Source organism: Crocodylus siamensis, chromosome 3 (genome assembly GCF_052110815.1).
Source record: "Crocodylus siamensis isolate JL-2025a chromosome 3, ASM5211081v1, whole genome shotgun sequence".
In the NCBI taxonomy this organism is placed as follows: Eukaryota; Metazoa; Chordata; order Crocodylia; family Crocodylidae; genus Crocodylus; species Crocodylus siamensis.
In genome coordinates, this window is record NC_143397.1 from 81,456,501 (window position 1) to 82,609,933 (window position 1,153,433).

General features: G+C 43.0%; 6 protein-coding genes, 2 long non-coding RNA genes and 1 other non-coding gene across 20 annotated transcripts; 3 read left to right on the forward strand and 6 right to left on the reverse strand.

Moving 5' to 3' along the window:
• The first annotated feature begins 45,016 nt into the window (after nucleotides 1–45,016).
• FANCC (FA complementation group C) lies at nucleotides 45,017–209,283 on the forward strand. Of its 2 annotated transcripts, XM_090038613.1 has the most exons (16): nucleotides 45,017–45,087; nucleotides 86,373–86,546; nucleotides 88,110–88,194; nucleotides 97,531–97,625; nucleotides 140,399–140,518; nucleotides 144,787–144,851; nucleotides 147,025–147,189; nucleotides 153,485–153,641; nucleotides 160,624–160,676; nucleotides 169,269–169,368; nucleotides 171,119–171,194; nucleotides 173,293–173,374; nucleotides 175,913–176,087; nucleotides 181,870–182,070; nucleotides 185,474–185,645; nucleotides 209,160–209,283. In XM_090038613.1, exons 2-15 carry the CDS (start codon nucleotides 86,382–86,384, stop codon nucleotides 185,615–185,617), a joined length of 1,683 nt encoding a protein of 560 aa, XP_089894739.1. In that variant the 5' UTR covers nucleotides 45,017–45,087; nucleotides 86,373–86,381; the 3' UTR covers nucleotides 185,618–185,645; nucleotides 209,160–209,283. The 2 variants fall into 2 exon arrangements, with proteins under 2 accessions (XP_089894739.1, XP_089894738.1); XM_090038612.1 differs by lacking the exon at nucleotides 209,160–209,283 and having other exon boundaries at nucleotides 185,474–187,675.
• AOPEP (aminopeptidase O (putative)) lies at nucleotides 201,472–525,264 on the reverse strand. 8 transcript variants are annotated; one of them, XR_016441255.1, is made up of 18 exons: nucleotides 525,185–525,264; nucleotides 497,179–498,127; nucleotides 475,050–475,216; nucleotides 466,613–466,769; nucleotides 462,053–462,301; nucleotides 383,995–384,184; nucleotides 381,678–381,787; nucleotides 363,435–363,537; nucleotides 363,226–363,333; nucleotides 333,722–333,765; nucleotides 320,385–320,445; nucleotides 295,049–295,111; nucleotides 294,348–294,431; nucleotides 233,931–234,047; nucleotides 227,264–227,402; nucleotides 219,857–220,009; nucleotides 209,203–209,289; nucleotides 206,241–206,290 (listed from the first exon to the last, which is right to left on the reverse strand). XR_016441255.1 is itself a non-coding variant. In XM_090038607.1 (17 exons), exons 2-16 carry the CDS (start codon nucleotides 497,982–497,984, stop codon nucleotides 206,150–206,152), a joined length of 2,484 nt encoding a protein of 827 aa, XP_089894733.1. In that variant the 5' UTR covers nucleotides 497,985–498,127; nucleotides 525,185–525,264; the 3' UTR covers nucleotides 201,472–202,452; nucleotides 206,146–206,149. The 8 variants fall into 8 exon arrangements, 5 of the variants coding, with proteins under 5 accessions (XP_089894733.1, XP_089894732.1, XP_089894735.1 ...); XM_090038607.1 differs by lacking the exons at nucleotides 219,857–220,009; nucleotides 227,264–227,402 and adding an exon at nucleotides 201,472–202,452 and having other exon boundaries at nucleotides 206,146–206,290; nucleotides 381,678–381,784; XM_090038606.1 differs by lacking the exons at nucleotides 219,857–220,009; nucleotides 227,264–227,402 and adding an exon at nucleotides 201,472–202,452 and having other exon boundaries at nucleotides 206,146–206,290.
• Nucleotides 525,265–536,135: 10,871 nt separating this feature from the next.
• On the reverse strand, nucleotides 536,136–562,163 carry LOC149868457 (uncharacterized). The gene is made up of 3 exons (XR_016440991.1): nucleotides 562,089–562,163; nucleotides 538,900–539,054; nucleotides 536,136–536,674 (listed from the first exon to the last, which is right to left on the reverse strand). It is a non-coding gene; the product is annotated as an uncharacterized LOC149868457 (long non-coding RNA).
• Nucleotides 562,164–604,310: 42,147 nt separating this feature from the next.
• Nucleotides 604,311–604,503, reverse strand: LOC149868458 (U2 spliceosomal RNA). Its single transcript, XR_016441518.1, has one exon. It is a non-coding gene; the product is annotated as a U2 spliceosomal RNA (small nuclear RNA).
• A 162-nt stretch (nucleotides 604,504–604,665) lies between these two features.
• Nucleotides 604,666–620,886, forward strand: LOC149868459 (fructose-1,6-bisphosphatase 1). The gene is made up of 7 exons (XM_090038615.1): nucleotides 604,666–604,933; nucleotides 607,244–607,406; nucleotides 608,581–608,673; nucleotides 611,663–611,803; nucleotides 614,368–614,505; nucleotides 618,603–618,722; nucleotides 620,443–620,886. The coding sequence occupies exons 1-7, from the start codon at nucleotides 604,764–604,766 to the stop codon at nucleotides 620,632–620,634; spliced, it is 1,017 nt and encodes a 338-aa protein (XP_089894741.1). The 5' UTR covers nucleotides 604,666–604,763; the 3' UTR covers nucleotides 620,635–620,886.
• A 10,333-nt stretch (nucleotides 620,887–631,219) lies between these two features.
• LOC149868460 (fructose-1,6-bisphosphatase isozyme 2) lies at nucleotides 631,220–664,846 on the forward strand. Its single transcript, XM_090038614.1, has 7 exons — nucleotides 631,220–631,523; nucleotides 637,481–637,643; nucleotides 638,862–638,954; nucleotides 648,320–648,460; nucleotides 649,613–649,750; nucleotides 658,582–658,701; nucleotides 664,145–664,846. The coding sequence occupies exons 1-7, from the start codon at nucleotides 631,351–631,353 to the stop codon at nucleotides 664,337–664,339; spliced, it is 1,023 nt and encodes a 340-aa protein (XP_089894740.1). The 5' UTR covers nucleotides 631,220–631,350; the 3' UTR covers nucleotides 664,340–664,846.
• A 15,292-nt stretch (nucleotides 664,847–680,138) lies between these two features.
• Nucleotides 680,139–688,259, reverse strand: CTSL (cathepsin L). 3 transcript variants are annotated; one of them, XM_090038618.1, is made up of 8 exons: nucleotides 688,019–688,259; nucleotides 687,114–687,253; nucleotides 686,240–686,362; nucleotides 686,009–686,161; nucleotides 685,352–685,576; nucleotides 681,843–682,011; nucleotides 681,405–681,522; nucleotides 680,139–680,554 (listed from the first exon to the last, which is right to left on the reverse strand). In XM_090038618.1, the coding sequence occupies exons 2-8, from the start codon at nucleotides 687,237–687,239 to the stop codon at nucleotides 680,455–680,457; spliced, it is 1,014 nt and encodes a 337-aa protein (XP_089894744.1). In that variant the 5' UTR covers nucleotides 687,240–687,253; nucleotides 688,019–688,259; the 3' UTR covers nucleotides 680,139–680,454. The 3 variants fall into 3 exon arrangements, with proteins under 3 accessions (XP_089894744.1, XP_089894746.1, XP_089894747.1); XM_090038620.1 differs by having other exon boundaries at nucleotides 687,114–687,304; XM_090038621.1 differs by lacking the exon at nucleotides 688,019–688,259 and adding an exon at nucleotides 687,612–687,951.
• A 45,991-nt stretch (nucleotides 688,260–734,250) lies between these two features.
• On the reverse strand, nucleotides 734,251–866,553 carry DAPK1 (death associated protein kinase 1). Of its 2 annotated transcripts, none has more exons than XM_090038616.1 (26): nucleotides 866,478–866,553; nucleotides 866,079–866,217; nucleotides 807,480–807,701; nucleotides 788,382–788,520; nucleotides 787,116–787,245; nucleotides 786,773–786,821; nucleotides 786,649–786,675; nucleotides 785,342–785,494; nucleotides 785,150–785,195; nucleotides 783,580–783,669; nucleotides 782,735–782,827; nucleotides 778,683–778,802; nucleotides 776,828–776,926; nucleotides 776,119–776,217; nucleotides 773,820–773,918; nucleotides 769,852–770,049; nucleotides 768,598–768,795; nucleotides 763,791–763,889; nucleotides 759,264–759,341; nucleotides 756,320–756,542; nucleotides 751,815–752,003; nucleotides 750,001–750,198; nucleotides 743,157–743,295; nucleotides 741,344–741,464; nucleotides 737,755–737,943; nucleotides 734,251–736,687 (listed from the first exon to the last, which is right to left on the reverse strand). In XM_090038616.1, exons 2-26 carry the CDS (start codon nucleotides 866,138–866,140, stop codon nucleotides 735,455–735,457), a joined length of 4,293 nt encoding a protein of 1,430 aa, XP_089894742.1. In that variant the 5' UTR covers nucleotides 866,141–866,217; nucleotides 866,478–866,553; the 3' UTR covers nucleotides 734,251–735,454. The 2 variants fall into 2 exon arrangements, with proteins under 2 accessions (XP_089894742.1, XP_089894743.1); XM_090038617.1 differs by having other exon boundaries at nucleotides 866,483–866,535.
• Nucleotides 866,554–957,577: 91,024 nt separating this feature from the next.
• Nucleotides 957,578–1,075,968, reverse strand: LOC149868463 (uncharacterized). Its single transcript, XR_016441257.1, has 5 exons — nucleotides 1,075,926–1,075,968; nucleotides 1,075,769–1,075,828; nucleotides 1,001,483–1,001,622; nucleotides 960,632–960,782; nucleotides 957,578–960,086 (listed from the first exon to the last, which is right to left on the reverse strand). It is a non-coding gene; the product is annotated as an uncharacterized LOC149868463 (long non-coding RNA).
• Nucleotides 1,075,969–1,153,433: the final 77,465 nt, after the last annotated feature.

Consider the following 1,153,433-nt stretch of genomic DNA (forward strand, 5'->3'; position numbering starts at 1 on the left):
TCCAGTTACCAAGTTCCTAAGCCATTCATAAATATAAATATAAAATTTACCTTTAAGCACTGAACAAATGCTCCCTTATCTAACAGGAGATAGATATTGCTTATTATTTAAGACCTGAATTTGAGTTCCTTACATCAATACAACTACTCATGAGAGTTACTATTTTCCCATATAAAAGGCTCACAGTCTCCCACTAAATAACTTAATAAATCCTCTAACAAGTATGGTCAGAACTTCTTTTTCAGGCAAACACAAGATTTCTAAAAGTCCATTTTCTATTAGTATGAAGCATATTAATAGAGCAGTCATGACTTAGTTTAGAATATCTGTTTCTGTGGTCATGTTTAAGATGTTTTTAGCTCAAGAGTAGGCCATTCATATTTTAGTTTTAAATGGACAACTAAGTGTCATTCTACAGTGCCACCAGGCTTAAAGTGTTGTATGTTTTAAGTTTTAAGACAGCAATTGAAAATTTGGAAACAATTTGATTCTGAATATATATTATAAAGTTTGTTGATCAGGCAAATGGAAAATGTATCTTGTTTGTAATTCTAATCTATAAAAATCATTGCAAAAACTGCAAAATTCTGGTGGCATAGAAGCTAGAAGGATGAAGAAATGCAGTAAGTGAAATCAGTGAAGTTACAGCTAGCTATTGTATTCAATAAGGAGGTAGAACTTTAAATCCAAGAGCCATGCACATCAGAATAATTTGGGGGGGAAATATTGTAAAGAAGAAAGGAGGTTTTCTATTTGTTTAGGTTTTTAAACCATATTTTCCTGTGAAAATATTCAACCATTTTAGAAATGAAATTCCCAGTGAATTTTAGCACATGGATTTAACAAATGTCAGTGGATGTTCTCTCTAACTTAATTGGTTGTAATGCTCCAAAGCAACTGTTACAGTCCATTGAATCAGTAGCCCATGAACTAACAAGGATTTACACATTAGCCAGTTATGGTTCCTTTGGAACTATTAAGAACTTTCCCTTTTTTTTAACATTTCTTTATTGAAATAAGTGTACACAGAGTATCATGGAGCTTCCTGCTAAATCTAATAGGACAGCTTTTAAGAGATTTAATCACATGCTTAATTTTAAGAAAATTAGTACTCATATATGGCACTTTTTCATTTGCCTAACTTCTTGCATGATTCAGCCCATAAAAAGAAGAATGAAAGGAATGGTTTTGCTTATGCCCTGTTATCAAGTTAAGGTTTTCTGTTCTCTCTTTGATGTTGTATTACTTCATTGGTATCACCCTGTGAATCTACTCAAATGCATTCGTAGCAGGCTTGCCTTTTGTAGCTTGGGTTGAGTCCCAGGCTTGAAATCTTGCTGTTCCGATTGGTGGAGCTTATCCCTCAATCAGGAGGCAGCAGGATGAGTTCAGTCATGCCCCTTTCCTGAGGGGAGGGGGAGAGGAGTTCCCCCGCCCTGTGGAGGTGATTGAAGACTGCAACACTCAGGTCGGAAGCTTTCAGGGGCGGAGCCCTGGCGCATATAAAAGGAGCTGCGTGCCCAGCCTGAGGGGAGCACAGGCGGGAGAGTGAGGAGAGAAGAGTGGGGCTTAGAAGAGTTGAGGAGAGCTGCTCAGCAGGGTGAAGCAGTAGCCCAGAAGCACCCCTGAAGACTCCCATCAGCAGGGAATGGCAGATGGCTCCAGCAGCTAGGCTCTTGGTATGCAGCACAGCACATGGAGTCCAGACCTTGGGAGCTGCGTGAGGCAGCTCAGGCCTGCAACCTCTGGCATGTGGCTAGAGACATGGTGCACAGGCCAGTGCACGGAGTAGGACCTTTGGAGCGCTTGGATGGCTCAGGTCTTCAACCCCCGGAACGAGGCTGGGAGCTCGGTGCAGGAGGCGCTGCATGGAGGGTCTGGGAGTGGACCGAGCCTGGTGCAGCACGAGGCAGCCCAGGCCTGTGACCCACAGCAAAAGGTTGAGTCCAGAGAGCCAGATGGTGATTGGGCTATTGAGCCAGCCGACAGGGCCAAGCCAGAGGTCCCAGAAGCCCTGCATTGCGGAGCCCTGTTCTAGGGGACAGCAACCCATCTTGCCACCCCAAAGCCCACTGCAGACAAGAGAGTAGCTTGGCACAGAGGACGAGGACCACCCTCCAGGCCTGGGAGCCGTGAGTTGCAGGGAAAAGAGGATTCCCACAGGGGAGTCCCCTCCCCCAGTTAGTTGAGGGCTCCCAAAAGGGGAGGTACCACTGACAGGGCCCCCCTAAAGTTACCAGCTTCTTTGTAGGGCTTGGGAAAAGCCCAAGGGCATTGGGGTTTCCCCTCGGGATTGAGTTTCTTTGGGGTTTATCTGTTTCAGATCAGATGCTTGTATCTGGAGCACTGGTATAAGGTTTTATGTCATTTACCCAGGGGGTATTGTTTATGTTACTGGTTTAGATATCTTATAAATATTTATATACATTGTACATAGGTTTATATCCATGTTCCTTTTCCTTGTGATAAGTTAATGTAAATAAATTTGTATATAGTTAAGTCCCCTAACTGTCCTGGCCTGGTTCTATAGGGACGGAGGGAAACTGAGCAGCACACCTGCCTGTTAACAAACCCCTTCAATTGGAGAAGGGGAGTATATACCCAAATTACCTGGGCTACACATTCATGTATCCACACATTGGCAGCTTTTCTGATTTTCACTGCATTATGAGACATTAACTTGCACAAGAATGTGCAATACAGAGTTGGTGGGTTTTGCCTGTGCCTGTGCCAAGGCTGGGCAGCTTCCGTCTGTGCCTATACTGCTATTGCTTCTCCCAACCCTTCTGGCTCTGGCATGGGCCATGTGTTTTTGCAGCGTCAGTGGAAGGAGGCTTTCCCTAGGGCAGCACTGGAGCCACGTAGCTGGGAGCTGCACTTGTGCTGCTGCAACGTCACTCCAGCCCCTTATTCCCCAGCATCTGTGGGTGAAGCTTGTAGCCTGTGGGGAGCTGCACCAGGGCCAGCATCCCTGCATCGGTTGTCACTGCAGCTTCTCCACCCCTCCCCCACCCAGCTTTCAGATGATGGGGAGCCAAAGAGATGTGGGAGTAGGGAGAAGTGGCAGCAGCATGGATGCAGTTTGTAGGTACCTGGTCTTGGCACATTTCTGTACAGACTGGAAGGTGTGTTTGTACCATAGCCAGGAAGCAGTGGGCTGGGAGAAGCAGCAGTGGCATGGGCACAGCTCCCAGCTGCCTGGCCCCAGCATCAGCGTGGGGGAAGGCCCCCTGCTGCTGACGTACCACCAAAGTCTCCCAGTCCACAGTGGACTGAACGCAGATTATTGCAGCCCGCACCTTGAAAAAGGTTGCCGGCTCCTGTTCTAGACCAATAGATTGTTTATAATCCATTGAATACTTTCTCAGTTATGGTGATAATAACTTAATTCTTTCATATGGGCTTTGTCAGATTTTTTTTTGCATTATATTTCCAGCATCTCCAATATATTTTAATTATTTTGGAATGGTAAAAGATTCAAGTTCAAGAAAAATGTTTTATCTTAAATGTTGTGGTCTAGAATGTACCTCTTTGTACCTTAAAGGGGTCCTCTGGATAGGGAACTCCCCTCTGCTGCTGAGATATGAGGATTCAGCCACCTCTTCAACATCCATTTTCTTTCCAGCACACTCATAATCCTTGTGGAGATCTCTCCATATAGTCTTGGGTCTGTGGAGTTTGGGAGGGCTGAGAAGCAGTTTAACCAGCATGAGAAGGATGGATATACATTGTCTCCACTGTGGCCTCCCAGAGATCGGTGAAAAAAGATTATTCAGCTTTAGGGTTATCTAAGCATTTTATTATAAGACTATGGGCCTGAAGGTAACTACCGCCAAGGGAGCTCCTTGACATGTGACTTCAATGGACCTATACTGCTAAAGAACTGGCGTGGAAAGCTAACACTTCTTGGAGATCCCTAGGCTGTGCCAAGTTTGGGGATGGACAGGCTTGCATGGATCTCAGCCTGGGAATCATTATCATTAGAGACTCCCAAGACTTTCTTTGACTGGAAGGTATGATCTGGCCTCTGCTTTTGTCCTATTTTGTGAATACATTTCCTACACATTTTTTGTGGCTCCAATTTTATGTATTCCAGAGTTGTTGCAATAATTGTATTACAAGCATGGATAGCAACTTTAGTCATACCAGGTGCACTTAGCACCAAGCATTCTGTTTCATTCAGGGTAAGGAATTCAGACCTCCATGAAGGGAAATGACCTGATCCTGCAACCACTAATCCATGTGCTTAACATTACTAGGGTGAATAGCTGGGACTACTTCCAGCAGCAAAAGTGAAGATGTGCATAAGCTCAGTGCAGTTTATAGAGAGTTTTTAGAGAATATATAAGTATATCCTTATACAGAAGTTACAACACCTGTGTGGCCCTGTGACTAAAGAGGCAGCCACACACCACGCTGTTGGCAAGAGTTGCTATAATTTACCTCAGCTTGCAGCAGCTCTTGAATGGGCCAATGTAGTTTTATAGCTAGCTGGCTGAATGGAGAGGACAGCAACAGTTCACACTGGTGAGCCTTACTACTCCATCATGCAAGCAGACGCCTGTGTAAGAGGGGAGAGTTCTCTGCCCTGAAAGGAAATGTCATATAGCAAAGGAATTCTCCTGAAGAAGAGGATTTTTTGATGTGTGGTGTAAAGGCCTTGGCATAATTGTGAATCAGAACTTGGCCTTGAACTGATAAGAATATTAACTACGGGCAGCAGTCCTCAGACTTACAACACAATTGGTTCCTGAAAACCACGTCTTAAGTCAAAACGTTGTAACTCAGAACCGATTTTCCCATAGGAAACAATGTTATGAATGGGGGATTGGTTCCTGAACTAAGGTCCAATACCCTATTTTCACTAAAAATACCCCAGAATTTTGTACTCAGTCAATTATAGATGAGTAATATAGCTAGCTACATTTAATGTATTTATATCATAAATAGCAATCATTGATTTGGAAGGACTTCTTTGAGGTGACTGCTGGACTTTCTGAAGGGCTCTTGGGTGGACTTGTTGAAGGGTTCTTGGCTGGAGTCTTCTCCGGAGTCTTGGCTGCAGGTTTTTCTGGCGTCTTGTCTGCTTTCTTAAAGTGTCCAAGGAAGTTTGGACAGATGTTTCCCAGGGAGATGAACAATGCAGCAAACTTGTACGCTGGCATGGTGTCACATCAGATCAAGCATTGTGAAGTCAAAACTGATCCCATAAAGCTGAAACAGGGTGTCAATTTATAAATGTTGTAACTCAAAATGTTGCAAGTCAAGGACTGCCTGTATCTTTGATTTAAAAAAGTCACCTATCAAATCAGCATTGCCCAACTGACATTTCCTGAATTATTAGAAAGAGGTACCACCTGTTTGTCTCTCAAAAGGATGTAGGAAATCATTAGTGGCAGGGCCACAGTAATTTTAATATTTTATGCACTATTATAGTCTTCACAGGAATAGGCTATTGTGGAATCTTTTATATCTATATGTCAATATTGATGCAAAATTCATCACAGGTTATTCATATCAGCCACAGGTTGACGGAAGTTTGTAGTAAGTCAGATATTACACTTCTAAATGTCATAAAAAGAAAGAGTTGGGTTCATCTCTCTAAGAGAGCAGCTCACCCTCCTTCCTCCAAAGCCTAAGGCAGACCTCTTAAAAGGAAGGATACATGCTGGACACACCAGCAATGGAAGGAGAATGGATGAATACATTTGGAATTCAGAATGGATGCAAGACCAAACTTGGAAAGACCAAAAATAGGAAGTCAGAGTGGCTGGAGAAACCACAAAAGGGATCAGGATGAGAGTATTGAGAACACATGGGTCAGTAAAGAGGGGCCTAGGGTGAGGGAAAGAACGGGGACATGAAACAGAGAACTGGAACATGAGGATACCCAGAAATAGGAGAGTAAGGAGTGAGGAAAGGGAAGGACAAACAGAGGGTGATTTGTAGAGAATATTTAAAAACTAATAGAGCTTGATCTAGCACAGGTGGTAAAACAAACTCTGAATGCAGGTAAAAATGATACCAAAGAAAGCCCACAATGACACAAACAAATAGACAACAATAGAAAAGAAGAGGGAGGGGGAGAAGAAAGCAGGAAGAGAGAAATAACAAAATAAGAGAAAAAAAAAATTAAAAATATATAGACTGTATTTGGTACCAACATATAACCAAAAATACATGTTTGGCTGTACAAAATCATCAGAGGATAGGATTCTGCAGGACAAGGGAGGCTTGGGGGACATGGCTGTGAATGGGTAGCGGGTATAAGAGCCTAGTGTTCCTACTCACGGGGGAGGTGATAACCTGCTTTGGGAGATATTTTTTTTTATAATGTTGATACTGGCTTTTCAACTGCTTTTCTATACAGTGTGCGTGCGCGCGCGCGCATGCTGGGAAACACGTGAGCACGTAGAGGGCACTGTGGTTTCAGTGTGTGGAATTTGCTACTGGCAAGTTATTTTAGCACAGAATCCAAGAAAAATACCAGGTAGACTTATTTTTTACATACATTTTTAAAAATATGTTTTAAAGGTCTTATAAAATACAGGAAGTTGCACCTGGAGGGTTTCAGAATTTTCTTGGGATGGGGGTCCCTGGTGCCCATTGTTTAGCGTTTTGTTCCCTCAATACATTTTGTCTGGCAGATGCAGACCTGAGGAAAGGCAACTTGTAAGGAGAAGATACAAAAATTTGGCATTTGTAGTCAACTTTGTGGGGCTGTCCCCTCAGAGATCTCAGGCCCCATGAGAGATTCTTGGTCACTTTCCCAACTCCTGAATTATTTTGATATGATTGCACCTTTGGGACAAGCACTGAGCGAACTGGAAGGGGTGTGACTTGTATGAAATAATGTCTTGCAGTTTCAGTTTTCTAAGATCTATTTCAAGCAGATGTAATGGGAGGAGAGCCCTTTGGTCTGAAGACACTGAGGTGAAGTATATAAGTAATTCACGCTCGTGAGCCCTTCCTTTGTAGGGCTTGCTTATGCACAAAGTCTGCTCTAAGTTTAGTTTATTCATCTTAAAAAGTTCTCTGTCCATGTGACACTGCTTTTCAGGTGCATTATGTGACCCAGAGCTGTCAAACTGGCAGCCTGCAGGCTGCACCTGGCCCATGAGGAGCTAAGAGATACCCCTGGGGTTTCTGCTGCTGCCCCCATTGCTCTCACAACAACAGCAGATGAAGTCCCTGGGCTCTGCATCCCTCCTCTGGCTTCCACTGCCTGCCTTTGCCCCAGGGGATGGGTCAGTATGGGGACTGGAGGGGGAGTAGGCAGCCAGGTGGGGGGAATGGGGTGGGGAGGATGTATCTGTGTGTGCTAGTGGTGGAGTGGTGCCGTGTGCAGTAGTGGGGGGTGCCTGTGAGGACATGTGCTGCAGTGCAGGGGGAAAATCACACACATGTGCCTCCATATTGTAGCAGGGGGAGACCAAATTGCACTTGCCCACCATGGTGCAGTGGGGGGTTGCATGGTGCAGCGTTGAGCAAGTCTACATGGGGGTGAGGGTGAGTGTCACCTGGTGAGGCCCGTATGGCATGTAGCCCACAGGGCACTCAAGTTGGACAGCCCTGATCTAGCTAGATAGTATGCATCTTATATTCCTGTTTGAAAATGTGTTGTGTTAGTGCGAATCAACGTTCTGTTGGACACCAGCAGGGCACATAACACACTGGCATGCATCTCATGTAAAGCTAAGGAAGTGATACTCCTGCTGTACTCAGCACTGGTGAAACTGCAGTTGAAGTACTGCATCCGGTTCTGGGCGCTGCACTTCAATAAGGACACGGAAAAACTTGACAGGGTCCAGAAAAGAGCATGGCAAGCCAAACAAGGAAAGGCTAAGGGACTCTTTAGCCTAAAGAAGAGAAAGTTGAGAGGGAACTTGGTAGCAGCTTACTGCTATATCAGATGAGTGCATCAGGAGTTTGGTGAACAACTGTTCACTAGGGCACCCCAGGGGAAGACCAGGACCAATGGATACAACCTCCTGGAAGGCCACTTCAGGCTCAATACCAGGAAAAACTCCTTTACGGTTAGGGTGTCCAGACTGTGGAATAAACTCCCTCCAGAGGTGGTGCAGTCACCTACCCTGGTGGTTTTCAAGAGGAGACTGGACAGTCACCTTACTGGGGTCACTTGACCCCAGTTGTCTTCCTGCCTAGAGGCAGGGTGGGGAGCAGGCCTGGACTTGATGATCTGCAAGGTCCCTTCCAGCCCCTACCAATCTATGAATTTATGAAAACCTTGACTCCCCCAGCTGTCATCCCGCAGTGCTCTTGCATCCCACCAGGATAAACCAAACTGATTACCTGTGTGCCTTCTACTGTTGTGGGGTAATGCCAATCTCAGGACAATCTGCAGAACTGTGCATGCAATTAGTAATCAATAAACCCCCAACCCCATATCCTCACCTACCAACCCACTGATATTTGCAAAGCAACCCCACACTCCCAGGCCCTCCTCATCAAAATCCACAAGGAGCATTCATCCACCAAACTTTCTCTGCATGGGAGGATTATTGAATTAGAATTTTGAGGCACAGAAATAGCAAGATGGAAGACCGCTTACCATCCTCAGAGCACATTAGTACTGGGAAGGATGGCATATGAAAAATACAGGGAAAATGTTTTACTTTAATCATGAGGCTAGGGAATTCTGTTCTCAGGCTACAGAGGAAAGCACCATTTCTGCCTTGGTAGAGGTCCCTTTAAAATGGGAAGCTGATTTATCTCTGGCTCCACTCCCTGACTGGGATTACAAAAGGATGTGAGCTGGGGAAGGGAGTCAGTTATGACCAGGTGTGGGCCTGAATCTTAGCCTAACCAGTATTATGTTAAGAAGCATTACGTGGCTGCCTAGCCAGAGTGAAACCGGACACTAAGAACTTGCAGAAAAATTGCCGTCTCTGTCAAATGGGGAAGTAGCATGTGTGTTGCTTGTGTCAGCTAGAGCAGAGGTACAATACGTTTTTGCTTTGTTTGGGGGTTTTTTGTGGAGCCGAGTTTTGTGGTTAATTATCTTAGCTTGTGTCTAGCCAATCGCTAGATGAATTTAGCAAGTGGGCCCATGGGAGATAAATAGGTGGGGTAAATGAGTAAGTGGGGAGACTGAAAAGGTTCTACTGAAAGCTCCAGGGGCACATCTGTCCTGGTGATCAGCAGAAGTGATAGATAAAAAGAGCAGGTTGAAAGCTGCAAAGTTGCTTAAACTTCTGGAAGAAAGATGCTGAAAGACAAGAGCCCTGCCATCCACAGTCACTTGAGGACAGACAGGCCAGCTGACTGAGGGGACTGTTAATCAAATAGCATGATTGTTTATCATATTGCCATTTCAGTTATCCATGGCTGCTCCGTTAAAATAAATTCTCTGCTTTAACAGTCTGGCTGGAGTTTTGTGTCTTACTGACGCCAACTGGGGCAACAAAGGCAGCTGAAGAGGTTGGAACGGGAATAAATGAGTAGTTTGCAGTGGACTGTGGCTCAGAGGACTAGAGTCTGCTGTGGCTGGGATGTCCAGAAATGCTGTGTGAAAACAACTGTGAACAGGAGAGGCAAACAGGATCCCAAGAAGGAGACAGAGTTGGAGATTCACAAACAGACTGAGATAGGAAGTAGTCCAAGACATTGCATAAGATGTTGAGGGGATCTGGGCTCATAGGTAATTCTCACAGCTGTTTAAAGCTGGGACCCTGAGGAGCAGAGCGGGCCTGGATCCTTCTGCCTTGTCCCTTCCCCGTTGAAAGGGGAGGCATTGATACCACCAGCTGGTGACATACATGAGATAATATGGTGACTGTTTAGTATAGTGATAATGAATCACAGGAGAAGGATTGTTAAGATTCTGCACGTCCACCTCCACTCCTGGGGAAGTTTCTTTTTCACAGTCTCATAACCTAGGTACAGGCATTCAAAAAGCCCAAGGCAGTTATGCAGTTTTCTGTTTAAGTTACTGTTTAAGTTATGCAGTTTTCTGTAAGAGGTGTAGTTTAGACCAGTAGTGAACAGAACACTCATTTGCCCTTTGGTTCCACCATTTTAAAACCAGACTACGTGTGCCGAACTTCAGTTCTCCTATGGGTGTAGACCGGCTTCCAATCACTTAAACCAGTAAAAGTAACATGCCATAGTGTGTAAAACATGATTTGCAATTATAATCTATTGCAAGTATTGGCAGCAGCTTCTGTCCTTGTCATGTGATAGTACCAACTCATTCTTTAATCTCTCAAAAGTACCTAATACTGTTATTCTCCTCCTGCGTAGAAGGTAGTTAAAACAGTTCCTTTATGCAGTGGCTCTCAACTGGAGTACTGCAATGAAGATGTTGCCACTGCAGTGGCAGCCAGGTAAACCTGTCCTGTGTGCACTCCTGCTGTGTTAGGGCTCTGATCAGTCTAAAGCAGGCAGGAGTTGGGCTGCTGTAGCCCTCCCACATGCCTCCCAGAAACGCAGGCAAGCAGCACAGTTCTACCCCCCCCCCCCGGCTGCTGTTTCCAAGAGGAGTGGAGAGGGGACCAGACCAGGAAGGGCTGCACAACACCCGAATACAGATCAGATCAGAGAGCCTAAATGCAGTAGTACTGCATTAGGTATTAAAGTGTTTGTGCTGTATTTGCTACAAGGAGATTTTTTTTTTTTTTTAAGTTTGAATTCACAGCTGTCATTTTTATTATAAATGTTAATTTAGAATGGAGATGGGACTTGCTGATAAGCAGCCTATGATGGCATATCTTATAAAAAAAAAACTATCCAGTGAAGTAAAGAATCTTATTATTAGCAGCTTAGACTTTAGAAATACACAGCCATATAGTCAAGGAAAACAAAGCTTCCAATCAGTGAGTTAACATCTTTAAAGTTGTCATTCTTGAAGTTTTAGATAAACTCCTTGTTGGGCTATACTCTTTCATAGTTAGAAAACAAGCAAAAAATAGCAGCAATAACCTGACCCTGTGTCACATGTACAGAATTCTGCCTTCCCAAAAGCCTTTGGCGTATTTTGTCTATTCAGTTTTTAATGGCTTCCTCTATGCCTTCTGAATGTATGTTTGGAACGTCAGTATCAGTCCTGTCTTGCTACAGCTCCTCTACACCTCTGCAATGTTGTACTTATGACTGAGAAACACACAGAGCCTCCGTACCATTTTACGCTTGGTCTTTTTAAATGTATTCTAAATATCAACATGAACATTTAATACATACTTTAAAATATTTTATCTTCGGTTCTTTTGAGCCATCTGATCTTAGGTATGACTTGCCCATGCTTCTTCTCTTTGCTCCCTTTTGTAGAACGTGCCAAAGTTTCAGTTCTGTGCACAAGACTGGGAATATTTACATTTCATAGACTCATACAAAATTAGGGTTGGAAGGGACCTCAGGAGGTCATCTAGTCCAACTCCCTTCTCAAAGCAGAACCATCCCCAGCTAGGGCATCCCAGCCAAGGCTTTGGTTCTGAGGATGGAGGGGTTTTTGGGTAACCTGTTCCAGTACTTTACTACCCTCCTTGTGAAAACATTTTTTCCTAATATCTAACCTAAACTTCCTTTACTGCAATGTGAGACAACTGCTTCTTCTCTCATCTGCCACCACTAAGAACAGTCTAACTCCATCTTCTTTGGAACCACCCTTCAGGAAGGCTGCTGTTAAGTCCTCCCCCCTTCTCCACCCCTCCCAGTCATCTCTTCTGCAGACTAAATAAATCCAGCTCCCTCAGCCTCTTCTCAGAAGTCATGTGCCCCAGCCCCCTTACCATTTTTGTTGCCCTCCACTGGACTCTTTCTAATTTGTCTACATCCTTTCTGTAGTGGGGGGCCCAAAACTGGACGCAGTACTCCAGGGCACCTATAAACGTGCTGGACATCTGCTCTGACGCATGCTAATTAGCACATGACAGAGCAGACTTGATTAATTGAGTCTGTCAGAGTATGTTAATTTACACACTCCAGCAGCCTCTGTGTCACGTGTATTAAGCATCTCCGTGCTTCAAAATGGCAGTGGGGGAGCTTGAACTAAAAGCTTGAATGAGCTTTAGTTCAAGCATCCCTGCTGCTATTTTAAAATGTGGGACACTGAATACACGTGACACTGCAGGCACTTTAATTAGAGCAGCTCTCAGAGCTTCTCTAATTAGAGCACTGCCACCCCCCACCCTAGAGCACACCCCCAGATGTGGCCTCAGCAGTGCCAAATAGAATGGAATAATCACTTCCCTCAATCTGCTGGCAGCACTCCTACTAAAACAGCTTAATATGCCATTAGTCTTCTTCACAACAAGGGCACACTGTTGGCTCATATTCAACTTATTGCCCACTATAACCCCCAGGTCCCTTTCTGCAAAGTTGCTCCTTAGCCAGTTGGTCCACAACCTGTACCCATGCATGGGATCGTCCACTCTTAAACTGCAGGACTTTGTACCTGTCCTTAGTGAGCCTCATGAGATTTCTTTTGGTTCAATGCTCCAGTTTTTTGAGGTCTCTCTGAATCCTAGCCCTACCCTCCAGCATATCTATTACTCCTCCCAGCTTTATGTCATCTGCTGACTTGCTGAGGGTACGCTCCAGGCCATCTTCCAGATCCTGATGAAGCTTTTGAACAAAACCAGTCCCAGGACTGACCCCTGGGGCCATGAACGATGGGCTGGCTGGAGGCTGGTGGGACACAATGACTACCCGCAGACAGCGGTGGTGGCAGTAGGGGGGTGGCAGCAGTGAGTGGGGAGTTCCTGCAGGTGGCTGTGGCAATGTCGGCGGTGAGAGGAGGGTTGTGAGCACCGACTTGTGGTCGGTGACCACCTGCAGAAGCCGCTGGCAGTGGCGACCATCTGCAGATGCTGTTGGCTGGGGGGCCGGAGTGGCAAGCAGCAAGCACCCGCAGGCACCGCCAGCAGCGTCAGCAGCACTTGTCTCAGGGGGTGCACCGCCAATCTCAGAGGGTGCATGCGCACTCACGTGTACCCCCTACATGTTGCCAATTCCTGGGGCCCTCTACTTGATACCAGCTGCCAACTAGATATCAAGCCACTGATTATTATCCTTTGAGCCTGATGATCCTGCCAGTTTTCTATCTACCTCATCATAGAAAGCAATTTGGCATGACTTGCCCTTGGTGAATCCATGTTGACTGTTCCTAATCACCTTCTCCAAGTGCTTAGAAATGGATTCCTTGAGGACCTGCACCATGATTTTTCCAGGGACTTGGGTGAGGTCTGTAGTTCCCTGGATCCTCCTTCTTCCCTTTTTTGAAGATGGGCATTATATTTGCCCTTTTCCAAACACCAAGACCTCCCCCAGTCACCATGAATTTTCCAAGATAATGGCCAGAGGCTCTGCAATCACATCAGCCAACTCCCTCAGCACCCTTGGGTGCACTGTGTCTGGCCCCATGCATTTGGACATGTCTAGCTTTTCTAAATAGTCCCTAACCTGTTCTTTTACCACTGTTGACTGCTTACCACCTCCCCAAACTGTACTGCCAGGTGCAGTAGTCTGGGAACTGGCCTTGACTGTGAAGGCTGAGGTGAAAAAAGGCATTGAATACTTCAGCCTTTTCTGCATCCTCTGTCACTAGGTTACCTCCCCCATTCAGTAAGGGACCCACACTTTCCCTGATTTTTCTCTTGTTGCCAGCATACCTGTAGAAACCCTTCATGTCTCTTACTAGCTGCAACTCCAATTGTGCTTTGAATATCCCAATTTCATCTCTGCAGTGCATACCCAAGCAGTAGTCTTATATTCCTCCCTAGTTGTTTGTCCAAGCTTCCACTTCTTGTAAGCTTCCATTTTATGTTTTAACTTACTGAAGAGTTCTCTTCTAAGCCAAGCTGAGCTTCTGCCATATTTGCTTATCTTCCTGTACATCACGATGGTTCATTCCTGCACCCTCAGGAAGGTTTCTTTAAAATACAACCAGTTCTCCTGGACTCCTTACCTCCTCAGACTGGTCTCCCAGGGGATCCTACCCATCAGTTCCTGAGTGAGTCAAAGTCTGCTTTTCTGAAACTTTATTCTGCTGATCTCCTTCCTTTCTTTCCTCAGAATCCTGAGGAACCTCAACCATCTCACGATCACTCCTGCCCAAGTTGCTGTCCACTGTCACATTCCCCATCAATTCTTCCCTGTTTGTGAGCAGCAAGTCAAGAGCACAGCCCTTATTTGACCTCTACAGCATTTGCACCAGGAGGTTGTCCCCAGCATACTCCCAAAATTTGCTGAATTGCCTGAGCACTGCTTTATTGCTCTCTCAGCAGATGTCAGGAAGACTGAAGTCCCTCATGAGAACCAGGGTCTGTGATCAGGAAATTTTTGCTAGGTTTTTGAAGAAAGTCTCATCCAACTCATCCGATCTGGTGGTCTGTATCACAAATCCACCACAACAAAACCCTTGTAGCTTGAGATCCAGGCCTATTTCCAGTCTCATACTGGAGCTCTGAGCAGTCATACAGCTCTTTTACAAAAAACGCAATTCCTTCTCTTCTCCTCTGCTTGTCTTTCCTGAGCAGTTTATACCGATCCATGACAGTGCTCCAGCCATGCAGGCTATCCCACCATGCAAGATATCTTGCCAAGTATCTGTTATTCCAACCGCAACATAGTTTGGTCACTGCATGAGGACTTCCAATTCTTTTTGCTTGTTTTCCAGGCTCTGTGCATTTGTGTACAGACACCTGAAGTAACTAGCTGATTGCCCTATATTGTCAAGAAGAATGAGAAGGCATCCCCTGTTGCCCCCTCCTGCTTGTGCTTCCTCCAGTTCATTCACTTCACCACTTACCTCTGGGTTTTGGTCTCCATCCCCTGGTGAACCTAATTTAAAGCCCTCCTCACTAGGTTAGTGAGCCTTTCTGCAAAGATGCTCTTCTCTCTCTTCATCGGGTGAATCCTGTCTCTTCCTAGCAATCCTTCTCCTTAGAATATCCAGTAGTCAAAGATGCGAAAGCCCTGATGGCAACACCATCTGCGCAGCCTTGCATTGATCTTCCGGATGTGTCCACTCCTGCCTGGGCTGTTCCTCTTGACCAAAAGGAAGGAGGAGAACATCACCTGAGCCACTGTCTCCTTTACTTTGTACCCAGAGCCCTGTAGTCGCTTTTGATCTGCTCAGGGCCACTCTGGCAATATCATTGGTGCCCACATGGATAAGCAGCACAGGGTTGTAATCAGAGGGCTGGATAAGTCTCAGTAGTTCTGCCATGACATCTCGGATCCAGGCTCTGGGCAAGCAGCAGAACTCCCAAGACCACAGGATAGGCCAGCGGATGGATGCCTCCATCCCCTGCAGAAGGAAGTCTCCAACCACCACCATCCATCACTTCTTAGTGGCAGTGGTCTCGATCCTTCCAATCTTGGGGATGCCTGGCCTGGCCTCTTCCACTAATGAAAAGTGCTCCTTCTGTTTCTAGGGCTCCATATCTGTTCTTCAAGAAAACCTGTACTTGCTGCCACAGGTCACAAGCTTCCATCCTTCACCTTCCTGGGAGTTCACATCCTCTTTCTTCTCTAGCACTGCCCCTGGCAGTCCTCCCTCCACAGTCCTAAAGGTCTCTTCCAGCATCAAACCGATGATGTCCTCATGGCAGAGGATGCTTTGGAGGCTTGCCACCTCCTCCTGTAGCTCTCTTGCCTGTTCCTTAAAAGACACCACCGTGAGGCATTGCTCACATTGCAAGCACTCACCCACCTAGCTGTCTCTGGTAGGTGCAGTCTCTACAGTGCCAAACCAGGACCTGGGTGGACATCACAATGGTGAACAGTCCTGTCTGGACAGACATCTCACAGGTGCAAGCAGAGAAAGAGCTGGCAGTGGCTCTGGCGTTGTGATGTCCTCTGGTCGTTTCTCTGGACCTTGTAATCCACTACCTCTCTCTTGCTGGGCCTTTTTTCAAGTATACCTTTTTTAGCAAACTCCTCTGTAAACTGGCCTGTTTGCTGCTCTTTGGTCCCAGAAGGTTTCTTTTTCCCTGCTTCCACTCATCAAGTTTCGAACAAAAAAAGGTGAGAGACAGTGTGGCGAGCCAGTAGGGGGTGCTCCTGTGTTGAGCCACCCACCTCACTGTACCCGACCACTTTCCAGGCTCTGAGTGCCTCCCTGGAGGCACCTCATGTCTGGCTGACCCCCTTCCTGGAACAACTGCTAGCCTGAGGTAAAAAATGCCACCACCCAGGGCTGGTCTTTATTCTGGCTCTGTGCACCCTGGGAAACACAGGACTAATAGTCCTCGAGGGTACTTGACTCACTTCAAGCACTTGGGGGGTGCTTCTCTAAGTCAGAAGCACAAGTGGTGGTCTCCCTTAGTCAGCTGAACCAAGGGGACCCCAAGGCAAAATCTAGACCCACACCCAATAAGTCTCCCATGCTAGGTACAAAGGAGAACTTTATTGGTTACATGGGCTAGGGTTGCAATGGGGTAAAGGGTAGAGCAATATCAGAGAAATCCCATAGAGAAAACTGGCATGGCTGTGTAGCCTTTGATCACACATCTGAGTTACTGCAAGCTATATAGCTAGTTAGATCTCAGGTAGCTTACTCACGAGTATCATCCAGAGGTAGGTGGAGATTACCTCTGGAGGCAGGCAGTTCTTTGATCATGAGTTTTGAAAGAGAGAAAGTTTCATGAGGTTCAGCTCCCCTCTTTCTCTGAATCTTCCTCATGGCTGCTACCCCTTCCTCCTAGGTAGTCCTTAACTTACATAACCCTTAATTTACCTGGTCCAATGGAGGCCAGCACCTGTTGGCTGTCAGCCAACCAATTTGAAATGCATCACTAGTTGCTGGGCAGACTGGCAGATCCTAGCTTCCCAGGGAGCCCAAGCCCCTCACCCAGGTATGTGATGCCAGTCACGTAGGCAGAGGAAGCAGGTTTCCCCCCTCCCTCAGGAATGTATCCAGCTCAGGTTACCTAAAGAGATAGGGTGAGGTGTGTATCCTCTGCTGGGCCCATCCTAACCAAATTGTCACAGAACAGAGTTTTTGGGGAGAAACAGAGGTGGCCTTCTGCCACAGACAGTTTACAGGCAAACTCCCAAGTAAACTCCCCCTTGCTTGGGACTGTAGTTAAACAAGGGGCTTAAGTATTAGTCTAACTGCTGAATTTTAGCTACTTACACACCTACACACCCCCACTATACCTCTACCAACCTGTTTTGTAACCTCTATGGTTCACTTGACAGTCCAAAACATAGTTATACAATTACACCATTCTTAGTCCCATTACAAAGAGTTCACCCTTGTCTCTACACACCCATCACGCTGTCATCTTTAAAACTATCAGAGTTACGCAAAGGGCTGCCTCAGTTCTCTCCTCCCTACCCCCTCTTCTCTCCCTTTCTCCCCTTCCCAACTCCCCCACCTGTTTGCCCAGTCCTGTCACTCATCATTGTATTCATCATTGTCTCCATCCTCATCATTGTCCTCATCATCATCCTCATTGCTCTGTTTGGAGGGCTTGCCTCTGAAAAGTCTATGCCAGTCACTTGCAACCTGCTTGCAAACTGCCCTGATTGCTGTCCCTGGTAGCTCAGGGAGTCTCCTTTTATACCCTGCTGGGACTGGCTCCATCCTCTTGTTAGGACTTTTGTCAAACACAGGCAGCAATCACTCAAGTAACAGCACTCCCAGCTACTCAGAGCACACACCCAAAACACGTAACCCACCAAACAAACACTCAGCAAGCCAAATACACATGCAGCCCTGGCTCATCCTGCTTCCTGGAGCATGATCTGGTGCTTGGTGCCTGGCTCTTCATCCTCTTCCCCCTCTTGCTTCCAGCGAACTGCTTGCAAGCTGCCCTGGAGACTCAGTATGTTAATGTATTAGCCTTTCACCTCTGCAAGTAAAGGTTACATTTCAGTTTAGGTCATAAGCCACACTTATTAGAATTCTGTTTATTCTATGAAAGGGGCACTCTTTTGCTCTTGCAAACACCCAGGGTCACTTATTCCATTGGATGCTGGTTCTTTTATTCAGTCTCATATATATTACAGGAATTTTCAAAATGTTATTTTTACTATATGCATGTTCCAAAGGACATGGGTTCTGAAGACAAACTCATGAGTGTAGCTGCAGCTCTGCATTTTTCAGAATATTACCCCTTTATTAATTTTATAGATAGAAGATCATAGGTGGTTGTTTTGTCTCATTTTAAATAAGAGAAGAAAGCCGACTAACTGCAGTTATGAAGTAGAGAATAATTTTGAAATTTCAAGGCTGTTCTTTAGATTGGTATTTTAAACTTTAAAATATGAGCATCTCTTATGATACCGTGTGTACTGTGAGTATCTGAATTCAGAAGGTGCACTAATACTGATAAAAAAAAAAACAAAAAAAACAATGTCTGCCTCATCATTATGTTTATGTAATCAAGAATGTTTTTCTTGAAAAATGGGTTATTATTGTGGTTACTAATATTAAAGAATTAAGACTGTAACTGGACTGTACCAGTACCACTGAATGATACTAATGGATTCTCAGGTACGTCAGTAATTTTGAATTTTCATTAGATGTCCTTTTCCTACACTACAACCCTCACAGTGAGGAAAATATGGCATCTAGGGCTTACTGTGAAACATGTCGCTTCTCTTCTTTTTATCAAGTGCTAGCTACTTTGGGGACCGTAGCCACGGATCAGTTTCTCAATTTCCCATTGCAAGAAAGACTGATGATATTGAGACCAGAGGTATTCTACTGTAGTTTATTTACAGAATGTGCCCAAGTCCTATTTTTGTGAACAGAAAGGGTCACAACTTGCATACAGATCATTCCCTTGTGCAAAAATCTCAGCTAAGGCACCACAGCAGTATCACCAAGAACATTTTATGGCTTGGGCCATGTCTATACTACAGACTTGTGCCAGCACAGCTGTGTGTCAGGCACATGAAAAAATGTGATTGCTGCTTGGCCCAGCTGTGTCGGCAGTAGTGTAGACAAAGCCATACTGGTAAAATTGTGTTTTTTACTCTCACAGTCTGTTTTACTTGTGCAGAGGTGATTTTAGTCCAGGAGTTCAAACCACAGCTTTGTTGTTATAGCTGGCTCAATCTACTCTTTAAAGGTTTGGCTGCATAACTATATAGCAAGGGGTGTGAAAAGATCAATGTAATCAGATCATTATAACTCAGCTGATAACCCATCTCTCCATCTGGATGCATCCAGGCTGACAGAAGGATTCTACGGGCTTAGCTCCTGTCTTTCAGGGAAGGAGTGTAGGTAGCAAAGTTGCCAGAAAAATTCCCATTTCTTGTCATGCACCTCATTTCCACTAGGGGGCTCTGCCACCATAATTATGCCAGCAGTGCTACATCAGCCCCAGAATATAGAAATTTGTTGCAGCCACATGAGAAGGACTTTGCTGGTGTAGGATACTGGAATTCCAGTACTGGTAAAGTACTCCTAAGTGCAGACACAGCTTTGAAGTCCTGGAGTTAAGATACTTCTATCTCAGACCTGGCCTTTGATCGTGGAAATTTCCTACTGCAAAACTCACCTAGAACCACAACACAATGAGACTTCAGAAAAAGAACATGACTGCCTAAGCAAAGGAGAGTGACTGAAATCCACATATTCATTCCTTGAATGGCTGTCTAGTTGTGGTTACTGCAAGTAGTAATACTAACATTTTCTTCAAAGTGGTTGATCTTGAGTCTTTGGAAGGTTTGAGCCCAAAAATGAATGACTCTTTCTTTAGTATCTTTCACCATGGCTTCCTTCTAGAGAGAGGTCCAAGGTCCATCCTACCACTCCAGTTAAAAAAATTAAAAATAATGTGATCTGGTACATACTGAGGTGTTAGACAAAGCATCTTTCCCCTACCATAGTTGTTGGATTAATTTTCCACTGTTTTCAAATACAAACCTAGGATCACTAGATTTCCACAGCTAAAAGAAAGGGGTCCATGGTTTATCACTGTGAAGGCATCTTGAATGTTTATATAAATGAGAAAGTCGTAGGCCTAACCTTTACTATAAAGCTAAAAATGGATTCTTTATTCAAGTGAATCTGAGTTAACTAGTTTGCATTAACACCTGGCTGAGGATATGGCAACTGTAGCTTTCACACACGCTAGCAATTTTTTTTTTTTTTTTTATTTTGCAGCTTCCAATTCCAAATTTTTCAGAACTTTTCATGTTACAAGCATGTTTTTACGTCTGGAATCTTTGTTTGGAATGGAAAATTATTTGGAAACATTTTTCACAAAGGAAAAGTCCAGTGTTGAAGAGATCTCTTGGCAGAGGAGAAGTGGAAGAACAAGCTTACTATAAAACAAGTTTTAACAAGAAATAAGATGCAGGGAGAGAGGGTTGGAAAGATGTATTTAGGTGTACAATCCCTTAGAGCAAATAGAGCAAATAAATCAAATCTGGTGCTCACTGAGATCTATGTCAATATCATACACCATTCGGAAGGAGTGGATGATGAGCAGGAGAAAAGAAAACTACATTTACTATGTTCCTCTCAATACCACCTGTTAAGTTTCTTAGTCTTTCTACTGATGCCAGAAGCATGCAAATTCAAACAGTGGATTCTCGTGAATGCAGTGTGTTATGGCGTAGAAAGTTTCAGAGCATGTGAAATTTGAAACTACATGCAGATTGTACACTATTGTAAGGAAGAGACCACCTCTTTTTTTTTAGAAAATATGGTACTTTGCATAATTGCAGATGCTGGTATAAAATGAATAAATAACATGTCAGGGAGGTCAGAAATACTCAGCTCTTTCTCATGTCATCTTTAAGATAGGTGAGTGGAATTCAGATGTTAAGGGAAAGGAATTAAAGGCTGTGTCTCAAGAGGCTCTTGAGAATGATACCCAGCAACATAAAAAGGGATGGGTGAGCAGGGCACTAGCCCTGGGTGCCCACTTAGAGGGCTGCCAGAATGGAAGCTCCTCAGAGAGTCTCCGGTGTGGCAACAGCCCTGCACTGCAGCTATAGCAGCAGCAGCAGCCAAGTGCAGAAACCCCTATGCTGATGCTGTCTATGCCACCAGTAGCAGTGACCAGGGGTGGGGAGACTACTCTATGCCAGTAATAGCTGGGGGCTTTGGGTCCCTGGGGCAGGTAAGACTGACCCCCTTTCTCCCCACCTGCTCTCTGGGGCTTGGTACCTCCTTCCCCCAGGCAGGTTTTGCCTAGGGTAGAAAACTTGCTGGTTATCCCTCTGATGATACCAGCTCTCTTAGAGCTTCACCCACTGAGATACCAAACATTTCCTGGAAGATGCTGACTTTGGAAAGAGCTGAGGAGGTAAAACTTGACAGATTGGACTCACTAACTGATGTACACCTAATTACTTGTTATTATCCATAGCAGTAATATTGTGGTAGCATCTAGTAACCTCACCCTTGGCCCAAGAGAAATGCACACTTCAATCTGTAGTGATAGGGTTGTGTGAAGCCTCCTAGTTCAAATTTATTAGATTTCAAAATTTTATATCAGACTTTGCTGTTATACTTTGCTAGAGCTCATGACCTCTGAGTTTCTATAGCAGCTGAAACTTTTATTGCAATATGGAACTGTGGAACTACATCAGCATTTCATTTTGGGACTACCAAGATTTTTGCTAGCCTTTGTCTTCACTAAAGTGATAATTTACCCTCTTACTTAAACCTTGCTCCTATTTCCCCCTTAGTCCATCCACAAAACCTTCTTGTCAAGCTTCATAGCTCTTTAAACTTAGGTTCCCTAGCTTAGCTGAGGATATAGGCTTACCCTGATGCCTCAGTCACTTAGACCAGTAACCCACTCACCAAGAAGTGAGGATTTAGGATAAACTACTCAAGTGATAATAGCCCTGAAGAACAGACAAGTTCTCTCACAAAGCTCTGGGAAAGAGCCAGGGATCAGTGTATCCTCCTGCATCACAAAGAATCATGAGATGTGCTAACACAATACCTCATGACACAAAGAGGTAATTGCAGTAGCAGTGAAGATGCAGTAACTCTGGTGTAGCTACCCATGCTTGGGCTAGGTGAATCTGGGTGCTCAGAGCTGTGTGTCAGTCACTCAAGGTAACTCATGTTCAGACATGTCTCAAAAGTGGGTGGTACAGTCTCAAGTAGCAAGGCATCCTTTTACCTTCACAAAGTAACTGAGAGTTGACAGCACACTCAGTTTGTGGGAGATGTGCTTAGTTTTGCTTTGCCTGCTGTGGAGCAGTGCTGACCAGATTTGGGTTGCATACACATGTTCAAATGATCAAGGAGAATTCTCTTAGGTTTGTTTTCCTGGTAAAAAGAAACTTACCTGGAGACACCTAAACAGACTTTTGAACTCTGAGCCCTTGAAGAATAGAAAGATCACTGTGCTTTATAGGCTTCTTTAGTCAGCCTGGTGACAGATGGCAGCAGTGCACAGGGCAGCCCAGATTGGCTCATGCAGGTTGTGTCCTTACAGCAATGTGGGGATGGTGAAAGGCACATGTTCTGCTCTCTGCTTGTCTTGAGCAGAAAAGTCCAGCCTGAGCAATACACTGTGTCTAGCAGGGGTGGGGGTGAGAAGGGAAATGGCAGGACCAAAAGACCCTAGTATGCTGGAGGATTGTGCTATGGCTTCTCTTAGAAGAGAATGGGGACAGAACTTGCTCTTATAAGGAGAAACTTCCTTGGAAGTGAGTTAACTCTGGTTGTTTCCAGGTTATTTTTCTCCTGGAGTGGCCATTTTTGCTTTGGGGGAAAAAATATCCTGAACATCTGTACACTCAGTTTCTCCTGGGAGAGCAGCGACTCTCAGCAGGGAAGAGAAGACACGCAATATGTGATTAATGTGAAGAAAAACTCTGAGTGCTTGGAAGACCTTCAGGATTAACAAAAGGATTTTCAATGTTTTCTTCAAGCAGATGCTTGTCCGTAGCAAAGCAGGCTGTTGTATGAAACCTAGGGATATTTTAGGTATGCAACATAGCACTTCTGTGGTGGTCTCATTCCCTGTAAATCTATGAGCCTGGTGAAGAATTTTGGTTACAAAGTAATGTGCCCTTACTAGATAACCAGGTGCCTCTCTGCCAAGATACTGGGACACTGCTTTGTTACATTTTTGGATGGTGGTTTTATTATTAATTATCTGTTTGAGAGACTTGAACCATTTGGTGCTTGGAAAAATTGGAATCATTTAAAGTAAATAGTTTAGTCTTGGCACCCTTTCATTCTAACTGCTGCAACTTGTCCTGCTAATGTTGGAGGGGTTGATGTTTAATCTTCAACAGTCTTTTAGAAGAACAGAATTTGGTCTTATGAACATGGTCTTTTACACTAAAAGCACTGAATTTCCAAACATTGCATGAAAGTCAATAACTCATAGGCAGCCACAGACAGCATTTGAAACCAACAGCGCCTAAACTGAGAAGACACCCTTATATGTAAGTGGAACCTAGATAGTCCTGAATTGAATATGGGAGTATGAGTTCACTGGCCAGATTCTGTTAACTCTGCCTTGTGACTGAAGGTTGGCATGGGAAGATGGATAAATGAAAAAATAGAGCTAAATAAAAAGGAGGTAAGAGAGAATGTGGGGGAAGCCCCTAAAATCACTGGGACCCCGTCACAAATAAACACATTTGGTATCCAAAATAACTTAAAGTTTAACCAATACACAAAGACCTTATTGCTTGCTAGCTTTTATTTCACGCATAGATTTAATTCTTGAATAAAACAAATAATATAATCAGGAGTGAAAGGACAAAACATATTGCATTTATCCTGAACAGACAGTTTATATTTACGTAGACATGAGAGAACTTAACAGAAAAAACATACATGCATAAAAGTCAAATATTGTAATCTATTCCATCTGAAAGAGTCTCTGATCGTGCAAATGTTTATCTAGTAAGTAACTTTGAGATTTTTACAATGTATGAAGTCAAGCACTGATCTGAGTGTTTGCAGAATCAGGGCCTGAGGATTTGTTCTAAATCCTACTGATATCAATGAAATTTGGACTAGGCAGTCAAAACTCCTAAAGTGTGGGTGTGTGCGCATGTGGGGGGGTGTGTGTGGGGGTGATTATATGTGTGGACATGCATGCATGCACGCACACATAGAAAAGTGATGTTAGGGTATTTTTAAAAGATTTTAATTGAAATGGTAATATAGAAATAAAAACACTTAAACAGATTAAACAGATATCACTGGAAATAATCTTAAATCAGGTGGAAGTAGCTTTCAGTATCTGTAGAGAAGTGAACATTGTATGGGAGAAAAATAAAGCAGCAAAGTATAAAGAGTTTTTAGTGAGAAAGCACATTTGACCAGGATGTTAGGATTATCCCCTGTTCTTTCCTTAAGGATGAGACTCACTCCAGTGTAAAGAACTTATACAAGTTCTATGAATTAGGTCATCATGTAAGCTTGGTGTTACAGGCCCAAAGTGAAAAGTAAGGCCTAGGGCAAGGGCTCTAAACATGCTGAGAAAATAATGGGACTACTTTGCCCAAGCTTACATGTAGGGATTTCAAAAGGATGTGTGTGTGAATAATTCTTGCTATCCTAGTAAAGGCTGGAGAAGATTACTTTTAAAGCTCAATCATATGCATTATCAGATGATAGTTTAAACTATAAAATTCAAGGGTGAAATCTGTTAAAACAAGTAAAATCTGCATTTTTGAAGTGATATTACTTTAGGGCTATATTAATATAATTAATAGCTTACCAGCCTCAAACGTTTCAAAGGAACTGTCTACATTGGGAGATATTATAAGGTAAAAATAATTATTGTTATGGTAACATTACATTGTAGTAATAGTACCTAGAGGTCTTATATAGGTCAGGACTCCAATATGCAATATGATAAGGTATTTTTGTGAGTTTTCAAAAACTTCACTGATTTTAGTACCAGGAGAAATATTCCAAAGACAACAACCCTTTTCACAATATACTTGTGCCAACCAGCTTTGTTTGGTGCAGATTTAATGTTTATAAGCTGTTTCATTAAAAACCTCAAGATTTATTTAGGAGTTTGAGATGAACTTCTGAATCAGTTCCTATTTTATCTGAACCAATTGCTATCCGTGCTCATGTTGCTGCCTGACATTATCTTGAGGAGAAACACTTCAATTGACTGAAGGTAGCATAACCTCTTTAATTCTGTTAATATCCATTCTAAATGGATTTTCTCTAGTTTGGTTTCTGCTATCATGCTATAATCCCTAAAATCCATAGATTCATAGATGCTAGGGTCAGAAGAGACCTCAACAGATCATCGAGTGCGACCCCCTGCCTAGGCAGGAAAGAGTGCTGGGGTCAGATGACCCCAGCCAGATGTCTACCCAATACATTTTAAATGTAATTATTTATTGTTTGATGGGAATTTCTAATTTGCTAAGACCAATTTAAACCCTGTCTAAGTTAAATCCCCATTTTCACCTACAGACTGTCTGGTACACCTGTATCTGGTATATTCATAATGATCCTGTCTGCACGTACACACCATGCAGTTAGGATGTAGAATAGCTCTTGAAGAATATACATAAAGGGCTAAATTTTCAGTTGCATCCATTGTCTGCTGAACACTAATAAAGGGGAGGCACAAATGGCTGTACCTCCCTGAGTTTTTACCTATCCCACAAAAAACCTGCACCTTCAGGAGAGAATCTGGTTTATAAAAGATCTTCTCAGAGGCAAATTTCTCTGTAGCATTTTTTACTTGTGCAATGGAAGGCAAAAGCCATCGACGTCTCTCGCAAGGTCATAGACAAACTGGATAAATTAATTTGAAAAATGAAGGAGCACTTTGCTTCCACCTTTCACAATAAATTTAATTGAAACTATATGACGAATGGAATGTGGAGGGGTGATTTGAGCAATCGGACCCGTTAATATTAAGAAGGTGTAAATTCTCCAGAAAAGCTCTATGCATACCAACTGAAAACACAGCCCCATGAAATAAATCCATGTGCCTACATTTGCTGTACCCCAGGCCTTACACTCTACCCAGCCAGTCATTAATCTTCATGAAATGCTCTGCTCCTCGATTGTTACTGCTTAACTCAATGACAAAGTGGAGTGTAAATAGACTTTAGCATAGTAAATACGATTATTGTTATATGAATATAGTGTCTTTCCTCCTAAGGGATCCCAGAGTGATTTAAGGACCCTAACCTGGTAGAGGGAGTGCAGCAGTTTCACTCATCTAAACATAGGCTGTACCACAGCAGGCAGGGGAATGAATGAACCTTCATGCTTAGCGTGACTCAGAACTTGTACACCTATGTATCTGTCTCAGCCAGCTGCTGGTTTGCTGATTATAGGCTGGAGAAACATTGCTGCCTTCCGACACTGAGCCTTAGGCAGGAGGTTCCATATGTTGTGACAATCCATACCAGACAGGCCAGTTCTCTGCAGATACCCAATGCAGATTTCCCCTGCAAAAGTGCCGGGCTGTTTTATCTTTGATGCACTGCGGAAATAGATCTACATAAACATAAGTATATGCCCCTTATGTGGCTGTAAGTTATATCCCTGTATCTGTACCTTACCACAAAATAGCCTCCACTGGGATCAGACTGACAGCACACAAGCAAACCCTGAGGGAGGTGACTAGAGTAGACCTCTGCTCTTACATGTGACTCGCAGGGTCATATTAGAAACAATCACATGGGTATTATTAACCTAAGTTTATCAACTGCAGAAAAATAAAAAGCTGAATTTACCTTGCCAGGGCAAAATCATTGATTTGAGGCCAGATTCTCTACTAAAGGAAAAGAAATTTAGTCTTATTTTCCATCACACTATACTTGTGTCAAACTTGGGCTCAATCCTGCAAAATGATGGACAGTCATGCCCTGATCTATCAAAGGCATAAGCATATGGTTAACCTTATTCACACAAATGGCTCCATTGAATGGATTACTCAATTGCTTAAGACTAATCATGTTCTTAAGAGCTTTGTAAAGCTCTTAGGATCTGATCCTGTTTCCACAGAAATCAGTGTTAAAGCTGCCCATTGACTTATACTGTACAGTTTTAGGCTTCTTATGCTTAGGCTGTTAAAATCAACCCGATATTTGTAAAAAGATCCTTATTTTTCAGCATGTTCCGGTTAAGGATTTTGTGTTAGTGTAACTATGTGGAAGCCGTGAGTAAAGCTCTAGGAGAGTTCAGCTGACGCATTTCTTCAATATATTGATTTTTCAGGTTTCAAAATGTTTAATTAAATTAATAAGTATAGGTATAACAAAGATTAAACTGTACAACACAAGCTAAGTCCCTGTGATGCCTGCCAAACATTTTTTTCACAATGAAGTGATTATAGACTTCTTAAAATATTGAAAAAAAAAAAGAGTTTGGCCTTTGTAAGAATCATATAATATTTTTCATAGCAGTTTCTTCTTAGTTAAGGATTCCCTGTAACTAGGGATAGGAAAGCTTTATTATACCAATCTAGTTAAAAGTTCTCTGAACAAGAAAGAATAGGTTTTACTATGATTTTAAATGGTGTGCTGCTAAAGCTAGCTAAATGACATTTTAAAACCTGTTTTTCAATGGTGGCAGATTCTGTTAAAAGAACAGGCCTCTTGTATTTTCCCCCTGCAGTTTCTTAATTAGGTTTTCTTTATTACATCACAAACACTAATCACAACATTACCCAGTTACAGATCAGTCTTAACATGTCTTTCACATCCACATTAATGTACTGGCAGAGCTATGAGCACTGTTTAATAGAGTTCCATTTGTAATTTCTTTCTATGGCACAGAACATCCATTATTGAACAGCATGCCTTGCAAACTGTGAATCGTGGAGATGTCAGTGTTACTGCAATGCCAGCTCTGACAATGAAGGCTCCAAACCTTATAGAATATTTACTTTATCCTTGTTACAGCATGAGAAAAATTCCAGATGAGGTCAAGTTCTTAGTTCTCTCAGCCATCTGTTCCTATCTACAGCTTGGCTGTAGTTCATGCAGCATGTGATGGATTTTCTCATTAAAAGTAATGTTATATCCTATGCTTGTATATTGAATACCAAGTTAAGGTACACATTAGAGTTAACAAAGTACTATTTAAGTTATGCAATTTTTACACATGACTGTACATATCACATTTTTAAAAACTCACCACTAGATTGTATGTATGCTATTAAATGTACAAAATGTTTGGGATTTCACTGAAACCCAGGGCCAGATTAACCCTATAGTGGGCCCTAGGTCAACAAACTCATGGGCCCCTACTTTTTTCCACTCAATAATGATAATATGCAAAAGAAGCACAACTGGGCCTTCTCTTCATTTAGGGCCCTAGGCATGTGCCTAGTTTGCCTATGTGTTAATCTGGCCCTGCTAAAACCTAGTTCTTCTATGTCTGAATGAATATGTAGTACCCATCTCCTAATAATATTTTTCACATGCATAGAGCATCTTTAATATGAGGCTTTCAAACTTAAATACAACAGTAGGTAAGTACTATTATTTCTGTTTTGCCCATGGAGGAACTGAGAGACAGGAAAATATGAATTCCCTGCTAAAGGATACACAGTGAGGTAAAGGCAGAATCAGGAGAAATCAGCTCAGTTGATTCCTAACTCTTTGTTTTAATCATAAGATCACATTCCTTCTGCTACAACAATATCAATGTTTAGCACTTAGGTAGTGCTTCTCAGCTGCACACCTCAAAGCAGAGGCTTGTCCCCATTTTACAGGTGGTTAAACTGCTGGACAGCATGGAGAAGTAACTTGCCTGAAGTTAGCCAAAAGGCTAGTGGCAGAACCAGGAACAGAGCCTGTATCCAATTCGGTGTCTTATCTGTCAGAAAAAAACCGCTGCCTTCTACCAAGGCATAAATACCATCTCAAACCTCATTTAGTACCTTAGATGCGGCTGCCTGTAATGTATTGTGATTCATATATTGTGTTCACTGGGGAAGAATGAATCTATATATGAATAGAGTTGCTGTTACCACCCATTAGCACACTAAGGCTAGGTACAGACTTTCAAAAAGCCTCAGGTGGAATCAATCTAAGTTAAGCAGCTTTCTGTACATGGTGTAGTTTAGACTAGTATGGACAATGTTAATATGACAATATTATCAGTATTACAGTATCAATCTAGTATTGTTTATATTGTATTATTAATATTATAATAAATCTGTTCTATATGGATAGAGGGTCACTTAGCCTTATTGTCATTTCTCTTTGTAGGTTCAATGGCTGCATACTAGGCCCCATTTCTCTCCTGCTTTAGTTTCCCTATCCATTGAGGCATTGCCACTAGAAAAAAATAGATGCAGGAGAACAGGAAGGGCCCTTAAAGTGCAGAAAAGTTAGGTCTTGAAAACTGGGCTTCCCAGACTTCTCCTTTCACCAATGATCTTCCCTAATAAGTTGGCTGTAGATGGAAAGCCAGATTCACCAGACCACTTCATTTGCTTTGTGCTGCTCTGATGAGCGAAACTATCCATAGACCCTGCAGAATGGGTCAATTTACTCTGACTGCTTTGCATTGCTTTAGTGTGAAAGCATTTAAAAGGAGAGGAGTTAAGGTAGATGATACATATCTCCTGTCATAAATATTGTAATGTGTCATTGTCTTGGGAGTTTTGTTTAGCACTGTTTGTTTAGCAAGGTAGACTGAGGATGATTCAGTAGCTTCAGGTTAGAAAAAAAAATATAGGGCTATTATCATTATCCCCAACTAAATTACGCACACAGGATATTCGAAGTGGAGATGCAATTTAAATCTGTCCTGTGAAGTGAAAAACCTTGAGAGAGTCCAGAGGAGAGCCACGCGCATGATCAGAGGTCAGGAAAACAGATCTTACGATGATAGGCTGAGAGACATGGGACTCTTTAGCCTGGAAAAGCGTAGGCTCAGGGGTGATCTGATGGCCACCTATAAGTTTATCAGGGGTGACCACCAGGATCTGGGGGAACGTTTGTTCACCAGAGCGCCCCAAGGGATGACTAGGTCAAACGGTCAGAAACTCCTGCAAGACCGTTTTAGGCTGGCCATAAGGAAGAATTTCTTTACTGTCCAAGCCCCCAAGGTCTGGAACAGTCTGCCAGCGGAGGTGGTTCAAGCACCTACATTGAACACCTTCAAGAGTAAATTGGATGCTTATCTTGCTGGGATGCTATGACCCCAGCTGACTTCCTGCCCTTTGGGCAGGGGGCTGGACTCAGTGATCTCCCGAGGTCCCTTCCAGCCCTGATGTCTATGAAATGTAAAAGACCAGCTCAAGTACCTAAACAATCTCAAGACCTTATGTCAATCCTGCAGTAACACCCTAGGCAAAAAGAGTTTTCCCCGAAGGGTGTTACTGCAACTGAGGAGGTAATAAGAACCTGGTATTTTAAAAATCAGCTAAATCCAATATGGAACCACATACGTTATGCATTAATCATTACCCTGAGATTAAGGACCACTAACTGCCCTGTCCAATATGGCTGAAGTGAACAACATGAAAAGGATTTGTTCAAGAATGTATCCCAATTTTGTTTCATTTGTGACAGTGAAATGTTCGGATAGGCCACAGTCTGACCCTGCCATGCACGGGGACCAGCAGCTGTCTCAGCATCCTTGGGAACTTCTTTGGAAAGCTGTGCTTCTTTCTTGAGGCTCACAGCCATGGTGGACTTACTGTCCTAAAAGTTTTGGGGAGGTCAATAAAGGCAAGTAGACACCTTGGGCACAGACCCACAAGCATGCACATGCAGTTTGTGGCACTGCAGACTCGTCTGCAGACCTGTCTGCAGAACCATGAACCGTATGCACCACACATTCAGGCTTTTGCTACACTGCTGACTTGAAGCACGGTGGGTTTTATTTGACACCAGGAGATTCCGGTGTCAAAAAAGGAAAAAAGTGGGGTGGCACACATGGCAGCAGATTGTGCCACCCAAAACTGAATCCTGGCTGGCCAGAGCCAGGCTCCGGGTGTTGGCCATGTGCTGCATACCTGGATTGCCTCTGCTGAAGCCCCAGGAAGCTCCCAGGATACCAGGTAAGGCTGCTGGGACCAGTCCCAGTGCTGGCCTTAGACTCCCCTATTCCACATGGGGTAACTTGCCACATGCCAGAGCACATGCGCAGGGGCATTTTCCAGGGACAACCAGTGGCAGCACAAGTATGTGCTGCTATCAGTTGTCCCTGGTCCTGTTCATGGGACCCCCTTGATTGAATTCCTGGCATTTTCCCAGGATTTATGGGGCAATAGTATATTGTATTTATTATTATGCATTTCATCCTGAAACTACAATGCTGACTGTGGGATTTTCCTATCTGCACTGTGCTAGAACAAATAGTTGAGGAGGAGCTGAGCTAGGATCTTTGTATCTTGGCCAGGACAGAGATCTTTTGATAACTATTGCTTTTGGACTTCTTACCTTTGATCTTGTAGATTTTAATACTTGTTGGATCTTGATGCTTCAACAAACCTCATTCCCTATTTTCCAGAAAAAAATGATGTAAATGCTCAGTTAGAATCCCACATTCAGTGTCATAGACTTCTCCAGGTATTTCATTCAGTTCAGATGCTTTGCCACTTATTGTTGAGGCCACAGCATATTCTACTTCCTCCAAAATCAGCAGTGCAATTAAGGCATGAATGTCTCTCTTTTACAGAATATTGTACAGCACATCCTCAACAACATTCAGTTCTATGTTGTGGAGGCCTTTGAATTGCAGTGCCAATCATCATCTTACACATTCTCAACTTGATGCTAATATTTCATCAGCATCATCACATCATTCTGTGGTCCATAGATGGTTTGGAGTGCTGCAGAGAATTACAGTCTGTAATGCTGTCAGGATGTTGCTGAAGTTCTGTAGCACTCCACTCGTGATCCTGCATGAGTTGAAATTTGTTTTGTATTTGACCATCAAGGCAGATGTAAGAATATTTATTGCAAGAGTTGGGATGAGCTACTAGGCTGGTTTTTCCATTTTCTTCAAATAGTAACTGGAGAGCTTTGTTATACCCATCAAACCAATCTTGGCGGTGTCTAGACACAAAATTAATAATTTGCTTAATAGCATGATACACAGACTTGGATACTTTCTCATGGTAAAGTTATACTGATATCACTTAGGTCTCCTGGCCATGTGATGATGTAATCTTGGGACCTTGAGTGCATCCATGGTGATTTTTTTTCTTCTCCAGTTGCCAGGAATTGTTATTTGTAATAATGAGTTCATGCCTAGAGCACAGAATGAGAAACTTATAGCCGTTAATATGCATAGTGCCATTTTAATGCCTATGTTATGATAGCATCCTTACTTACACATAACGGGTGTGTTAAAACCTTCTATAACACTTAGTTTGACAAATTTGGGGGGCATTATTGTAGATCAATTTATAGTTTCATAGTTTCAAGGGTCGGAAGGGACCCGAGCAGATCATCAAGTCCGACCCCCTGCCATGGCAGGAAAAAGTACTGGGGTCAAACGACCCTGGCAAAGCATCCATCTAGCCTCCTCTTAAAGACCACAAAGGTAGGAGCCAACACCACTTCGCTTGGAAGTTGGTTCCAGACCCTAGCTGCCCTGACAGTGAAGTAGCACCTCCTGATGTCTAGTCTGAATCTACCCTCTGCCAGCTTGTGACCGTTATTTCTAGTCACTCCTGGTAGTGCTCGGGGGAACAGGGACTCCCCCAATGCCTGCTGGTCCCCTCTGGCTAGTTTATAAACGGCCACTAGATCCCCTCTCAGCTTTCTGTTGTGGAGGCTGAACAGGTTCAGGTCCTGCAGCCTCTTCTCATAGGGCCTGTCCTGCTGCCCCCTGATCATGCAAGTGGCCTCCTCTGGACCCTCTCCATGTTGTCCACATCCCTCTGAAATGTGGCGCCCAGAACTGGACACAGTACTCTAACTGTGGCCTGACCAGCGTTGCACAGAGGGGGAGGATCTCCTCCTTGGACCTGCTCGAGATGCATCTGTGGATGCATGACAAAGTACTTTTTGTAGCATCTTGTCAAAATTGATCATGACTGGAACATATACACTAATGGTCATAACACAGCATCCATGTGAAAGAGGAAGCCGCTTGGGCATCAGTTGGTTATTTATGCCCTTAAGTAAACCATCCAGTTTTGTGGTAACATCTGCACCATAATGTTCTTTAGTCATGTGCTTTTGCCGCAAAAAAGTATAGGTTGCACCATTTACAGCCAATTGCCCTTTGTTCACTAATCTAGCCTCAATAAGTACAGCAACATCCACTCTGTATTGTACCACTTCTCTGGCAATTAATGCTGCACATTGGCATATGGACGATACAATAGTACATATCCCATCTAGTGGGGGTTGGAGTGGTATGGGCATTAAGGTACATGATTGACAGCTCAGAGGTCACAAGCTAGAGGTTGCAGCAGAAGTGCTCATGGTGCAGCCCTGTCAGATCAGATTCCAGCTAATCTGCAAATTCTGCTAAATAACTTGTTACAACAAGGACATGAGAAGGAAGGAAGAATCCCATCTAGCAATAATAAGAATGTCCTTAATTTTTACTTTTGACTGAAGAGGGTGACAGGCGAAGAGCAGTAATCTGGCCAGAGTGTTATATTTTGTAGACAATCTTCCCTAACTCCTTCACCAAAAGTGGGCTGCTCAGTCACCCAGAAGATCATGCTACCACCAACTTTGGCATCCAGAAATTGCATTCTAGGTTGCCTGCATGCAGGTTCAAGAGCAAAACTGTCAGGATCCCCATACCAGTCACTTTATAGCTTTTAATCATTATAGGATTTTTTTCTCCATATATTTTAACATGTACCATGTATAAGAGGATGATATTGATTGCAGTTTTGCAGCACCAGTGGCACTGACCTTCCCCTTTATTCAGAGAGTTTAGTAGTTCATGACAATGAAATGACCAGCAGGACTGGGGAAACAGTCCACCATGGAGCCTTATGATTGTTGTGTCACATCATTGAAAAGCAGCATTAAGAGGTTTTCTTTCTAGTGCTTTGATTGTACATTGGTGTCTATGAACATATTTTGACCTAGATTTGTAATGCCTGGATTTCAGATCATTAGAACAGCCCTGGGATATTTTCTTACCCTTATGTTAATGGTACATATTCTCAACATTAACTCTGCCTTTTACCATGACCTTTTTTATTGATTGGTGTATATGTATATTGTCTTACATTGTATGTACAATACAATACAGATACCTACCATTTGTATAGTGCATTTATCTAATAACTGTTTGCTTTTAAATAGACCTGTTTATCCCAAGGAGCTTTACTAAGCTTCACATAGCACTTTAAAATGAGCAGCTCATATATACATAGTATATATTTAAGTGATTATCAGCTGTGAATCAGATTTACTATACAATGAATATGGAAAATTTTAAGGCAATCCAATGTAAATATGCAGTAGAACCAGTAAGAAGTTTTGGGAAACTAAAGAACACTACTTTAATGAGAGAATGATAGGAAAACAAATTGATATTTTGTCTGGGATGTCACGAGGAAGGGACTAAATCTGAAGATAGACAAGGTTAAAGAAAGGTTAATACCAATAAAGGAAGAAGGATTGCTAAAACAACTGAGAGGAGATTTATGAAAGGGTGCATACCAGAGATTTGCAACTATGGATATTGCAGGCAAAGGAGTGTGGATGACAAACTGTTTAAAGAAGCAATGAAGACACTAGAATATCAGGGTTTTATTTCCTTCTGGGGGTCAAAGAAACACCATATTGTACTATTCAATAAATTAAGTGAAGGAATGGGGGAAAAAAAGACATTAAAACAATGAACATGGTTAATGTAAAGACAATGAGGAGAAACATTTGTTACTCAGAGCAAATTCCATTTTCTGTAAAGGAGCAAAGGAATTACATTTATATTTTATATTTTGGTAATACCCATTTCTATCTTCTGTGATGGTATTATCCTAAAAATAACACAATTCTAGAGACTTTACCACAAGCATAGTAGCTTATCCCCCAAAATGGAGGTTATTACCATATGAAAGGGGATGGCTACAGACAGATTTACTGGTAGTGAGGTGACAAGTTTTGTAACACTGAACAAAGTAAATCTCCACTAAAGTACAAAGGTTAGTGCAATGGCCTAGCAGACATCGCTGTGAAGGAAAGACTCAGAGCAACAGATGGAAAAAATTTGAATCCACTGGGACAATTTCCCTGGATTGGACCAATTGAAGATCATGGCAGGACACCTGGATGCTCTTTTTCCATCAATTCAACTTTTCTTTTCTGCCTTACATGTTTTCCTCGTGTCTTTTCTATTTTAATTCTGATATATCATAAAAATCTGTGTTGGAAACATTGCAATTAATCCAACCATTGGGTCAATATCTTATTTTCTGATGTATGCTCCTTTTGAATCTGCTCTATACATTGGCATCTTGATGGTTTTGTTTTTGGAGAAAAAACAGGATTGAAAAAACTTAACGTGTCATATTTCATACTAAATTATGAGAGCCTGTAAACTACGTATGCATCTAACATGTTTTGTTTTGTTTTCAGCCTGGTAGATGACCCAAATGATAAAGTCCCTGTACAAGAAAAACGTACCTACTTCAATTTCTTACTCCTGGGCTTCCTGTTGTTATTTTTCAGTGTTAGCCAACCAATGCACTTAGCTGCATTTCTAGTATAGTGGAAGGTAGTTAACTTTTGCTTCCTCATGTATCTATACAGAGGGATCACTCTGGGACCCTTATGATTTAGTTTACATAAAGCTGTATGGGATCTCATATAAAAACGAATGGTATGTTTTTCAAAATGCTTTTGTTTAATGGAATAAGAGATTAAAATAACAAAATGTTGGAAAGAGTAATAGTTTGTAAGTGCTATATGTCACATGTTGGTTCTAAATAACAATGTATCTCATCAGAAAAAAAAGAAACTGAGTTATGTAAACAAAGGCTGTATTGAATTTTCATTTTAAACTAGCAATCTTTGTACTAAATTACAATTTCAAACAAAAAAAATGGAGGTTGGTATTTGGACTTGCCATTTTGGTATGCTGGCTAGCATTCAGTAGGATTTAGTACGTCATTATTATTAAGTACATAATTATTTTATATTAATTATGCTGGTCATTTCATTTTTGTTGCCAAAAAAGATAACTTGGAACTATATTATTTAATCTGAATACATGAACACTTCATATATGATGACCAGGATTCAAATCGCGATTTGCGTCATAAATGAACTTACGTCTGGAAGTTGTATTTTAGCTCTTAAGAGGTAGTTGCCTACTCCAGAAAACAACCAAAATTTATTCAAGCATGATTCTTATCTTTTCTTATTCATAGATTTGTCACTTTGGTACCCGTTCTCTGTCAATGAAATCATGTTTCCCCATTTATTGTCTTGGAAAATACTGAAGACTTTCATAGTTTAAAATATGTATACATTTTAGTTTAGGAGGTTAATTTAAAATTGTTATGTACAACAATAGATAATACATCCATATATTTAAAACTGCTTTATTCAAATAGTTTGCATTACTAGCAAGTATTAGTAAGAGAATGGGTCAAGACAAAGCCATTTAAATTTCCATCCTACAAGAAAGCATTTCTTGTCCTTTCCACACAAATCATAGAATCTTTTCAAAGAGACACAACAGGGAATTTCATACAAATGAATCAGTTTTCTGCATCTGTGTGCTGTGCTCAGTTCCTGTGCAACAGGCTACAAAAAACACTCAAGACATTTATCAAATAGTCTACCATCCCACAACAGCAACAGGAAGCTAAGGAAGGTTTTTATGTCTTGCTGTTTTCCTTGGGGTCCTGGGAGTGACTGACTTCACTTGTGTTTTCTCTGTGGCACCTGCTGAGAATGGTGAGAGATACAGGAACAGAAATTATTTTCACAGTATGATTCCACAAGAGAGTTTGTGATGGCAGAAGTCTAAACGATATTTAAGCTAAGTACTTCAGCTCCTTTCAGAAGGCATATAAAGAATATTGAAAAGATTATGAGTTAGGACTCTACTGATTCTCAAAGATGTAGATAAATCAGTGGTTTTATAAAGGGCTAATGTGTTATAAAAACTGCAAAGCTTCAAGAGCACAGCTTGAACAAAGGCTGAAAGAACAACTGCAATTTTTTTTTAATGGAGACCAAATTTCCCTGGCATACTATGGACCAAATCCTTCTGAAATCCACAGAAGGTCCTCTGTCAGAAGCTTGCCAACAGCTTTGTTTAGACAAAACAAATTTAGTTTGTTTCTCTTGCCAAGAGTGGAGGCTGTAAGTGTCCATAGTTTTCCTTATTAGGTAGGGATATGTTAAAAAAAAAAAAAAAGGCAGAAACTTGCAAATAAGTGGAAAAGAACAGAAATATGATTCATACCAGCAACATAAAGATTCTCTTAATGGACTGCCTATCAAGACAGTCAGCTCAATTCAAAAACTTGTCTAATCAAGACAGTCAGCTCAATTCACAGAACCTTGTACAAGGACATGCAATTTCACCTTTCTCAGACAAAGAACATTTTAATTTATTATATAGGAAAATGCAGAAATAATGTTTTGGATGACTCAGAAAAATGAAGTAACACACCAGGCCAAACCAAACCAAACCAAAAAGATGTAGTATTGTACAAGAGTCAGGCATTTTGATATTATGTTGATTGCTGCCTAGAAATACATTATATGAAAGGGAACATTTTCATAGGTATAAGTACCAGTTAGAAATGGTACTTTTGAGATGACAAAGATTGTCCTTAAGTAGTGAATAAACTGCAGTGAACTAATGTACTGGCTACTTGGTACCTATCACTGTCTTCCTTAGATGGTATTGGACCTGCTTGAGTGTAATTATGATACCTTGTAGCAATTGTCCTAAACCAACCACAGTCCCGTATCACACAGAGATTTTCCTTTAATTCATGTATCAGAGTTCTGTGTTTTGTCCTTTTTTTAGCAGAAGGCCATGGGTTCTCTAATACGGCATGTGTTGTTTAGCTAATGATTGTAATATGTATGAAATATACCACATATGTGGTGGTGATATGCATTGATAAATTGTATTTACCATGCACCTTTGAGTGCCTCACCTGCACTTTGTCCCATTAATCTGTCTCCCTCTGTATTTATTCTAACATTCCAAACCTCTGAGCAGCTTCAGACAGCTGTGATTTTTTTTCAAAATCTGCCTAAGATATTTTCTACCTTCTCCCCAACTGAGGGATTTTTCCCACCAAATTATGTCGTCCCAGGGACCAAGATGGGGATATTTATCCCTGCATCAAAAAATATAAGGTCTGGTATCTCATGAATCTACAATGCTATACAGGGACTCTTTTATACCCCTGAAAAAATAAGATGCCCAGGATTCCAAAGGAACATTCAGTATTTATCTTTTGACCTGAAAGTTTCTTTCCTGAAAAATCACACCATAAAATCATGGCACTCTTGTGTATAGGAATTCTGTTTTAAATTACTCTTAGATGTATTAGTTATAATATTTTCTCTTTGAGACCTGAACAGCTACATTCGCTATAAACAAGGCACTTCATATTACTGATACAAGAATATGAAAAAGTATCAATAATAATTTTTAAAACTTTGAAACATTTCATTTTTTGTAAGAGTTGAAAACTGCATGCCTTTATTTAAGATGGCCTCCATAAACCATGATTCAGACCATTACTACTTGTAACATGGCCAGCCAAATGGGTGTCAACAAACCTATTGGGTATTCTTTCAATGTATTTCTCCATCCAGTAGTAAGTCTACATTATATATCCATGCATATATAGACACACAAAACCACACTTACTTTATTCTCCATCTCTGCCTTATAGCTAATCATATATTCCCTAAATACATATCCTTACTTTCATCTGTCTTAGATATAATCATTCCCATTACTTTTTTCCTATGGGATTTTCCTCATCCCTTTTAACAACTTCTGGTGTGCTGTAATGATCTTTGGCTGAGAGCTAAAACATACATGCTGGCAAAGGTAGAGGAAAATTACTATGATGATGGTGTAATGATAATTTAATAAAGACAGCTTTTTGCTACTATAGGAACATAGAACATAACATGTTAGATTAGGCAAAATGTGATGGTACCCTATGAAAACTCCTTCCAGTATTGCTGAATGCATCTGCTAAATTGATCAGGAGCAAAATAGTTAATATTGTTGACATCTCAGGAAGTGTTAAGATAATTGATGGTTGAAAATACATATATAAGTTCATCAGTGCTTTTATTTGACAAGAACAAGAAGGTTGAAGAAATGTTTAAAGACATACATGAATTATGAATTGATGTCATAGTGTGAATATGGGCATTACACCCAAAGTTCAGTGTTGTGTTTCCCACATGAATGTGGGAAACTACTCAGCCAGTTTGCCTCAGCAGGTCAAGCAAGCTTGTCTGAAGAGAAATTGTTAGTCCCCAGAAAAGCAGTTGAAAACTTCTAAAATCCAAGCTTCTGAATTAATTGATTCATCTGGTATTAGTGATTTAACAATAGCCAAAAAGAAAGAAAACAGTGTAAGAAATATTAAATATTAACGTGGTAATACTACTGTAAGCTGCAGGGGGAATATATGCTCATTTTTGTAGGATCATTAGTTCATTTTATAGGAACTGCAGAAATAAAGCTTGGTGATTCAGAAAAGTGCTATAGCTGGAAAAATATAATGAATACTTCACAAGAATCAGACATTTGGATATCAGATACATTGGTTTAAGGAGAAATCAGTAATGTTTTGCTATCTGCGGTAGGTAGTATTCTAGCAATTCCGCAGAGAGAGGCCATCTAGAACACCTGATACAAACTAGCTTAACTTGAGGGTCTGACCCAAAGTCTGTGCAAGTCAATGAGAGTTCATGTTAGACCCATTTGAACAAACAAGTTGCAACATTATGAGAGACGTAGGGAGGTACTTCTGGTATGATCTGGATCCTTTCAAATTGTTTCCTTTGTTTTTCCACATGTGGCCTAACAGTGAGTGGCTCAGTGGTTACTACTCTTTTAGAGAGGAAACTGGGACAGAATGGCATAGACATTAAGATTTATTTTTTTCACATGGCTGGAGGTTAGGTAAGGAACTAAAAGTATTCTGTGTGCTATTGCTGTTTTTTCAAGAGGGTGGAGGAAAATACAGAAAAAGATTTGCTTAGGGGTTCTTGATTAGGAACAATGGATGACTAAGAGCATTTCTAGATGAATGTAGGAAGGGTTTGGCAGATGAATGAGACAGAAATAACAAGATTTTAGGGCATAAAAAAGAAAGATTGGATAAAGAAAAGTTAAAAGGTGAAGGGGTGTGAGGATGAGGAAGAGGAGGAATGTAAATAGGAGAAAAAAGAAGAGTTGGAAACAGCACATGAGGATGGTTGCGCTTGTTAAGAAGGATAACAAAGAAAATTAATAGGTACATGAATGGTTTTGGAAATGAAGAAGGAGCTGCCTTCTCAAGTATTAAACTTGTTCAAAGGTAGTAGATTTATTTGCAGAATTGCACCACTATTCAGCAGTGGCAGAATATGGTCCATATTAATCAATTCACTCAATAGCAATTTTAAGTACATGTACATATCAATGCATATATTGCATTGGCAGGCAATGGTGTCTAGCGCAGTGCAGGCTTACCACAAATAAACCCAGCACCTCCCCCAAGGGCTACTCCTATCCCCTTCCCCTGCGTGATTCACTGCTCTGGTTTCTGCTCCTATCCCTGTGCTCCCTGCCTGACCTGGGGCAGAGGGCTGGACTCAATGATCTTCTGAGGTCCCTTCCAGCCCTAATGTCTATGAAACCTATGATCTGCTGCTCAGCTTTCCGCTCCCAGCCTCGTGCTCCCTGCCTACTCCACTGATGTTTTCTGCTCTTAGCCTTATGCTCCCTGCTTGATCCACTGCTCAACTTTCCACTCCCAGCCCTGTGCTCCCTATGGCATCACAGAGACCTGGTTGGACATTTCTTATAGCTGGAATGTCAACATTGAGGCTTACACTCTGTTTTGGAAGGACAGGGCTGGGATAAAAGGTGGTGGTGTTATCTTGTATATCAAAAAAACCATACACTTGCCCCCTGGTTCCAGAGGAAGAAGACAACAAAGGGGGGATCCTTTGACCCTTGCTGACTTCCTGCCCTTGGGGCGGGGGGTTGGATTCGATCTTCCAAGGTCCCTTCCAGCCCTAATGTCTATGAAATGAAACAAAGCTGAATGCATTTGAATGCAGATGAAAGATGGTGCACCAATATAAAGGTGGGGATTTCTTATAGCCCACCAAATCAGGAAGGAAGGTAGATGAGGCACTCTTCAAGCTGGTGACAAACTTATCCAAAGCTATGAGAAGACATTGATGGGAGACTTCAATTTTCCAGACATCTGCTGGAAGAACAATGCAGCCAAACATAAAATGTCAAGCCAGTTCCTAACTTCTGTTCTAGAAAGTGGAGGATACAACTAGGGGATCATCTACCTTGGATCATGTCCTGACCAACAGGAAAGAACAGATGAAAGTAATAGATAACTTGAGAGGAAGCGATCATGACACAATAGAATTCCAGATCCTGAGACAGGGAAAGCATGAGAGCAGCAAAATTAGGAAGCTAGATTTCAAAAAGGCAGATTTCATTGCCTCAAGGAGTTAATAGGGATGATAGACTAAAGGATAAAGGCACCCAAGAGGGTTAGGAGCTCTAAAGGGCAATAAGAAATTGCTCCAGCATGGTGGAAGCATAAGAAGAATGGAAACAGACTGATGTGGCTGCACAAAGAACTTCTAAAGTCCCTCAAATGCAAAAGGAAGCATACAGGTAATAGAAGAATGGGCAGGTCACCAAGGATGCATACCAGGAAACAGGTAGAGACTGCACAACACCACAAAGGCAAAGATAAAGAGCTGCACCTTGCAAAGGAAGATAAGGACAACAAGATGAGGTTCTATAAGTATGTTGGCCAGAAAAGAAGGACCAAAGAAGCTGTGGGTCCTTATTAACAAGCCAAGGGGAACTCCTAACCTAGGTACAAAGAAAGCAGATTTACTTACCAGCCATTTTGCCTCAATCTTCCCAAAAAGTTAAGTTGCAGCCAGATGCCTAATAAGGATTATATGGATAAGAAAAGGGGGCAAGCAGAGGGAGGAGATAACAAAAGAGATGGTCAGAGAGCTTTTGTTGGGTCTCAGTGAATTCAAGTCAGTAGGGCTGGATAAATTTCATCCCAGGATACTGAAGGAATTAGCAGAGGAGATCTCAGAGTTGTTGGCAAGGATCTTCATGAAGTTGTGGGAGACAGGCCAGGTACCAGAGGACTAGAAAGGGGCCAATGTACTGCCCCTCTAAAAAAAAGGCAAAAAGGAGGGAAACTACAGACTGGTTAGCATCACCTCAATACCTAGGAAGTTACTGGAGCATACCCTAAAGAAGGCCATTTGCAATCATCTGGAGGAGGAAAGGCTGATCACAGACAGCCAGTATGGATTTATGAAAAACAAATAGTGTCAAACAATCTTGATTTCTTTCTTTGATGAAGTAACTATTTAGGTGGATGCTGTGGATATAGTGTATCTGGACTTCAGAAAGGCTTTTGACAAAGTCCTGCACAACCTTCTCATAAACGAATTGAAGAAATGTGGGCTGGACAAAATTACTACAAAGTGGATAATTTTGCAAGCAAAAGGTAATTATTAACGGGTCCATGTCAGAATGGCAAGAGGTTTCTAGTGGAGTCCCACAGGGGTCTGTCCTGACCCAGTGCTGTTCAACATGTTTATTAATGATTTGGATGCTGCCATAGAAAGCTTCTCGAGCAAGTTTACAGATGACGTGAAACTGAGAAAGATGATGAACACATTGGAGGATGTGAGCGCAAGTCAGAAGAATCTTAGCAGATTGGAAAGTTGGGCTGGAGTTAACAGGATGAAGTTCAATGTGGATAAATACAAGGTGAAACACCTCGGGATGAATACTCAAAAACTTAAATATAAAATGAGTGTAACCCGGCTGGATGCAGCAGGGTGGAGGACTTGGGAATCTAGGTAGACCAAAGACTTGAGTCTGCAGTATGATGCAGCTGCACAAAAGGCGAATGTGGTTTTAGGATGCATCAATGGAAGTATTAGGTGCAAGACATAGGAGGTGACAGTGCCTCGCTACTTGGCACCGGTTAGGCCTCATCTGGAGTACTGCGTGCAGTTCTGGGCTCCACATTTTAAAAAGAATGTGAAGAAATTAGAGAGGGTTCAGATGAGAAAAGGCTTAGAAAGCAAGTCATATGAGGAGAGGCTAAAGGAGCTAGGTATGTTCAGCTTGCAGAAAAGGAGCTTAAGAGGGGACATGATAGCAGTCTAAATAGTTAAAGTGCTGCCATAAAGAAGGAAAGAACCTTTTTTCTCTTGCTGCAGAGAGGAGGATGCGAACCAATGGCTTAAAGTTGCAATGAAGTAAGCTCAGATTGGATAGCTGGAAAAACTTCTTTACTCTTAGAATAGTGAAGCAGTGCCAAGGGAAGTTGTAGATTTTCCATTACTGGAGGTGTTTAAGAAGAGGTTGGATAGCCACTGCTGAGAGCTGATCTAGGCTATGCCTCTGTTCTACTGTGGGTATTTTCCATGCTTCCTGGCTTTGCTGGTTACCCCTGCCTGCCCCCTTCCTCCTTGTCCTTTCTACTATGTGTGTCAGGGTGTTTTTAAGCCTTCCTCAGAGGCATTGGGTGTTGGCAGCAGCCAAAGCTGTGGACTTGACTGAGCTGTGCCAATGCTCCTGCTGGAACCAAAGCTGGAGCTAGAGGTTCTTGCCTCTCTTCTCAGAGTCAGACCGAATGCTGGATTTGGGGTCAGAAATGAATTTTACCCCATGGTCAGATTGGTATGGAGTGTGGGGGATTTTTGCCTCCCTGTGTAATGGGGGGCATAGATAGCTCTCTACCCAGGATCTCTTGGCCATATACAGGTTTCCCTTGCTTTATGCGGGTTTTGTATGTGCAAATTTGTTCTTATGCAATGACCCTTTTTACACCAAAAATTTGTTATAGGCAAAGTAAATTCACTCTTATGCGACTGGTGTGGTGGAAGCCTGCAGTCAGTCAGCTGCTTTGTGCAGTACATTGTGGGAATGACACACACCAAAATATAGTCTTCTGTGTGGATCTTTGCTCCTTGCTCATTGTCTACAAAACATTTCTGTAGTTGCCATCCCCATTATGGTAACATTCACCACCACCCTGTGCTTGTGTGTACATTCTGCAGTTGGTGAGTACCAAAACTGCCTTGTAAAAGTGGTAATGGGTCTGGGGGTCAGTACAGTCAGGGTCTTGGAATGCATCCCTATTTGTTACATTTAAGGGTGGGTTCCCTTTATGCGAATTTAAGTTATATGCCATTTTCCAGGACTGCATATACAGCATAAAGCAAGGGAAACCTGTATTGACAATGTTTCATAGAAGCAGGATGCTGGCTCCTTTAACTGTGGCAGGTTAAGTTGTTAGGTCTGGTTGTGTCAGGGTTGATGGCAGGTAGTCTTAAATAGATTTAGATTATGGATTGTATGGAATAATTTGGATAGCCACGATCCTACTGCAGGCTGGGGGATGGCTGAGATGGAGGTCCCTTCTCATCCATGGCCTGACTTCTCTGGGACTCCCTGCCTGATCCACTGCTGCATTCTGCCCTCAGCCCAGTGCTCCCTGCCCGATCTACTGCAGTGTTCTGCTCCCAGCCCAATCCACTGCTGCTTTTTGCTCCTAGCTCTGTGCTCCTTGCTGTATCTGCTGCTTTCTGCTCCCAGCCCTGCCACAGCTGCTGCTCTGCTTTCTGCTCCCAGGCCGACGTGCTGCACCCCTTGGCCACCCCTGTTCCTCCACAACCGAGGCACCAGCTCCGCGAGGGAATCCGCTGGCTCGGGGAGCTGCGGGATCACTGCAGTGACCCCGGCTCTGAAAGAGAGCCCAGGGTCTGAAGCAGCCCCGAGCGCCCGTAGTGCGGTGACGGTGGCACGGCAGGAGGCCAGCGGCTTCTGAAACGCAACAACAACACCCCAGACCTGCTCTTCCCACCACCGACATGCGCCGGATCCTCGCATCCCTCCCCGCCCTGCGCACAGGCTCGGGGCGCAGGCGCACTAGGGTAGCTGAGGGCACGTGTGACGTCAGCGGCAGCCCAGCACAGAGCGCGCGAAAATTGGACGGCGGCCGCGCGAGTCCCGGGCGCCGGGTAAGAGGCGGCGGGGGAGGGGTCGGAGCGGCTGCCCTGTGCCCCGAGGCGGAGTTTCCCCCTCCCTTCCCCTCGGGGCCGTTGACGAATGTCCCCCCCCCGCTCGCGTTGCACCCCGCTTGCTCTGGCTCACTGCCTCCATCCCCCGCGCCCCCCTCTGCCAGCAGGGGGAGTCCCTGACACACACCTGCCTGCAGTGCAGCCCCTGCCCCACCTCCTCAGCAGCCTTCCCAGGAGGTCCTGGGGTGCATCTCCCACACCTTTTGGTTCATGCGCCCCCCTATGACCGGCGGGCGACACCCTCCTGGCTTTGGCCCAGCTCACCATCTTCTCTGACAGGAAGGAGGCTCTAGTCCCTTGGGGACTGTGGGGCCAGTTTTCTGTCCCTCGTCCATGTCTCCAGGCAGTTTCTCTGGGGAGTGTCCACTAGCTCCTTGGACTCGCTTGAGGGGCCGTGGCAGTTGTCTGGGACACTTGGCTTGGTGTCCCCTCTCGGAGCACACATTGACCTCTGGCTCCTGTCCCTGTCCTTGTCCCTGTTTTCAGTTTTTTGTCCCGTGAAATCAGCTGTTGCATCTCCAGTAACTTCCCCAGTTAAGGTAGGATGTAAGCGTTCCTAGTGGGCCTGGGCACGAATAGGCCTGTCCCTGTTTCCCACGTGTCTCTGCGTTAAGTTTCTCTAGGCCAGCGTTTTCCACAAACCCTCTGAGGTCTGCAGACTATGTCTAAAGCGTCCATGAAAGATGACTGAAAGATCAAAAGTGAATATGTACTCTTACAATTCAGAAGGGTCTGCACCTCCGTTCAAAATGTTTTAGGGGTCTGTAATAAAAAAAGGTGGAAAACCACTGCTCTAGGTGGCATCCATTTGCTCCTTGGACTTGTTCAGGGGGCTGTGGACTCTGGTCACTGTTCCCCCTCCCTCCCCCACTCTGAGCAACTTATTAGCTTTTGCCCTCCATGTCCCTGTTTCAGCTTTCATTACTCCAAGTATTCAGTTGTCACACTTCAGTAGCCCCTTATAACAATGGAGGGCACTAGCAGTTTCTCTGTGGGCTCAGGCCCATGGTCCCCTGGGGGAGTGACAAATAGACCCGCCCCCATATGCCCCCTTCTGACAGTAGCTGGAGACTGGCGCATGCCTGCCTACAGTGCAGCCTGTCCACTGCCTCCTCGGTATCCTCCCATGGAGATCCAGGGGCATGTCCCCCTGCACCTTTTCATTCATGCACTCCTTGTCCATGGCCCCACCAAGGCCCATGACCCCCTTGGCAACCTCCTCCTGGCTCTGGCCAAGCTTGTCATCTTATCTGGAGGAAGGAGGCTCTGGCCAGAGAGGCCCCTGGTGACTGTGACCATTTCCTGTTCCTCCTCCACACACGTTTCTGGCCAGAGCTGGACCTGTTCAAGGGGCCATGCATGCTGTCACACACGCGGTGTGTTCTGCTCTGTGTTCCCTCATTATAACCTTTGGTTCCCCCACTTTCATCCCTGTTTTCACACTGTCCCATCACTTGTCGTGTCTCCAGAAGTCTCCTCAATTAAGGGAGGCTTAAGTTTTCCTGGTGGGCATAGGCCCAGTGTACCGTGACACCACAAATAGGCCTGTTTTTCCTCCCCGCACATCTCTGGGCAAAGCCTACAGCCCCTTCTCTGGGTGGTGTCCGCTAGCTTGGACTAATTCAAGGGGCACTAGCCAGTGCACTTTGCTTGGTGTCCCCCGCTCAGAGCAGGGCAAAACTTTTGCCCCCCCCCATCCCTGTTTTCATTTTAGTTGTCGCAAGTATTCAGCTGTCATACACTTAATAGCCCATTCTAACAACAAAGGGGGCTAGCAGTTCCTTTGTGAGCCCAGGCCTGTAGTCCCTTGTGTGTATGATGCACTTGCCCCTGCTCCTAGGGGTGGAGTGCTGCAGCAGGAGGGTGTGGGTGCCTGTGCAGTAGCAGAGTAGGGGAGTTGCCTGCATGGTGTGCCTGGACAGGGTGGGGAATGGTGCTGTGCACATGGCAGGCAGGGGGTCGGGTCTGGGCTGGGGGGGGTGGTGCAGGCTGAGCAGCTCATGTGGCATGTGGTCCCTGGTGGTCTAGAAGTTGGACAGTCCTGTTACAGACCCAGCCTCTCCCTGTTGCTAATGAAGTCAGTGAGGGTGAACCAGGGAGGTACATTGTCTGGTATCTCCCAACTTTTCATGTAAAGTTTATAGTGTAACATTTATAATGTGACTCTCAGTGTTTAGTTATTCATCTGTGTCCACTATACAAGTGGGGGTGATGGAGGGGGAGCACTCTTTTTGGTAGGCATGCTACAGGTTAGCCTCACCCCCTTCCCAAGTGACACTCCAATCCCCTTTTTCTACCTGATTTACTTTTCTGTTTCCAGTGCCTGTGCTCCCTGCACAATCTGCTTCTCTGTTTTCTGCTTCTTGCCTTATCTGCTGGTGTGTTGTCTGTCCCCCCCTAGTCTGTTGCGTGCCACAGACAGAAGTTGCTTGTGCTACTTATGGTCACCCCTGCACTCTACCAGTGTAATGTTGGTGTTCACAGTGCTAAAGGAACTAAAAATTACACATAACCTGTTGAAACTCATGACAAGCACCCTTCATGGGTCTCACAGGTAGACTGAATTGCTCCATGTCCCATAAGTTGTTGGTGGAAGGACAGGGAATCCACTTTTTAGTGGTTACAACTAGGCCATTCTTCCTCCCTCTTGTCACTCTCCACATCACTTCACCATATGTATTTGTTACACTATGATGCCATACAGGTATTGCATACTGCCACTGTGCTTCATATTTGTTTTATAAGTGGGAGAAGATATTTAATTCCCCTTGCGCAATTCATCTTTGAACTTTTTCATGAAAATGCCAACAGAATTGTTAATGACCAGTGACATAACTTCAGTGGAGTGAATGGGGCAACTACTTAAGATGCCTATTGGGGAGGTGAAAAAAGTGGCTGCAGCTGGCAGTCATGATCGCTCACCAACTGGAAGTCACAACTGCCCTTGTGCCCGGTTGCATCCCTACATTACTGTTAATTACTTTCAAAGTTGGGGAAAGGAGACTTATAACTGAGACACGTCCATACATATATGGAGATCATGTATGTGAATTTTCATTTCATATGTCATTGAACAGCCCTCGTGTTGCACCAGGGTCAACAAGCGTTAACCCTGAGATGGTGCAGAGTCACTTGGAAGGACTGGATGCGTTTAAGTTGGCAGGCCCGGAAGAGCTCCATCTGAGGGTACTGAAGGCACTGGCTGATGTCATTGCACAGCCCCTGGCAAGAATATTTGAGCACTCGTGGCACATGGGCCAGGTCCCAGAGGACTGGAAAAGGGCCAATGTGGTCCCTATTTTCAAGAAGGGGAGGAAGGAGGATCCAGGCAGCTACGGGCCAGTCAGTTTCACCTCCATCCTTGGTAAAGTCTTTGAAATGATTATTATGGCTCATATATGTGACAGCCCAGCAGGAAACGGCCCAGGGCATGGTGCAGCCCAGTGGCTACAGGGAGCTGGCATTGGCTGCTCCCGGGCCAGCTGCAGCAGGAGCTGGGGTGCATGGGGACAGGCAGAGCCCTGGGGGATTCATGGCACGGTGCAGCTCAGTGGCTGCAGGCAGCTGGTGCTGGCAGCTCCTAGGGCTGCTGCAGCTGGACCTGGGGTGAGTGCCATGCCCTGCACTGCCCAGAGCCCCGCTTGTCTGCAGTCACTGCTGGAGCGGCCCTGGGAGCAGCCGACTTGGGAACCTATCCCTATTTCTTACGTTATAAAGTGGGTTCACTTTTTGCAAATTACATTTATGCAGTGTTCTCCAGGAAAACATGTACCATATAAATCAAGGGAAACCTGTAATGTTACCATATTCTGATAATAAATTGACCTTTCCCACTCAAACAGAGCCATCGTTGCAGTCAACTTATACTTGAAGGTACTCAATAATTAGAACAATATGGTACTAACGTACAAAGCAGGTGACCCTGGAGGACACACACAAAAGCCAGCCAGTGTGGCTCATAAGAGTGTTGTGCTAAGTCACCTGGTCTATCATGGTGACAACAGGTGCTGTTCATACAGGCAAAGGCCAAACCGGTTGGGTGACCCAAATAACCATCACGTCACAATTATTGATCTGTTCTATAGGCTCAGGAAGCTAGGAGCTCAGAAGCCCTGGGAGCCCTGTGTCAGGCTGAGGCTGTTCCAGACCCATGGCTCCAGTTCAAGAAATTGAACACCTTGGGTCCCCACTTCAAGGGCAGTCCATGTTACAGGTCAGAACTGTAGCCACAGAGCCAGGAAACAGTCCACCAGGTTCGGTGGCAGGAAAGCATGCAGTCCTTTTGGAACTCTGCCTATGTTTAGAATCATAAAATAGTAAGGCTAGAAGGTACCTCAGGAAGTCATCTAGTCCAGCCTTCAGCATGTGTCCCACAAGTGCCACTGGCAGTCTCCATGTGTGGCACTTGGCAGGCTGGGTGGAACATAGGGCAGGTAGAAGAAAGTAGAGTAGCAGATTAGTCAGGGGGATGGAGAAGGGAGCACAAAGCAGAGCAGCAGATCAAGCAGGGGAGGGGGACCCGAGTGGTACTTGCAGAGAGGTGGGCGTTAACTTGTGGCACAGCTGGAAATAAGGTTGTCCTCTACTGATTTAGTTCAATGCCTGTCTAAATCATTCTAGACAATTGTTTGCTTAACTTGCTCTCAGCAAAGTCCTAAGTTAGAGATTCTGTAACCTCTCTTAAGTAATTTACTCCACTGCTTAACTACACTTACAGTAAGGAAGTTCTTCCTGTATTTCTGTTGATACAATTTAAGTCCATTACTCTTTGCCCTGTCTTTGGCCAGAGATATTAGACTATCATCATCATTTTTATAACCATCCTACACCTTTGACAATTGGAAGTTGGCTCAAAAACAATTCAACAAAGGAGCATTATCAAAAAAAATTGTCAAAATTCCCAGACATCCACCCTCTTTTCCTTCTCTACATCCTTCAAAAAATAAGGTAAATTTGGACTTTGAACCTCTAAAACCAGGGTTGTTTGAATCACGGGGTTTGGCTCTGTGGACCATTGAAGTTTGAATCCAGAACTGCAGTTCATATATGACCTTTCAATTAGGGCCTGTTTTTGCTAAACCTGGAAACAATGTGCATATCAAGACAATGTTTTTAGTTAAAGATATTTACATAGATTTTTTAGGCTGAATAAAGTATAGTCAACTTAAGGCAAATTTTAGTGCTTTTTTATAAAGCTTTTCTGTGAATTTAATTCCTTGTGTTGTCCTCACATTTTTCTTACTTTTTGTTAGGGTTGCCACTTTCCTTTCATTGTCTTATGGGAAAGTACCTTGTGTCACAACCAAATAGTGATAGATGCTATCTCTGGTAAATTTGGGACCCTTTAAATATATTGAGAGCTTGTGAGAAGCTTGAGAGAATCATTACGGTCACGTGAATTCTGGAATGGGTGGCAGACTGTTTCTAATGCTGCCTTTCATCCTATTCTTTTGCTTGTTTTTCCTGTCCTTGCTGTCTCATGTGTGCCTTCTCCATCTTTATGTAATATAGTGGATGTTTGTTCACCGCTGCCACCTTTAGGATGGAAACAGATCTACTATGTATCTGTAGCTCACACTTTCTAGTGGTTAGGGTGTGAAGTGGTTATAAACCCTACTAGTACCAATCCTTGAAATAGAGATTTTCCTTTAGATTATGTGGTTCTGGGTCAAAATATTACAAGTTCTCTTGTCCAGGTTTCATACACGTGCTGTCTCTGTACCCTACCACTGATTATTGCATGCTGCTATGTTTATGACTGAGCAGTCATTTTTAGAAGGCAGAAGAGAGGCTGATTTGTAGTTCAGGTGATGGTTTTCCTTACAATGAGTTGCCCAGTCTGTTTTGTGGCCTCTTGGAAATGATTACAATAAATCAACATTTACAAGAAGATGCATTTGTATGCTACTTTAATTTTAGAAAACTTATAGCTTATAAGTATGTATGTTATACATACTTATAGCTCTGGAGAGACATCAAACAAATTCATGTTGATCAGTATAACATATTTTAGATCAGGTTGCTACAAAACATGTGCAAAAGAATGCCTGGCTGTAAAGATCTTACCATATTTATAACAGTAGAACAGCTGTAATAAATTGAGTAAATTCTCAAATTAAACAATTTAAATTTCACCAAAGAAAATATTTGTAGACTTTTTTTTAGTTAATGTATAAATGGCTGTCATTAGGATTAATGCTGCTGAAGTGAAGACAGTGATTACTTGTACGTTAAAAATCTCTCTATATATTTTTACTTGTAGTTTTGGGATAAAAATTCTTTCTAGTCTGAACCTTTACATGTTTAGATTTCACATGGTGGCAAATTCCTTCCTTCTGCCTCTTGTTTGAAAAAAAAAAGGGGGTGGGAGAGGATAATCTGCTTCTAAGTTATAAGAATGCAAAACAGTTTTGAGTGAAATTTGGCAAACAGTTTCTCTCTAATGAGGACCAATCACTTTGCATGTGTTGCAAAAAGAATAAAAACATACTCTGGGTTTACATAGCACGAATGTTTATTTAGTTCTCAGTTGTCAATATAGATAATATTAACTTGAGAATGGCTATGCCTGGATGGTTACTACTTCTAACTGAGCACACTTGTATAGTAATATGTGCTTAGTCCTTTTCATCTTCCTCATGTTTTATAAACTGTTCTTCAAGGACGTGTTTAATATAGAAGGTTGGAATATTATTAGCATTTCACATTTGTGACTGGATGGTTAAGCAAGTGGGCAGAAAGAAGTTTAGGAGTTAAGGCATGGCTTTTCTTTTAAAAGTAACATTTTATAATGCACTGCAGACTTCCATGTTCAGCATATCTTACTAATTTTTTATAAAAGTGTTGCTTTTGTTTTAAGCCTTACAAAAGTCTTCCTAGGCTCTAACAATTAAATTTACCTGTGTTTTTTTCTAACAGCAGTGATAAAGATTCTTGAAGGCACAGTTTTTTTCCTTCAGTTACGACTGTGGAATCTCAAAATAGATTGCACAGATGTCACTGAAGGCAGTTGAGTTGCATAGATGTAAGTGAAGGGAGTAATTTGGTTTGTGGATCAGTTGATGATGACGATCCATAGAGCCCAGGGGAGTTAAGGCAGGAGTGTCAAACATACAGCCAAGCCCACAGAACTGTTTCATTTGACCCGCTAGCAGTCCAGCCAGCTACCTGAAGTTAGGTGGGGGGGAACGTAGGGTCACTGGATCATGGCTATACCAGAATTCAGGGTCCTCATATCCTGAGGGACATGGCCATTGGCAGCAGGGAGTAGGCTGTGCAGATACAGCCTTCACTTGCCCTGCTGCCACCTGCGCTCACACAAGCATGGTTGCCTGGTCCCGTACTGCTTTTCAATGCCTGACTTGTGCTGCTTCCTGCCCCTGGGCCCAGACCCATTGCAGATGCTGCTGGCTCTACAGATCTTACACTGGAGGAGCTCTGCAGCCTGGATCTGATCCGGGGTGAATTTGACACCCCTGAATTAAGGAATGTTGGGGAGGAAACTTTTTGCTTGTAAATACATCAAGATTTGCTATAGTAACAAAGATATGCATTGAGTATAGAGCTTAATATATAGATGTTAGATTTAATAAATCACGCTTTGCAAGATTCCTGTGAGGTAAATTGGTATTGACCTGTTCGTAGAGGAGGAACAAACCAGGCAGATGAAAATCAAATGACTTGCCTAGTATCAGACAGGAGGGCTTTGTCAGAACTGGGCCTCAGACTCAAGTCTTCTGACTGCCAGACCTGTGCCTTAGCTGCAAAGCTATCTTTCCTCCCTCCTACTGGACTTGCTAGGCATGTTTATTTTACAAATCTAGATTAACTATGTGACTGTGTTGAAATATTCTAAACAGTGACTATAATAACTAAATCATAATGTACAGCTAAATTGACATACAAGAGCCTACAAGAAATCTGGGCCAAGAGACATACCACTATCTAATATTTTGTTCTTATATTATGTATCAGAAGTTCTCATATATCATCGGCTGACCTAAATTCATTAGGAGCTCCCTTCTATTAGAATACCAGAACTACCCAGTTTTAGCTTTACTTCAACAGTAGCGTTGTAAAATCTGTGGTAAGCAGGGTAATGGGGAAAGCTCCAATACTTTACATTAAGAACAAATTTTATTTTGCATATAATACCAAAAAGTAAAGGCAACTTCTGGGACAGAAAAACTGAAATAAAAAAGTGATGAAATCAGTATTTCTGATTTTAGGGAGATAGTTCTTACTTAAATAGCTACCACTATCTATTTCAGATGTTATAAACAAATAACTATGACAGGTTTCCTTTTCTGTCATCATAGTGCATCTTTGTTGTGAAGGCTTTTTTTAAATTCCCCCATGCCTTCTCCCCTGCCCCCCAAAAAACAACCCTCCCCCCCAAACAAAACAAACCGTGAGGTTCTACATATATTTGACTTTGGCAAAATGAAGCAATTGCAGTGTTAGCAAACAGGAAAGTAAACATTTAATATCCGTTGCCCCAACTCTCTCTGTGATCACTTAAAATTGTTTGATTTTTCAAAAATAAGTTGGAACAAAAGAACATAAGATTTCTAGTCATTGTAAACATGCACAGAGTTCTGAACACTAACCTCTGAATAGTGTAATTTTAGTAACAATAACATTCTTGAATTACTTTTCCTTAGTAAGCTCATCTTACTAGAATATTGTTTTCATGCAAAAAAAAAAGTGATAATGAAGACAAATGAAAGCCTTTATAGCTTTATTCTCTTAAATTGTTCACCATTTGTTTATAACCAGAAAAGGAAAAAGTCTGACCAATAATAATGTAAATATAATAGTTCATATTAGTACATTTAAAGCACTGCAACAGAGCCTACATGAAAGTAATTAATTTAACACTTCTAAAATCAATATTGCATTCATTTGAAGGTAACCATTATATGCCCAGTCTTAAACTAAGTGGAAGATAAAGTCTAATATTGGAGCAGTATGTGTAGGGACTCTGTGAATGGCAGGTATTTCTTTTGCTGTAAAGGCATTCTTTTATGAAATCCAAGGAAAAAACATCTCTTTCATTGAAAAGAAGTAATGAACTGGCACAAATTGCCAAGAAGTGTTATGAAATCTTATAAATAAACCCACGAGGTAGGAGGATCTACATAAAAAAGAGGGCAAATATAAATTTTGCTTTGGGATGCCATGGAAAGTTATTTTTATTTTGTAGCAGAATTAACCCATATGCTGCATGTGGGTGGACTTAATGTTATAAATTAAACCTTTTTAATTTAGATTTTTTTTAGTAGATGAGTGGGATAATAGTTGAACAGAAGAATGAACATTATTGAAGATTGGGAAGATTCTCTTACAACAAATGGTTCTCAGTCCTCAAGGACACCTTAGAAAATGCCACCTCTTAGTTTTCACTCTTTCTTTTTTTCACTATAGAAAATGAATAGAGCAATTCTTCTGTTGCAGACAATTCAGAAAGACCATCACAGGGCAGAATATCTGGGTTTATCTTGTGAATCATATTTGCGTACCTAACCAGTGCTAACATTGCATGGCACCCTGCAGTACCTTTGAAAGGATCTCAAAGTACCTTGATTGAGAAGCTACAACAATGTGCTAGCTAGTGCAATGCATGATTTAATTTGTCAATGTAATCTCGTTTTACATTGATTATAGGATCATAGAAAAGTAGGGCTGGAAGGGACCTCGTAATGTCATCTAGTCCAAACCCCTACCCAAATCAGGATCATGCCTGACTAAACCATTTCAGCCAAAGTGTCTAACTTGCTTTTGAAAGTTTCCAAGGGTGGGTATATCACAACTTCTCCAGGTAGCCTTTTCTAATGCCTGATTACCTTCAAAATCAGAAAGTTCCTCCTAATCGCCAGACTAAATTTCCCCTGCTTCAGCTTGAGACTGTTGCTTCTGGTCCTGTCGCCTACATTGATCCCTTTTTTTTTTAAACATAATTTCACAGTCTCAATTTGTACAAATGCACACTTTTCCCTTAGGCCCTTGTGAGTGATGCTTTGGGCTCTTTCTGGAATTTCTTTGAAGGGTATTATTATCTTTGTCAGGTGTGTCATGTTATCACTTCTGTTATGAAATACCTATTGATTCAATGTGTTGCCTTTCATCATTGCAACTATCCTGATTTATTGAGCCTATGTTACTTGGGTTGAGTAGTGTGTTCTTTCCTGAGTGTGGAGTCTAATGGCTAGAGTACTGGAGTGTCCTGCTGGAGCGGGGTACTACTTCTGACTTTTTCATGGGTGAGCGTGGGAAATTGATTTATCTTTCTCTGTCTCACTTGTTACAGGCTGACTTTTTTTTATTAAGTTCTTTGAGTGCTTACGAGTACTTAGATGGTGGCATAATATTAACATCAAAAGCTTTTTTTAAAAAAATGGATTCCAAAGTATTGTCAGAGTGGAGCTTATCACCAGAGAAAAAGAATTCACTTAGTATAAGCAGGAAGAAGGCCATGGGGACTGTCTTGGTATAGATATGCATTTCAGTATCAGTAAACAGTATCTTATCTTGTGTTCACATACTTGTGCTGAAGGATTTGGGCTGGGATTCTCCTCTTGTTTAATGTGAATCATGATTAACTTGATAGAAGCCATTTGTTTCTGATGTTTTAGAGGAGACATATTGTAGCATTTCACTGCTAGATTCAGTTTACTGCATAACAGAACATTGTTTTAGCCATGAAGCCAGTGCTCAGGTTGAATGGTGTTGAAACCTGGTGAATGGAGGTCCAATTCCTACCTTGAGAATCTTCATGATAGGTTGTTCTGGCAGATATCTTTTTAAGCAGATACTTACCCACCAATTTTTATAGACAACCACAGACAAAGCTGTTTATGATGCCCACAGCTAACTCAAGCAGTCATTTTAACTGTGTGAAGAGTGCAAGCCATTTGCTTTCTTCCATCCATTTCAATGTTAAAAGTGCTGTTTAAGGCACATTAAGCATGCTGGTTAGTTTGTGCAAACTTAGCATGTGTTTATTTGCTAGCACCTTCTTGTGGTTTGGCAGAATTCAATTTTTATTTTCTAATAATTTTGATGGCTAAAATCAATGTTTATTTTTAAGCATTTATTTCAATTTAAATTTTCAGTATTGCATGAACTTAAGGGTGAGGGGTGCATGTGCACATACGCACACATATATGCACAAACAAACAGCCTGCTTTCTCCTCCAGCCTAGCAAACAGTAGGCACAGGGGAAGTTGTGTACTATCTGGCTTTCAGCCTGTTACTCTGCCCCCATGCATGGCACCACTTTCCTTTGTCCTGTGGCAGTCACTGCCTGTCCAGCTCCCTGGCAAGGAAACCTGCAGCTGCAGCAGCATCTGCCCCATGAAGCCTGCAGCTCTCCCTGCCCGCTTATCAACATTTGCCAATAAAAAGTGAATCCTGTCAAGCTTACTTGTCATAGAGTAGCTGCGTGGTCTCCCCCACGTTCTTTCTCCCTCCCCACCGCACAGTCTCCCCGATACACTTCTGGTTATGTGCCCTCTCTCTTGCTGCACAAGCCACCTCAGCTTGGGGTGAGCAGTGGCTCAGCTCCAGCTTCAACTCTGAGTCTGGGGCTGAGGCGGGAGCTGGCCTGCCACCTGCCCTGGGCCAGTATGCAAATCTAAAATGAGGTTTTTTTTCCCCCCCCCGAAATGTTTGTGGAAAGGGGCCTTATCTTGGATTTGCGTAAATATGCTATGTTGGTCTGTTTTGAATAAAGGTCTTCCAGAAAGTGATTTCCAAGCTGTGGACAGAGAGTATTTTTTTAATGGTTTTAAATTCCTTATATCTGTTGGTTCCCTTTCAAAACAAGTCTTGTAATTTGGCAGAAGCTTGGAAGTAGCATCTGCATGACTAATAACTCAGGCATTGTCTCTTAATGCTTCCTGACTTGTTTACTGGGAGGCTGCTTCTTTGGAACCTTCCTAATTTGTTTGCCTTCTTATGTGTTTTCCCACAGCCCTTCTTATTAAACTAAACCAATACATGCATACAGTAAACCATCAAATAATCAAATATAGTTATAGTTCCTATCCCAGTGGCCAGCTTATATATGATATTCATAAATTATTACAGATCACCCCCAGGTCTTTCACAAGGCTCATTTTAATGTATCCTGCACAGTTCAAAATGATTGACTTATCCAGCACTAAAGAATTTCCTAATTTGTGAACAGGGAAAATGTTTTATAGGCCGAATTTTACTTCCTTGTGATAAAGAGGAGGCCACTAGAAGATCATAACTATGATTAAAAAAGAAAAGAAAAGAAGAGTGATATAATAAATCACTTAGTTGGGACTTCCGCAGATCTCTTGAGCTTCCTCAGTTAATGAGGTCATTGGTGTAGATTGCCATTTATGTCCCCATTAGCACTAGAGGTACACTGATACATTGGTCCCATATCAGATCAGCACCAATATAGGGAAAATTGGCAGTTGGCTTTTTTTTGCTGATGTGGCCGATAAATGCTCCATGCATGGATGCAGCTGCAGTATGCAGCCCAGTGGCTTGGAGAACAGCATCTGGCTGATAAGTCTGTTGTGGGGGAGGGGGTGCGGGAGGGAAAAGGTGGGAGGAGCAGATCAAGGCCCCCCGTGGTGAAGAAGGGTGTGGGGCAGGAGCAGGCACTGCCCTGCTGGAGCGGGGCGTGAGACAGTCGCAAGCAGCTTGTCCGGCACTTGTGTGGGGGGCGGGTCCCACCACTGCAGTGAATTTTGGGATGGCTGCAGCCCCCACCATAGTCCCACTCCCAGCGCCGCTGCTGCCCGCTCTGAGCACAGCCCAGCCCGGACCAACCTCCTGCTGGGAAGAGCCCGGAGCTACCCCAGCCTACAGCTGCAGCCCGCTCTCATCTCCCTTGTAGATCCGTGGATACACCCCCCCGTGCCCTCTTGGGGTGCGTGCAGTGGCAGGTGCCTCCCTCCTGCATTCCCCAGACAAGCCCCTTGTGGCTCTGTTCCGCTCCCCGTCCTAGCTGAGCAGTGCCTGCTCCTTGGCGGCCTTGATCTTCACCGTGGTGGCCTTGATCTATACCCCCATGCCCTTTCCTTTCCCCTGTCCCTTCCCCCACAACAGACTTACCAGCCTGACATTGGCCTCCAAGCTACCTGGCTGCATATCAGAATCGGATTAGTATCAGCTAATATGGCTCCTTAAAAATTGGCCATTGGTATTGGCCCAAAAATTCTTTATTGGTGCACCCCTAATTAGCAATGAGGGAGGAAGAATAGCTGGAAATAGATAAATATGGGTAACTTTAAAATCTGCATGCATTAAAGCTTCTAATGATCTTCTTGAGACATTAGCTTCACTGTCAATTGAAACAGTGCACAGGATAGTCATGTGTTCATATTAGCCACATTAGAAATTGTGGTCAATTATTATTACTAAATCTTTATATTATAGAAGCCCTTCAGTAACAAGGCCCCATTGTACTGTGTATTTTTAGATTCATCTGAAGCTGTCCATAAATGCAATGGGTCATGGGAGAGGGATACTCTCAAACATATATATCATTCATATTTTCCTTAAAGTAAATGCTGGCTATGCCCTGTCAGCCTTCTATTTAGTCATCATCAGATGGCTGATTTCTCAGCTTCAGTGTGGGGTTTAGAAAAGAGATACTTTAAAGATGTTGAGGGGAACAGCTTCATAAATCAGACTCCAGCAGCAGCAGGGCCATGACAGCGTGAGGCCAGAGTTCCCATGGAGGCTGGCCCCAGCAGCACACGGAGCTGGGCAGGAAGCTGCTCCAGAGCTGGGATCTTGCAGTGGTGACAGTGTAGCCTGGAGCCGGGAGAGATCTGCGATCCACTGCCTGCCTGTGTGCCTCCATGGAAACCCTGGACCCACATTGTCATGGCCCCATTGCTGCTGGGGTCTCCATGGAAACTGGGCGCAGCAGCATGGACAGGGGCTGCTGGGACATGGAGTCTGCTCTGGGCCTCATCTAGCCTGTGGGCCAGACTTTGCCCTCCCCTGGTCTAACCCCTTAGCTTGTTTCTCAACATAAAGGAGGTCCTATTTTCAATTTTATCTTGGTGCCGATCCTATATTATTGTTAATTTGTTTGGCAGTTAATGTTCCCAAATTGTTTGGCAAATAAGTTTCTAAATTAGAATCACTTTCCATCTTCCCCTAGATAAACAAATAAAATAAAACTGTTTAAAAGCATCTGTCCCCTGAAAAGAAATGTGTGAAGGGGAAAGCAGGGATAAATGCTTTATCTTTAGAAAAATGGGGTTTCACTGAATGTTTATTACAATACTGTGCTGGAGGAGAGACTGAGATATATGAACTGAAAGATAATGCAGTTGAGATAATGCTGTTGTTCTTACCTAGTATAACTATGACTGTGTCTGAAATGGTATTCACATTGCACACACTGAGGAAAACCTCCCGACTGCACTGGATCTCTTTGCAGAAATCTGTCAAACTTTGGGCCTCTCTGTCAGTATTGAGAAGACGAAAGTGCTCTATCAGCCTAGCCCAGTTCATGAATATGACCTCCTTCTCCCCAAATTACCATTGAGGAAAAGACCCTGAACGTAGTCAAGCACTTCCCCTACCTCAGAAACTACCTTTCAGAGAGTGATTGTTGATGAGGGAGATCCTGGTACACAAGTGCCTCCTTTGGGAAATTGTTTTGCAGTGTCTTTACTGATCACAGTCTTTGGAAAGATACTGAGATCCAGGTCTAGAATACAGTCAGTCATCATCCCTACTCTCCTTTATGGCTCTGAAACCTGGGTGACCTACCATTATCATCTGAAGAGCTAGGAGAAGTATCACCAATGATTAGGGACCTGCTTAAACTTGCGGAAATTTGCAGCATAGCAATATCTTTAATCTTGCTGAGTGGCTGAGAGGCAATTAATGCTGTGGTCTTTGCTTCTTGGCCTCTCAATGGTGGGGGGAGGAGAAAGAGGGGGAGAGGCACACGCTGAAAAGAACAAGATGAAATGTGATGCTGCACTGTGAACTCCTGCCATGATTTAACTAGGTCCCTACCAACGTTGCCTCTGAAAAGTCTTCCATATCAAAGGGGAAGATCACTGCACAAATACCAGCATCCTTGCTGAAGCCAGTATTACCATCATTGAGTCGGTGATCCTCAAGCACCAACTTCTCTGTACCAGACATTATATGAAGATACCTGATTCTTGATTCCCAAAACAAATGCTTTACTTCCAGCTTAGTTATGGCCTAAGATCTCGTGGTGGTCCGAGGAAATACTATGAAGACACATTGAAGGTATACCTCAAGGAATTGGATGCTAATGTCAAGAGATGGAAGGAACTGTCTGCTACGTGACTCCAGTGGCACTGCAACCTCAACCAAGCAGCAGAACATTTTGGAGTAAAGTGTCTTGCCCTTGAAGCAAAGAAGAGAACGCGGAGGATGGAGAAGGAGGGGAATCCCGGTCTACAGCCTAGCGTCCCCTGTGAAAAGACCTGAAACTTCTGCAGACACATCTGTGCCTCAAGGATTGGACTCTTAAGTCACCTCAAGACCCATCAGTGAGCTGTGCTAGAGATCATTCTCGTCCATGGCCTCCTGTGACCTATTTAATAAGCTTCTAAAAATGTTACATGAATATATTGTCTTAAATAGTCTATAATTAGAAGTTGTAATCCCTATTCCATGATGATATCCTTGAGCTTTAACATATCTTAAGATAAAACTATCTTTATATAAGTTTAATTTTTTTTAAAAGCATCTTAACAAAAATTTTTTAAAAGATTAAATCAGAAAAATCCGATTTAAATAAAAAATCCAATTAGAAAAAAATCGTGGCTTTTTATCCACCCTGGAGTTAATTAGTTTTCGGTGGCCTGATAGACAGTAGACAGATGTTTACTGCGGAGCTAATCAGTTTACTCCACAGTGCATGTCTCATGTAGATGCGGCCAGTGTCCTGCAGATGATCTCCCTCATACTTCCTTCAGCTTTATGTGGGCTTTTCCAAGAGCTTTATCATTGGTATATATTTATTTTGCCTCTACAACTTAGCTCTGGGTAATTGCATCTGCAGACACAAATACAACTACTGTCTCTTTGTGGATGATTTAGAGATCTACCTCTGATTTAGAGATCTCTACTTCCAAACCCATTTCCTGCCAGACTAAAATCTTGGCCAGTCTTTCTGATGTTTCTTTATGAGCTTTTAGCTGTTACCTCAAGGTTAAAAATGATTAAACAGATCTTTTAATTTTCCAGCCTCACAGCAAAGACTTCCCTGATGTCTCTTGTTTTGGTTACTGTACTACATCATCAGGTTGGGCTTCAATTGCAATGAGGGAGATTTAAGTTTAGGTGATAAAATGACTTTCTGAATCTTGGGATGCGGACACTTGGAGCCCTTTCTAAAGGAAAACGATTGGAAGGGGCACAAGCTGTTAATTGTTGTATATGAATGAGCTGAGAACAATTCAGTGCAGCAACCCCCCTCCAACATTAACACTTCTTCATCCAGGGTTAAAGTTGGAACATTTTGGCTGCATTTGAATTGTTTCCGGCTTGTTCACACACAACAGTTGGAACATGCTAGCAACTGCCCTTTTGAAACATTCTCCTTTTGAAAGGCCTCAAGCATTCAGGTGTCCTCACCCTTAGTAGCTAAACACTGGAATAAATTACCTAAGGAGTCATTGGAAGCCTTTAAATAGAGGTTAGGTGAATGTTTGGGAGAATTTATCCTGCCTCAAGCAGGGTACCTGGGTCCCTTCTAGCCATATTTTCCTATGATCTTGCTTGTCACTTAGGCCTGCAGCCTGGACATCATTTTTTTTTTTTTTTACTTCAACTCTTTTTAGGTCCTATGGATATTTGTGGCTAGGTCCTATGGATGAGGTTATGTTTGTCTCTTGGATTTTTTTCTGCATAACAGCTCAAAGATGCATCTTTTCCATAAAACTCTTGTTCAAGCTCTTGTCATCTAATTTCAGTTCCTACAACATCTTTTTCACCGATCTCGAAAAATGCAGCCTTGTCCAGCTCATATTCACACAGAATGGTATAAAGCCCATGACTCGTATTATGTCACACCTTTCTTTGCAGTCCTTTCTATGCTTCCCTCCTCTTTATCAGTTCCAACATAACCTACATGTCTGCACTTTCAGGACTCCTTACAGTCACTCCATTCCTCCCTCATCTTTCATTCAGTACTGAAAAGTTTGCTTCTTTCTCTTTTTCCCATTGGTTAAATCAGTGGTACTAAACCTCCAACCTGCAGGGCTTTGTCACTGGGCCTGTGGGGAGCCCTGTGCACCGGCTGACACAGTCCCTGCCATTTGCCAGATTGTTCTGATGCCCAGAGTTGCTTCGTGGCTGTAGTGTGCCCCTGTGTGCCGGCCCCATGCCGCGTTTGGCCTGCGAACTGACCCAATACCACTCATCCGGCCTGCAGGGTCTGAAGATTGAGCAGCACTGGATTACTGTTAAAAAAAAAAAAATCACAGCTCCTTTGCTGCTCTTCATGCTTGGGAGATGCAACTTCTAAACATCTGAAAAGCCTTTTCTTTGTTCTGTTTCAAATCTTTCCTTAAAACTCCTTGCTGTGATATAGAATCAAGGCAACTGTTAGGTAGCTGGTATGCTGAGACTCTCTGTTATGGTTTGCTATTTATTACTTTGTATTCCCCCATCTGTTTGTGATTATCTGTAGTTTCTTGTTTTGTGTTTGGATCACAAAAGATTTGGGGCAGGGAATGTTTGCGCTTGTAAAATGATTATGGCTAGTACTGGTCCATGATTAGGGCTAGTAGGTGCTATGCTAATAGAAATTTAATTATAATTGAGAGAGATGGATATTTTTGCGAATTGCTGACTACTTGACATGTTTTTTGTCCAATCTTTCAGCCCAATTTTGAGCCTCTCTCTGAAATAGGATTACAGAGAGAGACTCCCAAGAGGGAAATAAATGGATAATCGGTTCTGTTTTCCCATGCTGCACTTAGTGAATAATTCACAATGCCAGGCTTTCTTGCTCACCCTCACAAAGTACAGAATAGCAGATAAATACAGAAAAAGTCTGTATACCCAGAGCAGGGATTGCCAGTTTATGGCCTGTGGGCCTGTATCTGGGCCACTGGATTACTATCAGGCTACCAGAAGTTGCAGCATGGTTAATGGGAGGGGTGGGGGGGGTGGAGTCTGCTGCAGAATCCAAGGTCCCCAGGCCTGGTGGATGTGGCCCTCAGAAACAGATAGGTGAGTGAGGGTTGTGCTTCCCTTACTGCTGCCAGCCCTACTGCTGTCATAATCATTGGCCTCTTCAGTCCCGCCACTGCAGCTGTTCCCCGTCCTTCACTGGATTCAGTCTGCAAGGAGCCAAGCTCCCATGGTCTGACTCTGACCCAGGGCATGGGGTGAGTTTGACACCCCTAACTAGAGGAAACGTTGTTACTCCCTGCTTTCTTGCATTTTTGGGCTACATGTCCACCAAAAGGGAAGGCCAATGATCCATATCAACATAAGTTGTGATAACAAGATATTGTGACTTCTCTTCAATGCCTTGTTAAATGGTTTTGGATCACTGGCAGCTCAGTGCAGCTCCTCAGATACCTGAAGGTTTTCTCACATCAGCTAGGCTGGTGGAGCCAACTTGCCACAAGTGGCACAGGTAGACTGTGTGTGGCATGCATAAGACTGGGGAGCAAAGATGTAGCACAGCAGCATGTAAGGCAGGGAGCAGAAAGCAAAGCAGCAAATTGGGCAGAGAGTACACAAAAGGAAGCAGAAAGGAGAGCAGAAGATCAAGCAGGAACTGCAGAGGCAACAGTGCTGGGAGCAGAAAGCAAAACAGCAGATCTAGTGGGGGAAGGGGATTGGAGTGGCACTTGGAGAGGGTGTGGGGCTAATTTGTTCTATGCCTGCCAAAATCGGTGGGTCCTTTTGAGCATGGCTGCTAATTCCCTGTTTGGTTCATTGTGTGCAATGACTCGCCATGTCTGGGTCAGCTTGTTAGTTCCTTGTTTGCTGTTTTATGCTGACTGTGTACAGACTAAAGCAAGGGTTCTTAACCTTTTTTGTGCCATGGACCCCTTTGGCAGTCTGGTGAAGCCTATGGACCCCTTCCCAGAATAATGAGCGTCTGTAGACAGGAAGACTGCGATCACGTGCGATCTAGTGGCGGGTCTAATAACTACTGTAATTTCAAAGTAGTGATGAGCGTAAATGATATTTCGGGATATCTGCAACAACTGTAACGTGATATGAAAATATCTGTGATTTCTATTGGTGACAAAGTCACAGGTACTGCTAATACCACTGTGGTTTGTTGCCTACATTCATAATTGAAGGAAATGCTAAATTTCAGTTAGAGGTTAGTGAAAATAAAGATGTAATTGTTTTCCCATCGAAGTTCATGGACCCCCTGGAATCTATCCACAGACTCCTTGGGGGTCTGTGGACCCCAGGTTAAGAACCCCTAGACTAGAGGTTTATTTAATCTTGGCTACTGTGTGTCCATGTCCTTGAAATATATCTTTTATATTGTTAGAATTCTTCCTTACTAGTATTGAAAAATATTCTGGGTACTGAATTGCAATTAAATTGATGGTTTGTATAGTTTTGCTGCTCCCAGGTTGACTGCAGTATTCCAACTAATATTGTCTTACTGTTTCCTAAATTGCTTACCAACAGCCTGAATTTATCCACTGGGCTCAAAATGGTTTTATTGCACATCACTAGGTGTCTGGGCACATTTTTTCCTGTCAGTGAATTCAGGATTGCATTGCATCTAGAATCGAAACACAGCTTGAACTGAGTTGTTAATTGCCCTAGTAGTATAATTGCAGTGTGACAGTAGATTGGTTGCAGCCTCTTTCTGCAGTGCATATACACTGAGTTTTCAGAACTGGTCAAGTCACACTGAAGATATCTTCCTCTTCATGCACATGAGTAAAGATCTACTCAATTCATGGTTCTGTGAATTTCACAGAAACTGGGAAATCTGGGATTGTCCATGAAACAAACTTAAAAAACCCTTAATAATAATGTTGGCTTCCCAGTTGGAGCCAGCACTCCTGGCTGGCAGGGTGGCACAAAGGACACCTAGTCTATTTTTTTTTCAAGTAATGAAACAGTGTCTTCCTATAGTCTTGTTCTGTCCTGGATTTAGTGCTGTAGTCATTCTTGTCAACAGTGTCTGTCTCATTTGTCATCTTTACCAATGAGATAGTAAAGAAATTTTACTTTTATGTTCTCCACCTCATTACTCTTGGTCAGCTCTGTATGCAAACTTGTGCAAGACTTCTCTTTTTTGGTCTGAAAATGAGGCATTTGTAGAGGTCCCATTGCTTGCTTGCCTTTTAATCATAAACTATGTTGTGGGTCTCAAGACTGATCACTGACACTATGTTTCCTAATTCCACATGTTGAATAATAGCATGAAACCCTGCCAAACAGCATGCTTAAAAGCCTAAATTGGCTCTGTATTAATAGAACTCTATCCAGAGATGCTGCAAATCTGGCTGGCATTCTAGCCATGTGCATATCAGCTGAGTCCCTGGTACCAGTTGCAGTTATGCTGCTCCTTTCAAGTTACGCTTCTCCCTCCCAGCAAGTGGCGGCATGGACTAGTGGGAAAGAAGAAAAAAGGGGAATAAAGGAAATATAGACCTCATTCCTTGGGATCAGATCAGTTCCTGGAGCTCTCATTGACACAGGAGGAAACTTCCATGGAAATCCGGGACTCTTGAGAGTTGTTGGAAAGAGTTGATTTATAATTCTGGGCTGTTGACAGATGTGGAAAAAAACCCCAGGGCTTTACCGGAAGAGGCAACGCATTTGTTCAACCCGGCTCCTCAGAGTCTGTATAGATCGTGCTTCAGCAAGGCTTTTTGGCACTTTTCTCTAATAGCTGATTGAATCAGCTAGAACTTCAACTACCTACTTCTATCAAATTTTCTCTAGGATATTCTTACACTTGTAGCTTCCTAGATTCACATGCAAAATGACACCTTAAAAACAAGTTGTATACAAAAAATATCCACAAGCCATCGCACTTACTTCTATAAAACCATAATCATTCCAGAAACACCAAGAACACTATAATCCATAGCAGCCCTCAGATACCTGGGATTGAATCAGCTATTAGACACAAGTGCCAAAAAGCCCTGCTGAAGCACGGGATCTGTACAGACATTGGGTGAGCCAGGTCAGACTAACATGATGCCTCTTCTGGGCATGTGCTGCGCAGGGGTGTACCAAGCTTAAAGAGCTGTTGGGGTTTTTTTTTTTGGGGGGGGGGCAGTTATCTGCAAGCAGTCCTGGTTGCTGCAACTTCCTGCAGTAAGGAACACAGATCATGTGGCAAGTTGAAGCAATCCACAAAGTACAACAAGAGAAAATACGTCTTTGCACAGGGTGGGTAGAATATGTGTGGGATCAGTAGCTGCTTCTTATTGCTCCAAAACTATCTGGGGCTTATCCTCCCCTGGATGTATTGTCATCTTTGGAGGAAGAAGGCTACCTATGACCTCACCCAAATGAGGTCATTGAGTGTTAGCCATAGGGAGAGGGTACTCAAAAAGCATGTGAAAAGATTCCAGAAGCAGCTTGTTTCTATTCCCAGTCTCAGCAAACAGGAAGGGTTCAGTGTGAATGAAATTGTCCTATCCACCACAGATTGCAGTGTTGCAACCTGTTTCTCATCCTGCTTCTAGTATCAGATATTAGGGGACATATTCAGCAGCTCCCAGTTTGAAACCTTTCAAGTAAGTTCCTAATGGAGTCATGTCTTGAACAGTCTGTGTCTTGCAGATGGCTGGCAACCTTCCCCTCCTTCCCTCTGCCTTCAGTCATTATCATTTGATCTTGTGTGTGCTCCCAGGTGCCCTCTCCAGAATCACAGTAACAGTAAGATCAGTGTTAGGGAAGAACAAAATCCATTTATGTCTTTGTGGATCAGAGTTCTGTATGAGGGACAAAGCTAAAGCAAATTCATGTTAATAGTTTCTGGAATAATATGGTTTCAGTACAAATAAACCTAGCCTGAAGATAAATATTAAATAAATGTCAACAGAAGGCAGTGATGGCCATGGAAAACTGGTGATGCTGTCATCAAAACAGATATTCAATTTTTATGGGCACCATATAGGAGTTCAGTTATATGGATCAATGAACAGTTAGCTTCTGATGATGGGGTTAGGGAGTTATGTGGGGACATAACTAGGCAGAGTTGGAAAGAATTTCTCTTAAGGTATGGTTATAGTGTGATCTTAAAGTACATAGTGTGTGTTTAAAGTCATTATAGATTCCAGTGTGGAATGATATAGGACAATATGGATTGTGCAGTATTGCTCTCTGTTTTGTAATCCCTTCCTGATCTGCTGCTTTGCTTTTTGCTTCCTGTCCTATCTGCTACTGTGCTGCCTGTCCACTCCCAATTGTAGTAGATTTGTGTGAGATAATCAAATTATTCCAAGATGTACTCTATTTTTCTGGATTGTCCTTGTTAGGTAAAAGCGAATTTTAGATTGGTAAGGGCGCTTGTCCTGAGTATTCTTCTGAGAGCAGAGATGGTGATATCTGAGGGCTGCTATGGATTACGGTTTTCTTGGTGTATCTGAAATGATTATGGTTTTGTAGAAGTAAATGTGATGGCCTGTGGATATTTTTTGTATACAACTGTTTGTAAGGTGTCATTTTGCATGTGGATCTAGGAAGCTGATATTAGTGTAAGACTATCCTAGAGAAAATTTGATGGAAATAGGTAATTGACGTTCTAGAAGAAATCAGTGAATGCATCCATGTCTTCAGTTCAGGTGCTGAAGATGTCTTTTTTCAGATATTATGAGTATAGTGCAGATCTGGTGTTAGATTTCTCTGAAAACTCTTCCAGGCAGCTCACAAAAAGGCTGGCATATTGGAGAGCCATCTTTGGATGCCAGCACACCTCAATTGAATTGTTTCAGGAGTGTCTCTGATCAGGAACCAGTTCACAATTGTTGTGGTTCAGAGTTGTCTGCGTGTACACTACCAAGAGTTCTAAGGACTCTCTGTTATCTTTTAGGCAAGTGATTCTCTGTGAGATCTTTTTCAAGATGCTGCACAATATATAGGTGTGCCAACACTTACATACGATTCACAAGACAAACCCAGAGGTTTCAAATAGAAATCCATAGTGTCAAAAACATTCTGACATGCTGTAGGTTTTTTTATTTTTTTACAGCAGAAGAATTGCTCTATTATTTTTCTTTAGTCAAGAAATAAGTGAAAGCTATAAGCTAGTGTTTTCTGAGGGGTGCTCTGAGTCTAAAAAAGGTTGAGAACCACTCTTGTAGGCATTGCAGTACTTTTCAGTTGCCACCAGGAGGTGGGAGTGAGTACCCAGCGGAGCATGCCTTGCCTTGCCTTGCCTGCTAGAGTTTTTCCAGGATTTTCTTAGTGGATAGAGTTAGATCCTGATTGGAAGGGAAGCTGCCTGGACCCTTGTTTCTGTATTCCCAGGGCCTGGGTGTTCAGGGGGCTACCTGAGATCTCTATCTTAGACAGTAGCTTTAAAAAGACTTAACTTAGAAAGCTGCTTAATTTCTTTCAATTCACATCCCCCTCCCCTCCAACAACCTGAGGTTGGTAGCTGAGGAGGTGGAAGGGTTCATCTTTAATGGTGAACATCAGTCAGTTGCTGGGTGAGGAAAAAACAGATCCATTGCACAATGAATACCACAGAATGTCTGTTAACTCTGTGCTCTGTCAGTGGAAAGTTAATTGTTCCCAGTTAATTGTTCTTTGCCGGGGCGGATTAAGGTTCATTAGGGCCATGGGCCCAGGCCCCCTCCCCACAACTGGGCTCCCCTGCAACCACAGGCTCTGTCTCTAGCTGGGGCAGCAGAAGCAGCAGCTGGAGAGGGACATGTTGCCCCCCCAGGCCTGGGGCAGGAACCATGGCCACCCGTGCCCACAGGTCTGTGCTAGAGCCGACACTAGGGGTGCAGAGCTGCTGCCTGCTGGGTGCATATGGCACAGACTGAGCTCCGGGGGCAGCCCCTCACCCTGCCGCAGCTCAGTCTGGCTGCAGTGGCAGTGACAAACAGCACCCAGCAGCCATAGCATGTGGAGTTGTGCATGCCCAGCCTGGCTTGGCTGCCAGTTTTGTCCACACCGAGGCAGGGGCCCCTGGGCCCAGGCCCAGCTGGCTCATGTGTTAATCTATGTTCCTCGCCCTCCAAGTTGTATCCCCACTACCTGCCATGCCCTGCATATTCTACCTTGCACAAACATCCCTTTGCAATTGCCTGCCTTGCAAATTAATTGAGCGGGTTTCAGGCTCCCCCAACGCTCACTGCTCCCCCAAATCAGCCTAGAATGCTATGGATTGAGGTCAGTTACAGGCAATGGAAATAATTGAGTGGCTTTGTTGGGAAAGTCCTTTTAAAGCTGCACCATGGAGACCTTGGGCAACCCCCCAGAGCACCCACTACCCTGGGACCCCAGAAGCAGGGGCACCTTCGTCACCTGGCTCCCCTTCCAGCCTGAGATGCTGTGGAGTATGGTCAAGTAAAGTTGAAAATTTGAGGGCAATAGAGTTCTGGCTGTGTAGGGATTGGGGTGGGGAATGTAAAGAGTACCGTGTGGAAAGCCTGGAGGACTGACCAGATACTGGTTATGGAAAGCTTGGTGTCTGCATATAGCACTGCAACAATTCCTGGAGAAATGGTTCAAAATAATACCTTATTATCCAGGTATACCTTTGAAACATTCCAGGAGGTTTAAACTGGCTTATACATCTGGATGCTTGTGGTTTAAATCCCATTTAAAACAGTCTATGTGTTGTTTGTGCCCACACCCTTTGTACCAATAGCTGTACACACGATTTGGAGAAAGTGGTGGTAAATGAAGGCAAAATTGTTGGGGAAAGATGAAATGGATGAGTTGAACAATATGCTGTGATGGGATAGTTGATTTTGTTTGTTGTATTGCAGGTAATTGAGGCGTACCAGAAAACACAAGACTGTGATATCTTGGTGGTGCAAGATACTCATAAGAATGGTGTTCTCAGAGGGGTGGATTCTGTTGAGGAAGTGTGTATCTTGTAGAAAACTTCCTCTTTGAATGCAGAGCAATTTAAGAACGGTTTCTACGAACCCCAATGGTTTCTGTGAACCCTGAGCTACCCTCAGTGAGGGCACCTCAGTTGAATATGATGTTTGCCAGCATTTCCTTATTTGTCTCTCTTGGGGAATATAACATGTTCTTAGGGCAGGTGAATGGGGGATTAATTTGTACAGTTTTGCTTGGGGCTGACAGGTTGGTGATGATATCTTTGAGTCAGAGGGTTAGCAGTGGTGTGAGATCCCCCTTGACTTCCTTATCTGCCTTGTTGATATAGTCCTCAGGATTTAGGATGTCTGCAGTTCCTCCTTTATCTGTTTTGTTTTTGTTATGACAGTCAGTAGGTCTGATCCTACTCCATCTGCTCTTCCCTGGAGAGAAATTTGCCAGGTTCTGGAATGGGAGAAATTGTTTTCTCTCAAAAGTATTAAAACAACCTCTACTGTAAGAAGCTTTGAATTATATTGCCTATGGAAATTATCTCGATGGGAAGGAGGTTCATGAGAGGAAGCATTCCCCTGCTGCCAATAGGGTACTGATTGGCTCTGATTCTCCTCTTAAGCTGGAAGGAGGCCTACGATTTGTGCCTTACTGCTGTAAGGATACACTTTTCCTTAATTTTAAATCAGCATTCATCAGTGTTTTTTTCCTTACAGATTTTCTTACCAAAGCTTCTGATAATTATCTCTAATTAATTGCTTTTAAAAGACACATCCTAGTTCTTAAACTTTATTTTCCTATTTTACTAAAATTTACTTAAATCATTAATTTTCTTTCCCTAAGTTACATTTTCTGAAGCTGTTTGCCTGAAAAATATTGTGGGTTTTTTTTAACTTTCTGCAGTAGAATTAAGAACGTCTGACGTGTTTTTTGTTCCAAAATCTCGTTGAAGGTATGAGAACATTGTTATAAGTTAAAAAAAGAAGCTATTTGTGGGACTAATATAAAGCAATAAAATAGATGCAGAGCATTTGTTATAGAGAAACAATAAAAGGAGAAGACCATATGTGTGTTTTGTTCTAATCTTTTTTGTTTTGCTCTGGCATTAGCCAAAAACAGTTGTCATCTGTAAAAGATTAATTTTGTGGTCTGATCTTTTTTTGTTCAGTTTCTCCTTTTGACTTTCCAGGTTGTAATGTCTTCTGCTGTGTTTATTTAACATGTCCTTTATTGCTATTAAATCATCTTCAACTCTAATGTAGTAAAAGAAGTAAACGTTTGATATCTTGCAGTTATAAAAATAATTTTATAGTGCAAAGCCTACTGCTGTAGAGCTGAGCAATTTTTAAAATATCCATTAAATAGTAACAAACCACAAACGAATCACTGGTTTTCAGATTTGAACATATATTTGAATCAATCCAACACATTGTTTAGAACAGTGGGGGCCAGCCTTTTTGGCAGTCATGTCACAAATGAAGTTTGTGTCCTTCTAGGTTGTGTCTACACAAGACGTTGACTGCACAGTTGTTACTGCACAGTCATTTAGGACTCGTGTATAGTAAATAGTACTTGTACTATTTAGTATTTGTATACAAGTACTAAATGACTGTGCAGCAACCAGAGTTATGGCACAGTAGTGTTGCCAAATGGCTTTTAGGTGACGCTGACTGCGTAGTAGCTTGTTACTACCGCGCAGTGGCATTGCATCACTCTTTGTGCCATGTGATGCTACTGTGCAGTCTGCCCTGTGTAGACGTGCCCCTGAGTACCATCCCAATCCCCTTCCTTTGATTTCTGTTCCCTGCATGAACTGCCATGTGCCACACAAAGGCCAGATACAGACATTACACTTTTTCAAGTATAAGTAGGGACCTACTGAAATCATGATTTCGTAGATTTTGCGAAATGTGGCATTGCCTATGAAATCCGCAGGAAAAAAAAAAATTGCTGAAAATAAAATGCTACCTCCCCAGAGGGAGCCAAGGGTCCTTACATGCTGTAATAGCCCACTGGGGTGGGGTAGGATGGAGGCAGGGCTGCCCAGTTAAAAGGCTGCTGGCAAGGTGGCTGCCCCCCCTTGCCCCTCCCAGCTGACTGGCTGCAAGATCTGCCTGTCATGTGGCCCTGCCCCTCTCCTCCAATTAGCAGCAAGGCTGCCATGACAGACAGCCCTCACAGCCAGTTGGGGTGAGGGGTAGGACCTCCAGGGCCCCTCAGCCTATCAGATGCTCCACCTGCAAAATGAGTTCCAGGCCTGTGAAATCGGTGGGCAGCCATCTTGAATTCAGTAGTCCCTAGGTATAAATGGTTTGAAACCAGTCTAAGCCCACAACAGAACAGAAGTTTGGCACGCATAGACTGGTTTAAAAATGGCAGAACCTGGTCTAAGATTGCCGCTCCCTTTCCCCCAAAGGTGAACATGTGTTCTTTTCATTGCTGATGTAAACTATGCCACTTACAGAAAACCGTGTAATTTAGATCAATTCTGCCTTGGGCTTTCTGAATATCTGTACTAGCCGCAGAGGCTGTCCATGTCACTTGTGGCATACGTGCTGCAGGTTGGCCCCCCTGCTTTAGAACATGGACTTTTTTTTTTTACTGTTTCTATATATTCGGCTTCTACATTGGGGTCCTATTCCTGTTTTGGGCCTCTGGACTCTGTTCAATTTAGATTTTAATAGATACACTGAAAAGGAATCTACGAGCTAAGGGCCTGGGTGTCTATGGTTTGAAAAACAGGCTGGGATAATGTGCTTTGGACTGTGGAGTCACCTATCACTCACTAAGGAAAAAGTAAGCATTGATCTATGAGGGCTCTAGTTGTATTACAGTTTTTGGGTAGCATTTTTACAATGTGGATTCACCTAATTTATTTAGAACCTTTGGTTCTATAATATAAACAGTGTTGTATCTAAGTAGTATCCCACGATCCTTTTACCTATAAAAATGTCTTAACATTCTAATGGAAGCTGCTATTTAAAGAATGAAGTATTTAATTTATTATATTTTATCCTGACACATCTTAATTACGTTTTGGTACATCTTTAGAGATCACTGTACAAGTGCATAGCAAATGATAAATCTTAAAGACAGTAGGAGCTGTGAAAGTGTCTTCCCATAACTTGCTGTGGTAGTTAACCTGTTTTGAAGCTGCATGTCTGTTTTAGCAAGTAGACCAAGGAAGCAACTATGTGATCTTTCAGTCTTGCTATGCCTACATTTCAGGACCTGGAATGGTAAAAGGAGCATATCCAGGCCCCACCATCCCTGTTTCTCGAATGATTCCTTGCCATCAAACACTGTTTCATAGATTTCATAGATTTCATAGACATCAGGGCTGGAAGGGACCTCGGGAGATCATCGAGTCCAGCCCCCTGCCCAAAGGGCAGGAAGTCAGCTGGGGTCATAGGATCCCAGCAAGATAAGCATCCAATTTACTCTTGAAGGTGTTCAATGTAGGTGCTTGAACCACCTCCGCTGGCAGACTGTTCCAGACCTTGGAGACTCGGACAGTAAAGAAATTCTTCCTTATGTCCAGCCTGAAACGGTCTTGCAGGAGTTTGTGACCATTCGACCTAGTAATCCCTTGGGGTGCTCTGGTGAACAAACGTTCCCCCAGATCCTGGTGGTCACCCCGATAAATTTATAGGTGGCCATCAGATCGCCCCTGAGCCTACGCTTTTCCAGGCTAAAGAGTCCCATGTCTCTCAGCCTATCATCGTAAGATCTGTTTTCCTGACCTCTGATCATGCGCATGGCTCTCCTCTGGACTCTCTCAAGCTTCTCCACATCCTTTTTGAATTGTGGAGCCCAAAACTGGACATAGTACTCCAGCTGCGGCCTCACCAAGGCCGAGTACAAGGGGAGAATGACGTCCCAGGATTTGCTCGAGAAGCATCTATGGATGCAAGCCAGCGTTTTGGCATCCATAATGCTTTACTAGCCACAGAATTGCATTACAGGCTCATGTTCATCTTGTGGTCAATGATGACCCCCAAGTCTCTTTCTTCTGTAGTGCTATCCAATGTAGCACTGCTGAGCCTATAAGGATGTTGCAGGTTTTTCCTCCCAAGGTGGAGAACCTTGCATTTTTTGGTGTTAAACACCATCAGGTTCTTGTCTGCCCATTTGCTGAGCTTGTCCAGGTAGATCACCCACCTATCTTCTGGCGTGGATGTTTTGCCCCAAAGTTTGGTGTCATCGGCGAACTTGGCCAGTCCACTCCTGACTCCAATGTCCACATTATTAATGAAGATGTTGAACAGTATGGGTCCAAGGACAGAGCCTTGAGGGACCCCACTGGTCACAAGACACCACGATGAGTGACTGCCATCAATTACAACCCTCTGGGTCCGACCACGGAGCCAATTTCCCAGCCAGCGGATTGTGGTGGAGCCAAGGCCACAACTGGCCAGTTTGGCCAAGAGGTGATCATGGGATACCAGATCAAAAGCTTTTTTTTTTAAGTCAAGATATATGACATCAATCTCTTCTCCCTCATCCGGGTGATAGGTCACCTGGTCATAGAAGGAAATAAGATTGGTCAAACAAGACCTACCCGCAACAAACCCGTGCTGGCTATCCCTTAGAATGTTAGCCTGGGCCAGTCCATCAAGGATGGCCTCCTTAATAAACTTTTCTAAGATCTTCCCCAGGATAGAAGTCAGGCTAATGGTCCTGTAGTTAGCCGGATCCACTCTCCTCCCTTTCTTGAAGATCGGCACCACATTGGCCTTCTTCCAGTCTTCGGGCACTACACCAGAGCGCCAGGAGTTTTCTAAGATCCGTGCCAGGGGCTGGGCTATGACGTTTCCAAAGGCTATGGGTCTACATTTTGGAGAAGTAATCTTCCTTTACACAGCATGATGTAAGGTGCTTTGATTTGTTTCTAGGATTGAGGAAAGGAGATGGTTACAACAGTGTTAAGAAAAGGTTTGGGTATCCTGTACTTTCCAGGGCAGGTTAATACGGTACAAGTAGATTTTATGTCTTTTTGATTCAAGATGTTCATACTGTAGCCTCTGTAACTAGGTTTTGGAGAGATACTGTGTGGCAGCTGCATTCAAGAAGTCTGTCAGTCAGCTGCTATAGTGCAGCATTGCCCTAAACTGTGGAGCTGTGTCTTAGAATCTGGTAACAAAAGTTACTGACTAAAATGTTACATTTCAGACACTAATCCAGATAGCTCACTTGACAGAATAAAGCTAATCCATTCCTTGTTAGAATTGCTGCCTACAGCCTCTAAAGGACATAACAAATACCCCACGCCTAAACTCCACAGGGTTCCCCACTGACGGAAAGGACAAAAAGACGGGTGTTTGACTGGGAGGTTCAGAGACGAGAAGTAAGCTTTTTATTACTTTTTTTCCCAAAAGGGGGAAACATAATTTACAGAGTCATAATAGATTTTAAAAAATTCAGTATCCATATTCTGGAACAATGTCACATGTAAATCAGGATCAGGTTTTGATTGTGGCAGTCAGAGTGGAAGAGGAGGAGCCCCAGACTGTAGTAACATGCCTTTTAATTTAAGATATTGGACTGGACCAAAAATAAACAAGGGATTAAATCTGTACTGATAGTAGGATAGGTGGAGAAAGAGCTATTCAGTAAACTGGTCTAGGGTATCTGTTACAGGGTTGTAGGTTGTAGCTGTGTTGTCTAAGGACATAGGCAGACAAGGTTCTTTGGGTGAATCTGATATCTTTTATTAGACCAACTTAAATGGTTGGAAAACAATTATTAAGCAAGCTTTCGGGTTCAAAAACACTTTGTCAGCCTAAGGCAGTGGTCTTCGAAGTGCAGTGCATGCACCCCATGGGGTGCACAAGATGATCCATTGGGGTGCGGGAAGAAAATATTAGAACTTCTATTTCTATTTATATAAATATACAGATATTTGGGGTGCATGCTCAAAAATTTTTTAGGGTTGATAGGGGTGTGCGATCAAAAAACTGATAGGGGTGCGCGATCAAAGAAGTTTGGAGACCACTGGGCTAAGGAGGTTTCTGCAGTTGGTGTGTGGTCTTCCTGGATGGAATGAAAAGTAAAGAAGCCAGAGGCTGGTCTGGTAAGCATACAAGACAGATAGTCAATGAAAATGTAGATTGAAGGGTCAATGTGTGAGACACAGGTTGGGGGGGGTGGTGGAAACAGAGAAGGGAGATGAATAGTGGAGAGGTACCTGGGGAGTCAGCTGTCAGGCAGGTTATAATGTGTCATAAATCCAGTGTTTATATTTAGTCCATGATTTTTAGTATCCAGGAGGTTGATGAAGTGCAGTTCATAGGCTTGTCTTTGGGAAGTGTTTTGTAAGTTTCCTTTGAGGATCAGAACTAAAAGATTGGAGAGAGAGTGGTTTTCTTGTGAGAAATGTGCCCCACAGGTAACTGAGTATTCCTGTCTTTGATAGATTTCTGGTGTGCATTCATTCTGGTGCGCAGTTGTTGTTTGGTCTCTTCTACGTATTTTCTATCAGGGCATTTGGTGCGTTGGATGAGATATATTACATTTCTGGAAGTGCAGCTATAAGATTCAGGAATGTTGATGGCTCTGTTGCGGGGTGTAGTAATTGTGGGGGTGGTGGAGATGTGTTGGCAGGTTTTGCATTTCTTGTCATGGCATGGTCTGGATCCATTCGGTGTGTTCTGGGCTTGAGAAAGTTTGCTTCTGATGATGAGGTTAGCAAGGTTCAGTGCTTGTTTGAAGGCTTGGATGGGTGACTGGGAAGATCTTTTTAAGAATAGGGTCTCTTTCTAGTATGGGTTGCAATTGTATGAGGATTTTCTGTACGGGTTCGAGGGAGGGGTGATATGTCATAACCAGTGGTGTGCGATTTGTGTGTGTGTGTGGGGGGGGCGTTGCAGCAGTTTTTCACGTGGTATCCAGGTGGCTCTTTCAAATGTGTGATCTATCTCTCTGGAGGAGTGTCCTTGTTGGGTGAAAGCCTTTTTAAGATTGGATACTAAACATCATGTATTAAATATAGACATTAGATTTATGACACATTATAATCTGCTTGACATCTGACTCTCCAGGTATCTCTCCACTATTCCCCTTCTCTCCCCCCCACCCCCCAGCCTGTCTCTCACCCACTGACTCCTCAGTTTACATCTTCACTGACTGCCTATCTTGTATGCTTACCAGACCAGCCTCTGGCTTCTTTACTTTTCATTTCGTCCAGAAAGAGCACACACCAACTGCAGAAACTTACTTAGCCTGACGAAGGGTTTTTGAATCCGAAAGCTTGCTTAATAATTGTTTTCCAGCCATTTAAGTTGGTCTAATAAAAGATATCAGATTCACCCAAAGAACTTTGTCTGCCTAAGGTATCTGTTAGCATTCTCTTTTTATTTTGACAGGATCCATTTTTGTTATAGTCTGTACTGTAAGAAATTGCTCCCACAACCTTTTCGTGACCAGGAATTTCAGAAATTTTAAATACTGTTCCAAATTGATTTAGCTGCCTAGCCAAAAACAGAAATGACAACATTTCACAAAGACTAACACAATGGTAAATTGTAGTTCATACTCCTTTGTTTTCTAATGCTATATATCCCTAATGCTATATATCCATGTATTTTCTATGGATGGACCACACTTTTTATACAGTAATGTCCTTATTGGCTCCTCTATCCTCTAATATATAATTTTGAAGACCACCGGTTCTCCATTTTTGATCCCATAAAATTATGACAAGAAAAAATCATTATTGGGAAAATGTATCAGAAAAATATATAGTACACATCATATGTCTCTTAATTCAAATTAGCACCTGGAAATAGAAGTGGCTCTTCCTGCCTTAGACCATGGAGGTTTCTATGAACCAACTGGTCTCTGGACCAAATTCTTAGACTCTTTTACTGAGAAGTGTAAGTGTAAGCAGATCTAATACTTAGAAGAGAATCTCAAGTCTAGGATTCAGTTATACCCAATATATTCTGATATTCATAGAATCAATGAGTGGGAAGGGACCTAGACAGATCATCTAGTCTGACCCCCTGCCATGGGCAGGAAGGAGCACTGGGGGTGGGAGGGGTCATAAGACCCCAGCCAGATGCCTATCCAGTCTCCTCTTGAAGAGATATTGTTCTAATATAACTAGAGGTGCACCGATACATCGGTCTGATATTGGATCAGCACCAATATAAAGAACATTTACTGTATCAGAAATTGGCCTGATGTGGGCGATAATTTGGCTGATAAATGCCCATGTGCGCACAGCCATAGTGTAGCATGCAGGCAGTGAGAAGCACAGCCTGGCAGCTGCAGCCCGCCTTGCTCTGCCCTGTGCAGATCTGGAAGCACAGCCTCCACCCCCCGTGCCCTCCCAGGGTGTGTGCAGCAGCAGGAGCTGCCTCCCCCTTGCCGCACCCCCTGGACAAGGCATGGCTCTGTCCTGTGCCTGCCACACCCTGGCTGGGCATCACCTACCCCAGCCTCAGCCCCACTCCCTCTCTAACTGTAGGGGGCGTTGCCCACACCCCTTCCCTCCCCCCTCCCCTTCCACCACAAAAGACTTACCAGCTGGATGCAGCTGTATCAGAAATTGGATCAATATTGGCCGATATGCCTCCTTAAAAATTGGCTATCGGTACAAGCCCCCAAAATTTCCTTCAGTGCACCCCTAAATCCAACTCCTCTCCTTTTGCCTTACTGCTGTTGCATGTCTTCTGTCTTTACACAGCATACTATTATAGAGTGCATTTCAGCTGAGGATTTTGAACAGTGCTTTTTAAAAATAGTGTTACTGAGGAAACTTTCTGAGTACACTGAACCATATTTCATTTCCTCAGCAGGGATTGAAAAAGCACACTTCTCTTGAAAATGTACGCTAGAGGAAATGGCAAATTGTATTTATGTTAATAGTATACGTGGAATGAGGGAAATCACATTTTGTCCATTCCCTGGGGGGATCAAGACAGGTGTGTTGAGGAAACGATGTATAAGAACTGGAAAAACAAATCTGAGCTGTAAAAATCTTATGGCAGAAAAGTCTCGGTTGTCCTATACACCAGTGTTTCTCCTTTTATAGTTGTTTTATTTACAAGAGTGTCTCTCAAGTCCCTGTATATATAGCTCATGAGACTTAAGTCACAAGTCTCATTATGTTCTCTGGGGAGTTTATTCTTCTCTTGTTCATCTTGAGTTGCAGTGTTTCCTTTGTGGCATTTACTGGTATAAACTATATTCTTTTTTGAATGCTAGTTTTGACTGGCTTGTATTTCTTCCTTTTCCCGCATGCATGTGGATGTTAGGCTTTTATTTTCAGAAGTATTCCCTTCCTCGTGCATTCATTTTTAATATTCTTTATATAAAATCTTTAAGATGAGCAAGGCTGGAAAGGTCATCCATTTTTTTTTGTGTGACATGAGGTAAGGGTGTCCCCTTGATCAACAGTTGAGTTTATTCAGAGTTGAAGAGAAAGTGTGGAGGGGAGGTCTAACTCCTTCCCTGTTCTGGAGTTAGGACATGAAGTGGCTGCATAGCTTTCCCTGGCTTGTGTCTCCTAAGTCAGTCTGTGTTCTGGACCAGTGGTGGCAGCCTCCGCCTCCTCTGCCGCACCCCACCAGTGCAGTATATATGGGATAAGGCCATAGGATCTGCTTAATCATGGGTTTTGTATTGCTGCATCTTGTTCCTTCCTATGTTTTGTGTCTGTGTTGGCTCGAAGATGCTGTTTGTACAAAGGACTCCCCTGAGCAACTGTTCTGTTGGCAGCCCTTATTTTAAGATGTGTAGAGTGCCTTTTCTTAGTCTTTCTTCAACAGGATGAATCTTTCTTATGGAAATCAGATTGATAAGCTCCTTAACTTTTACCAAATATAAAAATAAGATATCCTCAGTAACCATTGTTTTAATGCTTTGACAAAGCAATGGTTACTGAGGATGTCTTATTTATTTTCAAATACTTACCAGCAAAGAAGTTTGGTGGATTAATACTGTGGATTGGTTTTACTGTTATTTGCCTATCTATTAGTGTTTTATTGTTATTGCACGTTTTAATCTGGTTTAGGTAAATATTGTCCCAAATTAGTTATTCACTGGGAGCCCACCAGAAGCAGTGGCTCATGACTGGATAGCTGATAAGTTGGGAGGGGAGCGTCTACCTGCAGGGCAGGGGGGTGGGCATGGGGTTTGTGGGTGGGCATGGGGGTGTGTGTCGGTATGCGTGGGATTTGTGGGTGGGTGTGGGCCACATGCTGTTGGGCTGGGCTGGCCAGCCCTGGGACTTTCACCACTCCAGCCACATGTAGATGCACGGAACCAGCCCAGCCCAATGGCACGTGACTCTGCCTCTGTGTGTGGCTTCCCACTGGAGTGCTGGAAGCCACATGTGGAAGCGCAGAGCCTGCCTGGCCTGGCCCAACGGCGTGTGGCTCCCAGTGCACCACTGAGCTGGGCTGGGCGGATGAGTGGGAAGCTGCATGTGTAGGCATGGAGCCCACCCAGCCTGATGGCATGTGATTCAGTGCCTCCATGTGCATCTTTCACTGGAGTGCTGGAAGCCCCACATGGAAGTACAGAGCTGGTCCGGCCTGATGGTGTGTAGCTCCTGCCTGCAGTGCCGCAGGCCCCACATGCTGGGACAGAGCCAGCCTGGTCTGGTTTGAAAGCACAGGCCAGGCTGGGCTGGCTCCAGGTTGCCATGTGCAGCCCTCAAGACTCAGCTGGAGCCATGCGCCACTGTGGGCTCTGTCTGTTGCAGCCATGAGCACCCTGAGGGCCCAGCACCTGCTGCTGTAAAGTTGCCGGCAGTGGGGGCTGTACATCATGGGGCGGGATGAGGATGTGTGGCGGGGGCCCACATCCACCCACTAACTACACACGAATCCTGACAAACCCCAAATACTCCCATAACCACCTCCTCAAAAACCCCACAGCTGCCCAAACTTCCCCACAAACCCCACAAATACCCACCCTCCACACACCCTCACAAATCCCTTGACACCCACCCCTCAACCATACAAAGTCCCTGCATATATTTCTAAAGAAGGTTAACATAATATTATATTTAATGTATTTGTTTAAAAAAAAAAAGGAAATTGGTTTTGCATAATTTTGAATGTTTCTGTGCATAATTCCCTGGGGTATAACTGAATGACTTCCTGATTATATTAGGTGCTCCCTTTAGGGCAAGTTTAAAATGACTGATGTAAAGGCTGTTATACCAATGTTCACACTGTTATATATATTGTATGGATAAACAGAGACATTGATTTTTAAAAAGGCTCTAAATCTATTGCTTTCTATGAACACTGTCTTTGCTGACTTTTCCCCACAAGGTTTTCATTAGAATATACTTATTTGTATATTTATTTTCAAATCTGGAACATAGTTTCATAGTTTCTAGGGTCAGAAGGGACCTGAGCAGATCATCAAGTCCGACCCCCTGCCATGGCAGGAAAGAGTACTGGGGTCAAATGACCCCAGCAAGATGTTCATCTAACCTCCTCTTAAAAACCCCCAGGGTAGGAGCCTGCACCACTTCTCTTGGAAGCTGGTTCCAGACCCTAGCCGCCCTGACAGTGAAGTAGCGCCTTCTGATATCTAACCTAAACCTACCCTCTGCCAGCTTGTGACCGTTATTCCTGGTCACTCCTGGCGGTGCTCGGGGGAACAGTGACTCCCCCAATGCCTGCTGATCCCCCCTGACTAGTTTATAACAGGCCACAAGATCCCCCCTCAACCTTCTCTTTTGGAGGCTGAACAGGTTCAGGTCCCGTAGCCTCTCCTCATAGGGCCTGCCCTGTTGTCCGCTGATCATATGAGTGGCCCTCCTCTGGACCCTCTCCATGCTGTCGACATCCCTCTTGAAGTGTGGCGCCCAGAACTGGACACAGTACTCCAACTGCGGCCTGACCAGTGCTGCATAGAGGGGGAGGATCACCTCTTTGGACCTGCTCGAGATGCATCTGTGGATGCATGATAAGGTGCGGCTGGCCTTCCTAACTGCCTCCCCACACTGCCGGCCCATGTTCATGTTGCAGTCAATGATGACCCCAAGATTCTTTTCTGCCTCCGTACTGACAAGTGGGAAGTTCCCTAACCTGTAGGTATGGTGCCTGTTGTTCCTCCCGAGGTGCATCACCTTGCAGTTGTCTGTGTTGAATTCCATCCTCTTCTCATCCGCCCACCCTTGTAACCTGTCTAGGTCTGATTGTAGCCCGCTGCATCCTTCCAGTGTGCCCACATCCCCCCACATCTTAGCATTCAAGCAAACTTGAACAGGGTGGTTTTCACCCCCTCGTCCAAATCACTGATGAAGATGTTGAACAGTGCGGACCCAAGGACCGAGCCCTGCGGAACCCCACTGCCCATGTCCTTCCAGGTTGAGAAGGACCCATCCACTACCACCCTCTGGGTGCGGCCCTCCAGCCAGTTGGCAACCCATTTGACTGTGTGGGTGTCTACACCACAGCCCCCCAGTTTCTTAATGAGAACGGGGTGAGAGACAGTGTGAAAAGCCTTCCGGAAGTCCAGGAAGACTATATCCACTGCTACCCCTGCATCTAATGATCTGGTGATCTGATCGTAAAAGGCCACCAGGTTGGTCTGACAGGACCTGCCACTGATGAACCCGTGTTGGTTGCCCCTAAGCATGCAGTCCCCTGCTGGCCCCTCCTGGATATGTGCCAGCATAATTTTCTCAAACAGCTTGCCTAGGATCGAGGTAAGACTAACCGGCCTATAGTTTCCCGGGTCCTCCTTCCTGCCTTTTTTGAAGATGGCGACCAGGTTGGCCCTCTTCCAGTCCTCCGGTACCTCACCAGAGCACCATGAGTGCTCGTAAAGCCGTGCCAGGGGACTTGCAATGACCTGGGCCAGTTCCTTTAGAACTCTAGGGTGGAGATCATCTGGACTGGCTGACTTGAATACATCCAACCCCTCCAGAAGCTCCCTAACTAAATCCTCACTAACCCGTGGCCCAGATGTGCTCCTCCGGGGCCCGAGGGGGGCCCAGCAGGGAGGTGGCTGTTCTGGTCCCTTCTTAGTAAGATGGAGGCAAAGAAATCGTTAAACATGTTAGCCTTGCCGTCTGGTGTGACGACCAAATTTCCCAACGTGTCCTGGAAGGGCCCCACATTACCCGGAACCTTCTTTTTACCCCCTATGTATTTAAAAAAGGACTTCTTATTGTCCTTAATCTGGGAAGCTAGTCCCAGTTCCATCTCTGCCTTGGCCTTCCTAACTACCCCCCTACATCCCCGAGCAACTACAGAATAGTCCTCCCTGGTGATGACCCCTTCTTTCCATTGGGTGTAAGCCTCCTTTTTAGCAAGGAGACATTCCCAGATGCTTTTGGTGAGCCATGGAGGCTTGTGTGCTCTCCTGCTCCCTTTGATCCTCATTGGGATTACCTTCCTCTGGGCTTGGAGGATCATCTCCTTAAGGAGCGACCACTCTCCTTGGATACCTGGCTCCCCTCCCCTCCGGGACCTCAGCGCTTCTCCAACTATCCTCCTTAGCTCATTGAAGTCTGCCCTCCTAAAATCTAGGGCCGCTGCCTTACTGCATGCATTTGCCACCTTGCGCTGGATGGTGAATTCCAGCAGGCGATGATCACTGTCGCCCAGGTGGTCGAGCACTCGCAGCCCCCTCACCAGGTCATCACCCGTGGCCAGCACTAGGTCCAACAAGGTGTCTCCCTTGGTGGGGCTGTGCATCTCCTGGGTTAGATGGAGGTCCCGCACTCTGTCCAAGAACCTACATGAGCGTTCAGACCTGGCTGACTGTTCTTCCCAGCAGATGTCTGGGAAGTTCAGGTCCCCCATGACAACCACATCCTTAGCCTTCACTACCTCTGTGAGCTGACCCAAGAATTCCTGGTCAAGCTCTTCTCCCTGGTTGGGAGGTCTGTAGTAGACTCCCACCGTTAAGTCTCTTTCCCCTCGACTGCCTTGTACTCTAACCCAAAGCACTTCAGAGTGCCCCTCCCCTGACTCCTTGCTAATTGACGAGGATGTGTATTCCTCCTTAATATAGAGTGCCACGCCCCCACCTCTCTTTCCTATCCTGTCCCTCCTGTACAGCCTATAGCCCTTGACATTCAGCCGCCCAATCATGCGTTGAGTCCCACCACGTTTCTGTAATCCCCACTATGTCCGGGCTGGTGTCAGCCAGCAGGAGGGTGAGTTCCTCCTGCTTGTTACCCATACTATGAGCGTTTGTGTAGAGGCATTTGAGGCCTTCTGTGGATGTGTGTACTGACCCCCTAGTCCCAGTGTTGCCCTGGCCCCTATCTCTTACCTGTTTATTTGTTTCTCTCGTCGGTCTGGGCTGGGCTGTAGTTGTGGGTGCTGTTTTGGTCTGGCAGTCTGATGTTTCCTCCGCCCTCATCTTCCTCTTCCCCCAGTGAGCCTAGTTTAAAGCCCACTGGAGGAGGTCCGCCAACCTAGAAGAGAACACACACTTGCCTTTAGGGGAAAGGGGGAACCCATCCCATCCCAGCATGTCTCTCGTAGTGATGTGCCAGTCATGGCTGAGGAAGCCAAAGCCCTCCTCGAAGCACCATTCCTGTAGCCGCCAGTTGGTCTCCGCGATGCACGTTTCATGCCGTCTGCCTCGTCCGCTCACTGGCAGGATAGAAGAGAAAACCACCTGTGCGCTCATCTCCTTCAGTATGATGGACAAGAACTTCTTGTAACCTTTTGATTTTTTTGGTTTTCCAAATCCTCTGTCCCTTTGGGTAGAAGATTTAGATGTTCTCTGTGTCTAATTATTTTTTTGATTATTTGGGGTTGGTAATACTGCCCTTGTGCTAAAAATCCAATGCATTCTTAGGTGAATGGAAAGGTCCAGATTTTAAGTAATCATTGCTATCAGTAATACAATATGTAATCGAGTGTATGATTTGCTTAAAAAAAAAATAAGGGGGAGAAAGAGGGAGATTACCATATCAAGTGTATGATTGCATATAGCATGCCCCTGAATATAACATACATCCTATTTTTGCAAGTCCCCAAGAACAAAAAAATCTTACCATGGAGTAGGGGTAAGTAGCAGGAATCTGAGGTCTCTGGGGCTGTGTACCAGGACTTGATACTCAACATGCTGGTTGTGGGGCTTCATGGCGTGGCTCAGGGACTGTGTGGCCTATCAAGACCTGATCCAGAAGACTGGTCCTGGGGCCATGCAGTGCAGTTGTATGGTTAACTGGGACTAAATTTGTAATGCTGCCTCCAGCTAGGTGCTGGGTCTCACCCCCCACTCTAGCTCTGGAGTCACATGCTGGATCCAGTACCATGTGCTGGTTTGAACTTGGTGCTCCAGTCACAGATCAGCCTTACACACTGTCCTAATCTGGTGCCATGTTGGGGCAGGGGGGTGATCTGGGGGTGCTCTGCACATTTTCCAAGAGGGGAGGGGAGAGGGAGGTAGCGGTGGCAACGTCAATTGCTGTGGCTCCGAGAGCTGCAGCAATTAATACTGCCTGCCACTGCTCCATCCTTCTGCACTGCCCAAATTTTCAGACCCTCAGGGAACCCTTTTCCTCACATGTAATGTGCACCCCAATTTTCCTCAGTTGGTTTTAGGGGAAAAAGTGTAGGCTTTGTGTGAGACTGTATGGCATTAAATTCATTAGACAGCTGTAAGTAAAGGGCTTTTTTGCATTAAAAGCTAAAAGACAATAACAGATGTAGAATTATAAAAACATTCCCCTCTTGATTACATCCTTCATGCTAACCTGAAAAGCAGAGACAGTTTAGATTTCTCTGTTGTATTAAAATCCTACAAGAGCTTTGTTTTGACTAATATACAGGCACAGTTCCTTGTAAAAATAGTGGATGTAATGAGGAGTAATAAGGTTCATGCAACATGATGCGTTTAGCTTGGATAGGTTTGTGTACTCGCACTTGTGTGCATGTGCAAGCTCGTGCATACTCGTACATTATTTTACTGCTCTTCTAATGAAATATTGGTGATGACAAATTCAGATAGTAAAAATTTGAGCTCCAGCTGGGTGACACATTTTAGGGTAATTTACTGATTACTATTCTACCACTGCTACTTCAACACAAAGGGATTATTATTTTACTCCTTTATAATTTTAGAAGCTTCTTGAATTTCTTGTGGAATGTATACAAACTTAAATTCTCCCCCACTCCCTCCCTGCAGATGAGATGTTAGCAGAAACATTCTCCCTCACCCTTCAGAGTCTAGAGTCGACATCTGTATCTGTCTGATTGGAATTGTTACCTTTTCAGGGACAGAGGATGGCCCAAGATACCACTGTGCCTAAATTGAACTTTGAGTACTGGCTAGATAAAGCTGTTGAATGGGGTCAGACCACTGCTTTGCAGTCCCAGCAAGATGTCTGCCTTCATCTGCCTAAATTACAGGAGTTTCTACAGCAGATTTATGAAACCCTGAAACATATGGTAAGTAACTTAAGTGGAAGAATGAACTGTTTTGAAGATGGGCTCAGAAACAATCTGCACCTCATGTTTTGACAAAACCAGAAAGCTAACGGTAGCAGAGACATTTGTGGTATTGACCTAATGTATTGCTGGATCACAGAGGCAAATTGGGGAAACAGCCACAGGTAATGCAAACAGGAATGTGTTTCCTGTGTCCCTGATTTATTGTGAAGGACCTTTTTCTTCTTGATTGGTTATGTTATCACATGGGATTTCCTAGCCAATTGAAGAGCCTCTTTTGAAAACTCTTTAAAATAAACAAGAATTTGATTCTGGTTGCCGGGTCATAAATTGGATTATTTAGAGGCTTTAACATGCAAAATTGTAACTGATCCCTTAAATCTTAGAGAGTCTGCTGACATGCTAACCCCAGTGCTGTGGCATATATAGTGATTTCCTTGAGTGTGGTCAGATCACTGGTAAATGTTGCCCACTGTTTGGTTTAGTGATTTGAGTAATTGTCTGTAATCTCTTGATTTCTTTCTTTTTTTGGATGAAACCTGTTTTAGGAAGTTTTAAAAAATTTTTGTGTCTTTTTAATAGCCTTCAATAATATCATCTCATACTGCAAGGTTAAAATGTTCACGCAAAGATAAAAATAGGAATAATAATAATAAAAATCTTCTAAAATTAAATTTGATTTTTAAAAGCATTTTTTCAGAGATTTTAAGACAGCAGCATGACTATTTTTAAATTTATAAGATTACTTCTTAGGTAAGTGACTTCTGAGGCTTGGATGAAAATGGGCTTTCTGAACATGGCCCCAGAAAGTCTAGGGCCAGCCACAAATGTGAGACAAATCTGAGGAATTTATTGCAGCAGCAGGAGATGGTTATCGTTTCTGCTACTTGCACATTATCTCAGCACAGTGCCATTTTTAAAGGCTTTCATTTATGAGACAGTAAAGCTGCAAAAATGGAAAAATAAGACTGATTGTACACAAGAGTATAAATAAGCCACTACCTACTACTTTTATAGTGAAGCTGCATTCTGTTTAGTAAAATATTCTTTGTTTGTTTGTTTTTTGGTAAATTAAATGCCTGTTTAAATTGCAGGTTGTGACTCACCAATTATGATATCCATTAGCATATAGTGAGCACAAATAGTATCAATTAGCTAGTTTAAGCTATAGCTATCTATTATTAGTTTCTTCAGAGATTCCACTGCATAGTATAAAAGTGTTAGAAATCAACAGACACAAACTCTAATTCTGTTTTATCAGCAGGAAATCTTTATTTACAAATAATAATATAGTAAGGAAAGACTACTATACAAAAAGAAAATTAAGTTTATTTTCTTACATAATTAAGGAAAAAAATGTGAACTGTAACTAACCTAAGTACAGTATAAAGTAACAGCTGACACCAGAAAGCTTTGCTTTTATTAAATTCTTGAAAGGCTTTTGTTTCTAACATGTACCTTAGGAGAAACCATGGGTAATGTCATTCACTGCTATCTAGATCACTAATGTTACGTGTTTGATGTACAGTACATTAAGAATTTTTTTATTGTTTTCATTTACAGAATTCAGCTTCAGCAATACAGAGGTTTCCCTTAATTGGTCAATTATTAGGAAGGCTTTGTTGGAATCCCTTTGTTATAGGATATGGTAAGAACTGAAAACTAATTTTCTGGACGACTTGTAGGTTTTTACTTTCACACTGTTTTTTTTTTTTTTCATTTCTGGATTAACATGGAAATGGGGCACATTTTTCCTCTAGTTGAATATATACTTTTTTCTCTAGTTGAGTTATGTTATCATTCATTACAAGTGGTACCTATTATTCTGTAATCTATCCACTCCTTTTCAAAGGACGATTCTTGAGGAAAATGACATTTATCAACTGAGTTACGACATAGCATCTTAAATTTTCTGCAGGTACAATTGCATTCTGTGGTGTGTTTGAGAAATTTTGACTCTTAGGCTCAGTAGGTTAAGGCCACTGAACATTCAGTTTTCAGGTGTTCCAATAATAATTGGTTTTAGAATGATACTACAACTTTGTATAAAAATCTGTCATCTTATTTTTTTGCTTTCTTTCATCTAATTATATTTTCATCTTGGGCTCCAAAAATGTACGAAATACTGAATTTGAAAAATTAAATGTCAGGTTATTTTCAACAAGATATTCATTCTAATTTTACCAGAATGCCCCCATTCTGGGGTGCAAAGAAGTGCTTTTTTTATAAATATTCTTATTTTAATTCCTGGAGTATCCTCATAAAAAGTAAAAAGGCTACAGTAAAGTCACTAGAGTCTGTTCTCCTGTCCTTTTTTCTTTTGTATTTATTTTTCGTTTGTACTTAATGTCACAATAAGCTTCTTCTTTTATTTTATTTCCAGTAGTACACATTAAAATTGACAAGTGCTTAGACACAAAAGGGAGAGGCCTGAGGAAATTGGAAACGTTACTCACAAATTGGTCAGTAGGTGTTTTTATCTGAGAATACAGAATGGGGTGAAGTAAGAGCTGGAAGGAAATGACCCTAAAGGCTATGTTCTACCTCTCAGCAATTCTGGTGCATCAACCTGAAATGGAGAAATTGCTGGATGAACTAAGATCCCCAACCTATGAGAGCTCTATCCCTGAGTCATTGAGCTAGCTCTCCAAGTAAATATTTTGCTCTTTGTTACTATTTTTTTAAAGAAGCAAGTTACCCACCATCTAATGCCTTCTTTTGTTCCTGTTCACTTCAAAGGACGTACCTTTCATGGCTGTAATTGGTACTACTCTCAGTCAACTACAAAAGACTAAAAACAAAATAACTCCCCTTTCATCTTTGACCACTTAAACTGTGTTTCTTGTACCTAGAGCAGTTTTCTACTTTTTCTTTTAAGACCATGAATATGGGGGGAGGTAAGGGGTGTTCTGCTTTCATTAAGAAAAACCTCATTATCTCAGTTGAACATACAAGTGGCTGAAGAGACTTAAGGTAAACCAGCTGCTCAGTTCGTTTAAAGGAGGAGAAGCTTATCACTGGAGTAGGAGCTCTCTGAAATGGCAGCTGGGCGAGACAATAGATGAGGCAGTTTTTTCAGGTTGTGTCAAACTAAACTACCCTTCATGAAAACTTTGCCCCTGAGGAAGTAGGCTTTCCCTGATGAAAGGTGTCCTTTAAGACATCTGCTAGGTAAGGATTGCTGAAGACCATTTGCTCCGTTTTTCCTTGACCTTTCCTGAAATACTTGATTGATTCAACAAATGTTCCCTGGGCTGCTAAAACTTAAGTTACTCTAGTTACTCCCCCCACCAGTTATTTAAAATCCTTTCAGGGACTTCTTAAACTTCCACTATCTCTAGCAACTTGATGAGACAGGAATGTAAATTGTTATTTTAGGATTTCTAAGTTGACTGCACAGCCCTTTTTCTCCAGTATTTAGGATACCTACAATAGGTCACAGTGGTCACAAAGAATGGAGCTGGGGTTGGGGTCTGTCAACTCAAAATATGAGAGCACAGTTGCAGATGCACTAGGTGTGTCTTTGAAGAGAATTGGGAAAGCTTACTTAGGCATGTTTCTTGCACAGTTCTCTTTTTGTATGACCTTCAAACCGGATCATAAGCATATCCTGTCTTTCTTTGTGGATGCCACTCAGGATTGTTTAAAAAACGTGTAGAGTCTGTACCAGCTCCAAGAATATTGTAAGGATAAGTTTCTGTCCTGTATATTGTATTCTCTGGCTGTGCTTTCCTGAAAAAGTCTAGAAATCCTAGTGAAGTCCAGTTTCAATTTAAAAAGTTCTCTGTCTTGGAAAATGGAGTCTATCATTAGACCTTTTTTTTCAGTCCTGTTTTCATCAGTCTAGTTACTTATTTAGTGATTCTTTTTTATTTTTAAGTAGTTAGGTAAGATTTGCTTGCACTTCCTTCTTTAGATTTTCTCTAGTGTTCAGTAGTTGGAATGGTATTGCTGCTCCCTAGTGGCTCATTGGGCAGTATGGATTTGGCCATGGGTTTGTAAAATAGATGTAAGAATTTCTGGCTGTAATTCCGCAGGCCATACCATGTAGGAGATTAAATAAAATAATCTTAGTTTCTCCAGATTTAAGGCAAGAATTAATCTTCTCAAGCTGTCTGTTAGTACGACCTTTCTGCAGAGTGAGAAAATTTTGGGAGAAAACCTGGATTCAGACTTGTCTGGTTTAACCAGGCAACAAATATATATTCTCAGGTGACTTCTGAGAAAAGGTAATCTAAAATCTTTTTTTCCTTCACTATCTTGATTTGTGGTTTCCCTTTACATTTTCCCTAAACAAGAAAAAAGGGCTACATATTGGGAGCCATGATCCCAGCTGCAAATGAATGGAGTTCATGAAGTTTACTCTACACTGATATGTAAGTGTCAGACTTTTTTTTTAAGAGATTCAAAAACACCCCCAAAAACAATCTCTCATCTTAAGTGCTGGAGTTAGATCAGGGGGATTTTTTTTTTGTCTTCAGTGGACCTAAAGATGCCTGTTTACTCATACCTACCACTTCCTCTCTCTAGAATTACTTGAGGTCTTTTTGGACAGTTGACATTTCCAATTCAGCTAATTTTCATTTTGTTTGGCATCTGTTCTGAGTGTTCCTGAAGATATTGTTGGTTGTAGCAGCAGCCATCTGTTGAGTGGATTTCACATAATTCCTCATAGGGACAAATGGCTCATTCAGGCATACTTCTGATGCCAGGCCACCCAGGCAGCATGGGAGGAACTAATTTTGCTCAATTCACTGGGTTTCATACTAATAAATAGAGGAGGAAAAAACATCCTAATTCCCACCATGTCCAAACCACAATACACATCACCTCAGAAGTACGTCTGTTGGGGTGGGGAACTCACATGGCTGACCACTCAGTGCAGGAAACTTGGTCTCTAAGGAAAAATAATCTCCTCATAAACACCCCTGAGCAGCAAATAGCCAGGTTAGCCTTCTTAGTATTCAGAAGGCTAATCTTGGAAAAGCACAAATGCACGGAGTCTCATGGCAGTACTTGCAGTCCTGAGCTACTGGGGAGGTATGTGTGGCTGTGATTTTATCAAGGAAGCCTCAACTTTCAATAAAATGTCACAGAATGTTGCAAATAGATGTAAAATATATCTAATTTGATGCATTATTTCATCTTTAAAATGATGCATGAATATACCGATAACTAATCCAATCACTGAATGAGGTGGTTTTTCAGCTATTACAGGCACATACTGTAATGGGGTCCCACTCCTGGACTGGCCGTGATGCCCCTGGAGCCCCCCTCTTTGGTATCCATTTTGATCTTTTTTGGGCAACATCTCCTTGGACTCACCTGCCATACCTTGATGAGATGATACTTTCAAAAACAGGAGGCTGCCCCAGGGCTTCAGAAGTTAGATCTTTTCCTCATGAGTACAGGTAACCCTAATCTTTGCCTTTAAGAGCTAGTTAGGTGCTCCATCCTTTCCAATACCCACACCTGTGCTTTGCATATGTCACATATACTAATCAGATCATAACCACTACTATGAGCTATAGGCTTCTGGCTCTGTTTGTCCATTATACAAGGCCCTCTCTGGGCTATGGGTACTCTGGGCCCCTTGGTATCCAGCTTTGTCCTTCCTGGCCTTTGATCCTTCTCTTTAGACCCTGATACTGCTCTGAGGCCAGTTGACACTCATGGGCTCTCCAGCCACGCCAATCTCCAGTTGTGGCCCTTTTTAGCCTTTGGCCCTTCCTGAGCTCTGACCCCACTCCTACACCAGTATTGGCATCCTGGTCCTACCTGCTGTTCAGGACCTCTAAGCCTCTGCTGTCTTTCTGAGTCCTCTAGCCCTTGCCCTCTCTCTGAGCCCTTGGCACACCTGCAGGCTGCTTCTCTAAGAAACAGTCTGCCTTCTCTTAAAGTACACTCACCCCTTGAGATTTGTAGCTGAGCAGGAAAGTGGGTAACTGCTCTAGAGATGAAAACAAGGTACAAAATAACTACAGCAAATATGAGCAAAATGGCAAGTAGTCATGTTAAGCAGAGAGATGAAAAGTATCCAAAGGGCATATTTCTTGAAAGTTGTGGCTTGATGTTTTGAAGAGCATGTAATGTTGCCATGCATTTCAAGTGAAAAGGAAGCTATTGATATCTTGAGAGTACTTTGCATAAATAGAAACTACAAGCATTTTAATTGCAGTAGGTCATATGGGTAAAATACAAAAACTGGTGATTGAACAGTTTTCTGTGAATAAAAATGAATTGTAGAACGGAAATTGAACAGCTTGCAGAGGTTTGCTGCACTGTAGCACTCTACTTCATCTCAGACAATTCTTGTATGAAACCTGCAGAGAGTTCTGGGAAAAACATTGGTGACACACTTTGTTTGTATCCATTGAGAAAAATGTGCTTTTCATATCTTTTTTTAAAAGTAATGCAAATTACCTGAAAGAACTGTTGAAAGAATATCTTGGCTTTAATCTTACTATAAATGAGACAACAGATGATGAAAGCAGCCATGTTCTAGATCACTGGTGCTTAATCTTTGGGCTCTGTGGGCCAAATGAGTGGCATGGGACAGAGTCTGGGATTGGGCTGCTCACACCAGAATTGTGTCCCATGTGGCCCTGGTAAGGATGCCACTGATGCATCTCCAGAATACAGGACATCCCCTTGGTGAGGGCCGGCTTCCTTCAGCCAATCAGCAGTAATGGGTGTGTCCACTACCTCCTTGGCCAGTTAGGAGCAAAGGATGGGACTGCTGGGCCCCTTGGCCTAACAGCAGCAAGGGGTGGGGCTACCAAAAAGGCCACCTCCCTCCCTCCCTGGCTATGAAACCTGCTTCTCCAGACTGTGCACCTCCCTAGCTCTAGGCACAGACAAGGGCAAGTGGTTGACATGTATTTCCACCAGTGAACTGAAAAAGAGGACTTTTTGCAGTCCAGTCCTCATCGAGAAACAGACAGGGGACAAAGGGTTTAAAAACTGGGTGGTCTGGTATAAACCAGGACCAATGGCCACCCTAGGCACTGGCAGGCCCCTGCTCATTGGCATTGGGCCCTGAGCACTGGGATCAGGCTGTGGGGCCCTGTGTTGCTCCCTGCTGGGATCTGGGCCTGGGGTCCTATGCTGCTCCTGCCCAGCCCCACGCAAAGGGTCACACCATCTGTCCCATGGGACTCCACACAGGTCTGGAAATTTGGTGGCAGGGGAGTACTGCCCATGGGGAGCTCTGAAGGCTAGATGACAGGAAAGTGGGAGCCAGATCTGGCCTGCAGGCTGGGCATTGAGCACCCTTTGTTCTAAATAGTTTGGTAGTGGTGTATTCTTCTGAAGATACTTTCTGATGACTAAGGCAGGGGAGTTTGAAATGTAAGTCTCTTCAAATAGACTGTGCTGTGTTTCTAATAGGAAATGTGAACTTAATGTGGGGAAGGCAGCATTCGGGGGGCAAAGTAGGGATGACCCCCCTGGCCTCCCTGGCTCCCCCTAGTGCCTGCCCCCCACACACTTTGTCCATCCCTATGTCTGCTGTACCTGCCACTTACTCCCATGCTGCCTGCCACCCTGCCACTGGGTCCTGAGCCACACTGTGCTTCTGCTTTGTGCCTTATGCTACCCCATGCTTTGGTGTTAGGCCCTGCACTGTCCCATGCCTTGCCAAGTGGGTTCCTGCTGCCTCTCTGACTGTAGTTATTGCATCTTTACTTGATACTCAACTCTAAGACAAAGCTTTGTTTTCCCCATGTTGAATGGGGAAAAAACCCCAGCTCCTCATTTTGGAATCACATCAATACAGTACTGGTGAAGTCTGTCGTGACCTATGATTAGTGTAGACAGTGAAAGATTTCTTTTCTTTTCTTTTACAAAAATGTATTAAGAGATGATGTATGTGGAATCAGGTGTGACAGCCTCATGGTGTAAAACTTCATTTCAGAACCAAGGCAAACTAATAGCAAGAACAAACTGGCACTATCCTTTTTGCATGGGGGCCAGCCAGCTAAACTTTACAGTAATCAGTTACTATTATACACTAGTATTGATGTTAATAACAAGAGTTTTTTTGTTTGTCATGTAATACTAGTATACTGGGATAGTGAAAACTGCTTCAAAGAGTAACATTTCAGTGAATAGTGGTAATCTCTTTTTTTGTCCCTCTGCCATGAAATACATTTAAGACTATGATTTTGACACAGTGATGTTAGTATGAGTTCAGCCTTGCTCAGGGATTTGACCTTTTTTTTGTTTTTCATGCGTTAGGAAGATTTTTTCCCACTCAGTAGTGCCTTACCTATTCCAAGTCACTCAGCTGCAAAGTGGAGCCAATTCCAAGATTCTTTCAGGAAAGTGATTTGCAAGTATCCTGAAGTATTGAGGGAAACCTAAGGTAGAGCTGTTGGCAGCAAAATTTGATGCTAAATGTACAGGATTTCAGTTTGTACCAGATGGCAGGTTCTGGCTAATGAGTGCTCTCATCAGAAAAATGAGAGAACTTTCTATGTTTTTCTATAATTCTTTATGTTTGGTATTCTGTAGTGATACAATTATTATTTACAGTTGTTTTAGTCTTGACCAAAAACTAAGAAACCCTCTTCGTATATTTCTGTCTCAGTCCCAAACAAGGGAAGGAAAACTTCTCATCTTTTGAACTTCAGAAAGATCTTCAAGGCATCCTTAGATATGTCAGGAAGAGGAATAGATTTCCTTTCTTGGGTTTATATCTTGGTTTTACCCAGCTTAACTTTTATTAGTAATTTATTGATTGATGTTATTGACAAACAATAGCATTTGCAGTTCCCTTTATGGTATGCATAAAGTCCTTGTGGATAACAAAAAAAAAATGGGGGGGAGGAACTACAGTTTATTCATAAGTCTCCAATTAAACCATTGTGTGTAATATTACAGGTACCAAAGTTTAACTTCCCCCTCCTACTCTCTTTTTCCATTTGCTAAATACAATTTTGGTTGTGAACTATTCAATTTAATATTTTTTCTCAAAAGAATAGGAATGCAGAATTGGAAGGCACAGGTAAGGTTGAAACTACTTGAACTATATTTGGTTTATATATTTTGTGTTTTAATAGATGGAATTGTATATTTCTGTATGTACAAGTTGTCATTAGCTTATTACTGAAATATTTTTATTTTTGTATTAATAGTGCAAGAATTTTGTGATCATTTTAATTAACTATATTAGAACAGTGGCTTATATTGCTTTAAATCTTCAGCTCCCGAAGAATAGCAGTATAATAGGGCTAGTTTGGAGAAAAAAAATATTTGTTTAATTTCTCTCAAAAATAACTTAAGGTCAAGATTGTTTTAAATAAAATGATGCTTTTGAAGGAGATAGCATTAGGTATAATCTTTCAAAGTGCAAAATATGCCAATCCACGAATGCTTATTTGGTGTAATGAGTTGCCATTCACAGCACAAATCAGAACCAGAAAATTTAGAACTTCTAGTGACTGGTACACAAGATGTCTCTGTTACTCTGATCTTATATAACATAGGCAATTATTAGGCTCATAAAAACCTATATTAAAAAAATTCAAATACACATAATAACAGTATACCTCATAGTATAGTTACTTAACTGTGTATGTCTGATAAGCCATTTCTGTGCAGAGATGTTAGTCAGTGGGAGGGCAGTGATGGCCTACAGGCTTGTTGGACATTTATTGAAGAATACTGGTTTAAATCAATATTAACATCTTTGATCACCTGGCAAAAATACAGAAGTTACTTAATGGAGCTTGTATTTCTTTTCTGCAAACTTTGCCAACAGAGTGCTTCTAAATGATACTGTTTATTACATCCTGGATGACAAGTATATTGAGCACAGCAGAAGTCATTGTAGGGGATCATTGTAATGCTGTAATTTCTTTTTCCACCACTTCCAAAACCCCTGCAGTCATACTGCTTCACATTGTTATTCTTATTAATAAGAATGAAATACTTCTTAAGTGAATATTGTATCAGAACTTTTTTTACTATTAAGCTTAGTTATCAAGGGTTTATAATACACGCATAATTTTTTTAGTCTGGGCTGGAATTTGGTATACAAGTTCTCAGACTATGCAAATCATTTTAAAAAGCATTATATGAAACTATATATATAATTATATATTTTATACATTTACACCTAAACTTGTTAAAAATGAAACTGTGGGAATTGTTCACACTCCTGACTGAACTGGCTACATACTTACTGAAAAGCATTAGAATCTCGATACTCAGTTCTAGCCTGCAATAGTTTTTGTAACCTGGACAGGACCAGTACTTTAGGGTATGAAGTAGTACTGGAAGTGACTTGTTGCTTCTCACACCTATACTATTATGGATCAGTAAAACTGTGTTGTGTATTAGACCTACTGGGCATTTTCCCATTATCCATTCACCACACCATTCCTCTGATCCTCAGGAGGAAGTTGCAATACAGCTAGATTGTGAAATCCTTCTGAATAAATGCCTGTCTGTGGTGTGCAGCAGAAAAGTCAGATTTCCAAAGAATGTATAGTCTTAGTCTGTCCCCTATAGGACCCTAAGTTGGCACCCTAATAATGAATGATTTTGCCAATCCAGAACTGAAAGCCTATGAGACCCTTGACATCATGAAAAGAAGACCTGGTGGTAGTGGCACAGAAGATAGATAATTTGCCTGGAACCCAGAACTAAACTTGATTTACTCGTGTAAGCTTCGATAACAAAATAGTAATGAATTTTGTCTAACAGTGACTTGTATAGTTATGGCTAATTATATCAAAGCAAAATACTGTATATAAATATTAGCTAAAAAGTTACTGCACGCTACACCATGCATTCTTTTAAAACTGCATATGAATAATACTAAGTTTGTGATGTGAACTTTATAGAATACTGAGAATACACTGATTTTTGAGTAATGGATATTTTGGGTGTTATCTTGGATAAAGAGTTGTAACTCAGCGTCTTCATTTTGAGAGGTTTTTTTTAAAAATGTAACCTTATTTACTTCCCCCCCTTGTAGATGAAAGCCAGAAGACTCTAATATGGTGCTTATGTTGTCTGTACAGCAGTGAACCACAGAGCCCTGTGGAATTGAAGGCCAACAGCTGGATACGAGTAAGCGAATGAATCCTCCCCTAGACTGCTTTGAATTAAATTGATTATTTAAAGGTGCTACATCTACAGCATAGAGACAGCATGTCATTTCAGAAACCGCTCCAAAAACAGCCTCCATACATATTGTGTTGAAATGTGTTCCACTCTAATTATAAAACAATCTGTGCTAGTCTGTCATTTTGAATGTTAAAAAGATGTGTTTAAATTAGAATAATTTTAATCGTCTTTAATACAGTGGAGCCCGAAATCTAGTAACTGTAAGTAAGAAATAAAGACCACGGATCAGAAGGGAAAGAGAGTGCTATAAAAGAGAACCTTTCAATTAGGGTAAAATAAATAATCTGGAGAAATGCCATTGTTTGTTTTGAAAACAATTCATATTTGCTCTGTAATTTTGGGTTTTTTCATTTTGTTTAAGGTTTTTTCATTTTGTTTAATCTCTCTTTCCTTTGGAGAAACTAATTGTATCCAAATTTTCTTCAGAGACAGCTAGTGAAAAAAATCTTATGTGCAGAGTTATATTTAGTGAGTTACAAAGCATAATGAATCCTTAACTACTTTTATGCTGGATATAGAGTTTTTATGTAGGCACACATCTGTGCACATTTTTTGTGCTTACACTCTGAACCAGCAAATAACTTAAGTGTGTGTGTACTTAAATTACATAATGCAAAAAGGTATTTGCTTAACTGTTTTGTTGTATCTATATTTTAGAACACATCATGTTTGTTGCATTTATGCATGTACAACTTGAGACCCTAATTAGGTTGTGATAAAAATACCAGCAGTTAATGGAGCTCTACAGTAGCTAAGCCTTGTAGACAGTAGTTTATTGAGCTAACATAATGTATTTGTTAGTTTTTGCTAACGAGTGTAGTTTTTAGAGGTACACTGACACATCGGTCCGATATCAGATAGGTGCTGATATAAAGAAAACTGGCTGTATTGTATATTGGCCCGATGGGGCCAATAATTTGGCTGATACATACCTGTGCAGCTGGCAGTGAAGAGCAGAGCCTGGCAGCACGGAGAGCTGCCTGTAGCTGGTAAGTCTAGTGTGGTGGAATGGGAGGGGGGAGGGAAGGAGTTGGGGGGGAGGGCAGATCAACGCCCCCTACGGTGAGAGAGGAGGCATGGGCAGGTGCTGCCCGGGGGGGGGGGGGCAAAGCTGTGGCTCGTGGGGTGAGCAGGTGGCTCCCACTCCTGGTTGCACCCTGGGAGGGCATGGGGGTGGGGAGGAGGCAGTTCCCACCGCTGCTTGCACCCTGGGAGGGCATGGGGGGGAGGGGTGTTCCCCCTGGATCTGCGCAGGGTGGGTTGGGTTGCAGCTGGTGCTGCACGGAGTTATTCCTGGCAGGGGCTGGGCTCAGAGCAGGCGCTGATGGCACTAGGAGGATGCTGCATCCAGCCCAAATTTTGCTGCTGCTCTGTTCCCAGCACTGCTGCTGCCAGCCACCCGGTGCGTGGGTGGAAGCAGGGCATTGAGCTGGGGCTGTGCCAGGTGGCTGACAGTGGTGGTGCTGGGAGCAGAGTGGTGGCGAAATTTGGGGTGGATGCAGCATCTTCCCAGTGTCGCTGGCACCCACTCCGAGCCCAGCCCCCACTGAGAAGAGGTCTGCAGAGCCCTAGCTGCAGCCCACCCCGCCCTGCCCTGTGCAGACCCAGGGGGCTCACCCCCCTCATGCCCTCTAAGGTGCAGGCAGTGGTGGGAGCCGCCTTCTCCCCCCATGACTTGCAGCTCTGCCCCACCTGGGCAGTGCCTGCCCCTGCCCCCTCATTCGGGGCATTGCTTTAACCCCCCCCACTCCCCTTCCCTCCCCTTCCACCACACCGGACTTATTAGCTGGAGGCAGCTGTATAAGAAATTGGATTGGTATCATTTGATATGCCTCCTTAAATATCAGCTATCTATCGGTTTTGGTCCCCAAAATATCAGTGGACCCCTAGTAGTTTTTCTTCAGTTTCTTAGATAAAATTTAGTACTTTTTTATCTAATAAACATTTGTACATTTTACAAAGTGAGAGATTGATATTAAGGATGGGTACATAAATGAATGTGGGTAGTCCTATTTATCTTAATATGATGTACATGTCTGTAAAGTCGCATACATGCCTAAATAGTTGCTAAACAGGAGCATACATCACATTTTTTTCAATAACTAAAGGCTAACCATAATCATGTTTCTTTAGTTACTTCATGCATCTCCTGACCTACTCCCTTCTTGAGATCCTATTGGAGCTAGTAGGCTTTGGAGCTTGCTCTGAAGGCCCATGTGTTTGGGATTTATTGTTCAGTAAAGTGGTTAAGTTTTTGGTAAAGGTGTTATGTAAAGGATACACACAGACACACACACACCTGTGCACAGGTGCACATGCGCACACACACACATTTTTTTCTTTTAAAATAGTTATGTCTTTTGCCCCTTCTTTTATGAAGTTTCAGAGTCTGAAATAGAGACAGGAGATTGTGCAGTCAAGCTTCATCTTGTTTGGTCACCTTCTGATCCCATGATTCTTATATTCCTTTCTGGCCAGTGGCCAGCTTCAACAGGAGGCATGGGCAACCCAGCCTATTCCATAGCCTAACAGTGGTTAGGCCTCTCTCCTGGGAAGTAGGGGTCATACATTAAATCTCTCTCAGTTGAGGAAACCCTAGAATTCACATTTCATTTTCCTACACAAGTCTTCTTGCCAAATGGCTATTAGGCAGCAAGTAGATCTTTTTTCTCTTCTGTTTTGGTTCAGAAAAGCATCTTCCTGATACATGATTTGGATTTTGAGATTGCATAGGTACATTGTATGCAGCCTGAGGGTGGAAATTCACCTGCCACCAGCACCATCCATGTGTGACTATTGATATCTGGTAGTGCTGTGTCCCATCCAGGGCAAAATAGTGTTGTTCTCCTGAAGTGACTCATTTTTTTTTGACCTAATGACCTCATTGGCTTAAATGGTAAACAGACTAGCATTCAGGCAAAACATTTTTCTCATTTTTTCAGTTTTTTTCTTTTACCTAATTTTCATCTTAAAAAATGTGCCAAACTTTTTCTTAAAGCTGGCTAGGCAAAATAAATTATTTTATTCTACCACCCCTTATGGCATCTTCCCTGCAGCTGATGGTGAATATGATGTAAGTCCCAAGTCTGGGCTTTTGCAAACGTGAACTAGAAATGATTTCGCCATTTTCATACTCAATGCACATGGGAAACAATTTGCCCTGAAGGGTTGATTTTGAGAGCTGTCAAATTCATTTTTTTTAATGAAAAACCGATTGAGACGGTGGGAGTTTTGGATGTGTTAATCCACTTCTAGAATGTTTTACCTCATTCTTCCTGCAGAAGCTACATATTAAAAAGGATACAGAACTACATAAATATATATAGAGATACAGAAGAGGCCAAGATATATTTGTTGTGGGAACCTTAACTTTAAACTTTATCTTTTGTTTTGGAATACTCTGACAGGGATGTCAAATGTACAGTTCCCAAAGCTGCTTTATCTGGCCTGCCAAGCTATCAGTGAGCTACCAGAAGTTGAGGGGCATTGCCACAGCGGGATGGGGCCTTTATCAGAATCTGAGGCCCAATGGCCCTGGTAAACATGGCCTTCGACAACAGGAAGGAGAGCAAGGCCTGCGCTGATAAAGTCTTGCTTACCCTGCTGCTGCTTGCCCTGACACTGCCATCCCTGCAGCTGGCACTACCACTGTCCCCCACTTTGCTCCCCGCCACCATTGTCTCCAGGCTGGATCTGGCCTTCAAAGGAGCCCCACGGCACTAAATGGAAAAAAGTGCAAATTGCTTCTTAGAAAACATTAGTAAAATATCAGAACTAAATGCCGTCTGTGCCAAAAGTCCGACTGACTTAAATGAGGCACTAAGGGTGCCTGTAGATGTGCAGAGAAGCTGTTCCAATACACTGTAATTACAGGATGTTGGAGTAGACACAATTAATCAAGTCTGCTGGAGCATACTAATTAGCATGCTCCAGCAGCCTCTGTGTCTTGTGTATTCAGCATCCCCACATTTCAAAATGGTGGCAGGAGCGCTTTAACTAAAGCTTGTCAAATGTGCTTTAGTTAAAGCTCTCCTGCTGCTACTTTGAAGCGCAGGATACTGAATACATGAGGTGCTATGGCCACTTTAATTAGAGCAGCTCTCGGAGCTCCTGCGTACACCCCTGAAGCTTGTGTAAAGATGCCTTAAAAGAACTGCTGTCATTCTAATTTTAGACTTACCCACACAGATTCACTTATTGGCATCTATATCATCTCATCTAAAGATGAGGTGATGGATTTTACCTGAATTCCCAAAGAGTTTTCTTGCATGACACACAATCATAGGCATGTTGCACCTAAGATTGACATAACACTCATTCTGTGTGCCTTCTGCACTAGGTCTCTGTACCTGCTCTATAAATGATGGTGCTAAAAAAAAATCCCCCACAAGTGGGGAAGACTGGAAAGAAGGTCCTACAGCTCCATATTTCCTTTTTATTTGTAGACATATACATGGAGATAGACCAGCGCTTCCCAAACTCTGACAGATTGTGCAGCCACCAACGATACAACCTTAAATACCACCAGCAAATTTTTATCATATAAAATAATTAAAATAAATCTGTTAACGCATAACACTGACAGGTTGTCTGCGTACTTCTGGTGGTACCCATACTACAGGTTGGGAACCGCTGAGATCATGAGCTCTGCATGCCCCCAGAGACTGGAGGGGTATGGCGAGCTCCTGCAGGTGGTGGTGGCGCAGTTGGCAGCGGGAGTGTGGTGGCGGGAAGTGGGGAGGTCCTTCAGGCGGCCGTGGTGCTGTCAGAGGTGAGGGGGGATTGGTGAGCTCCTACTGGAGGTTGGTGACCACCCGCAGACACTGCCAACAGCAGTGGCCAGTGGTGGGGGTGCACCGCCACACTCAGGGTGTGCATGTGCACCTTTGTGCACCCCTTACATGTTGCCGGCGGCTAAGATAGATTATTATATTGTGTTTTTTTATCTTAAAATTAATTGCATGTTATCTTTAACAAGTACCATATTCTCTCACATATACCATCTTTAACAACTACCGTATTCTCTCACATATACCGTAGCCCTAACTAAGATACATACCTTGTTTTTGAAGGACAGAATGAGGGGGGGAAAGGATCTTTCCTTGAACATGCAGTAAGTAACTGAGTAGCAGCAGCAAAGAAGTCCAGCATGCGGATTGTGCTGCTTCCTATGAAGCATGTATAGCATTACTTTCACATTTCACATTCAGTGTAAACCCTGGGGACTTACACTGAAGAAACTGCTGTTACTGTATTTCCTCATTTATAAACTTGCCCCTAATTTCCAGAAGCTTATTTTTGGTGAAAGGTGTCTTGTATGCAAGAAAACATGGCAATATCAACTTAAATATTTAAAACAATGGGTCCCAAATAGTAGACTATGGACCTCCAGTAACCTACAGACCTTTCAGGATCAGTGGACAAATGGTTGTTTACATGGTTTTCTATTGCTAAATTGGCTGGTATTCTAAAAATAGAAAAAAACTACATTGATGTCCTTTCAAATATCATTTTCCCTTGCAAAGAGTTGCTCAAATTGTCATAGGCATGGTACATACTTCTAAATGGGAAGAGGTGCATATTCAGCATTAAGAGGGAAATGTCTACAAGACTCTCTCTCTTCTCACAGACAGTCCACACTGGGAATAAGAAAGAGAAACTTTTGCTTAATTTTGACTGTGTTTATCTTTAAGATATCTTACAAAATACAGTGAGCAAAGATAATGTTTGTTACTTAACTACAAGATGTATATTCTGTAGCATTTTAGAATTACATGCAGTTTAAAAATCCAGAGAGATTTGTAATAGTCCTAACCAAGTTGTAGCGCTAGAATCCAGTGTCCCTTTTTCAGGCACTACCCAGATGTAGCGTAGGAAGCTAAGATGTGTACTTCTACAGACTTCTCACCCATGAAATCAACTGTGACCTGGTGAAACCACTGTCTAAGAATGAAAGTGGTTTAAATTCAACATTAGTTGACATCTGGCCTGCTCTGAGCAAAGATTTCTGAGACATGCAGCATGTGTGGTTGTAACATGGGCTTGCTGCCTGGTATAACCAAAGCAGACTTGCCAGATTAATTTCAGTCATGCTGCAGGTTAGTCTTGAGCTGATGTTCCAGAAGCAAAAGACAAGTTCTGTAATATTCTGAAGTGTTGTTAAAAGCCTTTCAGGCTTTTCTTTCTGGTATAATCTTATACATGTAAAACATTTTCACTTTTTTCATAAAGATTAGTAGCCTTATTTAGTTGCATTACTTTGGAAAGCCACATGCACTTACTAAGAAGTTTTCTTTGGAGTTGTGTAACAGGGCACCATCCCCAGGGCAGTCAAAAACCCCTGGAGGCACCCTAGAGTCCCCCTTTTTTCTGACTCGCTTTGGGAGCAGTCTCTTCTTTACTTACCTGCCACGTCTTGATGTTCCTTCTGGTTTCATAGTTTCATAGTTTCATAGTAGCTAGAGTTGGAAGGGACCTAGGTAGATCATCTAGTCCGACCCCCTGCCTTAGCAGGAAAGAGCACCGGGGTCAGATGACCCCGGCAAGGTGCTCATCTAACTTCCTTTTAAAAATCCCCAGGCTAGGAGCCTGCACCACTTCCCCTGGAAGCTGGTTCCAGGCCCTAGCCGCCCTGACTGTGAAGTAGCGCCTCCTAATATCTAATCTAAACTTACCCTCCGCCAGTTTGTGACCGTTATTCCTGGTCACTCCTGGCAGCGCACGGGGGAACAGGGACTCCCCCAATACCTGCTGATCCCCCCTGACCAGTTTGTAGCAGGCCACAAGGTCCCCCCTTAACCTTCTTTTGTGGAGGCTAAACAGGTTCAGGTCCCGTAGCCTCTCCTCATAAGGCCTGCCCTGCTGACCCCTGATCATACGAGTGGCCCTCCTCTGAACTCTTTCCATATTGTCCACGTCCCTCTTGAAGTGTGGCGCCCAGAACTGGACGCAGTACTCCAGCTGCGGCCTGACCAGTGCCGCATAGAGGGGGAGGATCACCTCCCTGGACCTGCTCGAGATGCATCTGTGGATGCATGACAGGGTACGGTTGGCCTTCTTGACTGCCTCCCCACACTGCCGGCCCATGTTCATCGTGGAGTCAATGACGACTCCAAGATCCTTTTCCGTCTCCGTGCTGGCAAGAGGGGAGTTCCCCAACCTGTAAGTGTGGTGCCGGTTCTTCCTCCCCATGTGCAACACCTTGCACTTATCAGTGTTAAACCCCATCCTATTCTCATCCGCCCACCGTTGCAACCTGTCAAGGTCAGCTTGTAGCCTATTGCACCCTTCTAGTGCACCCACATCCCCCCACATCTTAGTGTCATCAGCAAACTTGAACAGGGTGCTTTCTACCCCGTCATCCAAGTCACTGATGAAGATGTTGAACAGTTCTCAAAGGGGAGGCTGCCCCAGGGCAGATCTGGCTTCATTCCAAAGAATACCCAGAGGTGTGGAGCTCTTCCCTTAAGGGCTAATTTCACAGCTCCATGCCATCCCTACACCATACCCCATGCCTTGCAGATTTTGAATCTCCAGTTGGATAGGACACTTGTCCCGGCATCTCCAGGCCACTCTAGGCCTTTCCTTTTGCCTTTTGTTGGGGCCTTAGCTGTCTCGGCTTCCACCCCTCTATTCTGCCTGGTTTCACAGCCCCAGCCCACTGTTCTAGGCCTGGCTTCTGGGCCCAGCCCCTGTCTTTCATTGTGCCTTGTGCTCTCTGTCCACTCCAGGCTCAGTAACTACTCAGGCCCTGGCAGGGCTCAAAGCTATCATGTGTCCCACGGACACTAATGAGACCTCCTTATACTGCCTCTCACAGTCCCAGCCCAAACTGCTGGTTTAAACTGCAAAATAACACTAAGCCCCTGAGCTATAACATAAGAAGAAAAACAATAGAGGCAGAGTGCCAAACACCTCTTTTTCTCTGGGTCCCTCTGTCCCTTTCCCTCAGCCTTCAGAGATATTTCCTTCTAGTCTCCTGGGCGCTCTGCCACAGCCAGAGCTGGCCTTCTGCCCCAGCTAGCTCAGCTCAGGGCTTATATAGCTCTGGCCTGAGCTTTTTCTCAGTCGTATGACATCCACAGTCAGCTGACCAGCCCGCAGGGCTACCACTTACCCCCTGCTCTGCTCTGAAACCTCTGTCCTCAAGGGTGCCACCCTGCTTTCTAGTACCAGGGCTAGGGTTCCCTATTACAAGTTGGGAAAAGCAGTGGGAGAGAAGTAAAGAAATATTTTGCAGTCACCTTGTCCCAGGAGTCAAAATAACGAGCGACACTTACCGGCGGCTCAGGATGGGATGCGGATGGGGCAGAAGGAGAAACCCGAGCAGCCCGTTAGCCACCTTTTTGTGCAATTATGGCCGGCCGGTGACGTCAGTGTTGGACGCAGGCTGGCCGGCAGAAATAAAAAATGGCGGCCGCTCCCGCGGAGGGGGCAGATAGCCAAGGAATGAAGCTGCAGCTGATGCCGGCAGCAAGGAAGATGCCACTCGCTGGACCCAGGGAGCCTGGCAAGCAGGAGCAGACGCAGGCAGTGGAGAGTGGAGTACCCCAACGAAAGCCTGTGCAGGACAATGAGGGAGCGACAGGTTTTCCTGCCAGAGGCAGAGCTGAAGCGGCACCTGGAAGCAGAGTGGAACCCAGGTGGGAGTGCTGGGATGATGAGGCGCGGGGAAGGCACGACGGAGGCAAAGACCCCGGGAGAGTCCTAAAGGGGTTTGTGGTCGGAGTGGGTATCGCTACTGGGTTCCATCGGATTGAGGAACAGATGGGAGTGGATCCAGGAAGCGACGGGTCAAGAGGAAAACGTCCCGTCCCTGTTAGGCTCCGGGGAAAAGGATAGTAAGGGGCAGGGAATAGCTTACTTGTCAGTTTTGGTTAACATGTTTATTTTTGTTACCCCGGGCAAAGGGGCATAGGAGATAGGGACGAGTGACCAAGGGGTGGGTCTGTGGAGAAGCCTCGGTACGGCTCCCCCCTCGTGGTTGTATGTATCCTGGAAGGAAGGGATGGAAGTGTGAAGGGCTGTGAGGTAGGCCCGCATGGGCAAGCAGGGCCTTAAGCCGCTGGCATCTAGACACAACAGCGGAGAGGGTGACCCTGCGAGTAGAGGCCGTGGATAACGGCTGGGCGGCACACTGAAGGAGGCGTGAGGCCGGGGTGTAGGGGTGGCGGAGCCCCGTGAGCGACTGTCGGGTGAACCCCGGGCCACCGAGTATCCCGTAACTGACACCACCTACTGAGGAACACCAAGTCGTGGCAGACGAGAACAGGGTTGGCGACGCGGGAAGAAGAGAACTACTCCGGCAATGACACAAACCCAGGAGGTGCTTGATGTCCACCAGTAGAACGAAGGCCGCAGTCCTTATTAGTTTTTTTCCTTTGTGCAAGGTACCTTCTTTTCATGCCTTGCTTCCCTGTAAGGATCATAAAGGATAATACTGTGCAAGACAGAGGTCTGTCAACACTGCTAGTTATTTTTAATGGCCTGCATTGTTGTTAAGCTTTCCTCTATAGAATGGTGCAGTTCTTTTGAGTATCTACAGACTTAGTAAAGCCATGTTCTATTAATTGCCTTGCAATGTAGTTTTGTAAAAACTAATTCTATTAATATGTTGTAACTTGTATGTGACTAGAATGCTATGTGTTTGTTCTCTTTCACATAAATCCATAAATATTTTCCTGTCGTCTTTGTTGTTTGATATAATTTTATTTGAAATGCCATATTTGAGGCTCACATTTCTGTGTTAAAACTATGATCTGGATAATTTGTTTAATTATGTCAAGTAATTTCTTAAAGTTCCTAAATTTGGAGTAGCTTTCTATATGAAAGTTTTAAATATCTATTAAAGATTGTAAATTGGGTTGAGGACATTCATATTGGCATTTCTGTCTAATTTGGTTATATAAAATTTGGCTTAATTTTGAACTTGCAATGGGCTGTGTATGAGTGCCTAGACATAACTCAGCTGTTAGTGGGTGCATCTACACATGTGCTTTAGCTGCTCAGTAATTTGCTGCAGTGTAAAGCATCACAGTCTACACGTGCAACACTGTTAGACCACAGCAAACTAATTTTCACTGCCATAAGATAATACTATCAGGGACAGTACTGTTTTATGGCAGCAAAAATAACTGTGCCTAAGTACACATGTAAACAGTGACCTGGGCATACAGTTCACCTGGTCAGCCCAGGCAGCAGGGGGCCAGACCCCTGCCTACTACCTAGCCACAAGGCTCCATATGCTGGGGCAGTCTTGTGCCCAGTCAGCCCCACGACCCCTTGGATTCCCTGCCAGTCCAAGGCTTTTCCACACTGGCACCCAAGACCACAGCAGTTTGAGCCATCTACACATGCCATTAAGGTGCTCTGATAAACACTGGTGCAAACTGGGCCAGAGTTTATCGCGTCACTTTAATGGCATGTGTAGATGGGCCCAGTGGGTGCATCCCAACAAGTGTGCATGTGCTGTTTGGGGTGCCTCAGAGCAGTTTGAGGCACTGTAAACTGCATACAGTGCACATGCACTCATTTGCCACACTGCTAATTTGCAGCATGGTGGGGGTTTTTTCACACTGGCCTAGTGCTGCTGCTGCCCCAGGAGGCCCTCAGGACCCACAGATGCTGGCCCCAGCCTCCCCTACCCCACGCAGGTCACTTTGCTGTGCCCTGGAGCACATGTGCAGGGCATACCTGGGGACAAATAATGGCACAAATATGTACAGCTGTTATTTGTCCAGTGGGAAACTCACGTCCCTGTACGTGCGTGCTTATTGGGATGTGCCCGGTGAGTACTAAAGTGTGCTTCACTGATAGTGAAGTAGTTTTGTGATAATTCTGGATGCAGGGTCCTCCCGTTGCAAGAGTAAGGTGTTTGTTGTGGGAGACTCCATCCCGCGGGGGACTGAGGGGGCAATCTGCCGCCCCGACCCCTTAGCCCGGGAAGTCTGCTGCTTCCCGGGGGCCCGCATCCGAGACATTGCGGAGAGGATCCCACAGCTCCTCCGGCCCACAGACCACTATCCCATGCTCCTTATTCACGTGGGCACCAATGACACGTTTTGGAGCACCCCCAGCCAGGTCACGAGGCACTACAGGGATTTGGGAGCGGGGCTTAGGGGTCTGGGAGCTCAGGTGGTGTTTTCGTTGATCCTCCCAGTCTCGGGCTATGGGCTGAGGAGGGAGAGGAGGATCCACGCAGTGAACCAAAGACTGCGGAGCTGTTGTCATCGGGAAGGCTTTGGCTTCCATGACCACAGCCCGCTCTTTGGAGAGAGAGGCAGCGAGCTTCTGGGAAGAGATGGCCTCCACCTCTCCCCCCTGGGGAGGAGGCTCTTCTCAGCCAGGCTGGCTGACCTGCTCCACCAGGCTTTAAACTAAGCCCGCTGGGGGATGGGGGGACTACTGCCACTGCTGGCCCGCAGAGCAACCTTTGCAAAGCCAGCAGACCAAGGCACTTAAGGGAGCCCACCCCTGCCCCAGCCCTGGCACAATCTGTGGGCAAGGCAAGAGCCCCCAAGGGGACACTTGCCTGCCTGTACACTAATGTCAGGAGCCTGGGCAACAAGCAGGAGGAGCTCGTCCTCCTGCTCAGTGCAAAGAATTATGACGTCACTGGGATAATGGAGACCTGGTAGGACTCCACCCATGACTGGACCACAGGTATAGAGGGCTATACCCTGTACAGGAGGGATCGTGTTTGACAAAAGGGGTGGGGGTGTAGCTCTCTATGTGAAGGAAAGCTACATGTCCCTGCAAGCTGATGTTGGCGACCAGCATGGACAGCTAGAGACCCCCTGTGTAAAAATTCGTGGGGAATATGTCACAGGGGACACAACGGTGGGAGTCTACTACAGACCTCCCACTCAAAGTCCTGAGCTTTACCAGGAGTTCGCCTGGGAACTGACTGAGGCCGCTTGCTCCAGGACCTTGGTTGTCATGGATGACTTCAATTACCAGGACATCTCGTGGGAGGATCACTCAGCAAAATCCAAGCGGTCGCAAAGCTTTCTCTCGTGCGTCGATAACCTCTACCTGACTCAAGAAGTCTATGGGCCAATGAGAGGCAAAGCGCTGCTCGACCTGGTACTGGCTACGGGGGACGACCTAATCGGTGACCTAGTGATCGATGGGAAGCTGGGTGACAGCGACCACGAGCTGATCACCTTCACCATCCGCCGTAAAGCTGGCAAGTCAGTCAGCAACACAGAAGTCCTTGACTTCAGAAAAGCTGACTTCGACAAGCTCAAGAGGCTTGTCGGTGAGGCCCTTAGGGACCGTGACCCCAGGGAGATGGGAGTTTAAGAAGAATGGTTGCTTCTCAAGGAAGCGATCCTCAATGCACAAGCTAAATTTATTCCAACACGGAGGAAAGGCAGCAAGAAGGCACAGCAGCCCTCCTGGCTCTCCAGGGACCTAGCGGACCTCCTGCGGCTAAAAAGGAAAGCCTACAAAGGATGGAGGATGGGATTCACCTCCAAGGAGGATTATTCTGCGCTGGTCCAGTCCTGCAGGGAGCAAACCAGGAAAGTCAAGGCTGCAACTGAACTCCAACTAGCTTCAAGCATCAAGGACAACAAAAAGTCCTTTTTCAGATATGTGGGGAGCCGGAGGAAAAGCAAGGGCAACGTTGGACCCCTGCTAAACCAGATGGGGCAACTGACAACTGACGCCCAGGAAAAAGCCAACCTATTAAATAGGTACTCTGTGTCAGTCTTTCATCAGTCCCATGGGACGCCCATGCCTGCTGTGGGACAGGGAGATCCGGGTGATGGGGATCCCCTACCCTCCATAAATGCTGACCTTGTGAAGGAACATCTTGAGAAGCTGGATACCTTCAAGTCATCCCACCCTGACAATCTGCACCCCAGGGTACTCAAGGAGTTGGCGAGCGTCATAGCCCAGCCCCTGGCACAGATCTTTGAAAACTCCTGGCGCTCTGGTGTAGTGCCCAAAGACTGGAAGAAGGCCAATGTGGTGCCGATCTTCAAGAAAGGGAGGAGAGTGGATCCGGCTAACTACAGGCCCATTAGCCTGACTTCTGTCCTGGGGAAGATCTTAGAAAAGTTTATTAAGGAGGCCATCCTTGATGGACTGGCCCAGGCTAACATTCTAAGGGATAGCCAGCACGGGTTTGTTGCGGGTAGGTCTTGTTTGACCAATCTTATTTCCTTCTATGACCAGGTGATCTATCACCTGGACGAGGGAGAAGAGATTGATATCTTGACTTCAAAAAAGCTTTTGATCTGGTATCCCATGAACACCTCTTGGCCAAACTGGCCAGTTGTGGCCTTGGCTCCACCACGATCCACTGGCTGGGAAATTGGCTCCGTGGTCGGACCCAGAGGGTTGTAATTGATGGCAGTCACTCATCGTGGTGTCTTGTGATCTGTGGGGTCCTTCAAGGCTCTGTCCTGGGACCCATACTGTTCAACATCTTCATTAATGATGTGGACATTGGAGTCAGGAGTGGACTGGCCAAGTTCGCCGATGACACGAAACTTTGGGGCACAGCATCCATGCCAGAAGATAGGCGGGTGATTCAGGCTGACCTGCACATGCTCAGCAAATGGGCAGACGAGAACCTGATGGTGTTTAACACCGAAAAATGCAAGGTTCTCCACCTTGGGAGGAAAAACCTGCAACATCCTTATAGGCTCGGCAGTGCTATGTTGGATAGCAGTAGAGAAGAAGGAGACTTGGGGGTCATCATTGACCACAAGATGAACATGAGCCTGCAATGCGATGCTGCGGCTAGTAAAGCAACCAAAACATTGGCTTGCATCCATAGATGCTTCTTGAGCAAATCCCGGGACGTCATTCTCCCCTTGTACTCGGCCTTGGTGAGGCCGCAGCTGGAGTACTATGTCCAGTTTTGGGCTCCACAATTCAAAAAGGATGTGGAGAAGCTTGCGAGAGTCCAGAGGAGAGCATGATCAGAGGTCAGGAAAACAGATCTTACGATGATAGGCTGAGAGACATGGGACTGTTTAGCCTGGAAAAGCGCAGGCTCAGGGGTGATCTGATGGCCACCTATAAGTTTATCAGGGGTGACCACCAGGATCTGGGGGAACGTCTGTTCACCAGAGCGCCCCAAGGGATGACGAGGTCGAACGGTCACAAACTCCTGCAAGACCGTTTCAGGCTGGACATGAGGAAGAATTTCTTTACTGTCCGAGCCCCCAAGGTCTGGAACAGCCTGCCATCGGAGGTGGTTCAAGCACCTACATTAAACACCTTCAAGAGTAAATTGGATGCTTATCTTGCTGGTATCCTATGACCCCAGCTGACTTCCTGCCCTTTGGGCAGGGGGCTGGACTCGATGATCTCCTGAGGTCCCTTCCAGCCCTGATGTCTATGAAATCTATGAAATTTCCTCTTCTTTGCACAGCAGGGAGCACACTATCAGCAAGGAGTAAATTTAAACTATACCTTTGAGCCTTTTAGGCTCTTAGCGTAGCACTACAGGTAGTGGACCACCGTTTTGTTGGACAGTGTTTTCAGCAGTGTGACAGTATTTGCCTGTGGGAACTTCATTAGTTTTTGTGAGCAACTAGCAAAGACATTTAATTTTTAGAAAAGGATTATTTTGCATGATCAAGAAACACCTGAAACACGTTTTACTACTGATTTTGTTGCAATTAAGAATTCTTTGCACTATCTTGGTTTCACCAGAAAGTGACTTGAGACTCCCTTGCATTTTTTTAATGCAAAATGCTTAAAACACACTCTTGAAAATTGTTTTTCTGTCCCATAACTTTCCTTCCACCCCATAACTCAGCCCACCTTTACCTCTACTTTAACTCACTTGAGTGAATATAGATAACATAAAACAACATCAGAATGGAAACAGCGTTTTCCTGTAGGGAAGAAAGAATATAGAGAACATTCTCTCCACCCAGTTCTTTTCACAACTGCTAAGTTTATATATTTATTTAGTTTATTTTAGAGGGAGTTCTGTCTTTTGAATTGTATTAGAGTGTTTTGTAGTGGGTTGCCACTCCTCAGTAGGCCAGATCAAGAAATTTACTGCCAATTAAACACAGGATGTTTGAGATTTTTAGTGATATTCTCCGGATGACCTGGGTTTTTTATGATCATCTTGACTTTTTCATTAAACTACAATTTTAATTGAGTTGGCTTCAGTTAATGAAGCACTGACCTTTCACCCTCAATATTGCACCCACCTCAAAGTTTAAGGGAAAATGAGTTTTAAACCATCTGCTTTTTGTGTACTGGTCAATTTGTGTTTTATTTTATGCAAAAGCAGTTGCTTCACATAACTGCTGGATAAGTGTGCCATTCTTACTCTGCTAAGACCATGCCTAATGTGTGGCAGAAGTGTCTCAAGCACATGGCACTGCTTTGGGTGGGTTGTCTCCTAAACTGAAAGCAATGTTGCTGTGTCTGGGTGGTGGTTTGGGCAGGTTAATTAGCATTGCTGAATGACAGTGCCACTTAGTTGAGCCCTCTGCTAATTATTACGCCCATGGCAGTGTGGATGCAGTAACACTTGCATTTTTGGAGGCAGTGATCCTGGAGCTTGTTTGAATCACCGTTGCTGGCTGGGCACAGTAAATTTACCATATAGATAAAGTATAAAACTGAAGTACTGGGAAGAGGAATTAGATTTCACCTCATATAGGAGCTGCACTTGCAGTGACAGGCTTGGTTGCATCCAACAAGAACAGTAATTACCATATTTACTTGAAGATGACCCAAAATATAAGACAACCTTCTCCCCCCTCCCCCCCAGTAATTAGATTCTGTATATGGACAATTCATAAATTTGTTGTTATTTTCCAGGTATCCCCCATAATCCATGTGATAATCAGCACCACTCCACACTCATTACTGGAATCTAGTGTTTTTGTCATGAATCCTGGGATCCTTCAAAAATTTATATAAGGATGAGGTGCAGGGCAACCTGGTCCACCTTCATCTCACGAAAGGCGGGGCCCCACTGACCATATGTGACAGGCTGAGGGAGGGGGCAGCAGAGAGATTCTGGATGAACTATTTGGGGATGTTTGCCAGAAATTTTAGGCTAGTGAAGAAACAGGAATCATTGGAAATGGGAAAGAACAGCATAGCTCAACTATGGGAGCGAAGAGGAAGTCAAAATGTATGCAGTGTCATGGGTCACCATGAGCAGAGCTTGCTTGGGTGGTGTGGAGCAGGTATGGTCCTCTGCCTACCCCCCATGTGGCCACAGCTGCCCTCACAGTACTCCTCATGGGACTGAACCCTGCCTGGAGGAGCCCATACCACTCTTCTGCCTGCACCCAGCCCCATCCCTGGTCAGTGCACACAGCTTCCTGGCAGGTCTGCTCCCGGTGCACTGCTCAGCTCCCTCACCTCCAGTGGCTCCTCCTCCTCCTGCCCTTGCTGCACCGCAGCAGGTAGTGCAGGGAAAGGCAGACACTTGCCAGGCACAACATGCCCAACCAGGCAGTGGGGGGGAGGGAAGCAGCTGGGCGTCTCCTGCCCCAACACGTGGGATTCTTGCTTCAGCTCTTGGTCACCTTCTACCCACTCGGCTGCTTACAGGTGGCTACTTATCATGCCAGTTGTATTTTGCCTACCTGTGGTCTAAGATTATGTTTCCATCCAAAATATCATTGATAAGAAATGGAAGGAGAAAGAGAACAAAATATATAGAATTGAATATTTTGTTCTCTTTCTCCTTCCATTTCTTATCTTCCCTCAAATAAAACTTTTTCCATAAAAACTGACAAAGGCAGGAAAATGTAACAAAATATTCTATATATATTCTATATATTTTATTATATTTTCCTGCCTTGTTTGTCAGTTTTTATGAAAAAAGTTTTATTTGAGGGAAGAAAAGTGATTATGTTTCTGTCTTAACGCAGCCAGTTAAGCACATAGAAAGCACAAGAAAAAGAGAAGATTGTTAAGCTCTGGACTCGGGAAGCCATTTGCAATAGAAAACAGTAGCATTATTGCTCACTTCTGAAGAGTGATAACTATCTACCAGCTAATGAACAGCACTCTTAGTTTCTGTGTTCCAGTAGATGGCATTCTTTGTATTTTCTATATATACACAGATCTCTCTCTCTTTAATGTAGTGTTCCAGTTGCATCATTCTTTTTTATAGGAAACAGAATTGTTTCAATTAATAACATAGTCTCCGAAACTACAAACAACATACTACTTTTTCAGTTTGTGTGGTATTATTTTTGAGTCCCTGCATTCTGATGGTATTTGCTTGGAGGAAAAATTCAGTACTGGTGGATTTCCCCCCTTCCCCCCTGCATTGTTTGTACCAGTTCAAGAGGGTAGCCAAACTTATTTCACAATTGCTGCATCTGAATCTATGTGGCAGGACTCATTTGTGTTTCTCCTTGATGACAGATAGGGAATAACAATTGCAGCTAGAGAATTATATTTGTGCTTTTATTTATTGTTATGATGGTGATGATGACTGTATGAACTTTTGTAGTGCCAAAAGGCCATAATCAAGGTCTGGGCTTCGTAGTTTGCAGCACTGGATGTGCATAGAATGGAAGACATACTCACTTTCCCCTAAAAAGATTGTAACGAAAAATAGACAAGTCCTATAACGGATTGGGAGGGTCTCCCTCTCTCCATGTCAGTCAAATTACTCGTGTAAAAAACATGGATTTTGTAAACTACATATCTTGGTGTGGGGTCCCCAGGGATGGCCATGATGCTTCTAGGGCTCCGGGACTGTGCCAGCTTCACCCTGTAGGCACCTTCTAATCTTTCCTGCTGTGTCTTGTTGGTAAAGATAATAAGTAGGGAGGCTGCCCATGAGCTTGTGTGGCCATGATTCTGTTGAACCCCACTAGACCCTGCGGGTACTTGGACCCCTTGACAGGTCCCACTCCAAGTCAGTGCCTCACGGGACACCCTAAACCTTATAGGCTAGATGTGTGACTCCAAAACCTTCCCTTTCCCATGCCCCGTGCCTCGCAGATGGTATATGAATATTGTTCCCTCTGTTGGGGTCTCCCCTGCTGTTATGTAGCTAGGCCTTCTAGCCTAGACCATGGTGTTGGGCCCAGCTTTGAGGCACTAGCTTTTTAATCAATCTCTTCTTGTTACTTGGCTTCTGGCCCTTGTCTGCTGTGTCCCTCTGTTGCTGGGCTCCCCGGCCCCTGCAGCTGCACCCCTCTGGTGCTGGGCTTTCCACAGTTGTGTGCCCCCCTCTGAGCACTAATGAGGCCTCCACCTCCCCTTATGGCCTCATCCCAAAACCACTGGGGCAAATGACAATGTAAACATAAGCCCCTGGGCTATAACACAGCAATAACTATGGAGGCCACACTCTGCCCCTTTAAGAAGGCAAATTTCTCCCTGAGTTTTGTGTGCTTCCTAGCCCCAGGTACCTTATGAGCTCCTGGAGCCCTATTACTCTTGCAGGCAGCAGAGCAGGCTACCAAACATCTCTGGGCAACTCTTTTGTGCAGGAACTCCTGGCAGCTGCCAGAGAACTAACCCCTGCCAGCCCCAGCCGTAGGGCTTATATGTGGCCAGGGTCCTGCCTCCTTCCAGTCATCTGACTGTGTGTAGGTGCCAGCTAATTCCCTCATTAGCCTGCTGCCTGGGCAACCTGCAGTTGTGGAGCTCTGCCTAACTCGCGGGGCTCTCTGGCTAGGCTGTTTCTTCCCTTAAAGTAGCAGGCTCTCCTTAGTGCTCATTTTGGAAATATGAAACACCATAACCAGAAGGAAATATGAATGCATCCATCAAACAACTTCAAGGTAAACAGACTGTTCCAACTTTTCTCTGAGCCTAATCTGCGTATAAAATTAACTTTTCCAAACAGGAGATTTTACCACCTTCAACTGTCCTGTGAAAGATGAACTTTCATTTCTACCTAGGAGAACTTTTACAGTCTTTTCTCTGATGCCTGATGAAGAGTGTTTGCATCTGAAAGCTTGCAATTAAATAATTTTTTTTGCAAAAATCTAGTTGATCTAATAAAAGATATCACTTCTACCACAAATCCTGATTATTAAAGTTCATGTATGTCATGTCTACCACCTTGCCCCTTATTCACTAAGCCAGTTATGCTATCAAAGAAAGAAATCAAGTTGGTTTGGCATAATTTGCTCTTAAGAAATTCATAGTGACTGCCAATGATCATCTCCTCCTCCAGATGTTTCCAAATGGACTGTTTTCATACCTTGCTCCAGTAATTCCCCAGGTATTGAAGTTGGGCTAACCAGTCTATAATTTCCCATTTTTTCTTTCCCTCTTCCCTTGTACTTCTTTAAAGATAGGCATGCTATTAGCTCTTCTCCATTCCTCAGGGACCTCACCTATCTACTCTGACTTTGCATATGCTATTGCCAGCATCTTAGCATCAAGGAATGAATTCTGTTAGGCCCTCATGAGACTTTATAGTGATGAGCTAATATCAAGTAAAGTATCTTGTGTACTAAATATAGTGGTAAATAAAAAAATGGAAAAAATACAATTTGCCCTAATACCAAAGGGCAAATAATCATGAATTAATTAAAATGATACTTTTTGACATATCAAGAGAGTGCATTAATTGATGAGGTGGGGGAAAGAGTTTCAGGGTGTCTTCCAGGAAATGAGATCATTTCCAGCTCAGTATAAAATAGAGCTGAAGTAGCCCAACCACAGTGTGTGTCCTAAGAAAATTCCAGAAGGCAGACATTAAAAGAGGAGTGTGACAACCTGTTATTTAAGAAATTGTAGGGCAAGGAGAGAATTAACAGAGTGAGCGAGCTCACTGAACATTATTGAGGAAAAAAGAACACTTGGCTTATGTATAGACAAATATTTAAATAAATAGGTTAAAGATAATATTCTCCTGTACCTAAAGAGAAGACATAATTAGAGAGGCAGCTCATGCTAAATATTTCTCTGCGTTATCATCAGGTTTCCAATAGTTGTTCTTAGAAAAAACAGAGCACATTTGTGTGAATTTAATGGCCCCTTCGGGAAACATTTGCCTGAGACAGCTACTTAAGTTGGGTTCAGTACTCAGTGTTTCTCACTGGAAAATGTAATTGTTGGCTATAGAGAGATAAGCAAGCATTTAAATAACTTGTGTTTTGATCTGAGGAAAAAAAAAACCAATAGAAGAGCATGACTGAGCAGCTTTGGAAAGACCCAGAGCTGCTGAGCTAAAGACTGTAAACAGACTTCATCTTTGGAGCAGGATCAGCTGTGCAAGCATCTGTCCCTGTACACAGATGTTTCCTGTTGTCCTGCAGGCTTGGGCCTCCACTGTTCCTGGACAACTGCAAAGGAGGGCACCCCGGTTTCCCAGCTTATAGATGCATGCCCAAGGAATCCCATGCCCAGGCTTCCTCGGGCATTCCTCTGCAAATGGGGGAACCTAGGCAGGCACTCCTGAGGCTTCAGGAGCCCAATCCTACATACCCTGGGAATTCCCATTCCTGGAGCATGCAGGATCAGGCCCCTGAAACCTCAGGAGTGCCTTTTTGGGGTAGCTGGAGAGTGCAGGCAACTCCAGGCTGCCTGTGCTCTCCTGCTGTTATACTACCTATTGTTGCAACCACTGTTTTGGGCATTTGCAGTGTGACAAAAAGCATGGGCATCTGTTTGCTTGGCCTTTGTACCTCAGTAAAAAAATGTGTGGTGGTACAAAGGCAATGTCTGTTTCCAGCTAAAGTAAAATAAGTAAACATATAAATTATAGGTTATCAAAATAACACCTGGAGATAAATTCATACAGTATGATGTAATTGTCAATCACAGTGAGGTCAAGGTCATCACCAGCATGCCTGCTGTAGCAGACATGACTTGTGGACAAAGATTCTTTGAAATAGCAAAAACTTGTACCTAGTTTAGCAGCCTGAACCAATCATCTGAATCCATTAGTCACTGTGTTTTTCAAAGACATGCTTTACTTTAGATCGGGGTGCTCAATCTCTGGCCTGTGGGCCAGATCTGGTCCATGATGCCTGCTCATTCAGCCAATGGGACTCATCACAGGTCTGGAAATTTGGTGGCTGCCAAATTTCTGGACCTGTGCAGAGCCCCAGGCCCTGTACAGTGAATCAGGCACCTAACCCCCCCACGGATTGCCAGCTGTTGCACCTTTGGACCCATTCCCGATGGATGAGGGTTGTGCTGGGCCCCTGGGGCCTAATTCTGGCATGTGAGAGTGAGGAGGTGACACCAGATCCCCTGGGCCCAATCCCTGCACACAGGGCTGCATTGGCGACATGTAGGGGGTGCATGCGGATGCAAGTGCACCCCTTGAGATTGGCTGCTGCTGCTAGCGCTTGCCACCCTCCCTCCGCTGTCGACACCACTGTAGCCACCTGCAGAAGCTCCCTGCTCACCACTGCCATGCTGACACCGCCACTGCCACTGCCACTGCCACCTGTGGGCAGTCACCGTGCCTCCCCAGCCTTGGGAGGCACGTGACATTCATGTGGGGCCAGGAGGGGGAAGCACCCTTGGGGGCCAGAAAAGTTGGATTAGATGCACCCTTGGGGACCAGAGGGAGTGCCTTTTAACTCTGAGGGCCCAATCCCAGTGCATGGCATGCAGGGCTTGCAGACTAGCCCTGTGGCACTCATCTGGCCCATGGAGCCAAAAGGTTGAGAACACTACTGGGTTATAGGAATGATGCTCAACCTCCCCGTGGAGCTCCTTATCCATCTGGAAATTTGGTGTCAGGAGAGAGATGGCAGTATTAATTGTTGTGTCCTGCTGCCAAATTCCTGGACCTGTGGGGAGCTCTGCCAGTTGGATGACATGACCCCTCTGCCCTAGTCTCTTGCATGCTGGACTGGGCCCACCACCCCAGCTCTGAACCCAGTCCCAGCCCCATGTGCTGGGTAAGGCCTGTTTCTCAACTCTAGGTATCCACACATGAGCAGAGGGCCATATCAGATGGCCTGTGTCGCTTGGAAATTTGGTGATGGAAGCAATGGCAGCATTAATTGTCACTGTTCCCCCTGCCCCCCCAATCACATTTCTAGACGCCCCATAGGCCAGTTCACACAGTACCAGAGGCTAGATCTGTATGCGCAAATGGGACCCAAGTTCCTTGTGTCCAGGAAAATGTTAATGTTGTGTTGGATTTACAACAAATAATGTCTACATGGGACTATATTTCTATATTAGTGATACATATGGGTAATATGTGTCTATTAAAAGGTTTATGAATTACTACAGGTTATATCAAGAAATGAAGTTTTCTCTTATCTAAGGAGTGTTGAAAGAGAGAGAAGTAGAGAGCTAAACTGAAATATTTGCATCAAATTCATAAATGCATTTTACCGGTTATGTATTTTAGAAAAAAGATGAGAAAAGATGGCTTATAAAAGATAGGATTTGTATCATAGTGGGATGATTTGAAATTGAGTATTTATCTCTGAAGAGGGGGAAATTCATCAAATTTAAATTCAGACTTAGAAATAACCTAGCAATAGCTGTGAATTAAAAATTATACCTACAACAGGTTCTGTCATTTCTCATCTTTGTAGCATTTTGCCACAGGTAAAATACAGCTTAATGAGAAGAGGATGTGAAATGGGGGGAGGGGGGTAGGTGGAACAGAGGAAAGGGAGCATTCATTTTCTCTTTCCCAGCAACAGTGGAGGAGATAATCTTATGTTCCAGGGTGCATGCTTTCAGGGGAGAAATGGAAAATGTTAAGTCTCCTGGAGGCCAATGCAGTTCAAAGTTTGTTAATCACTTTCTGAGACTCACTCTTGTGGTTTTAAGGATTTCATAGCTTTTTGGTATGTTTGGAATAGAGGAGCTGTCATTCCTCTTCTAACCTATGCAAATAACCATCAGGCACTTTGATCACTGTGAAGCGATACAGTATATGCCTCCAGATGAAAGACATTTGGTGGCAAGTGGAGTGTGTATGTATGTCTTTCTAGCTTATATTTTTCCTATTTGCCTTTTGAGTGGTTTTCCCTTTCCCTCTGTTTCGTTTTTGGTGGTAAACACACTGAGCAATCGTATATAGGGCTGTCCTTGACCCGAAACTAAGGTGTGTATTAAAGGAGGTCCAAATACATTTCCTCAGGAAGTGGGCTAGTGTGGGTGGAGGTAAGTGAGCTTGCACCCACTCCTTGATTTGCAGCCTGCCTCTTCGTCTCTAGTATATCCTTTTTAAGTAGTTGTGTACACTCTGTAGAGCAGACTGTCCCTGAAGTATAACCTTTTCAAATCAGCAGCATCTGTGGAGTCAGCTATTGACAATATGTGTACAAATTGCCCCAGTTATTTGGAAATGGAGAGTACCAACCATTGTGCATTAAGTTAACAGTAACAGTTAACATTGTATTGCCCAGTTCATTGTGTTGTATCACCAAACTATGCCATTGCAAAGTCTGTTATAAAGGCTTTAAAAATATTTCATTATTTTGGGCAGTGGTCTGTATTTTGAATCTAAGTTTTTAGTAGGCAGTCCTACATTTTATTCTTGTATTCAAAAGGATATTGTAATGTTTTAAAGTTAGCATTATAGCTTAACTATCAGAACTATTTACAGAAAAAAAGAACATAATGAATTCAGATCTTGGGGTCATTAGTAATGTTCAGCGTGTGAAAGCACTTAATAGACAGATGCATTTGTCGTCTGTTAATGTTCTCTAGGTATATGGTTAATCCACAATTCACATAATTTCAGCAATTTAAAGACCTAAGGTAATGACTTAACTCGTTATAAAAGATGGGGTGAAGTGTGTTAAGTGGGTTATACCTTCAGATAATAGAGTTAAAGCAAATGTTTGGGTGGTAGATCTCTTAGTTATCCTGCAAGCTATGCTAGAAGTCAAAATGTTTTCATAAACTTGAAAGACCAGTATGTAAAGTATCCAGTTTTCTAGCTATTTGTGCACATTAAAAATAACTTGCTATTCATGTTCAGTGGTGTTCTTGTTGGACACTGTAAGGGGACTTGCCACAACACATGCAACAGATTATAAGAAGACTGAAAATATAATAATTACAGCATGGAGCAGACTGCGCTGGCAGATACTAGAACACAGAACTCTCTTTAATCATAGTGCTTCCCATAGTGTGGGTGGTCACAGTCTGCAGACGTTTCAGTCAATCCATTCCCCATGCAACAGTGATTGTAAAACAACTGAAGTAAACAGCATTCCACAGACTTTTCAGAGTTTTTATTTTGTGATAGTACAGATTTTCTGTTAGGTAGCTTTTTTCTTTATTTGAGTGGCGTGCTTTTGTCAATCATTACCATACATAGGACATGATGCTCACCCTTTGACAAAATCACTTCTCTCTGAAATAAACAAAACATACAGTATGATGAAGAGGTTTTTTCCCCCTTCCCTGCCCACCCAATCCACCTTTGCTTTAAAAAGGTGCATGATAGTTTTAAAATTACTAAAACATGTTGGGATGTTTTGGTCCTAGGAATCAGCATCTGGTAGGATATTTTACTAAGCTTAATACAGTAATGTTTATTTTCTCTTTTTTTTTAAAGCCTTCACTTTTCTTTCCCTGTATGCTCTCTTTTTAGTTTTGTTTTCCTTTTGATAGTCTGCATTGTACAACTGTTTCTTAAAAAAAAAAGAGAGGGAAATCAAGAAAGCCGTTAACGCAGCCATTCTTCCCAAACAAGACAATGAAGATCTTATTTTTGCTCATGACAGTCTGCTTTGGAAGGAGAATCCATTTCCTTAATGCTTGACATTCATTGACTTTGGATCTTGGATCTGATGAAATAAATAAAAATGGGGACATGAAATTTAGTGTCATATACAGCATGCATACAATTACTTTTCAACATTTATAGTTTTTACATAAGCCTGTGAGAATAGGGCACAAATATTTTGAATCTACTATGGAGGTGCGAAAAGCTTAAATATGGATGTGTGACCTTTTTAACATTGTGCCTGTAAAACATGCACACCTACCTGTTGATTGTGCACATGAATGCAGAATATTTGTGTTTCAGGGGTGTACTTAGTAGCCGTGTTGGTCCGAGACAAAAAGGCATACAAAGAATAGAACTCTTGGTTCCAAAATGATACCTTTTATTAGATCAACTGGGAATAGGCAAGAAAATTGTCCTTTTCTGCATTTTAGGATCAAAGTCCCTTTGTCAGGCTCTGAGAAAAGTGTAGATGGTACAAGATGGTAAAAAGTCCCCATAGGTAGGAAATAAACTTCATTTTTGCACAGAGGGAGCTGAAGATGGAAGGTGTCCGTCTGGGTCCATGAGAGTATCTTTGTGAGCTGTGTTGAGTAGCTCTTTGATGTGTTGATCAGGTAGAATTCCTTCCCTGGAGGTGTTAAATGGCAGGCAGGAGGTAAAATAACTTCCTTGCTGTTCGCCAGTGAAGTTTAAAATCCAAAATCAGCTAAAATTCAGCATCTTCCATGTTTCAGGGGTGTACTTGGTAGCCATGTTGATCTGAGACAAAAAGACATACCAAAAAATAGAACTCTTGGTTCCAAAATGATACCTTTTATTAGACCAACTGTAAATAGGCAGTTTCTAGTTTATTTCCAGTTGGTCTAATAAAAGGTATAATTTTGGAACCAAGAATTCTATTTTTTGTATGAATATTTGTGTAGAATTTAAATTTATGCTTTTATTTGAAAATTTGGTCTCAAGGGAATATAGAAAGTTAAAAACTTTAAAGCAATGAAGGAAACATGTTTAAAAGAAAAAGGATGAAAAGAAGAGAATTTACAGTACTGGACTTGAAAGAAATCTTTTTATTTTTTGCCTGGAAAAATTATGGTTAAAACTGAGACACTACTTTTGAATTTTTATGAAAACAGGAAACAAAAGTTTCTATATGGATTCCTAATGTGATACAGAGCTTTTCAGTTTTTAAATCACTTGTTAAAATCCAGCCTAAAGACCAATATGTGGCCTGGCTTATAAAGCCCCAAGGAAATAATGCACAATGGCATCTCTCACTTTTGTGCCATCTGTTTCCATCACATATAGCATGGGAAGAGTAACAGGCTTTTCATAGTTACTCCGTTTCCTCCACAAGTAGATGGGCAGGAGGAAGCTCTGCTTTGGTCTGCCCTTCAAAATGTCCATGAGCACAGTGTACGCATGCGAGTGCTTCATTCCCAGAGATAATGTTGTTCCTAATCAATCTGCCCTTATTTACATTTGTAAGCATTGTTGGCTTTAATATGCATGCCCTGCGCATGTCACTGCGGCTCCTGCAGTCAACTCCTTTTTCAGAACAGTAAGGAGACAAGGAAGGAGGTTCTAAACAGGGTTGATGAAACATGCTGTCTCTTATTCTTTTGTCGTGCTGTCCCTTATTCTTTTGGGATCATTAAGTCATTATCTATTCCTAAATTGCAAGTAAATTTAAATAATCATATAGTGGCACTTAAGTGGCTTCAGTTCTTACTGGGTGCATCTACATGTTGCCGTATGGTGACATTGCTATGGCGCCAGGCTTTAGTACTTCCTTTTAGAAGTACTAAAGCACGGTGCAGTATGGGTGGTTACTGCGCCATATGCATGGAACATGGTTAGATTTTGCTGCTATGTCACAGTAGTGGCATGCTATACCAGGGGAGTGCGCTGCTATGGTGACATAGCTGGCAATCACCTATGTGATTGCTACATCGCCATAGTGCGCTGTACAATGATGTAATGTGTGACTGTGTCGCTGTAGGGCGACATGTAGGTGCACCCATTGGATCCATATTCACATAGTTGAAGTAATCACAATGAAAGCTAATTAGTGATATAATTGGCATTCTCAATAAAGGAGTTAAGAACTAAATAGACATGGAAACTGCCCTGTCCTCTAATTCCTAGAGATGGTCCCTCTGGATCAGGACAGAGGGACCTACTGCCACCTGTGCTGTGCCAGGTCCCCTACTGACCTTTTTATTCCTTTCACAAAACCTAAATTAATTTAGATTTAGAAGCAAAAGCAGAAAAGGTGACCAGACATTATTCTGGTCCAGTGTGATCTTCGTAAGCACAGAATCTACTGCATATTGTATAAACAATCTAGCCTAGCTGATGTCTTTCACTAGTTACTATATGACTTCCAGTACAAATTAATTTTCTGTCTGCCATGCATATTTGTAAAGCCACTCTGTATTTGACTGTAGTCTTAGTTTGATATAAAAATAAGCCTAGAAAGTAGGCTTTGTTGTTTTATGTCAATCAAACCATCCGTTCTGAAATTCTTTAGTTAAATTCTTATGCAATATATAGTTTTTAGTTTTTAGATTTGTATATGATTGGTATTAGTACTACAACTGGTTGTGGAGTTATTTCCCCTGTAATTTATTCTGGAAGGTTAAATACTTGTTACGGATCTGAAAAGAGATCATGTTTAGCTCATATTAAGTGCATGTATATCTACAGGGTGACACTGTAATTGACAGGTAAGCCAGAACATGAAGGGGCAGGGTAGAACAGATAAAACCAGGAGAATAGTAGTTAAAGCAAGCACTAATACTATTGTAGGAAAGGTTAAAATAAAAATAAGTCTTGAATATTTTCCCCGTCTCCCCCACTCTGTGGTTGGGCCTGTCAAAAAGTAATGGGGTTACAGTAGTAAAATAATCTTGTTACTTTTTTGTAATAGGAATTTGTAGGATTTAGTAAAATTTGGTTCTTTACTGAGATGCTGCTTGCTACATTCCAGGACAAAATTAATTTGGCATTAAAAAAATTAGACTTTTAAAATTAATTTTGAAAATGTTTTTTAACTCCTTTATGTACAGTCTATTAGTTTATTTGTTATAAAAAAAAAAAAGCAGCCAGTGTGCTGTGGGACCATGTGTAGGGTACTTCTTGCATTGTGATGGGAACACATTATAGGATTCAGTTAGGCAGTGGAAGATATCTTAAATTAATTATTTTCTTCTTTTTCCATAGTAGATTTTTCATTTTTGTAAATGTTGGCATTGTTAAATGTGATCTATGACTGCAGACAAGTAAATAAGCTTCATTTGGTATGTACCTTGCTATGTATTGTAGTATGGTACACTGCTTCACAAGTTTTTAAATTTATAATAGCAGGATGTTAAATGTAGTTTCAGAACTTTTATATTCTTCAGAATTTATTTGATGATGATCTTCTTAACTTAGATACATTTTACCTATATTAATAAAATTTTATAAGCTTTAGCCTCTGGTAGATTTTAAAAACAGGATGCATATGTGTTCATAAATGCAGTCTCTCTACAGTTGAATGGGGAAAGGTTGAAATGATTAAATAAGAGATTCTACAGAATGATAAATTGAAGACCAACAAGTCCCCAAGAGAGGAATGATGTTATATCCAAGACTTCTGATGAAATTTAAGATTGAAATAGCAATTTAGTGCCAGAGAAAAATATTGAAGGCTTTGAGATATCCCCATATGAAGCAAGAATGAAAAGATTAGCACCGATATAGTTTAGTGGGAAAATACATGAGTGGACATAGATATTTTGTTGTTATTTTACAAAGTGTGCTGTTAATTTTTGGAGTATGTTGCTACAAAGTATCTCCCGGGAACTAGTTTAAGTTTGTATTTATAATGGTTTTAAATATTAAATATTGGTGTATTAGTTTAGATGAAGTCTCTTTATTTTAATTTGGGACTCTAATTTGTACAAAGGGATCTCTGTCTATTATGGTCTGTTGTTCACTGTACTGTAGGCTGTAAGCTCAAGTTATTTCCTGACCCTCTCTCCATTACTGTCATAACTAAGGTTTCCAAGCGTCTACTTGGCCCTCTCCATGTGGGTAGGATGAACATAGGTTCATAGATTTCATAGATTTTCAGGGTTGGAAGGGATCTCAGTAGATAATAGAGTCCAACCCCCCTGCCTTGGGCAGGAAAGAGCGCTGGGGTCAGATAACCTTAGCTAGGTGCTTGTCTAGTCTCCTCTTAAAGACCTCCAAGGCAAGGGAGAGCACCACCTCCCATGGAAGCCCATTCCAGATTTTGGCAACCTTCACTGTAAAGAAGTTTTTCCTATTGTCTAATTTAAGTCTGCTTTTGTCAGTTTATGGCCATTGTTCCTAGTAACCCCAAGAGCCTGGTAAACGGAGTAACCCCTATTCCTTGCTGCCTTCTTCCCAATGAATTTGTAGATGGCAACAAGATCCCTTTTCAGCCTTCTTTTGCGGAGGCTGAAGAGATTCTGGTTCCTCAGTCTCTCCTTGTAGGATTTTACCTGCAGGCCCTTAACCATACAAGTAGCCCTCCTCTGAACCCTCTCAAGGTTATCCATAGATTTTCATAGACATTAGGGCTGGAAGGGACCTTGGAGGATCATCGAGTCCAGCCCCCTGCCCCAGGGGCAAGGGTCAAAGGATCCACATCCCTCTTGAAGTGTGGTGCCCATATTTGTTCCTTTGAGATATGATTATTTGCAGTATTAGCTGTAGGAATATTATGTGTTATGTTTAGGGACCTGCCTATTTCATGGGGGCTGCCCTTTGATTTCATGGGCAGAACGCAAGCCTAGGTAGTCATGTTGTGGGTGGAGCATGGCAGGCTGCCCCTTTGCTTCTGATGGACCGAGGGGCCCCAGCGGCCCTGCCCCTCGCTGCCGATTGGCTGCAGAGTCTGCCTGTCATGGGACCCCCAACCCCTCGCTGCTGATTGGTTGCAGGCTGTCCATCACGCAGACCCACCCCTCACTTCCAATTGGTGAAGAGGGGTGGGGCCATTTGACAGGCAGCCCTCTCAGTCAATCAGTGGCGAGAGGCTGGGGGGTGGCAGCTATTTTGCCAGCAGACCTTTGAGCAGGCAGCCCCTGCTCCCGCCTCCCCCTGTCAGTCCTGGCTCTGCTTGTAGATCCTACATCTTCTTTGTCACATGCTCTTCCTTTCTTCTCAATCCATTGGGGTTTCTGGGAGTTACGGTCCAAACTACACTCAGCACAATTCTGTTGGACTGCTCCCCCTGTCATCACATGCTCCTCAGCCATCATTTTTCTTACATCCCCCTTCTATAAATCTTGATTATTGACAATGGAAATATGTTTTCATTGGCCTGTGAGTGTAAGGTGAAATTGATGTTTATCAATGTTTATGAATAAAAAAACTGAATCTTGCCAAACCTAGTTATATTCTGCATTTTAAAATAATCTGCATGTTGCTAAATCATGCCCTGAATATTTTTCTTCCCTTTTGAATTCTTAGCAATTTGGTACTCATAAAGTCCAAAGAAAAGTTAATGAGTTCAATGTTGGATCTCATATTCAGCAAGTTTAAGACACTGAAAACATTAATCAGAATAAGACCAAGGAAATTAGATGAGTTATAAAAACACTTTCATTGAAATGTCCTCTGCACTGTCATGTCATAGTTTTGGACATTATGGGTGCATCCACATGAGCATGGATGTTTTGTTCCCCAGGGACAAGCAGTGGCAGTGCACCTTGCGCTGCCACTGCTTGTCCCTGGGGAATGCCTGTGCCATGTGTGCATCGGTAGGCAGCAAGTTGCCCTGGGTGGCATAGGGGAGACTGGGGCCAGTACTGTGGTGGCCCCAGCAGCCTTACCTTGGAGCCTCCTGGAGCTGCAGATGTGGCTCTGAGAGGCCCAGCTCTGCTTTTTAGCAGTGCATGCTGCCCGAGCATGTGCTGCTCCGTTTTTTTTTACCTTTGGATATCCAGGGGTCCAGAAAAACTAAAGAAAAAAATGGAGGAGCACATGCTCAGGCACCGTGCTCTTGCAGCACAGAGAACACTGCGCTGTGTGGTATGTGTTTGCCGTGCCACACACTGCATGACCGTGCTTGTCTGGATGTGCCCTGTGGCTGCTGATAGACATGTTAAAAAAAGATGTGCTTTACCAGAAGCAGCAATGCATTAGTTCAGCGTTTCGAAACCAAAGTGCTGCAGCACACTGGTGTGCCCTCAGGTAAGTCCAGGTGTGCCGCAGCATTTTGGGCAGGAGCCACACCCCCTGCCTGGCTGGAGCCACGCCCCCCGTCTGCTGCTGCTATGGACACAGACTGATGGGGAGCATGGCTGCAGCCAGGCAGGGGGTATGGCTCCAACTCAAAATGCTGTCCAGCTGACCACATGCCGCCCCTCCCAATCAGTCTCCGGCCGGCTGTGTGCCACGCACCCCCATTGGTGTCCAGATGGCTGTGCACCACCCCACCCTGCTCCATGTCTGATGTGCCATGGTGCTTTTTTATTTAGGTAAGTGTTCCATGGGGCAAAAAAGGTTGGGAAATGCTGCATTAGTTTGATCCAGCTCCCTAGCATCTGTATAGATCCGATGCTTCAGCTATTAGATAAAAGCGCCTGAAAAGCCCCACTAAAGCGCCTGATCTATGAAGAGGTTGGAAGAGCCAGGTCCGGCTAATGCAGTGTCTCTTCTGGGCATGCGCTTGGCTTAGCATGGGGGTATGCGGGTTTAAAGTGCTGGACGGTTTTTTGTTGTTGTTTTGTTTTTTACATCTCTAAGAAGCCTATAATTTCTTTTGCAAGTGAGCATTTTGGTAAGGAGTTAATGTACTTAGAAGGCTTAAATGCGAAATAGCAGAGGAAGTGTGATGAAAAATAACTTTTATACTGAATGTCAAAGTCATAACTTGGTATTCTGTAGGGATCTGAATTGTTTGGGGCGAACATGTCTATCAGTAGCATAGAAACTTGTGGGTTTGCTCTGTGCCGAATTGTATTTATCTTTTCCTAGAAGTTACTTAGTATGCAGATTTAAAGTTAAGTATAAAGGTCCCTGAGATGTTCGTTTTTTCTGAACTTGGACACTGCCACTGTGTTTTTCCCTGTGATTTTAAATGGGTTTGAATGGTTATGCTACACATAGTAGGGTTGCTTACACCTTGGTTTTTAACCAGATTAGAGATTTAGAATTGCATTTTCTTCCAAGTTTTACTAAAACTAAAGAGTTTTATGGCTGACTCTGCTAAAGCCATTGAATTTTCGTTGTAAATGAAAGTAAACGTGTTTTATGTCAGCAATGAAAGTATCCTTTTTAACAAAAAAGCAATAACTTTTTCTTGGTGGGTGTATTCAAGATAGAAGGGCAAAAAAAGGGAGAACTGCATTTGAAACTGCTTTTCCTGTCTGAAGCCAAACGTAGACTCTGAGGCTTGCCAGCCCTGTAGTTCTGCAGCTTATTTCTTACCATTTCCAAAGGTTTTGTTAGTGACTTGCAGATGGAACTTCAGGGTTTGGAACTTATCCATTAAAAAGTTGTGTGGTCTTAGCCACAGTAGTAGTACAGCATGTTTTTCCTATACTAGTTTAACAGAAGTTAACTTAGCTGGAATTGGTTCGAGAAAAATAATGCAGTTTTTTCCTTTATTTTCTTTTCCCTTACTGCATACCATTTGAAAGGATTGGGTTCATTTTGGATTATAAAATATAAATATGATAGTTATCTCCTATTGAAGAAATAGAGGCAAAATGTAGATCTGTCCTTTTTAGTAAGCTGTAGGTTGTAAATATGAATTTCTTTCATAATCGGAGATTAATTTTTCAAAGAAAAATTCACGTCTTCATGTCTTCACCCCTGAATGGTTGTGTTTTTCTATTATGCGTTTGTTCTAGGCTCTTTCTTCTGCTTTACCATATAAATATATTTGCTTTTTCGAATCAAAACTAAGTAGACTTTGAACAAGTTTAATGTGTTCTTTTTTGTATCAAGTCTAGCAAAACTAGTAATTCTTAACTCTACGCTTATGAGTAGCGATTAAAGTGGAACTACTTGTTTGCTTAAAATTAAGCATGTGATTAATTGTTTTGTTGTATTAGGGCCAGAATGGTCAGCACTTTGTCGTATAGAGCCTATTGTACTCTGTGAAAATGTATAGAAGCAGTTAATAAGGTGTGTTGGTGCACAAGTGAGTTCTGAGTAGAATTTCTGGCATGTCATTAGAAGAACAAATTCCACAGATTGATAGAGATAAATTAATGTTTGTGAAAAAATAATATTGTTTTTAAATGACCCCATTTTAGCAATTTTTTTTCTCAATATGTTCTGTACTTTAGCCAGTGAAACTCTTACGAGTTGGTAGAGGTGCACTGATACATCAGTCTGATATCGGATTGGCACTGATGTAAAGAAAATTGACTATCTGAAATCAGGCTGATAATTTGCCTGATAAATGCCTGCTCAACTGCAGTGCAGCATGTAGGCAGTGAGGATCACAGCCAGGTAACTTGGAGAGCTGTGTGCAGCTGGTAAATCTGTTGTGGTGGAAGGGGAGGGGGCAGGGAAGGAGTGTCGGGGGGCAGATCAAGGCCCGCCACAGTTAGGGAGGAAATGGGGCTGGAGCAGGGGTTGGGGCAGGTGCTGGCCAGCTGGGGTGAGGCAGGTTACAAGATGGACCCACGGCTTTTCTGGGGGTACCGGGGGGGGAGGGAGCTCCCTCTGTTACGCGCATCCCAGAAGGGAATGGGGTGGGGAAGTGTGCCCCTGGATCTGCGTAGGACTGGGTAGGCTGGGCTGCAGCGGTGGGCTGGGTCAGGGCTGCACTGGGCTGTTCCCGGTGCGTGTGTTTGGGAGGGGGGCTTGGGCCTTGGCTGTGCTTGTGGCGGGTGGCAGCAGCAGTGGGGGGGGGCTACAGCAAATTTTGGATGCAGCCCCCACATAAACCCCTCCCAGCTCCACCTCTGCCACCTGCCCTTAGCCCATCCCTGGCACTGGTCCCAGCCCACAGCTGCAGTGTACCCTGCCCTGCCCTGCACTGATCCAGGGGCACAGACCACCCATCCCTCCATGCCCTTCTAACAGTAGGAGCCGCACCCCCCTGTGCCTCTCAGACAAGCCACGGCTCTGTCCTGTACCTCACCCCAACCCAGCTGGGCTGCACCTACCCCAGTCCCACTCCTCCCTTACCACAAGGACCTTGATCTGCACCCCCCATGCCCCTTCCCTCCCCCCTCCCCTTCCACCACAACAGACTTACCAGCTTCATGCAGCTCTTCAAGCTGCCAGGCTGCATATTGGAAATCGGATCAGTATTGGCCAATATGCCTCCTTAAAAACTGACTACTGATATCAGCCCCCAGAATCTCTATTGGTGCACCCCTACTAATTAGTATTCTCAAAATCCAATATCCTTACCTCACTACAGCTTTTGAGGTGAATCATTTGTCTACAGTCATCTAGCCTTGCATGTTTGTCAGTGGAAATCTGAACCAGAGCAGATGGCCATTCCACATGAAATGAGGAGAGAATTAAAAAATACTGGACATATATGTGTGGTAGTTTTATTTAATTAACTTTTATGGATTTAGCTAATATAAACCATTCCATTAATATGAAGAATGTGGATCCAGAAAATGGGATAAAACAAAAATGCTTCCTCTGAAAACATTTCTAGGATGAATGTGCCCCACTAGCAGCGGGGCACTTTGTCCTTGATCTAGCAAATCACTGAAGTATATTCTAGGTTTGCTTCTCTTGCATGCTTAACATTAATCTGATGCTTAAGTGATCTTTGAGATTAAGGGGTGTGTGTGTGATTATTGAAAAAGACTAAGTCTGGGTAAAAGAGGAGGCAATTTTAAAATTTTAATTCTGCATTTTATGTTGACTAGCTAAGCTGTGAAATACAAGTCAATGCAAAAAAAAATACATCTGAAATATTAAGCCTGTTGTTTCAACTTTGTTTAAAACGTAATTTGTTCAAAGTAGTGGAGCAGAAGTTGGAGCTCATAGTTAAGTATCTGTATGATAGCAAGTAGTTTCAGTAATTCTTTGCAGACATTTTAAAATGCATATATTCATAGTAAACCTACATATTGCTAACTCAGCTGTCACCACTAGTGTACACTCAACATGAGTATACACTAATACAATTTGTGACTTTCTGCATAGTTTATTAAAATTCAGATCTGATAAAATGTTGAAAAAAATGGTATAGACTAGCAGTTTTCTGAAATATTCTGTTATGTTTATATGTATACACTGTACATCGTCAACCTTATTTTCTTCTGCCTTTTGGTTTTGGTTTGTGGAAAATCAATGTTATGTTTTTTCCTGGAACTAATGAGTGAGCAAGCAAGAGGTCTTGTAAGCAAAATTAAAAATTGCAGACTTTGTTATGATTGGACTGAAGTGTGGAAATTTTGTGAATTGTGTTATGTCAGCATCCTACTCATGGAATAGGCTACGTAAACAGTGGGTGTTGAGACATTCTGTGAATGAGCAGGCTTCCTTTTCATTTGCAGACTTAACCACTGCAATTCTCCAGATTTATTTATTTCATAAAGAGGTTCTAAAAATAACAAACCAGTTTCCATTTTTTTGTTGTTGATAATTTCATTTAGATGGCATGGGATATTGTAAAACTTCTTTTAAACCTTGCGAGAAGATTTTTTAAGGAAACGTAGTGGAAAAGAACCTGCAGAAATAGTAACAGGCGTTGGCTATAGATTTCTTATACCAGTCCCAAAGAAGCTGTCCCTCATGCTTTCCAAATGTACTACCCATTTATTTTTAAAGGCTGCTTTTAAAGATTTTATGGACCATAAAGATTTTTAAGTGATTGTGTGTTAAAGATGCTAGTTTTATAAATCATAACATTTGTTTTGGTTTCTTTCTATTCCCCCCACCCCTACCTCCAACTACCTTAGTAACTATTTCATATGTTTTACGGTAGTTTATACACAAACAGTTCTAAGTCTAAAATACTTGCTGGAGCCTGCTGTTTGGTCATATAATAGAAAAGTAAGATTTGGATTCTGGAATAATCAAGTCTGGTATCATGCCAAATGATCTAAATAAATCATTTGAAACTTGTAAAACCTAATAGATAAGTTGATGTCTGTAGACTAGTAAACTAAATTAAAAAACAAATTTTCTCTTGACATTTGGGTTCCAGGCTTCTGTTAAAAAAATATGCATCCAAAGGAAGGAGTTGGCTCTAGGAAATCTTGGGGCAATTCAATAAGTTCTGTGTGGCACAATGGAATCTGCCTTAATCAATAAAAATAATTAACACAGTCTTTAATAAAGTCAGAGTCTAATTGTACTCAAGAGTTTAGGGAGATTTTGGGGTGGTCTCTAACAAGATGGATAATGATGTTTTCTTTGAAACTCTCTTTGAGATCACCGATGAAAAGTGCTGTATAAGACCTAGGTATTAAAGTACTTCCACAGAGGGAACAAGAGAGAGCCTATAAAACAACACATAATTTTTCTACTCAGTCTACTCAACAATACAGCTTGCTGAGTTTTCTTTGACAACAGTGTAATAGAAAGATAACTAGTTACTGGATCTGGTAATTATTCTTTGTTTATTTGTCAGTGTTTTCCTTCTTACTGTGACTGGAAAAATGGAATTTGATATCAACACTTGGCTCTTCCATCATACCCTTGAACTTCTGTTACTAGTTTTACAGGCGTCCTTAAATTATACTGCTCTCCAAATAGTAGTTTCAGTGGTCTCAGTAAATCTACTTTCTACTCTATGTTAGATCTGTATGTAAAATAGCTATTATGTTTCCTTCTTTTGGGACATTATGTACATGGCACCTACCATTAGTGCTGAAGGTCCTCAGGGCAGGGATTCCCAACCTTTTCAGATCACGGACCAGCAAACCGCAGACCAGAAGTGAGCGCGGACCAGCAAGCTGCAGTCTGGAAGCGACTGGCATACTGCGGAGCAGCAGCCAAGCCTTTTTTATACTCAGTATAAGAAAACGGCTTGGGTGCCGCTCCACAGTATGCCAGTCACTGCTGGACTTCCAGTCTGGCAGCCAACCTTCCTGCGGACTGGCAGCCAACCCTGCGGCCGGGGGTTGGGAACCTCTGCCTTAGGGGATACCTTAAGAACTTTCTGTAGCAGTTTTGGAAGTTGTAGCTGGCTTGCCATGTGGGAGAGTTAATTTCCTCAGTTGTGTTTCTTTTGTATCTTTAATTTTTGGAAGAGTGGTTCTTTGTTTTTCGCTAGAGTTTTTTTTCAGAACTAGACAGAATTTTATATAAACAAAGTAGCTGTTCTCATCTCTGTCTCAGAACAATCTGCTACCTCCTAAAAAAAGTTCTGTTTTCTTGATATGAAATAGGTATTGCCATCCTTCTTCTTGTGACCAGCCATTATTGAAGTCTAAGCAAGTGTTGGTAAGCTTTGTAATAAATGTCAGAGAGCTCTTCAGATTAGGTAGTTGTTAAATGGCTAAAAGATTACAGCCAGGAAAGAAAACAACCACCACAATTTGTCAAGTCTAACTCTTCCAGGAACATCTACTTTCTAGGCTTTGAGGCTCTAGTATTTGTTGGTTCCTATCTGCAAGACAGCCCTATGGATCTTTCCACCTGCAATTGTCTGCCAGCATCAGCTAGACAAGTACCCTACAAGAAGAACCCTCTGGGTTTCATTGCTTGTTGGATTTACTGATTTTCAAAGCTGGCATAGAAGAGCGGCATACAAAATAAAAAGATTACTCGCTGCTTTGTTTTTGTTCCTTTCTCTCTCAGCAGCTTTTCTCCTTCTCAGGTAGCATCACTTAGAGTAGTTTCCTATCTCTAACTGTGCAAAATAGATTTTATATTACAACTGACTACCAGATTCACCTTCTGCTTCTTAGATGGAGCCATGACGTTAATTGTTGAAGATGTTGCTGGGCATACAATGGATTATTATTTATAACCTCCATCTGTGGGCCACAGCACTTTTTTCTTGCTGGGAGTATTTTACTGTTTTTGGCCTCTGAGTCACTCCTTACAAGATTGAAATACACATTTGTATATTTCTATAAAGTAGCCTGTACAATACAATGTCAAACTGCAGCTTTCTTCAAAACACGATTTTCCATAAAGAACAACGCCAATGTGGAAGAAGTATGTTATAAACTCATTTGCTTGCCTTCTAGCCCAGATGTTGACAACCCTCAGCATGCGTGCCTGAGTGTGACATCTGAAGGCATTTTGCTTGGCACGTGCCCCAGGGCAGATGGTGAGGAAGTGGCCAGGGCTGCGCTGCCACAACAAGGATTGGACCCCTTGCAGCTCCTATGCCATCTACACCTAGCTTGCCAATATCTTACAAGTCAAGGTTGTGGGTGTTTTTGGCACTCTGCCCAAAAATGTTGCTGACCCCTGTACTAGCCTCTCACTTAACATAGTGTGTAATAGCATTAGATTTGCCAATTATAACCAGAAATAAAAAAAGCAGTTTAGGTGTAGAACTACATAAGGTAAATGAACCATGCTTTAACAAAAGATGTGTAAGATTTTCTGGACAGAATGTTTTGGATAAAATGAAACACTAAAGTCAGGTTAAAGACACACACATTCTTTGAAGCATTACTCTTCAACTTCTTGTCTTTGCAGTCTGCAGGGTTGGCTCAGACTTTGCTCTGACAGTAGGGTTTGTGAAATGAATGATGTATGGAATAGATAGAAGCTGAATTCTGATTCCTTGCATTTTTAAACGTAAACCATCAATCTATTCTGAACTTCCTTCTGGTTTTGCTGGCTCTGTTATCTCTTCCTTTTTTTGTTTCCCTGATGTTTACTGGCCATTTCAAACTTTTTTGTGTGTTTCTTGGAAAGGAATAACAACCCAAGCAGGTTTTTGATGTACTGATTAATGAAAATGTTATTTTCCAGCTCTTGTAACATGCAATGATTTTCTTTTTTCCTCCCTTGGAATCAAGGAGCTCATAGTCTTATGAGTGCTGAGGAGAAATGTGGAAATGATTTTTGAATTTAATATCAACGTAAACAGTATTTGATTAATTTCACCCTCATAATAATGCAGTTGTGTGGGGGAAACCACCACAATCTATTTTAGTATATTACAAATGAATATGTGAATTACCCTATCCCTTGATAGCTTACTGACTCCATGCAGTTGATATGCCTAACCCAGTGATTCTCAAGCAGAGAGCTGTAACATGATAGCACTGTAAGATGTGCAAACATGATTCACAAGATAAACCCAGAGGTTTTGAATAGTAATCCATAGTGTTAAAAATATTCTGACCTGTTGTGGTCTCTTTCTGAGTTCTTTGCAACAGAAGAATTATGCTATTATTTTTCTGTAGTTAAAAATCAAGTGAATACTAAGAGCTGACATTTTCCAAGGGGTACCTTGAGTCTACTTTTCAGCTCTGCAGAAAAGGTCCTGGGGGTTATAGTGTACAATAAGCTGGATACGAGTCAACAGTGTGTCCTTGCTGCCAAGAAGGCTAACACCATACTGGGCTGCATTAGTAGGAGTGTTGCCAGCAGATCAAGAGAAGTAATAATTCTGCTCTATTCTGCACTGGTGAGGCCACATCTGGAGTGCTGTGTCCAGTTTTGGGCCCCCAACTATAGAAAGGATGTGGACAAGTTGGAGAGAGTGCAGTGGAGAGCAATGAAAATAGGGGGCTGGGGCACATGACTTCTGAGAAGAGGCTGAGGGAACTGAACTTATTTAGTTTAGAGAAGAGAAGACTGAGGGGGGATTTGATAGCAGCTTTTAACTACCTGAAGGGTGCTTCTAAAGAGGGTGGAGCTCCAGGGGTGGGCAGTTATTTCAGACGGAGGGCCACTTACTGAGTTTTGGCAAGCCATTGAAAGCAGCATGACAGGTAGTCGGGGCAGATAAATATTAATTGTCTAAAATGTTTAGGGGCCCTGCAGGCCAGATAGAATGGCCTGGCAGGCCGAATCTGGCCCACAGGCCACATTTTGCTGACCCCTGAGCTAGACTGTTTTCAGCGGTGACAGATGACAGAACAAGGAGCATTGGTTTCAAGTTGCAGCAAGGGAGGTTAAGGTTGGATATTAGGAAGAACTTCCTTACCAAGAGACTGTTGAAGCACTAGAATGGGTTACCTAGAGAGGCTGTGGAATCTCTATCCTTGGAGGTTTTTAAGACCTGTGTAGACAAAGCCCTGGCAGAAACGATATAGTCCTGCTTTGAGCAGTGGGCTGGAGTAAAGTGGTTCTCAACCTTTTTTCTACAAGGACCCATTTGTAGACATTGATGACCAGTCCCGACCCCCTACCCCTCACTACTGACCCACTGTCCCCTGCCCCCAGACCCCAGCCCCACAATGTGTGGAGCAGGAGGTGGGTGTGTGAGGTGGGGGGGAGGGGGCATGGGGCATGAGGTGCCCCAAGTTGCCCCTTGTAGGCTGGAACTCTACCAGCCTGCAAGGGAAAAGCCCATGTTTTTCTCCTTTAAAGGTGAATCCATTTTTGTTCGCCACCCTTTCATATACTCTTGTGACCCACTTTTCAGTCATAACCCAGGGGTTGAGAAATGCTGGGCTAGAGGACCTCCTGAGATCCCTTCCAACCCTAATTTTCAATGATTCTAAAAAGGTTGAGAACCACAAGCCTAACTTTTTTGCACATCCTTCCTAAAAGCTCTGACTACTTGCTCTTCCCAGGTCTGAAATCCTTTTGCAAATCCTTTTTGAGCATTCAGATGCTTTTTATTTTCCTAACCATCTTGCCAGATCTCCCAAAACCAGCTTGCTAGCTTCCTCAGCTTCTCAACTTGCATTCCCACTGGCTGTCTCACCCTTTATCTCATTCCAGTTGATAAACCTTGCAGTTTCCAGGCGGACACATATCTGAATATTTGGTAACTTTCTAACAGCTAATTTAAACACAAAATGTAATTATGAGGTTATATGTAATTGTACCTCTTACATATATATTAACAGCATAATTATGGAGACATTGGAACTTGTAAAGATTTAATAGATGTATGTAAATTGCTATGATTATATTTGGAAGCTCACCCATTATGAAGTTCCTTTTTAATAGCTATACCTTTTTATACTTTGAAATGAGAAAAATACATGTTAATTGCTTCTTCAAAAGGGTTGTATAAAATAATCACTACAGTGTTTTTTCCCCTTCATCTTAGTTTTATGAAAAGCTGTCACTAGATGGCAGTAGAACAGCTACTTTTTCTACAAAGGTTATAAAATAAATCTTTGTAAACAAGTAATCCAGGCATCACCATAAATTTGCAGCAGAGTAAAAGTATGTAGAAAAGAATACAAATTATACAAACACTTGAGGCAGGTTTTGTCTTGATATTCATGATTTTCTTTAGAGCACTAGTGTATTTTTACTGATTGTATGGTATCTCTTATAAATGGTACATCAAATACAGCATACATTTAATTCCAGAGGACCAGTGAACCAGTTAACTAAGGATGTCCAGTAAAAGCATTATATAAATATTTGGGTTGGATTTCTGAAAGCAGAAGTGAGCAGACTGGCTCTTTATTCTTTTTAGTTTAGAATCTTGGATTAGGTTCCTCACATAAAAATAAATAAAGTAGATAAGGATGCCCAAGACAATAGAGGTCATGGGACTTGGGTCTGTACTTTCCTTCAAAATACTTATTTTAATGAAGCGTCTGTTTTTCATTGTCTTCTAATCTTGACTCTCTCAGTTGTAAAACCTAGCTTTGATACTTGTTAAAGTAGTACAGGGGTGTCAAAGATACAGTCCATGGGTTGAATCTGGCCCGCAGAACCCTATAATTCAGGCCCCAATACTACCTCTGGGCCTGGGTCTGAGCTGATCCACATATGGCATATACCAGACCAGCTCCACGCAAAACCTGTAATGCATGTTGCTGTGTGCAGCATGGGTCCGGAGCTAGTACCGTGTGTGCTGAGTCCAGCAAGCAGGGAGAAAGAGATGAATAAAGGGGTCTGTGGGCCCAGTGTGACCCATGTACTGGCTGTGTACTACTTATTTGGCCCACAGGGACAAATGAGTTTGACACCCCTGGCATAGCAGCAATCATTTAGAATTTTTTATCAGTTCAGTAATAATTCAGCAAACACCTGACATCTTCCTCTGAAGTGAAACGTGCAGTATTTTGTTACATTGGCATACACGACTTGAGAACAGGATATTAAATGAACTGTAAGAAATTGAATCAAGATAAATATATGGGCCAAAGAGAACTTATTATAATGGAATGAGCAGCCTATTTTCATTAAAAATTGTCATGCAATATACAGTGACCTCAGGTAATCTGGAGATTGCTTTTGAGATTTGGCCACAATACAGCACGTCCTGTCGAATGTAGCTGGGCCATTCTTTTCAGGGCATAGAATGCCACCTACAGAATCATAAGGGCATAGACTGCTCCATACAGACTCGGCCAGGGCCGTTGTACTTTCCATTGTACTTTTGCAAATGTGTACTTGATTGGATGACTTCATATTACTATTTGTTCACATTTTCTTTTTCTGGATATCTTTCTATCATTTTTTAAATTTTGTTTAAAACATTTTAGTAGAGAAAAGATGTAAATATGATCAACTTTCTAGCTAGAGGAATGAAAATATAAGATCAGATCTTTCATTACACCCAAAATACACCGAGCAGAATTCAGGGGAGCAGTGTGAAAAGCTAACATAAATTTTCCTCTTGCTCTGCTCTGACCCTGGTGCTACTGTGTGAATTTTTCAGGTTTGTACTGTGTTAGAACAGTCTGAGGGCTATTCTAAGTTATACCAACTTGGAATGGCTCCAGGGGTCTAAAACCTTGGTCAGTCTAGTTTAGTGGCATCTTGTTCTTTTCTTGTTTTGCTAGCGCTGGTGTAATTATGAGGCATAGTAAGCCATTACAGCCAAAATTGTCTTTCCTAAGAAACCCAGGACCCCTTCTTTGTCCAAACCATGCTGGTGAAGTGGTGTAAGGTGGCCATATACCAGAGAATGTGATCTATAACATGGAGAAAAATCAGCAATATCAAATGGTTGGTAAAAATATAAAGTTTTAATCTATTTCTTTCTTTCTTTCTTTTTCATTCTCTTGATTTTTTTAAGGCTTTGTTGTGCCATCTCCTTTCATCTTCTGCATGGGGATCTAAGGAAGCTGATACCAGTAACTTTATTTCAATTCTTGGCTACACCTCTGAAGATTATTATGAGAAATTGGTTGAAAATGTGAGTATTTAGTGCTGTGGAGACTGTGTTAGTAACAATTTACCAGATTATGTCTGTGTACGTGAAAATGTCATTGCTCTAAAGAAGAGGCAGCAAACTTTATCTTTTCTTACTTTAGTAACTGTATTTACTTCCTTCCAAGACATGGGTGTTTCCCCATTTAACAAAGAGGGGCCAAGAAATCCCTCATCTTAGAACTGTGTACAAGGCAGTGGGAGGCAGGGAGAACGGGACATGGGGCTGCTGCAGCTCTGGCTCCAGTCCCAAACCCAGGTTGTAACCAGAGCTATAGCTGCTACTGCATCCTCCCCAACTCTCCTCCCCCTCCGCCTCTGCATCCTTGCCTTTCCCCCCTACTCCGCAGCCTTTTCTCCCCCTCTTTCCTTTTTTCCCATCTCCACTCACGCCCCCTCCCCCCCATGGCCCAACCCAGTCCTGTAGCAGCAGTGTTGCCTCCAGGGATGAAATTAAGAAGATCCTCCAATAATTATATTTGATTCACGGAAAATTGTAACAAATTTATACATTTTCCACATATAGAATCTAATTATTGGGGGATTGACTTAAATTTAGGGTCATCCTGGATTTGAATGAATGTGGTATTCAGGCCATAGACAGGCACCAAAGTATGTTCAGGCATGTGTGTTGAGTCACAAATCTCAGGCACAAATGTGTGCTGCTGCTGCTACTTGAGCTGCTACAAGTTTATGTGCTTGCTTGTGTGGACATGCCCATAGATTCCCTCCAGTTTGCAAATTTCCAGTGTAACAAAAAAATCTTTCTTAGCCTTTACTCTAGGAACAGGATAACAATTTTTTTTTAAATTGGGTAGATGTGATATCTCTTATTAGAACAACGGAGTAGTTGGAACGAAGTTATTTGCAAGCTTTTGGGCACAAATACCCTTTTTCAGGCGTAGGGAGACTCTCCTGTTGTTCTGAGATCTCCATATACAGATGGGTCTGTTTCTCCCGGTAGAAATCATGAGTGTACAGATGTTCCAGCTTTTCTCTGTAAGCAAGAATAGCCGTTCTGGGAGAAAAATATCCCAACTCCAATGAGGTAGAAGTTGTTCCCAGGAGACCTTTTCCAGAAGAATAAATGTCTGCACACTTTCCCATGGTTTAACTCCTCCTGAGGACCAAGAGGACTGTGGCCACATGCTTCTGTGCCTTCTAGATACGAAGGTCACGCCCATCTGGAGAAGGTGCAGGGTTCTGCTGCTTATCTTCCTTCCAAAGACCCAGAGAGGAGGACAGGAGGAGATACCAGCTGCTCCCTACTCACAAACAGGAGTCCCCAGTGTAAGAAGTGGGGAGAAGGTTTTGCCTCACTGTTCCATCTGCTTGGCTCCTGGACCCTGGAATTGACTGCAGGGAGCAGAGCTGCCCTTCCCTGCTTCTCACTCTGGAGTCCCTGAAGGAAGTAGACTTTTCATCCTTGGAGGTTTTTAAGACCCGGTTAGACAAAGTCTTGCCTGGAATATTATAGCTGGGGATGGACCTGCTTTGAGCAGGGGGTTGGACTAGATGCCCTTCTGGGGTCCCTTCCAACCCTCATCTTCTTATGATTCTATGATTCTAAGTGCAAAGAAAGCAGAAGGTTGCTTTGCCCTGCTACTCTGCTCAGCTAGAAATAGGCTAAAATGGAACATGACAAAGGGGGTTGGGGAAGAGTTGTGGCTAGTTTATACTGATGTGCATATTTTATTTTATTTTATTTTTTTTTTCATAGATTTCATAGACACTATGGGCTGTTTTGAATTCTTTTGTTATCCTGTCCCTAGAGTAAAGGCTAAGAAAGATGTTTTTTGTTTCATTGGAAATTTGGAAAGAATCTATGGGCACATCCACACATGCAAGCATGTGCGCTTGCAGCAGCTCAAGTAGCAAGAGCACAAATTTGTTTCAGAGATTAGTGCCTCAGCACATGGGCCTGAACATGCACTTTGGTGTGGGACAAATTGTGCCACTTGGGGCAAACTGACCCTGCTCAGCTCATCCTGGATTTTCAGCCAGGAAGAGCTAGAGGCTGGGTTCAGTACCTGTGCTGGCCCCAACAGTATAAAAAGACCTGGTGAGCAGCTCAGGGCTACTTGCCCTCAGGAGCTTCTGAGGCCCAGCCAGTTGGTATCTGGGGACACTAGCCCCTTGTGCCAGCTGGACTGCTGAAGCAGCCCTAACCTAGAGTGGCCCCTGTACCCTCTACCCACTGCATCAGTCCGGGAGTGGAGGCTGCTGCCTGGCTGTGACCTGCTGCCACCTGTGACAGCATCCGCCCTCTTGGACCTGTGGCCCTATGGCTGCGCACCTGCCAGACCCAGACAGGGGGCTACACAGCTACCTGGGCTGTAGTATGGGCACCTCTGGGCCAGCTGCCAGTGGGCCATGGTTGCACAGTTGGCCTTTGTATGGCACTGCTGTCATATCTTCTGGTGCCCCCGCTCTAAGCCTGGCTCTGGTGGCCTCTCCTACTCGGAGCACTCCCCCATCCCTGACCCCTGTCTCTCTCACACACAACCCTGCTGCCACCTCCAACCCTTCCTCCCAGCCCATCACACCACCCAAGTGTTTCCTAGAATGAGAAGCTCCTGCAGCTTGTGGTTGCATGTCCCAGCACTGATGTGGGCACGGGGCAGGGCTGCAGTGTGGCAGTTGTCCCCGTAGCCATGGATTCTGCCAACAGGTCCCATCCCATCTATGGCTGGGTACTCAGTGTTTGAGATATGTATGTGTGGGGGGGTTTGTGGGCAGGGTTGGGGGGGTTTGTGGGTGGGTGTAGGATTTGTGGGGGTGAGGTTTGTGGAGGGGGCTTGGGGAATGTGAGGTTTGTGGGTGGATTGTGGGTGGGGGGTTTGTGGGTGCGGGGACTGTGAGAGAGGGGTGGGTCCCCCAGTCACCCCATGGTGCACAGTCCCTAATACAGCAGTGGGTTGTCGGGGCACTCATGGCCTGCTGCTGGCAGAGACTCCTGGCAGCATGTGGTGCCACCTGAGACCTGGGGGCTCCATGTGGTGCATGGAACTAGTCTGGCCCACTGGCATGCGCCTTCACACAGGACTGGGCTGGCTCCTGCCATCACCCTGGGCTCCTGGTGTTGCAGGCAGGAGCCACATGCCATTGGGCTGGGCCAGCTCCATGGAAGCAGAAGCTGGCCTGATCCTGCCTGAAGATGTGTACCAGTGGGCCAGGCCAGCTGGAGCCCCCAAGTCTCAGGTGGCATCTCATGCTGCTGGGGTTCTCTGCCAGCAGCAGGCCATGAATGTCCCGATGACCTGCTGCTGGCTGCTACTGCTGCGGCAGGGGCTGTGCGCCTTTGGGAGAGGACCGGGACCCACCCCTTCCACACACTCCCCGCACCTACAGTCCCCCCACTTTCACATCTCTGCTTACCAGGGACAGAGCCTGGCTCCTAGGCAGCTGGGCTGCTGGCAGCGTTGCCCTGCTTCTGTTTCCTCCAGCACACTAAGGCAGCATGCTGGAGTAGCAGGGGCACCCAGCAGGCATAGAAACGCTCTGACTAGGTGCTAGAGTGTCTCTTTGGAGGACCCAGCCTCTGGTTGCTTCAGGGCATGCTCCAGGAGCATGCCCTGCACTGCTTTTTCCCCAGCATGCATCTTTTTTTATACCAGAATTTACCGGTATCAAACTTAGAGTGTGCAGATATGCAGCACAGGGAACATTTTTTCATTCCTAGCATGCCTCCTGCAGTGTCTCAAACTGCTTTGAGATGCCACAGCAGGCATGTGCTTGCTCATCTGGACGCAGCTGATGTGGGATATGTTTGTCAGAAAGTAACTTTTTGTGTGCTTTCTTTCTGACTCTAAGCGCTGTTATTCTCAATGCTCTTTGAGCCCTAAATCTTAGGGAGCCTGTTCTTTCATTCACTAAGATTATGGAAGTAATATTTCATAAGTTGAAGACATTTAATAGGTAAAACTTGTTTAAATACATAGTGACACTGTTTTAAAAGTTGGTTTTGTGTCAACTTTTGGGAAAGCAGTACTGTAATAAATCACTTATTTTCTAGTTGTCTGATGGGAAATTTGTATCATCAGTGTTCCGCAAAAAGTTCTGCAATATAATTTATCTTTTTTAATTGGCTGGGCAGCTTTTACTTGGCCAAGGAAAAAATATTTTAAAAAATTGAGCCTACAGGGGAAAATACTAACTTCCACGGAAATGTCACTCATACACAGAAAAATGCAACTTTTGTCAGCCTGTTTTGCAGCATGAATGTATATTAATGTCATTGATTTTGTTTAACAGATGGTCTTATCATTAGTGACAGAACTCAGGGGAAATCGGTTGAATGGATTTAACATTCAAGGGAGGTAGGTGTTATCTAAACATAATTTCCAATAAGTCTTCTATATGAATTGTTAAAGTGAGATCTTTTTTATAAAATCTTAGGAATGCAAGTACAGTATTTAGATCAAAATTGAAATTTTAAATGTATTTCAGTCGAGTCATGATTGTATATATTTTCTGTAATGGACATGTTAGTTAAGCAGTACTTACAGATAAACCTCAATTTTTAGGTGCCGCATGACCCTCTCATAGCTAGAAAAATTAGTGTAATTACCTAAGAGTTACTGGAGGGAAAAGGTTTTTTTTCATGTTAATGTTTTGAATCAGATTGTAGTTTTTTAGGATTGAATAGTAATTACTTTGAAACTGTTAAACTGACAGAGATTGCCCGCTTTCAGTTAGAGGTTCTGTCATGCTTATATTTTTGATTTTCTGTTTGGTAGAAAATGGCATGAGGGTGGTACAGACTGACTGCCTTCTATAGAATATTTTACATATGCTGCTGTGCAGTTTGGCCCAACTCTTTCCTTCCCTTCCTCATCCTGGAAAGGAACAGTGCAGATATTACACATAATATTTGAAATCAGAAGGGCAGTTGTCATTATTAGTGTACAATTATCAAGAGTTCAGATTTCCAATCCTTATTCATATTGGATGGTCCCAACTCAAACAAGTAGTTCCATTGAACTCAATGGGACTATTCACAATCTACAAATGCTGTCTTCAGTCCAGTTGGTAGAAAACACATTGATATGTATCCATCTGTATTAATTTTCCAGTGGGTGTTTTTCTTACCAGATGAAGGACTATATATGCAAAATATCGCTACCTGAATTGCACTAGTTACTGTCTGCAAACTCATGTGCATGAATTGCACATCAGTTGGGGAAAACCTACTTTCAGTTTTCTTCATGTAACCTTTTTTCCCTAGTCACTAGTCTTGCCCTCCTGTATGTGCCATATGGCCAGCATTTTTTAAAATTTATCTTAAATAACAGATGAATCCTACACCTTGGATTAATCAATGGAGGCATACCTTTAACCTTTTACAAAGGTGCAGTTTTGATAGGCAGGGTTGAATTCTTGAAGTCTGGAAGTGTTACACATTCCTCCAGCTGTATATCTTTGAGGTCATTGGCAGACATTAAAGCAACGCAGCAATGGGATCTAATTCCCAATCATGACAATCATGCATCCTGCCCTATTACACCTGCATGGCAGGATGTGTAATTTTTGGGATCAGGGACTGATCCCAACTGCACTGTTTTTTAAAGGGAAGCTTGCAACCTTGCTCTTTAAAGTACCTAGTTGTAATGAGTGCTGGGACTCATTGGGACCTGGTACTTTAAAGAACCTTGCCCCACAGCTCCTATAGGCTGCAAGTCAGGACAGAAAACATGTCATGGCTGAGAGGGGGAAGATCCCTTTCAACTCATGTGCCCAGCATGCATTATCAGCATTGAGACCTAGGCTGTTTTAGTCCCAGTGATAACATTCAGCTGATTGTTGGCATCAGGATGGAGCAGCCCCAGATCTGAGAAGTGCCACATGGTCAGTTTATGGCTCCATACACCCCAGTCACAAAGCTGTTCTGTATGATATATGAAACATATTTATGGCTGGTTTACTATTTTAAGGCTGAACATGTGGCTTGTTGCTATTTATGTAATGAATAACATGTTAATTGTGCCATATGCACCACCATAGTTTATGCCTAAATACATGACAGCAGCAGGATTTATGCTGTTTTGTGCAAAGGAGTAATTCCTGCTGAAAGGAGGAAAACAAATGAAACCACAGAGACCTTAAAGCCATCTTGGTTGTGTCCTGTGAGAACTTAGGAAATACACATGGGAGCTCTGAAACTGTCATACCCTCTCTCAAAAAGACTTTTTTGTTCTTTACAAAACTGGGCAAAATACTCATTGTTAGCAGGGCAGGAGTAATTGTTGACTGTCACCGGTGCATCAGAACTTGGTTGAAGTCCTTAATGCAGTATGTTCACTTGACTCTTCACCTGAAAATAGGCAAAGCTTTAGATATTTACTCGATTTATACAGTTTTTTGCTGTCAGGCACATAGCTATTAATTTTGACATTTGGCACTGAATCGAGTTAGCTTTGATTTACATCATAACTATAAAATTTCAAGCTCTTGACTTTTTTTGTAACAAAAAACTTATTTTTGTTTCTTCAGAATTTCAGCTGATCGTGTGTACACAGTTTCCCTTTTCTGTGTTCCTCTTATTACTTTGCCTGACTTGACTCCATTACTAGAAGCTCTCCTTACCCATCATGGAAGCAAATCACAAGAGGTTCTCAGCTCAGAGTTTTTAGAAGCTGTGAATGAAGCCTTTTTAAGGTAAGTAACACAGGATATCCAGATCACCAAAAAACAAAACAACCCCCCCGACCTATATTCAATTGAAACTCTCATTTATTAACTAAATTGTCATTTAATTAATTTATATGCTGGTTGAACGGAATGTCTACTCTATTGTAATAAAATCTGTGTGTGCTGAGCTCAAATTGGAATCTTCTTCTCCTTCTCCTTCTTGTGTCCTCGTCATAAACCAGATATTTTTCCAGAATCATGCTCAAGTGATGGCTCTTTTTGTAGCTGCATCGAGGTCCTCCTTTGTACAGGTCTCATCAAGGAGTCAGCAAATGAGCATGTGCTCCATAGTCTGCACTTCACTGCACTCAAATATATTTGTGTCATTAGAGCAGCCCCATTTGATCATGTTTGTTTTTGATCTTCCAGTTTGTGTGCACAACTGATTCAGGCATTGCCATGTTGGTTAGTCTAGATCAGCCCCTCTGGGGAGGTCTTCCTGGGGTTCCAGATGCATTTCAGAGCGCCTGATTGTGCATAATTTTTCCTTCCATAACCTCAGTTATGCTCTGTTAGTGATCATGTCCAGCTGTGCAACATTGGTTACAAAACCCTTGCACGCTTTAAGCCATTTAGTTACTTCTGTGTGACCATAGAGTGGATGCTTGAGGTCTTTCATCTGCTGCAAATTTTTTTTTTTGGGCTCATTATCTTTCTTCTGAAATCAGGTGGTGTGATGCCAGTCAGTGTAAGCTGTACTTTACTGTTGCCTGTCGTTTAGAACTGGGTCTAGTTTCTTAGCACAAACTGACCATTCCCATACTGGACATGCATATTGTGCAGTGGAGTAACACAAGGCAATAGCAGTAGTTCATAATGTTGCTAGATTTGCTCTCCCCTTTGAGGTGACCAACTTTCAAAGTATATTGTTGCAGGCACAGACTTTCCCTGTCATATTCTCTGCATGTGTTTTGAAGGTAGGGGTTTGGTCCAACTTAACCCCCAAATACACAGGGTTCAGGTGATTAGTCAGTGGGATTCCTTCCCAGGTAATGTTTAATTTCTGCTTGAGATCCTTATGGCATAGGTGAAAAGCTGTGGCCCATGTCTTGATTGAGTTGATGTGAAGCTGGTTCTTATTTTAGTAGTCTGAGAGGTTGTTCAGTTCACATGTAAGTCTGTTCTTGAAAGTGGCAAAGTCCTTCTCTTGCATCATGATACATAGATCATCAGCATATATGAAGCTCCCTGTATTATTCTGTATGGGAGCGGTGGTGCCTGTTTGGCTGCCTGCCTGGTGCACCATGCTGCTCCACCTCTCCGCCAGACTCCGGCCTGGGACTTTTGATGAACCTGCCAGGACTGGGCTATAGAATCAGTGTGTCCTGGCCAAACCGGGACATATGGTCACCCTAGTTTTATTGGTAGGAAAGCAGAATTAGCAGCCACAGTACACTCTGATTTTGACTAAAGACACACAACCAAAATAGATTAACCGAAACCTTAGTTTGCAAGTACTCTTGAATTACTCTTCAAGGATAAGTTTTCATATAGCATGAATAATACATTCTATAATCTCTAGTCCAGGGGTGGGTAATTATTTTGGCTAGAGGGCCACTTAATGACTTTCCCTTTCTTGAGCTGTCGAGGGCTGCAATGGTAGCCCTTCCCCTTAACAGGCACTCCACCCCCTGATTGCCACCAGAAGTCCAACCCTAACCCCTGAACTTTGGCACCAGAAGTTGTTTCCCCCCACTCTTTACCCCCAGAATTACTGCTTTGGGGGGGGGTTTGCCAACTTGGGAACAAATAAAACAAAATGTATATTGAAAATCATACATCTACTGTGACATATTTTAATTTTATTTAAAAATATTTATTTTTGATTTACATGTGTTTGCATAGCATATATAGATGTGATTGAATAATAGCTCAAAATAAAGTCTTACTCTTGTATTGTTTGGAGGGGGCTGGGTGTGGTGTGTGTGGGTGGGTGTGCGTGGGGTTTGTGAATTGGTGTGGGTGTGTGTGGGGTTTTGGCATTTGTGAATAGATATGGGGGTATGGGTGTGTGGGGGGTTTGTGAGGGAGTCTGTGGAGGGGTGAGGGTATAGGTGGGTATGGGATTTGTGGGGGGAGGTGTGTATGGATGTGGGATTTGTAGGGAGTGGGGGTGCATGTGGGGTTTGTGGGTGGGTGTAGGCCCCCTGCTACACATCCCTCTCCATGGCATACAATTCTTGCCAGTGGCAGCAGCAGGCAGTGGGCCCTCAAGACACTCCTGGTCTGCAGCAGGCAGAACCCTTTGGCAGCATGCAACTCTGGCTGAATCCTGGGAGCTGCACATGATGGCACAGTGCTCTTTTGGCCTGGCCCACTGGCACATGCCTTCAAGCTGGACTGAGCTGGCTCCATGCCAACACATGAAGCTCCCAGGACTGCAGGCAAGAGCCACATACCATTGGGCCAGGCTGACTGTGCCTTCACGTGGGGCTTCCAGCTGCATGTGGAAGCATGGAGTCTGCCTAGCCCAATGGTGCATGGACCAGGAGCCACAGGGAGTCATGTACCATCGGGCCAGGCAGGCTCTGTGCCTCCATGTGTAGCTCACCACTGGAGTGCTGGAAACCCCACGTGGAGGCATGGAGCCAGCCTGACCCGGCCTGATAGCATGCAGCTCCCTCCTGCAGTGCCAGCAGGCCCATGTGTTGGCCTGGAGCCAGCACGGTCTGGCTCAATATTGTGTGCCGGTGGCTGAGCAAGGTCGCCATGTGCAGCTCCTGGGATTCAGCCAAAGCCACACAACATGAGGAGGCTCTGCCTGCAGTGGGCCAGGAGTGCCCCAAGGGCCTGTCGCCTGTGCCTCCTCAGCTGGTGGAAGCAGCAGCAGCAGGCGACAGGGCACTGTCACAGGGGGGTCCTGCACCCACCCACAAACCTCACCCTCACCCACTCCCATCCTCATCCACAAACCCCACCCCCCCTACAGACAGGACCTCTCCTCCTTACTCACCAGCTGTCCAGCTGCACACCATCATACTTGGTGCCTCCACATGGGGCTCCCAGATGGAGTGCCAGGAGATCCACAGAGGTGGAAGCACAGAGCTCACCTGGTCCAATGGCACACAACCTCTGAAAGCATGCTTCCCACTGGCTTTGAGAGCAATAGCTGCAGGCTGGTAATCATTGTTTTCTGGAGGGGCCCCATAGGCCAGATAGAATGGCCTGACAGGCCATATGTGGCCCGTGGACAGTATTTTGCCTTCTGCAGGTTTTAATTATTTAGGAGACTCTATTCCATGTTGGCAGATGATGACTTGGCCCTGCTCATGGAGATCTTTGTTACCTCCCAGATTGATTATGTCAATATCCACTTTTTACAAAGCATCAGCCAGTACATAATACTGGACTGAAAAATGAGGGCTACAGAATGAACTTCAGACCTTTTCTCTGCTCTACCTGAATTTCTTCCCCCTGCACCTAGAGGGTATCAAATTCAAGGTCCTGATCTTTGTCTTCAAGGCACTCATTGGTCTGTGTGGTGAAAAAGAAAAGGTCACCTAAAGGTCAAGGGTGACAACTCATTCTTTTAAGTCAACGTAATAAGAGTGACAGATATCCGCTAAGCTATCCATAAATGTAATAGTTACATTTGTTTTAAAGGACACTTTTGGAACCGATGTGAACTCTTCAGATTTTTAAAGGGTCATTTGGGACTCTCTTACCTTTGGTTTTCCTTTTTTCCCCTTTTTTTATGAAAAGTCCTAACAGGGCCTAAACAATAATTTTTACCAAGGCACGCAAGCCAGTGCATTGTTTCTAAGATGGCCAGCTGGTCACAAGCTATTCTTTTCTCCCAGGGCTTCAGCAATGGCAAATTTAAAAGCTGGGATGAATAGCTAATGGCAAGGCCATGACTTCTAACTTATGTTTGTCCACATGTTCCTAGAGACTTCATCAGAAACTAATAAAAACTATTGGTTTTGGAAAAAATGTATCTAAAAATCCACGGTGAAAGATACTGTCCAAAAGAATGGGTGGTCTTTCACTTGTCCAATTCCTGTGGCTTCAGATCAGTGTGTTCCATCAGGAGTGGTAAAAATTCTGGAAAATTTCCCAGGACAGCTGCCCTTAGATAGACCATCCAAACTGAGTCAGCATCACTGAGTCAACAGGCAATCAGTCATTACAAATAGTTTTGCCACCACTTAATGAATGTGAATACTTTATGTGGTCTTAGAAGGTTTTTTTCTGAATGCAGTACTCTGTCCTGTGTGTAACCTTTTCAGGTGCATGTTCATCACAATGAACCAAAGAAATTCAGTGTTTATTTATTTAGGCCATATTTTTCATTTAGGGCCTTTAAAAGTAGTTGGGGTATCCCTGTGAAGAGATGCAGTAGCTTGCTGGCCTTTTACTGAGGTTCTTGTACCCTGAAAGGGACTTAAATTACATTTTCCACTGGAGTCATCCTTTTGTATTTACCTCCCTGTTCCCTACTTCTTTGTAGATACTCTCAAAACCTCTCCCTTCCACTTAGGAGCCTTATGTAGTCAGATATGCAAGAAGCTTGATTCATGATTTAGCTGTCAGTAAAATGCTTGAAAAAATGTGTCTTGTAACCCAGTATAGAACCCAAAGATGTCCTTTGTGGCATGTTCAAGTATCGCTGACACAGGGACAGAAAGGCCGGTTTTAACTTCAGTGTAAGAAATATTTTTCTGGCCATGAATTAGATTTTTTCTGTGCGTGCTTCAAAATTGCCCTTTTCCAAAAAAACAAGAGGAGTGTTCAGCTTTGTCTGTGTAAGCAATTTAAATCCAAAGAAAAATGTGAATGATAATGCATATTAAATAATAAAAATTATAGAATTAATAAGGAAAGAAGATAAAAGAATGTAAGATGAGCTTTTCAGCCTTAATTCCCCCACTGTCATACACCAGTTATATTGCAGTGCATTGCTTTCAGTATGTAGTAATTAGTGCTACTTATGCAACTTTTTTGAAAATATACATTGCTTCACAAGTTAAAAGGGTAATTTTTGATGTTTTTTCCCCATTTCTGGAGATGCACAGTTTTACGTAAAACAGGCATACAGGGAAGAGTTTCAATAAAACATATACAGGTTTTCAATCACTATCAGAATCCTAAACATTTAATGTTCAAATGATGTTTAAATTAATATTATGACACCATAAAACACATTAGAAAACAAAGTAAAACAAATGTTAAGCCTTTTTCCACTTTTTTGCTTTTCCAGTAATTATGCTTCTTGTAATAAAGGCTCTTTTAATCCTAACTTAGCTTTGTTTAATTCTGCATAATTGGATGTAATACTACAACACCTTTTTAGAAAGCTTTTAATCTGAAACCAATCTAGTATTCATTTATAATAGCTGTAAAAATATTCTGGTGTGTATATTTTTGTGGTGAGATATCTTTTCCTCTTATGTGGTTGCTGTACTATACTTCTGATCTTGTGCCTAGTACACCCACATTGTGGTGTTGTCCCACCATAACCTGTTCCTGCTTTAGTATCTTATTCCTAATTATGTAATATCCTGTTTTAGCTGAATTATAATGGAAAGCCACTTTAGGTGAAAAGAGATAGTTATCTCTTAAAACATGAAAGGGTTTCCGTCAATGTTGGTGGGCTCAAGAGCTGGCCTACTTTGTTTTCTCATCTCTGCAGAGACCAGGTAATGCTTTGAATTATAGCCAGCAATAAAATTATTTAGGACCCTTCTGCTTGTTGTAGTTATTGAAGCTTTCTGAGCAATCCTATCTAAAGGAAGCAAGCCTCTGGTTTAAAATGGAGACAATTTAAGTTGGAATGTTACCCTTGAGAATAACTGAGCTCCAGAATATGAATACTCCATGTCCTTTTTCTGTGACCTAATCAGAGTCTGGATTTGTCGGTCTTCAAGACATGTTGCTCATTAGCCCTATAGATTATTTATTTCTTTATTAGATTTATATGCTGCCCCTTCCCAATAAAGGCTCAGAGCATTTAATAGGGAGTTCTTGTTATATATTTCTTTTAAAACTGTGTTCACATTTAAGAAGTATGGTTGCTTAAGTAGAACACTATGATTCTAATATCTGCTCTGTGACTTATTTCCTATATGATCTTTGAGGAAACCACTTAATTTCTCTATCTCAGTTTTCCCATTTGTAAAAAGAACATAAGAAATGGGAGGGACTTTCCCTTAAAACATTGTTAAAGTATGCATGTCTTGAATGTTATATGACATTCTTTTAAATATTTATTTATTATGTATTCATTATGTTTGTACAAAACAATATTTTCCCTCTGATTTAGAAAGAAGATTGCCCTCTCAGAATCAGCTGTCTTCAGCCTGTGGCTTCGTCATCTACCCAGTCTTGAAAAGGCTACATTGGATTTGTTAGAAAGATTAATTTCTAATCAAACAACTTCACTGGAAGAGGTGATGCGTATCATAAAAGATTCATTGCTGGTATGTATTACAATTAGTACATTAAACTTCACCATTTGTGCTGAAGGATCTCTAAATGATTCTCAAATATAAGCACTACTAAAATCGTCTCTGTGAGCATTGAGAAATCAATTAGTGTACAGCTTGTTGGCAGTAGTGGGAAGAGAAACAGAGTTGAACCAGAGGCGAATCTTACTCATAAAGTTTCACAGTAAGTTTTCTTACAGAACAGATTGCATCTCTCTCTCTCTTGGCTTCAAGGTTTCATTTAGAGGACCAAGAGAAGGCAAACTGAATTGGGGCCCGATTGACAGAGATACTAAGCACCCACTTCTCCCTTTGGGAATTAGGAAAAAAAGTCCCTTTTTATGTCTGATTTGAATGGAGATCAGGTATTTCAAATGCTTATGCCACTCAACTGTTGTCTTGAGGATTATTGGATTTTGTGGTTATTTACTTATTTAATGTCTTTTTCAAGTAAGAAGTTCTTAATTTTAAAACGTTTGTTGGGTTTTAATAAATTTTAGCTTTAGGATTTATCAATAAATAAGCTTTCCATCTCCATTTCACTTAGAAATTTACAGTGTTTCAGTAGCCAGTCATTGGCCATAAAGAATAACATTTAAAAAACCAGTAGTCTTTAAAAAGCAAAACAACCCCTTTAAGTAAGCAGACAATTCAGGATATATAGATATATCATATGGATGTCTTCAATATTTTTATATTAAAATTCTTCATGAATTACCTCTTCAGGTTATCATTTTAAGAATTTTGCATCATGTTCACAAGCCACATAAGTGCTAGCATTTAAGTAGTATTTAAGTATCTGAATATTCCACAACCTAAGATATAAAAAGTCCTATCCCTGTAGAGACTTTCTCTCCCCTTTTTATGGTTTGTGCAGGGGTTGTCTCTCCCATTATCCTTATAGTTCAATATTTTCATCTATTGGTCCACATTTCTAAACAGCTTGGTATTTAATCACTTCACATGGTTTACAAAAAACCTCAGTTCAGTATAGAAAATAAGTCAAATCTCTATATTGCTCTTTAGGTTATTCTTATTTATTAATTTAATAGTTGTATTTTATTAATGCTCATCTCCCTGAGAATCTTATGTTGTGTATGTTTTCCCTCGTCTCAAATAATTTGCTTTTTAAGATGACTCTCAGAGGAAGAGGCAGGACTAATTGTATTAAAAAATTAGTTTAGAGCCAGTATTGTCTGAGTAAGACCTGACATGGGTAAAGGCATAAGTAGGCAGATGATCTTCCTTTGTGTGGAAGAGGTGATGCATCAAGACCCAAGAGCTTGCAAGAGGGAGTTGTGAATTGAGTGATAGTCCCTTTATAGTTTTTAGGTCCTAGAATATTCAAATTACTGATTTGTACCACTTATTAGGTTCCCTGCATGTTACAGGTATTGTGTAACGAACTGGGTAATTGTGCATTTACCTGGAGACCAGCTACATGTTCAAAGTAGCTATCCCACAATAAAAAGCTCCAACCAGCTATAAAGTTAGACCTTGAAAATGTGTACTAACTTTATAGCTGGTTGCTATCAAGCTTTAATTTGCACGTGTAACAGGGTATTCCACAGTGGTGCATCATCCCTAGTGTAAAACCCCTGAGCCCGAGGGATCATGCCTGCCATGATCTCCAGGGTCCAGTGGTTTCAAACCTCTCCCTCTCTCCCCCCTCCCCAACCTTGGGGATTGTGGCTGCTGTGATCCCTAGGGTTCTTGGGTACAAGAAAGCCCTGGGGCTGCATGATTGTTGCAGAAGCAGACTCCCCATATGAGGGGTGCAGGAAATCTCTGGGTCCAAAGGATCACAGTGATCCTCTGGCCCCAGGGGTTTCCCATGGCCCTGGGATAGGGGGATTACCTTGTGGCCTCTGGGGTGGGGGGATTGCCCCTGAGCCAAACCTCTGGCCTTGGAGTTTCCTCACCTTGGGAGTTTCATGCTCCCTTGGGGCAGGGAGACTAACGCAGTAGGATCCTCAGTCTGGGGGGTGGGGGGACTGTGGGGCACCCCTTGGCTGAGAGCCCCTCAATTGGGGTGCATGGGGCATCCAGCCACAGGAACTTGCATCTTGCTGATGCAAGGAGACTCCCTCTACACCAGCAGTAAGGTGTGATGGGATCTAATGTGCAATCCCACATGTGGCATGGCAGGAGGCACAGTTGTGTGAATCATGCATTAGATCCCATTGGGCCTTTACCTGCACATGTAGAGGGGGCCTTTTTATGCTAGAAGTTGTGTGGCTTATGACTGTAGTATACAACTCCTATCAAGTAGACGTTCAGGGTCAGTTTCTAAAGAAGACTTTTACATAGTTGACTAGATGAAAACCAGGAACTTGAGTTTAGTGCAGTTAAGCAGGATATGAGGAAGGGCTGGGATCCAGAAACGGGGATGATGTGGTCAAAGTAGTGGTCAGCAAGTCCATTAATTCCTTTATTACATGCAGTTTTACAGGGATATTTAGACTATAATAAGTAGGCGGGCACTTTAGTGAAGAATGTATTCTGTTAAAATATATTTAGAATATTTACTTAGGAATATGTGATGTTTTGTTTAATTTGTTTGATTATGCTGTGTTTGGGATATGACCTCTATAGTTCACGGTAATTTCAATATAAAATGATGGGCCAAAAATTACTGATTTGTTTAGATTGTTATTCCTACTTGCAATAAAAGCAACCAGAAAATACTGGTAATGTGACTGAGTGATAAAAAAGGTAACTTGAAAAAGCTTTCATAATTACATCACCTGACTCATTTATCAAAATGAAATATCTTAGAACAGTGACATAACTGTAGGTAAATGTCTTTGAGATCTACGGGACCCAGATAGTAGAAAACTGCTGTGCTTTATTATGAAAGAAACTTGATATCTAATACTGTTATATTTGGATTCCAACTGTAATTAGAGTGTGATGGTCTAGTAACTTGTATTTTATATGGTGTGCAGCTAATTACATTTCCATCCTTTGGGAAAAGCTGGAATTAGTAGTGGATATCCTTCAGTTACTAAGATGTAATAAAAACTAAAGATAAATGTTATATACACTGCACAAAATGAAATGAACTACACAAATATTGTTTAGGCCATCAGAAATTTGGAGATCTTGCATTTTCCAGAAGGGTTATAATGTGTGTCTGCATATCTATCTAATGGCTATGAAGTTTACTAAAACTCAAATTTTAATTTGTAAGTTAAAATGCTTGTGTTTCGCTGTCTTGATTTAAAGAAATATCACACGTTTTCCCTGCATTGTAGTGTCCCTATGCACATAGGCAAGTCCCAAGGTTAATATTCGTCTATTTCTATGCATTATGTTTCATATTTGAAAGCTATAGTACAAGAAGACTTGCATGTTTAATTTTAGATAAAGTCCTTTGAAAACTTTTGTGCTTCTTAGTTCTCTAAGTTACTCTTTGATCATACAGTTCTTTTGACATCCCCAACTTCCTACATTTTGTCCTTGAATTGGTCTGTTATTCTATCCAGTTAAAGTTAATGTTGTAATGCCTCAACTCCTGTTCAGGTGACACAGTGACACTTTACCATATAGGTGGACAGAGGCTTGGGGCATTATCCTCATTCCAATGCCCTTACATCCTTCTTGATTTGATAGATCCACATGTTTATGTTTTGGCTGGATCCAGACTCACCTTTCAAACCCAGACTTTCCAGTGAAATAGGAAACAGAGAAAGGTGGACAAGGTGAGAGAGAAGTTTGGAAAAGAAGACCATTTTGTTTTCAACTGGATTTCCCTGCAGTTTGCCCCTACTGAGTAAAATTCAGTGGATATAATCATTGTCCTCAACAGTGTATATATTGATATTCAGTGTATCTGAATCTGTAATCATTAAGTCACGTGTGGAGTTCCAGTTTCCCACAATCTAGGCAGGTTTTTAAAACAATGGTGCAAAGGCCCCAGAGCTGTGCTGCTAGTTTTGCAGGATCGGATGTTGGGGTGTTCTGGTTTAATTTCACAAAGACATAGGCACGATTCTCTGATAACTTTTGAAAAGATAAGGTGATAATTTATGGCATTCTGAAAATCCCATCTCTCCTTGTACAAACGTGAGAGTCTGCAAAAGTGTCTGAATTGCCACTGTTCTGCTGTAGTCAGGTAGTATAAGAAAGATTCGACACCTGTAGCATGCTGTGAAATTCCAGGGAAGGAAGCCCCTGAATATAGTTTGTTGACCAAAGCCCCATCATATTGTTTGACAGCACAGTGTAGCTTGAGCCTGTCCTCACTGAACCCAACGATAAAGCGTAATTTCTATTGAGTATGAGCAGATGGTATCACAAATATAGGCTCTTATAGCGACTGCAATTTCACTGATTCCTGTTAAAATTTCTTTCTTTGTAAAACAACCTCTAGTGCCCCTGGTTTTGTGGTAGCTATTGATACAACACTGGGTTGCTTGCATAGACCCCTGGCAGATATTATATTTGTCACATGTTATGTGCAAGTATCTTGCAACAAACAACAGCATTCCAGTTGTGTTAAAATTATTGTGGGATACTTCCATGTCACAAAAGTTGCTGTTCAGTGAACTACCAGTTGTCTCAGTAAAGGGCTAGTAATGTCTCTTGTCAAGGCAGTGTATACTTTGCAGCAAACTGGCAAAATTCTACAATAAAGGCCATCTAGCAGGTGCCTATTTGTTTTACTAGTCCATCCAGTTCATGTCCCTGAAGAAACCCTTAATGTATCTACTTTCATAATTATTACAGTCATCTGAGCAACAAAGAATGCCAAACTTTTATATTAAGTGTACACTACTCATTACATCACTTCATTTGCTAAAACATGTATTTAACTAATTTTGCATCAGTGGCATACTGACAGGGGGAGAGGGGGCCATGGCCCCTGGGTGCAGGCCTGGGAGAGGGGGCTGGGGGGAGCACTGGCTGGAAAGGCCAGGGTGCCTCCCACTTTTTGTATGTGGTCCACCCACCCGCCTGGCAGGTTGTGGGCTTCTTTTGCCATTCTGGCTGGTGTGCCGTGCTGCTAATTCTCCTGCAGATGTGTTGTGGGGTGGGAGGTGTGGCCCTGCACAGGCTGATTTGCCTCGGGACCCACAGTCTGCTTGGATCGTCCCAGGGGGCTGGGAGATGCAAATGCGGACATTGACCCTCAGGCACTGGAGACCCATGATACGCCACTGTTTTGTATATGGATTAGTCCATGAAAGTATGTTGAAGTGATGGTAACTGCATGAATTCTTTCAGTGTCTGTTGTAACATGGCAGACAAGGTTCTTTGGGTAAATCCAATAACTTTTATTAGACCAACTCAAAAGGATGCAAAAATTCTTCTTTGCAAACTTTTGGGTACAAATACCCTTCATCAGGTATTTGTACCTGAAAGCTTGCAAAGAAGAATTTTTCCAACTATTTGAGTTGGTCTAACACAAGATATTGGATTTACCTGAAGAACCTTGTCTGCCTATGTCCTTAGACCAACACAGCTACAACCTGCACCCCTGTTCTAAAATGGGGCTTGTATATAAGTATAGAAGTGATGTTGTTTTGAAAAGATATATGTGCTGAAAAGAAGGAAAAAGATGCATTTGAATAGCTAACCTAAAGAACTAAAAGGTTGTTTTATATTTTGTACTGTACAGTGTCCGAGTACCTTAAAATAACAGTATTTTTCTTGTCCCCCAAATTCATCCATTTGGTTTTTTTCAAGCACTTGAAGTTTAGAGACTTCAAGCAGGCTGTATGCTGTTTCTCACACATCTAGTCAGCCAGCTGTGAATGCTCTTGAACACTAGATGGCATACATTCAATATGACAACTTAACTACAGCCATATGACCAAAAAAAATATGAATGATAAATCATGAAAATGAGGTGCCACCTAATTTTTCCAATATGGTAAAAACCACTGTGAGAAACATGGACTTCATCTTTTCAAAGCTTTCCTAGATCATTTATTCCAATGGCTGCCTGCCTCTTTAAGGTTGCTCTTTAAGATAACTCCACACTTTCACTGCAGCTTGAACTATATGCACAGAATATGTCTCTGGATTGAAGCGTCAGGCACTTTAAATAATAGCCATTACAACAGCTGAATGCTGAAGTCTATAAAACTGAATTTTATTAGATACATTTTTTCAACAGAATTGTTCAAGATATGCTCACTCATTAAATCTTCACATATGGTCTTAAAACATAGGCATCTCTTTTGCCTACAAAGATACAAATAAAGGTTTATGCTAGTCATTATTTTATGATTACTGTTATGCATTCTGTATAAGAGCAAATGTTCAAAATTCAGACATGCAATAGTAGATTCACTAGTTCATATAATAATTGCTTTAAAATATGGTAATCTTGTTGGTGACATTACATCACACTGCAGAGAAGAATAAAAACATTACTAGTTTAAAAATATACTTTTGATCTCTAAGATGTAAATAAACATTTTTAGGTTACCTGAGATGCATGAAAGGGTATGATAGCATGAAAAATCTCCTACCAAAATGTATGCTGTATTTTCAGAGCCAAGGGAAATAAAAGAAGAAAAATTAGTTTTTTTTATATTGAATTTTGTTGACATAGCCGGAAAATGTAAGTTTACCCAAGATGGGTTGTCTATAAAAAGGAAAAAGCTACTTATTTTCTCATGCCTCTAGCCAGTAGGACTTTTATGAGTAGTAATCCATTTTCATTCATCTGTCACTCTTAGTATTTGTAGTGACAGTTGCTGTACTTAGTTGCAGATCCCAGCTTTGTGCATGTATAAACAGTCTAGTCTTTATTATTGGTAGTCTCAGTTCTTCAATTGCTACAGTAATTTTTACGGGATATTATCCTGAGAGAGGTGTGAGCAATTTCTAGGGTATTGTCTAAGTTCTGTACTAACTAAAGCACAGTAGTATTCATTGGCAATATTGCACACTTGTATAATGAATGTGACATTTTTGAATCTCTTAAATAGTGTCTAATTTACTCCTTTTTCTTTTTTCATAGCCAAAAGCATCATGTTATCCTGCTATCTTCAGAATAGTTGATGAAATTTTCAAGTAAGTTTTGATAATTTTACAAAGAAAGTTATTAAATCACAAGCTTTTAAACTGACAATTGATCTAAAGGTTTATGGCTGAGAACAGGGAAGGCTGAGTTAGGGTTCTTGGATTCTGCTCTTGGTTATTCTACTCTTTAGATTTGTGATCATCGGTGAACTTGGTGCCTCAGTATTCCTCTCTGTAAAATGAGTATAACAGGTATTTGTGTCATATCAGATATTGTAAAGCCCAGTGAATGTTATATACTCGAGTATTCTTGTATAGAGGGTATTTTGCAACAGCTGTTGATCCAAATAACTGGAATATGTTTTGGCTTCCAAAAATAAAAGCTAGAATTTGGTTTATACTTTGGCACAGATTTGTGGTTTAAAAGTAATATGATATTAAATAAGTAGATACTTATGGCAGCGTGAGTGCTTGAGGACTAGCTAAATACTTTGCACTCATTTTTTAAAAACCTTGTCTAATTTTATTAGTCATTTTTAACCATACAGCCATAATGGATTGTACTTGAGAATCTTGGGCTTTATTGAGTTTGGCTTTAGAGCCTTGCGGACATGTTTTATATCTGCAGCATCCCACAGAGGATGGCCAATGCTGACAAGTAACATGGGTGCAAACTTCTGTTAGAAACTTGAAGATACATAGGACAGAATCAAATTGGAAAGTATAAGAAAAACAACAATCATGAGAAAGGCTTGTTTCATTGTTTTCTAACATATCTGATGATGCTCCCTGAAGCAAGTGATGATAAGACAGCACACAGAGATAAGTCCATCTTCCAACTCCTGGTCTTACCAAGATGCCTTGATATAGTCTCTCTAGTGCCTTCCAAACATTCCCTCTCTTAACCAGTCTATCTACTCTGTGCACAGCTGATTGAGCTACTTGTTTACCACTTATAACTGATCTCATGACTGTGAGTTATAATGAAAATAATCTATCTTTTTCCCACTATGCTTTTTAAGCAAGGCCTTACTTATGTCAAACTTTTTCCACCTACAAACCTCTGGTCCTCTCTATACCCTGGCTACGTTACAGCATTGCTGTTTTGTAAAGCAGGCTATAGCCCTGCCATTCCTTCTAATCTTTATAGTAGTAAGGGGTTGAACCAAGAGTAGATTAGGAAGATTAATTTTTCAGTGTATTAAATATTACCTAAAGCAATGTACACAATTCACCACATGGGGGCTTCCAGGTCTTTGTAGTTGGTTTTCAGTGTTCTTTCTTTTTTTCCCCTCTTTTGACTATCATGTGCGTGCAAATACTGAAATCATTCTTTTCAAGGGCAAATAGCCCTCTTTTTGCACTGATCATGCAGTTTTAATAACAGTAACAGTTTTAAGAGCACAATACTTTTTAACTAAAATTGATGAGGTACAGCTCATCAAATGTTCCATAAAACCATAAGAAAGCAGCATTTCAGGAATATATCTTTTCCCTGGGAATTGAATTGGATTTACAGCTCAGATGTGGCTTCAGGTTTGCTTTTTTCAAGCATAGAATGTTAAAGCTGAACTGTCTTCAAAGGTAGCGCAGGTTTTTTAGTACAAATACTGAATTTAGAAAGATTTCTTTGATAGCTATAAACCAGCTCTGACTGAAGATCTCAAAAGATACATGTAAGATACTCTTTCATACATGTTTGGGAACCACATAGTTTTCAGTGTTTGACACCTGAGAGTAATAATAAAGCCAGAACCCTGTTGATTCGGTGGTGTGGTGAACTTAAATTCTGTAAGAAGGACCACAATTTTGGGGCAATATTTTTTTTAATAAAAAATCCCTTTTATTCCATTAAGCCAGTGAATTTCAATCAGGGTCATGAGATCCTTTGCAGGTATCCCTCCCCTCTCCCTACTTCCCCTCTCACTGCCTAGTCCCTACATGAATAGGTAAGTGCAAGTTTGTCTTTGCCCACTGCCCAGTCCCTGTGCAGTGCAATAAATAAATTCATTTTTGAATGGTATAAAAGGGTGCTGGGAGCCTATAAAGTTTGAGAATTGCTACATTAGGCAAGTCTTTGACCCTGTGTTTAGGCCAAGTTTGCAAGATTGGTGCAGGGACTGAGGGGATTTTCTGCTTCAGGCTATGAAATAGCAGTGGAGCCACCCTACAGTTGCTTTTATAACAGCTCTTTTCTTTTATGGTGGCCCGGTTTGTGCACTGGACTTGAATAAGCACTAGATCTGGATCCTCAAAGACTTACCAGCCCTTCTCACAAAACTGTTTTGTGTACCCCAAATTTAGTACCATCCCAGAGCAGGCCTGTATAAGTTTCATAATGTTAAGTCCTCTGTGACCATAAGGGCTAGGGACAGACATTACACATAAACCTGTAACAGAACAGATGTTCATCTCGCATAAACCAGTTTGAAAATGGTAGAAACCAGCTTGAGATAAACCTGCTTGAATGTAGTATCAGCCTGAACTGATTTGGGTCAAACAGGCTTATGCAGTGTCTTTCCCAGACCCCTTGCTGGTTTAAGTTAAGCCAGACTCCCCCAGCATCCCGGCATGCTCTCTTGGCTGGGTTGGGCTCTCTGCTCCACAGCAGGGCTGGTCCCTCCCCTCTGCTCCATGGCTACAGCTTCGTCAGAGACTGCAGGCATCTTCCTGGCTTCCTCTAGCATACAATATGCTGGCTGTGGTCCGTGCTGTGGGAGACCAGTTCCTTCCTTGGAAAAGCTGTTTAAGAAGAGTTTGAACTAATGGAGAGAGGCTTTGTTTTCTGATGGAGTGCTAAACACTTATCAATTCCCTGCTGGGCTGCTCAGGAGGGCAGGAGACCCCTCCCTAATCAGAGCCTGCTATCGGGGCCTGGCCATACCCCCCTCAGCTTAGCAGTGTGAAAAGGAAGGTAGAACTGCTCTAGCATCCCCTGGCTTCTAGCCTGAGCCACTGCAGGCATGTGCCTCCATTTCTGGGATGTCTGTCCAGTTACAAACCAGTTTAGTCTAGCCAGATTAGACTAACCTGCAAAGACTGAATTAGTTCAGGCTCAGGCTTTTTCAATGTCTGTCTCTAACCAAGGTGGCAAAAAGGAATTTTTATAATTTATGGGTTTGTTATAATTGACCGTATGTAACACGCGCTGTAAAAAATGTTATAGATGTAAAGGAACATCTCTTTTATAACAATTTGTTTTGACAGAATAAAATTATAGACAACAGAAATTAAAGGCTAGTCTTAGATCAGCTAGTCCACCAAAAGGGCACAGCAGCCCCCTTGGCTCTCCAGGGAACTGGTGGACCTCCTGTGTCTTAAAAGGAAGACCTATAAAGGATGGAGGACTGGAACCATCACCAAGGAGGAATACTCTGCTCTGGTCCGGACCTGCAGAAAGCAAACCAGGAAAGCCAAGGCTGCGATGGAACTCCAGCTATCTACAAATATCAAGGACAATAGAAAGTCATTTTTTAGATATGTGGGGAGCTGGAGGAAAAGCAAGGGCAACATTGGATTCCTGCTCAACCAGATGGAGCAACTGACAACTGATGCCCAGAAAAAAGTGAACTTGCTAAATGGGTACTTTGCATCAGTTTTTCACCAGACCACTGTGGGTCAGGGAGGCCCAGGTGAGGGAGATTCCTTGCCCTCCATCAAAGCTGACTTTGTGAAGGAACACCTTGACAGGCTGGATACCTTCAAGTCAGCTGGCCCTGATGGGTACTTAGGGAGCTGGCAAGCATAGCTCAGCCCCTGGTATGGATCTCTGAGAGCTCTTGGCACTCTGGTGAAGTGCCCAAAGACTGGAAGAGGGCCAGTATTGTGCCTATCTTTAAGAAAGGGAAGAAAGTAGATCTGGCAAACTACAGGTCCATCATCCTGACCTCTGTCCTGGCGAAGGTCTTGGAAAAGATGATCAAAGAAGACATCCTTAACAGACTAGCTAAAGGCAATATCCTGAGGGATACCAGTATGGGTTTGTTGCGGGTAGGTCTTGCTTGAGCTATCTCATTTTCTTTTATGACCAGGTGACTTATCACCTGGACAAGGGGAAGAGATCAACATTGTATATCTTGACTTTAAAAAAGCCTTCGATCTGGTATCTCATGATCACCTCTTGGCTAAACTGGCTATCTGCAGCCTCGACCTCACCACGATCCTCTGGCTGGGGAATTGGCTCTGCAGTAGGACCCAGAGGGTGGTGGTCAATGGGAGTCAATTGTCTTGGTGCACGGTCATCAGTGGGGTCCCTCAAGGCTCTGTCCTTGGGCCTATACTGTTTAACATCTTCATCAATGATGTGGACGTTGGTGTCAGAAGCAGACTGGCCAAGTTTGCTCATGACACCAAACTCTGGGGTAAAGTATCCACACCTGAGGACAGGAGGGTGATCCTGGGAGATCTTGACAGGCTCATGAAATGGGCGGATGAGAATCTGATGGTGTTCAACACTGAAAAATGCAAGGTTCTCCACCTTGGGAGGAAAAACCTGCAGCACCCTTATAGGCTCGGCAGTGCTACGCTGGTTAGCACTACCAATGAAAGGGAATTGGGGATCATGACTGACTACAAGATGAATATGAGCCTTCAGTGTGATGCTGCAGCTATTAAAGTGAGCAAAACGCTGGCTTGCATCTATAGATGCTTCTCAGGCAAATCCCGGGACGTCATTCTGTTGTACTTGGCCTTGGTGAGGCTACAGCTGAAGTACTGCTTATAGTTTTGGGCTCCACAATTCAAAAAGGATGTGGAGAAGCTTGAGAGGGTGCAGAGGAGAGCCATGATCAGAGATCAGGAAAACAGACCTTATGACGAGAGGCTGAGAGTCATGGGACTTTTCAGCCTGGACAAGCGCAGGCTCAGGGGTGATCTGGTGGCCACCTATAAGTTTATCAGGGGTGCTTATCAGGATCTGGGGGAACGTCTGTTCACCAGAGTGCCCCAAGGGATGACAAGATTGAACAGTCACAAACTCCGCCGTGACCAATTCAGGCTGGACATATGAAAGAACTTCTTCACTGTCCAAGCCCCCAAGGTTTGGAATAGACTGCCGCCAGAGGTGGTTCAAGCACCTACACTGAACACCTTCAAGAGTAAATTGGATGCTTATCTTGCTGGGATCCTATGATCCCTGGTGACTTCCTGCCCCTGGGACAGGGGGCTGGACTCGATGATCCTCTGGGGTCTCTTCCAGCCCAGATGTTGATGAAATCATTTTGACAATGCTGGATTATGCCTGACAGTTCAATATTTTGCTCAGTCTGATTTTTAGAAGTTTTAACAGATTTTTAAAATTCAACATGTCCCTTAGGATACTGTGATGCAGCCTCATAGACCTCATTACAAGGAAGAAATGTTTTTTCCTTCTTGTTATTTAGCGTACACTTCCTTTTCTTATCCTTTTCTCTCTTGTATCCCATTATGTTCACTTCATACAACAGTTCCTTTCCATTCTTGGCATTTGATCTCTTGGTTATTTGAAATGACTATGTTCCCTACCCCTGTACTCATTAGTAAATTAATCTGTATGTACTAGCTAGCTTTAATCATTTCTGATCAGCTGGTCCCCACAGCTTTGTGTTCATTTTTATTGTTCTTCTCTGAAGTCCCTCCAATTTTAGTGAGGTTCTGCTCAGAAATTAATACTATATTTCAGTTTCAGTCACAACAGGGATCTTAGGAAGCTACTGGTCTAGAAGGACTAGTATTTTCCTGCTCCGTGACTAAATATACAATCGTGTATGCTTTAGATAAATAGTCACCTTTTTGCAGTCATCTTCTCTTAGACATTTATACCTGGATGATGCCCACCCTTTTACCTCTTTTAGCATAACTATTTGCCATGTTTTATATATACTTCACTGAGTGTATGTATTTTGATGTATTTTAGTCCAGACAGGTTACTTTTTTATGTTTCTGAATGGAATCTTACTTTACTGTTTTGAAGCCCAGGTTATCACTAGTTATTTTTGTATTACAGCTACTCCTTGCTTAAAGTCATAGTTGCATTCCTGAAAAATGTGACTTTAAGTGAAATGTTAAGTGAATTCAGTTACGTTACAGTAGTTACCTACTAGCAGGTGGCTGCCAAACAACATTATAACCGAACATTGCACAACTTTAAACAAGTATGTTCTTTAATAGATCAGCGTGGCAGTGCACTTGCAGTACCTGCCACTTTAAGAGCTGAGTCAAGCAGCCAGTAGGTACTTGACTGTGGCAGCCATTTTAAAACACTGGCTGGCTATATAAATACAGTAGTTTGCTGCTAGCAGCAGAGACAGAAACATTGCCTAGCTGAGCTGCAGCAGAAACAACCAGGAGGTAAGGGCAAGAGCTGATGGGGATGGCTAAGAGGTTCTTGGTCCTGAGCATGACCTAAAACTCTGCCCTGCAGGGTATGGGTGGCCTGGTGCAGCTCCTCGTGGCACGGGAATCCCCAGGAAATGCCAGGCCAGTTACCACCCTGGTGAAAGGCGAGTTGGGGCACCTTAACCCCTAGTCCCCACCACACTGGGGTACAAGGGGTCAGGCACAGCTACGGCCACCTGAGCCCAAAGAGAGTGTAAGATCCAGGCGGGGCCAGGCATTGCTGCAGCCACCTGAGCCTCCACAGGGGAGGGAAACCGTGGACCCCTGAAGGAGGGAGTAGATGTGTAACCCCAGAGAGGGGGTGATAGTGAGGGCCCAGAAGAGGGCTGAGAGTCAGCCTGAAGGGCAGCCCAGCAGGGGTGTGCTGCGTAGGGCTGTGGAACAGCCTCAAGGGCAGCACATGGGCCAACCCCCTGGAGAGCAAGTTGAGGGAAGTGTGGAGTCCCAAAAAGGGGGAACAGAGGACTGGGAGTCCAGTGCATGGGGCCAGGGGCCCAGTGTATGTTTGTGTATGTTTAAGTAAAGTTGCCCCAGGAGGGACCAGGGCAAGCTTGGCCCAGGTCAGGAACTTGGCTAGCCACTACCCAGGTGAGGGTCACAGGAGAGGCCAGAGAGACTGTACATCTGATACCCAAGGTGTGATCTAGATAAAGCCTATGGCCTACAGGATCCACTCCAAGAGGGAGCAGGGTGGACCAAGTTGTCAATGCGAAAAAGAGACCCTATGAGAGGGGGTAGAGTGTGAGAGGCCCTAGTAAGAGGAGGGTGGTGTGAATGTGTGTGAAAGAGGCCTGACAGAGAGGGCTAGGCTTGGCCCAGCTCTAGGCCAGGAGCATAATGACACTATGGATGCCATCTGCCAGGCACGGGCTGCGGTGTAGGGGAGGTTCGGAGCCGCAGATAGTGCCCCCTGGCATCGGGGCATGTAATGGGCAGTCTCCCGCATTTTACCACCCATTTTGAGAACAGCAAAGTTGTGGCAGGCAAGACTGGGCGGGCTGCCCCATAGAGACAGGTGGGCGGGTCGGCATGAGACCTGGCCCCGAGAGTTGTCCCCTGTCACAATCAGTGACATAATAGTGAAAAAACATTAACTGGGATGACGTTAAGTGAGGAGTACCTGTATTTCTCTGCTTAATACTTGTGATTACATCTGTTTCCCATTTGAGGTAATCTCTGATCTTTAACAATGTGAAAAGGCTAAATAAGTCCCTCTGGTTCTCTTCTAGGCAGATTAGCCCCAATTTAATACACTGCTCTGAAGAGAAAAGCAAAGATTCTCTATTTTCTATCAGTACAAACCTTTCAAAAAGGGAGAAATCCCTGCCTCTGTCTTTGGCAGACCCTATGTTGCTTTCTTGACTTGTTCGGGGTTACATATACTGTGTTATGGAGCACTGGTTAGAACACTGCACCTTCTTGACATATGAAACCCGCCAGGATTGATTTTTATGATTTTATAAATAAAAGCATCTTGAAATCCATGGGCCCCTAATTATGGGACAGCTGTACATGCCTTTAGTATAACATTCATTTCTGTTGGTGTAACTGAATGGTTTTTTTTAATTGCTAAACAGCGGAAGTGCCTGAACTGCAATGAGCATTACATTTAGTCTTCTTGTATAGCCTTTTAAAATTCATTAATTTTTTCCATTGCCTCACCTAAATACAAATTGGACTGAACTGCTTCTTTCCATGCACAGTAAAAGTGAAACAGCCAATAGTTTTAAGCAAGATGAAATGCTATTCTTATACTCTGCAACATGCCCAAGAAGATTCTACTTGTTGAAACCAAAACTTTTTATAAGCTGCGATTCAGCAAAGCCTGAATCCCATGCTTAAAGTTAAGTTTGTGAGTAATCCCAATGAACTAAATCAAACTATTCATACACTTGCAGTTAAGCTTGTGACTAAGTGTCTTGTTAGATTGGGCCCTTAAAAAGACAAATGTTTGGTATCAGCCTGCTTTATAATATTGCCCTTTTTTCTCTGATCTATAGTTGTGTATGTGTATGATACATACACACTGAGAACAGTATAATTTTGTGAACACGTGTGCATGTGTTGTTTATGTTTTCTTTAAAAATGTCACTGAAGTAAGTTTCTTTGGTTTCCGTGCTAGCATAATAGCCTGATGAGTTCTGATACAGTTTGAGGCTACAGCATGAAAAGAGTGTGCTCTCTCTTTTTTTCCTTCTTTCAATTACCAGTGGTGTGATTGGCAGACTAATACTCTGACCTGTCATAATTTAACTTTCCAATGCTCAGGAGTGCAGTGTTGGAAACTGATGGAGCTCCAGAAGTAATGATGATAATACAGGTGTTTACACAGTGCTTTGTCCAGGCTCACCAGAATGATAACAAGCAGGTTTGTCAACATTTATTTTTTAAATCTTTTTTTTAAATGAGAGGCTATAAGATTTTGCATGAAAAGGATGATTTTATTTTTGAGTATTCTGATGGGATTCAGTGAGCCAAATGATGGTGTCATTTTAATGCTGGCAAATGCCAAGGCTCAGTCTGGGCATTTTAACTGGCACTAAACATAGAGTCTTCAAGGCAGAAGTAATTTCTCTGACATGTCAGAGAAGTCCACTAACATAAGCCATGATTTACATGAGGGGTATTATCTTGGCCATGCATTATGTGACTGCATACTGAACTACAGCACAGTCCTCCATCTCAGACTGAAAATCTTTCTTTTGTAGCAGCAGGGATTATACAAAACAAAAAACTAAAATTAGTGAGAAAAAAGAGGACCAGAATATCCTTCTCTTACTGGGGATTGCAACAAATGAGGCAAAGGATCACAGAGCTTCACTCAGTCTAAGCCTCCAAAGTTCCCCACTCAAAGTCTGATTCTGCCTTTCAGTAGTTTTTACGCTACTCTTACTAAAACAATTTCTGCTTTTGTATCTGGGTAACCTAGAAGAGAATCAAGACTTTAGCTTGAAAACTTCAATATGGCAGACTTGCAAAAATCTAAATATGTTCATAGGCCACAATCCTCTTCCAGGTTCTCCATCCAAAGCATAATTTCACACTGTGGTCAATTTTTCCTGTCCACTTTGATATGACATAAGCAATGGCCAGGAAGCTATTCTATTTAATAATCTGCACCCTTAAACTCCAGAGAATTTTCACTGCCTTGAATTTCCACATGATTTTCGGAGATAGTAGCAAAGGCATGGGTCTTCATCACAGAACTGCTAATATACATGCTTTTAATTAGTATTGTGATTGAATCTATCTTCTAGCCTCCGGCAGTAGGAATTAAAGCTGAAATTACAGCTGTCTAATTTGATGCATATAAATGCTGCACAGATTAATTTTATGCTACCCTAACTGCATAGCAGCAGCACATTGTGCAGCCCTAGGCACATAGGGGTAGTTGGGTAGAGAATATAAGTAGATATCACACACCCTTCAGCTAGCCAGAAGCTAAATCTCTGGTGCCAGTAATGCATATGAAAACATTTCACCTGTTGATATTGAGTTATAGACTATTACCTGCCTTTTTGATGCAAAGCTGTGACTAAATATTGTATAGTTTCATTCACAGTGCACCTGATTAAGTTGCTGCCTGTCAGCATTTCAGTAACAAACCCTTTTTTGGAGAGTGTAAAAAACAACTGTAAAATTTCCTGAAACTTGGCACACAAGATCATGGATCAGGGCTACCTTCTATGTGTGGTCTGTATTATTATTGTTGTTGTTATTACATGCATCTATACGACACCTAGTTCTATGATACCTATGCTAATTCAAATAACTATAGTAAATTACTTACAGCTGAGGATAAGGCGAGAGAGAGACAGAGTTGTTTTTTCTCTTTGCAGACACTAAAAGGGAACATTTAGATTTAAACCATCACCATCCCCCCATGCAAAACCTGTTTGCATTGAAGTAAAAAATTCCATTAACAGTAATAACTATGTTTTGAAAGCTGACTTCTCTTTCTTTTCCTCTCCCTTCTTTATACAGAATTATAATGTTAGACTTAAAACTAGTTATATGATTCTTTATGGTCTACATAAGGCAAGCTTTTAGTATAGTTAAGTTTTATGTTCTGAGAAGATGACCACAAAGCTCATTTAAAAATTAACTTTATATTTTAGCATAAATTTCCATTGAAGGTCTACTTTCCTCACCACCATCAGCCTCTTGTGATAGCTTTACTAAAGCATCCTTTTGGTAAGTTTTGTCATGATTTTTTTTGCAATTTTAATGGAACTTGCAGTTATAGTTATTTCTGTACAGAAAAAGTAACCTCACATATAACTTGCAAAAGAACCAAAGTATAGTTAGACAGGCAACCTTAATTCTTCCATTTCCTGGCTTCTGAGTTCTTGATTTAGGAAATGTAGTGGTTTTTCTAATGTGAGATGAGGACTTTTGTAGGTGATTTCTTTGATTGAACCAACTGAGTAGTTGGGACAGACATAGACAAGCTGTTGAATGCATTGCACTGCATTAAAAAGCTTGTCAAAGAGTATCCCAATTGTGCAGTTGGTTTAATATGATCTCACCCATAAAAATCCTTCTCTCACATTTCCTAGACAGTCACAGCCACAATATCACTTCAGCACTACCAAAATATGTTTTTAATCAGGTTTTTTGTTTGTTGGTATCTATTATATATAGGGATGTACTCAAATTGTGGTTTTGTGATTTTTGTGGAAACCATGAAAAATGGTGGTTTCTATACCAGAAAAAACAGCAGTTTGCACAATGTTGTGCAAAATCACTGGAAAAAAAAACTTGCTAAAAATAAAATGCTGGCTCCCCAGTGAGAGCTAGTAGATGCTGCAGCTCAGCCTTCCAGCCTGCCATGGGGGAGGAAGCTGCCAGCATGAAGGGGAGTAGCCAAGATGGCAACTGCTCCTTCTGCTGCTGATTGGCTAAGAGGGCTGCCTTTTGTGGGGGCCTGCCCTTCTCTGTTAATCGGTGGTGAGGGGTGGGGCCTCATGGAGCAGCCCACTCGGCCAGTCAGCAGTGAGGTTCAAGCAGTGGGTGGGTTTGCTACAAAAACACCAAGAAAACAGTGCCAGGCATCATGAGCAGCCCATGATTTTTCCTTTGGTTCAGTGTACTTTAAGGACATCCCTAAATATACATTATGTAATGGATAACATTAAAACAAAATTAAAATGGGACTTGAATAGAAGACAGGAGTTAATAGAAGAAAAGTGAATTAATTTCAGTATAATAAAGGTGATGCTAGGAATTAAAATAACTTGTTAAGGCCTGGAAAAGTAATCAGTGTTCATGTCTTTTTAATGGTCCATTTTTACTGGTCCCATCTTAGACATCATATGCATTGTCTTGCCAGGCACCTGGGAAAACACAAATGATATTTGTCTTAAGCCACAGGTTTGGGATTCTTTTGCCCTAATTTAAGTGCATCAGAAAAATCATTGCACTAACATGTTTCAGAAGGTAAAGGCAACTTCTAAATAAAGCCATTTTGTGTGCAATGAGTGGAAAACTACACAGCAGCAGAGAACACTGTTGAAAAGCATTGCTGACTGCACCCATCATTTATGACTTCATAGACAAGCTGTGTGGTTAGTAAATGATCACTGCACACACACTGGTTTGGTTTTGAACTTGCTTTTGTTTTTGGAAATACCCATGTGCAGTGTGGTGCAGTATTTCATGATATGTGATTTCTGGTAAGGATGGAGGGTTGTAGCAGGAATAAGATGGTGGTTTGAAGTGGGAATAATAGTTCTTAATTTTAATATCACATTAGTATTAAGAAATATCTTATGTAGGATAGTAATGACCAATTGGAAGAATAGGCTGAACTTTGAGAAGGACTGTGGTAGTAAATTACTCTTTATCTTGAGAGTATAAAGGTACAGACTGATTGCAGACCATTGAGGCAATGGTGGATGGGCCCCACTGTTTCTTTAACCTTGGTGCAAGAAGGAAGTGATGTGATCAGCACCATGCTCTGGCCTCCTTTACCTCCGGGTAACTCCTGGAACCCACTGGATAGAAGGCTGTGCTGGAAGGGGAAATGATGAATAGAAACCCACCAGTGTCACCTGGGATCAAACCCAGGTCCTTCTAATCTGTAGCCTGGCACTGTGAGGCTCCCATCCTAAGAATATAGAGTCATTTTAAAACTAGGTATGGGTAAAAAACACAACTGGGACTGTTTAAAACTTACTTGAAATCTGAATCCTATGTCTTACATATTCTAGGACTAGCTTGATATAGTTCTGTATATTATTCTGTTTTGCATATTTCATTAGGTACAATTTCAGTTATGATTGTCTTCCAGATTTGCCAGCTACATTCTGGTTTCAGCACTTGAAACACATTTCTGACATGCTAAAAGCAGCAGCACAAGATGAAACCATTAGGTAAACACTACTTATCACTCACCCTTTTTTTTCCTTTACATTTACTACCCTGTAAAAAAAATCATGTCGTTTGCTTCCTTGATTAGGTTTCTTTATCTTTAATTGCCATGTTCTTATTACTTCCTAAATACAAGTTTAGTTTAGAGATTGGAAAACAGCACATTGTAGAGTGTAAAGAAGCCTGAAAATCGTACTGAGAACCTGGTTCTGAGCTTTTGAGGACCTGAAGCTTCAGACAATTAGGCTTTCTAATTCCAGCCCTTCATAAGAGCTAAAAGTGGAATCTCACAAAAGGAAAGCATATTTGTCAACTCTCCTGTTTTGGCTGCAGCTATCATGGGACTTTCCAGGCCTGGAAGGTTTCAGCCAACATTTTTCTTTTTTTTTTTTTCAAAAGCCTTTTTTCAAAAGACAGTGCAATGCCAAGTAGACGTATAGGAGGCTGTGTTGAAATGTTCCCTTCCTTGTGTCAACTACTCCTTGTAATCAGAACATGAAGCTAGTGAGCAGAAGTCCTCATCTTATTTCCTGCTTTTTAAAGCAATACAAGTTGTGATAAACCGCTAGGAGGCATATATTGTGGGCAGCACGATGGAGCAGAGGGATTGGACACATACTACAAAGGTGAAAATTAAATGGCTCTTGAATGCCCTGAAGGGAGAGGACTTTTCAGAGAATAAGGCTTTCTGTCCGGTCTTTGAACACACCAGAGGGGGATTTGACCAAACATTTCTCCCACTTCTTTAACATAACAGAGGGGACGTTCCCCAAGAAAAGCAGGTACAGGTAGCAAGATCCTATTGTCAGATAGAGTTTTATATGAAGATATGATTAGCCTTTCACAGTTCTGCATAAGCTTCTAAGTTCCAAATCTTTCAACATTTTAAACTAAGGTATTTGTTTTGGCCTACTGATATTCCTCAGACAGCAAGCTGACTTCTCAGTGACATTACTATCCATGACTGAGATAGAGAATTATCTGTCAAATTGTTTTAAATTATGACAGTGTGGGTTATTGGGTGCATGTTTGTTGTGGCAAAATATGTGTTAGTGTGTATGGCTTTGTGGTGTAATAGGTTGCTCATCTGACATACAGCTGGGGGAATATTAAAAGGTTGCGGGTTCCGGTTTCACCAGACTCATGGGTTATAAAAGAAAAATGGTGGGCAGTTCTTCTGCCTCCACAGGAGCAGGACAAAGGCTAACATTTCAGATAGGGAGTTTTAGGTTAGATATGAAGAAATGTCCAACTATAAGGGTGCTAAGGCAGAAGATCAAATTACTAAGAGAGGTTGTGAAATTGCTGTCATTGAAAGCTTATAAAGGCAGAGTAGATGAATATTTGTCTGGGGTGTTTTAGACAGGGATGGATCTGTCTTAAGCACAGTGTTAGATTAGATGACCTACTGAAGTTCCTACTGCTTTAAACTCCTTGCACTATGAATTCTTTGACTGATGAAGGAATGAGGTTGTGTTGAAGGCAGCTTTGTCCCTCAGTGCCCTCAGTTCTCAGGATGAGGATCTGAGGGATATGTCTGTTGCCCAATAAACGCTGCTGACCCAACAGTTGAGTGTGTATATAGACTAAACATCTCAAAGAACATCTGATACTGTATGGGTGAGTAACCTGTTTTCTAAAATGCGTGGGTGAAATTTTGGCCCCACTGAAGTTAATGGAAGTTTCTTGATTGACATAAAGAATTTCACACTGTGTTGCTATTGCGCCGCTATTTTTGCTTACACATTTACAAATCTAATGGCCCCTCTACACATGCAGGTAAAGGGACAATGGGATTTAATGTGATCCACATAGATGCCATATGTTCATGGCAGGAGGTGTGATTGTGGGATCATGCACTAAATTGCATCACAGTTTATTGCCAGTGCAGAGAGAGGCTGGCAAGAAGGAGAACCCTGGGGCAGGCAGATCACAGCAGCTGCGAACTCCCAGCTGTGGTAACACTCCCTGCTCCCTGCTTCCCCCGGCTGGGAGATTGCAACTGCGCTCCACGGTTGCCAGGACCCAGAGTCCACAGCTGCCCAGCGCTGTCAGAGCTGAGAGTCCCTTCAGCTGCAGGACTTCTAGCCCCACCTGTATATTGTGCACCTGACAGGGCTTCCAGCTATGGGAGCAGACCCTGTTACATGTGCAAATTAAAGTTGGATAGCAACCAGCTATAAAATTATTACACATTTTTGAGCAATAATTTTATAGCTGGTTGGATCTTTTAATGGTGCATTTGTTAAATTTGCATGTGCAGCCAGTCTAAATTAATTGCACAATCAGCTTGGTAATTGCATGATACAGGTAATGTGTATAGGGGACCTAGTTAAAAGCCATAAAGAAGTGAGTTACACATACTTTCCTGCAGTACCAGAAAAAGTACATACTGCATAAAAACAAGAATCATTAAAGTAAAACAAAGCAGCTTGGTCAACAGTTAAAGTAGACAGTCCCTCATGCCATCAACCTGTCACCTTTCACAAGAATTTAATAAGTAATAGCCAAGAAACTGAACACATTTCATTTTGTTACAGATCTTATGCTGACCTCTTTGAGACCTGGTATTTGTTTGTTCATTTTGGAGAATGGACTGACATGGCTGCAGAGCAGGTGCTGAAGTCAGGAGCTAAGTCTTCAGATGCTTTGCTGTGGTTATTGGCATTTTATTATAATCCATACAATGAAAATCATCAGAGGACTCAAACAATGGTGGGTGAAGTAGGCATGGTTGAGTGTATTCAGTAGTCAATCTTATACTTAAGTGAGACATTTATCTGGCTGAAAGGGCTGCGTTTTGCAGGATCTTCTGTGAACTGTAACATCTCCATTAGAAGGGCTCCATGATAATTGTTGTGGCTGTTCTAACTGGCATCTAAGAAGTGTTTTTTGAGTGTACTCTGGGGCATAGTGCCTCTGATTACATTTTCCTCAAAAATATTTGACTCTAATCCATTTCATTAGTACTTCTATAACTACTCTCTTGAAATCGCTATGGGTAACCTTTCAAAAAGCCTGTGAAGTAGGGCCCCCAACACAGTAGCACTTTCAAAGTGAATTCACTTTCAGTACTGTAATAGCAGTCCTCCATTCTTCAGTCACATTTTGCAATACTGAATCTTATCTAACTGTATATAACTTGATTTTGTTGCACCTATCGTCATAATTTTAAAACTAGTGATTCTCAGCTAGGGTTCTGGGGCATGTGGGTATGCCACAACATCCTTTTGTGAGTGCCAGGAGGTGTGAGGAGAAAAGCAGATAAACACAGGCTCAGACTCTTCCCTGCCTGGCTATGCCCCTGCCCTCAGTGCCTGGCCCCTCTGCAAGGACATCAGCACTGTAATAAGGTAGTTTTTTGAAACAGGGTGCTTCTCAATTCTCCACAGTTACGTAGTGGTGCCATGAGTCTAATGAGGAATGCCTTAGGTCTAAAAAGGTTGAACCGCTGATTTAGAGTGATCTGATGATCTCATTCAGTTTTCCTGTGTTAATTTGTGGCACAACCTACTTAGTTTTGCTTTAACCTCTAAAGTCTGGTTCAAGTTGTCGCATCACAGAAGCAGAGAGGGGAACAGACAAAGGAGGGCCACATATTACTTTCATCTCCTCTGTTATCGAGCCAACATGAGACCTGCTGGGCTCCCAGGGTAAATAAGCATTTTACGGGTGTTTTAACTTACTGTTGGCTTCTGATGGGCCAAAGGAGTGTTGAATCAGGTAAGAAAAACTGGAGACAGCCACATGCTAGTTATGTACCATGTTCCTTAACCGGAAACCCCATGCTTGGAATATGTTGTATGATACGGAGAGTTTATAGCACCTTTGCCTAGTCTAAGTAAACTCTTCCCCAGTGGCCAGATTTGACTTGTTTATTGCTCCTTTACTCTGCTGGAATCACATAAAGGGTTAACACAGTGAGCCATTGGACCCCATGTAGATAATACACCTGTTCTTGATCCTACTTAAAACTTCAAAGTACCGCTGAGGGTCCTTGTGTTTCTGAAAAGTATCCTGGAATTTCCTATGTGGATGAGCAGAAGGCAGAGTGTAACAGTCTAGTTAAAGGTCCATGGGATTATATTAACTCAAACAATAGAGGAAAAAGTGTCCAGTGCTATAGTTGAGATTTTTTTTCTTTTTTTTAAATCATAGTTACCTTTTTTAAAGGTTAATAATACTTCAACCCAAAAACTATTTATAAATTGATAATTTTATTTGTGAAGATTTGGCGGGGGGAAAGAGGGGAGTGTTTTGTTTTGTTTTGCTTTGAAGCCAAGAGTGGGAGGGAGGTGTTGATGTTTTAATAATAAAATCTTGGCACGCTTCTTCCGTGTGACAAGAGAAACCTGCTGTTTTTGTCTGTAAATCACAATATAAGAACTTTCCTTTCCACAAAATTGTTCATGTATTTCCATTGAGGGTACCAGTTGCAGGAAAATCCCAGTCAGAATGTGCGTATGAATTTCTTTCTCTCTGTCCCCTTCCAACAAAGGCTTTGGTAATGTTGTTCCTGCAACTTCACTTGATATACAGCAAAAAGACTCCTAAGGATTTGCTGCTATGTTATAAACATCCGGGAGCTAAGAGACATACCAAATGCCTGGACTGGAGTTCATGCCTCTCATTCACAGATGATCCATTGAGACTCTGATAAGCAAATACAGCTACGGTATTTCATCTAAGCACACAGGGATGGGGGGAAATCTCCCTTATACAGTGAAGGTCTGTAGCTGTACATATAGACAACTATATTATATGCTCCACGTTCCACTTTTTCAGGTCTGCAGAACACGTTGGGTGGACAGCTCATTTTTTGGAGTCACTTATTCCTAGAATATATGCTTTCACTCAGTACTTCAAATCTCTTTCTTAGCTGTCTCAGGGTGCACTTAACTGTTATTATAGCGCTCAACATCCTGTCCTATTTGGGTTCTTTTTTCTATGACATGCCTAAATTTCTTAGGAGGAAAGTAGGAGATTTCTTCTCAATAAAGGAATGGATCACTTTATGGGATTGAAGAATAGTTTTCACAGATTGGTTTTGTGTGATACCTTCTCAAATGTATGGCTTCATATTCTCCTGCACTTATCTATGAAAGCCTCCTTTCTGGTAACCACTCTAGCAATGAGAAGAATGAGAGAATTGGGGATTAAACCCATCCCTTGCAAGTATTTTTTCCTGGACAGCATGTCTGTTCCCATAGTTGCCTATCAGATGAATTTAAATAAAGTCACCCACTTACTGTTTTACCCCAAACCCCCATTCTAATTGTATTAAATTTGGATTACATGCCCTGGATGTTAGGAGAGCCCTTGCCTGTTATTTTTAAAGTTTATTTGTATCTTTTGCTGAGAAGACAAGAGGATGACCTGTTTTCCCCCCAGGAACTGCCCATGCAGCTCTTGGAACGTATAACCTTGGTATCATCAGTTTGCTGAGTTAGATGTGTCAAGCTTTAGTAAGGTTAATTCTGCCATGACAGAAACGATCACTGCTGCTGCTCTACAAAGCATCTTTGAAGCTGTTTTATGTAAAGCTTCTATTTGGGACTATGCACATAGATTTCATAGATTTCATAGACATCAGGGCTGGAAGGGGCCTTGAGAGATCATCGAGTCCAGCCCCCTGCCCAAAGGGCAGGAAGTCAGCTGGGGTCATAGGATCCCAGCAAGATAAGCATCCAATTTACTCTTAAAGGTGTTCAATGTAGGTGCTTGAACTACCTCCGATGGCAGGCTGTTCCAGACCTTGGGGGCTCGGACAGTAAAGAAATTCTTCCTTATGTCCAGCCTGAAATGGTTTGCAAGAGTTTGTGACCGTTCGACCTCGTCATCCCTTGGGGCGCTCTGGTGAACAAACGTTCCCCCAGATCCTGGTGGTCACCCCGATGAACTTATAGGTGGCCATCAGATCACCCCTGAGCCTGCGCTTTTCCAGGCTAAACAGTCCCATGTCTCTCAGCCTGTCATGGTAAGATCTGTTTTCCTGACCTCTGATAATGCGCGTGGCTCTCCTCTGGACTCTCTCAAGCTTCTTCACATCCTTTTTGAATTGTGGAGCCCAAAACTGGACGCAGTACTCCAGCTGCAGCCTCACCAAGGCCGAGTACAAGGGGAGAATGACGTCCCGGGATTTGCTCGAGAAGCATCTATGGATGCAAGCCAGCGTTTTGGTCGCTTTACTAGCCACAGCATCGCATTGCAGGCTCATGTTCATCTTGTGGTCAATGATGACCCCCAAATCTCTTTCTTCTGTAGTGCTATCCAACGTAGCACTGCCGAGCCTATAAGGATGCTGCAGGTTTTTCCTCCCAAGGTGGAGAACCTTGCATTTTTTGGTGTTAAACACCATCAGGTTCTCATCTGCCCATTTGCTGAGCTTGTCCAGGTTAGCCTGGATCACCCGCCTATCTTCTGGCATGGATGCTCTGCCCCAAAGTTTGGTGTCATCGGCGAATTTGGCCAGTCCACTCCTGACTCCAATGTCCGCATCAATGAAGATGTTGAACAGTATGGGTCCCAGGACAGAGCCTTGAGGGACCCCACTGGTCACAGGGCACCACGATGAGTGACTGCCATCAATTACAACCCTCTGGGTCTGACCACAGAGCCAATTTCCCAGCCAGCGGATCGTGGTGGAGCCAAGGCCACAACTGGCCAAGAGGTGATCATGGGATACCAGATCAAAAGTTTTTTTGAAGTCAAGATATATGACATCAATCTCTTCTCCCTCGTTCAGGTGATAGGTCACCTGGTCATAGAAGGAAATGAGATTGGTCAAACAAGACCTACCCGCAACAAACCCGTGCTGGCTATCCCTTAGGATGTTAGCCTGGGCCAGTCCATCAAGGATGGCCTCCTTAATAAACTTTTCTAAGATCTTCCCCAGGATAGAAGTCAGGCGGATCCACTCTCCTCCCTTTCTTGAAGATCGGCACCACATTGGCTTTCTTCCAGTCTTTGGGCACTACACCAGAGCGCCAGGAGTTTTCAAAGATCCGTGCCAGGGGCTGGGCTATGACACTCGCCAGCTCCTTGAGTACCCTGGGGTGCAGATTGTCAGGGTGGGATGACTTGAAGGTATCCAGCTTCTCAAGATGTTCCTTCACAAGGTCAGCATTTATGGAGGGTAGGGGATCCCCATCACCCGGATCTCCCTGTCCCACAGCAGGCATGGGCGTCCCATGGGACTGATGAAAGACTGACACAGAGTACCTATTTAATAGGTTGGCTTTTTCCTGGGCGTCAGTTGTCAGTTGCCCCATCTGGTTTAGCAGGGGTCCAACGTTGCCCTTGCTTTTCCTCCGGCTCCCCACATATCTGAAAAAGGACTTTTTGTTGTCCTTGATGCTTGAAGCTAGTTGGAGTTCAGTTGCAGCCTTGACTTTCCTGGTTTGCTCCCTGCAGGACCGGACCAGTGCAGAATAATCCTCCTTGGAGGTGAATCCCGTCCTCCATCCTTTGTAGGCTTTCCTTTTTAGCCACAGTAGGTCCGCTAGGTCCCTGGAGAGCCAGGAGGGCTGCTGTGCCTTCTTGCTGCCTTTCCTCCGCGTTGGAATAGATTTAGCATTGAGGATCGCTTCCTTGAGAAGCAACCACTCTTCTTGAACTTTACTGCATGCTTTGCTAGAAGCTGTGTACTTGAGAGAGACCAGGGTGAAATGCTGTTTTTTGCAGATTATTCTTTCTGTAAGACTGTGTGTTCCCATCATGTAGTCAAGATCCCTGTTTAGGAGGCACAAATAACTAAATATAAAACGTACTTAAGAACCCTGATAGGCATTGTGCCCCTTCCCACTGACTAGGGTGTATAATTTGCCTTTGTATTTGCATTTCCTGAGCTTTTTAATCTTACCAGTTTGTTTTAATGTGGTGAATAGAATTGTTACAAAATCATTTTTATAATTAGTAGCTGGTTATGATCCTCTAACAATTTCTATTGTGTAGAAGCAAAATCTTCTGTTTTATGTTCTGATTGTAAAATAAGCCTGTTATAAGCTACTCCACAAAGTAAAAGCACTTGTTGCAAACAATACAGGAAGAAGCAAACAACTGGCTTTTTTATCAGAACATTTTATCAGTTGAAGTCAGATTGCATGGAGGTTTAATTGATTTGTAGCTGCAATATTGAAGTGAGCCCTCAAGGAGCCTTCTGTTCTTTTTCCCACAATGTAAAAATTTGACTGCATTCTGCTGAGAGACTTTCTCCATTTCCTTTCATTACCAAAAAGGTCAAATCTTGGCTTGATGCCCTGGCTGCATAATTTGCAAGACCAAAGAAAGTAAGAAAGTTCCAGTCTGTCCATTTATATTTATGTGAACTAGTGTAAACTGAATGTGAAGTGCCCCTCCTGTTCTGCTCTTTTTCTGAAATACAATCTCTGTAGATGTTTGGGTGGATTCTGCCTTCTGTTAGCGAGTAAAGTCCAAGGAAATGACCACAAAGATGACTTTTCTCTAATTCGTTATTTTTTGGAATTGTTCCCAAAAGGTAGAAACTAGAGCTGTGTGTGACCACCTAAAGATGCTTTTCAGCCATACAACCCTTTCCATCACAGATCTGGAAGCTGCAGCTAGCAGGATGAGTGATACAACACAACCTTGCACCAAACACCTTATCAGGCATCTCTTCATTAGCTTTTTGCTCTTTTCTTCTGGTGGACACAAGATTGCCCGAGAATTTGTTTCACATGTAAGTGTGGGGTTTTTTTCTGCTTTAAGGCAGGGTTTTTTTTTATTATTTGTGTATTGAAATTTCTGCTTTTTACTTCAATAATGGTAACAAAGAGTTTAAGAAAATGTGTATATCAGTGCTAACCTAAATTATAACTACAGCCAAAATATTTTCCTTGTACAGACAGTTTTCCCAAGGTGCCACTGGAGAAAATCTGCACTACCTTTAGAGCCACAGAACTTCTGAATAATGCTTAGCCGTAAAGGATTGCACACAGTTCCTTCAGACCTTTCGTTCTGTACATCAAGAGCGTAAACACTTTGCCTTCCCACCCATCTGTCACTTCCTCTCTAGCTGGTAGTTGCAGTGGTAGTGAAACTATCTCCTTCCCATTTTCCATCATGAAGAACAGATGGAGTTAAGTAGAGCTGGCACTGACTGAATATGCATTTGGGGATTTAGGAAGGCCAGAAAGGAAGATGTATATAATACATGTGTATGATGACAAGGTATAACGAAGACCTGAACGAGTGACTGAGGATGGAAACAAGAGCATGCCTGTTGGAAATATTCAGGGGGAAAAAGTGACAGAATATAGATCTGCTATAGTACCTTTGTATTTTCTGGGAGGCTTCAGGAGTCTCTCAAAATGCCAAAGAGGACAGGGTGCTACAGAACACAAAATGATTCCAACTTCAGGGCTGACTACATCCTAAAGGCAAAGTAGGTTAAGAACTGAAGAGGTTGTCTCCTACCATTGGGTAGAAAAAGGCCTAATGATGGCTTCAGGTAAACACAGGAGAGTAAAAGAAACAAGGAAGTTGAAGGCAGCATGAGAAAAGAAACAGGTTTCCCAGCCATAGTAAAAATAAATCCTCAGTGTGGCGGTTTGGACTTAAAAAAATCTCTTGAGGTTACTTTCAACCTTAATTTCAACGTCTCCATGATTTGTATAAACAAGAGGTAAGAGTGGTTTGCAGAGCACCATATATAAAGAAATGTGAGGCATAGAAGGGTGTAAGGTAGTAGAGGTAGTGTGCTCTGCGTACGTGTAATCTTTGGCACCATCAAATCAGCAAATACAACAGCAAAAAGAATAAGAATTATAGTTGGAAGTTGGAGAAAGCAGTACATGTTGCAGGAGCAGTGTGCAAAGGCGTATGTTTGCCTGGAAGGGCAGCTGTAGTTGCAGTATGTCTGTTCTGGAGCACATCCAGAGGCAGTGCGCAGGTGTGCATCCTTCCTTTCAGACCACGCTGCAGGAGCAGGAGCTGGGGGACTTTTTTTAAGTCCTCCTATTTTGGGGGCTTTGGGTGAAAAATAAAACATTCCAAATGGGTGTTGCAATGCCTCACCGGAGTTGTAGCTCAAGCTTCCATTCTTCTGTGTGGGCTGGAGCCTCTGGCTTAACTACATCTCCCAAAATGTATCACAGCCAGAGTTTCTTATTGCACGGTCCTTTTCTCATGGGGATTTGGGAAAAGTGCACCATGAAAAGCACGTTTTGGGACAGAAAGCCCAGATTGTACAGGAGAATGGGAACATAAGTCACCTGAACTACATCCCTTAGAGGGACTACAATAACATTTTGAATTAAAATGTGTGTGTGGTGGGGGGGGTAGCTTTAAGATTTTGTGATGTCATTAGAAGATTGAACTTTTCAATGGAAAAAGCATTTTTTCAGTCATCTGACAGCCAGACTTTCAAACAGGAATGCTGGGGAGATAGCAACAAAGAATCCCCTCAGGCCTATACTGGGAAACAAATAATGATACTTGTTTTTGAACCATTTAAAACTGGTCTGGCCAAAGCTCTTGGATACACTGAAGGAAGTTTCACATTTTCAGGATGGACAAAAAGATGATCTGATTGAATAAGTTCTTCATGTTATTAATAAAGGCCTTTTCTCCAAGTCTTTTCTATGTGGAATTCCCGTTAATTTTCCATCTCAAATAAATGCAGTTCTTCAGTAATGTTCTTTTTGGAAGAAGAGGACTTCTCACAGTTCCCTATAAAGGCCAACAAAAGGCCAAAAAGCTACTTGGGTGGCAATATGAAGTTCTTTATTTTGAGGGCAGAATATGCCTTACCAGCACCCTGCTTCTATGCTAGTCTGGACTTGGTTCCTGATCTCTGATTCTCTTATTGTATTGTCTTTCTCTACTAAGAAAACATACAATTGGTTGCTGGTGGCTGTAAGATAGGTGTCCGGTTTCAACCCTGAAGTAGCTGTTTTTCCTTGCTCAATGAACTGATCCTGTTATATATTGTATACAGTAAAGTGTTAAAGTCTTTTTAATAAAAATAGTGCTACATAAATATGAAGTAGTTATTATGCCCCTGGCTAGTTTGATAGCTGTTAGAATATCACCTACAAAAAAAATGAAGAAAAAAAAGTTTAGTGTTACGGTGCATGCAATTTCAAGTTAAGATTTTCCAACATTATGGTTTTGCTTTAGCACTTTAGCTGGAAAATCTCCCTCCCACTGCCAGACTATACTTTGTAGTCCATGTGTATGTAAAAAGGCCTGTGACACACTCGGGGTAATTCATTTTGCAACAAATGGAACCTTCTTGTTGCTGATTACTCTTCCTGCCTGGTATTAGGCAGAATAAACAAATAGAATATTACTTCCTTTAGGAACTGCTAGGATATGGTAGATGTCTTGGATGCATGCTAGGAAATGGCTGATTATTCATTAGCTTGGGGGAGTGGTATGTAAAAGATGTTTGGAAGCATGCATCATATTCCATCTGGTTCTATTTATTTTCCCAGTCTTATGCTGCTGCCTTTCCTTCACAGATCACTTAAACATGTTAAAAGATAGTTTTGACTCCAAAATCTTTAAGAAAAGGCAGAAGTCCAGACTCTTTTTCATCTTACACTTGTAACACAGGGAAACTTTAAAGCTGCCGGAGGGTTACCCTAGGAAGGCAGTCTTGACCTGGTATATGTGTAGCTATTCTAGTCCTTTCTGTATTCCCCACCTCCTAGCAAAGGGGAATTTTGAAGCAGAGGAGGAAGGGGCATGTGAGAGGCAGGAGGTGGGAGGATTGGGGAAGGGGGTAGGGACCAGAATGAGATGTGCTCCAGTGCATTTGGCTGATAGAGTAGCTCTGAGGATTAGCCAGGCAGAAAGGTGGAATAAAATTACTTCTCTGTGTGCCAAGAGCTGCTCTGTTATATCTTGGGTTCCAGCCCTGAGATTTCTATACACCCTTCTTTCCTTCTAAGAAAGGGGGTTATTTTCAACTTTGAATAAGTTATGGAATTTAGTTTCTTCTCTGATCAGAGAGAATGAAATGTTTCTGAGGGTTAGTGGAGGAAAAAAGTAGTTTTATGTAGTTAAATTCTTGCACTTTGAGAAACATAACTAATTTAGATTATTTCCTCTCTTTCCCATTGTTTTTCCCTCCTCAGATTACAGAGGCAAGGGATGCAACCCGTGAAATTTTTGCCAGTCTTATCCGTACAGCTTACAGGCTTAATCACTTTGGAGAAAAAAACCAAAGGACTATAAAGTTGGTGAATGAACTTGTTCAGGAACTCACATTTAAGATTTAGTATTTGTGGTACTGTCCAGTGATTGAGGGTAAGAGAAAAAACTAACCTCACCTTTAGAATTTTGATTTCCTTGCTTATGAAAATGATTCCCTAAAAATACCAGAATATTTTCAATAGAATATAATAGAAATGTTAACAAAGACTGAAAAGTGTTCTTATTTTGTTTTACAAGGGACCTATATCATACATAAAAACTTTTTTTTAGGCATGTAATCTCCTCATTGTCGGCAACAGTTATTACCTGTTTATGGGTCTAGATTTTGCTTAATCCAGGAAATACAAAAATAAGAGGTAAATCAATTATATAATTTAATACTGTTAATGAAAACTACTATTTAAATGTTCCAAGAGGATAAAGTCCAGAAAAAATGTATGAGAATTATTTGTTGACTATTTCCTGCTATTTGTAATTAAGTTTATTCTTGATTCATCTGTGAGCCTAAATCTGACCGCATGCAAGTGAATGATAGTCACTTATTCTGAATTTGCCACTATGAAATACTGCCTCGTGAACTGGAAAGACACAATCAGCACCTCAAATTTCACAAAATCAGACTCATCTCAGATTTGCTTGATGGCATCTCCAAGACAATAGTCTCTCCAGGTTCTGTCTCAATGTCACAATTACGCAGAGAGGATTTGGTGTAGACTTTATATGCTTCCTGGTTCATTTAACTGATTCTCCCTTTTAAGATGAACTCTTTTACTCCCATAATCAGTTCAAGTAGAACAAGCGTAGCATAGACTTAAGGTTGCTGTTCCAGTCTGAAAGGGACAGATTTTCAAAAGAGAACTGTGGCTGCACCTACACATGCTGATATCTTTGTGCAAATGGAAGTGTGCTTGACTTGATTCTGTACCTAAATGGGTGTTCTCTTGTCATGACAGGAACATGGGGGAAAGGCTGTAGGGCAATCCTCAGGCCACCTTAAAAATATGACCCCAAAGTTTTGGGAAACTGTTTTCACCCACTTAACTAGAAAAAATAACAATGGAGAATAACTGTGGTGAAGGGTGCTGCTGTATTTAGCCTTTTCTTGTCATAAGTTACCTAATTTTAAAGTCTGTACTTTACGTGCAATAAGACACTGTTGGTATCACTAATATATCAAACTGCAGGCATCCAGGATTAGTTGTGTTTCTTTTGGAGCAGGAAAAAAAAATGCTTACCTTTTGTCCTTTTTTAGTAGAAAGGAGTTTGCTGGAATGCTATACAGTAATTTCTGACAGTAACAACCTTAGCAAGTCATAAACAGGGATCCAGGTTTTCCGTTCGCCACGGAAAAGCTCAGTAAACCTCAGATTTTCTCATTTCAAGGGGCTGGGGGAAGCGCAAGAAGGGTGATCCAGCAGGGGGCGCCACATGTACGTGCGTATGTATACATGCACATGGTTGCCAGGCAGCCTGGAGAGCAGCTCCCTGCAGGTAAGTCTGGAGGAGGGAACTGAGACCCCCATAGTGAGGGAGGGAGGGAGGGAGTTGGGCAGGGAGAAGCTGGGCTGTCAGAGGGAAGCTGGGCTGGTTCCCTGCCACTGTGCGCACTCCTGGGGGAACATGTGCCCCCAGATTTGTGCATGGGGTGGGCTGCCTGCTGTGGGCTCGGGCTCTACACTCTGCTGCCCTCCCCCCGGGGCCTCTACAGCCCAGCAGGTGGGGCCCAGCATAGCAGGGCAGAGTGAGGCATGGAAGTTCGTTGCCACTGTTGTGAGCTCTGTGCTGCTATGGTGAGATGCCCCCCGCTCACCTGGCAACAGCGGGGGTGGCGGTGTGGAGTTGTGCCCCCTACTGCTGCCAGGAGGGCAGGGGGTGCCTTGCCATGACTGGGCCGAGCTCCCAGCAGCGACACGAGCTTCCCCATCTGGCCCCACTCTGCCCTGCTGCACTGGGTCCAGCCACGGGGTGGGCAGCAGGGTGGGGATCCCTCTGTGCTGCCCATGGGGAACAGAGAGCTGGAGCAGTTGGTGCCTCCCACGGGCAGCAGCCAGGGTTCAGGCACTACTGCGGGGGAGCAGGGGGCTGCAGACCTGGGTCCCTGGCCCGGTAGCTCTGGCAGCTGGGGGCCCTTCCAGCAGGGCTGGGGGGGGAAAGGGCTGTGGGTGGGGAGTGAGGGGCAATGGCCTGGGCAGAGCACTGGCATAATCAGGGTGCTCAGCACCACAAAGCAGTGTGTGGGTCAGTGGGCGGGGGGGGGACAACTGCAGCTCGATCTGTGTCCTGGTGAGTGAAGGGGGAGGGGGAGCTCTGCTTTTCATGATAAAAAACTCGAAATCAAATGACAAAATGTATAGGTATTTAGAATTTATTTTATTATAGTGATTGCAGCACTGGTAGGCTTCCAAATTGTTTAAGATAGTAACTGTATCAATAAAATATTGTGTTCAACTGATACCTACATATATAATGACATTTCATTATGGAAATACATGGATTTTGGGGGGTTTTAATCAGAGAACTTGCGATTTTTAAACAGAGAGAAAACCAGGATCCCTGGTCATAAAGTAAGACCAAGTAACAGAAGTTACATATCCTTCCTCTCCATGAATCTAAAGTGTCTTGTAGTATTCAGTGTAAATACTGCAAGAATAAATATTTCCTACAAAGAAAGTTTATTTGAGGCAAGAGAATATTTTAAATAAAAAAAGTTAAGAGCAATCTACTGATTATCTGTAATCAGATATACCAAAAGCAAAGCTGGGCAGTCTAGTTTTCTGTTCCTGGACATTGCTTCTGAAAGGCACAGGAGTATCTTAAACTTAGGAGACTGTCTGGTTACCAGAACAAAAAAATCTAAGGAATTTGTCCAGTGGGAACAAATCTGTGGAATGTCCTCTCTTGTATGACCAGGAATCTAAAATTAATTTGCATTCCAAGGAAGAAAAATATTTTCCCCTTATCCCTTATATTGTATTTACACATGTTCAACCTGAATTGAAATAGAATATATTCAGCTTTTATAAAATAAAGCTACAAAAAAGTCAGCACTTTATTCTAGTGAATGATATTTGTCAACACCAAATTTACTATATTCATCTGTATTTAAAGTTGCTAGAGGTACACTGTAACTGGGTGAAAAGCATCCTTTCTCAGTAGACACTCTGCCCTGCCATCTATCAAAGTTTAAAACTCTTCTTTTTAAACAGAAATGATGCTGCTGGGTCTGCTCAGGTAGGCAATATGAAGGAAAGGCTCAGGGAAAGAAAATATATTAGTAGTAAGAAATTGCATTCCCATTTTTCATGTTTGACTTTGTAGGAAGGGCTGCAACTTATTATTTGTTAGGATGCTTTAAGGAAGGAAGAGGCCATCAGTGCCATCTATAACTTCAAAAGGAGACCTCTGCACTTGCATTCCTTGTGCTCTCATCAGCATGGTTGTTATAAATCTTTGCTGTTTTTTACTGCTCTTTAACTATGATTTACGTACTTATTTTGTGGTGTGATACAGTCTTGTTGCACTGGTCTGTTAGCACAAACCAGCAGCATAATTCAGTGGAGGTTTCCTCATATAGCATCATGTTGTAGCAGCTGCCAGGACAGCCTGTCATCTCTGCAGGTTTGGAAGAAAGGGGTTGTGCCAGATCCCTGTCCTCCCCACTTCCTAAAAATCTTTTGGGGGATTAGTTATTCTATTGCAGAGCTGACCAGCTGGCAGCCTGTGGGCTCCCGGTCCAGGTAGCACTCCCCCCACGCTCCCCTCCCTCTGCCCCAGGTTTGTGGTGTGGTGGCAGGGCGAAGGGAGACCATGGCCATGCACACTGGGGGGGACTTTGTGTGGCACAGTGTGGTGGGGGCACATGGCACGGTGTGTCATTCTGGGCATAGGGCTCTAGTACAGTGCACTGGGGCATGCATTAGGCGTGGGGGGGATGCAGACAGGCATGAAATCTGGACATATTAGCTTTGTAACAATGCTGTTTATAAGGCAAGATCATTGCCTTACTGCTTGTATTGTATTAGTCCTTCTGCTACCACTGTGCTGAGGTTGTGTTTACGTGGTTAGTTAAGATAGATTATGCTTTCTGAGCTGCTGCTTCCTAAGACTGTCTGCCATCTTTTAATAACACCCCCCCATTCTGTGTTGCCAAGCACATTCGTCAGTGTTTGAATGCATTCAAACAAACTTTGTTGGATTGTGAGAAGATAACCAGGAAAATCAGATCAGTCTGTAACAGGAACTAGCTGCTATTATTTACTATTTCACCAAACGTTGTGTCACCCATAAACTTTACCAGCAGAGATCTTTGTATTTCATCTAGGTTCATAGATGCCTCCAGTGAACCAACAACTGATCCCTGTGGGATCTTCTCAGTTTGCCAGTTAATAGCTACATTTTGATACATTAGCGAGCCAGTTTGTAATCGATCTGATGTTGTCGTTCCCAAAGGGCATGCCATGGCACACTAGCTTGCTGCAACAGCAGCGGAAGCATGCCATGAGATCAGCTGATTATGCTACATTAGCAGCTAAAGATTTATTTATTCCTCTCATCCAAATGAGATGCAGCAAACTGAGAAGCTGAGTGTGGACCTTAGCTCTCTCCCAGGCCTGTAAGAGGCTGAGAATGGCAATGTTAGGGTGATTTTGCAGAGATAAGGTACAGGGACAGTATTCACACTCCACCACTCACAGACTAGGGCTGTGTTCTAGGATCTACATTTTTATATCTTCTAGGCAGTCTGTAATTGCTAGTTAGGTTACAAAATCAGCATATTTTTCTGGGTGGCAGGAAAAATTATGGCAACTGTAGCTATATTGGCTGGTGCAGGAGGCCCCATCTTGTTCGTGATTCATAGCAACATTCACATGTGGGCCTGTTTAAATCTGCCTACCTATCTGGCTAGCATTTGCACCCTGTGATGTATGTTTTCCTCCAACTGTTTGTCTGAACTTTTGAAAGATATGCTCCTAGTAGCAGTTTCAATAGCTGTCTTAGCAGGGAGTATCTTATTCTGGGAATTTGCTGTGGGGTGGTCTGTTTGACAGCAAATGCCAGAAAGGAGTTTCCCTTGCTTGCATTGGCCATTTTCCTTTAACCATCTGTCTGGCTATAGGAAAAGAATAAACCTCATGAGTCCCTTCTGAAGGGCTTAAGTGTACTCAGAGTGACTGGGTCCTTTTAATGGTCTGAGTTTGAAAGCCAACTAGGGATAGGCACTGGATCACTCTTCAGCTCTGAAACAAAAACCTGGAATATTGTCAGATGGCAGTAGTAAAGTTTCAATAATATAGTCAATCTTACCAGGCACAGATTTTGCCTTGCTTAATAGAGATCATAAAAGAATCAAGAAAACTTGGTAAGATCATTACCATCTGAGATGCCAATTTCTGTTAATCATAGCACATACTTGACTGGCAAATAACTCCATAGTAGACAATTCACCTTCACAGAAAATGTAGTGGGAAAAATTCTATAATTTTCTGTCCTTGCTTAGAACATTCGTAACTAATTCGACCATCATACTCCTTGCTTACCAAAAGATGCCTGTCACAACCCTCACCCCCAAGGTCAGATTGGGTAATATGCCTGACTTAATGTTTTAAAAGATACGGAGCCTCTTTTTCTAATATTCTGAAGCAAAATGTCGTTTTGAATGGGTTTTGGCAATCTTTTCATGCACCTTCTCTGTTGAGATGAATTGATCTAGCTCTGGATACAAAGATCTTCCCCACTTAACCATCTTTCTGCTTCACGAGCATAGTTGCTGTACATTGTTTGGCTCTTATGTTCTGGCTTTGAGATTGTAATGAACCAAGGAAAAACAAGATTTCCACCTGCCTTTTATCCACTTCTGCACAAAGATTTGTGAAAAAGTATGAGGAACAGGTTTATTTTTTTCATGATGGCTAATGATGCTGTAACTCCTGACCTGTACAAATTGGACAAAAATCTGACAGCAGTCTGATTTTGATCAAACTTGGAATGGAAGCTGAGAATCTGACCTTCCTGTCTCTCTGAAGAGATTACCAGTGCTTTGTTTTAGCTTTCTTAATCCTATTATTGTTCATTATTTCCACACCAGCATGAGATGTCTGCAAGTAAAGAAGGCCACTACCAAATTCCCTTAAAAGAAGAGCTGCAAAGGGTAGTCAAATGTAACAATGAATAATGTCTGAAGATAGAAACTCTTGTTGAAATATGCAAATCTAAAGCACAAATTGTGAGGTTTTGGCTAGTTAAAAATTACCACTTCTTCTGAACATAGGACCAAAATGGATGCTCTTTTCACAAAGACCATGGACTCTTGCTGTCGCACAGGATGAAAAAAAGAACAGTTTAAAAGCACAGAAGTTCTTCTTTCCTTGCCTCTGGCTCCTTTGTCCTCGGAGAGACTCATTATGAGACATCAGTGCTGGCTGAAATATACTGTTACAGATTTGTAAAGGCTGCACAAACTATTCAAATAATCTAATCTGACCTGTTACTGCTGGGCCATCAAACCTCCCTGTGTAATTTCTGTCATGGTCATTTCTTCTGATTGATCTATAGCTTATCTTTTTTTAAACTGCTGTAACCACTAGGTAGCAGAAGTATACTCCTAATTCCTTGATCTCTTGTTTATGTGCGTTACATGAGACAGTCATAGGTTAAAAATTACATGAATAACCATGGCAGCAGCAACTAGATGCTGGTAATCTCCTCCCAGGGGAGTGCCATAAACAGTAGGCTATACAGTCAGGCACTCTCTTGTTTGCTGTCCTTCTGGCCCCTCATCTTTTGCACTGTTGGATGCACAGTGGTCCAGCTTCAACAAGAGGAGTGGGGAGAAACCTACCCTTGCCTACTGTACAGCTTGGGCACAGTCCTGGGAAGTGGGACACAGCCATTCAAACCCCCTCAGTTTTGATCCTGACCTCAGGCATTATCTGTACTTGAGAGATTTCTGACCTCCCTGACAGTCATTTAGAAATGGGCATGGGATTGCAGAGGACTGAAAAGCCCTTCTCCAGAGAAGCTCTATTGTACTGAGCAGTCATTTTCAATAAATACATTGTCTTTCCATTAGTCCTAAAGGCAAGCTGTTATTTTTTTCCCTAGGGGATACTAAGAACCAAGTGCTTTCCTTGATTCCAGCTCGAGAAATTGGGCTTCACCTTTTTGAAAACTACCAAAAGCCTACCAGTGCTAAACTGAAGCTTGCATTCACCAGTGCTTCAGTGAGAAGGGAGAAGAGTGACTGACTGAGCTGGTGGAGTGGCTTATGAGGATACTGCAGTCCTGTCTAGGATTTTATTGTTTTGAAAAAATGTCACTTGTATTGTTCAAAGCACAGGACTGTGGCACACAACCCCATTGTGGGGTGGAGAATAAGCCTGTGCGAAGCGGCTAGTATTCGCTTCGGATTCGGCTGATTTGGGGGAGTGATTCAGTTCAGTGATTTGAATCACTGTCGCGAATTGATTGAGCCGAATCTGATTTGAAGATTCAGCTGCTACCAAATCAGCCAGATCTCCAAATCAAGCAGGCCCCATCCCCCGCCTCATCTCCCAGCTCCGTCAATGGCTGCCCTACCCGGCCCCAGCCTCCTGGCTCTTAAAAAAAAAGAAAAAAGCCTGTCACTCACTGGTTGCTGCTGGGGTGGGGGGGGGCAATCCCCGCTGCACCTCACTGCATGGGGGGACTCTGCCATAAGTCCCCACCCATCCCCTGTCCACTCTCTCAGCCTCAGCGTCCCAACTCAAAAAAAAAAAAAAAAAAAAAAAAAAAAAAAAAAAAAAAAAAAAAAGAGCCTGCACTGACTGGCTCCTACTAGGTGGAGGGCGATCCCTGCTGCACCCCATTGCCCTGCGCTGCCATGAGCCCCCAGAAGCCCTGACTGCCCCTGCAGCAGCCAGTGAGTGCAGGGATTTTTATTTATTTTTTAAAGCGCTGGGAACTGGGGCTGGGCAGGGCAGCCATGGGAGAGTGGGCAGGGATTGGGAGAGTGCTCAAGGGGCTGGGGGAGCAAGCAGGGGAAGGGACCTGGCAGGGAACTCCCCATGGGGGGGGGGTGTGCGTGCGTGCGTGCGTGCGTCCCCACTTACTGGCGTGGAGTCCGGGTCCAGCTCCTTGCAGCAGTGAGCAGGGACTGCCCAAATCTCTGAAGCTCTCTGAATCGATTTGGAGAGCTTCGAAGCAATTCAGACCTTTTTATTGGTCTCCCAATTCAATTTGGATTCAGAGATTCGGTCACCAAATCAGGCCGAATCTCCTTTGAATTGAATCAGCACCTGAGGCTTCGCACAGCTCTAGTGGAGAAGTGTCTATTGCTTTTCTAGGCATCATGCTCATGGTCTTTGTAAAGTTCCTGCCAGTACTAGCTGGTTTGGTGTACTCTGGGCAAAAGTGCTAACAAGGTCAACAGAAGTTGCAGTTGTGGTTTCTCTGGAACAACTGCTTCAGAATTTCTGCTCCTGGTAGAAGAGCCCATCGTTCATAACGACATTTGTTCCAGAATGCTTCACTTTTCTGTGATCAGTTGAAATAGGGAGAAATTGTATGCTATGGGCAAGGGAGTAATGTGTCTTTAGCAGAGATGTGAAATGATGTGCAAAGCTGTGACCTAGGGCTGTGGACAGATGAAACATTTGTAACGTTTCCAAAGGTGAGTGTACTGGTGCCTGATAAAACACTCCAAAGGGCAACAAAACTGTACCTGGAAGACAAAGGTGCTATTTTTTCATTTTTAGACCCTTGTGTATGTTATGTTGGTCCTTAAGGCATCCCACAATGCAGTGCTCCTCCCTCTGCCACCCTTGAGCTACCCACACATGGGTAGTACTGAGCTCCCAAAGCACTGGGACTTGTGGCACCCAGAGCTTTGTGCATTGTTTTGCCCACAGCAAGCAGAGCGCAGGCAGCCCTCTCTGACTGTCCTCTTAGCTTTGTCTCCATCCCACCAGGGAGCGGGGGACAGGGGTGAGTGGAGCCCAGGGACCAACCAGACCCAGTTAGTGGCCTGTGGCAGGAGACCACTGCTCCTTGCTGGCACAGCAATTTGAAAGTGCTTTGGTAGCAGGGGCTGTACATTGGTTTACAGATGAAGTGCCCCGTTCCAAAATGACCCAACAAAGAAAGCCCTGCACTGGAAAACTTGTCTTAGTCAACCCCAACCATGCAGTTGGACCAGTACAAGATGTCAACCACAGAAATCTTTGCTTCTCCATGATTTAAATATTTCACACCCTGTTGCACTTCACAACACTTTCAGTGATACATCTGTCTCCGCCCCAAGAGGCTCGTGCCTCACTTTGACAAGACTGTGTAAAGGGAAGAGGGTTTTTAAATAACAGGGACAGCTTTGACGTGGATTGTTAAACACATGAGGAATGTGTCATCGGGTGATGTAACTGCACTCTCACACCTGCTTTTGAATTGGAAAACTGGAGCGAGTATACAAAAAGAGCATTGTAATCGTGAAAGAAAGGAGGAAAAGGTATCAAGGAGGGTTTCAGCCTAAGTAGAACTGACAGACTCTGACATGAGAATATGGCAATGATGCAGCTAAGTAGCTGTCCTAAGGCAATGGACAACTTCAGGGTCAAAGATGAGCAATAACCAAACAAGGCACAGCATAAAGGACCCGAGTTGAATAGATGAGAGAAAAGAACTGGGTTTGTGGATCACCTATGTCAGCTGAGGGGCGGAGGGGAATACCCTTTTTTAATGCAGTTTAAGAAAACAGGAATGAAATGATTAAATTGGTTAAAGCTGCAGTTTAAAAGGGTTAAAAGCAACAAAAGATGCAGAATGGATTATAATGACTGCTGATGCACTGTGACTTGATTCCATTTTGTACTGGTACAGCAGATAGCACAAAGGGCTCCTGGCTCCTGCCTGGGGACTCTCAGACACTGTAGGAAAACAAATAAATAATAGAAGTACAGGAATGACATAAGGACAAAGCGAGCTGGCACTGTGATATAACTAAGCATGAGAAAGTGTCACAGGGCACAAATAATGCCTTGGAGCAGGTTGTCTTGGTGCAGAGACTGTTACCACTAGACTTTGGAGAAAAGCGTTGATATGTATGTAGAAACAGAAACAGCAGGAAAGCAAGTATACCTGCAGAATGGGCTGCAGGGCTGAAAGCAACAGCAGTGTCCAGGAGAAGGAGTAAAAGTGAATGCAAATTGTGGACTCAAAAATGTAGCAGCTAAGTGACTTAAAAAATAATTTAAAAAAGGATTTAGTCTGCTTTTGTTCTGGTGGCATGACTGAGACCTCTCTTGGGAACACTCAACTAATATAAACCTACTAGAATGGTGAAAATTAAATTTTGCTTTCTGCTTGGTTAAAAAATTTGGAAAATACAGTAGAAGTTAACAAAAGCACAAGTTTTTAAAACATTCTTATTTCCTTCCTTGTACATTGTAGGCACACCGATGTGAGCTGTGGGTGGCAGTCTCTTCCATTCCTAGTTGTCTAAGTATTCAGATTTGGTAGCATAAATGGCATTTGTGGCACTTGTGGACATGCAGGAATTCTGTTCCAGGCTGCACAGCTATGTATGCATGCAGCCTAAGCATGACAACGGGCAACAAAATAAGCAAGACTTGCCCCCAGTTGCTGAGGCAGTCACCGGAGAAGCCATCTTTTAGGTCTGCCTTGCCCCCGGGCCGGGGCGGGGTGTTGTTGAACTCAGGTCTCTGATATCTCAGTACAGCGCTCTAGTTATCATACCAGAGGTCTGGCATTTCAGGCTCTTGGGTGCCTGGTAGAAGCTGCACCACTGCCACATTTGCTGGAAAAAATGGGAAGGAGAGGAAGTTTTTGCTTCACTGGTAGTAAGAGCTTAGGCTGAAATCCAGGGCTCTTTTTTCTTGGGCAAGTAACCTACTTCATTGAGGTGCACAGCCTTTGGCTTGCTTTCTGCTGGCCCCGCCCCACCCCTCCCTCACCTTCTCCTTCTACTGGCTTCCTAGGGGGCCAGCTTCCCAAGACTGCCAGAGAAGTAACTGGCTAAAGGCCCATTTGTGGGGTATTAGTTACGGTGCTGTACTAGGAAGCTAGAGACCCAGATTCAAACACCTTCTAGGAATGGAGTGGCCTAGATGCAGCTCCTCCAGCTTCCCAAGTGAGTGCTTTTTTCAAGTCCTGTTAGTTGTTAGTTTAGGTCACCACTTTTAGGCAACTAAACATGTGCATAAGGGGCACCAGCCAAGATGTGTACCCAGCCAATGGATAGCCTACTGTGCCTACCTAGTCTATGCACACTGGGGTACATGGCCAGAAACAGAATTTGGCCTATGTGCCAAAAATTCCATGACAGAAAACCAGATCTGGGCACTTAGCTGACTGGGAAGGGACTAGAATGACAGACCTAGCCTATTTTCTTTAATTGCAGTTTAAACCAATACAGTATTTTGCTCAAAGGCAAATCCCAGTGAAAGATGATGCCTTGTGGAAATGTTTACATGTTAAGACAACTTTATAAAATGCTAAATAATCCAAAACTGCTGAAAACATTCCTCATATTTAGATATTTCATGCATGCCAAAAGACATCAGTTCCTCTCCTTTAAATCATTTGTAAAAACAACCCATGAAGGTATGGAATTTCCTTGCTATTTTGGCACTAGAAACAGATGGATTTGTAGCCAGCAATGTTATGCACCAGGAAAATCCATCTCTCAGCACAAAAGGATTAACTTGCACCACTGCACACTAGTATTGCAGCACATATGGCATGCGATACCACCCACTGTTCAGATATCTCTAGCACAGCCTGCCACAATGCCAGTTGAGCTGCTGTTTCAGACCCTCTGGCCAGCACCCTCTGTTTCAGAATCTCTGTGGGATGCAGCAGGCATAGTGGGATATGGATTTTTTAATTTCTTCTGTATTTCTGTTCAAGTTTCTTGGTCAAAAAGAAAAGGGAAAGGATGGCTTTTGGCCTTACGGTGGATGCATCCAGAAAAGCAACACATCTGTGGCCTTTTGGAGCAAAAAAAAATGTCTAGCTGTGTACAAAACAGAAAGAGCCAACAGGCACTGCTTGTTGGTTCTTAGGTGCTCCTTCCTCCTTTTCTCACCTTTGAGTTTTGGTAAGAGAGATTCTTCTCTGCCTTCTAGGGACTGGGGAGGGCCTACCTTGATCCATCTCTCAGCACTAAAGTCCCATTGTGCTTTTAAGATGGGTTTGGGTGGTAAGTTGACTCAAAATCTGGGGGTGGATGAGAGAGAAAAGGAACTGGTTTAGAATTAGCCCATCAGGGTGAGAGGAAATTATCTTAATTTCATCTGTCATTTCTCAGTTAATACTGTTAAGGGTAAGTATATTTCTCCTAATTTATGTGGTTTAAAAAAAAAATTCTAACAGTTTGATCCTTTTGCATTGCTCAGGGTAAAAATACCCTTTTGGGAGCCTAACAGGTTCCATGTTATATATGCAATATCATCTATATGCATAACCTCTTAATCTTTTTATTGTAATTAAAATCCTCCATAGTTGTGATGAGTTTACTAATATGATCAAAGCTTGCATGATTGATAGATCCTGATGGATGCAAAATGTCTGAAGCCAGCTGCAGCGCTCCAGCCAGCATCCTACAATCATCATCTTCAACAGCAGCATTCCTTGTTTTATGTGTAGTATTCTGTTTAGTAGTGCCTAAAATCCCATTAGTCATCGTTGCCGCCACAGAACAGTTGATCTCCATCTTCACAGCCAGTGTTGTGTGTAGTCTGCGGCACAAATGAACTGTTTTATTGTATCCCCATGAAGAACTGGTTGCTGATTCCCGGTTGAGCTGTGCAAGCTTTGCCTCAGAGTGAAAAATGTTCATTGATGATTGAGTACTGTATATTCCAGATGGTCGAGCTCTACAGGCTTCAGCAGGTTCAGGGTTATCTGGGCAGACCAGCTTGGACTGTCTTCCCCTTAAAGGAGGGAGAAGCTTGTAGTCAACTTCAGTGACCTGTTTCTCGGCTCCTTCAGCCTCATCTGCATCTCAATTTCTCCAGGTTACCTAGATGCTCAACTGGCATTTCTGGCTCCACCTAGCCTGACAACGGGCCTACAGCTGTAGCTCCCTGTTCAATGGTATGCAACAGTGAAGGGGGCATGCACTGGAATGCAGTTAATTCTCTGTTAAGGAGAAAGGTGCAGAGAAGTGCCAGAAAGGCTGGGTGATGGAAAAAAAATGTTGAGAACCTGGCTCTAGCCAAACAGTGCACTGAGCAGCAAAAAATGCTGAACCCTACAGCGTCACTACAGAAAGCTCAATGTGAAAGCCATGCAATTGCAAAATGGGGCCCTGAACAGTGATAGTTCATGTACCTTGGAACTACTGTTGCAGGCACTTTGCAAACCAAAGTGGCAAATGTCTGGCCTCATATTTTTTTTTTTAACTAAAAAAACAGATTTTGGAATAGGTCTCTGCAACAACGGTCAACTCTAAGGCAAATCACATAGTTATAAAATGCACAGGCCCTCTTCTAGCTGTGATTCTTTTTCATTTATGGTATACTGTAGTCCTTAACAAGAGATATAAGGATCAGTGCCTGCTATTTAGGTACAAAATGCACTTTATGTTGGTCACATTAAAATCTTATCCATCTTAGGTCTGCCACTCCGAAAGTGTTAACTGTATTGCCTGTTTTACATCAACAGTAAAATTTGCCATTTTATAGATAAGGTCACACTCAAGGTAATAAACAACAAGTAACTACAAAAGCAAAGGCGCCCTTACCTGAACCATAAATGACCACACCGTGAGCTCCTCAATTATTAACCAGTATCTCTTACTTACACTGTAGTCATATGCATTGTTACATTCCAGGTCTATGTCACATCTTGACTGGCTCTTACCATTACAAGACTAAAGTTCCTTATGGGCATATTGTTGACCTGTGTGTACTCTTGTTAAATGCAGCCTACCCAAGCACAGTAAAAATGAATCATAGTCAACCATAAGCAACGTATTTGTTCATCAGTCAGTTTGTTGTTTTTTTAAATTTGGAAGCCCACGGCCACTTTCCTTTATAACTACTGCTGTACATTCAGTTTGTTCTGTAACTCCCATCCTTTATGATGGGGGGGAGCAACCTTTTTTGGAAGCCATGCCACAAATTAGCCCCACACTCTCCCTGAGTTCACTCTGATCCCCTTTTCCTCATCTCATCCTCTGCTTTCTGCCCTATCTCTTGGCTCTGGTTTTTGCTTCCAGTCCTACCTGCTGCCCTGCTGCCTGTCCCTTCCCCAAATTGCTGTGTACTCCACACAGGCTGCCCACACCACTTGCCCCTGCTTCATGGTAGTGAAAGCTGGTTTCAACAATACTGCTGGAGAGTGACAATCAGTATTTCCTATTAGATGGTTACAGTAGGAACGTTCTCACCCATCCCAACTCCAGAGTCTACCGCTGACCTTCTGATTGTCATTAGACCGCTTGTTCCACAGTGAGGTCTGCTGTAAGGGAATAAATAAAAACAGCTCTTTTGGAGGGTTATCTTTACCATAAGCAAATTGTTATTGCCTTCTCTTTGCATGTTTATGGGGTAGATCTTCAGAAGTGCATAGAGTAAATGTCAGAAGATGCAATAATTGGCATGAATTCTTGTATCATTCCCCTGCTTTTCTTAGCTGAAGGCAGGGAAAAACTGCAGTTCAAGTGGCAATATATTCAAGTACTCCAAATACCTTGCTTTTTACGGTGAAATTATAACATTTCTTGTCTTCTTGGTTGGAGTTTCTTTGCCAGTGGAGGGGAGGAAGGGCAGAGGGAGATTGTCTTTAAGTCGTCTTGCAATGTGGTCTTTACATGGTTTAAATTTACTTTTATTATTATTGCATATATACTGCTCACGGCTTGACTTATGCTTGGGGTGCCCTCTAAGTCGGCCTTATTCAATTCTGAGTTGTTTTCCTTGTGAAATGGGCACATTTGTGTTATTATTAGGACCCTGGAAGTATAAACTGTGAGTAAAATGATTGCAGTGATACTTACTGCATTTGAAAGGCTGAACCTGAGCTGCTTGGCTGACTATAGCTAGGGGGTCTACTCAAATCAAGGACACAGCTGATTTATGGGCAGATTGCAGGGCTGACCATTTTCACGGGCTTCTCCCAGCGTCTCCTCCCCCAGTTGGCTGACAGGTCTCAGTGGCCCTGCCCCCTGCCACTGGTTGGTTAAGAGGCCTGCCTATGATAAGGCCCTGCCCACCACTGACTGGAGAGGGATGGGGCTGCAACCATTTTGCTCGCTCCCCTTCGAACCTGCAGACCCCCTCAGCATTTTATTTTTAATAAGTTCTCTCCCTCTCTTCCTCCCCCTCTGCAGATTTTGTGGACATTGCCCAAATTTGCAATTTCTGCAAAAATGCTGTTTGAGTAGGTCCCTAACCATAGCCCAGGCCTGCAGTTCTCAACCTTTTGAGAGTAAAGGCACTCCTTTGAAAATAAACAACTCTCCTACCATGCAAGGGTCAGAATATTTTTGACACTATGGACCCTATTAGAAATCTCTGGGTTTACTTTGTAAATTGGATGTATATGTTTGCATACCAAACAGTACTACTACTGCACGCCACCCTTAAAAGGATTTCATGGCACCCTTGCTGAGAACCACTGCCACAAGCAAATGAAAATGTTTCTGGCTTCTGGTGTGGCAGAGACCATCCCGAGAAGGTAAGCAGCTCTGCTGCGTTGTGCCTGAGCTCATCATGGAACCAAATGCCAGCAGGACTCAGGTTTTATGCTACAAGAGGGGTTTTTTTTAATTGTTTGCTTATCATGATTTTTTCCTGTCACTTTGTTAACCAAGCATATTTCATTAATTTCAGTACCTCCTTCACAGTAAAGGAGCAGAGACATTTTAACAGAACAAATAAACCTATAGTAAGTGTTATGAAATGACTATAGTTAAAAATACACACAACTTATAAAAAATATTTTATTTGTTATAAGAGTTCAGTGAGGTAAAATAAGTATACAAAGCAAATGTGCACAATTTTGTTTTGTTTTCTAAGAGGCCCACGGTCTGGAAAGAGCCTCAAAACTGATATCTCACAATCACTCAAGCAGCAATTTCATGGGGGAGAGGAGCTGCATTTGATACATTTGCTATTCACACTATGTGAGAAAAAAGCATTTCTGGTAATGGAGAGTCTGCCCATTGTACATTAAATAGAATTACGTGGACATAAAGGCAGCTGATCAAGATTGTATCTGCAATTTTTTTTCCAGTCTACATGAATGATTTGCAGTTATTTTTCAGCAATCAAATCTCAAATTGTATGTCTTCTAGCTACAATTTCAGATTATTTCCACACCAAACTAAGAGTCAATTATGTCTAACCTAGACATCCATTAGGCTACTAGTTCAAGGGATCGGGAGTCATTTTCAGAAATCCACCTAAATGGCCTTCAAAACAAAACAAAGCAAAGCAAAACACAAATCTTCTACAGAGTTTGCTAAAGGTTGTGGTGTTTAGTGTGAAATTCACAAATTGTCTTATTTCTATATTGGCCCATTTGCTGAACTGCATACAGAATACTTATTCAAATCAAGAGGCTTCAGCACCTCTTTGTAACAAACTTGTGCTGTTTTGGTATTTGGAAACTGCAGCTTTTCTAACATGATACAGTAGAGCTTAGTAACCATAAATATCATCAAATGGCTTATGCTAGGGCAAATAGCTGAAGCCATAATAATGTCATCCTTTTTTTCCTTGGTGCGTGGTCACAATAAGCCTCTGGAAAAGATAACTACTGAGTTTCTGTCAGGTGATTGTTTCTGTCAGGTGATTGTTTTAGCAGTCACATAATCTTTCCTTTGATGTCCAGGGTCAATGAAATCCTAGTACCACCATGGTTTAGTAGTAGGTATATTAAAAGAATTTCTCTGTGATCTTTCCTGCAACGGAAACAGCAGTAAAATTTATTACTCTGTCACAATAAAGAGATGTTTGTATATTCTGTTGTCCCAGTATTTCAAAGGGAGCTACTCTTTAGGTTACAGACAGAGACAAAGTCCTATAAATATAGTTAGTGGGCCACATTGTCAAGTGGTATATTGAGCTATCCTGATTTAAACCAGGTGATGGTCTGGCACGGTATTTATAGAAGACAGTTGTGAATGAGAATTACTTGATATTCATATGACTGTCACATGCTCTTCCATATAACTTAGCATCAGTTAAAAGAGCACTTCTACTCTTCCCACAGTGGGAGCATAGTTTTTCCTATTACTACCCTATGACAGAGTCCCATGGGTGTACAGCAAGGCAATTACTGTAAGGACTTACAGGTTCACTCTGTGGACATGAGAACAGCTTTTGGAGAAGAAAGGTTAATTTGTTGGGAAGAACCAAAACTCCCCTAAATTTAAGATGTCAGTGAGTGACTATGAATGCCATAAACAGATTAAAAGCTGGTATAATGAACAGTATTCTACAACTATTTTGTATAACCACATACCTTTACATATTTTACCATAAGTAAAAAGCCAACAGTTGTTTTTGGATTACTGAGGTAGCTTCACCACCTCACAACCCCTGGTGTTCATCATCAATCTGAACCAGAGTTGACTTCAGAGAGAAAACAAAGTGTTAAATTGTTCATGGGCACTTAGAAAAGGTACATCTTTTTGCTTTGGGGCTCGACTCCTGTTCCTGCTGAACTGAGCCAGTATGTAAAATCAGAACTGATATCAGCTCAGTAGGCACCGGAGGACGGGTCCATCCACAGCCTGGAACACCAGCAGCAGCCGTTAAGTGGCAGCTCCGGCCCGAAACAATCATTTCCTGAAAATAATACATATTGCTAAGCTACAACTGCAAAGAAATCATGACAGCATTCATTAAACGAGATCATACCTTACAGAACAAAGCTTTACAGACAATTCTGGCTCAGAACCATAAACATTCATTGCCCCACAGTTTCTAGAAAAGCATTGCTATTACATTACAAGCGGTATAATCTTTCAGGAACACTGACTGGTTCTTTGTGTAGCCAAACCTGAGAGTTTACTGTGCATTCTTTACATTCTTGACAAAAAAGGTTATGAAGTCTTTGGCCTTTTCCAAGTCTCCGCCTCCTACTCTCTACCAACTGGATTTCACACAAGCTTTTGCCATAAACCAACACATCAAGCAGTCGTGCATCTCAGCCAGTAAACTCACTCTGCCCTGGATAGGCTGACAATTGAAATGTTTCCATCTCACCTTCTCTTCAGGTGCAGAACTTAGCCACTGTGAACAAAGGGGAAATCAATCACTGTTCACCAATCAGCTAAGCTCTGCACCTTGTTAGAGAGGTCTCCGTCTGAGTATAATTAAAAACCAGATGAGTTTCTTCCGTATTTGCTCCATTTGTGTTTTGAATTTCTTTTCTACTGACGGACGGAGTTCCAACGTAGTTCTGAGACAAGTATGACACCTTTCATAACAGCAGCCGTGGTCATGGCTCTGTGGTAATCCCTGGCAATGTGATTTTAATTTTAAGTCACAAATCAGCATGCCAGGAACCCAAACAGCCACAACACTATGGAAAACCTTACGTGATCATTCTCCCTTCGCACACTCAAGTTTAAAACAAGAACATTTCTTAAGATAACGTAACATAAGATACACAGCAAGAAGAAATCTAGAAGTGTTGTCCCCTTAAGGTAGCTGACTGTACAATTATTTGGATCACCCAGTTGCCTTTCACAATACTACACAAATACATGCTACTTCTAGATGTCTGACAGCAAACATACAGCAGCAAAGCATTACTATTAGATTGGCAATCAAACCTTTTTACTTCAGTGTAATCTCTCTCTATATAAGAAACAGTGGGAAGACACCTTCCCTCCACGTTGCAGAATAATCCTTTCTAATTGCATACATGTTGTTTTCTGGCCTTCGGTGCAGTTCAAAGCACCTGGAGGCATTTAGCAGACTATGAAGATACTGAATATGATTTGAATAGGAGCTGTGATGAGATATTTGTGGTTGAGGGGGAGGGTTTTAGACATGCACAAGCTGAGCGTGACTCTGCATGCAAACATTTTGTTGTTTTTGCCCTTCTAGTTTTAGAAAGCGACTCCCCATCACTGGCATGCTGGCAATCTAAGCCTCTTCCAAGCCCACCACAGAGTTTTCCTGGCAGGCACAGTTCTTGTCTATATCCCAGAAGAACAGGGCTATTCATAAATAACTTGTTTGCCCTGCATCTGTCCTATTCCATATAAATAAAGTCAATGCCGCAGGCTCAAACGGAACCTGATTTCAAGCACTCGCCACATGTGTAGGCTTGAATGGAAGTGGAATTAAGATTCCTCTTCAGTACCAAAAACTGAGCAACAGTTTTCCTGAACTAGATGTCTGAATTCTGATACCACAAATCGACTGTAAAATTATGTGAACAACCAAGAGAATCAGCCTGGCAGATGGGTTGTATCATAAGGCAAAAATCTAAGGAATCCTTGATCGTCATACCAAATCTAATTGGCAATGTGTTAAATAGGCATGTGCAAAAACCATAGGGTTACCTCTTAGAGGGTGTTAAAATAGTAAAATATTTACTTCTTTCATCCTATCTTAATGCTATACAGTGTAAAAGACCAATTTATAAGCGTATGAGAAAATGTTTCCATTCTGCATCTTTCTTGCAGTCTTGCTTTTTTCATGTTAGTGAAATGACTACCCCAGTTGCCCCTTAGCCATTAATTTAAAGGAAATCAAAATAAAATCACATATTATAAATAAAATGTGCACGCACAACACCCATTAGTGCATGCTCGTAAACAGTTCATTATTTCCTAGTGAGGTCAAGACTAATCTTACCTAAAAGTATCTGACTACTCTTGAAGCAAAGTCAAGTCAGCTACATCTGTTGTCAAGCACAATTCTGGCATCATTTGCTTGCTTTAAAATGCATTACCATGTCCCATGCAGACATGGATTCTTTTAAACAATTCCACCCTCCCCCATCAACATCATTCTTTCTTTTTGCTGCCCATGTTCAGCTACGACCATGTTTAGGAAGAAAATGTAAAACACTGTTAGAAGACTGGGACTGAAAGGGGCCACCTGGTCCTGAGCCATCGCATGCAGTACTTTGCCATGTGATGCACCCGTCTCATGAAGGCAATTGCAGGTCTCAATATAAAAGCCTGCCTGCACTCAGAAGTATCTAACACAGTATTTCTAAACCCATGGGTCATGACCCAACAGTGGGTTGTGACAATATATGAAAGGATCACAAACATGCTTCAAAAGTGGATTCTCCTTAAAATGTGGGAAGCCGTGGCTTTTCCCGTGCAGGCGGATAGAGTTCCAGCGTCCCCCACCCCATGTGCCCACACGCTGAGGGCTGGGGCCTGGGGGGGGCACTGAGTCAGGACTGGCTGTCAATGTTTACACATGGGTCCTGGTGCAAAAAAGGTTGGAACCACTGATCTAAAATACTGCATTTCAAACAGGTTTAACAAGAGTGATTCTCTGAGCTGAGTAGCAGCAAATCCCGCCTTGTGCCAAATATTACTATTTCCAGTGGTGTCCATATTCTCTCTTTTGCTATAGGGAAACTCGAGTGTGAAATATTTTAATCAAAGAAAAATCACCTCTTCAAAATAACATCTCAGCCACCACTTTAGCTGAGGACATATCCATTTGTTCTCTTGCTGCAGCAAAGCATTTATGGGCAAGTTCTTGTTGTTTTGCATCTTCATTCACCATTAATTCTCCATATAGATACACGCCCATTGCCTGCAAATAGAAAGAAAATACCTATTCTTTCCATACCCAATTACAGCTGCCTTTCTGTTTTCTTAAATGCAAGCGTGATCCTCTTAGCCCTTGAGACAATCCTTGTAGTACCAGCTTTCATTTGATGTGAAAGACCACTTCTTTTTGAACATGTACACACTTTTTTCCCCTCCAGAAAAAATGCCATCTCTGAGGTTATTCAGCCTAAGGAAACTTGTCTGCATGTTGCATTAAGTAAGTTACAAAAAGAACATTTCCACTAGAGATAGATAAACTATTAGCTAGAATCAGGCTTCTTATGTTAGGAAATGCTTTCCAGCTCCATTTTCCCCACAGCTTTTCAGGTTGAAATTTGTGTTTTCTTTTATCAGTAGCAGAGTTGTTGCCAAATGCCCATTGTGTAGGAAGTCTGCCTTCTGCTAAGAGAACAGAAATGTGAACCATTTTTATTGGTTTGTTTTTCTGTCCAAATTGGGAACTTTCCAAAAGCAGCCCAGGAGAGGGCACATCAGTTGAAACAATCAATTCTGCAAGGTCTATGTGACAGTTTTTGGCAACTGAATTCAGTGGGAAATAGTAGGCTTGTTTCAGGCTGTATATTCATCCACTTGAAGGGTGATCTCTGGTTTGGTAGGGAAAAGGCAGCCTCTTCCTGCTGCCAATTTTGGATTAATCTCAGATCAGGAAAGAAAATTAAGATTTTGGGAATGAAAAAAAGTCACCTGCAAAACCCTCCACCTACTATAACAGCACTAGGATGTTACCCTTGTTTTCCAGCATCCTGAGTTAGCTTTGCAGGATCAGAACCAACAAACTGAGCTGACAATAACAGGACTCCTGAAATAAGCAAGGACTTTCATACATGAGCACAAGTTTGTAGACTTGGTCCCATCACATTGACTTGAGACTTTAATATGCTGACAGGTTCATATGTTAGCAACAGTCCAACTGAAACCCTGCTTATTAGTACAAGCTGACTACAGTTCACAGAGTGTAATTCCACTGAGTGCCAGAAAGGAGAATGTAGATAGCATTATGGGAAACACTGCTTTTCATTTAATATATCTTGATAATTTATGAAGCTGATCTGGACCTATTGGAGTTTTTGAGAATCAGAAGCTCTGGGGCAGCTGCACTAAGCAGGGCACTAACCAGGGCTCAGCTCCCTTTCATGGAGAGTTTGGAAATTCTGGGGGCTTGTTTTGAATAGGAATGACCTTCTCCATATAGTTCTAATCACTTGCCCTAAAATCCAAACATGGAAGTGCAGAAAACACTGGTTTTCTGTTATTCCCAAACAGATTAAATAGTCACATTTGCATTTTTCCCAGACTTTTAAAATAGCCAAGTCTTTCAAGATCGGCAAAGGCAAGCAACAGCTTTGACTTCACATGCAATCATTCCAGAACTTAGTTGTGCCACAGACTATGCACCGCTGGAGTAAATTAAATGAAGGATATCAAAGATTGCAGCATAAAAAAACACTGTAGTTATGGTTTCAAAAATTCTTTCCACACATAGCAGAAAAATGTTAATCCTTATTTGGCATAATCACTGCCTTAAATATATGGCAGTTCAGTTTAACTTTTAATGTAGAGCTGAAGAATAAATTGCTTTTTACTTTCCTTTTCTCTTTCCACTTGGACTGTCACAAACTGTATTCCTTTTACAGAATAGCCAGGTACAGACATTACACTTTTACATGGTATAAGCAATCAGAAACCAGTTCATACCCATAACAGAACAGAAGTTTGGCACATGCAGACTGGTCTAAGATTTAACCTCCCTGCCATGCCCCCCTTGGGCAAATGTATGTTCTGTTTGCTACCAATCTGAACTACGCCTCTTACAGAAAACCAGGCAGCTTAAATCGATTCCACCTTGGGCTTTTTGAATGTCTGTGCCTAGCCAATGTGTATAATATACAAACCCCTGTCTGCACAGTTGTTTTTTATTATTATTATTATTATTATTATTAAGTAGACATTTAGAATAACTTGTCTGCTACGGATTTGGACCTGTGCCCTGGAAGGCAGGAATACAGGAAGTGGATGCTAGATCTGGGGGGGAAAGTACTGTAAAAACTGTGACACTGCAGTGTGTTTGTGTGCAATTGGACATTAACATTCTCATAACATTTTGCAGCTGTAGTGAGAATAGTTACAGCACAGTGTGTTGCATATAGGCATATACATATTATATGAACTTAGAAACATCATGCATAAGTTTTGAATTTGTTATGCTTTGTAAGATTTTTGTAATTAATTACTTATGCACAACTGATCCTAGGGGGTTATTTTAGCACTGTCATAGAAGGAATCAGATACTACAGGGATACCAGTGAGTAAAAATAAATATGAGTAACCGCATAAGAATGAATGGTTAGATATACAAAAGCCTGATACTGAACTACCACTAACATGCTTTAAGTTTAGATATAGAACCTCAATGCGACTGCCTCGCAGCCTCAAACCTTCAGGTGCCTACAGACCCTGTGTGCCTCAGTTTCCACTAGTAAAGTTCCTAGGGCATCTGCTCCTGGACAGGCTTAGAACAATTTAAGTGTTGACCACGCTGTGTAGCTCAGCGCCCAGCTCACAGACAAGCCCACTGAACTTCAGGAAGTAGGCACTCCTCCCTCTCTGAGACTAGACCTGGCAAGACCTTCTCAAGGTCAGACCTCAGGCAAAACAGAGAAAGTGGTGCTGCTGCCAATGCTCCACATCTACCCACAGCCTAGTAGTGGGAATACTCACCTGGAAGATTCAGTCCCTGCTCTGGTGAGTGTTTCGTGGGGAGCACGAACTAGAATCTAATTCAGGTATATGACCATTTACAGCTAGACAATGTATTTACTCTCTTGACACAGTGCGCAGCGATGATACTGAAAGCATTAAATAAATGGAACCAACCTGATCTTCCCAAAGAAATTTTTCAACAGCACCATACCCTGCTGCATATTTATACTTCACAACAAGCTCGCACCATCGATGTCGAACCTTTGGGAAAGGCAAGTAAATATTAAAATTCATTCGGTATCTGCAGAAACAAATGCAGATAAATAATACATTTCTCAACAACATTCATTAAAGCATTTGGCAAAAATGTGCTTTGTGAAACTCATTTCAAGTACTTCAGCATGTCAGTCTTGTTTATATACCAATGTGCCTCTAAATATGGGTGCAGAAGTTATGGTTAATGACATGCTGTTTTTAGCACTGGAATATGTGCTTTTGAACTGCAATAGATAGTATTAATAGTATTCAGATTAACAATCTGCCCCACCTAAAACAAAAATAAGCATCCATTTTTGACCTCCCATGTATCTGGAAAAACAACCATCTTCAACTTGTTAATGAACAGGTGTGCCCACCTTCAGCTTAAGGTTCCCAATCTGTTTAAATTATATTTATTGTAAAAACATTTTTCAAGATGCATCTGTATCAGAAGAAATATTTTTCCCGTTTCTCTAATAACTCTTAAGACAAAAAAAGAGGAGGAAGTGAATGTGTCAGACATCTGGAAGCAAACACAGGATACAAATGAACAATTTCCTTGAGTAAGCATCTAACCCAAAAGGTGATGAGGCTAAGGCATGTTTTTGTACCAGCTGTATTTCTGGGACGAGTGCTGTGTCTACACTGAGATTAAAAGGATAGAAGTGAAATACAAAAACATGAAACAAAGAATTTACACTTGAGTGAACCAGAGCTCTGCCAATACAGCTCTGCCAGAATGTGTCTAAACCTATTCATGCTCAAGGAACAGGTCTCTTGTACAAATATACTTCTAAAAAGGTAGCTGTTGGCAGACTGAAGGAAAGCACAGAATCCTGCATACAAACGCCTAGTGAGCAACACGGCTATTTAAGTAAGCTGTACAGACAATCCAACTTTCAAATACGGTTTATTTTTTCTTGCATTCTGCTGCTTTTAAGTTACTGTGTTTGTTTTTAACCATTCACTGCTGTGGCTTTAAGTGTCGCTTTACACTACATCAAGGTTTCTTCAGTTTTAGTCAACGAGAAATCTACCATTTTATATTCCATTACTGGCTCAGCACTGGTCCTAAAGGAAAGTAGTTAAGTGCATTAAAAAACTTACATTACAGTTTGTTTCTGCTGCCTTTCAGAAGACAAGCCAATATGCCAATAGCTACCTTTATAATAATCATCTTTTGTAGTAATCCTAAAATGCAAGTAGTCTGACTGCTGCAACAGCACTCAGATCCAAAATGAAGACTTCTCAAAGCCTGTGCTCAGCAGCTGTCTAATCCTGAGGCACCAGAGTTTCCACTGGTAACATTTATTTGACACTTTGAGATCTTGAGGATGCCAGCTGGCACCTTGGTGTCTGACTCCACTGAGATCCACAAACTGCACTCCCCACATATCTCACCTGCAGGGCCAGATGCAAACAAAGAACATATTTCCTGGACCACAGCAATAGGAGGGAGGAAGAAGAGGAAGGTGTGGGGGTAATGATGGTGCCAAGCCCCATTCTCCAACAGCTTTCACCCAGTCCCACCTCTGCTTGAGGAGAACTGGAGCTGCAGGTCTCGAGTGCTTTAACAACCAGGCTACAGGGCGTCCTGAGACAACAGCTTTCTCAGTTCCTCAAGAAGCAGTTTCACTTCGTAGGAACTGATTCAGCACTAAACTGAGCTAGGCACTCTCCTGCTCTCCCAGTGTTTTCTCTGGAGAAGGGGGCCACCGAATCTGGGCTGTGTATTCCAGCAGGGAACAAAGCATCCAGAAGCTAGGTGGTGCAACATACAATGCTGCTCCTCACAAATCTAGCATCATAATCTCACTAGCTTATGTGGAAGAGAAAAGGGGTTCTCACTTCCTGCAGTACTATGTCTCTCATACTGTCTAGACTATATAAGGCTCCCTGTTAAATATTTATCTTTGTTTGATTCTCTGATCTACAGCTGCTTCCAGGAGGCAAAAAAAATGGATCTGGTAAACCATCTATTTCCTTAGGTTATCACTTTCTCCACAACGTTTTACACTTATCCTCAGTTAAAATATTTAGAAAAAAGGTCTCTCTACTGAACCAGGTTTGGGTCAGCGCACATTTCCCTTTCCGGGATCAGGAGCTGGAGAAGGAGTAAGTGGCAGATTCCCAAAGGTGTAGTACAGAGAACGCACCGTTTGGGGCAGAAGCAGCATGTCTCCCTTCTCCCACAGGCAACGTGTTTTCCTCCCGTTTCCACAAGGGCCAAAAGGCACTTTCAGTGGAACAAACTGCTGGAGTGAGTCATCGCCAGAGCTCATGCAGATGCAATATTCCACTCACTCCCGTTTATTTATTCATTAGTCACGTGCAGTGGCTCTCAGGTAGCAGCAAACAGAGCTGCATGTGGCTTAGCTTCAAGACAAGGGAAGGCCAAAACAACACAACCACGCCTTGGTTAAGACCTGCTTTCAGCACGTACCAACCGAGCTGGTGCTGTAGTTTGCTGCAAGCTATAATTAAAATTAAATATATGCAGCACACGCTCAGATATGTATACCATCAGCGCAACATTGTGGAGTTCTTCTAGTATAGATCAGGATCTAGTCCCCTGTTCATTAAACGAGCATTTTATTTCACATGGGAAGGACAACGGGGGAAAGGAATATTCTGGCTCTTTGCTTTAAACACTTTAAAACAAAGTAGAAGTAAAGTGAGGCTTTGCAGCAGTATCAATGGCCATTTTGACAGGCACATCAACAAACAGAGAGAAAAAGGAAATACTGACAACTAAGGAGCTTGTGGTGGGACTGGATGAGCCATCCAGCACCCTGCATACACTTCTCCTCTCCTTTTCCTGTCCTCCATGTGGCAACAAGGCAGAAAAGATTTGGTGACCAAAATGAGAACCAATTACTCCTTTTTTTGATTACACCAAGAACAGGTCAGTCTCTCTCCCCTCTCTCTGCCCTTAGAAGGTCTGGAGGTAAGCTAGTTGTTTTAGCTAGTTGCACCCAAAACAGCACAAACTGAACCAAAAAAGTAGTTTACAGTAACTTCCTGTTGCTGCTGGCACAGTTGATTGTGCTTCATCTGGTTCTTTTATGTGCCTCAGATCTGAAGTAACACCTGTAACCACACAAACACAGTCTGGATTTGGCAGCTGCAGGGACCAACATGCCAAACTCTGGAATGTAATTTATTTTCTCAGCCTCAGGATCTGGGTTTATGGTTGTCCTTCTGACTGTCTTAACTGCTGCCTGACATGCAAGAGGAGGGAGGGAGGAAAACTTTAGGGGCTCAGGAACTGTCTGCAGGTCTAGTGGGAGGTCAAGTTTCTAACGGATCACCTTGATCTGCTGAAAATGTTTGCATGTTCCTGGTCTCCAATCAGGCTTTTCATAGATTAAATTGACATTTCTACCATTTCTCTTTTAATAGTTGGACAACTGTTGTCACCATGTGTGAGCTCCCTGCGAATTGTAGCATATAATCATCATGTCGGCACAATTCAAGGAGGGAAAATTATTATTTTTATTCAGTGCTACAGATAAGCCACTTGAAAATAAGCCCTTTCAGCTTCATGACAGTTACAAAGTAATCACAAATTTTTTTGGCCAACCCCAAGACGGAAGATCTTAAAATAATTACTCTGACCCCACATGGGAAGCTTTCTAAAAACACAAACTTATGAAATATAAAGATACTAGAAGTGTCTCACTTTTGTTTGCATTTAAAGATGGGATTTAAAAAAAGTTTTGTGGTTTTGTTTGCAACTTAAATCTGGAAGCCTTTTCCTAGTGCAACCAAACCAGAAAATGAAAAGGACTAGAAACCAAGTGACACTGATTATATACTTTAAAAAAAGAAAAGAAATGCACAGCTGGCCTCCCCAACCCCCCCACAACATAAAGTAGTTTTGCTTTAAAAGAAATACATAATGTTATTATTAATACAGATGTAATAGGGACATTTGTTTATTTGTTTACATATACATGCCAAGATACTTGAAAAAGAGAGGCTTAAAGCTGGGTAGCTAAGTAGCAAAATAAATAGCCTGATTTTCAAGCATGCTAAAAGACTAGCAGCTGCTCAATGACACGTCTTTATTTTGACAGTTCATTTTTAGACCACTTTAAACAGTCCTTGAAGTGAAGTCATTGCGTTTAGCATTTGAAACCTAATTCACTGATCACTTTGCCTATTCTTCTCATGACTGCAAAACCAAAAAATAGCCAGACGGGCATAGACAAAATGCACGCACAGCTAATATACTATATCATAATGACAAACATTACTGAGATTCTTCATCCTATGCATGCAAACAAGGAAACATATAGAGAGACAATATTTTACCTCTGAGGCTTTCAAATAAGCTTTAGATGGCAAGTAATTTAAACCATACCTTTTATTAAAAAGAAAAAAACTAAAAGAGTTTGTGCTAAGCCTCTGGTCTGCAGAAGGGAGACTGGCTTTGGGGGAAATGCGTAAATATTGCTAATAGCTGGATCTAATTTAAGGGGCGCCAGGAGACAACAAACTGAAAACTAAGAACAAAAGCAACATGTTTTGCGACCCTAGAAAATAAAACATTTTCTAAAAATCTAGAGGAGTCTTTTCGTAAGTCGTGTTGTCAGACTAAAGAATATTTGTAACAGAACAGCACTTAGGCAAAAGCTAACAAACCCACTTGACCTCAAGCAACCATGGTTCAGCCACACTGCTGAAAGGTAAAGGTTCTGAAAACTAGAACTATAAACCCTGCAATAACTAGCCACTGATAACCCTCATATAAACACAACTGGCAACTGAAGATACTCTTCATAGACTCGAGTCTTTTTCCAGTCAGAAAAATATAAACAGACTTTGACAAATAATTAAACAGTGAAACAATAGATTATTTTTAATTTTTAACGAGGAAGAAGGTAGATATTTTCCTGGGATGCCGCTCTCTTCCATCTGAAATCTCCTTTCATCGTAATTTTATCTCCCTATCTCCTCAAATTGGATTCAGCTATTGACCAACTTTGGGAACAATCAGGGAACCTCACAGAGTGTCTCAGACTCAATTTGAAGCTAAAACAAGATTTACAATTGGCAAGTATTGAATGCAGATTTAAAAGGTTACCCATTTTATACCATTACTGGAAAAAATAATGCTTTCATTTTTTCCTACATTGCTGTACTTGAACAGATTTAAAAATGGCCAGAAGAGTTCCAATTTAAAATAGAAAATCGACCAGTGGCAACCACTGCATCTCATTCTGCAGCATTTCAGTTTTTTACATGAACATTAGCATCTGGTATTCTATGGTATATACTCAAGAATTTTAGCATGCAAATCCTGTTTCAGTGGAAACTTACCCAAATAAGATCTTCAGCAGTGCTGAATCAGCTCTGAAGGAGGTGGCGATGTTAATAATGGAAGGATCGTGTATGCAACAATTGCACTGACAGCGTATCGGTTCGGCAACCCGAGAAAAAATATTCTTACTAGCTAAAATCCTATTAAACGCAAACAATGTATTCATCATTCTTTTGATAAGGACTTTGAGGTGGAAGAACACTGTATGTGCCAGGGGTTTGTCAGCAAGAAGTATGAGCAGGGAAACTGCCTTGCCGTTTCAACAAAGACATGTTCTGGACAAAAGACTTGCAAACTGTAACTAGTGGTGGTAGTCATTTCACAGGGAATGAATCGTAGCACCCCATTCGATAGTGTTACAGAGCCAAAGAAAATAGTAGTAGCATCTGCAGTAGGAGTCTCCAGGCCCTGGGACATCACAACGCCAATGAAGTTTAATGAACATTGTCACTTCCAGTTCCTTGTCTTAAAGCACAATCAGAGCACTTTCTAATTGTGGGACAGGAAAGAGCTCAGAACTTCATTATCAATTATGTCTCTCCCCAAAATGGAATCATGATGGCAGGTAACATGGGAGAAGGGAAAAGATCTCACAGGTGGAACTAAATGCTTTGGGATGGAGTTCTCTATAGTCCTTGGGAGGTGGTGGTGTTAGCCAATCCTCTGGATACAGAGGCCATGCAATGGTAAGGCTGCTTTTTTTCCTTTACTTGTATGCCTGCATAAAATTTGTTGCATCATAACAGCTAGTATTCTGGGCAAGTTATCTCCTTTCATCCCTTCTTCCTCAAATCCAACCAATACTCCTTGCTCCTAGGGCTGGCTCCTTTCCTTTACAAGGGCCCCAGCTTCCTCACCTTGACAAATCACTTCTTCTTGGACAGGTTACCTAGGCAGACATGACCCTTTGGTCCCTTCCTATAACCACTGCTTTCACGAGCATCTGCTGGAAGGAGCAGAGGAAGTGGAAACGTGGAAGTGGAAAAGTCATGGGACCTGGGTAGCTTCTTTAAGTGATACAGTACTTTAATCTTTGAGGGAGAGGCTCCCCACACTTGTGCCCTCCCTGGCATTATCCATTTCATTTACAAAGGTATTATCATCAAAAGGCAAAAATACCAAACAGGGAGCTAAGGATTTTCTAGCCTGATTCTGCCAGTTGACTTTGTGCGGAATACCATGTCACTACTTGTTAGGAGTGCTTGGGGGCTGGGTGCTATTGGCTGTGTCTACAAGATGCTGACTGTGCAGTTATTACTGTGCAGTCATTTACTACTGTGCAGTACTTGCATATCCAAGTACTAAACGACTGTGCCGTAACCATCATTACTGCACAGTAGCATCTCCACACAGCTTCCTAGTGACAATGACTGCGCCGTAGCTTGTTACTACCATGCAGTAGTGTCACATCATGGTTTCTGCTACTGTGCAGTACTAACGAGCTACTGCATAATAAGCACTTTGTGTGAATGCAGCCAGTCAGTATGAATGAGGGTAGCAGAATGGAGCTAACCGAATCCCCCCCAAGGCCACCTGTGCTCAGTCTAATTGTACTCATCAGGACTCAGGAGTCATTCTTCGTTCTTAGCTTGTGTCACTCAGAATTTTTTCAGTAAGCCTATCTAGGCACACTGGTAACCAGGGATCCTGGTTTTCTTCTCTGAGAACAACCCCAATGCTACTATGTATATAGGTATCTGTTGAACACAATGTTTTATTGCTATCTTTACAATTTTAAAGCAATTTGGAAACCTACTACTTCCTCAATCACCATTAATAAAATAAATTCTAAATACCTATAAATTCTGGCATTTGATTTGGGCCGGGTTTTAAATCATGGAAAAATCAGAGCTCCTCCTGCCCCTTTTGCTTACCAGGACACAGGTCCAGGACCCTCACTACCAAGCCACAGCCTCCCAGCCCTGCTGGTGCCCCTCACTCCCCAAACCACAGCCCCCTGCCCCCTCTCCCCCCGGCCTGCAAGAGGGGGCCTCCCCCAGCTGCCAGGGCTACAGGGTGCCAGGGACCCAGATCTGCAGCCCTCTGTCCCCGCAGCAGTGCCCGAGCTCCAGCTGCTACCTATGGGAGGCCCAAGCAGCAAGCAGCGTGGAATCCGTCTCCCCCATGGGTGAGATGGCTCAAGCAGCGCTCACTGGGGAGGGGGTAATGTGGGCTGCTCACTGCAGACTCCAGCTCCCTGCCCTGCTGCCCTGGGGCCTCCACAGCCCAGCAGGCAGGACCTGAATAGGATCGGCCAGAGAAGCTCTTTGCCGCTGTGAGCCCTGCGCTGCCCTGGTGAGTTGCCCCCTGCTCACCTGGCAGCAGCGAGGGGCACAACTCTACACTGCCATCCCCACTGCTGCTGGACAGACAGGGGGCACCTCGCTAGGACTGCATGGAGCTTGCAGCAGCAAAGAGCTTCCCTACCCAGTCCCACTCTGCCCTGCTACACCGGGTCCCACCCGCTAGGCTACAGAGGCCCTGGGGGAGGGCAGCAGGGCAGGGAGCCTGAGCCTGCAGTGGGCAACCCACCCCCACCCTGCCCTGTGCACAGATCTGGGGGGCACGTGCCCTCCATGCTCCCCTCCTGGGAGTGCATACAGCAGCAGGACGCCAGCCCCCTCACCCCTGGGACAAGCCACCCATGGCCCCATGCTGCTTCCCTCCTAGGCCCTGCAGCTGTAAATGATGCCAGGCCCCAAGCTCCACCTGGCTGGGCAGCAGCCACAGCCCTGCCCAACTCCCTCCCTCCCTCCCTATAAGGGACTCAATCCTCCCTCCCTGCCACTTCCTGCGGGAGCTGCTCTCCCTGACAGCCACATGCATATACATGTACATAGTGGCCCCTGCCCGCCCTCCTCCTACTCCCCCCAGCCCCTTGCAGGTTGGAACTCTGCCAGCCTGCAGAGAGCTTTTTGTAAAAGTGGCAGTAAAAATCTGCATGTTTCTCCATTAAAATAAGAAATCCATGTTTTTTCCTCAGTTAAAAGGGAAAATCTGCATTTTTTTCCATCTTTTTGTGAGAAACAGAGAACCCGGATCCCTGCTGATAACTCAACGAACTGCAATGCAATTATTAAACAAAGGATAATGCAGATTTGCTAATCAAAAACACAATCTATCTTTCAGATTTAATTGGTGATTTTCAGCAAAGAACAACTTTAGATATCCAAGCTAATTTTAAAAGAACACTAAATTTATTTAAGATGTGTTCTAAATACAAACAAGCATGTATTTCTACTGCCATATTGATAACAATACTATACACGCTTGCACAGTTGCTTGCTCTGTTTGGTGTTCTAATCCTGTTATTTTGCATTTCTACTCAAATTATGTATCAGCACAATGTACAGGACTGAGAACCTTGAATATTAAGGTCTCTATTCAGCTTTGTACAGCAGAAGCAGTGGCTGCACAAGCATTCCCCACAAGGCTCTCTTCACAGGTCTTATTTCTATTCCAAAAGAAAAAGGAGAAGGCACTTCATGAGCTAACTTTTCAGAAACTGCTACATCAACAGAGCTGACTATAGGATACAAAAATCAAGGTGTTCAACAATTAACTGCTATCATTTGCTTTCATTATCAATTGTGCCTGAAAACGTTGCAGGTATAAGCATAGAAGCAGGATCGAGCCCTCTGGAAATACTAGGTCCTGCAGGCACAGATTAATCTCAGTACTGCCTCAGCAACCTGCATCCAATTTAGATTTTAGCATTTAGCCAAATCTTACTAAAAAGGTAGTTCTATCGAATGCATTCCCAGATCAACATACATCACTTGAACTCCACAGCTGCTTATTATATGTTGTACTCAAATGAGTCAAGTTTCAGATAAACTTCTGTCTTTGCACATGTCTTGCTATCCTCTCATTCCCTCCCACCTATACACAAAGTCATTTTCCTCACAGTAAACACATGGAAACCTAGAAATAAAACAAAGTACCACTTGTAAGAAATCAGACAGCATAAGCAAAATGTGTGCGTCACTGCTTTGCTCTCTTCATCTCTGTTATATCCAGAAAGACATGGCATAACAATCTTGCTCTCCTTTATTCCATTGCAAGAAGTCCACACCAGGAGCTATGGCACTGATTTAGGAAAAACCAAGCCCCACTTTCTTTACTTCTTAGTAAATACAAAAGGTTCGGACAAAGAGAGCCCAGAATTAGAGGGCTAGATGCTCCTTCCCCACACAAGCTGTATCTGCAATCAATGCCATTTAATTTCATAAAGGGAGGTTTTTTAAAGGATGGTAGAAATGGTAATAGGAATGAAGAAGCCATACTTAATCCTTCCTGAAAGGCAGCATAGGCTGTGCCTTCCTTCTGGTGTCAAAGCTTTCACCGTCCGTAAGGGCATTGTTATGTTTCTGATATGGGGCCTGGCACTTTTAATTAGCGATCTGTGCTAATTAGAAGTGCCTACGTGTCACTTGTATCAGTGATACAGCGCGTCCCTGCACTGAGAAAATGGCAACAATGCGCTTTGAAATAAAGCACGTCAAAAGTGTTTCAGTCCAAAGCTCACTGCCGCCATTTTCTCAGGGCGGAGGTGTTCTGCACCGCTGATACACGTGACACATGAAGCTGCCAGAGCACATCAATTTACATGCTCCAGCAGACACACTTAATGGAGTCTGCTCTGACGTGCTGGATTTCCATTGTGTCAGAGCAGGTGGCCTGCATGTAAGTGCCCTAAGTGACCAAGAAAAACATGTAATTTTGTGATTCCATATGCTCTTTCGGTCACCTTTTGTTTCTGCTTTCACGAAACTGTGCCGCACAGAAGAAGTGTACAATCCCAAAGATTTTTGTTTACCTTTCATTGTAAGCAAATAAAGTGATGATAGGTTAGCAATATGCAGCAAGCTCTGGAGAGAAGGGAGGGGAAAGCAGGACAAGGACCGAGGCAGCACAGCAGCTTCATCGACATCTGTGGGAAGAGACAATTCCCCTGCAGGGCCCAAAGCCTTCTCCCACTGGGCTTACATTTACACAGCCACAAACCCCCTTCTTAGCGAACAAGGCCAAATGACGCAAGGCAACATTTACCACAGCATGCAAATTAATTCAAACAAAAGTGCTTCTTCAAAAGCTTATTTTTTAAAAAACAAACAAATATTCTTCTTGTACTTGATCCTCTCCCCTTCTTGCTACTGTTTGTATGCAAGTGCCTTTCACAACCTATGAACATGGCTGAAAAGGTGCTACCAGCTGCCCTTTATACAGTTTTCCTGGAAATACCTGTTGAGTCTTCTTTTACTACGGTGCTGCTGGCTTTGGGAGACACCACTACATAGTACAGCTGGTGGATCAAGGCAGACCAAAGACTTGCTCTGTTCCTCTGCATCATGCTGCAGGGTACGGGAAAGATGTGTCCCATTTCACCAGTGGAGCCTGACAAAAGAAGTTACTGTAAGTCTCTCATCACCTCTGACCTTACTCAAATGGCTGAATCTGCCACGGTAGGCTGCTTGATTTCTCAGCCAGAACTGGTCTGACAAACCACTAAATTCATCAATGGTGAGAAAAATCTCCTCTGCTCCTGAACCCTATTAAGCGCACACGGCATCTTTACATGTGGTCCTGAGCACGGCTCTAATTAAAGTGCCCACGGCATCTTGTGCATTCAGCATCTCACGCTTGATTCAAAATGGTGGCAGAGGCACTTTAGCTAAAGCTCGTTTGACGAGCTTCAGTTAAAGCACCCCTATTGCCATTTTGAAGTGTGGGGATGATGAATACGTGCGATGCTGAGGCTGCTGGAGGGTGCCAATTAGCACACTTCATCAGGCTCAATTAATCGAATCTGCTCTGACGCGTTCCAATTAGAATGCGTCAGAGCAGGCATCGGGCACATGTATAGATGCCCACAAGCACCAGGAATGTGAAATGTGAAACACTGTGCTGCCACAGAACAGAGGGTATGAGCTTTCACGCACCTGAAACAAACACACTTTGCCTGATTCTCTAGCGCAGGGCTGTCCAGGGGCAGGAGGCAGAAGCTGGAGGAAGGAAGGAGAGCCCAGAAATCCTGGCAACAGCACCAGGAGCAGTGGGAGGAGTAGAAGGAAAACCCACGAGCTGTATGTTAACCCAGTGCAGGCTATATGCAACCTAGGCCACCAGTTGGACAGCCCTGTTGTAACAGATAGTGTGAAGTCCTCAAACCACCACCATTTATTCAATCTTTTAAAAACTACAAGTTAAACAGAATTTCAAATCTCCTATTCAACAAAGAATAAAGACAAAGCCATGTTCCAGTAGACCAGCAAAACCCTCCTTTAGTTATAACTCTCGCCAACTTAGATGACAAGATAGATTCAGTATCTAGATTGTCTTTTATGGTCTACAGATGGTGCCTTCCCTTTCCCTTTTTTGGCTGTTGTAGCTGATAATGTTTACCAATAACTACACCTCCTGCCCTAATTAAAGCAGCTCCAACAGCTGCTCTAATTAAAGTTCTGGGTGTCTCATATATCAGCATCCCCTTGCTTAAAAATGTTGGTGGAGGCGCTTGAACTAAAGCTTGTTCAATGAGCTTTAGTTCAAACACCCCCGCCACTATTTTTAAGCATGGGGACACTGATACACGTGATGCAAGAGGCTGCTGGAGCATGCCAAAAAAAAAAAGAAAAGAAAAGAAAAAGGTTTACTTATGTCAGTAGTTTAAAATGCCTTGTATTATTACTAAATATCAGTTATCTGATCAGCATCGGCCGATACGGTTGGTTAATAATCAGCTATTGATACTGGCCAAGAAAATTTTTATTGGTACACTCCCAGTGACAGTACCATTTTTGGGCGTTCTTGGTGGGTTTCTAACTCCTGGTTTAAGCTGCTGTAAGGCAATGCTCCCCTGGTGCCTTAATTAATAGAACAAGCACCAGTTATATTAAAAATTAAGTGTTGAATCTATGAATCACTATGACAGCTATACAGATTGCAAAGTCCAGGAAAAGACCACGCAAGAGCTTTGGAAGTTTGCAAACTAGTTGGCAATTAATATCTAGAACAGAGACAGTCTTCTCAGAAAGGTGAGTACCATGCACAACTTTCCAAAATATCATTTTGGTTTCCTTTTAACATGCAATTATACACATAGCCTATCCTTTTGACTGTAATCCTAAAGGTACTTTTCAGGGACTAATATATTTACCAGGAGGTCACAAGTTTTATTCTGTTGTAATAATTTATAGACTGTACCCTTCACTGTATCCAACTGCCTGGGCCACTATGTTCTCTGAACCCCTTTTGGGAACAGAAGCAGTTTTCACAAGTTTCTGAATCCTGAAGGTTTGCTAACCTTTCAAATCTAGAAGCTTGACTGAAATCTGATTAGTACAGGAGAGGCATGAATTTTCATGGATGCTATCTTTTACTGGACCAACTGCACAACTGGGATATACCTAGACAAGTTTTGCGGCATCACAGTACGCTTCCTTGGGTCTCTGGGAGAAATGCAGACACAGCAGAGCTAAAGCCAGACTGGGAACAAAAAATAATTAACCTGTTGGACACTAAGAATAAGGTACTTAACACAGACCATGAATCGACCTGATACTTGCTTATCTCTACACAAGGGGTAAGCAACCTCTAGCACATGTGCCAGAGTATGGCACACAAAGGCATTCTGCTTGGCACATGCACCTCAGAGGGGAGCCACGAGAGGCCCAATCCTTGTTGTGGCATTGCAGGCCCAGACCCTTTCCCGCTGTCTGCCTCAAGCTGTGTCCTGATGCTGGCAAAGAGCCAGGCCAGGGCTCCACAGACCCAGGAAGAGCTGCTTGCAGACCTCTGCTGCCTGGTGTGAGTAGCCCAGGCTCTGGTGGTGGGCAGCAGAGTCCTGTCCAGAGACCTAGCAGGCTGTGGCAGGCAGCCAGGAGGCTGCAAGTGGCTGCACTGGGGTCCATGGAGCACTGGTCTGGCTCACTGCTGGTGACAGGTGCATGCACACCCTGAGGCAGATGGTAGGGGAAGGGGATTTGGCTGCGCTGCCACAGCAAGGATCAGTCCCCTTGTGGTTCCTGCAAGTCGAGGTTGCAGCTTTTGGCACTCTGCCCAAAAACACTGTTGACTCCTGCTCTACACTTCATAGGTGATAACGACCCTCTTGAATTATCTTGTTCTTTCACTATCAGGTTTTTACTGCATCTCCCATCTGTTGTCTACCTGATAATTTCTCTTGTATTCTTTTTTTTATTTACTTATGGAGTTTTACATAGGCTTCTCTCCAGAAACACAGATGACAGCGTAATGGTCACTGTCACAAGAAAAGGGCCTCTGCCCACAATACAGCTGGTTTAACAAGCCTAACAGAACTGCACCAAGACTGAATGGATCACACAGGCCGAAATAAGCTAGGTCTGCTTCCTCTGAGCAAAGCAATCAGGGGAACCAGGAATAAGTGTGTCCAGAGAAGCTTGCTCTCCCACTTTCTGCAACTGCATCTTGGGGACAGAGAACTTCAGAATCTAAGCTGGTCAATTTCATACCTTTCGTATGCCACCATCCTCCTGCCCCCTGACATACACAAAACCTTAAGGGAAATATGCATTATATTATAAACACAAGAGGAGTAAATGCCCTGTACTGAAGTGGGAATACTAGACTCGCTCTTTCACAGTTTTCTGTTCTGCTTCTCTCTTTTACAAACATTATTACTTTTGATATTTCCAGAATAGTTTAAGTCAAGGGGAAGCAAAACTACTCTCTGGACAGCAACTTCATTGCAACCCCAAAAGGAGTAAAAATGATAGAGAGAAAAAGAACGATAGTAAAATTCTGGTGGGGAGAAAGTTGTGCCTATATATAACAAAACTCATTCAGAGAGGTGCAAGTTTTTGTAGGCAATGAAGGAGGCTCATGAAGTATGCTGTTGCCTATGAAAATTTATGAGTCTCTGAACAAGTTAGTTTCTAAGGTGCCACCCTCTCTTGCCTTCTGACTAGCACAGCTAACTGCCTCTCTGTATTACAAAGTTAGTTAGCAACAGAGTTTGAGTTCAGGTTGATTTAACTGTAGTGAAGGTAATTATGTCTGAACTAGCTATGATCAGCAATTCTAAATGCACCCATTCCTTGCTCTACCAAGTACCAATGTCTGTAGGCAGTCAGATTTTTGGCTCTGTGGCACTGTCCACAGATGAGAAGACTCTATAGCTAATTTTTACAGAAGACTCTATAGCTAATTTTTACAGAGAAATGAGCAGAAACCAAGCCACTCCAAAGCAGCATTGTAAGTTATTTCTCCTAAGTAATGCTGTTAAAGAGGAGTTGGTGTTTAAATTACTACACTAAGATGATGTTCCAAGAAGTGTAAAGGTGGCCAGTTTCAAACTATAACAGGAAATACAGATTCTAACTGCTGTGGACTTTTGTTTGTGTTTTCAAACACTGCATCCTCCACACCCTCCTGGCTGCTATGCAAGTGGTATCACATATATACAAATAGTGCAACCTTTTAGATTTTATGACAAGGCCAGGCAGTTTGTATTACGGCAGTAGTTTGCTTTTCCTACCCCAGGGAGCTGAATACACATACAAATATAGGAATAGTACCCAAATGCCTCAAATTTAAAATGCCTCAGAATTAATCGCAATCGCAGAGGACCCCCATCAACCCACTCTCCTTCCCTTAAGGCACATTCTAGAAAAGTCAGAGTAGTTTTCAACCCCGTCCTTGCTTCTTTGAATAAATAGAAAGGAGAAAAACAATTCCATATTTGGCACTCAATCCACTTCCCAAGTCTCACTGTGTTGTTAGGTTACCAGATAAGGAGCAAATGAAGAGCTGAAACCAGTTGAAGCGATAACCCCAAAGTTGTGGGTGATAAGTGGATGACACTGGGTAACGCACCAATGAGGAGGCTGGAAATTTTCACTAATGCCACCCAAGAGCACATGAGATCACTTGGAACAAACAAACATTGCAGTTGGCTCCGGGTGCTATTAGGACACCAGGACCGCTGACTGATGCGATGCTATTTCGAGTGCCTAATAAATCTTGCACTCAGAACATGTCCCTAGGAGAGTTAATGCTGATTGTGGGATTTTGTGTACTTCTCAAGTGGCTAGAAAAGCCCCCATGCTCTTCATGCAGCAACAAAACAAACCCAAAAAAATAGTTACTTGCATCTCGTTAGATTACCCTTTGGGCAAACTTACATATTAAACCCTAATGCATCAACTCCGCTATGGCAGATTTGAGTGCCAGGGTCAACCCAAAGGGACAATTTTCATTGTTACTATTGGAAGCTTTTTCCTTCATCCTTTTCCAAAATCTTCTTTGCCTAATAGTCATTCTTGGGCCTCCTCTTAGGAAAGTGCAGGGCAGCTATTCTCCCAGATTGTCTTCTAGGGCACAGTAAGAGGTAAAAGATCTTACTACTGCAAATGAATAGCTTTGACCAATTATTAGGTACAGAAAGCACAGTCCTAGCTCTGGAGTGTTTGCACTATGTGTAGGGAAAGCACAAGTGATAATATCAAAGGAAGAAGTTTAGAGCAGTAAGGTGGGATGTATTTTAAGCTTTATTGTGCCCACCAGTCTCATCAAATTTCCCCTGAAACTGCTTGTGTGCTGGCTTGTATCGCAAGAGAAAGGGGTATTTTTGGAGGGGGATAAAGGAGGGGAGTTGATGTAAGCTCTGATGCTTCTCGGGGAACAAAAGCTGAAAGATCTCAGACTTATAATTTTAGAAAGATTTCAGCTCTATGAAATTCTCCTCTCATTTTCAGCCATTTAGCAGGAATAACAATTTAGGAGTAGTTGGTCTACAAACTCAAAACATGGTTTATTCCAAAGACAAAAAAAAAATAATCACCAGCAATTTAACAGTTCCACATGCTCTTTTCTAAGATGGGTCACTGTGAATTACTGTAAGGTAGAAATGCCTATGGATTATACAGAAAACAAAATTGCAACTAGAGAACATTACCCTTATAAAAATAGGTAAGTACTTAACTAGATAAAGCTGCCATGTACACTTGTGTATGACCATCTGCTAGCTAAGGGAAAAGTAAAATCTCTTTTGTTGTTTTCTTTATTACCACAACCATGGAAGGAAAAAGATAAGAGAGTGATAAATTATCATAACAATTTTGAAAGTCTGCCAAAGACTGAAATTTCTCTCTAAATTAAATTAAAAAATTAAATTAAAAATCAAATACATAAACATTACACATACCACACACTTTATTTTTTATAAAACGGCAGAGTTCATCTCTCTGTTAACTCTACTGCTTTGATTGGAAGTGGCCCGGTATGTTTAACAACATGAATTTTGGCCTAGCTGATATACAAAGAGAAATGGCATTTTATTTTGCCCAGTAATTCTCTTTTTGGGGGATGGGGAGGAGGGAAGGGACAGTAAAATGCTAAGCTTATGGGCACAAGCTGTAAATTCCATCCTTCTGCCTCAGTTCAATATGTGGATCTGCTATCTACAGATTCAGGCTGAGGGCAAGTATTGTATAGATCTTTCACTAGCCATTTGCAATGACAGTATTAAACACTCCTGTATTTTCCTCTGCATTACAATATGACCATGTCCCAGTTAAAAAAAGCTAAGAACTAAGACATCAGGTGCATAGGAAAGCTGTGTGTAGTTAAGAATTGAGACTTCAGGTATTTAGGAAAGCTGTGTGTAGATATCTGCACCCAGCTAAGAGAAACCTGCACGTTTGCTGCTGAACCATTTCCCCAACGCCCCAAGTGTACTCTAAGAAAGAATATTAGCTGGGTGACTCTTCTGAAAAGAAAGCACACTAATTGCTTCTTCTGTTAGTCTGGTAACATGGTTTGACCTTTCCTGACCAATTCCCATTTTCCGTCCAATTTTACAATATACTGTACAGAGCCTTGTTCCATAAGACTGCTTTCTAACAAATGTTCAATGACAACCTGCAGGACATCTGGATAATGCAGCAAAAGAATGTGCTTAAGTTAATGCAGTGACCACTGGGAGGGAAGCAGGGAGACAGATGCCGCATTGTAGTTCATCTGTACTCTTATGTCTGCCAGTATTTCATGGTTTAGGAAAGATCAATGGATTGAAGTTATTTTGTTCTAAACACAATTCTCACTATTTTTAGGATGCCAACCACCTTGTATGGTTTATATTAGCATGACTGGATCTCTGTCAATGAAATAGGATGCCACTACTTTATAGCTTTGGTTTCATAGGCAGGCCCCATGTACAATGAAGTAGTTGTGTAAGAATGGCTTTATGCCACCCACATGACTTAGGATATTATGATCTTAACTCACTTCACTTACATTTTCTGCAAAAACAGTTATACCCCTCCCTTCTCTCCCCACCCCAAATCTACCACCTAATGATCCTGAAATACAGGGGAAGCATTATGAAAATGAAGAGCATTTCAGCCAATTTGCTGAGACAAGAAAAACTAACAAAGCAACTTTCCATATGCTAGGCAGGCAAGGCGCGTTACAGAAGTGGTTTTTGTAGGCTGGAAGGAAAGGAAGAGTAATTCTCTTGTCAAACTAGTGGGGAAACAGCATAAGTCTGTGAGATTTATCCAAATTTCACATTTTGCATCACCAAATCTTTCATCGTTCAATAGGAAGTAAAATATAATTACCCAATGTCCTTCAGAATCAAACAGAACTGGAGCAGATTAAACATACCCATTAATGCACTTTAGTGGCCACCTCAGTAGTTTTGTGGGCAGTTCTTTCTGTTCCAACACCTTTGTTGTTATTCTGTAGTTCACTCCCAGGTACTGCAGCCTGCCTACATTACTTTATAAACTGTTCCTCACCCCATCTAGAATGAAGAGAAATTATAACTGAAAATAACAATAGGGTTGCATGTTGCTGATTAGCAATGCTTTTGACACAGAGTTGTAAGCTTTCTCTAATGTTGCAACAGGTTTGTAACTAATTGATTCAAATTCTTCACACCAAACTATTAAGACTATATTTTCTCAAAGGGAGATGCCCTAACGTGTTCAGCTTACACAAACCTATCAAGAGAGACACTGTCAAGGTTATTAGGGTTTTAAAAAAAAATATTAACTGACCTTGGACAGTGGGTCCACTTGGGAATTCCCAGCTTCTACACAAGAAATATAAGTTTGTTTTTCTCCCCTTTCCTTTCAAGCTGATCAGGAGGCCCATCCAAAATTTTAAATATAAACAGCTGATACATAATGTTCTCCAAGAACAAGCCCGTGCATGCATACGCCAGATGATGCTTACTATTAACAGCCTGAAAGAATTGTGAGGGTTAAGCAGAAATGGACCACTGAAGTCCAGAAGGACAAGAGCTGTTCTAACAGTAGATTTCTAACAATATTTATTTCTAGCCATTTTGGAAGTGTGAACTTGAAAAAAAGAAAGCAACAGAGCAAAGGGCAGCATTATTATTTTGTGAGTAAAAATGTATTTTTATGCTGAAAAGTAAGATCTTCCTCACTGATCTGATTCTCTGACACAGTGACTGCTCTCTGAACCATGAATCCTTATCAGAAACAACTTATTTTTCCTGCCTTCGGAAGACAAGCACTTTCATGTACTCTAGTGCAAACTAGAAAGAACCAACATCTAATTCAGGCTGCCAAGAAGAGTTGATGTTGCTAAGAATCCCAGTGTAATGGAAACAACTTGCCGATTTGTGTCTGCAAAAATTACAGGAAGCAATTAAACAATTAAGGAAAATTGACACTTTCTTTGTTCCTACTGTACAGACCATAGGTATCTTTACTACTGGGAGGCGGAACCCCTTACAGACAAATCTAACTGCAATTAATGCAATGTAATGAACTCCAAAGCAGTTTGCATTAGAGTACATTGCTCCCAGGCACACTGTCTACATGCACACCCGGGACAGCAATACTTTGAGGGTGGAGCAGCCCCAGGCTGGCACGAGGCTCAGGGGGTCAGCCCTTGGTTCTGGGTGGTAGCACTGGGGATGGCTGGGGGACAAGAGTGCCAAAACTGCGAAGCCACAAGGCTGACCCTCCAAGCCTGCTGTTACCCTGGGGCTGCTCCACCTCAGCTCAAAGTACGGCTATCCCAGTCACTGTCCAAAAGATACTATCTTATGGCAGAGTTAATTTACTGAGCCCTAATGTGACAGCTAATTACTGTACTCCACAGTAAAGCGCACATGTAGATGCACTCTGGAACAAGGAGGAAGAAAGGACACAGGCTATCTGGCAAGGAACAAATAGATTCTAAAATGTCCTTTGGCCATGAACTGCAGTTAGGCAGCAAAACTTTAGGCCCCTACAACTAAATGCCATCTTGTCTACTTACTACTCCTTTAGAAAAGCACTGGCGCTGCTTGGAATATTTGTCTAAGGAGAATTAGCTGGCTTTTATACATAATTTCATCAATTCAAGTTGCTGCCCACAAAGGAGAACACAACAAAAGTAGAGCTAAGCAGGACATGGATGTCTGGTTAGGCTAAACACCTCTTGGATACAGTATTCAGTCCACCTATAGCAATTGCAAACATACCGGGTTGCTTCATTCCTAGTTTGCGGGCTAATAGCAAAACAGCCTGACCCTCAGAGCCATTTCAACAGTCTAGGCCTGTTCAACTATGCCTATGGTACATGAAAAGATACCCACTTGTGCACAAAAATAGGGCACGCAACCACAAGCACTGTGAATGCAATTAAGGAGCGTCTGGCCTTAAGCTTCTGAGGAAACCAACCTAAAACCTTTAAAAACTAAAATAGCCAACCTAAACCTTAAACAATTAGAAAAACTTGGGCTTTTCTCATATATACAACTGAATTTGTCTTTAAGGAGAAAATGTTCACTTCAGGCAAAACCCAAAATATTTTAATTTGGGCTTCGCTGTTGCATTGCCTCTTGGGAATTATATTTCCTTTGTGTCATATATTATGTCCCAGTTTTTTCATTCTGGGACAGGCTCCCCTGTGAGGGCTTCATTTCTCTTGACACACCCACAATCATGAGTCAGGGAGATAGTGCTGCATCATGGGAATCTGATAAATGACCCATGACGTAGCAGGAATGACAGAGCAAGAAGAGAGGGGAAAGGGAGGAGGTAACTGAATTATTATCCCATGCAACTGGCTACCACCTGCTTGACTGGAAAAAAGAGACAATGGAGAGCATGAAAAAGTGATGAAAAGGCTTTGAATAGAGAAAGCTCCACAACTTTCTGAACTGCTGTTTAGTGATGCATTTTACATGTTCATTTCAAACATTTCATGTTAATGTATTTAATAAGTAGGAAAAAACACCATGCTTTTTCCAAAAGTCCCTGCATCCAAGCTGTAAGCAGACAATACAATCATTGTTTTCCATAAATGCATTCAACAAAAAACAGGAAGGTTATACTGGAAATATTTACACAGTTGAGAGACACCCTAGAGCCTACCTTGCTGTTTAAGGCTGTGAGCAGGCCAGTGTGATATCTGATTAGACCAACACCGTATAGCCTGTGGCCCTGAAGGCTCTAAACTGTGGCATTCACCAGCAACTTGTGGTCAAAAGAAAATGTGTATTTGATTATGAATCAAAAACAATGTTTCTTGGCTTGTGGTTTTTCAAATGAAGTGTTTAAGCCAGCCTTGTTGCTACAGGCAGAAGGTAGGGGATGACTTCCCCAAACACCTCCCATTACCTGCCCCACAGCTGTGTAGTAGTTTAGTGTGAGCCAGGACTATTTTCTCTATGTTGCAGCTGTTTGGCAGTCCCTTCCCACTGGGCTCCTGTGACCTGGCAGGGGAGGGAGACTAGCTGTGGTTGCTCCGTTCCCCCAGGCTGTGGGAATACAAGGGAGGGCCCAGCAGGCGCTCTGCTGGTTCTGCCGTCTAAAGGAGTACTTGGCAAAGGCCGATGGGCCTTTTTCTTCCACCTAGTTAGTTAGGCAAAACATGTGAGGGGAGAAAGTGAAGATGCTTAGAACAGTCACAGAGATACCTTCTCAAATACTGCCCCAGCACAAGTTGGAGCAGCCACAGTATTGTTCAAGCATCTGCCAACCAGCTACAGTCCCCCTTGGAGCTATTAAAGTATCAAATAACTATTAAAGACCATGCAAGTAAATTGCACTACCACCACTGTCCATTCCCCTACACAAGATACTTCAAGGAGGACAGCATAGGAGTGAACTCTTCGATTTTTGTGTAACCTAGGGGATGCCCTCCACTTTGGTCCTGCAGGTGGCACTTCTTTTGAGGTGCCTGGGCAAAACAAAGGGTACAAAGCAAGGCAGATAATCTTCCCCAAAGGACTGATTCTGCCTGCTTGGTTTTTTTGAAACAACACTTCTTCTAAATAAGAAGTTTCAACACGAACATGCCGGATGGTAGTGAGGCATGAAAAATGTTGCATCTGGGCAACACCCATTTCACAAAAAAAGCATACTTAACAGGAACATAACTACTCAGTGCAGTGCCCAAATGGCTAGGGGAAAAACTGCAGTGGAACAGAAAGTGTGTTAAACTGGAAAGAGAAAGGCCAGTGCTTCAGAAATATACACAAAAGCTTCAGGATCCTTGAAGGAATGGTCCATACTGTACTAATATATGGTGAAATGCTGAACAACCACCTAGGGAGGAATAACCTGTTTTCTTGCAATATGTCCAAAATTCAAGAAAGATTTACATGCCCAGTGAGAGAGAAGTCTGTAATGTAATTGTAGGCAAGGTACAAAATAGCTCAGGGACAATGCACCCCATTTTCCTCCATGCTGATCTTACATAACTTGCTCCCTTCCTGGTCCCATGACTGGTTTCAATGTTGTATCAATGTTGCTGTGCTGGTGTATGAAGGCCTTTATAAAGGAAATTAAAGTCTTTAAAAAAGGGAGAAAGACAGGGAGAGTGGGAGGAACACACATACAGAATGTATCTTATTTCGTGCTCACAATGATGAAATGCTGCTCTTCCCTACTCTCTCCCAACCTGTCCCTAGATCTACAACTGACTGAAGTGAAATCCCTTTAAATGCTTTTTGTGTTCCCCTGATTAGCACTACAAAATCTGGAGCACCACTGTGAATACACAAGGGATTAGCAGGTAAGTAAATATTCTGTATATTCTGCTAAGTCATAGGTCCTTTAACTACTCACAAATGTCAGACAGAAAAGCTCCCAAAGGTGCACTGGATGTTCAATGGACAGTTTTTGCTAACAGGACTATGTGCCATGCCTTAATTAAAAATCTACATATCCTAGGTTGCTCCAGTACTGCACCCTGCTAGTCTGATTGTGGCTACTATCTATCACCAGGATGAATATAAATATAACTAACTCCTTTTTAATAATTAAAAAGTTTGTGTTACTGGCCTATTGGCTACTAGACAGAAAATCAAATACAGAAGATCCTGAATAAAAATCTGTGATAATAGGTTTCTTTTTAAAGCACATAATATTCTGCTCAAAACTTTGAGATCCCATAACTGTAGCTCTGACTATAACTAATTAAAGTCCCAGCTAATCAAAGTTAGATACAACCAGCTCAGGTAAAAGCTTGGACTGGAGTCTTCTAATTCTCTGCCCCTATGTCACCATAAGAAAAATTTTGCCCTGCACTTACTGTAGTTTGAGACATGAAAGGCCACTTCCTCATGTATGCAACAGTGGGCAAAAATTCCCTTTAAAGAAATGTAGGTATCTGATCCCATGACCAGTAAAACTCTTAATGGTAATGTCATCTTGGTCATACTTCTTAAAGGTCTGTTAAGCCCTTGGCTTCACCTTGTAAAATGAAACTGATTATGCTCCTTTTGTTGAGGTCATAATTTTGCTTCTCAGAAAAAACATATTTAAAGGACACCGGTGTGTAGTTAAGAAAAATCCAAAAGAGAAAAAAGCCCTAACCCCCAAAATAAAAGTTTGTATATTTAAAGGAACCAAAGAGGGTGAGGGGAAATCCCCAACCTTAAGCCCAGGGCCTACACCTCACAATTCACTGGCATGGAACAGCCACACCAGAGCCGCTGCTTTGATCCCAGCTCCCTACTTATTCCTCTTCCCATTACAGAACTCCTGACATTTCATTGGTATTCAGAGGTGATTAAAATATATCCCAATTCCTATAAATAGGAACATCAGTTTGGATACTAATTAAAAATAAGTCTGGCATTTGGAAACTCACATCAACAAAAAAAATAAAGAGCTGAAATAAATAGCAACAGTTGAAGTGTTGCCCAGCAAAGTGTGGGTTGTTTTTTGTTTTGTTTTTTTGTGGGGGGTCACAGAGGAAAAGGAGTTTTTAAATTGCCATTGGGATTTATCTAAAATGTATTACAATGACCACCTAGCCATTTCAGTGCAACAGTAATGAGAAAGATTTTAAATTTCTGCTTCATTTTTAATTACTGGCATAAAAGTCCATTTATAACATAAGCCATGCACAGTGAATTTCTATGTTGTTCACAGTAGTTTTTTAATAACCTAGGAGCTAAATATCATGCTAAGCTTTGTAGTGGCTCCTTCATTATGTTGATATGGATATAGTCTCCTCAATAACTAACCAATTTTAATTTAGAAATATCATACCAGCTTCTTCTACACAACATGCATTTCCTAAAACCTCTCAACTCTCTCTGCTTGAGAAGCCCACAAAATTACACACAGTACTTATGTCCGGTAGTGTTAGCACGACTGGCCCTAACTTAAGAAGAAAGCCATGTGGGACAGGGAGCCTACTGTCATTTTAGTGTGCAATGTACCATCCTCATTTATGGATACCATATAAATAAAAAAATTCCCCTATGCTTGTTAACTGGATGCAGTTGGTTACTGCTGGTTCCTCCTGAAAACTCATATCCCACAAAATAATTTTTTACCTTTTCATATCACAAATTTATATTTCAAGAGTGAGGCCTCAGTTCTAATTGAAAGCAAATAATGTAGGCTGACCATGAAGAAAAATTTTAGACTAAATCAGATTTTTAAAAAGTGACCTCATTCTGAAGTACAACAAAACCATAGCAGTTTCAATATACAATATTTATTATGCCCTAAGCAATTTACTTTGTGTGAGTGTACACGCTAGAGGTGTGTGCTGTATGCACACATACACATACTGGAAATTATGTAACATGCTAATAATCTTATATGACCTAACTACGGTATGCATGCCTATTGAAGAATACACAGCATACTCTAAAGTAACATACACATTCAGGCTGAGGCATTCAGAGTGAAGCATACTTTACCTGTCCCTCTTCATTGTTAAATACATGCAAGTTTAAACTTCTCTAACCGTAAACTGAGCACAAGGTCTTAATGGCGTGCCAGCATTCCTAGCCAATAGAACCATAACTCAGTTTAGTATCTCAGTGGGACTGCTAATGAATTACCTCTGCATCCTGCTCCTGGAGGCGATACGTTTTCTCTAAGCACTGAAGAGTTCGGGGACATAATGTTTTCTCCTCCAAGAGAGACTCCAGAAGTAAGACCAGCTGGTCTGGGAGAAGCTAAAAGCAAAATAAACGACTTATAAGAATAAAACCACGCTTACCGAGCAATTAAACTGAAACAGATCAAAGAGGACAAGGCTACAATAACCTGTGTAATTCTAGTATGTGTTTGAAACGTGGGAAGACCTTCTATTTGATTTCTGAAAAACCTCAGAGTTTATAGTGTTTGTATTCTGAAAGACTCCATTCTAGGACCTAATTAAGACTCATTTTCTGTGGCTTTCCATTCCTATATTTAGATCAGATCAAAACCATGTTTATCTTATTGAAACGTTATCGTGACTTATTAGGCTCAGATCTTTATGGAATACATATGCGAAGTAATTCCATTTTGCTGGAGTTCTGTGAGGGTAGGAACAAGAGGATAATTTATAGTGCATCATTTCAAGAGTCCACCAGACATATGACTGTTTAACTACAATAGTGGTTTATAAATTATGGGCACTGTATTCCTGTATTGTACAAAAAACACAATCTACGTAAGTGGCACACAACACAATAAAGATTGTGAGGGCACATTTCTAGTGTAGTTGTCCACCACACTGAAACAGGGACCTCCAGACCTAGAACATATCATGCATACTAGAGCTCAAAACCTAACCTTTTTCAAGTTGAAAAATGGCCTGAAAAGAAAAAGTGCAAGCAGTCTCATGTAGTAAGTGCTTAAGTGCTTCATTTAATAGGCTTACTGGATGAACAAATAAATAATTCACAGAAAGCTCAGAGAGAAAGCATGTACACTAGCTGCCAGGAAATATATATTGGAAATCAGAGTTCAGAAAGTCCTAGCAGAGAGTTCTTTATTCACTCAAATATTTTTTTCCTTTCCTGCTATTATAGGAAAAATCCACAACTGAACTGAAGCTCTTGCATGTAAAATAGGAATCCAACATTATTCAGCTTCAAGGTTCCACAGACAGATTATTATAAATCCTGCAGCATCCATCCTAATTCTACTTCTATTTCATTTTAAGATCAGGTTTTGGACCCCTTTGAGACTTCCCCTTTCTATGAGTAAGAAATTCTTCTCCTGCACCACTGCCCACCACGTGGCCCTGCTTTTTCATTTTGCTAACAAGGTGCAACTGTATCATTGTACACTCAAAGGCCATCACTTTCATCTTATTCTCCTAGACACATACTGCAACCAAGGTCAGTTGCTTGGAGTACTCAAGACCTCACCTCACAATTAGTTTGAGATGAAAAAGGGTTGCCTCTAATTCAGCCCTGACTCTCTCTAAAGGGAAGCTAGTATCCGAGAATTCCTAACTGTTTTCTTCTGTTTTAATGACCACCCCTTACAAACCAAAAAGCAATGTCTGGCAGCAAGACCATGAAATGATCAAGGATTTTCTTCTCAAACCTCAACCTGTAAACCTTTAGCAGTTAATAACTAAACAAGCAAGGAGACAATCTTCACTCTCAAAATGACATCACTTGGCATTTAGCACATAAATCAAATGCTAATAAGGAAGGACATAAATCACCAGCATTTTAACAATTTGTTCTGCTCCGCAAAACATTCTTTTATCATCAAAGCTGTTTTCTGAAGATTTGAAAAATAGCCACATCTTACTCATTCCTTCTAACTGAAAAAGTTTCAAGCTAACACCCAAACCTGTCAACAGTAAGGAAAACCGAGTTGTTAAAAATAGTAATAAAAGGAAAAAATAGTTTTCCAATATCAGGACAAAACACTAAAATACCAACTTGGATATGATTGCACAGTCCAGGAACAGCTGCTTCAGAAAGAAAACAGGAAAGACTTCTGGGAAATGGCTCTGCTTGGAAACTGAATTAATCTTGAATGCTAATAAAATTTGAAATGTTGCAGAACACCATTCACTGAAGGTAACTTCTTGTTTAGAAAGCTTTCACTGTTAGGCATGGGATAATAGAACCACCCTTTGTTTTCAGAAACTGCAGGGTAGTTGGTTTTTTGACATAATCTTCACCCTTCTGTTATATGAATTCACAAATAAAGTGACTGCTTAAAATACAGTAATATTAGGGAATCTTTATCTTATTTAAGCCAACAAAAGCAAAGAGATTCAAGGGTGAGGCAGTAATCATGTCCTTAATTTACCTCACTGTGTCCACCGTGTTGAATGATAGGCTCAGATTTTCAGAGACTACAATTACAGATCTAACAGCACATTGGGAAGGCAGGGAGAGGGAAGAGAAAATTTAAAGAAAAAAAAAATCTGAAACCATGAAACTCTCTCCCTATATTGTAAGTCCCTGGGATGAGACCTTATATGCCAGGTTCTGGTTCGCAGCACGATTTAAGACAAGCTATGAGCTACTGAACAGAGCACAGTGGGCGAGGGCATTAACGGGGAATGCTGACAGACTGATAACTAAACTGACACTAGTGGGCGCAGTTATAACACTTTGTCCTTTCTCAGTCACTTCAACTAAAATGCTGGGAAGTAATGTATATTCCTTCAACATTTTCCCCCTTGCTTAACAAAAGAAGAGAGGTTAACACAAGATGTAGCTTGCAGAAAAATGAGGAAAGCGCAACAAAGCTTATTAAAACAAACAACTATAAAAATCCCATTTTTTGGTACTTATATTCCTTCCATTCTCATTCCCCCGATGAAGCAATATGAAAGTTATTTTAAAAATAAGCTATTTTTAAAGGTCTTTATAATTTCGTGAAACATTAAATTTGTGTTTTAATTCAGCTGCACACAACCCTATTTTTTTTTTTGTTTCCCTGCTCAAGCCCACTCCCCTGCCCGTCCTCTATATGGTTGTGCACCTCATTCACCTGTTACATCTATCTTTCATTTAAGCATGCGAAGTTTTTGGGATACAGTCTGTCATTTAATAAGTATCTGTACTGCGCCTAGTCTAATGAAGCACCAGCTTTTAGGTGCTACAAAAATATGACACGTTACAGAACAATAGTAATAAATTTCTCTTAAGAATGAGAAAAACATTTAAAATTGATGAGAAAGTTAATTCTATTACTTTATCTTAAATATATGGTGGTCAGAAGAAATGTATCATGCAGGCACAACACAGTATACAGCCTGACAAACTTTAAAAGCGTCAATGTACATTTCTATCTGAAAAAAGGACCAGCAGTTTTGTGACCGAAAGGAAATATATGCAATGCCAAAATACTCAGATTCACAGTGATTATTACAGAAGATTTAAAAAATATGGTCAGAATACAGATAGTTTATTTACAGTGTAAATCTAATTGCCACCAAAAAAATTGTACAATGGCAATATGGCATGACAATTACAACATTATGCATTTATGTTGTAAAGTACATTTTATAGCCCCAGTTATGTCTACACCACAGAAATTAAGTTATTTTCCTCCTCTTCTTTTTTTTGCCCATAGTGTTTTACTGTGCCAACCGTACAGACACGGAATGAATTAGTATGCTGTGGTCTAGCACACTAGAGCTTTTTGTAACGTTACAAACAATTAAACAATATTGCAGTTAGAAGGCTATTTTCTCAGTACCATGTACCTTATTTTATTTGCCTTGCCTTTAAAGTTGCATAGCTTCTGCTACATTTACCAGGGAATTGAAAAACTGTGCTCTGCTTTTTAGAAAAATAATTGCTGGCATATTTTCATTTGCTGCCTGGTTCAGGGGTTTCAGGTTTGGACTACTTAAGATATTTAACTTCAACGCATAACTTTGAAAAGGTCAAAGCTGATTTTCTATTCAAAAGAATCAGAAGAAAAACAGAAAAATAAAAAATACTAACAAATGGAAAATACAAATTGTTGCCAGATAAACTACAACTGCAGACTGTCACTTAAGTAGCTTACACACTCTAAATATTGAGATTGAATGTTTAGTAAACATTGAGGGACAGGGGAAAATGCATATATTGTATTCTATCCATAGCAAACTATGATCCAATGTATTTAAAAATTATGCTGCAATTCAAGTATCTCTGAAAACTTTAAGCAGTTCTGAGAAAGAATTTCCATAAGGCTTCTTGGAACAAAAATATGAATTTTCTGAACCCCACCCAAAACCTGTAAAAAAACACCCCCAAAAAACAAAAAAAAAACCACAATGAAAACAAATCTAGCCTCTTCAAAACTCTCATATTGCAGCTACAAAGGTCACTGGCCTCACATCCCAAAAGACCACCCACACTAGGGAGATGATTTATCAATTCCTACATTAGCATAATGCAATAAATGCCACATTCACCATTTATACTAGAAAAATGTCATTGAAACATTTGGCTACTGACCTTTCACAGCCAGGAAATGTGACATAGATATATACACTTGAGCATCAACAGCACCAGTGCTTGCACTGCACCCCTAAGCCGGGACACAAATCACTAAAGTAATACAGCTGGTATGCTGAATATCCCATTTGCTCCAGTCTGTACTTGAATGAAGTCATTGAAAGCCTCCTTGGAGGGGAAATGCGCCTCAGACTAATGCAGCAACCGATTGACAGTGGCGTGATTTCTATTATTACTCCATTATCACACTGGGATCTGTGCCTAAATGAGCATACTTCCTCCCTGATGCCATTTCCTTTTATCCTGGCTGTAGTCTAAAAGTGGATCAATGGGAGTAATACATATGATGTCACTTCAATTTACAGCTACTGCCTGCCTCTCTCACATGCAAAAGATAGATCAATTCTTCCCAAAAATGGTTAAGAAATGCATGGGGAGACTCTTCTCCCAGAAAAGGGTTCTCTGCTATATTTGTCTATGTTACTACAGCAAAGAACTGTTTATACTGAGAGAAAACAGGGGGGAAAGGAAAAGAAGTCACTACTGTACACTGGAGAATGCTGGCTGAAATTCAACACAAACAAGGCCGAAAACAGAATTAAAGCAATTTGACCTTTGCAAATCATATTGAAAAGGCTATGAATTTCAGAGAGACAATAGATTCCAAACCTATTTTCTCACTTGAAGGTAATCCTAGGAAAAAAAATTGTAAAATTCCTTTTCACTTACATTTTTACTAGATCTCCCAAAGTCAAACAGAATTCCTTCCCACCCTTCTCCTAAGAGAAAGAAAAAAAGGTGAAAAAAACCTCTCAGCCAAACATAGCTCTGATAGTGAATGGTTCCCTTCAGACAGTTTCCTCATTAAACACAGATAAGAGAGCATAGCTACTGGTCCAACAGACAGGATTTATAGGGCCAGGCCATCTTTCAGCCCATACTCTGAACTGACAAAGCAACCCAGAGAGAAAAAGAATCTTGCGTCGTAAACGCTCTGCATGGACATTTTGCCTTCAGGGCTGTTTTCTGCTGGCTGCAATTAAACAAAAACTTTCTTAAAACAAAATCCCACCCCCACCCCCTTTCTGCACCATATCCAGAAAAGTCTCCAAATTCAAGTCAACGCTACTTAGTTAACAAACATGTTTAGAAAGATCTTGTCACAATTCAATTCAAATTATGTTTTTAATAACCTTATTTGTGCCCTTTGTCTCAAGTCATTTAAATAAAAACAACGGTATCTTTCCTCCAGCGACTAAAATATGTTCATATCAAATAACATGAATTCAACAGCACTGTCCACACAAACAGCTGTTAACTAGTATATTTTGATACGCCGTACTTAAAGGGGTCTAACTCTTAAAGAACTAGACTGCAGTTGGATTAATATACAGAAACATATATGTCATCTGCAGCTGACAAAAAAATGCTTTGAAGTGAATCGCAAAATAATAACAGCCTATTCTGGAGACTAACAAAATTTAAGAGGTGCACAGTGAAGCAACTTGTTCTGGTTAGCTTTATTTAGGTCAATTTGTTTATTAAATTCCTCAAAGGGAAAAAATGAGCTGGCTTTATAATTCAGGACATTTTAAAATGCAAGTGGACAGTCTGCCACATTTCCAAAAAGTAACATTAACACTCTTTATATTCTTAATGTTTTTATCTAGATTTAAATATGAACAATGTTGGTATCTATGGTTATAAACTAGCTCTGACTTAACTGTATTACCCATTGTGGGAAATTTTAATCAAAATTGCTTCCCAGAATAGCCTAATTTTTGCTTATCAAAAGATATTCTGGTGTCTCCAAAATCTTTGGCCTAAGTGGGGACATGCAGCTGCTACAGAAACAGTTCTGTAAAATGCTAACATCCAGAAGGTCCTTGAATAAAATGTTTATGAAAAACTCAAAAAGTCAATATATGATGCATTTAGAAATATCAATTTCTGTCAACTAAAAGGCCTTGTAGAACTACTGCTGGAAAATACAACATTTAAAGGTTGGATGGAGACTCATTTACCTCATGTAAGTATATTTGCAGGGGTTTTCCCAATTATTTTCAGTTCTATAACAACAAAGTGAAATGGTTTTTATTTTTTTAAAGTAGACAGTCTACAACACTATTTGTTACTTTAAAGTTATTGTTTGCCAAAATAAATTACGTATTATCTATTCAGTCTGTATTTTCCATATGACCAATTTGTGGATGAAGGACTGCCAATCAAAATAATGGTACAAAAGTACATATGTAATACAAACAGAAGAACTAGCTCTCTCAGACTTCATGCTCCCTTTCAAAATGAAACATTTAATATAGTGCAACTGTCAATGGAAAAGTAACTAGACACTTTACATTATAAGTTACATTTTATGAAGACTGCTGGAAAGATTATCTTGTTCTTTCTCTCTTTCTGTTTAATTAAAATTTATCTCCTGTACATACAACTATTAACAGTGAAACTCTAGGAAACTTATTCTAGATAAAAGAATGCATGTGGTATTAAAATTACTAAACAAACAGCCAACCTAAAACACACATGAGCCACAGAGGGCCACAAGGGGGGACACTGAATCACTAGGAACTGCTGGGTGCAGAGCACCTTTCTAGATGTGGCCACATCAGTGAAGTGCCTGACTGAGAGCTCTGCTCTTTGGAAAAACAGGGTTCTAAATGGTCATGCTGATAAGTCAAGTCACACATCCAAGAACAGCACTGTTTGCCCTTTAGTGTCTTAGGCCCTCAAAGCACTTGGTATTACTCATGGGCTTAAAAGTTAAAATGCATTCTTTAAAGACTTGCTTAAAATAAGTTCTTAAAAATTAAGCTTTTGACAGAATATGGGAAAGGTCCTACCTCTCTATCACTGCCCTTTCCAATTGCTAGATATTAACATATAAAAAAAAATTACACTTATTTTTAAGCACTGCAAACATATTTGGAAAGCAATATTAAAAACAGAACAAAAACAAACAAGAAAGAACTGTGGAAATAATGAGTGCTTTCCACTGCTTTGTGTTGCAATTTACAGTATAAGCACATTCTTAAGACTCTAGTCGACTATACTTTTTTTTGCTATTCTGACTAGGCATGACCATTACTCTACGCGACACTGGTCAGGCCACAGCTGGAGTACTGTGTCCTGTTCTGTGTGCCCCACTTCAGGAGAGACGCAGACAACACTGAGAGGGTCCAGAGGAGGGCCACCCGCATGATCCGGGGACAGCAGGGCAGACCCTACAACAAGAGACTGCAGGACCTGAACCTGTTCAGCCGTTACAAGAGAAGGCTGAGGGGGGACCTGGTGACCATCTATAAACTCACTAGGGGGGACCAGAAGGGTTTGGGAGAGACCTTGTTTCCCCTAGCACCCCCTGGCATAACAAGGAATAACGGCCACAAGTTGTTGGAGAGGATGTTTAGATTAGATATCCGCAAGAACTACTACACGGTCAGGGCGGCTAGGATCTGGAATCAACTTCCAAGGGAAGCTGTGCTGGCTTCTACCCTGGGGGTCTTTAAGAAGAGGCTTGATGCCTACCTGGCTGGAGTCATCTGAGCCCAGTTTTATTTCTGCTCAGGCGGGGGGTCAGACTTAAAGACCTACAAGGTCCCTTCTGACCCTGCTTCTATGATTAGTGTTTGTTAAAGGACCAAGAGTTGCTACCAGCTCCCAAGATGAAACAGTTTTTTCTTAAGCAACAGTACAAAATATCTTCCAATAATTTACTTAATGGAGAGAAGATCCACTTAATAAGAAATTCAACATCTGCAATCTAATGTAAGTGCATTGAAATGTCATAAATGATTAAACCTATATGATCTAACAAACTGCTTAGCCAGCAAAACAGAAACCAGGTGGTTTCTGATACAGGTTCAGTCAGGTTATGCAGCATTTTCCTCCAGCTCTCATTCTCAGAAAGCAATGTTTCTTTAAACCTTTACCGTTGAACATTTTTTTAGATATAGCTAGTTACATCTTTAACATCTAAAGATTAAACACTTCTTGTTCAAGTATTTCATATAGTATTTTCAGTTATGCATCTCACAAGCTCACACACACACACATCTTCAGTCCCACCCACTGCCAGGATTCAACTGAGTTCTAGTTCCATAAAGCTTTCAGAAAACTTGTTTTTTCCATGATATATAGTGAATGAACCACCCAACTCTTCCCACCCCTAGACTATTCCATGGCATAGTCCACTTAATTATATTTAAAACTAGCCACGGAAACAGAAAAAGCAGACATAAGAAACCCTTTTGAACATCTACACACTGCACAGGGCCCACTTATCTAGGTACTGGCTAGAGACAATGTGCAGAAGCAGTACAAACTAAAGTTAGCACTGACCAAAGGCAAAATCTGTCAACAAACAGCCCAGAGCCTCAGCAGTGATGAAGCATCTGATACCCCTTGCACCTCTACAACCTCGTTGGATGACACCGAGTGTCCTGTGCTAGCCCAAAACATCCCTCCCACTTTACCCAGCCCAGTTCAGGCTCAGGCAGTGCATTTATATTCCTACCTACAAACAAATCCAAAAAGGGTAACTTCAGGCAAATTCATTCATCTGGTAACAAAAGCCAAAAGTAACAGATGGCATGCCCGACATTTATGAATAACCACAGACTAAAGAAGTCACAGAGGCTCACTGATTTCTTGTCTAGATTTCCTGTACCAGGAGATTTCAGAACAGACACTAACATGAACTTGCCACCAACGCAAAAATGGTGGAACTCAGTTACTTGCTTAGCTCCCTGAAAACTTTCAGAGGTTACCCAGGTCCAATCCACAGAACTGGTCATACTATTAACCTGAACGTCAAGATCACAGACATTACAAGCCAGCCTGTTTCGGACAGAACATCTCTACAATAAGGTGGTGGTCAGAAACCTTCACACTCCCAGACAACAAAAAAAGGAGGAAGGAAAAGAGATATATACACCAGTGATCGTGATTAGAGAGAGAGACTAGTAATCCTGATTGGACCATGAAAACTTAATGGATTCCAACAAATTTCAAAGCCTGGTAAAGGACACGAGCAGTCCACCCCATGGAAAGAAAAGCTGATGATCTGAGGAGTTAATCACTGACCACCAGTAAAAAGTGCCAAATTTTGTTCCCAAGAAGCTAGGCTTAACTACTTTTTCAGCTCCAAATGTCTGCAACATGCAGAAGAAGAGAGATCAGATACTGTAAAGAGCTACCGTCTTAGTGCAAAAGAATGGTACACATTTGGGAAATCTAAAACAACATGGATCTCTTCTGTCTAGACCTGCCCGCATGAATTCCCAGAGCTCAGTGCACCCACTCATCAAAACATTCTCAACAGCCTAGAAGAATCACAATCCAAGACTTTTAAATTCAAACATCACAAGGGACTCCATAAAAAAAAAATACTGCTGTTAAATCTAAGACAGGTGACAGGGGCAATGCCCTAGAATAGCTGACCCAACCAAGGAGAGATGCTTCCAGGCACTGAAGGAAACCTACAGCTTCCCCCTAGACTCCTTATTTATGGAGTCCTACAAGGGTCAGTTCCCTTTCCAGTTCTTTTCAACTTCTACATGAAGCCAATAGGCTGTGCTCATCTGTCTTACATTTTACCATATTAATAACAAATACAAACACTTGCAACTAGACTTCCAGGTCTAGACAAAAATCATTTCCTTGCTGAAATGAAGTCAGGTTCTTGTTCTTCCTGTTTTAAGTGTACCAAAAGCAAATGCCAAGCAGTTTTTCTACCAAAGCAGCCGATTCTTTGTTTGTTAAAGGGCAGCTTTCCTTCCTTCCTTCCTTTTACTGTGGGATTAACCATGTTGAACCAAATTCAGCTAAATGGGCTGAGTTCTAGTCTGGAGTTCTGGTGAGGAACACTTTGGTGGGCTCAGCCTGAGCATGCCCTGCTGAATACAGTTTCATAAGTAGGACACCCAGATGCCCTTTTTACATACCAGCATGGCCCAGAAACTGCTTCCTAATTGGTTTCCAGTAAAAATATGTTTCATTGTACTGAATGAGTGTCAGGTGTTCACTACTATTTTTCTAACAGTTGTGTTGCCAGGGTGGCTGGCTGTGCTGGGGAGAAAGAAAGAGGCTGAGAATTGCAGGGAAAGAGTAGATCCAGGGAGCATATGGTAGAGAGAAAGGCGCGGTCCCAGGAAGGACAGAGAGAACTGCAGTGGCCCAGTAAAAAGACTTTCTGTTGCAAAGCAATCTGCTGTGCTGCTTGGGACATAGGCACTTTATTCGCCATCCCCCTCTTCTTGAAGAAGAAAATGCCATCCTTTCCAGGAGCTGACCAAAAAGAAGCAGCTCTCTGAGGTGAGAGAGCTATGCATCTCTGGGGAAGCCAGCGACAGAGAAGAGCCAGGGTCTCAAAGTCAGAGGCTTGCCCCTTGTGGGGGCTGGCTTCAGCAGGATCCTTCAGTAGAGGGAGACCAAATAAGGCTTCATCCTGGAGTGTCCCAGCTACCACTGAAAGGGGTGTGATCTGTGACACCACGAACATTAGCCAATATACAGCCAACTATATTTGGATGACTTGGACTCAAGAGTTAGGGAAAAATGGGACATTATTAATAGCTCTATCCATTCTACATCACAAATAACTGTATCACTTCCACCATTCTGCCAAGTGGTTGAATGAGATCATTTCAAATGAGATGATGAATTCTGAACATTTTGAAGCTTTGTAGCCATGGTACAGTCTCTTTAGGCTCAAGGTATGCACCCACAACTCCATTCAGTTTGTGACTTAGAAGTACTCTTGGACTTTTCCTGACATTTATTCTTAGGTAGCAGCATCCATGAGTAACACTTCCCAACATCCCCAGTTGATGAGAAGACGTCATCCCATTATGACAGATGATGACCTTAACTCAGTGATGTACACCTTCAGTTCTCCGCTTGACTACAGCACTGCAATATCCCAGGACAAGAAGCTTTTAGTATCTGGCTGGGCTGTAGCATTTTGCACCAATCAGCATTTTTAACCTCCTCAGTGACTTTCACAGGGATCTGATGTGCCATCCATCTATCCAATTGCTTTCCACACAATTTCCAGTAAAATTCCAGCCTCATCCTTATTTTCATGCCATTCCATAGTCAGGGACCAGGATATCTAAAACATGACCTATAGTACAAAAACTACAACCAACAACCATACTTTTTTTGGCACAACAGTTTTCTCTATTAAAGAGGTAAAACTTATCTGTGCAGGAGAGCGATATCTGAAGGAAGTCAGTCCAAGACTATGGAATTAATTCACCCAGGATCTAAGGACCATCATGGTCATCATCAGGTGCTGGTCCAAGTGTACAGTAAATTATTTTGACCTTGCCTTCCCAAACATAAATACCCAGCAACATGCTTAAAAACAACACAGCCCCCCAAGGAAGAAAAGAAACAAAAACAAAAGTTCCCCCCTACTGAAACAAGACACTACTCTGTGCATGCTTCTCCCCAGGGAGAGAGGATGAAACAAATCACAGCATAATGACAGATGTTAGTTATATTTCTTAGTGTACTTGTAAGAGGCACTTGGATACTAAAGTGATGAGCACAATAGAAGAGCACAGTTGGGATATTTAATACTTTTAGTTATTATTCAACAATATGGGAAATGGCTCAGATTTTATTTAAATCTGTTGAAGAGGACAAAGATTCTTGTAAGTCATTCCTTCTAGTGGAGCTGAGGATATTCAGATGAACAATATATAGCATTCTTATTGAGCTCAGTGCTCTTGCCATGTTGCCATGGTCAGTGTGGGCAGCACCTCTATTTTCAAGGCACTGACTTTAGACAGGTAGACAGACAGATAGACATAATATGATTTTACTTGGCTATTCTTAAATACAAAAATTCTAACAGATGAAAATGGAATTAGTCTGTGGGTGCCAAAATCATTCTTTTAAAATTATTATTACGTAATAAGACATTTGAAACAGTGAGTGAGTTTTTCAAAAAGGCTATAGCTGGACAAAGTATAATAGAAGATGAATTGCACAGTGGGCATTACTCAGATGAGAATCTCTGCAATCCCAATAAAGACTACTTGCATGTTTATGAGATAAGCAGGACTTGGCCCATTATAAATACTGACTACGGGTTTTCAAAGCAGTTCCATCACATAAAGGGGTACCTTTAATAATTAGTTTTTATCTTCTTGTAATAGGCATGATTCTTTGCTCGCTACTACAATTTTATACAGGTATAATTCCATAAGTCAACGCAATTGCTCTGAACAATCAGTTTTTAAAGTATTATCAGTGAAACAATTAAAATATTTTTCTAGTATCTATGGAAACGTGAACTTAATACGTAGTTTAGGCGATAGTAGAACGGCAAATAAGCAAAAACTAAAAAAACCAGGACTTGGGGAAGAAAGGGGAAAAGGCTAAAATAGCAGGAAATTTATTTTGGAGTCCAATAGATTAAAATTAAACTGGTAAATTAACTGATGATGCAATATGCTTAGGAAGCTACATAATTTAAGATATCAGAAACTAATTTTAGTTTCAGTGTTGGGATATCATCTGACTCCTACAATATCTCAGCACCATGGTAAAACAAAAAAATTCTTACTCTTTATATTCAATACATCAGTGTATGGCCTTAAAATACATACTGAAAGTTTTACAGTTTTAAAAATGTGTTTAATAAAACCTTGGGCATCTCTCTCTCTCACAAAAATTCCTCACTGAAATGCATCCATGCACTTCACACCTCACACTCAAGTATATATGTGTATTACTTCTCATTTAGCATATTTACAGAAAATGCAAACACTTGCAACTGCATTTCCTGATTTAGACAAACAGTTGTTTTTTTAATGAAAGAGTCCACTTCAGTTAACTGTTTCAAATGTACCCTACAGACTCCCCAGCAGTTCTCTCACATAAAACATCTATGTTTTCTTGTTATAAAGCTTTCATACTGGGGTATTAATCAGAAGCATTGCCCCAAAATATTATAACTCACTACAGACTGAGCAGGGAAGCACAGGCTGGGACTCGGAACAGAGAAGCACAGCTGTTGCAAAGTAAATAAATAAATAAAATTTAAAAAATGCACACAACTTAATATAAAGCTTTTCAATTCTGTAAATGAGCACAGAAGTAATTCAATTCACTGCCAACCACTCCCTCACATTTTTCCATTCAGTAAAATGATCTAATATGTATTTGGAGTAGTCTCCTGTGTGCCTCTCCTATGCTACGTACCTTTGGATTCCATTCCAGACATTTTATATCCAGGCTTAACTTACAAAAGTTTTATGTGGAAGAGGATGAAGCATTACATTATTACTGGCTACCCTACAGACTCGTAGTAAGGAAGCATCTAACAAACCATATAGTGATTGAAAGCAAGGCATTCTACAACCCTGTATGAAAACATTATGTTGTTTGATCTATTGCTGACTTGGCTTGGTACTATTAACCTCCCCTTTCCAGTGAAAAGGGAAACACTTATGAAAAAACATGGAAAAAATAGCTAACTTATGGCCAGCTTCCATACTTATGATGCAAAAGAAAGTCTCCCATTAACTTCAAGGGAAAGCTTATTTGTGTAAGAAGTATAGAACAGGACCTTAAGCACTCCTGTTACATGCAAAGCAAATCACAAAACATTAAAAGATGAGCAGACAATAAAGAGAATAGAAGACTGACTGCAGAATAACTGAGCATTATTTATGTACTAATGGTGGCTGACCCCTAAATTAAGCACCGCACTTGAACAGTAATTCAGAAGATCATCTGCTAATGGAAAAAGTTGACTGAATGGTAGGTTTGAGCATAATGAAAAATATTGTGCACACTGACAGGTGGAACTTAAACAGCTGTAATCCAACATCTCTTTCACATTATTACTTGTTAATATGTTTGTCTTTAAACTCACCCTCTTGTAAGAAACAACTGCCTGATCATTTGAAACGAAGCTGTTCTCTGCTTTAAAATCAAGAGTTCATAATCGTTCTAACGACCAAAAAAAGTAACCAGCGGAGCACACTACTAACCCTGGCCAACTCCTGACTAGTGAATTTTGGTTCAGAAGTTTCTTTTCAGATGCATTTGTGGTTAAAATGAAGATAAGTTTCCATTTTAAATAACAGTCCTCAGGTGCTACAAAAATTCCCTCCAGAAAGCGTTCGCAAGAGATATTTTTTATACATGAATGTTATTAATATCATGGCAAAGAAAATGTCTGTGACAACTTACTGGTTTAAAATGAAGAGTCTGAGCACGTAGAACAAAAAAATCCAATTTATAAAGAATGAAATTTAGCAAATGATCACTCTACGATTAGTTCAATTAGTCTTGATATATTGGAGAATTAGGACTGCTAAGACACTTAACACTCGAAGATATTTTCATTATGGTTATTTCACAAAGTATTTTTCTCTCAAGTGCCATATGTATAAACATCTTTTAAGCTAGCCTCTTTTTAAAAAAAGCATATGTACACACACACACACACACACATTCTCTCTCTCTCTCTTTTCCAATATATGGGGGTTTTTCCATCTGGGAAATTCTAATTTGGCTTGGAAATGCTATGGATGTATTTCATTGTTAGCACAAAGTAAATTAACAGTTAAAAAAAAAACCGATTCAAGGACAATTGCATAGTTTGGGCACAACCACACAATTAGCATTGTGTACCCTGGAGGCAATGGCATTGTATGCATGCTTAGGGGTTTGCAGGACTGGGCCCAGAAATGCCTGTTTTGAAAAGGCAATATTACAATAAGGGACCGTGATGTCAAACTGTAGAATTCTACAGCAAATATCTATTTATTCTACTCTTTAAAATTAGCCTAAAATGTTACAGAAAGTCTGTTCTCTATTAAATTATACAGATTTTTAGAATAGTTTCTATGGAGCCCTGCTCAAATTCTATAGAACCATAATGGATTTATTAAATTCTATACAGCTTTACCAGTGTTTTTTAACTTGTACATTGATCAAAAATATTATGAATTCCAGGAAATGTAAAGTTCATTAAGACTCCTTGTTCTTAACTTACACTACTCGAGACAGAACCACAGAGCAGAGTTTGAAGCTTCTCTGAGCACCACTCTGGCAGTCTTCAGCTTAAGGCTCACAAAGTCCCACATCATTACACATTGCAAACATACACGATGATGTTGAGCATCTTTGAGTAGCTGAAAGGAGGACCTCAGCACCTCCCAGCCAATAATCACATATTTAAGTGATCATGTAAGGCACCAAACTCTGAATTCTCTAGCTTTTCCTCTATTTTATGTGGTAAACCTTACAGCTGTTTAAGCATTGAACACTTTTTTAACACATTTATACATTTTTGTGCTTTATATAGTTTAAAAAAATGTATAATTGTGAAAGCAATCTGTCCTTTTCACAAACATCACTGAACTGCCTTGTTCTAAATCTTGCTCAACTGTCAACTCAATTCTAGGCTTTACTTTTTATCATTACTGAATATTTAGCAAAGATTTGAGATACTGGTCATGTATATTTCAGGTAAACCTGGACAGTTCCACTTATTTTAATAATGGACAAGGAGGAGCTAACTTTGTCTTAAATAATCCCAAGCAGCTCTACCCTGCCTTTGAAAAATATCAAAGAGATGTGCAGGAATGATTTAAATTCGCTTACTCATTATTTGCTTCAAGATGAAAATTTCTGTTTATAAGGAAGTCAAATATAAATATAAAAACCATACACCCCAGTCTCAGTAGTATTACTTTAATATTACAAGATAGACTATATTTTTTTTCAAAGACAAAGACAACACCATTGAAACAAATGATTAAATGGGACACCTAACTTTCCTTCCTTTCAATAATGCTTTGGGGTGGTAGAAGGAAAGAAAGGGGCAGCAAACAGAAGTGCACCAATATTGAAAATAAATTCCATAATTACAAACAGCTGAAATATTACAGTATCAGTGCAAGATATGATATAGCAGAGACATATTTTAAATAACGTTTATAAAGCTACCAGTCTTATTTTTTTGTTTTGCTTTGCTTTGGGGTTTGTTTGGTTTTTTTTACTTACTAATAATGCTCATCATGCCAGGCAGCTGGCTGGCGTTTAGAATCTTTTCACCTGACTATACATTAGGTATCTGGAAAATATACTTTTCAGACCAAATGCACGAGCCATTCTTCTCGAGCCAAACCCAATTCCAAAATAGTACTATCACTGTTCCAACCTTGAAACTGTGATCACTGTGGTGATCAAGTTCTGCCTCTCTCTTTCCCTTCTCCTCCGCAACTGCTTCCCCAGCCACCCCACCCTCTTCCCCCAGACCTTTTCAATGCTCTCTTAGGACAGTCATCTCTCACCCAGTAATTACATTAATTAGAAGATTTAAGTTCAACGTTTGAACAATTTAAAGCTAGTTTCAACACATTCTACAATTCTAGCAGTGACACAATAAAAGTATAAGGACTTTCTCCTGTGCTTATTGTGTGAAAGCAGCTTAAAAAAAAGTGTTTATAAAATCTTTAATAAAAACTTTGGCATTTACCAGGGAAACAGTATCTTCTTGCCCAACCCTGGCAAGAAGACAATGTTCAATCATGGAGATTATGAGCACTCCCAGGTGCAATTCCATTGGCTTTACAAAGATAACCAAGGATGGTTATCTCTTAACTTTAAAAATTTGAAATAGCTGACAAAGACACTGTCAGTGCTGGACTAGTATTTTCACAGTAGAATTTCTTCAAGCTGAGGATGGTTGGGCCAAATTTTATGTATCATTTCAGTCTGAATAAAGCTATACATGCTCATGAACTGTGGTTTGCTGTTCATATACATATGCTAAAACCAGTATATTGGTCTGTATAACGCACAGTATCAACTTCTGCTTGCAGGAAGTAAGAGTGGAATTAATGACTAAAGCCATAGGCTTTAACCAAATCCAGGTCTGCATCAGTAATGTAGCCCATGTGAATAAGCAGCCTTTCCATTCCAGTGTTACAGTCATAATCTTCATAAACAAATTGTTCCAAATAAAATAAAAGCAATCAGAATGACTCTTTTGTTGACTGTCTCAGAATTTCCCTACACGGAACAAAGCAATCCATATCACGTAGAGTCACGTCTCTTGAGAAAGAAGTGGGGGGGAACAAAGACACTCTGTGATATAGTAACGTGCATGATGAGCTTCAGGAAGCTCCAAAGACCAATGTAACAGGTGGGGAATGGTTCTCTTTAGAAAAGTTTTGTTTTCCTTGCAAGCATTCCACAGCATGTCCTTTTCAGTCAAAAAATCCCATTATTTTCTTTGCTCCTCACGAATAAAATGGTTGGGGAAAAGGGATATGGAAAAGGAAAATACTATTTAAATAGCTTATTTTACATCCCAACACCTATCTGGATCCCAATAGTAATCTGTATATGTACAAAAAACAAGCTGGTAACCACTGTATGAACAAAATAAAATACAGAATTCAGATCAAGTGCAAAACTTATAGTTCTCTCCTCCACCCCATTTCTCTCTCTCTTTTTTTTTTTTTTTTTTTACACGTTCATGTATTTAAACCCATCAGCACCTGCTTTCTATGGCACAAGGTCAGAAATGAAATGTCATATAAACCACACCACCATATCAGAACATGGAGCTGAGCATGAAAGACATGCAGTAAGAAAGACTTGTTTTAAATATATTCTAATTTGCAAAATCACAAAACACAAAGCAGGAGCTGGCAAATCTAAATGTCAGGTCCTGAAAATCATGGGAAAATGTACTGTAGGCTTCTAGCCAAATAATTTGCTCACTGCCCCTCCTCCCTACTCCATTTGTACCTGACACTCTTTGGAGCACTAAATCAAATATTGCTGCATATTTTTTTGAAGTAGATTACAGGTTATCTTTAAAAGCGACAATTTTCAACATAGTTACAGCTGAGTCTGAATTTTTCCACCTACTACTTTTGCTAGTAAAAGTCAAGATTATTTTTTCTCCAATATCTGTCATATGGATTGTCTCTATTTTCAGTACGTTTACTTTATGCTTCATGTGGCACGGCTTCCCCTGAAAAGCCAGTTTCCCCAGTTGTTTGCCAGAAGCCTTCACACAGCAACTGGGTTGAGAAGAACAATAAAAAACAAAACAAAACAAAAACCAAACAAAAAAACACCAGGAAAAACTGGATTGTGAAACCACAGAAACTGGCAAAACAACAGAGAGCCCCCTTGCATTATTTTTAACAAAATGTTTCGAAGTTGACTAGACTTCAAGTTGGCAGGGGTTGGGTTTTTGTTGGGTTTTTTTTTTGGGGGGGGGGGGGGGTGTTTAAAAAGGAAATGAAGAGAAAAAAAAGCAGGCTACACCAGAACATGCTTTTTTTTCCTTTTTCTTTTTTTTAAGAGAGGACTGTAGTGAGAGTTTTCAATGCAACAAAGCAGTTTGTTCGTGCTTTATTAAAATTCAACTAAAGGCAAGAAAATGTTGCAAGAGAAAAAATATCTACTGACAGTATGGCATTTTCTACCCCCAAAGTTTTTACACATTCCACCCTTTCACCACATTTCAAGCCCTCAGGTTTTTTTTCAACATTTCAGTAAAACTAAAATTGAAACTCTTGTGTTTCTTTTTGCATTTTTCTTCTTTGGTACTTTTTTTTTTAGAAAGAACGATTAAACAAAATATTCTTCCTCTGAGCAAAATATAGAGCACAATTTAAGAGAGTTCAGCTAAACTGAAATATTGAAAGTGAACTGTAGCTATGAAATGAAGGTCTGTGCATATACAACAGCTATGTACTCAAATAAGCAGCAAATATATACACACAAGCACAGTACAAGAAACAGAAAACCAAGGGAACACTCTGTCACTTGGCACTGTAATGTCACAGAATTAAATTTCTATTTCAATTTCAAAGTCAAAATCTCAGTTACAGTCATGCAACTCTACAGAGCAAATAATGGACTGTAGTAACACTGTATGTTTACAGGATATAAGTAGACATAAAAAGAAGTAACCCCCAAATCTGATCTGTTTATTAAACATTAAAAGAAAGTTACAGTAATTGAGAATATGAATGATAAATCACTAGGCACCATGGTAAGTTACTTAGCAGGGTCAGTAGAATTCTGATGTATGAAAAAGGCCATGCTGTTATTCAGGTACAATTTCCCACAGGAGGAAATAAATAAATTTTAACTAAAATGTTCTTGAGAGAATTCAATATTAAACAAGCAAAAAAATTGCCACCCATTCTAGCTGAGTCACTGTTTTAATGCAAATAGAACACCTCATATTAGAAGCTAAAGTAGCCCATAAGATCCCCCAAGTTTCAAATTCAGGGACAATATCCAAGTTATTATATAGAAAAAGCCATAGATAAAATGGTGGGATTTCACCCCAGCACTATGAAAATCTCTCTGCTCTAAACTTTTCATATAAAATGTCATAAATATTTGACAATGAGCTCCTATTTGAACAAGGTACTCAGCTACTAACATCACATACAAGATGGGCAGAAAGATTAAATTAGACTAGATGGATGTGGAATTACCTTACAATGAAACAAACAAATAATAAAAAAATCAACTTAGCAAGAAGGTCAAGCATGAAAACAACATAGCCAAATCAATGACAGAACACTATTACTCATGCTAACTTTGGCTTTAAAATTTCCAACTGCATTAACTCATTGTGTGCATTTTTCATTTAAACTCTTTATACAGCATGACATTTTAATAGGAATATTAGACAAAACACTGCCGAACTTTATTTTAGTGCGACAGGGTGGTCAGGTATTTGTCTTATATGATTTACATATTCCCCAACTGCAGCTGCTACTATATTGCTGCAGCTAAAGAGAATTACATTACTTTTCAATGATCTGTACAAATCAGCAAACAGGGAAAAATGATTTCGGAGCATATCTTTACAGTTCTTTATTCAATTCATAATCATTTGAAATGTGTAACAACAGAAGTCATTGTTTAGGTCAATCGCCTAGGAACATTTTCTGCTTAATACTATTTGGACCTTCACAACTCCCCCAAAGGAAAACAGCATTTTATGAAGAATAAAAAATAGCAAAAATGGATTTTAAGCATAGACACAGGTTTATGCTGCTTACGTAACTGACATACTATGCCGTTACTAATAAAGAGACAACCATTACGTATAAGCCCTAAAAAAACAGGGAAGACAACTTTGAAGAAGTAATCCTTTAAATGGATACTTATGAGACACTACAAACATTAATCTCCTGGATAGAACGGGCTCACGGTTAAACTCTTTGGGAGAGAACCTCCAAGAGCCCATCATCTACTAACAAAATTGGGAAAAAAAAACAACTGACATGAAAAGGGAGGACACACCCCAGTTTTTCCTGCATTAGGTGTAAGCAAGCCTGATTAGTAGACATTTTGTGCTGTTGTAATTATTAGTTACACTAAATGGAGGATGTGCAGATTTAATAAAAAGGTTCGCACATTCTTAATATCACATATAAAACTGTTTTAACTAAGTTTTATCAGAGTTATCCATTATACATTTAAAGACAGAATAAGTCTAATTCTGAAGTACTCAGGCAGAAATCCTGGTGACTTTAATGAAATTGTCTGTAAAGACTGCAGGGTGGGGCACACAGCACCTGGTGAGTAATCATTTTAACTTACACACTGCATGATCATTTATATTTGTCTTGACATTTTATATTCTTCTGCTAGCTTTAAATATTCAGAGTGAAGTCAAAACATGTAAACACTGCAGAGCATAACATGAAGCAACGTGCCATAGACAAAAATTCTGTTCAAATCTAAAAGAGACTCAGATGAATATATAGCATACCCCAAAAATCATATTTCTCATAGATTTTATTAAGGACAGCTGAAAAGGGATACTATATTTACTTACAAACTTCACTGAACATAGGAAAAAGGTCTTCAATCCACCTCATTTGTGCAAATCAGTATAAAATGACAAAGCACAATTATTCAACAATGACTACATAAACATTGATACCCCATACTTCAGGCATGGCTTTATTTCTTAGCCTTAACTTGCACAATCTTTTTTGGTAGCAGCAAGGGGCTACAATGGAGTCAACATGAAAGACTGATGCACTAGGCAAGAAATATTTTTGATGTATCATTTGATATAGAAATATCTAATATTCTAAGAATGTGTGTCTTGAAAATTGAAATTAGATGATCAGCTCTAACTATTTTATAAGAACAACTTGCAGATGGGTTGGCAGATATGAACAGTAAGTCTCAGCTTTTGCAATTTAAAACAGCCATATGTGCATGGGTAAGCCTTCAAAACGGAGGCAGACTATCCACTCCCTGACTAAACACTCCAGAATGCCTGCAAGTTATAAAAGGTGTTATTTTTAAAGTTGCAGAACCAAACCAAGATACACTGCTGCAAAATTACCAGTAGGGGGGAAGAGCAGGAATCAATAAATCAATGTATACGCAAAGTTTTGAACCCAACCCCACTATTTCTATGCAACCAAAACTCACCTTGATTTACATGGCAAAATTTGCTTGCGAAGCAACGGCATGTTTATGTCAAAGGAATCTTTGCTTCCAATTTACAGGACACAAGTCTGCTATAACAGCATTTTTTCAACTTTATAAAAAGAATAATTGTACTTTTGGCAAACACTGCTGTATAGAGAAAAGATTTACAAACGTAAAGAGGTTTAAATATTTGCAATGGAGCTTAAATGTCCTTCTCTACACAGGCCTCCTTTCCCTGGGAACTGAACATGAAATGAGTTGGTTGTTCTAGTCCAGTTTCTAGTAAAATAACATCTGTCTCACCAAAGCTGCCATCATAACTGGCAACCCCAATGGCCATCACAATCAAATAGGCATGGAAACTGAATTACACCCTTTCCCTTCATAGGTGGTTGCTACCTATCAACATAGGGAGGAGTGTGTCAAAAGCTTGCAAAGCTATTACCCTTCATTTTGTGGATACAGGCCTTCAGGCTCCAGGGTTGGGAGTATGACACTATTCAGAGGCACTAAATACAATTTTTAAAATCTGTCTCTGAAACAGTAATTTAAAATAAATGTCTAGGACATTTGTAATAAGAACTCTCATTGTGGGCTCCACCTAATCTGATTTAAGCATGATTTTGTTTCCATTCAGGAAGTTTAAATTAATTTAGCTGTTTCTGAACAGTGAACAGAAAGATGAAGAATTTAGCGGCTAACGACTACAACTCCTGGGTTCAATGGCCAGATTTGCTACATAGTCAGGATATGCCAAAAAACTGTTTGCTTTAGCTACCATTGCACAGGGGATTTATACTACTCTGCTATTATCCATTACATTTAGTTTTTTGACTTGCACAGATTGCGTAGGAACCATAAGCACACAAGAATTCAGTCTTCATGAATGCAATACTACCAGCTGCCAGAAAATCCTTGGCATATCCCCATACTGGAGTTTGATCAGATTTTGGTGTTGATACACCCCGACTTTAACAGTCTGATGGTATCTGGTTTCCCAGTAAGCACTTGTTATTGCTACTTTCTTACTGTGACTGGAGAGAAAATCAGAAAGCACTTTCTATCAGGAACATGCAGAAATGGAAATCATATGGGGGAGACAGGAAACAGGGATGACACCATAAAGGCTCCAATAACTACGAGTCTGTCTCATTACTTCTAAACACAAACTAAGTGCATGCAAACAGCACGCCCCAGCATTACAAACAGGTCCGCCAACATCTTCAAAAGAAAAGCAACTCTTACAATGTTTACATGCAGACACTATCAAGTCAACTTGGAGGACTTGCAGGAGACTTCCTAACCTTCATGATTCTTCTTGGTCCTCTCCCTTTCAATAAGCAGAAGAATGAAAGCATCACAGGCCAAATGCACTGTTAGGTAAAACTCCAGTAAACTCAAACAACGGAGGTATTTCATTTAAAGAACCAAGACCTGCTCTTAGATGAAAACCATTTGTCCTGGATACTTGGAGGGCAGACGCCACCAGGCAGTTTAAGTATAAAATGCTCGCAAGGGAGTTTAAGTATAAAATGCTCCCAGGATAAAAGGTACAACATTGTCTGTAGGGGAAAAACCATCCCCCACACAAGGCTTGCTTGCATTTTTTAAAAATGCTCTCTCATCTGCACAGCCTTTGTTTAAGAACTAATCCCTAGCAAGGAATATATGCACATCACAAAACCAGCCAGCTTTTAAATACAATTGTGTTTAGTCCAAACAACTTGACAGAATCCTTCTAATAATTATGCAGACAAAGCTTGCTAATAGTCTGCCATCCACAAATGGCAAAATTACAGAACCTTTACACAGTTTTCCTATGAAAATATGAACTGCATACACAAGTCAGGAAATACTGTAAAGGTGTAGCTGGCTGCACTCCTAGAAATAATAATAATAATAAAAAATAATCATAAAAAGTAACAATAAATTACACCTTTAAAAAAAAGACAGGAAAAAGATACTATTACCTAAGGTCTGAAAATGTGTAAAACAAATTCATTCATGGAAACTAGTACTGCTACAAGTGGGATGAACCAAAATTTCTTTTTGCATTTATTACGTAGCAAACAGCATACCTAAGTGGGTTTTTTTTCTACATATGCCTTTGGCAGTTGTATAAATTTCCATTTATCAAGCACAACTAACATCATTCTTGAGGCAGATAATCTAATTAGCACAAAATATGCTTAAGAAGACAGAACTATGCAAGCTCCATCTACACATAAAACATGCTACAACAATTTCTAGCATGATCCCCCAATATTGTATGATCTCCAATTAATAAAACTATACAAATTCATTAAATAACATCACATCCTTTACACTTTCAAGTGTACTTCTGAAAGAACGGCTTTTGTTTGCAAAGGAACCATTCAAAATTCCTGCATTTAATTCAGTATGCGATTTAATCCCATGACAATCACATCGTTTTGGAGATAATTCATGTGGCCATGACTGTAAATGCAGTGTTTGTGGCCAGTCCAACAGACAGACAAGATCAAAAGAACTATATAAGGCAGCCCCACCAGGGTGACATTACACACTGTGCCTATAAAACTAGACTATTGCTTTCATGGCTATGGCTTTCCTTCAACATAACTTACGCCATACTCGGTAGTACTTCCAAGTAAACAACAGTTTCCCCTCTCAGGAGTGCTAACCATGATAATTTTGACATTTGCTTAAAGGAAAGCAGTGTCATACTGCTTCATACTATGGTAACACCAATTTATTTCAAACACGAAGAGTCACACAAACCTTCAGCAAGAATAAAGCACGTTATACCATTTCTTTCAATCACTAAATGTCTCTTACAAAATGTAAGGATTATTGCTTTTAGAAATACATTTCCAAAGGGAAATCTTGAGGTCTGTGCAGCTTACACTGTCACAAAAAATCCTGTCCTTTTTTGCCAAAAGTGCAATTCAGGTATACATCTTTGAATCATTAACAAAAGCACCCATCCCAAATTCTCAAATCCAGTGCCAGCACATCATGACAGACTGACACCTCTAACTGCTCCCTGCCTACTCCAGGTTCAAAAGAACACTTCAGTTTTCCTAGCAGGCATGGAGGAGTTATCCTTAACCACCGTGGCACATTAATAAAAAACAAGTTTGCTAAATCTGGTACAGGACATACTGACAGCATACTGATGGACTTAAGTACAGGTACCAAGAGTACCCTCACTTCACATCCAGCCATTATTGAGCAGTGTACAGGTTTCACTTAATTTGTGGTAGATGCGTTCCAGCAAAACTGCGCATAAATTAAATTTGCATAAAAAGGAACCCAGTTTATAATGTAACAAATAGGGATACATTCCCAGAGCAGTGAGGGAGGGAGTGTCGGCCACTCCTGGTGCTGCAGCAGGGGCAGCACCAGGCTCTTCCTAGTGCTGGGGGGGGAGGGGCAGCCTGCTCTCATCCCACTGCAGGCTGAGGCCAGTGGCAGCACTGGGCTCTTCCCGGTGCTCAGGGCAGGCAGCAGCCTGCAGCTGGACAAGAGCAGACTGGGGCTGGCAGCTGCTGGAAGCTGGGGCCAGTGGCAGCACCAGGCTCTTCTCAGTGCTTGGGGACGGCTATGGCGATGAGAAGGGACTGCTGTTACCCCAAAGCTTGCCATAGCCCCCGCCCCTCCCCCTCCTAACCTCCTAGTGCTGCCACGGAGTGCCAGGAAGAGTCCGGTGCTGCCACCACCAGCCCCAGCCTGCAGTGGGATGAGACAGGCTGCAGCCCACCCTGAACACTGGGAAAAGCCCGGTGCTGCCCCTGCTGCAGCCCCAGGAGTGGTCAATACCACCTGCTTGCAGATGCTGGGCTGCACTGTGCCCCTCCCCCTACAGACTTAATCTCACCGCGTCCCAGGCCTTGGCTTCTCTCCACTCAGCCCAGCCCCTGCTGCAGCGGCCCTGGGAGCAGCCAACACCACCCTGACTGCATCACAGCACGGCAGCCCAGGGGCTGGGGTGAGTGGGGACAGGCAGAGCTCTGGAGAGGCTCACATAAGAGTGAGTTTACCTTGCATATAACAAATTTGGGGTATAAAAAGGGTCATTGCATAAGAGTGAATTTGCATATATAGACCCACATAAATAGAAGGAAACCTGTATTTAAAACTCTAGCAACTGTTTCATAAACCAAAGACTTAAAGCATGCAGCAGCAATGGATTAATCTCTTCTTGTTTTGACTATTCAAAGCAGTACTAGATTTTTGCATTATCAGGTGACCACCTTGGGGTTGCCACGAGATTCTTTTAAGTGTGCCCCTGGGTGCCACAACATATTAACACTGTTAGGTGTCCTACTTTGCAAGATAAACCCAGAGATTTCAAATAGGAATCTACAGGATCAAGAACCTTCTGACCTGTTATGGTCTTTCTGAGTTCTTTGCAACAGAAAAACTGCTTTATTATTTCTTCATAGTCAAAATACGAGTGGAAGGTCAGAGGTGGCATTTTCCAAGGGATGCCTTGACTAAAAAGGTTAAGAACCAGTGACATAGGTATTCTCCCATTACATGTCTGAAATCAAAAAACTAATACATGTCCCAGACAGTTCACTCCCATTATGCTATCATAATAATAAAAAATAGAAAGCAAATTTGGGGGTAAAACAATTTACCTGAAAAAAGTGTACTCAAAAGTGTTTGCGCGCCAGCTAAATACTAAAATCATGTAACAAATATAAGCTGAATTTAATCAAGGAAATGGAGGTGTAACTTAGCAACTAAACAGGGACTTGCAGTGGCATACAAGATGAAGCATATCTTCATAATCTTATGTCTAACCTAATTGCTGTTTCTCTGCTACCTCCATCACAAAGATACAGATGCTTTGCCTGTACAGTATGCAAAATTTACTACTTATACCCATTTCTGCACTAATTTACACCACTATAAATGTCTAAACCTGGGCCTACATACTTATAAATATTATTCATTATAAACACAAAATAGCTATAGATATAAAATTACTAAAATAAGAAGCCACAGTCACTACCAGATAAGATATTACAACTGTTTAACCTGTTATCTGTGAGCTTTAAGTATGCAGTAAAAGTTTTCTAATGTAACCATTAACTGAACCTGCAGACACAAAGAAACTATCATTTCAAAGTATAATAACAGCAGCCTGTATAGTCTCAAAACCAGACATGGTATTTTCCAACAGGTAAACTGTTAAATAAAAATCAAACATCTGAAACCTTCTTGGTCTAAAATCTGAAAAGAAAGCCAACTTTGGTATTCCCCCATGTCAAGGGGGAAAAAAATCACATCAACACACCACAGAATAATGAAAGGAATATTTACAAAGTAAGGTTTCTACTGCACTTGAACTGGGAAAAATATAACATGCTTTGAATTCCAGTGACTTCTGCTGTACTGTTTAGTAGGTGTACAAGGCAGAGGGACATGATAACACTGCACTGCTTGATGGTCTTCCACACCTCACTACATTCAGCTGTAACACCAGCATTTCTGGGGTAAAATAACTGCTCTATTTTATATTTTCTTGGCATCAAAAAATCAAGGGATTTAAAATTAATTTTTAGAGTTTAAAAATGTAAAAAATAACCCATTAGAAAAAGAATTCTTAAGCATCCAAGAACTTCTCCGCAATCGGATCCATTTTCAACTACTTCCCAACCAGCTGCCACACTATGAAATTAAAAAAGAACTGTTAAGAGAAACCCACTCCGCACCCGTCCCCTCCAAAAGAGATGGGGGTCTAGAGCATTCTATAAAAGCCTCTGTAAAGGCAATATTTCCTCCCATCCTTAAAGGACACTTCATTTGACACAAATGCCATAATTTTTTTATGTCTCCATTAAGAGTGGTCTGAAACAGATCGTGCAAGTATGCTGAAGAGTAAGAGGTAAAGATGCAGTCTTAAAGCAGTTTGTTCTAGCAGATGAATTCTGCCAATAAAATACAGAAGTGCTGGAAGATTGGTGGCTATTGCTAAACCATATTTTTGTCAACCCTTTTTTAATGACAGTTACTGGAGCAGCTTAACACCTAGTTAAAAAACAGACTTCTGGCCCTCTGAAGCTAATGGTTTGACAACACGATAAGAAACAGACAAAATATATTTCACATTTATACTTTTAAAATAGTGAAGAAAGACAGGAATATTCCAGCGGCAGGCTTCAGAGAACTTCAGAGAGCTGGTTCTTAGTTCAGGTACAGCCAGTCAGTCTGTATCTTTATGGTCTTGGATTCCACTCTACAGGAATACAATGGAATTCGATTTTCAGGTGTAAGTTTTGCCCACCTGTGACAATGTCATTCTTTCCGATTGTCCCAAGCCTACAGCATTCTTTCTTACAGTCAAATCTTAACAGGACAGCAGACATACCAAAAGTTCAATGCAACCATTTGCAGAGTTAAATCATCACTTAGGCTGCAATTTTGCTTGAGAATTGTGAAGCCCAAGGCCAACAGCCATTCACAGACATACTAAAAAGTCAATAAGAGTAGGGGCTTCCAAGTTAAATGGTTCTGCAACAGTTGAATTACCTGAGATTTGTGGATCCCAAGGCATTTCGACCTGCAGGCCAGCTGGCTCTCAAGCTGCCCACTAGTCTGAGGAACCCCAAAAGAGTTCTGTGAAATAAGCTGGCTCAAGTATTTGGAAACCAGGTGGCTCCTCGCCTAGGGCAGACTTCATGGCCTGTCTTGGTAGCCTTTGTATAGCTGGGCAAAATCTATTTTATATTTTATTTGACGAAGAATAAATGTGGATTTTGCCTAGCTACATACCACTGATGACCTGATGGCATTCCAGTTTGGATAGGCAATGACATTCTGCCTCTTTATAGTCCCCTCTAGTTTTAATTACAGTTTTCTTTATATTTTGACCTAAATAGTAGGCATTATCATCACATGTTTGCTAAGTTATACCACAGAGGTAGGTTGCATTTCCATGGCAGTTGAAGAGATTCCCAAATGTATGGTTTGTAATGCACTTAAAAATCATTAGGTGCTGCATAAATGTAAGAAATGATTATATGATGAAAACATGGAAAACTGGCAACTATAAAGTGTGAAATCTCAACGTACTTAATTGGGTAAGAGACTTAATGTAAACTGGTGGGTTTCTTCTAATAAGTCGGTTCACATTCAGATAGCAGCCATTACAGAATCTCTAAGTCAGATTCTGGAAGTTCACAAAATCCAGCTATGGAGCTAGTTTAGATGCTAGAAGAAGCTTGCAAAGAAAAAGCAAATATTCAGGAAGGGAACTAAAACTTGCCTCTTGCCATTGTAGGAAGAGTTGGTGATAAGGAATCTGTGCAGTTCCCAAATTCCACGTTTTTGGTTTTTTTTTTTTACAAAAAATATTTACATTAGTAGTTTTATGAGATGGTACTGTATTTAGATACTCATCTACCTTCCCTTAACTGTTCATTATCAGATCTTTAACTCAATGTCTCATTTATTTTCCCCTTCCTCCTTCAACACTCTCTCCGGAACATGGACAGAGCAGACACTCCTAAAAGTTTCTTTGTGTATTAATAAACCAAAAGACATCTGTGTTCTTTTTCTGCACTTCCTATTCTAGGAAATCATCACTTCATAAGATTCAGGCTATGTTAAGGTCAATATAGAGCCCAGCTCCCAACAAAGTCAGTGGGAATTGAAAAAACAACAGGATCTCTTGGAATATACTTGTCATCCTGAAAAGTCACAGCCTTTGAGAACAAAGAAGGAGTGTTGTATTTCCTATTGAGTCAATTTGGCTAAGCATACACAGTCAAAAAGCCCAAGGCTGAATCAACTTAATCTTTGCAGGTTAGTCTAAGGTGCACAATCTAAGCAACTCTGAGTGGAAAGTAAGAGTACCCGAGAGCAACATTTAATTTGTTCCTCTTCCCTAGAAAACACTGCCAAACTGCATGGCCAAAGCTGGAAAAAGCCTTGCCTACCCTACCTCAGACTGCTCTGCTATACCAGCACCAGTTTGCTGCCTGGGTTATACAGGGAACATTTAACCACACAAGGAAGATACCCTGTAGCCTCTTTGGCTGATCTCTAAAATAATAACAACAACAACAACAACAAGAGGTAAACCTACTCTGCTGGTCAAACATGTTTAAACCCTCAAACCAGATCCAGACCACAGGGCTCCTTACAGGTGACATCTGGACCGACTTCTGGAGGGAGGGCTAGTGGTGGCGGTGGCTTGTCAGTTCAGGGAGCTGCACAGGCTAATGCAGCCATTGTTCACCCCAGTAACTCCTAAAGGAGCACCCGACAAAGCTCCATGCCCTCGAATTCAGCATAGGCCCTAACCTTGTTCACTAAGCCCCCATATTCCCAGCCCCTCTTGAAGCCCCACAGGCTGGATGACTTGGCTCCACACATGGGACCTGGCCTAAGGGCCAGGTGTTTGATTCCTCTGTACTACCGGAAGGTTGATGCAATATGAGACACTGGTTGGGCAGAATTAGGAACAATGAGATCATCCTGACAGGACCTCCTCTGATGGAGAAGCAAAAATAAATCATATTGCATGCTGATGCAAGTTTTCGTTAATGCAGTGGGGTTTTTTGCCCTTTTCTATGTAATACCATGAGTGAAAGAGTATTAGGACTCCTCCAACTGTATCCAACCAAAAGACAGTCAGACAGACTGACTCTGGTCACAACCCCCAACTTCACAATACAGACTTCTTCAACAAAAGTTGTACACAATCACATGAAGGATAACAATCCTGCGACTCACCAAAACCTATAAACTCTGGTATAACTTCTAAAGAATTGTAGCCATTGGAAATCTATGGGACTGACCTGATTCTGAGCCAATATAAACAGTCATTGATCCATTTACTTGGTTGGATCCGTTACAATTTGAAGCAAGTGAAAACCTGATTTACTGCCTAAAATCAAAAACAGGTATTTGGTAATGGTTTCATGATGGAGCTGGTGGATGTAAAACACACACACACAATTTATCTATATGGTAGAAGATTTTCTTTTCCATGAGGTTGTTGGAAGTGGAAGCACACTAGAATAATCAAAACCTAAATGTACTATGTAACTTTGATTTAAGAGAAGGAAGCATCCTCTGTCCTTGGATGTGCAGCCAGCTCAAAGAGATCTATCCTGAGGGCTAAAATTTGCATGAAAGCTGAAGAGATATTTTCACATATAGTAAGATCTCAAGAGGAAGATCTTCTGGTGAACACATACACTCAAGATGTTTTTATTTGCTTATAGTCACTAAAAATCTCTCTGCCCCCACAACCAGCCAAAGGTTATGGGGATGGTGGAAGTCATATGCTGGAACATATAAACTGGAACAAAAAGCTCTGCCTGACCAAGTTTTCCCAGAGAGAAAAGTACTTGCACACTGGCCTAAAGTAAATCGCGCCACACTTGTTACAACATTTCAGTCATTGAGCAGCAAATGAAATGAAGCAAAAAAGAAACAAAAACTAAAACTGGCTTCTGTTGACTTTAAATAACGTACAGAAATAGGTTTCTTTCATTACTGAAGTATAATTTATCTTGGCTAATGACACATACAAAACACATATAATTAAAATACAGTAAATTACTACAGTATGTGATAAATACTGTACCCAGATTAACTGGGAGCAATGTCCACCTGTGTTTTAATTTAAAGTCTAAGACCATCTGAACCAATAATGGCTGCCTAGCAGTGTTACACACATGCACATGAACACATGGCCACTGGGGGAGAGAATATATCATATTTCTATATCCTCTCAGGTTTCAATTTACAGGTTAATAAAAAGTAAGCAACATAAAACCGGTGGTTGTTACCCACTGCTTCTTTAAGAAGGGATCCATAGTATATAAATTAATACACTCTAAATACTGACTAATACCTTAAATACTGATTACAATGTCTGGTAGAAAAGTCTGGGCAAGGCACTAAACCTAATGGTATTCACAGATACCAGGCCAAATCAACCGTCCTTTCATTGCATGTACTTTAACTGAAAGAGGCACAGAGCTTCTTTTCAACTGAAGTCCTCTTCAGTCTGATCACCATTTGTGAGGTTTTCACAGCTGCACTGTCACCAAGCGCTCTTATTTTCTTATATTACTTTCTCCTAGGTGAAGGTGTGAATCAGCACATGCTTGTCTTCTTGTTCAGTGTTTTGAAATATCATGGAATTCAAACTCATTAAGCCTGCAATAAGCAAGAAGTTTCCTCCTTCTGGAACAAGCCAGTTCTCTTTCTTCAATTACAGCTATATACTCTGTAACCAGGGGTGTAGACAAAACAGGGGCCCTAAATTGAAGCAGTGGGTTTTTAAAAACACGACTTCAATTTAGAGCCCTTTAAACCCCCCCCCGTGTCATGCACACACCCTGCTGACTTACCTGCCTCTGGCAGCAGGGAGGGGAGGGCGAGCTGCTGGTGGGCAGAGCAGTCCCTGGGCTGTGGGGGGGAGGGGGGGCTGGTGCTTTCCTCTCCAGGCAGCACCTACCTGCAGGCACCCAGCTTGGGTAATCCGGGGGGGGAGGGATGGAAGATCAGACTCACCGCTTTTTTTGGGTGGAGCCTGCTTTCCCAGGTTACTGCAAGCTGTCTGCAGGGCTTCCTGCAGGGCCCCTGAGCTGCACGGAGCCCAGTGCAGCTCCTCAGAGAAGTTTTAGTTTGCTGCGCCCCAAGTCATTTAAGGCACATTATGCCACCAAATTTGCTATGGTGGCTGTAATTAATGCATACGCTGCCAACACGTGCAAACACCAATACCATTAAAGTGGTAGAAAAGCATTTAGCCCACTTTAAAGTGTCATTCACACACGTCCCACGTTTTGTCTACACACGGCCTAAGGTGCCATACAGATAACATCATCATACAAATTGTTTTTCGTTACAAACTTAGAGAAAACTGGTACCTCCTTAAAAATATAAAATGGTGCAACATGTTTTATATTTTGATGTAAATATAGTGCAAACACATTGCAAATAACATTATGCAAATGGACAGACAATGAGTTTAGGTCAAATTTATAGTAACCTTTTATAGTTGTCTATATGTTCTCTAATCCAAAGACCTCAAAGTATTCACCGAAAACTAATTTAGGGATTCACAGACTTTCAAGGCATATGCCAGTTTGAAAAAGTCCACTTCCTGGATCACCTGCTAATGATTACACAGCCCTCCCTTTTGCATTTCTATAATATTATAGTGGCAACTACTGGACTTATTTACATGGAATAGTAATATTAGGGAAGTACTTAAAGCGTTTCAGTTAGCCCAGAGGCTACAAACTGGACATCCCTGCACCAAGTATTGTTTGTGATATGTCTCCAAAGCAGGTAAGCGTTAGTTCTTCCATGTGTAAATCATGGAGAGTAAGGCAAAGTGATTTGTCTAACAGCACTTGGTATAGCAACATCAGAACTAGAAAGAGAACTCAGCCTCCTCTAGTCATTAAACTACACTGCCATGTTAACTTTACTGTTAAGAGTGGAAACAAATCGTTTCAAGTGAGTTTAAGATTTCACCACAACCACAGATTACATAGCAAATAAAGAAGCAACCAAAAAATCCAAACCAAAACTAACAAAATCATCTTTAAATTCTCATAACAGTAACTACTAGTACAATACCACTAAATCCAAGTTTCTTTATCAAAGAATTTCCTTGGAGTTGAAAGTTTCTCCCTTATTCTCTGAAATCAGGAGGAAGTGTCCTTGAAACAAATATATATCATGGCAGAAAAACAATCAAGGAAAAGGGCAAAGGGGTAGAAAGAGAAGTTTATGTAATGCAGATAAAACACTGAACACAAATGACCTTGTGGTTGGTGTTCAGCAAAATAGTGCAAGGGACCAGGTTTGATTCAAGTTCAGGTTCCTCTCTGGAGTGCTGTAAGCTGAATGCAACCTAAGACAACACTCAGCCTTGAGGGAGGAAAGCAAGCAACCAACCTGCCTTGCCCTGAAGTGACTTCTCAGATGGACAGAAGACAGTGATATAGGCAGGGATGTTCCAAACATAGCAAAGTCCTACAACTGGGTAAACCAGTTTAGCCAGAAAGTAGGTCAGTGTGATGCAAAAGCCTTGTGAAGCACAAGAAGGGTGCTAAGAAACATCTGTGGTTCACAGCACACTTCTCCTCCCTGGAAAAATATGGAACATGGAAAATAATTGAACAGTTAGGAGCTCAGAAGTTAAAAAAAAAAAATCACAGCAAGCAGGAATGAATCCAAGGGTTCAAATGACAATACTACTGAGCTAATTATTTACTTATTCATATGGAATGCTGCAATTGAATGACAGAACAAGCTATAAAACAACTGATAGACAACTTACAAAGAATAGCACTGAGGGATGAAGCTACAGTGACAGTTTTAGATTTGATATCTATCGCAAAGTATTGCCAGTAGCCTGGTACAGGTCTTCAAGGCAACCATTAAATGATAAATAGGACATTCCTCTGTGATGTGTGCTACAGTTTGGATTTCCAAACTTTGGGAATACAAACTGAGCTAATGAAAACTATAGTAATGGCAAAAATGGGATTAATTAGGTATTAGGCATTTTGAAGATGCGAAGCATTACTTATGCAGAAGGTATTATTGTTATGCCAATCCATTGCAGAAGCTATGGGGCTAGTTACTGCTCATTTATTCCTAATGTTCAGAATTTCCTTCTCCCCCCACCAAAAAATGAATGAAAATGCTGTTGTTACAAAATGGCATCAAACAGAGACTAGCAACTTTAGGGTTAAAAAAAAGGCAAACACAAATTTATAAATTGACAAAGTCAGAAATAGTTTCCAAATGGTTTTAATTCCCTCTGGGTCAGAGGATCTCTAAAACTCACAGGCTGATTACAGACAATTCATACCAGCACCATAACATTTATGCCATTTAGTTAGCATGGCTTGATTTTTAAGAACAGTGGAGCTTTGACTATTTAGTGCCACACACCGATCCCTTTATTTCATTGGAAACAATATATTTTCTAACTGCACATCTTAATGAAACATATTACTATTTATACACGGGGAAAAAGTCAGGGCTCTATCAGCAGAGAAATTACAAGTCAAGGAGGAGGAAAATGCAATTTCACTCTCGCCCAAATGTCAGAGGTTAGTCAGGAAGAAACATCAATCCTCTCCAGGACACTACCTTTTTTCCCCAAACACTGGATAAGTGGGTAATCCAATCTTTTAGGAGAGTGAACGACTTGGGCAGCCTGACATCAAACCAAAGTAAAATAATGGAGCAGCTTATAAGAGATCCAATTAATTAAAGAAAGGGAATGCAATTAGTATTAGTCAATCTTTTCCAGAAAATAGATGTATTAAATTAACTTGACTTTACAATTTGATGAGATTTCAGGTTTGGCTGCCTAAATTTAAATGTTTAACAACATTCGAAGTATATTCTACAACATTCTGATAAAAATAAAATAACCACTATACAGTATCACTATGCACATATGACGTGGATTAAGAAATAGTGTGAAAAAAAATCTCCAAAAAACTACCTGGGAAATCACCACCAATGGAGATGAGTTTAGTGGGGTTTTGCTTGGACTAGTAATGACTTGATACCAGTCAGTATTCAGACACCTGGATACACGTGCGCGCACACGCACACACAAAATGGACAAGCAACTTAATACTAGCTCCCAGGGATGTGCCGTGACAAAAAAAAAAGAAAAAAAGTGATCCTTGAACGCTGAAGTTTTGAAGCAGTGACTAGGGGTAGAGGCCAGATTTTACCTATGTGGCAGATTAGACTGATACTGGGATACAGTATATGGTTCTGGGCCCCCAATTTTGGAAAAACTATAAAAAAATTGAAGATGGCACAGAAGAGAACAAAAGTGATGGAGGGCCAGAGAACATGCCTTACAATAAAAGAAAAAAGCTTTCTGTTTATCAAAAAGAAAACCAAGAAAAGACGTGCTTACAGTGCATTATGCGCAATGCTGAGGGAAAACTACTGAGCAGTCACAGCTTTATAGAAATAACAAGAACCAGTGACCAGAAGCTTTAAAAACAAAAATCTAAAATTTAAATGGAAAAGCAAAATACTTAGCCATTTTCCTTGTAAAGAAAGTCTTCAGAATGTAAAGCAAAGGGGACTCTAATTCTATCAGGAATAGAAGCTTGTCATGGATTGCTCCTAAAGACCCTTGTTTTATCTCAGCTCCCTAAGGCAGACTTGGAGGTCCAGAAATCTCATAGCCACTTGTTCATAAAAATTTGCAAGAATCCAAATTAGTTTACTGGTGTAGAGTGCAATGTCACCTAAGCTACCACTAATGTCAACAGAGGTGCTGCAAAGCTGCTACACAGTTAGATATCTGCAGCTGAGCCAATTCCTCAGCTGAGTAGTGAGCAGGGCCTCTGGGTGAAAAGAGGATTAGCCCCACAGCATGGGAGGTAGCAACTGGGACTAAGCTCTGCTCTTAACACAGATTCTTTCTGTAGTTTTGCTCAAGTCAAGGAGGCCATAATATTTAAACTTGGTTGGAAAAAGTTAGGATGTTTAATACAGAGGTGCTAATATCTGTTAGCTTCTGTGAATCTTCAGTGCCTCTGGAAATTCTGCAGTTGCTTTCCTATAAATTTTGGTGTTTTAACTGCACTGCCATTTACCTCTGAAAGCCTGTTTTCACATCTGTCACATAATGCTAATACCACCCACATTATAGGAGGACTGGCATCCTTAAGTAGTGAGTGGTTGGCAAAATGATATACAAACCTTAATGCTTACCAAATGCACACAAAAATGAACTGAGGCCAAGACTGAGTACCTTCCAAACAGCTTGGCTTATTTGGATATTTCAGACTTTCTAAATGTTGCCTATTCATGAATCTCAGTAAAGAAAAGTTCTTGTAGCAAGAAGCTGAAATAGAATCTAATATCCACCTCCCCATCCCAGACCTTAACATACGCTATGGTATTATTATTGGCACCATGGTATCACTCACAATTTAACTCTTTTCAAAGGCCTCTAGCCCTAGTTAGCACCTAGGCACTGTCCATACAGAGACGGAAATTAAAAGAGAATCATCGACTAAAGAATCCAGGTAAAAAGTGGGAGAAAGGATTTAACATACAAATCAACTCCCATCCCCTCTACAAATATCAGCCATCCCCAAGTAGCCACCAATCCAGTTATCATACCAGTAGTTAAATAGGAGGATAATATTTGTAGACATGATAATAAGTGGCATTTGAAGGAAGTAGCAGCAGTAGACTTAGGTGGCTGAATGTAGACTGTTGTAGAAAAAGGTAACAAATGAGAGGTCAAAGTTGCCATAATTAGGCTATTTGGAAGGTGCATAGCACGAAATAATCAAGTAAAGCACTAAAGCGATCTAGTTAGGGTGGGGCAGGATTGTAAAGGGACAGCTGCATGATAGCTGTGTCAAGGAGTCATTTTATTACCTGTAGATTTTCAGATAGATAATCTAGATAGCAATACACTGAGAAAATGAGAGTTAAGGGCTTTGAGCTCTGAAAAAAAATTCTGAAGTTCATTTTTCTGTTCTGCCCCCAACCTCTACCGACACTTGTTTAAGATGTGTGGGGAACAGCCACTACTCACTTGGACAGAAGGGACAGTCTCTTAGCAAGGAAGGGCCAGATAGGGCACTGGTAACTTTGGCGAGGCTCAGCAGCTGTCAAGGAACTGAGACAAGGACAGCTGCTCCTGAAGGACCTGAAGATAGGGCACTGTTTACTATCTATAAAGACTGTAAAATCCAGAAAAGCCTTTGCGTGACAATCTGAACAACTACTTCACTGTGATGAGGAGTGTCCCGGTTAGCTAATTAAATGACATCTAAGGCATAAATTACAGAGTTCAGAACCACTGCCCTAGTGAATGAGTAGAAAGAAACCCACTAAAAGAGGGGGAGGGGAAAAGGAGAGAGAAAGAAAATTGTTTTGTCCAAAGTGGAATACAAACTCTGTCGCTAATAGCACCTCGTCTAAATCTGCTTTAAATAAAGAAAATAGCATCTTTTGCAGACAGCCAATCTGTATATACAAAGCCATGTATATCTGGTACACAGATGTTTGATCTTGTATTCGTTAGCCAGGCACGAGAATTCTTCTTCTTCGGAGTGTGGTTAACGGAATGAATTTGCTCTTTATCTTTTGTTTCTCCTACTAGGTCTGTCCTAGATAGTACTGCTTTTATGAAAGCAAGGGATTGAAAAGGTCTTTTAAAGCTATGAAAAATGAGCCTGATCACCAGACACACTAGTTAGTGTCTTGCCATACAACACCAGCCTCTTCTGAACAGATACTTCCAATATTGCCAAATTATGTGATAGATGAAATGACATAAGCAGTTAAGGGTAATAAGTGTGCCCCCCCCCAGCAGCACGGTCTCCCCTGTGCTCCACACCCACCCTGCAGAGTCTCCCAGATGCTCCCCTCTCCGTCTCCCCTGCGCTCCCCGCTCTGCTAGGTCTCCCCCATATTCCCTTGCGCACCACGCAATCATTTCCATGCTCACCCAAAGCATGCTCCCTCCCCTGGCACACAAGCCACCTTGAGCCACCCTGGCCCTGGCCAGGCAGCAGCAGCGGTGGCAACAGCCCCAGCCCCAGCACAGAAATTCAAGACAAGGTTCCCCCCCTCAACTTCATGTTAAAAGTGAAAAAACCCCTTGTCTTAGATTCAAGCAAAATATGGTAATTAGAGTTTACTTTCAATACCATCCTGCTCTATGGTGTTGTCTACATAAATAGAAGGGAGACAGAGAAATTATTACTTTTTTGATAGAAAAAAATTATTTGTTTTGCCAGTGCCCAGACACAGCCTCATGGGCACAATAAATGGATACAATAAGCAAAGTGATCACAAAATTGCATGTGTTCTCTCTAGTAATTAATCCAGTTGGCCAAATTCTACCATCTTACATACAACTTAACAGCAGTCTGTAGTCTGCATGAAGCTTAAATCAATCTAGAGTCAGTTAGACAATAAAAGAAGTACGTAAATGAGATGTAGATCAATTTGCTTTTGAATTAATAAATATATTAAAATGCAACAGACATTTATTGCATGGACTACAATATTTTGGACTATAAAAAGCAGTACATTTCACCATTTCTAGCGCTTTATATCACTGAGCAAAATTGTGAATCATGGATAAAGCAAAAGAGTCCTCACTCAAGCAGCAGACAGACCACCACCACCACCTTCTATGAGCAGATATAGCCCATTGTCATCTTGACATTTAGCGCCCAACTCGTAAGTAAACTTAAATGACAAAAAATAATTTAGAAGGCCTAATCTGCAAAGGCATGTTCAGTGGCCACAACCCCAAACAAATGCGCACATACTGCCCGAGCAAAAACCTGCACCAATACATTCTCATGGTTTAACTGGATAGTCCATTTAAGGTCATTTCTCCACTAATTGCTGAATGTCTTCAATTCTCTGTGACTTCTCTGCAAGCCAATGGTACTCAGTAACTTGCAGGTTGTTTAGTTAGGCCTTGATCCTGCAGTAAACTTCACATGAGACAAATATCCAGTAATGGCCATATGTATTTGGGCAACAGCATGCACTGGTGATGAGATCATATAAGACTATGACGTTTGTGTATGCAAATGAAAGTTTTTAGAGAGAGATTGGCTGCATTCGAGTTTGAAAGTGGTTCCTAATATTTGTGTCTGATCAGATAAAGGGGGGAAAAAACCAGAACTGAAACTGAAATTCTGCCCTCCTTTTGTTTTTGCCATTTTATGGACAGCTGCACAAACTGCACATACACTGTGGACAGCCTTGGAGAGGGAGACAGGAAAAGTAAAGAATGAGTTTCCATTTGAATTCATAATATTTTGGCTCTGGAGGTCTTCAATAAGACTATTTAAATATATGGTTTTGTGATTGAATTTCATCTCTCCTTTTCTAAAGGTCATAATTTACAAAAAAGAACACACACACAAATTGCTACTGACATTTAGCATGAAGGAGTTCAAACAAGGCCAACAGACCATTGAAATGTAACCAAATTGCTATTAACTCACACTATAGCAGTTCCTGTTAACAGTCTATGGTATGAAAATCTAATAGCAGTAGCAGGCTTTATAGATCAACAATATAGCATAATACAAATTGACCAAAACATACTCAGAGCGCACAGATTTTTAGTTAGAAGAAGAGAGAGGAATTGAAACCAGTCATTTTGGGTGGATAAATCCTAAGTAAAGACTACACTGGTGCAGACCCACGACATTTCCCTGTAAATCTTACAACACTTGTTTTCCTTAGTCTCATCTCCTGAAGGCATGCAATATTGTGGGGAGAAAAGCTTTATAACAAAACTCCTAAATACTTGGCCGGGAGAGTGGGGAGGAGGAGGAGGAGGGAAAAAAAGATTAAGAACTTTGTTTGTTTGAATAGGCTTTATTTTGAAGTCAATATAGATGTTTTTAAGGGCTCAGTATTGCCAACACTGGGTGCTCCTACACATACGCTTAATTGCACAGCAGACTAATTTCCTTCAGTGTAAAGTGTCACAATCTACATATGCAAAGACTTCAAACTAATTTTCACTGCCCTTAAAATAGTAGTCAGGGACAGTGCTACCTTATGGTGGTGAAAATAACTGCATCTAAATGTGTGTATGAACACTGCCACAGGTATACATTACAAAGCTGAGTAGAGACTTCAAACCCTGATACTTTCTTCTGGGCTGTCTACTGATGTAGCTGATGCAGAATGTTCCCCACCAATCTTGGGCTCATGGAATAGCTTAGTTCTTCCTACCGTCTCAGCACAAGACAGCTCTGAGCACAGTGTCCCAGGCTGCATCTAAAGAAGCGCACACAAATAGGGATGCGTGTTTGCCAGCGGCACAATTTTGTGCCGCTTTTTGCTGCTGCTCACATGCCTGCACTTGGGGTTTAGTGCAGGGCAGAATGGCTTGCTTCTGGGAAGCAACTGATTCCCCACTCCTTTTGACTTACAGCATGCTGGAAGAGCCAGGGGACAACTAGAGGAGGAGAGATGCTTTGGTAGGCAGCCAGAGTATCTCCCTGAAGGACCCTCTTGTTTCTGCCAGCTTTTTTTGTGGTGGTGTTTTTTGATACTGAGAGTTCCCAGTATCAAATGTTGGTGCCTCACTGTGAACAGTTGCATGTGCACTGCAAACTGCATATGCACACTAATCTGGATGCACCCCCAGTGGTTTGATCACTGGATGTCTTCAGGATGAGAAAGAGGGGAAAACATTATAAATGCTGTTCCAGTGCACCTGAGCTGACCATCTAAACTTGATTATTAATTCCCATCCGATGAAGCAAGCTTTAGCTCGTGAAAGCTTGTACTATTTTTATCTACTCTGGTTAGGCTATAAGGTGCAAATCTACTTGATTTCAAACAAACACAGCTTAACTATATTTGTCTATTCATTCCCCAGCCAACTGTGGTTGGGAACTGACACTGCTCAGGAAGGGCCTATTCTGCGGCAGAATGAGTCCCTCACATTCTTTCTGAGTAGTAGTAAAGCAGAAACTGTCTACCCTACATCTTCAATGTATTGGAAAGCCTCTGTGTAATCAACCACAACCAACACGGGGAGAAAACTGAAAAGAAAGTCAGAGCAGAGGAGACAAGTAAATATATTGCCACACTCCTCTGCTGCTAGAAACTCAAGATGAGGTTATTTTTACACACTATAATAACAATAAATAATAAGAACAACAACAACAACAACTATCCCTTGTAGGGTGCTTATATTTTCATAGTTGGTAGGGTCGGAAGGGACCTGAGCAGATCATCAAGTCCGACCCCCCTGCCATGGCAGGAAGGAGTACTGGGGTCAAACGACCCCAGCAAGGTATTTGCCTAGCCTCCTTTTAAAGACCCCCAGGGTAGGAGCCAGCACCGCTTCTCTTGGAAGTTGGTTCCAGATCCTAGCCGCCCTGACAGTCCATTACTTTGTATGTTTTCTATAGTTCTTTTGTCATTCTGCTTTAGCCTAGACAGTCTGCCTACACAGGCAATAGTCCAAACTTGTATTTTTCCACTGAAAACTGACTTAAGCCCACAAGCTTCCCCCACTAACTATATAAGGGTGTGTAGGCACAACAAGTATTGTCCTCCTAAATGGACTGGGTGTGGTAGCTCAGATGTTATACATTCTTTCAGTTAGTTGAAAATTATGTCTGTGTTTTTCAATGCCTCAGTAAACAAGTGACTTGGAAGGGAGGAAGAAAAAAAGAAAAGAAAAAAAGCAAGACATACCTATTTCTAGTTAGTTATTAATATAATCTGATACACAGTAGAAATTATGGTGCTGGCAAGCCAACTGTTATCTTTCAAAATAAAAATGTGAAGACTCAAAACATGGTGGTGGCACCACTGGCAGCTGGAAACATTTAAATTCATAGAATGTTGACTGACAAGTTTGATAGCAGAGTTCAAACTGAAGGCTATGTGAAATTTCACCAGCATCAACAGGTCACATGGTAAGTATTTGGTCAATACACAGCAACAGAATTTCATTCCAAAAAAATATATCAGACCCATTTATAGGAGCCATATTCATTCTCTTAACATACATCTTTCCCAGTGCTGACAAATAATTGGTGCTCCACAGCATTGTTTTCTGGAATTTCTATGATGCTATTAATACATTTCCTTTTATTCATCCAGTTGGGTATGCCAACATGGAAAATGATTTTATAAAATATTGATCCTTGGAGATTACATGTACTCTTTCTGAAATACTTAAGGCATCTTAAGGAGTTTTTAATAATGCATCTCTCAATTACTCAGAGGAAAGTCAGCTAAACATTAAGAGAAAATGGTTATTTACTGAACATGACAACTGCAAAACAGCTCTTCTCCAAATGCTAATTTTATTGTTCAGTTATCAAAATCATTGTATTTAAAAGCAATGGATCTCAAACTTCCTTTATACATAACTACACTAGAACTGACTTAAAGGAACTGCAAGACCTACTATCTAGCCTGAAAAAATGTTTTCATTCTCAAATATGGTTTGCATTCTATTTGTGTCCTGAATGAGTCAGCTTCCTAAAGCCTGGGAAAGATAGTTCCACATTTGATAGAAGTGATAGAAATTGTAGGATTAAAAAAAAAAGGAGGGGGGAAAAAACATTCATAAAGTAAAGAGAGCGATTTCAGCTAAAATCCTTTGGCACAACATTCACAGAAACAGGAATACAAAAAAAGATTTGCATATGGCAGGGAGAAAACTCTGCAAAACTCCCGCTTCCTGGAGTCAGACTGACTGCCTCATCTACAATCATACAATAGGCAGCAATTGTGAACACAAATTGTTCTCTATGCTGAAAGGTCAGTGTTGTCTGGTCCAGACCTAAGTCTGCAGGCATGTCTGTCTATGGATTCTAAGAAAGAATTTTCTTAATAGTTCTACTTTAAATGGTCAATGATTAACACATTTTCCAAGATGCACAGAACACTAAACAGTTCATTTTGGCCTTGAAATACATCCCCAGTTCCCCAAAACTAGTGGCTTGTTAACAGGGACTTGGAACATTATCTCCGTGATAATTCAGAAGTCTACTTCCAAATGTAAAATCAGTTGAAAGGAAATGTTTTTATACTATTAGTAACAACATTGTTTTCTATCACTTTCTATTTCAGTAATTAAGTCCTTTTAAAAATGAGTGTCACATAAGAAAAGGAGTTTCACGTAGCATCATTTATGTAATTACTTTTTCATTTCTTTCCTTTGCCCTAAATGATGTTCCTTCCAGAGGGTGCCATATTTTTATTTTGCATTTTTTATTTAACAGGTATGCTTCCCACTGCTTTGCAATCTCAGAATTGAAGATCAGTTGCGTAAATGCATGTCAATTTAGTGCATAGTTGCAATGAGAAATAAGATTCACTACAAACCGGATGTTTAACATTTTTCCTACATAGGAGGAACCCCCTGTTTGGTATTTGCTTTATGATATGCTTTAATGTGTTTAGTTCTGCAGCAACTCATTGGAACAATTTTAAAAATGCTTGAACTAATTTAAGACACAGCATGTTTTTGTTTTAATCACAGGGATTTCCTTAAAATTTCAAACTGGGTTTTGACATTACCATAACCTTTTTTTACAGAGGCCCCTTAACTCTGTATCTGCTCAGCCAGAAATCCCATATGCAGCCAAAAGACTTTAAGAGTTTTCTATTAAACAGTGAAAACTCCCTTTCTTGCTGTGAATTATAAAGGCTCTTTGTTTTTGGTACCAGACCTGGGATGTTCTCCTTAAGTGGTCTACCTGAGGACCAAATGGACAGGGTTTGATAATGTGTTCAAAGGGAGTCTATGTTAATCACCTTAATACCTCAGTCAAAGAGGACTACAGATACAAGATTTACATACAAACAACATAATAGATGGAGTATGCAAAAGCACATTATGCAGAAATTTTATTGAAAACTAGCTGACAGTTATTGGCTATGTAGATAGGTAACCTGTAATGTGCCCAGTGAGACTGTCAAGTGCTAAGCTACCTCAATACTCAGCGGGAGGGAGAGAAGTGTGCACAGTTCCATGAAGAATCAAGAACTTGGTTCTATAGGACACTTCTTAAAAATCTTACCAGACAAATTCCCTTTGAAACTCTGTATCGCCAGGAAGCTACTGGGGGACAGGGATGGACAGACATCAAGCAAGCACAATGGGCTTTTTTCCTATTTAAACTCATCTTGCCTTTCTTTCTTTCTCTCTGAGACAATGACTGGATGCTCTCATCAGCTCTCTTAGCTACAACCACAGACAACTGTAAACTTTCATCATCAGTTTAGTTTGATGGGCTCCCTTCATGTACATTAAAAATAATTCTTGTTTCACCTCTCACTCAGTATCAACCAACCTCCCTCTCCCTCGCCCCATCATCACATTTGTCAACTGCAATGTCAGTTTTTCTTTGGATTCATCTTTGAGACAATTACTTTCCTGCTCACCACATGAACAGAACTGGTTTGCCTACAGTTCTGCCATTAAAAGCTGGTCAACTGAAGCATATCCTTTTCTTCCTAGTTCAATATGCAGCATTCCAGTTTGATAAGGAGTGAAAATACTACATTTAAAAATATCAAATGAATTACTAGAACAATTTTTTTTGCAGTTTGAGGGATCACAATAAATACCAATATTCCAATGAACAGAACAGAACAGATACCAGACCCATTGCCTCTCTCTACGTCTAGGCATCTCTAAATTTATCCTATGTTTGGCCTTTGTTGAAACAGGCAAAGAAGGATTCCAACTAATACTGATTATGACAGTCATTCATCTGACTACTACAAACTAAAGGGAGACAAGCAGCTGTTAGATATTTCTGATTTTGACTTCAGGCATACCTCGGAGATATTGCGGGTTCGGTTCCAGACCACCGCAATAAAGCGAATATCACAATAAAACGAGTCACACAAATTTTTTGGTTTCCCAGCGCATGTAAAAGTTATGTTTACACTATACTGTAGTCTATTAAGTGTGCAATAGCATTATGTCTAAAAAAACAATGTACATACCTTAATTAAAAAATACTTTATTGCTAAAAAATGCTAACCGATGGAAAAATGGCACCGATAGACTTGCTTGACGCAGGGTTGCCACAAACCTTCAATTTGTAAAAAACGCAATATCTGCAAAGCGCAATAAAGCGAAGCGCAATAAAACGAGGTATGCCTGTATTCCCAATCTCATCTGAACCACTAGTAGTAAGACTCTGTGCAAGTGTCACAATCAATCAGTTATCAGAATTGTTAGCACACTTTGAAAACATTTAGGCAGGGAGATTCCACTCAACCAAACTGCTTTTTCCCTAATAGCGCCTTATGCACTCCACAAACTACCCTGAGAGAGCCATAATCATTTACATCTTGTCAATCTCATCTGTTACAGGAACACTCTCATTCAGGCCTCTACCAGGCCTCTGCAGAAGATTGGAAAAAAAATGTGTTATCTAAAGTGACTAGCGGAAGTTCATTCAGCTTCTGAGAGCTGCAGAGTACCTAGCTACTGGTTTTCATAGAGTGAGAAAGGGATTAACTGGGGAACGTAACTTTGGTCTATCCCATGACAGTTCTAAATGATGCTTCTAGGCATGAAAAGCAGCATCTTAAATTGACATTTTTTGCCAAGCATTAGCCAGATGTAGACAGAAATCAGTTTGGAAAAGGTATGTACAAATGGTAGCCAGCAGATCCTGGATCATTCATACTCAGGAGGTTTACATTTTGCTAAAATGGCAGCAGGTAGCCAAATTAAGAGTCATACTGTGCACCTGTTTGCATCAGAAGGCACCACTTTTCCATTCAGCTCCAACTGATCAGTGGTCCCATGCAGCATATTAGAGAAGCAGCACCTATTTTAAATCAAAGCTGTAGCAAGTAGCTGGAGCATCTCAGTGGTCCTATACAGCTGGCTGCTGTGGCTATATATATCCCCAGTTTGTTTGCAAGCCCTCATCTTCCTGGGGAGGGGGAAGAAACGACCCTGCAAAGTACCCAGGTTCTACTGTAATGAAAACATTGGTGTCCAAAAGGGAGAGAGACAGCCATGCTCTGAATGTTTCACTGAAGAAAAATAAAGAGTGTTATTCCTTTCACTCCTACCTCTTTTTTCACAAGCAAAAACTCACAATTTTTCTAATTCAGAAAGATTTCAATGAGGTAAGGGACACAGCTTAACTAAGATTATGTTCATTCAGTTTAATGCAGTTCCACATTAACACATCTCTACTTGCATGGGCACAAGAAGCCAAAAAGACACCGTAGTGAAGGACTCTGCCTGCAATATACCCTGAATGTCTGGGCTAATGATGAGAATCAGGGCATATTAACCAAGGCAGAGTCCCATACGACATGGCTATAGGGCTTCCAGGACCCAAGTGTCTCTGTAAAACACTCCACTGTGCCATGTAAACAAACATATACATGCTAGTAAGTTTTCATCATTCTAGAGATGGGTCTAGAAAATGGGACTGCCCTCTACGGGGGTACCATGACATGTACAAAAATTATATAAAGGTGTTCAACTTCAATGTAGAAAGCTGGGAGGACTGTGCAGAATCATATCCAATCTGGAGGGAATACCTGGTGCTAGGTGCAGCTCAAAATGAAGCAGCTTTGATTCAGAGGATGGAAGCAAAGCGAGAAAGAAAGCAGCAGTGTGCTGTAAACTTGGGTTCCAATGGATCTGTGAAACTTGTAAGAACCTGTGTCACTCTTGACTTGGACTTGTCAGCCATAAACAGATTAATCAGGCACTTGACTAGACCTCTTACACGTACACCATAATCCAGAAAATCCATGGTTGCCTACTAGTATGGCCTTCATCACTGTAACACTAAGATTTCCTAGTCACTGACGGATTTTTAGTATCACAACAGCCCTTTATGAAAGGAGATGAACAGGATCCTGAGACTTGGCATCAATTATACAGCAAAGAATGCGTGTGCGTGCCTGCAGGGGGGACATGGGAGGAAGACACAAGAAAGGAGACCAGGTTAGGAATGCAGGCAGGGTAACAAGTGATGCATGAAAATGAAGACAAAGACAAAAGATCGAATGTATAGTGTGATGGAGAAACAAAAAGCTAATGGTTAATTCTACATCAGTTTTCCTTTACCAAAAAGTTACCTATAAACAATGTGCTAACCCTAGAGGCAACAATAGGAGAGGTACCAATGTGGAGTGAGGTGGACACACTTGAAGGGAGAGAGAAGCTGCAAACAGATTTAGACAGACTACAAAAGTGGGCAGATGAGAATAGGATGGGGTTCAACGTAGACAAATGCAGAGTGCTGCACCTTGGGAGAAGGAATCCACAGCATATATACAGGCTGGGGAGTTCTCCTCTTGAAAGCACAGAGGAGGAACGGGATCTTGGAGTCATTATTGACTCCAAGATGAACATGAGTTGCCAATGCCAGACCGCAGCCAGAAAGACCAGCCACACCTTGTCATCCAAAGACGCATCTCAAGCCAGTCCAGAGAGGTGATACTCCCCATCTATGCGACTTTGGTTAGGCCACAGTTGGAGTACTGCATCCAGTACTGGGCGCCGCACTTCAAAAAGGACGTGGCCAGCCTGGAGAGGGTTCAGAAGAGGGCCACCCACTTGGTGAGAGGGTAGCAGGACAAGCCCTATGAGGAGGGACTGAGGGACCTGAACCTGTTCAGCCTCAGCAAGAAGAGGCTGATGGGGGACCTGGTAGCTGCCTACAAACTCATCAGAGGAGATCAACAGCAAATAGGTAGAGCCCTTTTCTCCCCAACACCACTTGAGGTGACGAGGAACAATGGTAATAAGTTGATGGAGAACAGGTTTAGGTTAGAGATCAGAAGGCAATTTTTTTACAGTTAGGGTGGCCAAAATCTGGAACCAAGTTCCCAGGGCAGTAGTCCTCACCCCTACCTTGGGCAAATTCAAGAGGAGGTTGGATATCACCTGTCTGGGGTCTTGTGAACCCAGCATTCATTCCTGCCTGTGGCAGGGGGTCACGCTAGATGATCTGTTCAGGTCTCTCCTGACCCTAGCTACTATGAAACTACTATGAATGTGCCAGTGGCTGCCAGCACTTCTACTGCTGCGCTGTGTCATCTAATTCTGTCAACCACCGTGTCACCAAATTTCCCTTTAATGAGTAGCACATTTTCAGCATTAAATTACAAAAAACCCCCAACTTCATAGTAACGGATCGGTTCCAAATTTAATCTTAGTCATACTCAATGTGTGGCAGAAATGCCATTTATATCCAGAGTTCTCATTAAAACAGCAATGCAGAAAAGTCATAGAAACTTATAACAAAAAGAAGACAGAACCCCGCTACACTGCACCACAACTGCCATAAATACAGAAAGGTAACATGTCAAGAAAACAAATGTGCAAACTCCATTTTGGCTGGTACAACGCAAGAAAGCCATCAGCAGCACAACCAAGGAAGAAACAAGCCAAAATTCAGCAGCCAATAGGTCTGTTTTATACAAAAAGAAAAAAAATCCAGCTGAACAAATCAAAGCTATAAGTATATGGAAAGGTGTGTGCTGAAATGAGTGCTTTACCACTGAGAAGAAAAGAGGGTTTTGTTTGTGGGAGTTTTTTTAAGGGGTAAAAAAAGCCCATCTTGGCAGAACCTGTTCAAGACATGCCATATATAAAGCTTAATCTGGCTATATTTTGGACCCCACAAAGAAAATATAGATGAGAACGTTTTGCATCCCAGTTGCTTGTTAAGTCAGTCATATGCTTCATAAAAACTTCAAATAATTCTCATCTTGTAACCATGCCTAATTTAATATGAAAGTCAGAATTTCAGCTCAAACCCTTGGGGCACTCGGCTGGATTACTGTTAAATCTTTGCCAGTACTTTGGAAAAAGTCAGTGCTGCAAAACCCCACCCAATCCACTCCCATACCCCTAACTAAGCCAAGATGGTAATAAATTCAATAAACTGGGGAAATCCATTTGCACTGTGCTAGTGCCTAGGATATCAAGGACATCCTTGTAAGGGCATCTTTGACTTTCCACACTCTCTCCCTTACCTTGTAGCATTAACAACAAACAACATAATTAAGTGCTGAATTCTTCTAACCTGTAACTTGAAGCTAGTATATTCTTAAGTCTTACTTTGAAACATTCAGCAGGCCAATAATGGCGCCAACTGTAATACTTGCAGACAAGAACAGAAGCCTTCCTACTAGCAAAGGAAAACTTCTGGAAAAATACATTTTAATTCTGCTTTTTGCAATTCCTTTCCTCCACCAAAATCCCCCCCCCCTTTTTTTTTAACTAATGCTTTGCACAGCACAGCACGTGTTGTTGGCCTCAAAGAAACTATCCATGCTGATGACCATTTAGTGGTTTGGATACTCTCCATTTGGGCACTTATTTGTAATATTTTCCTCACAAACCAGCATATCTATTTTCAGAACAATAAAAGCTAGCATACATTTATCCACCCTCTCCCTAGCTTTCCAGTTTTTAATGTGTTCTATGAATGCCAAACTATTTTACATTTGTTTTGAAGGAAAGTAATCCAGAGTTCATGCCGTTAGGTCCATAATCAGATTTTCATAAACATTTAAAAAAATAATATGGCCAATTAAAACTCAGCACGTGTTATGCCTTCCAAAAATTACTCTTTTCATGGCAGCCTGACATAGTGTTCATTTTTCTGACACCCAATCAAAAATATTACAAGCCAGATTATGCAAGTGATTTTGGGTATATTAAAAATCTTCAGATAAAAGGGCTTTCTGAAGTTTTGTCGAAGAGGTGACACATAGTGCAGTGTGCACTGATGATAGTAGATGCATTTAAGCATTGGTTAATATATGGTTTGTAAATAAATATGGAGATGCACTGCAGAGCAACTTGACAAAAGGACTAAAATGATAACATTTGGGATCAAGTAATCCCCTATTTCCAAACTAGCTGTTGTCTTCTTTTGGCACCATGCAATAACAATTAGCAGTGTTCTGGATTTAAACAGCCCCTTCAATCCATCAATCCTGGCATGCTTTATAAACATTACTTAGCCTCTCAACTAACATATGAGGTAAGGTACTATTAGCTCCATTTTATGCAGGTATAAATGGAGGCACCAAAATCAGAACCTATGACTTCCTCTTTGTAGCCATGGAGGACTCAGCATGGCTTTGGGATACAGACAAGAGAAGAAGAATGAGATTCAATCAGTTTCTACCCTACATACCCCACAGAGTACAGCGCTATAGAGGCTTCTTGGCCCAAATACAAATGACAGATTTTGTGGACTGAGGGACACAAAGCTACTCAGATTCACACTTCTTCCATGTTGGAGGAAAGGGCACATCAACTATGTAGTAACTTCATGGCCTACGTTAAAATACAGTTACGTCTCAAGAGCAAACCAAATAGTTAAATAGGAGTAAATGGCAAAACCTATAGGAGAACCTGGCATTTGTGACTCCTAGATCTGTGCTTTATCTTATATTAGAAGTCCCTATAAAAGGTATGTAGTAAAGCTACAGAGTAAGAAAATAGTGGGACTTCAACAATTATTCTCTCACCAGATTATAACCCAAACCACATACCATGTCCAATTTAGACCAAGATTCAGAACGATGACTAATGTAACAGGCAGGACATTCTTCTATATTAAACCAGTTCAAAATTCTGTGTAATATCGTAGCTACTCAAAAACCAAACTGACCCCTAAAATAAAGCGAAAAAAAAGCATAAAAGAGAACCCCAAATAAACAGCATGCTTTTAGGGCCAGCCAAAGGATTAGTGTTACATGAGGAAATCAAGGTTGACTTTTTAAAATCTAAAAATAATTCTAAGAATGCTTCCTGTCTCAGGGCTTTGGACAAGAGAAAACAAATGAAAAGACTTACTGTCTACACAGCATCTAGGTCATTGGTATTACACAATATCCCTTCTTTAAAAACACACTTCAAACAAATTCCTATACAGGACATTCACAGGCTATAAGTGATTAAAAACAAGTGCAAGATACGAAACACATCCTGGAAGAACAAAACGGTTTGTTTTCAGGATTCCCAATGTCACTGCAACTGCACAGGAAACCAAAGAAAGTTCTACAATCTGACCAACTACTTATGATTAAATTTAGCTCATTAAAATAGAACGCTATTTTAAAAAATGAAGCGCATGCTGAAAATACTCCAGTAGGGTTGAAGATCAAGAGGGAAGAGAAGCACAAATCACAAGATATTCTGAGCCATAGCACACAAACCCCCACATATATATATTAAAGAAAATTGAGCACCAACCATCATTTGGGAAATGTATAGTACAGAATCATCAAATATTTATCCTCTCCTCTATGTTCTTGCTTCTTGGAATCACTTGCTTCTTTCTCTTTACTCTATGCTTCGTGAAGCACACACAGGCATGCTTTTCTCGTGCTTTGCCAGCCCCCAAATTACCAACCCCAAATACTAGTGCCTGAAAATATTAACACAAAACCTATTTCCATTCAAAAATAATTTAACAATCTTTTATTACACATTGCTATTTCACTTTGTATCACAAGTTATAGAAGCGCTTGTGCTGTCCCTTAGATACTCTAGACAGTTAAATTATAATGCAACATACACAAACACAGAAGTCTACTTTCAACGCCTCTATCCAAAATTAAAATTGATTAGAACATTAATAATGGCAAATCTATTATTAATTTATTTCTGTGTGACCTTGGCCAAGTCAATCTCTCTGTGTCTCCTTTCAGTAGCATTGAGAATATATGCAGTAAACGTTTCAGAGCTATTCAGACTTTACAGAAATTAGAACTAGAATTAGAATTAGGAATCTGGTTACAAATCAAAACAATCAATAGCCCCTTAAATTCTGAATGTCTGACTACAAACATTGTTAGCAATTAATTTATCTAGTATAATAAAACAGAAAAAAGGAAGCCAAGTTAGTTTGATAACCCAGAACTGAGGAAATTGAGAGAGAAAGGGTCAATAAAGAGATGATAACTTTGTTTAATAAACTATGAGCTGCAAATTATTATCTGCATGTATTGAACACTACATACTAAGCTGGTTTGGTTGTCTTACAAAATCTGAAGTCAACTCTATACCTTGAGTTTCTCACAAGAGGCCCTGAGGAGAGCCATATCAGGCATAGTAACTGACGGGGAGGGGAAGGCCGGGAAACACAAATCCTGCAACCATGTTAAGGTCTCCTTAAACAAGATAGGGGGAGTGGGGAGGGGGAGGACAGTGGTTTTGTCTATGCTACGGGATAAAAGGAAACCTCTCTAGGAAATTAAGAGATGGCAAACTCCATCTTCAATCAGAAAAGTAGTGGCTTAGAAAAGGGCCTTAAGGAGGGATGATTAAGGCCCTGGTTCAGGAAAACTTTTAAATATGTGAGTAGCTTTGTGGCATCCTCAGAAGTCCAGCCAAAATGCAAAGAAATCTCTTCAATATAAACAAAAACAAAAAGACAACTATATTTATTGCAGATCTGGCCTCTAGTCATTCTTTCTTTAAAATAAACAGGATTTCAAACATGAAAATGTTTAATGCTCTGTAGCTTGATTTCAATTTTATCCTGCAATCGGAAAGCAAGACTTCACTGGCCTTGGGCTCTAGGCAAGGTCCTTCTCCTTTCTCTCAGATGGCTAAGAAAACCGATTAGAAGGAAAAGTTCTTTTCATGTCTGCAACAAAGACCTGGCACCCTATAAATTTATTTACCATATTCTGTACATGTCCTAGGCAATACATACAGGGCAGAGTTAAAAAAAAAAGAGGAAATAAATAAGAGACTTTCTTAAGGCAGGGCAGTGAAGAAGTAAAACAATAACAACAAAACCCCACTTTTCCCTCCCCACTACAACCCCCCCCGCCCAACCTTTTCTTGCATCTTTTCTACTAAACAGTACAATATTACCAATTTTTGTTTTTTCACAAAGGGCTCTGGGCAAACAGGGGGTATCCACAGGCTGAGCTCCCTACAGTGTCAGGACCTTCCTTAACAGAAAAAAAGCAAAGGAAAACATTTAAATTTGCACCCATGCATAGTAAAAGCTGCCTGTTCCAATGCAGAGCCATAGCTGCCTTACATAACTTGAGGTTTAAATGGTTTATTAAATCTCAAGTCCCCCTACAAACCCTACCAATTTACATGTACAATATTGAGATTTCTGTTTTAATGCACATTCTAAATGTAGATATTTACACTGTGCAGATATTTACAACCTGTAGGCAAGTCACCTGCACACGGAGACTGGGTAAGTCATTCAATCTGTATTTGCCAAGGCCAAAATTTGCAGGGAGGTGGCATGTGCACAAACTATACATGTATAAAACTTAAGTATTAACATTTAAGGTTTTGATTCAGTGTGTTTAGTATACAACATATGCTAACAAAGATCACCATTTTATCTGAACCCATATTTGGTACCAGTGTCTGTTTCTAAGACTACAGCCACTGAAAAGCAATTTCAGAGCTTTCAAAAATCTTTGAAATGTCTCTGTTATGAAATGTATGCTTTGTCCTCTGTGTCTATATATTTATTTTAAATGACAACATCCACCCTTCCAAACTATTTTAAATGGACTTTCACAATATATGAACATAATCTAAACAAATAAGAGACAAAAAACAAGGACAACAGCTAAAAACAGTCTCCGTAAAAATGTTAATCCTATTTCTGACAATATGCATTAAATAGAATACTGAAATAAAGCATATACTCGAGCCAGCAGACCATTAAGACTTCTTTGAGTCATTACAGTCAATCACATCAATATGAACTTGGGGACATGTAAATCAAGTGGATTACTCAACCGCCATGCATAAGTCTGTGTTCTAAAAATCCACATGAAATTCCTGGAGAAGAAAAATTATGGAGTGTTTGGATGCTGCTCAACACTTTTCCAAATGAAGTCAGTCAGTCATTCTGGTTTCTAAAATGCGCAAAATGTGACAGATTTCTCTTTCTAGTCCCAAGGTCCAATACATTTTTGCAATTTTACAATTATACAAACACAAAGGGAAAGGAGACATTTGAAAAATATTTTAAATGGCCATGTGCTTTTTTCTTCTGCATTTTGAAGAGAACAAACAGAACAAAATGAGAAAACTCAGCTTATAAAATGGGGAAGAAGGAAATGTAAAGGTGCTGGAAAGGCAAAATGTCACTTACTCACTTTCAGCCATCTAAAATAGGGCTTTGTAAACAAAAAACACTGACAGACCCTAAGTGCACTAGATGGTGCTGCTAAAATAATGCACCTTATTAGTATCATATGATAATGTGCACAAATGTTAACTCATTAAAATGCCTCCAATGAGAATTACTGCCAAGTAAAGTGTCCTAGCACAGAAGTGTAACTAATTCTTCCTACAAATCAAACAACCTCCCCTCTAAAACAGCCTTTTTTCTTTCCTGCACAAACCTTGTGTTTCACATTAAAGTGACCTTAATCTTTCACTGCACAGGAGGGGATGGCTGCTGGCACTGAATCGCTATAATTAACAGTGATGTAATTATCTGTAAACTTTAAACTGTTTCAACACATGGTTGTGCTGGCCCAAGTTCTCCTAATTTAGAAGTGGTCATCTCAGACAAGGAAGGGGAGCTAGTGCATCATACACGTGGCAAGGAGTTGTTGTCACTGCAGCAAATAGTTGGTTTAATGGAAACTGACAGATGGGTATCATTAACAATAATAAAAAATGTCTAAAGAAATGAATTTGATACAGTTGATTCTACAGAACAACGCTTAGACACAAGTATCTGAGCACTGAAAAAGAAAGGAGGATTCCAATATCACACTGTTGTTATTAAGGGGCAATTGAAACCAACATCAGAATCAGGCTCAATTTTTGTTATGACTCCATCAAAAAATAAATTTCTAATTAAATACATGTTTGCATGTACACACATGCACATGCATGAACAAAATATTTCCTTTTTAACGCTGAAGCCACTGTAAAGAACTTGAAGGCTATGATGACAATCTTTATAACTTCAAAAAGCTTTAGTTTTAAAAATTAAGTGCTATACAAATACAGGTATTTGAAGATGTGAAGTTAAATCATAAAATATTTATTTAAATGAGCAACAGTTATATTCATGTACATACTTATGGATACAGAGTGAAATGTCAGGGATATAACTCCATTCTAAAAAAATGATAGAGCACTGTAATTAATATCATAGCATTTATTGTAACAGTTCACATGTATGAGGTACTGCTGAATCTCATAATTGAATTATCTTTCTGTTTGCCTAAGGAATGAAATATTATATGTAGGCCATGAAAGCTTGCTAGAGACTTTGAACGAACCTGCAGGATTTGGCAATAATACCAAAATCTGGCAAGATGCAGATTCTTTTGAACTCTTACACTAATCACTCTCTGTATGGGTCCTCATCACAGTTTTTTGACCAGCGGTATATAAGTACTTTAGGAACACAGAAGTTGCTTCACAGAATTTGTGAATTAAGCAAGAAAATTCAATACTGTTTTGAAGTTAGAAAAACCCTATATTAAAAAAGAAAATATAATATAAATATGTCATATCTATACAGCCACCCATATTTATGTCATCTGGGGCTAATGCATTAAATATTATATGCCTCTTTTGACTACTATTTGCTTCCCTCCATTTTTACATGTTGCATGTAAAAGCTCAAAACCACAGTTATATATTAAAACAATGATGGAATCCAGTTATTCTCTTTCAGTTACATGGGTTAATTTGTACTCAAATTATGAAAATGGCTTTATTATATTATTAGGAACTTAACCCAGAGTTTCAGAATCAGGTTTTTCAGGTTATTGTCAGAACTTGAAATATTGCTGATAATTGCAGGTCTTTGGAGTAAGAAGAAAACAAATAATCATCAACAACAAAAACTAAGACAATATCATCTTTGGTAACCAGAAGATTTACAGAGATGAAAAAATCCTATTTCTAAGGAAACAGCATAAAATATTCTGCAAAAATTGAATCATCAGTCAAAGATTCAAAAGAAGACTTAAACTAAAAGGTTAGAAAAAATATAAGTGCAACTCTGATAAAGGACATTTATTGTCCTGATTATTTATTTTGTACATGCCCTTCAGAGTCATTTCACATTCCTGGTGCACTATTCTAGTACATTGATTCTCCTACTCAGAAGACATCCATTGTTTTCAAAAAGTAGCTTGCACATTCATTTTCAAATTCCAGGCATCTGAGGCAACACTGATGCTGAAATCTGGGGTGAACCAACATTCAGAATTTCTAGTCTACTAATACAAAAATTAAATATTTTCCTTCCCTCTGCAGACTCAGATCGCATGCACACTGTGAAACTGCTAAACTAAAAAGTTATTTTCTTCTGGGTAGTCCTCAGAACTGGCGAGAGTAGTGGAATTTCTCTCTAAATAGGTACAGCCCAGTATAGCAATACTATTTATCAGATTCAGAGCATATTAGGAATTTTAAATGATCAATTTTTAGAGTTCTACCCTACAAAATGTTCCTATGCTGTACATTTTCTGTCCTGATCCACACTAGTAATCTGTTAGATCTACTTACTAGCTCATAGTTTGGGTGACGAGACAGCAAAATTAGGAAGATCTACTGAGAAGACAGGAAGGGCAGTATGAGGGAGGAGCAGGAGTGAACATATACAATATAGAGGGTAAAAGAGAGATTGAAAATCAGTGGCAATGGACTACTGTCAATGGAATGCAGAGGATAAAGGGGACAGAATTCAAGAGATGCCACGAAAAGGCAGTCACGGGAACTAAAAGTAAAGAGAAAACGGAAGAAAAGTATCACAGGAGTCTGAAAAGGAAGAAGAGGATGTAAAAAACTAGAGATTACTCAAGAAAAGGTAAAGCACTAGACAGAAAGTGACAAGAGCAAAGAGGAAGCTGGAACAGGGAAGAAACAAAAATGCAAGAAATGTGCAAGGGACAAACAAATGTAAAATAAAGATAGCATGAGAAGACAGCCTAGGAAAATGAGAACTTGTAATTACTGATTTAGAAACTAGCTCTCATCTACAGCTATTTGTTATATCGTCTTAATTCATTCTGCTCTGCTCCATAGCAGAGCAGCACCACATTTTTAGACAAGCTTCTCTGCTGTTGTTTTGCACTACACTGGAGTGCAGTTACCACTGCTGTTACAACAGCTCATAGTCAGCAATCGATATCTTCAAACACTCTTTTTAAAAAGTATATATTAAAAACCGGCTCTTGAAAACTTGACTCCTAAGAGATAGTTTGGTGCCCCTGCAATCCCCTGCCTGTTTCAACAATCTTCCCTCATAAACATTCCCCTTATTCTAAAAAGGGATAATTACCCCTATTCAATATTCTGCACTTGGTTGCAAAAGAGCCGCTTTGTTTTCTTGGTGTCGTGCAAGAGAACTGAAAATGTAATTTTCCTATTGTAATGAAATGAAAACAATGGGCAGAGGAAAAAGTCAGCTGCCCTAGGAAAAATTTACAAGGCACAATAAATGAGTTTAGTCCATGCCCCAGAGGATAAGCAAAAAAAAAAATGCAGTTCAGTTTTAAAGCTGTGGCAAAACACACTAGGTAACTTTATTTGAACTAGAATGGTGATATGTGCCTAGCCAGCTGGTGACAAACACTGCTTTTCTGTTGACTCTCTTCCCCTTGCTTCTCTCCTCCCATTCCATGTCCCCGCCCCTACCATGCATCTTTCTTCAAAGCCCCCTTCATTTTACACTGCTCCCTGCTAAGGAACAGCATGTACATTTTTGTTTGAAATGGTTTCTGGTGGTTTTGGACTCCAGGATGGACACAGTCAAACATGTAAGCACAGCTCGGCACCATCTTCACTGACTAGCCAAATCATGTCAGAAACTATTTCAGTTGGAACCAAGTTTGAAATCAGGTCTTTAACACAGTTTAGCTGGGCCAGAATCTCAGAGATCTTTCCCTTTTATTGTCCCTTTAAAGCCTCCAGTCCCTTCCTCAACATCCAGCATTGCAGCCATCACCCTTCGATGTGAAGAACTCCACGCTGCAGGCCTTGTCGATTCTGTTTCTGTACCAGACAGGAGGTCAGTGATAAACACTTCTCCCTTCCCCTGGGGTTGCCAGATAGCACTCTGAATCTTTGCTGGTCAGCAGAGTGATGGACTGAGAATCATTAATATTTATGTGTATAAGAGGAAAGTGTATCCATTTCCCATTAATTTTATTTCAAATTTCTCTATAGGGCTACAAAGAACCACCATTGAAAAAGATCCATTGAGCCTTTACACTATTTTTACATCCAATTTTTTTTTTTAAATACAGTAAATATTTACATTTCTAATAAGGCTTCTCTATGTTCCAAAGTTTTATCATTTTAACTAAACTGGTGTAATTATAATAGGAAAACCTCTACAGTATGAAAAAAAATTATAGTACTGTACAATTGCTCATACTGGCAAACAACTCACACAGAAAGTGTAATAAACTATAATAGTTTAAGGTTCCTCTACACCAGTCTGACTGTGTCTAAACTAGAGGCAGTATAACTAGTTTAGCTTCAAAAAAAAAAAAAAAATGAAAGAAATAAAAAGTAAGGAAAAATCATGTCCCCACCCAAAAGAGAGCAGTACAAAATTTGTTTGTAGACCATGCCCAACAGTACCTGAAAAATGCGGCTTTTCCTCAAGTTACCACTTTCACACCATACGTTATTTTAGTTTATACTTTTTGCTTTTTAAAAAATAATTAATTAACCCTAGTATAATTCTCCATTGTATCTGAAATACAAAAAACTGTATGTAAGCCTTCCCCTCACGTTATCAGTTAATACAATAATTTAGTGATATGCCTGCATAGACCAGAACTTACACATTAGTTTGTTTCTCTAATATGCAAAAATGCGTGCATTATTCTTTTACTGTATGGCCTATCCCTATTACAAAATAAACTAAATTTACCCATTTTTAGCAACTGCATCCCTTAAATTGATGAAAAAACTAGCATGTCACACATACAACAACAACGCACTTTGTAGACGTTTGTCAAATACTGCAATGCCCATACTAAGGCAACACATCCCAGTAGTTGGCAGCCATGCTATCAGCAAGAATTTGGCTACAGAATCAGCGGTGATTCATCATACATTCTAGAAGCACTGTTGAAGCAGCAAAATAACACACTGCTATTTTAATCCTTTAAAGCTAGCAATAATCTTCTAAAAAAATATTAAAAACCGGTCTCAGTAAATTCAAAATAAGGAAAAATAAAATGAAGGTTCTGGTAAAACATTTCAAAATGGATTTTTATTCATTAGTGCTAAGTGGTCTCAATAGCAACACTTTCAAAAAAAAAAAGTTTAATAAATGTTAAACGTTTTCTATAAAACAGGAAAAGCAGCTAGTCACTTACCTCATTACCCTGTAAATTTAAGGTTTAAAATTGTGGTAGTCTTATAGCAGAACTACAAATAAAAAAATAACCTGATTAAAAATATTTTGAATCAGTTTAGAAGATAAGTCAAAGAAATGTTTTTGTAGAGGCTTTGGAGTAAACACCAATGTAGAGCAGCCATGTTTTTATGGATCTTTCTCCGCTACAAATGGAAGATGCTTTCAAAGTGCATATTAAAAAGTATCAGCAATATGTAGTGAAAATATTTATTTCTGTACTTTTGTCTCACTTGCCCGCAGGCACCCATTACTTTTTTTATTACCCTATCCTGAAGAATTAAAAAAAAAAAAAAAAAAGGCATTTTCTAACTGACCGTAACTGAACTTTTTTTTGCAGTGACAAATAATAGGGCAGGAACTGTCAATAACCTTTCAAGTACTACTGCATTTTCTAATAGAAGTGTTCAGATCTTTCCTTCTCAAAATGCCTGTGTTAAACAGAAATGTAGTTTTTATCTCAACTGATTATGGAATTCTTGTTAGATTATGTATTTCTTTACATAGCAAATATACAGAGAGGCATTAAAACTTTTTCTTGTGCGTGGTGTTTTAAGTACCCAGTCAGCGCAGCTTACGAATGTTTCTTTTCAGCTCTGTGAAGAGTGTCCCGTAAACGCATTTAGGATGTACCACCTCTCTTCCGATTATATAAGTACACGTCAAGAGCCCGTACCTTTTGGAAGGCTACTTCATCCTCACCCCTCTTCCTTTTGCTGCCTTTTCTGGCTCTCCGGTTTACTTGAATCCATTTTGCGACCTGCAGTTCAAAACCACAGTGCTTTTTAAAGAGGAAAAGATGTGACCTGAGTGCAGCTACTCAGCATGAGTAAGAAACTATAAGCACAGTTTTCCATTGCTTCATTGGGGTGGGGGGGAGGGGGGCAAAAAAAATCCCACTTTTCCAGTCTAGAATGACAGGTTCTTAGGTAATGCAGTTAGTTGCTTGTGCATGGTCAAACTAGGTTTTCTTCCTTCATCTCCTACAGCGACTTTTCCTTCCTTTTTTTAACCTCTCTAATGCAACCTCACTGTCGAGCTTAAGTATTTTAAGCATCAAGAAAAGACACGGCTCATGCCGTGAAGTAGCAACCGTCTCGCTGGTGCGTGCCCAGACCTTATGAAAAAAAAGCCTCCGCTGCTTGCAGAGGGATGTCCACCCACCCACCCGCTCAACCCTTGCTCCCGGGTGGCAGCGCCAACTTTCAGCGAGCAGGCCCACCTCTGTGCAAGAAATAACACGGGGGGGTTGGGGACCGGTCCTCTGAGCAATGCCTTTTCCTTAGGGGCGAGGTGGGGGGGGGACCTGGGAGGAGGCGGAAAGGGGCAACAAAGCATAGACAGCCACTAACTGCAGAAGCCCGGGTCTCTCCTCACCTCGGCAGTCACTTGCTGGACGAGGCGACCCTCCTTCCAAGTGCGACTCTCTTCCAGCAGAGGCTACAGGGAGGGGAGACATAAAAGGGCAGGTTTACTCGGGCTTCCTAGGCTGCAGCTTGGGTGCAAAGAGGCTCCCCTCCTTCCCCCCCACCCCTTCTCACATCCCTCCCTCCTTCCCTGCCCCCGGCATCGGATGCAAAACTTTGCCGTGTCCCGGCGGGATGGCGGCGCGGGCTCGCCCCCTCCCCGGCGCCCGGCGCAGGGCGGCGTTACCTCAGCGGCCGCCCGCACTGCCCGCTCCCCCGGCCGCGCTACGCCGCGGAGCCGCTTCGGAAATGAAACACCTAAGCGGGGTGCCCCGCGCTCCGGCCTCCGCCAGCCCCGGCGGGGAGGAGGAGGAGGAGCCTGCCTTAAAGATGTAGAGGCTGGGCTGCGCCCTCCCCTCCCCTCCCCTCCCCTCGGTCCGGGCCGAGGTGCTTCCCCCGCCGCCAGCCCCGGCTCTGTGGGCGCGGGTCAGGGGCTTCCCGGGAGCTCGTGGCCGCCTCCGGAGAGGGATCAGACACCGCCTGCACTGCTCCCCTCCACAGCAATGTCCGGGGTGTTTTCTTCCCCGCAGCATCTAATTTACATCGGACTGACATTTCCAGTCATTTGAACGTGCACAATCTTGCAGGGTGGTTCTCGCGGAGCCGGGACTTATTTCCGGGAAGAAAGGAGGACTCCGTTTATGAAGCAGTTAAACAGCTTGATTTTTTTTTTTTAAGGGATTCACATCTACCCTGACTTCATCCAGTCAGGTGATTTCCACTGGAGACTCTGAAGGGCATTTTAAAAGCAATAACTGAGTTAGCTGTGTGCTTGCAGCCCTGCCCTGTCTAGGAGTCAGGTTATATAGCACAGCGCACGTGTCACTTCGGCCCCGATTCAGCCAAAAAGCTGTGCTAGGGACCATCTCCCGCCAGTGCACGTATTTAATCTCCCTGTGCCTGAAGCAGGGTGTTGGTGCCCGAGCACTTGCAAAGAACAAATGTTTCCAACTGTTTAGTTGGTCTAGTAAAAGATATCACATTTACCCAAAGAACCTCGTCTGCTTATTTAATCCAGGTGTTGGTTTTTGTGGCTCTGTAGCACTGGCTTCTCCCTCTGACAGTTTCCCTTTGCTCTGCAAGTGATAACTACTTCCCTTTCAAATTCATTAACAAAAATGAGATTCAGCTCCAGCAACAGTTCTAGCTTGGACTGGGACTGCTGCTTTCTCAAACCTGGTACTTTTAAAGCACCTGAAGCCTGAAAGTTTCTCTTCTTGCTCTGCCAAGGTTGTTCCAGCAAAAGATACTCACATGACAAATCTTGCTAAATGCAAGGGCAGTAGGCTGAGTATCAGAGGACTGTCCCCTGTGCATATATACAAAACATTCACATATGCAAAACGTTCAGATATAGGAGATACCCATTATACAATGGCACCAAAAATCATGCACAATGGTCAAGAAACTGTATAATTTTATTACAAACAACTCGTCCAGGCACCTATACCCACTATTTTGCATTTCTGGTAACTATGCTGGAAGTTCATAGACTCAAAGTGTTCCTATAAAAAGAGCTACCAAGTGAGGTTCTACAAGTATGGGATTTAGGTACATTTTTAAATGCTTTGCTTGAACTGGCAACTTAAAACTGGATATAAAGAAAAGGTGAAATCAAGCAATTTATGCCAGAGAAAATCTGAATGTTGAAAATTCATAAATCAGGATTTAGTACCATATTTGAACACTGTTATATACAATATACACAAAAAGGACAACTTTGTAAAGTAATCACGTGGGACATTTACACACCTACTGGTAAGGTATTTTAAAGCTTTTTAAACATACTTTTTACTCAGTTGTACTTAGAAGAATTCCTTCAAAGCCTCAAATAGAAAGCAAGCATCAAAGTAAGTATTTTATAGAATTAGATAGACTCTGTAAACAGATGTAAGTAAATAAGGTAGGTCAAATTAGTGCCTACTAAATCTTCACAATATCCCTTTAACTTTATCACTTTTCTTTTAAAAAAATCTGTCCTACCCTTTTTCCTTTATTGCCACAACATCCTTCTTTCAAGATCAAAGCCTCAGATCAAAGCCAAGATCAAACTCCATGCTTTAAATAGAAGCAACTTTGCCATGAAGTATTACACAAAGAAGAACTTCTTAATAGAGATATCACAGCAGAAAATCTTATTTCAGTCTTTTATTTCACACTCACAACAGAACTGCTTAAAAAGGACGTTGACATAGCAATTGTGTTTTATACAAACACAACAGATCTGCTAGTGAGTGGTAGCTCTGAAAGCTGCCGTAAGCTAACACTTTAGCTCCCTGTGCATTCAAATGGAGAAAGAATATCAGAGCATAGTTCAAAAAGAGAACAATCATAAATCTGAACAAGAAAATTAAACTGCTGACAGCACATTTAATTTAGTGCAACTACCTTAAAAAACCCACAGAAAACACTTGGATAAGTTTACAGCCTAAATCAACCTTTTTGCACACAGATATTTTTTGGAAGGTCATGGTCAAGAAACTGAGATTGTCCTAAAATATTTTTTAAACAATTGCACCTCCTCTTCCATCATGAGAGAGAGGTCCAGGGAAAACAGAGTTACAAAGGACACAGTATCCCCCGCACACTTGCCTTGGGGATCTTTTAGGCAAATACAATATGTATAAGCATGAAAGGCTGCCTTCCTTTTTTATGCCAATGGAGTCACAGCCATTGGGAGAACTGCACAGGAACAATAACAATTTAAAATTACGATGATGATGATGATGATAATACTGCCTGGATGTTAGTTCCCAACCATGTTTTCAGATCCAATCATGCTGCATACTGTTCACTACCTTAAATAATCTTCAAAGAGTGCAATTCATGCACATGTCTGGGGTAAGTGCTGCAATGCCTAGGCCCCTCAGTCTGGCATCTTCCCAGTGAATGACATTGGGATAGAGAGGGGGTGATGCTATCCCAGAGCTGCTCTCAGATGTTATTTTCTTTCCTGCCATGACTTAGATCTACTTTCAGTTAGGGAGTTAGTTCCACTTGGTGATAAGTCCAGGCCTGCTGGAGGAATTTCTTCGTGGGGCTCTGCCTTCCCTACACTCCACCCTTACTGGGATCTGGGTCAGGCCCTCCAAATTGATCCCCTGCAAGTCAACCAGTCAGGTCTATTTTTCACCACTGTCTGCATAGGGATGCTCATTTGCTCTCATCAGTGAACTAACAGCACTCCAAGATAAGACAACTGAAGTCAATTTACCCCACTCAATAACTGTGTCATAATGGTACATTGGCTGATGTCCTTAGCTGACTCAAACAGATGGGTTTATCTTAGCCCACCCCGCTTCATCCAAGGGTTCGTAGATTCATAGATGCTAGGGTTGGAAGGGACCTCAACAGATTGTCAAGACGGACCCCCTGCCTAGGCAGGAAAGAGTGCTGGGGTCAGATGACCCCAGCCAGATGCCTATCCAGCCTTATCTTAAAGACCCCCAAGGTAGGGGAGAGCACCACCTCCCTTGGAAGCCCATTCCAAATTTTGGCCACCCTTACTATGAAGAAGTTTTTCCTGTTCCTTGTTACCCCAAGAGGTGAACAGAGCATCTCTGATCCCTTGCTGTGTCCCCCTAATGAGTTTGTAGGTGGCCACAAGATCGCCTCTCACCTTCTCTTGCAGAGGCTGAAGAGGTCCAGGTCCCTCAGTCTTTCCTCATAGGGCATGTCCTGTAAGCCCCTAATTATATGAGTGGCCCTCCTTTGGACCTTCGTGAGGCTATCCACATCCTTCTTGAAGTATGGCGCCCAAAACTGGATGCAGTACTCCAACTGCAGTCTTACCAATGCCGCATAGAGGGGAAGTATCACCTCCTTGGTTCGATTCATCATGCATCTGCTGGTGCATGATAAAGTACAGTTAGCTTTGCTGATGACTTCATCACACTGATGACTCATGTTCATCTTGGAGTCCACTATGACTCTGAGATCCCTTTCTCCTTCTGTGCTGCTGAGAGGGTACCTTCCCAGCCAGTAGGTGTGCTGGATATTTTTGCGCCCTAGCTGCAGCACTCTGCACTTGTCCTTGTTGTACTGCATCCTATTATGTACTGCCCACTTTTAAACCTGTTCAGGTCTGCCTGTAATCATTCCCTACCCTCCCAAGTGTGCATTTCACCCCACAATTTAGTATCATTTGTGGACTCCCACAAATATCAGGGTTCATCAGTGGTAGGTCCTGTCAGACCAACCTGGTGGCCTTTTACGATCATATCACCAGATCGTTAGACGCAGGGGTAGCAGTGGATATAATCTTCCTGGACTTCCGGAAGGCTTTTGACACTGTCTCTCACCCTGTTCTCATTAAGAAACTGGGGGGCTGTGGTGTAGACACCCACACAGTCAAATGGGTCGCCAACTGGCTGGAGGGCTGCACCCAGAGGGTGGTAGTGGATGGGTCCTTCTCAACCTGGAGGGACGCGGGCAGTGGGGTTCTGCAGGGCTCAGTCCTCAGGCCCGCACTGTTCAACATCTTCATCAGCGATTTGGATGAGGGGGTGAAAAGCACCCTGTTCAAATTTGCTGATGACACTAAGATGTGGGGGGATGTGGGCACACTGGAAGGATGCAACAGGCTACAATCAGACCTAGACAGGTTACAAGGGTGGGCGGATGAGAAAAGGATGGGTTTCAACACAGACAAGTGCAAGGTGATGCACCTCAGGAGGAACAACCGGCACCATACCTACAGGTTAGGGAACTCCCCTCTTGTCAGCACGGAGGCGGAAAGGGATCTGGGGGTCATCATTGACTCCAAGATGAACATGGGCCGGCAGTGTGGAGAGGCAGTAAGGAAGGCCAACCGCACCTTGGCATGCATCCACAGATGCATCTCGAGCAGGTCCAAGGAGGTGATCCTCCCCCTGTATGCGGCACTGGTCAGGCCGCAGCTGGAGTACTGCATCCAGTTCTGGGCGCCACACTTCAAGAGAGATGTCGACAGCATGGAGAGGGTCCAGAGGAGGCCACTCGTATGATCAGGGGACAACAGGGCAGGCCCTATGAGGACAGGCTGAGAGACTTGAACCTGTTCAGCCTCCAAAAGAGAAGGCTGAGGGGGGATCTTGTGGCCTGTTATAAACTAGTCAGGGGGGATCAGCAGGCATTGGGGAAGTCACTGTTTCCCCGTGCACCGCCAGGAGTGACCAGGAATAACGGTCACAAGCTGGCAGAGGGTAGGTTTAGGTTAGATATCAGGAGGCGCTACTTCACAGTCAGGGCGGCTAGGGTCTGGAACCAGCTTCCAAGAGAAGTGGTGCAGGCTCCTACCCTGGGGGTGTTTAAGAGGAGGTTAGATGAACATCTTGCTGGAGTCATTTGACCCCAGTATTCTTTCCTGCCATGGCAGGGGGTCAGACTAGATGATCTGCTCAGGTCCCTTCCGACCCTACACTCTATGAAACTATGAAACTATGAAATATGATCCTTCATTATCTTTTCAAAGACCTTTCCAAGGATAGAGGTGAGACTGACTGGCCTATAATTACTCGGCTCCTCCTTCCTCCCCTTCTTGAAAATAGGGACCATACTGGCCCTTTTCCAGTCCCCCAGGACCTGACCAGAGTGCCACGAGTGCTCAAACAGCCATGCCAGCGGTTCTCCAATGACACCGGCCAATTCTTTCAGTACTCTCAGATGCAGCTCATCCGGGCCTGCTGACTTGAACACATCCAGACCATCTAAGTGACTCTGCACCAAGTTAGTGTCAACAGTTGGAAGGCTTGTGTCCCTCTGATGTCCATCTAAGAACCTATTAGGAGACTTATCTTGACTTCTGTTCAGGAACACCAAGACAAAAAACTCATTTAATAGCTCAGCCTCACCCCCCTGTCTGTCACTAATTGCTCTTGATTGTTCAGCAGGGGTCCTATGCTGCCTTGCGCCTGCCTTTTTCTCCCTACATACCTAAAAAGAGACTTTTTGTTGTCTTTAATTTGTGTTGCCAGCCTCAGCTCTGTAGTTGCTTTGGCCTTTCTAACTGCCTCCCTGCAAGTATGAGCCAAGTAGGTATACTCTTCCTTGGTAGCTTCCCCCTGCTTCTACTGCCTATATGCCTTCTTTTTTGCCCACAGGCTCCCATGGATTTCCGTGTTTAGCCAAGAAAGTTTTTTGCCTCCTTTCCCCCTAGGATTTTCTTTGTCCCCAGTGCCTTTCCTTTTACAGTATAAGATAACAGGCAACATGGAGATAACAAAAACATACAGTGGAGCAAAAGGTAGTATGATAAGTATAATATGCAGTGGTGAGAGGAATATGATAAGTATAATATGCAGTGGTCACAGCACACTACCTGTCTAGTCAACCATTAACTACATTTAATGATGCTTCAGGAAGATTTAACTCTGGATCAGATGTGGAAAATTCACTTGGAAATCTACAGGGATAGTGAAGGTCAATGCTGTGAAAAACAACTGGTTATCTGGTCTATCTCCTCCATGCCCTAAAGTAACATAAAGCTTTAGGGGAATTAGGGAGGAAGGGGAAGAAGCTTCCATAAGGTGCTAGACAGAAATATGATCAATGTTATAATTATTGAGATATTACAGAAAAGTCCAAGTAATAAACCAAATAGTGCTAGATGTACTATACACATGAAGCGAAAAGATGGTCCCTGCCCCAGAACGACAATGACTCCATAGTCCTTCACCTGCCTAATGTCTATGTCACTCAGAAATAACCTGGGAGATATGAATTCCCCAACACTAGAAATTAAGGAGCAATTCATTTAACCCTTTGTACTTGCAGCAGTAGAATAAAAGCATAAGGATTTTGAGATACCTGGATGGAGCTAGAGGTTTCTACCAGCTGGGTACAAAACACTAAGGTGGTGTTCTCTTATACATGACTAGCCTAGGCAATAACCTGTACCACCTGTGCTTAAAACAAGGCCTGATCCCAGGCATAAAATAAACATTCAAGATCGCGGTTCAGAGTTTATTGGATATATTTATACTGCTAAATTTTAAATGGAGATAGAGGAACTGGCTTTGAACAGTTCAAGTATGATTGCTACTGATGACATTTCCTGAGCCAATAAAAGACTATCATTGGGATACACCTTCCTTTACATATTGTATCGAAATTTCTGTAACTTGAACTTGTCTAGGATCTCAAATGCTAAAGCATTCAGTATTGATAAATTTAGAAGGTCATTCTATCTAAGGTGAACTCTATTTAAGTGGCCTTGATTGCTGGCTAGCCAGTAGTCTTCAAAGACACAAAGAATTGAGGAAAAAGATAAATCAGAAAAGGGAGAAGGTAAAATTTTATTTTAAATGCATTTCAAAAGAGCAGCTGAACAATGGTGGAAACAAATGGGTGGTACAGTTACATCATACGAACTAGCCCCTCATCTCTTGGGACCTGATTTTCCTCTTAGTCACTACAGCTTTAACAGTGGAATTACACACACTCTTATATATGTTATATTTATTTCTAATAACAAGGATATATAACACATATGGTATAGAAAGAACCCTTTAAAGGGTTTTATAGTCATGACCATGGGACAGCATCTACACTTTGAGGGCGACCATGCCTGGATGCCTTTTAAATTTGGAAGAGAACTGGCTTCACCTATCTAGAAAACAAGATTTTTCACTTCACACCAGTTCTGGTTTAGTTTCAAGCAAACAGAACTTTAATTCCCTGACTACATTTAAAAGACAAAATCATTGTCCTAGTATAATCAACAGGTTTTCTTCCATCAATTTCTCTGAAGCTAGGATTTCACCCAAATGTATAATTGGTTTTCAGGTACATGCAAGAAGTTAAAACAAAAAAAGTACAAGAATACAGGCTGAAAGTAAAATATGAATTTAACTTGAGAACATGGGAGAGATGTGGCCTCACCACCACTTTAAAGTTGCTTTGTGAGAAATGACCTGACTTCCCATGCTAGTCAAAAGTAAAACAATCTTTAGAGTCAGAAAACACGGTGGCTCACTAAGTGATTTAATAACAGTTTAAAATATTAGATTAAGGCTCTATTGTCCCACTGTGCAGTTCAAGTTCTTATAAAACAATAGTGTTTTCAGAATTTGGGAGACAGGGAAATGAAGCAGCAGACCAAGACTGTGCAAAAGACTGATCCCTAGGCACCACGGTGGGAATGAAGGGGAGGAGACAGAATAGGAAGCAGCATGCTGGGAAGACCATCCCATCATTTTGGGAATCAGTGTCTCTTGTGGAGATGTACTTAGCATAAGAGGAATCCTATGGATTCTCTGAAATAAGCAGAAGCTGTCATCCCAAGTCATCAGGCTAACTCAGACTACACAAAGTGCTGCTAAAGGGGAAGCCTGAGGCTAACACAAAACATGAAGAAGTCTTGACACTGGTCGCATCAGAATTCTTGACATACAAAGCACTGGGAAGAGGAGCATCAAGACCCATGCATCAGACTGCAGAAGAGTTGGTTTACAAGTAGACAAAAACCTCATCCTCGACTACATCAGTATTTTGAGGTATCTTGGTAATGGCAGTAAGAACTGACATTGAGAACTTTAAGGTAGTCCCTTGATGAGTAGGCCCCAGGGACACTTCTGTTGAGAACTAAGAAAACACTGGTAGGTTATTAGACATTGGTGTGGTATTGGTAGGGATCCAGAATGAGTCAGCAAGTAGCAAGCTCCTCCTTCCCATTAAATGCCAGTAACTCAGCTGCATCAAAAGCTGTCCCAACTCAAAATGAGTGTTCTGTCAGGGCATTCAATTCGGGAGCAGCACGTCAGTTAGCGCTGCCTGGTGCTAAATGGGCATCGTTCACGGGTGGTGTGCTCCTGCACATGAGACATGCACATGAGCATATGTCTATCCTCATCTTCATCTCACACTTTTTCATTTGCAGAAACACATTTGTAAACCCCTGAAAAACTGGGATTTTTTTCTAGAGATTACTTCATGAAAAATATATGTGGTTAGATCTTCCCACACATGCGCACACACCCTTTTAAAAGCCTAGATCACTGAGGATGTAGGGATGGAGCTTCAGAAAAGCAGTGACTTATTCTTTGCACCTACGATTTTCACCAAGCCTCAGATCTCTGGATTTCTAAACCAAAAATGTCTGGAATATTATTTCTTAAAGCAGCATTTGTCTTTTGATTATTTTATCCACTGAAAAAAGTGTCAAAAGATATAAAAACTACTTATAAGGTCTTTTAAGCAGGAGAGATTTGAGTACTATTTGCAAGAAACCGGCTGTAATTATTCCAAAAGAAAAGTTATTTTCATACAAGGTAACTCACAAAATATTTAAATTCCTCTATGAATTGTTTCCGTTGGCCAAGGAAAACAAATAGGCAAGGTAAAAATTAATTTGTTTGCTAACCTCTGTGCTTTTCTTATGATATTTTTGCAAGCAAAGGATTAAAATCAATGTTTAGTGCTATCCAGGCCCAGCTGTGTCCATATTAGGAGAGCTCAGTTCAACATCGCTGTGTAAAAAAGGACCTATCCTCCCTCTCTTTGCTATGTTTCCACCCGTTGTATACGTAGGTGGGAGAGTGGGAGCTTGGGAATGTGAACTTGATCCAACATTGATCAGCCAGGCAGCAAACTCTTATTGTTCTTTAGATACCAAACATAACTCCTTTCTAGTAGGGATAAGCCCAATCATTCTGCACATAACACAGCTTTTGTGCTCAGCAGTGCGATTAACAGAAAAAGGGAACCACAAAGAGTATTAGAGATTTATTAAACTTAAAACATATTCTAATATGCAAACCTTCAGAATCCAGCTTACAGTTCTATAAGCAATGCAAAATTTGTTTGAAAATAGGCTTCAGTTTCTCCCCTTCTGAGGCTGCTACTCATTCAGGTTTACTATAATGTGAGTATTGTAGCTCAGTTATTTATATATAACACCGCAAGAAAACCTAAGAAAAAGAAATAGGAGTTTTGCTGCTTCTGATCATGGAAGTGGAGGGTAGAGTGAACCATACATTACATTATAAGAAGAGCACTAAACTAGAACCAGTGGAGTATGCAGAAAAGAGTCCTTTAGTATTCAGACTACACTCATCTTGAGAGATGAAATAATGATTTGCACCATTTTCTAGCCCATCACCATCTTCAGAAAGCACTTCATCTACTTTACTCTAGGAAACATTATAGAAGAGCTCATTAACATTTCTGTTAGCTATTTATATCCCAGTTTGAAAAATAACAACTGAGGCACAAAGACATTATGGCCCACATTTTGAAATACTGGGTCTAAAATTAAGCATCTAGATCCCTATCAGGCTGCAGGCCCATATGTATTAAGCCATCTAAATGAGGTTTGGTACCCAGTCTTATGTGCCATATACATGTTTGGCTCTGATTGTCCAGACTCACATAGCAGTCTGTGATACTGTTAATTTGTTTCTGATCCCTGGTCCAAGGTTTTACCCACAAGACCACTCATCATAAATAATTTTGTATCACATGCAGTAATGTTCAGAACACTGCAGAGAATAATCCTGGCATGGTAGCTGAAATTTCTCCAGAACTAAACCAGGATTTTTTTAACCATTTATGACATGCTATGTTGTACATCCAAATACATCTGAAATGCAAGTTTCTAGCCATTCAACACAAAAAATACCCATAGCTGGATCTTATCTTTCTTGTGTTTCAAGTAAAATCTATAGAAACACCTAAATGCTTTGCATTTCAAATTTTTGTGAATAACCATCCTTAATTCAGATCAATGTAAGGTTTAACTAAAGAAAGTTAACACATAATATACTTTAATATAGTAACTTGCCAAAGCATAAAATATTTTTTCCATCAAGCTCTTCATATGTTTACTTGATTTCCTTATTGTCTTCATACTACTCAAAGGGCTAACATAATAAAGAGTTAACAGTGTAAGGAGACAGCCTGTTTGTACAATCTGTCTTGGTCTGTTTCTCTTCATGAGTCATCTGCCATTTATGTACCTTACAATCATTAACAGTGTTTCCGTGCATTTCTATAATTCACAAAATCCCACCCAAAAATGAGATGGACTGTTGACTGCATTATTGCTGAATTCTAAAAAGATAAACCAATTTTTTTTTCATTTTTTATTTCTAATGGTGCATCTTATTCATGATCATTATCATCAGAGATTCAACTAGCCAATTTATGTTATTGACCTAAGCTAATTTCAGCACTTTAAAAGATCTTTTAATTTCCCACTCTCCAAAGTACATCCCAGGTTAAACATCCTAATGTAGCAATTTTTCTTGAGGTACAGTATCTATTCTTCAAATTATAACTATTTACAAGCACAAATACTTCTCACAAATAAATCTGTGATTTAGCCTTTTTTCAAGATTATAACTGAAACATCAAGTGATTACATTCTCTGTAGTGATATGAAAATGTCTCAATTTTATAAAGCCAAAAGACAGCTTCAAGTGAGCTTTTCAGCAAACTTAAGCACTAAAGCTGCAACATAGTATTCCTGTGGCCAGTAACTGAATGCTAGATTTGAAATAGAGTCACTGTTAGGCTTCATAACATGAAAAAGATTAAATAACAGAAGAAAAAATTCTGTTCCAAGTAATGGGTTTGAATAAGATTTCCCTTCTAAGCAGAAGTCCTTACTGCCAATTCCTACAAACAACCTGTACAGATACTGAAGTTTTTAGTTGTTTACTGCTTCAGTGTCACCTTCTCCATCAGATACATATATATTACATTCAGAAAGAAAATCTCCAAGATAAGAGATGAAATATCAAGCCTTAAGTTACATACTTCATTGAAAACAATGACCCAGAAGGAGTTATTTTTCTGCTGAGTGACTCTCTATATACACTGCAGATCTTAGATAAATAACTGATAACTATCATCTAGAGATATAGCAAAAGTATACACTTCAAAAGACATTCAGATTTGGTCATTTTGCTAGTAATTGACCATAACCACTAACCTGTGGTGCACTGTCTGTGAGAGGTATCCTGAGAGCCCCTCACTCAGTCACTCTCTCAGTAAGAGGAAACAGGAAATCTAAAAAGTTTATAACTGGGGCTAAAGCCAGTGGAAAAAACCTGCTTTTCAGTTTTTACAGTAAATACATGACCTATTGTTGTAACATTCCTCAAAAGTTTATAAAACCACAGAAAGACATTGCTTGGATAGATTTTTGGCAAATCTCAAATTATATTTTTGCTTGATTGTATAACTACTATGCAAAATTGGGCCTCTAGATCTCCAATAACCCTAATTATCCCATTCACTTTCCTTTTCGAACAGGCCAGTCAAAGAGCCAGCCAACTACACAACTATACATTTGCTGATGTAACGTGCAGTATGTACAAAACTGCCATTAAGAGGAATAAAAAGGTCATGCCAACTGGTGACAGAATTCTCTTGACCTTATATTTATAGGAATACAGCATACAGATGGTGCATTTGTTTACAAATAGCACTAAAAGATGGAGCTTAAATTGCAGCTTTAGCAGAGAATGTCATTCTGAATACAGAATTCTGAAAATAGGAGTAAGGACAGAAACAAAACCAGCACTGGAAAGAGGAAATAAACACTGAAAAAATGGCAGATTTCTTGGAAACAGTGTGCAATTGTATGCTCAGAATTAGTAAATTAAGGGTCCTATTCTGCCATTCTCTGGGCACATCAGGACAAGCGAGCACATGCAGGAGTGTGTGTTTCCTGTGAGACAAATAGCAGTGGCACATACTTGTGCCACTGCTATTTGTCCTGGGGCAGCAGTGGCACCAGGCTGGCCACTTTGAGCCTGGCTGGCAGCCAGAGCATGGCTCTGACCAACCAGGCTCTCTTTCCAGTGGCACCATCCTGCTTTTTTTCAGCAGCAGTTTTTTTTGACACTGGAATCTCCCAGTGTCAACCCTCCCCCCACCACAGCTGTGCTGCTAATTAGCAGCATGGCAACAGATGCATGTGTGCTGCATGCAGTTTACATGCCTCAAACTGCTGTAAGATGCCACAAATCACATGCACACGTTCATCAGGACCTGCCCACAGAGCACATCTACACAAGATGTTTACCGAAGAGCTGCCTAAGTAATTACCTCTGAAGTAAAGTCTCCGTGACTACACTTGCAGTCCTATTAAGTTGCAGTAAACAAATGAACATTGCCAAAGGTTAGTACTTGTAAATAAGACTACTGTCCTGCAGCAGCATCATTTACTGTGCAGCAATGCACATGTAGATGCTGATGGGGCTGGCTGGGGCAGAAGGGTGCTTCAGTGCAGGGGCTGTCTCCTGGATAAACCCACAATGAAGCACCCTCATGCCCCAACCTCCCCCTCTGCAGCATGTTAAGCTTGGTCAGATCTGCTAAATAGAACTTGACCTGAATGTGAGTGCATCTACATGTGCAATTAATGCAAAGCAAGAAACTCCCTACCAGCTCCGACGATATGTGCCAGAGTTTATTGCTTCGCATTAACTGCACATGTAGATGCACCCACATTCAGGTCAAGTTCTATTTATTATGAAGTACCTATTGATGGAACTGTTGTCATTGGCAAGTACTACTTAATGTGGGCAAGAAGAGCAGTCCTAAATAGGAGAGGGCAGAGAGAAAAAGAGAGGCACATACCAGTGTTTCCAGCTCTTGCAATTGTATTGTAATTGTTGGGATATTTAGCATGTTTCTTAACCCCAGGAACCTGGGCTTTATGTGATTAGATAAGACTCTCATATTTCACTTACAGAATTTTTACCACCACTTTCATAAGTCCAGTTCAAGCACCAATGGAAAATATGTGTCATGCAAAGGCAGATTGACTACATATTTTTGACTCAAGAAAAGAAAGTTCTAATTTCATGTGACCCTGGGAAAAATAATTTCTATGATCATGAAACAGCAAAAAAAAAAAAAGACACACCCATAGAATAATCAAAATAATTGCTTTCCAGCCTATAGGAGCATGGCTATGAAATAATGGAGTTTCTAAAGAAGTGGAAGAATACATAGATGTGCTACTGGAGTTCAGAACAGTGTCCAAAAGGCTAGGTCCCAAAAAAGTCCCAGAGACCAAATCCTGGAACTGAGTCCTGACCTAAGTATAGGCACCTACAAGGATCCTTTCAAAGATTTATTTTCAAAACATGGCCAGAGAAGGTGGTGTAAGTTTAGCAGGTACAACACTCACTTAGGAACAAGTTAGAGCAGGGGTGGGCAATTATTTTCAGTGGAGGGCCACTTACTGAGTTTTGGCAAGCCATCGAGGGCCGCATGACAGGCAGCTAGGGGCAGATAAATATTAATTTTCAAAATTTTTAGGTGCCCCACAGGCCAGACAGAATGGCCTGGCAGGCTGCAAATGGCCCACGGGCCGCATTTTGCCCGCCCCTGAGTTAGAGTTTGTTTTTAGACCCTCCTCAGCTTGAGGGCTTGTACCCATACCTCTCACCTCTCAGACGAGTTTCTGATCACTGGACTTGAAGATAGACTGGGTGTGGCATTCTCCACTGCTCCTACTGCAGCTGGGCCACTAAAGAGTGTCAGATTTATGGAGCCAGAAGGAAAGTAATCAAGAGGAAGGCTGACTTTATAGCCTATAAGCTACGGGGAAGTCTTGAATGTGAGTTCCTGCTGTCAAGATAGCTTTTGTTGTCTGTTTTTTGTTGCATGTAATATATGTAATTGATGATAGGAGCACTACGCCTCAGAGTCACATTCCTTCTAGCTTGCTCTTCTGGCCCTACAAAGTCTTATGTTCCTGGTTCCACAGAAACCCAGCTACAATTGATGGGATACAAGATGTCCCCATCCCAGTCCAGTCTATAGCCAGAAGGTCAAAGCAATCATTAAAAGCTGGGAGATATGGGTTTACATATCTTCAGACTGAGGATGTAGAACCCAGATCTCCCAATTCCTGGGCAACTACTCTAAGCACTATTAACCATGATTGCTGGGCATGTGCGAAGGCAGACTACAGGAGCCTAAACAACTTTCAGATCAAGAAAGGGAGCATCTAAAGTCTGCCTAAGTCTTATTTTAAGCACTTAATCCTTTGTTGTACCTTGCCCAACAGCTATTAAAGAGGTACGAGGACTGTCTGGTATTTATTACTTAGCTAAACACCAATTAAAGAGAAATGAAAGTGGGAAAGATAACTGCTTATGCTTAACTTTAAGAGCGCTAAGTATTTTGGGTGGAAGAAGAAGCTATGAGTAATCAGATGACCTAAAGGGAAAAAATAAACTACATAGAGAAAAGTTTCCTTGATAATAAGGTCTATAAGACTGTAGTCCCGACTGTGGTGTGGAATCCCCATCCTCTGAGACACTTTAAACTAGATAGGAAAATGCTCAAAAATACATGCTTGAGACAGCAGTCCAGCAGCTGTGAGGGTAAAGTGGACTTACATGACCTAATAGATGTTTTCCACCTCTGAAAGCAACTGGGTGGTTCTGATTCCACTCTGTGTCAGCTTAACTCGTTGACTAAAGTTAGCAGTGTTAAATCACTATTAGGTGAGCACAGGATGAAAAGTTGCTATAATCCTGTGGTGAGTCACCTCTGAAACTGCAGTACATCCTGACAATTGTTGATGTTTGATCTAACAAACAACATATTCAACAACACAATCCACTTGACCTTATTTAACATAGCCAAGATATGTTCCAGGAAAAAAAAATGTTCAGAAAATGCACACTGCAGAAATGTTTACTTTTCATCACATGCACCTTAGGGCCTTATGTATTAGCAAACCTTATTACAACGGAGCCAAAAGATAGCCAGACTGTTCTGTGGCATTCTTCCACATAGGAAAGGATAGTGTTGGTCACTGCAACACATCCTACTTTATAAGGCTAACCTTTAGAAAACATGGAATCTGGAAGTGCAACTTGGCAAGCAGTAATTTTTAAATAAGGCATTAGGCCAAATTCTGTTTTTACTTATCGTAAGTGACTCTCCTGACTTTGGTGGAGTCGCTCTTGATTTACACTGAGAGATCGGAAACTGGCCCAGTGTTTCTAAATTGGAGGAAGGACAGAATGCCTTTCCTATGACTGTAATATAAATGGAGATTTGCTGGTATTCAAGTTTAGCTAGTTATTGTTTGCATTAATATACAGGCATATCTGTGTAGTAGGACTGTGTGAAACAGCGTTCTGCTTCAACTTCCGCTTGGATGGAACAGTGTTTCGTTTTGAGTTTCGTTTAATTTCAAAAGCACTGTTCCATTTCATTTCGTTGAAATGGTTTCACTGTTTTGACGTTTCTCCCATAGGCTGTAATGGATAAGCATGAAACAGCCTATAACTTCCCCTCACCGAGCTCAGTTCCCCAGCACTGCCAGCCACTGGGAACTGAGCCCGGTGGCGGGAGGCACTTCCCCACACCAGGCTCAGTACCCCAGCACAGCTCAGCACCTCCCACCACCAGGCTCAGCTCCCAGTGGCTGGCAGCCCTGTGGTGGGAGGCAGAGCACAACCCTGGCTCTGCCCGCCTCCCACCACTGGGCTGAGCTCCATGGGGCTGGCGGAGCCGATCGGAGTGCAGCCCAGCAGTGGGAAGAAGGCAGAGCCGGTGCTATGCTCCAATTGTATCCGCCAGCCCCAGCGGCAGGAAGCAGGGAGAGCCAGGGCTGTGTTCCCCACCAGGCTGAGCCACATGGAACTGCAAAACCACTTGGAGCACAGCCCTGACTCTTCCCTGCCTCCCACCACCTGGCTGGCTGCTTCAAAATTCAAAATGTTTCAAAACCTTGTTTCGTTTCAAGGCTGTTTTGAAGCCCTTTGTTTTGTTTTGATTTTGCTGTTTCAAGCTTGAAACAAGTCAAAACAGTATTGAAACAAAACAGCCGGCAAAGCTTCTCACAGCCCTACTGCGTAGTTCTGTTGTGTGAGGGAAAATTTGAGATAGCTTGCAGGGAACAGGCTGAATGTAGGAATGTAGGATCTTCCACTACATAGGTCTTCTAGTCTTCTGTCTCAAGGCAAGAGATTGTAGAGGATACAAAAGGTATTTCCTCCACTGGGATGTACCATATTTAATTTAATAAAAAATGAGTTTGTTTCCCCAGATCTACATGTTGGGGGAACATCTCCCTCATCTTAGATTCAAGTACCAGCCTAGGGCAGGTCACAGCTCAGCACTGGCTTCAGTCCCAGGCCTGTTGACTGAGCCACCACCTGTCCCAAGCCAGGGTGTCTTGTACAGCAGAGGTGGGAGACTGTGGTGTTTGGTACAGTTCGGGAGACTTAGGGGTGCAACCTGTCCCTGCACCACACTTCCTCCCTCCCACTGCTTACCTTCAGTTCCTCCACAGGCCCAACCCAGCTAGGCCCGGAGTTCCCACCTCTGTTTCTGCCTGGCCAGCCTGGGTTGGGACTGGGGACACCAGGAATGACTGCCCTGGAGCCAGAGTCAAAGCCACAGCTACAGCCAGAGTTACTGTTCAAGGTAAGCAGCAGGAGACTGCAGAAGGCAGGGGGACCAGCCACCGGGTCATGAGGCACAGTCATGGGGGGAGAGGGGGAAAGGGGCACATGGTGATGGGATAAGTGGCAGAAGCACAGGCACTACTAGGAGGAACAAGTAGTAGGGAGACTGGTACCAGGGGGCAGGCCCAGGTCCAGGAGGATGCAGCGGGGGTAAGGGGTGGGGAGATGAATTTAGGATGACCCCCCTAATAATTAGATTCTATAAAAGTCTATAAGAAATTATAAAAAAGTATAATTTTCCATGCATATAATCTCATTACTAGGGTGAGGGGGTCTTCTTCAATTCAAAGTTGTCTTGGGTTTGGCTAAATACAGCAGATGCCCAAGTAGCGTTGAGTCCATGACCTGCAGTCGTGGAAATGAATTTATATCTCCATCTAACATTTGTACTAGCCTCCACCCAGTTTCTGAAAACTGGACATCAGTATAAGCAATTAGAAGAGGGGAAAATAAAATTAATTTCCTTAAGTGTTTACTGGATGTGTAACAATCATCTCTACAGAGCATCACACGCCTATAGCTTGTGGTATGTTTGAATATCATTCTAGATTAAAATCTTACAAACATTTTAGTAGATATAATCACAAACCACCTGGAAGAGTAAAGTGTTTTGCTTGAAGAAAATGGAATCCATTCCCTACCCTATTCCACCCATCTGAGGAAAAGATTAAGCAGTTTTGCTGTCTCCCTGTACTGTTTTTTATAACCAGGAATCCTGGTTTTCCCTGATAAAAACAATCATAAATTCTCTAATAAAAAACCCAAAATGCATGATTAAAATGAAATGCCTATATATATATAGAGAGAGAGAGGTATCAACTGAACACAATGTTCAATTGTGCCCGTCCCGCCCCACACAAATCTGGGGAGCACAGGTCCCCCCGGCCTCCCCGGGAGTGCACACCAGCAGTGGGGAACTGGTCTCTCCTACCCCCTAGACAAGCCACCTGCAGTCCAGTCTCACTCCCTGCTGGGGCCCTGTGGCTGCACATTCTGGCCCTGGACCCCAAGCCCCATGCACCACCCAGCTGGGCAGCAGCCCCAGCATGAGCCGTGCCCAACTCCCACCCTCCCTCCCTATTGGGGCTTTAACCCCCTCACCCCCTACCTCTAGACTTAGCTGTGGGACCTGCTCTCCAGGCTGCCCCACGGTCATGTACATGCACATGGCACCCCCTGCCTGACCACCCTCCTTCCGCTCCCCCCCAACCCCTTGCAGGCTGGAATTCTGTCAGCCTGCAGAGAACTCTTTGCAAAAGTGCAAAATCCACGTTTTTCTCCATTAAAATGAAAATCCATGTTTTTCTCAGGTAAAAGGGGAAATTGGTTTTTTTTCATTTTCCCATGGGAAACAGAAAACCTAGATTGTCCCAGCCAACAGCAGGAGGGTTCAGGATTGAGAGAGTGGTTGGGGGTAAAAAGGTAAGAAAGGTTCATTGACTTAACAAATATACAACTACGTGTAATATAACAAGACAACAGTGACAGACAATAACAATTGGCATCGGCAGCTTATTGGCAGTCCCCTCTGATGCCTGATGTATGACAAGTTTCTTTTTTATAAAGCTCACCAAAGTTAGGCGTCCCTGATATGCGCTTTCCGAGGGGTACCAGGAAAGACCCTGGTATTCAGTCCTTGGGCTCCTCGAGATCTATGGGCCTACCGAATCTAGGTCAACAGCTAATTTTTAAATTAGTAGCTTCTCTCACGGTGCTGCATCTTCCTTCTGATAATTTCTGGATGTGCTAGTCAATTTATAACTTCTGAGCTACACTGTGGACTCACAGCCACTCACAACTAACTTTCTTTATGACTAATAGCAGTATGACTGCCTAACAGCAGTTTTGCATTTTTTTGATAAGGTTAATTTTAACTGAGCTATTACATAAAAGGCCTTACTACTTTTAAGGCTTCACTAATCTTACAAGGCCTCACTAATCTTTGACTTTAATTAAGCTCTTAGCAGCAACATACAGCTTGCCATACATGAATAAGCGACAAGAAACACCTGGTCTAATCCTCACAGAACGCTCAGCAAGCACCAGCACCATACAGACACAATTTTCAGCTGTCACACTGGATGCCTGTTTATAACAGTGTTTCTCAACCTGTGGGTCATGACCCAAAAGTGGGTTGCAAGAATATATAAAAAGGTCATGAATAAACTTTAAAACGGATTTTCCTTTAAGGAGAAAAACAAGGAAAACTACAGAATTAGCCTTGCAGGCTGGCAGAGTTCTGGACTGCAAGTGGCTGCTTGGGGTGAGGGTAGCAAGAGGAGGGTGATCAGGCAGGGATAGCCACATGAATGTGTGCAAGAATACATGCACATGATAGCCAGGCAGCATGGACAGCAGCTCCTGTAGTTCCCTACAGGTAAGTCTATAGGGTGGAGCATAGACATGGCATTGGAGGGGGTGCAGGGGCACAGACAACACATCGGAGTCGAGGCATGGGAGGCACGTGTGCCCCCCAGATTTGTGTCCCCATAGCAGGCTTGGGGCTGCAGCCTGGCCGGACTGGCACAGGCAGTAGCTGCCTCCATGGCCCAGTGGCAGGTGGCAAGACTGTTGCCACTGCCAGGACCCCCACACCAGCAGTGTGAGGAGTAACAGATGGGGATGCTGTATTGCCCTCACTTCCTTCCATCACCAGCTGCTTGCCTGTGCCTCTACCCCGCCACCATGGCTCAGCTGCCACTGCTGCTGCCACTTCCCTCAGGCTGTGACTCTACCCTGGAGGAGAAATGGGGGTGGGGCAACACGGGCAGCCTCAGAGGAGCAGCAGCGGGGCCATGGCATGGGGCAGAGCCATGGCCCAGCATACTTTTTTGTTTGAATGGTTAGTTGGTTGTTTTGGGGGGGCTTTTTTGGTTCTGTTTTTTTTTTTGGTTTGGTTCTTTTTCTGTTTTTTTACAGAAATAGTAAAATCAGGAAATCCTGTTGATCTTCAAAGACAATTTGTGGCAATTTATGGCCTGCTGAATTTGGACCATTTTTCCTGTACATCCATTATATGCTTGCATAGGATATTGATATTGCTTGTTAGTGGTGCTGGAGAGTTTCAAGTTGCCATAGTCATGCAAACATAGTTTTCAAATTAAATCAGAAGTATTTTAAATTTTCTTTTCTTTTTTTACCTTTCTTTTCTGATTTTTTTGATGTCATTCTCGTAGCTCTCTATAGTGATGAATAGACTTTAAATGCTTGTGAGCTATTTGATGACTGAGTATTAGTATGCTAGCTCAATGGCACACAATTAGCAACACTTTTTTCCCCTTTCCTCAGGGCAAATGTTCTAAACAGCAACCTTGTTGTTTGCTGTACAAAATATGGAATTCAGCTAAATATGCCTACTGTTATTCCCAGACTCCAAATCAAGCTGTGATCCTTAACGACATTAAGCTTTTCATAATAATCTGCAAAACAACCAGCTTTATGATGTACCTAAAATTTTTAGAGAACTCACTCTATATATACCAACACAAGGCATTATTAATGCAGAGTTAAGGTTGCTCAATGATGCTTGACATCCTTCTAGAAAAATGAGTTCAAGTACATTTAAACCTCCAAATTAAAGCAGTGCATACTTTAGGGCAGTGCATACTTTAACCTCTCAAAAGCCCATAAGTGCATGGTTACACACAACATGGTACCACAGGGCAATCTTAACTTGCATTAACTCATTTTGTGACAGTGAATTTCCTATTTTTTTCCAACAGAAAAGGCTGTTGTGTCCAAAAGATGGTGTTAAGAGAAGCTGTAAGAGTCATGTGAAGGAGAGCTAAGTTCAGGCTAAAGAGATGAATAAAGCTTGATCTGATAGCTCTAAGTGGCATGAACTGTTTCTTATATCTAAGTGGGTGCTCTTATCTCACTTGGTGCTTGAGAGTTTGTAGCATACTCCAGGCATCATAGAATCATAGAAGTAGGGTCAGAAGGGACCTTGTAGATCTTCAAGTCTGACCCCCTGCCTGGGCAGGAAAAAAACCTGGGCTCAAATGATCCCAGCTAGGTAGGCATCAAGCCTCCTCTTAAAGACCCCCAGAGTAGGAGCCAGCACCACTTCCCTTGGAAGTTGGGTCCAGATCCTAGCCACCCTAACTGCAAAGTTTCTTACGGATGTCTAATCTAAATCTACTCTCCAACGTTCTTACGGATGTCTAATCTAAACCTACTCTCCAACAACTTCTGGCCGTTATTCCTGGTTATGCCGGGGGTGCTAGGGGAAACAAGGTCTCTCCCAAACTCTTCTGGTCCCCCCTAGTGAGTTTATAGACGGTCACCAGGTCCCCCCTCAGCCTTCTCTTGTGAAGGCTGAACAGGTTCAGGTCCTGCAGTCTCTCATTATAGGGTCTGCCCTGTTGTCCCCGGATCATGCGGGTGGCCCTCCTCTGGACCTTCTCAATGTTGTCCACATCCCTCCTGAAGTGGGGCGCACAGAACTGGACACAGTATTCCAGCTGTGGCCTGACCAGGGTTGCATAGAGGGGCAGGATCACCTCCTTGGCCCTGCTTGAGATGCACCTGTGGATGCACGACAAGGTCTGGTTTGCCCTGCCAACCGTGACCTCGCATTGTTGGCCCATGTTAATCTCGGAGTCAATAATGACTCCAAGATCCCTTTCTGCCTCCGTGTGTTCATGAAGGGAGTTTCCCATCTTATAAGTGTGCTGCTGGTTACTACTGCCTAAGTGCAGTACCCTGCACTTGTCAGTATTGAAGCGCATCCTGTTTTTGTTAGCCCACCCCTGCAACCTACCCTGGTCTTGCTGCAGTCTTTCCCTCCCTACTAGCATGCTCACCTCACCCCAAATTTTGGTATCATCAGCGAATTTAAACAGGTTGCTTTTCACCCCGTCATCCAAATCGCTGATAAAGAAATTGAACAGCGCGGGCCCAAGGACCAAGCCCTGGGAGACTCCGCTGCCCACTTCTCCCCAGGTCTAATATGATCCATCCACCAACACCCTCTGAGTGCAACCCTTCAGCCAATTTGCAATCCATCTGACTGTGTAGGCATCAATGCCACAGTCACCCAATTTTTTAATGAGGATGGGGTGAGAGACGGTGTCAAAGGCCTTGCTGAAGTCCAGAAAGACTACATCCACGGCAACACCTGCATCCAATACTTTCATGACCTGATCATAAAAGGCAATCAGGTTGGTCTGACGTGACCAATCAGGTTGGTCTGGCATGTTGTTCTCAAGTCCCTACTGACCCTTGCATTTGACATCCCCATTCCTTTCTTTACCCAAGTTTCTGCACTGTACATCTGTAGCAGGGTTAGTGTTGCCACACCCGTGGCATAGAAAATATCCAACAAGCAAAACTACTTTGCACCCAAAAGCTTGGTTAAGATCTGTCCTAACAGTACAATTGATCCAATAAAAATATCACTAAAAACCCTTGCTTCTTGTATGTCTGTGGCACATTCTAAGCAACCATGTTCCCAAGCTCCCCATCCTCTCCCAGCAATGTGTGCCCACATCATTCACTGAATATGCTTGTTTGCATCTCTGTATCCTAGCTTAACATGGTGATGGCAGATTTGGAAGGTGGGGACAGTAATGAGGGGATGAAAGTAGGGAAGTGTGGGAAGCAGAGCTGAGGGCCTGCCTAGATCCCACACAGTATGTCTCTCACTTCCTTCCTTCCTCCTCAAACATGCCCATGCTTCTCTGATCTCTTTTTTCCTTAGTATCAGCATGCAGACAAAGAGAGTGCCTTGGACACAGGATAGGGGAGGAAATGAGACTAGGTATGCTCAGCACATTGCACAGGCTCATTTGCACTAAAAACAAGGAAGGAGATAAGAAAACTGATGGAGATTATACCTCTCAAAGCTCTAGTTCTGTTCTGGGTTCCTTCCCTTGATCAAAAACCAGTGGCAGAAAGGAAAGCCTCTGAAGTGCCTCTTAGTCCCTTAAGCCCTTTCTTAGTCAGTCTGAGAGATGTACTTGTACTTGTTGAGAAAGTGAATACCGAGCGTTAGAGCACAAATGGTTCTATTTCCCTTCCATTAAAGCCCATCACTTGGGTTGAAGGCACCCACATTTTCTCCCTTTTTAGTTCTGCTCTGTCAGTACATCTGAACTCTCACAAAGAGATGTCCCTTTGAGAATGATTTTTCTTTCACTGTGGGATCAAAAAAAAACAACTAATGCTTGGATTAGTTCTTAATTGTAATCACTGAACTGAGTTTTGAAATGCATAGTGTTGGAATGGTTCCTTAAGAATCACTGGGTAGGGGTGAGATGACCCCTCAAAAGTTGTGTCCTAATACAGTCCTAAGAGGCAAAGGCTGGGAAAGGGGCAGAGTTTTTAAGCTTCCTTCTAACATTCACACCAACCTGTAATGCTCTGACTTTCTGCCCTGTGTTCCCTCCCTACTGCGATCAGTTCCTATATCCCCCGTCTCAATACCAATATTTATGAATAAGCACATTGTATGAGCAGCTTAAATCAAGGGGTTCTGTATCAGGAACCAAACCCTGACCAAAAAGCTACTTGCTTTTCTTTGATCACACTCAGCTCAGCTGTTCAGGAAATTAGAGAATATTGTGAATAACAGTGTCACCATCCTAACTGCTTAGTATCTTGTCTAAGTAATGTTAATTGCCTTTATACTGATTTTAAAGCAAAAACAGATAGAATCTGGATTTTACAGCATTTTACAATATTATTTGGAAGCAAGTATTTTGGTCTCAGTGCAAAATTTCCAGAAAAAGCCCTACAGAATGCAAAGAAAGAACAAGGAAAATATACCCTTATCTATTCTCTGAAAGTGGCTAATGGTAATGCTCAAGCACATAATACATGGGTCCAACTCAGATTGAATGACCATAGCAAGTCACCTTGAACCACCCAGATATTTTATTAAGAAACTTCCTGAAAATCTTCTGGCTTCAACAAACCCCCTAATCTTATTTCTTATATAGCCTCTTTTAGGCTCCTTTTAGGCAGCTACCAACTTTGTCCTGTTTCAGTATTACTTCTCCCAAGAGGGCAGTTGGTGCCAGGCACTACTGAAGATAAATCTCAAGTGACCAAAATCATTTTGGGGATGGAGCAGAGGTTTGAATATAAATAAGCCCCAAATTTGAATCTGAAAACAACTGAAGAATCAAGTGATTTTGGTTTGGTTTTTTTTTCTGGCAGGGCAGTGGGGAAGGCCGGGGGGTAACAGTATTTTGAGAACTTATTGCTCAAAAGAGCACATATTTGAACTAGTGAGGCATGGCAAATATTATGAAGACAGAACAAAGGATATTATAAACAAGAACAAGGATTTCAGAGATTTCACAGTAGTCAACCTTTAACCAAAAGGATTACCCCATCATATCAACAGTAGTGCTCTACTGCAATAAATGTAACTCACTTAACAAATTCCGAAGATTTGTGAACAAGTCTCAATATTCACAAAATATCAAAGTACAAATACTTTAATAGTTATTGAAGTTATTGCTGTCAGTGTATCTGTCAGTAATTCACAAATTAACATCTGTGAACAATGCTCCTTACTTGTAGTGGAACCCTACTACAATACCTCACAGCACACTTTCCAGTGACCAGAATGATTAGCAATAAAACTGAAAGATCTCCCCTTTGGCAGCTTTGTTGAGATGAAAGTAGAAGGAAAAAACCTGTAACTGATCAAAATTGAGCCCACATGAATATAATATAAAGACATGCAGAGCAGATGTCATCAAAAGAGATTTATTTTGTACTGTACCTGTTATAAATACAGGCAGTGATTTGAACAATGTGCTTGAAAAAGTCATTGTCTGGAAACTATTGAAAAGAGGTATTTTCATTTACCTTTGGTATTCCAGAAGTGTCAAGCCAGTTCTGGAAGATACTTTCAACAGACAGCCCATACCTTAAAAGTAAAAATAGAAGTTTAAACTCATTTCATGGAACACAGGCACAGATGTAAATTTTCCAGAGGAAAAGAAAACATGTTCTGTGGACACATGATCTTATAGAGTAAGCAGCGGTTTTTAATCCAGATGTATTGCATTCTTGTTCCTTTTAATTAATAACATTCAGAGATGACACTTGCGAACTGAAGACAGATTGGATTTTGTGTGTTTAAACTTAAGATGATAAATTCAGTGCTTATGAGGGCTGACAGGGCAAGGGCAAGAAGCTAAACTGCATTTATGAAACACATGTAAAGTATGAGCAGGTGCTCTCTGGTTCTCTCTGTGCGGTTTTGCTTGGGTTCTTTTATTTTTTGTAAGAAAGCCACAGTGGGGCAAAATTAACTAGAGACATTTAAAATTAGGGTTTTATTGAGGCAGAAATCAAAACATAAGGGAAAAAAGGGCAGAAGAAAAACTGCAATGAAATTTGAACCATCTTAGATTTATGAGTTTTAAAACGTACTGCTGGATCTTAATTCTCCTCGAAGTTACTAAGTCTCAGTAGAGATGGATGTCAGCTTCTAAACATTTTTTGTCCTGGTAACATTTATGGTGAAATCACAATATACTTTGAAACCACAACTCCTACAAAGGAAATAATTTGTCACAACTGAACTCAGTGAGACAGTTACCTACATGCATAAGAGCTTGCAAGCTGAGAACTTAATTTAGTATCCTAAAGTTCTTTTTAATCACTTTTGGTTGACCAAGGGTTGCTCAACATAAAATATAGCCAATTTCCTAAATAAACCAGCATTATCATTTCATTTTCCCTTCTTATCCTTTCAAGTACTATATCACAGTAGGTTTAGACCAATAACCTGCAAAGGATCAGCATAAAAAACAGCCATTCTGAAGTCCTACCATGAGGGGACAATTGTTTTTTGTTCCCACTTGACATTTGTTTTGTGAACTCTCAAAAAAGTAAAAGAAACTTTTTTTTGGTAGAGCTGTGCTTAAAGTTTTGATTCCAGAGATTATTTATTTCTGGATTATACCACATGACGGGCTTGTAATGAAAGCACTGAGACAACTTTAGGTTCACTGATTTTAATGACACTGCCATGAAATACAAAGAATTCATCAGCAATAAAAACAATAGTGCTTGGTACCTACAAAGCAACTTTTAGTTATGGTTTGCAATTACTTATAAGCATTAGATTTCTCTCTCTCTCTCTGAGACAGATAAGATCTGTGGATCTGATTTGCAGCTGGGAAAACTGAGGAAAAGAAATTCTGGGACTTGGACAAAGTGAAGTGATGGGTTACTGGCAGAGCTTACAACAGATTCAAGGAGTTCTAATTCTCAGTCTTTGGTATAACTGCTTGGCAACGTTAAAGAGAACATCTTGACACCTCACAGATATTTAGATAATGAAAAAAAGTTTTCAGTTATTGGTGCCTCTTTTTATAACAGTAGCATTTTCTCCAGACAGTTATTTCTTGAGTTGAATGCAAGAAACATAAGAACATTTAGGGAAAAAAATATTTCTCTTCAGAACCTCTTTTATGTGACATCAGGCCCACAGAATACAAGTGCCTGTCAAGTAGTAATGGCTTTATCCGCCCGGCACTGATGCAAGGTGCAGAAGAACTGACAGAAAGTGAGATTGCAGGCAAGATCCTATCACTGTCACTCTTATTCAGCGCAATGCCAGTGTGAAATCAACTGGAATATTCAAGCAATGAAAACTGTTCAGTGGAAGGATGGCCAATTCTGACACAAATTAGAAGCCAATGAACTGCTCATTAGCATAACTGTTCAGCAATATGAGTAAAACATACACAATCTGATGCTAATGGGCTGGCTCAAGGTGACACAGAAAAGTCAGTGGTGAACCCAGGAACTGATGTTCTTGGATGCATCTATATGAGACATTTACGACACAGCTGATTAATTAACTGTGTAGTAAATGTCTCAGCTTCTACATGTGAGACGTAGAATTAATAAACTCTGCAATCAGAATAGGACTTGTAAAACACAAGTGCTACCCTTCTGCAGAGTTTTTTCATGTTCAGCAGCTCACATGTAGATGCTACCACAGCTGGCTAGGGCACAGAGTGCCTCAGTGTAGAGCTAGCCAGCAGGCAAGCCCCCACACTGAAGCATCCTTGTACCTCAGCCAATTCCTCCACAGTACATGGAGCCCAGTCAGAGAACCCCCAGGCTGGCAGGCTGACCCCCTGGGTCCCCTGCCACCCTGGGCTGCTCCTACCAGGCTCCATGTGCTGCGCACAAATAAACACTGGATCAATATGCTCCAGTTTCTTGCTCCTGGGTACACATTCAAACAGTGTCCCTGGAGGCAAAAAACTCTGGAGTAATAAGCCCTGGAGGTTATTTGTGTGCATTAATCGAATGTGTACGTGTGCCCCTTATGTTTCACCCATAAGGGCATTCTTCCCGAGAAGTACTGTTATGTGTCCTTCAAAATGTAAAGCTTTTCCAGAGACCTGGAAGATAACACCCTGGTAGTTATGTGCAGAAATTAGCAAGAATGGGCTGGGGACAAAAAAAAGGAAGTAAAAAACAAAGGCCTTGAAAAGACTGAGATATCTATATTTCAGGACAAGATAATTTAATGCTTGTCTGCATTGTGCAAGTAATTTACATACGACAGTGTTGGCAGATGAAGTGTTTGTGGTGGGACAAATCCATCACCTCCTGAGGAAAGGTTGATAATACATGCAACTTAGGGTAAAACTTTCTGTCAGAAGTATCTCTGTGAGTCGGATGAAATTCACCCCAGGCTCTGAGACAGTAGTCTCTGCCATGAACAGATAGTTTTCCCCTCATGTCATGTGGTTCAAATAATGATATTAGTCTAGCAGAAGTATTTCCACTTAGCCAGGATCCTGAACTTTCAGGAAATTACCATTCTGCATGTCTGATCACTATGGAAATGGATTTTTTAAAGATAGCTAAGAGTGTGCAGAACACAGGAACATATTTGTATATGGCAGCATTCTACATCAGCATGGATTATTTAAATCCAGACCTAACCATTTTTATCTGGTACCTGGCTGCTTGTGCAAATCCACTGGGTTCAGTGCATTTAACTGCTAGGTCCCTGAGACAGAGTTATTTTTCTTTATCTGTTGCTGATAACGTGATTCAAGCATTCAGACTTGATCTGCCCAGCTACTGTTAGTCACAATGAATACCCAAAAGATGTTATGTCCCTGCATTACATTGAACCTAACAAGGTGGAGTATTACAAGTAATAGATGTTAATGTCCAACAGTGTTATGTTATTTGGAAGAAAAAATAATTATCAGTATTTTGACATTAAGAGAAAAGCATATAATCAAAGTTAATGAGAAGAAATACAGATATTTTCTGAGAAATAATTCTGTAACTTGAATGATTAATTGGGAGTGCTGAGGGTTCCCTGTCACTCTACCTGTAATGTTGCATTTGAAAGCAAAGGGATACACTAATAACACATCTTTATAAGGGAATTGGTTTATTTGATTTAATACTTAATGTTCACCTTTCTGATTTTCTTAAAATGATGATCTAGTGCTTCTTTTAAAAATTGCATTACAGTACAAGTATATTCAAAGAAGTAACTTTATTTTTTTCCTTTAAGAGGAAAAAATAAATATTTCAAGCCCTTTAGCACCAAAGAATCAACAAAGCTATAGAAGAGAATGAACTGACTTCTATTCTGCCTCTTGCATCATCATCAGCATTAATGACATTCCAAGTACAGAATTTTGATTTTGTTGGTGCAAAGTCAAAAGGAGCACAGCTTGATATTCACAGTCTCAGTGGACTTTGCTTGCTAGCAGCTAGAGGAAAAAAATAAAACTCTTTAACTTGTAAATTTGATCTGTTTTTCATTTAGGGACAATAAACACAGAACACCATGATGCTAGTTTTAATATTTTTTTCCAGACTATAGCTATACCTTAAGGATATGATTGTTTTTAATACAGATCAATGAAAAATAATCGTGCTTCATTTGCAGTAGCTTCAAGATGCCTAAATCTTTATTTAACTTTCTCTGGGTTCAGAATCAACAGGAGGCCATTTCCAAATACAGACTTTGAAATGAGCATATGATGAGAGTCCCACTGTTAAGTCACCATACTATCCAAGGGGAAAAAATATGCAAAGGTGTTGCTCAGATACTGTTGCAACTCTAAAAGGCTTTCTTGAGAGTAAGGATTATAGTCTGCTCCCCCACAACCCATACTTTTTGAATCTCCGCAAGAGGAGACTGAGGGGGGATCTTGTGGCTGCCTATAACCTTATCAGGGGCCACCAGCAGGGACTCGGGGAAAGTCTGTTCGCCAGAGCCCCCCCTGGAGTCACCAAGAACAATGGCCACAAGCTGAGGGAGGATAGGTTTAGGTTAGATATTAGGAAGAACTACTTCACTGTAAGGGTGGCCAGAGCCTGGAATAGGCTTCCCAGAGAGGTGGTGCTCTCACCTTCCCTGGAAATCTTCAAGAGGAGACTGGATAGGCATCTGGCTGGGGTCTTATGACCCCTCCCACCCCCAGTGCTCCTTCCTGCCCATGGCATGGGGTCGGACTAGATGATCTGTCTAGGTCCCTTCCCACTCATTGATTCTATGATTCTATGATTCTGATTAGAATTCAGATAACTATTTCAGCGGAACACAGTGCGTGCATCTATACATGCAATGAATGTGACTCAATATACTTTAGAATCTAGCTCAATTTGAGCTGGAGTAAGCTAATCCCAACATCACGATCTACACGTGCATTTAAGTGCAGTAATTTATTATGCTGCTGGATGCCACTTGTGTCTGATGGGACTATGCAGCAGCACAGAAAATTAGTCTACTGTGACCACACGTGTAGATGGTGATGCTTTACTGTACACCAAATTAGTCTGCTGCACAGTAAAGCATCTCATGTAGATGCATCCATTAAAACCTAGTGTAGACGCATAATGAGTGGTCTATTAGTGTACCCCAACATACAGTATACTGCAAGGATTTTAGTCTGGAGATAACAAAGAGCCCTCTGATATAAATGGAAAAACTCCTGCTCACTTAGGGCTCAGATAGAAGTGACATTTTTCGTGTGATCTGGCCCCTGAAAGTGCTCTACAGCTGTGCCCTAACACAAGTGTACACCTCGAGAGCACTTCTAAAATGGCTGATCATGCAAAAAATTAACCCTTATCTAATCAGACAGATTAAGCTGCTCTGCTTTAGAACTTATGTTCCCCACCCCAGCTCAGGCTGGGCATAGCAGCCTGGCAATTGCTGCTGCTCCCTTCACTCTCTCTCTGCTGACAGCCTGGGAGCTGGCGGGGGGGAGGGCGCATGGGGAGAGGACCAATTTGGCAGTTTCCTTGGAGGCTGCTGAAGCGCCCCTGCCTGTTGGCTAGGAGAACTGGTACAGGCAGGCTCAATTCCCCTCTAACCCAACAGGGTTTGTTGGGTTGGGGAGCTCTAACTCATAAGGCTTTACGTAAAGTGCCATGAGTTAAAGCGGGGGTCTGAACATCTGTCAGCACCCTCAATGGAGCAGGCCCAAAAAAGATAGATTACTTATGGCTAGGAACAGACATTGCATTTGTCCCTGGACAAGTTGTGCCTCTGTTTGCCATGGAACAAAGTTATCCCAGGATTGACATATAGAATTTTACAAAGGGACCTCAGGAGGTCATCTAGTCCAACACCCTACTCAAAGCAGGGCCATCCCCAACTAAATCATCCCAGCCAAGGCTTCATCTAGCCGGGTCTTAAAAACATGCAAGGTTGGAGATTCCACAACCTCTCTGGATACCCAGTTCCAGTGTTTTACTACTCTCCTCATGAGATTTTTCCCCCCTATCTATTAAACTTCCCTTGCTGAAACTTGAGACCATCGATCCTTGTTTTGTATACACACATCATCTTTCCAGCCAGGGTATAAGTGAGTGGCTGAATGCACTGCTGCTCTTCTGCCATTAATCCAATGATGCAATCACAAGATAATCATTCAGATACACTTTGCAATGTCCCAGTATAAACTGTTAGTACTTCTTATCCTGTGAACCTTTTTAGGATTTATCCTAGGACAACAGACATGGATATCTGCCCCAGGATAAAATGGTTTACCGCAGCAGAGATGCAACATCTGTTGCTAGACATGGATTACTGTGGCAAGGCAACTATCCCAGAGAAAGGACATAGAGCATGATATTTATAGAAGTCTCTGTTTAGGAAAAGTTACTTATTCAGGAGGGGTGCTTATCCACATATTCAATTCTCGCTGGCCACTGATGTCTCCATATGACCTAAACCAGATACTTAAATGATTTTCTAAATTAAGACAAAAGAGAAACAAAAATGGCCTTATGATAAAAGTACTGGACAAGGATTTGGGAACCTGGGTTTAGCACTCAGCTCTAGCACAAGTTTTATATGTGATCTGTAGTACATGACTCAATCTCTTTGTGCTTTAATTACCCTTTTATAAAATGGGGATAAAAATGCAATAATACATCACATAATTTACGCTGTTTATTTACTTAGACTTCAACTCTCCAGTAAAGAGATAATCTTTTAATAGGTGTATATAGTGTAATTAAAGCTCCAGTCTCACGTAAGACCATTACACACCACTGTAACACAATTATTAATCACTATTTGTTTAGTATTTTAAAACATCAGATTTTCATCCAAAGTGCCCCAAAACACTCAGAAACTTTATGCACAGGAATCATTTACTTCACTAATCAAGGAAAAGAACTATTTTTGTGGTAGAATGTTGCAGCTGTTAAATACTTCACATTAAAAAAACAGAAGAGTTTAGTACAGGAATGAAGAAGACTGCCATATCTAATTGTCAAAGATTTTTCAATAATTGCCTTTTTATTCCTTCATCTGGTCCTACAAATTCTTTAATACTTAAAATAAATTCCAGCAACGTAATTAGGCATACCTCCAAAAAAGAACAAAACTCGAATTATGATTTTTACCATTGAGTCCCTTTGATGGTGTATTTTTGCATCAGCATATGTACACAGAATAAAACATTTTCTGAAAGATTTTTTTAAATAGATTTTCATTAGGAATTAGAGCCTATCAACTATTTGTGCTTTTAAAATCTCTTGCATTTGACCAGCAATAAATTGATGTAAATTGAAGAGACAAGGGGTAACTCTGTAACTGTGTATTTTGAAGTTATAACATGATTTTAACATTAACTTGGTGCTTAGCTGGTAATTTATGAAAACTTGCAGAGAATGCGCTTACTAAACCACAGTTACTGAAGTTAAAAATATCTAAGCTCTAACACAAGTTAGGCTTAGGTCTGCAATATAGTGCAGAAATTGTGTTTTAGTGCTTTTCTTAGCATTTGTCATACTGGATGAAAAAAGAAAAAGAACACAAAGAAATATAACTGGATTACCCAGGAGATGAGCCACACAGAGCTCAAGCAGCTGCAATTCTGATTTATCTGGATCAGATGAAAATCACCCTCTGTTTCTGGGGCTTACAAAAACTGAGACTTTGCATGGCTCACATGCTGGACAGATGTGAATAGGATGAATTTACAGCAGAGGGTAAAAATTACAAACCCCAGAGGAAGTTTTGATCAAACTTAGTGCAGGATGGTGCACAGATACAAAGGAAAAAAGGTTTAAAAATGGTATCAGTGGATTCTGAAATTAAATAGCAGAAATAAGATGTTTCATCATGGATGGGAAGGACTTCAGACTTCCTGAGGAGAGCCCAAGAAAGTTGGGGCCTTTGGAGCCAAATATTCTGTAATAAACTCAGGACAACCTGTTACGACAGAGCAAGGTGGGTATTCTCACTGACATATGCTAGCCTTACTGTATTAAATCTTCCTTAGAGAAAGGGCAGAACAGGGGGTCTACAAATATGCCAATATAGTGTTTTCTGCCCTGGCTGGTACTGGTCTCCAACCAAGATATAGAATCAGAGAACAGTGTCCTGAAGACGAAATTTCCGTAATTGAGCTGCTATCAGAACGGAGCCAGGGTAGATTATGAAGACATCCCCTAAATTAGGCACTTAATTCATCTCTCATAAATCTTAAAGGTAGACAAGAATCAATGAGGATGTCACTTGTGATGCTTCATCCAAATGAAGAAGGGTCTCGTCAATGTTAAGAGACAACTGAAAAAATGCCCTGTAACAAAAAATTAAAGCATTCATATAGGGAAGGGAATTCACTGGTGGGAGGGTACTTTAGATGTTACCAGATGTATCCCATAGGAGATGGCAATATGGTGTTATTTAAAGACATAAACCTTCCACTTTGTCATATGAATATTTTCAGTCAGTGCTAATTCAGGAGTTTCATTGCAAAAGTCTCCCATGGGATAAAATCTACAATCAGTTATATCATTACAACACTATTGTCACAGCCTACATATAGCTGAGGGTAAAATCTTATCCAACTTTATTCTATTAAATTTAATCAAATGTCATTTTAGTACTGAAACTAAAAAGGCCAGTATTTGGATAATATTAAACACTTCCAGTCCCCAATACACACACACACACACACACACTAATATAAATCAACATAAAATATAAATACTTAATTTAAAATGCTTGGACTAGCAAGGTACAAAGCACCCTCATCCATAGGCGATGCATGGGGGGATGTGCGCACATACACACACACACACACACATATAAATCAACGTAAAATATAAATACTTAATCTAAAATGCTTGGAGTAGCAAGACACAAAGCACCCTCATCTGTAGGCGATGCATGGGGGGACTGAGGGGGACACATGCCCCCCTTGAGAGCAAGCACTCTGGCTGATAGCAGGGCACTGCTAACTGGGGCACTCTAAAATTATATATATAATATTAGATTAAATATTCCCTCACTAACACTGGAGACTGGAAGTGTTTAATATTACCTACATACTGGCCTTTTTAGTTTCAGTAGTAAAATGATATTTGATTGAATTAGTAGATGTCATTCTTGAGACAGAAACTTTTAGATGTAGCTTTCATCTGTATATATGCTTCATTCCAATCTTTGAAATTATATGTGATGAACTAGTCACTACTGGAAGTTGTTTAAAAAAAATATTTTGGATGGACCCTCCATCCCCCTGCCCTTGCTTTTTTGCCCAGTTTATTCAGGAATTTGCACATAAAAATCAGAGGATGTCCAATAAGGGAAAACTATCACTGGAGCAGATAAAAAATAAAAGCCTGTCTTATATATAGATGATCTGTTATACTTGGCATTATTATTGATCTCTTCATCCAGTGTGATTTTGGCAGTGTATAAATTCAGGTGTACCGTATGTCTGGTTATAAAGTAAATGATCATAAATCTAAAATCCTGCCCTTACATTCCAGAGGGCAATGCAAGAGCAAATGGAGCCATACATCCTTTGCAGTGGTCTTACTTAAAAGTTAAAATTTCCTGGCACACATCTATATCCAAAACTGGTTTCCTTGTTCGAATTAAACTCTGTAGTGAATCTAAGCTCAGGAAAACTGGAAAATGGAAAAAGAAAGGTTTATTGACCAACCTGGATATATTAATCTAATTAAAATAAACTTAACTTGTTTAACAAGCCTTGCTGTTTTTCCTGACCCTCTTTGGTCTAGAAAAACGTATAACATTATTACCACAACTATTATTGCTGATGGTTTGGAAGTGTTGGGGGAAGGAAATAAAGAATGCAGACTGAATTCAGTGCTACCAGACAAATCGTTTGGATGAAAACTAGCTCTTCACAATGTTAGCGATAACGTTTAAATAACTGATACTTATCCCTAGGATACAGAATGGGAACACATTTAATATAACATTGAATAATAGGGAAGGTGCATACCATATGTGAAAAAATACAGTATCCACACTTAAAACCATTTATCCCTACTCTAGTTTTATCACACACACAACTTCAGTTAGAAAACATATATTCAACTATCCCCAAGTCCAACAACTGTCAAGATGAAGCTACAAATAGCCTTTTTAGGTCAGCAGAGAGCATGCCCTTCATTCCCCCTTTACCCAATAAATTTCAGCAATCCCAGTTTAAGAAAATAGAAATTCTGAGGTAGAATAGGTTTCTTTCCTCCTGTTCCTCCTCAGCAGAACTGTGAAAATAGTTGATCCTCAAGTATGCTAGCTAAACTAAGAAAAATCCAAAAACTGAGTGGGGAGAGGGGGAATTATTTTGGATCAACCTAAAATTAATTTGTGTCAGCAAAATAAAAAAGTATTTGAAAAATTTCATTGTCTTGATGGATTGTTAAACATTTTTTAAATTAAATTTTAGTAATCTGATATCTGCCCATCCTCTGACATCAGGCATGCCTGCCTAGGCAAGACACCTGAGTTTCCACACCTACCCTGATCTCTGACTAATGCGACTGCCCCAGTTCTCCGCAACTGGATTGGCTGCTGAAGGCACCACTCACTCCTTATAAACACACCCAGGGCCATCCCTGGGGGGGGAGGGGCACAAATTGGGGCAACCGCCCCAGCCCTGCAGTTGCCCCAATTCGGAGCTGGGCAGAGAGACTGCAGCCCCTCCTGCAGGGCCCATCTAGTGCTGGTGACTGCACCACTGGCGCTGGCTTTGCATCCAGCTGTTCACCCCCTGCCGCTGCCGGCTTCTTCGCATCTGGGCCCCACACAGGCTGATTTGCCCCAGGCCCCGCACCCTGCTAGGGTTGTCTCTGAGCACACCTGCAGCCTCAGGCTGCAGGCATGCCTTCACACAGCCTCCCTCTGTTCTGGCAAGCCTCATGCTCACCGCTTTCTGGTTCTCCTGGCTCCTGACTCGGCTTTGGCTTTTCCTGATACTGATCTTGGATCTCCCATGGAATTCAGTACTGAATCTCTGGCCCCTGGTTTTGGATTTCACTTAACAGACTAAACAACTCAGATCTCCCCTTTCAGCTCTCCTGGTCCCTGTGCTCTCTGGTCTTCAGGTTCTAACTCCAACCTGGCATTTGGGTATTCAGTACTCCCACCTTGCTGATCCCCATGTCACTCATAGTGCCCTACCACAGGCCCAAACACAAACCCTCACAGTAACTATCCCACAGGAAAAATTAATCATGAATACAGCACACAGCCTGCTTTTAGTGGAGCAGGGATAGGCTGGGTCTGGCCACAGGCTAACACCACACGCCCATCCAATCTGGTGCACTGGCTCCAGAGACACGTACTAAGTCTGGGTTTTTGCACCAAGTCCAGCTCCCAGAATGTGGCCAACCTACCTTGTGGCTCCAGACCTGACATGAAATAGTCATGGTCTGGGACTGATGTGCTGGATCAGGCTGGTGTGCAAGGTCAGTCCACATCTGAACCCAGCCCACCCCAGTAGAAGTAAAAGTCTCATAGTGCTGGTGCCTACAGCTGAGCTGTGACTACTGCTGCCTGCCTCCCCCAGTGTCCTACATGCCCATAGCTGGAAAGAAGGCATCAGACAGAGCAGCCTGCAGCACTGGCTTCTGATTGATCAATCATTTTCTCAGATGGACTCAGCATGGAATATGACCTTAGCCCTGGCACACTGGGTCTGACCCCATGTGCTAGGTCTGGCCTGGATTGACCCGTGTTCCAGCTCAATCTAGAACACTGTGGGCATGTCTACACATTGCCCTATGGTGACATTGTTACTGCAGCATACTTTAGTACTTCCTTTTGGAAGTACAGATAAATAGTATTAATATATTTAAATAGTATTCTCAGCAGCGATAAAATATTTGCAAATGGAAAGACACTCGTGTCAAATTGTCACCACATTGTCATGAGCTATACTTTTAGCTAAAATCAGCCATTGGTCTAGAATTCCTTTGAGACTTTATAATTTTGATACTGGACTCAAGCCTTGAGTCTTCATAAATGTTTTTAGAAGCTACTAAATATCCAGGAGTATAAGAAATAAAAGTTGTCTTCCAGGCCCTCTGATTAAACAATGAGCCAAACAGTTGTTGTAAAATGGGAAAAAAAATTACTGATTACATGTATGAAGAGACACTGGTCTTCAGAGATACGTACATGCAATTTGCATTGAAAGCAATGACTTGTACACACATCTCAGAGAGCTAGCTAGTCACACATAGCTTTTACCAACTATAGACAGCCATATTTTTTCATTTTGTATTTTCTTGATTTCAATTAAGCTGCCTAAGACACTGAGTAACATTTTCAGGGTTCTTCTCATAAAGATCAACCTATTGCTTGTTTTAGCATCTGATTTGCTGTTAATTACTTCACCCCAATTCTGATTTCCTTGCACTCACTGAGCAGTACTTCAGTGTAAAAATAGACATGGCATTTCTCCCAGGAGAAAACTTTTTGTTATCAGCTCACTATATGTGTCAAATATGCAAGATAAATGTGATAACACTTTTTTTCTGAGACAATGCTGTGTTCCCAGGTCATTCAAGTTAATTGCCAGACAGGCAACATGCATCAAGGGTGGAGCAGCTCCTCTTTCATCCCTCTTTTGACATGAATCAATCAGAACTGGCTCAAGAAAGAGGTCTGTTAATACACTTGCTCTCCAAAAGTTCCACTAAGGGCAAGGAGGATTATTTCTGGAACAAGATTCACTTTGACTTGAGCGCAGATAGAAAAAACTGACCCGACAGTAGTGTACTTTCTGGGAAACTGGAAGTTATGTTGTTTTAGGAAAGGGTGATTTATTGCTGAAACCCAAGACAGAGAAACAAAAGCTCAGAGGTCAATTCAATGCTCTGCTACAGACTTTCTTGCACATGTGACAACGAGTCACCAAATATTCATTAATGTCTTTTGAATCTCTTGCCCTTAACCTCTCTTCACCTGAGCTGTTTTCCTTTCTGTAAAACCAAATTAAATACTTTCCTACACAAGACAGTGCTATGAGGTTATATGTTGTAATGTTTAGATAGTGATTTAAGATACTCTGATGAAAGGTGCTATTTGTGCTATTTACGTGTGAAATATTCTCAGTATTAACAACGCTATTGAAATTTGCCTGTACTTACTTTTCCTGTTAATTTTCTGTATTTGAGATCTCACTTAAAACATATGAATGTTTGATAAATATAAAACATGTGCATGTGCAAGTCTAATATATAAATGCACACACACATTCACATACTAATATAAGTCAACATAAATATATAAATCTTGAATCTCAACTATATTAAATGAGAACTTTTGCTAACATTTCTGGCTAGCATATCTGATCTATACATCTGACCTCTACTCTGTATTCCATATATTTTGACCTCTAATTCTCACTTACCCTTTTTGTTCAGGGATGTCCTCCAGTAGCATGTAAAGGAAATCCTGGCAAAGGAACAAAGTGCCCCAATTAATATGCCTATCAAAAGACAGCTCTGGGTCTACAGCACAAACAACAGAAAAACAGTCCTGAAAACACTGCTGTATATTTTAACAAAATTCTATATTCTTTTTCTACTTAGAAAACTATATTATTAAGATCGCAAAACTAAGCATGTAAAAGTTAAGAAATGCCCCTCTTTCAGCCCTTCTGGGAATATGCATTCTAAAATAGTCTTTAATTATATAATCACATGCTATTTTCTTTAAAAGCATATCACTGATACAAATGCCACTCCCTGACAAATGTCAAGATATTGCTCCCACACCTAGTGGTTTCTAGAATTTCTCAAAGAAATGGTTGTGAAAATTGTCTGATGTGGGCTGAACATATTCTTTCTTTCATTCTTTTGCATGCATGTTCTCTCTCTCTCCCTCTCTCACTGTTTGTCTCAAATTGCCTCAGACCAGCACCTGGAATGGAAAATTTCAGGCCATGTGGCTAAAGTCTGGCAAAATTATAAGCAACCAAATGTACAATCTTATGAAGGAAAATGTCAGGCAACCTTAATTATAAGGGGTACTAGTAACCCCGACTATAATACAGTGTTTACTGTTTGTATAACTACCTCTCTCATACTAAAGGTTTTTTGGCACCCACTTAAAACAATCTTATTTTTACATCACTCACTTCAATACAATGCACTAACTACTTGAATCACCATAACACTCTTATGAGAAGAAGTACTATTAATCTGAACTTTCCAGTTTTTATACTGAGCTTCTTTTTAGCAGGAAATAAAGTCTATCAATATTTTTAAAAAGAGGGACAGAAGTCTAGTGATGTCCTGAACTGCAATGCACGGGAGCTTTCAGATTCCTGAATGTGAACTCTCGCTCTTCAGGCCAGCCAAGTGTTGTGTTAAAGGGAGCAAAATTAATTCAAAGGAATGGTGGCTGTCTCAAGATATTCAACAAGTATTTTGATGAGTGATGATTATATTGTTCAATATCTAAAGAAGAGGGATTACATAAGATAATAAGATAATGGAAGGGACCTCACAAGGCCATCTAGGCCAGTCCCCTGCTCAAGGCAGGGTCATCCCTGTCTAAACCATCCCAGCCAAGTCTGCACTTGAAATTTTCCAGGAATTAAGTGTTCAAAACTTGTTTAGTGAGCCTGTTCCAATACTTAACCACCTTCAAGAAAGAGAGTTCCTCCTAATCTTCAACCTAAATTTCCTCTGCTGCAACTTGAGGCCATTACTCCTAGTCCTGTCACCTAGGGCCACACAGAAAAGTGTATCTCCATCTTCTTTACAATTCCCCTTCAGATATTTGAAGACTGCTATCAAATCCTCCTCAGTCTTCTCTTCTCCAGACCAAATAACCTGAGATCTGTCAGCCTTTCCTCATAGGTCATTCTTCCCAGGATTCTAATAATTTTTGTTGCTCTTCACTGGGCTTTCTAATCTACCCATATGCTTTTTGAAGTGTTGGGCCTAAAACTGGACATGGTACTCCAGGTGAGTCCTCACCACTGCTAAAAAGAACAAAAGAATCACTTTCCTTGACTTGCAAGTGATACTACTGTTTATACAATCTAATATACTGTTGGCCTTTTTCACAAGAGTATACTGCTGGCTCATATTTGGCTTATTCAGCTACTGTAGCCCCCAGGTCTTTCTCTGAAGTCCTGCAGTCTAACCAGGCATTCCCCAGTATGTATTTGTTCATTCAATTATTTCATCCCAAGTACGTGACTTTGCATTTGTCCTTCTTGAATTTTATCTGGTTAATTGCAAACTAATATTCCAGCTATCCAGGTCATTCTGGATCCTAGCCCTATTCTCCAGTGGGAAAGTACCTGCAGCTTCACCAAACTTGGTGTTGTCTGCAAATTTGCTAACCTTATCCTCAATCGCACTGTCCAAATCATTAATGAAGAAGTTAAATACTTTTGGGGAATCCCACTTGACTCCCACCTAAACATTCAAAATTGTAGATAGAACAAGCAGGACAAACCGAAGATGTGAGACACCCACGGTATGACCATCCCACAGCACACATATGTCTGAATTCATGCAGGAGCTTCCTCACCAGCACCCAACCTCTCAATAACACACCCAAGAAGACATGACTGCAGATGTGGAACAAGAGGCTAAAGAAAATAACTGACAGTGAAAAAATGTACATTCTAGCAGCTGAGTCCTTACCACCAGGGGCTGATGATGGGAAATGTGGCAATATCTCAGCCACCTAATACCAGAGTCAGACATTCCAAGGAACGAATGGAGAAGTAGGGCTACACCATTGGTTCAACCACCTGTGACTGTGGCACAGAGCCTAAGACTATGCAACACCTGCTGCAATGCCTGCTGCTCAAAGGCACGTGTACAATGAAAAATCTTGGAAAGTATAATAAACAAGCACAAGCATGTGTAACAAAATGGTCAAATGCGGTGTAGAAACATGAGAAGAAGACTTAGACATTGAGCCATTGATAACGATTCACTGACAATGAATATCCAACGAATCCTCTATAATAATTTGCTTTGTTTGTGCCTTTGCCATTCTGCCTGTCATGCTCAATTCTATGGACTTTTAGTGATTGATTTCAATTAGTTATGGTGTATTCTTAATATCCAAGCAAAAATTGTCCCTTAACACCCTTATTTTTACTTTAACCCATAACATCCTTATCAAGGTGAAGCAGAGAATAGACAGCAATTGAATGCAGAAAGAATGGCAAGAGTAAGACAAAATGAAACAAATAAGGAAGGAGGACATCGTAGAAGAGATGCAATGGAAAGGCAAAGGGATCACAGAGACAGTGGGTGAAGCAGAGAATACACAACAATTGAATGCAGAAAGAATGGTAAGAGTAAGACGCAATAAAACAGATGAGCACAGAGGATGTCATAGAAGAGATGCAATAGAAGGGCAAAGAGTTCACAGAGGCAATAGAAGACAGGCTGAAAGAGTAGACAACAAAAGATTCACTGAAACGAGATTGAGGAAAATAGTTGTGGATTGATGAACATGGTGTGCCAATTTTATAACTCTTTAAATTTCCAAGCTGAAAGACCATCAGATGGCTAATTCCAGAGCTGTTGTCATAAGCATAAAGTGATTCTGCCTCCAAGACAATCATTTCCAGAGTATTCGTGGGATTCGATGATGAATTGGAACAATGAGCATTACCAGAACTTTAAAACAAACATTCAATCGTACAACAATGCATTGCCTGTTGAGCAAAGATCACTGTGATGTGATGTATGATTCATGGACCGTGCGGAGGATTGAGTCCAAATGCACCATGCATGGAAAATCATCACTGTTTGAAGAAATAGCCGAAGGATTTTAGAGAGAAGACACTTGGAGATGTTGATGGATACCCATTATCTAGAACAGGTTTGTCTAACATGTGGCCCGCGGGCCACCATGCAGCCCTCCAAGCTGTTTTCTGAGGACCGAGGTGCTGCGATGGGAAATGAAGGTAAACACTGTACTTTCGTTTTGGGGGGGTGATGTGATACCACTTCCTGTGAGGTCTTTGAATATGGCTCGCCGGCCCACTGGGTAATAAAAATGATCTGACCCCACGTTCAAAAAGGCTGGACACCTCTGATCTAGAAGAAGACCAGGCAGAACAGCTCAAGTTGGTGATGACACAATGGATAACAGAAATGTGGTACCCTATAACAAGTAGCCTATTTTTGCCTGTCATTTTTGATAGGCTTTTTCACTAGTTATGTAATAATCAACTAATTATGAAATCACATTACAGTGTTTTCATTTAGTCTGTATTTCCTTAGCTTGTTAATGAAAAATTTGTGAGAGAAAGTGTCAAAAGCCTTGCTAAAGTCAAGGTATATAGTGTCCACTGCTCTCCCCCCATCCTCAGAGACTGTCATTTAATCATAGAAGGAAATCAGGTTTGTCAAGCATGGCTTCCTCTTAATGAATGCATGCTGGCTGTCCCTGATCACATTGTTCTCTTCTAGGTGCTTCACAATGGATTCCTTGAGGACCTGTCCCAAGATCTTTCCAGGAATCAAGGTCAGGCTGACTGGTCAGTAATTCCCTGAATCTTCTTTATCCCTTTCTTAAATATGGGCACTATATGTACCCTTTTCCAGTCATCCAGGATCTCACCCAACCTTCAGGAGTACTCAAACAGGATAGTTAATGGCTCTGAAATTCCCTCAGCCAATTCTTTCAGTACCCTTGGGTGCATCTCATCCAGTCCTGCTGACTTGAAAACATCTAGCTTCTTTAAGTAATTCCGAACCTGTTCTGCCATTACTTTAGGCTGTTTGACTCCTTCCCTATCTTTGCTGCCAACCATGCTCACTATCTGGTAACTGACCCTATTTGTGAAGACTGAAGTAAAAAAAAGCATAAAATACTTCAGACTTCTCTGCATAATCTGTAACTAGACTGCCTTCTGCATTCTATAAGGGGCCTACAATTTCTTTGGTCTTCCTTCTCCTCTTGACATGCTTGAAGAATCCCTTTTTATTGCCTTTCATATCTCTTGCTAGTTTCTCAGTTTGCTTTTTAAAATTCTAAGAAATTAAACACACACAAAAAAACTAATTAAGGAACATTAGGGAAATTTGAAAGTCAAGCACTGAAGAGTTGAGGTTGCTGAGGCAAACTTATTTCAGCCACATTGCTTGTGCATTTACAGTACAGCCTTTAACCACAAGGCCACATCCTGTTTTTGCCACAAGACCACTGCCTCATTCAGTACTCAGAATATTGTGATCTGGATCCAAATCTAGGCCTGGTAATGAAAGTAGTTGTTGTAATGAAAGTGGACCAGCACTTAATTTTGTTTGTAGAACCTGGTAGATCTGTAGATGTGTAATGAATAAGGCAGGGGAGTACAGACAGAAAAGGAGGGTCTCAAATGAAAACTGCCCCAGATAATTTAATTCTATCCCTGTCTCTGCCCAAAAGTTCCTGTGTGATGTTAGTGAAGTCACTTAATTCAAATCTTTTATGTATAGTCATTAATCATGAGTTTCATCTCAAGCCACATGCCCAGCCTGACCCAGTGAGGTTTGACTTGCATAAGGCCTTAACACGGCTGCAACTGAATTGACGGGAACCATGTTTTGATCACATTAAGTACTATATACAATGTTAGGTACTCTGAAAAATCAGGTCCTTGGTATCAAATTTAACCATATTTGTCTCAAATATGATTTAAAACTTGTTGTGCCTCAGTACCCTATCAGTTTAAAACAGATAATACCATCCACCCATGACAAAGGGGTGTTGTGAGACAAATCAATGTCCATAAAAGTCAGATACCATTGAAAATGACCAGTAGGAAAGCTAATGAGGAAATTAATTAATTTAGCATCAGAATGTGTATCTAGCTGGGGTAACGTAGGCCCAGCACTCTTTCCTGCTTATGCAGGGGGTCGGACTCGATGATCTATTGAGGTCCCTTCCGACCCTAGCATCTATGAATCTATGAAAACCACTTACAGTGTCAAACAGAAAAAGTATTCAAGGGATCAATATATGATATCGAAACACACAAAAATCTGTTTGTATGCAGATGAAATATCCTTATTTGTTACAAACTGTAAAAGGCCTCAAGTTCCCTATGGTGCTTTGTGCTCTCTAACAGCCCACTGAGACCTATTAGGCACTCTGCCCCCTGCACTGGCCACCTCTCTTGCTCTTGCCTGTCACACCGTTGATGATTTTATAAATTTGGGAGGCTGTTCTCAGACCACTAGAGCGACTCTTTAGATGAGAGGTGGGCAATTATTTTGGGTAGAGGGCCGCTTACTTAGTTTCAGCAAGCCATTGAGGGCCGCATGACAAGCAGCCCAGGGCATATTAATATTAATTTCCTAAATTTTTTAGGGGCCCCGTGGGCTGGATAGAATGGCCTGGTGGGCTGCATCCGGCCCCTGAGCTGCATTTTGCCCGCCCCTGCTTTAGATGCTTCACTCTAACCTGCTCATAACTGGGCTGGCATGATGACTGATCTTTTAGCACAATTTCATAAGTGGTGGGCGAAAATACCACCACCCCTCTTGTGGGGCCAGTGCGCTCTGGTGCTGTATGCAGCGGCAGCAAAGTGGCTGCACACCAAGCAGCACTGGGCACTGCAAGATGGTAGCACCATGGTGCTGCATCTGTCACCAGCCGCCATGAAAAGTTTGTGGGGGCTAAGCCCTGTTAGCCCCAGCCTTCCACCTCCTATGGAGTCAGTTCCCTGAGCAAGGCATTCCTTGCTTTCTCGAGTTTCAGCCAACACCTTTTTTGTATCTTGTGCCTCACTTTTTCTCTAAGTGCTCCCAACCAGCTACCCTCTTCCAGGCCTTGCTCTTTCTCTGGCACCCACACACGGCTTATTCGTCTTGGAGCCTGTACTATCAGCCCTTAACCGGGCTCTCCCAAAACTGCAGTCTCTACCCTCAACTTCGTCTCTCCCAGGCCCACAGGTTCTGCCCTCAACCAAGCACTCTTAGGGCCTTCTCACTAGGCCCTCTGTCTGCAGCCTGTTTCTGGGCTCTGTTGCTAGCCCTTTGTCTAACAGTTTCTTTCCAGGCCCCATTGCTAGGCCCACTGTCTGTAAGTCCCTCTCCAGGCTCTATAGCTAGTGCCTCAGACTGGCAGTCTCCACCTATCTCTATTCTCTAAGTATATTGATCAAATTGTGCAGTCTCTCTCCTGTGCACCTACCATGGCCTTTTCTCTTCTACAACCACACTCATGCCTCATGGCCAACACAAACCCTGAAACAAAACCATAAACAAATGTATCTCCCTGTGTCTCCTTTCAGTTTTGCAGAGCTCCTTTCCTCGTCTGGATTAGACTGATTCCTCAGCCTAGGAGCTGTTTAAATACCCTGCTTGGTTTCACCCCTTCTAGTCACCTCACTCCTCTTCCCTAACAGGGCACAGGCGTTCCTCAGGTGTACTGTTCTGCAGCCTGCTTTGCTGTGGCTACACCTGCAGCCTCCTCCTCTGTAAGCAAGGATACAGCTTTCCAGTCTGCCTCACTGCTGCTGTCACCCTGCACTCAGTAACAAGCGTTAATGGCCCTCTTTACACAAACCCATATCAATCTATTCCAAATGTTGTGCAAGCAGTGGCCAAAGAATTAGGCAAAATTATCTAACTGATAATTTGGAATAAATTAGTTAGATATAGCCTGAAGTGATCCCTCTGCAGAGGCATTTTGATGGCAACAGAGAAACCTCAAGTACCTTGGCATCCGGTTCTTAAGGAAATTAAAGGCATAGTCAAATTAACCTAGGCCCATTAATTATACAGTTAGCAGGAGAGTTAATATGGGAAGTACTACCCTTTTCCCTTTAGGGAAAATAACCCATAACATTAAAACTAATGTCCTTCTTGGATCTTGTTTATTTTGAATTCCTTCCCTATCCATATTTCTGCCTTTGTTTTACTGAAACCAACATGTTGAGACACCTCCTGTGGGTTACTGATAATAAGCCTAGATTCTCCCTACAAAGACTACCATTTCCTATCAAGATAGGTGGTCTAAGATGCCCCAACTTCACACTCTATTATCTAACAATACTCTTTAGCCAGAAAGGGTGATAACTTAACTTGGGGAAGGCAAAATCCGGCCCACAGGCCTGAATTCGGCCCGCCAGGCCATTCTACCCAGCCTGCGGGGCACCTACAAAGTTTAGAAAATTAATATTTATCTGCTCCTTGCTCCCTGTGAAAGCTGACAGGAGCCAGGGGCAGTAGGGCCCAGGGGAAGCTGGCAGGAGTCAGGAGAAAGGCCAACTTGGGCCAGCCTCACCCTCAGCCCCCTCCTGCCCCCACCCCCTCCACCTGGAAGTGTCTGCCTGGGGCAGCTTTCCCTGCACACGGCTGCTCCAGCACCATGTGGCCCTCGGCTGCATCACTGGACTGCAGGAGTAGGGACACACCAGCGGCCTGGGACCAGGAGGGGAGGGGTCCTGTGTGTACAATGAGGGAGGGGGAAAGAGAGAAAGAGAGCACTGAAGCACCCTCCTATCTCATCAGCAAAGTTTAGGTACCTTTTTAGTGGTGCTGCCCCCTGCTGGTGGGGTGCAGGCACCTGGGAGGGCGGTGGCATTTCTTGTCATCCAATGGTAGAGAACGGCCATACCAACAGTGCCTTTGGGGGGCATGAGACTATATTTTAGACTACATCTCCCCTCTTCTCAGGCCTTCACTCCCTCTGCCAACTCCCTGCCTTTGCTCAGATGCACCTAAATAAAAGCCTTTGATTGTGTGTTTTTGTACATCATTCCCCCAAAAAGCTGTCCTGGGGAATTCAAACCCTCCATGAGGGCAGGAGCTCTGCCAAACGTGCCCTTAGGTAATGGCTTGTGAAATGTAACTCCTAGTAACCGATAGCATTGGACCAGGGGGAGGTGGTCCCTGAAACCCAGTGTTGCACCCCTGTGTGCATAGAAAGTCCACAGAGGGAAGAGGAGATGGAGGCTGGCAGCCACCATCTTTAAGCAGTATGGTCAGGGAGTGCGGAGGATGGACTGGGTTTCTAGCCAGCACTTCTCACACATTAATTCATTTTTAACTAACCCACCAAGTGGCTTAACTGGTCCAGTCACTGAGCACTTTAACTGGGCCATCAAGTCACAAGTTTTGTGATGCAAGCACAGGTATACCAGCAATTTTCAATTCCTCTGCACTGTGCAGAACACAATGACCCTCCCTTCTGGTAAAGATCTCCTTCCTGCAGGGGTGGGTCCTGATGGACCCCAGTAGACTATACTTTAGTCTACACCTCCCTTCTTCTCAGGCCTTTACTCCCTCAGCCACCCTGAGCCACCCCTCTGCTCAGGCTCATATGCACCTAAACAAAAGCCTTGGCTTTGATTGTGTGTTTTTATATTTTGTTTTCATATGTTGAGCATGAGCAGAGGGCTGGCTGAGGGGCTGAAAGGCTGAGAAAGGAGGAGATGTAGACTCCCTCTCCTCTTCCCTTTGTGGACAGTCTATGAGCACTAGGGTACCCCACCAGCACCCACAATCTGTGGGGAGGCAATCTTTATCCCCTGGGGCAATCTGCACTCACAGCTACCCCTGCACCTAGCTAATTCCTCAAACTGTTTGCCACACCAGAGCCCAGAGGCATTCCCAAACTATAAAACACCCCAATGCCCTAAGCCACCCCTGAGCCATGGGCCATCCCCACAGCTAGGGACCTACTTAAGGCACGGTGAGATAAAGGGTGCTTTGTGGCCAACCTGCAGTGCACAAAGCCAATTTTGCAGGCTTTTTGCAGAAGCCCTGTCCTTCGGTACTGCTTGGTGGAGAGAACCCAGGGGGAGGAGGGATGAGGGGGTGGCCACCACCTTGATTGCTGGCTGCCCTTTGACCAGCCCTGCTCCTCAGTGCAGATTGGCAGAGAGGCCCCAGAGAGGGAGAAGGGACAAGGGGGCAACTGCCATCTTGTCTGCTTCCCTTTGTGCTGCCTTGCCGGGCAGTGTCTTCTGCTCCCAGCAGCAAGGACCACTGGCTCTAACTGGGGAGCTGGCATTTTATTTTTATTTTATTTTTTTGTTGATTTTACAGACAACTCTGAATTCTGTAGTTTCTGAAAAATCTGTGAAACTGTGAATTAAGTAAGTCCCTACCCATAGCTCCAGAACACACTACCAGCCATCCTTTCCCCCACAGTTGTCAAAAATTACCAATGGATGGCATGGTGCCATCTATTTCTGCTTACTCAATGAGAGTCTTGTCTGAGCTGTCTTGGGCCAGGGTTTGGGCCTAGGTCAGGATGTTACCTCTCAGCTCCATGTTCTTGGGGAACCCTGACACAGGACACAGACTGACTCACAAAGAATCCCTCTCCCTCCCCCCCTCTACCTAAACAGAAATTGATTAAGATGCAGTGAGAGACACACCTAAAACCCTGCAGATAAGGGTGACAAGAGTGAAACAACTGCCCTAGGTCTCATTTGGATCCGAGATGGAACCAGATGACCATTCATTTACATGAGAGATGGAGAACAGAAAGCCTGAAGCAGAGACTGCAGTGAATTCTGGGATCAGCAAAGCAGGGGAGCACTGCATGATGGGGAATCTGTGCTCCAAATGCTAATCAACCCACACACCCAGCTCAGCATTTATCAGACCTGTTCTAATCTGGATTTACAAAGGACTTTTCCTCCCCCCCGCACACACACACCTCTAAGCAGAAGTAAGTTTAATAGGCAACTCGGGCCATACATTCCCCGGTCCCACTATGGGAGGCCTATTTAAACTTAGTTGGCTAAAACTTGGTTACCAGCTTAGGGAATGCTGAGGCAAGACACTGAGTCGGGGGTATGGGCAACATTTGAACAATGGTAAAGGGTTCATCACAGCATCCAGCCCGTTGGAGCCCTGACTACAAGTGTTGTTCCTGGGACGACTGGTGGAAGTCCTCTCCACAAAAGGTTATGAACTTTCCAATAATTGCCTTAAGTCTGTTAAAGGACTATAGTAAGATCTGGAAAAGTCATGCCAAGCTGAGGCTTGTTCACAACAAGTAAAAATCCAAAACCCTGATGCTGCAAGCTATCTATTGTTTCTGAAGAAATCAGGAGATATCCCATCAGTATATCTGCTAGCCATAGGAATGGCAAGCTGGCTCCTAAGTATGTGTTTCCTGAGTATCAGTCAGTTTCCTGAGATGTTCTAACCAGATAACCCCTTGTCAACAGAAAAGACAATTTGATTTACACTATCGAGAATGCTTCAAAGAAGCTGAACTGAGGGTATAAAAATCTGTAAAAGAAGCAGCAGTGTGTGTGCTGACACCACCCGCTTTGTTCTAGAGAGGCTGAAGGAGGCAGATCATCTCCCTTCAAGGACTGTGCTGAGAACTTGAACCTGTCAGCTTTGCAACCCCAGTGCCTTGGACTGGTGAGATCCCAGCTATCTCTCTCTTTTCTCTTCTTTCTCTCTCTAAGCACAGATTTCTGAACCTGAACTGTATTAGTTAAGCTTGAGCTAAGTTTCCCCAAATACTTAGTGAAACCAGGGTAATACTGTAACTGTTTGTGTTTGTTTTCCTTTGCATCTCTATTACTACTATTGTCATTATATATTTCATATACTTAGCAATAAATAATTTTTATAGTCAAACTGGTGGTAACTGGGTATATTTTTCCTTCTCTGCTTCTCCTTTCCCACTTGCTCTGCAGCAATGCTTCTTTTACCTAAGCTAAAGATCCCTGTGAAGCCCAAAAATACTGTGGGGTCTGCTCATCAAGAGGCTAAAAGATTGGGACGCACTGAGTTTGAAACACATAAGGGGATCAGCTTGTACACGCTGATTGACCCAGTTTGGCTCAGACATGCCCTAATGAACTGAATGCTGGGCCATGAGGGTATCATCCGGACACCCAGCCGGATTCAGAGGTATTCTGTTTAACTGAGTGCTTGTGTCTGACTGTAGTTATTGTTGCTTTGATGAACTGATTCTTGGCATATGAGGGTATCAGTCTGTCCATGCTGATCAATCCGGCCAGGTCAGGCGTGTCATGTTAATCTGTGTGTGTTTGTGGGTATGACTGATTTGGGGACTGGAGGAACCCAGCCCCACTGAAACTGAGTCCTTGCAAGATAGCTCCACTGGGGTTGAGGGCTTGCAGAAGGGAGAGATACAGCTCCATATAGAAACACAAGTAACACAAGCAGCACATTAATAGAATTACCAAGACCCTAGCCCTAATAAATGAGCACAACCCAAAGTAGTGGGCAAATCTGGTAACAAGGAACAGGGCTTGACTAGAGAACAAGTTCACACAACAGGCATTCTTGTGCTTCTTCATGGCAGTTTCAGTAGGAGGTGGCAGAGGAGAAACTCTATGATTGTTTTCACTGTCAGTGCACCACGCCAGGCCCTCAAGTTTAAAGTGCATGGTGTGGTGTAGATTGATGATATGGTCCTCCTCAAAGATCTTCAATAGCTCCTCGCAGCAGGGAACCATTTGAGACTTTGTTGGCATGCTCCTAACATATTGTAACTTCAGGCACCTGATTTTATTGAAGATTTGCATTCAGTCCCGCTAACACCCCCAAGCCATATGGGGCACGATGTGCTTGTAGACTACCTGGTGTTGTCGGCTGTCCTCCTTGCCCTTGGCAAAGGTGGCAATGATTCTCTCCTCACCCCAGATCACAGTGAGATGCAGCATCTCACCACAATTTCAGTTCAAGGTCTGCCTTCTGGGATCTGAGCAGGGTATTCTCTGGTTTGGTTCAGTTCAGGAAGCTAGGTGATCACTAACACCTGAAAGCACTTGAACCTTGAGGGTATCAAAGGGTGATGTCATATGAACCAGGGTCACACCCCCTGGAATTGGGTGAAGATGTCTTCTTGAGGTCAGTAGCACCCCCAGCAGTAAAGTATGGGATGGTCCACCAAAAGAGCTGATGGGGGCATTGAAGCAGTACATCCTAGGATGCTGGAGGACTGCAAACTTTTTGCATTAACTCCATGGAGCAGTCCAACAATAGCTGAACATGTGTTATTGAATACAATCTGGAGACACTTCTCATGTCAAAAGTTGTAACTTTATGATGATACAAGTGCACCTAGCACATGTTTAACGGACTGAACAGGCTGACACTTGCATTTTAAGTGCAGTTAGCACATATTAAATATAACATGCAACTTGGCCCCAAGGTCCCTAGCCAGGGTAATTTAAAACTCCTTATTGCAGGTAAACCTATCATTTGGCCTGAACAATTAGGAAAGGGCTCTTTACCATCAGCCACTTAGTAAAATATATGTCTTCCTTCTCTTTACAGTACTGAAGGAAAAGTTCACTCTAAACTCTAGCAGAAGGCAGTATTCTGAAGGATAGCAAACATGGTCTCATTACAGGCAGGTGATGTTAGACCATCCTCATGTCCTTCTACGATCAAGTAACTTGACACCTAGATAAGGGAAATGAGGTTGATGTCGTATACCTGAACTTAAAAAAGGCCTTTGACCGCGTCTCTCACAAAGTCCTCATGAAAAAATTGGGAAAATGCAGTCTCAACTACTTTATGGCTCTGTGGCAGGACCCAGAGAGTATTGACTGAAAGAACTGAGTCATCATGGTGGAGTGTGACCAGTAATCAGTACTCAGACCTGTGTTTTTCAACATGTTCATCAACAATTTGGATCCGGATATTAAAAGCAAACTAGCAAGGTTCGCTGATGACACCAAACTATAGGGGAGCATGGTCATGCTCAAAGACAGGCTGGCAATACAGGCTGACCTGAACATGCTCATGAGGTGGGCTGACCTCAACCTGATGTCGTTCAATACAGAGAAATGTGAAGTGCTCCATCTAGGGATAAATAATGCACAACACACTTACAGGCTTGGCAGTACTATGCTTGCTAGCACCACATCTGAATGAGACTTGGGTGTCGCGACAGACAACACAATGAACATATGCCACCAATACGATGCCATAGCTGGTGGAGCTAATCATAGTTTCATAGTAGCTAGGGTCAGGAGGAACCTGAACAGATCATCTAGCCTGACCCCCTGCCACAGGCAGGAATGAATGCTGGGTTCACAAGACCCCAGACAGGTGAACATCCAACCACCTCCTGAATTTGCCCAACATAGGGGTGAGGACCACTTCCCTGGGAATTTGGTTCCAAATTTTGGTCACCCTAACTGTAAAAAATTGTCTTCTGATCTCTAACCTAAACCTAGTCTCCATCAGCTTATTACTAGTGTTCCTCGTCACCCCAGGTGGTGTTGGGGAGAAAAGGGTTCTTCCTATTTGCTGTTGATTTCCCCTGATGAGTTTGTAGGCAGCCACCAAGTCCCCCTTCAGCCTCCTCTTGCTGTGGCTGAACAGGTTCAGGTCCCTCAGTCTCTCCTCATAGGGCTTGTCCTGCTGCTGTCTCACCAAGCGGGTGGCCCTCCTCTGAACCCTCTCCAGGCTGGCCACGTCCCTCTTGAAGTGCACCACCCAGTACTGGATGCAGTACTCCAACTGCGGCCTGACCAAAGTCGCATAGACGGGGAGTATCACCTCCCTGGACTGGCTTGAGATGCATCTTTGGATGTATGACAAGGTATGGCTGGCCTTGATGGCTGCGGTCTGGCATTGGCAACTCATGTTCATCTTGGAGTCAATAATGACTCCAAGATCCCGTTCCTCCTCTGTGCTTTCAAGAGGAGAACTCCCCAGCCTGTATGTATGCTGTGGATTCCTTCTCCCAAGGTGCAACACCCTGCATTTGTCTACATTGAACCCCATCCTATTCTCATTTGCACACTTTTGTAGTCTGTTTAAATCTAGTTGCAGACTCTCTCTCCCTTCAAGTGTGTCCACCTTGCCGCACATCTTAGTGTCATCAACAAACTTGGACAGTGTGCTTTCCACCCCCTCTTCCAAGTTGCTGATGAAGATGTTAAACAGTGCGGGCCCAAGGACCAAGCCTTAGGGTACCCCACTGCTCACATCTCACCAGGTTGAGTACAACCCATCCACCACTACTCTCTGGGTGTGCCCAATCAGCCAGTTTTTTACCCATCCAACTGTGCAGGCATCAATGCCATAGTTGCTTAATTTATTGATGAGGATGGGGTGAGAGACAGTGTCAAAGGCCTTCTTAAAGTCTAGAAAGACTACATCCACGGCAACACCATCATCCAAGGATTTAGTCACCTGGTCATAAAAGGCAACCAGGTCAGTCAGGCAGGACCTGCTTTGGATGAACCCATGCTAATTGCCCCTGAGCATGATCTCCCCTGCTGGCCCCCCACAGATGTGCTCCTTGATGATTCTCTCCAAGATCTTCCCAAGGACTGAGGTGAGGCTTACAGGCCTATAGTTACCTGGGTCCTCCCTCCTCCCTTTCTTGAAAATTGGAACCACATTAACCAGTTTCCAATTCTCCAGCACCTGGCCAGATGACCACGAATGCTCATACAGCCGGGCCAAGGGCTCCACGATGACCCCTGCCAGCTCCCTCTAAACCCTTGGGTGGAGGGCATCTGGACCTGCAGATTTAAAAATGTCTAGTCCTTCCAGAAGATCCCTGACTACATCTGTGCTGAAACTATTAAAAATATCAGCTTTCTTGTCTGGCATAGTCACAAGATTACCGTTTGCATCTTGCAGGGGTCCTACATTGCCTGGTGCCCTCTTCTTGCTCCCAATGTACTTGAAAAAGGACTTTTTGTTGTCCTTAATCTTGGACGCTAGCCTGAGTTTCATCTGTGCCTTGGCCTTCCTAATAGCCTCACGTGCTGAGGAGGAGTACACCTCCTTGGTGACAGCTCCTCCCTTCCACTGGTTGTATGCCCCTCTTTTAGTCCTCAGGCATTGCTGAATGCCCTTGCTGAGCACTCCTACCCCCCTTGCTTCTCTCAGGGACTGTTATCCTTTGGGCCTGGAGGATCACCCCCTTAAGGTACGACCATCCCTCGTGGACTCCCATCTTCTCTACCTTCTGGATCCTCAGTGCTTCCCCTACTAGTCTCCTAAGCTCACTGAAGTTGCCCTTCTGAAGTCAAGGGCATTAGCCTTGGTGTAAGCCCTTGACACCCTGCATTGGATAGTGAAATCCAGCAGGTGATGATCGCTATTGCCCAGGTAGTCGAGGACCTGCAGTCCCCTCACCAGGTCATCCCCCGTGGCCAGGACCAGGTCCAGCAAGGCGTTACCCCTAGCAGGTCTGTGTACTTCCTGAATAAGGTGAAGGTCCTGTAATACAGCCAGGAACCTATGTGAGCAGTCAGACCTGGCTGTCTGCTCCTCCCAGCAAATGTCTGGGTAGTTTAGGTCACCCATGACAATAACATCCCTTGACCTAACCACCTCCATAAGCTGACTGGAGAAGTCCTGGTTCAGCTCTTCCCCCTGGTTGGGTGGTCTGTAGTAGACACTCACCGTAAGGTCCCTTTCACCACACCCCCCTTGTAGTTTGACCCATAGTGTCTCTGCCTGACCCTCCTCTACCCCAAAGCTAATCCTTGATGATGTGAGGTACTCTTTGACATAGAGTGCAACCCCCGCACTTTTCCTCTGTGTCCTGTCTCTTCTATATTGGATGTATCCCCGAATACCAGCCACCCAGTCATAGGTAGGGTTTTACCAGGTTTATGTGAGCCCTACTAAGTCTGGGTTCTTACTCACAATCAGGAGGCACAGTTCCTCCTGCTTACTCCCCATACTACGAGCATTAGTGTAGAGGCACTTGAGGCCTCCAGAGGGTGCACGTGCCTCCCTCCCACTCCCAGGACAGTTGTGGCCCCCTACTCCCAGGACTCCTGAAGGTGCATGTTCCTCCCTCCCACTCCCAGGACAGTGTGGGCCCCTACTCCCAGGACTCCTGAAGGTGCATGTTCCTTCCTCCCACTCCCAGGATAGTTGTGGCCCCCTACTCCCAGAACATTGATGCTTACCTGGGCTTCCCTTCCTCTTGTCAACCTGTGTGCTGGTGAAGCATCCTCTCCACTTGAAGCGGCCCCTTCCCCTGGCGAAGCTAGTTTAAAGCCCGCCGTACGAGATCAGCCAACCGGGAGAATGGAGGAAAACACTCGCATGCATCTACCAAGGCATCTCGAGCAAAGCTGAGGATGTCATCCTCCCTCTCTACTCAGCCTTGGTGAGACCGCAGCTGGAGTACTGAGTCCAGTTCTGGGCACCACACTTCGGGAAAGATGTAGAGAAGCTCAAGAGAGTCCAAAGGGGGTCTATACACATAATTAGAGGGCTAGAGACCGGGTCATATGCGGCGAGATTAAAAAATTTGGGACTGTTCAGCCTGGAGAAGAGAAGACTCAGAGGGGACTTGGTAGCAGCCTATCTGATCCCAGTGGTCTTTCCTGCCCAAGTGCAGGGGGGCTGGACCCAATGGTCTGCAAGGTCCCTTCCAGCCCCCTAACACATATGAAACTATAAAGACTAAAAAGTGGCAATACATCAAGCATATGCCATCTCCTATCAGTTTAGGCCTAATGTTTGTGCTATCCCAGAGCCACCTAAATTGCTTTCATTTCTTTAGTTACCTAGATATTAAGGCCTATAGGAACACGATGTACATATCTGGTTATCAAATATGAATTAAATACCATTTCATTAAATAAAAAATGGAATGGGGAAATAAACCACTGTTAACCAATGGAACAAATTCTAGCTAGCAGTCTCAACTGCTTCTTGGACTTCCATTTAAGATTAATCCATCAGAAAATCATGTGGAGGATGCATTGGAGTCCCCTCCAATTCTTTAAAATACATGCCACTAAATCAGACAAGTGCTGGCGCTGTGACTCAGCAGGCACTAATTTAAGCCATATGTTTTGAGAATGCTTCTATAGCTATTTGTTCTGGGTAGAACTTAATTGCAGAATTATTTTTTTTCTCTATCACATAAAATTGTATCTCAAACTGGCCATGTAATATTAAGCCTGATAAATGCTAAAGGGAAACTGAATCATCATGGAAAAAAAACACAAACCTCCTGGCTCAGCAGAGCACCAATAACTGCTAAGGTACTAATGTTATAGAAGTGGCAATCCAAAAAGTGCCCCATGGAAAGAACCATGTACTGTAACAGATTTGTTCAACATCAGTTCTTAGAGACATGGAATACTCTCTGGGAGGTAGTTGAATAATTTCATTTAATGTTTGGGCCCCTCCTAGCCTGCCTGTTTTCTGCCCACCTCTACCCAACACTAGCCTTTTCCCTTTGTTTCTTCTCTATTCCATTTTTAAAACCATATTTCTATTTACATAAACTCATTCTAGCTCTTTCTTTACATTATCATTCCTTCTTTCATTATTTCTGTACTGAAAAGCTAGTTGGAATTTTATATACTAATATTGTGGCCTGTAAAATATATCATACAAATACCTGACCTCTATATTACGCATTCAGATTGTATATAACTGTAAACGTTTTAAGTGTACTTAAGGTGAATAGAAAATTATTAATATTTTAAGAAGAGCTTAAAAATGTGACTATATTAAACTTTAACATATATACACATATGTTAAAACTTAATAAAAAGTATTAATAAGCTTCTCTGATTAACTTCTAAATCAGAAAAAAAATGACTAGCATGAAAGAAATAAAGGCTGGGAACACATGGTGACCTATGAAGAATTAAAACAAAATACTGAAGAGTTGCTCATTAAGTGAGCACTGCCCTTTTTATACAATGAATGAAGCAAAGCTCCTTGGAAAAAAATGTACTGTGCTCACGTAATTAAAGACAGTCTTATAACACACGTGCCAAGGCAGCAGAATTAAGATTACACTAACAATGTTAGTTCTGGTTTTTCCTAATTTTTGAATGTTTGACTGTAATCTTAACAATGTTCTCTTAAACATACGCGTTGTGTCTAATAATAAACAGGATGAATGAAGCTGAAAGTTTCGGCAGAGAAGTACTCTTTAAAACTGGTTTCAGTCAATTATTAAGATAATCTATAAGCATAATTTGAATAATTATGGATATAATGGAATACAATTACATTCTCAGTTACTTTAGAATTAAAATTTAGCTTTTAGTTTAGAATGAAATTTTAAATGGTTTTATAGATATTGCATGTAAATTTTATTATCTAAATTGAAACATTTCTTTTTTTGTATGGCATTCAGTTTGGAAAACAGAAACAGAAGTGCCAGTTTTACTTCAGTCAACTTAATTTCACATCCTGATTCTCACCTACACAGACCTATCACTGCCAGTTTTTAAAGCAAGTACAGTGGAAAAATGAAGGCTGTGATATGGCAAGCTCTTCTGCTTAGGGAATCTCTAAAGCCAATGCCAAGCCTTACACAAGTCAGCTGGTGTTCACTCAAAATCACAGGTTTACAGGTGCAGAAAGCTTGCAGGACTGAGGCCAAACAGTATAAATATAATTTTGGGGCTAGATTTCATTTAAAAAAATAATCCATATGTCTATGTATGAAAAGGCTCAGCTTTCTACATGTCTATACTTCAACCTTCAATTATGACATTTTTATGAACAAATGGTTAGACAAAAGCACAAATATTTTCTGTATGTGTAGGTACCCACTTACCATACAAAACTGTATTATATAGATCTGTGCATGTGTGTGATGTACAAGTGTGCACATGCATGAACATGTACACATACATATACTTGGTCCCTCTCAATTAAACACTTGCTTTTAAACTTCCAGAACAATAAATTAGGATTTTTTATTTTGGTAACATTGCCTTCTTAACTGTTTGGGGCTACAGCAAATTAAAACCCCAGCAGAAAGGGGATACAAGAGTTCTTACTATTAGAGCAGATGCAAGAATATGAAAATGAAAGTCTGCAAACAAAATGATTTTCAAGGTGTTCTTTTTTCTCTATCAATATAAACAACAGCCTTAACCACACTAGTAAAATCAGCAACTTGCATGCAGTTCTATTTATTTATAGTCAGTAACACTCCATTCATTAAAAAAGAAAATACTCATTCAAACAAGTTATTACATGAATTCTCCCACAGAAAGAAAAATGGGAGATTTTTTAAAATCCTGCTCAAAGATTCCAGACTTGCTTTACTTGTCGATTGCTAACTCAACTAAAATAAACAAAAACTTCTATTAAAAACATACTGAGCACACAATCAAAATGAAGGGAAAAAAGCAAACTGATTAATGTTTCACATCTAAAGTCATTTCCTTGCACCTGCAGCTCTCATCTAGGAAAAATACTACAGATACCACTGAAAACAAGACTAGTATTCAGAATATGGGCAATTATTTGCACTGAGTTTTTACTTTCCTTCTTCCCCACCACTTAATGATGGGAACCCTTACAATTATTTTGGACAAGGTGAAAGCATGACAACACAATATTTAAACTTACCACTTGCACCTTTATTTATTTTAAATCTCTTATTCGTTTAAATGCTGACAGCACATTTGTTCAAGAAGGAACTTGAATAATTAAAAATGTTCTGCTATTACTTCATTACTTCTATATCTGTAATTCATATCATGTTTGCCTACCTACAATTACGTATCAGCCACCTACACATATACAATGTTAAAATGAAGATGTCTAACAAAGAATCAAAACATTCAAAATGAACCATAAAACTTGCATCTCCTTGCATTTTATTACACAGTTACATAAACAAAGCCAAAAGAAGTACTATTAAAACTTGGTTCAGTAGTATATTTACAAATAAACACTGGAGTGGACAGTATCTTAGGGACCTAACTTAACTCCCAGTGAACCTTTTAGTAACTTCAATGGAAGCAAGTTGGTCCCAAAAAGGACCACAGGAACAGCACATTAAACACCAAAATGGCCTTCTAGCCTATTCACCATTATAAATGTTTAGCAAAAACACCTAGGAAGATTCAGATATCAAATTTTAGTACATCTTTCTCAAGTTAAAAAGCATACTACTTGTGATCAGTATAGTCTTGAAACATCCAATACTTTTCAAACTAAAATTTCTTCAAATAAGGGAGAACATATATTTTCTAGTCCACCCTAAGCAGAAAGCCATATCTGAAGTTTTACACCAAATTGTTTTTATAAACTAGACACATTAAAAAACAGCCTGAGAAATCTGAGATGAAAAATACTCTATACTCATGCTTAAGCAATCCAAAAATGTGAACATTTGTTTCTTTGATAAGTAACAAGCATTAAATGTTTTAACTAGAAAGAGAGCAGCTGGATAGGCTACAAATTCATATTTCACAGCAGAGGATTGGGGTGAGAGGAAAGATTACTAACAAAGATTAGTCACTCCATGGTAATATGATCTGGCCATGATGACTAATAGCATTATGTGTTGGGACCTTCCAACATTTTGCAATATTTATAAACTCCACTAACTTAATTGATTTCTTGTCAAGCTAGTAGACCTAACAGCAACAAGCTGACTTTTTCCATCTAATCCAGTATTCTCTTGCAACCAATTTAAGAGAATTAGACAGCTTCTTGGTTGCAATGTCCTGATACTTTCTAAAAGTTTCCAGCTGTTGCTAACACAGGAGAAATGGTATTCACACCTTCAGCAGCCCCAGTGTAGACAAAATCCCATAATCTGGAATTTTTTGCACTGTACATCCTAAACTGCTTAGAACAGGGGTGGGCAATTATTTTGGGCAGAGGACGCTTACGGAGTTTCAGCAAGCCATTTAGGGCCACATGACAGGCAGCTCAGGGCAGATTAATATTAATTTTCTAAATTTTTTAGGGGTTCCGTGGGCTAGATAAAATAGCTTGACAGGCTGCATCTAGCCCCCCTGCCGCATTTTGCCCACCCATGCCTTAGAACAAGTCTAACTGACGTGGTATAGAAAACAGCTGAAGTAGTGGAAGCTATGTTGCCCTTTGGTTTCAGAAGGTGGTGGGGGGGGTTATTTTGGGGGTTTTTTTAGGGAAACTTTTTTGTGTTCCAAGCCAAATCAGCCAAATCTATTCCAAATCCATCAGTAAAGAACCATAAGTGTCCCTACTACCAGCAAACATCCTCCACCCCCACCTGGGGCTTCAGATGTTTCCAAATCATTTGGCAGGCATCCTATCTGCAGGACCAAGCCTGGAGGCTTGGGGTTCGGATGCCCCCAAGTTTCGCCTGCCCTCAAGTTTCGCCTGCCCTCAGCCGTATGGCCGCAGAAGCAGGCTAGGGAGGAATCTCGCATTTCCATAAAGTGGGCATAAAGCCAAGATCTTCTCACTCATGCAGCAAGTGGTAGGTTAACTATACATTACCTCTGTGGATACTACCCCATGCCAGAAAAGCGGTTATCCCCAGTGACTAGGAAAACTCCCTTAGTGGTCACAGTATTTCGCCTGTCAGGTGTCAGAGATAGCCCCTAGCAAATACTGATAATGGAGGAGTATTGTAAGCCTTGCCTTTTTCTGGGACTTAGGCCCCTTGCCCCTGATGCACAGAAAGACGTTTATTTCTGACCAGTATTCAATCACCCTCAACCATTCCTGAGAGTGATACACACTCAGGTTCAAATCTTTCCTCTGCCCAAGAGATTTTGAACCTTCTGACTGTAACTTGAACAGCCAAGTTACAGGGAATTCTGGTATGGGGCTCTCAATCACTGTGGCTGAAGCTATGCCACTTTTCATAGAACTGGGAAGCTCTGGGTTCCCTGATCCAGTGCAGGTTTAAGCATATTGCACTGCATTACATATCCATTGAAGTACAGACTGGATCCAGGGCTCCTTCATCCCAGGTGAATTATTGAGGAACATTCCCTCTCTCTCTCTCTCTTTCTAGTAGCTTCAATGTCAGTTGGATCTTAACAGAATGACAGGAAAAGCCTATGATGTGTCACAATGGCTTTGTAACTTGCTCCAGTTCCCTTTACATCTGAGGGATAGCCAGCATGGGTTTGTTGCAGGTAGGTCTTGCTTGACCAATCTCATTTCCTTCTACGACAAGGGAGAAGAAATTGATGTCATATATCTCGACTTCAAAAAAGCCTTCTATCTGGTATCCCATGATCACCTCTTGGCGAAACTGGCCAAGTGTGGCCTTGAGTCCACCATGATCCACTGGCTGAGAAACTGGCTCCGTGGTCTGACCCAGAGGGTAGTAATTGATGGAAGTCAGTCATCATGGTGCCCTGTGACCAGTGGGGTACCCCAAGGCACTGTCCTTGGACCCATATTGTTCAACATCTTCATTAATGATGTGGACACTGGAGTCAGAAGCGGACTGGCCAAGTTCGCCGATGACACCAAACTTTGGGCAAACCATCCACACCAGAAGACAGGCAGGTGATCCAGGCTGACCTTGACAGGCTCAGCAAATGGGCGGATGAAAACCTGATGGTGTTTAACACTGAAAAATGCAAGGTTCTCCACGTTGGGAGGAAAAACCTGCAGCATCCTTATAGACTCGGCAGTGCTACGCTGGCTAGCACTACAGAAGAAAGAGATTTGGGGGTCATCATTGACCACAAGATGAACATGAGCCTGCAATGCGATGCTGCGGCTAGTAAAGCGACCAAAACGCTGGCTTGCATCCATAGATGCTTCTCAAACAAATCCCGGGACGTCATTCTCCCCCTGTACTCGGCCTTGGTGAGGCCGCAGCTGGAGTACTGCATCCAGTTTTGGGCTCTGCAATTCAAAAAGAATGTGGGGAAGCTTGGGAGAGTCCAGAGAAGAGCCACGCGCATGATCAGAGGTCAGGAAAACAGACCTTATGATAACAGGCTGAGAGCCATGGGGCTCTTTAGCCTGGAAAAGTGCAGGCTCAGGGGTTACCTGATGGCCACCTGTAAGTTTATCAGGGGTGACCACCAGTTTCTGGGGGAACGCATGTTCACCAGAGCGCCCCAACGGATGACTAGGTCGAAAGGTCACAAACTCCTGCAAGACCGTTTCAGGCTGGACATAAGGAAGAATTTCTTTACTGTCCGAGCCGCCAAGGTCTGGAACAGCCTGCCATCAGAGGTGGTTCAAGCACCTACATTGAACACCTTCAAAAGTAAATTGGATGCTTATCTTGCTGGGATCCTATGACCCCAGCTGATTTCCTGCCCTTCAGGTGGGGGGCTGGACTCAATGATCTTCTGAGGTCCCTTCCAGCTCTAATGTCTATGAAATCTATGAAATCTATGATTCTCAAACAGATACACCAGTGAACATTCAGACAATCAAACTTTATTGAATCTTTTCTATGGCACAGACACCAAAAGTTATCAGTATCCTTTTAAAATCTCTTTGTAAGGAACAATGAAATATTATTGGGTCAAAGTGGAACAATAAAAGATTACCCTACTCTAGAATAACTCAATGGTGGTTGGAGCACTCACTTGAGAAGTCAGAACTGTTGGTTCAGATTCCATCAAGCAGAAGAGAAATGTCAATGTCTCTCTCTTGGATGAGTGCTCCAACCACTAGGATACTCAGTAAAAGAATGACACTATCTCTTCCTCCTGTTGCACTGTTGGACACTTGAGTCCCTGAGACTCCTACCACATTAAGCCCTGCAGCAGAGCAAGACATTCCCCTGAATCAGTTGATCCTGACAGTGATTACCCATGAGGTACACATCTAATGCTTGGCACAGTCAAGACTTAATCCTAGGCATGCCCAGATACAGGCATGTAGGTCCCTTGAGGAACTGACTGGCAGAAACTTAGATGCCTACAGAATATACAATTTTACAGTCATGCAACATGCAAGAATGTCTTGTGATGCTCTATATTCTGAACTGAGGAAGCTTCAAAAGCAGAAAGACAGCATTTAGGTGCTCACATCCTTATGTGTATGTAGCCCTGAATGTACAGAAACCCATAAAGAGAATGCAAGTTCTATTAGCCTGTTCTTTTCCTGGAGCAGCTAGTCAGTCATAAAGCAACAGTCTCGAAAGACACAATACATAGCAAAATGTATTTCCCTGAATACAATATGTGCTTTTTTTTCCAAAAAACAGCTGCTAGAAATTGCAATGTACAATATATGCAAGGAACATAGTAAAAATTGGGCAGAAGTGAAAGTAAAATCTGTCTGACTTGCACCGAGCAGAGCACTCAGGAGGCTCAGCTACCCAGTTACTTACTATAAGATTTTTTGTCTTTGGTGTATGCAAGATCTATACGAGAAAATATGGTAACTCCTCTCACACAGGCTAAGTACAGTCAAAAAGCCTGAGGCTGAACTGATTCAATCTAGGCTGCTTTCTCTGAGCTGTGGAGGTTGAACCGATAACCATTCAGTTTTCAATTGGGAAGGCAGGGGGAGGTCTGCACTGACCCAGGCCAGTAGGTGGGGGGCGCTACAGCTCATCTCCCAGCCTGCTGGCCATTGCCAGCCCAGTCAAGTGTCCCAAACCCCTGCTGTCCCCACCACAGGGGGTTAAGGAGTAGGGTGGCCATCACAGAGGATAGTATTGATGCAAAACCAGATGGTTTTCATATTGTGTTGAGAAAAATAGAGGACACAAAGGTGTCGGGTTTTGTATCAATAGAGGACAGAGTAGCAGAAAACTGGAATGTCCTCTATGATGGTCACCCTATTAAGGAGCCCCCTGTGTCAGGTGCTGGCCCACCTTGGGGGAACCTCTCCCTCAAGAAGTTTTCCTCAGCCTGGGGTCCCCAACCCAGGCAGCCCTGGGGAAATGAGGGAAATTCCCCGCCCAACCTTCCCAGCTGCTGACTGCTTCAGCTACTGCCACAGGAGGGAGGGAGGAGAAGTCCTCCCGACCAGGTGCCTGCCCATGCAGCCCAGCATGGGGGCACTGGGGAGCCCCTGCCTTGGAGGGCTTCCCCTACCCCAGCCAAAGGTCCCCCAGCCCTGGGCAGCCCCAGGGAGCTGAGGGGAATTCTTCCTCTCCTCAACTCCTTGATATAGTTGCTGCAAGTCTCAGGGATAACCCAGGGAGCAGAGGGAAATGCTTCTGCTCCCCTGCATTACTTTGGAAATCAGACTCGCAGCAGCCAAGGCAAAACCAGCCGTGGAGGAGCAAGAGAATTTCTCTCTGCTCCCTAAAGCTGCCTGGGACTTGAAGAGGCTGAGGCAAGCAGCTCTGCCAGGTCAGGAGGGCAAGAATTCCCCTCAGCTCCCTGGGGTTGCTCTGGCCTGGGGTGGGGGCTGCATGGGAGGACTTCTTTTCCCTCCCTCCTGTGGCAGCCGCTGAAGCAATCAGCAGCTGAGAAGGGGGAGTGGGAAGGGCTGCTGGGGTCTGAAAAGCCCTGACCAGCAGCGTTCCTTTTAAGTTGCGCAGTGTGTGCGCCTGGCAGCACAGCATGAGCATGCCTGTGCAGCCATACATGCCATGCAGCTTAGAGGGAACAGCAATCTCTTCTCTGAAATTCTTCATCCTGGCTGACCCTATACTTTAAAAAGAATCAATTCTCCTCTGACTGGATTCTAGAGTGACTTTTAGCATTAAAAACTCTCTCTATAGTTCTATTTACCCAATTTACACTATGCATAACGGCCTTTCCAAAATGCATGCGAACACCCAAAAAATCATTCAAGTCCAGAATCTTGACAGTCCCATGCAAAAAATAAAATTCTGGATTCAGTTCCCAGATCACTGTGATTGTACTGAGATGAAGCTGTCACATCAAAATTGGATACAGGTACTTGTACCTGAACAAATGGGACCATACCAATTAATCTGATGGAAGTGCACTTTCTAGATACTCTGACACCACAGTGATGACTGCAGGATATATTGCATATTAATATAAGACAACATCAGATAAAATCGCATACCTATCAATTGCATTAATAATCTGTTTCTGCTTCCACAAAAGTAAAAAAAATCACTGACTGCTGGAAGAATAGGATCAGTCCTTCCAATGCAAGTTAGTAACAGTACATATAATAAAAATGTGCATTTTCCCCATTTTAAACATGTGTTATAATAATCAAACCACTTTTAGAGACAGTCTGTTTTATTAACACTAAATTAAGCATAAAGACTTGCAAGAGCTAACACCAAATTTGTCAATTAGGTAATTGTTTAGCAGTCTTGGCTTAAGTATAAAATCTCTGGCAATACTCTTTATTTATATCACTACATGTATAAAAGTTAAAACTGTGAAGTGGGAAACTCTGAGACATCTTAAAGCCCGGTTAAAAATAGTTCATTCAAAATCAAATTTTGTTCTTCAACATTAAATGGAGTTGGTTAGTTTGCATGTAAACACCTGTTCTTTGCCACAGAGAATCTAAACTACTATATGCAATAGCCCCTACACTGTTAACAGTTAATGGAGACTACCTTTAACCAGATGGCTGAGGCCTGTTCTTTTGAAGCAAAGGAATCTTTTTTCAACCCTGTAGCCTTGAGGTTCCAAATAACAACACACACCACTCAAGACAACACTTTTTATGCAAGGTTTAATGTTCTTTATACAGGAAGGGAAGTATCTCCATTTACTAACAGGGAAATTGAAGCACAGAAGTGAAGCCTGACTGGTTAGCACTCAAGCTGGAAGCAGGATCAGTTTTCTGATCCCAGTCCTCTGAAATGGTATTGTGTACAGCACAATAGAAGCCTTACATAGTTTCATAGTTGGTAGGGGCGGAAGGGACCTGAGCGGATCATCAAGTCCAACCCCCTGCCACGGGCAGGAAAGAATGCCGAGGTCAAACATGGCTATAGGATGTGTTATATTATTTATTCACTTTCATTTACATAAGCAATCAAAGGTTGTCAGGGAAAAAAGAGATTTTACCGAACCACTGCAAGAACATCTTGAAATCAAGTTGTGTTCTTTTTGCCTTCATGATCTACAGAGGCAATACTGCTGTCAACAACAGAAAAAGCTTTTCTCTCAATTAATGAAGATGAGACTTAGAAGAATCAGGAGGAGAAAAGATCATTATGATAAATACATACACACACACAAAAACAAAGTGTGTGTGTGTGTGTGTGTGTGTGTGTGTACACACTGGGGTGGGCAAAATTTGGCCCATGGGCCAGAGAACCGTGGGACCAGTCTATCCGGCCCGTGGGGCCCCTAAAAAATTTAGAAAATTAATATTTGTCTGCTCTTGGTTCCTGTCAAAAATTACAGGAACCAGAAGCAGTAGGACTCAGGGGAAGTCGGGCAAGCTCCCACAACAGCAGGGTCCCCCCAGCCCCGCCCCCCAAGCCTGCACCGGTGCAGGAAACTCAAGTACGGTGGGGGGAAGGGGAAGGCAGGGAAGGAACATGGGGAAAAGTGGTCCTCCCCTGCCCCACGGCTGGCACTCCCTGTTGCAGCCACTCACAGCCCGCGTGGGGCTGTCCTGAGCAGGCACAGGCCGCCCCACATGGGCTGTGAGCAACTGCAGCAAAGGGCACCGGCCACAGGGCTGGGGAGGACTACTTTTCCCCAGCGCTCAGCACCAGCTCGTTACCTGCCATGGAGCAGGGGGTCGGGGCTGCATGCTTCCCCCTGCCTGCACCATGGGGCTGAGGGCACTGGGAGTGAGTGGGAGCATGAGGCCCACACTGGTGTCCCAGGGCCAGCTCTGGCAGGGCCCAGAGCAAGGGGGCAGGAGCACAGGGGTCCCAGCTAGCAGGGGCTCTATGGAGCTGGGCCAGCTCCACCCTCTCCCTGCTGGTGCAGCCCAGCCTGGTTCCACAGACCCCTGCCAGCCTGCGCCCCGCTCTGGGCCCCACTGATGTTGGCCCTGGGACACTGGCCCCAAGACATTGGGACACTGCTCCCAAGATGGTGACCAGGGGGCAGGGCACCTGTTAAGGGATGGGGCTACCCATGTGGCTCTCAACAGCTTGCCAAAACTGGGTAAGCAGCCCTCTGCCAGAAATAATTAGCTGCCCCTAAATTATACACACATAAGTATGTGTGTGTGCATGTGCGTGTGTGTGTTTATATACACACACGTGTGTGTGTGTGTGTGTGTTTATGTATACACACATATGTGTATGTATATATGTATGTGTGCGTCTGTATTTTAGGGGTAAGCCTCAATCTGGCCAATGTACAACTTTAACTCAACTGGTTTACAAATACACTGTAAGAGTATGTACCCCTCTGAAAAAATCCAAGGCCCACTGCTCCTCCCATGCTAGACAACCTTAGGGTTGCCCAAAGGTTATAGAAATGGAAGATGAGCTAGAAAGCAAAGGAATGAGAATGATTGCTTACTACTGATGCTGGAGGCCACGGGCAGCCTGAAAACTGTCCCAAGAAAGAAAGAGCAAATATATTCTATACATTCCCTGTGGATTAGGAGGCTAGCACCTAAGCAATGCAGAAAGGGAAGAGTATGTTTGCAGGGAGTAGAAACATGGAAAGAGATGTAGAAAATGTACAAAGGGTGTGATGAGGAAGACAGGTGCACCAATGTATGGTGAGAGATGGCTTCAAGAAAAATGGACTTGGTGGGAAGGAAACCATCCAGGTAAGAAAAAATGAATTATGGAGTTACCAGAAGTCCCTGAAAACACAAAACTAAAATGAGAACAAAAGAAAGAAATGAAAAAGGCAGGAAACACATGTACAATTACTATACATGGAAGTTTTTATAACACTAGCCTTTTATTACATTGCCTTCAGAACAAGGAAGGTTGTTAGGAAAGGATAGAGATCTGCTGATCTCCTAAGTGGAAAAGTAAGAAATCAGGTGCACTGACTGGGATGCATGCCAGGCAATTTTGAACTTTCCAGGGCCAGTACTATTACTGTAAAGTGCTTTAGAAACAATTTTTAATTACAATAAAAAGTGCTCAGCACCTTTCAAGCGTATCAGCACTCATGAAAGAACTGTATTCTTCTGTGAACTGTCATGGATTATGTAATTTGCCAGTTATGACCATGTGTTACACTGAAAAGGTGGTGCCACCACAGCTCTCTACTGCATCCTGTAAAATGCAAGCATTTTCAAACACTGCCATTTTGAAATCCATTTCTTTCCAGCCCATAACAACATTTCCAAGACTAGTGATTTAAATGGTCAAAAGAGAAAATAAGAGAAAATTATATATATTTTTTAAAAATGGGAAACATGAACCAGCAAATACCTGAGAGAGAATCAGTTGTCCATGAAACTTCTGGACAAATGTTCTTAAAAATGTAAAATACGTAGCCTCTCCTATTCTTCTTGCTAAAGATCGCAGAAGAAAATAGCCCTGAAAGAAATCATGCCAAAGACAACAATTAAACTGTTATTTAATGAAGTGTTTCTAACACTGATGGCAGCTTTGACTAGAAGTCAGTTTAGCACTCTCACCTTCAAATAATGAACCTGCATGAAGATTTTTTCTGCTTTGAGGCCATGTTTGATAATAGATGCTCCAGACTCACTTGTTTCTCCTGTATTCTCTTTTTTGGGCCTAAAAAAAAAGTTGGATAAGTGAATAAATAACTGCTTCATTGCAAACTTTCAAAACATGACAGTAACTTTGCTATCTTCAGGCACTCCTCCATAGTGCATTAATCTGTGCTACTTTGTCTGAGTTGGCAGTTAAATGTAATTATTACAAAAAAGAAGAAGTGAAAAGTAATCTGCATCATTTTAATGCAATTTTGTGTGTGGCTGCACAAACAACTGAGACTACATAGAAAGTCAGTGCTAAGCTGGTGTAACAGTACTCACTCTTCCCTCCCAGACATGACATCATGCTGCTTGGCATTCCATTAAGACATACTACATAGGACAGCAGTGTGACTTTATGAATAAAGGGAGGAAAAAAGGAGATATTTGAGAAGTGGGGAAAAGGGAAAAAAGAATAGTGAACTCATTACACCCAGCTACATAGTTTTACTTCTCATACCTGAGCACTGGCTTAACAGCTCACAAGACAACACCTGCAAGAATGAATAGCCTCTTTCATCTACACGTAACATACTTCAGACAGTATAAACTTTAATTTTGTCTTTTCTTTGATTTGTCATTGTGTGTGCATGTTTAAAGACAAGCAACCAAAATTTTGAAAGAGACAGCCTGCCACACACAGCCTTGGGGTTTCTCATCTAGATAAACAGCAATACCCAGAACAAATTTAAATTTTAGAACTGGATCTTCAACTTCTGAAGTTCAACAGGCAAGTCAGAAATCTACATGTGTTATAGTACTTAAGAGCCCTATAAGTTTAACTATAAAGGGAAAATTAAGAAAAAATTATTCAAAAAATGGTTTTCCTCCTCTGCAAATGGTATCTCCTATATCAGACACACAGAACTGAAGAGCCCAGTAATTCTCACTCCTCTCAGCATCTCTTTCCAGATGGTATCTAGCCAAGTCACCAGGTGGCTGAAAAGTACAGGACTCCCTCAGGAGTCTACCTACATACCTGTGAAATAAAACTCTTAGATTCTAAATGTGTATTTACTACTTCTGAAAAGTGCCAAACTAGCAGTTCTGGAGAGTACTTTTTCCCCCTGCTACAGTACAGCAACAGCAGAGGCAGCAGCAATATTAGCTGCTTCATGTCTTACTATCCACAGGTCTCTAAAGGATCAACACTTGGGATCAAATGTCAATACCTGTATAAACCTAGGATTCTGTGTTACAGAAGACTTTTTCTCCCTTGCGCTTATATAATAGTTTGTTATTGCAGGTTTGCCCAAGAGTGGTGAGTGCGTGTGTATGTGCGTATCATATTCACATCATTAGAAAACAAACATGCAGTCTGAAATTAAATGAGAGAAAGGAAGTATATGCATCGTTTATTTTGTAATAACCTTGATAGCATCCCTTCAGTGTGCTGTATTATGCTTTTAGAGTGAAAGTCCCACTTTAAACAATAAGCAAAGAAGAAGAGGGAAAGAAAAAATACATAACTTGGGATCCGTTTCTTCAAGACATTATTTGTAGTATGGATCTCACTGTAGGTGACTGGGGGTGTCTTGTACAGACATTTAGTTTCTCCTGGGAGAGTGGCTGCTCTCCCAGAAGAAACCAAGGGTGTACAGATGTTCAAGTATTTTCAAGGAGAGTTTCTCCATAGGGAGTGAAGGTCTGGACATGCTGTGGCTTCTCTCAGAAGAGAACATAGTCTTCCAGCATTCCCTCTCTCTTCCTGCCCCCAGAAAGGCAGTCTGCGGCTTACTGTACTCTGTTGCTCCAGCAGAGAGAGGAACACACACACTTCACAATCTCTTGCATCGTACTGCACGGAAACGCAGGCTGACCATGGGTAGTCAGCACCAGCCAAGCAGGCTTGCCCCATGCATTGCAGCCATCTGTCACCAGGCAAAATAAGGGAGCCTACAGATCACAATGAGATGTGTGCACACGGTCTCCCCTGGCTGTATAATGTCAGCACAGCAAGCTCTCCACTCTACAGGGCCTCAGCATTCAAATGTCTGTACATATGGTACTGTGTAAATTTCTCTACCAGAAGAACAAATCTGGAAAATTCTGCTAAATTAATTGAATGTGTACATATAGCCTGGGTGCCTGAGCTTTATGCCCACAAGATTGGGATCTTTTGAAGGGTTTTCAATAGGAAAACACATATGCGTTCTATCTCCTCATGCACAAGGACATAAAGATCAGAGCAATCAAAACCATCCCTCAGTGCCATCATGTTTTAGCAGGCTGCATGCTGAAGACTCTAAAAAACTGGGATGAAGTGGAGGTTGTTATATGAACAGTAATAAAATATCCCAAAGAATCAGAAGTATCTCAGCTAAAAGACTATGAGATACCCCAGAAGATTCTTCTGAGTACAGCTCCTAAAATATCCAGAGTACATAATTTCTTTTTACCCAGTTCCACATGGTGTTCAGGAAGAAAACAGTAATTCAAGTACCTAATCGTACTCCAAGACAACTGTAGGGATGAATTTAGGGCAAGATCTCAAAACAGTCTCTGAAACATCATATAAGAAGGTTCAGATATAAGGACGTGGAGTTAATTCACTGAACTGCCTATCTAAAGAAAAGCCATCAGGAAAGACAATCTTGAAGACAGGATGATACAGGAAGCATTCTAAAAGCAACTAAAAGAAAAGCACTATGACACTTGGAAGGGATACAACTGGCATCTCATTCAGAAGTAGGCTCTCTTACCAGGGAGTAAATATGTAATAGTACTTTGAGAAATTTCCATGCTGTCTGGTATAAGAAGATTAACTATGATTATAAGACAGATGATTTCAGAGTTGGCAGTCAAAAACTGTGATGCCACAGCTACCATGCTCCCTCAGTAGAGCGCAGCTCTACAGTTACGCAGCAGCATAAAATAACCATGCAGACTGTGCAGTGCAGGCTGCTACTGTGTCATTATTTAGCACATTCACTTTTGGAAGTACTAAATGACAGTGCAGTAACAATGGCATAGTAGGGGCATGTGTAGACGCACCTATAATGTTTTAAATTAGGGATGCACTTGGTAGCCGTGTTGGTTTGATATAAAAAGACATAGGAAAAACTAGAACTCTTGGTTCCAAAATTATAACAATTAGTAGACCAACTGGGAAATGGCAAGAAAATTGTCCTTTTTTGGAAATTTGGAAAATTTCAGAAGATGCCGAATTTTAGCTGATTTTGGATTTTAAACTTCATCGCAGAAAAACAAGAAAGATTTTTGACCTCCCTGCCTGCCATCTGACACCTCCAGGGAAGGAATTCTACCTGATCTACACATGAAAGAGCTACTCAACACAACTCACAAAGACTTTCTCATGGACCCAGAGGACAGTCTTCCAACTTCAGCTCTCTCTGTGCAAAAATGAAGTTTATTTCCTACCTATGGGGACTCTTCACCATCTTGTACCATCTATACTTTTCCCAGAGCCTGATGAAGGGACTTTGATCCCAAAAGCTTGCAAAAAAGGACAATTTTCTGGCGATTTCCTAGTTGGTCTAATAAAAGGTATCATTTGGGAACCAAGAGTTCTGGTTTTTTGTACGTTAAATTAGGGATGCACTGATAAAGATTTTCTTGACCAATATCTATTTTTAACTAACCATATCAGCCGATGCCGATTTGATAACCCATTTGCTCCAGTTAAATCAGTAGGGCAGGGAGCAGAACAGAGTCATTGGTGCCTTGACCAGGGTGCATGTGGGTGGAGGGGTGGCCCCCAAGCATGGGGGGACATGTACCTCCCCAGATTTGTGCACAAAGCAAATGCAGGCTGCTTCTTACGGTGGACTCAGGGCTCTCTGCTCTGCTGCCTTTCCCTTGGGAGCCCTGTGCTGACCACACACTCCCTGCCCCTCTGGCAGCAGTCAGGGTGGCAAGTTGTGCCCCCCACTGCCAAGTGGGCAGGGGACACATAGCCAGTGAAGGGCTCCTGAGGCAAAGGCAGCAGAGTAGAGAGCCCCAAGCATACAGTGGACAGACTGCATCCGCCCTCACTCCACTCCACTGGCTCGGGGATTTCTGCTCTGCTGCCTTTGTCCTGGGAGCCCTGTGCTGGCCACGTGCCCCCTGCCTGCCTGGCAGTGGGAGGCACAACTCACTGCCTCCACTGCTGCTGGGTGGGCAGATATGGTGCAGATATGGCATGGGGCTCTCAGGGCAAATGCAGCAGACCAGAGAATCCCAAGCCCACAGGAAGCAGCTTGCATCCACCCCATTCACAAATCTGGGGGGGGCACATGCCTCCCTCACAGGATACATGCACTGGCAAGGAGCTGCCACTCCCTGCATCACCCCCCCCATTCCCTCTGGACAAGCTGCCCATGACTCCATCCCACTCCCTGCTCTGGCCCTGGGGTCCCATGCACCGCCCTGGCTAGGCAGCACCCCCAGTCCCTGCCCCACTCCCTCCCTCACCATAGGGGTCTCAATCTGCCCACCACAGCCCTTCACTCCCCCATGCCCCTTCCCCTCTATAGACGTACCTGCAGGGAGCTGCTCTCCACTGCCCAGCTGCGTTCCTGGCCACATGCATGCATGCAGCCATGCACATAAACATGGAGCCCCCTGTGTCTCGCTCTCAAGCAGGACTCCTTGCAAGCTAGAATGCTGCCCACGTGCAAGGGGAAACCTGCCATTTTCTGAGGGAACTCAGACATCCAGGGGCTCTGGCCCCATGGGGGAGTGGGAACTCCGGTGTCCAGGGCCCTGGCCAGAAGGCATAATTATGGGTAAATATTACTGGCTACAACAGCCAAAAAAAGCCAATAGTTGATAAATGTATATTTCCCTTTTATTGGTGCCGATCCGACAGGCAACCAATATATTAGTGCCTTTATTATTGTATACCTCTATTTTAAATCCAACATGCAGTCAAGATTCTTCAATATTAGAGTCTCTAGACTGTATTGGGCAGTCTAGATCTGGATCTGTGATATCAGATCCAGGCACTCTGAAAACTGGCTGGGGGGTTGAATAATTATCTACAAAACATATTAAATAGACTGATTCAGTAAAACTGAGTGTGGCTCTCCCTTGACAGATCTCAGATATACAAATGAAAAATCAGGGAAACTGTTGGAAAAAACACAAAGGGAGTCTTGATTCTATGCCAGAAAGCATCCATCTAGTAATATGCCCATGCTCACTCCATTGGAGAGAAAAAGTTCTGATTCTCTGTTTTGACTTGTCTTTGCTGGTAAACTGGCCCACCAATCATTACTTTCACGGTGACCACTCATGGTTGAGCAACTCTCCATTAAATAGTTGGCAAAAATACCAGGTTCATAATATTTTAGCTTTCTGGTAGAAGGATTATGAGTTCACATCTCCTTGTATGTTCCTGTAGTACATTGCCATTGCACTGAATGCCAAAACCTAGTCTATGGAATTTCTTAGAATAAGAAGGGGTGACACACAAGCAGGCCTGTAACTCAGAAGGCCATCATGTTTATAGGAAGATTCGTGCCATCCAGGTCCCTTCTATCTGGCAACGGTTCAGATGGGTTTTGACCTGTTCCTGAAAAAAGCCTAGTGAATTTTTCTCAGCAAATCACTTATTTGGTGAAAAACAGTTTCAGAACAGTCACAACATCATTCAAAATTCTGGGTCAAATTCAATTAACAGTTTTGGCAAAAATAAATAAATAAAAATTAAAGGATTTTGGAAATGCTGAAAATGCTAAGACATTTCTAGAGTGAAATATTTTAATTGCAGGCTAGATTCAGAAGTAATCTTAGGTGCCTATAACAAACCAAGGAAGAGAAGGTGTAGGTAGTGTTGGTGCTGCTGCCATGTCCCCCTCTTCTCCTCTACAGCCCAGTGATTAGGACGCTCCCCTGGAACACACTGTATATAAGAGGTCCAAATTTCCTCCTTGCTTGATTTGGAGCAGGGACCTGAACTTAGGTCTCCCATTTCTCAGAAGAGTGCCCTAACCATTAAGTAACAAGTGGTCTATCACTCCCATTGAATCTATTTAAGTTTGCATAAAGTACATATACACTGGAGAAGTTCTTGTCCTCACCCTAGTGAATACACTAACAGGTCCACTCCCTCTTGGGCCCGATGAATATTTAAGTATTTATATATTGCTGTGTTAATATATAAATGGTGAACCTGATGGTGTTTAACACTGAAAAATGCAAGGTTCTCCACCTTGGGAGGAAAAACCTGCAGCATGCTTATAGGCTCGGCAGTACTACACTGGTTAGCACTACGGATGAAAGGGACTTGGGGGTCATGTCTGACCACAAGATGAACATGAGCCTTCAATGTGATGCTGTGGCTAGCAAAGCAAGCAAAACACTGGCTTGCATCCATAGATGCTTCTCAAGCAAATCCGAGGACATCATTCTCCCGTTGTACTCGTCATAGGCGACTCCATCCTGAGAGGTACAAAGGGCCCCATCTGTTGCCAGGATCCCTTGACACATGAGGTCTCCTGTCTGCCCAGAACAAGGATTCAGGATGTGATGGAAATGATCCCGGCCATTATCTGGCCCACTGATTACTACCCCATGGTACTAATTCATGTGGGCACTAATGATGCAGCCAGTGATCATCTGATGAAAGACTACCATGCTCTGGGGGGCAAGTTAAAGGGGACAGGGGCACAGGTGGTCTTCTCATCTGTCCTTCCAGTGAGCAGACGTGGACAACGCCATGAGACCTGCATCAGAGAGGTCAACTTGCACCTTCGGGAAATGTCCTGAGGCAGGCTTCGGCTTCTTGGACCATGACCCATATTTCAAGACGAGAGACATGTTCAGGTGGGATGGGCTTCACCTCTCCCCCAAAGGTAAGCATGTGTTCTCTTTCATGTTGGCTGATCTTCTCCGGCGGACTTTAAACTAGGCTCGTTGGGGGAAGGGGAGGATGAGGTCGGAGGGAGCCTTGGAACACCAAACCAAGAGTCGCCCACAAGAACAGCCCAGCCAAGATTGACGGCGAGCACAAGAAATACCCAGGTAAGAGACCTGAATAGTGCTGGAATTAGGGGGGAAGTAGTATGGGGAATAAGCAGGAGGAATTTGCCCTCCTGCTAGCTAACATAAACCCAGACATAGTGGGGCTCACATGGTGGGATCCAACACATGACTGGGCGGTGAACGTCAGGGGCTACAGGCTGTACAGGAGGGATAGAACAGGGAGGAAAGGTGGGGATGTGGCACTCTATGTCAAAGAACAATTCACATCCTCAACGACCAGCACTGGGTCAGAGGAGGGGCAGACTGAAGTGCTCTGTGTCAGAATACAAGGGGGTCGGGAAAAATGGACTTAACGGTGGGGTCTACTACAGACTACCCAACCAAAAAGAAGAGCCAGACCGGGAATTCTCAGGTCAGCTCGCAATGGCAGTTAAGTCAAAGGATGTGGTCATCATGGGTGACCTAAACTATCCAGACATTTGCTGGGAAGAGCGGTCAGCCAGGACTGACTGCTCACGTAGGTTCCTATCCGTGTTACAGGACCTCCATCTAACCCAGGAAGTGCACAGTCCCACCAGGGGAAATGCCTTGTTAGACCTGGTCCTGGCCACAAGCAATGACCTGGTGAGGGGACTGTGGGTGCTCAATCACCTGGGTGATAGCGATCATCGCCTATTGGAATTCACCATCCAGCACGTGGCAAAGGCCTGCAGCAAGACAGCAGCCCTGAACTTCAGGAAGGCAGATTTCATTGAACTAAGGAGACTAGTCAGGAAGGCACTGAGGTCCCAGAGGGGTGGGGAGTTGGAGGTCCAAGAAGAGTAGTCATTCCTGAAGGAGACGATCCTCCAAGCCCAAAGGGTGGCAATCCCAACATGGATAAAAGGGGGAAAAAGTGCTCAAAAGCACCCATGGCTCATAAAAGCATCCAAGAATGTCTCAAAGCTAAGAAGGAGGCATATGCCCAAAGAAAGGGAGGGGCCATCACCAGGGAGGACTATACCTATGTTGCTCAGAATTGTAGGGGGGCAGTCAGGAAGGCCAAGGTGGAGATGGAACTGGGACTAGCAACAAGGATCAAGGATAACAAGAAATCCTTTTTTAAATATATGGAGGATTAAAAGAAGGTTCCAGGTAATGTGGGGCCTCTGCAAGACACGCGTGGAAATCTAGTGGTCTCACCAGATGACAAAGCTAACCTATTTAACAATTTCTTTGCCTCCATTTTTCTAAGCAGGGACCAGGTCATCCCCCCCCACTGGGATCCTCGACGGACCCAGGGGAGACACTGCCAGGCCCAGGGTCAGTGAGGACCTAGTCAGGGAACTTCTGGTGGGTCTAGACATGTTCAAATCACCAGATCCTGATGATCTCCATCCCAGACTGCTGAGGGAATTAGCAGAGGTCATTGCAGGACCCCTGGCATGGCTTTACGAGCACTCGTGGTGCTCTGGCGAGGTGCCAGAGGATTGGAAAAGAGCCAATGTGGTCCCCATTTTCAAAAAAGGAAGGAAGGAGGATCCAGGAAATTATAGGCCTGTTAGTCTTACCTCGGTCCTGAGGAAGCTCTTTGAGAAAATTATACAGGTGCACATCTGCAAGGGGCAAGCAGGGGAGTGCATGCTTAGGGGCAACTAGCATGGGTTCATTACAGGCAGATCCTGTCAGACCAACCTGGTGGCCTTCTATGACCAGGTCACAAAATCCTTGGACACAGGTGTCACAGTGGACATAGTCTTTCTGGACTTTAGGAAGGCCTTTGACACCGTCTCTCACCTCATTCTTGTTAAAAAATTAGGAGATTGTGGTGTCGATGCCTACACAGTCAGGTGGGTCACCAACTGGAGGGTTCCATCCAGAGAGTGGTGGTGGTCGAGTCATTTTTGACCTGGAGTGATGTGGGCAGTGGGGTCCTTGGGCCCGCACTTTTCACCATCTTCATCAGCGACTTGGACGAGGGGGTGAAAAGCACCTTGTTCAAATTCACAGATGACACTAAGATGTGGGGAGAAGTGGGCACGCTAGAAGGGAGGGACAGGCTGCAATTGGATCTGGACAGCTTACAGGGGTGGGCGGATGAGAATAAGATGGGATTCAATACTGACAAGTGCACAGTACTGCACCTGGGGAGGAAGAACCAGCAACATACCTACAGGCCGGGGAACTCCCTCCTTGTCAGCACAGAGGCAGAAAAGGATCTTCGAGTCATTATAGACTCTAAGATAAACATGGGCCACCAATGTGCGGACGCAGTCAGGAAGGCTAACCGCACCTTGTCATGCATCCACATATCCATCACAAGCAGGTCCAAGAAGGTGATTCTCCCCCTCTATATGACATTGGTCAGGCTTCAGTTGGAGTACTGCATCCTGTTCTGGGCGCTGCACTTCAGGAGGGATGTGGATGACATCGAGAGGGTCCAGAGGAGGGCCACTCGCATGATCAGGGGGCAGCAGGGCAGGCCCTACGAGGAGAGGCTATGAGACCTGAACTTGTTTAGCCTCCACAAGAGAAGGCTGAGAGGGGATCCGGTGGCTGTCTATAAACTGGCCAAGGGAGACCAGCAGGCAATGGGAGAGGCCCTGTTCCCCGCAAGCATTACTGGGAGTAACAAGGAATAACAGCCATAAGTTGACGGAGAGTAGACTCAGGCTAGATATCAGGAGGCGCTACTTCACAGGGCGGCTAGGATCTGGAACCAACTTCCAAGGGAAGTGTGCTCACTCCTACCCTGGGGGTCTTCAAAAGGAGGCTAGATGGACAACTTGCCAGGGTCGTTTTACCCCAGCATTCTTTCCTGCCCAGGGCTGGGGGTCGGACTTGATGATCTGCTCACATCCCTTCCGACCCTACCTACTATGAAACTATATCAAAAAGTTTATTAGGTGGAAAACCTTGATAATCAGACATGCAGCGTTATAAAGAGGTAGAAGAGGACAAGCTTTCTTTTGAAAATGTCTAAAAGGTGCTTTGAGGAGGGCTTTGGCTTCCTCAGCCACGACCGGCACATCACGATGAGAGACGTGCTGGGATGGGATGGGCTCCACCTTTCCCCTAAAGGTAAGCATGTGTTCTCTTCTAGGTTGGCGGACCTCCTCTGGCGGGCTTTAAACTAGGCTCGTCGGGGAAAGGGGAAGATGAGGGCGGAGGAAACATCAGACTGCCAGACCAAACAGCACCCACAACTACAGCCCAGCCCAGACCGACGAGCGAAGCAAATAAACAGGTAAGAGATAGGGGCCAGGGTAACGCTGGAACTAGGGGGTCAGAACACACACCCACAGGAGGCCTCAAATGCCTCTACACAAACGCTCGTAGTATGGGCAACAAGCAGGAGGAACTCACCCTCCTGCTGGCTGACACCAGCCCGGACATAGTGGGGATTACAGAAACGTGGTGGGACGCAACACATGATTGGGCGGTGAATGTCAAGGGCTACAGGCTGTACAGGAGGGACAGGATAGGAAAGAGAGGTGGGGGAGTGGCACTCTATATTAAGGAGGAATACACATCCTTGTTAATTAGTAAGGAGTCAGGGGAGGGGCACTCTGAAGTGCTTTGGGTTAGAGTACAAGGCAGTCGAGGGGAAAGGGACTTAACGGTGGGAGTCTACTACAGACCTCCCAACCAGGGAGAAGAGCTTGACCAGGAATTCTTGGGTCAGCTAAAAGAGGTAGTGAAGGCTAAGGATCTGGTTGTCATGGGGGACCTGAATTTCCCGGACATCTGCTGGGAAGAACAGTCAGTCAGGTCTGAATGCTCACGTAGGTTCTTGGCCAGAGTGCAGGACCTCCATCTAACCCAGCAGGTACACAGCCCCACCAGGGGAGATGCCTTGTTGGACCTAATGCTGGCCATGGGTGATGACCTGGTGAGGGGGCTGTGGGTGCTTGACCATCTGGGCGACAGAGATCATTGCCTGCTGGAATTCACCATCCAGCGCAAGGTGGCAAAGGCATGCAGGAAGGCAGCCGCCCTAGATTTTAGGAGGGCAGACTTCAACGAGCTAAGGAGGATAGTTGGAGAAGCGCTGAGGTCCCGGAGGGGAGGGGAGCCAGGTGTCCAAGGAGAATGGTCGCTCCTTAAGAAGACGATCCTCCAAGCCCAAAGGAAGGTAATCCCAATGAGGATCAAAGGGAGCAGGAGAGCACACAAGCCTCCGTGGCTCACCAAAAGCATCCGGGAATGTCTCCTTGCTAAAAAGGAGGCTTACACCCAATGGAAAGAAGGGGTCATCACCAGGGAAGACTCTTCTGTAGTTGCTCGGGGATGTAGGGGCGTAGTTAGGAAGGCCAAGGCAGAGATGGAATTGGGACCAGCTTCCCAGATCAAGGACAATAAGAAGTCCTTTTTTAAATACATAGGGGGTAAAAAGAAGGTCCCAGGTAATGTGGGGCCCTTGCAGGACGCGATGGGAAACTTGGTAGTCACACCAGACGGCAAAGCTAACATGTTTAACGATTTCTTTGCCTCTGTCTTCCTAAGTAGGAACCAGGACAGCCACCTCCCTGCTGGGCCCCCCTCGGGCCCCGGGGGAGGCACACCTGGGCCATGGGTTAGCGAGGATTTAGTTAGGGAGCTTCTGGAGGGGTTGGATGTATTCAAGTCAGCCGGTCCAGATGATCTCCACCCTAGAGTTCTAAAGGAACTGGCCGGGGTCATTGTAAGTCCCCTGCCACAACTTTACAAGCACTCGTGGTGCTCTGGTGAGGTACCGGAGGACTGGAAGAGGGCCAACGTGGTCCCCATCTTCAAAAAAGGAAGGAAGGCGGACCCGGGAAACTATAGGCCGGTTAGTCTTACCTCGATCCTAGGCAAGCTGTTCGAGAAAATTATGCTGGCACACATCCAGGAGGGGCTAGCAGGAGACTGCATGCTTAGGGGCAACCAACATGGGTTCATCAGTGGCAGGTCCTGTCAGACCAACCTGGTGGCCTTTTATGATCAGATCACCAGATCATTAGATGCAGGGGTAGCAGTAAATATAGTCTTCCTGGATTTCCGGAAGGCTTTCGACACTGTCTCTCACCCTGTTCTCATTAAGAAACTGGGGGGCTGTGGTATAGACACCCACACAGTCAAATGGGTTGCCAACTGGCTGGAGGGCTGCACCCAGAGGGTGGTAGTGGATGGGTCCTTCTCAACCTGGAAGGACGTGGGCAGTGGGGTTCCGCAGGGCTTGGTCCTCGGGCCTGCACTGTTCAACATCTTCATCAGTGATTTAGACGAGAGGGTAAAAAGCACCCTGTTCAAATTTGCTGATGACACTAAGATGTGGGGGGACGTGGGCACACTGGAAGGATGCAACGGGCTACAATCAGACCTAGACAGGTTACAAGGGTGGGCAGACGAGAATAGGATGGGTTTCAACACAGACAAGTCAAGGTGATGCACCTCAGGAGGAACAACCGGCACCATACCTACAGGTTAGGGAACTCCCCTCTTGTCAGCACGGAGGCGGAAAAGGATCTGGGGGTCATCATTGACTCCAAGATGAACATGGGCCGGCAGTGTGGAGAGGCAGTTAGGAAGGCCAGCCGCACCTTGTCATGCATCTACAGATGCATCTTAAGCAGATCCAAAGAGGTGATCCTCCCCCTCTATGCGGTACTGGTCAGGCCGCAGCTGGAGTACTGCGTCCAATTCTGGGCACCGCACTTCAAGAGGGATGTCGACAGCATGAAGAGGGTCCAGATCAGGGGACAACAGGGCAGGGCCTACGGGGAGAGGCTATGGGACCTGAACCTGTTCAGCCTCCAAAAGAAAAGGCTGAGGGGGGATCTTGTGGCCTGTTACAAACTAGTCAGGGGGGATCAGCAGGCATTGGGGGAGTCACTGTTCCCCTGAGCACCGCCAGGAGTGACCAGGAATAATGCTCGCAGGCTGGCAGAGGGTAGGTTTAGGTTAGATATCAGGAGGCACTACTTCACGGTCAGGGTGGCTAGGGTCTGGAACCAACTTCCAAGAGAAGTGGTGCAGGCTTCTACCCTGGGGGTGTTTAAGAGGAGGTTAGATGCACATCTTGCTGGGGTCGTTTGACCCCAGTACTCATTCCTGCCATGGCAGGGGGTCGGACTAGATGATCTGCTCAGGTCCCTTCCAACCCTAGAAACTATGAAACTATGAAACTATTTCTAGTTGGATTTAATGAAATCCAGGTATCAAACAGTCTATAGGACTTTTCTGTATCACCGAAGTCTTAATGTTCAGAGTGTCTGCTATCTTTATTAACAGCATTTGAAAAACTTCAAAATCACTTGGTGCTATGGGTGTCTGAGTTAATACATCATCTGGCAGCAAAAAAAGAAAAATCTGCAGGAGGAATGGAAGGTTAGTGCTTGCTAAGTCTCAAGTTTGATGATGCCTGTAGCTGGTTGCCTAGTTAGAGATGCTTCTGGAGAATGTGATCTCCAATTCCCACAATGACAAGGAGATCAAGCCTGAGCTGGTAGACCCCAATAGCATGCATAGTACATAGGGTAAACAATGCTGACCCATTCATTGCCAGCCATAGCAATGTAGTGGATACTGAAAAAAGAGGCTCCAAATTTTCTCACCGAGTCACCTGATAATTCAAATGAACTAGGTATATACTTGTGAGGAGTAAGAAAATATGAACTGGTGGCAAAGAAATGGGATATACTTCCTGAAGGGTCACTTCCAAGATACCAGCATCTGTTTCAGTGCTAACAACAATCTTGGTACCAGTTTCATCCCTCAGATAGTTGTAGCATTTTTTCTGATATCGTGAGTGACTCTACTGACTTAGTTGATGCTGGTGCCTATGTGGTTATCAGCATCACTGGGATGATTTCCGGGGCGTGCTTTACCAGTACTACAAGTACAGCAGATTCCATTTTGCTTGCCCTTTCTATATATTCCTGGATGTTCTCCTTGCTGTCTGTCTGAGTACAGAGCCTCACTGAGCAGTGCCTGAAAGTTTAATTTCTATGCTGAAAAACGTCATCTATCAATACTGGGATTCAATGCCAAGGATGTTACTGCCAGCTCCTTTTTCAGCATCAAGGAATTGCCAGTACCAGTTTTTGGAGCTGTGTGTAAAAGATATTCATAGACAGTTACTTCTTAGGTATCTGACAGGTCTTAGGAACTCATTTCTTAAAAAGTCCTAAGTGATATCTATGGACTGCTTTAATAAACAGGGTTTATGATAAGCATCCCACTACTTATGTACTCTTTGTGAAAAGGAGTGACAATAATGTGCACCAGGCTGGTATACATCCAGATACAGTACGCACGCATGAGTTTGCAGGAAGCATCTGACTACTGCATGATGGATAGGGCTTAAATCCCAAAAAAACCAAAAACCAGAGATCACCAGGTTTGGTGTCCACCATCAGGAGAAAGTCAGGGAAGTAGACTACTAGTCCAATAAGAAAAAATATCAAATGCTAAAGAGTAGTAGTGTGATCTGGCCAAGTTCTGTCATGCTGCCATGGAGGAAATAATTGGGTGGATTCTCCATCTTTCATACCCTTACATGGCTATTTCAAGAATCAAATGGCATATTTACAAGCCCAACAGGCAATGCTATTCAGAAGAATCTCCTTTCCTGTATATGAGGCAAAAGAGTACTTACATTAATACACACCTAAAGAAGAGAGAGAAATTAGAGAATAAACAAAGTAAAGAACTAAATCAAGCCATAAAGTGGGCACATCTACACGTGCAAATAATCTGGGAGCCGTTTAACTTGACAGCAAACTCTCATGGGCACGTGTTTACATGTGCAGGCATGCAGGAGCAGATTTGCTGTTCTTAGCAGCAGATTGCTTCCATTCCCTGAGGCCCTACAATGGGTCCCTGCAGGCACCAGGGGGAGCTCTAGGCTCCCTCTAGGAGCTAGACCATAGATCAGGAGACAACTGTCTCCTGGCAGGGACTGAGACATTGCTCCCTGCCCCCAGGAGCTCCCTGCTGGTGGGGTGGGCTCCAACACTGAAGCCTGGGTGGGGACAATGTCTCCCAGCCCCCACAGCAGGCAGCTCCCAGCCCCCGCTCTGCGATCATAAGGCCCAGGCTGGGAGAACCTCATCTCCCAATCCCAGTCCAGCAGTTGTGGGGCCCAGGCAGGAAGATTTTCTCTCCCAGTGCCAGCTCCATGTTCGCATGGTTGGTTCTGGGAGATCCTTCCCAGAAGAAACTTCCAGTGCCAACCAGCAGCCATGGAGCTGGCTCTGGGAGAGAAGGATCTCCCAGCCCGGCCCTGCAACTAGGGCGGTGTGAGGTTTCAGACAAAGCTTCTGATCCGGAGAAGCTTCGGACGCTTTGGGGTCCAAAGCAGCACATCCAGGTTGAAGCGCTGGCCTTGTTAGGCTTCCCAAAGCGGTTCAGAGCTTCTGAAGATCTTCTTGAAACTTGGCAGGATTTGTAGCCTCAGTAAGAGCTACCAGCGCTGCAGTTTTGACCCCCCTGTGTTGTAACACACAGCTGTGACATGAGTTTGGCTTTCAAGAATTTGTGGTACAGTTCCCCCTAAACCTCTGCACCGATCTTCTAGAAACTTAGCAGGTTCCATGTTCTGTAGCAGAGGCTACAATCCCTTCACGTTTCATCCAAATCAGACAAAAAACAACAAAGTTATAGCTACTTAATTGATTCCCCCATTATGCCACCCTATGGCCAGATCTCAGAGGCGGCTCCGAAGCTTCTGAGCCACTTCAGCTGGATCAAAGTGGAAACCCAGTCCGGAGCTCCAGATCAGATCACAGCCATCCAAACCGGCCAGATCTGAAGCCGGATAGGATTGCTGCCAACTTACACAGGCCTACCTGCGACTGCAGCACTCAGGCTGGGAGATAAAGATCTCCCAGTGCCAGCCCCGCAACCGTGTAGATGCCCATCAGGCACCTACCCGTGTGCTACTATGTATGTGGTAACTACTCACGAGTATATTTGCTACTTGCAAGTAGCAAATTTACTCATAATTAGAGTCAATTACTGTGCAATAAGCATCTGCATGTGCAGATGCAGTAATTAGCTCTACCGTGCAGTAAAACGTCTCATGTGGATGCGTCCAGTAAGCAGTAGAAAACCTTTATATCCTATTGCACTCAGTAAAATGTTCTTCTTGAGATTAGTGAAAATTAGCCACAGAAATCAGAGGCAATGATCGTCAAACAGTGATCTGGCTTTAGGGAGCCTACTGTGAGACTCATATTAGTGGCATAGTCTGAGAGAAGAAATAATTAGTGTTATTTTTAATTTTAAAGAAATATCCCTATGCAAAAGGCAAGCACCACAGAAAAGGAGCAGAGCCTGGGACATCTAGAGGGGGAGATGGAAAAGCATCAGTGTTGATTTCAAGACAAACCCAACTTCATTGTCAAACTGGAAAGGGCATTTCAGCTATACAAAAGATTGTATTTTGTTATGCCACGCACACACAGGCTTTAAAAAGCAACAATGGTTTAATTAATGAAAAAAAAGAATACACAATTCCTTAACATTGAAACAAAGGAAAGCAAATGTCTAGATAAGTCCCCTATCACAAGAATCCATGTTCCTAAGCTAAAAATATTTTATTCAAAAAACACCCCGAAACAACAGCAACTGTCAATCAGTGATTGTGTTGCTAGCAGTGGTATGGTGGCTAGTGATAAGGCTTTCTTTTGTATTTGTACCTATCATCAGACTGCACGCTTGCAAATGTGTAACTTGTCTAGCCCAGCTTACAAGTTGGATGTACAAGTCATCAATAAACATTAATTAAAGTGGCTATTGAAAAGACTACAGTTATGCAGAGCGAGCATAATACTCTCCAAGGCAATAAGAGTCTGTTAGAAGGAACTTCTGGATAACTTGCTTCTTGTGAACTACATTATCCCAAAAGGGAAAGCTTTTAGGCAACAATGGAAAAGGTCTGGAGTTTACCACATGCTGAAGTATAGCCAAAAAAAAAGAAAAGAGAAGACCAAGGGGGACAAGATAACACAGTCGTCCTATACATAAAAAGTGCTATCAAAAACAATGAACAATTGTTTTCCACAGCCACTGGGGTAAGAGGAAGAAGAAATTAGCTTAATTTGCAACAAAAAAAGATTTAGGCTGGATATTGAGGAAAAAAAACAATCCTTTGGGACGGAGAAACACTGGAACAATCTACCTATGAAAACCGTGAAATCTTCTTTACTGGCAAATTTTAGAAAGGGTTAAGACAATAATCTCTCAAAAATGGGCTAGGCAACCTTGCCTTAGTGCTGGGGATTGGACTAGAGCAGTAGTTTTCAACCTTTTTTCATTTGTGGACTTCTAAAAAAAATTCGAATGGAGGTGCAAATGCCCTTTGGAAATTTCAAATAGATGTGCAGGCTCCTTTGAATTGTAAGTGTGGGTATTCACATACTTTTGAGTAATTGTAGTTATATTTTGTGGACCTCCTGGGGTCCGTGGACCACAGGTTGAAAATCACTGGACTAGATTTCTTGAGATCCCTTCCAGCCTGGTAGAAATGATTCTATAATTTGGATATAGATCAGAAGCAAATCTGGATATCCTATTTTCGTGGCCATGGGGTGGGGTGCCACATGCTGTACATTGTGGGGAGGTTACACAGTCACTCCAGTTATCTCAAGGTAAAAGAATATGGCAAACCCCCAAGAAACCAGTCAGAACAGCCCAGATTGTTGAGTCATTGTTACTGAAACAACATGAAGTAATTCCTTGTTTGAGGTATTTCCTTGGTTACAACTGGAGGTGAGAGGAAGCCTCAATTTAGGTAACTGGAATACACAGAACAAAAATCCTTTTTTAAATAGCATCACTTACTGCCAAATAGAGAACAGGTCTGTATATTTTTAAAGCATTTCCTTTGAGTTTATGAACTTCATTCAGCCTGCCTCCCCTCTATGCTTATCTTCAGCCACAGAACAAAGTAACTGTTGTGGCTCAAACAGCAAACTTTTTTCAGGAAATGGCCTCTTGCTATTTCCCTCAACAGAAACACTTTTAAAATGTGTAAAGACATGTTATATCAGACTAAGCCCTATATTTTTGAAGATTTTTAAAGTAAAACCACATTAGACAGAAGATGAGTAACCTAGTTCAATTTAATTTGGGTATATTTCCCTACTGAAAGAAATAAGGAAATGTGATATATTTAATCAGATGATTTGGATGTATTTCCTTTGAAGGGGGAGGATGGATGGAGCAGCAAATAGGAAAGAGAGAGAACGAGCAAAGAAAAACATTATACCATCATACTTTTACCTTAATACTTGCAGCTCTTCTTCAGAGTTCTGCACTTCATCTCTGAGCCGTTGCCAGCGGAGCAAAGCTTTCAGTTCCTGCTGCTCTCTTGCTTCATCACGTGGCAGCTGCTTAGTATACAAAAGCACAGTTCATTGTTGTTTGTTGTCCTCATTGGTAAATAATTTCCTGATGTAAAAACTTGTTTTGTTTCCCTTTAACATGCAAAAGGAACAGAGAATGGTACAAACATCCATACCCTGGTTGGAAATCCATACCTACTGTACAAAGAGTTAATAGCAGTACAGAGGAAATGGGAGCCTCACTGGGTGCATCAAATCAACAGTCGGTTAAATATTTCTGCCTGAGGAAGGAGATAGGCATGTTGTTTTCCCCTCAGTGACTGGGAATAAAAGAAGCAAACATACAATCCAGATACCTGGCATATCAGTTCTGGCTGCATCTTTGCTCTTCCCAGCCTTGAAAGCAGAAAGCTGTTCTGTGTCCTGATTTCACCCCTCTTTCCTAGTATCTCTGCCATACTGGTGAAAGCTCTCTGTTGTATCTTCCCCTTTCCCCCCCTCCCCCATAACCAAAGGAATATTTGCAGTAATGTTTTCTAATAAAATATACACCAGTTTGTTAGCTTACAAGCTAACAACTAACTGTTGCTTTCCCCTTATGGAAAAATGGTTTGATATTCTCTTGCACTACCGTCGTATTTCAGCTGCAACTGAAGTTATTGTAATGTCTGAGAGTATATTTGTATTCTAATTAAAATACAGCTATAAAACTACCTAATGATTACAAAAAAAGAAAATAACAAATACTTTTTATAGTCTGGTAAATTAGTAGATATATAAACCATCCAGTTGTGATTTTTGTTGCTTGCTCCTTTCCTGCTCTCCAAAATTCTATTTGATGCCGTGTAATTTTTCAATTGGCTCAAAACAGAGTAATGACAATGAACCAAAACAGCTTTCAACAGCCGACTGACATTCAAGTGGGAGTCTCAGAAGTATTTGAGGATAGGAAGGGAGATGTAATTGAATAAAGACAACCTTTTTACTCCATAAGTGTTGTGCTCATAAAGATTTTGGTTTTATTTAGTGCCGTATATATGCCTAGTACTTTATTAAACAAACAAAAACAGTGTCATCCGAGAAGTAATTGCAATGTAATGCCCCAGTCCTACAAACTGTTTAATACATATGGAGTTACATTGACTTCAGCAGAGATCTGCATGGCTCTACATAGTCTACACATGCAGATTAGATTAAAGGACTGGGCCTAGTTAAGACAAGAGGAAGGGGAGATGAAAAAGACTCAGGAAATGGCTGAAATAGAGAGATATGATGATGACAAGAATGATAAGATCAGTGGTATCCAACTTGTCTGGTCCTGCAGACTGGATGAGTGGCATAAGGCTGGTCTGCAGGCCCAACCCAGTGTGTGGGGCTGGTCTGAGGGCCCAATCAAGCGCACAAGGCTTTGCCATCACACCAGCAGGACTCCCCATAGGTCAGGAAATTTGGGGATGAGAGGCAGGAGTATGAATTGTTGCAGTTCCAGAAGCCACAGCAATTAATACTGCCACCGTGCTCTCAATTACAAATTTAGAGACCTGTAGGGACCCCTGTGGGCCAGATAACATGGCTCCAGGGACCAGATCAGGCCCCTGGACCATATCTTTGTCACCCATCCATAAGATCACTACAGTGACAGATACATCTCAGGCATCTCTTTAAAAACCAACAGATTAATTTTGTTTAGCCTCCTTGAAGAAGTTTTGAGGAGGAACGTAAAATGAGGAAAAGGTGAAGATATGTTGAACAGCCTCAAAAGGAAGGGTAGTAGCAACTCTGCTATCATCTCTTCACATGTCAAACCTAGTTCATCTTCATCATTATCCTCCAGCTACCAGGAAAGTTACCACTTTCAGGATTACTAGCACTGTCTATTATTTCAGATTTGAGGAAAGCGTTGAAGTGAGTGAAAGGGTCGGAGAGCAACTAACTAGAGAACAAGAGGCAAATCTGAATAGCAATTTTCTGGCTTGATAGTCATCGAAACAAAGATGTTTCAGTTATTATTTGCACTGATCTGTACCTTTGAAAAGATTCGGGTTCATTGGCAATCTATGTGGGTATAAGTAATGGTAAAACAAGTTTAGAAAAACATATTCCAATGGTATCATAGCAGAATTAGCCTGCTAACCTACTACTATTAAATACAGATTTACAGTAATTTCATTCAAATGAATATTAAAAAGCATTCAGTTGGGAACCTTCTTGATTTCTACTGTATAAAACAAAGAGGCAGCTTATTGTCTTCATACCTGTTGTGCTGCTGCCCAAAATACATCCTCCAGGTGAGTAGCAAACCCTTCGCTGATCCATTCTTCAGTCCAATCACGAGCACCAATGGCCAATCCAAACCAAGCATGAGCAATTTCATGGCATAGACGTGTTCCACAGAGATGGCTCCCTCCAGATAATACGCTCTGTGACAGGAAGATGATGTGTGGGCTGCATAATATGAATGAAGGACAAATACATAATAGACCAGTTACAGCATGCATTGCATGGCTATAGTAATATGTAGACTTTATTAGTCTTGTCAGCCTGTTATTACTGTATGCATGCTAGGTCATGACAGATAGTTTATAGCTCAGGCGCTTTTAGGAATTAGGTTGTACTTTATTGTTGGCTGGCAAAGATTCAAGCTAAAATTCTGCCAAGCAGTTGTTTCATATTCAACCATCAAACAGCTATTACCTGTAATAAGTAACTTAAACCACAGTTTTATATTTTTCAAATTACAAGGCTGATTTATTTCAGTGGAAGCATTTATATTAAAGCCAGGATAATAAAAGAAGAGCAGGCGTGAATATGGACAGCAGGTATTTATCAGTTAAATGATCAAAGCTGGAAATAAATACAGAAAAAATGTTTTAAAAAGAAAACAAATCACTATCCAAAAGCAACAAAGAACATATGAGGTAATGTGCACACACACACAAGTCATATTTGATTTGTTACAATCAAGACAAGCTAACAAAACACAGTATAAGGACCATATACTATTATCCCCTTAGGAGGTGGAGGGTTGGGATTAACAGTCTTTTTCCTTCACCTATTTCCATAATGTAAATGTGGATGCATGGTGTGTTCTTTCCCACTCCAGAAAGTCAGCAACATTATGTAAAAGAACTCTTGTAACCCTGGGGTGGGGCAATCAGATATGGCAAGAAGATGGAAAAACAGCTAGTATATGTGATCTGATCCATTCAAGAAAATACATAAATTGTATTGCATGTCTTCTGCTAGAGCTGGACACAGGCATGGGCAAACCAGGTGGCCACCCAGGGCTCAGACAGAAAGGGGGCCCGAAAATGGTAATTTTTTTCCATTGTCCAATTATTATTATCATTATCTCTGGCGAAAGGGGACCTAATACTAAAAGTTTACCCAGGGCGACCAGGAATCTAGGTATAGTACTGTCTTCTGCTCTTATTTTCTGCTCTAAGCTAGACTGTGCCACTCACATGGTAAGCAGAAATTTACCTATCCTATGGACCTACTACTCTTGAAATAAGGTGCCACTCAGTCCAAGTGTGACAAGGTCCCCAGGGGCTACTACCCAAGGGGCTAAAGGAGCAGGAATGACTGCTAGTGCCACTGATAGGAGGATTAGAAAGGGCAGACAGGCACAATCCTTTCAAGCAGATAGAACAACATCTGAAAAATATGTGATTGCTAATCCCAGGGTTTCTCTGTCTCTGCATAATCCATATCCCAACTGTTTTCCCAGGTCCAGACAGCATGCAGCGGCAATACAATAGTAAAGCTCCAAAACCACAAGACTTCAGAGGTAAGTTTGGCTTCTATAACATGGGAGGGGAGCACATGGCCTAGAGACATTTCCAAGAGGCAAATATTATTCGTTAGGTTCCAAAGAGCTTCCCCACCCTGCCTTACCCTTCCGTTAGAAATGTTAAAACACCTACAGCTCTCTTGCAACTAGTCTACATGTCTGGATCTGTGAATCTAAGCTATTATGCTGTGTGCCTAAACCAAAGATGGCTATTGTGTGTGTGTGTATTTTTATACAATAATAAGTCTAAAAAGCAGATTAATGCATTCAAATCAGCTAATATCACAACAGATATTGCAAGAAGCTAAACTATCAAAGGAATTAATTCACCGAGAACAAAGAGAAAGAATAAACAGGACCTCTCCAAATGCCTGCCAAAACCAGCTCAGATTATTAAGAACAAAAAAAAAGTCAGAGAGAAAGAAATAAAAAGTACAGAAGCTGCAGAACACGATGAGACACTCCCTTTTATTATAAAGTCCCTGCTGAGAAGAATAACTGTAACTTGGAGGTATTACTGTGGTCATTTTTAAGTAAATGACCCCTAACTGTGGCATGTGCAGCACTACAAAGAAAAACCATAGAAAAGCCAAGTAAATAACATTCCAGACATACTGCTGGCAGTGTTTCGGCCATTTGGTTAAACAAAGCAAAAGTAACTCCATGCCTTATAAACAGGCTCACAGGAGGGTTTGCATTTCAAGTATCCCCTTTATGGATGTGAAAAGCAAAGGTAAAAATTCTGCTTTCTGGTTTCATAGTTTCTAGTCTAAGGTACTTAAATAACAGGAATGTCACATTTTGACAATATAGTCCTTTTATGAAAAAATTACAAGGATAGTTTTGGTGAGGAACTCCACAGGTGTCATGTTTGAGCCTCAGTGCAAATACACGGTTAAGTGATTCTTAACCATGGTGTCAAGGCACCCTGCAGTGTTGCAAGATCCTTCCAAGGGTGTTGCAGCGCCTCACCTCTGTGCCAGGAAGTAAGCAATAGCTTCTCAGCCCACCTGGTGCCAGGCAACCCAGCATGCCACAGAGAAGCAGTGCCTGTTGTTGCTCTCTGCCTCCGGTACCCTCTGGACTCCCAGCAGCATGCTCTGCCAAGCACATGCTGGGGGATGCGAGGTCACCAGGCTGTACTTTTCAGCCTAGCTCATCCCTCTGCTCCGCATATGCTCTGGGCCCAGTGGGAGAGCCACAGATGCATGTGGCTCTGGCCACCTGCATATGAGCTGCTGGAGTTGTAGCTGTGCTGGTGGGGGCACCTCCTGTCCCCTCAAGTACAGTTTTGGTTACCAGGACTAGTTCTCAACCTCTACATTTCTAAAAGTTATGGAGGGGTAACTTGAGGCCAAAAAGGTTGAGAATCACTGCTGCAGAGCTTCCTATGAGTCTGGAAAATAAAGGCAATTATGCTCATCCCATCCCTTCCCCATAAAATACTTCTTTTCATTTTGTTCTCTTTCATCATTCTGACTCTTCTTCCTGCTCACAGTATCCCAGACAGACGTCTGACCACAGAGCAATTCAAGGTAATTACCCGTATGTCCCAGCCTCACCCATCCCAAGGTCTAAACTCGTTGCCTTCACAGCATTTCCAATGCTCACTAGTTTAGGAAGAAGTCTGAGTCTTCAACTACAAACCTATGTATTTGCCTTCCAGAGACAGGATTTTCAACTTCTATTTGAAGACCATAGGTTTAATCCCCTCTCTCTCCTCAGAGGACATTATGTTCTAATGTACAATATAGGATGTCACCCATATTGGTGGCTACAATATTGTCCCTCAAGTCTTGATAAATGCAATAGTGTCTCCATATAAAAGCTAAGATAATAGAAGTAATGATAAAATTGTAGCATCCAGTAAAATTTCCCAAAGGTATGGCTTTCAACAACTTATTGTTAGGGACCACTGTAATTCAGGCTCCCTGCAGGCCTACCAGAGGCAATTTCAGTTATTTTTCTCTCCTTTCTCTGACTTAGGGAGCCTGCCATGCAGTTGAGTACCACTGAAGAGCAGTACACAGGCTGTTCTTCAACTGTTCAAAAAAAGTAAAGCTCATAGTGTATTAAGCAACAACTTTTAAGTAAAGCTCACCACTTAGAATTCTTTATGAAACCATCATAAATAAATTTTATTAAACATCAACTTTTACTTAGGGTTGGGAGGGACCTCAAAGCAGGACCAGCCCCAACTATATCATCCCAGCCAAGGCTTTACTTAGCTGGCTGGATGTGGGGTGAGTGGGGTGAGGCTGGGGGTGAGGGACAGTTCCCCCGTCCCACGTGGCTGCCACCACAGTCAGGTGTGGGGCAGGGACTTACCTCACTCCAGTGCAGGGTCTTTTGAGCCCTATTTTCCTTTGCTGCCGTGCAGGAAAGGAGGGGATTTTTCCTCTCCCCTTCTCGGTGCTGCAGGGAAGAGCAGGGCTCAGGACATCCATATTAGGTGCCTGCCCCTATGGCCAAGCATGAGGTAGAAGGTTCCTCCACTGCAGGAGCTACCCCACCCGACACGGGTCTCCCAAGCCCTGCTGTGCTCTGCTGAGCAGGGAAGGGGAGAGGGATATTCCTCTCCGTTCCCACATGGCAGCAAAACAAATGGGGATTGAGAGAGCCATGCCTGCCAGGGGGAAGCCCCTGCAGCAGGGTACCCTGTGCCCCACAGCTGGCTGTGGAAGCAGACACCTGGCATGCCTATGTCCGCAGCCCCTTAGGGCAGTGGGGACCTCGCCTGCTCCAGTCTGGGCAGGGCTTTTAAACTCTCTGTGAAAGTGGGGAATCGAACAACCTGATTAGCTGTGCTCGAGCAAAGGCTCAACCTGTACTAGGCTGCCCCTAGAAACATGTGGGGCTTCTACAGTGTTTCTGGGGTTCTGCTGCCTTTCTTCTCTGTGCTTCAGGTAAGTATTTAAAAACTTTTTTCCATGTCCTCCCTCTGCCCTGTGGTTTCAGGCCATTTCCAGCCAAAACACAGTTTTCTGAGGCTTTGGGGTAAAAGCTAAATTCTAGGCTTTCCCCTGAAATCATATGCCTACATTTCTGGAACAAAAAGGGAAAGTCTACCAACATCCAAATCAGTTCAACCATTGCAGGTTAGGCTAACCTGCAAAAAGTAAACCAGTTCTGGCTCAGACTTTGTGAATGTCTGTCCCTAGTCTTGAAGATCAGATACAATATTTTAGCCCCAATTAGAGTGATCTTTATATTTGTCACAAAATCCTAAGGTTTGCAATAATATCTGTGCTGGTATACTTTGGTGCTTTTCACCTGAATTCTTCCAGCTTTTATTTTGACAACTGTATTGTGTCACCTTAAATATTTCCACAGTACAAAACTGAAAACAATGAACTATCTCCAGCTCAGTTTATTTTTCCCATTTAGAAACCTGGTTTGCTGAATAAGAGAGAGAGACATAATGTCTGACCTTTGGTGTTACTCACTGTGACAGATCTTCTCTATCAATGATACTGTCACAATGAAAATATTGCTGCTGTGTTAAGTATAGATTTTGCAATTTATTCTCAGGCACTGGACAGGTATAAGGTTTAAAGCAATTTAAACACCTTTGAACCACTTCAAAGGCTGAGGAGACAGAAGTATATGCCTTTTGTAGGACTCCAGAAAAACAGCAAAAGCACTCCAAAAATAATCCTGTAGGAAACAACTACTAGTTTAGAAATGCTTCAAAGCAAAGCACTCTACATGTTCTACAGGGGGTGTGGTCCTCCAGCATCCCAAAGTGCTCTGGTCCCTTCTCCTCCCCTAAGGGAAGGGGAGAGAACAAGTGTGCCTTGCCTCTGCTCTTCCTCAGCACCCCTCCCACCAGAGCCCCCATACCACTTGACACTCTCCTGGCTTGTTGGCATGGGGAGGGGTGCCGGGGTACTGTCTGTTATCACAGGGGAGTCTGTGATAATAGACAGTAGAGGCAGAACACAGTGGGAGCCCCTACAGACATTCAGGAAAAGGTGTGATAGGATCTGATGTGTGATCCACACAATTGTGCCTCCTGCCATGTCATGTAGGATCCAGCATCAAATCTTATCATGCCTTGTTGTCAGAGGAGGGCAAGCCTGGGATCACTATCCCAGGCTTCCTCTGCATTGGCAAGTAGCAAGCTACTTCAGCTGTGGGATGCACTGTCAAGGAGCAAGCTCTGCATCTCCATGGGGTGCTACCAGGACAAAGAGTCCCATCAGCTGTGGGCCTCTCTGTCCCAGGAGCCATGGGTTACTGCTGGGACTAAAAGCCCCTTCAGTTATTGCACATTGTCCAGCTGGATGGACCTTTTTATGGTGTGAGATTTATTCTGCACATGGAGCTGGTCTAAATTAACTGTGCAATAAACCAGTTAATTATATAATTGTTGTTTGTCCTTCAAATTTGAAGATGACCATGACATCACCAGTTGGTTTGGTTTCTGTGAACACGCGAATGGCTGATCAGACCAATTTGTATTTAGAACTATCTATGGCACACTGAGCAAGAAATGCTATTTTGGGTTCCTTGATCAACAGCAGACATGCTGGTGTTGCAAGATTTATGCTGTTTGCATTTCTGCCTTAGCAGTTCTTCTCTGCTCATAGATGGTAGCTCCAGTATGGATGAGGCTTCATCAGGTGGAATGATCATGAGCAAGTCCTTCCCAGAACTTCGGGTCAATGTTGAAATGTTTCAAGAATGACTTGAAGGAGTCCTTGAAGTGTTTCTTCCAGCCTTCCTGAGAGCCCTTTTCCTAAAAAGAAGGTCCCAGGTAATGGGGGCCCTTGCAAGACGCGTTGGGAAATTTGGTCGTCACACCGAACGGCAAAGCTAACATGTTTAACGATTTCTTTGCCTCCGTCTTCCTAAGAAGGGACTAGAACAGCCACCTCCCTGCTGGGCCCCCCTCGGGCCCCGGGGGAGGCACACCTGGGCCACGGGTTAGCGAGGATTTAGTTAGGGAGCTTCTGGAGGGGTTGGATGTATTCAAGTCAGCTGGCCCGGATGATCTCCACCCTAGAGTTCTAAAGGAACTGGCCGAGGTCATTGCAAGTCCCCTGGCACAACTTTATGAGCACTCATGGTGCTCTGGTGAGGTACCAGAGGCATGGTTCCCATCTTCAAAAAAGGCAGGAAGGAGGACCCGGGAAACTATAGGCCGGTTAGTCTTACCTCGATCCTAGGCAAGCTGTTTGAGAAAATTATGCTGGCACACATCCAGGAGGGGCCAGCAGGGCCTGCATGCTTAGGGGCAACCAACACGGGTTCATCAGTGGCAGGTCCTGTCAGACCAACCTGGTGGCCTTTTACGATCAGATCACCAGATCATTAGATGCAGGGGTAGCAGTGGATATAGTCTTCCTGGACTTCCGGAAGGCTTTTCACACTGTCTCTCACCCCGTTCTCATTAAGAAACTGGGGGGCTGTGGTGTAGACACCCACACAGTCAAATGGGTCACCAACTGGTTGGTGGGCCACACCCAGAGGGTGGTAGTGGATGGGTCCTTCTCAACCTGGAAGGACGTGGGCAGTGGGGTTCCGCAGAGCTTGGTCCTCGGGCCCGCACTGTTCAACATCTTCATCAGTGATTTGGATGAGGGGGTAAAAAACACCCTGTTCAAATTTGCTGATGACACTAAGATGTGGGGGGACGTGGGCACACTGGAAGGATGCAACAGGCTACAATCAGACCTAGACAGGTTACGAGGGTGGGCGGATGAGAAGAGGATGGGTTTCAACACAGACAAGTGCAAGGTGATGCATCTCGGGAGGAACAACCGGCACCATACCTACAGGTTAGGGAACTCCCCACTTGTCAGCAAGGAGGCGGAAAGGGATCTGGGGGTCATCATTGACTCCAAGATGAACATGGGCCGGCAGTGTGGGGAGGCAGTTAGGAAGGCCAACCGCACCTTGGCATGCATCCACAGATGCATCTCAAGCAGGTCCAAAGAGGTGCTCCTCCCCCTGTATGCGGCACTGGTCAGGCCGCAGTTGGAATACTGTGTCCAGTTCTGGGCGCCACACTTCAAGAGGGATGTCGACCACATGGAGAGGGTCCAGAGGAGAGCCACTCGTATGATCAGGGGACAACAGGGCAGGCCCTATGAGGAAAGGCTACGGGACCTGAACCTGTTCAGCCTCCAAAAGAGAAGGCTGAAGGGGGATCTTGTGGCCTGTTATAAACTAGTCAGGGGGGATCAGCAGGCATTGGGGGAGCCACTGTTCCCCCGAGCACCGCCAGGAGTGACCAGGAATAATGGTCACAAGCTGGCAGAGGGTAGGTTTAGGTTAGATATCAGGAGGCGCTACTTCACAGTCAGGGCAGCTAGGGTCTGGAACCAGCTTCCAAGGGATGTGGTGCAGGCTCCTACTCTGGGGGTTTTTAAGAGGAGGTTAGATGAACATCTTGCTGGGCTCGTTTGACCCCAGTATTCTTTCCTGCCATGGCAGGGGTCAGACTAGATGATCTGCTCAGGTCCCTTCCAACCCTAGAAACTATGAAACTATGAAATGCTTCAAAGGAGTTTGAAGCACTTCAAATGTTATATCTATCCAAACCCTGAGTCTTTACTTAGGTAAAGCCCCATAGCACTGAGTCAGTACCGCACCAATTGCAAAATTAGGATGCAATGAGTCTAGGCCTAGGATGTAATGAGCATTTAAAATCAATCAGAGATAACCATAGAATTTGGCCCATCAACTAAAACATTAGAGTCATTGATGAGTTAAGGAGAAAATAAGACATTACATTGGTGCTCTAGAATGAAGCAACTAACATTTCTGGGATCTACTTTTCCAAGTCAGATTTCCAAGCGAGTATTCCTACAGTTAATTTTCTAAAGGTTCTGATCCCAATGTTTTCAGCTTCCATTACAGTTTCCAAATATCGCTGTAACTGAAAGAAGCTGGAGAATAAAAATACCTTTCCTTTTTTTGAACCACACTGGGGGCATCTACACGAGACGCGTTACTCAAGATTAGATCTAATTACTGCGCAATAAGGATCACCATCTACACATGAAGATGCTTACTGTGCAGTAATCTGCTTTAATCACAAGTAAATTTGCTACCTGTAAATGCAAATAGCAAATTTACTCGAGATTACTTACTGCACAGTAGTACACATGTAGATGCCTGACCAGGAACAAATGTGCTCCCAGTCAGCCGGGGAGCAGGGGGTGGAAGATTGCTCCCTGCCCCCCGGGAGCTGCCTGATGCCGGGGACGGCTTTGCCACCAGAGCCTGGGCAGGGACTATGTCCCATTGCCATAACGAGACCTAGAATCAAAGAAGTTCAGAACCACATTACCCCCAAATTATACAGGGCTGTGCTGCCTTGTTTCAGCTTTCACCCTGGGATAAGAGCAGACACAAGAACAATAACCATGGAGCAGCCAGAGGTTCAGTAAAAGAGCTACCTCCTGTTAATTGCAGACACATCCACAATGCTAACTGTGTAAATGAGGTCTCTCAAAGTTATTTGAATGTAAGCAGAGCTGCAATTGAAAAAAAATTGGGAAATACTCTTATATATGAGACGTAAGCATCTAACTTGTTTTATGAATACCACTCCCAGAGCTTGGCCCCTAAAAGCTGTTTTGTGACATTCAGTGTTGCCAGGTTCAAGTCCTTTGTGGCTGTGACCAAACTAATGTAATTTTTATACTGAAAAGAGTGAAACTGTAGACACATGAGTATATCTACGTGAGGCATTTACTGTGGAGCTGCCAAATTAGATCCACACTAAAATGTCACCATCTACACGTATGGTGCTGTTAGGATGGAGTAAACTAATTAACTCCGCTGCAGTATAGTACTATCTCGCTCCAAGGACTGCTTATATGTCTTTTTTATTAAACAGCCAGTGGGTAAAAGGCATAAGGACCATTTAAAACAGGTATCAGAGAGTGAAGGCACATATTTGAGCTTCCTCAAGCTGAGGGCCAAGAATCTAGATCTTTCACATTATGTGTAACTATTGTCTAACCACTAGGCTAATAATATCAAAAGTGGATACTGCAACCACTACCAATGATTTTGAATGGAAGTGGTCATGGCTGCTGCGCTTTCTCTATCTTCCTAGAGTCACAACTAAAACTAAGCAGCATTGCAAGAGTTTTCTTGTTATCCCCCCTCCTCCTCCCACCCACAACATCCTGCAATATACATTTGCTTTTGATATTCAATAAACAGACTCAGGGCAAGTTCTTTCTTAACAAAATCAATCACTGCTCTTGTGACTTATTCAGACAGCAACTGCTATATATGCACTCTTAGTAGCTTTTGAATTGGAGTCTTGGTCTTGCAAAGACTTTGTCTTTTTTACTCAAAGAATTTTATAAAAAATTTTCCCTTGGAAACTAGGGTACCTTGGGTACCTTCTGATTAACAAAACTATATTGGAAACATTTATAAGAGCTGTAAAAATATTACTTGCTTATCCCAAGAGACCTCTCCTTTTGCCTGAAGAAAAACTAATCATATTAGGCTTAACCAAAATGGATGCAAGAGGTCAAATCATATTCCACTGATTGAGCGTTTAAGTGGACTTAAGTGCCTAAGAACAATTTTTTCTATCATTTTCAAGTACCTCAAAATCCATTAATTGACCTATTTTTGTAACACTACATCATCTTACAGTTAAGAATCTGCATCACAAAGAAGTAGCAAGAAGACAGAAGACCCACCCACTTACTGTATTAATAGCTTTTCAGGGACTTGAACAGGGTGGAATAGGATCATACTTAGGCACTTAGGCATCTATACATGTGCAGTTTAATTAGAGCAGCTCCAAGAACCTCTTTAATTAAAGTGTCCACAGTGTCATCACATGTATTCAGCATCCCATGCTTCAAAATGGCAGTGGGGACACTTGAACTAAAGCTTGTTCAATGAGCTTTAGTTCAAGTGCTCTCACCAGCACTTAGAAGCCCGGGGACCCTGAGTAGACGTGACATGGAGGCTGCTGGAGCACATTAATTAACACTCCAGAAGACTTTATTAATCAAGCCTGCTCCAACACATGCTAATTAGCTTATCTTGGAGCAAACATCCAGCACATGTTTAGGTGTCCCTAAGTCCCAACTGTATGTTTAATAGGTAGAACAGAGACTGGTCCAAGATCTCAGCTGAAAAATGTGTATGTGGGTGGGGGGTTGTATATCTCTGTGTGTGTGTGTGTGTGTGTGTGTTGATGTGTTTTTCACTGAGCGATCAAACAGCTGCACAAGAGAACTAGAACATCTTACACACTGCAACTAGCTCCTCATAATTTAAAAAATCACCAATTCAAGAAGCCTCAGAAGAGATTTCTATTCACCAGTTAAACAGTAACATAGTAGGCTTTATAAACAGTGTATTGGTACAACTTTGTACATGATTTTTCAGTTTTGAAGGGTTGCATGACTATATGTCCACACCAAAGCTTTGAAAATGTAGACTCCTAGCCTAGTAAAAACAAACAAAAAACCCCAGTCCCGAGAAACTTATTTTTCCTTCTAAAACTAAAACAACAAATTGAACTGCATTATAACCAAAGCTTTCTATTAATCCACCATTCAAACAAACGTACCTCACATGCAGGATTTCCAGTGTGGGAGAAAAAAGAGCCCATATATGAAAGTGGGGTCAATTATCTCAAGAAACCTCAAGTTTAAAACATACAGTAGTAGCTGTTAGGGCTGTGTGAAACTTTGGCAGCCATTTCATTTTGGAGCTGTTTCGGCACCCGAAACACCAAATCCAAAACAAAACAGAAGGCTCCGAAACATCTCTAAAATTAAACAAAACCATCCGAAATGTTTCATAAAATTTCAGTGTTTCGGAGCCAGGCTTGCAGGAAAACAGAAACTAAGAAGAGGGAGAGCGAGGGGGGGGGGAAGGACTGCTCTGATATTGACATCTGTAGCTGGCCAGTGTCTGCAATCTGTCCCTGAGGTCCCTTCCAATCCCAGTGCTCTGGGGGAGGGACAGCAGCCTGTTGTCATCCTGCATGCAGATCTGGGCACCTGCACCCCTCAAGAGGAGTCTGGCACAGCCCACAGCCCTCACAGAGGGCGCAGGCCTCCGGATCTGCATGTGGGATGACAACACACTGCTGCTGCTGGCTGGGGCCAGCACCAGCACCTGAGTCTCCTCGGCACAGCCTGCACTGAGCGCTGGAAAGAACCCAGTGGTGGCGCTGGCCCTAGCCTGAAGTGGCAGCCTGCTATCATCCCGCGTGCAGACCCAGAGGTCTGTGCCACCTAGGAGGAGTCTGAAACAGCTCCACAGCCCTCCCAGGAGCCACAGGCCCCCAGATCTGCAAGCGGGATGACAGCATGCTGCTGCTGCTGGCAAGTGATATGAGTTTTACTTTGAACAGTTTGAGGTGCACTTTCACAGAAACCCCTGCATCTATCTCCTTGACACTTGGCAGGCTTCATGGCCTCAGAAGGGGCTGCCATCCCTGCAATGTTCATCCGAATCAGGCAAGAAATAACAAAGATATAGGCATTTTAGTGATTCCCCATTATTGCCTATGGCTGAATCACCAAAACAGCATCAAAACTCCGAAAGAGATTCAGCCAAATGTAAATGGAAGAGTGATCCAAAATACCAAAATGAATCACTGTTGCTCCAAAATGGCCAAATCTGAAACCAAATTGAAACACAGCTGTTTTGCACAGCCCTAGCAGCCATTAAAGCAGGGGCTACTTTTACATAGCTGAATAAACTATATATACACGTCTGTTCAGGTAATAAGCAAAACTTCCAAGACACTGAACTCAAACATTAGTCTTACCATCAAGCAATCAATCCAGGGCTGTCCAACTCGCAACCCATGGATGACATGCAACCCATAAGGGGTTAATGCATGGTCCCTGGGCTCTCATCCAGCCACCACTCCTTCTATTGCTCTGGCCGCAATAGTAGCCAGAGTCTCCAGGCTCCCCCTCCTTTCTCCAGATACCATTTCCTGCCTTTACCCCTTGTAGTACTGGGGAGTGGGGGAGGGACGCATGAAAATCTTGCTCACACATCTAAGAACCACAACAGTAGAAGGGAGGTGCTTGCATGGGAATGTAATACAGTGGGAAGGCTGGGGGCGCAATATCTGGATGGCATAGCTAGTGCAGCCAAAGTAGCATGTGGCCCCCAAGGCCTTAGAAATTGAACAGCCCTCAATCAATCAATCGACCAATCTTTCTTTCCTTATTTTCTTCCTTCCTTTCTGTTTAATACATTCAATTTTGGAGTTTGAGGCTCAGTTCTGGCTTCAAGTGTCCCAGACAACATTTGATGAGACAAGGCAAGGCAACAAAGTTACCAAAATATTGTCAATGAGGACTTCTGAGTTTTTCTCTAGCCCCTTCTTAATTCTTTTTCCCATGCTTCATGAAAAGAAAGGATATAGGATGGAAATAGGGCTACTAATTTCTTTCAAAAGTTCCTTCTTCTGATACAAGAAAAAAAAATCTGTAGGTGTCATTACAGTGAAAACATAATATAACTTGCCTGGGGTTAATGCTTTCATAAACTGTTCTAAGTCTATTTTAAAAGTTCTTATTCAAATGAGGAACCCACTTAAGAGCAGGATGAAGGCAGATCCAGCTCAGCTCTTTTTGGGCTGTGGACTTAATGACCCAACCTTGGGACCATTTTAATATGAACTGTCGACGATGGTCATCAAATGCCACTTCCCTTCTGGCCAGATGAGAGCAAAGCCCTGAGTAAAGTGGAGAATAAAAATAAAAATCCTTCTTCAAATCTCAAAGCTGGTCATCGAGAGGCTGCAGGTACAGGTAGCATCCCCATGATGCCAGTCCGGCTACATCCCAACCACTTCCAATCCTGATTATAGATGTATATTAATCAAAAGAAATTCCAGGGCATGTTTTGTGGATTTTTCCTGAACAGTATTTATTCTCCCCCCAGTGAAAGTATAGCAGTACCAAGGAATTTAGGCCTCCTATATCTGCCAGATATGTGGTGGGCAGGCACTGACCATCTGAACTTAGCTGGGCTGAAATGTCAGTAATATAATTATCCAGAGGACAGTGGCAAAATTTATCAGAACCCCTATATTAAGGAAAATTTCTTTCTGGCCAAAGGTCCATTTTTAAAGGGGGTCTTGGAAGTGGACTTCCAGGAAAACAGATGGAATTTGTGTCATTCTTTGCTTCTTTTATGATGTAGAAAAAAGTCCTGAAATAAATGCAGACACTTATAAGGTGTGACAAAAGAGCTAGACACCTCTTCAAATTTCCAATTTTTATCCAGATTTGTTGGTCCAGTGTTTGGGTCAGATCACAATACTAAGTATTGCACATCCCTAATAAAAAGTTTGAACAGCGTTTTTTGGTAGTAAATGTTACAGTACTCTAAAATAGCTTGTGTTAAAAATTTGTCAGGTTTTAAAATAAAAATATTTTTGAGCTAAAAGTTGCAATGCTTGGTCTATCAAAATATTTTTTTTCTTTTAATTTACTGAAAGTGGTAAGGGAAATCCCTCAAGTCATCATGACTTCATAAATACTCACACCTGCCTCACTGTAAAATATCTTTCTACATTTTACTCACCCAAATGATTAAAAAACAGTTCAACTTCTAAGCATTGCATGAGTACTCTTTACTGAGTACTAGCTTCACTAAAATTTAGAAAGAATTTGTTTCTTTTATCTGAGAGACCAGAGCAATTTCTGCCCTCAGAAGAATGTGTAATGCTCTGATGTTACTTCAAGGGGAAATATATACTCATATCTAAGAATCTGGTCCATAATCTGGAGGATGAAATTTGGATCCAGATTCTGCATGAACTGATTTCCAGACATACTTCTATTTCCTATTCCCCACCCTGAAAATATGATGGAAGTCCTTACATTATGATCTGTTTCTGTAAGACTGGTACAGCTGCAAAACTAAATGTTTGAAAATGCTCAATTTAATATTACTCATTAGTATTTATTCTTATTCATTTATCTGTAATGTGTAAATGTAGAAGCACCAATCTAATTTTAAATAACTGTTTAAGTAAAGAAAATACATGCAAAATGTGACCCCAGTATAACATCCTAGAAAAAGAGCATTTCAATATTATCATAAGAGTACTGTGATGGAACCAGATACAGACTCCCATAAATCATTCCCCTGTTCTCTTTTCACAAATACAAAGCATTTTCTTGCATTTAAAAAAAATCACCAAAAAAACCCCCCACTCTCCCTGTTCTCCTTCACAACACATCCAGGGAGAGGTAAAAAATAATCTTGTTATTTATAGCGGAAATGCACATAGCTTGTGTCCTCTTGCAGCCTTTTAAAAAATGAGACTAACACTTAACATTCAGAAGACTAAGCTCCCTCATCAATAAGCTCTTAATTAGCAGCCCCCAGCTCTGGTAATTCAGATTAATGGTGAGACTGGAGAACACCAAGTATTTCCTGTACCTCCGAAGCCATCTCTTTCAGAAGGCTGACATCAATGAAGAAATCCAACATCACCTTACAAGTGCATATGTAGCCTTTGAGGAAATGGGTGTTTCAGGATCATGACATCAGATGCGAAACCAAGCTCATGGTTTATCAAGCAGTTGTGATCCCCACCTTACTCTACGGAGCTGAGGTGAGGACAATGTACAGGAGACATCTCAAGTTGTTGACGAAGTACCATCAAGGCTGCCTGCAGAAGATCACTGAATCTACTAAGAAGACAGACGCACCAATATTGATGTCCTCTTGCAAACAAACACCACAAGTATTGAGGCAATGATCATCCGACATCAACTTCACTGGGCTGGCCACGTCATCTGGATGTCCTACTCCAGAGTCCTAAAGCAAGTCTTATTCTCTCAACTCAGTCAAGGAGGTGAGAGAAAGTGTCCTCAAGGTCAGCTTGAAAAATGCAACATCAACATCAACTTGTAGGAACTATTGCACAGAACCACTCCAAATGGAGGACAAGATTGCTGCAAGGATCTCAGTTCTTTGAAACCTTAAAATGACAACAGGAGAAGAGCAGAAGTGGCAAAACAGTGCATCACGGACCAAATCAAGAATCTGAAGTCACCCACCCCACATGGAAATATGCACCGGCAGTTGCAGCACAAAGTGTTGATGCCAGATCAGCCTTGTCAGCCATCTTTGGACCCCCAGACAAGACAATTATGGAAGAAAATCATCTTTGACTGTGAGGGACTGCTGAAGAAGAAGATTTACTTGAATATAAAATGACCTTGAATATAAGACGGCCCCCACAATAATTAGTTTTTATATGGAAAATTTGTCAATTTATTATAATTTTCCAGGTATAGAATCTAAGTATTGGAGGGTTGTCTTGAATCTCACACCCGCCTGCTGCAGCAAGGAAAGCAGTGGCTGGGGGTGGGGTGGGGTCAGGTGTCTCCTTGCCCTCTGCTCCACCTACTTCTTTCCCGTTCAACCTTGCTGCTCTCCTGACACCTGCACCACCCACGCCAGCTCTCTACAACCTCTGCCCTCCCCCCCACTATTCCTCCCAGTCTCTGCCTCTTTCCCTCAAGTTCCAGTCTAAATGCTGTCTTTTTTGTCACTAATGAAAGTTATTATTTGATCATGGATGGTTTTTATTATTTGTAGTTTTCCATCAGGCCTGTTACTGGAAGCCCTGTATTTCCTTGTGTTCCTTTGTGGAGTTTTAGACAGATATTAACAAAGCTGAAAGCCAAAGTGCAAATAACCTAGTAAGATAAGGCTTTTTTACATATGCTTAAGTCACAGCACCGATCGCTTTGAAAAGGGCCCAGCGGTGCAATGCATTCAGTTGTATAAGTGGCAAAATGCATGTCAGAGCTGAGCAAATGGCGGCGGTGCACCTTGGAGGTGCTTCAGTTCAGAAGCGCACTGCCACCATTTTCTGCACACTGATGAGCATTTTGCTGCTTATACAACCGCACATGGCGCAAGGCAGTTCACCTCAGCTCACATGGAGAGCAGACTCAATTAATCATTAGCATTAATTGAGTCTGCTTCAAAGCGGTAGATCTGTGGCACATCTCTGGAAAAAAGTATGTGTATAAATGCCCATAAGCCCAGACAGAAGGGGCAAAATTTATCTGCTTCTCCATATTCAGAGAAATTTCAAGTTAAGGATTTACTTTTTCAAAGGTTCTTAGAGATAGCAGTAGAAAGGGGAAAATGGTATTTATATCAATTTTGCTTTTAATGAAATATAAAAAGGACTAAAAGCTTCCCCCACATCTTCATCACATAAGTCAGCAAAACAAGCAGGGGGAAAGGTTTGGATTGCTCCTTAAGCCTTTAAGAGTGTGTCATTTAGCAAAGAACTATGAGGATTATTATATCATAGAAAGCAAGGAACTGAAGGTTGGCAGAAAGAAGAAGTGAGTTTTTTATCCAGACTGTTTTAAACTAAATTTGTAGTTTGCTTTTGTTAGCATCTATTTAACTAAATAATTAAGAATAAAGCTTACATGGTTAAACATTTTAATCCACTATTATTTAAACTGAGGTCTCCAGACTGCTTTCTCAGTCATCCAAGAGGTCCTTCTAACCATAAGAGTCAAGACAAAGATTTACATTTACATTCCTGATATTTCTAAATAAAGCAAACAGGAAAAAACTCATTATAACATTATAATCAACATTTATAAGAAAAAAAAATCAGCCTTTCTTAAATATAAAAATGGCATAGATATTTAACAAAATATTTAACACATTCTTTTTGCAGCAATAACTAAATATGGGAGAAAATGGTGGCATGAAACAATCTATTTAAATCACATGTAATGTACAAAGTCTAATTTTTGCCCATTAAGCCTATAACTTTAGGTTTCTAAGAATTAAGACCTAGCAAACTGCAACCTAGGTTCTTTCTTTTAATATAAAAGAAATCACAAAGGTTATGAGTTCAATATTGTCCAAGTATTTCAATATTTCATTCAGTTTGCCTTAATTCTGTTTCACTTTTCTCTCACATATAACTATAGATTTTATAGTACTTTATATTCCTTATTAAGAATTACCTGAGCCTTTTTAGTGAAGCAATCCAACTATCCTTCATTACTGGGGGAGAGGGGGGGTTCATATCAGCTTCTACAAACATTATGGAAACTGCACATGATGTGAAATAGATGTTTTCAATTTACTAAATAAGGATTCACTGCTTCTTATTTGGATTAATGAGATATATGTTGTTAACAAAAAAAGAGAGAACAACATAGAAGAATAAGTAATGGCTCCAAAATTATTTTCTTAGTTTATTTTGTGCAGCAGCTATACAAGCCTTCTTTTTTGTGTGTCAAGTCAATAAGATATCTGTTGTGCCATTACACAAAGAACAAAGATGCCTTTATCAATTCTCAAAAGTCTGTAGGACAAACCATTCATGCTGTCAAACCCCCTAAAACCCTTTCAGCAAATAATGAAATCCATCAGTGACAAATGTCAACATACTAATTTGTTAAATACGGAACAAAAGAAACATTCAGGCGAAGTGCCTCATTTCATGCTATATCAACCCTCCAATTTGTAACAACTTTATGGCAGCCCACAGATCATGCAATATTAAACAGAACTGTATTATAATGACTCAAACTAGAACAATATAATTTCCTTAACAGAAATAATTAACAGTTCAACAACTGTTAGAAAACTCATATAATCTTTCCTCATTTTAGGAGGGAGAGTGTGAGCAGGAGGTGTCCCACCATCTAGTGTACATAAACTATAGGGATAGGGACAGACATAACACATAAACCAGTTTAAGTGATCAGAAACTGGTTTGAACCTGAAACAGAACAGATGTTAAGTGCACATAAACTGGTTTGAAAATGGCTGAAACCAGTTTGAGATAAACCTGGTTGAATGCAGTATCAGACTTAACAGATTTGGGTCAAACGAGTTTATGCAATGTCTGTCTCAGACCCCTTCATGGTTTAAGTTAAATCAGAGTCCCCCAGCATCCCAGATGCTTTCCTGATTGTGGCTCTGCTCCAATCCAGCAGGCCTGGTCCCTCCCCAGAGCTGTTCCTGGGGGGGGGCAAGAGATCGGGGCGACCACTCTGGGCCCTGCGGACAGTGCCGTTGGCATGTGCCGAGGGCACCAACACTCTGCACAGCCACTGACTTCACACTCCAGCCACTCGCCACCCCCACCGCCATCCCCCTGCCCACAGGCCCCACACAGACTGATATGACCCAGGCCCCGCACACCCCTAGGGTCAGTTCTGCCCCTCCCCTCTGCTCCCTGGCTACAGCTCCGGCAGAGACTGCACATACAGCAAGGTCTGCCTGGCTTTCTCCTGCTCTTTGGAGCTGGTAATGACCCTCCATTCAAAAGTTGTCTAAGAAGAACTGGAACTAATGAGAGAGGCTTTGTTTTATGATGGGGTGCTAAATGCTCAGAACAGAGCTGATAAATGCTCTGTTATCAAGGAGGGAGGGAATTTCTCCCTAATCAGACCATCCTGTCAGGGCCTGGCCATACCACCCTCACCTCAGCACTGTGCAAGAGAAGGAAGGGCTGCTTTAGCATCCCCCAGCTTCTGGCCTGAGCCACTGCAGGCATCTGCCTGGATTTTTTCAGTCCAGAGGGGGATGTCTGTGCACCTACAAACTGATTCAGTCTAGCCAGGTTAGACTAACCTGCAAAGAGTGACTCAATTAAAAAGAGTGAATCAATTAAGGCTAAAGCATTTTGAATGTCTGTCCCTATCCTAGTAGAACAAAACTTACTTATCTCAAGGACCTTGCTTTATCCACCCAGTCATTCAACAAGTAAAGCACTACATAACCCTAATTCAGTACACTGAATGAGGCAGGGATCCTGTGGAAAAATGGCATGTGGCCATAAAAGTAAAGACTATCATGAAACATATGCAAAAGAGGACCAATTAAAAATGGTCTAGACTACCATTAGTCTTTAATTTCTAATTTAAGAGCTTGATTTTGCAAAATTAACTTTTTAGTTTATGGGTTTAATGAAATTTTGTAATACATAAAAAAGAAAAGACAGAAATGTAATTATATAACCATACTGACTCCCAGTTTCAGTCATTACTGGGGTTGAGAACTTTACATTCACAGCACAAATCTCACTGGTAACAGCAGTATGTTCTTAATTTCTATCTAGACCCATCATTAGAGGACAAGAAGGCATGCAGGTTGCCAGAAGGATTTTACAGCTATCTGCTAACAGAAAAAGATAGAACAGTGTTTCTCAACCTTTTTGGACTCCAGGCACGCCTCACTAAGGACTAGAGGCATCCTGCCATAACTTCTGTGATTTGAGTGGCACCCAATTTCAAAATCATAGTTTCGTAATTTCTAGAGTTGGAAGGGACCTGAGCAGATCATCTAGTCCGACCCCCTGCCATGGCAGGAAAGAATACTGGGGTCAAATGACCCCAGCAAAATGTTTATCTAACCTCTTCTTAAAAAACCCCAGCGTAGGAGCCTGCACCACTTCTCTTGGAAGCTGGTTCCAGACCCTAGCTGCCCTGACCATGAAGTAGCGCCTCCTGATATCTAACCTAAACCTACCCTCTGCCAGCTTGGGACCGTTATTCCTGGTCACTCCTGGCAGTGCACGGGGGAATAGTGACTCCCCCAATGCCTGCTGATCCCCCCTGACTAGTTTATAACAGGCCACAAGATCCCCCCTCAGCCTTCTCTTTTGGAGGCTGAACAGGTTCAGGTCCCGCAGCCTGTCCTCATAGGGCCTGCCCTGTTGTCCCCTGATCATACGAGTGGCCCTCCTCTGAACCCTCTCCATGCTCTCAACATCCCTCTTGAAGTGTGGCGCCCAGAACTGGATGCAGTACTCCAACTGCGGCCTGATCAATGCCGCATAGAGGGGGAGGATCACTTCTTTGGACCTGCTCGAGATGCATCTGTGGATTCATGCCAAGGTGCAGTTGGCCTTCCTAACTGCCTCTCCACACTGCCGGCCCATGTTCATCTTGGAGTCAATGATGACCCCCAGATCCTTTTCCGCCTCCGTGCTGACAAGAGGGGAGTTCCCTAACCTGTAGGTATGGTGCCGGTTGTTCCTCCCGAGGTGCATCAGCTTGCACTTGTCTGTGTTGAAACCCATCCTATTCTCATCCGCCCACCCTCGTAACCTGTCTAGGTCTGATTGTAGCCTGTTGCATCCTTCTGGTGTGCCCACGTCCCCCCACATCTTAGTGTCATCAGCAAATTTGAACAGGGTGCTTTTTACCCCCTCGTCCAAATCACTGATGAAGATGTTGAACAGTGTGGGCCCGAGGATCGAGCCCTGCGGAACCCCACTGCCCATGTCCTTCCAGGTTGAGAAGGACCCATCCACTACCACCCTCTGGGTGTGGCCCACCAACCAGTTGGTGACCCATTTGACTGTGTGGGTGTCTACACCACAGCCCCCCAGTTTCTTAATGAGAACGGGGTGAGAGACAGTGTGAAAAGCCTTCCGGAAGTCCAGGAAGACTATATCCACTGCTACCCCTGCATCTAATGATCTGGTGATCTGATCGTAAAAGGCCACCAGGTTGGTCTGACAGGACCTGCCACTGATGAACCCGTGTTGGTTGCCCCTAAGCATGCAGTCCCCTGCTGGCCCCTCCTGGATGTGTGCCAGCATAATTTTCTCAAACAGCTTGCCTAGGATCGAGGTAAGACTAACCAGCCTATAGTTTCCTGGGTCCTCCTTCCTGCCTTTTTTGAAGATGGGAACCACATTGGCCCTCTTCCAGTCCTCCAGTACCTCACCAGAGCACCACGAATGCCCGTAGAGCCATGCCAGGGGACTTGCAATGACCTCGGCCAGTTCCTTTAGAACTCTAGGGTGGAGATCATCCGGAGAGCTGACTTGAATACGTCCAACCCCTCCAGAAGCTTCCTAACTAAATCCTCGCTAACCCGTGGCCCAGGTGTGCCTCCCCCAGGGCCGAATACTGTAATATAAAAATCTAATTTTTATATTACAGTATGTTACAGGGCACTAAGGTGTGCCTGCTCCTTTAAGGGCAGAAACTGTCTTGAGATAGGGCCCTAGGAACCAGGCAGAAACACCCCAAAGGGATGCCGTGGCAGCCGGCTAATGAGGGAATTAGCTAGCACCTGCACTTGGTTAGCTGCTTGGAAGAAGACAGAGCCCTGGGCACATATAAGCCCTAAGGCTGGGGCTACAGGCAGAGGGGAAGGAGTTTATGCATAAAAGCTCCAAGGAGATGCTTGGCTGCCTGTCTGCCTGCTGGCAGGACTATTGGGCTCTATAAGCTCCTGAAGTTCCTGGGGATAGGAGGCACGCATTGCTGAGGGAGAAAATGGCCCTCTTAAATGTGCAAAGTGTGGCCTCCAGTGTCATTGGTATTATTATTGTTACGTAATAGCCCAGGAGCTCATATTTTTGTTGTTGTTTAATCTGCTGGACCGGGCTGAGGCTACTGGGGAGGAGGAGACCTCATTGGGGCGCACTACTGTGCAGAGCCCCAGCACCAGAGGGCACAGCAACAGGGGATAAGGAGACCCCAGCGCCAGAGGGCACAGTTACTGAGGCTAAGGGTCCAGTGACAACAAAAGACCAAACTAAACTGAAGCCTCATCACAAGAGACAACGTCTAAATATCATCTGCGAGGCATGCAGCATGGTAAAGAGGCAGTTTTGGAGCCACCCATCTAGCCCATAAGGCTTGGGGTGACTCACAAGGTACCTGCTTAGAATGGGACCGAGCAAATAGTCTAAGAACCATCAGGGTTTAGTGGGTTCCATCAGGACCGTGACTACGTACCAACTTGAAGGCAGCCAACTTATCTACTATCTTAACCAACAAAGCATGGTAGGCAAGACTAGAAGGTGCCCACAGGGCAAAGCTGGTATGGTCACAGGGCCCTAAAGGCTTTACAGCCATTGCTAGGGACTCCTCCCTGTTACAAAGTACTTACCTCCTTGTAGAGGGGCTGAACAGTGGGGTGTGAGATCATTCAGGCAAGGACAAGCCTGAGCCTGAGTTTATCTAGTTAGCTTATCTGTTGATCTCCTCACACCTCCCTTACCTCCTCATACCTCAAGGCAGCCTTCAAAGGTTCTGGTGGCACTGCACCATGGTTGAAAATCACTGATGTAGAAACGCCAAACTCCCATACCCAGTACCAATTTCTGTAGGAGAAAATTCAAAGCCTATGTCCCTAGATCTCTATGCTACTATTAAACCTGAGCCCAACCCTCAATAAGTTAAATATAAAGAAGAGCTGATGGTACCTCATTACAAATGTGATAGTGATGCCTGCATATGTAAATACAGGTGAAACTGACGTTTCCCCAAAACTACTGGAAGTATCTCTATTAGTACTTGATTTATGTTTTGCAGGATCTTACTGAATTTATATTTAATGTGCATACAGAAAATGCACCCTCTTGGCTTTATTAGCGCTACAAAGAAATAACAATGCCACTGGAAGGCAAGAACCCAATCTTAAGAAACAAGTAATTAATACCTAATCTGGCACACTGAAAATAGTTTGTTATTATACAGAATGACAACAAGAATTCTTTCAAATTTTAAACCCATCACTAGATGGCTGTAAGAAAACTATACACAACAATTAGATGGCAATCACTGATTCTGCTATTTGATATAATTAAAAACCCTTAAATTAAATGAATGTTCTTTACCCAATATGCTTTTTAAGAAATCGAATCGTTCAGTGCATAAGTATAACTTTGTGAATCTTGTCTTCATTGCCTCTTAAGAAAATGACAAAAAGATGTAAGCAGGCTACAACATAGCACAATTTTATCCTATTTCTTTTTTCTTCTTTGTTTTGTAGATCATCGGTAAAAATTGCTGGAAAACAAGTTTTAAAATTAGCTTCCTCTTTAAGCTATTTTTATGCCAAGAATTTAGTATAGTGAGGAAGAGGACTTTTTAGCCTTCCAGACTAGCACCGCTACAGAACAACTCCAGAGATACTGCAATAGCTCAGTAGCTGGCCTCAATATACCCATTCACAGGGATATTCTATGTTCCTGCCACATGCCTTTTGTGGTCTGGCACATAGGGCCTCTCTAAATAGATGTCCGAACTGCAGTAAGAATTGTACAGCTTAATGCATACTCACAGAAGACCTACTATCAAGAAAGAAATGTCACAGTTATACCACCAAGGGAGACAATACAACAGAGAAAAAAAGAAGAATTTTTTTCCCTGAAAGAACCAGGATCTGAAACGTTTTGAACACACAAAAATCTTAGCAGCCGACACAAAACCACATGAGCATGCATTCAGTCACTATGACAAAACCCTGACTTAAGATCTGACAGGAAAAAAAAAACTTTTAAAAAAATGTTTTTAAATGAGTCTCGGCAAACTAGAAAGCTTGGTTACAACTCTTTTTAAATTAAAAAAAAATACTACTAGCCTTCCATTCCTGAACTCTTTTCATAATTTTAATCCTTCCAATGACACATAATTAAGTTGAAAAAACAACATGAGAACTAAAACACACTGAAACACAGCGAAGCCATTTCAATCTCTTACTGGTTTAGCATTCATCCTCCAGAAAGCCCTTGTCCTTTGTTCATCTTTCCTTGACATGCTGTGGGTGTTTAATTTAAGGCCCTTAATCTGAAAATCATACTCAGTGGGCATGTCTACATATTCATTGATGTGCTTTTGATAACATGCATTCAATTCAGTACTTCTGGGCACATCTACACGTTCATTAATGTGCTTTAGGTAACGGGCATTAAATTTAGTACCTCCGTTGTGAATTACTAGAAAAATGTGCATTAGTCTATTTTAATGAACATTAACTAAAGAGCATTTTTTTCTGACACTTCAATATGTATTAAAATAGGCTTATGTGCATTAAAGCCCATGTGTAGACATGTCTTCTAATGTGAGGTACTAAATAAATAGGCTTCCCTAATGCATAATAGCAAAAGTGCATACTTTTTAGTGACACTTAATACACAGTAGCCTATTTTTCCTGTGCATTAGCATATTAGCACAGTTTTTGATGTGATGCTTTAATGCACAGTAAAATAAGCTATTGTGCATTAAAGTGCAGGGGTAGACATACCTGGTAAGTGATCCTTAACCACCTTTCATTTTATTAGTTTCTAAAACACGCAGACTTCTGATGCTATACACAAAAATAACATTTCATTTTACATTTGAATAATTTCAGTCTAATATGCTACCAAATTGAACGGGATAGTCAATATTTAAATAAGTAGAATAGTATATCCTGTATTTATTCACATAAAACACACACCTTTCTCTCCAATATCAGCTCCCTGAAATTAGGGTACATGTACTAAGTAGGAAAGCTTAGTAAACACCTGATATAGAAGCATCTTGCTTTGATTCCTGCTCCACAGTGAAGCAGCTGTGGCATTACTATTCAGGCAGGTGAAGGAGCCAGTTGAATTAGTGGTTCATTACTCTTTACTCCACAGGTGCTAACTATCATCTTTCCTTTTTAATGGTCTTGATATTCCACTAATCATGCTAAAACTTCTTAGGGAAATTTTGCTGTCTGCTAGCTGCTCCTGGTCTCGCCTTCTGGAGACTCTTCAGCTCTTTTCAAAATCTTCGGCAGCAGCTAGGGTTTGAAGTTTAGTTAAGCAGGAAAGAGACAGCGAGTCAGCTGAAGATCAGGCTTTGTATAGCTCTTGGAAGCCAAAATTCTGCATAAAACTTACTTTCTTCCTGGTGCCTTACAAAAACAGGTACATATTATATTCTGTTGTGTGTTTTATGTAAGAAACTATGGCATTATAGGAGTAGCAATAGTAACCTGTTTACACAGGCTGCCTCACATACTTCATTTTTAAAAAATATGATTTTTTCTTATAAGTGCTCTAACTCCTCCAAATTCTATAGTAGGGACTTAGATTTAAAGCTTTCATCAACAGTGAAGCCTCTACCTTGGAGATCCATCTTTTCTTTTCCTTATTTTATAGTGTAGTATTTCACAGATTAAATTATAACTACTATCTCTTTGACCGATATCAATTCCTTTTATCACAATCCTCTGCAACTACTGGGCTTAACTGAATTTTTACTGTCTATTAGGACTATGAAAGACTAACACAGCTAATCAGAATAGAATGTACATCATTAAAACCTTAGGATTGTTGTGTGTGAAATGCTGATGTTCTAAAAAAATGTAATGATACAATCTAATAAATAAGGTAGAGTGGTAACAAATACAGCAGTGAGTTGGTTAAATGGTTATATAATAGCAAAATAAAAATGTAAAGCAAAACCTTACTTTAGTTCCAATCCCATCTACTTGCAAAGTAGGCACATCTTTACTGAATTAAAATAAAACCTCTCTTACCAACTGATGAAAAGAACATATCAACCTTTTAAGCAGTGCTTCTTTATGAGAAACACATTATCCCATAGTATACAATGCAGATATGCCAGCTAGGGCTCTGGCTGTACACATGCTAGATATGTTTAGTTCCATGCACTAGATTTATAGTATTTAGTTTCATGAACAACTTCTTACAGTAATACATATCATGCCTGGTATAAATTCAACAACTACCTTTTGGCCAAAATAAATAAATATTTTTTTTTAAAAAATCAAAGACACTAGAGCTAAAAGCATGAATTTAAGCAACTTGACTGAAAATCAAGGTTCCTAAGGTGCAGTATGTAACATCCCAGACCCACTGTTAACTAGCACAAAAAGGGACTTATAACACATGCTTGCCAATGGGTTACACAAGCATTTGCAGGACGGAGCACTAGAGTGGCTAAACAGACCTTTAAGTCTGTTTTCTCCAAGCTGCTAATGCTCCTGACACCCTTTCCCCTTTTCCTCTATTATACAGCAACCAAGGTTCTCTGTCACGGCTCACAATCTCTCACAGCTCTTGATTTTACTCCTTTATCTCAGAAAAAGCCAAATAAAGGTTGGATGAAGGGCTGCTGAGAAATTATAATGGACTCTAAATTCTCTTACCACAATCATGTTGTGGGAAGTAGCAAAGTGAATCACATTTCTCATAAATAATGGGGCGGCCAGTAGGGCTGTGCAAAGCTTCAGTAGCCAATTAGATTCAGAGGAGATTCACCTCAATTTGGGGACCAAATCTCCAAATCTGAATAGAATCAGGAGACCAATTAAAAGCTCCGAATCGATTTGAAGCATCCACATTGATTGAGAAAATTTTTTTAAAAAGATTCAGTGATTTGGCCATAGACTAAACAGGCAGCTGATAAGTCTGTTAGCGTTGAGGGAGGGGGGAGCGAAGGAGTGTAGGGGAAGGAGGGAGGGAGGGATTGGGGCTGGGACAGGCTGCCTAGCCAGGGTGGGGGGTGCAGGACTTGGGGAGGAGGGGCGGGATGCAGATGCAACTGCACTCAGAGTGGGGGCTATGCCCTGCTGCCACTTGACTAGCCAGGGCGGGATCCGGGCACAGCTCGCTCCAGGTGGAAGGGGACAAGCGGCAGCAGGACATAGCCCCCACTCCCAGTGCTGCCATGCCCGCATCCCGCACCTTGCCATGCCAGCTAGCAAGCAGTGACAGCACCCACTTCCCTGCACTCTGCCTGCGCCGGCTTGGCAAGTGGCCACAATGCCTGCCCCTCTGTGCCAGCACAGGGGGTCGGTGCAATGCAGGCATGGCAATGCTGGGAGTGGGGGCTATGCCCTGCTGCTGCTTGCCCACACAGCGTGGGAGTGGAGGGCCCATTGCAGGCACGGCTCACTCTGGGTGCCCCCACTCCCAAATGATGCGGGCATGGCAGAGCTGGAAGTGGGGGCTATGCCCTGCTGCCACTTTCCCCCTTCTGCAAGCCATGCCTGCATCCTGCCCCCCAACTCCTGCCCCAGCTAGGCAAGCAGCAGCAGGGCAGAGCCCTTGCTCCAAGCACAGCCGTGCCCACATCCCACACCCCACCCCGTTCCCCTTCCCAAGTAATACGCACCACCCCAAGCAACACCCCCCCCATCCCAGCTGGGTAGTTTGTCCCAGCCCCAGCCCCAATCCCTCCCTCCCCCACACCCATTCCCTTCATCCTCACCTAACCCCAACAGACTTGCCAGATGGAGGCAGCTGTGTCAGCTGCCTGTTTAGACTATGGCTGAATCTCCAAAGTTTCATCAAAACTTTCAGATCTGATTCTGCCAAATTGAACTGGGACAGTGACTTGAATCTCCAAATTGAATCACTGTCCTCTGAGTTGGCTGAATCCAAATCCAAAGCAAATACTTGCCACTTCGCCTAGGGCTAGTGGCCAGCTATTTTCTCTTTCAGCAATTGTGAGAAATACTCATTTCTAGTGCTCATTACTGCACTTCACTCAAAATACCCCTCCTGGAACTTCAAAATTCCAGGAAGAAAAAGGTAGGGAGTCACTTACACAAAATTGTATTTTTCTGTGAGTAAATGTGTTCCTATTTTGCTAAATATCATCCTGTATTGACCTTAGCAAACAAGAATCCTGATGACTTAAGGAGGTTAGCATTCCAGCAGTTCAATTTTTCCTTTAAAAATATAAATTAGCAATGAAAAAAATTACCTGAGTACTATAATAGGTACATTATGAAATAGTGTAAGTCCAGTAGGGTCATGGCTGATATGTAAACCAGAGCATATATATAATTAATATAAAATGAATGTATCAAACGAATTGAGTATCATAATAGATATGTGGATAAATTATGAAGTAGTGGAAGTGTAGGATAAACCAAAAATACATAAATGTATATGGATCGATATTGTTATATCAATGCATATATTGATGTAACACCAGTACATAGTAGCTGCTATTTATAAGCTGGTGATTACACAAATAACATGCTCCTAGTAGCATAGTATGTATCAGTGCATTTCCCTTCCAAAAACAGGAAGCAAGGAAAAAGGAAGGAAGGAAAATTCCCTAAACTACTCTGCAAAGGTCTCAAAACTGACCTAAATTTAGACTTGGACCTGTCATAAACAAAAACTGCCATGTAAGACTTTGCATCCTTGGAAGACCAAAGTTACTTGAAGCAATATTGTAACGTTGACTAGGAAATTAATCTACAAGACTATCAATGCTGTTATTAACGAACTGAAATAACTGTTATTGAAGGAACTGAAACAAATGCACAACGTTCTGGGAAAAGTAAATGTTAAGAAAAAACTAAGGAACAAATTAATCAGAGTGAAAAGTTTGATGGTTGTTTTAAAAACTATTTAAAATTTCTTTTAAAACTATTCAGCTGTTGGACAATAATTCAGTTTTGATTTCAAGCTCCTGTTCTACATGTACATGAGATGAGAAATAATTTAATTAGAAAATATTAAATACTATTAAAAGTTAATAGTAAAGATATTAATTTATAGAAATAATAAAATGTCATCAGGCAAGTTTGGCTTCAGGTTCATTGAGTAACTTGTAAAAGATGTTGAAAAATTACTCCCAGGCTTCTCAAAAATATTCTGAATTTTTGTTTTTAATATATGAATAATGGAATGTGAAGAGCTTTAACAGGGCTTCCTTACTGTACTGCATCACTTGATGAATCGCTCTTCCTTCCTAATACAATATAAACCTACGGATGCATTGGGCCTTTGTAATAAAGTCAAAAGAAAATTTATACTGGACTTGAGGCCAATCCAATTCCCACTGAAGTCAATGGAATATTGACTTTAAAGTAGATAGATTAGGCCCTCACTATTTTGTGTTATTCTGATACACACACTTGTATTTTCATAACTAGGAATATAAAAAGACTAAATCTGATTTATTTGTTTTAAGTGACATAAAATAACCCTATCTCAAATTCTAGGCACCTTGCCATAACAATTTAAAAAAACCAATACATGGATCCACCTAAAACATGTGAGCAAGAAAAATACTGTAAAACTTCTCTACCAATCAAATTCCTGCAAAGGCCTCATGCCTACCTCTTATTCCTCCCATATCAAAGGCCGGATTAACATGTAGGCAAACTAGGTACATGCCTAGGGCCCTAAGTGAAAAAGGGGCCCAGCTGTGCTTATTTTGCTACAACAGTGCTGCCCGGCTCCTTTTCCCTTCCAGGGCTGCACGCTGCAGCTCCAAGCCCTGGCAATGGCAGCTGCTGCTGCTTCCCTATGCAAACCAACTAGACGCATAATTTGTTTCCCTAGGGCCCACTAAAAGGTTTATCCGGTCCTGTCCCCATCACTTGATGGCATGGATTTTCAGCTCTCTCGCCATTTCTGGAAGTATATTCCAAAGTCAAGGGACCATCATATGGGATTTCCTGTCATTCTCACATTGTAAGATTCCAGTCTCAGTCATGGAGGAATCACACATAGAACGAGGCAGTCATCAAGTAGACAGAGATTTATTGTTCAACTTAAACATTCATACTAGGCTCAGGAACCAATATCACTATTTGTTTTACTGCTGTATGTAGGAGCCCTAGTCACATACCAGAACACATTGTGCTTGCTATATTGTACCATTGTGCCAATAGGCAATTCCAAACCAGAATCCTGGCACCAGGCCAGGAAATGGACCAACCTTACTAGTAAAAGGAATGAAATCAACCATTCCTTTATGATCCCAGAAAGAAAGCAAGTCCAAGGAACCAAAACAGAGTAATCCACTACCTTCAAACCAACTTTACCACCTACCACTAAATCCTCAAGATCAAAGGCTCCATCTATCCACTTCTAAAAAACAAAACAAAAACCCACCTTTCCCTATCCCCAGTTACTTCAATAAAAAGAAATACTCATTCTCCTCTTCTACTCTGAAATAGTGGCATTGTTGTTTCTGGATTGTTAAAAGATCAGCCACTTCACATAAGCATAACCCTACTGATTGCACTGAGTAGGGTTATGCTTGTGTGAAGTGGCTTGTGTGCACTCTCAATTAGGTGAAATTCAAATTAGGCCCAAAATAAATCCCTAATAATAATAAATAGAATGTGAGAGAGCACACACGAGAAATGGAGACTTTAGTGTATCTTGCAGAAACACTTAGAAAAATTAAAAGATGACATTTTAAATGCTCAGTCAAATTTCATAATCTAAACCATAAGAGCTGCTATCCAATCATGGAAGGACAAAACAACAGTAACCTCAATATAACAGTTTAAAAACATAATTTACTCCAACTTTTTGAATGTACTCTAAGTTCCTGCTTTTCTCCAATAGGAAAGGACCTTGACAAAAAAAAATTAGTATTAGGATATCATTCACTGAGGTCTCAAAATAAGTTAGCAATAAAAATAGACTCATTCTACCTTACCTTGGGCAAAAGTTTAGGCAATAAAATTAATACACAACATTAGGAGCATAGTGAAAAAATGGCTATTTCTTTATTTCTTTAAGAAACTAAACGAAACAGTACAACTGACAATGTGATAAAAGAATGGGTACAAAAATTCAGCAGGACAGCAAGGAATAGGAGATGCTCTATTTACTAGGGCACCCCCCCAGAGTAACTAGGAACAATGGGCACAAATTGATGTACAGCCAACTCAGGTTGGACATTAGAAAGAACTTCTTTACAGTAAGGCTTGCCAGAATCTGGAATGGGCTTCCAAAGGAGGTGGTGCTCTCCCCTACCTTGGGGGTCTTCAAAAGGAGACTGGACAAGCACCTATCCGGGGTCATCTGACCCCCAGCACCCTTTTCTGCCCAAGGCAGGGGGTCAGACTCAATGACCTACTGAGGTCCCTTCCTACCTTAACTTCTATGAGTCTCAAATAAAATTTAAAAAAATACAGATGAAATGGGAGATCAGGTGACAAAGAATTCTTTCTAGAGGGCAGATAATTTTTTTCATAGATTCATAGATATTATGGCTGGAAGGGACCTCAAAGATCATCAAGTCCAGCCCCCTGCCCCAGGGACAGGAAGCCAGCTAGGGTCAAAGGATCCCAGCAAGATAAGCATCCAAATGTTTCTTGAAAGAGTCCAAAGTAGGTGCCGGCACCACCTCTGGAGGGAGTCTGTTCCAGGTCTTGGGGGCTCAGACAATAAAGAATTTTTTTCTTCTGTCCAGCCTAAAACAGTCTTGGAGGAGTTTATGATCGTTGGTCTTTGTTTTACCTTGGGATGCTCTGGTGAACAGATGTTCTCCCAGTTCCTGATGTATACTCCTTATGTACTTATAGGCTGCCACCAGGTCCCCTCTGAGCCCGTGCTTTTCCAGACTTAAGAGTCCCATGGCTCTCAGCCTCTCTTCATAAGGCCTATTCTCTTGCCCTCTGATCATGCACGTGGCTCTTCTCTGGACTCTCTCAAGCTTCTCAACATCCTTCTTGAATTGTGGCACCCAGAATTGGATGCAGTACTCCAGCTGTGGCCTCACCAAGGCCGTGTACAGTGGGAGGATGACATCTTGAGATTTACTTGAGAAACATCTATGGATGCAAGCCAAAGTTTGGTTAGCTTTACCAGCTGTGATATCGCATTGGTGGCTCATATTTATCTTGTGGTCAGTCAGGACCCCCAGGTCTCTTTCAGTTGTGGTGCTAGCAAGTGTAGCACTGCCGAGCCTATGAGCATGCTGCAGAGGGTTTTTTCACCTGAGGTGGAGTACCTTACATTTATCGGTATTGAACATCATCAGGTTTGTATCTACCCACTAACTAAGTTTATCCAAGTCAGCCTGGATCACTAGTCTGTCCTCAGGTATGGATGCTATGCCCCAAAGTTTAGTGTCATCAGCAAACTTAGCCAGTGTGCTTCTGACACCACATCATTGATAAAGATGTTAAAGAGAACAGGTCCAAGGGCAGAGCCTTGGGGGACACCACAGGTCACAAAGCGCCATAGTGATTCGCTACCATCGACCACTAGTCTCTGGGTCCGACCTCAGAGCCAATTTCCCTACCACTGGACTGTGGTGTAACTGAGGCTACAGTTGGCCAATTTTTCCATGAGGAGGTCACAGGACACTAGATCAAAGGCTTTTTTAAAGTCCGGATATATGACATCAATCTCTTCTCCCTTGTCACCTGGTCATAGAAGGAGATGAGACTGGTCAGGCAAGATTTTTTTTAAATTTTATTGGAAATGCAGGTACTATGGTGAAACACGTGTTACAAATTGTACCAAGTGTTGAGTCTTTTACTTTGAATACTAATATATTATCAATGTGCATGGCATTTGAAAGATCTGTTTATCCTTTCAGATATCAGAAGACCTTCTTTGCTATGAAACGCTACAGCAAATAACCTATTTAACCTCCAACTCGCTCTACAATAATGAATTAAACCAATTTGCAAGAGAAATATTAGCAGCTTTATTACCACCTAGTCTCACATTTTCTTGCATTGTGTCAAAATAAGACATGCCCCTTATTTCAGGAAGGCAGAAAGAAGGAAAAAAGGTCTTTCTAGAATCTGCCACAGCCTAGACTCACCAGGGATGAATGCTGACCATGTACAGAGTCAGCTTGTCAGCATCACTCAATCTGTAGCTGCAGCTTCAGAACTACAATTTTAATCCTGCCACATCCACTGCCAAATTGGTAGCATCTTTTGGGTGCTCAGCCAAAAGCTACTGCCAATTCAGCAATGGCTGTGACTGGGTTAATATGAATGGTGGCCTGAAGGGTACACTCCGCCTCTTCCTCCTGGGCTGGGAGAGAAGCACAGACTATGGCAGCCACATTACAGTCCCAGTGCATCAATCCTAGTGCAGAAAACAGCTTCCCCAATTAAAGCAAGCACTCCAGTTTTGGAAGGCTGTTTTGGGGGGGTGCATAGGGTATGTGAGTAGAGTAAATACAGTCCAAGACTATCATCAATATTTCCTTACTGTCCTCACTTCTCACATCCACTGGAAGATGATTTGGAAATGACTGACTCACCACAGGATTTTACTCTCTCTGTAAAATACAAACTAGCTGCTAGTGGTATGGAAAAGAAAAATAAGGTATATGCAACAATTATTGTACAAAAATACTCTGCAAAAATACTCAAGAATGCCTTTCATTTTTCTTGCTTTATCTCTGCTTTCAGAGTCAAAAAAAAAAACCAAAACAGAATATCAAGCCAGTGTTTCCAACATAGCACCACTATTACCACCAGTTAACAAGACTCATCCTTGACCTTTTTTATTGTCACTTTTTCCACTTCTAATATTGTTTAGTCAGGTGCTTAATGAATATTATTTATGAGTGCCATCAAGTACCTGGTTGGTCACATCATGGCATATCTGTGCATGATGAGTCAGTATACTCCAAACAGCCTTCTCTCCTTATATTTATTCACTGGGGGGGAAAATAATGAAGATTCAAATAGTTTTCAGTACAACATGAAAGAAAGGAAATCTAGTGCCAAGCAAGCCTAACACTGTCTATAGCTTGGAATCAGCAGACTATAAAGATTAGTAGAAAGGGAATGGCAAAGTTGGTTGGAATGCTGGCTTGACATTTGAGCATTAGTAGTAACAACAGACACCAGCTCTACATTCTAAAATCAAGCCATGCCTGCAATAAGTGAAACAGGATCAAAATATCAAGAAGTGCATGCCACTGTTTCAGGTATGTGTTAGATTTATGGTTACTGTGAAGATTAAAATCACCCACCATTAAGAACTGTGTGTATGCATTACATTCAGATGTCAAAAGGACTAAAAATTATGTGAACAAGAGAAAGTGGTTCCTAGGTGGATGATAAATAAAGGACACACTTAAAATAGAAGAGTTGAGAAAACATCCAAAGAATGACACATAAAAGAACAGACCTTTGCTATCATTCCTGTTGAGAGCAGTGGGAGCAGGATCAGGCTCAAAGTTATCACAGTAATAGTAGTGACACATTTGCCTATGGCTTAAGATAGCAAAGCTAAAGATAGGAAGGTCATATGAAATAACCATATTAACAGAAATGAGCCAGCTCATTGGAACTTTGTTAGAATTATGGTTTCAGCATTGGTATCTGTATGTTCTCAAAGTGCTTTCAAATGTAATGGATAAACACGGAACAGAACCATTTATTTCCTTGAGTGTATGAGTGAGGGGGATAGGGAAACCTATTTTGGTTTCTCATCAGCCCTCTTCTGCACAGGAGAAATACTGCATGTGAAGACTCCTTCATGTAAAAGAAAAATCTAAGCTGCCAGTATGCAACAGCTACTACAAAACACTATCAAAGGGGTCTGCCAAAGGATTTTGGTACCAAACCACATTTCAGAGGTAAAGAGCCAACCCCACAGGTGTTGAACAGCTTCATATTTGGGAACAGAGTAATTATCAACTTTATGCCAGTGGTTCTCACCCTTTTTAGCTTCCAGATACCCTATTCATACCTTTTTTTTAAATTCAGCAGCTCTTTAGTTGAGACCCACTGTTATACTAGGTCAGCTTATCTCAGTGGTTCTCAACTGGGGTGCTGCTGCCAAGTGAAACTGCCCTACATACCTCCTGTAGAGGCAAACCTGGAAGTGACTGCAGCAGGAGCATGCTCTCCTACCTGCATTACAGTTAACTAAAAAACCAGAAGCAAACAGAAGCACACACTCCTGCCACAGCCCCTCCCAGAAACAGTGCATGTGCCACAGCACCCCAGCTGAGAAACAGTACTTTGTGCTAACTGAGATAAAACATCTATAAGCTGAAGCTGAATGGGTGTTAACATTACAGTGGACTGTTGCCTGGTCTACCCCTAGAGGCCCAAATTCAGAAGAGATTTGCAGATCTTCACTTTTCTGAATAGCCACCTTTTGAAGCTCAGTATCTGCAAATGGTGACAGGAGCAAAATCAATGCTTCTGCAAAGGAGCTGGCTCTGTACCTGGATTCTAATTACCAGCTGACTCCTCCAAGCCCTCACTGACTCTTTTGGATACAGATGGATCCTGAATACTGGAGCAGTGTGGGGAACACTGACGGTATAGCTATACCACCTCTGAATGTGGTAGTACTTCTCCAAGAAAATACTCCCTAACCCCCTTGCTCCCATTTTATGTATGCTAAGTGTCAAAAAGTCTAAGGTAACAAAAGCTGACATTAAAATGGGCTGAGCATGAAATCAAATCAAATGGTCTCAGAAATATCCAGTATTATGCCAATGCAACACAAAACATATAGTGGAGAATGGTGTGGGATATGTTTATGTATATATATCCACAGGAACAGACACACACTCTCTGTCTCTCTCTAAGGTCAAGAACAACCAATAATAAATTTTACTAGGATTGATGATCTTCCCTCAGATATGTCTCCTGAAATCCACGACAGCCAGGTCTGCATTGGGGGATAATATCTGAGCTTAACATGTCAATATAAAGGTGAAGTCCCAAAGAGTGATGCTGATATACTGATGTGGTTTATTCAGAATAGACTGTACACAAATCAACAGAGGTAAGGATTTTTATTAACATGCTGCTCCATACAATAGTTTGTTTTGTTTTGTAAATCATAAGCTTTTCAAGCACTTACAGACACACATACCTGCTCTCCAGTCTACGAAGGAATAAACCCATGTGCAGAGATGCAAAATGAAGCTGCTAGTGAAGTCACCTGCCCATTAAGCAGCAAAGTCAGGAACTGAACTCTACCACCTCACTCCCCAGCCTTATCAGGCTTGTTTATTTACTTAGTTGGAATTTCCCTTAATAAACAGACAAAACAACCAACTAAAATAGTCCTTTAGTTATTGTAGACATCAGCAGACAAGCTTGAACACCCTCATTTGCTTGGCACAATGGAAAAAGGCCAGCAGTTCAAGAACTTGAAAAACAGGAAGGATTTTTCTCATAAACATGTTACTGTTCAGCCTCTCATTTTCCTGGCTAATGTAATGCTGTTGCTTTATTCAATAATTTGATGTCGTTAAAATGAAATTCAATCTGGCCTGGTTAGGAAGGCAGCAACAGCAAGGCAAATATACTGTTATGTGGGAGATCTGTGCTAAAGGATTCTTGTTCCCCAGAGCTAGGAGACCAGGTGCAATTATGATTTTGTTCTTTAAGTGAAAAGCCATGGTCCCATCACAGTGATATGCTCTGCTAATCTGGCTACAGGAGTAAGTGTCTAAATTGCGGAAGTACAACATGGTTGGGGACGAGAAAAAGGACAGTGGAGAAAACATGGAGGAAAAAAAGGAGAGCTGAGAAATATTTGGAGATCAAAATAACAAGGTGGATTTTGCCTATATCCTGAGTAGTTTTGGAAAACCCTGAACTGGGAAACAAAAGGAAATTGAATTAACAGAGTATATTAGTTTGAGAAAATGCTCAAAGCCAAATTCTGCTTCTGATGCATGTATGTGGCTCTTAGTTTAGTGGGAGACATGCATGCATTTGAGGCCAGAACTTTATTATAATATTTGCATGCATAAAACTACATATTCAAAGACACAAACCTTTGGGCACATTTAAAATTGAAATAGATACTCTATAACTGACTGGCAATGACTGGCAGCAGGAATATAATCCCTGGGATACAGATTTACCCAATTCCTGCTGACAAGAATGGGAGTTTTTTGATTGATTGAAGGGAGCTGAATCAGGTGTTGACCATGAATCACTACCAACACCAACTACTTATTTAGTCACAAGGGAGCACTCATCTAAAGTCTTTATCAAACCAAAGCCTGGGCAAACAGATGGGCTTTGTACCGTGGCCTGAAGATATCCGAACTTTGGCAGTCCATGAAAGGGAAAGCGTTCTTAGGCCTTGAGTCTAGTGAAGTACAGCATAAAGACTGTTTATCGGAACATGTCAGATGATTGCCAGTTTTGGAAATGACTATAAAGGGACAAAATATTTAAGGCAGCCATACACCAGACTTTTTATGACTTTACAGATTAACATTAACAAGTTGAACTGTGATGAGACTGGTATTGCTACCCTAAAGCAAAATAAACAGCACACAGGAGAGATCATTACTAAATACCATATGTTCTCCTATATAACACATGTTCAAAAAGAACATGCACCATTTTGAGAAGTTCCCAAGAAGGAAAAAAGCTCTCACTTTAGTGTACGGGTAAATATTTCAGGGCTGGGTCTCACAGCAGGAGCCACGCATGGAGGACTGGGGGGGGCTGGTGGGTTCAGTTGAGCACAAGGACTGGAAGACTGAACACCAGGGAGGCTGGGGGACTGGAGGCCTGCACTCTAGGGATGGGAGTCCAAGTGACTGTGTGCTGGGACTGTGGGGTATACACGAGCTCTGAAGCTGTGTGCTAGGGCCTGATCCAGTCGTGCCAGGTCCATGGTTATTTTCAGGGTCAGACCTGGTGCACTCGGTTCAGCCAGCTCAATCAGGCATGTTTTTGGGGAGGGGGTATCCTAATGGGTCCAGAAATTTGGCAACAGAGAACAGGGCAGAGAGGGCAGCAGTGTTAACTGCCATGGATCCTGGAGCTGCTACAATTCCCCCTCACCAAATTTCCAGACTCATTAGGAGGTTTTTTTCTCACATACAATGCACACCTTATGTTCCCCAAGTTGGCTTTGGGACATAGGTGTAAGTTACATGCAAGAAAATACAGTAAGTGGGATGCCATATCCTGCACTAAACAAAGATTCCAAGTGATCCTCAAAAATAGCCCTTCCAAAACTAGGCATGTTACAATAAATAAGCCACTCACCAAAAGGAGTAAGTAAAGCCCTACCAATTTCTCCGGAAGCTTTTTCTTTCTATAAGTAGCACCTCTGACTTGACTGCACTGAGTTTCAGCCAACTGGACCTCACCCAACCTCCTAAATCAACCTAGGAGAAAAGCAGAGAGACTGTAGTCTGATGAAAAAAAAAAAGGGTTGAATGTCATCATCTTACTGCTAACTTGGAAAGACAAAATATTTCAAAGACTCCCTTCAGTTCCCTCACATGATCATTTAGCAAAGGAATTGACAGAAAAAAATCTTGACATGAATGAGACAGATCTCAAAGCTGATAAATACAACTTTATTCGCTGGAACTTTCACCAAGAAAGTCCCCATGAGCAGTGTTCAGCCCCAGGTGACAGCCCGGAGCTGCCCAAAAGTACACGGTCCTGCGCTACACCATGCTGAGCCAGGCAGCGGCAACACGCTATGGCAGAAGCGGTGGATACCTGGCGGCTGGGGTTGAGCCATGCTGACCCCCACCATGCAGAGGGCCAAGAGCACGGCTGCTATTCCTGGTAAGCTACAGGGGACTGGAGCCAGGTAGAGAGCATATGGGCAGTATGCAGCCAGGCGGGGAGTGCACAGGGGCCTGGAGCCAGGTGGGGGCTGCACGGGGGGGGGGCTGGAGCTGGGCAGGGGCTGCACAATGGGCTATAGCTGAGCAGGGAGGCAAGCAGGCTGAGCTCCCTCTCATCAGGTTGCAGATCTGGGGGCTTGCACCTCAGGGAGGGCTGCTGGGCTGTGCTGGGCTCCTCCCAGGGGTATGAGCCCCCGGATCTGCACCAGATGACTGGAGGCTCAGGTTGCCACCTGGGACCAGCACTGGGCACAGCCCATAGTTTCATAGTTTGTAGGGTCGGAAGGGACCTGAGTAGATCATCAAGTCCAACCCCCTGCCATGGCAGGAAAGAGTCCTGGGGTCAAACTGCCCCAGCAAGGTATACATCTAACCTCCTCTTAAAGACCCCCAGGGTAGGAGCCAGCACCACTTCACTTGGAAGTTGGTGCCAGATCCTAGCCGCCCTGACCGTGAAGTAGCGCCTCTTGATATCTAGCCTAAACCTACCCTCTGCCAGCTTGGGACCATTATTCCTGGTCACTCCTGGCAGTGCTCGGGGGAACAGGGACTTCCCCAATGCCTGCTGGTCCCCTCTGACTACTTTGTAACAGGCCACTAGATCAACCCTCAGCCTTCTCTTGTGGAGGCTGAACAGGTTCAGGTCACATAGCCTCTCCTCATAGGGCCTGCCCTGCTGCCCCCTGATCATGCGAGTGGCCTCCTCTGGACCCTCTCCATGTTGTCCACATCCCTCTTGAAGTGCGGTGCCAAGAACTGGACGCAGTACTCCAGCTGCGGCCTGACCTCTGCCGCATAGATGGGTAGTATCACCTCCTTGGACCTGCCTGAGATGCATCTGTGGATGCATGACAAGGTATGGTTGGCCTTCCTGACTGCATCCCCATGCTGCCGGCCCATGTTCATCTTTGAGTCAATGATGACTCCAAGATCCTTTTCTGCCTCTGTACCGACAAGAAGGGAGTTCCCCAACCTGTAAGTATGGTGCCGGTTGTTCCTCCCCAGGTGCATCACTTTGCACTTGTCGGTGTTGAATCCCATCCTATTCTCATCAGCCCACCCTTGTAACCTGTCTAGGCCCGATTGCAGCCTATTCCTCCCTTCTAGCGTGCCCGCATCCCCCCACATCTTAGTGTCATCAGCAAATTTGAACAGGGTGCTTTTTACCCTTTTGTCCAAGTCACTGATGAAGATGTTGAACAGCGCGGGCCCGAGGACCGAGCCCTGCGGAACCCCACTGCCCACATCCCTCCAGGTCGAAAATGACCCATTCACCACCACTCTCTGGGTGCGGCCCTCCAGCCAGTTGGCGACCCAATTGACTGTGCTGGTGTCAACACCACAGTCCCTCAGTTTTTTAATGAGAACGGGGTGAGAGACAGTGTCGAAGGCCTTCCTAAAGTCCAGGAAGACTATGTCCACTCCTACCCCTGCATCTAACGATTTGGTGACCTGGTCATAGAAGGCCACCAGGTTGGTCTGACAGGTCCTGCTGCTAATGAACCCGTGTTGGTTGCCCCTAAACATAATCTCCCTTGCTGGCCCCTCACGGATATGTGCCAGAATAATTTTCTCAAAAAGCCTGCTTAGGATTGAGGTAAGACTAACTGGCCTACAGTTCCCCAGGTCCTCCTTCCTCCCCTTTTTGAAGATGGGAACCCATTGGCCCTCGTAAAGCCGTACCAGGAGTCCCACAATGACCTCAGCCGATTCCCTCAGTACTCCAGGGTGGAGATCGTCCAGTACTGGGGAAGACTGCTGCTGCTGCCAGTCCTCAGAGGCAGCAGCAGCTTCCCATCATTCAGCGCATGGATCTGGGGGCTCACACCCCCAGGAGCAGTCTGGCACAGTCCTGCAGCTCTCCTGGGGCTGCGAGCCCCCAGATCTGCATGCCAGATGACAGAAAGCAGCTGCTACCACTCAGGACCAACACTGAAGCCAAGTAAGCTCAGCTTCAAAACTCAAAATGTTTAGAAACTTTCAAAACATTACAAGTGGCCTTTTTTCATTTTGAAGCCTTTTGTTTCATTTTGATTTCGTTTTTTCGAGCTCAAAATGCGTCAAAACAGCTTCAAAATGAAAAACCTGGTGAAATTTCGCCCTACTTCAGAGCTATGTCACAGGACCTTCAATGCTACCATTATTCAAATTCAGAGTAGGACATCCACATGTGTCAGATTCTGCAGTTCATCTACAAATCACGGAGACTTACAAGTATCACACAAAACAATGGGACCCACATATTTGTAGTTACTTTTCATAAAAAACATCTTTTTTTCGAAGAAAAAGACACCAGTGGGCAATAAACAGGAAAGAACAGCTTTAAGTACGCTAATAGCAGCCGCAAAAAGTAACAGAAACTGCAGTCTGGGAGCACAGTAAAATGCTTTGTCTCCAGCCAGATGGCAGCTGGAGGAGGAACTGAAGGAGTGAGAAGCACCTTTTCTGCCTTCACTAGGAAGCAAAAAGTAGAGCAGGTGGCATGTGTTAATCAAAAAGCTCAAACATATGAAATGTGTGCGCACCCACAATGGACATACGCAGTGGAAAAACCCACAGTGTCCTAAAAAGAACACAAGTTGCTCTGACCTTAACTCTAAAAAGGTAACAACCCAAGTACCATGAAGACATGAACTCCACCTCTCTTATTTCCAATCCTGTCTATAAAATAAGAATGAAAGAATTCTCATAGATGGCTGTCAGTCTAAAAACAGTATCTTTCACGGTGACTGTGACATCCTGAAATGATTTATAAATAAATAGTATCAACACAGATGATGTAGTCACCATGAACAAAAAGCAGCTTCAACACCACCAGATCAGTGCTCAATAAACTTAGATGGAAAATCTGCAATGTAAAAAAGTGGTTGGAAAACCAGCAATTCTCAGTTTAACCTTGTCCTGAGAGCTTGCCTAAAGCAAACTGAAATTGAGCAGTCTTGGAACCAAGAACTTCCTATACCTGAGATCCAATATTCAAGTATAGGAATATACTTCTAGCACAACTATATTCCTTATTTCTATTTTTACTTATTCAGAAAACAGTGCCCCTAGAAAGCTACATTAGAAAATAACTGAACCAGCTCAATCATCCTGTCATGTTTCCACAATCTGATGCTGCACCCATTTATATCAATTGAAAAATTTGCCATAAATGAATAAACACAGGCAGATGCTTACAGATTTTTATATAATGCCCATTAAAACAAGCATTAAAAAAAATCACATGCCATCCGTTTATTCTTTTCTGTATCTCCAACTAAGAATAGCTCCACCCTACACTCTCAGGCAGCATAAAGCGTCAACATGGTTCTTGGATTTTATCCATCTGTTGCAAACTGCAACACACATATAATGTGTGTGGCTCTTACCTCCATGCAACATACACCAGAGGTATTTCACAGAAATCTTCATGTTGTATACGAGTACTTTTACATGCACACTAGTGCATCTGTGTTAATCATCCTCAGATGAAAAATCATTTTAACTGCGGCATAACTGTACATAACTGTGACTGCTCTGAACTTTATGGCTAAGTACAGACAGTCAAAAAGCCTGAGGCTGAATTGATTCAAACTAGGCAGCTTCCTCTACGTAACCAACTGAACTGACATTCAGTTTTCAATTGGGAAAGGCAGGGGGAGGCCTGAATTAACCCAGGCCGGTAGGCGGGGGGCCCTACAGCACATCTCCCAGCCTGCTGGCTATTACCAGCCCAGCCAAGTGTCCCCAAATCCCTGCTGTCCCCCCACAGGGGGTTAAAGAGCCCCCTGTCTGGATGCTGGCCCATCTTGGGGAGTCACCCCCTGAAGAGGTTTCTCCTAGCCAGGGATCGCAGGCCAAGACAGCCCTAGGGAGCTAAGGTGAATTCCCCCACCCCTCCCTTTCCAGCTGCTGACTGCTTCAGCCTCTGACACAGCAGCAAGGGAGAAGTCTTTGAGTCCAGGCACCAGCATGGGGGCACTGGGTAGCCCTTACCTTGGAGGGCTTCCCCCCACCCCAGCCCAGGGTCCCCCAGCCCTGGGCAGCCTCAGGGAGCTGAGGGGAATTCTTCCCCTCCACAACTTGCTTTAGCTGTTGTGAGTCCCAGGGATAGCCCAGGGAGCAGAGGGATATTCCTCTGCTCCCCTGCATTAGTTTTGTGTTAGACTCTCATCTGCTAAGGCAAAATCAGGTGTGGAGGAGCAGGAGAATTTCCCTCCACTCTCTAAAGCTGTTTGAGACTCACAGGGGCTAAGGCAAGTTTTGGGAAGGGAAGAATTCTCTTCAGCTCCCTAGGGGCTGCCCTGGGCTGGGGAACCCTAGGCTGGGATGGGGGGAAGCTCCGTAAGGCAGAGTCTGCAGCACCCAGCCCAGAAGACTCCTTCTCCTTCCCTCTGTGGCAGCCGCTGAAGCAAATCGGCAGCAGGGAAGGGGGAGTGGGAAAGGGAGAGGGCTGAAAAGCCCCCACCACAGGGGATTTCCCTCCCTCCACTTGCTCTGTGACCCTGGCTGGGAAAGGGGATGGGAGTCTCTTCCCCCACTCCCGCCTGCCATTGGCTGATAGACACAGATAGCAATCAGGCTAAGGAACAGAGGAGCAAGGCAGTCCCTGCTCCACTGGAGCAGGCAGCATAGCCCAAGGCTGCAAAGCATCCTGGGATACTGGGGGACTGTGAGTTAACTTGAACCAGAAAGGGATCTGGGATAGAAGTTCCATAAACCAGTTTAGCCTCAGTCAGTTAAGTCTCATACTACATTCAACCAGGTTCATCTTAAACCAGTTTTGGCCATTTTGAAAGTGGTTTATGTGCACTGAACTTCTGTTCTGTTAGAGGTTTAAACCAGCTTCCCATCACCTAAACCAGTTTCTGTGTAACTTCTGTCCCTAGCCTATGGTAATGTATTGCGGTATGTTAAAAACAAGTACAGCAGAAGCAGCAAGAAAAATATGAAAGGCTAACATGGCTTGAGAATGTGACTGAATAAAATGTTGAGAGCCTTTGACATTTTTAGCCAATTCAATAACAGAAAAAAAATCTGTATGATAACAGTTTAAAAACAGGAAGGATTTATTCTCTTATCAACTCAGAATGGTAGGAAGAAAATCTAATAAAAAATGAAAAGAAACAAACTAGCAGGCTAAAAAAACCCCCTAATGTAATATAACCATTTTTATATGATATTAGATCATTACCTTCACAACGAGATTATAGGACAATGGTATTACATTCAGATCTGGATAATTTGTGCTTGATTATGTCTGGGTATGCAAAGGATATAGAGTATGAGGCAAGCTTTCCAGCACATCCAAATATCAGTTGAGACTTGGTTAATTTTTGTTTTATGGGTAATTTTTATCCAAATAAAATCTCAACCTGCAAACTGATTTGGATTAAACAAAGTTTAATGATATCTTTCAATTTTAAGGACCAAAATCAGTATACTGAAAATCCCTTGCATTTGCAGCCACACTGCAATAAAAATTGCTTTTACATAAAGCCCCGTACATATTTATGGCAATCTATGTTTTTCTATTTAGGTATTTCTCTGGTTCCCATAATCTTGGTATCTAAACACTGATCCATATGTTATGTAGTTAAAAGCAAATGACCATGCTGTCCAGATATAAAAGCAAACCTCCCACTGACGTCAATAGGAACCCTGTGAAGAAAATTTGAAGCCAGAATACAGCCCAGAAGGCTTTAAATATAACATCACAGAGCTTGTGTAAATCACAGACAAATGGCTATTTTTTCCTTTCTGTGAACATGCGATGCCCATTAATGTTAATAGGATTTATGCATGTGATTCAAGAGAGCAGAACATGTTGTACCCCCAAATCAAAGTTTCCCAGGCTGGTCATGGTATATCAAATTTCCTTGTTTGCAGAAAACAAAGAGTAGTGATCTAAGTAATGCTGAGCACTTCCTGGAAAGTTCTAAGCCCAGTTCTTAGACCTGCTAAAGTTAGTGGAAGTTGAGAGCACTGAGCAGTATAATGGGATCAGGCTTTAGCAGAGATGATTATAAGGTAACAATATTTTCAATAAGCTAATTCCCAAATCCTGCCCAAATGCTTCGACTTCCATTGAATTTATCAGACAAGTCACCAAATATTTTACATGTTACGTGAAAAATGAAAGGTAAAGATAGAATTGTGTCCTTTTCTAAGGCAAATATATTACCCAGACATAAACATGGAGGAGGATGCAGCCACCTGGAAGAAAAAGCAACTCAGCATAAAACATACTCAATGAGGGCAACATGAGAAAGCATACCCAGCACAGAGCAAACCAGCATGTAGAGTTTAGATATTTTAGTAGTGAGTGAATTATAAATAGAGACAGGAATGGTGTGAACATCAATGTACTGACCTATAAGAATGCCAAAAATTTGCTTCATTTAACACAGTTGAAATATTAACGCTGTCTGTATTTCACTAAGCTATTCACGCCAACCTATTTAACTCGTACATAAACTATGCTCAAATTCATAATAGGCAATAAATCACAAAAAGGAGGGAAAAGCTGTTCTCACAGCTTGCAAAGTTTTTAAAGCATTATGGTCATGGTAACATTATTTATACATAATCTTAATTGTACATGCAGAAAATCTGAAACAGAATAACAAAACTACTTCTGGACCCCCTCACAATACTAACAAGCCTTTTTTCTACTTTCAAGGTGGTTATTATTGAGAAGTAGTTGAGCTTTGACATGTTTGGCATTCTTGTCTAGCAGTAGGCTAGACTGTTTAGAAAATGTTTTTATATAGGAGTTTGAACATCTGTCCAGTTTAGGTCAAATTACTGCAACATCCTACAAATAAGATTCTATAAGCAAATGCAGCTGTCACATATTAAGAGAATGACTTCTTCCATCATTTTGATATGGGATCACATTCAAGATACAAAATATATGAAAGAAAAGAAATGCAAGTAAAGCATAGCCCTCCTCTTCAAGATGTAAACAAATAATTGTTTATGATTTCAACCTGTTTAAGCAATGTATTAAGAAGCACTTTCTAATACAAATATAACAGACAAATATAGCGTTTCAGTTGACTTACACAGGGCACCTTTATTAAAAAGTTCCTCCATATGGGCTGTAAGATCTTTTGAAGTTAAAAGTATTTATTAGCTAAATGCTGAAAGAACTCACAGCTTGCCCCTTAAAAGTCAAACATTTGGAAAGTATTTAAATAAAAAAAAGAAAAAGAATTCATTCTGTTCTACAAGAGGTTACAAATCCTGTACACATTGAAAAGTTGTTTAAAACAGTTTCTTTTCTACTTTCTTTGAAATGTTGCAATTTAGCTTATTCCCATTTTAATTTAATTCAAGAAATACTTTTAAGACAAATTATTTTAAGGTACATGGAAGAATAATACCAAAGTAATACCAAACTTCTATTTTGCTGTATATTTTGGTAGCGAATAGGCAATGTGGGTGATAACTTACTTTATTATTACTATTACACATATTAATTTATACCTGATGGCAATTTTCACTATTATAAAAATAACAACCACATCCCTGCACTGTTGTACTCCATGTTAACTACATTTAGTATTTTTAAAGTTATACCATTGACTATGGCAATCCTGTAAGATTCTCCAGAAAAGTCACTTATTGAAATTTTCAGTTTTGCTCTGGTATATTAAAGAACTCTTATTTTATGCCCCGTTATGCAAGTAATATGCCCTATATCAAACTATACAAGAAACTTTCCATGCTGACTGCAGCATTACTGAAAATAAGTTTAATGAAGTCACAGGAAGACAACAGAGATTCAATACTAGAAGTAGCAACTGATAAAGGAAAGCCAATAAAATATATATACGTAATTTTAAAAGATGGTTGTGCAAAAGAAAGAGTATACAGTAGTAGTAGTAGTAGTTTTTTACAGCTTTCACTAAAATAATAAAATGAACAATAAAAGTATATATAATATAATATGTATATCATTTATCCTCTTTTCTAAGAGCGTACAATAAGATTGCATGACCAAACAACTTTAAAAATTTTAAAAGAACATGATATATGGTGATATGAAAAACAGATCAAATGAATCAGTGGACAGTAAAGAAAACAGGGAAATTCTATTTGCTTCTGGTCCGTAGTCTTTGTGCAAGTAATGCAAACACACCTCAAGAGAAATACACAGTGCAGTTATTTTGGTAGACACCTATTCAAATTATCTGAACCACTGAATTTAAAAAAACCTCTGTGCAGAATAAAGAAATAAAAATTCCCAGCTTAAAAATGTTATAAAAGGTTAACATAGTTAAATGTTTTATACATTATATTTCTTTATTAAAATGCTATTATGGGACGTATTGCCCTGGAAAACTTTCCTCCTAATGACCCTTCCATGTTTAAATAAATTACTTCTGGAAATCTGCATTAACAATGTATAAACAAAAACCAATGATTGAACAGAATGGCTTTAATTAATATAAACATACAACAATATAAACTTCTGAAAAGGCTCCTTAAAATCTCCCAATCTAAATAAAACATCTGTGTGGGCAGCCAAGTTTTATGGGGCAAATTTTATGCTTGGTTTTACTTGCATGGCTGGGGGAACTGAATCAGAGTGAAGTAGAGTTCATCTGCACTTTCACCTAGGCATCTTGCAGAAGTCCATCATACTATGTTACTAAGATTTGTCCAAGGTCATTTGTTTTTGATCCTCTCTCTAGGGTAGGGCTGCCAATCTGCATTGGGTGCCACAGTGGCACAGGCAGTATCTGTGAGTGACACATGGCAGACTGGAGTGCAGACAGGCAAAACAGTGGCAGAAAGAGCAGCAGCTGAGCAGCAAATCAGGTAAGGGAAAGGAATCAGAGTAGCATTTGGGGAGAGTGCAGGACTAATTCGTGAAATGCTTGGCATAAAGGTTGTCCACTGCTGCTCTAGGGAGAGAAATCATGTACAGTGGTGTGTCTTATTTTTGTAGGGGGGGAAGATTGCTTTCAACAGTTATATACATTAATAGGTATTTATTACAAAATAGACAACATAAAATAAATACGTTTTGATCCTCGATCACAAGGTGATAAGGTTTCTAATGGCCCATAGTTCCTAGGAAAGTTCATTCCACAGTCCTGCCCAACCTCTAAGACAATTCTCTTGCAGACTCTTTCTTGTGGAGAGTTCTGTTGTGCTGCAAGAACAGTTATTGACTTTGGCTTTCAACCCAAAGTTTTAGGTGTCCCATGCCCAGCCATAAAGCACTCTGAATATAAGGATGGAGACTTAGAACTTGATTCAAAATTCCAGGGCAGATCAATCTGGAGAGCATAACCAAGCCTGATGAACCTGCAGAAACCTGTATTGCGGAAGAGATATACTATAGTACCTGCTGTACCTAGAGTTTCCTAATCACTAAGACTTCATGCCCAGGTATACTGCATTGCTGTAGCCCAACTGTCAGGTAATAAAAGGCTGATGTGAAAAACCTAAAAGCTTCTGGCTCAGTAGTTCCAATTCAATAGTTTGCTGATCACAAGGGTCTACCATGAAGACATTCACTCTGGCATACTGGTCTGCTGTCAGTCTATAGGCATCTGTGACAGTTAGCATTTCTGAATTACCTTATGGTAACTCTCATCCCTTCTAGCAGCTGGGCCAACGGCCCCTGGTATTCATCATTCTAGCCTATAGTACTAGGTCCTGACACAGGCCTATGTAAGATTTCAAGTTTAGCATGTCTGGGAAAACACTCATCTCAAGAGGTCAACATGTCTTGGTTTATGTCAAGCAACTGGCTTCTGTGAACTTTCCTAATGATTCTTCGTGGAGTGTGTGACACCTCCTAGGTTTCAGGGCTCCAGAAGGTCCCGGTTCTATTCTAAACAGAACTTATTAGGATGATGTTACAGAACAGGTTCCATGAAGTCTTCCAGTCAACGCTGGTGTCCTCCTTGGCTGATTTGAAGGACTCAGCATGGTACTGCTTCTGTGTGGTACACTTCTGTGACATGGTACACTTCTGTGACATGACTTCTTCAGAACCTGTTACTTGCAGGACTGATCTTGAAGCCTTTGTGATTTGCATATTCTGATCACAACTTTATATTTAAGGCTGAGTCAGAAATGTTCAGTTTAACAGAAACTTTCATTCCTTTTTTGTAATAATCAGATTTTTTATTTTTATTTGTCATGACAAAAAGCAAATCATTCAATGTAAAATATGAGCAGCATTTGAATTTTCGTGCTGGTTTGATGAACGTGAATTGATGCAGACAGCATAAGAGTTCAAAAATCACTTTTTTTGCCAATTTTTTTCACTGGATTTTCTCACTTTGCTCTCCTTTCCAAGAAATCGGAAAGGTATTTATGAGTATACCAGCTCTTGTGAAATTATTGGTTTAGCATCTCTGGCACGCTGGTCTGATATCATGAGTTAGATCTCTAACATACTAGCTCAGCTTAGATCTTTGCAAGCTCATTGGTTTAACAGTTAGCTTGCACATTTGAATGTCAATATGCAAGTCTCAGTGATGTAACTTGTTCAACATCTCTATCTTAAGTGATGTTAGGAGACACATTTGGGGAATCACTTAATTCAGCAGCAAATGTTTATCTAGTTCAGTGGCCTCAACATGTGTAGCATCAATACCTTGCTGGGTTAATCTTACAGCACAAGCTTCTGAACATTTACTGTCTCAGCATCTCAGCTTCCTGTATTTATTTCAAGACCTAGGCCACTGTGATTTGACTTGTTCAGCATCAACAGCTTTCCAGCCTGAAGCCAAAGCATAGCAACAAATCTGTATCTATTCCACAACAACAGCAAGGAAGGGGACAGCATGCGCAAAAGCAAAAAAGAACAGACAGCCAAGAAATAATTTGTAAAGGATCAGATTTTTTTTCAGGGGCCTTGGATCTAGCATTTTCTATGATATCACCCAAAAAGTTGAGAGTCGATTTGCAAACCAGTATGTCCTAGGCTGTTTGCAACAGTTTTGTGACCCAGAGGGGCTCAGCAATAACAGTGACAAGCACCTACTAGTTTTACTCACCTATATTAAGGGAAAGAAAACAGATGATGTGCAGATGACAGCAGACCATTTTGGGATCAGGAAAGCACATATAAAATGGATGCATTTTTATGTCACTAAGAAACTTGAAAAAATCCACATATTAAAAAAGACAACATGAGAAAGCAAACTTCAGCACAAGAAAAATTCTCCAAAAGAAACACAAAGTAAATACCTTTAATATCACTGACATAGAACTCTGAGGACAGGTAACAAAGAACAGAAAACTTTCTGTGGAAGGTACAGTAAGATACCTCAACACATTCCTACCCAATCCAAGAAGCAATGAGCTATAAAACTGTAAAGAAAGGAACATTATACCGTACTATATTGATTTTCAAAGTGGCTGGAAGGGATACACAGTGTAAAGGAGCCAAACAGAGAAAGTTCTTTAGCAAAATGGGTATACAGCTGCCAATGTCTGATGGTGACAGTGCTGAGAAATGACTTCTGCATCCATAGCCAAGCAGCAGCGGCAGCCTACTGAAGGTTGTAATCAGAGCTCAGGAGTGGATTCAGCAGCAAATATAACTAATCAGCATATAAACTCCAGAACTTTGACGCCAACCAAACAGCCTGGATTAATTACCCTGAAAGCCTCAAACAGCACAGAATTTATGCCAAATGAAAGTGATGTTAGCTGGCTTTCGACACAAGATGGCATCTCTTCAGAGAGATTACAGACTCTTGCTGCTGAGGTCATGAGACTGAGTTTCCCTTGTACAGTCCCATAACACATCACCACAAATGTAACAAGAGCATCAGAGTTTTGCTGAGAAAGCTAATGGACCGGCTGGCACAGAGAGAAGGTCTGGTTCAGGGGCAGGCAACCTTTTCCTGCTGTAGGCCGGAATGACCCACCCCAGGTTGCAGGAGTGTGGGCAAGAGCTAAGATCCTGCTGCCAATGCTGCTTGCTTCACTGGCCACGCAGGGAAAGTATGCACACAGCCTGCGCATCTCCCTGCAGTGACATGGGAAGAGTGCCTGCAAAAGGTACCCCACACCACCAAATGCTGCCAAAACCCCACATCTGTAGGTTGGATCCAAAGGTTTTGCAGGCTGGTTCTGGCCCATGGGTCACAGGTTGCCAACTCCTGGTCTAACTAATCACTCTGATGGGGAAACTGAAGTTTAATCTGGGCCGTCAAAGAAATCCTGAGAAACAAAGGGAAAAAACACGAAGGAATAAAGTAGTGAAAGACAGATAAAAAGAGCAAGCTGAGAGAAAAATAAGGAGAAAGCCAGCTGGATTTTTTTGTTTTAAGTTATTAAGTAGTAATGAGAGCACAGCACTTCTACTAATCCTGGAAGTCTTCCCATTTTGATATATTCAATATTTAAACAGAAGCCGTCAACCATGCCAGAGCAGCCACCTGTGTTTATATTTTGAATCTCCTGTATGCAGACATTAAGCCAGAATTATCCTACTATAACTTCACTGGAGTGCATAGACTTACACCAAGTATCAACTGGTACCACGGTGTGAATGTGGTAAGAAAGCTCCCTGCAGGGTGACAAAAATTCAGTGGATCCTCCATTTATAAACTGTATTAAGGAAATTAAACCCTTCGCTGCTGCACTTTCTCCCCCTGTAAAATGCAGCACTATTTCAAGTTAGAAAAGGCAGCCTATGAACCAGACTAATTTTACTCTGTGTACAAAGTTGTTTAGACAGTGCTTTGAATGGTTATGTCTTGGGAAATGAGATATGAAATCAATTTGGAAAATAATAAGAACTAACTCGAAGTTTAGAGGCATAGGAAGAAAGACGCTGGGTGGTTCCTGAGATTGGTATCAAGTTACTGAGGAACATTTGTCTCCTAGCTCCTTGTTTGAAATCTAACCTGTTAAGAAGTTACTGTCTGATGGACATTTGGTGACCTGTATCATCACTCTGGTTGTCTCAACACAGTTTCTTGGAATAAGCCTCAAAATGATCAAAATCGGTACAACTGACATTAATACCTATTTTGTCCATCTCAGAAGAAAAGCCAACACCTAATAAAGCGCAATGAACTACATTCTTCACCTGAAAAGCAGAAGTTCCAAATTACAGGTTGAGGCCCATTAAAAAAGTTGTATGAAAGTTTGTACCCTCCACACTGTACAAATTCTGTGTAGAGGATTTGATTCTTTAAAGATCTCAATCCAGCCCCATGCAAAGGAAAAAATTAAAACAAACTTAAGTCCTGAGTCCAAAGTTCCAACCACAAAACCCTTTCCTGGCTTGAATGACTTGCTTGTATATCACCACCAATGACACTGAACATAGGTAACACCGTCTAACAACACAGCTAACACTCCTCCCACAAGCTCTCCAGCATTTCCCAATTGCTTTATCTGAAGTGACTTAACTCTGAAGGGCCACACAACCATCTGATTCAAATCCCATGGGGGTTGTTTTTTTTAACTGTACAATCTGAAAGCTGTCACTGCGATTTTTTTTCAAGAATCTACTTACCCGTGCCAGTAAAAAGTCATGGTAACAAATGCCAATGTCAAGAGTGGAAAACATGAGAACTGGAGAAACCTAATGATCATCTATGAGAAAAATTGTTTTGCAGAGGCTGAAGCCTCTAGTGGATTATACAACGGATGGAGAGACTTTGGGTATACAACAACAGTGAAGGAAAGGGGGCATAGGGTGATCGAAAGCAGAGAAACTAAAAAGGTAGAAATAGAAAGAGGGGATAGAAAGAACTAAAAATAGAGTCTAGAATCTTACTAGAGGTTCTCAAAGAGGAAACAGACATAAATAAGAACAAAAGTTGCATTAAGATAAAACAAAATGAAAGAGCCACAATCAGATGCAACAAGTGTGTCATGAAGCACCTGGAGAGCACAGTACAATTCTGCAACATCCAAGTTCTTATTACAAAGGAATACGTAAAGTGCCAATGAATTCAGTACACCATTAAGAAAAATGTTATGAAGTCATAGCGCTGGCTGTGCTGGTGGCTAAAGCAGTGTGACATTATTTTTTAATGGACAATCCAAAAACAGTACAACGATAAATGGTAGAGGTCTATGATATAACAGTCTTTTTCCTGATAAAGAATGTGTTACTACAAATGCTGGTGTTACAAAAAACCAGCCCAAATACATATTTTGAAAAATGGGGCAAGAATAGATAGTCAGAACAAAAACGACTCATTGTGGTGAAAGATCTATTCTTTATCACTTCTCGGCTGGTGTTCCAAATGCTCTATTTGGATAATATCCAGCCTATATTCATTTCCTCTTTCCTTCCTTTTCATTTGTCTTTCTTTCCATGCTTTCTGTAAAAAAAAGTGGTTCAAACCCCTGCCCCACAGTCCATGATTCACCAACTGTACATTTCACCCGATTTAAAGACTGTGTCTGTCACACACTTCTAAAGTTACCTGGCAATCACACTTCATTTGGAAAAAAAACAAAAATGGAAGCAACAGAAGGAGCTCAACCAAATCCAGACAGGGGAGATATAAATCTTATCTGGAGCTATTCATTCTGTTTGTAAACACTGCATGTTCCTTGCATATTCACTTGACAATCCTCTGCATCACAGGTCTGATTTCTTCAAATTAAAACTTTCACTCTAATTTTTACTTTGTTGAGAGGAAAGAGGGTAACAAAAAGGAAACAATATTAAAAGTAGAGTGGTGTTTCAGCACCCACCAATAGCTCCATGAATCATCACAAAAGCGCCATCTGGAAGGAAAAATGAGAACTTAATACAAATGAAGTGATGTGACAACACATATTCTCAGGAGGATTTCAGATTTACCAGAAAGGTAGCAGTATAATGGCTAAGTAATTAGGATTTGTTTAGTTTGGTTAATCGGAAAGGTATTTTCATGCTAACTTTTTTTTTTCACTATATCCCCAACCTTCTATAAGCTATATAAATAACTGTAAAATACAAGAAAAACCCAAAACCCGAAAACTCAAACTTATTGTCAACATTCACCATCTGTCGTCAAGACAGCATCTGGATCATGATAACAAACTTGCAAGGTACTGAGTTCTCTCACCCCCCCACTCTTAGTGAGTGCAATGTATCATAAAGAGCTCTCAAAACCACGAGGGCCAACTCTGATAAACTGAGTGCCAAGGCCAAAGGATCCTGGACTCACCTGGAAGTCAATAAAAACTGCATGCATAACCCATGATAGGATTTACTTTTAAGATTTGTAAATTTTAAAAATACAATAAATTAGTTGTTTTCATTTTGCAAGGCTAACCTGAAAAATGCACTAGTAAGTAAGCTCTTTAAGGCAGGGAGCATATACCCACTACTCAACCTTTCACCAAAACCTTTGGGTATTACCAGAATGGAAATACAAATGAAAGTACCACTACCTAAGCATTATTGCTATAGCACTTCTGATTTCTTTGTGCGTGTTATTTGATTTACAAGTGTCACAGATGCAGTTCTGAGTGTACTGAAGGAAATTATTACTTTTATATTACTTTATAAATGTATATATGTTCTTTTCTCTCTAATCTATATAAAATATAACTGTCAAAATCATTGTCTTTCTCCATCAATTCAGCCATGTCATCTCTTTCTTTGAACATACCTACTGCCTCTTCTTTACCACATTACTCCTGTCCTCTCTTTCAAGGGTGTACACTACTCTGCCACTTTCTACATATCTGAGGCCATATACACATATTCAGTTTTTACTGGGAAAGTCTTGCTTTCCCAGTAGATATGATGAATGCATAGACATTCAGGATTGTCCTCCCAAAGCCAAAAATGTCTGGTCTCAGAGAAAAATAACCCAAGAATAACCAGAGTTAAATGGCTCCCATAAAAGCTTCTCCCAGGAGACCAAACTTCTGTCCATTTACCTTCTGAGAGAAGCCACAGCACAGTACTTTCGCTTCCTAGAGTGCTTTGCGCACAGAGTCCCCACTTCCCATGGGATCCAGGAAGACAGTGTGTCACTTGAGCTGGACTCTACTGATTTAGCCAAGCAGGGAGCCCCTTCACAATCCCTACATTGTGCTATAAGGAGAGATAGCCTGCGAGGCAGTGTGGGTCAGCCAATCAGGACTGCCCAGTGCACCGCTGTCATATGTCACCAGGCAGACTAGGGAACCTGCAGAGTACACTGCATAGTGGCCCCCTGGCTGTGGAGAAGCTCAGCATTTGAACATCTCATCAGGGGTACCAAGATCAGTTTTTCTACAGCCCGGGTCTGCGGAGGGGTGGGAAGGGAGGCAGTGTCTCACAGGCTTTTGCCCCACCCCTCTGCTCAAGGGAGGTGGGGGCAGCCGCTGTCAGATGGAGGTGGGGGGAGGGCTAAAAGGTAGTGGCACTGAATTCATAAATGCTCATAAATGAACAAAAATAGTCCTTTCTCTGAACATAGGTAACATCGTCTAACAACACAGCTCTTCATAACCTCATGCACGTATTACACACAGCACTTCATAACCTCATGCACATGACAGAACAACTAAAAACCTTCACCTAAGCTAAGATACAGCCCAGTAAAACATAGTGAGAGCACACACAACACAGTCTCACTTAAACCACACAGCACAGTCTAACTTAAAATGGAATGTAATATGCCAAAAAGACAAGAGAAAGCCTTACAGAAGTCTTATGCAATCCTGAGGGCAGAGTGTCTCCTTACAGCCAGGTATTCAGGAAGTCGTTGCTTAGGTATTCCAGTCTCCCACCTTCTGTAAGTTCTGTTTTATAACTTAAATGTAATTCTCTGCTTTCTTTGGTCACATTAGCTTAAGCTGTCTGTGACCCTCTCCTGTTCCTCCATCTCCACACATACATGTGATGATAGTGCCAGGTCTTTGCCAACACCTCGTACTTCTCAGTCTGGTCCTGCAGAACTTCATTGTGTGCTCACAGGGCATGTCTACATTAATGTACTTTAATGCTTTAATGCACATTAGCCTATTTTAATGCACATTAGAGTGTCTTTTAAAAACCTTTACTTAATGCACATTAAGAAAGGCTAATGCGCATTTTCTTAGTACTCCACAATGGAAGTACTAGAGTTAATGCGCATTAACAGAAGTGTGTTAATACATGTGTAGATGTGCCTACAGGTGGCAGGGGACGAGCCTGGTTCCTCAGACTCTTCACCCTCCCGCATGGCCTGGGAGAGCTGAGAGGAATTATGCCCTCTTCCTCTACCCTTATCAACTGCTTGTAGTTCTCTGCTTTCTTTGGTCACACCAGCCCAAACAGTCCCTCTCCTGTCCCCTTACCTCCATCTCCAGCACATCTCATACTACATTCAACCAGGTTTATCTTAAACCAGTTTCAGCCATTTTGAAACTGATGTGTATGCACTGAACTTTTGTTCTGTTACAGGTTTTATCTACTTTCCGACCACTTAAACCTGTTTATGTGAAACTTCTGTCCCTAGCCTTAGTGTCTTTCAAATGCTTGGAAAAACAAACCACAAGAAATTAATTAACCCATGTTTCAGTAGAAGGCAGTTAGGTTCACACAGCTCTGAGAATCTGTCTCACTATAGTAGCACCAATATCTAATAAAATGGCTCTGGTGTCTAGGAAGAACTCTGCGCCAATGCAGCTGTATTGTTGCTGGTGCCCGAGATAGCTCAAGCATCTTTATGTTGTGTCGAGCAAGTTTTTTGGAGCAGAAATTAACTTGATCTTTTCATTTGCATAGCATCTCACACATTTTGGATAATATCACAATAAAGATAATGAAATATAATTAGGCTTTAATAATTCAGTACAAGCAGACAAAAAGTAAGTATTTACTATGGTAGGTATACATTTTTGAAAATTTTAACTCTAACAATTTAAGTTGCACATACACAATACATACGAGCCAATATCTAATCCTGATCTACAATGCAAACAAAGATAATTGAGAGAACACTGATTTTCACCTGAGTAACTACAATCAAAATTCCACTTGTAGCAATGTATTCAAAATAGGGAACTACATGTGCATTTGAAGATTCTTGTCACTTAATCTTTGATCATATGTGCAAGTACATATTATGCCCAGATTCATTATTTTTAAAATTTGGAATCAAAATCATCATCAGGTTGGTATTTAACAGACTAAAAAAATACTGAGGAGGAGGAGGGTGAGGTAGAAAAGTAGCTGATGGGAACATTTCAGACAAAACATCTCAGATTACCCACGACCATATGATGTCTGCTTTAAATTGCTCAGCTTTATTTTACCTTATTTACTCTAATCCAGGATAAGGCTCTCCCACCCAGCTGCCCCCAAATCAATACGTGGGCTAAAACCTCATCTTAGATTTGACTACCAGCCTGGGGCATACGGTGGCTCAGCTCCAGCTTCAGCCCCAAACACAGGGCTAGAACCAGAGCTAAACCACTGCCCACTCCTGGCCAGAGTGGACTGTGCAGCAGGGGAATAGGCACACAGCTGAGGGAGCGCAAGGGGAGACCCACAGTGGGGGGACTTGTGGGGGAGACCGCACAGCCTGTGCCCCCTCCACCACTTACCTTTTTCTCTGGCTCCGGTCCCACCAGCTCCAGCTGCCACTGCCACTTCTGCCTCACCAGGCAGGGTGACGCTTGACCAAAGCCACCACTGCTGACTGTCCTGAAGCAGGAACAGAGCTGCAGCCAAAGATGTGTGAGGCCAGCGAGTAGGGGATGGAGCAGGGAGGCAAGGGGCAGGAGGCAAGCAGCAAAGGGAAGTAGGGGATTGCAGCCAAGTACAGAGCAGCAAGGGGCACAGAGGGGCAAGCACCAGGGGTGCAAGGAGCAGGAGGGATAGGCAGAGAGTACAAAGGGCAGGGGTCTGGCCCTGTGCCCCTGCCACTGTTTTCCCTTTTATAGCAGTGGGGAGGGGAGAAGGAGGGGGGATGTGCAAATTTAAGATAAAACTCCAATAAACTGAATCTGTACGTGGAAAATGTTAACAAATGTATAATTTTTCATGTATAGGATTGAATTATTGTTGAAGTCACCTTACAGGTCATTTTAACATCATACAGGTAAAATCTGTAACACTTTACCATGTAAGTGCATCTCTTAGTCCTAGTAAAAGTGTTGTTTCTACCACCTTCTTGTAGGTCTTCTGAAGAAAGTAAAACATTACACCCTCATTAACCAGTATTATTCTTCAAAAAATATACTGACAAAAAGAAAGCAATGATGACACTGATTTCACTTGAAAGACCACACATCATTATGTAATCAGCATGTAGGTGATGTTTCTATTTGTTACTTGGAAGTGTAGTAATGTTTTTGTTAAAAAGTCATTTCTCATTTAAAGCCACAAAGGTAGAAAAAATCATAAAAAGCTAAAGTTTCATCAGGTGCAATTTACATGCCAGAAAATAAGTCCTCACATACATGCCTATCCCCCTGGATGGGGGCAAGGAGGGCCAGAGAGAATTAGAGCTGATGTATCCACTTCAGAGCTAAGAAAACATTTAAGTAGCAGGGTGAGGGGCACAATTTTAGAATTTACATAGACCATTTATCAAAGCTAATCTTGTACACTGTAAACAGCACACTTTGAGTACTCTATCTATAGTACCTAAGCATACTAAGATACATAGCTGATCTTGGGACCCTGGCTGACCAAATCCAAGACTTGTATGGTGGGCCTTACATTAAAATTTATCACCAAGTGTTTATTTTTTTTGGAGAGTGTCAGATTCTGTCTTGCCAAAAATTAAAACTGCTGCTGCTAACATGAATTAAATTTAATTTCAACCTTCACTTTAAAATACTAATGCTTAGAAAAGTGATTATGACAAGCACACATACTAATGAAGTGTCCTTCACTGTAATCTTACCGAACTAAAATGAATTCTCAGATGAATAGGGAACTGGAAAATGAGTTAAAGAGCTCACCTCAACTGCTTTCATTAAACCAAACCAGCCAGCCAGATTAATGACTTAACATTCCTAGATAAGAAAGTGCTTCTGGCACCACTGACTCCAGCCAAAAAAAATATTCTGTTGAACTTGGGTGGTAAATAACAAGTCCTCTTGGACTGAACTAGTACTATTTAGTACTAGCCAATTCTAAAAAGGCAAATTAGAGATTTTTCCAAAGAACTAAACATACTTTTAAACAACTGCTAAAGAGATGGAGAAAATTTGTTCATTTTCCTAACATAAACAATGCTATAGAAATTTGACAGCAGAGAGAGTCACAGGGATACTACTCAGAGGCCACAACTACACTGACTGCACAGTCATTACTGTGCAGTCATTTAGTACTTATATAAGCAAGTACTAAATGATTGCATAGTAACCTGAGTTACTGTGCAGCAGCGCTGCTGAATGGCTTGTCACACTGACTGCACAGTAGTCCCAAGACTACTGTGCAGTAGCACTGCATCACAGGGTCTGTCATGCGGTGCTACTACAGAGTAGTCTCCAGCTACTGCGTAATCAGTGTCTTGTGTAGACATGGCCAGAGTGTACTTGTCATGCCTTCTATTGTTGAAGATTTTCCCAGTGACTTCATTCTAAAAGCTTCATTCTGTTGCTTATAATTTCTTTAAGCTTCCACATGGGGGGCATAACATTTTCCAGGACCAGATATTTAAAGTTTGAGTGAAAATATTCCCGATGCTTTCGAGAATGGGAAGGGTAACAAATACATGTACTTTTTCAATTACAAAAAGAAAACAGCATTTTTTTTCCTGAGATTACTAGCAACTCAAAAACAGAATTATGACTTCAAAACTTAACAGACAAATGCCCTCCTTGGATCAAAAGCATGGAGAGTGCAGAGAGGACAGTCTAATGCAAGGGTGCTCGACCTCCGGCCCACGGGGCAGATCTGATCCTTGGAGCCATGTCACCTGGCTCGCAGGGATCTTGAGTCAGGAAATTTGGCAGCAGGAAGCGGCAGAAGCTCCATGCAGCTGGATCCACCTTTGCCTGGGCTACTGTTGCATGGCAGAATCAAGTCTAGGCCCAACCCCGCACAATCAGATTTGGCCCGGGTGCTCCCAGTGTCCCCCCCAACATCCATGCATTCAGTTCAGAGCCAAGTTGTTCTGCCCTCATCCCCCACCCCATGTGCCCAGATTGGGGCCCAACTGTTCCTCCTTCTCCCCCCCTACCATGACCAAATTAGGCCCCTGCCACACTGGTCCTGCATACCAAATCAAGCCCGCAGATGGACCTGGCAATGCCCATCCGGCCTACATGGCAAAAAGTTTGGGCACCACTGGTCTAATGCATAGAGCAATGACCTTAAGCTCAAGAAACCGGGTCTAATTCACAGACTTTGTGCCTTACCTCAGAGTATTAGCAACTCTCATTAGTGACTTTGAAAAATCTCTTTTAATCTATGCTGACACCTAACTTTCTATCTGCATAATGGGGATAATGACTTCATTCCTTACAGAGGTTTATTATGCTTTAATAGCTCTCAACTTGAGAGAGAAAAACTAATTTATCACAGAACGAAAGACTAGTGGTAGCTAAGCAACATGTGATAATTACTTGATTGCACTTGTTTTTGAAAAAAATAAAATAAAGCCCAAACCCATAATTCATAACTAGTGCTTTAAAAAAAAATTTCAAAAGCTGAACATATTTATGAGCCAAATCAGAAGGAAGAATTAAACCAGGAAAATGTTAATGTTAACTAGGAACTATTTCAGAACTGTTCATGAGAGGCTCAAAAAAGCCACAATCCCATAATCAAGAAAAAGGCCATACCAATTAAAAGAAACAAACACATTTGGCTTGGCAGAGAAGTGAAAATATGTAGGCAAAATAAAATGTTGTACATACAGACCAAATAAAAGGAAAAGTAAGTTGATAGTAATGAATATAAATCCGATAGTAGCAACTTTAAACATCGATAAGGAAAGAAAAAAAGGACAAATCAGTGTCTAGAACATCTGAGAGTATTAGAAACAAAAGGAATCTTAAAGCTGGTACAGTCTAAAATGCATAGAGTAGGCTCATTTGGCAGTCAGAAAGTCACCTGATGTGGGGTGGCAGTAACTGTTTTAATCCCATCTCAGCCACCCCCAGTGCTGTGCTAACAGAAGCCCTGAAGTTCCTATCAATTTCAAGGTTGCTATTAGAGCAAAGCCCTCTGAGTAACAAGACAATGAGCCTTAAGGAGGTGTACATACCTGAGATCAGGCTGTTGTCCCATGAATTACCCAGCATGCCTCAGTCCATTTAAATACTGCTTTTAACAGCAAAATCAAAGGGATTTGGCAAATAGCTAGTACCATTTGTCAGATTTCAAATGCCTGCATCCTTTACCTAAAAGGTGGCTTATCCATTACTACACAGAAAGAGATATTAGCATGTTAGTCAGAAGTCAGGAAGAAAGTAAAGCAGGGTGGCACTTTGAAGACAAACACATTAAAAAATGTACTGTATTTTATCACATATAACCTGAAACCTTGCCCTCTAAACCAAGTGAGAAAAATTGGGGTATGCGATATACGCGAGGAAAAGGGCTCCCCCACAGGCCTCAAAAGTTGCGGGGCCGGGAGAAGCGGTAGCAGCATTAATTGTCATGGCTCTACAAACAACAGCAGCTAACAACATCACTATTCCCTTGCTGTCCCCCCTCAGCCCACTGACATATTTCCAGGCCCATGGGAAGCCCCCCAGCTGACTGGAACAGGTCACGGATTTGGTTTGCAGCTGGACCCAGTGTTCCAAAGCCAATGCATGGTCTCAGGTGCAGTGCATGGCCCTGGAGCCAGCATGCAGGGTCAGACCTAATGTGCAGCCCCAGCAGAGCTGGTATGCCAGATTGGGCCCTGGTGTGCTGAATTGGGCCTTGCCACGCAATGAGCCCAAATATGCCAGACTGGATTGTGCCTAGGCAAAGCACAGCCCTAGCAGAGCCAGAGTGCTAGATCAGGCCTCACTGGGCAGCCCTAGCACCAGATCAGATCATGCCAGCCCCAGCAGAGCTGGTGTAAAGGACCGAACCCTGCCACATAGCCCCAGACCCAGTGTGCTACAGCCAGTGCTGGGTTGGTCTGCAGGTTTATCCAGCACAAAGGGCTGGCAGCAGGTAGCTGCTACTACCTATGAGTAAATACAATCTTTTTTTTTTCCTTCAGGCTGTCTTTCCAACACACGGTGCGTACTATATGTGGGGACATGCTATATGCATAAAATATGGTCATAGCCAACTTTGTCAGCCTACTATGAATGAGCTAGGCTGTCATCTACAAAAGCTTACACACTTCTGAACAAGTTAGTCCTCAGTTGCTGCCCTGTCCTGCCCTGCCTTCTACACAGAGATAGTAGAATTTTCAGCAGTAATGCAAAAAACGTAGAAGCACTCAATAAATATTTCTGTTACATTATTTGATGTTTCCCCAAATACTGGGTGATGATAAACCATTTTTCTTTCCAGTGAACTCAGGCAGATGTTCAACCTTTACTCAAGTCTGACATTTTCCAAATCAGTAACTCCACTTGACTGGTGTTGCTTAGATGCTCCATTGTCCAGCCTCTAACCCTTGGATCAGGTTGCACACTTCCACTCTTCCAGTCCAGTTCTAGCAATTAATCTTTTCTCTGACTTACACGATTCGTCAAGGATTCTTTATGTAGATACATAACTGCAGGCTGCTAGTCTCTGTTATGTTTCATTTCTTATGGGGCATCATGGTTTCAGTTTTAAGTTTTGAGTTCAGAAGTGGAAAGACTGGAATCTTCAGCCTTTCCTTAAGTGCTCTGGTGCCAGGCTATTAACGTTCCTCCTCTTTTTAAAGTCCTTACAGTGGGTTCTTGCCAACATTGACAGGTCCTGCTGTATTGGCAGGACGTAACTCAAGCCCAACAACACATGAAATGTTAACACATATTTTGTTTCATTTGCAACATTAACATTTACTTGTGCTTCAGAGTTTTTTGCCATGAAACTGTTGATAAATCCAAGTATAACAATCACTATAGAACACTTTCAAACTTTTACTAAATACACTGAAAAAGGAGTAAAACAAGTTAATTATTTGAAATGTAAGAATTCAGTAAAACTTGCTTTTAGGTGTCCTTTTTTCCCCCTTCCTCTTCAATTGTTTGGGATTTTATTGTGGAAAAAATCTTTAACAATTTCAAATATAAAATATCCTGAAGGGGAAAAAGAAGAAGACAGATGATCTTTAGCTGGTGGTGATTGTTGAAGGTCAATCCTGTCTTGCTGTTAGACAAAATAAGACAAACATATACACATAAACAGGAGTTTCACAGCAACAGAATAGCCTTTGTGTCCTTAAATGCAGGCTAGTTCCTGGGAAAATCCAGAGGAACACTACACAGTCTTATCACTTTCTTTAATATCCGCCAAACTTTTACCGGCATGTTAAAGTTCAGTTTTTATCCTGCCTTTTCCATTACAAAAATTCTGAAAAAGATGCATTTGTCTTGGCCAGTTAAAGAAAACTTCAGTTAGTCAGGAGGCAAAACTGAGAATATAGAAAAGAGGAGAGAAATAAGGTGTGGAAGGAAAACAACACATTATGGAAAAAAACAATATCTGACTGTCAGATTCATTCAGCATTCAGCCAAACTGAAGGAAGGGATCGATGTCATTTGGTTCCCCACTATGTACTCTGGTCTGGTCAGAACATCTCTCAAGATCAGAAAAGTATAGTAGATTTTTGGGGCCTAGAGTAAAGAGGGGGTGGAAAGCAGGACTATTACAGTTATCCCTTTTCCCTTACCTACCAAAATTATCTAATCAAAATAATTATTCAGTGATACCAATTGTGGCTCTTCCTTCCATTAAACTTCTACTAAAACAAAAGTTCAGGACATTTTTCAATGTTTTCCCCCCAGTTTCCCTCTGATATCCACTAAAACCACTGATTCCATAGATAAAACTACCCAAAAAAACCATTGCCCAGGAACATAGAAAGGAAGATAAGGCAGGTCTTTCTCCTCTCCTTTTCCTCCTCTCCATGGACACTGGAGAAGGAGTCCTTGGGGCAGCTGCTCAATGACCTCATTAATATAGGAAAGTGGAAGCTGCTGTTCTCCTACCTCAGGGGTGGGCAATTATTTCAGGTAGAGGGCCACTTAACAAGATTTTGAGAACTTTTGAGGGTTGCATAGGTAGTCTTGCCCCTTGACAGTTGCCTCACCCCCTGGTTGCCATCTGGGGACTTGAAGTTCCACCCATAACCTTGGACCTTTGCCACCAGAAGTCCTTCTCCTTGCCCCCCCAAAAATACTCCTTTTGGAAGGGGGGGGGTTACCATCTTAGAACCAGAAAAAAACCAAATCATACACCAAGTCAAACACCAACTATAATTTACTTTTATTATGAAAAATATTTTGTCATGATTTGTGTTTACGTACAATAATTCCAAAATAAACTCTTTGTCTTCTATATTGCGTGTATATGTGTGTGTGCATGTGCGCGCGCACACACATGTATGGTGGGGTATAGCAGGAGTGTGTGCACATGTATGTGTATGGTGGGGGGGTCTGAGGGGGTGTGGCTGTGTGCGTAAGGGGAGCAATAGAGTATGTTGGGGGGGTGTATATGGGGGGTTGTGGGGTCAGGGTGTGGGTGTGTGGCACCTGTAGGGCATGAGGGAGGGTGGGGAGGTGAGGAGCTCCCCCCTCTCCTCCCCCTTGGTGTGTAGTCCCTGATGGTGGCGGCACCGGCAGCAGCAGCAGCAGCAGCAGCAGCATAAGCAGCAGGCGTGTGTGCTTGGGGCACTCATGCCCAGTGTGTGGCTCTTGCCTGCACTTCACAGAGTGGCAAGGAGCGCAGCCTGGCCAGGCTGCCTCTATTGCACAGCACTCTGTGTGGTGCACATACAGCTCTTGGCACTCGTGCGCTACACAAGGGAAGCCCCATGTGCTGGAGCTGGAGCTGGCTGCCTTCTCCATTCCCTGCCTCATAAGTCCCAGGACTCTGCAGGGAAGCAGGGGCTGGGGCTCCCCTCCACTACTAGCGAAGTCCTGGGATCTGTGCAGCAGGAAGCAGCAGAGGCAACCAGCTCCAGCTGGGCTTCCCGGTGCTCACATGTAAAAGGAGGGAGCTGCTAGTGCACTGCACAGAGCACTGCGTGATAGAGGTGGCCCAGCCAGGCTGTGCTCCTTGCCACGATGTGCAGCACTGGCCAGAGCTGTACATTGGGTATGAGTGCCTGCACCAGGCGCAAGCACCCAAAGCAGCCCTGACTGCTGCTGCTGCCACCGACACAGGCTGGGCACTATCAGGGGAGTGTGTGTGTGTGTGTGTGTGTGTGTGTGTGTGTGTGTGTGTGTGTGTGTGTGTGTGTGTGTGTGTGTGTGTGTGTGTGTGTGTGTGTGTGTGTGTGTGTGTGTGTGTGTGTAGGGATCATTACATCCCCCATCCTCCCTCACACCCATACCCTCCCTGCCCACCTGAGCTCTTCTGCCCTGCCACCACGCCCTGGGCACAGGCTCCATGCAGTTGCCAGCCCCAGGCTTCCATCCACCTGCAGCTCCCCTGCCCTCACCACTTCCCTACTTGGTGCTCAGGGCGAGTAGGACACAGGGGAATCCAAGCAGGCACCCTAGCGGCTGCAGCAGTGCCAGCAGCAGCCTCACCCAAAAGCTGCATGCTGGCCGGGACAGGCTCTTCTGCCCAGGAGGGTGGAAGTGAGGTGCAATGGGGTATGTTGGCAAGGGGGTGTATACATGGGCACCTCTGTCCCACCCTCATGGGCGGAAGGGCTGGGCAGGGCGCAAATTACTGGTGGGAGCTGCAGGCTGGATGAAAGTGCCTGGTGGCCTGGGTCCAGCCCATGGTCTGTATTTTGCCTGCCCCTGTTGTACCTCCACCTGAGGTGGTGGTAAGCAAGCACTTCTCCCTAACACAAACAGGACTTCTATATAACAAATCCTATTAAGTTCAACACGATGTGAAATATCAACATGGGGACCACCCATTTTGATTCTACACAACCTTCATTTACTTCAAATCTCTGAGTCTCCTTTGCATCAATAATTTCCTTCTCATGCTCCCATTTTCAAGTGTATCATTTTCTTTTATGGACATGGAAAGCAAACAAAGCTAACAGTAACCAGGAAGTAGCATGGACCACACCTAATTTTTTAAATCTAAGAAGATAGCTATAGCGAGACAGACTGAGACCAGGTAGGTAATTACACACTGGCACTGCACAGAAAACATTACACCAATGCAACTTTGTTGCTGCAAGCACAATTTGTCATGAAGACTCCTGCCCTTTAAGGTGCTTTCTAGGTGGGAATGCCAAATTGCAGGCTATTATGTTTGACAAAAGTGACTATGCAGCATGAGAGGCTGAAAATATATAGAGCAAACCTGGTGGAGCAAGTCTGCCTGGAGAAGGAGCTGAAACTCCTTGGACAATAACAAGAAATTGAAACTCCTCGGACTATTTCTCTTTTTTCCCCTCTCAAATGAACCTGCATTGTGCCCAACCAGTTCGAGGTGTTATGTATTATTCTTAATATGGCTTCATGGCATATGCTATAAAAGTCTCTTTGCTGTGATTGTTAGTAGCAGTCTCAATGTGATTCATAGAATGGATTGAACTCTTATGAAAGTGTATGCTACAAATACATTATTGAGCAGTATTTGACTATTTCACTACTGTTCCATACCAAAGCATTTCTTATCCTATGCAAATCTGTATTACAGGGAAAAAAATATTCTAAAAATTAGTTTGCATGGCAGCTTTGATCCTGCTTTCTCCTGACAATACAAAGTATGGTTATTAGCTAATTATTGCTGCTGGCAACTACTGTTTTTGTTCGTTCTTTTGATCTTTTTTTAAGAAAGATTTTTTTATTGTTAAATCTTTCTATGACTCATATAAAGAAAAAGAGGATTATTTTTGTTATCTATCTTTATATATATGTGTGTCTGTGTGTGTGCCTGTGTGCGTGCACATACATGTGTGCATGCATATAATAGGGTGCATGTGTGCATATATATATATATATATATATATATATATACTTTTTCTCTTAAGCTGACATGGTTTATGCCAAGTTTATGCTGGGAACAAATTTTTATAGCCAAGTTATAAACCACTGAAATACAAGTTCATACTGGAAATGCTGAGACACCCTTAACTATAATGATGCTAGTGGGCGCAACTATAATTCCAATCCCAGATTTTAATAAAATGCAGTCACTCTTCTACAGTAACATCACAAAGAACCCTATTAACTATCCAATTACTAAATGAAGAAATAACATTTTCTGTAACTCAAGCCAAGGGGAAAAAAAGTGTGCTTCACATTCCAGCTTAAAACACTGCTTTAAAGTAATGGGACATATTAGGAGGTCTGTTTCATACAATGTAATGTTTATTTGACTCATTTGAAGTAAGTGAACTTCTGTAGAAGAGCCAATTTAAGAATGTTTGTTTAATAAATAAAAATATGTAGTTTCTTGAGTGTGCTTCTAATTGCAATGTTAGTTCCAACTTTCTTAGAAATCTCAGATATCTTATCTCCAGCCAAGATTCCTTTTTGACAATTTCAGGTGTTCTAAATTAAGTGAAGTGAAAGATTTGGGATTCATAACAGAACATTTCTCGTTCAACTCAAAATTACAATAGTAACTAATGGGCTAGGGACAGAAGTTACACATAAACCAGTCTAAGTGATCAGAAGCTGGTTTAAACCTGCAACAGAACAGAAGTTCAGTGCACAAAAACCATTTTAAATGGCCAAAACCAGTTTAAGATAAACCTGGTTGGATGCAGTATCAGACTTAACTGATTTAGGTCGCTTCAGACCTTCCCCTGCCTTTCCCAATTAACTTCTGTCCCAGATCCCTTCTGGGTTCAAGTTAACTCACAGTCCCCCAGCTTCCCAGGATGCTTTACAGCTCTGGGCTATGCTGCCTGCTCCAGTGGAGTAGGGACTGCCTCACCCCTCTGCTCCTTAGCCTGCTTCCTGCCTGTATCCAGCAGCCCACAGGGATAGGTGGGATGGGGAACAGACTCCCAGCCCCCCCCGGCCAGGGTCCACACAGTACATGGGGGGAAAGAAAGCCCCTGTGAGGCGGGCATCTCAGAGCCTGGCAGCCCCCTCCTCTCCTGACTGCTTCAGCAGCTGCCACACAAGGGAGGAAGAAGAAGTCCTCCAAGCCTGCTCCTGCAGCCCAGCATGGGGGCACCAGGGAACCTCTGTCTTGGGGGGCTTCTCCCCATCCCAGCCCAGGGTCCTCCAGCTGCAGGCAAACAGGTGGGGTTGGGAAGAATTCCCCTCAACTCCTGGGGCTACCCGGGGCTGGAGGACCCTCGGCTGGGGTGAGGAGAAGGGGGCAGGGGCTCCCTTGTGCCCCCATGCTGGACCACAGGGGCAGGTACCCAGCCAAGGACTTCTCCTCACTCCTGCAGCAGCAACTGAAGCAATCAGCAGCTGGGAGGAGCGGGGGGGGGAGGGGGGAGGCTCCCCAGGGCTGCCTGGCCTGATGAAACCTCCCCCTCACCCAGACAGGGGGCTCCTAAACCTCCTGTGGGGGGACAGCAGGGTTTGAGGGTACTTGGCTGGACTGCCAATGGCCAACAGGCTGAGATATGTGCTTTAGCACCCCTACCTCCTGGCCTGGGGTCAGTGCAGACCTCCCCCTGCCTTTCCCAATTAAAAACTGAATGTCAGTTCAGCTGGTTATCCGTTCAACCTATGCAGTTTAGAGGAAGCTGCCTAGTTTGAATTGATTTAGCCTCAGGCTTTTTTACTTTCTGTACTTAATTAGCCTTAGGGTTGTAGATCTGAGGTCCACAGGATTTCAAATAAACTCAAATGGGCCTCTTTTTATTCCTTTTTTTGCATCAGAAAGCTATTGATTTGTTCGAAATACAGTGGGACTTGGTTTTCTCATACTATTGCTCTAACATCTATGAACTGCAGGACCATAAAACAGCCAAATCTTGGATCATTTTGACCCTAACAAAGGCTTCTAGAGTATTAACAAAAAAGCCTGTGGAAGATGGACTAAAATGCAAATACACATGGATTCTCCAAACAGAAATAAAAATTCTAGAATCTACACAAACCAAAGCTGACTTGTTTATAACAAACATACCGCTTTAGGCATGCAACATCCTACAGAGTTTAATCTAAAAAACACTTCTCTTTATCCTTCTAGGTACTTAAATAGAATCACAGAGACAATCATAGAATCATGGAGAAACAGGGCTAGAAGGGACCTCCAGACTAGGGATATAAATTACACATAAACCAGTATTAGTAATTGGAAACCGGTTCAAATCTGTAACACAACAGATGTTCAATGCACATAAACCACTTTAAAAATGGCCAAAACCAGTTAAACATGGCACCAACATGTCAGATGGCGCTTCTGTTGACTTCAACAGTCCTTGGCTAAGATTACAGATTAGAACGGTACCCAATTTAATCTTGCTGCTGTATAAAAAAAGTGGAAGCATTCAAAGCACTTTGTTTAGAGTAGCTTTTACCTGTATGATTTTACCTAACCCAGACAGGGGGCTCCTAAACCTCCTGTGGGGGGACAGCAGGGTTTGAGGGTACTTGGCTGGGCTGCCAATGGCCAACAGGCTGAGAGATGTGCTCTAGCACCCCTACCTCCTGGCCTGGGGTCAGAAAAGAGCAGAATTGTTACTGTACTTCCAATGATGACCTATCAAAGAGGTGATTCAATCCTTGATCTCCATTATCAGCCAAGCACAAGTTCATGATGCAGAATGAAAAAGGTAGCTCAAAAGTAATACAACTGTGGATGGGGTTACAAAAACTAGTCCAGATGATGACATACAAATCCATAATCTCTCTTTAGCCCATACTTAACACAATCTCATTTGTATCCCATTATCTGGACTAGTTTTTATAACTCCTCTGTCCCTATGGATTTGCTGCCTTATTTAAGCCTTTTCACTTCTTCAATCCTCCTTTCCTTCTCGCAGCAGTTCACCTTTTCCTTTCCTTCCCCCTTCCCTATTCTTTATATTTAAATTACTGCTTTCTAGTTGGAAGCCCTGCTCCCTGCAGGTTCATTCACAGCATCTGTCAAGGTTAAGTTGTTGCTTACAAAAGCTTATACCTCTGAATTAGTTAGTCTATAAGATGCCACTTGAGCATATCTTCTGCCTGAATTCAGACTAATGTGGCTACTTCTCTCTGCCTTACAGGCAAAGTAAACCAGTAGTACAGTAATTAATAAAATAGGAAACTTATTTTTCCAGTCAGAACCCACGAGAAAAAAATACATAACACTCTAAGTTTTAAAAAGTGACTGATTTTGGATGCCTTACATTTTTGGGTTCTCAATATGGAATGACTGAGAAAGGTGTGATTTTCAAAGACTTGCATAATACCCAGTACAATGGGATCCTGGTCCTCGGCACTACGATAATATAAATAATAAGCAATGGTAAAAAAGTATTTTGAATATTTAGACCAATTTTGTGACAGTTGACTTTATATGGCTTACCTCATTGAGGTCCTAGTGCCTATTATTTTATGCTCCCTTTCTTGTCTCTGCTGCAACAGTGAAATGACACGATGAGCTTCACTGAAGACGTGGGCACAAAAGTAAAAATTATCTGGCTTCCAAATGTATTTTTATATTCAATCTTAAATATTTCCTTAGTAGAAATAGTCATTTTCATTTCAGTGCCATTTAAAACCTAGGGGAAAAGATTTGCCACATGAAAAACAATGTTGACTAAATGGAAACCAGTTGTTTTTCAAGTTCCTAAGAAGGACTGATAGGAGCACTATTAAAACATAAGATACACCTATGTCATTCTTAAAAAAAAAATCATGAAATGCTCTTTAATTTTTTTTAACAATTTTGACTTCAACTTAAAAGCAACACCAATCTCCTACAATGGATGAGAACAATCATCCACTTTCTACTGCATCAAGCAAACAGCTTTTTAGCTACAGAGAAAGGTGATAGCTATTAGCCTCACCCCACTGCAGGCTTGTGTTCAGAAGACATCTGTTAGGAGTTAATAAATGAGCAAAGCAGCTCAGTACATAACTAAAGATATATTTTGGGCCCGCTATAGTCCAAATCCTGTTCTGATCCCAAATGACAACTGGGTGAAAGTCTGTGACTGCAGTAGTAGCAAATTTCACTTCAGGCTCCAGCTAAGAAATTGAAAGTGTTCTCAGTGTCTAAATATCACCAAGTTCATACACAAGTGTTTTGTAGACACATATTCCAAATTACTGTTATCATTGCTAAGGCTTCAGTGTAGACAGTCCTTGGCTGATTCTGTCATCTTGGCATATCCAAGAATAAAGAGAGCACACTGCCATAGCACAAAGATGAATAGTAAATTAATTGGCTATTTATAATTGGCTAGACCCAACAAACAGCCTAATAATAGCTTATTTTAAAAGCGCTAAATCCTGCAGCACTGAAAACTGGATCCAAATTCCTAGGATAGTGATACATTCAGGCTGGGCTTCAGACAGAAGAGGAGATCACAGAGTAAGAAAATAAAGCTAAATTGGCTGGTAGACGATCTCAGAATTAGAAGCTCCCAGTTTAGGAAAATTCTCAATGCCATAACCTCCAGTACAGACACTCCCTCAGTGAAAATAAAAGAAATGCTTTAAATGGACATCACATGCATCCTTGTCTCCCTCAAACCTTCTCCTCTATTCCAACAACCGAGCCCTTACAGCTTTTACCCCAAATATTTGTTTTTTTATAAATATTATCTGTAAGATTATCTGTAATAGAGGAGCTTCTCTAATGGAGTGTGCAGGGCTTATGGAAACCTTCAAAATAACTACCAGAACAGTTATTACTCAAAAGAAGGAGGATATTCAATTGCTGTGTAGCACATCTATCTTGGTATTTATAATTTGCCATCACCACTCACTCATAGATCACAAGCATAATGGCTACAATAAGAAAATAAGAATTTTAAAAAAATAATTTCTGTGTGATATATGAAACAAAATCTGTCACAGAAAGAGGCTTTTCGTCTTGAACAGAATTCAGCCATCAAAAACATGCAAAAGAAAGAAATATATTATTAAAAGTAATTTGCAACATACATTTGGTTTGTGATTGATTTCATTTCATCAATATTATTTATTTATGATTTGTATTGATATGTAAAGAACAAGAAATATTGTTAAACAATTTCCTCTGCTTCCTGTTTTTATCTTAGAACTATTAAGAACATCAAGAATGATTTTCCTCAAAGTGTGAATTTTGAGCTCTCAACCCTATGTTGAAGAGCAGCATGTTGAATCTTTAGCAAAGATGCCTTTCCTCTTGTTATTGCTAAGGATTTTGCCTTCAGTAGATGAGAGCAAACTTGAAAAACAGTTTTTATAACAGTCTGTAAAAAAAACTACTTGCTTTATTAGTTTCACTTGCCTGATGTCTCTAAACTCATACAGGCCCCAATGCTATAAACATGTACATATTCACTGAAATTCACTCTGTTTGAGTAGATTCTTTGAGTTAATTTCACACACATAAGTGGCTTCATTTAGGCAGATGCAGAATTATTTGTAGGATCATTCCAGTTAACCGTCAAGCTATTTGCAATGTCTTTTAGAAAAACAAGTAATAAAACCTCATTTCCTATTCTAGGAAAAGAAGCAGGAAAAAGGTTTAAAAGATCAGGTCTTTGTAACATTATAACAGCTCTACAAATGACCTGTACAAAAGCTGATGCAAAGAAGAGAAGTGAACTGTTAGTACTGTTGGATATGCTATCAGCTATATATAAGTAGGGACCTAGGCGAGACAAACATTTTTTTGCAGACCACTCAGTGTGCCAAGCCAATGTTGCAGGTATTTCACAGTGGCCTTGCCCCTGCTCCTCAATGCTGATTGGTAGAGAGGCCCAGGGGCAAAGAGGGACACAGGATCAGCTGCCATCTTGATTGCTGGCTGCTGTTTGCGCTGCCTGGCCCCTTGGCGCTGATTAGCAGAGAGACCCCGGTGGGAGAAGAGTTACAAGGGGGCAGCCATCATCTTCTTTGCAGCCCCTCACGCTACCCCACCAACTGGTGCCCTCCCCACCTGGCAGTAAGAACCACTGGCTCCCACGGGACACCCGAATTTTATTTTTATTAATGTTTTTGTTATTGTTAATAATTTTGCACATTTTGTGGACATTCCCAGATTTTGTGGTTTCCATGAAATCCACAAAACTGAATTAAGTAGGTCCCTGTATATAAGAAGCAGAGGCAGGACTGCTAATGCATAAAAAAAACATGCCAGAAATATTATTCAACTGATTCAGCTCTGCAAGTTAGTCACAAATATCATATTAGATAAGGCATCAAATCTCTTCCACAAAAAAATTCAAGCCCAGGAAACTGGCCAAATATAATTTTGCAAGGCTGCACATAATAGAAGAGTAACATGAGTTGGAAAACTGACAATATTACTCATGTGTAGCTTTTTCAAAGGAGAGGTATTTTTTACTCTTAAAGTGATTACCAAGGACCATTTGAAGGAAACAGAAAAATGGGGACCAAGATTTTTTAATACAGGAGGCTAAAGTTAACATGCTAAAACCATAGGTAAACAGCTAAAGAGTGGGCCTGAGTTTCAAACATAGTGGGCACATCTGCATTTTCATTATGTGCCATAATAACAGGTACTAAACTTAATGTGCTAATCGGCACTACTGCGCATTAACACAGATGAATGGTTTTTAAGTGACATTAACGCAGATTGGACCAAGTCTGCTGCAAATTAGCGCATTAACAGTTTTTGCCAGCCATGCTAATACGCAGTACAATTCACCTAATACTCAGTAAGTGTCTCATGTAGATGTACCCGCTGAGGACCAAGCAGCTGCCACTAGCTTTAACGGGCTCACCAACAAAACACCTGCTGGTGTCAAGGGAGCTTAACATATCTGTAGTCACATCAATTATTTTGGAATCCAAATAAGGATCAAATAGCCTAACTTTAGACACCTAATTTGAAAATCTTGGCCAGGATTTGAACTGCTTAGGAGTTCCTTTTGTTCTAGCTGTTTATTGGCTCTACTGTGTGATAACACAGAGTTTTATGTCATGCTCCTAGCTGGGTTACTGATACACAGAGCTTTGCTAAAAGACTGCTTCTTTGCTCGTGCTCATCCAAAAACTAGTACATCTAAAAATAAACCAATAAAACAGAAAAGGACACAGCCTCTATCATTATTTAAATCCTCCATGTTGCAAACCGAATTTTAAATTCGATTATTTGTGAAAACACATTTCAATTTCAACATAAGTAAAGCTTACAGTCCTCTGAGTGACAAACACTAGCACCTGCAAGTTAGAAAGGTAGAATGATGGTACTGGAACCTCTGAGGAATGAGAAATGGAAACTAATGAGCTTATAGCAGAAATCCATGGGTAGTTGGTAGGCCTGTGTGAACCAGCAAGCATTCGCTTTGGAGTCGGCTGATTTGGAGGAATAGTGATTTGATTCGGTGATTCGAATCGCTGTCCCAATTTGAATTGGCCAATTTGGATTTGGAGATTTGGCACCAATTCAGAGATTCGGCCATAGACTATAATGGGGAATCACTAAAATGCCTATAACTTTGTGGGTTTTTTGCAGATTCAGAGGAAAACAGCACAGATGGTGGCCCCTTCTGAGGGCATGAAGCCTGACAAGTTTCAAGGAGACAGATGCAGGGGTTTCTGTGAAAGTGCCCCTCAAACTGTTGAAAGCAAAACTCGTATTACTTGTGTGTGTTAAGGTAGAACGAGGTGAAAACAGGAGGGAGCTCAGTGAAAGATCACAGTCACTGGCCAGCTACAGATATCAGTATCAGAGCAGTCTTTCTCCCCGCTCAGTCTTTTCTATATATGGAAGAACACACCATCCCCCTCCCTCTTCTCAGTTTCTGTTTGCTGCAAGCCTTCCGAATCTCCCTGAATCGATTCGGAGGCTCCCAGTCCGATTTGGACCATTTAATGGGTCTCTTGATTCAATTCAGATTTGGAGATTGGTCTGCCAAATTGAGCCAAAGCTCCTCCGAATTGAATCGGCTACCGAAGCTTTGCACAGCCCTAGTAGCAGGTATGCAGGAAAGATTATTTCAATGTAAGCAGATAGTGACAGAAAATCATGGACTTGATCATGATGACAGATGGCTCAGTCGGTGCAAAGAAGGACTACAGGTCTCTGTATGTAACACATTTTCTTGGGGAAACCAAAAATGAATCAGTTTCTTGAGCTAGGGACAGAAATTACACATAAGCCTGTATAAGTGACTGGAAACTGATTCTAATCCGTCACAGGTTTTACTGTAGTGAATAATGTAACGTAACTATCTAAGAAATTGCAGCTATATTCTTTTCTCATGCTAGTATAAAACCAGAAGAAATGCTACTGAATTCACTAGAATCAAATTGGTGTAAACACAATATAGCAAGCACAGAATAGATCTCCTGACTTCAAAAGAGGAGTAAGAAGCAGGAGGGGATGATTGTGATTATTATAAACAATCAAGATCCTGTTTCTATACAAAAGCCCTTAATAAATTAAAAACTATGGGAAGAGATATACAGAAAACATAAGCAGAATGAATGGAATTTTCCCCATAAGGCATCTGTGGAACTTTAAAGAAAATGTGGCTAATCTGTAGCATTGGCTGCTAAAAGAGACAGCAACTTAAGGTTCCTAATTAAACGATTCAATTCAAGAATCACCATCATTTCATAACACTGAAACCTGGGGTAACACCTCCTTGAATAAATGAAAGTACTTTGGGGTATAAAAACACAGTAACTAGAGGCTAATGAGGAACAGACAAAGAAAAATGTGAAATGCTGTAAAGCCTTAATAGTTGAGATAATGACTAAAATTTATGACTGCTTCCTTCCCTGGCAGACAGGAGTACAATTAGAATTCTCAAAACAACAGCCCTTTTGTGCTCGCATGCTGCGTTATGTTTGTACTGCTACAGATAGACTAGATGATAAAAAATAAATAGTATAGCACCCTTGCTAACCCAAGATAACAGCAATCTTTCTTTATGGTTCTGGGCCTGGGTTTATTCTGAAAATGGAGTTATTTAACTCATTGTAACTGCAATGGGTAGGAATTAACCATTTGGGCCATTTGCTATGCACAGAAGCTTCTGTATGCACAAGGACACAGGACAAGAACAAGCATGCTATTATGGAGCACTTTATAATTTCCTCTGTGGTCCAAAGACAGTCTACCATTTAAATAACTGAAAATTATTTATTTCTTTAAAAGAAGAAGAGGAAGAAGAAGAAGAAGAAGAAGAAGAAGAAGAAGAAGAAGAAGAAGAAGAAGAAGAAGAAGAATGTCCTTGGCTTGATGAACTGTTGAATGAAAAGCTTCAGAAAATGCACATGCCTTTCCTTTCATCTTTTACTTATACCAAGGATATGGATCACTTGGAGCTGACAGCCGTTGGAGCAAGCATAAGGAAATATGAGTAAAGGTTTTCTCATCTCATTCACAAAGGAAGTACTATTACTTCTATATTCTGAATACACAAACTTGACTTAAATAACCACAGATGGTTTTGCTACAGAATAGCCTAAGGCCGTCTTGTCCCTAAGAACTCTGGGAAGGACATATGCCCATGGAAGCTCTAACGGCCTCCTCAAGAATATTCTCAGGCCTGTAAGACCATCCAAAGGCTTTCATCTATTGTGTTCTTTCTGTCTGGGCTGCCCTCTCTCTCCCTTCCCGCCTTCCCTTTATGTGATGCACACATCTCCTCCTCGGGTCTAAGTAGTATGAGTTATGACATCAGTCCTAAATCTTAGTTAAGCATACAATGCTGTTGAAAAGCTCTTGAGAATTATTTCTTGCAGGCATGCTACAACAGGCAGTAGAATGCAAGAGGACTTTCAAAGTAAATATCAGAAATAATCCCGACACAGAGATAAAGCTCATTTCACAAACCAAGAATATACATCACTGAATTCCTTACCTTCACTTTCCATTGTTTATATATTTAAAAAAAAAGAAAAAAATTACTGCAACACCATATACCACAAACTATATGACAGGACATGTTGGACAAATCTCCTGTTTTTTTCCACGATGAGATGAGACATCATGAAATGTTGCATAATTCAGCATTGCATGTCAGTGCATATCAGTTTAAATCATAAGTAGAAATGTACATGAATGAGACATTCGTGTGGCAAATACACGATAAACACTTAAGATTTATGGTTGGATTAATCTTCCCACAAGAAATGTAAATATCAGAAATCTATATGGGGTGAGCACTCTGGATCAATAGTTACTGGTTGGCCTATCTGGAATCTAGAGCTGCCTCATATTGCTGTTCTAAGACACAGATGGCTGAAAGCAATCCTACTAGTTGTTAGGAAAGCACTGGAGCAATGTAGCAATCTGGAAATACCCACGACTCCGAAACCATTATCCTCCTGTCTTTCTGTACAACTAACAGCATCTACCTAACTATGGCCATTATGCAAATAAAAATACCATTTTATCTTCTGCTGTTCGCAAAAACTGCCTTGAGACTAATATAGTCTTTAGAAACCAAAAAAGCAACAACGGCATTTCAGTTGGTACATTTCCCTGTCTTAATATTCCAAAAAAATTCTAATACAGTTGCATGATTTAAAATTTTATTACAGAAATAATAAAGTTATTCCATTTTGTAATATCCAGGGATGCTCTAAAAGCTTGAAATGATCTGCGTTCAAAGGTTCTTAATTAGTTTTACAAATAATTGTTTCAGTTCGACAAATCACAAAAGGCTTATGAATAAACCCCAAGTTTAGCAGATTTTTGTATGCCCATGTTTTGCTAGGAATTAAAGGGGGAAAAGCTGCTACAAGAAACCACCACAAAAGCATCAAAGTATGGAAATGAAAAGCAAAGAGGAAAGGACTTTAATTTGGTTAATGGGGAAAACTCAGAGCCACATGTTTAATGAGCTTATATACTTCCCTTACCCACACCCTAGTAAAGCTGAAGATCATAACACAAAGGATGCAAATAAACCATAACAACATGAAGAAAAATTATACTTCCAAAAATCAGTCCAATTAAAATAGTCCAACCAAGCTAGTACTGATATGAAGCTGAGATTGCTAGCTATTGGATAAAAGAAGTCTAGCTGTTTCTGTTTACACTAACCCCACCTGTGAAGTAGGAACAAATAAAGGCTTGCTATCATTTGGTCTAAGAGCCAACAGAAAATACAGGAAGATTTCAGTTTTCAAACCAGTACTGGCTGATTACTCCTGAAAACTCCTTTCAGTATGTAGAAATAGAGCAGCTGGCTCATAGTCATAACTCAAGTTGCTTACTTTCTCCATACCATCTGAGGAACAACACAGATACCAAATGCAGATGTGGCCTTTAAACAACCAGTCTGACTAGTTAGGAAAAACTGGGATGCAGCACATAAGAATGAAATGATGCAGCAAAAGCAAAAGAGTTATAAACTTAAAAATAAAAGTACATTAGAGAGGCTTCTGTACCTGGCCATTCCCAGACTGGAAAAGTTGGAAGGGACTATCAACACATCGAGCCTGGAAAAGGGATGAGTACCCAGTGTAGCATGAGCAGCTGACAGGCATTGAGGAATCAGCTCAAGCAGCTTCTCTGCACAGAGGTCCCTCAGGCACCATGGAGCAAAGACTCGATGAGGAATGACTGGTTGAGATGCGGCACCAGGATTTTGGAACCGGCAGGGGTATTCCAAATGACCACAGCCCACTTCAACCAACCTATGAACAATAAAAAGTGCAGTGGTTTAATTTGATATTAGAAATAGGCAGAGCTAAATGTGAATACTGGAAGTTAGCATCCTCTGCAGACACCAAGGACACAAAACTACAGATGGACTTGCACAGAATGATGGCTCATTTGTGTTCTCCTGATGTTCACATCAGTTTGGCAGTGAAAAATTGTGGAGCAAAATTAATAAACTTGGGTGGAATTGATTTGGCTACTCCAATCTAAAAGTAGTAACACTTTGTTTTACAGCAAAAAGGAATTAAAAAAACATGGGTTCAAATCCAACTACTGTACAAGCCATAACTGTGCATACATTTGTGTCTGTGTGCATATTTTACAATAAGAAAATATGGAAAAGTAAGTGAATGAGAAGAGCCCCAATGTAACTTAAACTAAAAAAACAATTCAGAATTTCTAAGATGAATGTTTTGAAACACTTCAATATTTAACCAAGGAACAAAGTCTGGATTCGTTTTTCCTGAAATAAAAACAGAAATATGGTTTCAATAAAATAAAAGTTCAAGTCCTTAAATTAAAAACGCTTCTGGAAAAAAACTATTAACAGCTGTTCCTGCTAATAAAACAGCAGTGGACATCATTTCAGTCTTATCACTGGTAACAGCTGAAAAAGAATCACTTCAGAAACAAATGTGAACTGTGTATCTTCTATGGAATGGTTTCCATCAAAGGTGGAATTGGAAAAAACCCTACACTTCCTAATGCTTTTAGAAGTAGTTATTTGTCCAAATGAATTCAGCTCAAAAAAAAATCAGCTTCATAGATTTTCACCTGCTAGCTCCTCACCTCTACAACACAGTCTCTTTTTGGTGGGTTGTGTGTTTGGTTGAGTGGTTTGGTTTGGTTTCTACATATGGGACATATTTTTCAAATACTTTCTAGTAGGTGTAGTGCTTATTATTACTATGGTAAATATTAGCATCCACTGCATTTGCTGAAATGCTGGCATATAACTATCTGTGTTAAAAAAACTATGCAATAAACACCACCCCACATTTATGCAATGTCTCTTTAGCTGAAAGAAATGGACCCTAAACAATTTTCACAGATCTACACAAAGAAACCTCACCCAGCGCTGAAACACAGCAATCTCTAGTGAAAAAAATGCCCTACATATTTAACATTATAACTGAATTTACATAATATTTTTCAAAGGGTGGCGGCTGACTGACTTTTTAAAAAAATTATATCCGTCAAAGTGTAGTTACCAAGCTTGAAATCTGACAAGGGAATGAAAGTAGGCACCCCGAATCCTTTGAATAACTGCCCAGGATTCTTCACAGACTAATAGACAGGAATCTAGCTTGATGTCTCTGGCTCAGTTTTATGCCTTCTATGAGGCTGCTCCAACTGTCAGAAAAGCCTCCCTCTTCTAGCTCCTCTCTCTTCCTTCAAACCAGCAGTGGAGACCCAAACTTCTTGTTGGGAATGTTTTCTTTTTTGAGAAATCTGCCTTTAAGATTTATCAGATGAAATTTATATTTCAGATGAGTTTGTACATTTTCAATGCCTGTAATATGCCTAGAGGTAGAAGCATGTCCAGGCATCAAAATCAAAATAAATCCATCCCACCTTAAAATAGCTTTCTTTCAGTAATCCATTCTCATTTCCTTATTTCTCAAGAACTTCTTGTCTTCTCATCTGACTAACTGCACTATGCTTTCCCCGTTTTATCTACCTTTGGGCCTACTCTTTATACTTTCATGACCATGCCAAGTGCTGACTACACTGATTTGAGTCTTGTTGATCACAGTGGGTAAGAACTCGATAGTAAATATTATGTAGAGAAATAAGGGTTAACAACATCCAAAACTTAGACTCGAAAATCTCTCAGACAAATATCTGATGACTTTTTCTTTTGCAAAAAACCCCCACCCACATACATTCACCTTTGCTACCTGGACGTCCTGCATTCATTTTACCTACGACACCATTTTCACGTAAAGCCATCTAAATTCAAACTTATACCCATCTCTCATTATGTACAGGATAGTCCCTTCTTGCTTCATCTGATCAAAAGACCTTAAAATAAAGTGATTTTATTTTCTATACAAAAAGTATTAAAAGTTTTTCAAAATGATACGGCAGTAAGTGGAATGAAAAATTATAACCAGTTTTATATTTCTCAATAAGCAGCAGCAAATTAAATCCTGAGGGGAAGGACTAAAGAATTCAACCTTTGAATAAGAAAGATATGAATTATTAAGTTTTCTGTAAATGACAGAAGCCAGATTTGCATTTTGTGCACTTTAGTGAGAATTGCTGCAGTTAAGTTAAGTCACACACTGATGTTCCATATGTACAGGCACAGGCCTTATCACTATTTATGTCTGGTAACGCCCACCACATGCTAGATGCCATATAACACAGGGACAAGACAGACAGACAGTAAGGGAATGGCATACGACATGCAGTTTCAGAAGAGCCTGGCTGTATCATCAGATGACAGATGTTTTAATCAGGTGACTTCTTTTAAAAAGAAAAAAAAGGCATATCTACTAGTAACCATAATTAACCAGTTAATTTCTGTCCTCACAGTCAAAAAGGAACTTGAGGAGAGATTTTAAAGGACAGGAGAGTTACAGCAGTTGGTTCAAGGAGGACAGAAAGGCAGGAAGACAGTGGTAAGAGAAGTCTCATTGGTGGAACAGTGAAGACGTGAGACAAAAGCAACTATACAGCTCAATGATAGGGAAAGTACTAACTGGAGAAACAGGCAGTATTTGTGGGGTTTACATTACACGTATACCAGGAAAGATCCTACTGTAAAGGCAGCAAAAGTCTAGTCCCAAGGATTTTTCATTACTGAAAACACTTCTCTGTTCCTGGTGCAGTTTGCTTATTCTAAGAAGTTATGATTCAGCCTCCAACAGACATAAAACAAAAACAAACTCCCATGAAAGAGAATGCATAAAACAAAATAAAATAAAACCACAAATGGAAAATATTTGATGCTGAGGATGTTAGGGTTTGGGGGGTTTTTCTATCTGAAAAAGGATCACTTTTATGCAGTGGTTAAAACAACCACAGCCCTCTGCTCTGTTTCTACCTCTAGTATGATATGTATGATCTTGGGCATATCACTCATTCTCTCTGCGCTTTTATGTTCCCATCTATAAAATGGGCGTAAGAACAGTTCTACCAATGATTCCCTCAATCACACTACACTGCTCCATCCAGGCTCCACAGGCAGGCTATCCTTGGCCCTATATTTCAGCAGTGCCAAGTAGGATGGAACACTTGAGGGCATTGCTCATGGAGACAGCAAGCTTACCATATGGTTATTGCCCATGTTTATATGCCAAATGTTATGAAAACACTGTCTGAAAAAGTTAGAAAACAACATAACTAAACACTTGTAACATTTCTAATGTAACGTATCTGAATAACTAAACCTCTCTCTTTTTTCATAAACACTTAACATAATTAATTACAGTAAGATCAGCAAAAAGTACAGATATTAAAAGCATGGCACATTAGAGAGGAACGTACAATGTAACATAATGGCAGCATGTGAAATTCTGTAGATACAACAAATATATTCACAGTGGGGATGTATCTACAGTATTACATGTTGTGTTTTGTCAGATACAGACATGTCCACAGTGGGTGCATAAGTATGGAATGATTTATAAGGTACATCTAATGGTATAAAAAATGAAAGTTTCAAACCATATTTCTCATCTCATTATTTTAAAGTAAATGAAAGGCTCTTTTTCTAAAGTTCACTGAGACTGTTATTAAAATTAACACAGCATCAGCTCAGCGGGAAAGTTAAACATGAGAGCCCATTAAGAGATAACTATCTGGTCCTCCACATACAGAATCTGACTAACAATACTGAAGCACTGAGGTCTTTACAATCCATATTCTTAGCAGCAATAAATGGAACCAAAACAGCTTGAGTGATTTACAAACCAATTTAATTGGCAAAAAAAGTTTTTAAAAAGCCGTACATTAAATGTTTAACTGATTACAAACTAAAAGAATGTAAGGACCGTGTGAAACTGGAGATAAATTGCAGCATCTGAGAATTCAGTTAGACAAATTAAACACATGTAGAAACTAATTGTCTTGATCTGCGAACCTATTTTTTTCTACAGAAACTATACACAATTGCCCATCCTTCGCCTCTGGACTTACTTGTCCGACAAAACTTCTTTCTGTCTTGATTAAACATGTTCATCTGTGATCCCTCTGCTCACATGAATCACCCACATTTCACAGACTACATGGAATACTCCCTCAAGTGTTTATTTTTCAAAAATATCCCAAACACCAACCTGAAATCAGCCTCTGAAAATGGCAAGGAGATCACATCATTTGTCATGACCTCAGTTGCAATAGATTCCCTTTTAACTTCTATCCAGCACCCAACAGCGATAGTGAAGGTGGATGCTGGCATTGGCATGGTCACATAATAGTTCCAACTAAAGATACCTATTAGCAAAAGGAAACAGCAATTACTTACTAGGATACAACATACATTTCTAATATCAGGACTCTGAATTGTAATGCACAAATATTTGGAAAACCTCTTCCCCCATTTCCCAACATTTTTTCTTCAAGAAGGAAACAGATAACTAGATTGTCTTTCAACCACATTACTTAATACATTGATAGTTACATGTTACTTCTGCTGGAGGGTGAAAGGCACATTAGGAAAGAGTTTAAATCTAAAATGGAGCTTATGCTAATATTTATATCTGAATAATCTGCCAAAAATTAAACCTAGCTTTGTGATTTTATAAATGTAAGCCTTAGTGAAACATTAGGATTATAGGAAAGTAGGGATGACCTCATGAAGTCATCTAGTCCAGCCCCATACTCAACACAGAATCATTCCTGACTAAACCACCCCAGCCAAGTGTCTGTGTAATCTGCTTTTCAAAATTTCCAGGAATGGAAACTCCACAACTTCTCCAGTAGCCTGTTCTGGTACTTGACCACCCTCAGCATTAGAAAGTACTTCCTAATTCTACAGTTGTTCTACATTGTGTACTAATAGTCCAAGCCTTTGCACCATACAAGCAGGTGTGGAGTCAAACAGGATCTTCTGCCTAGAAAAAGGGATAAGCGTTATTCCCCAGTAAGTGCGCTTATGAACCGCCATACAGGAAATTCATACCACAGATAATAAGATATGAACAGTTGTTGTTGGCTCTGCATCACCATATAACCTATTTCCAGAGTTTTAAAGGCTGCACAGAGAAGGTGAACAGAAAAAACCATGGCTGCTTACAACTTCATTAGAAACAGTAAGGAAATAAAGTATTTTAGTCAACTGAAAATCTTTGGAAATTCCAACCTGAGGAGGCTGAAAACCAGCCAACGTGGGCACCAGGGAAAGGGGTCTTATAGGACAAGACAGTTCATTAGTACTATGAAATCCCAAGTTCTTGATGTTGACATAAACCATACCAAGGGTCCAAGATGCCTCCCACTGAAGTCAGTGGGAGTTTTGCCATTGCCTTCAGTGGGAGCGAGAGCAGGCCTGGAGGCAGTTTAAAACAATACTTCATTGTGTGTAGCATCTGTCATACATGCAGTGTTACAAAATGCTCCATCAGGTTATGCTAATAGAGCAACTTCAGAGTTTAATGGCAGCAAAGGAAAAGAGAAATTTTCAAGGATCATCATAAAAAAAGTAGTGTGTTTTCAGCTGAGTTTTGAAACAAGATTGAAAGTCAATGAGGCGCGGAGACAGAAAACTGTTCCAGACGGCAGGAGGTGTAAAGGAGAACACTCTCACAACAACAGTGAGGAGACTGTGTTGTGGGAAAGAGAGGAGGCCAGTGCTAGACAAACAGAGGGAGCAGAAAAGGTTAGAGTGAGAAACAAGTTCAGTGAGGCAGGCTGGAGCAAAGAAAACTATGGACTGTTTTAAAAACAAGAAGGGCAATTGGAACAGGATGCTGAAATGAATGGGGAGCCAGTTTAGCAGTCTAATGATGTGATGTGTTTATGCACCAAGTAAAGGAAGGTGGGCAGCAGCATTCTACACATAGCAGGGTTTAAACAGCTTTGTTTTTTCTCGACTGCCTCCAAATCCAGTGAAGAACAGAGCTCACCACCCTGAGCAGGTTACCCAGGCTGAGCACCACTGCATACTACTCAAATCTAGAAAAGCGGCAGCAATTCCTAATGAAAGAGAGAATCCCGAAAAACAAAGCACCAAAGCAGGACTCAAGGGCAGGAAGGAACTTGTTTTCCTCTTCATATATTCTTTCAAAGTCCCATATATTAGGATTTATAAAATCAACGCTCCCATCACCAAATCCTCAGGCTCCTACTGTGTTTATAAGCCCTATTGGCCCCAGTTCACTACTGCACATATGTGTCTGCCGTCTTTATAGCCCAAAATGTATCGTCTTGAACAATTAACAGAAAGTCTCTAAGCACATAGTGAAAAGGATGAAGTTACTCCAAAATAGGTGGAATTTCCTATTACTGACCTGGCCTTTCTGCAAGGAATGATTACTACCAGTGACCAACATGAGGTGCTGTTTCTGTTAACATAATGTACATTTTTAATGTTTTTGGTCTCTCCTTCACTCTCCTTTCCCATTTTATCTTACTTGTTTCTCTTTTAATAATTGTTTGGCCTCTTCCTATTCTTTCTTTCTGTCCTGCTTAATGCTTCCATTTATCTATCCTGTACTCTCTCTCTTCCCACCTTTATCATCCTTAGCATTCATCTTTCCTCCCCCTTGCTCTTGTCCCTTTTATTTTCCTTTCTCTCTCTTACATGCCCTCATATGGCTCCCTTGCAAACAGCACCACCTATAGGGAATGGGAAAGCAAAGCAGCTGGACTCAGTGCAGTGCTTCCTCCTAGTGCAAGTATGTATCACTGAACTGTTAGACAGAAGGTAGGGTACATTTGCACCTTACAGACTAACTAAATCAAAGATCCATAAGCTTTCATAAGCAGCTTCTTGCTTTATCAGAAGTTCAGCATTTGATGGAGCAAGCTGCTGCTTATGAAAGCTTATGGATCTCTGATTTAGTTAGCCAGGGGTTGGTGACCCACCAGGGATTAATTCATGGCCCCCAGGCTCCTGTCTGGCTGCCACTTCTGCCACTGCTACAGCTGCAACAGCAGCCAGAGTCTCTGGGCTCCCCTTCCCTCCCAGGGGGCAGGGCATTGCAACACAACATGGCCAAGTGAGTTGAGGTTAATAGGTGTAAATAGGTATGCTCTATAATATATCAATTAGTTTTTGAAACTGGGTGCCACTCATTTCACAAAAGTTAGGGAGAGGTGCCTCAAGTCAGAAAAGGTTGAGAACTCCTGTATTAACCATATCTGCACTACATGAAGGTTCATGGGAAAAGAGCAGAACAGCTGTGTGGGTTTGCTTTTTAAAGGAAACTGGAAGCATGATGATAAACCTGAGGTTTAAAACACCCCATTATCTACATGGGTTATCCATTCATAAAACAGCCTTGCTTTTAAATCAGATATTACCAAGACATATACGGTAAAATCACAATACTTGAAAATATTTTCCAACAGGTTCTTTTCAAAGCGCCATTTTTCTAATTGGACATTTGTTTTGCAACTGCAGTATAAGCATACATGGTCTGATAGTTGCATAATTACAAAAAATAAAAAGCCTATTATATCAAACTAGAGGGGTTTTTTCCAAGTCATATGTTAACTGTTTAACGGTAGATTTAACAATACTAGGAAACTGTAATCCATTTAAAAGTAAGGAAAATATCATTCTTGTTCTCATCATGCATTTAAGCTATATTTAACAGTTTCAAAAACAGTTTGTTCATACCATACCTAAAAAAATCTAAGTGTCACTATATCTTATCACTGGACTTAAGAAAATAAACATATTTTCTTTAGTTTAGATAGCACCTATCACCTCTAAAAAGTCTTTGTTGCTTTACAATGCAAATTAAAATAGAGACCATATACAGATTACTTTGCCATGAAAATATAGCCATGTCTAATGGAAAATACAGCATCTGCTTAAGAGTGCACAATATCCCTACACAACACTTGTGAAAGTGAAAAATAGGATAGATACATGAAACAACAACTAAATAAATTGAAAGTACTGAAACTATTGTTTGGCTGAGACACTGAGATTAAGAACTATTATTTGGCATACACCCTTTTAGAAAAGTTTTTGGTGACTGTGCAGGACCTGGACTGATCTCATCTGAAAGACAGAATTTCCAATATCATCCTGCCCTGACCTATGTTGGAGCATTACACTAACACTGGCTCACAGGGAAGCCTGCTACTTGAGGAATCAGCAATGCCACTTGCTACAGCACCTGCATCAGACATGTCAGAGATCAACCAACTCAAGCACTTTCCTTGTGAAAGGGGGGAAAGGTGTTTCTCTCTCTGCCCAAATTTATTCTCTGCAGTAGAACACATATTAAACTGGTCTCCAAGCTGAATTATGCAAGATAGTGGGGAAAGTGAACATGTTGACACCACAAATGAAAAAAAATACTAGATGTAAAAATTCCACAATTTCAGCCCCAATGTGAATGCAAACCGAAGCATCCATTAGTGTGTGTGCATTTGAATTTTAAAAAAGTCTCTTTGCTGTTTTTCCACTTCCTGCTTTTATATTTACTTTCTTAAAGCAAAATATAAATACCTAACCTATATGATTACAGATCCTTTTTACACAGTCTACTGCAAATCAAAATTCTCTCTCAACGCAAGCAATGGCATGTACTTTACACTATATTTTAGAATTTTGCAAATTAATATTTTGCAGGAAATGCATTAAAGGTCTAATGCACACTGCACCTAAATATACCATTCAATGTTATTTATGCAACCTGAGAGACTTTAAGGGATGTGCACACTTGATAACAAAGGACAAAATTTGCTTCTGACCTTCAAGTACTATGTATCCATATGGATAGGCTAAGTATAATATTGAACGGGTTAAAGTACAGCTTATTTCTAGCACTTGTAAGAGTGTAAATGTTTTTCTCCCATCTACACAACTGATCTGGATTTCAAATTTCCAATGTTTTTTCTACCTATGAAACTAACACCAGCAAAAGAAGTCCATACAAAATTTCTGCTTATCACTGAATTCTTTTGTATGTTTCATTGTTACCTTAGCCTGCCACACTTTTTACCTACTATTCCCCCATTCATCTATATCCTTCATCATTTTCTTAGAGATGGTCATTTTTTATCTGTCTACATACTGTAATTCTTCATTCTATTGGTACCTATAAACCCTCAGAATACAAACAATAACTAATATCAATAACAAGGCCCATCACAGTAAATCTCTATTATTTTCAAAATAATGCTAATAACTAAATGAGGTTACAGTGATGCACAAGAGCCCTATCTGGATCATCTACACTGCAGTGAATTTCATCCTAAGAAAAATAACTGCACAAAAAGAAATGCAAGAATAGCTGTTCTTTTTCTTCAGCGCAGTAGAAAAGTCATTGCCATTGTCACTTGCCTACCAAAGAAGCCAGTTGTAATGGAGCATTTGGTCCTTCCCAGTCCATTTCACACTTTTCATTCAGCACATCATTAGTACAGAAAAGCTAAAATGAGTCATTTCCCCTCTATTGGCCTTTCCACTGAAATTCTACAACAGTGTTTCTCACTTTCTTAGAATTCTTTGGGATAGAAATATGCTGGATTAGTGTTTGGAAAATTAAAAAAAAAAAATCTTAAATTGACTTGTAATTACCGAAGAAGAAAAAAAATGACTCATTGCAAATACTGAAAGGAATTAAACAGATGCCCTTTCTATTCTCCCCAGAGCCATTAAGTAGAGCCTGGATGACTAAGCCTCAACAGTCACTCTTAAAAATATGGAACAGTGATGTAATTTTCAACACTTTTTCAATATTTTGGAAATGTCTTTTTACATGGTTAGTTTTTCCCTAATTAAAAAAAAATCATGGGAAAAAGTTTAATTGGTTTCTTTAAATCACAGGACAGCAAAACTGTATTGATGAGGAAATAACACTTCCAACTGATTCATTTTCAGTTAGCTAATAGGTATAAAAGAACATTGATTTCAACTGAGCTATGACAATTTACACTGGCTGAGGATATGCTAGCCTAGTATTTGTTAAACTGAGAGAATAGGTAGCTTTCTATTTTTACAGGCTCAGTTACAGGTAAGCCTCCTCTTTCCTCTGAATATTGACATAAGAGATTCCCATTGCTGGGAGACTTGATAAGCAGAAACAACCCATTAAAAAGGGTATAGACCGAACAAATGTGTTGATATCAAAAGATACCGATATAAGCTGTTATGATGCAATGGTAAGATTTTCAAGATCCTATAGCAATACAAGGGTAGAAAAACTGCTTTATCCACATTAAGCCAGCTTCATTAAATCAAAATTAAGGTAAGATGGCTAATTTGTACCACTACAGGCTCAAGCAGAGGTAACAGCCACATTGTAACAGTTGATGAGAGCACTATAGCAGCAACTCCCCCTCCATTTTTAAAGCAGCTAAAAAGAACATCTGTCTATATACCCATGGTGAGTTTGTTGATAAGACGAATTAAGCAATGGTGGTAGGACTGTTTCACCAATACCTGGAATCAAAATTTTGAAAAACCTTAGAATGTATTATAGAGGTGCATCGATATATTGGTCCATATCATATTGGCACCAATAAAAGGAAAATTGACATTACTGGCAATTGGCTATTTTTGACCAATCTGGTCAATAATGTCACCAATAAATGCCACATGCATGCACATTTACTGCATGCACATGACCAGGAATGCAGCCCATCAGCTTGGAGATCAGCAACCATCCAGTAAATCTGGAAGGGGTTGAAACAGGTGTGGCGGAGGGAAGGGGCATGGGGGGGCAGATCGAGGCCTCTACAGTGAGAGAGGGAGTGGGGCTGGGGCAGAGGCAGGCACTACCAGGGTGGGGCAGGGCAGGCCATGGGATGGAGCCATGGGCAGCTCATCCAGGAGGAAGTGGCTCCCACCACTGCACACACCCCTGGGGGATGAAAGGAGGGTATGGGGCCCCTGGATTTGTGCACAGGGCAAGGACAGGCTGCCTGCTTCATGGCCAGGGGCTGCATCAGGCTGTTCCCAACAGGGGGCCTGGGCCAGAGCTGTGCTTGGTACCAGGTGGGCAGCAGTGGTGCTAGGAGATGGGTGGGCTACAGTATTGCCCCCACCCAGCACCACCATCTGCCCGGAGTGCAGCCCTGGCCTGGCCCCCCCTGCCAGGAAGAGGCCAGAGCAGGCCCCGGTCCTGAAGTGGGAAGCCCACCCTGGCCCCACACACAAATCCTGGGGGCACATGCCCCCCATGCATCCCCTGGGGTTGCATGCAGCACTAGAAGTGCTCCCCCCAACCCCCAGACAAGCTACCCACAGCTCCGTTCCATGCTCCACCCTGGCCCACCCCAGCTGAGCAGTGCCTGCCCCTGCCCTTACTGTGGGGACCTTGATCTGCCCTCCCATACCCCTTCCTCCCCACAGACTTCCCAGCCAAATACAGTGTTATCAGCGCCTTTTTGTAGGGGGTGCACTGACATGCTCAGGGGGGTGCACATACACCTGTGTGCATCCCCTATGTGTCACCCCTGCACCGCAGGCTGTAAGGTTGGGGCGTGGCAGCAAGGACTGCTGGCTCCCACTGGGGAGTCAGAATTTTTTTTCATTAACTTTTTTTTTTAAGCTGATTTGACAATCCTGGATTTCACAGTTTCTGTGAAACTGTGAATTGACCCGACTCCTAACCAGACATACTTGTTTATATGTGGATTTTAGAGGCCTATATCTATGCATTAAAGATTGAAAAATATGACTTGGGAAGTTGCATCATTTCCCTGTACTTTGCTGTTCCCTGCAGCCTGAAGAAGGAAGCTGAAAAGAAACACAGAAAACAGCATCAGCCCACACTGAGTCGGTAGGTACCAAATTGCCAACTGGGGGGGTCCTCCAATGGTGGCCAATCGCTGAGCCAGCAGCAAAAATGGAAGTGTGCTTCCAGTTTCATGGCTGGCGCTTCTAGGTAGTGCATGGCCGATCTCAGGGGGCACACGTGCACCCGTGTGCACCCCCTATGTGTTGCCAATACCTCACACAGCACTAAGCAGGGAAGCAGTAGCGAGTGACTGCAGTGATGCCTTGGTGCCAAAAGAAGTGGAAACAAAGTAGAGCTTTGAGGGGCACTTGGCACTGGATGGAGAACTTCAGCTCACTTCACATACTGCTCACCAAACCTATATGATACAATAATGACTTTCAGTTAGTTTTACCATGGACTATATTTGATTTGGAAGTATATCGTGTTATCAATACCTTGAGCTGTCCAGAGCCCAATTCTGATACTTTATGTGCCAAATACTACGTGCCAAACACTTAACTGCAGGCTGATTAAAACTAAGTCAACTAATGAGAGACATTAACAAGAATTAGGCAAATTAAGGAAAGATTTTTATACAAAAGCTAAAATCAGCAGGCTGAGGAATGGAGTTAGAAAACCTAAGTATTCTGCCCAGTCGTGTTACTGGTTTGCAGAATGACCGTGAGCAGGATAGTTCTTTGAAAACTGGAAATAGCAATGAATATTCCCTTTTTTTTTTTGTATTTTCAGACTGAAGAATAACAATCATAAGATAAATGCTAAGCTTTACTGCGAATTACAACTTTAAGAATACTTTACTGTTGTTATTCCATGCAATAAGTGCACAAAATAGACATAGTGAACCTACCTTCTTGAAGCTGTATTGGTTCTGCTGAATTTTCACCACTCATTAAGACAGCAAAACCTGTAGCTGCTCGGACTGTAGCCTGCCAGGTTGACATGGCAACTGGTGGTTCCTGGCACGGAAAAAGAGCTCTGTTGTTTAGTGGTGATCCCATTGTATAAACACAAGGCCTATAAAGAGAAGAAAAAGGTAAAGAATTTAATCGTTTTTTCTTATTGTGGAATTTGCAATAAGTAAGAGGTGAGTAGAGTTTTCTATTACAAAGAGAAATTCAAACCTGCTAACTGATTTTCAAAATCTCAGTTATCTTGGTTTCAGTCTAAGACAGTGGGGCTCAATCTTTTCCCCCCATAGGCCAGATGGACAGTGTCCCATCCCTTTGTGGGCCAGATCTAGCTGCTGGTCTCCATCCAGCACCCATGGGGGGCATAGCAAGGGGGTTGGGAGGCAGGTGGTGGCTGTCCCCAAGCCAGCCCTGCAGAGGAAGGGGGTATGGTTTGGCTGCACAGGGGAAAGGGGATGTGGCCTGGTTCCAACCTGCCCCCATGAGGGGAAGGGGGCATGACCCAGCCCCAGTGTAGCCCTACAGGGGGATGGGGGGAAAGGAGGAGGGGGCAGATGAGGTAACAGAAAAGGAGGTGCAGCCTGGCCCCATGGAGGGGTAGGGGGCATAGCTCAGCTCCAATTTACTGCCATGGGGGAGAAGGGACATGGCCCAGCCCTGATCCAAATGTGAAGAGGAGGTTACAGCTTGGCTCCACAAGGGTATGGGGACACAGTCTGGCTCTGACAGGCTGTGTAGAGGTTGGGGTTTTTGAATTTGGCAGGGCAGGGATGGTGGTCATATTAATGGCTACTGCTCTCCCACCAACAAGTCTCCCACCTCAGGGGGACCTCTATGGCCCAGACGCAAGGCTCTGCAGACCACATTTGGCCCAAGGGCTGGAGGTTGAGCACCCCTGGTCTAAGATAACATGAATTGATCAGCTAAAATGCCATCTTTTGCTACCTTTGGTATAGATATTCCCACCTTTGCTATATCCTTGATCCTGTGGACCCAGACAGTTCTCCTATTACAGAAAATCATGACACGAAGTGACCAAATATTACCATTTTGAAGCATCACAAATTGATTGAGTTTGCCAAAGTTACCAGTGTCTCATGGTCACTGGTATTTTTAAAACCCACACTCCTAAAATTAAGTGATCGACTAAAAACAGTAAGTTTATAGACCCTCTTCCCTGTTGCACAAAAGACCTTGAAAATGTCACTTGCTTGATCCTAGAGACTTCCCACAAAAGAACAAACAAGTCACTTTTTAAAACCTCATGATTTTTAAAGCCAGTGTCATAGATTTTGGAGACTGGCAATTTTGGGAATGCTTGGGGTTGCCAGTACACAAGTAAATTTTGTCCGCACACACATACACACACACACACGCTATGTGTGTGTGTATGCATGTATATGTATATGTATGTATTTATGTATACACACGTATATATGTATATTTGTATGTTTATATATGTATATCATGTTTTGGGGGGAAAAAAGTCATGAAGACAGCAATTAGGTTTTAGTGGCTCAAGATCTATAGAAGTTCTGAGCCTCTCCTATGAAGTTCCTTAATCTGCTGAATTTATTCACTGAATCCTTTCACTAAGGCTGAGTTCTTCCTGTAGAGCAGGAATAAACTGGAAGATTTCAACTGCGTAACAGTACAGAGGAAAGATTTCTTGAGGCTATATCAAACGTTTACATCAAATGTGTCAACCTTTCTTCTGAAAAGACAGAAAAGGTCTACTGAATCCTGAATTAGTGAGGACATGCTTAACTCAATAACTGCCTTTGCCTACAGGTGGCACTGTGAATTACACACCCTATATCTGAAAGCAGAAATAGTATAATCAACACTCATATGGTTCTGTGCTGAGGCTAATTAGGTCTAACCCACCAAGAATACTGCACTAAGGCTGCTATGCAGCTGTTGATTTGCAAGGTAGTGTGCGTGCAATATTGTGGCACGTTTCAGCATTGCTCAGAATCTTCTAAAATGTGACCTCTTGACAACCAGACATCCACTAGAAATATATGTCTAAAAATATATATATGTCAGAAAAAGGAACAGTGCACAGCACAACCCCTTCCCAGAGAGCATTTTAGTTGCCAGAAGGCACTCATTCCCTTTAAGATACCCTTTCTTCCCCAAGAGAGTAGAAAAGAAATAGTAGACTAACTAGTTATCCTAGGGCCATGGTTAGGATATCTAAATTCCAGGATCTAGGAGAATAGGACTATCAGCCTATTCTTGCAATATACAGAGCAATACAATTTCATAGGATCCTAGGAAAGTAGGGCTAGAAAAGACCTTGTGGCTAGGGACTGACATTTGAAAAGCCTGACCCTGAATTGATTCAATCTTTGCAGGTTAGTTTAATCTGGCTAGGCTGAAGTGGTTTGTAACTGGACAGACATTCTCTCTGGACTCAGGAACTTCAAGCACATGCCTGCAGTGGTTCAGGCTAGAAGCCAAGGGTGCTAGAGCAGCCCTTCCTTTCTTTACACAATGCTGTGCTGGGGGGGGAGGGAGGCATGGCCAGGCTTTGGCAAGACCTCTAATTAGGAAGGTCTGCTTGCACCATCCAAGGCATTTCCCTACTGGCTGCTCAAGGGGCAGAAGTGTTGCCAGACCCCAGACCCCTGCTAGCACTCTGAGGCATGGGGGGTGTGCAGTGCATGCATCTGTTGATGATATGGAGCTTGTCTATCTCCCTCCATGCTTCTTTATATTGTCTGCGGCAAACTTTATATGGTCTGCAGCAAGCCAGCAGGGGGCTGATAACCAGGGATCTGGGTTTTCCATTTCCCATGGAAAAACAGAGACAACCATGGATTCCCTGTTTTTAATCAGGGAAAACACGGATTTCCCCTTCTAGCAGAGAAATCCATGGATTCTCCACTTTTGCAAAGAGCTCTTGCAGGCAGGAACAGTTCTAGCCTGAGAGAGTGAACTGCAGAAAGGGCACAAAACCCTTAGCCCTGCCTGGAGAAGGGCAGGGCCTGAGCCTCTGAGTCAGCCAAGGCTGAGCTCAGGCTCAGACTCACCCTTTGTCCCTGGAGCCTGGAGGTAAATGGGGCTTGGATGTTGGGGGTGGGGGGAAGGTGGCTGAGGGAGCTGGGGGCACCACTGGCCCCAGGTGGCATGCTGCAGTGCCTCCCTGCCCCCCACCCCAGGAGCAGGCCAGGGGTGAGAGCAGGGGTGCCCCTCTGTGGGCCATACATGCACCAGCCAGCCAGGCGGGTTCGCACACAGCAGCCACCACAGCAACTCTGCTGCCATGCCCCACGCTGCCTTCCCACAGCTGGCCACATGGCTTTGCGGCCAAGTGGCACAGGGCGCGGCAGCAGCAGTGCAGTGGTGGCTGCTGCTTGCAGGCTGCACACATGCTGGCTGGCCAGCAGGGGTGGGAGGGGGTGGCTTGCATGTAACAGCCACCACCACACTGCTGCTGCTACCCCACAGCTGGGCGCATGGCTCTGTGGGCACAGCTCCATGGCGGCAAGGGATGGCGGCTCTGGCAGCTGTGTGCCAGCTGGGGGTGGGGAGGGGCGGTTCGTATGCTGCCACTGCTGCCACTCACCTATGGAGCCATCTCTGCAGAGCTGTGCAGCTGGCTGTGAGGCAGCAAAAATGGTGCAAGCACAGCTCCTCAGGCAAGTGGCAGCAGTGGTGTGGGATGGTGGTGGTGGCTGCTGCATGCCGGCTGGCGGAGACAGGGAGGGGGTTTCACATATGGCAGCCACCACCACCTTGTACCACTGCTGCCACTTGTCTTCAGAGCTGTGCCTGTGGCCACTGCATGTGAGCCCCTTCCCCACCATGGGCAGCACACAGTCACTGCAGCCACCACCCTGAACTGCCGCAGAGCCATACAGCCAACCGTGACGCACAAGCGACACTGCACTGGCAGTCGCCACATGCGAGCCTCCCCCTCCCTCCTTCCCCTGCAGGCCAGCCAGCACGTGCAGCCTGTATGTGCAACCCACCACCGCACTGCCGCTCCTGTACCCCACACCACCTGCTCGCAAAGCTATGCAGCAGGCCATGGGAAGCCAGCGTGAGGCACAGGGGCAGAGTTGTAATGGTGGCCACTGTGTGCAAACCACCCCCATCAGGCCAGCCAGCGTGTGTGTAGCCCACAGAGGGGCACCCCTGCCCTCATAACCTGGCCCTCCTCTTGGGAGTGGGCACAAGGACACGCTCCCCCCCACTTTATGATCTGGTCCCCCAGCACCTTCCCTTCTCCCCATACACTTACCTGCTGGGGTGAATGAATGTTAGTGTCTGTGCTTGTATGTGTGGAGCTGGGGGGCTGTTATGGGGGAGTGAGGGGCATCAGGAGACCTGAGGAGGCTGTTATGGGTGGAGTGAGGGGCACCAGTAGTGCGGGGGGGGTTGCTGTAGGGGACCTTTAATTTTAATTATGGATTTGGGGTTTTTAAATCAGAGAATTCACTGTTTTTAATCATAGAAAACCAGGATCCCTGCTGATAACAGTGTTTATCACCTCATCAGCAAAACAATAGCCTCTCTCCATTAGTTCAAACTCTTTTTATAAAGCTCACTAGCTGACCTGTTAATTAGCTCCCAAAAGCCCTAAGCAGTCACTTTTCTGTCTGCCTGTCTCAGTGAAGTTGGAGACACACACACACAGACACCTCTAAGCATTGTGGGGCTGGAGTCCGTGCTATGGGAGATGGGAGGGAGGAAGAGGGGAATCCCTGCTAGTCCAGCAAACAGCAAGAGGGAGGAGGGGAGGGCAGGGGGAAGCCAGGCAGACCCTGCTGTACCTTCAGTCTGTGCAGGAGCTGCAACCAGGGAGCAGAGGGGAGGGGCCAGCCCTGCTGTGAAGCAGAGAGCCCTGCCCAGCCCAGAGAGCATACCAGGTTGCTGGGGGAGTCTGGTTTATCTTACACCACGAAGGGGTCTGGGATAGACATTGAATAAACCAGTTTGAGCCAAATCAGTTAAGTATGATACTACATTCAGCCAGGTTTATCTCAAACCGGCTTCAGCCATTTTCAAATTGGTTTATGTGTATTAAACATCTGTTCTGTTACAGATTTAAACCAATTTCTAATCACTTAAATCAGTGTATGTGTAATGGCTATCCCTAGCCCATGAGGTCATCTAATCCAGCCCCCTGATCATCCCTGAATAAAACATCCAAGCCAAGCATCTATCTAACCTGCTCCTGAAACCATCTAAGGATGGAGATTCCACAATTTGGCATATTGTTACTATTAATTTTTATTTACATTGATGTTACTAGGAAGAGGACTGCCTCAGTCAAAAGGTACTACCCTGGAACCCAGAAAACCTAACTTTCATTCCCTGCCCTGCCACTTGAGCAAATCATTTAGTCTCCTCCCTTTGTGGAACCCATTGAGGAAGCATGCTTGTCACATGTTCCACCAGGTTGGTTATAAGTTGCAAAACCTCTAGTACCATTGATATCAACATTACTTTGGTATAATGTGCAAAAATGAATAAACAAATTATGTTATCTCTTAAAGATCCTACCCAAGACTGAAAACCCACTGCACTGGGCTTGGTCTAAACAATAACATGATACAATCTTTTCCCACGGTGAGTCTACCACGCAGGTCTCATCAGACGCTTCTCATTAGTAGATCTCAAGGAGTTTTATGAAAAAAAAGGTCGGTGATATTTTACAATTAGGGAAACTGAGGGAAAGGAAGGTAAAGTCTGTTGTCCAAGGCCACCCAGTAGGTCAGCAGTAGAGCTGGAAACTGAACTCTAGTCAACAGGATCCCAGGCCACTAGATCCTGCCTCTGTTACTAGACATAAATAAAAATTGCACAATGTGCACAGGAAGTCTGCCATTTTCAAATACATCAACATTATTGCCTAAAGTATTTCATCATGTTAAACTGACATATAAATATGGTAACAATTCTATACAAGTATGAATACTTATATTCCAAGTACACAGGAACATCAGAAGGATGGAGAGGAGCTGGAAAAGGGGTATAACATTTGATCAAGCCACGGTTGTTATAATCCTATTTTGGTTCAGTTATACTGATTAAATTTCATCACTTCTAAACCAAATTTCTTCAAATATGTCAGTCTTCCATGAAAACATCAGTGGAGAACACAGAGCCCTGTTAAAGTTAGAGAAGGAACTGTCAGAACAACAATTATATCGGCTTCTAGTTAGATATTCATATATTCATGTCATGATCACCTGGAGACCAGCTGATTGACAGGCTGGCACCAGCTGAAGTGTCAGCCAATATTGAACCATCTCTTATTCCATTTTAAAGAGGGGAGAGTTTAGAAGATCTGCAGAAAGGAAAACTCTCTCATGATTTATTCAAAAAATACCTTTTCTTCTTTTGTTAACCTGTTTTGTCCTCATCTTTATCCCCCAAACAAATACATAAACATTAGATTTCCTCCCTTCCCTCAACGCGGAAAAAATATGGTTGACATTAATACATTTTACTTTAATATGCATTTGCAGCAGCTTATGATGTCAGTAATGTGATGGTGTTACTTTATTACTGTCCACTGTGTAAAAGTCAGTGTTTCCCACTGCAGATCAGGGCTACACAATTCCAATAGGTGAGTGCGTGGGCCAGAAACAGAAAAATCTTAACGGAAATAATCTTTCCACACCTCTGATACAAAGTGGCAGGGAACTGCTGGATTGTTTGCTATCTACCCAAGATGTGTCACACACAATAACTAGTAGTTTTACTCTCCTGGTATCAGACATACAATTTCTTTTAAATAACCGTTACATTGTGAGAGAGAGAGAAATGGCAATTCCCCCCTCCCCTTCTCTCCTGTTTCCCATCCTCTTTGTTTTCTTTCCCCTTTTTACAGTCTCTTTCCCATTCCACAGTTAACACTTTTAGATTACCCTCCATTAAACACTTTCTTTATGATTCCTTTACTAATAGATGGGTCCTTTCAGCCATTTATATGATTGTGTCTTTATGGCTTCAAAAGATGCAAAACCGATAAAGTGTCTTTTGGGAGCTTCTGTAGTCAAGGCAGAAGCTAAAGAAACCAAATAGATGAGTGGGCAGGCAGTCTCCAAATCCCTACTTCTTCTCTGTTGGTATTACTGCAGAAACAGGAGTCACAGTAGAAATATAGGTGCCTACAAGTGTTAGGAAAATGCAGAAGTTTTAAAGTCTAATATTAGAAACTGAAATAACTGAAGAAAGATATTTAGGATCACACCAACTTTACACTTCCTGGTCTCCAAATGAAAGGAGTCTGAAAGAGATCTGCTTCATTCCTCTCCGAGGCTAACTACAGACAGCCGAAAAGTCTGAGGACAGACAGCCGAAAAGTCTGAGGCTGAATTGATTCAATCTTTGCAGATTAATCTAAACTGTGTAGCTTGAACCAAGAAGCAAGTGACCAGACATTCCAGAACTGTAGCCACATGCCAGCAGTGGCTCAGGCTAGAAGCTGGGGGTGCTAGAGCACGCCCTTCGGCACTGGCTGGAGGGAAACTAGGAGAGAAACCCTCCAGGCTTTTCCTGCTTCCCACATGAGCTGGGAAGGGTGGGGTGGCGAGGCCTGCTGAGTATGATTGGGGGGGATTAACCCCCCACCTTGGCCTGCAGGGACACCAGCCAAGGCATCTCATGGCGGAAGGAGGAAGCAGCCCCTGCCAGACTTTTCCCCTCCTGCCCAATAGAACAAGGAGGGGAGCGTGGCCAGACCCTGGCCCATGCCAGCATGCTGAGACAGAGGGAAGGGGAAGGGGCTTTAAATCTCCTTGCCTATAGGAGCACAGAAGAAGTCTGTTTGGCAGGGACGCAGCATCCTCTGCCAGGCTTTTCCCCACTCCCTCCTCAAGTGGACGGGTTGTGGCATGGCCAGACACTGGCCCCGGGCTGGCACACTGCAGCAGAGAGACGGGAAAGGGGTTTAAACTTCAGAAAGGAGCAGGGAAAAGCCTGGCAGGGGCTGCTGCGTCCCTGCCAGGCAGACCCCAGCTAGAGTCCAGGGCAGGGGTTTAAAGCCCCCTCTTCCCCTGCCTGGCCCCAAGGTCTGACCACCCCCTTCCTCTGCTCCAGTGACAAGTGGGGGGAAAGCCAGGCAGACCCGACTGCAATCTGGAGCCAGGTTTCCCACCCTCTTCTCAGCCAGCTGGAACAATGATAGTGCTCCCTGGAGCAGACAGCCCTGCTCTCTGGAGCAGACAGCCCAGCCCACGACTGCAGAGCAACCTAGGATGCTGGGGGACTGTGAGTTAACTTATCTGAGAAAGGGGTCTGGGACAGAAGTTCCATAAACCGGTTTGACCTAAATCAGTTAATCTGGCATTACATTCAACCAGATTTAACTTAAACCAGTTCTGGCCATTTTGAAAGTGGTTTATGTGCACTGAACTTCTGTTCTGTTACAGGTTTAAACCAGTTTCTCATCACTTAAACTGGCTTATGTGTAACTTCTATCCCTAGTCCAACTGATCAGTAGATATAGGCAATGTAATTTTCATGAAGTGGTGGCAACCCTCAGTCCCAAGTCATGCTGAGATTTCTTTTCTGTTTTGTATGCCTCTTAATACAACTGCAAGTTCCCAGTGACTGTAGTATCAGTTCTTCATAGTTTAGACGTTCTTGTTTTTGTTCTGTTGAACAAAATGTCATCACATGACAACCCAAGCTTCAATGGTGCCATTCTGTAATTTAACAGTGTTAAGTATGGATCAGAGTCTGGCTCCACAACGTTTTTTCTCTAGGTGCTTTATTACCCTGATGTAATTTCCCATTATCCTCTTGGTAACTAAAGGTGAAATGTCTAAATCTTCATTTCAGTGCAAACTTTTTAAACTCTTGCCTGCTCAGCTGTCAAACATTATGATGTCAGGTATGCCATATCAAGCAAACGTGGAATTGATCTGCAGGATCACCTCTTTAGACATAGTATCTCCTAGTTAGGTTCTCTCTCAGGGAACTAAAAATAATAATCTAGGACAAGTACAGGCCCTTTTTTCCAGCCAATAAAATTATATCTTTGTCTGGTTTCCTCCAGGAGTGGAGCAATGATGCACTTGATTTAGTCTCTATTTTTGGTATGTGACAAGCTTTAACAGCTTTCTCAAGGTCAATTTTCAATTCAGACCTATATAACAACTCAGTGACCCTTCTTTCAGGTTTTTCAATACCTAAATGACCTTTAATTATCTTTTTCAGTTTTTTTGTAACATCTTAGGAATCACCATCCTGGGGCCTTTAAACAAAATCCTATCTAAGGCTGAATCCCGCTTAAATTGAATATGCTGTCCTGGATGCTCTGTACTAAGAGACTTAATTACTTTCTGCACAATCTCATCCTTTGCAATGACTGTCACAACGACAGGGCATGCTTCATCTGATAACACAGCATTGTGCATTGCATTGTGTTGTGTTTTTAAATAGACTGACAGATACATAACCTACCTCTAGACTTCGGTCTACTGCACTTTCGTAAAATATTCTACTACAGCATGCATTTGCAGGCACCAAATCTCTCTAAAGGGTGGATGCAATCTGCAAGTCATCATTGGTAACTGAAAAAATATTTTCTGTTTCTGGGAGGGGAAAAGAGCCATTGCCAATGGTGACTAACACTGGGTCACATAAATAAAGGCTAGGGGTGCGCCATTGGAGATTCTGGGGGCCAATACTGATAGCCAGTTTTTAAGGAGGCATGTCGACCGATACCAATACGATTTCTGATACAGCTGTATGCAGCCGGTAAGTCTGTTATGGTGGAAGGGGAGAGGGGAAGGGGAGGGACAGATCAATGCCCCAGTTGGTGAGGGAGGGAATGGGACTGGGGCAGGCAGTGCCCAACTGGGATGGGGCAGGGCGTGGGATGTAGCCACAGCTCATCCGGGGGGCACAGAAGGGGAAGACGGCTCCCATTGCTGCGCACACCATTGGATGACACTGGGGGGTGGGAGGCATGTGTCCTGGATATGTGTGGGGCATGGGTGAGGCAAGCTGCAGCTGCAGACTGGGGCTGACAGTGGAGCAGCCCCGGGCTGGTGGTGGCATTGGGAGGGGCTACGGGGGAGGGCTGCAGCCACCCCAAAGATCACTGTAGCCACCTCACAGTCCCCCTCCCACCCTGCACAGATCCAAGGGCACACGCCCACTCCTGCCCTCCTGGATGAGCAGCGGGAGCAGCAGCAGGAGCCACTGGATGAGCTGACAAGCCACTGAATGAGCTGCACTCAGCAGCAGGAGCTGCCCATCCTCCTCCCATTTCCCCCAGATGAGACGCGGCTCCATCCCGCACCCCCCCTCCCCCCCACCCCAGCTGGGCAGCACCTACCCCAGCCCCACACCCTCCTCCCCATGGGGGCCTTGATCTGTCCCCACTACACCCCTGTCCTCATAGCTACGCGCGTGCACAAGCCATTTATCGGACAAACTATCAGCCACTTCAAGCCAATATAGATAATTTTCTTTATATCAGTGCCAATCCGATATCAGACTAATGTATCAGTGCACCTCTAATAAGGCATGAAATTTAGGCCCTATGGGCTAAAGCCAAAGCTACCTTCTCTATAGCTACACAGAGACATTCATGTTGCAGAATCAGCTGTGCCAGGACATCTCTCAGCACAGCTGATGCAACTAATTAGCAGAAACAGATATCACCAGGGACTGTTGTCTGGCATGGTTAGACCCTGCCACTCGTTGGGCTTCAGGGGCCCAATTGTGCAGCACAACAGCCTTGGGGGCCTGGCCACAACCCAGAGTGGTCCCAGGGAACCCCACTGCATTCCCTGCTCTGTCCATGAGGACACATGCCCCACAAATTCCCTTGCAGAGAAACCTGAGGTGCATATTTCACACTGCAGAGCAAGGGAACCCCATGTGTTCCCCCTTCTGTGTTTGAAGGCATGCTCCCAGGAATTCCCTGTCAGGGAAGCCCAGGGCACACATTTCAGAGCAAAGGAACCTCACATGTGCTGAGCTTTGCACTTGCAGATGTGTGCTCCCTGAAGGGAAATTCCCGGAGAATGCTTGGAGTTCCCTGGGGTGCTCCTGGGTCAGAGGCAGGCATCTGGGGCCATTATCCCACAGAATCAGGCCCCTGAAACCCTGGGAGCACCTGCCCAGGATGGCTGGAGAGTCTGGTCAGCCCCAGACTGCCAGTACTTTCACACCTTGACCAATCAGAAGTTCACCAAGAAAAGGCAGCATAGACTATTACAAGCAATCATTGTGCTACCAATTTTGGAGTATTTGGGGTACAACAAGGGGCAGGAACATGTGTTCACTTAGGTTTTGTGCTGTCATAGCAATTTTTATGGCAGCACAAGGACAATATCTGTTTGTAGCCTACATAAACAGGCTGGCATTCAGTTTGTTAGTGCCCATGACACACATCCATTGGCCTCCACTTTTCACCACACTGCTATAAAAACTGTGCCAATACTTTCCTAAGCAACCTGTTTTGTGCTTACTGTTAGAACACCTCAAGTCTGGGGCTTCTTAAGATTTGCATTTAAGACTCTATGAAAGTCTATGAAATTTCACATCTATGGGAAATCACTGCACAGCAGCAGCAGCATCTTCCCGGTTCAGGCAGCTAGATTATGTACCAACGTCCCTAAATAATTCACCATTCTAAAGAAGTTTTCTATACCTCCCTTGTTGGGAGGAGGAAAGAGATGGGAAGCAGGGCTCTTCATGCTGGTTTCAACTTAATACTGGCTTAAAACTTGTTAATACTTTTTCTGGGATTACTATTTCTTTACGCAAATTTACTTTTTATTTGTGTTTTGGGGGGTTTATTTGGAGGGACTAGGGGTGTGAAGATGAAGGGGAGGGAGAGGACAAGATTGCTTCAGTTTCTCTTTAGGCCATAGCTCTGGTTCTTTTCTAAACCGCTCAACACCTCTGGTTGCACTCCTTGACTGTTTGTGTACAGGTTAAAAATGTCATCCATGTATAGTGTGTGACCATAAAAAAAAGTTTTATTCTTTATTTGGGTGCCAAACACATCCCAAACATCAGTCCAAGGATATAGTGGCCCTTCACAGGGTTTGCCAGGTACCTACAAACATATGCTGCTCTAGGGCATCTGCCAGAACCATGCTGACACAACAAACAGATAAAGATCTGACATTAGGCTTCTCTTTAAAATGTATCCCCTTGTACATAATGGGAAAAATTATCTTTTCATGCAATTATTTCTTTTGGATACATTTAGAAGTGAAAGGTTCTATCATTTTTCTTCTACATGATCTTTGTGTTCACACAGATAGTTCTACTTGCTTTATGATTTCCAGAGCAATGAGCCTATCCAGTACCCTTTCTAGCCTCCACCTTAGGGTAAGGGAGAACTTTTTGAAGGCAAGATCTGTGAGCCCTTTCAACATCTTGTACTCTGCTGAGAGCTTCCCACTGTGGAAAGGGAAGCTCTCCAAACTGTTCCTCAGTTGTTTCAGGCTGCTCATCCTCCATGGAACGCATCTCCCTGATCAGACCAAGAACCTGACATATCTTTAACCCAACCGCACCCCTCCCTCTTCCCCCCACCCTGGCTGCTATTACAAATAATATCTTTTCCAAAGTATTTACACATACATTTAGTCTCATACTTTCTCAGGTGAGTACGGCTCACCTTTGAAAACCCTGAATTTTATGCCTCGCCTTCTACCTGTGGCTTTTCTAAGTGCATATATCATTGTTTCTAGCACCACATTGACTTGTGACCCACCATGCAACATAACCTGAATATATCTTTCATTTGCCTTTAGGCTGATATTCCATTAATCTGCCCCAACATCATCCTTTATTCCTATGAAGAATTTCTCTGAGCAAACAGTGGTGTTTTCCTCTGTGCAGGGTGTGCACACAGCTGATAATTACAAACAATTGCAAAGGTATGTAATCCATTGCAGATCTTGCAGTTTTCCAAATGCCAGGTGTTGTCTTAGCTCCTGTTGCTTTCTCAATGATTTGCTTTCTCAGATAACTTTTCTTGTAGTATTATGGATTCTCTGTAATATACACAGTGCCAGAACACTCTCCAGCATCTCCAAGTTTCAGTCTGGAATAGTCAGTTTCCTTTACTTGGCAAATTCTAATTGCCTTATCAAGGGTTGATTTGGGGCCTGACAGAAGTCTCTCTCTGGGGGTATACCTACACAGCACAATATCCACATTTTCTCTCAGCAGAGTTAATTAGTCCAGCCACAGCACAGTGTAAATGTACCTGTACTTCTTCCAGAACCCAAGCTAGCTCATTCAGAGGTAACTCACATATCTCTACGTGGCGTGGCACTGTGCCATGCAGACATAAACCAAATGCTCTGCCCCAGGTTTTAGCCACAATGTAGTGTCTTATTAAGAATTCAGTTAGCCTGCCAAAATTGCAGAATTGAAAACAATCAAGGGTAAAGAGCCAAATTCTTCTACATTTTCACCTTCTTTTTGTACTTTATTGAAAAGTCTCTCTCCTAGGTTCCTTTTTGCAGGGAGTACAGTACTTAAAGTTCTGTAATACAATTTCATAGTTGGCCTCTTCTTCCCGAGATAGCCGAAACTATTAAAAATATGAAAGTGATTCAGAACCAGCTACTATCAGAAAAGTGTAGATGTGCACTGATATATCGGCTGCAAATCGAATCAGCACTGCTAAAAGGAAAATTAATACTATCGACTATTGGCTTTTTTTGCCCAATGTACCCAATCATGTCACCGATAAATATAATATGCCTTCAGGTGGGGGTCCCTGGACACCGTGTGCATGCGCACAGCCAGACAGCATAGACAGCAGAGCTCTGCAAGTGAGTTGGTGGAGGGGAAGAAGTGTGGAGGAGGGAAGGGACGTGGGGTGGGGGCAGATTAAGACTCCCACTGTGAGGGAGGGAGTGGAGCAGGAGCAGGAGCAGGAGCAGGGACAGGGGCAGGGGCAGACACTGCCCAGCCAGGACAGTAATTCGGACCCCGGGGAAGGGAGCAGGACAGGGTGGCTTGTCCAGGAGGAGCCAAGGGTGGGGAGGAAGGACAGCTCCCCACCACTGAACGTACCCAAGGGAGGTGTGGAGGAACATGTGCCCTCCTCCCCATGGATTTGTGCACAGGACAGAGGTGAACTGCCCACTGTGGCTTCAGGGCCAGGGGAAGCACCAGCCTCTTCCTGGTGGGAGGGCTGGGCTGGCAATGGCTTGGAGTGGGTGGGAGGGGGTGGGCTCAGTTGCACTGGGCAGGTGGGTGGCAGGGGTGCTGTGGGGAAGCCAAGGCAAATTTTGGGGTGGCTATAGCTGCCCCTAAACCTCTAGTCACCCCTGCTTGGGGCACTCTGCTCTGCTGCACAGAAGAGTGCCCCGAGCAGGGGCAGCACAAGGAGGGTGTATGGGTGGGTGAGGCTACAGCCACCCCAAAATTTGCCTTAGCTCACCTATAGCACTGCCACCCACCCTGCTCCTGCCCACTCTGAGACTACCTCTGGCATAGCCCCCCCCACCAGGAAGAGGCTGGCACCACTCCTGGCCCACAGACAGCAGCGGGCAGCCCACTTCCGCCCTGTGCACAAATCCAAGGGCCACATGCCCTCCCATGCTTCCCCCGGGGGTGGGCACACCAGTGGGGAGCTGCCCCCACTCCCAATCCCCTGGATGAGCCACCCGCAGCTCTGTCCTGCTCCCTGCCCCAGCCCCAGGGTCCTATTCACTGCCTTGGCTGGACAGCATCTGCCCCACTCCCTCCCTCACTGTGGGGGCCTCAACTGCACCCCCACACATTTTCCCTCCCCCATGTCTCTTCCCCTCCACAGACTTGCCTGCAGGGCACTGCTCTCCATGCTGCCCTGCTGTATTCCTGTAAATTGGCTATTGCAGGGGTTTTCAACCTTTGTTAATAAGTGTACCTGGCAGCCGGCCCGGGGGGGTGGGGCTAGGGGATGGCACACGGCTGGATGTGGAGCAGCGGCTGCATGGGGCGGTGGGTGGTGGCAGTGGCTGCTGTGTGCGAGCTTCCCCCCACCACATCCGGCCAGCCAGGCAGCACCTCTGCTGCCCATAGAGGGGCGTCGCTGCCCGGCCCTGCTCTTGGGAGGGAGCAGGGTGGTGGGTGGCGGCACTCCATCCCTGCTCACCCATGCATACCCCCTAGGGCCTTCCCAAGTACCCCCAGGGGGTATGCATACCCCCAGTTGACAACCCCTGGGCTACTGGATCGTTATCAGTTAATAATTGGCTATTGGTATCACTCTGTGCTAGCACCACAGCTTGCAAATATAGAGCAAAGCGCTGTTTAAACCTCCTCCAGGTGTTCTCTACATTTCTTTTAACTGCTCTGTTCTTCCACACACAGCACTTCACTTTACTCCTGGAGTTACATGTTGTTCAGAACTTGCACTGAGACAAGATGTCTGTCAGAGGTCTTCATTCAGCATCTCAGTTCTAACTGCTTAATATGGGCACCTATACACATGCTCCAAAGCATTCCGATTAGAATGAGTTGGAGCAGACTCGACTAATCGATTAGAGCACCCCACTACCATTTTAAAATGTGGAACACTGAATACATGAGACGCTGCAGGCTTTTTAATCAGAGTGCCTCCTGAAACGTCCTGCACTCAACCCCAGAAGGCATGTAAAAATGCCCCAGGCAACCAGTTCCAAATGGCTGGTGTCAGAGTCTTGAGATCATTTCCCACAGGTGGAAGTGGTTGTGATAATCAGCCTGCCAGATGTCTAGACTTCAAGCTCCTATGCAGTCACTAATCTTGCTTCATTCCATTCTCTTCCTAGCACTTAGGAGCAAAAAAAAGATCCTCGCTACATTTAGTAAAAAAATAAAACTAATTTTTGTGAAAATTTGAAAGCATCTGAAATTATTGACCCATTTTTCATTTTTATAAAGCATTTTTCCATGTTCATATTTTCCTAGAAACATCAAAACCTTACAGCACAGAGAATATGTCAGACTGCATCCTGCTACAGCAAGTGAATTTGTACTGGAGTTCCTTTTTCCTTGATTTCTCCCTTTCCCCAACTGTATGATGCTTTTTTCTCTTTCCTTCCCCTTCTTTTATTGGTAACAGATAGCTCTATGACTATGCCTGATCTGCTGAAACCTCAGAGTGGACTTAGAGGAATATCATCAAAAGCTGAGAGCAGATCCTGGACCAGATAGAGAGGATAATCTAACTGAATCAATCCAAACTTTCAATATGTTTTGCTACATGGCCGGCACTGGCAATCCTTTTCACTGAATCAGTGGACCCATACTTAATTTCTACATAGCTAAGTGTATAGTTCCAAGTCTGGCCTCTAACTACTACATTGTCCAGTTAAATGTTGTGAAATAGCTTCTTCTCATTCGCTGCACAACCCACAGGACATAAAGCAATTCTTTCAACCAAGTGATGATCTCTTAAGCTTTCATTTAATTCAATGGGGGCCATTCTTTGTGGCAGGTATGCCTACCTCACCTTACCCTGGGCTCCCTGCCTAATCTGCTGTCTGCCACACAAAGAGGCTGCCTGTACCACTAGTGTCACATGTGTCACAAGTTGGCAACCTCTGATTTAAATAATAATTCAATCTGTATCCTCTTAAATTTGCAAAGATACTTGTCTGAATGCAAAAAATGAAGCCTTGTTTTATTCAGTCTACAGAGAGACCAAAGTAATACCTCAGTCATGGATGCAAACTGCCTCCATATAGTTCTATAACAATGGGGCTGCCACAAATTAAACCCTGTGGCCTCCCTGAGTGCCACTCCAATCCCCTTCCCCTACCCAACTGTTGCTCTGCTTTCTGCTTCCTGCCTAATCTGATCCTCTTCTTTCTACTGCCTGCCCTATTCATTGCTGTGTTCTCATATTCCATTTGTGGCAAGTGTGTCATGGGTTGGCCACCTCTGTCCTATAAGATCTTAACTATGAAATCTAATGATAGTATAATTAGTCAAAAACCATTCTTGACTCTGCAAATATTTTTAGAAACGTTACATGCCAGTATAAAAATATTAAAAATTAAGAATGGAATAAAGATCTTTGGTTACAAATATAACAAAAGTAGAAGGCGATCATGTGCCTTTGTCTCTAGTTTCTAAACCAGTAGAATAACTGAGGTGGGAGGGGAGAGGGCTGCAGCCCTGGGCACTACCTTTGGGAGTTACTACGGGGTGCAAAAATAGCTGTCATTGCCAGCAACCAGCACTGCTTGGTGCAGAACCACTGTCCAGGATGCAGCCTTTGAGATCAGAGGTTCTAGCTGCAACTATGAGTATCTTCTGATTTCATATTTCTCAATAAGTGCTCATGAAACATATTTCAGCTACCCATATGCTAAATAAATCCAAACAGACTTTAACATTAATTGATTAAAAGCTTTGAAAAGGGGACAAATATATTAACAAACCCACCATTAACTGACCCCAAAAGAAGAGACGGTAAAGCTTCATCCAGATTTGATGGACTAGAACATGGATGCTCAACCTTCAGCCTGTGAGACAAATGCAGTCCATGAAGCCAATACATTTAACTCACGGGGGTCCCCACAGGTTGGGAAATTTGGCAGCGGGAGAGCAGTGGCCATTAATACAGCCACTTCCCCCCCACACCAAAATTCCCAAGCCCCAAACCCCACACTCCCAGTCAGAGCCAGGTCCTGATCCCTTCCCCCTGGAAGGCTGGGCCACACATCCCTTTCTCCAGAGGGCTCAGCTGGGGCCAGCCAAACCCTTTTTCCTCCACAGGACTGGACTGGAGCTGGGCGATGCCTCCTTTTTCCCCACAGGGATGGACTGGGGCCAAGCCATACCCCTGTTCCCTCCCACAGAACTGAGCTATTCCCCCTTCTCTCCCTGGTGGGCCTCTGTAAAGCCCCATTCCCCCCTTGAGGGGCCAGGCTGCCCCTCAGCCCTACCACACATGGTCAGATGGCTGGACATGGACCATCTAGCCCACAATCGAACCAGGCACTGCCCATCCAGCCTGCTGAGGAAAAAGGCTGAGCATCACTGGACTACAGCAGTGGTGCTTAACTTTTTGGCTGCACAAGGCAGGAGTGGAATGGACTCCATCTGTGGGTCCACCAGGCCCCAGGCCTGGCACCACCCCTTCCCTGCCCCATGGTCCAGGACTGGGCCCTGGAGTCCAACACTGCTCTTTTCCTGCCCCATGCACCAGGATTGCACCCCAGGGGCCTAGCACCACACCCGCCTACCCCACATAAACCAGGATTGTGCCCTGGGGTGGCTGGCACTGCATTCTCATGCCCCCTGTGCACTAGAGGCACATCCCCAACTCTACCACCTCCCAGGCCCCCATCCCAAAATTGGGCCTTGAGGCCCAGCATCACCCCTGCCCAGCCTGAGTGCTGGGATTGGGCACCAGATCCAACACACATGACCCAGAGCTCCCCAATGGGCCAAGAGATTTGGCAACAGGGGAGTGGTGCCACCGCTCTCCCACACCCATATTTCCGAACCTATGGGGAGCCCCATGGGCCAGATGGCACAATGCTGCAAGCTGAATCTGGTCCATTGGTTGGAAATTGAGCACCCTTGGACTAGAATATTTCAGAGTATGTTTCCTGAAAAAAATTTACTGAATGTCTGCTGCATGTTACTGTGCCTGACAAGATACAGACACCTAATGTTAGAATCATAGAAAGTTAGGGTTGGACGGGACCTCAGGAGGTCATCTAGTCCAACCACCTGCTCAAAGCAGGACCATCACCAACTAGATCATCCCAGCCAAAGCTTTGTCTAGCTGGGTTTTGAAAACCTCCAAGGATGGAGCTTCTACTACCTCTCCGAGTAACCTGTTCCAGTGTTTTACTACCCTCCTAGTGAGGAAATTCTTCTTAATATCCAACCTAAACTTCCCTAAGGTGCAACTTGATAACAGGATAGTCACTGAAGTTAAACACATGCATCAGTAGATGTAAAATTTGGGCCAAAGACAGTTAGCTCTTTGGGACATAAACAGTCTTTATTTATTCTAATTTTTGAACATCAAATAGAAGTGTATTTTTGTTCTGGACACAGCTATGTGGAAAAAAGAGGAGGTTCAGGTCATATATCATCAGGATGATTGTCAAATAAATTCAAATTGCAGCATCCTTATTAGAAGGAGCAGTGAAAGTAAGGCAGAAAGAAGCTAGGTTAAATTTCACACTTCAGCTCGAGCTCGCAAAGTTGTCCATTATGAAAATTATCTTTAAAAAAACAGAATATATTTAATATTTAATTTTCATAAACATTAAGTATTAAATACTAGGAAAATATTTTAATAGTCCTAACTAATCAAAACATTTGAATAGTTGCCTAACTTGAAGATTTTAAATAGTTTTACTGACTTCCATGATGCTATTCCCGTGGTCAAAGTTAAGAAAACATGCTTAAACATCTTCTTGAATCAAGAAAATAGACATTTTTCCTAGTCTTCAAGTGATATCCTATTCTACATATCCTTTATATAAGGATATTGATACAAACCCAGCACTTGTTTTAGATAAGCTTTTGTAAGGCCTGATATTAATGGAAACATTTTCATTCATGTTCTCTAGTAATATTTTGAATGAAAATATACTTTTGCTTAGCTTTCAATGTTATCCAACATGGATAATATTTACTACCCAAACACTGTAACCCAAATATTGCAATATCATGTATAACTGGGAAGTTAAACTTTAAAAAATAAGGAAGAATCAATCAGCTTTTTCATTGTCCCAGATGAGTACCATGCACAAACATCAGTAAAATATATGAAAACACTGTTCCATTTTAATATTTATGTAATGATGGGTAAAACTGGTGAGTATTTTTAACTGTAATATTCCATCTAACATTGTCTCTGAAAATCTAATTTTTGGAAGAAAGCAAAAAGGAATGGTTTCATTTCTCTTTTTTGCCCCATAATTTATTGATTTTGTAGAAAGGATCCCAAACACCTATTACTAACTTATCAGTCTAACACCTCGTGACTGGACACAAGCTCTTACTGTGATCATTAATACATTTTTCTAGTATCCAAAGGTCGCACAAGGAATCACTGGAATTCCATGTGTTCTGCCCTACGCTGGAAAAAGGAACGTGCTCTACATGCCCATATTAATTTTCTTAAAACTATTTCCAAATATCTCCGCTCATACAAATGCAGCCGACAAATCCTTATCTAGCACAAGTGGTGTTTAAAACAAATAAAATAAACGCCTTACATAACATTTGCTGGACTCTCCACATTCAAAATACTATACAAACAAGCTAGGGGAAGCTACACATAAAATCAATATGTTTGTTTCTTGTTATTCATTTGAGTAACTTTCTTCAGAATTAAAATTCTAGATTATAAACTCCTTGGGGGAAAATCTGATATTGGGTCACTGTAAAACACCATGCACATATCACATATATAAATAATAAAATAAAATGACTCTTCACTCATATATTAGCAATATACTTTATTTCTAGAAATAAAGAAAGGAAAGAAGAAAAATAAATGATAGTATGCTGTGCATGGGGCAGAGAGGGGTTAATTCCATTCTTTGCAGTATTATCTTCTATTAAATCTCATATCACAAAATTTGAAGTAAAGGATTTTAATAACTGTGATTCACAAACGACTTATGCTGATGACAGGAAGTAATTCCTGGAATACTTTCATAAAAAGCCAGTACTAGACAGAAAAATAAAGTGCCTGAGACTAGCTGTACCATCAGACTTTCTAATGCAAACATCACCAAACATTAGCCTTTCTAATACAAACATCATTGTCTTTTCTCTTCCACATGAAAGCCTACACACTTCTGTGCGACTCCCATGAGCTGCCTCTAATATAAGCTGCAAAAACAAGAGCACGATCCTTTGGAATGAAAAAAGGGAAAAAAATTCAATTCAAGGGGACTTAGTGATTCAGTCTATAAAAACTCCCTTGATATTCAATATAAAGCCACACAAACACAAGTCCCAGGATAGCTGATTTTGAGAAAGTTGTAGCTTCAAGGCTAAAGTGAAAAACAGGAAGACACTGATAAACCTGTGTGACTGTGGGCAAGTCGGGCTCTATGCTTCATTCAACATAATGGCAAACAAGGCAGGACTTCACTGGAAAAAAAGAGAAACCATACCAATGATATCTCCTGGTTAAAGACAGAAAATATCTATTGATTTGTAATCATCACGAGCAAGCATAGCTATTCTCTCATTAAAGACAGTTTCAGGGTTCAATACTAAAATGATCTAAATGTCCTTTATGCAATTGCAGGGCACGAAGCAGCTCTCAAGTTGCACAAGTGTGATTAAGATAAGATACTCCAAGTCTCTTTTAGGGGAGGGGTTGCAAGTGTTTATTTGAACCTGATTCCTTCCCACACTCAAACTTGATGCCACAGCAAATTTGTTGTGGCTTCTCAGCTATCTCAAAGAACCCCAGATAAAAATGCAAGGATGCTAGTCTGAGAGACGAAGACAATTCAGGGAAGGGGTCCTGTACCTTTAAGAGTTCTGTACAACACCATGCACCTTTACAAAAGCTATCTGTATGATAACCACATTTCTCACAAACTAAGTTGACAATTTAGTTGTGGTCAATGTATTTTGCATGATGTACAAAGGGAATTTGAGAAGTTGCTTAAGCAGGAAAAGATTCTTACTATGATTCAATACAGTATTTTTTAGGGAAGAAAAGACTAGTTTGTGATCACTTCTCTGTCAAGTACTATGCATACCAATGTTTATGTTGTGTGATCTGTTCCTTGTGCCAGAAAAAGGAAAAAGAATGTAGAATGCTTAAAAGTGAAAGTAATCTATCATGTACACATCCTCTTCTCTAGCCTGCACCTCCTCACTCCCCTCACCTCCCTCAATTTATACTCAATATGCAGCATGATCCTTTACTCACAGCCCTGAATAAGCATATGGAACAGACACACACGGGGTTGCGTCTGAATGGGGTTCACCTGCTTTTCTTCAGCCTGGCAAAATTCAATGTAAGGATGAAAAGAAAACAGTGGAAAAGCACATTCATCTGCTTCACATGGTTGTTCGTCCTTGAATGCATCACTTTAAATTCTTCTCCCCTGTGCACAAAATTGCCATGTGTTTAGCTGTACATACCTGCCGCTCTGGTCTGTGGTCCACGTAACTGATCTTCCCTCTGGCTTTGTTTTGTAACAGATCCTTATTGCACGAGGAAAGTCTCTTGGTATCTGAATCCCTGCCTTCCTTATCTCCAAGCTCCAAGTGCTAGTGGTAAACAGAAGCTCTCCACAACCAGGCGCCTGGCTGCAGCAAGTGTAATAGTAGAGCTGTTCCTCCCACCGATCCGCAGGTAAAGTCACAAGTTCATGTACAATCTGATTCCTGAGATTTCCCAGCTCTTCTGAACCCTCAGTTAGCTTGGCAGACCTTGTAAATTTTTCAATACCTGGCACAGCAGCAACATCCACCTCCTCGACCTTTAACACAGATAAATCACAGCAGTCCAACACCAGCAGAAAATCCTCACTCCCATGATTCTCTATGTCACAGCACTTCTTTGAACTAGAAATCCCAGAAGCCTGTGCCCTGTTGCTATGGTTACCATTTTTATCAGAAGTATCTTTTTCACCTTTACCACAGACAGCAAAATCATTATATCCAGTTTTAGATGAGCAGGCACTTGCATTTGTCACAGGAATGTGGCAGAGGTCAAATGCCCGAATTTTGAAGGTTTCATCTGACTGTGGATGGCAGGCTCCTTCCACACTACTGCCTACTTTCCTGCAACTGCTTCCAGTCTCAAAGAAGAGAACTATGCTGCCTTCAATAACTTGGCTTTTAAAATCCACATCCAAGTCCAATATGTAATGCTTCATCAGCATGTGGCTAGTGTTGGCCATTAGGGGCAAATCATCCTTACTAGGGTCTAGCTGTGTTTCCATGTTCCAGTTGGCTAGGCAACAGCGTTACCACTTCTTAAACAACATGCTTCCAGTAGCAGCCAGGGTTTTCAGCCTCCCAGTGTTATAATTGTTGATTAATATAAGTTAGTATAAGGAACTGCTGTTTCACCGCTTCTCTTACTCTGTAGAGAGGAAAACAGAGAACATTTTAATCAAGTGCAATGGTTGTATTACAAAGTTATCTACTATCTATCTATAAGCTTCAATATAGCCTTACTAATGACAGTCCTCTTTTCACTCCAACACTCTTGAAAAGAAAAATTGCTATGCAAGACCAAACTTACTTTATTACCACATATCTTGTTTTTAAAAATGCTAAATGTATTGTTTCTAATTCCTTGCTTGAAATGAAGGTGATTTTTTTTCTACTGTGATTCTAAGTAACAAGTGTGAATGAAAGCTAAATGGTCTCATATGTTTTATACTTTGAGAGTAATAATTTAATACATACAATGCAACTCCAGGGATTAATGTACTTTTCACATTATGACTGCTCTCATATCAGCACTTCTAGTAAATTACAAGAAAATGAGCCAATTTACTAGAAGTGCATTCTAAGTATTCCTTTGAGATTGCTCATGGAGATTTTTCAAATTTATACTTAAATACTCAAGGTATATCATTACATCTTAATAGCTAGAAACCCATTAACATTCTGGATAATAGCCTTCTTATGGCAAACAAAAGGTCTTTTCACTGGAAAGGAAAATATGCAAATACCTATAAAAAGGAGAAAAATTAAAATGCATCAACATCTGTCACAACAAAAGGCAGAAGTTCTTCATACAACTTTTGAACTATTGTGGATTTTTTGTGGCACTATAGTGATCAAGCTAACATAAAATTGTACAAAATAGTTTAGCTCACTGATGCTTTCTTTGCTGAACCAAAATATTTTATATTTTGCATATATTATATTCTATTTCTATCCATGTACTGAGTATGTATCAAGAAACCTCCGGACAAGAAAATTAAAAAAACCTCTCAACTCAGGCTCTTACTGTTCCTTCTCTAGGGGAGACTATAACTTATAGTCAATATAGACTATATTGAATAATATAACTTCTGAACGTGTGTGTGTATCATTCTTTACCTTTCTAAATGTGTTTGGTTGTTAGTTTTGGTTTCTTTTGAAACTAGCTAATTTAAATCTCTATTATTCAAGAGTTTAAAAAATGAATTAAGGCATACTACACCATATTCTGGGGACTAGAAATAGACATTCTAGAAACTAGAAATTCTAGAAACCCACCATTAGGGCATCTAAGTCATGTTCTGTTAGGTCAGGAACACTGTAAAACAAGTATTCAAGCTCCTTTCAAAAAAGTCTACAGTGGCCAGGCATTCTTGAGGTATTGTTTCACATCCAGAAAGGCCACGCTGACCAAGATCACCTGAGAGATTTGCACATTGGTCTTCCATGCAGAACTCAGCCTCCTCCATAGCTGCTTGCTTCTTTTGAGAGCCTGTGGAACCTCTATTTAGTCCTTTTCCCATGGACATGGAGCTCAACTATCCTTCACAGCCTCAGGGAGACTGCCCAGAATAAAAGTAGTACAGCTTGATGCTCTATTATCTTTTCTATGACTTTCGACCTCATAGGAATATCCCTCAAAAGGAGGATTTCTCAGTTCTGATTGCACATCTCTACTGAGCCACTAGGATGCAGGTGGCAGCAAAACCAGGCTGACCACAAGAGGCCTTTACCAGTGGAAATTCCTAGTATATACAGAATAATTTAGAAGATACCTTTGTTGAGGTTTTCCCTGCTAGTTTCTTCCTGATGATATTTCCATCTGACAGAAGGTTCTCCTGTTTAATTCTTTTACTATTAATTATAACCTTTTGTGCCACTCTTGATGCTTACATAGTATAACCTTTGTTGGCGTTTTTGATGCTTACATACTATGAATATTTACAGACAGTTATTGTGCTCCCCTGCCTTCTTAATTATCACTTAGCCAAGCTTTCTGAACACAATCAGCTCTTCTGGAATTGAATCCTTCAACCGGATGCATTAATACAGACTCCTAAACTAATACAGTATCCCAGTGAAACCAATACCTTTGCACAAGTGTAGGAATTCGCCCTAGCAGATCCAGATGAAGACTTAGCTTTCTCAATTGTGGGTCTGACTTCACCATTTCCTTCTCCCAGTCGCCCTACTTTTATCTACTCGTTTATCTTATATGGCCCCTATTACTGAAGCAGAAAGGGCCTCTGTACTCGGAAAAACCAGATGGAATAGGAATATTTGGTGAGCATTAGTAACAAAAACCACATCGAGATCCAGGAAACTGAACATGGACAGAAGAGCCATGTCTTCTATTCATCCATCAAACAATGACCCCACTCTCTACCATGCTTTGTGTTAAGTCCCAACTGAAAATATAAGCAGGAGAGCCAAAAATTCTAAATACTACAATGTGTGCTCAAATATTGATTTTGCAGTTAATTTCATTTTCAGTCATGAGTGTTATCTGGATTTTGGTCCTAACTACCATAAACTTTCTGTCTGCCTTCAACAAATATCTTAAGTTTGGGGAGGCAGTGTTAGACAAGACAGCATTTAGATCTCCTGATGAAAACCATTATATAAAAAGTAGGAATTGTCATTATCTCTTTGCATCAACTTTCCATACATAACATAAATAAGTATTATTACCTGTACCTCACAAGGATTTTTGTACACTACAACCTATACTAAATTCTCAGCTACTTTCATGAGGCATACCATGGACTATCCTATAATATCCTAAATGGAAGTTCTGTGCACATAGAACAAAATGTAATGTTTAGAAGATGGATAAATGCATTCATAATTAGGAAAATGTGATTAAAAGGTGACAAAGAATATTGTATAACTTCTATTTCTGAATATGCTCTTACACTGAATTTTAATACCATTCCTCTGGTAAGACTGTGTAAACAAGATAGATGTATTTATGTTTAACTTTTTTTCTATATATATTCTTTACATGCTCCTCCCTCATCACATGCACTCTTATTATCTCAACACCTTCCAAAATTAAAAATTCTGCACATTAAAATCTCAGTCTCTCTCTTTTCTGCCCAGTCAGAAAGGAATGAATTTAGTTTATTTTGTGTTTATGGGCTTCAGGCTTGGGTTTTTGGTCTTCCTTTTTTTTTTTTTTTTTTTTTTTGGGTCTTATTTTTTTAAACAGGGTCTTACTGTGGGAAGACTGTCCAAAGGTTTGGGGTGTTTTTATGAAAATGCTGAGATTTTACAGCCATCCTAATATTTTCAGTGGTAATCCCAACTATATGGGCCCATCATCAAGAAAGCTCTGTCCTCTGTTCAAAAGTTGGCCTCAAGACTGACACTTCCACTGCTACAGTGGAACATGGATGCCATTTGAATCCTAGAAAATAATACAATCCACATAGCAACCTGAGACAATCTGTTGCAAGACTCTAATGAGCAAAAACAAAAAATAAATTTGGCTCCAGTACTCAGCAGGGAAATAATGAGACAGCAGAACTTAGATTTTTAAATGTTCAGGGTTATACCCTCAGGTACACAGATTTATAGTGATCAACCTGGAGGTCATAAATGCATGAAACAGGCTATAGACTCAACTCTGAGAGGTGATGGTATACAGCATTTTTTCATGGAATCCGTTCCAGAAGCAACGAGGAATCCAATTGGACAATTTACTGACAATTTGAGGGAAAAAACTTCCATGTCAAAGCAGCAGCAAACAGCTGAAGTTGCTTTCCTCCTCTAACCAGCACCACCCTCAGTGATTCAGAGCTTCAGTTGTTTATATCCGCCATACCATTCAGTAAAGAAGAGCTTATGCCACTTGGACTTGATATGGAAGTGATGTGGGTCTGTGCAGCTGGTATTTTTCCATCCAGACAAATGTCCCATAGTATTACAAAAGCTTTATGTATTACAAAAGCATTGAACAAGTTGGGGAGGGATGCATGTGTTCAACCACTAAATGGGTTCCAGAGATAACTGTTCTGGAGCAGAGAAAAAGGCCTCCAACGTAACGCTAAGTGAAATTTGAGACATGTTGTGCTAGCCCCTAATGCAAAAGCACTAAACTTACATTAGCAAATGATGAGCGTATTTGTCTACCCATGTTGCCTCCCCTAAAACAGCTCTATACTGCTTTAGGTTTGGGAGCTAGTAAAGACAGAGCTAAGAAAGGACCACAGTTCAATGGCAATGGCAATTTCTCTTACGTATCTTTGTCTGCCTATGCCCCATGAAAGGGCTCCCGGGTATTAAAATACCCTAGAGGAATTTGAAACAAAACATTAGCATGTTTCTCAGTTAACTTACTTAGAAAGGAAAGGTCAGATAAGAATAGTAGTTGGAGATGCCGCTGCAACAAGCAAGCAATTATTTCTTAGTGCATAGTGGCTGCACTACGGAGTAGTCTTGGAGTAGCTTTTACTCTTTACATACAAAGTGTTGAGGACCTGAGGTCCTAGTAGCTTCAGATACCTTTTCATGGGATGAATCAGTCACAGACAAAAGCTTTTTTTCCTCTATAGTACTTTTATAATTTTTGAAAATTGAAATGCAAAGAAGAAACGTGTTTCTGTTTACATCCATTGTATTATTCCTGGAATTTCAAGAGACTGCCATGTTATGTCGCCTTTTTTTCCGAAAACCAGCCACTGGAAATTTCAGCATACATTGTAAGCGAGAAATGCCATAACAGCAGTTTCTGCCTTACTGGAAAAAGTAAGGCCTGCATGTGACTCATAGGGAGCAGAGCAATGAGCAGACTCAGCTCCTAGCTGCCACTACTCAAATACTTACAACACGGAAAGATTTTTTTTGTAATTCTGTCTTGCAAAAATAAGGTGTACATTTTATTCTGAGGCATGCTGTATGCAAAAAGTGTGGAATTTAACATTACACAAGTCTTAGATACACACAAATAGCATTTGATGTTACTAGATATACAGGGATTAACTTTCTGCTGAAGTTACATTTCTGCTGACTTCCACAAAATTTTGTCAATTTATACCAGTAGGAAACTTGGTCCACCTTGTGTAGCATAGTTACAGTTCATGTGGGAGCCAAATATAAACATAAAGGCTGGGAAAGGGATGACTACAGTAGAACTAAGATATGCCCATAACTAAAATATTCCTCAGCAATGTAAGAAGTACATCAATGCTAACTACAGCAACAAGAAATCAGGGAGAAAAAAGCTGAACACATTTTGTTTGTTTTATTATTATTTATAACTACAAGCAGCCAAAATTATATCTAGTGGGATAAAAAAAGTCTGTTTTGTTTACAATATGTGTGCACGTAATATGGCACTAGGACAGCTCCCTGGTCCCCATGCTGCAATCTACCCAAGCACACACACTGACCTGGGAATCTGCAGCGCTCACTCCTCAGAGGACATCTGACCTACAGGCAGGATCAGTCAGTATTGACAGCCCTCCCCTTTCTGAGCCTGCTTCCCCTCTTTTAAAGCAATTCTCTCAGCTTGACAGTGGCTGTAAGTATACTAGGGTATGGCCAACCCAGCCCAGCAGCTCTTCTTCACCAGGGGCTAGCTCAGGGGTCAGCAATGCTTTTGGGCCAAGTGCCAAAAAACCGACAATCTGAACTTGGAAGATGTTGGTGTGCAAGGGGCAGACAGCAGAGGAGCCACAAGGGGCCCAATCCTTGTGACAGAATAGCCCCGGCCCATTCCCCACCATGCTCCCTAAAGTGCACTTGCAGCCACTGCCAGCAATGAGCCAGGTTGCAGCTCCAGAGCCTGGTGCAGCCGCTTGCAGCCTCATAGCTGTCTGCTGCAAGCAGCGTGGGCAGGCCCTACTGCCCTCCACGAAGCCTGGGCTGTTTGTAGCAGGCAGCCGCAAGGCTGCAAGCAGCTGTACTGGGGTCCAGAGCCCCAGGCCGCCTCATTGCTGGCAGTTGCTACACACACTCCGGGAGCACAGTGGGAATGGGGCTGGGCTGTACTGCCTCCAGCCCCTTTCCCTCCGTGAGCCCCAAAGGCACACATGCAGCTGCCACTGCCACAGAGACCAGCCTGCTCACAGCAGACAGTGCGCAGACTGCAAACAGCTGCACCAGGGACCAGTGCCCTGGCCCAGCTCCATGGCAGCAATTGCTGCACACATGCCTGGGGCACATGACACACAAGGGGCCAGGGTTGCACTGCCTCAGCCCCTTCCCTGCCATATGCCCCAGGGTATGCATGCAGCCACCACCTGCCATGGAACCCGGCCAGGGTACCAGTTGCAGCCACCCAGCTGCCTGCCACATCCAGCTGGGACTCTGGACAACTGCTGCCTGCCACAGAGACCCAGCTGCTTGCAACAGGGCTTGCAGCCTCTCTGCCACCTGCTGCAAGCAGCCCAAGTTCCATGGCCAGCAGCAGCTGGCCACAGCCCACATTGGCTGTGGCATGCCAAACTAAATACCCTCAACTGCCATGCTCTGGCACAAGTGCCAGGGGTTGGCAACCCTTGAGGTAGTACACACCATCGCAATGCAAAAAATACACATGAAGATGACATTGCAGCATGCAGCATAAAGAATATTTTGTGGACTGGAGATTAAAGGCAGGGAATGTATATGATCCTGTGTACTAATTACCAGGAATACTGATTTTTCCATGATAAAAAATTGCAAATTCTCTAATAACCCCCCCACACAATCCATTATTAAAATGAAAGGCCCCCCACAGTGCCCCCCCATCCTGCTGGACAGATCTGTGCCTGGGGCAGGCATGGGCTGCCCCTCACTTCCCACCCACAGCCCCCTGGCCCTGCTCTGCCACTCACTCCTCCCTCCCCCACAGCTCCCACAGGCTTGCTGGTGCCTCTTGCCCCCCCCCCCACAACCCCTACTCCCCCAGACCTGCCAAAGGGGCCCCCCCCCACTGCCAGGACTACGAACCCAGGCCTGCAGCCACCTGCCCAAGCTCCCCTCTGCTGCGGGCTCAGGAGGGGAAGAAGCTCCCCGCCACTGTGTGCACTCCCAAAGGGCAGTGGGTCCCTTGCCCCACAGATCTGTATGCAAAGCAGGCACAGGCTCCCACCCTACTTCCCTCCTCCAGGGCCTCTGGCGGGCAAGGTTCCCTCTTAGGTGCTTCCTAGAAACCTGGAGTGCAGCAGAGGCACTGGGACTGGCAGTAAGTTACCATTTGGCTGCGCTCCACTCACCACACCGGGATCCCCACAGGGAGAGAGAGCAGTGTGGAGCAAGCAGTGGCTTCTCCCTGAGGCAAGGCAGGGGTGGGGACAGGGGCTGGGGCTGGGGCTGGGGCTGGGGCTGAGCCAGGCACCGCGCAGGTTCTGCTAGCTCTGGGGAACTGCTTTACTCCCCAGCCCCTTCGAACAAACTTCACCCTGAGCCCCGACACCATGTGCCTCCTCGCTGCCTGGTCTGCCCAGTGGCAGGATGCACAAGGCTCCACGCTGCTTTCAAAGGCTGCGGACACATGAAGGCAGTGTTGATCATTTTTTAAAAAGTGATGAAATCTGCCAGATAGGGCAGACCAGGCATACCTTCAGTGTTTCACAGTACCTGAGAGCTTTACAGAGTATATTAAATGATGAGATTTATGTCTGTCACATGAAAGCCATTCTCTTTTGCATGCTCTCCTCAGGTGGAGAATTATACATAAACTTTTCTGTTTTGGTAGAGTTTTTTTAATATATATATATATTTTTAAGTAAACTATATAATATATATAGTTTACTATTTCAAGAATCTTTTCTCCTAAATAATGTTGTGAGAATAATTTGCTCAGCGCACCAAAAGGGGAAAGCAAGACCAATTCCGGGACAGACCAAAGCAGTGCGCTCATGGACCGAAGCGGCATGCTAACAGATCGCTAAGCCTTAGAGAGAACATTGCTGGTGTGTGCAACCTGGTGCATGGAGAAGCTGCTCGCCGCCACATGGAGAAGCTGCTCACCACTGCTCACTCTGCACTGCCCTGGTGCCACACCTCCTGCACGCAGGGCTGCAGTGAAGGCAGCGGCGCAGGGTTGCACACCTCAAAGCAGCAGCACACACAAGAGGAACGTCAGCAGGGCAGTGTAGAGCTCACAGCAAAGAGATCCCCGTGTTGCTCTGCTGTTCCCTGCCCTGCTGCACAGGCCCCAGAGGAGGGAACCAGGGTGGGAGCCTGAGCATGCAGTCTGTGCCCACCTCATGCACAAATCTGAGGGGCACAGGTCCCCCCGGCCCCTTGGGAGTGAGTGCAGCATCAGTAAGACAGACCTCCCCCTCCCCTGGACAAGCCACCCTCAGCCCTGTCTTGCTCCCGGCTGGGGTCCTGCAGCCATGCATTGCAGCCCCGGACCCCAAACCCCATGCACTGCCTAACAGGGCAGCAGCCCCAGTCCTGCCCAGCTCCCTCCATCCCTACATGGGCCTCAATCCCCCTCCCCCTTCCACTTACCGGCTGGAGCTGCTCTCCAGGTTGCTTGGGGCCATATGCACATAGATCAGGGTTGGGCAAAATACTGACCATGGGCCAGATCCAGCTGGCAAGGCCATTTTATCCAGCCCATGGGGCCCCTAAAAAATGTAGAAAATTAATATTTCTTTGCCCTTGGTTCCTGTAAAAAATGACAGGAACCAAGGGCAGTACGACCCAGGGGAAGCCTGGTGGGCTCCAACAACAGCGGAGTCTGCCCAGCTCAGCCCCCCAGCCAAAAGCCCCAGCCAGGGTTTCTGGGCTGGGAGCACGTGGCTGCCTGGCACGGGAAGCTCAGGTAAGTGCGGGGGAGGACCCTGGGCAGCTGCTCACAGTCCGTGTGGGGCTGCCTGTGCCCACTCTAGACAGCTCCATGCGGGCTGCGAGTGCCTGCAGTGTGGGGCAGGGCCACTTCCCCCCGCCGTGCTCAGCTTTTCCCTGGGCTCCTTCCCTGTGCGGAGAAAAGCGCCCCCTCACTCACCCCATGGCTGGCGCTCCCTGCCGCAGGCGCTCTCAGCCCACACAAGGCTGTCCGCAGCAGGCACAGTCAGCGCCAGGCAGGCTGCAAGCGGCTGCAGGGTGGGGCACCAGGCATCCAGTGTGGAGGGGCTGCTTTCTCTTCCCCCCCAGTGCTCAGCACCAGCTTGTAACCCGGCCCCACTGCCAGGCACAGCACATGGGGCAGGCAAGGGGCCACTTTTCCCCCACACTCAGCACCAGCTTCTTCCCTGCTGGCGAGCAGAGGGTCGGGGCTGTGCGCTGCCCCCTGCCTGTACCATGGGGCTGGGGGACACTGGGTGTGAGCAGGCAGGGAGCCAGTGGGAGCATAGGGCCCGCACTGGTGTCCCAGGGCCAGTGCCAGTGGGGGGGGTGCAGGGTCCCAGCTGGCAGGCCAGCTCCCCCCTCCCTGCTGGTGCAGCCCAGGCTGGCTCCACAGACCCCTGCCAGCCTGCGCCGCGCTCAGGGCCCCACCGGTGCTGGCCCTGGGACATTGGTCCCAAGACATTGGGACGTTAGTCCCAAGATGGTGAACAGGGTACTGGGCACCTGTCAAGGGGCGGGGCTACCCATGCAGCCCTCAACAGCCTGCCAAAACTGGGTAAGTGGCCCTCCCCTCAAAATAATTGCCCGCCATGACGTAGATGCACATGGAACCCCCTGCTTGACTACCCTCCTTCCGCTCCCTCCCAGCTCCCTGCAGGCTGCAACTCTGCTAGCCTGCAGGGAACTCATTGCAAAACTGCAAATTCCGCAGGTTTCTCTGGTAAAACAAGAAATCCACGTTTGCCTCTGGTAAAAGGTAAAATCTGCGATTTACTCCATTTTTCTGTGGCAAACAGAAAACCTGGATCCCTGGTAATTACATACAAGGCATTGTATAACACAGCACAATCCTCAATACTTATATTTACATACTAATGGGAAACAACTCTAAACATCTGCCAGTCATCCATTATCATGAATCTGAGGTGAAATTCTGGCAACCTTAAGTCAACAGGAACTGTTAATGTTTTTACCAGAACCACAATGTCATCCTCTCTTTTTATTGAACATTTTCAGCTTAGCTGCTCAACTCCATGCTGCACAATTTTTCAAGATTTTTACTTTGGGGGTGGTAGTGGGGGGACCCTTGATAAGAGGTTTAAAAAACCCTCAAGTAAACAAGAAATAGCAAGGTTTCTTAAAAACTTTACCAAAATTATAAGCACTCTTAAGGCCAGGCCATCTTTCTGTAATGTATTTGTATACATCCGGTCCACAATTAGGGACATAAAATGTCACTGAGGCCATTATATCCAGCCTGCGGGGCCCCTAAAAAATTTAGAAAATTAATATTTATCTGCCCTTGGTTCCTGTCAAAAACAACAGGAACCAAGTGCAGTAGGACCCCAGGGAAGCCTGGCTGGCTCCCACAACAGCAGGGAGCCCCCCCGCCCACCCAGCCAGCTGGGGCTTCTGTCCTGGGACCACATGGCTGCCCCGGTAGCGCTGAAACCTCAGGCAGGGTGGGCGGGAGGGCAGGGGAGGACCCTTTGCAGGGAAGGTGCCCAGGCAGGGAAGGAGCCTGGGGAAAAAATGAGCACGGGGGGAAAGCAGCTCCTCCCCCAACCAGTGGCTGGCGCCCTGCGCTGCAAACACTTGCAGCCTGCTTACGGCTGCCTGTGCCTGTTCCAGACATCCCCACAGTCTGCGAGCAGCTGCAGCAGGGAGCGCTGGCCATGGGGCAAGCGAGGGGCCGCTCCCTACCCTCCACTCAGCACCTCCTTGTAACCTAACCCGACTGCCAGCCTGGGCCCCGCGCCGGCTCTCAGCTCGCCCATTGGGGTTGCACGTGGCGACAGCAGCTGTGGCCCCCCACCACTTGCTATGCCAGGCAGTGTTTGCCACCTCCGCTTGTGGGCTGCCCAGTGTGTGCCTGGGAGGGCAGCAGCAGCCAACAATGCCTGGCACGGCAAACGAGGTGGGGCCACAGCTGCCAACGGGCAAGCCCAGAGCTGGCATGGAGCCCAGGCTGGCAGCGGGGCTGGGTTACAAGTTGGTGCTGAGCGCAGGGAAGTCACCCAACGCTCGCCCCATGGCCAGTGCCCCATGCTGTAGCTGTTTGCAGCCCACATGGGGCTGCCTGTGTCTGCTCCAGACAGCCCCGCATGGGCTGTGAGCACCTGCAGCAGGGACTGCCAGCCACGGGGCAGGCAAGGGGCTGCTTTTCCCCGTGCTCAGCACCAGCTTCTTCCCTGCCAGCAAGCAGGGGGTCAGGGCTGTGCACTGCCTCCTGCCTGTACCATGGGGCTGGGGGGCACTGGGAGTGAGCAGGTGTGGGAGCCAGCGGGAACACGGGGCCCACACTGGTGTCCTGGAGCCAGTGCCAGCGGGGCCCAGAGCAGGGAGGCGGGAGTGCAGGGTTCTAGCTAGCAGGGGCTCTGTGGATCCGGGCCAGCTTCCTCCTCTCCCTGCTGATGCAGCCCAGCCTGGCTCCACAGACCCCTGCCAGCCTGTGCCCTGCTTTGGGCCCCACTGGTGCTGGCCCTGGGACATTGGTCCCAAGACATTGGGACATTGGTCCCAAGATGGTGACCAGGGGCTGGGCTACCCATGCGGCCCTCAACAGCCTGCCAAAACTGGGTAAGTGGCCCTCCGCCTGAAATAATTGCCCACCTCTGAGCTAGAGCCTTAACAGCATTCAATGACAGAGGGCTTCACCTGTGCCATGCAGCAGCTGGGCAGCCAAGCTGCAGGGCCCCTTGCCAGTCACAATGCAGTCACGTGGTGCAAAGAAGCAGATGCAGTGGCCAGGTCCTAACACTGACACCTCAGACCTGAGCGGGGCTACCCAACCTTCCACCAGAAAACATTGCTCACCACTGATGTACAGCATCAGCATTGTAAGTGGCCTCATATGGGTGCATAGTTACGTCTGGTGTAGGAACAAAAGGTGCAAACAAGAAATAAATCTGTGTTAAAGGTGTTCTTTGGGGGGTTTTTTGTTCTTTAAGCCTTTTGGTTTACTTCATTTCTAAAATATTTTTTGTTCATGTCTCCTCAAAATACAAATAAATTATACATAAAGCAATTGGTATTAAAGTAGCCAAAATAAACACACTGATTCTTTTTTTTTATTTTTAATTTCTGGGAGAGTGGGGAGGGAGAGAAAGAAACAACACTGGAAATCTTAAATAAGTCTCACAGATGTCTTGGAGGTAGGAACTGTAAAGCAGTTTTTCTCCGATATTTTCATGTAGAAAAATCTTAACACAGAAACCCTCTTGTAGATCTCTTCCTCATTTAATTCAATGTCTTTACTGTCAATAATTATAGTTCTCAGATAAATGAAAAAAAATTGGACTATATTAGATAGATAAAATGAAAATTAAACTGGATTTAGTATGATGATTGTTATGCTTAGTCATACGTCCTTCCCCCTCGTTTTATAAGTACTCTGCTCATTTCATTTCCTTGGATGTAGGAGCATTAAATGTAACAGTACCGAATTTCCCATTATCATCTGAAATAATATGGACCTACTATATTAGAGTTTAGTTAAAGCAGTCTTATGATTTAAAAAAATGTGGCAGTGATTTGAGGCTTGCTTTCACATTTTGTTGGGCAAAAGATTTTTAGAAATCCAAATATTCTGCTAGAAAACTGGAGACAGGGATGAAGCCTCCTGCTAAAGATCACACTTCAAGGCAAAAAGAGTCAGTTAACTGGACCCAAGCACGCTCAGTTCCCTGCTCTCACCCCTAACCAATCATTCTTTTACTTCAGTGTATCCTTACACAACTGGGTAAATTAGCAGCAGAACACATCTTACCAGATTTTGCATCTAAGCTGAGACTTTAAAAAGGAAGAGATTTTAAAAAGCACACAGGTTTAAATCTAGAACTTCTTTTTCATTGTATTACAAATTGTATAATGTGGACATCTATTTATGTAGCACTCATCTGCTGCTTTACATGGCCCCATCTTCATCAGAAATTCCTTTGGTAGGTATGATTTTTGTAAAAGTCAACAGCAGTTATCTTGGCAGGATATTCACTGAACAAAAGAAACATAACAAAACTGTGCAGTCATTTATACAGATATGCTTCAGCCTTCATTAAACTGCTCTTCTGGGGCTAACACACTGTCCTGTTACACACAGCTCCATAACAGCAGCAACTTTATAACATTAACTAGCAAACTGACCATGAAAAATAACAGGGGTGGAGTGGGGGCAACAACAGAGCGGGGAGTGGGGAATAGGGGGAGGGGGACGTTTGCACATGGTAGCCACCACCATTGCCCACTGCCACCACTCCCTAACCAGCTGGGCACCCCCACCCTGCCTGCTCCATGTTTGGTCTGGTGCCCACCCCCCTGCATCTGCCTGGCCCACTCCACTGGAGCCCCGTCCCGCCTGTCACTCTTGACACAGCACAGGGCCCACCACAAGCCAAGAGTGTTATAGACAGACAGACTGACTAAGCCCCTATATATATATAAGTGATCATTAAATGACTGTTAATTCCTTCAACTGCTGATATCTTCAAACAACAAAACTTCAGCAAAATATACTGAATTTGAAATCTGAGAGATTACAAGCGAGTATCGAAACTTGTAGAAAAAAGTTTAGATGAATAGTTTGATGATATAAATAGAAATTATATTAATGCATAAGCAAAGGAGTCTGGAGTACAGTTATACATACTGCTTTGGCATTTTCTACTCTTTGGGTGCGTCTACATGTTCATAAATGTGCTTTTGCTAATACACATTAAATTTAGTACCTCTATTGTGAGGCACTAGAAAAAGACACATTAGCCTATTTTAATGCACATTAGCAAAAGCGCATGTTTTATTTGTGACACTTTAATGCATATTAAAATAAGCTAATGTGCAATAAGGTGCACATGTAAATGTGTCCTTTGAGTGTATAGCTGCTTACCCACAAAAGCCACATCCACACAAGCATGGACATTTGTTTCCCTGGGGACTTGTGCCACTGCTACTTGTTCTTGGGAAAAACCTGTGCAACACACCCTCCATTTTTGCTGTTTTTACGTTTTAAAGTTGCTTGCCCCAGCAGCCTTACCTGGGGTTCTGGGGGAACTGCAGCCGCAGCAATCCTGGTGGCTCACAGGCAGCTTGGTTAGCTATGGTCACCCAGTGACAGAGACTGTGTGCCAGCAAGGCTGTTGATGAGCCTATAGCAATGGCAATGGCAATGGCTAATTGGGCAGGGAAGACCAACAGAGCGGGGAGTGGGGAATAGGGGGAGGGGGACGTTTGCACATGGTAGCCACCACCATTGCCCACTGCCACCACTCCCTAACCAGCTGGGCACCCCCACCCTGCCTGGAGTTCTTTTTATATGACATTAGGAGTTCTTTCTATATGACATTTTATAACCTTATTTCCCCTTAAAGGGGGAAAAATTGAAAAACAGTAAATTCCATAATCTGGAAATATTTATCTGTGGTTTTCCAAAACACTCACAGCAGTTGTGTCCCAGGGACTCCACCACAGATGGAATCCTTTTTGCCTCATATCCTTTGCACTTTCTATACATTTCTCAACTAAGTTAACTAAATAAACTAAACTATTCTGGCCCTTTTTTTAAAGCTAGGCACCTTTTAAAGGTTTATAGCCCAATCCTGCAAGCACTGACACATGTGCTTAACTTCACTCCTTAAAAGCAATGCAGGATAGGTGTCCCATGTCTCAGATGCACATCCATGTGTAGCTCTACAAAATTCATTTGGACACAAGTTCATTTGTGGTACAAGAAAAAACAGAAAGCTATTGGGGCATATATCTGTGCAGAGCCCCTTGGCTGGAGCAGGACAAAAATCACCTCAAAGGCACACTCACCAGCCAGGACATGAAAGGGGGCTTGTCTTAGATCCCCAGGCAGGGAGAACAGGAGTGGAGCCTGTCAGTTAGCTATCACGGCACCACAACATGTTGACCAGCTCAACTCTTGTCCTTCTTAAACCCACCCAGAACAGCAAAAGGTGGTCTTCCCTGCCCAATTAGCCATTGCCATTGCTATAGGCTCATCAACAGCCTTGCTGGCACACAGTCTCTGCCACTGGGTGACCACAGCTAACCAAGCTGCCTGTGAGCCACCACCAGTGGCAATGGCTGACTGGGCAGCCGGGGGCAGCTGACCCACTCCACTGACCAGCTCAGTGGCCACAAATCAGCTGGTCAGAAAACCCAGGCAGCAGCAGCTCTTTAAGAGTTGTTGCACTTAGTCGCCAGTAACTGGTGGTCATGGGAGCCAGCTACTCTTTTCAGAGAATTATTTCTTTACCACATTTAGACATTTTTACCCCAGTCACTTGACCCACAGAACTATGCTGCAATATTTGGGGAGAAGCAGGTGTTTACTGATGGTTTTTGAAGGAGGATTTTTTTTTATTGGATTTGGGAGGGTTCTTTACATGTCATTCACAAAAGACTCGAAATGAGGGACTGGAAGGGACACGAAAGGAAGTCATTTAGTCACTCGTCCATCCTCTTGGACTTGACAAGATCAGCATACCCAAAGCCTGTTCCTACAAACCTTCATAGTTTCATAGTAGGTAGGGTCGGAAAGGACCTCAGCAGATCATCAAGTCCGACCCCCTGCCACGGGCAGTAAAGGATGCTGGGGCCATATGACCCCGGCAAGGTGTCTATCTAGCCTCCTTTTAAAGGCCCCCCAGGGTAGAAGTGAGCACCACTTCTCTTGGAAGTTGGTTCCAGATCCTAGCCGCCCTGACTGTGAAGTAGCGCCTCCTGACATCTAACCTGAATCTACTCTCCATCAACTTATGGCCGTTATTCCTTGTTACTCCCAGTAGTGCTCAGGGGAACAGGGCCTCTCCCATTGCTTGCTGGTCTTCCTTGCCCAGTTTATAGACAGCCAGCAGATCCCCTCTCAGCCTTCTCTTGTGGAAGCTGAACACGTTCAGGTCCCGTAGCCTCTCCTTGTAGGGCCTGCCCTGCTGCCCCCTGATCATGCAAGTGGCCCTCCTCTGGACCCTCTCCATGTTGTCCACATCTGCAGTACTCCAACCGCAGCCTTCATTGAAAGAGATTTCCCAACCTCCCTGTTGCAGTGCTTTCACAACCTATATATGTGAAGTGTTTGCTAACAGGCAACCAACACATTCTTTGCTGAAAATAAAGCCAGTTTCTTCCTGTCCTACCCTCAGCAGACATGAAAGAAAACTTATCTCCTTACAACCACCTTCTACATATTGGAAGGCTGTTATCACGTTCCCCACCAATCTCTTTTCTAAATTAAGAAAAACCAGTTCCTTCAACCTTTCCCCATAGATCATGCTTTCTAAAGTTCTTGCCATTTTTGTTACTTTCCTTTGGATGCTCTCCAATTTGTCTGCATCTTTCTGGAGTGTGGTGCCCAAATGAGAACAGTTGAGGGACTCAATGGTACTAAGTACAGCAGAATAATTACCTTACATAGCTCTTTTTTTTTATTTATTTTACACACACACACACACACACACACTCTTGATTTTTGGTGGTCTTCAAGACCACCACCAAAACTCATGAGAGTTGGCAACAGTGATGCTGGTAAATTTGATTTCTTAAGTGTAGTACTTTTCACTTTCTTTACTGAATTTCAGCTTCATCACAAACATTTCTTTGGTTTAAGATCATCATTTTGAATTCTAATAAAATCCTGTGAAGTGCTTGTAACCCTCCCAACTTGGTATTATCCATGCAAAATGTATTCTCTATTCCAACATCTGAATATTATTTGAGTTTGGCACCCCTGCTGTACATTAAGTACTTGCTACTTTTAGGACTCTGCTTGAACTACTAGGATTAATAAGTGTTTGGATACTAACTTGCTGAGGGCCACTTAAGTATTCAGATTAGTATGGCACTTTGTGAAGTTGTTAATCCATTTTCAGTGTTTATCTTCAACATATTTTAGTGAAGCAATATTGATCTTACATCCAACCCAAAAGGTTACAGTGATTATTGTGGAAATGTGTGAAGAAAGCCACCTTTAAGGAAATTTGCTACTACTTGCTAGTCGCTACCCTGAGGTGACAGTTATACTTATTGATATCCAGTTAGATGCCCAGACATTGATTTATCTAGTATGATCAGAAGCAAATACTGTCTGTGTTGACATTTATGATTCCTTAATGAATTAATTAACAAATGCGTTTCATGAATCACTTGGTTGAGTTTTCAAAACCCATAGGAACTCTAGCCACATAACTTCCTTGAACTTAATAGCGGATATGTGGCTAAATCTGCAGCGGGTTTTGAAAATCTTGTCCTAAGTGCACAGTTACAAGAATGATCGTGGACCCATTTACAGTGTTTCAAGAAAAGCTGTAACATAGGCATTAGTGAACCAGTGTACCCACAAAAGACTAAGAAAGAAACATATAACCTATATATCAAGAAATTGCCCAGCTTTTTACTGTATGCCAAGAACCAATCCAGAAGACAAAAATCTCTTCAAGTCACATTGGGGATCTTTATTGCACTCCCCGATTCATTCTACATACAGAATTCTGATGATATGAATGGGAGTTCTGTATTCATTTCATACACTGTGAGAATCTGCAATGTGGACTGGAGAAAATTTTCATTAAATCGAGATGCATTTTTAAACCTTTTTATACTACAAAAATACACACTTTGGAAACCAGAAATCCAAGAAGCTATGTGGATTTTGTCAGTAATCATTTCATGCGTCTAGTGAGATACTGTTGACAAAGCAGTTACAAGTTATACTTTTAAAGGAATTTTCCTTTTATTTACCATCCAAAAAAAAAGGGTAGCTTTCAAACAATCATTCACAATTTTTAAAAAAATGCTACCAGAAGAAAAGGATTTAAGTTACAGTATATAAAATTTAAGTCTTCATTACACAGGTTGGGTTACATGAATTTTAGCCACTATAACTCAGAAGTCTTTATGAAACGCTCTTCAAATATGTGCAGATGTCATGTTACAGTAAGCCTCAAGCTTGGCAATATTTTATTATTGTTTTCTTCTGCAGTTACTGACTTAACTTGCACCAGAAATGGTTTCTTCTCATTTAGATCAGGCTTCAGAGGAGCTAATGCACCCTTCCGTGAGTGGGAAACGGATGTGGAAAAGCTGAATCCACTTTGGATTAAACCAGCTGACATCACACATATTAACAAGTCACACCTGTCATGGATTTTTTAAAATCATGTTATCTTAACTGATAGAAAAGCAAAGATTACACAAATCATTCCAAATCAAAATGTATTTTTGAAATCACTGTATATTTGAAATCACACCACAATAAATAAGCATTGTGGATACTAGAAGAGCAACATTTCTACATACAAAATTGTTAATAAAGCAAGTATTAACAGAATTCAAAAGCACAACCATCTCCTAGGTACATTTATTAACAAAGGAATACTCCCAATAGATCTTGTTTTGGAAGTTATACATCAATCAATCAGTAACACATTTCTCCAGAATTTACAACTTAATCAAAGACACTTTAAATCTTCAGGTAGCTATGATTAACAGAAAGGTAAACATAATCTAATCCAAAATATTGCGCACAGACAATGACACACTAGAAAACAGAATCTGTGCCTTAAATGATTATATACATACAAGCCACCATATTAGGAGCCATGTTAACCATTCAAATGCTTAATTTATGCCTAGAACCTGCAACAACTCAGACGCACACTTGATAGGAGTCTCTGTGAAATCAATTAAGCACATGCACAACTCCCAAAACCCACAGTGCTTTCCACCCTATTCCTAGTGCTAGCAACAAATGGCTGATTTGAACTGAGAATCAGGGATCCTGCATTTCTCTGATAAAAAAACAAAACAAACACCCCAATTTTCAGATAAAAAAATAACCCCAAATCCCCATTTTTCCATGATTAAAATGAAACACCACTAATAGATATATCAGGATCCCTGCTGAGAATTCAATGAAGTGGTTCATGAAATACATATATACAGGCAGGTGACAGTACCAGATATAACAGATACATCTATTAGTGGTGTTTCATTTTAATCAAAGGAAATGTGGATTTTGGATTACCTTTTTTAATCCAAAAATTGGGGTTTTTTTTAAATCAGAAAAAAACAGGATCCCTGCTGAGAAGACAGCAAATTAGCCCAATTTATGACTGAGATCCTTATTTAGCTTGATTCAGTAGACACTGCTAGCTTACAGAACATGACAATTTTGTGTGACTAAAGTAAATAATTAAAAATAACATTTACCCTTAAGTGGGACATTTTATTTGCTGCTTTTATCCCCCATTCTTTCATTACCTTTCTTCCTTTCCCCAGTCACTTCACTCTAATTTTTGTGAGGCGCAGAAATTGCACATGAAGCATAAAAAATAGGAAGTAGGCAGCTCAGGATAAAGAAGCTTGTACAGAAATGACAAAAGTTGAGGCGGGGAGGGAGCGGCAGTAAGACAAAGGAGAAGAAACAAAACTTGATACAGGAAGAAGTATTTGACATCAAACTTAAAACAAAGCAGCCTTCTCTCCCTCTCTTTCAATTGGTATTGAAGATAGTGCCACCACTGCAAATAGGGATAAATACATCCAGTTATTGCAGCAAAGCTTGCTTAACCCACATGAGATCACAATTTACTAAAACTGGCATTATCATTTCTATACTGGCAGGGACACCATGGAAAGTACCTATTTGAAGTTTACTGCCTACAGTTCATGCTACATTTAACAAAAAACTGAGAGGACATAAACCAGATAAATAGAGATGGGAGGAAATGGAAATAGAGATGAGACGCAAAACAAATTAACCTAGCTGTAGGTCTGGGAAGCTTATTTGTATGTATTCTTCTATATGCTTTATTTCACCTCTATAAAGACCTCATAATTCAAATAATCCTGGGAGTCGGGATGGAACAGAGGCATGACAATGTAGCTCAACCCTGGTGCTAGAGTCCAAAGAAAGCCCAAACGCATGTTTAAACTCTTGTGTGTGTGATTTCCATGACTACATGATTAAAACAGAATAAATTTACATCACTGTATGCATAGTTGTACATACTTAAGGTACAGCTAATCAAAACTCTTTGGTGAAATCAATGGGAGTTCCTAGCATGCAGATGTGAAAGCCAGGCGTAGATACATGGAGACAGTATACTCCCCACTCGCCTTTGAACAATAAAGTACAAATCACTATCTTTGATGCATCAAACTATCACAAACAACACATTCTGTATTGATGGAACTCTCAGAATGATACCTGGTGTTAGACACTTACCTGGATATAATGAAAGGTTTTAGCATTTTTACTCATTTGTTTTCCTTTTTAAAAAAAACGTTATAACTGCAAGTATCTCAGAACACAAATTTAACAACCCTCCCCTCACCCCACCCATCTATTAATTGTTCATATAGTTGTTACACATTATGATTTTGCCCTATGTTGTTTTAATACTACAACACATAAGACTAACCTAGTTGTTTTCCAAATGATTAAAGAGACCATGTTTAAACGTCTCTTGCTTACCACACAAGACTTTAAAAATGCATAGGTTAGGGTAGATTTGCACCTTACAGAAAATCATAGATGCTTGGTATAAGCAGTGGCTTACTTCAACCAAACCAGACCACTCTGGACTACTTTTATAGGCCAGCTGGGTTAAGCTGGAAGTTAAATGTTTTCGATCCAAGCCTTCAAGAGGCCGAGAAGCGATTACTACTCACTGTATTTTCTCCCAAAGATTCTATTCCCTTTTAAATTTCTCCTTAAGAGAATTACAAAACATACTAAATGAATCTGCACAGTACAAAACTATTTTAAAAGTAAAAGCCAATAATACTATAACCCATAACACAGATATTTGTTGGACCAAACAGAAACCACTGTTGCATATCTAAGTTTTGCCTGCGTATGGAAAAGTAAATTTACAGATTTGGGAGTGCCATTTTCTAATTCTGTCATGCCTCATACTGCCACATTCCCTTATATAGTACACACGGGAACGTTACTGCCATCTTTTATGAGACGTTTTGTTTCCATGGTGTTGTCTTCTGGAATATCGTCTATGTCAGAGGTGGGCAAACTACGGCCCATGCGCCGGATCTGGCCCACAAGGCCATTATATTCAGCCCGCGGGGCCCCTAAAAAATTTAGAAAATTAATATTGATCTGTCCTTGGTTTCTGTCAAAAATGACAGGAACCAAGGGCAGTAGGATCCAGGGGAAACCCAGCGGGCTCCCGCAACAGCAGTGCCCACCTACGCCCGCCCCGCCAGCAACCTGAGACCATGTGGCTGCCCCAGCACCAGAAACTCAGATAAGGGGGGTGAGGGGGAGGGCAGGAGAGGACCCTGGGGGAAAGCAGCCCCTCCCCCACTGCCAGCCTGGGCCCTGCGCAGCTCTGGGCTTGCCTGCTGGGGCTGCACCATGGCACAAGCAGTTGCGCCCCCACCCCCCAACACACTTGCCGCACCGGGCACTGTTTGCTGCTGCTGCCCACCCGGAGCTTGCATGCTGGGCAGCCCAGAGGTGGCAGTGGCAAACACTGCCTAGCATGGCAAGTGGGGGGGCTGCAGCTTCTGCGCCACAGCCCCAACAGGCGAGCCTGTGGGGTGCAGGCTGGCAGCAGGGATGGGTTAGAAGCTAGTGCGGAGTGCAGGGGGAGAAATGGCCCCTCCCCTGCCCCATGGCCAGTGCCCCGCACTGCAGCCACTCACAGCCTGTGTGGGGCCGCCTGAGCCTGCTCAGGACAGCCCTGCATAGGCTGTGAGTGGCTGCAGCGGGAAACACTGGCCACAGGGCAGCGGAGGGGCCGCTTTTCCCTGCACTCTGCACCAGCTCGTTACCTGCCAGTGAGCGCGGGGTCAGGACTGCACACTTCCATAGCAGCTACTCAGAAACAGTCATTGCAGAATAATGACATGTGTAGATATTCTTATTCTGCAACAAGGACCCTTGTGTTGACATTCATATCTGGTATAAGGGTGCCTTGTTCCCGCTGAAGAATGCTGGCATGTGTTTTTCTGCTGGTATACCTATTGCACTCAAAATTTACAGCCTACTTTAAGCCAAATTTTAATTTTAAAGTAGAGATAGGTCTTTAGACTGCAGTCCTGCACTGAGTTTGCCTGCAGCCCAGCACAATCCTACTGACTTCAATGAGAATAATACTTGATCTTAGCCCACAAGAGGCCGAGAAGCCCTGCAAGACCAGGTTCCCATATAAGTACACCATATCTTTAATTTAAAAAAAAAAAAAAAAAAAAAAAAGCTAGTTGCTATTATATTCTGTCAGCATCTCATAAACTGGATAAGAACTGTATTCTTACATATAAAATATATTATTTAAACAGGTATCTCAGTCCACGAAAATGCATTCTCTTGATAACCAAAAATCAGTGAATTAAGTTTAACTTTCATGAAAGTTGTATACCATATTTCTTCAATTATTCGCTTATTATCTTATTCTAAGGAAGTGGTTAATGAATTTCAGTGTCCCCCATATTCTCTGCTTGCCACCAGAAGTTACCTAGATGTTAGGCAACCTTGGTGATAAGAGGTTTATTTTATATTTGAAAGATATAGCACAATAAGCCTGCCTGGGTTTGGCTAAATTAGAAATCTTGTTTCGTACCTAAATAAATAGATAATAAATTGCTGTGTGTTTGCTAATCATTGTTATCAACTACAATGCTCCACATTTAAAGCTTTAAAAACTAGCAAATACTAATTTAAATCTTTTAGCTAAACACTGTCTGTGTGTTCTGGCAGTGCCCAATGGGCCTGGGGACCTCCCTGCCATTGGTCACCTTGGAAGCTGGGAGTGCCCGAAAGGGTGGGAGCACACAGAGTGGCTAAGGCTCAGGACTGCAAGTGCCAGGACGCAGGGCATTCTGCAGGGGCAGGAGGTGGAAGCAGAAGTCCCAGCTACACGCATGATCAGGGTGGGATAAGGGGTTGGCAGGACTGTAGATGCCAAATCTGCAGGGGTTTGGTGGGATGGTAGTGGGACAGTTCCACACTTAGATTGATCTAAGTAAAAGAAAAAGGGCCCCTAGATCATTGCTGCTGGTCTATATTAGGAACTCCTTGTGCTACATCCCATGAAATCTACTTAATTAGTCACTGGGATAACCCCTCAACTTTGTTCTTATCAGTTACTATAAGGTCTACACAAGCATGAACTAAGTCTGCATGTACCCATAGCAATTTGGATACCTGCAAATTAGTATCGGTATGTTTATGTTGAACCCATTTAGAGTATTTCAAAGTCAGTATTTTTCTGATTCCCTATGTTTCGAATTAATGAGGTTTTTTCCTGGTCCTAACAACCAGAAACAGCTTTGAATTTCAAAGTAGATGTATTTCAAATTATCTGTATGGTATAGATAAGGCATACAAAAACCTATCCTTCTGGCGGGGAGTGAAAATAGCTTCCAGGAATCCAACACTTTGAACTATCTGATATTGAATTAATGAGGTTTTATTGTAGTTGGTGTGGGCACCTACAAAACCTGTTAAAAGCCAACTGCACAAAACAATCCTAAAAGGAACCCCAATAAGCTTGAAATAATATCTCTTACAGGTAATTTTGAACTTACTTGGTCCAATGCACCCCAAGATGCCAACTTTTCTACAACGAGGTGATAGGAATAAACAGAGTGAAGAAAGGACCAAAAGCACAGTGCAAATGAAATCACTCTCTATGGCTATGAAATCAATCCTGCAACACTACCAATACCTACCTACACAACGTGTATTTTCTCCCATCTTTTCTCCCATCCCTTTGTTTTTCTTCCTTCTAATACACAAGTTTATATTCCTGCATTTCTAAGCTTCACTCTCACAGTACAGTCCATATATTTTCTTGAGCCAAGATCATCCTTCGCTCAATTAGCTTTCTCCCTCCCTACTGTTTATCACCCATATGTATTTAGAGACAGAAATCATATCCCCCACCAGCCTTTCCTTTGCTAGTCTAAACAAGTTAGTACTTTTTTTCTCCTCTGGAAAGATCAGTTCTTCAGTCCCCTGATAATCCCTTTTCCTACACCTCTTTTCCATTAAATTTATTTTCATTGTAAATTCAACATGGCCAAAACACACAATGGCCAGGATTATACCAAGTATTCCACAAGAGATTTCACTGCTGTCTTCTAAAGCAAGGGTGCCCCTGGGCCAGATCCAGCCCACAGGTCCAGAAATTTGGCAGCAGAGCAGTGGCAATGCTCTACCACTGCCAAATTTCAAGACCCATGGGAACCCCAGGCCCTACACGCACAATTGGCTGCCCAATCCCAGTGTACAGGCCGGGTGAAGGTGGTGTTGGGTCCCAGGGCCCAATCCTAGCACACAGGGGCTAGGAGAGGGGAGCCTATGCCTCTGGGACCTACTCCCAACACACTGGGGTGGGAGGGGGTGGCACTGGGCCTCTGGAGACCAATACTGACATGCAGGAGTGGGAGGAGGCAGTGTCAGGCCCACAGGGACAGGAGGAGGCAGTGATGGGCCCCAAGGCAGGGAGGGACAACAGTGCTGGACCCCAATCTTGGTGGCCCATGGACCACCCTATCACACTCAGCTGGCCCTTGGGGACAAAAGGTTGAGCACCACTCTTCTACAACATTAATACTTTTCTGTCTGTACTGGAAACACCTCACTCAATGCATCCTAAAAATGTATTTGCCGTTTTCATCGCTGCATCACATTGAAAGCTTTTGGTCATCCTGTTAACAGGGAAACATTCATAATTCCCAGAAGTACTCCGACATCACACTGATGTGCAAAACAAGGCTCCTATTGCACCTTCCTGTTCCAAAAACCTGTTAAACACGTAGGTCCCAAATAAAGAATACATCTGATATCAAACTAATAAAAAAAATCATCTGCTATGTTTGCCCTTAGCCAAAAAGATAGAGTAACACTAGTATTCCCGACAGTTCAGGAGTCCTATGCTGATGACAATTTGCAACCTCATGGTAACTTGAAAGACTAACAGGCTGATACTTTTAACAGTATTTAATCAATTTGTAATCCCGCCAATGAAAGGGTCCTTCTTACCAATCCAAGGCAAATAGCTTATTTCTTGTTCAGTCAGGTCACAAACCAAAAGGAGTCTGACAGAGAAGCAAAGTAACACAAATCATTCTCGACACCCCTCCTCTTCTCCCCCCACAAACCCCGCAAAGTATAAAAGTTTTTAAAAGCCCTATTCTAGGATCCAGGAAACAGACCAGGGAGAGAACCTTGACAGAAATCCCAGCAACCCCCTCATTTTCAGCAGCCTGCCTTTGACACAATATTCTTCTTATGAACATAGCACATAAATGGCAGTGCCCTCCTGGCTGTCATATCCGTCTCTAACTGCTACATGCAATATAAAATTTTATGAGTCCCCATCTAACACGGCTATATTTATAGATATTGCATCTTTATATGCCTCAAGATTTTATTTTGCTATTTTTGTGTGATAGGAAACCGCGGTCTCTAACACAATGTTATTACAGATGTGTGCAATTAGCCTTGTTATTTCCACTCAATATGCACAGTGCAAGGAGGTTTGAATTTTCTCAAGAGAGACAGGTAATTGGGCAAGTGAGGGCTTTTCTTCTGCTCCCACATAAAAACCATTTCATTCACCATCTAACAGCAAAATCTATAAGGGCTTGAAAGTTTCATCTACTTAATAAAAGAGCTACAGAATTTTTCCCTAATCAGAATTTCCCTAAACAACACCCATGCTAGGGAAACAGCATTTCTCTACCAGTCCTTGTAGAAATGATCCAGGAGCCAAGTGCTCCACTCTGACAGTAACAAAGTCTGAGACACTGGAAAAAATCACTTAACCACTTAGCCCATTTCTTCATCTACAGAATCAAGATAATGACTCTTACTCCTTTTTGTAAATCATTTTGGGAGCTTTAGATGAGAACATCACTTGAGAACAACTTGAGTTATGACTCACCTCCAGAGGTTACCTGTAGACACTGATCAGAAAAACCAGGGAGCTATAGCTTCAGCTTCACTAATCCATTCATTCAGACCAACGTTGCCAAATATATGGCCTGCAGGCCTGATCCGGCCCACAGAGCTGTATGATCCAGCCCACAGGTTGCTGGACCAACCCCATGTACTAGTCTGAGCAATGAGCACTGCACGCAGTGCATGGGCTGGACCCAGCACTGCATGGCCATGAAAGCACCAGTTTGATTGGGGACATGTACTGCATGTGGTGCCCCATAGCACTGGACCTGTGTACTGGCTCCGAGACCAGTGTGTATTGAGCCAAGCTGGAAGCCACACAGCACACTCCCTGTGCCAGCTCCCTGTGCTGCATGCCACACAAGTAGCCAGTCTAGCCCAGCATGCAACACATGCCAGCCCTGAGACTCACTGTGCATATGGTATGCAGGGCTGGCACAGGGCAAGCGCTGCCTGCAAAGTGTGGGCTAGAACCAGCATTGCAAGCAGCACAGGAAGTCCCGGGCTGCATGCACCTCCCTGAACTGATGCCCTGTACTGCCTACATTGTTGGATCCAGCCCCTGTGCGACTGTACATGCCACCAGCCCCAGGGCTGCCCTGTGCTGCATGTGGCACTCCGGCTGAACTCAGCACCACGGGGAGCTGTCCCAGTCCAGCACGTGGCTCAGCCCTGCGACACCGGACAAGTTTGACACCCCTGATTTAGACTGAACACAGATGGCCAGTTTACACCTGGGCCTGACTGCCTTGGGTTTTTAGGTGCTTTGGAACAGGCCGAGACAACGGTTTCTGTGGGCAGCTGGAACCAAAGACTCCTGGAGGAGTCGGGCTGGAAGGGAGCCCCAAGAGTCACTGAGTCCAAGCCCTGCCTCAGGCAGGACCATCCTCTCCAAATCCAAACTCGCATTCGTCTCCGCTGCCCGGGGGCAAAGCATCCATTTGTCCTGCTCAAAACGGGGACGAGGTGTCCGTAGGACCCCAGGAAAAATCCTCACCCCTGGTGTAAACCAGCCACCTGCTTTCAGTCTCAGCAGACTGGCACCCGCGGCCACCAGCCGGGGTCCCAAATGCCAGCAGAGCTCCAGTGCCCTGAGGCTCCGGGACACCTGCGAGAGGCGAGACCAGCTGCAGGCAGGGTCCGCCACAGCACAGACCCGCCCCGCCACCGGCACTGACTGAGCCCCGAGCGCTGCCGGGACGGGACGGGGCGAAGTAGTGACACCGCCTCCCCCCACCTTCCGTCCCCGCGGGGCAGCCGGCACTCGCTCACCTGACACGCTCGCGGCTTCAGCCCAGCCCGTCGCGCCGGCGCCTCCTCATGACGTCACCACTCCCCCCGCGTGGTTTCCCGACAGCCCCGCCCATGAGATTGGCCACACCCCTTCCCTCGAGCCCCACCCCCCGGCGGCCTAGGGCACCACCCTGGGTGGGCGGGGTAAGGCCAGAAGTCGTGGGAGGAGTCAGGGTCTGGGGCGGGAGGGTCAGAGCCTGGGTCTCCAGGCTTTGGTGTCTTATGGCCTTATCCGGGTCCTGTGGATCCCTGTAGGTGCCAGACAAGTCCTACTGCCACTAGTGACCCAGGCCCTCTTGCCTGGTGCTCTCCTAGCTCAGACCGTCTGCACAGCTCCTGCCCCCTCCAGTGCCTAAAGGGAGAACAAGAGGATGTGTTGGAGGGAGCCTGCCAAAAAACGGACAGGGCAAAATCTGATACCCCCACCCTCCTTGGATAGTGTTGAATCCAGTCAAGCAGAAGTGCCCCTTGCACACTGCATTGCCTAGGTACAGCACAAGTGAAACTGCTCCCTTTCCAGTCACAGTGACATCTGGGTCCCACTTCACATTGGCTCAGCAGCTCCAAAACACTCCAGCTACTTCTGGGGATTGTCCCAATTGCCCCTCAGTTTCCACTGATATTAACAGAGGAACAGTTTCAGTTTCTGTGCCTTCATTTTGGGCCAAATGCCTCCCAGCGTAACTCTGCTCCTAATTTAGATATACCATCTGGTGTGTGTGATCCTACCAAAGTTTGGCTATGAATCCAGTAATGGAACCATTAAAATAGAGAACAAGTGGGCTTCTACTATTCCACCAGAATAACCTGGGCCCACAACATATTTTTATATATATAAAAAAGCTGCAGGAAACCTCATTTGGCACCTGTCTGTACCTGGATTGGTTGCATTCCAGCCAAGAACAATCCAAGGTGATATACATTAATGATGTACCAAGAATAAAACTGCACAGTGCTTTGTCTTCAAAACAAGCTTTGTTCTCCACTTTCTATGCATCATTTGTAGTCGTTTTAAATACAGTACTGACAAGAGGCCCATCAAAATCAGGTCTCCAATGTTTTGAATGTTCTAGCATTACAGAATAACTCACACGCCAGGTAGTTTTTCCATTTCCTTCAAAAGTAAGTAATGGTCTCTGTAGCCAGAACTATCCCTAGTAACGATTTCTATTAAAACACCTTACAAGTTAGAAGATCATTTTATTAACATGAATATTAATATGGTATGTGTGATTCAACAGCAGTTAACACATTAGTATCTTGAAGAAAAAGGTCACATCATAGTTTTTCCCCACTGAAAATGATCACCTTGTACAAAGAGAGACACTATGCGAGGAAAGGATTCAGAATACAGTCATGTTAACGGGTAAATAAATGGGTTTTTTATTTAGGTTTTTAGTAGCCACATTAGTAGGGAAGAGGGTGGTTTAACACAAGGGTGCTCAACCTGTGGCCCGTGGAGCCATGGTATGCAGTCCATGGGTCTCCCCACAGGTTGGGAAATTTGGCAACAGTGGAGTGGTAGCAGTTAATACTGCCACCCTCCCCCACTGCCAAATTCTCAAACCCTAGATCCCAAGTAGTAGGTTGGGGCTAAGCCACACCCTCTTCCCTCCCACAGCTGGATTGGGGCCAGGCCATGCTCCCTCCCTGCTGTGGAGTCAGGTTGTTCACCCCCCTTACCCCAATCCCCAGTACAACTGTCCCAGGCATCAGATCGGGATCACCAGCCAAATCTGGCCTGCAGACTGTCCAGATACTGGCTCACCAGCCAAAAAGGTTGAGCTGGCAAGGGGGTGTTGGTTGTAGCCATGTTGGAACAACTTTTCCAGCCACAAAACAACCATCAGAGAACCACCACCAATACCTTACAATATTCCAACCTCGTACTTGGTGAAACTGAAAGAACCAGATAACCCTCAAATATTATCAGACTCTCCATACACACACCAAAGCTGAAAAATCTGTCCTCTCTAAAGTTCTTTAAAAAAGGTTCAGAAAAATACCCAACTAATACCGTAATAAAATACCACAATGTGGAGAAGTGGAAGAATTTTCCTGATGCCTCCATCTCAAGAAATATTTCCACAACCAAAATGAATCCATTTCCAACAATATTTCATCCTTTGATAACATTGAGAAAAAGATTAACACCCAAAAAACAAAAAATCAGATTGGATACCTTACGATGGACAGAAGTCAAACCTTGGCCGTTATATTGACTGCTTCAGGGGAAGAATGAACAATGAAATAATTAACAACAAACACCACCATAATAACCTCTGCCTCTCAGATAGAAGGGCCATAGAATCTCTAATATCCAACTACCAAACGTTAATAAAACCAGCAGATAAAGGAGAAGCTATATTTATCCTTAACCATGAAAACTACGTAAAAGAAGCCAACAGACAACTCTCTAACACCACCTACTATGAAAAACTAGAGGAAGATCCAACTCCCTTTTCACCTTGAAACTCAAAACCACTATCAAAATCATTTCCAGCTGAACTACAAGAAAAACTATAGAACTTGATCCCCTAACTAGCCAACCCAGGGATTTTCTATATGCTCCCTAAAATCCACAAACAAGGCAACCCTGGCAGACCTATAATATCCAACCGTGGAACCCTAACTAAGGAAATATCAGGTTTCACTAAAACCTCTTGTAACTCAAAGAACGAGTTTTGTCCAAGACACAACAGACTTTACAAAAACTAGACCACCTTCCCAGCAATACCTCCCAGCCATCATGGATGTTACCAGCTTATAGACCAACATCCCACACCAGGATGGCATCCAAGTATGCTTTACATATCTTCAAGAGCAAGATTACAACTCAAAGTACAGAAATAAAGATATTACTGAACTTATACACTTCATCCTCTCACACAATAACTTCGCTTTCAATAACCAACACTTCTGCAAGATCATGGGCACAGCTATGGGCACCAAAATGGCCCCACAATATGCCAACCTTTTTATAGGCCACCTGGAAGAAGAATTCTTCAAGAACTGCACCATACCCATGCTATGCCTAAGATATATAGATGACATCTCCACTGAAAACCTGCAAGCTCTGATTGATTTCCATCACAAATTCAGTAATCATCACCCCTCCATCAGACTGTCTCTTGAATATTCCAGCACCAATATTTCATTTTTAGACACTATGATCAATATCCAGAATGGTAAAATACAAACCAAAAAAGCTGTAATATACAGCCAAGTCCTCCAATACCATCAAATTTACACTAAGGACAACATCCGCAATCATCACCTCACAAATCTCAAAAAGGCTTTCACTCAACAAGCACACTCCTCCAGAGAGATAGATTGCACTTTTGAAAAAGCCACCTGGATACCACATGAAGAATTGCTGCAGTACAAAAAGAACAACCCCATGAATCACACACCGTTAGTTATGACTTACCATCCTTCCCTGGAACCTATATGGGAAATCCTCAGACAATTAGACCCCATCCAAAACCACCCATCCTACCCTTTAAACAAGCACCAAACCTCACCAACCTCATCACCAGAAGCAAATGTCCTATGTCCCAAAGTACACAGAATGGATCCAGACCATGCTGGGACAAGAAATATAAAACCTGCCAACATATCTCCACTACTCCCAACACATCAACATTCCCACAGTAACTATACCACACTACAGAACCATCACCATTTCTGGATTGTACACCTGCACTTCCAGAAACGTAACATATCTCATCCAATGCACTAAATGCCCTGATGGAAAACATGTAGGAGAAACCAAACAACAGCTGCTTACCAGAATAAATGCACACCAAAAAATCTATCAAAGAAAAAATACCTAATTACCTGTGGGTGCACACTTCTCACGGGACAACAACTCTCTCTCCAATCATTCAGTTCTAATCCTCAAAGGGAATTTACTAAACACCTTTTGTAGATGAGCATACAAGCTTCACTTCATAAGTCTACTGGATACAAAAAATCATGGACTAAATATGGACATTGGACATATGGACATTGCCTGCCATCCGATAACCCCAGATAACCTCTCCACTTTTTACCAGCTACAATAGAAATGCATTTTGCATATTGGTTTCTGTTCCACCCAGAACACAAAACACCAGCAGACTCTCCCTATACCTGACGAAGGGTGTTTGTGCCCAAAAGCTTGCAAAGAACATTTTTGCCAACTATTTAGTTGGTCTAATAAAAGATATTACATTTACCCAAAGAACCTTGTTTGAGCTGGTTTACCACATTTTTTTCCATTTTACTTTTCTTCTTGAAGTCTGTAATTATTTCCAAGCAGTGAGAATGAGAAGTGGAAACAGTACAAATTATAAAGCATAAAGGAACATTAAGACATATTTTTGCAGAGTTAGGAATGCACAAACAAAGACTATGACTAAATGTAACATGTTGCCATCAATAAAAGTAGGGCCAGAATGGAAGTGATAGGAACTAGTTCAGCTGCAAAAAGCAGGGTAAGATAAGAAATATAAAAGGATCAGGAGCCAGTTTCCTCAGTCATTAGAGGATGTGCAAATAACAAAAATGAACCACCTGACTGAGCCTTTCAGTATCACTAGCATCACAATTGTGCCAGGTCTAAATGTGACTTCTTTCCTCTCTGCTAATGAACTCATACACCTCATCTTGCCCCTTGCACTTTCTGGCTCATCTACAAATATTTTAATTAATTTACCCTTAGGACTTACCTCATAGGATTTTTGTGTTACCATCATCTTACATATACAGCCACTAATATAAAGAAAGATATAGTGACTTCTCAAAGGTCCTCCAGGAGCTAACATCAGAACCTGAATTCCACTGGAGAACTCTTAAATCTAAGTCTTCTATTCTAATCCCATAGAGCAGGGGTATTAAACTCATCCAGCCCTATGGGACACATGAGGATCTCTGGACTTATCTGCAAGCCAGATCACAGCACAGCAGAGCCATCATGCAGAGCCAGTCCAGTGGGACACTGTCTATAGTGCTCCCTGTGCCAGCCCCTTGCACTGTGGGCAGCATGTACTAGCTCTGCTTTGGGGCTTGCACGGCCTGTGGTGCATGGACTGGACCTGGCAAAAGGGGACTGTGCGGGACACATGCCGCATGCCCTGGGTACCAGCTCTGGGTCTGGTCAGGGTCCAGTCACAAGCCATCTGAGCACACTGGAGATCTGGTCAAGCAGGATGCCTTGCATGTCCTGGACTGCTCCCCTGTGCTCTGTGCAGTGCCAAGTTCATCCCACACATTGGACTGGCTCCACACACTGCATGTAGCATGAAGGGTCTGCCTGAAACCCCCATGCTGGATAATATAGCTTCATGGACTGGGTCTGGCCTGCAGACTGTGTTTGGCATCCCTGCCATAGATATAAAAGATGTTATTCTGAGAATGGATAGACAGAAAAAGTTACATATACTAAAAACCCCAACTGCCTGAAGCTGGAATACCCTACACTTTGGTTGAATCCTGCATTTTGATAGCAGCTATCATAATACTCCTCCAGCTTATCACTATCTGGCATTCTTAGGACACATTACAAATGAATGACAGTTACTGTACTCTGCAGCTAATTAAGAAGCACCTCAGAATGGCTTCCCACAGGTTTCACTGTACTCCATCTATCTGGTGGAGCTTAAGCTACTGCAAAAATTATGGAGGCTTTGTATCCTGCTGGTATATTTTTTAAGTGTCTGCTGCTTCTTTGTCCTTTGCAGAAACTCAGTGCCAAATTCTCTACTGATGTAAATTGGCACAGCTCCTTCAGAAGAAAGGCTGGCCCGCAAAATATACACTGACAGGGCAAAATGAGTGTCCTAACCACATATTTTCTCTTTCCCCCTATTTCTGGCTCAATGGCTAACTACTTACAGAAAATGGACCGGTTCCCATAGGATAAATGTAAAAAGTTTCTTCCCAGAATATACAATAAGTGGGTTATTATAGTACTCCTCTGGGATTTGAAAACAGGCCTCTTACCTCTTGTGTGGGTTCCCTAAGAAATGACACATACTCCCTTCATTTTTTGTGCCAGACTCAGTCTTATAGGAATGCCCAGAGAATGCCAACCGGATTGCATGAGATAAATGGAGAAACATTATACTAGGTCTTTAGAAGCTAAGCAACTCAGTGGTATTTGAACACAGGTGTTTTTGCACCTGCCCAGTGAAGGAAATTTAAGTAAGCCCAGGATCTTACTGGCAGAAACATAGGTGCATAGAAGGTTAGGCAGCAACTAGGAAAGTCTTTTTAGGTTGCCAGTAGTTCAGTGGGTAGAGTGGCAGTTAAATGTACAAGTCCCCAGCTGTCTTTCCTGCTTGATGCAGGGAGCTGGACCCGGTGATCTTCTGAGGTCCCTTCTAGCCTTACAATCTATGAATCTAAGCCAATGTCCTCTAACTCTGCTTAGAGCTAGGCTAACGGAGACAGTGCTTAAAATGGCAGAAGGATTCAGCAGCTTGCCTAGTAGAAATGTCAGTGTTGTTATAACCATCTTCATGGATATTAAGAAGGCTGGGAAAGTGGTAGAATATTACTCCTCATGTTCTCAACCTGGGATCATGACCACACAACCCCTTCCAAACTTACATGGGGAGGGGATCCTGACTGAGTGGGAAGCTCTACAGGTGACCTAGTCTCAGGTTCAGAATCAGTGATCAAACATAAGTAGAGTGATCACTGATCACAGCCAGCAGAGGTACCCCAAACAGTATCATAATGCCTTTGAAGTGTCAGGAGACTGATTACTGAAATGATTAGAGACCCACATATTTAATAATCTCTCAACACTGGCATAAGTGAAAACTGCTGTACACCAGCCATGTATTTTCACAGTGTTTTCCAGCAGTAAGAGCTAAGTGCACATGGTGGATCACATTTTCTGGTAGTTTAAATTGGCAGCACTCAGTTTAAGTGAATGAGCTTGTGCTGGAGATCAAGGGAAAATAAGCAATCTTGGCTATTATTGCTATTATTCATACATATGACAGCCTTTTCTTGTCATTAAAATCAGGCTGAAAGAATGCATTGTGCTAGCCCATGAAAAGCTGAAAAAACAACATGGCCCAATGATGAGCATAAATCAGCCAGTCTCTTTCTTCATATTTACCACAAACCTTTTCATTTTTTGAAATAACTCCTCTGACAAACAGCATATCCTGTCACTGTCCAGACATATCCAGCACAATAAATCACTACCTCTCCTGCCTACAGGATCTGCAGTAAAATTGCCTGGGTAATTCTTGTCAGTTGACTACCATGCAGTTTGATTCTGTCTAAATTAATACTGGAAGTTCTGAGACTTTGGGCATAAACAAACTAAGCAGTTGCTTATGATGTCAGTAACAAAATTTTCTTTCTATTTTTTCCATTAAAATAATAACATCTAGTGAAGAGTCCAGCTGTTAGTCTCCCAAATAACTGAAGAACTCTTTAAGAGAATGGCATTTTACTATCTTATGACTGTTCAGCAACACTTTAGCCCTGCCAACAGCCTGGACTCCTCACAATGAGTTCAGACCAGAATGAACAATGCAGAAACAGGGGGCAACCTCAGTCTAAGCAACAGTTTTTGATACCATAGTTGAGCAACATTCAAGACCTTGAGGAAGTGGATGGTGCAGTTTACTTCTCTCAACAGCAGCAAGATGGCAATCTCTAATTTCTCCAACAGCCCTTATGTGGAGCCTGGCAAAATTAAGGATCACAGACAATGTGGCAAGTCACATTTTTAAAAATGCACTTATACAAGAAGTAGAATCTCAGCCAACAAATAGCACTCGTCGGTGAAAGTAAAGTTGTTTGATGTTAAAATGTTGTTCTTTCAGGATGCAGAAGATTGGATTGCATACACAAATTTGGAAGGCATCAAAGCTCCGTTGGAAATGTGGCCTTCTGACTTTATTCTTATTAATTATATTTACGATTGTTGTGTTTCAAGACCAACCCATTTGTGCTAAGTGCTGTATAAACACAAAGCAGTATTGTTTCAAATCTAATTAGACAAGGGAGGAGAAAGGAGCATAATAATCAGGCAGACCAAACATCATTTAGTTCTGCATTTTTTTTGGGGGGGGGGTGGTATGACAGAGAGCCAGGGACCTGGGGAGAAGAGCAGCCCAGGGACAGGCAGGGTGCAACTGGGGATGAATTGCCATACAGAGGAGCTAATGAGATTAATTAGCAAGCACCTGCAAGCAACCCACTGGAGTCACCTGACTGGAAGGGGGCAGGAGAGATATAAAGCAGGGCCAGAGCAAGGGCAAGCAGTTTGGCTGTGGAAGCTGAGTAGGGAAGAGGTCTCCATGGATGTCTGTAACTGAGAAGTCAATGGTGTGTGTTATGCTCTGAGACAGCTAGGGAAGCTGTGGGCTAACAGCTAATTAAGATCCAGGGTTGGGTTGTAGCTTTTTTATAGCCAGAAGGGCTTGTGTTTGGTTTCAGTTTGGTCCAGTAGCTAGGGGAGAGAACCAGGGGGAACTAGATGCTTGAAGGAAGCCCTGGTGGTTTGGGAGGGACGGTGAGGGGTGGTTTGCAGGTCCCAGAGTGCCTACCAGAGCTAGAGGGCTCAAGGCAGAGGCTGGAAAGGCCAAAGCCCATCATGAAAACAAAAGCAGGCTCACTCTAGGTCCCTCAGGCAAGCCTCCCTCCTTTCCAAATAGTAACATTAAAAGTGAGGTGGGTGAGGAAAGGAGATGAGGGCCCCTAGAGTTGGAGCCAGGCCAGGAATTGTGTGGTCACCAGGGGGGTGTTGCAGCTGCCCCTAGGACCTGTACCTGTCACAGGGAGGTCAGAAGGGTATTTAAGAATGGACACATAGGCAGTGAAATGGGGTGGGCCACCTAGGCCACGGCCCAACAAACTTTTAGCATGTTAATTTAGCTAGCTATGCAGTTATAAAAACAGCTATACATTTTTAACTGGAATGACAATTGTGCATTTGAGGGTTATATAAATTGACAAGGTAAAATTTGGTCTGGCCATGGCTCAGGTGGCCCACCCTGTTCCGCAGCCTATGAACAGACATGTAAGAAAAGTAAAGGCAGTAAGGGTAATGGTGCATAAGAGAAGAGTGTAAGAAGGGCAGATATAGAGTAAGCCTGAGTCAAAGTGCTTGTAAAGGAGGAGAAATGCAAACAGCCAATCAGTACAACCCAGAAAGTCCAGTCAAAACCAAAGAAATATCTTTGAATGTTCAACAATTCCTGCTTATGCCAGATCTACTGGCTGGCTTGTCTCTTCAGTTTTCCCCCCAAGACCATACATGGCTTGGGAGAAAGGAGCCCAAAAACAGTGTCAGGTGGAGGGGGTGGCCCTATCTGGGCTCTACTTTATCCCTTTTCTGCAGTGCACAAGTCCTTGCCTGGGTTATTTCTGCAGCTGCTGTTACTGGCTAGAGTCTCTGACCTACTTTGTTTTAACTGAGGTTAAGATAAAAGAAAGGGACTGTTAAGATAAAGGAAAACTATGTGCAAGTGATTGTTAAATCTTTAAAATTTAAAATGCATGATACATGTTGAAGCCACAAAAGAGAATTTGCTGAGGAGGCATCCCTGAACCTATAGGGCAGGTCTAAAGGAGAGTGGGGAAAATATAGGTTTTGGGGTCTTTCATAGTCCCATGCCCTAAATAGAATGAATAAATAAATAAATATTAAAAGACAAATCAATAAAAACAATATAGCATTCCAGATGCTGTGAATTGCCCAAGCTACAAATCCCTATACTATTCTTTCAGAGATTTGCATTTGCTGCATGTAAAGGGACTGCTCATACAGGACACTGAACTTTTAAAAGAGGTTCTCAGAAGACTGAAAATCAAAATGTGTTCTTCAGGTTAGGTACTATCTAGTGCCCCATACTGAGGCACCATAAATGATAACATAATGGCTACTGCTGGTAGCTCAGCCCTTTTAAAAATATGGCCACTTTTTGAGGGAACTAAATATGGAACAGAAACACAGGCTCTAAAGGCACAGACACCCCAGTTATTGAGCCTAGTTCCTTGTGATTTCATGCAGTAGAAATTTAATCCCAAATGATCCATAAAAACCTCAACTCCAGCCTCTCTCTCATACCACAGGTAATGGTAGGTAATTTGCTAGGTAAAATTTGCACAGATGATCCCAATGAAAGCAAAAATCACTCATGCTCTTTGCCAATCTGACTTGAGGAAAGTTTCCTTTTTGATCCTATACCCATTGGTTTAACCATGAGAGTGTGAGGTAGACTTTTCAGTATCATTACCATAGCTACACCTGAGTGGATATTGCAGCTGATGGGTGTGCATTGATAATGTTTCTTTGTACTGATATAGCACATAAACAGAATGCATATTTTTACCACCATCTTACAGAACAGAAACTTAAGGAACAGACTTTATGAGACTTTACCCAAATGTAGATATTAAGTTACAGTCACTGACAAAACCTGTTCCAACTCAGAGACCTCAATCTTTACTTCTTTCTTCTTGCCCCATCTGACCTGACTTGTGTACTTCCATAATATTCTCCCCTCCAAGTGTGTATTTCAAGAACAAGCCAAGAAACCCATGGGGAAAAAATAACACTTGAATTAATTGTAAAGTTTGTCCCAACTTAATCCCATGCTCCTCAGGTCAGTAGGGTCTGAGACCCTCCTGTGGCAGTCATTTGGCAGGAGAAAGGGAGCACCTTGTTTTGCTCCCAAGATCTGCCCCCACCCCTCCGCTTGTCCAGTTGACATTGCAGAATAAATCAGTGCCTGCAGAGGGTGTAGATTTAATAAGCTGGAAGGAAAGACCAGCCTACTGTGTATTCTTCAAGCTGGTGTACAAAAAGGAAGATGCATGGAGGTAACAATCAGAAGAAAGCTCCTACTCAACCTTTCATCTAAAAATATATTGTAAGCAAAGCACATGTAATGATATGCATAATTGAATACTTTTCTGTAGATCTATGAGTATTAATGATATCAGGTTTTCTATCACCAGGAAATGGTAATAACAGCACACAGGAAAGGGCCAGGAATACATAAGGTATTGCAGGTCAGGACTGAATAAGCAAATAAGGGGATCTAGAGATCAGTTGAGTTTAAGCTACATAATTAAGAGAAGGTGGTTGTGGGTAGAAAGCCTTGTAATGCTACAATTGCCAGTTTCACACATTTGCAAGGAAGATATCATCAAATCTGAAGAGCACAGACTGATCAGTACTAAATTAATCTCTATTCAATGTTACAGATCCCTTAAATTACCACTCAGCTATTTGATAAGCAACCTGATCAAGAATTATTTGTCAAAAACGAGACCAGTTATTTCTGTCTGACTTCCAGAAAGCTGCAGAGCTCGAGTGAAATCCCTGAACACAGTCAAGTCATTTTTCTCAGACCACACAGAAAGTCATTAAGGATAAATATTCTTCCATTCCTCAGATCTCCATTTGTAGAGTGCCAGAGGCTTGGTTCTCTTCTCCATCTTATTGAATATCTACAAGAAACCATTTGGAGAGCTGATGAGACAGTAAAAAAAATCAAAGTGGGTTACATGAAGCTCTACAACTTTACTTCTTATTAGCACTGTCTATGAGTATTTGCAGTGCTTACTTCATCAGCACCTGACAGCAAAGTTATTGCTTGAACTAGAACCCAGGTTCTCAGGAGTCCTAACCTCCACAGAAGCTGGACCAGATTCATGTTAACAAAAGATAAGTGATTACTAACTTCACTGCATTTAGAACTAAACGCAAAACCTATTTTTTGACTTGGTTTATCCTCAATAATTTTTTCATATACCTACACAAAACTACATAACTATAAACTGATCAGGGTATTTAGTCCTATAGGCTAGGAATAGGGCAGGGGAAGAAAAAAATTGTTTCCATATTAACTCAAATCTAAGATGACCCCAAATTTAAGACAACCCTCCAATTATTAGATTGTAGACATAGAAAATTATAAATTTGTTTTAATTTTCCGTCTCTAGATTCTAGCTATTGGAGGGTCCTCTTAAATTCATCCCTCCCACCACTGCCACATGGAAAGTAGTGGCAGGGGAAGCAGTGGCTGAGGGGCAGACAGCTTGTCCCATGTCCTTTGTCCCCCGAAACTTGACACTAGCCCCCACTCATGCCTACCCCCGCTGCTGCCCATCCCTCCTCCAGTGCCTGCCTTCTCCTATCACTTGTCCTCCTTGCATTTTGCAGCTCTCTCCATTGGGGGCATAAAGCACCTAGCCAGGTCAGGCAGTAGTGATGCTCTGGCTTCAGCTTCCAGCTCTAGTTGGGATCTGAAACTGCAGCTGCTCCCCTGCTGCTCCATGCATCTCTTCCTTGAGCTCTCAGTTGTATGCATCCTTTTCCCTGTGTCCTTCCTGCACCACATTCCCCTTCCCTGTGCTCCTCTTGCCCCATGCTCCATTTCCCCTGGGTGTTCCTTTCCCCACGGCACTCCTCTTTCTCCACACATCCCTTCCCTCTGCTCCATCCAGCACTGCATATACTTTCCCCTGCACTCCCCATGTGCTGTGTACCCCATCCCTGTGCCCCACTTGCTCTGCACTCCACTTCCCCCATCCTCTGTGTCCCTTCCCCTATGCTTCCCATGCACCATGTGCTCCTTCCGTGTGTTCTCCCTGAAGCACACATGCTTTCCCCATATACTGAGTTCCTCTCATTCCGTGTCCCTTTCCCCATGTCCCCCTCACTCTGTGAATCTCTTCCCTGCAACCCCACTGCTGCCCTTTCCCTAATGCTCCCCCCATGCCACAGCCCCCTTTCCCCACTTTCTCCTGTGCACCCCCTAACTGCGACATGGCCCCATCTGGACCTGCAGCAGCTGCTTGCCTGACACATACTTGATTCTAAAATGAGAAGTTTTTCCTCCCATGTTGAATGGGCAACACATTCTCAGCTTATATTCCAGTAAATATGGTATTTTTATTTATCAGTACCTGAAAGGTGCTAAGATAGTATGGTGATGGGTGACCTAAAAACACTTCCTTCCTCACTATGATTATCAATGGTAAAATGTATATACAATTCTTACCAGAATAAAGTAGATCTCCTTTGAAATTAAAGTTCCAATTTGAACCAACTTTATAAGGATTTTGCCATAAGTCCTCACAATTCTCAGAAATGTACATTAAAGCTGCTCATTATAATGAGCACTAAAGTGGAAGTAAAAGAGTAAGAACACCTATGTTAATTTACAAAGGGGGTGGGGAATAAAAGAATTAAGGAGCATTACTTGAGTTTGATTTAATACATATCTGGTAGTCACAGATTATTTTCTAGTCTGATGTCCTGTATAATACGAGCCAGAGGTTTCAAAAAACAGGAATTCCCTAATGTGGAGCCATAAAAATCAAAGATGTTTTCCTAAAAAGGACTCAGATTATTTGCTGCTCACTAGTAAAAGTCCCACTGCCAATTAAAGGGTGCTTTCTGAAAAGATACGGACAGGTGCAAAACATATAGCATGTGGGGACTCTGAATTCATTATTTAACAAACTAACTCCTAAGTTAGGATTTGTAAGAGTTGAAAGAACTTTTTCTTAAATTTGCAACAAAGTCCAGAGTTTCCTAATATTCATTGTACTGTGTGGACATGTTCTCAGACTTTATTATGTATTAAATATCTCCATAGAGATAATACTTCAACCAAGTGCACTTATATATTTCTAGGAATGCTCTGAAGACATGGAATATATATTACATTTATAAGAAGAACATCAATTAAGCAGAACCATTTGTTTCCTAATATTTATCTATCCATCAGTCCTGTCCTGTAGTCAAGGAGTTCTGTCAGCCGTATGAAATAGCAGTATTCTCCATCTCCAGTATTTACGCAGAATATTTAATCACGTGCATCTGAAAGAAAGAAAATAATGGGAACATCATTAACAAACAGACTTTAAGAATAACAGCATTATATTAAGTCTAACCCAAGTAGTTCATTTTGGCTGGTATAAGTTGTAATTCATTGTTTGCATGATTTATTATGAAGTGAATCTTGCTAAAATCTTTACTAGCAGCTCTTTTTATAATTTCAGCATCCTTTGTTCCATACACATTTTATGTTGGCTTTAAAGATTTCTCTAAATTACATACTATGTGACTGTAACAATCTAGAAAGTTATTTATCTTTGGAAACAGCACATCTAAAAAGGGAAAGAATGCTGTCCTGCATGTATTCTATTCAGTTTACAGCTCTTGTGTTTTTTTGCTAGAGATGGTGTGGGTGAGCTTGGTGTTAATGAGAGTCGTTTAGAGCATTGGCATGAGCAAGGCATGGTGCCAGGAGGTACAATACAATCTGCTCAAAATCTCATTTGTAATTCACAACACCTCTGCTACTCCCAAACCTAAGCTTTCCTTAAGAAGAGACTATCAATCATGTTTAAATACATGACAGTGATAACTTGTCTATTTAAAGGTTTTGACCAAGAACATGTGCTCATCCAGACTCCTAGACAGGAACAAGTGGATCACAAATACTGTTGTCCCGTTTACTCCATAATAACTTGCATATTAGTTGTCAGTATCATAAGATCAATAGTTTTGAAGGTTGCAGAATAATGTAATGGTATCAGCAAAGCTCATTTGTTACTTGTTGCCTAGATTAAAGTATTCTTGTTGCCTAGATGAAAGTATTCCCACAATGTCCTGACCCACAAGCAACATTCCTTGAAGCTATTTAGGTACCACATTCAGGTCTGAAATATGAGAGTGCTATATTTTAAATTTTGACAGGCTAAAACTTGGGTTTTCAATAACCTTACCAAGAAAGGGGAATTAGAGAGTAAATGGCATTTAATAAGCACATTTTAAAGGTTTGAGTGAGATTTCTTTGGTTTCCACAACACCCTTTTTAATGATTTAGAAAACAAAGTAGGCCAAAAGCTCTTTGTATGAGGCAAGATTCATGTTCAAGTGTATGCATAGACAATTTGGGTAAATTAGGCAGAATACAGAAATACTTCCACTGGCCTTTACTGGGTTGTTGAGATTATGTCTGAAAGGGAAACAAAGGATGCAGCTGGATCCAAGAAGCTGCTTTAGCTTTAAGCTGGTTGGGAATATCTGAAGGTGAATTTTGAGAATGTCAAAGGCAGGGGCAGGCAATTATTTTGGGCGGAGGGCTGCTTACCCAGTTTTGGCAGGCTGTCGAGGGCCACATGGGTAGCCCCGCCCCTTGACAGGTGCCCCACCCCCTGGTCACCATCTTGGGACCAATGTCCCAGGGCCAGCACTGGTGAGGCCAAGAGCAGGGCGCAGGCTGGCAATGATCTGTGGAGCTGGGTTGGGCTGCACCAGCAAGGAGAGGGGGGAGCTGGCCTGGCTCCATAGAGCCCCTGCTGGCTGGGACCCCGCATTCCTGCCACCCTGCTCTGGACCCCACCAGCACTGGCCCAAAGACACCAGTGTGGGCCCTGTGCTCCCACTGGCTCCCCACCCACCAACTCCCAGTGCTCCCCAGCCCAGTGGTACAGGTGGGGGGCAGTGCACAGCTCCAACCCCTTGCTTGCTGGCAGGGAAGAAGCTGGTGCTGAGCGTGGGGAAAAGTGGCCCCATGGCCAGCACCCCATGCTACAGGTGCTCGCAACCCATGTGGGGATGTTTGGAGCAGGCACAGGCAGCCTCATGTGGGCTGCAGGTGGCTGCAGCACAGGGCACAGGCCTTGGGGCGGGTGCGGGGCTGCTTTTTCCTGCGCTCAGCACCAGCTTGTAACCTGCCCCACTGCCAGCCTGGCAGCAGGGCTGGGTTACAAGGTGGTGCTGAGTGCAGGGGACGGAGAAAGCAGCCCCTTGCCTGCCCCATGCCTGGCACCCCGCACTGCAGCTGCTTGCAGCCCGCATGAGGCTGCCTGTGCCTGCTCCGGACAGCCCCACGTGGGCCGCAAGCACCTGCAGCAGGGAGCGCCAGCCATGGGACAGGCGAGGGGCCACTTTTCTGTGTGCAGGGAAGGAGCCCAGGGAAAAGCTGAGCATGGGGGAGAAGCGGCCCCTCCCACGCCCGGTGCCCCATGTGGCAGGCGCCTGCAACCCACATGGGGCTGTCCAGAGTGGGCACAGGCAGCCCCACATGGGCTACAAGCAGCTGCAGCATGGAGCACTGGGTGTGGGACAGGGACGGTCCGCTTCCCCCCACCATGTTCCTTCCTTGCCTAGAGTCCCCCCACCCACTTACCTGAGCTTCCCGCGCCAGGGGTGCTCCCAGCCCAGAAACCCTGTCTGGGGCTTCCAGCTGGGGGGCGGGACCAGGTGGGCCCCGCTGGCCTTCTCCTGGGTCCTACTGCCCTTGGTTCCTGCATTTTTGACAGGAACCAAGGGCAGAGAAATATTAATTGTCTACATTTTCTTAGGGGCCCTGAGGGCCGAATAGAATGACTTTGCAGGCTGGATCCGGCCCGTGGGTCGTACTTTGCCCACCCCTGGTCAAAGGTATGCCACTTAAATGGCTTTTTGTTTCACTAGAAAGAGTTCATCAAACAACCACAAGCAAAAGATGTATGCATTCAGTTTTGCAGATGTGGCAAAAACAATTTCAGAAAATTGTCTGTCATTTGGCAGTTGGGAACTTCTTTGCTAAATGTGCTATCTCTATGAATAGTCAGATCTCTCAGGACAGTGAATCTTGAAAAGTCCTTCATTAGGTTATTTAGGAGCTTTGGGCCAGACGAAATAAAGAACTTAGGTGTATCAAGTAGAACTTAGAATTTAGGTGCCTGAGTCCAATAATACAGCCTTTAAAAGCTCACTCAGCTATTGCCTAATCCTGGGCAACAGTGCATTTGCTACTTATGGGCCTATACAAGAGCAGTGAGGCTGCTCCAATGTACGCTAATTACAGTTCATTGGAGCAGACTTGATTAATTGAGTCTGCTGAAGCATAGTAATTACCGTGCTCCAACACACTCCAGCATCTTGTGCATCAATGTCCCCATGCTGAAAAATGGTGGCGGGGATGCTTTAACTAAAGCTTGTTCAATGAGCTTTACTTAAAGCAACCCCACCACCACTTTTCAGCATTGGGGTGCTGATACATGGGATGCTCTGAGAGCTGCTCTAATTAAAGCACCTCCTCCCTACTCCTGGAGCATGTTTATAAATGCCTCAAGTACTGTACTTTATTTAAAAGTTTCAAGAAACTTAGGGTTGTACCTTTGTACTTCTCAGGGCACATATCTGGGAGGGAGGAGTCCTGAGGTCTGTTCCCTGCTCCCCAGACTGTTTCTGTTTTATATTAAACAGTCATGGATAAAATACAGATTTAGAGACAAAAGCACACAACCATCCAATTAAAAACTGACACTTTCATAATGGTTTGTGCAGCTGCACTGTATCAAAATTTACAACGCTTTTCCCTGCGTGGTGCAGTCAGCCATAACAAATGTTAAAATGACACAATTCCACTTGCAAATAAAAGAAATGACAAACATTTTGATTTGAACCTTTCAGAGTTATCAAACAATTTTGAAATGTATTAAATTGAACTGATCCAGGATCAGAGAGAAGCCAATAAAAGGTAAAGGGAAGACTTTTTGTAACAAAAAATATTCAGAGTCAAATAATGCAAGCAGTTTATTTAATTGATTGAAGATGACAGTGCAAGTCACTGAGGTTTCCAGTCTCATTTACCAATCATAAGCTTGTTGACCTTGCCTTTCGCTTTCACTCTTACATCCTAAAACCTGATAAATAAGGATGCCTGTAGATGTGCCAGGAGGCTGCTCCAATGCACTGTAATTACAGCACGTTAGAGCAGACTTGCTTAATCAAGTCTTTTGGAGCATGCTAATTAGTACGCTGTAGCCAGCCTCCATATCTTGTGTATCAGTGTCCCTGTGCTTCAAAATGGCAACAGGAGTGTTTTTAAATAAAGCTGGTTTGACAAGCTTTAGTTAAAGCACCCCTACCATTTTGATGTTGATACACTAGATGCTGCAGTGTTTTAATTAGAGCAGGTCTTGGAGCTGCTGTAATTAACGTACCCCCAGCCACCCACACCCAGAACACATTTAAAAAAACATCTTAAGTCTCCCATCCTCTCTTTTAAAAGTGAACTTTCTTTCTTTTATACCTAAAACTGATGCTTACATATAGACATGCATAATGGCCACTTTTAAAAAAACAGTTCAAGCAGATGTAATTGAATATATAAACCTTATAAAATTACAGATCTAACAGATTTAAAGCCCCAATCTGCTATTACAATAGTGCTTAAAATTAAAAGAAGAGGTGCAATAGGAGTCCAATCTACCACACGATATGTAACACGCTAAGTAACTTGTTTTGAAAATCTAGAATGGACAAGAAACAATACATGTAACACTTGCTATACTATTCTAGTGCTAATATGACATCTTAATCTCAGTTTAGATGAAGCTATGGCAAATGCTGAATATAGAAAATACACTCACAAATACAGACCCCGTTTTACTGTCATGTTAGCTGCTGGTAAAGAGCAATAGCTGTCTTAGCAAAGCACTAATTTATTTTTGAATGATCCAACTAATTATATATTTATAACATGCAAAGGTTCATGATCCGGACCTCATTTTGTTACTATCCATACAAACAGTGCAAAGACACTATGGGCACATCCAGACAAGTGTACGTGTGCAGCTTACAGTGCTGCAGTGCCACAAACTGCACATGCAGATATTTGCCACATTGTTAATTTGCAGCGTGGCAGGGTTTTTTTGGCACTGGGACATCTTGGCATCAAAAAAACCCATGCCAGAAAAAAGTGGGGTGGTCCACATGGTAGCAGTGTGCACTGCCTAAAACTGGAGCCTGGCTGGCTAGAACCACTCTGCAGCTGCCAGCCAGGCTCAGTGTGCCCAGATTCAAGGGTGATGCATAGGGGGTGCATGTGCACCCCCTGAGTGTGGCTGTGCACCCCCTACAAAAAGGCGCCTCTGCTCACCATCCCCCCCACAGCCGACACTGCTGGTGGAGTCTGTGGGAGGTCAGCGATCCCCACTGGCTGCTGCCACTGCTGCTGGTGACATCTGTGGGTGGTTGCTGACCCTGATCAGCACTCGCCAACCCCTCCCCCTCCGTCACCAACAACGCTGGTGGCATCTGCGGGAGCTCCCACTTACTGCCGCCACCGCTGCCCTCCTGCCACTGCCATGGCCCCCCAGCTTCCAGGGGCATGCATTGTTCATGCCCAGATTGCTGCTGCGGGAGCCTCAGGTAAGGCTGGGCCTAGCTTCCCCTGCCTGACCCGGAGCATTTTTCCCTGTGCTAACACCACAAGCAGGAGCATGTACTGGGCAAAAAACAGTGGCACAAATGTGTGCTGCTGCTTCCCCCTCCCCGCCCCCCATGGCAACCGCACACTCCTGCTCATGGGGATGTGGTCTATGAGTCTAAAGAGCTTGCCATCTAAAACACAATTAACATGAAGAGCATAGTAAGATATCATCATGCTATACATTTATTATTAAAATAATATGCTGACTATTCTCAGCTACCTCTTGAGCATCATTAGTTGTCTGATTTCTTATAGACATCATGGAAGAGGTGGATCTTTAGAAGAAATCTGAGGGAAGAGAAGGTTGTAGACTTACAGAACCATTATCACTAGGCAATTCTCTGAATAAAGGTAAGCGTAGACATCAGCTTTAATACATGTCTGATCAATTTGAGTAAACTAGTTAGAACTTAAAAAAAAACCCAGTGTATCCTCCAGTTGCAACTGATATTTAGAATATCAGGATATAGACAGATGGGATTTATATACAAGTATAAAGTATAAAATGCTCACATTTTACAACCTGTTTAGGGATGCCACACATTTCACATACTCCACTGTAAAGTATACAGTTTTGAAACTGCAGCAAAAGTTTGGAATTTTTACCTAGGATTTTTCTGTGTTTATGAAATTGTTACATGCCCCAAGGAATTTTTTTCAATGGTTAGAAAAGCTTAAAGTATTTTGAATAATTATGTAACTTAAACTTTTCTTGAAACATTTTCCTTACAGTTAACTGCTATTGTCTGACAGCAAAAGAACACAAATTTACCTTACTATATAATTCAGCTCATGTACAGCCCACATTAAAGTCTGAGCTAGTTCTTTGTCTTCAAGACAAGGGATTAAGATGAAATGTGTTTAGTCATAAAATAGTTCTATTATAATAAAGACTACAGGCAGGCAAAAGGAGTAATATTTAAACTCTATTAGTGCTTGGCTAAGGTTCAGAGTTGAATCCTACCAAGATATTATCACTTACTTCAAGGATGTGGATCAAATTCAGTCCTAGTATAATCAGGTACAATACCAATTTATAACTCCACAGATCTGCCTACTTCCAGGCTGAATTTGCCCTGAATTTAAGTTTTCAGTTGAAAAATACCACTGTGTCACCCCAAGAATATAAGCACAAGTTCAATCTCCAGTCATCCAAAACCCCCAATACCACAGAGATATACACAGAATCAATGCTTGTCATAATAATTTCAAAGCCAAAGTGTTTGCTGGTGCCTTCCTGCTGTAATGTGTACACTTATTTTCATCTGTTATTTTTTTCCATAAACAAGGACACATTGAGAGTTCATTATTTTCCCCTGCTCGTTATCTTGTATGTACATTAGAATTCTCTAACACAAGCATTGTAGATGTGTATGGAACAATTCCTTCATTAAAATATGACATTCCTGATGTGTATTTTAAGCAAAGCCTTTGTAAGATCAAGAACAAGGGGTAAAAAATAGTTGTCACACTCAGACAAACTTCAAAACTTTATTTCACCAAAACCCCATTAGTCTGACACATTTCTCTGTGTAGTTCCTTTCCCATCATCACTGATGAGTACCAAGGTGTTTCTTTGTAAACAAAAGATGTCTGTCTCCTTTCTAATTGCTCATCATTTCTGACATCAAAACCCCATCTTTATGGGCTCAATCTTTACTTTCATGGGAAGAACTCATGAAAAAAGATATATTGTTAGACAAAAAGGCTGGATGTGTTTATCTTGCATCTTCCTTTTATATACATTGAGATGATGGCTTCATGCAAAACAAAATGATGAGGCTGTATGTAGTCTGGGGAGTGCCCAAAAGCACAAGAGTGTTTCATGTTATGGCTTCTAAACTAGACCTACAAAGCATTTTCTTTCTAGATATACCCCCCAACATGTCTAGCAGCTCCCCATACTGTGGTTGTTCATCCCTGTCCTCTCTATGTAATATATATAGAATATAGAATATTCAATATAGAAATAATACTATAATGAGGAATGTAATGCAGGTCTGCATCACATTAATCTCTACAACAGTATGCCATGGTGGACTTTAAATTCTTCTCCAGAGAGCATGGTATATAAACTATCTGCTTTCCAGTTCTCATCTGCCCTCTATCTGCCACCTCTAACATGCCAGAATCATGTGGGGACAGTCCATGAGCCCCTTAATCCCACTAGTGAGCAGTTTTTTGCATTGAAGTTATTTGGATTACTCCTGCAAGTAACTGCTCATAAATGAGAATAAAGGATTCATAATCTGGCCTTGAAAAAGGCATATCATTGGGGATCCTGGTTCTCTGATAAAAAATTCCCTATTTTTCAGATATAAAAAAGTAATTCATGATTAAAATGAAACACCACTAGATATATACTAGGTGAAACCCACAAAAGATTTGTGATAACATTTTTATTGCAAAAGTGTTTATTTAAGTGCAGGATTTTTAGTTATCCTTTGACCAAATACTTTAATGGAATTAAAACTTCTCACCCTCAAAAAGGCTACATAAAGCTGTCCATGTGTAAACACAGGCATAGGAATATAAATACATAAAAGTCTGACCTTGTGACTTATTTATAGTCCTAGAATAAGAGAGCCCTTGTAAATGTGACTAAGGGCCCTTGTCCATGTGAGGAAACTTCCCCTTTTGGTGGTTTAATTGCCCTTTTTAACAATTTCATTGCGTAACAGCCTACACTTTCAGTGGTGTATTTTGATTTAAATGACTTCTTACATAGCAAACTAAAACACATCCCATGTATTTTAGTTTGCTACATAACAAATTACAATGATATTCCTCACATGTACAAGGGCGCTATCCAGAAAAGACGGTGGAGATAGTCTCTGGGGTGCTGGAAGCTCAGGCATGCTCAGGGAAGCAAGTGCCCCTCACACGATCTCTACTGCCTTCTCCAGCTGCTAGCACACCCAGCCATCCTCCTGCCACCTTCTGGGGGCAGCCAGCCTGATCCCAGGCAGTAGGAAGGTGGCACGGACAGTGTACCAGGAGCTAGAAGGCTATCAAAGCCAAGCTTCCCCATTGGATCTGGCAGGTGCTACTTAGGAGCTGGGGCTGGACCCGTGCAGATGGCACCCCACCCAGGCAGCCTCAGAGGATACTTTTATTGTGGAGGGAAGCACTGGGCCCCTCTTCCCCTTCCCTCCAGCTCAGGGCTGTGCTACCAGCAGCAGCTTGCGTGGGCAAGCTCCACTGAGGAAAAATAAAAGTGGCGAGGGTCCTGATCTTTTTTCTTTTTTTTCTTCTCTCCCAGAACCTGCCTGCATCTCCCACAGTCAGGGAGTGAGCTGCTGGCTGGTCAGGCAGCCCAAGCTGTGGGGGACCCTGGTGCTTCCCTCCATGGAGGTGGGACCCCCCCCCCAGCAGCACCCACCCACTGGCATCCTGCTTGGGCGGTCCCAGGGTGCACTACCACCACAGAGGAAGGCACCAGGGCCCCTCTTCACCTCAGGGCCCACTGCCAGCTCACCACTCAGCTGTGGGAAAGGTAGACTGGCTCCAGGGTGGGTGGGGAAGGATTGGGCCCCTCACCGCTTTTTTTTCCCCTGCTTTGGCAGTGCCTACCCGCTCCATGGCAGAGGGCCCTAGTACATCATTCTTGCTCCGACTTGCCTGCATATCTGTTTGAAATGCCTCAGGATCTTCTATAATAATAACAACATGCTTATTCTGTCTCCCTGGAGTACTCTGATTGGTTGTTTCAGTAAGCATTGTGATTGGCTGCCGAGACAACCAATCAGAGTGCTTTAGACAGATGGAATAAGCCTATTATTCTTATTATTATTGATGGTGACATTTCATTTAAATCACAGAAAAATGTGTTTTGGATTACTTTTTTATATCCAAAAAAATGGGGATTTATTTTTAGCAGAGAAAACCAGGATCCCTCTATATCATGCAAAGTAGCCACTCTTTTTGTCTTGTCCTCACCCAGCTCTTGTTCATGCTTTGTGAAGGATGCATTTGGCCTAATTATTTTGACATCCTTGTTCGTTACACATTTGATTACTAGACCTTATTTTTGTACTTCTGAATGCCATTCCTTCTAGTCTCTCCCTACTCTATTACTCATCTCTCCCTCTCACTTGTTGTGTCCTTTTTTCATATAAAGCCCAAACCTGCAATCTGCTTCAAAGAACTGGACTTCTGTACCCATACATAGCTTTGTTGACTTCAGTGAGATTCCACATGGGTGTAAAAGCTACATGGATAAGATAGCAGGATCAGGGTGTAGGACCCAAGGGAGCATAGGCCCTATTCGATTCGGATTCGGCCCAAATTGGGGACAGTGATTTGATTTGTTGATTTGGATCACTGTCCCCAATTCGATTCAGCCAAATCAGAATCTGAAGATTTGATGCTGATTTGGAGGATCAACGATTCGGACATAAACACAGCTTTAAACGTTTTTTCTACATACCTCGAGGTACTACTGCAGCTCGTGAACGCTGCGATGCTGGGGTGGGTGGTGTGTCTGACAGGAGCGCAGGGTGGGGGCCCCCCACATCCTCAGCAGCGAACCCAGAAGTGGACCAGAAGTACTTCTGGTCCACTTCTGGGTCCGTCAGGGAATGCACTGGGGGGCCCCCACACGCTTCCCCAGCTCAGCGATCAGCCACGGAGGGTGGACCCCAGGCCCACTTCTGGGTCCACTGGAGAGTGCGTGGGGGGGCCCCCTGTGCCCCACCCTAGACCCAGGAGACACTAGTCACTGAGCCAGGGGGGCACAGGAGATCCCCCCGCGCACTCTCCGGTGGACCCAGAAGTGGATCCTAAGTGCTTCTGGTCCACTTCTGGGTCTGCTGCTGAGTGTGCTGGGGAGCCCCTCGTGCTTCTGTGGGGCACTCCATGTGCCCCAGTGTCGCAGCATTCATGAGCCCCCTGGTACCTAGAGGTATGCAGAAAAAACATTTCAAGCTGTGTCTATGTCCATGTCCAAATCACCGAATCTTTCCAAATCTCTCTGAATCAATGCAGAGGGTTCCAATTCAATTTGGAGAGATTAAAGGGTCCTCTGATTTGATTCAGATTCGGAGATTTAGTCACTGAATTGGGCCAAATCGCTGCCAAATTGAATAGGGACCAAAGCTTCACACTGCCCTAGTGGAGACCCTGGCACCTACCTATTTTCCCTTTTGGTTGACCCCACTTGCTGGTCCTTTTCTGATCCACCCTCACCTGTAGTCTCTTGGCTGCTCCAACTTTGGTGTTGCTCTGCTGGTTGTTAGGAAGAGGTGGTTCCTGAGTCTGTATGTAACCTCATGGGTCCTGGTACTTCCCCTTTAAGGGGGTATTCACATAGGCTTCTGAGCACTTGTCTGGGTTTCAGCTATTGCAGCTTCAGCCCTTCTTCTCTCTGATGGTACCCTTTGCCTTGTCACTGTTCAAAATCTCAGCCTCTGGGAATTGGCCTTGCCCTGATAGCAGCCCTCCTTTCCTGGGGCTCTACCTTCCCCTCTGCCTTGGGGCTGACATCTAGTATCTATTGCAAGGAACCACACTCAGGTGCCCCTGCCCATGTTCTCCTCTGCCCCTGTAGCCATATCAGGTCCTCTGGTAACAAGTCCAGAATGGAAAAACAACTGTTCCAGAACAGTTAGTCTCCCTCACTTTGGGTAAAGTGTTTCATAGTTTCATAGTTGATAGGGTCGGAAGGGACCTGAGCAGATCATCAAGTCCAACCCCCTGCCGTGACAGGAAAGAGGGCTGGGGTCAAATGACCTCAGCCAGGTGTTCATCCAGCCTCCTTTTAAAGACCCCCAGGGCAGAAGCCAGCACCACTTCTCTTGGAAGTTTGTTCCAGATCCTAGCCGCCCTGACTGTGAAGTGTCGCCTCCTGATATCCAGCCTGAATCTACCCTCTGCCAACTTGTGACCGTTATTCCTAGTCACTCCTGGTAGTGCTCGGGGGAACAGGGACTCTCTGGTCCCCTCTGACTAGTTTGTAACAGGCCACTAGATCCCCCCTCAGCCTTCTCTTGTGGAGGCTGAACAGGTTCAGGTCCCTTAGCCTCTCCTCGTAGCACCTGCCCTGCTGCCCCCTGATCATGCGAGTGGCCCTCCTCTGGACCCTCTTGATGCTGTACACATCCCTCCTGAAGTGGGGCGCCCAGAACTGGATGCAGTACTCCAGCTGCAGCCTGACCAGTGCCACATAGAGGGGGAGTATCACCTCCTTGAACCTGTTTGAGATGCATCTGTGGACGCATGACAAGGTGCGGTTGGCCTTCCTGACCACATCCCCACACTGTCGGCCCATGTTCATATTGACCTCAATAATGACTCCTAGATCCTGCTCTGCCTCTGCACTGACAAGAAGGGAGTTCCCCAGCGTGTACGTCTGCTGCTGGTTCTTCCTCCCCAGGTACAGTACCCTGCACTTGTCAGTGTTGAAACCCATCCTGTTCTCTTCCGCCCAACCCTGTAGCCTGTCTAGATCCGATTGCAGCCTATGCCTTTCTTCTAGCGTGCCCATTTCTCCCATCTTAGTGTCATCAGCAAATTTGAACAGGGTGCTTTTTACCCCCTCGTTCAAGTCACTGATGAAGATGTTGAACAATGCAGGCCTGAGGACTGAGCCCTGCGGAACCCCACTGCCCGCATCCCTCCAGGTCGAAAATGACCCATCCGCCACCACTCTCTGGGTGTGGCCCTCCAGCCAGTTAGTGACCCATCTGACTGTGTAGGCATCGACACCACAGTGTCCTAATTTTTTAATGCAAATGTGGTGAGAGACCGTGTCAAACACCTTCCTAAAGTCCAGAAAGACTATATCCACCGCGACATTGACACCAGTGCCCACAGGCCCTACCTTTCACTGGAGCCTGCTCACCTGCAGCTCCCCAAGACAGCTTGTGGGCTTGCATCTACCTCCAGCAGCTCTTTTTTCTCAGGCTCCTCTCCCTGCTGCAAGCAAGAACCACCCTGCTGTGTTCACTCAAGGACTGGATTCTCCAGCCTCCTTCCAGTCCCTCCTCCCCTAGGGCCAGGTGTTAATTGCTTCACCAGCTGCCTGACCCCTGGTTCCTTACCTAATGAAGCTGTCCTAGTAACAGCAGTAGGGATTCCCTGTTGCACAGGGCCATAGACTAAAATCTCTCCAGGGAAGAGAGCCATATTCTCTATGTTCAGATTATCAGGTTTTTAGAATCACCAAATATTCTGAGCGACTGAAGGGAGGATAATGAGAAGGTTTACTATGATGTATCAGTATCTTCATAATTTCTAATGACAATAAAAGAAAAAAATTGGGATTTTGTTAATAAAACTCTAGTTTTGAAAGCTTACCTGAGAGAGAGTGGACTTTAACAGATTTTGTCACAACTAAAATAAATTGGTCTTTTGCTTGTTCCTGTCTATGTCTTTGTTAAACACAAATGTTATGAGGAATCTCTGAATGCCAGTTATAATTCAAAGAGGTAAAATTAATAGCTTACTTAGTTTCCATTTGTCTTGCTTTACTACAGAAAGGAACTACTTCTTACTTATTGCAAGGTTTATTCTCTCTGACCAACTGTGGTAGGAATGGAGTTGGGTCTTGGCAAGAGGGCATGGAACAATGTCAAACTGGCACCGTAAGCAGGGCTGTGTGAGGCTTCAGATCGCGCTTTGGATCTGGGGCCACTTTGGACACTTCAGCGTCCGAAGCAGCATGCCCAGAGCAAAGTGCGGGCTCAGTTAAGCTGTCTGAAGCAGTTTGGAGCTTCTGAAGTGCTTCAGAAATGCTTTGGATGCTGAAACTGCAAGTTAGAAGGCAGAGGAGGAGCGGGGGATGGAGGGGGAGTGGGGGGGAGGGAAGACTGACATGTGTAGGTATCCAGTGAGTAGGATTTCTCTCTGGCTGCCTTTCCAATGACAGTGCCTGGGGGGAGGGACCTAGAAACAGCATAAAAGCCTCTGTTTGGAGGCCTGCTGTGCCTTTTCCTAGCTTGTTCCCTCTCAGGAACTGTGAGAGAAAGGAACCCTCAGACTCAAGCATTTCAGCTTGCTTTCTTTACTCAGTAGTTGAACTTGCCTGCTCCTTTTTCTTGTTAGAAAGGATTGGGTAGGATTTAGCTCATCTTAGTTTAGCTATTCAGTTACTATTACTATTCAATTCATTTCTTTGAATTTATAGTTGTTCTTTTTTTTGGAAACTTTAAAAAAAGAAAGCTGTGTTTTCCCTGCCAGTGTGATCCATCACTGTGCAGGGAGGCACACAGATCGCATGCATGCACACACACACAATATGAAGAAAAATCAGATATTCATAGGAGAAGACAGACAGACAGTACACAATTTTTACATAACTCTTAACACTGAAGCAAACAATCAAAGAAGAAGCTAGTGCACGCATGCATCAGAGGGAATAAAACACACAATACAAAAGGATTGACACACAGACACACAGACATTTTGCAGCACAGGAAAGATCAATATGAAGCATGCTGAAAAGGCAGGTGCCAGGTCTTCTGGCAGGGGAAGTAGAGGGGGTAGGTGGAGAGCTGCAAGCTGCCGCCCCCCCCCCCCCCCCAACACAGACAAATTCTCTTCCCAAGCAACCATGACATCAGTGCTGCCAGTGGAAGCAAGGAGGTGGGAGCAGTGTCTGCACCTGACATCCCTGCACCTGCACCACCTCCACTCAGTCCAGAAGTAGGCACCAACCAGCAGTGGAATCACTGTCTCCTCCACCCCAATTTCATCTCTCAGTGTGAGCCTCCCACTGCCAGAGGAGGAGCTAGAGCTGGAACCAGGGATGCTGAGTGCGCTGGCTCAAGCAATTCTGGGGACTGAGGGGAAAATCAGAGTTTGTGCTCCACACCCCTCAAATTTCCCCTAGACCCAGGTCTCCTCCAGAAAGCAGCACCTCAGAGGAGGCTGAGGTTGTGGAGGCAAGTAGCTCAACTGAGGCAGCTCCTCCTGCTATTGAGCCTCAGCCTGCTGAGGAGTGGGATAAGGCAGGATACTCACCCTCAACCCAGAAGCAGGGGAGTAATGTAGTGTGGGAGCATTTTGAGCTGGCAGATGATCCCAGGTTTGCCATCTGCCAGCACTGCCGAAAGCACATGTGCTGTGGCAAGGATGTAAGACACCTTTCTACCATGGTGATGCTGCTGCATCTGAGGAGGCAGCACCCCCTTCCCCTTCTTCCTGCTCAGCCTGGCACCAGTGCGAGTGTACTAAAAGGGAAGTCCCTTGCTTGCTCCAAAGCTCCCTTCCCCCCAAAGCAGAGGCAGGCCACCCTGAACCAGTGGGGGAAAGGTGGACTGAAAAGGGGACGTGTTCCCAAGGTGAGCGAGATCACCCAGGGCACTGGGGAAATGCTTGCTCTGGATAGCCAGCCCTTCTCCCTAGTTGAGTGGCCAGGGTTCAGGTGGCACGTAGCACTTCTGGCCCCGTTTTATGAAGTGCCCACATGCACCACCTTTAGCAGGATGGTGGTGCCCTCCCTGCATGAGGCATACAGGGAGTACTTGAGGGAGGAGCTGCACAAGGCAGGGCCACAGGTAGCTTTGCACTTCACTTCTGACATCTGGAGCAGCCAGGGTGGCAATCATGCCTACCTCTCCCTCACAGGCCACTGGTGCGATGAGTCAGGCCATCGGTGGGCTCTACTGTAAGCCGAGGTGCTGGATGAGTCCCACATGCAATGGAGATCATGGGGACAATGAACCGCATGGTGCAGGGGTGGCTCATGGGGCAGGCCAAGCTCATTTGTGGGTTCATGGTCACCGACAACAGGGCTAATACGGTGAAGGCTGTCTGTGATGCCAATTTTGTTGGTATCCACTGTGTGGCACGCAGGCTGCACCTAATAGTGAGGGATGCCTTGGAGGGGGACAGGGCTGCCAGCGATGGCTCCGCCACCACTACTGCTACAAGCCAGCTGATTTCAAAACGCAGGAAGTTGGCAGGTTATTTCCACCACAGCATCAAGAGGGGCAAGATGCTGCAGGAGAAACAGGCAGAGCTGCGCATCTCACAGCACAAAATCATGCAGGATGTGGAGACTTGGTGAAACTCCACATACCTGATGCTCAAAAAGTTGGTGGAGCAACAGAAGGCCATCCATGAGATAACCTTGCTTGGGGAGATTGGGATCAGCAATTCCCTGAACAGAGCCAAGTGGGTTACCATCTCCCAGATTTTGGTGGGTGGTCCTCAAGCCCTTCCTCGAGGCCACTGAGACCCTTAGCACTGGCGATGCCCTCCTCAGCCAGGTGATCCCCCTAGTGAGGGAACTGGAGAACCAAATGGAGAAGTTCCAGGGGATCAATGTTCCTGGCTGGGGCAGGCCACTGTCAGCAGACATGCAGGCACTATTGGGGTGGCTGAAGGAGGGCATCAGGAGATGGCTGGATCCCTTGTGGTCCATATGATGGTGGGCATGTGCAACCCGAGGGTGAAGGGGAACATGTGCACTGGCAGGCCCAAAACCCTCAATCACTGGACACAGGTGCTGGTGAACAAAGTCAGGGAGGCTGAAGTGCAGAGGTGAGGGGATGTGGAAGAGGGGGATCCACTTTCCCATACCAGCACTCCCAGCACCAGCACCAGCACCAGCCAGTCTCCTCAATGCCAGCTACTGCCAGTGTGGGCCATAGTTAGCGCTGAGGCTTCAGTGGCTACCTATCTTACCGAGGATGTGGAGCCACTGGACTGCAACCCCTTGGCCTACTGGGTAAATCGCAGCCAGATGTGGCAGGATCTGGCAATGGTTGCTCGGCAACACCTGTCCTGTCCACCAACCAGTGTTCCGAGCGAAGGGGTGTTCAGCATTGCTGGGGATGTTGTGACACCCCACCACACTGCACCTGCTTGGATCCTGCTTTGGTGGATCAGTCGGTGTTCCTAAAGGTGAACCTCCCGCTCCTGGGGTTCCCCAAGCTCCACCTGCAGATGGACTGAGTGCCACCCTCCTCATTCCATCTGCACCAATTTCCTTTTTTGAGTTTTTTAAAAGCCGAATAATGCCCCACTCTAAGCTGGAGGGGGCACTAACTGCATCACCAGCCAGCAGGGGAGAATATGTCTCTGCTGAGCTCATTCCCTGCCAGGACTAACTTGGATGTATGGGATTGGGGTTATGGGAAAGGAGGAGGCCCCAGGTCCTGGGCATGACCACTAAAGCTACACCCTGCCAGGGTAGGGAGGCCTAGTGGGACTGCTGGTGGCGCGGCAGCACTGTAAAAGCCAGGACCAATGATCCCCTGTTAAAAGGTGGGTAGGAGGCGCCGTAACCTCCAGCTAATGCACACATGCACAAAGTCCTGGCTGGGGAACGCCCAGACCTGTCATGTCTTTGACAGGCATGATGCTTGCTGGTTGCAGTGCAGTTGTGAGGTTCCCAGTGAGCTCAGCCTAGCTGCCTGGGATGCCAGCTTTAGGGTTGAAAACCCCTTTGTCAGGCTGAGGAAGTACCTGCAGGTTGTCCTGGATGGAAGGAATAGTAAAGAAGCCAGAGGCTGGCCTGGCCCGCAATGCAGGCAAGAAAGCCAGTCAGTGAAAATGGAAATGGAGGCATCAGGGGGTGAGGAGGGGCAGGCTGGGGTGGGGGGTAGCAGCTTTCTTGCCTGCATTGCGGGCCAGCTCAGCCTCTGGCTTCTTTACTATTCCTTCCATCTGGGACCAACTGCAGGTAATTCCTCAGCCTGACAAAAGGGTTTTCAACCCTAAAGCTTCCAAAGATACATTTTTTAAGTACTCCTTTTTTTTTTTCCATAATACACATATAGACATAAAAACACAAGATAAGCCATCACACACCATGAATAACATCATGTGTCTAACACAACACAACATCTTTACTTCTTGCTGTCAATTCCTTTATAAAAATAAAGGCTCTATGACCGTGCTGTTTGGGTACCTTTGATGCTGCTGCTGCTGCTACTGGTGTTGAGCCAGCTAAAGTTATTTTACCTGTTGTCACGTAAAGTGGAGGACCAGACGTGAGGCTGTAGAGGAGGAGGTGGTCTCACTGGGGCAAACTGCCATGTTATGCAGAGGCCCCAGCGTGAGGAAGGGCATACCTTAATACACTCACAGTGTCACCCAGCCACATCACAAGTTTTACCTGTTAGCAGCTTGAGGTGCAGGGTTCCAGAAGACAGACTTCCCCAGCGAGACACACACCCAGCTGGAAGGCTTCGTGGCCTGGCAGGCCCCAGCACCCAGGCCTGTGCTAGATTCCACCCCCCTGTGCCCCAAAACAGACGCAGTCACCCAAGCACCTCCCTACATCACAAGTTTTGCCTGTCAGCAGCTTGAGGTGCAGTTCCCCGCAAACCCCTGCATGCATGAGCTGATGGCCACCTATAAGTTTATCAGGGGTGACCACCAGGATCTGGGGGAACGTCTGTTCACCAGAGCGCCCCAAGGGATGACGAGGTCGAACGGTCACAAACTCCTGCAAGACCGTTTCAGGCTGGACATAAGGAAGAATTTCTTTACTGTCCGAGCCCCCAAGGTCTGGAACAGTCTGCCAGCGGAGGTGGCTCAAGCACCTACATTGAACACCTTCAAGAGTAAATTGGATGCTTATCTTGCTGGGATCCTATGAACCCAGCTGACTTCCTGCCCTTTGGGCAGGGGGCTGGACTCGATGATCTCCTGAGGTCCCTTCCAGCCCTAATGTCTATGAAATCTATGAAATCTATATCTTCTTGAACTTCTTGCCACCACCCCTGCAGTTTTCACCCCCCTGTGGTGTAACACATAGATGTGACATGAGTTTTGTTTTCAAGAATTTGGGGTGCAGTTCCCCCCAAACCCTATCTTCTTGAAACTTGGCATGCTTTGTGGCCTGCACAGGGGCCACTACCCCTGCAAGTTTCACCCAAATCAGAAACACAACAACAAAGTTATAGATATTTTATGGATCCCCCATTATAGCCTGTGACCATATCTCTGAGGTGGCTCCGAAGCTTTGGAGCTGCTTTGGCCAGATTGAAGTGGCAAACCGAACTGGAGGTCCAGATTGGATTGCTGACATCTGAAGCAGTCGGATCTGAAGCTGGATTGAATACTTGCTTACTCGCATAGGCCTAACAGTAAGCAATTGCACGAGAGGGCTGCAGGTAAATGTTTTGACCAGAGAATGATTCAATTACTCATCGTCTAGTGAGCAAATCTGATGTAAACTAAACTTAGTTAATGCCTTGTCATCTTAATTCTTAACCTATATAAGTCTCTTTCATAATGACCATTGTAAAGGCTGGGTACTAGGAAGAAGGGTATAAAATAAAGTGCCCTACTAAGGGTTAACTGGGTTACAGAATAGAGATAAATGATCATTCTATATTTCACTCAATTGCTTTACTGTAAAAATGCAGCAGTATTTGCAGAGATTTACCGTAGCTCTTTAAAATGTTATGACTTCTTTTGTGGTCCTTGCTATGCATTCTCAGGATTAACAGATCAACTGGGAATGTTTTTGGCATTTCATATCCTGACCTATTGACTGTCATAATTGTCTAAGAATAAAGAAAAACTATGCTAACATTAGAGATTGGCATGTTTTGCCTAATTGTTGCTTCAATTATTCTTCATTTTTAATTCCACTGAAAGATTAAATATGAAACTGACTGTTCAGGGATATCCCTAGCAGTCAATCATGCTGTGAAGTATGGATTTTCTGCTACTAGAAAATGTTAAGAAAGCTTTTTGCCTCTAATTTACTGTCTTGACTTAATTAAAGAGCAACAAGAAATTCTAAGCCTTTTTTTAAAAAAAAATCACAAAATGCCCAGTTGCTAACTGATTCTAATATTCAAATCCTGGCTGGGGTTGATGCAGGTGTCACCATAAATGCTTAAACTTAAGGACATCAAAATAACAGATTTCAAAACCTTTAGTGTTACATGTCTGTTGTTTTTTTTTTTTGCAGGGCTGGAGGGGTGGGGGAAAGGAGGGAGAATTGGTAGTAGGGAGGAATTGTCCTCTTTGTCTAATGTTTCATTGAAAGTAGGTAATAGGAAAAGACATTGCAATGCCTGTAGATTAGATCTCCAAACACTGTAATTTGGGGGGTTGTAAATGACATCAACCTATGGCAGCTAATGCTAGTGGCCACCTGCATACTGTCTTTGCTCCCTGTATGGAATAAACACATTGATTGTAAACTCTTTTTATGGTTGATTGTAGTAAACATGCAATGATGCCAACCAACATTTTTGCTTTATTTTAGTCCATTGAGAATAGCTCTGCAGTAAAAGGTTGCACAAAAGTGAAGTTATGAATTCTGCTTCCTGTTTCTATTTGGTTACTTTCCCTGTCATGGATATCATCTGTGGTAACAGGGGTATTTAAATTCATTCACATGAAGTAAAATAATCACAGCCTGCACCTATTCATAAATTCTGTACTAATTTAGCTGGGCCTTAATGTGCTAAGTAAAATAACCCAGCTCTAGGAGAGCACCCAGACTCCTTACACAGTTCATAGAATGGTCCCAATTGCGGGACCTAGGGTGATGATGCAGAGCTAATAAGAACCTAGTCAGATCTTTATTTTCTAGGGTGGGCAATTTAAACATAGGACTCTTTTCTAGAGTAAGGCCTAATGTAGCCAGTCTTCTTGTGCTTCCACAGTATTTCTACTTCCCAAAACCTGAGCTGGGATAAAAAAAACCCCTCTTCTCATTGGCTCTTCTCATGTTGCTCCATGCTCTGAACTAGACTAGAGGGCAGGATCAGGGAGAGACAGACAGATGGAAAAGAGGTAAAGGCTAGGGATAAGGTGTTCAGTTTTCTGATACCAGGAATATGAAAATTATCTTAATAAGAGACAGGAAGCAAGATGACAAGAAACTCCTATAAACATAGAATGAGGAGAGCACTTCCATGGTGCTAAGAGACAACTGCTCATATTAGTATTGTAATTGTTAATCATTCTAAAACAATTAATAAGTCTGGATTTCAAAGACAACCTTCATGGGAAAGAAAGATCCTCATTGCATTGGAAATCAGGCTGCCTGGTTAGCTCTGATTTATAAGTTTAAGTGTCCAGTTTCAGACAATTATAAATGAAATCTACTAAAAAAACTTTTCCAGCTTTTGTTTTATGCATCTGAGTGGTGCAACAATTAAGAATAATGCTCACCAAGTTGTCAAAAGCACATGAACCCACATAAACAAGTACTAATGGACCCTTTATATGCTCAAAATGGATAATTATATATATGCAATTCAGTTGCATATGCCAGTGCCTCCAGAAGCTAGAAACTGTCCCATCTTTTACAATGCTATGGATCAGAGATGTAACTAGATATTTTTGTACCCTGAACAGAGATGCCAAAGAGTGGGGGAAGGAAAAAGATGAGGCTCAACACTGGAGAGTCTTACCTGCCCTTGGTTGCTGCTGCCATGGCATACTTCCATTGCATATGGGGCTACTGCTCCTTGGAGGTCACCGTTATAATGCCCCCTCTAAATTGGTGCTCGGAGCTAGTGCCCCACTCATCCTAGTTACGCTGCTGTTATTGGCCACCACATCAATTCATTACATGAGCCATTCCAAGGAATCAGTCTCAAAGAAAGCATCAGAATTTGGGAAGGTCAGGCTCATGATCTTATCTTCAAGCACTCGCTGTCACTGTGAGTAAAAATGACTTCCAGCATAACGTCACCTTCTTCCCCATTCCATTTTGGAGTAATTTAGACAGCCAGGCCAGTATAAAAAATATTTAAACAAAAGTTGCAAAGTGAGAGCAAGAGCACACATGTTAAATATTTGTGTAATATATGTAAAGTCAGGACACCCAAATTTACTGACAAGCTGATTTATTTCCCAGTCACAGATATAATCTGCAGTAATGGGGGTATTGCTGCAGTAAAATTCATTCATTTGAAATAAAATAACCACAGCCCACACCTATTCGGAAATTCTGTACTAATTTAGCTGGGCCTTTATGTGCTAAACTTGTATTTTCTGGCACCACTGTTAATGTTTAAAAAGGATTTAAATGCTGCTGTTAGTTGAAAATGAAGAGATTACTGGTGAAATAAGAATGTGGACCAGCAGAGACCTTTCCTAGTTATAAAACAATGGGATTCAGATAGTAGACAAGAAAGACCATGTTAGTTAGTTAGTGGTCACATATAGAATTGGACTATATGTGAAAACAATTTTTTGTTTTGCTTTAAATATATCATTAAGCATTTGCAGAATGGCAAGCAGCCAGAAAAGCACTCAGTAGAGTTTTCCATCCTGTCTACAGCCCATAGTTTGCCTGCAATTTTTGTCCTTAAGAGGAATGCCAGGATGTCAGGGAGTTTATCTGCCACTTATGTTTTCTATTCTGTTTCTAGTCTCAAATATAAATTAGGTCTTTTCTATACCAGAACAATTGTTTTGGTTTAACTAGACTGATTTTATGGGATAAATCAGTGCAACCCCATGATGTCGATGCACTTAGGGTTTCTCTACAAAATCTCCAGTTTTGCTCAACTCCTGATTTAACCTTTGCTTAGAATGTTTTGACTTGCCACTGGGCACATCTACACATGCACATTTACTGCATAGTAATTTAGATTACTGTGCAGTAACTGAAAATTACTGCACAGTACAGGTGCATATCTACACATACATGCCCATATTCCACACTAACTATGGTGACTTACGTTAACTTGGGCATAAGTGTGATACCTGTATCATGCAACTATCAAAATTATGCCCAATTAGTTACTGCTCAGTGATGCATGTGTAGATGCCTTACTGCGCAGTAACACTGTGTGTGTGGATCAACTTGGGACTAAAGTTAGTCCCAAGTCAGTCCATACACAGCATTGCTGCACTTTAATGGATGCACACGTAGACGCCAGCCTAAAAACTGCATACTGAGCAGTAAATGTCTGCGTTGACACACCCACAGTCAACCTATGACCAGCTAACACCACCTGACGTGTGTTAAACTGCATCTCTATTTGCTTCTAAATGGCACTTAAAATTTTATTAACTAACAAATGTTGCCTAATACATTGTTTAAAATTTACCCTTTTTCTTAGGCTGGACAAAGCATCAGAGGTATTTTTAAGCTGGCTGCATATTCAGGAAGATGACAATGCATTCATTTACTCTGAGGTTATGCTTTCAAGCTTTTGTTTGCAGTCATAAATGCTAAAAAAAGACTGGAGAATTGTTTTCTAAGTAAAGACCTGACCTTCCAAGCAAAATTCTGCACCAAGGGACAGACAATGTAACCACAGAACTGGGCAAAATACAGCCTCCTAAACGCAGGCAAGCAGCTAAGACAGTGTCTACCACATGACAGCCCTCTCACTGAGGTCCAAATATTTTTCCCCACACACCACAAAATAGGTAGTAGAATCAACATAGGTCCACTTGTCTGAGGAGGGAAACAGGCTTCTGTGAGCCTGTTTAATACTTCCATCCTAAATGAGCACCAAAGAGGACCCAACTGTGGTAAAATGCAAAGGGTAGGGCTAAGGACCGGCCTGATGAGGAGAAAGAGTATGATCATACCTGAGAGGGACATATCCATCTTGATGTCCCATATGGAAGGGACAGAATGCCTGTTGAACTTACTATTCCTAACTTCAGTAAAGGAACAGGGTAGCTGTGCTGGGGCACCCCTGAGTTGGAGATACCTACCCTGAAACCCAAAGGAAACACCTGTGCAAAATACATACCCATACTCTGTGTAGAGGTGGAGTTTGGCCCCAGGGAAATATTTCCTGTGTCAGGAACATCTTTGGCTGCTCTTGGTTTGCAGGAAAGGCACAGTGGAATGGACTTCATAAATAGACATACTGTTATCTTGGTCCTTTTTGGCAAGACCTTGGGAGAGTCAAAGAACAAGTCATGTCTAGACAGTTTATCACAGCAAATGTTTCCTCACTCTAATTATATATGTTATTACCTCATCAGCTCTATAGTTTGAGCATTCAGTTGAACTTGGACTCCTTCAAGCCTCTGAAGCTGAAGGTCATGCTATGTAAAAAGGCTTATTTAAAAATCAGAAAAGGCAGGGCTTATATACAGAGCCACCTAAAATAGTTAAAGAGACACAGATATGTTTAGAAAAATCTGTGCATACATTTCTGCAGAATAGACTAAGTATATGTATGAATTAACTTTGGTTAACTTTGTAAATTAACCTTGGTTCTGAAATATTGGGAATAATATTGTGCTATCTAACCTGGCTCTCTCTGCTGACCAACCTCATCCCTTCCTTCCCTCATTTCTCTTCTTCCACGTCCCTTTCTCTCCACTCCATTCTTTTATTCCTCACTGCCTCCCCCAACCATTCTCAAATAGCACCAAAAACATTTTGGTAAATAAAAAAAAATTGTGAACCATCAAGTAGAAAGCTCCTGCCCTCCCTCCTCTATTACCTGCTTCCTTTGCTGCTGGAGATTTTATCCTCATGTCAATAGCCCTACAACGAGCACTTTGCAGGCAGAACTCAGCTTGTGCAATGCTCCACTAAGCTAATGGGCATTTACATAGTTGCAGAAGATTACACATAGAAAGTAGCAGAACCAAGACCTTTGACTTGTCCTTTTGTGTGTGTGTGGGGGGGGGGTGCACGCTAAGTCTGGCTCCTCAGTGCCTTGCATCCTGTGTAAGTCCAAATGTAAGTATTTTACATTCACTTAGTAGTACAGCTACTAGACATAGTTCTCATCTCCCAGGCACCTATTTTGCTTAAGGGACTGTAAATATTAAATACACAGTAATGGCAAACAGGTATAGTGAGAAATCCCTCTGCTCCTCTATAAGCCTGTGTCACTGAGGAATTAAGATGGGAATTAAGGTGCAAATCTACCCTGCCTTCAAATTAAGAACCCATCTGTATTATAAAAATGAACATCTTACAATCATATAAAAATTGGCTAGAAAATGTAAAACTCCAGCTGTGCAGCTGGATTGCTGTGAAATGCTTGCTCATCCTCAGTAATTAAGACCCAGTGGAGGGTAAGGGATATGATGGTGATTCCACCCCCCCACCTGTTTGACTCCTGCTGTCTCATAAGGATTGCACATCAAAAGTTGCAGTTGGGGGCTGCTTAATTATCTTTGGATTTGGGCTCACTAATGGCTTGGCTTGAGCAGGCACAGATACAAAAAAATTGCCTGAATGTTCAGGGACATTCTGCCATCTTTTCTTCATGTTGACTTCAAATGTTAGGGACCTGTTACTTAGCAACCTCAAAAGATTGGAGCATTGAAAAGTACATTAATTCTCTTTTCTGTCTACATATGCAGTACCCCTAGAGAGCTGGGTTTTGTTTTATTTTTTTAACTTGTGTGGAAATCTGTATTCTCCTTTTTCTTTTTCTAAGGCTGATGTCTTCTACTCAGCTGGCTAACAGGACAGCAAACACCATTTAAATCATCTTGGAATTTACCTCTCAGGATACTCCCGCCATGTGTTTCCTTTTCTATGCAACTGCAAAATAAGACTGTAGAATGATAAAACAGGAGATGATTTAAAAGCCAACCTTGATGCTAGCTGGAATTTGCCCACACAGGGACTGTAGCGGTAGACCTGTAAACCAGTCAACACTCCCTTATTTACAAACTACTTCTTGTCACAACAGTAAATTGTCTCTAGTTCCTCAATATCATTAGCATCATATTTCCTTTGATCTACTGAAAGAGCAAGAGTTATATAAACTGATTTAAAAAATAACCATAGTTCTTTTAAAATTATTTTTAATCAGTTACCTAAACGAATTTAAAAAATAGCAACTTATCCAGACCATGCCAGGTCAAAACATGCAAAACCTGCCAACACATCTCCACCTGTCCCACAATAGCCATACCTCACAAAAGAACCATCACCATTACTGTATCTTACACTTTCACCTCCAGAAATGTGATATATTTCATTCAGTGCACCAAATGCCCAGATGGAAAATATGTAGGAGAAACCAAACAACGACTGTGTACCAGAATGAATGCACATTGAAAATCCATCAAAGACAAAAATATCCAATTACCTGTGGATGCACACTTCTCACAAGACAATCACTCCCTCCCCAATCTCTCAGTTCTAATTCTCAAAATGAACCTACAAAGCACCTTTTGTTAATGAGCCTACGAACTTCACTTCATAAATCTACTGGATACAAAAAATCATAGACTCAATATAGACATTGGATTTATAACACCTTACAACCTGCCCAACATCTAACACACCAGGTAACCTGCCTTTAGATGACCACTGACATTCCTTCACATTTTTCCCTAACTGTGCCTCCCCTTCCCTCTCCTCTCCCCATCCCCATCTCTTACCCTCTATTTTCCAAACTTCCACTCATTTGCATCTTCACAGATTTCTTGTTTTCATTTCTGCCTTGGAGAATTCATAACAGCAGCAGGGCATTTGTACACATGTTTGTGCCACAGCGCCAGGCACTTTTTCCAGTGTTGTAGCACATGCATTTGTATAAATGCGAAATGCACATTAGTGCTGAGAAAATGGCAGCGGTATGCTTTTGAACTAAAAACACATTGAAGGTGTTCAAAAGCATACTGCCACCATTTTCTCAGTGCTGATGTGCATTTCACTGTCTATACAAAAGTATGTGCTGGGCATGTCAGCTCACATGCGGAGCAGACTTGATTAAGTCTGCTCTGATGTTCTGGATCTCCAGTGCATCTAAGAAAACAAATGTATGTGTATAAATGCCCCCATTGCCCGAAGAAGGGTGTTTGTGCTGGAAAGCATGCAAAGAACTTTTTTCCCCAACTATTTAGTTGGTCTAATAAAAGATATCACATCTACCCAAAGAACCTTGCCTAACTGTAGAAATAGCAACATACAGTGCAATAAACTGAGCAGAGCTGAATAAAGTATTTTTAATGTAGACTGAATTCAGGGAACAGTTTGAGTGTTCATCAGAGATTATAACTCGTATGTAACAGGGCACCTGATACAGTGCCTGTTATGGGGTGAAAGGGGATATATCACCGGGAACACAGAAGAAAACTTACCCGTGGCCAGAATATGGCAGGAAAGGCAGAACAACACCAGGTAGTGGGAACCCAGGTGTTCCCAATGAAGCCCTGCCTGGATCCTGGCAGGACTGCACATGGGAGCAGGGACATGGTGGATTGGCTCCTGCTGGAAGAGCCAGAAGGTAAAAGTGGGGGGAAGAGACAGATTGCCTCCAGGGCAGAGGCCAGCCAGAGAGTATGGCACCACGATGAGGAGTGAAAATGGGATGATGAGCTGTGCAGCTCAGAGGCAGGCACTCACCAAAGCCTGAGGAGCTGAAGCAATGCCTGGGAGGAGCAGGCGAGCGGCAATCGACGTGAATGCCGAGCTGGGGAAGGGTTTGCCTGTGGGCAAAAACACTGGAGAAGCCAGTAAGGAGCTGTGGGAAAGCAGGCAAACTCCTCAAACCTCCTTACCTTGGGGGAGAACTCAGGGAAGAGGATTAGCAGCAAGCAATAGAACTATAGGCAGCTGCCTAAATTACTAAGGAATCCTGGAAGCTGGGACCCTTTAAAAGGGCCAGCCCACATGGGTTGATGAGCAGGGGACTCATGCTGAATCTTCATTGGGGTTGTGAAGCAAATAGTTCAAAGGAAGGCAGAGGAATGCCATCTCCCTAGGAATAACCACAGCAGGACAAGAAGGGGACAATGGGGACTCTCGTGACCACAAAATACCAAATGCTGGGACAGCGCAGGTGTGGTCAGGACAGAGTGAAGGGAAGGTAGGAGCCCTGTGAAGAGACTATGGTCAGTATCCCAAGGCATCTTAGGAAGAAAACCTCCCAAATTTTGTGTTCATTCTCATTATATCTATTTTTACATCAAGGCATGGCAGGAGAGTAAGAAGAGCATTGAGTTTAAGTGCCAGAGAGTAACTACAACACCTATGGTACCAGCGTGATGCTCACACTGTATCATGGATGTTGTATCTTTGAGCAAATATATAGGTAGTGCATTGAAAACAGATGACTTGTCCGTCTTTTTTTCCCCCTGTGAAAACCTGCCTATATTTCAGAAGTTTCACAGCATGGGCCTACTGTTTTACTCATATTTGTGTATGTTTTTCACAACTTTACTGAAATAACTAAAGGGCAACTCCAAGAGGTTGAATTTAGCCCTCTGTGGTTGCATCTACATGAGATGTTTACTGAAGCTGACTAATTAGCTCCACAGTAAATGTCTTAGCAACTATATGTGCATCCCTAATAGGCCACAGGAAACTAATACACTCCGCAGCAGGTTAGTACTTGTAAATACAAGTAGTATCCTGCTGTGGAGTTTTTTCATGCATAGCAATGCACATGTAGAGACTGACCCAGCTGGCTGGAACACAAAGGTGCTTCAGTGAGGGGGTTGCTTGCTGGCTAGCCCCACACTGAAGCACCTTCATGTCCCAGCCAGCCCCTCTCCAGCATACTGAGCCGGGTCGGAGCAGCCCTGGGTGGGCAGGCTGACCCCTCTGGGTCTCTTGCTGCTCCAGTCTCCAACCTGGGTCAAAGTGCTGTGGTCCTAGGTGCACATGTAAACATGGTGCCAGGAGCAATAAAACTCTGGCACAATATGCATTGTATATTAATATGTACATGTAGATGCACCCTATGTGATTATTGCAGAATTGATCTGGCTCTAATTGAATCTTCCTTCAAAAGTTCAGCTTATGATTTTAAAAAACCTTAAGATTTCAAAAAGGTGCAATGCTTAAGAGAAGTACCCAGGTGTGCCCATGCCTTTCTGGTGTTATCAAAGATGACAACAGGAGTATCAGTTATATTGGTGGTGGTGTTCTAAGAAGCAAAACCAGCTCACTCGTGTCTCAGACATAAAGAAGAACCATCACTAGGTAATGACCTTTGCCTCCACAAACATATTTGAATCAAATGAGTTTTAGAAGTGAAAGGCATTTATTCATATACCAATTAATGCCTTGAACAATCTGATCTCCACATTGTGTTTTTGTAATTCTTAAGATTCATATTATATCTTCAACTTAATGCAGAGGGTCAAATTGAATAGTACAAAACTCTAACAAAGTACTGGGAACTTCAGAATGACAAAGTTCCTAAGACTTCCAGTGTTTAATATGCATCCTACTGAAATAAAAACAAAATATAAATATGCAAATGCTAGTAATTAAAACATTAGTTTTTGCAGTTTTAAGAGACTAATTGGCAAATATACATATGTTATGTAAGATAATCCATTTAGAACACCTATAGGATGTTTTACAGGTCACTTGGTCTTTCTCTAACTTCCAGTTCAACAGCACTGTCAACCTTCCAACTGCACTCCTTGTCTTCCCTGCCCTTCTATTGTTGATTCTCTCCACTCTTCACTCTATCCTAGACTTTTTCTCCTTCTTCCCATCCTTGAAAGCCTCCTGCTCTTACCTTCTCTAACAGTTTCTTCCTCCTTTCTTCTTCTTGCACAGTAGAACACCTCTGGTGGGAAACCCATGACGAGGCTGAATTATTTCCATATAAATTCATTCTCTGTTTCTTCAGTTTTACAATCTTCTCAGATGACCAGCTTTATTTTTCTATCCTGATTGCATATCCTACCCACAATTTCAGCCACCTTTGTCACTTTTAACTTTGTCCTCACACCACCCTCTTCCATCCTTCCCCACCTTTCTCTCCCTACAAGATGTCTCCCATTTCTTTCAACAGACAGTTGACAAAATTAGATACAACTTTCCCCCCACCCAGTAGTTTACTGTCCCTTTTCCCTTCCACTCCTACAATTACAAAATGTTCTAATTTGTTCATTTTCTATAACCCCTCTACTTACCCCAATGATCCCATCTTACATTTTAATCTCTTGGTGTCTGTCATCTTCTGCCTCACTCTTCTCCTGAACTTCTCAATCTCCTTTGGCTCTTTCTTCTCATACTACAGGCATGCTTTTGTAATGCTACTGCAAAAAGCCTGTCTTTGACTCCATTTACTTCTTCAGCAACTGCCCATCTCCCATCTTGCTTTCACTCCAAATTTGCTGATTTACAATCTCTGTCTTTAATTGCTTTCTTCTGATGCAGTTTTCACCCCCTGAAAAAGATCTTGCCAAAGTCTCCAATAATCTCTGTTTAGCCAAATCTCAGAACCAGTATTCCATCCTCATTCTCTTTGCTTAACAACTGCCTGTGACACTGTTGATCATGCTGTCACTGAAATTTTGTCCTACCTCAGTTTCTATTACCTAGTGCCCCCTTGGCTTTCGTCACTTCTCTCTAATTGCTTTGGCGTGTTCTTCAGTAAATCCTTTTCTAACTTTTCAACTTTTCATAGGGGTTGTACAAGACTCCATCTTTGCCCCTTCTTTTGGCTCTTTACACTTTTATCTGGGTAATCTCACATGTAAACACAAATTCAGCTTCCATTTCTGTGTTGTTAACACAGAGATATTTCTCTATTGCACAGTAGTTTCCTGTCCAGACTAAAAACCCTGGTCACCTCAAGCTCAAAGAGGCTAAAGTAGAGCTCTTGTATTCTCTCCCATGTCCTTCCTGCTGCTCTTTCCTAATTGCCTGGATGCATAGGCAGTGGAAGGCCAGGGCTAAGGGAGCTTAGCCCCCCCAAATGCAAGGCAGGGTGGGAGGGGTGCACACACTCAGATATGCAGCCAGGATCACAGCCAGCCAGGATCATAGCCCCAGTGTGTGGCTGCCCCACATGGCAGGAAATTTTTTTGTCTACTTTCTTTGTGAAGGGGAAGGGGCTGAAGAGGAGGGTAGTGGCAGATCGAGACCCCCACAGTGCAGGAGGGAGTGGAGCAGGGTTTGGGGTGAATGGGGCCCCAGTTGGGCTGAGTGGTGGGATGCTTAGAGCCCAGATGGCTCATCCAGGGGCATGAGTGGGGTTCCTGCCTCTGTGTGCACCCAGGTGGAGGTCCAGGGGGGTCATGTGTCCTCCTGATCTGTGTGTGGGGCAGAGGTAACTGCCTCTGCACACTGTGCTTTGTGTGCTGCTGCTGATGCAGCTTCCCTGGGAGTGACATGACACCACATGCCTGCTGCCACTGGGTTGCGCCATGCCCCCTGCCCACCCCATGGCAGGATGCACGTGGCATCTCATGGCTTTAAAGGCAGTTGCATCAGCAGTGGCACACAAAGTGCAGCACACAGCAGCAGCCGCCTCTGCCTTGTGTGTATATCGGGGGGGCACATACCCCTGGCCTCTGCCAGGATGTGCACAGTGGTGGGGATCCCCCCATGCCTCTGGATGAGCTGCCTAGGCTCTGATTATCCCACCATCTGGCCTGGCTGGGGCCCCACTCTTCTCTGCCCCTGCCCCACTCCCTCTCATACTGTGGGGGTCTCGATCTGCCCCCCACAAGACCCTTCCCCACCAAAATCTTCAAGCGGGGGGAGAGGAGCTCACATCATAGCTCCATGCCTTTATCTTAAGGATCTGGAATGATGAGGAAATCCCAGATGACCTCAGAGATGCCATGATCATGACAGTCTTCAAAAAAAGGAGACAAGTCCACTGTGGAAATTACAGCGGGATCGCCTTACTGTCTACCACAGAAAAGATAATTTGGAGAACCCTTCTGAATCATCTCCTTCCATTTGCTGAAGAACTCCTCCTGGAATCTCAGTGTGGGTTTAGGGCCTTAAGAGACAGAACTGACATGGTATTCACTGCTCGCCAACTGCAGGAAAAATGCCGGAAACAACATAAACACTTCTACATGGACTTCTTTAACCCCACGAAAGCCTTCAACTATCAATCAAGAAGCGCTGTGAAAGATCTTTTTGAAGTACAGATGCCCACCAAAATACATCACCATTCTTTGCCTGCTTCATGACAGTATGCAAGTGGTGGTTCTTAATAACAGATCTATCACAGGCCCATTTGATGTTAAGACAGGAGTTAAGCTAGGCTCCATCATCATTCCAATAGTTTTCTCAATATTCATTACTGCAAAGCTACATCTGACCACCAACAAGCTTACAGTCTAATCAGAGTGGAGCTGAACTACCAAAAGGATGGAAGTTGTTTAATCTCAGCCAATGCAGAGCCAAGACCAAGAGCAATCATTGAGCTTCAGTATGCTGAAGATGCTACAGCGTGTGCTCACTCAGAAGCAGACCTTCAGGCAATTGTCAATATCTTTACCGAAGCATACAAGAAAATGGGACTGATGCTTAATATTCAGAAGCCTGGGGTCCTCCATCAACAAGCCTTTAATGGGAAGACCCCAGTTCCAGTAATTCAGATTCATGGTGAGACTCTGGAGAATGTTGAATATTTCCTGTACCTCGGAAGCCATTTTTCACAGACGGCTGACATTGATGAAGAAAGCCAGCCTGAGAACACCTGAGGCAACAGGTGTTCGAAGATCACAACGTCAGATCTGAAGCTTAGATCAGGGTTTATCAAGCAGTTGCAATCCCTGCCTTACTGTACAGAACTGAGATGTGGACAATGTACAGGATCCATGTCAAGAAGTACCATCAAGGCTGCCTGTGTAAGATCCTTTGAATCCAGTTGGAAGATAGATGGAGTAACAGTGTCCTCTTGCAAGCAAATGCCACAAGCACTGAGGTGATGATCATCCAACGTCAACTTTGCTGGGCTGGCCACATCATCTGGATGTCCAACTCCCGAACCCTAAAGCAAGTCTTATTCTTCAAGGTCAGTCAGGGGAGAAAGTACTTCAAGGACCTCTTCAAGGTCAACATGAAGAAATGCAATAACAACATCAACTCATGGGAGGCTATCATCCAATACCACCCCAAATGGAGGAAGAGTCTGTTGCAAGGATCTCAGTGCTTTGAAACCTTACAAAGACACCTGGAGACAGAAAAACGGGAGCAGCAGAAACAGCATTTTGCAGACTGAACCAAGAATCCAGAGCCATCCACCCTGCTTACAGGGTGCAACAGAATCTTTAGATTCTGGATAGGCCTCTTTGGAACCAATTATCATCGACTGCAAGGGATTGCCAATGATGATGGTGGGAAGGATCTTCATGTAGGTGATATGGAGACAAATTCTTGTTGACAAGATTTAGAAAGGTTTTCAAAGACGAATGCTCTGATTGAAACTGGGATCTGGGGGTTGCCTGGCCACCCACTACTGTAGAGCTTTCTGTTCTGATGAGCTTAACACTCTACACATATTAATGATGTCATCACTTCAACAGGAGCTAGGTCAGCCCTTTTCTCCAACTGACCCATGATGTCAGCCTCCAATGCCCATGATTTTGTGTTCAGATGTGATTGACTGTGCTTTTATTCATGCTTCCCTGGAAAGCATCTTCATTGTACTCTATCAAATTGTTCCTTAAAACTCTTCTTCAAAAAAGTTGACAATGTTTAGGCTGCTTGTGCACCCATTATGCTAACTGTTTCACTGTCATTTTGTGCTCCTATCTGTCTCCATGTCTTGTCTCTTGTCATATATTTAGAACATAAGCTCTTCAGGACAGGGAGTATCATTTTGTTCTATGGCTATATACCCAAATATCTAAGTCCTAGTCCATGACTAAAGCTCATAGATGTTCCACTAACTTAGATGGATAATTATTATTATAATAGTGCACAGGAACTTTAAAAGTTGAAGATCTAATCCTATAGTCCTAACCTTCCTGTAACCATTAGAGGCAGTGATGCTTATCTGGGAGGAAGCTGAAGTAGAAGAATTAATACTACTGTAAACTATGGGAACATAATAGTTTGCCAGCTTCATCTCCATCCTCCCCAAAAAAGAAATAAATCCAAGAATTTAAAAAGCAATCTCCTAATTAAGTAAGTAAATTTGGCTTTCCTTTTAGATTAGAACACCTACTAGAGAAAGTTCATTTTATGTCGGTGATTTATTAGTAATGTTGTTCCAATCTATTGATTAAATGTACATAAAAGAAATAACCTTTCCTCTTCACTTCCATTCATTCATATCAAGGCCATCACGTATTCAAGAGGTCAACAAGTCAGAGGATTTAATAGCTCTTTTGAAGAAAAAGAAAAGTGACATTTCTTGGAATTGTCTCCCGTGCTTGGGGAAATACTTGCTGGAACATTTTTGCAATATTTAGAACAAATGAGCACTGCCATCTGGTGGTGAAATGGTGCAATGCAAGTGACGCTACAGCAACAGAAAATCAGGCTTCTGGCAGACATCACATTTAAGATGCAATTAACCTGTTAATCGGCCCATAAATAGTAACCCTGCTAGATGTTTAAGGAATTAATGGTGCAACAAAACAAGAAACCAGCAATAAAATATTCCGCAAAAGGTGTGGAATATTTTTGTTGGTGGTTTCCATTGTGCTTTAAATTGAACATGTGGCAGGGTAGGGACAAACAGGAACCAGGCTTGGGACCACACTGGAGCTAGGTCCAGACTCCAGTGCAGTCAGAGGGCTAGGACCAATGATCATTTAATTGTCAGTCCTGTCTCTTTGACCATTCTGGTTCATGTTGGGCTGTGGGCACCCAACTTTCAACTTGCCAATGCACGGGGTGCTCAGGATCATGATATACCCTATACAGAAGGCAGGGTAGATTTACACCTTAAAGACTGACCAAAGTGTGTGTGTGTGTATATATATAAGATATAGCACAAATTTTCATGAGCTGTAGCTCTTATGAAGTGAGCTACAGCTCTTGAGAGCATGTGCTATACACCCACCCACTTACTGTGGTTAATCTGTAAGGTGCAAATCTACCCTGCTTTCTGCTTGACTTTCATAGATTTCATAGATTTCATAGACATTAGGACTTTGGAGTAACACGGCTAACTATGTCTTTCTGTTCATGGATATCCTATACAACCACAGAACAAAATGATGGTCCATGTCCCAAAGAGTTTACAATCTAAGTATATGACACACCCATATTCCTGGACTCCCCCTGCACTGGCAAGCAGTAGTGGTGTTATTGGGATCTGATCCCAAAATTGCACATCCTGCCTTTTGTTGGGCACAATTGTTGGACAAATACCATAGAGCCAGACATCAAATCTATGCTGTTTTTAAATACGTTTTTGCCATGAATATTTTTGAGTTAGGTCCCAAACTTTGATGTGAAGAAGTCAGTTACCTACTGATTAGAGCTGGCAAACAGGAGAGACCCTACACTGATTAGCAAAGTCCTTATTTTGTGACTGTATGTCATGGGGGGTGGGGGAGGGGTGTAGTTTTCCAAATGCGTAGGTTTAAATGTTTCTTTGATTCATGCCCCATGTAATCCTACTGAGTTCAGAAAGACTATACAGTGTCAGGGCTGGCCCACAATTTTTTGGGGCCTCCTGCAAGAAATAGCTTCGGGGCCCTTTGATTCATTGGCAGAGATGACCATAGCAGGGTGCAGGGCCCCAGACAAATCAGCTTGTGCGGGGCCCCCTTTCCTGTCCCACAGCACACTTATGGCGGTTAATGAATGTCCCGGCACACAGGACACAGGGGGAGGGGTGGCAGACAATTTGCAGCTGGAACAGTTAAATAAAGAAACAACCAACCTGCCAGGCAGGTGGGTGGGCTACACTGCAAACATGGTAGCCACCACCAAATGTGGAAGGGGCCTCTCTGCCTGGTTCTGTGGGGCCCCCTGTGGCTGCAGATTCTGCAGGATAAGATGGGCTGGCCCTGTACAGGGTATAATTAAGGTCAGGTCTTCAAAAAGATTCTAGTGTGGGGTTCCAACTACCCAATACCAATGACACATATGTCATATTTAATTTGTTGAGTTCTCTACCCATTGAGCTCTGGTTGGGCAGCTTGAAAATGGGGCTAATATCCAGAATTTCCTGAGTTCTTGCCTTAGTTCTATCTCTTTGTGGCTTTATGAATTACTTCTGCTCTTTGCCACTATTCATATACCTGTAAAATTAGGATAATTATATATATTTTTAGGTGCTGCAGAAAGTACTACATTTTTATAAAGCCTTTGAAGATGTATATTCACTTATCCAAAGTAGGGTTATCTCATTTTGACCTTAGTGGTTAGCTGAAATCTGGTCTCTTGAAGATTGTTTAATCTATGAAGAAAAATTAATAATGGATTCAGGCATCTCTGGTAAAATATTCTATTTACAAAGAAATGCCAAGAGCTAGCACCAAATTTAATTTTTTCATACAATATTGTTTGAAAATGATATTATCATGCTCAAAAGGCTGCCATTCAGGGTCATGGCCTGTGGGGCTCCCCACTGATGTGTGGGGAGCCCCCTGGGCTGGATGACATGATGCCAGGTGCTGGATATGGCCTGCAGGCCAAGGGTTGAGCACCCCTAATGTATTCCAAGGCTGCAGTATCTGAGGACTACTTAATGCGAAGTTGTCCTCTTGTTTAGTTTGACGAATCACTGTGTATATTTCTTACTTTATTTGTGAGGAGCACTCCTTCATAAGCTTTTCAGATGTCTGGCCAATGGAAAGAAGAAGGCATGTGTTTTAGCCAACAGAACAGTTCAATTTAAATTATTATATTATTTAATGGGAAAAACATTGTGCCACATGATGTCAGGATAGAGCTTTGAAAAGTGTTTCAATACACTCATCACACACTTATGCCAAAAAATGCATCTCTAATATGGTGGTATGCTCTTCTACATATTTTTCCCTCTATTATTAAATTGGAACTATATCAGCTGCAACAGATTACATCCTGGATCTTCTTCTGGCCAAAGGTCATACAGACCATACAGACCATACAATACGAAGAAAGCTGTTGAATAGTCAGCAAGCTGATTTTAAAACCAGTTTATCGAGCAAATTCACAAAACCTTTATCACTGCACATAAACTTGTCATTGTTTAAAAAAATTACACAGCTACTGATTGCAACTGGAAGAGGTTTTTGCATGATGAGAAAGAGCTTAGGACGCATGCTAATATAACATATTTAGTTATATCTGCTTTTGAGTATAGGAATGTCAAAGTTGCCTGACCCAACAAGCCAAGTCTGGACCCACATCTAGCATGGAGGTTAATTCAGCTATTGCTCACCCCTTATTATCAACATGCTTGCCCAACATAACTGCACACCTTGGATTTCAGCAGCAATCTTCAATCCCACTCACCTCGCCCCTAAATTCTCAGCCCCTCCGGGACTTCTGAGGGCCATATCTTTAACATCCAGCTCTAGCCTGCAGGCCATATCTTTAACACCCCTGGTTTATTAACAAAGATGACAAAATACAGTAGAAATTAATTCTTTAAGAAATGGGTTTATAAGCAGTTTCCAACACTGTTATCTTGTAGGGATGCACTGATAAAGATTTTTTTTTTACCAATGGCTGATTATTAATGTGTCATATCGGCCGATACTGATCTGATTGCTGATATGCAACCTGGCAGCTTGGACAGCAATGTCTGGCCAGTAAATCAGTGGAGGGGGCAGACTGAGGCACCCAAGGTGAAGGAGGGAGTGGAACAGGGGCAGGACTAGGGCAGGCACTGCCCAGCTGGAGCAGGGTGGGGTGCAGGAAGAAGACACAAGTGGCTTATGTAGGGCAGCAGCTCCTGTCACTGTGTGCACCCTCAGGGGAAGCATGGGGGACATGTGCCCTCCAGATCATGCATGGGATGAGGCCAGGATGCAGGCTGGGGCCAGGGGCAGCGCTGGGCTCTTCCTGGCAGGATGTTGGGCTGGGACTGTGCTCAGGGCAGGTAGTGGCAGTGCTGAGAGGGACTATGGGGGTGCTATGGCGGATTTTGGCTGTAGCCCACCCTGTAGCCCCTCCCCCCACAGTGTACCATGAACTGAACTAATGTAGCTGATGTTAACATAGAGTGTAATAGTAGTGAAATGTAACCATGTTAGTTTTGTCCTGTAAGTAACTTGAAAACTCCATTTTTGTACTCTTTTGCTTGGCATAAGTGAATGAACTCTGTATGCCATTTCTGAATGAGTGGATGTGAAAGGGTGAATGGTGAAAGAAAGGCATAGAGACAGGAGAAGAAGATTTAACTGTTTATGTAAGCAACAAGGCACCAAATGTAAGTTACCAGTCAGTAAACTAATTAATGGATGGCTGAAGAATCCCTTTGAGACCTAAGACACAACAGGAGATAACAAGGAGGAGAGAGGCACACATCCTGTCAGATGGGCAGCAAGGACACTCCAAGGCTGAATTAAAGAGAATGAATGAGAAACAACTGCAACAACAGAAGCTGGGTATGGAAAAACCCCAAAGCGGTGAAAAAAGGATGCTAATCCCTATAAAAGAAGACTTTGAAAATGCCAAGTTGAGTGAATCTTTCTCTTCACTGCTGCCCTCTTGGAGCACAGGCACATCTGTTCATGCTGCTCCAAGCTGCTGTCTCCAAGCTGCAATCTCTAAGACCTCTTTCTTTCAGTAAGGCCTGGGCTGGCCACACAGTGCCATTGTTGAACAACTGCTGCTGGTAACTATAATGTCTGAATAGAATGGTTGTATTGTGTGTGTCTGATATATGATATGTGTGATGATTTGTGTGTGTTTATATGAGTGGTGTGTCCAAACCTCTATGTGTAATTCATGTAATCAATAAATGTGGCATTTTGCCTTATCTCCCTTTATAAGGTCTTGCTCCTGATTTGGCAATTGGAATTTGAAGTAACACCAGTGCCACTGCCTCCTGCCCCGAGCACAGCCCCAGCTGAGCCCCCAGCCAGGAAGAGCCCAGTGCAGCCCCAGACCTAAGTGTGCAGCAGCAGCTTGCCCTTGCCCCACACAGATCTGGGAGGGCACATGCCCCCATACCTTCCCCAGGGGTGTGCTCAGCGGTGGGAGCTGCCTCCCTGCATGAGCCACTTGTAGCTCTGTCCTGTGCCCCGCCACACCCCAGCTGGGCAGCACCTGCCCCTGTCCCAGCCCCACTCCCTTCCTCACTGTGGGGGCCTCAATCTGCACCCCCGGCCCATTCCCTACCCACAGACTTACCGGCTGGACACTGCTCTCCAAGCTGCCAGGCTGCACTCCTGGCTGCACACATGCTGGAGCTGCAATGCATGTACACAGCATTTATAGGCAGCACTAATCAGCCACATCAGCCAAAAATAGCTGATTGCTGATTATGTCAATTTTCTTTTCATCGGTGCCAATAAGATGCGGATCAATGTATCAGTGCATCTCTATTCCCATGTATAACAGATATGCCCAGTTATTAGCACTCTACAGGGTAAAAAAACTTGAACAAGGTCTTTCTATTAAAAATATAGCTAATTAGTATGTACAAAAACCTTCTCCTGCAGAGTTTTCAAAAAACTGGACCTCATAGTTCTTAACCTGTTGAATTGTCAGAATGCAGGACAGGTCTTTCACTTTGGACATGTTAAACAATATATTAGAGGATGCAAAAAAACAAACAAAACAAAAACAAAAAAGGGAGTGGGGGAAATCAATGGACTGAAAAATGGAGGTGAGAGAGTTAATATTCTCTGACATCTCCAACCCATGGCCACGGCTTCTCCTAGGAGTGAACCTCTGGTCAGCACCAACTCCTCAGCTGCTGCTCTTCCCTCCCCACCCATCTTGTGCTTGGTTGCTGGAACTGTGCAGGGGAAGTGCAGGGTTCACAGTATGTGAAAAGGAGGAAGGGTGAGGCACACCCTTGTTGGGCAGTACTCGGGGTTTGTACCCCACTTGTCCACCCATAGTTACACTACTACCTTTGCATAGGTTTTTTCTGTTGTTACGTCTTCCATAAGTCTTTTAATAATAAAATGTTTGAGAATGAAACTTGTTCTCAAATGATGCATGTTTAAATTGAGTCCATATTTCCAATCTACAGGTTACAGCTCTCTTTAGGTGCTGTCAGCCCCCTTTCAAGCTGTCTATTTGACAACTCCTATGAAACAGACCCCTGAAAAGTGGGAATGGTGAATCCCCAATAAACCAGTGACATAGTGGTGGCAGTCCAAGCAGCTACAGTTTTTGTGTGGATACCTCTTTCCATGGCCACTCTGAATAGGTATGGGCAATGGTGTGGGAATGGGTACCCATGTATGATCTGCCCAGGTCCCAGCATTGCCTTTATCTTGCCCAGGGTACTTACTGTATGTAGTTCAGAAAAGTGAGATGACCGGTCATTTCATGTAAAATAAAAGCATGGCGTCATCAGCTTAATGTAAGGAAAGGTCTAGTTTCTACCTTTTAAGGCAGTAGCTCTCAACTGGGATGCCACAAGACCCCCCTCAAGAATGCTGCCATGAGGGTGTGCCCTCTCTCTCTCTTTATAGAGTTTCTCTCTCTCTTTATAGTGGTCTTTTGTTGAACATGGAGTTTGGGATATTTTACAGAGTGACTTTGGGATTTTTTTTTTGATCAGGGATTTTTCCATTTTCCGATAGGGAACACCAGAATTCCTGCTAGGGAGGCCAGTGGCAGGACCCTGCTTGCTCAGAGCTGGCACCTTGGAACCAGCTGGGCTGTAGCTGACTTCCTGGCCAAATGGGGCCATGAGGACATGCTTTGACAGTTCAAAGCAGGCCACCACACCTGGAACATCTTCCAGGTGACAACTGCCCAGATGGCTGAGCAGGGGACATACATGGCAGTAGTGCCGGACAAAAGCCAGCTCTGCAGCCACAGCCTACTAGCAGCTGGCCCAGAGGGGCAGATGCCTCTACTGGCTGTGCAGTCCCCATCTGGGTCTGGCAGGTACACAGCGGGTCACAGCCAGGCAGCAGCTCCCACTGCCAGACTACTGCAGTGGGTAGAAGGTGCAGCGAACTCTCAGGGCTGCTTCAGCAGTCCAAATGGCACAAGGGGTAGTGTCCCTAGGTACCAATTGGCTGGGTCCCAGAAGCTCCTGAGAGTAAGTAGCCCTGAGCTACTTGCCAGGGCAGTTTTTTATACTGCTGGGGCCAGGACAGGGCAGCTTTTTATACTGCTGGAGACAGCACAGGTGCTGACCCAGGGCTGTAGCTCCCCTTGGCTGCAGATCCAGGAGGAGCCAGGCAGGGTTATTTTGCCCCAAGTGGCACAATTTGTTTCACAACAAAATGCATGTCCAAACACATGCGCTGAGGCAAAAAGCCCTGGCTCAAATTTGTACCACTTCTATTTGAGCTGCTGCAAGCACATGTGCTTGCATGTGTGGATGTACCCATTAAGGCCGAGTAAAGCAGGCAGATGACACCACTGGTTTTTCTTGAGATGCATCAGTGGATGCATACCCGAGTTTGGTTTGCTTTGCTGACCATGGCATTGCATTGATGGCTCATGTTCCTTTTGTGGTCAATCAAGACTCCCAAGTCTCTTTCAGTCACATAGTACTGCAGAGCCTAAAAGTATGATGCTGTTTTCTGCCTGGCTGTAGTATCCCTGTACTTCTCTACGTTAAATGCCATCAGGTTTTGCTCCACCCACTTTGCAAGCATGTCCAGGTACTCAACCTGTCTTCCAGCATGACTACCTTCCATCACAGTTTAGTATTGTCCACAAACTTTGCCAGTCCACATCTGATGCCTGAATCCAGATCATCAATGAAGATATTGAAGAGTACTGGCCCAAGCACTAATCCCTGAGGGATTCTGCTGGTAACCTTGCACCACGTTGACTTGTTCCTATCAACTAGTACCCTTTGGGTCCGACCCTGGAGCAACTTCCCCAGCCATCGGACCATGAGATGGTCGAGGCCACAGTTCCCCAGCTTAGTCATGAGGACATCATGGGAGACCAACTTAAAGGCCTTCTTGAAATCCAGATAAATAACATCAACCTTGTCTCCTTTGTCCAGGCAATGCATCACCTGGTCATAGAAGGAGATGAGGTTGGTCTAGCAAGAACTTCCAGTAATAAAACCATGTTGGCTGGCATTCAGTAGGTTGTCTTCTGGTTGCCTGTCGCAGAGGGATCCCTTGATAATCTTCTCTAAGGTCTTTCCAGGAATGGATGTCAAATTGATAGGTCTGTAATTCCCTGGATCTTCCTTCCTCCCTTTCTTGAAGATTGGGACCATGTTGGCTCTTTTCCAGTTTCCCAGTACATCACCCAAGTGCCATGAGCTTTCAAATATCTTGGCCATAGGCCATGCTATGATGTCCGCCAGCTCTTTTAAGACTCTTGGGTACAATCCATCTGGGCCCACAGACTTATGGATGTCAAGCCTCTCGAGGTGTTCTTTCACATGATCTATGCCAATTGTGGGCCCATCTCCTGAGCCCTGGATGCTTTATGTCCTGTCTGACAGCATGATCCCCTTGGGTGGGTGGAAAACTGACATGAAGTAATCATTGAGGAGATTGGCCTTTTCTTGGGCATCAGACATCAGCTGCCCCATTTGATCTCGCAGGGGGCCAATGTTGCTTTTGTTCTTCTTCCAACTTCCCACATATCTGAAGAATGACTTTTGTTATCCTTGATTCTGGAGGCTAGCCTGAGTTTGGTTGCTGCCTTGGCTTTTCTGGACCGCTCCCTACAGGTACAGGCTGGTGATGAGTAGTCCTCCTTGGTGATGATTCCAGTTTTCCATCTGGTGTAAGCTTCCCTTTTTTGTTTCAGGAGATCCAGAAAGTTCCCTGTTGAGCCAAGGGGGTTTCCCTGCCCTCTGACTGCATTGCCCTTCTCACTCCTTCAATGTCCCCCCACTACAGTCAGCAAGAACTCCTCAAAAGGATCAATGGCTCTGACCACTGAAAAAAAAAAGTATGCTCGACTGACATAGCAACATACAATGGCAAATTAAAATACCTTCCGTCTTTGAGGCTAGTAAGGAAAAAAGAGGAGCATTAATATACATGCTCTGGAAGTGGAAGTGGGGGAGGAGGGTTTAATTAAAGCAGCTCTGAGAGCTGCTCTAATTAAAGCACCCAGAGCTTCACAGGTATCAGCATCTCTGCACTGAAAAATGGCAATGGGGTCACTTTAACTAAAAATGGCAGCAGAGGCATCGAACCCACTTAGGTGCACAGGTGGTATTCCCTTCTGGTCTACCAGTGAGTGGACATGGTAGACGGCATGAGACATGCATTCGGGAATGGTGGCTTCGGGAATGGTGTCTTGAGGTGGGCTTTGGCTTCCTTGACAACGACCCGCATATCATGACGAGAGACATGCTCAGGTGGGATGGGCTCCACCTTTCCCCTAAAAGTAAGTGTGTGTTCTCTTCTAGGTTGGCAGATCTCCTCTGGTGGGCTTTGAACTAGGCTCCCTGGGGGAAGGGGAAGAGGAGGGAGGAAGAAGCCTTGGACCGCTAAACCAAGCAGCACTCACAAGTATAGCCCAGCCTAGACCGATGAGCAGAACATATACACAGGTAAGCAACAGAGGCCAGGGCAATGCTGTGCTTTCGGGGGCAGTGCACACATCCACAGGAGGCCTCAAATGCCTCTACACAAATGCTCATAGTATGGGAAACAAACAGGAGGAACTTACCCTCCTGCTAGCTGACACCAACCCAGACGTAGTGGGGCTCACTGAAACGTGGTGGGACCCAGCGCATGACTGGGCAGTGAATATCAAGGGCTATAGGCTGTACAGGAGGGACAGGACAGGGAGGAAGGGCGGGGGTGTGGCACTCTACATTAAGGAGGAATACACATCCTCATCAGGTAGCACAGAGTCAGAGGAGGGGCACGTGGAAGTGCTCTGGGTTAGAATACAAGGCAGTTGAGGGGAAAGAAACTTAACAGTGGGGGTCTACTACAGACCACCCAACCAAGGGGAAGAACTAGACCAGGAATTCTTAAGTCAGCTCACGGAGGTAGTTAGGTCAAAGGACGTGGTCGTTATGGGTGACCTGAACTTTCCAGACATCTGCTGGGAAGAACAGTCAGCCAGGTCTGACCACTCACTCAGGTTCCTAGCCAAAATGCAGGACCTCCATCTAACCCAGGAGGTGCACAGCCTTACCAGGGGAGATGCCTTGTTGGACCTAGTGCTGGCCACGGGTGATGACCTGGTGAGGGGGATGCAGGTGCTCGACCACCTGGGTGACAGTGATCATTGCCTGCTGGAATTCACCATCCAGCGCAAGGTGGCAAAGGCCTGGAGCAAAGCAGCAGCCCTAGATTTCAGGAGGGCGGACTTCAATGAGCTAAGGAGAATAGTTGGGGGAGTGTCCAAGAAGAGTGGTTGCTACTTAAGGAGACGATCCTCCAAGCCCAAAGGGAGATAATCCCAACATGGAACAAAGGGAGCAGGAGGGCACAAAAGCCCCCCATGGCTCACCAAAAGCATCCGGGAATGTCTTCTAGCTAAAAGGGAGGCATACACTCAATGGAAGGGAGAGGCCATCACCAGGGATGTGGTATATTGTGGTTGCCCGGGAATTCAGGGGGGCAGTCAGGAAGGCCAAGGAGGAGATAGAACTGGGACAACAATAAGTCCTTTTTTAAATACATGGGGGGCAAAAAGAAGGTACCGGGTAACGTGGGGCCCCTACAAGACACGCTAGGAAATTTGGTCGTCACACCAGATGACAAAGCTAACTTATTTAACGACTTCTTTGCCTCCATTTTCCTGAGCAGGGACCAGATCAACGCCCCCACCAGGCCCCCCTCAGGCCCCAGGGGAGGCGCACCTAGGCCAAGGGTCAGGGAGGATCTAGTCAGGAAACTTCTGTAGGGACTGGATGTATTTAAATCAGCTGGTGGGGATGATCTCCACCCCAGAGTGCTCAGGGAATTAGCTGAGGTCATTGCAGGACCCCTGGCACAGCTTTATGAGCACTCGTGGTGCTCTGGTGTGGTGCCAGAGGACTGGAGGAGGGCAATGTGGTTCCCATCTTCAAAAAAGGGAGGAAGGAGGACCCGGGGGACTATAGGCCAGTTAGTCTTACCTCGATCCTGGATAAGCTTTTTGAGAGAATTATTCTGGCACATGTCCAGGAGGGGCCAGCAGGGGAGATTATGCGTAGGGGCAACCGACACGGGTTCATTAGAGGCAGGTCCTGTCAGACCAACCTGGTGACCTTCTACGACCAGGTCACCAAATCCTTAGATGTAGTAGGGGTAGCAGTGGACATAGTCTTTCTGGACTTTTGGAAGGCCTTCGACACTGTTTCTCACTCCATTCTTATTAAGAAACTGGGGGACTGTGGTGTCGATACCTACACAGTCTAATGGGTCACCAACTGGCTGGAGGGCTGCACCCAGAGAGTGGTGGTGGATGGGTCATTTTCAACCTGGAGGGATGTGGGCAGTGGGATCCCCCAGGGCTTGGTCCTTGGGCCTACAATGTTCAACATCTTCATCAGTGACTTGGACAAGCGGGTAAAAAGCACCCTGTTCAAATTTGCTGATGACACTAAGATGTGGGGGGATGTGGACACATTAGAAAGAAGGAATAGGTTACAATCGGACCTAGACAGGTTACAGGGGTGGGCGGACGAGAATAGGATGGGATTCAACACCAACAAATGCAAAGTAATGCACCTGGGGAGGAAGAACCAGCACCATACCTACAGGCTGGGGAACTCCCTTCTCGTCAGTGCAGAGGCAGAAAAGGATCTTGGAGTCATCATTGATTCCAAGATGAATATAGGCAGGCAGTGTGGGGATGCAGTCAGGAAGGCCAACCTCACCTTGTCATGCATCCACAGATGCATCTCAGGCAGATCCAAGGAGGTGATACGCCCCCTTTATGCGGCACTGGTCAGGCCGCAGTTGGAGTACTGCGTCCAGTTCTGGGCGCCGCACTTCAAGAGGGATGTGGACAACATGGAGAAGGTCCAGAGGAGGGCCACTCACATGATCAGGGGTCAGCAGGGCAGGCCCTACGAGGAGAGGCTATGTGACCTGAACCTGTTCATCCTCCACAAGAGAAGGCTGAGAGGGGATCTTGTGGCCATTTACAAACTAGTAAATGGGGACCAGCAGGCATTGGGGGAGTCCCTGTTCCCCTGAGCACTACCAGGAGTGACTAGAAATAACAGTCACAAGCTGGCAGAGGGTAGATTCAGATTAGACATCAGGAGGCGCTACTTCACTGTCAGGATGGCTAGGGTCTGGAACCAACTTCCAAGCGAAGTGGTGCTGGCTCCTACCCTGGGGGTCTTTAAGACGAGGCTAGACAATCACCTTGCTGGGGTAGTTTGACCTCAGTACTCTTTCCTGCCATGGCAGGGGGTCGGACTTGATGATCTGCTCAGGTCCCTTCCGACCCTACAAACTATGAAACTATTAAATGCCCCTGCCTTCATTTTTTAGCACGAGGACACTGATACATGTGACATTGGAGTCTGCTGGAGCACGGTAATTGCCATGCTGCAGTAGACTTGATTAACCAAGTCTACTCTGACATGCTGTAATTACAGCACATTGGAGCAGCCTCCCTGCATGAGTATAGGTACCCATGGTGTCCCACAAAACACCAATATGAGGGGTTCCACCTGGTGCTAGGGAACCTGGGATACGCCCCCCCCACAAAGTGTTAGCACTTTGCACAAGCCAATAAATATTATGTGGATATAATAATGCTTGACATATAACAGACAAAACAAGCGATTTAGTTAAGAATAATCTCTCAGCCCAACAAGGTCCTGGCCACATTCCTTTTTTTGCAGATTAGAAGTCTAAGAACTGCAAACTAGAAATACAAAAATCAAGAACAAATTAACTTCTTGACTTTGATCAGCAAATCTCTCTTTCCTTCTGATATGAGTAGTTTGGTCCCATTTAAAGCATCTGAGCTTTAGTGGTTTTATTAGACTCTGACACTGTAACTTAGATTTAATCTTAAGAAACCAAAACTCTTTTCCGGTGTGGCAGGAGCCTTCTTAGTATCAGTGGGTCAGGATGACACAGAGCTAGAGAACTTCCATTAGCAGGCACTGAATAAACTGTGTATTTCATCTTAGGTATCAGGGTACTTGTGCTTCCAGCTATATTACTCTTATGGCAAATCATTTCTTGCGCTTATGGTAATTAAAACAAAATTTAGTCAGTATAATCAAAGGGATCTTGCAATAGGGAAAAAGGTAACTAAGCAGGACAACTGTGAAACACCCAGACAAATGAAATAACTGCTAGTAAACCACTGAGGTATTTGTGTGCATTGTAAAAAAATTCAGAAATTAAAGAGAGGAATTTTCAAAACTGATCATTATAGGCTTTCTTTTTTATCCTTCCACTGTGTGATACCCCTGTGATAACATCCTTATATTGTGTAAGGAACAGACAGCATGAATTGCAATGATACACTTTAAAAAACAAGGATTAGGAATTCCCTGATATACTTTCCACTAACACCCCCCCCCCAAAAAATCACAGAACTAACTTTTACTTTATCTCTGTAAATATGTGTGCTCTCACACACGCACACAAATAGTGTTACAATATTGGGTTGACAAATATGAACTATTTAGTCAAGACCAGGACCTAGAGGGCCTAGATTTGTTTCCTGAAGTAGTGCTTATGTCAGAATTTGTTTCCTAAATTATTATGACTACAGTTTATCTTATGCATTGCAAAAATACTTAGAAGCCCCAATCATGGATCAGGACCTTGCTGTACCAGAGGCTATCTAAACATGGGATAAACAAAAATTCCTGTCCCAAAGAGTATAGGTGCCCATAAAGTAAAATTTCTCAACATTGCTCCCATCAGTGGAATGGAGTCACTGGTGGGAAATTTTACAATAAAATTCTAATGTTAATAGCAATCTATTAACTAGTTCATTAAAAAGCCATTAGGCCAATGGCTATTATTCCTAATTCAAGCAACTAGATCATGTGGAGCAATCTGAAGTGAAGGATTCTTTCTTACTCTTCTTTCAGAGCCATGTCACCTTGCAGTGCTTCCCTACCTGGAATCCCATTTTTCCTGCTGAACCAACGTAGCTTGCACCTTCAATATTTAGGTGAGCTTCTAGATCTTCTCTACTAGCTGTGGCGGTCTCACAAAAGAATAGCATATTAGCTGGACAAATTCATTTGTGATGCTTAAAGCTTTTCACAAATTAAAATCTCTTCTATTTTAAGAAAACTTCTCTCTCCATCCAGTACTTCCCACTTTTGTACATGTTGCCAAGAAAATCTGCAATGCCGTAGACTTTTATACTTGGCTTTGACACAGAGTTCCTTTGTAGTCTGGATCAAACTATCTGCCTCCGCTTTTCTTTACTTACCATCGTCCATAACGAGTTGTGAGGCGTTAATGTTTTGTAAGAGTTTAGAAAACATAACATGGTATACACACACCAAGTATTATTAATTATATCATTAAAAAGGTGGTTGTGCCATTAGGTAGTCTTGTTGCTGGTATTTTCACCATGCAAGAGAACATGATCACTAACAGGGAATAACCATAAGACCATTCATTCCTTTCAGCTTCCTTATTAACCACATCGTTGTGTAGCAAGGCACAAAGAGGGTCTTTGTGTAGATGCTTTAGTGCATTTCATTATTGTCCATTTCTGGCTAATACAATGGATTCAGGTCAGATCTTCATCACAGAGCAAGCAGGACTGGGAGAGCCAAAGACCGTTTCTGCAGCCTATTTACAGCATAAACAATGAGTTGGAATTTGGAAGAAAAGGCTTTTCTGTCATGCTGATAACCATTTGAGATTACTTAGAAACCTTGAACTGAACTGTGTAAGGTTAAAAATCACTAGAGCTGAACTAATGCCCAAAATAAGATCTCCCTGTTGAACATTTGAAATGCTGTTCTCTTAAATCACCCCAAACATCAGGATTCAGCTTTTTAAAATTAAATAGATCTTTTAAAAAAAGAAAAGAACAATGTATATTTTAGCTCCTGATACTGCAACTAAATCTGCATGGACAGTGAAGGTCTGCCTCCTTAAATCCAGTTGCAAGATTATGTCCTAAGATGTGGACACACTGCATTAAAGTGTTAACTTTGTTTTTTATCTCCGTTTTATCTAACCCATCTTTCAGCTATCCTCAATTTAAAGGCTCCTACTTTCAACAGAGTTGCCTTATTTTTCTGCAAACTAAGATATCACAACAGTTAGCTTGGATCAACATGGCCACACTCTATTTACATATTGAGACATTTTAATATGTTATTGTGACATTGCAAGGTTTCATCATACTACAACATCTCTAGTGATGAAACAAGTCTGTCTTGCAAAATAAACAGCTAAACTTGGTATCTCTACTATTAGCTTGATAGCTTGTGGTACAAAGTGCCTGGTCTTCTCACCAAAATATTATTTGAAAGACTTTTTAGTATGTAAATTTGCTTATAAGATGTTTAAAAAGGGAAATTGTTAGACATTGTAGTTTATAGATTCACAGATGCTAGGGTCAGAAGGGACCTCAACAGATCATGAAGTCTGACCCCTTGCCTGGGCAGGAAAGAGTGCTGGGGTCCGATGACCCCAGCCAGATGTCTATTCAGCCTTCTCTTAAAGACCCCCAAGGTAGGGGAGAGCACCACACCCCTTGGAAGCCCGTTCCAAATTCTCACCACCCTTACTATGAAGAAATTATTCCTGATGTCTAGCCTAAACCTGCTCTCTGTCAGTTTGTGACCATTGTTCCTTGTTACCCCAAGAGGTGCTCTGGTAAACAGAGCATTTCTGATTACTTGCTGAGCCCCCCTAATGAATTTGTAGGCAGCCACAAAATCACCTCTCAGCCTTCTCTTTAGGAGGCTAAAGAAGTTCAGGTTCCTTAGTCTCTCCTCATAGACTTTGGCCTGCAAACCTTTAACCATACAAGTGGTCCTCCTCTGAACCCTCTCGAGGTTATCCACATCCTTCTTAAGGTACTGTGCCAAAAACTGGATGCAATACTCCAACTGCAGTCTTACCAATGCTGCACAGAAGGGAAGTATCACCTCCTTGATTCTCTTTGTCATGCATCTGCTGGTGCATGATAAAGTGCAGTTAGCTTTGTTGATGATTTCATCACACTGACAACTGATGTTCATCTTGGAGTCCACTATAACTCCAAGATCCCTTTCAGCTTCTGTGCTGCTGATAGGGTCATTCCCCAGCCCGTAGGTGTGCTGGATATTTTATGCCCTAGGTGCAGCACTCTGCATTTGTCTTTGTTGTACTGCATCCTACTATGTTCTGCCCACTTTTCCAACCTGTTCAGGTCTGCCTCCAATCGTTCCCTACCCTCCGGTATGTTCACTTCACCCCATAATTTAGTATCATCTGCGAACTTGGACAGAGTACACTTCACACCCACATCCAAATCACTGATGAAGACATTGAAGAGTACAGGTCCAAGGACCAAACCCTGCAGACCCCACTACCCACATCCTTCCAGGTCAATACCAACCCATGCACTACCATTCTCTGGGTGCAACCCCCAAGCCAATTTGCCATCCACCGGACTGTGTGATCATTTAAGTAGTAGCCTCTTAATTAATTTATGAAGATGGGATGAGATACCATATCGAAGGCCTTCCTAAAATCAAAGTAAACAACATCCACCTCTACTCCTGCATCTAAGCATTTTGCAACCTGGTCATAAAAAGAAACCAAATTAGTCAGGCATGATCTACCTGCTATAAGTCAATGCTGGTTGCCCTGCCACATTATTTTTCCTGCTGGACTCACACACATTTGATTTTTAATAATCTTTTCAAAGACTTTTCCAAGGGTAGAGGTGAGACTGACTGGCCTATAATTACTCGAATCCTCCTTCCTCCCCTTTTTGAATATAGGGACCACACTGGCCCTTTTCCAGTCCTCTGGGACCTGACCTGAGTGCAACAAGTGCTCAAACAGCCATGCCAGTGGTTCTGCTATGACACTGGCCAATTCCTTCAGTACTTTCGGATGCAGCTCATCTGGGCCTGCTGACACATCCAGTCCATCCAAGCTCAGTTAGGCTCCAGAGCAGTGAGAGACGTGCAGGTGAAGCCCGCTGTGCCCCCGCTCCCCCGAAGCCCCCCAGACACCCCCTCAGCAGCTGCATAGCCCCCCGCCGACCCCCAGCACAGCTGGAGGTAAGCGGGCTTGTGGTGGGAAGGGGTTAACTCCTCGCTCCCTGGGACGAGGTGGCTGCCTGGAGCCGGGCCGGGTCAAGCCCCCGCCCAGGCCCCTACTTGGCCCAGCCCCCCAGGGAGAGAGAAGAGAAGGAGTGGGGTACTCACCAGTCCCCCTCCTGTACAGCAGGGCGGGCAGGGCCCCCCTGGCCTGAGAAACCAGCGTTCCCTGACAGCAGGCCCACTGCGCATGCGCACAGTTTAAAAGGGCCGCCAAACGGGGGAAAAAAAAAAAAAAAGCTCAGTTAGGCTCCAGAGCGGTGAGAGATGCGCGGGTGAAGCCCGCTGCGCCCCCGCTCCCCCGAAGCCCCCCAGACACCCCCTCAGCAGCCGCAGAGCCCCCTGCCGACCCCCAGCACAGCCGGAGGTAAGCGGGCTCGTGGTGGGAAGGGGTTAACTCCTCGCTCCCTGGGAGGAGGCGGCTGCCTGGAGCTGGGCCGGGTCAAGCCCCCGCCCAGGCCCCTACTTGGCCCAGCCCCCCAGGGAGCCACGCGACCGGAGCCGCGTGAACAGGCTGCGTAAACAGGCGCTTGAGTTAGCGTGGAGTTCGCGTGGGAGGGCACGAGACCCTGCCTGCGACCCCCCCAGAGTAGTCAGCCCCAGCCGTAGCCAGCCTACCAGAGGCATGACACGGATGGGCATGCGCCGCACCCCGAGGGTCCCCTCAGGCTCTGCGGCCCCCCCCATCGGGCACCTCAGAGACGGCCACCCAGACGGAGCCCATGGTTCTGGGCTCCACGCAGACGGAGCCCCTGGCTCTTGGCTGCGGGGGCTGCCTGTCCCTTTTTCAGGCTCTGGGGCCCGGGAGCATGGCCACCTCCCCTTGCAGGGTCTGCTCCCTACTGGGGTCTCTGGCACGCCAGCTGGAGGAGCTCCAGGCCACAGTCCAGAGACTGCGTGCCATCAGGGACTGCGAGCAGGAGATAGACTCCTACTGCCAGGCCCTTCTCCCCCGGGAGCCGCAGGGTAGAGCACCGTCTCCCTCCAGGACTAAGGAGGACTCTGGGACCTCCCGCTCTGCCCAGTCAGGGGCATGGACCAAGGTGGTCAAGGGCCCTAAGGCCCGCCGCACCAAGGCCCCTCCCTCGCCGGAGCTTAGCAACAGGTTCGCACCTCTTGCAGCCCCAGCAGAGCCTGCTCAGTTGCCAGCTCCACAGGCAACCCAGGCTCAACCACAGCTATTGCCCCCCCGCTCTCCCCAAGACAAAGCGAAAGGTGTTTGTTGTGGGAGACTCCATCCTGCGGGGGACTGAGGGGGCAATCTGCCACCCCGACCCCTTAGCCTGGGAAGTCTGCTGCTTCCCGGGGGCCCGCATCTGAGACATTGCGGAGAGGATCCCACAGCTCCTCCGGCCCACAGACCACTACCCCATGCTCCTTATTCACGTGGGCACCAATGACATGGCTCGCAGCACCCCCAGCCAGGTCATGAGGCGCTACAGGGATTTGGGAGCGGGGCTTAGGGGTCTGGGAGCTCAGGTGGTGTTTTTGTCGATCCTCCCAGTCTCGGGCTATGGGCTGAGGAGGGAGAGGAGGATCCACACAGTGAACCAAAGACTGCGGAGCTGGTGTCATCGGGAAGGCTTTGGCTTCCATGACCACAGCCCGCTCTTTGGCGAGAGAGGCAGCGAGCTGCTGGGAAGAGATGGCCTCCACCTCTCTCCCCTGGGGAGGAGGCTCTTCTCAGCCAGGCTGGCTGACCTGCTCCACCGGGCTTTAAACTAAGCGTGCTGGGGGATGGGGGGACTACTGCCACTGCTGGCCCGCTGAGCAACCCTTGCAAAGCCAGCAGACCAAGGCACTTAAGGGAGCCCACCCCTGCCCCAGCCCTGGCACAATCTGTGGGCAAGGCAAGAGCCCCTAAGGGCACACTTGCCTGCCTGTACACTAATGCCAGGAGCCTGGGCAACAAGCAGGAGGAGCTTGTCCTCCTGCTCAGTGCAAAGAATTATGACGTCATTGGGATAATGGAGACCTGGTGGGACTCCACCCATGACTGGACCACGGGTATAGAGGGCTATACCCTGTACAGGAGGGATCGTGTTGACAAAAGGGGCGGGGGTGTAGCTCTCTATGTGAAGGAAAGCTACATGTCCCTGCAAGCTGATGTTGGCGACCGGCATGGACAGCTAGAGACCCTCTGGGTAAAAATTCGTGGGGAATTCGGCACAGGGGACACAACGGTGGGAGTCTACTACAGACCTCCCACTCAAAGTCCTGAGCTTGACCAGGAGTTCGCCCGGGAACTGACTGAGGCTGCTTGCTCCAGGACCTTGGTTGTCATGGGTGACTTCAATTACCCGGACATCTCCTGGGAAGATCACTCAGCAAAATCCTGAGCGGTCGCAAAGCTTTCTCTCGTGCGTGGATGACCTCTACCTGACTCAAGAAGTCTATGGGCCAACGAGAGGCAAAGCGCTGCTCGACCTGGTACTGGCTACGGGGGACGACCTAATCAGCGACCTAGTGATCGATGGGAAGCTGGGTGACAGCGACCACGAGCTGATCACCTTCACCATCCGCCATAAAGCTGGCAAGTCAGTCAGCAACACAGAAGTCCTTGACTTCAGAAAAGCCGACTTTGACAAGCTCAAGAGGCTTGTCGGTCAGGCCCTCAGGGACCATGACCCCAGGGAGATGGGAGTTCAAGAAGAGTGGTTGCTTCTCAAGGAAGCGATCCTCAATGCACAAGCTAAATCTATTCCAACACGGAGGAAAGGCAGCAAGAAGGCACAGCAGCCCTCCTGGCTCTCCAGGGACCTAGCGGACCTCCTGCGGCTAAAAAGGAAAGCCTACAAAGGATGGAGGATGGGATTCACCTCCAAGGAGAATTATTCTGCCCTGGTCCGGTCCTGCAGGGAGCAAACCAGGAAAGCCAAGGCTGCAACTGAACTCCAACTAGCTTCAAGCATCAAGGACAACAAAAAGTCCTTTTTCAGATATGTGGGGAGCCGGAGGAAAAGCAAGGGCAACGTTGGACCCCTGCTAAACCAGATGGGGCAACTGACAACTGACGCCCAGGAAAAAGCCAACCTATTAAATAGGTACTTTGCGTCAGTCTTTCATCAGTCCCATGGGATGCCCATGCCTGCTGTGGGACAGGGAGATTCGGGTGATGGGGATCCCCTACCCTCCATAAATGCTGACCTCGTGAAGGAACATCTTGAGAAGCTGGATACCTTCAAGTCAGCCGGCCCTGACAATCTGCACCCCAGGGTACTCAAGGAGCTGGCGAGCGTCATAGCCCAGCCCCTGGCACGGATCTTTGAAAACTCCTGGCGCTCTGGTGTAGTGCCCGAAGACTGGAAGAAGGCCAATGTGGTGCCGATCTTCAAGAAAGGGAGGAGAGTGGATCCGGCTAACTACAGGCCCATTAGCCTGACTTCTATCCTGGGGAAGATCTTAGAAAAGTTTATTAAGGAGGCCATCCTTGATGGACTGGCCCAGGCTAACATTCTAAGGGATAGCCAGCACGGGTTTGTTGCGGGTAGGTCTTGTTTGACCAATCTCATTTCCTTCTATGACCAGGTGACCTATCACCTGGACGAGGGAGAAGAGATTGATGTCATATATCTTGACTTCAAAAAAGCTTTTGATCTGGTATCCCATGATCACCTCTTGGCCAAACTGGCCAGTTGTGGCCTTGGCTCCACCACGATCCGCTGGCTGGGAAATTGGCTCCGTGGTCAGACCCAGAGGGTTGTAATTGATGGCAGTCACTCATCGTGGTGCCCTGTGACCAGTGGGGTCCCTCAAGGCTCTGTCCTTGGGACCCATACTGTTCAACATCTTCATTAATGATGTGGACATTGGAGTTCAGGAGTGGACTGGCCAAGTTCGCCGATGACACCAAACTTTGGGGCAAAGCATCCACGCCAGAAGATAGGCGGGTGATCCAGGCTGACCTGGACAAGCTCAGCAAATGGGCGGACGAGAACCTGATGGTGTTTAACACCGAAAAATGCAAGGTTCTCCACCTTGGGAGGAAAAACCTGCAGCATCCTTATAGGCTCGGCAGTGCTACGTTGGATAGCACTACAGAAGAAAGAGACTTGGGGGTCATCATTGACCACAAGATGAACATGAGCCTGCAATGCGATGCTGCAGCTAGTAAAGCGACCAAAACGCTGGCTTGCATCCATAGATGCTTCTCGAGCAAATCCCGGGACGTCATTCTCCCCTTGTACTCGGCCTTGGTGAGGCCACAGCTGGAGTACTGCGTCCAGTTTTGGGCTCCACAATTCAAAAAGGATGTGGAGAAGCTTGAGAGAGTCCAGAGGAGAGCCACACGCATGATCAGAGGTCAGAAAAACAGATCTTACGATGATAGGCTGAGAGACATGGGACTCTTTAGCCTGGAAAAGCGCAGGCTCAGGGGTGATCTGATGGCCACCTATAAGTTTATCAGGGGTGACCACCAGGATCTGGGGGAACGTTTGTTCACCAGAGCGCCCCAAGGGATGACGAGGTCAAATGGTCACAAACTCCTGCAAGACTGTTTCAGGCTGGACATAAGGAAGAATTTCTTTACTGTCCGAGCCCCCAAGGTCTGGAACAGTCTGCCAGCGGAGGTGGTTCAAGCACCTACATTGAACACCTTCAAGAGTAAATTGGATGCTTATCTTGCTGGGATCCTATGACCCCAGCTGACTTCCTGCCCTTTGGGCAGGGGGCTGGACTCGATGATCTCCCGAGGTCCCTTCCAGCCCTGATGTCTATGAAATAGGCTCAGATGACTCTAGCCAGGTAGGCATCAAGCCTTCTCTTGGTTCCAGATCCTAGCCGCCCTGACCATGTAGTAGTTCTTGCGGATGTCTAATCTAAACCTCCTCTCCAACAACTTGTGGCCGTTATTCCTTGTTATGCCAGGGGGCACTAGGGGAAACAAAGTCTCTCCCAAACCCTTCTGGTCCTCCCTAGTGAGTTTATGGACTGCCACCAGGTCCCCCCTCAGCCTTCTCTTGTGAAGGCTGAACAGGTTCAGGTCCCGCAGTCTCTCATTGTAGGGTCTGCCCTGTTGTCCCCGGATCATGCGGGTGACCCTCCTCTGGACCCTCTCAACATTGTCCACATCCCTCCTGTAATGGGGCGCACAGAACTGGACACAGTACTCCAGCTGTGGCCTGACCAGTGTTGCATAGAGGGGGAAGATCACCTCCTTGGCCCTACTTGAGATGCACCTGTGGATGCACGACAAGGTCCAGTTAGCCCTGCCAACCGTGACCTCGCATTGTCGGTACATGTTTATCTTGGAGTTCATCATGGAGCTGGTTGAAATAAAGATACCATCCACAAAAACCCTTGCCTCAGGGAAGTTAAAGAATTAAATTGGCTGGGTCAAAATGTAGATGTACAAAGTGATTTACTTTATGTAGTTTGTAAATGAAAAAGTGACCTTCAACTTTGCACTTATTTTCAGCCTGAATCTAGAGATGTAACAGTCTTTTTTTCAACAGGCATAGATGAGTTAGAAGAACTATTGGGATACCTCAAGTAACTTGAAAGAAATGGAGTATTTTCTGAGACAAAACAGAAACCAAAATCTGTAAATGCTTGGGAGTTTATTTGAATGTGTTTTGTGGTCAAGCTAGCAACTGGCCTGACAGCCTCCAGGATCAGGCGTCCATGAATTTTTTTTCATAGCTAACTGCAATGCCTGCCTTTGTGGGATCCGTACATCAGCTTAGGTCTTTTATCCAATACAGACAGAAATAAGCAATTGCTTAATCCATCTTAAGTGTTTTATTGTATCATGGTCTGAAAGTGCAGATGTTAATCCTGACTGAAGAAGCCAAAGAAACTGAGCAGCTGCATCCTGCTCTGTGCTATACAGCAACTGGAAGAGCTGCTAGGTCCAGTCTTCTTCCCCAGTTCATCATAGTATTAACCTCTGCTGCATACAAATATAAAGAAAGGCTGGTGAGCTGAACTCTATGGTGCAAGAGAGGTATGGATCCAATTATGAGTATCTCAAATCTTGCCTTGATTCCACAGAGCAAAATATCTTTAGGCCTGTTTTTTTTAACTGTAGGTAGATACTAGTATCCATGTGAAAGTGATTTCACCATAAACTAACTTTAAAACATTATAACTTCTATCAGTATAAACAGCCTCCCTCCACCATCTGGACACTCTTATTCCAGGACAACAAGGTATTTTGGTATTCAGCTGATATCACTTATGTCAAAAAAACAGAAATATACCAGCTACAATTGATTACAATTTTCCAAGTACACAAGGCTAAGCACAAAATTCTGTTTCCCATGTATTTCTATCTGTTACCTGAAGCTATCAACTGTGAGAAAGAGATAAAATTTACATATGAAGCTTGGAAGCAATTTGTATGGGAACATTCTGTTTGCTCTTGTTCTGTAAATGTGGTTTGTTCTCAAAATACTACTTTAGCTAACTTCAGTTTTTTGTCATGCAAATCTTTCTTCAGGCAAACTTCAGAGCAAAATAATTCTAAGTTATGCAAGTTATGCTGCCTATGTCTTATTTGTGTAGGTATGTTGTAAGGATCCTGCATACAAGGAGAAAAGCTTGAATCAACAATGTGTGTATTATGTATGTACACGGCCCTTAGACATGTATGGTTTAACCATCCGTTATTCTCTCAAAAAAAGGTTGTGTTTTTTGTCTTTAGGAAAGTGAGTTGATTCAGCAGTGTTTAATCAACCAGAACTGACCTTGCTTCCCCAACTTCACTGCTTGTTTTCAATAAATGTTTAACTTACTGATTTCTGAAGAGAATTCTTCAGAACCCAGTGCCTAGTTGTGACTTACACGGGTTTTCTAGTTGTCACTCAGTTACATTTCAATAGAGTTGCAATGTATGTCTGGTTTTGAACGTTAAAAAGCTTTTCCTACTTTTTTGAAAATTTTGTGGCACATTCATTTGCTCTACACCATTTCCTTCATGATTTTGCTATAGCCATGGGCTCCAAACTAGGATATGAATGAATATTGTCTACAAGACACCATAACCAGGTACAGACATTACACTGTTTGGAAAACCAGTCTATATCCGTAATAGAAGTTCAGCACCCAAAAGTGGTCTATACCCATAACAGAAGTTCCACACATGTAGACTGGTTTAAAAATGGCTGAACTCAGTCTAAGATTTACCCTCCCCCCCATACACACCAACGGGCGAATGCGTATTCTGTTTGCTATCAGTCTAAACTATGCCTCTTAAAGAAAACCATGTAACTTAATTTGATTCCACCTTGGGCTTTTTGAATGTCTGTACCTAGCCCATGTTAATTCCATGATATAGTACTTATTATCTTGACTTAATATGGCCAGGTTTGAGAACATAATCAGTAATAATCTAAGGGTAGGTCAACACTAAGGTGACAGTAGAATAGAAAACCCAAGCTAGTTTTACAATCACAAGCTCAAGTACTGGGAGCAGTTTAGCTGCAGCAGAGCAGAAAGCTTACTACTGGTTGCAAAACTTGTTCAAGAAGTTGGGAAATACCAAGACAGAGAGCCTAAGCTGAGTTCTATACTACTTTGAATAGACTGCCACCAGCCCCAAATTAGTTACTGATACTTTAAAGACATCTTGGGTTTGTATATGCTTCTGTACACTATAGTGGATTATATTAAGACCAGTATGTGATTTAGGTCCTGTTGGTCATCCTATCCATCTCTTAAAGCAACAACCATAGGCTGCTGCTTTTGGTGACAAAAATATGTTGTTGATGTGTCTGAAATTATCTTTCAGGATGATTCAAATCAAACAATTTGCTGCTGGTATCAATCAGTTGCTGCTGAGGATTGATTGTTTCATCATTGCAGCATTTCTCAAAGATCTCGCTCTCTCTCACACAGTTGATCAATCTGGTATATACAAGAGCAAAGATAAGACTGGGAACAAAATAACTACTTTCCCAAATACTACCCTCTTGACATGCAAAAATCAGAAATTATTCACAATATATTTTCATAATATGAGTATCACTTTTCCTTCTTAGATACTTCAACCAACAGAAAAACTAATTTATGTTATCATCAGTAGAGCTCATGTCATCTCCTTGAAATGATAAGTCATGTTAGGCTAGAGTAGTTAACACCCTTCTTAGAGATATTGGTTTGAGAAGTTTTCTTTGCAACTATAAAACCTAGAAAAGTCATATATATATAGTTGGAGCACTAATAAACACACGCACGCACACGCACGCACACACACACACACACACACACACACACACACACACTAGTTCGGAGCGCAAAATGTAGCCACCAGTGAAAAGTAGTAGTTTACTGAGCTACCATCAACCTTATTCTACAAAAGTCTTGCAACTCTGTAGAGACTTCTGTTTTTAAGAGACTCTGCTTTTCATAGTGCTGGGCATTGAAGGGATTTGTTTGGAGATTATGATTCAGGTTAAGGATTTTGCCATCACCTCTGACCACACCTTTTCCACGGTAAACAGCATATTGGAAGTGGTTCAAAAAATTCCTTTTCTAATTACCCACCTTGTATAGGTTGAACCCTTGTTTAGCTAGGACAAACCTGTTGTGGCAATACTTGCTCTTGTGAACATCAGACTTGTTTTTTGTCATTCCATTTCCTTCAAGGAAGTTGTCAATAGAGCATCACCATCTATTGTGCCCCATTTAGAATGCAGCACAATATTTTCACTTGGAGACTTGAATTAATGGAATCATGTCATACCAATCCTTTATTCTTTACCTTGGCTTGCTTTTCTATACCATATTGATTGACAACACCAATAGTCCTGGGCTGTACTCAAAATGTTTCCCTTGAGCTTTGAGCTGATGGGTATCTATCTTTAACTTTAAGTTGCCTGAAGTGTGCTTAAAACTAGTTTTAGGTGTTACTGTGTGGACAATCCAGGGGTTAAGAGTGCCAGGAGCCACCTAAAATTAATGTGTAACAAGGCTCTAAGACATACCTTCAGTTTCATCACCGAGTTAAAGTCCAGTTTCAAATGGGCTCAATTAACCTTCATTTATATATGTCATTGAACTCCCACAAAAGTATTTTTTAACATTAACTATAAATTCCTAAAGAATCCTTAAACTTAAATAATCTTAAATAATCACTGTACTTTCATCGTAATTTTGTAGAGGTGGTGCTCATCTTTTTGAGTTTGGTAATTTGCTTAGAAACTGCAATAATTCATTGTCCCATTAATGGAAATGGCTTATCCAGGGGCAAGCAATTATTTTGGGCAGAGGGCCACTTACTGAGTTTCGGCAAGCCGTCAAGGGCCACATGACAGGAAGCCCAGGGCAGATAAATATTAATTTTCTAAATTTTGCGGGGCCCCACGGCCGGATAGAATAACCTGGCGGGCTGCATCTGGCCCCTGGGCCACATTTTGCCCACCCCTGGCTTATACTCATATGACTTCTTATGTTAATAGTCACTTATACCCACTCACTAATTGCACATAAATCATCTCATCATCCTATTAAAAAGGGCATCAAGAAGTTATGATGTGAACATCTATATTATTATATGCATTGTTTGTAACTATACATCTAAAAAAAGACCTGCTGTTTCTAGGACTGAAGGAGCAACCAAAGTTTATGTCTTTGAGCAGACATGTGAGCTAGCTGTAACCAACACCTTCTATTAAGAAGGTTTTCCAAACATCAGTGTTTTTCTTCAAGGCTTTAGCACATTAATATTTTCAATAAGAAGTTTTTAACATCTTCTGAATAGCTTTAAATTCAAAGCTGTCTCTTGCAAAAAGGCAGGTAAAAGAAGAACCACTTTACACCATAGACTATGCTTATTTATCTTTACATTCCTTTCTGCTTCTACATGGGAGAGCATCCTTATACTCTCCTCCCTCTGCCCCCAGTCAGGACTCTTTCTAGAAAAAATATTCTTTCCAAATTTTTTATTTTGGTGATTTCCTTTAATGCCCCAGGCTTATCTGTGGGTAACAGAAAGCAGACATGTCCTAACATTTCTTCAATCAGCTTGCACATCTAATTTCATTAAAAAAACACCAAAAGACACAACCATCCATTATTATAACCTTTGGGGACAATGGGTATAAAATAATTAAAGGTATCTCTTCAGCAAAGGTGCATGCAAATTAGCAATGGCTTCAGACTTTTTGGTTTAATTAATGGTGCAATTTAGAAACATGTTTGCCTTCATTTTATGCATGTTATTATTTTTTTATGCATTCAGATACAGCTGCCTTGATTCTGTTCCAAGACTGTTAAGGCTTTTGGCTTTTAGGCTATGCTGTAATCTCTTCAGGAAGGCTTTCAGTATGAAAGCTCATCACATGCCTAAGAGGCAGTGAAGGGGCTACAAGTGAATGAATGAAACAGGAGGGCAGAGAGCAAAGGCTAATCATTCAGAAAACGTTGCTAACACAAAATGTTAGTGGACTGGATAGCTTCCTAAACTTGTCATAAAGCCAGCTATGAAGGAAAAAAACAGTGGCTTCTCTTCAGGTCAGCATAGATTTCATAGACATTAGGGGCTGGAAGGGGCCTCATGAGATCATTGAGTCCAGCCCCCTCGCCATAGGCAGGAAGACGGCTGGGATCAAGTGACACCAGCAAGAAATACATCTACATGTTTTTGTCAGATTTGGCTGTGCGCTCATCCCAAGAGATGTCAGGCAAGTTGAAGTCCCCCATGACTATCATGCATTGGGAGCGCGCAGCCTTGACCAGTTCCCTACTGAATTCTCGATCTAGTTCTTCCTCTTGGTGGGGAGGTCTATAATAGACTCCTACAAGTATGTCACCCTCCCCATGTTCTCCTCGTACTTTGACCCAGAGGGTCTCAAGATGCCCTTCCTGATTAGAAAACTCAGTCTGCAAGGAGGTGAACTGATTCTTGTTCACATACAACTGATCCTTGTTCAGACTGATCCTGAGCATAGATCAGATTAGAGGTAATCTAGGCAGGAAAAGAAACCATATTAAACAGAGCCAGCCCACCATTTTTTGGGGCCCCCTGCAAGAAATGGTTTTGGGGACCCCTGCCCCAAAGAAGGCAGTGGCGGTAGTGGCAGCAGGGTGGGGTGAGTGGTGAGGGGCTGGATGCAGGGGCATAGGTGGAGGAAGAAAACAAAATCTGGGGGAGGACTAAGCATGTTCATGCACACATGCCCCCCTCCCATGGGAAAGTCTGAGGAGGGAGAGGAAATGGCCAAGGGCGGCAGCGGCACTGCCCAGCACCACGCCTCCCTGGCCACCTCCCAGCCCCGGCCTCGGCCCCAGCCACCTCCTGGCCGTGGTCCTGGCCATGCCAGCCCCACATGCTTCACTGGCTATGGTTGCCTCTCAGCTCTGGCAGCACTGGCCCTAGCCCTGGCTGCTTCTTGGCCTTGGCAGCCTGCTGGCTGCACTGCCCTGGCCTCACCAACCTTGGCCACCTCTCGGCCCCAGCACCTGCCCCAGCTGTACTGGCCCCAGCCCTGGCTGCCTCCCCACCCTGGCACCAGCCACACCCCAGAGCTGGGTCCTGGAGTGGGGCTAGCCTTGGCTGCACCATTGGGCTGGAGGGGATGGAGCCCACAGGACTTCTGTGTCTGACTTGCCCCACCCTGTGTCATTCCCAGGAAGAGTGCAGCGGCTTCTCCAGAGGTGTGGCACTGGGCAGCCAAGGAAGCGGGAGGGCACATGGCTCCCTGATCTTTGCATGGGTGGTGAGGGCAGGCTGCAGCTGCAAGCTGGGCTCAGCCTCTGCTCTGTGTCTCCGTGCCTTGCTGCAGCCACTTTGAAAGCAGCGGGCACTGCCATGTGTTTCACTGCCCAGCCCACCCAGCAGCGGGACAAATATGGTGGCACCTGCTGCTTTTGAAGTGGCGACAGCAGTGAGGTGTGGAGACAGAGCAGAGGCTGAGCCCAGCTTGCAGTTGTGGCCCACCCTCACCCATGCAAAAATTGGGGGGCTATGTGCCCTTCCCCCTTAGATACCCCATGCTGTGCCTCTGGTGGAGCTGCCAGGCTCTGATTGTCCCATGACCTGGCTGGGCCGGGGCCCCAGTCATGGTGAATGGGGGCCGGGCTGGGTCATAGGACAATCCCCACAATGCAGGAAGGAGCAGGCCAGGGGCAGGGGTGGATGATTTGCCCTTCCCCTACCCCACTCTTCCCTGCACTGTGTGGGTCTCAATCTGCCCTCCCCCCCAGCCCACGGAAAAAAAAGAAAACAGATTAAAAGAAACTTACCTACCTGCAGTTGGGCTGGCTGTGATCCTGACTGTGAGTGCGCACGATAGCTTAGCGTGTCCACTCCTCCCCCTCCCGCTGTAGGACCCTGTGGCCAGGCTGCCCCAAAGCAATGCCTGCTGCTGTCCTGTGTTGGGCAGGGGCTGAGCCCTGTTAGCCCACCACTTCCGCTGCTGCAGGTTTCACAGTTTAGGAAGGACCGGCCCTGATATTAGAGACCCACCTAATGTAGCTGCAAATATGTTTCTTCTCCAGTTCACCCTTTCTATGGCTTCCACTGCTTTCAGGAAAAAATACAACAAACCCATTTAATCAGTGGGACATGATTTTCTTTTTCTTATTGTTTGATCCTAGGGACCATGTCTTTCCTGGTCTATGACAGTCAGCTCCCACACCTTGAGGCTGAAAGCTGTCTGCAGTTCAGACTGACTCCAAAGTCAGGAAACCACTTAATCACCTGCTTAAGTCCATGTCTTTTTTCATCAGCTGCACTTAAACATATCCTTACCTTTGTCATACAGGGCACATAAGCAACAAAACATCACCCAATGAACATACTTAGTTAATATTTTACCACTGCATGATTAAGACCACTAGTTGTATTATCCTCACTTGATTCAGGTTTAAATTCATAGATGCTAGAGTTGGAAGGGTCCGACCCTCTGCCTGGGCAGGAAAGAGTGCTGGGCACAGATGAACTCAGCTAGATGCCTATCCAGTCTTCCCTTAAGGACCCCCAAGGTAGGGGAGAGCACCACCTCCCTTGGAAGCCCATTCCAAATTCTCACCATCCTCACTGTGAAGAAATTATTCCTGATGTCTAGTCTAAATCTGCTCTCTGTCAGTTTGTTACCATTGTTCTTTGTTACCCCAAGAGGTGCCCTGGTGAACAGAGCATCTCTAATCCCTTGCTGCACCCTCCTAACGAATTTGTAGGCAACCACAAGATCACCTCTCAACCTTCTCTTGCAGAGGCTGGAGGTCCAGGTCCCTTAGTCTCGCCTCATAGGGCCTGGCCTATAAGCTATTAACCATACAAGTGGCCCTCCTCTGGACCCTCTCGAGGTTATCCACATCCTTCTTAAAGTACTGTGCCAAAAACTGGATGCAATACTCCAACTGCAGTCTTACCAGTGCCACACAGAGGGGAAGTATCACCTCCTTGGTTCTATTTGTCATGAATCTGCTGATGCACGATAAAGCATGGTTAGCTTTGCTGATGATTTTGTCATACTGAAGACTCATGTTCATCTTGGAGTCCACTGTGACTCCGAGATCCCTTTCTGCTTCTGTGCTGCTGAGAGGGCCATTCCCCAGCCAGCAGATGTGCTGGATATTTTTACGCCCTAGATGCAGCACTCTGCAGTTGTCCTTGTTGTACTGCATCCTATTGTGCTCTCCCCACTTTATCCAACCTGTCCAGGTCTGCCTGCAGTCGTTCCCTACCCTCCCAAGTGTGGACAATTTAGTATCATCCACAAACTTGGACAGAGTACACTTCATGCCCACATCCAAGTCATTGATGAAGACAGTAAAGAGTACAGGTCCTAGGACCGAGTCCTGTGGACCCCATGACCCACATCTTTCCAGGTCGATACCAACCCCTCTACTACCACTCTCTGGGTGTGTCCCCCAACCAATTTGCCACCCACTGGACTGTGTAAACATCTAAGTCACAGCCTCTCAATTTATTTATGAGAATGGAATGAGATACCGTATTGAAGGCCTTCTGAAAATCCAGGAAAAGGACATCCACCTCTACTCCTGCTTTTTAGCATTTTGTGACCTGGTCATAAAAAGAAACCGGATTAGTCAGGCATAATCTACCTGCTACGAATCCATGCTGGTTGCCCTGATTTAGGCAACAGAATCTGGGCAGCTGAAGATAAAGTTCAGAAGAATCAGTTACTAAACATGCGTTTTTCAGTGTTCTTTGGCCAGGTTGCATCAGGACCCCATTTTTTTTCATGCAAGATAGAAGGGACTTACACGTTTGCTTTTTAGATTGCATAATTTGGGGCTTGACTTTACCAAGAGCCATAAAAATCTATATACCAGATCTCAGATTTTGCAGAAGTTGTTCAGTGGAACGTGTCACAGTTCAGAAAAGCTTGTGCAGAAAAAGCACCTGTACTTGTTCTCCCCATTATAGCCATCACATTTAACAGTGAGGGCCAAACATATAAGGATATAGTAGAACTATTTTTCTTCCAGACAGACCTGACTGGTCTTTCTGCATATCACAGAATTACACCTGAATTCAGAGGCTTGATCCAAAAAAAAAAAGAGGAAGCTGGAAGCAGTTGGTGAGGTTTGCTCCAGGATACAACAGAGCCTGGATGCTTTTGCGCAGTTAGATGTGTTGTTTATTTTAATGCAGTTGGGGACAAATATTAGCTGAAATTGAAAGCAACCTGGGAGAGCCAAGTAGTCCCACCAAAGAGATCCCCCCAGCTATGCCACAGAGTGCATTTCATCTGCCTTTCCTAGTCCTCTGTTACTGACAGTGATGCTTAACTAGCCCTTTTCTAGAGGGGGAGGGGTAGCAATGAGCTCCTGTGAACAGGACCAGAACAAAAACGTTCATCTCTCAGCTGCTTCCCAACAGGCCTGCCTGTCCACGCGCGTGCCTGTGGGGTTCTCCAAAAAAGCACATGTGGATTTCTTTCTAATGTTTAGCAGGGAAACCCTTCCCCATAGTCCAGCTCTTTCTTGGGGGCTGACCTTGAGCAGGGGATGAGGGACTGGGAAAACTAGACGGCAGCCTCTGGGAGCCGAGTAACTGGGAGGCAGGCGGTGAGAACTGGGGCTGCTCTGGGAGGCAAGTGGAGGGACTCGGGTAACTGGGAGGCTTTTTTTTTTTTTTTTCCCCTGTTTTTTTGCACCGGTCCTGGAAGCACTGCAATACCAGGTCAATGCATGGAGTGGATGGAGCACGCTCCGGTTCCACCACCCAATACCAAAAAGAATCTGCTCAATATAGACCTCCTATGGAGGACATATCAGAGACAATTACCCTGGGGAGCTCGCCTACGTGGTCACGCTGCTTCCCCTGCCAGGTAAGTATGATAAACAGAGGGGAGGCAGGCACTGAGAACCAGCGCTGCTCTGGGAGGCAAGGGAAGGACTGGGCTAACCACAAGCAGGCGGAGCGGGGCGGGGCGTGCGCTCCCTGCCCTGCCCCGCCCCGCCCCGCCGCGCGATAGGCCGGGCCGGGCGCCTCCCCCGGGGCCGCGGCTAGTTCCGGGGCCGGCGGCGACTCGGTCTGGCTGTGTGGCCGCCGCCCGTCCCCCTGTCGCTGTCGCCGCCGCCGCCGCCGCCGCCGCCATGACGGACCGTGCGCCCTTCGACACGAACGTGCTAACCCTGACCCGCTTCGTGATGGAGGAGGGGCGGCGCGCGCGGGGCACGGGGGAGTTCACGCAGCTGCTCAACTCGCTCTGCACCGCCGTCAAGGCCATCTCCAGCGCCGTGCGCAAGGCCGGCATCGCCAGCCTGTGAGTGCGGGGCCGGGCTGGAACCGAGCAGCCGCGGGAACCGCCTGCTTTGCCCTCGGGGGGCGGGGGGCGTCCGTGGCATCTGCCTCTCCCTGTGTGGAGAGACACAGAGGTCTGGGCAGCTGATGAGACCTTGTGTCAGGTCTGCCCATCACAGAATCACAGACAGTGGAGGGGTGGGAGAGACCGCAGGAGGTCCTCTAGTCCAGCGTTTCTCAACCCAGGGGTCAGGACCCAGAAGTGGGTGGCAACAGTATGTGAAAAGGTCATGAACAGGCTTCAAAAATGGATTCTCCTTTAAGGGAGAAAAGGCTGCCTGGAGCCTCCCATGCTCCCCTGCCCTATGCCCACCTACCCCCTTCCCCTTACACTGGGGGGCTGGGGGCAGGAGGTCAGGACTGGCCATCAAGGTTCATAGATGGGCCCTGGTATAAAAAAAGGGTTGGAAACCATTTGTCTGGTTCAACTGCATCTCAAAGCAGAACCGTCCTGAACTAGATCATCCCAGCTACCTGTAGACAGATAGTGTCTACGTTAGAGAGCTTATGAAGACAGCTTTAGCTCAGCAAAGCTTGTGCTATATCTCTGTATAGATAGATTATATATATATATATATAGATATATATATGAGAGATCTACATAGAGAAACACAGGTAGATAGGTATATTATAGATTTCTACAGGTAGATGGATAGATATATTACCTACCTCCTTTGGTTAGTCTAGAAGGTGCAGACCTACCCCACCTTCTAAATAAGGCCAAGAAATTGCTGTACAAAGAGAGCTGCTGTTCTGTTGATCAAGCTAGTATTGGCCTACAAATATTGGCATTGTTGGACAGTGCTTAGGAAGTGTATCCTCTCCTGCCTGACCCTAGTACTTCCCTGTCCAGGCCTGCCAGCGGGAGCAACCTGAACATGAGATCAGAGAGTGCAAAACAATAGAAATTTATAAAACAGCTGAACAGAAAACTAAGTCCCCCTCATCTTAAAAGCCCAGTCAACACCACCTGTTATAATACTACTTTTATAAAAAAACAAAAACAAAACCTAACGCAAGTTTTGACTGATCTATAAATGGCATAAATAATTAACACGTACATCTTAGACTAGCTTGGCAGGTGAAACAAATGCTGGGAAATCCTCGGACTCCATTTTGGTGTTTTTTAGTTTTGTTCCTCTTCTCTCTAGTCTTTGCTGAAGGTAGCTACTATTTCCCTCTTCTCTTTAGCTAGTCTTTGCTGAAGGTTCCTAGTGTTGAGTTTTGACTCTTCCTTTTTAAAGGGCCCAGTGGTTTATTGGTGGATAAGATGTGAAATAACCCAAATCCTTGCAGTTGTCAGAGTCTTCATTAAATTGAATTTGATTCAATGAATACACAACCTTTGAACTGGAAAATCGGGTAGATGGGCTAGAAGACCAAGATTGATAATATCTGGCTTAATGATCACTTGCTGTCTGTAATTTAATATGTTAGCACCATTTAATATTAAATTCAATGAAACACCTTTTTCCTGATTGCACTGTAAAAGGTTTGCATCTTAGAAGACTAAGGCTTTCAGATCCAGACCTAGAAGAGAACAGGGGTGTGGCCACAGATCAGCCAATCAGAGCTGATGCTACACATGCTTCATGCTGACAGCAAAACAGGAAATTAGTGTGCTTTTTTTTTCTTGCAGGGGTAAATAAAAGGTGAAGCAGATTTTCTGCAACATCATTCTTGCAAATATTTTGCATGTTATTGGTAGGTCAGGTGCTATGCTAATCAGCATTTTCAAAATGCCTGTAGTAATGAGCTGTGTCAATACTTAATAAGAAATATAATAAAAATTTAAATAATTTGACACATACAGCAAGTAGCAGAAGACTCATTGACCCTAAAAGCTTCTGTCAGTATAGGGTAGTGTTTGTTAGTATTAGTAGCATTAGCGAACCGTGGTTGCTATATCTTCTGAAACAACTGCTGTAAAATGTACTTTATGCAGAAGCATAAAGTATGTTAATTTCAAGAAGAAACCAAGCTTTCCTGTCTTAAATTCCTAGAAAGGATCTCAACTTTGAAAGAACTAGCCGTTGATCTGAAAGAGGGAAATATTCCCCCTGCACCTACAGAAGAGGGAGGCCATTGTCAAAACTGAATCTAGCACTTAAACAATGTCTTATTCCAAATGCATAGCTAGCAACTTCCATCTGTTCAGCACTTTGGCTTTCCTTAAAATCATGGCACTAAGTATTTGCTATTTCATGTTAAGTGTAAATGATTAACAGACCATAGATTGTCTGATGAGGAACAATCTTTTTCATTGCTATAGCTATGGAATTGCTGGTTCCACCAATGTGACAGGAGACCAAGTAAAGAAGCTGGATATCCTTTCCAATGACCTGGTGATTAATATGCTCAAGTCATCCTTCAGCACATGTGTTATTGTATCGGAAGAAAACAAAAATGCTATAATAGTAGAACCTGACAAAAGGGTTAGTAATTTGCAGACCTTTTCAGAACTTGATTTCAAGTTAACTTTTCCTTTAAATGTGTACAGATAAAACGTGATCTAAAGATTTTGGAGGAACTTGGCCAAATGTCTGACTTTTTCTGGATATGGGAAAATATGAATGAACTCTCTCAAAAATCAACCTCTTTCACTTTCTGTTGACTTTAATTCTCTTAGCTGAGTCTTTTTTCTCTCTTGCTTGGTTTCTGGATATTTTCTTTCTTCCTACAGTTCTCTTCCAACAACTTCTTCTTTCCCATTTCGGGCCTTAAATTCTGTCATCTTTCCTTTCCAATCTCTGGAACAATTCGCATGCACATTCTTTCATCCTACTTAGCTCTCAGTCGCTTGACTCTGCTGTAGCTGCTTTAGTAGATCATTTAAGTGATGCTTCATGGTAAATAAAATCCTGATGTCCTTACTCAGACAAACTCTCCCTGAAGCTCATAGAACTTAGCAAAATCTTAGCCTATTCTTTGCATGAAACATTTCCTAAGTCACTGAATTGTAGAGATACCAAAATTAGCTTTCTACTAGTATTATTCTGCTGCTTGACAAAAATAAAAACTCTGGACTACCTTTTGTAGGCAGAAGGCTGTTGAGATGCATTGTTATAACCCCTTAAATAAACAAAGTTCATCGTAGTTAAATATTTTTATGCTGAATCTGAGCTAATGTACTTTTCCCTAAAGCACAATTACTGTCTCTATAATTGTAGTTTATTTTACTGCCTTTATAACATTTCCATGCTTAAATCAGTTCCTGTGGAGATACAGTTTAAAAGGATATAAACAGCTTCAAACAAACAAACCAACTATTACTGTAAATAACTCTTTAATGTTACAGTAAGTAAAAAAAGGACATTCTTTGTTCACTGTGGACATTTAGAAGAATTTATTTATAGTAAGTTTTGCTGTTTTTCTTGTATTGGCAGTATTCCTTTTTTATATGGAAAAAAAATGGGGAAAAAGGAATAATAGTATTATAAAGCCAAAAATTGGCAGGGAGAACTGCATTTTAAAAAATTGCCAGATTTCAATATTGTGTTAAAGTGGAATGTACAATATTCCAGAGTTAGATGTTACTCTTCACAAGAAAAGCTTTTAAAATAGGTTTAACTATGACATATTAAGTTCCTCTCTACTTGTATTTTCCAGGGCAAATATATAGTCTGCATGGATCCTCTAGATGGCTCTTCTAACATTGACTGCCTTGTTTCCATTGGGACTATCTTTTCCATCTACAGAAAGGTAACATGTAATGCTATCATGTTATGACACACAAAAAAACACCTATTCATTCTTTACCCTTAACCAGCCCTGGGTGGAATAAAGTTGCATCTGAAAACTATAAAATCCAATTAAACATTTTATGAGGGAGGATTTCAGGATTAGTTTAGACATAGCCTACTGTTACATATATAGGTAATAAGTACCTTTGTTGGCGATATGTAGTACTTGCTTAAAAGGTAACCTACATATGTGCAATACTAACGGATATTTGATTGGCTGTGGATAGGAGGTGTGAAGTTTATATGAGTAAGTATGAGGTCCTATTGGGACAAGATAAACCTGTGGATTTCAAGTGGGGTGCTGCAAGCCCCTCAAAAGGGGTGCTGCTATGTAGGTGCTGCCGCAACCAGGTAAAACTGCCCTCTGATCAGCTTAAAAGGGATGGAGCTGACTTGGCTGGAACAGCTTCTGTGGACTATCCCTCCTTCTGGGAACAGAGGCATGCAGCATAGTTCCACAGGCACACCTCTTTCTGAGAGAAGCATAGGGAGCCAGACTGGGAAGGATTACACAGCATGAGGTAGCTTCTGCCTGCTTTAGGCTGATAAGAGAACCATAATGCAGCAGGATCAGCACGTGCACCTCAGACCTTCCCAGGCTGACTGTGTAGCCGGGATTGGGGCAGTTTTACCTGGGGGCAGCAGAACCTCATTGTGAAGCACTGAGGCAGCTACAATAGTTGTTCTCAAATGGGTCTGCTACCACATTAAAAAAAAAAAAAGTGGTGGAAGCGGGGCCCTGACTCTGAAAAGGTTGAGAGTCACTGATGTGGAACACAAGTTTGATGCTTTTCCCCATGAAACTGATTATTTCCTACATCTTGTATAAGGTCTGCCAGCCTGAGGATAGGCTTCAAATATGGAACTGAATTTGGACCATAGCACAGCATGTAAATATAATGGCCTAATTCATTATAAGAGTTAAACCCCTTGTTTGGATGAGCTTGAAATACAGGATTAACAGGTCTCAAACTTGGAAATGGTTGACAAATTCAGATAAGGCACACCTGTTTTAAGCATCTTGTCCCACATTTGTATACACCTAAAAGTAACTTGCTTCAAATGAAGCAAAAGAATATTTTGTCAGTTGCAAACAGTGACAAATGTTCTGCTCTGCTTTTTAAATTTGGCCTCTGATTTCTGCATCAAGTTGCACTCACAGTTCCTGTGCCCTTTTCCTGCTTCCTGCATTCCATCCAAGCTTTGACTTGGCACTTTTATACTTTATTTTGTGTTTGCACAATGCTTTGTACAAAGAGAGAGAGTCCCAGCTTCAAGGAGCTAATAGTCTAAAGCTGGGTCCATGTCAAAGTTCTGGTGATATAGTCACAATGGATGGAAGCAGGGAATCAAAGCCCCTAATCAACACAATCCCTGTAGTAGGGGTTATTGACAAAACCTCTTGCAAGAGACAGGTGCTTTTGTTGCCTTAGGTCAGGGGTATGAAACAACTAACCCCTCATTCCTCCTGATCCAGACCCCTCTGGGGTATGCAGCAGTGGCAAGAGGCTAATGCAGCTGCTGCTCATCCACCACAACTGGCATTTCCCTGGCACGACCCCATAGCCAGGAATTTGATGATGGGCCCCAACTCAGCTTGCCCTATCCCTGAATTCCCGACCTCTCCAGGAGCCTTGTGAGCCTGATGAAACGGCTCTGCAGGACAGATCTTTGACCCCCTGGCTTAGGTTATATGGTTCAGGGCACAGTGTAGCTGGATAAGCAGAAAAAATCCTCTTGTTGGCATATGCTGCATTGCCACTATGGGTATCTGTTGACATAGCTACAGAGGAAGAGGCATCATAATGTCTTGAGGCATGTTTGCAAGAGCAAAAACAGATCGAGACAGTCTACGTAGCAGCAAGAAACAATGAGATAATACCAGTGGGCATGATAAGCAGTGGCACCAGCACCCTAACCATTATTTTTATTTCTAAGAAAACTTGATTTAAGGAAGGATTTCTCACCTAGTTGAACTAAGCCATGAGTCATCGTTGCTACTGTATTTACTCAGTTCTAAGATTAAGTCCCCCTGCCCCTTCTCCCATTTCAAATGGGAGGAAAAAAGCCCCTCATCTTAGAATCAAGTATGGGGGGGAAGGAGGGTGGAACAGGAGGCTGCTGTGGCTCCGGGTCCAGCCTCTACCCTGGGTCAGGACCAACTACAGCTTCTGCCTGCTGCCCCCCAACCCTGCCACCTTTGCATCCCCACATCTCCACCCTACCTCCATGCAAACTCTGCTCCCTGCCTGCTTATTTCCCTCCTCCCCTTACCTTTGCTTTGGATTGGCAGACTCCATGCACACTGCAGCCTGGGGCACTGAGCACAGCTCCAGCCTGGCCTCATAGCAGCACACTGCTGCTATTGGGGCTTGGCTGGGGCCATGCTCAGTGCCCTAAGCTAGAACTGGTATGGCACGGAGCAGAGACCTGAGGGGTGGGGGTGAGGACAAGCAGAGGCTAGAGGGGTGAAGGGCAGGGAGGAACAGAGGTTGGAAGGGGAGGGGTGGAGTAGGAAAGGGGCAGAAGTAGCAGGAGGGCAAACACAAGGAAGGGGCAAACTGAGCTCCCCATACTATCTGCCTCCCTTCAGCAGTGGGAGGGATTACTTAAAGATGATTCCCCAATAATTAGTTTTCCATGTAGAGAATCTATAACAAATGTTTAAATTTTCCATGAATACAATTTAATTATTGGCTGGTCTGCTTGAATTTAGGGTTGTCTTGGATTCAAGTAAATATGCAGTTGCTGCCCTTCTGCCAGTTCAGCATGTGCTGCCTAAAGTCTAGTGGTCCCAAAGCGTACAACATTATCTTATAATTTAACGTTCTGTGAAGCTCTGTTACTGCAGAATAATGAAGGAATTAAGTGTATAAAATAGATGTGTCATGTAAATAATTTCACTTGCAAATTTTAAAAAGAATTGACATCCATCTCTCCTACTCCAGACATCCACTGATGAACCTTCTGAGAAAGATGCTTTGCAGTCGGGGCGTAACATTGTGGCAGCTGGCTATGCTGTTTATGGGAGTGCCACAATGTTGGTGTTGGCTACTGCTTCTGGTGTCAACTGTTTTATGCTTGATCCGGTAAGAAATCCTATAGCTGGCATGAATGGCTTAAATTGTTTGTTATGGCTTTTTTGAAAGGGATATCAAGATGACATTTTTACGAGAAAGAGATGTCCCCAAAGGTATCAATATAGGGAGCTGCTTCAACACTAACTCTGATCTCCAGAGATGCTTAATGAGAATTATGTAGTCTACTTTTGATAGGTATAGGTAGGTCTCCAAAGGCTTTTGGTATTCTTCACTTCTACTGAAGAAAAAGTAGGTGTTACTCAGTGGCCTCCTGAAATGAGGATCTTCAAGTTGGTAATACAAATATGCACGTGCTGTCTGAGCTGATATACATGTAATCCCTTTTGCAAGGAGGTGTAGGTGTGTGGCTGACTTGGTTTCCCCAGGAGTCTCTCAGTTTAACTGGAGGGTACAAAAAGTTTGAATTATTTACACACACAAGCATTCAAACAGCAAGCTGTAACCCAGCACAGAAATCTGATAAAGTTACCCCTTTCAGCTTCAAACCTCAACTCTGGTAGTCTCACAAGGACCCTTCAGGGTGAGACTTCACCTTATGCAAGGTCTCAACTGTCCTAGATAGCACAAAGACTCTTACTGCTCCACAGTCACACTGACTGTATTAACTTCTGTAGCTTTTTTAAATGAAACTCAGGCCCTGCTTTGCTGCAGTCAGATTCTTTGCTGGGGTCTCTTCAGTAGGGAAGTTGATCCTTCTCTGAGCTGCACTCAAACCAGGCTCCACCACAGTCCCCCTGGGGTCTCTTTCAGTAGTACATGGAGCATATCAGGGAGCAAAGCTCCACCTTCTTCCACAGAGCAAAAAGGTTCTCATCTCACAGCTTCTTCCCACTTCCCTTCCTGCTAGCCCTCAAAACAGTCTGGAGGCTGAGTTCGTTCCAGCTCTGGGTCTGGTTTTCCTGAGTTTGGAGTGGGGGTACTCATATTTAGAGTAATCTCTCTTGCAATTCAGAATTCCCCATAAGGCTATAAACTGTGCCTTTTGAGTTTAATACATGACTTCAAGGCTGTCCAGCTGGTGGTCTGCAGCCCATAAGGGGTTAAGTTGCAGCTCCAGGCCTCTTCCCCAGCAGTTACTCCCCTCACTGTTTTCTGCAACAGACTGGATTCTCCAGACCTCCTCCTCCTCCACCGCTTGCTCTAGATTTCACTGCCTGCCCCTATTCCAGAGGGCAGGGCAGCGCGGTGCAGCGCAGCATGCCCCAGGGAGCTGAAGGTGAGCCTAGGAACACATGCGAGGGGGAGAGAGCAAGAGTGCACAATGCAGTGGGTACTGGGGGGCTCTCATGTGGCCTGGGGGGCCCTTGGCTTGCCCCCCTATAGCCCCCCACTGCTGCAGCCTGCAGCGGGCCTTTGGCTCCCAGCCACTAAGAAGCTGAACAGCCCTGCATAACTTTAAACTAGTTAACCTTGTCATCATCATCAACACCAGAGTCCTACAATACAAATACTTGGAAGTGGAGCAGCAGCAATATTTTAACCCTCTTTCACACTTTCAGGTGACACCTTGATCTTTAAAAGAGTAAGTAGGATATGTGTGTATGTGTATGTGTTTGACGTCTGAAAAGCTCTTGACCATGTGACTTTTGACATAGAAGGCACATTTAACAAAACAGTGCATCTGGCTGAAGTGACTCAGTTTAAATTAAAGACATAGTAGTGCAAATTGGATGGTACAGCCACTTACAGTATATTTTGGAAGTTGCCATGGTCATTTGGCTTCAAGGAAGTCAAGCTTGATGTTAAGCTTAGTAATGACTTGGATATCTGCATGCATCATCACCGTTTGTTTATATTTAGATATTAGGACTCTTCTGCTAGCTGTGTGTGTCCTTTTTTCTAAAGAAAATATGGAAGCTTACTACAGCAGAGACAAACAGCCACTCAAGCCAACTACAACAGAGCTGTCCAACTTCTAAGCAGCTGGGGGCTGCACCAGTGGAGGTCATGGCCCCTCAGGACCATATAATGCATGCCTTCCTTCCCCCAGTACTGTGGGCTGCCCCATACTGCATTGCATTGCCCCCTAGGCCAGGGAAGGGGAAGCTGATGAAAGGGAGATCAGAGCTCCCAGCTGCTTCTGCAGCTGGCACAGAGGGGAGAGGTTTGAGGGGGAAAAGAAGCAGCAGCCACTGGGTGGTAGCCCAGAGGGTGCAGTTTAACTCCTTTGGCCAGTTGGACAGCCCTGGGGTACAGCAAAGAGATCCTGTCATGTCCTGTTTTTTGGCTTCAGTGTGATCCTAGCTGGTAGGGATTGAAAACTTATTGCCAATTTATATTTATTCAGTGGCCTCTAGCAATCTCAGTCCCCAGAATTACTTACAGTTGTATTTTATCATCAGTTTAAAAAAGGAGACAGAACTGAGTGGGCCTATGCTGAACAAACCTTTCTGCACAGAATTTTGGGGGTGCAAACAGATTGCCCTTTCATTGAATCATTAAAAGGAAATGGAATCTGTAGTAGGTTTTCACTAAGACATGCTTACCAGTGACTTGTCTTTACTCTTGTAAATACAAACATGCTTTAAAAGTTATTAAATTCTTATCTTTAGGCAATTGGAGAATTCATTTTGGTTGACAAGGATGTAAAAATCAAAAAGAAGGGAAATATCTACAGTCTCAACGAGGGGTATGCTAAATATTTTGATCCTGCAGTCACCGACTATATCAAAAAGAAGAAATTCCCCGAGGTAAATAAGAAATTTGTGAAGCTCTCTCTATGAAAAGCAAATGCGCACTTAAAAAAAAAAAAAAAATCAAACTTTGCATTCAGTTACTGTTCTGGGTATGGAGTGCTCTTCTAAGAGAAGAAAGGTGGTTGACCATGTTTGTCTAAGATTAGACAGAAGGCAGAGTAGGTATGTGCCCTATAGACTAACTAAATAAGATTGGGAGTATAAGCCTTTTTGAACGCAGCTCACTTCACAGATGTTGGGAAAGGACAAGGGAAGAGAAGCCAGACAAAGCCGATCCCTAATAACATACAAATCAGCAGAGAGTATCCAAACCACTCCTGGATTTTATTATTCAAAGGCTTCTCAATCACTTTGTGGAGTATAGAGGCAACATATTTGCACTAACTTTTGCTTTTACAAAGTTGGAGTTTGTTTTCCTTTCTCATATACTTGAAATGTTGGTAGACTTAAGACTTCAGTTTCATTCCATTTCAATTTCGCTAAAATTCCAAGGCCTGCTTTAAAAACTATCCGATTTCTTAGCATCCTGCAGGCTTGAGCCTACTTCACTCACCCTAAAGTCCAGGTGCAGTGCAGAGCCAGAAGCTCACAAGCAAGGCTATTTAAGGCTTATAGGCTTATCCCCGTTATAGAGCCCTTAGTCTCTAGACCAGAGAATGGACACTGGGGACAAGCCTGGAACAGTTACACTGGCAAACTTCCAGGTGTGAAGTGCATCAATAGACTCAGGTACATGGTGTGTTCTTATAGCTGCTGACACAGTTGGAAATTTGTTTCCAACTCTTTAAGTTGGTCTAACAAAAGATAGGCAGACAAGGTTCTTTGGGTGAATCTGATTATGTCCTTAGACCAACATGGCTATTGCCTACACCCCTGAAGAAATTAAAATACATGCTTAGAGTTATAGATGTGTATTAGCTTAAAATAAGACCAAAGACAATACAAGACTTAAAGGTGTGCTGCTTTTTCAGTAGCAGTATTTTATGCAGCAATATTTTATGCAGCAATTGGTTAAATAATCCTCTTCCCTTACTGACAGCACAGCTATGAGGGAATAGCTCAATAGGTGGCTTTTAACTATACAATATATAACATAAGTCAGGCAAATACCTTTTTGGTGAAACTGTGCCATTACATGATATTGGTGCACACTTGATAGCTATGCAGGCTGAAAATGCATCCATATAAGTATGATATCAGTAAAAACTTCCCTATATTGCCCCTACCACCCTCTGACCAAGAAGACCAGAAAGTAAGAAATATCATCTCCATTCTCATGGTGCTTGATCCCTCTGTGCTGAGTACACTTACAAAGCCTTTCATATCATAGTTGGTGCATATCCAAAAAACGGAGGCAGAAATACCAACAAAATCTTCCTCATTTTCTCTCTACCACATTCAGTTTGAACTGCTGCCCTTGGAGTTTCATGTCTCCTCTTTATGCAATTTACTAAAATGTCTTCAAGTTAAGAGTTAAGACCAAGAAGCCTAAGGAAAAACTGGTGCTGTGTCTATGTGGTAAACTTACTGTCCCCAGCTTTGGTCTTCTCTACCTGGAGCACACTGCTCTGCTCCAGGCAGGCTGCCTCCTAAACCTGAGGCAGTACAGCTGCTGGTGGGATAATTAGCACCAATGCTCAACAGTGTTAATTAGCCCACCCCAAGCCTCTCATGTACATTACTCCTAGCTTACAAAGCACCCTGACCAGAGCAGCAGCATCATTGAAATCACTGTCACTAGGGTTAGTATATTTATTGCAACCTGTCAGTCTGTAACATTCGCATATTAATTTTCTCCCAGAGTAGCAATAGTTCTGACTGAATGAAACCAGACACAAGCTTCTAGTGACAATTCTGCCAAAAGAAAGCGATTAGAAACTCAATTCTATTTCCCCTACTTTTCTACCTCCCTCACCCCCACAAAAATAGATGATTAGATGGACTTCTAAAATATTTTTTTTCCTGTTCTACAAATAAACCTGAAAGCTTGTTTTTAAAGTTAATCATTTTTATATGCTGATGATCTTTCAGACTCAGGCTACAAAGGCAGGGCTTATATACGTAGAAAAATGAAGAGCACCAAGGGTGGTATTTATTTGGAGATTTAAACAGTAAAGTTGTTAGGAGTAAAAAGGAGAATACAAGATATGTTAAACAGTAACATTCTAACTTTCTATAACCAGAAAAATTAATAACCTGAAGAGAACTTCCACAGTTGGATGGAGAGGAGTAAGGACGGTCTCTGCTCCACAGCCAGAGGGCAGCCTTAGTTTTTTAAAGGCCTTGTTGCACAGTAGGAATTTTGGGTGGCTCCTGGAGCTCTTAATACCTGGACTGTCTGCACATCAACACTTAAAACTACCTGTATCCCTGGAAGGCAAGGTTCTTTGGGTAGATGTGATACCTTTTTATTAAGCCAACTGCATAGTTGGAACAAAGTTCTTTGCAAGCTTTCGGGCATAAGTGCCCTTCTTCAGGCATAGGGAGACTACTGTTGTTCTGAGATCTGAAACTACTTTCAGCACTCACTGTTAGGGGTATGTGAAATGGGCCCTATTTGATTTGTATCTGGCCCAAATTGGGGACAGTGATTCAATCTGTTGATTCAGATCACTGTCCCCAGTTTGATTTGGCTGAATCAGAATCTGAAGATTCGGTGCTGATTTGGAGAATCAGCGATTCGGACATAGACACAGCTTTAAATGTTTTTTGTACAAACCTCAAGGTACCAGGTGCGACTCGTGAATGCTGCAATACTGGGGCAGATGGAGCATCCCACAGGAGCGTGGGGGAGCCCCCCCACGTGCTTGGTGGCTATCCTAGAAGTGAACTGGAACTACTTCCAGTCCACCCCCAGGTCCACCGGGAAGTGTGCGGAGGGCCCTCTCTTCCCCCCCCTCCAGCTGCAGGGGGACTCCAGGTGCACCCCCCAGACAGGAGGCACCAGTTGCTGAGCTGGAGGGGTGCAGGGAGCCCCCCCATGCACTCTCCAGCAGACCCGGAAGTGGCCTGGATGTGCTTCTGGTCCACTTCTGGGTCTCCTACCGAGTGCACTGGGGAGCCCCCCATGCTTCTGTGGGACAGTTCATGCACCCCAGCATCACAACATTCACGAGCCACCTGCTACTTAAAGGTACATAGAAAAAAAATATTTAAAGGTGTGCCTATGTCTGAATCGCCGAATCCCTCCAAATTGATTCAGAGGGTTCCGATTTGAATTCAGAGAGATTCAGGGGTCCTCCGATTTAGTTCAGAGATTTGGCCATCGAATCAGGCCAAATCAAAATCGGGGACTGAAGCTTTGCACAGCCCTACTCACTATGTACTCCAGGGCAGGATTATCTCTGATCTGTTACCAGCTCCTGTTACACTAAGGTGTAGACACCCCACCCGCTCCCCCTCCTCAGCTGGCCTGGATTGGGCCCTCGCTGCCTTCCCCCACCCACACCCCATATCCCTTCTCACTCCCATCCCCACATCCCTCCTGCTTTCTTGTGGCTACCTGTGCTGTCTCTGCTGGGGTCGTGGGCAGGAAAGGGTTAATCTGCCTGCCCAGCCACTGCCATCACCACTACCATGGTTAACTCTTCTCTGCCTGCTCCCCTGGGACAGACAACATGGGCAGCCACAAATAGGGCCCCAGGGGCAGTGAGGGGCAGACCAGAGCCCCGGAGGACAAGCCTAGAATGGGAGGGAGGGCAGATTCTTACCTTTCAGCCCTTCAGGCCCCTCCTGGCCTAAAATGCGACTGCTCCAAACTCGGATTAATACTAACACAGATCAAGATTTGTGCAGCTCAGTGTAAAGAGTAACAAGGCCCTTATACTAGGGTCATAGTACAGCTCAGTGGTCAAGGCATTGGAATAGGAACTGGGAGTCTCATTTTATTTCTGGCTTTGCCACTAACTTGTTGTGTGACCTTAGATAAGTCACTCTGCCTTTGCTTCAGTTTTCCTTTGGTGTAAAATGGGTATAATAATTAAACTGTCTGTCAATTATGTTGATCGTTACCAATGGGAAATGTAATATAGGAATTGAGTATTATTACCAGTAAAAAATTTAACAAGATTTAATTAAATGTCTTTATGCAGGATGGCACTTCTCCATACAGTGCAAGGTATATAGGTTCTATGGTGGCTGATGTACATCGTACTCTGGTGTATGGAGGAATCTTCTTATATCCAGCTAACTCCAAAAGCCCCAAGGGAAAGGTAAAATTAAAATAATCTATCTTAAAGCGTATCAGTATTTTCTTTAAAAACACTTTCACTTGCAACTTAACAGCCTGCTTCTAAAAATCTGGTGGTGACCACAAAAGACCTGGAGTTACACGTGGCAAGAATGTAGTTTTTGGCATAGCTTCTTGTATTGCAGGATTTAGAAATCTTTCCTTTTTGAGCACTTCAAATGCACAAGATTTGTTCAGTGGGAAATGAGTCCTTTCTCGGCAAACTGTTCAATTCTGCCCCCCTTCACAGGCATTTCTAAGGTTATTTTGCTACCAGCCAACCCTTCTCCACTGATCCTGTGTGGACCAGAGACCCTGGGCTTTCCAGCTCACAATTTTTTACACCTTAAAGGAACTCTGGCTTCCACCAACTCTCCCTTGTTCTCCTGCCATCTTGTTCATGTCCCATGTCTCTAGCCATTCTACCTCTCATCTTTAGAGGCCTGCTTTTTGCTTTGCTTTCTCCCCCCCACCCCCTCGTAGGAACAAGTTATTGCCTTTTGAGGCCCAGTGAACTCATCCACCCTGCCCTCCCCAGACCTCTGCAAGCAAATGGGTTTTCAAGCTCTGACAATAAGAAATGTCTTTGATTAGAATTGCACCCCATGAGGCTGTGATTGTGGACACACTAGTTTTCAAGGGGCTATTCAAACAGCCTTCCTCCCTGGCTGGCGTGAATAGCTTTAAGCAAGTCCTGAAGGTTAACCAAGTTCTAATTTGTAACACTTGGAGTAAGCAAATTGTCCCCCCTTTCCACTCCTCCTTTCCAATTCATTGCTTCCCCCTTCTCTACTGTGCCCAGACTGTGGAGAGCATTCCAAAGTCTGTGTCAATGAGAGCATTTCAGATGATCAGCTGTCATACAGCCTCTCATTCACCATGCTTGTGCATATCCCTAGCCATATAGTACCATCTACAGCAAAGAAAACTGTCTGTATTGCATTGAGAAACCAGTAGTTAGCACATAAAGCCTAAAGGTACCTTTCTCGGTGAGATAAATACTTCCAGGGGAGTAAACACCTGCATCTTAAACCCAGCAGGAATACTACCATCTAGAAAGTTGTGCATAGTTCCGGCCCCTAGCCCAGCATGAGAGGAGAACTGTTTAACCAGCTAAGACCTTTAATCTGTTTTGAAAAAGTGTCAGGTAAATCATTGCTTCAGCTTGTAGATAAGATACAGTTATCCATTACACAAACATAATATTACAGTCAGGGCCTTTTTTTTTCCTTTCTCCTTCCACACAAGCTAAATGGCCTGTTGCTGTGTTAACCCTATGAAGAGTAACAAAATCTTGAATGCTAATATTGTTCACTCCCAAATACTCAGTTTTGAAGCATTCTTTCAGGTGTTTCAACTATTAACAGCCAAGTGGACAAGACAACAAAGTGCTCGTATGGACTATGTAGGGAAAAATGGGGCCAAATATAGGTTTTGGTATACCTTTTGGGGTAACTAGTTCAAGATTCAGTTCAGTTTTAAGCCCCTACTCTTTGTCGGAGAGCTGCAGTAAACCCTAATTGTATTGCAACTGGGTGAGCTTAAGGTGAACCCTTCTCTGTACAGCTCGGGGCCCTGTACTGCCTTGTGCCACCCCTGTCCTTCACAGTGAAGTATTTATTGCTGATGTATTTTAGCACCATATTCAATAATACATTGAGTTTATTGTGCTGACCACTGTAATTCTGGTTTTCATCTTCCAGCTGAGACTCCTCTATGAATGTAACCCCATGGCTTTTGTAATTGAGAAGGCTGGGGGAATGGCAACAACAGGGAATCAGGCAGTGCTGGATGTAGTGCCTGAGGATATCCACCAGAGACTACCTATTGTCCTGGGATCGCCTGATGATGTGCAGGAATACATTGACATAGTCAAGAAGCACTCAACTAAGTGAAAATTTAGCCTTGATGCAGCTAAAATACAAATTGGAAGAAAAGCCTTACAACTGAACCATAGATTACCCTGTGCAATACTACTGACTGTGAATTGTCAAACTTCTGTTGCAGCAAAGCAAAAGAACCATATTTCCATAAGTCTTGTTTTGAAAAAAAAGAAAGAAAGAAAGAAAGAAAAAGAAACAAATTTTGTATTGTGTAACCAAAATTCAATCGTCAGTGTGGCATTAAAAGCAACGTCAGGAGAATAATATGTTTTTCTCTGTTTCACCATGTACAACTACACAAATTCCACTATAATTTATACAAGTTGTTAAGTGGCCAATTGCAGACACCACTTTCTTTCCAATGACAGAGAAATCATTGTTCCCCTACTCACCTGAAATATTTAATTCTACAGAGAGTAGAGTGCAATAAGAATATCCCAGTTGGACCTTGTCCAGATCAGTCTTTGGTCCTCTGGCAAGGACTGTGGCCATGCATAGGCATTACATTTCTGCTGAGAGAATTACTGGTGTTGCAGTAGAAATGAGAAATGTACAAGTGTTCACTGAATTTCTCCTGGGAGGGAAAATGCCCTTTCTGGAAGCTGATCTTCCAGGTTTTAACCTAGAAAATCTTTCCAATGAGAGAGTTTGTCTCACAAGTGTGAACACTTAAAGGCTCTTCTCTTTGTTTGCTTTGGAAGAGGAGGTGAGCAACAACCACTGCTTGCTGACTATTCAGAACTGCCCAGTTTGGGGAAGGAGCTGGGGTCTTCTCCTCAATGTTCCAGTCGAGGAGGGGAGGGAAGCAGCAGCAGCTATGCTTCCTGGCTCTTCCTCAACCAGGCAGTCTGATTTGAGAAAGGGGTGGGGAGACTTTGCTGGTTCCCTTTGGCTTCCCCTTGCTGCTCCTGCCACTCATTGGGGTGGCAGGGACAGGGACTGGTCCAGGGAAGCCATCCCTGTCCCAGTTTCTGCGCCCCCAGGCATTAAGTGCTATTACTCCTGCCAAGGAGCTGCTCCCTGCTCCTCTGACTAGAGTCCCTGGTCTTAGGAGCAGGCGAAGGGCTTTGCCCACACTTTTCCCCAGATGAGGTCCACCCCAGTTTCAGGTAGCTAGGTGGAGCAGGAGTGAGGGGGAAGTTGCAGGCTGACTGCCTATATTAATCCCTCTCCTAGAACTATTTCTAGCAGTAGAAATATTCTTAACAGTAAAAATGAGTGCCTGTAACTGCTAACCTAGACAATTCCCAAACATGTACTCCAGGATGCATATGTTTCTGTTTGTTGTTCAGCCTAGGCTTGCTCTGACTAGGAGCTAACATGTATGAAGCATCTAGATTGCAATTATAGTAGTCTTAATTATCTGGTAGTTATCGCTGGTTATTAAGAGGTTTTGGTTCTATTATGAGACCTCTAAAATGGTTCTGGAATTAGATCAGAAGTGTGTGTGGCTGGCACAGTGTTGTTATGCTGTGATTTGCCTTCTGGCTGTATCAGAAAGCAGGTTTCTGCATTGTGAAACCACTAGGACTTCCACATTGCTAACAAGTTCAGCTCCCATTAAATGTTCCTAATTTTATTTTAGAAGTGTAACATTACAGCTGGTGCATAGGGAAGAATGAGTAACTAAGCAGCAAGAAGTCCATTAACACATCCATTCTATCACAAAAGCACATACCACTTTGCCATTTGAGAAGTTTATCCACAGAATGTCACTGGGAGCAGGTGACACCTGTACTACTCAATCTCCACTGGCAGTGCATCTCTGGGTAGAGGTGTTATGACCTATAAAGACCTCAATGGCCAGAGATTAGCCTACTATAGGGATTAGTTCTCTGTACTCCTAGTCATTTAGAAAAAATGGGGAGGGTACTATTGGCAAGAGGGCATTCTCTATGACGGCTCAAGATTCTGGGCCTTGTTTTCTTATCCTTACTCCTTGTCTGAAATAGCTTGAATTCAATCACTTCTTAGCACACAGAAAAAACATTGACCCAAGATGGTTTTTGGAGGGAGCTAATGATATCCTTTCCAGAATAAATAGATGAAGAAGAGTTTGTGAAGATACTTGAGTTTCGCTTGAAGAAGCAACTTAATGCTGTGGGAACCTTCTTATATTATTAATGGTACAATCAATTATGAGACCAGATTCAATAAGAATCTAAGTAGAATTTAGATCCAAAACTGATCCTAAAAACCTTTGCCCAGCTGCTGCCTAATTATGAAGAAAAGATGCTTAAATTCCACAAGCACCTTGCTTGACTTTGATATTCCCCATGCCCCTGTCTTGACAGGGTTAAACAGCTCAGCCTTGGGGCAAAGCTTAGTTGGGATCCAGAAACTAAGCATTCCTCTAAAGAGCCTGATCTGGTAGGCACTCTCAAGTATATATATAACGTATGCATCAAGACGAAGCTCCTTACAAAATACAGTGGCAGCTGACACTTCCTGGAAGACAAAGTGGGTATTGTGTCCACCTTTTCAACCTAATACACAAAGCACTCACCCAGGAAATGGGATAACCAAGTTCAATTCCTTCCTCTCCAATCAGGGAATTCAAACCCACATGTTCCTAGAGAGTGCTCTATCTGCTGGTTATAGGCTGTTCTTGGTATGGGCATCCAGAGGTGCCACAGGAAGGGTGGAGTCACTATGCAGAAGAGAATTCAAGATTAAAGAGCTGGATTCTATAACCTAGCAGTCACCTGGCAGGGGGCAGCTTTTGGTTTCTTTCCTTGAAACGAAGACTCTCAATATTTTATACAGAACACTTATTGGTAAACTATGGAAAGAAACAGGGATCAAAACCCAGGACTCGCTCTTTTGTACAACAGTTCTCTAGGGTTAGAACATGCATCTAAGATGTAGGAAATGGAAATCCATACTCTGCCTCCCAGGATTAAAGAACCACCCCATGTCCTTTCTCTCGGGAGAATGCCCTATATACACTTCACTGTAAGCTTTGCTGGGTATGGATACTCTCCACACTATCTGTTAAGAGATCTGTCATTGCTTAGGAGGGAGTTATTTGGTAGGGCTGTAACACTGGGTGTTTCATTTCGAAGCTGTTTTGACATGTTTTCAAGCTTGAAACAGCGAAATAGAAGTGAAACAAAAGGCTCTGAAACAGCTCTGAAATGAAACAAGGGCACTTAAAATGTTTTCAAAGTTTTGAAATGTTTTGAGTTTCGAAGCTGGGATTACTTGGTGTCGTCACTGGCAGCAGCAGCCTCCTATCATCTAGTGACTAGGTCCAGGGGCCTACACCCCCAGGAGGGCTGCGGGGCTCTGCGGGATTCCTCCCGGGGGTGCAAGCCCCCAGATCTGCACGCCGGATGAGAAGAGGCTGCCACTGCCACTTGGGACCGGTGGCAGCAGCAATCTTTCCCGGCACTGGATGGGGGCTGTGCCCAGTGCCTATCCTGGAAGAGATTGCTGCTGCTGCCTGGGCTGCCGCTGCCGCCTGGGACAGGCAGCAGCAGCAATCTTCTCCGGTGCTGGGCGCAGCCTGTGCCCAGCACCAGTCCCAGGTGGGAGAGGCAGTCTCCTCATCTGGGATACAGATCTGGGAGCCCCCACCCCCAAGAGGGCAGCCAGGCTGTGCCGGACTCTTCCCGGGAGTGCAAGCCCCTGGATCTGCATGCCGGATGACAGGAGTCCCAGGCGGCGGCGGCGGCGGCGGCAGCAGCAGCAGCAGCAATCTTCTCTGCTGTTGGATGGGGACTGTGCCCAGCGCTAGTTCCAGGTGGCAGTGGCAGCCTCCTCTCATCCAGTGCACAGATCTGGGGGCCTGCATCCCTGGGAGGAGTTCAGCACAGCCCTCCCGGGATTGTGGGCCGCCGGATGAGAAGAGGCTGCTGCTCCTGGCAAGTGTCAGTTTTGCTTTGAAGAGTTTGAGGTTCAGTTTCCCAGAAACCTTGAAACTTGGCAGGCTTCATGCCCTTCATGCTACCATCCCTGCAACTTCCATCCAAATCAGGCAAGAAATGACAAAGCTTTAGGCATTTTCATGATTCCCCATTGTAGCCTATGGGCAAAATGTCGAAACAGCAAAACAGTTTCAACAAAATGAAATGAGACAGTGCTTTGAAACTAAACGAAATGATGAAATGAAGCACTATCCCTTTGAAACAGCAAAATAGATGTCGAAACAAAACACTGGTGTTTCACACAGCCCTATTATTTGGCTTAAAGCCAAAGAGCAAAGAGGCTTTATGCTTAGGATACTCAACTGGATAAAATACATAATCAATTCTGGGAGCAGGAACTGAAACTCCGCTCTCCCCTCCCAGCCAAGTATGCTAACCTGAGACTACAGTAATGCCCCCTCTTTACTTTCCTCCTCTTCCCTCTTGTCCCACACAAAACCTCAATTCTGCTCAGTTCCAGGCTGTGGATCCTAAGTTAAGAGGTGTTTCTCTGCAACCATGAGCGAGCCCCAGAGGAGAATAGGATTAAAGACAGTCTTATTCTCAGCTTTCCCCTCTTGACTAGGACTAGGTGGCTGCATGCTGAACACTTCTTTTTCTGTATCCCAGCTGTTTCAAAAATCCAAACTCTCCCCCTAGGTTCTGGATTGTACTCTGCCAGGCACCGAAATGTAAGATGTTGCAATATCAAAGTTTCAGGCACCTAAATTCTTTTCTGGATCTGGCCATAAAAGCTCATAGCTGCAAAGGGTACACACAGCTTAGAAACGTCTCTCTGGTTTTTATATTTTCAGTCTGGAGTAGAACAGGCCGCATTGACTGGTGCACATGAAATGTCAGGCAAAAAGCATACCACACCTGCTAGAAGTATTTCCTTGGCTACATCCTGTATTAAAACCACATCAGGAGTTCTTGGCTGCTCAATATCTATTTTTAAGATTACCCACTGGCAATAGATAAAGGTTACAGAATGAAGGACAGTGCTGCCTAATTTTAGTAGATTAGTTCACAGATTACATTTTTATTTTACCTTTTTAGCTACAAACTGTCCTTTAACAAGTTAGTATTGCAACACTGCAGTTTTACCTGTAAGGCATACAGTGCTAGCGTAAAGGTGCACATGTTTACTCAGTGGCATCTTGTATAACCATTTATACAAAGAGAAATTTGTAGGGAATTTATTTTAAAAGGCTGTTTGCAGAGCTCTATGTTCATATTGAAATAAAATGAAACAATGTCCTTGGTACAGTTTACATCTTTATCTTCAGTTGTTGTATTAGCTACTGTTCTGCTCATGTTGAACTACGGCATTTGGTGAAAGGTCATCAGCTCCGATTACAGCCAGTGTATGTAACTCAGACTAGTAACATTTAAAATCAGTTTGAAAGGGGAGTCATCTTCAAGGAGTAGTTTTAGCCCACGTGGTTCTAAGAGTTCTTTTGTAGATGTGCTCGGTAACTACATGTGTGCTTTAATGCACATTAGCCTGTTTTATTGCCCATTAAAATGTCACTTAAAAAAACCAAACCCCTGTGCTATAGCCAATACAAATTAATAGGCTAATGCATATTGTCACTTAAATCCATACTGTTTAGTTAAGACAGGCTAATGCACATTTTCCTAAACCTCACAATGGAGGGCACTTTTACATGCTCTCCGGGGACAAGGGGGTGGCAGCGCTTTAATTAGAATGGCTCTAAGACTCACTCAAATTAAGACGCTACAGGGTCTCATGCATCAGCATCCCCACACTTCAAAATGGTGGCGGGAACACTTGAACTGAAGCTCATTTGATGAACTTTATTTCAAGCACCCCTGCCAACATTTTGAAGTGTGGGGAGGCCGATACATGAGATGCAGGAGGCTGCTGGAGTGCAGTAATTACCACACTGCAGCAGACTTAGTTAATTGCAGCAGACTCAATTAATTGCTGCTGTAATTCCAGCATGTCAGAGCAGCCTCCACACTCGTGTACAGGCACCTAGCGTTAATGCGCATTAATGCAGGTCTAGGCATTCCCACTGTCAATCAAGTTGGAGGATAAAAAGTTCTACTTCACACAAATCTTGTCAAGCTTCTTTATATGGTACAATTACACTTTTGCACTACAGTAAAAGCTGCACTATCCGGTATCTTATAAGCCGGCATGCTCCACTAACTGGCGTGCCAGCTTGTAAGGTAAAGTGAAACCGGGAATGCCCACCACGGCACTTCTGGTTTCTCTGAGTCCCCATGGCTGGGGGCAAAGCAGCCTGTGCTGCTGAGCCCCATGGCCCAGGGGCATAACAGGCTGTGCAGGGCCACCTCCCTGTCCCACAGGGCCTGCGGGACAGACGGCGATGCAGCGGGAGGGATGGCGGTGCCGTGGGAGGGGCAGAGGGATGCCCCAGACACAGTGGGAGAAGCAGCAGCTGGGGCTGCTCAATTAACCAGCATATTTTGTTATCTGGCATCCCCCATTCCCAGGGGATGCTGGATAATAGAGCTTTTTCTGTACCTTCTATCTGAGAGTGCTCAAAAATTTTTATGGGCATAATCTTCACACCTATCTGAGATAGATATGATTTTCCTATTAAATAGTTTTGATTGTTTTTTTTTAAACTTACTAGTTTTTGTAGAATAAAATTTGTCTATCAGAATAACTTATCTGGCTTACAGTTACATAGGACTCAGATTCCCTGACACAGTCCTGGGCCTTAACCCAAGACTGTCAGTCTTTTCCTTAGTTTTTATTGCCATCCATCATGCCTGCTATTAAGAGACAGTGAGTAAGCAGAATTTTTGAATTATTCATCACTGTGCACATTAATCTTGAGAGTAGGAATGTTACATGCTAAATAGCATCACATTTTATAAATACAACAAAAAGAATAAAAGGGTTAATGTTCAATACCTACATGAAGTAATGGACTTTGTTCTTAAAAATGTCAAATAATGGTTCTATTGGCTTTGTCAACAGCTTTTGAACCAGTAGCACTAAAACAAGTTTTCCATTAGAAATCTGTACTGTACTTTGTCCAGTGTAAAATGTCACTTAGATTTCATTAAAAGTGTTGCCAACCTGGGTTTATGTACAAATGTCAGGAGGGTCACAACCAGCACTTCCTCTCCTATATTACTAAAGCAGTTGGGTTCACTGTAAGATGGGAATAACATTTCATGAAATAGAAAGGGACTTGGGGTGATCTTGAACCTCCAAAATGATGCAGTTATGAAAAAGGCTAATGATCCCAAGGGGGTATTATGTGGGTATATTTCTAGTAGAGATAGGAAAGTATTAGATTAGTGCCACTCAACCCTATTTAGAATATTGTATGCCGTTCTGATCACTTATGTTCAGACTGGAATAGGTAAGGAAGAGAACTACGGGCATGGTTAATTGAATGGATTTATGAGCGGAGATTAAAGATCTTGGCTATTTAGCTTGCTTAGTAAAATGAAGGTTGAGAGAGGACACAATACTTTTTTCCACAGAGTAAACATCAGGAAGGAAGTTCAATTATTTATGTTAAAGAACAACGAAGTTTGATAAAACAAATTTGATCTCTGTTGGGAGGTGTCTGGAAAACCAGTGTTTCAGAGATTTTCCCAGGTATTTGTAATGCTTATGAAATTTGTATTTATTTATTTTTCCTCCATGACTGCATTATTGGCTTCTGATTTGTTTGGATTTTTTCCTCATCCTCCTCTGAAGTAGCAGGTACTGACCACAACTACAGGTGGGGTCCAAGGATGCTCGGGTCCCTTTCTGGTAGATCTGGCTCACATGCCTAGGATTAAACTGATTGTAAATTTGGGGTCAAGAAGGATTGTGTTTTTTGAGGTCAGGTTTGCATGAACTGTGGAAATTTCTTACCTTCCTCTAGTACAGGGGCTGGAGCTTTTCTTGGGATTACCTGAACAGAGCTTTACCTAACTAATTTCTGGTCACAGAAGCTGTAAGGCATTGGCAGTGCTTCCTCCTGCTCTGTACCTGTGTCATGTAGTAGGGGTGTTTAGAGGGTGTTTGGTGACTCTGATGTGGGGTTCAAAGAGAGGTTCTTGTGGATTCTTTTGGGAAATTGGTTGACTGTGAAGGCAGAGGATTGGACCTGATGGCTCAGTAAACCTTTTTTAGGTTTATGTTTGAGCAAGATTGTGGCAAGACAGCATAAAAGTTTTGAGATTCCAGTATGAATAGAATCTGAGCTATAACTGACTTATATTAATAGAAAGTTAAGACCATCTGCTTAAGGACTCAAGTCAGAAAATGTCAGAAGTACATCTGTAAGTAAAATTTTACTGCTGCCCACTTGTTACTGGGCACTATGATAGTTAATCACTTCACCATGTACTATCCATCTTCTCTGTCATGTGAAGCCTCTTTAAAGATAAAAGAATGATAAAAGAACGACTATTTCACTGATAGTCATTTTTACCCGTTAGGGCTTTGAAGAAAATCACAATTGTGCTGGGGGCAGGTGGGGAGGGGATCCTGTTTTAGCAATGATCCTGCTTTGTCCTTCAAGATGCTGCTCTCGGAGCAAAATTTTCTGGATATTATATTTTGTGTCTGCCTGGCACATGTACCTTTGTACATGTCGATATGAGTAATAAAGCCTATCATCCCATTCTCCTTCCTTCAAAACAGAGATGCCAACTAATTCTTCCCAACCGCAGCCCCTAGGTGTAACAGCCTCGTTGATTAAAAGTTTGATAAGGGTGCCATAAGAAATATTGAGTTTGGTTACTGTCCATTAGTCCAACCGTCCTGTGGTTCCCAGAGTTATCCGACACAAACACCTATCCTAAATTCTGGGAACCACAGAACTCCCTTCCCTGGTGTCAGTTAGCACTGTCAACTCCTTTTCATTTTTAAAAGCTGGTTTCAGTGTACCAAGACTCCACTATTTAAAATCTTCCAAAAGTCTCTAATTTAAGTCTTAATGGTTCATCAAGTAAATATACTTCCAAAAATTCAATTGAGTTTTATAAGTTAAAGAAATGGCTGAAAGAAAACTAGTTACAAACCATTAACTTGTCCTATAACTCGTATTAACAAAAGTAAGGAAGTGTGGCCATTCATTTAACTATTGGGTCTGTTTTTCTTAGTAGCATGCTGTTTGGAGAGTTGTATGAGTTATGTGAAGAATACCAATCAGGACTTTCTCCCTTAGGTCTGAATTTCTTCATCGTATATGGGGTTTTCAGCCCTTTAACTTCAATATAAAGTGCAATTGATAACAAGTAGAGTAAGGGTGCCAAGAAATGATCATTAATATGCTCAGTTAGTTCTTATTGCCTCATCTATACTAGAAAATTATACCATGTGTAATTAAAGTGCCATTTTAGTCCTGAAGTAACTGCCAGGTTACAAAACATTCATGTCATCAATCCTATTCGTTTCCATTTATCTCTGTCTACACCATGGTATCATAAGACAGTCCAAGTTTATCTCCGAGGTGACAGTTGAAATATTATTTGTGCTGTGGTTGTGAATTAGGGCTTTTCTATATTCAAAAAAGGTGCACCAATGTAACTAAGCTGATTTAACAATTAATCTAGTGACTTGGGATGTAGATATGCTTATGCCACTTTAGCCGAGTTCTATAAATTATTTAATAAATAACCACTCAGCAAAGAAGTACTCCATCATTCACCAGTGCTTCTCTTCAACACCAGCCTGGTAATGTTACAGGTTAACATGCACCAAGAATGCATGTCAATTTAACCCTGATCACAGAAGGCTAACAAGAAACAAAAAACACCTTTAGAGAATATATGAAACAAATGTACGTGCACATGTTCAATATGCTATGGTTTGGTTTAGCTTTGCAACTCAGCATGCCAAATTCTTACATGTAAATAAGACCCTGGCCAATGAATAAGTTAAGCTTTGCAATACATATGAGAATTAGGTACTTCAAATGTTATCCCCATTTTTGGAGGTTTAAGGTATGTTTTTCAGTGCTAAGATACAGTCCTAAGCCTCCAGTGTGGTGCCCTGCAACTTTTGTTGACATCACTAGGAAGTGCTTTAAACCTTTGAAAATTATGCCATGAATGATTAAGAAGTCTTAAGGAGCCTTATAAAGCAAGTACTGTGAGAAACAACCTGTGTCTGCTCCACAGCATTTGCAGAAGATGTTATTTCACTGGTCCAATAGATACCAATAAACTGGGAGAATGACTTCACATCTTCATTTCTGAAATACCGAGGCTACTCACTTCCATATTGTACTAGCTGACTTGAGATCAGTAGTGACCTTTTAGAGCGCTTTGTGTGATATGCCAGAGTCTCTTTTTTTTCCATAAGCAACTATTATATCAACAACTGCATTGCATATTTTCTCTATTTGAAATTTTTCAAGAGGGTGACAAAAGTGCGAATGCATTTCTCTTTTAGAATAACAGCAGCCATTTCATGCCAGTTCAGCATTGTTACATTGAATTTTCCTCATTTGTTAATGAAGGGCCCTTAATGAATTTGCTAGCAAGACTTTCTATATTATTTGCACTGCTCCGATAAACAATTATTGTATCTGCCAATTACTACTTTAATGATGTGGGACAGACTGGCTTAGTTTTTCAGCTGTACTGTCTTTCCCAAGCTGCTGCTACATTGTGGAAGATGTACGTAATGGGCATATTGCATGGCTGTTCCAAGTATTTAATCACATGGGCTCAGGGACATTTGAATAAACTGCATCTAGCAAAGGAGCCAACAGCTTCTCCTTAAAATAAAATAGCTACTGAAGATCGCAGCACTGCAAGAAAGCTAGTTGTTCTAAGAAGATAAAAGCTTTATTTGCCAGCAAAAATGTCTGACAGAAGCCCCTTCGAAACAGATATGCTCACCCTCACCCGATATGTTATGGAAAAAGGACGACGAGTGAAAGGGGCTACTGGGGAGCTGACACAGCTGATCAACTCCATGCTGACTGCCATAAAGGCCATCTCCTCAGCAGTCAGAAAGGCAGGCCTCGCCCACATGTGAGTCAAATTTTAAAATAGAAGGGAAAGAAAGAGGAGAAAGATTTGCCTCTATAGTGAGGCTGGGGAAAGGACAGATGTTCAGGGAATTTTTAATTAATTCACACTTATGTTTAATATGCCTCTTTGAAATCACGTCACTGAGGTGCCTGGAATCCGATGGGGGTGGAAAAAGTGATGCATTTTCCATAATGGAGATGGGAGCGTTTCTGGAGGACTTTTCATATTGTGGCCAAAATGGCTACAGAGATTAGTTGTTGTTGTACCAGCTGGTATTTCACTTTAAAAACTGAGTCAAATGAGAGCAAAACAAAAGGTTGGCTCCATTATTTCCTATTCTGTTCATTTTATTATTATATGTAAATGTTGGAAATGGTGCGTTTAAGTCTTGGCAAATCTGCCAAATATTCTATTTGGAAATCCTCTGAAAACTTCCAAGCACAATGTCACAGAAAGTTTCTGAGCTATGCAAAACTCCTGAGCTATGTGTCCGTCTTGGAAATGTTGATGCACAAATCCGTTTCTATGGTATTAGCAATAATGTTATTCAGCAACCCTAAGAAAAATGCTAGATGCTGACTGGGTGCGTGCTTCAAATCTCTCTGGGTCAGAGTAGTACAGAAGATGGTAAATGCTCCTGTTTAAAGGGTGACACAACCAGCAGGAGAAATGAATCAAACTTTTGAGAGAGCCAATGCAAGTCAGAGAACAAGGAACTGCTGCAGATCATCTCTGATGAAACAAAGGAAGCAACAGAAACAAAACAGAAGGGAAACAGGTAACTTACAAAAAAGAAGTAAAAGCTTTGGTTTTTTAGAGAAAGATAAAGTTAGACCTGACATTTCTAAACCCCCTCCAATTTGAGAGCCTAGCACGGCTTCTTTAATGTATAGGAAATGAACACCAACTTTAAAATGCTTCCTGTTTAACAGCAAAAGGGAGCCTACTGCTATCTGTGCCTTTGAAAAATTTCCCTTAAAATGATTAACATTACGCTTATTTTAAATCACAGAGTGGTTTTGTTCCAAAGTCAGCTATGGGAACAGTTACTTATGATTCTACAAAAATGCCTTTTTATGGTATCAAGTAAACTATACTGTATGTAGATTAATAAAAGACATATAGTTTGCATTCAGTGGTGTGAGATGATGCAGAAAAGCATCCCCAGCAATTTTCACAGTAAAACATCAGGAAAGATTTGGAAATACAGTACAGTACCATAACAAACCCTCATGAGACTGGTAGAAAAGTGCCTTTAAAAAGGGTGTTTGCTATAATAAAGTTGGTCAGTTTGCTGCACCACAATGAAAAAAAATAGGCTCTTGCTTTTAGGATTGTTAAAAGCAGAGATTTGTTCTACACAGGGCTTGTTATGAGGTTGTACTCTTTTTAGAAAGCATGTATATTTTATAGGTCATCGTTTCCCTTCCCTTGGCCAGAGGATGCTCCAGCTACTTGCCTCACCTCAGTAGGCAGCACCATGTAGAGTGCAACAGTTACATTTACAGTCAGAGCTGTAGTAATGCGTAGGCCACATGGACAGCACGTGGCCATTGCAGAACAATGCTGACATTTGGTTAAGTCTGCTCTAGTATGTTACTACCTGCTGACAAGTAGGTAGTAACATACTTAAAACAAAACATAAAAACAAAGTATTTTTTTTTCCAGTAGAGGAGATCTGCACCGATTCCTTGTTTTCTGACTAGCATCAGTCCTCTACAAAGTCTGAATACTTCTTTCCTGCCACAGGAAGTAGCCTTAAGGATTTCACGAATGACAAGCTTCTCACCACATAAGAACTAATCTAAATCCTCAGGATGACACTAACAAGGCATGGTGGTCTCTCCTCACTGCTTCCAACTCCTTATTTCTCTGCTCCAGGGCCATTCTAGCTCCTGTTTCTAGCTGTGGTTTCATATATCCATTGCTAGGGCAGGGTGCTGTGTAGTAATGTGATCTATACTCCAAGGTAGTGAGGGCTAACCTTTTTGTCAGGCTTGCCACAAATTAAGCGCCACACCCTTGCCAAGTGCCACTCCACCCCCTTCCCCTTTTTATTTGCTGCTCTCCTTTCTGTTCCTTGCCCTGTGTTCCCTTCCTGATCTGCTACTCTTCTTTCTGGTCCCTGCCCTGTCACTGTGTTGCTTGCCGCCTCCCTGATTTGTCACACGCCACTTGTGGTGCTTGTGCCACAAGCTAGCCACTCCTGCTGTATTGCAGTGATGCCCAAACTTTCTGGGCTACAGGCCAGATCAGTGACTTGGCCTGTGGGCCGGATCCCATACACGGAGTTGGTCTGTGGGTCTGATCCAGTGTGGAGTTGGTGTACAGACACAATTGAGTGCAGGGAGCCAGCCCCATGTGCATTGCATCAGTGCTGGCACCCTGGCCCCATGCATGCTAGATTAGGCTCACCAAATTCAGCCCACTGCTGCAGACCATGGGGCTACGTCCTCTGGCCCACAGGGCTTAGAGATACTTGGCTATGGAGGAGTGGTGGCAGCATAAACTGTCACAGCACATCCCCTTTGTCATCTGGACTGTGGGTCCAGAAACTTGACAAAGCTCCATGGGCTGGCTAGAGGTTGAGCACCACTGCTTTAGTGCAGGGCTTTTCAGCCTTTTTGGATCAGTGTACCCTTGGCTGCCAGACATGGGGGAGGGGGTGCCACGCAGCTGAATGTGGAGTGGTGGCAGCCACCATGTGCAAGCTTCCCCCTCTCCCTGTATCTGCCTGGCTGGGCAGCACCTGCACTGCAATGCAGGATGGTGCGTGGCAGTACTCCATCCCCCCCGCTAATCCTCCCCCCCCGGGCCTTCTCAAGTACCCCTGAGGGTACACGTACCTCCGGTTGACAAGCCCTGCTTTAGGGTACTTCTTGAGGGCACCAGCACAGCACCATAAGGAAAAAGTGCTGGACTTCTGAGCAGGGGAGGTGACTGCACCAGGCCTAGTGGCTTGGAAAAAAAGGAAGGAAAGGAAAGATGGATTTGGTTGAATTACTTTTTGTCCTTACACTACTAAAACCAGTTTGTCAGAGATGGCTGCATCTCTATGCTGAATAAAGTGCACTAGCTGTAGCCCCCATCCAGCCCCTTCCTGCATGGAAATACACGTACACAATTCTGTACTAAGGGCTTGGGTAAGATGCTCCTTCAAACCGTATCTTATTTCCACAGCAATGACTGGCCTGTCACCAGTGGTATTCTGGTTAAAGAATAAGCAGTGGAGGAGAGAGTAGTTAATGAACAAAACTCTGGTTTTTGTGCAAATTTCCTAATAGCAAGAAGGGAAAAGTCTGCTAGATACAAGTTTTCCTATGAAGAGCAGTGGTTTCCTGTGAAGTGCATTTGACAATCTTCCAGAATGAGCCATCTGGTGGTAAATAGCATGCATTGAATGAACCTGAGCTGCACATTATAATATTAGGCATGCTACCAAACTGATTTCTTTAACTGCCTTTGGGAATCACTTTAAAACATTGAGGATGTATCTACAGATCGCCCTACAGCAATGTGGCAACATGCTATGTCGCCATATAGTGTGCTACAGTGATATAGTGATCACAGGTCTACACATGATTGCTAGCTACATTGTTGTAACAGTGCGTTCCCTGGTTATAGTGTGCCGTTGTGGTGATGGAGTGGCAAAATCTAACTGTGCCACATGCATGGTGCGGTAACCGCCTGTACTGCACCATCCATAGTCCTTCTAAAAGGAAGTACTAAAGCATGGTGCTGTAGCAGTGTCGCTGTCTGCACATTGCCATACATGCCCTGAAGGTAGGGTACAGTATAAACCTTTATATTGAACCTACTTATGTTTTTCACAGAGGTTATTGCCCTTCTGTAAAACAGCAACTTATTGAAATATGATTTACTTACATCTAGTTCTACATGCTCTTTTTTTTTTTTTTTTAAACAAGCGACAAAGTATGTGGTGCATTTAGTTAAACTACTGAGTCCAGTGATGCGAACCAGGTCAGGCCTCTTAGACAGCAAATTAATAATGGTTAAATAAATAAGTTGGGCTTGATGCTGCATTCCTTCCACGTCCCACTGATTTTGAACAGTTTTGGGTGAACAAAGCATTGCAACCATTTATCTTTCTGTGGCAATTACAATAGCATCCTTCAGTCTTGCATAAACTTAAGGACCATTGGCGACAGTGAGACTCCCAGAGAAACAAAAGATAAAAGCATGTTGCCAAGATTTAAGTAAGTAAATAAAAAGACGGTAGTGATTTTTGCATAGTGATTCTATTTTTGAATGAGACACCAGAAGGGAGCCTGATTTTCAGAAAGTGATAGCACAGCACTGTATAAAAATCAGATCATTTAAGGTATCTCAGGCTGGATATCCAAACATGGAGGAACCCCCAAAAAACTAGACACTTTGTAAGCCTTGGGCAGCCTTGCCTTTATTTAGAAAAATCTGCATCAGTCTTGATCTGAAAGAACTGCTTGTAAAACAGAAGTTGAAATGGGAGAATTTACATTTTTTAAATAAGGTAGTCTACATTTGGAACTAATTGCCTAACACTTTTCCCCTAATAAAAAATCTATTTGCATTATAGGCGAGTAATAAAATAACAACTATATGATGAGTGCAGCTTTGTAATGTATTTCTTTCCATCTCAAAAATAGACCAAATTAGGACAAAAACATACTTCCTGGGTTCACAGTTTCACTTCAGAAATAATCATTTATAATTCAATTTCTGAAAATAGGGATTTATAATGGATGTCTTATCTAAAATGTCATTACCATCTTGCTATATAATATGAAATAGACAGAGAGATGGATAGATTGATTGATTGATGTTGGATGTAAGGGGGATCTGAGTGGGGGATGCTCAAAGATATCTTCATAGCTCCTGAATTTTGGGCCTACTCAGGGATCTTTCCAGCCCCTGAAATAAAGTTAAAAAGTTAGGGACAATTCTAATTGTGGTCATGGTGAATGCCTCCCTATCAGTAGCTCCAGTAGCAGAGAATAGCAGTGCTCTAGTCATTCACTTTCCTTTCTCAGACAAGGTTCCTTTATTCTTTGGCCACATGCTCCATCAAGTTCTTTAACAGGAGCCTTATGGGATTTGGGAAAACAGAAGAGGGCCATTCCACCAGCCCTACAATGCCAAGGGAGATGCCTATTTGCCATTTCAGTGAGATTCATTGGGACCTAGTTATCATACCTTATGGGCTATGTACAGACAGTCAAAAAGCCCAAGGCTGAATCGATTCAATCTTTGCAGGTTAATCTAAGCTGTGTAGAGTGAACCGATAAGCAAATGAACAGACATTCACTTTCAATCCAGAAATACAGCCACATGCCTGCAGTGGCCTAGAGCATGCCTCTCCTCTTGGCTGGAACAGACACTGTGGACCAAAGCTAGCCTGCCAACCCTGTCGGGGTGGGGGAGGTACAAAGCATTCTGGGATGCTGGGGGACCGCGAGTCGATTCGAATCTGCAGGGGATGTAGGACAGAAGTTCAATAAACTGACTTAACCTAAATCAGGTAAGTCTGATACTACATCCATCCAGGTTTATCTTAAACTGGTTTTGGTCATTTTGAAAGCGATTAACATGCACTGAACTTTTGTTGCATTACAGATTTGAACCAGTTTCCAATCATTTATACCAGGTTATGTGTAATTTCTGTCCCTAGCCATGATGTATGAACTAGTATGAAAGGAGAGCTAAGAACCAGCAATACCACCTTCCCTTCCCTTACAGACATTTTCACTTACCAGTAGCAAAGAAAATCTACCAAGCTATTTTAAAAACTTGAAACCCAAACTGTGGATGTGAGGGAGACTGACAGCAGAAAGCCATGTTCTAAACCTTTATATAACATTAGTAAAATTTAATGCGAATAAAACTGACATTCCTGTCAAATATAGTCCTTTCTTTTTGCATCAAATTTTCTTTGTGTTTTCACCTTCCCATTTCTTCAGGTTTGGGATAGCGGGAAGCGTGAACGTGACTGGTGATGAAGTGAAAAAGCTGGATGTGTTGTCCAATTCTTTGGTTATTAACATGCTACAGTCCTCCTATGCCACCTGTGTCTTGGTCACTGAAGAGGATAAAGATGCTATTATCACTCCAAAAGAGAAGAGGGTCTGTACATAGATCTGTGTTGTGAAGGGCCTGTTTTTTAATTTGGCAGTAGATGGCACTATTGTTCAGAATACTGAAAAGGAAGGGGGAGGGGGGTCTCACCTCTAAGAAAGAACAAGGCAGAAGTTCCCAGGGGAAAGAAGAAAACTGCATTATTATTCTATTTGTTAAACGATTCATTATAGTGGAAGATCCATTCTCAAAAAAATAAAATCTTTGCAAAGGAAGCTTTTAATTAAAACAAGGCAAATGGTGGGAATAATTATTTATGATCTTGTTGAGCAAAATCCTAATCAGAATATAATACTGCTATGCTCATATCCTTTCCTAAACATTTGTAGTATATTTTTGCATACATATTTAGGCACAAAAACTGAAGAAGTAAGGGTCTATTATTTGTTAGCAAATGAGGTAAAAAAATCAGACTCTAAATTAAATGTTTTCAGGAAAACATGGCTACCTAACAGAGTTAGTTACCACTTGAATGGAACCCATATTATATTTTATCTTTTCTAGCAATCCAGTCTGAAGGCCTAAAAAGATCTTAATTCACAGTACTTCACATTGGTGAAAGTTTGGACTACTTCATACCAAAACTATCCAACCCTGTTCCCAAACCTCATCTCATAATCCATTCATTTTGTTCACAGTGGGCATGTTTACGCATTCATTAATGTACTTTTCCTAATGCTCATTACATTTAGTAACTCTAAGGTGCAGTACTACATAAATGTGCATTAGGGTGTCCTAATGTACAGTAGTGAAAGTGCACACTTTTTTTTTTTTACTGATGCTTAATTTGCAGTAGCCTAATTTACTGGACTTTAGCTAAAGAGCAGGTTTTTTATATGATGCTTTAATATGCAGTAAAATAAGCTACTGTGCATTAAAGTGCATGGGTAGACGCATCCACTAGCATCTAAACATAACTTATTTAATAAAGATAGATGTACCCAAACTAAACTACTCAGAAGTTTGCAAAGCTGTAAACTGCAAGCTGTGGTGGCCTGTGTTCTTGTATTCTGAGAAGTGCTGCATACACCAATGGTGCTCATCAACCAAACAGCATAAACTTGAGCACATTCTTCTCTGGCTGGATTTGTCAAGAGTGTTTGGTTATCCATGTGTAGTAGGAAAAAGATGGTGTTTGCCAGGCAAAGGGAAAAGATTGTACAAAGTCAGTATATCTTTTCAATGACGCTGTTATTTCTCTTTTAGGGTAAATATGTGGTGTGCTTTGATCCACTAGATGGCTCTTCCAACATAGACTGCTTGGCACCCATAGGAACAATATTTGCCATCTACAAGAAGGTAGGGGGATGAACAACACACCCAGTATGATTCACTCTGTGAGCACAAAACATTTCTGGTATATTGGCTTGCTTCACTTTCATTTCCAGGCCCTTAGCACTAATGTCTCTGGTATAACCAGAGTTTTAAAAAGACATGCAGCAAAACTATTTGAAATAATGCACTGAATTCTTAGAAAGATGCACATAACTGAACTGACTACATGAACTATTGGGCCCTTGCACACAGGAATAATAAAAAGGATTAGAAGATAAGTGGTGAGCTACATCAATCACATTCCACATTAGCCGCTGCTACTGAGCTGGGGAAAGACCTAGGCTAGGGGTAACCAAAACAGCTGTGTCAGTCTGCAGTCAGAGCTTCCTAATTGGCAGGTGTGTTTATACCAGGAGTTTTGGTTCCCATCCATCACCTGCAACTCTGCAGTGTTTGCCTTTGCATAGCTGCAGGGAGTGGTGAGCATTCAGCCACAAGTTTGCCAGGGGTTAGAGTGATCCCAGCTTTCACAACGTTATAGTCAGTCTCACATGGCTTAGTGTTTTCTGGTTCTTGGTCACATGATTACTAGAGGCAGGGAATCTTTTCTGGCTGTAGACCAGAATGACCTATGTCAGGTCAGAGACAGGAGAGCACTAGGGCTCAGGTACCACTGCTACTTGTCCCCACAGTGGTATAGGGAAAGTGCCTGCAGCCAGGGTCTTCCCGCCTCTGAATCCACGGGCTAGATCCAGTGCTTGGATCTCTTGAAGGGGTTGGAGTTGGACTGTAACCTGCAGAGGTCCCTTCCAGCCCTACTTTTCTCTGATGTTATGATTCCTGCTCTAGAGCAGTAGAGTTCAGTGTTTTAGAGTGGCAAGTAAGATTGCACCAAGGACCACCATTTCCCTAAGGCAGGGGAGCAGGAAGGGGAGAAGGAGGTGACTGCCAGCGTCAGAGAAGGGGAGAGAAAGAGGGAAGCTGGGAAAGAGCACCTGCCATAGAGGAGAGGAGTGGAAGAGAGCTGGGTGGGCTTCAGGGGGGAGCAGCAGCACGGCCTACTACAGGAAAGGGGATGGACAGAGCCAAGGTGTTTCTTCTGATTCCCTGTGTCAGGGGCTTGATCCAGCCTGCAGGCTGAGTATCACTGCTCTAGATCCTCAGCTTTCATTTTCTAAAAAACATGTTTTCAGATCTCATGTTTACAGAAAAAAAACACCTTACAAGTGTGAAAGCTAAAGGCTCATAACCCTGAAAGCAAATCAGAACTCAATATGATCTCATTATTTTTAAGCTAAGCCATTTTTTTTTTAAACCAGGTCAAGCAGGCAATGTTACAATTACTGCTCAGTCACTGTGATGCATATAAAACAGGAAATAAATTCAAGAGCAATTCTATTGTTATCGTGGCAGCACTGCCTTACAACATTTAGCAATAACTTCTTTGGCCTCATCTTTGCTAGGAAGAAAGACAAGCCCTCAACTTTCATGAGCTAACTCCAGTAAGACAAAACAGCCTGTAAGCTTTGCACAAGTTAGCAGGATGTAAACCAGGGATGCTCAGACTCTGGCCTATGGGCCAGATGTGACTTATGGAATCATGTCATCCATCCCACAGGTCCAGAAATTTGGTGGCAAGGGAGCAGTGGCAGCATTAATTGTCATTCCCTGCTGCCAGATTTCAGGACCTGTGTGGAGCCTCACTGACTGTGATGTAGCCCTGTGCACTACAGTGCACCAATGCAGGCTCAGACCAGCATGCAGCCAGATCCAGGTATGTGGGTTTGGACTGGCATGCAGCCAGCTCCAGGCACATGGGTTTGCACCCGCAGACTGACTCTATGCACCAACCCTGTGCTACTCATCCAGCCCGTAGCTCCAAAAGGTTTAGCACCATGTATGTAAACTGACATGTCTACACTAGATGTTTTCTTCACGATGCATAACCAGAGATAAGTCCACATCCTTCTCCCCCCAGCTAAGACCATTACAGATATTTTCAATGTATTTCCTAAATTTATATATTTTTCAATCCTTAAGTTTTGTTGTTTTAAGAAAAGGGACAAATGCACATTCTGGCCTCTCATTTTAGAATTACAGGCTGCACATCAGTTTTTCAGAAAGGTCACACTACTCTACATAACAAGTTATGCTACTCTCTCAGAAGCCTAGATGCATCTAAAATGAAAGAGATAACACCTTTAAGATCATGTGCAGTTATTTTAATTACATAATCAATATATGGAATCCTATTCGAAAGACAAAAACCATGCTGTACTCACAGCTATAAGAACAACAACTTATGCATGCAAAGCATTTCACTTAAGTCATCATTTCCTGTGAGGTGTTAATTCAACCAGATATTTTAACTCATGTGTAGCCCGCTCAGATTAAAGGATTTTATAGTAATTTTACTAAAGGTCCTTCTTCAAATCCAGTAACTGCATCAAAATAAACAAAAAAAGTATGACTGCATTGGCTTCATCATACATTCCCTGCTGATCTGTTGTCAGGGTGACAATTTAAAAGCCAGAGGGGCCAGCATCCTGGTGTGTGGGGGCTTTTCCCCAGCCTGGCTCCCAGCCTTACCAGCTTCGCCTTGGCTCGACCCAGAACAGAGGAAGGCTCCTGAACTGCAGCACTAAGGCTCAGAAACCTTGCTGCCATGTCAAAATGTCCCTGCCTTACCCTGCTCTGCTGTAGGTCAGGCTGGAACAGTGTGGGATAAAGCAAGCTCCTGTGCCCATGCAGCAAAGTTCCCAGAGCCTTGCTACAGTGGCTGAGTGTTCCCTTCTTCCCCCTCTGCCCCACTCCAGCTCTTCTAAGTCATCCCTCACTATGACAGAATACCCCACTCCTGCCAATCAGCTGACTAGCAGGATGGAACCCTTCCTGGCTCTCTGTGGCAGCTGTTGCTTTTCAACCCATTCCCTTCCCAGGCAGGGGAGAAGGCAGGCTGTCAATTAATGGGCTTGCCTAAGGGCAGGAAGAAGCCCATTAATGCCCTCTGGCTGGAGAGCTTCCTTGTGAAACTCTCCAGCCATGGGACTGGAGGAATGTCCAGGTTATTTTTCTACTGGAAGAAATTTCTTCTGGTAGAAACAAATGTCAACACACAGCCTCTGAATGGTTTAAACCAGACAAGCAGACTAACTTTATCAGACCTCTTCCCCAATATATAGTGATCTAAAGGCAATAGGATGAAGAACAAACAACAGTAAATCAGGTTGTCCTGCCAATATCACTAGTCAAAAGAACCTCGAGCATTCCATTTACCATCAAGAAGAAAGTATTCCTTGAAGGGTGACTATTAGCAGCAGAGGTCCTTTTTGAAACCAGTGAAATAGATTAAATTAGAAGTTCCTGCTTGCTACTAGAAGGATCCATCTTGAATTACAGAAACAGTCCTAGCCAAAACTTCTGTTTTATAGCCTTACACAGCACCACGTAGTGCCAGAAATGTAGGGAAGCAAATGTTATTTTATGTCTGTTCTATTTTTCACCCCTGTTTTGTCTGCATTCTTTTATCTTCATTGCTGGATGAGGCTCTGAAAGATTTTGTTATTTTGGTGGACATTAAGGAAAAAAAAACAAAGTAAAAAGCTGCAGGCAAGTTATGGACAGATGGAGGGGACCAATTTCCTGAAGTTAGTGGGAGGAGGAGAAAGGACCTAGAAAATTAATTTCCTAGGCCTTGGCAGTCACTTCATGTTGAGATGCTGTTCAGGTTAAATAGCACATTTGCTTAGAGATCATAAATGATGCCATTACAATATGTGAAATGTTGGGTGCCTGGTGTACTAACATGCTTTTTAAACATAACTTTAAAATATGTTTTTTGTTGAAACAGTATCCTGATTAATCTCTGTTCTTCTTTCACATGCTGAGCCACCTGGAGTCTACAACCCACAGTTCCCACACTACAGCTGTTAAAAATTAAAAAAAAAAGAAAAGAATTTAATTATTATTATTTTTTTTTTTTTACAATTTTGTCAAGATCTCTAGACACATCTTCTTACTTGCTCTCAGTCAGCAAGTATGGAGGGAATATAATTTCCCCACCCCCCTGGTAATGGAGGTCTAGGAGAAGGCACAAGAGCAATGGGCATTAATTACTTATCTTTACTAGGAAAGGGGTTTTCTGACCCTGACTGGGAGATGAAAGTTTCTGAGCTCTAATCCCAGCTGTGACAATGACCCAACTACGGCTTTTGGTAGCTCATTTATAAAACTCAGCTTTTAGTCTCGCTATTCAGTGAGACTTCATGGAACTTACGCAGTTTGCTTCGTGGCAATGAAGGGCTGAGAGGACTTTGAGAAAGCTGGAACACTTGGTTTGATGTTGTCAAGATATTTCAAAGCCTATGCTAACTAAGCATCCCGTCTACCATATCCAAAATACAGTTGAAAGAAAGCTCAGCTTATGCACTAGAAAGAGCAAAAATGCCTAGCCATTCTTACCAGATTTCCATGTTTTGCTTTAATTTATTGGTACTTTATTAAAATAGCCCTATTCTACAGAGGCTCAAAACCCAACATTTTTATTTTCCCTGTGGAGGCACCTCCCTTTCTTTGCAAAGTTGCAGTTGAAATTGGACCTTTTTGTTGTTTTATTAACGTTTACAATATGGAAACAAAGAGGAAGTGACAAACGAGATGAATTCTAGCTGAACCTAATTTTCTTAAACAGAAGGTGCTTTGCTTTTTCATTGTAACCTACCATTGCTCAGGTTTTGACCCATGATAGCAGGGGGGAAAATTTGTAGGGATGGGTGTGTAATGATGATCTCAGATAAATAAACCTGCAAGTCTTAAGCCTAAGATCTATATACATTTTTTTCAAAAAGGTGTTTTGGTGTTTAAATTAAACACAAGCTAAACTGGCCATTTTGGAAGGAGAGAAAAAAAAGAAAAGAAAAGAAGACACAAAAAGCAAGGAGGTTCTGATATTTGACTGCACTTTGCAGTATAAGAGTACATTTAATTCTACAATTGCATTAATGAATAATTATTCTACAGTCTATAATTTATGCTTCTAATGTTGAGATATGCATGCCATAGGGGCATAAGTGTAAAGCAGAAGGGGAAAAAAAGCTAAGGTATGGGAGCATAAAAAACCCCCTCTTCAATGGCTGGTTCTGAAAAAAAAAGATTGAGCAGGAGAGATTTAAGAGCATATTTTCAGTATTAAAGGATGTAGAATATTCAAATGTGTGTTCTGGTTAATTTGCATTCACTATGTACACTGTGACCTTTCCAAAGGAACTGCTCAGCCTGGCTCCATTATGAGGCATAACACACCAAATGTGGTAAAGTGAATTCTTTATTATGGATCCATAATGTATGAATGCAGATAAGTGCATTCACACTAAATTACAGGATGTACAATGCCACAGCTCCTTTAGATCCTTTAAGCTGCTATGTCTAGTTATTATAGCTCTCCTACCAAAAAGCCATAAGCCACCCGCACACCCTCCCACAAATACATTAGTTCAATGAAATCTTCCTTTTTTTCCTTCCCTCTATAAATAACTGGTGTTACACAATGTTAAACAGTTACTGCATGTCACCCTAGAGGCAGGTATATTTCAGGATTTGGTGCAAAGCCATTCGGCAAGTTGTTGCTCATGGAAAAAAAGGGGAAAAAAAAAATAAGAACTCTAATCCAATCCCCAGCAGGATTTCAGCCAAAATCATTCAGCTAAAAACTGAAAATTTTCATTTGGAAATGCTGCCCTGATACAGGGCACTGAAGTTCATGTGCCTCTTCCCCTCTCTGGGATAAACTCCCCATGACTTAACTTCCTATGCTGAACCACAGCAGTGAATTCTGGCAGTCCCTGATCATTTTATATTATAAAGAGAAAACCTTTGTATTTTGGGGTGTTTGTTTTTCAAAAGTCACCATTTTGTCTGGGAAGCCAGTCTTTTTTTTTTTTTTTTTTTTGCTTTTTTAAGTTTGGTTTAGTTGAATACCCGTGGTCCATCAAAAAGACAGATTTTCCTGTAAATTTCTGAACAGCCCTATCAAGTCCTGCAGTCCTTATTTCAGCCCCTACTGAAAATAATGGAATGCCATTGTAATCAACAGGAGTTTGTTTGCCTAACAGGAAGTTAGATAGTGTTGTTGTACATGATGGTCCAGGAATTGTGCAAGAGGCCAGGATTTCTGTGGGCAGTGTCTTTTACTGGATAAATTTCAGGGGTGGATTAAAGTTAGACAAGCTTTTGAATGCAAGGTATTCTTCATCAGGTCAGGCAAAAGGTAAGGCAGGATGGTACGTACCTTGGACTAAGCAGTGGTGTGCTGCAGCCTAGCTGGTGTGGCTGCTGGGAAAGAGACCCAGGGTTGGCCTGGAGCTTGGGCAGAGCAAACAAGCTCTCCCCAAGGCTGGAACAGTCTTGTGCAACGCTACCTGGGATAGCAATAATCACGCTCTTATGTTAGTTCTTGACGGGATCCAGCACAAATGTTTGATAAAGCACAACAGAAAGTGCTTTAGGTTTGTACAAGATTACCTTAGACTGGGATGCACCATTTAAGTGCTTTATGTACCGTGATTGTTTGTTCTGTTATAGCTGTAAAACACTTCCTGTGCGCTTAAAGCACATTGAAGTGTAACATCTGTACCTAGCCCATGGAAACTGACTCAAGGAGTCATGAGCTTTTTGTAGCAGCAACTTACTTCCTTAGAGGCAGATACAGTACTTCTTAGGCATGTCTAGGTATATGACTGAATATACTTTGACTCACTTTGAGCCAGAGTAAACTAATCCTGATGTCACTGTCTACACGTATGCTTAAGCATGGCAATTTATTGTGGCATAGGATAGTACCCATGTCTGACAGGACTAGCCTATGCCAGAGTAAATTAATCTATGCTGTACTAATTGCAGTACATGTGTAGACCGTGATGCTTTACTGTGCATTAAGTTAGTTTAGTACACAGTAAAATGCAAGTGTAGACATACAGCTTAACTACTTAGGTGGTTAGTAGGCACTGAGCTCTGTGCTTTCAAAAGGTACAGTGATACCTTGACCCAAGCTAGTTCAAAGGTATAGCTGTAGCTTGTACTGATGTACCTGACTAGAGCACAGACGTATCCTTAACCTCTCTGTTAAGGAAATTTACCCTAACAGATGTGAACAGTTTATCCTGGTCAGGGTCAGGTAATAAGCTTGGCAAGCTAGGTGGTGTAATAAGTCAAGATGAGATTCCAACAAAACAAAAAACCCAACACACATCAGTGGTCAGGAGCAGTAACATGATAAGGGATAGGTGAACACAACACATGCTCTGGGGAGGGGACACCTACTCACCAACCCTCACTTCATCTGCACTTCCCAAAATATATGATCAATTCTTCCCCCAACCACAGAGAACTCCACTGCTGCTCTAGAAAAGTACAATTCCCAGAATACCTTGTAGTCCATGATACATACAGCCCAGTTATTAGTGCTCTGCACATAGCCTAGTCTAGAAGCAGGAAGATGAGGCTTGGAAGCAGTCACAAACTCAGAAAAAGCTGGAGGTTAATGGAACATTATACAACTAAAGCTCAGCTGAGGCTAGTGGAGTTCAGCTTATATCTCCCCTGCTGCCATTAGAATAAGGCAAGCAGGTACAGCTGAATCCAGGCTGGCAGCACTGAGCAGGCTTCAAGTTGAGCGCAAGGCTTTAGCCTTTGCTGGTACCTATTTGTTCTCTTTTGTGTTATACTGAAGTTGTTAGCTCTTTGAAGCAGGATTTAACTTTTTATGTTAGTACAGCAACTGACATGATTATAAAAATAATACACTTCTCCCTTTGAGATAGAAGCAACTCAAATATGATTCCCCAACCACACATCCACTTGCGTATAACCTGTTGTTATCTTCTGTTCTGTCTTCAGGTCTTTCTGCATATTTCTTTTCTCACTTACATCTAAACATCACCCATTAATTAATGTAGTTGTCATGCTGCTTACAGGCCTTTTAAGAATGATGTTAAACAGGGGTGCACAAGTAGCAGATCATGGCTCTGCCCTGGCTCCTTGCAGCAATGACAGCCTGGTCCTGAGCCTGGGCAGAGCTGCAATCTGCTGCCTGCATGCCTCTGCCCAGAGCGTGCAGGCTGCAGATTGCAGCTCTGCCATGGCCCTGGACCAAGCTGCCCATATTGCAAGATCCCATCAGCTCCAGAGCAGCCCCCTACCCTGCTGCATGTCCTGCCAGTGTGGCTGGGGTCAGTCTCCATGGCAACCCTAGCTTTGCTTTATCACAGGGCAGCTGTGGCTGGGGTCTCCATGGAGACCAGTCCCAGCCATGTGGGCAGGGGCTGCTGGGAAACAGAGTCCATGGCTGGCCAGATCTGGCCCACAGGCCAGACTTTGCCCATCCCTGCAATAACCCATCTATTCCATTTTGTAGATGGGTTAAATGACTTGCCCAGAGTGTCAATGCTGGCAAAACTTTTGTTTCCATCCCTTGTTCTCTCATCCCTTGAGGTGATCTCTGTAAGTCAGGTATGGCCTGGGGCACCTGATAGGGTTGGCTGGAAAAAGCCTACATTGTCTCTGTCAGAGCTGGTCCTTTTCTGTGGTTCAACAGATTTTGGTTTCTGGATTTTAAATGGAAATCTTGAGTAGTCACTGCTAACTGAGCCCAATGCTGGATAAGGACCATACTGTCATAAGCAACAGTGGTTTAGGGACCTTGAAGTTAAGTTGTATGTGAAACTAATATATAACATGGATTTTTAAAATATATATTTAATTCAGAATAATTTATACTTAGGAAGGCAGAAAATTGATTGCTGTAAAGTTACTTATCTGTCAAAGGACTTGCACAAACTTCACTCTGTGATATTTGTAATACTCTAAAGTGCTTCAGTGCCGTGTTTCCTAGGGCATACTCATCTTTAATGCATAGAATCCTTATTACATGATTTATTGTAGTCCTCCAGCAGTTTTTCATTATACAGGTTTTAGACACAATTGCACACATTAAACTTTGCTAAGATAGAAATTGCTACATTTGTTTTGTCTTAGGGTTCCTGGTAACTGTAAATTAATAACAAAGATATCATATTAAGGTAACAGTTTCATTGACTGCATCTTACAGCTTGCATGACACAAATAGCTGAAATTCCCAAAGTCCTGCTTGGGAGTGTGCACAAGCACTTATATCAGACTTGAATGGTATGAGTTGGGGATAGTCTGTTTTGATTGTTCTGAAGCCCTAGGTCGATAGAAAAGGGGAGCCTTAATGAGACATTACTTGTCTGCTTTCACATTTAAATTGGAGTGCTGGTTTTATTTTTATTTTTCTATTAAGATTTCAATTGTCTATGTTAACGTTCAATTTTCTATTGAGATTTCAATGTTCTATGTGATAATGCTTCCTTCAGGCAACAGAAGATGAGCCCTCTGAAACAGATGCCTTGCAGCCAGGACGCAATATTGTTGCAGCAGGCTATGCTTTGTATGGCAGTGCTACACTGGTGGCTCTCTCTACTGGGCAAGGAGTAGACTGCTTCATGCTAGATCCAGTACGTATAAAATGTGCATTCTTGTTACCCTTTAGTGTTTCACATACTCTGATTGACTTATTCAGACACAGAATTTGAAGGTTTGCCTCTATACATTCACCTTCCATCTATATCATTGTCCTGCATTGGGAAACATTTAAGAAAACTTGTTCACGAGCATTACCTTTGCCTCTAAGTAACTGCCTTTCTTGTTTTCCTTTTTAAGAGGCACTTGCTTTCATGTCTAGTTTGGGGTACGTGCAAGTGGTAATATGGTTTACACCCAATTAGATAACAACATATTCAGGTTGGAAAGGCGCATTTCTACATGCTCCGAACTGTACACTCCATTGTTGGCAAATGAAAAATTGTGCCCAAAAACAGTGTCAAATCCTGTAGGTTTGACAGTATTGTTGGAGGAACCTGAGAAGGAAATAGCTTGCTTGGAAATACAGCATAAGTTCTATCAAACAATAAAAGGGCTTTATTTAACCATTATAAGAAATCATGACTCTATTGAAACCAATAGTTTTCCCTTGATTTCAGTGAGTACAGAATATTCACCAAATATACATAAACTCTAGAAATAGTTTACTGAGGAGATCACTCAGTCAGAATTGGTGAGGGTTGAGGGTGAGCATTAAAGGGGCAGAACTGATGTGTGGAATGGGGGCAGAATTCATTGGGATTTGGGAGGAAGCTGGAAACTCCATACTATTAGTTAACCAATAAAATGCTGCTGCAACACAGACCAGTAAATCTGGGGAAATGAGCAGCATTAACTGTCACACACACAATGGGGACAAGCAGTAGGAACTTGAGAATTCAGAAGGCACCACATAATCCTTCTTTTAAAGAACATCAAAGTGAGGGAAGGAATTGAATCACACTTTCTGAACTTTTGGCATTGACAATACTGGATCAGTCTCCATCTGATTATGTTAACACTTATTTCTGAGCTGCTTTTTGTTCGTATTAAGGATGTGGCAGGTTTTTCTGTACTTAACACAGCCTTTTGTGCTCATGATATGTTTGATTAATATAACTGAATACCGATTAAAGGTACGAAGCTGTCCTAAAATCTTTGAAATCTTCCTCTAGTGTGGCATCTCGGGCAGGCAGTAGACAAAATCTGCTGCCTGATAGTAACTGGTCCATCCCATTCTTGTGTAGGCTCTTGGTGAATTCATTTTAGTGGATAAAGATGTGAAAATCAAGAAGAAAGGGAAGACCTACAGTCTCAATGAAGGTTATGCCAAGTATTTTGATCCTGCAATGACAGAATATTTACAAAAGAAGAAATTCCCTGAGGTAAGAAATCGTAGCTTTATAACCAACTCAGAGATCAATGAATAATACCACTTTGACCACAGTATTGCTCAAAAAGGGTAAATTTGCTGAGTGAAACTCCTTGTCAACTTTATATTCAATTTAGCTACATGGCTAATATACTTCAGCTTCCAGTACTATGGAAATGTTTTATAAGTAAAACTTTGCTGTGGCAGATAAACTCATTATTCCGTAACAGTCCAAAGGAGGATATGGTACAGACAGAGACAGATTTTTCACAGCTCCTGAAAATGTGCATGAAAAATGTGGACGTGTATCTATTTTTCAAATATATTTGAATAAGTAGCTGTATTAGATATGTGCACAATTCTCTTTTCTGGTTTGGATTTACAGTATTGCTCATGGTCTGTGCTGGATAATAGGGTGCAAAAAACCTCCACACTTCTTCCATAGCACAGGCAGGTACAGAAGCTGGGTACGGTTGCAAATCTGTTGTTTCCCAAAGAGAACAGGTTGCTTTCTCCCAGCACTATGTAGGACTTAAAATAACCCAAAGGGCAACAAGGGGTGCATCTACACGTTGCATTATGGTGATGTAGCAATGCACTATATCACCATATGGTGTGCTATGGTGACATTGTGATCATGTGGGTCTACATGTGATTGCCAGCTATGTCACCATAGTGGTACACTCCCTGGGTATAGTGCTCTGCTACGATGATGTAGCAACAACATTTAACCATGTGCCATGCGCATGGTGCAGTAACCACCCATACTGCACCATGCTTTAATACTTCCAAAAGGAAGTACTACAGCATGGCACCATAGCAACATAGCTGAACAGCAATATGTAGATGCACCCAAGGTTGACCAAAACCCTATTTGCTCTATAACAATAGAAGTCAAACTTTGAGCTCTATGGTCCAGAAGAGTGGTAGGGGGCTAATCCATGGTCCTGACCCTGGGCTCCAGCTGCCACAGTTTCCGTGCAGCCAAATTTCTGGACCCATAGAGAACCTTGTGGGCCAGATTTAGCCTGTAGGTTAAAGGCTGAACACCACTACTATAAGGAGTTTGTATTGCAACATTTCAGGTAGAGGGCAAGATCCCTCTATGTCTGGGTGAGACCCTAACTCTTCCTGCAATTCCTCATGGCAAGTTCTGCAGGTCTGGAATTGACCCTGTTTTTGCCAAATAAATGCCTTAAGATATCTATCTATATATATCTCAAGCAAATTAGGAGTCTTGACAATTTCTAATAATATATAATTTACATCTAATCTTAGAAATGGGAAGTCCATTAATAAACTTCCCCAAAACATGGTACTGGGGGACTGGTTCACTAACAGCTGAAGTAGCCTACTTTGTATCTGTGCCACCCTGTGTTTTCCTGGGAGAACAAAAATCCAAGTATTGGCACAGTCACGCTGTTTAGCTTTAAGTCTGCTGAGATCACAGTTTGGCATAACGCTGTAGGTCATACTTTTGTGACATGTTCTTAAGCTGTAAATTTTATCTTGCAACATCAAAAAATGTGGACAGTTTTTTCTCAAAGTTGAGTCAGGCATTCTCTCTCATTGTGCTAACTTGTAACTACAAATGATGTCACAGCCATTTATATGGTTTCATTTGAAAACAAGAAATAAGCAACTCAAGTCTAGTTTTGAGGGAAGTGGAAAACAGTCTATGGCCTTCTAATTTCCCAGAAGTAAAACAGGAATTGTGTACTCATGTGATATTGTGCACATTCTTCTTCATATATGAACCTTCAGACCATCGAATCAGAACAGAATCTACCTTTCTTTAAACTACCTGACCACTGGAATAAAAACAGCAAGCAACCCGCAAAGCATGCACTTGCGTTGCAAAGGGTGAGAGAAAACATCACACAATGGAATCCAGTGACCTTTTACTACTGCCCTGAGACTACCTGGCAGGGCAGAGTACCTGTCACTAGTAAACACACTTGTGTCCTATGACTCAATAAATCCTGCAGGTAAGGACATACTGTTCAAACCTCATTTGCACAAACATGTTGTTTAAAACTGGCTCTGTGTGCCTTTGGAGGGGTGGAGGGTAGGGGGCTAGGCACTGAAAGTGGTGCTGAGATAACATATGTAACAAGCAGAAGAGGGTTTTGTCTTTATTTCTAGCTTTGAAGATAATCCTGTGTTAATGCACTAGTTACTCATTTGGGGAAGATCTTGTGGAAAAAAGTAGCTGCTGATTGGTTTCAGGTGGTCATCTGTGAGTGTTTTGTCCATATCAAAATGAAGGGGAGTCCAGCACAGTTGAGGGTCTTTGCATCGGAAAGGCTCAAGCCACTATGATACATTATTTCCCTTCCTCCCTGCTTCAGGTCTTGGGGCTCCAGACAGATTCCTGAAAATAATGCAAAGGGGAAAAAAAAAATCTGACCATAACATTTTTTTAAGTTGAATTAACATGAAGTTGAAGCAAGCAAGATATAAAAGCCTAATTCTGAAAAATAGCATGAATATTTGCATGCACAAATAATTATAGACTGTTTTCAGGTACAAATCAATTCATTAAACAGACAAAAGCCACAAAATGTCCTCAGGATTACTTGCAAAGGAAACGAAATTCTGACCATGGCATGTTTTTGTGGTCCAAAGTTGAAGCAAATGAAATATAAAGCCACAAATTGGTTCATTAGAAACACCAACCCCCCCCCCCCCCCCCCCCCCCCCCCACACACACAAAATGTCCACAGGATTGCTTGAAAATATCAGATCAGAGCCTAAGGATCAAATCCAAAGAAGACATTCTCAGGGAGGAATATTTGCCATCATGCCCTTCCAACTTCTCTCATTCCCATATGCCGAGCTCAGAAATGTGATGATGGAGCTGCTCTGGAAGTGGCCCCAGAGACCTATGTCTCCAGTGTGTTTGCAGATGACCATGTGGGTCACTCTGGGAGCAGCTTCATCACTGCATTTTCTGGTTTTATGTATGTGAGCAGGAATGGGTAGGTGGGACATGCCTGTGATCATGGAGGATGTAGTGTAGACAGACCCATTGGCCCTCTGTAAAAGAACACAGCTGTGAGAAAAATGAATAGAAGTGAAGAGGTAGTAGAGAAAGTTTCCATAACATTGTGGGAAAACTTCACAGAAACTACACATTGTAAACATTGTAAATCTTTTCCGTTTAGGCATGAGAATATCATTAAAGGATAAAACTGACAAGCTGCTCAAGTATACTCAGAGTCCTCAGACTACATCAAGAAAACTTGGAAGTCCCCCTGTCTCTCATTAGGACACACACTGGGATGACATTAAATGCTCATCAGATGCTTGTGCAATTAGATATTTAAGAGTCTAATCAGAGGCAAGCATATATTTCATTGATGTTCATGGCCCTGTTGGATTTGCTTGGGCAATATTCCAAAAGTCTTGCAGTATCTGTTAGTTCTCCTATTTGAAAGGGAAACATAATAGCTGTTAAGTTGCAGCTGTGAAAAGACTGAACTGTAAGCATCACAAAGAGATCAAACCAGAAATAAAACTTCTGATAACTAAAAGGGAATACTTTGTGTTCACATGCATGTATCCAGCTGCCAAAAGGAAGTGGAAGTACTGCTTTAGTTTCTTTGCTGGATTTTTATATTTCATGTGATATCTGCACTGGTGTGATGGTATTTTATATTGTCTTCAAACCAGTCAGGCAGCTGGCTATGTTTGTAACAGTAGGGTTTTTATCCAGATGACAAAGAAACAAACCCTAATAAAGTAGCTTCCTCGATATCTTTCCTATCCCCACATGATTATAGCAGTCAGATAAATTGGACAATTCAGTCAAAATGTGCTGAAAGAATGTGGCCCTCAATGTCTTATTACATACGTACCCTCCCATACATATGCAGACACATATACAAACTACATAGAAAGAATATTGTTAAGGTTACAAAGTCAAGTGCTCAACAGTTAGAAATGTCTGTGCCACCCTACCTTTTGTGCACAGAATCAGTCACAGAATCATAGACAAGTCGGGCAGGAAGGGACTTCAGTAGGCCATCTAGTCCAACCCCTGCCTGAGGCAGGATCATCCCTATCCAAATCATCCTATATAAATCTGTTGTGTTACTACAACAGCAAACTACACTGTCAACCCTGACACAAGACAAGTCCTAACACCCTATCCTACCACAAGTAAAGCAGGGGGATCACGGCAGCCACGGTCCTGCTGCTGCACAGGTTGTTAATATATGCTCAAGAGATCCCAGGCAGAGGGCCATGCCTCCTGCTACAGAGGAAGGCAACCCCACCCCCCGCAGAGTCCATAGCAATCTGATGATGGGGTAAAAGTCCTTCCTGACCCCAAATATGCTGATTGGTTTGATCCTGAGCAGAGGGGCAAGACTCTTTAGCCAGGAACCTCTGGGTTTAGGTTCCAGCAGGAGTATTAGTACACCATAGTCAAAATCCCCAGCCTTGGCTGCAGCAACACCTAATACTCAGGAAGGCTTAAAAAAATCCTGAAGCATGTAGCAGCAGCAGGAGAATAAAATTCCCTTCTGGCCCCATGTGGCAACCAGCAAATACATATCAGATGGTAATTACCCAGTCATATACCACTGTTGCCACAAGTTCCCAGAACAGATAGGCATTTCTTAGTTATTTGATATTTTGTTTTCTCCTCATAGTCCAAAGTGTGGATGCTGTATTTTATCTGCTGCACACAATCCCCTCTGAGGGGTGTGGTGGCAGAGTAGTGTCTTGTTACAGTGCTTGCAATGTAAGATTGAGTCTTGCTCTAGACTTTCATAAATGACTTCCCTAGTCCCCCTTGCTATAAATGGGTACCTGATCAATCAAGCTGGGGAGTTAAAGACAGTAGGGTGTGATACTAGCCCTTGCATGCTGTTGGCAATAGAAACTGATATGTCTTAACCAGACTAGCCCTATAGGCTACTAGGTTTGGGATGACTTTTGATGCTTCTCTGAAAAAATGAATTATTCATGTCCGTGTGGGCCTCCTCATCACTATTGAATCTGGGAGCTTGACAAATTGAATTGATTTTTATTCACAATGCTGCTGTGAGGTGGAGGGGTGGCATTTTATGGAGGGGAAGCTGAAGCATAGAAAGAGGAAGACCAAAAGGTATTGACTAATTTTGGGTATTAAAACTGAAGCAGATAGGATCTGAGGAGCACTTAGCAGAGTAGACAACACTTTATCTGTTCTAAGCACCTAAGAACTGCAGCTGATGCTGTGAATGCCCAGCATGTCTGCAAACCAGATCTCAGGAGCTCAAGTCAGGCACTCAGAAAATGAGGACCATATGACCTATGTTAGAAAAAACCTATGAAAATGTTGATCAGGTGACTTTTCTGGCATCACATGGGAACCCTGTGGCAGAGGCAGGAATAGTATTCTGCTCTTGAGGGCAGCACTCAACTGCCTGAACCTTACCTGATCCATGAGACCGCAGCTCCCTGCCTCAGGCAACTGCCAACTTTTCTATACCACTGAAGCAGCAATCCTACAGAGCAACAGCCTTCTTCATTGCACAATCTTGATTTTTACCAGGGCAGGGAAAAATCCGGTCCCAAATGGGGAATAGGGCAGGGGTCCTGTGAGCAAACAGCAGTTTTCAGTGCTTGACTTTGCAACCACAGAAGTGCTCAGTAATGTAATTTTATGGGTAATTTCCTGAGTTTTCAAGAAGATAAACAGAAAAAGCGCATACATTCCATTGTGTGCTATCAGATGGACACCCAGCAGTGTCATCAGCTGAGCTGGAACCTTTAGATCCACTTCAAAGCCCGCTGTCACTTGAGCTATCAGACAACTGATAACAGTAGTGGTTTGTTCTTCTCCCCTTGGATCTACATGAGAGGGATGGGATACACCATGAGTGAGTTTCAAGATATTTGCTAACAGCAGAGGAGAGATGGGTCATAGGATCTGGCAGGATGCTTGCCATAATGGACACAGACTGTTCTTCCCAGTTCCCGCCCATGTTTAACCCTTTCTGCCTCTTCTGCCCCAGTCCTGTCTTTTCTTCACATATGGCTCCCATTCCCAGCATTCAGTCAGGCCCAGTCTCCTCTACTCACTTCAGGATTCTCACATCTGCCCCATTCTCCTTATCCAGATATTCCTTCTCTTCTCTTCTGGACCCCTGACCTATTTCCTTGCTTATCTAGTCCCAATCCCCACCTCCTAATTCATCATCCATTTTATCTCCCTATACCACCCTTAGTCTTCAGTTTCTCCTACCTCAAGTTCCCTGTTCCTCTTGGCTTGAGTCTGTTGGTGAAAGGTGCAACCCTAACACAAAGTTCATGCTCCTGTACCAAAGAAGAGGAAGTCTAGGGCTTGTCAGAAAAAAGTCTGGGGGAAGTTGTTCTGTCTTGTTTTGTTTTGTTTTATTTTTGCCAAGGGTAAAATAGTTTATCTTCCCTAAACTCATTTTAGAAACACCTGAAATAATTGGGCAGAAATTAAAATAAAAAGCCCTCAATATCTTGTGGCAGACACTTGGCATATAACATTTCCGCTCAAACAGTCAAATATTAACAAAGTTAGCAGCAGTGGAAACCAGGAGCCTATAACATGAAGTGCCTGGCAACCTTATTCATAATTCATTTTACTGCATTAGTAAATGAAACTTCTGGGTATGACTATGCGCTGTTTCATTTGCATTGTTAGAAATTATCGGAAGAATTTACAATGACAGTTATCAGTACAATCACAAGGGCTTACAATCACAGGTACAATCACAGGTCTCATTGGAACATCTGTAGTTTTACAGAAATGTTTTCCACATCATTCCTAGTAATATATTACCCATGTCCTCAAGTATTTATAGTCATGATGCTACAAGCACGTTCCTCAACAGACTGCTCTGCAATGGTGAAAACTGTCAGTAATAAAGACCTCCTAATATCTAACTTAAACTTTTACTTATAGCAGTTTCAGGTCATTGAACTTTGTTCTACTACCTTCTGATAGCATGAAGAAATTCCATCTTTGATTTCTGTTGCTAACATGCAGATAATTACATATTATGTCTCCCCTTGAAACTTCACGTTTCCAAGCCTATGCAAGTTTGATGTACTCTGTTTTAATATATGGGCTAGATTGCCAGCTAGTTCTTAATCCATCCTCAGGTTTTACACATGAAAAATTGTGGATGCAAGTAGTTGTGAGGTTACTTGATATCCTTTAGCAATCTAAGTACCTGATTATGCATGGAAATTAGATTATTAAACATCTAAATAATCCCAGTTCAGCTGTTTACAAGTTATAGTCATACCATGACTATAAGAAGCTAGGTTCAAGCTTCACAAACAAAAAAAATGGAAACCTGTACCAATTTCATTATCTTTCTTTATATTTCCACTAATTTTCATAATATGCCCAGACCAGAATTGTAGAAAATAGTTCAGTTGTAGCCAAACTTGCATTATACAAAGTGGGATAATAACCCTAACACAATTTTACAAGCAATATAAACTCTCATGATTTTATCTCATTTATATTATTTTGGTTTTTTAAAAACCTCTGAGTGATGTGATGATACAGAGATCTCAGTGTATCAGTGGTTTCCAAAAAATGTGATACCAGAAGTCTCAAACACAGAGGAAAAACAATTGCATTAAAAAAAAATTCTAAGTCATGATTTTGGGGTCTGGCTTGATGGTTGAGCAGTTGGGGTTAGCAGTTACAAGTTATCTTTTGAAGTAAACATAAAAATAGCATTGGATTTTTTCCATATTGACAGATACATATGCAATCCTGCTTGGAAACAGGGCTTTGTGAAAGTTCAGCAGTACACCTGCACTTCTGCAGTGACAGAATTAGATCTTTATCTTGTGAACTGCTATCACCTTTTGGTTATTTGCTAGGAAGAATACCTTAATAAGATCCAGTTATATCAGTCTTATACACACTGCTTTAGATTATTTGCATTTACCCACTGAAGAATGCATGTTAAACAGATGGGCTGTAAGATGATTTTAATAAATTAATATTTGTAGTTAGTTTACTATGTGCTCATTGCACTCATATGCATTGAACAAAAAATAAATTAGGCAATGATGAGAGCCATAATTTTATTAGGAAGAAGGAACAGGTACATTTCTAATGTCCTCTGCTAAATATTACTATAATGCTTCAAGTGGTAGTAATATAGTTTAATGGAAAAAATCATCATAGATTAAATGGACACTGCCAAGTTTGACAGGCATCTATTTCCTTACTGATTTATTCTTTAATAAAAGATCAAATTAAACAAATCCATGCACACAAATAACCCTCAATCCCCCGAGCTAATCTTGAAAATAAAGATGGAAGCCATCTTCAGATTCTAGCACCTAGTCTGGAAACAAAACACCAATAATCCTCAGGACACTGCCCATGCATCTGAGGCCTATCTTCAGTGCTCTGTTCATTGCATTTTCATTCTTGGGGAATGGCAGCTGATGAGACCCATTCTTCTGATCACCTGATGAAGTAAAGTCATGTTCAGTTCTTACTGGCTGTCTAGGACAGAGTGCTTAGGCTCAGTGGAGAGATGGCATTGCCTTTTCGTTAATTGAAATAGCATGCACACATGCTTTTAGAATAGCTTATCCAGCCTAGAAGAGAAGATTAAAGACTGGTGCAGCCTTTATTTTGGAATCACAGTGAAATGACTACATTTTTCAGGAGCTGGGTGTATCATACTTAAGGCCTGTCAACATTTACAGCACCTTATAAGTGATGACGGGATTCTTGCCTTAAAACAAAGTGGAATGAGCATTGATATTTGCTATGCTGCCAGCTAGCTGGCCTGGGAGATTTAACACTGTTAGCTTCCAAGTCTCTATCTGTTTTTACAGGATGGCAGTTCTCCCTATGGTGCCAGATATGTGGGCTCCATGGTGGCTGATGTTCATCGTACGCTGATGTATGGTGGGATTTTTATGTATCCAGCTAACCAGAAGAGTCCTAAAGGCAAGGTAAACTGTTTTGTCTTCTCCTTTCCTCCTGAGCTTGCCCTTCTCTGTATTTATTGGAACCAGCATAGAGAAGAATACAGTATACTGTAAGGCAGTGGTCTCCAACCTTTTTCTGGTGACCTTTTTGTTCTTTTTGTACTTACTTTTTGTAGGTAAAGGACACCCCAGGATCTACCACCCCTGCCCTGCCCTGCCCTGCTCCCCCGGCCTCCCTGCCAAGCCGACTGGGATTTGACCTCACCCAGCCCGGCCCGGGCGGCAAGGGGCATGGCTTTAGCTCAGCCACATGCATCCTGCCTCTCTCCCCATCGTGGAGCCTCTGACAGACTGAGATCAAATGTCAGAGGCTCCACGATTGATCAGTCAATCGAGATCAACTGGTCAGTGACCACTGCTGTAGGGCTTAGCCCATTATGGACTTGGCCTGCTGTACTGACTCAATGGCCTTATCCTCTCTTGGATTAGTATGGCACATTTATGTTTAAACACAGCTGTAGAAAGCAGTATTTCTGTGATCAGTGTGAACACAGACTTTTCCTTGTAAAACCATCCAAATTACCATGTTACACTCTGCCCAACTATTTAAACCATTTCAAGATTAGTGATAGATGGGAAGCTAGGTGACAGTGACCACGAGCTGATCACCTTCACCATCCGCCGTAAAGCTGGCAAGTCAGTCAGCAACATGGAAGTCCTTGACTTCAGGAAAGCTGACTTTGACAAGCTCAGGAGGCTCGTCAGTGAAGCCCTAAGGGACCATGACCCCGGGGGGAGAGGAGTTGAGGAACAACCACTCTTCCTGAAGGGAACGATCTTCAACGCACAAGCTAATTCCATTCCATCTCGGAGGAGCGGCAGCAAAAGGGCACAGCAGCCCCCCTGGGTCTCCAGGGACCTAGCGGACCTCCTAAGGCTAAAAAGTAAGGCCTATAAAGGATGGAGGATGGGATTCACCTCCAAGGAGGAATATTCTGCACTGGTCCGGTCCTGCAGGGAGCAAACCAGGAAAGCCAAGGCTGCAACTGAACTCCAACTAGCTTCAAGCATCAAGGACAATAAAAAGTCCTTTTTTAGATATGTGGGGAGCCGGAGGAAAATCACAGGCAACATTGGACCCCTGCTCAACCAGATGGGGCAACTGACAACTGATGCCCAGGAAAAAGCCAACCTATGACCTCATCCTGAATGGACTGGCAGATGCCAATATCCTGAGGGATAGCCAGGATGGGTTTGTTGTGGGTAGGTCTTGCTTGACCAATCACATTACCTTCTACAACCAGGTGACCTATCACCTGGACAAGGGAGAAGAGATTGATGTCATATATCTTGACTTCAAAAAAGCCTTTGAGCTGGTATCCCATGATCACCTCTTGGCAAAACTGGCCAATTGTGGCCTTGGGTCCACCATGATCCGCTGGCTGGGAAACTGGCTCCGTGGTTGGACCCAGAGGGTAGTAATTGATGGCAGTCAGTCATCATGGTGCCTTGTAATCAGCAGGGTCCCCCAAGGCTCTGTCCTTGGACCCATATTGTTCAACATCTTCATTAATGATGTGGACATTGGAGTCAGAAGCAGACTGGCCAAGTTCACCGATGACACCAAACTTTGGGGCAAAGCATCCACACCTGAAGACAGGAGGGTGATCCAGGCTGACCTGAACAGGCTCAGCAAATGGGCGGACAAGAACCTGATATGGTGTTTAACACTGAAAAATGCAAGGTTCTCCACGTTGGGAGGAAAAACCTGCAGCATCCTTATAGGGTCAGCAGTGCTACACTGGCTAGCACCATGGAAGAAAGAGACTTGGGGGTCATCATTGACCACAAGATGAAAATGAGCCTGCAATGCGATGCTGCGGCTAGTAAAGCGACCAAAACGCTGGCGTGCATCCATAGATGCTTCTCGAGCAAATCCCGGGACATCATTCTCCCCTTGTACTCGGCCTTGGTGAGACCACAGCTGGAGTACTGTGCCCAGTTTTGGGCTCCACAATTCAAAAAAGATGTGGAGAAGCTTGAGAAAGTCCAGAGAAGAGCCACGCGCATGATCAGAGGTCAGGAAAACAGACCTTACGATGACAGGCTGAGAGCCATGGAGCTCCTTAGCCTGGAAAAGTGCAGGCTCAGGGGTGATCTGATGGCCACCTATAAGTTTATCAGGGGTGACCACCAGTATCTGGGGGAACGTTTGTTCACCAGAGCGCCCCATGGGATGATGAGGTCGAACGGTCATAAACTACTACAAGACCGTTTCAGGCTGGACATGAGGAAGAATTTCTTTACTGTCCGAGCCCCCGAGGTCTGGAACAGCCTGCCAGCGGAGGTGGTTCAAGCGCCTACATTGAACACCTTCAAGAGTAAATTGGATGCTTATCTTGCTGGGATGCTATGACCCCAGCTGACTTCCTGCCCTTCGGGCAGGGGGCTGGACTCGATGATCTTCCAAGGTCCCTTCCGGCCCTAATGTCTATGAAATCTATGAAGATAAGGGACTAAAGACTAATCTGTAAAAACAAATGAATGCTTGTTTATTTGCTGTTGGAGGAGGTTGTTCTGGCACATCCAGGACTGCAAAAATTATACATACAAGGAAAGATTTGGGTTGAAAGCATGCTAACATTGCAGAAATCCCCTTGTATTCAACATTGGGCTTTTTATCTGTTTTGGGAAACAGTTCCTGAGGCAAACTGGCTTTATGGTGTTAGAAGGTGTTGTGCCCTAAAGAAACATTCATTAAAATCTTGTGGGGTGATTGTGTTTGCGTGTATAGTGTTTTTACTGATTTTTCTTTTTCAAGTTAGATTCTTAATAGTTGGAAGTTTGTATAGAACAGCTGTCAAGTAAACAAGACAGACAGGAAACAAGGGACAGCCTGACAGTATTAGCAGGCATATACTCAGAAGTGGCGCATACCGTATATTTTGAAATCTACCTTGTCTATTAGGCTTCCAAACACAAAGGGATAGGTATGCAGGGGAATCTCCACTTCATATAAACAGCAGCACCAAATACTGTTTTGTTAAACTCAAGAGCATATGCTGAAATTTTATCTTGTGTCTCTTTCAAAAGCACTTGCAGCTTTGAGATTATTTCATTTCACAGCTTTGGAGAAAGCGAGGAATAAAGGGGGAGGGAATTAAAGGTTCACATGTGAACTAGTATCTAGTACCTAATGACTGATGTGAACTGTGCTACCAAGGAGAAAATAAGACTTTAATTTGTGCACTATGAAGGGGATAAGAGAGTCGTGATTTTTGTGGTGAAGGACCAGGATCCTGGTTCCCAGACCTGTATTGCCTGCAATAAGTGTATTTGTCACATACCAATCAGTTCATCTAAAGCCATAATTCTTCTTGGTTTGAAAGATGGTGCCATGCTGACTATAACCTAGTACTTTTCCTTGACCCTTTGGATACCACCTCCAAGTAAGGCAGGTTTCTGAAAGAGCAAGCAAATGGAGTTATACAATGCATTGACTTAGTTCAGGGATTTTATAACAAAGAATGAATGTTGGCCATTGCTAAACAGACTAGTGTAGCTCACTTCAAGGTACAGAGTGCTAATCTCTGCCTTGTTCTACTGATATAAATGTAAACCAGTAGAATCAGCCACTTTGCCGATGCTGTTTTTAAACTGGAAATATTAAGTAGTTAATATTCATGTGCATTCAGCTTTTACTGTGCTCTCATGCATTAAGAATACTAACCCATTTAAAGAAGGATCTTTCAGATCATATTTTTGAAAAAGGGAAAAACAGTTCTTTCATTATGCTTTATATTCCCACCGAAGTGATGACACACTTCATCCCTTGATTCTGCAGTGATGTCACTGCACTGCTGTTTAAATTGTCTGTGCAATAAAATGAATACAAGGATTGTTGCCCCCACATTTGCTGTCTGCTGGACATCATGTACTTGGAGTAGCATTTCAGCAGGCTTCAAAGATTAGAAGGAAATCAAGCTAATAAAATGTACATTGTTTAAGGTGTGTGGAATGCCCTACTGTTATTGCAAATGGCATGATGACAAAAATTACAGATGGAAGAGCCCTACCAGATTATACTGCTGGTCTTTTTGTCTCCTCCAGAAAAATCCCATTTCCATTTCCCAAAAATCCATTCTCTTTTGAGAGGATGAATAAGCTTTGAATAGGCTTTCGCATGCCACACATTGTACAACACTGCATGGGTATTTTATGGAGATCTCCCCAAACCAAATCCATTAGGTTAACGTATGTTAGATTACAATCTTTCCATTCCCTTTTAAGTTCTGCAGCATTTAGCAGATGACCTGAAGTTACTTTAACTGGAACATTTTTATGATGACGTATGGGATTCCAGATTAAAATGTCTGTTTAATACTGACAGATGTGAAGAACCTAATTGCCTTCACGCTACATTGAAAATCGGCTTCTGAAATGAACAAAGCTATTAAAAACAAAAGCATTTACTGTCTTCATGAACTTAGTGCACTGTAAAGGGATTAGTCGTTGTTGTGGAGATCTGCACTTGGGTGATGCTTGAGACTGACAGCATTAGGTTTCAAACTCTAAAATATCCTGAGTAAACACAGCCATCCTAAGCTTCATAATTGCAAGCAAGGCTTGGGCAGAAGTGAGACTTCGCCTTTTGTTCATTCTGTTCTGTCACTGGTTTTCAGTTAACCATTTGGGTTCAGCCTCAAAACCTTGTTTGTCAGACAAAGCATACCTCTGGATACCTCAGCTCTCAAATGCTAGAATCCCCTTGGAACAGTGCTTCAAAGCAGCATCCCTGTAGTTGTCTATGGCACAGAAGCTGCCGTGAAAGCCAGAAAAGAAAGAATTTTTTAAAAATTACATAATAGTACAGTCAGTGGTTTTCAACTTTAGACTCAAGGCACTTGTCAGAAAATGCCAGCTCTTAGCTTTCATTTTTTTTTGCTTTTTCTTTTTAACCATGGAAAAATAATAGAGCAATTCTTCTGTTGAAAAAACTCTGAAAGACCACAACAGGTCAGAATGTTTTTGACACGATGCATTCATATTTGAAATAACTGGGTTTATCTTGTGAATCATGTGCAAGTGTTTGCACACCACCCAGGGTTAATATTACACGGCACCCTGCAGCATCCTTACAAGGATCTCATGGCATCCTGCTTGAGAATCACTGCACTAGGAGGCAGGAACATGACACAATATGATGCTTGTTGTGGTGATCTTATTGTTAAAGAAACTTTGGAAGCAGAATGACTAAAGAGAGGGTATAAAGTAGTGCAGTTAAAGGACATAGTGCTTGTAACCACTGGCTTACATGAGAATTTCCATCAGTGCTACCACTGGTGGAACTGTTGTAGTAGCATGACTTTGGTAGGAAATTTGCAGAAGTAATACCAGAAAGAAACTGCTTTACATTCTGATAAGTTTTATTTCCCCAAATCCAACCCTGTATTCTCTATTCTTACAGCTCCGACTCCTCTATGAGTGCAACCCCATGGCTTTCATCATGGAGCAGGCAGGGGGGATGGCTACCACTGGAACTGAACCAGTGCTGGATGTGAAGCCTGAGTCCCTTCACCAGCGAGTCCCTCTTATTCTTGGTTCCCCAGATGATGTGCAGGAGTACCTTGCCTGTGTGCAGAAGCACCAGAAAAGCAGCTAATGGAATTCATAAACCAGATGTTGCTCATGCACCTGCTTTAATCCTTCTGCAGGAAAGAGAAAGTAAATTAGACAACTTGGTTTCCAGGAGATCAGTTCCCTCCTTTAATTGATGACAATAGAAATCATGAAAGTAATTTCTAAGAAAAGAAAGTTTACATTTTCTTTACAGACAAAAGAAAAAAATCCTTTAGTTCCATGTAATGCAAGTGTAAAAGCAAAGGCCTAATGTCAACACTAACAGCAACTATTAGCTTCTCACTAACAAAAGTAGAAGATTGTTTAGGTGACGGTCCATGTTACCTGACATGGCAATAATTGGAATTTTGAGACAAAAGTCAACATCCAGGACTTCATATAGAGACAACTTATCTGTCCTTTCTGTCCAAGTTTTTTCTGGCAGGTGCTTTTTATCTTGCTTATTAGACTCCTGATCTCTGAGGTATTGTGTTTATGTTGCAAATGATATTTGTCTTGGGTAATTAATAAAGATGAAAACTGAAGTGTCTTACTGTCTGTTCCCATGGGAATGGAAAGACTCTTGATATGATAATTAGTAAAGGTGCACTGATGCATCGGTCCGTATTGTATCAGCACTGATCAACGCAAAATTGACATTACTGGCATTCAGCTTTTTTTGGCTGATGTGGGCCGATAATGTCACCAATAAATGCTGTGGAGATGAATGGAGACCAGCATCCAGCTGGTTAGTCTGTTGGGAAGAAAAGGGGAGTGCAGGGGGCAGATCGAGGTCCCAGCAGTGAGGGAGGGGAGATAAGGCTGGGGGCAGGCGCTGTCCAACTGAGGAAGGGGGCAGGACAGAGCTGTGAGTAGCTGGTCCAGGGGCGGGGTGCAGCTCCCACTGCTGTGCACGCCTGTAGGGGAGGCATGGGGGCATGTGCTCCCCAGATCTATGCACGGGGTGAAGGTAGGCTGCTACTGTGGGCTGGGGGCAGTGCCAGGCTCTTCCTGACAGAGGGGTTGGGCTGGGGGCTGGCAGCAGCAGCACTGAGGGGGGGCTATGGAATAGGCTGTGGCCACCCCAGAATTCACTGTAACCCCCTGTAGTCCCCCACTCCCAGAGCCACTACCACCCACCCTGAGCGCAGCCCCAGCCCAGCCCCCTTCACCTGGAAGAGCCCAGCACTGCACCCAGCCCCAGCCTGCTTCTTGCCCTGTGCACAGATCTGGCAAGTCCACACCCCTCATGCCTCCCCCGGGCATTCACATAGTGATAGGAGCTTCCCGCCACACCACACCCCTGGGGCCAGCCACTTGAGGCTGCATCCCAGGTCCTGCCCCAGCTTGGCAGCACCTGCTCCAGCCCTAGCTCCCCTCCTCCCTCACCCTGGGGTCCTTGATCTACGCCTCCCCCCTACCCCACACCCCTTCCACCCCAACAGACTTATCAGCCGGACACTGATCTCCAAGCTGCCAGGCTGCACATCAGCAATCAGGTCAGTATCAGCCTATATGGCTTTGTTAGTAGGGGTGTGCGAAGCGGGCCCTATTCAATTCAGATTTGGCCTGAATCAGGGACAGTGATTCGATTAGTTGATTTGGATCACTGTTCCCGATTCAATTTGGCCAAAGCCGAATCTGAATATTCAATGCTGATTCAGAGAATCAGTGATTCAGACATAGACACAGCTTTAAAAGTTTTTTCTACATACCTTAAGGTAGCAGGCATGGCTTGTGATTGCTGCGATGCTGGGGCAGATGGAGCATCTCACAGGAGTGTGGGGCGCCCCTCCAAATGCTCAGCAGCAAACCTGGAAGTGGACCAGAAGTGTGCTAGGGGCCCCCTCTACACCTCCCCAGCTCGGTGGTCAGCTGCAGGGGGACCCCAGGTGCCCTCCCAAGACCCAGGAGGCACTGGTCACTAAGACCGGGGGGTGGGGACAGGGGGGGGGTGCTCCCCAGCAGACCTAGAAGTGGACTGGAAGTGCTTCTGGTCCACTTCTGGGTCTGCTGCCAAGCACACTAGGGAGCCCCCCCGTGTATCTGTGGGAAGCTCCATGAGCCCCAGCATTGCAGCAGTCATGAGCCCCTGCTACCTAGAGGTATGTAGAAAAAACATTTTAAGCTGTGCCTCTGTCTGAATCTTTCCAAATCTCTCTGAATCGATTTGGAGGGTTCCGATTAGAGTCGGAGAGATTAAAAGGTCCTCTGTTTTGATAAGGATTTAGAGATTTGCCCACTGAATCGGGCTGAATCCCACCAAATTGAATCAGCGACCAGAGCTTCCCACAGCCCTACTCATTAGTAATCAGCCATCAACATCAGCCCAGAAAATATTTATTGATGCACCCCTAATAATAAGTATTTAGAGGCAAGTGACCTTAGTTGTGAAGATTAGGTGAAGTCACTACCAGCAATGTGAAACTGAAATCCCTCTGCTTCCATTCTATCCATAGTCCCATGTGGTTTTGGTGCAGACTATTGCCACGTAGCTGCTGTCACATCTCAAGTCTTCTTCATTAGGAGGGATTTCTCATTTCAGACTTAAGTTTACTCTTTCATTACACTTGGTGTTTCCCTTTATCTATCCCAGCTAGTTATAATACATACATCAGCTTGGTATCCAGGTTTCATAACTCTGTCATAAGTATGCATTTATGAAACAAGTATTTTTTTAATGAGAGTGTAACATACTTTAACTTAAGAATCAGGATCTGCATTTTGCATGCTTCTTTGGGAGGGTTTTGTCCTCCATTTGGACCATTGCGAGTCAAATTATGCTGCACAAGTGAATTTATTTACATATATTTCACTCGCATGTATACATCAAGTTGTAAAGTGGTACCTTGCTGTTCAAAATAATGACTTTGAAGTCACCCTCTGTTTTCAAAGCCCATTACAAAAGGTAGCTACTAGGTCTGATCTTTCAGAGGAGGGAAAACGACACAGCAAAAGAACAAGTGTTCACTGACAGTGGGGCAAATTCCTGGGTAGGCAACACAAGATTTAAATTATCCTGAGGTACATCCAAAAAGTCAAGAAAATAATGGGTGCTTAAGTCATGTTATATGTTCAGATCATACAGAAATAAACTAAAGTACTTATAAAAAAGGTGGGGGGGGGTGCTATTTTTAAAAAAAAAACAATATGGGACTCAGAGGAAGCTGAGGCACATCCACTTCTTTTTTCTCAGAGTCACTAGTGATGGCAGAATAAAGGAGACACCTGCCCAGAGCTGTCTGGGGGGTATGTATACTTCCTCCCTGCTGCAGGTGATATGATAGAAAAGGAAATGCCACATTTTGAGGAAGCACAATATAGATTTATTTTCGACTTGCTCCTAAGTCCCTTCTAACCCATGGGCTTCAAGCCAAACCAGTAGCATAACTAAGGATAGGTGATGGGGGCGCAGTGCCCAGGCACTGATTAAGGGGGATGCTGGAATGGGGACCTTTCCTCAAAGTTATTCTAAGAGAAAACAAACCATACATAGTCTGGTTGAGAAGCAGGGTGTCAGCATCATGTGTGAGCCATCACATCACACACCGGGGCACAACCTCCACTCCTGGCCAGGTGACTCCTGGCCAGGTGCCAGGATGTTAGCATCCACACAGATAGCTGAAGAGGATCGACTTTATTTCTGAAGAGACAGACAGACCATGTGTAATAATGGAAACCTAATGAAAATAAGGATGTGCAGCCTTATTGAGATTGCCAAGAGAATATGGAAATACTGAGGAACATTTGTTATATTCAGTAAACACTTATTGTGCTGATTGTATTTTTAAGCTCTGCTCGTTTGGCACTCAAGAAATAATGCTTCTATTTGCTGAGAAGGCTCAGCTGCTGCACAAAACTTCAAGCTAAGAGCCAACACAATACAGTACGTAAAGTTTGGACTTTGGAAGTTATCTGTTACCAGAAGCTAATTTTGCAAATATGTCCAGGATTAGAAATATGCTTAAAGGCACACTTCCATATTTATCCCTAAAGCTGAATTTCTTTGTCTTTCTATTGAGATTTGGCTTATTTAGACAATCCAGTGTCAAGCTGCAATAACTTTGTGGATAGACTGCAAAAAACTCCATTGGATATATTGTATGTGGGGAACACTGATCATTATATTTTGCAAACAGATACTCTCCTACTGTTATTCAGCTTAATTCAAACCACCACTTCCAATGCATCTTAGGATCCATTTCAGCAGTAAAATGAAAACAAATGATTTGACCCCTCCAGTTATTAAAGTGAAAGAATGCAAATTACTTATTCCAACTGGTGATCAACTTACATGTCCAGAAGAGGAAGGATGTTTTTGTGGCTAAATCATAGGACTGGGAATCAGAATATGTAGACTCTATTTGAGAAACTTCAGCTTCTCCAGTGAGTTTCCTTCCAAGAATCTCCAAGTCTCTGTGCTGCTGCCCTGTTAACCCAGCTCTTCCAAACATGCTCTCCAGATAAATAGCAGCAGTAGCACAGGCCAAACTGGTCAATCCATTGCCTTCAGTGAGATGTTACCATCAAGGGTTTGGACAGCTGGAAGCATTTTAAAGGCTGGGACCAATGAGCATAAACATTAGCACTTGAAAAACTAAAGCAGAGAAGAGGTGCTTTTTTAGAGCATCAGGCCAACTATGCCTTGCTGTAGCTCTGCTGCTGTCCTGGGCTGTGTTCTGCTTTCCACAGATTTCTCTGGGGTTAGCTATAGCAGGAGACCAATGGTCAGAGCAAATACAGATGCATAAAATCCTCATGTTAATAATCCCAGCCTCCCACAGATTCCCAACAATCTGTCAGGTTTGTGGACAATGTCTGTGACATTTTCCGCAGGACAGAGACGATCTTGCCCCCAACCTGACAATGGAGGGATCCTCACAATGTCCAGCTCCATTTTGAACATTTTCTAATTTGTTTTAGAGCTGGTTCCATTAAATGAATGACAGCAGGGCCATCGAAGATATGGCCCATGCACCAGATCTGGCCCGCAGAGGCTTATCATTAGGCCCACAGGCTCTTAGAGAGGCCAGGAAGCCAGGGGCAGGACTTGTTGCCAAATTTGGAGTTCAGAGTCTTGTGGGGATACACTTTGGTGGTGGTGGGGAGGTAATTGACAGCTGCATTAAACCCCGCAAAGAGCTCTGTAGTGTGGATCTAGCTTGGAGGGCCAAACCAATTTGACACCCTTGGATGAGAGCGATTAAGTAAACCTTATTTAAGGAAAACGGGTTTCAATAAAAAAGGCCACAGCAGCTTTCAGCCAGCTGTATATCCAGCTTTACATGGTTTAACTGAACTGGAGTTAGTCACTGGAGAGTCCACTGACTATACATCTACCCCAGGATTGCAGGCAGCACCACAGATAATGTGGTCAAAGTATTGTGTTACCACATTAATCAAGTCAATCATATGCTAATGCATCACACCACTAGAAATCCTCCTCCTGATATCAGCCTTAGATGCCTCAGCTGGGTCTTCCTTCAAATCTAGGGGACCGATGATAACAACACAGACAGACTCACAAGCATTTTCTCACCAAAATCTGTGTTCAGGATTTTTCCCACTGATGGGGATGATTTCAGCCTTTTTTTTGAAGGATGGATCTACATCAGGTTGACCGGAGCGCTGTTCATTAGGCAGTGTCAGTATGAATGATTAATAGACATACTGAGCCTGAATGGTTAGTAGGCATACTGAACCCATGAGCAGGCTCAGACAGGGTGGAGTCCAGGAAAACTGAAGTCCTTACACCCAGATAAGTCAAGTTAAGCTTCAGTGCTCTTGTCAGCTGCTGCACAGCTCGCCAATGGAATATTTTATCGCTTCTGAAAAGAGGGCTCCATGGAGGAGATAATGTACCCAGTCAATTATACATTCAGCTCTGGGTGGTGTTCAATGAAGAATGTGCCCAGCAGGCCTAATCCCAGCCCAGGGCAGGCTCATTTGTTATGTCACACTGACTCAACATTAAAATCAAATGCTCTGTCAGCACATGCCCTGGAAAGAGAGAAGTCAGTCTCTCTCCCACACCCAGCGATAGGGACATCAGGTTCATCATCACATATTAAAAAAAGTTTGTAACTCCAAGATATAAACACAGCCCATTGGCTTGCACAGCTAATTAGGGACCATTTTATCTGTGCTATGTCCTTTGGATAGCTTCTTTTTCCTGTTTTGTTCCTGCCGTACTATTTCCCTTTGTATTTTTAACTTGGTATATTCTGGCCTAGACACATGAAAACTGGGGGTGGCTAAACTGAAAAGAGAGCTGAAAAGTTAGATGATAATGAGGCACTTTATAAAATTATATCTTGTATCAAATTTAAATCTAAAAAAGATTTTACCTGAAAGCCTCCACTGAGCTTGCATTAAAAAAAAGAAAAGAAAAGAAAACTAGCAACTCATTCCCCTCACAAGTAAAAATCTGCTGCCTGGCCTCTGTCAAGTTGTTTCATCTCGTTATGCCTCCCACCCTTTGTCTGCCTGGCACGTCCGTTTGGAGTTAGACTCATTGGAGCAGGAACTCTCACTATTTGTTTGTACAGACCTTAGCAAAATGGGCCCCTGAACTTGGTCAAGATTCCTGGTATTGCTGTAATACAAATAACACATTATTAAGAATTTTTGTTGAAGTTCCTGGAAGATGCAGGTTTGCATCTAAGATAATGAGGAGGGCCTTTCAGGTTCAGCACTATAAATCAATAAAGAAATGTGATCCAGTGACCTGAAAATGGGGCCCAGAGCCAGGAAACACAGCCTCTTCTCTTTTTTATCTGTCCTTAGCAAACCACTTAATTCTTCTGCGTTTGTTAGTTTGTTGTAAAACAGCAATAATACTCATGTTAAGTTCAGACTGTCACTGTAAGCAGATTTCATTTCAATTATGTGACTTCCAGAACAGGAGTTTGGCACTGCAAAGAGAAGCAGCAGCATTCAGAGGTATGCCTTGTGTAGCTGACTATGAAAAAGCATTCATGACTCAGCAGCATCTGACATTTCCCTCAAGCCACTTCCACTGCATTTAACTTAAGCAGCAGCAGATGGACCATACGGAACCCCAAGGAATATACTGAGGTGTGTTACAACCTGCAAGAAGTTCCAGTGCATTAATTATCCAGATGCCCCAAAACATGGTTATGATAAGCACCCAACTCAAAGGACACCAGCAGTATAAACACATCATGTAAACAGTGAAACCATTTTCTGCACAGAAGACTGCTCCTTAGCTAAGCCTGTTACCCACTGAAGTATATAAGATAATAGCAGTCTTAACAGATTCAAAACTAACACAATGGAACCATACTGAAAATCTGTGTAAACCAGTCTCGTCACTGGAAAAATACATATAAATAAACCTCGTGACAGAGAACTGCAACACATGAAGTTAATTTTAGAGATATATATATCTGACATAGATAGATAGATATATCTGAAATTAACTTCAAGTGTTGCAGTTCTCTGTCACGAGGTTTATTTATATGTATTTTTCCAGTGACGAGACTGGTTTACACAGATTTTCAGTATGGTTCCATTGTGTTAGTTTTGAATCTGTTAAGACTGCTATTATCTTATATACTTCAGTGGGTAACAGGAATATTTTTATATACATACACACACACACACACACACACACACACACACACACACACACACTTATTTATTTATTTATTTTTAATTAATTTTTAAAAATTTTTGTTGTTGGAAAGTTAATGTCCTGGGCTAAATCAGCCAAATCAGTTCTGAATTCTATCAAATGGGGAGAGCTCAATTGTTCAAATGTGTGTGGTGCTACCACTAGCAAGTATCCTATCTTCCAGGCTCTTCAGCCTGGGGCCTCAGATACTCCCAAATCCACGGCAGGCCCCCTGTGTGCAAGCCCCAAGCCTGGATGCCTTACAGAGCAGATGCCCCCTAGTCTCGCTTGCCCGTACCCAAAAGGCCAGAGGAGCAAGCTAAAGGGAAAGCCCGAGATAAATCCTTCATCACCATAAATTGTGTAGCCGAGATCCTTGCATTTGGAGGCATGTGTAGGCTCTTGCAGGGGTCAGCCTGCTGGCAGTGCAAAGGATAAGCCTTCACTCTCTAACTACACCAAGTCATCCAAAACCAAGAAGAATGGTATCTACTTTGCTAGGTCAGTAAAACCACCTTGACTTAAAGACACCTTATGGTATCTCTCCTGTTAGATTCATTTCAGATGAGAGCCTGAAAGCTTGTTTGAATTCACCAAACATCTGTAAAACACCTACCAGACCTGGAGACCACCTTACACAACTCCCCTCTCTCAGACAGGGTCAGTAACAAACCTTCCTTCCAACAGCCTACCCCAGGCAGTCTTACCTGGACGTGTCTTCTGGCAGGGAAGGGAAAGGGGTCCCTCCTTTTCTCCATCTTGGACCATTGCTTCCCAACTCAGAATGGCCCATGGCGTGCTGGACAGCTGTGTACACAGTGCTGCACTCCTGCAATACTTTGAAGGTTGTCTCAAAGCACTTGTTCCTGGAATCACTTTTTAAGATGAGACTTAAAACTGATAAAAGGAACAAGATCTGCACTTTTGAAAATGTGCCACCAAAATGAACCAAATGATGAAAAAGTTTTAACACACCTAGTATTTTACTCTTAAAATACCTTTCATGATTCATATTAGGGATTGACTTTTGAGGGCTGGTGACGGTACAATCTATTACCAGCTCTACAACAGACCGGCACAGAATCAGTGGAAACAAATACGTCTCAGAGAAATAAAACTTTCAACCTCTGGAAAAATAGGTTTTTTACTGCTTAGTATGGAAAGATTAAGTAAACGCAGTCACTAGCACTGTGAAAACAAGAGTAGCTTCCATTGGCACTCCTGAACTAATGTGATGGGATCAACCATTCAGTGAGCCAGAGGAAACCACGCGACTTCCACGAACTCGTCAATCCCAGTTTTAAAGTGAAATTTTAACGTTCCAAAGAAAAAAGATGACTGAAATTTTTCCACAAATACATGGTGACGTTTCTGCAAAAACATGTTAATAGAGACAACTCAAGCTAAAGATCTGGCTGATGGACAATGTCTTCCAGTTTAGGAGACCATTTTACAAAAGGATCACAGGCAACACCCACAAAGACATCAATCTGCAGTTTTGAGATTTTTTTTTGTTTAGCTAATCCCCACCCCACCTTACCCTCACACTGTGATTCTCAAACAGGGTGTCATGGAAGCCCAGATGTGCAAGCAAGTGTGAGAAAATAAGGAAATAAGTGTAGGCTCAGGCTTGTTCCTGCCTGGCCCCTCTGCAAGGAGGCAAGCACTCCAATATATAAATTAGTTTTTGAAACAGAGTGCCACTCGGTCCACAAAAGCTATGGAGGGGTGCCTGGAGTTCAAAAAAGTTGAGAACCACTGACCTACAGACTGAAGACCAAGACTGAATGCCAAGGCGTGACACAAGTTTCCCAAATATTTGCTGAAATGACAACATTCAGATTTTAGTGATGCTTGGTGAAATACGAAGGAGAAAGTGATATAGCATGGCTCTCATTTATTTCGCACACATCTGATTGTTTCCTCTTGATCATGAAGGGACAAAGCTGACTCTAGGTCAGTGGGCCCAACCTTTTTGGGAAGTGGGCTACAAAGTAAACCCTACACCAGAGGTCGGCAACCCACAGCACACATGCCGAGTATGGCATGAGAGGCCATTTGCTGCTGCAGCCGGCCCCGGCTCTGGATAGCTGCTGGGAGCAGCCTGGGCTCTGAGGCTGTCAACAGCTGCAAACTTCTGCTGCTTCTCTGCCTTGGCCCTGGCCCCAGCCCCAGGCTCCGGGGAGGCAGCACATACCAGCAATGGTCCCCGCTGTGCTGTCCTCGCTGCTTCTGCAAAGCAGCGTTGGAACCCGGCGTGGCAGGGCACAGAGGGGGCCACAGAAATGTGCCTGCCAGCTCCCCACTGCCCTGCCACGCTTCCCCTGCAGACAAGGGCAGCAGCAAGGGGCACAACCCTGCACTGCTGCCCACGCTGCTCCTATCCACACACGGGCAGCGTGGCAGGGCAGTGGGGAGCTGGGAGCAGGGAGCTTTCTGCACCCCCCTGCTGTGCCAGGTTCCAGTGCTGCTCTGCAGAAGCAGTGAGAGCAGCACAGTGGGGACCATTGCTGGTAGGTGCTGACTCTCCAGAGCCCAGGGCCAGGGCAGAGAGGCAGCAGATGTTTGCAGCTGGCCCAGGTTCTGGGTAGCTGCTGACAGCCACAGAGCCCGGGTTGGGGGGCAAAGGGCACAATCAGGGCATCCTGCCATGTACCCCCTGCCCTCATTTTGTTTTTCTGGCATGCCGACACTCTAGCACCTTTCAAGGTAGGCATTGTGGGGGGTTTTGGCACTCCGGCCAAAAAAACATTGCCTACCCCTGCCCTACACTCTCCTGGAGTACCATGCTAGTCCCCTTCCCCTGCTTGTTCTTTTGCTCTATCTACTGCTGTTTTCCCTACCTCTTCCCCTATCTGCCACATGCCATGCGCATGGGCTACCTGTGGCACTTGTGCAAGTTAGCCTCCCCTGCTCTAGCCCAAAGGAAAAGGAATCGGTATGGTTCTGCTGAACCAAGCGACAAAAGACAATGTGCCTTTTTGGGAATAGGATGAAAGAAAAGCTAAGAAAGGATCCACCATTTTCCAAATTTACTATCTATTCCCAGAGTTTGTAGTCTATGCACAGACTACAGAAATCATAAAACTCTACTCCCACCATCTAGGGAAAGGACTCAAACCACTAGTGCCCAAAAATAAAACTACCCCAGCCATACTGTGGCACTACAATTAGATAGCTCAGGGAGCATGTCCTTGAAAGTAGGCAAAGGATAATGGCTTCTTTTCAAAGCCCTGCTAAAAGGTTTTATATATATGTAAATCCTCAGTTTATCAAATGATTTTCTTACCACTACCAGGCTGCTGATCCAATCAGTGTTAATTTTCACTGGTTTAATAATTCTCCTCTTTGAGTGGCTCTGTCATAGCTAGTGGTACTCTGTGTTTTGGCAATTATACAGGCTGTACTTATAGGTCTATTTCTAACTTCAGCTTACCTTTCTAGTGTCCATCTTCCTCAGCTTCATCTTTAAAACATCTGACAAGGGCCATCCTATGGTTCCTCCTTCCTGTCTCATGTGGAGGATATCTGGTGTTGTATTGCAATCTGGTCCATGGCTGGCACTGCTTAGCTGCCTAACTGTGAATGGCTTCAGCTTCTGACTGCCTTCCACCCACTCTACCTGCCTGGCATGATAAGCATCCACCTAGGGGCAGAGCAAGTGAACGGCGGCCAGGAGCTGTAGCCAAAGCCCCACATGCTGGGGCAGGAGCTGCACAGTTGCAGCTTCCTCCCCTGCCCAGAGCTGTGCAGCAGAGGCAGAAGCAGGAGGAGGAACCACCACCAGTGATAGAGAGCTGCTGCACCGGGAGCAGCCCAGCCAGTAAGTTGTTCATGTTATCTGGGGTGGTGGTGGCAGCAAGTGCATGGCATGGGTGGTCCTGGGCAGGAGCCAGCAAAAAACTCAACCCCATGTAGAGCATCATGGACTGCTCCGCCTTGGTGAGCTCTGCTGCACACACCTCCCACCCTCCTGGGACCAAGTGCCCAGGCAACCTACCTCCCCCACTGGGCAGGGGTGTGCAAGGAGCAGATCACCTGTCCTACTCCCAAACACCACTCCCTGCCTGCCCATGGCCCCATCCCACACAGATTTTCTGTGAGTTGTTGCACAGGAACGAGGTGGAAAGAGGTGGCGTGCTGACCAATCTCTGACAGCTCATCAAAATTCCCTATGCAGCCCCCAGGCCCAAATAATTCCCCACCACCCCTGTCCTATTGTATATACAAACATAACCATGATGAATAATTATAGAATGTGCACAGAGAGACACTCAGTTACTAAAAGCAGCAAATACTTTTTTATGTTCAAAGGCTGACTTCCATAAGCATATTCCAACATGCTTATGTAAAGACCATTTCCTCATTCCTGTCTGCCTCAAGACATTTGGTTGATTCATTTCTGCAGTAGAACTTAAGGAAACAATTGTACCTTTGCAAATCACTGGACACTCAGTTTTATGCAATCATAAGGACTTCAATCATTTAAAAAAAAAATTTTTCAAATCAAACATTTTGTGAGGGTTCAGATTAAGTTTCACAAAGCTGGAGAATAAAATATATTTGATCATGGCACCACCCACTTTTCTCCAAAATGTAATGTACTCTGTAAGTGAGCAATGTCAGAAGATTAGGTGATCACAGCACCCGTGCAAAGAACAACATTTCAAACATATCAGGGGTTAGAAGGGTTAGGTTCTCACAAGCTGTATAAGTACATTTGTTTTTGCAGTTTCAAGAACAGCTCTTCCTGCATGAATGGTAACCCTTCATTGTTTTCATGAACTAGCTTATCCTTGCGAATATATGCAATAGGTCATATGATTCTTAGACACGCTGAAACAGTCATTTGTCAATTAGATCAAAAAAACTATTATTCCTGAGGGATTTTTAGAATAAGGTCCCACAGCCCCAAGAACTGTCCACCCACAACAGGTACAATTATAAATCTAGCCCACGTTGTAGTGAAACCAGGAGATTACGACAGTATAGTAAGAAATGAGTCATGGTTCTGGTGCCAAATCATATGTAGAACTGCCAACAACAGGCTTGTAGCTTAATTCAAATCTGTCCATACTTCATGGCCAAACTGTATATTTAAGTATGTTGGAAGTGTAAGGTGGTATATGTGGGTTTTTCTAGCACGCTAGCTATTATGGTTTAGACCAGGGGTAGGCAACCCCGGCACGCATGCCAGAGCATGGCACACAAAGGCATTTTGCTTGCTGTGCACACCTCAGGGATAGGGCTGTGGCTGCGCTTCCCCAGTTTGCCCCTAGCTTGCCAACATCAAGTCAAAGTTGCTAGTATTTTTGGCATTGCACCTGAAGACACGACTGACCTCTGCTGTAGACCCTTGGCCAAGGACAGAGATGCTTGAACTCTAGGATCTACCTGTAGAGTGTTCCGAAATGGCAAAATTTAAGGATCGACGCTTCAATAGACAGAGGTACTAAATGAGGAACTTTATGGTTTCTAGGACTCCTGATCAGGAATCTTTATCATCTTTCAAAAACAAAACAAAACACAAACAATTCAACTAGTATTAGCAATATAGAGCCATAAAAAAAAATCCTGATTAAAACCACATAACGGGCATTTATACATATACCTTTTCATGCCCGGACACATGGGAGATCTGGTACATTGTAGCAGACTATTAAGACGGAGCCTACTCTGCACACAAGCTGATGTGCACTGCGCTACATCACTTGCAGTTGTATAAGTGGCAAAATGCATGTCAGCACAGAGAACACAGTGGTGGTGCGCTGTTGAACTGAAGCACCTCCTACGTACATTTTAGTTCAAAAGTATGCAACTGCTGTTTTCTACATGCTGACATACGTTTTGCTGCTCATACACAGCGCCAAGTGCTTTTCAAGGTGCCCAGCGCTGCAGCGCTTGCATGTGTAAAAATGCCTAAGACATGGGTTGTGGGAAATCTTTTAGTTTAATTGTACATGCTGTTTCTAGAAACAAATTCATGCAATTTCCTTTTGCACAAGATAACTGTTTACTAAATGCTTCAGCAAGCAATATGATCAAGACTGTTGTGAGATCCGGTCAAAGTATCCTGCTTAGAGAGCATGGCAAATAAGAAGCATTTCCAAAGTGTTATTTTGTTTCCCTTAGAAGTTAAGACAGTTGGAGAGGGATTTACTATAACTGTGAAACAGAAGATAGATGCAACTTAAGCAGTCATATACGTGCAATTTCTATTTAAACATGCAGATTTAAGTTCTATAGCAAAGACATGCTTTGGCAAAATTGTTATTTAAAAACATCCACATAAGCATTCAAAAACCACCCACAGAACCAGAGATAATCCTGACACCCTGATATTCTACTCCAAGACAAATAGAAAGGTAAAGTAAAATAAAATGTACAAATACTTGGATTATCAGATCTGAGACTAATGTAATATAGAGGTCATATTCAATTCTTAAGAAATTATTTACTTCCTCCTGAAAGAAGGAATCCCTTTCGATTTTAGAGCTGTGCGTTTTTCTGGCTATTTCCATCAATCCTTGGGTTCTTGGTCCAACCTTTCCCCTTTCCTGTCCTTTTTTGCAGGACTCCCAGTGAATAGCATCAGAAAAAGTCTCTTCCCTATTTATTCTGTGACTCTCTAAACTGTTGTGTTTCATGATCAGATACAGTGTCTGACTAGGAAGACCCCACATACAATTCAATAGATTAAGGGTGTTGTTTGAGCCCCGTTCATAAAATATACCATTCTGCTGCAGTTTCCATTTCTACATAGTCCAAGCGTTAGTTATGAATTTTAGCAAATTTGTTTAACAAGCATCTTTGTGCTGATATTGCTCATGCCTTTTTCCCCAGAAACTTCTCTTAGGGAAATGAGAGTTAGCACTGTTTATTTTTAAGTACATTAATAATCAACCATGTGTTTGGTACTTTATATTTTCCAGAGCCCCAGTGGAAAACAAAAACAGCAAACAAACAAAAAACTATACTCATAATCCCCCTCAAAAAAGCTATATAGTTACAGCTGATGTCCCCCAACTGAGAATGTTCAGAATCGTTTCCCAAACTCCACAGTGTTGCCTTGCGTATGTTGCTTTCAATCAGGAAAAAACAAAGCCACCCCCCCGCCACTTGAACATAAGAACTGCTCTTGTGGATGCACTAATTTAGTCTTATCCTCATGCATGCTGTAGCTTGGTACTACTGTAGCTGCCCAAGTGTAAATGTATAAAACTGACCAAATGACCCCAATATAAGCTACTGTCCTAAAGGTTTCAGCTAGAAACAACCTAAAGTGAGTCTGCCCTTTGAAACTTTTTGCAATTATAAAGACTTACTAGTGCAGTTTTTACTGCTAGAAAAGATCAAACAAAATAGCTGAAATGGGTCAACTAAGGTTCCAAATGCAACACAAACTGGATGGTATTATATCAGCAATCCGTTACTTGGGGAAGGAGAAGAAAGATTAGGGAAAACCCAAAGAGACCAGATTGCTTTTTAAAACCTGTACAGAAAGCAAAGTGAATGAGAAACAGCTTTCCCACTTCCTAGAAAGCATACTAAATGTAGGCCACTTTTTTTAAAGCTCTTCAACTATCCTGGATTTGCATGTTTAAAAGTTTGAAACTGAAACAGAGTGGAAGTGTATTTTCCAGATAGCATTTTTACATACGATTACAGTATTTGAAGCCATAGCTAAAAAAAGTACACTCCCCCCACCCCCTTTTTCTCCCTGAAGATATAAAGAGAGGACACTGGCCCACTTTTCTAGGCTGTACTGTAGGGTCACAATTATAGCAGCAGAATCAAAACTTGTTTATACAAGTTTATTTTTGTGGGGCAAGAAGTGGATGAGGGTACCAGCTCTGGAATGAGATGGTGAGTTACAAGGAGCTCAACCCATTTGCTCCAAGATCACATGACTGATATGCCTTATTAAAGATTGTCCACTGCAGCCAAGCCCATTCTTAAAATGGAAGCCCACGGTTTTACTATTGTATTTTTCAGCTGCCTACAGTAATTTTAAGACTTCCTGCCCTTTGCAATCTATACCAGGGAGCATACTATAAACGGTGTTCCTTTCCATTCCTCCATCTGGCTACATTTTAGCAGCTGATTAAAGTGAATTGTGCACAAAGCTTTGTATGATATGGTCACTTTAATCAGATGGACATTCTTAAAACCCAGTCAATACATATAAAAAGAAAAGCAGAGTCACTTGTACACACTGGAATTTGAGTGTTTATTTAAAAAGGAAACTTTTGGGCACATTAATTAAAAAAGGAATAATACAAAGTCTGAGTAAGCAGTCTTCAAGCCAATAATATTACAAGCTGTTTACATACCAACATTTACATTAATTTAAACAAGTGGCATGTCACCAACGTGTAAAGACTCAAAGAACTCAAGTTTAAAAAAAAAATTACAACTTGACTCTCTGAAGATACAAGTGTCCTACCACATGTGTCAACACGTGTTCAGTCAATCAGTTTAAAACCCCTCTTGCACAGAAATGCTTAGTGTTCTTCAGCAAGTTATACCAGTGGATAGCTAGCTGCTGTCGCTATGCCACAGTGGTTCTTCTTGTCTTTAGCCATATAAATGTATCCTTTGTCACCCCACTTCTCTCCCCAGCTGGAAAGAGACACTTTGATTAGACTTAATAAAAAAAGAGCAAGTTTGCACAAAGATAGATATTTATTCCAAGGAAAAATGGTAAAGCATGACTTTTCAACTTTATTGGGGGGGGGAGGGAGAAGTACCACACACACACACAAAATATATGTATTTTATCAGTGCAGTATGTCAATTTGTGCAGAGTACAAAAACACACAACACAACACACCACACAAGCTTGTGGTGTAACCCTTTAGTTCTTTCTAACTAACTATGTGCACCAATATTGGGTGTGGAAAGAATGGAGAATCCAAAAGGCATTTATAAAAAATTTAACCTACTAACTTCCCCCAAGAGTAGGTCAGAAGGCTACAACTGATCACAGGAGGAGACGACGACTCCCTCCCACTTTTCTCCCTATGACCTTGTGCGGCGCACCTTCTAAACTGCCTCCTATCCCAAGCATTTAGGAGGTCTGTCTTAACCCATGTGGCTGAAGCGCACAAGTCATTTAAATTTTGAATGCATCTCACTACACAGAATAATCCAGTTTTGGGTTTGCTTTCAGTAGGCCAAACTGCGCCAGGTCAAAGCACATTAGAATGAAACTGCTGCTTAAAAGACTGTTTTAGCAATAATCCAAACAGCACAACCGCAGGCCCCTTCATATGAGTTTGGTTCTCCATTTAAAAGGCAACTATGAAAGTTGTGCCAATATTGCAGTATTCCCTCCTCTTCCATCGTGCTCAAATGGAAGGCAACTTTCACGTTAATTGTTCTCCACATACACCAGTGTACTGAATCTCTTACTGCATAAAAGAAGGAGTCAAATGCAGAAGAGCATCAACCAAAGACAGAAGATGCATACCTGTTCTTAACAATCCAGTACTTCTTTCCATCTACATCTTCTCCCTGAAACCCATATCCTACAACCAGAACACCATGATCCAGATCTTCACTACTACAGTCGGGCTCATAATAAATACCTAAAAAATGCAAAGGTAAAATTTAAAGAAAGGAAATAATAAAAAGCAGCATTTTATGAAATCATGGTAAGTGATGTGTTTTCAGTCAAGCCACCAGTTATTACCATTTAAAAACAGGAGGAAAAGCAACTGAAGGACTGCAGCCTATAAATTCAGGTCATAGTGGAAGGAAAGAGGTCAGGGTCAGGTCTTCTAAAATGCAGTTCTGTGCATAAACTGCAATACTACATTTTTGCAACAACTGAACTAAAAAGAGCAATTAAAACTGAACTGCCAGATGCAGAGCACAACTAGATCTTAAGTTGTCAGACAATACTTACCCGATTGATAAAACTGGAATGATAAATGGCCTGCATCAATAGCAACAGAGACTGGACCCACGGCTGCCACTGCTTTCATTAGTGCTCTTTCATGTCCTTGTGGGATGTCAACAAAGCCAGTGTCATTAGCAGCATTGTATTGTGCCTTATACTTGCAGTCTTCATCATCCTATAGAAGACAGGATAAGAAGTGTCGAGTTGCTATGAATTTCTTTGTTCAGCTTGGCAGCTGGACATTCCGAACCTGCTTGAACAATCGCATTATTTTTTTATTTTTAAAAAGATTAAGGACTTTGAATCCTTACAGAGTAAGATTGGAAACAGTGCCAAAATTCTCACAAAAGATCTTCTGACAAAACACATTCTGAAGACATGCAACCAAGCTTGGGAAAGCCACTCAGCCTGAAATAGTGTTTTGCCCCAGAGAGATGGAAAAAGCTGTACTGAGAAGCTATTAGCTCCCTTTTCTTGAAGTGGGAGACAGGCAACACGACAGCTGATTTAGAAACAAAGGAAGAAAGCAAAAGAGGATTTTGGCTGCAATAATAGCCCACAAGGAAGGATCAGGAAGGGGAAGAAGAATTGCAAGGAAGCTGCGTTGTTCATTGGGAAGATGGCAAGAAGAGGAAAAAAAAAAAAAAAGGGATGGGGGGGAGCCAGTTTAGAACCCTGCCCCCCCTCCCCCACGCACAAGGAAAAAGCAGCAGAGTACCTTACAAGAAAGAAAAAACCAAGTGTCAGTGGAATGCATAGGACCTGAATGTCTTGAAGCTCCATATCCACTCATCTCACCTATGGACAGGGATCTACCTAAAAATCAGTTTTACAGAAACTGCAAAGAAACCCAGCTTTGACACAAAGCAATCAAATCAAATCAGAGAGATGGGGGGAGAAAAAGCCCAGTACCTGTTCCAGAGAATGACCCAAGATTCTTTCATTAAGAATAAAGAGGTAGAACTAAACCAGGGCTTAAGATGACAATAAGGAATGGTACCACACAACAGGAAGTTTGTAGATGATAATACTTTTAGATCTCCCAAATCCTTAACTGATTATACAGTTAGCTAAGCATTTTGCATTCCCTCCCTCTATTTACAAAATCCAATGACTTTTGAACTGGGAATCATCTGTGGACCAAAACAAAAAAACTGCCAGGTTAGAGGAAGAGGGAGTTCATCTTATAACAAGAGTTCTGTTAATCAGGATCTTTCAGACTATATAGCTGAATATATGCTCCTGTATCAGATGCAGAAGAGCAGAATTATTTTTCTCCTACCAAGCCTATACATACTATTAATACCTGGAGTGCAAGCAAAGCACTAATTTCTCCTTTGTGGCGAGGCAGGCAGGGAAAAAGCTGATGTGTCAAGTATATTACAGAATAGGTTAGAGAGACCACCTTGAAGCAGCAAGTGTTTAGGGACACATTTAAACAAAATTAAAAGGAGTTCAGAAGATGCGGGAACACAGACTCCAAACTATTCCAAATTATAAAAGTCTCAATAGAAAAAGCTTACAAGTGCTACAAGCAGTGTTAAAGGAAAAAAAAAAAAAAAAAAAAAAAAAAAAGAGACCACAAAGAGTTGGAGTGGCCATTTGCAAGGATGATGTCCCCAGCTAAAAAAAACAAAAAAAACAAAACACAACACAAAAAAGCCTAAGCATCTGATCTAGTATTCACAGAATCACAGAAGCAGGGTTGGAAGGGACCTTGTAGATCTTCAAGTCTGACCCCCCACCTGGGCAGGAGAAAAAAAAAAAAAAACAACTAAACAACTGGGCTCAGATGACTCCAGCCAGGTAGGCATCAAGCCTAGGCTTGAAGACCCCCAGGGTAGGAGCCAGCACCACTTCCCTTGGAAGTTGATTCCAGATCCTAGCCGCCCTGACCGTGAAGTAGTTCTTGTGGATGTCTAATCTAAACCTCCTCTCCAACAACTTGTGGCCGTTATTCCTTGTTATGCCAGGGGGAGCTAGGGGAAACAAGGTCTCTCCCAAACCCTTCTGGTTCCCCCCCTCAGCCTTCTCTTGTGAAGGCTGAACAGGTTCAGGTCCCGCAGTCTCTCATTGTAGGGTCTGCCCTGTTGTCCCCGGATCATGCGGGTGGCCCTTCTCTGGACCCTCTCCATGTTGTCCACATCCCTCCTGAAGCGAGGCACGCAGAACTGGACACGGAACTCCAGCTGTGGCCTGAGCAGTGTCACGTAGAGGGGGAGGATCACCTCCTTGGCCCTATGTGAGATGCACGACAAGGTCCAGTTAGCCCTGCCAACCGTGACCTTGCATTGTTGGCCCATGTTCATCTTGGAGTCGATAGTGACTCCAAGATCCCTTTCTGCCTCCGTGCTCTCAACAAGGGAGTTTCCCCATCTTATAAGTGTGCTGCTGGTTACTACTGCCCAAGTGCAGCACCCTGCACTTGTCAGTATGGAAAACGCATCCTGTTTGTTAGCCCACCCCTGCAACCTACCTAGGTCTTGCTGCAGTCTTTCCCTCCCTACTAGCATGTTCACCCTCACCCCAAATTTTTGGTATCATCAGCAAATTTAAACAGGTTGCTTTTCACCCCGTTGTCCAAATCACCGATAAAGAAATTGAACAGCACGGGCCCAACAACCGAGCCCTGGGGGACTCCGCTGCCCACTTCCCCACAGGTTGAATATGACCCGTCCACCACCACCCTCTGAGTATGACCCTTCAGCCAATCTGCAATCCATCTGACTGTGTAGGCATCAAATGCCACAGGTTGCATAGTTTAATGAGGATGGGGTGGGAGACAGTATCAAAGGCCTTGCTGAAGTCCAGAAAGACTACGTCCACGGCGACACCTGCATCCAATGCTTTTGTGACCTGATCATAAAAAGGCAATCAGGCTGGTCTGACATGACCTGCCCTTAATGAAACCATGCTGGTTGCCCTTGAGCATTATCCATGGAGCTGGTCCATCACAGATGTGCTCTGTTCCAAGTCTCAGATGAAACTGCTGGCAGTCGTCTTGGTGTGTTCACTTATTATCTACTGCTGATTAAGCAAACCAGGACAACCATTTCTGAGGCTGACCTCTCCAGCATGCATCTTTGACTTCAAGGCATGATGACCAACACCTTTGCAGACAGCTTAAAAATGAATGGCAGGGTGCCCTGTTTAGTGTTGCTACAGGATGTACTGCATCAGCTTCTCAAAAAATTGAGCTACACCCAGAAGTCCATTATGGTCAGCCCTGACATGCCAGTGTCTGGTACCACTAGTGGTTTTTTGCACTTCCAAACCAGTGGTTTGATCTGGCAAGTATCTCATGCTTCTGAGAAAATAAAGATATAGTGGTAGGCAGATTTCTTCTTTGGTTAGTGAAAGAAGCTAAAAGCTAGAAAAAGTCTATTCAAGAAGTTGTTTTTGAGAAGACCTTCATAAATAAAAAAAAAAAAAAAAAAACTTGTATGTTTACCCTGCATTTTTACAGTTAGATGCACAGAATAGAGCAAAAATATATTTGTAGTTAGTATATTTACCTTTGCTAGGTATGGGTAAGACTCTTCCGAATCAATCCCTCCATTATCCAGGATATACTGGAAAGCTTGATCCATCAGACCACCATTGCATCCTTCATTGCCTTCAGGTCGAGAGCAGTCTACAAGGTTTTGCTCACTCAGGGAGACCAGCTGACCAGTTCTTCTGAAGTGCTGTCCTTCAAGAGCACCAGTTGTGCTAAATGCCCAACAAGATCCACATTGACCCTGAAATGGAGCAGGAAAATAAAAATGACTCCAAAAAGGTCAGACAGCATACAGTCCAGATTACCACAGCAGTCTGAACAGCATATAATACAAGTTCCAGTTTACTCATGCTCAGAAGGGACCTCACCTGAAGAAAATTAAGTAGGGGTCCTTTCAAAGCTTACAGTTGCTTATCAATGGGTGAAAATCCTAGCGAAAGGTCTGCACCTTAGAAAGTGCTGCTACAAGTCTCAAGCAAGTGATTTCTTCACCATAAAAAAGGTTAAGAAAAGGTCATGCTATATTAGCAAGTGTGCAGCAGTCTTTACAAGGATTAACAAATGCTTAAATATGCAACTCATGTGATTTTTCCCCATTATTTTCCAAAGTTAGTTATTTTATGAATCAGGCTTTCAAATTGGTCAAACACACACAACCCATTACAAGACATACTTGGTCTTTAACAGGAGTTACATATCCCTTCTCTCTCCAGTCCACAGATCTTGGGGCTTCCAGGAAGTTGGGCTCAAGGAACTGGGATCCTCTATACTTCTGTGATTTTTTATGGATGTACCCATTCATCAGCTGTCTGAACTCTTCATTTGTCTGAAAAAGAAATGCAGTGAACTTCTGCCATATGGTTATTAATATACCAAGTAAGTTCCATGGCTCTCAAGGACTTACCATGTCACCAAACTGATTCATTCCCAGTTTGTAGCTATGCTTGCCCAGTGTGTGGTCAAGATTATGTAGTTCAATCATTTTCAAGTTCTTTTCCCATACCATTCTCCTCCAGCCTTCTTCCTTCTGCAAGTCAAAAAACAAACAAACCACCCAAGTTATTTTGATACTAGTGTACTTGTAGAGCGAGACCATCAGAACAGATAGGCTTCTTGCTGCCCTAAATTTGTATAACACAGTTAAAAGTATACAAACATCATTATTTTTTTCTAATCTCATTCAAGAATGGGGGGGGGGGGGAAAAGCTTTTTAATTCCTCCTAAACAAACAAAAACAAAAAACAAAAAACCCAATAACACCATCTTATAGATGCGACTATTTGCACCATTAAAAGCCAGCAGGACTAAACTATCAGTGTTAAACATTAGGCCATATTATATGCCCAACTTTAGCTTGCTCTACACTGATGCAGCCAGCTTGCCATACATGGGCCACAGGCCTGTGTAGGATGAACACAGCAGATCTGAAAAGGAGTTGAGAGAGAAGAGTAGGAATTACAGCAGGGACAAGAGCTGGGTATTAGGCAAGAGAGGAAGATATAGTCTTATGGAGAATTTAGTTTGCATCATTTGAGAGAGGAAACCCTGACTCAAGCAGCTGGCTGGACTAGATGACCTCTGGAGGTCCCTTCCTGCCCTACTTCAATGCAACTACTGCAGTGTCGTTTGGGGGGGAGGGGGGCGCACGGGCAGGGGTGGTGGTGTAAGGATTAGCTTGTGGCAAGGCTGCCACAAAACTTGGCCCCCCACAGTGCTAGCTCTAAGCAAATGCCTGCATGACAGCAGTCTGTCTCTGCTGGAAAAAACAAAACACTGACCTCATGGTAGTTTTTTGAGTGCCAGGACTTCCAGAGCTGCCAGTGGCTAGTCAAGTCAGGATCCATTCTGGGAGCAGCAGAGGACAGTCCCAAGCACAGGGAGAGCAGGCATAGGTGGAGGTTCATGGTGAGAGATCTTCCTAGAATTGCAGGGGGTGGAAAATAAGCATCAGCCGGTATTTCCCCTCCCTCTAATAAAAAAAGAAAAGAAAAGAAACCAGCTTTAAACAATTTCTACTGGGCAAACCCATTGGCTAACAAAACAGGTTGAGGGGGGGAGGGGTTTGTATTACAAACATATCCAAGCCTAGGTCCGGATCTGTACAGCTCTCACTTGCCCTCGGGTGTAAACAGCAGCACTACCTGGAGGTGGACCAGGCCCCCACCCTGAGCACTGAGGCCACCCATCCCCCAGCAGAGAAACCAGGCAGGAGGAAAAGCCGGTCTGGACAGAGTCCCAACCAGATGACCCATCTTCTACCGCAGCCAGCCACTTACGTAAGAGAAAGCCACATCCTCCTCAAATCAAAAGCAGGCAAAACCCAGCAGAGACACCCCTCTGCACCCAGACACCTTCAGGGGAGCAAGAGCAGCCCCCCTCCCCCCAATCCATCAGCCCTGGGCGAGGCGGCAAAGTCCCGCGGAGGGGAGAGGGTTAAAAGGGACAGGAGAAGGTGCAATGAGCCGGCTCCTGGCCTCCCTTTCCTCTGGCGGGGAGATTATGGCTCTTCCAGCTCCCGGGCCCGGGCGCTACGAGCCCCCGTCCGCGGCCGAGCGCCGTCGCCCCGGCTCCCCGCGCTGCGGGCTGTAAACACGCCAGGCCGGGCGGAGACGGGCCCGCATAGAGCCTGGCCGGCCGGCCGGCCGACAGCCAGCCAGCGCGCCCCGGCCCCAGCCCCGCTCACCTGCTACAGCCGCTGCCTGCCCTGCCCTGCCCCTGCCCAGCAGCTGTAGCCCCGCTCCGCCCTCGGCCCCTTCTTATTCTGCCCCGGCTGAGCCCGCCCCGCGGCCCCATTGGCTGCGCCCGGCCCGGCCCGGCTTGGCTCGGGGCTGTCTGCTCGCCGGGTCATGACTCGTGGTCCCGTGACGGGCCCGGGCGCAGGTTGGGGGGCTGGCGACGCCTGAGGGAGGCGGGCAGGGCAAGCGCCCCCTCCCCGTGGGCCTGGGCTCGGGGCAGGCCGGGACCCTCCGGGCACCACCGCCCCGGCGCCCGCGGAGGGGCGGGAAGCCGAGAGCGCGGGCGGGAGCACACGGGAGGCTCACACACACACACGCAGAGGGATTGGCGCCCCCAAATATTGGGACACGCACCCAGGCAGAATGGTTGAATTCTAAATGCAGCCACCCCAAAATATTGGGGCACATACACGCATACACACACAGACACACCTGCATGCACACATACACAAGAGATTGGTCTTAAATGCAGCCACCCCAAAATTGACAGCCCCCCCCCCCCGGTTATGTTTTCAGGAGAGCTGGAGAGTGAGGTGGGAAAGGCCATGGGCGACCGTGCCTGGGGTGTAATCACCAGGGCTAGTCACTCCTCAGTCTGTCAGAGAGATGGGCCGTTCTCCATGTTATGGTATCAAGGTGTGACTTGGGGTAGGGCTAGGAGCTATAGCTGGTCATTACTGGGATCCTTATTAACAACTCCCACAGCACTGCCATTCCAAGGCAGCAATTCACAGACATTAAGAATGGAAGCCTGGCTCTATTTCAAAGTTACAGGACAGACTAGGACCAATGAATAACCCTAAAAAAAGACCCAACCGTGGAATCTCTCTGAATCCTTTAAATAAACTGCATTGTAACCGTAACACTTAAAACAGATCAGAAACCTCGGTAGTAGATTTGACAGCAACAATTAGACGTAACACAGGATGGCGTCTAGGGCAGTGTTTCCCAACATTTTCCAGCCCAAGGAACACTTATATTAATAAACATTGTCCCTGGCACACCTGTTAAGGCAGTCCCCATCCTCATACCTTTTGCAGCTCATTGCCAAGGCAAAATTCCACAGCACACCTCTTCATTTCTGACGGCACGCTTTTGTGCGGCAGCACACGGGTTGGAAAACACTGGTCTAGGGGCAGCGGTTCCTAAACTGTGAGTCACAACCTTGAATGGGGTCACATTAGTGAATGGGGTCACGGGGTGGGGGGGACACTGTGGGTTGGGAGTGAAGGGCCATGCTGAGGAAATGGGCCCATAAATGCGGTCATGCTGAAGGAAAGTTTGGGAAGCATTGGTCTAGGGCTGAGGTTCTCAAACTGTGGTCTACGGACCGCCACTGGTCTGCAAGCTCCATTCAGGTGGTCTGCAGAAAGGTTGCAGAACAATCGAGAATGTCTGTACTTAGTCTTGCACTTGATTTATTTTTTCTGATGATGGAGTTAAGTGGTCTGCTGAGACCCTCAGCAATTTTCAAGTGGGCGGCAAGGGTGTTGGTTATAGCCGTGTTGGTCAAAGGACACAGGTAGACCAACTGAATGTGATACATTTTATTAGACCAACTAAATGTGATACATGTGACAAGGTTATTTGGATAAATGTGATCTATTTTATTAGACCAACTAGTTGGAAAAATTGCTCGCAAATAGCTTGCAAAGAACAAATTTTCCCAGCTATTTAGTTGGTCTAATAAAAGATCACATTTACCCAAAGAAGCTTGTCAAGGCAGTGTCTGGACATTTGTTTTAAGCTCTTATAAGAAGTCAGCATCATTTTCATCCTGAGCAAACTTTGCATGCAACATTGATATTAAAACAATCCTTTAAAATGGGATAGGCTTGTAGAACCATAAAATGACGCCTCTGTTTTGAAAAGCTGAGCAGTGGTCTGAAAATACCACAGGTGCTTCATGGTACTAGTGGGACAGTTTCAATTTGTTAGCTAGATCCCACTCCTGTGAATTACTATTTAGATTTTTTTTTTAAGTGACAAAAAGGGAAGAAGGTATCCAGGTTGTAGCCGTATTGGTCTAGAGGCAATCAGGGCTTATAGTAGAGATGATATCTTTTATTAGACCAACACAGGTTTCATTCAGTGATCCAAGCATGGTTGACAAGGTCGAAAGAAAATAACTCCTAATTGCCCATGATCAAGTCAAATCAAATGAATCAGCACTTGAGCAGGCCCATTGAATGCAATGGTCCCTGTAAACTCTGAAGTTCACACCACAGAGGCAAGACAGGGTGGGGTGAATGGATTTGCAATTCTGTTGCTCCCATTATGGAGCTGAAAGCCCTCCCCACAGTTGCATGCTGCATCTCTTTGTGGGTGTGGATAGGTATATCTGTTTCACGTTATTTTGCAGCCTCTGGACTGGAAATGTTAGTGGAAGTCACCCCACTACCCAGCACCTGCCCCAATACCAGCATTGGTGGCAATGAGTTACATTTCTTTTTCAAAACCTTTCCAACAACAACATAATTTTGAAAGCCAATATTTCTGTATGGACAGCTTACCTGTGTCTTCTGTCAAAATTCATCATAGCAAGAAATACCTGTATTCTTACAATCTAATCATTAGTGTAGACAGGACAGAATGCATTTTACCATCAAGCAATCTAACTCAGCACATAATGGTACAAAATTTCCGTAACCAGTCAGCATAAGGCATACTAACATCGATGGAAGTCACTACTCCACCTGCACTACAGAAGTGGGGAGAGATTTGTACAAGAACTTGTGTACCATCGCCCAAAAAGTAAATGTATTGCTACACATGCAGCAGGAGAGTTCCTCTTGATATTGTATAGCTAAAGGCAAAAGTTCAAGGTTTTTCCACGTGTATGTCTGCACATGATTTGATTACTATGTCTTGGAAACTGAAAATTATTTTTTAAAAAAGAAGTTGCACAATGCAGTGAAAAATGCATTAGTCACATGATGCATTTTTCTGCCTTTTCCCTGCTGCCTTTTCCCTGATCTTAACACATTTATGATCTGACTTATGTAAACCATCTCATCAGACCTCTGTGACGAGCTCCTCTGGATCTATGGGGCTCTTTATTAAACTCAATGTACCCAGACCTTGGGTGCTGTATCTTCCTCCAAAATACTGTGATAATCTCCCACCATTTTGCTAGTACAAGGATTCCTCACTATGCTAGTGCAAACAAGTCCTAGTTGCTCCTGTACTATGTGGTATCTTCAAACCAGCAAGCATGCATTAGCTAGCCTATGCATTTTGCAGGGGCTAACCTGCTACCTGGACACCTTTATTTCTGGTCCCTTCTTCCATCCTGATGGGGCCACGCTCCCCATCCCATTCTCAAAATGGCAACATAAGTGTAGTCTGCTTTGCTAGCTGCTCCTCCAGTGCCAACAGGGGGGTGGCTGTTTCTATATGCCCAGCTTGCTGTGGTGGTGTCCCAACCACCATAGATTCACAGGGCATTTTTATGTACAACCACATTTTCAGAGAGCTAAGCATTTTGTATTTTTCTTATTAAATGAATAGCACAATTTGAGCACACTGGATGAATTCAGTTAATTAGAATGTATTGTTATCTTAGCATATTTTATTTCCCCCCTATAAAATCTCTTCTGAAAGCTTTTTTTTTCCAATCTACTCAAGAACATTGTACCAATAAGTAAACTGCACAGAGACAACACATCATTGCACAGTTCTGTTTTATGAGGCACTATTAAATCCCAGGCTGTCAAACAGAATTAATGCTGTTCATTGCAGAACAATATTAATGGCATGATTGGCCCAACGAAAGATACCACCCACTAATATCCTTGCCTCTCCCATTAATAGCACAACAAGTTTTGAGCACATCTGCAGAAGACATAAAAATGGAATTTTATCTCTATAACAGCATTTCTCAACCCGTGGGTCACAGGGTTGCCACTCTGACTGAAACTATTCCGGGGGATTTTTTTTGCCAATATGATGTAATGTCATTAATTGTACTGTTCAACCTGTTCACAATATCAATCTCCTGGATTGCTTTCAATAGTCACCAGGAGATCAATGCCGATTCCAGTAGATCCCTGGCTAATGTTGGCAGTCCTTGTGGGCTGCAACCCAAAAGTGGTTCACAAGAATATACGAGAGGGTCATGAACAAACCTGAAAAACTGGATTCTCCTTTAAAGGAGAAAACTATGGGAAACTGTGGCTTTTCCTTTGCAGGCTGGCAGAGTTTCACTTTGGAGGGCTGGGGCCTGGGGGAAGGAGTGTCTACAGATGGTCAGTGCTCTTCCTGGATGGAGTCCATCCAGAAAGAGCACAGACCATCTGCAGATACTTCCTCAGCCTGATGAAGGGTGTTTGTGTTCCTTATTTAGTAGATTTTCCGAGTGAGAGCCTTACCTAGTAGCTTCAAACTGTGATTTAGGTGAAGCACCAATAATTAAATTAACTTAAATTTGACTAAGCACTGTCTGAGAACTTGCTGTGTTGGTTGATGACACAGGAGGGTTATCTATTCAAAAACACCACTGTTCTTTAGAATGTCCTTGTGATCTTGGGAGAAACATCATTTCCCCTATCCTCTTCCAAGTATGAGATAAAAACGACTGCATTCCAAATACTCTGAGGGCCCTGGGGGTAGAGCTTGCTTTGCTTGCATCCCAATACCCTGCCCAGTCACGAGGATTGGGTATGCCAATAGTTCTGAGTAATGATGTAATGAAACATTTGCATTGCATGCAAAACACAGGAAGCCAATATCCGTGGGTGCTGTTGCAGGGTTTCCCAACAGCAAAGAGTTCTGTCAGTGTTATATATATTGTTAGAAGTAACCGATTACTATTTTTTTTTTTGCACAGTGAGGGAAACAACACTGTTTTTATTTGTTTTAAATATAAATTGTTCTTACACAGGATTTACCAGTTTTTAACACTTTGCCCCCTTCATCAATCTCTGACATTTAATCACTTTCAGATTTAGGAATATTGTGATCGGTGATCATTTACATTGTGAAAATCTTAGTGGTTTTCTGTTGGAAAAACGTCACGATAAATAATGGACTTACAAAGCTGATGGATCTGAAATAAGAAAAATAATAATAGGTTGAAATTAGAAAAATGTAACAGCCTTAAGAACTTGTCCTTATACTGTATACAGATAATTGTTTCCTGTAAATTCTACATACCCTAGTTTCTCTTTACCTTCTTGCTTCCAAAATTGATTTTTAAGCAACAGGTCAGAAGTTGGCCCTAAATCTGCTTTGTATTTTTAAATAAGATAAAGACAGATTCAAAGCCAGTATCTTAAAGATTCTAAGACAGTAGTTTTCAACAGTGTTCTGACACAAATATTTGTTGTGTATCTTGGCCTAAATTTAATCAAACTCCTCAATATCTTATTTATGAAGGGTAAAATGAAGGGGTCAGAAAAACTTAACCAAATGCACTTCAGAATTTTCTTAGTTTTTGTGAACTGTAGATCACTGTCCTATGTGGAAGAATATCTTCTTCACCCAAGTTCTCTGACTCCTGGGGCAGCAAAAGGGCACTGTGACTTGCCAGAAAGCATTTCTTATGGTATGGCTAGTATTTGTAGGCAGTGACTGGAAGGGTGACATATTTAAACAAGTTAAATTATAGGTTGGCCTTATATAATGACTAATGTGAGAGAAGGAAAACAAAAGCAACCTCTTGGAGAAGTGATAGGTGAAAGAGTCCAATTTTTTTTTAATGTAAAAGGCAAAATCAGGTCGAGGGAAAAAAGCTTTAAGGGATGGACTTTTCAGAGCCACGGACTTATTAAAAAACTACTACAATTCCCACTTTACAAATAGGGAATAAGAAAGCTAATCTCACCCCTATCTTTTGCTGAGGTTACATGCACCTCTTTATAGGAAAGTTTCTTTCACCACTAATGCAAATATAATGTGTGCCTGCACAGGGTGGCTCAATTAATTGTCAGCAGTACAAACAAATGAGACTCCCTCCAGGAATTTGCGAGCATAACCAAAGATAACTCAGCCCACTATACACCGTGTTTGCAACTGTGAGCATAACTGCAAAATCATTTAAAAATATATCTTTTTACCTAGTCCTACTCTGCCAGTCTCAGTGAAAGCAACTTTTTTGACCTATACTCAGGAACCAAATTTCACCAGAAGTCCCCCATCAGAATCTGCCTCTCAGTGCCCATCCCCTACCAAACCTGGGTAATATCCCACCACGCCTATTGAAAACAGAGCAGGAATCTCTGGATATGCCCTCAGGTGGAGTTATGAGAGAAATGGTGGAGTAGTACACTAACATACTGCTCCAATAGCTGCATGTATTTTTAAATGATCCAATATAAAAAACTGATACAAAATATTCAATGAAAATAGTGAAACTTATCTAATAGACGACTCTAGCAAACCAACAGTAGAGTTGACAATAGTAAGCTAGTTTCCTGACTTCTGATCTGATCTTCTTAGTGCCTCATGTCTCTTCTGTATCTCCTATCCTATTTATATCAATGAGAGTTCTACTGCAGGTTACCAGACAGGTAGGCAGTAAGGATTACAAACCCAGACAGCTCAGACTAATTTCAAACTAGCTCCTAGCCATGCCTTCGCTATTACATTAGACAGTTTTGTTGTAGTTTTGTAATAGTGCCTGGAACAATGGGATCCTGGTCAAATGAGAAGTTCTTCAATGGGTAACAAGCAGGGGGAACTGGGTAACAAGCAGGAGGAACTCACCCTCCTGGTGGCTGACACCAGCCCGGACATAGTGGGGATTACAGAAACGTGGTGGGATGAAATGCATGATTGGGCGGTGAATGTCAAGGGCTATAGGCTGTACAGGAGGGACAGGATAGGAAAGAGGGGTGGGGGCGTGGCGCTCTGTATTAAGGAGGAATATACGTCCTCATCAATTAGCAAGGAGTCAGGGGAGGGGCACTCTGAAGTGCTTTGGGTTAGAGTACAAGGCAGTCGAGGGGAAAGAGACTTAACGGTGGGAGTCTACTACAGACCTCCCAACCAGGGCGAAGAGCTTGACCAGGAATTCTTGGGTCAGCTAACAGAGGTAGTGAAGGCTAAGGATGTGGTTGTCATGGGGGACCTGAACTTCCCAGACATCTGCTGGGAAGAACAGTCAGCCAGGTCTGAACGCGCACATAGGTTCTTGGCCAGAGTGCAGGACCTCCATCTAACCCAGGAGGTGCACAGCCCCACCATGGGAGATGCCTTGTTGGACCTAGTGCTGGCCACGGGTGATGACCTGGTGAGGGGGCCGCGGGTGCTCGACCACCTGGGTGACAGTGATCATCGCCTGCTGGAATTCACCATCCAGCGCAAAGTGGCAAAGGCATGCAGTAAGGCAGTGGGGCTAGATTTTAGGAGGGCAAACTTCAACGCGCTAAGGAGGATAGTTGGAGAAGCACTGAGGTCCCGGGGGGGGAGGGGAGCCAGGTGTCCAAGGAGAGTGGTCGCTCCTTAAGGAGACGATCCTCCAAGCCCAGAGGAAGGTAATCCCATCGAGGATCAAAGGGAGCAGAAGAGCACACAAGCCTCTGTGGCTCACCAAAAGCATCCGGGAATGTCTCCTTGCTAAAAAAGAGGCTTACACCCAATGGAAAGAAGGGGTCATCACCAGGGAGGACTATTCTGTAGTTGCTCGGGGATGTAGGGGGGTAGTTAGGAAGGCCAAGGCAGAGATGGAACTGGGACTAGCTTCCCAGATTAAGGACAACAAGAAGTCCTTTTTTAAATATGTAGGGGGTAAAAAGAAGGTCCCAGGTAATGTGGGGCCCTTGCAGGACGCGTTGGGAAATTTGGTCGTCACACCAGACGGCAAAGCTAACATGTTTAACGATTTCTTTGCCTCCGTCTTCCTAAGTAGGGACCAGAAAAGCCACCTCCCTGCTGGGCCCCCCTCGGGCCCTGGGAGAGGCACACCTGGGCCACGGGTTAGCGAGGATTTAGCTAGGGAGCTTCTGGAGGGGTTGGAGGTATTCAAGTCAGCCGGTCTGGATGATCTCCACCCTAGAGTTCTAAAGGAACTGGCCGAGGTCATTGCAAGTCCCCTGGCACAACTTTACGAGCACTCATGGTGCTCTGGTGAGGTACCAGAGGACTGGAAGAGGGCCAACGTGGTCCCCATCTTCAAAAAAGGCAGGAAGGAGGACCCAGGAAACTATAGGCTGGTTAGCCTTACCTCGATCCTAGGCAAGCTGTTTGAGAAAATTATGCTGGCACACATCCAGGAGGGGCCAGCAGGGGACTGCATGCTTAGGGGCAACCAACATGGGTTCATCAGTGGCAGGTCCTGTGAAACCAACCTGGTGGCCTTTTACGATCAGATCACCAGATCATTAGATGCAGGGGTAGCAGTGGATATAGTCTTCCTGGACTTCCGGAAGGCTTTTCACACTGTCTCTCACCCCATTCTCATTAAGAAACTGGGGGGCTGTGGCGTAGACACCCACACAGTCAAATGGGTCGCCAACTGGCTGGAGGGCCGCACCCAGAGGGTGGTAGTGGATGGGTCCTTCTCAACCTGGAAGGACGTGGGCAGTGGGGTTCCGCAGAGCTCGGTCCTCGGGCCCGCACTGTTCAACATCTTCATCAGCGATTTGGATGAGGGGGTGAAAAGCACCCTGTTCAAATTTGCTGATGACACTAAGATGTGGGGGGATGTGGGCACACTGGAAGGATGCAACAGGCTACAATCAGACCTTGACAGGTTACAGGGGTGGGCGGACGAGAATAGGATGGGTTTCAACACAGACAAGTGCAAGGTGATGCACCTTGGGAGGAACAACCGGCACCATACCTACAGGTTGGGGAACTCCCCTCTTGTCAGTATGGAGGCGGAAAAGGATCTTGGGGTCATCATTGACTCCAAGATGAACATGGGTCGGCAGTGTGGGGAGGCAGTTAGGAAGGCCAACCGCACCTTGGCATGCATCCACAGATGCATCTCAGGCAGATCCAAGGAGGTGATACGCCCCCTCTGTGCACCACTGGTCAGGCCGCAGCTGGAGTACTGCGTCCAGTTCTGGGCGCCACACTTCAAGAGGGATGTCGACAGCATGGAGAGGGTCCAGAGGAGGCCACTCGTATGATCAGGGGACAACAGGGCAGGCCTTATGAGGAGAGGCTACGGGACCTGAACCTGTTCAGCCTCCAAAAGAGAAGGCTGAGGGGGGATCTTGTGGCCTATTATAAACTAGTCAGGGGGGATCAGCAGGCATTGGGGGAGTCACTGTTCCCCTGAGCACCACCAGGAGTGACCAGGAATAACGGTCCCAAGCTGGCAAAGGGTAGGTTTAGGTTAGATATCAGGAGGCACTACTTCACGGTCAGGGCAGCTAGGATCTGGAACCAACTTCCAAGAGAAGTGGTGCAGGCTTCTACCCTGGGGGTGTTTAAGAGGAGGTTAGATGAACATCTTGCTGGGGTCGTTTGACTCCAGTACTCTTTCCTGCCATGGCAGGGGGTCGGACTAGATGATCTGCTCAGGTCCCTTCCGACCCTAGAAACTATGAAACTATGGGTATAGCAGGGTAATTGAGTAACTAGCAACCAGGCCCACCCAAATTTGAGCCTACCTGAATGTTAAGTTAATACATTAGTTTAGGGACAAATGAGGTACCAACCATACTGGTTGTTCTCTACAGCCAGGGGGTTAAGTGTAGGCCACTTGCAAATAAGAAGAAATGATGTCAGAGTTTCCCTTATGATCCATACTCCATCATTTCCATTTGTAGCTCAACTCCTGGTGTTATATGCTGTATCAGCATAGATAAACTCAATATATTCTGCAGATCAAACACAGCTTCTTGTAATCCCTCTGCCTTCATTAAACCTTTGTTTTCTTGCTGATGATGAATTTTACATCTAATTACCTATACTCCTCATTGAACACTCACATTTGGATTCATATGGTAAGAGAACTGATTCTTTACCTGCAGGTTGCTTTACACTTGTTTATGTTTCAGTCATGCAATGAAAGCATGTGATTTACTGTCTTTATGTTCTCCTCCCCCACTCCACTCCAAGTTTTAAGTCTCGCAGTATAAAAGTGACATTCACAAGCTATTTATCAGAAGTGCGCTTGAATTGCAGTTCCTAGCAACTCATCTGCTGCAGTTTTCAATCGGGAAGTGAATACTAGCATTTCTGCTTCCTGTAATCTCAAAACAGGCACTTGGGCCTGAAATTTAGATCTCAGTTTAGATGGCTTTAAAATGTTATTCCCATAAGTTTAATCGTAAGATAAATGTATGCAAATGAACAAAAGCAAACACTTCAAAGAATATCAAGTCTAGTACTCCAACTGCTCATGTTACTTTGGTATAATGACAGCAGTTTATGCCAGTGTAATTAAAAAAAAAATCTGTTTTCCAGTAAGAGGGTTTTCCATGTGCTGCATTGGAGATGTTTGCCTCCTAAAATAATCATTGCCATACCACAGTCATGACATAGGTGATTTCCAGTGGCATCAACTATATGAAAAGATATTTTAATTACCGTTAATGGTTAACAATATTTACACAGAGATTGAGTAAATAAATGGGCCAAAGTAAAAAAAGGAGAAAGTATTACTTTAAGTCTGTTCTGCAGTTTATTTTTTTGTTTCTCTTTTGAAGTTTGCTGTATGTAGAGAATTTATGTTTTAACTAAAGATGTTTTTAGCTCTCTCTGCCTTGCAGAGACAGCCTTCCCCACAGGGCAGTGACATGGCTGAAGGTAAATCTACAGGAATTGGTCTCCTGAGAAATACTAGAATCCAACTGCATCATCTTTAGTTCAGGATTTTGACTAAGGCAAACCCTATTCTTAACCCTATTCTTTCTCAACCTAAAAATGAAGTGCCAGACTTATCACTATAGTAATTCTTTCCTGCATTCTCTTCCTTGAATCTTACATTATATCCAGAGTGTCTGCAAAGCATGTAGTTTGTTTTTTGTTTTTAATCCAAATAAAGAGGGTAGAGGTACAATCTGAGCATGGAAACATTGATCTTTCTATACTTGATTGCTTTAAAACCATGTTACAACATTGCTCCTGCTTAACTGTTACACAGAGTTTGGTTAGTCTGTCTGAATGAGACTAAGTACTGTTAAAGCTACTTTTAAAATAGTTTCAAATCAAGTGGGACTAGAACAGTTTAAAAATGGGGGTGAGTGCAGGAAGCAGAACAACACAGCTTCATTTCAGCTACATTGACACCCCAGTTCATAAACAAGAACAATATAAATGCATTTCTTAAAACACAGCAGATTGGCCAGTACAGAAAGGTCTGCATAGACTAGCTCTGGCTGTTTTTTCCCTTCCTTTTCATGTGATGTGTTGCATAGTTTTATGCATTGTAGGCAAACTTAAAAGAACTCAGTGACTCTGATGTTTGTTTACTTATACTGGTTCATACTTAACAAGGTGCAAGGCTAGTTTCTGAGCATGTCTCTACCTCTCCTGGTGCTTATTTTCCCATTTCCAAAGGCTGAAATTCACAACTAGTCCTTGGATTGTTTTTCCACGAGCTGGCAGTTCATTAGCAGAGGGACAACTGTAAAAGAAATTGCCTACTCATCGTACAACAACAAATAATCAGCCTGACAGATATATGGGATTTCTTGCTCTTTTCACCAACACTTCCAAGACTTGGCTTTCCTAGCAGTTTGGTTTATAGTCTTTTCTTCAAATCTCTGTTTCCAGAACCACTAACTGCCATAGTCTCTTTAAAAAGAAAAATACAAGGAAAAATATCCTTTCAGTACCTCCCCACAAAGCTCTCTCACCAACAGCAAGACAGGATGGAAAGAAAATTGTTTCATAAGGTGGCAACCCAGCTTGTATGTTGTTAATTGTAGAACAGAAGTCAGGTGGCCTAGTAGTTATATTAAGAAGTAGCAGATCAATATAGCACCAAGTAGCACATAGATTTAATAGATATCTAGAGTCAGAAGGGACCTGGTAGATCATCGGGTCTGACCCCCTGCACCAGGCAGGAAAGAGCACTGCGGTTAAGTAACCCCAGCCAGATGCCTGTCTAACCTCCTCTTGAACACCTCCAGGGTAGGGGAAAGCACCATCTCCTTCAGTTTGTGGCCATTATTTTTGGTAAGCCCAAGGGGTGCCCTGGTAAACAGATTGTCCCCTATTCCCTGCTGGCCCCTCTGATGAGTTCATAAGCAGCCACAAGATCGCTTCTCAGCCTTCTCTTGCGGAGGCTGAAGAGATTCAGATCTCTCAGTCTGTCTTCATAGCATCTTACCTGCAGGCCCTCAACCATACGAGTAGCACTCTCTGAACCCTCTCCAGGTTATCCACATCCCTCTTGAAGTGCGGCACTCAAAACCGGATGCAGTACTCTAGCTGCGGCCTCACCAATGCCATGTAGACCTGCTTGTGATGCACCTGGTGACACAGGAGAATGCGGTTAGCCTTGGTTATTACCTGGTCACACTGACTACTCATGTCCATTTTTGCATTAACCAGGACTCCAAGATCTCTTTCCATTGTTGTGGTACTCAGAATGGTACCCCCAAATCCAGGGTCGGGCAATTATATTGGGCGGAGAGACACTTATCATAGAATCAATGAGTGGGAAGGGACCCAGACAGATCATCTAGTCTGACCCCCTGCCTTGGGCAGGAAGGAGCACTGGGGGTGGGAGGGGTCATAAGACCCCAGCCAGGTGCCTATCCAGTCTCCTCTTGAAGATTTCCAGGGAAGGTGAGAGCACCACCTCTCTGGGAAGCCTATGCCAGGCTCTGGCCACCCTTACAGTGAAGTAGTTCTTCCTAATAGCTAACCTAAACCTATCCTCCTTCAGCTTGTGGCCATTACTCCTGGTGACTCCAAGGGGGGCCCTGGTGAACAGACTTTCCCCGAGCCCCTGCTGCTGGCCCCTGGTAAGGTTGTAGGCAGCCACAAGATCCCCCCTCAGTCTCCTCTTGTGGAGACTGAAGAGATTCAGGTTCCTCAGCCTCTTTTCATAGGGCTGGCCACGGAGGTGCCCAACCATACGAATGGCCTCCTCTGGACCCTCTCCAGGTTCTCCACGTCCCTTTTGAAGTGCAGTGCCCAGACCTCTCTGGACCTTTTAGTAATGCCCCTGTTGATGCAGGACAGGGTGCGGTTGGCTCTGCCTATTGCTTCGTCGCATTGGCGACTCATATTCATATCCATTCATGACTCCAAGATCCCTCTCTGCCTCTGTGCTGCTGAGAGGGTCAGCCCCTAACCTATAAGCATAATGCTGGTTCCCTCTCCCCAGGTGCAGCACCCTGCACTTGTCCTTGTTGAACCGCATCCTGTTCAGATCCGCCCACTTTTCCATCCTATCCAGGTCCGCCTGGATGCGGTCCCTGCCTGCCAGTGTATTCACTTTACCCCACAGCTTGGTGTCATCAGCGAACTTGAACAGGGTTGCTCTCCACACCCTTGTCCAGGTCGCTAATGAAGATGTTGAACAGCACTGGCCCAAGCACCGAGCCCTGGGGGACTCGGCTGCCCACACATCGACCCGTCCACCACCACCCTCTGGGTGCGCCCCTGGAGCCAGTTTGCCACTCATGTGACTGTGCATTCGTCAATGCCACAGTCCCTCAGCTTGCCCACCAGAATTGGGTGGGACACTGGGTCGAAGGCCTTCTGGAAGTCCAAGAAGGTGACATTGACTTCCTCCTTCACATCTAAGCTCTTTGTTACCTGGTCATAGATAGAGACCAGGTTAGTCAGGCAGGATCGGCCTGGCATGAACCCATGTTGGTTACCCCTCAACATCACTTCCCCTGCAGGGCTCTCACAAATGTGGTCCTTGACAATTTTTTCAAAGACCTTCCCCAGGATAGAAGTGAGGCTGACTGGCCGGTAGTTGCCGGGCTCTTCCTTTCTCCCCTTCTTGAAAATAGGGCCACATTGGCCCTTTTCCTGTTCTCAGGGACCTGGCCCGAGCACCAGGAGTCCTCAAATAGCCGTGTCAAAGGTTCCACAATGACACCAGCCAATTCCCTCAGCACCCATGGATGAAGGTCATCCGGGCCCGCCGACTTGGACACATCTTAGCCCTCCAGGTAATCCTTAACTAGGTCTGAACTAACAGTCGGGGGACTGCATCCTTCTTGGGCCTCTCTACACTGTCACCCGAGAGCACCCCATTGTCAGTGGACAGGAACATGGAGGCAAAGAACTTGTTAAAGAGTTCTGCCTTCTCTCATGCGTCCATCACCAACTGCCCTGCTCTGCCCCGTAGGGGTCCAATGTTACCCCGAGACTTCTTGCTACCTATATACTTGAAGAAGGACTTTTTGTTATCCTTAATTCCAGAAGCTAATCTAAGCTCCAGTGCTGTTTTAGCCTTCCGTACCAAATCCCTACAAGCTTGGGTGAGGGAGGTGTACTCCTCCTTGGTCCCTGCCCCCTGCTTCTACCACCAGTATGCTTTTTTCTTTTCCCTCAGGCCATCCTGGATATCTGTGCTCAGCCACGAAGTTTTCTTGGACCCTTTTCCCACCTTCCTGCACAGTGGAATTGCGTCTTGCTGGAAGGCCCACCTTTCCTGGACCCCCATACTAGCTACACCCTGGGCTCTCAGTGCCTTCCTAACTACTGCCCTGAGCACATTGAAGTTGGCTTTCCTAAAGTCAAGTATTTGCACTGTGCTAGTTACCCTCCCCATCTTTCTCTGAATAGCAAACTGGATTCGTTTCACTGTCCCCAGCCTCCTTTGTACTAGCACATCCCCCACCAGGTTGTCCCCGGAGGCTAACACCAGATCCAGTATGGCGTTTTCCCTAGTGGGGACCAGTACCTCCTGCACGAGGTGTAGGTCCTGTACGCACGTCAGGAACCTTCGTGAATGGCTAGGCTTGGCTGACTGCTCCTCCCAGTTGATGTCAGGGTAATTCATATCACCCATGACCACAACATCCTTTGCATGCACGGCCTCCCCCAGCTGCCTGGAGAATTCCAGATCCAGCTCTTCCTCCTGATATGGTGGCCTGTAGTAAACCCCTACCACCAGATCCCTCTCCCCCCACCCTCCTTGAAGTTTGACCCACAGGGTCTCAGTTAAGCCTTCCTCTGGTCCCATTTGGAAGGTAGAACTGGTATACTGTTCCCTAACATAGAGCGCAACCCCCCCCGACCTTTTTTCCCCTTTCTATCTCTTCTAAACAACCTATAGCCCTCTATGTCTAATGCCCAGTCAAATGTTTTATCCCACCATGTCTCCACTAGGCCAACCAGGTTGATTTTACTACTTGCAAGCAGAAGAGCAAGCTCCTCCTGCTTGTTCCCCATGCTTCTTGCATTAATGAAGAGATACCATAATCCCCCTGTGGGAGACCTGAGCACCCCCCCTACCTGAGAGACAACTGGTCCCTTGATATATACCTGAGCTCTTACCTGGGCAGGTCCTATACCTGGTTGAGTTTGCTCCTGTGGATCCCCATCCCCCGATGAACTTAGTTTAAAGCTCGCTGGAGGAGGTCAACTAGCCTGTAAGAAAACAAACTCTTACTTTTGGGGAAGAGATGGAGACCATCACATCCAGGACACCCTCTGATCTGAAGTGTGGGTCATGGTACAGGAAGCCAAATCCTGCATGACGACACCAACTCCGGAGGCGCCAGTTCACCTCACGGGTGCAGGTGCTCTGCCACTGACGGCCTCCTCAAACTGGGAGGAGGGACGAAAAGACCACCTGGGCCCCCAACTCTCTAAGCTTGGTTCCTAGAGCCCTGTAGTCATCCATGATCTGGTCCGGACTACTCTGGGCTGCATCTTTGGTTCCCACATGGATGAGGATCATAGGATAGTAGTCAGAAGGCCGGATGAGGTCAGTGATCTTCCCTGTGATGTCCCCAATCTTGGCTCCTGGGAGACAGTACACTGCTCTCACACTGGGGTCTATGCGGCGGATGGGTCCCTCCATTCCTCTGAGGAGGGAGTCCCCTGTGACGATGACCTGACGTCTCTTCCTCTGGGTCACTGGATGATGCTCAGTTGGTATGGATGATGGCTTGCTGGATGAGAGCATGGCTTCCTCCCTTCCTTCTTCCTCATGCCCAGTTTCCTCCAGTGCTGCCAGGGCCGCATACCTGTTCTCCAGTTGTACTGGGGTGACAGTTGATGCAGCTATGTGCTGCCTGCGACGCCACCTGACCCTGGAGGTGACCGTCCTCCGTTTGCCTCCTGCAGACTCCTGGGTGGTGACAGCCTGAGATGGGCCCTGCAGAGAGAGAAAATACCCATCAATTTTGTCCTCCATGGCCCTGATCCCCCACAGCCTGCTCACCTCTGCCTGGAGCTCTCTCACCTGCCCCTCCTGCACCACAATCCTGGCACAGGTGGGACAGGTGAGAGAAGCCCCCACCTCCATGTCCCCCCCCAGCCCCAGGGACCATGCCAGGCAGCCCCCACAGGCAGGTGGCTCCACCTTCGTGGAAGCCTCACTGGTCCCTGGGCCAGGAGGCAGCCTTGAGGCAGGAGCCCTGGCTGCACTCCGCGTGACAACTCCCATGCTGTCACCCCCACTCACTTACCTGGAGACAGCTGCTGCTGCTGCCACCATTGGCTCTTCTGCTGCCGGTGGCCTCCCTCATGCGACTCCCTGCACGAACCCCAGTGCAAACTCTGGTGTGCCCCTAAAGAGCGTGCCTGTTTGCGCTCCCTGTTCCCGCGGTTCCCGCCCAGTGCGGCTAAATAGGGTCAGGCAGGGAAAGAGTCCCCTGCCCGATCGCCAGCACCTGGCCCCACTCGCTCCCTTCCTGCGACTGAAGTTCTCGTTGCTGCAGCTGTCCCTTAGCTGCCAATCGCTGCTGCTGCTGTCTCAAGGGTCGGGGGATACTGGGGGCACCATGTGCTCCCTCCAGCATCCTCAGCCAACTGAGTTTTTGCAAGTCATCAAGGACCACATGACAAGCAGCCAGGGGCAGCTATATATTAATTTTCTAAATTGTCTAAGGGCCCCATGGGATGGATAGAATGGCCTGGCAGGCCACATCTGGCCTGCAGGCTGCACTTTGCCCACCCCTGCCCCAGTCTATAGGTGCGTTGGAGATTCTCTCTCCCCAGGTGCAACACCTTGCGTTTATCCTTGTTGAATTGCATCCTGTTCTGATCTGCCCACTTCCCCAGTCTGTCCAAAACTGCCTGAATTTGCTCCTTGCCCTCCAATGTGTTTACTATGCCCTACAGTTTAGTGTCGTCTGCAAATTTGGACAAGGTGCTTTCAATACCTTCATCCAAATTGCTAATGAAGAAATTAAACAGTACTGGTCCAAGGACAGAGCCTTGGGGGACACCACTGCCCACATCTTTACAGGGAGAAACCACCCCATCCACCACCACTCTCTGGGTGTGTCCCATAAGCCAGTTACTAACCCATCTTACTGTGAAAAAATTCACATCACAGCTACTCAGTTTATGCATAAGAATTGGGCGCGACACTGTGTCAAAAGCCTTTTTAAAATCCAGGTAAATAATATCTACTTCCTCCCCTGCATCTAAGCACTTTGTGACCTGGTCATAAAAAGAGCCCAGGTTAGTCAGGCAGGATCTGCCTGCTATAAACCCATGCTGGTTGCCCCTCATCATTGTGCTACCCACTGGCCCCTTGCAAATGTGATCCTTAATGATTTTTTCTAAGGTCTTGCCGAGAAGAGAGGTGAGGCTAGCTGGCCTATAATTTCCCGGGTCCTCCTTCCTCCCCTTCTTGAAGATGGGGACCATGCTGGCCCTTTTCCAGTCCTCTGGGACCTGTCTCAAGTGCCACAAGCACTCAAACAGCTGCGCCAGTGGTTCTGCTATGTCATCGACCAATTCCTTTAGTACCCGTGGGTGAAGATCATCAGGGCCCGCCATCCCTGCTGTTAGGTAAATATTATTTGAAAGCTTTTCTTGGCTTCCTGAGACCAAGGCATAGCAAAAAAAGAGGTAATATACATAATGACATCATTATGGAAATGTTAGACTCCTTTCTTCACCACAATTTCAAAATGCTTACCTAGGCCTCTACATGCCTATGGGTGAGGGAAGTTTGGGACCCAGAAAAGTATTCCATATAAACGGACCCAGAACTCTGTAAGAAGTGCGGCATACACCTCAGAGGAGTGTCTGCCTGCACAGTGTTTGCAACAGGACCAAAAGCTATGTTGAAAAGACAAGTCATCTGTGATGGAAAATAGAAACTATACAGCTAAATAACAGTTTAGGACAGGAAATAAAAGAGAATGTATCATCAGTGTGAACTCACAGAATAAAGATGCAGTTACCCTACCTGGAACATTCCCCAATGGTGGGGTTAGCATCATTTAATGACCACAAAATTTCAGGCCTTCACTTGGCTTCTGATATGAAAATCAAATCTCCAGCAATGCAGTGACCACTACTGTAACTTTACATTATTAATTTGTTAGTGATTCAAAGAACAAAAGAGCAGATTTGAAACATCTAAGTATCTTGGAGTCTCAGGATGAAGTCTTGGCTATTCGCCTCTATTTTAATGCATCTGGGGTAAAGCAATCTAGTTGCATGCTTTTTCCTGGATTGGAAACCAGATACTGTGGAGGCTGATGAGCTCATGGAAACCTTAATAGATTTCAGTGATTCTCTTTTAGAGGGGACTTTGGAAAGTGCATCTATGGGCTGCTCAATGTGAAGATTAATGAGCTCCTGGCATTTTTGGAAAACCAAGGTCTAGGGCTCAGATCTGTGATCAAGATTTCCCCTTGTCCACTGCTGTGCCAGTGCAGACTAAGCACTGGTGTTTTGTATGGTTGCTGCTTTGCTCTGCATTTCAGTCCTGTCCCTCCTATTCATTACCAGAGCAGCTCTGCTGCAGCTCAGATGACCTCATTCTGTCACATACAGCTTTTTGATATTTTTGTAAATGTTTTTCAGTATGTGCTGCTTCTCTTTGCATGAAGTTGATTTAAAACAGGGATTTCCCATAAACGTAGTAAGGGCAGGAACTCAGCACAAGCATCTTTTTCCATTTTGCAGTTTACTGGTGTGAGAGAAAATTAAACATAGATCTAGAAAGGCTAACTAGTTAGAGTATGCAGGACCCTATCTACTGTTCTTACTCAGGCAAAATGATAAGCAGCTGGGAGCTTTAGTGGGAGTTTTATTTGAACAAGGCCTGCAAGATCAAGCAATAAGGATGAAAAGAAAAGTTATTTAAGGACACTTTTGCAGCAGTTAAGCTCATACTTAAAATATTTATTATTTGTTCATACATTTATCACCAATGTTTATTAACTATGCCAATATCTGGCATAATGGTTGGCACTATAATGACAACAACATTAGCTATTATTGCTATCATTATTATTGAATAATGCCAACCCTTATGCCAGATGCAGGCAGACAGGTCCCTACTGTAACATTACAGTTTAACATGTCAAACCCCTATTCCTGGATACATCTTTACTCCGAAGTAAATCTAGTACAGTGATTTTCAACCACGGTGCCACTAGAACCTCTGAAAGGTGCTTCCAGGAGGGGGGAAATAAGCTAGGTATGAAGAGATACGCAAAGTAGATAAATGCAGGCACACACTTGTCCCTGCCTGAATGACACTCCACCCTTTTGCAAGGAGATAAGCACTACAGTATAATTCGTAAATTAATTTTTGAAACTTAATGCCACTCAATTCATAAAAGTTATGGAGGGATGCCTTGAGTCCAAAAAGGCTGAGAACCACTGATATAGCAGAAGGAGGTTTGAGTAAAACTGTGAAGTAGTACCAGTTAGCAGGTTCAGGGCCTTGCAAAATCTGTGAAAAAAGAAAGAAAGAAAACTTACTGAAAATAAAATACTGGCTCCCCAGAAGAGGCTGCCTGTCTAAAGGACAGCCCAAGATGACTCCTGCCTCTTGCTGCTGATTGGCGGGGAGGACTGTTTGTCATGTGGCCCTACTCCTCTCCTCCAACTGGCAGCAAGGGGCAGGGCTGCATGATGGACAGCCCTCAAGACCAGTCAGTGGCGAGGGGTGCAGCTTTTTGTTGGATACCTCTCATAGCCAACAGTGGTGAAGGGCATAGCCACAGGGGCCCCTCAGCCAATCAGAAGCATGGGGTAGGGCCAGCACGATCGGCCCATGAACATGGTGGCCAGTCCCATGATCTTCCTGTAAATCAGCTGGCCACCTCCTTGACTTACCTAGACTCCTCTTTATAGCTCAGAGGTGGTACTGCATTCTTACTTGATTGCATGATATTTTAAAATGCTTAAATAATATGTTCTGAAGATTTGTAAAAAAGAGTCAGATTGTGTTCAAATTTACCATGTGCAGTTCTGCAGAAGCCAGTGCGTTTAGCCAGGGTGTTAATCAGGACAGTATTTGTCACAAAAATAAGATGATATGATATTTAATAAGTCTCTTGCTAAAATAAATTAGCAATCTGTGTGTTTCTGGACCATTTATACCAATGTACTGCTTTCCATTCTCAACAGCTGTACAGACATTAAATGATAAGACAAGCAAACTTCATCATCCCAATTTTACAGATGGCAAAAACTAAAACACCAAAACCTGCCCTGCCCATGGCAAACAGAACAGAACAGAACAGAACTCGCTGGCATGTAGAACAATACTCAGGTTTATGTTTCTTATCTACCTCTGACTTTTATGGGGAAAGGTGACTCTTGTATGCTGTGTGCTCATCTTTAGAGCTCAGTCCTCTCCTGCAATATCAAGGGGCAAAATCCTGTTTTGAGCATGTAGCACGACTATATGAACTGCATTGCTAGGGAGGTTTGTGGGGATCAGGGGAAAGGAATTCTTTTCCCTGCGCAGAAGCTGCTCCAGATTCCCTGTGCTAGCTTCTGTGGCTGTTGTACTGTGTTCTGCAGAGATGGGAAATGTACTAGCTTGCCTTTAGGGCTGTGCGAAGCTTCGGGTGCTGATTTAATTCAGAGGAGATTTGGCCCGATTCGGTGGTCAAATCTCCAAATCCAAACTGAATCGGGGGGACCGATAAAAAAAAGTCCGAACTGATGTGAAGCTCTCCGAATCTTCGGAAAAGATTTGGAGAGCTTTGATGATTGGGGTAGTCCCCACTGGCTCCAGCAGGGAGCTGGAGCCAGACTCGGAGCTGGTAAGTACTAGGGGCAGGGGAGGGGGGGCTGAAGGAGAGAGAAGGGAACCATGGGGGGACCCCTGCCCGGCCCCACCCTCTGCCTGCTCCCCCAGCCTCCCAATGGCCCCCACCCGCTCTGCCAGCCCCCCCATGGCTGCTCTGCCCACCCCAGCTCCTGGTGCTTTAAAAAAAAAGCCCCTACTTACTGGCTGCTGCTGGCCAGGGGGGCAATCCCTGCTGCCCCCCACTGCCCCACGCTGCATGGGGGGCTCTGTAGAAGCCCTCCCACCCCCACCCCAGCTCTAACCCTTTAAGGAAAAAAAAGCTTGAAACCCCCGCCCCTGAAATCACCAGCTCCTGCAACGGCCTTGGGGCTTTAGAGGGCTTATGGAAGAGCCCCCCACATGGTGTAGGGCAGCAGGGATTGCCCCCTGCCAGGCAGGAACGGATGAGTCTGGGGACTTGGGTTTTTTTTTTCCCTTAAAGGGCTGGAGCTGGGGTGGGCAGGGCAGCCACAAGGGGCATGGTCATCAGTGGGGCGGGGGGCTTGTGGAGAGCCCCCCATGCAGCATGGGGCAGCGGGGATTCCCCCATCCCCTGCCCAACAGCACCTGGTGAGTTGAAGCTTTTTTTTCCCCAAAGAGCTGGGGATGGGCCTACAAGATTCACAGATGGCTGAATCGATTCAGGACAGTGATTCAAATCACCGAATTGAATCACTGTCCCCCGAATTGGCTGAATCCGAATGGAATACCAGCTGCTTTGCACAGGCCTACCTGCCTTCTGCAGAGAAGGGCCAGCGGTGTCACACTATTTGTTTACAATAGGAGTTTAAAGTAGCTCAGCTATACAGATTCAATGCAGGGGGATCCCCAAGGTAAGGCCCAGGTGAGAGCTCTTACTCACCATAAAATCTTTGGCAATGTGGATTCTACACAGATCACTGGCATGTGAGGGCAGGATATACATTTCATTCCCCATCCAAACACACTTTTGTCTTTCCCGGGGAACTCACGTATGCCAATTTTGAGCAGGAAGAAAAGGCAGGAATTTTCACTAACTGAGCACTTTGCTCAGTTTACATACACAAGCCTGGAGCTAGCCACTCAAGTTAATGGATACTGACCCTTGTCATGTGATGAAACCTTGACCCACGTCAAGTGACTGGGGCCCAGAAAAAGACCAGACTTTTTTTCTTCAGAATACTTTTATCATGCAGACCGTAGCTCTTGTTATGTCATGTTTCATTTGTCTTGGAGCCCTCCCTCCCTACAGTCTTCAGATCTTCCTTTGTTTATCTGCTGGAGACCTTTATCTCTCAGTCTGAAAGAAGTGTCTTTCTTCTGTTACTGAATAACATCACCAGGCTGTGGAAGTCCCCACATGTCTACCCATGTTGCTTTTCAGGTCGGCTCCCTCTTAACAAGGCGGCTCTGTGAACCGCGTGGAATAATTTAAAGTCAGTGGATAAAACAGTGTGGCAAAAGATGCTCCATCCACCATCAATCTCCTTTTCAAAATGTTTTACAGAGGTTCTTCAGCAACAATAGGTGTACAGCCATCAACTAAATGAAGGAGTGTTGTCTACTGGACGCAAAAGGATGGGACAAAGAGGCACACTCTCCACTCTCTTTGAGATGCAATGTAAAAATTGCCCTGTATGTTGCCAGAAACAGCATAGCAATAGCATATTCCTGTTCAGCAAAGCACTTACACTGCATAGAGGCCTTAATGAGGCTAATCCAAGGTCTGCTCATGGCTTACGTCACAATTGTTCCCCTGTACCCAGGTCACACTACTTTAATTTTGCTGCGCTCCCATCCTTCAGGGGTTCTAGGTCTGATTGATTATTGCCTAGGGTTGGGCTGGGGCATCCTCAGCAAGAATGCCTGTGCTAGGCATACAGCTATACCCACCAGCTTAACAAGACCTACACAGCAAGCCCCAAAGGGCTAGGGGCTTCCTGAGGCAGAGAAAGTATATCTGAGTTAGGAGGGAACAGGACCAGAATAGATTATGCTCTCTTGTTGCTGCACCTTTTTAGTGGCTTATATGGGTAATTGAAGTAGGGGCTCAAAATTAAGGTAGTTTTGTTTTGCCTCTGGCACTTAATGAGTCACTATGGGATAACTGCCCACATTTTCCCAGAACACAGCACTGTAAGCTCAGGCAGTGCAGTAGATTTGAATACACAGCCACAGTTTACTGGTAAGCTTGTTTGTGATATAGCAGTATTATGCAGTGATACTTGTCATATCTTCCATACCAAAGTGCAATGCTCACATTTCTGTCTGGGTGACTTATTTCATATTAATTAAAAGCTAGAAATACAAATCTGCATAAGAGTGAGTGCTTAGTGTGGTATCTACTTTGCAAGGGCCATCTCAAACAGACCTACAGCATTGCTGCCCAGTAGGCTAGTTGGGCCTACTGGGCCCAATTCCACTTGAAGATAAAGCATACCCAAGACCAAATCACAACAACACAGTTGTATACATCACTATATTTATTTGCAATCTTTTCTCTTTAATGTGGTAATCACAGTTACAATGAACAGTTATGTGGCACTTCAGATCCTCATACCACTTCGAGCTGATACTTAAAACTCTCCTATACCATCCCCAATTTCTTTCAGAACCTAACAGATCATCTTAAACTATAGTTAGTATGTATTCATACTAAAGTGTAAATTTCCTGCAATAGGGGCTATGTCTTGTCACATCTCAGTATGGACCAGTGCTCAGAATAATCCTTACAATCCCATCTGTTTTCTTAATCTCACAGAAAAGGAAAATGATACAGAGTGTTGAGGCTGATATTTTCAAGAGTGGAGAGACAAGTGGCCACTAATTTTAGGTGCCAGTGGCCATGTCTGTACGTGCATTAATGCACTGTTGTTACTGCACATTAACTTTAGTACCTCTAATATTAGGTACTAACTAAATGAGAAGTAACTGGCACTACTGCACAGAAATGGTGCTGGTGGGAGGACCATATGCATACCCATCCCATGCTCTACACCCTGGGGGGCTGAGACCTGGGGAGAGGGGGGTAGCTGATCAAGAGTGAGGGGCACTTGCAGGGTCAGGACAGGAGGGAGGGGAGCCTTGAGTCAAAAAAGGTGGAGAACCACTGCTCCAGGGGACATCAAGGAGACTGTGCATGTTCAGCGTCTCTGGGGGTTGTGGGGAGAGAGGGAGATTTTTCCCAGTCAGACACCCCAAAACTGATGTTTTGGAAAACGGCTTCCCTTTGCTATTCACACAATATCCGTTATAAACCCAGAATCAGGGAAACTTGAATGATCTTTGCTCGTAGCTGTGTGCTCAGACAGCTGAACTTTGTTGCCTCTTCTGGACATTTAGTTAATGAAAGAGTAAAGTTTGCTGTCTTCTGGGTTAGCTTGAAAAGGAGAAAAACAGTGTCTAAGAAACAGCTTCCTCAGCTGAGTTTTCCTCATACAAGTGTTTAAACATAGCTGGGGTCATTTTGTAAGCAGCATTTAGAAGTCTTTACAAAGCCTTGTTGGAGAACTCCTCCACTTAAGACGTGTTCTGCTGTTGTTTTTTCACTCCACTCAACTATGGAGTTTGCTTTTAAACAGCTTGAACAAATGTTGATCTTAAATACTTAAAAGCCACACTCAAATATAGGGAGGTCTTTCCAGAAGCTGGAGAACATGTAGCATAAATCTCCTTGCTCATTTTCTGTTCCCGTGCTCCAGTGGTTGGCAACCTTTTTGCTCAGAGTACCAGATCACCCCAATCTTGACTCATGCCTCGATTTGACATGCCAGGGGGTACATGGCGGGGGAGCCACAAGGTGCCTGATCCTCATTGGTGGTGGTGGGTGTAAATGCACCTCTAGGTGGACATCGAAGGAGAGGGCAGCTTTGTGCGCCTCCAACCACTTCTCCGCCATTCACCCCGAGGTGCGCATGCAGTCAACACCGCCATGGAGCTCATGCTGGGGCTTTGGACCCCGGTGCAGCTGTTTTCAGCTGCATGCCACAGCTAACTCTGGCTCTGGGCACAGAGCCTGGGCCTCTTGCACCCTCCAAGCAGCTGGGACTCCAGGGCCAGAAACAGCTGCTTGGAGCCTGGGCCAGTTGTGGTGGGCCAAGCAAAATGGCCTCACATGCCATGCTCTGGCATACATGCTAAGAGTTGCTAACCCATGCCCTAGTCTGTCTTTATTTTTCAAATGAGGTATATGGCCTTTCTGCTTATCTAAGTAGACAGGTCCCTGTGCTGTTCATTAAGAAAACTAACTGTAAACTTGGGCCGATCTTCTCACACAAAACACATCAGAATATTACACTTCCTAGGTCTAGTCTAAAGTGAGGATGAATTAAGTAACAGGACTGTTCCTTGTAGCAAGAAACATGCTTAAGATACAATTATTTCCATAGGAATAGATAAACAGCTTACTTGCCAGTTCCTGTTATTTCAAGTGCACCTCTAATGACCTCTAGTGGGTATAGAACAACAGAAAACCACTGGGGCATACATGGTAAAAAAGATCAGCAAATGAGTAAAAAGAATGTTTTCTACCTTTCACGTGATTATATTTTATGACGTTTGAACTTGAAGTAATTCCATCTTGTACAGGTGAGCATTAAAAGTAGTTTGCACACTTGCGTACACACCCACATACACAGCATAAGCCTCCCCCTGCCCCTCTACAACAACAATAGTAACTTGGAGATAACCATGTTGTTATTGTAGAGCTACTGTTGCAGAAAAAATCCACCCACTCATTTCCTATTCCTCGAAGAAAAAGTGAGGTAGTATCATTGATTCAGTGAACAGAACGTGGCCTGTCAAAAAAAAAAAAGAAAGAAGTTCTCTGTGAACACAGGCCAGTCCTCTGTCTAATGTGCCTGTTACCTGGCATTTAATTTCTGTACAAGGGCAGACCAGTAGTATCTGCCCCAAAAAAGAACACTTTGGTCCTTAATTTTTGGTTGGCTACTTCCCTTGGAGCCTGCTGCCAAGTTCTCTGTTGCTTTGGTTCATCACAGGTGGCTTTCTTGAAAGAGTGACCCTTTCACTATGACTTGAAGATGCTGAGAGAAGGATTCTTCCAGATCTCTGCTGCAAAGGATATTCCAAAGATTTGGGCTTGCCCATGGACCCTCTGGCTTCCCCTAAAATATATCCAAGGTCTGCCAAATGTAATGGGTAAAATACTGACTGTAGCCATTAAACCCAATGACAGGAGAGGCTGCCTTTGAGACAGCAAGGGCCTGTTCTGCACATAAGGGAGAAACTTGACTTGGAGAGCCAGTAAAAGTCACAGAGCGTTTGTGCAATCTTTTCTTTCTCTCATCCTGTTTACAAGATTGCTTGCATGTCTGTTGCTTTGGACACGGACATGCATCTAAATGCATTCTGTCTGCATAGGGATGCGGTAGAAGTGAAGAATGCCTTTATAATGATAACATGATTTCTTGCTGTAGCAGATGAAACATTTTCCAATTCTCTTGAAGAGTGACTGGTGTTAACACTGTTTCATGTTTAATGCTGTTCTAGATAAAAATCTAATGGTTTGATTTTTTTGCATTTAAACCCCTCCCCCGCAATACCTGAGTGACTGCTGCCTGATCTGCAAGGTTAGGTTCTCTTCCCTCCTGGCTGAAAACAGAGCAACAAGTAGAAATATTGAGACAGAGAGAAATCAACAGTTAAGGTGATATATTCAAGCCAGACCTATTTAATTATGTAAATAGCACTTCTCTGCTCTTCTTTACATTCCTTTAGTAGGCCCATCCACCTCTCATGCTGGCCTCCCTCTCATTATTTGTTATATGGAGAAGTTCTATACCAGCACCCCTTTGTACAAGACCGTGGAGAAAGAAAGAAACAATTTCTGTGCATCCTTTCCACAGATTTTACATGACTTTAGGTGGTGTAGCTTCAGCTGATTCAGTGGAGAGGCAAGAAGCATAAATGATGATAATTTTCATGAGTATGACAGCTGCCATCATAGGACTTCAACAAACTTGACAGACACTAATTAAATTCAGTCTTGCAACATCCTTTTGAGACAAGGAAGTGTTATGATACCATTACACAGATGAGCAGGCTGAGTCAAAACAGGCTCAGTGACTTGACCAAAGTTGCAGGCATTTTTTATGAGTTGGGAAAGGAATACAAGTTGACTCCTGACCTTGTGCTTTAACTGCAAACTCTCATCCTTCTTCCCTAGATGAATAGAAGTCAGCAGCAGAGTTATAATCAATCAGTAGAGGGTTGGTTTGGTTTTTTTTTCAACCAACTCCTCTGCCCAGCACCTTCTCCTTTCCCTTTTCCTCCCTTTCCCAAATTAACCTTGTTGGCTTGACTGGCAAAGGAAGAAACCAATTGCAATTTCTAATACTGCCAGGACTACTGTGAATCAGGAAGATCCACTTCCACATGAGGACAGGCATATCTACCATGGCCCCCTTCTACAAATGAATTATATTGGGAAGTAGAGGAAGCCCTTTGACCTAAAGCTACTCAGGAGGGGCTATATCAATACATTTCATAGAAGTTGTGGCCAACACTTCTATGTTTTAGGGTACTTGCTTCCAATGGACTTGCAAATACAAGATGCTGTGTCTTGGTCTGCCCTTGTAAACTAGGTTACCTCTACAAAGCCATTATAATCCAAGATTGTATTTGGAAGTTGAGGGAAACTTTTATGATTGAGTTACATGTTGTCAGCATATATTTGTGTTGAAGCTGAATTTTTTCACAGAGATATAGTGTCTTTGGTAGAGACTTTGTTGGATAAGTTTTTGGTTCCTAGGTGGAGGGTTGGGGTGGGATTGGGAATACAACTCGTTCCAGGTGGCTATAGCTGAGATATGGTCACCTGAATGAGAATGGTCTGAGACAAAGAAACTGGCTCAGAACCAGCAAGAACAGAGATTTGAACCTGGGCCTTTCACATGCCAAGTGACCTGATCAGGTTATACATATGCACACATACATGCACTTTTGGCATAATTCTCTTGATGAAAATATTCAAAGGGTTTTATTTCACTGCAAAAAAAAAAGACAAGTGTGAAACACCTTGGAAGTTGTTGCAAAAAAATGTTTGTGTGGTCAGGTCTACTGAATCTATTCCTGCAAGGGCAAGCCTCTGCAAGAAGAAAGTGTCAACATAATTCAGATTTGATATTCAACTGCCAACAGCTTCCAGGCTAAAAAACATGGGTGATGGCAGTTGAAATGCTTCCAATGTGACAGCAAGCCAGAAGAACACCTGCCCATTCCTCTCTGCTGCCGAACATATGGTTATGTTAGCTGTCAAACTTGTATGTCTGTTTATACCACCAACTTCTCAGTAATCTTAGTAATGCTTACTTTTTGAGAAGAGTTTAGGTAAAACAAAGCCCCACACTTACAGCTGTTATTGGAAAGAAATGGACAGAGCACTGTTAACTCCTCTAGCAAAATTGTTTCGTTTTTAGTGGCTTCTTGCCCAGAAGCGTCACTCTCAACTGGAGGTACTGAGTCAATCCCCTTACAGTCATAGGGAGTTGAGGTCACTGAATAACTTGATGGTACTGAGGGTGGTGGGAATAGTAAAATGTGTGCAGTCTTATTCTTAAACTGTATAAAATTCTGAGCTGATCGTGATCAACAGAATAAAGTAGTCTTTCATACGAAAGGGTGTTGTAGGGAGAGTTTATCCACCTTGATAGGGACATTGGGATGATGAAGATTCTCTCTCCCTTAATTATTTCACCCTCCACCTACTCCCTCGCCACTCCTCACCTAAACAATAATACATTTATTTTGCTTTGGTGTTAACCCCAGATGAGCCTACCCCTATTTGAATTTTATGGGTTAGAGGCAGAAAGGCTCTTTCCTAGTCCTATGGTTTTGGGTCTAGATTAGATTAAACGGCTGGAAGGAAGAGCTACTTTTTCCTGCTCAGGTTTGGAGGCAATCGGATGACAGGTAGTTCATAAAATCAGTTGTTTTTCCCCCCCCACCAAGAACTCAAGCCTTATATCTGTTTGACTTTGCTCTCAAACTTAAAATCCCCTGCATCTGAGTAACTACTGGTCAACAGTTATTAGTAGGTAATGCCAATAGGTTTAGGAAGACAGACGAGATCCCACACTAACAGTCTTTTTCCTCCTCTTTTTTCTTTTTTCTCCTGCCACTTTCAAACTCCACCTGCATTTTTATTTTGTCTTTTGTTGAAACTTCTGGAGTTTTCTGTTGCCCTTTTCAGTATTTTAGTAGGTCAGGGTAGCACCTTAGAGGTTAACTCACCCAGAAAAACCATGAGTTTTCATAGGTGCTGTGTGAATGGTATCACCCTGCCCTGCCTTCTGCCTGACTTCAGACTAACATGGCTAACTCTCTCTCTACCTCTAGTTTACATCTCCATCTTTAAAGCCCCTCTGTTGCGGGTACAGTCCTCTTCCACATAACAATAAGAGCCAGGGAGCAAGACATGCTGTTCCTAGCCACCGCTGGCCAGAAGAAGAACACAGGGAGAAACTGAATGTGATCCTACCACTACACCACGCCCATGGCAACACAGGCCATTTAGCAGTAGTGTAATTTTTTTTTAATGCAGCTCTAATAAACATTTTAATTGATTCAAAAATTAGCCAGAGGAAGGACATCCTTGCAATTAATCATGTGTCATCAGAAATCTAGGAGGTTAGGGTAGGGTAATAGGGTAGGTTAATAACTCTAGTGCCACACACCCTGTTTTGCAGACAATAGCAGAGTAAGGCTCTTGGTATTAGTTATCATGATAAGGTTAGATTAAGGAAATCTGGAAACTATTTCACACTGGGGGGTTTGGACTAGTGTAATTATACGGAGAAGTCCTTAGGCAGAAGACTTATCTATACCAGGCTGTTTCTAGCGGTTTCAGCAGCATGTGCACAACTACGTGACTCATCTTCATTGGTCCTGCCAGGCCACAAAGTGCATTCTGGGTAGGCTAGTTGTTAAAAAGCATTCAGCAGAATCCACCTTTTGTTCAGAGAGCCCTAAAGGCACAAATTAGGGTTTCTGCCATCATAGGGCAGTAGAGAAAGTTGAGAGTTGCATTCACACTTCTGCTGGCAAAACTATGTAGTATAGACCAGGCTATATATAGGGTGCCCCAAAATGACAGATGGCAGATATAACTACTAAGAGAGATGTGAATGAGTTACAGATACCATGAAATTGGAGATTGTCAGGGATGTTGACTGTCCAGCTATAGGAAGGACAGCCGAGGAAAAGAACTATTTCTGGATATCACAGGACGAAAAAGTCAACAGCAGCTGCAAAATTAAAAATGAGATTCAGCCTACCAGTGTTATACCAACTGGACAATTATTTGAAGACAATATTTTTAAATGTGTTGAAGAAAACAATATACCACAAAAGACGTTAAAATCCTGTTTCCCCACTTTCAGCAATCAAGGCATTTTTCAACACATTCTCAAAGAAAAGTAAACCTCAGGAGAAATGTGACAGAATTGAAAAAGATATTGGTCATATCTGTGAAACATTACAGGCCTATTGTCTGTGTCATATAAAAGGAATTTTAAAGAGTCATGCAGAAGACAAACAATTGTTTATGATTAATGGACATAAATCACATACATTAAATCTCAGCTGTACACACAGGATGCACAGAAGGCTAGCACACATGTTATATTTTGTTGTTACTTTCCTCTTACAAATGCTTACCTTTAATGCACGTTGGATGAGAAACTGGTGATGAAGAATGGGAAATCATCTGGAAAAATGGTCCTCACATGTCCACTTGCATGACAATATGCAGAAAGTTATTTAAAAAAAAAAACTATATTGATGGTACGTCACCCCTCTTAAAATTAAATTTGTGTATGGTACAGGAACAGGCAAGTGGTGGAGAGAATTTGTTCAGTCAGGAGAATTTTACCACATATTCTGAACTTGTTCCAGACTCAAACTGTTCTAGAAAAAAGTGGGAGATTTGCTAAGGGAAACAATAGAATGCCAGCTGTCAGATGACTCCTTACTGTTTTTAATGAACCTTCCTGAGAAGAAGTCACAGGGAATTGCTCACTTTTTTTTTTTTTTTTTGTAGAGTTGCAAGAATTACAATTCCAGTTGTTGCTAGAAGTAAAATTACACTCCTAAAACCATTGAAGCTAGGGACTAAGGGTATTTATACATACACTTTTTTGCACTGCGACATGCCGGAGATCCAGCATATTGGAGCCGACTCAGAAATGAATGATAAGCAACCCTGCAGAGGTCTGCTGCTGTGATTGTGGACTGCAAATCCCAAAGACCTCAGGGGAAGCAGGAAGAGGAAGCAAACACACAGCTCATGCTGGTTATGTGCCAGATCCATGCTCTAGTGCCCTCCAGCTTCTGGCCTGAGCCACCGTAGGCATGTGGCTGCACTTCCTGAATCAAAAATGAATGTCAGTCCAGTTATTTCTCAATTTAATCTCTGCATTTCAAACTAACTTGCAAAGACTGAATCAATTCAGCCTCAGGCTTTTTGACTGTCTATACTTAGCCTGAAGGGTTTCATAAAATTTAGTAATGAAAAAGTATCTTATGAAGTCATTGTTCTATGGAGAAAAAAAGGTACTTGCTTTGAAAGCTGGTGGAATATTTTAGATTTAGAACAAAATGAAAAATAATCTGCCTCCAAGACAAAGTTTGAGAAACTTTTTTTGAATACTGAAGGAGAGTACAAGTTCTATGAGGAAAGTTAAGAATAAATTTGTAGTGCATTCAAAAATCTAGAAGCTGAGATGCAAAGATTAGTGAGTTTTGTATTATAGTCAGAGTACTGAGGAAAGAGGGGAAGGTGAATCACAAAGCAGGTTAACACACAGAGAGAAAGAAACACAGAAGCTTGACATGGTCTATGAAACATTAATGACATCTTCTGGACAGAAAGGAAGAGAAGAGAAGTGGGTAAGACATAGGGGACATTGTCTCATTTGTGGACATTAACTTAGGCTAAGGGAGCACTATTGATGGAAGATAAATATTTGTCTTTATGTGCACCTTAGAGAACTGGCTGAATCTTTAAATGGTAAATGTGTTACCTAATAAGTAATAAAGTATAAATAAGATCCAATTTTCCACCTGGTCAAGTTGGTACTGTATTGTTATCAAACCTTTAGTTAGCACAAAAAATCCAGGGACTCTCATCCCAGCAAAGAATTTGTATTACTCCTTAGCTGAACTGAAAAAGTTTTGGGCATAATCATTTCTTAGTTTCCAGACAAAGTACTCTAGGCTCAGTGCTTTCCTACTTTCTAGACCAGTGGTTCTCCATCTTTTTAGCCTCAAGGCACCCCTTGGAAAATGCCACCTTTGAGTTGCAAAATTATTTCTTGACTACAGAAAAAATAACCCTTCTGTTACAAAGAACTCAGAAAGACCACAACAGGTCAGAGTGGTTTTGACACTCTGGACTCCTATTTGAAATCTCTGGGCTTCTCTTATGAATCACGTGTAGGGGTTACGCACACTTAACAGTGCTAATAGGATGGCACCCCAGTGCTGCAGAACCCTGGTTGGGAATCACTGCTCTAGACTGACAGACCACTGTCAAGCATGCTTACTACCCCACCCCCACACAACTTCAATTAAAAAAATTAAAAACTGCTAATCACTTATAAATGGCCTTCCTCAGGCTGCACACATGCACAGACCCACCCACCCACCATTAAGCTCTGTTTGAGTAACTCACTTTTCAAAATTCACTTCACCTGGAAAAAGCTGGAGCAATTGAGTTGTATGCAGATGACAGGTGTCAGCAAATGTGTATGCTGGTAAAATTAATCCCAGTTTAGTGCTGGGAGGAGAGATGCATCTTCTATAAAAGACTGCTACAATCCTCTACGAGCCTAAGCTCCTCCACGTCAGCTATGTCTGCAGAATTATGGATTGTGCTTTCATCTGCAAAACAACTCAACTGTGGCACTGAAGTCCTATAATGGATCTATGCAAAGTTAAATTTAATCTGAATATAGGAACTCCACACTGAGTTGCACTTAATGGCCATGTCCAGACGAGCGCAGTCATGTGGTATGTGGCACTGCCAACATGTCTGTGCCACCACATACTGCACATTTAGATGTTCTCTGTGCTGCAAGGGAGCACTGCCCATGCATGCACTGCTCCACTTTTTATTCTGTGGGTTTTTTTGACCCCTGGATATCCTGCGGAAAATAAAGAAAGCGGAGCTGGGGCACTTGGAGTTGTGCTGTGGCTGCTGGCCAGGCTCCACAGCAAATCACCGCTGCTGCAGGCCTGGGAGGCCCCCAGGACTGCAGGTAAGGCTGCTGGGGCCAGCCTAGTGCTGGCCCCAGCCTCCCCTACCCCACCCCACCCCACCCCAGGTTACTTGCTGTACACCAAAGTGCGTGTGCCATGGGTGTTCCCCATGATGTGCTGCTGCTACTTGTCTCTGGGGAACCAAACGTCCATGCTTTTCTGGATGTGCCCAGTTCATTTAAATTCACTAGATTTTACATAATCCTTCTTAAGGGATAAGGGTTTTTATTTATGTAGTAGCATGCAATAGTCCCATTCTTGGATCACAGAGTCCTTTTGTAAGGGGAGCGGTACTAGTATATAAAAAAGAGCTGGTCCTCACTCCAAGGAGCTGTTGCAGCCCACAGATTAACAATGAACAGAGAAGGAAATCTAGCTGTTACACAAGAGTTTTGAAACACATTCTTCTGAGAGCGGAAACAATTTCTGTGTGTTTTTCCTCAGCAGAAAAAGTAAAATTTCAAGGCAGGCTATTTCAGTCATTTCCAAGCGTACAACATTGCTGGAGGAGGTTATGATTTTCTGTCAGGGAATACTTTCTCTAAAGAAGTTTCAGTGTAAGGCTACCCTGGTTAACAGAGAACTGAGATGGATGTGGTAGATTTTGATGAAAGCAACTAGCTGAAGCTGCTGTTACTGTATAACAGGTTTTGTTGCTCTATACAAAGGTGCTTTCCAGGAAATGATGAATACTGGGGGAGTCATTCCATACACTGATTCGTGGGACAAAGGAATGAGATTACAGAGATACAAGGGGATGCCGAACCTGGCCTTGGGGGTATTATTCTCTTACTTCTTGTTCAGCTTCATCCTGTGTTCACAGCTTGAATGTGAAGGGTGCTTTAAATCAGCCTATCTACACTATAAGACATGTAAAGTGGTAAGTCCTATCTTACAACACAGCTTTAATTCTAGTTCCAAGGAGACCTCATCAATAGTACAGAACTGAATTGTGTTGGAACCAGGTCCCCAGACAGGGTATAACAGATAATAATAATAGGTCCCATCCTGGTAAGGATTCTGCATTTGACTGCCTTGTTGCAGCTGGTATTTTCAGTCTCTCTGCTCTGTCCTCTTGCCCTATTCAAAGCATGTTTTGATTTCTTCAGCAGACTGAAATCCTGTTGGTGTACAGCAAGTGATGTAGATGACTCAGGGACAGAAACAATGCCAAAGCAGGGAAGACAGGCCCAGTAATGGTATTGAGAAATAAAGTAACATGAAAGACAACGAAAGGTCAATGACTGATGATCTTCTTCTTCTTCTTCTTAACTAGAGTAGAATGGAGAAAGGAAGCCAGAATTTCATTTTTCCCACTGTGGGTTGGCAGGGACAACAAGTTTCCTAGGAATCCTTTTGGCAATAGGTCCTTCAAATAATGTTGCTGTCAATGTTAGTGGGGGAGCTGTCTCAGAATAAGCGCTTCCTTTTGTAACACCACCCAAGATAAAGTACTCTGGGGGAGATGTTCTTCCGTTTCCCGTTGAGCTGGATAGGACCTGCGAGATGAATGGAACTTGGGGAGACAATCAGCCAAGACATGAGTGAACTATTTGTTCCCCAAATCTGCTCTGTAGATACCATCCACCAAAACACCACTCAGACTACACCCGAGACCTCAAGCTTCTGTTTGCATTTTACTTTAAAGCAGTGATTCTCAATGAGGGTGCTCTGGCCTGCCATGGGATCCTTTGAAGGCTGTAGAGAGGTTTGAAGAGATAAAGCAGGTGTGAAGAGATAAGGGGAGGTTCTGCTCCTGCCTGATCATTCCCCTTTCCCACTACCCAACCCCCTGGCAAGGAGGTAAGCACTGTGGTACTTTTTTGAAATGGGGTGCCACTCAATTCACAGACGTTATGGAGCGATGCCTTGAGCAAATTAAACAAACAGTGATGAGCTCTGTGTAGGGCAGTTCCTCACTAGGCACACAGGGGTTAGTAACCTGCACTTCAAAGAAAGGGGATTTCTCACCCGCAAGAGTGGAGCCATAACTGGACACTTGAGTGCCTTTGGAACCAATATTGCTCTTTCCCTTTGTTCTTTTATTGCCCAAGAAAGATTTTATTTTTATACCAGGTGTCCAGGTTGTAGCTGTATTGGTCTAGAGGAAAAGGCAATCAGGACTCATAGTAGAGAGGATCTGTTTTATTAGACTAACAAGATTTTTGCAAAAAAATTCTTTAATTGCAAGCTTTCAGGCACAAACACCCTTCATCAAGCATCTGAGAAAAGATTGTAAAAGTTCTCCTGGGTAGTTTAAAAAAATAACATATTTGTTATTTTTATGCCTGCATTTTGATTGCTTCGACGCTTGAGAACTTGTTCATTCAGACCTATATTCATGTTCTCACTGAAGTGATGGTTACCCCTTGTCACTGCTTTTAAACAGGAGAATGCTCCTGCAATTCACAGTCATGGCATCCTCCTGTATTCCCTCCTGCACCCGATTCCCAAAGAGGAACAGGTGCAAACAGTATTCTTTCTGCTTACAAGCAGCTGGGAGGGTATGTCCCAGCCTCGGCCATGGTAATTTGGCTGCAGTGATCTACACATTCCAGGTTCAGCTACACTACTCCAGTGATTATAGGCTACAAAATGCCACCATTACATACATCTTAATACATTCATGGTTTCACAGTTTTCTAGGGTTGGAAGGGACCTGAACAGATCATCAAGTCCGACCCCCTGCCCTGGGCAGGAACGAGTGGTGGGATTCCTAGCTGTGCCAAAAGGTCCAGCTCACCCCTTATGAGTTCAAGATGCTTACCCATGGTGGGCACTACCATCACTCCAAGAATGCCAGATCAGAGTCATTGCTCTTGATCCAGACCATCATGGTGCCCTGGGGACAAAAGCAGGAGTCACATCTGTATCAGTCCTGGAACTCAACAAGTGCCTTTGAACTTCTTTGAGAGAGATCAGCATGGGCGTGGATTGAACTAAGTTCAGGACAAAATTAAAAGACACATCCTTTTGCCCTTTCTTTTCTTTCATGCGTCCTGAAAGAGGATGACTGCTCTCATCTGTTGAAGTAAGAGTGTCAAGGTGACTCAATTCAGCATCTTACAGGACTAAAATCCATGAGTTGCCAAGCTAGTGCCCCTGCACTGAAGTGCTGGTGATTTCTACTGACCACAAAACACACAACCAACCCCTACATACTTTGCTTTGGCCTAAAAATTGCCTTACCAAAATTATAGAGCACCATGACTATACTTGCTTCCACAGTGCATCTGTCCTGTTCCTTTTTTAGATTATTATTTAAAATTTCTTTAACAGTATTATTTTATTAATTTCTCCCTCACCTTTGCAAGTCTAGTTTTGCTGATTGTTAGGGTGGGAGGCTCTGTAATGGAGCATCTAGCAAGAACAAGTAGCCCAAATGCGACAACACACAGTGACTCAGAGGGTGTTGCTCACGTGCTTCTTGTATAGCATCAGCACAACCTAAACCCCTGGCTTCAGATTTTTTCTGTTTCTCTAAACATTTACAGAAACCAAATGTTTAGAAGTTCACACCCTTCAAACACAGTGCTGGATCTCCATGGCAACCCCTCATCCATTCTTATTCATGCAAACACTGCACAGGGGATTTCAGCAGAATATCACTCATCACTGAAACAGCAAAAAAATACGAAATGCTCACACTATACACACAGTCCAGTTCTGCTGGGAATATAACATCTACATCAGCATGTTGGGTAACAGGGTTAGCAGAGTGCTCTCTCCTTGGTCCCCTGTACAGAGAGACAATATGCTATACTACTTACTACAGAGCATTTGTGTCTCATGTCTCTAGGCATGGGTGTTATGGACAAAAATTTTGTCTCACATTTATCTCCCTACCTCAGCTAACTTTGGTTGGGTTTGGAGAGAGTATTCAAATCTCTCTCCCTCAGACTAATACCAGCTTTTTTGCATCACTGCAGTAGCGATAGAGTGGAAGCACAGCCAGGGCTCTTGTCAGGATGACAGTTCTGCCCCCTCCCAGCTGTGGTTTGAAGGCACAATCTCAGCAATTGAGTTGGGTGTCAGACTGATGAATGGGCTTGAAATGTGCACATTTAAGACTTAGATACTTAGAAACTCTGTGCGACTACAAATTGGTAAATGCCCCTGCAAGCCTGACCACAGCACCAGCAGGCCCTGGAAGATCCAGAGTTTGAGGTTACGTTAAGCATCTGATCCACTAAACACTTCCCCCACTTTCTTCTATGTACATTAGATTTCCTTTAATATCCTCTCAACTTTTCACCACTTCATAATAAAGGCCAGCTCTGGCAAAGCCGAAACACCGCTTTGATGAAAATCGGGGGGAAAAGAAATCTAGGGAAATCGTGTTACATACATTCAGTACCTTATTATAGCACCTTAAAAGTCCAAAAGGATTTTACCAACAGTAATAACTTCACCCAGAGCGAAACATGGCACGGAGAGAACAATGCACGCTTGGGAAAATGCCTGCCATTCTATAGCACAGGATCTCAAAATCCTTTATAAGTGTCCATTCATTAAGTTGTTACAGACTACATGAAACATTACCTGCAATTGAGAGATTAAGAGCAACAGGGGAGTTAAGAGTGAAATCTTGCCCTCACTGAAGTCAGTGGCAAACCCGAGTGGAGTTTAACAAGGCTGAGATTTCGCTCCAACTTTTCAAAAGGCAGCACTCTTGATTGCAGATGCAGCATAAAGCCACAGAAGTTGACAGATTCCATGTTTGGCAGGGGGGAAGGGGATGGTCAATGTCCTGTAAGTGTTTCGGCCAAAAGACTGGGTTTTGATATATTTCTGTGTCAAAGAAATGTATTGAATGCTAGAGCGGAGCAAGTCAAGCATCCAGCATCAACTGTTATAATATTTAAAAGCTGTTTTCATAGTTACCGATTCTATCCTGTTCAAATACTGTAACCAGGCAGGTGTCATGTTCCTTGCACAAAACAAAGTACCGTTGCATTGGAAATGCTTGCAGTTCTCATTTTAAAGATCAAGACTGACACCAGGACTGATTCTGCAGACTTGCTGCATTTTAAGCATAGATAAAAAACCTGGTTTAAGAACCTGGAGAAACCATTTAACCTGACCCCTGCCTGGCATGGCAGCATGGAAGGAAATTCGCTGCTGTCGGGGCTTTGAGAGAGGAACTAAATGACCAGGGGTTGGCAACCTACAGCCCATGGGCTGGATCTGGTCTGTGGATGTGGAGCTTTGGCAGCAGTTGGTTCCTTGTGCCTCCACAGGAAAAAAAGTGGCAGTGGCTGTATCCTAGTGCTTGCCTTTCTGCTTGCCTCTGACCTGAACAGGGTGAATCTCGCTCATGGCCTAAACAACTGAATTCACACTCCCTCCTTGTGGAAAGGCTGTGATACTTCTACGGTCTCTCTCGGGCTGTCTCCCTCCTTCTACATTTCCTGATCTTTCACTGAAAGCGTGTGAAGATTTATCTTCTGGCATAGGATTTCCTTCCAAGCTCATGCACATTGCTACAACAGGGTGCAGTTCCAACTCCAGTGGAGTCAGTGGCCGATCTCCCACAGGGAGGAGTAAGATTTTCATATGAGACACCAAGTACCATAAAGTACTCCTGGGTCAGTTAGTGTTTAAGCACAAATGGAGCTAGTTCAAGAACATCCTGTACAGCACTGCTGCAGGGCCTAGCAGAAATGTTGCCAAAAATACAGCTATAATCAGAAAAAGCATGTTCCCCCACCCCCCTAACATATTTACTTTCTTGCATATTTACATGATTAATATTAATAGACGTCAAAATCCTCATACCTTCATTAACCAAGCGTTTAAATAGTAAGTATGACTGGCATGACGCTTAGCTTTGACTCAACCATGTTGCAAGCTCTGAAAGTAGTCTTTTATTGTCATTACTCTCTTTTAAAATAAAATGAAAAGTTGGGCTATCCTGATTTCCTGCAGGGTTGTGATTTAGAAAAAACATGCAAAATATACTCCCCAGTTAGAATTAATTATGAGGAGTAAAAATATCCTCATGAGGTACTTTAATACCCACCTTTATCTGCTCTGTTGGCAGGATGCCAACATATATAATTGGGATATTTTAGCATGCAAACAACACTCATTTTACAATTTAAGCTGCACTTTTTGATCTTCCCAAATGAGTGATTTGCTTCACTTTTGGGTTGACTCAGAACCAATCTTCCTAGAAATACTTTCTGTTCTAAAGCTATGCTCTCAATTGAATTTATGTAAGCTCTTTTAGTTAAATGGAATTACTGAAACAGTAAGGGATACAGTGAAGCGTGTTGGTCCTTTTCTGACTGCACATCCTTACAACATACAGCTCACAATTTCCAATAAATTCAGAACAATCCTTTAAAGCATGGGTATGCAACCTTTTCTGGCTGTGGGCTGGAATGAGACACCTAGATCAGAAGTGGAAAGGTGGTGCTAGGACCCAGCCGTAGCCAGCTCTTGTCCCTGGGGTGGCACAGAGGGAGCGCTTTGTTAAAGCTCCCTGCTGCAGAATGCCACTGAAAACCCATGTCTATTGGCTGGATCTGGCTCATGGGCCATAGGTTGCCCACTCCTGCTTTAAAGTGCTCTTGTCAGGATAGTTTATGGATTATTTTGAATAATTTGAATAGATTATTTTGAATATCTCAGGATAGCTTATAAATTAGCTCCACTGGAATGTGAATTTTTCTTTAGCAATAGGAATGTGAATTTTTCCTTAGTTCACAAGGAGGGTTGTATCAACTAAAAGCTACTTGATACCAATTCTCTTACACATGATTGTGTGTGTATAATATTAGATACACACACACACACACACACACTCGCGCGCGCGCTAAAAAGATTCTCTAAAGTATAATGCATTTGTACGAGACTGGCAACTTGGGGCTTGGACAAATGTTCAGTTGGAACAGTTCTAAAAGGAGATTGGAGTGACTGCTCTTATGCTGTAACTCAGTATTTCCCACTGCTTGTGAGTTCATACCTCACCGTAGAAAAATCAGCCACTTTCACACCCTGCTACTTTCCATGTCACAGCTGTTTCCCCTTTCCCTTGTCCTGGCTCTGCATGTGCTGTGCCTGTGCCCTTCCTGCAAGAAGATACATCTCACACCTTGGGAAACATCCCTCTAACAGCAGACTTGAAGCTGGAGGGATTTTGCTACATCTATACCCCTGCATGCTTGCACACTTATAGCAGCACCACTCCTCTTCCTTCTGACATGGCTCCAAGGGAGTGTTCATTCATACTCTTTGCCTACTCTGCAAATAACACAATTTTCAACAAGTTATTTTATGCCCAATTCACTAGATTCCTATCGGATATCCAGGAAAACAAGGCCTGATGTCTGGTATTTGTAAAACCCCAAAGAGACAAAGAAAAAGAACAGTGATTTATGCCATGAACAACGCATGCCTCCTCAGGCGACAATTTTTGCCTGATCTAGTCCCTGAAATCGCTCTACAGCTGTGACCAAACAGAAGTGCACAGCCACAAAACGCTTTAAAAGGGCTTGATCCCAGTGAAGACATTTCAAAACATACTGTCTTCTGTAACTTGCATCTGTGCTGCCTGCCAGCTTCCAAGCAGAATGGGAGAAGGGAAAACATGGACAACTGGTGCCCCCTGAATCTGGGGGGCACAAGCAGGGCACAACAAGGAAAGAGTTCCCCAGCGATCAGCCCGCACAGCAGTGGCAGAAGTACCAGCACTTCTGCATGCAGCATGGCGGCGGTGGAAGTGCTGGCACTTCTGCTGCTCACATGCCACCAGCAGAGCCAATTTTAAGGGGGGCACAAATGCTCTCTGTGTTCCCCTACCAGCCAGAGTGCTTGCTGTCAGGGGGGACACTGGCACTCTCAGGGGGGGCATGTGCCCCCCTATGCATTGCCTATGGGAGAAAGGGAGCTCATTTGAGGGGTTCCCCAGCTGGCAATGAGGGTGAGTGAATTGAAGCCCCCTCACCAATGGGAGGAGAAAAACCCCAAACTAACCTCCCTATGCAGTCTGTTGGACACTTTTGCCCCCTCCTGTTCTGAAACAGGGACAGGCTGGAAGGGAGGAGGGGCTGTTGCTAGGGGAAGGTGGCTGCAGGCTGGCAGCCAGCAGTTAGATTCCCACCCCCCCCTGGAACCAATAGTGAACCTCTGTTTGGTTTGGGGCATTGTTGCAACTCAAGACACTTCCTGCAAAGCATTCTCAGTTACAGCTGGGAGCTGCACTTTTGTCTGCACTTACACTGTGCAGATTTTGACCATTCTATGAACATTAAAATTAAATCTAATTTAAAAAAAATGGTCCTAATCCTCAAAACACTGAGCTCACACACACCAGGGCTGCCTAACAGTTTCAATGTTTTTTGTTTAATATGCAAGTTAAAAGCTAACATTTTCTCCCTATAAATTGACACAATGTACAAAATTTGAAGATTCTTCTGTTATAAATCGGAGCAAACCTAAAACAAGAAGCGGAAGAGAGGTTTCCGTGGCATTTTGCTGAACCTGTCTGCCCAAAATGCAGCTTCAGAGCAATGAATTATGAATAAATACCTTATGTCAGTAATACACCACATGATTTGTAAGCTAATAGCTCGGTGCTATCTGGTGACTATGATTCATTTCCATTGCTTTCCTGAACCTACCAACATCTGCTGTAGAAATGACGCAGTAAGCAGCGCCTTGTTTGGTGTTACTGCTGCTTGGAATTTTATCAAAGTGGCTGTGCAGCAAAACATGTTCCCAGATCTGGGGTCAGAGGAAATGCAAAACAGACCAAACGATTGGTGAGAAAGAAACACTCTGTTTCTATGAAGGCCATTGCTTCAGCTAGATGAAGTATAAGTCCATTAAAAAAAAAAAAGCAAATTTTTTGGGGGGAAATGGATGCAACGATGAAAAGCTACTTCGTATCTAGATGATCTTCCCTCTTAACCTTCACTACTAGCCAGCAGACATGCATGAAAAATATTTTCTCCACAGCAACAGGAGAAACCTCTTGTCTACAAGGTGTGGAGTGAGTCAGTGAAGTAAGTCACTGACACTTGAGAGTGCCAGTACCTTAGCTCTGTATCTTAAACACAGGCCTGTCCCATTTCTGAGTGGTCAGGGGCTGTGCAGAAGGTGCCCCTCCAGCTGAACCATGCTGGTGCCCCCATGCCACATAGGGTCTCTCATGCCCTCCCCACCACCTTAGCTGTCTGGCTATAGGCTCCCTTAGCCCCATGGTCTGCACTGCAACATCCCACCCCTTCCTGCAGGGGCAGGAAGCAGAAACCAGAAGAGGAAAGGAGAGCCTAGAGACTTTGGCAGTGGCAACAGATGACGCAGTGGGGAGCGTGCTCAGATCACAAGCCTGGGGGTCAGATGCAGCCCAGTGACTTCTCTGTTGAACAGTTCTACCTCAACAGGTTTACGAAAAAATAATATTAACTGTTAACAGCTAAATCTTGGCTTAGCACTCAAGTACAGCAGATCTATGCTCTTTGTCCTCTCAGAGTTTACAGTATCAGGCCCCAATCCTGAAAACTGTTAGGGACCTAATTAAATTTGTGGTTTTGTTATTTTCACAGAAATGGCAAAAAAAGGGGCAATCTCTGCAACTGTTGCAAAAAAATGGCATTGGCTGCAATTTCCCATGGAATCAACGCCCCCAAAAATGCTTACGGGAATGCAAAGATTTAGACTGAAATTTAATACTTAGATTTATAATATGGTAATTGTTATGGTATGTCCACAGAATTAGCTAATTATGCAGTCTTGCCTCTTGGCCAATCAGTGGTGGGGGGACAGGACTGACAAGGCCCCTCCACCAATCCACAAAATGCCTACAAAAATTGGTTTTGTATGCTATGAGTGGGCTGCAAAAAAACGCTTTGTCTCACTGCAATTGAAGTAGGTCCCTAATTATGGGGTAGGAAAGCCCTTTCCCACTGTTACTTGACTCTGAAATACCATCTGTGTAGCAAGAGATATAAAACTAGGAGTGGCACTAATAAGAAAGAGGGTTTAGCACAGGCAAGTATCCCAAATTTTTAGAAGTGTGAGCACACGATGGTTTTGCTGACCATTACTGGATGCTCAGTACTTCTGGAAATTGGAACACTTTGGTGCCTGAATATTATTATTTTTTTTTAACAAACATTCTTTCTATGGGCTAAGCTCATTTTAAATGCTTAAGAAAGATCCATTAGTGGTAGAAATGTAGAACAAACAATCCAAGGATAAAAAGGACAAAACACATAGAAAGAAGACAAGGGGAATAAAAGCAAGTCATTGGTATAAAATAGCCTAGATCTAAGAGTGCGTTAGGCATGTAACATTTAGTTACGCTTATATACACAAGTCCTCTTGATCCCTTGGGCAACTGAAGTGGTCTCTGATGTAGACATTTGAGGATACTAGGGCTGTGAGAAATTTTGCCTGGTGTTTCGTTTCGAAGCTGTTTCAATGCGTTTCAAGCTCGAAACAGTTAAGTCGAAACGAAACAAAAGCCTTTGAACAGCTTCAAAACAAAACAAGGGAACTCAAAACATTTCAAAAGTTTCAAAACGTTTTGAGTTTTGAAGCCAGGCTTACTGGCTTCAGGTGTCCCTGATCTGCCTGCCAGATGACAGACTGGGAAGATTTGTGCTGCCACTGGCCCCAGGCAGCATGTGGCTCCTGTCATCCTACGCACAGATCGGAGGCATACACCCCTGAGAGGACTCCAGCACAGCCCCTGCAGCCCTTTTGGAGGCAGCAGCACCGATCTGCCCAGTCCCAGCCGGTAGCACCTGGCTCCTCTCATCCAGCAGGCACATTGAGGGTTCACCTGCACCCTGGGGAGGGCTGTGGGGGTGTCCTGTAGTCCTCCCAGGGATGCATACCCCTGATCTGCCTGCTGGATGACAGGACCCAGATGCTGCCACCTGGTCCCAGCAGTAGCACTGATCTTTCTGGTGCCAGTCCCAGGTGGCAGCACCTGGCTCCTGTCATCCGGCAGGCACATTGGGGGTGCAGCTCCTGCAGCCCTCTTGGGGGTACGGGCAAGCCCCTAATCTACCTGCCTGCTGCATTTTATGATTCCCCACTATACCCTATCGGCAAAACAGTGAAACAGCAACAGTTTTGACGAAATGAAACAGAACGGTGATTTCAAAACGAAACCAAACTCTAAATGAAACACCATTCCTTTGAAATGGAAGTCGAAGCGGAATGATGCTGTTTCACACGGCTCTAGAGGATACTGTCAATGAAGTCAAGGAAAGTGGGTACATGCCGAAGAGGCTCAATACAAGAGGTGTGAGAACCTCATAAATGGGTGAATGGTATTGTAATCAATACCAGAGAATAGGAACAGGGAGGGAAGGGAATAGGAAGATATATATATTTTATATACCATTGCCACACCAACAGATTTGAAAATGGATGTCTAGAGTTGAGGCTCCTAACATATATATATATAAAATAATAAAATCTGATGGTGTGGGAAATCTGTTGGTGTGGCAATGGAGAACAAAGAATATGCACTGTTTTAAGGCAGGGCTACACCTCATTGAGGCACTCATCCTACTGGCAGAAAATCAGGCATCATGTACATGGCTCTCTCACATGAAAGTACTTTTATCTTCATTAATTATGGTTGTGCTGAGTTTAGTAGCAGTTTTGAAAAGCCTTGCCTAGAGTCCAACATTTGCTGTACTTTTAAAAGGTTTTGCTAACACAGCTAGGGGCCACCACACACCATCCTGCGCCTCTATGTACCATCCTGTGCTGCTGCACAAGTGCTCCCTGCCTGGCCAGATGCAGAAGGCAGGGGAAGGTTGCATGCAGTGGCCACATGCCACCCCTCTCCCCTGCTTGGCATCTGGTTGCCAGGGGTATATGGATCCAAAAAGGTTGAAAGCAAAAGCAAAAAAAAAAGCACATTCCTAAGTGTCAAAACCATGCTTTCAAAAGCACTGGGGTAGGCACAGTTATATTGGCCAAAAAGCCTTTTGCTGGTATTGCTCATTCTCTTCAGGAATGATTTAAATATAAGGGAATAAGGCACTCTTGCTACTATAAGATGGATTCCTACTCGAGGGGTTTACAACACTATCTATACTGGCAAACCCTTTTATCTATAGGCAAAGCCTAAGCCTCTAACCACTGTGACCATTAGCCACTTATCTTAGAAACTTGCATTAAATACCATTCTGTAAATACACCATTAGGTGTTCAAGCTGTTTATAATATAGAATTTAACAAAGATAATTCTATAGTGCAAAGATACATTTTAAAAATTCTTGTTAAGACTGCTGGTTGTTTCTAAGTCCTAGAACTCCAACTCATCCAGTAATGAACAGTGAATTTAGAAAAAACTACACCCATTAATATAAAGGTCAATCAGTTGTTATTAGAGCTCCCCATCTGCCAGCTGGAGGAAACTCAGTCATGTTGGGATGCTGCTCTTGATGGCAGACCCACCATTTTCTGTTTTATTCTCTGTATGTGCAGATAAAAGGAAAAGTTGTTTTGCTCTACTCCTCTGGCTTGTTTTTTTAAAAGAAAAAGAAAAGCAGACCTCATCTATTGTATGGAGCCCACAGGTGAGAAAACAGAAATACATTCCCTTCCTCAGAGTTTTAGTTATTTTACAAAATCAGACTGCAAGATGTCCCAAGCCCCACACTCCTACTGCAGTGGGGTTGGAGTGGAGTTGACTGGAAGGTATTCAGAACTTACAGGAACAGCTCAATACCACGACAAGCAAGACTTGCAAGTCTAAAATCAACAACCCCCTGTACAAACATACAAAAGTGACTTTATTTTTGTGGGACAGAAAATGTGAAGGTGATGAGAAATGAAGTAGTAATGAAAAAGATGCAACAAGCAAGAGTTTATTTGTAAAAAATCCTTTAAAATTTTACTACATCTTAAAAGATTAAGGAAAAATAGTATTAATATATATACATACAGTATATATACACACACACGCACACACACACACGCACACACACATTGCACCATTAATTTTACATGCTTTTCCGAACAGAAGAATGGGTCTTGTTCCCTCATATAAGTTTTAAAGTTCTCATTGCAAGAAACTTTGCTTCCTTTTTTAAAATCTTCAAGTAGAGGAAATAAACAAACTAGGATCTAATAGCAGAAAACCATTTGCTATGCACAGACGACAATTGATAGCTATACAATACTACTCTGCAGTATTTAGCATTTTGCATGTGTCTTTGCAAACTCCACAATTCATGTGATCTTTTACCTGAGATGTGTTGAAATAATGAAGCGTGACAGTGGGTAGGTTTCAATAGATTTTCAAATAAATCATGGTCCAATGAAAAACAAAGCTGATTAAGTATTATGTATCAATACCCACCATACTGACGTGAAAACTCTTTGTACAATAATGACTCATTATCAAATGTCTTAAACCACAGAAAAAAACCAGAGGCAAGTGCCACTAGCAAGGACCAGCATGCAGATAGTTTAAGTGAAACAGAGGTAGCGTCTTTTAATTTCAACAGGATCATTCAATTCAACCACACCCTCTTCTGCAAAAGGCACTCACTTTTTCATTTATAAATATGGTGTTAAAGTCAAGCAAACTGGCTGTAAATGTTGTTGGGCTTTCCATCCCCACACCCTACAAATATAAAAGTTAAGTGGAGGACATGATGAAAGGAAGAAACAGGGAGTAAGAAACACACATTTTAGATTAATGTGCAATTTTTTCTCTTTTTAGGAAAACTGAAATGTTTTAAAAAACAGTTAATAGTACATCTTCCAGAAGTTCTCCTTCCAAGTTAAAATGGCAGTATTAAGCAGCAGCACATTGTATATCCAAAACAAGAGTTGTAGAACACTAGAACACCAGCCTTTTAATAGCTAAATAAAAAGCAACAGTTCACAGTTAAAAGTAGAAAGATTATTCACATAAAAAGGTGGTGCTGATGCAGGATAAAAATCCTTCCACACAGAAGCTTATAAATTAATATAGAGAACCTCTATTATACTGTAACTTTTATGCTTTCTGCAGTTTGAAAGAAATAATGTCCATGCAAAACTTCTGTTCTTACCGTGACACTACTGAACTAATTGAATTATAAGATGTCCCACTGTTACAACTCGAAGCATAGGCTTCTTGGCCATTAGCATCTAAACTGATTTTGAATACAGGCGATGCCTTCAATAAAAAGTCTGCTGCATCTCTGCGGCCTAATTCCCTCAGCTTAGACATTAGGATACCTACAGTGCTTTCAGGAGCATTGCTCCATTCCTGCAGAAGGGCATGGACTGGGCTTGGGAAGTCATTATTTGCATTGTACTTTGCAACAAAATCAGGAAGACCCAGGTTCATAGCAAGAAGGCACCAATCCTTGCCCATGGGATCAGGTGGGTCCAAAAGTCTACTTAGTTTTCTCCTTGTAAGAAGATTCAGATCTGAAACATGAATATCCATGCCTAAATTTCCCTGGGAGTAGGCATCAAGACATCCAAAGCACAAGATACTGCTAAAGCTTTCTTTATATCCACCCATGGTGTTGGTCAGTGAAGTCTCTTTTTGGCTTTGCGCCCGAAAAAAGTCTCTAGGCTGGTAGATCATGACTGGTTCATGATGTTCTCTCAGCTGCTGAGGGCTAAGGTAATGTTTCACAGTCAGAAGGCCTGGTAATGTTGTTGCCATTAAATTATCAATGGTACTGCATACAGAATCTAGAAGCAGGCAGCACTTGATCTTCTCTGTTTCCAGTCCTCTAACTTGAACCTCTATGCCCTGACCATGGTTGACTAGTAACACTAAAAGCTCAGCTCCCCGGTTCACAATCTTTGATCCGTTTACCCACAGACGTATATCTGCATCTCCCTCTGTGCTTTGCTGGTGAATCCACCTACAAAGATTCACTTGAACTTTATGAAAAATTCCACAAGGGAATGGGGTGAGGTGTTCCACAGGAACAATTCTTACACCACCATAAATCATGACCTCGTCCTCTTCATCTGTCCAAGACCTGTGAAGATTGTCCGTCTTGATCAGAGCAGGAATATCCACCATTGTTCCACTGCTAAGGTCTCTTGCACAGATATCCATGGCATCTAAAATTTGGATCAGTTCTTCCACATCCACTGTCTGACATCCACTGTCTGATACGAGGCGCTGGATGTCCTCTATTGTATATCGACCTCTATAATGATGTAGGGCTTTTGGGTTCTCCACAGACAGGATTTTTCCGAGGACATTAGAACAGAGCCAGCGAGGATCCAAGAGCACTACATCTTGCACAGTTTCACTCTGCATGATGTTAATCTGTTGGTAAAGAAGAAAGTTACAAATTATCTTATGAAGTAAAGGCAACAGCAGATCTACTCTTTCCATAGGATGCAAGTCCGTAATTACACTACTAATTGCAGAAAGATAACAATGTGGTTACTTCCCTTCATGTACTTTTTATACAGGATCTGGTTTCTTGACTTGCTTTCTTTTGCTGGGAGAATAAGGTTCACAGATTTTTCAGATACTCTTTTAGCAGAAATGTTTTTTTTTTAAATGCACTTCAATTTTCTATGGACAGACAAAAATATTTTGGACTAAACTGCAGTTTCTCCTGCACCCCTCAATTTGCCTGAAATGGCTGAAAATGGGACATCTTTGTCACACTACTTCTACTGCAGCTACCACCAAATGTGCAAGTCAAGTCAAGTTACCATATCCTAAGACCCAAGTTACATACCTGCACTGAACTGTTTAACTCATTTGATTCTATGGCATTTAATCTGTATAGACAGCAAGACAGTAATCCTTGAACCACTGGGTAATCTCTGGGTCGGGGGGAGGGCGGGTAATTCAGGTGTGGGATTTGCCTATACCTCCAATCTCTAAATAGCATAGCTAGGCCAACAATTTTTTTTAGACAAACCAACCTGCAATGACTATTCAATTATTTTTAATCTTACCTTTCAGACTGCAATATCTACACAATATTGTTGGGATAAGGCAGGATGGGAAATCAAATCATAATATCTACTTTAGCGCAGCTTGTTATATGGACTCATTCAAATTTAATTTAATTCACTGTGGCCTTCAAGACAAGGCATTCTGGCTCTCTCTTTCTCTATGTATACACACACTTTCCTTTTTTTTTCCTTCCTCTAAGCAGCAATTTGTTGCATTTTTCATGCAGCATTCGAATACCAGAAACCAGAGTTCACAGATTTTAGTCATTTCAGATTTTCTTCATTGTTTTCAATTAAACAGAATAAAAGGTACAAAGCCTATCCTCTTCTTCCAGATCTTAACTGGATGCCATGCAGAATTTCCAGAAATTGCAAGCAGGTCATCACAAAAAGAAATGCAGTTCAAATAAGAACACCTACTTCTCCTATACTGTGCAACTGCTGGGCAATATGCCGTAGATCTTCTTCACTGGCCAGTGGGTTAAGCTGATCCTGCACATCATATACAAACTGTTGCAATGACATCAACTGGTTGGGCCCATTCATTTTTCTCCAAGAAGGAAGGGTGGAGATTATTTTTTCACACAGGTGAGTCATAGGTGGACACATCTAACAAAAAGCACAGAAAACACCAATTTAGGGACCTACTTCTGATGTGTTGTTAAACACATGGATTATATTTTTCAGAAAGAGCTGCTGTGAACATCCTGTGAACTCCACAAGCACAGAATGCAGGGTTTGACTGTGATGGATCAAAGACCCCTCCAGTACTTTGTTCCCTGGAGAGATGGACATTTCAATTTGCAAGACAATTTAACAACTTTCTAGTCATCATCACAAATAAAAAGACAAGTCTTACAATGTGAGCCCAGTATACCTGTGGGCACATGCTCTACCTAAATCCCCTGATAAGCTTAGATAATATCTTTGAGTGAGTGGTATCAACTGCTTCCATTCATTTGGGGGTTTACTTAGAAACCAAAACAATTTAAAATGATCAACATTTCCTTCTTAATCATTTTAAAAGAAACATCTAGCTAGCTTCATTAAGCTGCAACCCTCCATCCCACTTCTCAGCTGCTAAAAGCCCCAGTAGCTTCTGCCATGACAACTTCTACACTGCAGCTGTGTATCTATATACAAAAATCTACAGCACACAAAGCTGAATGATTGAGGGTAGCATAAAACAGGAAATTTAATACCAAGATAAGCACCAAAGGGACAACAAACATGTAATGCAGTCAGCATATTTTATTCTAGGGCTGTCAATAGCGATTAATGCGTTAATCACTGTTTGCATTCTTTTTTTACCACGTTAATTGTGTGTGTGGTTTTGGAGCCCGTCCCCAGGCTCCGCTCTGCTGCCATCAGTGCTGCCCCTAGGCACCCCCTATGTCTCCCCTAGGCTGCGTGGAATGGCAGGGGGCCCCCTGTGCCTCTGGACAAGCTGCCTGCTGCTCCATCCCATGACCCACACCCTGACCCTGGGGCTCCATTCACCCCAGCCTCTTCCCCACTCCCTCCCTCACCGTGGGGGCCTCAATGTGACCCCCCTTCCCTCCCACAGACTTAGCTGCCAGGCAGTGTGTGTCTATGTGTGTGTGCACACGTCTCTCTGTCACTCCCAAGCCACACCCCACCCCCAGCCCTGCTGCTGCCCCTCACTCCTGAGACACATACCCCATATCCTGCCAAAGTATGTGGGAACCTGCCCCAGGCTCCAAAACCTACACATGCACCCACAGCCCCCCACATCTTTAAAAATTTCCCCCACACACCCCAACCTCCAAACCATACAACATACCTGCATAATTTTGCATAACTTTGATTTTTTCTGCGCATAATTTTGATTTTTTTTGGCTGTGCAATTAAAATTGCGATTAATTGCGACTTTTTTAAATCTCGCAACTAATTGCGATCAAATTGTTTAATTGCTTGACAGCCCTATTTTATTCATATGAAGCCTCCTTTTGAACTGTCCATAGAGATGCTGCACAATTCCTACAGAAGTTAGGGAATATTGCTGTTGGAAAATAAAGTCCCAGACAAAACTTCAGTCAATTTGCCATAGGTCTACGGAACCTTGATTATTTTACCTTGCTCCAACTTGAAAGTAACTTATTTTAGAACATGCATCTAGAAACACTGACACATTCCCAATTAATTTATCTCCAACCAAGCAATAGTATTGCCTTGGCATGCAATGATGCATGTATTATCTCCTTGCACAGTAAATGCATTCTGCAGGCCCTCTCCATGCTCTAAAAATGGTAGAAGCACTCCAAAGGGAACCCTGAAAGAATCCAGTACTATTTAGGAGTGCTTCAAAATGAACTGTCTCTTGTTATAAAAGTATGCTTTATGGACCTTAATTCAGGCTACAAACTTTTCTTAAGAAATATCTCGCCCACTACAATTGCCTTGTATGTGATATTATGCATAACATCTAGCTGTGATATTATAAATAATATAATATTTAAATCACTGAAAGTTATTAATCCTTATCTGAGACAACTTACAGTTTACTAGAGCGGAGCACAGATTAGTAATAGCAAGAGTCAAGGGTTCATATTTACACTGGGAAAATTTACAAAGAATTCCTTTGGTGGAAGTGAACAGATGCTAATGCTAGTGGGAATCTTAGTGTAGCAAATCTTAGAGGCGCTGGTGTCAGAACCCTCCTCTCATCATCATGCCTGTTAAAGCTGCTGTTAGGCTAATTGACACTGTGGTAACAAGTCCAACCTCCTGAGACCTGACTATGTTAAAAAACTCCCACAAGAGCTGACAGCCGCTCAGGGGAATTGGTGTTTGCCAGAATGAAAATTCTTCAGCAGAATTCTCTGTGCAAAGCTGTAGGTTGTCATTTCTGGGATAAAGCAGTCTTGAAACTGCTCTTGATGTTAACTGGAAACCTTATAAGCATTAGCAAGACAAAGTGGCACTGAAGTACTGCTGAAATGTATATTAGAAACTTGTCGTTAATAAAGTGTCCTTCAAAACAACTCAAAGCGTTAAAGAACTTTTTTTGGGAATGATATACACCAAGGTGCTGTGAGACTCAATGCAGAATTAAGGCATTGTACCTTTTAAAGTCACACAAGTGAGAAAAGCATGTCTAAACAGAGGTATTGTCAAATGTTTGAGAAACACAATCTTCTTCCTAACTTACAATTGCCATCTTTGACTATAAGAAATGAAGAGGTTTTACTTCTTCCTGTTTCCATTTCTTTTACTTTTGGCATTTCTCTTACTTTGGGGAGTGCTAGATAAGACTTCCTGGTTCACATGAATTAATATATCACTGATAATACACTGATGGTTAAGTTGCATCTTTAAAAGAAAAAGTAGAGAAGCTGTTTCAGATGTAAAATAATGTAATCATTTCCATTACTTGCAAGGAAAGATTTTTTTGTGGGTAATATCTTTTACTGGATGAACTGCATGACTGGGATAGGCAGACAAGCTTTGAGCCTTAGTTGATATATAATGATCCTTTGAATATAGAAGGGTCTGCAGGTTCACTAGCAACTGAAATGTGTCTGAACAGCTATCAGGGAATGCTCTTCCCTTCAAAAACCCAGACCTCCATGATGTATGGACCCAGAGCCACTTTAATGAAAGCATCCAGTGTCTTGTGTATCAGCGCCCCTGCACTGAAAAATGGTGGTGGAGGGTACTTTAACTAAAACTTGTTGAATGAACTTTAAAGTGTCCCTGCCGCCATTTTTCAGTCCAGGGAGCTAATACACAAGATGCTGGAGTCAACAGACGAGACGTTGGAGTCTTCACCACGCTCTCTGCCACATAATTACCATGCTCCAGCAGAATCAATTAATTAATCAATCATGTCTGCTCTGACTCACTGTAATTACAGTGCATTGGAGCAACTCTGCTGCACATGTATAGGCGCCCCAAGAGTCCTGTTGCAAAAAAACCTCCCCAACATATCCTCAAATTGGAGTTCTAAATGCAGTTGGGCTCTTTGCCATCAGCACACATTACTTACAGAAATGACTTGACTTCTTAACTCTTGCAGGTGATTTCGTAGAAGCTTCATATCTTTAGAGCCAGATGCTCCAGCGTCCAAAACAAATAACTTGTCTGAAATTTGAAGATCATTTCCAAACCTAAGAAACAGCCAGTACATTCATTTATTAATTTATAGTCCTAATCCAAACTTTAAAATTTACGTAACCATATGTTTTATTCAAAATAATTAACATTTTTCCTTTTCCCTTTAAAAATAAAATTAACAGAAAGTGCAAAAAATTAAAGTCTGGTTATTATGAAAGGAGATTTATTAAAAGGAGAATAGTTTCTAATTACTTGTATTTTATTCAAGGTAAACAGAATTGCTAACAGCAGATATCACTCACTTAAAAACAACAAATAAAACCCTAGGGAAAAAAAGTGTTCCCGAGATAAGAGGTACTTGGATCAGAACAAAGGGATTGCAGGTAATGGAAAATATACATTTTGTTATAAATATGAGGTCATCCTACTTGGTAGTTTTTATTTAAAATAGCTTGGATATTGGTTTAATACAGACAACTTTTTCCATTACCCTCACACCGTTTAATATTTGCTAACATTACTTCTCCCTTTTTGCAAGCATAGCAATGAGATACATTTATTGGTTGCAACTCCAAGAGTTGCACCCAGGTACCCAATCACTGCTTATTTTCAGTAGAGCAGGATATTGTGCTAAACGTTATAATAGAACTGTAAAGTGTGGCTTGCAAGAAAGTATCCCCTTATGAACTTATTGTGAATGTTGTTTATTCTACTTTCTAAGACAAAGGCCATTGACAGACATTCATTTAAAAGTTGCGATGAGATGTAATCCACGATCCCCAAAAAGTAATATTTTGGGGGCTGGCTTCCTTTTTGTGACACCATTAATTGCCTGAATGTATGACTGGGTTACTATTTAATACAGGCTACCCTCACTCAGTGCTCTTAATTGGTTCCTGAAAAAAAATGAGCATTGAGCAAAACGAGTGTTAAGCGAAACCAAAAGTTTTTGATGACCCAAGATGGTGACTGTGAGTGTTATAACGAAACTTGTTGAGCGCTAAGTGGAATCAAGTATCCATTTCAAATGAGTGTTATAGTGAAAGCAAATGAGTGTTATAGCGCTAAGCAAAACAGCATAAAGCAGGGGTTGCCTGTACATGAACAACAGACAAATTGGTGTCTCAAGTGTAACATCTGCTGGGGTCTAATTTGGGAAAACAGTTAAATGCTGCCTTTTCATTCCCTCCAAGACTTCACAATGGATGTCAGTAGACCTTTCCAAATACAGTGATTCACTTCTTTCACACTCTAGGCTCATATCATCTATACTGCCATAGAACCCTTTAGAATATATAAAATCCACACAATCAATACTTTAAAAAAATTATTGTGCATCTTAACTACAATTTAAGGTAAAGACTAAAATTCTGCTGTTAACTCATTTAATCATTTCCATGCAGTACAACTGCACTGAAGTCATCTACTTTTCTGACGCTGTTACAATACTATGGAACTAGTGTATAAGCCAATCTGCTAGTACTGGTATTTGGGGCATATTCTAATCCCAGCAGTGTAAAAGTTACTGAGAAAAGGCGATTTGCTCATTTTGAGCACCAAGTGTTCCACTTTTACAATGAAAATATCTAGGTCACTTATAACATAGAATAGCTCTAAAGCATCAGTTTTATTTATGCATGTACCACTTAATATTAATTCCAACAATACCTCTTAACTTGACAGCAAGCCTTAGTATTTCTCATCCAGATATTGTATTTAAAAAACTACAGGTCTCCTTTTCTCACCTATTTCTGATTTCTTTCAATAGCGACATATCTTTGTCATAGCCAAACTCTCCTCCAACAGGGCGTGGAAGGTTCACAATGTCAGCATGGGTGGCCACCAGAACAACACGCAATGGATTTTTCAGCCTCCCACCGTATGCTACATGAGAAAGAAAAATACACACCCAGAATGAAGAGATGTCAGGAAGAGTGTACTCTTATTGTAACCACTGGAGCAGAGATGAATTTTATGCTCCTGACGTACTAGTTGCTTGTGAAAATGCATTGGCCAACTTCACGAGCAACCTGTCATGCTTCTGTGTATCTTAGGCTGATATGATCTTGCTTATAGTCCATTAGATAGCCTAGATGAATGCTTGGCCAATTTTGAAAAATGTTAAAATTGCTATAATGTTTCATTTTTTTTTAAAAAAAATCAGGATAAATTATTGTTACTAAGTAAGACCATCTATGAATCGTCTATTAACTACATACTGTAAAACTGGTTAGGAAAAAATTATTTAAGTCAATAATAGTAGCTTCTTGCATGGGTCCCTGATAATATTTTGGATGGTCTTCAGTACCACAGAAACATCTTATCAACAAAACACAGACAATCTACAACATTCATACAGTAGTATGAATGCTACTGTACAGTACTTACACAAACACTGAACTCTCAACTTAGGTGAGAGTTAAGTAGGAAAGCCTGGGAAACCATGAAAAAAATGAGAAAGAGAAAGATACAAATGGCATATGAATGAAATGACAGTACAGAACACACATTTAAACAGCCTGTTCTCGACTATATTTCTTGGGGGACACACACACACACACACACAAAAAATCTGCCAAATTTAAAAGTCACCAGGTCCACTACAGTTTCACTCCATCCTTACTCTGGTTTAACTTTAATCAACTTCAGTGGAAAGTTAATAATCCAGTAAAGACTGAATAAGATCAACAAAACCGGATCCATTATGCACAAAAATCATTTATGGCTACAAATTAAAAGTTAGTATTCAGTAACTCTATAACCTTTAAAAGGAACACATAAAAAACATAGAGCTACCAAACTTTTTCCTGGGTTTTTATGAAGGACTGAACGGAGATACCATATTTACTTGAATCTAAGATGATGCTTTTCTCTCCAATCGACACAGTGGTGGGGGGCGGGTGGGCGAGGAGCTCATCTTACATTTGAGTGCTGGTGATCCCATGGCACCCATCTGCAAGTGCAGAGCAGGGAAAGCACAGGGTTTACCTGGAGTGCTTTGGGACACACCTAGGCACTCAGGGCCATTATCCTGCAGAATCAGGTCTCTGAAGTCCTGAGAGTACCTGCTTGGGATGGCTGGAGAGCATGGTCATCTCAGGGCTGCTTGTGCTCTCACCTACCGAGAAAAGAGTTGCCTACTACAAAAACGTGGCACAAACTGTTACTAAGAATTGTCACGCATTTGGGGTGTAACAAGGGGCAGGGATATCTGTTTGTTTGCAGCCTAAGGATTTTCAGCAATGGATAAGTTGCATAATTACTGGTTATAGTTCAATGACAGCTTTTTACATGTAGTGCTAATTATTTTGGAAGAAAGATGGACTTTCTCAAGTTTGCAAAGAGTTTACTGGGAGCAAGAGGAGGAAGGGGAAGAGGAACCAGAAGCCAGGCACCAGATCCTACTCAGGAAGGTGAGCGAGCCAGGACTGTACGTATGGCTCGCTGAGTGTTTGTTTTATGGCTGTATGTTTGGGTGTGTGCTCTGAGCAGCTGGGATTGCTGCTAGCTGGGCGATTGCTGCCTACCTCTGACAAAAGCCCTAACAAGGGGGGAGCCAATCCAGGCCCAAACAGGTATGCAAGACTACTCTGAGCGACCAGGGAGCAAGCAAACAGTGCAATTGCTCTCCCCTTTGAAGGGAACCTTTCAAGTAAGCTCTTTCTTTAATGAAGAGTAACTAGCCTACGCATATTTAGTGTAAGTAGATAAAACTGAACACTTAGACCAATACTTAAGCCCCTTGTTTGAGTGAAGTCCAGAGTAAAAAGGAGTTCACTACGCAGTTTGCCTGGATAACCTCTCACCCTCCTTCACTTTAAGCTTGATGAGAGGAAGCAGGTTAGCAGGGGAAAGGGAAACTTTTGGAACCAAGGAGCAGTGAACAGGCCAAAGTACAGGGAAGTTTGCTAGAAAACGTGTGCTTAGAAAGAAAGGCGGTGGATTAAGAGACCCACAGAAATGGCTAGAGGCCCTTTTAATATCAGAGCCACTGCCACCTCTTCCTCTCCTTGCACCTGTGAGGTGTCTGTCCAGGCAGGACCACTCACTATAAAGGATTCCACTCTGGTCCTGGTTTGGTGCTATGGAGGCTGTGGCTTGCACGTTCCTTGCAGAGACAGCCAGGTGGAGGAGTGCCTGTGCTGTGAGTGGTGCCTTCTGGTAGCGTCTGTAGGAAGTATGCAAGAGCTACAGAAGGTGGCGGCAAGACTCCAAAGCATCCTTGGCTGTGAGGACTTCATTGATTAGACGCTGGAGAAGACCTCTAAGACTATGGAGGAAGGGCTGCCTGAGGCAGCACTAAAGAAAAAGGTCATGGACTCCCAGGAAGGTGGAAAGCTGGAAGCTTGTGACTTCTGGCAGCAAGCACAAGTCTTCATCTCCATCTTCAGCAGTTTGCCTGGAGAACACATATGAAACCCCGTCAGAGGAGGAGCAAGAGCCTATTCTGCTGATAGAAGAGGTCAAGCCAGGCATCCACAAGGTGGGGAGGACTGAGGACAGTGCCACTAAGAGGAAGTGACAAGTACTGGTGGCTGGAGACTCTTCTGTGGGGGATGCTGGCCTGACCCGTCGTCATGGGAGGTCTGCCGCTTTCCCAAAGCCCAGATTCAGGATGTCGTAGAACAATTACTGAAACTCATCTGGTCCCCCCAACTACTACATCATAGTGCTCATCCATGTGGGCAACAATGATACTGCCAGGGGTGACTGAACAGATCAAGAGTGACTACAAAGCTCTGAGGAGGACAGAAGCTCAGGTGGTGTTCTCATTCATCCTTCTGGTCAAAGGGAAGGGCCTGGGCAGGAGTGGATACATCCTGCTGATCAATGCACAGCTGCACAGAAAGTGCCACCAGCAGGGCTTTGGTTTCTTCAACCATGGGATGTTGTTCCAAGAAGGATTGCTAGGAAGAGAAAGGATCCACCTGACAAAGAGAGGGAAGGAACATCTTCACAGACAAGCTTGCTAACCTAGTAAGGAAGATTTAAACTATGTTTGCCAGGGGATAGAGACCAAAGCCCTGAGGTAAGTGGGGAAAGCATATAGCCTGGAGGAAGCACAAGTATGATGTGGCAACAAGATTCCCATCTTTCCCGCGAAAACGGGCCAATTGGCTAGTTACATCAGGTGTCTGTACACAAATACATGGAGCCAGGGAAAAAAGCAGGAAGAACTGGAAGTCTTCACACAGTCACAGGATTATGATGCGATTGGAATAACAAGACTTGCTGGGATAGCTTGCATGACTGGAGCACTGTCATGAATGGGTACAAATTGTTCAGGAAGGACAGGCAAGAGAGAAGAGGAGGAAGTTGTGCTTTATGTAAAAGAGCTGTATGATTGCTCAGCGCTCCAGTATGAAAATGGAGATAGGTCTGTTGAAAGTCTCTTAAGAGTCAGAGGGGAGAGCAACAAGGGTGATGTCAAGGTGGGTGTCTGCTGTAGACCACCAAACCAGGGATGGGATGAGGCTCTCTTTCAACAGCTACCAGAAGTTTCCCAGTCACCGGCCCTGGTTCTCATGGGGGATTTCAATCACCTTGACATCTCAGCAGCACGTACAGGCAATCCAGGAAGTTTTTGGAGTGTGTTGGGGACAACTTCCAGTGCAAGTGCTGGAGAGGCCAATTAGGGGGCTGTGCTCTTCTTGACCTGCTGCTCAGAAATAGGGAAGAATTGGTATGAATGTAGAAGTGGATGGCAACTTGGACAGCAGTGACCATGAGATGATTGAGTTCAGGATCCTGAGGAAAGGAAGGATGGAGAGCAGCAGAGTAAGGACCCTGGACTTCAGAAAGCAGACTTCTGACTCACTCAGGGAACTGATAGGATCCCCTGGGAGGCCAGTCTGAGGGGAAAAGAAGTCCAGGAAGCTGGTTGTATTTTAAAGAAACTTTACTGAGGTCACAGGAACAAACCATCCCAATGCATAGGAAGACTAGCAAGTATGGCAGAAGTCCACCTTGGCTTAGCAGGGAACTCTTCAGGGAGCCAAACACAAAAATGGAAGCTTACAAGAAATGGAACTTGGACAAACAACTATGAAGGAGTATAAGAGCATTGCTTGGGCATGCAGGGATGAAATCAAGAAGGCCAAAGTGTAATTGGAGTTACAGCTAGCAAGGGACATTAAGGGTAACAAGAAGGAGTTTCTATAAGCATGTCAGCAACATGAGGAAGATCAGGGAAAGTGTGGGTCCCTTACTGAATGGGGGAGGCAACCTAGTGACAAATAATGCAGAAAAGGCTGAAGTACTCAATGCCTTTTTTACCTCAGTCTTCATGGACCAAGTCAGCTTCCAGACTACTGCACCTGGCAGCCCAGTTTGGGAAAAGGTGAGCAGCCCTACAGCAGTGAAAGAACAGGTTAGGGGCTATTTAGAGAAGCTGGACATGTGTAATTCCATGGGCTGGATGCAACACACCCAAGGGTGTTGAGGGACTTGGCTGATGTGACTGCAGAGCCGCTGGCCATTATCTTTGAAAAAGAGGTCCCTCAACTGGAGAAGGGCAAATATATGTGTCTTTAAGAAAGGGAAGGAGGATCCAGGGAACCAGAGTCAGCCTCACCTCAGTCCACAGAAAAATCATGGGGCAGGTCCTCAAGGAATCCATTTCTAAGCACTTGGAGAAGAAGCAGGCAATTAGCAACAATCAGCACGGAGTCACCAAGGGCAAGTCATGCCTGACCAACCCGATTGCCTCTCTGCGGCTGCAGAGACAGCAGTGGACATGCTGCATACCTTGACTTTAAACAAGGCTTTTGATAGGGTCTCCCACAACATTCTTGCAAGCAACCTAACAAAGTCTAGACTGGATGAACAGACTGGAAGGTGGATAGAAAAGTGGCTGGATCATTACAGCTCAAAGGGTAGTAATCAGTGGCTTGTTGTCTAGTTGGCAGTCTAGTTTGTCCACCAGTCCCCCACTACAAAAAGGATGCGGACAAATTAAAGAGAGTCCAGTGGAGGGCAACAAAACGGCTAGATGGCTAAGGCACATTATTTATGAGGAGAGGCTGAGGGAACTGGGCTTATTTAGTCTGGAGACAAGAAGACTGAGAGGGGATTTAATAGCAGCATTCAACTACCTGAAAGGTGGTTCCAGAGAGGATGGAGCTCAACTGTTCTCAGTGGTGGCAGATGACAGAACAATGGGCTCAAGTTGAAGCATGGGAAGTTTAGGTTAGATACTAGGAAAAACTCTCACCAGGAGGGTAGTATCTCACTGGAACAGGTTACCCAAAGAGGTTGTGGAATCTCCATTCTTGGAGGTTTTTAAGATTTGGCTACACAAAGCCCTGGCTGGAACGGCCTAGTTGGGGATGGTCCTGCTCCGAGCAGGGTGTTGGACTAGGTGACTTCTTGAGGTTAATTTTCTATGATTCTAAGTTTAGTTCCTGGCATGGCTGAATCAAACTTTTTTGTTAACAGAATGAATGAAATACTTGATTCATGTTTTGACTGGGGAAAATACCAAAGTGTGAACTTCAGTTTCAATATTGAATTTTCTGCAAATTCTTGAACTTTTACTGTCTGAACTTCTTGTATATTGTTTCTTATAATAATTAACCTTGTTTTAACCCTAAATGGAAATGAACAGCCCCTTAGATGCCTGAAGTGGAGGAAGCAAAACCAATGAAGGCTGGCATTTGTTTTGTGCATATTTCCTGGTAGAAAGAATGTAGAGATTTTAACTTGGAATGGATACTTTGATATCCCTGGCCTGATGATTCCACAGTAGCTTTATTATTCAACAGGTGTTCTTCCCCATGTAGATCTAGCAGCCTATGATAGAGTTCTGGCTGATAAAGCCAAGACAGATCTGTGAGGGTTGTGTTTTCTAAACAGTAAGGGCCTGTGAACATATGTTTCATTGCAATAAAAGCTACATTAATTATCTTAAAATAAGTGAATTTAAAAAAAGGGAGGATTAAATCAATTGGTTTGAATCTCAACTAACTCACTCCAAGCTACATGTGCAATGGAAACATTAGATAGTTGATGCTGTTTAGAAACCAAACAAAATTTGATCAGGTGGTCAAGGGACATTTACTAAAAGCATTGGACTCCATTTACACTGATGCACAAACAAGTTGAGAAAACAAAATTTCAAACCCAAACACAGCTGTAGCTGAACAGGTCTGGACAGAACATGCAGAGCTTTAAAAAAATGTGATTCACATTTAGTTGGGGTTGAATTTAAAAACGGAATTTAAGGTTGTCTTCAAACTTTTTTTAAAAGGTCTAGGGCATCTGGAACTTCTACTGAGATAATGAGTGTGTCAAATAACTTACTCGACAAGAAAAATCCAAGCTAAGCTGCTATGGAGAAATCAGGAAACCATGGTACCGAAGTACCAGGGTAACTTCAGTGAGTCAAAATAGTATATAAAGCCCTAGCAAGGCTCTCTGTTCTACGGTGGCCTACTACCTTAGCAGGAGAATTGTATTTAAAAGTTGATTGTAATATGATACAGATGAACTAAGACAGGACAGGACTCACTGTGTAGATTTTACAGAGAATCAAGTATCAAGTTTTTTCTTTCCCCCACTGAAAATGTATAAACACGGAGTGTAACATACCTATAGGCTCCTCAACTGGAACTAGCGATTTCAGGAAACTGAGCCAAAAGGTCACTTGGTTTAGCTGGATTTCATAAGGTTCCTCAAGACTGAAAAGCACTATGTGAATTGCAGTAGGATCATTTGCAGCAAAATAATCATAACAGCAGAAATATACAGGGTTCCCAGAGAATTCCCACACACTGAAATCACCAACTCCTATAAAAAAGGACAGATATAAAATAGGTAAACCACCAGATATAAACCCTTCATCCACAATGGCAGAAGATGTTGGAGATGTCATATGGGCTATATGGGACACATTCTCTCTCTGAATGCTGGGATTGGTAGGGGAGAAAAGTTATGCAATAAAGGGAAACAAAACAACTGAAGGGTTTTTAAAGAAGCTCAAGCACGGACTCTTCTGTTTACACCTGGAGACAATCCTTTTCTAGGGCTGACAGGAGGTAGCCGTATGTAAATGTCATAAATCCTGTGCACTACCAATTAAATTGGTCCTGGCCTTCTACAGAAGCGATAGATATTAAACCTCTCAGGCAACAAAACCTAGCAGTAAACAACTGGAGAAACACAGCCTCCTGTTCCTTCTCTTACCTCTGGAAATAAAACTGAACATTTCTCAGATTACTGTTTTTCTGATGTATAACAGTGAGCATCAAAAACACTGAAAAGGTTATTCAGAAAACAATCCTTTTTGGTTTATATAAGTGAAACTATTGATATTGTATTGCTAAGAGGAAGATAGAGTAGGCTTTGAGAATCACAGTTGTATATGAGCATTTTAAACAACACAGGTACTGTTGCACTGTTTTCCTGACATCTGTTTCTACTGTCTATGTTAGTTTCTTACATTCTCTCACACTGAGTCACCCCTAGTCTTCCCTACTGAAGCTGAAGGCATACCCACTTGAATTATTTTTAGTTAGCAAATTTTGATTAAAAAACTAGAAGCCTTAATTGTGCAGTGAAATTTTTCAACAGAATTGTCACTTCTCATTTTCAGAGGGGTTTGCCTATTCAAACAGTACAGTTGGGACATGTTAATGAGAACTATTCAGAATTCACGATGTGTAGTTTTCAGTTATGCCAAGACATGTGCAAATAGAGATGTCTGATATCCAATCCTGTTAAATGACTGTACTAAAACGGCGCATTATTTTGGAACAAAACCAAATGTTGACTTCGTATTGGTTTCTCAGGATGCAAGGCAATAATATCTCAAAGATATGCTTGTGTGCATGCTAGGTAAGTATCCTCTCATCTCAAAGAGAAAAGGTTGGTTATTCCCCCCACAGCCTTGAAAGAACTGATATGGGAATTAAAATATTACCTTTATTCAGAGTTTCATTTGAGAGGATTGTACCATCTACTATAGGGCAAAAAGATAAAAGAGGATGACCTCTCAGCTATAAACTCTTTTGGTCAAGTCCAGTGACTACTCATTCATAAGGTATTTGACATGGCTATGATTGCATACATATAATAATTTCTGGTCCAAAACAAAACTTTTGTCCCGAGTTTCAATCTAAAGCCCATCACCCCTTAACGAAAAAAAAAGCTCAAGAGACGCATGCTCATTCACTCATCTTATGCTTCTGATGTATTCAATTTAATTGCATGGGTTTTATACAAGTTTTCTATAGTTTAATAAAATAAAAAATAATCTATAACAAATGTATGCAACTTAAAAAATGAAGCATGTGGAACTACTAGACATGTTCAGTGTAATGCCAATTATAATATTTAAAAACAATACATAATATCCAACAACATGTTGGATAGAATTAATCATGATAATGCAGTACATTCATTACCATTCAAGTAGGCATTTTGAACATCAATAGCCTTGGTAGACTGGTCATCTGCTGAGCAGTGCGAGTGGTGAGATGGTGAAACAAATGCTTCTAACATCCCTTTGGTCAGGCCTGGCTCAAACATCATGCTCCGACTTCTCACACTAACATTTTCACAACCAGGATAAAGATTTGTGATGCTCACTGAAACTGGGCCATGAAAGAAAAGGAAAAAAAAGGAGATTACCAGGCATGAAGAGGTTACAACCAGATGATTCCAAAATGAATGTGCTGGGCATGAAATTTTCATTATCATCCTCATCATTATTATTACTATTTATTCCCCTACCAGAGGCACCCAGGACACCAGTAGCTAGGTGGAATTCGCTTCCTTTAGGATTTAAAAAGGAGCTCCTGGCAACCAGAAAATACCTGTCTCTGGAACCAATTCAGCACTTTGGCAAAATGGCTCTGAGTTGCCTCATTAGACATAAAAGGCCTTAGAAGGGGATGAGAGAGCTGAGGGAAGAGAGCAAAAGAAAGAATGCATACACACAAGAGATACAGAAGGAGAGAGGAAGAAAAATACTGAGAAAAAAAATGAAAAACATAATTCACCTGAGCTTTTCCTCATTTTCTCTCTCTGCTGATATTACCCTACATGTGAAGAGAGAACACTTCCAGGTCTCCCCCCCAAGAAACTGGTGGACAATTTCCAAATTGCTCAGTTTCAAGAGTATCCATGGGACGGGCAAATACTTCACATTTTTTACATTAACCAGAGATATCACACACAAGATTATTCTGAGTAGAGAAACAGCAAAATACTAGGGTTGGCATGTAGACTGTTAACATTTCAAAGAAATACAGGTGCAGTGGAAATACTGGACCAAGGAAAACACAATTCTGGAGTGAAAGCGTTCAATAGTTGAGGCTTGTCTAGTGACAAAAGTGTCTACTGGAACAAAAGTGCTACAATTTTATAGGATATGCATATAAATATATCATCAGCACATACATGTTGTACACATGTATAGCTATTCAACTGATAAACTAAATCAGCATAATCTTATTCTGATAAGTACATCTCACAGTAGCTAGCAGATAAACTGAAAGGGGAAGGAAAACTTAGTTAACAGTGAGCCCCATCTAGTGGAGAAAGGAAAGAATTCCTTCTGCATTATATGGAGGGCTGGGTTATGCAAACCATTAAAAAAACCCAAACAAACACATCAGCAATATAAATCTCCCCCTACATTTGCCCCTCTAATATATTAGTTAGTTCTTCATATTGATATACGTTAAACACTTGATAAATCAAAACCTCTGAACTACATACGCAGAGTTAACCACAAAACATTATGCAATGTATGACTTATACTAGCTTAAAATGTCCATCTGTTCAGGTTATTTGTCATACCTAAAGCAAGCAGTGGTATTGGGTTTTATTTTATATTTTTCAGAATGCTCTTCGTCTAAAAGTTTAAAGCAAACACTAAAGTGCTACAAAGACAGAGCATATATTGTGATATCATACTTTCATTTTAATGTTACAGATTTAGATTTGATCCACCTAATCAGCAGGGATCCTGGTTTTCTCTGTTTAATAATCATAAATTCTCCAATTAAAACCCCCAAAATTCACGATCAAAATGAAACACCATTATACATACACAGGTATCAGTTGAACACAATATTTACATTTACAATTTTAAAGCAATTTGGAAGCCTACCAGTGCATCAATTACAACAGTAAAATAAATTCTAAATCCCTATAAACTTTGGTGTTTGATCTTGGGTTTTCTTATGATGGAAAAATCTGAGCTTCCCCTGCCCCCTTTGCTCACCAGGACACAGGTCCAGTTGTCCCCACTCACTACTTTGTGGTGCTGAGCAGCCCTGATATGCCAATGCCCTCCCCATGCCATTTGCCCCTCAATCCCAATCCACAGTCCCTCAGACCTGCTGGTGCCCCTCACTCCCCATCCACAGCCCCTTGCCCCCAAGTCTTGCTGGAGGGCCCCCCAAAGGCCAAGGCTATGGGGCCAGGGACCTAGGTCTGCAGACCCCTGCCCCTAGCAGCAGCATCTGAGCCCCAGCTGCCACCCATGGGAGAAGGTGGCTGCTGCAGCCCCGCTGGGGAGTGGAGCCCGGCTACCCCTCCACCATAGGCAGCACAGTCGGAGGAACCCGTGAGGGGGGCAAGTGAGGGCTGCCTGCTGCAGGCTTGGGCTCCCCACCCTGCTACCCTCCCTTTGGGACCTCAGTGGCCCAGTGGATGGGACCCGGTGCAGCAGGGCAGAGTGAGGCTGAGTGTAGAAGCTCAGTATCACCACCAGGAGTCCTGTGCTGCCATGGAGAGGCACCCTGTGCCCCCCTGGCAGCTGTGAAGGTGGCAGTGTGGGGTTTTGCCTCCTGCTGCTGCTGGGCAGGCAGGGGACACCTTGCCATGGCAGTGTAGGGCTTGCAGCAGTGGCACTGAACTTCCCCTCCTGGCCCTGCTCTATGCTGCCGTGCCAGGTCCTGCCTGCTGGACTGCAGAGGCCCTGAGGGGAGGGCAGCAGGGCAGGCAGGCTGAGCCCAAGGCAGACAGGCTGAGCCCAGAGCAGGCAGCCTGTACCTGCCGCCCATTCACAAATTTGGAGGGCATGTGCTTTGCCTGGGAGTGCGCACAGCAGTGGGGAGCCAGTCCCCTCCGCCCCATCCTGCTCCCTGCTGGGTCCCTGTGGCCGTGCATTCCAGACCCGGGCCCCAAGCCCCTGCACTGCCCTGGCTGGGCAGCAGCCCTAGCCCTGCCCAACTTCCTCCCTCCCTACAGAGGCCTCAATTCCTCCCCCCCAGCCCCCTGACTTACCTGTGGGAGCTGCTCTCCAGGCTGTCTGGGGGTCATGTGCATGCATATATGCACATGGCACACCCTGCCTGACTGCCCTTTTCCTGCTCCTCTCAGCCCCTTGCAGGCTGAAACTTTGTCAGCCTGCAAGGGGAAACCCTCCTTAACCCACATTTTTCTCCTTTAAAAAGGAGAAAATCTGGGTTTTTCTCTTTAAAAAGAGGAAATCCACAGTTTACCATATTTTTCCATTCTGAATGAAAATCCAGATCCCTTCTAATCAGGAAAAGTATAGACCTGGTCTTCAGTTACTGAAAATTTGAGGGTTTTTTTATTTTATGCTGTGCTGTAATATATATTCCTATAAGGCAGGGATTGGCAACCTACAGCCCACAGACTGGTTCTGCCTGTAAAGAGACTGGATCTGGCTCTCAGCAGCTCAGGAAGTTACAGCATGCTCCAGCCATGGCAGCAGAAGTGGCATCTCTGGGGTCCTAGTGCCTACTTCTCTACAGCCTCTGCTAATCTCTGGAGGCTGTAAGGGGTGGAGGAGAAAGCTGGCGGCAGGTCCTGGGTTGCTAAAAGCAGCCTACAATGGCAAAGAAGTTGCCGATCCCTGCTTTAAAGGGGTCAAATATACATTTACCTAATATGAGTTGCAGCTGCTGTAAGAACCATAAATTTCAGTTTTATGACTGTATTATTGCACATGTAAAATGCCAAGCTTCTTTGAACTCTTTCTTTTGAGAGTGAAAGAGCGACATAAGGGCAGATATATGACCCTGCAGCTGCATAGTCATATTCATCGTTCGTTTGAGAGAGTCCTTTGCATTCAACTTAAAATGCTCATGTTTGAGTTTTAGTCCTACAGTCCACCTTGGAAATAACTTTGTAGAAGTTATGTTATCTGCCGTATACTGCTTTGAAACCTTCACTTCAGCAATAAGCTAATTTTATCCACATAATGTAGATGCATCTGGAAGTGTATGTGTATTTAGGTGACAAATGCATAAGGTCATATATGCATCTGAGCCTCATCTTGGTTTTGTTCTGAATGTCTTGCCATTCAGTTTAATATTAACAATATCAGGTATCTGATCCCAGAACCTCTGGCTCATGCAATGGGTAAAGGTTATTCTTAACACTATAAAATTTCTTCTGGGATATGTAGTGTAAAAATGATTTTCCTTTATCTCATGCAGTTACAGGCCACTATTTTTCAAGTTGTTTCTTACCACTTCCTACCTGAATACAGGTGCTTTTGAGAGAGACTGCACTGTTTAGGATAGGAAACACACAGTACCATCCAAATGTAAACATAAGGCAAGTAACTGCATTTTGCCTAACTGGAAAATTGGCTGGGACACTGAGATTTAACACCATTACTTACTTACAAACAAATCTAAGAGTACTTGTGATCGGTTGTCAGGTACCCCATCTGATCACCACAAACCTCCCATAATGTAAGATAACAGAAGTCCTTTTTTTGTTAATCTTACACTTCAGATTCATAATTGATCTTACACTATCAATTCAAAATTCTTCTGCTTTGGTTTTCTGTACAGGCATATTAATGCTATACTTTTATGGTTCAAGCTAACACTGGTTCATTTAGAGTTATAAGCATAAAATCAAGATAAAACTCCATTAAGATAAAATGTTGAAATACAAAATCAGAAGCTTTAAACAATACCTGATGGTTTGGTAGACAAAGGTGATGGTGGGAATCTGGTCGAGTTAGTCGAGGAAAGCCTTGGTCTACGTCTTCTAAAAAAGCTCCTAATTAGACCACACTTGAGAGATTCCACAAGAGTAGTTTTCCCAGATCCAGAGTGTCCAAACAGCTTAAGTTTTATTCTTGGCTGTGGGTTTTGAGTAGGTCTAAGCTGCTGGATAAAAAGCCCTCTGTGCGTATCCTAACATTCAAAAGAATAAAAATATTGCAATAAAAACTCCAAGGGTTGAATTGAGTTTAGGCATGATTTGAAATACAACAGATGTGTCTATTTTAGTGGTCGACTGCAAAATAACCTGACACTACTGCATAGTAGTGTCGCGTAGAAGAAAACATGATGTGACGCTACTGAGGAGCAGTATTAAGCTACTGCAGAGGAGCGTCACAAAAAGGTGTTTGCCGGCACTACTGCAATAACTTGAGTTACTGCGCATTTATTTAGTACTTTGTTTTTATAAGTACTAAATAAATGAACAGTAACCACTGCACAGTACTGTGTCGTGTAGATGTGGGCACTGTCTAGTACGTGAGGCCTATTATATTTGCTACCCTTAAAACAGGAAAAAATAAAAAGAATATATCTGTTCAGCATTTGTGATGGCTTGTTCCATCACAAATAAAATTAAAAATGAAAACATTTAATCATTTTCTTCCCAATAAAATTGGGAGAAGATTTGGAACAGTTTCTAAATTGCGTATTTCCGATTACACTGCTGATCAATATTAACAAATGTTAAGTACTATGGAAGCAAATTCTTAAATACCTCCTTCTATCAAAATAAAATAACTCTCATTATTCTTTTTCTAGCATGGAAAGCGATGAATCAATATTTCACTGTGTCGTTCTGCTACAAAGTGTGGGGGTAACTGGTAAACAGGGAAAAAACCAAGGAGATGAAACACTACATTTTATTCCTGCTGTACCAAAACAAGTTCTAGGGACTAGCATTACAAATTGCAAATGTATTATGTGAGCAAAGGAAATTAAAAAAGTTAGAACATAATTTAGGATTTACAAGTTAACAGTTCTAGGACTGAACCAATGCCAATTAACAGAAGCTCTGATTCCACTCAATTTTTGGTATACCATCAGTACAATGGATTAATTTTAGAGGTGTGAGTGCTGTGAAAGAAGAAACCAACATTCCTTCCCTGGGGTCTGCTAATTATCCTTTTCTCTTCGTCCCAGCTGGAGCAGGGAGCATCCCAGACAAAGCTGTTCTGCAGCTCTCCTCTTCCCTTCAATTTGAACTCCCCCTTGTAAGACTCCAAACCCGACAGCTGAGCACAAGACTGAACAAGGGACTGCATAGCCTTTGAACAGTGGCTCTTTAGGGATGTTGGGACAGAGACAGCAGAAAGGTGCAGGGGAAAAAGGAAGGTTTTCCTTCCACCCTTATCACCAGTTGGGAAGGTGGGAGGAGAGGGAGGAAAGATGGATAGCTGTCACAGTTTATGTATGCCCCATCAAATGTGTATGCAATTAAAAAACGTAAAGCAATTAAAAAAAAGATATCCAAATCTCAAGGAAAGAGATATTCAAATTAGATGCAGTGTCTCAGCTGAGAAAAGCAACACAAGTATCATCAGATCCAATTTCTGTCCCTCTCAATCTGATAACTACTTATTGGAGGAGGACCTATATTTGCAGTTCAGAAAACACCTCTCCTGGGGCCTGGGGGGGTCCTGGTAGAGGGGCTGATCTGGTCCCTGCTCAGGAAAATGGAGGCAAAGAAATTGTTAAATAGGTTAGCTTTGTCGTCTGATGTGACGACCAGATTTCCTAGTGTGTCCTGCAGAGGCCCCATGTTACCCGGTACCTTCTTTTTGCCCTCATGTATTTAAAAAAGAGCTTCTTGCTGTCCTTGATCCAGGAAGCTAGTCCCAGTTCCATCTCCGCCTTGGCCATCCTGACTGCCCCCCTGCAACCCCGAGCAACCGAGGTGTAGTCTTCCCTGGTGATGGCCCCTCCCTTCCATTGGGTGTATGCCTCCCTTCTAGGTTTTAGTTTAAATTTGGATTTATTCCACAATTAGACTATGCCAATTAGAAATAGATATGGACAAAAAAGATAATACATACATCAGTTTCCTGACTTAAATGTTTCACTTTACAAACGTAGAACTGAACATACTTTATGCTCTCTTAAAATAAGCTCTTGAATTCATTAATACAAGACATAAGACATCATTTAGTTTAGCAGGATTAAAAATGGACCAAAGACTTACAGGAATAATGAGAAAATGTTACAATTATGTGACATGGAAGTAAAAATATCTGGATGAGGAGATGTATGCCCCCGTACTTCAGAACATTAGTCAACCACTAAGAATATATATGAAAAAAATCCCTTCCAGGCAAGTTTATTCCTTAATTGCCAATATCTTTTCTTTCCTGGAAGCAGCTGGAGCTGTTACCTGTCAGAGATAGGATTCCAGGTCAAGAGGCACATATGGTCTGATCTTTGGCAATTTTTGTTAATATTTGTATAGAATTAGAGATCTCACTTCATTATGAGAAAATTTATTATCTTAATTAGATAAAAGTGGGCACATCTACACGTGTATCCCACTGCACAGTACCCACTGGTACTGCAGTCCCGGTGGCGCATGGGTCATTTCCGACCTTACTGTGCAGTACTGGCAGCGTCACGGTTAGTGCCTGCCGATGCTACATCACCTTAGCTTGTCGCTACGGTGACAGCATCTTGCGCAGACGCACCCAGTGAGAGCAACAGCGCTGGAGTGAGAACTTATACAACACTTAGGTTTTGATTATTTTGTGAATGCCTCATTTTCTCAGTTTCTGTGACTAGAAAGCTCCTTAATATTTTAAAAACAAACAAACGGCACAGGACAAAGTAAAGTCTCATTTATACAAAGCGTCAGTCATGAGTTCCTACCTTTTTGAGCCTCGCAAGCAGACTGGCTACATGTTCATGCTGCTCTGTTCTCGCAAGATCTTCTGCTGTTTTCCCATCCTGTTAAAGATAAGTTATTAGATGCAAGGATTTTTCTTTTGTCTGCAGTGAAACACTGTGTGTAGAGGGGATCAGTACTGCTCAAGGCAACCACAGAATAATTGCTGTCAGAGGCAAGTGGATTAGAAAAGAACCAGCAAGGGATTACCCCCAACTGGAGTTACTATTTTGTTTAATCATCCAAAAGCAACAAGATAAAATGCACAAGAGAATTCCTGTTGCAAATTGGTATCCTGATGTTAGAGTAACAAAATGCTTTGGATTCAGAGGTGTAGAACAATTCCAGGACTCCCCTCTAAATATCCTTCCTATCCAATTAAAAGCATAGGATGCTGGTCATTTCTAGACATCACCTACTAAAACCTGATATTAGTGTTTCAAAACATCAGCATATTTATTAAGACAAAAAGTAAGTGATTAATGTTTATGAATAGGTTAAAAAAAAAAAAGGGACAATAATGAATTAGTTACTGGACAAAGATTTTCGAGAACCAAAAATAATGTGCTTTATGATTTAAAAAGCTTCAACAACTTTAAAAAGAAGGCGAAAAACTGTTTTCAGTGTTTTACCCTTGACAATTAATTACCAAGGCTTCATAGATCAGCAATCTAATATGAAATGAGCCGACAAAAAATGCTTACTTCCTTTACTCTTAGGATTACATCAATGCTACTGCTTTGTGTTGCATGGTACTTTGATGGTGAAACAACTTTTCATTTACAATGATTTTTATCCTTTTTATTTTTGTAGACAGAGGACAGGTGTGCTGTATTTACATAAAAACTGCTGGCAAAGTTAAGCCTGTTTTTCAGATTTCTCTGTTTTTATTGCTGCTCAGTTTTTAAAGCCAAGACTGCACAGTCATAAGAAGCACCTGAGGGTTTTATGCAATCCATAATGTCATTCCTAAGTGTGAAATAAATGTCCTTGCTTGCAAAAACTCAAAGGTCCACTTAAGAGACATTTTCTGTTGCCTATAAAATCTGGTATGTTGACTACAACCCTATTAGCTTTGAACAAAGATGCTAAAGATTCAACACCAGTAAGGTAGCACTAGCAGCAAAAAAGCAAAATTGTACCTGACAATAGGAATCAAGTCAATTTAAAACCAATACCTCTTCTTCAAGCAAATAATTAGCTTTAATTTTATCCAAAAATTTTGGCAATGTCAATGGTTCTCATTTCCTTTCCTTGACCATAACCTTTCTACAACATCCCTTCTTCTCTCCCCTGACCATATTACTTATGGGTCTTCCATTTGACAGGCAGGATGGTCTAGTGGGTTCAATTCCTGTCTGTCAAAACGTGTAACTAGAGAAGCAGCTTCTGCAAGCCACTCAAATGGGGTGATAAAGCCATATTCAGCTCAAGCAACTGGAGTTTGATGCTCACAACTTAGTTCTCCAATGTACTGGGCGGGGTGGGGATGGGAACAGAAGAAACAACCTTTCAAGCAGACATGCCACAAATTAACCTCCTGCCCCCTCCAAGCGTCACTCTAATCCCCTTCTCCTGCCTGATCTGCTGCTCTGCTTTCTGCTCCTGGACAATCTGCTGCTGTGCTGCCTACCCCCACACCCTATTTGTTGTGTGCCACACAGAGAAGCTGCCCATGCTACTTGTGACACTTGTACTATGGGTTGGCCACCCCGCTCTAAAGCATGTGTTGGTATAAGATGTGCTATATAAATAATTGTAGACGTACTACAATTTCATCAAACCCATCAAAATAGAAAGCCATAAAGCTTCTTACAGAGAAAATCAGAAAGAAAGCCCTGCATGACAAATCCACTTGAACTTTGTGAATTCAGATGTAGCTGTGATCATAAATTGTCTTAATTTCTGGTAGCTTCACTTAAAAGTTCAAAATTCTTTGAGCAGGAACTTTGAAGAATGTCATGATCTTTGAAAGACAGCTGTATAATAATAGGAGAGATAGTCTGCTGGTTAAGAACTTCCAGGAGAAGCAAGCATAACTTACCCAACAGGATTGTCATTTTATCATAGCCAATGTGAAATTGAAAAACCACAGTATTTTCTGGGTACAAAGTGTCACTTATATTTGCACCATACAGCATATATTTGAATCCCCCACCCAACACATACGCAACTGGTTTTCAGTAAACAGCGTTCCTACTCAAGCTACCTTTATAGATTCTTTAAAAAAGGACGGATTTTTTGAAACAGCAGATGGTTAAGCAAAAAAGGCTCGATTTTATGAATATACATTTAACATATACATGAAGACTACATACGGTTACCTCTTTTTGGTGCAAACAGCTAGTTACAAGTTTAACTGGCTATCTGCATATAGTTATATTAAAAACACTTTGGGGAATATACATAGTACAATTCCAGAAAACCAATCATTATGAGGGAGCAATGAACTGTCAACTGGCATATATGCATGCACCTTTTTTAATATAAAAGCTGATTGTGTATTCCAGAAGCATAAAATTTTCTTAAAATCACTAAAAATATTTCTGCAGTTGAAATTTCAAATTAAAAAATGGTTCTAACACCTACCAAAAATGTTTAAGCACCAATTAACTGAAAAACTGCTCTCAGAAAGAAGAGAATCAAACTATAAGCATTTCAGAGAGAATGACTCTTAGGATTTCCCCTGCCAGTTTAATGTCCTAGTCAAGAAAACAAAACACTGGAAACTTCAATAAATCACCATGTGCTCCCCATTTCCCTCACCCTATATGCAGCATCCTGGCAAACATGTCTCCTGTATAACCAGCCTGCTTCTTCTGGCAAATTTATTATCATTGTTCACTCTATCCTACCTTTCAAGGCAATATAAATTAAACTGCAAAAAAGCACCCTTATTCTGCAATAAAAAGCATCCACACAGGTAGTTATATTGTGTAAGTCTGTCAATGCATTTCCCCCTGTAGACAAGCCTTCTGTCTCACCACAACCTTTGCTATAGTGTTTAATGGTAGTATTACAAATGTTGAATTGAATATATTCTTATTTTTCTTTTTTGGGGGTAAGTTGAAGAGAAACTGGTCTGATTTATATATATTTTTGTAAATTAGAAATAAAGTGGGAGAAGAAGGGAACAGTGATTATACAGTAAATGCTGTCAAACATACAAAGTGTTTACTAGTCACAGACACACACAATGTATTTATATATATATATATATAAATAAATACTTATAATAAATAAATGAATAAATAAATAAATAGTGCTTGTCTGTGACTAGTAAACACTTTGTATGTTTGACAGCATTTACTGTACAGTCACTGTTCCCTGCACATGTATTAGCTTGTTGGTTTCCTCTCTTGGTGTCTCTTTCACAAAATGGCATAGGGGGGAGACTTATTTAAAGTATAAAATAGAAATTATAAAACAGCAAAAACTTGTTTAGGGATTCCATTTAGTATCTGAAAAATAAATTTTTTTTTAATTACTAGGTATTTAGTTGTTGGTGTCCCTTTTTCTCTCACTTTATTTCTAATTAACAAAAATGTATATCAATCAGACCAGTTTCTCTCCAGCTTACACATAATATGTATAGTGTGTGTGTGTGTGTGTGTGTGTGTGTGTGTGTGTGTGTCTGGCTAGTGAAAGAATTTTTGTATCTATAAACACACAGAATTCTCTTTCACTTTTAGAAATCTCAAGTGTAATTTCCAAGTAATGAACTGGAAACCAGTTCCTTAGCAGTTCATAGCTCTTCAATGACTAATTTTTAATGTACATGGACTGTGCAGCTTTTCCTGGACAGGATATCCCGGATAGGGCACACAGTAATTTAGAGTGATTTAGCTGTATTTCTTCTGTAAACAAGGTAGTATTTATTTGTTTAATATATGGTCAATGATATGTGAGGGGAGCTACTTGTTCTTCATCACTCCTCTGGATATGCCAGTCAACAGAACATATCTAAACATTGCTGAGAACGAAAACCACTTGAGGTGGTAGTATTGATGGGAGGCAGCGGTGCAGATCAGTATGACAGGCAGTAATTGCTTTGCAAGTACACCTGCATGCTAGCTCATCCATTCACCCACCCACGCATATATGCCATGAAATATTTTCACTAAAATAAAATCAAAGCTTTTTTAAAAAAGCATCTAAAAAAAGATTTGAAATGTGTTTACACAGGCACTTGACATGCTGAGAAAAATGGCCAGCTGTACTTACTGAAAATAGGCTACAACTAAATTTCCTTTACGGTTCTGCAGATGATGTGGGAGTTGCATTGCACCTCAATTTGTTTTATATTTAAAATACATCAGGCATCATCTGTTTGTGGGCTAGTGACAATATTTGTCGAAGTCAAAATGAACTCTAGTCTTACAACAATTTTTACCGTTTCAAACTACAACTATAATAGGCTATCACTTTTCCTCTGAGACAGGAGTTTTAAGTTGTTTTATTTATGGTAGTAGGAAACAAGTAAAGTAAAGAACATAATGTGTTATACTTACAGAAGTGAAAGCTTCTACATTGGCACCAGTGACACAGAGGAACCGTACAACATCAAGAATTCCATTATTTGCTGCCAGATGTAAAGGCGTTCGCCCATACTATAATAGGAGAAAAATTAAACAAAGTTTCTATTAAGCTGGTTAGAGAGCCTAATTTTCGGACAGGTTTTTTTTCGTTAGAGAGATGCCACATAAGTACATACATGTGCTACACAATTAAGGACTGACAAGAAAAAAAATGTACTGAGTTTTAGAAGAGCTATGCTTGCATAGTTTTAAGTCTGATTTAATCAAAAAATAAGATTGGAGTTCAGGACTTTGAAAAAGGACACTTAAAATAAGACAGGGGTACCACAACTGCACTAAGGTCCCAAGATTTCTGGTGAAAAGTGGGGTTCTCTAACTTTCAGTAAAATAGAGTGGCACAGGACTTTTTTCCAGGAGCAACAGGAGATATCCATAGGCAAGACTGTCAAACGGAAAGGATGTTTTAGCATCTGGGACCTAGCAAGCAAAAAACAGTATACTGATCTGGATTGAGAAACAGGATTTTTGGAGAAAGGTGGGGGGCGAGAAGCACTGAAGAACAAGATAGGAAGATGCAGAAAGGAAGTTGGAAGTGGAAGACAAGGAAAAGTTGGAGAACTAGAGAACGCAAGAAGATGCCAAGATACAGATGTAAAAGACAGATACATCAGAACCTAGAATAGGAGGGAATGATGGTTGAAGAACATGCAAAATATGAAGAAGATGTGGTCTAACACTAGAAATTGCAGAATTTACTAGAGTGGCACCAAGAGGCTGTTGCAAGAAATACCTGTCATCTTCGTTACAGGAATGACTTCTCACTATCTTTGTTTGATTACATGTAGTTAGGTTTGTGAGGCCTGACATTCAACTTACAGACTACAAAATGCTGGCAAATTCTGAATAGTATATCTGATCAATTCAAAATTTCCCAGGACTGGTCTAGGTATCAGTGGGAAGAATGCTACCTAATACACAGAAGGACGGAGCACTGAAGGTAGGAGGGGCACATGAAACTGCAGATGTCTGCTTAGTACAGTTTCAAGTAGTTCTGCAATATTGTCTGTCAGAGTAACCGTTAATGCCTTCTAGCATAAGAAGGTCTGGTTTCAACTCCAGCTGTGCCCCCAGTAAAGCAGAGGTAGGCAACCAGCAACACAGCTGCCAGGAGTGGTGCAAGCTGCCTCTGTGTGGCGCACATGGCAGATTGGGAGAAGACAGACAGTAAAGCAGCAGATAGGGCAGGACGCAGAAAACAGAGCAGCAGGGACCATGCGGATGGGAAAAGAAAGCAGAGCAGATTAGGCAGGGGAAGGGGATCAGAGTGGCACTTGGGAAAGGGGCTAATCTGTGACATGACTGCCTAAAATTTGTCCCCACTGAAGTGAGTAACACTTCACACTGAATTACTTATTTCCTCAACTGAAAGAAGAATGATGGGGCTAGAGAACAGATATGAAGGGGAAATAGAGATTGGGAGCTTAGACAGCTGTGGCATGAGGGCAAGTTTGGGGGTTTCTTGAATGGGAGAAATGTACGAGGAGGGCATACAGAGGCCCCCCCACACAAGGGATAAGACTTGGCATAGTGAGCAGAGAGGGGATGGGAAGATGATACATGGGGAGCCTGTGATAGCCAGAGAGGGATACAAAGAGCCCCAGGTATGTGCTAGAAGCTCAGTCAACATAACAAAGCAAAAGCAGGAGATCCCCTAGTATTTTCTAAAGCCGACAGACACTCAGATATGAATGGTCTTAACCAACTCTTCTTTCCTTCTGTATGGTATCAGATATCAACTTCCAAATCTATGAGCCACTGTCTGGCATTATTGTTCAATGTGAGGATTCCATCTACCCCATCTAGGCATTGCCACAAACAGCAAAAACACTGTCCTCAGAGTGGATACAATCCCTGTATCTTTTGTAGTCACATCTGTCATTATCTTCTCTGAACTTGTAAGTTCTCTTTTCATTTATTCATGACATCTTCTCTCTCCTCTCATTCTAAACTCTTCCTTTTTAGTAAGTAAATTCAGGTTCTCTTATCTTTGTAATAAGGTCCAAGCATTATGTCCTTCAAAGTTTCTAGCATAGCTAAGATAATTACTTAGAGAGAGATTTCTACCCTTCCAAAACCCAGAACCCAAATAAACATGAAGCTCTTTAAGGCTCCTTCCTCATCACAGAACAAAATGTCAGACCACATCAACTGCACTTGTATGGGTAATAGCATGTTTATGAATCCAAGATGTATGCTTAATTAAGTTAACTGAATCACACTGGCAGCAGTTTGCTTTTAAAAAAGGACCCAGCAGAATAACAATGCTATATACAAACACAGCTCAAGTCTCTTCCAAGAGAAAGAGTCTGGTCTACTAAAAAAGATAGGACAAAAATACCTTAGACAAGGTACTATGTCTATTTAACACTTAGAGGCTGGTTATTATTCCCCTTCACACTGAACGCAGCCCAAGAGTCTCAGTCATGAAAAGAGGTGCTACTGGTCTTCGGCTGCATTAACTCACTTTCCCAAAAACATGTTCTCAGCCGTGGCTCTGCATGTAATTGCCCAATCAATCAGGCTTACGCTAACATAAGGGGGTGGAGAACTTATTACCATAAGCTTTCCACTTGGCAGCTACTGATCTTTATATTAAAAAAAAAAAAATATATTGTGCCAGACTAGTCTTTAAGCCAAAAATGCACACTCTTACATAGCTCTCTGCAACACAGCAGCTCGGAGGCTTTGTAATGAATGGAGACATTAATTACTAATATTGTATTGCAAAATTATTTATGCTTTTAGAAAAAGAGCTATTATTACATTTTTTTTATAAAATGTTTCACAGAATACCACAAATGACCCCTATGATTAACTCCTTCAAAGCTGGTGGTCTATGAAAACTGTATGACATAACAATATCCTTCTACCTATGCAGAAGTAGGCATTCAAAGCTAAATGCCATACACTAGCCATACATTGTATGGCAGCAGAGTTTAACTGCTTCCATTAAAAGTAGCAACAGGATAATTTTGTGAAGCAGGTTATTATTTTTATAAAGACTCCTAGAATGAAAGCCAAAATATTAGATCTACAACAGGGGTAGACAATTATTGGGCTGGAGGGCCCCTTTAGCAAATTTTGGTGAGCTGTTGCAGGTTGGATTAGCATACACCCTCCCCGCAAAAACTCCTTAAGTGGCACTGCCCTAGGGCCTAGCCCCATGCTGTCATTACCCCATGATCCTGATCCCAGGGTTTCCATGGAGATCAGCCCAGGAACCCTGCAGGAAGGGCACACTTGGCCAGGCAAATGGGATGGGGCCACAGGTAAGCAGGGAGTGGAGTCTGGGAGCAGGATGAGTGGCCGGGATTTTGTGGTGGTGGCAGCATGGAGCTGAGGCCCATGGCAGAGCCATGATCTGTTCCTGGTATGCTCCTGCCTGTGGAACTGGCGCCTGTTGCAGGGATGTGAGAACAGCAGATTGTGGCTCTGCTCTGGGTCCTGGCCCTGCACCGTCACCACTCCAAGATCTTGGCCCCATCCCCACCTGCTGTTCCCTGCCCGCCTGCAGCCCTGTCCAGCTGAGCATGCCCTGCCCATGTGGGTCCCGAGCCAGTCTACATGGGGACCCTGTCTGCCTACTTTGACTGGCACCTCCAGCTGTAGGTGCACGGTGGACAGGTTGGGGTGCACAGGCAGCAGGGCGGTCTGGCAGTGGCAGATACACTAGAAGATCCAGCCTGCTTGTCATATTTTGCCCACCCTGACCTACAAGAAACTAAATCTTGTTTTTATACAATCTATTTAGAACTATCATAACAAGGAGGACTTAAAAATGCTAACTTAGATATCTAAGAAACAAGCCCTTAAATGTTTACATTAGAAAAGGTTTTTGGGTTTTTTTTCGTTAGCAATCATCCTGTAAAACATTAAAATCAGCATTATAGATGGGAATACTTTGCCAAATACTTCTGCAACTGATTGTATAGTATTTATATGAAGCCAAAAAAAAAAAAAAAAAAAAGGTGGTGAAACGGTATGCTGCTTGATCTGATGCCCTCAACTCTGGAAAACATGGGGCATGCTTAACATCTTTGATTCTCAGGACTTACAGTATCATGATGCTTTATTTAAAAAAAATTAAAAAGGCCTAACACAAGTATCTCATTCACCTTCCAACAAAGCATTTGTTTTCAACTGGTAGTGGCATCTGCCAGGTTAATCACTTATTAGCTAAAAAAGGGGTTCATTTCACAAAATTCAAGATGATTCATTGAATCATACAAAAGTTGAACTGGGAGGGACCTCTGGAAGTCATCTGGGTCAACTCCCTGGCAGGATCATCCTTATTTGAACCTTCCCAGTACTCAAAATACGTAACTGATGACCAGCACCTCTAAATAAATAATAAAAAACCACTTCAGTTGTTTACACTGCCACAAATACCATCTGTTCCTAGTTGCCTAAATATTTCCTGGAGGAAGTAAAACCATATTACTAGACAAGCATGCTGGCATGTACCTTAATATAACTGCTGAAGAAAAGTTTACTGCTACAATCAATTCAAGTCCTCTTTCCTTGCTAAGTAATTCAGCTTCAATGAAGTTATGGTTAACTTCACAAAGGTGGGGTTCTTTAAATAACTCCTGGTAGCTTATTTTGAGGGGGAGAAGAGACTTTTCCTATTGTAATCATTTATAGGTTAAGAGAACCTTAGCCAACCAAAAAAGATAAGATATTTAACAAATAATCTGAGTATTGATTCTGCTTTCTTTACCTTATTAGTAACATCCAAATTACAACTTGTTTCACAGAGTGCCATCACAATAGGAACATTCCCATCTTTGCAGGCCACATGCAGAGGGGTATTTCCATGTCTGTCTTGGAAATCGACAAAACATCCCTGACTAATGAGAGTTTTAACAACTTCCATTTGACATCTTCTCACTGCAAGATGCAGGGCTATGTGCCCATCCTGAAATCACAAAGACAACTGTCTATCATTTAAAAAAAGAAAAAGTTAATTTAACCATACAAACCATTTTTGATAGACTTATAATTCATTTTGTGGCAGTATTATCCTGCCTCATTGATTACAAACCAAAAAACCCCAACACGCCCATGTCAGGACAAATCAACACAGTTTAATTGCAACTGGTATGGAAACTACGCCAGACTAGTTTAAAGGATTTACTGACAGGTGGCAGCCAATGCATAAAAAAAGAATCCAGACAATCTGCTTAGATTTGTGGTTTCAGAGAAGCATAACATTGTATGTTCAGAACAAATTGAGAGAGAATGTATGGCTGGACAAAAAAATAATTGCATTTAGCTCTCTTGTAAGCAAACATTCTACTTTCTTCTTGCGTTTCCAGTTGTAAGCAGTGGCCCTTTGTGCTCTACACTGTTTAAAGGTAACAGCAATTTCAGAATGAACAGTATTTACCATCATGACAACCACATTAAGAACAAGATTTATTCTTTAGGGCCAAATATGGGAGGGATGTGGGGGGGAGGGGAAGATTCTGAACTGATTACACTGTTTTTAAAAACACATTTAGTTTAGAAGTTGGAAAACAATGGAGTGATTTATTCTCTTAAAACCTAACGTGCAGGTGTTGAAAGAAAGCAATATATCCAGTGCCACTGTTTCTTTAGGAATGTAATTTGCAACAAGCTATTCAAGACTCAATGTTCCACCTATTTTCTTAACAAAGAATAAGGATCAGCCATAAAAGTGTAACAGAAAGATAAAAGTTGAGGATATGGGCTTACCTAAATATAGATACAATCATCGGGGGGGGGGGGGGGAGAGGGAGGGATATCAATCAGCAAATCCAGAAATACTGTAGTTTTCAATATTCACTTTAGTATCTTAGAAGATTTTTTAAAAATTTTAAACAACAATGGTTTGCAGCACTAAAATGAAGTATTTTATAGAAAGTAATTTGGAGGTATAAATAGTTCTGTAAAACCCAGGCTTCCTGCACATAATTCTTGACTAAATGCGACTCATCCACCCATAACTTACCTTGTCTGTTGCATCAAGGTCAGCTCCACGCTCTGCCAAGCATTCTACAATATCATGGTAGCCTCTAGCTGATGCAGTCAGCAGTGGAGTCTCCCCTTCTTTATTTTTAATGTTCACATTACAACCTGCTTCACAAAGTGCTTTGGCAACAGGGTAGTAGCCATGCCAAGCAGCACAGTGCAAGGGAGTTTCTTCTTCCTAGTGGTATTGTTAAGTAAAATCAAGACAGCTGAGAGAATATTACAGAACCTACGCTCTGAGTTTCTATTTAAGGTTAAGGTGAATATATTACTATAAAAAGTTAGGACATATGAAATGATTTGGAATTGCTATAATACGTGAAGCTGGCATTATCAAAAGTGAGTTTAAGTCATTATGAGTGTCAGTGAATGTAACTCAACAGCTTCTCTTAACAGTCTTGAATCTGGGAAACAATATTTCTCAGTATAAAGTGCAGTATTCTAGTGGTACCTGACTTTTCAGCAAATACTGGAACCACCCTCCTAGCTGTATCCAAGCAACCAAAGCTAATCATTTATCTAGGTTCTCTCATTTAAAAACATGCCCTTATTCTGTTTTTCATTTACTTAAGAATTAATCACATGGCAGAAAGAGAAAACCGAACACAGGAGATTGAGCTCCCATTTTCTAGCTCTGATGTGAACTTGCAGTATGAGGCATATCGTATTTCTAGGTTTAAAAAGTGCCTGTAACTGACTTAGGAGTGTTAAACCTGATGATTTAGGAGAGTTAATCCACATTTTCAAAGTGACTGGGGACTTGATTAGGGCTGTGCGAAGCTTTGGTCACTGATTTGATTCAGTGGAGATTCAGTGGCCAAATCTCTGAATCCACATCAAATCAGGAGACCCTTTAAACTCTCCAGATCAAATCAGGAAGCCTCTGAATTGATTTGGAGAGATCTGGAAAAATTGGATGATTCGGACAGACACAGCTTTAAATGTCGTTTCTACATACCTCAAGGTGCCTGGCGGCTCGTGAATGCTGAAATGGTGGGGAAGATGAAGTGCCCCATGGGAGTGCAGGGTGGGGAGTGGGGGGGGATGGGGTTCCCAGTGCACCCAGAAGTGGACAAGCACTTCTGGTTTACTTCCAGGTCTCCTGGGGAGCATACGGGGGGGATTCCCCTCCCTCTGGCTTGGCAACCGGTGCCTCCTGGATCTGGGGGGCCATATGGGGTCCCCCCCATGGCCGATCGCCAAACTAGTGAAGCACGCAGGGGGTGGGGGAGGGGGGAGAGAGGGAGAGGGGCATGCGCTCCCTGGCAGATCCAGAAGTGGATTGGAAGTACTTCGGTTCACTTTCTGGTTCGCTGCCAAGCATGCAGGGCACTCCCCTGCACTCCCGTGGGACATTCCATCCACCCCACCATTGCAGCATTCACGAGCCATGCCTGGTACCTTGAGGCATGTAAAAAAAACATTTAAAGCCATGTCTATGGCTGAATTGCTGATTCTCTGAATCAGCATCAAATCTTCAGATTTGGATTTGGCTGAATTGAATCGGGACAGTGATCTGAATTAACGAACTGAATCACTGTCCCTGATTCGGGCCATAACCAAATCGAATATGGCCTGTTTCACACACCCCTAGACTTAATAGCCTGAGTTTCTTGAACAGATAGCCTGCTTGCAAAAACAAACAGAGAAACAAAACCCAACAACAAGAACAGTGCTTTTACTTTGAACTCTGTGCAATCCCACGCCAAGCCTAGCACATGCTCAGAAGAGGCAGTGCATTACTTGGACCCAGCTTGCCAGACATCTGTATAGATCAGGTGCTTTAGTGGCACTTTTATCTAACAGCTAATTGAATAAGCTAATATATAAAAAAGTGCCAAAAAGCCCTGCTGTGCATGATCTATACAGATGCTGCAGAGCCCAGTTGAAGTAACATGTTGCTTCTTCTGGTAAAGTGCATTTTTTTTCTTTCTTTTTTTTTTTTTAAACATCTGCAAGCAGCCTTAAAGTGTATCCTGTGCTTTTATAACAATGCCATGAGGCTTCATTAAGCTTTCTTTGAAACATTAAAATATTTTACAAAAAGATACTATTCTAAGTGCAATGGACTATAATGGGGATTATAACAGCCCATGGAGGCATAGCATTCAGCCCACAGGGCTTCTCATGGGTCCAGAAATTTAGCAGTATAGCAGCAGCAGCAGTGTTACCTGCCATGACTCCCAGAATTTCCAGACTTTTGGGGAGCCCCATGGGCCAGATGACATGGCTTTCTGTGCCAGATCAGGGTTGTGGACTGATTCCATGTGCTGGATCTGGGCAGTGGGGCTGAATGAGTTGACCAACACTGGGTTATAAAAATCAACAGCAAGAAAAAGGTGAAAAAGTAGAAGAGAGTACCCAGGGCAATGAGACCATACATATAACTTCACCCCTGAACCTACAAGATATTTTGTAGCTCATACTAGCATAGAGGCAGGCAATTATTTCAGGCGGAGGGCAGCTGACTCAGTTTTGCCAAGCTGCCGAGGGCCACATGGGTAGCCCCGCCCCTTTACAGGGGCCCCGCCCCCTGGTCACCATCTTGGGACCAATTTCCCAATGTCTTGGGGCCAATATCTCAGGGCCACTCCTGGTGGGGCCCAGAGTAGGGTGCAGGCTGGCAGGGGTCTGTGGAGCCGGGTTGGGCTGCACCAGCAGGGAGAGCAGGAAGCTGACCTGGCTCCAGAGCCCCTGACGCCCAGGACCCCTGTGCTCCTGCTGCCCTGCTCTGGGCCCTGCTGGCATTGGCCCTGGGACACCAGTGCGGGCCCCATGCACTTGCTCACTCCCATTCACCCCCAGCCCCATGGTACAGGTGGGGGGCAGCATGCACTCCTGACCCCCTGTTTGCCAGCAGGGAAGGAGCTGGAGCTGAGTGCAGGGAAAAGTGCCCCCCGCCACCCTCCGGTAGCCCACACTCCCTGGTGAAGCCGCTTGCAGCCTGCGTGGGGCTGTTCTGAGCAAGCACAGGCAGCTCTACATGGGCTGCAAGCAGCTGCTGTGCAGGGCACTGGCCACAAGGTGGGGGCGGGGCCACTTTTTCCATGCTCAGCACCAGCTTGTAACCTGCCCCCCACCCCTGCTGCCAGCCTGGGCCCTGCTGTTGCAGGAGCCTGTTGGGCTTCCCCTGGGTCCTACTGCTTCTGGATCTTGTCATTTTTGACAGGAACCGAAGACAGATAAATATTAATTTTCTAAAATTTTTATGGGTTCCACGGGCTGGATAGAATGGCCTCATGGGCTGGATCTGGGGACGTAAGTTTTCCACAATAAGAGGAAAAGGGGTAAACCATGAGAAGTAGTTTTCATGCCACTTCAACCTTCTATCCTTGGCATGTCTGTGATAGCTCCAAATTGTTGTTGTGCGGATGGTACTCTGACAGACTTCCAGAAGTCTGGAGGAGGAAGAAACTTCTAAGGATCGAGAGACAGCGAGACTTAAGATTTGCTGGATGAAATATCGGCTTTTTTGTTTTCTCACAATGGACGTTGGTCAATAGCTGAAACATCATGGACCTTATTTTTCTTTAAAAACACCTGAGTTCAGTAATTTTAATTTTATTTTTATCCATTTAAGGTAGTTTTGAAAAGATTTACTCCAAAGACAATATAAGAGGGATTACAGGTATTGGCTAAATGAGAGAGGTGGGGGACAGTGAGCCATACCCTACACCACTTTATGGCAGGATATGCTCTTCTCTCTATCACTTTGCTTGGGAAACAGTCCAAGGTACCTTGTACTCTTCAAGCATGAAGATAACTTGACTTGCTCAGTCATGCATTTTTTTTTAAACAGCCTGCATTTATTAGGAGGTAAGAAATTCAAAACTTAAATTCCAATCTTTCTATTTCAAACATGCCAGAAGGCTCCTAGGTAAAAAACTCAACATGAGGACTCTTGGGTTTAAGTTTCTGAAGGAGGATGAAAAACTGATTATTACCTACCTTGTCTTGAAAGTCTGGGTTGGATCCAATACTGCAGAGATACTGAACCACATCTACATGACCATAACGAGCTGCCACATGGAGAGCCGTCTCTCCAGACTGAAATTATAGAAGCAGCACATTCAGGGCTTTTTTCATGTGCCTCACTCAAGTACCCAAACACCTGGTTTGGGTGCTTTGCTGCAAGTTTCTGGTAGAACTTGGGGCAATAGTTTTGGTATTTAAAAGTGTTACATATTACTTTCCATGCCATAAAGCCACAGTTGCAGTGAGTGGTAACTTCTGGGATGTAGCTGCTTTGTTTTAAATAAGGAGTGGCTGACAGATTTTCTGCAAAAGTCCTCCTCCTCTGGAATCTACTTCTCTCCACTGCCATCCCATCCAACAGGCTCTATAGCTGATCTTCCCCCAAGCCAAGGAATTTGAAAAAGTGGTTTTTTGAGGACTTGTATAGTTTTTTACCCTCTGGATTGTTCTGTATGTTCAGTTATCTGTAGATTGATGAACTGCTAAATCTTAGCATAACAATGAAAATGTCACTAATGAATTAGCATCTTCAATAAATCAGGCCAGCCTCGGTAGGCTAGATCTATCTGAGAGAAGATTTGTTTGAGAGCTTGTACAAAGTTGCATTGTATTAGGACTTCAGCTAGCAACTTAAAAAATATATATCCTGGGCATCAGTAAGAATTTCATAGATTTCATAGACATTAGGGCTGGAAGGGACCTCGGGAGATCATCGAGTCCAGCCCCCTGCCCAAAGGGCAGGAAGTCAGCTGGGGTCATAGGATCCCAGCAAGATAAGCATCCAATTTACTCTTGAAGGTGTTCAATGTAGGTGCTTGAACCACCTCCGCTGGCAGACTGTTCCAGACCTTGGGGGCTTGGACAGTAAAGAAATTCTTCCTTATGTCCAGCCTGAAACGGTCTTGCAGGAGTTTGTGACCGTTCGACCTCATCATCCCTTGGGGCGCTCTGGTGAACAGACGTTCCCCCAGATCCTGGTGTTCACCCTTGATAAACTTATAGGTGGCCATCAGATCACCCCTGAGCCTGCGCTTTTCCAGGCTAAAGAGTCCCGTGGCTCTCAGCCTGTCATCGTAAGATCTGTTTTCCTGACCTCTGATCATGCGCGTGGCACTCCTCTGGACTCTCTCAAGCTTCTCCACATCCTTTTTGAATTGTGGAGCCCAAAACTGGACGCAGTACTCCAGCTGCGGCCTCACCAAGGCCGAGTACAAGGGGAGAATGACGTCCCGGGATTCGCTCGAGAAGCATCTATGGATGCATGCCAGCATTTTGGTTGCTTTACTAGCCGCAGCATCGCATTGCAGGCTCATGTTCATCTTGTGGTCAATGATGACCTCCAAGTCTCTTTCTTCTGTAGTGCTAACCAACGTAGCACTGCCGAGCCTATAAGGGTGCTGCAGGTTTTTCCTCCCAAGGTGGAGAACCTTGCATTTATCGGTGTTAAACACCATCAGGTTCTCGTTTGCCCATTTGCTGAGCTTGTCCAGGTCAGCCTGGATCACCTGCCTATCTTCTGGCGTGGATGCTTTGCCCCAAAGTTTGGTGTCATCGGCGAACTTGGCCAGTCCACTCCTGACTCCAATGTCCACATCGTTAATGAAGATGTTGAACAGTATGGGTCCCAGGACAGAGCCTTGAGGGACCCCACTGGTCACAGGGCACCACAATGAGTGACTGCCATCAATCACAACCCTCTGGGTCTGATCACGGAGCCAATTTCCCAGCCAGCGGATCGTGGTGGAGCCAAGGCCACAACTGGCCAGTTTGGCTAAGAGGTGATCATGGGATACCAGATCAAAAGCTTTTTTGAAGTCAAGATATATGGCATCAATCTCTTCTCCCTTGTCCAGGTGATAGGTCACCTGGTCATAGAAGGAAATGAGATTGGTCAAACAAGACCTACCCGCAACAAACCCGTGCTGGCTGTCCCTTAGAATGTTAGCCTGGGCCAGTCCCTCAAGGATGGCCTCCTTAATAAACTTTTCTCAGATCTTCCCCAGGATAGAAGTCAGGCTAATGGGCTAAATCTGTTCCTTATGACAAACTAAAACACTTTAATTAAGGTGGATGGAAAGTACATACACTTTTCACTCATAGGCATGTTTTATTTATTTTCTTACTTAAAAGGAAAGCAGTACTAGGCTATTTATGAGAAGCTTATGTGTTAACTGATAAATAGATAACATTTCATTCATGACACAGGTGAAGTCTACTACCATGGTAATATCTGTTTCCCTACAGTTGCAAATGAGAAGAACTTTGTTCTTACCTTATCTTTAACATCCAAAGGACATTTTTTCTCATGGAGAAATTTCAGAGTTTCTACATGACCATGTCGAGAAGCCCAATATATAGCATTAGATCCAGCCTGTCCAAAATATTTTATTATAAAAGTAAAATAAGCATACTGCCATAATTGAGGATTTTTACTACATATATGAATATGTACACAAAGAAAAGCAATAATGACTTAGTCAATAGGAAAGGCAAAAATCAAGTGTTAGTAATTTAAGTAGGTAACAGTTCCGGCAATACAAGTTATTTGAGTGAAAGTCATCACAGTGCTTTAACAAATCCCCAGTTGAGCCTTTGGGTTTCAACTGGTGACAGCTCAAACAAAATGTAATTTATCTTTCTGTAGCAATCTATTCAATGAAGTTAGGCACTGTGTTCTTAGGATAGTTTTGAAATCCTAACCTAGAAAAGGCAACATCTAAAAGAAGAAACAGCCTCTTAAAGATTAAGAGCTTTGAAATAATATAATACTAGAGTATAGTAATATGGCAAGTTAAAGCCTCAGCATAAGAGAATTACCATTACTACCAAGGGAAAGTCATTAAATAAGAGGTAGAAAAATGTATTTTTCCCTTTATCTGCTCAGAACTGTGAACTTTCACAATGACTGACCTGTGCATCCTGTTAAAATGTAATGAGACTATAGAATACTAAAATAATTAGACACAACAAAAAATCCCAACCTTATCCTGGACATCAATACGGGATCCACGCTTTATGAGTAACTGAAGCATCTGAATGTTTCCACAGCCAGCAGCAATTAGCAATGGAGGTGTCCCATGCTGGAAATAAAATATTGAAGACAAAAATATCTCTTATTTTTGATAGATTTAATAGTGAAAAACTGACAGAGCAGTTTTGACTTATGAGTTTCAAACAAGTACTTGACACACACAGCAAAATGAACACTATTTCAGTCCAAAGAACCTTGTTGCACATCAATCCTCCCTTGTACCGAGTGTTCCATTTAGATAAATCAGGCAATAGCTTGCAGAAATGGACCACACTTTTCCAATCAGGAATTCTAAAATTAGGTTCCAGATCCATATTTATGGATGTAAAAATAAGTGTAGCCTTATTTTTCAAATGCATTTGGGTCCTGCCAGGGGTGTTTTTTAGGTACTGACCTAAGCAACTTAAACTGCTGCTGTCTCCGTAGCTATCCTGTTTGAAGATTTGCATAACTCAATCATTCACAAACACCACACTCTGATAGCTAGAAATATTCAAGATACTTTGGTGAAGAAACAATAAATACCCAGTTTGCAAGTTGATCTTGAAATGATTTACAAAGATGATAAATATCACTCCATTTTACTGAGGGGAAAATGGAGGCCTGGAGTAGGAAACTGGGTGTCCAAGGTCACCCCAGAAAAGTCTGCCATGTCTTCCTCGTGCTGTCTAGACCATTTTGCCTCCTCTATTTAAAAAAAACAACTAAACAACTATCTCTGAACACATTTTGCTGTTCATTTAATATTATGTGAGCCATGCTTTTTGCTCTTCTCTGTAGCTATGAGATATTCACTTTTTTAATAGCCTTACAAAGCAAAATTCTGCAAGTCAATTATCCCTACGGGCCCAATTTGTAAAAGGCTGTTCAAAGGAAAAGTGATGCTCAGAGGATGATTCAAAGGGAATATTCTATATTCAGGTATCTTCACCGCTCTAATAACTCATGGCAAAAATAAGTGCTGATTCCTAGAACAACAACACACAGACAGGATAGCAACTGTAAACATATTGGATTGTTATTTCATTAGATGCTTGTTAACGTTTTCTGCATTGTATATTTTTCTTCTAATTTAAATTACATCACGTTTAATCTTGTCCCTTACCAGTTTGCTATGCTTTAGCATTTAGATTTCACCTTGGCCATTTGACTCCTGTTTTTTAACCCAGTGTGATCCTAACTAAAAAAAACCCCTTTTCTTCCAAACACTTTTTCTTCACTTCAACATATACAAATCATAATGAGAGATGGCCTACCATACCCTCCAAAGGAATGTTAACTGTCCCTTTTCTCTACCTGTAGAACGTGTTCTGGCCAAGATCTAAGTGTATAAGGTAAAAATGAGCCTATGCACTACCTGAGCCTATGCTTTGCCAATGAGGCACGAGTGTTAATTGCAGACACTGCTGAATAAATTTTCAGTTTTGAAAAAGCCAACTAAATTAGTGCTCCTCTTCCTGAACCAATTTTGCCTCCAAAGTTTCCATCATAATTTAATGCACTCACAAAAATATTACTTGTAAATGGTACGGATTTTTTCATTTATGTTCTGAGCCTTTGAAACAATAATACTCAATTGCACTTCCAAGACCAAAAATACTTTAGGCTCCATAAGCAGTTTGAGAAAAAAAATCAAAATAAAAAAACCCAACAATGAACATAGTATTCTTTAAAAAGATTCAAAGTAGCTTGCAAGACATTTGAGCACTTTTCAAATGTTAACATTTTATGTTATGGCCACCTCCTTCTACATAAGAAGCAGAAAGCTGAATCTCCCTATCCTTCAGCATAGACCTACTCCTTACCTTGTTGGGCTGATTGACATCATAATTGGCCAGAGATCCCAGAAGATGCTGCAGCCCAGGAACATTATCATCATTGATGGCATGTATAATGGCTTTCATTACAAATGAATCCTCCTCATCCTGATAATTAGCATGGAAAGAAAAAAAAAAAGCATAAAATATAAAAAGAAAAGAAATCACTCCGCCTTCCAAGTACCTGTCAGAATAAAAAGTGGAGAGGAAGGGAAAAGAGTAAAATTTCTAAACTTTATAAACCCATTGAGCTAAAAGCCTGGAACTTGGGACAACTGCTAAAAATGCAGGTGCACCGAATGGAAAATGATCCTCCCCCACCCCTTTGTTTTTTTAAAGTATGTATTTTTTCCGTCTCTGAACACATCCACTGCATGACAGGGGGCTGGGGTGTTGTGGGTGCTAAGTCTCATGGTTGACAGCCCAGAGGTTGCAAGTCTGAGACTGAAGCAGAAGCGCCCACAGTATGGACTGCCAGATTCCAGCAAATCTGTGAATTTTGCTAAGTACCGTGTCACAAGGACATGAAAAAGGATGGAGATCCCAGAGGTCTTTCCATTCTACCATATGTTTCCTTACTCAGTTTTCAAACTACTAGCTGGGAGTTGCATGAAATAAAATGGTTTGTGACAGGAACTTGAAAGAGAAGAACTAATCATCAGTTAAAGACTGAAGGTAAAAAATACTGTGCTTCTGAGGGATGCTCTGTGTTCCTCATCAACAGATCACCATTGGAAAACCACAAAAATTGGGCAACCTGAGTGCATTACCTGCCCAAAACTACAATTCTTTTCTTAGCTACAGTACTGGTGCAACAGAGCTGAAAACACCGATTCAGTGTTAAAAAGTGCTGTGATACAACAAAGGGTTGAGAAAACAAAGAACGTGGAAGTAGAAAAATAAGAAAAAAGGAAAAGTGGAACAAGAACATGGATTGTACAGGAGGGGCACAGGAAGGATGAAATGGATTTAAAAGGAAGCGCTGCAGAATTTTTAATGCTGGATCCCATTAGTACCTCACAAAAAGAAGTTTACTCAGTTCAAGTTGTATTAAACAATGCAGGCTTTTGCTGATGACAGGGTATTTCCTAACACGTGAAGAGCAAGTGAAAATGAGAAAGCTTTTGCAGTTACAAAGTTATGTAGTTCCAAATGGCTAAACTCAGAAGACAATACTTCTACTTAAGCTGAAAGGGGGTTTGTTTGGCAGCATCTAATGTACCTTCTAGATCCAATCCTGCAAGGTCAGTGAGAGTTAAGAGTGCTCAACTTTTCTTACAGGGTACATGATTGGTGCTTATGTCTTTAGAAGTGTCCTTGCCACATTCAAAGACTATACACAGAGATTTTTCTGTACCTTCATTAAGAGTGCTGTCGTGTCTGCAGCTTGTTTATCTCAATGCTGCCAACTAAAAATGTGTGTACAAATAGAAGTTAGCATTTTCTGACTTATTCTGCTGTTCTGACTGATAAAGGTTAAAGGCAGTGATCTGGGTTGAGTGAGGGAGGGGGCAGGAGGACAAAAGCAGTTGCTATGGTGATGAATCAGGATTTTTTAAATACACTGCATTAGGGTGTCATAAGTGTTAATTTTTACTGTCTTGGGATAGCATCTATCACCCTGAAAATCCTCAGCCCTCCTGTGCCCAACCAAAACGCAACTACTTTTAAATGTGGGGTACAGGAGTTAACCATGCACAGCACAGGACATGAGAGAAGACAGAAGATTCTTGGAAAGGAGTCTGGGGCAAGTCTCTATATACAGTAAATGCTCTGGTAGTCTCTACAGATTTCTAATGCAGAAGCTGCTGGGTGCAGGGACCTTAACACTCCTCTCCTGCAGCTGCTACTGCTCAGCACCCCTCACTGGAAAACCATTCATTTCTGTTGCCAGCAGTGATTGGCAACAGTAAATCTGGTGGGGAGAAAGAGCACAGCTGCAGTAAGGAGGTTGCATTAACCCTCTGGCTACTGGCCTCGTAGGTATCTCTTCTTACCCACTGCAGCAGCAGTATTTTCCCTCCACTCTGAGGAAGTGGAAGCATAAATCTTACAAGGCAACTGGGGCTACTGAGATGTGACCCTCTCACTAGCTGCAGGGGACTCTGCTGTGGATCAGACCAGACCTTAGCAGGCTGGATTTAATCTCTGTGGGCTGGATCTAGTTCGCAGGTCAGAGTTTGCCAACCCCATGGATTAGGCGATTTAAAGATCTCTCCTGGACTTAGAACTTACAGAACTTCACTGATTTTAATGGAGTTGTACATGCCACAAGAGGATCTTGGGGAATGACTTTTGAATGCAATGCAAAGTGCCTCTGACATTTTAGGAAGTGGCAGGGTTGGCGACAGTTTCCTTTTGTAAACCACTGGGAGACTGAACCTGACCCAAAATAACAAGATGTGCAACTACCATGATGGCCTTTGTAGTCTAGCATCCTCTCTTTGACAGTAGCCAAGACTAAGATGGCACAAGAAATTACTCACTTCTAGTGCAACTTCAATGAATTATCCCTCACTTTGCAGTGCCTGGCACAGTGGTTGGCAACCAGGGTGCCACAGCACCTTGGGATACCTTGAGATATTTCAAGAGTGCCACAGGGCACAATGTTAGCACTGTTAAAAGTGCAAATGTGATTTGCAAGATAAACAAGATTTAAAGTAGGAACCCTCAGCGTTAAAAACATTCTGACCTGTTGGGGCCTTTCTGCATTTTGCAACAGAAAGACTATTCTATTATTTTTCTGTAGTAAAAAAAACACAATTGAAAACAACAAGCTAATATGTTTTGAGGGGTGCTTCAAGACTAACGAGGTTGAAAACCACTGGCTGATAATGGAGCTAACTGCCATGGGGGCTTCTTGACAGTAGCATAGTACGACCACTACTCCAACAACACATGCATAAATAAGATTCCAACTGGCAGCTGGCCTAACCCGCAAACATCAGGCAAAGCGCCTCATATGTTTTCCAACTAGATGCAACATAATGTAAGGGCTATTCTACAACTATTTTAGCATGAGACAGTTTCTATACAGATTTTTGAGGTTTCCTCCTCGCCACAGAGACCCAAGGATCTCCTCTGCCATGTGCTTTTTAGTAAGTTCAGTGTGCCATGGAGACCTGCGAGTCTTTACTGGGTAAGCCCAAAGACAGCTGAGTGAATAATGGATTTGGCAGTTTGTTGGCAGTTTAAAAAAAACCCAAAACTAACAATAGAATAAAAATAAATCAAAAAGTTTTTGGGTGAAATGAAATGCATGCCCCCTCCCAATGTTTAAGTACAGTTTGAAATATTTTAGGGTTTTTTAAATTTCAAAATTCTGCTTTATTCCAAATACTGCCAAAAGAAACTCAGACTTCCGGATTATTGCAGGGGCAGGGAAGAACAAACCCATTTATTGAAAAATCAAGTAAAGTATTTCAGTCAATCCAAACCTGCATTTTTTTAGTGAAAGTGTCATAAAACCTTGTCAGCTCTAAGCCCCTTAGTGAGCTACACATCTAAATTCTCAGCTCATTTTTCCCTGTTTATCTGAATGCTGCCTCAAAGCCAGAGCTTCCCTAGTTAACTAACTCTAGTCATTACCATTCCCTTCCTTGTTTTTCTGTGACATTTACCATCTAGAAAAGCACCTTAACATTTTCTTTTATTTCTAAGGACTCCTTTAAATTTAAGTTTTTAAAAAATGAACACCATAAGCAGTTAAGATTTATTCAACTTGTTCAAAGTTTATTTCAAATACAATAGTGCTAACAATTTAAATGAAACTAGGAAGGTACAATAATTTAATATCAACCACTGGTATCTGGGCTCAATGTAGGAATTGGTGAATAAAATTCTATTGCCTGTATTATATAGGAGCTCAGGCTAAACGATTAATGGACCCTTTTGACCTTAATCTACAAATCTTTTTCTTGTCACATATTAAAAGTACCTGCTATATACATTTTACAATATTTCAGTGTTCATGTGTGCTTCACTTCAGAAGAACTTAAATCTAGAGCATTTAACACATACTAACAATAAAATAAGCTTACCAGAGTATCATCGCTCCTAGCAACACTCATATTACTTCTGGACAAGAAGGATCTTGATAATCTTTGGCACAGGGATATTAACCGTACGGATTGCTTTTTAAAAATAAGAAGAGAAAGGCTATATGTGAGGGGAAAAAGAAAATCAAACAAAAATACTTGTGACAGGAATTACTGCATGTTTTAAAAAGAACACCTGGGTTACTAACAAAAAAATAAATTTTTAATTGTTTTCATTATTATTCTGTTTCTTCCTTGAATGTTACCTTTTTCTCTAGTTTCAGTGTAAATTCAGTATATGTGGTGAAAAGGCAAAGTTATCTTCCTTGACTGTACCTACATATGCCCATACTCTGTGTCCAGAAATTGGGCACATGCTTAAATCTGTTTGGAGAAATGTTCAAAATGCTGCATTTCCCTCAATTTGTCTTGTTTGATATTTTCTTTATTTATTTTTAAATAATTATCAGCATGCATCTCTAGTTACACCATTTTTGCTGTTATGCCATTTTGTAAATAACTAAATTTGTTAACAGCTTCTAACATGTAAACACACTTTTATTCTTAGTCTTCATAACTGAAGTTACCCATTAAAACAGTATGTCCATGCACAAGTGCGTATTCTTTATTGAGAAATTGTGCTGAATTGGTATAAAGAGATTTTTATCTCCTCTTCCCCCGTTCTGCAAGCATTTTGATAATACAAATATATTTTCTATATACCAATACATAGCATATTTTAAAGATCACCTGAACAATAAGCAAACAAAACAATTTTTTCTAATATTTTTCCTTAAAAGACCATGCCATTACTTATCACTATCATGAACACCTACTGAATAACTTACTTTCCATTTTCTTCGTGCTGCAAACTTCTTGAATTTCTCCATGTTTACTGCAGATGCTTTTCTACTAAGTGCTTGTTGGGTATCTTTAGGCTGAAAGGAAAAGAATCACAAAAGGATACTTTGAATTATTCCACAGGTTTCACAAAAACTGTACTGCAAACAAGATACAGCATTTCGTGGGCTCCCTTATTAAGATCCTAATGGGATCTTAATTATGGACAATTCAGCTGTTAGGGTTAAGTACTAAAGCAGTTTACTACTTCATTGCCAATCATCTTGGCTGTAAATGCACAGCCCACAAGATCAGTCATACTTGACTGCTCTATTTAAAAGAAAGGTCATTTCATAAGAGTAATGCTGAATATTAAAAAAATTAGCAGATATAAATCAAACAGGTGATGGACCATTATTTATCCCTGACCTATCACTTCTGAGAGTGAACAAGAGTGCACAAAACACACAAGCAAGCAAATGCTGACATCTTACTATATCAGCTAAAGTCTTGTTTGTTGTGAGGATTTTCTAGCTGGATTTTAAATGCGGCCCAGGATTTGTTCTTTCTTCCTTCCTTATAATCAGATGGATAACCAACTTATCCTCGTTTGCTTCACTAAAAAAAGTTTAAAGCACATCAAGTTCAAATCACTTGTATACAGCCCTGGAGCCTATCCCAAAATGTTGTATCCCTCTGTAGTAACTGACACTAAATGCCAGTTACCAGCTGAGTACACTGAATCCTAGTGTAGGATATAGCATTTTCTGGGATTTGAAAGGCTCTGAATAATAATGGGTGATTTTAGCTTAACAGGAAAACGTATGTGGGTTAAGATGGAAAGGAGTTAATGGATTTTACTAGGGGAGTGGTGGTAGGAGGGAGAGATGTCTGGAAGATCAGGGTGTATAAGATGATGACAGATTTAAGATTAACTTTTCTCATGCAAGTATACGAAGATTTAAATTTTATCTGTACAAGAAAACTGATCAGTTCTGTCCACATTTCAATATTATATTTGTTTAACTAAACTGAATTAGTTACTCCACTTGCAAAAACTGTACTATACCAGAGGCAGGAGATGAGAACCTTTTGTAAAAAGAATCATATCTCAAGGACTTCCACTAAAGAGCATCCCCTGCACCACCACCATTTCCAACTTTGCAAACCTCACCAACTTTTTAAGAGCCAAACAATCTTGTACATCGTCATCAGTTATAACAGCTCTGCCAGCCAGAACACATGCATTTAGTGACACGAATGTTATTCTAATGCTCTTACTGAGTTTCTATAGAACTTAAAAGTTCTAACACTTCTCAAGTACTAGATTCTTTTTGTCAGAGCATGATTATAATCTGAATAGTGGATTCTTATCCATCACTATCACCAAAAGACAACATACCTCAACAATAACTATAGTCAGCACGCTGTATTTTTCTATTTAGGGAGCACTGTGAACACTGATTAAATATGAACATCACTTACCCTTTTCAGTTTTCACTAAGAGTTGAAAAACACAACTATAGGATAACAGGATGATCAAAAGACAACTGAGAAATGAAAGTATTACACACCAACCTTTATCCAAGGGTGCTGCAAACTATCTTGAATATTCATTCTTTTCCTTTAGTGGGAAGAAAGATATTCTTATTACTGTGTTGGCCTTAACAGTCTGTATCTAATCAACGAACACTCAAAACAGAAGGCAAACTGAGCTATTGTTCAGTTCATGATACAGCTGTAAAAACAGGAAAAAAACCAACAACTCACTTTGGATCCTTGACTAGAAGTCTTCTTATAAAGTCTTTAGCTAAAGCGCTGGTGTGATGGAAGTATTCATCCTCAAATTCATAATTCACAGCAGATACATTTGCTAATGTTTCTTGTTTTGTTTCTCCAAGAAATGGGGATGCACCGCTTATACTGTGGAAAGCAGACTGACATATTACTTACATGCTAAATACCATTTCAGCCCTACAATCAAATTGTGCAAAAAGTAGTTTTTAAAGACTTTTAGAGGTCAGATATATTTTAGGAAAGATTTGACTTTAAAGAGCTAAGCTTTGAACTAAATTTGAGAACACTAAAATAAATTCACTTAGGAAGTGACATATGGCGAAGGTAATTTCAACAATGATTAAGTTTTTCTTCCAAAAAACTGGCTACTACTTTTTTTTTTTTAATTGTTTAGTTTGAATTAGGTGAGCACTACAGTCACTGACACATACTTATTTAATTCCAATCCCAACAATCATGTCTGCTGCCATTCCACATATTCAGGGCACGACGTGCAATTCTGGAATCAGATTCCAGGTGCACCATTACTACTTGCTAGTGCACGGGGAGCCTAGGATCACTCTGGTCAGTCTCAGATGCAGTTTAAAGGTCCCAGGTCACAGGGACTCAAGACTGGGTTCCCCAATCTCAAGAGTCCCGTAGCCAGGATGTGTCAGAGTCGCTAGCAGCTCTGCGACCTACCATGTTGGCTGCCTTGCCCCACAGGGGTCACCATGACCAGGCACCAGAATATGCTTTGCTCTCTGGCTCCTTACCAGAGCTGCAGGGTAGGGCAAGGACCATATCGGGTCATGAGGAGCCCCAGATGATGAGCTCCCCTTGACTCAGCACTATGGAAAATAGCAAGGTTCAACCCCATGCAGGGCTGCACACTTCACAGCTGTCAGGCTGCTGATTTGGGGTGGGGAGGGGCAGGGGGCAGAGCCACCAACCAAGCCCTACTATGCAACTAGCATGAGGCCACATGGTAGCGCTACCTTGCCACATGCTCAAATGAAGGCGCAATGGCAACTAGCCACATAAATATTACACATCCTGTGAAATATTTTTGTGACTGGTTTCTCTATTTGTCACACCATTAATTGCCTGTGGCTGGGTTACCATTTATTGTATGATTTACAGGTTAATTGCATCTTCAGTGTAACATCTGTGAGGGGCCTAGGTGCTTTGCACGTATCTTACTGACAAAAAGCCAATACAATTTAAAAAAAGAAAAAAAAAATCAGTATGTTAAAATTGTAAAATGTCTCAATGAACTATTTATGGATGTTGATACTTACAGAATATAAGTTATTACACCAATGCTCCTGGAGAGAGAGGGGGGAGGGGAAAAAAACCAGAAGTCAGAACAAATGAATAATAAAATACTGATGACAACCATGACACAACAGTTCAATAACTTACCACATATCTGCCTCAAGACCAAGAGGTTCATAATTTACGATTTCAGGAGCTAAGAGAGAAAGAACAGCAGTTAAGCACATAAAACAGGCAAAAGCAGTTCTATTTAATTTTGATCTCTTATAAGTTGTGTAAATTGCAGGTTGTAAACCAGTGTGCTGAGAGCAAAGAAAGTCTGGTACAATACCACCAAATTACTGCAGAGGAATGGGGCATGCTTTACAAAAATGTCAAAATGTCATTTATTGTACACAACCTCAGTAAACAATAACTACTCTGAGCTATGCCAAACATGCCGTTTCATAGGCCAATGATAATAATATGGAAGAAATCATGGTGTTCTCACCTACAAACTCTGGCGTTCCAAAGATGTTTTTAAACTCATTTCCAAAGTCAATTTTGTGAGCTAAGCCGAAGTCAATAATTTTGATCCGGGGCTTTGGGACATTCCTATCCAGCAGCATTATGTTTTCAGGCTTTGAAACAGGAAGAGGGGAAAAAAAAGTAGTAAAACAGTAGCACAGAATGCACAGGAACAACAACAACAAAATACGAAATATTGCCCTTGATTTATTAAGGCATCCTCTTTTCAGGAAGATATTTCAGTATGTTCTTTATTCTTTTGGACCTTGTTTTTACTAGGAAAAGAATGGTTTAAAACAAACAAACAAACAAACAAACAAAAAACCTCCACGTTAGCTAATATACTGAAATACTAGATGCTTCTGAAGTCTATGACAAAATTCCCCTTGACTTGTGTGGCCAGTCTCTGCTGTACATTGGCTATCTAACTGAGCTTAACCCTACTTGAGAGCTTAGAGTGTACCTCAGTCAACTTCTTAAAATCACATTTGACAAGTCTACATAAGGACTGTAAGTACTGTGTTAAAAACACATCTTTTTTTCCTACTTCAGATAGCCATTAACTTCAAGGTGATTACAGCACATTTAATGCCTTCCTCAGTTAGGTATCTAGGTTGTAGCCATGTAGCTTTCATACATACACAACTGAAAAGATAGACCTATCAAAGTGTTCAACGTATGAAAATATTCAAGGCTACAAAACTAAGAGGATTAAAGTATTAAGAGCTTGAGCATGGAGAAACACAATCTCTTAACTGAAACAAAAATATATAATTCATTTGACATCAAAATTGCTTTTTAATGCTATCTGCTTCTCAACCACTAATGACAATAAACACGTTTTTGCCTTATTTCAGTTTAAGAACTGACCTTTATAGAGCGAACATGAGATGTATACAACAGAAACATCACCAGAATTAAATTTATAATTTTGCATCCAGATCCCATTACACTTTTTGATCTAAATTCATAAAATTTCGAACCAGATATGTTTCAAGATGATATCTTACAAATCACTTTTGGAACCATCACTGTGACAGCAGCTCCTACTTGTGTATAGTAGCTAGAAACCATTCTTGGCTAGAGAACTATTTTTCAACAACTATTTTCTTCCTTATCTGTATAGGCTAGCAAAACAAACTCCTTCCAAGATGTGATCCATGTTTCAATTGGAATTTTTTTTGGAGTGTAATCTTAGCTGCAAGTAGTGTTGCCTACAGCACTCCTAATTTTTATGGAGTCAACATACCTTGAGATCAAAGTGGGCAATTTGCAGAGAGTGGAGATACTGAACACCATTAAGTATTTGTTTGAGAAACTCCGTCGCTTCCTCCTCCGTCAGAGATTCTTTTTCAGCTAAAAAATCAAAAAGCTCCCCACCTGCAACCCTGAGAAGAACAGCGATAGATGTCAGAAGAAAGCTTTAACCTACTGGATTTTGTAGCTTAACTACTTCCATATTTTCGTGGAGAAGAACTGTAGTAGGTCTTAATACCATTCATCTAAAAATAGATGACAGTTTACAGAATTCAAGTCCGACAAATCCAGTAGCACTTTCCCCTCCCATTCTCCCCCTTGTCTCTGTACCCAGCATTTTGACAGTTCTTCTTGAAACAGATACTAAACAAACATGCTATCAATAAGCAAGCTTCTGTATGTACTTTGACAGGAATAAAAATTCCACGTGAAATATACTTGAACAGTTTATATAATTGCTGGAACAGTTACACAACTACAATGTCATTTCAACACACACTTACCAACATCCAGTAACCAACAGAATTTTTGTCATGCGTTGAGCTCTCAGAAATGCATTCTCATGAAAATGCATTCCTTATCTTTATCTTACCATATTACCTTCCTTATATATTAGTCAAGTTGGTCCCAAACTGCACCTAACCCTCCCTAGAGAAAGTGGTTTCTGCCCCACAAGATTTTTAGCTGCAAAGGCAGAGAGAGAAAAAAAGAGGTCAAATATTAGAAGGGTTGTATAAGTAAAAAGCAGCAGGAACAGCCAGATCAAGACACAGCTTGATGGAAAAAGGAGGACTTGAAGATGACCCTCTCCTTAGTTCAGAAAGGAGCCTGATTGACAGGGGTGAATGTAATGGCTCAACAATGCAGAGTAAGAGAAGGAAAGATAAGTATTTCAGTATTTCGGAAGAAACAAGAAACCATGCATCCAAGTGACATTTTTAAAAATAGCTACCTATTTTCTATCACTTTTGAGACAGAAGAAGAGGCCATTGGCAGGTTTGGTTATTTCTTGCTCATCTTGAAAGTCATATAGTTAACTAGATATCTATTACAGCTGTAAAAAACATTATATGTTTCACTCCTTGGCATTATGTTTATATTGTTAACCAAAGTACAGCCTACAGTCAGACTCTGACCTACACAGCAGAATTCAGGTTTCTTCTATCCATTCCTTTTATCTGAATAATCTTTCAATAGTTAAGATGTTAGTAGTTAAGATGTTTCAATAATTGAAGTATTGGGATTAATCTATAAACAAAAATAATAATTGGTCTATTCTTTCAGTATCCATGAACAAGCTAAAAAGATAAAAGGAGGCTGGGATTGATCTTGTGTCAGTCGTGCCTAACATCTCTCTTACCTTGCAACAGACAAAAGCTAGCCTGCAATAGTTTAAACCTCCCACTGATGCATGAAAAATTCACATTTTACCAAAATCAGGTATAAAAAAGGTAACAATTAATGTAACAGTATTAGAGACTGGGAGAGAAGGTGGTCTTTTTTAGATACTTTTGTTCCTGTTTCTACAAAATACCTACAAAATTAAACATGCTCCACTTCCCCCCCACTGACACTAACTGAAAAGACTTAGACACGTGTACCCATGCACTCTCCTCCCTCTACCAGCTTCGTTTTCCCAGGTGATATCCTGTAGCTCACAACTATCACACTTTCTGCTAGACCATAGAAAGCTATCTGCACACATGGTGCTGGCCTTCCTTCTCAATTCCAGTTACTGAATTAGAAACACTACTAAATTATATACATTGCTTTCTTCATATAACTTGTCTTTGTGGATATTTACTGTAGTTGAAAGAAGTTAGCCAGGAATGTAAGGGGAGGCATCAATGAGCTATTCTTTCTTCATAAAGATAAAGCCTATCCTGGTAAGGAGTTTAAGAACACCTTGTCTATTTACATACTATATTTTTCTCACATTTAACTCACCCCAGGGATATAATATGCACCTTTCTTTTTAAAAGGTACCATGGGTGGGGGGAAGAGGAAGAGAAAAAAAAAAAAATCTTATCTTGGGTAAGTATGGTTGCTGAGACATGTGAAAAAACAAACAAAATACAAACAAAACACAGTGCTTCATGGGAAGAAGTGCATCTATAGACATTGGGCACTTCAGTGGGGATTTTTGGCAGTTTCTCTCTAAAGCTGATGATTCAATCAGCTAATAGACAGAAGTGCCAGAAAGCACCACTGAAGTGCATGATCTATACAGACTTTGGGAGAACTGGATCAAACTAACATAATGCCTCTTTTGGGCATAAGCTGCACTTGGTGAGGAGCTGAAAGTAAAGTGCTGCCCCCCCAACCCCCTTTCCACATACATCTGTAAGCAGCTTATTTGAATAAGAGCAACTAAAGAGCCAAGCCTGCTGCCAGCCCCACACACCAAATACGGCCTGTGTCCTGATCTACCATGCTGGCTTGGGACCAAGCATCAGGTCTGTGTCTGGGTGACCCAATCTGGCACAGTGAGTCTAGGGCTGCTTGATGGGCCCAACAGGTCTGGGGCCACATGGCAGGCATATCTGGTATGGTGGGTCTGACAAGACACGTCAGACCTGGGAATCTGCAACCAAGCACACTGAGTCCAGGACTGGATGCCTGGTCCAACCCTGTGCACTGGCTCCAGAACCACGTGCTGGGTTTGACCCCACATGTTGACTCTAGATTCAGTGCTGCACCAGATACAGGGCCATATATCACATCAGACTTGGTGGACTCAGTCTAGCTGCAGACCAACCCTGTGTGCCAGCTTGATTTGGTCTGCAGGTGGGGAGGGGGCTCCTCATGAGCCCAGAAGACTGGTGGTGAAGAGGAAGAGGGAGGGGTGGTGGTAAGTGTTAATGCTGCCACCACTTTGCCCCTGCCTCACTCCAACCCCACCAAATTTCTGGGCTCATGGGGATCCCCATTCCTTGCATGTAGTCCACACCGCAAATTTTCCTTAGCTGGTTGGAGGAGGGAGGTGTGGATTATATGTGATAAAATACAGTGCACCATCTATACTTTTCATAAATAAAGTGCTCAGAATGCACTGACAATTTTTTTTAATGTCCACTTTCACTGGAATGTCACTTAGGTTACTTTCTAGTCTGATTCAATTTCCACTGACATATACCTCCTTTTAACGGTCATATTTATACTTATTAGCACACAGGTAGTTAGCCATGTTATTCTGAAGTCAGGCAGAAGGTAGGGCAGGATGGCATCTGAGACTTGGTTCAGATATCCCTGGCTTTTTTAGGCAACCACCAGCTTTATTAGGCAAAGCATTTGACGAAGCAGGTTGCTGCCTATGTAAGTTAATCCTTTTCTGAACCAATTAGTTCCTAAGGTGCCACTTTGCCTTACCTTCTGCCTCACTTGCTTCTATTGGCATGTTAATTACGTTCACACCTCTGAGTGACTTACAGTTATCCCCACAGGGTGCTAACAGATGCATTTCATAAAGTGATGTACGCTACTACCTTTAGAGTACAGTTATATTTAAGAACTCCAGTATACTGGCAAATTATAACTAGAGAAGAGTGAAACTGAAGAAGATATTTGGCAAAATGTCACTAATACATGATGTGCAATTTCATATACCCAAACTTTAGATTGTATTACATTTAAAGAGATTGGATTTTCCTCTGGAAATTTAAACATATAAAAAAGCCATGTTTAGCATAACCAGAGAATAGTAATGCCAGCACCTCCTTTCCATGGAGGCAGCATATTTTAATAGGTTGAGCTGGAAATCAGGAACTGGTGAGTGCTTGTCCCCTCTCTGCCAATTCCTAGATTTTTAGTAATACGTCCAACAGAATTACTTCTGTAAGCCTCACAACACATACTGAGTTAAATAAAATGTTTCTTCAATTTACTTACCAATCCAGAACTGAGCTCTAAGGATCACAGTAAAAAGGCAAAGGTGAAATTTTAAAGAAGTATTGTATTTAGGTACCCAACTCCTAACTTCAGACATCTAGGCGCTCTTCAAAGTCTCACTATCTTATCTGCATCTCTAGACACCTAAATACCCTATAAAAATCTGGTCCTTAGTGGTTTATCCAGTTCCAGTGTGGCAGCATCTAAAAGAAAGGGATTAGATCCCAAGCTGCTTGAATGACTTGCATGACTAGCTGCAATTTAAACCTCTCTCTGTTGCTTGGCTACACCCTGTTTGGTGTTAGCCCTTTCCTTCATTTGTTTTAGGAGTGCAATTCCAGGATTCTCAAAGTAAGTCTCAAGCTAACGCTGCTGCCAACAGTGATTTCTCAGCAGGTTCATTTAGAACCTGCAACTCTTCCCTTTGTGGCCTGTGACCAGAAAATTGTTTCCTCAGAATAAAGTATTGTTAGTTTTAGTGGTGGGAACATAATGAAGCATAAAGAGAAACAATATCTTATTATCGTATACCACACACACTTTCCCTCCAAACATCAGCTCCCTCCAATTAGGGTGTGGGCATTAGGCAGGGAAGCCGATTTTCTGCCTGGGATAGAAGCACTCTACTACTATTCTTGCTTCACCATGCAGCAGCCGTGATATTAGTATTCAAGCAACTAAGGGAGTCGATTGACTTAATGCCTCTTCCTTTTTCACTCCACAGGTACATACAATCATCTCTTTTTAAATGAACCCGATGTTCTACTAATCGAACTGAGCTTTCCTAGTGCAATGGTCTTGTCTGCTAGCTGCACCTAGTCTCTTGCTTCCCGTTTCACAGCTTTGGAGACCCTTTATCTGTTTTCAAAATCACAGACCTACCCATGGAGACAGTTCTTCAGAAGCAGGTAGGTTTTCAGCTTTAGTGAACATGGGGGTGGGTGATTCATCTGAAGATTAGGCTCTGGTTTTATGCAGCCATAATTCTGAGAAATGTTTTTGTTTAATTCACTGTACCTTTCAAAAACAAGTTGCATAATATATTCTGGGATGTGTGGTATGCAAGAAAATATGGCAAAATAGTCTATATACACTTTTACCTTGCCATGCACTTAGAAACTTAGGAAAACCCAGCTGCTTCTGATCTCTGTACAGCCTGTTCCTTCCAAAAAACCCATGATACCTACCTATTCTCCACTACTTGTTGAGTGTGCCTTTATAATAATTACTGTCCTTTTGATCTTTCATATACTTAGCCTTGGCAGATGGGCTGTAAAAGTTTGACTGGGGCCTAGGAAGAGCATCATCATGGCTTGATTACTCAGGGATACTATTTATGTAAGCTGTTTGGCAACATTTACTGCAAATGGTTATCAATCATTATGTTGTCTTCCTGCTAGCTACAAACAGGCCTCCTATTAAAATTAGATTAATACACACAAACAGTAAATACTCAACAAATCTAATATTGCTATACAGTAACTCTGAATACGCAATTACTAGGGATCTCTGGAATTCATGCCAGAAGTGCACAGTGGCTTCCTTAATTTTGGTGTTTTCCCCACACTTGATTGGTGGAGGGGCCCAGTTGCTCACCACCCATGCCTGATGGACAGGAGGCAAAAACTACTGTGTCCAGGCACAAGTGGTGATTGGCAGGGCCCCTCTGCCAATCACTGGCGGGGGGTAGTGTGCATGGGGGAAAAAGCCACTGGGGTCCATGGAGCCCCAGCCCAGCTCACTGTGGCAGGTGCACACACGCTCCAAGGCCGACACAGGGAAGGGGTCAGAGCTGCACTGCCATAACAAGGATCTGGTCCCCTGTGGCTCTTCTGTCTGCTCTGTGGAAACTTCTCAATGAAGGCAAGCCCCAGCATGTGCATCAGAGCATGGTACACAAAGGCATTTTGCTTGGCACATGTGCTTTGAGGCAGATGGTGGGGGAGCTGCAGGGGGCCAGATCCTCGTTGTGGCACTGCAGCCCCAGCCCCTTCCCTGACAGCTGCCTTGAGGCATGCATGCACCCACTGCTGGCAACGAGTCAGGCTGGAGCTGTTGTACCCAATGCAGGTGCTTGCAGCTTCCCCACTGCCTGCTGAGAGCAGCCTGGGCTTTGTGGCAGGGGCCTCAGAGCCTCAGCCAGCTGTAGCAGACAGCCAGGAGACTGCAAGATGCTGCGTCAGGGTCTGTGGAACTCTGGCCTGGCTCATTTCTGGCGGTGGGTGTATGTGCACTCAAGACAGATGGCGGGGAAGGGGCTGGGGCTGTGTTGCCACAACAAGTATCAGGCTCCTCACAGCTGCCTTGCTGTCTGCCCCGCCCCACACCAACATCTTACAAGCTGAAGTCGCTAGTGTTTTTGGCGCTACTCAAAGACATTGCTGACCCCTGATATAACTTATCAGAAGCCTCACTGAACCTTAGCAGCTGACAGCCAGTAAAGCGCATTACATGAGCGACTAGTGTCTCCTGAGCCTGGGGGATGCCAGGACAGCCGGGGGGGGGGTGTTCCCCCAGCAGCTGATCGCTGAGCCTGGAACTAGTAGTGGTTAAACCAGCAGTGCACTTCTGACGGCACTTCCAGTTTTGTGGCTGGGGTTTACAGGGGGTGAACATGCACCCATGTGCACCCCCTATACGGCACCAAAGGCACATTATCACCACAAATCCTCTACAACACTCTTCCTCTGCCCCTTCTAGGTTGTCTATAAGCAGGGATCTCTGTAACTTGTGCTGAAAGTACCTCCTGCAGCAGCTCCCTTAATGTTTTCATTTTGCCACTTGTCCCGCCTGCTGGGCTGTTTGCTGCTGATCACTGGGGAAGCAAAAACCACAACATATTTAAAACAGTGGCAAATGGCCCAGCCAGTGGGGCCCCCCTGCCAATCAGGGGCTGGGGAGGGACATGCAAAGGGCAACATAGAAACACTGAAGGAATCAGAGGGGGTTACTTCTGGTGTGATTTACAGAGATCCCTACCTCTAAGAAATCAAGCAGGTTGGTTTTAGGTTTACTGCAGTGTGGTAGCATGCACGAGGTGAAGCTGGAGACAGTTGAAGAGACTTTTTGGAATGGGAAGGCTAAAAAAGGGTTTGCTTTAATGTTGCGAAGAGATGAATGCACCATTTAGCCTCACTAAACTGGAACATTCAGATCCCTGTGCTCAAGCAGATGGAATTTTGAGATTTTTATTTTTCGTTCACCCAAAGAAAGGTTGCTGCAAAGGTCTGGAGGATTTCATAAAGCAGTAGCACAAACTAGTGATTGGGTAAAAATTACTTCCTCAAGGTAGTACAGGTAACGCATTTATCAGACATTTTTGTCATCTTTTTTTTACAGCATGTCACAGGAGGCTGCATTTGTTTTTTGTACAATATGTTAAACTTCCCTGTTCGTTTTCTTTTTGCTGGCTGCCAATTGGAAATACTGGATAAATTCTGAGAAGGTCATTTGTGAGCTAAAACAATTGAGCAGCATGACTGCTGCCTGCAGACCTTTAACCATTCAGATTAACAGGGTAGGTCTATTAAATTCAAGTCACATCTAAGTTCCATTACTGTTCAAATAAACCACATAATCCTCTCACCTTTATATTAGCTCTCACACAGTGATCTACTTTGAAATAACAAACCTTTTTACATTCCTATATAAAAGACCTTGCAATTTAACTCAAAAGTTGAACATGCAGTACCTCTAATGAAAACTGAGCTTAGATATATGTACAGGGGTGACTGATGCCTCTTGAGTCTGGGAGCACAATTTGTGGGTGGGCCCAGGGGCGGGCCAAAATCCCCCTCTCCACTCCTATACTTCTTTGCCACAGCCAGCCCATGTGGCAAAAAAAGTGCCCCATCCTGAGTGGTGCCAAGTTGGGGGTCAATCTCGGGGGGGGCATGTGCCTCCCCTGTACCTCCTCTACCAGTTGCCTGTGGATATGTCCTGCATTTACTTGGGTCTAAGGCAAAAGCTAGCAAGATCTATAAGCAGCTGCCTCAGCCAAGCTAAGAGGAGAAATACAAGGACACAGCTGTGTCTGAAATCCTGCTGCGCTCTGGGCTTTGGCACTCCACTCTGGGCTCCATAGATGTGTCCTGTCCACTTCAGATCCACAGCTCAGTACTCTCAGTTGAAGATAAGTGCCTAGGCCTTTCTTAACCACATTTAGCAGGGCTTACTCTTGGTGCTGCTGGTGGTATGATGTTGCCCTCCCCTCTTTTCTGTAGCACCCTGGTGATCATTAGAGCACTCACCCCAGATGTGGAAAACCTTGATGCAGTGCCCTTCTTAGCCTGCCAGATTCACATCTACATTTTCCACCTCCCATGTGAATGCACTAATTAGCAGATTTTAGGCTAGGTTGAGCTGGAGACACTCTCCCAACTTTATGTTCAAGTTGGTCCAGACACTATGAAAAAAGGACAGCAAGGGTCCTGGGGCCAAGATGAGACAGCAAAGAGCTAGACAGCCACCTAGCTGGGGTCATTTGACCCCAGCATCCTTTCCTGCCCATGGCAGGGGGTCGGACTAGAGGATCTGCTTAGGTCCCTTCCGACCCTACCAACTATGAAACTATGAAACCCTGAATTTAAGATGACCCCTACCCATTTTTTGATTGTAGGCATGGAATGTTTTAAATTTGGTTTAATTTTCCATGTCTAGAATCCAGTTAATGGAGGGTTCGCTCAAATTCATCCCTCCTACCATTGTCACAAGGAAAGTAGTGGGAAGAGAAGCAACCGGTTGGGGGCAGGCAGCCTGCCCCAATCCCTCTACCAATGCCTTGCCCTCATGCTCCCCCCACACCATATGCCTTTTCCCCACACTCTGTCATGCACCCCTATCTGCCACATAACCACCGTAGTCTGCCCAGAGCTGCAGCAGCTGCTGGCCTAGCTCATACTAGATGCTAAAACAAGGTCCCCCCCACCGCTATAATGACTGAGGAACACACCCTTGTCTTATACAGGTTTCGTTCACTTTATACAGGTTCTGTATGTTCAAATTTGCTCTTATGCGATGACCTTTTTTACACCAAAAATTCATTATATGTGAGGTAAATTCACTCTTATGTGATCCGTGTGGTGGAAGCCCATAGTCAGCTGCTTTGTGTGGTGCATTGTGGGAGTGACACCATAGGTGGAAGAGGAAAAAAAATTGGGGGTGGGGTGGGTGTGGGAGAAGCTGAGCTGGGTGGTGGTGACCAGGTCGGGCTGTAATGCCAGCCCCTGCAGCCCAGCGCTCTGGGAGCTGTGACCCATGAAGCTGCACAGCAGCAGTGCTCACAGCTGCCGCTCTGGGCAGTTAGTGTCCATGCTTCTGGAGCTGCAGCAATACAACACCACATTTGTAAGTGGTAGAAATGGGTCTGGGGGTCAGTACAATTGAGGTCTTACAACATATTCCTATTTGTTATATGGTAAAGTGGGCTCCTTTTATGCAAATTAGAGTTATGCACCATTTTCCAGAAATGCATGTACAGCATAAAGTGAGGGAAACCTACATTTAAGAAAATATGGTATCCATATGCACTGCTGTACTGTAGAGCTGGGCTCTCATCATGCTATATCCCAAATGCACCATAATTTCCTTATATTAACTTTACTTTCTAAAATGCTTTGCATGTCCTTTTTCTTGAGTTCAAAAAGAGCAAAGTATACTAGGGTATAACCACAATTTCGGTGAATAAAATTAACACAAAATCAAATACACAATGATAAAATATATATTATTGCATAAACTTGTTACAAGCAGTGCCTAATCTTCAGAGCAGAATATTAAGAAAGAACTATACAGATGTGTTTCCAAGTGATATGTTCTCCCTCTGGGAAAGAAACTATCCCACCTGTGGAGAAGGAATAATTCTGGATAACTCTTTACAAGTTATCAGGCCTCTTAATGGGACTTAATTGCCAGATCCCACAGGAGGTCATTATGGAACCTAAATATGGAGCTTGGAACCAATTAACTTTCAAAGCCAGTGGCATCACTTCATAACTAAAGCATGTGCCATGCTGCTCATACTTCAATATTAATTAAGCGGTATTTTAAAGGATTATTTAAGGATTTTTGGTATGGCAAACAATCAGACTTATCTGGAGAAATCAATTCCAGCCTATTAGGTTTATAATAAAGCTGCCTACATTTGGAGATGTAAAATATGTAAGAAGAGTTACAAGCAAAATTCTGATGCTAGCTTTGGTAATATGGGAGCTTTTACTTAAAGGTTCCATTTGATAATCTGTCTGGGTTTATATCAATTTTGAGATGCTTCAGTGTTAGAAAGGAACTCTGGCCAAATGGTTTTCAGTTTATTCTGTCAAGAGATGGTTTCTTTTAGGCTTATCATAGTCTGAGAGATCCCTGGTAACTGCTCTGTTTTAGAGTAGAAATACTCATCCCAACACACTACTATTTACATGACCTTCTAGATTTGACACCTAAGCCTCTGGACCTTCTTCTTGGATTCCAAAGTTCACCTTCACTTAAGGACTAGTGCCGCATTTTATCCAATGGCTGCTAATAAAAAATAGGCAAACCTGGAGAGGTGGACCACAACCTAGGGTGTCCCTTGCTACTGAGCTAGTCATGCCCAGGAACCTGCTGTCTCTCTCTATGGTCCCATGAATCTTGCATTTCTAGTTCAGTTTCAACCAGATGGATGGAGCATCTCACCACCTAGCTAACCTACTGCTAGGGTTTTACCTAAACTGCAGTGGAAGTTTGCAGTGCAACAGCACCTTTATTTTTGCTCTGTTCACCACCACTTCCCCACCCCCACTGCTGAGTGGACGTGAGGCAAAAACTACAGCATTAATTGCCTCTTGGCCACTCAGCAACGGGGTGGGGGTGGCACATGAAGGCAGAGTGCATGGGTCTGGGGCATGATTAAAGGTGTGGCGAACTTCCGCTATGATTTACACAGCTACTTATTACCTTTTGGGGACAGGACTTTCCTGGAAGGTGGGAGACATGAATTTGAAACCCCTCAAGCTGAAGGGAGTAGGGAGAGAGTATAAAATCTAGTCCTTTCATTTCCTGGATAAATGCTCTAGATACTAGTAACTATATAAAAAAAGTGGGCACAGTCACTTTTTTATTATTTTTGCATATAATGCACACTTCTATTTCCAGCAGTTGTTTTTTTGGGAGAAAGGTGCAGGTTGTATGCAAGAAGATATGGTAAAGTTTAGGAGGAAGTTTCTGGCTGCAAATTGCAGTTTCATGTAGGTGTCTAATTTGAGAAGCATGGGATTTCTGACACATCCTTCTCTTCAGAATTTCCCATGTCGTCTTGGCTATTTCCTTACTCCAGTGGTTACCAACCAGTGGATCTTGATCCATTGGTAGATCTCAGAGCCGAGGTAGGGGGGGTTGAGTGCCCACGCGCATGCACATGCACACATGTGCCCTAGCCCAGCAGGTCAGTCTGTGGGGGAGTGAAGGGCTGGGCCCCAGCCACATGGGACTTTTCTGCTGGGGCGGTGCGGCCCCAAATAATTTTTTCTCCCTCTGCCTCAATCTGCACCCCACTTCCCTCTCCACAGATTTACCTGCTGGGTGTGTGTGTGTGTGTGGGGGGGGGTGGCAGCACATGGTAGATCTTGGGTTGCTTTTGAATGTCAAAGATGATCTCCTACTTAAAAAGGTTGGAGACCACTGCCTTACTCAATGTGCTGGCTTTTATGAATACAATTCTGAGGTGCCTAAAAACTCTCCCTATATTTTGTACAGAGGTGATTATCCATCTGATGTCAGGCAGAAAGTAGGGCAGGGTGACACCTTAGACAGTAACTTTGGTTTCTGACAGCCTGGAATTCCAACGCATTGAAGCAGACTTGATTAATTGAGTCTGCTGGAGCATGGCAATTACTGTGCTCCACCAGCCTCCTGCATCAGCACCCCCACGCTTAAAATGACAGTGGGGGCGCTGGAACTAAAGCTCATCAAATGAGCTTTAATTCAAATGCCCCCGCTGTCATTTTTAAAGTGTGGGGACACTGATACACAAGATGCAGCAGCGCTTTAAATTAGAGCAGCTCTCTGAGCTGTTCCCATAAAGTGCTGATCTCCCCCCTCCACTCCACATGCAAAAAAGTGTCTTAAGTCTCTAAAATGCCATCCTGTCCTACCTCTTACCTGTATATTGTATAGCAAACAGATGACTAACTGTGGACTATAGGATTTCATTTTGGCTGCTTGCAGAAATGCAAAAAACCCACAAAAACAAACAAAAAAATGGTGCTTTACTTTAAACTTTGGGGTATTCTCACGCTGTGCCCAGCACATACCCAGAAAAGGCAGTGCGTTAGTTGCACCCAGCTCTCCCAATGTCCATACAGATCAGGTGCTTCACTGGGGCTTTTTTGGCACTTTTATCTAATAGCTGATGGAATCAGCTATTAGCTAAAAGCACCTAAAAGTCCTGCTGAAGCACTTGATCTATACAGATGCTGCACAGCCAGGTTGAAGTAACAGGTTGAAGTAACTTCTGGTAAAGTGTGCGCCCCCCCTCCACATCTGTCAGTGCCCTCTGGGGCCAGGCACTTGCAAGATAGGGTAATGCTGACCATCACCATGTGCAACTCCCTTTCCAGACCTAACCTTAAGTCCCTAGTAAATTCTGCTAGATACAAGGTACCACCAAATTAGGTGCTGCAACACACCACAACATCCACATTCCACCTTGTGACTCTAAAACCATTCATTGGGTCAACAAATTCCAACTGCTAGCCAACAAACTATTAACATTATTTCACAATAGGTATGCAGGAGCTTTCATTCCTATCCCCTTAGTTGTTCTTGATTGATTGTTGCACTTCTCCAGAGGAACATTTTCTACATGTCTGTTAAAAGCCTTACAATTCAAAGGACCTTTAGTAACCAAGGGAGCTGACTGGTTAAGTGACTATACAATAAAGTTAAAACCAACATTTTGAATTTCTTTCACTTATATACAAGAAAAGCAAGAGGAATTTTAGGCTGCAAGTTAATTTATTTGCAAGTTATTAACTGAAAGCTAATCCTGGTAAGATTAAAGAGGAAGGGACCCAGTGTATATACCGTTAACCACTTAAGCAAGCAATTAATAAACCATCAACACTGTTGAACTAGGGTCTATCACCCTTGTGACTACACTTTTTTGGGTGAGGTTAAGGAGGTACTTGTAATACCAAATTCTCTCACACCCAAAAGGACAGCTTTACATAAAACCAGAAGTGCCAGCAACAGCCTCATAATGAAATGACTTAAATTTGAAAGAGGTTAACTAACTCGAGGTATCCTAAGCACTGAGTTCTCTCATATTCAGACTACATGTTAAAGTTCTTCATTTAATCCTTTTCAAATTAAAAGCTTGCTAGAAGAAGCTAATGCATCTGATTTAGTGTTTCTAATTTGGAAGGCAACTGAATATATGAAGGGCACTCTCTCTCACCCCCAACTATACTAATAAAAATACCACAGAACAATCTCTTGCTTCTGAACCATTGACAGCCACACCACTCTAGCTCTTCACATGGTCAAAGCACAAAACAGTTGCAAGAAATAAAAAATATATATTTTATACATTAACTTTGCAATGTGCAATCCTCAGATAGAGTTGGGGTGATGTAGCTGTGAAGGTCCAGGAAAAAACATCTTTTTATTGAATTAGCCATATCTTACACACACACACACACACACACGATAACTGCTCAAAAAAACAAACAGTGCCTCTGTCAAACTTTGTGTCATTACTGAGCTATTCTAAATAGCAACATTTTATGTATTTTAGTACATTAGTTCCAAAATGTCAAAAGAAAATACAGAAAATATTGCTATTTGCTGCTATTTACATGGACACTGGAGAGAAGGCCCAAGATTCAATGTATGGGTGGGGGTATGTGCTTGTTCTAAACAGAAGAGTCAGATTAAATATGGGCGAGAAAGCAGAGGCAGAAGGATGCACTTAAGGTCATTTAACACATCAGGAAAAGGAGGCGTATGTGAAAGAAAACACCATGTTGCTCTGTAAGTGAAACATCTGTGTTGCCTATATTTTTGATGCCTCAACAGCAAGAGTTGCAGGAAGTCCTTACTACAGAGACAAGCGAGTGCAGTGCAGTTCCTGACAAGGTCACAGGTAGTCTTAACTACTTAAGTGACAAGTGGTAAATGGTAAAATTACAGGAGGAACACACACACCCACACACACACTTTGTGTGTCATACACAAATATAGATTTCATAGACATTAGGGCTAGAAGGGACCTCAGAAGATCACCGAGTCCAGCAGGGGCTAGACACTTGATCTTCTGGCTATGCTTTCACTCAAGAAAAGCCAGGTTCTTTGGGCAGATATGATCTCTTTTATTAGACCAAATGAGTAGTTGGAAAAAAGTTCTTTGCAAGCTTTCTGGCACAAGAACCCCGGTGCTTAAAGAAGGGTGCTTGCATCTGAAAGCTTGCAAATAATTTTTTCCCCAGTTACTCAGTTGTTTTAATAAAAGATATCACATCTACCCAAAGAACCTTGCCTGCCTATATGTTCTTAGAGCAATACTGCTACAACAACACAACCCTCCACTCAGTTCAGTGTTTGCAGTTAGGCAAAAATGCAGGTCCAAAAGAGGAAAAAGTGTACCAACTTTCTTTAAGTGACAACAACAGGCTAAAATAAAACACGGCAGTTTAGAAGACCCCTAAAGACCTCCAATATCTGCACCTAAGACCTGAACCTTATACTTAAAGCATTTGCTCCACAGTTTCAGCGATATCATCTTGACATTTTTAGCCAAGCCAGATTTATGACAAAGAGAGCCAAAAAGAGAGAAGCGTATGCCAAAAAAACTGTTTGGAGAAAAAATGCAATAATTCAGGTTATAGTCAGTTGCTCACTTTTTTCTTTTCTCATGATCTAATACCACCACAAACAAGTGCTTTAGTCGTCAGCTGACATACAATAGTGGTAAGGGGATGGATTTACCCCTCTACAGTCAATTGCCCATTTTAAAAGAGTTAGCTGATTATCAGTGCGCAGGACATATTAAAAGTAGAGGTGCATCAATACATTGGTCCATATTGTATTGGCATCGATAAAAGAAAAATTGACCTTATCAGCAACTGTTTTTTTTTTGGCTGATGTGGCCAATAATGTCATTGATAAATGCTGCATGTGTGCGTGCAGCCACAGCATGCATGCTGCCAGCCCAGCAGCTTGGAGAGCAGTGTATGGCTGGTAAATCTGTTGGGGGGAAGGGGCACAAGGGAGGGACAAGGCATAGGGGGGCAGATGATGCCCCCACAGTGAGGGAGGGAGTGGGGCAGCGGCTGGGGCAGGTGCTGCCCAGCCAGGGCAGGGAGGGGCATGGGACAGAGCTGTGAGTGGCTTGTCTTACAGGGCGAAGGGAGTTGGGGTGGCAGCTGCGCACACCCCAGGGAAGGCATGGGAGTCACCACATGTCCACAAGATCTGTGAATGAAGTGAGGGTGGGCTGCTGCTGTGGGTGGCGGTGGTGCTGGGAGGGAGGGCTATGACAAATTTTGGGGTGGCTGTAGCCCCCGCCACCCCCTGTACCAAGATAGACAAAGCCTTGGCTGGGATAATCTAGTTGAGAATGATCCTGCTTTGAAGTGGGGCAGTTGGACTAGATGACCTCCAAGCCTAATTTTCTATGATTGTGAATTGAAAAGTAAGGCAACCTCTGTGACATACATACTGGAAAAAAAAACTTACTAAAAATAAAATGCTGGCTCCCCAGTGTGAGCCAGCAGTCCTCATGGCCACTGTTGCCTGGCCATGGAAGGAGGGAAGGGGGGTAAGCCAGCAAGGAGGGAAGGATGCAAGATGCCTGCTACTCCTGTCTCTTCCTGCTGATTGGCTGAAAGGGCTACCTGTCATAAGGCCCCATCCCTCCCCAACAATCAGCTGCAAGGGGTGAGACTTCATGACGGACAGTCCTCTTAACCATTCAGTGTGTGTGTGTGGGGGGGGGGGGGGGGGCGGGGACAAGGGAGCACTGGGGCCCCTCGGCCAGAGGCATGGGAGGCCCTCCTGCAATAAGCTTGTGAAAATACTGGCTGGCTCCATGATCTACCCAGGATATCATCCATTTAGGTATACTCCTTAGTAATAGGCAGCTAATAAGCCTTTACACTGAACATAACCTATATATTAGATGAAGCCAAACTAAAAAAAGATACAGACTTGGGATCCTTAAGTCTTACACTAGTAGCAGTTTAACACTGTACCTGCAAACATTTATATTTCACAGAACTTGATAATTATATGAAGAAGCTGCTAGTGAGAAGAGTCACAGCTAACAAATCCCAAGAGAGATGAAATTCCTTGACTAGTAAGCAAACAGCCTCTCAATTAATGCTAAAGTCCTTGTGTTAACAATATTGTAGTGTAGTATTACCCAAGACTCTTCACTGGAATACTAGATACATTTATGCTCCAGAATGATTTCACATCAATACAAACAGTATTATTTCCCTGCATATTTCCTGAGCCAACTAGGAGAAGCAAGGGTGATGATATTAGTGATGTTTAAGAAGAAATCATAAGAACTAAGCCCAATTGTATTCACACTGCACTGATGCAGCACTTAACGGATACAGGATGAAGGAAGAAACAGTAGATCTTCTGATGCTAATTATAAATCTTCAAGGTTTTTCATCTTGCATAGTGTTTTTTAGAAATTACAAGCTTAATTTACTTTGAACTTACCCCTACTTAATTACCAATACAGTGTAGACAAGCATCACAACTAAAAGCAGTCAAGACTACAATCAGGTAAATAGCATAAGCAATCATGTACAGCTAGAAGAAACGTGAAAAAGGTAAACACGTTAACTAGGATTTATAGTATGTGTATATTACACTAAATATTGGTGGGAATTCCAACCTTTTCAAGTTTTCCTTTCTAAATCCCTTGTATGGAGTTTTATAGACAAACTTGCAGGTAGGTAGAGTACTAAAGTATATAAATACAAAGTAAGGGAGAAACTAACAGTTTACATATGTAGACTAGTAAGCAGAGAAACACATTCAGCTTTAAGGAGGGACAAAATTGCCAAAACAAGACCCTGTCCAAGATCTTGGTGTCAGCTTCCAAATGACGTGGCTTTGCTGAAAATTCCCCATACTCTCATTTGATGAACATCCTAAAATTTAAAGAATTTATGCTTCGAGACTATAGAGTCATAGAGAAATAGGGCTGGAAGTAGGGCTCCAGAGGCTATCTAGTCCAACTCCCTACCTGAAGCAGGATCCTTCTATCTAAGCCATTTCAGAGAACCGTAAATCTAAACTCTATGTAAGACTATCCTCAACCTTGACACAACATAAACCTAACACCTTAAACTGCCACAAGACAAGCAGGGGAACCACAGCAACTAATGTCCACTTCTATAAAATGTTGCCAATATACACTCAGGAGGTCCTGGGTAGAGGGCCACACCCCCCACTACAGCATATGGCAAAAATCCCCACCATCCATACCAATCTGACCATGGGGTAAAATTCATTTCTGACCCCAATAAGCAGAAGATTGGTGTGCAGAATCTTAGTTAAACTGACCAGTAATGTTATCAACCTTCATGTCATTATCTTTATAGTAGTCATCACCACCATGAAACTGTAATTTGAATATAAACACCCATGGTTTAACTCTAAAGTAACACAACTGAACTCTTTTTATATGTCTGAAAAAAGAATTTGCATAAAATTTGTTGGTAGTATATAGCAGCTCCCTAAAGTCACAGAACCTTTTAGTTTAGCCTTTACTTTACTGAAGTAAGAATAGACACAAACATAAACACACATACAAGTTCAACATTGCATTTCAAAAGAGTTAACTTAGCTCTTTAGGGCATTTTTACACACGTTTCTAGTGCGGTTCCAGGTGCTTTAATTAGTGAGTTGCACTAATTAAAAATGCCAGCGTGTCATGAGCATCATTATTGCTGCACATTCCCAAGCTGAAAAAATGGTGGTGGGCACTCTGAACTAAAGCTCATCAGATGCGTTCTATTTCAAAGCACACCATGCCATTTTGTCAGCACAGAGATGTGTGGTGACGCTGATAAACATGATGTGCAAGGCTGCCTCAGTGAGTCAATTTCCAGGCTCCGGATGACTCGACTAATTGAGCACTGAAAATCCAACACAGAGCAGGCTCCCTGAATGTGCCCTTACTTTTCCCAAGTACCTCCCTGTTCAAAGTACTGATTCCAAATGTAAATTTAACACATACTGCAGCAGCATCTCTCGTCTCAAATGCAAGGAGAATGTTTGTGTGCATGCTTCTCTTCATTAGCAAATGCTTTTTGGCATTCCCATAAAGAGGTTCTTTGCTTACCCTCCAAAATGTCAACCTCAGAGAATTTTAAAACAGAAGCAAAACGATCCAAAGCAAGTTCTTGCAGTTTTTAGCTCAACCATTAATACCAACCTCCTGTGATGTGGAATGTGCCAAAAACCAAGCACAAAGATAGCTCAATTTGTCAGAATTGTAGGCCAGTGGTTTTCATATTGTGTTCCATGCAACCTGGGGGTTCAGCAATACATCACTGAGGTTTTGCAAAGAGATTGGGAGTAAAGGCCCAGCAGACCAGGAGGCAGTACACGCTGATTTCTGGGGCAGGGTAATCTGGTACTGCAGCAGTCTTTCAGATAGGGGTAGAGGGAGGGGTTCTGGGGCAGAAGAAGTGATATGACAGAGTTCCATGACTTTAGAAAGTTTGAAAACCACTGCTATAGACTACCAACAGATTTTAGACAAATTCTGTTCTCAGTTGTCAGGATATTAAAAAATGTGTTCAGGTGTGTTGCTTTAGATTTAAATCAGCTTAAAACAGCAAGTTTTGGCTCAAAATGTGCCAAGCCTCCATTTAATCTGACTTTTAAAAATTTGTTTCTCTACTCTTTTTTTTTTTTAACCTCTTACAGTAGTTTTAGGTGGATCAAAATAGCAAGTGGCAAGTTATAACCGTACCTAGGACATACTGGAATGGAATTCTACTTCAGGTTTCTGTGCAGTATATTTCATTGGGAATACATGACAAGGAGCTGTAACTCTGACCTAAAATAAAAGAGGTCTTAATAATAACCCTCTCCTGCAGTTGTACAGGAAGCTCATTAAATCATTACTATTCTGAAGAAAAGCCGCTCTCTCACATATAAAGACAATTTCCACCCTTGGCCCCCAAGAGCTACTCACAGTTCCAGAATAAGAATGACATCTGTTTTGTTCTCATAAACATCATGCAGTGTTATCACATTGGGATGCTGGATCTCTTTCAATATGTTAACTTCTCGTTCAATATCTTCTCGACTCACTCCTCGCCGGCTGGATTTTGTTCGCCGCTTCTTGATGAATTTTGCAGCATACTGGTGACCAGTGCTCTTCTCGCGGCATTTTCTCACTACAGCAAACTGCCCACTAAAAAGAAGCATAAAAAGAAATGGTATGTTTCTAGGAATTTTAGAATTATTGATAATTTATATTCCTTATCTAGAGGGGAAAACCTGTTCTGTGGACTGTCAGTTCAGTGCAAGAACAGTATTTTTCTTGTACAGTCCAAAGCAATACATGGATAAAACTCTTACTAAAATGAAACCAAAAAAAACTTTTAATTTTTTAAGTTATAATTTTTCAAGAATAATTCAGAGCCATTATTCTGTACTTATGTCTGGCTCACATAATTTTATTTAAATAACAGATACCTGGTTTCAATTTATTTGAATTTAGTTCTGCTTTTAGAAGCAGAGGATGAGATGAGCATAACTCTTGATATTATTAATTAGCCCAACAGAAAAGGGTTGAAAGGAAAATTACAGTAACATATTCAGGAACATAAGATTATGATCCTGCCTAAATGCGTGGGGGGGACTAATGCACAGAGAGATAAATAAAGTAAGAGTTGTTGACCCAGAACCTTGTGTTTTAGTTTCAAGACTTTCACTTGTCCTTAAAAATGGCACATTCCCTCCTGTTCCAGGTCCTGCCTGCTGGGCCACAGAGGCAGCTCCTGCTCAGAGCTGCTCTAGCCAGGCTGCAGCCCTGCACCCTGTTGTGGATACAGAAATCTTGGGGGGGGGGGGGACGGACACACGTGCCTCCTAAGCCTCCTGATACATTGCCTGTGCCTCTGGCCCTGCCCATGCATTGCCTATTGCCCATCACCCTTTCCCCACTCACCCACCCTCTTCCTCTCACAGGGGATGCGGGGAGTGGGGGCTGGGGGCAGCAAGTCAGAAAAGAGGGCCACCAGCTGGGCCAGGGGGCTGTGGGTCAGGAGTGAGGGGCACTGTCAGGGCTGGGAGGCTCTGGGGTGGGAGTGAGGAGCAACAGCATGGACAGGGGCAGGACACTGGCATATCAGGGCTGCTCAGCACCACAGAGCAGCAGGGGGGCAGGGGAGACACAGCTGCAGCTGGACCCGTGTCCTGGTGAACAAAGGGGGCAGGGAGAGCTCCGATTTTCCATGATAAAATAACAAAATCAAACACCAAAATACATAAATACTTAGAATGCATTTTATTATAATGATTGAAGGCTTCCACATTACTTTAACATTGTAAGTATAGCAATAAAACATTGTGCTCAACTGATACCTATATATAAGAAAAACAGGATGCCTAATAATGCACAAAATCTGTTTTTAGTTTTGGGATTGATATGATGAGATTGTTCTGCATTGGTTTAATAAAAAATAGTTGCTTTTCAAATCTGAACCAAACACCACATCTACTGGATACAACATACCCAGAAACCAAAACCAAAAATACATGCACTGGGACTGCAAGAATTTTAGGATCATTTTTGATAGTTTGACTGTTGACAATTCCACGGCCTTAACAGTTTTTTTAATGCAATAAACCCAGAAACATAGGATTGCAAAGGACCTTTGGTCACAGTGAATTACATGATATAAATCACATTAATAAACTTGTCAAATCCATCTTAAAGCTAGTTGAGTTTCTGCCCTCAATTCCTTTTGAAGACTACTCCAGAACCTCACTGCTCTGATGCTTAGAAAGCTTTTAATTTCCAGCCTAAATTTATTCGTGACTACACGATTCATACCCCAAAGCACTTATTAGTACATACGTTTTAAAATAACAAAATAGGCTGAAAGGAACATATAGAGCAGGGGTTGGGAACATTTTAGGAGTGGTAAACCAAATTAGTGCAGCTCGCTCCCAGAGGTGGCATTTTGCTTCCAATCTGGCAGCTGCTCCCTCATTGCCAAAATGCTACTGACATCCCCTACCCCAGAACTGCCACAGACATCTTGGTTTCATGGGCTGGATGACACTGCCTGGCAGGCTGGATCCTGGGTCCAGACCTTAGGTTGCTAACCACCAAGAGAAAAAAAAAAATGGATAGATTTTCTTTACTTTAAAACCTGCATTCAGACAACACTCAATATTATTTTAACTAAAGTATTTTTCTACTTATGAGCCAATTACATTGTGTAATAAAAGAAAACTGACTGGCCTTAAAAAGCCATTTAACATCCATGTATTATCATATCATTTTGTGTTCTGAAAAGATAGCAGTCCAGTTTCTCAACTGTAAAATTGACATTCTGCACATTTTTTTCTTTTTGCATGAGACGCCTCTGCATCACGTTGATTAGTGGCCAAAGTTGGAATAGACTGCACGCTGCCCTGACCCTACGCCAGCAGAGTCAAGCTACTAAGGCAAAATATAGGAATGATACTGAGACACTTAAGGTTTGAATCACTTGCACAGATGGAGCAGTGAAAAGGATGAGAGCTGCCACAGTGGCAGACCTGCAGCATCTTGTAGGTTGGAGGTATACAAAGCAAATTCTTTTGTAAGCAGCCTACAGCCGCACTGGGTTTGGGCTCTCTGTGCAACATACTCTAGCATTGATAAAGTATAACATATCAGAGTTTATTATTGAAAAATACTCAACAAAACTTTGTACGAGTGTAAGCAAAAACTATCAGATTTAACTACGACAAGCTGATTCAAGATTACAAATAACAGCCCTTGTCTACACTGATGATTCAATAGTGTTCTTGTCCAGGTTCTAACACAACCCTGGAAAAATACATATCTACGCATCCTATAGAGGGAGAAACAAACTTCTGGCTGATCTAGAAGGAGAAATCTGAAGAATAGGGAACTCATAGGAAAGTCTGTCATGAAAACTCTAGTTTATGTGAACTGAAGCGAAGCTGAAATATGGGAGCTACAAGAAAGCACTCCCCATACAATAAGGGCAATTTTAATATTATGCAAGCCCTTTTTTATTTATAAAAGAGAAAGAAAGAGAAAGCAGCCACTAAAAAGGCAATGTTACATGAACAGCAGTGCCTATGTTCCGACTCCTAATACCTAGTTTTTAAATCCTCACAATGTATATTTTTCACCAATTTGCAGTTTTAGATGCATTCCCACTGCCACATCATTGCAAAATTATTGTCATTTGCGGCACCTATAAAGCACTAAAAGTTCTTTACATCTGCGAGCAGTTTGCAAAAAGTTTTTGTGTGTATAAAAACTACCCTGTTATTTCTGACTGTATACCTTGCAGGAATAGGAAAAGCCACGTTTCATAAATGAACATTTAACCAGTGTGTGATGTTGAAAGGAATGGAACAAGCGTGAACCTGACCACCTGAAAACAGAGTAGACCTCAAAAACAAAACCAACGCCATTTTGGTTTGTTGATGTACTATGCACTTCGAAATCCAAACAAATATTGGGACTTAATTACACTCTAGCAGCATCACTAATGAATACCTTTAGATTTGTCTGCTCAACTTACTCAGTGAATTTTCTGAAGAATTCTGGTCTTTAGATTTCTCATCTTTAGCTGTAGCTAGAAACTTCTCCTTAATCCCTTATCTACATAATTTTATTAAAAGTGCAACATTTAGTTGAAAAACAAATACCCTTATACATCAGTTCCAGCCCTAGGCTAGTCAGGTTTTGTTTCTGCAGGGGTCTCCCACATTGTTCTCAGAGTACAAGACCTCAGTCTATTCCTTTAAGGCATTTAAAAATGAGTTTTAGATTTATACTTAATCTTCTTACTGTTGTATTTGTGGTATTTAGTACAGAACCCTACATTCAGCAGGTGGTTAGTTACTGTACCTGAAATACAACTTTCTGCTACAATCAGATTTTTCATAATTGATCTTAAGGCCATTTCTGAATGTATGTGGGGGAAGAAACCAAAAAGGGTATTTTATTAAAATATTATACAATAGAACTGCAGTTATGAATATAAATGACACCAACTCCAGCTAACACCAGCTATAACTATACGGTGACTAGCTCAGCACCTTCCTATGACGCTCCCACTGTTCCTTTTGTTCCAAACGCAGCACTTTCACATCCTTTTATACACTACATAGTAATGACACATGTACGTTGTATAGGGTTTTTTTTTTTGTCATAAAGGGGACTACAAGTCTTAATCCCATTTTGGAGACTGAACAGAAGCTAAAGCAAAAAATCAGAGAAATATCCACCTGCCTAGTGCCATGAAAAATGTAACTAGCTCATATCCATAATGCAAGATCAGATTAGACATTGAAACAGGATGACAACTTGATGCAAGAAGAAATACTTTAGTTAATAATAGTAATTTGTTTTGTGATCTTGTAATTCCTATTGAACCAGTAGGTAATTACTACTCTAAATCTACTCTTTTCAGGGCATTTGGCATTGTGCCTCTACATCCAGTGATTTTTTTCACAACTGTTTCTGACAAAAAAATAGTTATCCTATTAGCTTAAAGCCCATTTTTGTTTAATCATTTTTACCCCTAAAAGAGTTTTAAACTGCCACTGATAATGTGTGAAAAAAATGATTTGACAGTGACAGATAATTTTCACTAAGGTACTCTACACTCAGATGCTTATGGAAGCTTTGTTATCAGATTCACTTCTTCTTTAGCATGCTCACAAAACAACCACTAATTAGCACAAATACGGACAGTTGTAACCACAGATATTTTACAACCCTAAACAAAAGTCCTTACAAGGTTGTACTGTTTCTTAAGACACTTCCTTTTCAGAAGGCTGATCAGAATCACAGTGATTAGAGATAGAAGAGGCTTTTTAACCATTCTAATCCATCTATCTTGCCATGGGATGCTCCCATGATCTATTTTCTCATGCAGTAGTTCTGAGCCTTTTCAGAGTCCAGGTATCTCTCCACTATTCATCCCCCAGCTCTCCCCCCACACCCAGCCTGTCTCTCACCCACTGACTCCTCAGTTTACATCTTCACCGACTGCCTATCTTGTATGCTTACCAGACCAGCCTCTGGCTTCTTTACTTTTCATTCCATCCAGGAAGAGCACACACCAACTCCTGAAACTTCCTCAGCCTGACAAAGGGTTTTTAAACCAGAAAACTTGCTTAATATTTTTCTCCAACTATTTAAGTTGGTCTAATAAAAGATATCACATTCACCCAAAGAACCTTGTCTTTTCAGAATCAAGGCACCCTTCCACCACTTACTTTTCAATGTGACAGTACCCTGGGTTGAGAAGCACGATTGGTGCTGCCTCAGCTTACCTCAGTACTCATCAACCAGGTGCTGCTGCCTTCAGATAAAACTGCCCCATGTGCCTACTGCACAGCCAGCCTCGGAAAGGCTGTGGCATGTGTGCACGTTCCTCTCCAATAACCCTAAAGCAGGACAGGAGAAGTTTCTTGGGGTACAGTCCTTCCCAGTGCAGTTGTGATGCTCCTGGAAACAGAAGTGCATGGGCAGAACAGTCCTGTGCGTCTATTTCTAGAAGGAGCATTTGGAGGGAGGGAGGAAAGGGGCACAGACCAGGAAGGTCTAAACCTAAGCCGGCTCCTTCTTGCTTTAGGCTGATCAGAGAGCCCTAATGTAGCAGGAGTATGTGCGGCAGTTTTACCTGGTTGCCACTGGAGTGACAACACCCGTGTCACTGCACCTCTCATGAGGGCTTCATGGCATCCTGAGGTTCTCACCCCTCAGTCAGAAAGACTGTACTAATGGTTTATTCATTCTAGTATTAAAAACATCAAAGTTGGGCTTGTACTGTTTCACTCCATAGATGTGATCAAAGAAGATCCTGCTCTTAAGAACTTGTGTTCAACTATTCCTGGCCCCCAACTGTTCTCGTCTAAGGAAAGGGGTCAACCATGATACAGAGATGAGGGAAAACTATGCTATGCCCACAGACCTGGTACACCTACCAGTAAGGAGACAATCCTTTCCTTTTATTTGGTCTTTTCTCTACCTAATTTCTCTCCCAAAGCCTGCACGTGGAGCCTCCAGGCACCAACAAAGGTAAAGTAAAGACAGGGGGACAATATCTCCCCCCCCCCACAAGTAGCTCTGCAAAACAGCTGGTAGACATCTCATTGCGCTGAATTATAAGTCTATAACTTTGAAAAACAATTTTAAATTTGCATCAGAAGAGCTCTGCAATGAGGAGAGCTGGTCAGTCGCTTCTTCTTTCAAAGGCAGGAAAAAAACTTGAGGGGAATTTCAAGAGGAAGAATATTTGCTTCCCTCTGCCGGGTACAGATGGATCTGGTTTGTTCTCTAAACAGCACGCCAGCACAAGTCCCATTACAGACCTTAGCACAAACAAGGATCTCTCCAATAACTGAGACCTACTCATCTAATACTCTGTGTTCCTCTCTGTTAAAGAAAACGGCTGTAGCATTTAGTCAAAAATAGTTAACCCCCCCCAAATTATCCATATTGGATTTATTTCTGTAGGCACATAGCTTGTAAAAGGATGCCATCAAGCTATACTAAACAAAAGAACAGAGGACATTTGGTTTTCAGTGCAGACAGAAGTGACAAGTTTCACCCCACCTAGCCACAGAAAGCAGTTTATACAGGTTTTCCTCGCTTTATACAGGTTCTGTATGTGCAAATTCACTCTTATACTATGACTGTTTTTACACCAAAATTTTGTTATAGCCAAGGTAAATTCACTCTTATGCGATCAGTGTGGTGGAAGTCCTCAGTCAGCTGCTTTGTGTGAGTGACATGCACCAAAATACAGCCTACTGTGTGGATCTGTAATCCTTGTCCGTTGTCTACAACACGTGTTCCTGTAGTTGCCATCCCCATTATGATAGTGCCTTTGGTACTTATGTGTACTGTCTGTTGTTGGCGAGTACCAATACTGTTTTGTAAAAGTGGTAGAAATGGGTCTGGGCATCAGTATAATCAAGGTCTTGGAACATATCCCTATTTGTTGCATTGTAAAGTGCATTCCCTTTATGCAAATTTGAGTTATGCGCCCTTTTCCAGGAACACATGTACAGTGAGGGAACCTGTAGCTGTGACCAAACACACGTGCACAACTGCAGACAGCTTCAAAAGGTGGCCGATCAGGTGAAAATCTGACCCCTCATTGCATGAGGCATCAGATAAAGATGTTTCAAAATGTAGTGACTTTTGTAACTTGTCTTTGCAGGAGCTCCCAGCCTTTTGCTGTTGTCAGAGTGGGGAGGTAGGGGAGAGGAAGGGAACAGAGGGAATTCAGTTTGGGGTTTTTAGGTGGGGAGGGGCTCCAATCCACCCACCCTACCCTTCAGCACCAGCTGGGGAGCCCCCGAAATGAGCTCCTTCTACTGCCTTTCCCCCACCACCCCATTCTAAAAACAGTGAGCCCTGGCCATCGCTATGGGAATCTGGCTGCTGGCTTCCCCCCACACTGCAAACTGACAGTGAAATTCTGTTTGGTCTTGGGTAATGGTCTGGGGCCACACTTTGCAAAATCGTTCGGAGTTGCAGCTAGAAGCTGCACTTCTGTCTGCTGCATTAAGTCCATAGTAACTGCAAGGGCACTTCTCTGGACTTACATTAGTGTAACGGAAACAACAATCTAGCTCTCTGTGCATAATCTGAGACATTTCATTATGTGCTTATGCAACCTTCTAATGGTAAGTGAAGTGTTTTGCTCTCCAATACCTTTGGAGTACAGATTTCCCTGTTCAGAAGATTTTTATTCAGAGCTGAAGCTGAGTTTTAAAATACTAAAACAGCAGACCAATCAAATATATTTCTGCTAACATAGCCTATTTTAATTCACAGTTCTGTCCTTAAACAAATTTGCTAGCTTTTTTCTGTCACTGAAGCCACAGAGAACCAAAAATGCATCTTGTATCACTTCTGAGCACCCACTCCAAGGAGCATTCTATCAGTGTGGGATATTTGTAATTGTCTCTGTTTTTAACTTCAAATTCCCATTACAAAAGGAGATGACTGCTGGAAGGGAAAGAGGAAGGAGGATATAAAGAAACAGTGCTAAAATAAGGAAAATTGAGTACTCTGCTGTTCATAAGAGCCAAAGTACCCAAAGCTAGTGCCAGCTGTGTAATACAACAATGATGGTACTAACCAACAGTGATATTCTTTCAACCACCACCATCATCATCCAGTCTGGGTTTCTGTCATAAAAGATACTGGAGAACTTAATGAGACTCAGCCATAGCACACTCCTAAGTCTAATGCAGAGCCAGTATACAGCTCAGAATGAGTCTATACAAAAGGCTGCATGTCCACCACATTGATTTTTTTTAAAATGAGGTAGCCTTCTGTAAGAGTGAAGTCTCCCCAGATGGTGTAGAAACAAGTTCACTACAACACTACAGACCCAGATGAATACATTACATCTCACAGGGGACCAAGCAGCCTGTCTGTTCAGCTTGCTTGCCTGATTGGGCATCATTAAATATGGGGTTAAGCAGCTGTGCAACAATATCTTCTCCTTCAGCAACTTCTGAACCCCGCTTGTCTCCAGTCCTGGTTCCTAGAACCTGCCTCAGCCTTGTACCCCAGAGTCTGCTGGATCTCCAATTCCTACCCTACACAAACACCTTTTTCACATTGATGTGAATTATGCCAAGATCCAGCGAGGAAAGACATGCAGCTGTCTGGGGTCTGGTGCATGCAGTTGGTACTATTCTGGTGCTTCACTGTTAGCTGAGAAGGGAGGATGTAGCAGTTTGATCGCCTTAAGCAAATAACGACCAGAAGATAAGCTGTGGACAGATGGGACTACACTGATACAAGTTACACCTCTCTAGTTTTAGCCTTGTTTTTTCCCAGGGAATTCTAAATTCGATTCAAATAAATTTATGCCAGCAGTTGGCAACATACTGCCCGAGAGCCAGATCTGACCTGCAGGGCCAGAGGGCTTTGCCTCTAACTGTGCTGGGGCTGGGCAGTAAGGAGATGCACTAGGGTCAGGCAGGCAGAACCTGTGCCCGCATTGCTTCCACCTCTCCCTGCCCCCTCTGCCCAGCTGCAGTGTAAGTGCAGCCTTCAGCCACTGGGGAACTGAGCCAGGGCTAGGCAGCTTCCAGCTGAGCCCATGATGCAGCTGCTGCAGCCAGGGTGTAGGGAGAAAGAGCAGCAGTGAATATGTAGCTTCCCAGCTGGTACTGCTCCCCTCCAGCTGAAAACTGCACTTGTGCACCAGCCAAAGAGTTTGGGATGCAGACAGAAACAGCAGTCTGGCCCTGGCATGGGTGCATGCCCCTGCTATCCCCCGCTTCCCCTCCCCACTGTTGACACTCCCCCAAAGCCACCAGCCTACTCTGGACAGGGCTGGGTTTTTCTAACTCATGGCTTATAAAAATTGCCAGCCTGTGACTTACACTTAGCATAAAAATACGTCATCTGTTCAGTCCTTGTTTACACTAGTTAAAAAGCCTGGACCCTGTAAATAGTCTTCAGTTCTTGCCCTTGATCCTGCCTTAGCCCAGACTGCGTTCTTGCCTTAGGCCAGGTTGTCCTCAGCACCCTGAGATTCTTGTTTTGACCGCTGTATCTGGACTGTGGCCCCCATATTAATTTCAGACTCAAGACCTCCAGTTTCTGACCCCAGTCCCTAGATTCTCCCATGATTCAAGACTCTGGCTTTTACCCCATTCTGTATGTCAAGACAGAAGCAGTATAAAACTCTTTACATTTACAGTTCAGCTATACGCTGAACTGATACATAAATTACCTCCTTTTCTTTTCTGGTATGGTTTCTACACTGTACTGTTAGGGCTGTATTGAACCAACAGATATATTCACAGTCTTGCAGAACATACAAGACTGTGAGGCTTAAGAAAATACCTGCTTGAGCATCTAATGTGGCTGATGAGTTATTAGGACAAATTGCCACACTTGCTCAGGGAAGGCAGGCCAATATATCTTTAGAAAAAAAATAAGGAGGGGGGCACCATCTCGCTTATACCACATATTCTCAAATAGGTAGGGATGTACTATATTCATACTATGTACCATACTACCATATTCAACTGCCTAATCCCTATCCTTCCCCCAAAACTGTTTAATACATTAAGTGATCCTTTCCAATTAGGAGGCAGCTTTAATATTAGCAGCATTTGCCTGTGAAGCAAAACACTGTAGAGACCAGGGTGGAGGGGAACGACATTCAAATGGCAAAATGTCAAACCTTACCACATCAGAACCCAGGTTCTCTACCTATCACCCTGATATGTGAATAAGTCTTTTCCAGGGGCCATTTTGGATTAAATGAGGATACGATAAAAAAACAAAGAAACGAAAAATCCATCTTGTTCTAAAGCTGTGCAGTTGATTAAAGAGTACAACCAGACGTGGAATTAACTCAACACATGAATGATAGTCTTGTATCCTATTTGTTCAGTCTTTGTGAACCAGTTGCCAGAAGTGCTTGTACAGTACTTGAAATTTTTGTGCTTGCTCCTTCTGTAATGTTTAATTCATTGGCACAGTCAACAAAAGAATGTCAAAAGGCCTTTTTCAATTTTAAGTCCTTGGTATACTGAAGGGTTTTAAAAGGAGATGGTAAATAAAAGAAGAGTTACTTTCAGGTGGAAGGATCTGTAAGAGGTTGAATTATTAATTAGGTATGAAAAGCTGGTTTTTAAATATTTTTAATTGCTGAAGGAAAACAGCCAGTGCAAGTACTGGATTTATATGTCAAATGATTAAATAGTTTGAATATGGCAGTAGATAAGAGTCCCAGGGTTAGGGAGTGCATTGCATCAATCTACAGTCAGTTGAAACAGCACTGCTCTGGAGGGCTGCAAAGCATTAAACTTGGTTATCATGTCAGTGGCAAGAATGGTGCCTATTGAACTAGACGTAGCACCAAAAAACAAGAAGATACAAACCTGACGACAGGAAGCAAGTTTTAGGCTTAGAAATATACTTGCTACAGCAACAGACTGTCTAACAAACCCCTTTCCATACCATAAATGCAGAACAAAAGGTGGTACAAACTAAAATTTAAAAATTAAACACAACACACATCTTCATTTAGGTTCCATGACAGCAATAGATTTCTTAGAAAAATATTTAAAACACTCAAATACTACTGTGATGGATTATAGCACAAAACTCCAAAAGAAAGGAGTAGAAATGTACATGGCTATTTCAGGCACAAACTAAAGGAGTGCACAGAAAGCAATAATAATTCTCTGGGATCATTCTGAGTAGGGATATGGAGCAGGTGGCAATGAAGTTGGCAAATATTCCACAGGTCATTGTTAGAGCTGATTTTACTCTTTTAATAATCTCAGACATGTAAAACAGATTTAATTACATTTATCCACAATTCTAAAAATCAAAGCCTTTGCTAAAGTCAATAAAGACTTAGGACTAATAAATATGTACAATTTTATAATTGATTTAAAGCTGAAAGATACAAGCTAATGACTTCCCCCCCCTTCAAATACAGATGAGAAAGAAAATAGGAGTTTGCAATGCAAGACTGGCCAAACAAGACAAATCACAAATAGATGTAATTTGGGGCTGCATACATGGAGATAACAGAACAGCATCTTAAATCAATTATAAGCTTTTCAGGTTCCTAGTTATATGCATTATATGTTATTACCTTTAGGTATGGTTATTACCCAACAAAAAAAGGCCTGATCCAACAACTGTTAGCTTCTCTAGAATATGGGGCCAAGCAGCATAGTTTTTCCAAGTTTCCTTCTGTTTTAGATTATGCCATTTCAGGAATCCACTGACCCAACTCCCTGTCTAAAGTATTTGTAAACTATAAATTGTTATTCTGTTATTGAAAATGATCAAATATTTAAGTTACAATGAGAAGCCAATATCTTTAAAAAAAGCACAAAAAGAAGGGTTTTGCCAAATGGAAATTTTTGGTTTTGCTCTCCTAAAAAGGGAATCGAGAACAAAAAATTCATAATGCAAAATCCTTAAAGTTTTTCCACACCAGTCTTCTCTGAAGTACTTTAATTTAAAAACACGTAGGTACTAAAAACAAAACAAAATACTATGGCTTTGACTTTCAGTTATCTCAGGTGAAATCCACACTGTACTACCTGTTTAAATCCTGAAAGTAATTGCAAGCTAATCCAAATGGAATTTTGTGCAAAGTAAAACGCACATACACAAAACCAAATCCTATCCAACAAGAAACACATCCAATGTTATAAACTCTCAGTATTTAACACTGATATTCCAGCAACACTTAGAGTCAATGTATTTTATATAACACGTTACAAGCAAGAAGCATTACTTACAAGTTCACTGTATTAAAGAAAATAATTGAATGTGTGGCAAGCACAGGGGTCTAAGATAAAATTATGAGAGAAACCACAGGTAATTATTGTCATGATGTGATGCAAGTTCCCTGAAATTCAGATTGAAGAAAGTTGTTGAAAACCAGAATTATCAGACTGTGGTAGATTTCACACACACACGCGCGCGCACACATGCACATGCACATGCCCCCTGCTCTCTTCTCTCTCTTCCTAGGAGCAGCCTCAGAATTGATACGAGTCAGGGCAAAAGGCCTGCACAAGTCTCCTGCCTGTAGTATTTCCATTCAGCTGTTACAGAAGTTTAATAAGTACTTACCAAGGGCAAGCAAGAGTGATTTTTTCCAATCTCCTATTTTTATATTCTCAGAAATAAAAACTCTTTCTTGGAGGAAAAAAAAGAAATTATTTCTTATATACCATTCTGAAAAACCCAAATCGTGGGTATATTTAAAAACAAAACAAACAACAATCATCACCACCTCTGGGATGCTAGAGTAAAGGAGAAAGGAAAAGGGGCAAACCAAACGTTTTCTTTAGATACGTTTTAACAGGCAGAATGGTAAGGGAGGCTAGCATCATAAGTCCCTTCATCATATATCGCTTGCTTGTAACGTTATGGGTTTTTCAACACACTCTGATTTTAAAAAGGCAAGCAATTAAGGGAGTTTATGAGTGTTGCCAAGCCTCACTGTATAGAAATCTTATTCATGTCCAGATTTTGCCAAGATCAAGTTTCACTGCAGTTGCCCTCATTGAATAATAATGATAATTATTAAACATGAGGCGATTCAGTTGGGGAAAACAGGCTGAGGGGTTTAGTAATGTAATGAGAAGCAGAAATAAAAGCTAAACTTGTACTCTACATTCAGTATGGAAAAAACAAAACAAAAAACTCTGAATGACTTAGCATTTTTTACATTGTAAACTGTAGAGGTCACTCCATTGGCTGGGCTTTTATATCAATCCATCCGCAGATCTATGATGACATTTACCCAAAGCAGCTAAAGTGGTACAAGTTAAGTGTCACTGATGCATGCATGCGTGCACACACCTACACATACTTTTGCAGGGCTGAAAGGCATTCATTAACTAGCACAGTCCACTATCCAAATGGAAAAGTACTAGATCCTTGGCACTAATAGTTTGACAGTAAATTAAGTTTCATATAACTAAATTTGTTTAAACATTAAAAAAGTATATTTCTAAACAAATGCATCTTTCTAGTGAGTATGTTAGAGTTTATGAACAAAAGAACAAGAAAAGGATTACTGAGGACCTCGCCCTTCTTGATCTTATTTATGTGTAATTAATTCATACATGTGCATCCTATGAACAGAGATATGCTGATAAGGATATAAACTCTGCATAAAATATGCTATTTTACACACAGTGCACTAGAGTGACTAGACAGGTATTTGATATATTCCATGTTTTGTGTGTAAAAATCAGACTGACTGTTTAAAACAGACTGCATTTCATTAACTGTACAGCATTTAAAAAAATTCAAGAAGTGGAGAAACCTATAATGTTTGTATCTTGCTGATGTTCTTTGCCTGAAAGTTACAGCACAAAACTTGCCTAACACTGCTGACATGTAACAGAATTAAAGGACATTCCTCTTCCTCTGAAGGGGGAACCTGTACATGTTTTCTTTCTAGGAAAGCTTTGATTCAAACCATACCCCTAAACTGAATTCCAGCATGGAAACAAAATATTTCCCCTGGAGAATTACAGATATATTTCTACCCGATTGAGCCCCATGGTATTTTGTTTTAAATCAAGGGCTTGCAACAAATGTTTTACAGTTTAAAATAACATGAAAAACAGTTCTGAGAACATCTGAAAGAAGCTGTTCAAATGATGTTCCTAGTAGGATTTTAAGGGATGTTGTGTGTTTTCCTTAAGTAGTCTCCCTATTCCCCCCACCCCCAATATGAGTAGAATTTACTACTTTAAGTAATGGATGCTGTTTTTCTGCAGTTTATATTTTTGAACAGCGAGGGTAAGTTTACACACATTTGCCTTCTATATAATAAAGTAATCAAGAAGATTTAAATTTTTCCAGAGTCAAGTCAAAACAGAAAAGATTACACAAACAAGTATTTAATATGCTATTCATACCGTCTTAATAATGAACACTTTAATGAAAAATAAGTTGGCTGAAAAGGTACTAGCCATGAGCACAAGCTTATTAAGTTGAGGATTACCGTAGAGGGGAATTGGGGGAGGGGGAGGAGGAAGGGGGAGGCACAGGAGTGGGGTGAAAAAAAAAAAAGAAAAGAACACTGGCTTATAACGAGTTATTTGCACAAATCAAATATTACATGTGCAAAAGCTGTCAGTTCAAGTGAAGTTTTTATCTAACTTAATAACCATTCACAGCATCCTAATACTGAGCCACATTCAAGACTTACAAAGCCATTCACCATCATGAAGAAAAGAAAGAAATGTACCTAGAGGTTTTTACATCACTACACCTACACAAACTCAAATTAGCACAAGATGATTCAGTATAAACTGAAAGATTTCAACTAAATCCCACTAAGTCATCTCCTCAGGCAAAAACTTTAAAAAATGCTGTGCAGCACGACAGAATCAAAGAACTCAACTTCCAGAGCCCTGACCACCAGTTCTCAGATATTTAAATTCAGAGACTATTAACTTAAGCACACAGTGGCTCTCAACAGGCAGAAGAGAACAAAAGGACAGAGAAGCTGTCCCAAGGTAACCACGACAGCACATACAATACCAGGTCAAAGATTTTGAACCACATTTAGTACAGACAGTCAAAAAGCCCATGGCAGCATCAATCCAATCTATGCAGGTTTCTCTAAACTGTATAGATTGGACCATTAATGAACAGTACTCACGTTAAGTCTTCTATTAGCCAAGCCCGGCACATGCCGGCCTTGGCCAAGGCCAGAAGGTAGGGGGGTGTGCCTCTCAGCACTGCTGGCCAGTGAATGCCCTAGCTCTACCTCCTCACCAGCCCCCTGCCTCTCAGCCGCCAGGTGGAAAGACCCTATCTTGGGGGCTTTCCCCCACCCCCTGTGCAGACCTGAGCTGGGGTGGGGAGGCACGGCTGGGTTCTGGTTTCCCACCTTGCCCATCCCACCGTGGTGCCACCAGCTGGGCTGTGGATCACATGCTTTGCTGCTTAAACTCTGTGATAGCCCAGCGGTGGGGTCACCCAGCTTGGCTGGAGCAGAGAAGATCCCGTCTTGTGAGAGGGGGTTAGTGAAAAACAGCACCATTTTGTTTTGACTTCTGTTTTGCTGTTTCAAAAGGGACAGTGTTTTGTTTTGCTATTTCAAAGCACTGTTCCATTTCGTCAGAACTGTTTTGCTGTTTCCACGTGTTTTGACATTTCACTCATAGGCTATAATGGGGAATCATGAAAATGCCTGTAACTTTGATATTTCCTGGCTGATTTGGATGAAAATTGCAGGGTTGGTATCCTGCTATTGCTAAGTTTCAAGGAGATAGGTGCAGGGTTTCTGGAAAACTGCACCTCAAACAGTTCAAAGCAAAACTCGTATCACTTGCCAGCGGCAGCAGCCTGCTGTCGTCCTGCACGCAGATCTGGGGGACTGCGGGGCTGTGCTGGACTCTTTCTAGGGGGCACGGGCCCCTAGATCTGCATGCAGGATGACAGCAGGCTGCCACTGCCAGCTGGACCAGTGCTGGGCACAGGTGGTGCCGAGTACTGGGAAGCCTGGTGCTGCTGCTGGCCCCAGCTGGCACCAGCAGCATGCTGTCATCTCACATGCAGATCTGTGGGCCTGTGCCCTCCAGGAGAGCTGTGGGGCTGTGCTGGACTCTTCCTGGGGGGGAGCTCAGGTCCCAGAATCTGCGTGCAGGATGACAGCATGCTGCCGCTGCCGGCTGAGGCCAGTGCCAGCACCCAAGTTTGCCTGGTGCAGCCCATGCTGAGCTCCAGGAAGAACCCAGTGCTGGCGCTGGCCCCAGCCAGCAGCAGCAGCCTGCTGTCCTCCCACATGCAGATCCAGGGGCCCACAGGGTTTCAGCAGACTGCTGCTGCCAGCTGGAGAAATAGCCCAGAGCCACTACCATCACTAGTTGACAGAGGCAGCCTGCTGTCATCCCACATTATCCAGGGGCCTGTGCCCCTGGGAAGAGCTGGGATAAGTGATCGGAGAGCTGGGGTACAGATCAGGGAGCTGGGGAATCCAGCTGGGAACTGGGGAATGGTTCAGGGACCTGAAGATTCCCCCAGCTCCCAGTTCGCTTCCCCCAGCTCTTCCTGGGAGGCACGGGGCCCCAGATCTGCATGCAGGGTTTCAGCAGGCTGCCAGAGCAGGCTGGGGCCCAACCTGCAGCATCAGCCTGCTGAAACCTCATGCACAGATCGGGGGCCCATGCCCCCCCAGGAAGAGCTGGGGGAAGTGATCAGAGAGCTAGATGTCAACAATCAGAGCAGTCCTTCTCCACTCTTCCCCTTAGTTTCTGTTAGCTGCAATCAAGCCCGGCTTCAAAACACAAAACGTTTTGAAACTTTAGAAATGTTTTGAGTGCCCTCGTTTTGTTCTGAAGATGTTCAAAGCCTTTTGTTTCATTTCGAGTTCACTGTTTTGAGTTCGAAACGCACTGAAACAGCTGTGGAATGAAACACCAGTAGAAATTTTGCACAGTCCTAGTTAGCGGGGCCTGACATGCATCCTAGGATGCTTCTGGACTGGGACTTAACTTGTGTCAGGAGGGTATCAGGAACAAATTCAGTAGACTGGTCCAACCTAATGTAATTCAGTTTGATACTGAAGGATACATTCAGGTCTATCTTAAACTGGATTCTGCCATTTTGAACCCGGTCTATGTGCATTGAACTTCTTTTGTTACAGGTTTAAACTGGTTTATGTGATCTCTGTCCCTAGCCTTAGAATCCAACTGAAAAGCCAACACAGACTTCTGAATTAAGCACAGAAGCAAGTAGTGCTCAGGCATTTGTCCTTTACTCAAGAACTTTTTAATAATGAAATCACATGTTTTCAGCAGAATTTAGTCTTAAGGACGTAAACCAAAATGAACACCTGCATATTAAAAAAAAATTGTCAAGACTGGTACAAAAGAACTTTTAGAAACATATGTAAGGTATGATTTGATACTGGTCTAAATACTTCAAGAACCTTAGGATATTCAGCTAAGTTTGAGAGAGGTTTTTTTTGAACAGTGATTTGAGATGGTTTTGGGGGGAACATTTGAAATAAGTTGGGAACAACAGCTACCAGTCACTACTGCCAAAAATGCTACGATAGCAGCTGCATGTCTGTCTATGCCATGTCCGACTGTATTAGGAAGCACCTCTGCACAAATACATTCTGCTCCTGCTTCAGGCACACCAAATCCTGAAAACACAGAATACAACGCCTGTTTGACATACACCTGGACTACACTCAACACTGCTCTCCAGCCTGAGTGCAGCTTAGGTGTGTTTATAAAAGCAGAGCTGGGCATGCCCAGCGTAACTCCAATGGCCACTATGTTAACTTTTGGCATTTGACGTGTGAGCTAAGCGTCAACAGGTGGAGCTTGTTTTCAGAGCAGCAGTTTTTAGAAAAGCTAAATGCACAACAGACAAGCTTCAAGTGGACATATTAATTATGGTATTACACAGTATAAGAGGTTGTATTACTATAGAACAATACAGGAAAAACTCTGACCAACTGCCAAAAGACAGCAGGAGTCCAACAAGAGCAGGGATCCAAAAATGGCAGATCCAGCAAGTGGCTGGACTCCATTTCCCAGCATTCCCTGCCTGCATGGCTGGGGCTGGTTTCCACGGAGACCCAAGCAGCAGTCACACTGTGATAAGGCCAGGCCAGAGTTTCCATGGAGACCGGCTCCAGCAGCACTGGCAAGGCATGAAGCAGGGCAGGGGAGCTGCTCCGTGTCCAGGGCTGGGATCTTGCACTGGGCAGGGTAGTGCAGGCAGCAGGCTGTGGCTCTGCCTCAGCTCCAGATCATGCTGTCACCACTGCAAGATCCCAGCCCCAGAGCAGCTCCCTGCCCTGCTGCGTACACTGCCAGCGCTGCTGGGGCTAGTCTCCATGGAAACCCTGGTCCCACGCTATCATAGCATCTCCATGGAAAACTGGCCACAGCGATGTGGGCAGGAGCTGCTAAGAAATAGGAGTCCACCACAAGCCCAATCCAGCCCACGAGTAAGACTTTGTCCACCCCTAATTTAGAGGACAAGAGTGATGAATGTGTGGTGTATTATATATGTACTGGTTCAATGCATTATGTTACAGCTCCCATAGAGGATATCAAGAAAAAGACAATTTTACTGAGGGTTTGCCCTTGTGGTCTAGTGCAGTTGTAGGCCTGTCAATCGAAAAAGTTACCCAAAAGAGAGAGAAAATGATACAGCTCAACCCTGAGATGAAACTTCAGCTCTCCGGGCAAGCACTCTGTCAGTCCTTTAGTTTAGAACATTGTTACTGCAGAACAGATGGATTATAGATTAGCTTTTCTTTTTTGGAGAGTTGGTTTTTAAGACTTCAGACAAACTACTGAATAATAAAAACTTTGTACTTCCAGCTAACTTCCTCCATCCTCTACCCTCTTCATCCCACTCTACCCTTCCATAAAAACTAAGAAGCCTTAATTTGCTTTCTTTTTTGTGATTACTAATCCATTTTTCTCACTTAACTCTCCCATTCCATGAGATCAGCGGTCTCCACCTTCACCTTCACCATTTTTCTTGAGGATCCTTCAGTTTCTCCCTCACATGTACTTCTTTGGTATAACACCTGGGTCTTACCACCCCTGTACAGAAAAATTCAGAGCCCATAAGAGCTTCCTTCTTTACAAAAAACATTCTTTTTTTCCTTCAGTTCTGCTCTGTTTTTTATTAATCCTCCCTCACATGTGCTCCAATTCAGCCAGACTCTGAAGTCTGGCTGAATTGTCTAAGCATGTCTAAGTATGGATACTCCCACTGAAGTCCTTGGCAACCTGCAAAAGCCTGCATTTTCCATTGATTCCTCTCTGCCTTAGACCCTTTTCTCCAAACCCAACTCTTTCTATGTGCAACTTCTTGATTATCAAGGTTTGGTTTAGAAAACCAGTTAGCATCTCATTCAAGGTTCTCTTTCCAGGGAAAGGGTGATTGTTTCATCACCATCAAGCTGGTAGGAGGGAAGCACATTTGCCAATGGTGCACCAATTCTGGAATTAAACAGCACTGCACTTCCTCATGCTAGTGATTTCTGTCATATATATTAAATTCAAGTCAAATTAAAAAAGAGAGTTATGTGGTCATAACAACACTAGTTACTCAGTGACCTCTGTATTTCAAATCACCAGCACTAACATTTACATTTATGTGGCGTACTTTTATTTCACAGATCTTTACCAAAGTTATTAAAGGGTATAGAGAAATGAAGTGACTAAATAATTCAACACCAAGGTTAACCCAGCAATTTTATGCACCATGAACAAACCTGGTCCATAGCATGTATAGGTTAAAAGGTACAGATTGGAGCAAAGTATTTGTTCTGGAACAAGATTATTTAAGGATTTTAATTATGCTTAGTGATAATTGAGAAAGGTTACACTTTCTTCCAGGACTAACTACATGCAAGTATAATCTTTTAAGTGTATTAAACACAACAATCACATTATTTTGATGTAGTTGCATATCTTGTATAAGTTTAGGTGTATACTACCTGAAATAAATACTTTAAAAAAAAAAAAAAAAGAATCTTTTGCATTGAAAAGCTTGTCTATCTCTATCCCACTGTGTAGTTGGTCCAATAAGAAGATATCACCCAAAGAAATCCCTGTCTCATAATTCCTGGACCAAAATGAATTCAACACTAAAACTACTTCAAAAAACCTAAATTTAACATAACTGCTGAGTAGCAGATGGACAACCATATGATGTACCATTAAGCTGCAGCACTGGCAAAAGGATTAGTCTACAGGGACTGCTGCAGCATTAGCACAGATAGAAAACATCTATTTGATTTTTCACATCTATTCTTCAACTTTCTGTTCTTTGTGCAGAAAAAAAAGTGTGTGTTATTTATATTATCCATTTGCATCTGTGCCAAATTCAGCCCGTTTTAAGAACAAACAGAAAACACCCCATTTCAACAGGAGTTTCCTGAAATTCCGTGTTTGAGACTACATTTGGATGCTCAGCCTTCTCCAATTAAATTCCAATTTACCATTCAAGAAGAGTGTTTTTCTCCTTTTTATTATAATGCTGATTACAAGTTGCTAGTATTTTCCTCATGTTATTGGTTAATAAGCTATCCTGAAATGATGGAGTTAAATTTTATTGGTCTGTAGAAAAACTACATTTACATGCTACTCTTTGGAAAAGTCTCAGGGAAGTCAGACATGGATTACAGAGTTCCCGTTTTCCAATCCCTTTAAAAAAAACCAGTTAAACTCTGAGGAAGAAAGGAAAGGATGATGAATGTCTAGCTTTCTTCAGAAATGGACTGGATCTACTCTTTTCTCCTCAACGCAGCCTGCAAAAACTTTATTTCAAGTTTTGAAACCTGCCAGGAGTCAGCAACCTATCACCCATGGGCTGGATCTCGTCTGTGGAGCTTCTGAATCAACCCCAGAACTAGGGGCACAAGGGGTGGCTTCAGCAGCAGTAGGTTTCAGTAGTGGCAAGCTCTGTCAGAAATGTGGTTGGACAGAGGGCCAGGTCCTAGTGCTGGCCCACCTTGGACCCAAATTGAGTCATTCCAGCTTGTTAGCTAAAAATATTGTCAAACACTATACTAACGTACTAGGCCAATCTACAGTTTGTTTCAAAGAAACAGCTTCCCCTGCAACTCCACAAGAACTCCAAAACTTTTTGTCTACAGGCATTCCAGTACTGTTAAAAACAGAACTGTAGTTGTGCAGCTAGTACTCAATGGTCTGATCCCACTGTCCTTTAGAGAAATATGCTTCTTTAAGTCAATTAACAGGATGATGGCCTGAATGGGGGACAGAGATGACTGCTGCTTCTTATTTTAAACAAGCCTATGTCAAAATGCAATATTGTCCTGGAGTTTATGGTATCACAGCATTAAATTGCTAACTGCAAAAGCAGTATACATTACAAAAAAAAAATTACTGTATCTCCTCCTTCATTTAAAAAAAAAAAAAAAACAAACCCAACCCAAAAACTACAAACCCCTGACAACTAATACGTCTCCCCTCTGAAAAATGTTGTGCTACCACTTTCAGTGTTTTCAAAGATGGCACATAGGAAGCATGGCTAAGCTGAACAAGTTCTTTGGGATAAAGTTAAAAAGTGAATTACTCCCTGCGTTAAGAATGACATGAGTGTATTTTTCAAAAAAAGGCTTGAGAGCAACTTGAGATGAAAGAAACAGTGGAGGTTGTTCTGCTAAGGTGAGGAGAGGGCAGAATAGATGAATTTCTTTAAAAGTAGAAAACATTAATGAATCAAAGAAGAAAAAGTCAAGTCTTTGGTAGAAGTTGACGTATTAACATTTTTTCAGATACTGGTTCTTTTTCCATATATAGTAAAAAAACCAACCCAAACAACTCTCCTTTTCTCCTTGGTGGGAAGTTGTTTGAGACCTGAAACTTTCGATTAAGTTTTATGTTCTACAATATGCACTTTCTTAGGACAACCTTCACTTGCTTTCACATTTCTCAATGTTTTAAGCCTGCAGATACTTGCTTACTTGCCTCTTCTACTCTTGCAAAGTTGGCAGTACAAACTTAATGAATCAGAAGTGTAGTTCTGCAAGAACACTGTTTCTACCCCGCTAGGGTCCTTGTAAAACTTAATGCAAAGATGCATAGATCCTTCTCTTTACTATTTAGTCTTAAGCCACAAAGAGATAAAACATTACAAAAAGTAAACCTATTAATAGTTTTCAGGGACTTGAGTAGGGTGGGGTAGTATCACATTCAGGCATTCAATAGGTGGAACAGGATGTGGCCTAATTAAGCAGGCAGCTCAAGATGACAGGCTGTGATCAATGATCATAGAGCCACAAGCCCATGTGTATTTTGAGTTTGAACCTTGCCCTCTTTCAATTTCTGAGAGTTGGTGCTGTGCAAATTAGAAGCATTTCACAAGGGCTCCTTCTAGAAGTCCTGTTCTGACAGTATGATTTCTATCTTGAATCTATAATTTTGAAGTGTTGTAAAATCCAGCTGTACGGTCAGGTCTTACAATAAAGAAGTATAATCAAGGAAAAATTCTGGTAGTTAAACAGGCAAGATGCAAACAAACAAACAAAAAAAAACTCTGGTAAACCAGACCATTCACGTTTTCAATCATCCATGACTTATTTCATCCACAATGGGAATGAGTGTGATAAAAGAAAACAAGGAAATGTGTGACTCAGTATCATAGATGTTAAATACCTTACCATCTTCCCTTTTCCTTGTGGGAGCACAGAGAGGCTGGGAAGAGAACAGAGCTAGTAGAATAAGTGAGTTTAATTTTTCCAGGAAGGCCTGACCCACAGCAAATTCACTGTAAAGACTTCACCAGTACAGAGTGAAGTTTTACCCATAGTACCTTGTTAGGGCTTCAGATTGCAATGCCACACACTCAGCCAATTTATGATGTGATAAAAAAATGGCGAACCAGCCACAAAGCTATTCCATAATTAACATGGAACATCTTTGTGGCTGGTTTGTATTCTTAACCTGAATGTGTGACATACGTCCAAGACCCTGGGCTGTCCTGTGCTCTATCCTAATGGGCAGCCTTGTGGTCTGGATTACCAACTCCCCCCAGTCCAGCTGCCAGAGTTAGATAAGGTTCTTGAACCAGGACTGTTTGGTGCTCCATCCCAATATGCCACTGAGCACCAGGATGGGGCAACCCCAGGGGCCAGGCCCCAGCTGCAAGGAACAGCCCCAAGTCGCAGCAGTCATGTGATTTGGATCTGAGAAATGCTATGTCACATCCCAAACACTGTGCATAATGTCATTCATGTCTGGCATGGCAGGACACAAGCTTTTGGGAATGGGGCCTAAAATTCCTCAGATCCCAATTACATCATTATTTTTAACATATAGCAGGGGTAAACACTAGAGCACCCCATCTTTCCAGCTAATGTAGAACACTGAAAACAGAGTATGTGGGTAGAGTAACAGAAGCCAGCAGACTATGCCTTCACTAAAGCAAATCTCATTTTTTAGGGATGGTCTAGTAATCTATCCTAATGGGCAGCCTTGTGGTCTGGATTACCAACTCCCCCCAGTCCAGCTGCCAAACCAAACAGCACCCACAACTACAGCCCAGCCCAGACCGACGAGCGAAGCAATCAAACAGGTAAGAGAGAGGGGCCAGGGTAACGTTGGGACTAGGGGGTCAGTACACACACCCACAGGAGGCCTCAAATGCCTCTACACAAATGCTCATAGTATGGGCAACAAGAAGGAGGAACTCACCCTCCTGCTGGCTGACACCATCCCGGACATGGTGGGGATTACGGAAACGCATGATTGGGCGGTGAATGTCAAGGGCTATAGGCTGTACAGGAGGGACAGGATAGGAAAGAGGGGTGGGGGCGTGTCATTCTATATTAAGGAGGAATACACATCCTCGTTAATTAGCAAGGAGCCAGGGGAGGGGCACTCTGAAGTGCTTTGGGTTAGAGTACAAGGCAGTCGAGGGGAAAGGGACTTAATGGTGGGAGTCTACTACAGACCTCCCAACCAGGGTGAAGAGCTTGACCAGGAATTCTTGGGTCAGCTCACAGAGGTAGTGAAGGCTAAGGATGTAGTTGTCATGGGGGACCTGAATTCCCGGACATCTGCTGGGAAGAGCAGTCAGCCAGGTCTGAACGCTCACGTAGGTTCTTGGCCAGAGTGCAGGACCTCCATCTAACCCAGGAGGTGCACAGCCCCACCAGGGGGGATGCCTTGTTGGACCTAGTGCTGGCCACAGGTGATGACCTGGTGAGGGGGCTGCGAGTGCTCGACCACCTGGGCGACAGCGATCATTGCCTGCTGGAATTCACCATCCAGCGCAAGGTGGCAAAGGCATGCAGTAAGGCAGCGGCCCTAGATTTTAGGAGGGCAGACTTCAACGTGCTAAGGAGGATAGTTGGAGAAGTGCTGAGGTCCCGGGGGGGAGGGGAGCCAGGTGTCCAAGGAGAGTGGTCGCTCCTTAAGGAGACGATTCTCCAAGCCCAAAGGAAGGTAATCCCAATGAGGATCAAAGGGAGCAGGAGAGCACACAAGCCTCTGTGGCTCACCAAAAGAATCCGGGAATGTCTCCTTGCTAAGAAGGAGGCTTATACCCAGGGGAAAGAAGGGGTCATCACCAGGGAGGCCTATTCTGTAGTTGCTCGAGGATGTAGGGGGGCAGTTAGGAAGGCCAAGGCAAAGATGGAACTGGGACTAGCTTCCCAGATTAAGGACAATAAGAAGTCTTTTATTAAATACATAGGGGGTAAAAAGAAGGTCCCAGGTAATGTGGGGCCCTTGCAGGACGACATGGGTAACTTGGTCGTCACACCAGACGGCAAAGCTAACATGTTTAACGATTTCTTTGCCTCCATCTTCCTAAGTAGGGACCAGAACAGCCACCTCCCTGCTGGGCCCCCTTTGGGCCCCGGGGGAGGCACACCTGGGCCACGGGTTAGCGAGGATTTAGTTAGGGAGCTTCTGGAGGGGTTGGACGTATTCAAGTCAGCCAGCCCGGATGATCTCCACCCTAGAGTTCTAAAGGAAATGGCCCAGGTCATTGCAAGTCCCCTGGCACAGCTTTATGAGCACTCGTGGTGCTCTGGTGAAGGTACCGGAGGACTGGAAGAGGGCCAAGGTGGTCCCCATCTTCAAAAAAGGCAGGAAGGAGGACCCGGGAAACTATAGGCCGGTTAGTCTCACCTCGATCCCAGGCAAGCTGTTTGAGAAAATTATGCTGGCACACATCCAGGAGGGGCCAGCAGGAGACTACATGCTTAGGGGCAACCAACATGGGTTCATCAGTGGAAGGTCTTGTCAGACCAACCTGGTAGCCTTTTACGATCAGATCACCAGATCGTTAGACGCAGGGATAGCAGTGGATATAATCTTCCTGGACTTCCGGAAGGCTTTTGACACTGTCTCTCACCCGGTTCTCATTAAGAAACTGGGGGGCTGTGGTGTAGACACCCACACAGTCAAATGGGTCGCCAACTGGCTGGAGGGCTGCACCCAGAGGGTGGTAGTAAATGGGTCCTTCTCAACCTGGAAGGACGTGGGCAGTGGGGTTCCGCAGGGCCCGCACTGTTCAACATCTTCATCAGCGATTTGGATGAGGGGGTAAAAAGCACCCTGTTCAAATTTGCTGATGACACTAAGATGTGGGGGGACGTGGGTACACTGGAAGGATGCAACAGGCTACAATCAGACCTTGACAGGTTACAGGGGTGGGTGGACGAGAATAGGATGGGTTTCAACACAGACAAGTGCAAGCTGATGCACCTTGGGAGGAACAACCGGCACCATACCTACAGGTTGGGGAACTCCCCTCTTATCAGCACGGAGGCGGAAAGGGATCTGGGGGTCATCATTGACTCCAAGATGAACATGAGCCGGCAGTGTGGAGAGGCAGTCAGGAAGGCCAACCGCACCTTGGCATGCATCCACAGATGCATCTCGAGCAGGTCCAAAGAGGTGATCCTCCCCCTCTATGTGGCACTGGTCAGGCCACAGCTGTAGTATTGCATCCAATTCTGGGCGCCGCACTTCAAGAGGGATGTCGACAGCATAGAGAGGGTCCAGAGGAGGGCCACTCGTATGATCAGGGGACAACAGGGCAGGCCCTATGAGGAGAGGCTGTGGAACCTGAACCTGTTGAGCCTCCGAAAGAGAAGGCTGAGGGGGGATCTTGTGGCCTGTTATAAACTAGTCGGGGGGATCAGCAGGCATTGGGGGAGTCACTGTTCCCCCGAGCACCGCCAGAGGTGACCAGGAATAATGGTCACAAGCTGGCAGAGGGTAGATTTAGGTTAGATATCAGGAGGCGCTACTTCACGGCCAGGGCAGCTAGGGTCTGGAACCAGCTTCCAAGAGAAGTGGTGCAGGCTCCTACCCTGGGGGTGTTTAAGAGGAGGTTAGATGAACATCTTGCTGGGGTCATTTGACCCCAGTATTCTTTCCTGCCATGGCAGGGGGTTGGACTAGATGATCTGCTCAGGTCCCTTTCGACCCTACAAACTATGAAACTATAATTACCAGCTGGTGAGATCAGCCATAAATACCAATAATTCATCTACTCTACACAAGCGGGTCCAGATTTGCCAGAGATGACCAGTGTGTTGTCCAACAGTTATCTTCCCCATTGGTATGGACTCCCACTGCCCTGTTCTGTGTTAGATGTCTAAACAGACTACAGCGAAGATGACTCTCAGCAAGTTGCAACAGCTCATACAAAAATACCATTCATTTAAGGATTCATTTAGAAACATCATCTGCTCTTGCTGCTCCTCATGGATACTAGTAGTCAGATCGCCATAGTACGACACCCTTATATGAGGTTCAACTTGCACAGCTGCCACAACTCAGCACAGAAATGCACTGATTTCTCTCTTTGCAGTATGGCTGTTCCTCATGTTTGACTGATTGGAGGGCATCCCTGATTGAAACGTTTACAAATAATCCCCACTGCCTCTAGTCAGCTTTAAAGGACACAGTAGAGACTCAGGAACAGGGCTAATGTTCCTTAGGGCCCCTTATCTCTGCAAACCATCACCAACGAAAGGTTTCAATATAGGTGTTCCAAGCAAAGCAGAGCTTTATGTTAGCTCAACTGCTATTCTTTAGTTGCATAAATAATTCAGACTGACAAATGATCCCATGGTAACTCACTTCATAAATCTCCTTCCATGGACCTTTAATTCATGAGCAACATTAATCTAAATTACACTCTTCAAACCTTAAAATGCATCAGCTTATAAAAGTTTTCTGTATGGTAATATCTTGACTAAGATGGTGCTCAAAGAAAAACTGCACTGGCCTGTGTTTGGAAAAGCAAAAGAGAAATACTGTGCATTTATCTTTATATTCATTTAAATGTACTTACTTAACCCTTTTTATTCTAATCCTAGGTAATTCAGACATTGTTTCCCTTGCCCTTCACATTATAAAGGAGCTAGCATCTATATGGACTTTTACCAATTAAAGGGTTAAAAAATAAGGGATAAGGGCAACCCAGAAGCAAAATTCTCTCTTGTAAGTTTGCCACTTCCTTTTTTATGGTCAATTTAGCTGTACAAGTGTTATGCCTTTGTGTCTCTGTGTCTTCAAGATTCTGCTTTTTGTACAGCCTGCCATTTTGCCTTCAGTTTGGTACAAAATATCTCAAGGCACAAGCAAGTCACAGAGACTGTAATTTTATTCCTTTTTTGTTTTTATTTAGACCTAACAGAATAAAAAAAATCATTCTGAGTGGAAGTATCTATCCATTCCTTTTATATGGAGGAAAACACCACAGCACAATGTGAACTGTCAGGGTGGAATAATGCAGCCACTTCATCACGATGCTGCTGTACCTACCTCAACTGACTTATGAAATATTTCTTGGGAAGAGAAACTGTGGTTGCCATTTTAGGTTTGCATGGAACTCAGAAGTCTGCAAACTTCCCCAAGAGACATGTACTGCCACTGGGTTGATTTTGTCACTTCAAGGCATGATGTAATATTTGGTAGAAAACCTCACCTTGCTCAATTTTAACATGCCCATTTACGGACATGCTGTGAAGCGCAATTCTAATTTTCAAGAGTACTACTTTTTATTGCATTCACATTCACTGTATTTTACTGAACATCAAATTTATTCTGCTTTGAATTTATTCTCAACTGCCGACTCCCCTCTCCCCCCACACCCTTCAGCTTCTTACATGCACATGCATTGCCACTGTAACACACTGGGATCTTTCCCTTTATCCCATCACCACTGGTAAGAAAAAGTTCTTATCTTCAGCTAGATTTGTGCAATCACAATATAAAGACATAATATTGAAAAATCAAGTACTCAAAGAACAGTGGTGTCTGGATATAAGATTACTGAGCAACTTTAATGTCGTCCATTTTTGCACAGACATTTTGATACAGGCTTTAATGTCACAGGAAATATACTATTTAATTCAGTGCATATAATAGGACTGTCCTCAGGAACGGAAGGAAAGGCCAAATAGTTTGGATGCTAGCCTTCAACTCAGGAGACAGGTTCACTATGTTGCTCCACCAGACTACCTGTGTAACCTTGGACAAGTTACTAAGGGAGTTATTGGTATGTCAACTCTGGTGCCAGGCAGCATCCCACTGAGAAATCTCCTGCTCTACAGTGGCCATGTAAACTACAGTGTAGCCTAGCTGTCTTAATTTGGTGCTGTGCATCTAGATCAATAAGCTCTGCCTCTCAGCAGCTAGGCTACTTCCAGTCTGGGATGTAGAATGCACAGAAAGGCATGGCATGTTGTATTGGGCCCAGTACTTTGGTAAGAAATGGGGAGAATACTCCTCCACCTCACTGAAGTGTTTTGAGAGTAAATAGGTTAGACTGGAAACCACTCTGACATTACACTTGAGGTGCAATGATTATGTAACTGAGAAAAGATGAGAGCGGATCATTCTGTGGGCCTTGGCTAAAGTTAATACATAATATCTTGGGGAAATGTTAGGAGCACACTTGGAGATAAGGACAGTCACTCGAGATTAAACAGAACACGGGGTTTTGTCGCGACACCCAGGAAAAGGTTAGGTGTCCATCATGCAGTTGAAGGATCCTACTGCTAAATAATTGGGACGGTTAAATTAAAAATGTGAAGTAAAAGCCATAGCTCTGTTATAGGAAATATGAAGACTTTTAAAAGTTATAAAAAAAACCCCCTCAGCCAACCTGGAAAATAAACCACTCAAAACAACTTCTGTTCTCTTTTTGCTTAAAGATTGTACCTTAAAGTTCTATTTCTAAAAGCCTCAGAAGGCTTCCATGAACATATCACCCGAGCTCTTCCTTTCCCACCACACCAGCCAACTACATTTCAGTAAATTTAGCCCAAGTGAAATAGAGGGCTGGAACTGGAAAGCAAAATTGGAACCATCTAAATGAAGGAGGGATGGAGGGATTCAAAAACAATACCAAAACACAACTCCTTGTTCCAAAGATGTGGAATACCTATGCAGGCCACATATTTCATATTAAAGTTCAGACAAAAGTTGAGAGGACACAAAAAACAAATATAAGAACACAGTGTTTGCAAGAAAAAGAAAGGAATATTATTTCATGCATAAAATATTTTAAGTCAATGGGTTTTTCTTTTCTTTTTTTTTAAAAAAAATCCTCCTGAAAAAATTCTGTCCATAATTCGCAAGTTGACACTTAAAAATTAAGTTAATGATATGTGATTTAGACCCGTCGTTACTGGACAGGGATAGTGGTAGGTTGGCAATCTTAAACTATAGATTCAGTACTGTGGTTATTTATTTGAATGCTGTCTATGCTTCATCAGGGATTCTGGTTTGCTACATATTCTTAAGGCCCTCCAGAGCACAATTACCCAGCATAAAAATTTAATTACATTCAAACAGGCACAAGTTTGATCAGGATGTGAATCTCAACACAGCTGTCTACAGCTAAATCAGGTGACTGAAATTATGAAAACAGTGATTAGGAACAGGAAGCAAAAAAAAATCTACTGTAAAGCTTGTAATAATTTCTGACTGGGAAAGGACTGAGAAAAGGATGCGGGGGGGGGGGGGGGCGGGGAAGAAAGCAGGAAAAACCAGTAAAACATGTCCTGATAAGACATTTTTGGGAAACAAAACAGGAAACCACTCTTGTCCCAGCTCAAACAATCATTCAGTATGTACTGTGTTTCTAAGCATTAACCCCTCCTGTTGGACATGGAAGAAAAGGTAAATCAAAGTAACATAACCAAGAGAAGGCCTTCCACATAAAACACAGGGTAACTTGTCCAAAAATGATGTTACATTTGTGCACTATGTAGCTTCTAATAATAGAAAAATCTAGAAAATTATTTTTGTTACATAAAACCAAGGGTAAATGAAAATGAATGACTTCTAATAGGTACACTTTATTTCTGAGGTTGTTCAAGAAGTAGATATTGATCTTTGTTTGAAACAGTGCCAGTAAACGTATCATCTGGAATTAAATGTAAGCCTAGTGCTGTTGAATTAAAGAAGTCATAGAAAGCAACATAATTTAGAAACTCTCCTATACCTGCCACATGACCTCCTTCCTGTATTTTGCAATATAAAACACAGGACGAAAGTTGAAAACTTGAACTCAGCTTTGTTGTAATAGCATCTACTGATTGCAATGGTCACAAAACTTGTGTAGCAAACACAGCATCTTTTAGCTCTATCATTGACAGTCTATTACTCAAGTTACAGAAAAGGCGGAGTGTTAAGACTTCATCCAGGAGAACAGAATGTTACATAGTTTTCAGTTATCTGACCACTTGTACTGCAATTGTTACACTTTCCCTTCATGAAAAAGGGAAGTTTATTTACTGAATATGGATCTGTGCCAAATCTTTCAACCAGGAAGGTTGATATTATTCATAGCAGAGCTGTAGAAGAGACCAACCTTCAGGATCTCATAAGGAAAGCATTTGAGAAAGCAGCAACTGAATTTCATCCAAACACAGAAGGCCAGGTTGCATTCTTATCACAAGTTAAAAATACTTATTATTAAAGCTTAACTGCTCTAAATCCCATCTCCTCACAAAGAACATGTAAAATTGCTATATCTTGCAGTCCTAAGAGGACTCCAAAACAGTGCAATTACTAAGAATCAAAAGGGAACAGGTAGTGAATTGACCTTCAGGAGCATCCTTGAAACACAGATAGTCACTGCTTTTACTTTAAAAAAAATAAAAGCTTAATAGATTTACACTTACTTCTTGTCTTAGCATCTCATTTCCCCCTCATTTAATAGAACAAGGCTACTGTAGGATAATAAGACTCAAAAAAAAAAAAAAAATCAAATGAGTAAATCATTATATAAAAGATAAGTGAATTTGCCTATTACAGTGTCATTTGCATAGCCAAGGCCATTAACACTGCTGGGAACTTTAATTTAAATATTGATACCATAATTCACTATAACTTTTTATTTATTTATTTATTTTACACTAATGAGACCAACTTCATCAGCACTACATAAAGTTATTGTACAGGGAGGTCACATCCCAGGGAAAATAGGTGTAGCATCATAAATTTTAAAAAACTTAAAACAGCTTATTATTGTAGCTTATTATTGTTTATTAAGCTTCTAGATCAGCTTGGTATTCTACAGCAAAAATTTCTGGGACAGGAACACTTGAGATCATACAAATCTAGGTGCTGGCCAATGATATATAAAGACAACTTTGAGGAGACAGGTTTTTTTAGATTACACCCACTGCTTTTTTGAGTTTGCAACCCCCTGGTAAAACTGGGCTGTTCACAGGAAGGAAGCAAACAAGGAGAGCAGTTTATTTCCAAACACAAATGCAGCTAGGTGGTAGATTGAAAAGAAAACAGTAGGGATAACAAGAAGTAAATATGCTGAGAATAATGTAGCTGGTGAAATACAAAGGAGGAACGCAAATGTAAAGCGTATCCAATTTGTGGGCTAGAATGGTATTGTGCAGAACTTCAGAAGGTGAATAAGTTTAGACTTGATATACTGAGGTTTGGGGCTGGAAGGGAGGGGTGGAGCTTTGCAGTCTGTTTATCAGAAGGGAAACAGCCTTTTGGCTCAAGAGGACAGTAGAGCTATAGCAGGGTTGGGGAAAATGCGGCCCACCAGGCCATTCTATCCAGCTTGCAGGGCCCCTAAAAAATTTTAGAAAATATTTATCTGCCCTGAGCTGCACGTCATGTGGCCCTCAATGGCTTGCCAAAACTCAGTAAGTAGCCCTCCACACAAAATAATTGCCCACCCCTGTGCGATGGGCATATGAGACATCAGAGCAAAGCTCACGATGGCCTCAAAACTGAAGGAAAGAACAGCCTTCTGATAACCCATGTTACCAGCATCCAGACCATACACTATTAGCTATTGGCTCATCAAGTCTTTGGGTGCACAATGACAGCTTCCTATACTTCAGCCCATCATGTCTCGCCTTTTCCACTGGAAACAGTTACAGGTGAGGTAAGGAAGGACCTAACATCTTTAGCAAAGCTAGCAAAGTGTTTGCAAGGATGCCAAGGTTAGTGATAGAATGTGCAGTTTACAGCGAGTGCAGGTGTTTCCTGGGCAAGTATGGAACATATGAAAGTGAGGCAGCTCTAATCTACTTTTAAGCAGCACCAGCCAGGAACTTGAAGTAAATGGAGTGCAGTGAAGCCTAATGGTTATAAAAAACAGTATTCCCTCTCCCCCGTTTAGAGGTCAGGTTGTGTGCAAATGTAGAAAAACCCTGAAAAAACATAAGGCTCCTGAAACGTACTAAGATTTAGTTCTTGTTGTCACTGAGATGACACATTTCTGTGACAAGAAGTTTCATGTGCATGATTTTGTCTCTACTGGGATTTAACAGAGCATATCATGTTAGACTGCATTAAACACATTCTGTATGTTAAATAAAGTTTATCATTTGGTAGAAATATATGTAGCAAATGCGTCTGAAAGGGGAAAAATGTTTCATTACTCATGGTTAATCTTAGCTAACTCCCTCCAAACTGATAGGCTCAGGGACTCAGACAGAACCTGAAACTACTTTTAGCTTGATTTAGGGAACTGAGATGACAACAGCACCTAAAATACGTTAAAAGCTCTAGACTATGGATATAAGCAAGCACAGCAGTCTAGAAAACACGCATTTTGTAGTCTCTCTATATACACTCAGCACTAACATCTTGTTAATTCATTTTTCCCCTCATAAGTGTGTATAGGTGTGCCTGCAGGCACATGTGCAATACCCAGCTGCTGTTCTCTCCCACCATAACTGGTTGGCTAACTTGTTTTAGGCATCTATAAACAGTTGCTCTCATGAAAGAATAAAAAGTTTGAGAAAGATGTATTCTTCTGCAATGGGCTGTTAGGATTCAGGTGTAAGATTAAGCCAGGGATGATAGTGACATCTAAGGGTAAATCTAAGATTTTGAAGAGTGGGGTTCAGATGGTGTGGTGCATCATCCCATATAAACCACCCAAGTTTTCCTCCAGGTAAAAAGAAACTAGAAGCATTACTAATATGCTAGGGGTCCAGAGCTATACTATTCAGTTTAAGACTAAAGCAAAAACAAATATAAAACTTTATTGGAATGAGTTGTAAACGGTCTATAGAACTGTGGAACACGAGCTACCATTACCAGGAGCAGCTAACAGACGGCAGAATTGCAGAAGAAAGTCTAGCATGATCAGTGGAAAATCAAGACCATTACAAAGATGAAAGGGTTGTTAACACTGGTGGAATTAAAAGTTTAGAAGGAACCAGGTAGATTAGTTAGCCGTGATCTGAACTGATACCTCTCACCAGCGCTTAAATAGAAATGCTGCTGCCACTGCCAGGCAGTTGGTTTTAAATTTTGTGGGGTGGGAGGGAAGGGGGACAGGAATCAGAGGGACGGTGCAACTGCATGAGTTCACACCTGCTTAATTCACCCCTGGGTGAGGACAACTTTTGCTGGACAATGGATTTTGCCAAGGGTGGGCACACACCCATGCTGAAAAGAGAAAAGAACAATACTTTAAATTCCCCTATCCCAAAAAATGGGATAGGGCAAAAAATGAACTTTGGCGACTTAATCCTGCAGGAGGCAATGACTGTAATCCTAGCTGACACTTCCTTCAGTCCTATTTTTTTTTGCTACAGCAAAAAAGCTACAGCAGAAAAAGCAAATTCCAGGAAGTTGAATCTATGGGGCTCAAACACCTGAATAAACAGCTATGCATTTCAGTGATCTACTAAACTGCTGCTCCTTAAAAAAAAGGAGGTGGGGATACCCTGAAGTACTCTGAAAGACAGATGGACTTCTCTCAGCCTCTTCCCCAAAGCAAACAGAGAAGGCATGGAAATTTGACATTTACAGCTGGATTTCTCAGAGGTCCTGAGCACTGTTAGCCTCTAACTTGACTACCTGCAACCCTTGCCAAAATCACATTTAAAGTGGCTCTGATGTTAGACTCTTAATTTAAGTAAAGACACTGTAAGGATCCTTTGGTTGTACCTGTCATTCACATTAAGAAGTGAGGCATACAGAAAAAAGTGAACTTATTACACATTCAGTCTCATTTAAGTGCATAAAAATTGTCAATTTTGGACACCTTCCCCCAAAACCCACTCATTTGAGAGAGAGGGGGAAGTCCACTGCAAAAAACAACAGAAAGTACATAAAGTCACACTATTCACCTATCTTTTAAACAGTAAAAACAATCAACCCTGTTCTGTCAGTGGTTCTCAATCAGTGCGACTCAAGATCCTTTGAAGGGTGCTGCAGTGTCATACGATGTTAGCAATATTAGGTGTGCAAACATGATTCACAAGCTAAACCCAGATATTTCAAATATGAATTTACAGCTCCAAAACATTCTGACCTACTGTGGTTTGAGTTCTTTGCAACAGAAAACCTGCTCTATTTATTTTTCCTACAGTCAAAAGAAACAAGTGAGAATAAAGACTTGGAATTTTCTGAGGCATGCCCTGTGTTCAAGGAGGGCTACCTTTACCCTAAGGAAGGTTGAAAACGACTGCTTTACAGTCAGGGCTAGGTTAAGTAGCAATCCCCCCCAGAAAGAGGCATATAAAACTGTTCGATAATTTAAAGTTAGTTTAGATCAGTTGCTGACATTCTAACTTGCACTTTGATTAGACTAGAAATAACAGGGAGAACACCCCTTTGCTTTCCTATTCTCACCCTCAAAAAGAGGGTTGACCAATAGTGCTAAACTCAAGACTCTAGCAGCACTAACAGGTGCCACCACAATAGAGCTTTAAAGTCTGCAGGGGTTGGTTGGTGGTACAAAAGTCCCCCACAGAGTCAATCAATATTGTGTGCATCTTTTTTAGGGGGGGGAAGGGGAACAGCTACTGAATAAATCAATAGATTCATAATTTACTTATTTAATAAGCCTGCCACCAAGTAAAAAAGAAGGGTTGATAGTTCTTGCTATAATTTAGTTTTCAAAATTAACAATCCTTCAAAATTTTCACACTTGATATCAAAAGGTCATTTATATTAATAAATGTTTTTGCACTGCAATTTTTTTCTAGAAAATGAAACCCCGCCACAATCCTCACTCCTCGGAGTTCATTGACACAGGCAGAGGCACAACTTTACAGCCAAAAGATATTTCTCGCCACTTCCCAAGGCAGACAAAGAAAAGGGGTTTTTTTTACATGACATACTGTACATTTACACAACTAACATACAGCACCACATGCGATTAAATAGTCAATTTTTTTTTTTTTTTTTTATAAGCAAAGTGAAGAGTTCCTTGTTTTACACAAACACTAGATGCAACAAAAGCGAAGATGGTTTCAGATAAGCCTGTGACTTCAGAGATAGAAATAGAGCTGGAGGGCTAAATGGGAAGTATTATCACTATTGATCATATCCCAGTGTGCATCAAAAGCCCCTGGAGGGGAGAGTGCTGTCCTCCCCCTGCCCCTATTTCTCCAGTTATAATATACACAGAATGTATGTGTAGAGTGACATCCTGTTTATTGTTCTACTAACCTCATTCTAATTTCAACGTAACTGGAGGATTTTCAAAACAAAATGGCTAACATTTTTGTAAGCTTATCATTATCATCTCTTGGCAATCACAGTTGTGCCTTTCATTCTCTTCCCCTCCTTTTTTAAATCTAGCAGATCAATTCACCACCAACATCACCTTTTCTCACTTTATAGTATATTCTCTTGAGGAATACTGTACTTAACACCTTCCAGGAATTTTCTTTTAGGCTTTTCCCCCTCTTCTGGCCACAGAGGAAAAACTAAGCATAAGCTGATCATTGACTGAAATCACCAAGATAAGAGTTTTTAACAATCGCTATGTGACACAGACAAGGGTCTTCAAGTGAAAGAGATGGTGTTCATAATGACATTACAGACAAATGCAACAGAAAGAAGTAGGGTCTTGCAGCTACTTGAACCCTCCGTAGTAGCTGCACACGGCTCTTGGCTGTGTAGTCAGCTTCAACAGAGCACAATCTTTTTTAAAGAAATTATGACCACAGGGTTAGCTAACAATATGCAGGATCTTCTCACAAGCATATACTGCTAGACAATTAGGTCACACACTGCTTGTTTAAAAAAAATCAGTTGAATACAGATGAAGGTCAAGGAATGAAAGTATATGAGAAGGAGATGGCGGAGGGGGAGGAGAAGAAAGGAGCTGAGATTTGTTTTAGATCTCCACAATCATCAATTGCCCTCCCACCCAGAACCAGGGCCTGGACTGGGGTGGGAGGGCAGCAGCTGTTTGTAGCCTCCTGGCTGCAGATGGCCCTGACTCTGGGTGGCTGCTGACAGCCACAGAGCCCAGGCTGCTCCCATGGAAGCCCTGCTGCAAGCAGCCTGGGCTCCATGGCTATCAGCAGCTACCCAGAACCTGGGCTAGCTGCAAACACCTGCCTCCGCCCCAGCCCCAGCTGCCTCCCAGCCCCAGCCCCAGCCCCAGGCTCCGGGGAGGCAGCACATACCAGCAATGGTCCCCGCTGTGCTGCCCTCGCTGCTTCTGCAAAGCTGCGTTGGAACCTGGCACGGCAGGGCACAGAGGGGGCTGCAGAAAGCTGCCTGTTCCCAGCTCCCCACTGCCCTGCCACGCTTCCCCTGCAGGTGGGGGCAGCAGTGAGGGGCACAACCCTGCACTGCTGCCCACACTGCTCCTGCCCACACAGGGGAAGTGTGGCAGAGCAGTGGGGAGCTGGGAGCAGGCAGCTGCTTTCTGTGCCCTGCAACTGTGCCCTGCTGCACCAGGTTCCAATGCTGCTCTGCAGAAGCAGCAAGGGCAGCACAACAGGGAGCACTGCTGGTATGTGCTGCCTCCCCAGAGTTCAGGGCCAGGTCTGGGGCTGGGAGGCGGCTGGGGTGGAGGTAGCAGATGTTTGCAGCTGGCCCAGGTTCTGGGTAACTGCTAACAGCCACAGAGCCCGGGATGGGGGCAGGGGCCATCAACAGGGCATCCTACCTCCTGCCCTCATTTTGTTTTTCTGGTGTGCCGGCACTCCAGCGCCTTCCAAGGTAGGCATTGTGGGGGTTTTCAGCACTCCAGCCAATACTACCCGTGCCCCAACATCGTTACAGAAAAAGAAAAGAAAAGGAATACCATTCACCTGATTTTTAAAAATTGATTGATGCAAAAAATCAAGTCTGATAAAACTTCATACAGATTTTGTTTTCTTTGTAAATAACGCATTCTTACTTCCCTCTCATTGTTTATAAGCAGGGATCTGGATTATCCATTTCCTGTGGAAAAACATGGATTTTTCCCTTTGAAGTGGGAAACCACGGGTTTCCCCTTGCAGGGTGGCAGACTGCCAGCCCGCAAGGAGCTGCTAAGGGCTGGGGGGAGCAGGACAGGGCAATCAGAAGCAAGGGGCACCATGTACATGTGTGTATGCATACACACGTGGCCAGCAATACAGCTAGGGTGCTAGGAGAAGCTCCTGCAGGTAAGTCTGTGAGAGATGGGGAGAGGGGGCATAGGAAACACCTGAGGGGGCACAACTCTGTGCTGCTGTGGCCACCCCACTTCTACAGGGCACTGGGTACAGCCAAGCTGCACACTTTGTTCCCCGTGCTCCACAGCACTGAGATTAAGACAGCAGCTCAGTGAGGGAATGTGCACTGTGCCCAAGTCCACCAGGACATTCGCCCTGGGGGAGGGCTGGCAGGTGGGGAAGCAGTGGCAGCAGGTTGGTGAGGGAATTAGTGAGGGAGGAAGCACATGCTGCGCCCTTGCCCACCAGGCTGGGAGCCCTTGGGGCAGGGTTGGGGGCACTGCCCATATTATAAACATATCAATAAAACATTGTGTTCAACTGATTTATGAGAGAAAACCAGGATCCCTGTAATTATGTAAGGGACTTTCTATTACCCAGTAGAATGGTTGTGGACTGACAAAACACCAAGAAATTACCTCTTCGTCTATGTATTTATACCAGACAGAATTGCTTTCAGTTTTCATAGGTTCATAGATGTAGGGGCAGAAGGGACCTGGGCAGATCAAGTCCAACCCCCTGCCCTGGGCAGGAATGAATACTGGGCTCATATGACCCCTGGTAAAGTTTAAGCTCATATGACCCCAGCTAGGTAATCACATCTTTTCTTGTGGCAACCTACAGAATATTTTCTTGCAGAAGTCTGGGAACACTAAGCAGGCATGCTGTCCCCATGCCTGTCCATGAAACACAAAAAGTCGACTCAGCCATGAAACTAGCTAATAGCCAAAGGACTGTTCAATGTCTATAGTAAAGATTTTTTTTAATCATATTATTTTGCAAAGTCTTATAATCTAGGTGTTACTTTCTACAACAAGCACATTATCAGACAAAAAATGATTACTAAAGTTGTCAAGTGTTCCTTTATAAGCACATATATATAACATCTTGGGCCATGCCTAGAAGAAACAGGAGGCGTGTGTACACAACACTTTAAAGTGGGCTAAATGCTTTTGCACCCCTTTAATGGTGTCAGTGTTTGCATGCCTCAGCAGCGTATTGCGCATTAATTCCAGCCAGTGCTGAAAATTCAGCGGCATAAGGTGCCTTAAATGACTTGGGGCACAGCAAACTAAAACTCCTTTGATTTTAGTTTGCTGCCCCTACAGCTACAGAGCGAAGTACTGAGCTCCGTGCAGCTCCACAGCTCCGTAGGAAGCCCTGCAGACAGCCTGGCAGTAGTCTGGGAAAGCAGGCTGTGCCCAAGAAAAGCGGTGAGCCTGATCTTCTGGCCACACCTCCCCGCCCCGCCTCCCCCGCTCCCCCAAGCCTGCCTGCCTGAGCTGCACAGGGGCCCAGTTCTTCCCTCTGCAGCTGCAGCGCCCCCCCCGCAGGACAATCCAAGCTGGGTGTCTGAGGGTGGGTGCCCGCTGCAGCAGAAGGAAGCACCAGCCCCACCCCCACAGCCCAAGGACAGCTCCGCCCCCCAGCAGCTCGTTCTTTCCTCCCTGCCAGAGAGGCACCGGAGTCAGCGGGCTGTGTGCACAACAGGGGTGGCTTTAATCAGCCCTAAATTGAAGTGGTGTTCTTTAAAACCCACTGTTTCACCTGAAGGCCCCCATTTTGTCTGCACATACCCTTAGATATGAAAGTGGCAAAACAACAGTGCAAAAATACTACTTGTCACGGGGGCACTTGGGTGCCCTGTGTCTTGGAGGAAATAAGGGCAACTGCTACACTTTAAGGCCGCCCAGATGCCGGTTGCTGGCAACCAGGCAGGTCAGGTGACCTGAAGGGGGCAGGGCCGGCCCTTAATTAACAGCCCAGGCCGGAGCCAGAGTAGCAGTTTCCTTCTGGCCGCTGTAGGAGCAGGAGCAGGAGCACGAGCACTGTGGGGAAGCTGAGCAGCCTGAGTCAATGGTTGCGGCCTGACCACCCTGACGGGCTGCAATGATGCGGGTAAGTGAACCCCATAAGAGACTGTGACTAAGGAGCCGAGTGAGTGTTGTGTTATAAGCCGGTAGGCTTCTTGTTTGTGTTGCAGCCGCTTGGCTCATGGTTTTGTTATGGTCAAACCGGAGGACCGGGTGAGGCTGTAGGGGTGTGAGGAGGCCTCACGGGAGCTCGCCAATAATCTGGGGGTTCCTGGTGCCAAGCAGGGCACAGCTAGCAGTGCCAGGCGGGCACAGCTGTTTGCGCCCATGGGGCGCATGCTGAGGGATGTTGACCCCTGCCTTGTGGGGCAAGACGAGAGAGAAGCCCTAGTAGGGCAAAGGGACCGAGACAGTGGTCCTGGGGGCCAGGCACGGCTGCAGCCACCTGAGCCCCACTGGGTTAGGACTAGGAAAGAGCCCCGGAGGGCTCCCTAGTGCTGGAGACTCTAGTGCCACAGTGGGCACGGCGAGCAGACACCGTAGAGGCACTCGGCGTATAGGGGTTGAGGCCCCAGAGAGGGGGCAACGAGCGCGAGAAGCGAGGCCCCAGAGAGGGCCAGGTAAGGCTCAGGCGGCCTGAGCCTGAGTGGAAGAGTATCGCCAGTGGGCCCAAGAGGGGCGCCAAAGGGCAAGAACTCAAGAACGTCCAGGAACAGCTGCGAGGCTTGGGGCGTGCTGAAGGGGAGGCAGGAGGCATGCATTGCCCATAAGGCTGGGGTGAGAGCACCCCACTAGGAACAGAGGTAACATCAGCGCGGTGTCAAAAGTGCAAGTAGGCAGCCTCCCATAACTGAACTCATAAGATCAAAGACATGACGGGCAAGTCGAGGGTGCTGGATCACCTTAATTGACATGGCAGGGGGTGCTAGGGAGCTTCACAGCTGCTCCTAGGCCCCACTCCATGACACTACTACAAATCAGATCAGCAATTCCCTTAACAAGTTTCTTTATTTGTAACTCAAAAGGATTTATTCTGACATAGTATTTTTCCACTTTCATCTAAGGTAGAGGGCATTATCAATTATAAACGAGCAGGCATATCTTGTTGAAGTCAAGGAGGAATTACAGATCACATGTCAAGAGCAAATGGTTATTTCATCATACACACTTGTGAAAAATTGGTTTATCCATTTTCCTCTCTCATCTTCAAAATTTTCCAACTGAAATATTAGAATTTCTCTGGGAAAGTTAATAGTTCACATGTCCAGTTTTGGCATATGTGACTCCCACAGATGCATCAACTCCCAATGCATATAAACACCGATGCTCAGGGATTGGCAACCCTGGGAACATGTGATGGAGCATGGCATACTAAGCCATTTTGCTTGGTATGCCACAGCAAGCTTGGGCTGTGGGCAGTTGCTGCCCACCATGGAGCCCAGGCTGCCTGCAGCAGGCGACCAGGTGGCAGCAAGCCCTGCTGCAAGTAGCCTGGGCTCTGGCTGGCAACAGCTGCCTGGAGCCCAGGTCAGCTGTGGCTGGGAGGCTGCAAACAGCTGCACCAGGCTCTGGAGCCCAGGTTGCATGTGTGCCTCCAAGCAAATGGTAGGGGAAGAAGTCTGGGGAAGTGAAACCCCAGCTCTTCCCCTGCCATCCATGCAGAGGTACACATGCAGCCACCGCCACCACGGAGCCAATGACCATGCTCTGGAGCTCAGTACAGCTGTTTGCATCCTGCTGGCTGCCTATTACAGCTACCCAGAAGTCAGGCCAGCTGTGGCAGCCAGCCAGAAGGTTGCAACCAGCTGCACTGGGCTCTGGAGCCCTTGGCTGTATTCTGTGGCAGTGGCTACACAGGCATCTTTGGGTAGATGGTGGGGGAGTGGCTGGAGTTGTACTGCCCCAGGCACCTCTCCCACTGTTTGCCCAGAGGCACACATGCACCTGCTGCTACCATGGAGCCCAGCTGGAGCTGCTTGCTGGCATTTACCTGGGCTCTGGGCACCTGTAGCAGGTGCCAACAGCTATACTGGGCAGAGAGCACTGGCTCTGTGCCAGAAGTGACTGCACATGCACCTTGGGGCACAGGGAATGGGCTCAGGCAGTCAAACCCTGACCTCTCCCCTGCCCTGTGCCTGGAGGCAAGTGTGCAGCTGCTGTGAGACATAAGGCCCCTCATACTTCCCCCTCACAGTCTGCCCCTGGCATGTCAAGTTAAGGCATGGGTCAGGGGCTGGAATGTTTTTGCCACTTGGGCCAAAAACACTGCTGACCCCTACCCAAGATTATACATTTTAAACTCTTTTTTTCTTTCCATGTTTTATGTCATCCCTTTATTTGCTTTTAGTTTAAAAATCAGAGCAAACTTCATCCAACTATTTTAAGGCTACTAGGTTCCTGGTGTGCTAATGATGCTGCTTATTATGCTGACCTTTGTCTTTACACTTCCTTTTACTGTTGACTCCTTTAAGATTGCAAGTCCACTGAGGCTGAGACTGTTTGTTTGGTGTATAATGCCACACATAATGGATTCCTGATGCTAGTGTCTTTAGTAATATAAATAATAACTGCAAGAATTATGTTTCTCATCTGATTTCAAGAGAGTAGCTTGGAAGTTAAGATATTTTTCAATTAACAAAGCTCACCAGTCAGTCACTGATAAAATAAAGGCTTTGCTAATATTAAAAATTCAAATAAAAGCCATTGCACATGTTGGAAGGGAGCTCTTATGTTTTTATAGCAATGACTGTTTTGGCAAATGTGTCCTTATTGCCTCTGATAAGTTTAAGATTACTAAGCTTATATTTTCAATTGAGCTTTATTTGTAGCCTTCACTATGATTTATGGAACAGGCTACACTTAGTATAGTACTTATGATGCTTTATAGTTCTTGTCATCAGCAGTACAACCATATTTTAATCAAACACTGAAGACCTCCCCCTTTATCCCAAACCTAACAAACTAGGTCACCATGGATACAGTGTTCTAGCAAGTTTCTGTTGCTGCTTGCTCTTCCCCCAAACTATTTGCTTCCTTTCAGGAACATGGCACGTGAACAGGGTGCATGATTATACAATGACTCATAGGCAGAAGAACTGTTAAGCTTTCCGGCCTTGAGCAATTACCTTCTGATTCTGTTTTCTTCCCCCTTTACTCTTATTTTGCTGAAGCAAGTGTTTTCTAAGGAATCTGTTTTCCATTTTTTAAAAAAAAAGTCTACATTAAGATAACACCGAGGTTTCAGAATGTAACATACCAAGTGAGAGGGTAATGACAGCCTCAGCATTATCCTTCTGTTTGCACATCCTACAAAACAAAGATCCTTTGAAAAAGAGGCAAAAAAGTGCAGCACAAAGGTAAAATCCAGTATAATGGATAATCAGGATAGTACTGTAGGCTCTGAAATATGGTATAAAGGATGTCTTCTTACATAATATGAACTGCTTCAGTTAGACAAATTGCTGTCAGCGGTGCTGACTCCACTGGTATGTTACAGTAAAGTTGTTGCTAAGCTTTATAAATGTGACTTTTTTTATATGTCAGTGCATCAAAGGCAGGCAGTCTGAGAAGTTTAAAATATTTCACTGGCATTTCTAACTTCACTTGACATGTTCAAGAATTTAAATATCGTTTAAACTCTACAAGTTGAGGAAAACCTGTACAGTACATACAGGGGTGGATCCAAGGGGTGCAGCGCCGTAGGAACCTGGGCTCAACAAGACTTGCTCCCAGGCTGCAAGAGAAATCTTCAGGCCAGGGTGGTCAGGAAGCAGGGACCTGACGGAGAAAACAACACTGCTACCATTGTTCCAGGCCAAGCCCAGCTCCCTCCACAGATACTCTGCAGTCCCTGGCTGGAGCAAGACAGGAGTGGCTTGGGGTCCCCATCTCAGCTGGGGACAGTAGCAGCAGTATCAGTGGATGGGCAGGTCCTATCCCCTTTGTGGACCTGCTCCCTGCGTGGTTAACCAAAGTTCCCTGCTAACCTGAGGACTCCGGTCACACCTAGCCCCACCCCCTGTGACATGAGGGACAGTGTGACGCACCCCCCTTTATTAAATCCTGGATCTGCCCATGGGTGCATATAAATGAAATATACAGTTAGACTACCAAAACATTAATATTCTGTATTATTTCACAGAGAACACTTCTACCCTATTGATACATCACCTTTAAGAGGTACACTGTCTGTAATCAAAAGAGAACTCATTTAATTGCTCCCTCAACTTTTAAGGCCCTTTGAATCTGGCCCTTAGTAAATGCATAGTAAAGCAAAACTGAACCAAACCCTAAGATGTCAGTACGTACTTTATTAGACCTACCATATGCTAAAGCTCTCTAGCTGAAGAGTTAATGTACCAATATAATTTAGTATCAAGAATGACAAACAGCACAAGACTTTAAAGACCCCAAAACAATGCTCATGGTCCACTTCACTATTCAGGAACTGCTTCATGTTACTATTGTAAGTAGCATATGCAAAAAAGATTTGCAGAATCAGTGCTACATGTCATCATGTAATACAAAACACAATGCACCATGCAAAGTGGGGGGAGGGAACAGGTAAAGTACAATCTTTGAATGTGATTCTTTTATATTGCTATTTACAAGGCTTTTATCTGCACCAAATGTGTATATGAGAACCTAAATTTCCCATTAGCCTACATACTGCAGAGATTTCAATTTAGAAAAGCTGTTTCTAAATGTTAAAGGCTTCACATAAAACAATTGACTGAGAACAGAACAAAATGGCTCAATCTATCAAAGTAGTTCAGGAGTTCAAAAATCAGGAACTTGTGCTGGAGATTAAAATGAGCCCAGCAAACTTGTTTTTGCAGGAGCTAAAAACAGGATGCATGGTGACTATTGTTGTTTCTAATTTCATAAAGAAAAGCATTTTAAATATCCTGCCAAATGGCATTTATCTTAGCAATAGGTTTGGAACTGGATTAGCGTTGCAATGATTGTTGAATCAGGCACCAGAAAAGAATGAACCCATTTAGGGCAACAGATCAGTTCTCATGTACATCACCCATTGTTTTACTGCAATGAGCAGCTTTCCTTTTTGTTAACCTCTCCAAATCCCTCCACTTTTACAACTTTGGATCAAATGCATAGTTATTTTAGGGGCAATAAGTCATTCTCACACAGGTCTTGGATTTATGTAATTTTCACAGTATGGGAACAAACACCAAATATGCAAATATAGTTTATAGTAAGTTTGAATTATTTTCAGTTGTACATTACTGCAGCTTTTAATGGTGTGTCCTACCATTTTATTATGGTGCTTAGATCAGTTTTCTTAGGGTTACTCTAAATGTTCACAGGTTCTTCAATAACTGTGAAAGACAAACGAACAAATGCAGATGACAGGGTTTGAATAATTTACCAGTCGCCAACTAAGCAGAGGTCTAAATCTGGCAACTATAGATGGATATGGAAGGTGGACTTGTAAGGGAAGAAAACTACTGCCTGTGCAGTTATTGCTTGGTTTTCCTGAAAGGGGTCCCAAGTGAAACTCACATGATGGCTTCCCTTGTTTCTGCCCATGATGCTGTGAACAGAAGCTGTGAAACTGATAAGTGTCTTGTTAGTTTTTCATGGCTGCTGCAACAGAGGAAAAGCTGTTTATCCATAAGCAAACCTTTACTCGATACTAATGCACACACAAATTCCACATCTAGCACAGTTTACAAATGTTGTACAAGCCACTATAAGAATGAGGAAGTGTTTTGATTCTAGCATGTGTCCTTTTTTCCTTGATTTATTGTTTATATCTAAACAAAATATTAAAAAATGTGCCATATACTCAAATCCCACTCTGATTGTCTACTATAGTAGTAACTTCTCTTATATGTTTGTATCAGCTGTTGTTTACAATGAACTAATTGTCTGGTTCTTCTACTCCTTAAGTCTTTATTTACAGAATGCTCTTTGACAGAAGAACTTAACCAGGCTGGGATTTTTTTTTTTTTTTTTTTTTTTTAAATCATGAAGCAGGTAGCAATTTTATTCCCAAATTGGCATAAGTCACCATAGTTATTGCATAGTACCTGTGCACAAGTGTAGATGTATGCCCATACTGCACAGTAATTTTCAGTGCACGGTAGACCTGCCCACAGACTTAAGGAGAAAGAGCAAACTTTTAGTTCCAACCAAACTCCCACGATATGTTCTCCTCAGGAACTGTGAGGTGACCAACCTTGGGGAAGAAGCTTTTGAAAGCAATTTGGAAAATTTGTCAAACAAGGACAGCTACTGAACTCACTGAAAAAAAGAACTGATTTACTTTTCTGACCTAACCTCAAATATAGAACCCCAAAGTGATCATGCTAGGAAAAAAGGTGAGAATAAAATGAAAAGGTGGAGAAGTAACTGAAAGGAGGGAAGACTCAGAAGGCAAAAAAACTCAAACAAAACAAGAGATGGTTCAACCACAGCATTTTCCCTTGGCTCTGCTGTGACCATCCTTAGAGTTGCGCTGATCCATGCTGTATCCGCACTGATAAAAAGGAAAATTGACATTTATCAGCCTTTTTTGGCTGATGTGGCCAATAATGTCACCGATTAAATGCTGTGTGCAGATATAGCATGCACACGTCCAGGAATGCAGCCTGGCAGCTTAGAGAGCAGCAACCAGTCAGTAAGTGTGTGGGGAGGAAGGGGCATTGAAGAGGGAAGGGGCACAGGATGGGGCCAGATCATGGCCCCCACGGTGAAGGAGAGAGCGGGGATATACAGCTGGGGTGGGGCTGCAGCTCATCTGTGTGGTGCAGCTCCCGCTGCTGTGTACACCCCTGGGGGAAGCATGGGGTGGGGCATGTACCCTCTGGATTTGTATGCAGGGTGAAGGCAGGCTGCATCAGCCTCTTCCAGGGGTGGGGGGGGAAAATGGGCCCAGGCTGCACTCAGCGTGGATAGGGGCAGTGCTGGGAGAAAAAGATTCAGCAAATTTTGGGAGTGGCCATAGCCCTCCTCCTAGTATCACCATTGTCCACCAACCTTGAACACAGCCCAGGTCCAGCCCCCTCCCTGCCAGGAAGAGTCTGACGTAGCCTCTGGCCCCAAGCATGCAGTGGGCCGCATGCAGTGGGCCACCTGCCCTTGCCCTGCACACGGAACCAGGGGGTACATGGCCCTCATGCCTTCCCCAGGGGTGCACACAGCAGTAGGAGCCACTCCCCTCACTGCACTAGCCACGACTGTCCCCCACACCCTGGCTGAACAGCACCTGCCCTAGGCCCACTCCTTTCCTCACCCTTTGATCTGCCCTCCCCACTCCTTCCCTCCCCCACCCACCCCTTCCTCCAAGACTTACCAGCCAGTCACCACTCTCCAAGCTGCCAGCTTACAAAATTGTCAATCAGATCAGCATCAGCCTATATGGCTGGTTAGTAACAGCCATCAGTATCAGCCCAAAAGATCTTTATTGGTGCACCCCTAACCATCATCTCATCTTTCCACAAGAGCTTTAGACTTGTCTGCATCTGAGACCAGCAACTTTGAGTGGATGTCATCTAAGGAAACTGCCCAAACAACAGCATTATAACATGCACCAAATGGGCAGTGCTTAAATTGACAAGAGAAGAGATGCATGCTGAATGGACCTGGAGTTGGAACATTCCTCTCCAACAGTAGACAACTTTTCAAGCAGCACCCACCACTTTCATCCTATTCCCTGTGTTTCATCCTATTCTACTTACTTTCAGGGCACAGGATTATATACAAGTAGCAAATGCTGAAGTGGTTAGGAAAACATCCATCCAAGGTATTTCTCCAACAAGGAAGAAGTCTATATGGAATCAACCACTAAATCTTTCCTAAGGTCGATAAAACAACATAGCCTTGACTGATGTTAAACCACTTGAGGCTGCAAAAAAATTCTTGAAAAAACAGGTTTGTCTACTTCATGAAACTGATAACATATAAAAGCACATTATGCAACAATTAAATGAAGCCAAGGTGATCTATCCAGTTGTGAATTTCAGGGTCCGGGTGTCATCCTGCTATTTATAGTTTCTTATTTAAGCTTGAAGGGTAATTTGGTATGCAGTCTGAAAGGAGAATATCGACTACTAATACCTGAAACAAAACTTACATTCCAGATTTACTACACTACATGATACACTAAGTTCCTGGTACTCCTTTGTATCATCAGTCTTGAGAATGTTCTCCCATTCCTGCTCCCACTCACATACTGAACCATTTAAATGTACCTTTTCCAGGACAGCTACATGCTACTATGCATTAAATCAGCAAAATGATAAGCTAGATACGAACATTTAGGTGCCCTAATGACTAACTAGTCTTAGAGTTGCAGAGTTGATCACACTTTGCCCACCACTTTCCACTAAGAAGATCATATTCAATTAACAAATTTAAGCCAGCCAGAAGACCAAAGAAAAATAACTGGCCAACTGATTTCATGGGACGAAAGGTGCTTTTCATTACGGGTTCACATCCATCTCTGCCCTACAGAATCCCTGTTGACAATAATGTAGACAGCCAACCCACAGTATTACTGTGGTTCTCATTTCTAAGTCAACTTCTGCTAAAATAACCAAGATCAATATGCCTTATTCATACAGGCTGCCTTATGGGAGGGAAAAGGGGAAGAAGAATCAATAGCTCTACCTGAAAGGTGAAGAAGAGCAAGAGAACAGAACGGGCCAAGATTAAGTTATAGTTTATCTACCACCCTTCCCTCAGCCCTGCCAAAGTTACAAACAAGTACTGGCTAAGTACAACCTAGCACACTGCACTGCATACAAGTAAGTATGGTAAAATCAGCCTCTTCCCCACTCCCCCAATTGGGGTGTATGTCTTCAGTGGGGAAGCTGATTTTCTACACCAGAATTAATACATGCACTGGCTACCATGTAGTGACCTCCTGTAATGGCTGCCCTGGGCTGTGCTTTTCTCCCAGCCCAGAAAGGAGGGGTGGGATGCACCCTTTAGGGTCACCGTTAGGTTCAAACTATTACAGTTCTACAGCTTAGCAGCTATAAGTAACTGCAGAACTGTAACTGAAGCTGCAGCTAAGAGGCCGTGTGATCCTGGAGAGTGGGGTCTACCCTTTTGCTGGGGTCCAGCATTTTAGCCCATGCTGTGGCAGTTAAGATATGGGGAAAATGTTTTGCCATCATCCTCCCTTCCCAATACAAGGTGCATGTATTATTTGGCAGCGTGTGGTAGGTGAGTATATACAGTATAATCTAATCTCGACTACAGTGTGCACGCAATACAAACTATTATGCAAGAAGCAGAAACTGAAAACAAAGACGCCGTCTTTACACCCTTTCAGGGAATCGGATGTTCTGCCAGTAAATTTGTGAAGCTGCCCGAGTGCTGCCAACGCAGAGAGAGAAAATTCTAGCAATCTAAGACTGTAAGCCCAGCCCCTGTTAGAAACAGCCATATCTCAGGATGATCTCCTTCATGTACTAATCATGCATCATATTAAAATAAGTTTGAATTGAATAAAAAAAGCTATTCTAGAACCTCTCTCTTCTAATGGTTCAAAACCTTCTAAAGTTGCTTTTGGCCAATAGATATCCATTTGTTCTCATGCCAAATGTGTAAAGGTGCACCAAGACATCTGTCCGATATCGGAGCAGCATTGATATAAACAGAAATCGGACAGACATGGGAAATAATTTAGCCAATAAATGGCTCATGTATGTGCGCAGCCACAGCACAGCACATAGGCAGTGAGGAGCACCACCAGGGAGCTTGGAGAGTTGCACACAGCTGGTAAGTCTGGTGTGGTGGAAGGGAAGGGGGAGGGAAGGGCATGGGGGCAGATCAGGTCCCTCACAGTGAGGGAAGAGTGGGGCTGGGACAAGTGCTGCCCAGATGCCAGCTGGGGCGGGACGGGCACAGGATGCAGTTGCGGCTCGTCTGGGGGGGCACAGAGTGGCTCCTGCCGCTGAGTACTGCTTGTCTGGGAGCTCCTGGTCCAGTGCGTCTGGCAGCTCCTGCCGCTGCTCCTGCCATACGTCTAGGAGGGCAGGCACGGGGAGGCATTGTGCCCTCAGATCTGGGGTGGGGCTGTGCAGGGAGGGTGACAACAGTGTTGGGAGGGGGGCTGGGGGGGGCTATGGCAAATTTTGGCATGGCTGCAGACCCCTACGTAGGCCCCTCCTAGAGCTGCTGCCGCTAGCCCTGCACATAGTCCTGCCCCAATGGAATGAGCCTGCCAGGCCCCATTCAGACCTGGAGGCACGTGCCCCCTCACTCTGCCCTCCTAGAAGAGCGGTGGGAGCAGTGGCAGGATCTGTCAGGTGAGCACCAGAGAGCCGCTGAACCAGCAGCTCCCAGACCAGCAGTGCGCAGCAGCAGGAGTCACCTCCCCCCGCCTAACAAGCTGCTGCTCGGTCCTGTGCCCACCTCACCCTGGCTGGGCATCACTTGCCCCAAACCCTGCCCCAGCCCCACTCCTCCCTTACCACTGGGCCCTTTATCTGCTCCCCAGCCACACTCCTTCCCTCTCTGCTCCCCTTTCACCACACCAGACTTACCAGCTGCACACAGCTCTTCAAGCTGCTGGGCTGGTATCGGAAGCTGGGTCGGTATCAGGCGATTTGCCTCCTTAAAAACTGTTTATTGGTATCAGCCCCAAAAATCTGTATCACTGCACCCCTACAAATGTGACTTTTTCATTTAAGCCAGAGCTGGATTCAGATGGTGGAGCTCCTCACGGGCTGGATCTGGGCCTGGTACAAGCACTTTCAGAGCAGCAGGGTGACCAGAGCTATGTCAGCACAATCCTTGCATACCCCCACCTGCTGCCAGCAGCCATGCCCAGTGGGGCCCCACTGCCCTGAACTGTGTTACCCCACCCACACTTGCGCTATCCTCTGACTTCCCTGGGCTGCCAGGATCCCATGGGCTCTGTAGTCTGGATCTGAACTTCAGATTATTTTTGACACTCCTGACTTACTTAAGTGCTTAACAATGTACTCCTTATTTATGTACAGAAATCATAGCCTCATAAAATAGGCTAAAAGGGACCAAAGCCAAGCTCTGTTCAGTTTGTATAGTGCTATTAAAACAACTTGTAATCAAACATCTACAAAGAGATATAATGACTCTTTAAAATAAAACAAAACAAAAAAAATTGAAAGTTTCAGTGTGTTACTAACATGCCTATATTTGCATCAACGGTATGTCAGAGCCGAAAAAGAAAAATCAGAAGACAAACAGTTATCTACCCCAGCAAAAAAGTACAAATTTGCAGACTCAGCCACTTAAAGTGAAGGAACTGAATAGCAATTATATTGCCAGTTTTAATTACATTGCATAAGAGACAGATAAAGCAGACGTTTTTCTTCAGTGAGAGAAATAAACCAAGCAGAACCAAACAGTTATTTCAAAAATACATCTGCACCTCTCAATACATTTTACAAGGCAATAGATAATCAGTAAGTAGTACTGTACATTGACAGTGTAATGCATCACTAGTTCACAACCGGTAGTTTTATTATGCACTTGTGAAGAAGAATCCATTTCAAGGCATGGCTTAGAGGGACAGAAAGACACAAGAATAAACAACTCTTCTCATTCCCCCTTCCAATCATGCTTCTTCCACTTCATCCCCCACCCTCTATCTATATTTAGGTTACAGTTTTTTTTAAAAAAAGGGTGGAAATGTTTTTCCGCAGTCAATCCCTGAGGAAAAACATTTTCTCCAAGAGATTACATTTTCTAAGGCTAACTGCACAGTTCACCTATGCCAGGGTTTGCAACTTACAGCCCAAGCCAGTTCTGGCCTGTGAAAAGACTGCATCCAGCCCACAGCAGTACTCAGTACTACAGGAATAAGTAGTACCTGAGGGGAGATGGGGTTAGGGGAAGGAAATCAGCATGAAGTGGCAGGTCACCTTAGGGCTAAGCTCAGTTCATCTGGCCTGCCACTGCTAAAAGGTTGTTGACCCCTGATCTATAGTACTTGAAGGGTACCAGTTCTAGGACATTACTTGAAATTAACACTTCCTAACTCTCTAAAGATGGCCCCTTACTAACACCCATTTTGTTACTGTTTTTAGGTTTCTTTCTTAGCCTCCAAACTGCTTTTGTTTCCAGATCCAAGTGATATTATAACTTAATCTTAAAACAAACAAACAAACAAAAAAAATCAAAACCCTGATATGGCAATTTGAAACTATTACTAGGCAGTTAAGATACTTTTCTTTCTACAATAATTAAAGTTAACCATTGCAAGTATCCTTACACAACTTTAGTACATTTGCTTAAGGAAAAAGTAGGCTCCCAGGTCTCAAGATAAATCATTGAAGGTTAAAGTGTCAGTCGATTTTTTCAAGAATTTTTCTACAGAAGTCTAACATTAAAATGCAATATAGTCCTTGAAACAAGCACACAGAAGATGGGCAACCTTTGCCATTTTAGAAAGGAATGTGTCTGAAGACCTGCACACAGCATGCGTAACATGGAAAACAAGATCTTTGTCAATAAGGTTATAACAGGCAAGCTAACACTATAGAAAGTAATAGTACATTTCACACTCTCTCCAGAAAGAGTATGTGTACAGCTCCCTGACTGACTATTCAGAGCTAAAAAGTATCCTTAGAGGCTGCAAACACTCAACTGCTTGTTCTTTTCTGTACTGTAGCACTCTGAAGATACATATATAAACAACTCCACTATCACCACTGATAAGCTATTAGATAAATAGCTTAAGTGCAGTTCACTGTCAGTGGTAATACTGCCTTATTTTAAGAAGTAGAGATGCTGAGCACCATCTGATATCAAAGAGGAGTGAAGGCACTTAGCACTTAAGCATCAGGCCCTTAGCTTCAAAGGGATTTTAAATGTGAAAAACTTTATATATGCATTCTTTTCAAGCAAACAAAAACATCTGTAATTGATATTATTCAGTGTATGAGATACTTACTTTTCTTCATTCTTTTTACCCAAATCCAAGATGACTTTGAATTTAAGACAGCATCCCCAATAATTAGATTTGAAACATGGAAGATTTATCAATTTATTAACGTTTTCCACACCTAGAACCTAATTTTGGGTGGGGAGGAGTCGTCTTAAATTCATCCCTCCCACCACTGTAGCAGGGCAAGGAGTGGGGGGGGGGGGAGGGAAGGGAGAAGGGGAGGATAGGCGGTGGGGAGTCAAGTGGCCTGACCACTGCTCTTTGTCCCTGCACCCCGCAAAATTTGTCCTCTACCCAGCTGCTCGGGTATGCATGGGCATATCCCATGCCTGCCTCTCCCTGATGGTTCCAGTGTCTAATGCTGCTTGTCCCCACTGGCACCTGCTCCTCCTTTTACCCCTCACACTCCCCCCCCCCCATGTCCCACCCATGCCTACATCCCCTGATACCCGCCCCTTCTTTGCAGTGCCTGCACATAAACCTGAGGACCTGTCCTACCACACCACTTACCTTCCCACCTGCCTACCCCCCTATCCCCCAGCTCTGGCTAGGGGCAGGGAGCTTGTGACCCCAACTCAGCCACAGAAGAAAACCTCATTTTGGATTCAAGTAAATACAGTAGTTGCCTTTGTATACTTACAAAAACAAAAACTGATAGTATATCTTACATGCTGGCTTATTTTTTACCAGATGCTTATTGGGCATGTTACATTTACTGTTATCTGTACTGATTTAAAATAATTATTTTACTAAAAATACTGGACTGGGAAGCCCCCATGCACAGAATACAAGTTTGGGTTTTTTAAAATAAGGATATACATTTGTCAAAAAGTGAAATTTCAGTTACTTGACCTCTTTTTCCAAGGCACTGAAGAGCCAAACAATTATTCAACAATTATTCAAAAAAGACTTTCTAATAAGTTTTTTGGGGAAATGCTCAAAAAAGCAAAACAACCTATAGGAGGAAGACATTTATAAAACTCTGCAATAATTCAGATTCAGTTCATATAAACAGACATGCATCTACACTGTAGCTGTGCGTCTGTGACTAGCCACTATAATTACTAAAGCAATACTGCTGGTACTGTAAGAACATCCAAAGACCAAATGATTTTGGGAAAGAAAACAGCATTTTGATGAGTCTGTCCTCAAGTCAATAATATTAAAATTTTTACCAGAAATGTTACTAATTACACTAATAACCACATGCAATAATCTGGTCTTGCACACAAGCAAAAAGCCTTCAAACTAAATCAAACTACTGTAAAAGCACTGGAAGTATTTAAAACATGACTCTAGGCAGAACTATTCCAAAGAGAAAATCTACAGTAAAGTTGCTGCAATTTCATACTAATCTCCACCCCAATAGGAACTGAATCTGCATTGGCCTTATGAAACTTCATGGTTAGGTGACTGTTGCTAATGCAAATGTTGTGAGCAAACACTGCAATAATGTGTCTTACTTCACATTTGCAAGACAGACCAAAACTTCATGCAATATAACACTTGCAGTGATTAAGACCATAATTTAATAGATATTTTCTAATAAAGAAAATGTTTGATCTGGATATCTCCCAGTATTGTTTTTGTACACACCCACACACACTCAGCACAGAAAACATGTAGACATAAAGGTGTCAAAACAAATCATGTACAGCTGAAACAATTAAACATGCTCCTAAAACTATCCGGTATCTTCTGTTCTTGGATTTTCCATAGGATAGAAGAAAATAAAGAAATGCACCAGTAGGATAATGAAGACTGCTCTGCTGCAAGTGCACTGTGGTTGGTTGCAAATAAACTAATCAGTTTGTATTTTTTTTTATCCAAGGCAGGATGCTATTCCTTATGTTTGCTTAAAATTCATAGCTGTTTTATGACATGGCAAGTTAATTTATATTGCAGCTAGTATAGGAGGCTTAACATCTGACCCAAGTAATTTTTTTTTAAATGGCCCATCTCATGAAAATAGCACAGCTTTAATTTTTTTTCTTGCTGTGCTATTGTCAGAAAATTTCTAAGGGATAAGAACAAGAGTATTTCACAAGCAAAACCAGAATGCTGGTAAAGGCCTTAATTTCAGATTGAATCAATATGCCTGTAGGCATCTTCACAGTCCTCTCAAAAGGTAGTTTAGAGGTACTTTATGATCCATATAACTAAGTACACCAGCCTGCACCTGAGCTATTAAAAGCAGTGCTCTTGTTCATTCACTGTGTTTGCTACACAGATTGCCTCTTAGTAAGGGATAAGGGAAAACCAGGCTGGGGTTTGCTACGCTAAAGCCTCCAGCATTGGCAAATCAAAGTATTAAATTATGAAGCAAGCCTCCAAAACATCATGCAATTGAGTTAAAATAGGCAAGGGGTGTTTTTGCCTTTTGTTTTTTTTGAGTGTTCTGGGTTCACATTTGCATCTGTTTTTATCTGTAACCATGAGGACTGGCAGCCTATTGAAAAACAAGTTAAAGCAGAAATTTGCATCTAACTCCAGGAACCTGTACTTAAAAAAGCACACGCCAGCTATCTCAAGACTCACAATAAGAGCACTGAGCAGTGGTACAGATCTGGATCTCTGCAGTGTGACAGTGAGGACAAGGTTTGGGACAGTTAGTTCTTCCTTTTTTTTCAATCGATGTTCTAAACATATTTTATTGTTTAAAACAAAATCCTAACAAAACACTGCAGTTTGCCTCATCTACAAGGATGTTTTTACACAAACAAATACAGCTGATGGTGTGGCATGTAGCACCTACCACCTGCATGACCTCTCCTCAGCCAGCCTTGTTTACTGCATGTATTTAACTCTTCAGTTAAGCATTTATAAGGATTCCATTTATTTAACTCAGAAATGTCAAACCGAATATTAAGGAATCATTTACAAGTAGAAAATTAGTGGTTACACAAAACTAAAAAAAGTAGTTATTTAAAATAGACAACAATGTCATATTAGTAACATTTTAAATAAATCCTATTACATATTAATAACATTCACTCATTTCAACTATTTAAAGAATTCAATTTGCTTTTATATTACATATTTATGTTATTTACTTTCTGAATTTCTCTTTCCTTGAGCTCTGCAAGTTGAGTCAATGTCATTTATAGTTTCACAAACTGCAATGTTTGGTTTTCAAGTTTTGCAAGGAATTTAAGGCTACTGTTTCCCTTGGAAATAAAAAAAACCAAACCTGTTAGAAACTTTAAAAAATATTTAGCACAAAAAATTATACTTGAGACCTAGTTTTGTGGGCAGTTTCCTTTTAAAAGGAATAAAAAGACAAGTTTCCTTTAAAGGTATGTTTATGTGGACAACAAACATTTCTTTACCTGGCAAGTCAGATCTTGTTTGGTCCCTGAAAAGCCTATACAACCAGAACAACAGAATACAGCCTCAAAGATTTTACAGAGGTGGTTAATTTTTACCATGACTAGGGAAGGTCCAGTGTGCTTGCACTGAAATAAAGATTAAAATAGTTATGATGTAGATACTGAATTAATACATGATCTTATTTCTTATTAGTCCTGAAGTTTAAATCTCAGATCCAGAATACTTTGTATGTGTTCTTGACTACAGGAATCAAGTCAAGTGACTTCATTCAGGCAGGCCAAACAAAATATCAACACCATACACACCTAACATTTCGTCTCACGCTAGAGAATGCTTTTGGTTTTTTAAACAAAACAAAAAGGGCCAATTTATGACATCATTTGGTTGAGTTACCAATATATAATACAGACTTCTAAATCTACAGAAACAACCTGCCACAGAGAATTTAATACAGAGCACAAAGTCATGGGGCGTGTCCAGATAAGCGTGGGCCCACAGTGTGTGGCACCATATATCTGTCTGCAGTGCCACACATGCAGCTGTTTCCTGTGCTGCTAATCTGCAGCAGGGGGTGGGGGTTTGACACTGGGAGATCCCCACATCAAAAAAACTCCACTTCTTAAAAAACCAGGGTGGCAGCATGCACTGCCAGAAACCAGAGCCTGGCCAGCCAGAACCACACTCCAGCTGCCGGCCAGGCTCTGTGCTGCTGAATTGCCACGGCTACAGCCCCCAGAGGCCCTCAGGACCCCATGCAAGTCTGTTGGAGCTAGCCCAAGCGCTGGCCCCAGCCTCCCCAACCCCAACAGGGGCAACATGCCAAAGCACATGTGCACGGGCCTTTCCCAAGGATCAAAAGCAGTGGCACAGTCTTATCTGGTAACAGATAAAGGTACAGGAAGTCTGCACAAGGCAGATATGTGGCCATCGGTTCCAGACAGAGATGAGGATAAGACCCAACACTTAAATACTGATTTAAGCCCTGAAACATGAGGTGTAGTAGTTTTCTAAAATATGTTAGCAATACCTTTTATAACTCTAAATATCTTGCATTCCTATGCTTGTGCAGACAGAAGATATTTTCTCCCATGTACATCCCTTTATAAGTTTACCTTTAAAATTTCAGAAAAAGGAGCAGTCATGTAAAAGTACTTAATCCTAATCACTAGCATATTAGGAGAAATTCTGTGTTTTAAAACAACCTTGCCTTATCCAAGACAAACCAATGCCTTTAAAAACAGAACAAACAATGAAGCTCCTTTGAACACATACTACACATCACTTAACATTAAGTAATGAGATGCTTACAGTCCAAAGAACCACTAGGAAATGGTTTGGGATTTTCATTGCAAAGGTATGACAAGTAGAAGAATGTTTAGTAGTAATCAGGTGACAATTTTTATGCTGACAAGTGTAAAAGCCACAGCACTTAACCACAATAAATCTTTTGATCTGACTTTTGACTTGGAGGAAACCATTGAACAACGATACCTTGCAAGTAATCTATCTTCATTAAACTGAAAGCAGGAAAAAAAAAAGAAAGACGTTCTCCCACCTCTTCAATGACACTATTGAAATCAAAATGGTACACTACTAATAAGAAGCCTTACAGCAATATCTTACAATGCAAAAAGGATCTGTGTCATATGACAAACCACTGTCAAAGTTACTGGCTTGACCTAAATCAAAGCACAACAGAAATTCTTTAAATCCCTATTTAAAATCTGAAAAACGCAGCTGCATACATGTACTATACACAGGAGATCAGAAGGCATTACTTAGGCTTTTTTGAGGATTCTTATTCGCTTGTTTTAAAAACAGCAAAAACCCCCCCCCAAAACAAGCCCAACGCTTAAAAGTGTTTAGGATCAGATTCTTTCTAGCCCATGCTACAGGAGGAATGAAATCTGCACGCACTCTCTAGGCCAGTGATGCCTAGAGATACTTTCAAGGGTGCTGTGCCACACAACATTAGCACCCTTAGGTGCGCAAACGGGATTCACGACAAACCCAGAGGTTTCAAATGAGGAACAGTGAAAACATCCCACCCTGCTGAGAGCCAAGTGCAGCACAACAGACTTCCTCTATTGTTTCCTGTGCTCTGAAAAAAGGAGTTAAAACTAAGAGCTGGCATTTTCCAAGGGGAGCATTGGGGGGGGGGGTGCCTCTGATCTAAAATGATTAAGCAACCCACGGCTCTAGACCTAGCTCAATATCATTTACTCCAGTCTCCTGTAAGGTGACGCTGGGACTGAAGAGCCCGCTATCCTGCGTGGCACCACTTTGTGCCCCTGCCCTTCACCCCTCCAGCTCCCACCTGCTTGGCACATGGGGAGGACACAGCAAATGCCTCAAGCTGTTGCTGCAGATGACTGAAGAAGGGCGTTTATGCCCAAAAAGCTCAATTTGTCCAACTATTTGAGTTGCTCTCATAAAAGACGCTGCATTTACCCAAAGAACTGTGCCCACCTGTGCCCTTAGACAAGCCCTGGCTCTCTTGTTGCCTGGTGACAGATGCCTTCTGGCAAACACAGGGCGGTGGATGTGGATGCAAACGCTGCCCCTACCTGCCCAGCTCCTCGCCCGTCTCGTAGTGCTCGTCCAGGTTCTCCTGCCTGAAGACGGTCATGATCGCCGGCACCCTCAGGCGCTGCCCGCCCGTGCCAGCCGCAGCGCCTGGCACCTCATGCCCGCGCCGGGGGCGTCCTGCAACGAGCCGCGGAAGGAGAAGTCAGGGGGGCGGGGAGAGCCGGGGCAGCCCCGGGGAACAAAGCTGGGGCGGGCAGGAGGGGCTGAGCGATCCCGGCCTGCGGGCGGCTGCAGGAGCTAGGGCCGAGCCTCCCGCTCCCGCAGCCACCCCCGCCAGCAAGGCACGCAGCGCAACCCCACCCCACCCCTGCCTGGGCAGCGACATGTCCCCCCCCAGCCCGCGGCCACCTGCCTCCCCACCGCCGCCCGGACCTCACCGCACCGCCCGGGGCCGCGCCGGGAGACAGACTGCAGGCGGCGGCCAATGGAGGCACGCCTGCCACCGCCCCTAGCTCCGCCCAGCGGAGGGCGGGACTGGGCAGGTGCCGCGCAGGGAGGCGGGGGAGGGGAGCGAGCTCCTCCCGCCTGTGGCGGCGGAGAAATGCTAGGAGACTTGCTTTGCTCTGCCCCGGGGAGGCACCAACCAGAGGCGGGGAGAGATATCGCCTTGAGCTGTTTGGAGAGACCGTGGCTGTGAGCTGCACCATCAGCCCGGCGTCCTGCCGCTCCTCCCCCTGCCCTGAGGAGGCTCCCGGCTGGGGAGAGGAAGCAGCGGGTCGCAGGGCAGGGGGGGCTCTCAAGCCTTTTTTGTACCCGGGCCCGTTTGTACACACCAGTGTAAACAACCCAGTGCCCTGCATTTTCTGCCCGGTGCCCCCCAGTATGTGGGGCCACACGCGGCCCCTGGCAGACTACAACTCGGCCAGCCCGGCTTTCCCACGTGTTTCTTGCTTCTTGGCCTCTTGAAGGCTCAGATCAAGGTAGCAACTCCTTAACCTGGCAGGGGAAATACCATGTATGTGGCCACAGAAGGCAGTTTTCCAGAACCGCTTCACAGGAGAACTGGTCTTCTGGCGTGGTTCAGTACCCGCTGAGGTGCAGAGGCTTTAAGCCCACTTTATGGAAAGGGGAGCTTGCTTTGCGGCCACATGGCTGAAGGCAAGCAAAACTCAGGGGCATCCGAACCCCAAACCTCCGGCTTGGGCCTGCAAGTAGGATGCCCGCCAAAGTTTTTTGGAAACATCTGAAGCCCCAGGTGGGGGTGGAGGATGTTTGCCAGTAGTTGGGCCACTTATGGTTCTTGATTCTTGGATTTGGAATTAGTTTGGGCTAATTTGGCCTCGAATACAAGTTTTAAAAAAAGAAAAGAAAAGTGTTTCTCCTTTCAAAAAGAATCCATTTTCAAAGTTTGCTGATGCATTTTTCAAGTTTGTCCCCAACCCTTTCGTATATTCTTGCAACCCACTTTTGGATCGCAAGCTGTGGGTTGAGAAACGCTGGCCTAAAGCAGGGGGAGGCAACTCCTGGCATGCATGCCAGAGTGTGGCACCCAAAGGTGTTTCGTTTGGCCTGCACACCTCGGGATTGGGCCCCTAGCAGCTCCCCCTGCTGCCCTCCCTCAAGGCACACCACAATTGGAGGGTGTTTTGGGCACTACTTAAAAACTGCCAACCCCTGTCCTAGAGTCACAGAGAAGTCAAGCTGAAAGGGACCTCCAAAGGTCGTCTAATCCAACCCCCTGCCTGAGACAGGATCATCCCTTTCCAAACCATCCCACACAACCATAATCTAAACTCTACTAGGAATACTCTCAACCCTGACACAACACATACCTAACACCCTAACCTGCCACAAAGCACGGGAACCACAACATCCAACATCCTGCTTCTATAAAATGTTCTCAATATGCACTCAAGAGGTCTGACCCAACCTGTCCCAAAAGACGAGGCTGAAGTGGCATGACTTTATATTCCATTTGTATTTGTCAATATGCATTTTTTTTGATGAAATGCTGATACTTTAGGGTGTCTAATTCCTTCCTTGTTACCTTTAATTGTGGAAAGCTGAGGTTTGAAAAAAAGGAACTGGGAATAAGGAAGCAACTTCAGCCTCATCCCAGAAGAGAAGGATATACCTCCCCTCCAGAAAGTACCAACCCTCCACTGCTTGCTCCTCAAAATATTCCCTCCCCCCCAGGTATTTGGGTGTCACTACTTGGGGGGGTACCCCCCAGGTGAACAAGGCAGGCTGTTGGCCTGTTTTGGTCAAATTGACCTAAGCACCCAGTTATGAGGATCCTTTGTAGCGGGGACATTGTGTCTACCTGGATCTCTTGAGCACATATCTTAACAATATTTCATAGAAGCAGGACATTGGCTGCCATGGTTCCCTTGCTTTACCTGTGGCAAGTTCTGGTGTTAGGTCTGTGTTGAAGTCAGGGTTGAAGGTGGTTTGGACGGGGATGATCCTGCCTCAGGCAAGGGGTTGGACAAGATCAGGGGTGGGCAATTATTTCGGGTGGAGGGCCATTTACCCAGTTTTGGCAAGCTGTCGAGGGCCACATGGGTAGCCCCGCCCCTTGACAGGTGCCCTCCCCCTGATCACCATCTTAGGACAATGTCCCAATGTCTTGGGACCAGTGTCCCAGGGTCAGCACTGGTGGGGCCCAAAGCAGGGCACAGGTTGGCAGGGATCTGTGGAACTGGGCTGAGCTACACCAGCCAGGAGATGGGGGAGCTGGCCCAGCTCCATAGAGCCCCTGCTGGCTGGGATCCTGTGCTCCTGCCACCGGTGCGGGCCCTGTGCACCCGCACCCATTCACTCACAGTGCCCCCCCACCCAGCCCTGTGGTACAGGTGGAGGGCAGCATGCAGCCCCAACCCCCTGCTCCCTGGCAGGGAAGGAGCTGGTGCTGAGTGCAGGGGAAAAGCAGCTCCTCGCCCACCCTGTGGCCCATGCTGCCTGCTGCAGCTGCTCACAGCCTATGTGGGGCTGTCCTGAGCAGGCACAGGCAGCCCCATGTGGGCTGTGAGTGGTTGCAGTGCACGGTGCCAGCCACAGGGTGGGCGTGGGGCCACTTTTCCCCCATAGAACCAAAGAAGTAGGGTGGGAAGGGACCTTGTAGATCTTCAAGTCTGACCCCCTGCCTGGGCAGGAGAAAAACTGGGCTCAAATGACTCCAGCCAGGTAGGCATCAAGCCTCTTCTTAAAGACCCCCAGGGTAGGAGCCAGCACCACTTCCCTTGGAAGTTGGTTCCAGATCCTAGCCGCCCTGACCGTGAAGTATTTCTTATGGATGCCTAATTTAAACCTACTCTCCAACAACTTGTGGCCGTTATTCCTTGTTATGCCAGGGGGCGCTAGGGGAAACAAGGTCTCTCCCAAACTCTTCTGGTCCCCCTAGTGAGTTTATAGATGGTCACCAGGTCCCCCCTCAGCCTTCTCTTGTGAAGGCTGAACAGGTTCAGGTCCCACAGTCTCTCGTTGTAGGGTCTGCCCTGCTGTCCCCGGATCATGCGGGTGGCCCTCCTCTGGACCCTCTCAATGTTGTTCACATCCCTCCTGAAGTGGGGTGCCCAGAACTGGACACAGTACTCCAGCTGTGGCCTGACCAGTGTTGCGTAGGAGGGGAGGATCACCTCCTTGGCCCTGCTTGAGATGCACCAGACCCGTCTTGAAACACGGACCAAGGAGTCTAACACGTGCGCGAGTCAGAGGCTCGAACGAAAGCCCGTGCCGCAATGAAGTTGAGGGCCGGCGCGCGCCGGCTGAGGTGGGATCCCGAGGCCACCGTTTGCGGAGGGTGCACCACCGGCCCGTTTCGCCCGCCCGATCGGGGAGGTGGAGCACCAGCTTGTAACCCACCCCCACTGCCAGCCTGGGCCCTGCGCTGGCTCTGGGCTCACCCATCAGGGCTGTGTTTGGCAACAGCAGCTGTTTGGTGTGGAGAAAAGTGGTCCCCCTGCTTGCCGTGCTGGGCAGTGTTTGCTACTGCTGCCTGCCTGGAGCTCATGCGCTGGGCAGCCCAGAGGCGGTGGTGGCAAACACTGCCCTGCGTGGCAAGTGGAGGGGCTGCAGCTGCTGCTGCCATGCGCAGCTCCCATGGGCGAGCCCAGAGCCAGCATGGGGCCCAGGCTGGCTGCATGGGTGGGTTACAAGCTGGTGCGGAGCACAGGGTAAATGTGGCCCCTCCCTACCCTGTGGCCAGCGCCGTTCACAGCCTGTGTGGGGATGCCTATGCCTGCTCATGTGGGCTGTGAGTGGCTGCAGCACAGAGCGCTGGCCATAGGGCAGGGGAAAGGCCATGAGGTCCCAGGCCAGAAGCCCCATGGGCTGGATAGAATGGCCTCTTGGGCCAGATCTGGCTCATGGGCCATATTTTGCCCACCCCTGGACTAGATGGCCACTGAAAGTCCCTTCCAGCTCTACTTCTGTCTAACTGGCATATGGAAGGTTGGGGAACCTAAAGTCTATTCCTACCAACTCTTGCCTGGCCCTACTAATAGCAAGGCTTGCCCACCAACTTAAAACTTGCCTGCTCCACAGTGATCACCTCAAAGGTGGCTAAAAGAGGCAGAGCCATTCACCATTCCCCATCAGGCCTGGCACCCCTTGAATGAGAACAGTCTGCTTCATCTGAAGATACCTCCCTCCCATGCATGAAAATACATCTCTTGAGGAAAATACATCTCTTGAGGCATGATCTTTCTGGCTAGTTCTAGCAACAGTCAGGTTTTACCCAGTTTCTCTGTAGGGCTGCATAAAAAATGTTTGGTAATGCATGCAGTGGTGAAAATCATACCAGACCCAGCACAAAGAGCAACAATCTCATATGCTCTACAGAAATGTAAATGTTTAAATATTTTTATGGCTCACTGAAGTTTGAATGCCTATTTTAAGTCTGACAAGGCTCTTTGCGTGAATCTGATATCTTTTATTAGACCAACTTAAATAGTTGGAAAACAATTATTAAGCAAGCTTTTGGATTCAAAAACCCTTCATCAGGCTAAGGAAGTTTCAGCAGTTAGTGTGCGCTCTTCCTGGATGGAATGAAAAGTAAAGAAGCCAGAGGCTGGTCTGGTAAGCATACAAGACAGGTAGTCAGTGAAAATGTAGATTGAGGAGTCAAAGGGTGAGAGAGAGGCCGGCGGGGAAGGGGAAAGAGAGAGAAGGGGGATGAATAGTGGAGAGATACCTGTGGAGTCAGCTGTCAGGCAGGTTATAATGTGTCATAAATCCAATGTCAGTATTTAGTCCATGATTTTTAGTATCCAGGAGGTTGATGAAGTGCAGTTCATAGGCTCGTCTTTGGGAAGTGTTTTGTAAGTTTCCTTTGAGGATCAGGACTAAAAGATTGGAGAGAGAGTGGTTTTCTTGTGAGAAATGTGTCCCACAGGTAACTGGGTATTCCTGTCTATGATAGATTTCCAGTGTGCATTCATTCTGGTGTGCAGTTGTTTGGTCTCTCCTACGTATTTTCCATCAGGGCATTTGGTGCATTGGATGAGATTTATTACACTGCTGGAGGTGCAGCTGTAAGATCCAGGAATGCTGATGGCTCTGTTGTGGGGTTTAGTAATTGTGGGGGTGGTGGAGATGTGTTGGCAGGTTTTGCATTTCTTGTTGTAGCATGGTCTGGATCCATTCGGTGTGTTCTGGGCTTGAGGAAGTTTGCTTCTGGTGATGAGGTTAGCGAGGTTCAGTGCTTGTTTGAAGGCTAGGATGGGTGGCTCTGGGAAGATCTTTTTAAGAGTAGGGTCTCTTTCTAGTATGGGTTGCAATTGTTTGAGAATTTTCCATATAGGTTTGAGGGAGGGGTGATATGTCATAACCAGCGGTGTGCGATTTGTGGGGGGTTTCTTCTGTACTGCAGCAGTTTTTCACGTGGTATCCAGGTGGCTGTTTCAAACTTACGATCTATCTCTCTGGAGGAGTGTCCTTGTTGGGTGAAAGCCTTTTTAAGATTTGTGAGGTGACAATCCTGGGTGTTTTCTTCAGTGCAAATTCAGTGGTATCTGAGGACTTGGCTGTATATCACAGTTTTTTGGGTGTGTTTAGGATGATATACCAGGGTACAGTAACAAGCAGTATTTGGTGTGTGTGTGAGAGAGAGAAATTCAACTACTTGTGTTTGCAGGGCTTCTCCCATTATGTTTGATTTTCATCAACTTCTCTCAGATCTGCACATACCAGTGTCCAATTTGAAACAATCATCTTGGTGCCTGTTATTAATTGGCATTATCCCAAGTAAGAACTGGGGCCATCATTTCAACTTCTGAAACAAGTGTTAAAGTACGAGTTGTTACAATTTCCTGTATACTCTGGTGCACGATCTCAGGGAACATATGACCTTGGATGGCTGAATAGCTTTTACCTTCATCTGACCTGTCAGATCTCTCTCTCTCTCTCAAAAAAAAAATTGCTCATCAAAAGGTGAAGACAAGTTCACCACAGTCATATGCTTTTACATGTACTTAATTTAATACCTGAGGCAGCCTGGGGTACTTGTAAGGACAGGACACTGAGAACTAGTGCCTGGATTCTGACTTGCCACAGTCATGTGTGTGACTTTAGGCAAGCATTTAAAATCTCTGTGCCTCAATTGATGTAGGGTGTAAAATGGTGTAACTCAAAGGATCCCCGAATTTCAAATCATATAGGGCTACCTTTGAAGAGTAGAAGTGTGTAGACTACTTACCCAGAAGAGAGCTCAGAAATGTATGTAGTATATTCCATTTATGTGCATAGCCTAGGGACTGAAAAAAAGGCTATGCATTTATCCAGGCTTAATGCAAGCAATGCTCATTAAGGACACAGCCATGTCAGTGCTGTGGTATGAGCAGTCCTGAAGCTGACTAGCATTTGTGATTTTCAGGGCTTCTGCTACCTAGTTTGGGGACTGCTGTTACATGCCTGGAAACTGATAGTAGTAGGTTCACAGCGACTATTAGAATCTCTTGAAAAGGAGGGGAGAGAACAACCTTGAAAATGACTAACTCCCACTTTTTAAAGCTTCCAACAGCAGCACTTTGACAGTCAAGGATGAAAGGAAACCAAGCCAGAAAAAGCCTGGCTGTGTGTGGCTCGATGAGATAGACACCTGCTCTAGAAAAGACAGGACCCTAGGTTCTTACCTCTGTTTATAATGGTATTTCTGCATTTGACAGTCATCAGATAAAATGAAGAGAAGCGTGGGGAGGAGAGGCCAAAACACACGGCAGTGCATGTCTCCATGAGGTGCAGAGCCAGGCCTGAATTCTCACATTGGCTTGAATTCCTTCTGGTCCTATCTAAGGCGGTCCACCTCCTGGGGCAGCCATGGTGCACCTGGTGGGAACACTCATTCCCCTGCTTCAGCTCCCCCAATATGGCCTCATCCTCTTACCTGCCGCACCTTGATGTAAAGCTCAATATATTTAGGAGGCTTTTTTTTAAAGGAAAATTTTTCATGTGCCAGGCCAAATTAGCAAGATCAGGCCCAAATCCATTTGAAACATTCAAGAACCATATGTGGCCCTGCTACCGGCAAGTATCCTCCACCCCAGCCTGAGGCTTCAGATACTTCCAAATCCTTTGGCAGGCATCCTACATGCAAGCCCAAGTCCAGGGCTTGGGGTTCAGATGCCCCTGAGTTTTGCTTGCCCTCAGCTGTATGGCCACAGGAGCAAGCTAGGGAGGAGTCTCCCATTTTCATAAAGTCAGCATGTAGCCAAGATCCTTCCACTGGAAGCTGGCCAGTGGGAGGCTAACTATGAGGCTGTCATAGGGAGTCCTGTCTGCAAGCAGACAAGGGCGCACCCTCCACTACACCATGCCATTTTAATTGCATTACCTTCATCAGGAGATTTCCCCTGAGGCCACTGTGGTCATGGTATTTCCCCTGCCAGGTAAATAAGTACTTAGGAGGCTTCTTTCAGAAAAGCTGCATTTGGCCTTTAGTGCCTTGCTCTGCCCTGCTCATCATCAGGCTACCCAGTCCTCATGTCCTAACCTGAGTGGGGCTCGCTTTCTCCAAAGTCTGCAGTCTGTACTGACTTCCAGGCTACACCGGGCCTGGGAGTTCTCTGGGTAGTTCCCCTGGTTGTCCCCAGGATGCAGCCTTTTGGGGCACTCAGGCCTTTGCCTAGGTTTTTCCCTTTGCCTGTACTTATATGAAACATGCTACTTGGCACTCTGTGATTCTCAGCAGAGCTCCTGCCTTTCTGGGGATCTGGGCCCAACTGGGCCTCACCAGACCTGATTCCCTTGCAACAGGGCCCAGGTCCTGATCTAAATCCATGGTGCTTTGGCTCCACAAGCCAGAGGAATGAGGGGCGTGGGCTGGTTTGCCAGATTGGGTCCTGCACTGCCTGTGTCTGGCCTGTATTCACAGATCCAGCCCTCTGTGATCTCAGCTATCTGGCCGGTAGAGCTCCCTATTGGTTCAGAAAGTTGACAGCAGAAGAGTGGTGCCATTGCTCCCCTGCCACTAAATTTTCAGCCCTTTAATTCTAGCATCTGTTGCCTTTTGCAACTTGCCTCCCTGCAAGTTGCACTTGCTTTGCTTAAGTGACAGGGCTCCTTATACCTTCATTATCAGCCTAACTTCTGCAGTTCTTATTTCACTCAAGTAACGGGCCTGTTGTAGCCTATGTAACTTCTGTTGTCTGCCCACTGGGCCATCTTCAACAGAAGGGAGGGAAGGGTAGCCTGGTGACTGAGACACTTTGTTATGCAAGTGGGAGATGGGGTTGAAATTCTTCAGAATGAGGAAGGCCTAGACTGTGGGTACCCATTTGCCCCACTCCCTCTGCAGGTGGCCTAATCCTTAGGCATTGGGTTAAAAGATACGAAGACATCACTGTTTTCCTCCTTGTTCCTCCATCAAATAGACACTAGTCATAGAATCATAGAAGTAGGGTCAGAAAGGACCTTGTAGATCTTCAAGTCCGATGCCCTGCCTGGGCAGGAGAAAAAAAATGGGCTCAAATGACTCCAGCCAGGTAGGCATCAAGACTCCTCTTAAAGACCCCCAGGGTAGGAGCCAGCACCACTTCCCTTGGAAATTGGTTCCAGATCCTAGCTGCCCTGACTGTGAAGTAAGTTCTTATGGATGTCCAATCTAAACCTACTCTCCTTGTGGCCTTTATTCCTTATGCCAGGGGGCGCTAGGGGAAACAAGGTCTCTCCAAAACCCTTCTGGTCCCCCTAGTGAGTTTATAGATGGTCACCAGGTCCCCCCTCAGCCTTCTCTTGTGAAGGCTGAACAGGTTCAGGTCCCGCAGTCTCTCATTGTAAGGTCTGCCCTGCTGTCCCCGGATCATGTGGCTGGCCCTCCTCTGGACCCTTTCAATGTTGTTCACATCCCTCCTGAAGTGGGGCGCACAGAACTGGACACAGTACTCCAGCTGTGGCCTGACCAGTGTCGTGTAGAGGGGGAGGATCACCTCCTTGGCCCTACTTGAGATGCACCTGTGGTTGCATTACAAGGTCCAGTTAGCCCTGCCAACTGTGACCTCGCATTGTCGGCCCATGTTCATCTTGGACTCAATAATGACTCCAAGATTCCTTTCTGCCTCCATGCTCTCAAGAAGGGAGTTTCCCATCTTATAAGCGTGCTGCTTGTTACTACTGCCCAAATGCAGCACCCTGCACTTGTCAGTATTGAAATGCATCCTGTTAGTTTTAATGTGACTAATATTTTAGGAACTAACCTAGTTACATGCTTTCCCACATGAAATAGGAAGGTCTAGAATCACATCCTTTCTGAGTGTGCTCAGAAGATCAAATGGAGTTTTTCAAGGAGGAGTAGGATCTAAAATCTATTTAAGATGCATGTAATGGTACTTATGGGTGCCTATACATGAGCCGGGAGGCTGCTCTGACATGCTGTAATTACGGCGATTAATTGAGTCTGCTGGAGCGTGGTAATTACTGTGCTGCAGCCAGCCTCTGTGTCTCATGTACCAGTGTTCCTGCACTTCAAAATGGCGGCATGGGTGCTTTAACTAAAGCTCATTTAACAAGCTTTAGATAAAGTGCCCCACCACCATTTTGAAGCACAGGGATGCTAATACATGAGACGGTCCAGGTGCTTTAATTAGAGGGCTCTCGGAGCCGTTTTAATTAAAGTGCCCCTCCCCCACTCCTGAAGCTTGTATAAAAATGCCCTATGTGGTTAATTATAGCCATGTAAGTGCTATTTATCCATTTAAAAGGGGAATTTATTTGAGCCAAAGTATTGCCAAATGCCAAAATATAAACAGGAAGAAAGGAAGGAAGGAAGGAAATGTTGTTTTCTCCCTGCTACCTGCATACATGTAATAATTTTAGTTCTTTTCCTGTAATGATGGTAGGTAAAAGATTTGGAGAAAGAAGTGTGATTTTTGTGTTGTGTCTTGCTAAGTGATAATTAAAATGATTAGTTTTTTAATCAGTTGTCAGATGAGAAATAATTATGGTGGTTGACAGGATCACTGTCAAGAGGCTGAGGTGTCAGAATGCTTAGAAAAAGACAGACAGGTTACTAGGTTCAACACTTATGGGCTGCCTGATCAATGGCCCTGTCACTGGGCCGATCTTATATGGGCATTTGGCAGGAAAAGTTTAATCTCTACAACAATATATAATATAATCCCTACAAGGTCTAGAAAAGAGTATGATATGTTTCCAAAACAAGGAAACACAAATAATAATAATGTCTTTGCATGGTTAACAATGTTCTTCACTATACAGCATTGTAAGCTATCTTGTAAATATTACAGCATTATTTAAATTATTTTAGTATTAGCAGTATTTAAATTAGGGGATCACTGTATCTGCTGCTGACATGTAATCACCTCTAGGGGAAAGAATAGCAATGTTTTAATACCATACAGAAAGAAGAACTGCACAATGATAGCTAATAGTCATTTCAACTCTAAATGTGTGGGGCCCAATTCTCTTTTCACATAGATCAGTTTAACAGCATTGTGGACCTGAATAGCTGTTGCCTTGTACCTGGTGCAGATATTTGCACCTGTAGAAATATGTGTAAAATGCTACTATTCTGATTCCAACAGGTGGTAGGTAATGAGAATTGGACTGTTAATTCTTTTGATGTCAAGTGAATTATCCGTCTCTTTGGCATGTCTACATGTGCATTAACATGCTTTAGTTAATGTGCATTAATTCTAGTACCTTCATTGTGAGGTACTAAAATGCATATTAGCCTGTCTTAAAGCACATGAACTAAAGAACATGGATTTTAAGTGATGCTCATTATCCTATTTTAATATGCATGAACTAAATAGCATGTGTTTTTACTGAGGCTTTAATGTGCATTAATATAGGCTAATGTGCATTAAAGCGCATGTGTAGACACACCTTTCACCAGAAGAAGGAAGAAGAATACCAAGTCACTGGTGTTATAGTGCATAAGCTCAAGTGAAGTACCTGTGCCTCAATATAAATCACATTAGATAACTGTCAAAACGGAAATAAGTTTTGTAGCAGTCCTGCTCTTTGTGCTTCTTATCAATTAATAACATCTTTTTTGTACAAGCTAAATATCTATCCAGTTCCAATGCTTCATGGGAGAGGAGGTAGAGAGGAAAAAATAGTTTTACAGCTTCCAAAACAGACAAAAATAAAGTGTGGAAGAGATTCAGCTATCTTGAGAGACCACTGTACTTAAAGGCCATGTCCAGACAAGCATGGATGTGCAGTATATGGTGCTCCACATGCAGATTTAGCAGCATGGGGTTTTCTTCTTGACCCCAGGAGATCCCAGGGTCAAAAAAACACACTCCAAAAAAAAGCAGGGTGGCCCACGTGGTGGCAGCATGCGCTGCCCAAAACTGGAGTCTGGCGGATTGGAGCTGTACTCTAGCTCCTGGCCACACTCCCTATGGCAGCCAGACAGGAGCTGCCCTGAGCTCTGATAAGCTGGAAGTGCCGGGAGAACCCCAGCCCGGCAGCTTACTGGCTCATGCGGCATTTGGACAGCTGGGAAAAACCCTGGCTCCACTCCCAGCATGCTTTTATTGACATGTGCTGGCTCTGGCTGGCTGGGTAGGGACCAGCTTCTGTCATAAAGATGTGCCTGCCTCTGGAAGTGCCAGAGTGGAAGCGGAAGCTGGAGGGAGAGTGCTGGCTTCTGGAAGGGCTTGCCCCAGCAAGGGGGAAGCAGTGGAAACCTCAAGAGGTTTCCTGTGAAGGAAGGCTTGGAGGAGCTTTAAAACTCACCTGTGAAGTGGTGACCGGAAGGACTTGAGCAGTTGCTGGACCTGAAGAGCTGTTGAAGAGTCTTTTGCTGTCCTAAAAAGGGAACAAGGCATCTAACAATGAGAGGAAATAGGGAAGCAGAAAAATCTCTCTCTCCCCATCACATCTTCAGAGAGTGTAGAAAGTTCAGCAACTCAAAGTATTTAAAGGTCCAGGGGGGAAAACGGTTTGAGTTACTAGAGACTGTAGAGTTAGCCATATAGCCTATGGACTCTGATGAATTGAGGCTACTGGTTTAGTCATATCTTGCACCAAGTATTTGAGGATGCTGTGGGCATGCAGGTGGCCCTACTTACCTGATGGCAACTGACAACATTGGGTTGGCACTAGGACAGGGTGTAGGGGAGGTGGAGCCCCAAGGTGCATCACACAACTGAGTAAAAATCCTGGTACATAGGAGTTAAGAACTCTCCTTCTCTTCAGTATCAAAACATTAAGTGTGGTGGGTGAAAAAGAGTATTTGCACAATAGCATTTTGCCACTTGTGTCAAACCATCCAGTCCCAAGGGTGCGCGTGCAGAAAACTCCACCTTTAGACGTAAATGTCCAGTCAGACTGACTGACAGATGTTTGCACTTCCAGATGCAGGAGTGCCATGGCTACAGCTCCCCAAGCCCCCAGGACCCCAGGTAAATCTGCTATGGCCAGCACTTGCAGGCCCCAGCCTCCCCTACCCCACCAGGGGTTAGCTGCCATGCTGCAGAGCATGTGTGGCACAGGCAATCCCCAGAGATGAGAAGCAGCAGCACAGGGTGTCCTACTGCTACTTGTTCCCAGGGAAATAACTCCTGTGTTCATCTGGACGCAACTAAAATGGCAAGGATGAATGCATGTACAATCAGAGATCTAGCCTTATTGGAGGTAAAGATTCATACCCATTATACTACTGAAATTAATCAATGCAAGACTTTTTTTTCACTTATAGAATCAAAACCCAGTTCAAGGTCCTTCCTTATGGCCCTATTCTTCTCCCACTTAACAACTGGAATTTTGCTGTGGATTTGAATAGGACTACAGGTGCATTGATTTGACCTGAAAAGAGCAGAGGTACATTTGGGAGAGCAACAGGATCTCCCCAAATCAGTATCTGGATTCCTATGAGAAATGGACGAAGCTTATTAGCTGCATGTCATGGGTAAATCCTACTACTACTAAAGTCTATCTATCCTGTGGCTGGCTTTCTATCCAGATTGTAATATAGCTCTATCTTCATATTTACAAAATGCTTAGATGGCAGTTAGACCAGCATTAGGCTACACCTGTAATTTACATACTCAAAAGAATTATTAATGTAATTGATTCTGGAATCTCTTTGATGGTCATTTTTATTTCTTGATTGGTTTAATAGTGTATTGAGTAAATTTTGGCCCTTCTAATAAAACTCCCAGTTGACTTCACTGGATCCAGAGTTTTATTCTAACGTATATTTTTGTTTATTCTAATACAAGTGAAGTTGTAAAACATCATGGGCATGATTACGCTTTGACTGATACTGAAGTAAATCAGAAGTGATTGCACTGAAGTCCATGGAGTTATAGCAGTGTAAATCTGCTATAAATAAGACAAGATGCAGGCCCAGTGTCTGTACTAATAGATATTTTTTCCCAAAGAGTAAACACCATTTTTGATTTGTACCTGCCTTCCCACAATGTCAAGTGGCTCAGGAATTTATATGCTAGGAAAAGAAAACTGGCATTCTTTTTCTTAATAAATATTATATAGAATTCAATTTTGATGACAGCCTCCACATCTAGCTTTGTTTGCTGAAATAAAAGTCCCATTATTTCTCGCAGTCAAGTAATATATAGCCCACTTCAGCAACACTTATACACAATTTATATGCCCATTTTTGCATAAATTTAATAGACAAACAGGCACATCAATTTTATCTTTGCAGGAAAAGTTCCTTCAAGATTATCCTCCTGTTGTTTTCTGTCACTGAGTTTCTTACTTATTAATGATAGTGAAATATTAGTTGCTTATGAAATATCATAAAGAATATTAAATATTTAAATAGGCTGTTTTTTCTTGAGTACATTATACTGTACCAGTATTGTTAACAGATCAGTGTGTATGGTCCACATGTATTTAAAATCTATTTTCCATTATTTGCCATGCACTGTTTTTCATTTTTAGGACCTGCTCCTGCTCCTATTGAGTTGACCAGAAAAATATCCTATTGATTTCAACAGTACCTGGATCCAGCTCTTGATGCTGATTCAAAGACTTCTTGGATTTGTATTTGCTTTTTAAGAAATCCATGGTACTACTTGTAAAAGGTGATAGAATTAAGTCATCTACCTATCAATGCAACAGGTATAGTATTGGCAACTCTTGCTTGGGAAAGCTTCTTTTAACATGCAAATAGTCATTCATTTTTCATGCCCATTCAATCCAGGAAATTTCTGCTGAGAAAGGAATTCCAGTTGTGCTGATGGCTTTCATGATTAAGACACTTATCCATCACAAATTAGACTGAGTGCATTAGCTCATTTCACACAGGCCACAGAACGGACAAATTAAGCTGCTGACATATAGGAGAAGATTTATATCTTCATGAGACAGATCTTTCATTGTTGCCAAGCTACGTCCTTTTACTGAAGCTACATTAATATAAGTAGTGCAGAGCAAACTTGGATGACTAGGGAATCCAGCCCCAAGGATTATTAATCAATAACGAACTAACTGTCTGGTCAAAAAAGTGTATTTTGTTGTTCAGTGGTGGCCACAATGGCAAGGCTATAAAATACTTTGCTTTAAAATCTTTGCACGGATATTTAAATGTAGCTCTTTTTTATCTCACATTTCATTAGTTCAAGTTATGTTGTAATTAGCTGCATTAAAGCACATAGTAAACGGTGACCTCTCCAAAATATATCAATGTAGGATAGGCTAAGTATAGCTCAGTGCCTTGAGGAAGCTACAGCAAGTCTAGAATGTATCACATTACTGGCTTATCAATACTCACTACTGAGCACACATTGCTCCAATTTTTCTAGTTTTCTACACTAGCTCCTCCTTGAAGTCCTTGATCAACAAGGTAATTGAGCCTATGCCTAACTTTAAGTATGTGAATAATCTTATTGACACCAATGGAGCTATGTGTTCAGAGTTTGAATTTGGAGTCCATTTCAAGGATTTGGTGCTGATTATCAAAGTCCTGTATGCACTGCCCTTTAGCTGTCCTTTCTTCTGTCATGGTGACCTCAAAAACCAGCTTAGCTTCACTTTGCTTTGAAAATAAGGACACATGCAAGCCACTCCCAAAGCGGGGGGTAGACAGAAAGCCCTCCAAGACTTTCCCCCTCTCCCTGCTGGAGCACAGGGGGTGTGGCCAGGCCTCAGCCCATGCTCTGTTTGTGTGGGAGGAGGGTCATGGTGGAAGTGGGTGGAAGGTAGTGGCATTACATTCATAGAAGCTTGAACAAAAATAGTTAATTCTCTGAAAAACTATAAACTGAAGAATTACAAACACAGCATGAGCTGTGTGTTTGCTTACTTTTCTGCTGCCCCTGGGGCCTCTTCAGTTTGCAGTCCAGAATCAGAGCAGCAGGACTGTGCAGGGTTGCTCATCACTTCCTCTTCCTGCTTCCAGGTACCTCTGGGATTTGTGGTCCACAGTCACAGCACTCAGTAAGCAGGGCAGGGCAACTCTGTACTGAGAGGAAGGTGAGTTTAATCTCCCTCCCTGGCCAAAGAGCCGAGCCAGGGTTTGACTGGAGGGCCAGTGAGCCAGTCCTTATTGCTCCAGCTAGGGAGCATAAGAGTATGGTCAGACCTGCTCTCTGGGGCAGACAGCACAGCCCAGTCAAGGGCTGAAAAGCATGCTGGGATGTTGGGGGGCTCTGATTTAACTTGAACCAGGAAGGGGTCTGGGACAGAAGTTTCATAAACCGGTTTGACCTAAACCAGTTAAGGCTGACTTACAGTCAGCCAGGTTTATCTTAAACCAGTTTCAGCCATTTTGAAACTGGTTTATGTGCACTGAACTTCTGTTCTTGTTACAGGTTTAAACCAGTTTATGATCACTTAAACCAGTTTATGTGTAACTTCTGTCCCTAGTGATGATACACCAATGGATTCTAAAACCAGTGGTATGTTCTGATATGAATAATACTTTTATTTTTAGTGTATTTTGGAAGAGCAGATAGAACCAGGTCCTCAGCTGGTGTAAATCAGAGTAGGTCCTGGAGCCCTGAAGTCAATGAAACTCTGGTGATCTACATCACACGAGAATCTTGTGCAACATGCTACAAAAAGTGTGACAGAAAAGTTTTTATAATATATCAGGCAACCTGATTATTCATGTGAGTTTGGACCCACACAGTTTTGATTCACTACAGAAAAACACTAACTAATTTTTGCTCATTACTAACACCAAACCATATATTCTCCAAGCCTCCAATTAAAAGAGGAAGTTAAAAAGCTATTTTATATGAATTCTAACAATTTTTATGGCTTTTTCTCTAAAGATTAATTACTTCATTGGTTTAAAGACTGGCAATAACAGAGGATCATAGGAAAAAGGAAAATCCTACTTGAGGCTTGGAATGTTTACACAGCACCCAGAACTAAGGTCTTTAATTTGGTTAACACTTCAGGATGATATTATTATCATGCAGTAATATATTTCACACAGACTGTTCATATTATATGCCCTAGGCTCCTCTAGCTCATCGCTACACTGCAGTACTCAGAACAGCAAGCAGCTTAACATTATCAGCAATATACTATATATACCATGAAACAAGTTTACTCAGATCAGTAAGCTTGTAGAGGTAATGCATGACAGGATGAATTTACTCTGTGCTATTTTTTTGCTTGTTCCTTCTTCTTACCATTTCTAAGGAAGGTTCTACATTCTGGAGCATGGGCCAAAGAGAAAATCTACAGATTGCTAAAAAAATAACGCATTTACCATCATTTTGCATCTGTTAGCTAAGTAAATAAAAATATTATACATATATATAGTGCCTTTCATTCAAGGATTCCAAGTGTTTTGCAAACATTGGTTAATTTAATTATGCCTCACTACACGTCTGTGACCTGACTGGTAAGAATTATTTTGGAAGTAATTATTTTTTCCAAGTGGTTTGTTACAGCAACACTGTGTTATGGCTCTGGCTTTTCAAAGAGATCCATCCATGTTGCCCGTAGTTCAGTGTGAATAAGGATCAGAGTTAGCCCATGCTCTTACACCATGTTTGTTACCTTCTTGTCCCTCCAAGAGCAAGAAAGTCTGAGGAAGCCAACTTGGGGCTGCTTGTCATTGGATTTCTAGCTGGCAACCCATTTGTGGGTTCACATCCTATTTAGTCAGGTTGTTTACAGCACTGGGTTACAGCACCATCTTTGAAAAGGCTACTATCATTTAATGCAGGCTTTTGTGAGATATGAAAAGTGACATACCAACAGAATAAGGGCCTTATTCTGAAAGCATGTACATAGGAAACTTTACTCTCACAAGGAATTTCCTTGTGGTCAGTGGGTATGTTTACATGCACAGTAGTTACTTTAGTACTTGTATAAGCAATAAATAAATGTGCAGTAACTGGAGTTACTGAACAGTAGCACCAGCAAACACCTTTTAAGTGACACTGCTGTGCAGTAGCTTAATACTGTAATACTGCATGGTAGCGTATTAGCGCTGTTTGTGCTGTGATGTGTTACAGTGTGGTATTATTAGGCTACTGCGCTGTTAGTGTCTCATGTAGACACACCCAGTGGGACTATTCATGATTAAAGCTACAGACAGATTGTTTGTAGGCTCTATCTTGTCTGTGATCATACTGCAAGTGTGTGACTAGAAACAGAATGGTAATGTCCTGATTCTTAATTTCTTTCTCTGATCACTAGATGAGACTGCCTATGTCTGTTCTTGGGTATCAGGGAACCTTCAGATGACTATGTGCCTTTTGAACTTTGTTCCACAAAGGTTTATATTTAAAAACATCTGTGTTTTAAATTGTTATCTGAAATTTTTAGTATCCTTTTAGTATCACTAGTCCTTTAGCTTTTGTATCAGTACTACTTTTCTAGCTTTAATTCTACATTAAATAATAGTATACTGCTACTCCTACTATAAATACTGATAACCTTGAATGATATATCACAAAAGAGCATTAATTGAGAGAATTCTGATATCCAGAAATTGCTTTACCTAGTTACTCTGTCTTCATAGTGGTGCTTGTCTGTGCACATCACAATTTTCATGGCACATTAACTCACCCATAAAACATGACTTGACTAAACAAGAGGGAGAGACAGTAAGGTATATTTACAGAGAAAATTGTGGAGACATTGTTTTGCCCTCTTAGTGTGTTGGACAGTCATGCTATCTAGGCACTTAAAATATTGTCCCATTTTCAATGTACTGAGGACAGCATTTTGAAAATCATGGCATAGGACCAAGTATTCAGCAACCAGGCAGCCTGACAAGCAATTCAGGGAATTTCAAAGTTGAGTATTGAGCAGCTGTTAGTTAAATGCTTCTGATGTGGAAATCATTAGCATATCAATAAACTCCTGCCCAACAATGTTTTGTGGTATTTGCTTATGGTATCTGGATGCTTTCTAAAGCAAACACTCTAAATATGACTCCACAGTAAATATTTCTGTATAGATACCATCCAGATATTTAGATACAGTAATAATGTTTGGCATGTGTCATGTACAGACTTTCCATTTTCCGGTCTTGCTTACATGCACGCAACAGATAAATAGTAATGGTATTATTTTTCCAAAAGGAGACTTGAAGCTTATACTCAGTTTTGTTTGCATGTAATTCTTCTGCCCACTCACTACAATGGCACACTCGCATCATATGCTCTATGTGGGCATACAAATGGGTAGGTAGGTGCCTAGCTAGCTACTTGAATGAAAATTGGAGGATTTAGTAGGCACAAAAACTGTGTAATAGGCTTCTATGGTTTAAATGGCATTTTATTCTGGATGACTGATTATGAGATACTGTATATTGCTCCATGCTTTATACAGGAAAGCCTCAGTTCTCTGCTGTGCTCTGATTGTTCCGTGTACTCAGGTAAAACAAAAGGTTGGAAAGTCCTTGGTTTGGTCCCTTGAGGTTTCCCATGGTATGAAAACTCTGTTGATGTAGCTGTCATACAAGGGTCCTGCATACCACACACCCAAATTCTGCTTGGGGGCCTAACCATTGTGTGCTGACTCACCCCACAAGAATATAGTTTCATAGTTTCATAGTTTCTAGGGTCGGAAGGGACCTGAGCAGATCATCTAGTCCGACCCCCTGCCATGGCAGGAAAGAATACTGGGGTCAAATGACCCCAGCAAGATGTTCATCTAACCTCCTCTTAAACACCCCCAGGGTAGGGGCCAGCACCACTTCTCTTGGAAGCTGGTTCCAGACCCTAGCCGCCCTGACCGTGAAGTAGCGCCTCCTGATATCTAACCTAAACCTACCCTCTGCCAGCTTGTGACCGTTATTCCTGGTCACTCCTGGTGGTGCTCGGGGAAACAGTGACTCCCCCAATGCCCGCTGATCCCCCCGACTAGTTTATAACAGGCCACAAGAGCCCCCCTCAGCCTTCTCTTTTGGAGGCTGAACAGGTTCAGGTCCCGCAGCCCGTCCTCATAGGGCCTGCCCTGTTGTCCCCTGATCATACGAGTGGCCCTTCTCTGGACCCTCTCCATGCTGTCGACATCCCTCTTGAAGTGTGGCGCCCAGAACTGGACGCAGTACTCCAGCTGCGGTCTGATCAGTGCTGCATAGAGGGTGAGAATCACCTCCTTGGACCTGCTCGAGATGCATCTGTGGATGCATGCCAAGGTGCGGTTGGCCTTCCTGACTGCCTCTCCGCACTGCCGGCCCATGTTCATCTTGGAGTCAATGATGACCCCCAGATCCCTTTCCGCCTCCGTGTTGATAAGAGGGGAATTCCCCAACCTGTAGGTATGGTGCCGGTTGTTCCTCCCGAGGTGCATCACCTTGCACTTGTCTGTGTTGAAACCCATCCTATTCTCGTCCGCCCACCCCTGTAACCTGTCTAGGTCTGATTGTAGCCTGTTGCATCCTTCCAATGTACCCACGTCCCCCCACATCTTAGTGTCATCAGCAAATTTGAACAGGGTGCTTTTTACCCCCCCATCCAAATCACTGATGAAGATGTTGAGCAATGCGGACCCGAGGACCGAGCCCTGCGGAACCCCACTGCCCACGTCCTTCCAGGTTGAGAAGGACCCATCTACTACCCCACTCTGGGTGCGGCCCTCCAGCCAGTTGGCGACCCGTTTGACTGTGTGGCTGTCTACACCACAGCCCCCCAGTTTCTTAATGAGAACAGGGTGAGAGACAGTGTCAAAAGCCTTCCGGAAGTCCAGGAAGATTATATCCACTGCTACCCCTGCGTCTAATGATCTGGTGATCTGATCGTAAAAGGCCACTAGGTTGGTCTGACAGGACCTGCCACTGATGAACCCGTGTTGGTTGCCCCTAAGCATGCAGTCTTCTGCTGGCCCCTCCTGGATGTGTGCCAGCATAATTTTCTCGAACAGCTTGCCTAGGATCGAGGTGAGACTAACTGGCCTATAGTTTCCCGGGTCCTCCTTGCTGCCTTTTTTGAAGATGGGAACCACGTTGGCCCTCTTCCAGTCCTCCGGTACCTCACCAGAGCACCACGAGTGCTCATAAAGTTGTGCCAGGGGACTTGCAATGACCTGGGCCATTTCCTTTAGAACTCTAGGGTGGAGATCATCCGGGTCGGCTGACTTGAATACGTCCAACCCCTCCAGAAGCTCCCTAACTAAATCCTCGCTAACCCGTGGCCCAGGTGTGCCTCCCCCGGGGCCCAAAGGAGGCCCAGCAGGGAGGTGGCTGTTCTGGTCCCTACTTAGGAAGACGGAGGCAAAGAAATCGTTAAACATGTTAGCTTTGCTGTCTGGTGTGACGACCAAGTTACCCATGTTGTCCTGCAAGGGCCCCCATATCCCGGGCCCTTCTTTTTATCCCCTATGTATTTAAAAAAGGACTTCTTATTGTCCTTAATCTGGGAAGCTAGTCCCAGTTCCATCTCTGCCTTGGCTTCTCTGATATGGCTTCTCTGATACCATAACTCAGGGGTTTTCAACCTTTTAAAATAAGTGTACCTCCGGCAGCTGGATGCGGAGCGGGAGGAGGGGGTGGTGCACGGCCGGACATGGAGTGGCGGCAGCATGGAGTGGTGGGTGGTGGTGGCTGCAGCAGCTGCCAAATATGAGCTCCCTTCCCCCTGCATCCGGGCTGCTGGGCAGCACCTATGGGGCATGCAGAGGGGCACTGCTCCTGGCCCTGCTCCTGGAAGGTAGCAGTGTGGGGTGGTGTGTGGCAGCGCTCCATCCCCATCTGCATGTGCATACCATCTAGGGCCTTCCCAAGTACCCCTGGTTGACAACCCATACCACAACTGGCTTCAGTTAAGTAGCATGAGACTGCTCTGTCTGGCCTATATGGTTCTTGGGATCAGGGAGTCATAAGAAGTTATTTGACAACCTCTCCCTACTTAGCTAAAAGTGAAAATTTGGGCCAATATGTCCCTTTCTAAACAAGCCTACAATTGATTTATCATTGTGTCTCACATGTATCTGGGCCAGTCATCCCAGGAGCACACCTAATAGAATGTAGGCATCAACCTCTCTTATGTTTTGGAGAATTAAAGGGTTATTTTATTCCTGCTTGCAACTTCTCCCTACCCCCAAAAAGAAGAATAGTTACGGTGTACCTATGCATTCAGCTTGCCTAGTACATCATTTATATCCTGAGTTGTGTAAGGGTCTTCCTTCTCCAAATACCCTCAGGGCTTGTCAGGTACACATTGAACAGGTGTGACAAGTGGTATTTCGGCTGTCATTTATTGTCACAGAAAATTTCATTTTCCATAGTGGTTGTCTGAGGTTGCCCACTGGAATGGAAAACACTTGCACAAAACTGTAGCCAGGTTAAAAAAAATAGGCCCCTCAAGCAAAGTACTGAGGATTCAGTCCTTTAAGATGCTGAATACCCTGACTCAGTTGAGCACTACTGTTATGATTAAAATTAAGCATGCATTTTAAGTGTTTACTGGATTGGGAACAGAGTATTCTTGCAGGATCAAGCCCCTTACTTGGGCACCTAAACATGAGGTTTGACTGACTTCTGTAATGGGGAATAGGAAGAGTTATGCCCACTTATTGATGTCAGAGGTTCTTAGGTTCACCATGGATAACTGGCAGGCTGAATTTGTGATACACATGGGTGTAAAGTTACTAGATACATAAATTGTCCTGTCTATCTTTTTTGGTTTCCTTTTAAATGATTAGACTAGAAAATGAGTGCCTTTTAAGGATCCTCAGGAAAAAAGAATAAGCATAGCCTTGCTGGTAATTACAGCCTCAATACATTATTTACATGAAAATCACTTAAAGAGATTCCACTACCTCCATAAAAATCACTAAATGTACATTGAAAGATAAAAACAGCTTGTTAGCTTTAAATGTTGCTATATTAAAAAAAAGTTATGCAGTAGCATTGATCTGTCTTGTACCTGGTACTCTGTTTAACAGTAAATTTAAATTGATGAGTAATGAAAAGCAGGTCTACCATGCAGCTCTTGAAAAGAGAAAAGTCTATTTCTTTTGATTTTCAGTTATAGTTGTGAAAGATCTAACATGCAATATTGTACCTAGGAAGTATATGTGTAATAATGTATCATATTTCAACCAAATAGAAACATTTATTTTTCATTAGATGAGAGATTTGTTTCACAAAATAAGAACATTATATAACAATTTAAATATTTTAGAGGCAATACAATATATATTAGAAGTTAGGGTTTTTTTAAGGCAACAACATATATAAAAATATTTATATAAAAAACAAAGAATATATATTTATGTAGGAGTCCCTATGATATTAAACATCAGAAAAAGATTTCACTAGATGTTCAGCTGGTGTAAATCAGTATGCTGCATTGAAGTAATGGAGCTCTGCTGAGGATCTAGACTGTTATATTTAATATAACCAATTGTTTAAGTAGGTGCTTGCCTTGATTCTCAGAGGAGAGAAATGTGCTCAATTTGCTGTGACTGTCAACAATGCCCAAGATTCATATGATCATTCTAGGTTCCTTTCTTTTACTCTCATTCAAGCTGGGAACATCTACATGAGATGCTTTACTGTGCAGTAGACTAATCTGCTGCATAGTAAAGTGTCACTGTCTACACGTGCGGGGTATTTACTGTGCAGTAAATTAGGTTACTGTGCAGTTAGCTAGTACCTGTACATGCTAGTACCTGTAATTACTGTACAGTAGAGCTCATGTGGAAGCTTACCAGGAGCAAATTTATTCCCAGTCAGCCTAGGCAGCAGGGGGCCAGAAGAAACAGGCAGCTCTCTGTCCCTAGTTCTGGTGCTGCTCAGCTTCTGGCTCCCCCAGGAGCTGGAAGCCTAATAGCGCCAAGACTGGGGCGCTCTCTGCTCTTTGTCCTGGTTTCTAGTGAAGAGCTGGCAGCTCTGGAGGGCAACTGCAGGCTGGAAAGCCAAGCAGGGCAACTCCCAGTGAGCCCTATTGTTTCTTGGCAGAAAGCTTGCTGGCAGCTGCCCCATAACCAGGACAGCTTCTGGCAAACCCTCTGCTGGACAGGAATGCCTCACCTGGCAGGGGTTGTGCTGGCAGCTATGTATCCAAACGGGCACAGGGCCAGGAGAGCTGTGGCCATTGCAGGGCCAGCTGTCTCCTGGCCCTGCACATATCAGTTCCCCCTGATGTGCACTGGGCCAGAAGACAGCTGCTGTTGCAGCTGACAGAGTTCTCTTGGTGCTGTGCACATTGGGACCAGCCCCATGCCCCTTGCCATCCCCCAGGCTAGCACCCGCAGGAGCCCGAATCTTCCCTTGGCTGCTGCAGGGCGGGCAGAGCTGGGTGGGAGCAGCCCTGTACCAGGCTACTCCCAATGGGAGCAAACTTGTTTCCAACAGGGTGTACATTTAGACATGCTCACGGGGAAGACTTAGGGTTCAGTATTTTACTGTGCAGTAAGCCTAATGCACATTAATAGCACATGTAGACGTGTTACTTCAAAAGTAGTCCTAAAATAGATAGAAGTAACTATGCAGTAAGTTGGTAAGGTATTACTTAATGTGAGAAAAGCTAAAAGAATTGAGACTTGAAAACATGTTGCTACAGCTAGATGTAGAAGCTTATAATTAATACTGAAATGGTAACTATAAATCTTTTAAAAAATAAAATAGGGGCCCATAATATTTTCATGGATACAATTACTTTGAAATAAACATTATTCTTTTCTTGCCTGCAGTTCGTGGGAGATGTTCTGCAAACCTGCTAGGTCGGTAGATGTAATATATGTGGTAATTTTGAAGTTGCTGTGGTGCAAGGACAAGGTGGCAGTAACTCTTTGTGTAAATACAGTAGCATTTCACTTCAGGAAACCATGGTTCAACTTCAGATCTGAAATTGCTTTGTTAGTGTCAATCTAATTGTCACAGGGTCACGCAGGTGCCCTGTTCCTAGGAAGGAATAAGGGCAGCTGCCCATCACAAGAGCAGCTCAGGTGATGGTTGCTGGGGCAACTGTGCTGGTCAGGTGACCAGAAGGGGGCAAGGCCGGGCCTTTATAAACAGCCCAGGCCGGAGGCTAGTTAGTAGTTCCCATCTGGCAGCCTGAGGTGCAGGAGTTCTGGAGCAGAGCAGAGCGGTGCGGCCTGAGCACACAAGGGGCTGCACCATGCTAAGGGTGGAGAGAACCCTTACTGGGAGGCCATTGCTAGAGAGCCAAGTGAGCTTAGATCCCATGTTATAGCCAGGAGGCTTGTTGTTGTGTTACAGCCGTTTGGCTTATGGTTCTGTTTTGTTACTGTTACTCCGGAGGACCGGGTGAGGCTATAAGGGGACCTCATTTAGGAGCGCCCTAATAGAGTGGGGATGCTCCCAGCACTGGAGTGTGGTGCTACATTGCGGGGTGTACTACCTCAGCCCTGGGGAGGGGCACAGTGCCGGTGAGGGCACCATAGTTGGGGTATAAGACCCCAGCCCTGAGAAGGGCAAAGAGGATTTTGGGGCCAGGCATGGCTGAGGCCACCTGAGCCCCACTGGCAAGGAGTACCAGTGAGAAGCCCGCAGGGGCTCATGTTAGGCTCCAAGGGGAGAGCCACATGAAGAGAAGCCCAGGTTGGGTGCTACTAGCGAGATGAGCCTGGAGAGGGCAAGTCCGTGATTACAGAGAGCCCGGAGAGGGCAGAGAGAAGCCCCAGGAGCGGGCATGTGTACTGAGAGACGCCCAGGAGCAGGCACATATTATTGATAGAAACCCCAGTAGGGGTGTGGACTGGAAAGGGTCCCAGAGGGGCTCCACAGTGGTGGGGACTCCGAAGGGTCAAAGGGGCCAGGTAAGGCTCAGGCTGCCTGAGCCCAGCTGGGAAGACTACTGTCAGTAAGCCCGAGAGGGCTAACGGATAGAGGGGCACCAAGTGCGTGACAAGCCCAGGGGCGCCGGGCAGGGCGCAGAAAAGAAAAGGGCCTGATAACATCTGGAAGAGCTGCGAGGCTTGGGGCATGGTAAAGGGGAGGTAGGAGGCACACATCGCCCATAAGGCTGGGGTGCACCAGGTCACTTCATATGGAATGGGGGATAGTGTAAGCATAGCACGGTGTCCAGGGTGACAAGAGGCAGCCTCCCATAGAAACTTATATATACCAACAAGACATGGTGGGCAAGAAAAGAGGGTGCTGGATTGCCTACTTGACACGGTAGGGGGTGCTAGAGGGATCACGGCCACCCCTAGGCCCCACTCCGTGACACTAATGTAGATGCTTGCTTCTCCCTCGTTACCAAATTACTATGTTGTCTGGCACAATTCAAACTGGTGGTCAGTATACTGTACACTAGAAGTAGGACAGTTGCAGGACACTGGGTGGAAGATTATTCATGGACATTATCTGAGGCCTCACTGCACTGGGCTTTCTCTATAAAAACTTTGCACATTCATCCTTTTTCTCCATCACTGTCACCGTCTACCCCCCCCGCCCCCCAGCACTTACCAAACTATAAGGATGCTGATGTATAAGCGGCAAGAGGTTGGGGGGAGGTTGTTGCAGGTTATTGACAGTATGAAGGAGGAGTGGGTGGTGACTGCACAGAAACCTGAAAGAAAGGCAGTATGATATAATGTCACCCTGGGAATCTATTGCTATGGCAACAAAGAACAGATTTTTTTGAAAAATAAGGTTCAATATAAAAGTATCACAAAAGCAGATTGTTATTAAAAAAACCCTCCCCCCTTAGCTTGTATTTTATTTATTTAAATTCTTACTGAAATGTGTATGGACCCAAAGCATCAAAAAATAAGAGATTGGTGCCAAAATCCCAAACCTTAAACATAAAATCTCTCCTGTTTTAAATATGTTTACTTGGTATAAAGACACAAGAAAAAAAAAGCTTTTTGGCATTCTCAGTTTATGTTCCTTAAGGCTACACATTCTGTTTAGATTTACTTTGGAGTTGATAGCTAGAATTCCTCTAGATTTGTGCAGGTGTAACTGGGCACATCTACATGTGCAATTAGTGCCCATGAATAAACTATAGAGCTTCTTTAAAGCTCTGGAGTTTTTTGCTCCTGGATGTGCCATTTTAATGTGCGCCTAAGAGGAACTGACTCCAGAGCAATCAGCTCCTAAATTTATTCATGCTTAGCACATGGAGCCTGGTTAGAGCAGTGCTAGCTGGTAGGAGGCTCTGGGGTTTAGCCTGCCACCACAGGGCTGCTCTGAGCAGTTTCAGTGTGCTGTGTATGGCTTAGCTAGGGCAAGAGGATGCTTTAGTGTGGGGTTAGTTGGCAGGCAGCCCCCACACTAAAGCACCTTTGTGCCCCAGCCATCCAGTCAGCACCTACATGTGTGCTGCTGTGCATGAAAAAAATGCACAGCAGGGTAGTACTTGTATATACATGTACTAATCTGTTGTGGAGTTTATTAATTTTGTATGCCCTAATAGGGTCACATGTGTAGGCGCTGAGACATTTACTGCACAGTTAATCAGTCAACTGCACAGTAGATGCATCCACTGAGAGCAGAATTTGGCTCATAAAGATCACTATAAAGAAGCAAGGAACAATTGCTGAGACACTTCTCTTTTTCTGAGACAGCAAAGTGGAGTGTGAATAGTATTAGGAGACACCACTTCCACATTTCACTTCCAAAACTACAGTAGCCTGAGTTGGGTGAGGGGTGACTGGGAAGGGAAGTCTACATTTTCTGTGGGAGAAAGAGGAAGAATTTAAGATCTGCATTGACTGTAAATGAGGGAAAAACATTGTTATTGTTTCCCACAGAGCAGTTGTTCTCAACCTTTTCAGATGCAAAACACCCTTCAGGGTACCTAGTGGAATGTCTGCTCTTAGCTTTCATTTGTTTTTGATGTACAGAAACAAATTTGTTGCACAGAACCCAAAAAGGAAACAACATGTCAAAAATGTTTTCAACACTCCTATTTGGAGTCTCTGGCTACATCCACATGAGCGTGGACGTCTGTTTCCCCAGGGGCAACTAGCAGCAGGACACCTTGTGTCACTGCTTCTTGTCCACAGGGAATGCCTGTGCCACACGCCCTCTGGCATGTAGCAAGTTACTCTGGATGGGGTAGGGGAGGTTGGGGTCTGTGCTGGGCTGGCCCCAGCAGCCTTACCTGGAGTCCTTGGAACCTCCTGGGACTGCAACAGTGGCTATCTTGCCACTCAGAGCCTGGCTGACAGCTGTAGTGTGGCTCTGGCCAGCTAGCCTCCAATTTTGGGCAGCACATGCTTGTCCCTGCATGAGCTGCCCCACTTTTTTATTGCATGGGTTTTTTTGACCCTGGGATCTCCCACAACCCCTCCCCATGCTGCTACCTTGCAGTGTGGAGAATACCTGAATGTGTGGTATGTAGTGACATGTCTGCAATCCTACATAGCCCACAGCAGTGCTCATCTAGACGTAGACTCTCAGTTTATCTTGTGAATCGCATGTAGGTGTTTGCGCGACTCACTGTGCTAATATTGCACAGCATTCCATAAAACTCTTAAAAGAATCTCACAGCACCCCAAGGATGACATGGCACACTGGTTGGGAGTCACTGCCACAGAGAAATGATGAAAGACCAAATGAGGCCAGATAAATGTGCATGACATAGCTAGGCAGAGTCTCGGAAGTGATGAGTCCCATTCTGCTGGAGTCCGCCTACAGATAAAAAAAGTATTAAGGCTCATTTCTGCCTTTACTATGCACTTCTCTCTCCTATTAATCTCAGTGGTTGTTTTAGGCATAGAAGGATAATACTTCTGTCCTTAAAAAGTTTCATTCCCCAAGCCCTGAGTGGTCAGTATAATTTGTGAGGAAGGATAGATATGCACCTTTACAGATTAAATAACTAAGATTCTCTCTCTCTCTCTCGCATATATATATATATATATATATATATATATATATATATATATATATATGAGCGAGCGAGCGAGCACACAAGCTTTCGGGAACCAAAGTTGACCTTATCAGATGCTGTGACAGGATGTGCAGAAGGCAGAGTGGTGATTAATGGTTGCATTCTGCACATCCATTCATGAAAGTTTGTGCTCTCTGTATGTATCTTATTTATTTAGTCTATAAAAGTGCATATCTACTTTGCCTTCTGACTGGTTTCAAATTAACATGGCTGACTACCTCTCTCAGTATAAATCATGGCAGTTCATGACTTGCAGACCATAATAAACAATTATCAGCCCTCCACTCCACCCCTCTTGCTTCCTTCCATATGTCTTCCTATGCTGAGACCCAAGTTTCCATTGTGGTAACATTTACTGTTTTGTTGTTCAACCATTATGACTTGTGACATGGATGGGGGTCTTGAACTTATTTGTACTACAGTAATACAGATAATGTACCAAAAAGAAAGCTTAGGTTTCTTTACTTGTGGAGATGCCTTGCCTACAGCAAAAGGCTGAGCTCCATTGCCAGATTCATTTGATCTCTTACTTGTGAGAGGAGCTCATTCTATAAATGGCCACTCCTCAATTTTAGATGACTCTACTTACATACCATGTGCTCCCATATAAGACACGTACCTGGTTAGGGAAGGCAGAAGGAAGAAAAAAAGATTTTTCCTTTTTAATCAAACTTTTTAGAATCAACTTCCTTGCTTAAGATACTGTCCTTCCCCCCATTTTTTACTGATAATTTTCAGAATAAAGGTGAGTATGGTATACCAATAAATATGGTCTAGGGAAAAAAAATAAAACAGGAGGAAGTGAGAACATACTGAAATGGCATGCATCTTTTATCCATACTGTTTGATAACTCTGAAAAGAAAATATGAATTAAAAGGTGTAAAAAGGAGACCGACAGGATAAAAAACCCAACAACAAGGAGAGGGTTAGAGTTTAGGTTTGTGTCTGTTGTCATAGCACTGACATTCCTCAAAGAAGCAGTAAGGAGAAAAAGAAGCTTCAGGAGCCAGGGGGAAAAAAAAATACTTTCCTCAGTCAGACACGGAGCCAATTAGTCAATTGTTTTAGGTCGTATGTCTAACATAATTCCCTCTACTTCCTCCCATGTTCCTAAATCATTGATTTCACTGCTGTTTTAACTTTACCCTTTGTGGATAAAGAGCACAAAGATAAATATGATGCCCATGCGTTTTCCAATAGCACTAGAATACTCGTATGTTTCAGGTTCACTTAACCTCAGAAAATCTTTAAGTTATGATTTTTTTCTAGGGTCACATCAGGGTATTACACCAGGGTATCAGTGAAGGAGAGGCTTCAGAGCGCAATTTATTTAGCAGATGGTCACCTATAGGTGGGAAAATGATTATAAAACAAATCTAGACTGTAAATGTTTTAAAAATATGAAAAAATCAACCCACTTTTATTGTGGTCAAAAGCATAAGTGAAGAAGTTTGTGACTTTCAATAGGCAAGACAAAAAATTAATATACTATAAGTTATGAACATCATATCACATTGTTAACCATATTAGGAAAGAGCGGCCCTAACTCTGTCCTTACATCTTCAGGAAGACCCATTAATATGCAATGGGGTTCTGTGCATACGCTCCATTTTGTTTGTGGTGTTAACTGCAGGACAGAAACAATTTTGTAACAGGACTGATCTTTTTTCCAGGCACCAGAGAATGCCACTGATGGAAGGATTTGTGGTTGTATTTTATTTTTAGAAATTTGGGTGCAATCATTTGTGACACGTATGGGGTACGCATGGGTGCACATGGATGCCCCCTGAGCTTGGCAATGCTCACCCAGCCTCTGGGGGCACATGGCATTCATAGATGCAGTGTCTGTCATTGGCTTTTCATATAGTTGGGAAATCAACTCACTAGTTCTCAGTATCACTTCTGGGACTACTGTTTACCCTCACATGGATTCTGAGAACCAAGAAAGTTTGAAGAGCCAATCCCATCAAATTAAATACAATTTAAGAATAGCTAAATTATTAATAGCAAATTCAGTAACAAAAGGCAGCAAAAATATAAATGACTGAAATCGTATAGATAAGGCATATCAAGCAAATGATTAAAATTGATAAAATGCACATTTATCTCAGAGCATAACAATCTTATCAATATTTGAAACCAAAGTAATCATAAAGTGTGTAAGTCCTAAAGTCTTAAAAAGCCTCTAACATGTGGCCGTTCTGTTAGGGGAAGGACCTTCTTACATGCTTACATCCACTATGGGTCATCCTGTTAAGGGAAGATAGGTTTCAAACTAAGTCTCTTAATAGTACTAACTGGTTATACTTGCAAGTGTGCAATTCAGCAAGAACTGTAGTTAAAGACTGAAGATTAAAAACTCCAAAGTGTTGTTGTTGGTTTGTTTTTTTTATATCCTATGTTTTTATATTCTATGGCTTGGCTAAAATATTAAAAAAACTTACTTAATGGTATAAAAATATAAAAGCATTCCCAATAGGTGCTACTCTAATTAATATTCATATAACTATTCTTATTCCCTGTGATGCATAAAGCGGTTCGTTTCTCTGGAGGCCACAAAAATCACAGACACACACTCATTAGATGGCACAAAAGGTGTATTTGCAAATAGGGTCAGAGCAGAGTCAAGAACTCAGATTACTCCGAACCAACAAAGGAATTTTGCAGGCAGTATTTATCTTCTCCCTCCTGGGCACGTGTGCAGAAACAGGAACTCTTACAGCTCACTTCCGTTTCATACAAGCATACATGTGGTTACATCACTACATACATCGCATGTATAGTATAATTAACTACTTAAGTATGCAGGGTGGAGAGGTAAATATGCATCAGCTAATTAAGCATGCTCAGAAACTACAGCAGGTCGCCAAGAGTTCAACCCCTCCCCCTTTCAAGGACACAGTCAGTTGAATTCCAGCTTCTGTAATCTGTATGAGAAAGGCTAGGCAGAAGCTGGGGGAGAGTCTGCAATTTAGCATAAGAAAAGCTGTGGCAAGGCTGGGAAAGGAAAAAAAAGTCCTTGGCAGTGTTTCTTTCTTATCGGGTGCAAGATGCAAGCTGTGCATTTCTAACAATACTCCATTTCTAACAATATTCCATTTCTAACACCTGTATGTGTTATCTTATCTAAAAATAGCCTTGACTATCATCAAACCACTAAGCATCTGCATGGTGATCTCACAACCTTTGCCCTAGTTTTTGTTCAATCCATCTTATTCAAGCTTTCTAAAATGGTTCACACCATGAAGCTGTCTCTCTCCTGAGCATTTCTTTTGCCTTTTCTCTTGTTCACTAAACTATAGGTTAAGCAGAGACAAGTAATTCTATACTAAACTCTCATTAAAAAAAGCTTAAGGCCGGCTATGCTCTACACTATACTTTTACAGCATTTGGGAAGTTATGCTGGCCCTTGGCAGTCTGCAGGAGTTGTCCTAGGGGTCAGGATTTCACCAAAAAATAAGTAAAGGGAGTGGAGTTGGTTTTCTTTTTAATTAAACTGTATGCAGACAGGATGTGAAACTTTCACAGTGATTGACCCATACGTCTGAAACCAACTCCCATGGGAGATTAGCAAATCACATCTCAGAGCCTTCAGAGCAAAATACAACCCCCACCTCTTTGACCAACATTCCTAGCCAACAGCACATTCAAACACACACATACTCTAGTCTAAACCATAGTTGGTCACTGAATGGAAAAGGGTTAAAGGCATGTTAATATGTAACATTTATCATTTTCAGAGGTACTCAGATACCACTGTGAGGGGCACCACAAGAGAAGTGACTTTCCATAGAAGATAAACAACAGCACTACTGTAAGTACCAGCCACATATTTGGATCAGCATTCACAATATTGCAGCTCCATATAGCTATAATCAATTTGACATTTTTCCTGCCCTGATTATGCTTGCAAATAGCATGGGACTAATCTGTTCTTTTAAATATTTTTCTTTTCTTACCTATTGGAAGCACCAAACTAGTTTAATCCTGCCACAGACCTAGCTAGAGAGCCTCTTTGTTCTTGCTGTTGTGAAATGTTCTGTGCTGTCTGCCCAAAAGCCTCTGAGAATCTCAATAACATTAAATAAACAATAAACAAATTACAAATTTAGTGAGGAAAGGCAATATGCCCAGAGCAAAGAGCAGAGAAATAAACAAGATACCGTTCTTCTCCATGGAACTACAATTCATATAATGAGAGAAACACAAACAAAGCAAACTCAGAATTAAAAAGAGAAACAAACAGCAAGATGACTTGCTCTGAGGAATGACAGGGATGAATATTCTGGGAGAGGAAATTCAAAAGTGTCTACGTAATATGCAGCCATGTAACTAGGGGGAGTCAAAGTTTCTATCCTGGAATGGGGATGGCAGTGGCGATGTGTAGGGAGAGAACACCGGTGCGCCCCCGACTGGCTGTGCTTGCCGCTTAGGTGATGGATGGGGGGGCAGGCGGGAGTGTTGGTGCCCCCCCTGCAAGTGCTGGTTAATCACTGCAGCTGCCCCCAAAAACAGCTGCAGCCACTCCTGGAAGCGGCTGCAGCAATAGGCCACAGTAATTGGCCATCTTGGGATCAGCCATGGGGGACCCCCCCCTCCTGGGCAGTGAGATTGGCTGAGGGGGGAGCCCCCCTGGTTGGCGGGACTGGTTGCCGGGGGTATGTGTACCCCCAACTAAGGCGACACCAGTTGCCCATGGGGGCTGCATTAGGGGATGTGGAGTAACTTAGCTACTTAATGGGTGCAAAATTAATTAATTTGGCTGTAAGATAGTACTATAGATAGTGGGGGACAGTACTATCTTACGCCAGAGTACTTACGTGTGCTGAAATGCACATGTAGATGGTGACAGGGCTGGCTGGGGTGCGAGGGTGCCAAAGTGTGGGGGCTGCTTGCTGCCTAGCTCTGCACTGTAGTACCTTCATGCCCCAGCCAGCCCCAGTGCTGCCCAACGCTGCCACTTGGAGTCTGGGCTGGCCCCTGGGTCCCCTGCCAGGCCAGGGCTGCTCTGCCCCTGCTCAAAGTGCTGCAGCTTGGGATGCTCATGTAAACACTGCTCAGAAGCAGTTTTCTTTAGCATAAGCTCTGCTGGAGTTTATAACATCTCATTAATTGCATGTGTAGATGCACTCACTGAGTCACCCTATGGATGCTGAAGAGCTTGTAGCACATTCTTTCACTGAGCTGCTATTAGCTTCAACATGCCAGGTTCTCAGCCCTCCTTTTTATAATGTTCTGAATGCAGTGTTCTTGTAAAAGGCTTTACAGCTACCTGGGGTAACCAGCTCTGTGCCACCTACTTTATACTCCTTGGTATCAAACAAGCCTGCAAGCCTAGCATTGAAACCTAGAGGTCCAAATGTTTGTGTAAGAGGTGGCATGTTTACATGAGATATTTACTGCACAGTTACCTAATTAACTGTGCAGTAAGCATCTCAGCATCTACATGTTTGCCCCTATTAGGGTGCATGAAATTAATAAACTGTGCAGCAGTTTCTGTGGAGCAGTTCAATTTCTGTGGAATTTTTTATGCGCAGCGGCACGTGTAGATGCTGACCAGCTGGCTGGGGCATGAAGGAGCCTCAGTGTGGGGGCTGCCTGCCAGCTAGCCCAGCACTGAAGCTCCCTCATGCCCCAGCCAGCCCCTCCCCAGGACACTGAGCCTCGTTGGAGCAGCCCCAGCTTGGCAGGCTGACCCCTGAGCTCCCTGCCAGCCGGGGCTGCTGTGACCTGGCTCAATGCGTTGCACTCTGGGAACATGTGCAGACATGTGCCAAAGAGATTCCTGGGAGAATATACTGTGGAACAATAAGCTCCACAGTTTAGTGCTGCCCCATAATGGCACATGTAGAAACTGCCAGGGAGGCAGATCTGGGACATTTTGAGCTCTGGCATTCTTGGGCTGGCAGACCAGTCCCAAGGGGCTCTTGGAGCTGCTGTAAGGTACAGCAGCAATGAAGCTGCCCTAATTTTGTTTTCTAGAGGGCCAAACTACTCCCTAACTCACCTTTGCCCCCCTCCCAGAATCTTGAGCCAAACATAAGTTAGCTACCCTGCAGAAAATGGTTTAGAGGTTTCTGAGTGTCAAGAACTATGTGGTGGAGACTTTGTCTGCTGGACAGAGTCCTTTGTTTATTTAGAACTAGGCTCTTGACATAATCTTATCTTTATAGAAAAGCTTTAGTTTCATCCCAACTAAATTCTCTAAGACTTTCCCATAGGGTAAGTGTCCTTTTAAATACCAATCAGTCCTTTTTATATCTGTTTTTTAAAAACAGAACGTTTTAATTTTTCAATATGGGAGACACTCAGGTTGGAATCCTAGTCTTTCTGAAGTCTGCCATTGTCTTCAGGCCCTATCCCACATCTTGCATTGGTAATGGAGTGTGAAACAAACAACTTTTCCGTTTGCTTGGGTACTGGCTTCCTATTCATTATTTTTCCTTCTATCTTTTTTTAGAGCAATCGACTTGGCTTTTCATTCTAAATTTGTCATTCATGGTGCAACTCATCCGAACATGGTAGTATTATACTAGGGATGAATCTAGCCCTAGAAGGCACGTGCCCATGAGTGTGCACATGTGGTTTGCATTGCCGCAGACCTGACTGCAGTGCTGCAAACCATGCTGCATGTGCAGATATTCACTGCACTGTTAATGGGCAGTCTAGTAAGGTTTTTGGACACCAGGAAATCTTGGTGTCAAAAACACCTGTGCCAGAAGTAAGTGGAGCAGTGCACGTGGTGGCTGCATGTGCTGCCTGAAACCAGAGGCTGGCCTGCCAGAGCCACTCTGGCTGCTGGCCAAGCTCCGTGCACCCGGATTGCCACTGCTGGAACTCCTGGAGGCCCCCAGGACTTCAGGTAAGGCTGCTAAGGCCAGCCCAGGTGCTGGCCTCAGCCTCCCTTACTGCACCTAGGGCAATTTGCCACGCGTCAGAGCGTGTATGCAGGGGTGTCCCCTGGAACAAATAACAGTGGCACTAATATGTGCTGCTGCTATTTGTCCGCAGGGAACGCATGTTCCCGCTCATAGGGACACACCCAGAGGTTCTTTTATAAGTCTCTGTTCTTCTAACACTGGTATTTATAGAAAATCTCTTTCCTATGCATCTATGAGAACCTTGTGGAATATTCCCAGGTCTCCTGGGTGCCCAGGCTGAATTTTATTAACTTTTAATGCAGATGTGTGCATAAGAAAAGGAGGCTTACTATCTGTAGTGGGATTAGATTTTTGTTGCATAAGAGAATATAAACCAAACACCTCAAAGTCTGCATGTAATAGAAAAGAATGATGATAATTTGAGATCCCATCATACAACATATATTTCCTCTGTATTGTATCTGTGTGAACCACAATGGTCAAATGCAATCCTTTACTTTTATAGGATTATAGGAAAGTAAGGCTGGATGAGACCTCACAAGGTCATCTAGTCTAGTTTCCTGTTCAAGGCTTTTCTCTGAAAGAAAAAAAAATCTACTCAAATTTAATAGGGATTCCAGAGAAATAAATTTAAAAGCCTATAAATTTCAGCAAAGAATTATATCCCTGCCTTAGCATTCTGTAGGTTGTTTTAAACATTCCACAGCAAGATTATCATTCTCCATTAAATTCTATAGGGATTTCCAAGAAGAGTGGCTTTTAAACTATTAGCATTTAAAGAAGCAGGCCCCAAGGCTTAGGGAGTACAATCCATTTGTTGATCTATTAAAAGTTATCATTTAATCTGCCTTGCATACCAGTCATTCCTTTGAGATCTACAGAGGAGGCCAAAATCTACTCCCATATGTGGTCATGAAAACATAGAGCACCTCTACTTATATAATGCAGGAACTCTAGCAAACACTGGTGAACGTGAGAAGAAAATCTTCCTCATTCCTAGTTTTTTTTCTCTTCAAACAAGTCCTCTTTCAGTGCTGGAAGATGCATTCTGCAGTCTAGTGTACTGTGGTGTCTCACTGTGCAGGATTATGATGATAATGCTGCAGTATTATGTGCAGTTCAAAGGCTGACAAACTCGTTTATTATTACTCTGGTGTTTGTGCTTGATATGTAATATCAGATAATAGGGGAATTATTCCTATGTCATAACTGCAGTATGATGCAGTAAAGGACAGAGTTTCTGTCCATTAAGGCACTTTTGCTTTAGCTGTTCATCCCTGCCTTGTTTATATTTTAAAAAATTGGTCACCTTTCTGCTATTCTTATTTGAGAGCAGGTAGAACCTAACTGGAGAGGTGGTCTCATCAACATCAGGGTGAAAACAGTGGCAGAATTGGGATTTGGCTACCCCTGACTTTGTGTCTCTGTGTGTGTTTGTGTCTTATATATAAGGTTACATATATATCAGGAAAACATATTCCTTTTTAAATAACAAAAGAAAGGTCTGTTTTGATCAAAAAGCCTTCCAAAATTACAATTTTTAACACAATAAGATAAAATATAATAAGGGGGTAGATTCTGCTACTGTTACACTTACTGACTAAGTATCTTACTCAGTGAGCAGCTCCTTTGCTTGCACTAAGCAAGCAAGAGTAAACCTTGGAGCTCACCTCTGAGAAAGGGGCAGCTCAGGAGAAAGTAAATTACTGTGGCCTTTGACAGGGTGCATTTAGGTTTTGCTTTTGCAAAAAGCCAGCCACTCTAACTGGAGAGAAGGGGATGGCCCCAGTCTCCTAGCCATTTCTGCACCCTGCCCACTCATCTCACTGCAGTGATTCTGGAGACCAGAGGCCGGACTCCACACTGAACCAAAACTGTAGACAGGCCAACAAAGGGGGATTGGGACAGCACCCCATTCTACCTAGTAAGGAAGGAAGGCAAAGGCACAATGTGAATAAGGCTGGCAGGACATAGCCTTGTAAGAGTATAAAAATCAATGAAGTGAAAAAACAAAACAAAAGACCACAGTGCCTAAGAAATTAAGTCTTTATGCTTGCAATCTTTGTTCCATTATTGCACCAGTCTGGCCTCTAAAATTTCTATACCAGGAAAAATGTTCTCATTAATAATCTTCCTAAAAGAAAAATAATATAGTACGCTGTCAGGTACTGTGCTGGTAGGTGATCAAAGTATTAGGAGGGTAGCAAAGAATGAGTCATCACTGTGACTAAGCAGAACAAGATTAGCTAGTCATAAATTTCTGCTTATTTCATTTTCTCTCCTGTCATTGTAATTGGCTCTCTGGAAAAAAAAAATGGGAAAGAACCAGTTCTAAAGCTTGAAAGCCATCACTAGATCACACTGGCCTGCAATCTATGAACAAGCATCTATGAAGTTTCTGAAGGTGTTTATATGTGACTGTCAAACACAATGTCTTCTGTAATATGGAACCACGTGGGTAAATGACTGTCCTGAATTCTAGGTTTAACATTCAATAACATTTTGTAAGTCAAAAGAGCTGCTTTCTTAGAAAAAGTTATTGATTCTGATATATGGCAATGCAGACACTCTTGCAAAGACAAAGATGATGCTGCCTTCATAGTTTATAAGCTTACCAGGTGAGGCACTGTAGACAGTAGACAAATTTACTCAAACATATTTGTGCACCCTCCTCTATGTGAGGAGTATTTTGGGATGAACATTTGCAGCCTTGATATATAATGCAGCTTCTTGACACCCATCTAAATTTGGTATGGCAGAATATAGTGTTCAAAAATGAAGTGTAAAGATTAAGATCAGACTTCAAATTTGCACTAGGTGAAAAAATATTTCAGATTAACCCTATACCATTGTGGAAAAAAGTGTGAATATCTCTTGTTGGAGCTATGAGGAAGACTTCCTCCACATATTCTGACGTAGAGGCTCGGTAGGCTTGCTTTGCATGTGTGTGTATACATGGGTATGTGCATTAGTCATTCAGTTAGGGATAAGCTGCTACTGGTGCTGGGCTTGGAGTAGGCTTGGAGCCCCAGAGTCTACTTGCATTTTATCAATCATTGGCTAGAACTGCTGACTCCTAGAGGGACCTATCATATTTACTTACTCAAATATAAGACACCCTGAATATAAGACAACTCCCCAATAATTAGATTCCATATACGGAAAATATACAAATTTGTTATAATTCTCCAGATATAGAACCTAATTATTTGTGCTTTTCCTTGAATTTGTCCCTTTCCCACTGCTATAGCAAGGAAAGTAAATCTGGGGTCAAGTAGCCCTCTTGCCTTCTGCTCCCCCAACTTCTTCCCTCAGTAGCCCCATTCCCCTCTCCTTCCCTTCTCCTTGAGCACATGGAGTTGAGGGGCAAATTTGAAAACACTGACTTTGAAGTAAATATGCCTAGGTATCCCTAGACTTAATTCATCCAGAATTGATGCAGTTTACCTTTTTTGAAACTGCTGCAATTTTTAGCACTGGTATGCCATAAACACACTTTTAAGCAGCACTTTTATACCTAGTGGAGACTGCACAGCACACTATTACAAAAGCAGCTCAGGGAAGCAAAATATCTTCTTTAGCTCTTTGGCACTACAAGGAATGCCAAGCATCTATACAGGACACTTAATGTACAGTAGACTAATTCTACTGCACAAAAAGACTGTGCACCTTTGCTACTGCACAGTTGCACCACCTACTGCACATTTATGTAGTACCTCATATTAGAGATTTTCAACTTAATGCACAGTAGCAAAGGCACACTTAATGCATGTGTACACATGTCCACTTATACATAGTGCAACCTATAGGTGGAAGGAGAAAAAATTATTTGGGAGGGGCTAAACCTGTGTGCAGATAAGTCTGTGGGGAAAGGGGCAGGGGAGAGGAAAGGGCTGTGGCAGGGGGTACAAGCTGAGGGCCTGCCCTGCACAGCTGGGGGGGTGCAGTATGGAGCCCCCAGCAGCTTGTCTGGGGGTGCCTGGTACAGGGACGGTGAGCCCCTGGATCAGTGCAGGGTGGGGTGGGCAGCCACTGCGGGCTGGAGCTGGGGTACGCTCTGGTTAGGCAGCGGCACTGGGACTGGGGGCTATGGTGAATTTTGGGATGGCTGCAGCCCCGCCATAACCCTCCTCCCAGCGCTGCCACTGCCTGCCTTGGTTGGATTGGGCTGGGTGCTGACTTCGACCTGGTTAGCTGCCTGCCCTGGTGGCCTCTGGAGCCACTGCCATTGTGGAGGGAAGGACTGGGGTCCCCTGCAGCTCAGGGCCCACCTGCAGCTCGCCCCCTGGCTGTAGAAGAGGCGGATAGGTGCTGCAAAAAAAAAAAGTATCAGGCCCCTTGCCACTTTTTTTTACAATGGAGCCTGCCTGCACAACTTTCCAGTGGGCCAAGCGGCCTCTGAGCTGCAGGGGGCTCCAGTCCTTCCCTCTGCAGCGGCATCATTCCCCAGAGCCACCAGGCACAGTGCTAGCAACCTGGGAGCTGCCCCAGTTCAGAGGCAGCACCTGCCAGATCCAACTCTTCCTCACTGGAAGCCTGCTAGGTGCTGCTCCCCAGGTGGGCTCAGGGAAGACTTGTGGCAGATGTTGTTTCTGAGCTGAGGCAGCCTCCAGCTCACTAGCACCTCACCTGGGTGGCCCCAGAAGGTGCTGCTGCTGCGGAGGGAAGGACTGGGGCTTCCTGCAGCTCAGGGGCATCAGGAAAAGAAATGTGGCGAGGTGCCCAATCCTTTTTTTTTTCCCCCATGGAGCCTGCCTGCCTTTCCCACAGCTGGGGGGTGAGCTGCCGGGTAGGCCCTGAGTTGTTGGGGGCCATGGTCCTTTCTTCCATGACAGTGTTGCCTACCCAGGGCCACGGTGGTAGGTGGCTAGTGGGCAGGTGCTACCCCAGCTCAGAGGCCGCCCCCAGCCTGATCCAACTCTTTCCAAGCCTGAGCTGGGGCAGCATGTAGCCTGCTAGCAGCCTGCCTGGGTAGCCAAGGGGGCACTGCCACCCTGCAGTTCAGGGGCCACTTGGCTCACCAACAGTTGGCCCCAGCCATGGGAAATGTGGGCAGGCTCCACAAAAAAGAAAAAAAGTATCTGGTCCATCATCATAACAGTGACAGAAGCTCCTAAATTGGAACAGTGGGTTTTTACTTGTGACAATTAAAAATCTACCAGGTTCATTTAGGGGACTAAACCCTCCTCATGAGTACAAGAGCCCCAAATGTCTAAAGGCACAATTAAATCCAAGCTTAGAAAAAAAAAGTCTATGAGTATGGCAACCTCAGCCTTCAATTATTAGACTTTTTACAGGAGATCTGGCAGCCCAATGAAGGAGCAAAGTACTGTGAACAGCTGCAGAAGGAGAAGTATTTGATTCTGTCTTAACACAGTTATAGAAAGAGCCGACAAGCTTAGGCACAACAAAAAAGGCCTTCACTTTCATGCTGATTTCTACATTTCAGTGTGGAACCATATTGCTTGAATGTTTCCAAATCACCATTCACTCAGAACCTCCCTTTCATGTAGCAGGAAGGGAAAGGTAGGATGGTTGTGATCTTTGGGGATTCTGATCTGAGCATCTCTCATCTACCACCTCCTGCAGATAGCCTCAAAATACTATAAGCAGAGCAGGCCTTTTTTTTTTCAAAGTACTAAGAAGTCTTGGCTAGGGACAGAAATTACACACAAACTAGTATAGGTGCCAGTTCATATCTGTAACACAACAGAAGCTAAATGCACATAAACCACTTTCAAAATGGCTGAATCTGGTTTAAGATGGATGTTGTATAAGACTTAACTGACTTAGGTTAAATCAGTTTATTGAACTTCTGTCCCAGTTCCCCTCCAGATTCAAGTTTACTCGCAGTCCCCCAGCATCCCAAGATGCTTGGCAACTCCCCTACAAACCTCTCCCCTTGCAGGTTGGGCAGGCTAGCCTTTGCCCAAGCTCTAGCAATCCTTTGGGCACAGAGGGAGACTATCGCAGTATGAGGGAAAAGGGGGAACGGAGCCAAAAAACTTCCTTGGCTAAACAGGAAATCCAGGGGAGCCTAAGAGGAAAAAAGAAGGCATATAGGCAATGGAAGCAGGGGGAAGCTACCAATGAGAAATATACCCACTTGACCTGCACTTGCAGGGAGGCAATTAGAAAGGCCAAAGCAACTAGAGCTGAGGCTGGCAACACAAATTAAAGACAACAAAAAGTCTTTTTTAGGTATGTAGGAAGTAAAAGAAAGGCACAATTAGTGACAGAAAGGGGGAACAAAGCTCAGCTATTCAATGAGTTTTTTTGCCTCAGTGTTCCTGAACATTGGTCAAGATAAGTCTCCTAATGGGTTCTTAGATGGGCACCAGAGGGACACCAGCCTACCAACTGTCGACACTGACCTGGTGCAGAGTCACTTGGATGGACTGGATGTGTTCAAGTCAGCAGGCCCAGATGAGCTGCATCTGAGAGTACTGAAGGAATTGGCCAGTGTCATAGCAGAACCACTGGCATGGCTGTTTGAGCACTCATGGCACTTGGGTCAGGTCCCAGAGGACTGGAAAAATGCCAATGTGGTCCCTATTTTCAAGAAGGGGAGGAAGGAGGATCTGAGTAATTATAGGCCACTCAATCTCACCTCCATCCTTGGAAAGGTCTTTGAAAAGATTATGAAGTCCAGCGGGAAAAATAATGCAGCAGGGAAATCAGCATGGATTTGTAGCAAGTAGATTGTGCCTGACCAATTTGGTTTCATTTTATGACAGGGTCACAAAATGCTTAGATGCAGGAGTAGAGGTGTATGTCATTTTCTTGGACTTTAGCAAAGCCTTTGATATGGTATCTCATCCTATTCTCATAAATAAATTAAGAGGCTGTGACATAGATGTTTACATGGTCCGGTGGGTGGCAAATTGGCTTAGCAGTCACACCCAGAGAGTGGTAGTAGGTAGGTTGGTATTGACCTGGAAGGGTGTGTCTGGTGGGGTCCCACAGGGTTCGGTCCTTGGACCTGTACTCTTCAATATCTTCATTAGTGACTTGGATGTGGGTGTGAAGTGTACTCTGTCCATGTTTGCAGATGATACTAAATTGTGGAATGAAGTGCACACCCTAGATGGTAGGGAACAATTGCAGGTAGACCTGGACAGGTTAGAAAAGTGGGCAGAACACAATAGGATGCAGTACAACAAAGACAAGTGCAGAGTGCTTGCACCTAGGGTGCAAAAATATCCAGCACTCCTACTGGCTGGGACATGACCCTCTCAGCAGCACAGAAGTGGAAAGGGATTTCAGAGTCATAGTGGACTCCAAGATGAACATCAATGTGTCAGCAGATGCATGACAAATAGATCCAAGGAGGTGATACTTTCTCTCTACGTGGTATTGGTCAGACCACAGTTGGAGTACTGCGTCAAGTTTTTGGTGCCGTACTTCAAGAAGGATGTTGATAGACTTGAGAGGGTTCAGAGGAGGGCCACTCATATGGTTAGGGGCTTACAAGACATGCCCTGTGAGGCAAGACTGAGGGACCTGGACTTTTTCAGCCTCTGCAAGAGAAGGTTGAGAAATGATCTTGTGGCTGCCTACAAATTCAGTAGGAGGATGCAGTAAGGGATCAGAGATGCTCTGTTTGCCAGGGAGCCTCTTGGGGTAACAAGGAACAATGGTCATAAACTGACATAGAGCAGATTTAGGCTAGATATCAGGAAAAACTTCTTCACAGTATGGGTGGCCAGAATCTGGAACTGGCTTCCAAGGGAGGTGGATCTCTACCCTACCTTGCGGGTCTTTAAGAGAAGGCTGGGTAGGCATTTGGCTGGGGTCATCTGACCCCAGCACTCTTTCCTGTCTAGGCAGGGGATAGGACTTGATGATCTGTTGAGGTTCCTTCCGACCCTAGCATTTATGAAGCTATGAATCGAACAAGTCTATAGGGGACTTGTGGTTTTAAAAAGCTGTAGGGAAAGGGAAAGGTTTAAACCAGCTTGTGGGTCTGTTTGTTGGCTACTTGCTGGCCAATCTCCACAGTTCCCAGTAATATGACTGGCAAAAGATCTCTTAAATGCAAAGTATTTGGAAGATTCTAGATAGAGGAAATCCAGTTGAAAAAGACAGTCACCTGGCATTTTGGCTTGGCCAACCTCAACTTCAGTGTGTGTGATTGGGCAGTCATGTGTTACAGAGCATGGCTCTTTCTTAATCCCTCCTAAAGGGAATGTTCCCCCATGTAGGTGAAGTAGCACAGAGTGGGGAGCCTGTCAGCAGCTGCATAGTGACTGGGAAGAGTGTGCTTTTTGTAACTGTCTGTAAAGGAAGGTAAGATGAAGCACATGAAGCAAAAATAACTTTATGAAGCATTAGGTGATTATGGGAAATCTCTACCTCATTTATTTCAGTTTGTTCCATCCCCTATTTAATTCAGAGTATTATTAGATGGTACTTCACTCTACCTGATTAAGTTATTTATATGCACTCTTAAGGTTAAATGCAATGAGGCAATAATAAATTCTGAAGTACTTAGGAACTGACAAGCAGATGCAAAATGTTTCAGAATGATGTCAGTATGGGTTTCTTCAGTACTAGCTTGGGAATGCATGACCTCTATCGCAACCATGGGAGTATCACAAGCCATCGTTGACTTGACCTTCAGAAAACCATGCTCTAGATTTTATCTTGGGCACGGGGTTGCTGAATATCATTAACTATGTGGTATTCTCACTTATATTATGGTCCTCTCTCTTGACTGAAGCAAACCCTGTATCGGGGCAGGCAATTATTTTCGGCAGAGGGCCACTTACTGAGTTTTGGCAAACTTTTGAGGGCTGCATGGGTAGCCCCAGCCCTAGACGGGTGCCCTGCCCCCTGGTCTCCATCTTGTGACCAGAGGTCCTGCCCCCCAGCCCCTGACCTTTGCCACCCAAAGTCCCTCCCCTTGCCCCCGGAAGTACTCCTTTCAGCAAGAGGTTTTGCCATCTTGGAACCAGAAAGACACCAAATAATATTCTAAAAAGCAAATATCTACAGTATTCATTAATTTGATTTCAAAAAATATTTTTGTCCTGATTTACATGTGTTTGTATAGTGTACATAGAGGTGATTGCACAATAGCTTAAAATTAGGTCTTACTCTTGTATATTGTGGGAGGTGCGTATAGGTTTGTGCGGGGCTGTGGCTGTGTGGGCATGTGGGGTTTGTGGGGGGAGGCTGGCTGGGGTGTATGAGGGGGTGTGGGGGTCTGCATGTATGGCAGTGAGAGGGGGGTGTGCATGTGGGACTCACCCTATGAACACACACATACAGACACTCTGCCCCTGCCTACACACACATATACACACATACCAGTGCAGCCCCATGCTTCCCTGTCCAGCAGTGCAGCTGGGAGCCACATGGTGCCAAAGCAGGGAGAGGGTAGGAAGAGAGTGAAATGGGTGGGGCTGGGCTGCTCAGTTCTGCTGAGGGCTCCCCCTGGGTCCTACTGCCCCTGGCTACTGTCAGCTTTGACAGGCAACCAGGAGCAAATAAAATTAATTTACTATTTTTTTTAGGGGCCCTGTGGGCTGGATAGAAAGGCCTGGCAGTCTGGATGTAGCCCACAGGCCATATTTTGCCTTCCCCTGTTCTTTATCCTGGGACCTATTTTACTGGCATACCCTCAGGCTAGTAGACCCCATTGTGGTATTATAACTCTTCTAAGGAAAATGCTGTTCAGCTGTTGCTTGCTATGTTCATCTTCCATCTTTCCCAGTTTCGTAGAACCCACATGCAACAGCACAAAAATGGGTTGGCAAGTGGGGTATAAGCCCTGCTAGCTGCATGAGAGAAGATGTTGGAATAGAGTGGGCAGTGGGGGAGTGGTTTCTCATGCTCTCAACTTGCCATCCATGAACAGCATGTGCCCTTGGCGGCTGGTGAGGCACAGCTGTGCTGCAGGCAGTGGGAGTGCGGTGGCAGCAGCAGGAGCATGGTGGCAGTGGGTGGGGAGCTCCTACAAAATGCTGCTGGCACTGTCAGGTGTCAGTGACCACCCGCAGGTGCTGCTGGCAGTGTCCAGTGGGGAATGCTGACTGCTTGCAGATGCCACTGGTAGTGTTGGTGGCAGGGTGGCAAGCACCACCTTTTTGCAGGGGGGGCACAGCTATACTCAGGGGGTGCACGTGCACCTGCATGCACCCCCTATGTGTCACCCCTGTTGCCATCCCTCCCATGCCCTGCACTTTCCCTTCTCTGGCTCCAGATGGCAATGGTGTGTGGTGGAGGAGCAGTAGGAGGTTTCCTGCTGCTGGTGAGATTGGAGCAGAGGGGAGGAGGGGAAGACGTCACTCCCTTTTTTACTGTTAAAAACCAGCGTTTTTTTTTTGGCTGCTTGACATCTATTTCAGCGGCAAAAGAAGGGGGTGACATCTCCTTTCCTTCCAGCAATGAATCTCAGGCTGCTCCTTCACTGTGTACTGATACTGCTTCTTTGTCTTCTCTGTTGCTGCAACCAGTGCCAGAGCTGAAGGCAGACCAGGGAAGGTGCAAAGTGTGATGGATGGCACATAGTGCTGCCCACAGCTGCAAAATACTGGGCAGTTAGCTGCCCACGTTAGCTAAATTTGATATCAGTGTAACACAGTAGCAGAGAAGACACATCCTGCAGCATGCAAAATGTATCCAAAACCTTGTCTTCATGGTGGTACATGGTGTGCTCTTCTTCAGTTGGCTTTGGTATGGAGATGAACAGAAGCAACCTATCCTTCACAGACAAATTTAAGAACCTTTGACTTAGTGCATTGGTAGTGGGCAGCTTGCTGAATATTGTTTCTGGCACAGAGATTTTTTTACAGTCCTATGCTATAGCAGTGGTGGAGGGTGAAATCATTCTTGTCTTGCCTACGCCTGTCAAGCCTATGGTAATGGAATTTTCCAACTGAAAAAGGAGACTTTGGTGGAACAAAACACTTTGAATGAACAGTCAGCAGAATCTGGACTTAGGTAGACAAACATCCTCCCCTGAAACAAACAGCAAAAACTCCTTTCCTCCTGCTTGCTAAAATTCTCTATATTTCAAGATGTTTTGCTATAAACAGGCAAGGATGCAAGTAAAATAGATTTTGACTTTCCTTTTACAGACTTTGATTTGTTTGTTATGTTTTGGGTATCCCAAAGCACTTGCACAGTAAAGATTAAAAATAACTAAGATGCAATCATCATTGAAAGAACAGATGGATTGTGCACACTGTGGGAGTTGTCTTCTGTGCCACCATGTTATCTTGCTGTCGAAATTCAGTTAACATGTGGGTCCTTAGAAACTGTTGGATAGTGCCTCATAAATGCTTGGGGTTTCCAAAAACTCTAGCTGTCTTCACATGGTCCCTCTTTTGTTTAGTGACTGTGGAGCTGGCCCATGTGATGTGGGCATAGGGGGTTTTAAACTGTAGTAGACTTTTTTTGTATTACATGGGACAGCGTTTAAAAACCTGTTGTTTATAGGGTTTTATAGAAAGATGTAGGACTCCTTAGCTGAGTCATTAACTGAGTCAACGTGATGACAGGCACTTGATTTCTTCATAGAAATAAAAAGCTGTTTATGCTTTTGATCAGGTGTGTCTAACTTCCATCCAGGAGCACATAAAACAGTGGGAAGTGCAGGGAAATGAGAGACAAAGACAGTGAAGGGTTGCAGGGAAAAACCCATATGAATAGGTAGACCAAGAGACAGTGTGTTAGATGTATGTGTTTCTGTAATTTATTTAACAGTAAAGGAAACTCCTGGAAGGTGAGTAAGTCAGATCTTGCACTGAATGTGAGTAGTTCAGGCTAGGTTTAATTCACCTCTACAGTGAGTTGTACTTTATTCTCCAGACTGGCTCTGAAGTCAGTGGCACTGCTTGTGTATATGGAGGGATTCAGCATGACTTAGATTACTGAAATTCTGCCATTCTTCAGAAGCAGGTGAGGAATGCCTTCTACTTACATTTAGTTTTGCAAAGTATATTCAAAGTATAGTTTGTTTTACTAGCTAAACCATCCTATAAAATGGCACCTACCTAACCACTTCTGCCCAGAGTCCCACTCTCCAGTCTCAGCGAGCTTCCCAGTTTTTTGTTTTCCATGCACTATGACCCAGATCTTCAAAAGTATTTAGGTGCCTAACTGAAATCAAGGGAAGTCTTCCTTCCTTTTAATCTCATCAAGCAGCTCAGGAGCAATGATGGGGCCAAATAAAGTTTTGTCACTTATTCAGTTTCTATAATCTTGTCTATAACCTACTGACTGACCACAACTTCTTGGCTTGTACCTGCATCAGTTGGAATTTCATGGTGGTCCGTCTTCAAGGTAGTACAAGCTGGGTCTAGGATTGCTTTCAAGATCAGGCAGACAATATTTATTTGTGAATCTGATCTCTTTTATTAGACCGATTTAAATAGATCAGATGCACTTGTTCCAGAGTTGTCTCTAGGTCTAAGAAGAACATGTGTAGATGACTGTTTTCCCAGTACTGAAAATGAGGAACAAAGAAAATAGAAAAATAAACTCGTCAGATTTATTTTTCATTCTTTTTATTTTTTTATGGTTATGGTCACTTCTGCAATGAAAATATAAGCTTTGGGGACTGATTAGCTTGCTCCACAGATAGGCTTCTGAACTACTGGAATATGAATCCTTCTTCCATGATTTTCTGTGAAAAAAAGAATGCAGACAAAACACTGATATTCTCAGGCAAATTCCTAACAAAACTGTATTAGAGGTCCAGATGCAGGAAGATCATATGACCTCTTGTTTGCAATAGTTAAATGCTGAGAGGCAGAATTAGAAAGGAAATCTACTGTAATGTCTATAATCCAAAATAGTTTATAATATTTGCCATTAGAACAGATTATTCAGGACCATGTGTGGCTCAAAGGATTAAAAAAGAAAAGCAATGTGAATTTTGTTCTTCAGGAGAGACAGGGTCACAGTGCCTGTCAGAGGTACAGGGGGAATAAGTTGCTATTTATAAGTTTTCTATCTATCCTGCCTCCTCATTCTGGATGTATCTACATCCTGGCCTTTAAAAACATCCTTTTTATTCTAGCCTCCAGCCACTGTTAAAGGTAGGCTGCAAGTCATGTTGAGTGCAACAGCTTTGTGATGTGCGCAGATGAGGAAGACCACTAACCTCATTTTCACTTGTAGCCTAAGGATAGATTTGCACTTGGCTTTCTAGAGGGGAAGGGTAAAGCATTAATAAACATTATAGTCTTTTTCCCTAGCAATTCTTTAAATGACACTTTTCAATATATTTCAAGAATGTCACTAGGTTTGCTCAGTGACCTACTGCCTGTAGCATAAAACAGGATGGTAAATCTGTACTTCCTTTGATAAAAGAAAACCCTGCTGTGATTGTACAAGCCTGAGAAAATGTAGAGCATCATGCTGAATATATTTCATTTATGTAGGCAGGTAAAAATAAACTGTTCACTTACCAGTTTCTAAGATCCTCTGATAGATGGTGGCAGTGTTTTATGAAAATTGTTCAGTGTTCTTCTGAGTGGGTTCTTTTTTTGGCAACTCCATGCATAACTGAAGGTTGAAAGAGATTTGTTTTTGCAAATTCCTACACATTTGATCATTTAGTGCTAAACTCTGCCAGCAGATCATTTCTGTTGTATGAAAAGTGACTTAATGAGGTCTACAATGTAAAGCTTGTAATTCTTCCATATTCCCAAACATGCACTGCCATGTTTCGGATGATGAAGCCCTTTCAAAAAGTAATGGTGAGGTCACAAAGGAGCATTTCTGTCATAGTGACAAAATGGCTTTTTAGGTGGGATGAAAGAGGGTAGGAAATATTACCTAGGAATGTGAAATAACTTCCAGATTGTTTGTTTTGACTTTTAAGAGTAATGTAAATATTGTTCAGAAAATGTTGTTAGAAAAACCGTCATCATAACATTAGGTAATGAAATAACAGGCACGCTCATTTAACAGATAGAATAAATCTACTTGAATAAACAAAACACACTGATAAATAACGAAAAATGGGTGCCAGATGATCATGAATGATGATATACTTTGGTAGTTTAGGGCTGTAACTTTCTCCCATCTGATTATCTCACATTCATGAGAGAGTAGACTTTATTAGGCACCTTGAAAGCACTAAATATTCACTGAATATCAGAAGCAAAATCCAAACATTTCCCTGATGGTGGAGTTTATGCATTTTCTTCTTCATGGCCACAGTGGTCTAATACACAGTTTCTGTGGTATTAAACTTTGACTTAGATGTCATTTTAGCCTTTCATTATCACTGCAGTAGATTTGTTTTGTCGGTTTCGCATTGTTATCATTTCAAACTGAGTATTTACTTGCAAAATCCAGAGCAATGTTTTGGAAAACTAATTAAGTTAGAGTTCAAAATTAAATGAGCTTCTATTTGGAAGAAACTTAAACTTTTAAGAACTAAGTGCAATAAATTGAACTAGGTACAATTATATGTCCAAAGTTGGGAGACGAGATTATTTAGTATTTGAAAGATTACTTAAAGATTCTTAGATCTATATCAGTACATCCTATAAACTGCATTATATGTTTGGTTGGATTTTTCTTTACAATGCTAGAATGTCTTTTCAAATAGCTGAGTAGTCAGCTCCTTGGATCTAATTCAGTAAAGAATTTCAGCACAAGCTTAAGTTAAATATGTGCTTACATTCTTTGCTGAATTGGATCCAAATTAAATTTACTGGGTAAGGAACAAAGTACCCATGTGTATATATATTTACGAAGACAAAGAAACTATTAAGATTTCTTTGGATTAAATATTAGAGTTTAGTCATAGAATTGCTACATTTAGGTAAGATGAGCCTAGGCCTCTGAGAGGGTTTGAAAATCTTATTCAAGTCTTGGTTTGTTTTTCAAATGAAACTTTATAGGTTCAAATCCTGAATCTTTACTTCAGTGACTGGCTTACTGAAGTCACTGGGAGTGTTTTCCGAAAAAGGCGTTGGCCATTTTGGCAAAACGGAGATACCAACCATTCATAAAGAAGCCATATGTTTCTGCAGTAACTCTGGCCATTGGTGGACATTTTACTAGAGCCATGTTCTTAGCAATTTCTAGTGGTGCTGGAATATCTATGGGGGAAGAGGGAATGATGCTCTATTTGTCTTGTTGCCTCCCTCGGGCACAATGTGCCCGAGGGAGGCAACAGTCTGTTCAGCCAAGGGCTCCTCCTCTGTTGCACAACCTGGAACCAAATATCAGGGTAGGTGAGCTCTGGAGCAGTGTGTTGTACTCACCGTTCTGCTCAGGCAGAGTGAAATCCATGAAAGGAGGATCTCACCTTGCGTTACTGCTGGGGATGAATTCCTTGCTGATCTGGGCAGGGTTATTGTATTGGGAACATCCTTTAGAAGTTTCAAATCAACATTCGTTTCTACCCTTCTTTTGGATATTTTTTTTTTGCTGTAGAACACAGATTCAAAATTGCACACATGGAAGAGGCTTTGGCTTTCTAGATAAACGTGGAATATAGGAAAGAAGGTTTAAACACTGGACATAGGAGTGGAAAGGGCTTCCTAGGCCATTGTGTCCAGCTCCCTAAGTTTGCAGGCAATCATTACCTGAAGGAATCTCTGCAATTGCCATTTCAGACCTTCTGCCACAAAGGTGTTTGCATTTTTCCTTTTAAACAGTCAGGCAGACTATCAATATTATACACCTATTCAGGGTTATAAAGAATTGACTCAAGAAGGAAAAATGATATGAAAGAAAGAATTTAAATAAATTAAAAACAGGCCCCTGAGATAGGAGTCAGTTTCTGAATCCTAGGACACAGTCTCTTTAGGAAGAAAAAAAGCCCTTTTTGGTAAAGGAGGTCAGTTTATTTTTCAGAGAGCACCCTGTATATTCTCTTTTCCAAGGCCACTTACTCAAAAAGGACAAGGGTCATAAAAACGAGGAGAACCCTTATATATTAGAAACAAGTCAGACAGTAAAGACTTAAAACACAGAAGTCCACGTACCGTTATATTAATTTTTGCTCCTTGTAACTGCTCCAAGTAATGGTGTCCAGCTTCCTTCACCCATGAGCAACTGAAGTAACTAGGCCTATAGGTCCTAATTTCATAGCTTTCTGCACTGTAAAAAGAGAAGAGAGATGTGGGGAGGAACCCTGACCATTTTCCTTTGGGCTACACTGGGTATGTTTACACGTTCATTAATGCACCTTAGATACTGCACATTTAGTTTAGCACTTGCTAATAAAGACCTAACTAAATGCGCAGTAACTAGATGTACTGTGCAGTAGCACCAGTGTATGGTTAGTTTGTGATGCTTACTGTGCATTTGCCTAATAACACTTAGCCACTAATATGCAGTGTGATTAGCAGGGATCTGGGTTTTCTGTTTCATGTGGAAAAACATGGATTTTCCCTCTTTGAAGCAGCCCTGTTAGATTCCAACGAATCTGTGAATTCTGATAAATACTTTGTGACAAGAACACCAGGAAAGGGCCTCCCCTCCCCGCAAATCCTTGTCTCTTAGTATCTTTTGACATTTATTCTCTATACTTTCACAGGCCAGTTCTTTAGAGCATCATTATGAAATGAACTTGTTTTTTTGTTTTTTTTTACAGTCCAAGAGATTGGGACTACTGCTCTTCTGAGTTATTAATCCTTTTAAGGAGGGATATTTGAATAAGAATGAATGTTACAGCCAGGAGCTTCCTCTGTACTCTGTGTATATTCATGTTGTGGACTACACACTGATTATCAATGTTCCATTAAAAGGAGTTAAGTGATTTAGGCCTTTTGATTGTCATAATAGTGACAGACAAGAGCACTGTATCTGACCTAGTATTCAGGCATACTTTAATTTATTTGTAATCCTTCCAGGAGATTACAGACTCCTGAATTCTCTGAGAACAACAGGGGTTAGTTAAAAAAAAAAAAGATATAGATATAGATAAAAATAAAATAAATGGTAGAGGTAGTTTAAATAAATTCAAACATTGTTCTCAGATATTTGGCAGTATGATTTGCTATAAAATATAAGGTATTTGAAATGCATTTTTATATATTTGCTACTTGTTATTGTAAAATAATGTGAATAACCAAAGGTGTTAGACTACTTTAGCAGTAAAAGTGTCTTTGTTTTCTGATCTTTATGTGCATATTCTTTAGATATTTAAGGGAAAACATTGTTTTCCAGTTAAAACAAGGCATATTTAATCCATTTGTTCAATACGTTACCAGTATGTTGGGCTCATTTAGAACTGTTTGTATTTTCATATGAAGTACACTTTTGAAATATGCATGACATTTTAATTTCTTCCCCCTGAAAACTGTTTCCTGAACAATAATCCAAGGAGAGCAATTTATTTTAAGGTGCATAATTAATGTGCACAGAGATGGCTTTTTTATTCCTCGCTGTCACAAAAGTTATTTAATTCAAGAGCCAAGTTCATTTCCCATGGATGCTTAAAAAAAAAAAAAAAAGAATGATATCAGCAGCTGTGTTAGACACCACTTCCACAGCACTGCATTTGATAAACATTACCTTCTATTCCATGTGACACAGGGAATGTTCATACCACTTGTCCTTTTTCCTTTAAGAGAGTCCTTATTTTATCCATCATTGTTCTGTGGCCTGTAATACTTGGTTACCATTGATGCTTTCCTTCTCTCCTAGTTCTTGCCTCTAGAACAGGAAATGGAGTTGCTTTTCAGTGATAGAGCCAACCTTTTAGCAAGAGTCCTATGTGTTAATAAGGACATTGGTGTTAGACTTAACACTGGCACTCTATTCAGTAACCTAATTGCATTGGGATACCAGGGACCACACTAGTACATCCAATTATTCATCCAGAAATGCCTTTATAGCTTATTTTGTCTGCAAAGTAGCATTTACTCCTATAGATCGAAACTATATGAGGAAAACACTCCATGATGTCCAACAATAGGTGTGATTTTGCGTTGTACCAATCAAACTTTTTTGCTGGGACCATATACCAATAAGATTTTCACTCTTCTTTGCTTCATCTTTGTTCTAGAACAGGGGTCGAAAACCTATGGGCCACCGGCCGAATCTAGCTGTGAAGAAATTGGATTCAACCCATGGCAGCTCAGGGATTCACAGGCCAGCCACAGCAGCAGAGAACGAGTGCTGAGTTCAGTTTATTCTCTCTGTTGCAGCAGGGGAGCTATCTCTAGGGTCCTAGTGCCTCCTGCTTTAACTATTTCATAGTTTCATAGATTTCCTTTGCAGCCTCTTCTGATTTCAGTGGGAGTGCAGGGGTGATGGTGGGGGGAAGCCTGAGGTGGGGGCTAAATTGCAAGTAGTGGCCAGTGGTGGCAACCCCTGTTCTAGAAGAAGCAGGAGCAAGAAGCCTTCCCAACTGGAGTTGGAGCCTGGCAGTTTTGCTGGCAGAATTGGGCCAGGGTGGTGCCTGGCATGTTTTGGGCCAGGATGAGGAACTAGCACATTTTGTTGCCTAGTCCACGCCCATAGCAAAATGGCTTGGCTATTTTTTTTGTTGCCTGGTCCACGCCCACAGCATTATAGGCCTGGGCCCCTGCCCTTTTATTGTTTTGCAGCAGAGCTCTGCTGTATGTTCAGGCCCAGGCCAGGATAGACCTGGCTTCCCTTCTTTGAGTTCTTTTGCAGCTTTCTGCCCTAGCAGATTGGGACTAGGGGATTCAGACTAGGAATTCTGGGGGTGTGGTATGCTGATTGAAGCTGCAAGTCATCCCCTCAAAGCCACCATGTGGAAGTGGAGATCATTGCCCTACAGCTTCCCAGGGAGCAATGAGGGGCCCTTTGCATGGCAGAAGGACATATGCTCTCTAGCCACTCTCCAAGATGCAGCAAAACACCAAAGAGCAGCTCGTAGGACTCTCCTGCTGAGTAGCAGGTATAGGGGTGCAGGCCCCTGGAGATAAGCCTTTGGGTGAGCCCCCACATCTCGGATTGCCTGGGCATGGGTGGATTCTCCCCAAAAAGGGGTGCGAACTAGAGATTACTTAGTAGTTAACAGTTTTTGAATTGCATTTGGTGTTTCCTTTGCTTTCTTTGCCTTTGTTTACTGTAATGAACGTATCCTTTTGTGCTTACACTGCTTCTGAGGAGGGATTTTTGTTTGTGGGACACCCCAGGAAAATTTAGTGATCCAAGATTTCTGGGTGGGGGCTCCAGCCACTTCTAGCTGGTTTAAAGTGAATCATGATAGACTCGTATAACTCTTCTCCTGAGTTCTGGCCCCATCTTTTCCTGTTGATATTTCTGTACATAGATATAGATCATTATTAACTGTAAGTGGAAAGATGTTCTAGCTACTTAGTTCTATTTCACAGAGGGCACATCTACATGTGCATTAATGCTTCATAATTACTGCGCAGTAAGTTTATATGAAGTAGACTAATTCTACTGCGTATTAGCACATTAGCCTGGTTTTCACCATGCTATGCTAATGCGCAGTAGAATGAGTCTACTGTGCTTTTAGTGTCTTGTGTAGATGCACCCAGTATAGAGAAAACAGGACCTAAGATGCACACAAAATAGTAAGAGAGAAGGAGATACATATTGGTAGCTATTACTTTGCATTCATATGATTCTAGTCATTAGTTCCTTATGACACCAATGCCAGAGGCTGGGTACTATTCCCAAGAGTTGTAGCAGACCCCAGGACCATCTTGACAGGGCGTGCCTGAAGGTGTGAAAGCATTGCAGCACATTGTCCCTAGTAATATAGCAAGTTCCATAGTAACAGTAACTAAGACTATCCCTTGTAGTCATTTTAACTAAGATGACAGAACATTTTTAAACTCTTTCACATTTGCAAAATTCTTTGGCTAATGAATATATATGTGCATGAAGAGAGTACACATTACTATATTTCTTGGCAAGATATTTGGCTTGACTACTTTTCTTTATACTATTTCCAGAACTGAAATTGATTTGTCTGTATGTTATTGAATCTTTTCAAAATTCTGCATACAGTTATAACCACAAGGCACTATTCATTTTGCAATTCATTGTTTACTAAGTATACGTAAAGACATAGGAGAAGCAATGTTCAGTGGATCAGGGACTTCATTCAGGGCTGTCTAACACCTATTCCTAGCATTATATTAATTTTAAAAATATAATAGAAAGGAGAAAGCAGTATTCTGAATATTTAGCTGTAAAGGCTTGTTTATGTTGTTAGCAAAATCCTGTCTACATACAGTTGATAAAAGGTAGGTATAAGAAAGTTTTCTTTCAGAAGGTAATAAGATCCGTGTCAAGCAGAAAGTGATCTACAGCTTTAAGATGTTTTAAATTATATGAATATGAATTTGTACACACACACTTAAATTATGCATGCGCACACACACACATGGTAAAAGCCCTGTTATCCAGCATTTGATTAACTGGAATACTCTATTAACCAGAGTTTTGGTGAGCCGGTTGGATGTGGAGGAGCTTGCACATGGCAGCCACTGCCACCACCTACCACCCTGTGCTGCTGCTGCTGCTCTATATCTGGCCAAAACGTCTACTCTGTGCTGCCACCGCTCCGGCCACCCCCATCCCCTCCCTCTGTATCTGGCTGAAAACAGCTGGGCTCAGGTAACTGGAATTTTTAGATACCAGGCACCCCCCATTCCCCACTCATGCCAGATAACTCTGTGTGTGTGTGTGTGTGTGTGTATACACATATACAACTGTATGTGTGTATATATACAGAGTTATTGGTGTGTATGTGTATGTGTGTGTATGTATATAATGCGTGTGTGTATACATGTTTACATATATATACACACACAGATAACTCTGTGTGTGTGTATATGTATATATGTATGTATCTTTTTCCTTATTAAACTGCAAGATGAAGGTGAAAAAAAGCTTTGCAGTCAATTTACCATCATCTCTAAGCCCTCTGCTTTACATGCAATACTCTAAAACTCTGCTTTTCTTGTTAAACATATTACCACACCTTCAGCCTCAAATAATACCCATCTTGCATACCCACTGAACTCCAGATCAATGTATGGTACAGTAGTTTTCACTTGCACCTTGCATCTTTACTTTGCCAGTCCTTGGATTTTGTGGATCCCTTTTTCAACATAAAATATCATTGGGACCAAGGCTGTAATTCCATGTTGCTTTACCCATTGATCTCTCATCCTGTTTGGGGTTGCTGCACATGTCAATAGCAGCAGTGGTGTAGCAAAGCAGCTCTGCACCTGGGCACTCATGACACATGGAGCAGCACTCGCTGCTGCCATGCTGAGGCAGTGGCTACTTTTGTGCCCTCCTACAAAGGCAGCATCCTGGGGCTGCTGCTCTGGTTGCCTTTCCCCAGTTGCAATATCAATCACCAGTATTAGAAGATAGTGCTTGAAAAGTTGACAAGTTCAAATATTTGGGGTCAACCGTTCAGCAGAACGCAGAGTTAGATGAAGAGCTGAATCATTGAATAACAGCAGGGTGGGCAAACTGGAAACTGGTGACAGGAATATTATGCTACAGGAAAGTATCAGTGAAGTTGAAGGGGAAAGTCTACAAGACCTGTGTACATCCAGTGCTTTGTATGGAGTACAGACATGACTCCTGAAGAAAACTCAAGAAAGGAGACTGAATGTGACAGATATGACAATTGATGTATGGCATAACAAAGATGGATAAAGAGAGGAATACTTGTATCAGAGGACTGATGAAGGTAGTGGAGGCATCTAAGAAAGTACAAGAAAGAAGACTGGCATGGTATGGGCATGTTCAAAGGAGTCTGGAAGAATACGTGGCAAAGGAAGTTACCAGAATGGCACTACCAGGGAGAAGGGAAGATGAAGACTGAAGATGAGTATTAAAAGATAATATTTGAATGATATATCCTCAAGACCCACCTCAAGTAAAAGGGCCTGAGGAGAAACACGAGCCATGCAAACATACAAAAAGCAAAGTTAAGCTGCGCCTGGATCTTGATAATTTAGAGAAACCATGTTTAGTGATGAAATTAGGACTGTACACATTAATGGATGTAGCTATGTATTTACAGCTCACACTACTTCAGAAAATTCTGTCCTCTGAAATCTGCTTGATTCAGAAATGTCTGGTTTGAATATATTGCTGCTTTGGTGTAGCACAAGAACACGGTCCGAACCAATTAGATGGTTTAATATGTTATACAGCTCAGGAAAATTTTGCACAGTTCTAAAAGATAGACTGTCCTGCCTTTTATCTATTTATCTTTTTTAAGACAAATAAATTTTACTTTGACAATGAACTTTTAAAATGTGTTGGGTTCCTGCTCTTGGTTATATGAAATGCATACTGACATTAAAGAGCAGCAGATTATACAAGTGGAAGTATTGGTGGAACATGTACCTTTGTCTGTTTTGGTTCTGTATTTTAAAAATACAAAAAGGAGATTAAGCTAAATAATAAGAAGTTAATTTAGTCCCTGGATATTAGAATTCAAATTTGAAGCAATGGGACTCAGCTTCTAGCCTGCCCTGCAGAAATCAGAATTGGATTATGGTTCTAGAAAATGGCTATCCTTCTCATGGCTCCTCACATTCTCTTGCTGCCTTTTTTCCTTTTGCTTACCTCTGAGGACAGTATTTCTCTGATCATTTATCAGCACCTGGACTTTAAACCCGTTTTCTACAGCTGTCAAAAGGCACTGTAGCTGTTTTGTATGCTACTACAATGATGATTTTTTTTTCTTTCAAATATTACTGTCTAACTAGCCAACAGTCTCTAGACACCTTACTGAAAATTTCCTGAAACAGAATATAAAAGGTCTTTTGTTTACTTAAAATTCTGTTGGCTTGTCAGAACTGTGAATGGGGAAGTTTAGAAAATACTTGCACATTCTCATTAAAATAAGGTAAGAATACAACTAAAAGGGGAAGAGCATTCTGTAACGGATTTCTTCTTTTCCTGCAGTTTTACTATGTCACTCATCTCTGCAGTTCTCTCTATTGGAAAATACATAAGATCATCTTTGGTATACAAAATATTTATTATATGAGAGAGAACAACATTTGTCTGAATGCTAAAAGAATGTGTACAATACTAGGAGTCAGGAATTTCTGAATTTTAATCCCAGCTTTTCCAGAGACAAGTGTGAGTCATACAGAGCCATATTCTCAGAGCATGCACTTTGTGCAGATGCGTGGTAACTAGAGGTTTTGCTACAATACTCTATTATTGCGTGGAGTGATTGAGATAGTACATGAAAGCATGGTAATTGCATAAGCAAACTGGGCGTGCACATGTTTGGGAAAACCAGAGCCCTAAGCTCTTTGCCTCTTAGCAGAATTTTAATTCTAGCTAACCCACTCTTTAAACAGAAATAATAAAACTCCATTACTGACTTAAAAGAGTGATGTAAGGGTTAATTAGTTAGTGAATGCGTGTCCGGCACTTAGAAGATGGAAAGTGCTGTGTGTGTGCCAAATGTTAAGATATTTTTGCTTCATTTTTATACTGAATCCTTGCATACCCAATAGGCAGAACGGTAATGATGAAATGTCAAGACAACATATTGTTGCTGTTATTGGTAATGACTGTGGATATTGGATTAGTAATTTTTTAATGCATTAGAGTATTGGAGAGGTTTGCTTTCTTTGGATTGGTAGTTTTCAGCACACATGTTTGCGTCAACAAATATATAATGTTGGGTAGCAAGTTGTTATCCCTGGCTGCTGCTTGTATTCTGTCATTCTCAGATTCTCTCTTTTTCTCTGGGTCTGATTTAGGTTACATTAAAGCACTGGTGATGCAGTACTAAAGAGCAGCCAACTGAATGGCATAAAAGGACTCTAGTCAATCTGATCAGGCCCTATAGCTCTATAAACTAAACCCTCCCTGCTCTCAGTATTTCAAAGGCCCTCTAACGTTACTGGAATATCAAAGGTCAAAGTCCTGCTTAATTGCATCATCTTTCTCTTGAAAAGCAGACACTTCCAGCAGGTGATATCTGGGTCACTGAATAACTGTGAGCCCTTCTCTGATTACAGCTACAGGAACTTGGGGTTTCCAGCTTTTCTTATACAAACAAACTAACACAAAAGCAACATCAGCTGCAGCTCTTACCTCCCTGCATCCTTCCCCTGGGCTTATTTAACAAGTCAGCTATGCCTTACTGCATTTGATTTGTTACTAAGAGTGACAGAGGGAGAAGTCTACTGGGGCAAGAACATCAAAATGTGTTTTTTAAACTGTCCCCTTAAAAAATTAATTGGTGATTAATATGTATTACTTGTGCAGGTTCTCCCACAGAGATGCCATTCTTGGAGGGATCACTGAGCTGAGTCATATGGTCATATGAGTGGGTCATACAGTTCAGTATATACCATCAAAAGCGTTTCCTTTTTAAAAATTATTATTTATGGTCTCATATTTCTAGGTTTGAATTTTGTATTATTTATGACTGGCTTTTTTTCCTTGAAAAGTGATGTTTGCTTGCTTCTTTCCAGGAAAAAAAAATCTAAATCTTAAGATGTTTCTTGGAGAAACCCTTCAAAGAAAACCAGAGGACTCACTGTGGCCTCATTTTCATACATAGCAGTTTTTTTCAATGCTCAGCTGCTTTCTAAGAAAGCTCGATATCACCAGTAAGTGGATACTACCATGCATGGATGACTGGAATGACAATAATTATAAGAATAAAATGTCTTATTTGAAAGACTTCTGGTAACCTTGAAATGCAAACCTTGTATTGAAGTCATTTAGATGAGAGCTGCAGGAATTGCTTAGCTAGGCACACATCAGAAGCCAATTGATGATTTATGATGACAAATGGAATTTCTTTGCTTTATTCTTCTTGCACCGGGGTGACATTGCTTAGGAGTATTTTCTACAGGCAACGCAGCAAGCTACATTTTATTGGAGCCTACAGGAGTTACTGTAGGGTTATGGTGTGATCTTTTACATGGGATCTTATGCAAAAGTCCTTCCTGGCTATTTCTGTTGTCTTTCCACGAAGAAAATAATGATCTCAATGAACTTTCTGAAAGACTACAGGATAATCACAGTGTTCTGGCCTTTAATAGTGTGATGTATGGGCTATCTAACTCCAAGCAAACTATCACCTGTAAGCTGACAAGTTTCCAGGAATTTGATATAGTCACACAAGATGCCGTGGCAGGGTCTCAGCAATAAGAAAGTACACAATAAGTCTTATGTTCTCCTGCTTCTATTCCTGTTTGAATCACCCCGTTTCCCTGCCAACAGGACATGCTTCCCAGTTTTAGGCCCTTGTATATATTCTTCTTGTTCCTGGGTGCATTTTTATCAGCATAAATATCTAATCTATTACTCTTTAAAGTGCTTCAGGTTGTTACATGCGGCTAAACCTTCCTGAGTGAGAGCCTATCTGATTCCTATTATTTAATAAGACTATGACAATCTGCGCTATAACTCATCTTCTAAATAAAAAAATACAGGGGTTATCCCAAGCTATATAAATTTTTCAGGAAGTAATAGGAGTTTCAACAACACTGTAAGGGAAAAACATTTTTTAATAAATGTGCTTTTATAAAGGCGAAGTCAAACATCCTGCTCATCTGACTCATACAAGTAGCATCACTGAAATCAGTGGGATTATTTACATCAGTCTCTGGATTTATCTATTAATGTTTATTAGTTTAAACTTTCCTGGTGCTTTGAGATGGTTACTGAAGGGAAAAGATAAAGAATCGTAAGTGAGGAGCGGTGGATGGTGGTGGTGGGAAAGTATTTCCTTGGAAAGGAGAGTTATTCAGATCTTCATACATTTCCACAGTACTACAGAAGTAATTAATACAGTCTTGAACTGTGGGCTTTGGGATTGCTTCTTTCCACGAGAGAGTCTAGTTCTTGGTTTACACACACACATACCCTGCAGTGACCTCCATACACTTCCAATTTACTCTTCTCCACAACACCTAGATGTAATCCTTAGTTGTTGGTGGTGAGTTTTCATTTTATTTTACACTGTATATGCCACACCCCACATGTCAGCATTCTAAAATAAAAAGGCAAGAGGATGGCTTGTTTCTGCTTTTGCCTCATCCTAGTAACATATTAGACTGTGGTTAGGAGCTACTGTAACCTTCTGACTCCCTAGACATAATTATAACCCTTCCCCATTGCTCTTGAAAACCATTTCTTGCTCACATGCTCTTGCTCTGCATACCCCAAACTAAAAAGGAGGTAATGAAGCTGTTCTGGGGGTGTCACATGCTACTGCTGTTGAGAACACCAGATGCTCTTGAGAATGGTGGCAGGGAGTGCCCCAGATTGGCTTTACCACCTCATTTCACAGTTTGGTAGGTGTGGAATGGGAGCAAGTGTGTTGGACATGCTTCTTGGTAGTGCTTTTTGTCACAGGGGAAGACCCCAAAGTAACAGGGGGGTGCCCCGGGGTCAGGAACCCCCAGAGGGGAAAGAAAAAAATAGTAAATAAAGATACTCACCTGCAGTGGGACCCGCGGTGAAGCTGGAACATGCGAAGGAGCCCATGTAGCTCGTCAGCCACGTCTTTATGCATCTGTGGCCAGCTGGTGATGTCAGCCACGATCGCTGGCCAGCAGAAATAAAACGGGCCACCAGCAATGAGGAAAGGGGCAGATCAGCACTGGCAGGAGCACCAGCAGGAGGTGTCTCTCTGCAGCTCCTGCGGGAGCGAAGGGAGCTGGAAGCTGCTTCCCCCGGCGGGGGAGGGCGCCTCGATGCCTGCAGCAAGTCAGACATTGTATATGCAGAAGCAGAAGGAGCCATGAGCTGGAGGGGGCTCCTCATGACCAGGAACCTGGGGAAAAGGGCAGAGGGGCAGAGAAAGACCCCAATGCGTGTGGCTACAGCAGAGGGGCTGGAGAGGCCAACTCAAGTGTCGGTACCTACCCAGGTGGGACCATTGAGGGCACCAGGAAAGCTGAAGAGGCGCACCAGGTAGGGGACAGGGGCAGCATGAAGGACTGCTGGACATGGCTTTTGGTGGCATAGTGCCAATTCAGTGGGTGACGAGGGGCTCAGTGTCCACCGGAGGACCACAGGTGGTCCAAAGAGACAAAAGGCTGGGCAACAAGGGAGAAGAATTGCGGTGGAATCCGTTGGTCACCCCAGTCACATATAGGGCCTAGCACCAACCCAGAGTGTTGGGGCGGGTTGTTAGTGACTTGGCGGAGGGAGCCTGACCAAGAGGCAGTTGTGCCCTCCAGAGTCCACTAGTGATTTTCTTGTGTATTTTGTGTTTCCCACAGGTGGAGGGGTTGAGGGTCAGAGCTCGTGGAGCCCAATTGCTATTTAAGCCTCAGGGTTGGTTGCTCGGCTTAGGGAAAGGGCTGCAGCCTCGCAACCCAGGTAGGGTGCCACAGGCTGTTTACATTGGAAGGGAGGACTGCCCTGGCGAAAGTAATCAGGGGGTCAACAGTTGGGAGCTTGGCCAGGAGGACAGCTGTGACCCGTCAAGGTTGGGTGTAAGGGCGAGGTTGAGGGGAGGTGGAGCCTTGCAGATAGATGTCCCCCTGTTGAGAGACCTCCAGTGGTTGGACCCACCACTGAAATAAGATTCAAAGTCATGGCAGGCGAGACTGGGGATGACCACACCAGAAGCAAATATCCACTTGGCGGACCACCAGGGACGGTGAGGTGAACACCAGCGAACAAGCGGGCCAAAGCCGTGCGTGACCTGGCGTTCGAGGCCAGGCGTGTGCACACATATACAGCAGTGTTCACAGGGGTGGATCCAAAGGGGGTGCAGTAGCACCCCCGCCCCCTTTCAGACTACATGGCAGAAACAGTAGTTGGGGACTTTTTGAAGGTGCCAAAGCAGGTAAGATTCCCCCCTCCTTTCCCCTCTATGTTCAGAGGCATGTCCACTCCCCTCCCCTCTCATCCTTTCCCTTTTTCTCCCCTCTGCCCCATACCTGCTGCTGCTTTTTCCATGGATCCAGGGGTGGGGTGCTCCAGAGACAAGCTTCCTGCTCCAGCCAGATTGTACAGGGGCCAGGCTCAGCCTGGGACAGCAGTAGGACCCTCAGGTGTTCCCTGGGAGCCTGGAAGCAGAAGCAGGGAGGGGGAACCCCTCCTGCCAGCACCACTCTCCTGGGCTGAGTCTAGCACTGTGCAGCCCAGCTAGAGTGGGCAGAAGTAGCTCTGGAGCCTTCCCCACCCTGTGGGACAGTGGGAACAGTGGGAGTGGCAGCCAGGGAAGGGGGGGAAATAGAAGGGAATTTTCACCTGCTTTGGGGAATTTAAAAAGTCCCTGGCTGAAGCTGGAGAGGGAAGAAAGGTTGGGAGCTGGGGGAACAGCTTTTGCCCTCCTTTGCAAAAACCTTGATGCTTCTGGGTATAGACATACCCATTGTGGCAGCTATAAATTCTGCTTTGACTTTTAAGCAAGGTGCAAGTCTGAGGCTGAACTCTCTTAAAGGAGGAAGGCCTAGAACCGCTAAGGTTGGAAATGTGGCTTGGACTAAGAGAGTGTTTGTATTGTGATAGTGACTGGGCCCAGTCTTGGATCAGCATCCCACTGTTCTAGGGTACTGTAGAAACACCAGGCTCAAAGAGGGTCCCTGCCACCAGGACCTTACTATTTGCATGTATCTGTGTCCTCTGCAGTAAATAAGATAAAGCCATGAGAGGAGGTGTGTTGTGATTCTCTTTAGTGTGTGCTGACTGTTTTTTCAGAACAAGGCTAGAATAACCCCTGCTTCTAGCATATCATAGATACTTGCTTCTGCTGATTTTTTTTTTTTAAAAGAACATTTAAGCCATAACTATTTTAATACTATATATGTTCCATGACAAGGATTAGCACACCTATCATTATCATTTCTCTGTCCTATTTCTCTCTTAAAGATGGACAGGTATCTTTTTGGTAGATGACTTACATTTCAGGCTAAAAAAAACAAAGGAAGAACACGTGAAGACTTCATGAAAGAGAGTGACTGAGAGCACGATGATTTGTTTTGTGATATTCTTCTCATTTGAGACATGAAAAGGCAGATGCTTCTATTAAAATGGGGGTGGAAGGGGTATCCTTTGGACTTACAAGTTAATTCTAGAGATGATACAAGCTGGTCTTTTCCCCTTTCAGACATTTTAAATGGAAAATTTGAACTTTTCATTTAAAAGGTGGTGGTGGGGGGACCCTTCCTAAAATGAAAATATGAGAATTGCTGAAATCCAAAAAATCAGTTTGGGGTTTCAATTTTTAATTAAAAGTGTGGAGGAAAAAACCCAACAACACTGTCAGTGAAGTGTTGCACTTACTTTAGCTTACTAGCTTTCCTTCCAAAGAGAGTTGCAGTGAAAAAAAAAGCCAGTCAGCCCTATTCATCACACAGAAACCAGAAAGGCAACGTATCCTTTTTCTTAGCTACATACACCACTTTGGGAAACTGGCTGTATTGGATTTCTTCATTGTGTGGCACATAAACATCAGAAGATGTAGTCTAAGCATCATCATATAGTCCCTTGTACATCAGATCCTAAAAAGATGATAAAGTATACCTTCTCAGCTCATGGGCATGGTTAGATAGGAAAGGAAGAAATATGAAATGTATTTTGAAACTGTTGTAATACCAATTTTATATTGCAAGCAGGATGGTCAGTAAGGCTGTGGGTTGGCATAATCAACAAACAAACTGAAGGCTCAGCTCCTGACACCATTTTATCTGAACTCCAAACATTCAGCTAAATTGGGCAGATGTTTAATTTGAGAAATTCTGTTAATTCGATCCTCATTTATTCCTTTGGTCCATTTATACCCTTTGGTGTATTACACTGCCACCTGTTGGTCTACTTACATAATGCCTTTGGATGCATGACAAAAGGATGCAGAGAAGCAGAAGTGTCTTTTTTTATCAACTCAAATATCATTTAAACATGCAATCATTTTATAAAAAGGTGAAGAAGGTGTACAAGATAATAAGATTTAAGATGTGATTTAAATTGGGTGTGATTCAGATCCAGATTTGGAAACTGTAAATTTATACTTGCTCAACTGAAAATAGTCTTATGTATTTTTGCTCACATAAGAATAATGTGAGTATAGTACAAATGAAGAGTGCTTTCCTCCCCTCTATGGTTACCTCTCTTTCTCTTATAAGAACGAACGTGGGCCAGTAGCACATTCCTTATATCCGCATGCAGAGAGTCTAAGGTTTACTTCAGAATTCTCTTACTACAAAATATCTGCTTCCGAGTGAGCTAGAGCAGCTTGCGGTGTGAAACTCCTTTGCTTGTTAAATTCTGAAGTGATGCTGGCCCTTCAGATACCATTTGAACAATCATGAATGAAGCTGTCCAGAAAAGGAATGTGAAATTCAAAAAGAAAGCTTCAGAACACAGGAGACAGAAGCACAGCATATTGCTAGGTTTTGTCCAGAAGAGCGCTGTCTATCAATGACAAGAGTCTGTCGATTTATACCATCATAGAAAACACATCCTTTAAATATATCAGTAATGCAAGTGAGCAGACAGGCAGTGTTTGATTCATCTGGTGGCAGGCTAAACTTTACCTGTGGATCATTTGGAAGTGAAACAGTGATTATGAATAGAGAGAAGTAGTTAGCTGTATTAGTCTGAAGTCAGGCAGAAACCGTGGCAGGACACTTAGACACTAACTGGTTCAGAGAGCCATCAGCTTGCATAGGCAACACCTCCATAGCACTGGGCACTAGTGTCCATGGGCATGTGTAGATGAAACGGGGGCCCTAAATTGAAGCAGTGGGTTTTTAAAAACACTGCTTCAATTTAGGGCCCTTTAAACCCCCGTGTCCTGCACATACCCACTTACCTGCCTCTTTTGGCAGCGGGTTGGGGGTGTGGTGAGCCGCCAGTGGGTGGAGCAGTTCCTGGGCTGCAGAGGGGGAGCGGGGGTCTGGTGCTTCCTTCTGTGGCAACGGTGGCCTGCCCCCAGGTGGCACCCGCCTGCAGGCACCTAGCTTGGGTGGTCCCAGGAGGCACCACAGCCCTGGAGGGAAACACTGCGCCTCCATGCAGCTCAGGCAGGTAGGGGAGGGGAGGGGGAAGATCAGGCTCACTGCTTTTTTTTCCCTCTCTTTGGCAGAGCCTGCCTTCCCAGGCTGCTGCCAGGCTACCTGCAGGGCTTCCTGCAGAGCCCCTAAGCTGCATGGAGCCCGGTGCTTTGCTCTGCGGCTGGTAGGGCAGCAAACTAAAACTCCTTAGTTTGCTGTGCCCCAAGTCATTTAAGGTGCATTATGCTGCTGAATTTGCTAGTGTCTGTAATTAATGCGCAATACACTGCCGAAGTGTGCAAACACTGACACCATTAAAGCAGTGCAAAAGCATTTAGCATGCATGTCCCTTGTTTAGTCTATACATGGCCCATGGCACCCAGCACCTTAGTAGGCCAACAACTTAATTTGTACTTATGCATCTAAATCAGTAGCACTCAAGCTACTGTTTGTCGGGGGATGGGGATGCAGTGGACAATGAGAACCTGGGTTCAGAGAACAACAAGCCATGCAATGGATCAGCCCAAGTAAGCACTAGGGGACCCAATAGACATCAGGACAAGGGGTACGAAGGGCACCCATAGGAGGCTTAAATGTCTATACACTAATGCTAGAAGCATGGGGAACAAGCAGGAGGAACTTGCATTCCTGCTTGCAGGCAACAACTTCAACCTGGTTGGGCTAAGTGAAACCTGGTGGGACCCTACTAATGATTGGGCAGTAGGTTGGCATTGAAGGTTGTAGGATGCACAGATGGGATAGAGTGGGGGAAAAAGGCGGGGGGTGTTGCTCTCTATGTTAAGGAGCAATATACATCTTCTATAATCAAGATGGGTTCAGAGGAGGGCCAAACTGAGGTACTGTGGGTTAGGATACAAGGGGGTCAAGAGGAAAGGGACTTGGTAGTGGGGGTTTACTATAGACCACCACACCAGGAGGATGAGCTAGACCTGGAATTCTCCAAGCAGTTCTCGGAGGCCATACAGTCAAGAGATACGGTTGTCATGGGTGACCTAAACTACCCTAACATCTGCTGGGAGGATCAGTCAGCTAGAACTAATCGTTCACATAGATTTTTAACCCACTTACAGGACCTCCACCTAATGCAAGAGGTATACGATCCCACTAGGGGGAATGCCTTGCTGGACTTGGTGCTGGCTACAGGGGATAATTTGATGGGGGATCTGCAGGTACAAGGCTACCTGGGGGATAGTGACCATCAATTGATTGAATTCACTATCCAACGAAGGGTGGGAAAGGTAACCAGCAGGGCAGAAGTGCTAGACTTGAGAGAGGCTGACTTCAGTGTGCTCAGGAGATTAGTTAGTGGGGCATTAAAGCACAGTCAAGAGCACTGGCAAAATGGGGGTCCAGGAAAGGTGGTCATTCCTCAAGGAAGCGATCCTTTCGGCGCAGAAGGAGGCAATCCCACTGCATAGAAAAGGGGGCAAAGGGGCCAAGAATCCCTCCTGGCTAAACAGGGAAATCCAGGAAAGTCTAAGAGGGAAAAAAAGGGGCATACAGGCTGTGGAAGCAGGGGGTAGCTACCAAGGAGGAGCATACCTCCTTGGCTCGCACTTGCAGGGAATCAGGAAGGCCAAAGCAGCATTAGAATTCAGGCTGGTGGCAAAAATTAAGGACAACAAAAAGTCCTTCTTCAGGTATATAGGGAGCAAAAAGAAGATGTAGGGCAGCATAGGACCCCTACAGGATAGACAAGGGTAGTTGGTCACAGATAGGAGGGACAAAGAAAAGCTCTTTGATGAGTTTTTTCCCTCTGTATTCTTCTACTTGGATCTAGACAAATCTCCCAAATGCATTACTGACACAAGCAGGAGAAACACCAGCTCACCAACTGTCAGCACTGACATAGTAAAGAGACGCTTGGAGGGGCTGGATGTGTTTATACCAGTCGGACTGGATGAGCTCCATCCAAGGGTGCTGAAAGAATTAGCCAGTGTCATAGCAAAGCCACTGGCACATCTGTTTGAGCACTCATGGTGCTCATGTGAGGTCCCAGAGGACTGGAAAAGGGTCAATGTGGTCCCTATTTTCAAGAAGGGGAGGAAGGAGGATCCGGGTAACTATAGACCACTTAGTCTCACCTCTATCCTTGGGAAAATCCTTAAAAAAATGATCAAGGATCACACTTGTAGAAGTCCAGGGGGTAATATAATGCTGAAGGGCAACCAACACAGGTTCATAGCAGGTCAATCCTCCTGATTAACCTTGTTTCTTTCTATGACCAGGTCACTAAAAGCTTAGATGCAGGAGTTGAGGTAGATGTCATCTTCTTGGACTTTAAGAAGGCCTTTCAACATGGTATCCCATCCTATAAAGAAATTGAATGGCTGTGCCATAGACGATTACACAGTCATGTGGCAAATTGGCTTAAGGGTCGTACCCAGAGCATGGTGGTGGATGTGTCGGTATCGACCTTGAAAGTTGTGAGCAGTGGGGCCCCCCAAGGCTTGGTCCTTGGGCTGGTGCTGTTCAATATCTTCATCAGTGACCTGGACTAGGGCTTGGAAAACACTCTGTCTAAATTCACAGGTGACACCAAACTATGGGGCAAAGCAAACACATTGGTATTGAAACACATTGAATCCAGGTAGACCCGGACAGGTTAGAGAAGTGGGGCAGAGAATAATAGGATGCAGTTCAACAAGGACAAGTGCAAGAGGCTGCACCTAGGGAGAGGGAATCACCAGCACACCTATACACTGGGGGATGACCTTCTCAGCAGCATAGCAGCAGAAAGAGATCTCAGAGTCATTGTCAACTCCAAGATGAATATGAGTCATCAAGGTGATGAAGTAATTAGCAGAGCTAACCGCACCTTGTCATGCGTTAGTAGGTGCATCACAAACAGGTCCAGGGAAGTGATGTTTCCCCTGTATGTGGCACTGATCAAGTTGCAGCTAGAGTACTGCATCCAATTCTGGGCACTGCAATTCAAGAACGATGTGGACAACTTTGACAGGGTCCAGAGGAGGGCCACTCGTGTGGTTAGAAGCCTGCAGGGAAGGCCTTATGAGGAAAAGCTGAGGGTCCTGGATCTTTTCAGCCTCTGCAAGAGAAGGTTGAGGGAGGATCTTGTGGTTGTATACAAATTCACCAGGGGGGAGACAGCAGGGAATAGGAGATGCTTTGTTTACCAGAGCATCCCTTGGAATAACCAGAAACAATGGCCACAAGCTGATAGAGAGTAGATTTAAGTTGGGCATCAGAAAGAACTTCTTCATAGTAAGGGTTGGCAGAATCTGGAATGGGTTTCAAGGGGGGTGGTGCTCTCCCCTACCTTGGGGGGGGTCTTCAAGAGGAGACTGGACAAGCACCTGGCTGGAATCACACTTTTTCCTGCCACTGGCAGGGGATCAGACTTGATGATTGTTTGAGGTCCCATCTGACTCTAGTATATATAAATCTATAAACTTTTGGCCCCATGGGCCAGATGTGTATCATGGGGCCAGTCTGCAGGTCAGATCAAACCCCACATGCCTGGATTGGGTCCTGGCAGCCTGCACCACTCTTGCCCACCTCCGCATGCTGGGGTCAAGACCTCTGCTGTCTGTGTACCTTGGCCACCCCTGTCTGGCCCTGAATGCTGGGATTTAGCTCCACGATACTCCTGTGGCCCAGCCCTGCACACCAGAATTGGACTCCACACCACCCATGCCCACTCAGCTCTACCTGGTGAGATTGAGGCCCTGTGCTACCCCTGCCTGGCTCTGTGTGTTGACCTTGGGCCCCATGTGCCAGGATCAGGCCCTGGGGCCCAGTGCCACCACTGACTGGCCCCGATCGCCTGGATCTAGCATGCAGCGCCCTGGGCCCTTAGGGATCCCCCTGGGTTTGTAAATTTGTCAGCAGATTTCTGCCACAAAATTTTTGGACCTGTAGGGAGCCCTGTGGGCCAGATAACATGGCGCTAGGGGTTGGATCTGGCCTCTGAGGTTGTTTAAATCAAGGATTGAGCACCTCTGATCTAAACAACTGGACTGACCTTTAAAGTTGCTGGACACCTGCAGCTGCCAGTGACATTAAAGGGATCTGTGATTTATTTTTTGGCAGAATGAGTATGACAGCATGGGTTGCATTTAGGAACACAGGCAACAGAATGGCTAGGACTATAATGACACAAAAATTGGGGTTGGATTTGACTTACCTAGCTGGGAGTGGTAGCACAGGAAAGTAAGCGAAGGGAGTTCTATAAATTAAGAAGTTTGCTCTAGCCTTTGCAATCAATGTGTTAATGTCAGATGAATGAAAGTAGCTACCGTGTATTGGAAAGCATGTCTATTGCCTGTATTCAAGTGAAGACAACTAACCAAAACTTACCTTTTTTCTGTACAAACCCTTTTTTGATTGTTTTTCCTGTGTTGAACATTAAAGTGATACCATCAAAGGCCAGCATTTGGCCTGTTCCTTACCTCTCCCTGTGCTCTTATAATGTTTGGAAAGCTTGTATAATTCTTCCATAGAAAAAAAGAATTAAGAGTGTAACCCCCCCACACACTTGGGTTGTATATTGTGGGTATTTTTGGGTATGTTTTTTATGTGGACAAGATGGCTCCTGTGTTGTGGCCATGGGCTCAGCACATGGCAAGCTGGGACCTGTATCTGATGTGAACGTTAGAAATGGAGTATTGTTAGAATATTGTTAGAAATGGAGTGTTGTTAGAAATGCACAGTTTGCATCTCGCACCTGATAAGAAAAAACACTGCCAAGGACTTTTTTTCCTTGGCCAGCCTTGTTACAGTTTTTCTTATGCTAAATCACTCCCTCCCCCACACTCCCCCTGGTCCTTCTCATGCAGATTACAGAAGTTGGAATTCAACTGACTGTGTCCTTGAAAGGTGGGGGGATTTAAACTCTTGGTGACCTAGAGAACTTTCTGAGCATGCGCAATTAGCTGATGCATATTTACCTATCCGCCCTGCATACTTAAGTAGTTAATTATAATATACATGCGATGGATGAAGTGACGTAGCCACATACATGTTTGTATGAAACGGAAATGAGCTGTAAGAGTTCCTGTTTCTGCACACGTGCCCAGGAGGGGAAGGATAAAATACCAGCTGAGAATTTCCTCAGGGGTTCGGAGTAATCTGAGTCCCTTGACTCTGCTCCGACCCTATTTGCAAATACACCTTTTGTGCTGCTAATAAGTGTGTGTCTGAGATTTCTTCGCGTGCCTCCGGAGAAACGAACCGCAATCTTTTGCGACACGAATATGTAAAACCCTCTGGCCTCACTGGCCAGGGGAAGCAGAGGATTCTTCAAGCCAATTGGTTGGGAGAGGAACTGGAGTGTGGCACTCCCTGACTGGACAAGGCCAGGGTGGTATCATGCAAAGGGATATAAGGTGAGCTAGGCTGGTTTGGCAGGGAGAAATGTTGAAGAGGGAAGTCTCCTCCAAGGGAGAAGGAGTTTGCAAAGAGCGAACAGGGAAGCTCCAGTAGAGGGGAGAGAGGGAGAATTGTCCCAGTGTCTGGGATTTCCCCTCTCCTCCTTTTTCTTCCCCTTTGTTCTTTTGAGGTTTTAAGGGATTAATACTGGGAAAAGAATATTGGTTCCTTGGGTTTGCTGGCCAGGCAGTTTAAACAGGGTTGAAACCTGGGAGTTTCTAATCCTGACAGTTTTTGGGCCAGGGTTGAGGTTTGCAGCTTTCTGCTCCCAGCGAAGCTGTGACCCAAACTACCTGCAGCCCAGGTCTAGAGGGTAGACCTGGTCTTTTCCCTTGTTTCTTTTGATGGTCTGTTGCCCCAGTCAAGCTGTGTGGCTGGGCTGGCTGTAGCCGTTAATCAACCTGGCTCCTGTTGGAGTTTTTCCTGCAGTTTTGTTTTAGCAGGCCATATAATCCAGCCCAGAAGTTTCGGGGTGCGTGCATGCTGTCTGGAGCCACAGTCACTCCCCACACACATGCAGCTTCTCCGAGGCAGCAAAGATTGGCACGCTACCATTCCTCCAAGAGCAATGAGGGACCCATGCTCTCTAACAGCTTCCCTGGCACGGTGCAACCCATAGGCTATGTTTTGTAGTTAGTAGTGTTTTAAATTGCATTCAGTATTTTCCTCTGTTTTCTGTAATAAATCTGTCTTTTGTATTTTCATTGCTTGTGAAAATGTTTTTTTTTTGTTTATGTAGGACACCCTAGTAATTCATTTAGTGCTTTCCAGGTGGTCTTGGTTGGGGCTCGAGCCAAGGTAAAATATATTTAGAACCCCAAAATTGAACCCGGCCCTTGTTGCTGCTGACTGGTGCCTGGCAGATAGGTTACAAGAGCAATTCATAGATTCATAGATCTTCAGGCCAGAAGGGAACACTGTGATCTTGTCGTCTGACTTCTTGGCATAGCCTAGGCCATACATTTGTGCCCAGTAATTTCTGTGCTTAGCACACAACATTCAGAAGGGGCTGACAGCCTTGAAAAGAAATTCTGCAATATGTAACTCTAAAAAATTCCCATCATGCACCAATTGAACTACCACTTGAACTTCATCACTTGAGCTATAGGCCTTCTGATTTTATGAAGAACCCTGCTGGAAGGAGCTTTCTGAGCTTTACACAAAAGATACACTGGATATTAGTGTCATTATTATTTCAGTAAATCCAATGAGAGCACCTGCAGTTTTTAAAGACTACCCCAGGGTATCCTACATGTATGCTGCACACTTCTGCTCTGCCTTCATTAAGCTGTGATGACCTTTGGTTTGTAACAAGTCAGGTGGCTGAACAGCAGGATTTGGTGCATCCCTTTTATTAGAAGGTAAATAATTAGTTTCCATAGCCACCAAATTAACCCTTATTTAATGGTTGAAATTCTCCAGGGTAAATGGATGTCTCTGTGGTTCCTTCTCTGGGTAATGAATAGCATATTTCTTTTGAGGATAGTCACGTTAGACTCTATCCCATTCATTATGTTACTTAGAGATGCTTAAATTAAAGCAGTCTCCATAAGGTTAGGGGAACAAATGAAAAACAAAATGTTACCACAGCCTGATACACTGAAGGAGCTGCTTACAAGGATGGAAAAAGAGGAGGTGGGGGGTGGGAGGGGAACAAATATTTTGGCCTGAGGTACAGTGGTATACAGGAAGTCAGTACAGCAATGCTGATTTACATCAGATGTAGATCTAGTCCTTATGATCTGTTCTTCCAGATGCTACAGAAGAGACAGGAGGCTGGTCCAAGCTTTCTTCTGCCATGCTGACCAGCTGTGTAAGGGCAGGTGACAGCTCTGCCCATTGGGGCTTACCTTGATACCTGTGGTATTGTCTAGTTACTCTAGTATATAGTGTGGATAGGGAGCACTGAAAGAAATGCCAACCAAATAAAAACACAGTCAATGTGACAAGATGGACAGCTTTTATAGATGACAGCTGTAATGTATAAGAAACACTGCACATTTTGGTAAACTAATATTTGCATTCTCTTAAATAGTGAATATCCCCAGGGATTTTACAGAAAAAAAAACAAACTGAAAATAGAAAAGAAATTCATACAATGGCTTTATTGTACATAGATTAGCAGAGTCTTAGGCACATTACTTCATTATTATCTCCACCCAAACATCTTTAAAAGCTTATTTGTAGTCAGCAATTATTTTACCCTTCTTTATTTGGGATTGGAAGCTATGCAAATCAGGCTGCAGCAGAGACTGAATATCATCAAATGCTAATTAACTCACCTAAGGACTTGTCTTGCTTCTGTTGAAATTCATGGGAGTTTTGTCACTGATTTCAAAGACTGAAGGATCATGCCCATTGATTTTAGTCCTGGTCATTTGCATTTAAATAACTATACAGAGAAGAAACACCTTGTTGATACTGGGTGTAGATTATTCTTGATGATCCTTTCTTGATCAGCTATTCATCAGAAAAAACTGTGGTTTGAGAAGGAGGAAATTTTCCAACAATACAAGAGAGTCCATGCTCATTTTTTGTCTTTCAGGAGCCCTTGTAGAATGCCTGTGGTGATGCAGTATTTTCATATTTCTTTTATGCCAGTAATTTAAAATGAGTTGATATTCTGCAACCAAAGAGGAGCTGGTTTGTGCAACAGGAGTCAGGAGAGGTTTAAGAAATTTAAAAAAAAGACAGGGCTCTTTCTGCAGCCAGGGTTTCAAGGATAGTTGCAGCTCCTGTTGCTTCGATTCTACAGAGTCAGGGTCTCACTTTCCACTCCTTGATGGAGCTAATTATCTTAAAAGAAAACAAGAAAGAGTACCTGGCCTGATTGCCCATTGCTCTTGGCCTTATGGAGTCATTTACACTAGCATAAAGTCTTACCAGTTTTCTTCAGTAGCATTTTATACACATAGAAAGATAAGAATCATCATCAAAGATCAGAGATGAGATTTTTCCCTTTAACTCACTCTTGTTTTGAAGTATCATTTCTGAGATAGGTGCCCAGCACAGCATACATATTCCAAATGAGGATGGTTAATATAAAGGCATTACAACTACCTCTATCACCATTCTTATGTATCCCACTCATTTATTAAGTAAACTGCCCCTTGAGCATTTTGAACTCCATCTGCACTCATATTGCACTGTATTAAATGATTGCCCAAGGTGTGGTAAAGCAGAAAAATATTTTCTTTGTCTTGAAAATGAGCAGCAAAATGGTGTAAGGAAGCTATAGAAGCTTACTCAGGAAATGAGGGCACAACTTATTGTGAGGTAGGCTACAGGGTGAACTTTTAGCTCACTGATAACTGTCTGTATGCATATTTTCAGCTCATGGTAAATATGAGGTATTCTGCCTCTTGATGGAAGTGGAGCTATGGATGGTATGATCCAAGTATTTCTTTGATGCAATCCTATCTAAGAAAATCCCTTCTCATAGTATGATTCACACCTGTACAGTAAATTTAGATTCAGACTTCAGAAGGACCTGTCACTTTTATTTTTTTCTACCCATAGCACTGTGTAAATAATAATAGTGTTTGGTTGCTTTGTGTGGGATTGCAGATTTGATACAAGAGCAAGAAGAAATTAATTAGCGGTATTATGCTAGCCAAGATCACTGAATTTGAATGAAGTGGTTGGGTGCAGTAATTTAGATTTACATTTGTTAAAAATAGCTGTTGAAGTGATATGTCAATCTGTTAGCACAATGTTTAATTTATCTTCTTCCCTCGGTAGGTTGCCTAGAAACGGGAAAATAGTTCAAGAATCCCTCTGGAAAAGTGGTACTTCTTGGGAGATCAATAGGCCCACCTCATGGCTGCCATTGCTATACTTAACAGAAGATTTAGACCGTTTGACACAAAACCAGCTTATCATGTGTTTGAATCCACCTGGTATGACTTGTAGGTAGGCACATGGAGCTCCAGCACTACTATAACGAGAGCATGGAATGATATCTCTCCTAGTGCCCACAACAAGCTCATTGGAGAATATATCTTCTCTATTGCTCGCCTGTTAGACTGAATACTGAATAGTTTCACAGGAGCCCAGTGAAGAGGAGGCCAGCCATCCTCAGTCTCAGGCAGTAGAAAGGCAGCAAAATTGGTAAAGAGATGACATGGGCCCCATTTCTGTAATGGAGGCAGTGCAGGAGGACCTGCAGGGCTGGTCCAACCATTAGGCGAACTAGACGGTCACCTAGGGTGCAAAAATTTGGGGGGGGGGTGCAAAATTATATCAAAACAAAAAAACAGGAACATCATTCTAAATAACAGCCCTGGTCAGCTACAGCTCTACCTTGGTCTAAGACCTTTGGTTCAGTAAGGAGACAAAGACCTTTAATGCTGACCTTGTGAAGGAACACCTTGAGAAGCTGGATACCTTCAAGTCAGCCGGCCCTGACAATCTGCACCCCAGGGTACTCAAGGAGCTGGCAAGCGTCATAGCCCAGCCCCTGGCACGGATCTTTGAAAACTCCTGGCGCTCTGCTGTAGTGCCCGAAGACTGGAAGAAGGCCAATGTGGTGCCGATCTTCAAGAAAGGGAGGAGAGTGGATCCGGCTAACTACAGGCCCATTAGCCTGACTTCTATCCTGGGGAAGATTTTAGAAAAGTTTATTAAGGAGGCCTTCCTTGATGGACTGGCCCAGGCTAACATTTTAAGGGATAGCCAGCACGGGTTTGTTGCGGGTAGGTCTTGTTTGACCAATCTCATTTCCTTCTATGACCAGGTGACCTATCACCTGGACAAGGGAGAAGAGCTTGATGTCATATATCTTGACTTCAAAAAAGCCTTTGATCTGGTATCCCACGATCACCTCTTGGCCAAACCGGCCAGTTGTGGCCTTGGCTCCACCACGATCCGCTGGCTGGGATACTGGTTCCGTGGTCGGACCCAGAGGGTTGTAATTGATGGCAGTTACTCATCGTGGTGCCCTGTGACCAGTGGGGTCCCTCAAGGCTCTGTCCTGGGACCCATCCTGTTCAACATCTTCATTAATGATGTGGACATTGGAGTCAGGAGTGGACTGGTCAAGTTTGCCAATGACACCAAACTTTGGGGCAAAGCATCCATGCCAGAAGATAGGCGGGTGATCCAGGCTGACCTGGACAAGCTCAGCAAATGGGCGGATGAGAACCTGATGGTGTTTAACACCGAAAAATGCAAGGTTCTCCACCTTGGGAGGAAAAACCTGCAGCACCCTTATAGGCTCGGCAGTGCTACGTTGGCTAGCACTACAGAAGAAAGAGACTTGGGGGTCATCGTTGACCACAAGATGAACATGAGCCTCCAATGCGATGCTGCGGCTAGTAAAGCGACCAAAACGCTGGCTTGCATCCATAGATGCTTCTCGAGCAAATCCCGGGACGTCATTCTCCCCTTGTACTCGGCCTTGGTGAGGCCACAGCTGGAGTACTGCGTCCAGTTTTGGGCTCCACAATTCAAAAAGGATGTGGAGAAGCTTGAGAGAGTCCAGAGGAGAGCCACGCGCATGATCAGAGGTCAGGAAAACAGATCTTACGATGACAGGCTGAGAGCCATGGGACTCTTTAGCCTGGAAAAGCGCAGGCTCAGGGGTGATCTGATGGCCACCTATAAGTTTATCGGGGTGACCACCAGGATCTGGGGGAACGTTTGTTCACCAGAGCGCCCCAAGGGATGACGAGGTCGAACGGTCACAAACTCCTGCAAGACCGTTTCAGGCTGGACATAAGGAAGAATTTCTTTACTGTCCAAGCCCCCAAGGTCTGGAACAGTCTGCCAGCGGAGGTGGTTCAAGCACCTGCACTGAACACCTTCAAGAGTAAATTGGATGCTTATCTTGCTGGGATCCTATGACCCCAGCTGACTTCCTGCCCTTTGGGCAGGGGGCTGGACTCGATGATCTCCCGAGGTCCCTTCCAGCCCTAATGTCTATGAAAGTCTATGAAAGTCTATGAAAAGTTTGAAACAATCAATAAAAAAAAATTGTTTTCATTATTTTATTGTTCATTTTGAATTTCAAATAAGTACATGTAAAATTTAATTCTAGACTTCTTATTTTCCTCTATATTGGAAGTGGTGGGGGTGCCGAGGTACACAGTTTGCCTAGGGCTCCAGTTACCCTTGGACTGGCTCTGAGGACCTGGACCATCTGGCTTTGCCCCAGCTTGGTCTATATTATGCTTTCCCTCTCTATTTACTGGCATCCAGGAACTACTCTGAAATATTGAGTCTACCTTCTAGCATCTGAAAAACAGGGCAAAGGGATTCTCTTGATAGGATTTACCAAAGACTTTGATTTATTTTTTCTGGTTTATTGAAAATTATAGGCCCCGATTCAGCAAGCATATGCAATGCATAAAAAAGCATGTGCATACATTTTAAGCCCCCTCAATCAATTGAACAACTCATGAGTTTAAAATTCAAGATGTGCTTAATTATCTTGCTGAGTAAATGCCAGAAATAAGCAATTGGCAATTGCCACCCATGTCTTGCCAGGTATTTTACAAAGCCCTGTATGAAGTATAAAATTAAGGGCCTCATCCAGCTCCCAGCTGTGACTAGTTTATCCATCATTCTCAATATACTTGCAACAATGCCTTTTCACAGTCCTCAAACAAGCATGAAAACTGCCGATCTGTGTAGGAGCTGGATGGCAGATAACCAGAATGCAAAAAGGAGAGATGACTTTTGTGGTGTCAATTCCACAGTCTGAGGCTGCACTGCAGATAGGAGCAGGAGGGCCAGAGAGGATGAGAAAGGAGGAGGCTGCTGGGTAAAGCAGGGTAAATACTGAATAATGAATAATTTATCAGATGAATTTCACCTCTTTTTGTTCACATTTACTGTTACTGTGTATCAGCAGCTTGTGATTTTTTTCTCTTCTGTTTGTTGCAGAAACATAATATCCACAATAATTCCTGCCAACAATGTTTTTCATATTCAGTGTGTTATGACTGTTTAATGTGAAAGAGAGGTTGTGCTGCTTGCCTGTGACTGAATACATGTGGTATGCTTTTGTTTCCTAATTAGATGGGTGTGATTCCTTAAGGTCATAATCCTGCCTGCTCCCACTGCGGCCAATCACAAGACCCTCATTAATTAAATTAAACAGTGTAGAATCATGTCCAGCCTCAGGTGTGATTAATGAATTTTAAAATCAAAAAAGAGCCCCATGGATATCCATATTAATTTACACAGTGTAAACATGACATTTCATTTCTGAACAATCATCTCTATATATAAATGATTGTCGAAATCGTTCATATACACTCGTGTATGTGTGTGTGAGATCAAAAATAAAATGTTTATTGTTTTTACTGCTACCAGTATAATGTTATACTGCTCTCATTTATATCTATGCATGTGAAGAATAATTTCATTGTAGTCAAAGGGGGGCTCTCACTGATGAAGCTGACACAAAACTGGAAAATCATCAGCTGATGAAATATAAAATCTTCTGTCTGAACTGCATAAGCAATAACTGGAGCAAAAAAGAATAAAATAATCATGAAATGCAATTCCAGGAAGCCTAAAATGTTGTTGTTTGAGAGGAATTACAAATTAGGACAAAACCATATATCCCTGGAGATTTAACCAAAGATAGTACTGTGATGATTGCCTTTGTGATGAATGAGTGCTGTAGTACTGCAGGGCTGTTATAAGCAAAGCCAAATATAGAATAAGTATCCCATAACAGAGAATAACCTCATGTGACAAATGTGAACAGGGCATATGAAGAATAATGTCAGATCTAACACAGAACTCTTCTTAGGAGAGTTCAGAGGAAAAGCCAGCTTGCAAGTGAGTGCTCAGTAGGGAAGCTAAAGCGTCTCTGGGAAAATCTCATGAGTTGCAAGTCTTGTTTCCACAACAGTTCTGGGGCACCACATACCTTCCTACATACAAACACCTTGATTTTTAGAAGGCTTTCCACATGGTTTCTGTTTGCAAACCCTGGGGCACTTTGGAACCACTAGTTTCTAAGGTGCAAGGACTATTGAAAGAGTCCCTGTTGACATCAGCTCATCCAAGTGAAAAGGAATTGGTCTATTTGCTACTGATGTGCATAAGCCCAAGTGGAGAGAAACATTCTGTGAGCTGGGCATGGATAACAAAAATGGGCAGAACTGAAGCGCAGGATAAGCAGGAGTGAAAATCAGGCTTATAAAATAGACAAGCTATAAATTTTTTTTCAGGCAAAATAATCTTTTTTTCCTTCAGACAGAATATGTGATTTATAATTCATCAAGATAAGGATCTCACATCTTAGCACATACTTGTTAAGAAAGTGGTGTGAAGATGATAATACACTAGGGAAATATAGAATTCGAGCCAAAACCATGAATTTCACTTTCTTCTCTGTCAATGACTTGCCTGTTCATAGCTCACAATTTCTTTGAAATTTGAATAATGGAACTATAGAAATGTTGAGCTGGACATGATTTTAAGAGATTATTTAATTCATCCTCTTGCTCTAAGGCAAGATCTGTTATTCCTAGACCTTTTTTGACAGGTGTTTGTCTCACTTATTCATAAAATGCCAATGAGAAGAATTCCATAACCACCACAGAGAATCTTGTCCAATACTTAACTCTCCTTATAGTTAGCTCACTTTTCTGAACACCTAATGTAAATCTTCCTTGGTACAAATTAAGCTAATTAATTCTTATCCTCCACCCTGGGGCACGTTTATTTTAACAAACACTTACTGTTGTCTTCCATTCTTCTCCTTTCATGAATAAACAAACCACATTTTTCAACATTTCTTTATTTGTCATCTTTCTAAACAACTTTTTCTTGTTCTTTTCCTATATGCTCTCCAATTTCTCTACATCTTCCTTGAAGTGTGGCGTCCAAAACTTGGACATCTGAGGCTTCGCCAGCACCAAGGTCAGAATCATTATCTTCTGTGCTTAACATACAATACTCCTGTGAATATAATTTCAAATGATCTTTACTGTTTTTGCAATAGCACCACTTCTGAGACTTGTGTTTAGTGTTTGGTTTACTGTAACTAACAGATCCTTTCCTTTAGTACAAGTGCCTAAGTAATTACTCTTCAATTTATATTTGTGCATTTGATTTCTCTTTTATAAGTGAAGTATTTTAAATTATTTATTGAATACATTTAATTGAATGTAATCTCACTGATTTCAGGCCATTACTCCAGTTCATCAGAATTATTTTGAATTCTAATCCTGCATTTCAACATTTTACAACCGCTCCCAGCTTGATATCATTTGCATTTTTAAAGCATGCTCTCTATTCTAGCATTTTAAGAAATTAATTGATGATATTAAATAGAAAGGAATTACAACCACCAAGGAGGACATAGACATAATATAAAAACGTTATCATTCTGTCTACATCCACAAAACCCAATTAGAGTATAATAGCAGTATGGACATATAAACACAAACACAATAGCTTTAAAGTAGCAACTGCAGAAAACAATGGGAATGGGAATATGGGCACATGGACAACTGGGTAAAATAGGCTCCATATTAAAAATATCCAAAGGAGGAAGAGTTGGAAAGCAGTGCAAATTAGAGTGGTAGGGAAAATGAATGACAGCAAAATGACAAGACTGTAGAAAGGTTAGGGTAATTTTTTTGCTCCATTCAGAGGTGTCATGTCATAGAACAGGATGCTAATAGTCTCTGACAACACCTGGAATATTGCATACATTTCTGGGCACCTCCTTATTAGAAAGATACAAGGGAGTTTAGAGAAGAATGTCAAAACTAATTTGGCTGCTGGAGGAACTGATTTATGAGGAAAGATTTAGAAAGCTAAGTACAGTTTGGCTGAAAGACACAGCCATGCTGCGTGTGTGTGGAGGGGAAGCAGGGGGAAGGCACAGAGGGGGAAATCCAGGCTCTGTCTAAGAAAATGGAAATTTTGATATTGATTTTAATAGAGCTAGATTTTACCAGAAACATCTATAGCTATTTGAAGGGGGGATTACTTTGGGTAATATTAAGAATTTTTACTGGGACTACAAGGGTGCTATTAATCCAGTAGCTGATTAACAACAAACTATTCCTGAGAGTGGGATCAATCAGGCTATGAAATAGCTTCCCACAAATAGTGTTAGAGGTCCCATCAGGTATGATACTTAAAACTAGTCTAGACAAAACACTAAAACCTAAAACCATTTTGTATGACTGGATGGCCTCCTTTCAATGATTCATTATTACAAATCATAATCTCAATTGTATTCATAGTCTTCAGCATTATGTTTCAATAATTAGCATCACATGTCAGCTCCCTATTTTACTAGGCTACCTGGTGATGGCTGTAAGAAAACTATTAACATGGTCAGGAAATATAGACTGTAAGCATTGGACTACAGTATCTGTTGTCAGCTAAGGACCTTCAGATGGCAGTACAATCCTTCTCTATCAGAAATCTTAGAAGTAATGGAGTTGCTGGTAGTAGTATGGCAAAATTGTGTTGCGCAGTAAATGTGATTCTGTTTAGGGCTAGTACTCTTTCCAGCATTCCTTGACACGTTTACTTTAGGGGTCTCACTTAGCTATTTATGCATCTGTTCTATAAGATCTAAACTCCCTAAAATCATAGAATCATAGGAAATTAGGACTGGAAGGGACCTCAGGATGTAATTTAGTCCAACCTACTGCCCAAGGCACAACTATCCCCAACTATATCATTCCAGCCAAGGCTTTGGCTAGCCTGGTTTTAAAAACCTCCAAGGATGGAGATTCCACAACCTCTTTGTTCCATTACCCTCTTAGTGAGAGAGTTTTTCCTAATGTCTAACCTAAACTTCCCTTGCTACCAGCTGAGTCGATTACTCCTTGTTCTGTCTTCTGCCACTACTGAGAACAGTCTCGCTCCATCCTCTTTGTAACCACCCTTTAGGTAGACTGGAAGGGACCTCAGGATGTAATTTAGTCCAACCTACTGCCCAAGGCACAACTATCCCCAACTATATCATTCCAGCCAAGGCTTTGGCTAGCCTGGTTTTAAAAACCTCCAAGGATGGAGATTCCACAACCTCTTTGTTCCATTACCCTCTTAGTGAGAGAGTTTTTCCTAATGTCTAACCTAAACTTCCCTTGCTACCAGCTGAGTCGATTACTCCTTGTTCTGTCTTCTGCCACTACTGAGAACAGTCTCGCTCCATCCTCTTTGTAACCACCCTTTAGGTAGAAATGCATATTCATATCCTCGGAGTATCAGTACAATCCTTCATCCTTTAAGACAGGCATTTTTATACTTTCTAGTTTAATTGATTTAATTTTGTATGGTTAAGACTTTAAAGTTTGAGTTCTGATGTGCTTCATATGGATCCAGTGATCCTGTGACATCTTTCAAAAATAGTTTGCTCCACTGCCTGTAGCCCAGATTTCTCCTCCCTTCATGATGCATGCTCTGCTTTAGAAAAGTACTCCATTTAACACTTGTCTTTCAATCCCAGAGTAGTTGTGTTTTAATAGTAAAACAGTAGCCTGGTTCTATAATCCTAATTATAGAATGGGTAGGCCTTGTTCATGAGGATGATCATGCGATTGCAGATCTGTGAACCAAGGTCTAGTCAGACGAATATGGGTTCAGAATTAGGGTGCAGTGGGCATGTCTACACATGCTATTAATCTGGAGTAATAAATTCTTGTGTATATCGAGCAGTCCGGGGCTGCTCCAACCCGGCTCAGTGTGCTGTAGAGGGGCTGTCAGGGGCACGAGGGTGCTCCAGTACAGGGCTAACTGACAGGCAGCCCAGACACTGGAGTACCCTTGTGTCCCAGTCAGCATGGTCGCTGTCTACATGTGAAGAGTAAAGTTCAGAGTTGCAGGATAATACTTGTAAATACAAGTACTATCCTGTGGCAGAGTAAATTAGTTTACTCTGGCCTAATAGCATCATACATGTAGATGCTGAAGGTTTACCGCAGAGCTAATTAGTCAGTTCCACAGTAAATGTCTCATGTATATGTGCCTAGTGTTTACAAATGTTTTGGGATTATTTATATAAAAGGATGTGTAGAATAATATTGTAAAATAATAAATTAGTATTAGTATTTGTACTTACCAGTTTAGATACAGCATCTCATTATTAGAAGAATCCTGCTCTATATTCAGCTTCATAGTTGCTACTGCTTATGAAAGGTGTAGAGGAGCATTTGAACTGAAGGTAGGACTAGATGATTTCCAACCCTACTCTTCTATGATTCTATTTGATCTCTTGCACTAAATTGCTTGGTGTGCGATAAAACACATAGATTAAGATAATTTCTCCGTTATATCATAGAGACTCAAAGCTGTGATTGATACAAGGTAACAGTATAAACCAGTGATTCAGCTGGGATTTGGCCCCAAGAATCCTTCCCTCTAAACCCACAAAACAGAGCACTCATGTCAGAAATCTCAAGGAGGTGGTGTATGAGTAAAAGGATATTGTCATCTTGAAACAGATATCAAACCAAACAATGTATATTTAACTGACTGCACCCCATCACTGCAATAAATGACTACACAGCTGTCTGCTCTCTCATATTCAAATTCCTTTTCTCCTCTACCCATCCAAATATAGAGTCTGGTTTTGGCAAAGATATAAAGTTCCTCTGCTCAGTAATACCTATTATCAAAACTAAGGGAAATCCAACCTACTCTGTCTGGGACATGGCACTCTAGACTTTCCCCCATTTCCACAACATATTAGTAGAAGCATGATCTTATCTCAAAACTAAGTCAACAGGAAGTGGATCAGCATGAGGAAACATGGTCTTCATCCAGAGCCTATCAAAAGCAGTGATGTCAGTTGGTATCAGTGGGCTTTAATTAGACCTCGCACAGCTAGAAACAATGAAGAGGACCCGGGAAACTATAGGCCAGTTAGTCTCACCTCGATCCTAGGCAAGCTGTTCGAGAAAATTATTCTGGCACACATCCAGGAGGGGCCAGCAGGGGACTGCATGCTTAGGGGCAACCAACATGGGTTCATCAGTGGCAGGTCCTGTCAGACCAACCTAGTGGCCTTTTACGATCAGATCACCAGATCATTGGATGCAGGGGTAGCAGTGGATATAGTCTTCCTGGACTTCCGGAAGGCTTTTGACACTGTCTCTCACCCTGTTCTCATTAAGAAACTGGGGGGCTGTGGTGTAGACAGCCACACAGTCAAATGGGTCGCCAACTGGCTGGAGGGCCGCACCCAGAGGGTGGTAGTGGATGGGTCCTTCTCAACCTGGAAGGACGTGGGCAGTGGGGTTCCGTGGGCTTGGTCCTCGGGCCCACACTGTTCAACATCTTCAGTGATTTGGATGAGGGGGTAAAAAGCACCCTGTTCAGATTTGCTGATGACACTAAGATGGGGGGGGGACGTGGGCACACTGGAAGGATGCAACAGGCTACAATCCGACCTCGACCGGTTACAAGGGTGGGCTGATGAGAATAGGATGGGTTTCAACACAGACAAGTGCAAGGTGATGCACCTCGGGAGGAACAACCGGCACCATATCTACAGGTTAGGGAACTCCCCTCTTGTCAGCACGGAGGTGGAAAAGGTTCTTGGGGTCGTCATTGACTCCAAGGTGAACATGGGCCGGCAGTGTAGGGAGGCAGTTAGGAAGGCCAACCGCACCTTGTCATGCATCCACAGATGCATCTCGAGCAGGTCCAAAGAGGTGATCCTCCCCCTCTATGCGGCACTGGTCAGGCCGCAGTTGGAGTACTGCATCCAGTTCTGGGTGCCACACTTCAAAAGGGATGTCAACAACATGGAGAGGGTCCAGAGGAGGCCACTCGTATGATCAGGGGACAACAGGGCAGGCCCTATGAGGAGCGGCTACGGGACCTGAACCTGTTCAGCCTCCAAAAGAGAAGGCTGAGGGGGTATCTTGTGGCCTGTTATAAACTAGTCAGGGGGGATCAGCAGGCATTGGGGGAGTCACTGTTCCCCCGAGCACCGCCAGGAGTGACCAGGAATAATGGTCACAAGCTGGCAGAGGGTAGATTTCCGTTAGATATCAGATATCCTTGATGGACTGGCCCAGGCTAACATCCTAAGGGACAAACAGACAGTTTGTTGCGGGTAGGTCTTGTTTGACCAATCTCATTTCCTTCTATGACTAGGTGACCTGTCACCTGGATGAGGGAGAAGAGATTGATGTCATATATCTTGACTTCAAAAAAGCTTTTGATCTGGTATCCCATGATCACCTCTTGGCCAAACTGCCCAGTTGTGGCCTTGGCTCCACCACGATCTGCTGGCTGGGAAATTGGCTCCATGGTCGGACCTAGAGGGTTGTAATTGATGGCAGTCACTCATCGTGGTGCCCTGTGACCAGTGGGGTCCCTCAAGGCTCTGTCCTTGGACCCATACTGTTCAACATCTTCATTAATGATGTGGACATTGGAGTCAGGAGTGGACTGGTCAAGTTTGCCAATGACACCAAACTTTGGGGCAAAGCATCCATGCCAGAAGATAGGTGGGTGATCCAGGCTGACCTGGACAAGCTCAGCAAATGGGCAGATGAGAACCTGATGGTGTTTAACACCGAAAAATGCAAGGTTCTCCACCTTGGGAGGAAAAACCTGCAGCATCCTTATAGGCTCAGCAGTGCTACGTTGGCTAGCACTACAGAAGAAAGAGACTTGGGGGTCATCGTTGACCACAAGATGAACATGAGCCTGCAATGCGATGCTGCGGCTAATAAAGCGACCAAAACGCTGGCTTGCATCCATAGATGCTTCTCGAGCAAATCCCGGGACGTCATTCTCCCCTTGTACTCGGCCTTGGTGAGGCCGCAGCTGGAGTGCTGCGTCCAGTTTTGGGCTCCACAATTCAAAAAGGATGTGGAGAAGCCTGAGAGAGTCCAGAGGAGAGCCACGCGCATGATCAGAGGTCAGGAAAACAGATCTTACGATGACAGGCTGAGAGCCATGGGACTCTTTAGCCTGGAAAAGCGCAGGCTCAGGGGTGATCTGATGGCCACCTATAAGTTTATCGGGGTGACCACCAGGATCTGGGGGAACGTTTGTTCACCAGAGCGCCCCAAGGGATGACGAGGTCGAACGGTCACAAACTGCTGCAAGACCGTTTCAGGCTGGACATAAGGAAGAATTTCTTTACTGTCCGAGCCCCCAAGGTCTGGAACAGTCTGCCAGCGGAGGTAGTTCAAGCACCTACATTGAACACCTTCAAGAGTAAATTGGATGCTTATCTTGCTGGGATCCTACGACCCCAGCTGACTTCCTGCCTTTTGGGCAGGGGGCTGGACTTGATGATCTCCCGAGGTCCCTTCCAGCCCTGATGTCTATGAAATCTATGAAATCAGGAGGCGCTACTTCACGGTCAGGGCAGCTAGGGTCTGAACCAACTTCCAAGAGAAGTGGTGCAGGCTTCTACCCTGGGGGTGTTTAAGAGGAGGTTGGATGAACATCTTGCTGGGGTCGTTTGACCCCAGTATTCTTTCCTGCCATGGCAGGGGGTCTGACTAGATGATCTGCTCAGGTCCCTTCCGACCCTAGAAACTATGAAACTATGAAGCAGACCAATATCTGTAATCTGTTTCTTTGTTTTATTCATAATTTCATGTTCAAAGGTCTGAATAGTTAGACTTTAAATTGTTGAATTCTTATTATGCAGCTCAATCTTTCTGATGCAATAAAGTTGCTATTTTTTTCAGATACTTAGTGGTGATACAGCATTTCATTCCTTTTCGGATAGCAGTTTTTTTTTCATTCCATTTCTTCTCCCTTGATTTTTTTGGAGGGGGAGAGGAAGGGGCATTGGCAACATTACTTACATTCCTCCTAAGTGCTGAAGAAAGAAAGTAGTGACACCTCTTTGTATGAGAATTAGATCAAATAAGATGTGAACCCTGATGAAAGCTGTCCAGCTGTTCAACAAACAAGAAGATCATACATATCCAAAGCAAAGGCATTTTGGCTGTCTGATACAATGTCAAACTTGACACATTTCTTTTTTCAGAGGAGGAGCTTAGGGATATGAAAAATCATGTCGTTTTGTCATCCTATCTAAGGATGATGTACCATTTGGAGTAAAATAGGAAATGACCCAAACCTTCCCCTGAATACTCAACTGAACCAGAACCAAGTGCTATTTTAGAGAGTTGGAATAGTTTGGTTATATGGCATGTCTGCCTTCAGCTCCTTATTTAACACAACTCTGATCTTCTTGGAAGTGGAAACTGAATTGCTAAGGTTTTATCAAATGTTCTATGGCATTTTCGGGGCTTTCATTCCATTTGGTCTTCAGCGATGTGTGATCTGAGAGGAAATTCATACATTTCAAATGAAAAGGATTCAATAACTTTTAGGTAGAGGGGTTGTTGTTATCAGCAGCATTGTGTCAGGACCAAAAGGCCAGTGCCCAACTGTAGTAGGCACTATATGTATATGTATGTATACTGTATGTATGTGTGCGCATACACCCCCCCCCCACACACACACACACATACACAGGCAGAGGGAGTTGGGAAAGTCCATAATTTTTTTTCATATATACAGGTTTCCATCGATTTATGAGGTACGTGTGTTCCCAGAAAATGGTGCATAAATCAAATTTGCCTAAAGCAAACCCACTTTATAATGTAACAAATAGGGATAGGTTCCCATGGTGGTGAGGGAAAGAGAGAGGGAGGGAGTGAGGCTGGGACTAGGGAAGGGGTGGGGGGAAGGGTGCCACTCGTGGAGGTGCACAAGGCAGCAAAGCAGAAGGAATAGAGAGGCACTCACCCCAGCCCTTGTCACAGCGGCCCTGGGAGCGACCGCCACAAGAGCTGGCAGCCACTGGGCTGCACTGTGCTCTGCCTGTCCCCTCGTGCCTGGGCTCCGCCTGTCCCCACTCACCTCTATTCTGGGCTGTGTTGTGCCCTGGTGCAGGCTGCTTCCAGGTCCACTCCAGCATGTGTTGGGGTGAGCGTGGACAAGCAGAACCCTGGGTGGCACAGGGCGCAGAATTCACCCCAGCCCATGCTGGAGTGGCCCCAGGAGCCGCTAACACCAGTTGCCTGCACCAGGGCATGGTGTAGCCCAGGAGCAGAGGTGAGTGGGAACAGATCCCAGGTGTGGGGGGACAGGTGGAGCAAGGTGTAGCTGAGAGGCTGCAGGCTGCTGGTGCCAGCTGCTCCCTGGACTGCTGCAGCTGGAGCTGTGGTGACGGCCTTTTCTCCTTGCCCCACAGACTTACCTGCTTGGGCAGGGGTGGCTTCTATACTGATCACATAAGAGTGAATTTACCTTGCATATAACAAATTATGGGTCTAAATATGCTCATTGCATAAAAGTGTATTTGCATATAAAGAACCTGCATAAATTGAGGGAAACCTGTATAGAATTTTATATATATGACAGGATGAGTGGAGGCGTGGCAACACTAAGAATCACTACACCCGAATTCGCAACCTGTGCTAGATCATTGCTACTGGAATTGAGTGAATGGAACAGCTTTGGACAAAGAGGAATAGCTGTGGGCATACTGCCTCTTTGTACTTGGAGGCTCCTGTGCTACTACTGCCTGTAGAGCTGCTTGGTCTACAAGGCACAAATACTTTAGAAACAAGCTTCAATGTAATTAAAAATACACACCAGCTGCACATCTGCAGAACACACATTTGATTCAGTTGTTGGGGGGTTTTTTTTGTGCAGAAAGCACACACTGATAGTGTTTATTGCCATCTCTTATTGTTGGGATGGTCTCACTGTCCTGTGGGAATCTACTCAGAAAGTCAGCACATACCATCACACTCCTTTCATGTGGAATGGGTCCCTGAAGTTGCTGGAGCAGGAAATGAAGTGGATGCGGCTACTTAAACCCCTGAATGCTCCAGCAGGGTGGATTACTAGCTGTAGTACTGACACCTAAGTCAAAACTGAGTCCAGCCAACTGGCAGATGTATCCTAACTGGGGCCAGTCACTCAGCTGGGGAGATTTTAAAACTCTAAATTTAAGTCATAATTTCTTGTTTCACCAGCATCAGGAAGTACTGGAAATCTTGCCAGAAAGCCTGTTCTTTCTAGCCTAGCTCTTGCAGAGCCAAGAGGCTCAGATAAGGATTGAAGTAAGCATTTGAAATTCTGTGCTTTATTTCTGACCTTTGAACTGTCCCTTTCTAATTTTGCCTGGGCTGCTAATGGGAGCTGCAGATGTGAATCAAAGATTTGATTTGGAGAGCTGAAACTATGCTTTGGTGCAATGCAAGGCATCTGTTCTTGGTTCACTTCACATATGAAACTCCCAGTTACATGAACAGAAATTTTGTATGTGAATTGAGTGGGACCAGACCTCTTATGAGTGCTAAGTGAACCAAATTATAACCTCAGTTACACTAGTCTAAAGTGAGGGAGTTCTTTAACTGGATTTATGCAAGTCTAGCAGAGAACGGGATATAATCCATTTACTATAATTTAATATTGTAAAATAATGTTATTATTTGTATTTCTTTATCTCCACCTGTTTGAGCCACCTTTTACTGTTTTTCTTTCCTACTAAACGATGTACTGTTGCGAAGTAGTTGCTCTCTAAATCCACCACGCAGTGGTGCTATTGCCATATTCTGGATTTACCAAAGCCGGATACAGATGTTTCTCTGGCCTGTTTAACTTAACTAAACTATTGTCCAGGTGGCATTGTAATGAAGGACAGAGCTTAGGCCAACTCTTTTAACACAAATTTATTTTCCATATGCTAAGTATGTCTGAACAATAAGGGCTCTGTTCTGGTTGTGTGTGTTGGTGTGTTACTGTTTTGTTTTCTGTGTATCGAGATGAGTTTGTCAGCTCTACTGGTTGCTTTGTTTTTGCTTCTTATAAATCAGTTTTAAGGTTCCTAAGCTGGTGCATAGATTTCCTGGAGACTGATATCCAGAGCTGATTATCCCCAGAGCAAGAAAGCACAGGTGACAGCTAGTCAAGGTTTTCCATGTTGTCTGCCATTACAGAATCTCAGGACGAATGCTTCAGGGGTTCATTTTCTGTGGCCTCTCCTGTGATATTGCCACAAAGAACAACCAATCAAAATGAGGGTGTTTAGTGGTATGGATCAGTTTGAAAGAAATCAAGAGTGCATTCCAAGCATCTCTGTCATAATTATCTCCAGTAAATATATTTTCTCAAATTTGTCCAGTTTTCAACATCTACATTGGCTTTAAAGGTCCCAGATGTCATTTATACCAAGACCACTACATGCGCAATTGGCTGTGTAAAGGGGCTTAAAAGAGGCATGTGTTACACTCATAACCAAATCATGGACACTTAGCTCATCCAAGGAAGTGTACAGCAGACTTTCTACATATCACAATTTGAACTAAGTGTCCACCCTTTTAAATGCCCGAAATATTTGCCATTTCCCTTGCCATTTCCCTTGAGCAACTAATCCGTAGACTAATTCATTTCACCATCAGGTAATGTCTTCTTCTAATATCCTGTTTTCTCTTTCTTAATTTTATAGTATTTTCCTACTTACATATCTCTGTAGTATTCTAAATAAATCCTTTTCTACCTTGTAGTAGGGCTGGAGTGCTACAGCTCTGATGGCCAAGGAAATATATGAGAAGCAAATATTTCTTTTTTGGTAATACTTTTTACTGAGTTGCACAATAAAATATACACAAGCCATTGCTTTTTCTGCTATTTAGCTTGAGTTGTGTCTGCTTCTTTCCCAGAGTTGCAGAAAAGCGCTTTGTGCTTGAAAGCTTGTCTACCATCTCTCCCAGCAGTTGAAGACACAATTGAATACAACTGATCCAAGTAAAAGATAAACAACCCTTGCCTCTCTTCTCCTTTGGTCTTTATAGCTGTGCTATATTTGTAGACTGTTATCCAAACTTTGGCTTGGGCATTGTTTCATTGGCTGTAGCTTGCAAAAGTCAAACTCTTTTAAACTTCCATAATAATTCAGTCCTTGCAGGTCTACACTGCTCTTCTTTTGAATGATCCACTCCAGATCTCTAAGTGCCATGTTAAAAAAGGGAGAAATGATCTTTACAAAAAGAGGAGCGTCTTGATTTTTTCTAAAAGAGAAGCACTAAATCTCAGTCTCAAAAGTATAAAGAAGGCTAGATCAGTGACATGAAAGGGTACGACCACTCTTATGGGAATCATTCTTCCCTAGTATCTTGCCCATTGCTTGCCTTGGGCTTATAATGGTTAATTTTTTATAAAATATAATCTGAAGAGAATGCGCAATGTAGAAGAGTATTTCATTTGATAATATTGACTACTTCTGTGGCGAACCTTGGAGACTTAAGATGTACATAGATTATGGATTTCTAATTCAAATTTCCTTATTACCTCTGCTGTTTCTAGAATATGGAATAAGATACCTAGTAAGATACCTTACATACTTAGTAAGAAGGGAAATTGATTGTACCAATTAAATAAATCAAGAATGCACACTATTTGCCTAGCTTTTCAGAGATTATGAGAAGCATATTGGGTTATACCTGTATGAGAGCTAGTTAAAACTACCCAAAGCACACTTGAGCATCTAATGATGAAAAGGGAGAGAGCTGCCAGTGGAATTTCTTGTCAGTGTGTAAGAAAGATTATATGATGTCTGTCTCTGTACTTGGCACATCTATCATTTAACTCTCCAAATACTGTTGGCTTGTCATTAATGTTGTTTTTTAAATTTACTCTTTTGGGCAAATCATGACTATTTTATAAATATTTGGAAGAACAGGTTTCATTAAGTCAGACATTTCAGAAGTTCTACCAGTTATAAAACATAACATATATCAGTTATAAGACCAGACGTTTCACAGCTGTTCTTTGGAACGGTTGTTTTTATTTCAGTTACATTTCATAGTAGGTAGACCTGGTTGAGTTGCCTGTAGTTAACAGTTGTCTGACACTTTTTATTATATATACTTTTTTTCAATTGCCTGTAAATTTTCCAAATTTAACTCTTTGGACTGAAAATTTCCAGGCTGTCTGCCTCAGGCTGATATATATATAAGATAATAAGATTAAGCTATAATAGTTCTTCCATTTGTGACAACGAATTTAGAGGAAAACACATTTTTTTTACTCTTGTTAAAAGTTTTCTTGAGAAGGTCTTGTGCCTGTACACTTTGCAGCAAAGGTATAATTTAGATGTGGGGAGTATTGCCCTTATGTCAGTGAGGTGCATTTTGCCGACATAAAAATTAGCCTACGCTTGGTCAAAATAGTAGTCTTTGAAGCTACTGTATCCTGAATTTATTGTTTACTGGATAAAATGGATAGAGAGCAGTGCACTAGGGAATTTTCTGTCCCACTGGAAGTAAGAAATATATAATGCATAACCTATAGCTTGGAGAGTACTATGGTGGGAAGTCAGAGAGATACAGGTTCAAACCCCCAGAGGTAGAACAGCACAGATCTGCACCTGGGGCAGTCACATGGTGCCTGGAGAAGTGCTGGCTCCTACTGTGGTGATTGCATAGAGCTTCAGCAACAGCTGCTTTTGTGCCCCCTACAAAGGCAGTGCCTTGGAGCTGCTGCCCTAGTTGCCCCCCACTCAGTAATGCTACCTTATGCAAACCTCCTCTGGCAGAGGGAGGCCTAACATCCAGATCTGGCATTTCCTGGGCAAGCACCCCCACCATGCATCTACTGGGGCTTAAATGCAGGCTGGGGTTCCTTCTCCTCCCCCTCTTGAGTTTTTCGAGACTTATACTCTGGTATGTGGCTACATAGCCATATAACTGTCCGGCCATGTGGACAGTCATGCATCCACACTGCACAGATAATAGACTTGCAAACTGCAGGTGTCACTTTCATGGCTGGAAAACTGCCATTTGACCACATACAGGGGAATAAAATTTAGCCCATCATGTATAACATGTATAACCCTGGTGCTGCAGCAAGTTATATTTTTAGCTGAAATACTCTGGTGTGAACCTTTATAATGAAGCAGGATGGGGACACTTTATGAGGACACTTCTATTTTCTCTTAATTTTTGAATTAGGAAAATACATCCAAAGACAACGGTGAAAGGAAGCTAAAGAGGGAAAATTAAGGACTTGAATGTTAGGAAATACAAAAATTAATGTCTCCATAAATCGCATCACCTCTACATATTTTCCAAGTTCTGCAGCAAATTAGCTGGGGTCCAACAAAGTGCATCCTCATTCACTATAGAACCCTGATGTGTTCCTGAACAAGGCATGGATTCTGTGGAAATAGGACATGATCAAGTAACTAAAAAATGTATGATTATGGAAAAGCACAAAAAGAAATTCTTACATCTGAGCCACTTGTCTTTGAAATCCTAAAATGTTCTTTAATCTACTTTTTCAGTGTAAGAGATCATAAATCTTGTGTAGAGAAAAAAACACAGTATAGAAAGAGATCAACCAGGTCTCAGAGCTTCTTGCTCAGGGATTAAAATATAATGGTTGCCTCTAATTTTTCTTTACTTTCCTGTAAGTCTTTTGTTCAGTTATGGTTTACACAAGGCATTAAAGGCGCACTGCTAAGGTTTTGCTGAAAGGTAATTACTTAATTATATGTTTATAAGATTACAAATGAAAAAAGTATGTGGATGTTATCAGCCTAGTCACAGTAAGGTGCTTGGAATTCAATAAGACCCAGAGACGTGGGGCTAACTTTTCTGCAGGTGCAACTCAGCTAAAACTTCTGACTAAGAGTGTTTCCAATTTTCCTGCACTTGCTTGCTGTTAAAAATGAAATTTGACGTTGCTATGTCTCTGACTTACATAGATGTCAGTGCTCTTTCTCTCTCCAGAATGTTTCATTTTCGTCTTTTTTAGCTTTTGCTGAGACATCCATAGCTGTGGCATAGGAGCCTGGTGACTGCATTCCTTTTGGAAGTAAGAGTTGCAGAGAAGTCCATCAAGATAGATCTTACTGGAAAGGACAGAGACAGATCAGTCAGCAACCACAAACTATTATGCCTTCCTGGATTTCTGCGTGTTAAATACCAACACATTTGCTTTGTATCTTCAGTGACATGATATAAGGGGGATAAACCCCCCACATTTTCATTTTAGCTGTGTTCAACTTAGACAAGGTAAGGAAAACATCACTCATTACAAGATCATAGGATCATAGGAAAATAGGGCTGGAAGGGACCTTGTGACGACATCTAGTCCAGCCTACTGCTCAAGACAGGATCATCCCTGACTAAAAATCATCCCAGCCAAATTTCCACCCTCATTGTCAGAAAGTTCTTTCTAATCTCCCACCTACATTTCCTCTGCTGCAGTTTGAGTCCATTGCTCTTAGTCCTGTCCTCTACAGTCACAAAGAATAGTTTATCTACATCTTCTCTGTAATCACCCTTCAGGTGCACTTTTTCTGGCCTGGGGATTTGACTGTTATCAACCTTGGGGCTGGGGACCTGCAGAGATTGAACCAATTTTCAAGTGAATAGACATTCACATTTGATTCAGGAAATGCAGTCACATACCTGCAATGGCTCAGGCTAGAAGCTGGAGAGGGGTGGGGCCCAAGAGCATGCCCTCCCTTCCCCTTTATAGTGCTGAGCTGAAGGTGTGGGGGGCATGGGCAGGCCCCAGCAGGATACTATGATTAAGGAGAGGTTTAAACCCCCACCCTGGCCTTCACAGTCCCCAGCTGGGGTGTGCCTGAAGAGGGAGGGGGAAGCAGTCCTTGCCTAGCTTTTCTCCCACTTGCTGCTCAAGAGGCGGGGAGTGTTGCCAGACTTCGACCCTTACTAGCACCCTAGGCAAAGGGAGGGTGGGGGGAGGGAGGACTGCTTGTGTAAAGTACATGAATCTGTCCATGATACTGAGATTCCAATCTCCCTCTCCCTGCTTCTTCATACTGTGTGCAGCAAACTGACGGCACTCACAGGTTTCACGCATTGCAAACCAGGTCATTCTCACACCTCTCTCTGTCCCCTCTTGAATATTGACAGATTGTGGCTTTTGAAGCAAGCCGACAGCCAGCAGGGAGCTTGTCAGAACACAAAGCTGATTAGGTCATCAAGAAAACAAAAGCCTCTGTTATTAGCTCCAGCTCTTTTTAAACAGCGTTTTCCAAGGCATTTGTAAGGAAGAACGGAGAGACATTACCAGCTGACCTCTTGATTAGTTCCAAAAAGTCCTAAGTGGACACTGTTCTGTCCGCCTTTGTTCCAGTGAAATTGGAGACACACATACAGACACCTCTCAGCATTAACTAGCATGTGGGTGGGTAGTGTTGCTATGCTGCTGGGGTCCCTGCTGTGGGAGAAGAGGGAAGATGGGGTAGGGGGAAGCCAGGCAGATGCTGCTGTGCCTGGAGTCTCTATCGCCTTCTCAGCCAGCTGGAGTTTCAGCCAGGGAGGAGAGGGACAGGGCTAGCTCTGCTCTCTGGAGCAGACAGCCCAACCCAGCCCAGCCTAGCCCAGGGCTGAAAAGCATGCTGGGATGTTGGGGGACTCTGATTTAACTTGAACCAGGAAGGGTTCTGAGACAGAAGTTCAATTAACTGGTTTGACCCAAATCAGTTAAGTCTGCTACTACATTCAACCAGGTTTATCGTAAACCAGTTTTGGCCATTTTGAAACTGCTTTATGTACACTGAACTTAAGTTCTGTTACAGTTTTTAACCAGTTTCTGATCACTTAAACTGGTTTATGTGTAACTTCTGTCCCTAGCCCTGATGCTGCAGAGCTGTAAAAATAGCAGCTCCCCAGGCCACTCTGGACCCTGGGTGTGGGAGAGGTCACTGCAGTGAAAGACAACTGGTATTGCTCTCACCAGCTCTTTTTCAGAATTTCCTTCTGGGGCAAGTTAAGCAAGTTTGAATTCCACCAGGAGCTCCGTAGGGACCTGTCAGGGCAGGATTAAGGATATGGAGATTTAGTGGACTTTGACCACAAACTCTTTCAGGGCAATGCCCTTTACTTTTGCCATAGAATGAAATGCCTTGAGGAGCTGAAAGCCTAAACAAACAAATGCCACTCTGACCAAAATGTACAGGGTGACTGACAGTAAATTCATCTCAAACTGATTCAGGATTGCTCTTCAGAGGATTACGTGAAGAAACCCTTCTTTGTGGAAGGTAATAGATTGTAAAGCAAGTACAGAGTTCTTGGGAAAGTTGTGTCTTGGCACTGGCATTGAGAGGGATTTTGAGGCTGGAGGAATAGGACTAAAGTAAGAGGAAGAGGAGTACTCAAAAGGTAATTAGAAGTGGTGGGGTAAGGAGGGGAGTGAGGAGTTGAGATGAAGTCAGGAGCAGGATTGTGCAGAGCTATTTGCATTTTAAATTAGTATGCTCTTATGTTCGCTGGACTCACCCCTTCTTCTTAATAGTTGCCCAGATTTGTGTGTGGGCTTTTTCAGTATTTGTCAGTCACCCTACTTCATTAATGACCCTTAAGGGGCTAACATTAACACCTGTTTGTGCTTATTTCCTTTCAGTCCTTGCTCTCCCAGATGGTACAATTACAATATAGCCAGTGTGTTGTGTGTTTGTCAGTAATACATTCTCTGCCAGTTAAATGTCATTCACATTTCTTAGATTTGGCTACCACTGCATAGTCCTGAGGAATATATGGTGTTAATCAAAAGCAGCAACTGCAATCAAATCCCAAATCCTCAAGGTTACCAGTAAACAAGTAAAACCACTAAAAAACATGAGTATGTGCCCTTGACCTCATAGTTTATTTTGTTGTGCCTAGTGGGTATAAATATGGGAGAAATAGCAACTCAAACAAGGCCTAACCAGTAGCTTGAGAATGACCCTGATAGATCCAATACAATAGGAGGGAACATCTTTGTGTGATTTTACCAGGGAACATTTAATAATCTTGTTCTTAGGACACAAGGCCACAATTAATGAAATGCAGGTAGTTATTAACTGAAATACAGTCAGTTTCAGGCAGATGTACTGAGAAAGACTTAAGACTATTATAATATTTATTATTATTGTAGGCTATTCTCATTTCCACTGTCTATTCTGAATCTACAAGTAGGCTAAATACCCCAAATGTCTGGTTTTATTCAGCCTTTTTCAAGTTAATTTATTTTGTCCTTTTTGGAGCCACCTCGAGACATAACCCTGACACTCAGGACCTCTCTGAATTCACAATCATTTGGGTAGAGAGAAAGGTGTGGGCTGTCGGTCAGATCCTAATCCTGGTATAAAAGAAAGCTTGATTTCTAATCCAAACACTGAATAATTCCCTCTGTGGCCTTTCAGCAAGGTGTTGAAAAAGTTATTTAGTTAGTGTTTGTAGAGCACTCTGAAAATGAGGCCATTAATGGCTGAAGTGTTGTATGTGTGTGTTTGTTTGCCATGTGTAACTTAAATCCTCTTTTGGTGTAGGGAATGTATCTTCTTCTAGGTTTGCAAAGCTCTGTATATGTTTATGGCCCTATGTATGTTTTCTGTCAACAACAGTAAAATGAAAAGACAAATATTTCTAATATGTCAGTGAGCAGAAGAGTTACCAATGTTCATATTTGGAAATTTCTAGTATAACTAAAGGTCTAAAAGATGAGCTAAAAGCATACCTCTGGTAACTCATTTGGCAGCTGCCCTTCACAATTATTATGTAAGTTGCTACAGTCTGGATAGTAAAGGTCAAAAAAGCATAACCATGCCAACAGCAGACATGCAATCACATTCCTTGACTACAGATGATATTAGTCAGAGGCTGAATCCCAAACAGCAGTGGATTGATGACAGAAATGAAGTTGGGTGAAACATTTATCTCTTTATCCCAGGCAGGCAGAAATCCAAGGCTGATAACTTTCTAGATTAAACCAAAGCCCAAGCAAAAAGACAATGTTCTGGAGTCATGAACATACCGACACTTATGGAGGCTTTTGTTGTGTGCGTAAAAATGTCACTACCTTCAGGATGGGAGCTGGCTTTAGATGAATCACACAGCCTGCTTATTCTGAGTCCTTAATATTCTTGGTTAAGGGCTCACATCCTCTCACAGTGCTGCATAAATTGTCTGAGCATCAAAAGCAGAGGAAGACCAGGGTTGGTAAGGAATAGGGACAAGGGAGGATTTGAGGTAACATGCAGAAAGAGAAGAGAAAGGGCAGGATCTAGGTGAGGGGAAAATGTCATAGATTGGTGGTCACTGGTGCATCTCCATGAGATGCTGGCTGCACAGTAGCTAAATATAATACTGCACATTATTGCATCTCAGCATGGACAGTGCTAATACGCTACTGTGCCTTATAATAGGTTACTGAACAATAGCATCACTTAAAAGACATGAGTTGGCGCTACTGCGCAGTAACTCTGGTTACTGTTCATTTATTTGGTACTTGCTTATACAAATACTAAATAAACAAGCAGTACCCACTGGACAGCATCTTGGGTAGATGTGCCTACTGTGTAGGGCAGGGAGAGGATCACTGGGCAGGGGGGTAGGGGGGTTGTGTCCTTCTGTGCCTGCTTGAATCATAGAAGCACAGGGTTAGAAGGAACCTTGAGGGTCATCTGTTTTCCATGCTGTCATGGTGGAGAGGATCTTTCAAACAAGTTACCTGATTCCAGGTGTTTGGCTGGTCCAGTGTACACACACAGTGCCTCAATATCATTCCCCATAAGGAGAGGGGAAATGGAGTCAAGGACTGCCCCTTGAGTAAGGACCATGACATGGCAACTCATGTCTATATTCTATTTGCCAGATGCAGGCTATGATTAAGCTTTGGTGGTTGGGGAATTTGGCTGGGCTGCGTGAGAACATGAATGCATTGAAGTGAAGGACCTATATCTCAGCCTTGTCAGTGTGGTCTCAGAATCCATCTGGGGTCTTATGGAATTTACAAACCACAAATACCCTCTTTCCTTATCCTGCCTGCTAAGACCTATGAATACACATGCAATAGCTTGTTGTCTACTAGAAACCATCTACTAACACAGGTGTTAAGCTGTTTAAAGTGTATGCACATATTTTAAGTTCTTTGGAGTGTGTGGATTTAGGTTTGTACCTGTGAAGTGTGGGTGCATGTATGCATGCGACCATGTAGTTCTGCGTGCATGTGCTTGGTGGACGTCCTCTAGGACAGTGGTCTCCAAAGTGGGTTGCGCACACCCCAGGGGGTGCGCAAGACATTTCATTGGGGTGCGGGAAGAAAATATTAGAACTTCTATTTCTATAAATATACAGATATTGGGGGTGCATGCTCAACATTTTTTTACTGATAGGGGTACGCGATCAAAAAAGTTTGGAGACCACTGCTCTAGGACAAGCACATCTTAAATAAGAGATGGTCAAGTCAGCTTTGTTTATGTCACCTCCCCCCCGCATCAGTCCATGGAGGTAGGTGCAGCTGTTACAGCCCCCAGCTACAGCATTATGGGTTTATAACTCACAAGCTTAGCTCAGGAAGTCCCTTACTCAATTTTCACTGTGTCAGTCAAAAAACTCTCATTACATTCATATCTGCTACAAAGGGACATAATAGGCAAAGGTAATTTTTAATTATTAGGCATGTGAACTACTTTGGCTTGGTATTTAAACCAGAGACACGACTTATCCCAAGGGAACACAAATACATGTCTTTGCTTTCTTCTGCCAGACTTATTGTTATTTTGTCTCTCCTTCATATTTTGCTACCTTTTTCTCTTTCTACCTGTGAGACGAACAATGCTGCATCCTCATGATGAGAGGCCCAGCCCAGATCTTGAGCACAAAAATCCCCAAAGGATGTGGATCAGATTTTTGAAAATCAGGCTATTTTTTTCTGGAAGATTAAATGTTACAATAGCAACTAAAGCATTTCTGAAATACCACCAGTCTTAGATGTTATGGTAGAGTTGAAGTGTTGTTGTAGCCACGGTGGTCCATAAAATGTGGAAGACGTGCACTTTGTATCAGTAATCTCGTCTTACATCTCTCCCAAATATATAGTTGGTTCAAAAAAGATGTAATAAAAAAACCCATGTTTTACAAATCGTAGAAACACAAAATAGGTTCAATTTTTTAATTCTCTAGCAATGACTGGCTACCAAATATCATTTCTAGTTTGATTTTCTTTTTCTTTTTTGAAACTGGTGGACCTAAAAACTTACCTGAGATCTGGAAAAAATATTATGCTTTAGCTACTTTTAACACAATTGCCAGCCATCATGATTCCGTTATTCAGTAATGACAAAGCAAATTGGGTTCCCTTAATGTGACAGGAGTATAAATGTGTATGCTGGTATTACATCCTCTGATATAATACAGTTACCCATAGAGTTCATGACAAAAGACATACATTTATTACCCTGCTTTTAGTATTTTTAGCATGAGCATGTGCCACTGCCATCTAGTGGAAGAATACTTAACACTGCGGCCTGCCTTGGGATCAAGCTGTGCTAAGAGAAAGGTTGCCAACTTCTTTTGTAAAGCATAGGAGGAAGAGAAGACTAGCTATGACTTTAGCACAAAGATTTTACATTTGCAAGCTTGGAACTATACTTTGCCATATGTCAAGCCCCATTTACGTAAATCTAAATTCTTTTGCTTTTAATTGCTACTGCCTCTCTGTTTGCTTTCCCACTCTGTGCAACACACACATTGTGCATCATCAACAAATTGGACTGCTTTGAGTACGCTGTTATTTCTAGCTTTAATGACGACTTTGTAGTTTGATGGATATGGTTAATATGTTCAGCATGATTCTATGCCACAGATCCTCATCAAAACAGATTTTCTTTGAAAAACAATATGAAGAGCTTCCTTGGCTTGGCTCTGTTACCAAATTGCTAGTCGCAAATATATCAAGACAAATTAAGCATGAATCTGGAGCTGAAGGAGAAGAAATTCCCAATACATTCTAATGTCTGGAGAAGCTTGGGATCCACATAATTTGGGTTGAGGGTGAACAAAGTATGCCCTGCTATTTTCTACAGAAGAAACTTATTGTCCCTTAGGCTCAGACTGTGGCGAACATGTGCCTGACTTTATGGGCTTGTCTAGGAGAAGATTTCATGATCTGCTGTGATCATTGTAGCACCCTTAATTGCACTACTCCAGGAGCAGCCCCAAAGGCAGGTGGTGACTATGGGCACGTGTACCTTATCAAGGGGCTGTGCCAGGGAGGTATGCAGTCTAGCCACAAACCCTCTACCCTGAGTCCACTTACTATTGTGTGCCCAACACCACACTAAGGCTGGCGATATAATATCTATTCTGGGTTATAGCACACTTGAACAGGAATTTATGTTCTATTGTAGCACTCCCTAGTGTGATTCTTAGATGGTGTGTATACGTCTAATGTCTCAATCTGACCTTTATTCTCTCCATGTCTGCTAGAAGGACTCTATGCCAGGTCTAACACACTTTTCTCAAGGCATTAACTAGTGCTAGTTGCTATATCTGGAGAGTGGGATCAATTTTCCACCCACACCTCCACCCTTTTCCTTCTGAGGATGTTTAACTGCATTTTTAGAATTTACCTGGGATTACAGTTTACAGCAAGTTTGCAGTAGATTTTCCCTGTGTCAGTGAGTTTGTTAAAACAAAGCTGCCGGATTCCTTGCAAGGATCTATTCCAGTACATATGTACAAAAATAAAATATAAAACATATAAAAATAAAGTGTATGCCTGAGACATATGCCTGAGACAGAAGGAAATGCCTGTGTAGTGGAGTCTTTGTTGGGTGTGCATGACATGCTGATAACAAATGTAATTAAGGCCCATAAAAACCTCCAGAGGAAACCTGAGAATAAATGATGGAGGCAATAAACTTTAGCTTAATATTAGGGGTCTGTTTTTCCCAAATGGTGATTGACAGTCTTTTAGGTGGAGATGACTAAGGTCATTGTACCTTTTCTTCCCTGCAGTCTTCAAGATAGCAAGCTACTGTCACTCACCTTCTTATTAATGGGAATGAGAAATACTGGGCGTTCTCTGTCTCCATATGTGTCTACTTTCTCCAGCATTATAACAGTTATAGATGGGGTTGACCACTGAGGCTGTTTTTGTGGCATTCACTTGATCTTCTCGCACCTCTTCATAGCCTCTCACAGCGTAGAAAATACAGAGCAATACACTGATATAACAAAACTGTATTTCAGAGTCCAACCCCCACAATCTTCCTATATGTATGCATGTGTACATGTGCACGCACACGTGCACACACACACACAGACGCACACACTTCTCTTCTGTCAGATGTATATGTGTATAATATTAGGCTGATTTGCTAAGAACAGAAAAATAATTTGTCACAAACTAGGTTTATTAAGGAAAGTTAGAATCACTACCCGAACTGTGGAGAAACTAATGTTTCTCATAACACACCAGTCACCAGCTTCTAAATGCCAACATCCCATCAAGTTTTCAAAAAAGAGAGAGAGAAACAGATCTGTTTTACAGAGGCACCTCCTCTGTTAAAAACAAAGTAAAAGAACGAGCCGTTTTTGAATAAATGTGTGCTCCAGGGAAAAATAATCAGTTAAAAGAAGCACCGTTTGTGTGTGTGTGAAACAATGTTATAAAGTTTTCTAGTCTATTTTGCTTTGGAGAACCACTGGAGGGCAAACATCTCCCTCGTGGTTTTAACTGTTCCTATGGGTGATGTTTCTGTTATTTTGTAAATATATGTTTTGTACTTGATGTTGAATTCCAGTACTTTCACCCTTCTTTGAACACTGATCTTGGTGATATGGACAACTCTTCAGCACTACAGTATTGGATTTAATAAGCGGTATTTGCTCTTGCCCTGCCAATTCCTACTCTATTTTCTATTGAGGACCTAAAATACGTAGCTACTTGTGGTTTATGAACAGTGTTTCTACATCACTGTATGACATTCCTAGAAATAACTTTGTACAGGTTGAATGGGAAACCTTTTTCTATTACAGGGGCAGATTCTTAGGGGCCGGTGTAAATTGGTATAACCCCATGTCAAGCAATGACAGTTTACACAGGCTTGGGGGACTTTTTTGGGCTTTGATGGATCTGGGAGAATTTTGTTTCTGCCTTCGGTTTTCTCTGTCTCCTTTTTAGAGTCCCTGTTCCTCATTCTGTCAGTTTTAATGTTTCTGTTTTATTCCCATATGTGTTGCTTCTTGCTTTTTTGCAAAGTTTTTATAACTTATAAATAATTAGTCAATCCTTGTTCATTTTGCAGGCAATCCATACTATTCTAAATATTATTTTGGAATAATATTTGATTTACACACACACCAGTTTCAAACCTGCTTATTTTCCTTTTAAGTATGGACATCTATAATAGAGCATACTTCCTGGACTTCTTAGCCACCAGTTGACTTACCTACAACCCTTTACTTGACCCATGGGAGTGATCAATGATCATCCTCGACTGTGAGGCCACTGTCACTGATGACTTGCTCCATGTGCTCATAATTTCTTTCAGGTCAGCCTCCATGACCGCCTACATTTTAGTTTGACATTTAATACTACAGGTTGCAGGTTGTGCCAGAAACATTTACATTTACATTAACATTATGATCACATTGTCTATGTGTATTTATCACCTCTCTTTTATTAATGACTAGAGACATTAGTGTTACGATGTTCCAGAGGGCGGGGGTGGGATCCAATCATTTTTTCTGAGCACCAGTTTGTTTCTCCTTTTTATCAAAATCAGAATGCTAGATGTAGGCGTTCCTGGAAAAGGCCTCTGTTTTACAGCAGGTCTGGTTCACTGGTCAATATGGTTCCTTCTGGCCATATTATCTACAAATGGCAGCATTTTGCACTGCCTTTAAATGAGAATAAACAGCTTCAGAGTCTGAAATGGGGAACTGGAGCCTCAGTAAGGCTCGTGGGCAGCATTCCCTCTAAGCTGCATGGCATGCATGGCCACGCAGGTGTGCTCATGCCATGCTGCCAGGCATGCCTGCACAGGTGTGCTTGCGCAGCCAAGCATGCCACACAGCTTAGAGGAAATGCTGTTTGTGGGAGGTGCTTGGATCTGATCTGACCAACTCTCAGGATATAACAGACTTGGATGAATATTAGGCCTGTGTGAAATGTCAAGTAATCACTTTGGATTTGGATTCAGCTGAGTTGGAGGGACAGTGATTCGATTTGGAGATTCGAACCATCAACCCGATTCAATTCAGCCAAATCAGATCTGAAGATTTGGAGCCACTTTGGAGATTCGGCCATAGAGTAAACAGGCAGCAGTCCTCACCACGATGGACACAGCTGTCTCCAACTGGTAAGTCTGTTGTGGTGGGCAGAGGGGGGAGGGAAGGGGGATGGGGGAGGGATGTAGAGAAGGGGAATGGGGGAAGGAAGGATTGGGATTGGGGGTGGGGCTGGGACGTCCCCCAGCCCCAGCTGGGCAAGCAGCAGCAGTGATTGCATCCCATACCCACCCCTCACCCCGGCTGGGCAAGTGGCGGTGGCAGCCGGGGCAGGGGGGCATGGGATGCAGGCGCTGCCACTGCTTGCCCAACCGGGGCGGGAGGGTGCAGGATGTGGGTGCAGCAGCACTGGGAGTGGGGGCTATGCCCTGCTGCCACTAGCCCCCTTTGCCCCAAGTGAGCCATACCTGCATCGCAGCCCTGCCCTGGCTGGGCAAGCAGCAGTAGAGCATAGCCCCCTGCTCCCAGTGCTGCTGTGCCCGCATCCCATGCCCACCCCACTCTCCAAGTACTGTGCCCCCCCACCCTGGTTGGGCAGTTTGTCTCAGCCCCAATCCCTGCCTCCCCCACGCCCCTTTCCTCTCCCCTTCGCCCACCACAACAGACTTACTAGCTGGAGGCAGCTGTGTCCAGCATAGTGAGGACTGCTGCCTGTTTAGTTTATGTCTGAATCTCCAGAGCGGCACTGAATCCTTTCTGATTTGATTCAGACCTTTTTATTGGTTTCCTGATCCAATTCGGATTCAGAGTTTCGGCCATCAAATCAGGCCAAATTGACTCTGAATAGAATCGGCTACTGAAGCTTCACACAGCCCTAATGAATATGATTTCTTTCTTAGTGCATTACCTACTCACTTATAAAGACATATTTAAAAATATTATGAAGAAGTAGATCTTTAGATGTGTGGAAGAATAGCCATTGCCTTCAACAGAAGCAAAGTTTAGCTGATACTGACCATGTTTTAAAAGCCTCCCTTTAAACTTGTTTCTGTGAAGGCTTATATAGTTGGACTATGGCAGTTAATAAATATGCTACCAAACTATGTAACTGTAACTGTAACTCTAACCTGTAAGTATGTCCCCAAATTCTCTGTGTTCAACCTTCCAGAAACAGAACCAAGTAAGTGCACTACTTGGTGCACCCGGTAGATGTGTGGCTTCCAATTCCTTTGTACTCGCCTCACACCAACTAGGACTAAAGTGAGGCCTTCCTGCCAAATTCAAATTCAAATGGAATCCTTCCCAAACTCTCAAATGGGAAACTCACAATTAAGAGCTGCACTAGACTATTATAATCTGAATAATCTCTCTTTTCTGAGATCCGCAATCATTAATGAAATATAACTTTTCTGCTTCTACTGTACCTGAAGTGCAGGTTGTACAGTTACTGTCTAGAAGGCTGGAATTAGCAGCACTGATTATCATGATTTGTTGACATACTCTCCTTGTCTCTTCACATATTATTTTCTTTCCTTATCTTGGATGTGCTTGGCATACTTTAGGTATTTGACCTCTCTACTGGTTTGTCATGTTCTCATTAGCTGATAACTGCAGCCCTAAATTTTAACATTTTTATTACTGTATGTAGCTGTTCCAGTTCACCTTTTCTAAGGCAGTCCTTATTATATCCTGCACAGATTTACATTCTCACCTGAAAAGTTCACCAGAAAAGGTTACAAGAATAGACTCTTCTTGTGAAGAACATAGCCCTAATTCCATATTCTCAGTTCCTCTGCACATATAATTCCCATTTACATCTAAGACAACTATTCATAGGATCATATACACTTGAAAGACTATCTGAAGTTCCCACCTGTCTTGCTGCAAAGTAGGATTGTTCCCTGCAGTATATTTTCTAGTGACTTCTCCATGTCAAGTAAAAGTCTCAAGAACTTCTGTCATTTTACTTCAATCTAAAATTGAACCTAATGCCTTTCACTTGTGGATTTTTTACTTCAGTCAGTATGCATTTTCCCTTCATTAGTTTCATCTCTTTATACCCTTGAAGTTTTCCACACAAACAATTCCTTGGCATTCTTAGTACTTAGACTCTTTAAAATATTTATAGATTGTTGTCCTAGCCATCTCTTAGCCAAGCGATTCCTATTTAGTGCTTTAATCTTTCCCTTTACGTCAGCCCTTTTATCCCTGATCTTTTGTTTTGGTCATTTATGGTCTCCCACAAATTAGTAAGTAATTTCCTGGCATGTTTCTACATGATCGAGAAAAGATGAGTCAGCTCCTAATCTGGTATGCGATTGGTCTGATTAAATATATAGAATTGTATCAGGTTACAGCAGTTTCAGATATGTACCACATTTAATATTCCCCCAAACTGAGCACCAGATCCTGCATGCATCAGGTCCCCCAGCTTCTGTTGAGTTCAGTGGGACTCCTATATGTGTGAAGAGATAAGGAGCAGACTATTGAGATGGCCAGTTTATAGACTGGAAGTTTATTAGGGCTTGTGGGGACCATTGCAATAATCTGGTCTGACTTCCTGCCTCTACTATCAAATTAAATACTCAGAAGACATGTAGATACTTAAAGACTGTGATCAAGTCACCCTGTAACCATCTTAAATGGACTGAGCTCCTTGAACTTTTCAGTCTCATTCATATTTTCCAAACCCTTAATCTTTCTCATAGGATATTTTAGTGACTTCTTTCCATTTTTTCAACAACCTTCTTGCATAGGACACTAGACCTGCACACAGTGTTCAAGCAGTGGTCATACTAGTGCCAAATACAAAGGGAAGGTAACTTCCCTATTCCTGCTTCCTGTTCACCTCTTTTTATCCAAGAGAAGCATTTGTCCCTTATCTCTACACTGATAACACCTTTTTATTGTTCATCCACCATGATCCCTCAGCTATTTTCAGAGTCATTATCTCCCAGGGCAGAGTGCCTCATCCAGTAAGTGCAGCCTATACATTTTTTGGTCCTAGATATATCATTTTATATTGGACATACTGAAATATGTAGCATTGTTTGCATCCAGCTCATGAAGTGATCCAGCTCACTCTGCATCAGTGATCTGGCCTTTAGGACACAGACAGAAATGTAGTTCCTGAGTCTAATTCATGGTGCTTTGCAGAAAGCGCCACAAGTTAGACTGATCCTCCTAAGAAGCCAACAGATGTTAGTTGTGGGGTTGGGAAAGTGGACGATTGGCTCCAATTGGGGGCCGATCCAGGGGGAGAGGCTGTGTCTCTGCAGTGTCTCTCCCCTAGCTCTGCCCCCCATCTCACAGCTCCACTGCTGTGTCTAGATGGGAGGGGGGAGATGGCAGGGGAGAGAGCTTGTTTAGGGGGAGGAGGGGGATTGGACCCTCTTCAGCTCAAGAGGGGCTACAACCCCCCCCCCCCCAGCCAGCTGGGCAACCCCCAGAATGAGCTCCCTCTGCTCCCATTCCTCCTCCCATTTTGAAAACAGCAAGGAGGGCAGAGCTGGCCTGCCTCAGCCGAGCTCTGCTCCTGGCATGCTCAGAAAGAAATTAGTGAAGGCCCTCTGTTTTGGAGAGCCTTTATGTAATGAGGGTTCAGATTGTTGCAGGATCGGGCCCTTTTAAAGTCGTCTGCAGCCATTCACTTATGCTTGGTTGTGGCTGTAGGCCACTTTCTGGGGACAGATTGGGCAAAAATTGTCATGTCTGTCTGTGCCCTTCATTAGCAACCACTCCCACAGTTTTATGATGAACGATCTCCAGACATTATTGATAATGATTCTAGCTTTTCTTTCAGGTCATTGCTCTGTAAATTAAACACTGCATTTTGCATGTTTGTTTTGCACAGCAGACATAGGAGAATTTTTTCTGAATATAATAATTTTATGTTTATTTTTTATCTTCTTAATAGGGTACCCTGATTTCCTGTCAGTGTCATAAGGATTGTTCTCTGGGAAAGATTCTTACAAGATGTAATGAACTAGAACAAGCTTTTTTGACTCCGGCGCCGTATTTTGGATCTTTATCTTTTTACTTTTGAAGTTTTCTGCTCTTTCCCTAGGTATCAGAGACCTCCAACCTGCCCACTAACTAGGATCAGCTCCTATTCTTTTCCCTTGCAGTTCATTATTTCCTCCAAGTTACAATGTTCTCTTCAGCATGAGTATCAATAAGGAGACAGAACCAGCAGGGAGCTCCAGTTTTGTGGTAGGGATTAGACTTTGGGGGATATTGCATGCTGATTTCCGATATGATTAATCAGGTGAAATGCACAGAGCTTTGTGGATTGAAGAAATCTGTTTTGAAAGGAGGTCTGTTCTTGTTACTAATAAGAGTTAAGAAGGCAGGATTTTTCCCCCCAGCAAATGCAGAGGATTTAAGTTTTAAACAATTAATCACAAAAGAAAAATATATTTATGTACTACGAAAGCTTTCACTTGAGCTCACAGAGGCAGAGAAAATCAAAATCAAGGCTTTCATTGATTTTATCCATAACTCATGCTGGGCACCAGCAGCATATGCAGGGATCCTGCAAGGCCTTGGGCTGAACACAGCTGGGTATGCAAGGCCATTGTGTTGCAGTGCAATTGTGTATGGACAACCAAGCTAAATATGTGGTCCTCTGCAGAGCAAACAGCAAACCCCAACATCCCTGTGCATCCAGTTTCCTATGCAGAAGTCTACAGGACAGAAAGATGCCAGGATACGAGTAGGAAATGAGTGAGACTGAAAACAGATGAGCTAAATATACTATGCATTTGGCAATGTGGTGCATCCGTGCACTTTCGCAGGCATTACTCCTATTCCTGGGAAGTATCAATTCAGGTTTTATTCAGGCTTACTTGTTATGCATAAAGGCTGAAGATGGCCTATCACGACTGCTTATCCACAAAACATGCTGCCCCTGCTCTCAGCAAGATGAAACCCTCAACTGGGCATGTGAGAACATGCTGTCATCTTAGCCCTCTACCAGGCCCTAGCAAAATGGATTAAGGTGTCATTTCAACAAAGGAGCAACTTGACCCTATACTACTTGGCTTTGGGGGTTTCAGGGTACAAAAAGCAAGGAGAGCTAAAATTTCAAGTGAACTCCCCAACATACGCACAATCAAAGCGACGCAGATTTAGGCTGCCACTACTTTACAAAGGAAATAACTATATTTGGATGTTAAGGCTCTAACTTAAATTGGCACAGGCAGAGTAATTTAAAATGAAGGCTTTTGCTGCCATTATCCGTAACACTTTATTTAGTATCTGCAGGTCTAGATCCCTTTTGCATAACACAGCAGGGTATGCAAATCTGCTATGCATCAGTGCAAATGCAGTCTGTTCATGGAAGTCTATATGTATGTGTCCAAGAAGGAAGACTCAAGGGTGCTGTTATAACACAGTTTATACGAGCTTTTTATTTGATTTGATTTTAGTAAAAGCAGATTAAAAATGGTGGGGAAATCTGTATCATCATGATGAGAAACTTGGCTGAAACAGTGATCCTTTATCCACTGAGAGGGGATGTTATAAACAGGAACCTACAGAAATCATGATTTTGCAAATTTTGTGCAATCCAGAATTGCCCATGAAATTCGGCAATGCCCGCAAAATCCACAAAATCCACGGAAAAGCCCCCCCCCCAAAGTACTGAAAAGAAAATGCTGACTTTCCAGAGGGAGTCAGCAGTCCTCAGAGCACTGTGGCAGCCCGTGGGGGCAGGAAAAGGGGGGAGGGAGGATCTGGCCACTTGAAGGGCTGCTAGCAAGATGGCTGCTGCCCTGCCTCTCTATACCAATCAGCGGAGAGAGTGGGGTTGGATGACAGGTGGCCCATGCAGCCAATCAGCAGTGAGAGGTGGGGCCATCGGGGCAATTGTGCCAATTGCAGCTGTAGGAGCATTTCAGAACTGCACTGCTGCACAGATTACAGATACTATAAATCTCTCTCTGATCCAATTTTAGGGGGGTCAGTAGCATTAGTGCTTCATTAACCAAGAATCACCTGATTCTGCATGACGACCAGCTTTTGTGGATTCTGTACAGAAGCAGTTTATTATGAATGACAAACAACTGCTTTTCTAGGGGATATACCCTAGCTATTTTGGGTCACACTTTATTAAAATCTTCTTTATATCAACAGTAGGTATCAATGACTCATAGGCATTTCAAGAAATGGTTATTTTTTTTATTATAGGGGATTCATCAGGGCAATAAGTTGCTCTTAGTCATAGCTTATGACTAAATGTAACATTTATTGATATACTTATAACCATCTGTAACACATTATTCATTTTGTAACAGCTATTTGTAATTTATTAATACATTTATAATACACATAAACACATATACAATGCATCATCTACTTTTGTTTTCTAGAAACTGTATGATTTTCACTGACATTTGAGGATTGTAAATGGCCAGCTGCAGTTTTAGTAGAAGATAGAAATGTGTTAAGTTAATCAGAGAGCAGTCCATGTAATAGCAGTAAATATTATTATTCAATGTTAGTAAAGAAAAAGGACACCCTAAGGTCATACAGTTCTATCTTCTGAGGCCCTAATCCAGTAAAAGATAGAAATGTGTTCAGTCAATTAGAAAGCAGGCCATGCAATAGCAGTTAATATTATTATTCAACTTTAGTGAAGAAAAAGGACACCTCAAGGTCATACAGTTTTATCTTCTGAGGTCCAACTGTGGGATGTAATTTGTGGCAGAGGCCAAAATGAAGGACATAAATATCTTATTCCCACAGAAGAGTTAAGATGACATTGGATTCCCCCTACACATTGTAAATAGTTCTTTCTATAATTTCAGTTGCATGAACCTTCCTTTCCAATATTAGTTATTTTGATTAAAAAGGCGAGGGGAAATCAAAACTATAGGTAATATTAGAAACTTTGAGAATAAAAAAACTTGAAAAGAATAATGGCTCAGAAGTGCACCCACTTTCTCAAACAGCACAGGTATCATCAGTTAGCTATCATCTGTTGTAAAAAATAATTCACAGGAAAATCACTGTCTCCAGGGATATTCAAGCACTCAGATAGTTCTGTAGTGAAGGTTATACAAGTATTTATAGAGGGTGAAATCCTGGCCTTGTTGAATCAACGGGATTTTGCCTTTTCATTTCAATAGGACCATGTTTTTATTAAAAATATCTGAGCATAATTCTTAGCTAGACTTCTATAGGTACACAGCATGTCTAAATTTATGAACTATGAGGCTGTGGGCAGATGTAATTTTAAATATTTTTTAGAAGAGAAGAGTGGATCTACTTTTTGGGAATTCAACTATTACCTCTGTCTGCTCCTATATCAGAATAAGTGAGCTAAAGTGCTAAATGAAATGGGTTTAACTTCACAGTGGTTTAGTTCCATTTATACCATGACAGGAGTTGACAGATGCAGTAGCATAAGTAAAGGTGGGGGATTTCCAGGTACTCAGTAGAGGAATGGAGGCAGTGAGGGCTGAGGCTTTGTGCAGAGTAGAGTGGAGTGGGGACAGGGGAGACAGCAAGGGTTATCACTAACAACCAGGTTAACCCTTTCTTGGCCTTCAGATATCACTTAATTGGGGGTTTTGCACAGACCCTTACCATACAAAACTATGTTGGTTGTGGGGCCATGGTAGGGGTAACCTGGCTGTTGGTGACAATGCATTATCTCTGTGTAATAGTTGCATAGTTTCATAGTTTCTAGGGTCGGAAGTGACCTGAGCAGATCATCAAGTCTGACACCCTGCCATGGCAGGAAAGAGTACTGGGGTCAAACAACCCCTAGCCTCCTCTTAAAGACCCCCAGGGTAGGAGCCAGCACCACTTCTCTTGGAAGTTGGTTCCAGATCCTAGCCACCCTGACTGTGAAGTAGCGCCTCCTGATATCTAGCCTAAATCGACCCTCTGCCAGCTTGTGACCGTTATTCCTGGTCATTCCTGGTAGTGCCTGGGGGAACAGGGACTCCTCCAGTGCCTGCTGGTCCTCTCTGACTAGTTTGTCCTGCATCCTGTCCCTATCCTGCTCTGCTCCATGTGGATGGAGCCTTGATCCCTTCTGCCTCCATTCTGATACCCCGAGTGCAAACCCTATCAGGTACACTTCTGCTCTCCAGGGCACAAACATTAGATCCAGGTACAGACATTACACTTTTACCAGTACAAGTGATCAGAAATTGGTCTATACCTGTAACAGAACAGAAAATTGACACACAAAACCAGTCTCTATCTGTAACAGAACAGAAACTTGCACACATAGATTGGTTTAGAAATGGCAGAACCCAGTCTAAGATTTGCCCCCCTCCACCAAAGGACAAATGTCTGTTCTTTTTGTACTAGTTATGCCTCTGTACAAACATAATATTTGAACTGGAACAGCTAATAGAGGCATAATTTAATAGTGGCTTAAGGGTTATGTCTGTCCATTTCCTGATATAGGCTGAGTCAGTAGGCCTCAAAGTGCTTTGCAAAGAAATCATTATCCTTTTTTTTTCTTTTTTTTTAAAAAAGGAGAAGGAAAATAAGGCAGGGAGAAATGAAATTACTTTCCCAAAGTTACACAGTAGAACATGCCAGAACCCATTCTACCAGACCATATTGCTATGTAACCACATTTTATTATGATAGTTTTTAAGTCCAGAGTATGAAATTCTTTGCCTTTTTTGGGGCCCCTGGCTGGGAATAGGGATGGAGAGTTCCTTCTATATATCACACCAATGGTGCCTCAAAAGAACAAACACGTACATTTAGGGCTCTCTGCTTCCCGATCTGCACAGTAGACAGTGCAATATTGCTGATCTCAGCACAACTGTGTGCAAAGAGAATAAAATAAGAGTTTAGATCAACTGTGTAGAGCAGAGAGAAACATTTTGCTATAGGTCAATATTCTTCATACATTTATTCACACTACTAATTAGCAATGGCTTAGCTAACATGATTAGTCCCGTGTATATGGCCATACTACAGCTCTCAGTAGACCACAATCTTGGAAAAACTTTCTATGATGCCGCCACTGGATGAAACACCAACCGTCACATGAATAAAAATGCAGCAACCACAACTAGAGATGACCCAGGAGGGAGTTAGGATGAATACTAAAACTGTTGAACATCTCTGTGCAGGCACAGAGCTTGACTGACCAACATGGAGAAGCTTGAACTTCCTCCAAACAGAGTTCAGCCAGACTAAAGTTAGCATGCTACTGTGGGGTTACTCCACAGTTGCAAAAACACCACGTGTGAATGTGGAGGAAGCTTTCAGAACACCTGCTGGTTTACCCACATATATTGGAACCATGCACCAACAAAGACCTTGCTAAGGCTACAGATCGAGTATGTGCTTGTTTTTGGATCCAAATTTGAACATGGCAACAGGACATGAGATGAAGAAGAAGAAAAAAGAAGTAAGAAGGAGTGCTATGTAACCAAAGGAGGCCTATGTATTTCCTTCATTTACAGTTCTAAAACTTAGGTACTTGCAAGAGTCAGTAATTACTCAAAAAAGCAGGTTAGCAGCGGCCCAAGATTTTGCTCTCCTGAGGCAAAATACTTTGGACGTGGTCCAGTTTAATTTTATTCCTTAAGTCTGGTTATTTAATTGCATTGTTAAAATACCCTGATTTGTTCAGCCACATGAAGAACTGGATAATTTCATTGTAAAATGTGATCTGCTTAAGATGTCTGCAAAAAGCTTGGAACAAAATATTTTATTTTCTTTTGCTCCTCTGTACATTTAAGGTCACAAAACCATTTTATTTTAAATTTGTAAAGAACATTTCTTACCCAGGTGAGACCCCCATCTTCCAAAAAAGGAGACCAGAGAACATATTTATGGCATGTAAAACTTTTGAAAATACTCATACAGTTTGAGGCAGTGTAAGCTGCTGGACTCTAATTATATGATATTCTATATAGGAATTTTTACAAAGGAAATTGATGAGAAACAAGAGAGGACTTCTCCAAGGGAGCCTTTCCCCCCCCCTGCAATAATAGCTGTGTAGATGACCAAGTGGAAAATGAAAAACATTCATGAGTTTTTATTATATTGTACATTTTGTTTCAATTTGGGAGGGCTTAACAAGTATAAAAGCCAATTATTTATGTACCTGCTAAGAAGATATATGGTTTTATTTCTATTTCAGTTGTACACTTCAGGAAAACCTTCATTTTTGTATGGTATATGGAAATATTTTTCATTGCTGGAATCATTTAGATAATCTGTAATTGATTGTAAAATTCAAGAAACAGAGCAGGCTGTGTGCTGTTATAGCCATTGTCAGCAAGGTCAATACTTTCATTATTCTATATTTTTCAGAAAGGTGACTGGACACTTTGGGCTTCTGCTTTTTTCAAAATTAAGGTAGTAGATGGAAAACAAGACAGCAATGCAAATTGTTGACTTTTCAGTTTTCTGTCTGAAATGAAAAGCTAAACTGATTTCAAACACCCCACCCTCTCACCCCCACCAAAAGAATTTAATGTAAATTAAATTTCCAAATGTTGAACTGAAATATTCAATTTCAACAACTTTAAAATAAAATGGACTTTTCACATTTATTCCAGGCAAAATAATTTGATGCATTCAACATGGAGTTGTGAATAATTTCAATGACCCAGATATGTGTTATTCAGTGAATGAAACAGTAGGCTGAAAAATTTTGCTCAGCCCTGGCAAGGAGAAAAACAGTAAGAGACACCTCACCATTGCAATTTATGCCTTTCTTCTGTTTTGTAAAACCTTTGCTATCTAGCCACTGGGGCTTCTTTCAGTGAGCTGACAGCTGAACTGAGGTTTTGTGACAGAAAATGAGTAGATGAGACAAGACTGAGATCCTGAAACTCATTCCAACTTGCCACCTGAATATGACTAGGATTGAAGTGTCCTGAAACAAAAGTGCCACTTACCAGATAGGCTGTATTTTTTTCTGTGGAAGATGTGATCCTTCACCAAATGTATTCTGATGCTGTTAGAAGGTTAAAATGTGAATATATATGCAATATTTTGTAAACTCATTTGGGGTTTTATTTTATTCCTGTTGAAGTTAATGGCTTTAATGCATCATACGTAGTCTTTCCTTATCTTTTTCTGCTCCAGTCCTCTCTAATAAATAGAATCCTAATATAGCAACTAAGTGCAAGGAGAAGTTAAATCATATATAGATTTATACAAATGACTGGAGAGCTGATACTGTGCAAACAGGTGCATGGCACACAATCATAATGGCAGTAGTTATCATATTAAAGCACAGTAATTGTAATTGCACAGCCAAATGGGTAAAGCTGGGAGCAAATAATGGTCCAAAAACACTGAACATGAACAGAACTTCTAGAGGCACCTGCATCGAAATTGAAGAAGTGGCCAGCAAGGTGCCAGTTCTATTGTTGTCTTTAAGAAAGGTAGGTTACATTCATTACGCTGCAGATAACAGAGTATAAGTAAAGTTGCAAAACAATATAAAGGGACTAAAGGGGGCAGAAAAAACCCACTATGGCCGTAACGTGCTAGAATGACTATGTGCTATTATATTAAATATAGTTAAATATATACATTATTGCTGAAAACTCAGAGCCATATTTTCTCTGATAGAGATCAATCGTCTGTACATGAAAGGTCAGGTGCACTTCTGCAAGAAAACTGGACATTTACACAAACAAGGGTCTAATTAGATGCATAAGACCCAGATCCAAAGCCAGCCAAAACAATAGAGTTTTTCCATCAATTTTACCATAGTTTGGATTGGGCGCCAGATACTAATATGACCTAATCCTTGATTTGCAGTTGTCTGCATAAAGACAGTGATACGACTGTGTATGAAGCAACAGAACCTGGACCTCAACCTCTGGCTGCTGTGGGTGTAAAGAAGTCACTTGATTCATCCTGCTAACTGAAGATTTGCCTAAGAGGGTCTAGGTTGGATTCTAGGGGCGTTTATAGATGTGCTCCAGCAGGTGGAAGGGGTGCTTTAATTAGTGAGCTGCGCTAATTAAAAGTGCCCAAGCATCATGTGTATCAGCGTCCCCATGCTGAAAAATAGTGGTGGGGCACTTTGAACGAAAACTCATTAAACGAGCTTTAGTTTAAAGCGCACCACTGCCATTTTTCCACACTCCAACAGACTTGATTTCCACACTCCAGCAGACTTGATTGAGTGCTGGATTTACAGCACATCGGAACAGCCTTGCTACATGTCTACAGGAGCCCTAGGACACTGTGCTTGTGAGTACACTGATACCGATGCAAAGCCAGGGTTAAATGCTTTAAAACCAGGATGGTAGTGTTTTGTGCTCACTTTGCACTGAGTAGAAGTCAGTGATGAATCTGGCCCTTACTCTTTCATGATCAGCAAGTTTTGAAATGGTTTCATAAAAATGTTGAATCTTTAAGACAAAGTCAAGGGTGCATCTTGTAAATATCAACTATACAGTTGTTTCAATATGTTGCAGGTGATGGCAGAGAAAGAGAATTAGAGTGTGCCCTGTGTGTGTGGGAGAGAAATGTTACCTGTTTACATTTGGGATGTGCAAATTTGTGAGTGGTTTTGATTTTGGTACTTTACCCTGAGGGCATAACACAGTGTGATTCTATTGCCATAAATGGGGCCATTGCATTTGTCATTAGCTGATGATCGAACCCTTGACATGTAACAGGAAATGCAACAGATAACTTGGTCAATCTCTAGTCCAAAAATAAATGGGCAAGGGGTTCTCCAAAACTTTTTTGGTCAGGCTTTTGTTTCATACATTCAAAATCAAGGTGATTTGGGCAAGGGCTATTGGTTTTGGCTCTTTTGAAATTCATGAGGCAAAAGACTGAGATCTTTTTGTGGATGCTAATACACAGTGGTTATTTGGTTGCACCATACAGACCACGGATAAGTGAAACACTCCAACACACTGGTGCCTTCAACACTTGAAAGATAAAAAAATGTGTATCATACTATAATACAAGGAACCATTTAGGGACCCACAGCCAGCCAGATGACTGTAGCAGGGTTTGGGGCCTGGGGCAAATCAGCCTGTGTGGGGCCCAGACACGATGGGGCGGGTGACAGGTGGCAAGCGGCCAGACACAAAGCCAGCCCAGCTCCATGGGGCCTCCCAAAGCATGGAGCCAGGGGCAGTCGCCCCAATTTGCACCCACCCCAATTTGCAGCCCTGCCCCTAGCAAGATCTGACATTGGTGAATGATGTGGTAACTGTGCCTAGAAAAAAAGCATGTGTTTTTTTTATTATTTACATGTGACCAATATTGTCCTTTATGCTGCTATTTCACTGTCATTTTGTGGAGTAAGAACTAGAGAGAGAAAATATAACCTTTTTTACCTACACGAAACAAGAAAGCAAGCATCACAAGGTACATACATTAGGTAAATCACAAGGTAAATTAATCCCCTTTTCCTTTACTTGCTACAGGCATTTCTGAATCCTAGGACTGAAAGTGCTGTAAATAAAAGCCTTCATAATAAGAGCTTTGAAGTGCTATTGAGACAGAAATGGGGCCTTCATTTAGTCTCACATATGCATGCATGGCTCTGGACACGCCGGTAGTGAGCAGAGGATCACACTACAACAGAGATGGGCAATTATTTTGGGCAAAGGGCCACTTACTGAGTTTTGAGAAGCCATTGAGGGCCACATGACAGGCAGCTGGGGGCAGATACATACAAATTTTCTAAATTTTTTAGGGGACCCATGGGCCAGATAGAATGACCTGGCAGGCCGCATTTGGCCCATGGGCCGCATATTGCCCACCCCTGAGCTACAAGTACACTAGGAATTATACTGCTCACTTCTGAGCAGAGTAATAATGTTGGGAGAGCACATTATCCCCTAAGAGTAGGACTGCAAAAGAATTGTCAGACAGACCCAGAGATAAAGTGTTGCATTCACCTTCAGCAGAGTGAACAGAGGAAAGCAGGGTCACAGGTTGATCAGTGCATGAACAGGAGTTTAGAACAGTAGTTTTGTGATATACTTGCCCCTTTTCATGGAAGCTCCTTAGCCCTACTTTCACAGGTCTACAGCTAAGGGATTTTGAGGTCAATGAGTGAGTGAAAAGGACAAAGACAAGAGGCTCTCACCCACATGAGTCCTCCAAGAAAATCTGACAGCATGACAACACTGGAGTCAAGCTGAGATGCCATGGTGAGTTAGCTTTAAACTAACTAGCTTGCATACTTACAGTAGTGTAGTAGATGTAGCAGTCTGGGGTGCAGCATGGGCTATATCATCTACTTGAGAAACTAGTTATGCACGCAGCCCGTGCTGAACTCTGTTCTGATACTGCTATTAGTCCCTGCTTATTTGCTTGCAGGGCAGACATCCCTGAGCATGAGTGTGAGCAACTGTTTTCCTCCTACATTTCAGCCTAGACCCCCATGCTTTTCTTATAAGGAAGCAGGAGCTAAAGAGCCCTACATGATGCAAAGACCCAGCTGGAGTCTAGCAGCAAGTCTGTTCATAATTTTGCCGTTCGCAAAGTAGGTCAAGAGAGGACCCTGCTACAGAGCATTAGCACCAGGTAATATTCTCTCTCACAGCACCTCTTTTTGAAAAGAAGCAGCCAATGGCGGCGTGGTTCCTTCAGGAGTCATACAGTTATGTTAGCCTGAGCCTTAGATTTTCTGTAATATCATTCATAACAGTCTTGTTTTCTTCCTTTGATGGGACCTCAGCTCACCCCGGTCCAATCAGACTGGTATAGTAAAAAATATCTGGGCAATTCTTTTTTAAATAAAAAAGATCTTGCTGACCAAATAGGGTTTCCTATGTTCTCCTAGCTCTAGTAATACTGCAACGTGGAAAGCAGTCATCCGCGAAGTTTTAATAATATGTGGAGCTAGCATCAGATATATGGGATTGTAACAGAGTCTGGCACAATTCTCTCTGCCAAACAAAACACACAAGAGATTTCTTTCCCTTGTACCAGTGTTTGATAGGGAACATATTTTAGTTATCTTATCTTCTGCCAGACAAATAACGAGGGCATCACAACCTAGGTAACCATCAACAAACTGTTCTGCTTGACAGGCTACGGGCTACAAACATTTATACAGTTCCCTGGTCATGTTCAGAAAGGTCTTTGCTCTTTCATTCCAGCACTTTTATAGGAGTTCCAAGCAGGGGCCTACATTTTTGTGCGGTAAGCTCACAAAGTTGGATTCCCCCTGGACTCACAAACCTTGCCCACATTCATATTTTACATGAGCTGGTGTGTGCAGCTGATTCTCCCAGTGTTTATTTTTCTTCATTTGAAATAATTTGTATTTTCCTCTGGGGGAATCTTGCCTATAATGACTCCTCACTCAATAGTGACAGAAAGAGAGATACGATCATAGGGCTAAAGAGCGGTGTGGCAGGATGGTCCCTAGGGGTGCCGTGACCTCCCCTGGCGCCCTTGCCGCCTTGCCTACCCAATGTCCAATATACACGCCCTCTCCCAGGGCCTGCTTTAATGTACACGGACTCTCCCGGGGCCTGCTCCAAGATCCTTGCGCCTCACACACTCCCCTGCCCGCACTCGGGCCTTCTATGCCCACGCTTCTTGCACGCCTGCCCACACTGGGGCCTGCTATGCCCGCGCTTCTTGCACGCCTGCCCACACTGGGGCCTGCTATGCCCGCGCTTCTCGCGCGCCCGCCCACACTGGGGCCTATGATTGTGCTCTCGCACTCCCCTGCTTGTACTCGGGCCTGCGTTTGCACTCCTCGCGCTTCCCTACCTGCGCTGGGCCTTCTATGCCTGCGCTTCTCGCGCCTGCCCGCACTGGGGCCCTCTATGCCCGACTCCCTGAATTGGGGCTCAGGCGGCCTCAGCCTTACCTGGCCCCCGGATCCCTTTTCGGATCCTGCGCCCGACTCAGGCTTCTCAGGATTGGGGCTCAGGCGGCCTTAGCCTCACCTGGCCCCCAGACCTGCCTTCCTGGGCCTATGCCCCACTGGGGCTCTTCCCAATTGGGGCTCATCCCGATATCGCCCCCGCTGGGCTGGGGTCGGGATACCCCACTAAACTCAGCCCCTGTGGTGCTAGGAACACCCCCACCTTACTGGGGAGCGCCTAATGAGGCCTCCTCCACCCCTACAGCCTCGCCCGGTCCTCCGGTTCGTAATTACAACTATCAACCCAAAAACAGAAACTCAAAGCCGCTCGGCTACAACGTAAATCTTAAGCCAACCTGGCTAACCTTCTCTCATCCCTGTCAGGGTCCTCTCCACCCTGTACCTGCACGCTGACACAGAACACTGCCCTGCTCACTCTCGCAGAGCTCTTGCTCCTTAGGCTGCCAGAGGGGAACTGAACTCTGGCCTCAGCATCATGTTTATAAAGGCCAGGCCCTGCCCCCTTCCGGCCAGCTGACACCATCAGTTGCTTTAGCAACTCACACCTGTGCTGCCCTATTGAGTGGCAGCCAAGCCCATATTACCATTATCAGTAGCAGGCACCTTAGTGCCCTGCTACAAGCGGGAATTCTAGGTAGGGGATGAAGTGTTGGTATTGCTACCTACTTTCAATAATAAGTTGCTCACACAATGGCAGGGCGCATTTGAGATTATTAGAAAGGCAGAGACAGTGGACTATGAGGTTCTCTGTCTGGGGCATGTCTGAGAACACCAGATCTATCATGTTAATTTATTAAGGGCATGGAAAGACCTGGAGGGGTGGATGGCCACACCTGAGAGAATGGTAGAGGAATTTGGTCCTGAAATCTCCAATCAAAAGGAGGAAGGGATGCAGGGCAGTATGGTCCAATGGGGAGAGAAGTTAACATGCAAACAGCAGAAGGATTTGAGGTTGCTAGTCCATAAGTTTAGAGATGTGTTTGATGAGAGGCCAGGGAGAGACAGAGGCATAAGACCTGAGATACATACTCTCAAGGGAGCTGTTGTATGCGAGCGGTGGTGATCAGTCTCTCACCATATGCATCATGCCATATGTAACAAGTTTAAAAACATGTTAGTGTCGGGGTAACCGAACACCGAGTGAATCAGGCCCCAAGGTCACGGTGGGCCGGGGTGGCAACTGGAATATGAACAGGTGGGATTAGCGGCGGTGGAGTGTGAGCTGTACGGGAAGTTTAAATAAAGATGATTTATTTACTCACGCTTGGGAAGCGGAGGCTCAGATATTTCTTCAGTTACAGTGTAGCGAACAACAAAGGGGTCTGTTGGCCTACAGGGTTCACTAGCGAGCCCTTGCTCTCTACCCCCTGAGGGATAGGTGCAGCTGCCCACTAGCTAGTCCCAGGGCTGGTCAACAGCTCGTGAACGGGATAACAAACAACAAAAACTGTAATGTAGTGAATCGAGGAACGGGGTCATGACGCCAATCCAAAAGACAGTCCGTAAACCGAGGTCGGAGATGAGAAGCCAGAACGAAGTAAGCCAAAGTCAAAATCAAAGCCAAACAGTCCCGTAACCGAGATCGAAAAGACGAGTCACTCCACCCTGTAGTCCGCAGCCTCTGCTCACAGGATCGAGCACAGTCTCTCCTCCAAAACACACACACACTACCTCACCACACCTGGGTGGCGGCTAACAAACCTTTTATAAGATTTGCTCTTCACAGAGAAATTTCTAGTCAAATTACATCATGCAGTCAGTGAACTGAGCATGTGTGTTAGATCAGATTACCTCATGCTCTGTGATTGACAAGCCTCCAGGTCACCCAGAGGGCACATTCTGGGGGCCTGTCTGTAGTTTCAACTCCCTGTGATGGCAGCACCAAATTTAAGATTTTTCCTTGACAGTTAGAACAAGGGATTATAGCGCCTTCATGTAGTCTGCAGAGGAGCCCCATGGTGCTAGTTTCTAAAGCAGATGGATCCCTTAGGGTGCAGATTTTAGATGTGTCAATGTCATAGCCAAATTTGATGCTTTTCCAATGCCTCATATGGAGGAGTTAATTGAACACATTGGTGAATCTAAATACATTTCCACCACTGACCTATCTAAAGGTTATTGGCAAATTCCAATGGCCAGGGAAGATCAGGCTAAAATGACCTTCGAGACTCCATGTGGGCTGTATGAATTCACACGCATGCCTTTTGGGCTGCATGGTGCGGCAGCCACATTTCAAAGGCTCATGGGCCACATACTTACTTCACACATCATCTGTGGCTGTGTATATAGACGATATAGTAATTTATTCTAGCTCATCAGCACAACATCTCCAAGCCATAGAAGCTATACTTAAAGAGTTGAGGGGTATAGGGATGACAGCTAACCCAAAAAAATGTAAGCTAGCTGAGGCAAAGCTATCAAGACACATTTAAAAGCAGTGAAACATGAACAATTCATTCCTTAGCAGATAAGATCAATATAAGCTTTTTCTGCAGCTTCAGTTAAATTCACAGGGCTTGGCAAGGGCGTTTGCTTCTGCCAGTTTGAAATGTAATAACTATTTTTAAAGACTCTGATACGCTGTGCTAAACCTTTGCTGTGTGAAACTGGTCAGACCTTTTTCCAGAATCAGTCTTTTTCAGTCCGAATATCACCTACCATATTCTAGCAAAGAATTTACCTTGAGGGAGGCTCTCTTATTTGTTATAGGGTTGTATGAAAAATTGGCATCCCAGTATTTGAACAGACCTACGTCCTTAATAAGTAACTTTTTCATATCCACTGTGGAGTGATGGCTTTGTAAAAAAAAATAAATCATGTCTTTTAGCCCTCTTGGCAAGTATGGAAGTATCTGATGGTGTGCCACTTAGACACAAATGGAAAGAGACAGGGGAAAAAGGGAATGTGGGTTTTGTATGTGCTATGGTATTTGAGCTAAAGCTAAATTTGAGTAAAAGCCTTGTCTGAAAGTTTACAAACATGCAATTATGGCTCTTACAGTTATCTAAATCCATTTTCTTGCCTTATAATTTTATGGTAAAAAACATTACAGTTGTTTTTAGACTTTCATTATAACTGTAGTAGCCACAGAGGGAACCAAATGGTGTTTGTTTATTTATTTGTGAAACAAATTATGACTCTCAAAACTTTACCATGTAATTTGCATTGGGTGTGCAGTTTACAAGAATGTGCAAGCTAGTCTAAGCAGTCTCTCCCCCTCCATCCTTTGGAATTAAAAGATAAATCAGCAGAAGTGGCTATGATTCTAGTGCAACAGTTACTGCTCATTATATCACCCAAAATCAGAAATAATTTATCATAACAGAGCCTTCTATATGAATCTGCACTCGGTGCCTCTAATGAATAAAACATGGCTGTCAGAATTAAAAGGGATAAAATTACTGTAACACATTCTGAGTACTATTGAGTGCAATTCAATAAAATTATAGTTCTCTCCCTATTTATCACTTGTGGTCCATTCTGTTTAACAAATGCAGTAGTCAGTTTCTGGTTACACTTGACCATACAGGGAAATGGAGCAGAAAACCTTTGAAATGCACTACTTGACATTTTCATTTGGTTTCTGTGTGTTTGTGTGCTGGTTTATATTATATATATTCCCCCCGCCCCCATCCCACAGAAACATGCCATAGTTTAGCTGCAGTTGCCAGTGGACATCATGATTTCTACTTATATTTGCCCCAGCCTAGCGGAGAAACCTTCCCTTTGCCCTCCAAACAGATGACGGTTTGTAAATCTGCCCAGGAGTCCTGCAAGCCAGATGTAGCCCGGGTACAACTATTAAATGAAAACTACCCAGTTTTCCCCTAATTTGCTTTCAGACATGATTGTTCAATGTAAGCAATATGTAACTGCCCCAAATTGATTATGAAAGTGTTTCCTTTCATGTTTGTCAATGTGACTTTTCGAGATCTTTACAGACCTCTTCCTTCTTTTCTCTTTTTCTCCCTCACTCTGTCACAGTGGTTGTCAACCAAGGGTACACATACCCTTAGGGGTACTAAAAAAGATCATAGGGGGTATACAGAACTGATGTGGCTGATAATGTGGCTGATAAATGCCACATGCAGGAGCACAGGTCATCAGTGTGGAGAGCAGCCCAGTCCAACAGGTAAGTCTGTTGTGAAGGAAGGGCCATGAGGGAGGCAGATTGAGGCCCCACCAGAGGTGAGGGAGGTTGGAGGGAGTGGGGCAGGGATAGAGATGGCCCAGCCAGGACAAGGCATGGGATGGAGCCATGGGTGAATATGGGAGGGAGGAGGCATGTGCCCCTGGATCTGCACACGGAGCGAGGGTGGGCTGCCACTGTGGGCTGGGGACAGAGCAGCATTGGGCTTTTCCTGGCAGGGGGGTTGGGCAGGGACTGTGCTCCGGGCAGGCGATGGCAGTGCTGGGAAGGAGGGGTGGGGGGTGACAGCAAATTCTGGAGTGGTTGCAGCCCTTCCTGCAGCCCTCCTCCCAGCACCACCACCGCCCACCCTGTGTGGAGCCCAGCCCAGCCCCAGCCGGGAAGAGTCCAGTGCAGCCTCAGCCCCAGCTTGTAGCCCATCCCACCCCATGTGCAGATCCAGGAGCATGCACCCCCCATACCCTCCCAGGGTGTTTGCAGCAGTGGGAGCCACCCCCCCTTCTTACACCCCTCCGGAGGAGCCCCTCGCAGCTCCATCCTGTGCTCCACCCCAGCTGTGCAGCAGCTGCCCCTGCCCCAGCCCTACTCCCTCCCTCACCATGGTAACTTCAATCCTTTCCCCCTCCCACCTTAAAAACAAGAAAAAATATAAAGGGGTACATGAGCTGAAACTTTGAGATGGAAGAGGTACACTTGTTAAAAAAGGTTGAAAACCCCTGTTCTGTCATACCAAATTTATCATTCAATTTTCTCTATACCGTCCACTGACTAATCAGTATTAATTCCAAGGAGAGGTTGAAAGGACTGACATAATTTAATCTGGAGGAGATAAATCTAAAGGGTCATCTGATAACAGTCTTCAAATATCTGAAGAGTAGATATAAAGAGAATCTTGATCAATACTTTTTGTTTCCACAGGAGACAGGACAAGTACTAATGATCTTAAAATGTAAAGTTTGCATATTAGGGAGAATGCTCACTGTGAAAATGTTAAGCACTGGCGGTTAAACAGATTACTTGAAGTGCTTGTGGAATCTCCACCACTGGAAGTTTTTAAGTGCACTTGGCTGAGATGGTTTAGATGGGGACAATCCTGCCTAGAGCAGGGGATTGGACTAGATGACTTCCTAAGGGTCCCTTCCAGCCCCATTTTTCTATGATTCTAATCATCGTACAAAGCCTTTTTACTAATTCAGTTGTCTGAGTACAGTTACAGACCAGGTGTGACACAGAGCTTCACAAATGGTTTCAGTTGCATCTTCACAGAGGCATAGCAGAGAAACTCTGTGCCCTCAGTAGTGGCATTGCATGGGGCAGCTGCATTTTCTGGGCTGCTGGTGGCAATAGTACTGGTAGCTGGCAGTTGTAGCAGCTGTTATTTTTAGGCCCCTCCTCCTCCAAAGTGGGTGCCCAGAGCAGCTGCCTCTGTCACCACACTTAGTTATACTACCGCATCTCCATGAAGGGGCTGGGTGGTCGTAAGCTGTTTAATACCAGCAAGCATGGTAGTGAGGTAGGATACAACATTCCAGATGTGATGAACATGATCAAATGTAATTATACATCAATTGGCTACTTGCAGACCTATGACTGTGAAGTATAACTAACTCTCCAGTAAATAAGAACTCATTCGTAACAGCAGGTGTTGTCAGGCTGGCAAATGGTGGACTTTTAGTATAAAGAACTCCCATAAGCATTATGCCTCAAAGTATTCTGTCTCTGTTGTACTGCTTCATTTTATAGATTCCATGCAGGAAGCCTTCAGAACTCTTTTTGTCAGGCTTCCCGCTACAAATTAAAAAAAATAGTGCACAAGTACTTGCACATATGCTGAATGCTCATTTTCTTTGAGGTTCACCAGATGTGCAGGTGCTCAGGACCTTGCAAAAACAGGCTCCAAGGTCTCAGTTTAGCAAAGCATTTAAACAAGGGTGCCAAAGTCAACCCACACTCACCCCTCCTCCCTGGACCTAGCAGCAGAGGTTCAGGTGAGTAGCAGTGGCTAGGTGGGTTAATGCAGCTGTCACTCACCCGCCACTGTCAACTTGTATACCTAATGAGGCTCTATACCAAAGATTTTTGCAATGAGTCTTGCCCTTGCTTTCCTCACTCCCAAATTCCCTGCCCTGCTGGAGGCCTCCTGGGCAAGACCATACAGCTCTGTTGGCTCATTTTGGCCTGAGGTGTGTTTGGCACTTCTGCATAAATCCTTCCAGGTTTAGTAAAACACCTAAATCCTCGAAGTCATATTCGGGCAGGGGTGAGCAACTATTTGGGCTGGAGGGCCACTTAAGGAACTTTAGATTGCTCTTGAGGGCTGGGGTTGGGTGGTGATGACTGGCCTTGGCCCCCTTCACAGCTGTTTACACCGACCAGTATGGTGGGTGGAGGGTGGGGGTAGGGAGATGCCAATTGATCCTATCCAGCCCCAAGCCTGTTTGCCCTGCACCCACTGCTGGGGGTGCCAGATGGAGCGGGTGGGCGGGTGGCCATGGAGAATGACTCAGGACCCCCATGGGCATGGCATGCTTAGCTGGGCGGATGGGATTGGGCTGCAAGCAGACAGGGGGTGGCATCCAGAAGCAAGATGGGCAGGAAGGACTAGGGCTAGGGCTAGGGCCAGGTCTGGAGCCATGGGACGGTGACAACATGGGGCTGCGGCATGGGGCACAGCCATGATCTGCTAACCATGCAATGGGCATCACTTCTACACTGTCACATGGTCCCAGCCCCACCTGCCTATCTTGCTCCCAGATGCTGCTCCCTGCCTGCCCATGGCCCCAGTCTCCATGCAGAGCCTGCCTGCCTGCCCACCTGTCCAGTCCACTGCCTCCAGTGGTAAGGGTACGACAGACAAGCTGTGCGCCATGGCATGGGTTGGGCTGGATGAGATCGAGGGATCTGCTGTGGGCTGGATAAAATCATTTGGCCAGTCAGATCTAGCCCATGGGCTGTATTTTGCCCATCCCTGTGTTAAGGCATATTTATAGTGCAAGGCAGTACCCTGCAAAGATACCTCATGATAGCTGTGTGTGTGCTAGCTCCAGAACCAGAAGCAGCATAATTATGTGTAAGCAAAGCTTTTTAGCATGCTCACAGCACTGCACTAACACAGCTATGTTGCCTTCAGTTTTGAAGGTAGCGCACATAGCATCAGCAAAGGCTTTTCTGTATCCTGTGAAATACTGCTGAAGTACTAGGAAAGATTGCCCTTTGTCTGGGGCAGGGAATCTCTTGCTGAGTGCAATAAGGTATTGTAATGAGTCATTTGCTGAGATACTTAAAATATTTTCACAAAGAAGCACAAAAGTGTGAAACTTAACCACCTCCCCCACTGCCCCCGAACAAAACATTAAACTGGGATATGCTTTGGCAACAGCACACTACAATGTACAAAAACTAAAAGCTGGTTTTACTATACACATGACTGACAAGATTTGTAGGGAAGAGTTAACAGGCAAGATGATTTTACTTTCAAGGACAGTTCATTTTGTCTGGCACAATGAACCACGGAAGAGTTACTATAATCTAAAAAGAGCAGACACTTAAGCAATTAATACACACAGCAATCCAATCTGTTAAAGAAAACCCACCAAGCCTGAAAAAATGTGTTACTTAAAGAAGGTAATTTCTTCTCTGCAACTAACTCACTGCTCTGGCTTCCCATAGGGGATACTGTGTTACTTTTCTAATGAGCAGCAGCAACCTGTTAAGTGGAGTTCTGCAATGGAACTGACCCGGCCAGGTTTTTAAATTTGTTTTTTGAGGGGAGGGAGGCATCTTAAAACATTAGACCCAGAGGGAGGGAGCACATGTTTAAAAGGTCCTGATGCATGAGTAGATACCTACTTACGCAACACACACTTTAATATGCACAGATGGCATTTGTGTACCCAGCTCTTGTCTGCAATCAGCTGACTTGTGCAGGCAAAGAGATTTTATGCACACAAACAGGAAGACTGCTCATATCACATTCATGGGAAGCTATTTTTTGGGGGTTCCTTTGAAAACATTGTCTTCTGCAAGTTAATGTGGGTCCGGTCTGCTTTGAAGGTCTATCTTCAATGCCAATCATTAATATAATGCTAAATGCTAGATGTCCTTATTCAGGACTTAGCCGCCTCCTCCAGTGGAAAATCCTGAAAGAGGGAGTAAAAGCATAAATTTCCTTCCTGAAGTTTTCTGTGTAATTATGCCACCAGAGGTAGAATCAGAAGGCTGTCCTCTGCTCACTCTTTAGAGCAAGGTCTAGGCTGGGTCCATTCCCTGTAGAATTGGGCTAGGGACAGACATTCAAAAAGCCTGAGCCTGAATTGATTCAATCTTTGTAGGTCAGTCTAACCTGGCTAGGCTAAACCTGTTTGTAACCACAGAGACATCCCCTCTGGACTGAAAAAAATACAAGCACATGCCTGTAGTGGCTCAGGGTAGAAGCCAGGGGGAGCTAGAGCAGCCCTCTCTTCCCTTCGACAGTGCTGAGCTGGAAGGGGTGGGGGGCACATGACCAGGCCTCCTCAGGCAGCTCTGATTAGGGAGTTTCCCCCACCCCGCTGTAAGCTGTCCAGCAGGGAGTTGCTAACACAATTTTTATCAGCTGATTAAGAAAACAACTTAGTTCAAGCTCTTCTTAAACAGCTTTTCTAAGGAAAGAATGGAGGGACATTACCAGCTCCATTTGAGTAGCTCCAAAAAGCCCTAAGCTGACACTGCCCTGTCTGCCTTTGTCCTGTCTGTCACAGCAAGGACCATAGCCAGCATGTGGTCTGCTAGCTAATGCTGTATGTCTGTTTAAGGCAGAGGGGAGGGGGCAGGGGACAGAAGGAAGCTTGAGCTTGAGCAGGGAGTGGTGAAGAGGAGGAGCAGAAGGAAGCCAGGCAGATCCTGGTGTGTTTGCAGTCTCTGCTGGAGCTGCGGCCAGGGAGCAGAGGGGAGGGGCTGCCCCTGCTGGGCTGAAGCAGAGAGCAAAGCCCCACCCAGCAAAGCATCTGGGCGGGGCTCTGGATTTAATTTAACCCAGGAAGGGGTCTTGAACAGATAAACCAGTCGGACACAAATCAATTAAGTCTGATACTACATTCAACCAGGTTTATCTCAAGCCAGTTACAGTAATTTTCAAACTGGTGTATGTGCACTGAACTTCTGTTCTGTTACAGGTTTAAACCAGTTTCTGATCACTTAAGCCAGTTTATATGTAATGTCTATCCCTGCCTTTTGGGGTAGCCAGGAGAGCTGCAGAGTGACACAGAGTGGCACATCGTGCTTGGCTGAGGATGGCACTGCTAGGGCCCTGCTGCCAGCAGCTGCATCAGACTCCTCTTCGTTTCCCTATAAAGGGAGGGACTAGCAAAATATCTTACTGCCACAGGCTACCTTTGTTTCTGCATTTATCCCCAAAGCTATCCCCAGAACTATCAGTGTAAGGATGTTACATGACCTCTCCTCCTGATCTTCCCATCTTTTCCCTCTGCATGGATTCCTAAAATCCCTCTGAAAATCCTGTGCTGAAGACAGGGTATATTGCTGTAAACTCCCCCAGAGGAGACTTGTTTAAGGTTTGCAGGACTGAACCTACAATGTGTATAAAACAGTATTAAATATGCATGAAATTAGAGGATATGAGTAGGTGGGAGAACAAGTACAAACATTGGGATCCCATTTACATTGTTACAATGGTCCCAGTCCTGAGCTGTTGTAAATTGACACTGCACCATTGACTTCAATGAAACTACAATGAAGAAAAGCATCCCACCCAGTTTTCAAGCCTGTTCCCCACACCTCTGGAGACTGCAGCTGAAGTATCTTCTCCATCAACTTAATGATGTGAGAGCACAGCATACCACTAAAATGCCGTGGAATGCACTGATGAGAGACTCTCTCGTGTTATAGGAAGAGGACCGAAAAACCACGTGCAAAGTCAGTTTCTCTCAAGTACCAAATAGGGCATTCTTGTGCTTTGCCTCCTGTTCGTATTTGGGTTACACTTGATCTCAGTGAAAGTGCTGAAATGGCTCCAGAAGATCTTGTTTTCAGTTCTGCTTTTGCTGAAGAAAGATGCCTGGGCAGGTCAGGAGAATTTTATCATGTCCTTCAACAGTGTTTGCAATGAGGCAGGGAGGAACATGCTGGGAATTCAAAGAACACAGTTTTTTTATCTGACCTTTTTGACACTTGCTTGGAGGTACTACAGGAAAATAAACCACTATATAAACAGAAAGATTTTTAATGTAATATTGCACCTCTGTGCTATTCCTACTCACTTGTACTCAAGAAACCTGGAGACAATTGTAATTTCAGGCAGAAAATGAACAGGACCAAATGCAGAGGGTAGCATTCCTATTATTTTTCCCTTTTCTGCAAAAACAAACAGTCAGAATAAACTATTGCTGATAAAATTAAAAGATACTGTGCTAATAGTAACCTCTGCAGGGAAGTGAGAAATGTGCATTAATATGGGAAGCAAACCTTTGGTGTTCTCTCTTTATTCCTGTCTGTCATTTTCCACCCCTCTGCTCCTCTGTCTGGCTACCTTTAGTGCAGTGGTTCTTTTTTAGGGCTGTACAAAGCTTCGGTCCCTGATTCAATTTGGTGGAGATTTGGCCCAATTTGGTGGCCAAATCTCTGAATTGAATCAGAGGACCATTTAATCTCTCCAAGTTGAATGGAATTTATTCAGAGAGATTCAAAAAGATTCAGAGATTCGGACATAGAGACAGCTTTAAATTTTTTTTTCTACATACCTCTAGGTAGCAAGGGCTCATGAATGCTGCAATACCAGGGCGCATGGAGTGTCCCACAGAAGAATGGGGGGCTCCCCAGCACGCTCGGCAGCAGACCCAGAGGTGGTCCAGAAGCACTTCCGGTCCACTTCCAGTCTGCCAGGGAGCATTCTAGGGGGGGGCCCCTGCGCTGCCCCTGGCTCAGTGCCTGGTGCCTCCTGGGTCTGGGGTGGGGGGCACATGGGGTCCCCTTGTGGCTAACCACTAAGCTGGGGTAGGGAAGCAGGGGCCCCCCGCGCACTCCCTGACAAAGCTGGATGTGAACCGGAAGCATTTCTCATCCAATTTTGGGTTCGCCGCCAAGCACATAGAGGGGCCCCCATACTCCTGTGAGATACTCCATCCACCCCACCATCGCAGTGCTCATGAGCCATGCCTGCTACCCTCATGGTATGTAGAAAAAACTTTTAAAGCTGTCTCTATGTCCGAATCACTGATTCTCCAAATCTTCAACTGGAGCATCAAATCTTCAGATTTGGATTCAGCTGAATAGAATCAGGGACAGTGATCTGAATCAAATCGAATCACTGTCCCTGATTTGGGCTAAATCTGAATCAAATAGGGTCTGCTTCGTACACCCCTAGTTCTTTTTAAACTCAAGGTAGCCCGTTGCAAAATGCCAGCTCTTAGCTTTCACAAGTTTTTGGAGTACAGAAAAATAATAGAGCAATTCTTTCAGTGCAAAGAACTCAAAAACACCACAATAGGTCACAATGTTTCATAACACTATGAATGCCTATTTGGAAGCTCTGGGTTTATTTTGTGAATCATGTTTGCACATCTGAGGGTGCATCTACATGTGCGATTTAAAGGACAGCAACCTATTTTACTGCACATTGAAGTGTCACATCAAAAACCATGCCAATATGCTAAGGTACAGTAAAAATAGGCTATTGAACATTAAGTGTCACTAAAAAAGTGTGCACTTTTGCTACTGCACATTAGGGCAGCCTAATGTGCATTTTATTTAGTACCTCACATTAGAGGCATTAAATTTAATGCGCAGTAGCAAAAGCGCATTAATGATCATGTAGTTTAAGGACACTCTCCTCTCCAGATTTCACCATTTGGGGCAACCCTCGTCAGTGACTTTAACCTTTTTTAAGTCTCAGTTGAAAACAGGGGGAATTGGGAAGAGTGGAACACGTTCCATTGATTCTGGGCGAGAAGAGTGGTCCCTATGGGACCACTTCAGCCAGAAAAGTTTAGAGCAGAGTTTGTAAATTATGCCAGAGCTAGTTTCAGTTCTTTATTAATCTAGGACTAGGGCAGCACATAGCTGGATTTAAGATATCCCATTGTTTACTCCTCTACTCCAAGTGCAAACTCAGCCCAGCCAAGAATCCAGCCCCGTAAAGGGAGGCAGGGTAAATAAAACAATAGTTTGCAACACTTTCCAGAGTGCATCTTTCTTGGTAACTGGCTCGTCCTCTGCTCATTCTCCCTGCTCCAGGCTTTTCTATATAGAACTTTTCCTCCAGGGGCTGTGTCCATCCTATCTAGTGCAGGCTGGAATAGTACAAATGACTTATCTCTGCAGGCTGGAATAGTACAAATAAGCATTTCAGCAGATAAGGTGACAGTAGTCAAAAATAAAATACAGCAGCTCTTCTCTTAAGTAACATCAGTTCCCAAGTGCAGCTCACTCTGGTACTCCACCCATAAAATACTCCCTGGCTCTCCATGAAATACTAAGTCAAATTCAAGGTCCTTTTTGTTAATTTTCAGAGTCCTTAATAAAACTGGCCCAAGCTACCAGAGAGTTTGACAGTGACCTTCCCTGACAGCTGCTTTTTTCAGGAATGATGGAACTACTAACTTCAAGGCTAAAGTCTGTATAGGACGGATGAGAGACAAGACTTTCTTACAATATTTCCTTACAGAGCAAATTATAACATAGCACTTATGGACAGACATTACACACAAACTAATATAAGTGAATGAAAACCAGTTTAAACCTGTAACAGAAAAGAAGTTCAGTGCACATAAACAGGTTTCAAAATGCAGTGTCTAACTTAACTGATTTATATTAAACTAATCTATTGCACTTCTGTCCCAGATCCTCTCCCAACTTAAGTTAATTCACAGGGAAACCTCCACTGAGGCATGGGAGCCCTGGGTTGGAGGGACTGTTCTCCTACACCCATAGCAGTGGGCATCAGTCAGTGCTGGACCATGCTGATGGGTGGGAGGTGGGGGGGATTCCCTCTCTGGCAGAGCTTGGATCCTGCCCAGGATGGGAGAACCCCTGCTGAGGTGTGGGGATGTGCACTGAACTTCTGCTGTGTTACAGATTAGAACTGGTTTCTGATCACTTATACCAGTTTATGCACAATTTTTGTCCCTGGCCATAAAGTTTAAAGCTCACTACTTCCAACAGTCTGCTCATAGAAACAATTCAAAACAGTACAGATGAAGGGAGAAGAAGTCATAAAGGAGATGGGGGCAAATAAGAGAAGAAAGAAAAAAGGTATACTAGAAGAGGCAGGAAAAAAGAAAAGGAAAGAAGGAACTGCTCTACATAAAGTCTCTATGATCATCGAACCTGGGCACACATTTTTTAATATCATGACTTTGGTCCATAAGCCTGTCATGATTTAACTTATTGTATTTTAGAAGGAACACAGATATTATGATGGTAAAAGTTATTATGAGAATCATAAATAGCTAGGGATGAAATTTTAACCTTGTTAATCTCAATGGCAAAATTTCCATAGGTATTAATGGGTCAACAATTTTACCATGACTAATAAAATACTAACTTGTTGCTCTTTGAGTAAGTATTTCTCAGCAAATTGAGCTATCACACATTAGAGTTGGAAAGGTGGCTATACTATGGTTATGGCTTAAGCAAATGGTTATGGTTTAAGCAAATGAGTGTGTAACCAAAGAGTTAAATCCTTGTTTTGCAGGGCCAGGTCTAAAAAAAAATGTCAAATGAATGTGAGGCTTTTATTAATAATGTGTATTTAAGTCTGGATCCAAGAGTAGGGGAAAAGAGCAACAAAGGAAAACATTCTGAATGCAACCAAAACACTGCCTAAAGGTTTTGCATTATAGGATCTTCAGGGAAAACAGAAAAGTGAAATATTATCACAGGGAAAGGCTTACATCAATTCAGGAACAAATACAAAACCTGTTATATAAAACACCCCTAAGCACATTGTGGCAACTTAATTTCCATGTAAAAGAAAAGCAACCTTTTTCTTCCTGCCTCCTAGGTTTACAGGGCAGGGACTGTCTCTTTTTTTGTTTGTTTGTACAGCACCCCACACAATAGAAACCTCAGCTCATTAAGGGTCTCTATGGGCTGCTACAGTACAAATAAATATTCACACTAATTAAAAGCAAACAAGCAAACCTTAGGACCTTATCTTGCAGCCCTTATTCATGTGCATCTGAATGAAGGGGTCCTGTTGCCATCTCCAGATTGTTATGGCATCTGATTGGACTCCTAGAAAATCAGGCAGGAGCTTTGATCTCACAGTTTGACATCTAGTTTTGGGTAAGGGATTGCAGCCAATCTTTTCTGACAGAGCTTGTAACTCCCCGCTTGATTAGATTTTTGCCATATGCAAAATGCTCTCTCTCAAATTGATCTGGAAACTGAGATCAGTGCAGAATTGGTTTTATTTTGTGTCCCCCTAACCCAGCATATCTTTGCAGGAACTCCTGATGCAAATGCTTTTGTATCTGTATTGGCTACCTACCAATTACTGAGCAGAATTTGCCTTATAAATCTGGGTGACTGGGACCTGCTTGATTTTATCTCTCCTTATGTGGAGAGCACCACAGGGAAGAAGAGAAGCAATACTCAAGTTGGAGACTTACCCATTTATGAGAGCAGGGGCAGCTGACAGAACTGTCTCTGTAGAGTCTCTCAGCATAGGAGTGTGTTCCTGCCCTGGCTTTGCAAAAATCTAGTTTATTGATGTTCAGGGCATACTGAAAGGCCCATTTGTTTTTCTGACCTGAGAAGGAATGGAAAGGCTCTATTAGCAGATCTTAACTATGTTTTTTTGCTGCTGAGTTATTATTGGTTTTGGTGGAAGGGAGGCTACAGGAGTGCTCTATTCCCTGGCTGTTTGTTTAAGATTTGTCAGGGAGTGCCTAAGAAAAGGGTACTCCTTTTTAGTGGATGTGAGGGTAAGTCTATATAAATAAACAGAAGTAAATTTGTTGAAAGTATCCACTCCGCTACATAGCACCGCGGTCCAGTCTTCTGTAAACAGATCCAGTTTCTTCTTAAGATCATCTTCTTAAGAGCCCAGGCACTTTCCCACCTTATTTCTCAACTTCAGTCCCACTACAGTGCATACACTATCTTGCAGCCTTTCCCTAGAAACTGGTGACCTCCAGTTAAATTGCATGGCATTTTGCTCTCCTATCCCACAGAAAATTCAGCATGCAAGGTCCTCTTCTAGCACAGAGGCATAGCAATCCAAGATCCTGCTGAGGGCCCCATTTTTTAAAGGTAAATTGGAGTCAGTTATTCTTCCAACGCTTACGTTCCCAGATGCTGAGGGAAGGCTACTTACCAACAGACTTCCCACTCCTTTTTTCAGCCTACATTCTCTTTTGTTTTTCAAATTAATTTTTGGCAGTAACAACATCTGGAATCCTGCCATTTACCATTTTAAAACCTTCTCCTGAGAAGGGGGAGGGAGGAGAAAGAAAGGTAAAGGGAGTATAAAAACCTAGTGGAGATGATCTCCAGCAGACGTAATGAACAGCTTTGCTTAAAAATACCCTAAAGGTTTATTTTGTGTTAAATTCACTTTTAGGTCAGGGCCTGTGGGAAAAAGGAAAGGAGACCTTGCAGTAGGGTTTATTGAACATCTCAAGGTAAAGGCAAGGCAACTAGACAGAACTAAATGCGTCAATAATGTATAAGGTTTTCTTAAATGTGGCTGCCACTGTAACATGACTATTTCTTGACTTTTTCAAGCAGAAAATGTTGTTTCTATTTCTTTTTAAAGAAAAAAAATCCAGAAACATGGATCTAATAAGGAAAAAGAAAAATCCTTTTTATTTTGGGCTCGGTAGTACCACAAGTCCTGAAGCAAGTGAAGAGTATGATGACCTGCTCTAGAAAGTGGTATGGGACCTGGTGGTGAAAGTCACCTTCCAGTCTGCTTTATCCTTTTGCTACTAATCCTTGCCAGGCCTGTATCTCATACACATGAGTTTTCATTCAGCGCTGGCTTTTCTGGATTGGTCCAGTACACTTGATCGATGTACATGTGACAAAAATGTCATTTGTGTGGCGTAATAGCATCACATACGATATGTGCATCAGTTTTGGGGAGGGGCTTAGATGAGTTTGCATCATTTCAGACTAAACTACATCTGGATGTAATTTCGTTTGCAACACTGCAAATTGCAATGATGCAGCTGTCAGCTCACCCCCCTCCCTCCCTCCCTCCGTGGGAGAGCTGGGCAGACTGCAGAAAAAAAGGATCTGGCCTCTCACCACTCTTGCCTTCAGTAGGTGGCTGCTGAAGGCAGAAGCAGTGAGGGGCCCAATCCTTTTATTTTTTTGGAGGGGCTCTGGTCCTTCCCTCTGCAGCAGCAGAAGCTGCCAGGGTCATCTGGGCGGGCTGGTACTGGGGTGGTGGGTGCTGCCCCAGCTCAGAGGCAGCACCCAGCCTGCTCCAACTGTTCCCTAAGCATCCCTGCTGGAAGCCCAATTGGCACTGCTCCCTAGGCAGGCTTCAGGAAAAGTTGGATTGGGCTGGGTGCTACCTCCAAGTAGGGGCAGCACCCAGTCTGCTAGCAGCCTGACTGGGTAGCCCTGAGGGCATTGCCACCACAGGGGAAAGGATCAGGGGCCTCTCAGCCTGCCATCAGCTCACTCCCTGGCCTCAGGCAGGCTCTGGCTCCGACAAAAAAAGGAAAATAGGATTGGGCCTCTTGCCCTAACATGATGGAAAATTGAAACTGTTTCAATTTAGGGGGCAGAGAATAAAACCCCGAGGACTAAACCACCATCATGTGTACAAGTGCCTATTGTGCTCTGCCTGCTTCCCCCTGCTGCCTATTCACTTGCTGCTCACTTGTGCAAGACTTGAGTAGCAGTCCTGTGGATTCTGCTTGATATTAAATGCCTGTTTCATCACTGTGATACAGGCAGGTTGTACAGGGGGCAAAGGATGTGTTATTTTCTAGTGAAGGCATGCAGAACACATGTGTCTCTCTCCTTCCAGGACAGTGATGCACAAGTAAAAAATATTTCTATTTCACTGTCTCCTGCCTCTGCAGTATGTTGCTTTATCATCTGAAGACTATATGGCCCTGATGGAAAATCTGCATTTGTCTCTATTGGTACAACATCAAGTACCAGGTTTTTGTAATATAAATATGAGATAATAATTGTGTTTGCACTCAGTTGCTGAACTCGCTTGAGTTGGAGAGGGAGTCCCCACACTGTGCCTCCTTAGTTATATACTGTTATGCTGCTCTTTATGCAGACATGGGGGAGGGTCTTGCTAGCTGCCTCATTTCTCTCTCTACAACTCATGACGTTTCCTCTCCCAAAACAAATCCCTCACTATTAATAATGATGGACATGGGTTTCCTCTTTATTATTTCCTGTCTTAATTGGTTCATTCGGCATTTCCCCAGTTGATTCCAGCTGAACTCTGCTGGGCTGGCCAGCTTCCACATGTTTGTAGAGGAAATGCACAGTTTACCTTCCTCTAAGACTGAGTAACAGATATGTGCCCTATTGCCCACCTTTCAGGGAGCAGGAAAAAACACAAGACTAAAAATGATTCTTGTGTCAATGATATGGATGCTTTTTGTTGCAAATATTCACATCCACATCCTGATATCCTGAAGCAGGATGTCTTAAGGAGGAAACTGACAACTAGTGTAGAGATATTTTTTGTGAAAGTATACCCAAGCAAAAGAAAAGGAGGGGATGATGACAAAATCTAAATTGGACAAATTATTTTCATTAACACTTTTAGCTGATCACAGTGTTTTCCTTTCTTGTTCTTTCTTTCTTTTGATGTAAATAATCCCCTAAGGTGGTGAGAAACACAAGCAACAATCCCAGTACTTGGCCTGAAAAAGACAAGATGAAACAGAGGAGAAACAGAGGTGGAATCCTTGTTGCATTTTCAAAGACAAGCAAACAGCATTATTTAAACGTACAACAGAAACTGTATAAACTAAGAGGGCTTTATAATAGGCTGTATAATGAAACTATATTCTTTGTACTGTAGGTAAAGTATTATTTTTAGAGAATACTTTTTTTTCCTTGAAGTGCTGATAAAAAGAAATGGATGCCTTTTGAGGCTTGGCCCCCTGTATTTAAGCCTAGAAGAGAGACAGTCTCTACATCACTGCAAGCTTTCCCAACAGATCTATTAACAAGCCAATGCAGACATGGAGGGCCCCCTTCCAGGAGGGAAGTGTGTCAGGGTCTATTCAGCTTTTCCACTGAATCTGTCAACAAATGGGCCAAGAAGTTGCAATAGCCATGGAGGGTTTTGCGAGATAACGGGAGGACAGGTGTCTATCCACTGAAGCACCGATTCATTATGTATGGTGCACATTGCCTGTCTGTCACAAGATACCGGCTTTCAAACACTGCCAGATTTGGCTGGAATTAGTGGAGCTGAGCCAATGACCTGGAGGGGGAAAAGACGTCCCTCTCTTATTACTAATCCCCTGAGCCACCAGTCCTCTATGAGTTTACAGCATTCATAAAATGTCCATGTCCTCAGTACTCACATAATGTTCCATTTTCTGTGGATTACAGTCAACGGTGAAATAAATAGCCTTATGTCTTAACAGTTCGTTTTTGTACACAGGCAGTCTACACCATATCTCTGAGGCATTTTTTAGATTCTCAGCATTGCTGTGTGCTTTTTCTCTCCCAAGCATCTCATATAACTACCCCCATCCCCACCCTTACCCATGCAATGTTAATCATCTCTTTACTGTATGTCTAAGGGCAGCTTTGCAATTGCCTTCATGGTTCCTTAACTTCATGGCTCCTTAAAAGCAGCTGAGAGTTTCAGCAGTTTTTTCCAAGGAATGTTTGAATTTTGTTCTATTGGAACAAAATGTTCTACTAGAACAAAATGTTATAGCAGGACAGGACAAGCAGTCAAACACCTGCCGCTTGATGATCTTTGAACACCTCTGGGTTGAGAGAGAACCAAAATTTTACTTTGTAACATCCAGCTATTACATTTCAGTAGAGAAGAGAACACTTTGATTATGACTGCCCAATAGATATATTTAAACTATATTTAATACAGCAACTAAACTCTGAAATCAATTGCCTAGTTGTCACAAGCATGTATTAAGGTACAAGAAGTCATGAGGTTACTAAAATAGGAGGATACATAAATATTTATTACATCCTGAATAATTATTATATCCTCATGTAGATTCTTTACACCTGATGGTCAGAACCAAAGCTAATTTAAAACAGGTTAACTTCAAAGAAGTCAAAAGAGCTATGGCAATTTACTTCTGCAGAAGACTGAGCCCTATGTTCTTCACAGCTAATCTTGAACATAGATTTACTTTATGAAAGCTCTACAATCAGGGATTTAAAAATAGATTGCTATTGTATGTCATTTTAATATGTTTATTAGAGAGATTGCAGGATTTAAAACAACATGAAATGAATGCATCTTTCAGTTCATTTTAACATAATATCCTGATAACCAAAACTTGATGAATGCCAGACAGCTTAAGTTATTCCTAATTTGATACATTTAATATAAAAGGGAAAAGAGCAGGATTGTTGGATGAATAACATCATTACATCTCAGTGTTTCTTCTTGTTATGATCTTAAAAATCTGCCTTGCATTATGCTAGATGATAGACTGAGTTGTACCAAAAGCTTGAGTGAAGAGGCAAGAAAGGAAAAGCTTTGGTTTAGTATAAAAAAAAAAAGTACTGCCAAGAGATTTGAGACAGCTGACTAGGAACACAGACATTCCTACAATGGGTCAGACTGGAGTCTAGTAACTCGTCTTTGACAGTAGCCGGTTCCAGGTGCCTCAGAAGAAGATGCAAGAACCCCAAAGTAGACACATGAGAGCGTCTCGCTTTGCAAACAGGAATCATTCTGGTCTGTACTGCTTAGAGTAGGGCTGTCCAAGTGGTGGCCCATGAACCTAGGTTTGCCAACTCTGTTTGAATCTATTCTGGGAAGTTTCCAGAACACCAACATGCCCATGACACACACTGTAAATGTGCCCACGTGCTTGTGTATATCAATTACAGATTACGGTGCATAGACTATGTCAGGAAGAAACATGCACATCATTATTATATTGTAAAACCCTGCTGGACTACTGTATAAATCAGATTCAACATTTAAAATGTATTTTCATGAATGCCCTATCATTTATCTGCTGGATGACTCTCAGTAGTCTCTTGGAGATTTATACCTAATTCCTGGAGACTCCAGGGCAGTCCTGGAGGGTTGGCAACGCTGCATGGACCACATGACACTCACAAGGGATTAAACTGTGGCTCGTGGGCCGCTACTACTCCCACCATTGCTCCGGCTGCAGGAGCAATCAGGGCTTCTGAGCGCCATCACTGTTCAGCTTCCCCTTTCATACCTCAGGAGGCAGGGCAGTACAGAGCAGTACAGGTCACACTGCTGGAAAAGCACAAGGCCTGTGATGCCTGAGATGCTACATGTGGCAGAGGACCCCACAGGCAGAGACCTTAGGGTGAGATAGGACACCTGCAGTACAGTGAGGAGGAAGGAGGCCTTGAGCATGCAGTGCCTGAGCATGTGGGGTGGGTTGGCAAGTGGTATGTGGCTCCAGGTACCCACAGACCACACTGGTGTGGCCCCTGACCATTTAGAAGTTGGACAGCCCTGACTTAGGTCTCTGGAAGACATTCAGTTAAAAGTGCAATGGGATGTGATATGCAATTGCAGCAATCATGCCTTCTGCCATGTATGTCAGGAGACATGGTTGTGGGAGCAGACATCAGATCCCAACTGCACCATATTGTTGGGGGGTGGGGGAAGAGATCATGATCCCAGGCACCCTCTGCACTGGCAAGTAGTAAGTCAATTAACTGATCCACGCTTCCAGCCTTGGGAGCACCTCAGAGTCAATGAACCATTTTCTCAAGTTTTAAAACATTAAAACATTTTTGCATTTTTGTGAAATGTTTTGTTGTTTCAAAATTGGTGCTTTTTGCCAAAAGGCAGAACAATTTTTTGAGAAAAATTGTCTATCCCTTGCTTGTGGTCAGAACTAATTCCTTTTATATTAATTAAATTATACCTGTATTACAGCAGTGTAACTGAAGCACACTTTGATCCATCAGAGGTAGTCAAGATACCAATGGTACATCAGATTACCACTAGAACAATGAGAAATCTAGAACTAGATTGTGCACAGGTCCCAGTTGGATATAGTTAAACTTCATAGTTATTTCTCTTGGGAATTTGAAATAGTTTTATCTGAGCTTGATTCCTTCTAGCAGATAGTATCATGGGACCAAAATAAATAATAGGCCAGGAAGTTCAGAGGATCCTTAAAATTAAAAGTATTCAGATTTTGGAAAACAAACATTTTTTTTTGAATTCTGAATAATTCAGACACAGTTGTGTCCTTTGTTTATTCTTTACTTCTGATCATTGTTGTGAATGGATTATGTCCATGGTAAGATTTGAGGGAAAGACTCTTTTTCATTAAGATCCTCTATTCATATATAAAGAAGGGTGTGTCAATAAATCACTGATTAACTCCTTGTTAAAATATTTCGGTCATCCAGTCAGAGCAGAAACAGTAACAAACTTTAAAACAATCTTGTGTTAAAAGGAGAGCTTTTTTGATCACAATGCTATACAGAGCATGGAAGAATGGTTTGGGGTAAGTTATAAGAAAAAAAAAATAAAAATCAAGCAACCAAATGACAACTAACCAACTGCTGTGTTCTGTGTCTTTTAAACTGTCAGGCTGTTCCCTGAACAGGAAAAAAATTGAACATTAATGACATTGCTGAGTTGACAGTGCCTAATGACAGTGTTAGCTTGCCCCTTAATAGTTAACCCACTGGCCGTGCCTCCTGTACATGGCTACTTTGTGCGTGGATTAGAAGGCCCTCCTCAGAGAGTGCTACTACTTGTCACATTACGCATACCACATAGACAGATCTCATACTCTGTGTTTGTACAGTGCCTATCATAGTGAAGCTCTGACCAGATGGGGCTCTCTAGGCACCATCCTAATCATATGAGGGTGATGTCTGTTGAGAGTGGGGATTACTGGTGAGTCCAATCCATGCTCTTTCGGTTTTTCCACAGATAGGGCAAGTGGTGCCTTGAGGGGGTGAGGGTACAACTGTTGGCCAGGATATTGGGCACTTTCCTTCCTCCTCTGCCATTTCTCAGTTCTTGAGAAAGACAGTTCTCTTCAAAGTGGACTGTAGCTTGATGCACAGTGCAGCACCACTGAGACCTGTTACCAGCCAGCACCTCCCAATTTGTAGGGCTGATGCCACCCTTCTTAAGGTATGCTTTCAGGGTGTCCTTGTAGCACTTTCTTTGTCCTCCATGAGTCTCTTACCATGACTAGGTTGAGAGAAGAGGACTTGCTTTGGGAGACAAGTGTCAGCCATCTGCACACAGTGGCTAACCCAGAGGAAATTATGTTTCATGATCTTTGCCTCCATGCTGGTTATGTTAGCTGCAGAGAGGATGCCGGCACTGGTGCAGTGGTCTTCCCATCGAATGTGAAGGATCTTCCTGAGGCAACACTGAAGGAACCATTCCAAGCACGTAAGATGGCTTCCGTAGGTTGCCCACGTCTCACACCTGGAGAGGAGCATGGGGATAACTACTACATTGTAGACCAGGATCTTCGTTTCCATCTGCAGATATCGGTCAGCTAAGACATGGCAAAGCAGCTTTTCAAAGGATACACTGGCACAGCACATCTTATGTTCGATTTCTAGATCAAGACTGACTAGGAGAGGTAACTGACAATATATGGGAAATGATCAATGTTTTCCAGGGGTTCTCCATCAGTAGTAATTTGTGGGGGGAGCAGGGCAACTTGTGTTAAGGCAGGCTACTGTAACACCTTGGCCTTCCTGATGTTAAGGGAGAGTCCCAGGCTGTGATAGGCACCTGAGAAAAGATCAAGGGTGGACTGCAGATGGGTTTCAGTGCATGCGAGAATAACACAGCTGTCAGTGTATTAAAAGGTTGGTGATGCAAGTCTTGGTGACTTTTGTTTTGCTGTGAAAGTGCTGCAGGTTGAAAAGCTGACTGTCCATTTGATACTCAAACACCAATTCTGGGAGGAAGGCGGTCATGGATGAGAATCAAAATCACAGAAAGATAGATTGAAAAAACGATTGGGGCAACGATGCAGCCCTGCTTGACACCAGTATGGATGGTAAATGGGTCTGTCTTTGACCATCCTAATACAAGTGCAGAGAACAATGAAAATAAAATATGATTATTATCATTATTTGCAATTTATGTGCCAAAAATAAGAACTAAATAGGCAACTTGACTAAGGCATAAATAACTTGCATAAACTGCTGTTTATATAACTGAAGCTAGACAAAAATTCAGTCTGTTAACAGTATTTGTAAACTGAATAAAAGGTTATATTAGTGTAACAGGGGGCCTACTGGGGCCGATTTCTGCGTGGCCCACCCACCTGTTCTTGGGCTAACCACCCACCTTCTAGCCCATCATGCCTTGGTCTTAATTGATTAATTGATAGATGTAATTAGGCATGAGGCTGCCCGTTTTCTGCCCCACTGCTAGGGGGCGCTATCTGTGGCTCCATTCCTCCCCTACACTGCAGCCCAAGCCTCGCTGATGACATCCTGATGTTCTCATACATGCCAGTCCACCACGATGGGGCCCAGAATCCTGCTGTAGGACCCCCCAACTGAGTTCCTCCCTTCAGGTGGACTCTGCTGCCTTCATACCAGGCCATATCTCTTCCTGCCACTGGTTCCCCTTCGGGTGTGGTCCCCTCACTGGGACCTTCGGCTCACACTAGCCCCGGCCCACCTCCAGGCCAGTCGGGACTCCAGGCCCCTGGCTCATAGGTGTCCCTTTTGGTGGGCCTCCCTGCCCTTCCGACCCTCCGGGTCCTGGCCCCCACCTGGGTCAATCAGGGGAAGCTCTAGCAGACCTTGATGTATGACCCATACTCTTATCCCAGGGTCCCCCTCCACAGGCATGGGGAGCTAGGGTTACCTCACACCACAACTGGTGCCTCAGGGTCTCACAGAGGACTCTCACTCCCCCCCTTGGGCAGCAGGTCATGGTGCTACCAGTATTATATTTGACCCAAACTCTGCCTCCCCACATTGGAGGACTTACTGGGGTCAGGACTCAGCTGTCTCTGGCTGAGCCCCCTTTCCCTTCACAGGGCTCCACACACTGCCCCCCTCACACTGGGGGCTCCACACTGCTCATAACACCCCCTTTACTCGGGGTCTCAGGGCTTCCCTCTACAGGTGGGCTCTGGTAGCCACAGCCGTGCCTGGCCCCAACTCTCCTCCTTGGGGTCTTGAACCCCTGCAGAGATCAGGCAACCTTGGCCACACCTGGCCTCCAACTCTCCTCCTCGGGGTCTCAAACCCCCCCACAACTACCTTCGGTGTACACAACCCACCCAAAGGTGAGGGCTAGGGGTTAAGGCACCCCAACCCACCTTTCACCGGGGTGATCACTGGCCTGGCATTTCCTGGGGGCTCCCACATCACTGGGAGCCCCACTAGGCCCCCCACTCCTGGCAGGTGTAGTTTCTGGTTGTACCCAGGACCAGGAGCCTCCTACCATCCCCTAAAGCTCCTCCCTTACCTCCAAATAAAACTCAGCAGCCCTCAGGCCAGGCAACATTGTTGCCTACCCTCCAGCAGCCAAACTGCCTTGTTTATATAGGCAGCCCTGAGCCTAAAATGGCTGCCCTCATTAGGCACCTGGAGGCTGCCAGTTCCAGGGCCTTAAAGTGGCAGGCACACCTAGTGTCCTGCCACAATCAGCAACAAAAATTATTATTTGCTGTCTATATAAATACGTAATAACAACAACCCCAATAATTTTGCTTATAATGAGCCAGTTTAACAGTATATCTGTTCCAATTAGAAAGGCTCTTTCTCTATTTTGGTAGACTCCTGGGCCACCCAGACAGATGCCAACACTTGTGTTTTGACACTGTGATGGAAGGAACTAAGCCAGTCCTTTAAACCTACTGGAATCTAGTTAGGACCAAACAATTACATTTGAAATCAAGGTAATTAATGATTATGCTTCTAGTGGTCTGTAATTGGTGCTTTTCCCACTGCAATTTGCACTCATGTGTGAGCAAAGACTAAGGAATTTTTTACTGCCTCTAATTCCATATAGTTTCTGCTTTGATCAAACATAGCTCAGATATGATCCAAAGGTGGGTAACTTGCAGGAAAAAAAATCATATTAGCTGTTCAGGGCCCCTTGAAGCATGTAGTATCACTAAATAATGCTCTCATAGATGGATGGCTAATGTAAAAGGAGGAGGGTATTCTGCTTTAGTAATTTTAAAATAAAAAATTACCTCTCTCCAACAAACCAGCTGACTCAGTCTGTAAATACTTATTCTTAATCTCTTCCCACATATTTTTGTTTTATTAAACAATTCTCTCCATTTGCAACAGCGGAGAGAACTTTTTTTATAAAAGGAAAGGTTCCTGGTGACATCATTAACACCTTCATTAGGGTTCAAAAATATATTCTTGATTCGTCTCATTGCTGTTTTTATTCTTGCTACAGACATGAATTGGATAGTTAAGCTATGCTGACATAGCCAGATGTTCTTTTCAGAACTTACTCTTTCCAGACATGACTCAATCCACCTGACATTGGAGAAGAAGGATTTATCTTTATTTCTTGATCCCAAGTGTCGTCATGCAGAATTCAGATTTTCTTAGCCTTACATCTGTCAAGGTGTTCATAATTAAGATGCATATTTGTTTTACAATCCAGTCTGATTTTTGCGGACTTTATTTAAGAAAGAATGCGAAATATGATATAAGTGTTCTGTCCTTAAAAGAGAAGTGGAGCTTTTAGTGGATCCTTATATTAACATCATATTCACATTCATTCAGTTTTAGTCACTTGTGTGAGTATAATCTTTGACACTTTTAGTTGCATCATTTATAAGAAACTACTTTATATTCCACTGTATGGAATTTATTAGAAATGTTTGCAGTTTGCTTTTCTTTCATTATTGATAATATGCTGGTCTTTTTCTTCTCTTATGCATATGTATCCTTTAGGACAGATTCATAAGAGATGTTTAGGGTGGTGTAAGTTTGATCCCTTTACCCTAATTTAGACTTTCTGATATACAGGGTTCACAGGAGAAAAAGTATACTTCTACCCCCTGTTAGCCAACATAGTGATTTTCAAACTGTGTTCTGTAGAGCCCTGGGATTCCATGATAGGTCATCAGGGTTTCCACAAAAAGATTTGGGATAGTGGCAGAGCAGGTTGGGAAGACGTGTACTGCCATTGTTGGTCTGGGTCCCTTCGCATCAGCTCACATAGCCCATAAAAGCAGCAGAAGAAGGGATATGAAAGGGCTCCTTGACTTTAGGAAGTTTGAAAACCACCAAGGTAACACAAAGCAAAATCATAGCACAGCAAAAAGCAGTGTTACCTTGGACACGTTATGAGGCTAAGGTATACCTTAGATTCCTCCCTATCTAGCAACATGACATGTCAGACTTCTTTACATTTATTTAGACTTCCTAGACTTTCTCACCAAATGTGTAATTGTAAGATGTCTTAAGTTATGACTTCTCTGCCAAAAAGAGTTTTTTTACAGAGAGATAGCTAGCCTGAGTCATCTGTCTTAAATCAAGATCTTTCCATTAAAGGCTAAGACAGAAAAGGCACAGAAATTTTTTTTACCTTAGTATATCTAGGTGAGACAAACTGGAGGTAGAAGGGAGTATAAGGTTGCCTTGGCTACTTTGAGGTAATAATTATCCCATATAGCCTCCACTCAGACTAAAAAAAAGCTTTTTTGGCTGTGAAGCCTAAGATGGCATATTTTAGACTTGGGAGTTTCCAAGTTTAGAGGTTTGTGCTGTACTCTTCCTAGGTTTTAATCTTACTCTCTTTGCCCCAACCACAGTTTCATCTCAGGTAGTCTTGAGTCAAAACCAGTTGATTGTGTTTATATTTGTTTATCATTTCTCCCACAAAGAGAGAGAAGTTTTAAGTGCATCATCAAGTCTAACAAAGAAGAAAACTTGGAGTTTCCTTCTTTGCCTTCATCATGGATCCCATTGCTTTTGAGGGATAACTCTGCCTCAGGAGTCCCCAAGAAGATGCCTTATTCAGTCTCCCTCTCCTGGAGGACCCCCAGGCATGGTTTCGAAGGGGCAAATCTCTTGCTTTGAAACCCTGACTTGTCATTGTCTCTGGCTTTCCCAGATGGCATCCCTCCAGCTCAGCAAGCTCCTTCTCTGCTCAGCTTCTGGGGAAAGGGGCTGTGTTGTTTTTTTTCAAAAAGGGGGCTAAGGGGTAGGTCATAGCGCTGACATCCCAAGCAGCACAGCAGACTCCTCAGCTCCAAACAAACAGTCTCTAGTGTGCCATTACAGTTCCCTGTGTCCTTCTTCGGACTCCACTCTGTCCTCCCCAGAGCTCCTTCTTTCTCCAGCTCCCGCAAAGACTCTCTCCTTGTATTCAAGCACAGTCAGCCACACTCCCCCAGACACACACGCAGCAAAACCATTGCAAAAACTATTGTAGGGACTCACACTAGCCCAATCAAATGAAACATAGTGTTATGGGGAGCCAATCAGGGAGTAGTCTTGATGGTCTGCTGCTAGGCCTAGATTGCCATCTTTCTCTGAGGTGAAAAGATGGCTTACAACAGAAAGTGCTCAGGCTGAGCCATCCAAAGCAGGGCTGGATAGAGGCATGGGTGAACTGGGTGGCCACCTGGGGCCCGGAAAGAAAGGGGGCCCCAAAATGGTAATTTTTATTATTAATATTATGATCATTATCTCTGGTGAAGGGGGGCCTGATAGTAACAGTTTGTCCAGGGCTGCCAGAAGTCTAGTTATAGATTTCATAGATTTAATAGATTTTACGTTTGGAAGGGAGCTATTAGATCATCGAGTCCCACCCCCTTCCCTGGGCAGGAAAGAGTGTTGGGGTCACATGACCCCAGGCAGGTGTTTGTCCAATCTCCTCTTAAATACTTCCAAGGAAGGGGGATATGGTCCAAAGCATTTTGCACCAGAATGGCAGGCTAGAGCTCCACCCATGTAGCTTTTTGGGCACATCCCTCTGAAGTCTTTAAAACAACAAAAACCCCAGCACTCCACAGAGTTCCAGCATTTATATCTTGAGGAAGTTGGTTCTCTCATATTCAGTTCTATTTTCTGAGTTTCTTTGTGCAATCCTGATGCAGAGAGGACAGTTTTTCTGCATTTTAGAAAAGAAAATGTTGGTTTGTTTTTCAGGGCATCAGGAGAATGTGCTCCAGTTACATCTATAGATTCTCTCTGCTGTTCTGTGGATTGACTAAGAATTTGTCCATACTTTGCTGTGACAATGGAAGGTATCATTCAACTGGAATCTTAATTAAAAAATAAAATAGTCACCTGAAAACTTAGAGTAAGTTCCATAGCCTGCTATTAGGGGAAAATGCCTTTCCTCCAAGGTTTAGTGAATGGTTTTGAGGATTTTTATGGGACATCTGTAAAGTAAGCTGGCAACCTTCCCTCACCTTCTTTAATTTCAGTTCAGGTTCTGTTTGTCTGCAGATCCACTACTGTGCAGCCTACACTGTCGCTGAGAATCTGGCCCTGAGCAATGAGGTTTCATGGAGCTGTGAGGGACCATTGCAAGAAGACCAGGAGTAGGAGGGCTGCAGGAAACAGAAGTGCCTATATAAGCTATAAAGCTGTTATGAACAAGAGAGGAGTTTTGGGGTTTTGTTTTAATTTGGCTGTTTTTACTGTAACTTCTTTTCATTCACTGTTTTCTTTTCCACAGTCAGCACCACTTCTGCCAGCAATCGTCCCTGTGAAATGCTTCTGATTACAGTTGGCGTCAGCAAATGCACTGTCTCCAGTCTCTGTGTAGTGTTTCCAGAAATGTGTTAGCATGGATGGAGGACTAATGGGTCAAAAATGTGTGGTCTGAAAATGGTCCAAAAAACAAAGAACTGTTGCAACCTGCTATTTCATTCACTTTAACAAAGACTGCTAACAACAAGGCACTGAACCCCTGCCTTTTACTGCCTACATTAGCATTTGCTTTACTATACATATATATATATATATATACACACACACGTACACACACACACATATATTTCTTAAACAAGGTAAGAAGACTAAATGAATCAACTAGCTTTAGTTACAGAAAGGATTTCCACAGGCACATCATTCCATGCCCCAAGTCACAGTTCAACAAATGATAACAATCATGTGTTACTATTAGTATTTGTGGTAGCAAACACAAAACTTCAGGGTCCTGTTCCCATGGTGTCAAGTGTTCTCCAGATTCACAGGAAGACATGGTTTCTGACGTGTTCAAAATTTAACCAAGAATCAGGAAGTGGGACTCGGGGAATGGAGTTGGTCTTGGAGAATTAGATTCTGTTTTTGACTCTCTATCTGGTACTAGGATCAGAGACAGGTCACTGAGCGAGTGGATCCAAGCTGGGAGGGGACAAAGGTAACAGAAACTCATCTGGTTACTTTAGCTGTTGCAAAGCCTGAAGAATCCAAATCAGCAGTATGGTATACAAAATGTCTGTAAATCAGTTGTTTAGGTTGGAAAACAACCAGGAACATCACTGGTTGACTGATCTTGCTGTACATCAACAGTTGGCTTGATGTGGCATTTGAATGAGTAGAAAATAGTTGTCTTATGGATTATTTCTAGGCATTCTGTGCATTAAGGAAGAAAGGGCAGAGACCCTAACGGGAGAAGCAGACATCTGGATGCTTAAGTCTTTATTCAGTGACAGTGTAAAGGAAGCAAGGTATGATGGAAAAGACAAAAGCAGGCAAGCAGGGAGAGGTGGAATGTTGGCCTAGAAAGTGAGAAGAAATGTGAATCTAATGTAAGGAAAGATGTAGAGGCAGTGGAGCAATTCCAGGAGCCAGAATGATTATCTTAGCATTTTTGATGGATAGAAAAGCCTTGGTGTGTGTGTATGTGTTGGAAGGGGAGAAGGGGGGCCTTCGTAGTATGTTCTGAAGCATCTACATTTTGCTTGCTTGGTAAATTGAACTGATCTGGTACTATGACTTCAATTTTTTTTCCCTTCCTTACTATATGATCACTTAGTCCACAGATATTAGAGCATGTTATAAATGCACATAAATATCATTATCCCCATTTTACAGAAACAGAAACTGAGCAAAGGGAGGTAAAATGATTTGCCCCGGGTCACAGAATTTGGAAACAGAACTGAGGTTTCTTGACTTACTAAAGGAGACCATTGCAGCAGTGGTATCTCACAGGTGTTTCAAAATGCCTTCCTAAAGACCGCCCTACATGATATCCACTATGATGTTATTTTGATATCAAGTCAGATTCTGGCTCTCCATATTGTAGCATCCTAGAAAGGCACTGCGCACAGTGCCTAGGCAAGAAGTTTTCAGAGTTTCTCTTGAGTTTCCTACTGGCTGATTGAAGGTCATTGCTAACAGGATCTGTAAAAAATGGTGTCTAGCCCCTTCCTGAAATCATGAACTAACTTTTCTGGAGAAGGGACAAAAAGACAAAAACAGTGGTGGGGAAAATGTAGACAAAATTTTAAAACAAGAAACAAAAATAAATCTAAGAAATATCCTTTACCTCCTCTGTCTCCTTCACATGTTGCTTTGGGAAAGACACCATGCCTATTTCTCTTGGCACAGGGAAGCCACTGCAATGGAGCGGTCACCCCAATTAGGGTTTGTGGGTGCTATCAAAATAAATAGATTAAATAATGACAAAAACAATTATGTGCCATGGCAACTGGATGAAAACACACATCTCCCCTTGTCCCATCCTTGACGGTGTAGGACAAAGGCGATGTGATCTCTCTGCTCAGCCATACCCATCGCTAGGGACAGATCTGACTGAACGGCAAAAATAGGACTTTTTTCCACCCAGCCAGACCCATTCCTCTGCAATCGGGGGAACAGGTCTGGCTGACTGGGGAACCCTGACTTTCCCAGTTATGGAGAGGCATCCTGAGATTTCCTGGGGTGCTACTACGTAAGCGGAGAAAGTGGGCAGGTGTTCTTGGGGCTTGAGGGACAAATATCTCTTTCCTACAAGCTCAGGCTGCTTGTACTTTTCTTCCACAGAGGTACTAGATCTTTTTTGCCACGGTCTGTTACTACCTTTTGTTGCACCACTGATATTCCTTTCATGTGGCATCACAAAGGGTATTGATGGCACAACAGTGGCACAAATAAGATGTCAGGTGACATCTGTTTCCACCCTCAGATTAAAACTATATGGTTGCAGTTGTTGGACACTTGTCACAACTCTGTCTTCCAAAACCCTGGTGTATATTCATTCAGCAGTTGTGCACATGCAACTCATCCTAGCTGCTACAAGAAGAATGGGGCATTTGTGTGTATACACGAGTACATGCTTGATATACAGGATACACATGAGTATATCAAGCACAACAAATAGACATCTGCTCTCAGTGCTATAGTTCTTTTTCTTGCAAAAGTGTTTGGTGGAGACCATTAACAGCAGCTTTCATCCTTCTGGACAGATCCTTCAGAGTGTGGGGGAAATGGTACTTAAACTATGTGGCTAAAGCAGTCGCTAGGCATCATATTTTTATACGTTCCAACCCCCCTTCTCTCCCTTCGTCACCTATTTTCTTTACATTTCTTACTGTTGGAGAATGTCACTGGCCCTATCAGATGTGTTGCGGCCACTGGACGGGATACAAAAATAGGGATATAGGATATGGTCCAGGATAGGACACAAAAACAGGAAAAGGCAGCTTGCTTGTATATCCCCATCTCCACCCACACTCCTTCCCTACTGTTAGGATGATTTTCAAAAAGGAACAGCTGCCATTCATTCCTCCCTGCCTGAATTCTGTAACATTCTTAAGAGACTCAAAGATCCTGATTTGCATTGTCTTTAAGCCAGGGTAATTGGAGATAAGGCCCACAGAAAGGCACCTTTGCCATGTTATTGAAATAACATTTGACTCTGCAATTTTTATTTCTCGTCCTGTACTTTTACAAAGTCAGATGTGTCCCATACATGGGGTTTGCTTTATCATCAGCATGAGTGACTCCTGAATCTGGCAGGGCACCTGCAGAAGCTGCTGACGGTGGCGGCCCGGTCAGGGGGGCACCAGCCCTACCGACAGCATCAGTGTCAGCTGTGCACCCTCTACCAGTTGTCTATGATCATCACTATTATTTTTATTTGGAACCTTTCGGTGCTAGCATTACATAATCAAGGTTAGGGATCTTTTGTGCAAGCATGCCCTTACACATACGAGACAGTTCCTGCCCTAGTGGGAGATGGATATGCTATTACCTCTCATGTATCAATAGGTAAAAGAGTCACAGAGAGATTAAGTGACTTGCCTGAAATCCCACAAGAACTCTATAGTGAAGACTTTTTGATGACGCATGCTTACGTGACTGACTTGTGCCTGGCTACGGTCCAAAGCACAAGAGTGCTCCGCTTTTCAAAGTATCATCAGACTTCTTGTTTCTTTCACTCTTTCAGAGTTTTCAACAAATCAGCTAAATTCAGTTCTGTCAACTTCCGTTATCTGATACTAGCACTGAATTAAGACTATAACTCTCAGAGGTAGTCAAAGCCTGGTGCCTACAGTGAGCACCCCAACACCCTTAGATCTCCATGTGGCTACTCATTTCAAAACTCGTGCCTAATAGCCTTTAACTATTGTGTGTTATTGATACTTAGTATTTTATACGTTTTGAAATACACTTTGCTAGTTACCCACACCTATTTCATGTATGTATTCTCTGGCCTCATCCAACATAAATTAACTTGCCCAGTAGCAGTAACCTGAATGATTATCACTAAGGAAGTCTTTAATTCATCTAGTTACTTTTGATACGGTAAATGCTCAAAGACATAAGTAGAAGACAGTTACACAGAAGATGTTTATATATACACACACATATATATACACACACTCCCTCTCTAATTTCCTGACACATGGAGAACAGCAACATGTGCAGCACACTTTGTATCATACGTCAACTTCAAACATAGCCCAAATCAGCCGTGGAAATGGCAGCAATTATGGTAAGCTGAAACCAAACAAACTACAGCAACTTAATAGTTTCAATGGCGGAAGAAACCCACATCACCCAGCAGCAGGAGCCGATAGGAAGACAAGCCTGAAAGCAGTTTATGGTTTACTGGCTGTCATCAGCTAGCAGCTCTGATGCTTAATATAAAGAATAATCAGTGTTTGCATTGATGGAAGTGCCCTAAAACATTTGTGTGTGGAAGGGAGTGCAGGGTCGGAAATGCACGGTGGGCAGTGGAAACGGTGGTTTGAATACATTTGCATTGCATGTGTTCTCTCTACAGGTTGGAAAATAAGGGAGGGTAAAAATATTGGTAACACTTACAATACCAATGAGGACACTCTTGGTATATAGAATAGAGGGGAAGAAACCACAGTATCAGAGCATCATTGAGTCTTAAAGGGCTTCTAAGTCTTTCTTTATATTACCTCTTGTCTTACTGCTAAAATGAAGAGTATAGTTTTTCTTCACATTGCTCTTTCCTTCCTGCAGAAACTAGAAGGTGATGGCAGGGAAAAGGAGCTGGCTAGCTTGGTCTCCACCTGCCCCTGCTATTCTTGCCACTGATTGAGTCTTTCTTTGGCTGGAGTCACAGTCCATTCCCGAGAACTTCTGTCTCATGTATTTAGGGACAGGAGATGAAAACACACTAGAAGCCCAGTGCTCCCATTGTCTAGGTCTGAAAGGAGCTGGCTGGTCTGCTTTCCCTTTACTCCAAAATTAGATGCCTGCAACAGATGCTGCAATCTGGCACAGCCATACTCACCTGGTGCCAAGATTTCTCTGACACTATGCTCCTAAATTGCTCTGAACTTATTAATTGCCCAAACTTCCCCCCAAAAGCCCTACTTTGGGGATCTATCTCCAAATCTGTACACTTGTACAGGGGATGCAGTCAGGGCAGTTATTGCCAAAATGAGACTCCTTTACAATTCTCATGTACACAGGCCGGAACACATAAAAGAAAGAGACACCAGTTAGTGGCTTGGGAAAAGCCTTTTTCACTCCATCCGTGCTTTTAACTCCCACTTCCTCCCAGTAACACTGCATTTTAATTAACAGTGCCTTCCTGGACAATTGGGAAAGTCAACAACATTTCACAGAGACCACCCCTTATGCCTTGACCTTTCGTAATTTAAATTAAATTTAAGGGAAGCAAATAGACAGTTTTGAACAAATACCTCTGCAGAGAAATTCATCAGTGCTGCATGGAATGAAGCCAAGAGTTGTACTGGCACATAGGGACTGCATAATTGGTACAGAAGCAGGTAATGTAAATGCCAGGGATACCAAATGGCAAACAAGGTTCTTTGGGTAGATGTGATTAATTTTTTCAACTATTTAGTTGGTCTTATAAAAGATTTCTTTACAAACACCCTTCACCACAGAAACCAAATCAAATTTCTTTTTTATATACAGTATTATACGTGTTTGATTCTCCACTCTACTGCTGTGGTTTACTTCTTTGCAGTAAATATGAAGAGGATGGTAGTAATAATTTCCTCCCACTTAGCACTCACTCTGCAGAATTGAAAGTGGCTACACCAGGTATGTGCAAAGCAGATTTGAGTCAGGCTCAGGCCGGCTATCCTGACATGATCAGCTGCTTTTTCTCTCCTAAAAAAAAATCTTTTAAACTCAAACTAATTTATGTGGTTACAAATGACTGGCCTCTAATTTAGGTCTTGAGGGGGACTTCTATGGAGTAGCTCAGAAGACAGCTTCCTTCAACAACAGCATGAGTTCACTCCTGGACAGCAGAGAACAGTGATATTGCTACAGTGAGAGCTTCTAATAATGTGAGGAGATGAGATGCTGAATTTTGCTGAGAGAGACCTTAGGAAGGTTTTAATTGTTGTTGTTGTTTAATGCTGTAACCTCAAAAGCATTATAGCGCCATTAAAGTATTCCCCATTTTTACCTAGTATCCATATTAGAGACTGTGATGTGGGATGGAGAGAATCAATGTCCCAAAACCTCTTTTAATCTGTAAGCCACAGCTGGGGCAGCTGTAATAAGAGGAGTACCACATTTCTCCACCTCTCTTTCCAGCCTGACCAGTCTTGGTTGGTTTAAAAATATACTTCTGTACTCTTCAGATGTAACCCTCTCTTAAACAGGAGTGTTCTCATGCTGCCAAAAGTGGTGATGACTTATTTGATGAAGACCACAACTCCTTGGCAAATGTCCTAAGACTGTATCTGCCAAACCTTCAACAGTGGAGTTAGGCCTGTAGAGGTTTCCTCACTGTGGTTAGGAAGAACCCAATTTACACTGAGTTTCTGGACTGACCAATCTGCCACTTGCCTGATATTGTCAAAGAAATAAAAAGTATTTCTAATATGAACTAGATGCATGCAGAACTGAACTCCTCTACTCCTCTGTACTCCTAGACCCCCTTGGGGATTCTCCTGTAGCTCTGCACTGATGTTCTCAACCATGAAGGCCGCTTGCTCCAGGACCTTGGTTGTACTGAGGCCGCTTGCTCCAGGACCTTGGTTGTCATGGGTGACTTCAATTACCCGGATATCTCCTGGGAAGATCACTCAGCAAAATCCGAGCAGTCGCAAAGCTTTCTCTCATGTGTGGATGACCTCTACCTGACTCAAGAAGTCTATGGTAAAGCGCTGACTTTACCATATGAGAGGCAAAGCGCTGCTCGACCTGGTACTGGCTACGGGGGACGACCTAATTGGCGACCTAGTGATCGATGGGAAGCTGGGTGACAGTGACCATGAGCTGATCACCTTCACCATCCGCCTTAAAGCTGGCAAGTCAGTCAGCAACACAGAAGTCCTTGACTTCAGAAAAGCCGACTTTGACAAGCTCAAGAGGCTAGTCAGTCAGGCCCTCAGGGACCATGACCCCAGGGAGATGGGAGTTCAAGAAGAGTGGTTGCTTCTCAAGGAAGCGATCCTCAATGCACAAGCTAAATCTATCCCAACACGAAGGAAAGGCAGCAAGAAGGCACAGCAGCCCCCCTGGCTCTCCAGGGACCTAGCAGACCTCCTGTGGCTAAAAAGGAAAGCCTACAAAGGATGGAGGACGGGATTCACCTCCAAGGAGGATTACTCTGTGCTGGACCGGTCCTGCAGGGAGCAAACCAGGAAAGCCAAGGCTGCAACTGAACTCCAACTAGCTTCAAGCATCAAGGACAACAAAAAGTCCTTTTTCAGATATGTGGGGAGCCAGAGGAAAAGCAAGGGCAACGTTGGACCCCTGCTAAACCAGATGGGGCAACTGACAACTGACGCCCAGGAAAAAGCCAACCTATTAAATAGGTACTTTGCGTCAGTTTTTCATCAGTCACATGGGATGCCCATGCCTGCTATGGGACAGGGAAATCTGGGTGAGGGGGATCCCCTACCCTCCATCAATGCTGACCTCGTGAAGGAACACCTTGAGAAGCTGGATACCTTCAAGTCAGCCGGCCCTGACAATCTGCACCCCAGGGTACTCAAGGAGCTGGCGAGCATCATAGCCCAGCCCCTGGCACGGATCTTAGAAAAATCCTGGCGCTCTGGTGTAGTGCCCGAAGACACATTGCACATCCCCAAGAAGGCCAATGTGGTGCCGATCTTCAAGAAAGGGAGGAGAGTGGATCCGGCTAACTACAGGCCCATTAGCCTGACTTCTATCCTGGGGAAGATCCTAGAAAAGTTTATTAAGGAGGCCATCCTTGAGGGACTGGCCCAGGCTAACATTCTAAGGGATAGCCAGCATGGGTTTGTTGCGGGTAGGTCTTGTTTGACCAATCTCATTTCCTTCTATGACCAGGTGACCTATCACCTGGACAAGGGAGAAGAGATTGATGTCATATATCTTGACTTTAAAAAAGCTTTTGATCTGGTATCTCATGATCACCTCTTGGCCAAACCGGCCAGTTGTGGCCTTGGCTCCACCACGATCCGCTGGCTGGGAAATTGGCTCCGTGGTCGGACCCAGAGGGTTGTAGTTGATGGCAGTCACTCATCGTGGTGCCCTGTGACCAGTGGGGTCCCTCAAGGCTCTGTCCTGGGACCCATCCTGTTCAACACCTTCATTAATGATGTGGACATTGGAGTCAGGAGTGGACTGGCCAAGTTCGCCGATGACACCAAACTTTGGGGCAAAGCATCCATGCCAGAAGATAGGCGGGTGATCCAGGCTGACCTGGACAAGCTCAGCAAATGGGCAGACGAGAACCTGATGGTGTTTAACACCGAAAAATGCAAGGTTCTCCATCTTGGGAGGAAAAACCTGCAGCATCCTCATAGGCTCGGCAGTGCTACGTTGGTTAGCACTACAGAAGAAAGAGACTTGGGGGTCATCATTGACCACAAGATGAACATGAGCCTGCAATGCGATGCTGCAGCTAGTAAAGCGACCAAAACACTGGCTTGCATTCATAGATGCTTCTCGAGCAAATCCCGGGATGTCATTCTCCCCTTGTACTCGGCCTTGGTGAGGCCGCAGCTGGAGTACTGCGTCCAGTTTTGGGCTCCACAATTCAAAAAGGATGTGGAGAAGCTTGAGAGAGTCCAGAGGAGAGCCACGCGCATGATCAGAGGTCAGGAAAACAGATCTTACGATGACAGGCTGAGAGCCATGGGACTCTTTAGCCTGGAAAAGCATAGGCTCAGGGGTGATCTGATGGCTACCTATAAATTTATCAAGGGTGACCACCAGGATCTGGGGGAACGTTTGTTCACCAGAGCGCCCCAAGGGATGACGAGGTCGAACGGTCACAAACTCCTGCAAGACCGTTTCAGGCTGGACATAAGGAAGAATTTCTTTACTGTCCGAGCCCCCAAGGTCTGGAACAGTCTGCCAGCGGAGGTGGTTCAAGCACCTACACTGAACACCTTCAAGAGTAAATTGGATGCTTATCTTGCGGGGATCCTGTGACCCCAGCTGACTTCCTGCCCTTTGGGCAGGGGGCTGGACTCGATGATCTCCCGAGGTCCCTTCCAGCCCTAATGTCTATGAAATATCTATGAAATATCTATGAAATGTTATCACCATAGATGATATTGTTCTGCTCAATCAAAATTAAAGAATTACTTTAGCCAGGGCAACTGCAGACAGACAGTGTCAAGAATAATGGACTTCATCTTGTTAAATCTGTCCTCTTGATGAAGGAATTCCATCATCTAAGAAACCCAGTTGTTCCCGCAGACTGCAAGCAGAGATAATGGGACAACCTGGTAATTGTGGGTAGCCAGGAAGGGTAAACAAAACAGAAAAGCTGAAATCCTTTCCAAAGTTTTGAGAGATTTAGTATCACAAAAGCATCCTATGTTTTTCCTTACCAGTCTCATTCCACTCGATTTGCCAGGGGCAAAAGTGTCATGTTCCTCTGCAGTGATATATCATGTGACAGTGTTATGGGCTATATAGGGGAAGAACATGCAATATCAAGAATGGAACATCTGAAAAAGAGATATAGTCTTCTGAAAGCCACAGAACAGACAAACCTTAAATATGTGTAAATAATCCGCTATTATTAATTAAAATATATAATTAAATTAAGTGAATTAAAATATTATTAATTATAACTAATGAAAGCTATTTAATGAATTAACTAATTTAAAACATTAAATAAGCCAGATCTTCCAATTTACTCCAAGTGGAATAATTGGTTTTAAGAGCTTGTTTTAAAGTACTATTTTCCTCCTGTAAAATATAAATGCTAAATTACTGGTGAAAACCCCACATAAATGTCAGCTCTTACTGCTTTGAAATTCATTTGAATGTAGTTTTTGTCATCCTGTTATGAAGAAGTAGTGTGTGCCCCCATGGGGCTTTACAGAAGTGTCATGCCTTTATAGCAATTGTCACTGTTCAGCAGCTCTTTTGTGAGCCAAATATTTACCTTTCTGACCACAAAGGAGAAATAATGGCTTGGACATGGTTGCTACCAGGATGTTCATTTATTTTTATTATCTTGGTTGTATTTCTTTAATATGAATGTCAACTAGAGCTAAACTGGAAGCCAGTTCATAAAAATAAATCATTCTTTAGCTTCAAGATTCTCTTTCTACCCATCTTTCCCTTTCAACCACACATTCAGCTACATGGCCAAGTTTAAACAACTCGTAGGCATCTAAAGGTACACATTTGCTCCCTAAACCTAAACCAGAAGTGGCACGTGCGGTCATTTGCTGTTTGGTGGGAGCAGTGTGGGTAGCCCAAGGTAAGTAACTTGGGTGGGGGACAGGGGAGATTAGGGGGCATTGGCAGGTCTGCAGTTGGAGGGAGGTAGTCACAGGCCTAAAAATAGCTTGGTCAGGGTTGGGGGATAAGAACGGCACAACCCTGGGGCTGTGGTGAGTGGCTGGACTTTCGCAGCCCCAGGGCTGTGCTGTGAATGCATACAGACATTCATCAGGCCAGGTTAACCCATTTTAGATCAGGTTAACCCAGGCCAATCTAATATTACATCACCTTTGAGGTGAACTAACTTTAGATCAGGCACACCATTTGTAGGGCAACCAATGCCCTGCAAATGCTTGTGTCACAGGGCGGGGTGCAGGAGCGGCCGTGATCTCCCCTGGTGCCCCTACCGTGCCAAGTTGGGTCTCAAACGCACCCTCTTTCTCGCCCACCACGTCTTGGTTTTATATACAGTTTATATGGGAGGCTGCCTTCTGTCCCCTTGGACACGGTGCTCTCGTACTGGCCCTACTCTATGCAGTGATCTGGTGCCCCCAGCCTTATGGGCTACGCATGCCTCCAACCTCCCCTTTAGCATGCCCCAAGCCTCGCTGGTGTACCGGACGTTCTTATATCTCGAGGTGCGCTCTAAGTATGCACCCTTATACAGGCACCTCTTCGATGAAGGCCCTCTCCAAGCTCCCTAATATGTATGCACCCTCTACGGGCTCTGTCCCACACGTCTTGCCCTCTCTGGGCTCTGTTCCGCGCCCTGCCGTCTCCGGGCTCCTATTCGTACGATCGCCCTACTTCAGGCTTAATCGCACGCTCGCCCTGCCTTGGTCCCCCAACTGCGAGCTCTGCCCTACTTCAGGTCTCTACTCATCTAATCGCCCTTCTTCAGGCTTAATCGCGCACTTGCCCTGCCTCGGGCTCCCAACTGCGTGCTCTGCCCTACTTCGGGCTTTTATGCTGGCCCACGCCCCTCTCTGGGGCTTCCTAGTAGGCTCCCCCACTCCTTTGGGGCTTATGCCTCGCACTTCCCATGCTCGCTTGCCCACTCTGGGGCCTGTCTTACGCTTCCCGCGCTCGGGGCTCAGGTGGCCCGTAGCCGTGCCTGGCCCCTTGACCCTCCTCCTGGGTCGCACACCCCACTGGGCTAAATACCGCCCCACACGGGGCTGGGGTCACAACACCCCCAAACACAGTGCCCCCGGCGCCAACTGCCATGCCTTCCTGAATGCTGTGCCCTCTCCGGGCACCCAGGAAAACTCCACGCTATTGGGGATCTCCCCTGAGCCTGTCCTGATAATCGCTCCCCACTGGGCTGGGGTCAGGCCACCCCAAAATGCTGCGCTCTCTACCGTGCTGGGAGCACCCCCCTGTATTGGGGAGCTCCTAATGAGGCCTCCTCCATCTCCTTATAGCCTCACCCAGTGTGCATTAAATCTAGTACCTCCATTGTGAGGTACTAGGAAAATATGCATTAGCTTATTGTAATGCACATTAAGTAAAAAGCACATTTTTTACGTAATGCTTCAATGTGCATAAACATAGGCTAATGTGCATTAAAGCACATGTGTAGATGAGCCCTGAGTCCTAAATACAGATTAAGACCTGTAGCTTCAAACACTGGTGTTTGCAGATAGAGATTTCTGTTTATACTAAAACTGGTCAAATAATAATATAGGCCAGGGCCAGACATTACACATAAACCAGTTTAAGTGATCAGAAACTAGTTTAAACCTGTAACCGAACAGATGTTCAGTGCACGTAAACTGGTTTGAGAATGGCTGAAACCTGTTTGAGATAAACCTGGTTGAATGTAGTATCAGACTTAACTGATTTGGGTCAAACTGGTTTATGCAATATCTGTCTTAGTTTAAGTTAAATCAGGCTCCCCCAGCATCCTGGCATGCTCTCTGGGCTGGGTGGGGCTCTCTGCTCCACAGCAGGGCTGGCCCCTCCTCTCTGCTCCCTGGCTGCAGCTCCAGAAGAGACTTGCAGGCACAGCAGAATCTGCTGGGCTTCCTCCTGCTTTCCCTCTCCCCTCACCACTCCCTGCTAAGCAGGAGGGATCCCCTGTCCCCTCTGCCTTACACGGACACCTCAGCATTAACTAACAGAGCACATGCTGACTATGGTCCGTGCTGTGGCAGACAGCAGTGTTGGCTTAGGCTTTCTGGAGCTAATCAACAGCTCAGCTGGTAATGTTCCTCAGTTCTTTCTTTCTTTAAGAAGAGCCTGAACTAATGAGAGAGAAGTTGTTTTCTGATGGGGTGATAAATTCTGATAACAGATCAGATAAATGCTCTGTTATTAAAGTGGGGCACACGCCTCCCTAATCCTGCTGAGGCTTCTCTATACCCTCCTCAGCTCAGCACAGTGGAAGTGAAGCGGGGCTGCTCTAGCACCCCCCGGCTTCTAGCCTTAGCCACTGCAGGCATGTGCCTGCATCTCTGGGATGTCTGTACAATTACAAACAGATTTAGCCTAGCCAGGTTAGGCTAACCTGCGAAGATCAAATCAATTCAGGCTCAGGATTTTTGAATGTCTGTCCCTAGCCATAATAATGACTTTTATGCATCATACCCTACACTTTGCTCATAACTCTGCAGTTACTAAAGTGCAATGGTAATGAATTCAATGATGTCAAAAATGCTTTGAAGTTACATTTGAGTTTGTTAGGTGTTTGTTTTATAAAGATGTTTTTTAGGTTGTTAATTTAAAAAATCTTCGGAAAATCAAATCATATCTTCATTTCTGCAGCAGGAACATTCAGAGAATGAGGAAACTGAAGTGGAAGCTTTCTGAGGACTTGACCACAGGAGGAACCTGCACTGGTTTGACTAAATCTATTTGTAAAACAGACTTAGTTGAATAATTGCATTCTGAAGTGTGCTGTTAAGCTACATTTTTATAACTCTGCTTTTTAACTGAAATAAGAAAAAAGTCCAGCTCTGCAGTTGAAGCAATGGTGGAAAATTTTCCAAAAGGAATTTTTTTTAAATCTTTTTTTTCCTTATTAGTTTATGCTAAAAAGTGTTACTATTACTACTAATTATGATTATTTAAAAGGGCCATCTACACACACATTTGTAGTTCTAGTGAAACTGACATCAAAGGTGGACTGGATACCCTTATATGAGCTTAAAGTGGCTTTGCCTATACATTTACTTTCACTTGAACTTGTTCCTAATGAAATGAAATAAATAGAAATACACTTGGTTTGCATGGGGAAAAAAGTGTTCTTGCAGCCTTTCACAACTTTTGGGTACTGTTTATTAAATATCTTAAAGAAGCAAACCAACAAAAAAATTCAAATATTTGTTTTCATTAACAGAAACTTTAAAAAATAATTTCATTTTGAAGTCCACTGATTAACGATTGATTTTTCTATGTAGAAATAAGGCAGATCACAGACACCATTTAAACTTCCTTGCAGTTGTCTCTCCGTGAGTTTGTGGGTTTTTTTGCATGTTTTATCATTAGAAAACCTTTTCCAGAAAGAGGGCATTTCCAAAACCTGCATCCCTGGAGAGCTATGTAAGTTTTTTTGCTGAAATCTATGAAAAGCATAAAGCTGGGCTAGTACATTTTTCTCTCTCTGCTCTGTGCCAGCATTGTCCAATGTGATCGATAGAGGATCAGGCTACAGGCTGGAGGCACATTTACTACACGCCAACATCTGGAATTCATTCTCTGCTAGAATGGACCGTGAATGTAATAGGCAGACAGGATTCAATAACGTTTCTCCTGTCTCAGTGTTAGCTGCCTCCGATGGCCAGATAATGAGAGCACTACTGTGAGTGAAAGTGTTTATGTGTTTATGTGACCACAGGTATGTGCTTTTTTGAGGCAGATTTCTTATATAATGCTGTATGCTCTGGTGGACAGTAAGTGGGGATGCCCTGGTGATGAAGCAGAGATGTGACAGAAGAGGGAGAACACTCTGGTCATGGAATGTGATAATAATTTCCTCTCTAGAGTTCAACAGCAGGATTTTGGTGAGCTCCTTTCCTCCCTAGTCTGCAGCAGCAAAGTTTGGTCTGTTTTTAGATGTGCATACTTTAACTTTCGGCTAAGGGAGTCAACTTTGACCTAGAACCTGTTTACAAAAATAAGATGTGTTGGCTAACACTGCTGACCAAGCTTAGTTATTTCAAAATGTTTTTCTTCTTAAATATGAGCAGCATCCCTTGAGTCAACTCACCAAACAGTGTGAAATCATTACACCAATTCAAAATCCACACATCATCTTAAATCCCTGCCAAAGTTTAGATAAATATGTTTGTTTCTCTTGCTTTGCCCTCCCCATGGATTAGAACAATGAACACTGGAAGCACCTTCTTAGCGACAGCTGGCGTCCGGCTGCGTATCCTGTGGAACTGCATAATGAGCACGCTATAGACCTCAAAACAATAACAGGCCAAACATGTCTACAGTGATTCGTGCAAGGGAAGGGAGGGTTCAAGAGATGCATTCTGTATATTATCATTCAAACATCCTGGTCTCGAGATAAAACTTTACCCAAAGGTCAGACTGACATTGTGAAGGTGGTAATAATATGTTCCAAGGTACAGTCACTGCAGGCCTAACTTTTATCTAATTGAGATATTTACTTGGCTCCCTTATTGCCATAACTTCTAAACATATCACAGTCTTTAATGTACTTATGTTCATGACAAAGAGAGAGGGCAGAGCTGTTATCCTCCCTTTATAGATGGTGAACTAGGGCACAGAAATGCTAAGATATTATGTCCACAGTCATCGACTCACAGTGGATGAATAGGGAACTGGCTATGGGTCTCCCAAGTCCCAAACTAATGCCCTAGTCACTGGATCATCCCTTCTCTAATTTCAGAGTGGCGGGGCACCAGTGTATGTTATGTATATATCCAGTGGAGTTGTGGGTGTTCCATTCTTATAAAGTCTAGGGTATTTGGCTTCTAGAGATAATTTGATGATTTCTTTCACTGGTTTTTGCCTTGATTCTTTCCAATGAGATTATAACTGGTCATTTAAGGGATTTCCAGTGATTGGAAACTGTGAGTGTGTGTGTTACAGATGCACATATACATAACAGACTAACCTGCAAGTGTACGATGTTTCTGATGAAGAATGCCTTGCATTCAAAAGCTTATCTATCTCTATCCCAACTATGTAGCTGGTCCAATAAAAGATGTTTTTTGCATGATTCTGTTCTAAATAATGCCTTGCGTGTTAGTCTTATTTACTTTCCTTTTGACCCAGAAAGAAGTATTGAAAGCCAGATCTTAGATAGTAACAATTATGAACTATCCTTTGTCAGCCATTAAAAAGACCCTTATTTTGGATTCATTACTTTCTATCAATTCTCAACTTACTGTGTATATAAATAATAGGGAAAAAAACCACCTTTCTCCTTCCAAAAGACACTCTGGCATGAAACTCACATACCTCTCCAGAGTATGCAAGAGTAATAACAGATAATACTTGCTAAAAGAAATACCTTACATGTCATATAAATCTTGTTAAGCAAGTGCATTGACAATAGCAATGGGAAATTTGTTATTATCTAGCTAGTTTATCTACTAATGCAGAATTTTACAAGCATTGCTCAAAGCAGTGTGTCTTACAACAAAACTGAAGCATTTCAAGATTGTGGGATTGTGCAATAAATTTCTAATAAGGTTCATTCTGATTTAGGAGTCACTCCAAGTCAACATCAAACCCTTTGTGGTAAGGGTTGCCAAAATATGGAATGGGCTTCCAAAGGAAGAGGGTGATGTTCAAGAGGGTGCTTTCCCCTACCCTGGAGATGTTCAAGGGCAGATTAGACAGGCATCTGGCTGGGGTTACTTAACCCCAGTGCTCTTTCCTGCCTGGAGCAGGGGGTCAGACCTGATGATCTACCAGGTCTCTTCCGACTCTAGAAATCTATGAAATCTATGAAATCAAACAAAAGACTCCAGTTGATTCCAATGCGTGATGGGTTCAGCTTGTACTCTGCCTGGCCGCTGCCAATTCATGCTTCAGTTGTAGGCCCATTACTTCTCCAGCGCGTCTGAATTCAGATGCTCTAACTTCCAGGGTTGTGCAAAAGAAGAGGGAACTAATTATTGTGGGGACAACCATGAGAAAAATGGAGTTTGTGGGATTTCACACAATGTGGATTCAGCAAAGAGATCAATATAAAAGAAATAAGAAAGTGAGAAAAGAAGAAATGAAATGTGAATGGTTGGTCTTGTCATAATAATAAATAATAAACAAGTGTATCTGTGTTAAACCTGGGTACACAGTGATACTTCTGTAAATGCATGATCATTGATGTACTAGAATTAACTTCTAAATTCCTGTATAACATAGGTTTTCAGATGCAATAAAGAAAAACATTTAGGTTGCAGGATCAAGCACACAAAAGTTGGGAAATGACAGATTTTCAATTATGTAGGTGACTCCAAGTCCATTCCTCCCTGGGATAGCTGGGGAGAGTGGCAGCAGTAGGTGGGGGAGGCAAGGGATGGGAAGTGCTGCTGAACACAGAGGGGAAAGAAGGGGATGCTGAGACTGGAGGGGGGTGGGGGGAGTGGCAAGATTCTTACCTGATTTGGGGGCTTAAAACAGTGCTGCTCCCACAACATGGCCTGCCCACCCCATTGTGAGGATAGGGAAATGACAGTGAGGTGCAGCCACTACTGCAGCTCTGCTCACTGATTTGAACCCCTTTTATACAATCCTGGATCCATGCACTCAAGGGAAGGAATATGGCAATTTTTAGCAATATATGTCTCTGGGAACCAGAAACCTGAATGGAATTTTATAAAACAGGGAAAACTTCTTCTAGCCTTTTTTCCCTGTTGAATTTCAAATACCCGTTGGAAACAATAGATCTTTTTGAAGAAGATGTGGCAAGGTTTTTTATATTAGAAAGTAGAAGGGTAATTTAACTATTAAGCTTTCTAACACTTCTCCTAAAATAATAAATCTTCTGATATTAATTGCAGCTTTTTTTCCAGGAATATGGTGGGCATACTAGGAGGATAGATGGCATGGAACAATACATTCCAAGCAACAAGGGTCCATATAAAGCACTTCTTGCACTTCCAAATTTTTCTGTTTTTGCCAGTAAGAAGGAATAAAAAGGAGCACCATATTCAGAACTAGATCAAAGCACCAAATAAGAAGTCAGTCCTCTGAAGCAGCAGCTCATGTATGAAGGAAAATTGTCTCTACACTTGATTCTGGTACAAAGCTAAAGGGACCAGGAAGACTTTAGGAAAAGACTTAGGCTCTGGAAACAGTTTATGGCTTTCATTTTTATACAACCTTTGCTGTGATGTTTTTTTACAGGAATCTTTATCAGAATATTTGCTGAAAATATTTGTCAACATTAAATCAGCCTTGAATTTAAAAAAACAACACCATGGTTTTCAGCAAATAACCAACTTCCATGATGCTTTCAAACATGATTTTTGAGAGACACATTGATGAGAATGATGAATTTTCTGTAACGTTTTAGACAAAAAAGGAAAACATTGATAATGTTACCAATTTCAAAGAAAAAGGCCATTTTTAAAATAAAAATCACTATATACTAGATTTAAATACAAGATCACCACCCTGTCCAATAATGACAAACCACAGACATGCAGGTCGAACACAGCATGTAACAGGATGGTTGAGCATCTGGAACAGATACCAGACTTGTTGACTGCAGATTACATAGGTAAAAAACTGAAAAAAATGCTGAAGTTCTACAAGGAAAAGGATTGAGGAGGTGCAATTGTAGTTTGTTAGTTAGGCAGGTGGTGAGGTCATGTGAAAAGGGAGGAAAGAAGATGCATCTGCCTGATTTAGAAATCGCAGCCATTGGTTGAGAGGGAAATCGCAGCCTTATACTTATAAACAGTATCTGAGTGTTGTGGCAGCCACGATGGTCCAGGAAATATGTGAAAAGCAAGTTTTTTAAATAGAAAAGGTAAAAAACCCCAAACCAAACAACCCCCCCCAACAATCAAATCCAAAAAGAAAAAAAATCTTGCGTCTGAGATACTTGTGAGGTATTTGTAGCTTCTTTCCATCTGTATCAGGAAGAAAGTCTTGTCAAGTGCATCAGGTTGGATGTGACCTCAAAAATCTCATCCCATTTACTGCAAACATCTAGTAGAAAATGGCTGTGATGGCTGTTGTGTGCTTTGTACAATCATTTCAAGCTCCAGGTGTTTGGACAAGCCCTTAAACTTCAACAGCAGCTTCAATGCATTTTCATATAGTTATTTTCTAGTTTGTTTTCCTGTCCTCATTTCCTCTGCCTGAAGTGTACAGCAGTAGTGATGAAAGGACATTTAAAGACAGAAACAAAGGTCTGGTTTGTAGTGTGAAGCCAAGCAATTATTCAAGCTATTGTGAATGCAAATACTGAGCCAAATAAGTTTAAAGGAGACTTAAATGAGGTTTAACTATGAACCTCTAGGCGGAAAGAACTAGTTTGACAAACATTATATCTGATATATCGAATAAGCTGAGATTTCATGTCAGAATAGTACTGACAGAGATGTCTGCTTTACAGACATATTTTTGCTTTTATAAAGCTCCCCTTCAACTTTGACAGCAACCACAGAGTGCCATTATGGCATTAAAATTAATTCACATTTTTTGTTTTAGTAGGAAACAAGCAAATGTCCCTGCAATCCCTTTGGGCAGTAAGAGATTACTTTCTACAGAAAATGTTTCAGGCTTCAGGACATATGAATTCTGATACATCTACATCCTCACACTGAAAATGTCCCTTTGTATTGAGTCCTTTTTTGTAGCATTCTCATCAAGAAACAGTAAGCTATCATCAAAAGACAAGGATTTTAAGAGTCAGACCTTAGAGGAGATAAGCAGTGAGCAGAGCAGTACACCTCTGTTGGCAGCTCTGTGCTACAAGCTGCTCAAAATGACACTTCTGATCTTGATGGTGAATGCTACAGCTTATACTAGTTGTAGCTTGATAGGATAAATAATAGCCAGACATCTGATTTTGGTACAAATGTATTATCTAGGCTTCTATACTTACATATACACATAAACAAATAAAGCTCCTAACAAGTTGCATCTTGTACATCTCCTCATATCTCCACAATCCAAGCAGTGTGAGCAGCACTGGTTGCATTGACTTATTTTTTATAAAGAAAAAATAAATAAGGTGCTTTGAGTGCAAGAGTGATATGAAAAGTAATGCATTTCTAAAAAACAAATAAATAAATTGAAAATCATACAGAAGAGACGTGGCTGAATCCTTCAAGCTCTACTGTGCACCTCTCGGTCTTGATCTCATTGATACTAATGGGAAAACTCCCATTTAGTTCAAAATGAGAAACAGGCTCTAACCTTGCTCAGGAAAAGGACTCTGACCATCTGTGAGTCCAGCTGGCAGCCATGTTTCTTGGTCTTTCATTGAAACAGTAACAAGGACCTTTACAATGTAGGTTCTTCACTTGAAATGTCTTGGTCTTGCTAGCACGGGGTCAGTTCCTCTGGCACTGCCACATTTTGCACAGCTGGCACCATATGTATCTCTGCTTTAAACTCTATAATTAACATGGCTCGAGGAAGCCCAAACTATCCTATTCATAAATGGTACCAGCAGCTTGCAGCCTATCTACACAAAAGCTAGACCTCCACTTTTACTAACACCAGCGGAACTGACTTAGCGATGAACTGAAACAGTGTTAATGATGATGGGAAAGTCCCCTACTGTAGATAGAGCTTTATAGTCCCTAAGCAGCTGCTGCTCATAACTCTATCTCCAGTTGTTCCTGGTTTGGCTATAGCTAGCGAGGAGGAGGATATTAAAATCCTATAAAGATATTATCAAATTAGAAAATACTGTACAATGTGTTTTTGTTTCTTTTAAGGATGAAGAAACCAGATGAGGAAGGAATTAAATCTGCTCTATGTGTGTATGTAGAATGGAAAGAAATCACATTTAATTGACCCCTTGATGATAGGAGTTGATATTTAATGAAATTTAATTGCATATGGGAAAGACAGTTAGTTGCACTTTGCAACAGCTGCACTGATTCTGTGCATCAAGAGGCTAAAGAAGAGATTAGGACTCTGCAAAAATTGCACCCAAAAACACAACAAAACAAAACAAAAAACCTCCAGCATTTTTATGGCTTTAGGAGTTCCAGGGGAGAAAAGGCTGTTTTGTTAAAAAATTTAATGGGGCTTTTACAGGATTTGTGTTGCAGTAAAGACAGGAGCAGATGGCTGGGAAAGTGACACCAGACCCATTTTCTCCCAAGAAATGGCAAAATTTGCCAGGTAAGAATATAGGCTATGCTCCTTCCTTGATGACGAGAGAAAAAGACAGAGGGGAACAACAACATAAAGCAATATAAAATCGTTTACTACCCAGAAAGTAAGGCGGTACATCCTATAGTATTTAGATGCAAAATGACCACTGAGGCCAGAACTATTTTCTGTTCCAGGTTTATAGATTCAGGCACCGGAAAAGAAAAATAGGTGGTGTTCTTATAAGTGACAAATTCACACCAGGAACATAAGGTATAGTTTAAACAAAAGATGGACTGAGTCATTTTCTGTCTGAGGACCAGTTATCTGTGTGGAACACAGGGGAGAAAAGCATACCAGCACACATTTTCCAAGCTGAGTGCTGAGATGCTAGCTATCATTTGTAAGAAGAGCCTGGGCCTCAAATCACTTCCAAAAGAACAAATATCATATTTCTTGCTGGTGGTAGCATACCAAGGCCGAGTACTGAATGAGCAGCATGCTGAACTCTTCTTCCCCATAAAGAAGTTCCCTTTTTAACAGGGTTGAAGTATATTATCTAGTAGGGTGTACAAAATGGGCTGTATTCGATTTGGATTCAGATTTGGCCTGAATCGGGGACCATGATTTGATTAGTTGATTAGGATCACTGTCCCAATTTGATTCGGCCAAATCCAAATCTGAAGTTTCGATGCTGATTCAGAGAATCAGCGATTCGGACATAGACACAACTTTAAATGTTTTTTCTACATACCTTAAGATACCAAGTGCTGCTCATGAATGCTGTGATGGTGGGGTGGATGGAGCATCCTACAGAAGTGCTGGGTGCCCTCCCGGGTGCTTGGCGGAGAACCCACAAGTGGTCCGGAAGTACTTCCAGTCCACTTGCAGGTCCGCCACTGAGTGTGCAGGGTTCCCTTGCCCCCTGCGCCCCCCAGCTGGGCAATCAACCATGGGGAGACCCCAGATGCCCCCCAGAACCAGGAGGCACCAGTCACTGAGCGCTCTCCAGCAGATCCAGAAGTAGACCGGAAGCCTCCCTGCACTCCTGTGGGGTGCTCCATCCACCCCAGCATCCCAGCATTCATGAGCCGCCTGGTACCTAGAGGTATGTAGAAAATACATTTAAAGCTGTCTCTATGTCCGAATCATCAAATCTTTCTGAATCTCTCTGAATAGATTCGAAGGGTTCTGATTCAATTTGGAGAGATGAAAGGGTCTCCTGATTCAATTCAGATTCAGAGATTTGGCCAAATCACCACCAAATCAAATCAGTGACTGAAGCTTCATACAGCCCTATTATCCAGGTGGCATGATCAAGCCAGCTATGTCAAAGGCTATGCTGAATATGTTGGATGTGTGAGTAAAGGCCTTCACTTTTTGGTTAAGTACAGGCAGTCAAAAAGCCACAGGCTGAACCAATTAAAACTTTGCAGGTTTCTGTAAACTGCGTAGATTGAACCAATAAGCAAGTGAATTGACATTCACTTTTGAAGCCAGAAAGGCAGCCAGATCCCTGCCATGGCCTATACTAGTAACTGAGAGCATGCATTCCCACTCCCCAGGCCCTCCTAACTAGATGACTGAGGAGGGGGTGGGGTTGGGGCAATCTCAGCTGGGCTCCCAGCTGTGGGGATCTTGTGCTGGGCCCAGGTGTGCATTCTCATCCACTGTCCCCTCCTCGGCCAGAGGCTGAGGAAAGGGCAGGCCTAGGGCAATCCTAATCTGGCTCCCAGCTGGAGGGGGAGAGAAAAGCTCCTGGTGGGGGCTTCCCACCACCATGGGCAGACCTTGGTGAGAGTCTGGTTCTGTACTGGGGGGGCTTCCCTCTTCTGTTCCACCCCTGCCCTTCCCCCCAAGGCAGATGGCTGAGGATGGGGTTGGTTTGAGCTGATCCCAGCTTGGTTAGTTGGGCTCTGGACAGAAAGCCTCCTCCCCTTGCTTTACTGACTGGGGCTAAGTGGTCCTGAGGGGTCAATTCCTCTGCCCCCTGTTCCATGGGGCTGACAGGCAGGAAGCAGACTGGGGAGCAGAGGCTCTACTACCTCAACCCTAACAGCTGGGAGTGGGGCCAGCCCTGCTCTGAAGCAGCCCGGGGCTGGAAAGCATCCTGGGATGCTGTGGGACTATGAGTTAACTTGAATCAGGAGAGGGTCTGGGACAGAAGTTCCACAAATGGGTTTGACCTAAATCAGTTAAGTCTGATACTACATACATCCAGGTTTATCTTAAACCATTTCTGGCCATTTTGAAAGCGGTTTAAGTTTCTGTTCTGTTACAAGTTTAAACCAGTTTCTGATCACTTAAACTGGTTTAGGTGTAACTTCTGTCCCTAGTGTTTAAGGCAAACTCACGGTCTCCTTTCACCAAAAGTGCATTAACTTAAGTGTGTATTAAAATATAACAGGATGCCACTATTTAACCTTTACTGTATTTTCATAATTAGCTTTATGGAGAGAAATGTGCTAGGCAAATTATTTTTCCATGACTTGCATATGAATTTGGTATGAAGACATTCATTATAATATCCAGAGTGGAAGGTGTTCTATTACATGACCTAATTTTACCAAAATTCATCTTTTTGAAGAAAGAGTAATTTAAACTCTTAGACATTTAAATATCCAGTTTCATAAAATGATGCATTTTGTTTAACGTTAAAACTGCAAATGCAATTAATACGATCCTTCCCCCTCAGGTATGCACATAAGTTACTTACTTTAAATTTAATAGAAATTACATGTATACATCAGCTGGGTAATGTAGTTTTTAAAGTAAGGCTTGAATATGACTAAAAAGAACAGCCTAGATTACCTATTCAGTTATACCGAGCAAAAGCTGTTTCACATGGCTGAAAGTAATGCATAGCCTAGAGTGTTAAACATTGATGCTTGTACAGACTTAGTCAAACTCTGATCTTGATTGGGAGCTCTGGAGCCTATTGTAATATAAACTATTATGCAATCAATTACAATACCCACAGCTTTATATCCACTCACTTTCATATATACATGCATGTGCCCATGCAGGAACTAGACATTGTGGTATATATCCACTGAGAGCTTTACTCTGAGGCAAATGTTTTCATACACACTCACATGTGAACACTAGCATTTTCTTAGCCATAGGTAGGCACACTTGTACTCATACATTTAACCATTAAGGACTGTATTGATTAAGGACAAATTGATTAAGGGGAATATATTGATTTGCAAGCTCGGGAATTCTGTGGTTTGATTTGCACATACATGAATTAATTGAAGGCTTAAAATTGATTGGAAAATCCATGAGCTAATTGAGGCTTGAGAATTGATTTTGGCAATCATGAATTAATTAAGGACTATGCTAATTTAGAAGCCTCATGAATAGACCGGCAGCCGGGATTGGATGCGAGTACCCAGGAATTAATTGAAGGCACCACTGAATTTGATGCCCATAACTAATCAAGGATTGAATTGATTTGTGACCACAGTGATTTAAAACTCAGGAATACATATAAGGACTTGGTCCCTCATATTGGAAACTTGGAGCTACCATCACAATCCAACATCTGGCTGGTGTGTGGACATGGTGAAGGGGAGGAGGAGCCCAAAGAACATCCACAACATAAGCGTGCTCACAAGGGTTGTCGTTAGCACACTAAGGCCCTCCCCATTATCATAGAAGATCAAGGCATGGTGGGTAAGTCATGTTGCTCCAAATGGTATTCACCTGAAGAGAAGTTGTCGCTAGCATCACGGCATCACCTGTTCTGGCATCACCACTTGCAGGCTATACTTCAATATGAGGATGATGTTTGCTGGGGGAGGCGGGGAGGGGAGGGGGATTACTGGTGTATTTTAAGGTGGATGAGGAATACAATCCATGCTCTGGAAGTTTTTCCACAGATAGGACAAGTCATGCCTAGGAAGTGGTGAGGAGGTATAACTGTTGGCCAGGAAGTTGTGTACTTCCCTTCCTCCTCTGCCATTTCTCATCTTACTGAGCAAGATGGATTTGTTTGAAGTGGGCTGTAGCTGATATATGGTGCAGCACCATTGAGACCTGTGACCAGTCAGCACTTCCCAATTTGTAGGGTTGATGCCACGTTAAGTTGTGCTTTCAGGGTGTCCTTGTAGCACTTCCTCTGTCCTCCTGGTAAGGGTCCTCTTACCATGAGTAGGTTGAGAGAAGAGAACTTGCTTTGGGAGATGTCATCCTCACATAGTGGCCAGCCCAGCAGAGTTGATGTTTCATGATTTTTCCCCAGTGCTGATTATGTTAGCTGCAGAGCGGATGCTGGCATTGGGGCAGTAGTTTTATCATCTAATGTGAAGAATCTTCCTGAGGCAATGTTGATGGAACCATTCCAGGCACTTAAGGGGGCTTCAATGTCACCCACATCTCCCACCTGTAGAGGAGCCTGGGGATAACCACTGTATTGTGAACAGGATCTTAATTTCCATCTGCAGATCTTGGTCAGCTAAGACACGGTGAAGTTGCTTTCCAAAGGATATCCTGGCAAAGGAAATTCTATGTTCAATTTCTATATCAAGACTGACTAACTAGGAGAGGTGACTGCCAAGGTATGGGAAATGATTGATGTTTTCCAGGGGTTCTCTATCAGTAGTAATTTGTGGGGGAAAGGAGGCAGCTTGTGCTGGGGCAGGTTGATGGAGCACCTTGGTTTTCCCAATATTAAGGGAGAGTCCCAGGTTGTGACAGACACCTGAAAAAAGGTCAAGGGTGGACTGAAGATCATTCTCAGTGTGTGCATGGCTAACACAGTTACCAGCATACTGAAGGTCGGTGATGCTAGCCTTGATAACTTTTGTTTTGCTGTGAAGGCATCCCAGGTTGAAAAGTTGACTGTCCATTTGATACTCAACCCCAATTCTGGGAGCAAGGTGGTCATGGATGAGAATCTAAATCATAGCAAGATAGATGGAAAAAAGGGTTGGGGCAATGATGCAGCCCTGCTTGACATTGGTATGGATGGTAAATGGGTCTGTCTCTGATTCATTGCAAAGGATGGAGGTGGTCTGAGGATTCTGATAAACTTCAGTGGAGAACCAAAGCTAGCTAGCACCTTTCATCACCTTCATTATTGATGAAGTCAAAGGCCTTGCTTAGGTAAATGAATGGTGTTGCTCTAAACACTTCTTCTGGATTTATCATGCAACAAAAATCATGATAGTCGTACCCCAAGATGGTCAAAAGCCACACTGGGATTTTGGAAGGACATCTTTGGTAAGGGGGAGGAGGTGATTCAGAAGGATGCAAGTAAGATTCTTCCTGTCAATGGAGAGGAGCCCAATGTCTCAGTAGTTTCCGCACACTTACTAGTCCTCTTTCTTGAAGATGGTCCCAATCTTGGCATTCTTTAAGTCAGGTGGAACTTCCTTGTTAACCCATATTTTGATGAGAAGTTGGTGAAATTTTTTCACTAGTGTTGTTCCACCAGCTTTGAAAACCACTGTGGGAATGCCATCTGGGCCTGGTGCCTTATTGTTCTTGGTCTGGGTGATGGCACACCATACTTCCTTGAGGATGAGAGATCAGCAAGAGGTTCTATTCCTAGGTGTTGAGGGATGGAATTGATGGTAGTAGCTGAGAACTCAGATTCACAGTTGAGTAGTCTTGAAGTGCCCCTTCTAGTGTTGCTTGATGGATACATTGTCCGTGAGAAGGGTGGAGCTGTGCTGGGATTGCAGTGGGGTTGGGCCATTGGAACATGGCCCATGGATGGCTTTTATTGCTTGAAAGAAGCTTCTCATGTCGTATTTGTCAGGGAAACTCTGGATCTCCATGGCCTTCGCTTGCCACTACTGGTTCTTGATGTCCCGTAGCCTCCTTTGAACTACAGCTTTGAGCCAGTGGCAAGCCTCTCATTTCTGCTGCAGCTCTTTTTTCATGGATAAGTGCTAGCATTTCCTCACTGTACTCATCAAACCAATGTTGGTGATGGTAAGTAGAATATCCAATTGATTCAGAGCATGTCTTGTAAATGACATTCTTAAGCGCCTCCCAATGTGCTTGGATGTCCTTGATGTCATCAGGTAGGTCAGAGAGCCTCTCAGCGAGGCATTGCTGAAGAGCCTCACATCTAGTTTGGTCTTGGAGTGCCTTGATGTTAAATCATTTCTGCATTTGTTTCAGTTGTTAACGTTGTTGTGATGCAAGCTGCACATCCATGATTGATCTGACTAAATGGTGGCCCTATTATAAAGGGTTAAACCTATTTTGTATTAACCTATAGGAAGCCTAGGCAGAGTTTCCGGGGTGTTTTTAATTAAAACAAAGGAGGAATTAAAACAAAAACAGTTAAGAAGCTGATTATCTAGAGATCCAGAGGGGAAACATCTTTATTTGTTCAAGTAATCTGTAAATATTTTTGACATGATCTGTGCACCAGCCCAGATAGAGATAACTTGTGTTGGGGCTCAGATAGAAGTATTTGCTACAGTCAAGGCAGTTTCTTAGTTTCACTTGCAGAACTTTGCTTTGGCTGAACAAACTACAACATAATCATTTACAAAGACTTAAAAACACCCTTGTTGTGTTTTTCATGATTGAGTGAAAAGAAATGAAATACTTGAGAAGAATTTTCTGTAGGCCTCTTGGAGCTGTCTTTTCAGACATAACTTGAAATGACTTTGATGGAAGATTAGCTTGAGTATGGGCTCTAGGGTTTGGTCTTGTTTTCTGTTTTATAAGATCACAACTAATGGTAGTAGCTCTTCAAAAGGTTTGTAGATTCAATTCAGTACACCCAAATCATGTGAACCTTTTGGGACTGTGCAAATCTTTCAGCAACTCTCTCAGCAAATCACACTACAGCCCAATTTTAGTTTTTGATGAAAACACTAAGAAAAGAGGTGAACTGCAGGTGGGGACGGACGTAGTTAGATAATGGTGAAAAGTATCATTTCTTGAATGGGTTCAGTGAACAATACTCAGATAGATTTACAGTTTTAAAATCTTTTTATCCTGATCTATGCTGAAGTTTATATGACCTTATTTTATTGCACTGTGTCTACAGTAGAGAATTATTCTTAGAGATCAAATGGCATAATACATCTTGAATAAGAATGTGCAAACAAATTCAGCTAAAAGTAAAGTCTGACCTTAGCTATTTTTCACACTCAAACTGAATCCAAAATCAATGTTTACTGAAGTTCCAAGATCATGTTAAGATTTAGGATTTTTTGCTGTATTTTATTTTCCTGGTTACAGTCAGGGCTGGAAACTTAAGTCCTGGAGGCAGATTCTTTAGCTGATGTGAACTGTCATAGGAAAATTGACTTCACTGGAGCCAGTATTATTTTGTATTTGTATTACCAGAGTGCCTAGCAGTTATGAACCAGGACTTCATTGTGCTGTCTTCTACGAACATAACTGAATCAGGATCAAAGAAGAGCAAAACAACAAACATAGGTAGGAAAAAAGATTCTCTCACAGTGGGGCTTATTTTTCTGGCTCTAAATGTGGGACCAGACCTTCTAGTCCCAGGCTGTTCATAAGAGCACAAATTAATATCAAGAGAACCTAGAATATATTGATAAATATTACACATTTCAGAATGTGTGGTTATATAGTATCCCTAAGTAGAATAACAGAACCATGGAAGTATGATGTGGAATTGCTTGGCATTTCTTGTATTCTAGAAGCTACCAACCTGAACCTCTCCACATCCAAAGATAGTGAGGGCTCCCAGCAGCCAGGAGTTCTGGTCCAGTACCTAGTTCCTAAATGAGGAAATAGCCTGTCTTGGACCTCAACAAATCAAATCATGCAAGCATACAGGCATCCATCCCTGCAAGTAGTGGGGCACCTTCTGGCATTCAGTTCTTCCTTCGCTTACATGACACCCACCTCAAAAGCGTGCCAATAAATGAGCCTTCTGACTCTTTTTGACGCTGCTGCTTCCTGTCTTCTTTATCAGCATCTGGTCTCCTGGAAATCTCATTCCTTAAAAGTTCCCCTCATGCTTTTTGAGAGATAAAAAACCTTCTAAAGCAACAAGGTCCCAATAATGTAGTGTGCTGGACTCAATAGAAACATTTTATAAACCCTGACATGGCAATAAAATACGGTGAAAGCCTGTCATTTGCAGGTTATAATATGCACTTACGTACCAAAAGAGAGAGAGAATAGTGAACATGTTATGGTGATAATGTGCACTTACTGGATTTCTCTGAGGCAGAAAGAGACCACAACTCTTTATTTTGACAGGAAATAATACACATATCTGACAGTGGTTATATGAGAAAATGTAGTCTGTTTATAACTGTAATGTCAGGTGCTCTAGGATGGAACATCAAGTTAGCCTTCCCAGCATTTACTGCAGCGTCTTGTAGCTTCTCATGAAAATTATGATACAGATATTGCAGCAGACTTGGGAAGGCTTGTATTACTTTAGTTCAAACCAAGCACTAAGGTACATCATCAGTTTACGTAAAACGAAAATGAAGAAGCAACAATGAATTATGCCTGTCTTTTAGTGTATCCAGAGGGCCTTTTGTGTTTCTCTAAGTATTATAAATACAGGATTCTTCTCACCACACACAGAGCACCTCATCTGAATCTCATCAAATGAATACAGTATTTATGTTTCATCTCATCTTAAATGTGGTTTTTTCCTTTTATGCCTATAGGTTTTGCAGCCACGTCACGCTATAGCGACTGCTTTTTTCCTGCAGTGTGTGCCAGATTTTCCTCTCTGGATGGCAGTGGTATAAATTGGTACTCCTCAACTTCAGAAGAGTCATTCTGACTTTATACCAGCGTGGCCTACATCAGAATATGGCCTCACATACTGCACTTAGTCACTGTACATCTCCATGAACCGATGAATTGAGACTTTGGTACTGTCAGCCTGTGGCCCTGCTCCCATGTTATGTGCAGGGGCAGTGATTCATGTACGTAATTGGTTCACAGTTGTAGGGATAAAACATTAGTATGGTTAAGTAATCCTGCCTCCTTTTTTTTTTTTATCACTGCCATCTTGTATTGTGGCTACTGCTTTTTCTAGCATAGAGGTTATTACCACTTTTAGGTACACTTGATGAGATTTCCCCACCCCCCTTCAAAAATATACATACTGCAAAAGGCTATTTGTTTCCATCTATCTTTATTTTTTTTAAAGTGTAAACTAAACAACTCCTTCTACATCTCTTGTTGGTTAGAAGCCAATGTAAATGCTTATGCTACGAGAACAAGCCCATTTCCTGCCGTTAAGGCTTTTTTGTTTATCCTAGGGCTACGCACTGCCACTGCCTGCCCCTGACAGACTATTAACCCCTGTTTCTAGCAAGCAAACCAGATGTGGGTTTCTTAAGCAAATTATTGGTTATTTCACCACATGTAGTTTTTGCAGCTAAGTGTTTCCAGCTTCTCAGAACATTCCACAGAAATAACATCACATTTTCCTCCAACCTGTTAATTAGCATAATTATTTATCAGCCCGAAAACCACAGCTTGAGTTTGTTAAGCAGAGACAGATACATGCTGGACAGCAGCCCAACTGACTTGAAAGAGTGATGAAAAGATGGAGGCTGTGGAAGCTGGCTGAATGGCTGAGAGAAGACATGCTGTATGCAGCCCCCCCACCATTGCCTTCCTCTTGAGGATCATCCAGTTGATTGAGGTATTTTCCTTTACAAGTGTAGATGGAGGGGAAGGGGTCACAGGCACTTGTGAAGGCTACTCCATTCCCAGTTTCCACAGATAGATCAAGCTCCAAATGATCAAAGTCAAGATACAAAAAGGTGACATCTTATTCCAACCCTAGCAATTAGTCAGAAACCACTTTCTGTTTTTCTCTTGGCGGGACCCTGTATTATGGATCACATGAGCACCTGACTAATCACAAAAAGGAACAGACTGAAACACTTAAAAAATAACCCGGGTATGAACCAGCTTGTGGTTTTTTTTTCTGGTTTCAAAGAGTATAAGAAAACCATGAGATACTGCATCAGATACTTACTAACCTTTCGGCACCACCCAGGGTTACTAGGAATAACGGCCACAAATTGTTAGGGAAAAGGTTCAGGCTGGACATCAGGAGACATTACTTTACAGTTAGGGCTGCCAGGCTCTGGAATGGGCTCCCAAGGGAGGAGGTACTCTCTCCTACCTTGGGGGTCTTCAAAAAGAGGCTGGACAGATATTTGGCTGGGGTGATATGATCCCAGCACCCCATTCCTGCCTGGGGCAGAGGGGTCAGACCTGATGATCTGTTTAGGTCCCTTCTGACCCTAAGTACTGTGATACTATGACGCTTCAGAACTACACATGCACTTTGCTATGTCAGAGCAAGCCCTCATTGTGTACCTGTGGGCAAGATCATGACAGACTCAACCCCTTGTAGAACTGAGCCCTGGGTCTTATTTCTTCCTCAGATACAACAGGAACTACCAGTAGATCCATTTTAAATGAATCCGGTGATATAATCATAGAGTTGTGTGGGTATATAAATCTGGTACAGGAAGTCATATTAAGACACTGACTGTCATTTGATCCCTAATAGATGACACTGCATAAACCAGGGGTGGCCCAATTTCAGCTGATAATTACATGTAGCTCCTAGGCAGCTTACTTGCCCTTCCTTAGGCTGAGGTGCTGTGCACAGATTTTTGATTCTGGGCCTGTGCAACCTGAAAGTTTTGTACTGAGATCTTTGCAGCCCTGTGAAGATTTTATTTTGTGGCTAGAAGGGTTAAGAGGTTTGGCCACCCATGGCATAAGCCCTATGCATTCTAGTGAATTAAACAATCCCATATCCTTGTGAGATCAGAGGATTTACACTTGCTCCATGGAGTTATTTTCATTGTGCGCTTGTGGGCAAGATCATGGCACAGCCTACTGTAGGCAAGTGGGGGCAGCAAGCAAGGTCCTAACAAAGGACAGCGCAGGAACTGCTTCCTCACAGCTTCCAGCTTGCTAACATAAAATACCAAGCTAGCATTTTCAGTAAGCAGAACAGGTTCTTTCCCATAAGCTAAGTACTGAATAGACTGAATATTTTAGTTGGTTCTTTGATACCCAAAGAAAGTGCCCCAAATTGCCACTAAGATCTTGACCAAATATTGGATGAGGTAGTCATTAAAAGGAGCATCAGATCCTCTGTATAGCCCCCATAAACAGATGCCCACAGTTACATTAGACTCCACAAAATGGAAATGATTAACCATAGCAGTTTTGAGGAAGAACATCCCAGATCTTTATGCTGATGAATAAAGCAGAGACAAAACTCTGGACATAAGAAGCCTGGATGCCAGATGTGTTGCAACACATGCAAATAGCCTCATTTCTCCAAAAATAGAAGAGAAGAGAAGATAAAAAGAATATTGAGAAATGCGCACACAAACACACTTTCTTATACACACACACGTATATACTCCCCACACACACCAGAATACTCTTGCCATATATTTCCTATCACTTCTTATATTTTTATGTACTTTTAAAATGGTTGCAGTGATTCAATTAAAAAATCCAGGATTATGATTCTTATCACATTCATAAACGAGATATTTATAGGAAGAAATTTCAATCAGTTTAACTTACTAATTTCTCTTCTTTTAAGTTACTCACTTTTCTACCATGATCTTATGCAATAATATTTTGGTGTAAATAACAATGGTTGCAATCATTTTAACAACCATTTATTTTCTCTGCATAATTTAAAACTCAATACAATTTTTGGACAGAGCCAAATCATATAATTTCTGCAGCTTGAATGAACATCACATTGTATCATTTCACATCCTGTTATCTAGTGTACAGTCAAAGAATTGCGAAAAACTGCTTTGTTCATAGCATACGCTTTGGGGGAAATTTCTGAAGATTCATGTTTTTGCCACTCTTAGAGTGAAATGCTATACTTTTTTTTGTGGAGAGGAGGAAGTTTTGATTTTGGCAAAGTGTGTGCATACCTGCAGGAAGGTACCTCTATTAGCAGTCACAAAAGGGTCATACCTGAACCCCGGTGAAGTTACTAGCAAGGCCCAAATTCAATGGGATTAGATTCATAATGAAAATTCACAGAGTCATACAAGCTTTAATCCCAGCTAAATCCCCCTTCTAAAGCACCCTAACTCAAGCAATGCATGTTTTCTATATTCTGTATTTGCATCTGCAGTGGCTTATATACATCAGCGGATATCTGGTGCACAGATGTTACACTACAGGGTGAAAATAGCACATTTGTTCTGAGTCAATGTATTCTTCTGTACTGTTTCCTTGATCATTGTTATCCTCTGAGATGTAAATTAGAGGGAGAAATGAGCTGGGAAGCTTTCCAGATTTCTCTTTAGAAATGTGGAACATTCAATAATGGCTGCATTAAGCAGCCCTTTATTGCCACCAGCAGCCTAGAGGAGCTACGTACTCATGTATGTATCTTCCAGGCATTGCTTTTGACTGGATGGTCCTGGCTTTGTTTCATCAAATGCAAACAACATGCCAGTATTTCGTGGCACCCAGAGATAAAACTGCTTTGCTCATCCCTAATGTCATTGGTGATGTTAGCCTATACATTTTCAGCTTCTTTTGTTCTTTAAGACAGTCAATTCCCTGATTCCCTTTAACCTGGTCATGAAATTAGGATAAGATGAAGTGGTACAGTGGATTTTGGTATGATTTCTTTCCTGTTTCTAAATAGAAATATTTTTTTTCAAAAGCCTTCAGTGTCAGAGATAAATCATGCAGCTGAAACATGAATCAGGTGGGATTCCGCACTCTCATTCTTCCCTTTCAATAATCTTATGGCTTCCCAAGTCAGAAGGCACATGAAAAGTGGGGTTTTTCTAACAGTTTTCTAACAGTGTGTTTTCTAACAGTTTTCAGCAGTGTCTCCTTTGCCTTGAAGGACTCATCATAGCCTTGTCATCAAAATACTCATATTATTTACTAAGTACTAAATGAATGGCCATGCTAGTATTATACATACTTGGATCATAAGCTTCTCCCATGGTTTGAGTGATAATCACAAAATGGTGGAAATATTTAGTTAGGTTGTGGTGGTGTTGGAATGCCCTTTTCTCTGAACCACTCTCTAGTAAGCAATACTCTGAGCTTCTAGAGCTGCCATATATAAAATCATGGCCTTAATAACGTATACCAGTTAAAAATCCCCACAGATGAATGCTACATCCTCTATCTTCCATAAGATCACCAGCGTCAATTTCCATGTAGTCTGCCAACCTTAATCAACCTTGTAATCCATTTCACATTGAACTAGAGTTTGTCAGCAAGGTATTCTGCTTTCATGACCAGCGGCGCAGTCAGAAAACCTCCAGAATATATAGAAAAGGGGAGAGATTGGAAAAGATCTGGTTTTGCACAGAGAAGGAGTTAGGACAAAGCAGCAGAACTTGGACTGAGGACAAGCTAGTGTTCCATTTTCCCTTTCACTTCAGTTAATAAAACTTCACATTGAAGGTGTTTTCTCACTGACTCTCCCTTTTTGAAAAAATCTGGTATAGCAATATAAAGATCAAACATCTCACACTTCTACTGAGCTTTCCTAGCTGACTCACAAGCCTTGATGTAGAGCTTTTAGTCCAAATGCTTGAGATTTTCTTCTGACAGGTATCAGCAATTTGGCTTTTCTAACTACCTCCTGCTCTCTGCAGTCTCCAGAGCCACCTTATAAAAGGTGTAAGCCAATAACTTACAACCCATCCATTTAAGAGCTCACTAACTGAACTCAGACAGCCTCTGATATCTGCTAGTGAGCCTGTTTCTAAGTCATACTGCCATCACAAAGGCATGGATCTTTTTCCTTCACCTAGGCATAGGGGTAAGACTTGGCACAGATATAGCTATTTCTTATTCCATGAACAAGTTTTCACAGCTTCTGAGTTACACTTTCCACTTTACCTCAGCAAGGAAAATCTTTGAAATGCCATTCTTTATTTTAATGATAATTTAGATCCCTGGTGTTAGCTCATTAGAGCTGTTATGTTTTCCACAGCTGATATTCCATAGTAGTTTCCCAACAAAAATATTAATAACATTTGTAATTTTACACTGATTTACTAAATACTGGTCTTCAGCAACAGATCTCAGCCAGGGGAGATAGCTACAGTTTTTATCGCTCTTTTTTTCTATTTGCTTACTACAGAATGGCAAAAGTAACAGGAATTTTAAAATTGCCTTAAACAGTTTTATTTCCAAGGTGCCAGAAACTCTTAGTCTGAACCAATTCAGAACTGGCAGAAACGTTCTAATCTGACCTCAGATCTATGCCACCAATTTTGAGTCTGCTCTTGCACTCTGGTCAGTTTAAGAGTTCTGGCAAAATGAAGCTAATTATAACCCTACTGCAAACACTAATGAGGAAGCAATCATCATTGACTAGTAGGCTGGGAGCATTCTAAAGGAGTCATTATGATCTCCCTGGTACCGTAAAAGTAACCTCAAAAATACTCTATATTTGCTTGCCAGAACTGAATGTCCCCATTATAAATGTCATATTTAATATTTGCTTTCCCCCCAGTAAATAAAATAGCCAATAAAACAATAAATAGACCAGTACCCTACTTTCTAGGGAAATCAGAGGTTTTATATATAAAGCAGCAACATCAGGGAATTCAGAATTGTAGCTGGCAATTACATCCTTAACGTTCATTCCATCTTTAGCTGTATCCATTTTTTCCAAGAACATGAGTGAAGAACAGAGAGTATTAGCTTTAACTTTATATTTCCTGGCTTTTGTTGTTTTCACTCTGACCCTTAAAAGTTATTTAAATGTCTTTTTTTGTGTTTAATTTAATAAAGGTCTGAATCTCTCTTGGAATGCTAGAGACCAGCATTACTGCAGAGGCCATAATGAAAAACACAAGTTCTGTGTACCAATTTGCGGTCTTTGCAGGCATTCCAAACCAGCTCTCTAGTGGCTGCTAATACTCCAGCATGATCCCATTCCCAGCCCTTTGCTATTCTAGTTAAAGATGTCAGAGGTTGTGGCTCAGATGGTATGTTAAATAGTCAAATGCTTACAACAGGATTCTACAGCTGAAGTGTAAAGAGCCTGCTTTTAAGCAACCTGGCATACCACACAGTTTAAATCACAAGCGTTTTCCAAACTAGTGCATATTCAGCGTGTTAAGTACTTATCTTTGAATGCCTTTTTACATTTCTTTCTTTTCATAAAAAGGACCTTCCAGCTGAATCGGAGCAAGTTGGCTGAGGTTCGTAAGCTCACATGTTCTACCACTGTTTTGGAATGTTAATGACAAGGGTAATTATTTATTTGTGAATCCACAGGAGATCTGGTTTTACCATTGCACAACACCCTCTATATCTGGGAAAGCAATAGGGACATATGTCATTTACCTTAATTTAACATTTTTAAAATTCATATTGTGAATGACAAAATAAGAAATGGTATGAGACTTGCAGGGTTTTCAGTTGAATTACAAACCCCAAACTCACCTGTGGTTCATAAACCTTTCAGCAAATCCATGATAAACGTGAGATAGACTAGGGTAAGTTTAGAGCAGGTTTTCAGAACAATGGTGATAAAGGCTTGGTCCCTACTGTGGCTTAAATAAATAAGCAAAACAGAACCAGTCACAAGCACAGTAAAATTGTTTATCTGCCAGGATCTGTAAGACACCATAGAACTTTCCTTCTGTGCTTAGCATATAGAAGTCACTACTGTTTGTTTTTATTACAGGGTACTTTGGGTCCTGTATACCCTACAGGCTCCTGCTAGTATCATTCTGGGTGTGAAAAAGCATTTTTGGGACCTAGCTCAGGTTTAGATGGTTTAGTTTAAGCTGCTTAAACCTGAGTTGGGATCAACACATTTAAGTGTTTGCTGCTTGCCAGGAGGAGGTGCAGATAGCTGGAGGCAAGTAAGTTGGGCTGGGGGTAGGGAAGGGGGCTTGACTGGTTAGGGGTGGGTTGTAGGGTGGATGGATCCACAGGGGGGTAGAGGGCTGCCTAGTTGTCATAGCAGGAAGTGTCCTAGGGAGCACAGTAGGGGTGCTGAAGCCTCGACAGGCAGCCCCAGTGTTAGATACGGGCTGGGTATGTGTCCAGCCAGGACACGACAAAATGGTGACTGACTTGCAGGGCCAACATAAGCATGGATTCTGGAGCTGCAGCTGCAGCTGCAATATATAATCTTGTACCAGCTGCAGATAAGCTGCCGTGGTGAGGCTGACATCATAAGGATGTGCCCCACGCCAGCAGAGGAGAGGAGTTCTGGCACAGGCAGCAAGGGACAAGGCCTGGCCGCAGCAGATTCCTGGAAAGGGTGAGTAGGGGGAGACCTGCTCACCAGACCGGAGGCTCAGAGGAGCCATCAGCACTTGGGGCCCTGATGCTGTGGGAAAATGTGACAAGCCATCCACAGAGAAACCCCAGAAGGCACTACCACATCGGCATCAACATGAAGACAGAGGCAGTGAGCATGAGTTGTCTGAGGATGCATGGAGACACCTGCACCCTGGTGTTTAAGTATGGGAAAAGTTAACCCCTTGCCATTGAGTTTGTTTTTGTGGGGTGCAGATCCGGCTGGCCCACCCATTGAAGGCCCCAGGACTAAGGGACTGTGTGTCAGCTGAAGCTGGAGATGAGGACTGTTGTTTCATGTTAAAGGGCCTCTTATGGATTATGTTGCATAAGACCGTGATTTACGTAAAAATGGACTTGATGAGCACCCTAGCCTTGGACACAGGGCTACTTAACCTTTCCTACTGATTAGAGAGAGTCCAGGAAGATCCTGCAGTTGGCCAGCCTGACCCAGTTTAACCGACTGTAGGTGACGGAGCAAGTTGCCTAAGATACCACACTCCAGAAACCATTCCACATGCAGAATGACAGTCTGGACCCTTGTAAGATCTGTGGACGGGGTGTGTGGATGGGGTGTAAAGGGGAGGAGGAGCCCCAAGCACCACCAGCACAAGCCAATCCTAGGAATAGACATTGATGACCAAGAACCCTCTCTTTTTCTTACAAAATCAAGGCATGGCAGAAAAGTCAAAGTGTGTGCTCTGTGAGTGGAAGGTGCTAATGTCCAAACTGTTGAGCCCCAAGAGTTGGCATTTGAAGAACTGGGGTGAACAACTTGGGTGACAACACTAATTTGGGCACTACCGCTCACACCAGTCCAAGGAGGGGATAGTCAGGGAGCTAAAAACAGCCTTGACAAGACCAGGGGGGTAAAAACAACACAGCCCTGGAGATGTGAAGAGTGGTCAGGCTTTCCCAGCCCCAGGGCTATCCTGGGAATGTGTACAAGTGTCCTTTAGGTCAGGTTAACCTATGCCTATCTAAAATTAGTTCTTGTATGAGGTAGATTAGCTTTAGATTGGGAGTACCATCTTTAGGGTGACCTAAGCCCTGCAAACATTCATATACATGGGCATTTAGATTGCCCTATGCTTGGTTAGGATGCTTACAAGCATTACATTTAGACACCTATGTCAAGCAGTGTGAAGAGGTGTGCTATGCCAGTAGAAGTTCCTGGACTAAACACAAGTGTACCAAGAAAACTTTGCTTTTGACAGAGTAGCTTGTTTTACTTGGGGGAGGAGTGGTTTACTAATCCTGGTACATCCTGATATCCATATTCAGAATGCTTTGACAGCTTTCATCTGTTTCTATACTGGTAAAATGTGCCTTGTGTCATTTCTCACATAAGCCTCTTATAATAGTGTTTGCTTATACCTAGGTACTAGTTCTAGCTATGGTCAAGCCATCAAAGTGTACTATGGGAGTGTCTGAGAAAACAAGTTGTAAAGTATAACCTAAAACCTTCTCCCCAGCACCTGTTTTTCACCCATTGTCTCTCACCCTCTCTGACCCTCACTGCCACACATTTGCATTTTCACTGACCTGCATCCTGGCATACTAGCTTCTGGCTTCTATTCCATCCAGGAAGAGCACAAAACAACTGCAGACACTTCCTTTGCCTGAAAAGGGGTGTTTGTACCTGACAGCTTGCAAAGAACAATGTTTCCAACTATTTTAGTTGGTCTAATAAAAGTTACCAGATTTACGCAAAGAACCTTGTCTGCTTATGTCCTTAGACCAACATGGCTACAATAAACACCTCTAAACCTAAAACATAATCTTTTTCTTTTATTACAGACATTTTCACTTATGGCCATGAGATTTAAGCAACGGGAAAATAAAATTAACTGGATTCAGAAGAAAAGATTAGCTACATTGTTCTATTGACTTTTTATAGTGTGAAATCCTAAAGTGACTTTGCTATTTCATGATATGGCCTCAGAAAGTTTGCTAATTAATCTCTGTAGTTGGGGTTTGAACTTATTAAGTTCCACCTCTTAAGCTATTCAAAAGCCCTTTAATATCATGCTACTAATGTGAAGAGGCCTTTTTGGGGTTAATGAAAATCAGGCCTATTTGGCTTTTTGCCATTGTCGGAGACACTGAAAAAAACAAAACCCAAAAGGTTTAATATACTGCCAGCTAGTAATGAATGTCTCAGGCAGAAAAACAAGTATCAGTTCAGCCTGCTATTATCCCTGATGATGATGTGACTTCAAAGGCATGTCATTTTTGGTGGGGGGAAGGGATGAAGGGAGGGGTGGTAGCATAAGGTCTCAGGAAATAATGGGAAGTCATGTTTAAAAAATACTAATGATCACTCTTTTTGTTTCTGAGTCCAACTGTTGTGTAGTATCCATGTGAAGATTATACACCCACATAGCAATCCAACTAGGAATAAATGGAGATGCTCATACATATATACAAAAACCTCTTTAGCCTTCCTCTTGGTATTCCAGTATTTATGCTTCTGGCCAAAGCCAAACAATACAGAAGAACTCAAAATAAAAGAAAAATAAAAGTTAATTGAACTATGTCTGCCCTCAGTTCTTTACCAACTGTTTCATTTTGAATTTGAGGGTGGATCAATTTTGGTTCTTACCTTTTTCTGAATCAGCTCATTCATTCCTATCAAAAATCATGAGCCAAAACCATACACAACTACAAGAACAAAATCAACCATACTGGGAAAAAAATAGTGATATTTTGATCAAAATAGTGTGACGGGTTAGCTGGCAGTGACTTAGCCCAGGGGTTTTGAAAGGGTAAAAGATGATTGGAGGACTTGGGATTCCCTTTCCGTACCAATCAGGCCCCAGAGACTTACCCCCCGTGTCCCCTGATTGGCCTCTTGGGTCACTTGGAGGGGGATAAAAGGGGCAGCATGGGCTGACTCAGGGGAGACCAGCGAGGGACAGCAAGGAAGGAGCTTCACAGAGCTGGCAAGAGCTGAGCCTTTGGGGCAGGAGCAGTGCCCCAGAACAGCCTGAAAGAGCAGAACCTGCAGGCAGCAGTAGGACCCTCAGCAACGTGGCGTGCGGCCAGCAGGAGAAGCTCCCCACTGGGCTCCAGGATCCTCTATGAGAGGCTGTAGCCAGCAGGAGAGGCTCCCTCCACTCCAGCAAGGATCTGAGCAGTGACCTGAGGGGTTCCTAGCTCTGCTTTCAGCTCCTTCAATCAGAGGCCAGGCAGCTTGACGTGAGGCTGGGCTCCGGGAAGGTCAAGACCCCTAGCAGGTTGGAGCAGTGCCACCACTGGTGGCTGTGTAGCGACATTTCTGCCTACCACATGGGAGATCTGGGTTTAACTCCTAGCTGAGGTGACTTGGGGTGAGTGAGATAACAAGAAGCAGATCTTCTTGCAGTGGAAAGAGGCCACTGTGTTCTCCGCCTCCATGTACCTAGGCCCTATATTTCCTTGTCATTTGACATTTTGTATTTTGTGCCTTTTTGTATTTCACCTACCTGTATTGTTTGTTCTGCTGTTTGTGTTTTATATTTTGTTAACCCTGTCTTTTGTCATTGATTGTAAGTGTCTAACCTTTGTTGAATCCTGCCCCCTTGGGGCACTGTAGTATCCAATATATCCTCTGATTTATGCCTGTTATGTTCCCAGTATTAAAAGGTATATGGTTAAGACCCCATTGGTGGTCTGGCTCTGCTCTATAGGGGGAGGAGAGTTCTTACACCTCCCACAACACTTGTGCACCTGCTTGATCCCTTCAATTGGAGAGGGGGTACCTCTTGGAGTACCGCCCAGGTTACAATAGTAAGCACATTTTGACTTTATGGGCCAGAGACTTAGCAGCATGGGAAGCTATTGTTGCAAAATAAGAAATCAAATGAGACTTGCAGGGTTTTCAGTTGAGTTACAAAACCCAAAATCACCTCTGTTGCATAAACCTTTCAGCAAACCCATGCTAAATATAAGGTAAATTGGGGTATGTTTAGAGAAGATTTTCAGGATAGTAGTGATAAAGACTTGGTCCCTCTCAACACTTAGCAGCTTAGGCCCAAAGCAACTGTGCTGTTGTTGGTCTTTGCTGAACTGTAGATCCATAATTTGTGGGGGACAGACACATTGCTGGTGTTTGATTTTTGCTCCAAATAAAGCTTTGGACAAGTTCTGCTATTAGTTTACCTGGGACAATGAAGTCAGTGGAATCATTTTAATTTAACACTGGTATAATTTAGGGCAGAACTTAGCCCACTGAGTGCTTAACCATACAAAGTGAAACTGGAAAGAAGTATCAGAATTCCCTTCAAATAAAAAGCAGTGAGATTCAGAGAGTATTACCATTGACATAACAGTCCTTGAGGAAAACTTTGCCTACTGCAAAAAAGTCTAATGTGAAAACTGAATTCAATTTCTATCTGTCCAAAACGAGCCCTTTTTCTTGAGTGCAAGGAATGAGCCTAATACTAAATCAGGTTTCTGGAGTATGAACCCCATCCATTTTGGAGGCCATTGAGTCAGTATGATTCCTACAGCTGCTGCTTTGTGTGCAAGCTATTTTGTTTTAACTTTCATGTATTTTCAGGAAGTGATATCATATGAACACGCTGGTAAAATTAGCCTGAGGCTTTCACTCTATTTAAACACAACAAAAGAAATCTTTGTCACTAATTACTTACAAACTTGTTATTGGTCCCTTGTAACTGCATAGCTGATGATTACAGCAGAAAAACAATAATTTTATGTAGTTACGATTAAATACCAGCACAACCCTCATAGTATCAATAATCACTGTAATAAAGCTGGCTTATTGTTCAGCATTAAAAGGCCCCAGTATATATTTGTTTCTTATGTTAACTTCAACTATGTTTTATTTTAATATAATTTCTGGGAATGCTGAGATAATACAAAAATTACTAGCTTTCATATGATATGTGTATATCAAAATGGTGAGGGGGCTGGGGCACATGACTTATGAGGAGAGGCTGAAGGAACTGGGCTTATTTAGTCTAGAGAAGAGAAGATCCAGATGGGATTTAATAGCACCCTTTAACTACCTGAAGTGGGGTTTGCAAGAGGATGGGGATAGGCTGTTCTCAGTGGTGGCAGATGAGAGAAGAAGGAGCAGCGGTCTCAAATTGCAGTAAGGGAAGTTTAGATTAGATATTAGCAGAGATCCTGGTTCTCTCTCTCTGATAAAAAAAAAAAATCCAAAATTTTCTGATTTAAAATCCCCACTCAAAATCCACATTTTTCTGTGATTAAAATGAAACACCACAGTATCTATATTTATATCTAGATGTAGATGTAGATGTAGATCTAATTTTATTTGTATCTAGATCTGGATGTATATCTAGATCTAGTTTTAATCATAGAAAAATGTGGATTTGGTGTTGGGGGTAATCAGAAAATTTTGGATTTTTGTTTTTAATCAGAGAAAACTAGTATCCCTGGATATGAGGAAGAATTTTCTCAGTAGGAGGGTAGTAAAACACTGGAACTGATTACCCAGAGAGGTTCTGGAATCTCCATCCTTGGAGGTTTTCAAAACCCAGCTAGACAAAGCTTTAGCTGGGATGATCTAGTTGGGGCTGGTCCTGCTTTGAGCAGGGGGTTGGATTAGATGACTTTCTGAGGTCCCTTCCAACCCTAATTTTCTATGATTCTATGAAAGACAGTTTTCTAGCTTTTAAGCATTGTGTTATTATTCCAGTTCCCACTAAAAAGCTCTCCCTCTTCAGTATATTTCAATGTGTGTCTCTATTTCCCACTCTCCTCTCACATAGTACTTCAGTCCTGCTTGACCCAGGCATCATCTCACAGTGGTGTGTCCTGCCGTCCCCTGGGCAGGCAGTAGGGCTGGGGCAGCTCCACACTGGATTGCCTTTCTAGGTAGCCCAGGCATTGGCAACTGCTGGCACCAATCTGTCTTGTGCCTGCTGCAGACTCTCCTGCTCATGCTGAACAGCTGCAACAGCAGCGGGGCTGGTGGGGCAGAAGTATGCTCAGCATAGGGGAAAAATGGCCTCTCCCCCTCAGCACTGCCCAGTGCTTCCTGAAGTAGTTGTATGGAGACCATGCTGGGCTGCCCCACAGCTTCTCTGCACTGCCCCGTGGGCCAGCCTGGAGGCAGTGATGACAGCATAGGGCAGCCCCATGCAGGCTCCACATGGCTGCTGCAGGAAGCGCTGGGAAACAATGAGAGGCAGGGGTCGCTTTTCTCCCATGCTAAGCACACTTCTGCCTCTCTAGCTCTGCTGCTGTTGCAGTTGTTCAGCATGCACAGGTGAGTCTGCGGCAGGTGTGGGGCATGTCAGGCCTGTGCATAGGTTCCTGCAGGTCAGCAGCTACCAACACCTGGGCTGCCTAGAAAGGTAGTCGAGCATGGAGCTTCCTCAGCCTCACCATCTGCCCAGGGGGTACCATGGGCAGGCGATGCGGAGCAGGCATGGGGACAAGACTGAGGCTGTGTGCGCCTCTGGTTGATCCACTCCTGCCAGGGTCAGCCTGGAGCAGGTGCAGGGCATGCTGGGACTGTGTACTGCTGGCAGTGGAGGGAAGGTGCTGCAGGGTACATGGGCTCTGGGCTTGTGCGGGACATAGGCGGGTGCTGGCCAGCTCGGGGGGAGTACATATGGGGGGCGGGCTCCCATGCACATGCCACCATACCCAGAAACCCTCCCCCGCAAACTTCATAGCCACACTCTCCCCCGTACACAATCACACACCCCACAAACACTGCAACCATCCCCCACTTCTCCCCACAAACCCCATACTCACCCACTCATATCCCCCACACCTCTCTTCACCCCTCCCAATATACAAGAGTAAGACTTCATTTTGAGCTATTATGCAATGACCTCTATATACACAGTGCAAACACACTTTTAAAAATAAAATTAAAATATGTTATTGTGGATGTTAGATTTTTAGTATATAATTTGGGTTTTTTTCTGATTCCAAGATGGAAAATCCCCTTCCCAAAAGAAATACTTCTGGGGCAAGGGCAGAGACTAACAGTGACAAAAGGTCAGGGGCTAGGGGGTGAGACTTCCAGTACCAAGATGGCATCCAGGGGGTAGGGCACTTGTCAAAGGGCGGGGCTACCCTTGTGGCCCTTGAAAGCTCACCAAAACTTGCGGAGCAGCCCTTCAGCCAAAATACTTCCCTGCCGCCATCTTAATGGCTTTCAAATGGTGGCAGGTATGCACAATCACCTTTTATTTATGATACTGTTCAGCAGTTTGTTATAGCAGCACAAAGTTGCACACAAGATGCTGGCAGCACAGTAGCCAGTGACTACTGTGCAGTAGCATCACATGGCCAAAAGGGCGATGCAATGCTACTGTGCAGTCAGTGTCAGGAAAAAGCTGTCGGGCAATGCTGCTGCACAGTAACTCTGGCTACTGTGGAGTCATTTAGTGCTTGTATAAACAAGTACTAAATGACTGCACAGTAATGACTGCACAGTCAGTGTCCCATGTTGATACAGACAGTGAAATTACTTCTGAAACACACAACTGCTCCATATCCCATATAAGACAGAAATAATGCTTACTGTGGATGAAATGGCTGATGTACACTGCTGTTTAGAGGTCTGACATGAGGTGTATTCACTATTTTATCCCCTACTTGAGGGCTATTCAACTTCCGGGCAGCTGTATCGGTCATGCAGTCCTGGGGGCTGCACAACACACAGGTCACAGCTGCTTGGTGTATGGGCATCCTTTCTTTCCCAGGATCTCACCCACTGTATGGACAGCCTAGCACACCCCTCTTCTCCCCACCTTCCCCCCCCACACATACATATAGCTTGATTAGCATAGCTTCTCCTGCCACCCATCCTAGCCATGCATGTTTCAAGGGCAGCCCAGCTCTCCCTGTCCCAGGCATGTGCGCTGTGTGGGCTGCCTGCCCCCACCCCTTCTGCCCCCTCTGCACAATATAACCCTCCTCTCCCTCCCTTGCACCCCCAGCTGCAGCTCAGGCCACCTGGCCCCCTTCCCCACCATGCATGCAGCTTGGGCACTCCAGGCTCCTTCAGCTGTGCTGTCCTGCTCCATGGAGCAAAGCCAGAAAGTAGAAGCTGGAGGAAGGTGGGAGAGCCCAAAGAACTCACCGCCCTGCAGAAGCAACAGTCAGGCGGTAGGGGGAGGAAGCAGTGGCAGCCATACCAGGAGTCTACAGGCTGCATGTGGCACATGTATCCAGTGCCATAGCAAGGGTGGGAGGTGAGGGGGGGTCGGGCAGGGTGATTGCCCCAGGTGCAGAAGCAAAGAGGCGCCAACAGGAGCTGCCCAGCAGGACAGAGCTGCAAGCAGCTCATTTTGCGGGTGCGGGGACATGGAGAGGGCAGCTCCCACCACTGCATGCACTTCTGGGTAAGCATGGGGGGAGGCATGTATCCCCTGGATCTGTGCGCGGGATGAGGGTGGGCTGCTGCTGTGGGTTTTGCCATGGGTGGCAAACTTTGTTGCTATGGTACTGCGTGTATCATCAGTTGGACAGCCCTGCTCTACTTGAAGGACAGCTAATACATGTCTATAGACTTTTCATTCCTGATCTGAAGAGGCCCAGTAGGATGAGAAAGAAAAATTAATGGAGAGAACCATGTGTGTGCACTGGAGTGGGGGCACAATTGAGCTCTGCATATTATAACTGTTGGAAAAAACAATAGCAGTCCAGACAAGGAGAGAGTTAAACAGCAACTTATTTTTTCTCAAAGACATAAAACAAATCCTACTCTTCTTAGTACTATATTCAGTGAACTATGTTACACTGAAATCACATTTCTTTTCCGTTCAGTAACGTGACTCAACATGCATGAAAACAGGTAAATGTAGGTATGAAAAAGCATCTTCAAATATGATATTTGGGCAGGAGAATCATGATAGTTGTAAAGATTCTAGGTCACTAGCATGGGGTTATAAACACAATGGGGTAGAAGAAAGACTCTCCTAAAGATCATTGCTACCTTTTATGTTATAACAATAGAGTCTAAAACAAGGCCAAGGCAAGAATATAATTGTGTACTTAAAGACAGTACTACATGTATGCTTAAAGTTAAGTGTATGCTTATCAGCCTTCTGGAATCAAGGGCAGTTTGCTACAATGGCCCCTAATGGGAATATCATTCAAACATTCCATTATTTTCTGGGAACTTTTTAAACTTACTTGTTGAGGTGTCTTAGAGCAAAGATTGCAGTTCCTTCTCAGTTTACTGATGCAAAAATGTCCTTCCTACCTAGTGGAAAATTGACAATTCTGTTAGTAGCATTGTTTCCACTTGTAGAGTAACCTTAACAAATGTCTCCGAATGTCAGCAAATAATGTATGTCAGTGAGCTTTTCTGTCCCCTTAACTTCCACATCTGTAAAATGGAGATAATAATAATTTGGGAGGGTGTTGGTGCCAGACAAGTCATTATAATAATTTATCTTAAATAAAGACATGCCTGATGTACAGACTGTGTGGATCCAGCACATCAAGGAGGGGTGCCAGGTCATTTCTAGTTGAAAGTTTACCAGAAAGCACAGCACCACGGCCCAGGTAATGCATCAGCAACTGGAACCTAATAAAAAGCTCATCAATGCCCTCTGGAACAAAGACAGGTCTCTGAGGAGGCTGCAAGATGATTGAGCTAAAATTTATTAGGATATGATGAGCACTATGGCACTGAAACAGCGAGAGATGAATTCAAGGACACTGCCATTGCTGTTCCTCTTGATGATAATGTGAAATGCACTATCAGACAGAAGTAAAGGCGGCATCACAGTGTGGTCATAGCAGTGAAGATGATCAGGCAATTAATGAACACAGTAACACTACTGTTCTCTGTGAATGGAGTTTAAACATTAAAGTCAGTTGTCAAGGTCTTAAAAAATTAGGAAAATTGAGCTGGTCATCCCACTCATTCAAACAATTGTGCTCCCACGGATGGCAAAAAATTCCCCCAAATTCTCAAAATTCTTGTTCTGTGAACAAGAAACCATAACATGTGATCTGTGCCAAGGGCATGGATATGATGACAATGTTATAGGGTATCTTACTGCAGTAGCAAATTGAATGAAGATTGATTTAAAGAAGTTGGACAGGAATACTAGGAAGAAATTAATGCTGTATCAGATAATAAGCATGATAGGGAAATGCTTGATGTTAATGGGAAAATTGGAAAAAAGGTGATTAAAGCAGCTGACAACATCATGGCACAGGAACATTTAATAATAAAATGTTATATGAGAGATAGGACATAACTGGATCTTGAAACTAAATGATTAATATTGTCCTACTTAGAATAAGGTGTTACACAAATAACATGATAAAAATCGATGGAAAAGAGCTATATGGAGAGTTTCTAGAAAAACCGAAAAAAAGAATATGTCAAATTAGAAGCTGTTTGTCAAAGGAGGCTTAGAAACAGAAACTGAGAGTTTAATTATGACTGCATAGGAGCAGACTCTTTTTGTGAGATGTATTATAAATGGGGTGTTCTGCAAGAAGAATGGCCTATATGTGTAACAGAAGTATTGCTACTACACTTCTGCCACCATGCCAAAAATGCAATAAAGTTTGATCTGAGTTTTTGGTCAAAGGCTGGCTAGGGTATACTTTTATCTGAGCCTACTGTTATCTGAGTATAATTTTACTGGGGCCAGAGGCAGACCCACAGCAGCTTCCTGCCTCCCCACTCCACTTCCCCTGCAATTCTGCTCCTCCTGCCACCGCCCGCCCCTTACTGTCAGGCAAAGCTTAGATCTTCCTCAGGCTGGGTTCCCTCCTGGGCACAGAGCACATAGAAACTCTGTCCCCTCCCCAGGCAATCAGTAGCACTGACACTGCTGTGTGTCCCAGCAGGGGCTGAGCTACCATATGCTGTGGTCTGGGAGGGAACAGAGTTGAGGCAGCATCTGACAGTGGGGATGGGGGACAGAAATACTGCTTACTGTGGACAGGGGGGCAGGCAGGGGAAAGAGACAGAGATTGTGGAGGGCAAAAGCTGCAAGGAGCTGGGGGTGGGGGGTGCTATGGTGAGAGAAATAAGGCTGCAGGGGGAAGAAGTGGGTGAAGGCAGTGGCAAGGGGGGCACCTGAACAACACCCCTCCCCCCTCGCCACTATTTTCCCTGCTGTAGCAGTGGGAAAGGGATGAATTTAAGACAACCGTCTGATAATTAGGTTTTGTACCTAGAAAATTATAACAATTTCCAATTTCTAAATTTTTCATATATAGAATCCAATTATTGGGGGGGAGGGTCTTAAATTCAGGGTTGACTTAGATATGAGTAAATAGGGTAGTTTGGTTTCATTGACACTCAAACAATCAATGAGTACATTAAAGATTTTTTGCTTTTTGATTTAATAGGCTTTCAGTAGATTAAGATCTCATTGAATTATTGATGATGTGAAACAGGATAGGAAACTGTGAGGCAGCCCTGAGGGAATTCACGTTGCCACTGCCACAGCAGCCTGTGTTCAAGGAGCTTGTTGTGAAGCTGCAGCAGCCCATGCCACCATCAGAACTGTGGCAGTTCCTGTATAGGAAAGTGAGTGCTTGCTTTCCTCCCTTGTGTCATCTAGGGCACTGAATTTTTAAATTGTGCCTTTGCCCACTGCAGATTGTAGTTCTGCTATGTGAAACATACAGCAGAAAGCCAGAAACTCTCATTTCTTTATATACAAAGAGAAAATAGCATGGAAGGGAAGTGGATATGGTTGAAATTTTGAGGGGGATCAATCTGTGGACTACAGTTGACCAGGCCATTGAAATCATTTAGCTGCCACTGAACCCTTAGTAGGATCAAACAATAGGAAGGAATGCCTAGAACAAGTGCAACGTTTGTGCCAAGCACAAATTAAGAACTCTGACAGCTGTGCAGCAAAGAATAAATAAAATACATACATCCTCACCAAAGTAAGGTTGATGGGAAACAGGAAGGTGGTAGGGGGGAAGCACTCTGATGACTTTGACTTTAAGGCAAATGCCACCAGATGTTGTCATATGCAAAAAGTGATCACATTCACAACTATTTACAGTATGTCCAGTGTGTGCATGGAGGAATTATTTCTGCAAGCCCAAATCCCAGAAGTTGTAGAGATGGAACAAAACAAAGCACTTGGAAACAGGAAAAAACAAAGCCTCACTTCAAGTTTGGCTAGAGCTGAGCAGCTTCCCTTCCTTGTTTCCTCTCCACCCCTGACTGCCTCTTTTCTGCCTAAAGGAAAATAACTTAGTTTCTTCTACACAATTCCTCCTGCAGTAATAATAAACCACAGAGGAGTACATGTCTAATGTAAATAAAAATCTATTCTTTCTAATAAGTTAGTTTTAATGAAAAAAATGTTTCAAGCACAAATCTCTTTGATTAACAGGAAGGAGCTGTACTGTTGGCAGCAGAAGAGTGACTTTCTAGTTTTTCTATCAGCTCTGGTCTATTCTAGTCTACAGAGAATCTGCATAAATTAAATGCTTCATCATGCACACGTTCATGTACACAGACATGCGCATACATACACACATACCCCTTTACAATCTTGAGCTGCAGCTCACCCAGGCCAATGAACTTTCTACCAAAGCAAATCAAATACTGCTTCTACTTTATTATCCCAGTTTTCTACACCCAATTACTTGAATCTGCTTTGATTTCTTTGTATAAGTAAGGACATGTTTGATGTATTAGATCTGATTTCAGTCATTGGTGTAACTGCCCCAGAACCACTCCCTGGACCAAATTCAAATGAAAAAGAAAAAAAGGACTGGGAGGGACTTAGAGAAGGAATGACAAAATATGATTATTTTAATGTACTGTTTAGATGGTGAGTGTGGAACTAGTGTTATCTGCCAACTTCTGGATTTAGGGAAGCTTTCCTTCATCTCTAGAATTTCTGATCTCTAGTGAATGGAATGGTCAACCTCTGTCCTCACTTACACTCATTCAGCCTTATTAGCCAATAGGGTTGTCTAACTGTTTCTGACATATACTTTGGCTTGCTCTTGTATTTAGCCTTGGTTTCTACAGTTTAATCTCAAGGAAAAACAATGATCTACCATCTCTTTTGCAAAGGAAATCTCAGTTGTCTTTTCAGCTTTCTTGGAAATTTGACTGTTAAAAGGTGTTGAGAAAGAAGCTTTTAATAGGGTTTTTTTTTAACTCCATATTGATCCTTCTGTTTCATCATCTGTCAATCAAATTCTCATTAGTATGCTAAATGTTTTGCCAAAATTCACCACAACTGCACAAAGAAGGTTTTTCTAGAACAAGATGATTGAAGAGTTGAGAAAGACAGAGTGAGAATGCTTGATTCTCTAATCTTCCTTTGTATATGGCTTTTACAGTGTTTGATTTTCTCGTCTTATTTTTTTTACTAGGCTTTAAATTATTTTCAAACTATAAACAAATAAAGATTAGTAAAATCAAACATTCTGACTCTCTCTCTCTGTCTCGCCCTGTGTTAACATGCTGGCCAGTTTCATAATGAAAAGTTTATTTCTAAATAAGGCAAAAACTCGCTCACCACATGAGTTGGAACAAAAAAAAAGTTGCTGTTGCTGTTATGCACATATGTTAGCAAACTGCATTACAGCCCAGCAGGGTCTCCAAGGCAAAAAAGGTTTTCTTAGGGCCTTGCACATGGGAGACTTAGCACATGTTTTATCTGAGATCATGGTAAGCATGATCCATATTAAAAAGTTAGAACATGTTCTGAGCAGTTGCATGAACATACTTACTATGATCTCAACCTGATTTGGACAAGGTTGGAGACACCTTGCAGCCCCCCCCCCCCCCCCCCCACTGTGCCCAGCACTGCCCAGCCTGGATATTCTGGGTGTGCCCAGATGAGCACAGATGTGCAATATGCAGCACCGTAGACCTGTTTGCGGCACCACACACACTGCATGTGCAGGTGTTCCCTGTGTTGCTACTTTGCAGCATGGGGGGTGGGGATGGAGCTGAACCTAGGAGATCTCAGGGTCAAAAAACCCATGCCTAAAAAATGTGGAATGTTGCATGTGGCAGCAGTGTGCACCACCCAAAACTGGAGCCTGGCTGCCTGGAGCCATGCTCCAGCTGCTGGTGCCATGCTCCAGCTGCAAGCACCAGGCTAGCTGATGCAGCATCACCACGGCTGCAGCTCCCAGAGGCCCCCAGCACAGTCACTGGCCCCAGCCTCCCCTACCCCACCCACAGAACACACATGGCACAGGCATTCTCCAGGGATAAATAGTAGCGGCACTGCTACTTGTCCCCTGGGAAACGCATGTTCCCGCTTGTGGAGACACACCCTCTGAGGCAAGCCTGGCAGCAGGCAGACGGAGGCAGAGGTAACAAAGCCCAGGAGAGAATGCTGCTCCTGCCACTGGATCCTGCTGGTGCCAGGACAGCAAATGCTCGTATTATTTCTGTGGAGTGGTCTGACAATATTTACTTAATCTGGAGCTACTTCTTGTGCAAAAAGTCATAACTTTCCTATGATAGTGCATATGTAGCACGTTTTACTGCTCGAACGTGCAACTGCTTGCATTTTAAGTGCAGTTAACATGTCCTAAATGTAATATGTGTCATGGCCATTAGTGATGGAAGGACAACTGGCTGCTGATAGTCATATAATCATGTTCTTTTGATTGGCAGGAAGGTAGCTTATACTGTGAAAATCCATCAGTTATTTTCCCCTGAAGCATCATAACCAGAAATAGGAAACGGACCCTTCTTCCACTCCCTTTGAAGACACTCATGATTACCTTGGATGAATGATAAATATATGCAATTACATATCCTTTTCTTCTCCAAGGTATACAACTGCAGTCTATCATCTTCACAAAATAAGCATGTAGGGCGAAATCATGACCTTATTGGAATCAATGGATATAGTGCCATGGAATTCATTGGGTCCAAAATTACATCCCTGAATTGTAGCTGTAGAATAAGAGTATATCACTAACAAACAACAGAGGCTTAATGATGTGGTTGGGCACCTATGGCAGCTGACACATGCAGGGACAGTGGTGACTTCTGGTTGGCACCACCACCGCGCACACTACTGTGCAGCTGCATCAACAGCCCTTTTTTTTCACCCCACTCTCCAAGTCAGCACCTAGGGGGACGACCCTAGTTGCCCCACCATAGTTATGCCACTGATGGACACTAGGCTTTATGTATGTAGATCAGTGAGTTTCAATCTGGGTACTATGAGATCCTTCTCAGAGTGTTGCAGGGTGCTGTACAATATTAGCACTGTGTTTGCACAGATACACGTGATTCACAAGATAAGCCAGAGGTTTCAAATACGAATCCATAGTTTCAAAAACAATCTATATGGTCTTTCACAGTTCTTTGCAACAGTAGAATTGCAGAATAATAACAACTGCAACAAGTTGTGTTGTTGAAAAAGCATAAGTAAAAGCTAAGACCTGACCCTTCCAAGGGCTGCTTTGAGTCTAAAAAGTTTGAGAACCACTGACAGATTAAGAGGAGGTAGATAGATACTCAGCTATTAAATGGTCATGCAGTTATAAGGTGAAAAAGGAGACGTATCTTACACTAAATTAGAGCCAAACACACCTTTTAAACTAATAAATCTCAGTGAAGTCACCTTTGATTTCTTTGGGCTTTGGATATGGTCTTATAGAGTCAGTCGAACCCAGATGCTTCACAAGGTTAGATTCCTCCCCCTTCTGTGAAGATGTGGATTTGTGAAGAGCCAGGATACAGACAAGCATAGTAAACAGCTGCATGGGACCATGGAGGTGGTCCATCTGTTTGCTATGGCTTTCACTTCAAAAGGTACAGTTTTTCTGATCAGTTGCATGGGGTCACTGATGACACGTTTTGGAGTAAAAGCTGCAGCAAACCTATTCAACAACTTGCTGTGAATTAAACAGGTGTGAATAGCAACAACTTGCTATGAATCAACTGAATCTGAAAAACCCAGCTTCTGCTCGATACAAGTCTGTTCATCATGAGTCCTCTGTTCCTTTTTTCTGTTAGATTCTTGCTAGAAAAATTCAGGAGAACCAGAGGTAACTTGGCAACCTTCTCATGTATTCTGTAGTGTCTTTGGATGAAGGGGAGGAAGGGATGTTGGGGGGGAGGGGAAAAGTTTGATATTTTCTTTCTACTACCTCATTATCAGAATGTGAAGGACCGTAGTGTGATCACATCTTTGTGTAATCTCATCTCTTATGTTTCCCAGTCTGACGCATCATGTACCTGGTGCAGGGCACAAAGGGGAGTCTTGGTATGCTGCTCATTTAAAATCAATTAGCCAAATGATTTAATGGTTTAACTGATTTTAAATTATTAAAAACTGACGATGTTATGAATTCCAAAAATGGGGAGCATAAACTCTAACTAGCAATTATTCTGGTCTTAAGTAATAGTTGCAAGTAGTTTGGTTTTCAAACTATGGAGATAACACGCAGCGAAATAAGGCCCTGAACCAAGAAAGATTAAGTAATGCACATGCTTAACATTATGCATGTGAATCATCTTGTTGATTTCTAACTACAAAGGACCCATCTATTAGAGTCACTGATGTGTTGGTGGGAATTTTTAGTAGGTCTTGGGGACTCCAGGATAATATTCTATCACCCATTTAAAAGAAGGGTTGAGGTGATATCACTTCTTTAGATGGCTTGTGCTGTCTCTGGATATTGTGATAACTGAAAAGTGGGTATTAACTTTGTCAGAAAGGGAATTTATCCTACAGGCTTCTTAAAACGGTTCTGAAGAGCACATATTTTACCTTTGCAATATGTATCCTATTGCAGCGTGTCAGATTATCAGGCATTTAAAAAACACCATGGCAATCTTCCCTCCTAGAGTACTTAAGCACACACAGACCAAATCACATGAGCTAAACACTGTGCTATGCTATATTATGAATATACTTACAACATTTTCCAGGAACAAAATATAAATGCTTGCAATGATGTGCTCTTAACACAGGCTTGTTGCAATGTAGTGCTTTTTCTCTTTTTGATTATGACCATGGTAAAGCCCTAGGCAGATTGTCACAACAAAGGGAGACCATTTTTGCAGGGATACTTGTTTAAGCATTGGCAATACATCATTGATTAATACTTGGTTCGCATACTTAAGGGGGGTGATATACGTTTAGAGGGCACTTAAAATATTTCCTCAGGTGCAAGGGCTGAGATGGCAGGTCTGAGCAGCTATTGTTAAACTGGGAATAGATTCTTTCAGCTGGCTTGAGCCTCTCAGGGGAGCAGGAAATGTGAAATGCTTATTTGCATGAGGTAGGGCATGCTGGGCTAAATGTTACTGAGTAAACATTCATGCCATCCCTTTGGTTCCAGTAGTGTGGGGAGGTAGGAACAAGGGCAGAATTTGGTGCACTTTAATGTGTATCACTTTGTGCATAAATCTGGAACTTCATTGTTCTTCCCCTCTGCCCAACAAATTGTTTCTTTTGCTGTTTTAATTCCAGCTAACTTATTTTTGGCTAGAGTGCAGTGGGAAGCTCTCCAGCCTGTTTCCATTGCTTTTTTTCCTCTCTCTCTATGCTGGCAGTTACAGCTGTCATGACTTCATAACTATGAAACAGTAATGTAGGCAGGAGTAACAGGGCCTGGATTGTATTTGTCTGGAAGTAGGTACAAAGTGGTGAAAGCAACCTCTGTGCTGCTTGACCTTATGCTGTATTATTTTTGAAAATGGCTTTTATCATGCGCACAAATCACTTCATCTGCTTAACTCCTTTCTAACTACTATGGCTAATGGCTTGAGTGGATACTAGTCTCTGAGCAACAAAAATGCTCCTGCACCAAGATTACAACATAAGACGGGTTATATAAGCACAAAAGTGAGCACCTCTGCTGAAATCCTGGCCTTGATGAAATCAGTAGCAAAGCTCCTCCTGATCTTAGTAGGCCCTTATAGCCATTTTTCTGTATATTATATATACTAATGGGACACTGTGAAGGCAAGGGATCTATGTGCAGGTGCAGATTGATTGCACTTATTCTTTTATTAAATATACAGACACATTCTGAGAAGTAATGGAAATAAATGATTTTTAAAAATGCTTAACAGTCTTCAGCGTGGTCTCTAAACAACTCCAGTATGAGACAGTTTTGATTTAGATCCAAAGCTCCAGCTGAGATCTCATGTGCACACACACCAATTATTTTGATATCACATTACATTCAAAGACTAGATCCATACAGCTACCAGAACTGGGGTTGACTGAGGAGAAAGCGAGACTCTAAGACTTAAACTGTGACTATTTGAAATACACCAACAAAAAACCAGTCATAGTAGGTTGTGCAGCTCCTCATATTCCCCACTCCCCTTTCTTGTATTGCATGCTTGGATCAACCGGCAAATGATTAATAGTACTGATACTTACAGCAGTATAACTAAGGGGTGTGGGACACAACTGGGGCATGGGCTGTGGGTGTTGACTTGTGGGGGGTCATAACAATAGCAGCTGCCACCACTGCTCTCCTGACTGTTGTGCTGCTGCCAGCAGCTTGACCATGCCTGCTGCCTTGTATACTGGCAACCAGAGCACAGATCTGCCCAGTTACACATATGGATGCTTAAACTGCTATTAGCTTTGTGGTTAATGCTACTCTATGATGTGGCAGCGCACATCTTTCTTAGAGCTGCAGTTTCAGCCTGTCTGTAGACTCCACCAGATATCAAGGTGCTGGTTTCTAGCTGGCTCCTATCTTGAAACTTAGCTTTTTTATAATATGCATTAAGTCAGGGGCAATGCATAGGGGGTGGACACGGATGCACATGCACCCCCTGAACATGGTGGTGCACCCCCTACAAAGAGGCGCCACCGACAATGTCAGTGGCACATGCAGGCAGTCACCGCTCACCACCCTACCACCAACACTGCCAAAGGCATCTGTGGGCTATCTGTGCTCATCACTGGCCGCACCAATGTTGCTGGTGGCATCTGCAGATGGTCACTGACCCATGGTCAGCGCTCACCAGCTCCGACCTCCTCCCACCACCAATGAGCCAGCAGTGTCTGCGGGAGCTCCCACTTACCGCCACCACTCTCCCGCTGCCACCATGCCCCCTCCACTTCCATGCCCCCCATAGCTGCTGGGGGCACTGGTTGTTCATGCATTAGGTGCTTCCTTTTTAAAGGAAAGTTTACATTTGCTAGGGTAAGAAAGGTTATATTTTGCCCCATTCTTTCCACATTTTGGAAAACTGTGTTTGTTTATTTATTTTATTGATGACAGTCTCTATCTCATATATGTACCTACCCACTTATCTGTTTTAATGCTTCTTTTCCTACAAACAGGGCACATCTATACATGCAATTAATGCACATTGTACACAAATAAACTTTGGAGCTTATTGCTCCAGATTTTTTTGGTTTTGGGCATGACATTTGAATGTGTGCCCAGTAGCAAAAAATTCCAGAGTATATTGTTGCGGAGTCTATTCATGCACAGCATGTGGAGACTGGTCAGAGAAGCCTGGGCTGCCAGGGGACCCGGAGGTCAGCCTGCCAGCCTAGGGCTGCTCAGACGGGGCTCCACATGCTGTGGAGGGGCTGGCTGTGGCACAAAGGTGCTTCAGCATGGTGGCTACCTGCTGGCTAACTCCACACAGAAGCACCCTGGGCATTTATACACATGTTCCAGGAGTGCAGGGAGAGTCACATATATCAGTGTGCCTGGAGAATCATGTGTATCACTATCCTCACCTTGAAAAATGGTGGCAGGGGTGCTGTAAAGCTCATCCAACAAGCTTTAGTTAAAGTGCCCCCACTGCCATGCTTCAGTGCAGGGATGCTGATATATGTGACGCCAGAGTGCAGTAATTTCCACCCACCAGCAGACTCAATTAATTGAATCTGACATGCTGTAATTACAGTGCATCAGAGCAGCCTCCTTGCATGTGTATAGGTGCCCCCGGTGCTCCAGCCAGCTGGAGAAGCATCCACATGTGTGCTGCTGCACATGAAAAAACTCTAGAGCAGGGGTTTGTAAATACAAGCCCTACCATGCTGAGGAATTTATTAGTTTTGTGTGCCCTAATAGGGGCGCATGTGTAGTTGCTGAGACATTTACTGCACAGTTAATTAGTCAACTGCACAGTAAACATCTCATGTATGTGCACCCACATTTGCTTTTCAGAAAGGTAATGTTAGTCAGTATGTAATAGATTATATAAGGTTGCATATATCTGCAACAGTGTAAGAATGAAGAAAACAAAGGCCAACTCTGATTCTTGAAAAGAAGGCAAATAACCCATCAGGATGATACCTATCACATCTATAAACTGAGCTTGATTTACACCAAGACTGAGGGTTGTATTAAGTCAAGTAGCTCAAGGAAGATGGGTACGAGTAAAATAAAGCATGGATGGCTCTCCCTCTTTTGTTCTCTCGTCTTTAAAAACAATCCCATAAACAGCAAAGACATCCTCACTGGACTAGCAATAGCAATTAGGGAAACGTTGGCCTGTCCACACTATATTAATAGCTTGAATTACTGCATGATATCATCCTGAACTGTTGTTCTGGCATTTGGAGTTCACATTTTACCTGACAGTAGTCAGAAGGCTTTCATTTTTGTTTTCTTTTCATGTTGATATACAATAGCTATCTCTGGACTTTGCTCCCCTGTGCTTTTGTCAAATGCTCTAGAAAGTGTGTCTGCAACCACCAATTTTTTTTCAGGTTTGTATTTGACTGGAAGCATGGTGCACCCACATAATTCATTCCATATGTTAATCAGGGTACGAATGGACATGAACTAAGGTTGGATTCAACCTTGTAACTGGGGATATAGATAAATCTACTAATTGTACCAATATCAGAGGATTTCTATAGAGGCTGTTACAATACAGTTATTATGTTGGTATGATTCTGTAGTGATACAAATGTAACAAAACTACTCTAAGTTTAATTCTGCCTCATTCAAGGTCAAGGGTATGGTGCTTTAGTTAACGCATTGCTATAGGATCATACAGACAGAAGAGTTGAAGTTTGCTTCTCAGCAGTAGCTCACCTTCCCCTTTTAAGACAGGTTGAATGTTTGTTTGAGCATATCCTTAGATGCAAATTCATGCCATAATTCTGGAATCAAATATGTGCAGTCTTACTGAATTTTAAACATGTGAGGACAGAATTTGGCCCCCTGTAAATAAGTAATGTAGAGAGAGCCAAAGTTGATCCTGAAATATGCCTCATTCAGTGATTTACTCTATCATGAATTAAAATCTGAACTATAAAAATATTGTTTTAAAGAGAGATCATTACTTGAACATCTAGATTTTCACTTTGTTTCGATGTACCACTATAGGCAATCAGACCAAAGGACTTAAATAAAAGAAATGTTAGTCCTGAGATGACCTTATTAAACATTATATACAAAAATCCTTCTTAATATTTCTTTTTAATACTTATTCTAGATTACAACTCCCTTGGTTGAAGAACACTTTCTATAGCTATAATGTGCTGATTTTACAGTTACTGAAGAACCCACATAACAGCAGGAGTGAGGTTTTACAGGCACCATAATAATGACCAAGCTATTAAACATCAAGCAGTAGCATTTTTTTGGCCTAACCTGAGAGCTCCCTAGGGAGAAGCCATAAAATACAGTCCAGTACAAGATGTCACCCACATGGGCCAGATTTAGTTTATGGATAAAATTTTAAGTGATTAACACTGATGTTTAATATCTGCTAACAGCATGATTGCATACTTGACCAACATAAGAAAACAGGATCAAATCCTTATTTATGAATGTACAGTATGAATCAGCCCAAAAGGAAATACTTGTAAAGTCAACCACTGGATGGTTTACCAATATGGAAATAACCTAAGTTGATTCCAAGTGCCAAACTCCTTGTTTATAACAAATGGAGAATATGGGGGAAAATATGAGAAGGTGGGGAAGAAAGAGAGCATTTCCTTTTGACAGATTGGAGCTACTTGGGACACTTTGGTTCAGGGATTTAGCTGGGAGATCCAATCACTAGCCCAACAAGAGAGAGAAAGAATGAATCAGTATGAGCCAAGAGTCATTTCCAGATACAAGCTGCTTGCAGTTGGTCTGGCAAATGGTTTCTTCAGCCAAATCACAAATTTTATATGCCTTGCAGGCTTCTCCAGTTCCCTCAGGGGTGGAAGTATAGTAAGCTGCAGTGTGCCACAGGAGAGATGGAGTAGTAGAGAATTCTGATGTTCAATATGTGAAAAGGCAACTTATGTGATGCATCATCTCAATTAGTTACATAGGATATATTACTCAGGGCCTGGATTTACGGCAATACCTATAAAACCATGTGCAGTGCATTGGGCAGTTGCTGAGATTGTGGAATTTTCCTCCCAGATGAATAAAAATTACCAAGAAACAACTGCCCTATTTATTTTCATTATATGTGCTTCTGAAAAAAAATTGAGAACTAAGGAGCTCAACAAAGTACTATTGCAAGCTTCTTTACACATATACCTAAATCTCTTCCTGCTGTTTAAAATGTTAATTTCCTAAGCTTGTGCTAGAAGCATTATTTACCAGCCTTGCAACCTTGCCACAACCCATCAGGCAAAGAATACAATGATGAAGAAAATTAAATGAAAAGAATCCAGCAAACGTATTTTACTTGACAGAGAAAAATATACCGGCCATCACAAGTAAATAAGTATAATTTTCTAAGGAACCTCTTTAGAATGGGGTAAATTGAGGCATGGTATTGTTAAGTGTCTTTAAAGTTAAGCCAAGCTGTAAAGTCAGAAATAAAAATTTAATCCAGGAGTCCTTGACAAAAGGTCTAATGCTATAACTACTAAACATCTCCTATCTCACATGCATCTGCTTGATGTAGACATATCATGGTTCTTAAATGGTTAAGCTTATACTTGTTACTATATATATTATGATAGACCATTCTTTATGGCTCCTCCAGAGATTTGTATAGATAGCGCTCTCAGCTTCTATTAGTGTTTTCAATCTGAAGCTTTCCTTTTTTATATAGTGTATTCCTTTTCTCCCCTTTGCTGATGTGTTTGACTTACCACTTCATCAGCTAGCACACTAAAACACACACACTAAAACACACGGGGGGGAAGAGAGAGAGAGAGAGAGAATACAAAGTAAAATGACGGCATTCAAATCAAACTGAATCAGGAGGTAGATGATAAACACAACATAGTTTCCATTGCTTAACTCACTGTTTTAATGAACTCTTCTGCCAACGTATTTCCATACTGTGCTTCTTCCCTAAGTAACATCTGGAAAGGCAAAGATCACAGATACTGTCATTTAGCCATGATGTAAAGACAACCAACCCCACACCTGTCATATTAGGGAGAAAGAAAAGAAAGATACCTTCACTGCGTATTCTGTGTTAAGCTAGAAAACAGCCATTGACCAAACTCAAGCCTCATTTCCTTCACTTAATATACTCCAGGCAATGACTGGTACTTAAAATCTCCCATTACTACCACTTAGTCTTTTTACATGCTTTTTTATTTGCTCAGTCATTTCACAGAAGATAAATCACAAACTAGCAATACTGATAACGCAAAATTGCTTCTTAGATGTTCAGGATAGCTCCTTGCAGGACTGTCACTGACATAGCATGCTGTTGTCCTGCATATATGTAAGTGAACTCACATGCTAAGGATCAAAGTATTGCTGAACTAAAATAGCAGTTCAAAAAAACCTGCTTAGAAATACTGCTTTTTAACATCACAGTTATTTAAAATGATTTAATATGAGGCACATGTGAGAACTGTATTTTTAATGACAAGAAGCTAACATTTATATGTCCTGAAAGGAATATACTATTTGTCACCAGCTTCATCTTGGGCTTGTATCATCTCATTGATTCAATGTAGAGGTCTCAAAATCCGATGGAAATTTATTCTATTAGTTTCTATTCATTTCTATGGGTTCTTGCAATCAGGCAGCTGCCTGGCAGACTGAGTTTCTTACAATTCCCAAGAATCCTTCCCCTGATAGTATTGTCAGAACCTGTATTTCCCCAGAGAAGTTGAAGAGAAGACCTGGGTTATACTGCAGTCTTTGGATGTTAAGTGGGTATTGATATTACATTACATTTAACAGAAGATTTTGTAAAATCACTGAATTTAAATCAATTTTTGCCTATGGAGGGAGTGCCAGAGAGTGCCCAAACTCACTGACCCATTGTGAGTGTCTAAACCAATTAACCTATTGGTTAAGGACAGTACATGCTTTCCTTTCTAGGAATACTGCATTATAAGGGAGTCACAGAAGGACACATGCTGTCCTTTATCCCCTTGGAACCCAGTAGGATGAAACACCTTATTTTCACTAGGGTTTCAGAGTAAAAAAGACACATACTATATAGATGGGCTAATTAATACTTGATTGATGAAATCTAGAGATGAATTTGGTGCAAGAAGTCAGGCTAAACTGACTTAATCCTTTTTTGGGGGTTCTGTTTGTAGGTCAAGTATTAGAGCAATAGTTACAAAAAATGATAGAAAAAGCTAGTTTTCCTTATCCTCTGAACCTGCCCTATTAGAAAATGTAGCAGTGGTTAGAGTTTGGTGTGTAACACAAACTCTTTGCCATTCACCCATAGCCATCTTTTAAATAGGATGGTGCTTCATTTTGCTTTAATCATTCATGACAGGCTCTGGAGACCTGTCTTAAATCCCTCTGAAGCTGATGAGAGTTCTAAGTCTGCTGGTTCAACAGCATTTTCATTAATGCTATTCTGTACGTCCAGTAACTAGTTACAAAAGCTAAGGGTTCTTAGAAGATGACAGGTTCTTAGAGAGTTGACACTCGCAAAAGTTAGAAGGAACTCCCTCCTCCTTTTAAAAATGTCTGTCACCATGACATATGCTTCCCAGACTTATTCTCCCTCTTTTAAACAAATGACAGACAACATAACATTTGTGAAGCTGAAAAACTGACAAGACGTGAGTCCTATTTCGGGTTGTGTCCTTATTAATGAATCAATTTTGCAACTGCCTTTAGAAATCCAAAACATTAGTTTAATCAAACTAAAGATAGTTGGAAGGATTTTCTTTTAAATGAATGGCAAAAAACTTAAGAGCCGCTAAGCACCGATTGTCTTACTGAAGGCTCCTTTCAAGCCAAAAAAGAAATGTCATACTCTCATTTTAAAGTAGCTGTGTTGTATGTGTTAGAAAATGGCCCAAAGGATCCTAAATCATTGAGGTAGTTCTGAAAATTGTTGCCATGGCCTTCTTTCTTCCCTTCGCCTTTTTTTGTCTATTTAGATATTAAACTCTTCCTATTCTGTGTAATTTCTTGAACAATGACATTTTGATTGTTATTGGAGCCTATAAATACTACATCAATGTGCATAATAATAGTGATATAACGTGGAGGCAACTCCTGTGTGATTTGCAAAAACAGCAAATGAGCAAATGAATGGGCATCTGAAGGAAATATGACAGGTTAGAGGAAGAATATGGCCTTACTCTTGGGGAATGACCACAGAGTTTCAAAGACGGTAATCAGAATGGACTCTCTATGCTTTTCTTTAGAGAGAAGACAAATCATTGCAATGAATTAACATGCATTACTTATATACAAGGCCTATTTTTTCTCTTTCTTACACCAATGTAAATCTGAGTAATTCCCACCAGGCTAGCTTCAGTGTAAGTGGGAGAAGAATCAAATCTAAAATCTTATGATTTGAAACAGTGTCTCTGAAGGATAAAAAGAAGTCCAAGAACACACAGAACTGCATGTCCTGCCAAGTAGTGTTTTCTTGGTTTGTAATGCATAACTCTCTGCTATAATATAACAAGACAACTTCCCAGCGACATTAAAGCTGTGAGAAAAAAGCTTGTCTTCACAAACATTTTTTCTTTCTTGTTTGGTAGGTTATTTGTTTCTTCTTTTTTCTCCCACCAGCCCTTGTGGAGCCAAATCTATGACTTGCTGTGGGGTCAATGGAATTCGAGCATACTCGGTACCTTGCAAGAGATGTTCAGCAACTTGAAGGTCTAGGCTCTGTGTTACAACTTCTGGAGGGGCTCTGCTCTGTAGTTATCATAAGATTACTGTTCTGCCCAAGTTCACTAGCCTTATGTACTTAATCATCATTCCTACTGGGATCCCACTGCATAGGAGAGCTCTACAACACATACACTTATGATATGCATATCTTTTTTTTCCTGTAATTTATTTCTTGTACCATCAGTCTCTGAAATGATGAACACAAATCAAGTCACAAAAATTTACTGAGACAAGAGTAGACATACAGGCTTAGAGGCCTATGAAATTGCCATGCGACAGGTTGACAATGTTCTTTGGATAAATCTGATATCTTTTATTAGACCAACTAAAATCTTAGTTGGCCTAATAAAAGATATTGAATTTACCCAAATAACCTTGTCTGCCTATGTCCTTAGACCAACATGGCTACAACCTATACCCCTGAAACATGTCAAAGGTTACATGAAACAGAATTTACCAGCTGGTTTTCCCAAAACAGAGCTGATGCCATACTAAGCAGCCAAAGATAGGCAATGGAATGGAAAACTAAAAAAGCTATCCAAGACTCAAGGTCCACTAGAATGTATAATTTCTTCACATGTTAATTGTTTTCAAATCATATATATTTCTGGCTTCTGGCAGATTTTGATACAAGGCAGGAGACTGTGTAACTGCAAAAGTTTTACTGAAGTCCTAACCACCTTTGTGGTTTGTTGATTGCCAGAGTCAAGCATTACTCAATGTGAGCAATGATATTTGAAACAGGCTCTATGAAAAACAAATGAATCTCAGAGATCTGTCCTTACATACCTTCAAAGGGGGTGTAAAACTGTTCAAAAAGAACATGTACCAGTACAATATATATGACTAGCACACATATGTTTTACATACTGGAGGTATAAAATAGGCATGGCTGTAGCAGTGGCTGACTGAGCTGTTGCCATCAATACCACAACAGCCAGTGCTGCTATGTTCATCGTAGCTGCCCAGATGTGGAGCTGCCCTGCTATGCCTCAGGACAATTACCATTACGATATATGCTTCAGCAAAGCCCTTTCTTAATAGAACGTTCCTGTGAGCAGACTTCTGAAATGAAAGAAACTCTTATGTAAATAAAGAGGCACATAACTTTTAACATAACTTTTGACTTTTAATTTAAAACTGTGCTAACAGGAGAAAGGTTACATGAGCAAGTTGGATAGAGGTGGCTCACTGGGAAAGTTGGAATGGTTTTGATGCATCTGAGTTCTTTTCTACAATGTCATTCTGATTTGTTTCCAAGAGCATGTTAAAGGCACAACAATTTTGTGGTTAGAAAATAAAATCATGAACAAACTCTCCTTGGGAATCTGTGAAAAGGCTCTGTAAATCGGGAAAGAAAGCTTTATATCCCTGTGTAAATAGGTGTAATCCCTATAGGCTCCTTGTCCTTGAGCTACTTATAAACAATACAAAACTAAGTTTGAATACATTTTATAAATGCACATGTAAACTATACAGTTGTGTATGCGTGCACGTGTCTAACATGCAGATATGTGCATAGTAGATTTGGTGTAGTGTACTAGCTAAGTTTATATATGCGATGCTATTTTTACAGTATTTGAAACAAAAAACGAAAGGAAGAAAGAGATTACCAAAAAGTTCTTCCAGAGTATACAGAAAGCTAGATTTAAAATACCCAATTTGGGCACTGCTAGCAGCATAGTCACAGAAGCACAGAGTTCAGCAAAGACTGAATTGATTCAGCCTTGGTCTGGACTTGTTCCCTAGGCTAGGGACAGAACCAATAAGGGAGTGAACAGACATTCACTTTTGCTTCTGGAAATGCAGCCACATGCCTGAAGTGGCACAGACCAGAAGCTGGGGGGCACTAGAGCATGCCTCTCTGCTTGGCTGGAGCAGACAGCTTGAGCTAAGACAAGTCAGCCCACCCACCCTGTGCAGGATCTGATGCCTCAGTTTCTGGAGGCCAGGGGGAAGCAAGGTTGTGGTGTGGAACTGAATGCAATGACCCCATCTGGGGTGGATCCATCCACCCATCTGGGGTGGATCTGTGGGGGAGTGCAGTGGCACAGATGTAGCCTCCTTTCTGACTGCCATGAGCAACAGTGGGGATTTTAGGTCCATAAATCAGCTAAAAATCCTGTCTCAGTCCCCTGCTCTCAGCACCCCCTCCCTTCCGATCCATCCCCAGGTATATGGGCACCCACTGCTGCCCTCAATGACCCTGCTGTCCCTAGTGATAGGGAAGGGGAGCTGTCTAGAGCTGCTTCTGCTTGCTTCAGCAAGGAACTACAGCAGCTGCGGCAATGGAGGCATTCCTTCCTCCGGTGCTCCATGCCAGCTTTGGAGAAAGTGCAGGGCTGGCAAACCCATTGCTACCATCTGTTGAGTCCACTCCTCTGGAGCCCTTCCCCACTGTGAAATGAATTAGGGGAGTCGTGGCTTGGGAGGGAGCCAGAGCCTATGTAGGCAGGCTCAGCAGGGCAAACCTGGAGGACTGGGCAGAAAGGAAGATTCCCTTAACTGCCCTTGCTAAACCTGGCTGAAAGTGGGCAGGAGCAACTCAGGAGCACCCTCCAACCCCTTATCAGCCCTGGAGAGCAACAGCAGCAGCAGCAGGTGGGGAAGGGGATGAATGAGAGAGGAGGGGATATGCTGCTCAGGACAGAGGAGGGGAGCATGGTGCCAAGAAGAGAGAAGGTGGGAGGGGGGGATTGGATCTTAACAGATTCAGGGACTTAAAAAAAAGTTGCTATTGCTGATCCCCTGATGTGGTCTGCCTGCCTGAGGGTGGGGGATGGAGAGGATCCCATGGGAAGCCTGTCTGAGGGGTAGAGAAGTCCAGGAGAGCTGGCTGTGCTTTAAAGAAGCCTTGTTGAGCTTGCAGGAACAAACCATCCTAATGTGAAGGAAGACTAGCAAGTATGGCAAAAGACCAGCTTGGCTTAGCAGGGATCTCTTCAGTGAACTAAATCACAAAAAGGAAACTTATAAGAAATGGACACTTGGACAAACAACTAGGGAGGAGTCTAAAAATATTGCTCGGGCATTCAGGGATGAAGTCAGGAAGCCCAAAGCTCAACTGGAATTGGAGACAGTGTGGGAAGAAAGGTTTCTCCAAGTATGTCAGTAACAAGAGGAAGGTCAGGGAAAGTGCTGCTCCCTTACTAAATGGGGGAGGCAACCCAGTGACAGAGGATGCAGAAAAGGCTGAAGTACTCAATGCCTTTTTCACCTCAGTCTTCACAGCCAAGGTCAGCTCCCGGAGTACTGCACTGGGCAGCACAATTTGGGGAGGAAGTGGTGAGCAACCAACAGTGGTGAAAGAACAGAATAGGGACTATTTAGAAAAACTGGACATATGTAAGTCCATGGGGCTGGATGGGATGCACCTGAGGGTGCTGAGGGAGTTGGCTGATGTGATTGTAGAGGCATTGGCCAACATCTTTGAAAACTCATGGTGATCAGGAAAGGTCCTGGATGATTGGAAAAGGGCAAGCATAGTGCCCATCTTTAAGAAAGGGGAAAAGAAGGATCCAGGGAACTACAGACCAGTCAGCCCCACCTCAGTCCCTGGAAAAATCATGGAGTAGATCCTCCAGGAATGCATTTCTAAGCACTTGAAGGAGAAGCCAATTAGGAACAGTCATCCTGGATTCACCAACGGCAAGCCATGCCTGACCAACCTGATTGCCTTCTATGATGAGATGACTGGCTCTGCTATGCAGGGAAACCAGTGGATGTGCTATATCTTGATTTTACAGTACAAGCTGGATGAATGGACTGTAAGGTGGATAGAAAACTGGCTGGAACATCAGGCTCAGAGTGTAGTAATAAACGGCTTGATGTCTAGTTGGCAGCCGGTATCAAATGGAGTGCCCCACAGGTCAGTCCTGGGGCCGGTTTTGTTCAATATCTTCCTTAATGACCTGGAAGATGGCGTAGAGTGCACCCTGAGCAAGTCTGCAGATAGCATCAAGCTGAGGAGAGTAGTAGATATGCTGGAGGGTAGGGGTAGGATTCAGAGAGACCTAGACAAATTGGAAGATTGGGCCAAAAGGAATTTCATGAGGTTCAACAAGGACAAGTGCAAAGTCTTGCACTTAGGACAGAACAATCCCGTGCACTGGTACAGTTTGGGGGCTGACTGGCTGGGCAGGAGTCCTGTGGAAAAGGACCTGGGGGTTACAGTGCACAATAAGCTGAATATGAGCCAACAGTCTGCCCTTGTTGCCAAGGCGGCTGAATTGGTAGGAGTGTTGCCAGCAGAGCAAACAAAGTAATTATTCCTGTCTATTCAGCACTGGTGAGGTGGCATACTGCGTTCAGTTTTGGGCACCCCACTACAGAAAGGATGTGGACAAATTGGAGAGCAACGAAAATGGTTCAGGGGACTGGAGGACATCACTTATGAGGAGAGGCTGAGGGAACTGGGGTTATTTAGTCCAGAAAAGAGAAGACTGAAAGGGGATTTAATAGCAGCTTTCAACTACCTGAAGGGTGGTGGTTCCAAAGAGGATGGAGCTAGACTCTTCTTAGTGGTGTCAGATGAGAGGACAAGGATCAATGGTCTCAAGCTGCAGTGAGGGAGTTTAGGTTAGATATTAAGAAAAACTCTCTCACAAGGAAGGTAGTAAAGCAGTGGAACAGGTTACCCGGAGAGGTTGTTGAATCACCATCCTGAGAAGTTTTTAAGACCCAGCTAGAAAAAGCCTTGGCTGGGATGATCTAGTTGGGGATGGTCCTGTTTTGAGCAGGGGGTTGGACTAGATGACCTCCTGAGGTCTCTTTCAACCCTAATTTTCTATAATTCTAACAGATGGTATGATATATCTTAGAGATTTCCTTCTTTGGAGCATCAAGAAGCCTCATGACTACTTAAGCTTATATGACCCAATTCATGTGAGATGTAAGTGATGTTCAGGGATAGCATGGGCCTATCAGATGTGAATTTTGTTCATTAGTATCTAAAAAGAGGTTGGAAGGCATGTATGGTGTATCTAGGTGACCCCTCAATCAGCCTGTCAAATTGCTTGTATTCCTTATTTCATTTGTAGATCTGAACAAGCCCCCAAATAAGTTTTTGACCATTTTTAGTGAAGTTACCCTCTGTGCTGAAAGTCTACAAAATGAAATATCTTTCACTTCATTCAAGTAAAATAAAGACAGAACACATAATACATAGATTTACAATCTCAACCTTTTATAGTGCATCTTCTAAGACTGCAAATGTATTTTATGGGCCAAGTGGCTATTCTAATGGGACATAATAAAACAATCAAGATCCTAAACTGCCCGCTAGGCAATTTCTCATACTTTCCAATACCCTAGGAGTGTGGTTGTTTTGAAATAATCACTTCATCTATCTGTACATAGACAGTAAAACTATTTCTTAATGCAGAGTGTACATTTCTGGGACAGTAGGATTTTCCTTTTCTCAGAGATAAAATATATAGATCTTATTATTATTATGCCATGCCTAATGAAGTCTCTTTCTTTTGAAACACTGTAAATTTCTGGCTAAGTGGAAACATTGTGTTCCAGATAGTGTCAAAGTTCAGAAGCAAATTTTGGCACAGGATTTGCTTTATGTACCATGGCTCCTGCTAACAGTAACAAAAACAGGAGTTTTGCCTGTAATTTGTGGGGCTCCACATTAAAAGCAACCCTTTTTTCCCCCTCAAATCCTGTTTCCTTTAGTACAGTTCACTGATCTTATCTCTGAGCTTCCTCTTGTAATTCTGATCATTTGTTAAATTGAACTGCATTATGAAATACATGGAGGTTGTATGTTATATCAGTGTTTTGGTTGAGGATGTTTTCTAAACATGCCTTTCTCTGTGGGAATTATAGAATGTAGAGATCAGTAGCTCTCAATGAGACAAAATAGTGGTTTTCCTTGGAGAAAATGACTGCATGAGCGCCCTGCTGTGAGAAACCATTCGACTGCTAGACATAGTCAGGAGACTGTCATTAAGACGACTATTGGTTGAGATGAAATGATTTGCCGATCTCTGGTAAACAAAAGGCCTCTGTATCCTTCTGATTCATTTTGAAAGTGTCCTTTACAGCATAGGAATGTGCCTGTTTTGAGGATGAATATCCTCTCCAAAATCCTGCTGATCTGAAGGCTGTATGACAACTTCCTGCATACTCTGAGGATAAATAAGCAAATATGCAAATAAGAAAATAAGCAAATATGTTTCCTGACTCTGGGCCAGTTTCAGCTACTCGTACCCATAAGTTCAAGTAGCACCTTACTTCTCCATAAGCACTTCCACTGACCAGTATGCATGGAAATGTCAAGATATGCAAGGGTGAGATCCTCACTGCATCTTTTGCCCTTGTACGCAGGACAAAAGAGCCAGGATGATGTATGAGGACCCCTAGAGCCCCCTGTCTTGGAGGAAAAGGATTTCTCAAGTGCAAGATCCTTCCAACTTTATATTAAGAGGCACAGCAAGGCAGAACAGGCCATGGGGGGCAGGCTGCATGACATACTGCTGTTTAGACTCCTGGCAGTGCTCAGCCCTTAGGACTGACTGGGAAGGTTACTGTAACTTTAGACAGACTCTTAGGGCCTGCCGTTTGCAGGTAAGATGCCTTTGTACTGGACTAAGCTGCTATATTTTATTAACCTATAAAATCTAGGGCTGCATTAATAGTTATGCAGAGGGCCTTCAGAATAGACCAGGCCTCAAAGAATGTTTAAAGCCACTATAGCCCCCATGTCTGCTTGGGCTGGACTGTTGTGTTAGGTCTCCTATATCTGTGTACGGAATCACACCCGATTTGAGATTCCAAGACTCCAGTGTGCACTGGTGCTGTTTCTTCTTCCATTAACTGCTGCTCCCCTCTCTCTTCCTGCTGCTTTCCCACCTCTGTAGTTGTTTCTAATGCAGGGGCAATAGTTGTCTCTCATACAGAATAGTAGTCTTCTGTAGAATCATAACCTCTGTGGATATACTGGTGTATATATTAAACTTCTGCCAGTGGGTTGCAGTCACATGATCGTTAAACATCCTTTATAATATTGTTAGGGAAGATTCAACTAAAATATCTGGTTAGAAAGATGCAAAAAACTGCCTGTGTCTTTGAAAATGTCTGGGGTTGTTTTGTTTTTTTGAAGTTGTCCATTAGTAGAGAAACTCTAAAAATTACCTAATTTGGCAGTTTTGGGATTTTATTGCTTTTTAATTCCAGTTCTTCAAAAGAAATGAGAGAAATAGAAATTGATTCATAAACCAGAACTAATCAGGGCAATCCTCGACTTCTTTGAGGTTTTCCATGTTTTCTGTAATTGCATGTGTTCTGGAATTTAATATTGAGTTGTTTGAACTTGTATAGCATCGTGTGGAAGTAGTTTTCTATTCTAAGCATTTTATTCCTGTGTGTTTGAAAGTCTAGGTCATTATAATTTCTTTTAAAAAAAAATTAAGTCTCCTTACATTTGAAGCCAATATTTTTAAATCCACTTCAGTCTGGCTTCTAAAATTGGATTCCCACTTTTGTCTGCCCACAGGTTGCTGCGCAAACTGGTTTTGTGCTTTTAAAATTCCTATGTACGTACACATTAGCATGTGTTTATACACTGTAAGAAGGTTTCCTATACCACTAAATTCTTGCACAAATGCATTTTCTACACACATACCAGAGTCCTTTGGAAATGCAAAACTATGATACTATCTCCACAAAAACTTGTAAACACAAAACTGAATGTGTTATTTAAATGACTGTTTCTGAAAATGTGACCTTTTAATGCTCAGTGCAGACTGCTTACAGACTGCCTTTTCTGAAAAATCACATAATAAAGAGAGATGTGGAAATCTATAGCTATAATATACATTATCTCATGTGGGGTGGATTAAGAACCCACTCTTATAGGCTAGGGACAGAAGTTACACATAAACTGGTTTAAGTGATTATAAACTGGTTTAAACCTGTAACAGAACAGAAGTTCAGTGCATATAAACTAGTTTCAAAATGGCTGAAACTGATTTAAGAGAAACCTGGTTGAGTGTAGTATCAGATTTAACTGATTTAGGTCAAACCGTTCTATGAAACTTTTGTCCCAGACCCTTTCCTGGTTCAAGTTAAATCAGAGTCCCCCAGCATCGCAGCATTTTGCAGCTCTGGGCTGGGCTGGGTTGGGCTGTCTGCTCCAGAGAGCAGGGCTTGCTCTGCCCCTCTGCTTCCTAGACTGAGCAGTGAGGGCTGACTCACTGCACCCCCTCCCAAGCAAAACCAGGCTGGGGTCTGGGTGCCAGGAAGCAGGGTTAAACTTCCCTTCCCCTGAGTATGGAGCTGCCCTGCCCTGTCCTGCCCTGCCCTGCTTACTTAGTGCTGGCTGCATCTGTGGCCTGCTAATCCCAGAGGCACCTGGAAGCAGGAAGAGGAAGTGATGAGCAACCCTGCAGAGTCCTACTGCTGTGATTGTAGACTACAAATCCCAGAGTCCCTGGGGGCAGCAGGAAGAAGTGAACATACAGCCCACACTGGCTATGTGCCAGAGAACTGTGATCTAGTGCTCCCTGGCTTCTGGCTTGAGCCACTGCAGGTAAGTGGCTGCATTTCTGAATCAAAAGTTAACATCTGTTCATTTGCTTATTGGTTCAGTCTTTGCAGCTTAGACTAACCTGCAAAGACTGAATCAGTTTAGCCTTAGGCTTTTTGATAGTCTGTACTTTGTCATAAGGACCATGTTACATATTGCACTTTGAGCTGCTCAAATACTGATTGATGTTAGTGTTAGCTGAAGTTTGGAGCAGTTGCACCTTAAGGCCAAAACCCTTCTTTGACTGTTCCCCACCTTCACAGCTGTGACTTTCCTCTAGAGGGCAGGTGAGCGAAGACAGGCTTCTATCCCTGCCCTAGGTGGGTAGGTATGAGAGATGGGTTGCAGGGGAGGCAGGAACATGAATCTTTGAGGTTGAGAGTTAATAGGATAGGGGTGGATAATGGAATGGGATGTGAAAAGGAAATAGGGGTGGGGGAAGAAGGGTGAAATTAAGGAAGTTGGCTAAAAGGATAAAATTAAAAGAAAAATTTAAAAAGAAATAAAGAGGAAGTTAATTAAAAAAGATCTTATGGTTTAATAAATTGGGATTTGGGATTGAGGTCTGGGGGATACTGGTTGTGCTTCCTGGGGTGGCTGGAAGGTGGGAGTGGTAAGGGAAGGTGCTTTTAGGGGAGCTACTACCCTTGATCTGGGAAGAAAGCCCCGGCACATTTGGCAATGTGTAAGGGGTGCATGCAGGTGCATGTGCACCCCCTGAGACTGGCAGTTCACCCCCTGAGAGAAGCACTGCTGATGCTGCCAGAGGCACCTGGGGACAGTTGCTGCTTGCCACCCCCCCTCAACACCGATACCGCTGGTGGCATCTGTGGGCGGTCGCCGATCACCACTGGCCGCTGCCAACACTGCTGGCAGCAACTGCAGGTGGTGCTTGCTGCCATCTGCGGGCAGTCTCTGTGCCTCTCCAGCCTGTGGGGGCACACATCAGTCATGCCCCAGCTCATGGGGACTCCATCTAACCCCATACCTTGTTCCCAGCCACCATCCCCCCTAAACCCACTCTCAAGGCCTGTCTGTGCCCCATGACCTGGCTAACTGGCATGTGCTCTGCAGGCTGTTTGTCCTGCAGGAAGGAGGAGGAGTTGGCTTGGTGCCAGAACCGGCCTCTTGGCAGTAGAGTTCAGGGGGTGGAAAGTTTGTCCACATAAAACAGGAGGGCGAGAAAGGGGAAACTGCATCCTGGGATGCTTGAGGACCACAACTCATTTGTGGGAAGTGACCACACATTAATGGAACATGAGCTGGGTAACAGATCAGAGAGAAACTTGCCCTGGAGTGGCATGACTTTAAGCATCCTAAAGTATTCTTAAAACTAGTTTCAGGTGTTAATGTGGGGGACAGCCCAGGGGTTAAGAGCTCCAGGAGCCACCAAAAAGTAATGTGTAACAAGGCTCTAACTCAGCCAGTATGTTTAATTGACTTAACCTCTCTGAATTAAATCTTTCCCAGTGCAGAAGGCACTGCAGTCTATGTACTATTTAAGCCAAATGAAAATCTTAAGTGGAACTGAAGGTATGTGTAAGTCTTGTGCCAGCCTGCTGCACTAGGGTGAAATTCTCTTTTTGTGGATAAAGATCATATAGGTGAACCTAATGTTGTGATGTAATGAGAGTGGTGACAAAGAATGGCACAGAACCTATGAGGTAAAGCGAAGACAAAGAAAAGTTTTCTTAAGAAACATAGAAGGAGAATTAATACCAGACTTCTCTAGAGCTAAAGAAAGTTTCACTGGACTTCTCTAATTTGAAAGGGGAAAGAGAAATGAAAATTAATTGTTCACTTGAGAAAAGAGTGCAGAAAGTGTCTTGAAATGAACCATTTAAAATGCCTTCTTTCAATTATCAATGGACTGAAATATTATGTCTCAAAATTTTTTCCATATATTCATTAATTATGCGTGGGCTCTTGACTCTTAAACATTTATATCTTTAAATGAAATGTCAAGGTTTCTCTAGAGCCCTTTGGGGTTTTATTTTTTTAATTTATGCTTTAAAAAAGAACTTTGAAATGTTAAACTTCTTGCTGCTTCTTTCTTACCTTCCTGTGTAGTAAATAAAAATAGCACCAATGCCTCTGAATTCAGTGCTGGAGAAATTCCAACTATATCTATATATCAAGCTGGCATGTTTTCAAAAATTTCTTTTTTGTTTACTACATGATGTAGGTTCTCCTGAAAAATGGCATAAATTTCAAGCATCCAGTGTCAGGCAAATTTGATGTAGAATTATATACAGTACATCAAGAAAATTTATGGTGCATGGGAGTAGTAAAGGGACTATCCATCAAAAGCACATAGACATGTGCATCCTTCCAAATATAATTCCTTTCCAGCTAAGCCAGGATTAAGTAAAGACGTTTTGAAACCACAATATGTTATTTTTAAAAGGTAGCTAGTGACTGTAATAGATTAAGACTAAACTTGGCTGAGACTGACCAAAGCCACAGAGAGCTTTGTTTGCTTTTATTTACGGTTAGGGGAAGATTGCAAAATTTGAGGGCCTTCAAAAATTTGAGGCCCCAAAACTTGCTTACTTGTTTTTACTTGCTTACTTGTCATAGGACGAGAGTTTTGAAAAATGTGAGTGTCCCTGTACATATTTGTATCCCTATCCTTGTCCCATAGCCCCACATGGGGCCAGTTTAAATATGCTGATGCTCCTGCAAAGTCCTAGGGTGCAGACAGAAGTGCAGCTTAGTTTAAGGGTTCCCCAGCTACAGCTGAAGGGTGGGGTGAGTATATTGGAGTCCCCCGCAATTTGGAGGTTGCAAAACCACCACACCAAACTTCCTCTGCTCCTTTTCCCCACTCTCATTCTGAAAACAGTGACAGGCTGGAAGGCAGCTCAGAGAGGAGTTAGAGAAGATGCTATGTTTTGAAACATCCTCATCTGACCCCTTGTGCAACGAGGGTTCAGATTTTCACCTATTCAGCTATTTTTAAGTGATCTGCAGCTGTGCACTCATGTTTGCTCATGGATATACACTGTTTTCTGGGGCCAGATTGGGTGAAAATTATCACCTCTGGATGCACTTCTAATATAATCCAATTCTTAAAACATTCACTTGGGTTTGATCTGAAACCCAGTGAAATCACTTGAAACTAGTGGCACAACTAGAGTGGGGCTGCCCCAGGCACTGACTTTTATGGATGGAGGGGTGCAAAAACGTTCCCAGCCTGCCTGTTATTACAGTCATGAGATCACAATTGTGACTGCAGCAGCGGCAGCAACCGAAGTCACTCCTGCCTCTGTGTGTGGCACTATCATTACACCTGGGCTTGAAACACAAAGATTCTCATTGACTTTATTTGGGATTTGGAGTGGCCTCTCAGTTTTACTCCTGTTTATAAGATCAAATTCAATATCTGCCCTTCACTCTTCTCAAACTTTCTGTGCCGTGACATTTGAGTCTCTGAGTTTATTTCCACGGTGAAAGCACAAAGCTGAGAATGGGGAATGCATCACAAACCGGTGTTTGTGTGATGGGTTCTACGGGAAAATATTTATCTGGATAATTATTTTTTAATTTATTTTATATATTTTATAAATAATATATAAATGTTTATCCATATAAATAAATGTTTATCCATATATATATATATATATATATATATATATATATGGATAAACATTTATTTTTGAACAGGAAAATCTATCTAATCCAGGGGCAGGCAAAGTCTGGCCCATGGGCTGGATTGGGCCCATGGGAGACTCCATTTCCCACCAGCCCCTGCCCATGTTGCTGCAGCCAGTTTCCAGTGAGACCCCAACAGCGGCAGGGCTATGACAGCATGGGGCTGGGGCTTCCATGGAGACTTGCTCTAGAAGCACTGGCAGGGTGCACAGCTGGGTTGGGAGCTGCTCCAGGGCTGGGATCTTGTGGCAGTAACAGCGTGGTCTGGAGCTGGTGCAGAACTGTGATCTGCTGCCCACATGCCCTGAGCAGGGGTGTACAGGCAGAGGATTGCAGCTCTGCCCTAGCTCTACACCATGTTGTCAGCACCGCAAGATGCCAGCCCCAGCTCCAGAGCAACTCCTTGCCTAGCCACACACCCTGCCAATGCTGCTGGGGCTGGTCTCCATGGAAACCCTGGCCCTGCTGCTTCTGGGGTCTCCATGGAAACTGGCCACAGTGATGTTTGCAGGGGCTGCTGGGAAATAGAGTCCAGCAACCAGCCAGATCCGCCATTTAGCCCACTGCTGATCTAATCTATCCAAGTCAGGAGTACTATGCATTATTAATTTTAATTGCTTTCCCATGTGCCTATATTGAGCATTAAATACAATAAAAAGCAAAACTTATAGAGAGCTGACTCAAATCTGAAGTGGCATCCAATCTGTTTACTTTCTACCAGTCACATAGGGCCTGGACACATGACACACTGATACTGATTACACTTTACCCCAGGATTCAGAGCAAACATATACAGCTATGCTGCGGTAGATCGAGTCAATTGTTCATCAGCTATTTCCAACTGTAATTCCAAACTATTTTCAAGAGTTCATCTTCCAGCTCATTTGAAACACAGCCCCCTGGGGTGACTCACAGTCCAAAACACTAAGATGATTTTGTTTAGATTTCTTAGAAGCTTGCTCAAGAGATGCCTGAAAGACACCCTGCTGCTAACTGGGTCTCCTCCTTAATTATATTGGTTTTAATATGTTAAGACTATTGTTCTGTCACGCTAGACAGTCCAGCTCTAGCAGGACTTTCTCTAGAAGTAGAAGGGCACAGACAGAAGTGATGATTTTCGCCTGATCTGGCCACAGAAAGCGGCCATGATCAAATATAAGTGAACAGATGCAGACCGCTTAAAAATAACCGATTGTGTGAAAATCTGAACCCTTATTGCTTGAGTGTTCAGAGGAAGACATTTTAAAACAGAGCATCTTCTGTAACTTGTGTCTGTGCTGCCTGCCAGCCTGTCACTGTTTTCAGAATGGGAGGGGGGAAAGGGAGCAAAGGAAGTTCAATTTGGGGTTTTCTTCAGCCCCTGCTAGAGAGTGAGGTGGGTGTATTTTAGCCCCCCCTGAGGTGGGGGCGGGGGCTCCAGTACACCCACCCTACCCTCCAGAGCCAGCTGGGGAACCCCTAGAACAAGCTCCCTCTGCTCCTCTCCCCTCGGGAACCAAGAGTGAACTTCTGTTTGTTCCAGGAGATGGTTGTAACTCAGGACGCTTCCTGCTAAGTGTTCTCAGTTACAGTGGGGAGCTCACTTCTGTCTGCAACCTTAGCTAGAGGGAGGTTAGAGCAAAAATGGCCACCCAAACTAACTAACTCCAGTGTGAACCTTACACTTAGGTCCCTAATTTGGTGGACCTAAGCATGAACTCTGTAGTTCAGGAAATTTAGATTGGTTTAAAAATGGCTGACCCAATCTAAGTTATCTCTACCTCTGAGGTAGTGTAACTTAGATCAGGTCTGGTGAGACTGATCTAACTGAACTTCTGTACAATTCCCAGGACGACCCCAGGACTGGGAAAGCCCAGTTGCTGGACCCAGCCCCAGGTCTATGACTTTCCTATACCTCTGCCCAGGCACCAGGCTACTTTTAGCTCTCCAGTCCATCCCTCCCCTAACAGACAACTCCCCTGGGGACCCTGCATCCCTCCCCAAACACACCCAAAGACTCTGCTTGCCCCCCTGATCCTCCCTGCAGACTCTGATTGCCCCCACAAGCTCTCTGACCCCCCTCCATGGACTCCACTTGCCCCCGATCCTTCCAATCCTCCCACAGACTCTGCATGTCCCCGCAATGTCCCAAACTCCCTTATTAGCACCCCCATCCCAATTTACCTTAGATTGGGTGGCCATTTTTAGCTCAGTCTCCCCAAATGCCTGTATATATTTTAAGTCACGCTGTCCCCCCACCAGTAAAGATGGGCCTGAGAATATTGTTAATAATTGTAGTTTAACCTGAAGTCAGCAAATATAGGTTCTGGCTCCATGGCTTCCCTTAAGCTTCAGACAATGTGGGTCTACTGGACTATACCCAGAATGAGAAAGTCAAAGAATTCTACCCCTGGTAGTCCGGTCTGACTTCAACGGTATCCCATAAGCAAATAGTCTTACAAGACACCATTCAGTTCAACATTTTTACCACCAGTCTCTAGAAAGGCAAAATTGAACTCTTTCTCTTCTATTTTCAAATGTGGTTTTAAGGTGCATAAAATTACTTTAAAAATAAACTAATATGTGAAAAAGGAACCAACATGCTCCCATGTCCTTTCTTTGCTAAAATGGATCAATCAAAATATCAGCATTTATTCAGTCACTTAGAACAAGAGATAGATTCTGTTCTACTTGGAAAAAGAATATTAAAAACAATAATTTTCTATGATGGGATGTCATGCAGTGACTTAAATGACAGTGCTTTTTAATAGAAGAGCACTATATAATAGAAGAGATATTTATACACAGTGTGCAACCACATGCTGGAATAGGTTTAAATTTAACTTAATTCATTTTTGTTCATATATGCAAACTCCATATTATGATAACTTTTGTCTCTTAAGGGAATGGAGTACTTCCAGCATTGCTTGTTCTGCTGATGCAGTGGATATCATTTTACCAGTAACAAGGGGAGAAAGTATATGCTTTAGTTGTATTTAATGTACTGTATTTCCAAGTACACTGAAAAAAGGTTTAATTACAGCAGCATGAAATATCAAGGCAAATATTTGAAAATAGAGATTCTCTCCTTTCTGCTAATGGAAGGGTAGTTTTGCCTAAACCTACATGCTTGCAGTAGAGAAAGAATTGTGAGAAACTTTTCTTCCCCTTTGCAAGCATGCACATAAATGAGTTATGACAGTATGAAACTAGATGGAAAGGAGAGGAGAAGTAGTACAGCATTAAATGTATCTAGCTTTCTGTCTTTCTACAAGTCCCTGGGAATGATTGGTGTAGTGGGAAGACATGCTTCATCTTTCCATAACTGGTTGCAGGGTCTTGTTGTGCTATGCTCCCTTAACCCAGTGCTCTGCGTAAGCATCGGGATAGATCTTTTACTGGTATAAATGGATGCTGTGATCATATCTATTAGGTGGGGATTGAGCTGATGACACCAAGATGTGGAGAGAGGTAGGCATGCTCGAAGGGAGAGAGAGGCTGCAATTAGATTTAGACATTACAGAAGTGTGTGGATGGTAATTAGGATGGGCTTCAATGTAGATAAATGCAGGGTGCTGCACCTGGGGAGAAGGAATCCACAGCATACATACAAGTGGGGAGCTCCTCCTTGAGAGCACAGAGGCGGAAAGGGATTTTGGAGTCATTATTGACTCCAAGATGAACATGAGCCGCCAATGCCAGACCACAGTCAGCAAGGTCAACCGCACCTTGCTCTGCATCCAAAGATGCATCTCAAGCCGGTCCAGAGCGGTGATAATCCCCCTCTACACTACATTGGTCCAGCCTCAATTGGATTACTGCGTCCAGTTCTGGGCACTGCACATTAAGAAGGATGTGGCCTGCCTTGAGAGGGTTCAGAGGAGGGCCACCTGCTTGGTTGGAGGGCAACAGGAAAGACCTTATGAGGAGAGGCTGAGGGACCTGAACCTGTTCAGCCTCAGCAAACGGAGGCTGAGGGGGGATTTGGTGGCTGCCTACAAACTCGTAAGGGGAGATCACCAGCAAATAGAAAGGGCCCTATTCCCCCTAGCAGCACCTGGGGTGACAAGGAACAATGGCCAGAAGCTGCTGGAGAATAGGTTCAGGTTAGAGATTAGGAGGCACTATTTCACTGTTAGGTTGGCTAGGATCTGGAACCAACTTCCTAGGGAAGTGGTCCTCGCTCCTACCTTAGGTAAATTCAAAAAGAGGTTGGATGCTCAAGCAGTAACTTATTGAAATGATCTCAGAATCACTGCTGTCTGGGGTTGTGTGATCCCAGCGTGTGCTCCGGCCAGTCAGAGGGTGGGAGGTGGGATTAGACTAGATGATCTTTTTAGGTCCCTTCTGACCCCTAACTACTACGAAACTATGATCTCATTGTGTTTGAGTCATAATTAACTCTGGAAGCTCTTTCAGTGAGCAGGGTGCTTCCAAATCAGGCTTCCAGTGGTTAGAGCCATGATAACTTAGACCCATAATCCATATTTTAGTGTTGGTAGATTGGTGGGTTCTATTCAGAAGGGATTTTGAACCAATCTAAATGGTGTCAATTTAAAATCTCACAAGGGGCTCATCTCATTTGTATCTCACATTTTATATAAGGATATCTTTTGAAGCTTGTTAAGGAGAAGAGTGTCTGAGTGACAATTTATTCAGTCTTTTTCCAGACACTTGAGGGAATAGACCAAGAATAAGGAATCAATTATTCTTAGCACCCCTTTGATAGTTTTCATTCTCAAAAGCAGGTCCATCAATTTTAGCTTATGAAGACTACTAGCACATTTGAAAGGCAAGTTAAGACTATCCTTATTTTTACAGATGGGGACTCTGAGGTAGACAGGCAAAGTGACTTGGCCTGGTCAAAGTGAATCAGTGGAGTAAAATGTAAGCAAAAAAGTTTACAGAAACGGAGTACTTCACAATCAGCTATAGCCCAAATGTGGAATGCAATGTGAGACGAAGATGCAAAATGGAGGACTTTCAAAAACTGTTTCTTCAGGGGCGGTAAGATGCAGTGGGATTCCTTCTTATAGTATAAATAACTTTCTATCAAATCTCAATCTCATCAGTCTTTGTTACTCAGGTAAATAATTTTCAACAATAGAAGTGAAGGGAATCCAATTTTTCTTGTGGTACATAGGAAATCTGAGACTGAAATGAGTGACCATCCCTGAAAGGAGGCAAGAGTTCAAGATCTTACAAACCAAAGACCTACTCTTGTAAGCAGATATGAATGGACAGTCCCATGCACCTATGCACAGTTTCCCTGACTTCACTGGGGCTCTGTAGGGACAAAGGGGCTGCCTGCAATGTAGGATCTAACTGAATGAACAAATCCACCAATGGGGTTAATAAATATAAAAATAGAAGATGGAAGTAACAGACAATTTGAAAGATGGCTATATGAACTTTGTGTATGCAGCTTGCTGCTTATCTGACTGAAAGAATGGTTTTGAATTTAACACACTGCATGAAGCTATGCAAAAACAGTGATACCAACTAGTCATGGGAGAACCTATTTGAATAAGTAACAAGCAATGCAAATTAACACCACCAAATCTTTGTAAATGCAAGCCATGTTCTGTGGTTTGGCTTTGTCAGTAGAGGTGATGAGGGGGTTGTGGATCTATGGAAAAAGGATTAAATCCAGTGAGATGCAAGCAAAATATGGAAGGAGGAAAAGGAATAACTGAAGTCTTATGCTGGATACTGTAGGACTGGGAGGGCTGTGGCCAAAGTTTGGAGCAGAGAAAGAATGAAGGATGTACTTAACGTACCTTAGGTATATTAGTGACATCAGTGGAGTGACTCCTGAATTACTCCAAGACCAAGGAGTCAAAATCAGCCCATAATTGAAGTTAAGAAAGGATGCTGAGCCTTGGATGGGAGAGTCAGAATTGAAATTCAGTGGAAATGAGAATAAACTACTGAGATACTATGTGTAAACACAGTGTGGGAACCAATGGTGTTACTAGGATGTTACTTGTAACACATCCTGTTGTCCCACCTGTATAAAGCCCAGCATTCTTTGAGGGGAGACAGCTGATTAGGGGAACAAATATTTTCACTTGGTGGTTTGTTGTGAATGGTTGCACTGTAGTGGGAGTGTTGATTTAAAGGATTATTTGCAGCTGTAAAGATTTTAACTGAGCTCAAGCAGTAACGTATTGAAATGATCTCAGAATCACTTTTCCATCTGCTAGAACTCCATGGAAACGTTATGTAGCTTTCTTTGTATCCCATGTAAGCTGAACACAGAATAGTTCTCCATTTAACAGGTAATATTAACTGTTGTTCTCTTTTAACCTTAGAAGCTTTTTCTTGCCTGGTAATCTGCAACCCTCCAAAAATTCCATATTAACAAACATTGCATAAAGTATTGCAGAGCAACAGCAAAGAAATGACTAGCATTAGATTTTAGAAACTATAATCTTAATCTCAAACTTGCCATTTTGTTCATCTTCCACTATGTTACATTTTCTGGCTAGAAATAGACTCAGACTAAATCCCCATATCCTAACACTCACAAACTGTATGGGTACACATCTGACCTTTTCAGTTCATAACAATATAGCTCTAAAGATGGCAACCAGGTACTCAGGATCATAAGATTAGAAGGACCTCCTGGATCATCAAATCCAGTTCCTTACATTTGCCGGCAACTGGGTTATATAAGCACTTGTATACATTTATGGAGACCCACTTTGAAACTTGCTAAGGAACTTGCTCCCATTAGAGAACTGTTCCAGAAACTCAAGAAACTCACTTGTCTGATGGCTAAAATCACCTTCTAAGGGTTTGAATGACTTGCTATGGCCTGTTGACAATACTTCTATTAATGCAACCAGTATGTCATTAGCTTTCACAGCAAGGGCACACTGCTGGCTTATATTCTGCTTATTGTCCACTGTAACCCCCAGGTCCTTTTCTGCAGAGCTGCTGCTTAGCCAGTCAGTCCCCAGCCTCTCCATGGGATTGTTACATCCTAAGTGCAGGACTTTGCACTTGTCCTTATTTAACCTCATGAGCTTTCTTCTGGTCCAATTCTCCAATGTGTCAAGGTCTCTCTGAATCCTAGCCCTACCCTCCATTGTATCTACTACTCCCCACAGCTTGGTGTCCTCTCCAACCTTGCTGAGAGTGAACTCCATCTCACTTTCCAGGTGGTTGATGAAAATACTGAACAAAACCAGCCACATGACCAACCTCTAGAGTGCTCCATTTGATACTGGCTGCCAAATAGACATTGAATCATTGATAACTACCCTCTGAACCTGATGATTATCTATCTGATATTATCTGTCACCTTAAACACATCTCCCTGTCCGCGTGTTTACCCCAATGTATTTAGTAAGCAATGTTATCCCATGTCAGCTGCCACCATTTTCCATTATAAACTCATGTTTTCAAGTATCATAGACATTTCTTTTATTTTAATCATTTAGCTGAAATTTTTCATGCTGCATATCTGCACAGTAGGCAAAATGTTTTGGAAAGTTTCAACTAAAACTGAGAATTTCTAAGAATGGTGGGGAGGGTGCCCATGTTTAAAAACAATAATTAAAAATATTTTATTGAAAAACTTTAATATCTTTGCACTTCTGGGAAGGAACTTGAAATATAAAGATAGCCCAAAATTAGATTATTTGGATTTTCAATGCCTGTTCAGTGTTGAATACCTAGATTATAGTTTAGGTGTACAAGGTTACAAATTGGATCCAAAACTAAAAGGAAAGCCTCCACAATCTCACTGTCATAAGTAATCCTCACTTACTGAATTCACTGGGGCTACTTCTGTGAGTAGGGGTTGGAAGAGACTGGAAACTTGAGAGAGTAATCAGTTTGGGCCCAAACTCAACAGAAGTTATTTTCATAACATTGAGTGTTAGCTTCGACTTATCTTAGACTTGAAATCCTGCCAAAACCTAATCCAAAAATGAATCTGAACATTGCCTCATAGGCTTATCTTCAGTGAAAATAAAGCACAGTGATTTTGTTAACGTGTAACAAAAGGCAAGTTGTTATTTTTATGCCATTTATGGCATAGAAGTACATGGGTGAGTAGTGACTATGAGAGCTCTGAGCTCAGAAACAACTACTTAGCAGTGCAGAAATCAAAAGCCAAACAATTTGTGAAGCAGATATAGTATATACTGCCCAAATACAACAGAATTTGCCTTGCTAATCTCAACATTCACGGTGTGCAAAATTTCTAAAAAATTAAAGGAAAAAAGGGACAAGGAAAGAGAGGCTGTTCAGTCAGAAAATGGGAACTGAAAATCTAGTTAACCTGAAGATAAATTTGCTTTGTCATTTCAATACACAGGGACTAATTCTTTATTTAGGCCAACTTTTATTTACTGAAAGGGGAATTTGACTTGAGTATATTCTACAGACATAGGCTGAATGATGAAATAACTTGCCAAAAGTGGTTGTTCCTATTGAGCTTCTAATATGATAGGGTATTTGTAGCTTTCTTCAAGACACAATAGGTTGATAACTTCCTCTGGTGTTAAACTCAGTCCCCTTTTACAACCTGGCTCTTATCGATGGTCACATTGGTATATTTTCCAGTCCAAATTGCATCAGATGTCATCTGAAAAGGTCTAAACAAGCTTTGTGAGAGATAGGATATTTTTAGCTATTAATTTTGGGGGGGTTTGTTTTAAATTGGGTTTTTTCAGGACATTCAGTAAAACTTACCTCTTTTCATAGACTTAATAGACATTAGGGCTGGAAGGGACCTTGGAAGATCATTGGGTCCAGCCCCCAGCCCCAGGGGCAGGAAGTCAGCTAGGGTCACAGGATCCCAGCAAGATAAACATCCAAATGTTTCTTAAAAGTGTCCAGAGTAGGTGCTTGCACCACCTCTGGAGGGAGTCTGTTCCAGGTCTTGGGGGCCTAGGCAGTAAATAAAAGTTTCCTTATGTCCAGCCTAAAACGGTCTTGGAGGAGTTTATGACCATTGGACCTTGTGCCACTCTGATGATCCTGATGCACACCCCTTATATACTTATACCCCTATATACTTATGTAGCCTATGCCCCTTATATACTTATATACTTTTCCCAGGCTCTCCACTTGTGACATTGCTGACGAGTTGTGGGGTTAGATGACTGAGACACTTATGATCTGGGATGCTCAGCTGGGAAGTACTAGTGGGAACTGGGATGTCAAATATGAACATCTTTGTGATGGCATATGTGTGGGACAGGGAAGTGAAGATGTTTTGTGTGTGCTTTTGATCTACAGAACTGCACCATTTTTAATCTTTTGGTACAAATCCCAGAGCAGCACACTGGGGCTTCAACAATATACATAAAATAAGCAATATATATTATATACTTTAAGACTTGTATTTTTCCCCCAATTTGTTTGTCAATCCTTGAAGGGGAAAATTATGAAAATGAACTCTTCCGTCTTCTCTCAATTAAAGTCTGAAATCTCTGAGCTGCTCTCTTCCGTGATCGATTTGCTTCAGCTAAAAACCTCATTTATCATTCTCTCCAGCCTAACAGTTACTCAGAGGCTTAAATGCCATGGTGAAGGCATTCATTTTCCCCCCACAATGAATGTTTTAATATCAAGTAAGTGGTCCAAATAGATCTTGAGGCTTGTGATGAAAGGTAGAGAGGAAAGTAACATTATTTGTTTAAAGACTAGTGTTAACATTCCAGTGGCAAATACTATCTAAGGAAACATTTCTAAAACAAACATGTTAACTTTTGTTTGCCTTGGTTACTCTTTTTCTACAGACTTTTTTCTCCTTTCTCTACTCAAAAAAAAAAAAGTGTTGAAGATTAGAAGTTCAAGTCATAGGACATCTAGAAACTTATCCTGTGAATCAATGGGTACAAGTCTCTAGTACCTCTCAGAGAAGAAACTACAATTAATCTATTGTTCCTCCAGAAATACTTTGAAAATTCCTAAAAGAAAGAATTCCAGTGAGACAAATACAAATATCTGATTGAAAGGGATTTAGAGCTTTGTCAGGAATCAAGAAAATACTTGATAGAAAGAGATTTTCCTTGAAACAGTAAAATCAGGAGTGCAATCTATCCATCATCCTTTTGCATAAACTAATATAACTTGGGAATATTTTAATAAACGTATTTTCCTCATTTAGTAATCACATTCTTCTCAGCATTGTACAAAGTAAGGCTGAGCTCAGGGATAGCTCCTGAGGCAGACAGCTGATAATTTAAGGGCCTCTTGTTTCCACTGAAATTAATAACACAACTCATATTAATCTCCCAAGGAAATATTATTTGGTCATCAAAAAACAGGCAAAACATTACAGACACATGTTCCTCTACATGCCCCAAAACAGCTTTTGCCTGTAGACAAGTCAGGATAGCTTTGGCTTTTCAAACCTCAAGTTGGGAGTTGTACATATTATGAGACATTTTAAAAGGTAAAAGCCAGTGATTTCCAAGTAACTAGATGATGATAGAGGCAAAACACACTGAACAGTGCAATGGAAACTTGTTCACCTTCCAAAGCCCTGAACTTTAAAAATCAGCTTGCTGGTCTTTTGTAACACTTTCTAAAATTCTTCACTTGAGATCTGCCCAAATGTAAAAGAATTCAGATGAAAATTAAGCTTTGAGAAAGTGAGATTACCTATTGAGTAGTAGTGAATGAGACTTACAGGTTGAACTCTGGAGTTCCACGTAGGCTTTTAATACTCCATACACAGAGCTGCCTGTCAACAAATGGTACCAAGTCAACAAAGAAAGGTGGGTTTAGTCTCAGAAAGTGGGAATGGCCTCCTTCATGCCATTGGGTCAGGAAAAGACCAGCATGACCTCAAAGAGTGGGTGGCAGTGTCTATAGCAGGGGTAGCCAACCTGCAGCACATGTGCCACAAGGCACAGCCTCTGTGGGTGGCACAAAGAAGACCCAGGAGGGAACAGGGAACACAGGGGCAGATAGGGCTGGGAGCAGAAAGCAGAGCAGGCATGGGAGGAGGATGGGAGTGGCACTCAGGAGGGGTGTGGGGCTAATTTGCAGTACACTTACTAAAAATGTTGGCTTGATTGGTCTATAGAGTGCAACTAAGGCATTAAGCAGACTTTTGCTGCAGCTTCTGCCTTTAGGGCCTTAAAGTAAACTTAAACTTAGGACTGTACAACTCTAGCAGCACTCTTCCTGCCATCAATACTCTCTGGGTATGCTATTCTGTCTTATACATGTTTTTACAGTGCATAGTGGCCCTCTGTCACAGGGAACTGACACCTCCCTGTATCAACTGGGTAATCTGTCTTGGCCACTTCAATTCTACCTCTATAAGTTTCCACCCATATTGTGCTATGGATTAAATGTTATAAAACAGTCCATTGTTTCTTGGATAGGCCTTAGTCCTGCATTCTCCCTGGATATAACTGTTATGCATCCACACCTACGTCCTGGTCACGTTTTGATTGTAATACCTAGTACAAATACCACTCATCAGGAATAGGTTTCTGCCTCCTGACCTGCCCAGATGAGACAGTGAGCAGCATTGCTGACAGCATCCTGAAGAAGACTGCCCACAAGACGATAGTGAGGCAGCCCACTGGATGTGACCTGGCCATCTTCCTGAGTGGCGTGCTGGAAGGAGTTCGGCTGAGACAGCAGGGACTTCACCTTGCTGTGGAAATGAACCTGCAATGCTATCCCTGCCTCAGAAAGGGCATCAGCTGCAACAGGACTTGGACCAAGGAGCATGAGGAGCTGGGAATCTTGCTGCTCCTGGCTCCCAATGCAAGTCACATCACCGTAACCCCCCACAAGAGGACCATCCTGGAGCGGTTCTTGAAGGATGGCACCTGAGTGAAATATGCCAGTGACCTGAGGGTGAAACTTGACCAGGGCAGGGCTTTGAGCTCACCTCAACGTGGGATGCAAGCAATTCATGCTCAGTGGGAGCTGCACACAGTTCAGGGATTGGTGCTTCTGCCACTGTGCCCGCCTCAACTGCCTGCCTCTCAACAGCGCCTTCTGGGATAGGATTCACAAAAGGAGGTGCCGATGCTGTAGCTCTAAGGCACAGACTCTCTCCCATGTACTGTGTGCCTGCAAGCCCCATGCCAGAGCAGGGCAGTTGCACCACAACACTGTCCAGGACCAACTGGCCAAGGCCACATCCCAGCCTTAGCAGGGACTGTGTCCATATTGGACTGTGTCCAATATCAACCATATTGTCCCAGGCTGTGAGAGCTTGCTGCACCTGGACATACATCATTGCGACCAATGAGAACAACAAGCACATTGTGATGGTAAATGTTACCATTTTGTTCAAAAAATGGCAGCAAGCTTTTGTGGAGGCCTGAAAATGGAAGTGAAAGAAGTACCAGTTGCTGAAGGACACCTCGAGGAGCCAGGGATATGATGTGATGGTTAAGGCACTGATTGTCAGGGCCCTTAGAGTATGTGACCTCAGCAATAAGAGTGTCTTGCATGTCTGCCAGATATCCTGCCACTACAACAAGCTAATGTGGTGCCTCCTGGTCTGACACCATCTGATGGTAGAGGGACATCTATGTAGAACACATCATGGGACAGCACCAGTACATGGACCCCACCAGTCTGCTGGCTGGAAGTGATGCAGAGATCACCTGACCACTCCCCCCAAACTGCCTCAAAGGACTTTTAATTCTGAACTCTCCCCCACCCCTGCAATTGTATCCCGCATGTTGTTATTTGTAACTGTATGTGTTTCTCAAACCATCTCCATATTACAATGTGATACTGTTGTGTGGGGTCTCCTGTATATTCTCTGCTTTGCATGTATCATGTCCCCTCACTCCCTTTCCACCCCTCCCACTCCTGGGCTTAGTTGGCTGCATGTTTCATATACAGTTTAGTTGCATACTCATCCCTACCCCCATTCTCTACTGTGTAGCTCCCCTACTCGGGCCTTTCTGTATTTCCTTAAGCTTTGAACTTTGTCTTCTGAATTTTAACATTTTCTAATAAATTACGTTTTTGTCACCAAGGGAAGGGTGTCTCGGCTGCCTCTAGCCCTCTCAGCGTCGGTCTAGTATTGCAGTACCCCCAGGCCCTTTGCTAGTTTCCTACAGAGGGGATACCTGCCTGTATCAACTGAGTAATCTGTGGGGCCCTCTCGGTGCTCACCTAGAATTGCAGTATCTCCAGGAACGGAGCCATTTCTCCCTGGAGGGTGGACCCATTTTTTTAGGGGCCCAAAAAAAAAAGCTTGCCAGCAGTATGTTTATCCAATATGGACCATGTGTTTTAGTCATGCTCAGTGTGGGTTGCATGTAATCAACTTCATGATTGGTTTTCACTACTGAGCTCATGCTGCTTTTGGCAGCAGTTTAATGATAGACAATGTATTTAATGAAGTTTCCTTGTATGTGAACGTAAGACAAGGAGCTTTTTCCCCCCTTGCTGATGCAGTGAGGGGGAGGGAGGGGGCAGGACCTCATCTTATAGTTGAGTAAATATAGTATCTAGGAGCTTAATTCTTATCTAGCTTTTGACTTGAGCAATCCAATTAGTTAATAGAATTAGACATGGAGAAAATCAAAGCAAAATTTTGTTCTAAATATCTAAATACTTAGGCCTCCTGGATTTGATTTTTCCTGCTATTTGGGACTTCTGAGAAACATTCCCCCAACCCCACAAAAAAAAACCCCTAACCCCCACTCCCTAAAATATTACCAAGGTCCGTGTCTCCTATTCCTTCTATCACTGACAGTATAAACTTAGTCACTGCTATTATGAATAAGCCCATCATGACATGTCTGATTTTCATATATGCTTTCATGTGTCATTAGACCCATTGTTTCCCTGAACCTTCATTTGATCTATCAGGGAAATGCATCTTGAAGTATGTCTTGTCCTCAGCCTTTTAAGTGCTGGCTGAAGCTCTAATATACCTGCTTTATGTGGAGGAGAGATGTCTATCTGCTTTGTCAGTATTTCCTCTGCTGTCACAGTGTACCAATAGACAGCTTTGGGCAACAATACTTATTTTGTTTCCAGCCCTCTCTGCATTTTGTCTTCCCAAGGCAGGTATTTCCTCAGGGAAGGGCCATGCCACAGCTGACAGAGATCATCTTTCTGTCCTCTGGACATTTTCTCATGCTTTGCTGCCCCTCCCCTAATTCAGATCTGTAGATGGGGAAAAAGGGATGATTTCAAATCTCTGGCTAACAAAGAGTCTAGTCAGAAGGGCTGTTTCATCCAGAACTGAAGAGGAATTTGCATTCAAAGCATAGATAATACTATGTGAATGATGGCAAACGTATGGTCTTGCCTATACCAGTCTTATTTCCCCATAAAATTTTCCAGCATTGCTATCACTAGTAGAAGCAACACAAGGGTCCATGACGTTGACCCAGCACAAATAGGGTCCACCATTCCAGCGGCTATTTAGATGTTAATTAAAACCGTCTCTGAAGGACTGAGCAAACCAGATTCTCTAGGCAGGTATGGAAAACAAGGAAATAGTTGCATACAAAAACTTATATTTTGCTAAAAAGTTAAAAATCTATATGAAAATTCAGGGTTCTATTTTCTGAACTAGAAGAACAGAATAAAATCTCTGCATGTTCTGTTCATTGTATTATTATGGATTATTCGCTGTTTTTTTTTTTACTGAAACTTTTTTGGTTTGCCATAGTTATTCACATGAAACCAAACCCTATTTGCACTTGAGTGATTTGAATGAATAAAATAATATATACAGAGAGTATGGGCAGAAATATTCGGACTCTTAGTGGATGTGAATTCTTCATGATGTAGTTGGTACAATTCATCCTAAACCTTATTTTTCAACATGTAAAGAGTATAGACTAATCCTGGTCTCTTAAAGAAAAGTCTTTTAATTTTAGATGATTTTCAGCCTCCTAATTTTCGCTTTTCTCAAGCATTAAGCAGGGAAGAGGAACTGCCATATTAGTTTACTACATTGCCAGCAAAGAGGAAGCAATACTTAAATCTCATCAATGGATCCCACCAAACCCTACCCCTTCAGGTCAAGCAGTCCGCCCACCACCATCACTGCTGTCTTGTCTAAATTCACCTTCAGTTGGTTCACCTACTCCAATCCTCAACTCTATCCAGGCACTGGGAAAGAACTGAGATTGTGGGGCTAGATCAGAGAAAGAGAGCTAGAACTGGGTGTCATCAGCAGATTGATAACACCTCACTCCAAATCTCTGCATGAGCTCATCCAGTGGCCTCATATACACATTGAGCAGGAAAGGGAACAATATGTAGCCTAGGGGGACCTGGGGATCCCACAGGAAAGATCCCAAGGGGATGATGAAAACTCATCCATCACCACCCTCCGAGACTTCCCGCCTAGGACAGAGTGGAACCAATTTTAGATTGGTCCCTGAATGCCCACCGGGTCCTGTAAATGCTTTATCAGCAACTCATAGTCACCTGTAACAAAGGCCACTGAAGGTCTAGTAAGATCAACAGGGCATGGTTTCTCCTATCGATTTCTAAGCCAGGACTGTTGACACAGGCCACGAGTGCAGTCTCCATGAAAGTCAGACTGACAAAAGTCCAGGAATCCCATAACATCCAGCGGTGCTTGGAGCTGTCAGGTGACCACTTATTCAGTGACCTTCCTCAGAAAGTGGAGGTTGGAAATAGGGTGATAGCTGGCTAGGGAGTCAACATCAAGAAACAGCTGCTTGACTAGAGATTAGACAATCACAGACTTAAGAACATATAGCCCCAGTCCTCCTAGAGGGAGGCGCTGAAAACCCTACCAACAATGCTTCCAGTCTGCCTGTTTTTAACAAGACAGGGTGGGGTAGGGATCCAGTATATATCTGGCTGTCCATACTCCCCCTGCACACACCTCTGACAACAGTACAACAGCAAATGAAATGGATTCATAAAAGCTGGAGAAAAGCAAGATTCCCCAACCCCAAACTGACTGTGCAGCAATAATGGTCATCTCCAAGTTGTGCCAGATACAGGCTATTTTGTGTACAAAGTGAGTAGCAAACTCATCACAGTGGACTGTATGAGAGTGGAGAATTGGTTCTGAGGTCTGGCTAGGGAAGACTGGGAAGCAGAGCCATCCCTAGGGGTGTGCAGGGCCCGGGGCATATCAGCTTGTGCGGGGCTTGTGGGGAGGGGAGTGGTGACCATGGCAGCATCAGCGGTGGTGGGGGGTGATGACCACCCACAGAAGCTGGAGGTGGTGGCGGGGCCTGTATGGCACTGTCTGTGGGCCCCCCCAAAGCACAGGGCCCGATTCACCTCCCCCACCTCCCCGGAGCGGCCCTGCTGGGAAGAGTGCTTTGGTGGAGTACCAGGGACACTCTCATGCTAGAAATCATGTAGAATTAAGCCAGAGGAGAACTCCAGATAGCTTTTGCTAACAGCATGTTTAGTGAGCTGGGGGATGAGAGGGAAAAGGGTAATGGAATGATAGTTGAAGAGGCTAATCATGTCAGCTTTCTAGTGCAGAAATAAGACCTAAGTAAAACCCAGTGTGTTAATGGGTAACCAACCATTGTACGATATACACATTCTGCATAATTATTTTCCTGGCTGTGATTTCTTTAAATGAAACAAATGTGCCAAGTTTACATGCTGCCACATAGCTACTGACACCTTAAAAGAAATTCTGGTGCTTTCTCTCTGCTTCTCTTTGATGCGCCATCCTTTTTTATGTCTCCCATGTCTCAGTTATCTCATCCTCACACACACTTCACTCTGGGAATCCTTCTCTGGAGTCTTGTTTTCTTTGGGCTGGAGGCCTTTTTAGGCTTAGGCAGGCATGGGAGACTAAGTTCCTCATTCTTACCCATAAAACAGTGACAACAAGCATCTGTTCCATTACAGCCTAGTGTCTGTCACAGCAGTATCCCTATCCAAACAATTGCTGCTGCATTCAGCAGTGAAAAGGAAGAACATTACTTAATCGTTCCGCTAAAATGATGGTAGCAGAGCAGTTAAGGGATATTACTGTGGTGCTGGGGCCTTGCATTCAAGCCTTGCTTAGTACTCATACTGAATTTCACACCCAATTTGTCTAGTTATAAATGGGTACCTGGACAGCCATAGGCAACCAAAGACTTACTATTAGTCACATCACTCTAGTATGTACCATTAGCTAGAGAATAGGTATGCCTTAGCCATATTATCCTGATGGACCATTAGGCTTTGATGGACCTATGACTTGAGCTTTTTTTGACCTACAAGAAATAGCATTTATCTCTTGTCATGAATCTAACTGATTTCAATAAGAAAACTTTCGGTATAATGTGCTACATACCAGGAACAAGAGTGGTTGTGCTCCACCATTCCTTTTCTAAAATGAGAGGTTCTGGAGAACAACTGTACAGCAAATTCCAAAAGAAAAATTACCTCTGTATAATTGTATTATATGTTACATACCTATATAACCATGTATATCAGCATCTAGCAATAATGGTGCTTCCAATAGTTATGACTACTGTTTTCCTTTGGTAGTTTTCTTTCCTTTATTCCTTCATTTCTTTTTGTGTCACTAAGTGGAGACTCTCTCTGCATGCCTGTTAAGTTTTCTTTGATGTTGCTATCACTCAATTTTTTAAGAAGGTGCCTTGCTTTGACATGTCCTTGGGCTTCATGGGCCAGGGTCACTACTAGTGTAACTGAACACGACTCTGTTTACTCCATTTGCCAGGAATGAATTTGGTTAATGAAAAGAATTAACTTTAAAATTATTGCCCTCACCAATACTAAATCTTATTAGAAATAAATTCTTCAAAAATTATTTATATTAGAAGACAAAGGTTTTCTACTATACCAAGTTGCTTGTTTTTAGGCAATCACAGTTAAAACATGACTTAGATTACTGTCTTTATACACATCAAGTGAATTTATTCAAGAATTTAGTAATGCTTATTTTTGCAGCATTTGTACTGGAAAGGATTTCAACTTGTTATCTTTAGACTAAGCCAGATATTTCAGTAGAATGCGACTGGATTTTTTATGCCTTTGTAACAATTTTTTGTTTAAAATAGTAAGTGTAATGTCCTTAATGTCCTTACCATCTTCGTTTACCATTTATACTCCATCCTCAAGTTCCTAGAATTTGCAATAGAGTAGATAAAATGTTTTGAGCACAATGTTCTTTAGTTCATCAGAATGTTTATATTTTAATTTAAAGAGCTAATCAATGGTGCTTCTATTTTTGCATTTTAACTTATTTTTTAAAATTTTAAATTTATATTTTGTTTTTAATTTAATTTAAAACAATGAAAAGAGATTATAAAGGCTCAACAACTCAATTAAGCATATTAGTTTTCTCAAAATAAAAATGTCAATCAAATTTCAATCCAGTTCATAAAACATGTTTTAAAATAGTAATTAACCTACAATTGTAAACTGTTTATTTACATCCTGAACTAGAACAAAGCTTTTTTATGTTCAAAATTGCCAGGCAGTACTGTAACTAAAGCAGGACAACAGGGGCAGCTCCCAGGCACCAACTGATCAGGCAGTGGAAAAAACTCACTGACGTTTGCATCTGCACTATTGCACTGGCAGTATGGTGGCAGCCACAATTCACAATTCAGTTGCCCTGTTTGTTGAAATTGCCCCTGATGTCTGCCTGCTTGGCTACTTCCCTGTAGCCAGAGAATGAAAAAGTCATTAATAATCACTAGCCCTTGTTCACAAATAACCTACTGCATGGGTTTACTCCAGCTCTAGTCACTTGGCTTTAGAAATTATGACTCCTCTACTCTTGACCCAGGGATCTTCTGAGGAATATTTTATTTTAAAGACATTGTTTGATCAGATTGAAGTCCAACAGTTGCAAAGTTAAAAAAAATAAATAAATAAAAACACCAAGAACTGAACTCTTTCACTGCTGTTACCAGGGCCGTCCCTGGTGGGGGGCAATCATGGTGACTTCCCCAGGCTCTGCACTTTGGGGGGCCCTGCAGAGCTGGACAGAACAGCGGGGGTGCAGACCTGGCCAGAGTGGCAGCTCCTTGTCCAGCCACTTCCCCCCCCCCCCCCCCCCTGCTGCTGCCACTGCCAATGGTGGTGGCAGCGACAGCTTCTTCAGGTCTGGTGCCCATGGGATTGGAGCAGGGGCAGGGCCCCACGTGAGCTGATTTGCCCTGGGCCCCACACCCTGCTCAGGTCACCTCTGGCTGATACTGTTGAATTAAAAAAATCGTGGTTCATTTCTCGGGAGGTGGAAAAAAACTTTCAGCTACAGACACACTTTATTAGCAACACAAAAGATATATATTTGCAAATAGGGTCAGAGGGAGAAGACAAAAGATCAAATCCCTCTGCCCCCAGCACAATCATTAGCAGGCTTTTATCCCCCCTCTCCTGACCACGTGTGTAGAAGGAGGAATTTTTACAACTCATTTCCGGTTCATACAAACATATATGTAAACATGTCGCTTCATACGTCCCATGTGCATTATAATTAACTACTTAAGTATGCGGGGCGGGTAGGCTTAATATGCATTAGGCTATCACGCGTGCGTAGATGGGACCCAAGGTTACTCAAGGTTCAACCTGAAGGCAAAAATGGCATTTGCTCTTATCTTAGCCTAGGAATGTGGGGTCATGAAAGAAAGTGTGATTTAGTGTAACAAAGAGATAGTAAATTTGCAGGACAGAGAGGGAGTGATACCTTAGTACAAAGGGCTTTTGGTGGTTTTTCCCATCAATTTCCAACCCCCCCCTTCCCTCTCCCATTAAGGAGACAAGGAGGGGTAGCAGCTGTGTTTTTTTTTTTTTTTCCTAAATCTGCTATTGATAATGCATTTTTAATAATATTTCTAACAATACCATGCCAAAGATACTATAATGACACCAAAATTGTAAGTGTAAAGCAGGGGCAGGCAAAATACAGCCCGCAGGCTGGATCTGGCCAGTCAGGCCATTTTATCTGGCTTGCAGGGCCCCTAAAAAATTTAGAAAATTTATATTTATCTGCTTCTGGCTGCCTGTCAAAGATGACTTCAGCCAGGGGCAGTGGGATCCAGGGGAAGCAAGCAGGATTCAGCAGCAAGACCACCCGGCCCTGCTCCCCCAGCCCTCAGCTCCCCATTCACTGCACAACTAATTAGTCAAGTGCAGTAAATATCTTGTTTAGATGTGCCCAGGGAGTTGAAACCTAACTCGTGAGCTTTCCTCAGTTACAAAGTCATATGAACAAGGAACAGACTTGCAGTATGTCACTGGATGCATCTAGATGAGACATTTACTGCACAGTAGCTCATTACTACTGTGCAGTAACATTGCTGGGCATGAACCGTGATGCAGCAGTACTGCACAGTAGTAACAAGCTTCTGAGCACTGAGCGTCACCAGAATGCTACTGCGCAGTAATGCTGGTTGCTGCAGTCATTTAGTACAGCAAGTGCTAAATGACTGTGCAGTAACAACTGCACAGTGAATGTCTCATGTAGACACACTCACTGACACTAAAAAGTGTTCTCTCTTTAAGATTCTGCTACTAAAATGAAAATATGATCAAAGAAAACAGAAAATTATTATTCTATCAGCAACTTTCAAATCACATTTGAAAATACCCTGCAGCATGGAAGCAAAATGGGACAGACCTGGATTATGGACTCAGGGCTGTGCAGCGGGTTCCTCAACCCTGAGAGCACAAAAACTGTAGTGTATCTCCTTCCTTCCCTGTGGCTGGAAATGGAACTGTTTGGAGGCTGAAGCCAGCAGAGCAGCTGCAGAAAAAAATCTGTGCCAGCATTGACTGAAGGACACTGTTGATGACTGTTACTTAAAGTGTTTGCTCCCCTCCTGCTCCATCCCTTTACCTGTGTTTTAAATTCTTCCCCAATCCTTGCTTTCTCTTTTGCTGTCTCTTTCTTGCACATCTATTTAGACTCTTTTCTCATCATAGTTAGGGACTCTCTCCCATTATATATTTGTATGGTGCACAGTAAGTGCTTTTTCTTGGTGGGAGTACATAATACATTATTACAACTACAACTGTTATTATTATTTACTGCTTTAGATAAAGTATGACAGGAATAATAGTAATTTACCATCTGAGTGGATTTTCTCTTTCAGAAAACTAACAGCCAGGTGTCCACAATATAGCTTCATGTTGGATATACAACTGTAGCATCCTGCTGATAATCAGATTAATGTTTTTTATAATATTAGTTTTGAAATGTTTTTCTGGCTCTAATTTTTCTTTCTTCCTGAATTGTCCATTCTTAACTAAGAAAAAATCAGGACTGCAAAGGACAACATTTTTCAGCAATAAAGAATTTTTTTTTCCCTGCACTTACTGACTAGTGCTTCATGGTTATTTATTGCTATGGAATGGCAGGAGCATGTCTGGCACTGGGCAAGAGCAAAATAAATATGACATGGTCAAACTGCATCTAAAAATAAATGATCAAATGCTGCACATGCCAAATTTCAGAAAGGTACTGATGTGCTCAGTTTGTACATTCATTTAACATTAGCCACACAAATTCAGATTTGTGCATGCATGCAATAAAACTGCAGGTACAAACTAAAAAGCCACTTTTGGAAAAATTGACCCTAATAACTTCAAAGCTGATTAATTTATACTAAGTTACCTGACTCAAAAAAGAGTTATCTTAGAGATTCAACAGTTAAAAAAAATACCTGACAAGAAGACTGACAGCATGGGGAAAACCCATGGCATATGGTACTTGCCTCCTTAGCTACCTTTCCCATGATTTCCCATTCTTTCAAGTGAAGAGCAGTAGTGAGACTAGTTTTATGGAGCAAAAAAGACAAAGGTTTTCTAATATAATTAGTCCTGTGTTTTAAAAGCATTACTGATGATTTTTGACAGAGCCTGAAGATAAAGAAAAGGGAAAGGAAAGGACTTGTGAATTACCTGATAATTTTGCCTCAGAGAATGAAAGAAAGGAAATTAGGTAACAAAAGCTGTGACTTGGATAAAGAATAGAAGCCTTGGGGCAAATTCTGCAGTCAGTTATACCAGTGTAAATCCAGACTGTCTCTATTGGCTTCAGTGAAATGGATCTGGATTTGCATAAGTGTTAAGTGAGATCAGAATTTGGCTTTGTGTTCATATTCTAACTGGAAAATTAATTTTCATCTTGGAGCACATGAATACACTGTGTCTGCCCAGATTAACATGCGGAATAACCAATGTGGTAGGCCATATATTTGTGTTTTAGTTAGGACTGATTGCTGGAAGTGCGACTGCAGGGAATGTGCAAAGGCCAGAGGCTACTCTCAGAAAGACCATGTGATTAGAGGTGTGTCAGGCACAGGCTGTAGGGAAGACAGTCACTCAGCTGCTGTATTTCAAAAGAGACCTCATTATTATTTTCTACCAAAAAAGTTGTAGGTTGTATAAAGGAGAGATAATAAATAGTTAAAATGATGCTTCCGCTCTTCCCCCACTCACTGTAATGATTCTTTTCATAAAACAAAGCAGGTCATCCTTGACAGAAGCTTGAAATATAAACTCATTCAGCTTGTATCTTGTCTGTCACTAGGATTTAAATATTTCAGCTCCTGACAGTCCAACCCATCCCTCATGATTACAGCTTGATGATCCTACTAGTTTCCTAACAGTGACAGGTTTTATTCATGATTTTGCAGGTTCTCTATTTCCCATCTTTGGCCCTTTCATCACTCTGGTTAATAGCTGACTGCATAACTGCCATGAAAAGTACTGTAAGAACAGTCCTATTGTGCCTAATCAATGGACCCCTTGGATCTCTCCTGCCCTGTGTTATTAAGAGGAAGTGAAGCCTTTCTAGCCCTCATACAGACAATGGGAACATTATCTCTTCTTTTTCATTACTTAAAAAAATAAGCAGCAGCAGTGACCAAGCTGAACAGAACCTAACAGCTTACAAAGAAAACTAGTTAGGAAAAATCTTTTCATTCTGTAGGGAAAAAAAAATTCAAATGGAGATCTTTCTGCACTGAAAAGTTTGGCATGCATAAGGTTAGAGCATTATTCTGGCATAGGATTAGATAAAATTAAACGGAACACAAGAAAAGTTAGAGAAGACAGAGATTAATCATACGTCTCCCTATAGGGATGGCACACTGAATCAGCAAATTCCAGAAGACCCTTTCCATCTGTTCAGAGGGGTACTTATTTAACAGCCTCATCTGGTTCCCACTGAAGTCATTGAGACTTTTGCCTTGAACTTCGGTGGGGATAGGAACAGGCTCTTGTAATGCTGTATTATAGACAATCTACTTATTATGTAAAGGTTATGTCAATTTTAACAGGAAATGAAAACTTTTCTTCTAATTATGTAGATAGTCCCTTCTATGAATTTCTACAGGAGGACTCAAAAATCCAACAGAAAACATATAATTCTATAGGCCTTTGTAGTTAGGCTTGTCAAACTTTATTAATTTTCTGGATAACACTACCAATTTCTTCTCCCTCTCTTCCTCCTTTTGCATGCATTTTAATAACCCCTTATAAAAATATAAATACCTGACTGACTCACAAGGCTGACCAATAGTGAAGGTGTCAGGAATCAGGTTGAAGGAGACATTTATCAAAACAACTGATTTCCCACAGGTACTGTGGAGGAAGGAGGTACAGGGCAGGAAGGGCAGATGAATCAAGAGTTTGGGGACTCAACACAAACCTACTCTGCAGGTGGCAACAGCAGCAGCAACTGTCTGGTCTTGTTTAGTCTAAAACTCTGAATTTTTCGGCATAGTCTAAAGCAGGAGTGGTCAACCTGCAGCATGAATGCCACAAGTGGCACAGGCAGCCTGTGTGGCATGTGGCAGATTGGGAAGGGGACAGGCAGGAAATCAATAGACAAGACAAGGAGAAGAAAGCAGAGCAGCAGATCAGACACAGACCACAGGGCAGGAAGGGGAAACCAAAGTAGGAAACTGAGCAGCAGAAAGGGATCAGAATGACCCTCAGAGAGGACTTGTTGCTAATTTGCTGCCAAAAAGGTTGGCTCCACTGTTCTGAAGGGTAAACTAAAGTACCATAGGTCACGTCTACAAGTCACCCTATGGTGACACAGCAACAAGCTACATCACCATACAGCATGCTATAGTGACGTAATGATCACGTGTATCTACATGTGACTGCCAGCTACGTTGCCATAGTGGCACGCTCCCCAGTATAATGCACTGGTATGGTAATGTAGAGGTGAAATTTAACCTTGTGCCATGCACATGGTGCAGTAACTCCCTGTACTGCACCATGCTTTAGTACTTCCTTTTGGCATGCTGCTGTAGCAAAGTTGCCATACAGCAATGTGCAGACGTACCCATAGAGTCCCAGATCGTGTAAGCTACTATAATAATGTCATGTTTACAGCTGCCCACACCAGTGAAAAAAAATTCTTTCATGTTTAGAAAGATGAGGAAAAGAAAGCTTGCAAACAACCTAAGGAGAGAATCTCTTGAGAATGTACTCTGTTCCATCTTTTGTGACCGCAACAAATGTGAACTACCATGCAACTAGCTGTCCCTGCAATTTTACATCCCAAATGAAGAGCCAAGAACTGTGTCATATTAAAGATGCAGGGGCTAACACTGGGGATGACAAAAGCAGGTTTTGCGGGGAAGAGGGTTTTTTTGTTTTTGCAATTTTAAAGCGATTCATTTGGAGTTTGCTTTTCTTTTTGGCCTTGGAATTTCATGCGTCTCTGCTACCCATAATCAGATCTCAGGAACATGAAGGACTATGACAAAGGCCTTTGATTAAGCTGTCCAGTGATCAATGCTGGTTACAGAATTTATTTTTTTTTTGTATTTCTGGCCAAGCTAATTCAGCATTTGTCTGTGACAATCAGGAGGCATATAAACCAGGTAAAAATGTAAGCTTTCCCCTTAACTTAGAGCCTTTTCAGCATAACAATAGTAGTATCAGTGTAGCCGAATAAGCAAAGCTTAAATGATAGTTTTTGCGTAAGTATGCATATTGATGTAATGTTGCTTTAAATATATCTCAGCGGTGCAAGAAGGGTTCATAACAAAATATTCCTGGTTTCTCTCTTGGAAACTCAAAAGTAATTGATGTTTTACTGGAATAGTATCTGGTATTCTGGTATTAGCCAGTTATTTGGGCCAAGATTTTTATTGTCTGATAAAGTGCTCCAGATCATACTTGGCATTCCAATTTATCTCAACTCCACAGGAATAGCTCTACAAAAATGTCTCTTAAATCTCTGGGAGAAGAAGCAGGGAGATATTTCCAAGCCTTATCAGTCCACAAGATACCCCATGCAGCCTTTGAGTCTTCAAGGAGAACTGATGCAAAAAGTGCTAATATTTGTAAGGTTAACAACAGTCCTTCTTTATTCAGACCAGTGAATCTTAATTTGTTTTATGTAAAAGTAAATGCAGATTCTAAAGGGAAACTCATTTGTCCAGTAATACATTTTTTCTTGAATCATTTTAGAAGTTTTAATTTCTTAGGGAAAACTGATTTACATGCTCCTTCTCTATGCCCTAGTCCTGCAGTCTTATGTGGAAACTCCAAGTGGAATCAGTGTAGTTCAGTTTAAGATAGAACTACAGGATCATAAACCATATTGCTTGTGCAGCTATCATAAGTGTCACATTCATACTGCATCTTCCCAACTTTGCTTCAAGCCCACTTATTTCTTCCCCTTGGCCTAGCCAGTCATTATTCTCATACCCCAGTGGACAGGTTGAACAACACAGAGTTGCCTCAAGTGAGGAAAGGTGCTGTGATGTGGAAACAGCGAATCTATTAACCGTGTAGGAGGGACACGATGAATTCTTGGTACATGAATGCAAAGGGGAATAACTGGGATGTAGGTTGTAGCCGTGTTGGTCTAAGGATATAGGCAGACAAGGTTCTTTGGGTGAATCTGATATCTTTTATTAGACCAACTAAATAGCTGGAAAAAAATTTCTTAGCAAGCTATAGGTTTAAAAACCTCTGATCAGGCTGAGGAAGCATCTGCAGTTGGTGTGCGCTCTTCCTGGATGGAATGAATAGTGAAGAAGCCAGAGGCTGGTAAGCATGCAAGAAAACCAGTCAGTGAAAATGTAAATTGAGGAGTCAGTGGATGAGAGACAGGCTGGAGGAGGGGGAGGGGTGAGAGTAGCAGGTAAATAATGGAGAGGTACCTGGGGAGTCAGCTGTCAGGCAGATTATAATGTGTCATAAATCCAATGTCTATATTTAGTCCATGATTTCTTGTATCCAGGAGGTTGATGAAGCGAAGTTCATAGGCCTGTACTGTGAAAAGTGTTTTGTAAATTCCCTTTGAGGATTAGAACTGAAGGCTTGGAGAAAGAGTGGTTTTCTAGTGAGAAATGTGTCCCCACAGGTAATCGGGCATTCTTGTCTTTAATAGATTTCTGGTGTGCATTCATTCTGGTGCACAGTTGTTGTTTGGTCTCTCCTATGTATTGTCCATCAGGGCATTTGGTGCGTTGGATAAAATACATTACATTTCTGGAGGTGCAGCTGTAAGATGCAGGAATGCTGATGGCTCTGTTGTGGTGTGGGGGTGGTGGAGATGTGTTGGCAGGTTTTGGATTTCTTGTCATGGCATGGTCTGGATCCATTCAGTGTGTTTTGGACCATAGGTAGTTTGCTTCTGGTGATGAGGTTAGCAAGGTTTGGTGCTTGTTTGAAGGCTAGGATGGGTGGTTCTGCGAAGATCTCTTTAAGAATTGGGTCTTCTAGTATAGGTTGCAATTGTTTGAGGATTTTCTGTATAGGTTTTTGGGAGAGATGATATGTCATAACCAGCAGTGTGCAATTCGTGCAGGTTTTCCTTCTGTAGTGCAGCAGTTGTTCATGTGGTATCTGGGTGGCTCTTTCAAACATGTGATCAGTCTCCCTGGAGGAGTGTTCTTGTTGAGTAAAAACCTTTTTAACATTTGTAGGGTAGCAATCCCAGGTGTTCTCCTTAGTGCAAATTAGCTGATATCTGAGGGCTTGGCTGTATATCACAGCTTTCTTGGTGTGTTTAGGGTGATTGCTGGTTCTGCTGGTTATATGTTGGTCTGTGGGTTTCTTATATAACAAGGTCTGTATTTTACCATTCTGGATACTGATCATCATGTCTAAAAAGGGGATGTTGGTGCTGGAGTATTCAAGAGATAGTCAGGTGGAGGGGTGATAATTGTTGAATTTCTGATGGAACTCAATCAGAGATTGCAGGTTTTCAGTCCAAATGATGAAGATGTCATCAATATATCTTAAGTATAGCAAGGGTTTGATGGTGCAGCCCTTGAGGAATCCTTCTTCCAGGTGGCTTATAAAAAGATTGGCATAGTGTGGGGCCATTTTGCCCATGATCTGGAGGAAGTGTTAGCTATTGAAAGTGAAATTGTTGCGTGTGAAGATGAAGTGTATAAGGTCAGTAGTATCTTTAGGTCTGTACTCTGAGTTGTCATCTTGCTCTTGTAGGTGTATAAGGCAGTCTTGGATGCCATACTGGTGTGGGATGTTGGTATATAAGCTTGTCTCATCCATACTGGCTAGGAAGGTGTTGCTGGGAAGGTGGTCTGTGTTTTTAAGTTTTTGTAAAAAGTAGCTGTGGCAGAGATGCCACCACGAGCTGAAACTTAGCTCCGATGCCAGAGCAGAGAGAAAAGCGGCAACCACAGAATGCGGCAGAATCAAAGGCGTGGTGGCAGAGATGGTGCCGCCCAAAGACAAGATGCACCAGTGCAGGAGCGGAGAGAAAAGCAGCAGCTGCAAAACACTGCAGGAGATCAGACACACTTCCCTGCACCAGTGTGGGCACACTTTGTAGATGTGTGCTGACGCCGGTTGGTCGGCTGGCCCTTGGAGAGGTGGATAAAATCCCTACTAACCCACATTCAAGGAGGACCAGAAGTGAGGCCTTCTGAGAGCCCAGAGTGGCAGGAAGCAAACAAGTGCCCTGGCAGGGGCAAGTGGTGGCAACCCTGAGAGTTGGGATGGCCAGCTAAGGCTAGCCTGGAGAAGCCGGGATACATACTTCTCTTGAAGCCATGGATCCCAGACGAAGCTGACAGAGACTGGGACAGTGGTGAGCCTGCGAAGAGAGAAAAAAGTACATGATAATAAAGACATGAGTACACCCTGGGGAGAAAGAGATTGTCCTGAGGGAAGAAACCTGGGGGTGAACACAATAACAAGTTAGGCCGACATGAGGACTGAATAAGGATGGTACATCATCCTTACTAGGACTGAGATTAGGTAAGGGCTGAGGCCCAACCATGGCTGCTTGACTTTGCCTTAGCCTTAGCTAAGGACTAACATCATCATTGGTTGCTGGAAGGTGGACTGTAGGAGAGGTGGAGCCCCGAGACAAAGACCTAAGTGAGAGACTGAAGAGGAAACTAGGAGAGGCAGGATTAGAGAACTTCCTCCCAACGATAATCCTTAATAATGATATGTGGCAGGCAAGAACCCCTGGGGACCTTTTTGGGAATCTCTAGAGGGCAAGCTGCCCACCCGAAAGGAGGCAGCTGTGTCCAATTGGCCTGAAAAGGCAAAGCGTTCAAGTGAATGTCATGGGAAATTACACAAATGTCACGGGAAATTACAGTAGTATCTTGGACAAAACTCACTCTGTGGGTGACAAGCAGTTTTAGGATTGATTCAATAAAACCTGATATTTCCTCAGTTAGGATTCCATGGTTGGATATGATAGGTCTGCCAGGGTTCCCTTGTTTGTGGATTTTAGGGAGCACATAAAAAGTCCCAGGGTTAGGTAGTGGGAGGATCAAGGTCTGTAGTTTTTCTTGTAGTTCTGGTGGAAATGATTTGACAGTATTTTTTAGGCTCACGGTGAAAAGGAAAGTAGGATTTTCCTATAGTTCTTTGTAGTAGGTGGTGTCAGAGAGTTGTCTGTTGGCTTCTTTTATGTAGTCTTCATGTTTAAGGATGACTATGGCTCCTCCTTTATCTGCTGGTTTTATTACTAGTTGGTGGTTAGATCTGAGAGATTCTATGGCCATTCTCTGATAGGGAGAGATTGTTATGGTGGCGTGTGTTGTTGATTATTTCATTGTTCATTCTTTCCCTGAAGCAGTCAATATAGAGGTCAAGGATAGAGTTTTGTCCACTGTGAGGTGTCCAATATGATGGATTTTGGGGGGTTTTGGGGGTTGATCTTTTCCTCAATGATGTCAGAGGACGAGTTGTTGCTGGAGTGTTGTTGGATTGTGGAAATATTCCTTGAGGTGGAGGTATCAAAAGAATTCTTTTAGTTCTCCATATTGAAGTATTTTATTAGGGTATTTTCCTGGACAGAAATTTAGGCCTTTAGAAAAGACAGATTTTTCAGTTTTGTGTGTGTGTGAAGAGTTTGACGGTAGTTGAGGGTTGGTTGTTGCTTTCAGTTTCATCAAGTCTGTGGTTGGAATGTTTTACGGTGTTGGTGTTGTTTTTCTAATGGTTGTTTTGTGGCTGGGAAAGTTGTTCCTGGAGTAATTCATTGCATTTCTTCTTTTTATGTTGAATGGATGTTGTAGAACATTTTTCGTAGTCTCTTTGTATCCATTATATAATATTAGGGAAGATGTGTGGATTTTTTTCTTTTAGATTGTTGTAGCATGTGGTGTTTTCCTTCCTGAGTGGTCTCTTTTGGAGTAGATTAGGGGAATAACTGGAACTCTCATCTCACTCATTTATATTGGTGTGACTACTGCCTAAAATGCAGTTACTCCCAAACTACACTAGAGTTTATAATCTAACTCAATATTTTGTTCAGGTACCACTTTGGACAAATTTTTAAATCTTGAAAACAGTATTAAGCCAACATTATAAGAGTGTGATTATAGTATGTATGCCCCAGATAAAAATAATAAAATTGTTCCTTGTCTACCCATTATCCTCCTTTCGTAGCTCTAATAAGCTAAATCTCTAGCACTGGATAAAGCCGTGCATTATTTAAAGTTATTTCTTTTAAGAAATATTTCTTAACTACTAGTGTAATATGTATTACCATCTTTATTTACAAATCAAGTTCTCTTTTTTTCAAAACTGGAATGGGCATGCCCCTATCCCATGCAGAGACCAGTAGGACTGGAGCCAAAGAAAGGGTGGGATTTTTCAAGTATTCAGAACTGGCTTAACTTCACCCCTGTTGAAAGTGATGGTAAAAGTTACAGTGGCTTTAGTGAGGGCATAGTGATGCTAACACTGAGAACTTTTGAAAATGTCATTCTAATTATACGCACATTGGCTTTGAGATTTGATTTCATAGATTTCATAGACATTAGGGCTGGAAAGGACCTCGGGAGATCGAGTCCAGCCCCCTGCCCAAAGGGCAGGAAGTCAGCTGGGGTCATAGGATCCCCGCAAGGTAAGCATCCAGTTTACTCTTGAAGGTGTTCAATGTAGGTGCTTGAACCACCTCCGATGGCAGACTGTTCCAGACCTTGGGGGCTCGGACAGTAAAGAAATTCTTCCTTATGTCCAGCCTGAAACGGTCTTGCAGGAGTTTGTGACCGTTCGACCTCGTCATCCCTTGGGGCACTTTGGTGAACAGACGTTCCCCCAGATCCTGGTGGTCACCCCTGATAAACTTATAGGTGGCCATCAGATCACCCCTGAGCCTGCACTTTTCCAGGCTAAAAAGTCCCATGGCTCTCAGTCTATCATCGTAAGATCTGTTTTCCTGACCTCTGATCATGCGCGTGGCTCTTCTCTGGACTCTCTCAAGCTTCTCCACATCCTTTTTGAATTGTGGAGCCCAAAACTGGACGCAGTACTCCAGCTGCGGCCTCACCAAGGCCGAGTACAAGGGGAGAATGACGTCCCGGGATTTGCTCGAGAAGCATCTATGAATGCAAGCCAGTGTTTTGGTCGCTTTATTAGCCGCAGCATCGCATTGCAGGCTCATGTTCATCTTGTGGTCAATGATGACCCCCAAGTCTCTTTCTTCTGTAGTGCTATCCAACGTAGCACTGCTGAGCCTATGAGGATGCTGCAGGTTTTTCCTCCCGAGCTGGAGAACCTTGAATTTTTCGGTGTTAAACACCATCAGGTTCTCGTCCGCCCATTTGCTGAGCTTGTCCAGGTCAGCCTGGATCACCCGCCTATCTTCTGGCATGGATGCTTTGCCCCAAAGTTTGGTGTCATCGGCGAACTTGGCCAGTCCACTCCTGACTCCAATGTCCACATCATTAATGAAGGTGTTGAACAGTATGGGTCCCAGGACAGAGCCTTGAGGGACCCCACTGGTCACAGGGCACCACGATGAGTGACTGCCATCAATTACAACCCTCTGGGTCTGACCACGGAGCCAATTTCCCAGCCAGTGGATCGTGGTGGAGCCAAGGCCACAACTGGCCAGTTTGGCCAAGAGGTGATCGTGGGATACCAGATCAAAGGCTTTTTTGAAGTCAAGATATATGACATCAATCTCTTCTCCCTCGTCCAGGTGATAGGTCACCTGGTCATAGAAGGAAATGAGATTGGTCAAACAAGACCTACCCGCAACAAACCCGTGCTGGCTATCCCTTAAAATGTTAGCCTGGGCCAGTCCATCAAGGATGGCCTCCTTAATAAACTTTTCTAAGATCTTCCCCAGGATAGAAGTCAGGCTAATGGGCCTGTAGTTAGCCGGATCCACTCTCCTCCCTTTCTTGAAGATTGGCACCACATTGGCCTTCTTCCAGTCTTCGGGCACTACACCAGAGCGCCAGGAGTTTTCAAAGATCCGTGCCAGGGGCTGGGCTATGACGCTCGCCAGCTCCTTGAGTACCCTGGGGTGCAGATTGTCAGGGCCGGCTGACTTGAAGATATCCAGCTTCTCAAGGTGTTCCTTCATGAGGTCAGCATTTATGGAGGGTAGGGGATCCCCATCACCTGGATCTCCCTGTCCCATAGCAGACATGGGCGTCCCATGGGACTGATGAAAGACTGACACAGAGTACCTATTTAATAGGTTGGCTTTTTCCTGGGCATCAGTTGTCAGTTGCCCCATCTGGCTTAGCAGGGGTCCAACATTGCCCTTGCTTTTCCTCCAGCTCCCCACATATCTGAAAAAGGACTTTTTGTTGTCCTTGATGCTTGAAGCTAGTTGGAGTTCAGTTGCAGCCTTGGCTTTCCTGGTTTGCTCCCTGCAGGACCGGACCAGTGCAGAATAATTCTCCTTGGAGGTGAATCCCGTCCTCCATCCTTTGTAGGCTTTCCTTTTTAGCTGCAGGAGGTCCGCTAGGTCCCTAGAGAGCCAGGAGGGCTGCTGTGCCTTCTTGCTGCCTTTCCTCCATGTTGGAATAAGATTTAGCTTGTGCATTGAGGATCGCTTCCTTGAGAAGCAACCACTCTTCTTGAACTCCCATCTCCGTGGGGTCATGGTCCCTGAGGGCCTGACCGACAAGCCTCTTGAGCTTGTCAAAGTCGGCTTTTCTGAAGTCAAAGACTTCTGTGTTGCTGACTGACTTGCCAGCTTTACGGCGGATGGTGAAGGTGATCAGCTCGTGGTCGCTGTCACCCAGCTTCCCATCGATCACTAGGTCTCCGATTAGGTCATCCCCCGTAGCCAGTACCAGGTCGAGCAGCGCTTTGCCTCTCATTGGCCCATAGACTTCTTGAGTCAGGTAGAGGTCATCCACGCATGAGAGAGAGCTTTGCGACCGCTCGGATTTTGCTGAGTGATCTTCCCACGAGATGTCCGGGTAATTGAAGTCACCCATGACAACCAAGGTCCTGGAGCAAGTGGCCTCAGTCAGTTCCCGGGCGAACTCCTGATCAAGCTCAGGACTTTGAGTGGGAGGTCTGTTGTAGACTCCCACCGTTGTGTCCCCTGTGCCATTTTTCCCACGAATTTTTACCCAGAGGGTCTCTAGCTGTCCATGCCGGTCACCAACATCAGCTTGCAGGGACATGTAGGTTTCCTTCACATAGAGAGCTACACCCCTGCCCCTTTTGTCAATACGATCCCTTCTGTACAGGGTATAGCCCTCTATACCCATGGTCCAGTCATGGGTGGAGTCCCACCAGGTCTCCGTTATCCCAATGACATCATAATTCTTTGCACTGAGCAGGAGGACGAGCTCCTCCTGCTTGTTGCCCAGGCTCCTGGCATTAGTGTACAGGCAGGCAAGTGGTCCCTTGGGGGCTCTTGCCTTGCCCACAGATTGTGCCAGGGCTGGGGCAGGGGTGGGCTCCCTTAAGTGCCTTGGTCTGCTGGCTTTGAAAGGGTCGCTCAGCGGGCCAGCAGTGGCAGTAGTCCCCCCATCCCCCAGCGGGCTTAGTTTAAAGCCCTGTGGAGCAGGTCAGCCAGCCTGGCTGAGAAGAGCCTCCTCCCCAGGGGAGAGAGGTGGAGGCCATCTCTTCCCAGCAGCTCGCTGCCTCTCTCGCCAAAGAACGGGCTGTGGTCATGGAAGCCAAAGCCTTCCCGATGATACCAGCTCCTCAGTCTTTGGTTCACTGCATGGATCCTCCTCTCCCTCCTCAGCCCATAGCCCGAGACTGGGAGGATCAACAAAAACACCACCTGAGCTCCCAGAACCCTAAGCCCCGCTCCCAACTCCCTGTAGCGCCTCATGACCTGGCTGGGGGTGCTCCAAGCCGTGTCATTGGTGCCCACGTTAATAAGGAGCATGGGGTAGTGGTCTGTGGGCCGGAGGAGCTGTGGGATCCTCTCCACAATGTCTCGGATGCAGGCCCCCGGGAAGCAGCAGACTTCCTGGGCTAAGGGGTCGGGGCGGCAGATTGCCCCCTCAGTCCCCCGCAGGATGGAGTCTCCCACAACAAACACCTTTCGCTTTGACTTGGGGAGAGCGGGGGCAGTAGCTGCGGTTGAGCCTGGGTTGCCTGTGGGAGCTGGCAACTGAGCAGGCTCTGCTGGGGCTGCAAGAGGTGCGAACCTGTTGCTAAGCTCCGGCGAAGGAGGGGCCTTGGTGCGGCTGGCCTTCGGGCCCTTGACCACCTTGGTCCATGCCCCTGACTGGGCAGAGCGGGAGGTCCCAGAGTCCTCCTTAGTCATGGAGGGAGACGGTGCTCTACCCTGTGGCTCCCAGGGGAGAAGGGCCTGGCAGTAGGAGTCTATCTCCTGCTCGCAGTCCCTGATGGCACGCAGTCTCTGGACTGTGGCCTGGAGCTCCTCCAGCTGGCATGCCAGAGACCCCAGTAGGGAGCAGACCCCGCAAGGGGAGGTGGCCATGCTCCCGGGCCCCAGAGCCTGAAAAAGGGACAGGCAGCCACCGCAGCCAAGAGCCAGGGGCTCCATCTGCGTGGAGCCCAGAACCATGGGCTCCGTCTGGGTGGCCGTCTCTGAGGTGCCCGATGGGGGGGCCGCAGAGCCCGAGGGGACCCTCGGGGTGCGGCGCGTGCCCATCTGTGTCATGGCTCTGGTAGGCTGGCTACGGCTGGGGCCGACTACTCTCGGGGGGGTCGCAGGCAGAGTCTTGTGCCCTCCCACGCCCTCTCCTGCGCAAACTCCGCGCTAACTCGAGCGCCTGTTTCCGCAGCCTGTTCATGCGGCTCCGGGCACGTGGCTTCCTGTGGGGCTGGGCCAAGTAGGGGCCTGGGCAGGGGCTTGACCCAGCTCGGCTCCAGGCAGCCGCCTCCTCCGAGGGAGCGAGGAGTTAACCCCTTCCCACCACGAGCCCGCTTACCTCTGGCTGTGCTGGGGGTTGGCAGGGGGCTCTGTGGCTGCTGAGGGGGTGTCTGGGGGGCTTCGGGGGAGTGGGGGCGCAGCGGGCTTCACCCGTGCATCTCTCACCGCTCCGGAGCCTAACTGAGGTAACTCACATGTGGTCACAGAACACAATTGCTTTCAAAGGTACCAACAGCAAATGGAAAGCATAAAGCAGGTGTCTCTCAGCCATGCAAACTTCTTCATCTTCAGCTGGGAGAAATTCTGCCATTCCTCTTAGATCTTTCCCATCGTGCATGATGCATGGCTGGAAGTGAAATGGGTGGGGCACAGATACCACTTCAGATATCTTCTTTAAGTGATCACCTGCACAATTATCAAAGTGAATATTAAGTTTGAAGGATGTCAACCTCCTTTGAGTAGTTATATTTTTACTGTAGTTAGAAAAAAGCAAGCAAACATTAAAAGTAGTTACCCACTTAAATCACAATGTGTTTTGACATGTAGTACTAGCCTGTGAATACTTGAAATAATATTTAAGCATCTTTCTGCCTAATGTGAGGGCTTTAAAATGAGCAGAGAAAGTTTTTAATTATAGGAAGATGTAATTGTTCCAGGGGGTGAGGAGTGAGAGGATGTAAACACTTTTGTAGATGTAGTTAGTTACAAAAGGCAAAAGCTTTCTTGTGGACTGCTCACCCACAGGCTTACCAAGCAAACCACATGCGCTAAGTTTTCATCGGTTTCCAGCTGTCAGGCATTTTCACATAGTGAAGAAGGTAGCTTCACTCACAGGAACTGTAACATACATTTTGACCTCTTCCCTGTGGGTATCTCCCCTTCCACTGGAACAGCTGAATTCCTACTGTACCAACAAAACAGGAGAAAGAATAATCCTTGTGTCTCAGCTCCACAGAAATCTCCTGTACAGTAGTCCATAGAGGGCTGAGTGTGAGCTGGTCTTAAGCAGGCAGAGGAGATGATTGGGCAGGTTTAGAACAGAGGTATCAATGATACCAGACTGGATCTGACCCATGGAGTTGCATCATCTGGCTCCTGTGCTGGCCCTGGGTCTTGAGTTGACATGCACGCCAGACTGGTGCCAGATTGGCCCCTCACATAGAGACCAGGATACAGGCCACACAAGCCACTCACTCTGGGACTTGTGCTTCACATGGCACCCTCGCAGACCCCACTCTCTGCATGCCAGATTCATGTGCTGCATGAATCCCAGAGCAGACGCTGCATGGGCTAGCCAGAGCAAGTGCCTTGTGTTTGGGGGAGTTCACGGGCCCAGTCTGCCCCATGGTGCCAGCCTCACAGAATTCATGCAGGTCATGAACCTGTCCCATGCTACTCATCTGATCCAGTGAGCCCAGATAAGTTTGACATCCCTGACCTAGAGAATTCACATGTACATGAATCTACTGGTACCTGTCCCATAGTGGGAACATATTAGGACTTCTCACTGGGAGTCTGTAGGAGCTTAGGGATTTAAGTTTCTTATATTTGCATATTTTTTATGAAACCCATTAAAATGGCTTTTAAAAGAAAAATGTAATTCGCTACACATAAATTGAAATAAAAATAGCTTAAAATGTAGTGCAAGAAATTTGTTGAACAGGCCAATGGGCTTTTAGCATGTATTGTCCCAATTTTCTAAAACAGCATCTGAAATTTACATAAATGACCTCCAAGCTAGATCTCCACCTAGTTAGTCTCCATTCACTAATGCTTTTGCTTGGTGTATGCAGATACATATGTGCGTTAATGATGAACCAGACTGGAATCCTATACTGAGGCTTCTTTGCAAACCTGTTTCCAAATGATCAAATTTGCAGCTCCACATTTCTGAAGCTCCCACTGAAGATATAAATGAAAGCCAGGCACAAAATCAGAGGAAAAACGTAGCCCTAATTAAGATATTCAAATTAAAAACTGGTGTGACCCCATGCTGATATTTGAATTTCTCACAAACTAAGAAGAAAATACACTTATTCATTGATAAGGAAATTTATTTGACTTCACAGTGTCACTAAACTGTTCAGTTAATGTCGATATTTTTTATTGACTAAGTCAAATGGCAATATAATACTGTTTGCTGCTAATCTTAGAATCCTTTTATATACAACTGAGAACATCTGTACATTTATCTTAGTAGTGTAATGCTTATATAAATCTTGTCAATGTACTATACACATACAGTACACGTGTATTCTTTATATTTAAAATTGTGCTTGCTTGAATATAAATATCAATGTAAAATGTAATATTTTATGTAAACGCATATTTTACTTTTGTGTACAGAGTATGTATACAGAATTTGTTAGAAGACAGATACCAACTGTATCTTTAAAGATGATCTTACTTGGTAAGATGAGATCTTTAACTTGGGGCACTGAAAGGCTTAGGGGACTGGTAATGGGATAAGGAGGTCTTTCACCTCTATATCATCACTTTAGATCTGGTCTAACTCAGAGCGATCAAAAGTTAATACCATTCTGACAGCCTGCAAAGGCCCAATAGAAATGAATTGTTGGTCTCAACTCCTAGGGGACGTGTGCCTGTGTTACAAAAAGTGATCATCTCAATTTGCACATGGCAGAGAGGCCAAGATCTAAAGCCAGGGAGAATGAATGAATTGTTTTGCCACCTTTAAGCTGTCCCCTGCAGATCAAGTTGAGAAAGCATAGGGCTGGACCTGATGATTCACGAGGTCCCTTCCAGCCCTAAACTTCTGTGAAACTGTGAATATGAAAGACTCTTACACTGCCCCTGTCAGTGCTGTAACAGCAGTGGGAGTTACAGGGGGCTTTACTGCATGGGATCTCGGTAGTTCTGCTTGCCTAAATATACAGAAGTTTAGAGGGGAACCAGGGGTTGGAGGAGACTATGTAGTGAAGCAGATGTAAATCTACCAGGCTCCTGCTATTTTGAAATATTTACTACCACTTTTAGTAGTTAAAAGTCTTCAAACCCTTACAAAAATTATACCTGGATAAACCTTATAAATATATGGGAGTATGTCAATATTTCAAACTATAGCAGTATACACATGAATGTTGTACATTTGATTTAAGGAAACTGGCAAATTGCCTGCTATATGCAATGCTGAACATAGAAGATAAAGTCATTGAGAAGGACCAGCCCTATTAAGTATGTATCTTGGAATGTTAACAGCCCTATTAAAAGAAGAAAAGATTATCTTTTCTTAAAAAATGGAAGACTGATATTGCTATTCTCCAAGAAACTCATCTCCCAGTAGAAGAGTCTAAAAAATTAGTGTGTGGCTGGGTGGGATAAGCAATCTCCAGTGTCCAGAAGTGGATCCAGGAGTTTGCAAAGTGGGGTGTGGGAGCAGTGACTGGTGCTGTGGCGGTGGGGAGGGAACTTGAATAAATACGTCAGGTGTAGAATTGTGTTTTTTTTCGATGCTGCATGGGTGACCAATAAAGGCTGTTTTGCATGTAATTTGATACGTTTACTCACGTGCTTTACTGTGGAGTTGACTAATTAGCTCTGTAGTAATGTGCTACCATCTACACGTGCATCTTGGTTCAAAGTAAACTAATTAACTCCAGCATAGGCATATACTGTTGGGGACAATACTATCTTACAGTGGAGTATTTTACTGCACCAAAACATACATGTATATGCTAACCAGGGATGTAAATTGTACCTGGTCAGCCCTGTCCTACCCTGTCTCAGATTGGTGCTATCAAGGTGTATGTGTAGATGCTGCACCTGGGAGCAGTAGACTCTGGCTCGTACATCTCTGGAGTTTATTGCGTCACACTAATTGCATGTGAAGATGCACCCACTGTTATTGAGAATCATTTCTCCGGTGTAAATCTACCACACGCAAGCCATACCCATAGAAACAAGGAAAACTTATAGGGCATAAAGAAAACATAGTGGATAAAAACAGACTTCTGTCCTAAGGCTTGAGATTATGGTTTTAAGAACACTGAATTAACTTAATTCTGGAAATAAGATCTTAGTTGCCGGCACCATATTCAGAACACTTCCCTTGTTATTTTTTGTGGATTAAATTGTCACCCTTGGCACATGTTTCATGCAGCGGGACAGATGAAAAGCAACAGTATTGTACCCTGAAGCCTTATGGTAACTTGGGCAGTTCTGTAAAGTTCTCTTCTTAAAAACCTATAAAGTACAACAGAGAAAACATACACACCTCCTGGTATCACTAAAGCATGTATTGTTATCAGCTCTGGCATCGTACATGTTGATTAGAACCGAAGACAAGATATATGTTCCTGGCTCTTGTAGGAATGGTATTTTTAATGCATATCTAGGTCTTTTTTTGCCAGTCTTGTCCAACTGCGTGTATACGATTGGCCAGATCTGCTGCTGCATGATGTGACTGGATGAATTTGGCAACCACATTTCAGCCAGGGACTTTATTTAAAATAGGTTTATGGTAGAGGCAGCTTGATGCATTGTGAGTGGATTCCAGAGAACTGCAGTATTTGCCAGACTATGTTTAAATTGCTGAGGCAGCAGCTTTGACCATATGCTACAGTCAAATCCAAGGAAAGAGAATTCTTATTAAAAAAAAGTAAAAGGGGAAAATCTTGCAAATCTGGAATAGCTCCAGGCAGGGACTTTCCTTCTAACTGGCAAAAACTTTGCTATTCCTACTGCAGATAAGCAGAGATATTGTTATCCCACCGAATCTCAATTGCTATAGGCCAGGAAGACATACAGTACGTGTTTTGCAAACAGATAGTGTCGTGCAAAGGACATGAAGACCTTATCCTGCAAAATCTATCAAATAAATTTAATGAGGACTTTGCCAAAAACCTTGTGCTCTCAAACCTCTCAAACAGGAACTAACTAGCTTATTTCATTCTACTTGAACACCTAGATTCATACACATAGAGGCATATAACACCCCCTCCCCCCATTTTCTGCAATGATTTGGTCTCTGGTCCTTGCCCAGAAATTCTAACTTGGAGAAAGTTGCATCACGGCTCATATATTTCCAAAACAGGTTTTGGTTTAGACCAAATAGCACTTTCTGATGAAAAACTGTTTTGCAGAAAAAATTCTAACATGGACCTAGACTTGGGAGAAAGGTTCATTGCCCTGGTCTGCCACAGCCCTCTTGTATGACATGGGCAAATCATTTAGGAACTTTCTGAACACAAGAATATAGGACTAGAAGGGTAATCCTAGCCTGGGGCTGTCCAACTAGCAACCCCAGGGCTGAAGCAGTGCATGAGAGGTTAACGTGTGGCCTCTGGGATCTCACCCAGCCACCACTTCTCTTTGCTACAGCTGCAATAGCAGCTGGAGTCTTGAGTTTCCCCCCTTCCTCTCCCAGCTGCTGCTTCCTGCCTTCACCCCAGGGAGCCAGGTAGTGTGACTGCCTGGGGAAGCTGATGATGAATCTGGGACTGCACACAGGGAGGGGATCAGGGCTGCATATGGGAAGGGGATTGAGTCCATGTTGTGCAGCAGTGAGGGGGTGACCATGACGGGCATGCGAAGTGGGGCCTATTCGATTCAGATTCAGCCCAAAGCAGGGACAGTGATTCGATTTGTTGATTTGGACCACTGTCCCTGATTCAATTCGCCCGAATCCAAAACTGAAGTTTTGATGCTGATTCGGAGAATCAGCGATTCAGACATTGACACAGCTTTAAAAGTTTTTTCTACATACCTTGAGGTAGCAGGCACGGCTCGTGATCACTGCAATGCTGGGGTGGATGGAGCATGCCACAGGAGCACAGGGAGGCCCTCCACGTGCTCGGCGGTGAACCTGGAAGTGGACTGGAAGTACTTCTGGTCCAATTCTGGGTCTGCCAGGGAGCACACTGGGGCCCCCTCCCATACCTCCCCTGCTCAGCAATTGGCCACGGGGGGGAGGGGTGCACTTCCTGGAGGACCTGGAAGTGGACTGGAAATGCTTCTGGTCCACTTCCGCGTCTGCTGCCGAGTGTGCTGAGGAGCCCCCCATGCTTCTGTGGGACACTCCATGCGCCCCAGCATCGCAGCACTCATGAGACCCTGCTACCTAGAGGTATGTAGAAAAAACATTTAAAGCTGTCTCTCTCTGAATCTTGAATCTTTCCAAATCTCTCTGAATTGATTCAGAGGGTTCCAATTTGTTTCAGAAAGATTAAAGGGTCCTCTGATTTGATTCGAATTCAGTGATTTGACCACCAAATCAGGCTAAATCTCTGCCGAATCAGATCAGGGACCAAAGCGTCGCACAGCCCTAGTGACCATGTGGGCACGTGTTACAAGGGGAGGTGATCAGGCTTGCGCAGTGCAGCAGTGGGGGTGCTCATGTAGGCACATGGGTCAGCAATAGGTGTGGGGCAGCATCTCCTAATGCAGCATGTACAGTATGTGGCCCCCACTGGTGCAGCCCCCAAGGGCTTAGAAGTTGAAACGAACAGCCCTTTCCTAGGCAATCAAGTCCAATCCCCTGCATTCACTGGCAAACTATCACCCAAGGAATCCTCAAAATTATCCCTTCAAACACTCATACGTAATTACTAGGCATATCTGAAACACAATGAATATTCATATAACATGGATAGGTAAAACCAGGAGACTTAGCTTCCCAGTCCCTCAGTCCCCTGCAAAATGGAGATACTAGTGCTTCCATACCTCATAGAGGTGTTGTGAAGATAAATACATTAAAGAGCCCAAGGTCCTTAGATACTATAGCGATGGGGCCACAGATGTCTTTTAGGCCAAAAGTTGGCAACCTATGGCCCACTGAGCCTTTTTTTTCCCAGCCTGTTAAGCTGGGGGGGAGCCGTTGGTGGTGTCTCTGCGGAAAAAAGCTTCACCTAGGCAGCAGAGAGAAGGGACAGCACCACTGCTGTGGGTGGCAGCACAATGACTGCATCTGATGGTGGCATGATGGCCTTCCCTCTGCAAAAACATTACTGACCCCTGACAGATATTACAAAATAAATATTATTATTTTACATGTGCCATATATTTATGTTAGCCTCTGTGGTATCTGGTCGCCTTATGGCATGTGTTGAGACAATCAAGGCCTTAAGAGTGTTCAAACACTATGCTTTCACCGCTGTCTGCAGCTTTAGCAGCTAACTAGGAGACGAGAGCTTAATCAGAGGAAAGACCTGGAGAAAAAGCTACCGTGTAGCCCCTAGTGAGTGATAGTTACATTTTATTAAAATGAAATAGAAAGAAAGAAATGAAAATACATTATATTTGTGTCTAAAATGCTAGATTTACTTTAAGTGTACCTTACCAGGAGAGGCAAGTTTTGGCAGAACTCAGATCCAAACTTTGCAGATCAGCTGCATCTCTAATTAAAAATAAACAACATTTTCTAAAAGTCTGTTCCTAAACTAGGCAACTTCCATGGGACATGCTGAATACTCTGTACTTTTCTAAATCAGGTCACATATCCAGGTGATATGCCTGGGCTGAGGTTTGTAACTGGAGACTCCCAGGTTTGAAAACGTGGGTCAAAATTTTAAAAAATATTACTGAAATATCGTAACCTAGAACTGATTCTTGTTGATAAGAACACAAAGGGGTTCTTTATGTTTATGTTACCTATCTTTCTTCAAGAAGATTCTGTGTGTTTATTTCTATTCAGTAGCATTTATTTACTCATCCAAGAAGTCTCATTAAAGTCAATGCAATTATTGATGCAAGTAAATGGCACTCAGCTTAAAAGTTGCAGTCTGACTCACCAATATTAAGCTTCATTGCCCTGGGCTTGAATGTAAACTATTTAACAAGGGCAACTCCCCATCTCTCCTGTCTTGTCATCATATATATTAAATTAAGGAGTTTATTTAACTAGGAGATCAGTGTCTGACCAGCAGCCTTTCCCCTCTATTTAAGGTTGACTGTTGCCCACCTGCTGCACTGCAAGATTGTACTCAGACATGGTCATTGGCACACTGTGTACTTATGGTTGATGGCTCGCTTGAAGAAGAACAGACCACTAATAAATTGCACAGTCATTACCCTTTATGCATACTTGTTCTAATAGGTGTCGCAGATTCCTGCCTCCTAATAAGGAAAGGAAGTAGAAAAACACATAAATTCTCCCAAGGGAGTCAGACAGCCTGAAGCCAGGTTCGACAGCTGTTACTGTTACCATGAGCACCAAGAGCAAAACAAGGATTATAGAGGGGGGTTGGAGTCAGGGAGGAAGATACATTGCAAGGGATTTTGGCAAGATTTTCTTGGATACTGAGTGTGCTTAGCACTGCACCAGTCTACAAAAGCACAGCGCTCCTACAGCACGTGATGGAATTTTGAGATTAAACAAACATTGGCATTAATTAGTCTAAAAGGGAGTTACTTCATTTATCCAGGGTTTGCATTGCTTTGTCTTGCAGGTTTTAGAAAACTGTCACTTTAAGCTCAGGCATTAAGACTTGGCATCAGCTGGAAGCTTGGAACCTTTCCTGTGCTCTCTCTCTATTTATTTTAACTCACAACAGGTCTCAGGAAATGTTTTCATAGGACTTACCTTTCATTGCTCTTCTTTGACTTGTGTTCTACTTTCTTCGGGCCCGATTGTCAGCTGTTGTAAATTGGGAAGTTTCACTGATGCTGTTAGACCTCTAGGCCTATTTACATTAGCTAAGCATCTGGCCTGCTATATGTCTAAGACTAAATACACAGGGGAGATCCAGGTGCTTTGTAAAGAGTAGGATTACCCTGCTGAAGTAGTTTGTAGTTTGGGAAGAAAAAAGGTTGACAGTGCACATAGTTTAAGGTGATCTCAATCTCTTTGCTCGTTATAATGATTTACTAAATGTGATCAGTATAAGCAAGTATATACCTATTGACTAAGTGATGCCAATTAAGACGGACTCTTCTCTATCACTCAGTGCATAATATTAATGGTGAGATTTGTGCTATTGGGTATGCTGCTGCTCTTTTGAATAAGACATAAAACCAAGATCTTGACCACATGTGGGCATAAAAGAACCCATGGCACTTTTCACAAGCTTGTATGCCCCAGTGTCCTGGCCAAATTCCAGTTTATGTAATTACAATCTGCCTGCTTCAAATGCTCCCTGCAGTTTCAAATGGATACAGTATTTCTCACTTCCTGTCTGAAATCTGTGTGTGTGATGGTGCTGTGCATTATTACAGAGCTGAGGCGTTTTTCTCTTGTGGTAGCTGATTTCAGTTGGAAACAAAGTGATTTGCACTTTATAGGCCAAGTTCTGAGAACCTTATTCAGTCCTTGAGAAGAGCTATGTAAGGACAAAGTCCAAATGCAATAGAAATTGAGGACAAGGACATGCCCTCTTATGGATAACCCTTAGGATGAGACTCAGAGAATATTTGTCCACCAGGGTCATATCATGGATATCATAAGGAAGCCTTGTGCTGTCATCATGTACTTTCCTATCTCTGTGCATATCCCTGAGAACTGATACCAGAAACACCCCTTGTGCTCCCACTGTCTGTGACTTTCCTGTGGAGAAGAGAGGCTATGCTAAAAAAATAACACAATGCTTTCTTTTCCAGACATTTGTGAGTCTAAAAGGAGCTGTGTCCATCCTTTGGAAACCGCCCCCTGGCCTTCCCACTTTGGCTTTCAGCCTGCCCATCTCAGCATGCTTCCCTAGCATGAACACTGGACATAGAGAAGGGATGATGACATTGAGGACACAGATGAGCCCTCACCCTCCCGCACCCTGTGGAGGAGGGGAAAGTGGAGTTAAAATGGGAGCATAACTATTCACAAAGTTCAAAGGGATTTCTAAAAAGCCCCTTAAGAGATAGTAGGCTTTCAAAGAACAGCTAAAATACTACTCGGTAAAAATATGACCAGCTAATGAAAATAATCAGTAATATTGCCTCAATAATAGTCAGACTCAGTTTAAATTACTGTCCAATGTCAGCTTAGTGTGATCTAAAACATGCTACTTGTTGGGCTGGAAGGAGCTCTTGATTTACAATTATTCCTTGAAGGATTACCTGAAAGCACAACCTTCAGGCAAACTGTGATTAACTTGACCAAAGACATCTGGGAGAGCCATCTACGGCCTAAAATTATGACCTTGGTATTCTGGGCTGAAACTAGACACCATTTAAATTGCATTGCTGAAAAACTCTAGTACAGAGGCCTTTGTTTAGGTTTCCAACAGGTTTTTTAGTTTCAGCAGCTCAGCAGAAACACCTCCTGTGAAGTTACAGGGGGGAAAGAGGGTACTTCCTAGTTTTTGCAGTAATTTCTTTAGAAACAAATCCCTAAACAGACCCATCTTGTATGAATAAAGGAGCAAAAACAATTAATATCCTAATGATTAGCAAATGCTGTAGACACAGCTTTGGGTTTCACTTAGTGAGATTTATGGAGTTAAATATAAGAGTATGACTCTTGAAAGCCATGTGCTCGTAATTAGCTTGTGTTTTACCCATGGATACTGTAAAATCACAACATGCTGTCAGAGCCCATTTTCTGATCCTGTTATCAGTGCAGAATAACATTTTGTATTAAACGCAAAACAGATTTACAGGTGTTAAAACAGCTATTTTATCAGTGGGAAACAGGCTACCTTTTGTCCTCTGGAAAGGAATTTCATGATTCTGTATTGGTCAACTGATCACATGACGAAGGGGAACACAGCAATTTTGTTCATCTACTGAAACAGAAGAAGATAGAATTTGAAAAGAAATGCAATGAAAGTTTAAACCTTTCTGAATATTCAGGATTTACAGTACTAAATGTTGTAGCCTACTGTCAACAAAACTCAAGATAAAAGCAGTACTATTATCCTAATATGCATAAATCTGCCTAGTGGAATTAATGTTCTGAATTGTGTCAATGAACAATAGACAAACTGTATTTCTGGTCACTTCATGAATTTTTGTAATTTTTATTTGTAACAGAATTTCATTTTCAGCACATATTCTGGCAGAAGAGAAGGGTTCATTTACATGTTAATTATTGTCAGCAACTCCTCTTAACAGAGGCTCTGACAAAGCCTTTCCTGCATTTTTGAGTTGCTCTGCTCAATGCATTTCAATGCCCCCCTTCTAAAGCTTAATTGTTTTCTGTCTACCTTTCTCCACATATATACAATCCCAGCCTAAGGATTCATTCTAAGTAGATTTAACAAGATGATTACATGAAAAATGAATGCATTTAGCAAGGGAAAGACCAAACAATTTCCGCAGTCCCTGGCTTCTGGCTGCTGAAATGGAACTGGATTATTTAATCCTTTCTACCCAAGAGAGAGGCAGCCTCTGCATCCGATCGGCTTTCTAAGGTTTGCCACAGTGAATCCCAGTCTAATGGGTACTAGAACATCTATGAGAAACTGGAGAGCAAGCTTGGATTTGATTGTGTAAGGAAGGGGGTAGAGTGAAATATCAGTTGAGCCTCTAATTAGTAAGGGAAAGGGGGGCAGATAGGTAGGCTGAGAAGCAGCGTTGGGAATTCCTGGAAGTTGAAGATGGGGAGGAGAGCGAATGCAGAATGTTTGGTAGAGAACTGACTAGGGGATGAAGAGCTGGAAAGATGGCTTGGGATTGAGACTGAGTCAAAAACAGCTATGTTTTTACTATCTGTGTAGGGAACTGGCTTACGTTTAGATGGAAGTGAAAGCCATTGGCTTCCCTTTGTATAAATGGTGGATTCTGATGAGAAATACAAACTTTATTTTAAAAGTTCTTCTATTGTGGATCATTTTTTAAATTTGGTGTAGATATGCATGCACCTAAACTCTAAAATATAGCAACGCAGACTTTTCTAGCCAGAGAAAGGAGCAGATATGGTGGGATTCCAAGATTATATTTATATGACTGCTTCTAACTCTTCAGCCTCTTTCTAAGCATTCCAGGGGACTTTTGCACAGTTCTTTCACCAAAATCCCTTAAACAACTTTGAATAACCTTGAATTTGTTTTGTTGTCTTAGATACATTGTATCCAATGCTAAGGGTTAGGAAAGTACCAGAAGGGTGAGTGCAAGTAGGTCTGAAGCAGATGCCCTAAATGTTCAGTCTTGCTTTACCTCCCCGCTATAAAGCAAAAGACCTAGTAGAAGAAACCATAATAGAGAAGGTGACTGATATTCTTTTTCTACTCCTGAACAGAAGAGAGGACATTACGTTTAGCCTAGGTGAAAACTAGGATGACCATCTGTCCTTAATTGGGTGGGACAGTCCTGGAATGAGAACCAAAATCCCGGTCCCGGGCTGTATGACCCTGGGACAGCACTTGTCCCAGATTTGCAGCGTTGTGCAGGGATCTGCAGGAAGTGGCAGGTTTCTCCTTGCAGGCTGGCAGCGTTCCAGCCTGCAAGGGGCTGCTGGGAGCAGGACTCAGGGGAGCCACTTGCATGTGTGTGCCTGCACACATGCACATGGCTCGGAATAAAGCTGGGCAGCATGGAAAATTATTGGTTGGGGAGGGGCATGAGGAGATCAAGGCCCCTCACAGTGAGGGAGGGGTGGGGCTGGCAGTGCTGCCTAGCCAGGGCAGGGCATGGGATCAGGGCACGTAGCAGGCTCCATCATAGGAATGCAGGCATGGGGAGGCATGGGGGTTGGCTCCCCACCACTGCATGTATTCCTCTAGATGATGGAGGCTGCCTGCTGCAAGCTTGGGGCTCCCTGCCCTGCTTTCCTTCCCTGAGAGCTCCAGGCTGCCATGCCAGGGTGCCCCCTGCCTCCCTGCTCCAGTGGGAGCAAAGGCAGCATGGAGACCCACGGTGGTGAGGGGCTTCTGGGGGAAGGGCAGCAGGGAGGGGAGCCCCAAGCCTGCAGCAGGCAGCCTGCATCCATCCCCACCCTTCTTGGCTCTGCTCTGGCCATGCTGCCCGTGGAGGTGGAGGGCACGGGGGGAAGGGCATGTGTCCCACCTTTACATTTTAAAAAGGCAGTCACCCTAGTGAAAACATCTTTGCTTAGCAAAGATTAATCCACCTTCTAAACAAGAACTGCACAAGGTCTGCAGACACCGTTTATTAATGCTGATGCAGCTATCTGTGACAGATTGTCTGCAAGCCTATTTCCTTTCCCTATCAGATAAGGAAGAAGGTACTTAACAGGATACTCCCACAGAACTATCGCTCCTGATGCAAGGACTAAGAAGGAGCTCTTCCTTATTTATATGATTACATGGCTGTGGTGTTGTCTGTCATCCTCTGTACCATAAAGCTTCTGATAAGGAGGGAAGCAAAGCTCCAATACATTTGTGAGTAAATTCTTCTACCAGACATTCTATGTTGAGTCAGTTTTGCACAGGTCTTGCTCACAGATGAAAAAGTAGTATCATAAAGGAGAGGAAGCCATGAGACCTTGAAGGTCTCAGAAGGAATTTAATAGCTCTCTGAAGTTTCTCTTATGCAAAATAGGCCATAATTTTCAAACTTCAGTTGCTCTTTCGTTTTCTTCAGGAAGGAAATGTGAGCCAGACACAGAGAAAACTCAACATGTCTGATAGAAGGAATTAGAAATGAGGAGACTTTCTAATTGACATTATCAATTAGAAACTCCACACTACCTCCACACTATTGCACTGACTGCACAAACATACAGAATGCATTGGATTCAAACAAGATTTAGGGTCCAAAAAGATGTTGGATCCCACACGACACTATTGGAAGCTGGGTTGATCCACATTCAACAGAGTCTAGATCGTAAGATGCCCTCCTCTCCAATCTCAAGGAATCATGTGTGAAGCTTCAGCTTCAAAGGATGCAATCAAAAATCATTGCAAGCACAAAGAAAACAATAAATCAAAATCTGGGAGAGAAACTCTAGCAATGACTACAAAGGCAGAGAAAGCTAATGACTTGAAGAGTTGATTATAACACCAGCAGCTTGCCACAGCAACAAAGAAACAGATACCGGATGCTGCTGGAAGTTCCTTCCATTACCTTGCACAGAACTGTCAGATCCACAAAGGGGGCTTGTGAAGCGCTGCTTTTCTAGATAGCACGTAGTACTTTGACACAAAAACTCATGCACAGAGACCTGCAGAGGGAATTATTGGTTTAATATGAATGATTAATCCAGGGTCTGACTCCTTGTAGGTTTGCCTCATTCTTTCATCATCTCCCAGCAAATCTTTTGAAGTGCATCTGTTACGAGAAATTGCACTATGTCAGTGCTTTTAATGTCACTAGCATCACCATTTAGGCAAGCAAAAGTAACATATGAAAAATAATTTAAAAAATGAATATTGAATATAAGGGCTGCCAGATCCAGTGGCCATTGGCATGTGCTTTCTAATGTTTTAAATCCCCCAATGGTATTACATTTCTCTTTTAAACCTATTTTTAATCCGCCTGGTTATTCAGAAGCATATTAAAGACTAATTAGCAATATGGCCTTTTTCTCTGACTTTGCAAAAGCAAGTCCAGTCAAGCTGTGTAAATACAGGAACTTGAACAGTGAGGTTTAGAAAATTGTTCCATAAGATTTTTACTTAGTAATCTAGGTTGCATCAGACTATGCAACTGTACAGTACACTATGAAGTGGAAGAGGTTCTTATTGGTTCACAACAATTCATTTGATATTCATAATGGCAGAGGGTAGAACTGAAACTTACTTAATGATTTGACCATGAGGGAGTAACAGTACTACCACCCTAGTATATAAAAATCAGGATTTAGGGGTACAAACACGCACACACAATCATAGAATCACCGAAAAGTAGGACTGCTCTCAAAACTTCCAGGGATGGAAATTTTTTATTGGTTCTGTGGTTTCTGAACCTTTAAGGGGTCATTTGCTTCATGCTTCCAATTTTTTTTCTGTAAATCTGATTTTTTTTTGGTTTGTCAGATTCCTAGGTAATCACTTGACTCCAGAAGCTGAAGCTTTAATAAACACACCACCAGTAGAAAACCTTGTAATACAAATGTTAGAACTGACTATATTACAGAGATGCATGTCTGAAGGAGGTAACTAAGTTTAAAACCATAAAGATTCAAAATGTGATAAGCTATGCCTGTGATGTAAATAATAAGAGATACAACAGAAACTACTCAATACAGATTGGAGAGAGAGAGAGATAAGACCAAAGGCAGATGTATCAATTGCTTGGAGGAAGGCAAAGTTGAAGACAGAGGAAAATTGGGACAGGTACAGGTAAACATGTGTGAAGTTTACAGAGGTGTACAGCAGAACGGAAACTTCCCAAGAAAGGAGAGCAGGGCTGTTAGAGAAGACAGTGTGGAAACAGCAAGTCTTACTGGTTGATGCACAGAGACTCTCACATTTCCGTGTCACTGATAGAATTTATATATTGCTAGTCAAGAACTTCCTTGGTTAAAATGAAACTGCGTTATTTGTGTATCTTAGTAAAATCGGGAGCTGTCAGAGTCTAATATTATCAGTGCTGATGATATGTGTACTTTGGGAAGACACTTGGCTACATTTCTGGAAATATTCAGCATGCAACATCTCACATATTAGGACACTTAAAGCCACATTCCTTAATGCTCACCACCCAGTATGCACCCACATATGCTGAGTTCCTCTGAAAACCTGACCACAGCTGTGGTCACTGAGCCTTTCTGAAAAGTCTGGCTGCTGTGCCATTAACTAGCTGAACATGCAGGGACAGGACAGTAAGTGTCAGTCAAGCTTGTATCACTGTCAGGTAAGAATGTTCTACGACTAGTCAAACTTTTAAGCAGATTCAGTTTTACTGAGTAGCTGAATCTTGCACAGCCCCATAACAGCTTAATCCCTAAGGCTGCAAGGGAAGGAGAGATTTTATTATTTGCAGGAAACAGAGCATTTTCTTGCCCTCTAGGCCATAGAAGTACATCAGGAATGCACAGGATATATTACTGGGTAGTGTTTCATTCTCTAGGCAGGAAAAGAGAAAATAAAAATAAATATTTTCTAACTGCAACTCAGCTGATCCCCTAGTTCTATCACCTTCTTCAATAATACTGCTTCAAGAAATGCAGGGTGCTAGGCCAAAAATGGACACATCTAAGGTAACACCAGCAGTGGTGTGGTGAAGTGTTTCCTTGACTTGTCTGTCTACCTTATATTTTCTTTTTATATACTCTGTTGATGTAGTAATACCATCTGGAAGCAAAAAACAATATTTTACTGCTCTCCCGCTTTGATGGCAAATCAGCCTGATGTATGCCTGAAAGCAACAGTTAAGATCCATTATTTTATTAAATTCTAATCTATGCTATCCCATTTACAGCATTATCTTCTTATTATAGCTTTTCAAGGTTGTCTTAATAGATGCTTTTAAAAAAGCATTGTTTTTGGTAGACCCAGCTAAAACCAGTTGCTATAAATGTAAGCAAGACAATGTCATCCTTAATTGATATTCAGTCCTGCCTCAGCCAATCAAATCCCATTCTCTTTGGAGCAAGGACTGCTTCTTATTAATATTTGTACAGTGCCTAACACATTGGGTCCCAAATCTTGGTTGTGCTTTAGACCCCTCATAATATAAATAATGAATAACTAACCTCAACAGGAACTTTTCTGAGTAAGGAGCAAATAAGAACAGGGTAAGAATCTCAAGATTAGCTTCAAGAAGTTTGTTCTTTTGGCCAAAACAATAAGCAAAGCCCAAAGCAAATATTAACCTTAAAATAAACTTTCCCCCACTTCAAATGCAAACATAAGTTAAACCATAGGAAAAATATTTTTTCATTTCCCTTCTTTGGCCTCTGTTTGAATGTTTATGAAAAACAATATTTAAGAAAAGGCTCAACCTTCCAAAGCTTTTATTACTATTGCAAAATTATCAGCCTCTCTCTGGACCTTTCTCTCTCTGTTTTTTTTTTTTTTTTTTTTTTTACTTACTGCCTACAACAACATATCCCAGGAGGCTGGGGAATATTTGAACAGCAGCCACATTTGAAATGCATGTAGCTTGCTAAAAACAGAGACTGTATTTGTTTTAGAAACAAATGGTCCAGGCTCAGAAATTCACTGTGTATTTAGAGCTGAATCCTGCTGCTAGTTGCACCCCTTGGGCACTTTTACATGTGCTCCAAAGCTCTCTGATTAGTCAGATCCATTAATCAAGTCTGCTGGGGCATTCCAATCAGAACGCTCCAGCGTGCTACAGCGTCCCTGGACTCAGGGTCCTTGCTGCCGTTTTGAAACGCAGGACACTGGATACATAAGACACTGAGGGCATTTTAATTAGAGCAGCTCCCAAGTGCCGCCCTAATTTAAGGTCCCCTCCAACCCCGCTCCAGAGCCAGAGCTGTCCTAGGGGTGTGCAGTGCCTGGGGCTGCACTTGGTGGCAGCAGAGCTGGCGGCACTCAGTGGCACGTGACAGTCACAGCAGGGCCTGTACAGCCCTGTCCGTGAGACCCTCCCCCCCAAACATGGGGCCCAGGGCAGTTGCCCCCTCCCCAGGGATGGCCCTACCCAGAGCACATGTATAGGTGCCCCTTGATGCCACTACGCTGAAGTCAGTGCAGTTACTGTAGAGTTTTACCAGTCAACTGATGGCTAAGTTTGCCTTTAAGAAGAAATGCCCCACGTGTTTGTCTTAAACTACTCAGAACTGCTGTCAGAAGGCTCTTAGGGGATTTTTTTTAAAAGCAAGGTGAAGGACATTGCAGACAATGTATTGTAATTATATTGGATGGAATGAAGGAAAGGGAAGTTTAGGATAATTCCCAATAGTGTGTTACTTTTCAGTGTGCAATAGTCTGCACAGGGAAATACTGGGTGGAGGTGGAGGGAGCAGGAAACAGTCACTGAAAAGACTTCTAATTTTAAATATATGGGAACATCTCATATTCTTCAATAAGGTGTTAGATACATATGCAATCATTCTCGCTGACATCCTGTCACACTTTTAGCTTGTCTCATTCCTGGGAGTCTCAGAAAAGCAGAGACACTCTATCCCTGAAAAAGGGTGATTGCACTCGAAAACTTGATAAGAACTTTTTTTGCAACTACTCAGTCGGTCCAATAGAAGATATCACATCTACTCAAAGAACCTTGCCTGCCTATGCAATCAAAGGTCACCTTCTATCAAAGACTCATTAAATTAAAATGCCATCCAAATGAAAACTAAAGGATAATAAATTAAAGAAGACTGGAAACCTGCTTCTTAAAAATATAAAATTAAGCCAAACTTTTTAATTCAAAGATTTCTGCAAAAATGACAAAAAGAGGAGGAAAGCTCTTGACAAATTCTGAAGTTAATACTTAACCAAGGAACTGAAATATAATATTGTTAAATGAAATCAAATATGACACCAGAAATTCCACAATGTTTCTGATGTTGGGAGGTGTTGTCACCTATCTGGAACTTTAAAGCACACTGTAACAATCTTTTTGCTTGGTTCACAACAAAATTTTTGAAAGTCCAAATTACCTTTAAGCCCAACTTCGAAAACTCAGAAGGATAATATGAAATATGTAGTTTTTGGTAGTCAAAACGGTCGTGGGGATTTAGATGTGTATCATCTGCTATGAAGATTGTCACGCTCCAGCTGGACTCTGCCAGGTTTGCCCAGCAACAGATGCCGTCAGCACTCTCCTCACAATCTGGAAAGCCCCTATTTGGCTTGCTGAATGGCCCTGGCCATGTGCTTGGGAAACCCCATCCCCTGTGGAAAAACCCACAAACATTTTGGCGCGAGGATGTGACCAATCAGGGTCTTGAAATTTGGCTTGTCATATGGCCTATAAAAGCTAGGGTTGAGTTTCCACCCAGGGAGAAGCCAGAGCGTTTACCACTCAGTGGGTAGGCCTGGCCAGCTTCCCATGGCTTCTCCTGCCTCTGGAACCATAGGCAATCATTTGTGTACTCGTTTGTATCTCATCACTAGTTCGTATCTCGTATCTCGTATCCATTTTTTTTGTTTTTGTTTTCTGTTCGTTCGTCCCTCACCCCGAACTGGGACAGATCCCAGTGTAACCGCCTGCGCAGTCACATCCACACCGGTGGTGCATAAGTAAGAGATCAAATAAAACTTTCTGGAACCTTTACGAGTCCACCTCTCCCTCTCGCAAACTAACATCAGGGGATAGAATCCACTGGGGCAACAGTCACAACCTGGCTCGCGCCCCGCACAAAGATATGGTCTAATGGTGACCACCGAACTGGGATTCTAGAAACTGGAGTTCAATTCCTGATTCTACCATAGACTTCCAGTTTGACCTTGGAAAAGACATTTCCTCTGACCTGTGCCTTAGTTCCTCTCAGCAAAGTCAGGAAAAGATCTTCCTATCTCAGAGCATAGTTAGGAGGCCAACATCTGTTAATGATTGCAAGGTACTCAGGTACTGGGTAGTGAGCTGTAAATAAGTAGTTAAATATTTGTTCCTGTCCTGGGGAGCCAAAGTGGGACTTACCGGCAGAGCAGAACGACGAGCGCGCAGCGCTGCCGGAAAGACCCGCGCAGCGTGTCAGCCGTTTTTTTATGCGAGTATGCCCAAATGATGACATCATCGAGAGAGGCCAGCTGGTGAGGATAAAAGCGGCAGCAGAGGGGAAAGAGGGCCCCACGGGAGAGCAGGTACCGGCTCCACCAGCGGGAGGGGTGGATAGCCCCTGGGAAGAACAACCTCCGATGCAGCTAGAGAGAGTGGCAGCGACCCGAACAACAGAAAAGGTAAAAGAGGGGCTGGAGGGGCGAAGACAAGCAGCGTGGTGGGAGGCTGCTACAGAGGAGGACGATGCAGTAAGTGCCTGCGAAGGACCTGCCGAAGCACCAAGGGGACGGCAACGTGGGACCTGGGGAGGTGCCAGAATGACGCTGCAGAGGCTCAGCCATACTACAGGGGAGAAACCCTGGGACAACCCCGAGAGGGTGCCACTGGGTAGGGATCGCTGCTACATCACCATATGGTGAGCTGAGGGAGGCACCGGGAAGGCTGGAGTTGAGTATGGCTCAAAGGGCCGGTGAGGTCTAGCTAGAAGGCTCTGCAGAGCGGGGCTGAATAGTTGTGGTTTAAGTTGTGTTGGGGGCAGGGGGTATCCCCAGTAGGAGAAGGGAGAACCGAGTTGGTATCCTTATAGAAGGGGATGTCTAGGGTATTGTGGTGAGGCCAGAACCTGTGCAGCGACACCATATAGGGTCAAACAGGGAGAGGCCAGAGGACACGTATGCTAGGCATAGAGCGAAGCGCCACGACAAGGGCAGGCCAGGAGGAAATAGTACCTTAAGGCTATAGACCTGGACACGTAGAAGAACAATGTATGGGAGGTGGCGTGAGGCCGGGGTACAGGGGTGGTGGAGCCCCGTGATGTGACCACCGAGGGATCCTGGGCCGCGGAGTATACCACGAACCGACCTTGACACTGAACATAACATCAAGTTGTGGTGGGCGAGAATAAAGGTGGGGACTGGGCCGAAAGAGATCTGCTTCAATCCCAAAGTGATTCCGAGAGAGGAGCGCCATCCCTCTCTAGAAGGCAAGCCACCCAAGAGTGAGAACTTGAAACCTGGCGGCCACAGTTCCCTACCACAACAATTGTATCCATTCAGATCGGACCAACCAGAAGCATTATTCTAATATAATAAAGAGCTTAGTCCGTCTGTCTGTAATGCTCTTGGAGGACTCTGGTTACTGAAACAACCAATCAAAGGGTTCCAAGAGCATTCTGGACAGGAGGTAGCAGTGGCAGCACAGGAAGCGCCGCCATGACAGCAGGGAAGGAGGGGCAGAGAGGAGGAGCAAGGCCAGCCCCACCAGCCCTGCTCCCCTGGAGACAGTGATGGAAGGGACAGAGTGGGGGGGGGGGCAGGACAGCACCAGCCCCCCCCCGCCCAGCCCTGCTTCCGAGGCGGTGGTGGTGCGGGGTGCTGGCCGAGGGGGATGGAGGGGACCCACATCCCAGTTAAGCTCCTGGGACTAGTCTCTCCTTGTCACTTCTCCCCACTACCACAATGATGGATATTGAATGAAAAACCAATATCTGGTTCCAGATGCAAAGGAACCAGAAAAGTAGAAATGCTTGATGCAAATGAAACCTATAAAACCAGTTGATGCCTAATTACTATATAGTGAACATGGGAACATGCTTGGTGTCCCTAAATTTTCATAACAAATTACTTGTTCGTTCTTAAAAGTGGTTGACCAGCACATTTAATTGCACTTTTTTTGCTGTATGCCCTCCTCCCCCCCACCCTTGCTATTGGGGGGCAATTAATGCTGTGGTTTTTACATTTTGGCCACTCAGCATCAGGGAGAGGTGAGAGGAGGGTGTGCAAAAAGAATGAGATTAAAAGCGCTGCTGCAACATGAACTTCCACTGTGATGTAAATAAAAAATCATCAAAAAATTAGACTTTGACAGTGACTCAAACACAAAGGAGCACTAATAAAAGAAAAAAAGAAGTAGAAAAATGGAAAAACAGTGGGAAAAACCCCTTTGGCAACAGGCAATGAAGTGTTAGGGTAATGGAAAGAAAACAGTTTTTTATACTCAAAATCAAATTAAAACAAACTCAGAAAACCAGGCCTTAGGGAAATTCCAAGAGATGGAAGTAAAAAAGTCAGCTGATGTGGATTGTTCCTGTAGAGCAGCAATCCTCAGCCTGGGTGTCATAGCACCCTGGAGTGCCTTGAGATCCTTTCCAGGATGCTGCTGGATGCCAAATAAAGCTCGCGCTGTTAGATGTGTAAATATGATTCACAAGATAAACCTAGAATTTTCAACAGATGCTGTCATTCATACCATCAAAACCATTATGACCTGTTGTGGTCTAAGTTATTTGCAAGAGAAGAGCTGCTGTATTATTTTTCTGTAGTCAAATCAAGAGTGAAAAGGAAGAGCTTGCATTTTCTGAAGGGTCTATTGCCTTGAGTCTATTGAGGGGTGTCTCAGGTCTAAAAATGTTCAGAATCCTTCATTCTTTAGGATCTGTATGCGAGAATATACAGCTGAATGATTAATCCATGGCTCTTAAACCATTGAATTTACATCCTGATTTTTAGAAATGCAGAGCACCCACAGCTGCTATCAACTTCATTCAGCAACCCTTCTTAGACCCATGGTGCGTCAGTTGATTTCCAAGAAATGAGGCCATCTAAAATTAGTAGTCACTTTTGAAAATTGTCACCAAAAGCATGAATGATGAAACAAATATCTGTATCGCTTCAAACATTGTTTCCCTGTCTTTTACTATTCTAGAAAAAAAACCCTCGCATATTTATAGTCTTTACAAGGACTTTTACTCATTAGTACAATGGTGTCCTAAGCCAGTTTTATTCTCTTCTCAAAATGCATGAAAAGTTATCATTGCTGAGGAATCTCTGAGGCAATGAAGGGAGCTTGTCCTCTCAAATGAGAACAAGGATTATATATATCAGCTTGAGAGATGGCAAGGGATAAAACGATGGTATTATAAAGGGGGGAAGTTGAAAAGGGCCTTAATAAAAGCTTTGTCCTGTAAGTTCCAGATGTACTAATGAAAGAATAGGGCACCAGGAAGTACTGGGGTGCAGTACGGGGGTGGAATTTTATGCACGGTTAGAAACTGAATTTTATCCCTACTGATCCCAAGCCTATGAGCTTGTAGTTATAATAGATGTGAGACAAAAGCAATTGTGAGACTGAAACTTATTTCCAGTCACCTGACGTGGCCCTGGGACACAAAAAAAAAAAATACATCTGTCATGTGACCCAGTACCAGAAGTGGGACCAAACTCGTGGCAGTGTATAGAGAGTGAAGTAAAAAACAATGCTGTAGAACAGAGGATCTCAAACTGTGGTCCGCCACTAGTCCATGAGCTCCATTCAGGTAGTCTGCAGAAAGGTGAGTTAAGGCTAAAGCTGACAAACATTACACCCGACTTCTCAGAAGTTTGCTCAAAAAATATGGCATATCCATCACATTAGAAAGGTAAGACTATTGATATTAAAATATGAATTGTGTGCTTTGATTTGTAGAACAAAAAAAGTTTATTAAGTGATCCGCCAAGACCCTCAGCAATTTTCAAGTGATTTGCAAAAAACAAAAGTTTGAGAACCGTTGCTGCAGAACACTCTGGTGCAATGCTCTCTTGAATAAATTATTACAGCTCATGGATTACAGGTGCTAGGGCAGGGCTTACACATTTTTAAAGGAACTTAAAGGTTCGCCTGGCTGCAGTCATACTTTTTATCATCTCCCAAACCATGCTACTCTGTCTCTAGCAGGGTTTTTTTCTTCTCCTCGAGCAGATCCAAACCTAAGAGCAAGATTTCACTCTAAATCTTTTTTAAAAAAGTATTGTAATTAGGATGCTAATGTTGTGGGCATTAACTCATTTATTTCATAGATTTCATAGACATTAGGGCTGAAAGGGACCTCAGAAGATCATCGAGTCCAGCCCCCCGCTCGAAGGGCAGGAAGTCAGCTGGGGTTATTGGATCTCAGCAAGATAAGCATCCAATTTGCTCCTGAAGGTGTTCAAAGTAGGTGCTTGAACCAACTCCGATGGCAGTCTGTTCCAGACCTTGGGAGCTCAGACATTAAAGAAATTCTTCCTTATGTCCAGCCTGAAACAGGCTTGCAGGAGTTTATGACTGTTCGACCTCGTCATCCCTTGGGGCGCTCTGGTGAACAAACGTTCCCCCAGATCCTGGTGGTCACCCCTGATAAACTTATAGGTGGCCATCAGATCACCCCTGAGCCTGCACTTTTCCAGGCTAAAGAGCCCCATAGCTCTCAGCCTGTCATCGTAAGATCTGTTTTCCTGACCTCTGATCATGCTTGTGGCTCTTCTCTGGACTCTCTCAAGCTTCTCCACATCCTTTTTGAATTGTGGAGCCCAAAACTGGGCACAATACTCCAGCTGCAGCCTCACCAAGGCCGAGTACAAGGGGAGAATGACGTCTCGGGATTTGCTTAAGAAGCATCTATGGATGCAAGCCAGCGTTTTGGTCGCTTTACTAGCCGCAGCATCGCATTGCAGGCTCATGTTCATCTTGTGGTCAATGATGACCCCCAAGTCTCTTTCTTCCATAGTGCTAGCCAGCATAGCACTGCCGAGCCTATAAGGATGCTGCAGGTTTTTCCTCCCAAGATGGAGAACCTTGCATTTTTCAGTGTTAAACACCATCAGGTTCTCATCTGCCCATTTGCTGAGCCTATCTAGGTCAGCCTGGATCACCTGCCTTTTACCTGGCGTGGATGCTTTGCCCTAAAGTTTGGTGTCATTGGCGAACTTGGCCAGTCCGCTTCTGACTCCAATGTCCACATCATTAAGGAAGATGTTGAACAATATGGGTCCAAGGACAGAGCCTTGGGGGACCTCACTGGTCACAGGGCACCATGATGAGTGACTGCCATCAATTACTACCCTCTGGGCTGACCACGGAGGCAATTTCCCAGCCAGCGGATCATGGTGGAGCCAAGGCCACAACTGGCCAGTTTCACCAAGAGGTGATCATGGGATACCAGATCAAAGGCTTTTTTGAAGTCAAGATATATGACATCAATCTCTTCTCCCTTGTCCACGTGATAGGTCACCTGGTCATAGAAGGAAATGAGATTGGTCAAGCAAGACCTACCCACAACAAACCTGTGCTGGCTATCCCTCAGGATGTTGGTGTCAGCCAGTCCATTAAGGATGGCCTCTTTTAATAAACTTTTCTAAGATCTTCCCCAGGATAGAAGTCAGGCTGATGGGCCTATAGTTAGTTGGATCCACTTTCCTCCCTTTCTTGAAGATAGGCACCACATTGGCCTTCTTCCAGTCTTTGGGCACTACACCAGAGCGCCAGGAGTTTTTAAAGATCTGTGCCAGAGGCTGAGCTATGATGTTCACCAGTTCCTTGAGTACCCTGGGGTGTAGATTGTCAGGGCCGGCTGATTTGAAGGTATCCAGCCTCTCAAGGTGTTCCTTCATGAGGTCAGCATTGATGGTGGGGAGGGCTCCCTCACCCGGACCTCCCTGTCCCATAGCAGACATGGGCATCCCATAGGACTGATGAAAGACCCATTTAATAGGTTGGCTTTTTCCTGGGCGTCAGTTGTCAGTTGCCCCATCTGGTTCAGCAGGGGTCCAATGTTGCCCTTGCTTTTCCTCTGGGTCCCCACATATCTGAGAGAGGACTTTTTATTGTCCTTGATGCTCAAAGCTAGTTAGAGTTCAGTTGCAGCCTTGGCTTTCCTGGTTCACTCCCTGCAGGACAGGACCAGTGCAGAATATTCCTCCTTGGAGGTGAATCCCGTCCTCCATCCTTTATAGGCCTTACTTTTTAGCCTCAGGAGGTCTGCTAGATCCCTGGAGTCCTCTTGCTGCTGCTCCTCCAAGATGGAATGGAATTAGCTTGTGCACTGAGAATTGCTCCCTTGAGGAACAACCACTCTTCCTGAACTCCCCTCCCCCTGGGTTTGTGGTCCCCTAAGGCCTCACTGACGAGCATCCTGAGCTTGTCAAAGTCGGCTTTCCTGAAGTCAAGGACTGACTTGCCAGCTTCACGGCAGATGGTGAAGGTGATCAGCTCGTGGTCTCTGTCACCCAGTTTCCCATGGATCACTAGGTCACTGATTAGGTCATCCCCAGTACCAGGTCGAGCAGTGCTTTACCTCTTGTTGACCCATAGACTTCTTGAGCAGAAGGCACATGGATGTAAATGATTTCTGCAGAATGAAGACACAAATGACATTTTCACAACAGGCAGGGAAGGTCAGACTTGCTTGACTACGTTGCTATGTAGATTCAGTGGTGAATCTTGATCCTGCTTGCTTATGTTTACAACTGGCTTCATCCACTGATTCATTTGCATGAAAACTTTCCTAGAGATTTAAAACTTGGATCAGCTGGTGTGAACTGGTGCCAGATTCACCATTGGTATAAGTCAGTGCACCTCCATTATTTCTGGAGAAATTAAGCTGATTTTATACCAACTGAAGATCTGACTCCCAAGTTTTTATCTTAGCAAGTACTCAGTTTTGTTGGAAATACCTGGTGATTTTAATATTGATACATCAGAGTTTGTTTCTGCAAATGAGTGCATTAATAAGGTGTATGAGTCTCTAGAGATGGAGATATCAACACCACAGCATGTTTCAAGTATTAAATGACTAACTGATGCTTCATCTGAAAAGCCAGCTGAAACTTAACTTTTAAAAGTACTGAGTTAGATAGGTCACTTCTGAGGCAGCTGAACTAAACCTTCCAGGAATACAGGGGAAAATGTCACCATGCCATAAAAAAAAAAAAAAGCTTAACAGAACAAATAGTAGGTTTATGGGAGTATTTTTTATTAAACAAAAAGTGATTAAGTTGAGCATACAATGTTGCTTTATGAGGTTTTCTCAATAGTGTCATTTATTGCATTCCTTTTTAAAAAATGCTCTTTATACTCCTGCCAAAAAGGGGAATACTATACCTTGGAATCTTTTCTGTGTATGTTAACGTGGAGAGCTTGGCAAGATGGTACTGAACTAACAAGTAATAGCCTTTTTAAGGTAGGGTCAATCAATTCCAGGAGAGGCTGTTTATTAGATTATATACAGTACTCTTGAAAGAAAAAAAAACCTTTCAAAGTTTGCTTACTTTGACAAAACATTTTTTCCATCATCTGGTTAGGATTTTTGTGCCAGTTAACTGCAGCCTGCTATTTCCTCTGCATGTGTTCTGCAAGCCATAGGAGGATACATTCGTTATTTTGCAGGAGTCAGGAATGAGATGCAATTATGGGGGCCTAAGCCAAAGATAGATAACATCTCCTTCCCTGGCAGCCAACATAGAGGGGAGTTTGTCTGGACCTGGAGGCAGCTGATCAGATCTGAGCCTGAGCATTTAAAAAGAGCCTTAACAGCCTACTAGCCCCATTTGTTTATTTAGAAAGAAACCATTGTATCATTTAGTTATTCTAACAAGGCCTGCAAAGCAAGTGCTAGCTTCAGTATGATGAATTTCAAACACATACAGACTGTGTTCAACTGAAGTGGCTTCATATTGTGCCTGCCACTTAAAACGTATCAAATGCTACACAAGCTTGCCAGGGTCTTGCTGTCTTCGAACGTACTTTTGACATTTTGGTACGATTTATGCCTAAACATCAAATAGATGGTGTGTTTGAATGAGAGCAATTTTTGGTAATTTGCCTGAATTCTACATTTATGCTTTCTTTGGCCTACTCTCTTTAATTGAGATCTGTTCCCTGGCTGGCTGCCAGTATTAACAAAGCATGTGGGCAACAGATTGATTTGCCTATAGTTATATCTTCTGCAGGCTTTACATGTTAAGCTAGCATCTGTTTAATGAAATATCCCTGGGAACAAGTATCTATTGTTTATTCATGGTCCAGTTTGTGTCAATATCTGTAATACTGCTTCATATAAATTGCATCTTTTAAAAGGTTTTGATCGATTAAGTGAAGCTTAATTTATCAAAGTAGTGGATAAATTTATCATTGTTGGCAATCCGTTAACTGAAAATAACAGTCTTCTAGTAAATAGGGGAGTCATTGGTAAGTCCTTAGATATGGGGGCAGATGTAGCAGTTCCACGAGGAAGGAGTAAATTCTGCTGATGTCAGGTCACTGCTCTTCACATTTGTCTCTCATCTGTCTCCACAGAGAGATGAGTTTTCTCTAAACAATTAATACCTTGTATACCATGGTACCATTGGGGATGATTCAGTTCTTGAGTCTCCTGTGTATTGATGTTAATATTGCATTTCTTCAGATTAGCTTTCAAGGTGTCCTTCAATCTCTCCTTTTGCTCACTATTGCTGAGTTGGGAGTATAGGGCCTGGTTTGGAAATTAGTTGCCAGGCACCCTTATGACATCTCTTGTCCACTGGAGCTGGTGCCATATAAACATGGCTTCAATGATGGTGGTGCTTGCTTGAGCCAGAACTCGGGTGTTCATTCCTCTTCCCATCCAATCGACGTGGACAATTTCTGAAGACATCACTGATGGTAACATTCCAAAGCATTCATGCGCTTCTGTTATGTTGTCCATGTTTCACCCCTCTACAACAGAGTAGAGACAGCAACAGCCTCATAGATAAGATCTTTTATTTGGGTCCTTCAAAAACACTTTTGGAGATTTCCAAAGGTAGCACTGGTAGATTTTATCCAGTGTTGAATATCATCATCTATCTTTACATCATGCGTTGATGGTGGAACTGTCTTTAAAGACTGTTGTTTCATCCTTAGTAGCCAATCCAGTTAGAGAGAACTGGAGCAGTTGTATTAGCCAGGGATCAAAGTTAAGTGTGGTAGCTCAAGAGCTTGGCCTGGCTAGGTCTGACTGACTAGAGACTCTGACACT

Coding starts and splice junctions, on each gene's coding strand:
- DAPK1 (XM_090038616.1), bottom strand. CDS start 866,140: ATGACCGTCTTCAGGCAGGAGAACCTGGACGAGCACTACGAGACGGGC. Junction 786,822..787,115: donor TGGAACGCCAGAGTTTGTAG/GTGAGAACACCA, acceptor TTTCTCTCTTAG/CTCCTGAAATCGTAAATTAT. Junction 785,495..786,648: donor GGTGTAATAACTTATATTCT/GTAAGTATCAAC, acceptor TGCTTTCCACAG/TATAAGCGGTGCATCCCCAT.
- LOC149868459 (XM_090038615.1), top strand. CDS start 604,764: ATGACGGACCGTGCGCCCTTCGACACGAACGTGCTAACCCTGACCCGC. Junction 604,934..607,243: donor AAGGCCGGCATCGCCAGCCT/GTGAGTGCGGGG, acceptor TCATTGCTATAG/CTATGGAATTGCTGGTTCCA. Junction 607,407..608,580: donor TAGTAGAACCTGACAAAAGG/GTTAGTAATTTG, acceptor TGTATTTTCCAG/GGCAAATATATAGTCTGCAT.
- FANCC (XM_090038613.1), top strand. CDS start 86,382: ATGGCCCAAGATACCACTGTGCCTAAATTGAACTTTGAGTACTGGCTA. Junction 97,626..140,398: donor AGGCCAACAGCTGGATACGA/GTAAGCGAATGA, acceptor GATTTTTTTAAG/GCTTTGTTGTGCCATCTCCT. Junction 160,677..169,268: donor ATAGTTGATGAAATTTTCAA/GTAAGTTTTGAT, acceptor TCCAATGCTCAG/GAGTGCAGTGTTGGAAACTG.
- AOPEP (XM_090038606.1), bottom strand. CDS start 497,984: ATGGAAACACAGCTAGACCCTAGTAAGGATGATTTGCCCCTAATGGCC. Junction 466,770..475,049: donor ACCAATACAGCTTCAAGAAG/GTAGGTTCACTA, acceptor TTTTGCTAATAG/GTATCTTTAGTTGGAACTAT. Junction 462,302..466,612: donor TTTTCAGAGGCTGATTTCAG/GTTGGTGTTTGG, acceptor TATTGTTCATAG/GTTGGTTGAAGTGGGCTGTG.
- CTSL (XM_090038618.1), bottom strand. CDS start 687,239: ATGAACCTCCACCTATGCCTGCTCTCCCTGTGCTTGGGACTGTCCTCT. Junction 682,012..685,351: donor CTTACCCATACCTAGCAAAG/GTAAATATACTA, acceptor TGTCTTCTATAG/GATGATGAAGACTGCAAGTA. Junction 680,555..681,404: donor TACTGGATTGTTAAGAACAG/GTATGCATCTTC, acceptor GTCTCTTTCCAG/CTGGGGAGAGAAGTGGGGTG.
- LOC149868460 (XM_090038614.1), top strand. CDS start 631,351: ATGTCTGACAGAAGCCCCTTCGAAACAGATATGCTCACCCTCACCCGA. Junction 648,461..649,612: donor ACTGCTTCATGCTAGATCCA/GTACGTATAAAA, acceptor ATTCTTGTGTAG/GCTCTTGGTGAATTCATTTT. Junction 649,751..658,581: donor AAAAGAAGAAATTCCCTGAG/GTAAGAAATCGT, acceptor CTGTTTTTACAG/GATGGCAGTTCTCCCTATGG.